At 43.4% G+C, this 1,062,897-nt stretch overlaps 9 protein-coding genes, 1 long non-coding RNA gene and 5 other non-coding genes across 48 annotated transcripts; 7 read left to right on the forward strand and 8 right to left on the reverse strand.

The window, feature by feature from the left end:
* Nucleotides 1–549: 549 nt before the first annotated feature.
* On the forward strand, nucleotides 550–74,723 carry PTCH1 (patched 1). 6 transcript variants are annotated; one of them, XM_057298684.2, is made up of 24 exons: nucleotides 550–1,840; nucleotides 11,866–12,058; nucleotides 32,230–32,419; nucleotides 35,900–35,969; nucleotides 36,063–36,154; nucleotides 37,515–37,713; nucleotides 38,013–38,134; nucleotides 38,956–39,103; nucleotides 39,917–40,048; nucleotides 40,399–40,554; nucleotides 41,244–41,342; nucleotides 41,942–42,067; nucleotides 48,169–48,287; nucleotides 48,964–49,366; nucleotides 50,690–50,999; nucleotides 56,117–56,259; nucleotides 58,333–58,516; nucleotides 59,822–60,102; nucleotides 61,704–61,841; nucleotides 64,491–64,633; nucleotides 68,190–68,289; nucleotides 68,807–69,061; nucleotides 70,684–71,224; nucleotides 71,742–74,723. In XM_057298684.2, the coding sequence occupies exons 1-23, from the start codon at nucleotides 1,643–1,645 to the stop codon at nucleotides 71,221–71,223; spliced, it is 4,341 nt and encodes a 1,446-aa protein (XP_057154667.1). In that variant the 5' UTR covers nucleotides 550–1,642; the 3' UTR covers nucleotide 71,224; nucleotides 71,742–74,723. The 6 variants fall into 6 exon arrangements, with proteins under 6 accessions (XP_057154667.1, XP_034823684.1, XP_008961771.2 ...); XM_034967793.4 differs by having other exon boundaries at nucleotides 552–1,994; XM_008963523.5 differs by lacking the exon at nucleotides 550–1,840 and adding an exon at nucleotides 9,185–10,296.
* An 8,865-nt stretch (nucleotides 74,724–83,588) lies between these two features.
* On the forward strand, nucleotides 83,589–130,202 carry LOC129398674 (uncharacterized). Its single transcript, XM_055117103.2, has 6 exons — nucleotides 83,589–83,748; nucleotides 86,394–86,464; nucleotides 91,361–91,654; nucleotides 105,359–105,580; nucleotides 119,693–119,773; nucleotides 128,359–130,202. The coding sequence occupies exons 1-6, from the start codon at nucleotides 83,589–83,591 to the stop codon at nucleotides 128,401–128,403; spliced, it is 873 nt and encodes a 290-aa protein (XP_054973078.1). The 3' UTR covers nucleotides 128,404–130,202.
* On the forward strand, nucleotides 102,731–103,838 carry LOC117981754 (metallothionein-1E-like). The gene has a single exon (XM_034967792.3). It carries the CDS (start codon nucleotides 103,505–103,507, stop codon nucleotides 103,766–103,768), a length of 264 nt encoding a protein of 87 aa, XP_034823683.1. The 5' UTR covers nucleotides 102,731–103,504; the 3' UTR covers nucleotides 103,769–103,838.
* Nucleotides 130,203–199,071: 68,869 nt separating the features above from the next.
* FANCC (FA complementation group C) lies at nucleotides 199,072–417,557 on the forward strand. Of its 13 annotated transcripts, XM_055117855.1 has the most exons (17): nucleotides 224,534–224,785; nucleotides 249,965–250,197; nucleotides 250,788–250,946; nucleotides 267,126–267,368; nucleotides 268,979–269,063; nucleotides 275,750–275,844; nucleotides 344,450–344,560; nucleotides 345,452–345,516; nucleotides 366,472–366,636; nucleotides 381,088–381,244; nucleotides 390,034–390,086; nucleotides 391,433–391,532; nucleotides 399,257–399,335; nucleotides 401,943–402,024; nucleotides 405,009–405,183; nucleotides 409,384–409,587; nucleotides 414,798–417,557. In XM_055117855.1, exons 4-17 carry the CDS (start codon nucleotides 267,204–267,206, stop codon nucleotides 414,939–414,941), a joined length of 1,680 nt encoding a protein of 559 aa, XP_054973830.1. In that variant the 5' UTR covers nucleotides 224,534–224,785; nucleotides 249,965–250,197; nucleotides 250,788–250,946; nucleotides 267,126–267,203; the 3' UTR covers nucleotides 414,942–417,557. The 13 variants fall into 13 exon arrangements, with proteins under 13 accessions (XP_008961764.2, XP_008961768.2, XP_008961767.2 ...); XM_055117856.1 differs by lacking the exons at nucleotides 224,534–224,785; nucleotides 409,384–409,587; nucleotides 414,798–417,557 and adding exons at nucleotides 199,509–199,545; nucleotides 405,301–406,738; XM_055117854.1 differs by lacking the exon at nucleotides 249,965–250,197.
* On the reverse strand, nucleotides 220,499–224,527 carry LOC103784898 (ATM interactor-like). Its single transcript, XM_008963515.6, is given in 3 exon segments — nucleotides 220,499–223,525; nucleotides 223,527–223,857; nucleotides 223,859–224,527. Coding segments are annotated over 3 exon segments (2,163 nt in total). The 5' UTR covers nucleotides 224,251–224,527; the 3' UTR covers nucleotides 220,499–222,085.
* LOC112440913 (small nucleolar RNA U13) lies at nucleotides 343,999–344,102 on the forward strand. Its single transcript, XR_003028901.1, has one exon. It is a non-coding gene; the product is annotated as a small nucleolar RNA U13 (small nucleolar RNA).
* On the reverse strand, nucleotides 367,093–796,261 carry AOPEP (aminopeptidase O (putative)). Of its 17 annotated transcripts, XR_010109118.1 has the most exons (18): nucleotides 792,315–796,253; nucleotides 758,405–759,336; nucleotides 745,842–746,008; nucleotides 726,381–726,534; nucleotides 718,350–718,595; nucleotides 592,922–593,111; nucleotides 588,572–588,678; nucleotides 561,817–561,919; nucleotides 561,081–561,188; nucleotides 549,462–549,505; nucleotides 537,880–537,940; nucleotides 512,166–512,228; nucleotides 511,770–511,844; nucleotides 456,573–456,689; nucleotides 436,270–436,356; nucleotides 407,418–407,550; nucleotides 406,747–407,175; nucleotides 390,260–391,511 (listed from the first exon to the last, which is right to left on the reverse strand). XR_010109118.1 is itself a non-coding variant. In XM_055117852.2 (17 exons), the coding sequence occupies exons 2-16, from the start codon at nucleotides 759,199–759,201 to the stop codon at nucleotides 434,337–434,339; spliced, it is 2,460 nt and encodes an 819-aa protein (XP_054973827.1). In that variant the 5' UTR covers nucleotides 759,202–759,336; nucleotides 792,315–795,623; the 3' UTR covers nucleotides 367,093–369,348; nucleotides 434,333–434,336. The 17 variants fall into 17 exon arrangements, 13 of the variants coding, with proteins under 13 accessions (XP_054973827.1, XP_063450378.1, XP_054973826.1 ...); XM_055117852.2 differs by lacking the exons at nucleotides 390,260–391,511; nucleotides 406,747–407,175; nucleotides 407,418–407,550 and adding exons at nucleotides 367,093–369,348; nucleotides 434,333–434,477 and having other exon boundaries at nucleotides 792,315–795,623; XR_010109119.1 differs by lacking the exon at nucleotides 406,747–407,175.
* On the reverse strand, nucleotides 391,590–393,222 carry LOC106635124 (small ribosomal subunit protein eS26-like). The gene has a single exon (XM_055117858.2). The coding sequence runs from the start codon at nucleotides 393,094–393,096 to the stop codon at nucleotides 392,812–392,814; it is 285 nt and encodes a 94-aa protein (XP_054973833.1). The 5' UTR covers nucleotides 393,097–393,222; the 3' UTR covers nucleotides 391,590–392,811.
* On the reverse strand, nucleotides 430,487–430,554 carry MIR24-1 (microRNA mir-24-1). The gene has a single exon (NR_106544.1). It is a non-coding gene; the product is annotated as a microRNA mir-24-1 (primary transcript).
* On the reverse strand, nucleotides 431,050–431,112 carry MIR27B (microRNA mir-27b). The gene has a single exon (NR_163114.1). It is a non-coding gene; the product is annotated as a microRNA mir-27b (primary transcript).
* MIR23B (microRNA mir-23b) lies at nucleotides 431,271–431,367 on the reverse strand. Its single transcript, NR_106525.1, has one exon. It is a non-coding gene; the product is annotated as a microRNA mir-23b (primary transcript).
* Nucleotides 796,262–885,790: 89,529 nt separating the features above from the next.
* FBP1 (fructose-bisphosphatase 1) lies at nucleotides 885,791–923,399 on the forward strand. Its single transcript, XM_003811150.5, has 7 exons — nucleotides 885,791–886,403; nucleotides 905,055–905,217; nucleotides 907,670–907,762; nucleotides 915,521–915,661; nucleotides 918,629–918,766; nucleotides 920,005–920,124; nucleotides 922,014–923,399. The coding sequence occupies exons 1-7, from the start codon at nucleotides 886,234–886,236 to the stop codon at nucleotides 922,203–922,205; spliced, it is 1,017 nt and encodes a 338-aa protein (XP_003811198.1). The 5' UTR covers nucleotides 885,791–886,233; the 3' UTR covers nucleotides 922,206–923,399.
* Nucleotides 923,400–931,741: 8,342 nt separating this feature from the next.
* Nucleotides 931,742–968,260, forward strand: FBP2 (fructose-bisphosphatase 2). The gene is made up of 7 exons (XM_003811152.4): nucleotides 931,742–932,009; nucleotides 938,479–938,641; nucleotides 941,135–941,227; nucleotides 954,184–954,324; nucleotides 958,380–958,517; nucleotides 962,343–962,462; nucleotides 966,666–968,260. The coding sequence occupies exons 1-7, from the start codon at nucleotides 931,840–931,842 to the stop codon at nucleotides 966,858–966,860; spliced, it is 1,020 nt and encodes a 339-aa protein (XP_003811200.1). The 5' UTR covers nucleotides 931,742–931,839; the 3' UTR covers nucleotides 966,861–968,260.
* Nucleotides 954,848–971,345, reverse strand: LOC103784897 (uncharacterized). Its single transcript, XR_610575.5, has 3 exons — nucleotides 970,483–971,345; nucleotides 966,646–966,829; nucleotides 954,848–958,397 (listed from the first exon to the last, which is right to left on the reverse strand). It is a non-coding gene; the product is annotated as an uncharacterized LOC103784897 (long non-coding RNA).
* Nucleotides 971,346–1,016,411: 45,066 nt separating this feature from the next.
* Nucleotides 1,016,412–1,016,518, reverse strand: LOC112440956 (U6 spliceosomal RNA). Its single transcript, XR_003028933.1, has one exon. It is a non-coding gene; the product is annotated as a U6 spliceosomal RNA (small nuclear RNA).
* Between the last annotated feature and the right edge of the window lie 46,379 nt (nucleotides 1,016,519–1,062,897).

Here is a 1,062,897-nt window from a genome sequence, read left to right on the forward strand (position 1 = left end):
TCAGCTGTTTCTCTTTTTTCTTATCCCCCTTTCTCCCTCATATTCTAGACCCCTCTATTTGGAGATTATGTATACCTTCCTGTTCGTAACCCCACTCACATTTATAGATAAACAGGGCCCTTTGATATGACACCAAAAGACAGGGGGAAGTGTTTCGAAGGGAAATGTTGGGTTTTTCGTTGTTGTTGTTGTTACAACTATTGTGACTTTTAGAATCCATGGTCAGCCAATATGCATTTGAGTCCATTTTTGACTGAAGTCACTGGTATGAAAATGACCTTCTGGACCAGCCAAATTCACAGGGCTGCCCCCCTTCTAATGCTTAATTACTTAACGTGTCTCAAACACATACATTCTGGAAACTCAAATGACTCTGCTCAAGAATGGCTACGTCATCTTTGTGGGAGGGAGATCCCAAAACTCCTAGGATTATTATTATTATTTAATAACACATGGGGCACCTCTTCTACCCCCGCCCCGCCCCCCCCCCGCCCCCAACACACACACACCTAATCACACTGTCAGCCCAGAATGAAGTGAGAAGAGTCTGGCTTTATTTCAAGACCAGCTAGTCAGCTCTTCAGAGCTGCAGTAAATGTTCTCACTCCCTCTACCCTGCCCTTGTATCTGTAATTCATCTTTATTCATAATGTGGCCCATTTAAAGACGCAGTGTGTGAAACACCGTCTACCAGCGGCGGGGTTGAGCAGATAAAATGTCAGACATTGTAGCGGGGGCGCTCCCGAATAGAACGCTTCAGTCTTGAGCGAGAGCAGGGTTATCCGCGCGACCCACCAGCTCCTAGGTTTAGGCCAGTCACCCAAGGCCGCCTGGCACAGGACGGCACAGTAGGTGGGAGCATTTGGGTGGCATACCCCAGAAACCACAGGAATCAGAAGAGAAAGGGAGCAAATGTCAATCCGTGATTCTTCGGACCAGCTACCAATCTTGGTTTCCAAGGGACGCCACCTTGGTCTCTTTCAGAAGAAACGGCTTCCGAGGGACCGACAGGAATCCGCACACATCTCGTGCTGAAATTTCCCCGGGAAGGCGCTGTGATCTGTCCGGTTTTCCTGCTCCCCGCCTCCCTGGCGGCCCGTAGGCCTGTCATCTAGAAGGCTCCCAGCTTTTCCGCGCTTCCGTGGGAATGCGAGAAGGAAAGCCTTTGAGAATGCAAGCATGAAAGGTGGTGTTCTTCTGCAGTCCTCTGGGAACCCCCCACTTCCCGGAGCGCTGAGGATGCTAAAAGGAGCTTCCTTGCTTCCCCACACCTCCCCCGACCGGAATTGGGACAAGATGGCCAAATGTTAGCAAATAATGTTTGCGGGGGCGGGGGAGCCGAGCACAAGGTGGAGAAGCCGCGGGAGCGCGCGGAGACCCCCAGCCCGGCGGCCCCCAGCAAACACGGCCGCGGGGGGCGGGGAGAGGGTGGCTAGGTTCGCGGGAGCTCGCCGGGCAGGGCGCCTCCCAGGAAGGCGGGGAGGGGAGCGCCTGTTTACCCAGGAGGGCTGTGCTGATAGCACGTTCCTCGAGTTTACTTTGCTTTCCTTGAGTTTATTGTAAAGGGGTAAAGTTTTCGGATCCGTCACGTGACCCTGACAGGTCCTGCCTATGGCGCGGCAGACCACCCACGCCGAGGGCCATGGAACTGCTTAATAGAAACAGGCTTGTAATTGTGAGTCCGCGCTGCACTCCGCCGAAAGCCTCCGGCGGCCCAGCGCGCCGGGGTTTTTACACTTTCCGTTCCTTTTGTAAAGACGGAGGAGGAGGAGAAGAAGAAGAAGAAAACGGAGGAGAAGAAAAAGACGACAGGGGAGACAAAGAGACCCGCAGCGACAAGGCAAGGGGGAGACGAGGGAAGACTGGGAGAAGACGGACGAGCGGAGGACGAGGAAAGGGGGGCCAGGGAAAAAAAAGGAATTGATGTGAAATCCAAGCCCAGCGTCCGCGCCATCGGCACCCGCGCTCCGAGCAGGGGTTGACGGCCGGCTATGGTGAGTGCAGCCAGCGCGGCGGCCGCCGACGCCACCTCGCCCTCGCGCGCCGTGCTCCTCGGGCGGCGCGGGGACACGGGGACGCGGGACGCCCCGCGCGGCGGACGGAGGAGCGAGCCCCGAGCGCCGGGCAGGAGGGGCGGGCCGCGCGCCGGGGCCGTGGGGCCGGGTGGGCTGCGCCGCCTGGGCGCGGGAGCGCGGGTCCCGCGCCTCCACGCTCGCTCGCACGCCCGGGCCCCCGCCCCCGAGGCCAGCCCCGCGTGGCGGGGAGGGGGCTGGCCGCGGCGGGCCCCGGCTGAGGAACGGCTCCGGGGGGAATTCTCACGGAGGGGGTCGCCGGAGCTCCCATTTTCACGCCTGAAAGGGTCGCCACCTTGGCTTCCGCTCATCAGCCTGGTGGTGGCTACTGACTCGCCAGCGGAGGCAGAGCTGGTGATGGAAGGGCTGGTGCGGAGAGTGACAGCGCCGAGGGGAGGGGGCTCAGAGCGCGCGCGCGGAAGCCGCTGCCGCCAGCTCGCGGGAGCAGCCGCAGCCGCAGGGAAGGGCACGCTCGCGCCCCGCAGACCCGCTCTCGAGCCCGCACGCACGCCTAGGGGTGCGGGACACCCGGGCTAGAAGAGACGCACCTTACCCACCTCCCCTCCCATGCTGCGGGAAAAGGGCCAGAGAGGCTTTTGGAGTTCTGGAAGGGGCGGTGGGTAAGAGAGGTGTTGTGTGTGACTCTTATGCCCACCGATTCAGGCGCTTGGGTGGCTGCCACCCTTACAGAGATGGGCGACCAGCCCAGTGCTTAGAGTGCAGAGTGCGGCCTCAGGGGAGCCCGGGGGCGGGCCGGACCGATTCTCACTTTACAGGCCCGGGCCCAGCGCTGAACCCCAAGACCCCCAGAAACTGTGCCTCTGGGTGACATGCGCTGTGTCTCCACGTATTTAGTACGTTCATGTTTAAAATGATGCTAGCGTGTGGATGAGCACACTCTCAGGGAAACTGATCTGTTTCCATCACCTAAGAAGAACCATATGGGTGGGTGGCTGTGGAAGACACCCACAGACCTGTTTTCCTGCACCTAGGAGAGAAGACCGTCTTCCTCCCTTTTTATCCTTTCTTCCTCCCTGGGGAGGAGAAATACAAAAGAACTAGACATAAATAATACAGAGCCACAATGGGTGGCTCTAAATATTTGATAATTGGATCACTGAGGTCTTGAACTACCACAATAGTCCTTTTTCAGCATTCTGTGTGTGTTCATTTCTTTTAGGTTTTTATTTATTTCTGTGTTTATTGGCGACAATAGTTCAGCATGCAATTAATCGCCTCCACAAAGAAAGACAATGCTTTATGGTGTCATCCTTTGTTATTGCAACTTAAAATTTCTGGGTGGTACTCCGGATAAATTGTTGCCTCAGGTGCATGGAGTGCCCAAGTTGTAAAACAAGGGGCTTTCGATTGTGAGTTTGTGTGTGTTCCAGTTGTCACCCAGCTTCCTTCCACAAGGCTATAAAATGCCTTTGAGTCCATGATCTGTTTCAATTAAAATGTTGAATCAAGGTAGACATCAATAGGCCTCGCCATTCTCAATTTGGGGTATTAGCTTCATTTCAAACTCACTGTGAGTGGTGTATCTAATTTCTGGTTATAAAGTAGTCATAATCTTTGAAGCTATTTGAACAAAACTTAGAACCATTTGGAATTATTTTCTGAAAAGAAAAAGGCTGTTTTACAAATTATCTTCAACTTTCTACAGATAGATAAACTGATGAGGTTAATCAATGTGGACTAAAATATGTCTCCCGTTTTTATCCTCATTCCTCTCTCTCTCTCACACACACACACACACACCTTTTATTTTCTCCAGCCTCTGCCACAGTGTATAATGCCCTATTGAGACGTGTAGGCGTGATGTGTAAACCGGATTAGCAGTATGAAAGAAAGACACACAATAAGCTGGAATTGTTTTACTTCCCTTTCATTTCTCATGCCTATATTTCTAATAAATTTGTTGCTCCAGCAGTGGGTCAAAGGGATCATGTTGCTCAGCTTCTTTTTCATGCAGGACCCAATAGCAGAGATCACTGAAATGAATGGTGTGCCTCCTAGCAAACACAAAGCTTGATAGAGATATATTAGACAGGGAGAGGCGAGGAGAGGGAAGGATGCAAAACATGTTCAAAGTCTGGGTGTTGTAGGAATACATCTCTATCCATGAGAGGAAAGCAATGTGGGTAAGAATATATTTGGAGAGAGAGGGATCAATGCAGGGGTCAATGCTCTGTTTTCTTTCAAGTTCATAGTAGGCTCTGAACATTCAGCAGTTGGTGACATGCTTAGCAAGAGAATACCAATAGCTTTTGGCAATACATAAAGTCTAATTCCCCTTTCAAGCTAGTATTTAAACCTGGAGTAATCAATGTGGAGATTTCTGGGACCTTCTCAGGACACTCCCCTCTGCCGCTTTCCCCACCCCCAGCTCACTGTAAGCTCAAAAAATGCCAGTGCTCCCGGGTTTGTGCTGTAGACCCCTCATTTACTCCTTTGTGGAGTTAGGAGCAGCTTCCCATTAAAGGAGATCAGGGGTAATTAGCAGCATTATTTTGACAAGTTGGCTAGAGCTGTTCCCTTTCCTCCAGCCTGGGGAGGGGGTAAATAAGGGGAGGAAACAGAAGGTGGAAGGGAGTAGGGGAGGGGAGTCAAGCCCAGTAGTTTTAAATTTTGTAGCTGCTGAATCTCCCCCCACCCCGCCCCCGACTTCCCTGAAAACTTTTAGACTCATTTTCTACCATCACCTTTTAAGAATATACAAAAGCTGCCAATGAGAAAATAGTAAGGCATTCTTAGGGAGCCAAGAAAATGTGGTGGATGGTGGCACATTGACTTTAGTTGAGTCGACTCAACTCATATTCAAGGTACCTGCTTGGAACTGCTGAAGCCCTGCCTTGACCATCACTCACATCCTGTATCCTGGGCTCCCCATGCAGTAAAAGAATATTGCATCAAATCCCCAATTCCTCTCTCCATCCGACCCTCTCAACAAAGATACTGTAGGACTTAAAATCATGTTTGCAATTCCTTGTATTTCTGGAAGAGTATTAAACTCAGTAGACAAAATTATAAATGGCCCCAGGGTCAAATTACTGGAATACATTAACCCCTTTATTCATTTATACTCTGCAAAACTTGCCAAATTACATTGGATTTTAAAGACTCATTTGGTTTGATCTGAGAAACCAGTGAAAAGTTAAATCTCACTGTGGTTTTTCATAACTCCACCAAGTCTGGCTTCCACAATTGCTTACCATTGGAACATCCCAACACAAAGGGCAGATGTTTTATTTCGTTGTCATCATTTGGATAATCTGATGTCATTTTTGAAATGTGTGTGGTGTGGCCAAGGATATTTGTAGTATTGGAACAGAGAAGGGAGGAGATGTGAGGGAATCCGGAGAGCTTAAGGCATCTGCTTTGAAAACTACACACTCCAATGAGAAGTCTTGGATCATGACTGGGAGACCAAAATGACAATTTATGCATTGAGATGAACTTTACTTGGAAAGGGGAAATGGAACACTCAGCTGTTGCTTCATAAAGGCTGGCAACTCCTGCTGGCTGATAAGGCCCCAAGTTCTCACTTATTTTTATTTGGTAACTGTCACAAGGGGTGCCAGAGGCAGAAGGGCCATTTAAAGGGACTGTCTTCCCGGAGGACACCTTAGCAGGTCTGGCTGCCCCAGTCAGCATCTCAGATCTGTGGAATCCTTGTGGTTAGTTGAAGTTAACAAACCCGGTGTGGCACAGCAGTCCCCTGCACAGGGCATGCATATTAAAGCCGACAATGCTTACAAATGTAAATAAGGGCAGATTGATTAGGAACAACATTATCGCTGGGAATGTCGCACTCGCATGCATCAGCAATGAGGCAAATTGGGGGCAGCCTCAGCCCTGACCACCCAAGTCGAGCAGGCTTTTACACTGGCTCCTCTTCCCTTTCTTAAAACGTTACAGAAACAAGGCCAATTAGATCCTCAAAGTAATTCATCTCTAAGTATGAAAAAAGCAGACCACAGGGGAAGCGGCGGGTGGGGGGTGGGGAGATTAAGATAGCGCTCGTTAGAGCCCAGGCTCCGGAGTGCGTCCTGGAACCCACGGGTAGAATTTACAGGGACCATTGTCTGAGATGCTGAAAAGTTAACCCATCAAACAGCGGGCGAGGGGGCTCAGGGCACTGAAATCTCCGGGGATCAATGTTCAAAACGTTTAGGAATTAAGTCAAACTAAGGGATATGGGCCTGAGTGGAAGAGGCTTTGCCACTGAAATGACGTGCATGTGGCAGCCGCCGGAACCAGAGGACATGCAGCCGCGTGCGGAGAGTGAGGCGGATCCATTACGGGCACACAGCTTACCATTTCCTTCCAGAATTCCTTCTTCCAAACAAGCTATACTGAAATCCCTCTAGTAAAAGATTGAGACGAAACACTAATAGTTTTGGGCCAAAACGTGGTGGAGAAGTTTGAAAAGACAAACATAGCAACGTGTCTTTGGCTACATGGTTCCTTGCCCTCCAGCAAGCTTGAAATATAAAAAGGCTAACATGCAAAACTAGGGGTACTACCCCCCTCCCCCAGTTTTTAAAAAGCAATTTCCAGAAGCAAACACACAATGGTTCGACTTGAAGTGTCGGCATAACCATTCAGTAAGAAAAGCTAGAATAGTAAACCTCTTTTCCTGTTTTGTGCTATTTATCAAACCTAATAAACATCAGGATCGTACTCAAAGATGAAACTGGCAATGTGTGGAGCCGTCTGAGCTCTTTATCAACTCAGTGTCATTTTCCTCGCATGCTGCCCGCCTGCCTTCCGAGTTTCCGCAGCCCTTCCCTGAGGCACTCACAAAATCACGTGCTCCTTAAGCGGTCTGAGTTTTGAATTTCCGCGCTGGCCCGGTGCTCAGGTCCCCCTCCGGATCCCGCGAACGCCCCCAAACACCTCCACCCCGTCTCCCTCTCTTCCTCGGGACATCCCGCCCTGACCCCGGCACCGCATACGGTTTGCGGGTTAGGGGGTCGGGGGAAGGGCCTCCCCCTGAAGCCGGGGAGGAGGAGAGGCTGGAGGGAAGGTGGCCAGGCTGGTGGGGGAGGGGAGATTGAGGGAGGGAGCGGGGCGAGGGAGGAAGGAGAAGGCGCAGGCAGAGGGAAGGAAGCGGGGAGGGGAAACCGCCGGGGAGGAAGGAAGGGGGCGGGGAGAGCCGGCGGACGGGCCCCCTGCGGGAGCCGCGTGGACCGCCCCGGTGGCCGGCGCGCCCCGCCGCAGCCCCCAGCGCGCCCAGGCAGCCAGCGCGGGGCCGCTGAATGGGCAGGGACTCGTGAGCGCGACCATTGGCCGGTCGCGGGGAGGCGGCGCGGGCATTGGGCAGCGTAAGGGGGCCGGTCCGCCTTCAGGAATGTACTACGGCGCGTCCGGCACGTCCGTCCGCGCCGGCTGGGCGCGCGCCTTGCCTGGGCTCCCGGGAGGCCGCGCTGGAGGCCCGGAGCCCGCCCGGCGCATCCGCCTCCCTACCTGCTCTGCCCCGGCCGCGCGGGCGCGGGGAGTCCGGGAGCCGGGCGCGCGCGCGCGCACCCGGGCCGCCTGGCGCGGGGTCACGTGGCCACCGGAGCTCCGCCTTCTCCCTGCTCCTCCCACTTTCCCTCCATCTGGGTTTCTTTCTTTCCTTTCCTTTCCTTTCTTTCTTCTTTTTTTTCAATGAACATACACCGTGTGCATCTTAAAGCCACACCGCCCCATTTCACGACTTCACTAGACTTCTCGCTACTGCCAGTCCCTCTGCAGTTCAACCCCGTTTAAAAAAAAAATAAAGTGAAGCAAATCAAGGGTTTGCGGGTCGGGCTCCTACCGCAGGGAGGAACGTAATAACTTGGAAACGTAAGAAAAACACATTCCACTTTCCGAAAACAAAAATTTTTTAAAATAAAAAGCCTAGTTGTGTAGACGTGTCTGGCTCCAGAATCCACCTCAAAGGGTCGCGTGTTTTCCTCCTCCGCGGGAAGCGAATCCCCGGGATGCCTTGGTGACACTGGACGCGGTGTCGGGACGAATCCTCGCGATCCGCGCACAGTTTGTTTTGAATGAATCCAGCATCGGGGCATTTATAATCTCCTACGTCATACTATTATTAAATATAACATGCATACCGAGTTTTGTAAAAAAAAAATACTGACTATATAAACATCTGGTTAATAAAAAGGGGTGTACAAATGAACCCAAAATAATCAGGAAAACTTTACTCTCTCAAGGAAACAATTCCGTTTCTCTAAGTTGTAAAAAAAGATTCTGTTGTTTCTCTTTTACTTATGTCACATTCGAGATTCAAATAAAAACGCCTCTGCCTCTACAAGACTGCTTCGGTGTCTGGATTCCACGTTTATAGAACACTGACTCCTTCAAACCAAGACTGTGTTGTTTTTTTTTTTAAGTTGGGGGGAGAAAGCGGCGGGGGGGCAAACGGATTTTAAGAAAGGTGGCTTTTCCCAACGTCCTTGCTTTCCTCTTTAACTTTCCATTCTGTTTATCTTAATGCGAGGCGTTGTTCCCTGCAAGAGCCTAAGTCTTCCCTTTAGTTATAAAAGAAAAGAGAGGAGGAAAAAAAAATCTGGCACACACTGGCGCACTATCCAGCACGCTGTCATTATTGGTGCAGGCCTGGGAATGCGAGCCGGACCTCCCAGTATTTGCTGCAGCTTGAGGCCAAGGTGCCTCTGAAAGGCTTTTCTTTGAGGAATTTCAGAAATTGTTTAAGCGCTTAAAAAAATATTACATTTCCCCCCGTGTCTACCGCGAGGCAAATGTTCGTGTGTGTGCGTGCGCGCGCGTGTGTGCGCGCAAAGGGCATCCCACAAAAAGAAGACACTGTTGAAAAGAAAAGGAATAAGAGAGAAAGGAGGGGGAGCATTCCTTAATGGAAGTATTGCATGCGAGAAGGTTGGCGCTCTCAGAGGCTGCCCCGAAGCCGAGGATGCACACACTGGGTTGCCTACCTGGGTGGTCTCTCTACTTTGGTGAGCTGTTGCTAAGCAGCTAATAATAGTCATGTTTGCTGAGTAATTTCTGCCCTCCGCGAGCCAATCGCGTCGCAGAAACCCAAGCCATCTGACAGCCCCGGGGGCGGGAGCTCCAGCCTTTTTCTCTTTCGCTCGCTCTCTCCCCCTCCACCCCCTCCCCTCCTCCTCTTCTTTCTCCAAATGGAGAGAGTTCTTTTTTTTCTTCTTCCATCTCATCTATTGAATCAAGGAGCTGCTGCGGCCGCTGCCCGCTGCACACACACAGAGCGGAGTCCCCAGGTCCCGGGAGCGAGAGACGCGCGCTGCACGGGGACAGAATGGTCCAGCGGGTTGCCGAGGAGCACAAGAAAGCAGAGTCCGGGACCGAGCAGCCACCGCGAACCCAGCAGCCAGAGCCCGAGCAGCCCGAGCAGCAGCTCCTGGAGCCGCCACCGCCAGCAGCAGCCACCGCGGGAGCAGCGGCAGCTGCGGCTGCCCGGGCCCGGCAGCGCTGAGACCCGCCGGGCACCCTCGGACCCCGCGGCGGCGGCGGCTCTGCGCTTGCCCTCCGCGGCCGCTCGGGCGACCCGGGAGGCGCCGAGAGAGCCAGCGCGGCCGGCGGGAGCAGCGGGGATTCGCTGGCTCTTTCTGCAGTGAAGGGGTCGCGGCGCGGGGCGGGGGGCGGGTAGGGGGAGTTGGGGACCGCAAGGAGTGCCGCGGAAGCGCCCGAAGGACAGGCTCGCTCGGCGCGCCGGCTCTCGCCCTTCCGCGAACTGGATGTGGGCAGCGGCGGCCGCAGAGACCTCGGGACCCCCGCGCAATGTGGCAATGGAAGGCGCAGGGTCTGACTCCCCGGCAGCGGCCGCGGCCGCAGCGGCAGCAGCGCCCGCCGTGTGAGCAGCAGCAGCGGCTGGTCTGTCAACCGGAGCCCGAGCCCGAGCAGCCTGCGGCCAGCAGCGTCCTCGCAAGCCGAGCGCCCAGGCGCGCCAGGAGCCCGCAGCAGCGGCAGCAGCGCGCCGGGCCGCCCGGGAAGCCTCCGTCCCCGCGGCGGCGGCGGCGGCGGCGGCGGCAACATGGCCTCGGCTGGTAACGCCGCTGAGCCCCAGGACCGCGGCGGCGGCGGCAGCGGCTGTATCGGTGCCCCGGGACGGCCGGCTGGAGGCGGGAGGCGCAGACGGACGGGGGGGCTGCGCCGTGCTGCCGCGCCGGACCGGGACTATCTGCACCGGCCCAGCTACTGCGACGCCGCCTTCGCTCTGGAGCAGATTTCCAAGGTGCATTTCAGACTCTCTCCTCCCACTTTCTCTTCCCTCCTCTAACTCTTTGGGATCGCCCCCGCCACACACAAACACACACACTCTCTTCCTCTCTGTCTCACACACACACACACTCACTCACACCTCTCCAGGAAAAGCAGCAGACAAGTGGGGATTGAAAAATTCAAACCCTCCCTCTGGTCCTGGGAGGAAAGGGCTGTCTGAGGTCCGCAGGGGGTGGAGGTGTGTGTGTGTGCGTGTGTGTGTGTGTGTGTATACACACGCCCTCCCCGGCGTGCCTTTTCCGGAGCACTGGAAAGCCGTCCATGGCGGACCACCTCAAGGGCGGCCGCGGCACTGTCCTGCCCCGTGCCCCCTGCCCTGGAACTCCTTCCTCCTGCGCCCCTGCCCCTATTTGCAGCCTAAACTCCTGTACGGCTGCCACATTTCTTAACATCTTGGAGGGGGAGGCGGAGTGGAGAGAGGCGGAGAGAGGAAGGGGGGAGGGAGCCGAAATAAAGGTGGTTTCCTTTTTTGGCAGCCAGTTTTGCTTTTGTTGAGCATGAAATCTCTGCTCCCTTAAAAAATTATTCTCGGAAAAAGATATCCCCCCCGTTTTCCAGGTTTTGAGCCGCCTCTCCTTAGGGCCTGGTCGGGGGAGGAAAAGTTGTAAACAAATTGCCACCTTAAATTCGCGGTGCGAGTCTGCGGAGCTGCCGGGTTCATTGTGTTTACGAGGCTCGCTGAAATGTGTGGAATCCAGGGAAGGCGAGCACCCAGACGGGGGCCCGCCGGGGCCGCGGCCAGCGCCGGGGAAACGCCGCGCCGGGGAGCAGCCTGCGCCGGCCTGAGCCCTTCCCTTTGCACTCGGCTGTTTTTTACGTTTAACCAGAAAGGAAGGGAGAGGAGGGAAAGATCCATGTGGCTGCCCTCTTCCGATCACAAATATTGTCGTAAGTTGCAGATGGCTGCCCCACTTCCTAATTCAGCTCACACAGCCTCTCCCCACGCTATGGAAATGCGTCGGGAGTGAACTCCAGCGGCCGCGCTCACCACGTGGATCCCCACTTACTACCATTCTCGGCGGGGGTCCAGTTGGGGGAACCCGCAATATGTTGTTCCAAAGAGCGCTCGCCCCTAGCGCCCGTCCCCGAGGGTGATGGACAGAGCAGGACTGGTTTGCTGGCTCCTGAACCTTGGGCTCCATCGCTGGGATGACGCAGCCCCTCCCTTCTCAGCTCTGGGGTGAATATTGTCTGTGTCCAGTGGTTTCTCTCCTCTCTACCTCGGCTTCCTCTTCTGTATTGCAGCCCCAGTGCCCCAAGTCGCTCAGGGATCCCGCGGGTGGGGGCGCCCTGATGTCCCCGAGGTGCAGCTCCCACGCTGCGGCCCGGCTTTGATTTATGACCGAGCCCCCCATGACGCTCAGATCCGCCGGGGCTGCAGTCTCGAGGGCGAGTCCGTGTGCCGCGGCCACCCGCGCCCCCACGGCTGTTGGGGGCTCACCGGGCGGGTGCGCGCAAGCGGGCGTGGGCGCGCGGGCCGCGACTCCCCGGCGCTCACTCCTCCCTTCTGCTTCGTCCCCAGGGGAAGGCTACTGGCCGGAAAGCGCCGCTGTGGCTGAGAGCGAAGTTTCAGAGACTCTTATTTAAACTGGGTTGTTACATTCAAAAAAACTGCGGCAAGTTCTTGGTTGTGGGCCTCCTCATATTTGGGGCCTTCGCGGTGGGATTAAAAGCAGCGAACCTCGAGACCAACGTGGAGGAGCTGTGGGTGGAAGGTAAGAGCGCCCGCCGCGGCGCCCGCGCCCCCGGCCCGGTCCCTCCTCGCGGTTGATAGAGATATTCGCCAGCGCACACCTAGAGCCTGGCTGCGGCCGGCGAAACCCCCTGCCCGCACCCGGGGGATTGTTTATTGTTTGGGCGCCTGGCCGGGAGCCAGGCCCGCCCGACAAAGGCCGCGCTGTAATCTACTCGGGGCGCTGCGCCGGCCGAGGTGTGGTGGGAGAGAGCGGCGGGGGCGGGACGGGGGCGCGGGGCCCCTCCGGGACGGACCACTCTGCGCGCCGGGGGCCCCGGGCCCGCCGCCGCTGCCGCTGTCCGCCTGGGCCGCGCCCCGAGAGGCGCCCGGGGGCTGGCCTCTCCCGGCCCCGCTCCGCGGCCCGGCTTCCTTCTCTCCCCCACCCCCACCCACCGCGTCCAAAGAAAAAGGAGTCGGGGGGAGCCAGAGGCCACCCCTCCGGCTGGCTGGAGTGTGCGCGCCCCCGGCGGCCGCGGCCGCCCCGCTGGGGAGGGCCGGGGGCGGGCGCAGCGCGGGGCTGCGGAGGCGGCGGCGTGTGTGGTCCTGTTTTTGGACAGCTTTCAACTCTGAGGGAAAAAAACATTTGTCTCAAGGTACAAAAAAAGCGGGGTGGGGGTGGAAGGAGTGGAAAAAAAAATAGTAAGGCACAGACTGGAACGCATGTTTGCAAAGTAGATTAATGTTTCCTCGCGGGTGGGGGCTTTTTACATGGAATTATTCTGGGGGAAGGCTGCATTTTGCAGGCAAAGAAAAGAAATGTTTTAAGAACGCGGGGTTGAAGGGACCTCTCAGAGGGGTTCTGCCAGTCTTTTATCCACGTTCCTCAGTTTTGGGGTTCTTGAGACCTTAGCAAAGCAGTTGCGGATTTAAAATAGATACATATTTTTTCGAAGACAAACATTTTTACATTATTTTGGTGACACAGGTTTCAATTTTTTTCCCCCGCTGGTTTCTTATTTATCTTTTTGGCAAGTTCCAAATCCTGCTATTTGGAAACACTTTAACCCTAAACACCACTTCGGGCATCCCTTGCCTTACAAGAGGGTGGTAGGGGAGGGTAGAGGTGACTAGGTAGATAATTCAAACCAAAATACCTGGAGCATTCCTCCGGACAGCATGTGGAAGCTGAAGAGTTATGCGCATAATCGCTTCAGTGATCCCTTTCAGGATGCTGTTGGAGACCTTGAAGAATATTTCCTTAATCTCTCCTTGTTTGTGAAGATTCAGCTTGCAGAGTTTTGCAAGCCTGGGGTGGAGTTGGAGTATTTAGTTGAGAAGTGACAATTAAAATAATAGTTACATAATTAAGACAAAACATTCCTGCCTTAAGTAGTTTGGTAATTAATACAAAAGCGTTCTTTGGATTGAATCCATGGAGTAATTTACCTCAGTTCAGCGATTCAGTATCACTGATAGATAAAAGAAGGGTTTTATCGAGCAGCTATTATGCTCCTAGCAACAAGTTTCCTGAGCACCTATGATGTCCCTAGCACTGTGTTAAGCACCATAAGAGACTCAAGTGTGTGCGACACTGCACAATTTAAAACTATTAGAATTCGATGCATTTGGACTACATTTGGGTTCACAGCTGAAATGGGCTGTGAAAGTTACAAGAGGGTGGTAGGGGGTGGGGGGAGAGAACTGGAGACGGTAGGGGAAGGAGGGCATTTTAGGCATGGGCGGGACACCAGCAGGGGCCCCAGCTGAGGAGTTTGGAAGTGATGTGATTGGCTAGACTGTAGGGGCGCTGCCGTAGATTCTAGGACAGAATAGGGCATGAGCACAGGGAGGGCCGCTGCCGTAGATTCTTGGACAGAATAGGGCATGAGCACAGGGAGGGCCGGCTCATCCACCACTTGATCCAACCTGTATTTTTTGCCATCGGATGAGGATGACAAAACGTGATTTTGTGGTGTTCTTAGCAAGAGTTTTCAGTGGACCTTTGACATGTTGAAGGAGATAGAATGTGATTTATTTTCTTAACATTGCATATTTCTGGAAATAACTTGCTTTCTGCATAACATGACCCATTTCAAGTCCTGGAAGGAGATGCAGTGTGCTTCCTAGCAGTTTTATGGGAGCTGCCAGTTGTGTAGTGAGAGGGAGTAAAGTTTTTCTTTTTCAATGGACTGGATGAGGACACTTCTGAGGGGCACACTCACTTTGCTTACTTTTGGCAGTTTCAGCATGACTCACTGGTCTTGGGCCAAATGTTATTTACTCAGTACTAATACTGTCACTTGTTGAGCAACTGCCATGTACCAGGCATTTGTTATATATTATCACATGCCTTACGACTCAATAAAATAGCTATTATTATCTTTATTTTGTTTTTATAACATGATAGTGGATGTAATGTCTTTATAATGAGGATTGTCCCATTTTACAGATGGGAAACTATGGGTTGTCTGTTTGTCTCCAGGTCTACTTTGCCTACTAATGACATAAGTCACTTGTTCTGTTGTCCTGTCCTTGATCTCTCATTCATTCATTCATTCTGTGCTAGATTCTCCCCCTAGAGAAGAAGCGACAGTTTCATAAATGCAGATAAACCCAACTAGAGAGGTGACTATACAACAGTAGCCATATAGATTTAATTTCATTTTCAAAGCAGAAGTGATTGTGTAGAGATCTTGTTTGTGACAGAGTGAGCTGAGTGTTCACGTCAGCAGTAAGTAGTGTGAGCATTTGCATTCAGGAGTAAGATTTCCCTGCTGTCCTATACCTCAGTGGACGTCCGTGAATTGAAGTGAGTAATAGCTCCACATTTAAGTTCATTTTGTGCATCAGTCTCATAGATAAATTCCTCATCACTATCAGCAAAGAAATCTGTTAGATGCTGCTTTCTTGGTAGGTTGTTCTTAAGGTTCTAGGCATGAATTTTTATATGAACTGGGCATCAACAGAGTGCTTGCTACACAAACGAAATGGATAGAGGTAGCATATTGCCCTAGTTAGAAAACAACAGAAGAGAGGAAAGTATGAGATTTTAAGGGGAGAGGGATGCTGAAGGATAGTTTGGAAGAAGCTCCTTCTCCTGCGATTTAAAATCACAGGAGCGTGTGTGTGTATGCACATTGTCTTATTCTGCATATCCTCCTATCTGCCAAAGGCATGTTAATGTTATCTTTTTAATACAGCCAGCAAATTAAAGGGATCCACTCGAAAGGCTGTGTCTTCAAATTGACTTTCATGCTTTGTTTAACATGCTGGGGAAATGTGGCTTTATAAAGAGTTGGCTTTATAAAGAGGGCAGAATACATCAGCCACAATGTGCAGACTAATATATGCTAGATGAGAAAGAGTCCGTGTGTGTGCATGCGCGTGTGTGTGCGTGTGTAGGAATTGGTGATAAGAATTATTGTATTCTGTTGTTAAAATGTCCATATAATGATTGCCTTTTAATAAACTGTCAATTATATGTTAAGATACCAGCTTGAGTTTTAGGGTTATAGTGTTTGCCAATCAAAATTGTCAAATCAGTTTCACATATGTGCGGAGTAATGAGGTTTGATAGAGAATATGTTGACTGATGTAGTGGACATCTGCTGTTGCAGAAACACATGACCATGGCAGCAAGGTGGGGGAGAAACTAATTGTCATTGTATAAAAATAGAAGCGTTCATTCTGCACGTGTTCTCAGTACCTACTCTGCACCACCATTGCAGAAAGCTCTCCAGAGAGATGTTGGTGAAAAGCCGCAGTCTCTGCCCTCAGGGGAACTCCATCCAAACATTCAGCAGGTACACGGACTGGTGTGTGGGTAGTTAACATGAAGGACAGCAGTGCCAAGATGGCAGGAAAATCGGGGACATCTTCCAGGATGGCCTCAAGGGTGGAGGCCTGAGCTAGGCACAGGGGCTGGAGAGGAGAGGGTAGGGGGCATTCCGGGCAGAAGGAACAGCATGGGCAAAGGCTCAGAGAACAGGAATGTGGCCTCCTGGAGGGCTGCCTCCCTTTGTGGGTCGTTGAGGTTGGGTGGGAGCCTGGAAGCTGGGCTCGTCCCTCAGGGCCATTTCACCGAAGTCTCCCTGCTTGGCTGGGGGCTGTCAGCTCTTCCTACTAGCCATCCCTGTCTCACGAGTGTGCTCACGTGTTGGCCTCTAGTGTTTTCCCTGGAGCCACGAATGCTTCACCTGGATCTCACCCTTCTGGGCACAGACTGGTGTTATTTTTAATCTTGCCTGTTTCTTTGTTGGTATTTCCTTTTTGTTAAGCAGTTTTAACCCATCTCCCTCAGTATCTATTTCTTTTCATATCAGCCCCCTCACTGCAGCCCTCCCTCAGAACAAGTTTCTTGTCAAGCTTCTCCAGCGATAGAACATTCATTTATTTCTTTGAGCTTTTTGTTTTTTCTAAAAGCTTGCCCAGCTCCTGGCCTCCTTTTCTGCAGAGGGCAGCAGCCTTGTAATGAATCCATATTGCTTTGGTGTTTGGATGTTAACATTGCTGCAGGCCAGCGTCAAGGGAGAAGGAGGCAAGTTGTGACTTTGACTTTTTTTTTTTTTTAAGAAAAATAGAAGAAATTGTTTTTTAAAATACATGCTTGGTATGTGTAAGTGCTTTCAAGTTTGTACCTTGCTAGTGTTAATGCTTTCAGTGTTCTTGAACTCAGGCAATCAGTTGTAGGAGATAACTGAGTTTCACCACTCCTTCAATTTGGAGCAAGGTCCCTCAACCTCAGGACTATTGACATTGGGGCTGGATCATCCTCTGTTGTTGGGGGCTGTTCTGTGCACTATAAGATGTTTAGCAGCATCCTGGTTTCTACCTACTAGATGCCAGTAGCACCCTCCCAGTTGTGACAACCAAAATGTTTCCAGTCATTGCCAGATGTCACTGGGGGAGAGGGTGTCCCAAATCATCACGATTGAGACCCACTGGTTTAGATGATAAAAAGATTTTGATTGGAAGACTCATGCTGTGCAGATGGAAGACGTTTATTATGATGGAGTTGTGGCTACAATGCATTGCAGAGACGCAAGAGTATTAATCTTCTTTAAGATAACTCCCCCATCCCATTCCTGTATTTATAGACCCAGATAACTATTTTTCTTAGAATGACATTAAATGTCAAAGAAAAACACCGTGATGGGTCGAAAGAGGAAAGAGGCCATGGAAGAAAGAAATAATTTATATTTGGGTACCTTTTGGTGGGGGGTATCTAAATTTGCAGAAAGACTGGTTGCACCTCAACCCCAGTAGCCTGAAGGTTTTTAGCATGGTTGACTTTCTGAAAAGCTTTAATAGAAGACACCACTGCCTTTGTGCATATTGAAATAACAGCTCCTTCAGAAGCCCGGCCAGTGTGTGAACTCCTTGGTGGTCTCATTCTCCTCCAGATGTTTCTGTCACAAACCACTCCCCCTTGTCCCCCCAGGAGCCCTTGTGGAGCAGAACCAAGGGATAGCAAGGGACCAGTCCCAGCCAGAAGGGCAGAATGGATTCTGCTGTCACTGCCCTTCCACAGTGAGCACCTGGTTTCTTTTCTCTGGGGCTGCCATTCTGGGGGCATTTCACAAGGGACAGGAAGAAAAATGCAGCTCCTTTCTGCTCCCTGGACCCCCATACATGGTTTAGAAGGGAGAATATGTTTATAGGTATTTATTAGTTTCTACTACTGGGTATGCACATTTAGGTGGAAGCAGTTGTGATATTTCTTTCATATTTGGAGAAAAACGATTGGAAATGAGAAGCCACCAATGATTGTTTAAAAAAGAACAAATAGCCGTCAGGTGTCTTCTACACAGGGCAGTTGACTCTGCGAATCCTCCCTATCTCTTTGCTGTCTGCCATTCTTGACCCTTCACCAAGTTGAGAGGACAGGTTGGGTAATGGGGTGTTTCAGATACATAGGATGCCGCTCGGAGGTTCCAGAAGATGACAGCTTCCAGATGTATGAACAGCCTGATCCGTGTGTTTAGATTATGCACCACAGCTGATGCCGAGATTAATGCTGGCTGGACAAGCCATGGGAGATTTGTCTGGTTTCCACAATGCCATGTTTATGTTTCATTTGAGTTTCTCCTTCAAAGCTGACCTGCCTGTGACCCTGGGCTCTGTCCACTCGGGCAAGCTGAAACTCGTCTGCCCTGTTCTCCTGCTTGTATTGGGGTAGGGGAGAGTCACAATTGGGCGGAGAAAGGGGCGCTCTGGTGGCCGCCTCCTGCCTCACCATGCCAGCTATCTGCCCAGATTTAGCCCCTGATGAGTGTTCAGTTCTCCTCGGGGATGTGTTTCACTGTAAAAGGTTTTTTGGCTTTTAAAACAAATATGGAAATATTATAAAATAACTGTAAAGGGGACCAGATTTAATAGAAGCCACTTTGCATAAATGTAGTATTTTAACTTCTGGCACTCTTTTGACACTATTTAGGGGGAGAAAAAGTTGAGGGAATTTCAGCTATGTCAGACACCCCCACATAATAACCATAGCTGTGTCATCCTATTATAATACTATTAATGTTTCCTGTGCCCCTCGCTGGCTCCCAGAACCTCTGCTGCCTCCTCCCCCTCTCCCCTGCCCCCTTCCCTCCTGCCCCTTCTCCCGCCCACCCACTCTAACCTGCCCACGTCATTTCCTTCCAAGTGGACCTCTGCAGTTACTAGTGTGAACTCTGAAATGGTAGTAAGTCTGGCTAATCACAAACTAAGAGGAGGGAATGAGAACATTTATTATTTCAAGCCAGCTGTGGGAGATACTAGATACAGAGCTGCCATTTGCATCCTTGGCATTCTTATTTTGGTTAGGGTTGGTTCCAAGACCACACTCTTTGATGGGCTCTTGGCAGAAGATGTGATTCCCCTGTTGAAGAATCATGACTTTTTTTAATGGACTGCTGAGGCAACTTTAAAATCCATTGACAAGTTTCTTCAACCCATACCACACCGCCAGAGAGAGTGGGAAATAAGTCTTGGTCCCCTGTGCTTACCGTGGCGCATGGACAGTGGAAGAACTGGGTTCCCTAGCATTTCTGAGACAGTGAGTGGAGCACAAACCATGGCTTTCCCTCCCAGGTGCCCCACTTCAGGTCTTCCTTGCTTAGAACTCCCACCAAAGCCAGTGGGCACATGGAGCTTGGCTAGATTGAAGACGATGGAATTCCTTATCCACATTTTGGCCGACTCTGAAGCTTTATGTGGTCCATCCTCACGAGAGGTCTTGGTTGACATCCAGAGACCAGAGGGCCTTGCTGGTGAGGGCACTTCTGCCTGCAGGAGGAGGAAGCTCTGCGGGATTCTCTCAGTGGGAACATTCCTTGAATACACAGATATAATGAGGGTCATCAAAATATAAACACTTCTGTTACTTTCTCTTCTAATCTTTGAATTTCGGTGCTTATGATAATACTCACTGGATTTTTTTTTATCTTTAAATTGGATTTAGGGCACTTTTTTCCTTTACACTGCAATGTCTAATGCCTTCCGTACAGCAGAATACTGCCATTGAGAAACTGCTGGGCTGTGGTGGAGGATTTTAGGAGCCTGGTGTACAGGAAGATGCGCCCCATCCTTAGTCCCTCCAGGAGGGAATATGACTGTTCCATTTGGGGTTTAGAGCATGGCTGGAAAAACAGCTGTCATGTGTTAGGGAAACTGTATTGTTGGTGGGCAGTCAGATACCTGCTAATGAATGGCAAGTTTGTTGTTGGAGAGATTTATAATGTGGGGGCAGGACCTTATTTCTAATCCAGAAACCCAGGTGTGAGTTGGCCCAAATAGTCCACTCTGCATGTGGGTCCCATAATGCCACTGCTATGAAAGCAAGGCTAGTGAGAAGCAAGTCCCCATACCACAGTGCAAGCTTTATTTATTATTGTTAGGATAAATGAAAAGAAGCAGTAGACTTACCCAATTTAGCAACCAAGATAGTTTTCAGTTATTAATGAGACATGTATAAAAGTAAGCAAAAGGAACTGGAAATGGGCTTTGTTAAGTCAATGTGCATGATTTTTTTTCCCCCTTAAATCATTGCTTAAGGGCTTCTGGCCCCTAGCTCAGGAATCCTGCCCAAAAATGCCAGATGTATTACACAGTCAAGTATTGCAATGTAAACACCACTCCGTGCCACGAGGCAGGGTGGTCCATCTCCTATTTAAGAAGAGTGCGAGATTGAGAGGATGGGGGGTGGGGGGTAAACCCTCTGCTCTGTAGTGAGCCCAGTGGTGGTTGTGTCATTTGTGTTTTTGGCTGCACAGTCAAGATTTGAAACTACAAAACCCAGATAAACACATTGGAATGGCAAAGAATAGCAACTTGAATTGGGATGCCAAACAAATCAAGATGTGGCTTGGATAGTGTTGCTTCATTGGGTCAAATAAGTTTATAAAATGTGGGACAGAATGGAGGGTGGGGAGAGACAGGAAGAGCGCTCTTGTCACAGCAGCATCTTTAAGTTGCATGAGCATCCTGTTATTTATTTGCTGGTGGTGAAATGGAAAGGTGAGTGGAAGCGAGGCGGAGAGAGCCCGAGCCTCCAGGATGACCTCCTCCGTGAGAGGAAGCCCTCCCGGGTGGGTGCACCTTCCAAGCCTGGAAAGCTGATGGGTTGCAAAGCCAGTCTGGTGTTCTGTGGCACTGAGGGATGTAGCCCACGATATGTTCTGAAGTAAATGGCCAGTTTTCTCCTGCTTTCTGCATTTCTGAAGTAAGAAGTCTGCTAATGATGATTGTTCGGAGGTGAGAAAGTCACTGGTACTTTGGGCCACCCTCCGGTATAACGTGTCGTACGATGCTGCCAGCAATGACAGGAAATTGGAGTACCCAAATATTACCTATCCTTCCAGATAGCCTAACATGAAGCAGCCCTGAGAGTGACTACACTCAGGGTTTTTAAAAATTAATACGAACATGTTTTGTGAGTTAGGAAGAAATAGGATTTCAGTTTGAATTTGTGGAATTGTTGAAATACCTGCACCAATATTCTCCTGATTAAGAAATTTATTCTACAGAGTGATCTGAGAAAACGGCTTTAAGAAATAGTGATGATAAAAACAGGAATTTTGAGATGAAGGAAAATGTAGGCTTCTTGACTCCCTCTTTCTCCTCCCACCGCTGTTTTTTTTCCTTTTGTGAATTCTTCCACATTCCCACCCCCACTCCCTGATTTCCTCTGCTCCTTTACTGGGAAACCAGCAACCTTCACAAAATAGACTCAAACATCACACAGCCTCTTTTTAAATAGAGGCTTTCTAAGAGAAAATAACAAAAGAATTTTTCCTAGCTGCCTAAGAAATTCTTTCTTTCTTCTTACTTTATTTTCCTCATGAGATTTACACATTGTTGTAATAAGTAAAAAATGATAAATATGATACCATCATTTTGGTCTACACATGATCCAGAAAAAAAAATTGCACATGTTTAATACCTTGCTTAATTGCAAACAAAGCTTGCAATTTGAGAGAATTGGGATTAGGGCTAAATATCTATTAACTGCTCTTTCTAGAGATTTGGGGAATAGGATGACCCTTTTTTTTTTCCTTTTTTTTTTTTTTAATAGGCTACAGTTTCACATGGCTCCCAAAAGAAATCTCTCTCCCTTTTTGTTTCCCACACCAATTGATTTATCATTTTGCTTGCAAGCAGATCCAGAATGTTAGGGCAAGAACACACTCACTTTTTTCTCGTAACTTTTTTGTTGCGGACCGAAACCAGTTGACTTGAATAAATTTTTCTGAGGCCTGAATGTAGCCAGCAACGTGGAAAAATCTTGCCATTCAGGGCCGTCTGAATGTACATTTCAGCCACACAGTAAGCTGCATTGGGAGGCGCTGGACTGCTAAATGCAACCATTTTTCGCAGCAGCGAGTTAGACAGGTGATTAGCATAATTAGCACCGAGCAGCTATACATATGGTAATGCTGAGTGTGTAAATGCCAGCTGCGGTGTAAAATTTATGTCAGGGGTCGGCAGGGCTGTGCGAAAGTATTGTGTTCCAGCTGCAGGTCAGGGCCGCCAAAGCTTACCTCCTTTTCTCTTGTTGGTGAATACGCCAAACAGAAGAGAAAGACAGAAATATAACAGATACGGCTTTGATGGGACAGCCCAGTTCTGTGCAAGAGGGACTGCTCTATAACACACACACACACACACTTGCAGAAATCCCATTACTTTCTGTAGAAATCGTGTGTGTACTTCATGCAGGGTCCAGATGAGTGGGGCCGGGATGGAGGTAGGTAAATGATTCCCTGGGAGGAAAAAATTCAGTCATTGAAGTTTTAAAAGGAGTTAAAAGTTCTGTTTTGTTTTTCTTCCCACCCATCCTTTTACCCCCCACACCATTCCCTCCACCACTCTCCTGCCCACATTGTCTTATTTCACATTAGATGGGGGGATATCCTTGCTGGATGGGATAGCATTGGTCCTTTAGAAGAGGAGGAACTAACCGTCCTGGAGGTGTTAGCCTTGAACAAAATATAAGGTTTCAGCAGTGCAACTCTTCCCAAACTGCTTGACTAGCTTTAGAAAAGGGCTAAAAAAAGCTTTTGTGGGCTTTTTGTTCTTCCTCTGGGTAGCTATACTTACTCGCCTACCTATACTTACTCCCCCTACCTCCACTGTCAGACCCACCAAATTCTTTATAGATTTAAAAAAAAAAAAAGAATCACATGGGTTTCTTGTTTGAAAGGATAGTCTTGAATGGCTCACATACTTTGAAATGCATGATGCGGGAATTTATTGCTATGATGAGTTTATACATTTTGCACTTGAGGTATTTTCTCTGCCACGCCCCCACCTCCACCCTGCCGTTTTTTGGTTGGTGGCTATAAGAAGTGGTGGTGTTGACAGAATATAGTTCACACCACGCTGACCCGGTGATGAAACTTCCTCACAGCACCAGGGGGTCCTTATGTACTGGCCCCTAATCCAGCTAATCCTGATGGCAACAAAATCATGAAAGTGGCCCCCAGTGACGTGAGTCTCCCTGCACAGATGCAGAGGGAAGGAACAGTGCAGGAGATAAATGAGGCCAGCGTGGTATTCCCCGGAGGCCAGGGAGCCTGCGTGCGAAGGTGGAGACTCGCATTGTCTTCTCCCCCATGTGGGCTCAAGTGGGAGGCCAATGAAGAGAGGCCCAGGCTGGATAATGGCAAGAAGACTGTTCAGAGCTGAGAGGTGATGTCAGCCCCACAGAAGCTGAGAGAAGGAAACTGGGGTTAATGTTATGCAATGCCTGAGTGCTGTGATGGAGAGCCTGCCGTGGAAGCACTTGGGTTTTGTTGTTGTTGTTGGGTTTCTTTCTGTTTCTATTTTTTTAATGAAGACTTTAGGAGGTTTCAACTAAGCTTGATGAAAACACGCTGTGTTGGTTCCTGGGTTCTGCTGCCTGCTGCTGCTGGAGTGTGGCCTCTGAGCCAGCGCGCGCTCGTCATCACACCTCTGGGCCCGCCCACTTCCTGCAGAGCGACGGGACCTGGGTGTGCATCTGCCTGCCTGTTGCGCTTGAGAGGCCTGGTTGCACCTGAGGTTGAGGTAGAACCTGGGACAGTTCCCAGCTTGGAAAGTACGCCGTTCCGGATGGAAGACATTTCCGCCTGTGCTCTGCAGGAAGTCAGCAACGTTCTTGGGCCTGTCTCAGGTGGCGCGGTGCACAGCCCTCATTTGCCAGTGTGGCAAGTAACCAATGAAGAAGGGGCCTCCTGGCAGATGCAGCGTCGTCTCGGGAACTCGTGGCTCCTTGGGAGCTGGTGGGAGCTGCGACAGGCAGCAGGTCCAGCGTGGGCAGAGTGCCGGGCTGACCTGATTGCATCTGACAGGGCGAGCAGGTCTGCGTCAGGGAAAGCCATTCAGAGGGAGCAGCCTGGGCAAGGCTGATAACAGATGGCACTGCCAGCAGCTGGTGGGGGCGGGGAAGCTTGCTTCCGGCGCATGCGCGGTGCAGAACCCCGCGCCGGCGCCTGCGCACTACCTGCGCCCAGCCTGCCACATGCCCCGTGCGGTCCCGTGCGGTTCCGTGGGCAGGTGGGGGTGTCCTTTTCTCGTTATGCTTTGGTGGTTGACCTCTCACTGGGCTCACTTCATGAAGGCACATTGTCTTTGGGCTGATTGTAGCGTTTTTCCTATGGCAACACGCAGGGGCACAATCTCATAAGGAGAAAAACGGCCCAGAAACTTGGACAGCGGTTGGCTCCTCCTGAATAAAAGAGATGGGTGGGAGAGGACTAAAATTCACAGCCCGTGAATTTTCAGCCAATTGCCCACATTACTGAATTTTCTTTTTTTTGTTTTTCGATTATAAAAAAGAGGCAGTGCTGATAATTTTGCAGTTACACCCGCTTAGAGATTTGTACTTTTTCGGCCTCACAGTAAGTAAATGCAACATTGAAAGGAGGACCTGAGCAACTAAAAGAAAAAGAAAATCTCTCTAGAGGCTGTTAGATAATTCATGGGATTAATCAAATGCAAATGCAACGCTTGCATATACACAGACCCTATTTTCCTAATTGGACTCTGAGTGGGTACTTTTCAGGCTGAAAGGGTCATTTGTTTTGACTGATTGACTTTTTGAGGCTTTGGGGGGAATTAATAACTTATACAGATGACTGCCTGTTCCCAAGGCTCTGTATTGAGACTGCGCATTCATTTATTCATTCAGCACACTTGGTGTGCCATGCCCCTGGTGCCCCTCTGCGTCCCTCACATACTGAGGTGCATGGGCAGGACTTGAATTTTGTGGAAAATAACTTCGGTTGGTCCCTCAGATCATCTTTATGTGGATCACAATAAGCTTTTGCTAAAAGGTTTTTGTGTGAATGACACAGAAGTTTCTTAAGCTCTGTGCAGAAGGCTGTGCTGAGGAGGGGCACGGCAGGGAAGCGTGATGAGGGAAACATCTCTTGTCTACAGTGGATTGGAATCATATTGGCCTAGAAGTATGGGCCTCTGGGTCAGCTGGCATCCCACCTGAGCTAGCTAGCCTTTCTTCACTTTGGAAAGTTAAGCCTGGCTTGATTTGGGGATGAGAGGATCAGCAGAGCTTGATCAAAAACTTATTTGCAGAAGTGATGCTTCTTTTGCCTTTCAAAGAATTGGCTTAAGCCTTGGATTTCTGGAGAATAAGATGGCAGAATTTGCAGGTAAAGAGGCTTAGGGCTGCATGTTCTCTGTGTGCCTTCATCTGCCCCCTCTAAGACAGGACTCTCTGGGGACGAGAAGGAAAATGAGGCCTGTCCACTGTGACCCAGGGAGCCCTACTGAAAAAAACTGCATCTTCTCACTGGCTGAGAAAAATCTTTGATGCAACATGGTTGTACTTTAAATAAAAATACGGATTATTGTCATATTTCACGCATTCTAAAATTCTAGCTGTGAGCGTAATACAGGTTGAGTATCCCTTATACAAAATGTTTGGGACCAGAAGTGTATGGGATTTTGGATTTTTTTTAGGGGGGGTGATATTCACACATAAGCATAATGAGATAGCTTGAGGATGGGACCCAACTCTAAACATGAAATTTGTTTATGTTTCAACTACTTTATGCATCTAGCCTGAAGGGAATTTTATACGATATTTTAAGATAATTGTGTGCCTGAAACAATGTTGGTGTATATTGAACTGTCTGAAAGCAAAGATGTCACTATCTCAGCCACCCATGTGGACAATCTGGTTGTGTGGCATTCCCATCCTTCCTGACTTATAAAATTTATATGCTGCCGATAAGCAATCATTTTCTTAAACTAATTCACACCTACGTACTTACCAGTAAAAAAACCACGACACTCCATTAATGCAGTGAAAAAAATAATGTGTTCAGGGTACCCAAGCAGCACAATAGCATCACCAGATACCTGCATCAGTGGCTAAACAACAGCAGCTTCCGGTCTCCACCTGCAATGCTGTGTTTTCACTGAGAGGTTACTGTACACCATGTTTTATTTTTTTAGGTGAGAAGAAACATCAGAAGCAGTTGAAGGATCAGGGAGTGGGTTGTGTAGGGGCGAGGAGACATCTGCTGGATGGCTTTTCAGAATGTTTCCTCCAGCATCACCGGCCTCATTAACAATAGTTTCTGTCTTAAGACGTCTCTCTTTGATTTTATGAACTGACATGATTTCCTGTTTGGTTGTGAATGCACGATGCGTTAGTTTTCAATAAGCCCATCACACATTTTTACCAGGTCTGCTGTAGTTAACTTTTTGTGCAGTTGTAACATGTCATCTTCATGGTTGTGAGCCTGTTTTGACTGTGACTGATTACATGAGGTCAGATGTGGAATTTTCCACTTGGAGCATCATATTGGCACTCAGGAAGGTTTTGGAGCATTTGAGACCTTCAGATTAGGGATGCTCAACCTGTCTAGTGTGCTCTGTGGAATTTGGCGCTCCTAGGCTACCTCCTGCTGTACTCATGTTCTCAGCTGGTGCTCAGAAGCCATGAGGCTCGCAGGGCAGTTGGACTCTGGGTTAAAGGGTCAGTTCTGCCTCTTACTAATAAGGTGGGTAACCTTGGGCAAGCCACCCAAACTCTGCAGCTATGCCCCCTCCCCTGTAACGTCAGGACAGTGAAACAATGCTCTGTGACAAAGGCATGGGTGAACTGACACTTGCTCAGCTCTTGGGTGAGGGTCTGGGAAATTTCACACACATTGTCAGCTAAGGCTCTCACAGTCCTGTGAGGTTCATCACAGCATTTGTTATCCCTGTTATCCTCAGCAACCAGGAAAGGTGGCTGAGGCTCAGCTGTGTCAGGGACTTGTCCTAGATCTCTCTGCCACTAGTGGCAATGCTGGGGTCTTCCGGTTTCCATTCTCACTGCCTGTCTGGTACAGCTGGCCCCAGCTTGATGGAGGAGCAGCAATGATCAAAATATTTCCAAAGACGTAAAGAATATGGTTTCAAAGGGCTTTGCAAATGGAAAGCACCACCCAAGTATAAAACGTTATTTTGTGTCTCAGGATCCTGAGATAATGATTTTTCTTGAGTCTTGTTCAGAGGGGTTGTTATTTTATTGTTAATATAAAAGGACTTCAGAATATGATGAAGATGCATATGATTATTTTTATAGTTTATTAGTATTATTGATACATAATACTGTATATGTTTGTGGTGTACATGTGATGTTTTGATATAAGCATAAGATGTGTAATGATCAGATGAGGGTAATTGGAATGTCCATCACCTCAAACACATTCATCATTTTTTTGTGTTGCGAACATTCTAAATCTTCTCTTCTAGCTATTTTGAAATATACAGTGTATTGTTGTTAACTGTAGTCTCCCTACTATGCTATGGAACACTAGAATGTATTCTTTCTACTTAACTGTATGTTGGTACTCATTAACCCACCTCTCTTCATTTCCCCTCTCATTCTTCCCAGCCTCTGATAACCCTCATTCTACTCTCTAACTCCATCAGATTAACCTTTTTTACCTCTCATAGATGAGTGAGAACAGAGATGCCTATTTTTTTTGCATTGAGTTTGTTTTTAATTCATATCTCTACCAAGTAGCTCTCATATCTATTTTTCTTTGTGTGTGTGTGTGTGTGTGTGTGTGTGTGTGTGTGTGTCACATAGAAGGTTTTGTTTTTCTGGGTTTTGTTTTGTTTTGAAGTGGGGTCTCATTCTATTGCCCAGGCTGGAGTGCAGTGACACAGTCACAGTGCACTGCACCCCCCAACTCCTGGGCTCAAGCGATCCTCACACTTCAGCCTCTGAAGTAGCTAGAACTAAAGGCAGCCTCCACTACTCCACAGCTATTTCTTTAACTTTTTATTTGTAGAGATAAATATGTTTATCTGTGTTGCCCAGGCTGGTCTCGAATCCTGGCCTTAAGTGATCCTTCCGCCTTGGCCTCCCAAAGTGCTGGGATTACAGGCATGAGCCACCATGTCCAACCATAGAAGCTTTTAATTATACTCTTTCATTGTAGAAAAATTAATAGAAATAAACTCAAAAAAGCAAAGCGGGTAAATATTATCCATAGTCTGGCCAGGTGCAGTGGCTCACGCCTGTAATCCCAGCACTTTGGGAGGCCGAGGTGGGCGGATCACAAGGTCAGGAGATCGAGACCATCCTGGCTAACACAGTGAAACCCCATCTCTACTAAAAATACAAAAAAAATTAGCCAGGCCTGGTGGCGGGCGCCTGTAGTCCCAGCTACTTGGGAGGCTTAGGCAGGAGAATGGCGTGAACCCTGGAGGCAGAGCTTGCAGTGAGCTGAGATGGGGCCACTGCACTCCAGCCTGGGTGACAGAGCGAGACTCCGTCACAAAAAAAAAGAAAAAAAAATTATCCATAGCCTGCCACACAGCAAAAATGGCTATTAACTTGGTTCCTTATGCCTACATCTACATAACAGATACTAGATTTAATAGTTATTTTCTTCTGCACTATTTCACGAACATTAGATTATTTTAAAAATATGTTAGGACTTTGATCCTGACAGTGGAAAAAAGTCATGCCTGAAATCCCAGCACTTTGGGAGGCCAAGGCAGAAGGATTACTTAAGCTGAGGAGTTTGAGACCAGCTTGGGCAACATAGTGAGGCCCCCGTATCTACCCAAAAAAATGAAAAATTAGCTGGGCATGGTGGTGTGTGCCTGTAGTTGGAGTTATCTGGGGTATTAGGGGAGGAGGATCGCTTAAGCCCAGGAGGTTGAGGCTGCGGTGAGCAGTGATTGTGCCACTGCACTCCAGCCTGGGCAACAGAGCAAGACTTGTCTTTAAATAAAAGAAAAAGAAGGGGGAAACCTATTTCTCCAAGACCACGACCTTCATCTCAGTCACCTAAAATGGGTTCTGTGGGACTTCCTGAGCTCAAAGCTTCACACTTAGGGATGATAAGGAAGACAGCAAGATAATGAACAGCTTTCAGCTGTCATTCAGCAGTGATTTAGGATAGGCATTTGCTAGGGTAGCAAATGTCAGATGAGTCCGTAAAATTGCTCTATCCTGAAGGGTTTCTGTTTCTGGCAGCTTGTTCCAGAGTGCCTTGGGTCAATACTGATGTCAGAATATATGAGTGTCATGCACTTTATGACACAGTTATACCCGAGAGGGAGCTGAGTCTACCAGTTCACATGGTGAATGACACAAGACTTAATTATGGTCTCACCAAGCTCCGCCACACTTGCCTCCCTTCTCTCCCTGCAACAAGCCAAACCTGAGGGCTTTGCAGTTGCTGGTTCCTCTACCCAGAACGCTGTTTCTCCAGCTCTTCAAAGTCACCTAAATGTTGTTTCCCTTTAGGTCTTCCCTGCTATCCCATTTGAAGTATCTTTTCCCCTTCCCCACTACCCAACATGGCATCACCATCTTCGTTTTCTGCATCACACTTGTGCTATGAAGGTATCTTATTGTTTTGCTTGGCTGTTGCCTGTTCCCTTCACTGACCAGCATGCCTCTTGGAGAGAGACCACGCTGACTGGTTTCGTCCACCACATCCCCACTGCCTAGTCAAAGTACCCACCCACCCACCCACAAATGCTTGCTGGATGAATGAATCATGTTACAGCTATTGGTCAGATAAAATGGGTGGCAACTAAACTTCATTAACGTTTTTGAATCATTTTGCAAAACATTCATATTTGGTTAAATATAAGATGAAATATTAGATAAAATATAACCATATAATATGTAAAAGTGAATTGCATTTAATAGTATATATGGCATAGGTGGTTGAGAAAACCGTAGACTTCAGAGTCTCAACTCTAGTTGCTTGGCCACCCTATCATGATAGTCTTAGTTGAAACATCACATTGGCAAAATATTTGTGTTCATCATTAGAGCAAAGAGATGGGGGAGCGACAGGTTTTCCAATTCCAGAGAAAGGACAAATCTATACCTTTATTAAAATGTTTATGTAAATATACATCTTAAAACATCTAAAAAGGGGACATGATGGAGACCCTGAGGTACATTTTATATCTTGTAGAGAATAAATGCCATTTCTGAAACACCCTGTGATAAAATAACTGCTCCATTATGAGGTTGGTCTGGAAGAGTCTGGTAAAAATTTCTTAGCAGCACAAACTTTGTGTTTGGTTTCGCCATTTTTGTGCACACTGCACTCTCAGGTCACTTCGAGGATTACATAGTTAACAGGCGGCTGCTCTGCCAAGGCTCGAGGGGCAGAATCTTGCTGAAGCCAGGCTGTCTGTCATGGACTGCTCCTCACTATAACGGCACCTAGGTCACCATAATAAGGGTGGGGGGTGTGCTTTGTTGCTGTTGTTTTTTAATTTCATGGGTTTAAGTCACCTGATATGTTAAGCTTCAGTAAAGGTGCAGGAGGTGCAACTTTGTAATCAGAATGAAAAACCACGTGCATGCTGATGTTCGAGGAGGCAGTAACAATGGGAATGATTTCTAGGTTTGTGGCATTAGATGTGATAACACAAAGAAAGGGTGAGCAAAAGCTGCATTGAGCTCCTTGGTGGGCAGCTCTGCAACTGTGACCTCTGGACTCATAACTGGCTTTTTAGCCTCATACAGCTTCTGCACTTCTAGGGGATGTGGGCTGGCTCAAATTCAGTTAATTGGTTGGAAGTCTGCGTGGTGTTAAGTACTGTGCTTTCTGCTAGAGTGAGCAAGCCCCTGCCTTCAGGCAGCTTTCCCAGGGCTTGCAGAAAAGGCCAGCCGAGTAGGTAGATGCTTCTCTGTGCAAGTTGTTTCCCAGTGTTTTCCTGTGATTTTTCCTTAACTTCACATTGATGGCAAGGCCCTCGGCAATGCCCCCTGGCATTTTTCAGTTTTCTGCACACAGAAGTCTTATTCCTTTTTATTAACCAACTGATATATTCCTCCCTCCTTCCCGACCCCACACGCAGTATGTTAAACCTCACCTCACGGAGCTCCTGGCCTTGGCATCCGCGTGGACCTGCACAGAGGGTCCTGCCAGGCGGTGAATTTGTACTGGTTTTCCTAATGAGGGCATTATTTGCTTTTTAGCCTGCCCCCTTGTTTATAAAATATGCCAAGAGAACTAAACAACCCGCTGTTCCCAGTCCTTATTTACTTGTCCAAACCAAATGTTTATGTCCTTGAATACTAAACTTGAAGAAAAAGGATTCCTCCTCGTGGGAAAGCTATGATCACTGAGTTTTTTTCTAAACTGTTGCTGCAGGCCTGCTTTTCAGTCAACATGCAACTTATCAATGACTTTAGGAACAATTCAGACCTGCTTCCTTTGCCCTAGACTGTGGAGTGGGGGAGCTCTAGGTTCCTGGGTCTGTAACTATTAGTATCTCCCTGAGACACCTCCCGGCAGGTGCAGCATTTGGAGCTTGGTTTGGCCCAGAACCGTTCATTGAACATAACCTTGGGCCTAAGGATGTAAAAAGGAGAGGAAGAGAGAAGGCATTTGGCAGTCACAGTGTTGATGGTTTTCTTTGGTCACCTGATCCTGCGCTGGCTTTGGGCATACCCCGTGCTGGCCAGCTTGCTGGAAAGCTGGGTTGGTGTGAGGCAGGACTTCTCGGCCTGGGCAGCAGGTTCAGGGTCACCTGGGGTGCTTCCGGAAAACAGGCTGCTCACCCCCAGCTGACTCAGAACCTGGCACCTGTGTTTTCTGGATGCTGACCAGGTGAGTCTGATGGAACCAGGTTCCAGGGACTGCCCATGATGGCTGTGGCTGATACATTTTGTTCCTCTCAATTGGGATTTCCCCATGGGCATCTGACTTGAATCACTTTATTTATCTTCTCCTGGCAAGTTTTGTGCTGAACACACACTTGCCACCTTTCCTTGTTTCTTTTTCCACAGAGGAGAAACATTTCCTTGTTACCTTTGCCAGATTACTTAGGAGAAGAGTGTAAATTGAAGCCATTTATCTTGAAATCTGCTGCAGGGGCGCATTGTTTATACAAGTGAAAGAAATTGTAACAGGGTTATTTGGTCTGGTCTGCAAGGAAAAGGTGTCTCAAGTTTTCCTTTCTGCCCCCCACTTTCAGCACACAGTGTATTAGTTAGAATTAGGTTTGCGTCTGTGACAGGCGGGACAGCCATTAATGGGCTTAGTGAGTATTTTTTATGTTTACTATTGGTGAAGTTAACATTGCCATTAATAATGTGAATGTTACTGCTCACACATCAGCCAGTCTCATGAGTAGAGTTCATCTATTGTGTATCCTATGGCAGGTAGTCAGATAACAGATAAAACATGAGTTTGCAGTGATTTTGCTATTCTAATTAAACCTGTACATATTTGTCAGTTGGAGGACGAGTAAGTCGTGAATTAAATTATACTCGCCAGAAGATTGGAGAAGAGGCTATGTTTAATCCTCAACTCATGATACAGACCCCTAAAGAAGAAGGTGCTAATGTCCTGACCACAGAAGCGCTCCTACAACACCTGGACTCGGCACTCCAGGCCAGCCGTGTCCACGTATACATGTACAACAGGTAAGGCCCGCCGCGTCCACCTACTAATGAGCAGCAGGTAAGGCTGTGGGAGAAGGCTGCTGGTTTAGGCCCCGTTATTTTAGTAAATGCAGTTGCCCTGGAAATGCACCTGGAGTATTAGTTCAAATAGCTTTGCAATGAAAGGATTTTTTTCATCTTGATTTATCGTTTCTCGAGTTTGGTAACAAAGCAAGTGCATTACTTGATAATGTATTGCCAGTAAGTATCTTGGCACTGTCCCCAAAAGAGGATGACGCTGAGCCACTTGGGGACTATACACCCAGGCTGTAAGATGTTACATTGCTTAAGAGATTTTTGGAGAGTGATATTTTGAATTGCCCTTACTGAACTTAAAAACAATGCGAAAAAGAAGAGCTGCTTCTTGTGACTTTGTACTCTTTGTTGTTTTGTGTCACACAAGCACGTTGGGGGCTGAGCCACCATGGGAATTGTTGCTGACACCTTTTTATTTATTTTTTTGAGACAGAGCCTCACTCTGTTGCCCAGGCTGGAGTGCAGTGATGTAATCTCGGCTCACTGCAACCTCTGCCTCCCGGGTTTAAGCGATTCTCATGCCTCAGCTTCCCAAGGAGCTGGGGCTAGAGGCGCCCACCACCACACCTGGCTAATTTTTGTATTTTCAGTAGAGATGGGGTTTCACCATTTTGGCCAGGCTAGTCTCGAACTCCTGACCTCAAGTGATCCGCCCGCCTCAGCCTCCCAAAGTGCTGGGATTACAAGTGTGAGCCACCATGCCTGGCCCGCTGACACCTTTTTAAAAAGTCATGTTTTAGCATCGTATTGCTAATTTCACAATGCTGTGAGTAGAGTAAAGCATTAGGAAGAGTTCAAAACTCGGTCCTTTTTCTTATGTATCTAGACTGTTGGTTACTACAGGGCAGGGGCCACCTCTTGTCTGTTTTCACCCCAGCATTGAGAACAGAGTGGGCATTCAGTTTGTTGATTGCTTTTGAGGTTGGCATCACTAAACCCCATTTCCAGGGGACCTCTGAGTTGATGTCACCCAACCCCATCACCTCCCCTAGGCTTTCAGCACCTCTTCACTGAGGCCTTTGCTAGTACTGTTTATTTTTCCTGGAAGAGGTGAGGAAGTAGCAGTATAGGCATATTCAGCAGCCAGGGAGAACCAAAGAAGAGAATAAAATTAAGATTTTTCTTGTCCCTTCTCTAACCTCTGCTTACATTCCAGCTCGACAGGATCCTAGGGACAAGCACAGCCAGGGTCGAGTCACATGTCTTTGGCACATTCTTGTTTGTTTATCTGTAACCTGGGCTTATGGTCATGTGTGCTCGTATCCTTCATGGTTCCCAGAACAAGACCAGATACATGAATGCAAGGGCCTTAGAAAATGTAAAATCATGTTTCTGCCAGGCAAACTTGCCCTGTTGGTCTGTAACAAGTATTGTAGGGAAGCAACTACCTGGTGCAGTTTTGCAGAATGTGAAGTGGCATCCCTGTGGGGAGCCAGGTTGTCCTGGGGCCACTGCAAGCATGGCCAATGCATTCTTAGTGTTTGTCACCTACATGCTTCAGGAGAAGATGTGAGGGTCTGTGCCATTAAATTACACTCTTAAGCTGAGATGGGTCCAGAGTAATTTTATGCATTGGAATGAACTTTAAGAACATGTAGTTCAACCCATCCCATGTTTTAGGTGAGAAAACTGGGAATTAGACTAATTAGAGCATTTGTCCAAGTTCATGCAGTTATAAAATGAGAGAGCCAGGTTTCAAAGCCTTTTTCTGGCTTCAAGCCCATTCATTTTTCTAATGCACAATGATGTCCTTCTCAAGTGTAAATGAGAGTTGATCAAGTAATATAAAGTGAGAACCTACTCATGCCGGATAGTCTATGTTGATGCTGTATAGAATTAAAATATAAATATGTCCATGGATGTGTGGCTAGGTGGAGGATGGCGGAGATATGGGTAAGTTAGGCACAGCTCTCAAAGAGAGGAAAGACATCAGTATAGATAGACATGGACAAAGGAAACGTGGGCGGTCCCCATGACAGCTGCGCCAGGTTTCAGCAGGAGATCTGCCCAGCCAGGGCTCTAGAGTTCAGGAGAAGGGGGTCATTTTCAACAAGCTTAACATGGGGGTGACATTTCAACAGGGCGCTGAGAGACAGGAAGGCACAGGGAAGAGGACACAGTAAGCTCCTTGGGTGAAGACAGGCCTCCCTTAGGAGGCCAAGAATAGAGCAGTTGGGAGGGAAGTTTTTACTTTGTTTCTTTCTTTTTTTTTTTTTTTTTTTTCCTTCCCTTGGACTTTTCCATCCCCACTCTTCCAGATTTTCTTTTTTTTTTAGTTAGACTGATCTCCCTAACATACCTGGAAAGATATGGGCTTATATAACACTTTTCTAGAGACAATAAAACTCCCGATTAATTCTTTTTTTTTGAGAGATAGGGTCTTGCTTATCTAGGCTGGAGTGCAGTGGAGCAATCACAGCTTACTGCAGCCTCGAACTCCTGGGCTCAAGTGATCCTCCACCTCTGCCTCCCGAGTAGCTGGGACTATATATGTGTGGCACCACGCCTGGCAATTTTTTTTTTCATTTTTTTGTAGAGATAGAGTCACTCTCTGTCACCCAGGCTGGAGGGCAGTGGCATAATCACAGCTCACTGCCTCAGCCTTCCAGGATCAAGTAATTTTCTTGCCTGTATAGCTGAGACGACAGGCATGCACCACTGCGCCCAGCTAATTTTTAAAGTTTATTTATTTATTTATTTATTCATTCATTTCATGCATTCATTATAGAGATAGGGTCTCACTTTGCTGCCCAGGCTGATTTCAAACTCCTGGCTTCACGCTGTCCTCCTGCCGGCACCTCCCAAAGTGCTGGGATTACAGGCATGAGCTGCAGCACCCAGCCCTAAATTAATTCTTGATCTGTATATTTATTCACATTTCTGTAAGATAGGAATAGAAGAGACTGTGAAGTTAGAATTTGACCCACCTGGCACATGTTGTTTATAATATTAATGGTTAAGAGCAGGAGAGTTCATTTTGAATACTACCTATTAAGGACATGATCTGCCAGTAAAACATCTCCGCACCTGAGTATGTGTCAATACTTTGCAAACCTAATTTAATCCCCGCCTATTTTGAATTTATGATAATTCAGCTGGGCTGCCCTGAAGTTGTTTAATGTATGTAGAAAAGCAGATTAATGGTGTAAACAAGATTATTGGGAGAACACTTAAGAAAACAAGACTTTTCAAGTACTTTGGTAGCATTCATTTACATAAACACCCTACATGTTAATTACGATTGAGTATTATCTATTCATTAAAGCAAGCTTGCTGGGTCTCTACTTGGCAAAAGCTCTGCTCGTTTTGACAGATGCTTAAAAGTGATCGAAATTGCAGTTCTTTTTATATGTTCTATCATTTCGAATTTGCACTAATTTTCTTATTACAGTGAGAAATTTTTGTCTCTGCTTTTCATTTTATTAGGCAGTGGAAATTGGAACATTTGTGTTACAAATCAGGAGAGCTTATCACAGAAACAGGTTACATGGATCAGGTATATTTTCTTCTTGTTGGCAAAAATTTCTCAGGAACACCCCAGTAGTGTGCCTTAACCTAACGCATGGCCTCTTCTTTTTAACTTTGACAGATAATAGAATATCTTTACCCTTGTTTGATTATTACACCTTTGGACTGCTTCTGGGAAGGGGCGAAATTACAGTCTGGGACAGCATACCTCCTGTAAGTGTGTGATCATGCTTTCTGATGTCTGTGACTTCTCTAGGACTCAGTGTTTCTAATGTTGCTTATCATTGTTTGTTCCATTTCGGTTTTGAACAAGAAATAAAAACATTGAAATTCCATGTGCATTTTTTGAGTGAATAGTCGGGGGAGAGGGGATTTCAGCAGAATGTTTTTTCTCTTTTCAAAAAACAATTCTGTAGGCGTCATTAAATTTCATTCACTTTTACCAACCTATTTATATGCAAATAAAATGCAAATTATTGCAGAGTACGTGTGATTTTTTAACTCTTTAAAATGTTCGTAGTTTCGAAGACTAGGCATTTAGACACTTATTTTTTAAGGAGAGACTTTATTAGTGAGTGGGTTCACATCAGAATGAAATATTTTGAGTTTGAGATCTTCCTGTGAAGTAAAAAGCTAACCTTTCTTTAGATCACACTAATGGCATTTAAGGGGGAAATCCACTATCTGTGAAGGCCACAGTAGGGAATGTTTCACCGTTTGGCAGTTGGATATTATATATAGCGCATCATTTAGAGAATAATTGTTAATCAGCATAGACATTTTCAGTTAATTATGCAAGAGTGAGAGCTTGGGTTATTGTTTCTGTCCTGGCTTGCACGTATCTGCAAAAGCAATTTGCAGTGGCCATCCCCTGACCTTCAGTGTACAGTTTTAGATGGGAAATAAGGGGTTTTGTGTTTTCTGGTTGGGAGATTCCGAATAATGACTTCAGCCTGGTTAAGCAGCTACAGTGTGGTTTGAACCACATAACAGGCAGCCAAAAGCCTTTCTGGTCTGTCAACAGCACAGATTCAAAAGTGAGTGTGGGGGGAAGTGGCTGTGATGGTGGTGATGGCAGAGGCTGCAGGGGGCTTGCCCATTCCATTGCCAGGCTGTCAGAGAGCGCTCATAAGTATGGGATTGTTAAAGGTAGCAGAGATCAAATATTTTGATTGATGACATTTACAAAGTATTTATTTGGCTGCCAAGTGCTAATTTGATATTGTGACGCCCTCTTTTTTTAAAAAAAAAAAATTTAATTTTGGATCTGTCTTTTTGGCTAATTTTGTATGTAGATATTAAATATACAATATCAGCAATTAAAGATTATTCAGTGCCCTCATTAACTTATGAGTCCTCTCTCTGCTTAGCATCTTCAGTCATGAATTATTTTCCTGACCTAAGTTTTTATGCAGATATGCTGGAAAGGAGCATTTGTTTTGATGCCAGAGTCCCAGAATTGCAGCATTGCCAGGAACCTCCTACAAGGTGGATGCAGTGGGCGCAGCCGTGTTACTTTACGATGCGTTTAGAAGGCTCTTTTCATGGTCTCGTCTCCTAATTTCTTTTGCAGAGGTAAACCTCCTTTGCGGTGGACAAACTTCGACCCTTTGGAATTCCTAGAAGAGTTAAAGAAAATAAACTATCAAGTGGACAGCTGGGAGGAAATGCTGAATAAGGCTGAGGTTGGTCATGGTTACATGGACCGCCCCTGCCTCAATCCGGCCGATCCAGACTGCCCCGCCACAGCCCCCAACAAAAATTCAACCAAAGTGAGTACCAGCAGTGAGCGCTCTCAGAAGGGTGGAGAGCAAAACACTTTTTTGTGTCCATTCATCGTTCACTTTATTATTTTCATTTTTAACATTTCATTCTCCACGATCATCTTTGTCTATGGAACTAAGTTTGTTTATAGAGCTAAATTTTGCTGTAAGATTTGCCATACACCTCCCATTAGCCTTGCTATTAATGTTCTCTCTGAAACACACAAGCCCTTAATGCACTGGATTTTAACAAGGCATGTGACCTGCCTACTAATTCCCATAATTATGTGGCTGTCTTTTTATTTTAGCCTCTTGATATGGCCCTTGTTTTGAATGGTGGATGTCATGGCTTATCCAGAAAGTATATGCACTGGCAGGAGGAGTTGATTGTGGGTGGCACAGTCAAGAACAGCACTGGAAAACTCGTCAGGTAAGCCAGCTCCCGAGGACAATCTATGCCCTGTAGTCTTCTTCCTTTCCTCAAAAGCCACTTCCCTCCTGACATCGGCAAGTGTATTTGTATTAATACTTAAACCGTTATCCTCGCTAGCCGGGTGGCATCATAGAATATTAAGAAATAGTAGCAGACTGCAACAGCTTGAAAAAGCACCTTGTGGGGAATTTTTCAAGAATGGATTTGTAGTTTTCATCAGGACCGTAGTTCCTGACTATAGGGTTTAAGGAGATCTGCCCATTAGGTAGAGAATGGGAGCAGGTGTAAAGTAGGCCGGGACACACTGGTCAGAGAGAGTTGGTGGTGCGAGCTGCACAGTGTCATAGACTGTTAGCAAAAGACGGAGAGCCAGCAGCTCAATAAGAATTATCCTTTGTGCACTTGTGGACTCTGGTCAGTCAGGTGTCTGGCGTTTCGTGTAAGATTTCTCCCTTGGGAACACCACCGTCTGGGATTTCTGCACAGCAAGTATGCGTCGCTGAGCCCGGTGTATCTGTTCAAGCCATCTGCTCCTCTCCCCTTCCTGTTTCATGGAATGGAAACTGTGAAAGGAAATTGCCTATTAATTTAATTTTGGGGTATATCTGTAAAAGGTTTGTAAGGTTATACCTTTAATATGGTACATCAATCTATTAAATAAAATAACCATCCTGGTCCCATTTTAATGGAAACATGTGCTCACAGAGAAGGAAAAGAATTGCAGCCAGTGAGTTGGGGGAGCTGGCTGGGGATTTGAGGCAGTGGAAACTGCTTCCTGGGAATACTGATGATGTGCCTTCCCTTGGACTGTGCTACAGCGCCCATGCCCTGCAGACCATGTTCCAGTTAATGACTCCCAAGCAAATGTACGAGCACTTCAAGGGGTACGAGTATGTCTCACACATCAACTGGAACGAGGACAAAGCGGCAGCCATCCTGGAGGCCTGGCAGAGGACATATGTGGAGGTAAACCCACCTTCGAATCGGCGTGCAGACTCGCTGGTTATGCAATTCTTCATTTTCACCATTATTTAAAACATTTCTTTCCATTCGCTTTATTTTCAAAACATTGCAATTCTGGGAACTTGATGGGATGAAAACTTTTCTCCTCTTCTTTGATATTGAAAATCCTGGGATAATATCTAAAAGACTAGTTCTAATTGGGGTGCCCTGAGACATGTTTAGTAACCAGTTGTGAATTCCAGAACTAAAGCACATAACAGTGTTTAAAAAAACACTTGGTTAGCAAAGGTGTCTGGAAAACATTAGCAAGGCATAGAGTCTGTTCACAGCTGCAGGCCCCTTGGTCAGGTCATGTGACAGGAGCTGGCCTTTGTTTCCCAAGCAGTGACCTCTACTGAGCTGCATGTGACCTTTTAAAAGTGGCCAGCAAATGAACAGGGGGAGGAGGGCCATAAGAATGAGTTGTTTGGGATTAGTGGGGAGCCGATGGGACCGCAAGTCAATTGTGAAGTTAACGGAGAAGAGACGAGCAGTCTCAGCCCTGGAGTAAATACAGCACTCAGAGTGAACTCCAGCGACAACAGCCCTCAGCAGCACCCACTGCCACTGATTAGCCATGGCCCTTGTCCTAAAACAGGGTTCTTTAATGTTAGCCCAACTTCAGCTTCTCTCCCTGCCCTGGAATCACGTAGAACTTTTTTTAAAAATGCATCAGAAAAAAAGAAGGGCTGCACTGTGTCACCTGAGATCTGTGCTGTCGAGGCTTGTGGAAGTGTTCATTGCATTTGGGCATTTCGCATTCTGTTGTGACCACAGGTGGTTCATCAGAGTGTCGCACAGAACTCCACTCAAAAGGTGCTTTCCTTCACCACCACGACCCTGGACGACATCCTGAAATCCTTCTCTGACGTCAGTGTCATCCGCGTGGCCAGCGGCTACTTACTCATGGTAACGCTCGATGCCATGCTCCTGGGGGCTGGAGTTTGGTTTGGTTGTTTTAGTCTTTACTTTTCCATGACTGCTCCTGCTTCTTAACTGCTCTTAACATCGACGTGCATCCAGGACAGAGAGCGTGGCTTCACAGTGGTTTAAAAGTGGTCGTGTAAAGCATTTTTCCCATTTGCCGTTTGCCTACCTTTGACTCCTGTCATTTTATGTGACGTCCTTGATGTAAAGTTTTGTTGTTGTTGGATAAGTTCTGCCTTTTGATTTGGGGTGATGGGTGGAGGGAAACATTAGAATCACGACACATTCTAATGTTCGGCTTTTGTTCTGTGCCCCCATTGTTCTGCTTGCAGCTCGCCTATGCCTGTCTAACCATGCTGCGCTGGGACTGCTCCAAGTCCCAGGGTGCCGTGGGGCTGGCTGGCGTCCTGCTGGTTGCACTGTCAGTGGCTGCAGGACTGGGCCTGTGCTCATTGATCGGAATTTCCTTTAACGCTGCAACAACTCAGGTACTAAAGGAGCCATTTATCTGCTGTCCGTTGACAAATGCCCCCCGGCCCCCAGGCTCGGCCCAGCCAGCCTCCTGTGTGCTGTGTGTCCTTCTCACCGGAAGGGTCTTGCAGCCTTTTCCACTAGGATGCTACTGGTTTCAGGGGAATGCTGTCTCTTGATGCTGTCCGCCCTCAGGGAAGTGGGTAGGAAGTCTGTTGGGCTTATTGGTTAGTAGAGACACTTGGCTGATAGGAATGTATGTCATTGACCAGGGTTGTGGCTCTTCAGCTCTGGTGGGCATTCGCATGGCTTGCAGGGCTTGTGAAAGCTCAGATTGCCAGGCCCCACCCCCAGAGTTTCTCAGTAAGTCTGGGGCCGGGGCTGAGAATGTGCACTTCAGGGCAATTCCCTGTGATGCTGGTCCATGGGCCACACTCTGCGAATCATTGCTTAAATGAGTTGGATTCCTTCTCATTTACTAGCTTAAAAAATGATAGTACACTGACTTTTGACGTAGAAACGTGCAGGATCTCCTGTGAGCTGAAATGGCTAGGCTTTGGGACGTCAAGTGAATTCTTCACCGTGAGGTTACGGAAGCCCTGCTTTAGGAGCTGTTAGGTGCTGGTGGCAGAGTCCTAACTAGCTTTAGAATCATCTGAATTGCATCTCGCGTGTCTAATGCCACCATCCTCTGTTTTTGCTGTAGGTTTTGCCATTTCTCGCTCTTGGTGTTGGTGTGGATGATGTTTTTCTTCTGGCCCACGCCTTCAGTGAAACAGGACAGAATAAAAGAATCCCTTTTGAGGTAATGCAAAAACAAAAGAAGAGAGCTTTGGGGACATCACAGCTTCCTCTGTTCCTAAGTATTTGTCCTTTAATTTTCCTCAGTCTGACCCAGTAAAGATTTCAGTCCCATGTCAGAGGATGTGTCACTGGCTGCCAGTCAATGAAATAAGCTGGAAGACTCTCAGGACATGTATTTGCTATGAGAAGTCCCAAGAGCTGCATCTCGGGTGCCTTTAGGAATACGGGTGTTTGTTTTAATGTGACACTTTATCCCTAACTGCCATACCTTTCCAGAGCCTGCATTTGCTTCTCTGGAGATGTCTGTCACTTAGCCATCACCTCCCTCCACTCCCTTTTAAAATTATACTTAAGCGTTAAGTCATTATCTTGCAGCTTTCTTCTCTGGATGGTAATAACCATGAAGAATTGATGACTCTGTAGATGGTACTGAATAATGCTGGTGTTAGGGGGTAAGGCAGGTGGCTCTGTTTCCCTAATGCCAGCATGATAAGCTGTAATAACAGTTGTGTTATTCTGCCACGTATCTGCTCACACAGTCTGTGCTCCAAGGGGACCCTGTCCAGTGCAGCTCTCAGCGCTGTGGTTTTTTATTCCCAGGACAGGACCGGGGAGTGCCTGAAGCGCACAGGAGCCAGCGTGGCCCTCACGTCCATCAGCAATGTCACAGCCTTCTTCATGGCCGCGTTAATCCCGATTCCCGCTCTGCGGGCGTTCTCCCTCCAGGTGAGCTTCTGGTGATGAAGGCTGTGGTGATCCTGAACGGGGCATTGACTTCCAGCATCCCATGTCTGCGGTCTCTGCTAAGGCACTTCAGTTACTTATGAAGTGAAATAGAAATGCCTGTGTTTGAGGCTCTGTTTAACTGGGTGGATGCTGCTTTAAGCTTATAACCCTGACACTCCCTCTAAAAAACTAAGCCCTTCTGGAGTTTTTCCTTCCTTTCTAGCCCTATGAAGCCCAGACGTCTGTTGCCTTATAGAGTGGCCATGTCCTTTATGCATGGCTTTCGGGGCTACTTCATGTTGCCCTCTGGGGTCACCAGCGCTGCAGCCAGCTTCTGGGCCATCCCCTGCTTCCAAACACCACTCCCAGTACCTGCACTTACCCCCTCTCCCACTGCCCACTTGATCCCAAACAGGCTACCTTTTCTTTCGCTTTTGCCAAAGCACCCCCAACCCAAGACAGTATTAAGCTGAGGTCGCGTGTCAGACGGCACTGCAGGACCGCAAACTGGCGAGGCTCCGTGGAGAATTTCCTGCAGGGTGCTCCTCGGTGGGCCCTTTCTTTCCACCTCCCTTTCCTAAGTTGGCCGCCACAATCTTTCCTGTCCCCTCTTCTCTTTCCTTTTGGTCCCCTGCTCCCCTCTCAGGCTGCCCAAGCAGACTCATGATCCCTCTCACCTTCCCATGCAGAGCACGTGGTCCCCTCGTGACTTGTCCTCTCCTTCCAGACCAGGCCCCGTCACCCCCGAGAGGCCATCAGGGTATTTTCTAATCGAGACTCAGCTTCTGTGAATTATAAGCATGGACAGTTCCCTGGGATGGGGATAGAGCTGTAGTCCGTTCTGCGCCTGGAGTAAATTACTGACATTGCCCTTCAGCTACCTGAAATTCATAGGAATCCTAAAATTAGTTACTGCAGCCAGTAAAGCAGAGACTTCACTAGTCTGTGCCATGGTCTTCCTGAGCCCAAAGTGGCCTGGAGTTTTGATATCTCAAGATGTTGTGGGGGTTTTGTGAATTAATTTCAAATTTTAAAACCTCAATTGTTTCCCCTTTCTTTCTCTGTGATGATATGATGTCTAATTCTCAAGCTGGCCAGGTTGTTAAAGGAAATGACTTCTGTGTCACTTTTTCACTTGTTGTTAGGATGCCCGGCACGCTCACACAGCTTTACTCTACTCACCAAGAGTTCTTGCAGATGCGAGCAGGAAGAGAAATTGACCAGTCTTGCATCTGGTTTCTGTTTATATTTTGTCAATATGTTTAGCTCTTTCCTAGTCTTTACATTTGTCATATAAGAGGAACCAATCAATCACGTATTTGAATGTCATTTCGCTAGTAACCAAGAGGCCTGGGCAACTACTGATCCTACTGGGTTTGGGAATGGAGGCATCTTTAGTATTTAGTGTGAGGCACAGCTGGAGAAAATATTCTATGCCAATTGCCGTAACCGCCAGCCCCAAAAGAAACATAAAAAGAAAAGAAAACAGGGTTTATTTATATTATAAATTTATATAGAAGTAAAAATAGTGAATCAGTGAATAACGTTCAGATCTGATGCTCGAACCAAAGCACAGGACAAGGAAACTCTCTCTGATTGCTCAGTGGCATGAAAGGTGAACCAGACTCGCAGTGCAGCTGAAGTTGTAGAATGCCTTTGTGCGCAGGTGTGTGTCTGCTCAGCACCCTGTGGTACCCCAGTCTCATTTCACGTGTAGCCGGTGCTGGAACTGAGAAACTGTTCTAGAGTCTTTTAGTCATGGGACCCTGTCTGCCCATTCTCTCTCCTCTCCCCTTCTTTTCTGCTTGCCTTTTTGCTCACTGTCTTTCTGTATCTGCTCACACTCCTTCTTTTCTTCTTTTCTCTCTCATTCTCTCCTCTCCTCTCTTAGTACATACTGATGGCTCATCGAGGCCGACTCTCCTTTAATGATACCCTATGGTGTGGTGGTCTGAAAAGCTACATGAGGTTTCCTTACGAGGAGTAGCCTTGTAGAAAATCCAGTGCGCTAAATTCTCCCAAGGTAAGCACCTTACAGAGACAAAAATGAGTACTGTTGGTTTTTGTGTTTCTGTTTCAAAGCACCGCAGTATCACTGTAGAAAATTGCAACTGTAGCTTCCAAGAGTCCTCATCTTACTGAAGAATACCTCCTCATGACACTGGTTAATTCTCTGTCAAAAGAAAAAAGGAGTGCTTCGCACGGTGGCTCACGCCTGTAATCCCAGCACTTTGGGAGGCCGAGACGGGTGGATCACGAGGTCAGGAGATCGAGACCATCCTGGCCAACATGGTGAAACCCCATCTCTACTAAAAATATAAAATTTGCCAGGCACGGTGGCTCATGCCTGTAATCCCAGCTACTCGGGAGGCTGAGGCAGGAGAATCGCTTGAACCCGGGAGGCGGAGGTTGCGGTGAGCTGAGATCGTGCCATTGCACTCCAGCCTGGGTGACAGAGCAAGACTCTGTCTCAAAAAAAAAAAAAAAAAATAGGATAGAAAATGCAAGGAAAAGAGAGAGTATGCAATGATTTTTGCAGTGGCCATCAGAAAATTTTCCCTGGTTCTGTTTTAAATGTATTGACCCTCAAAATTGGCCATTATGTAGCTTCTCTTTCCGTTGATGAACAGTATCAGGTTTGACTCTGGGTGTTCAGTTGTGTTTATATTTGCAAGATGCTACAGATTAAACATCAAAAGGGAGTGACCCAAGGCGGTTCTGTCCAATAGTAAACCTGCGTTACCTTCAGAATTTTCCATATAAAACTCCTCCAATTTTGTAGCCTGACCAAATAATTAGATATTTTTTTCACAAGGAAACTGTCTTAAACCTCATCAGCCTTTATCCATCTGCCTAAATGCCATCTCTACACCGGAAATCACTGGCATCAGCTGTAATTCTTTGTAATTAACTAGGGCTTGCTGGTAGCCCAGTAGTGTTTATTCTTCAATGAAAACTTGCAGAACAGAACCCCTTGTTGTTCTGTCTGGTCTAGGAGGGTTCGAGTGGAACCTCCTCTGCATGTGTCCCAGCCTTAGCTGCTTTGAGGGGATGGGGCATTTCCTATGAGCACAATAACTAGAATTGATTCACAGTTGCAGTATCATCCCCATCATCTTCTCTGGTTTACTTACACTCTCTTGCCTTTGCGACAACCCTTTTCGCTTTCTGAGCAGCCCTTGCTGGTTGTTTTACTATTTTGGTGTACACCTGGGGACCTGGCACTGAGAAAATACTCCGCCATACATGTAGTAGGTTATGAGAAAGTCAGTAAGATGGGACGCTGCTTGGGGTTCTTCCCTCATCCCTTCATTTCCGTCACGGACACGGAGCAAGGTGCCCAGCAGGCTTCTCTGACCGAAGAGGCCGGCTGGTGCCCATGCCTGTGCCCGTGGGGCTCCCTGTGTCACGAACCTCTGTTGTCCTCATCCTCATGAACACCTGTCCAAATTGGGATGCCCAGGGTCTCTTCTCTACATTCCACTCCTCCATTCTAAACATGACTGATTTTAAAAGCTAAAAGGATCCGGCCCCCAGGATGACATCTGGAAAATCTCCGTTAGAATCCTACCTGTTCTTCCTGCCGTCCCCTGCTGTCTCACGGTCAGGTGTCCTAACCCCGTCCACAGACATCCTCTCTGTAAGGGACCAGATCTCACAAAACTCCCGGTTCTCAGCTGAGCTGGGGGCTTGGCATCAAGTCTTTGTTTGATCTGATTTACTGGATAACCTCAGGCAGGTGACTTGACCGCACTTCGGGGACTTTATCAGGTAATACTGTCAAGAGCAGTGAGAACCTCCTGTTTGCTATGAATCAGGTATGAACAATCTGATCTTCATAGCTTCTCCTTTCTCTTCCCCAAAGTGAATTTCAAACCCCAGCAGTACTGAGGTGCTTGAGCCAGGTGTCTCCTCTTGCACACTCTGTGTTTTTTTCACAGGGAGCACCTGCCATTCCCCTGCTCCTGACTGATCTCTTTTGCTTTTCTTTTTTGAGACAGAGTCTCACTCTTGTTGCCCAGGCTGGAGTGCAATGGTGCAATCTCGGCTCACCACAACCTCTGCCTCCTGGGTTCAAGCAATTCTCCTGCCTCAGCCTCCCGAGTAGCTGGGATTACAGGCATGCGCCACCACACCTGGCTAACTTTGTGTTTTTAGTAGAGATGGGTTTCTCCATGTTGGTCAGGCTGGTCTCGAACTCCAACCTCAGGTGATCCGCCCGCCTCAGCCTCCCACAGTGCTGGGATTACAGGCATGAGCCACTGTGCCCGGCCCTCTTTTTCATCTTATAAACCCTGCTGAAGCCTCTCCCGGGAATCCTGCCTTGACTGACCACCCCTCCACCCCACTGAGCTGCTCTGCAGCCTGACACCTGCCTTCATGACGCCATCCATCATTCGAGATTGTCATTTGTGTATAGGTCTGGCTCTGTGAGAATTGAGAGTAGGATTTTGTCTTATTTATCTTTGTGTCTCCAGCACCCAGCACAGTACTAGACTTTTCTTTTTAAAAGATCTCTCTCTTTCTCAGGTAAATTCTCTTGTCACAGTGGTGATGAGCTTATTTGTGTAGGTCTATCAGACAGGTCTTAAATACATTAGAGTGGTAAGCTAACATGCTTCATATTTTTCAGTTGATGAAGGATTTTCAAGATAGACCAAGAAGAAAGAGGTTAGGTAGTTTTTAGAAGAACGCTCTTGAGAGGGAATTAATTATTGGAAGACATCTCTCCGGAACTCAGGCTTGCTGGTTCACCGTCAGCATAAACTCACAATTCCCATCCAAAGCCCTTTGTGGAAGTTCTCCCTGGATTGTGTTAGGTGGCAGTTATAGCCAGGTTTTCTTTCCTCACCCTAGGACGTTTATCAGTTTGAGATTTGTGAACTAAGCAGTTCTTTGAGAAGCCTCGTTTTTTATTTTCTTTCTTTCTTTCTTTCTTTCTTTTTTTTTGAGACAGACTCTCACTCTGTCACCCAAGCTGGAGTGCAGTGGTGCAATCTTGGCTCACTGCACCCTCCATCTCCCAGGTTCAAGCAATTCTCCTGCCTCAGCCTCCCAAGTAGCTGGGACTACAGGCATGTGCCACCACACTCAACTAATTTTTTGTGTGTTTTTAGTAGAGACGGGGTTTCACCGTGTTAGCCAGGATAGTCTTGATCAGGAGATCCCTGACCCCGTGATCCACCCACCTCAGCCTCCCAAAGTGCTGGGATTATAGGCGTGAGCCACCGCGCCTGGCCTCGTTTTTTATTTTCAAAGCCATGTCTGGCAATTTCCTGGCTCCTCAGCATTGCCAGTGCTTTTCTCTGTGGTGCCCCTTCTGCCGTGCCCTTCCGAGCTGGGTCGACTTCCACCGGCTTCTGTTGGCTTCCCCTATTAACAGCCCAATTTTGTAATTTTTACTAGGTCAGCAGGAGATTTGCCAACGCACTGCAGAATTTAGCCCTGTGTTTATTCTAGGTTATGGAGTGACTTTTGAATCTGTACTTATTTATTCTGCGTACTATAATCACACACAGGAATTTCTTTCTGCTTAACTCTCCTTGACCTTTTATGTTTCTTGCTCTCACACCCCACAGGCTACTCCAGAGGCAATTTGGAATGTGCCTATTAAAACCTCAGGGGACACGTGTGAAATTGTATTTCACATTTTAAAGGGGGACATTTTGATATACTCGATCCACTTTATATAAAAATGTTTAACTGTAAAATCAGGGTCACGTGACCTCTTGGAAGCATTCTGGAAGGGAACTGCTTCTGTTTGTTTTAAATTCTATCTCAAGTGTGCTCTCTGTTCTGCCTTTGTGGATTTGGTTTGGTTAGGTTACTAGCAACACGTTAGTAGTTTAGTTCCCAAGTTTGTGCCTTATCGGTTTATGGAATTATTAGAGATAGAAAGGCCCAGAAACAGTCAAGACTATTCCTATCAAATAGGCTCTTGATGATGTAGCAAAAGAAACTCTTAACATCTGTCACGGTTTCAAATGCTTCAAGAGGAAAGGGAAAGAAAAATATTGTTTAAAAGCATCTTTATTTTCGAAGCAGTCCTCTGATTGGGCGGAGGCATGTTGGTGACCTCTGAATTTTTTTTCTGCTCCCAGGCAGCGGTAGTAGTGGTGTTCAATTTTGCCATGGTTCTGCTCATTTTTCCTGCAATTCTCAGCATGGATTTATATCGACGCGAGGACAGGAGACTGGATATTTTCTGCTGTTTTACAAGGTACATTTTCAGACTGCTGTGGCCTTTTGATTGGGTGCAGAATGGTGCTGTGAGAGAACTCTTTCAGCCTGTGGACTTATAAAGGAATGTGGGTAACGGGGTTTGTGCTGGTGTGGAGAACGTAGGGGAGAGATTGGACAGAGGCTGCTTCCCTAGGGGGACATCAGAGTCCCTGGGCTTCCTTCTCCCCTGCCGCAGCTGAACAGTCTCACAGCCCTCAAGATGCTGGTTCCGATGACCCCTTTTTCCATCATGAACTGATGTTGCCGATTGTAGGAATGTTTCATATCTCTGCGTTAGAGCAGAACAAGATTGAAAAACACCCATCTAGAAAATATATAGTCCTTTGATGGTGGTTTGGTTTTGTTTGGAATTGTGCTTTGAAGGATTCGTCATCATGGAACTTGCTTTTGAAAGCCAAATTTAGGATCAGTCCTCCATGTGGCCTCCTCAGACTGACTTTTATCTAGTTCACCAGGCGATGAACCAGGTGATGTTATCAACCAGGTGATGTTATCAACCAGGCGATGTTTCTGGAGTTCAGCAATGTGATGTTTCTCTCCTAAGTCAGAGCTGTGTAAAATGGGTATTCTCCGTACACAGTGAAAAATGGCAGAATGAAAGCACCATTTCCCTGTTTCAGCATAACATTGCAACATGTTTCCCCTCCTTTCAGCCCCTGCGTCAGCAGAGTGATTCAGGTTGAACCTCAGGCCTACACCGACACACACGACAATACCCGCTACAGCCCCCCACCCCCCTACAGCAGCCACAGCTTTGCCCACGAAACGCAGATTACCATGCAGTCCACTGTCCAGCTCCGCACGGAGTACGACCCCCACACGCACGTGTACTACACCACCGCTGAGCCGCGCTCCGAGATCTCTGTGCAGCCCGTCACCGTGACACAGGACACCCTCAGCTGCCAGAGCCCAGAGAGCACCAGCTCCACAAGGGACCTGCTCTCCCAGTTCTCCGACTCCAGCCTCCACTGCCTCGAGCCCCCCTGTACGAAGTGGACACTCTCATCTTTTGCTGAGAAGCACTATGCTCCTTTCCTCTTGAAACCAAAAGCCAAGGTAATCTGCCACAACTTAAGACTCTTCCTGTCTTCAAAAAAATAACAGAACCTTTGGAGTTCATCAGATTGCTTCTACTTTTCTTCTTTTTCCTTAAAAAAAAAAAAATTCGTATAAGTATGATATATTTCAGTCCTCCAAAAGTCAATGCTTTTAGAGCATAGGGCCATTTTAATGAGGTCATCTTCCATGGGAGTGAACCTCTATGCAGCAAGTCTTTTTATGAATGAGGTTGTTTAAAAATGTGATTCTTGCCACTTGCGGTGGCTCATGCCTGTTAACCCAGCGCTTTGGGAGGCTGAGGTAGGAGGATTGTTTGAGCCAGGAGTTCAAGAACAGCCTAGGCAACAAAGGCCAACCCTGTCTCTACAAAATATTTTAAAAATTAGCCAGGGACAGCTGTGGTGGCTCACGCCTGTAATCCCAGCACTCTGGGAGGCCAAGGCCAGCGGATTGCTTGAACCCAGGAGTTCGAGAACAGCCCAGGCAACATGATGAAACTCCATCTCTACAAAAAATTGCCTGGGCATGGTGATGTGCCTATAGTCCCAGCTGCTTAGGAGGCTGAGGTGGGAGGGTCACTGAGCCCAGGGAGTCGAGGCTACAGTGAGCTGTGATGGTGCCACTTCATTCAAGCCTGGGTGACAGAGTAAGACCCTGTCTCAAAAGAGAGGGGGAAAAAAGGCATGGTGCTGTGTACCTGTAGTCCTAGCTACTTGGGCAGCTGAGACAGGAGGATCATTTGAGCCCAGGAGTTGGAGGCAACAGTGAGCCCTGATCATGCCACTGCACTCCATCCTGGGAGACAGAGTGAGATCCCAACTCAGATACATAACAAAACAAGGCTGGGCATGGTGGCTGACGCCTGTAATCCCAGCACTTGGGGAGGCCGAGGTGGGTGGATCACCTGAGGTCAAGAGTTCAAGACCAGCCTGGCCAACATGGTGAAACCCTGTCTCTACTAAAAATACAAAAAAAATAGCCAGGCGTGGTGGTGCACACCTGTAATCCCAGCTACTTGGGAGGCTGAGGCACGAGAATTGCTTGAACCTGGGAGGTGGAGGTTACAGTGAGCCGAGATGGCACCACTGCACTCCAGCCTTGGCAACACAAGACTGTCTCAAAAAATTATATGTAAAACAAAACAAAATAAAAATGCGATTACTATGATTTTATCCTTTTTCCTATGGGAGAACAACCCCTACAAGCTAAATCAGGTTAAGTGTGGTGGTGAAAACAAGGTATTAACTAGACAGCTTCTCTTTGTCCAGGAAGAGTCAGTGGTGCTCCCTGGGGTCTGACCTTGTGCCTCTTCTGTTCCAGGTAGTGGTGATCTTCCTTTTTCTGGGCTTGCTGGGGGTCAGCCTTTATGGGACCACCCGAGTGAGAGACGGGCTGGACCTTACGGACATTGTACCTCGGGAAACCAGAGAATATGACTTTATTGCTGCACAATTCAAATACTTTTCTTTCTACAACATGTATATAGTCACCCAGAAAGCAGACTACCCGAATATCCAGCACTTACTTTACGACCTACACAGGAGTTTCAGTAACGTGAAGTATGTCATGTTGGAAGAAAACAAACAGCTTCCCAAAATGTGGCTGCACTACTTCAGAGACTGGCTTCAGGGTAAGACGCCTTGGGAGGGCTCTCGTCCTTTCGGTCTTTTGCATGTTCAGCTTCAACAGGTTCCTTTGTCATGATTATGAAAGCGTTAGATTAGAATGTAACACTGACGTGTTTCATGGACTTTTAAGAGTTGCTCAAGATTCTTACATGAACTGTTTCTGCAGCAGCCTCCCAGATCTGGCTTTTACCTATAAAATGATGCAGATAATTCAGATGAGCTTCTGTGAGAATGTACAAGTGCACGTCAGGAAAAGGGGAGCATGTTGTAACAGGTGGAGCCGAGGCTTCTGGTGCTCTTTCCTCTTGGATAGATGGTGGCTAGTTTGGTGACCACATAAAATTAAAGTGCGGCTGGGATTTCCAGACTCATTGCCAAATTATAGCTTACTGCACCAGGAGATGCTAGATAAGCAGTGGACATAGTCTTACACTCCATATTTTGACCATCTCTTAAAAAATTATCTATTTCTAATTGACTTTGTTTTTAGAGCAGTTTTAGGTTCCCAGGAAAATTGAGCAGAAGGTGCTGAGATGGCCCATATCCCCCTTCCTCACCCACACACAGCCCCCTCGACTGTAAACATCCTGCACCAGAGGGATGCATTTGTTACAGCTGATGAACCTGCACATTATTACCCAGGCTCCATAGTTTACGGTTGGGTTCATTTTGACCATTTTTTGATTTGGTACATGAAGTAAAGTTATAAATGCTTAGTCACATTTCACATTATTTTATAAATAATTAAATTCTGTTTTAAAATGCCTTTCTTGGTGGGGCACAGTGGCTCACGCCTGTAATCCCAGCACTTTGGGATGCCAAGGCGGGCAGATCACCTGAGGTCAGGAGTTCGAGACCAGCCTGGCCTACTGGTGAAACCAGCTCTCTACTAAAAATACAAAAATTAGCTGGGCGTGCTGGTGGGTGCCTGTAATTCCAGCTACTCAGGAAACTGAGGCAGGAGAATCACTTGAACCTGGGAGGTGGAGGTTGCGGTGAGCCTAGATTGTGCCATTGCATTCCAGCCTGGGCGACAAGAGCGAGATTCCATCTCCAAAAATAATAAATAAATAACAGTGCCTTTATTGGCTTCTTCACTCTTAGAAATGTTTCTAGGAAATATTCGTCAGCTGGAGGGAAAAAAAAGTCTAAATTTTCTCCTGACTGACTGCACGTAAATGTATGCAGTGATTCCAGGAACATCTGTTCATTTATTCTGCATTGACACATGCAAAGCCAAGTAGAGAATCAGGATAATTATCCACCCAATTCAAGCAAAAACGCTTTTACTAGAGTACCAAATCATTATGGCCCCCAACATTTTTTGGCTTGGATTATCCAAATGATTGTCTTAATTTCCCACTTAATTAGGCTTGTTTAAACACAGATGTAAGTGCTTTTTTTGGTCTGAAGTCAATACACTTGTATGTAAAGACTCAGCAGCCAGTTTCCCTGAGAGTTTGCAGGAAATGGTCAACAACTTGAGGTTGGTGGAGGATGGTTCCATACAGCTTCTGGCCTTGACTTGTGTTTACCAGAACTTTGTGTCTACATGTACACCCAATTTGACTTTCCTTTTGGAGGAAGGTAAAGAGAACATGCCATGATTATTATTTATTAACACCCTCCTGAGACGAACGTGAATTTGTTCCAAGTTTTATTTTTCACATTTAGTTTAGAAAGCAATGGTTTTTGGGATAATGAGTTAAAAGAGAGACAGTGGAGAGAGTCCCTGTTTTCATTTTCCCCCCATTGACCAAAGACATGTAAATAACTTGCCACAAATGACAAAGAGATCTGCTGTGCCCTGCCAGTCTCTGAGCAGAGAAGGGTTATTGTAGAGTGTATTTCAGTGTCTTTGGCCATTGCTCTGGAGGCTCAATGTGGCATGTTAGGCAGGGATTGGGAAGGGGGTAAAGGGGGATTGTCTCGAGGCAGTGCAAAGGGTTAACCTTTTTATAGAGCATTGTAGATCATCTCTATACGTTTCTTCTTTTATAGATGTAAATCAGCTGGACTTGAGTTTTTTTTTTTTTAAGGTGCATTTGAATCATGTTTTGATTGCTATGTGAACAGCATACACCTAGACCAAGTGAGATCCATTGGTGCTAAGCAATCAGGGTCCCAGGCAGCCCTGGGACTCCATGACTGACTCTTACAGGGTCCGCTAGAGCACTCAACACAGAATGACCAGACACTGGAGCCCTTTGCTGCCTACACGTTTTTCAGGCCTGTTGAGTGGTTGATGTGGTCTTTGAACATTTTCTACAAGGAAACAATTATCCTTGAGTCAGCTTTCTTTGCTGACATTTTTGTGTGGCTTTTAAATGGTGGGAGCCTCATTGGTTTTTAATGGAATTCCCATTAAAACTATGTCATCTCATTGGTCTTTATCGACATTACAATAGTTTGTCTTTGATTTTTTTTACTCCTAAAACTATATAATGGTTAATTTCAAAACTCTCCCACGTCACATCTTAAAACATACATGCAAATAAGGCAGAGTCAGATAAAAACCATGCCTCGAGTCATGTGCAAATGTGTTCATTTTTATTTCACACTGGATTATGCAAACAAAATTTTGATTAACATCTTACTTCTAGGGTCCCATAGCTGAAGGAAAATGGGCAATTGGGGTTATTCCTTTGGCCTAGAACTTTAAATTAGAAAATAATTATTGACACAAAATATTCATAAGGGGAGAACTTCTAGCTAAGATATTAAGGTTTGCTGTAAAATAAGTAAAAAGTCACAATTTTCTAGAGTGTGCATGCATTGGAATATGAAGCACTGGCTAAAGGGCAGTGGAAACCCAACCTTATCCCTTGTTTTGTATCCAGGCTTGTACTTTGTACATGTGCTTAGGCCAGCCCCTTGTTACTTGAGCTTTTTGGTGATTAGTCAGAAAATACTGTAGTAATGGGGAAAGAACTTAACTGTTCCAGAAAGTCAATGACTGTTTCGTATTCATCTTTGAACCCCCAGTAGAGTGAATGGCACCTAAGGGACCAGCAGTGTGGATTCTGAGTTGAACCGAGTTTCCAGCAAGGCTGACCTCCCCAGATAGGATCTTTCTTCCTTTGTTTCACCCTCGGGTGTCCCAGAAGTCTTTGTGTGTGAATATCGTAAAACTGCCCCCAGATTTTGGGGGCCCCGTTTGCCACCAGATGTTGTTGATGCTGGAGTTGAACCTGCTTGTCTTACTCCTGCCTTTGACACATCCTTGGGTACCACGGTGTGTCCCCGCACTGTAGGCCAGTGAGTGGCTCCAGCTGCCTCTGGTGACTTGCTGCCTGGGTTTGAGCTCCATCCAACACTCACCTGCTGGGTGGCCTCCTCCAGTCTCCCCTTTCCAAGACTCAGTTCCTCCATCTGTGAAGCCAGAGTGATTAACTCTAACGGGGCTGTCCCTTGGTTGCTGTGGGATGCCCAGCGCCACCCCACACTCACCAAGTGTGAGCCTCTCTTCAGGATTAGCTGGTTAAGGGAGAGGGGCTTAAAGCCCAGGACACGTCATGACATCATGAAAATTGTTACGGCGAGGAAAACAGACGAGGCCTCCCTTTTTGAGGGGAAAGGAGGAGCAGTAATTTTTCTTCTGCTGTTTATTGTTTTTCAAAAACAGAAAGAAAGGGCTTTCAGTAATAAAATAACATCTGCTCAGTACCCTGTGTGTGCATGCCTCCCTACGAAAACCCGTCTGTCTGAGAGGTGCACGGCCCACTCGGTGGTCTCCTGTCCCGTCTCCCCTCCACGCTCACCCTGACACGGACTCCTTTCACCACCGAGCCCACTGTCATCCCCAAATTGTTCCTCTAGCCAGTAGTGTCAGAAGGAGGGTTTCGCTTCTTAGAGAGACAGAAGGGGGCCTGTGCTCCCCCTCCCTCCCCACACTTCAGACCCCAAGAGCTTAACCATTCTGAGCACTAACGCAACCAGATTTTTTTTGAAGCCTTTGAAATCATCCAAGGCATGTCCCGAAATGAAATAAACCCTTCTCCCTTCTTACTAGCCGTGTCCAACCCATACATGTACAGCTTGTTCAAAAGCTGTGGTTTCCTGAGCTGCTGGGGCTTGGGAGCTCTACTTGGGAGGTGGCCGGGAGGGGCAAGGGTGGGTGGGGGGAGGGGGGTGTCCCGGAGAGCGTGCGCACCAGCCAACGCTCAGACCCTAAGGCCGGGTCACCGGGGCCCTGTTTTCTCTTCCAACACGCTTATCTCTTTACAGCTGCAGCCAAACCGTCAGGTCTGTAATGATGGTTTTGATTACTGAGGCCAAGCGCAGCTGTGTGTGGTGTGCTGGCGGGCTCGCCCATCCCCCAGGCCCAGAAAGCTCTTTCCTCCCCCTCCCTGGCTTGTGGTTTGTCATCTGTTCTCACAGAGCCTCCTTGTATTGGCCTGTGGCTTCCTGTTCTCAATCGGATCCAAATTTACCCTGTGAGGTATTTCCCTGCGTGCACACGAGCGCCTTCCCTTCCTTCTCCTCCACCCCCTCTCCTGAGGAAGGGTGGCAGAGAGGAAGAGAGCAGTCGAGAGTGAATAGGTGTTGGCTGTGATCTTTACACAACCTGGCAGCGGATCCCACAGCTTGTGTTAGCTCCACAAGTCGAACAGATGGAACAAATTGACAGAATCGTGTTCGCTCACCCTGGGCTCCAGAAGCAGCTGAGCTGCTGTTTGAAGTTGGGGGAGTTTGAATGTGCTTTTTCCCCTCTGCGTGGAATTTCTGGTTGTATTGAAGAACCCATGACTTAGCACCCCGAGTGGCACGAAACGGTTAATGACCCTGGTGCGTGTCTTTCCGTCGCACTCTTGCCTTCTTTTGTAATTGTCATGGGGCGAAAGGAGGAGAGTGGTTTTTCTTAAGATAAAATATGAGTATTTGTTTCATAGAAACAGATAATCTCCTTCCCCCTTTTGAGCAGTGGCTGGCAGCAGCTGCAGTTCATTCATGAAAGATCCAGTGCTTTCAGTCAAAGTGGATGTGGGACACAGAGGGTGTGTTTCTGATGGACGTCTAAGAGCCCCCTGCCCTGCTCACTCTCCTCAGCCCACCCCGCTAGGACCAGGGTCCTTCTGGCTGCGAGTTATAATGTGTTACAATCATTTGCCATTTCTAGGACTTCAGGATGCATTTGACAGCGACTGGGAAACCGGGAAAATCATGCCAAACAATTACAAGAATGGATCAGACGATGGAGTCCTTGCCTACAAACTCCTGGTGCAAACCGGCAGCCGCGATAAGCCCATCGACATCAGCCAGGTACTCCAGCTGCTGGGCACTGAGGGCGCTTCCAGGGCTGTGGGGCCACTGCCCTGGTGGAGGCTGCTTGACAGCGTGTGACCCCACCCTGTGCTCTCTGGAGACCTAAGGCACTGGGAGCTGGTAGAAAGAATATTGGGTGACTCTAATTCACCTCCTCCCACCAGCTAATTGTGTGACCTCAGGCCAGCCAGTGCACCTCACTTTCCTCATCTGTCAAATGGGACAGGCGTGTTCCTACCACCAGAACAATTGTCAGAATAAAGTGCAGCCGAGAGAGTGCAGGCTCTTTCCAATGTTAGAAATGCAGCGGCGTGTGATTCTTTCAGTTCTAGGACTCGGTACCTTGTTGGTCTTGATGGTATTCAAGCTTGGAAAGATGGATTTCTTGGGTAGCAGTCATTTGGATGAGCAGAATTTGGGGTAGGTGGGTGGGTTAGGAGATTGGAGAGGTGACAGAAGGATGGGAAGATTTGTTACATTTGAGATCTTTGTGTGGCCCTGGCCCCAGGAGTAGACAGATCGCTCTGTGATGAGTGAAGCAAACGGAAATGTGCACCCTTGGAATCAGAGTGGCTGCGCCATTCTGCTCACTCCTGCAGTAATAACCGTTTCTGTTTGGGAATCATATTCTCCACCTGTGTTTGCATCTTCTTGCTGCCGTTTGGATTCCAGCATACCCCTTTTGGTTCTGCAGGTGTGTTCAGGAGTGTGTTTTGGACTCCTGAATTGCACGGGGCCCGGGCTACCTCAGCTTCCTCGGAGCCTCTTCCCTTGGCTCTTTGTAGCTTGCTTGCTTCACCTTCAGGCAGAAAACCGTCATGCTAATGATCTTCTCAGCAGCTATGTTTATTGTCTCCCCTTTTTTGCTGGCATTCAAGGTGACAGATTTACAAAGTACATTGTTCAAAGTTGTTATGGAGTGTGAAGCTCTGAGCTCACAGCAGCAGGCAGCAGACCATCACGTTTCCCAAGGATGCAGGCAGAGGAGTCTGCCTCAGAGACACCAGGGAAGTGCCCAGGCAGCAGGGCTGGGCGAGGGACCAGGGATACTGTGGGACAAATGGGATTGGGCCAGACCCCCAGATACCATTTCCTCCTCCCGGGAGGGAGAAAGGCGTGCCGCATACACGGAGGCCACGGGCTGCGCTGTTTGATTCCAGGGATGTGTTGAGGACATACAGTTGTTACATATCCTGTGGATTAATTGAATCCAGATCCCCGAAATCCAGTTCTCTCACTCTCTCCCTGCTCCTTCTTCCTTCACTCCTTCTCTAGGAGCCGCTGTCACTGGTGTTTTTCATTTTGTTTAAAAAAGATCCAAAGCGAGGAATGAGGCCTGAATCTAAAATAAACAGGAAACAGAATTTTTCTATGTATATAAAACGTACATACACATACTGAGTCCCACAGAGCTCCCCACCTCAGCAAAGCCCACAAGCCCTCCTGCCGAGGGAGCACATTTGGCCACACAGAGGACGCGGCATGCAGAGTACTACGACCTCCGGGAATAAGATCACCTGGCGAGGCTTGAGGGTGTGCACTCATCCCTTGCACTTTCTGGCGCTGGGCATTTTTTGAATCCACAGGTCATAGGAGGCTAGTGTTAGCAAAATTTATACAGATGTTGTTTTATTTTTATAGCTCTCCTCCATTTACTGGGTGGCATTTCCTTCAGTGTTAACAACAGAGGTTAACTGCACACAGACGTGCATGGGGATTCTTGCCAGGTTTCTCCCCCTTCCCCTCCTATAAATATGTTTCTCCAGATTGTTCATTCTCTGCCTTGGCTGCAGACGGTCTTTTAGCATTCAGATTTAATTGGTTCAGCCAATTCCTGGGCCATCTGCAGAACTGTGTTTGTTATAAACACGCCAGTGATTGCATCCTCCGATAAGTGCACATTGAAAGAAATCAAAGGTGTTCTGATGGGATTTTCGACACTTTCAACAGTAGGCATTCTATTCTTTGTTGTAATGCTGTGCGAAGCTCAGCTTCTGTGCTCTCAAGGCAGAACTGTGTGTTTACCCCCAACCCCATTCTCAAAGGCCTCTGTTCTTCCCGTTTTTGTAGTTGACTAAACAGCGTCTGGTGGATGCAGATGGCATCATTAATCCCAGCGCTTTCTACATCTACCTGACGGCTTGGGTCAGCAACGACCCCGTCGCGTATGCTGCCTCCCAGGCCAACATCCGGCCACACCGACCAGAATGGGTCCACGACAAAGCCGACTACATGCCTGAAACAAGGCTGAGAAGTAAGTAGCGTTTTATCGGGGGGTCTGGGAACTTACAGAGGTGCCTTCCCTGGTTCTCCAAACTCAGCAACAGCCTTCGTCCGTTGACGCTACCCAGGGTTCAGAAGTGTAAACAGAACAATCTATTTCTTCTCGTTTAAAACTCTGGGAGACGAGGATGTGTAATGGGATACAACCCCCGCACTCTATCACATTGGGAAATAAGTGTCTCGTCTCCGTTCGTAGCTTTAATGCTAAGACGTTCATTAGGCGTTGCTCTCGCGTGCCAGCTGTTCCCTGTGAACACCGGGGACGCCTCCAGGTTGAGTGTTATTTTACTATTGCAGAGTTTTATCGCTGGGGATTATATGTTTATCTTAACTTTGTCAACTCTGGTGTTGAAGGGATTTTTGGCACATTGGGTCATTCCTATAAGCCACCAAGCACCTGCACTGTGTCAAAGCTGTTTAAACCGGAGCAGAAAAGTCTGTATACAACAGTGTCCTCTTCTTTTCACCTCTCAGCCCAGAGTTTGAAAGGTGGTTCTGTGTGGATTTCATTTGCATTTCTGGTGGAGATATTAGTAGCGTATGCTTTGGATACCGGGCCAAGGGAGGATGTGAGAAAGAAGACGGGTCCCCTTGCAAACATGGCTGGAGACTCAGCGAGTAGTGCTTCCCCGGATCCAGTGCTGCCCAGAGCCCTGTGGCAGGCAGCCAAGGCTTGTCTTAATGAAAATTTATAGTTGAGATTATAATAGGGCAAATCATGTTTAGCAAGTCAACTGAATGACCCCAGAGGGTCTGGAACACACAACGGCAGTAACTAAATGCTTGTTGTGTAAGGATTTCTTCCCCTGTTGCTGAAGACTTAGCATTGCATTAGAAAAGAAGCATACAAGGTTGAAGTTTGTTCAGGCACTAAAAGGATAAGTTAAGCATTTTTCTCAGGAAAGCATGACTCTTGAGTTCTTTTGCTCTTGCAAGTGATTGAATAAAACTGTGTGAACTTGGTATTTTCATATGTGTCAAGGGAACAAAAAATGTTCCCAAAATGTAAGCCTGGAGTTTTTAGACCCCTCACAAAGAATGACTGCTGGAAGATTAAAATCAAATCTTAAAAAATACACACATCACAGAGTTAAACATTTTTAAACCAAATGGGAAGATCGTAAAGGCCTGGAGGCTATGATCAGCATTGTTTGTCCTTTGTATCATGTAGAAGAGCAGTCAGTAAGCTTTCATGCAAAGTTCTTCTCTCTTTCCATTGAAACTGTGATGCACCTCTCCCCTGGGCTGCTCCTAACCTGTGCCCTTTTCTATCCAGTCCCGGCAGCAGAGCCCATCGAGTATGCCCAGTTCCCTTTCTACCTCAACGGCTTGCGGGACACCTCAGACTTTGTGGAGGCAATTGAAAAAGTAAGGACCATCTGCAGCAACTATACGAGCCTGGGGCTGTCCAGTTACCCCAACGGCTACCCCTTCCTCTTCTGGGAGCAGTACATCGGCCTCCGCCACTGGCTGCTGCTGTTCATCAGCGTGGTGTTGGCCTGCACATTCCTCGTGTGCGCTGTCTTCCTTCTGAACCCCTGGACGGCCGGGATCATTGTGAGTGTATTATAAGGGGCTTTGTGGAAGTCAAATTCCTTTCAGCATAGCTCTTTCTGCAGCCGGGAAGTTTTGTTTATGTCTGGGCCTCTGGAGGAGGGTATAGCTTGCATCATCCGTAATATATTTATTCTACTCGAGGTGGTGAGGTCCATGGTTAAGGTAGAACCTCTAATGGCCTTATTCTTAGGTCCTCTCTCCTGTAGCTTGAAGATTTTTGTGGAAAGACAGGGGACTTTTTAAAGCGCACTTTCCATCACAGCTCTGAACATTTATTAAATCAAAACACTCAAAGCCTAGCTCATTTTTTCTTTAATTGAAAAGTGTCATTTTGTGACCTCATCCAGGCCTAATAACGACATAGCAGGTTCTTCTGCATTTAACATGAAGGGACAATCAGAGAAGTTAGGAGAGTGATATATGGAGAAAATAATTTTGTGTGTTTTAAGTCCTGGGGGAAAATGATAAACTAATATTACGAACCTGTTTTTTGGCATCCCTTCTCCAAAATACTCTCAGATTTTGATGTAAGTTTCATGTAGAGTCTAATAAAACCGTGGCAGTGTTTAAATTCTGTGAACTATGGTATAGCCTTTAAAATGCCAAAATTATAAAAACAGAGGCCAGATTTTGTGTCTGCACCGTGAGTCTGTGCAGCAGGTACATTAAAAGGTAAATGTTTAGTCTGTGAGAGTTTTCATGGCACTTAGCAATTGATGTTGTCCATCTTTCATCATTCCTTCCCCTCCCTCCACCTCTGCCCACCACCCACCCCCAGAGAAGAAAGATCATTTTTCTCCTTCTCTTCCATCTGGTAACTTGTTGTTTATTTGTATCTTCTCCGCTTTGGACCAAGAAACTCCAAATCTAACTCACAGATTTTATTTCCATTTCCCCACAAATTTTTACAAGGAAGATGAAAGGCAAGAAGCTTTTCCTTGGATTTTAACAGTTGGCTTAGTCCACCCCAGCTGTCCCCAGCTCTTCAAAGTGCAGGGCTCCTGTAACGTGACAGCGTCAGCTGATGACGACCTCCCCGCTTACCTGGCCCCCACATCATCTTTGCTTAGCCTGCAGGTTCACTCACAAAAGCAAAACTACTTTGACCTGCAAATCTTTTATTCACCCCGCCCTATCAGCTTTCTTTAGAATGGAGAGTGAGGCAACCAAAAACTTAATGATGGGTTCACGGATGGTCTCTGGCGGCTGAGACCCAAGCAGGAGGAGAGATGGGTCTTGTTGTAAACTGTGTGAAATTCGCAGCTAAGTGATGCGGCCATGCTTGTGCAATTCCTCGTGGATTGCGCTGGTGGAGTTGTTCTGTATGTTTTTTGCTTTCTGGAGAAGGTACATTGGAAAATAATTTGCATTAGAACACTCTACTTTGCCTTCTACAGCTTTACACATCAGCTGTCCCACAGTCTCCCTTCCCAGCGGGAAGATGAATTAGGCAGTAAAGGCAGTGTCCAGAGTTAAAGCAAGTCAGTCCATTCATTGTTTTGATCTGAACTGAGGACACCTTAGCCCTCTGGCGACCTCCCTTGTGGGCAGCCCCAGAGGGTGACCTGCCCGCCCACTGACCACTGTGTGCCCTGCTCCAGGTGATGGTCCTGGCGCTGATGACGGTCGAGCTGTTCGGCATGATGGGTCTCATCGGAATCAAGCTCAGTGCCGTGCCCGTGGTCATCCTGATCGCTTCTGTTGGCATAGGAGTGGAGTTCACCGTTCACGTTGCTTTGGTATGGGAGACGTTTGAAGCACAAACTTTGTGAAAAAACAACCCATTTCCTCTGGCTCTGTTTGTCTCCAAGTGGGAACCTTGGCATTCTCCCTGTGCGTGGCAGTGAAAAGGCCTCAGGGCACAGGGGCCCCCTCGGAGAGCCTGCAAGATTTCTGGATTCCTTTCCCTCAAGGGAGGCTAAGGAGAGGGATGTGGAAGGTACATGGCAGCGGGCCCTGTCAGCCGTAGGCAGTGCAGGGTTGGTGTGTTGGAGTGGGCCTTGAAGGGCCGTGCTCACCTGACTTTGACTGTCATTATACCCCCACGATTCCTGACGTTGTGACGTTTGTTCATAAGGCGGATTATGTGGTGAGTGTGTGGGTGGGCATACACAGAGTTTTAAAAACAACAGGAACAGTGGGGATAAAATGAGACCACACTCACAGGCTTCGGGATGGCATCACTGAGGGTGAGGTGAGCTGGCAGCCAAGGAAGTACCCTCGGGCTTAGGAGTGGAGGCTCCATTGTTCAGCCCCGGGGAACTGGCTCTTCTACCTAAGCCCACCCAGCTCCTCAGACCTCCCAGCCTCTACATTCATGATAGCAGAAAGTAAGAGAACCAGTGTTGCTTTCAACAGACATTTTTTTCCCTCTCTTTTTCTCTGTCTTGCCCTGTGAATGCTTTGTTGGAGGTAATTAAACTTCAGAAGGAATCTTTAGTCCAAGAGATAAATCTGTTGTATACATTTATCAAAGAATTATCCAAAACATCACAACTGTGTAAATTATGTTCTGTCTGCAGATTAGAGCCTAAGAACTTGGGGTTATCAGTAGGCATTCAATAAGTAAATGCGTTCACCTGTTAAATATCGACGTGCGAAATACCCTAGCTAGGAAGCCAGCACTGGGCTTGACCAAATGACTTCCGCCGTTGCTTTTGCAATCTCCAGCACAGGTTTCCTTTGGGCTCAGCACATGGCACATGCATGTCTCCACGTAGGCTGCAGCCTTGTGCCTTCTGCAGTGTTTCCAGGGCTACTGTGATACAACTGAGAGATTGTAAACTTTCCTGTTTTGGAAGGAATGCTTTGTTGAAGTTATCCCATTTTTTTACAGTGTATCATAAAAAGCCAATAATATAGCAACAGTATTCTCTAAATTTTGAGCCTGCTCAAATTATTTTCTTCCTTTGAGCTGGGAGGAGGGACTATTTTTTTAAAAAGAAGAGTGCCAGCCTAGAGTTTAGAAAACCCATAATTCCAATACAGTTCTTCAAAAGGGAGATAAATTTGCATGTGAGTTAAGAATCCATAAGTTATTTTATTCTGATGCAAATGGAAACCACCTTTTTTGGAAGCTAGCAGGGCAAATGGGTATCCCAGAGCAGATTTTTACCATGGAAATGCTAACTACAGTCTCTAAACTCTAGGACTTCTAGTCCAAGTCATTTTCAGTATTCTGATCCTCTATGTGAAATTGCATTTAGAGTTGGCAGTTATTGGTCTTTCAAGGTTTGTAAAATGGTAGAATAAGGCTGTGAAGAAGAGTCTTCTTTCATGAATGTCTTTAGGAAATCAGTGGGTTCCCGTTCATTTGCTGTCTCAGTAACATAGAAACAGCGTGTGACAGGGTAGTCACAACTAGGCCCTTATGGCCTCATGGCCCAAATATGATGCAAGCCAGCATGGCTGAAAAACCCCCTTGGTGCCTTGCCCCAAGAGCAGAAGGCAGCTATATTGACCCTAATGTCTTTACCAACTCTGAAAGAGTAGAACCTTTTTGAGAGAAAAGTATGAAAACTCTTAGCACACCTTTGTATATTTGTATTTTTTCATCTGTTAAGGAGAACGACCGTCTCAGTCCTTCTGCAGGTAGGTAAGGGATAGAAACGCATCCTGCCAAAGACACCCAGCCCTCTCCTCTCGGCATAACCCAGAGCAGCCTGAACTTCAGAGAGAGAACTTGTGCCAGGTTCAACACTCCCTGCAGGGGTCACACGTTCAGGCCAACAGTCTGATCTTCCAAAATTTACTCTGCAAAGTTCCCATTTAGTTATCAACAGCATTTCTGGCCTAGGAGAGCTTTAGGACTGCAGGAGAGACAGGGATGTGTCCACACAATGTTCAAAAGGGCTTGATTCAAATGTACGGTCCTGTGTATTTCTTGCAATACACTCATAGTGCTTAGATGTACTACAAACATAGCCTGAAACAGTGACAGAAGGTCTCACCTCTGCATAATCGTGAGAAAGTGTGTGTAGTACCCAATTGCTTGGGACACTGAGCTAAGCTCTTAGCCATCCAATGCATTAGCCAGAATCCTGTGCTGTGGGAATTGGAGGTCTCACGTGTGAGTGGTGTGAGATCATTTAAGGAGGGGGGAAACTTCAGGGTGAGTATCAGTGAAAAGAAGGGGACATTTCTGTCCATTTTTATATAGTTTTGGTTTTACTGTGTTCAAGATTTACGTCAACACCAAATATGACCCAGTGTCATGAAGAGGTCATCTTAGTCTAGGTGCTGCTAGTTGAGCTACTCTGATTACACATTCTAGCAACTAAAACAGTAAGATGTGAGCAGTTCTGAGAGCTTGTAACATTTAGGACAGAGCTGAGCATTTACCAGGTGAAGTCCAGCAACCTGATCTTGTGAACATCCTCATTGCATAGGCCTTTCTGACGGCCATCGGCGACAAGAACCGCAGGGCTGTGCTTGCCCTGGAGCACATGTTTGCACCCGTCCTGGACGGCGCCGTGTCCACTCTGCTGGGAGTGCTGATGCTTGCGGGATCTGAGTTCGACTTCATTGTCAGGTAAGCAGGCGTGTGCAAGGAGACATGTTTTAGAAATCATTGTGATTGGGCCGGGTGCAGTGGCTCACGCCTGTAATCCCAGCATTTTGGGAGGCCGAGGCGGGTGGATCACAAGGTCAAGGAGTTCAAGACCAGCCTGGCCAAGATGGTGAAACCCCATCTCCACTCAAAATACAAAAATTAGCCGGGCGTGGTGGTGGGTGCCTGTAATCCCAGCTACTTGGGAGGCTGAGGCAGAGAATTGCTCGAACCCGGGAGGTGGAGGTTGCAGTGAGCTGAGATTGCGCCAGTACACTCCAGCCTGGGTGACAGAGCGAGATTCTGTCTCAAAAAAAAAAAAAATTGTTATTAGCTCAGGTGATCTTCGTTGCTTATTTCCTTCTGTATCTGGTAGATTGCAGCACCTCGTCATCGTGACTCTGCTTTCTTTTGAACTTGTTAACGTAGAGATACTCGGAGGTATAAAGACAAGCTCTCTTCTAGAGCTGTCTTGGGGAATATCTTGAAAACAGAAGGTAAAGGATTTGGGGCTGGCAGCAAAGACAACTCTGCAGCTTGAAGCCAAAGGATCACCCAATAGGTGGCCCATTATTGTCTCGGGTTAGAAACACTGCAGAAAGAGATGCCACATTTGACCTACGCTCCCTCTCCTTCAAACTGTAGAAAGGAAAACTTAAAAATACCTAAAATTGTCACCTGACTTTATTCTTTTAAGAAGTGAAGATGACATGCTCAGATTTCATATTCGAGTCCCCACAATTAGGAAGCATTTAGCATTGGACTTTGGTGTCAACTCTTGGGAATCTAAGCCTAGTTTGGATCTCAAGGCAAGTCGTTTCCAGTTGATTTAATTAAGAATATGACTTTGTGAAATATAAAAGAACAGTGAGTTTTCCTTTTGAAAAGAATTTGAGAACTGCAGAGGAGGAAACCACTTGCTTCTTTGAGCAGCCTCCATGGCTTTGTGAGGGACCTGCGCTTGGCTGGAACTCTGCTACTTCATGGAGCTCTAAGGCCAGAATCACCAATAAGTAAAAGATAGTCCAGGATTAGAACCATGACAGGGCAGAACCAGATGTGAGAAATGATTGGTTTGTTTGGCACGCTTCAGTACTGAGAGGTTGTGTGTGTGTGTGTGTGTGTGTGTGTGTGTGTGTGTGTGTGTGTCAGAGAGAGAGATAGGCTTCTTATCTTCAAGTAAAAAGCAGAGGGTTTCAACTAGAAGTTTTAGCCAAAGTTTTATTACGGGAAAGAGATGAGTCCATTGGTTGGCCTGTGGCATAGCCCACTGGGCAATTTGGCATCATGGAGGCCGCCTTCTTAGAATGAGTGCCAAGCTTGCTTGTTGTAGTTTTTGCATAGAGTGAATGGTGAAGTGGAATTGCTGTAGACCAGCGCTTCTCACACCGATGTGTTGAGGAATCATCTGAGGCTCTAAGTGCAGGGCCGATTTCGGGGGGCGGGAGGTGGGATGAGGGCTGGGTCTGCATCTCCAGCTACCTCCCTGCAATGTCCATGGAGCTAGACTTCTCAGCACAAACTACTGCTAAGCCAGCAAGCCAGTTCCTAAATTCCTGTTTGCCAATACCAAATAGAGAGTTGCCCAACTGAGTTAAATGTTTTGGTCTGTGTTTTATTTTAGTTCTTAGTTTGATTTTAGCTTTTCCTTTGTTCTTAGTATACACTTTTTCAGGCACTAACGTTATCGCTATGATATAAAAGCTCAATGTCAAGTAGAGTTTCTTTTGCATATTTACTTTCTCGTTTAACACAAATATAACAAGCACCCCATAAGTGCCATTTGCACAACAGCAAATAATGGGGACCCCCATATCCCTCTGTGTAGCCTAAGGTCTTTTAGGGGAGAGACAAGTTCACAGGCAAAACCAGGGGAAATGCAAGGTGTGCTGGGGTCTCATGAGTTACAGGAGGGTCTCGCTCAGCCTTGTGGGGGATGCTGAATGAGGAAACTTAGCCTGAATTAGAGCCCCCAGCTGGAAACCTGGCAGCTGGAATCCCAGCGCTCTCCTCTCACCCGGGATTGTTCCCGCCCAGAAATATCAGGGTTCCTCTTTCAAGCACTTAAAAGGGCTTCCCATTTTCTAGGACGGGATGGATTAACCTGATAAAGGCCTCACCAAGGTCAAATAAATGAGCAGACACTGTATATGCTAAGCCGTCAGAAATCTAATTGGCCTGTTTATGCTTCAGCTAGATGGATGGGATGCAAATGTCTTAATGTGGCTGCTGATACATGCCCCAGCCGAAAGTTCCAGCAGTTTACATTAGACCAAGACATTGGCTGCTTGGTTTTTACTAATGTAGTTCAGAAGTTTCTAGTGTTTACAATAGCTGTGAGGTATTTGTATTTTTATAGGGATTCTCTCTCCTTTCATCTGATGTCAAAACATATATAGACATGGCAGCACTGGTTGCCTGTTCCATTTTATGAACCAGAGGACCATTAACAGATAGATATCTTGCCCCCCGCCTTCCCAGAACATCCTGAGCCTCTCCCCTACCCCAGCCCACTTCCATCAGAGTTGCCCTAGAAATCATTAGTTCCAGAAACGCATCCCTGCGTGGAGTCTGTGCCCTCCAGCCATGCAGAGTGTCTGCCAGAGGCTGTCCCTGGCTGACAGGTTTACCTTGGTATTCATGAAGGATTCCAGACCTTAGCCCTCAATGGTGGGAAAGCAGAACTACTTCTGCACTCTCCTCCTCTGCCATGGTGCTGCGGCCTTTATGTTTGAATTGGCTGACGCAAAACAAGAGTATTCAGAGATGCTAAATTGTTCAACAAAAGATTGGCCCGCAGAGCAGCCCCGCCATTGTGGAGTGCCCTCACCCAGCACAATGCCCCAGCTCCCACAGAATGGGCAGCATTTTCTTTGCAGAAAGCTGGTTCCTGTGTTCTAAAAAGGTTGCAATTGGAGCTATTTGGTAAAACTGGAACTCACAGAATTCTAGGCAGAAAGTTGTGATTAATGAAAGGCCAGGGAAAGCCTTACCTGATATGCTAGAGACTTAATTAGAGATTCTGCCGTAAGATGCAGAAGCATTTCACAGTGGATTAGCAGCCTGCAGAAGTGGGCTGCTTTTCCTCCTGGGCTAAATTGTTTAAATTCTACACCCTTCACTTCATTTGTTTGCTTCTGCTGGGTTTTCACGAGCGGGGCCCCTCGGCATTGTGTTTGTGCTTTCAGTCTGCCCAGCCATTCAGGTCGCATTCCATATTTTTGTGTTTGTGTAACACATTCATAAATAACATTACATGCCATCAGAGTTCAGCAAATTAACAAACTAATTTTTTTTTTCTTCCCTTCATGAACTAACACTTTGGGTTGTGGAATGTAGTCCTCAAAGTCATAAGGTAAAGAAACAAAAAGCAAAAACTCACCTTGTGTTGAATGTGAACTGCGGTTGGATAACAGCCTTTTCAGTGGGGTGGGTTTTGTTCATTTCTGGCGTTGCCATGCTGCTGTGTCGGGCACACGGAGGGTGGCGCGATCCACCCTGTCACAGCGCGTGTTCCCGTTTCCTCTTGATCTCCCAGGTATTTCTTTGCTGTGCTGGCGATCCTCACCATCCTCGGCGTTCTCAATGGGCTGGTTTTGCTTCCCGTGCTTTTGTCTTTCTTTGGACCATATCCTGAGGTCAGTAGTGACACGGGGATGTCCCATATGTAGGCCGGCTGAATGCTGTGTTTCCTGTGCCGCTCTTCACTTCGATACTTAGGTGCCTCCCCACTTGCTGGTGGTTCTTCAGTAAACATCTCAGAGTCATGTCTGTTTTCCTCTTCGGTGTACCGGCTTTGAGGGCTAGAGGGCGGGTTCGGTTTGGTTCCTCTAAATCAACTGATTGGCAGCCTGGGTCTTACAGATCTTTATACAGTAAATGAAGACTTTCCCCTTGAGATGCATAATTGGACTTCACAAGAGTAAAAAGTACACATCCTGCCTTTCCAGTGTGGAGCAGAGGACAGTTCTTCTGCTCCAGCTGCGGGACCTGAAGGTCCTCCAGGTGGTAGAGAAGGGGAGGTTAATACGGCACAGTGCGCAGGGCCCCAGGGCAGGGGACAGAGGCCCCTGAAAAATACCGTGCTTTGAGCTTTGAGGATGGCCAGCAGGTAAATGGACAAGAACACTTTTAACATGGAATCCCCTTAAATAGGTGTCTCCAGCCAACGGCTTAAACCGCCTGCCCACACCCTCCCCTGAGCCACCCCCCAGCGTGGTCCGCTTCGCCATGCCGCCCGGCCACATGCACAGCGGCTCTGATTCCTCCGACTCGGAGTATAGTTCCCAGACGACAGTGTCAGGCCTCAGCGAGGAGCTTCGGCACTACGAGGCCCAGCAGGGCGCGGGAGGCCCTGCCCACCAAGTGATCGTGGAAGCCACAGAAAACCCCGTCTTCGCCCACTCCACTGTAAGTGACCCTGCAGAACAGGGGGAGGGTCTTCCCACCGTGGTAGTGGGCCTGGAGGTCCAGCGGGGGCTCCTGTCTGCTCTGAGCAGCACATCACACAGGCAGATGGGATGCAGAGATAAGGTACAGACTAGGTCAAATCATAGGAAATAACCAGTATTTAACTCTTTCTCAACTATAAAAATGCCATCTTCCTGTGGTTTGATCTCATAAAGGATAAAAAGGGCAGGGGCCAGTAATGTCACTGCACAAAGCAGTAGCATCTATCTTGTTCAGGGTGAGGACAGTTTGGGCTTCAAAGGCCAGAGATAAAGCATTCCTGCCTTTTTTTTTTTTTCCTCTTAAGGTGCATGTCATTTGAGAGTGATATTTTCTAAAACTAGTAGTATTTTTATTGCCAACAGAGGTAAGGTTTTTTCCTTCTCTCATTTCTGTTAGGTTTCAATGCCCTTGATACAACATTCATTATTATTGTCTAAATACTTTACCATAGCTTTTGGGGCTCCAAGCTCATGTTCCAGGTGGCAGGAAAGAGCAGAGAGGCCAAGAACCACCCCTGAGTTCTTAGCCTTCAGTGATTCAGGAGGTCACCAGGAGCCTGGGAGCCCCTCCTCGGAGGCTCCAAGGACCTGGGTCCTTTCCTCCACCCTGTGCTCCCTGGGATGGGCTCAGCCCTGAAAACTCAAGGAAGGTTCTGGGCTGATGTTGCTCCACTGAGGGCCCCCTGCTGTCCCTCCAGGAAATGGGTATTCCAGTCCCAGGCCAGAGCAGCCCTTCCGTGAAAGAGAGAAAGGCCAACCAAATAACCTGAATTGTCCTCCTCCTACCCCCCGCGACGACGCCCGCTGAGCTGCAGTGTGAATCTGGTTTTGTTCAGCAGGAGCCTAAAAATAGGTACAAGCTGAACGACTTTGAAGTTGGTCACGGTCCTTTTGATTGATGTGGCCACTGTGTTGCTCTGTGCTTTGTATAGAGACGCAGAGACCAGATTCTTAACAATCAGATGGAACAGGCTGCCCGCCACAGCCCTCCGCGGTGACGAAAATGCCCTCTCTGCTTTCCAGGATGGGAGCCACCGGCCACACGTGGCTGTGGAGCACTTGAAATGTGGCCGGGGCTACCGAGGAGCTGGATTTTGGATTTTAGTTCATTAAAACTTAAGCAGCCACATGTCTGGAGCGGCTACTGTGTTTGACAGAGTAGGCAGAGATAGTCCTGCCAGCGTCCTGCACTCAGGCCAGCCAGGGCCGCACACTTAGCAACTTCGGGAGAGCAGCTCAGAGCCTGCAGAACCTAACAGGGTCGGGGGCAGGTTGTGGGGGGCAGCAGCTTGGATGCTCTGACCACAGCCCACATTTATGGGCAGCAGCAGTACGTGTCCAGCCAGCTGTGTCAGAGAAAGCCTGGAAACAGGATTTTCAAACAACACGCTCCTCCGCCAGGTCCTGGAGGTTATTAGAAGGACGGGCTTTTCTTTTGTGGGTGGAAGGCCCCCATTGGCTCCCCAGGGTTGACTGAGTCTTTGGTGAAACCCAAGGAGGGAAGTGTGGGAGCTGCGGGCACCATGCCCAGCCTGGGATACCACCCTCCCCGCCCTTCTAACCCACCCTCACCCTCTGCAGGTGGTCCATCCCGAATCCAGGCATCACCCACCCTCGAACCCAAGACAGCAGCCCCACCTGGACTCAGGGTCCCTGCCTCCTGGACGGCAAGGCCAGCAGCCCCGCAGGGACCCCCCCAGAGAAGGCTTGTGGCCACCCCCCTACAGACCGCGCAGAGACGCTTTTGAAATTTCTACTGAAGGGCATTCTGGCCCTAGCAATAGGGACCGCTGGGGCCCCCGCGGGGCCCGTTCTCACAACCCTCGGAACCCAGCATCCACTGCCATGGGCAGCTCCGTGCCCGGCTACTGCCAGCCCATCACCACTGTGACGGCTTCTGCCTCCGTGACTGTCGCCGTGCACCCGCCGCCTGTCCCTGGGCCTGGGCGGAACCCCCGAGGGGGACTCTGCCCGGGCTACCCTGAGACTGACCACGGCCTGTTCGAGGACCCCCACGTGCCTTTCCACGTCCGGTGTGAGAGGAGGGATTCGAAGGTGGAAGTCATTGAGCTGCAGGACGTGGAATGCGAGGAGAGGCCCCGGGGAAGCAGCTCCAACTGAGGTGAGTGCCACTGACAAGGGCAGCCAAGGGACCTAGAGCCAGGCAAAGAGGAGGACAAGGTTCTCCTGGGGTTCTCAGCATCCCCGAGGGGCTGTGGCGCTCGGGCACATCCCACGCTGGACCCCAGTGACCTTTTATCCCCAGAGCAAGGCTGATGTGTCCAAGCTTTGTCATCCTTGGGGAACCAATCCAGCTCCACACTGCTCTCTTCCCCCACTGCTAACCTGCGGAGGGTCGGTGCAGCGCCACAAGGACACAAACAGCACCACCTTTTACCAATATTTGCCAGTCTTTATGGAGGTGCATGCCACAGCGAATTGGTCACATGGGAACGTATCCGTGTAACCAGCCCCCAGATGAAGGGAGAGGTCACAAGCAGCCCCCAGGGACACCTCAGGCCCAGACCCCACTCGTGATTTCTAATACCAAGGTTACTGCTGCCTGCTTTTGTACTTTATAAATACGGACTTGCACACCTCTTACTCTGTTCAACTTCCTTTTTTGCTTCCTTTTAAAGGGTGATTAAAATCTGAAGCAAAGAGGCCAAAGATTGGAAACCCCCCACCCCCACCTCTTTCCAGAACTGCTTGAAGAGAACTGCTTGGAGTTATGGAAAAGATGCCCTGTGCCAGGACAGCAGTTCATTGTTACTGTAACCGATTGTATTATTTTGTTAAATATTTCTATAAATATTTAAGAGGTGTACACATGTGTAATATAGGAAGGAAGGATGTAAAGTAGTATGATCTGGGGCTTCTCCACTCCTGCCCCAGAGTGTGGAGGCCACAGTGGGGCCTCTCCGTATTCGTGCATTGGGCTCCGTGCCACAACCAAGCTTCATTAGTCTTAAATTTCAGCATATGTTGCTGCTGCTTAAATATTGTATAATTTACTTGTATAATTCTATGCAAATATTGCTTATGTAATAGGATTATTTTGTAAAGGTTTCTGTTTAAAATATTTTAAATTTGCATATCACAACCCTGTGGTAGTATGAAATGTTACTGTTAACTTTCAAACACGCTATGCGTGATAATTTTTTTGTTTAATGAGCAGATATGAAGAAAGCACGTTAATCCTGGTGGCTTCTCTAGGTGTCGTTGTGTGCGGTCCTCTTGTTTGGCTGTGCGTGTGAACACGTGTGTGAGTTGACCATGTACTGTACTGTGATTTTTTTTTTGTCTTGTTTTGTTTCTCTACACTGTCTGTAACCTGTAGTAGGCTCTGACCTAGTCAGGCTGGAAGCGTCAGGATATCTTTTCTTACTTTGTGCTGGTGAGGGCTGGCCCTAAACATCCACCTAATCCTTTCAAATCAGCCCGGCAAAAGCTAGACTCTCCTCGTGTCTACGGCATCTCTTACGATCATTGACTGCCATCCAGGACCCCAATTTGTGCTTCGGGGGAATAATCTCCTTCTCCCGGATCATTGTGATGGATGCTGGAACCTCAGGGTATGGAGCTCACATCAGTTCATCATCGTGGGTGTTAGAGAATTCGGTGACATGCCTAGTGCTGAGCCTTGGCTGGGCCATGAGAGTCTGTATACTCTAAAAAGCATGCAGCATGGTGCCCCTTTTGTGACCAACACACACACGACCCCTCCCCCAACACCCCCAAATTCAAGAGTGGATGTGGCCCTGTCACAGGTAGAAAAACCTATTTGGTTAATTCTTTCTTGGCCCACAGTCTCCCAGAAATGATGTTTTGAGTCCCTATAGTTTAAACTCCCTCTCTTAAATGGAGCAGCTGGTTGAGGCTTTCTAGATCTGTTTGCATCTTCTTTAAAACTAAGTGGTGAGCGTGCATTGTGGTGGTGTAGAGGCAGGCATTATGTAGGATAAGAGCTCCGGGGGGATTCTTCATGCACCAGTGTTTAGGGTACGTGCTTCCTAAGTAAATCCAAACATTGTCTCCATCCTCCCCATCATTAGTGCTCTTTCAATGTGATGTGGGAAAGCAGGAGGATGGACACACCCCACTGAAAGATGTAGGCAGGGGCAGGTCTCAACCAGGCATATTTTTAAAAGTTGCTTCTGTACTGGTTCTCTTCTTTTGCTCTGAGGTGTGGGCTCCCTCATCTCGTAACCAGAGACCAGCACATGTCAGGGAAGCACCCAGTGTCGGCTCCCCATCCAATTCCACACCAGCACCTTGTTACAGACAAGAAGTCAGAGGAAAGGGCGGGGTCCCTGCAGGGCTGAAGCCTAAGCTACTGTGAGGCGCTCACGAGTGGCAGCTCCTGTTACTCCCTTTTAAATTACCTGGGAAATCTTAACAGAAAGGTAATGGGCCCCCAGAAATACCCACAGCATAGTGACCTCAGACCCTGATACTCACCACAAAACTTTTAAGATGCTGATTGGGAGCCGCTTGTGGCTGCTGGGTGTGTGTGTGTGTGTGTGTGTGTGTGTGTGTGTGTGTGACTCTGCTGGGGACCCTGGCCACCCCCCTGCTGCTGTCTTGGTGCCTGTCACCCACATGGTCTGCCACCCTAACACCCAGCTCTGCTCAGAAAACGTCCTGCGTGGAGGAGGGATGATGCAAAATTCTGAAGTCGACTTCCCTCTGGCTCCTGGCGTGCCCTCGCTCCCTTCCTGAGCCCAGCTCGTGTTGCGCCGGAGGCTGCGCGGCCCCTGATTTCTGCATGGTGTAGAACTTTCTCCAATAGTCACATTGGCAAAGGGAGAACTGGGGTGGGTGGGGGGTGGGGCTGGCAGGGAATTAGAATTTCTCTCTCTCTTTTAATAGTTTTATTTTGTCTGTCCTGTTTGTTCATTTGGATGTTTTAATTAAAAAAAAAAAACTTTGCTGATATTTATAATTTTGTATCATAAGAATGTTTTCCTCTACAGTATTTGTCATGCCAGTTTATAACAAAAAAAAATGCAGGGATTTTATTTCTATTGGAAACATTACAGCTATGTTTTACTTTTGGACAGAATTTTTATTTGTATAGAATGCTTACTAATGTTAAATAGTTCAGAGTATATAACATTTACATTAAGGACTCATGGTAGGTTTTAGGGTAAGGAGTTTAAAGGAAATAAATATTCAAACTGGGTCTCATTGCCAATTTTGGTGGAAATGAGTTTGTGTCATTTCAATTACAAAGATAAAAGTATGCCATATAATTTATTTATATGAAGATTTATTTTTGTAGTGTACATAGTAGTCATCAAGTCTTTTGACAGAAGTATATTTTTAAAGAATTTATATGTGATGAATCCATAATGTCTGGAACTTTGCTGAGACATGAGTGGGCACAGTTTTCATTGTAAATTACAGCAAGGAAAGAAAATGTTTAACAGTGTTAAGAGAGTCAGCGCAGAGTGGATATTCATGCGATTATGAAGTGTTTATTAGTTACCATTGGCGACCTAGCATGCTTCTCATTTCAAACCTTGGAAGGTGAAAATGTACAAACTCTCTAAATAATTAATGTTCAAACACTGATAGAAATTCTAACATGAATAAAAAATAATATAACTTGTTGGTTATATCTTTGTTTGTAGAATGCTTTTTTTCTTTAAAATACTTGGGAGAGGCAGTTAGTGTTGGAGCCATCAGAAACTGTTGTTTCATCTTGCTGACCTTGTGACACTCTTCTTTTTTGCTCTATCTGATGGAGAGAGTTTTAGGTTTTCCTCCTTTTTGTTTTGTATAAATAGTGGGTATAAGCATAGCTCTGTTACATGGATGTATTACAAAGTGGGGGCTGAGCTTTTAGTGTGATCATCACCCAAATAGTGTACATTGTACCCATTAATTAATTTCTTATCACCTGACCCTATTTTTGTTTTCTCATACCAAGAAACTTCCTAAGTTAACCATCAAAATTAGTCCTTCTGTCATCTCTCTTAGCATACTTATTTCCCTTATGTGATGCCTAATAATGAGGGAACATAAAGCCAAATTCAAAGATGATTATCATCAGTGAAGGTGTCATACTTCTAAACAGTGTCAAAGATAATATGGAATTGATTGAACCTGATACAGAACAGTTTTTGAGTGTTTCCTGGTAAGCAATGATTTCATCATAGGCATGGAGAAAAATATGGCCAGGAATATCATGTCCATGTTACAGCTGTGTAAGCAAGGAGTGGTGGGGCTGAACTCAAGGCCCACACTGCCGTGCACATGGGCAAGTTGCAAAGGGGTCAGTGAGCCACAGCCGGCTGGCCATGTCCTGTTGCACAGATTCATGAGGAGAGAGTCGTGCCTGTTGCCGCACATGTTGTTGATGGCTGTTTTTCTGCTGCAACGGCAGAGTTCAGTAGCTGCAACACAGACTATGGTCTGCAGAGACTATGATATTTACTATCTGGCCGTAAGACACCTGACAGTCCATCTCTAGACAAGGTAACATAGGCCAGTGCTAGTCAAGTGTGGTCCATGAATCAGCCTGCCTTGGAAGCTTGCTAGAAAAACCGAATCCAACACCACCTAACTCAGAATCTTGGAGTGAGGTCCAGGAATCTGCTTTAACGATCTGTCCTGGTGGTTGTGATGCACCAGCGGAGGCGATCCCGAAATTCCAGCTGAGTGTGGCCAGGTTCTATCATTTGGCTTCGGCTCCTGGGCCAGTGCGGGCCGGATCTGGAAACGGCACAGAGATACCGACTCCACTGTGTGGTCCTTTCACAAAACACATGCTCCTCTGTGGGTGAGCCCAGGCCAGGAGCTTGACTGTTATGTCTGGGAGTACAGAGTGAGGAACTCCTTTCTTAGTGCTCACCCCACAGTGAGGGAGGACCTGGAAGGAGAGTGTGGGCCCCTTTCCTAGAGGGGAGGGGGAGCCACGCCGGGCCCTTCCACGGAGAGGGCTCCCTGTCACCCACTTGACTGGCTTGGGCAAGTCTCTTAAAACCCCAGAGCCTGTGTGTCCTCATCTGTAAATTAAAGAGATAAATATCCCTTGAAAACTTCTGAAGGGTGGCAGCAGTGATGCTGGTGACGAGGTCTGGATCTCAGGGGCTGGCCGGAGTCATCTGAGTGAGAATTGGACAGCCCGTCCTGAGGACCCCACTCCAAACCCCAGTTCAATCACCAGCTCTGCCTCAGGGTTCCCATCTTGAAGATGACAAGGGCTCCCCATAGAAACAATGGGCGCTGCTATGGGAATAGTTCATGTTTACTGAGCCCCGCTTGGGAGGCATTTGAGGTAGCACAGTAAATTCTGACCAAGGAATAAGATGTTCAGGTAATACACTGTCCTCCTTAATACTACACATAACAGCTAATTTGGCTCATTTAAGACACAGAGAATATGTTCTCCCTGAATCTGAGTACGGGAAATAGTAATTGCATTAATTGGAATTCAGATTGGGACATGCTTTCCCCAAGACATGTTTAATACCACCAAAATGACCATTTGCTACCATCCAATTTTATATTCCTTATAAATGACACATAGCTAACTAGCTAACTTAGTTTTTAACCATGTTGGCCTAGGGAGAAGTTTTTAATCAGATTTGTGTCCCCAAATCCACCATATTTATTCAGGACTTAGGTCAACACAGAGCTCCATTTTTTTTTTGGCACAACAGATGTATGTAACAGCTTTGTGAAAGCTGCGTCCTGCTATGTTTCGGCAGCAGCACGTTGATGTAAAGGCAGGTGTTTCATTTTTGGTAACTGGTAACCGACCTCCCAAAAGGAGAAGTGGAGATGGTCTATTAATCATCCGAGATGAGTATTTGCCAAGTTTTAATTACTTTTAATGAAGGCTGCGCATAATGAGAACATGCCTTGAACATGAATCTGTTTCATCCTTTGCACTGTCGTGACGGAGGGCATGTCAGGTACCATTTTCTGCAAGGGTTCCCTGCCAGGAAATTCCAACGACTGCCACCATAAGGATCTGGGAGGGATATTCTGGCGTGTCAGGAACACGCTGGGCCTCAGGAAGGATGAACTATAGAGATGACCCAAATCAAACTTGGTGCACGTGGGAAGCACATACAGAAAGCGTGCACTTTCTACACCATGAGGTGGCATGTGTATCATAGATTCCTGCCCGCTCTCAGGGAGGTCCCTTTTCAGGGGGGCAAAAGGAACAGGGCCCTTCAGGTGAGAGGCTGTAGAGAGAACCAATTATGTCAAGACAGTGTTTGCCCTGAGAATGAGTCGTCCCTCTGAGAGCAGTGCCACCCTGCAAAGACAGCCACAGCCACATCCACAGTGGTAGCACCATCATGCAAGCACGTCTCACAGGTGACCCTGGAACAGCATGGGTTTGCAGTACATGGGTCTACTTATACACGCATTTTCTTCCCCCTCTGCCAATCCTGAGACAGCAAGACCAACTCCTCTGCCTTCCCTCCTCCCCCTCCCTGTTTTTCTTCCTTCTCTCACTTTCCTCCTCTTCCTCTTCTCCCTCCTCCCCCCTTCTCCCTCCTTCCCCTCCCCCTCCTCCACCTACTCAATATGGAGACAACGAGGATGAAGACCTTTGTGATGCTCCACTTCCACCTAATGAATAGTAAATATGTTTTATCGCCTCCTTATGAGTTTCTTCATAACATTTTCTTTTATCTAGTTTACTCTACTTTAAGAATAAGTATGTAATACATGTAATATACAAAGCGTGTGTTAGTCACCGTGTTATGGGTAAAGCTTCAGGTCAGCAGTAGGCTACCCGTCTTTGAGTAGCGTTGGTCTTTGAGTCAGAAGTTATACATGAATTTTCAACTGCTAGGGGATCAGCACCTCTAATTCCCATGTTATTCAAGGGTCCACAGTGCATCCCACTTTCCTGGAGAGTGTTGTCTTAATTTTTCTGCTTCCCATCCACAGGGCTTGAGGCTGAAGATATAGGAATGTGATGTAAGCTACCAACAAGGCAAATAATAAAGTCAAAGAAGAAAGCAAGCACACGAAATACCTAAGTCAACACACCATCTCTCAGGATAAACACTCTCTTGACAAAATTATTTCTCTCTACAACCTCTCACCAGAAGGGCCCTGTTCCTTTTGCCCCCGCAAAAGGGAATTCCCACAGAGTAGGCAGGAACCAGTGATAATAACACCACCTCGAGATGCAGAAAGGACAACAGCTTGTATTGTTATGGAGAGGGGGAAGGTAGATAATAACCTGTTATACTCTTATAAGGAAAAAATCCTGTAGTGGGAGAGGGATTGATGAGCAAGTTCTAACTGGTGAGTTATTATGTAATAATGAGGAGTGCAGCATGAAGCCCAAGTCAAGATGCCAAAGAACCCTCTTGGTAATTACAGACCTCCGTCAGCAGCAGTGGTCGGTGGACTTGTGTTGAGAGCCTATTTTGCAGTAAGAGGAGAGGAGAAGCAAGACAAGGCAGGAATGGAGACCACCAGCAGGCTCTCTGCTGCGGTTTAAGAGTGAGAGCAGAACTATCCGTCGGTGAGGACTGGGTCAGACATCCAGAAAGTGAGGCCAATACTGGGGAAAAGACCAACCTACCACCAAAATTAGGAAAAGGCCATTGAAATTAGGGAAGAGGTATGAAAAACGATAAAATGGAAGGGTGCCAAGAAACAAAGACCTTCTCCTTCAAAAAAAATCCATGGACTGCAAGAGCAGTGGCCAGCCCCAATCCTTGTATTGTGACCGTGCCGTGTCGACAGGCATACTCGGCCCTTTTGTCAATAGATGCTTTTGCTTTTCCCACACAGCTTCCACTTACATGGCGGCATGGTAGGTTACCATGAATCATAGAAGCTCGTCATGAATCACGGAAGCTCGTCATGAATAAGCTGTAAGAGACCTTTGCCATCTTATATCCAGGAAGCCTGGAGAAGTGATATGACATGTCCAGTGTTAGCCAACAGCCCCAGCCCTTGGGTCAGCTTGAGAACCTGGATCTCTGGAGTCCAGTCCTATGTTTTTCTCTCTTAGTGTCCTCATTTTTTTCCCTGTTTGTTTCATGTTGCTAATTCCAATATTATGGTGACTGCTGTCTACACAACGACTCTAGCAGGAGTTTCCAAGCCTCTCAGCCATCCGTGTGTGTGTGCAGCATCATGCAGATGGTATATGTTTGCTCTAAAGGCAAACAGCTGCAGTGGAGGAAGCAATTAGCAAATTTCTGAATTATCCTTCTGATTCCACTTAAATTCCAAAAGCTAATTGGCCAAAATGTTCCTCCTTAATTAGAAGCAATTAATATGTGAAACCAGGTTTGCATTTCACAAGAGAGTGTGCATTTCACAATTGAAATTGCATAGTTCATTTACTAATGGTCTCTAATGGTCTGTAATCATAAGGCACACACAATTAAGGTGGGATTTTCAAAGCGTAAGTACGGAAGGAAGCCTGAATATATGAATTATTCTTCTGCTGCTGAGAATCCACTTTGGGCTGTAAAGTATCCACTTTGGGCTGTAAAACATACTTCATGCATGCACACGGTTGCCCAAACACATCCACATGCATAGGCAGTCCTGACCTGTCACCTTTGACCCCTTCTGAATTCCCTCCTCTCTACTCTCGCTCCCTCTCCCTGGGAAGGCTTGTCCTCTCTCCCTGACTCCACCAAGACACTCCCCCTCAGCAGCAATGCCAATAGAAATCTGTCCATGATAAAAACACTGATGGTTGGACCCCATCTTGGGTAGCAGTAATACCGATAACCAAAGCCACCGTTTCCTGCTTAATATGTGCCATGCTATAGCTTCTCTCACTAGATGAACCCAATAAATAAGATGTTGGCAGAGACTAGAAATGAGCAGGAAAGAGCGCGAAGATGCAGGAGGAAATACAAAAGATGAGAAAGACATGGGGCAGGGCAGCGAGGATGAGAAATAAAGAATTATGGAGGTGAACTCAGAAGGACAGAGGAAAGGGCCACACTTGAGTTAGAAGAAGTCAGAAGAATTGAGGCAAGGGCAGGCATTTCTCACTACACCACCCAAGTGATTTTAATGAGAAAGGCGGTGTTCTAAAGTGAAAATAGAAAGATGGATCATTAAAAAGCAGCGTCTTTGTTTTATGTACTGATGTTTTCCACTATTTCCTTTTCATTGTCCAAAATCAGAGTATGATAGATGTGTTTAGAGTAGGGTCCACAAACTATAGCCCGCAGGCCAAATCTGGACCCAACTTGTTTTGGTAAATAAAGTTTGCGCAACACAGCTCTGCCTATTTATTTATGTCTCGTCTAGGCCTGCTTTTGAGCTATAATGGCAGAGTTAAGTGATTGCAACAGAAACCGCATGGCCTATAAAGCCTAAAACATTTGCTATCAAGTCCTTTAAAGAAAGAGTTTGCCGTCCCTGATCTGGAGCGTAGTATCTCCACATCAAACCAAATAGGCACTTTTAGCCACTGTACAGACAGGCGCTGCTATTTCTTGATATTTCTCAAACATACCAGGCACTGTTCGGCCTCAGGGCATGCACTTATTCCTTCCTGCACCTGTAATATCAGTCTCCCAGACAGACACGTGGTTCATTCCCTTATGAAATTCAGGTCTTTGTAGAAATATCATCTTTTCATTGGGACCCTGCCTGACCACCCAGTTTAAAGTTGCAAATCCAGGCAGGGCGCACCTGTAATCCCAGCACTTTGGGAGGCCAAGGCGGGTGGATCACGAGGTCAGGAGATCAAGACCATCCTGGCTAACACGGTGAAACCCCATCTCTACCAAAAATACAAAAAATTAGCCAGGCATTGTGGCAGGTGCCTGTAGTCCCAGCTACTCGGGAGGCTGAGGCAGGAGAATGGCGTGAACCCGGGAGGCAGAGCTTGCATTGAGCCGAGATCGCGCCACTGCACTACAGCCTGGGCGACAGAGTGAGACTCCGTCTCAAAAAAAAAAAAAAAAAGTTGCAAATCCAATCCCCACCCCACTCAACACATCCCCTCTTCCTTTACTACTTAATTTTCTCCAGAGCATTTACCATTATCTAACATCCTTTATATTTTGCCAATGTATTTGTTTCTCTTTCTTATGCTGCTAGAATAATGTCAGCTCTTGGAAGACAGGGATTTTTTACTATTGTATCCACTACTTATTCCCAAAATCTAGAACAGAGCCTGGAACATAGTACTCTCAGTTTAGGACAGTATTTGTTATTTTTAAAAATGAGCCCTACAATGCATCTGCAGTATTATTCCTATTTCACAGATGAGAAAGCTAAATTCTGTGAGGTTAAATGACTTCCCAGAGATCGCAGTGCTAGTAAGGGGGAAAGGCAGCCATGGATTCCTGAGTTTGCAGGCTAAAGGATCGCGATGGGAACGGTTTCCAGAGCTACTGGTTGCTTCCACTGCTTGCTCATGCTGAAGCTAGCTCAGAGCGTAGCACCCTGCCTAGCCCCAGGCACCATGCTAAGTTCTGTGCAGGCTAAAATGATGAATATGACAGTTCCTGACAAAAAGAACCTTAAACTTCTTTAAGTTTCAGTGTCGAACTCCTGGGCTCAAGTGATCCTCCTGCCTCGGCCTCCCAAAGTGTTGGGATTACAGGAGTGAGCCACCACGCCCAGCCTACGATGCATTATTTTTAAGAAGGAGTATATTAGGTACAATGAGGCTCAAAGGGATGGATAGATCAGAAAAGATGTCCTGGAAGACGTGGCATTTGAATTTGGCCTTGAAAGCTAGGATTTCAGCAGATAGAAATTGTGGGAAGGGCATTATCAAAAGGAAGGAAGAGCTTGAGCTGAGTCCCAGAGGTTAAGAAAGTAGAGGTGGCGTGGCGCGGTGGCTTGCTCCTGTAATCCCAGCACTTTGGGACCGAGGCAGGTGGATCACCTAAGGTCAGGAGTTTGAGGCCAGCCTGATCAACATGGTGAAACCCTGTCTCTACTAAAATACAAAAATTAGCCAGGCATGGTGGCACGCACCTCTAATCCCTGCTACTTGGGAGGCTGAGACAGGAGAATCGCTTGAACCTCGGAGATGGAGGTTGCAGTGAGCCGAGATCGTACCACTGCACTCCAGCTTGAGTGACAGAGAGAGACTTTGTCTCAATAAAATAAAAAAATAAAATAAAATAAAATAAAGTAGAGCTGTGTCTGAAAAACAAACAGCCCATTTTGCAGGAGCAGATGCCACCCATGAGCTGTGGTTCTGAGTGTGGTTCTAGGACTGACAGTTTCAGTGCCAAGTGAGAAATTGCTAGACATGCAAACACATAGGCCCCGTCCCAGCCCCACTAAGTCGGAATTTCTGGGTTGGAGGCCCAGAAATCTGGGTTTCAATTAGCCTTCCAGGAGATTCTTAATCTTCTGAAAGTTAAGAAGTGCCCATGTAAGGTGCACTGGAAGAAGGTGACATTGAATGCTAAACTGAAGACAATGGCCATTATCTGTTTGCAAAGCAGTGACACCCTCTCGAAGACTGTTGAACAGATACGTGATTGTACCTGTGATTTAGAGCTCCACCAGATGGATGAGAAGTGCAGAAAGAGAACGTTGAAGTGGGAAGATCATAGAAACTTTTTATATTGGTTGCAAAATGGAAACAAAGAAGCAACCTGTTATTCTTCATAAACATGTTTCCCAACATCCACTCACTATTCAGGTCCCCATAACCTAATTTCCTTCTAGAAGAACCATCCCATTTCCCACTCTCAGTCTGTTTGGTTCAGACAGTGCTACCTTCATCGCAGGGTCCAGGGTTGTTCATGTGACTCAGACAGTCCAATAAGAGTATTACATTCTCTTGGCCAACGTTATTGGTTTGAGGATAAGAGCATGGACCAATCAGAATGTGTTACATGTTGTGAAGCTTTGTCTGAAACATAGAATGTGCTTTTCCATGGGTCTTTAATCTAAAAATCTGTAGCCTTAAGGGAATTGAGGGTGGGGGCCTTTTCTGAGAAAGGAGCGAATACAGCAGAAAACAGATTAAATGAAGGAAGAGGAAGAAGTCAACTCTGATTACATCATTTGAACCCCGGGTCAAGCTGTACCCAAAGCTAAATCTATTTCTGCTAAACTTTCCTTTCTAACAGGCCTTTGTGCTCAGGGCAATTGGAATGAGACTTTTTGTCTTGATTGACCCAAACTCAGTCATGGCTCTGGACTTCAGATAAGGGAGTCACAGACTCGTAAGATGTTTGCAGGCTTTGGACTATGATTCAGAGAAGAGAGGGAAAGTCAAGGGCAGTTGACAGTGTTGCAGGATGGATTCCATGAGAAGCAGACTGTGAGAGGGAGCGTTGTGTGCGCGAAGAGCACACGGGGGTGGTCCCAAGTCAGCGCCTGTGGGGGAGTGAAGAAGCAGCACTGCGCAGTGGAGGAAGACAAATTGTCATGCGGCTGAGGCTATGCGGAGCTGAGATGCCCTTTGGAGTTGGCTCAGGTTAGGGCAAGGAGGCCAGAGCCTCACGCCCTCACATTGACCCGTCATTGGATGCAGGTGGCCACCAGGAGACATGATCTTGGGCCACACGTTTCTCTTCCATACAGTGCAACTCTCAAAGAAGGATTCAACTGAGCCATCGGCCAGCGCACTCCCACAGCCGGAGGACAGAGTGCTGAGTCAGGGTGTGGGTGGAGGGGCAGGGCGCTCAGGACCACCAGGTTCCCAGCGGGGTGAGCAGCTGTGAGGAGACTGAGCCCTGCAGCTGGAATGAGGAAGTGGGAGGAGCAGATGGCATCAGAGAGAGGACAGATTTCGTTTTGAGCTGGTGGCATTTAAACGCTGGAGAAGGTGTCGACCTGGGATCAATGGGAATAGAAACCACGGTTGATGAACCCTGGCCCAAAGAGAGCACAGACAGAGATAGTGGGGAGCTCAGAGCTCAGGGAGTGGAGGGAAGAAAATGTGGAGCCCATAGGCCGGGCGCGGTGGCTCACGCCTGTAATTCCAGCACTTTGGGAGGCCGAGGCTGGCGGATCACGAGGTCAGGAGATCCAGACCATCCTGGCTAACACGGTTAAACCCCGTCTCTACTAAAAATACAAAAAGAAATTAGCCGGGCGTGGTGGCAGGCGCCTGTAGTCCCAGCTACTTGGGAGGCTGAGGCAGGAGAATGGCGTGAACCTGGGAGGCGGAGCTTGCAGTGAGCAGTGCTCAAGCCACTGCACTCCAGCCTGGACGACAGAGCGAAAGAAAGAAAAGAGGAAGGAAGGAAGGAAGGAAGGAAGGAAGGAAGGAAGGAAGGAAGGAAGGAAGGAAGGAAGGAAGCGAGCGAGCGAGGGAGGGAGGGAGGGAGGGGAAGGGGAAGGGAAGGAGGGAGGGTGGAAGGGAGGGAGGTAAGGGAGAAAATTTGGAGCCCATGAAGGGGAGGGAAGGAGAAGCTAAAGAGGCAGCAGAAACCAGGCCGTGTTGCCAGATGATAACAATATAAATAGCAAATGCTTATAGACTCTTGACTGTGTGCCAAACAGTATTTACTGTAGAACGTTGTTCTACATTCTTAGCTCGTATTATTTCTTCATAGGAAACAAAGGAGGTGACGGCCAGTGAGTGGGGTGGGGTAATCTGCTGATGAGCAGTTAAATCAGGGAAGTTAAATTAGCAGTTAAATTAGGGAAGCATCTGGACTCTGCATGTAAGGTGGATATTTTAAAAGTCATCAAAAAGGAGTTTGTGTGTTTGCTGAAGAATTGTGTCCCCACTCTCTTCATTGCTGTTCTTTTAACAGCTTTATTGGGATATCATTCACATACCATACAATTCACCCATGTAAAGTATATTATAATTCAATCATTTTTATATTCACAGAGTTGTGGAACCATCACCATAGGCAATCTTAGGACAATTTTGTTACCTTCAAAAGTAACTCCATACCCTTTAGCACTCACTCCCCCCCCCACTCCCCCCCCACACCCCCCCCTCACCCCGTCTGCCACAACCGGTGCCTGTTCACCTGTGCAACCCTAGGCAATCATGAATCTACTTTCTGCCCTGCTCTGGATGTTTCCTATGAATGCAGTCTTATAGTATGCAATCTCTTGTGTCTGGTTTCTTTCACTTAGCATAATGTTTTTTCCAGTTTCATCCATGTGATAGCATAAATCAACACTTCATTCCTTTTTATGTCCAAATAATATTCCATTGTATGGCTATCCACATTTTGATTGTCTTTTATCAGTTGATGAACGTGTGGATGATGTCTGCTTTTTGACTATTATGAATAATGCTGCTGTGAACATTTGTGCACAGGTTTTTTCAAACACTTGTTTTCCATTTTCTTAGGTGTACACCTAGGAGTGGAGTTGCTGGGTCTCTGTTTGGCTTTTTGAGGAGCCACCAAACTCTTTTCTGCAGTGGCTGCACCATTTTATCTTATCACCAGCAGTGTAAGAGTGTTCTGATTTCCCCATGTCCTCACCAATATGTGTGATTATCTGAATGTTCATTCTAGCCATCCTAATAGGGATGAGGTAGCATCCCAATGTGATTTTTTGGGTTCCGTGTAGATTAGACTGAACTTCTTGCCCATGCTGACATTAAACTCACATGCAAAGAGATGGACACACACACATCTCACATGGGGAAACGAGCTCAGGGGGGCGAACCAGGGTAGTCCCTTGGGAACGCCCAGCTCTGAAAGAGGAGAGAGGCACACAGGAAGAATAGGAGTGCTTGGCATCTGAAAGCACAGGGCGAGAATAAAGCCAAGCACCGACCATCCTAAGGAATGACCCGACCCTTGACCTTCCACTTCAGCAGTGTGAAGATATTCTCCATTTTGTTCTTGAAGTGGCCATGGATTTAGTCCACCCCATGTTCCACCCCCGCCCATCACCACCTGTTCTGGGGGCTGGGGTGAGGAAGGAAGGAGCAGGATGGGTCCTTTGAGCCCAATTAACACACACATTTTGCTTCCAAAGCTTATTGTGCACCTTATGCCAAGATTTGAGTAGGACTCAACTTAACCAGTATATGTAAAAGTCTTCTTGGAACTTGGAGAAAACAGATGATGCATAATGCTGTGTCGCAGATTATTAAATAATACTAACAGGCAGATCAGGGGCAGGCTTCAGGAAGGGGTAAGCACAGCCTAGAAATTCAGAGGCAGGAAGGATCACTGTGGGCTGGCAGGGCCATTTTGATATTTCTGTGGCAGGAGGGACTGGTTTCTGAGATGACCTTTCTGGCAGGGCTGTAGTCACCTGCCAACCTAAGAATGAAAGTTTAGGAGAGGATGAGAGCAGAGATAGTGTCCAAAATAGATTTGACGTCTTTGCCAAGGACTGTGCTTTACACTTATTCTCTATGTAACTTTTAGAGCAGGCCTGTGTGCCAGACATGAAGTGCCAATTTGCAATCGAAGAAGCTGAGGCTCAGAGAGGGTATCAGGTAGAGTTCAACCAGAGAAGCAGAGCCAATAGAAGAGATGAGAAATAGATAGACAGACAGACATATAGATGATAGATAGATAGATGATAGATAGATAGATAGTTAGATAACAGATGATAGAAGATTGATAGATGATAGATAATAGATGATTGATAGATGATAGATGATAGATGACTGATAGACAACAGATAGATGATAGATGATTGATAGATGATATATAATAGGTCATTATAGATAGATGATAGACTGATAGATAGATGATTGATAGACAATAGATAGATAGATAGATAGATAGATAGATAGATAGATGAAAGATAGGTGATAGATAATAGAGGGATAGATAGATGACAGATAGATAGATAGATGATAGATAGATAGATAGATAGATAGATAGATGATAGATAAATAGATAGATTAATTACCAAAAACACTGGCTTATGAAAGTCTGGGGTTGTCCTCAGGACAGACAGTCAGGAAGGGGAGATCATGAGCAGGCTGGAGCCCCATAGGCATGAGCTGAAGCCTCTTATTCATATACAATCTCTAAACATAGGAAAGCCTATACCTTCTTTTAAAGGTCTTCAAACTGATTAGGTCAGGCTCACCTATAATAACCTCGTTTTTGATCAGCTTGAAGGGGATTGATCTGGGACTTTCATCACATCTGTAAAATACCTTCACAGCAGTACCCACATTAGTGCTTGAGGGAATACCTGGGAGAAGGTGCATGCATGCTACAAAATGGCCACTGCTTCCCTTCTATCCTCCAATTCTCCAAAAAGAAAATCTCTTGTATCCCACCCTAACCAGAAACATACTCAAAAGAGAATGCTGGGGTCTGTAGCTGAGCCTAGACCAGGCAACACATCAGAAGCTGTCACCATCACAGATCACAGAGAGGTTAAGGAACTCTGTTGGTCAGGATTCCATTACAGGGAACAGATTTCACTCTCCCTAGTTTAAGCAAAAATATTTATTACAAGGTAATGAATGGTTTACAGAATTATTGAGAAGGCTGGAGGGAAAACTGTGGGATGAGCTTTCAGAAGCAATGCCAATACAACAGAGGCAGACCACCAAGAGGGTTTCTGCCTCTTTTAAGATCAAGAAGCCACCAGTCAAACTGGAAAGTCCTTGACAACTCCTGAACCAAGCCACCAAAACCATGCTTCCCAGAAGAAATACCAGTAACAACACAAAAATGGCCTCGTACTCATTTCTGCGTTCTGCTTTCTCTGACCACACCAAATGTGTAGGACCTAAACACTAGGTCCTAACCCCTAGCTGCAAGGGAGTCTGGGAAATGTTTTCAGTTTCTCATCTCTGAGATACAAGATGAATGGACATAGAGTACCAATCCACGGCAGTAATACACTCAAGATCCTTCTGCCATGAAGGAGCAAAGTCAGGATTCAAACCCAGGTCGTGCTCTTGACCCCCAGAGTGCACTTCATCCCATGATCTGGAATGGCCTTTCTTCCCTTGCCACATTGGGGGCTTGTCTCAGTCTGTTTGCACTGCTATAACAAAATACCACAAACTGGGTAGCTTCTAAACAAAGACATTCATTTCTCATGGTTCTGGAGGCTCAGAAGTCCAAGATCAAGGTGCCGGCAGGTTCAGTGTCTGGTGAGGGCCTGCTTCCTGACTCATAGATGGCCCCCTCTCAATGCACCTTTGTAAGGTGGATGGGGCAAGGCAGCTCTTCAGGGCCTCTTTTATGAGGGCACTAATCTCATTCATGAGGCCCTCCCAAAGGTCTTACCTCCCAATACCATCACACTGGTGATTAGGCTTAACATGTGATCTGGGGGGACACAACTCACATCATAGCAGGCCTCTTTCTTGCAAGTATTTCTGGTCTCTTCTAAGTATACATTTACTGGCTATATCCACAGTTTCCATTCTTGTCATCAGCTGCAGAATATTCTGAAACAGTCCATACGGGAGGAAATGAAAATGATCAGTTTTTGTCTCCAGCCCATCTGCATCACCTCAGGATTGGGAAGGCTGCAGTGTGTACAATCCACTTTTCTTCCCGAGCCAGCCATGTTAAAATGCTTCTGTTTATGGATGTCTACAAAGCAGTGACTGGGCAATTCAGTCCAGTGGTCTCAGGGACCCCTGGAAACGTAGGAGGCACTTGGAAAAAAACAAAACAAAATCTATGGCCATGATAATAGAAAGTACCTGTAGTGAAAACCCTGCCTTCCTCGGGTCTTTTCTTTGTGTCCTAGTCTATCAGCCCCACACCCCAAAATTCCTAAATAAGCCCCAGTGAACAAACTTGGGCAGCTTCTGGGCAGGCACATGAGTGCCGCAGCACGGCGTTCTCGAAGGAGCTGCGACAGCCATGGAAGGCCAGTTCCTGAATGAAGAAAGACCTGCATGAGTCAGTGATGCTCCTTCACACCGGGAGGAACCTGGAAATAAACAGTTTAAAGGCTCTCAAGGGAACCAAATTCACATTCCGGGCAAATGTCCCTGTATTAGTCAGTTCTCGCACTGCTATAAAGAACTATGTGAGACCGGGTAATTTACGAAGAAAGAAAAACTTCTTTCTTCATAAAGAAAAACTTGACTCACTGTTCCACAGACTGAACAGGAGGCATGGCTGGGGAGGCCTCAGGAAACTTACGATCATGGTGGAAGGGGAGGCACGTCTTCCTTGTCACAAATAAATATGTACACAGGTTTTGCTATGCCACCCTTAGGTGTATACAGTTGAATACAAATGTGCAGTGTTTACATAATGAACCACCTGAGGAAAGGTTATTTCCTTAAAACAAAGGTTTAAATGGCTGGAGAAGGAGAAAGAAAGCAAAGGGGAAAGTGCCACACACTTTTAAAAACTAGATCTCATGAGAACCCACTACCATGAAAACGGCAAGGGAGAAATCTGTCCCCATGATCCAATCACCTCCCACCAGGCCCTTCCTCCAACATGGGGGATTACAGTTCAACATGAGATTTGGGCAGGGACACAGATCCAAACCATATCCATCCCTAACAGCAAAGTTTCAGGTACATGGTGCAGAACTCCAAAATTTATAAATCCAAACAAATGGATTTTTCCGACACAATTGTACAACTTCTTTGCAGGGAAGCATTCACACAGTAAACCTTTGTTTTAAGGAAATAACCTTTCCTCAGGTGGTTCATTATGTAAACACTGCACATTTGTATTCAACTGTATACACCTAAGGGTGGCATAGCAAAACCTGTGTACATATTTATTTGTGACAATTTATCTGGAAGATTAGAAAAATCCTTGCATATATTAGAAAAATATATGCAGAGACCATATATTTACTGACACTGAAAAATGTTCATGACCTACTATCAATGAAAACGTTGATTACCCAAAAATGTAGGCACATTATAATCCTGTTTCTGAAAAAAAAAAAAAATGTATCTTTATATAAGAGTAGAGGCAGGCCCGGCACGGAGGCTCATGCCCGTAATCCCAGCATTTTGGGAGGCCTAGACAGGTGGATCACTTGAGGTCAGGACTTTGAGACCAGCCTGGACAACATGGTGAAACCCCGTCTCTACTAAAAATACAAAAATTAGCTGGGTGTGGTGGCACGCACCTGCAGTCCCAGCTACTTGGGAGGCTGAGGTGGGAGAATTGCCTGAACCTGGGAGGCAGAGCTTGTAGTAAGCCGAGATGGTGAAACTGTACTCCAGCCTAGGTGACACAGCAAGACTGTATCAAAAAAAAAAACAGAAAATGTATATTTTTATTATATTATTATAGTATTCATACAGATGAAATTTAATATTGATTATTGATATCAACTTTATATTATTGAATAATTATAATTATTACTTAATATGTCATATATTATTCATTACATTATTTCCTTATATGATTTTTAAAAATTGTTTTAAATTACTTTTAAAATTTGCTGTGGGTACATAGTAGGTGTATATATTTATGGGGTATATTTGGTGTTTTGATACCAGCATGCAATGTGAAATAAGTACACCATGAAGAATGGGCTATCCATCCCCTGAACATTTATACTTTGAGTTGCAAACAATCCAATTAACACTCTTTAAGTATTTTTAAATGTACAATTAAGTTATTATTAACTATAGTCACCCTATTGTGCTGTCAAATAGTAGGTCTTACTCATTCTTTCTTACGTTTTGTACTAACCATCCACACCTCCCCCCAGCCCCACACTCCCCTTCCCAGCCTCTGGTAACCATCCTTCTACTCTCTATGTCCATGAGTTCAACTGATTTGATTTCTGGATCCCACTAATAAATGAGAACATGCGATGTTTGTCTTTCTGTGCCTGGCCTTTTTCACTTAACATAATGACCTCCAGTTCTGATATGACTGTTTTGTGGGATTTATACTTTGCGTGTATTTTTTGTTTGTTTGTTTTTTGAGAGGGAATTTCACTGTCACCCAGGCTGGAGTGCAATGGTGCAATCTGGGCTCACTGTAACCTCCGCCTCCCAGGTTCAAGCCATTCTCCTGCCTCAGCCTCCCTGGTAGCTCGGATTACAGGCGTGCGCCACCATGCCTGGCTAATTTTTGTATTTTTAGTAGAGACGGGGTTTCACCATGTTGGCCAGGCTGGTCTCGAACTCCTGACCTCAAGTGATCCGCCCGCCTTGGCCTCCGAAAGTGCTGGGATTACAGGCTGAGCCACTGCGCATGTGTATCACAGAGCCGTGTATCAGTATTTTTAAGTTAGTCTGTCAAAAACAACCTTGATTTCACGAGACACATGTTAAAGAGATTTTGTGATTGTCCTTTCTCCCTTGCTTTCCTCGTCTGGCTCCTGGCTGCCCCTTGGCCCGGCGCCTCTCGCTCGCTCTATTCCTTCTCCCCGCGGCTGCCTCGTGCCGGCCGCACCTTCTCGCCGCGGACCGGAGCCGGGGCAGGAGCCGGGGCAGGAACCCGGGCAGAAGCCGGGGCAGGAACCAGGACAGGAAGCGGGGCAGGAACCAGGAGAGGAAGCAGGGCAGGAGCCGGGCAGGAACCCCGCAGGAGCCAGGTGTCTGAGCCCCGCCCCGCCGCGGGGGAGAGGCCGCCGGGAGCCGGGGCCGCCCAGAGCCGCAGCCGCCGCGCGGGCAGGGCCGGGCCGGGCCGGGCCGGGCCGGGCGCGCGGGCACAAAGGGGCCGCTGCACATGGCAGGCAGGCGAGCAGATGCCAGCAGACAGCTTTTGTGAGTCCCTTCATGTTAATTAACTTTTGTGAGAACCTTCATGTTAATTAACTTTGCTTCAGCTTTCCCTAGACTTGAAAGCTCTGGAGTGGTTTGTTTTTGTAAAATGCTTTGACTCCAGGGAAAGCCGCTTCAAGGGGGAAAAAAGGAGAAACAAAAAGAAAGAAAGGGAAAATTTTTAAGTGGGGCTTTGCTTACCAGCAAATTTCTTCCCCTTGGCTCCGTCTCCCCCTCCCCCACAAGCAGGGACTCAACCATCAGAGAGAATTTTAATGGCCTTTTTCTTACCCTAAAACATAAACCCGAAGCAGACCTCCCCGTGGCAGTGGGGGCTCGGCTGGCTGCATCCGGGGACAGGGAACAGGTGTGTGCAGGCAGGGCCGCCTGTGTTTCCAAGGAAGCAAATCAAAGTGTGAAGGGCCCTGGACTAATGTACTCCCAGTTTAGAGAAATGGGGACATGGAGCTAGATTTGTGGGGGCCAGTTCTGATAAGTAACAAATGTGCTCACCCACAGAGTCTCAGGGCCCCAGGGTGAGATGCAGGGGGTGGGTCTGCTGCTTCCAAGACTTCTTCCTGGGACAGGACCGGTTGTTAAAGTTTAACCGAGGCCAAGTAAAAAGAGACAGTGCTGGAAAGTGGAAGATCTAGCCAGCCACCCAGCTGTTTATTAATATAAAGGCGGCACAGCATCAAACCACTGACTCAAACCACTGACTCACCTCTTCTTCCCCCAACATCTTCTTATGAAAATTTTTGAACAAACGGAAAAAGTTGAAAGAATTATGCAATTAATACCCATATACCCACCACCTACTTTCTGTAATTAATATTTTGCTATATTTGCTTTTATCACGCGTATGACCACCTGTCTGTCCCCATCTTACCTGTCCACCAAGTCGTCTTATTTTTAAGAATTTCAAGTTGCTAACATCAGTATTCTTCAATCTTTAACACTTCAGCATGTAGTTATCTAACTCTAGTTAGATAACTAGAGTTCAATCTTCGTTTATTGCTCATGGATTTTTTTCTTTTACTTTTTCTTTTTTTTTTTTTTTTTTTTGAGAGGGAGTCTCGCTCTGTCGCCCAGGCTTGAGTGCAGTGGCGCAATCTCGACCCACTGCAAGCTCAGCCTTCCAGGTTCACGCCATTCTCCTGCCTCAGCCTCCCGAGTAGCTGGGACTACAGGCGCCCGCCACCACACCCGGCTAATTTTTGGTATTTTTTAGTAGAGACGGGGTTTCACCACGTTAGCCAGAATGGTCTCAATTTCCTGACCTTGTGATCCGCCCGCCTTGGCCTCCCAAAGTGCTGGGATTACAGGCGTGAGCCACCGCGTGCGGCGGCTCATGGATTTTTTAAGGTAAAAAGTACATACAGTAGAATGCACAAATAAGTGGAAATTTGATGAATTTTCACAATGCATACAGTTTGCTTTTTCTTTTTACTTTTAATTTTTTTTTTTTTTTTTTTTTGAGATGGATTCTCGCTCTGTCGCCCAGGCTGGAGTGCAGTGGCACAATCTCGGCTCACTGCAAGCTCCGCCTCCCAGGTTCACGCCATTCTCCTGCCTCAGCCTCCTGAGTAGCTGGGACTACAAACTCCCGCCACCACGCCCGGCTAATTTTTTGTATTTTTAGTAGAGATGGGGTTTCACCGTGTTAGCCAGGATGGTCTCCATCTCCTGACCTCGTGATCCGCCCGCCTCGGCCTCCCAAAGTGCTGGGATTACAGGCGTGAGCCACCGCGCCCGGCCACTTTACTTTTAATTTGAAGTAATTTCGCACTTGCCAAAAAGTTGCAAGCACAATCCACAGATCTCTTATTTGCTCTTTACCCAGATTCCCACTTTTTTAACAAGTTGCAAGTAAGTTGCATACATTATATACCTTTATTTCTTAATAATTCCATATTTTCTAAGGACAAGGCTATTCTCTGATTTAGAAAATTTGATTTTGATATAACACTTTTATTTAAACTACTGTCCATATTCCAATTTTGACAACTGCCCCAGTAATTTTCTTTATAACATTTTCCTCCAATACAAGTTCCAGTCCTTTGCGAACTATGGTTTCAGCTTTACTAAATCTCTTTCATCTTGTTTAATGCTTTTTGGCTTAAATGCTACTTTGTCTTAAACTGTCATAACAATCCCTGAATTCTTATTGTTTCTATTAACCTGGTAAATTTTTGTTTTTATTCCTTATTTTTTACTCGTTTTGAATCACTGTGTTTTAGATGTGTCTTTTGATCACAGCATAGACTTCGGTTTTGCTGTATGAGCCAACTGTTCTGTTTTGTTTTGTTTTGTTGAGACACAGTCTTGCTCTGTTGCCCAGGCTGAAGTGCAGTGGCATGATCTCAGCTCACTGCAATTTTTGCCTCCCAGGTTCAAGCGATTCTTGGGCCTCAGCCTCCTGAGTAGCTGGGATTACAGGTGTGTGCCACCACGCCCAGCTAATTTTTGTATTTTTAGTAGAGGCAGGGTTTCGACGTATTGACCAGGCTGGTCTCGAACTCCTGACTTCAAGAGATCCACCTACCTTGGCCTCCCAAAGTGTTGGGATTATAGGCATGAGCCACCGTCCCTGGCCCTATATGAACCAATTTGAAAATCTTATCATAAATAGGTCAATTAAGTCTACACACATTTAATATGACATGTTTAATCTCGACTCTATCATATTACTTCATGTTATAGTTTGGTGTATATTTTATACTATTTATTGTGCTTCTTTCTCTATTTAGTATGTCATTCATATTAATTTTTTTTGAGACAGAGTCTCGCTCTGTTGCCCAGGCTGGAGTGCATTGGTGCCATCTCGGCTCACTGCAACCTCTGCCTCCCGGGTTCAAGTGATTCTCCTGCCTCAGCCTCCCAAGTAGCTGGGACAACAGGCACACACCACCACACCTGGCTAATTTTTCTTGTATTTTTAGTAGAGACGGGGTTTCAGTATGTTGGTCAGGCTGGTCTCGACCTCCTGACCTCAGGTGATCTACCTGCCTTGGCCTCCCAAAGTGCTGGGATTACAGGCGTTAGCCAACACGCCCAGCCATTCATGTTAATTTTTAAGGTTTCTTTTGGTATTTAAGAATATTTTTGTTCTAGTTATTACCTTTGTTTTCATATATTTTATGTTATGGTTTCCCTAACTCCTTTTCTTTCTTTACTTAATCTTTTATGATCTAACCTGTCAGTAGTGTCTTCTGATTCCCACATATTACAACTGGCAGTGATCTTATTCAGCCTTCCCCCTTCTCCTGTTCCTGTCTCCTCTCACTTTTACTGGTATTCTTCCTCTCTGCCAGAATGTATCACCATTATATGTTTTCCACCCATGTTCTCTCCCTTGTTTTACTCCTGGCTCTGCAATTAAACATATTAAGTGCTGGTTATTTTGCTGAAGTTTCCTCTATGATCACTTAAGGTTGGATGAAGTCTACTCTCCAGTGTATTCTTCAGGAAGAGCATTAGCACACTGTTCCATGGATAGCTTGGATGGATATTAAATCTGTGACTGGCACTTTCTTTCCTTGAGTCCATGAAAATGCTGCTTCACTCCTGCCTGACCTTTTCTGTGGCTGTGAGAAGCCTGATACTCTGCCTGATTTTCTTTCCTGTAAGTAACTGGATCTTTTTGCCTGGAGGCTCTGATGATTTCTTTCCTTTGTCTTTAAAGTCTAATCATTTTACCAGGATATGTTTTAGAGTTAATTGTCTGTTGTCAATTTTCTCATTTACACAGTAAGTTTGCTCTATATGTAGAATGAATTTTTTTTCATTTCCAGAAAGTTATCTTAGAATATAAACTTAAATATTAGCTCTGTTCCAATATTTTGCTTTCCTCTTTAGAGAGCACAATTATTCATATGTTGGACCTTCTCTGTCTGCCTTCCATTTCAACCACTTTCTGACTCTAACTTCTTTACCTCATTTTAAATCTCTTGGTCATTTGCCTACTTTTCTTCAGTATCCCTTATTAAATTTTTGTTGAATTCTGTTTTCCATTGGGACTTATAATTTGTTCTTCATTTCTGAAATAATTCTTTTTCTTTCGATATGTTTTTTGAGATTAGTCAATTTGTGTGGCATTTCTTCCTGTTTTATGTCCATTTCTATTCTTGGTTTTCTAAAAATTATGATTCTAACATTTTAAAAAAATCCATCTTCATGTATTTGGTTTAGGATATTTAACTGAGTTTGGAGAGTTGTGTAAAGTTTTATTCTACTTTCTGAATTTTTTTTTTCTTTTGAGGCAGGGTCTCACTCTGTCACCCAGGCTGGAGTGCAGTGGCACAAACATGGCTCACTGCAGCCTCAACCTCCCAGACTCACACAGTTCTCCTACTTCAGCCTCCCGAGTAGCTGGGACCATGAGTGTGAACCACCATGCCTGGATAACTTTTTAAAATTTTTTGTAGAGATGGGGGTATCACTATGTTGCCCAGGATATGAATGTTTTTTTAGAAAACACTTTCATCAGTCAAACATTACAATTAACACTTTCTGTTTTCTTCTTACATTTGCTTTATAGGAAGTCAGTTTGATTTTTTTCTATCTCTGGGTGTTTTGTCAGGAGGGTTCCTAGTTGAGTGTTGTCTTAAGATAGTTTAATTGAAGTGCAATTTATTTAATGGAAAATATTGTTGGCAGTTGTGGTGGTGATGGTGGTAAAGAAAGGGGACTGACAGATGCAGTGGTCAGCTGGTAAATGTTTAACAGCCAGATCTCCAAGAAAAAGTAGCCTGATTGGTAGCATTTGCCATGACACGTGTACTCCCACTACAGCTGATTTTAACCTACCAATGGGGTGTCACCGAACACAGAGTCGTGAAGAGATGATAATAACCAGTCCTCGTGAGCCGTTATGTTTACCGCACATTTTATTTCTCCTTTAATGTGCCCGTCTCACTTCCTTCTTCTCCGTCATGGCAGCATCTTCAAGGGCGAATCCCTTCTCTGTTCTTTCCCAGCAGCACTGCTTCTTCATGGCTGTGGTTTCCAGTGCCGTTCACTGCAAGCCCCCATGCTGTAACTGTGGCTTTCCACTACTATGTCCCGGACATGTGTTCAATACTTAGACACTTACTGTTGGGCTTTTCCAGGGTGAATTTGCCTGTGCTTCATCTGTATCTTCTACTTCCCTGTCTCATTTTTTATGGGCCTCTGAAAGCCCCTTCTCCATACTCTCAGCATCCACAGGCTTGTAGGTGGATGGTAGGACTCTCCTGGGATTTGGTATTTATTTCTCTATCTACAAGTAATTTGAAGACCATGGTATTCTCTGCCACTAATAATGCTAAAGGCATGATTCACGTGTAGTTTTGGGGGTGTTTTTGTTTTTGTTTTTTTAAGAGACAGGGTCTCACTCTGTCACCCAGGCTGGAGTGCAGTGGTGCAATCATAGCTCACTACAGCCTTGAACTCCTGGGCTCAAGCCATTCTGCCTCAGCCTCCCAAGCAGCTGGGACTAAAGGTGCATGCCACCACACCCAGCTAATTTTCTTTCTTTCTTTTTTTAGAAACAGGGTCTCACTATGTTGCCCAGGCTAATCTCGAACTCTTGGCCTCAAGCAGTCCTCCCAGCTCAGCCTATGTGTGGTTTTATTGACACTCATTGGTAATTTTATATTTGAGGGTGGATGTAGAAGAGAGATTTGGATTTAGGCAGCCACCAGTATCTCCCAGCCATCAAAACCCTTCTGGTTTTACTTTTTACTATCAAATTCATTGATTTTTTCAGTTTCATGTTGACCCAGGATGTGAGCTTTTCACTTTATTCCACTTCAAGTGAGATCTAGCCCCTTAGTCTAAGTCTGTGTGCCCCAGTAAGTAAAGCATGGTTTTAATATCCAGTCAGATTGATTAATATGGTGAGTGGTAAATGCCATACCTACAATTCTGGGTCAGTGGGGTTGGTGAATTGATCCAACCAAAACTTCAGGTCAAGTCTCATCCAGCTGTTCCTGTCAGCCTGACCTCAACATATGCCAATTAGGCAGAGATGCTTGGCCTTTGATGGCTGTGACAGAAGGAGAGGGAGGGGAATGTGTCAAAATAAGAGCATTTTGAAGCTGTTTTTAATTTTGATGTCTAATAGAATAGGACAAGTCCTCAATTAAAAGCTATTCAGTGTTCCTGTGGCCTCACTAATCACAAATGCATTTAATCTTCAATTGTTACTTCATCCCATCCCAGTGTGTCCCACTTATTAAAGATTTACTCATCTTTCTGTTTACCACAGTGCCTAGCAAAGATCCATGAGTAAAGTTGCTGATTTGTTAATTAATTTTATTTTACTTTGATTTTATATTGTAAAGCCGTTTTTTTTGAGAACCAACATAGTAAAATCATTGACTCAGCAAAGCACACAGGCTACAACTCCACACGCTCATACACTAGGTCATTCATTCAGTCAGTCAACAAACATTTTGAACACAAGCTCCAGGGACTGTTCTGAGGAATATGGTAATAAGAAAACTAATCTGGCCAGGTGCAGTGGCTCACGCCTGTAATCCCAGCACTTTGGAAGGCCGAGGCGGGCAGATCACGAGGTCAGGAGATAGAGACCATCTTGGCTAACACGGTGAAACCCCGTCTCTACTAAAAATACAAAAAATTAGCCGGGTGTGGTGGCAGGCGCCTGTAGTCCCAGCTACACGGGAGGCTGAGGCAGGAGAATGGCGTGAGCCCACGAGCCTGAGCTTGCAGTGAGCCAAGATCGTGCCACTGCACTCCAGCCTGGGCGACAGAGCGAGACTCTGTCTCAAAAAAAAGATCTCTTAGCATCTAGATTCCCATTGTTTTCACATTCTACTCCAGGTAGCGCTTCTTGATACATGTTAAGATTTAATTTAAAATCTTGCAGCCTTCTTGACTGTTTAAGTATTTTCAACATTTCTGACTATTCACTCTGCATCTTTGAGGCTTCTGAAAAGCAAACCTATTTTTCTTTCTCTCCAAAACACACACACACACACACACACCACACCCATACACGTATACACACAAATACTCACACCTCACAGTGGCGATCTCTGGCTAGCAGAAATATGATTTGTTTTGTTGGTTTGTTTCGCTTTGCTTGCCTATATTTTGAAATTTTCTTCGCTGTAGCAATATGGTTTCTGTAATAATGAACAGTTTGCCTGTTTGTTTGTTTTAACAATAAACTAAACATCGACATTTAAGTTTGCCTCCCAGGCAAATAAATAAAACACCGTTCTGTATTCTTACCAACACTTGGCATTATCAGAAGTTTCCAATTCTGGAAATCCAATGGGCATATAGGGTTATTCAGAGTGGTGTTAAGTTGCATTTCCTGATTATTAATGAGACAGCCATTGGTGTTTTTGTCTTGCTCTGCGTAAAACCTACCTTGTTTTAATTATTACATTAAAATTTTTAAAAAATAATAAATCCTGATATCTGGTAAGGCAGCTTCTCCAACCTTGGTCTAAATCTACACTATCCAATATGGTGGATACCCTCTACATGTGTTTATTGAGCCCTGGAAGTGCAGAGTGCAGCTATTCAAATTGAGACATGTTGCGAATATAAAATACACATCAGATTTTGAAAGTTTAGTACCAAAAAAGAATATTTGCTGATAATTTTTATATTGATTACATGTTGAAATGATATTTTGAATATCCCTGGTTAAGTAAAATATATTATTAAAATTAATTACAATAATTTCCTTTCACTTTTTAAAATGTGGCTACTAGAAAATTTTAAAATGCATAATGGCTTACATCTTTGGCTCATGTTATATTTCTCTTGGACAGTTCTATTCTAGAACAATCTGATTTTTTAATTTCTTCCTCAGTCAAAATTGGTACGTTACTTTTTATCCTACAAAATTTTCCATTTTGTCTAATCTTTCAAATGTATTAGCATAAAGTTGTTCATAATAATACATTATGATCTTTTAAAATATCTATAGCATTTGTAGTGATGTCTCCCTTTTTATAAGATTCCCAATTTGGGTTATTTGTGGTTTCTCTCTTTTTTCTTGATTAGTCATACCAGAAGTTTGTCAATTATTAATCTCTTTAAAGAACCAACTTTTGACCTTGTTGGTTCTCATTTTATATGTTTGCTTTGTATTTCACTAGCTTCTGCTCCTATATTTATCATTTTCTTTCCATCCTCTTTGTGTTTATTTTGCTGTTTCTTTTTCCAGTTATTGAGATGGAAGTTTGAATTGTTGATTTTCAGACTTTTTCCTATTACATTTTTTTTTTGACAGGGTCTCACTCTGTTGCCCAGGCTGGAGTATAGTGGTACAATCGTGGCTCACTGCAGCCTTGACCTCCTGGTCTCAGCCTCCCAAGTAGCTGAGACCACAGGTGCACACCACCAGGCCCAGCTAATTTTTTTAAATGTTTTTGAAAGATGAGGTCTTGCCTTGTTGCCCAGGCTGGTCTTGGGGGCTTAAGCAGTCCTCCTGCCTCAGCCTCCCGAAGTGCTGGGATTACAGCTATTCTATGTTTTATATTTCATATGTCTTAATATGTATTATTTCATTTTAGTTCAGTTAAGTATTTTCCAAATTTCATTGTGATTTCTTATTTGACTATAATATATTTAGGGTTGTCTTACATAATTTTCAACCAAGTGGAAATGTTTCCTTTTAATTATTGATTTTACTTTTAATAATTGATTTCTGACATAATTTCATTGTGATCAAAGAACATTCCTCTGTAAAATTTATTGAGACTTGCTTTTTACCTCCAATATATTGTGAATTTTTGTATATTACTTGTTTGCTTGAAAATAGTGTGTATTGTGCAACTGTTGGGGACAGGATCTACACATCATTTAGTTTAGGCTTGTTAATCATACTCAAATCTTCTATATCAACAATTTTTCTTTCAACTACTGAGCAAAGCGTTTTAAAATTTCCCCTATGATTGTGGGTTTATCTATTTCTTATTTTAGGTGTCACTTTTTGTTTAATATATTGAGGTTATACTATTAGGTACATACAAATTTAAATTTATTTTTATTGTGAATCTAGCCTTGTATCATTATGAACTGGCCCTTAAAGAATACATAAGTAATTATGAACAGAATGTTGATGGAAATATGGAGGTAAAAGCCTTTCTGATGTGGTCTCAGACGTAAATGAGGAGTGTTATTGGATGACGGTGGAAAGGCCATCCTTATTATACAGTGGCAAATAACTTGGCTGAATTGTGTTTGTGTCCTAGTGTTTTGTGGAAGGTAGTACTTGCAAGGGATGAAACTGGATATTTTACTGAGGAGATTTCTAAGCAAAATGTTGAAGAAGTGACTTGGTTCCTCCCAGTTGCTTGTAGTAAAATGCAAGAAGAGAGAAATGAATTGAAAAAGGAATTGTTGAGCAAAAATGAACCAGAGTTTAAAGATTTGGAAAATTCTCTGTCTGTTCATATGACGAAAAATGAGAAAGTGTGTACTGAAGAGAACACTAAGGGTGTGGTGGACCAACCATTTCATAAAGAGATTAGTGTGGCTGTGTACCATGAACTTAATCAGCCATTTCAACAGAGGCCGGGAATACAGATGGGATTACACCTGCAGAGACACTGCTGGCTGGGACTAAAAAAAACAGAACATGGGATGGAATGAAGGAAGGCCGTGACTTTGTGCTATCATCTAGTAAAAGGGATGAAGGGCCCCGAGGCAATTTGGAGGTCCTCTGCCTCCAATTTGAAGGACCATTGCCTTGGTTTCAATAGTCCAGACAGCTTCCAACCAAAGATGTGGAGGCACAATCTTTGCCTGGTAGAGAAGCTAGGGGTGCAACTTCTGGCCAGGAGAGCTGCTGGGGTGGGACCTTTACCCTAGTGGCTCCAGAAGGCAGGGCATCAAACCAAGGATTACTCCCAAGCCTTAAGATTTCATGGAGTTTGCTTTGTAGTTTGGACTTGCTTGGGACTGGGTCACCCCTTCCTTCTGTGTTTCTTGCTTTTGGAATGGGAATGCCTATCCTATGCCTGTCCCACCAATGTATTTTGGAAGTATACAACTTGTTTGGTTTCACAGATTCGCAGCTGGAGAGGAATTTTGCCCCAGGATGAATCATACCTCAAGTCTCACTGTACCTAATTAGAAGATATTTAGAAAAGACTTTGGACTTTAGACATTAGCGTTGTTGCTGGAATGAGTTAAGACTTTGGAGGATGGAATGAATGTACAGATGCTCCTTGACTTAGAATGGGGTTATGTCCCAATAAACCCCTTGTAAGTAAAAAAATATATAAGTAAAAATGCATTCGGTACCCTGATAAACCCATGGTAAAGTCAAAAAATCAGAAGATGCTTTTCAACTTACAGTGGGGTTATTTATTTCCTGATAGACCCATCGCAAAATTTAAAAATTGTAAGTTGAACCATCATATGTTGAGGACAATGTGTATTTGGCACATGAGAAGGACATGAATTTTGGGGGGCCAGGGGTAGAATGCTATGGACTGAACTTATGTGTCTCCCTAAAATTCGTACGTTATGACCCTAGTTCCTAATGTGATGAGGAAATAAATGTTCATTGTTTAGGCCACCCAGTCTATGGTATTCTTTTTGTATCATCTTGCACTGACTAAGACAGGCATTTATGAAATACAGTTGCTCTGGCACTAAAAGGAACAAATGATATGCAGCAGTAAGGATGGGTGTTAAAAAATATTGTGCTGAGTGAAAAATGCCAGACCCTCCCACAACATATCCTCTACGTAATTCCATTTATATGAAGTTCTATCATTGGCAGGACAAATCTAATGTATGTGATTGAGATCAGATCAGTGGTTGCTTTGGGAGTATGAGGTGGGATTAACTGAGAAGGGGTACAGGGAAACTTTCTAGGGGATAGAAATTCTCCGTATCTTCCTCAAGATATTAATTTGTCGAACCCCATGGAACTCTACAATTAAGACCTGTGCATTTCACTGTATGTAAATGATACCTCAGTAGTGTGATCTATATGTGTGTGTATATACATGTGTGCGTGTGTGTGTATCTGTTCTTTGCCCTGCCCCCTTTCCATTCCTGCCCTGAGAAGATAGAAGACCTAGGAAGTAGAGAATGCAGTCCCATAGAAAGGAAGGCAGTCCAAAGGATGGCCATAAAAGAAGTCCTAGAAGGACTGAGAAGGAGAGTGGAGGGTTCCAGCAGGGACGTCTACAAGAAAATGGTGGCCCAGATGGATGACTTCATGAGGAAGCTGGAGGAAGTTGTGGGAAGTTATACCAGGAAGTTATTAAAAGGTGTGAGAAAGAAAACTAAGGAAAAAGAAAGAAAAGCAATCATTAACATGAGGAGGCAGGGGGCAGTAAGGACAGGGGCATGGTCACAGTACCCTACAGTGCTCGGCTGGGAGTAATATGTACATAGGATAATGTAAACACTATGTGTTATTTAATCCTACAATTTGCAATATAATTATATTGAAGGACTGCTGAGGGAGGGCTGAAGGATGGCTCCTTGACCATCATGTGAAGTTAGTAGTTAAAACAGTTGAATCAGAAGAGGTCAGGGTGCACACATTACTTAGAATCAAGAACATGTGAATGCCAGGAAAAAAAATTGCTTAAAAATTATGTGGACTTTAAATTCTATCTACCAGGCCACATTAGTCTTTTCCAGTAACAAAGTTGAACCCTCTAAGGAGATTTCTAGGGCAGTTTGAAAAAGACCCAAAGCTGTTTACTAATGTAGTTTATTAATTAAAGTGGCCCTGGAGTCACACACCACAGGTACTACAATTTGTCATGACATTTGGCCCTCCATGTCCAAGGGTTCCACATACACGGATCAACAAACCTCAGATCAAAATTATTCAAAAAATGAAAATAAAAAATAATAATGCAACCATATGACACCTTCCAGTTGCCTGACTGCCTCTTCACCTTTCCCATGGGAACTCCAGCGTCTCCTTGGCTCAAAACGGACCCCAACAGCTCCTGCACCACTGGCGGCTGCTGGCCCTGTGCTGGCTCCTGCAAATGCAAAGAGTGCAAATGCACCTCCTGCAAGAAGATCTGCTCCTGCTGCCCTGTGGGCTGTGCCAAGTGTGCCCAGGGCTGCATCTGCAAAGGGGCAACAGAGAAGTGCAGCTGCTGTGCCTGATGTGGGGACAGCCCTGCTCCCAGATGTAAATGAAGCAACTTGGATACAAACCTGGATTTTTTTTTTTGTACGACCCTCAGCCATTTGCTACATTCCTTTTTCTATAAATATGTAAATAACAGTAAAACACTTTTGACTTAAAAAAATAATGCAACAATATGAAGTAATACAAATAAAAATACAGTGTTAACAACTATATACATAGCATTTACATTGTTCTAGGTATTATAAGTCATCTAGAGATGATTTAAAGCATATGGGACAGTGTGTGTGGGCTATGTGTACATACTGTACCATTTTATGGAAGAGACCTGAGCATCTGCTGCTTTTTAGCATCCACGGGGGTCCTGAGACCAATCCCCTGAAGATACTTAAGGTTGGCAGTACTCATTTATTTGTTTACTTGTTTTCAGAAGTTCACACTAAAACCAGGTAAGCAAAAATTATTGACGGTAGCTCTGAAGCAAGCAAGAGGGAGGAGCCCTTACCTCCCTGCTGTGGTGTGGCAGGAGTCCCTCTCCTGAAGCCGTTGGCAAGACTAGACCTCTCTCATACATCCCCCACCGCAGCCTCATTATCAGCCAGTCAGTTCAATATGATGTTTCCTCAACTCTCAGATCTTCTGTTCCAAAACCCACCTACAATTTGATAACAGCTTTGCAGCTGACAAGCCTACTTTGACCTGAATTGCAAAATGCATCTCAATTTCAGAAATATTAATATGTGGAAAACCATGTATCTCTCCACCACAGATTCCGTTAAAGGACCCTGGTTTGGGTCTTGTTCCACACCTCCCATCTTGGCCTATTGGTGGAGGTATTTTTGTACAGCTGAACAGTGTCCCAGAGTCCCCCGACAGCTCAGGCCTTCATGCTCTTGGCTATACCGAGTGTTGGCTGCCCACAGCTCTCAACTGAATTCCTCTCTGTGATTTGCCTTCAGCTCAAAACAGCCACTTTCCCGAGTTCATGCCCCTTCCCCAGGACAGCTGTGTCCAGTGGGCGATGGGGCAGGGGTACAAAAGCCCCGCCCTCTGAGGGCTCTTTCCACTTCAGACTTGCCCTGGGGTCGTCGGAGGCCTCGTGGAGACTGCCTTGCAGCTCAGCATCTCTCTGCCTCATCCTGCCTCTTTCTCTTCCTTCACAGATGTTGATCCTGGGAGTACCTCAATAAACTTCAGGAGGCAAATCTCAGAGTCAGCTTCCTGAGGTCCCAAATGGGACAAAGTCTCATTTCAGCCTATTGTCGTTCCCTTCATGCCGTAGGCATTTCAGGGGTTCATGACTGACCACCCCGTCCAGTCTCTGTGCAGACATGAACCCATTACACGTGGAGCCCTCCCTGACTTCCTAAGGCCCTGAGCTGGTGCTTTTCTGGGCCAAGCCCATCATGAGGCTTCTGACAGATGAGGTGACCATCCTGCTCTGCTACTGACGTGACATGTGGCTTCGGCAGATTGCTCACGGTCCCTCCGCCTCCAGGTCCTCATCTGTCAAATGGGAGGATTCAGCAGGAGGACTGCGGTGAAGCATTAAGCAGAGGCCTGGCACATGGCAGGGGCTCATTCCTTTTTCCTGTATCCCATTCCAGGTCGTCCAGTATCCCAGTCATCCGCCTGACCTGCTCCTGTCTGAACATCCTACCGCGAGTCAAGGCAAATGGGCTCAGCTGCTGTTCCACTCCACCCAGGCTTGGAGTGGACTCCCCGTGAGCCTGCAGAGGGGCAGGATGCTGAGTAGCAGGCCATGCGGGTGCGCCCGGGGTCTCACCCCAGCCCCAGGGAAGAGGCTGTTTCATTCAGTGAACCAAGAGGTGATGAAGGGGAGAGCTCAAGCGGCCTCCTGTTCCCTTGGGAACTTGAGGGGGTGTCGGGATGTGTTCCCTTTCTGCACTCAGCTGGGAAAGAGCTGGTGGAGAATTTTCCCTTCTGAGCAGAGAGAGAATTCTCTTCCCCTCCCCTGCCCCGCCCCCGCCCACTCCCACAGCCACCAGTTCTCTGGGCAACCCTAGTTAGCAGTTTGGGCCTTTCTTTCTGCACACAATTGACCTGGAGGGCCTGAGTCTGGTCCATTCAGAGGCCACATGGAACACTCTGTTTTTGTCACTGCCCTCTCATCTTCTAGAAGCATAACCTTATCCAACAGAAAGAGGCAAAAGCGATTGGGCCCGACCTCTCCCAGTGACAGTGTTTGCACTTCATTCCATGGCACAGCATCTTCTGTAACTTTAAGATTTAACATTTCAGATTATTTTCCACTGGGGCTCCCATCGATGCTGAGTTCTGGCTACTTTTTTCCCCTGATGCTGAAAGGTTCGATTCTTCCATCTATCCATCAACAAATCGCATTGAATGACGGTGCTCAGTGACCCAGGATGCCACTGGAGACAAAACACACTATACATATTTTCTGGTCTCCCTGGAAAATTAGTGCAAACACTTTCATCACTGCGGAGAAGGGAAATATGCGCGGAGCTGTGAAAATCTGCTTTGTTTTTTGTTTTTCTAAGAGGAGATTTCCCCCTCCTTCAAACAGTGAAATTTATATTGTTCTTTGTCTGCAAATTAACCAGTTAAGTAGAATTCCTGTATGTCTCTTTCACTTTCTGCAAGCCAAGGCCCCTCTTTCTCTCCACCCTGTATTCATACATAGTCCAGGATCACCCCCTGTCCCCCTCCAATGCTGCTTGAAATTTCATTCCATTTTCGTCCTGACTTGTTCAAAGTAACATTTAAAATATTTTAATTCAAATTCTTATCTCATCCATCCTGTTTAAGTTCCATTTTAAAGAATCTTCTTTTTTTATGAATGGTCTGTTTTTGATTCAGTGGAAAACTTGGGCTGCTCAACCCTTTCTCTCTCCTGTTAAATTTTCACTTTTATGAAGAGATCAGATGTCACCCTCTGGAAATGGAGCGGGAGGAGACCCAGGAGCTCTGGCCCTCCCTGCAGCCCCGCGTGGTGCTCCCTGTGCAGCCGCTCCCCCTGTTCAGTGGAGAGGACAATTAATCTCCCACTACACAGAAGTGGTGCCTGAATGCACCAAGATGAAAATGTTTGTGTACAGGGTGGTCTATTTAAAACAGTTCCCATATGATGCAATGCAGCTTGACAAGGAAACTCTTTCAGATGACTCACCATTTCACAATAACAATTAGCATTTGAGAATCTTGCATAGAACACCCAGCAGAAGAATATTTTATTGATTTCTTAAGAGTTTCCACACGCTGGCTGGGGCTTCAATCAAGACAACCTATTAAAGACTGATGTCCAATTTCATTTGTATGAGTTCGCAGTAAGGGAGATAAAGTTTAACAGTGCAAAAGAGAAGGACTTAGGAAATGCAGACTTCAAATTCAGATAAGCCATCAGTGGGACCTAGTTTTTCAAAAAACCAATAAAATGTCTGGATGCATTAATGAAGGCATAATATTTCAAATGAAGGAGGTGATAATCAATCACATTGTATTCTTTGATGGTCAGGCTATATTTGGAGTATTTTTTAAGTTACAGGCAATGAATTTTAAAATAACCAGAAAGCATCCAAGGTAGACAATCTAAATAATGAAGACTCTGAAAACTAGATTCTCTAGAAGAACAGGATTCTGCATTAGAATTGGGTTGCAGTCCTAGCAGTCCCTTACCAGCTGTGAGCTTAGGCAAGTTACCTAATCTTGCCTCAATATCCTCATCTACAAAAAAGATGATGATAATTTTTAAAAACCCATACCATGGGGTTATTCTGAGGGTTAAATAATTCATACATAGTTAGTGGCAGAGTGCCTGGCACATAGCATGTGCTCAATAAATATTAGATATTGTTATTAATGTTGACAACAAAAACAGTGATTATGATACCACCTTATGGTGGTATAGCGTTTTCAGTTTATAAAGTGACTTTATATCATTATGTTTTCTAATGTTCATGTTTAATACGATTTGGTCATTACTATCCTCATTTTTGGAGGAAGAGAACTTTGGGGTCATCTGCCCTGAGAGGGCCTTTCCTTCCTGCTCAGCTTGGCTGGGCACCAGCCTCCTATGCCACCTCCAGGCAGTCCTCACAGCCTGGGGCGCCTCTGGCCCCCAGCAGCTGACCCTCCTCCTGAGGAGGAACCAGCCCTGGAGGGAGGACCCCTGACGATGGATTTGGCCATCTTTGTGATTACAAAGTTTCCAGTCAGCCTCGCCATTCAAATCTCATCGGTCCATCTATGCAAAAAAAAAAAAGCAAAACAAAACAAAAAATTGTGTGTATGTGTATGTGTATGCACATACACATCCATGTTCGAAAGAAAATATACCGCAAGGTTAACACTGGTACTCTCTGCGTAATGGATTATAGGTATTTTTAAATCTTTCTTTCTAAGGTGTATTTTCTAATTTAAATTTTTTTTTCACTGTGGATTTGTATTGCCTGGGAATAAAGAACTAAGAAGTGCTTCACAACAGCATGGGGCTGTTGTGACCGGTTCATTGTAACTAACATTAGAAAGGCCCACAGTTTATAAAAGATGATGAATGGGCAGAACCTGCTAGCATCCATCCAATATCCGTTCTGTCCTTCTCCCTAACCACCGTGATTTTGACAGGGCAGCACTGGGCCGAAAAATTACACACCTTCATTTGCAGCCAGGGGTGGTCACACAGCCCAGTCCTAATGGATAAGATGAGAGCAGAAGTCGCTGAGTGAGAATTTAACTTTATTCTTTTGTTTTTGTTATGATTTTCTTCTACCATATACTTGCAGCAATAGGAAGACTTTATTGTTGTTATTGTTTTGTTGTTATTGTTTTTGAGTTGGAGTCTTGCTCTGTCACTCAGGCTGGAGTGCAGTGGTACGATCTCTGCTCACTGCAACCTCCACCACCCGTATTCAAGCAATTCTCCTGCCTCTGCCTCCCGAGTAGCTGGGATTACAGGCGCCCACCACCAAGCCCAGCTAACTTTTTGTATTTTTAGTAGAGACGGGTTTTCGCCATGTTGGCCAGGCTGGTCTCAAACTCCTGACCTCAAGTGATCTGCCCATCTCGGCCTCCCAAAGTGCTGAGATTACAGACATGAGCCACCACACCTGGCCCAGCAATAGGAAGACTTTGTATGAAGCATGAATTGCAGCATTTTTTTTCTACCTAAGAAAACATTACAGCCCAGGCACAGTGGCTCACGCCTGTAATCCCAACACTTTGGGAGGCCGAGGCAGGCGAATTGCCTGAGGTCAGGAGTTCAAGACCAGCCTGGCCAACACGGTGAAACCCTGTCTCTATTAAAAATACAAAATTAGCCTGGCATAGTGGTGCATGCCTGTAATCCCAGCTACTCAGGAGGCTGAGGCAGGAGAATCAGTTGAACCGGGGAGGCAGAGGTTGCAGTGAGCCAAGATCATGCCATTGCACTCCAGCCTGGGCCACAAGAGTGAAACTCCGTCTCAAAAGAAAAACAAAAGAAAAGAAAGAGAGAGAAAAAAAAGAAAGAGGAAAGAGAGGAGAGAGAAAGAAGAAAGAAAGAAAGAAAAGGAGAGAGAGAGAAAGAAAGGAGGAAAGAAAGAAAGGAAGAAAAGAAAGAAAAGAAAAGATTACTGCAGAACTGAAGATTGTGCAAACCAGGTGGGAAACACCTGGGACAGCATATGGGCAGGATCCTCAAGAAGGTGCAACTCCCCTTTGCACTCCTCACAAAAATGTGGGGTTGTGGTTAGATTCCAAATTTGGAGGTCTTTTCAATTGATCTAGACCAAGCAATAGAAGTAGACCAAGGAAAGGGAGGCAAGCGAGGTGTGAGTTTTTTCTTCTCCTAAGTTTGGTAATTCTGAATGTCACAAAGGTCCTTTGTTTAAGAATCCTGCATGTTCCAAGCAATTCCTGGAATTTCTTAAATGGCTTCCATTTTCCTGGAGGAGAAGCTCGTAATGGTCTGCTTGGCTCTCTGCCTTTATAGCCTCTACTGGAGCCACTTAACCCGCAATTTGTAGGTTCAGCTGTACCCCCAGGCCTAAGGCCACCCCTGTCCCTAGGTGAGGGAAGATAAGTTCAACCCAGCCTACCCTGCCTCTGTCCTCCCTGGTCACCTGGCTCATCTACAAAAAGCGAAGATTCCCCCTTAGTGTCTGGCAGAGATGCACATTTACTCCTGGGTAGAAGTTAAAAAAACAAAAGATGTATTTGCTTTTTTTTAAATCTGCTTGGAAATATAAACAAAGGTGAAATCTTATAAAATAAAGTGTTCCAAAAACACTTGCCCAGGTATCAGCACTCCTAGGTGGTCAAGCCGTTTAATGCGTGGGGACCTTCTGCTTCCAAGTGGTCACAGGAGGCTTAGGGGATCCTTTAGGGTTTATTCTAATTTTCCAGGAAACATCCCATTTAAAGGGAGAAAAAAAACACTTACAAAATTTCCCATGAAGCCTCCGCTATACAACACTTAATAGAGAGGCTCTTCCTTTAAAAGCTTGCACATTTTCATACTATCCCATTTTTATTCACACTGGTCAAAACTGTGCTATTTTTTAACTTAAGGAAAGTAATTTGATGAAATTTAACAGCCCTAATGAACTAAGCGGAAGAAAATGCAGAAGGCTTTAACAACAGCAAACCTATTGAAACGAAAGACCCTATACATTGTTCTACTGACAGACTTACCAGCAGAGCAAACCAGATGTAGGTTGCCAAGGGAAGTTCAGCTTGTAAATTGTAAGAAAAGAGTATACTGCCAGGCTCTGCTGGGCTCTGTTATTTCTTCATTAAAATGCACTGTCAATCAGATTGAAAAGAAATGTCTAATTAACACCATAGGGCACCAAAAATTTAGCGTCAGAAACTCAGCTGCTATCCCTTTTTACAACTGTATCTCTCTGAGCAACTCCAGTCCTCTTTCCACCCTTTCCCCACGCCATTGCCCCTCCCCCATATCCTACTTGCTTATGATTAAAAGCATCAGAGAAATTGCAAAATGCATTGCATTACACAATTCCTTCTTTATAGCTGTGAACCCACTAGAACTAAAGTTTCCAGCAACTTCATTTCTTTTTATGCCTTGTATCCATGCAAGGACCCAAAGACAATGGAACATAATGAAAACCAACAGGTTCCATCCTGAGGTCTCCTCTTTCAAGATGTGGAAGAAGGAGGACAGGTCTAACCTGGAGTAGCCTAGTCCAGGCTCCCCAACTCCCCAACCTGTTTGACTTTGGGGATGTCCCTTCATGCTGATGAGCCTCAGGTTTACCACTCAGAAAACAAGTAAGGACGAAGGGCTCAACCACCTACTTCAAGGATCCATTGAGGCAGGGTGTGTGAAAAGGCTTCCTAATATTTAATGCACCATTAGTACGACTCCAGTCTCAGAAGGGCTGGGTGGAGTCCCTATTTTTTTTTGTTAATAGGAGGCTGACTGCGTTCTGGTGCTTCTTGAAAGGTCATGGTTCCCAAGGTCTCCCCAGGTCACAGTGGCTGAGTGGAAGCTGAGGATGAACCCAGGGATTTGGGTTTGGGAACGTTCTAGAAGGGAATACAAGGTATTAGTGACTCTAAGGCTTAGAGCAGAATCCTCCCCCACTCCCTTGCCATCCGGGCACCAAATACTGTTGATTTCTCCATTGTGATGCCTTCTCCACCTCCATACACTCTTTCCACTCTCATCACTTCTAGGGAAACACACTGGTACTCCTACGATGGGATTTGTGGTTAATCTTTACGCTACCCTCACCCTTTTTGTCCCTTCTGCACATGCCTACCAGATTAGTCCTGGTTAAACCCCACTTAGCATATGTCAGGCTCACTGTTTGGAGATTTCGGTGGTTCCATCATGTTCATATACAAAGTCCCTCTTTCTTCACTGGGCATTTTAGGTCCCACAGTGATGCACTGTCTGCTTTGCTGACTCACTCTCTTCTCTTCCATTTTAAGTCCACCCGGTCATTTGAAAGTCTCTTTTTCTGTAAGTGTATGTTTCATAGCCTCTTTTATTTCTTGAAATATATTTCTTCAAATATATTCCAACTGGTCATTGTGCATTCTGTGCATGGGCATTCTTTTTTTAATTATTATTTCAATAGGTTTTTGGGGAACAGGTGGTGTTTGGTTACATGAATAAGTTACTAAGTGGAGATTTCTGAGATTTTGGTGCACCCATCACCCAAGCAGTGTACACTGTACCCAATGTGTAGTATTTTATCCCTCACCCCCTCCTATCCTTTCCCCCAAGTCCCCGAAGTCCACTGCATCATTCTTATGCCTTTACATCCTCATAGCTTAGCTCCCAATTATGAGTAAGAACATACGATGTTCGGTTTTCCATTCCTGAGTTACTTCACTTAAAATAATGGTCTCCAATTCCATTCAGGTTGCTGCAAATGCCAATATTTTGTTCCTTTTTATGGCTCAGTAGTCTTCCCTGGTGTATATATACACCACATTTTCTTCATCTACTCGTTGACTGATGGGCATTTGGGCTGGTTCTATATTTTTGCAATTGCGAATTGTGCCGCTATAAACATGAGTATGCAAGTATCTTTTTTTGTAAAATGACTTCTTTTCCTCTGAGTAGATACCCGGTAGTGGGATTGCTGGATCAAATGGTAGATCTACTTTTAGTTCTTTAAGGAATCTTCACAGTGTTTACCACAGTGGTTGAATTAGTTTACCTTCCCATCAGCTGTGTAAAAGTGTTCCCTTTTCACCACATCCATGCCAACATCTATTATTTTTCAATTTTTTGATTATGGCCATTCTTGCAGGAGTAAAGATATCGCATTGTGGATTTGATTTGTGTTTCCCTGATCATTAGTGATATTGAGCATTTTTTCATATGTTTGGTGGCCATTCGTATATGTTCTTTTGAGAATTGTCTATTCATGTCCTTAGCCCACTTTTTGATGAGGTTGTTTTTTCTTGCTGATTTGTTTGAGTTCCTTGTAGATTCTGGATATTAGTTCTTTGTCAGATGTATAGATTGCAAAGATTTTCTCCCACTCTGTGGGTTGTTTACTCTGGTGGTTATTTCTTTTGCTGTGCAGAAACTTTTTAGTTTAATTAAGTCCTATCTATTTATCTTTGCTTTAGTTGCATTTACTTTTGGGTTCTTGGTCATGAAGTCTTTGCCTAAGCCAATGTCTAGAAGGGCTTTTTCAATCTTATCTCTTAGAATTTTTATGGTTTCAGGCCTTAGATTTAAGTCTTCAATCCATCTTGAGTTGGCTTTTGTATAAGGTGAGAGATGAGGATCCAGTTTAATTCCTCTACATGTGATTGGCCAATTGTCCCAGCACCATTTGTTGAATAGGGTATCCTTTCCCCACTTTATGTTTTTGTTTGCTTTTTTGAAGACCAGTTGACTGTAAGTATTTGGCTTTATTTCTGGGTTATTCATTCTGTTCCTTTGGTCTATATGCCTGTTTTTATACCAGTACCATACTGTTTGGGCAACAGTGTCCTTATAGTATAGTTTGATATCAGGTAATGTGATGTCACCAGATTTGCTCTTTTTTCTTAGTCTTTGCTTTGGCTATGCAGGCACTTTTCTGGTTCCACATGAATTTTAGGATCGTTTTTTCTAGTTCTGTGAAGAATGATGGTGGTATTTTGATGGGAAAAGCATTGAATTTGTAGATTGCTTTTGGCAGTATGGTCATTTTTACAATATTGAGTCTACACATCCATGAGCATGGGATGTGTTTCCATTTATTTGTGTCATCTATTATTTCTCTCAACAGTGTTTTGTAGTTTTCCTTGTAGAGGTCTTTCACTTCCTTGGTTAATTATATTCCTAAGTATTTTATTTATTTATTTATTTATTTGCAGCTGTCGTAAAAGAAGTTGAGTTCTTGATTTGATTCTCAGCTTGGTTGTTGTTGGTGTAAGCAGGGCTACTGATTTGTGTACAGTAATTTTGTATCCTGAAACTTTGCTTAGTTCTTCTGCCAGTTCTAGGAGCTTTTTGATGAGTCTTTATGATTTTCTAGGTATATGATCATGTCATCAGCAAACAATGACAGTTTGACTCCTCTTTACCTATTTGGATGGCCTTTATTTATTTCTGTTGTCTGATTGCTGTGGCTAGGACTTCCAGTACTATGTTGAATAGAAGTGGTGAAAGTCGGCATCCTTGTCGTGTTCCACTTCTCAGGGGGAATGCTTTCAACTTTTCCCCATTCAGTATAATGTTGGCTGTGGGTTTGTTATAGATGGCTTTTATTACCTTAAGGTGTGTCCTTTCTATGCCTATTTTGCTGAGAGTTTTAATCATAAAGGGATGCTGGATTTTTAAAGTGCTTTTTTCTGTGTCTGTTGAGATGATCATGTGATTTTTGTTTTTAATTTTGTTTATGTGTTGTATCAGATTTATTGACTTGTGGATGTTAAACCATCCCTGCATCTCTGGTATGAAATCCACTTGATCATGATGGATACTTTTTTGATATACTGTTGGATTTGGTTAGCTAGTATTTTGTTGAGGATTTTTGCATCTATGTTCATCAGGGATATTGGTCTGTAGTTTCTTTTTTGTCTGTGTTATGTCCTTTCCTGGTTTTGGTATTAGGGTGATACTGGCTTCATAGGATGATTTAGGGAGGATTCCTTCTTTCTCTGTCTTATGGAATAGTGTCAGTATGATTGGTACCAATTCTTCTTTGAATGTCTGATACAATTCAGCTGTGAATCCATCTGGTCCTGGACTTTTTTTTGTTGGTAACTTTTTAATTTCCATTTTAATCTTGCTGCTTGTTATTGGTCTGTTCAGAGTTTCTATTTCTTCCTGGTTTAATCTAGGAGGGTTGTATATTTCCAGGAATTTATCCATCTCCTCTAGGTTTTCTAGTTTATGTGCATAAAGGAGTTCATAGTAGCCTTGGTCTTTTGTATTTCTGTGGTATTGGTTGTAGTATCTCCCGTTTTGTTTCTAATTCAACTTACTTGGATCTTCTCTCTTCTTTTCTTGGTTAATCTTGATAATGGTATATCAATTTTATTTATCTTTTCAAAGAGCCAGCTTTTTGTTTTATTTATCTTTTGTGTTTTTCTTTGGTTTCAATTCCATTTAGTTCTGCAGTGATCTTGGTTATTTCTTTTCTTCTGCTGGGTTTGATTTGGTTTGTTCTTGTTTCTCTAGCTCCTTGAGGTGTTGACCTTAGATTGTCTGTTTGTGCTCTTTCAGACTTTTTGATGTAGGCATTTAATGCTATGAACTTTCCTCTTAGCACCACCTCTGCTGTATCCCAGAGGTTTTGATAGGTTGTGTCACTATTATCATTCAGTTCAAATAATTTTTTAATTTCTATCTAAATTTCATTGTTGACCCAATGATCATTCAGGAGGAGCAGGTTATTTAATTTCCATGTATTTGCATGGTTTTGAGGGTTCCTTTTGGAGTTGATTTCCGATTCTATTCCACTGTGGTCTGACACAGTACTTGCTATACTTTCAATTTTCTTAAACTTACCGAGACTTGTTTTGTGGTCTATCATATGGTCTAAAATTTTGGAGAATATTCCATGTGCCAATGGATAGAATACATATTCTGCAGTTGTTGGGTAGAATGTTCTGTAAATATCTCTTAAGTCCATTTGTTCCAGGATATACTTTAAGTCCATTATTTCCTTGTTGACTTTCTGTCGTGATGACTTGTCTAGTACTGTCAGTGGAGTATTGAAGTCCCCACTATTATTGTGTTGCTGTCTATCTCATTTCTTAAGCCTAGTAGTAACTGTTTTGTAAATTTGGGAGCTCCAGTGTTAGGTGCATATATATTTAGGATTGCGGTATTTTCCTGTTGGACCAGTCCTTTTATCATTATATAATGTCCCTCTTTGTCTTTTTTTAAACTGCTGTTGCTTTAAAGTTTGTTTTGTCTGATATAAGAATAGCTACTCCAGCTCACTTTTGGTGTCCATTTGCATGGAATATCTTTTTCCACCCCTTTACCTTAAGTTTATGTGAATCCTTCTGTGTCAGGTGAGTCTCTTGAAAACAGCAGATACTTGGTTGGTGAATTCTTATCCATTCTGCCATTCTGTAACTTTTAAGTGGAGCATTTAGGCTATTTACATTCAATGTTAATATTGAGATGTGAGTTACTATTCTATTCACTGTGCTATTTATTTCCTGAATACCTTGTGGGTTTTTTTTTTTTTCATAGTATTGTTGTTTTATAGGTCCTGTGAAATTTATGCTTTAAGGAGATTCTATTTTGGTATATTTTGAGGATTTGTTTCAAGATTTAGAGCTCCTTTTAGCAGTTCTTGTAGTTCTGGCTTAGTAGTGGTAAATTCTCTCAGCATTTGTTTGTCTGAAACAGACTATCTTTTCTTCATTTCTGAAGCTTAATTTCACTGAATACAAAATTCTTGGCTGATAATTGTTTTGTTTAAGGAGTCTAAAGATAGGACCCCAATACCATCTAGCTTATAGGGTTTCTGCTGAGAAATCTGCTGTTAACCTGATGGGTTTTCCTTTATAGGTTACCTGATTTTTTTTGCCTCCTAGCTCTTAAGATTCTTTCCTTTGTCTTGACTTTAGATAACCTGATGACTGTGTGCCTAGGCAATGATCGTTTTGCAATGAATTTCCCAGGTGTTCTTTGAGCTTCGTGTATTTGGATGTCTAGATCTCTAGCAAGGCCAGGGAAGCTTTCCTCGATTATTCCCTCAAATATGTTTTCCAAACTTTTAGATTTCTCTTCTTCCTTGGGAATATCAATTATTCTTAGGATTGGTCACTTAACATAATCCCTAATTTCTTGCAGGCTTTGTTGATTTTTTTAAAAATTTATTTTTCTTTGTCTTTGTCAGCTTGGGTTAACTCAAAAGCCTTGTTCTTTAGCTCTGAAGTTCTTTCTTCTATTTATTTGATTCTATCGCTGAGACTTTCCAGTGCATTTTACAATTCTCTGTGTCCTCCATTTCTAGGAGTTGTGATTGTGTTTTATTTATGCTATCTATTTCACTGAAGATTTTTTCATTCATATCCTCTATCATTTTTTAAAATTATTATTTCTTTGAGTTGGACTTCTCCTTTCTCTGGTGCCTCCTTGATTGGCTTAACAGTCAACCTTCTGAATTCTTTTTCTGGCAATTCTGAAATTTTGCCTTGGTTTGGATTCATTGCTGGTGAGCTAGTGTGATCTTTTGGGGATGTTAAGGAATCTTGTTTTATCATATTACCAGAATTGTTTCTCCAGTTCCTTCTCATTTGAGTAGACTGTTTCAGAGGGAAGATCTGGGGCTCAAGGGCTGCTGTTCAGATTCTTTAATCCAATAGGATGCTCCTTTGATGTGATACTCTCTGCCTTCCCCTAGGGATGGCGCTTCCTGAGAGCCAAACTGCAGTGATTGTTATTTCTCTTCTGGATCTAGCAACCCAGTGGCGCTACCAGGCTCCTGGCTGGTACAGGAGAATGGACAGACCTGATCCATCTTCAGGCCTGTCAGCCATGGATACCAGAACCTGCTCTGGTGGAGGTAGCAGGGGAGCCAAGTGGACTCTGTCAGAGTCCTTGGTTGTATTTTTGTTAAGTGCCCTGGTTTTGTGTTGGTTGGCCCCCAGCCAGGAGGTGGCACTTTCAAGAGTGCATCAGCTGTGGTTGTATAGGGAGGATACAAGCTTGCCCTAGGGTAAGGCAGTGGGCAGGGCCATAGAGCTCCCAAGGGATTATGTCCTTTGCCTTCCACTGCCAGGGCAGGTAGAAAAAGACCATCAGGTGGGGGCAGGGTTAGGTCCGTCTGAGCTGAGACTCTCTCTGGGCAGAGCTTGCTGCAGCTGCTGTGGGGGATGGGGGCGTGATTCCCAGGCCAATGGAGTTATGTTTCCAGAGGGATTATGGCTGCCTCTGCTGCGTCATACAGGTCGCCAGGGAAGTGGGGGAAAGCCGGTAGCAGCAGGCCTCATCCCGCTCCCCTGTGCACAGGCATTCTGTTTGGTGTCTTTGTTCTCCTGGTTCTGCTGTTTGTTGCTTTGCTGGTGCTCACTCACGATACCTTGTTCTCTCACGTGCTCCATGACTGCTTTCATCGTGATTCATGCTGGCCGTAATATGATCTGAAGGAATTACTTGAGGCCTGGGTTTAAGGTCATTCCCCCAGAGAAGATTTTAGTTTGTACCACCATGGATCTCAGATACTATCAACTCTGGTTCACTTGGAAGTAAGTTCTTGGCTTGAGATTTATCAAGCTACATGGACAGTGTAAACTGGGGCCTCATTTCTTCATAAGTGAAGAACAGCAACCTCCGCTTCCCAAGTTCAAGCAATTCATAAGGGCCTGCCCTGTGGTTACAAATTTCAGGGACTTTTTATTTTTTCCTGTGTAAAAGCCAAAAGAGGACAACTTTTCTTCCAATGCCCCTTTGAGGGTCATATGTTTGTCTAGGTCACACATTGAAGGTGTGTTATACAGGACTTAGGTTTATGGTGGGAGAGATCCCCAATGTGACTTCTCTTCTCCCCTGTCACCCTGTGCAACCCTTTAAAACCAACACTCAGGCCAGGCGCAGTGGCTCATGCCTGTAATCCCAGCACTTTGTGGGGGCTGAGGCAGGCAGATAGCTTGAGCCCAGGAGTTCAAGACCAGCCTGGGCAAAAGAGTGAAACCTCGTCTCTACAAAAAATACAAAAATTAGCCAGGTGTGGTGGTGCACATCTATAGTCCAAGCTACTTGGGAGGCTGAGGCAGGAGAATCTCTTGAGCCCAGGAAGTCGAGGCTGCAATGAGCTGTGATTGTGCCAATGTACTCCAGTCTGGGCAACAGAGCAAGACAAAAAACCAACTCCACAGGCAATCAGGGAGGGATAAAGGCCCACAGAGCAGCAGCTGGCTTCAGTGCTCATCACTGAATTCATGATTTAAAAAAAATTTATTTAGTACACAATAGATGTACATATTTTGGGGATACATGTGACAATTTGAAACATTCATACAATTTGTAAAGAGCAAATCCATGTAATTAGGATATCCATCACCTTAAATATTTGTCTTTTCTTGGAGCTAGAAACATTTGAGTTATTCTCTTCTAGCTACTTTGAAATATACACTAGATTATGGTAAACTATAGTCACCCTCCTGATCTAGCAAACAGTAGGTCTTATTTCTTCTATCAAACTGCATGTTTGTACCCATTAATTAACCTTCATTCACCACCACTGCCTCTTCCTGGCCTCAGGTAACCACTAATCTACTCTATGAGAGTATATTGAATAGGCACTCCATGAAATCCACTTTCTTTTTTTTTTTTTTTTTTTGAGACGGAGTCTTACTCTGTGGCCCAGGCTGGAGTGCAGTGGTGTGATCTTGGTTCAGTGCAACCTCTGCTTCCTGGCTCAAGCAATTCTCCTGCCTCAGCCTCCCAAGTAGCTGGGATTATAGCCGTGAGCCACCATGCCCAGCTAATTTTTGTATTTTTAGTAGAGAGAGGGTTTCACCATGTTGGCCAGGCTGGTCTCAAACTCCTGACCTCAGGTGATTCACCTGCCTTGGCCTCCCAAAGTGCTGGGATTACAGGCGTGAGCCGCCATGCCTGGCCAAGACCCACTTTCTTAGCACCCACATATGAGTGAGAACATGTGGCATTTGCCATTCTGTGTCTGACTTATTTCATTTAACATAATGACCTCCAGTTCCATCCATGTTGCTGCAAATGACAGTATTTTATTCTTTTCTATGGCAGAATAATATTCCATATTGTATATATACCACATTTTCTTTATCCATGTATCTGTTGGTGGACACTTAGGTTGATTCCACATCTTGGGTTTCGTGAATAGTGCTGCAGTAAACGTCGGGGTGCAGGTATCCCTTTGATGCATGATTTCCTTTCCTTTGGGTAGATAGTTAGCAGTGGGATTGCTGGATCATATGGTAGTTCTAGTTTTAGTTTTTTGAAAAACCTCCATACTGTTTTTCATAATGGCTGTACTATCTTATATTCCCACCAACAGGGTACAAAGGTTCGCCTTTCTCTGCATCCTCACCAGCATCTGTTATTCCCTGCCCTTTTGATAAAAGCCATTTTAACGGAGGTAAGGTGATCTCTCATTGTGGGTTTGACTTGCATTTTCTGATGATTAGTAATAATGAGCATTTTTCATATACTTGCTGTCTATTTGTATGTCTTATTTTAAGAAATGCCTATTCAGATCTTTTGCCCATTTAATAAATCAGGTTGTTTTTTTTTGTTTGTTTGTTTTTTTGCTATTGAGTTGTTTGAACTGCTTATATACTCTGGTGATTAATCCCTTGTCAGATGGATTGTTTGCAAATATTTTCTGCCATTCTATGGGTTGTCTCTTCACTTTCTTGATTGTTTCATTTCCTGTGCAGGGGACTTTTAGCTTGCTATACTCCCATTTTTCTATTTTTGCTTTGGTTGCCTATGCTTCTGAGGTCTTACACAAAAAAATCTTTGCCCAGACCAAAGTCCTCGAACATTTCCCTAAGGTTTTCTTATAGTAGTTCCATAGTTTCAGATCTGAGATTTAAATCTTTAATTCATTTTGATTTGATTTTTGTATATGGTGAGAAATAAGGATCTAGTTTCATTCTTCTACATATGAATATCCAATTTCCCCAGTGCCATTTAAGAGACTGTCCTTTCCCATTGTATGTTCTTGGTAACTTTGTTGAAAATGAGTTTGCTGTAAGTGCATGGATTTATCTCTGGGTTCTCTATTCAGTTCCACTGGTCTATATGTCTGTTTTTTATGCCAATACCATGCTGTTTTGGTTATTATAGCTTTGTAGTACGTTTTGAAGTCAGGTAGTGTGATGCTTCCTTTGTTCTTTTTGCCCAGGATTGCTTTGGCTATTCAGGATCTTTTGTGGTTTTTTATAAATTTTACGACTGTTTCTTCTATTTCTGTGAAGAATGTCATTGGCATTTTGATAGGAATTACATTGAATCTGTACATCTCTTTGGGTAGAATTGTCAATATTAATTCTTCTGATCCATGAGCATGGATGTCTTTCCATTTGTTTGTGTCCTCTCCAATTTCTTTCATCAGTTTTTGTCATTTTCCTTACTTACAGAGAAATTTCACCTCCTTGGTTAAAGTTATTCCTTGTGTGTGTGTATGTGTGTGTGTGTGTCTATTATAAATGGGATTATCTTCTTGATTTCTCTGTCATATTCTTTGCTATTGGTGTATATAGATGCTACTGATTTTTTTTTTTTTTTAGACGGAGTCTGTCTCTGTTGCCAGGCAGATCGTGCAGTGGCGCGATCTAGGCTCACTGCAACCTATGCTTCCCCAATTCAAGTGATTCTCCTGCCTCGGCCTCCTGAGTAGCTGGGACTACAGGCCCACTGCCACCACGCCCAGCTAATTTTTGTATTTTTTAAGTAGAGATGGGGTTTTACCATGTTGGCAAGGATGGTCTTGATCTCCTGACCTCATGATCCATCTGCCTCAGCCTCCCAAAGTGCTGGGGTTACAGGCGTGAGCCATCGCACCCAGCCTCAGTGATCTTTTTAACGAGTTGTTGAATTCAGTTTACTAGTATTTTGTTGAGGATTTCCCAACCATGTTCATCAGTGATATTGGCTTGTAGTTTTCTTTTTTGGTCTGGTTTTGGTATCAGGGTAATGTTGGCCTTACAGAGTGAGTTTGCAGTTATTCCCTCCTGTCCAATTTTTTTTTTTTTTTTTTTTTTTTTTAGGAGTTTGGTTAGAGTTTGGTTTAGAATTCAGCACTAAAGTCATCAGGTCCTGGGCTTTTCTTTGATGAGAGACATTTTATTACGGCTTTGATCTCCTGATTCATTATTGGTTTGTGGAGGTTTTCTATTTCTTCATTGTTCAATTTTGGTAAGTTGTATGTGTCCAGGAATTTATCCATTTTTCTAAATTCCCTAGAATTTTTAAAAATTTGTTGGCATGTAGTTGTTCATAACAGTCTCTAATGATTCTATTTCTGTGGTCTCAGTTGTGTCTCCTTCTTTGTTTCTAATTTTATTTGGGTCTTCTCTCTTTTTTTCTTAATCTAGCTAAGGGTTTGTTGATTTTGTTTATTTTTTCAAAAAACCAACTTTTCATTTTATTGATCTGTATTTTTAAGTCTCAGTTTCATATATTTCTGCTCTGATCTTTATTATTTATTTCCTTCTACTAATTTAGGGTTTGGTTTTTTTCTTTTTTTCTAGTTCCTTATGGCACATTTTAGGTTGTTTATTTAAAGTCTTTCTACTTTTTTGATATAGATATTTATTGCTATAAACTTCCCTCTTAGTACTGCTTTTGCTATATTCAATAGATTTGGTATGTTGTATTTCCTTTGTGATGTAGTTCAATAAATTTTTTAATCTTCTTCTTTATTTCTTTTCTCACCCATGGGTTGTTCAAGAGCATGTTGTTTAGTTTCCATGTGTTTTGTGGTTTTCAAGGTTCTTCTTGCTACTGATTTCTAGTTTTATTCCATTTTTGTTAGAAAAGACACTTGATATGATTTATATTTTTAAAAAATCTGTTGAGACTTGTCACATGGCCTAAGATATGGTCTGTTCTGGAGAATGTTCCATGTCCTGATGAAAATAACGTGTATTCTGCAGCATTTGGGTGAAATGGTCTATAAATGTCGCTTAGGCTTATTTGGTCTGCTATGTAGTTTAACTCTGATGCTTGAATTCATGCTTTTAAGTACTTTTTTGGAATTTGAGGATTTCCCTTACTTTTTGAAAATGTAACTATAAAGTCTTTAAAAAATAAGCATTTTTAGGGATTTTGTAGAGGAATGATTTTCAGGACATCTAGTCTACCTTATTGCTATTACTTCTGTACAAGATTTCTTGGATCATCCAAGTAATCTTTTTGTTTTGCGAGCCTGCCATACACATTGCAGCTTCCTCACCATAGCCCATTATGTCTTGTCTCTTTGGAATGCCATAACCATGTTCACTCACTCTCACCTCGAAGCTTGTCTAAGCATTGTTGTTTTGTTTTTTTGTTTTGTTTTGTTTTTTTTTGAGATGGAGTTTCACTCTTGTTGCCCAGGTTGGAGTGCAATGGCACGATCTCGACTCACCACAACCTCCACCTCCTGGTTTCAAGCGATTCTCCTGCCTCAGCCTCCCGAGTAGCTGGGATTACAGGCATGTGCCACTGTACCCGGCTGATTTTGTATTTTTAGTAGAGACAGGGTTTCTCCATGTTGGTCAGGCTGGTCTCGAACGCCCGACCTCAGGTGATCCGCCCACCTCGGCCTCCCAGAGTGCTGGGATTACAGGCATGAGCCACTGTGCCTGGCTAGCGTTGTTCTTTTTTAAGGGCTAGATCAAGTCCTGCTTCCTCCATAAAGTCTTTCCCTACAACTTTAGGTTTCCATAGGCGTTCCTGTTATACTTTGTGTAACCCAGTTATCACTTACCTGTGCTGTAATGCTGCTTATCATTTTCTTTAGTCACTACCAGTTTTGAGGGCTTCCTACATGTCAAGCACAGAGTCAAGTACTTTTCATGTATTATACCGTTTAACCTTATAAAAACCCTGACAGGTGACTACAGCCAGCACCCAATTTTTTAAATGAGAAAATCCTAGTGTCAGAGAAGTTAAGGAACTTTCCCAAGGTCATATAGCTAGTAAATTAATGGAGGCCAGATTCATATCCAGGACCACTGGATTTCAAATTTCATTCTAATACCCACTAAACAAAACCACATTACACAAAACTAAACGTGTAAGTTTCACATTAAGTTTTCACAGTCATATAGTTTGTTCTCTAAGGGTAGAAAAAATACCTCATACATATTCTCTGCATCCAACACAAAATTATTTTCTCAACAAATATCAATTACTTGTTTATTAATCCGACATGTATTAAACCATCTACTGTGACAGACAGCATGCTAGACTTCATGTTGCAGAAAAAAAGCAGACAAAATCTCTGACCTTGAAGAGTTCAAAAGCCAATAGAGTAGTCCTCCTTACCTGCAAGAGATACATTCCAAGACCCCCAGAGGATGCCTGAAACCACACATAGTACCAAACGCTATATATACTGGTTTTTTGGTCTGATAACCAAGAGGACTACCAAGTAACTAGCGGTCAGGCAGCATATGCTGAGTAGATATGCTGGATAAATAAATGATTCACGTCCTGGGTGGGATGGAGCAGAAAGGGGCAAGATTTTATCATGCTACTCAGAACAGTGCAAAATTTAAAACTTATGAATTCTTTATTTATGGAATTTTCCATTTAATATTTTCAGACCACTGTTGACCACAAGTAACTGAAACTAACTTTCCAAGCAAAAGCATGGATAAGAGGAGACAACTGTAATAGGACTTCCAATTCCACCAAGATGAAGTAGCTCCTTTTCCCCCAGGTCCTCCCCTTTACAACTAAAACCCATGGACATAACACAACAAAATAAAAAAATGCTGACAAAAGAAATCAACCTATATACCTATAATCAACCTATAATAAATGACCTATATAAATGGAGAGACATACTAATTCATGAATTGGAAGATTCAGTATAGTAAGCATGTCATTTCTTCCCAAATTGATCTACAGATGTAATGAAATTCCTATCAAAATCCCAACAAGGTTTTTTTATAGACAAAGTTAAGTTTATTGTAAAATTTATATGAAAAAAAGCGCAGGCCCAAGAATAGCTAAAACAATTTGGATGAAGAAGAAGAAAGTGGGAGAAATCACTCTATTTGATTCATTAATTCAATTTCATTACAACTATTATCAAGTTGGGGAGAAATGACATCTTTACTATACTGAATCTTCCAATTCATAAGTACAGTATGTCTCTCCATTTATTTATTTCTTCTTTGATTTCTTTCGTCAGCATTTTGTAATTTTCAACATACAAATTCTATTCATGTTTTATTAAGTGTATATTCTAGGCATTTCATTTTATTTGGAGCAATTAATTATAAATGACATTGTGTTTTAAATTTTGCTTTCCATATGTTCATCGTTAATATGCAAAATGTGATTGACATTTGTGTATTACTCTTGAATCCAGCAACCTTGCTGAACTCACTTACCAGTTCTAGGAGCTCTTTTTTGGAGATACCTTGGGGTTTTCTGTGTAAACCATTTTGCCATCTGAAAATAGGGACTGTTTTATTTTTTCCTTAAGGCTTACAATAATAGCTGTAGTCATTAGACCATATTATATTGGCAGAGGCATGGATGCAAAGATGATTGGAGCAGAATAGAGAACCCAGAAATAGAGCAACAAAAAAATGCTCATCTAATTTTTTACACAATTTCAACAAATGGTGCTGGAGTAACTGGACATTGACCTAAACCACATAAATTACACCAAAAACATAGCTCAAAATGGATGAGGGACTTTAAAACTATAAAACAGTCACTCTAGAAAACAGGTTGGGCTGGATGCAGTGGCTCATACCTGTAATCCCAGCACTTGGAGGCCGAGGAGGGAGGATCACTTGACCCCAGGAGTTCAAGACTAGCCTGGGAAGCATGGCGAAATCCATGGTCTCTACTAAAAATACAATAAATTAAATGGGCGTGGTGGTGCATGCCTATAGTCCTAGCTACTCGGGAGGCTGAGCTGAGAGGATCACCTGATCCCAGGAAGGTCAAAGCTGCAGTGAGCCATGATCACACCACTGCACTTCAGCCTAGGTGACAGAGTGAGACCCTGTCTCAAAAAAAAAACAAAAAAGAAAAGAAAAGAAAACAGATTGGTAGTGCCTTAGAGAACTGAACATGCAACTACGATACGACCCAGCAATAGTTCTCTTGGTGTTTACTAAAGGGAACTTCAGAAGCTTTTCCAAAATTCACATGGAGAAGCAAGCTGCCAAGAACAGCACATGCTAAGGAAAAGAAGAAAATTATAGAAATAAACAGGCAGCATCATTCTGTTTATATAACGTTCAAAAGCAGGCACTAAAGGAGATATGGTTCACAGATACACACACGAGTGGTAGACGTGCAAATCCCTCCAATCACCTCTGGCTGAACGTCCTAAAGGTACCAAGTAGAGTAAAGCGAATCAGATGCTTCCCACTATCGTATTCTGTGCCTGTTAGTCTGAAGCCACCTATAATACTGAGATGTCTCAGGAAGGAAATATTCTTGTAACATGGTTTCACTGATAACTCTTAAAATCTGAAATCCTTAATATCTGAAATGATAAAGAATTTCTTTCCATATTATGACATACAGTGCATACCCATTGGCTGGTGATAAAACTATTACAGAAATAAGATATAAATTGCTTGAAAAGGTGTTTGGAATTTTGTAAGATAAAAAGTATTTCAGTCTCCTATTTCTTTGTAACTTACAAATTAAGAATTAAAAGATATTCCAACATGCAAATAGCACTCTTCATACTAGAATAATCTACAGTTGAAATGCAGAAGTCAGTCCTAAATTAAAGGTATGGTTTTACTTTTAATACTTTCTTTCTGAAAATCAGGCATGTTTAAGTTAATTTAAAATTATTTTGAGAAAAAAGGAGTCACTATCTTCATTACAAATATTTGTGATCATGCATCCTTTAGCGAAGTAATAATGAATGGTTGGACTTCTTTAGGCATGAAGACAGTCTAAGCTTAGGGCCTAGACCTTATTTCCTTCCAACACAAAAATGGCAGTCTGAGTAAATTAACCTAAGCAGTGACACAGGAAACAAATCATGCCCAATTCCCAACCTTGAACCCAACAACTTGCTTCCAACAGTTAATGGTCTTCCTTATCACTCTTATTAGGGCACGACAGATTCCATCTAACAGATCTGCAATTACCATAGTTCCTTTTCTTTTAATCCAGTATTTAAACCATTCAATGATTTCCAGTTTCACAGAATCCATATCTACCTAAGCCTAAGTGGACAAAGTATAATTCAGCGAACAATTCCCATCTGCAGGAAAACTAACCATATAAAACATGTTTTCGGAAACACTTGTCCCCATTACATGGTTAGGAAGCAAAATTCAACAAGTAGTCATTGACAATTTTGCGTCTTTCATAAACCACACTTTGAGATGTATAAAAGTATTGCTAATTTCAAATAAGAGAAGAAGCCAAGTCTAATTAATTTTTTCCTCAGAAAATCTGAAATCTTACCATATGTTTAAAATGGACTTATTATTCCGCACTCTTTTAATGTTTTTGTTTTTTTAGGAGATGGGCTCTCAGTATGTTGCCCAGGCTGCTCTGGAGCTCCTGAGCTCAAGGGCAATGTTCCCACCTCTGCTCCCAAGTATGCACTCATTTATGTAAAGGTTGGTGTTGATAAAACACATATTGACCAAGCCCCTTAATAAGACGGTTGAAACACAATTAAGATAAGTAGGTTTAAACCAATCACATTTTCTCAGTGCTGCCACCATTGACATTTTGGGCCTGACAATTCCTTGTTGCAGGGGCCTGACCTGTGCCTTCCCGCCTTCTACCCCCTCAATGCCAGGAGCCCCCTCACAAGTTGTGACAACCACACATGTCCCCAGACATTGCTCAAATCCCCTCAGCAGCAAAACCGCCTCAGCTGAGCAGCTCTTGTTTGAACACACACCCATTTTTAGAACTGAGTTTGGATTACAGTTTTTGAACATTCATCTTGTCTCTGGGTTAAAGATGAATATTACCAATATAAAGGAGATTTGTGTGGCTGATAGAGAAACACTCAGGAGTTACTATCATGTGAAGAAAGCAAGTCATATAATACAGTCAGCATAATTCCACTTATGTGAAAACAAACGTAAAAGTTATTTCCATATATAAAGGCAAAGAAGACTACAAGAATCTGCACAGCCCACTGATATCAGGTTACTTCTGAGGAGGCTTTTGAGGTTAGGGGGAGACTGCTGTGCTTGGAGTGTTGGATTTTTTTTTTAGAAACTGTATTGATGTATTAATTGTGTAATTAAAATAATAAAGGAAAGAAAGGTCTTGGAGCTTTAAAGTTAAACAGACTCTCAGTCCTAGCTAGTGACCTTAGGGTAATTTTATTTATTTTTATATTGTTATTATTATTATTATTATTCTGAGACAGAGTCTCACTCTGTGGCCCAGGCTGGAGTGCAGTGGCACAATATTGGCTCACTGCAACCTCCGCCTCCCAGGTTCGAGCGATTCTCCTGCCTTAGCCTCCCGAGTAGCTGGGATTGCAGGCATGTGCCACCACGCCTGGCTAATTTTTGTATTTTTAGTAGAGACGGGGTTTCACCACATTGGCCAGGCTTGTCTCAAACTCCTTACCTCAAGTGCCTTGACCTCCCAGAGTGCTGGGATTACAGGCGCGAGCCACCGTGCCTGGCCTTAGGATAATTTTTAAAAACGGTGTTAGGTCTCCTCAGTTTTCAATTCCATAAAATGTAGATGATAAAACTGACTTTGAGGAAGTTCACAGAAGTGAGTGAGGCACATGCACGGGAAGCAGCGAGCATTATGCGCTCCCAGCATGTCTCCCATCTGATGCTGCTGTATCTGAAGTCGCAGTTCGGATGAGCATGGAGTATAATCTGAGAGCTGCGTAACCCCAGTTCCTGGGTTCTGGATACCTCTAACCTTCTCCCTTCTCCCTCTTCATGGTCACAGCCAAGGCCCACCTCCTGCCCTCTGGCTCATCTCCAATGCCTGCTCCTGCATACACTGACCTGACGATATCATCTCTAGGTCTGCCACAAATGTATGCAGAGGCCCAGGAGGAGCCAAGACTGAAAACCGGAGGGCCTAAGTCAGCGTTTCTCAGGATGTGATGTGCAGAGACCTCAATCTGAATTATCCTGCAGACCACCTTGGTCCCACCCAGCCCACTGAATCCAAACCTCTGGGGGTGGGCCCTAGAATCTGCTCTTCCAACAGGACAAACACCCCCTTTCCACTGCACTGTAAAGTCTGGGGCTCACCAGCCACAGACCTGACTATAGCTCAAATGCTGTGTGTCTTTATCTCCTGTGCACTAGGGAAAGAACCAGGAGAGGACAGCATAGGGGGAAGCCCAGGTCATCCTGTGACCTCCCCCCCTCTGCTGGAGTGACCCCTTCCTCTGGTTCAAAATCTCCAACAACAGGATGCAGACACGCCCTAGACCTCCCTGTGTGGTGAGATTACTTGAGGACCTGAGGTAGAACGCTTTCAGGATGGAAACGTCTCAAGACTTGGAGTCAGACCCATTTAGGTTCAACAAGTGGTTCTGCCACTCAGTAGCACTGAGCACACGTAGAGTCCAGATCTTGGTTTCCAATCAAAGGAATCAGAGCTCCTTGGAAAGACGGCTGATTCTAAGGCTGGGGCAGGAAACATGCAAGATGAGCCTGGAGCTTCTCGTAGTGACAGGAAGTAAGGAAGCACTCAAGTGTCCCCCCCACCCCCACACACCCCCACCATTGATGGAGCTATGTCAGAGGGGCGCAGAGACAACTGCAAGGCTTCTAATGGCCAATGCTGGAACAATGACAGCAAGGAATAAATAAAGTGATATTTAATTATAACCCAAAGCATACTACAGCTGTTCATGATCCCATACTGACATAAATAAATTGTTGAATAAATTAATAAATGGAGAAGAAACAAACCTTCCAGGCAGAAGAATTCCAAATAATGTATGTAGATGCTGCACACTGAGAGAGATAAAGCATAGCTCCCCACTCCTAAGTGTGGGCTACACATAGTCACTTTCTGCTCAAGAGTACAGGATGGAAAAAAGGAAAAAAAGAGTAACATTCCAATCACCTGCACCATTCAGGTGATCGAGGTCCTCATCAACAGTCATAAATGGGCCAGGCACAGTGGCTCATGCCTGTCATCCCAGCACTTTGGGAGGCTGAGGCAAGCAGCCCACTTGAGGCCAGGAGTTCGAGACTAGCTAGCCTGGCCAACATAGTGAAACCCCGTCTCTACTAAAAATTAAAAAATTAGCCCCGAGTGGTGGCACACACCTATAATTAAAGCTACTTGGGAGATTGAGGCAGGTTCAAGACTCGCTTGAACCTGGGAGGCAGAGATTTCAATGAGCCAAGTTCGTGCCACTGCACTCCAACCTGGGTGACAGAGTGAGACTCCATCTCAAAAAAAGAAACAAAAAACATAATTCATGTTGCTAGAGTGTCCCCTTGATATGGCACTTTCATTCTGTGACCTTCCTCCCCAAAATCTATAACCCGTGTCCAGTCATGTAAAAATGATCAAACAAATTCCAGGAGAGGAGCATCCTACAATACACCTCCCTAGCACTCCTCGAAAGTGTCAAGGTCATCAGAAAAAAGGAAAGTCTGTCACGGGGTGTCCAATCTTTTGGCTTCCCTGGGCCACACTGGAAGAAGAGGAATTGTCTTGGGCCACACATAAAATATGCTAACACTCAGGATAGCTGGTGAGCTAAAAAATAAAAAAGGTCCGTGCATCAATCTCATAATGTTTTAAGAGAGTTTACGAATTTGTGTTGGGCCACATTCCAAGCTGTCTTGGGCCACATGTGGCCCGTGGGCAGAGGATTGGACAGGCTTGGTCCGTCACAATCAATAGGAACCCAAAGAGACAGAACAACTAAATGTCCTGTGGTATCCTGGATGGGGTCCTGGAACAGAAAAGAGATACTAGGTTTAAAAAAAAAACTAAGAGAATCGGAATAAACGATGGACTTTGGTTGCTAATAATATATCAATATTGGCTTATTAATTGTAACGAATGTACCATACAATGTAAGGTGTTTATTAACAGGGAAGCAAGATGGTGGGGCTGGGCTGGGAACTCTATCTGCTCGATTCTTCTGAAATAAAGAACTGCTCTGAAAAATATCGTAAGTGCAAATCTTATAAATCTGGGGAGAAGTGTTTAAAAGGTATTAATAATAGATGCAGCCCCTAATGCTCCCTAAAATCCTCAACAGCCTGGAAAATTGCCTTTGATGCAAAATAAAACGAATGATATATTGTTGTTTTTAGAGGTAGAGCAGGAAAGTAGAGAGCAGAGCTGCCTGCTGATGAGGAGGCAGCAGGAAAATCTCATTAGCGCCTGAACCTCTGGTTCCTCAGGGTGTCCATGGGACCTGGTTGGTGAAGCTGTTTGTTATTTTCCCCAATTTTCCATGTTTTCCTGGTACTGAAAATACCTCTCCAGTAACTCTCCTAGAAACATGTAACCCCACGGAGAAAGCTAGACACACCCTGGGGCTAAACAGGAATGTCAGGACACCTTGCCTGGGTGGTCAGGAGAAGGTGCTTTAGTTACACCTACAATAAACTCCCGCGTGTCAGCAACCTGAATGGGTCTCTGCTCCTCGCAACAAGAAAGAAGCACAGAAAGGACGGAAGTTACTCAATGTACAGTGGCACATTGGTGATTTCTTCTCAATGCAGCGGCATTATCAGAACCATGTGTTAGGGAAATAATGGCTTAAAAAAGAAAACTGGAGTTTGGAAGGCCCATTACAGCAGTGCTTCTCAGCTGTAGGGTGGGTGAGAATCCCTTAGAGAGCTGCTTCACACGGATTCCCAGGCTCCCGCCCCAGAGATTCAAATCCAGTAGGTGTGGGCTGGGGCCTGAAAATGTGCTTTTCTGGCAAACTCCCCAGTCCTGTGGCGGTGGCGGCTGGTCTTCTCCCACTCTGAGGAATTCTAAGGCAGGAGGGCTTTGCAAGTCTGTCAGGAACGAGAATGAGAACAAGAGGACAGGGTCAATAAATGACTCTCCTCTTCTGTGGTGCAGGATACCGTGTGCATTTTAGTACCTGGTATGTGGACACTAGACAATGATATCCTGGGACCTAGGACCACAGGGAACTCACTGTTACTTCCCCGGTGTTACATGCTGTCCGGTACAGAGGGTGAGCTTCACAAATAGTTGTTAGCTGAACAAGTGAATGTAACATGACTTAGCGTTTGCCTGGGTATTGGGAGTGATGACGGTTTGAGTGTTTATGTACCGCCCAAAACTCAAGTGTTGAAACTTAATCACCACTGTGATAGTATTAAAAGAAGGGGCTTTTCAGAGGTGACTAAGTCATGAAGGCAGAGCTCTAGTGACTAGGGTGAAGGCCTTTATAAAAGAAACATCACGCAGCATTTGCCCCTTTTTTGCCCGTCCACTTTCTGCCATGTGAGGACACAGCACTCAAGGCACCATCTTGGGAGCAGAGAGCACCCCTCACAGACACTGGACCTGTGGGTGCCTTGATCTTGGACTTTCCAGACTCCAGACCCTGGGAGAATATACATTTCTGTTCTTTTTTTTTTTTTTTTTTTTTTTGAGACGGAGTCTCGCTCTGTCCCTCAGGCTGGAGTGCAATGGCGCCATCTCGGCTCACTGCAAGCTCCACCTCCCGGGTTCATGCCATTCTCCTGCCTCAGCCTCCTCAGCAGCTGGGACTACAGGCGCACGCTGCCATGCCCGGCTAATTTTTTGTATTTTTAGTAGAGACGGGGCTTCACCGTGTTAGCCAGGATGGTCTCGATCTCCTGACCTTGTGATCTGCCTGCCTCAGCCTCCCAAAGTGCTGGGATTACAGGTGTGAGCCACCGCACCCGGCCTTACATTTCTGTTCTTTATAAATGGCTCAGTCTATGGTATTTTGTTACAGCAGCACCAGTGGACAAAGACTGGAGTGGAAGTTACATGTTTTGTTCTGGTGGAGGGGGACATGGAACAGTGGTGTCAAGAAAAGGACTGGAGATAAAAGAGAAGACTAGAACATGAAATAAAGGAATCAGCAGGGGCTCTTAATGTCAGCAGCTGAAACTTACTCCTGCTGCTTTAAGCGAGGAGAAAATTCACTGACAGGTTATAGGGTGGTTCATGGAGGCTAGAGAGCCCCGCAGGGCACCCACATGGGCGGGACCATAGTTGGGATTGCCCCGCAGAACTGCTCCAGGAGGACCCGGGTGTTATGGGTGCTGTACACAGGCTGCATTTCTTGCCCCGTGCCCACCTTTCCCGTGGGTGTCAGACACCCCCCCATACTGCCCCTTGAGTTCCCTTCCACTAAAGGTTCTCTGCTGTCACTGCTGGGCAGAACCTGGTAAGCCAAGCCTTTACCTGGTGTCAAGCGAGGCTGGGGAGGCAAAGATATGGAGGCTTCAGCCTCCAAGATGGGAGCCAGGCTCAGGCAGGGCATCTCCCAAGTATAGAAAAGGGGCTAAAACTCACAAGCATCCAGGACATCTGGCTTCACAGATTGGTCAAGAGCACTCAGTTCAGCAATCAGAAGTGGCCAGGACAGGGGGAAAAAGTTCAGCCTGTGTTGCCTTCTTCACTGGCATTGCCAGGGGCACCTCAGTCCCCCAGAGGAATCATCCAAGAATACAAGTAACCAGAAAGTCAACTTAGCTTAAATGAAACCGTGTCTATTGCAAACCATTTTAGTAAAATAAACTTGCTCATACCAAATTAGGAAATATGGAAGTAACTTCTGAATTACAATCTATGTAATTATTTTGTTGGTGAAACAATTTTTTTCTCATATACAATTGGGAAAAATAAATGGGTCAATGCTGTCATGTGAGACTACTGTGACATGGAGATTTCTATAATATCATATTTATTATAGCAGGATTTTATTGGTTTTTAGCAAAGTGGCAGTGACATTAAAGAACTCTAACCAAGCTGCTTTGCCTGAACACTTCCAAAGGGAGGTCTGAGATTCCAGAACACGTTATCATTTTGAAATGCTAGTCAATCCAAAGATGGGATTAAGATAAGCAAATTAGCTTACTATCCACATTGGAATGCAAGTCTTCCAAACAGTGAAATATCTCAGAGCATACTCTTATCTCATCATCTCGTTTTTTGGAATGAATTATTCTGCCTACAAAAAAGCCTCGCTGAACCACCAGAGTAACTGGCAACCTGTGGAGAAACCACAAGCTACCCCGAAACTAATTCACGAGAGTCCCCTCAGCAGATCCTATTTTATGTAAATAAAATAAATTTTTTCATTGTTAGGTGTAAAATCTGCAAGTCATTTCACCAACTTTGACTGCATTTCTCAGCCACGCAAGTCTGCAGCTGGCAAGGATGCAAACAGCAGGCCAGCAGCTCGTAAACAGGGTTGGGCAAAGCTGTCAATGTTATTCAGGTATTTTCTGGTTTTAGCCTTTAGCTCATCTAAGATCCTTTGCTTATTTTCTGACTGCAGGCTAAAACTAATTTGTTGAGCTTTTATCAGGGCTGGCTGGCCCTATAGAAATTTAGAATGTTGTTGGCTGGGTGTGGTGGCTCATGCCTGTAATCCCAGCACTTTGGGAGGCTGAGGCGGGTGGATCACGAGGTCAGGAGTTTGAGACCAGCCTGGCCAACATGGTGAAACCCCGTCTCTACTAAAACTACAAAAATTAGCTGGGTGTGGTGGTGCATGCCTGTAATCACAGCTACTTGGGAGGCTGAGGCAGGAGAACTGCTTGAACCCAGGAGGCGGAGGTTGCAGTGAGCTGAGATCACACCACTGCACTCCAGCCTGAGCAACACAGCAAGACTCCGTCCCAGAGGAAAAAAAAATTGAAAGGTGGCCCTCCTTGTATTTGACCTCGAACTCGTCTTCCAGCAGTTTATTTTCCTCCTTCACTTCTCTCTAAGCGCCCAGTATTCCTGAGCCGCCGCTTCCTACCTACCCACCGACTCCTATGACTCCACCTGTGGGTTTGGCATGTTGCCAACCTGACCAGGCCAGAGGGGCTGAAATGTAATTAAGTTGTAGATGAGCTTTTGTTTTAAATCAACTTGGAGAAAAGATAAAAACCAAAATGTGACGGCCCAGGGAGATAATTACTTTCCTGTGGCTGTTTGATGATCCAACGCAGGTTGGCTCCCAATTTGTCAAATAGCATGTACTGAGCTTCAAACACACAACAAATCTTTATTAAGTACCTTCCGTGCGCTAGAGGCTGTGCTAGGTTGTGGGAATAACCAGAAGAGGTAATCCATGCTTTCAGGTAGCTCAAGGTCTGTGAAGAACACGGGGACCAAGGGAAATAATTACAACATGCAATTAGTTTCTCTACCTTGGAGTTTCCATTGCATTAGGTACAAATGTCTGTTGGCACTTACCTCACACCATGCTTTCCCAGCTCCTAACATGGTGTCAGGCATATAGCAGGCTCTCAAAAATGCTCATGAAATAATGAATGAATACACAAATGAACAAACAAAACATTATGGGAATGCCAATATAGAGTGTGGTGGGAGCAATTAACTCTGGCTGGAGGAAAAAGGAAGTCTTATAAGAAATTGTGATTTGAGTTGAGGTTTAAAGCATGTCTAGCGCGGTGTCTGACCTTGAATGAGCCCATAATAAAAGTCAGATGAATTCACTTGGGTGGAAGCTCAGGTGGAGAAAGAGGGCATTCGGAGGCGAGAGTGTTCCAGGCAGAAGTATTCCAGCACCTAGCCTAGTGCCTAGCACGTGGCAGGAACATAAGAAGTACTTGTTAAATGAATGAATGGACCAATGAGTGTAACACACGGCACAAAGTCACCAGTATTGTGAAAAAGTAGACACATTTAGGGAGTGACATATTTGGAAAACTCTATGATTATAAGAGAAGAAGAGAGAGCGAGAGAGGTAGTTAGAGAAAAAAGAATGGAAAATACAAGAAAAGTGCAATGCAAGGAGTGGAGCTACTTGGGGAAAGAGGAACTTTGCAGGGAGGAAAAGGCTCCAATGAGAGCATGGAAATAAGCCAAGGACTATAGAATCAGGTGTGGTGTCTGTGAGGAGGAAACCTAAGGATCATGTCTTAATATGACCGTGGCCAAGGGGGCTTTCCGGCAGCAGGGCTCGGGCGAGGAACAGAGTGTGGTCAATCACTGAGGACAGGCAATCTCTCAAGGGACTCTGGCCCAGAAGGAGCTGAGTCATTGGGAAAATAAAAACAAGGAGAGTTAAGAAAAAATGGATTGTCTTAAGCTGGGGCAAATCGGAGTGAGCTATATTAGACCATGTATTCGTTATCTATTGCATGTAACAAGTCACCTCAAAACTTTGTGGCTTTAAGCAACGATCAACCTTTATTACCTCAGACAGTTTCTGCAAGTCAGGAATTTGGGAGCAGATGAGCTTGGTGCTAAGGTCTCTCATGAGGTTGCAAGAAACATGTTGGCTGAGAGGCAGCCATGGGAAGGCTTGGCCAGGCTAGAGAGCAGCTCAAACACATGTTGGTGGGCGCTCCAGTTCCACCTCACACAGGGAGCAACTCACATTAAGTGCATTGATGTCCTTGTGATGTGCAGCTGGCTTCCCCCGGAGCATGTGTTCCAAGAGAGGGCAGAGTAGAAGCTGCAATATCTTTCATGACCTACCTTTGGGAATCGAATGCCATCATTTCTGCAATATCCCATTGCCTACATTGATCAGTCCTGTTCAAAGTGGGAAATGGGGCTGGGCACAGTGCCTCACGCCTATAATCCCAGCACTTTGGGGGGCCAAGGTAGGCAGATCACCTAAGGTCAGGAGTTTAAGACCAGCCTGGCAAACATGGTGAAACCCCATCTCTACTAAAAATACAAAAATTAGCCGGGTTTGGTGGTGCATACCTGTAGTCCCAGCTACTTGGGAGGCTGAGGCATGAGGATCACTTGCACCTGGGAGGCAGAGGTTACAGAGGTTGCAGTGAGCTGAGATTGCACTATTGTACTCCAGACTGGGTGACAGAGCAAGACTCTGTCTCAAAAAAAACAAAAAAAAAAAACAAAAAAAAAAAACAAAGGGAGCCAACCACGGTGGCTCACTCCTGTAATCCCAGCACTTCGGGAGGCTGAGGCGGGCGGATCACAAGGTCAAGAGATGGAGACCATCCTGGCCAACATGGTGAAACTCTGTCTCTACTAAAAATACAAAAATTATCTGGGCATGGTGGCGGGCACCTGTAGTCCCAGCTACTTGGGAGGCTGAGACAGAAGAATCGCTTGAACCCGGGAGGTGGAGGTTGCAGTGAGCCGAGATCACACCACTGCACTCCAGCTTGGCGACAAAGCAAGACTCCATCTAAAAAAAAAAACCACACACACACACACAAACGGGGTTCAACAAAGATGACTAGAAGGTGGCAAGAATCACTGGGGGTAACTATCTTGGAGCACTATCCAAGAGACAACTCCAAGGTGATGTTGGAGGCTGGTTACCACAAACTGCATTCCATAATTACCTAATCTGATGGAGTTCTCTAGATTTGACAGGCAGGTTCAATAAAAGACGACAAAAGTAGCCTTCCACAGCTCTGGGCTTAAGATATCCTCCCCATAGTAGCTAATCCCTTCAAAAGGAAAACATCGCATCCTCATCGTAATGAGGCTCATTGGCCTGGCTTGGGTCCAGTAAACAACCGTGAACCCATTTATTGTGACAGGATGGGTCCCTTCCATCTGAAGTGCATAGATGGAGTGTGAGGGACCCACCAGCAGTGACTCGGGCAATTCACTCTTTCTGGTTCCATTACTGGCTCTGTTCCTCCAAAAAGAAGAGACGCAGAGCAAATGAGAGAAAAGGTGGCAGGTGCCCTCTACTGCCCCAATGGAAAAAACCGCCCACTCTGCCCATATCTAAGCTTTTTCTTAGGTGGCGTAACATCACATCCTATATCTACTTGTCTTTTTTTCAATCAACATTTTGTTATTATCTGAATATATTGCAAATATAGATATATCACTACACCAAAGATTTATGAGACCTGGAGGCTGAAAACTATGAAACATTGTTAAGAGAAGCCACAGGGCTGGGCACAGTGGCTCATGCCTATAATCCCAGCACTTTGGGAGGCTAAGGCTGGTGGATAAGTTGAGGTCAGGAGTTCAAGACCAGCCTGATCAACATGGCGAAACCCCATGTCTACTAAAAATACAAAAATCGGCCAGGTGTGGTGGTGTGCGCCTGTAATCCCAGTTACTCAGAAGGCTGAGGCACGAGAATTGCTTGAACCTGGGAAGCAGAGGTTGCAGTGAGCCAAGATTGTGCCACTGCATTTCAGCCTAGGCTAGGCGACAGGGTGAGACCCTATCCCCCCCAAAAAAAAGCCACAGGAATAATGGCTCACACCTGTAATCCCAGTTACTCAGAAGTTGAGGCAGGAGGATTGCTTGACACCAGGAGTTCAAGACCAGCCTAGCCAACGTAGCAAGACCCTCACTCTAAAAAAGTAAAATAAATAAATTAGCTGGGCATGATGACATGCACCTGTAATCCCAGCTACTTGGGAGGCTGAGGTGGGAAGATCACTTGAGTCCTGGAGTTCATGACCACAGAAAGCAAGCTATGATTGTGCCACTGTACTCAAGCCTGGGGAACAGAAAGAGACCCCATCTCTAAAAAAGTAAAAATAGCCCAAGCATGGTAGCTCACACCTGTAATCCAAGCTCTTTGGGAAGCCAAGGTGGGAAGATCACTTGATCCCAGGAGTTCGAGACCAGCCTAAGCAAAATAGCAAGACCTCTTCTCTACAAAAAAGAAAAAATTAGCTGGTGTGGTGGTGCATTCCTATAGCCCTAGCTACTTGGGAGGCAGAGGCGGGAGGATCACTTGAGCCCAGGAGTCCAAGCTTACATTGCACCATGGCACTCCAGCCTGGGCAACAGAGCAATACCTTGTCTCTAATAAAATAAAAAGAAAATTATAAAGAAAATTAAATAAACCTAAATAAATACAGAGATATCCTATGTTTATAGATTGGAAAACAGAATATTGTTAAGATGCCAATTATCCCCAAATTGATCTATAAATTCAATGCAATCCATCAAATCCAGGAAGACTAGATTTTTATGTCCAAATTGATAAGGGGATTATAGAATCCCTACGGAAATGCAAAATACCTAGAATAGCCAAAACAACATTGAAAAACAAGGACAAAGTAAATAACTCATATTCATAAAGCTATAGTAATGAAGACAGTGTCTTATTAGCATAAAGACAGACAAATAAATGAGCGAAAACAGAAAGCAGAAGCAGACCCAGATATACATGGCCAGTGGGCTTTCAACAAAAGAGCAAAAGTGATTCCATAAGCAAGGATTGCTTTTTCCACAAATGGTGCTAGAACAAATGAATATGCATATGTAAAAAAAAAATTAATCCATGTCTCACACAATATATAAATATTAACTCAAAATGAATCATAGCCATAAATATAAATCCTAAAACTATAAATCTTCTAGGAGAATACATAGAAGAAAATCTTTGAAACTTTGAGTTAGAGCTTTTTTAGAATAACAAAAGCACAATTTATTTTTAAAAATTGTTAAGTTAGACTCCATCAAATTAAAAACTTCTGCTCTTCAAACAACACGTTAAGAGAATGAAAAGACAAGCCACAGCTGGAAGAAAATATTCGCAAATTACATATCTGATAAAGGACTTATCCAGAATATAAAAAGAACTCCCTCAAAACCCAGTAATAAGAATATAAACAATCCACTTTTTAAAAGTCACAAAAGGGCTGAAGAGACTGATGAAAATATTTAGATGGCAAAAAAGCTGTGGAAAGATCTTCAACATCATTAGTCATTAGGAAAATGCAAATTAAAACCACAGTGAGATACCAGTACATATCATTAAAATGACTACGATTAAGAGGACTGACTATACCCAGTGTTGGTGAGGATGTGAACAACTGCAATTCTCCAGCCCTACTGATGGGAATGTAAACGGGTACAACCACTTTAGAAAACAGTTTGGCAGTTTCTTAATGAGGTACACAAATACCTAACGTGGGACCCAGCCATTTGACTTCTAGGGATCATAGACCTACATTTCTTGAGATTTACTGAAAAGAAATGAAAGCATTGTGCATAAAAAGAGTTGCACATGAATTTGTAATGGCTCAAAACTAGAAACAACCTGTATTAGTCAAGATTCTCTAAGAGAAACAGAGCCAGTAAGATATGCATATGTGTATCTGTGTGTGTGTGTATTTCTTGTGTGTCTCGTACATGTCTGATAGGTAAGTAGACAGATAGACAGATAGCTAGACATCATATTGGTTCTACCACTCCGGGGAGCCTTGGCAAATATGTATTTGTGTAATTTATTAGAGAATTGGCTCGTGAGATTATGGAGGTCAAGAAGACCCACAGTCTGCTGTCTGAAAATGCAGAAAAGCCAGTAGTATAATTCTGAGAACGAGAAGAACTACTATCTGAGCACAGAAAAAAGATGGACGTCCCAGAGTGAATAGAGAGGGCAAACTGCCCTTCTTCCACCTTTTTGTTCTATTCCAGCCCTCAATGGATTGGATGGTGCCTGCCCACATTGGTGAGGGCGACCTTCTTTACTCAGTCTACTGATTCAAATGCTCATCTCTTCTGGAAACAACCCCGGAGCTACACCCAGAAACACTGTTTTACCAACTATCTGGACATCTTTCAGTCCAGTCAAGTTGACACAGATTTAACCATCACACAACCCCGTTGTCAGTTAATAGATGAATAGGTAAGGAAATTGTGGTATATACCATAGAATACCACTCAACCATGGAAAGGCATAACTACTTATATAACACAACATGGATGCAGCTCAAATAGTTCTGTCACGTGTATACTCTATGATTTCATTACATAAAATTCTAGAAAATACAATTGATAGCGTTGGAAAGACAGCAGTGGTTACTTGGGGGTAGAGAGGCACAGGGAGGGAGAAGAACGGGGTTACCGAGAGAAATGGAGGTTTTTAGGGGATGATGGATATGTTTATTATCTCGATTGTGGTAATGGCTTCGTAAGTATATACCTGTGCAATTTATTTTAAGTCAATCATACAATCATACCTCAATTAAGCTTAAAAAAAAAAAAAAAACAGGTATGATGGCTCATGCCTGTAATCCCAGCACTTTGGGAGGCTGAGGCAGGCGGATCACTTGAGCTCAGAAGTTCATGATGAGCCTGAGCAATGTGGTGAGACCCCGTCTCTACAAAAATACAAAAAATTAGCTGGGCATGGTGGTACACACTTGTGGTCCCAGCTACTTGAAAGGCTAAGGTGAGAGGATTGCTTGAGCCCGGGAGGTGGAGGTTGCAGTGAGCCAAGATCACACCACTGCACTCCAGCCCGGACTCCAGAGTGAGACCCTGTCACAGAAAAAAAAAAAAAAAAAAAAAAGAATGCAAGGTTTCAATTTGTCTCCTATAAATCTGTATCCCCAAAACCAGGACCCTTTCTCAAGAAGCTGCCTGCAGCCAAGTGGCACGGTGGCTCACGCCTGTAATCCCAGCACTTTGGGAGCCTGAAGCAGGCGGATCACGAGGTCAGGAGTTCAAGACCAGCCTGGCCAACATGGTGAAACCCCGTCTCCACTAAAGATACAAAAAATTAGCTGGGCGTGGTGACGTGCGCCTGTAATCCCAGCTACTTGGGAGCCTGAGGCAGGAGAATCGCTTGAACCCAGGAGGCGGAGGTTGCAGTAAGCCGAGATCGCGCCACTGCACTCCAGTCTGGGCAACAGGGCGAGACTCCGTCTCAAAGAAACAAAAAAACAAAAGAAGCTGCCTGGATGATGGGGATAGCATCTTCACTGTCATATGCGTAATTCCCTACAGCTGACCATCCCAGGCATGAAGGTCTGGTCTATTTCAGATGCCCCCACCGACCACTCCAACTTGGAGTGAGCGCTCATTCTGCCCCACTGGTTTTATGCTTATGACAATCCAGAATGTTCTTTGGTTCTTCTGGTGCACTGGCTCCTTTGTTCGTTGTTGTTTTAACTTACATTTTGTCGAACACCCACCATGTTGCACTGTACTAGGCAACTGTGTAGAAGGTGCCCGTAGCAATCGTTACAGTTCAGAGTGAAAGTAGTGCAAAGTCCAGAAAAAGCAGTGATTGACTCTTCCGGCGAAGGACACTGGAGGAGAGCCAGGTAGGAGTCTTGAGCTGATTCTTGAAGGATGAATATGGTTTTGTTTTGCTTTTTTTTTTTTTTTTTTTTTTTTTTTTGAGATGGAGTCTCACTCTGTCGCCCAGGCTGGAGTGCAGTGGCGCGATCTCGGCTCACTGCAAACTCCGCCTCCTGGGTTCACGCCATTCTCCTGCCTCAGCCTCCCGAGTAGCTGGGACTACAGGCGCCTGCCACCAAGCCCGGCTATTTTTTTTGTATTTTTATTAGAGACGGGGTTTCACCGTGTTATCCAGGATGGTCTCGATCTCCTGACCTCGTGATCTGCCCGCCTCGGCCTCCCAAAGTGCTGGGATTACAGGCGTGAGCCACCGCTCCCGGCCAAGGATGGATATGGGGTTTTTTATGAAGTAATTTTTATCTTCAGTTAAATTGTAAGCAATTCAAAACAGGCACCGTGTCTTATACTTTTTGGTTCCCTCATATTTGTTACCGTTGCATGGAATAAATGTTGAGTATTTATTTGTTAACTGATTAATAAATTCATGTAGATGAACAGAGATGTGGACTTCTCAGCTCAGAAATTCCGTTTTCACAGAGCAGTTCCCACAGATGTCATTAAGCATTACAAACTTGTGTTCTGTGACCCGCACTGAGATAGTCCAATGTGATTACTGACTTTTTTTAAGGCCATGGTCACTACGTTGCAGAAATTAAAATCATAACATCTTAGGCAATGTGGAGATAAGAGCTGCCCCTCTGTTATGTAAAAGTATGAATCTTGCCTCCTTTAAACATTTTCAATTTGGGACAGAAAACATTCATTGAATTAGCCAAGCCCTGTGGCACACAACTGTAGTCCCAGCTACTTGGGAGGCTGAGGCAGGAGAATCGCTTGAACCCAGGAGGCGGAGGTTGCAGTGAGCAGAGATTGCCCCACTGCACTCCAGCCTGAGTGACAGAGTGAGACTCTTGTCTCGAAAAAAAAAAAAAAGAAAGAAAACATTTATTGAAACGTGGCATAGTCATATGTCACAATGATGTGAAATATTTCAAGCTCACCCTTTAAAATTAAAGTCCGCAATGACCCTTGGAGCAGGTCATTATTGTTAGAAATAACTTGTGGGTGTCCGTCTGCTGTATCCCCACAACCATGCCTCACCTGGGAACACTGTGAGTTGAAAATTACACGCTTATGAGAGTTTCAAGCACCAAGTCAATGAAAGAAAGAAGTGTTAGCAAACCCATTAACAAATCTGTGAGATACAAATCATAAATTCTGCTTCTTTATGTGGGTGTCTGCCTCCCACACCCCCTGTTATTTTTTTACCTCTGGGTGTTTCATGAGTCAAGGGGAAGAGAAAGAAATACAGGGATTGAGGGTGTTTCATGTTCAAAAGGTAACATTCGCCCGTAAGTTACCCCAGGCAATAGGAAGGAAAGAGGTTTCTGGCCTCTGGTGTAAAAATCAGGTTGATACTGGCTAGTTCACTCTTTTACCATGGGATTGGTGGTGATAAATCATACATAAATCATTAGCAGTAGTTTTTCCCAGATGAGGTGGGCTCTGGAAAAATACACAACTCTAAGTCACGTCTGAAATATGAGACTGGCACGGCCCACTTTGATGTCATTTAATGTTTTTAGAATCAGTGTCAGTTTTATTTTGCAATTGAAGCAGACATTTCCTCCTTTGGTGTCTAAGAACTCACTGAATTCAATGTTGAACTATTAAAATATATCTTGGTCCTATGTACTTGAATTAGTTCAAAATAGGGGCTTTTTTTTCTTGCTATTGCCAATGTATGCAAATATATCAAGCACGAAATCATTCTCCTGGTGCCTTCTTCCCACAGATGTTTTGAGTTCTCATTCTTTGTACAAGAGACATACAGGGAGTGTGATAAAATTGGCATGATTGTCAAAAGGGCAGGACAGGTGCACTTCCCAGGTGGAGATATTGTGAATGAATGTCAGTCGGGAGAGACAACTCCAGAGTGCTTCCCAGCAACCAACCTGCGCCTAGTTGCTGAGAAGGGATTCATTCTCAGGCCCTCTGAATCTGTCAGCAGAATCTCTTTCCCACATGATTTCCCAGCCTGGTCCAGAGGTGAGTTGGCTCAGAACGAGGTCCATACACTTCAAAAAAGATCTCCACGTTTACAGCTGTGTTTCTGTAATCATTCTTAAAATTCAAAGTTGCCAGAGACTAGGTGCATCTTGTTTACGTAGGATGTGGGTGTGTTTATGCAGTGCTCTGTTAAACCCACCACTTGCCAGCCTGGCTAACTGCCCAGGCGTAGCCTCCTGGAAAGCTTGCACAGGAAGTGGGCAGGGGCTGAAGCAGGAGAGTAGGGATACTGAGAGATTCATGTGGCTCCAGGTGAGATGACATAGATGTCAGAAAAAGTAATCAAGCCTTGGAATTTGAGAGACGCTGGGATCTGCAAAAGGTGAGGAAAGTAGGTTTTTATTTCATTACTTGTAAAAATAACAAGAGTATAGTGCAAAAAAGTGTTTTCCTAAAACGAACTCAGGCAACATTTATTGAGTTCCAACTGAGCTAGAAACTGAGCAAGGCTCTGGGATCACAAAGATGTTTTTCTATGGGCAGAAGTTAGGCAGACACAAAATTACTCCAGAAGCATTGATGAAGACACCAATGAGTAACATAGGTATCTGTATCAGCTAGGATGCTTCTGGCTGGAAATAATAGAAAATCTAATTCAAACAGGCTTATGTGATCAAAGGGATCTACTGGCTCCAAGACTTGAAAAGTCTAGAAGCAAGAGTATCTTAAGGCCTGTTCCAGAAACATAGCCACATGACCACGGCCGGAATTTCTCCCCAGTTCTCAGAGCTGCTTTCCCAGTGCTGGCTCTGTCCCGAGGGTGGCTCCTCTCACCAGCCAAAGACAGCTGCCCCCAGATTCCAGGTGACAGGCTTTGTCCACATCAGTAGGAAAGAAAGAGTACTTCTGTCCCACCATTGCAATAAACGTCCTGAGAAGACGCTGATGGAAACAGGGTGGCTCATAGGACCCCCCCACCCAGGAAGCAATCACTGTGACGAGGACATGGAATGTATTATTTAAATTAACCTCCAGGTCACACGCCAACCAGAAGAGTAGGAAAATAGTTCAGTTTATCAGCAAACATATGTTTGGGATGCTGAGTGCAAAGGATGTGGAGATATCTGACTCTGCCCGAGGAGGGTGTGGTGTAGACCGGGAAAGAGGAGGTTGGGGAAGACTTCACAGAAGAGGAGATGTCAGGCCAGGCGCGGTAGCTCACGCCTGTAATCCTAGCACTTTGGGAGGCCGAGGAGGGCAAATCACCTGAGGTCAGAAGTTCAAGACCAGCCTGACCAATATGGTGAAACCCATCTCTACTAAACATAAAAATACAAAAATTAACCAGGCTGTGGTGGTGCGTGCCTGTAATCCCAGCTACTCAGGAGGCTGAGGCAGAAGAATAGCTTGAACCAAGGAGGCGAGGTTGCAGTGAGCCAAGATTGCACCACTGCACTCCAACCTGGGCGACAGGAGACCCTGTCTCAAAAAAAAAGATGTCACTTGGGACCAGAATGTGAAGAACCCTCAGTGTCATGCTAAGAAACTTGAACCTTTAGCTCATCTAAAAAGAAATAAGTTGTTAAAGCAAATCCACAGCATAAACCAGACGGGCTGACTTATGCTACCGATAAAGCATCATTTTCAACAAGTTAGTTGTATGAGAGTCATACAACTATAGGATGAGTACATATCAAATTTTATTCAACTAATTAATGAGGCATCCAGTAAGAGTTCAAAGCTGGTTTTAAGAACATCTGAGGAGCCCAGGAATTTGAGACCAACATAGGCAACATGGAAAGATCCTGTCCCTATAAAAAAATTTAAAAATTAGCCAAGCATGGTGGCGTGCACCTGTAGTTCCAGCTACTTGGGAGGCTGAGGTGGGAGGATCATTTGAGTCCAGGAGTCGGAGGTTGCAGTGAGCTGAGATTGTGCCACTGCACTCCAGCCTGGGTGACAGAGTGAGACCCTGTCTCAAAAAAAAAAAAAAAAAAAAAAAAGCTGGGCACGGCCGCTCATGCCTGTAATCCAAACACTTTGGGAGGCTGAATAGGAGGATTACTTGAGGCCAGGAGGCTTGATTACTTGAGACTGCAATGAGTTATGATCACACCACCGCATTCCAGCCTGGGTGACAGTGAAGGCTTGTCTCTTAAAAAAGAAGGAAGGAAGGAGGAAAGGAAAGAAGGAAGGAAGGAAGGAAGGAAAGGAGAAAGAAAAGAAACAATAAAGAAAACCTAAAAAAAAAATTCAGAATAACATTACTTGATCAGACATACAAGTAGCTAGTTGTGTTTCAAAAAGAGATGGAAGCCTAACTTTTGGGGTTTTCTACCTGAGAGAAATAATTGGTATTTCCACTGCACACAAATCTACAAGTTAATACTTACTTGCATAGAGTCTGAGTCTTTAATTAAAATAACAAGCAGAGTAAAATAATAGTACAACCTTCTATCCCTAGAGAATGAAATAATCTTTAGATAGGCTTGTTAGACAACGCTTTAGTATGGCCTTAAAAAGACAGTCATTCTCTTGGCTTTATTTCTAAGTTTTGGATAATTTTTCCTAACACCAGAGCAATCTATTTAAGACAGTTTTGTTTTTTAAAGTGGACTTAAGCATGACAGTACTTGCATATCAGTGAATACTGCTAATTGTAGTCAGTTTTAATATTGTCATTAAGAGAGGGCTGGGAGTGGTGGCTCACGGCTGTAATCCCAGCACTTTGGGAGGCCGAGGCGGGCGGAGCACGAGGTCAAGAGATTGAAACCACCCTGGCCAACATGGTGAAACCCCGTCTTTACTAAAAATACAAAAATTAGCTGAGTGTGGTGGCACGTGCCTGTAGTCCCAGATACTCAGGAGGCTGAGGCAGGAGAATCACTTGAACCCGGGAGGCGGAGGTTGCAGTGAGCCGATATCGTGCCACTGCACTCCAGCCTGGCGACAGAGTGAGACTCCATCTAAAAAAAAAAAAAGAGAGAGACTTGAAGAGGTTTACAGAAGTAAAGAGCCCAGCAAGCGGAGGCCCCAGTGTCACAGAGACATCTCCAGGGCGTTATTCAGAAAGCAGCTAGCGAGGGAGACATCAGCTCTGAACCCAGCCCAGGCTGTGGGAGTCCCACTCCCTGGTGTCTCTTTTGCCCCTGAAGTGTTTTGGTTAAGAGAGAAAGACATTCCAGACACCCAGTAATCAAGTGCAACCACGCTAAGCCACGTTTAGAGCCACATTTTTGGATAACAGATTTATTAATGGGCTGGTTGAGAGAACTGGACCATGTGGTGTGTGGAGAAATTCAAAATATTTCAAATAAATACTTGGTGTACTTTCTGTCTGACTGCTGTGATGTGTTCAGTTACTCTTATGTTCCCTGTTGAAGATTAATTAAATAGAAATTGCTCACTAAAATATAGTTCAGAATATTAAAAAGCTAATTAATATAAATTTTTCTAAAAAGGAAGGCATTTATTTCAATAGATGCTCACCTGTCCAAATCCAATTTTTTTGTTTACTGATAAAGTTGTAGGTGGAATAATTGCCATAGCAGAAGAGAATACACCCTATCTACACTTCCAAAAATGAGGATTGCCACATTTAGCAAATAAAAATATGGTATCCCCAGTTAAATGTGAATTTCAGAAAAACAATGAATAATTTTTTAGTGTAAGTATGTCCCATGCAATATTTAGGACATACTTGTGGCAGGTGGAAAAGGGGCCAACAAAGATGTCCATGGACAGATATTCCTAACACTTGGAACATATTCCCTTACATGGCAAAAAGGATTTTGCAGATGTGATTAAGTTAAGGCTTTTCAGAGGGCAGGTCGTCCTGGGTGATGTGACTGGTCCAAATGTAACCACAGAGTCCTTAGAGGAGGGAGGCAGGAGAGCCAGAGTTAGAAATTGAAGGTGGAGGAAGGACCAACCAGCTGAAGGATGCAGTCGGCTTCTAGAAGTGTGGGAATAGGCAAAGAAACGGACTCTCCTTGAAATCTTCGGAAGGAGCATGGCCCTCCTAGACACTGATTTGAGCCCCAGGAGACCCCGGGGCTAGTTACCTGCAGCAGTGTTAGATTAATTTGTGTTGCTTTACACCACTGTAATTTGTTACGGAACCAATAAGAAACTCAGATAATGCTTATACTGAAAAAGTTATTTGTTGTTTATCTGAAAATCACATTTACTTGGGGCATCCTGTATTTGGCCTGGCAGCCCGACCTAGAACGCCAGAGCAGGAAGCAGCCGGCAGTGGTGGGAAGCGCTGAAACAGCTTCGGGAGGTCCCACTGTCTCGCCTGGGGAGTCTCTTCAGATTCAGGCCTTCGGTCCCTCCAGGGAAATCTGAGGAGCTGTCTGGCCTGGGTGATCACTGAGGCTCCCTCGCAGTCCGTGAGCCTATCTAAGAAAAAGCCTTTTGCCAATACGAAATAAAACAACCAGCCCAATTAGCGAATGTTCACAGTTCAGACAATTGCCGCCTCTGGGCTGTGTGCCCCTCTCCTGCGGTCCACTACCCCCTCCGGGAGGCGGCCCACCTGCTGGTGCGTCTGCATTGGGCCCTGCCCAGGGCTGGTGTCCTGGTACTTCTCCCTGTCTCCTCACACCTCCTCCTAACTCTGGGACAGACAACGCCAGGCGGCACTGCATGAGTTTCGTATTGCAAATTACCACACAGCGGCTTAAGAACACAAACTTACTTTAAAGCTCTGAAAGAAAGTCAGAATTCCAAAAAGGATTTTGTGGACCTAAAATAAAAAGTGTCCAGAGAGCTGTGTTCCCTCTGGAGGATCTGAAGAAACATCCCTGTCCTGTCCGTTCCCCACCTCTAGATGCCGCCTGCTCTCCTGGGCTCGCAGCCCCACACCATTCTGCCCTCTGCTTCTAAGAGCGCATCTCCCCTCAGACGCTCACCCGCCCACCTCCCTCTAGTGAGGGGCCTTGTGATTACAGTGGGCCCTCCAGGTAACCCAGGAGAATCCTCCCGTCTAATCACATCTGCAAAGTCGCCTTTGCTGTGGAAGATAACATAACCACAGGTTCCAGTGATTTAGTCATGAACATCATTGGGGGGCCATTATTCCACCTATGACACCTACCTAATGTCTATTCTTCCCTTCCTTCTGACAGAATCATTATTTTGTTCAGGGTGACGATATGCTTGGCTAAAGAATTTTTTTTTTTTTTTTTTTTTTTGAGGCGGGGTCTCGCTCTGTCGCGCAGGCTGGAGTGCAGTGGCACAATCTCGGCTCACTGCAAGCTCCGCCTCCCAGGTTCACGCCATTCTCCTGCCTCAGCCTCCCGAGTAGCTGGGACTACAGGCGCCCGCTACCACGCCCGGCTAATTTTTTGTATTTTCAGTAGAGACGGGGTTTCATCGTGTTACCCAGCACAGTCTCTATCTCCTGACCTCGTGATCCGCCCACCTCGGCCTCCCAAAGTGCTGGGATTACAGGCGTAAGCCACCGTGCCCAGCCAAGAATTTTTATTTACAAAGCTGCCTTGAAGCTTCCTGCAGTCATGTGGCTGATGAGATGTTAGTAGATGTCTGCTGGCCAATGAGAAGTAGGAGTCTGGCTTCCCAGAAGGCTGCTGTTTTCCCAATTAAAAGATGGAGACTCACTTGGCATATACCTTTTGTTCTCTCTCATGACCTCTTCATCCTCATGGAAAATGAACGTGATACCTGGAAGGGCAGCCACTATATTGTGACCTTGACAATGAAAATCACTCAAAAAAGATGACAAAGCAAAGAAAAGTGGATAAATCTGCAAGGAAAAGTGGACAACTCCGCGATCCCTGAGACACTGTGGAAAAGACTCCTTCTTCCCTGTCTGCCAAGCTTCAGATTTCTAGACTCATGAAAACGGAGGAACTTTATTTATTCATTTATTTAAGGCAGAGTCTCGCTCTGTCACCCAGGCTTGAGTGCGATGGTGTGATCTCGGCTCACTGCAACCTCTGCTTCCTGGGTCCAAGCCATTCTCCTACCTCAGTCTCCTGAGTAGCTGGGATTACAGGCGCCCGCCATCACGCCCAGCTAATTTTTGTATTTTTAGTAGAGACAGGATTTCACCATGTTGGCCAGGCTAGTCTCAAACTCCTGACCTCCAGTGATCCACCTGCCTCGGCCTCCTAAAGTACTGGGAGTACAGGCGCATGCCACCACACCTGGCTAATTCTTGTATTTTTGTAGACAGGGCTTAGCCATGTTGGTCAGGCTGGTCACAAACTCTTGACTTCATGTGATCCTCCTGCCTTGGCCTCCCAAAGTGCTGGGATTACAGGCATAAACCACTGCACCTGGCCTGGGAGGAACTTTTAATTGTGGGAGGCTGGTAGTCAGTTAAATGCAGCAGAAACCAGTTATAACAGATGCAAGCTCTGTCTAAATCCTCACTACTTAAAGCGTGCTCCTGTGGGAGCAGCAGGGACAGCCCCTGGGAATGTGTTGGAAATGCAGAATCCAGGGCCCCCCACAGACCTGAACCAGAATCTGCATTTTAACAAGATCCCCAGGGAATTGCTCTGTATGCCCTTCGGAGTCACCACAGCTCTGGAGCCCACAGAAGCTGAGAGGGAAAGTGCCCTGGATTCCTTCACCCTGTGCTTGAAGACACGGCCTGTCTGGCAACAATAGTAAGTACCCTTGGAATTTACTGGAACGAAGGTCAAACCGTGGGAGGTGGGTGCAAAATTGTATATACAGTCGTCAAGTCTGCTTCTCACCCCACCACCACCAATTACCCTGATTTAGTTCTTTTCTTTTCTCCCTAAAATTGTATATTTCATGATTAGTCAGCCTAAGACTCCTACATCCATTTCATTCAATCAAGACCAACATTGATAAGAAGTTGAAGACCGGGTGAAATCAGGAAAAAGTGGAAAATTACCTCTTTTTAAAAGTTTCTTAAAACTTTTAAAAACTTTTGGTGGTTTGTAAATAGACCTGAAATTTCTTTGATGCTATCAGCCACCCAGATGAATGAAGTGCAGTATATAAAGCCCCCGACTTACGATTCAACTTGGGATTTCTTTTGACTTTAAAATTTTTTGACTTTATGACTTTAACCCCATCGTAAGTTAAGGAACATCTGTAAATATATAAATCCACAGAGAGGAAGAAAGATCCAGAGAGACTTTCAACACACTGCATTTCTCATTTCCATTAAATCTCTCAAGTTATACATTTAATATGGACTGTAAATTGTGTACTCATTTTTCTTCAATGATTTCTATTCAGAATATTACAAAGAAAGAGTTAGATTAAAGCCTAGCTACTGTTTCCTGGGGACTGGAGGGGACATCAGGGAAATGAGTAGATCATCCAGCTGACTTTGCCCTCTTGAAGACTGTTCTGGGAGGGTTTTTAAATTTATTTTTTACATAGGTAAATCCAAAAGGTATATAAGCATATATATAGACAGTGAAAAGTCTCCTTTTCCTTCAGTCCCTCCCTCCAACTGCCAAATTTCCCTCTCTCAAAGCAACCTCTGTTACCGGTTTCTTGAGAATCCTACCACGTGAGCACGCTGCATGCTGGAAGAGGCTAAAACATGTGGCTAAAAAACAAGAGGGGAGTGTGTAGATGGCTTGGAATTGTTCTTGAGGGCATGCATTAAAATTAATCTTTGTCATCATCCAATTGCTTTCTGTTAAGATCTTCTGCTGGCATTTAATTTTTCCAATCATAGATAAAATATCTGTCAAGTAAAGAGCCAGAGTTGCCACCTACTTGTTCCAGAGGATTAAGGAGATAACATTTATAAAACACTTGGAGCATCTCAGAGGAAGGCTCTGAATAAACATAAACACTTGTTAAAGCTGCAGCCCTCTTCTACATAATTTACATTTTATCACTCTGTCCTCTCCCCCAGCCCACTACATACTTGCCCCCACCTCCTTGCAGCATGGTTTAAGGGTGAGAGGTTAATAAGAAAGGGTGATTGATGTAAGGCAAGACTAAGTAGACTGCTTTGAGGATTTTTGCTTTGTTTCCTAAAGCTTCCCAACTCATCTGCTCTTTAAAGAACCTGGAGTTTTTTTCAAAAAGAGAGACACCTAATTGCATAAGTCAACTTTGTAGTTGTGTGGCTTTATTTAATAATTCAAATAATTTAAGAATGTTTTCTTTTTTTAAAAAATGGATAACTTACATCCTTTCTTGTTTCACTTATTAATATGTTATGAGCATTACTGTTGTGGACAGCTGTGTTGATATAGCATGATTATTTGAAAAATAAGAAGTGTTTCTGTAATTAAAGATACCCATAAGGAGACATGGTTCACATTTATGCAGTAAATTGATATATGCACGTTCAGGGCCTACTATGTGCTAAAACAAAAATGGACACCACAGAGATACCCAAGATGTTTTCCCTGGCCAATACAAAGCCCTCGGTGACAAGTGTGAAATTGGAGGATTCAGAGGGCATTTTCTTGCACCTGAGAAATAAGGTTGTTTGCTTAAATTGCTGCACTTTAGGAAGACTTTGTTTTGTCCTAGATCACTTTGAGTACCCCAGTGGTCTTATAGACAAATGAATAGACTTTTCTAAGAGATAAAAGCCCCCACGTAAAGATTCTAGGAAAAAATATGAAACCATCTCTGGGAAGGAATATAAAAATCATAAGTAACTAAAGTAGATAGAAATAATAGACTATCTACTATCTACTACTAAATATAATAGAATATTTAAAAGTATTTCCCTTTTAAATATAAGATCTTTAATTGTAAAACTGTTGGGCAAAGAGCTGAATGATGGTTTAAGCCATATGAAAGGCAAGTCTGCAGATCGGCTAATTATTGGCCAAAACGATAATTGCCCTGTACCTTCCAAATTAAAGGACACAGCCCATAAAGATAGTAGTAAGAGTTTATGTTTCCTTCTCCTTAATCTCATACAAGAGTTAACCTCCTAGACCCAAGACATTTCCAGCAATTAGTGATGGGTTGAAGTTAACAGTGCTGACAAAGCCTTGGTCACTGATCCCTTCGGCTTGTCATTAACCTCTAAAACTGCTAAATAGGATGCAAAAAAAGTATTTCACCAATATTATTTAAAAGACTGTATCATATTTCATACATAAATTTCCAATGTAGAAAAATCTCTTACAATGTATATATGTGTGCAAGGTAGTTTAAAGGTTTTTTTAGTTTTTTATTTCCAGAATTTTCTTCCAGTATAAAAGAGTAATTTGAGGTAAATATTCTATGTATATAGGGAAGGAAAACTATTACTAAGATCAGGCATTCCAAAATGTTTTTCAAAGAAAAGGGTTATAAAATTCACTTTAAAAAACGGGAATCTTTGTTTTTGCCTATTAGCACTTTGAATGAATTTATTGAAAGTTTTAAGCAGAGTGAAAAATTGGATCATAGGTTAGTGTCCTCTTGAAAATGGTGGTGTATGTTTCTCATACTCTTAAAAGAACAAAAGGTAAAATATCGTTGAAAGAACACAAACATAGCCCCATTTATTATTATAACTACAAATCATATTTTCACAGTAACTTGTTCTGATTTAAGAATTTTCATAAGAAAAGATATGAAGTCTCAATGGATTGTAATGTTACTGACTCTATTCAACATGTAATAAGCTTTACTCTGATTTTATATCCTGAGTCCATAAAGCTTATTAAATGACACTTCAAAATTTCTTTCAATGGTGGAAGCTTTGGTTAAGTGAAAAAGCCTGTTGGGGTTTTCCCCCTGTAGTTTTCTAATTAGGGCTTCCTTATTACATCACAAACATTAATCACCACATTATCCAGTAACAGATCAGACTTACCCTATCTTTCAGATCCTCATTAATCTACTAGTAAAGTTATGAGCTCCATTAACATGGTTACATTTAGAAAGTCTCCCTGAAGCACAGTACATCCATTACTGGGGCTGAATAACCCAAAAGCCATGTGTCTTATCCAGTCCAGATACGTTTTTGAAATGTCAACTTTGACAGAGAAACTTTCTGTGCACCCCCCACATAGGAATCCTACAGAATATTTGCTTTATTTACTGCTTGGGGTACTATTTTAGCAGAAGATAAATTCTCCAAGCAGGATCAAGTTTGCATTTTGCAGAGACGGAGCCATCTGTTGTTGTCCAGAGCTTGGCTGTGTTCCATTTGGAATGCAGGGCCAGCCCCGGTTAAAAAAGAATGTGAACTCTTCCTAGTGTGATCACCCCCACAAACAGAGAGAACGCTGCAAGTTCCTTGCAATCCTAAACCAGCCAGCACTTCCTGAACACCTGCCCTGAACACAAATGTTCCTTTGGTGAGTGACAGTGAAAATGACAGGGCGTCAAGTTCACCTGGCCATGTCCACATCGATGAACCAACCTGGCCAGTAGACGCAGAGCCCACTGTGGTTCTGCAAGAGCACACATCGGGGAAAGGTGCTCTGGTGCGTTCACACGGTCTTCAGATTGCTCAGAAAGGCGTATCATTTTCTAGATTTAGGGAGTGTGGGCTTTTATTTCAGAACTTTACAAAAAGAAGTGTCTAAGCCTCTCAGCTTACCTTGGAGTTGAATTTATTGCATTCATGGCTGGATTTGGCAATTACTGTTTGCTTTCTGTCCTTCCATAGAGTGCTATATAGACGTAAGCAAGCCATTTCCTTCTAGAGGATGCAAAAATGAATAAACAGTTAACAATGTATGCTACATACATATGGCATTTATCATCAGACTCATTTAAGAGAACCTAGATAAATAGAAAGACACTCTTTTTTTATGAAGAGGGAGTCTCACTCTGTCGCCTGGGCTGGAGTGCAGTGGCGCGATCTCAGCTCACTGCAACCTCTGTCTCCTGGATTCAAGCGATTGTCCTGCCTCAGCCTCCCAAGTAGCTGGGATTACAGGCACCCACCACTATGCCCAGCTAATTTTTTGTATTTTTAGTAGAGACAGGAGTTTCGCCATGTTGGCCGGGCTGGTCTCAAACTCCTGACCTCGTGATTCACCCACCTCAGCCTCCCAAAGTACTGGGATTACAGGCATGAGCCACCGCACCCAGCCTAGAAAGATACCCTTAAGGAATTTTAAAATATTAGAAAATATTTTCCTGAAGAGAAACATGTTGAAGTCAATGAATATTTTGTTCAAAATGTCAAATGGATAAGACAAAATTCAAAGATAGACAAGGTGAAGGAAGGGAAATACCAATAAAAAAAAGAAAGTCTGTTAAAACAAAACTCAGGAGACTTAAAAAAAATTTTTCAAAGATTAGAAATTACATATTTGTGAGCAGAGTAATGTGGTTATCAAATTTTTCTGCAAAACAATCTAGTTTTGGAATTTGAGGACTGTGTTTCATTCATTTTTTTTTTTTAAGTCGGAGTCTCACTCTGTTGCCCAGGCTGGAGTGCAGTGGCCCAATGTCGGCTCATTGCAAGCTCTGCCTCCCGGGTTCACGCCATTCTCCTGCCTCAGCCTCCCGAGTAGCTGGGACTACAGGCACCTGCCACCAAGCCCGGCTAATTTTTTGTATTTTTAGTAGAGACAGAGTTTCACCGTGTTAGCCAGGATGGTCTCGATCTCCTGACCTCATGATCTGCCCGCCTCGGCCTCCCAAAGTGCTGGTATTACAGGCGTGAGCCACCACGCCTGGACTGTGTTTCATTCTTGAGGTCAAGGACATCCTATATCATTTAGTGAGCTTCATGCAAGAAATGGTAAGGGAAAATGAAATAAGCCTGAAAATAAATGAACAGTGTCCTCGTTTCAGATAGGTGCTTTTTCAGTCGTTTATGATATTCTTGTAGAGCTCATGGAAAACTGAGGCCTGAGTAATAGTACAGTTCTGTGGATTTATAGTTGATTAAGCCAAGAGGTCACAGAGGCAATAGATCAGTGTTACATGTCCAGGAGAGCTCTAGGGCTTTCTATGTGACTTTGCAACAGAGAAACATGCTTCTCAGATTTGTAAGGTATGTAGAACTCAGGATTCAAAAAGATCTCTAGGCTGGGTGAGGTGGTTCATTCCTGTAATCCCAGCACTTTGGGAGGCTGAGATGAGAGGATTTATTGACACCAGGAGTTTGAGACCAGCCTGGACAATAATATGAGACCCTCATCTCTAGAAAATTTTTTAAAAAATCTCTAACGACTGTGCAGATGAATGGAAATCAACAAAATGAAATTGAATGTAAATAAAAATAGAAACCTGCATTTAGGTTCAAAAAGTCCACTATAAAGTATACAACCTGGCGTCAGAAGTTTATATGGGAAGACAGACACACATACCTCAGGTGCTTTAGTTGATTTCAAGGCAGAATGAGTCAGGAGTCTGTGAGCCAGAGAATGAACTAGCTAATGAGATCTTAGTTTGTATTAACAAAAGGATGGCATCCAGATCAAGAGAAATCATCATCCCCACAGACGCTTCCCTGGCCAGGCCACATCTGGAGTTGCAATTCCATGTGCCACCCTGGGGAGCCCAGGCTGGGCCGAAGGGTAATGGAGAACAGGCAGAGGTCAGCGACGAGGGAGGTCGAGGGGACGACTTGCAGGGATGCTGAGAGAAGCTGGCTAATGAGAATCTAAGTCTTTGAAAGCTGGGACTTTCCCTTAACAGGGGCCCAGGCTCATTTCTTCCAGGCTAAAGGTGGAATGTTAAAGGGGCTAAGAAAATTTAAAATAAAAGAAATTTACCGTTATGCCTCCTACCACTCCAACACAAGTAAAAAATAACCTGCTATAGTAATTAAGGGGTTTCTTCAACAAATAAGTGGCATGAGGAAGAAAAGGGGAACCTGGGATGGATTTTCAAAGAGGCTTTAGAGACCTAACCACATTTATTCTGTGGGCTTTCTTAATTTTTTTTTTTTTTGAGACAAGAGTCTTACTCTGTCACGTATGCTGGAGTGCAGTGGCGCTATCTCAGCTCACTGCAACCTCTGCCTCCCACATTCAAGCGATTCTCTTGCCTCAGCCTCCCGAGTAGCTGGAGTTACAGGCGCCTGCCACCACCACAGGCTAATTTTTTATATTTTTGGTAGAGACAGGGTTTCACCATGTTGGCCAGGCTGGTCTCGAACTCCTGACCTCAAGTGATCTGCCCGCCTCAGCCTTCCAAAGTGCTGGGATTACAGGTGTGAGCCACCATGCCCAGCCTGGCTTTGTTAGATCTTGATTTCAACAAGATCTACCTGGTAAAAGAAACACTTTTTGAGATAATCAGGGAAAAGATTTTGTAATAATAGCTTTATTGAGATACAACTCACATGCCATAAAATTCATCCTTTTCACAATGTTGGGCACCATTCACCACTATTTAATTCCAGAACATTTTTATCATCCCAAAAGGACACCCCATAGACGTTAATAGCCACTGCCCACACCCCTCACTCCAGCGCCTAGTAAGCATTCATCTTTTCTCTCTATGGGTTTGCCTCTTCTGGGCATTTAATAGAAATGGCATCATGCAATCTGTGGCCTTTTATGAGTGACCTCTTTTACGTTGTCTAATACTTGCAAAGTTCATCCATGCCGTACCATGTATCAGTACTTCATTCCTTTCCGTGGCAGGATACTATACCATTGTGTGGAGAGACCACACTTATTTATCCGTTCATAAGTTGTTGGACATTTGGGTTGTTTCTACTTTTTGACTATTATGAATAATGCTGCAATGAAAATTCACCTACAAGTTTTTGTGTGGACATATGTTTTCAGTTATCTTTAGTATATGCCTAGGAGTGGGATTGCTGGGTCATATCCTAATGCTACGTTTAACATTTTGAGGAATTGTGAAGCTGTTTTTCCGAAGAGGCTACGCATTTTGCATTCCCACCAGTAACGTGTGAAGGTTCCTTTCTCCACATACTCGTCAACACTTTATATTATGCCTTTTTTATTACAGCCAGTGTAGTATGAAGTAGTATCTCATTGTGTTTTTTGTTTGTTTGTTTGTTTGTTTGTTTTGAGACAGAGTTTTGCTCTTGTTGCCCAGGCTGGAGTGCAATAGCGCAATCTTGGCTCACTGCAACCTCCACCTTCCAGGTTCAAGCAATTCTCCTGCCTCAGCCTCCCAAGTAGCTGGGATTACAGGCATCCACCACCATGCCTGGCTAATTTTTTGTATTTAGTAGAGACAGGGTTTCCCCATGTTGGTCAGGCTGGTCTCGAACTCCTGACCTCAGGTGATCCACCCGCTTCAGCCTCCCAAAGTTCTGGGATTACAGGCATGAGCCACCGCGCCCGGCCTCATTGTGGTTTTTATTTGCATTTATCTAATGACTAATAATGTTGAGAATCTTTTCATGTGCTTATTGGCCATTTGTCTGTCTTTAGAGAAATGCCTGTTCAAATAATTTGCTTGTTATATTGGGTTGTTTCCTTATTATTGAGTTATAAGAATTATTTATCTGTTCTAGGCCAGGTGCGGTGGCTCACACCTTAATCCCAGCACTTTGGGAGGCCAAGGCAGGTGGATCTCTTGAGGTCAAGAGTTTGAGACCAGCCTGGCCAACATGGTGAAACCCTGTCTTTACTAAAAACACAAAAATTAGCCGGGTGTGGTGGCCCGCGCCTGTAATCCAAGCTACTTTGGAGGCTGAGGCATGAGAATCGCTTGAACCCGGGAGGCAGAGGTTGCAGTGAGCTGAGATTGTGCCACCGCATTCCAGTCTGGGCAACAGAAAGACTCTGTCTCAAAAAAAAAAAAAGTATCTATTCTATTCTGAATCCAAGTCCTTTATTAGATATATGATTTGCAAATATTTTCTCCTATTCTATAGGTTGTCCTTTTACTTTCTTAATGGTACCATTTGAAGCATAAATTTTTTTAATTTTGATGAAGTCAAATTTATCTAAATTTTCTTTCTTCATTTGTGCTTTAATTTAGATTTCTATAATTAGATTTTTAAAATAACTTTTCATCTATTAATTTAATGTAGTTAAATATATGTTACTACAACTATGAAATAACCTTTGTGTTGTGGTTGCAGAAGAGATGTTAAAATGCAGTACACTTAATTTTATTAAGGTAAATTAGGACTGCCTCCCATGGTAAAGATGCGTAACCAGTCTGTTACAATTTTTAAATCCACATTATACCATCAGTTCAACTATCACAATAATGTAGTCAAGTTTGGAAGGTAACAGAACCCCCTGAAAATCACTGTATATAGTAATATGCATCATTTGAAAATTCCTGGGCCGGGTGCGGTGGCTCACGCCTATAATCCCAGCACTTTGGGAGGCCGAGGCAGGCAGATCACCTGATGTCAAGAGTTCGAGACCAGCCTGACCAACATGGAGAAACCCTGTGTCTACTAAAAATACAAAATTAGCCAGACGTAATGGCGCGTGCCTGTAATTCCAGCTACTTGGGAGGCTGAGGCAGGAGAATCGCTTGAACCCAGGAGGCAAAGGTTGCGGTGAGCTGAGATCGCGCCATTGGGAGTCTGAGAGAGAAAGAGAGAGAGAGAGAGAGAGAGAAAGGAAAGAAAGAAAACTCCCTTGCCTCAAATTTTACAGAACACAGTTATGCTCATGAGTAAGGAAAAAATGTTGCTTCTAAAATCATCCTCAACATAGTCTTAACAACCTGGTAAGGTCATGTGCCCTTCCTCCAGCCCCCAGTAGGAGTACTAATTAGAATCTGGAGAAGTGAGAACATGTAACTTGGAAAAAAAAAATCAGCACTATTTATTTGTAAACGAAAACAAGGGCTGGGTGTGTTGGCTCACACCTGTAGATCCTAGCACTTTAGGAGTCCAAGGTGGGAGGCCAGGAGTTTGAAGCCTACCTGGGCAACATAGGAAGACCCTGTCTCTGCAAAAATTAAAATATTTAGCCTGGCATGGTGGCATGCACCTATAGTCCTAGCTACTTGGGAAGCTGAGGAAGGAGGATCGCTTGAGTCCAGGAATTGAAGGTTGCAGTGAGGTACGATTGCTCTACTGCACTCTAGCCTGGGAGACAGAACAAGATCTTATCTCTAAAAAACAAAACAAAACAAAACCTCAAATATACAAAGTAAAGTTCAATAAACGTCTTTTAGGCTCCTAAGAAAAATGTATTAGAAATGGCAAGGTTTGGGCAGGGAAGGGTGTGGCTCACGCCTGTAATCTCAACACTCTGGGAGGCGGAGGTGGGCGAATCACCTGAGATCAGGAGTTCGAAACCAGCCTGGCCAACATGGTGAAAACCTGTCTTTACTAAAAATACAAAAATTAGCCTGGCATGGTGGCATGCGCCTGTAATCCCAGCTACTCGGGAGGCTAAGGCAGGAGAATTAGCTTGAACCCAGGAGGTGGAAGTTGCAGGGAGGCGAAGGTTGCAGTGAGCCAAGATCGCGCCACTGCACTCCAGCCTGGGCGACAGAACAAGACTCCGGCTCAAAAAATAAAATAAAATAAAATAAAAAATTAGCTGGGCGTAGTCATGCACACCCGTGATCCCAGCTACTCGGGAAGCTGAGGCAGGAGAATTGCTTGAACCCAGGAGGCAGAGGTTGCAGTGAGCCAAGATCGCGCCATTGCACTCCAGCCTGGGCGACAGAGCAAGACTCTCAAAAAAAAAAGAAAGAAAGAAAGAAAGAAAGTGAAAGAAGAAAAGAAATGGCAGGGTTTGGGGAATGTGGTGAGTTTTCTATTTGTCCAAAAAAGATATGCGTTTAAAAATACTGAGAAACAGTGTAACAGTGGATTAGATGATTAACAGTACAGAGAGTCAAATCTCAATGCTCCTACCCACCATTTAAAAATGTTTAAATGTCTTTAAATAATAGATACTTTCAGATAGTATTGCACAAATAAGTATATATGGAGTAAAACTTGGTTTCGTCTGATAATCAGTGTCCTCATATAAACTCAATTCCATAATCCCTGGGTCATTATACATAACTATACACTAAAAATTACATAATACTTAAATACCTGTATTAATCTTAATTAAATCAGTAATTCATCGTCACATAACAAGTAGTTTTTAAAAAGTAATTACTATAACTAATTGCTCTGCCTTAACTTTGTTCTAGGAATGATTTTTACTTTCGCCAAACTGAAATTCACATGGATCAAAATCATGATTATTTATATTTGTCCAAAGTTTCCAAAGCTGTATCTATTTTCTAGAAGTAGCTCAAGCCTAAATTTTCATTAGTTTTAAAAGAGTATGGAAAAATCCAAGAAATGACCCTCAAAGAAACATGAAGTAAAAAGTAAAAATCTTTTATTTTTACATAAATAATTATATGAGGCATGACACAAATCACTTCCAATTAAATATGCTGATTAATATATTTTAATTTTTGTTCTTTCCTGAAACCCCAGTAGAGTAAAATAAATTAAACATGCAGAAACCCAGAAGAAAAAAAGAAAGCAGAGAAAGCAACAGCAGAGGGGAGATCTCAACAAACTTTGGAGGTTGACAGGAAAATCAGTGGATGGCCAGAAACCAAAACCTTACACTGCCGGGAAGATCAGAAGAAAGGAACAGATTTAAACTACTCAACTCTGGAACAGCTCAGAAATGAGAGGTACTGGGTAAGCACTTCAGAAGCATAGGTGCAGGGTGGAAGTAAAAGCAAGAGGAAAGTTGATGGTGCTTGTAAGAAACAGTCAAACCACCATGCTGCACTCCTCCCCTGGCCCCCCAAACAACCACGAATTACCCTGCCCCTCCACAAGCGAAGCCAGGGTTGAACTATTATGGAATCTAATCTTTGAGCTACTCACTCTGATTTAGGGCAAGATAACATTCTGTACTAAAAACTCAAGTGGAAACCTACACACCGAACTTGAGATTTCCAGCCACAATTCTCTCCCACTCCCACCATGCCCTGTATCTGCTCAGATCCCGTTACACTGGCAGCCAGGCATATACTCCCAGGCAGGAGCTAAGACAATGCATCATTACTGGCAAAGTAACCAGCCCCCTCCTCCCCGATTCTGTAGATACTGGTATTTGGAGTTCTCCTGCGAAAAGGCCAGGGACATCTAGCACCACCCAGCGAGACCTACTCATTGACAGGTTCCACCCAGGTAGGCAGAATTTCCAATGAGCTTTTAGTGCTTGGAACTTAAATATGAATAAACAAAATCATCAGAAATTTGAGGGAAGCTTTTTAGCATGGAAAACAAAAAGGGAAGCAGAAAAAAGAAACTCAGAGGAAACAGATAATTCAAGGAAGAAGAAAACTTCAAAATTAAGATATCATATCCATGAAGAAAAGCCAGATTATAAACACGAACATTTAGAAAGCCAAAAAAGAGCTTTCGGAAATAAAATACGATTGCAGAAATTAAAATTTTAACACAAGGGCCAGGCGAGGTGGTTCATGCCTATAATCCCTGCACTTTGGGAGGCCAAGGTGGGAGGACTGAGCCCAGGAGTAAATCCAAGACCAGCCTGAGCAACATAATGTGACCCTGTCTCTGCAAAAAATAATTTTTAAAAATTTAGCCAGGCATGGTGGTGCATGTCTGTAGTCCCAGCTACTTGGGAGGCTGAGGTGGGAGGATGTTTGAGCCTGGGAAGATGAGGCTTCAGGGAGCTGTGATCACCAACTGCATTCCAGCCTGGGCAACAAAGTGAGTCCCTGTCTCAAACAAGCAAACAAAATTCAACACAAAGTTCAGAAAATAAAGATGATGAAATATCTCAGTAATTAAAAGGAAAATGTCAATGAGGCAGAAAATTGGACAATAAATTATAAGAAAAGTAGAGGTTCATTCATTCATTCATTGAATGCCTACTATGTGCTAGATATTAATCACAATATATGAGTGAGCAAACCAACAGAAGATCCCTGCCCTCAAGGACTTTACATATTAACTGCAGAAGTCAGAAAATAAACAATAAACATAATAAATAAGCAAATTACATAATATGTTAAGAGATAGTGCTTTGTTCAAAAAGAAAAAAAAAGCAGGGAAAGGGGATTGGGAGTGCTGAGAGGGTTTTGTGGTTTTTTTGTTTTTTCCATTTTCTGTCTTTCTGTTTTGTTTTGGTTTTGGGTGTTTGTTTGTTTGTTTGTTTGAGACAAGGTCTCACTCTGTTGCCTAGGCTGAAGTGCAATGGCAAGATCATGGTTCACTTGACCTCCCAAGCTTAAGTGATCTTCCTGCCTCAGCCTCCCAAGTAGCTGGGACCCCAAGCACACACCACCATGCCCGGCTAATTTTTTTATTTTTCACAGAGACAGGGTTTCTCCATGCTGCCCAGGCTTTTTGATACAAGCCATTTTAACTGGGATAATGTGATATCTCATTGTGGTTTTGATTTGCATTTTCTGATGATTAGTGATATGGAGCATTTTTTCATATACCTGCTGTCTTTCTGCATATCTTATTTTAAGAAATAAAAAATATTGGCTAGGCGTGGTGGCTCATGCCTGTAATCCCAACACCTTGGGAGGCCAAAGTGGGTGGATCACGAGGTCAGGAGATCAAGACCATCCTGGCCAACATGGTGAAACCCTGTCTCTACTGAAAATACAAAAATTAGCTGGGCTTGGTGGTGCGTGCCTGTAATCCCAGCTACTTGGGAGGCTGAGGCAGGAGAATCGCTTGAACCAGGGAGCCACAACACTCCAGCCTGGCGACAGAGCGAGACTCCGTCTCAGAAAAAAAAAAAAAATGGACAGGCATGGTGGCTCACACCTGTAATCTCAGCACTTTAGGAGGCCGAGGTGGGCAGATAGCTTGAGCCCAGGAGTTTGAGACCAGGCTGGGCAACATGGGGAGACTTTGTCCTACAAAAATACCCAGGAATGGTGGCATGCACCTGTAGTCCCAGCTACTTGGGAGGCTGAGGTGGGAGGATCACTTGAGCCTAGGAGGTCAAGGCTGCAGTGAGCTGTGATCGCACCACTGAATTCCAGCCTGGAAGGCAGAGCAAGATACTGAGAAAGAAAGAAAGAGAGAAAGAGGAAGGAAGGAAGGAAGGAAGGAAGGGAGGGAGGGAGGGAGGGAGGGGGGGGGGAATGTAAACTCTGAGGTTAATTTAAAATAGTTATATAATTATATTGGGAGGAAATGTGTAGTTTTGTGTGGAAGAAGTGAGTATGTGGGTCTGCGTGTGTAAGACAGACAGCAACAGAGAAAATGAGCTTGTATATTTGTATATCGATATGTTTAAGTCAATAGATAATATCTTTAATGGACAAATTGAGAAACAACAGTATAAATATAGCATTTACAGATATGATAGTAAATACCCGATCAGCTAAGAGTTGAATATTGTTGTCTCTGTAGAGCAGAAGACTGCTATTTTTATAGTAATTCTTATATTATTTGTTGTTTTAAACAATGTGCATGCAACTACTTTGAAATCTTTAAAACTTAAAAAGTAATATGGCTTATTTTAGAAATATAAAAGAGAAATAAAAATGAAATCAGTACACTGAGATTTTCTATTATATATCCTTGAAACCATTACCATTTTCTTTTCCTGCTTTCCACTGGACACTTTGAGATTTCCTTGGCTGGTTGAAATTAGATGGTATTTTTGTTCATGCAATGGTTGTCCTCATACTCATTCACCCCTCCTGATTTCTTAGGTGTATAACACCTGCTTCTTCCCCTAAAGAGACCGGTCTTCTAAGCTGAACTTACCTCCCACATTCCCAGTCCTCATTATGTCAATATCATTCAGATATTTAGTTGTGTTTTCTTTGGTCCTATATTTTTCTTGAAGCAACAAAAACCTCATCAAAGTATTTGATCATTGGCAGGGCACGGTGGCTCATGCCTGTAATAACACTTTGGGAGGCCGAGGTGGGTGGACCATCTGAGGTCAGGAGTTCCAGGCCAGCCTGGCCAACATGGCAAAACCCTGTCTCTACTAAAAATTCAAAATAAATTAGTCAGGCATGGTGGCGCACACCTGTAATCCCAGCTACTTGGGAAGCTGGGGCAGGAGAATCGCCCGAACCCTGGAGGCAGAGGTTGCAGTGACAAGAGATCGCACTACTGCTCTCTAGCCTGGGCGACAGAGTAAGACTCCATCTCAGAACAAACAAACAAAACAAAAACGAAGTATTTGATCATTGTTACTTCCTCTCTCATTTGCAGTATCTTTTTCAATATGTTTACTGTCTTCTTTAAGTAATTTTTTTTTTACCATGGGTAGTGCTTGGTTTGTTAGTATTAAAAATAGTTCTTATGTACATAACAAGCTGATGTAAAGGCACTCTTTTTTTTTTTCGAGACGGAGTCTAGCTCTGTTCCCCAGGCTGGAGTGCAGTGGCACGACCTGGGCTCACTGCAATCTCCGCCTCCCGGGTTCACGCCATTCTCCTGCCTCAGCCTCCCTAGTAGCTGGGACTACAGGTGCCCGCCACCACGCTAGGCTAATTTTTTGTATTTTTAGTAGAGACGGGGTTTCACTGTGTTAGCCAAGATGGTCTCGATCTCCTGACCTTGTGATCTGCCCATCCCAAAGTGCTGGAATTACAGGCGTGAGCCACCGCGCCCAGCCTGTAAAGGCACACTTTATGCCGGGAGCGGTGGCTCACGCCTGTAATCCCAGTACTTAGGGAGGCCGAAGCTGGCGGATCACTTGAGGTCAGGAGTTCAAGACCAGCCTGGCCAACATGGTGAAACCCCGTCTCTACTAAAAATACAAAAATTAGCAGGGCGTGGTGGCAGGCGCCTGTAATCCTAGCTACTTGGGAGACTTAGGCATGAGAATCATTTTTGGCATGAGAATCATTTGAACCTGGGAGGTGGAGGTTGCAGTGAGCCAAGATCGCACCACTGCACTCCAGCTTGGGTGACAGAGGGAGGCTCTGTCTCAAAAAAAAAAAAAAAAATTAAATAGAAGTTAAAGTATGGATTACATGGAATTGTTTTTCCTGGAAGCACTTAAGTCACAAATATGCCACAATGAAGATATCAAACACAAAAGAGGGGCGTGGGCAGGAACAGTGATCCTCATCACAGCTTCTGATCCAGCAGATGTTGACTGTGGATGGAAGGTGGCACATGCCCGCAACTGGGTATAGAAGTGAATTCCCGCCAAAACCCAGGGGTGCACAATGTGTAGACAACTCACTTGCATGTTAGAATACCAACAAGATTCAGCTGCAAAGTAAACCCTGCATTGCAGCTGAGCCATGAGGTTGAGTTGTGGATCTTGGGGGACTGATGAAAGTTTGCTGGACAATTACAGTGTAAACGTCATGACCCGTCAGTACCTAACACTGCTTCCGTCTCTACAGTAGCCACGGGCACCGCAGCGGCCTCAGAGCAGAAGGCACAGGGTACCACCAGGGAGGCATCGCGGGGCGTCAACACTGAGGACCTGAGGCCACCGCCTTGAGCCACGCCGCGTGCAGGAGCGGGTCCTGCGCGTTCGGCCCCGGGAGGCGGCCTGCAGAAACCGTCCAAAGGGCTGGCCTTGTTGTTCGGGCACACCTCTGACTGGGCCCCAGTTTCTGGAGGGCAGGTGTGGGGAAGGCTTGTCCCCAGCACCGGGCTTTGCACATCATCTGTGCCCAAGGTGTTTGGGGACCAAAGCTCTAAGCAGCGCCTATTGGTGTGCGCGAATCAAGAAAAGGAAATTTAAAATGGACACGTTGTATTACCCTTTAGAACCATGACTTAAAATAAAGAACAGTAACTCCATATAAAAAGAAGTGTATTGCCAGGCGCGGTGGATCACGCCTGTAATCCCAACACTTTGGGAGGCCGAGGCAGGCGGATCACCTGAGGTCAGGATCAGGACCAGCCTGGCCAACATGGTGAAAACCCATCTCTACAAAAATGCAAAAATTAGCCAGGCATGGTGGCACAAGCCTGTAGTCCCAGCTACTCCAGAGGCTGAGGCAGCAGAATCGCTTGGACCTGGGAGGCGGAGCTTGCAGTGAGCCGAGATCGCGCCATTGCACTCCAGCCTGGGCGACAGAGCGAGACTCCATCTCAAAAAAGAAAAGAAAAAAGAAAAAAAAAGAAGAACTTTATTTAGATGTTAGAGTCATCTAGTGATTGAACAAGATTGGACATGAATCCATCCAGGTCTGGGGCTCCGCTGCAGAGCAGCCACCGCGGACATCCGCGGATTTCACCTGCAACAGGGAGCGGTCAGTGTGCTAGCTGGCCTTTGTGCTTCCAAACGTTTTTCCAACAGACGGCTGTGGCTGCAGTTTTCAGAAGATATGCTCTGGCCTCCAAGGACCAGCGCGGTGGGGAGGGACCCTTTGTATAGAAAGTGCTGTCCTGGGAGCTTCCCGACGGACACTTTCGGGCATCTAAGCGATCCGCGGAGCGGGCAGCTGTGGCCTTTGGTCCTCGAGCTCCCACGGCGGCCACAACCAGACTTCTTCACCAGCAATCAACCAAAAAGTATCCTCTCAGAGTCTCTTTGAACCTGGCTGTGATGATAAGAGCCAAATGTTTGCTGATCTAAGACGTGTATGCAAAACACAGAAGACTGCAGTTTAGGAACACCCTACAAAATCGTATTTTCCAAAAACAGGGCGCTGGGAGCCGGGGCGCGCCCCTGCCTTTCGCGTCAGGAGAACCACCTCCGCCTCCGGAGGGAGTCCGTCCCCGTGAGGGCCGCTCCCAGCCCCGGCTCCCCGTCTGAAGACAGCAGTTGCGGGAACCGCGACGACAGAATCGAACTGGAGATCAGGAAGTTTTGGCGGAAAAGGCCAAGGAGTGGTGTGCACGCGGAGCCCGGGACTCGGGCGGGGACAGAGCGGGAGCGCGGGCGCAGCCCGTTAGCGCCGGCGGCAGAGTCTCAGCCAGAGGCTGCGAGGGGCCCAGCAGACCGCCAAAGGTGCTTCTGGCCAGAGATGCCACAGCACGCACCTAGGCAGGAGGCACAGGGGACCTTTCACAGGGGCTGCGGGAGCTGGCGCTTCCCCGCCCCAGGCCGGGAGCTGAGAGGGGCTCTAGCGCCCAGGCCGACTGCGCCCTGACCGGGAGCCACTGCGCCCAGCGCAGCCCGAGGGCGCTGAGCTCGGAGGATGCGGCGCGGGGCGGGGGTCTCGGGAGCAACAGAGACTGGGATCCGAGGGCCCGGCCCGCGCTGCTGCCCACGCAGCGCTTCCACTTTGGAACGAGTGTCTCCCGCGCGGCGGGCCGGCCTCTCCAGTGTGCACCTGGGGCTGCCTCTGCAGGGCCACCCCCGCCTCCAGGAAGGCCCACGCTCGCCGGCGAGGAAGGATGGTGGGCCCTGGCCCAGCGGGAAGGCTGGAGGAACGCAGGCTCGGAGGAAAAAGCCTTTTAGACCTGGGCCATCAACGAAGGTCTCTATAGGGACTACCAGGACCGGGACGCCATGGGCAGAGGCGCCATGCCTTCTGCGCCACCTCCCTGGGGACCGCGTGTTAGCTTGTGGTGCAGGGCCGAGCCCTGGGGCTGTGAGCGCGCGTCCCGTCTTCGTGCGCTGGTGGAAAGCGGGGTGTCCGTGCGTGCGTCCGCGCGTGTGTGTCGGCTGTGACCGCAGGGAGTGCAAACAGGCCATTACGCATGTGTCCTGGTAGATAGGATTTTTGTAGCTTTTTGTAAATTATCTAAAATGATGTAAAAATATTTTTGGAAAATTAAGTAATTTTTTAAGAGAGCTTTCAGTATTAGCCTTTGTGTGAAAAACCTTCTGTGGCCGTGTAAGCCTGGGGATATTTTTTCACACCCTCGAGTTTTGAGAGTTTGGCTGGTGTAAATTCTAGGTTCAAAGCTCTTTTTCCTTTAATACTTTAAAATATAAATCTATTAACTTCTTGCATCCTGTATTGCTTTTTTTTTTTCCTTTGAAACGGAGTTTCACTCTTGTCGCCCAGGCTGGAGTGCAATGGCATGATCCCAGCTCACTGCAACCTCCATCTCCCAGGTTCAAGCGATTCTCCTGCCTCAGCCTCCCGAGTAGCTGGGATTACAGGCGTCCGCTACCACGCCAGGCTAATTTTTTGTATTTTTAGCAGAGATGGGGTTTCACCATGTTGGCCAGGCTGGTCTCGAACTCCTGACCTCAGTTGATCCACTCGCCTCGGCCTCCCAGAGTGCTGGGAGTACAGGTGTGAGCCACCGTGCTCGGCCTGCTTTTTTGATTTTTGAAGGTTATCTCTAAAAGATATTATCCCCAGATACTTTTAGAATTTTCGTTTTGTTTTTTTTCCTTAAGACAGGGTCTTATTCCATTACCCAGGCTGCAGTGCAGTGGCACAATCTCAACAATCTCAGCTCCCTGCACCTCTGCCTCCTGGGCTCAAGCAGTCCTCCAGAGTAGCTGGGACTACAGGCTAGCACCCACGATGGCCGGCTAATTTTTTTTTGTATTTTTAGTAGAGACGGGGTATCTCCATGTTGCTCAGGCTGGTTTAGAACTCCTAGGCTCAAGTGATCGGCCTGCCTCTGCCTTTAAAAGTGCTGGGATTACAGACATGAGCCTAGGTTTTTTTTAATGTTTTGAAACCCTATTCTAATATTAATTCTTTCTCTTTCCACCTCAGCATCAAAAGAGCCTTTGAATCTGGGAAATTTATCTTCACTATTTCTTCCAATAATTCCTCTCTTATGTCACTCAGTACTGGCACTTATATTTTATCTTCCATATCCATGAGCTTTTCTGTTATATTTTCCCTTTGTCTTTCTTTTTTTCTTTTCTTTTCTCATTTTTTTGTTTTAGTGTTTGTTTTCTGAGACAGGATCTCACGGTCGCCCAGGCTGGAGTGCAGTGGTGCAGTCAGGGCTCACTGCAACATTCACCTCCCAGGCTCAAGTGATCCTCCCATCTCACCCTCCCAGATAGCTGGAACTACAGGCATGCACCACCTCGCCAGGGCTAATCTTTGTCCTTTCTGATGTCTTCTAAAACAGTTCCTCAATCTTTCCTCAGCTGCACCCATTCTGTAATTTATTCCGTCTTTTGTATTCTTTTTCCAACTATTGTATTTTCTATCCAATATTTCTCCTTTGTTGTTTTTTATGCTTTCTTGATCTTGCTTCACATTTCTAAGAAATTCTAGTATCTATTAAATACATTTATCATACTTATTTTAAACCCTTGGTCCCGGGCCAGGCACGGTGGCTCACGCCTGTAATCCCAGTACTTTGGGAGGCTGAGGCGGGTGGATCACGAGGTCAGGAGTTCAAGACCAGCCTGGTCAACATGGTGAAACCCCATCTCTACTAAAAATACAAAAATTAGCGGGGCATGGTGGTGCGTGCCTGTAATCCCAGCTACTTGGGAGGCTGAGGCAGGAGAATTGCTTGAACCCAGGAGGCGGAGGTTGCAGTAAGCGAAGACCACTCCACTGCACTCCAGCCTGGCAACAGAGTGAGACTCCGTCTCAAAAAATAAAAAAAATAAAAAATAAACCCTTGGTCCCTGTGTTCCAATAATTTGGTTTCAGAAAAAGTTTTTAGATCGTTGCTTGTAGTAGACTGAAAAATGGTCTCCAAAAATATCAGGTCCTAATTCCTGGTATCTGTGAATATTACCTTAGTTGCAAATATAGTCTTTGCAGATGTGATTAAGTGGATGATCTTGAATTTAGGAGATTGTCCTAGATTATTCAGGAAGGCCCTAAATGGCATCACAGTGTCCTGATTTGAGAGAGGCAGAGCGATATTTTACATGCATATGCACACACATTAGAAAGTGACATGAAGATGAAACAAAAAGAGATTTGAAGAAGCTGGCCTTGCAGATTGGAGTGATGTGGCCACAAGCGAAGGAATGTCACCAGCCTGAAAGAGACAAGGAACAGATTCTCTCCTAGAATCTCTAGAGGGAGTGTGGCCCTTTGATTTCAGCCTAGTGATATTGAATTTGGATTTCTGACCTCCAGAACTATGAAAGAATAAATTTATACTGTTTTAGGACACCAAATTTGTGGTAATTTATTAAGCAGCCACAGGAAACTAATCCATTGCCTTGCCCCTGTTTCATACTGTGGTTGTGTGCCTCCCTGTCCAGTTACTTTGGCTTGTGCCTTCATTTTCCCCAAGGGAATCGTCTACCCTGTCTGACAGTGTGTATTAGAGAAAGGTCAAAGACCCTGTGATGTTTCTTACAACATTGTTTGTGATGGCAGGAAGTTAGAAGCAATCTGAGTGTCCATCAGTGGCAGACAGGATAGAAAAAGTATGGTGAGTATACACTCCCTGGAGTACTATGTAGTATGTAGTTTAGAAACGTGGATAGATTTTAAAGACATGATACCAAATGAAAATTTAGCAGCCTGGGCAACATAGTGAAGCCTCATCTCTACTAAAAATAAAAAAATTATCCAGGCTTGTTGGCACGTGCCTGTAGTCCCAGCTACTCCGGTGGCTGAGGTGGAAGAATCACTTGAGCCCTGCTTCAGTGAGCTGGGATGGTGCCACTGCACTCCAGCCCTGGTGACAGAGCAAGACCTTGTCTCACAAAAAAAAAAAAAAAAGAAGAAGAAAAAGAAAATAAAATTAAGAATCAGATGATTTCTGTGACTTACATCATTTATGTGAATAAAAAACACACGCAACAACAATGTGCATTTTACAAGAACACATATAAAGAAAGGATGCGGCCGGGCGCGATGGCTCACACCTGTAATCCCAGCACTTTGGGAGGCTGAGGCGGGCGGATCACAAGGTTAGGAGTTTGAGATCAGCCTGACCAACGTGGTGAAACCCTGTCTCTACTGAAAATACAAAATTTAGGCTGGGCGCAGTCGCTCACGCCTATAATCCCAGCACTTTGGGAGGCCGAGGCTGGTGGATCACAAGGTCAGGAGATCGAGACCATCCTGGCTAACATGGTGAAACCCCATCTCTACTAAAAAATACAAAAAATTAGCCAGGCATGGTGGCACGCGCCTGTAGTCCCAGCCACTCAGGAGGCTGAGGCAGGAGAATGGCATGAACCCGGGAGGCAGAGCTTGCAGTAAGCCGAGATAGCGCCACTGCACTCCAGCCTGGGCGACACAGCAAGACTCTGTCTCAAAAAAAAAAAAAAGAAGAAGAAAAAGAAAATACAAAATTTAGCCTGGCTTGGTGGTACATGCCTGTAATCCCAGCTACTCAGGAGGCTGAGGCAGGAGAATCACCTGAACCCGGGAGGCGGAGTTTGCAGTGAGCTGAGATGGTGCCACTGCACTCCAGCCTGGGCGACAGAGCAAGACTCTGTCTTAAAAAAACAAAAAGGAGGATGATATTAAATATATTAGAATAGCATAGCTTCTTATGGGAGATCAGGGGAATGCAAGAGGAGAATAGAGGATAAAAGGGAATTGATGAATAAATAAAAACAAGATGGAGCCTGAAAGGACCAACGATGGTTTGCACCAGAAGCAGGAAACGGAACTCTCTGGACCCGAGGTCCAGCCTAAATCACCATCAGCTCATTCTTATCACTGTCATCAGTTTAAGATGAAGAAATACTGGACTGAGAAACTGTGATATTGTGAAATATATGTTTGGTCTTCAACCCTATTTCCTGGCACACAGCTCCTAAAATTCTTAGAATCTCCAAAGTGCTGACTTTTTGTATGCTAATGATTGACTGGAGGCTGGCAGCCCCTGGATAACTACAAGATGGGTCTGGTCACCAGAAAGACCAAGGCAGGGGTAGGATTGGGACTTTCAGCACCACCCCCTGACTTCTGGGGAGGGGAGAGGGACACCTCCCACAAAGTTGAGTCAATCACCAGTGGCCAATGATATAATCAATCATGGTTACATAATGAAGCTTCCGTAAAAACCCAGTATGACAGGGTTTGGAGAGCCTTCTGATAGCTGAACACATGGAGGTTCTTGGAGGGTGGTGCACTTGGGGAGGGCATAGAAGCTCTTTGTCTCTTTCCACATACCTTGCCCTAAGCATCCTTCATCTGCATCTTTTGTAATATCCTTTGTTAAAAAAGAAAAAAAAAAAACTGGTGACGGCCGGGCATGGTGGCTCACACTTATGATCCCAGCACTTTGGGAGGCCAAAGCAGGTGGATCACTTGAGGTCAGGAGTTTGAGACCAGCGTGGTCAAAATGGTAAAACACCGCCTATACTAAAAATACAAAAACAACAACAACAACAAAAAAAAACACTGGTTGTGGTGGTACATGCCTGTAATCCCAGCTACTCAGGAGGCTGACGTGGGAGGATCGCTTGAACCTGGGAGACGGAGGCTGCAGTGAGCGGAGATCATGCCACTGCACTCCAGCCTGGGTGACAGAGTGAGACCCCATCTCAAAAACACAAACAAATAAAAAACTGGTAACATGTTCCGTTGAGTTTTGTGAGCTGCTCTCACAAATTAATCAAGCCCAGAAAGGGAGCCATGGGAACCCCAATTTGGAACTGGTCCGAAGTTCCGGAGTAGAAGGGGGGTCTTAACGGGACAGAGTTCTCAACCTGTGGGATCTGAGGCTATCTATCTCCAGGAAGATAATATCAGAATTGAGTTATAGGTGTGCAGCTGGTGTCTTCTGCAGAACTGATGACTAGCTTGATGTGTAGGGGCAACCCCACACGACTGATCACGGAAGTATCCTGTGTTGATTGTTGTCATAGGAGAGCAGAGGAAACACAGTTTGTGGGCTTTTTGGTTTTGTTTTATTTGGAATTAACAGACTCCTACTTTTGAACTGTGCAACACTGAGCAGATCATTTCTACTCTGTAAGCATCTGTTTCATAGTCTGTCAATGGGAATGAGTATTGCCCTCACCACAGAGATTAAAACATGAGATAAAGTGAGACAATGTATGTGAGAGTTATTTCTAAACCACAGGGATTATCTGCAGAGATTACCTTGTTATTAAGCTCCTGGGCCAGACTGAAGTCCAACATATAATAGTGGAATTGGGGTTTGGGGATGGGGAGTCTAAAACGAGGAGGAAGGAAGTAGGGGCCCACCTCTGTGATCCTGCCCATTAACTGGTCCTTCTGACCTTGCTCAAAATGTCCCTCCCCAAGGTGCTCCCACCACAGAGCTGGCTCAGTGCTTCCCACAAACAGGGCAGAATGCCTAGAATAGGGGCCACACACACAAATAACTTTCAGGGCTCAGTCACATAGCAGATATGGCAAGATTGAAAGGTTTATGTCATAGTATAGCTTGTGAATGCGAGAAAATGGGTATCTTAGCTGGGTTACCCACAAATGGACCTTGAGATGAGCTTTTGTGTGCAAGGGATTTATTGAGGAGGGGCTTCCTAAGGAAATTAGTCAGGAGATAGAGGGAAAAGGATGGGAAGGGGATAAAACAAAGCAACAGAACAATTTCAGAGTCTGCAGCCTGCAGGCTCCAGGAGCCCAGTTTTCCAAAGCAAGTCACAGCAGGGCCTGAGCCTCAGAACAAGAGCACACAGAAGCTAAAAGAGGGGGCATCTGACACAATTCGTGTAAAATGTTTAACAAGAGTGAGGACATACCACCAAATTAATGCATTTTCTTTATTTTGACTCAGTTTAATCTGATCTTCGTCATGAGCCTCCACCCATTGGTTCAATGGCACAGGGGTGGAAAGGGAGTTAAAAAATTAACTATTAGTTCTATCTGGTTTAAAGATTGTAGCATGTTCCCTTAATCTCATCAGTGTCTTTAGTTATTGCTCAGTCTTCTCATAGATACAAATATTCCCTTTCTCAGTTATCCTTCGTCCCCCTTGCTCTCTGTCCGAGGCGGTATCTTGAGAGAAGGGGAGTAGAGTGTGCCTCACACAGGTCCTGTGGTGATGCAGAAGGTCTGGGTCTCCGCGGAGGCATCTTCCACTTCTTGGCCTCTGGGGAGGGGCCCTGCCCTGACTGTTTGCAGGCTGCCTGGATGTCCCCGACCCATGCTCGGTCTGTCAGTTTGGTCCCAGTCTGGGGTCACCCTCTCTGACTTGTCATCACGTTGGCCTCCACTGGCTGTAGACACAGGGCCTGTTCTATGTATCCGTTCCATCTTCCCGCCCAGCAGTTACAGGTCCATTTTCTGTCCACTCACTCCGACCATCAACTTTCGATTCACCAGTTTGCTGTGGGGAACCCCAGATTGTAGCAAAATACCTGTAACATAAAATTAGTCATTTTAACCATTTTAAGTGTGCAATTTGGTACCATTATTAGATTCACAGTGTTGTACAACCATCACCACTACCTATTTCTAAAAATTTTCAACTCCCCAAATAGAAATTTCCCTAGTTACCTCCTTCCCCCAGCACCTGGTCACCACTAATCTACCTCCTGTCTCTATGAGCTTGCCTATTCTAGATGTTTCATATAAAAGGAGTCAAAAATTTGTCATTTTTGTATCTGGCTCATTTCACTTATAATGTTTTCACAATTCATCCATGTTGTAGCATGTATCAGAATTTTGTTCTTCTTGATATGTCAACTTAAAATCATTTCTTCTTCTTATTATTATTATTATTTGAGACAGAGTCTCACTCTGTCACCCAGGCTGGAGTGCAGTGGCGTGATCTCGGCTCACTGCAACCCCCACCTTCCAGGTTCAAGCCATTCTCTTGCCTCAGCCTCCCAAGTAGCTGGGATTACAGGCATGCTCCACCATGCCCAGCGAATTTTTATATTTTTAGTAGAGATGGGGTTTCACCATGTTGGTCAGGCTGGTCTCAAACTCCTGACCTCAAGTGATCCTCCCACCCCAGCCTCCCAAAGTGCTGGGATTACAGGCTTGAGCCACTGCACCTGGCCTAAAATCACATATCCTAAAATTTGGGAAGGAGACTTTCTTATAAAGGCTTACAGTGTGCAAAGTGGTCATTCTGACAGGCTGGGAAGAGTGGCCTCTGGCTGAGGCTGTTAGCAGGCACTTTGAAGAAGGAGGGGCTGGGGCAGGAACATTATGCTGAACTGGTTGGTTAAACATACATATTCAACAGGCCACAAGAGGAGCTATGAATATTCATGAGGGGAGTCACACCTGTATGTGATAAGCAAACATGCATGTTACATGTGACCTGTGTTCATTTTGGGGTGGAGACTTAATGTTCAAATGCATTACAATTAGTCCCTATATATCAGAAAGTGAAGCAGGGACAGGATGGCACTCACGTGTGCAGCCTCTGTAAACCAGCCAGAACCAAGCCATGGCTGGTGGTCTTCTTATCAGGAGAAAGTTACTAAAATTGGTCTCTTGTCCAGTCACAGCTGTGGTTCTGGCTGGTGGAATGGGAGAGTGGGTGTGGGACTGAGACTTTGGCGGTCATTGCCTGGCTGTCAGCTGTGGATGAGCTGCAAATTGTTTTAATATTGCTTATTTCAAGGCCAGTGCTTGTTTAACTGCTAGAGAAAAAGAAAATAATTCATAGCAGTTAGAATATAGTTTATTTTTTAAGTGTAGGGGTGAGTGATTTAACCCTCACCTGGCATGGCCTTAGATCCTGCTTATAATTTGGTTCCTTATACCACAGAGAGTCAATTCTGTCAGTCTTATGAGCTCCATTTTCACGTGAATGCTGGTCAGTTGTATCTAAATTGCACAAGGCAGGGGTGTATAACGAGGCATGGCCAACCTCCCATCCCTTCATGGCAGGGAACTCGGTTTTTAAGATTTCTCTGGGGTGCCTTTGGCCAAGAGGGGATCAGTTCAGTTGGTTGGGGAGCTTAGGATTTTATTTTTCCTTTACATATGGTTGAATTATATTCCATTGTATGTATATACCATATTTAACTTATCTATTCACCTGTGAGTAGACACAAAGGTTGTTGCCATCTTTTGGCTAATGTGAATAATGATGCAATAAACCTTAATGTTTGAGTCCCTATGTCTAATTATTTTGAGTGTATACCTAGGAGTGAAACTGCTGGGTCATATGGTAACTCTATGTTTAGCTTTTAGAGGAATTGCCAGACTGCTTTTCACAGCATCTGAACAACTTTATATTCCTACCAGCAATGTATGAGGTTCTGATTTCTCCACATTTTTACCAATACTGTTATTTTGGTTATAGCCATTCTAATAGGTGTGAAGTGGTATCTTACTGTGGGTTTTTCTTTTTCTTTTCTTCCTCTGCTTTTTTTTTTTTTTTTTTTTTTTTTTTGAGACAGGGTCTCACTCTGTCACCCAGGCTAGAGTGTAGTGGCACAAATACTGCTCACTGCAGCCTCAGCCTCCTGGGCTCCAGCAATCCTTCCACTTCAACCTCCCCAAGTACTGGGATTATAGGTGTGAGCCTCCTCACCTGACCTCATTACAGTTTTGATATGCATTTCCATAATGATTAGTGATGTTGAGAATCTTTTCATGTGGTCATTGTCCATTTGTATATCTTTGTAGAAATGTCTATTTATGCCCTTTGCACATTTTAAAATTGAGTTGTTTATCTTTTTTGTCAGAGACAGATTTTTAAGAAGGGTGTGAAGACAAGAGACCCTTGTGCTTGAAGTGTCAGCCTTACTGATTTTGTACTGCTTTCTGGAAAAGGGTAGATGGGGACATATTCATCTCCTGGGCTTAATCTCTCTGATGCTTCTAGATTCTTCCTTCATTCTCAGTGCTTAAAGGAGTGGTACATTTCTTTTACTTTTCCTATAATGTATCCTCCCTGTACCATAAGGAATGATAGGTAACTCTAGTTATTACCTAGTCATCATGTTGTACAATAGAACTCTTAAAATTACTCCTCCTAACTGAAATTTTGTATCCTTTGAACAATATCTCCCTATAGTTAATAACAATATTTTGTATTCTTGAAAAGTGCAAAAAATAGATTTTAAGTGCTCTCACCATAAAATAAATATCTATGGGAGGTAATGCACGTTAATTAGTTTGATTTAGCCCTTCTACATGTATACATATTTCTTTTTTTTTTTTTTTAACAGAGTCTCGCTCTGTCACCCAGGCTGGAGTGCAGTGGCACGATCTCGGCTCACTGCAAGCTCCGCCTCCCAGGTTCACGCCATTCTCCTGCCTCAGCCTCTCGTGTAGCTGGGACTACAGGCGCCGGCCACCGCGCCTGGCTAATTTTTTGTATTTTTAGTACAGACAGGGTTTCACCGTGTTAGCCAGGATGGTCTCGATCTCCTGCTCTCGTGATCCGCCTGCCTCGGCCTCCCAAAGTGCTGGGATTTAAGAGACCTTGTCTCTTAAAAAAATGTTAAAAAAAAAAAACCCAAAAAACTAAATTTATTTGTTTGCCACGGTTTGGAGCATTAAAACGACCAGTAGCCTTAGAGTTACAAGATGGTTCAAGATCTGGTTTTGCAACCCACGAGTTGCTATGGTCTGAATGTTTAAGTCCCCTCAAACTTCGTGTGTTAAAATCTTTACCTGCAAGGTGATGGTATTAGGGGGTGGAGCCCTTGGGAGGCAATTAAGTCATGAGAGCAGAGCCCTCATTAATGGGATTAGTGACCTTAATGAAACAGGCCTAAAAGAGAGCCCTTGCCCCTTCCACCATGTGAGGTTAGAGTGAGAAGACAACCATCTATGAGGATGCAGGGCCCTTGACAGATGCAATGAACCTGCTGTTGCCTTGGTCTTGGACTTCCTAGCATACAAAACTGTGAGAAATAGATTTCTATTGTTTATAACTACCCCTCCCTCACCAAAAAAGAAGATGATAAATACATTCAGCTGGGTTTTCCTGTCCTGAACCTGGAGAAGTTACCTCATTTTTTTTGTTGGGTATTCTTTTGTAATCGAAATATCCCTCCACTCATTTTAAAGAATGCCTCTGAGATTTGGAAAGGCAAAAGAGAAAGGCATGTTAATAATTTTCAAAATGCTATTTCCATGATATGTGAAATTGTTATGGGCTCTTCGGGGTGTCGTTTTTCTGGCCGGAAGCCTCTGTGGCCTGTGGCACCTTTGCTTGAGTTTTGCTTGGGCCTGCTGGGCTCGTTTTGCCCACTCAGCCTGGCAGGCTGTGCTCAGCTCACGCTACTGGCCTGGATCCCATGCCTGCCAAGGGTGAGTCAGGCGTGGAAGGGTGAGGGGTGTGTAAGTGAACGTGGGATCTTGCCACCGCACACAGACATGCCAGCTGCTACAGCTGGTGGGTCAGCTCCAGGTGCCAGCATGGGTGCTGGTTCTCTGCAAGGCTGCAGCCAGACTGGCACTGGGGAACATGTTGGCGCCTGGAAGCTTGGAGACAACAGGGACCGCAGGGCCCCAAAGAGGGAGTCACAGCCTTGGCTTGGGAAGCTCCTAGGTCTGGGATCCTGGAAGGGCCACAGCGACCCTTTGTTCCTTCTCTTCCCCCACAATGTGGTGAAGAAGGGGCATGTCTCAGTCCTGTTTGTGTTACAGCTCTTTTAGTCTTGCCATTTGGTGGGTCCCAAGTTCTTGTCCTGTGACCAGGAAGAATGAGGTATACAGACAAGTGGAGGGTGACCAAGACGAAGAGGAGCTTTATTGAGTGCTAGAACAGCTCAGAGAAAACCTGCAGGGGCAGCTCCTTTCACAGCCAAGGGGTCCTGATGAGTGTTCAGCTCCTAGTACAGAGAGTAGCTCCTCTCTGCTAGGCAAGTCATCCCAACAAGTGTTCAGTTATCAGCAGAGAGGGTAGCACCTCTCTGCAGCTGGTCATCCTGTTCTCTGCGTGGCTCTCAGCAGAGAGGAGGCCCTAGAGTGGGTGGCACCTCTTTGCAGCTGGTTGTCCCAATGTCTGCTGCTCTCAGCAGAGAGAAGGCCATGGAGTGGGTAGCTCACCTCTACCACTGGTTGTCCTGACATCTGCTCAGCTCTGGCTGAGCCTGGGGCTTTTATGGGCCTCAGAGGGGAAGAAGTACACCCTTGTTGGTCCATGGGTGACCATGGGTGGCCCAGAAAAGGCACCACAAATTCCCACTCTGGTCCATGGGACTGGCAGCCCGGTCCCCATCCTTCAGGCCCTTCCTGGCCTGAAGGTGGGGCCTCATCAGGGACCCACCCCCTTTTGCAGGGAAGCCTGTCTGCTTCCTGCTGCTGTTCATGGTGCCTAGGCTGTAGGTGCCAAGGGGCACCTGCAGGCCAGCACCAAGCTGCCCTCAGCCCTACCTCAACTTCCTTCCTATGCTTGTTGGCACCCAAAGCCTGGTGGGGGCTGAGGTGGCAGGGGGCTGGCATGTCAATACTGTCCCAAGTGTGTGCACACCTGGCTGGGGTGCAACAGTGCCTGGGCTTGGCCTCTACTTTGCTCCCAGATTGGAGTGGGCGCCGACAGCAGGGAGAAGCCACACAGCGGGAGCAGGCCCTTCCCAGACCCCCAAGAGTGCAGGGATGCCTGGTTCCTTGCTCCCTGGAGTGGAAGGCCGGGTCTGCACCTGGGGTTGGGGTGGCTGCAGCTGTGCCCTGGAGGGCAGGCGTCCTGCCTGCTCCAGTCCCTGAGAGCACAGGAATGCCTGGGTCTGCAGCTGTGACCTGGGTGGCTGCAGGGGCACCTGGGGAGCTCCTGCCCCAACTCAGAAGGGTGGGGCTCCTGCTTGTCCCTGGCTCTCACCAGCTCCACGGAGCATGCAGCCCCTGTCGCATCTACCTGTTCCAGCCAGTGTGATGGCAGTGGTGGCTCCAGATGGCCCGCTGCTGCCATCAATATAAATGAAGTAGGCTTGGTCTTAGTGGTATGTGGAGGGGCAGGTGAAAGGTAGTTAGCCATGAGCTTCATCTATAGCAGTACTTCTCAAATTTTCATGTATATCCAAATCACCTGAGAATGTTGCTAAAATGCAGATTCTGGCTCAGGAGAGCTTTTAACAAACTCCCAATTAATGCCAATGCTGCTGGTCTGTAGACGTTGATGTGCAACGTCTTAGAGGATAATTTATACATTAAAAATACGTAGTAAAAATGCCCTCAAACAGTTCCTGGGCCAAATTTGGGTTTAGCAAGCAGTTTCCACATTTGAAAAATGAGGTGATAATGTTAGGATATCGCTAAGGAGAATTTCTACAGGGTGTCTAGCATAGGGGTCTCAAACTCAAATACTTACCGGGGTCAGACTAGGGCTGGGTGAAGACCGTGAAGCTGGAGAGCCTCTGCCTGCCTGCAGGGGGTACTGCCACAGAACTCTAGCTCCTGGTTACCAGGCAGAAATGCTGGCACAGGGTGCCCATATTAGCCAATTTTTTAAGATAAGTGAAATCAAAGGATTTTATGTGAAATTCTCTGATTTCTAAATGTTTTCAATTAACTTTTTTCTCAAACACTCTTCAAGCTAAACAAAACAAGTCCGTTGGCCAGATGCAAACTGCAGGGTGTCTGCTTACTCTCTCTGGTCCAGTATTTTGCTAGGCCCTTGATAGATATAAAAGAAGAGGACATGGGTTCAGCTCTTGAGATGAGCATAGCTTTGTTGGGAGCTAAGATATTTGGATAGGAAATAGCCAGGGAGCAATTCAAAGGCATGTGTCTGTAAATGAGAAAAAAGAAATCCAGGCCATCTAAAGGAGCTGTGAAGTAAAGCCGGGATGACTTCGGATACTATCCCATAGCTGAATCTTGTGATTTGTAGAAGTGCCCTATGTTTGGGAAATATCCTGTTTACTTAATCTTAGTGGGTTAATTAGTGCTGATAAACAGTGTAGTTATTTCTGCTCAGTACCAACTTTGATAGTTAAGCAGGTAATAGTTATTTGATACAAATCTGTTCAAGGAAATAAATTGATCTGCAAATATTAGTGGAATCTGTCATTAAACACTATAAGAAACAGAGAGCCTTTGAAGAAAGTAGATTTCCTAAAAGTCATATGAAATAAATTACCTTCAATACTATGGAAACAATATGCAGAGCATTATGCATCATTATCTGAAAATAGAGTCATGAAAATGTATTTAAATAAATAAATGGGATGTGGTAAGCTGAATAATAGTCCCCCAAAGTTATCCATGTCGTAGTCCCTGGAGTTGGTGAATTTGTTACCTTACATGGTAAAAGAGACATCGTAGATGTGATAGAGTTAAGGATCTTGAGATGGAGATACTATCCTGGAATTTCTGGGAAGGCCCAATACATTCACAAGGGAGAAGCAGTGTGGTCAGAGAGGGAGACACCGGAGGATGGGGCCAGGGCCAAGGAATGCAGGCAGCCGCCTGAACTAAGAAAGGTGAGGAAACAGATTCTTGCCTAGGACCTCCACGAAGAACAAACCCCAGCTGACACTTTGATTTCAGTCCACTGAAACTGACCTGAGACTTCTAACCTCTAGAAGTATAAAATAATAAATTTATGTTGTTTTAAAGACTAAATTACAACATAATGGGGTTGGTAACAAACCAACCCCATAATGAGATGGGTGATTTGTTACAGTAGCAATAGGGAACTAACACAGATGGCAAAGATACAGAGGCAGGAATCATGAAAATACTTCTAAGTTTCGAGTTTCCAATATAAACAAAAGGAAGTTTTTTTGGTTGGTTTGTTTTTTTTAGACGGAGTCTCACTCTGTCGCCCAGGCTGGAGTGCAGTGGTGTGATCTCAGCTCACTGCAACCTCTGCCTCCTGGGTTCAAGCAATTCTCCTGCCTCAGCCTCCTGAGTAGCTAGGATTAAAGGCATGCACCAACATGCCCAGCTAATTTTTGTATTTTTAGTAGAGACGGGTTTCACCACATTGGCCAGGCTGGTCTGGAACTCCTGACTTCATTATCTGCCTACCCTGGCCTCCCAAAGTGCTGGCATTACAGGTGTGAGCCACCACACCCAGCCCAAGGAAGTTGTTTCCTATTAAAGCTATTCTGTCACTTGCTGTCCTGAAATTTTTAGTAAACAGATTTCTTCTTCTTCTTCTTTTTCTTTTCTTTTTTTTTTCTTGAGACGGAGTCTCACTCTTGTCCCCCAGGCTGGAGTGCAGTGGTGTGATCTTGGCTCACTGCAACCTCCACCTCCCGAGTTCAAGCAATTCCCCTGCCTCAGCCCCCCAAGTAGCTGGTATTACAGGCGCCTGCCACCATGCCCGGCTAATTTTTGTATTTTTAGTAGAGATGGGGTTTCACCATGTTGGCCAGGCTGGTCTCAAACTCCTGACCTCAGGTGATCCACCCTCCTCAGCCTCCCAAAGTGTTGGGATTACAGGCGTGAGCCACCAAGCCTGGCCTAGTAAACAGATTTCTTCTAATACATTGATTGACTTTATTGACATGTGCAAAATGACAGTGACACTTTTATTACACTTACATGTGGTGAAATTATGTCAGAGAAACAAAATCAAATGAGATAATAAGCATAAAGTGCCTGACACAATGCCTGACACATAGTAGGTGCTTATTAAATGTTAATTTCTTCCACTTGTCCTTATAGATCATGGATTTTAAGGTATGCAAGTAAATATATATGCATGTTGATATTATGTTTGAAGGTTGTTCCTTTATTGTGTAACACTTATTTTATTGTATGACTTGGGTGTACTAAAACCTTAATTTAGCACATTAATATTATACATAAAATAATGAAACTAGGCTTGGAAAATATTAGACAAAGAGTCAATCTGAAACAGACACAAGAATGGGATGAAATTTACTTATTTTTGACTAAACGGTTGCCAGAATTAATGAAATCACAAATGTGCATAATTTCCTTTTCAATTTGAATTTTTAAGTGCTTATTGTTAGCAGTTCTTTAATATTAATTTCATGCTAAATGAATCATTATGAAATACTTATGAGGGAAACTATTTTTAAGACGTGCTCCTTTAAAAATGTAACATTACTTTCTGCAGGCAATAAAAATGTGTTATATTAGTTATAACACATCACACTTGGTGGGATGCATGCGCTGAATAAGAATGCATTTTTTACTGAACTAAAGAAAATTGGACTAAAACTGGCTTAAGGTTCTTTTGAAATAGTGTATCATTGCTCAATGGAAAAATGACAGATTTTTATTAATGTCAGATTTTTATTTTCTGGGAATTCTGTCAGATTGCACAAGGATAGTTTTTTCTCCATTCCACAACATTCACGGAATTTTAGTAAGCAGATAAGAGAGTTTACTCTTCTTGCCTCTTGGTCTGGTTTAGGTCCTCCCATAGCCTCTTTTTTAGAATGAAACTTGCTACTTTCTTGAGCTTACCTCATTTTGACAACTATGTATCTATTGATTTATGCTTCAGGAAGAGCAGACTTCAATAAATTAAAGGAAAATTCCCTTCACTCTGCTAAACTTCACAAGGGCATAGAACATGTTTTTTTTCTTCTTCTTTTTTTTCATCCCATTAACCCCAGACCCTACTATAGTGCTTTGGTTGAGTTCTGTTGCCAGCCACAGAGACCTGAAATAACAGTAATTTAAACAAAATAGAAATTTGTCTTTATTATGTGAAAGAAAAATCTTGGTGAGAGGTGAAGTCAGCTGGACTTCCTGGGTGGAGTGAGGACTTGGAGAACTTTTCTGTCTTACAAGAAGACTGTAAAACGCACCAATCAGCACTCTGTAGCTAGGCTTGTAAAATGCACCAGTCAGCACTCTGTAGCTAGCAAGAGGACTGTGAAATGCACCAATCAGTGCTCTGTAAAATGCACCAATCAGTGCTCTGTAAAACACACCAATCAGCACTCTGTAAAATGCACCAATCAGCAGGATCCTAGAAATGTCCAATTGCCAGGAGGATTGAAAAAAGGGCACTCTCATAGGACATAAAGGGAAACATGGGAGAGGGCAAATAAGGGAATAAAAGCTGGCCACCCCCACCCCCCAACCCCCAGCCAGCAGTGGCAACCTGCTGAGGTCATCTTCCATGCTGTGGAAGCTTTGTCCTTTTGCTCTTTCCAATAAACCTTGCTACTGCTCACTCTTTGGGTCCACACCATCTTTAAGAGCTGTAACATTCACTGCGAAGGGCTGTGGCTCCATTCTTGAAGTCAGTGAGATCACAAATTCAACAGCAGGAGGAGACCCAACTCTGGAAACATTGGGGTCCCGAAATCACTAAGCTAAAGGGAAGAGTCAAGCTGGGAACTGCTTAGGACAAACTTGCTACTCATTCTATTTCGCCCCTCTGCTCACTGAGATAAATGCATATCTGCTTGCCTCCTTTGGAGACGACAATCAGAAACTCAAAAGAATGCACCTGGCCGGACACAGTGGCTCACGCCAGTCATCTCAGCACTTTGGGAGGCTGAGTGGGCGATCACTTGTGGTTGCGAGTTCAAGACCAGCCCAGCCACGGCCAACGTGGTGAAACCCCACTCCACCAAAAACACAAAAATTAGCTGGGCGTAGTGGTGGGCGCCTGTAATTCCAGCTACTTGGGAAGCTGAGGCAGGAGAGTCACTTGAACTTGGGGGGTGGAGGTTGCAGTGAGCTGAGATTGTGCCACTGCACTCCAGCCTGGGCAACGAAGTGAGACGCCATCTCAGAAAAAAAAAAAAAAGCACCCATTTGTCTCTTATCTACCTATGACCTGGAAGACTCCCTGCCTGCTTCGAGTTGTCCCACTTTTTTCCGGACCAAACCAATATTCATTCCACATATGTTGATTGATGTCTCCATGTCTCCCTGAAATGTATAAAACCAAACCGTGCTCTGACCACCTGGGGCACATGTCTTGAGGACCTCCTGAGGCTGTGTCATGGGTGCGTATCCTCAACCTTGGCAAAATAAATTTTCCAAATTAACTGAGACCCTGTCTCAGATATTTGGGGTTCACATTTTGGTAACCACAGAGGGATTCTGAGTGCAGATGCCCTGCCCGTGACCTTTGACAAATCTCCTATTGGTGTTTGGTACCAGCATGAGCCAACTTTATGGTTCAAATCAACAGGACAATTTGCTGAGGTCTGGGAGCACCCCCCTCCAGAGAATCCCTGGTCTCCCGAAATTTGGTTGTGATCTAAAGTTTATTTTTATTTTGCTATACAATTCTCTCTCTCTCTCCTTTTTTTTTTTTTTTTTTTTTTTTTTAAGAGTTTTACTTGCTTCCAACAAGGAAGGCAAGATTTCCTGCTTCCATGATGATGGAAGGCAGGTAACTCCTTTATGAAGTCTGAGTTCACTCTCAGCAGGGAAGAAGAATTTCGGTTTTCTTTCCCTGCTTCTAGGACGGTTGAAGGCAGTCTTCAGCCTGAGACCTGTCTCTAGGTAGGTATCTGAATTGGGGTTTTGGCTTGGCTAAAGTTCAGCAACCACCTGGCCTTAATTCCTCCTTACCATTAGAGTGCTCAGTGATCATATTGTTGGGTTTGTTGTTGTTGTTTGTTCCGGTTTTTCTCCCATCAGATTTGACCAATTCTACCTAGTGAGGTCAAATCCTAGTGAGAATTCTAAATTATGGGTAACAAACCCTCTCTAATTTGGCTAAAATTCCTTGCAGCTGCAAAAGGGGGAGAAAAAAGCAAAAATCCATGCTTGCGTTTGCTTCCTGTCTTAAATACAAAAACAAATTTCTTTTGTTTACTTTTCTTCCAACCTGTACTTCCTTCCCCCTTTGCTGTCTGCAGTACCAAAAAAAGTCTAGAAAAGGCTTCTAATGACTTGAACCCCTTTAAAGAATTCAGAACAAAGGTGTCACTCAGCCCTTTTGGGCTGTTCTATTTTCTATGTGGAGTTTAAAGAGTCATGGGCAGATTCTTCTTAGGTCTAGAGCTCTGTTTTCCTCTATTGCATGGCCTGGCCTCTTTAGCTTTGGGGGGTACCAGAGATGACCTTGTACTGTGAGAGGATTTGACCTTGGTGTGTGTAACGGCGGACGAGAGCTACAAAGTAGGGGTGGCTGAACACAGTTTACAGGAAGTGGTCTTAGCTGTTGTTTTTTATTTCTCTCCTAGAAAGGTGTTTAAGGACCCTAATTCTAATTAGGAGATATATTCTAAAGGGTCTTCTCTATTGCTTTTTCTCTCAAAATTAATCTTGATTCAGCTTGTCTATACGAATTTGCGTGAGGAACTGAACTGTTGTTTTCATAGGTAAATGAGAGATTGAGTTTTCTTTAGTTCCAAAGAGAAAGGGCATTTGCTCCTCCCAGCTGAAAGGTGCCCCAGGTGATGGAGAGGGGGGCCTCGTAGAAGTATCTGGGGGATTGATCCCCTGTGATGTGCAGTGGCCCTACAGGGAAATCCCCCACAAAAATTAATTTTTAAAAAAAGGCCTGTCCGGGAAACACATATAAGGGCTGATCATCCAGCATTTTGATCCCTCTCAGAGGTCAGGGATGTCTGGAGAGAGAAACCGAGACATGTGAAAGGGTGGAAACAACTCTGTGGTGACACACTGTGGAGTCCTGTCCACAAGCAGCGTATATAAATCCACCGGGCAAAAACCTAGCCTGCAGCTCACAGCTCAGTTACTCCTTTTAAGAAAAGAAGTGGGAAACAATAAGAATTAGGAGAAAACAAGGAGAATGACCCCCTTTCAAGCACTTTGTAGATTTTATGGCACCCCTACTTGCCACAGTTTATGTAAAATGGAACTAATATGGTCTCTATGCACAATTACATTAAGGAAAAAAAAGCCCCTAAGGTCGATCTGCAAACTATAGTGTTCCTAAATTCTTTTTTCCTCTATTTTATTTTCTGCCTGCTTTAAATCTGCTGTTATTTTTCCATTAAGATAAAAACCACTGGCCGGGCCCAGTGGCTCATGCTTGTAATCCCAGCACTTTGGGAGGCCGAGGTGGACGGATCACAAGGTTAGGAGATCGAGACCATCCTGGCTAACACAGTGAAACCCCGTCTCTACTAAAAATACAAAAAATTAGCCGGGCGTGGTGGCGGGCGCCTGTAGTCCCAGCTACTCCGGGAGGCTGAGGCAGGAGAATGGCATGAACCCAGGAGGCAGAGCTTGCAGTGAGCCAAGACTGCGCCACTGCAGTGCAGCCTGGGGGACAGAGCGAGACTCCATCTCAAAAAATAAAATAAAACCACTGTTTGAATCCAACAGGTTTTTTGTTTGCAAGCCAGTGAATTTGTATTTAACTCATGGCCAAAAGTTCTGAAGTAAAAGCTATAGGGTGTGTGTGTGTGTGGGTGGGTGGGTGTGTGTGTGTATTTAAAAGACCTTTATGATTTCTATAATTTTATGTTTAATTGGCAATTAAATCCACTTTAATTTCCCTCTAGCGCACCAGACTTTTTCTCCTTGTACAATATGATGTAAATCTTGCTATTTGATTTTCACCTGAGTTGGCCCCTTTAATATGAAAATTTAAGGCTATTTAGCTGACAACTGGCTAGGGTAGTGAAAATAGGCTATCAAGAATTTGAAGGCTGGGCTCAGTGGCTCATGCCTGTAATTCCAGCACTTTGGGAGGCCGAGGTGGGCGGATCACCTGAGGTCAGGAGTCCGAGACCAGCCTGACCAACATGGCAAAACCCCACCTCTACTAAAAATGCAAAAATTAGCCAGTCATCGTGGTGTGCGCCTGTAATCCCAGCTACTCGAGAGGCTGAGGCAGGAGAATCGTTTGAACCTGGGAGGCAGAGGTTGCATTGGGCTGAGATTGTGCCACTGCACTCCAGCCTGAGTGACACAGCGAGACTCTGTCTCAAAAAAAAAAAAAAGAAAAAAGAAAAGAAAAAAGAATTTGAAAGTCTAAGATAGGAAAAAAAAAAACTCTTAAGAATCTATGAGATGTACTTCTATCAGCATGCCTAACATATCTATGTATTTATGTGTTGTGTACACAATGTTTCACTACTGAAAATATGTAAAGGAACTCCAATTAATTGGCTTAAGAAAGTAAAGGTGGTTGAACCAAATACTTTATCAGGAAAAAAGACTAGTCAAATGCTTTTTCAAGTTTACATAAGTAAAATCTTTTCATAAATAAACTAGCTTTGAAATTATTGGTGAAATAATGTTACAAATGGGAGTTGCCAGCATACATTTTTGTTTGCATTTGTTAATCAAGAAATTTCATGCTTATACCTGCCAAATACTATAGGGTGTCAAAATTTGGCATAGAGGCTACAAAATTACAGATCCAGACCAAGACAGAATGATCTTTGCTTATGTAATTTTTTTTTTTTTTTTGAGACAGAGTCTTTCTTTGTCACCCAGTTTGGAGTGCAGTGGCTTGATCTTGGTCACTGCAACCTCCACTTCCCAGGCTCAAGCGATTCTCCTGCCTCAGCCTCCCAAGTAGCTGGGATTACAGGCACCTGCCACCACACCCAGCTAATTTTTGTATTTTTAGTAGAGATGGAGTTTCACCATGTTGGCCAAGCTGGTCTTGAACTCCTGACTTCCAGTGATCTGCCTGCCTCGGCCTCCAACTGGGATTACAGGCGTGAGCCACTGCACCTGGCTGTAATTTTAATAAATAAGACATAAATATAGGTCTAATGAAAATAGTTACATCTTGAATTTAGTAAGATTACTATAACTTCTAATCTTGTGACTTTAGGCAGTCTAGTCCACAAGCAGTAAGGTTTATTTTGGGAAAGGACTGTTATCGTCTTTGTTTCAAAGCTAAACTGTAAACTAAGTTCCTCCCAAAGTTAGCTCAGCCTATACCCAAGAATAAACAAGAACAGCTTGGAGGTTAGAAGCAAGATGGAGTCAGTTAGGTCAGATCTTTTTCATTGTCTTAGATATAATTTTGCAATGGTGGTTCCATAACTTTAAACGAAGCCTATTGTAGTTTTCATAAATATCTAGGTAAATGATTAAAATACAATAATTAACCAAATGTAATGGGATAAATACTTGTAGACAAACTCATCATAATTTAGAATCTAAAGTTATATTAAATTAAATAATAGATATTTCATTATTTGGGTATTTTCCAATAAAACTATGTTATAGGAAAACATTATTTCAAAAAAGTGTGTCCTTTTTAAAAAGGTGAACAATTTTTGTCTAATTCAAACCTTATATAAATGTTATATATAAAACAAGGTAAAAGGAGCCAGGAAATAAGAGAGATGTAATGAAAGTTATAAAAATAAAGAGGTTTTTTTTTTTTTTTGTAAGAAAGCTTAAAGAGAAATAATTTTACATGAGACAGAATCTTGTATGGTAAATTTAGTCCTAAAATAAAATAACTGGTTGTTTAACAAACAGGGATGTTCAGGACAAACCAGAAAGTCCAAGCATATCATGAATAGTCTGTGTAAGTCACAATAAGATGATTTATTAAAAAAAACCCCAAAACTTTTATATGATCAAATTGTCTATTAATTAAAGGGAAATTGTAATGGTCTTTCTACAGATGGGGCTTGATGTAAAAAAACCACTTATACACTAAACAATTGGTTAGAGCAATGAATTTTTTTTTTCAGATGGAGTGTTGCTCTGTTGCCAGGCTGGAGTGCAGTGGCACAATCTCAGCTCACTGCAACCTCCACCTCCCAGGTTCAAGCGATTCTCCTGCCTCAGCCTCCCTAGTAGCTGGGACTACAGGCATGCACCAGCATGCCCGGCGAATTTTTTGTATTTTTAGTAGAGAGGGGTTTCACCATGCTGGCCAGGCTGGTCTCAAACTCCTGACCTCATGATCTGCCTGTGTTGGCCTCCCAAAGCACTGGGATTACAGGTGTGAACCACTGTGCCCAGCCTACAGATGTTAATTTTTAACCTAAATTTCAACTTTTATTGCACCTTGCCATTTTCGGTTTTCTCTCCTCTTTTAAAGGTTGACATACAGTAACACTCTCCAACTCATCTTTCAGGTAATATAAGTTTTTCTTCCTCAAGTTCTGTTTGTTGTGGCCTGATGCTAACAATGTTTTCTTAAAGGTGTAAGGGAAATGTTTTCTTCCAACATAATATTCTGTGCAGTGCAGAAGTTATTCTCTTTTGCCTTTTAGGAACTGGCCTAACAGATTTTATGGTTTATTGAAACAATTCCTATGCCATTATTATTAAGTTTTCGGTTTCCTTAGAAAAAAACTGAGATTAAAATATATTTTTTAATTAAGGTTATTACATCCTTGTATCTTTCTGTATGGGCTTTTAAAGTCCTTTTGACATTGAGTTACAGGGCTTTCAGTCCTGGGTCTAAGAGGACACTAAATCCTGCTAAATCTAAAATACAGCAATTAAAGCCTCATCTTCAGGCCTCGTAGAAGATGTCAATCAAAATAAACTGCATTCCTGAGACACAGGGCCAGAAATTAAAGCTATTCAACAACTCAACGTTCAGGGACTATCGCAGAAGATGTGGGTGTGTGGGATTGTAAGGGCCAATTTTGAGAGATAAAATAAGTTCAGTTTTTCTATAAATTAACCATTAATGTTAAAGGCACACTGATGCAAGACCATCATATGGACCCCTCTGTCAGATTAACAAGGTTTTCTTGAAGCATTAACCACCTCCTTAATAAAGGTTATGAAGGTTATAAAAGGCTTATGTAAGTTATATCTTATGGTCAAGATAAGATAAAAATCGTATAGATTGTTCACAAAATTTTGAAAAAAATTTAATTGGCTTCATGCTGTTTTTATTAGGACTTATTGTTTGAAAAGTTAAGTCTCCTCTCTCAAAGAATGAAGGTTTTCACCTTTTTTGGAAATTCTTGAGTTATCACCTTAGTCAAATGAATGACTTATTTTACAGTGATGTGTGATATCAAGTGTTTTAAACCTTTGATATTTAACAAACTTTCCAAAATCAAATGATAAATTATGTCTTTTTCTGACATGATTAATCCTTTAAGATATTAGTTTCCCTAAAGTCCAAAAATGACATAATTTGGCTTATTGGTATAAAAATTATACAGAAAACATTGTCAAATGTGAAATAGTGTTTGGTTTTCTTTGGGCTGTATTTGTATAATTATGTTATTGGTATGTGTTCCAAAATTATGGGAAATGCCTATGATTCTGATGTGACTTAGTGTACATTATCAGTAATAATTATAATTGTTAAGTTAAATTATTATGTGCCACAGAGGTAACAAATTTCCTTGTCAGCTGTGTCTTTGACTATGGCTGCCATAAAACGTTTTGTCATCCACAGACAATTGTCTTGTTTTGGTCCTCTTTAGAAGGTGGATTTATAATCAGCTATAAAACTCTAACAGGTGCTCTTGAATATAAGTTTCTGATAACTTTGGAAATTGTGGCATCAGAATAGGAGAAAAACTTTTGGGATTCATGGAGAACTGAAATGTTTATGAATATCAGGCAGAACAGAAATTAACCACATGGACTGAACTAATAGAAGACTAAAGTAATCTTTTTGACTTTTTGCTTAAAACGTTTCTCATCCTTTGTTTTGTTTCTTTAGAGTCAAAGAAACTTTTTTTGAGCTATTAACAGCTTTTAACAATTTAGTACACTTCTGTGAACAAAATTTAGAACATATTTGTTTCTCTCTACCTGATTTCTCAGGAATTTGGAAACCATTTGTGAATATTCTTAACTTATGGCAATACAGTGATTTGCATAAGTGCAATAAGAATATGTCTTCATTTATAACAGGACACAATTTGAGAAACTGGTTATTTTACCAAGACTTTGACTGGAATGATGTGCTTTCCTTTAAGGAATCAGACTTGACTTATGGAGCCAATAAAAGCCCCTTGGGAAAACAGACCTCATACCTTGTCTACATAGTCCCTGTACAGGGTTCCTGACCTGTGGTAAGTAAAGAATGTAACTTTCTGACAGGCCCAGGAGCCCCAAGTCTATCTTGGAACCTCAGGAGTAGAGAAATTCACCCAACTCATAGGTATTTGATGGTACAAATCCATGGCTGGGCTGGACTTTAAAAGTCTTATCTCAGATTCCTTCTATGGAACAAATTTCCATCAAAGGCAATTTAAAAGCCTATGTAAACAAATAATTATTCTTGCTGCACTGTATACAAATTGTCAGTTCAAGTGTAATAAAGCAAATCAGTCTTACCATGATTTGGCTGTAGTAAAAATGGGAAACTGGAGAGAGAAAAATTCTGTTTCAAAAACTATAGTACACCTGTTGTTACATTCGAGTCTTGCCTAATGTTTTCCAGTTTTTATTATTTTCTACAGTTTGGGCCAAATTCTAATTTTTCTTGGCTATAAGTCTTCAAAATAATGTTTTCATTTTTTTCCTTCTTTTCCCCCCCATTTTCCCTAATTTGGAGTCACTGTTGTAAAGCCTTGCAAACTGAAGCTAGACAACTTAAACTTCAGAAGAAAATAACAGCAACCTATTTACATACATAATCCACTTTCATACCTACCTACTGATGTATGGACTTCAGAATCATATGGCCTATACCAATTTTCCAAGATTGTTCTTTTGTTTGTTGTTGTTTTGCTCCCTTCCTCCCCCTATTTTCTCTTCATAAAACATAAGATTTCACAACCTGTTAAAAATGAACTTTCCTAATAACTTGGGACCTACCCATCTAGGAATAAACCATGCTAGCCATGAGAGATCAGAAAAAAATGAGACCAGAGACTCATTTTCTTCTAAAATTCTTTCTCCAAACTATTTTTTAAAAAGAAAGGGGGGGAAATATGAAAGGAAAATAAATCTGGGGCCCCAAAATCACTAAGGTAAAGGGAAAAGTCAAGCTAGGAACTGCTTAGGGTAAACTTACCTCCCATTCTATTCAAAGTCACCCCTCTGCTCACTGAAATAAATGTGTATCTGATTGCCTTCTTTGGAGAGGGTCATCAGAAACTCAAAAGAATGCACCCATTTGTCTTTTATCTACCTATGACCTGGAAGCCCCCTCCCCACTTCGAGTTGTCCCACCTTTGCTTTGAGTTGTCCTGCCTTTTCCGGACTGAAACAATATTTATCTTACATATGTTGATTGATGCCTCATGTCTCCCTAAAATGTATAAAACCAAACTGTGCTCTGACCACCTTGGGCACATGTCATCAGGACCTCCTGAGCCTGTGTTATGGGTGTGTGTCCTCAACCTTGGCAAAATAAACTTTCTAAATTAACTGAGACCTGTCTCAGATATTTGGGGTTTGCAATTATAAAGTCCAGAGTTAGGCAAGCCAGGTAATTCTCATGATTATTGGGAACCCAGGGTCCTCCTTCTTCTCTTTTTTCTTTTTTCTTTTTTTCTTTTTTCCTTTTTTGAGACAGAGTTTCACTCTTGCAGCCCAGGCTGGAGTGCAATGGAGTGATCTCGGCTCACAGCAACCTCCGTCCCCCAGGTTCAAGTAATTCTCCTGCCTCAGCCTCCCAAGTACCTGGGATTACAGGCATGAGCCACCATGCCCAGCTAATTTTATATATTTTTTAGTAGAGACAGGGTTACTCCATGGTAGTCAGGCTGATCTCACAGTTCTGACCTCAGATGATCCACCCGCCTCAGCCTCCCAAAGCACTGGGATTATAGGCATGAGCCACTGTGCCCAGCCCTCCTTTTTTTATGCTCTGCCATCCTCATTCTGTGACTATCATCCTTGAGAGTTGTTTATAGTCCAAGATGATGGGAACTTAAGCCCTTCTGCCCTTATACTAAGTAGGAAGCAGGAGAGAGGGGAAGAGGGCTAAATATCTCCTGGCCTCTCTTGTCTTTCCACCTTTTCTCTCTCACTGGCTACAGCTGAGTTGCTGGCCACCCCTAGTCGGAATGGAGTCTAGTTGTAGGGAAGGTGGTCCTTTTTATTGGGCACATTGCCGTGCTAACTAAAAGCGGTGTTCTGATACTAACAAGGGGAGGAAGTGGTAAAATGAGATAAATAAAAACAACATAATGAGTTTTTCATGAAATAAAACTTATTCAATTTAAAAGACTGTTCTTTGAGACTTTTTCCCTTCATCTTGTCTTAAAGTTAAAAATACATTTCTTAAAAAATGAAATTATAATTATGGGAGACTTTTTTCTCCTAAGGTCTTTACTTGACCAAACAAAAAGTTGTTAACTCTGTTAACTTCTAATATTACTGACATTTTACTGGCCCCCTCCCCTGCCAAATCCAAAACCTAGAGAACTCCTGCTTTCTCTCAACTCTAAAATACTTAGATCTGTGTCTTTCACACAGCGTATAGGCTTTGTGCTTTATGCTTTGTAGTGATTGGGTTGAGAACATGCTTCTCCTAAATACAGCATGTTGATATTTGAAAACATGGCAGAAGCTGGAAAGTCACTCTCACCTTCCCTCCTCTCCTTTCTCCTGATGCAGGTCATAAAACCTTGGAATGATTTTCTGAACTTCCCCTGAAGCAGGTCCTAAGACCCTCATGTAAGAAGTGCTGCCTATATCCACAGTACCTATCTCCACAGGAAAGGTACTTTCTTATCTCTGAAGACTGACAGGTTACAGAGAAAAATCTGAACAAATAAGCCTTGCTAAATTCCCCCCCAGTTTATTCCCATCTTTGTTCAACTGTATCTCCCCACAACTGTCCACTCTTCATGAAAACCTGGCATAGAAACACACAAGTTTAACAGCTTCTCTGGGTCTTCCTTTCCTTAGGAAGGCTCCTATGTCATGGGAAACTTACATGCAATGTCTATGCTTTGCTCCTGTTAATCTTTTATTATGGAGGCCTCAGCCATGAACCTAGGATGGTTACGGAAAAGCTATTTTTCATTCCCTATAGTAATCTCGCAATAGGTATCTATTGATTAATTTATCAAATAGGCTCAGCCAAAGTGCGAATGCCCAGTGACACGATGAAGAGCTGCCACCTCCAGGTTCTTAGTCAGGGCTTGCTTTGCAGTGAGGGAGAGAAACTCACTGAAGTCAGCATAGGTAAAAGGATGACTGTTGCAAGGATATGGGGGAATCCTGTGAACAACTAAGAACAGAAAAAATATATAGTCAGTTTACCTTAAAATTAGGCTTAAAAATAAAAAATAAGGAATGGAAGCTCCCCTCTCTCTCACAGAATAAATAACAGCCTTTCAACATCATTTTGCTTTTCTCTGCCAGCCAACTTTCTTTGCTACTTACATATTTTTCTTCCCCCAGTAACTCCAGTTGGCATGAGGGCTTTAGCTCCTGTTGTATAGAGATGTTACGGTCTCTCAGTGTTGCAATTCCAAATTCCCCAGCAATAGTTTGATTGGTTCAGCTAGGGTCAGGCTACCATCTCTGGTTCAATTAGCTGTGGCTAGTAATGGAGGCTGTAGTACAAACATGTCCTCCTAGGTGCATTCTTTCAGCAGAGCCTAGGGAGTGAGCATATTGGGGGCAGGGTAGAAGTGGCAGCTTCCATGCAGCATTTATAATACATTTCCCTTTTTCCATGAATTTCCATCTCCTGCAGCCATCCCTTTCTTGGCCTTTTCCCCTTCAGGGTGGCAGATCAAAGCCCTTCACTATTATCTACTCCGTTTCTTAAAGTGTTTCTGGCACAAAAAATATTCTCATTGTTCTCTTCTCTAACTCAACTTACATTTCCTCAGTTGGAATGTTTTAATGGGAAAGTAATGTGGTGATTAGAGTGCAGAAGCCTCTGGGATCACCTCACCCTATTTTCAAGTCACCAGCCTGGGCCAGGAGCAAGAACATTATAAGTAAGAGGCCACTGTAAATGGAGTTGAAGCCAGGTTCCACCCTCCACTAGAAGAGATGGCTCTGTGCATGAGTTTCTGTATCTGTGAAAGTGGAATATTACCACTGTGGATTACATAAGATCACTGTGAGAATCAAAGGGAATAACCCAGGCCAAGGAGTTAGCCCAGTGCCTGGAACTTCAACACGCATTATTCACAACTGAGGTACAAGAGGCAAATATCAAAGCCATGGACAAGATAGTATTAAGGGTGTGATGGCATGTGCCTGTAATCCCAGCTACTCACGAGGCTGAAGCATGAGAATTGCTTGAACCGGTGAGGCAAAGGTTGCAGTGAGCTGAGCTGAGATCATGCTACTGCACTCCAGCCTGGGCGACTGAGTGAGACTCTGTCTCAAAAAAAAAAAAAAAAAAGAAAAGAAAAGATAATGTTAAATGTTGGGGTGCCAAATAAGGACTGGAAACCAGGTGGGTGGTGTCTGAACTAATTCTGGAAGTAAGAGTCTTGGTACAATGGTTTCCACAACGTGGATTCTAAGACAGTTGATTCTATTTGTTGAACTTTGAAGGAAGGTTTGATAATGTCAGGAACTTTGCAGCACTCAGCCAATTGACTTGTTTTCCTCTAGAATGTAAAGATTTAATGTAAACGATGTAATAATTTTCACCTAAGTAGGCCATTTTTCATTTTGCGACATTATTTGTGATTGGGTTCTATACTACAACCAAAACTGTGTTCCAGAGTAACACATACCTGGGCCCGGTGGCCCACGCCTGTAATTCCAGCATTTTGGTGCCACTGAGGTGGTTGGATTGCTTGAGCGCAGAAGGTCGAGGCTGCAGTGAGCTGTGTTTGCACCACTGCACTTCAACCTGGGTGAGAGTGAGATGCAGTCTCAAAACAAACAAATCAAAACCACACACACACACACACACACACACACACTCCCACACACAAACAAAAATTGGATCACCCATAATCAATTTTATGATTCAATTAAAAAGAGGGTTTGTATTGAAATATCTGTTTCTCTGGAAACTTTCTGGGCATTTTACAAAGTGAACATCTCACTATTGCTTAAAATATTATTAAGATAGTTCCATGTATATGAATGCCAAGCAAAATGAATCCCTATAAATATAAGTTTGGATCTTTATGCTATATATGCTTCCCATTTAGGTCTAATTAAGGCCTAAACATGGTGTCATTTCATATACTGCAAAGTTGGATGAGCCTAGCAATTCTTTATTAACCACTGAACTAAAAAGACAGAAAACTGGGATATGGCAAGACATCAATCATTAACAAACACTAAAAATGATTTTTCAGCGAATATGTAAAAGGATGTGGGTACCAAAATAGATAATTTCTCTCAAGAAATACATACTTTAATTGCTTGCTTTGCTGATAAATGCAGAACTTAAATGTCAACTCACTCTCGATTTGTTACCACAGAGGTGACTTTCTCATGGTCAAGGTGCCACGATGAGTGCCCCTCAGGCATGTATTTCCCTACCCAGGACTTGCTTTTGATTTATCCATGTCACACTATGCACACATCAAAAACACATCGACCTCTCCGCTGTAAAACAGAACGAAATCATGTCCTTTGCAGCAACATGGATGGAGCTGGAGGACATTATCCTAAGTGAACAAACTCAGAAACAGAAAATCAAATATTGCATGTTCTCATAAGCAGGAGCTAAACAATAGGTATACATGTACATAAGAATGGGAATAACAAGACACTGGGGACTACAAAAAGGGAGAGGGTGGGAAGGGGGTGAGGGCTGAAAAATTAGCTATTGGGTACAATGTTCAATGTTTGGGGGACAGGTACACCAGAAGCCCAATCCCCACCATTACACAATATACCTATGTAACAAGCAAGCACATGTACCCCCGAATCTAAAATTAAAAAACAATCAAAAAGCACCGACTTCCTTAACTGGCAGGGAATAGTTTTGAGAATGGATGTAAACACCGAATTCCTTAATGTAGTTGCAGATTCTGCCAGTTTTGTCTCAACCTCTGGATCGGTTCCTTTTTTTAACTACCTTTAATTCTTAAACAGATTGTTGCTATTGCTATGCTATATACTTATTGTATCACTTATAAATGTATAACCTCTGCAAATTAGTCTCCGAATTGAAAGTATTCATTGGTAAAACGGGTATTTCTTCACCACAGGAATAGTTGGACATGTTTAAATACTTGAGAGCTATTTTTATTACAAGCACACACAGCTTTGTGGTGTTTTTTGTTGAGACAGTCTCGCTCTGTTGCCCAGGCTGGAGTGCAGTAGTGCGATCTTGGCTTACTGCAACCTTCGCCTCCTGGGTTCAAGCAATTCTCCTGCCTCAGCCTCCTAAGTAGCCGGGAGTACACACTAATTTTTGTATTTTTAGTAGAGACGGGTTTTTGCCATGTTGGACAGGCTGGTCTCAAACTCTTGACCTCAGGTGATCCACCCGCCTCGGCTTCCCAAAGTGCTGGGATTAGAGGTGTGAGCCACCGCGCCCGGCCTGTAGTGTGTTTTTGAACGTATATGTGAAGTTGTAGCTTTTTTTTTTTTTTTTTTTGAGACAGAGTCTCCCTGTGTCGCCAGGCTGGAGTGCAGTGGCGCGATCTCGGCTCACTGCAACCTCTGACTCCCTGGTTCAAACTATTCTGCCTCAGCCTCCAGAGTAGCTGAGATTACAGGCGCCCGCCACCGCACCCGGTTAAACGTTTTGTATTTTCAGTAGAGACGGCGTTTCACCATGTAGGCCAGGATGGTCTCGATCTTCTGACCTCGTGATCCACCCGCCTTGGCCTTCCAAAGTGCTGGGATTACAGGCCTGAGACACAGCGCCCGACCTAAGCTGTAGTTTTATGATTATGATTTATGGTTGTGAGGCATTGATTTAAGACATTTTAAAGCTTAAGTCGTCAGATTCTAGAAGAAAAAAAAATTCACCAAGACAAGCTAATGCCATTGTCATAAATGGGAGTTTGGAGAAAATTCTATTAATATTTGTTTGGGTGGTTTATGTACAGCGTTGAACTGATCTGAACTCCGACCAAACACTGTATGGAACTGATATACGGTAGGGGAAATCATTAACTGAAGATGCCTTTTTTGTTGCTATTGTTTAGAACGCAGTTAGAAAATCTTATTTTAGAGGTTTTACCCCGTTGACAAAGCCTCAACTTTTCTTCAAAAGAACTAATTTCCATTTTACCTCCCCTACATTTTGAACAGAATATGGAAGAAGCCAGCGCCCCTTCTCCGCGGGCGCTGCTGCTGCAGCCCTGCTCCCGCCGGGGCTTCCGCGCGAAACCGGGAACACTGGAGCAGTACCGACTCCGCTCGCCTAGAACCCGCCCCAGCCGGGCCCACTTCCGCCAGAGCCCTGGCCGCGCCCGCCCCGCCCCACGGACCCGAGATTCGTCGGAATTTTCCCGCGACGCCGCGGGAGCGCGCGGGGCCGCCAGCCAGGCCCCAGAATGCACTGCTGACACGTGTGCGCGCGCGCGGCTCCACTGCCGAGCGACCGCGGGAAAATTCCAAAAAAACTCAAAACAAAAAGCCAATACGAGGCAAAGCCAAATTTTCAAGCCACAGATCCCGGGCGGTGGCTTCCTTTCCGCCACTGCCCAAACTGCTGAAGCAGCTCCCGCGAGGACCACCCGGTAAGCGGCAGGCCGCAGAACGCAGCGAGGGCGGAGGCTTCCCTCGGGGGTCTGGCCGACACGTCAGCGGCGAGAGCGGGAGGAGGAGGCGAGGGGCAAGAGGGAAGGCTCGCGAGAGCGGGTGGGCCCGGCGCGCCTTGCGGTGGGTGAGAGGGGTTCCCGCCGGCGCAGGGCTGTGGCTAAGGCTGAGGCGGGAGGCGGGAGGCGGGAGGCGGGAGGCGGGAGGCGGGAGGCGGGAGGTGGGAGGTGGCGGGCGGTGCCAGCCCGCGGGGCGGGGCCGGGGCGGGGCAAGCCGGGGCGGGAGCCGGCGCTGGGGTCGCGCGGAAGGGAGCCCCCGGAGAGGCGGGAGCCGGGAGTTGGCGTTTTGGTTCTTTTTGTTCATTGAGCGCAGGCAGCTATGTCTTCTTCAAAGGAGAGGAGCAAAGGTGAATTTCTCTGCCTCGGACCCGTGGGAGCCGTGAAAAGCTCGCCCCTTTGAGCCGGTCGCACTCTACAGCTGGCCTCGTCCTCCCCGTCCCTCACACCCCTGCCCCCAAGCCCCAGTCGCCGGGGCGCCAGGAGGGGCGAGGTCCAATTAGAGGAGCCCGGGGCGCGGCTGTTACCCCTCCCGCCCTCCGCCTTTCATTCCCGGAGGGAGGCGGGTTCGCAGAGGCCAGTGTCTTCCCTCCACTCTTTTTGTGGACGCCAGGCCATATCTTCAAAGCCCGTGAGAGATTTTTCAGGTGCTGTTTGTCTGTTGGTTTGCTCTTTTTAATTTTTTAGGTGGGTGCGTTTACAACTACGAACCCTCTATGATCTTATGTGTCCAGCGCACCGAATGGGGGAAAAGACTTGGAGTTTTATAACATGGGAAATTGGGTACCAGAATCTTACGGGAAGAGACCAAGGAGTTTTCTAGCAAAGTCCTGTGTGTGCCTGGACTTTTGTTCTAATCTGAAACTTGGAAAACTCCCGGGCATCTGATTTTATTCTAACTTGTGCCCCATTTAATGCATCTAAACTGTGATGTGATTTGACTTAGCATTTATCAAATGAGCAGAGCACTTTTGGGCCACCCAACTTCAGCTCTTTGTGGCTGTCACTCACTGTCAGTGATATGCCCTCAAACAGATCGTTTTCTCCTTACTCCCCTGAAAGGTTGTTACAAACAATAGAATTCATACCATGTGTTGAGATCATTCATTACCTAAGCTTAGATAGAAAACATGTTCATTGCGACTTTATACATTAAACTTGAATTGATGTTTCAATGTAATGTGCTGTACCAGAGTCACCTGGAAATAAGCACTCATATACATTATTCATATACAAGAAAGGCTGCATCGAAAAAGAATTTGTTTTCCTAGATATATCAGAGATCTTTTTCACCAACCCACTACTCCCAGTAAAAGAGCCTGCTTCTTGAGAACTGGACTAATTATACTTTGTATATTATACATTTGAATTTATTTTTGCTTTATTCGGTCATATTTTCTCTTGATTTCTCCAAAAACGTTTACCAAGGCATCAGAAAAGAAAAGCAGGCTCTATATTGGTATTTTTTGTTTTGTCCTCTAATAAAAAGCATTAACTTGATTGATTGGCTGGTTGTGGAAGATGTGTTGCTGCATGTATGTGCAACTGTGCATGTACATTTTAAAACAAATGGTACTTTTAACCAGTTCCGTATTTCAGCAGGTAGTTCCAATAACAATTATACAAATTTCGTGTTTATGAGAACCAGCTACAGGGAGGCCAGCCTGGCCAGTAGAAAGTTGGATTGATTATCTGGGCCATGGAGAGAGCCAGAGGAAACTCACATGAGTGGTAGTTCCAAGTTGGTAGTGTTAGGGCCTCAAATCAGGCTGGAAATGAGCACCAAATGATTTTTTAAAGTTTTATTTTAGGCTGGGATATGTGCATTCTCTGTCTTGTTTGTGGATCTTGAGTGATTGACTTAATGTGAAAGAATACATACAGGAGAAGCACCTTGGAAGTTTTGCAGTGTTTTAATAAAAATGCAGAAGTGGAGAAGGAAAGGCAATTCATATAACAGGCATGCTCTCGTGGTGGCTCATGCCTGTAATCCCAGCACTTTGGGAAGCGGAGGCAGAAGGATCACTTGATCCCAGGAGTTTGAGTCCAGCGTGGGCAACAGAGAGAGCCCTGTCTCTACAAAAAGTTAAGAAATTAGCCGGCCATAGTGATGCGGGGCTGTGGTCCCAGTTACTCGGGAGGCTGAGGTGGAGGATCACCTGAGTTCAGGAGGTCGAGGCCACAGTGAACTGTGATTGCGCCACTGCACTCCACACTGGGCAGCAGACTGAGACCGTGTCTGGAAAAATAAAATTGGTAACAATTCAGATTGGCCACCAGAGTTGGACTGGGGGCTAGCAGGCAATGGTTTTACCTCCATTTTGAGATTGGCATCTTCTAACTCAAGTTTAATACGGGACTGAGGGGAAGAGACCTGCATGCCTTTTATGTCAGCATTACGCTATCTTGATTATGGCAGCTTTATAGTAAGTTTTGAAATTAAGTAGTGTAAGTTATCCAATGTTTTTCTTCATTTTCAAAATTGTTTTGGCGGTTCAGGGTTCCTTACATTTCCATATAAATTTTAGTGTCAGTTTGTTATTTTTTTTCAGAAAACCGTGCTGTGATAGACTTTGTAGGAATTGCATTTAATTTTGTATATCTATTTGGGGGAGAATTGCCATCTCATCATGAACATGGAATCTCTTTGCATTTGTTGAGTGCTTTAATTTCTCTTAGCAATATTTAGTAATTTTCAATGTACAAATTTTGCCCTTTTGTAAATTAATTTTGAAGTTTTATTTTTGATGGTATTGTGAATTGAATTATTTTTAAAATTTCATTAAAATTTTTTTATCGATAAAGTGAAAGCAAGTTTTTTGTTTTTTTTTTTTTTGAGACAGAGTCTCGCTCTGTTTGCCCAGACTGGAGTGCAGTGGCACGATCTCGGCTCACTGCAATCTCCGCCTCCCGGGTTCAAGCGATTCTTCTGCCTCAGCCTCCCGAGTAGCTGGGACTACAGGCACCCTTCACCACGCCCGGCTAATTTTTGTATTTTTAGTAGAGACGGGGTTTCACCATATTGGTCAGGCTGGTCTCAAACTCTTGACCTCGTGACCCGCCTGCCTCGGCCTCCCAAAGTGCTGGGATTACAGGCGTGAGTCACCGCGCCCGGCCGAAAGCAAGTTTATTAAGAAAGCAAAGGAATAAAGAATGGCTACTCCATAGGTAGAGCAGCGAAATTATTTTTAAAATTTCATTATGGATTGTTGTCAGTATATAAACATACACTTGATTTCACTTATTAATCTTATATCATGCAACCTTCCTTGTTGAACTTGATGATTACTTCCAGTTTTTTGTGAATTACACAGGATTTTCTACATAAGGCATCATGCCAATATAGTTTTACTTTTCTTTCCATGTGGATGCCTTTAGTTTCTTTTTTGCCTGATTAATTTTTTTCTTACCTGGTTCGACCCTCCAGCACTTTGCTGAATAGACATGGAGTGTATATTATTGACTTATTTCTCATCTTAGGGGGAAAACATTTAATCTTTTACCATTAGATACGACGTTAGCTGTAAGTTTTTCATAAATGCACTTTATCAGGTTGAGAGATTTTCCTTCTGTTACTAGATTGTTGAGAATTCTTATGAACAAATGTTAGAAATGTTGCTTTTCTGCATCTATTGAGATGACTGTGGTTTTGTTCCTTTATCAATATGATTTATTAACTGATTTGTGTATTTATACTAACCTTGCATTCTAAATCCCATTTAGTCATGTTATATAATCCTTTTTACATATTGCTGGATTTGGTTTAATAATATTTTGTTTAGGATTTTTGTATTATGTTCATGGTAATGTTAGTAATATTTTGTCTTGTGATGTCTGTCTGGCTTTGGTATTACCGTAATAGTGGCATCTTAGAATGAGTTGAGAAGTGTTCCCTCCTATTTTTTCAGAGTTTGTGAAGGATTGGTATTTTTTTTTTCTTTAAATATTTGATAGAATTCACTCACAAAGTCATCAGTTCGTGGATATTTCTTTATAGGGAAATTTGTAATTACAAATTCAGGTTCTCCAGCGCACGCATGCGTGTGACTTCTCCGGTGAAGGTTGTCGTGCGCGCACCTGGCCGTGACTCCTCCAGAGCGAGGTTGTGCACGTATGCGCGCGCCTTCTCCATCGCCAGCTCCCACATACTTTCTCCAGCACTGGTTCCCATGCACACACGTGACGCTTCTCCAGGGCGGAGCTCCCATAGTGTGTGCGGCTTTCTAGCGCTCACTCTTGGTGGGTGTGCTTTGCCAGCGCTAGCTCCCTGGGGTGTGCCGCTTCCCCAACGCTGGCTCCCGTGCTTGGGTGCCGCCCCAGCACCTGTTCCCAGGCGTGTGCACGTCTCCAGCGCTAGGTCCTTGGCATATGTGCTTCTGCAGCGCCGGCTTCTGTGGTGTGCATCTTCCCCAATGCAGGCTCTTGTAGTGCGCTGTGATCAGCTGCACCCAATGGTCAACTGTGTACCTCAGCATCCCCCTCAGGCGATTTTGTAACTGAGCCTGTGGTGGGACACCTCCCTGTGAACACCTTTTCCTGGCGCCCTAGGGGATGGGTTTCTGGCAAGTTACCAAAGGTGGTTTTCCAGCAAGTTGTGCTGGTACAGCACCCACAGAGACATCTCTCCTATTCAGTGAGCCATGGCTGTGCTCCCTCCAAAAAGTTCTTGATCCCATTTCTGGGAAGAAGTGGGTATTTTTCCTTAGGGCACCCACCTCAGCCCTAGGGGCAGTGGCTCCTCCTTATATCTGCTATTCCTGTGTTTTGTAGAATTCTCTGTACTTCTGACTAGCCAGCACCTTGTTACTCCAGTCCTGTTACAGTGAATAGTTCTTGACTGGGCATGGTGACTTATGCCTGTAATCCCAGCACTTTGGGAGGCCGTAGGGCTTGGGAGAATTACTTGAGACTAGGAGTTTGAGACAAGCCTGGGCAACATAGCAAAACCCCTGTTCTACAGAAAACACGAAATTATCTGGGAGTGGTGTGTGTCCCATCTACTACGGAGGCTGATGTGGGAGGATCGTTGAGCCCAGGAGGTTGAGGCTGCTTGGAGCCATGATTATACCATTGCATTCCAGCCTGGGCAACAGAGTGAGACCCTCTCTCTAAAGAAGAAAAAATGACAACAACAACAATAATTCTTTATAGTTGACTTTCCTTATTCAAATTATTATGTGGTTTCTTTTTACTGACTGGACCCGGACTGATTTATCACCTTTGCTCTGAACTTCCTCAAGAAATCATGAGTGGTGAGAGTATTTAGTCTGTTCATTTTCTTGAATTGTGAAAGTTAATCCTAAGGTTTCTCCCACTTCCACATGACGAAAGACACGTTTGTGTGAGAGTATGTAGGCTTTTATGAAGTGATGAAACTGCCTTTCGATGCCTTTGCAAATTAGAAACAGTATAGATTATCATGGAAAGTGGGGTCAGAGATTAGGAGGGGAGGAGAAGAGGACAGGATTAGAACTGTGGTCGACCTTATGGCATCCAGTGGGCAGGGTTCCCAGATGACCTGACTTTAGATGTGACTGTACTTCTCATTATCTTTCACCCCTGTTTTTCATTTTTCAGATTTCTGGGACTTGCGTTTTCATTTTCCTCTAGAGCACCAATGATGCTTTTGTAATTCAGAAACATTTTATGTGTGATATAAACATTTTATGTACATTTAACTATTTTAGTGGAATCTGAGATCTGTTACTCTGGTGACTACCCATAAGACAGTTTGAGGCTGCGGTTTTTCACACACACACACACACACACACACACACACACACACAGATTCAGAGGAGACTATTTAAACAATATGAATTTGGCTGGGTGCAGTGCTGTGCACCTGTAGTCCCAACTATTTGAGAGGCTGAGGCTGGAAGATTGTGAGTTCAAGTCTCCTGGGCAAAATTGTGAGACCCTATCTCCAGGGAAAATAAATAAATAAATAAAAGGCTATGACTTTATGTCTGTGATTCCTTCTTTACCTGGTTCAGTTCAAAGGTATGGAATTGCCAGGCACTTTTGCTTCTTTTATAAGATTTTGGAGGTGCCATTTACCTTAGTGACTTCCAACACCCTCCTATGGCTGGTTCCTTTTTGTTGTCATTTTGTTTTTGTTGGTTGTTACTGTTTATTTAAAGCTATAACATTATAAGGCATCGTACTTAGCCTAATCCTATTTTTGTAATTATGCTTGTACATTCAAGTGCTGTACTCAATAGATTTCCTTATTAACTCCTGATTTTTTTTTTTTTTTTTTTTTTTTGAGACGGAATCTCCCTCTGTCTCCCAGGCTGGAGTGCAGTGGCGCGATCTTGGCTCATTGCAAGCTCTGCCTCCCGGGTTCACACCATTCTCCTCCTGAGTAGCTGGGACTACAGGAGCCCACCACCACGCCCAGCTAATTTTTTGTATTTTTGGTAGAGACGGAGTTTCACCGTGTTAGCCAGGATGGTCTCGATCTCCTGACCTCGTGATCCACCTGCCTTGGCCTCCCAAAGTGCTGGGATTACAGGTGTGAGCCACCGCTCCTGGCCAACTCCTGATTTATTAATGACCATTTGTGGTTATGCATAATGACTTTTCCTCTGTCTTTGTGCACTGCAGTTCATATTATTGCCTTATGTGTATATGCTTGTTTCCACAACTCTTAGCCAACTTCTTCAGGGTATATTCTTTTTTATTATATAACTGCACTGATGTTTGTTGAGTGCCAACATCCTTTCCTCCCTTCTCTGTCATAACAGACCCTAGATTTTCTTTTAGTAGTCACTATTCTATGGGCTCTGGGGAACACTGATACTACCTCTAGCTCCTGGGGGTGGACTTTTATTGGTTTAAGGAGTGTGTTTTATTGATTCGTCACAGTCATTGGTTAAGGATGGGCATAAGCTCAAGCAAGTCCAGTCTGAATACATCTGAGGTCTGTCTCTTACTTGGGATGCTGGAACAGAAGTATGTACTCTATTTTTGGGTGGTATGGATGTGATGTGACTTCTGTAATCGCTAAAGCTGTTTTGCTATCATGAGGGAAGCAGGATGGAGAGACAGATCAACTGTGAAGTCTGCCCTGTTTCTGGACTTGCCAGTTTCTTGAACCAACAAACTCCCCCACCCCCTTTTTTTTTTCTCTTTTGAAACAGGGTCTTGCCCTGTCAACCAGGAGTGCAGTGGCATGAACATAGCTCACTGCAGCCTCAAACTCCTGGGCTCCAGGAATCATGCCACCTCAACCACCTGAGTAACTAGGACTACAGGTATGCACCACAATGTCTGGCTAATTAATTAATTATCATTATTTTTGTAGAGACAGAGTCATGCTATGTTACCTAGGCTGGTCTTGAACTCCCAGCCTCAAGCTATCCTCCTGCCTGGGCCTCCCAAAGTGCTGTGATGAGAGGTGTGAGCCACCATGCCTGGCCTCCCATTATTGTTTTAGCTGGTTTTGCTTGGTGCAGCAGGGGCATTTAATGCTTACTAAATATTTAGATCTTCCCTCACATTTCCCAGTTCACTTGCAGCTAGGTAGGACATTGTGATTGTTCTAGCCAATAGATTTTAAGCAGGTTATTTCCGGGTAGAAGCATTTAGTAGCAGATTCCTGACCTAGCTATCTCTCCTTTTTGCAATGGTGATTATGGAGGCTAGGTGTTGAGATGTCTGAGCACCTGTCATGCTGGATCCATGAGTGACTGTGGAGCAGAACAACACCCCCACCCCACAAACATGTGTGTCCCACATAACATGTTGGACATATAGTATCAGAAAAAAGTTACTACATCATAACTTAGCCTATCTTGATGAATAGAGTTGGGTTTTCAATTACTAGAAACCAAAGGCATCCTAGGTGATATACTATAATTTTGTAATTCTTAGTGTGTATTTGGTGATTTACAATGTATGCAGATTATACATTGTAATTGATTGGTAAGACACTTGTCTGAAGGAATCAGTTATATTTAGCCCTAGCTTTCTGAATTTGGTGTACCCAAACATGACCTTGTCCAACATGGATTGTAATGATTACTTAGCCTATCTACCCCTACATATTAAAGGTTATAATAAAACACTATATAAAATATACATTTATACAAATAATATCGAATTGCTGCTTTTGCTTGAAGCCGTTAGCTAGGAATTTCTAATCATAGGCCGTAAGAGTGGGTAACCGTTTATTATTGGTATAACAGCATGCATTTTATTTATGAAGTAGTATTTTCTGCAGTATTTGGCACCCAGAAGAATATCTTGTGTTTCTGATACTGACTAGTACCATTAGAATTTTTAGTCATTACGCTAAAAAAGTTGGCAAAGCTAGTGAAACTTTTGCTTGATGATAAGTATTTTGTTAAGTGGTGACTTTTTGAAACTATGCAGCCAGTTTTAGGAGTAACAGAAATATTTTTATATGAAATGGTATAATATGATTGATTTTTTCTTAAAATTGAGTAGTTGTAAGGAAGAAAAGTGCAATACAAATATCTTTTTCTTTTTTAGAGATGCATCTCACTCGGTCCCCCAGGCTGGAGTGCAGTAGTGCAATCATAACTCGTTGCAGTCTTGCCCTCCTGGACTCAAGTGATCCTCCCACCTGAGCCTCCTGAGTAGCTGGGACTACAGGCATGAGGCAGACACTGTGCCTGCCATTAAAAATATCTCGAATTTTGGTAGTGACATTCCTTTGAAGGTATTAAAAGCTAGAAATTTGTTTCATTCTATCAAAGTTTCAGGTATCTTCATTTAGTTCTACACATGTGTGCTGTACCCATCTAATGTTTGCCTAAAATTGTACTGTCTTTTTGGTTTTAAAATAATTTAAGTCTAGGCCGGGCGTGGTGGCTCATGCCTGTAATCGCAGCACTTTGGGAGGCCGAGGCGGGTGGATCACTTGAGTCCAGGTGGTCAAGGATGCAGGTCCGCTGGGCAAGGTGGCTCCTGCCTGTAATCCCAGCACTTTGGGAGGCCAAGGCGGGTGGATCACTTGAGGTCAGGAGTTCGACTCCAGCCTGGCCAACAGGGTGAAACCTGTCTCTAATAAAAATATAAAAAAAACTAGCTGGGTGTGGTGGCATGTGCCTGTAATCCCAGCTACTTGGGAGGTGGAAGTACAAGAATCGCTTGAACTCGGGAGGTTGCAGTGAGCTGAGATTGGGCCATTGCGCAAACAAAAAAAAAGCGGTGATCTGTGATTGCACCACTGCACTCCAGCCTGGGTGACAGAGCAAGACCCTATCTCAAAAAAAAGAAAAAAAAATTAAGCCTAAGATGTTTAATTTAAAAATAATTTAAGTTTTAAAAAAAGAATGTTTTTGAGGCAAAATGGTGAGAATAGGACAAGTATTTGAAAATATTGTGGTACTTGATCAGAACCACGTTTGGTTACATTGTTTTGTGGCCAAAGTGGCTATGACCAAATGACTACATGTTATTTTAAAAACATTGTTTCTAAGGTATTACTGATGTACATGAATGGATTGATATTATCATGGAGTGGTTTGTTATAAAAGCGAGTTTGGCCCTCTTGTGCTCTGTCGCTGTGTGATGCCTTCCATTGCGATGTGACCCCTCAATCTTAGACTTCCCAGCCTCCAGAACTGGGAGCTGATAAATGTCTGTTATTTGTAAACTACTGAGTCTCACATATTCTGGTATAGCAGCACAAAACAGACTAAGACAGGCAGTTGGGCAACAGCAAGTCTGAGTTCCCTTCCAGCAGCAACTGGCAGGAGTGAAATCCTGGCTGTCTTCTTTGCAGTCAAATGCTCTACCACTGAGCTATACCTACTGGCTATCTTCTTTGGACAGTTGCTGTTTTTCACCACAAGCCTGTCTAATTGCTTTACTCATTTAACTTATCTGTTGTGGACTTTGAATTTATGACCTTTGTCTAAAGTAATTTAAGTTTTGAATAATTCTGAAATGCATTCAGTTGTTAAACTAACACTTAGAAAAAAATGGACAGATCAGAACAAATTTGTCATACTTATTGGAGAAATTACTGCAATAATCAGGGTTCTCTGGTGACTTCTAAGTTTCATATCTGTAGAAAAGATTATTATTCTTGAGCAGTATAAATCAGAGCTTTTTGTTCTGTTGATTTTATACAAATACGTTGGTTTTATAAGCATGGTTTTTTTTTGTTAACTACTTCTTTTGATTTCTTAATTTATTTCTAACATTACTTTGGGCAATAGCCCTATTAAAAGTGCTTTGTACTTTCCAAATTATTTCCATATAGATTATATGGGATTCTCACAATAACCATATGTGCTAAGGTAAGATAGGCATTTTAAAAACAGAAATACAGGGCTGAGCACCTGTAATCCCAGCACTTTGGGAGGCAGAGGTGGGCAGATCACTTGAGCCCTTAAGTTCAGGACGAGCCTGGGCAACATGGCGAAACCTTGTCTCTCCAAAAAATACAAAAATTATCCAGGCATGGTGACATGCAACTGTAGACCCATACAGTGTGACATGCAACTGTAGGCTGAAGTGGGAGGATCGCTTGAGCCTGGGAGGTTGAGGGTGCAGTGAGCTGTGATCATACCACTGCACTCCAGCCTGGGTGACAGAGCGAAACCCTGTGTCTAAAAACTAAATAAATAAAAATTAGAAAAGAAAAATAGAATGGAGACTTTTCAAAAAAAAATTACTTTGGCTCATAATTAAGGAATTCCCAAGAGATTGCCCAAAGGAGGATAGCTACTGATGAACTTCTTGGGTTGATTGTGTGTGTACAGCTTTTAAATGTGTCTTAATTGTTATGAGATGATAACCTTTTCAATAATCAAAAGAGCCGGGTATTTCTGGTTACCCAAACCCAACTGATTTTAGCAGAAAACATTTGCCTTAAATAATAACTTCTCTTTGAAATGTTTACAGAGAAGGAAACTGAGTTTAATGGCAGGGTTGTTGGCTGTTACCCAGGGAAACTAACTCGTCTGGTGCTCTTTTTGTTGCACCAGTAGTTCAATGTCCAAGGGTGGCTGAAGCTTCCTATGGAAGCATAGTTAAGCAAGTCTTTCGCAGGCTTTCGGTTGCATCTTTCTACTGTGTAAATAGGGGCATTAGGAGAAATGTAATCTTTGAATACTGCCCAACCAGTTTCTGCTTGGTAACGTGCCCTGAAACCCTCAATGAATGCCAGCAAACAAATTAGATCCACAGTGTATTTGATACGCATGTCTTTTCCCCAAACAAAATTCAAATTTCACAAACACAAACTGAGTCATTTTCCAAATGTTTGTATATGAATGGAAGTTTTTGTCCTGTTCTTCTGTAACCAATACCATAAAACTTCTGAAGGTCCTTGATGCATTTATTGTACAATGTTAATCCAAAACAAAACTTTATTCTGACTAAACTTGTAGATATAGAGAGATACCAAACTCATTTTTGTTGATCAGTACAACATGTTTGTACCAACCAGATGTAAAAAATGTGTAAAGGAGTGCCATGCTGTAAAGACCTTATTACAGTTGTAAACATCAGTGCAGCTGTTACAAATCTAGCAAAACCTCAGGTTAAACAATTTCAAATTTACTGAAGATGACATTCCAGACCCAGTTTTCATAACATAAACACTCTAGGAAATGCCTTTGAGATGAGTGGGATTGTCATTAATATTAATGCCACCGAATTCAAGGCTGAGAAGTCATTTCTTTTCAAGCTTTATTTTCACTCCTAATTTTGGAATAAAATATACTTTTAACCTGAAGTATGGCGTGTCTTTTCACAGCCTGAAAACATTTGATCCTGTTGCCTTTGAATTGTAGGAATGCAAAAATACAGTATGTCTTTTATTCTTGATGGTCATTTAACTTAAATGAGTTTGTTAGAATTAAAGTTGGGAAGAATTAACTGTTAATGGAATTCAGTTGCATTGTTCAATTAAAAAATAAAAGGATGCTAAAAATAATTGCTGTTTAAGGATTGTATTAGTGTGACATTTTAGAATGCTGCATTTAGGGAAGGAATTTTATTCTAAAGTGATTTGAAGCACATTTTTTTGTGGTCCTGTCTTTCATCTAGACAAGGTAGGACAAGCATTCAAAACCTGTACCAGTCTTAATCTGTTTTTTTCTTCTTAGTTTCCACTTAGTGGGACATCTGGTGAGGTATCATTTTGGCCATATAGTCATTTCTAAAGTTTCTTTCTGTGCTCTGATTTCCAATTAAGTCTTCTATGATGTTTGCCAAATTTAAGAGCATGCAGGGGTCCACTGGAAGCGCTGAATAACTGGGCTTTGGCCTAATTCTTGTGCATGGCTGTATGTGTGGGGTGGTTTTGTTTTCTTTGCTTGTTTATTGGTAATTGCATTAAATTCCATTTGCCTTTACTGAATTTTTTTTTGTTGGACTTTTGGGGAAACCTCTAAATTGGATAATAGAGCAATTAAGTGACTGTTTGTAAGCGATCCTCAGTGCTCTATTAGAGAGGCAGCATTTATCAAAACAGTTGAATTTCTCTTGTTTAAACTTGCTTTTGAAATTCTGTTAATTTTCTAATAAGAATTGAAGCCAAGCATTGTCAAGTATCATACTGTAATCTAAAGTTGGTAACTGTGGAAGCACATAGTTGATATGGTGATACCTTTTTCAGAGGAACTTTGGCTATTTCCATCAGCATAAAGGACACAACAGACTGCATCTATTGCCTTCACCTCTGCCTTATTTCTTCTGTTTTCCTTTTTTTTTTTTTTTTTTTGAGATAGAGTCTTGCTCTGTTGCCCAGGCTGCAGTACAGTGGCACGATCTTGGCTCACTGCAACCTCCGCCTCCCAGGTTCAAGTGATTCTTGTGTCTCAGCCTCCCAAGTAGCTGGGATTACAGGCGCTCGCCACCACGCCCACCTATTTTTCTTTTTCGTTTTTAGTAGAGACAGGGTTTCCCCATGTTGCCCAAGCTGGTCTTGAACTCCTGGGCTCAAATGATCTCCTCCCTCAGCCTCCCAAAATGCTGGGATCACAGGTGTGAGCCAACACTCCTGGCCCCCTTTTTTTTAAAAAAAAATTAAAGAGGTTGTGGAGGTTTCTTTGAATTCTTTTGGTGTTTTTAAAAATGTTATATTTTGAGAAGAAAATCTGGGCAGGTACAAAGAACCCCTCCCTTTCCTGTTTAAAAACTTTTTTGCAGTTGCCCTGGAATTTTCCTTGACTGTCATTCATCCTTCTCTCCTTTCTTGATATTGGGTCTTCTGTTTACTTTATTTTCTTTCTTGGTTTTCTCCCTCCTCTTGGTGTGAAGCAGATGTTCTAGTATCTTCCTAAAGCAGAATGTGTGGGAGATGAATTATTTCTAGTCACTGCCTGTTGAATGTGAAGTTATTCTAGTCACATTTGATTGATAGTTTGTCTAGATAAGAATTCCAGGTTGGAAATTATTTTCCTTTAGAATTGTGAGGCATTGTTTAATTTCCTTCTACCTTCCTGTGTTTTTACAATTTCATGATGATGTGCCTGGTGTGGATCTCCTCATCCATTTTCTTGGGCACTTGGTCAGCCCTTTCAATCTGGAAACTCCTGTCTTTTCGTTCTGAGAAAATTTTTGTTGATTATCTCTTCCCTTCCATATTGGAACTCATTACAAGAAAGCTAATTAAGGAAGAGTAGAGGGTTGTGTTATGGGCTGAATTGTGTCCACCCCTCCCCCATTCATAAGTTGAAGCTGAAGCTGTAACCCCCAATGGGACTGTATTTGGAGATGGAGCCTTTAGGAAGTCATACCGGTGGGGTCCTAATCTGATAGGATTGGTGGCCTTAGAAGAAGAGGTAGAGAGAGAGATCTCTCCCCACATGAGCACAAAGAAGAGGTCATGTGAGGACACTGGTAGCTGCCTACATACAAGCCAGGAAGAGGGCTCTCAACAGGACCTAATAGGCCTTGATTGTGGACTTTACAGCCTCCAGAATTGTGAGAAAATACATTTCTGTTATTTAAGCCACCATGTATGTGATATTTTGTTATGGCAGCCTAAACTGACGAAGACAGGTTGAGGTCAAGCTAGGACCTCAGCTTCATAAAGGTGAACTGCATGCGTTGCAAGAGAATATTAACATGATGCTGGTGCGCATGTGTTCTCCTTTTTGACTGGTCCCTTTTTGAACTTAGCTCACTCATCTGCATATCACCCTTTGTGAGTTAGCACAAGTCATTAACCCAAGGTTCTAGATCTGTGCTGACCAATGCCATAGTCAATAGGTACGTTTAATTATTTAAATTTACATTAATTAAAATTAAATAAAATTCAAAATTCACTTCCTCAGATTCATTAGCCATATTGCATGTGTTCAGAAGCCACATGCAGCTGGCGCCTGCAGTATTGGATGGACAGATAGAGCCAGAACCTTTCCATCCTTGCAGAAAGTCTGGCTGTACAACTGTATTCTAGATACTTGCCTTACACCTCTCCCTCTCTCTTTTTTTTTTGTCCAGTGGGTCTGAACTTTTTTAGGTTCAAGACATACTTAGGAATACTAGAATTTGTAGTGGACATCTTCAAGGTTTTAAAACAACACTAAGAAGTAAACAACCATTATAGTGCAAACTCTGCCAAAGTGTCATATGCATACTGAGTCTATAACTGCGTCTGCAGTGATCAGGCTATTCATTTGGCCATGCTTCTGCAGTATGGCCCTTAGAAGAGCTGTTTTTTACCCCTACTGGGCTTTCTGATATGTTTGTAGGACAGAGAATTGTAGGAAGCAGGCCTTCACATCTGAGCCGTGCTGCTCTGGTTTGCTGTGCTGAATGTTGCTGTGCTCTCCCGGAAGAGGTAGGCACAAGTGCTTTAGAAGCAACTGTCAGAACCCCACTGCTCTACTGAGCACTGGTGAGTCTGAGGATTCACAGGCTGAAGGCAGGTCACTGAAAGTGGCCTACATTCTGGAATTTCTCGGAACAGATTATTTCCTGAGATGACAAAAAGTATAATTTTGGTCAGAAGGATCACTGAATTTCCTGGAATCTACCCCACCAGGCTGTGTCTTCATAGGTGGGAGCTGTTCTCAAGAATCCTCAAAACAGCCCTTTGAGGTAGGTTCTGTTTCACTCCCAAAGAGAAGCGAGGTTGGCACTCAGAAATTTCACATCATTTGCCCTGGCTCACTGAATGAACTAGTGAATAGTGACGCCGGGTTCAGACCTTTCCGTTTCTCTTTAAAACTTGTGTTTTTTTCTACCAGAATGCAACTAGGGTTGGCCAGTGGCCCCTTCTGTCCACCACGTGGGAGCAGCTCTCCTAAAGCTGGGCTCTGCATTAAAGGGATTGTTTGCAAATTCATTAAATTAAACATGTTTAATTCAGGGTAAAAACTGAATGATTTAGAAGATCTTTTTTCTTTTGTTTTTTTCTTTGTTTTTTTGTTTTTTTTTTTTTGAGTTGGAGTCTCACTCTGTCTCCCAGGCTGGGGTGCAGTGGCGCCATCTCTGCTCACTGCAAACTCCGCCTCCCGGGTTCCTGCCATTCTCCTGCCTCAGCCTCCTGAGTAGCTGGGAGTACAGGCGCCCGCCACCGCACCTGGCTAATTTTTTTGTGTTTTTTTTTTTTTTTTAGTAGAGATGGGGTTTCACCGTGTTAGCCAGGATGGTCTCGATCTCCTGACCTTGTGATTCACCTGCCTCGGCCTCCCAAAGTGCTGGGATTACAGGCGTGAGCCACCGCGCCGGGCCTTTTTTCTTTTATTTTAAAGAACTGTTGTTATTTTTATTTCAATTAAATTGAAAAACACAGGGAAAAAATACAACAACAACAAATCCCAGGCAGGGCATGGCAACTCACGCCTGTAATCCCAGCACTTTGGATCACTTGAGTCCAGGAGTTTGAGACCAGCCTGGGCAACATAGTGAGACCTCAGCTCTAGAAAAAAAGAATTAGCTGGGCATGGTGGTGCATGCCTGTGGTCCCAGCTACTAGGGAGGCTGAGGTGGGAGGATCGCTTGGAGGAGGTTGAGGCTGCAGTGAGCCTAAAGCAGTCATGCCACTGCACTCCAGCCTGGGCGACAGAACAAGACCTTGTCTAAAAAAAACCCAGAACCAAAAAAAACAAAAAACCCCAACAAATCCCTCATAGCACCAGCACTTATTTTTGAAGACTTCCTGTACTTACACATATAAATATTTTGTACAAAAATGTTATGATATTATAAATATTTTTCTGCAGCTTCCTTATTTGACTTAAGAATTTATGATGAACATCTTTCTGAGTCAGTCAGGAATATTCTTCATGCACTGTTAACTCCTCTGTTACCTTAACAATTTTGTGTGTGTGTGTGTGTGTTTTGATGGTTATTGTTATACTGACTTTAGCCACTTTTCATCATTTTAGCTGTTAGGTCTCTTTTTTTCTTTGTGTGGTCTTAACCGAGAAATAATTGCAAGCGAGGAACAAAGTCTTAAATTTGGTGGCACTCACCACCAAATAATTCCAGATGTTTGCCTTCCCTCTACATAGAAAGAGCCCACTCTCATGCTGTATTTGTTCTTCTCATCCTCCCCTGTCTTATTTCTCTTTCATTTCATTTAATTTTAACCTCAATACCAGACTTATTTTGTGCAGCCCTTGGCCTGCTGCGGAGATATCTTTGCCACTGGCTCTCTTTCCAGCCCCCAGTCGCTGATGTGTCTCTTGGCAGCTAGTGTAAATGATGGTGGTCCTCTCATTCTGACATGGGAGCACCCCAAGTCAGCAGTAATATTTGGTGTAACAAGTACCAGGGTGGGATAACCACATATCCCTGGACTGGGATTTTAAAATTGTCAGTTGTCCTGTCATTTGTGGTTTAGGGATCAACTTGAGCAAGAGAAACTCCGTCTCTACTAAAAATACAAAAAAAAATTAGCCAGGTGTGGTGGCAGTTGCCTCTAATCCCAGCTACTCAGGAGGCTGAGGCAAGAGAATTGCTTGAACCCAGGAGTCGGAGGTTGCATTGAGCCGAGATCGTGCCACTGCACTCCAGCCTGGGCGACAGAGCGAGACTGTCTGAAAAAAAAAAAAAAAATTGTATTTATTTCCTACAGACTTCTTTTTCTTGGTTGTCACCCGACATTGCCTTATCAGGTATTTTATTATGTATTTTATTCCTTTTTATTATTTTTGGCTTAAATTTTCCTTTTAGTCTTTTACTTTGATCATTCTTTCTTATTTTCTCCTCCATATTTTGGATTCTTCAGACTTCTTCCCTTTTCTTAATCTTATCCTTACCAGATTTCCCTTCTGCTTAAATTTCATGATCCAGTTTTTCAGTGGATGGAGATAGAAGGCTGAGGTGAGGAAGGTGGGGGTAAATACGATACTTGCTGAATTTTAAATATAAAACAAGATATTAAGGAACTTATTTCCTTTTTTATTCCCTATATTTGGGAGACCATAGAATTGGCTGGCCACTAATATCAAGTGGCTTTTGTGTGTAGACCCTTACAAAGAAATGACTGATAAAGTCCCTACTTCTGGGAGTTCTGATAGTAAAAAGTGTGACATCCATGACACATACATTGCCAGTCAATGATGGATAGAAATGGGCAGACTTTGAGGAGATGAGTTTGAGTATACAGAGATACCATTTTGTGTGTGTGTGTGTGTGTGTGCGCGCATGCATTTGAGACAGGGTCTCACTCCGTCTCCCTGGCTGGAGTGCAGTGACGCGGACATGGCTCACTATGGCCTCGACCTCCCAGGCTTAAACAATTCTCCCACCTCAGCCTCCCGTGTAGCTGGAACCACAGGCATGCGCCACCATGTCTGGCTAATTTTTTGATGTTTTGTAGAGCTGAGGTCTCACTATATTGCCCAGGCTGGTCTTGAACTCCTGGACTCAAGCGATCCTCCTTCCTCAGCCTCCCAAAGTGCTGGAATTACAGGTGTGAGCCACTGCAGGGCCGCAGAGATACAGTATATTTGTGATACCATTAGTAACTTTTATTTGACAGAGGGTTAAGTATTGACTAAGGGATAAAACCTATTCTGGGGCTCAGAAAACAAGGTTTTGCTCCAAGAAGGCAGTTAGATGTGGATAACAGTTTCAGTACTGAATTTGGAACCTTTTTACTAAAATGTAGTCTACATGTGGGTATCTAGCAATAGAGTCACTGTTAGTAAAGAACTATATATGTGACATACAGAGGAACCACATACAGTTTCTTAAAATAATATGTTCTTCATCTTTGAGGAAATCCTAGACAAAGCTGGAAACATTTCAAGTTTTCTTATTGCTCATTACAAATTATAGGGATTTTGATATTGTGCAGTTAAAAGTTCAGTAGATTTTCGAAACTAGTTATTAATTGACCTCGGTTCTGCACATTTTTGTTGCTTTGCAAGAGTACCCTTAAGGCTCAAATAAAGTTAAAAGTAAGGTAAATGGTGTGTTAGACTAAAACTGTATTTTTTGTCTGTCAACACTTAAATAGAAAAACAAACTAGCTTAAGAACATGACTGCAATTTAGGATCTTAAAACCATATATGCCGTAGTATTTTTAAAGCCTGCAACCAAAAAGTAGAATCATTGTGTTTTATAGCTCTTTGAAATTCTGTCTGATGTTACTGTATGTCTGTGCTGTCCTGATATGGCTTTTGGATTGCGTTTGTAGTACAAGATTGATTTCTTGTATTTGTATATTACTTGGCTGCACAGATGGTATCCACTTCAAATCTACTAAATAAAACTAGAACAATGATTTTGCCAGTTGGTTTTGACTGCTTTTATTTATTTTGGATGGCTGTAGTCTTTGTGAAGATGGCAGACTAAACCTGGAAGTGACAGCTAAGAACAGAATGGGTGGGCTACAGGTCTGCTAATTGATCTCAGCAGAACTCATGCCACTTCTCCCTGGGTACAAGACGTTTTCTTCAATTGAATGTTCACAGGCCAGCTGAGCCATCCTTTGCTCCCATATCTCTATTGTCCTTGGCCCAGACCTTTTCTCATCCTCCCTGGGTTATCTCATCCATTTCCATAGCTTTAGTTACTGTCTCTCTGTTGATGTTTCTACATCTATGTCTTCAGCTCAGGCCTGTTTCCTAACCTCTTCCTCACATACCCACTGCCTATTGGACCTCTTCATTTAGATGCCCCAGGTCTCTTGTACTCACCATGCCCTAAGCTGAGCCTATCTTTTTATCCAAGTATGTTCCTACTCCTTTGTTGCCCCTTTCAGTGTATGGTGGCATAACACATCTAGTTCTCTAATCAGAAACCTGAGCAACATCTTTACCTCCTCTCTATTCCTTTTTTTTACTATGTCTGATCTAAACACTAAATACTATGTGTTCTCCCTGATAAGCATCTCTTATCTGGGTGCTTTTCTCTATTCCTTCATGTGACTAGACTAGGCCTCAGTTACTGTAAGATGGTCTTCCATCTTACAGTATGATCTTGTCTCCCCTTGCGGTCCATTTTCTATATTGCTTGTGTGATTTTTCTGAAACACAAATCTGATAATATCACTTTAATGCTAAAAATCCTCCAGTGACTTACCTTTGCTCTTAGAATAAAGTCCAGAGTCCTTACTCTGTTTTGTAAAGTCCTTTTAAATCCATCTACTACTTGCTTGAGCAGGGTGACAGTCTTGGTAAAATGTACTTTTATAGCCAGAAGTCCCCCTCACACTTAACATATCATGATGCTTTCCTTTCTTGTGAGAAGCGAGAAATTTTATTGTGACATGTTGTCCATTAGTAAACCACACTCAGATCTGTGTGCCTCTCTTCCAAAAAATACATTATACATATTTCTACAAAGAGAGAAAATATGTAATAGTTGTCAGGTTCTTTTGAGAAATCCTTTTGTAGAAGTTATGCTTGGTGTTGTTTTAATGTTTTTATTACAAAGTAGAGAGCCTGTCTGATGAATCTTACACAAATAAAGTAATGGAGGTAATTAGATACCACCACAGCCTTTCCTTTCTCTCCAGAAGAGGTAACAAGAGTCAGCATTCATTTGGAAGCAGTTGCCCAGACATGCCAACAGAAGTTGTGGGCGTCTGTATCTCCTAAGAAAGCGAGTTTCCTGAAAACCTTGGGAAAGGAAGGAAGAGAGGGAGGGAGAGAGGAAGGGAAGATGCTATGTAGGTGGGCCAGTCACCAGCAGAGGGATAAAAAATGGTGAGATCAAAATATAAAAGCACCAGTAGTGTATTCCTTTGGCTGGCCTCTATCTCTAGATGCCCTAAAATGTTTATCTCCATTATTATAAGTCAGTGTAGATGCCTAGAGAAAGGAGGCATCCCTGATTTGGGCAGGATTCTAAACAATTGCCTTTTGTATTGTTAGTCTACACTTTGCTGAAAGTCCCTCTTGCCTCAGTCTGCTGTTCCCCTGGTGAGCCCCCACATATGGTTCAGTTCTCAGTGTCAGGTCTCTTTTTCTGGAAACTTTCCTCAACACCCCAAATCTGGGTTAAGTGCTCCACTTAGTCTGCTGTACTATGTAACACTTCTCACTCTGAAGTTTTAGTTTGTATTTTAAGTTCAGTGACTATGACTAATGTTATTGTTTGAAATGAAAGAGATTTTAAGAGTTTCTTCAAGAGGATTGACCAGAGTCCTGAGACATTTCTCCATTCCTAAATATATAAAAGCCATGAGTTGCCTTTGAACTTCATTACAATTTTGAAAATTTTTAGACATATCAACGGTATTCTGTAGATGAGAGCTAGCCCGCTTCAATCCAGTTGTGACTATCTTGAGTGTGAATGTCAGTGTTCATGTTTGATGTTCTTTATTTTGGTGTATACTCTAGGTGTAAAGCCAGCCCAATGTTGTCCCAACACATGACTGTGTTTGTTTGGCTAACTAAATACACCTTACCTGCCTTTTCTCCACTTTCTGTCTTCATATCGAAATCCATACACTTGAAATATTCTAATCCATTAGATATATGTAATTTCCTCATTTATGCTTTACTGAAACCCTGTTGGAAAATTCAAATTAATTACCCTTAGATTAAAAAAAAAAGCCTAACAAAGCTCTGTGGATTTGGTATGGGAACATATCAATAAATTTTCTTAAATAAAAACCACATAATTATTTTTAAAAACAACATTTATTTTCAGATCTGTTGAGTTTTTCCACCTATTTCTTCAAAGTTTTCCTTGTCATCCAAAGACATGACATTTGAGGATCTGTCTCTTTACTACTTTTCTATTTTTCAGGCAATGAAACCTCTTGTTACATTTAATTAGTGTGTCTAGGTCATGATCCTTAGTCATTTTAAATTGGAGTGTGATAGAGAGGTTTTAATATATTGTGCAATAGATCCTTGATATTTTCAGATTTAAAAGGTTTGTTTTGATTTTTAAAATCACTTTATTGAGATATGATTGATATATAAAAAGTTGTACATATTTAATCTATAGAACTCAATGAGTTTGTGGATAAGTATATACCCATGAAGTTATCACCACCATCAAAACTGTAAACATACCCATCACCTCCCAAAGTTCCCCCTGCCCCTTTTGTTATTATTTTTTTGTGTATGGTAAGAACACTTAACATAAGCTCTACTCTTTTAGTACATTTTTACTATACAGCATAATATTGTTAGCCATAGGCACTATGCAATATAGTAGATCTCCAAAATTTACTTCTCTTTTAGGACTGAAACTTTGTACCTTTAACTATCACCTCTCAATTTCCCCTCCTGCCAGCCCCTGGCAACAGCCATTGTACTCTTTTTTTTTTTTTTTAATTGATACAGGGTCTCACTGTGTTGCCCAGGCTGGAATGAGTGGCGTGATCATAGCTCACTGTAGCCTCAACCTCCGGGGCTCAAGAGATCCTCCTGCTGTAGCCTCCTAAGTAGCCAGGACTACAGGCATGCGCCATCCTGCCTGGCTAATTTTTTATTTTGTACAGATGGGGTTTTGCTCTGTTGCCTAGGCTGGTCTCAAACTCTGGCCTCAAGTGATCCTCTCTTATTGTGGTTTTGATGTGTATTTCCCTGATGATTACTGATGTTGAGCATTGTTTCAAATAACTGCTAGCCATTTGTTTGTCTTCTTTGAAGAAAAGTTGGTTCAGGTCCCTCTGACCATTTAAAAGATCAGGTTTTTTTGTTTTGCTTTGTTTTGTTTTGTTTTTTGTTTTGTTTTGGTATTGAGCTGTTTGAGTTCCTTATATAATATATTCTGGATATTAACACCTTCTCAGATGCATAGTTTGCAAATATTTTCTCCCATTCTGTAGGTTGTCTCTTCACACTGTTATTTTCTTTGCTGTGAAGAAACTTTTTAGTTTGATGTAATTCCATTTGTCTGTTTTTGCTTTTGTTGCTTTTGTGGTCTTATCCAAAAAATCTTTGCCCAGAAGACCAGTATTATGAAGCATTTTCTCTATGTTTTCTTCTAGTAGTTTCATAATTTCGGGTATTACATTTAGCCCATTTTGTGTTGATTTTTCTTTTTTTTTAGATCAACATCTCAAACTTTATAATACACTCACATTTATACACAAATTTCTGTTTACAAGTACAAAAGGCAAAGAACTGCAAAGAAGCTAAGCAACTGCATCATCAGCCACATTCAATCGAATTAATACTGTTGTCCCCTGTCCGTAGTTTTAATCCAGAGGAAATGGTAGATGCCGTCTCACACATGGACTCCACTGTTAGTTTTAGAAGTTGGAGACTGTGTGTGGTTCCGCAGAAGTCTGGGTTTCTACAGAGCTGAACTGAGACTCCATCATGTTCCAGGCCATATCAGCCAGAAGAAAGTCGTCCATTGCTGTTTGAGTTTCGTTGTTGGTGAAGAACAAGCTCCCCAGGGTTTCAAACCCAGAACTCATGGTCTGTGTTTCTATACTGTTCAACTGAACTTTGCTTTCTAGAGCAGGTATATCTTTAGCAGTGGAGATTCCTTCAGTTTGTGTCTCTGTGTCAGATGAATCAGTACTCATGGAAAAGCTGGAGTGTTTCAGAATACTTCCCAGAGGCAGATGAGGGTTACTGTCTAAGAAAAAGTTTAAGTCTGTCTGTGTTTGTGTGTCAAACATCTCAAGGCCTAAGAAGTTAGAATTTCCCCTACACCCGTAGGACTGAGCAGAGGTATCTGCGAGTAAGAAGTCCGTTTGAGTCTCTGTGTCCAGTGACTCCAAGACTGGCTCGGTGTTCATGGTGCTAAGTTCACTCTCTTCAGTTTGAGTCTGGATATGTGAGGCCGAAAAGAACTCTTCAATATCAAAATTGATTCCAGGGTTCTGGGCTGGGCCAGATGGGAGCTGGGTGTCAGGTCCAGGATTTGTGTTAGACAAAAGACTATGATGATCCAATGTCTGAGCAGGCAGATTACTTGACAAGATGTTTTCCAAATCACTTAATAAATCTATGGTTTGGGTCTGATTATCTGTCATGTTCTGTGAAGGAAGCATACTGTTCTGTGCACTGAAGTTTATAATTGGTGCACATTTCTCAATCTCTTGATTTAAAGTCTTAGGCTCATTCTGAGGTAACAAACTATGAGTTACTATCTCTGCTACTAAACTGTTGCTTATAATGTTACTTGTAGCAACATATGATGAATGAACACTCTCAAAAATGTCTCTGCACATTCCAGCTTGGTCCATCTGTACATGGTCATCCGTTGGACTTTGTATCCCACTGGTTTGAGTTTCTCTGGAGACCCCACCCGACTGGAAACAGGTGTCCATAAATGCATCAGTCTGAGCAGCTATAGATGAAGTTAACTTAGAGCTGGGCAAAAATGTCTGAATGTGAACACTAATGGGAAGAGACACTTGAGAATCAAACAACAAATCAGTTTGAGAACAAGACGACACAGAGGAATCAGCGGTGGCCCACTGTGCAGAAGGTATAAAGTTTTGTGAGGCATAAGACAGATCTGTCTGCACGTTGATTGAAGAAATGCTGTTCTTCTGACATGTGTTCCCTAGTTCTTGTAAAGGATTAGATGGACTTTTACCCAAGTTGACTTGAACACCAGTACTTATTGGCTCAACAGCAACAGGATCAGCAATTTAGAAAAGAAGTAGGCTCTCCTTAAGAGAGCAAGCCTCTGAATCTAGGCCGAGGATCAGGGTTCCTACTGACAAGGGCAGGCAGTAAGTGCACAGCCCCTGTGGCAGAGCCCTGATCAACACCTAACACCACAGGCTGGGCTGAGGAGTCGGCTGCAGGCACAAAGACAGGCATGAGAGAAAACTGCATCACGGGTAGTTTAAGCAAAGCCACTTTGGGCTTTGGTAAAAGCAACTTTTGAGGATATCTCGGTGGTGTTGTAAGAGTCTGCTTGTCAGTGTTAGAGCCACAAGAGTCTTCAAAAGATGGTTCTAGCTTTATTTCTGAAGCTTCTAGTTCTTGAGTGTCTGGTCTAGAGATTGGTTGGTTGTTAAATGATTCAGTGGTCTTGTTGGATAACTTATGGTTTTGCACAGTTTTCCATTTTCCTTTTCTTACTAGGTGGGTCCCTGTGTTCTGCAGGGATCTCGTGGCCAGTTCGGTAGATGTGAGACTGCAATGCTTTTCTACTGGCGTAGGGACAGCCGCATGTGCACCGGAAGGTCTTGCCACAGTCCTCTGCAAGTCTTTTCAGGTCCCATTCTGTACCGTACGAATTGCTGCACTTACTACATTTGTGCTTCTTCTCAGCATGCATTTTCATAAAGTGCTGTTTTACGAGAGAAAACTGAGAAAATGGTCTGTCAGGGCCTCTGGGGCAGCCTTCGATTGGACAACAGTAGAATTTCGGTACAGTTTTCAAATCTTTTCTTATTATTGGATTGACTATGCTATACTGCATGCGGTGGCTCTTGACCAGGTGCATGTTGAGCGCGGGTCTGTTGGGCAGGATCTTGCGGCAGCCGCGCACGGTGCGCAGGATGTTGGGCCATGTGGCCTGGGACAGCTCGCTCACCTACTGCTGGATCAGCTCCCCCGCCAGCACGGAGGCCGCGGGCTGCTGCGTCACCCCCGCGGGCCGCGGCCGGCTGCCCCTCAGTCGGGGTCCCGGGGGCACCCACGGGCCCGAGGCGGCGGCGGAGGCTCCTCTCGTGGCCGCCGGGACGGCGCGGGCACCCGCCGCCAGAGCCGCGGACCCCGCCGCCGCCAGAGCCGCGGACCCCGCCGCCGCCGCCGCCGCCGCCGCCGCCGCCTCCGCCTCCGCCTCCGAGGCCACCATGGCTCCCGCAGGGCGGCCAGGCCCAGCTCGCAGTTGTGTTGATTTTTCTAAGTGGTGAGAGATAGGGTCTACTTCCGTTTTTCTGCATGTGGATATCCAGTTTTCTTGAACACCATTCATTGAAGAGACTGTCCTTTCCCCAGTGTGTGTTCTTGGCGCCTTTGTCAAAAATCAGTTGACTGTAAGTGGGTTCTCTTTTCTGTTCCATTTGTCTGTGTGTTTTTATGTCAGTACTCTACTGTTTTGCTTACTATAGCTTTGTAGTATATTTTGAAGTCAGGTAAGATTGATGCCTCTAGCTTTGTTTTTTTGACGCAAGATTGCTTTGGCTCTTTGGGGTCTTTATATATATATATATATATATATATATATATATATATTTTTTTTTTTTTTTTTTTTTTTTTTTTTTTTGAGACAGAGTCTCACTCTCTCACCTAGGCTGGAGTGGCGCGATCTTGGCTCACTGCATCCTCCACCTCCTGGGTTCAAGGGATCCTCCTGCCTCAGCCTCCCGAGTAACCGGGACTACAGGCGCCTGCCACTATCCTCAGCTAATTTTTGTATTTTTAGTAGAGACGGGGTTTCGCCATGTTGGCCAGGGTGGTCTCGCACTCCTGACCTCAGGTGATCCACCTGCCTCGGCCTCCCAAAGTGCTGTGATTACAGGCATGAGTCACTGTGCCCAGCCTCCATACAAATTTTAACGGACTTTTAAAAGATACGAATTCTTCCAATCTGTGAACATGGGGTATCTTCCCATTTTTTGTGTGTCTTCAATTTTTTTCAATATTTTATAGTTTTCATTGTAGAGATCTTTCACATCCTTGGTTAAATTTATACCTAAGTATTTTATTTCTTTTTTTTGGCAGGTATTGTAAATGGGATTGCTTTCTTGATTTATTTTTCAGATAGTTTGCTATTAATATTTGGTGTATAGAAACACTAATGATTTTCGTTTGTTGATTTTATATCCTGCAACTTGACTGAATTCATTTATTAGTTCTAATAGTTTTTTTTTAGTGGAATTTGTAGGGTTTTCTATGTACTGTGTCATCTGTAAACATAGACAGTTTAACTTCCTCCTTTCCAGTTTGGATGCCCTTTCTTTCTTTCTCTTACCTAATTGCTCTGGATAGGATTTCCAGTGCTGTGTTGGATAGAAGTGGTAAGAGTGGACCTCGTTGTATTGTTCCTGATTTTAGAGAAAATGCTTTTAACTTTTTCCCAGTCGATATGGTTAGTTGTGGGTCTGTCACAGATGGCCTTGTGTTGATGTACATTCCTTCTATACCTAATTTGTTGACAGTTTTTTTTATCATGAAAGATGTCGAATTTTGTCAAGTGCTCTTTCTGCATCTATTGAGATGATCATATGATTTTTATTCTTGGTTCCGTTAATGTGGTATATCATCTTCATAGATTGGCATATGTTGAATCATCCTTACAACCCAGGGGTAAATTTCATTTGATCATGATATGTGATTTTTTTTTATGTGTTGTTGAATTCTGTTTGCTAGTGTTGTGTTGAGTGAGGACTTCTGCATCTAAGTTTATCAGGGATATTGGCTTAAGATTTTCTTTTTGTGTCTTTGCCTCCTCTTCTTAGCAGTGTTCCCTTGAAAGTAATTTGTCTTTTTATAATCTCTGTCTGCTTTAAGGATTTCCTCTTTGCCTTTAGTTTCTGCAGTTTTACTGTGTATTTTACTTCAGAGGAGTGTGTTTTGTCCCATTTTCCAGAGGTCTTGTTGGACTGAGCTCTGGTTACCTACCCACTCTGGTAGTTGGCTTAATAACCCTCCTTTCATTGGCTGTGATTCCCTGTGTCACTTCTCTACTTTCTTAATGGTGTTCCCTTTACTGTCCAAATAAACTACTCTACTCAAATCCCTTTTTCAAGATCTCCTTCTTGGGAGTAATAGGGCTTCTTAGATCTGAGGATTAATGTTCGTGTTGATCACAATGGAATAGTGATATTGCTGACAGAAAGATATCATTGGTTATACTTGGAAGATCCTCAGTTTCCCTAATGGCAAAAGACTTGGGAATCTGTGGATCAAGATGGAGCATATATGATCCCAGACAGAAGTATTGTTTCTCAGGTCCCCCAGAGTTCCCCAAAGGATGGATTTGCATGGCAAGAGAAGCTCCCTTATCACTTCTAATGGGGTTTTATATGGTTTTGGTCAATCACCCTTCCACTGCTTGAACATTACTCTTCTGGAACCCAGTGACATGTGTGCCTATTCAGGAGGTAGAATTAACTGATTCACAACAATTGCCAAACGTTTTTTAGAGTTTACTGCAAGGTTGGATGACATGAAGACCAATTTTCTGGAATCAGTCTTTCAGAAGACGTAAGCCTCAGGCATGTCTGATTTCTATTCTAAAACGTGTGGCTGGGCACAATGGATCATGTCTGTAATCCCAGCACTTTGGGAGGCTGAGGCGGGAGGATCACTTGAGCCCAGGAGTTTGAGACCAGCCTGGGCAACATAGCAAGACCCTGTCTCCACAAAATATAAAAATAATATCAGATTAGCCAGGCATGGTGGCATGTGCCTATAGTCTCAGCCATTGGGAGGCTGAGGTAGGAGGATCCTTTGAGCCTTGGAGGTCAAGGCTGTAGTGAGCCATGATAGCACCACTGTACTCCAGCCTGGGTGACAGAGCAAGACCCTGTCTCAGTCAGTCAATAAAATATCATACAGTTATGGTTAAAAACTAAAACAAATTTTTAAAAATTTGAATGAACAATAGAGAATGTATTAATGTATTAATATGATTTGAATTTATATTAATTTTGTGGAGAAGAATCATTTAGAATTTTAGCTCAATCATAAGCCTGTAGATGATGATACATGAAATTATTATTCCCCCGTGAAATACAAGTGTGAAAGATGACTACCTTTTTGTGGTATGATTTCTATATACTATACTCACGCGCACTTCTTCAAGGTTCAGTTGTGTGGTTTTTCAGTTCTTACTCCAGCCACTGGTTGTGCAAATACTCCGTGATTGTGTAAAAATCATACCTGTTAATTTATATATACTGTTACTGGCAGGAGACAGATAGATAGTGCTATTTATTAGAATTATATGTGCTTCTGAGCATTACTTACCTAATCAGGTATTTTAAAAGTTCAGAAAAAAATTTTTAAGTCTGAACCTTATGTAGTAACTCTGAAAAACTATAGAAAACAGAGTAATAAAATATAAAAGTAGTAGATTGAAATGATACTCTTCCTATTATCATTATTTCTAGAGACAGGGTCTTGCTCTTTTGTCTAGGCTGGAGTGCAGTGGCATGATCCGTAGCTCATTGCAGCCTCAAACTCGTGGGCTCAAGCAGCCCTCCCTCCTCAGCCTCCCAAGCAGCTAGGACTACTGGTGTGTGTCACCACACCTGGCTAATTTTTGTTTGTCTGTTTTTTTGTGAAGATGGGGTCTCACTGTTAACTGAGCTGGTCTCAGAACTCCTGGGCTAAAGTGATCCTCCCATCTCAGCCTCCCTAAGTACTGGGGTTACACGCTTGCACTACCAAGCCTGGTCTGAAATGAGACTCTTAAAGGAAACAGGAAACAGTGAACAAAGAGAAGAGTCATTGGAAATTAAAAAAAAAAAAAAAGTGAAATGCCCTATGTCTGATCAAATAGAAGCACTGGATTCAGATTATCAACAAACTAATCAAGATGGAAGAGCATAGGAAATTTCCCCTGGCAAGAGCTTGGTAACCAAGACGTCAGGGGCCAGAGTGAAACATGCTGAATGCATGAGCCAAGTGCTGGGACTCAGTTGACCTATAAGAACAAATAAAAAGAAATCCATGTAAATCCATATAAAACACAAAACCATGGACACTTGTATTAAAGTATGGCTTGTCAATAGAATTTGCATCAGTGCATGCTAAGGTTAAGTCACAGTCAAAGCCTATTCAAAGAATAGCCTAGCGGTTTTCAAGTAGCTGGGCAGGTAAAGAAAATACCTTGACATATATAACTCTTAAGATCTGCTGTAACAAATAGTTATTATACTAGCCATACCAAGTTTAATTTTCTCCTATATATGGTCTTGGTAAAGGCATCATGTTATATAGAACAAACATGATCGACTTGGATAATGAAATTGTAAATAAAATCCTGCTTTACAAATTATTATTGCTGAAACAGCCTGTGTTTTAGAGAAAGCAAGAATGTTTTTAGATAAAAGAAATAATTATTCCATTTATTAATATTAATATTAAATTATAACATTTTATTTTAATGTCAGAAGTACTTGTTCTGTACAGAGATTATTAAGAACTGGGATCATGAATCTGTTGCTGATAAATAAAATTTCAGAGGTCTTGGGATAAATTATGAATTCAGTTTGGGAGAACAGGGGTTCCTTATCAGCTAGAAAAACTGATTTTACTACCATATGGCAGTGGTAAAAAAAAGTCCATACCAAATTCCTTATCTTGGATATGTATCTTGAATTTTTATGCAACAGAACAGAAATACAGTTTTGTTCAGGAAAAAAAATTGCAGAAATACTACTCTGTGCAGCTCCTGTCTAGAACATGCCTGCCTTTTTGTTGTACACAAAAAAGAGAATTTTCTAGTTTAATTCCTTGAAGAGCAATTTGAATGGTTTCCACTTGGGAAATTATGTAATTTCATATTAAATAGCAGGTGGTAAGGTAGTCAGATGGAAATGTTCAGTTCATCCAGCATCATCAGATTGATTTGACAAATGGAATTCTTTTAACTCTATGGAAAGCATTTTTCTCCCTTTATCCTTTGGCAGAGGCAGACATTGTCTGTGGTTTCCCCACAAAAGTTTGAGTGGGTAAACTTTGGATGTGTAAATATAAACAGCAGACAGAGACATTGCCTCTGACAGCTGGAAGGATCCACTGAGGATCTTAGAAGGAGACTGCTGATATGGATGATGTTGGATAGAGAGACTTGAGGGAGGAATTAGCCAATGTGAACATAAATGAGGAATGCACATGCTTAGAAAAAATGATAGTTCCTCCTTAAGTTTAGGTTGAGGTTGTTGAAAATTTTTGCTTTTGATATGGATAAAAACAACAAAAAACTGACTTATGGATAAAAACAACAAAAAACAATAAAAAACTGACATACCATGTGGATGAGCACATGGTATGTTTCTTGGTGAGTGGCTCCATCTCGTACATGATATGTAACCTTGGGCAAGATATTTGGGCAAGATATTTACTTCTCTTTTCCTTAGTTTCCACACCTGTATAGTGGGATTGTGGGGACTGAGATAAGTTTACGGTGCTTATAATTGTCCTTGGCATAGAATAAGCATCATGTAAGTGATAGCTGCTATAAAATAATAATAATTATTATTTTGGTGGATTGAGAAATTCCCTTAAGGAGGAAGCTATTTGCTTCCTCTAATAACCTTAGTATAGTTGATGTATTTATATATAAATGAGATACAGAATTCAGGAGCAAATTATTTAGTGTTTAAGATGATTTATAAAGATATGTTCATATTACCTTTTAAAAATTAAGTTGTGAAGAATACTGCAGGTGCTCGCCACCATGCCTCGCTAAACTCTGAGCCTTTGCACGTGCCAGGAAAGTGCTGTGGCTGGACACTGGGTCTGATGATGCTCCCCTTTTCTTTGCTTGAACAGTAATCAGCCCTCAAGACTCTTCTGGTTTGTGAAATCTTTGTGCCCCCACGTTATGCGTGTGTGCTGCCATTAGATCAATTTCACATTATTATTGGAATTTTTGTTTGCATATCTGCTACCCCACTCAGTTGTGTGTTTTCCAGTCTACTATAAAATGTTTCAAAGATTAAAAATTACATCTTTTCATTAGCCACAGTGCCTGCTGCAGAGTAGGTGTTTTTAGGTAAATGATTGAATGATAAATAAATCATACCGGTCATGACAGTATTCAAAAGAAAACAGTTCTTCTCTTGTTTTCCCTGTAAGGAGCAAGGAAATCTTTCCTGGAAGCCCCTACACCAGACATCTCCACGTATTGGCCTAGGATACAGTCACTGACAAGGGAATGGAATTTCCCTAGTTGGCTTGGAAAAGGCATTTTGTGTTTAACCACAAAGATCACTGCACTGGTTACAAAAATAATACATGATTATTATAGGAAATTTATAAATTAATGAATAAGTACAATAAAATAATCTGGCATTACACAAAGAAAACTGTTGTTAACATTGTGGTGTTTGCTTTCCAGTTTTTGGTTGTATATGTATATGTTTGTGTGTATAGAAGAAAATTGCAATCATATCGTATATAGCTTTTTATAGTCTTACATTTAAGTCTAACATAAGCAGTTTTCCGTACCATTAAGTCATATTTTTCTGAAATTAGACTAATGGCTTAAGTTCCTTCATATGGCTGTATTACAAATTATATAATTCATTGCTTATTGTTGGAGATATAGATTGTTAGCAGTTTTTTACTATTGTAAATATGCAGTGAACATCCTTTTATATCAATCATGTACATCTCTGCTTATTTCCTTACACTAAATTCCTAGAAGTGGATTAATGAGTGAAAGGGTATAAACACATTCAGAGTTTTTTGATATACTTCTCTGATTATCTTTCAGAAAACTTGGACCAATTACATTACCAGAAACCTGCATATGAGTGGCTGTTTAACTGTATTCTTGCCAGTACTGGGAATTTTTTTTTTTCAAGGCAGGATCTTGCCCTGTTGCCCAGGCTGGAGTGCAGTGGTATAATCATAGCTCACTGCAGCCTCAACTTCCTGGGCTCAAGCAATCTGTGAAGTATTTTTTAATCACTGATTTTATAGTCAAAAGTAGTTTCACTCTGCTTTTTTGACTTGTAGTGTTATTTTTCATTTAGTCAGCATTTAGTAGATGTTTGTTGAAAGAAGAAATCCATGTTTCTTGATATGTATATTGTTTATTCACATCTATTATTGGCATTATTATTTTTGCTTTTTTATTGTGATATACAAAAAGTACATAAGCTGTACTAATGTTAAGTGTAAAACTCCATATAATTTATGGCATTCTATTTTCAGTTTGCTGTTTTGGATATTAGTTTGTTTAGTTTATAGTATTATAATAATTTATAATATTATCTCAGCCAAGTCTGTTGGGTGAGATTTATTCCATCATAGTTATATTCTCCCTAGGGCTCCTAATTACATAGAGACTTCATTTTTGGTTCTGACTGAGAAATAAATTATTTCTTTCTCAATTCCTTGATGTTATTTATTACATGTCTATGATTTTTTTGCACAATCCTTCTCTTTGGCAACATACCATTTTATTTATCTTCATGTTCTTCTAGATATCAAAATCTTTTTTTTCACTATTTAGAAGAACCATTAAATTATTTCCTTTTTATGCTTTCTCCCTTATTCCTTGGCTCAGATTTATTTTTTCTGTGTGTGTGCGTCTCTCTCTGTGCGTGTGCGCATGCATATGTTTGTGTGTGTGTGTGTGTGTGTGAGAGAGAGAGAGGAGTCTTAGAGTTCAAGTAAATGATACTTTCCTGTGTTATTTATTAACAGCTACAACTGCTGTTGTTAATATTTATCTCATTTAATCTTTTTTTTGTCTGGTAAGACTGGTACATATCATTGTGCTTTTCATTTAGAGGGAAGTGAAATATTTTGGGCCATACTGTTAATAGTGCTGTGTGGATCAGAGCTGAGATTAGAACCCAGTATGCTAGTGATATGTTTGGATTTCAAATTATAAACTGTACTGAGTTTAGTCTTGCACATAAAAAGAGGCTGAACTGAAGTTTCCAAGATGTTGAGAAATTTACAGTTTATTTAAATTTGAGTCTTGCTCTCAAGTACACTCTTTTCCCAGTTATTTGCAGCTAGAAAAGCAAAAGTCTTCAAGTATAATTTAATATGACCAATAGGAACCACATGACTTTTACAGTCATTTTGTTGCGTACTAGTGTTTATACAACTCATGACTTGACAGCCGACCAAACTGTCTTATCCATCTCATATTAACATATTGTGAATGTAGTAGGAACTGGCTTAGCAAAATCTTGAAACCTCTGACTCTAATATTTGTGGGGTAGTAAAGTAAACAACTTTGGGGCTTTCGGGCTGTGTGATGCACAGCCCGTTCAGGACATTAATGCTTATTCTCTCTGTTGACTCCGTTGCTTTTGTGAACAGTTTTGCCGACAGGTGTTTAGGCTTGCCAAGAGAGATTATTTCTAGCTAGTAGAGGACTCTTGGAGAAAGACATTGGTTTCTACTTAGAAATACAATAGCTAATGATAATAACTGACATTGAATGGGTGTTAAAATGTACCAGGCACAATTCTAAGTGCTTTCTGTGTAATTAATGTATTTTATTATTCACAGCAACCCTACTAGGTTTTTCCCATTTTACAGATACAGAAACGGAGGCATAGACTGGCAAAATAACTTCCCAAGGTCACATAGCTAGTATGTTATAGAGTAGGGATTCAAACTTCGGCAGTCTGCCTCCAAGTCAGCCTTCTTAATCACTCTGTTATGCTGACATTTATTTGATGAAAAGAAAGAGGCACAGGTGAGTCATAAGTGGCTGTTTGTGTTTTTGGAAAATATCTGACTTTATGCCTACTGGCAGCTGGAAATAATTAAGCTGCTTCCATTCATTAAATTTTTATTTTTTGTAAAGTGAGTTATTTGCTTGCATGTAATATTATAATTGGAACATAGTGAGTAAAGTATACCCTTTTGTGTTTGTACAAATTTAGGGTAAGCCTGTATTTTCATAAAAAAAAGTGGTCTTTGAGAAAGAAAGTGTTTGAAACAAAACTTTGAAGAGTGGGTTCAGAATCAGGGTGACAGCCACAGAGTAGTAAGTAATTTGGTCAATGCTCTGTAATAAATAGCAGAGACTGCCTTATTGGTCCTGTGTGCCATCTTGAAGAGCTGAATGTTGCAGAAATGGCAGGCTAAATGTTTTGGAGTAACCCAAGCTGACTCTAGGCAGAATTTGTCTTTGGCATCTTCTCATTTTGCCTGTCACTGGCACCTGTCTCATTCACCTTTTGTCATTGCCAGATATGGTATGGTGCCTAACAACCTTTACTAACTATCAACAAGTCCAGCTGGGTGTGGTGACATGCACCTGTAGTCCCAGCCCCTGGGGAGGCTGAGGAGGAGGATCCCTTGAGCCCACGAGTTTGAGGCTGTAGTGAGCTATGATTGTGCCACTGCACACCAGTCTGGGCAACAGAGGAAGAGCCATCTGTTCAAAACAAAACAACAACAAAACAAGTTTCTCATAAAATATTAATGGATGTTTAATAAAAGGGATATCCTTTCTCAGGGTATTTGCATTTAATAGATCATTCTCAAAGTTTGGGCTTTGGGTTATTTTTGAGAGTTGGCATTTATTGCTATAAACTTCCCTCTTAGAATTGTTTTTGCTCTATCCCATAGGATTTGGTATGTTATGTTTACATTTTCATTTGTCTCAGGAAATTTTTAAATTTCTCTTTAAATTTATTCATTAACTCATTGTTTAGGAGCATGTTGTTTAATTTCTATGTATTTGTAAAGTTTTCAAGGTTTCCCCTTTTATTGATTTCTAGTTTTATACCATTGTGGTCAGAAAAGATACTTGACAAGATTTTGATATTCTTAAATTTAAAAGACTTATTTTGTGGCCTAACATATGATTTATACTGGAAAATGATTGATGTGCAGTTGAGAAGAATGTGTATTCTGTACCTGTTGGATAGAATGTTCTGTAAATGTTTGTTAGGTCCATTTGGTCTAGGGTACAGTTCATATCTGATGTTTCTTTGTTGACTTTCTGTCTAAATGATCTGTCCATTGCTGAAAATAGGGTGTTAAACTCTTCTACTAGTATTGTGTTACAATCTGTCTGTTTCTTGAGATCTATTAATATTGGCTTTATGTATTTAGGTGCTCTGACATTGGGTGCATATACATTTACCCAACATCAGAGCACCTAAATATGTAACATATCCTTTTGCTGAATTGACCAACCCCATTATCATATGTTAATATAATGACCTTCTTTGTCTCTATTTACAGATTTTGACTTAAAGTCTATTTTATCTGATATAAGTATAGCCACTCCTGTTTTGGTTTCCATTTGTGTGAAGTATCTTTTTCCATTTATTTACTTTCAGTCTATGTGTATCCTTATAGGTGAGGCAAGTCTTTTGTAGGCAGTATATAGTTGGGTCTTGTTTTCTTTTTTTTTAAATCCATTTAGCTACTCTGTGTCTTTTAATTGGATAATTTAATCCATTTACATTCAAAGTAATTATTGGTAGGTAAGGATTTACTACTGTCATTTTATTAATTTTTTTCTAGTTTTGTAGATTCTTTTTTTCTTTCTTTCTTCCTTTGAGGTTAAGTGATTTTCTCTAGTAGTATATTTTGATTCTTTGCTCTTTATTTTTAGTGTATCTATTATAGGCTTTTGCTTTGTGGTTACCATGGGACTTATAAAAGTATGCCTTATAGTTATAAAAGGTTATTTTACACTGATAGCAACTTAACTTTGATCGAAAAGAAAATACTCTTTAACTCCACTCCCCCATTTTGAGTTTTTGGTGTCAAAATTTATATCTTTTTATATTGCATGTCCCCTAACAAATTATCGTAGCTATTATTTTTAATTGTGTTGTCTTAACCTTCTTAAAAAAATATATGATGTACATACCACCATTACAGTATTAGAGACTTCAGAATTTGACTGTGTACTTGCTTTTATCAGTGAGTTATATACTTTCAGATGTTTTTGTGTTGCTCATTGCTATCCTTTTCTTTCATCTTGAAGAACTCCCTTTAGCATTTCTTGTAAGACAGGTCTGGTGCTGATGAATTCCATCAGCTTTTGTCGTCCAGAAGTCTTTATTCTTTTCTTCATTTCTGAAGTGCAGCTTTGGTAGGTGTAATATTCCTGGTTGACAGTTTTAATTTTTTTTTCTTTAGGACTTTGAATTTCTTCAGGACAATGTTTCTGCTTAGAGGTCTCTTGTTAGGCATATTAGTACTCCCTTATAAATTATTTGCTTCTTTTCTCTTGCTGCTTTCAGGACCCTCTCTTTGTGCTTGATCTTTGACATTTTGATTATAATATGTTGTGGGGTAGTGTTATTTGGATTAAATCTGACTGGATGCCCTTGATCTTCCTGTACGTGGATAGCTATAGCTTTCTCCAGGTTTGAAATACTTTCTGTTATTATTTCTTTAATAAGCTTTCTAATACTTTCTCTTTTTCAGGGTTCCCCCTTGAACACCAGTGACCCACATATTTGCTCTTTAGATGTTACTCATAAATCCTGTAACTTCATTCCTTTTTCCTTTTTCACCTTTAGTTACGTATTTTCAATTAACCTGTCTTTGAATTCACTGATACTCCTCTAATTGAACAATTCTGCTATTGATGCTTTCTGTTGGATTTTTTATTTTGTTCATTGTAGTTTTTAGCTCCTGGATTTCTGTTTGATTTTTTAAAATTATTTCAATCTCTCTGTTAATTTCTCTGATGAATTTCTGAATTGTTTTTCTCTACTTTATTGAAGTTAGCCAAATTTCCTTAAAACAAGTATTTTGAATTTCTGTCAGGCAGCTTTTCTATAATCCTCTCTTTAGGATCAGTTACTGGCAGCTTATCTTTGTCCTAAAGCATGTTTTTCCTCCTTTGGGCCAGCTGGTTATTTAGTAGTGCCTTGTTCAGTTTCCACATTTGTGAATTTCCTTTGAAACTTCCTGCATTTATTTTTAATTGCTTTTTTTGTCATCAGAGCACATTTGTTATATTACTAATGTTCTTTTAAATATATGAAGACTCATTTTATGACCTAGCATATGATCTGTTTAGAATATTCCATGTGTTCTTAAGAAAAATGTATATACTATTGGGTGGAGAATTCTATAGACGTAAGTTAGATCTAGTTGGTTTATAGTGTTATTCAAGTGTTCTGTTTTCTTGTTGATCTTCTTTCTAGTTATTTTATCTATCACTGAAAATGACAGTTTGAAGTCTCCAGCTATTAATATTCAATTGTCTGTTTCTCCCTTTCTGTCAATTTTTGCTTCATGAATTTTGGTCCTTAGTTGTGTATGTTTATAATGGTTGTATCTTCCTGATGGATTGACCGTTTTATGATTAACAAAATGTCCCTCTCCATCTCTAATAACTTTTTGTTTTAAAATTTGTTTTTTTAATATCAGTATAGCCACAATTAAGTTTCTTGTTTTTGTATGTTTGCATGACATATCTTTTCTATCCTTTTACTTCCAATCTGTTTGTATTTTTCACTCTAAAGTGTGTCTTCTATAGACAGCATATAGTTAGATCATGTTTTCTTAAAGTCTGACAATCTTTGTCTTTTGATGGGAATTTTTTTTTTTTTTTTGAGACAGAGTCTTGATCTGCCACTCAGGCTGGAGTGCAATGGCACGATCTCTGCTCACTGCAGCCTCCGCCTCTCAGGTTCAAGCGATTCTCTTGCCTCACCCACCCGAGTAGCTGGGATTACAGGCACCTGCCACCACAGCCAGCTAATTTTTGTATTTTTAGTAAAGCAGCGTTTCATTATGTTAGCCAGGCTGGTCTTGAACTCTTGACCTCAAGTGATCCACCCACCTTGGCCTCCCAAAGTGCTGGGATTACAGGTGTGAGCCACCGTGTCCAGCCTGATGGGATTGTTTATTCCACTCACATCCATGATATTATTGACATAGTTGGCTTTATGTCTGAACTTTTACTTTTTCTGTATATCTCTTGTCTTTTTTTTGTAACTCTGTTTCTCCTTTTATTACGCTCTTTTAAGTAAATATTATCTGTTTTTTTTTTTTTTTAGACAGGGTCTCACTCTTTTGCCCAGGCTGGAGTGCAGTGGCATGGACATGGCTCACTGCCACTGTTGACCTCCTGGGCTCAAGTGATTCTCCTTCCTTTGCTGCCCATGAAACTGGGACCACAGGCATGCACCACCACACCTGGCTAATTTTTCTATTTTTGATTTTTTTTCTTTTTTTTTCTTGAGACAGAGTATTGGTCTGTCACCCAGGCTGGAGTGCAGTGATGTGAGCTCGGCTCACTGCAACCTCTGTCCCCCGGGCTCAAACTATTCTCATGGTTCAGCCTCCTGAGTGATTAGGACTGCAAGCATGCACCACCATGCCCAGCTAATTTTTGTATTTTTAGTAGAGACGAGGGGTTTCACCATGTTGGCCAGGCTAGTCTCTTAAGTCTTGGCCTCAAGTGATCTGCCTGCCTTTACCTCCCAGAGTTCTGGGATTACAGGTGTAAGCCAGCATACCCAGCCAATTTTTTAATTTTTTTGTAGAGATTTTTTGTTGCCCAGGCCAGTCTCAAACTCCTGGGCTCAAGTGATCCTTCTGTCTTGGCCTCTCAAAGTGCTGGGATTACAGGCATGAGTAGTAACTCATGCCTGTAAGTGAATATTTCATAATGTAGCATTTTAATTTCTTTAATGATGTTTTCACTATTCTTTTTGAATTTTTTTTTTTAGTGGCTACTCTAGAGTTTGCCGTAGAATAAGTTTCAGACTTATGCTCGCTTAATTACCGTGATATATAGAAATGTTACTCCTATACATATGATTTTTGACTTATGTCCTATACATATGATTCTCGACTTATGATGGAGTTATATCATCATAAGTTGAAAATATTGTAAGTCAGAAATTCACTTAATACACCTGATGTAGTGCACATCATTGCTTAGCGACACCGTGCACTGTAGAGTGTTACTTGTTTACCCCTGTGATTGCTGGGCTGACTGGGAGCTGTGGCTTGCTGTCACTGCCCAGCATTGTGAGAAAAGCATACTTGAGAAGAATGTATGTTCTGTTGTTGGGTGGAGAGTTCTATAGATGTCTGTTAGGTCTGCTTGGTTATAGTGTTATTCAAGTATTCTATTTTCTCGATCTTTTTTCTAGTTGTTTTATCAGTAGTTATGGTATCACATATCAGTAGCCTGGGAAAAGAGCAAAATTCAAAATTTGAAGTATGGCTTCTACTGACTGTGTATCACTTTCATATCATTAAAAAAAAGTCAAAAAATTGTAAGTCTAACCTTCATAAGTTATGGATCATCTGCATAGCTTTATTCCCTTCTCTTCCTTTTTTTGTGGCATTATTGTTATACATATTACCTCTCAATGTTATGAATTCAACAATGTTTTAATTATTACTTTAACATGTGTAGTTACTTCCTTAGCCCAATACAACTTGGCTGTTTAACTCATTTGCACTGTGTTTGGCAAATATATTTACATATCTTATTCCTTTCTATATGTTATAGGCCCAACAGTACAGTGTGTACATATCATTTTATGCAATTCATTTTTATGTCAGTTATGAGAATAAGAGAGAAAAAATGTGCATTTATAACTACATAATTAACTTATCAGTGTTCTTTTATTGTGTGGATTCAAATTACCTTCTGGTATTAATTCACTTTTTTTTGCAAAGTGGGTTTTCTAGCAACAAATTCAGTTTTTGTTCTTCTGGGAAAGTCTTTATTTCACCTTCATTTTTGAAAGGTAGTTTTGGGGGATATGGGATTCTTGGTTGACAACTTTTGAGCACTTTGAATATGTTTTCCCGTGTTTTTCTGGGATCTTTTGTTTCTGCTGAGAAGTCACCTGTTAATCTTATTGGGGTTCCCTTGTAAGTAATGGGCTATTTTTCTATTTCTGCTTTTAAGACTTTCTCCTTGTCCTTGACTTTCAGCATTTTCACTACAGTGTTTTTGTTTGTGGATCTCATTGCATTTATCTTATTTGGAGTTTGTTGATGTTCCCAAGTGCCAATAGATTTGGGGAGTTTATATGTTTCTTTTTAAAAATTATTTTATTTTTAATTGGCACTTAATGTGCATATTTATAGGGTGCAATGTGATGTTTCAACACATGTATATATTATGTACTGATCAAATTAGGATGATTAGCATATCCGTCATCTGAAACATTGTTTCTTTGTGGTGAGAACTTTCAAAATCCTCACTTCTAGTTATTTTGAAATATGCATACATTATGTTTAACCCTTTTCCCATTTAGGAAAAAAGGTGCAGCTCACTACCCAGCACTCATTTAATTTTACATTAATGTGCTCTTTGAGGCTGAAGCAAATCTGACAGATTTTCAATGTGAAAATAAAATATAAAAACTGTTTTTGGAGTTATTTCTAAACAGAACTAACATCAGAATTGTCTGAATCATCAGAATCATCTATTTCAGAAAAATTGAATTGAAATGGATCTTTGGCCAGTAACTGTTCAAGAACAATGTTACCATCATGCATAGGAATGCTGCATTTTCTAGGATTTGATATTTTCAGCGATTGAGAATTACTATATTTTGTAAATGGAAATACCAGTGCTAAAAACAGAATGTTATAAATAGAATGATGTTTTTTGTTTCCAAATTCAATGTACTAGAGCTTGCGAAAATAGTAGTAAAAGCGAGCAAAGTTATCTCAGAGTAGACGCTGCAGCCGCATGTATTGTGGGCGAGTATTCTCTGGGCAAACGGGAAAAGGGTTAACTGTAGTCAACCTACTGTACAATAGAATACAAGAACTTTTTCCTCCTGTCTAACTGTAACTTTGTACTGGTTGATGAACCGATAATTATGCTTTTTAAGCTCGTGGAAAATGTTTCAGATCTTTAACCACAGTTAGTAGGCAAAAGTACTCATACTCTTTCTTTGATTTTTGTTGTTGTCGTTCTTGAGATCCTACTCAAATCAATGTGGTGAAACCTTCTGAGGATTGCCAGACCAGATATAATTCTTGGGGTATGACAAGGAATGAGTAGTAGCGCCTTATGAAGCCTTAGGTTAGGTATACATAGAAATAATCATGCTGTTACTTGAGATTGCCCTGCCCCTAAATAAGTGGTCTTGAAGATGTGGTAGGCAAGGGACAGAGAAAGACCAAGCTCCCTGTGACCAGAAAAGGATTATCTGTTATTTAGAGGAAGGGGTTAGAGAAAAGTTGGCCCATTGAATTAACGCAAGAAACCAGAGGTACTGTTAGGATATTCTGCAGACTTAAGTCAGGATGAAAACATATTTAAGAACAAATTCAGCAACTAAGAAACTTCATGTCTTGAATGTGAGAGGCAATCTCCCATATGAAACTGTTAGTTGATGTTGAAAATTCATTCATCCTGATCCTGGTGGTTGAATTAGGAGGAGACCCAAGAAGAGCTTTTGTATTTAGTTTCCTGGTGGTTGGAGAGTTCAAACACTAGACTTGGAAGCAGATAATACCTCATAGTACAAGGAACAGGAACTTTTCTCACTGTCTGGAAAAACCAAGCATCTGGCTGTCTGATTTTAGTGAAATTGTAATTCAGGGGGAACTGATTAATTTTATTAGACAGGGTGTGAGTCCCGTGGCTCCTGCCAGGTGTAACTGAGATCCACTCTTGCCTTCTCTCTCTGCTCCTGCTATTTATGATCCTTATGCTCAGAGTGTGTAGAGTAGGTTTGCATTCTTTTTTTTCTTTTTAGAGACTGAGGTCTTGTGAAGTTGCCCAGGCTGGATTTGAACTCCTGGGCTCAGGCCATCCTCCTGCCTTAGCCTCCTGAGCAGCTGGGATTATAGGCATGCACCACCTAGCTAGGTTTGGGTTTTGTTTGGCTACACTTCCTCCTATTCCTGCCACCAAGGTTTGTAGTTGTCGTTGATTTTAATAGACTATTTTTTAGAGCAGTTTTAGGTTCACAGCAAAATTGAGCAGAAAGTACAGAGATTTCCTCTATACCCCATGCCCCCACATGCATAACATCCCCCTACTGTCAACATCCCCCACCAGAGTGGTACATTTGTTAAAACTGATAAACATGCATTGATACATCATTATCACCTGAAGTCCATAGTTAACATTAGAGTTTACTCTTGGTGTTGTACATTCTATGGGTTTGGACAGATACACATGTGTCCGCTATTATAGTATCATACAGAATAGTTTTATGGCCCTCCAAATCCTCCGTGTTCTACCTATTCACTCTTCCCTCTCCCCTACCCCAGTGGAATTTCTGTTTTTATTTTATTTTATTTTTTGTTTATTTATTTTTTTGAGATAGGTTCTTGCTCTGTTATCCAGGCAGGAGTGTGGTGGCACAATCATAGCTCACTGCAACGTCTACCTCCTAGGCTCAGGTGATCCTCCTGCCACAGCCTCCTGAGTATCTGGGAGTACAGGTACACACAACCATGCCTGGCTAATTTATTTTTCTTCTTTTTTTTTTTTTTGTAGAGACAGGGTCTTGGTATGTTGCCTAGGCTGGTCTCAAACTCCTGGGTTCAAGCAATCCTCCTGCCTCAGCCTTTGCAATCCCAAAGTGCTGGGATTACAAGCATGAGCCACCACGCCTGGCCTGTTTTTATTTTTAAAAATTACTTGAGGAACTAGTTCTAATTCCAGTCCTGTGCTGAACTTGTATCATACATAGTTCAGAGAATTCCTACCTATGTAGGGACTGCAGATATCCTCCTCTTATCCCTTTCCTCCTTTCCCTTTCCCAAATAATGGCAAGTCAGTGCCCATACTGTGTATCAGTCCATTTCATTTTTTGAGATTTCCTTGATGGTCTGCTAATTTGGAGACACTTCTGGACAAATGATAAATTTCTGGCAGTACAAGCCCAAAGTAGTAAGGTTTTGTTCTAGACACTGGAGCTAGAATGAAATTTAAAAATGGTTCCTTGCTTTTACACTGTTGGTGGGAGTGTAAATTAGTTCAACCATTGTGGAAGACAGTATGGAAATTCCTGAAGGATCTAGAACCAGAAATACCATTTGACCCAGCAATCCCATTACTGGGTATATACCCAAAGGATTATAAATCATTCTACTATAAAGACACATGCAAATGTATGTTTATTGCAGCACTGTTCACAATAGCAAAGACTTGGAACCAACCCAAATGCCCATTCAGTGATAGACTGGATAAAGAAAATGTGGCACGTATACACCATGGAATACTATATAGCCATAAAAAGGGGTGAGTTCATGTCCTTTGCAGGGACATGGATAAAGCTGGAAACGATCATTCTCAGCAAACTAATACAGGAACAGAAAACCAAACACCACATGTTCTCACTCGTAAATGGGAGTTGAACAGTGAGAACACATGGACACAGGGAGGGGAACATCACACATCAGGGTCTGTCAGGGGGTGAGGGATTTGGGGAGGGACATCATTAGAAGAAATACCTAACGTAGATGACGGGTTGATTGGTGCAGCAAACCACCATGGCGTGTGTATACCTGTGTAACAAATCTGCACATTCTGCACATGTATCTCAGAACTTAAAGTATAATAAAAAAATTTAAAAATGGTTCCTACTCTCTATTTACAAATTATGACCACTTCATCCAAAGATCACAAATTCTAAAGTGATACAATCTTTCTAGGTAGCCTTAACTAAAAGAGCTGTATCACTCTTGAGTTCCTCTATGCATATGCCAATCATTTCCTCTTTGCTACACCCTGTTTTGAAGTGTCTGCCCAGACAGTAGTACTCATCAACCACCAATCTTTGTGGGATGAGCAACTGACCCCGTAGAAAACTATCTAAAGGGTCTGTTGGCTGGATTGAGCCAATCACATCCTCTTCCCTGAGAATGGGGACCTTGAGATACTGAGCTGATTAGATAATGGTTAGTTCTTGGGCTGAAATTTCGTATAGAATTGTGACCACGTTCTGAACTACAGCATAAAAGACGTGCAAGCTGGGGGAACAAAAAAAGCCACAGACAGCAGAGACAGCAGAGGCAGCTAGTGTACAGAGAGATGCGCTTGAACAGAGCAGAAATGTGGACACCCTGAGATGTGGCAGGAGCTTCTAGTTCCACTTCCTATTTGGACCAGCTAAACCTTTTCTTTCCTTGGGTGTTGTTCATGAGATCTTTGGTCATAGCCTTTTCATAACACCTCTTCCCCCATTTGACTTGTGCTAGTTGAGTGGATTTCTGTTCTAGAGCTGAAATGCAGTGCCAGCAGAATCTAGTGCAATAGAGTCTTATGTAATTAAAGTCCTAAAGACTCTTTGGGTTGTGAGACACACAAAAAGATAGAAAACCAAGGTTGATAATCAGTACAAAATAACTACATGTTGGGGTACCCTTCAGTCAGTCAATGTCTTCCTCACCGGTAGGCATTTAGTGACTCATTCACCACCCTTCCCTCGTCGAGGCTAAAGAATGCCTACGTCATTTCATCTTTTCTCAAAAAAGAAAAACATTCTGCTGTTTTCTGCTTCTTTATTGATCACACTTGTCCTTAATTCCTTCATATAACCTCAGGTAGAATATTAGTCTAGGTGCCAGGGGATGTGGGTTCTGTTCTTGTTGGGGTTCTAAAGGGATGGATGGTCTCTGTAAGGTTCTTCATCTCTCTGCACCCCTACCCCCACACCTTTGCTGGACAGTGAAGAGTTATGCTGATCACCGATTTCTAGCTGATAACTCCCACAAAACAAGGTGTGAATAAAGAGGGTGAAGAAATCAAGCTACGTCACAGGCATTTGCTATAGATGAAATAAATATGCCTATCCCTCACTTAATGATGTTAATTCTAAGAATCCTGCCAGTAAGTGAAAAGCTAGAAAGTGAAAAATTACTTCTGTTAATTTTTTTGTTGTTGTTTTGGTTTTGTTTTTTGAGACAGAGTCTTACTCTGTTACCCAGGTTGGAGGGCAGTGGCGTGATCTCCCAGCTCACTGCAACCTCCACGTCTCGGGTTCAAGCAATTCTCGCCACAGCCTCCCGAGTAGCTGGGATTACAGACATATGACACCACGCCCAACTAATTTTTTCTATTTTTAGTAGTGACAGGGTTTCACTGTGTTGGCCAGGCTGGTCTCGAGTTCCTGGCCTCAAGTGATCCACCCGCTTGGCCTCCCATCTGCAGCCGGCTAACTTATGTTAATTTTAGTGGTAAAAGTTATGATGTGTTCCATCCCAACCTAAGATGTCCAAATACTTTCTACAAATAGAAAAATATATCATTGAGCAATGAAAACTTTTTATTAGTAAATAATCCAAAATTAAATAAATGTAGTTGGTACATAAAATGTGTTAAAATGATGCTTTGATGCCTCAATAAAAAAGAGGAGGCGGGGCCGGGCGCGGTGGCTTGTGGCTGTAATCCCAGAACTTTGGGAGGCCAAGGCAGGCGAATCACGAGGTCAGGAGATCGAGACCATCCTGGCTAACATGGTGAAACCCCGTCTCTACTAAAAATACAAAAAAATTTAGCCAGGCGTGGTGGCGGGCACCTGTAGTCCCAGCTACTTGGGAAGCTGAAGCAGGAGAATGGTGTGAACCCGGGAGGTTGAGCTTGCAGTGAGCCAGGATCGCGCCACTGCACTCCAGCCTGGGAGACAGAGCGAGACTCCATCTCTAAAAAAAAAAAAAAAAGAAGAAGAGGCTTGATGGGATTGATGGAAGAGGGAAGGAGCCATACTTTGGAAGGTGGTTGGTGAGTCAGGTGATAAACTTTTAAGGCGTGCATTCAGCAGCAAAAGTGCTTAATAATAATTTTCATTGGGGATTTTGACAGTAGAAGAAACTCCTAATGTGGAAACCTTTGATATATTGGTAGAAGGGGATCTTCAGATCAAAAAAAAAAAAAGCAAGATGTAACTTTGCTTCCCTTTTTGTAATTTGCAATTCATACACCTCCTTGCAGGATGCGATATTAGTTTCCCGAAGCTGTTATAGCAAATTACTACAAACTTGTTGGATCAAGAGAACAGAATCATATCTTGTTGCAGTTCTGGAGGCCAAAAGTGTGAAAACTGACATGGCCACATTCCCTCTGGGGACACCTTCCTCTCACTTCTGGCGGCCAGCATGGCATTCCTGGGCTTGTGGCCGCATCCCTCCAATCTTTGCTTCTGTCTTCACTTTGCTGCCTCCTCTGTGTCTGTCTCCAACTTCCTCTGCCTCTGTCATAAGGTTGCATGTGGCCTACCCTACCCTGATATTCCAGGACAAGCTCCTTCTCTCAGGATCCTGAATGTTACCACTTTGTAGTAGTTGTTGTTGTACAAGGTAATAGTCATTCCTTTGCCATGTAAAGTAATATTCACAGGTCCCATGTGCTAGTGTGGGAATGAGGTGCCGACATTTGGGCTGCTAATTCTTTGTTGTGGGAGACTGTCCTGTGCTTGGTAGATGTTCAGCGGTGTACCTGGCCTATGCCCACTGGGTGCCAGTGACATCTTTCTCCCAGCTGTGACAACCAAAAATGTCTTCAAACATTGTCAAGGGTCCCCTCTGGGGCAAGACTGTCCTTGGTTGATGAGCACTGCTTTAACCTAATCAGATCCCATTCTTATCCCACTCAAATATGCTGACTGGTAAGTTTCCAGTCTCATTAAGAAGGGGGAGGGTGGAGAATGGATGCTGGAGAGGTGACTGCTCCTCTCCACTACACCTAACATTCTAGTGAAGTCCACAAATGGGCCAAATCGAGCAGGATTATGAAATTTTTGCTAGACCCCTGTTAGTGTATTCTAACATTATGGCATTTTATATTAGTCAACTAAATCTCAATATTATGTTTTTAAAAAATCCTATGGACCTCTGAATCCCCAAGTTGGGTTTCTTCTACTTTACCTATGTTAAATATGTTAAATACCTAGGTTGCCCTTTATCTTAGAATTTGTCCATGTATCACCTCATTCTTTTTCAGCAGGTCCCTTTCTGGAGGTTTTCATACTCAGTTGGATTTATCCTCCCTGCGACTGCTGCCTGCTCCTTGCCTTGCCATGCGGCATTAGTAGAGTATGAACTGCACATTTAGCACAGCAGTTTATGCACTAGAGAATCAGGATTGGAATTTTTCTGAAGTATCTTATTTTTCTGTGAAATAATTGAAACAGAGTATAGACACATTTGCTGTTTTGAAGTTTTTATGATTTCCAAAGTAATAAATGTGCAATCTCACAGTTCTCCGGTGGCTGATCTCTGGAGTGCTTGCCGTTTCTCCGGGTGGGTGCTTTGTACAGGCTCCCCTCTCGTGTTGGCCTGCAAGTGCTCTCGCTGCGACGGGTCCCTGACCGGTACTGGATGAGAGGACTAGTACTGGTGCAGATGTTGGCATAAACAAAAGCTGCAGCTTTTTAATCATGACTAAGGCATGGGGGAGGTTGACATATAATGGTTCCCAGAGTGTCCCTCTCAGACCAATAAAACATAGCAAAGCTATGTGATAACCAGGCTGGAATGTATGTGAATTGTTCGAGTGAGTCTGTGTCACTTGAACTGTACTGGGCAGTACCTAGGGGCTTCATGTAAGGCATGAAGGGCTCCAGAAAGAACCCGCTCTTTGCCTTCAGTTGTATTCTATATGTTTAATACACAGCACAGCAGAAGCAATCAGCTCTCCCCAATGTTATTTATCCCATAAATCATCTTTCCTTACACCTACGTATTTTCTTCTGTATTCAATTTTATTAATGGATCATCTGATCTCCAGCTTTGCTGGTTTGGAACCTCTATGCTCATCTTAAGCTCCTCAAGGAGAAAAGGACTATTGTAATCATCTTTCAACGAGTTTGTAAAAACAATTCCCCCATCACAGCACTGTGCCTCATAGGGTTTAAAATTTGACCGAATGACTGACTTTACATACATCCTTCCCAGACCCTTTAGGACTACTGCTCCCCTAGAGGTTTTCTCTGCCCTTTGGAAAACAGGTAGGGGAAGAGGGATCTAGAAATGGCAGTATTCATTAAGATAGCCAAAGCTTGATAGGAAGAGACATTCATTTTACTGTGGTAATTAAAGTGAAAATGGGAGAATAAGAAGGCATGCTGCTTCTTTTTCAGGAGTCTTGGCAAGGGTTCTAGTTTTAAAAGAAAGAGACACAGCCAACTAGATTGAAATGATGTGGAGTTCATCCCTCCACAGTCATATTTTACTGAGCCATTTTTCAATAAATGGACTAAATTGTCCCTTGGAACTCAGTAGGTGGTGCTCTTGTGCCATAGCATAGCATCGGCTTTGGAGAGGTTCTGAGAGCACAGCGGCTGGTTCCAGGGCCTGTGTCCTGTCAGTCCCCTTTCATAGCTGCCAGGCACACACCTGGAGGGCATCACATGGCTGGTCTGGTGAGAGGCTTTCTGTCTTTGGAAATGAGGGGGTGAATTAGGGTCTTTACCTTCTCTAGCCTGTCTGAGCTCTGCTTTCCAGGGGAACCTAAATGAGAGGTTTTCTAACCTTTTAAAGAAAAAAAAAATGTGACTCTTTATCCAAACAATTATGATGTGTATTGTTACCAGTTTTCCAAGATTTTTTATATTGTTATTCATCCGTGATTCCTCAAATCAAAGTTCCTTTCCACATAACTCAGGGTATCATTCTTGTTTATGTTTTCCTTTATGTTAATGTTTGTGTCCTGTTTAAGCTTCAGAGAAGATTCAGTAGAAAGAAATAAATATGTAGTAGAGAAATTTGGAAGTGATGAAGGAATACAGGTGAAAGCCATCGAGTTCATGCAGCAGCTAGTAGTAACTTAGCTGACAATAGACCCTTTTGGCAGGAGCCCATTGCTTTACTCCTTTTGCTATATAATGAGTTCCTTGGTCCGAAGTTGGTTGTGATACCATGATGGTGAATAAGGAATCCAGTCAAGTCCACATTTGGTGATGCTGGAGAAGTGTGGTGGGCAAAGAAGATAAATTTAAATCCAGAGTGAGTTAACTATTACAAGGAGGACAAATCTGTTGCCTGAAGCATTTCAGGGTCTGCTTTTTCATCAAGTTTCTGTAGGGGTTGTATAAAACGAAAGTTACTTCACCTATATCCACCAACTGGTAGGGGAGAGGCAAAATGCTAGTGGGACTCACAGCCTGGATGTGCTGATCTGACCCATTCAGTCACTTGTGATGTCGAAAGGCTACCAGCCAGGTCCGAGTGAGGCCAGGCTGTGGGGCCAGCAGCTGGGCTCCTGAGCTGTGCTGCTGCAGATCCAGTGATGTGCAGTGTGTTTTGTCAAGACAGAATGCTTCCTCTCCAGTCTACTGTCTAGTATCTTGTGCACTGAGTTTTTAGGTTTTAATGACCGTAGTCCTGATTTACATACTTTGCAGTTGATTTTTTTTAGCCATCTTTTAATTCTGCCTTTTCAATTTATACTTTCTTATTTTTTAATTAGCTTTTTAAAAAAGCACCCTAAATATACTGATTTTTGTTGGTTTTTAAAATCACCTTAAATATATGTTGTTGGGATTATTTTAGTGTCTTAAGTATACTTTGTTAGGATTTTTTAGCATCTAAATATACCTATTTGTTGGACTGATTAACTTCATCTGAAGTGAATTTGTGATCTAATGTCTGATATTGTTAGTTGCATTTATTTCTTCATGTACTTTAGAACTTTGGTTAAATGACATGTTTTGAATGAGGTTTTAAAAACTTTTCACTCATTCAGTCATTTTTCGCCTCTTTCTCCCTCTCTGCACACTCTCCCCTGTGTAGCCTCATTCTGCTTGTCTCTGTCTGGCTTCCATGGAGCCTGGGTGCAGAACTAGCTTTCACAGTGGGGGCTTAGTTACCTGGGCATTCACGGCTGCTTCACGCAGTGCCTGGTCCTGCCTGACAGGTGTCCTCCATCCTCCCTAGACCGCCACTCCATAGGAGGCAAGGATGCTGCGAGCCTTCCTTCAGGCATGGAGGGGTAGGGCTCTAGTCAGCACCTTCCATCCCACCTTCCAGCAAGGGTGCTAGTTTCTCACTCTGTCGTTTGTGCCTCTGTTTAGCCCCCAACCCTTCTAAGACCCAAACCTACAGTTTCATTGCCTGTTTTTGGACCCTAGCATAGGAGGGGCTGGCTGCTCACGGTTTTGTCCTCGGGGTCTTGCCTCTTTGTGTTTCTGTCCCGTATCGATTTCATAGAAATGTTTATTTTGTGTGTGTGCTAGCCTGTATCCTTTTCCTTTTTTCTTTTTATGTTTCCCCTCTCATTGCTGTATGTTTGGAGTAAAGAGAATCCATCCAAGAGTGAATTTACCGAGCCATCTTAACTGGAAGTCACATGGGCAGAGAGTTTAAAGGAAAGAAAGATATTTGGTTTTACATAGTACTGAAAGCTAACCACAAGAACGCTTCCTATGTGAGCTCAGTGACCCATAGCATATAGTTACTTAAACTCCGTCTGAGGCTTGCAGGCCCCAAAAGATGAGTGGGATTAGGCAGGTGGGATTTATTAGGGTGCTATGGTTCTCTACAAAGGTTTCACCTTCTATTTTTCATTTTGGTGGTAATTTTTTAAAAATTCATAATTCCACACACCTAAATGCCTGCAATTCTAACTAAGTAATGTCTTAAAATTTCAGTGCCTGGAGTTGTGTTTGTATTGGTGCCAGGGAGCACTGCTTTAAATATAGGGAGATATTATAAAAGAACAGAGATGAAAATGTAAATAACGTGTTTGAGCTAAGAGATTGCCGTTGCAGTGGTTCTGAAGAGGAAAGTGATGCGTGAATTAAGCTGTCTCCCTGCATGTGTTAGTATTGGCCAGTCAACAGAACCTGCCTGTCAGTACCAAGACCTACATGGTTAGTCCAAAGTGAGTTTCAATGACTGCATCATTGATCACGCTGAATTAATTTTGTCAATTTAAATTTTACTCATTTTGTAGATTTGTTGGTATTTAATTTGTATATTTTTTATTTTGTGGTTGTGTAAGAGTTACAAGCATAAAGGTTTTACTGGTTTATGTTTGTTAATATTTAACTAATAAGAAAAATGACTTTAGATAATACTGGGTGCTCTCAACAGTTTTTAAGTTTGAGAACCATGGGTCAAATGGTAATTTAACTCTTGCTGTTGGTTGCAGCAAGCACCTTGCATTTGATTTTGATGTCACTCCTGCTCATGCTTCCTGACCTGCTTAGCTCAGGATCGTTTCTCTCTGGGGACTCTGACACCTCCATGCCGGGCTGGTGCCCCTTCCTCATGCTGCCTGCAGCCCCCTGTGTTTACTTCTCTCCCAGCCCTTCCCACAGTGTAATCTGTGTATGGGTCCCAATTTCCTCATTAGCCATAAGTTGCTTGAGAGTGGGGAACACTGTCATCTTTTTATTTGCAGTGATTTTCAGAGCTCTTGTCATAAAATAGGCTCCTAATAAATGTATGGGTTTCCTTGTTTTTGTTTAGGTAGTAATAAATTACCTGTAGAATCAAGGAGAGAAAGAGGCAGAAATAACTTGGAGCCAAGTCACAAGGCAAGAAGAAGCTTCGTAATATTTTAATAACTAATGTGTTCCTCAGCTCACTTTCTAACTGGTCTAACCAAAACCCGAGTCTTACTGTCAGGTAAGTGAAGTGAGGACAAGAAACGCAAGGAAAGGAAGTAATGATTGTAATAGAATGCATGAGGGAAGGCTGGTATTTTTCAAGTCCGAATGATGGCTCCTTGGTGCTCTGATGGAGAACAAGGTCAGAGATTTCTGTCTTAGCAGCCTCGACGGCAAGCGCTGTGGTGAAGGGATGCTTTTATTTTGAGGCCAAGTCCAGAGAATAGCTCCTCTCCCCCCATTGCTGAGGTCTTGGGTGGGAGAATTGAGCCTAGTAAATCCCCAGAGTTATCTGCTAGATTCAGTTTCCTTAATTCTTTGCAAAGTCATCTGAAGAGTATATATACATACTCTGCACCTGGATTGACGTTGCCTCCTCCAATTCCTTAGACCCAGATTTTGTTTACAATTGAGATTTGTTTGAAATTATCTGCAAATTTCAGGTCTGTGTTTTTGATTAGACTGTCTCAGAGGTGGAACGCCACTGACTCAACAGAGAAATAGCCAGCTCCTCCTAGTGGAACTTTTCTTAAAACCTCATTGGTTTTAGGAGGAAAAATACCATTTGTTTCTTTCATAAGCACTTAATGGGAACAAGAATCTTTTATTGTGACTTTCAAAAAAAAAAAAAAGCCACAAACACAGGGGTAAATTGACCAATCTTACCCTGTGAAGTGAAGCAAAGAAACATTACATTTCAGCAAATTAAAAATAGTTATCAGGCTTTCATCAAGGAAGAGGAAGAATCTTGTCAACTTAAGTGGAATTGAACATAAATTTCTTAATTTTATATTTGATTATATTTTAGGGGGTTTTAAATATTTTCTGACAAGGTCATGGTGCCCCTAGTTGATGACATTGATTGGAAGCTAAGTATTTGATTTGTCTTTTTTTCTTTTTCCATAATTAGTGTGTTTTGTAGCATTCTCTCCATACATCTCCTGTTTGGTGCTTATTTCATGAGAGAAAGGACCTCATGCTGAGGGTAAATGGGAAAAAAGTGCACTTTATCAGGTCGCCTCCACTTTGAGAAGCTTATATGGTCCATATTTGGCATGAGTAGACTTAGCTCTCTGGGCTTAGAGATGTTTTAGAACAAAGGAAAGCATTCTTAGACTTTCTTGTCCCCCTGACAGGTACCATGTATAGCTACTTTTGTGTGGTTTAAAATGAGCTTTGTTTTAAATGTTAACAATCTTGGAGCTACAGGGGTTTCTATCAACATAAAATCAGTCAGAATTTTATCTGTTTTATTTTTCTTCTACAACAGCCTTGTTGCGTTTTTTTATGTATTTATTTTCCATACATTTGTTCAGTACATATTTATCATGCTCCTACAATGTGCCAAGTACTGTGTGAGTTTGTGGGTTTCAAAATATGCTCAGCAAACTAGGTCCTGAGATGTGTCAGCTAGGATGTGTTTGATTGCAAGTAACAGGAAAGCCAAAGAATGGTGTTAAGGGATTAAGCAAAAAGAGCAGTTCCACATTTGGCTCCTTCATTGCCTCAACTATGCTGTGAGGACACGGGGCTGTGATTCTTCTTTGCTGTTTGCAGTATGTTGGCCAGTCCCCTCAGGTTTCCTTATCCCTGGGTCTCAAGGTGACTGTTACCGTTCTGAGTATCACACAAAGACTACTATGTCAGATATGGAAAAAAGTGAACTCATTTAAAACTGAGGAAAACTGAGAAACCTTTTGTTGAAGTTCAGTTCTCATGCTCTATATTTCCATAATATACCTGTTCCTACAGTTTGATAGGCGAGCAAAAGTAAATACCATGACTGGTCTGTACTAGCCATTCCCAAAATGTGGCTGAGGGCCCAGGGTCCCCGAGACCCTTTTAGGAGGTTCACAAGGGTAAAACTATTTTTATAATAATGCTAAGCTGCTATTTGCCTTTTCAACTCGCATTCGCTCACTAGTGTGCGGTGGCATTGTCAAGAGGTTACACGATAGATGATGATGACCTCTCTCTGACAGCTAATGGAATGTGTGTTTGTATATTTTGTCTTTTTAATTGTTCTCAGTTTTAGTTTCTGGTGGTAAATATCTATCTATCTATCTATATCTATCTATATATATAGATATATATATACACATACATACACACACACACGTATATATATAAATAAAACTCTTTGGGGTCTTCAGTAACATTGAAGGGTGTAAATGGGCCCTGAGAACAAAACATTTGAAATTACCTGCTCTGTGTGAATCAAGATTCACCCCTGGCACTGGGGGATATCCCAGTCTCCCTAAGACATATGGCCTTGAGATTCCTGGACAAAACTCTTAACAAAGAGGAAATGGAGAGCTTAGGGCTGCTGGGTGGGCAACTAGCAGTGTGTGCAGCCCTGTTCTGAGGGGGCCCTGAGGAGACAGCAGGGCAGGGATGCAGCATGTTCTCCAGGCCCCACCTCTGCTGGGCCTGGACTGGAGCCACTGTAGGTTTGTCATTTGTGTGTTGTTGGTTTTTTAATTGTGGTAAATATAAATAAGATTGTAACCATCTTAACCACTTTTACATGTAATTCAGTGGCATTGATTACATTAACATTGTTTAACCATTGCCGCCATCCATCCCCAGAACTTTCCCGTTATCCCAAACAGAAACTCTACCCATTAAACAGTAACATTCCATTACTGTCTCCCCTCGTGAATTTGCCTCTGTGAATTTGACGATTGTAGGTACCTCATCTGTGTGGAATCAAAGAATATCTGTCCTTCCGCATTTTGTCTGATTTCACTTAGCATGGTGTTTTCAAGATTTATTCCTGTATGTATCAGAATTACATTCCTTTTTAAGGCTGAATGATATTCCAGTGTGTGCATATGCCACACTTCGTGTATCCTTTTCTCCACTGATGGATATTTGAGTTGTTCTGACTTTTGGCTGTTGCGCTGCTATGAAATTGGGTGTACAAATATCTCTTTGAAACCCTGCTTTTAATTCTTTTGGGTATATACCTAGAAGTGGGATTGCTGGATCAATGGTAATTCTATGTTTAGTTTTTTCAGGAACCACCATACTGTTTTTCGTAGCAGCTGCGCCATTTTACATTCCTACCAGCAGTGCACGAGAGTTCTGGTTTCTCTGTGTCCTCATCAACACTTGTCGTTGTTTTCTTGATAGTAGCCGTTCTAAGTGAAGGGAGATGGTTTTCTGTTTGTTTTTAATGAATTAGGATGCATTGCCCCAGCCTGTCACCCAGCGTCTCCTCCCTCTTTGTTATCTTTCTTCAGACACTGCTCAAGTGTTTTAATGCTTTTACTTCCTTTTCTGCTCTCATGAATTGTGCTTGGTGAGCTCCATATTCTTGTAAGGTACATTTTCCATGAGGTTTTTGAATATGTCCTTCTCCTAAAGGATAGAATTCACCAAAATGAGGAACCTTTAGTCCTGAGGTAATACTCTTTGTTGCCTGCTGTACTTTGAATCTGAGCCATGTTATCTCGGTGACTCAGACCATGAGCCCCTGTGGACAGTGGTGTATCTTTGTATCATGGCTATTTGAGTTCATAAAATAGTACTTAGCAAGCAACCAAACTCTTGAGCAATTTATATGTGTGAGAAGAAGGGCAATGGCAGTGGTCCTAAACTGATGCCATTGTGAACTTGTTCCTTTTCAGTATCTTGGATGTTTGCATGGCCCCATGGCTGGTTTCCCTTGGTACTTTATCCCAGCCCCTCACCTCTTCCTGCTTCTGAAGGATCTGCTCCCACCTGGCAGGAAACAGGGACAGGATCAAGCATGTGTGGGTCCTTCACTGGACACTGCCTTCTGTTCCAGCGTCTGCATCTCTCTGCTCATACGACTTTGCTTTAGTCCCCTCTGCATAGGAATTTCTGAAGGTCTTTATTTAATTTCTTTATTTTCTCCTGGAAATACTTACTGAGGGATCTAACAGCTTCTGTTGTTTTTAGTCTGCATACGTGGAGAAGGCGAAATCATGGTTTGTTTTGATTCCTTAGGGACTGGGTAAATGCACTAAAAGATACATTATGCAAGAAATGGAAAAAGTGGATTTCCTTCTGATTTTTCATGCCAATTGCTTTTGCTACATTAGTATATGCTGTGCGTGTATGCACAAAATACTTGTTAACATCCTGAGTTTTCAGGAAATATGTTATAAAACATTTACCTTTTTTATTTCTTAAAAATGCTGAACAGTATTTCTCTAAGAGCTAGTAATGAAATGAATTTAGGTACATACACTAGGCAGAATCATAAGAAAGTCAAGGACTTACATTTGGAGCAAGATAAAGGATTTTGGTATTGAGCAAAAAATATAGTCAGCTGTCAATTGTCTAATAGGTTTGTAGATTACCTGCGATAAAAAAGTAGTACATTTGTGAAAAAAGTTGAAATTACCATAAATCTGAAGAATCAGCCCCATTTTTCAAGGCATGCATTTTTTGGAGCTGCACAGAAGCCACCTTATATGTCTGCTTCGTGTGACACTGTCTTATTCCTCCGTGAATAATGAATTGAACGTCTCTCCCTCTTTGTGACAAAGCCCTCGGGGGCAAAGCAGTAGCCGTACAGGTAAGATAGGGGGTCCAGAAAGCAGGTTTTGGATTTTCCCCTCCTTAGAGCCAGGACTGGAAAAATGGAGTCATTATTTGAGGACTGGAAGGAAAAGGAGGGAGCAAGTGCTAGGACTGTTATCTCTGCCCATCCTGGTGGGTGGTTTTAATATTTCCAGACAGAGAACTCAGTTAAAAAAACAAACAGAAAATACATACTATTTCAACAATTTGCAAAATTTTGTTGTATTCATCAAGTACTGTCCATCTTTATTCACATTTATAAACTGTAATACTTTTTCCTTTTTTCTTTGCCTGTGGGGTGATGTCTTTATGGTAAATGTGTATCTGGAAGTTTTTTATTTTTTATTATATTTTAAGTTCTGGGATACATGTGCAGAATGTGCAGGTTTGTTAGCCAGGTATACACGTGCCATGGTGGTTTCCTGCACCCATCAACCTGTCATCTACATTAGGTATTTCTGCTAATGGTATCCCTTCCCTAGTCCCCCAACCCCCTGACAGGCCCCGGTGTGTGATGTTCCCCTCCCTGGGTCCATGTGTTCGCATTGTTCGACTCCCACTTATGAGTGAGAACATGTGGTGTTTGGTTTTCTGTTCCTGTGTTGGTTGCTGAGAATGACGGCTTCCAGCTTCATCCACGTCCCTGCAAAGGACATGAACTTAGCCTTTTTTATGGCTGCATAGCATTCCATGGTGTATATATGCCACATTTTCTTTATCCAGTCTATCATTGATGGGCATTTGGGTTGGTTCCAAGTCTTTGCTATTGTGAATAGTGCTGCAATAAACATACATGTGTGCATGTGTCTTTATATAGCAGGATGATTTATAATCCTTATATACCCAGTAATGGGATTGCTGGGTCAAATGGTATTTCTGGTTCTAGATCCTTGAGGAATCTCCACACTGTCTTCCACAATGATTGAAGTAATTTACACTCCCACCAACAGGTTAAAAGCGTTCCTGTTTCTCCACATCCTCTTCGGCATCTGTTGTTTCGTGACTTTTTAATGATCGCCAATTCTAACTGGCGTGAGATGGTATCTCATTGTGGTTTTGATTTGCTTTTCTCTAGTGACCAGTGATGATGAACTTGTTTTCATATGTTTGTTGGCTGCATAAATGTCTTCTTTTGAGAAGTGTCTGTTCTTATCCTTTGCCCACTTTTTGATGGGGTTGTTTTTTTCTCGTAAATTTGTTTTAAGTTCCTTGTAGATTCTGGATGTTAGCCCTTTGTCAGATGGATAGATTGCAAAAATTTTCTCCCATTCTGTAGGTTGCCCGTTCACTCTGATGATAGTTTCTTTTGCTGTGCAGAAGTTCTTTAGTTTAATTAGATCCCATTTGTCAATTTTAGCTTTTGTTGCCATTGCTTTTGGTATTTTAGTCATGAAGTCTTTGTCCATGCCTATGTCCTAAATGGTATTGCCTAGGTTTTCTTCCAGGGTTTTTATGGTTTTAGGTCTTACATTTAAGTCTTTAATGCATCTTGAGTTAATTTTTGTATAAGGTGTAAGGAAGGGGTCCTAATTCAGTTTTCTGCATATGGCTAGCAGTTTTCCCAACGCAATTTATTAAATAGGGGATCCTTTTCCCATTGCTTGTTTTTGTCAGGTTTGTCAAAGATCAGATGGTTGTAGATGGGTGGCGTTATTTCTGAGGCCTCTGTTCTGTTCCATTGGCCTATATCTCTGTTTTGGTACCAGTACCATGCTGTTTTGGTTCTTGTAGCCTTGTAGTATATAATTTGAAGTCAGGTAGTGCGATGTCTCCACCTTTGTTCTTTTTGCTTAGGATTGTCTTGGCTATATGGACTTTTTTTTGGTTCCATATGAAATTCAAAGTAGTTTTTTCTAATTCTGTGAAGAAAGTCAATGGTAGCTTAATGGGGATAGCACTGAATCTATAAATTACTTTGGGCAGTATGACCATTTTCATGATATCTATTCTTCCTATCCGTGAGCATGGAATGTTTTTCCATTTGTTTGTGTCCTCTCTTATTTCCCTGAGCAATGGTTTGTAGTTCTCCTTGAAGAGGTCCTTCACATCCTTTGTAAGTTGTATTCCTAGGTATTTTATTCTCTTTGTAGCAATTGTGAATGGGAGTTCACTCATGATTTGGCTCTCTGTTTGTCTGTTATTGGTGTATAGGAATGCTTGTGATTTTTGCACATTGATTTTGTATCCTGAGGCTTTGCTGAAGCTGCTTATCAGCTTAAGGAAATTTTGGGCTGAGACAGTGGGGTTTTCTAAATATACAATCATGTCATCTGCAAACAGAGACAATTTGACTTCCTGTCTTCCTATTTGAATACGCTTTATTTCTTTATCTTGCCTGATTGCCCTGGCCAGAATTTCCAATACTATGTTGAACAGGAGTGGTGAGAGAGGGCATCTTTGACTTGTGCCAGTTTTCAAAGGGAATGCTTCCAGTTTTTGCCCATTTAGTATGATATTTGCTGTGGGTTTGTCATAAATAGCTCTTATTATTTTGAGATACGTTCCATCAATACCTAGTTTATTGAGAGTTTTTAGCATGAAGGGATGTTGCATTTTATCAAAGGCCTTTTCTGCATCTATTGAGATAATCATGTGGTTTTTGTCATTGGTTCTGTTTATGTGACGGATTGCATTTATTGACTGGCATGTGTTGAACCAGCCTTGCATCCCAGGGATGAAGCCGACTTGATTGTGGTGGATAAGCTTTTTGATGTGTTGCTGGATTTGGCTTGCCAGTACTTTATTGAGGATTTTCGCATTGATATTCATCAGGGAATTGGCCTGAAATTTTCTTTTTTTGTTGTGTCTCTGCCAGGTTTTGGTATCAAGATGATGCTGACCTCATAAAATGAGTTAGGGAAGAGTCCCTCTTTTTCTATTGTTTGGAATAGTTTCAGAAGGAATGGTACCAGCTTCTCTTTGTACCTCTGGTAGAATTCGGCTGTGAATCTGTCTGGTCCTGGGCTTTTTCTGGTTGGTAGGCTATTAATTACTGCCTCAATTTCAGAACTTGTTATTGGTCTATTCAGGGATTCAACTTCTTCCTGGTTTAGTCTTGAGAGGGTGTAAGAGGGTGTATGTGTCCAGGAATTTATCCATTTCTTCCAGATTTTCTAGTTTATTTGTGTAGAGGTGTTTGTAGTATTCTCTGATGGTAGCTTGTAGTTCTGTGGGATCAGTGGTGATACTCTTTATCATTTTTTATTGTGTCTATTTGATTCTTCTCTCTTTTCTTCTTTATTAGTCTGACTAGCGGTCTATCTATTTTGTTAATCTTTTCCAAAAACCAGCTCCTGGATTCATTGATTTTTTTGAAGGGTTTTTTGTGTCTCTGTCTCCTTCAGTTCTGCTCTGATCTTAGTTATTTCTTGTCTTCTGCTAGCTTTTGAATGTGTTTGCTCTTGCTTCTCTAGTTCTTTTAATTGTGATGTTAGGATGTCAATTTAGATCTTTCCTGCTTTCTCTTGTGGGCATTTAGTGGTATAAATTTCCCTCTAAATACTGCTTTCGCTGTGTCCCAGAGATTCTGGTACGTTGTGTCTTTGTTCTCATTGGTTTCAAATAACTTCTTTATTTCTGCCTTCATTTCATTATTTACCCAGTAGTCATTCAGGAGCAGGTTGTTCAGTTTCCATGTAGTTGTGCAGTTTTGAGTGAGTTTCTTAATCCTGAGTTCTAATTTGATTGCACTGTGATCTGAGAGACTGTTATGATTTCCGTTCTTTTGCATTTGCTGAGGAGTGTTTTACTTCCAATTATGTGGTCAATTTTAACAGAAGTGTGATGTGGTTCTGAGAAGAATGTATATTCTGTTGATTTGGGGTGGAGAGTTCTGTAGATGTCTATTAGGTCCACTTGGTCCAGAGCTGAGTTCAAATCCTGAATATCCTTGTTAATTTTCTGTCTCGTTGATCTGTCTCATATGACAGTGGAGTGTTAAAGTGTCCCACTGTTACTGTGCGGGAGTCTAAGTCTCTTTGTAGGCCTCTAAGAACTTGCTTTATGAATCTGGGTGCTCCTGTATTGGGTGCATATATATTTAGGATAGTAAGCTCTTCTTGTTGTATTCATCCCTTTACCATTATGTAATGCCCTTCTTTGTCTTTTTTGATCTTTGTTGGTTTAAAGTCTGTTTTATCAGAGACTAGCATTGCAACCCCTGCTTTTTTTTTTCTTTGCATTTGCTTGGTAAATATTCCTCCATCCATTTATTTTGAGCCTATGTCTGTCTTTGCACGTGAGATGGGTCTCCTTACAGCACACTGATGGGTCTTGACTCTTTATTGAATTTGCAAGTTTGTGTCCTTTAATTGGGGCATTTAGCCCGTTTACATTTACGGTTAATATTTTTATGTGTGAATTTGATCCTATCATTATGATGCTAGCTGGTTATTTTGCCCATTAGTTGATGGAGTTTCTTCACAGAGTCGATAGTCTTTACAATTTGGTATTTTTTTGCAGTGGCTGGTACTGGGTTTTCCTTTCCATATTTAATACTTCCTTCAAGAGCTCTTGTAAGGCAGGCCTGGTGGTGACAGAATCTCTCAGCATTTGCCTGTCTGCAAAGGATTTTATTTCTCCTTCGCTTATGAAACTTAGTTTGGCTGGATATGAAATTCTGGGTTGAAAATTCTTTAAGAATATTGAATATTGGCCTCCACTTTCTTCTGACTTGTAGAGTTTCTGCAGAGAGATCCACTGATAGTCTGATGGACTTCCCTTTGTGGGTAACCCGACCTTTCTTTCTGACTGTCCTTAACATTTTTTCCTTCATTTCAACTTTGGTGAATCTGACAATTACATGTCTTGGGGTTGCTCTTCTCGAGGAGTATCTTTGTGGCATTCTCTGTATTTCCTGAATTTGAATGTTGGCCTGTCTTGGTAGGTTAGGGAAGTTCTCCTGGATGATGCCCTGAAGAGTGTTTTCCAACTTGGTTCCATTCTCCTTGTCACTTTCAGGTACACCATACACCAATTAAACGTAGGTTTTGTCTTTTCACATAGTTGCAAATTTCTTGGAGGCTTAGTTTGTTCCTTTTCATTTTTTTTTTCTCTAACCTTCTCTTCATGCTTTATGTCATTAAGCTGATCTTTAGTCTCTGATATCCTTTCTTCTGCTTGATCGATTCAACTATTGATACTTGTGTATGCTTCACGAAGTTCTCATGACGTGTTTTTCAGCTCAATCAGGTCATTTATATTATTCTAGTTAGCAGTTCCTCTAACCTTTTTTCAAGATTCTTAGCTTCCTTGCATTGGGTTAAAAAATGCTCCTTTAGCTTGGAGGAGTTTGTTATTACCCACCTTCTGAAGCCTACTTCTGTCAGTTTGTCAAACTAATTGTCCGTCCAGTTTTGTTCCCTTGCTGGAGAGGAGTTGTGATCCTTTGCAGGAGAAGAGGCATTCTGGTTTTTGGAATTTTCAGCCTTTTTGTGCTGGTTTTTACTCATCTTCATGGATTTATCTACCTTTGGTCTTTGATGTTAGTGACCTTCGGATGGGGTTTTTATGTAGACGTCCTTTTTGTTGATGTTGATGCTATTACTTTCTGTTTGTTAGTTTTCCTTCTAACAGTCAGGCCCCTCTGCTGGAGTTTGCTGGAGGTCCACTCCAGACGCTGTTTGCCTGGGTATCACCAGTGGAGGTTTCAGAACAGCAGATATTGCTGCCTGATCCTTCCTCTGGAAGCTTCATCCCAGAGGGGCACCCGCCAGATGCCAGCCAGAGCTCTCCCGTATGAGGTGTCTGTCGACCCCTGCTTGGAAGTGTCTCCTTGTCAGGAGGCATGGGGGTCAGGGACCCACTTGAGGAGGCAGTCTTTCCCTTAGCAGAGTTCAAATGCTGTGCTGGGAGATCTGCTGCTCTCTTCAGAGCCAGCAGGCAGGAACGTTTAATTCTGCTATAGCTGCGCCCACAGCCACCCCTTCCCCCAGGTGCTCTGTCTCAGGGAGATGGGAGTTTGATCTGTAAGCTACTGACTGGGGCTGCTGCCTTTCTTTCAGAGATGCCCTGCCCAGAAAGGAGGAATCTAGAGAGGCAGTCTGGCTACAGCGGCTTTGCTGAGCAAACATCCCTGCGGCTTTGTTTACGCTGTCAGGGGAGAACCGCCTTCTCAAGGCTCAGTAATGGGGGACGCCCCTCCCCCCACCAAGCTCAGGCATCCCAGGTTGACTTCAGACTGCTGTGCTGGCAGCCAGAATTTCAAGCCAATGGATCTTAGCTTGCTGGGCTCCTTGGGAGTGGGATCCACTGAGCTAGACCACTTGGCTCCCTGGCTTCAGCCCCCTTTTGAGGGGAGTGAACGGTTCTGTCTCGCTGGTGTTCCAGGTGCCACTGGTGTATGAAAAAACTCCTGCAGCTAGCTCGGTGTCTGCCCAAATGGCCGCCCAGTTTTGTGCTTAAAACCCAGGGCCCTGGTGGTGCAGGCACCCAAGGGAATCTTCTGGTCTGCAGGTTGCGAAGACCATGGGAAAAGCGTAGTGTCTGTGCTGGAATGCACCATTCCTCACGGCACAGTCCCTCACGGCTTCCCTCGGTTAGGGGAGGGAGTTCCCCAATCCCTTGTGCTTCTTGGGTGAGCTGACACCCCACCTGGCTTCTGCTCACCCTCCGTGGGCTGCTCCCACTGTCTAACCAGTCCCAGTGAGATGAGCCGGGTACCTCAGTTGGAAATGCAGAAATCACCTGCCTTCTGCATTGATCCTGTTGGGAGCTGCAGACCAGAGCTGTTCCTATTCGGCCATCTTGCCAGCCTGTGGAGGTTTTAAAAACTATTTTTTAATTGTAGAAAGTAACATATTGAAAAGCATATAAACACGATTTATACTTTGGTGAGTTATTAAAATGTGGATACATAGTCATTGCCACACAGGTCAGGAAATAGAATATTGCCAGCATCTTGGTGCCATTCTTGCACACCTTCCCAATAGCACATCTTCCTTTCTTCTAAAGCAGGGTTCCCCAAGCCCCGGGCCACAGACCGGTACCAGTCCGTGGCCTGTTAGGAACCAGACCATACAGCAGGAGGTAAGTAGTAGGCCAGTGAGCATCACTGGTTGAGCTCCGCTCCCTGTCAGATCAGTGGCGGCATTAGATTCTCATAGGGGCATGAATCCTCTTGTGAACTGCACATGCAGGGGATCTAGGTTGCACGCTCCATATGAGAATGTGACTAATGCCTGATGATCTGAAGTGGAACAGTTTCTCATCCCAAAAACACATCCCCCCCATCCCTGCCCCTGCCCTGGTCCATGAAAAAATTGTCTTCCGCAATGGGAGATGGGTGCACCAGAATCTCACAAGTCACCACTAAAGGACTTAAAATACCACCTGTTCCCCAAAAACCTATGGGAATAAAAAAATTTTTAAAAGAGAAATATCTGAAACAGTAATTACTGAGAATTTTCCAAGTTAATGTCAGACACCATACCACTAATACAGGAAGCTTTCTTATTTTGAATGGAAGCCAGAAGAAAAATGCACTTTACCTGTAGAGGAGCAGAACATTCAACTTCTCCTCAGAAACCATGTAAGGAAGAAGAGAGTGGAGTGAAATATTTAAAAATATTGATTTAAAATGTTGAGAGAAACACCTTACATTATTAAGAACATGAGCTCAGATACCTCTAGGGATCTGGATTAAGAGAGCCTTTGAATGACTGAGTTCCACCTGTCAAGACTCAGATTCCCAGCAGGGTCAGATATGCCCAACAGGTGTGATCATCCCACATGTGGCCGATGGCACAGGGTACTTTGATTAACCAGATGCTGGCAGCAGCCATCACCCGCACTCCCTGGTCATCACAACTACAGCACCATGTTTTCACCCCTCCCAGCCCCAGAGGTTGTGGAGCAGCATATTGAGGATCAGTGCACTGCATGATTCCTAAAGCTGTTTGCATTTAAAACAATCAGATACATTTCTATTGCTGAGCGAAGGTTGTTTGCCTTTTTTTCTTTTTTAGACAGTCTGGCTGTCTCACACAGGCTGGAGTGTGGAGTGCAGTGGTGCTATCCTAGCTCACAGAGGCCTTGAACTCCTGGGTCCAAGCGATCCTCCTGCTTCAGCCTCTAGAGTAGCTGGGACTATAGGCATCTGCTATTATGCATGGCTAATTAAAAAAAAATTTTTTTTTTTTTTTTAGAGATGGGGTCTTGGTATGTTGCCCAGGCTGGTCTCAAACTCCTGGCCTCAAGCGATGCTCCTGTGACCGCCTGCCAAATGCTGGGATTACAGGCATGAGCCACTGTTCCAGGCCTGCAATTTTTTTTTTTTTTGAGACAGAGTCTCGCTCTGTTGCCCAGGCTGGAGTGCAGTGGCGTGATCTCGGCTCACTTGCAAGCTGTCTCCCAGGTTCATGCCATTCTCCTGCCTCAGCCTCCTGAGTAGCTGGGACTATAGGCGCCCACCACCACGCCTGGCTAATTTTTTGTATTTTTAGTAGAGATGGGGTTTCGCTGTGTTAGCCAGGATGGTCTTGATCTCCTGACCTCGTGATCCGCCCGTCTCTGCCTCCCAAAGTGCTGGGATTACAGGCGTGAGCCACAGCGCCCAGCCCCGGGCCTGCAATTTTATTTGAATAAAATGTTTATCTCTTTTATCAAAAAGTTCTTCATTTTACTGGGTTCCCAAATATCTAAACTGATCTGCATCTAGTGCCATATGAAATATATAAGAAATTCATCAGTTTGTTAGTTTCTTCAGTTTCTTTCTTTCTTTTTTTTTTTTGAATCAGTCTCACTTTGTCTCCCAGGCTGCAGTGCAATGGTGCGATCTCGGCTCACTGCAACCTCTGCCTCCTGGGCAAGTGATTCTCCTGCCTCTGCCTCCCAAGTAGCTGGGATTACAGGCTCCTGCCACCACGCCCAGCTAATTTTTGTTATTTTCAGTAGAGATGGGGTTTCACCATGTTGGCCAGGCTGGTCTCAAACTCCTGACCTCAGGTGATCTACCCACCTCGGCCTCCCAAAGTTCTGGGATTACAGGTGTGAGCCACTGTGCCCCGCCTCTTCAGTTTGTTTCTTTAAGGACACAGACTTTAGAGCCAGACCCTGGATTCATATTCCACAATCATAGCTCTGCTGTTTACTAGCAGTTACTTCCTTTCAGTTTTTACATAATCTTACTTTGGGCAATTATGTAATCTCTTGGTGCCTCTGTAAAATGGAGATGATAATAGTACCCATTTCATAGTGTTGCTGTAATGATTAAATTAGTATGAATAAAGTATTTAATATATTGCCAAGAGCATAGTATAAATGTATGCAAGTATAAACTATTATTATATTTATAAAATGAGATATTACTAATTAAATTTCACACAGGCAACATAAAAATACCTTAAAATTTTTTTTGGTGGGGAATTACCTTTTAAAAATTAAATTACTGGCTGGGCACGGTGGCTCACGCCTGTAATCCCAGCACTTTGGGAGGCAGAGGAGGGCGGATCACTTGAGGTCAGGAGGTCGAGACCCACCTAGCCAACATGGTGAGACCCCGTCTCTACTAAAAATACAAAAATTAGCCGGGCGTGGTTGTGTGTGCCTGTAATCCCAGCTATTTGGGAGGCTGAGGCAGGAGAGTCGCTTGAACCCAGGAGGTGGAGGTTGGAGTGAACCAACATCGCACCACTTAACTCCAGCCTGGGAGATAGAGTGAGACTTCGTCTAAAAAAAAATACATAACATAAAAATAAAATTAAATTACTTCATCTGGAGAAGCGTTTTGCTGTGGCATTTAGCTTAGAACTGTACTATGAGGAATACCGGTGAATTATTCATTCCTTAATTCAGTATTTTTTGAGTGTTTGCCAGGCATATGCTGCATTCTAGGAAGACAGGGAATTTACACACCAGTAGAGGAAGCAGTAACTAAGTGAACGAATAAAGCCCAGGATAATTAACTGGAATCAGCAGAAAGGATTTGTTGTGTGCATGAAGCAGATGAGAGGCCTGGGCTGGACCGTGGTGAGCCGGGGAGAGAGGAAATAAGGGCTGTCAGAGACGGTGCTGGAGCCATGTTTTGCAGGGTCTTCAAGACTCCAGCAAGCAGCTGGGAGTATCTACGGGGAGTTTAAGTTTCTTTTCAAGGAAGCGTGAAGAGAGGTTTTACCCAGGGGAATGTGCTGGTCTCATTTACATTTGCTAAAGTTTTTTCTGTCTACTGCATAGAGAATGAATTGGAGACGGGCAGGCCCAGCCTGGCAGTAGACAAGTGCAACACTCCAGGGCTAGGCTGAGGGGTGGCAGTGAGGTGGAAGGAAGTGCATGCAGTCAAGTCGGATCACACACATTTATTTTGGTGGTAGACTTGACAAGTGGTGATAATAGCTTGGATGAGGAAGACAATGAGGAGGCACGGACATTATCTAGATTTTTGGCTAAGTGCCATTTTGACAGTTGCATATATTCCCTCTATTATTAAACTTTCTTTTCATTTAGACATGATCCTTCTCAAAACTGTAAATGTTCTAGTGTGTGTGCTGCCCAAGTGAACATGAAGACTGCACATTTTTTAGGTATTTTAAAACTTTCCCAATCTAGATTTTTTTGCACTGCAGCCAAATTGTACAGTCGTTTCAAATTTCTTCTTGTTTTCTTGTTTAGTAATGGGAACCTCCTTTGTTGATATCTTGGGTATTTAATTGGGAGCATTTTACCTGTTAATTATGGTTGTTGAGGATTTTAAACTCACTTTATTTACCACTAGTCTTTTGAAATTACATTGCTGAATATCCTGCCTGCCCTGGGGAGTGTCAGAGCCTGTGAAGGCCTGCACCTGTTGAGAGGCAGCCTTCCCTCCTCTGCGATTCCTGCTTCTGGCTTCCATGGGTAATGAAGGGTTGTGGGATGGGAGGGGCACCTGGAGCCGCTGAGCCAGCTCCACCTGAGTCTCACTGTGTAACTCCATTGTTCTTTTTAGCATGGCCTTCAGGGGTAGGAAGTCAGGCTTATGAGATTTTATCTACTGTCACTGGGACTAGTATACCTCCTCAGTAAGTGGAATTTATTATTATTTTACTAAAATATGGTTTCTTCGTGTGAATGAAGTGAGATCAAGCATATAAAGCAATCTTTAGTTAAAAGATTGCTTAAATTGTTACATGTGGGATGAATTATTTTACTTTTTTGTAAGAAATGAAGAGAAACTGGGAAAAAAATTCGTTAGACAGTAATGCATAGAGATTTTTTTACACCTAAATGAGAAGCCAGAAATTCGTATAAAACATAAGAACTTCAAAAACATTTCTTAGGCACAGACTATTATTAAACACTCATGGATGTTTTTTATTTTCTATTACATTAAAATACTCAAGTCAACTTCATATTCAGAACATTTAAAAATAGCTCAATCTTAAAAAGAAGATATAAAGTATTATCAGCTGTGCTTTTTGTGCATAATTAGCGTGTGCCTGTGGAGGTATAAAGACTTCTAGCCTAATGATAGTATCATGATAAAAAGTTCAGATGGTAAAAATTGGAGCTCCAGCTGGATGACATGTTTTATAACAATTCAAAGATGGCTCCAGCATAGAAGCCATGCTATTTTAGTTCTTTGTAATCCCTCCTTCACCCATCAATGGGTCGTGAAGGCACTGATAAAAGAGCCTTTTAGAAATGCTTCTATTTGTTCCCTTTCTTACAGATTTAATGTGTGCCCACCATTTCCTTCAGTGCTGGACAGGCTGCTGTGAAGGGACATCACCTTTTCGCTTTTTCCAAGATGGCTCAAGATTCAGTAGATCTTTCTTGTGATTATCAGTTTTGGATGCAGAAGCTTTCTGTATGGGATCAGGCTTCCACTTTGGAAACCCAGCAAGACACCTGTCTTCACCTGGCTCAGTTCCAGGAGTTCCTAAGAAAGATGTATGAAGCCTTGAAAGAGATGGTAAGTAGTGGACCAGAATAATGAAATTATTTTCTGACTTCAGGGACTCTACCAGATTTCACCAAGACAGAATGCCACCCAGAATCGGGACTTGTGGTATTGACTGAAGTGCCGATGGATTAGGAAGACAAATTACTCAAGAGCTGGTTTCCTAGTCTCCGATTTATTATATTATTATAATTTCTTCTTGAGTAGCTGTATTGTTACATGACACTTCCTGACCAAGCAAGTTGTTCTTAAATAATCAAGATTTCATGCTTGTTGTCAAGTAGTAAATGGGATTCTTTTGAAGGCCTTTGTGTCCCTTGAATCTTGGAGAATTTGCTACATGCTTAACCCTTCTTCAACCCTCTTGTCAAGTGGGCTGTCCTAAGAGTTGATAAATATTAAGATCTCTTCTTATAATACTTTTTATAAATATTAAGATTTTGAGTATCTTTACTATTATATAATTTATTATTTTCAAAATTTAATATATTTTCATTTTGATGTCATGTTTCTTTTATTATGATAGATATTTTTATGATTTAGCACATGTTGTTATATTATGAGCTAGTATTTTGTATTTAATTTCAAAATGAAAAGCAAAATTGTCACTTAACAAAGTGTTCTTGTGTTAAGCTTTTCTTCCCTTAATCAAAGAGTAAATAGGAAATTTGAAGAATAATTTGTATTGATAATATGAGTTCATATGTCTTTAGAAACTATAAGGAAAGATACAGTCTGTGTGAACAACCGATGCTAATTTTTAAAATTGTTTTTTTAATGAGACATATGTAACTTGACCTTTATATGGTCCCAAAAAATCTAGGACCAGGCTTGATGCTGGGACACATGTGAGAGATGTTTTGCTGCAGTAGCAGAAAGTGCCCATTGTGTCGGCTTACCTGCATGTTATCCTAGTTTGCTTTTATTTTTGAACTTTTATGAAAGGTAACAAGTGGAAAAAGGTCCGGTTTTACAATAGCATGCATGTGTGTTTTTAAATCTTAAGCTGTTTTCTATTTGGTTGATCCTTTTTCTATTTCAGGGTTTAGATTGTTACAGACTATGATGTCATTTGCCATACAGTACTCAAAATAGTAATAAACAGATATATACATTTATGCTTTGGCTGCTTTTATTTCTTTTTACAAGTTCCAGAGTTCTCATCCCTTTAAACCTTCTTCTTTGAAATAGTCTTACTGGAGCTGAGTTCGTAACCTCTCTTATGTTAGAATAAAAAAACCAGGATAAAGATACGGGATTATATAGTTATTAATCACCAATAATGTGTTTTCAACTCTTAAGGAGTCTTTGTTATTTTTAAATAAAGTAGCCTTTACTGACTATTAAGTATGAGTAGAATTAATTTTGCAACACAATTGATTTTACCTATGTCATACATCTTAGTTTGGTGACCCCATTTAAGGATGGAGTAAGTTGGTTGGTTGCTTTTTAAACTTTATTTGAATAACTTACCTAAAGATCTTCTCTAATCCTTTTGTGCTTACTTTTAAAAATGGTATACTAAACAAGAAGCATTCACGTTCCCTCAATCTATAATGTCAGTTCAGTATTTCTAAGTTGCATAATGCCTTTACTGACCAAAATTTATTTTTCTTTCACAGGATTCTAATACAGTCATTGAAAGATTCCCCACAATTGGTCAACTGTTGGCAAAAGCTTGTTGGAATCCTTTTATTTTAGCATATGGTAAGAATCAAAAACGTGTCCTCTCAAAATGGCTATTTTAATCTTTGCATTGTTTCACAGAGGCTTACATTATGAACCTTTCTCCTAGTTTTTTGTTTTTTAATGGAACAACTTATCAAATGTATTCATTGTTCTATTACAAAGATGGCTTCCTATACTGTTGTCCATGTATGTGTGTGTAGGTTTGTATAGATAAACACACACACACACACGCGTGCACGCACCCGTGCAGATCTTCAGGAAAATAGAGCTCTTCGTATTAGAGGACAGAAACTCCCAGATGATTTAAATATCTACTTTTGCCTGTAATCACTTTCATAACTTCATTTTAAATTCAATATAAAATGGCTATACTAATGATACTGAGTTAATTTTGTTTCACGGTTTCATAACTCACACACTCTTTCCCATGTTGTAAAGTCATTCTTCAGAGTGTGAATCCTGCCGTGACTTTGCCTTTGACATTGGCTGCTTTGACTTTATTTAAGGATGCCATTTTGGTTTTATCCAAGGTGGAGATGAATGTGGGGGCACTTTGGGGAGGTATTCCTTCACTGAGCTCCTGTCTGCTGTCCAGTCTCATTTCCTGTTTCATCTTTCACAGCTATACCTCATGGTGGTAGCCGGGTCCTATTACTAACAGTGCCTGAAGGCACTTTGTGTCAGGATTCCTTTCACACTCATTCTCCTTTGAAATAGCCTTACTGGGCTGAGGTAGGAGCTGCTGGGAGTGTCTCCATGGCCTCCAGCATCTCCCTTTAATACACTTACTTCACTGTCTGATGCCCTGGAAGACAGCATGCCTCTCGAGAACAGGAACCATGGTTTTAGTTCTCTTTGTTGTCCTAGGGCCTCCCAAGGAGCATGGCTGAGGTTTGCTTTGGATTGACTGTATTATTAGCTAATGTAATATTTATTTTTAAGATTTTTTAAAGTCAAAGACTAATTGCATAATATAATGACATTAGAACCCAAAATAAAATGAATATTCCCCTTTGATGTTTTAAAGAATCATACAGTTTCCCATTTATAGGTTGTCATAGTCATTATTGGAAGAGACGTGAACTAGGCAGGAAAGGGACAATATGTGTGTTTAGCCCTGTGAGCAGGCGTGCATGGACGCCCACACTCTCAGCCTTCCTCACTCTACCCCACCCTCGTATGTCCCTCCTCCTTCCCACTTATACCTCTTCCCCCAACCCCTGAACTTCTTCAAGTTCTTGATTCAAAATGGCAAAACTAGTGAGGCAGCAATGTGTTTGCCCACCAGGACCACGCTTACCTGTCCTAGGTTTACCTATTGCAGTTAGGTCAGTGTTTCTCAAACATCTTTGACCAGAAATACATTATGTATATGCATATGCACATGGATATGCACACACACACAGTGAAACACATCTCATGAAAGAATGCATACAATGGCACCCCCCTTAGACTTTCTGCACTTTCAGTTACTCACAGTATAGTGCAATAAGATTTTGAGAGAGATGGAGAGATCACATTTATGTAACTTTTTTTTTTTTTTTTGAGACAGAGTTTTGCTCTTGTCAACCCAGGCTGGAGTGCAATGGCACCATCTCGGCTCACTGCAACCTCCGCCTCCCGGGTTCAAGCGATTCTCCTGCCTCAGCCTTCCAGGTAGCTGGGATTACAGGTGCCTGCCATCACACCCAGCTGATTTTTGCATTTTTAATAGAGATGGGGTTTCACCATGTTGGCCAGGCTGGTCTCAAACTCCTGACCTCAGGCGATTCACCCGCCTCGACCTCCCAAAGTGTTGGGATTACAGGTGCGAGCCACCGTGCCTGGCCTAAGGATTTAACAATGACAACAATACAATAAATCAACTGTAACAATATAGTGTAGTACATAACTTCTATTACACTATATTGTTACAGTTGATTTATTGTATTGTTGTCATTGTTAATCCCTTACTATGCCTAGTTTATAAGTTAAACTTTATCATAGGTATGTGTATAGGAGAAAACACTGTATTTAAGGTTTGGTACTATTCTCAGTTTCAGACATCCCCTGAGGGTCTTGGAATATTTCCGCCATTGATAAAGAGGGACTATTGTATTATTAGTCTGTGCAGTCCATGTTCACTATGCTGTTCATAGTGAATGGTGTTCATGACCCGAGACTGGATTTCATAACCCTTGATGCTTCTTGACCAGAAGTTTGAAGAACATTGATCTAGGCCAATATTGATGGCAGGAAAAAGGAAAAGAAATTGTTGAATGACTTTCATTTAAAAGCAGTACCCATTGTTAGGGGCTTCATGGATTTATTAATTGCTTTTTAGAAAGAAAGAAATACTACGTCCTTTAAATGTACATCGTGGATGTAATACATCCTCAAGTCAGAAATGTGAGAAACATGGGGAGGTTTATGATGTCGTGTGAGAGGCATTGCTCACTTTGAGCTGGGCACTGTTCTCTGTGGGCTACATAATGGACCTAATTAATTCTTGATGACAGTGTTGCAGGGTAGATAATTATGAATTAGAGTCAGTAAGTCGCTTTCCCTAGAATACAACACTAAGAAGAGCCAGAACCCCACTCCTCATGTGACTTTAAAGTCCACCTTCTGTAATGTTCTGTCCCTATTGGATCACATCTTGTGATCGAAGTGTTCCAGTCTTGGCATTCCCACTAGCCAGCTTTACTTGCACATACATATTAATTCAGCAGGTATTTACCAAGTGTTGGGGTTTTTTTTATTTTTTATTTTGAGACAAAGTCTTGCTCTGTTGCCTAGGCTGGAGTGCAGTGGTGCGATCTCGGCTCACTGCAACCTTTGCCTCCCGGGTTCAAGGGATTCTCCTGCCTCAGCCTCCTGAGTAGCTGGGACTATAGGCACCCACCACCACATCCAGCTAATTTTTTGTATTCTTACTAGAGATGGGGTTTCACCGTGTTAGCCAGGATGGTCTCAATCTCCTGACCTTGTGATCTGCCCGCCTCGGCCTCCCAAAGTGCTGGGATTACAGGCGTGGGCCACTGCACCCAGCCTACAAAGTGTTTTTTTTTGTGTGCCAGCCCTTAGGAAAACGCGGCTCACTGTCTCTGCCCATTAGGAGCTTCCAGTCAGGGAAAAAGAGATATTTAAGCAGGTCAGCCTGACTCAATGTGATGGTTCTCTGAATGGGAGTAGCAGTTGCTGAGAGGAAGGAGGGTTTCTCAGGAGAGCCCCTGCTGGGGCAAACTTGAAGATGTGATTCTCTAAGACAGGGCGTCTGAACTCGTGGGGTCTCATATTTCTTCTTTGTAAAAGTAGGAGTTCAGACTGATTTATTCTGGTGTCCTTGAACTTGTATCTGTCTATGATCTTTCCTTAGCACCTTATCTGCATTACCTTGGCCCCTCTGACAACCAGAAACAAATTCTCCATCCCTTTCTGTCTCAACGCTTGTATTACCTTTTGAACTGTTCATAAATTTCAGTTTCCTGTTGAGGTATGCCCTGGCTGTGAGCTCACAGAGGTAGCTGAACGGCATGAAACTCCATTAGCAGTCAGATGTTGCCTGTGTCGCCCCTGTTGTTTCACTAGTTGGGCACTTTCTTCCTGGAAGGGATCTTTTTTTATGGTTTTATAATATCAAAATTTGCTTTTTTTTTTTTTTTTTGAGACAGAGTCTCGCTCTTTCACCCAGGCTGGAGTGCAGTGGTGCTATCTCGGCTCACTGCAAGCTCTGCTTCCTAGGTTCACGCCATTCTCCTGCCTCAGCCTACCAAGTGGCTGGGACTACGGGCGCCCGCTACCACGCCCAGCTAATCTGTTTTTTTTTTTTTTTTTTTTTGTATTTTTAGTAGAGATGGGGTTTCACCGTGTTAGCTAGGATGGTCTTGATTTCCTGACCTTGTGATCCGCCCACCTCGGCCTCCCAAAGTGCTGGGATTACAGGTGTGAACCACCACGCCTGGCCCAAAATTGCTTTTTAATTACAGTAAAAGCAAACAATTTTCATCATGGAAAAAAGTAAGTCATATGTAGTGTTCATGGAGAATAGGATCAGAAAAGGGTAATAAGGAAGGAGGGATGATTTGGAAATGAAAAGATACTGAAAAGAGAAGAGACAAAATAGATAATAATGGAAAGTTAGAGAATACCTTTTTATTCGATGATGTCCTCAGCATAAAAATACTGCCTTCACCTTCTGAAATTCTGATCCATTGCTTCTAACTCTGCCCTCATGATTAAGCATGACAGCTGTTACCTCTCTTCTTCACTATTCAGTATTCCTGTATAACAAATTTCTGCCAAACTTAGCAGCTTAAAACAGTGAATATTGTCTTAAAAATTTGCTGCCTTCATACTTTTAAACTATAGAATTAAAGTTTAAAGAATTGCTTTAGCTTTTATGTGGAATTTCAATTCCAGATATCAAAAAATAAAATACAAGATGGCAAGTGTATGTTGTTATCTTCCTTTCCTTTCCACTCAGTTTTAGAATCCAAATTTACACTAAGATGGGCTGTCAGTGACTGTCCCTGCAGTGAATCCCAGGCAGTTTCCCATCTCACTTAACATGCCCTGTGGGATGCTCCAGCCTGAGCTCAGGGCCTCCAGGGAGGAGCCTGACAGATGCCAGCCCCTGGAGTGAGTGCTGGTGGCACTTGTGAATAACAGTCCATGGCTCATGTTTGTAAATTGCCTAAGCAAAGCAAACTGTAAGCTCATTAGCAGTGCATTTCAGTGCATTGACTCTGGGCACGGAAAGTCACCTCCTACAGGTTGGGTGGAAGTTTCTCTGGCTCCTTCTCTTTTTTTATTTTTCTCCCAAAAAATAAAATTTTGGGAGAAAAATAAAAAATAATATACCTTTTGAACTAAGTTTGCATAATCACTCAACACCTGGGGAAACTCCCAGTTTTGGGTATTCTTTTAGATTTAAGCTTCATAAACTGACATTTCCTTTCTTTTTTTTTTTTTTTTTTTTTTGGTGGTGAATGTCTGGTTTTTGGAAATGCTCTCCATCAGATTACATTCTTTTTAACACCCTGCTGCATGTGTAAGGATGCCATTGGATGCATCTGTCACACTTACTACATGAAGCTAGGTAGAATTTCTTCTAATATTGAAACTATGGGAAGCATAACAGTCACATTTTTAATTAGTGGCATTGGTTAAACCTGAAGAATCCTAGGATCTTTAGTGGTTAAATTATATGACTCTTGAAATGAACTGATCTCAGGCAAGCCAGTGCTTTATAATGCTTTATTTGAGCTCATAAAAGCTAGGGGAAAAAAATGAATGGCCTCAGAATAACCCCTGATAAAGTTTTTTCAGAGATGTTAGTTATTGGAAAAGCATAAGCTATGTATGTTCACAGGGAAAAAAATGGGTTTAAAAATTACTGTTAGCATTATTTAGTTTGTGGATAAAAATACAGAAGTCACTTACTAGAGTTGGTATTGTTCTTATTTCTTTGTTAATGAAGTCCTTAGAAATGCTGGGTTTTGGCCAGGCACGGTGGCTCATGCCTGTGATCCCAGCACTTTGGGAGGCCATGGCAGGAGGATCACTTGAGCTCAGGAGTCGGAGACCAGCCTGGGCGACATGGTGAGATCCAGTCTCTACAAAAAATACAAAAATTATCCGGGTGTGGTGGCACACACCTGTGGTCCCAGCTACTCAGGAGGCTGAGGTGGGAGAATCGCTGGAGCCCGGGAGGTGGATGTTTCACTGAGCTGATATCATGCCACTGCACTCCAGCCTGGGTGACAGAGCGAGACCCTGTCTCAAAAAAAAGAGAAAGATTGGGTTTATTAGATTGCAGAAGATGAGGCGGTAGAGAGTACTGATTCCAGGCACCGGCTGTCTTAGCCTCACCTCCATGGCCTTGTAAAGTCTGAAGTTGCTTTTCCCTAGCTCGGGTACTGACATCTTCAGTTTCTAGGCCCCATTTTTGTTTCTTAATTGTGTTATAAAATCATCCGCTGGAATAGACTCAGTCACCACAAAAGGAAAAAGAAAGTAGCTCATCAAGTAGATGTTCCTGCAAAATGTAAGATTTCAAAGTTCAGATTTTCATTGCATGTTTGGTAAAGTTTTATATTTTAAAGAATTTACATTTTAGAGTAAAAGAGCATGTAAGAGACTTCAATTTTATCCAAAGCACTTGGTACTAGAAATATATTTTAAAACAATCCTTTTTATTAAATTTCTTTTTAACAAGTGGAGCTATTTTGGCAAATTAAAAAATTAAAAGATTAAATCACAAATATTGGCTACCAACTGCCTATAACCATTAAGTTGCCTTAGAAAGGTCGAAATTACTAACCGTTTGAAATGTGAAAAAACTGATCATGAAAAAAGCCCAGTTCTCGTAGTTCTTTCCATCATTCTCGTTTGGCTTTAAAAATTGATACTGTTACAGAAAGGAAATTGACCACACAAGAGTTAAGTGATCCCAAGGCCACAAGAAGGACAAAACCCCACAAAGTTAAGTTTAGGGAATTCTGAAGGACAGCTAGGAGAGCAAAGATAGAGTGAGGGAAAATATTCCTGTCAGCAGAAAGAGAATGTGCAAAGTATGGTGGCGAGAAAGTAAATGTTATATTCAGGGATACTTGTTCTGTGAACTTAGTAGTTTGAGATTTTCCTAAATATAATGTTTACAGTGTTTTTATATTAATGATTTTTTCTGCTTGATAAAACTTATTAAGTTTTCCTTTTTGTAGATGAAAGCCAAAAAATTCTAATATGGTGCTTATGTTGTCTAATTAACAAAGAACCACAGAATTCTGGACAATCAAAACTTAACTCCTGGATACAGGTAAGAGAGTAAATCTTGCTCTGCACTTCTTTGAATTAAATTGATTATTTAAAAGTGCTGCTTAAAAAATTTTTGGGGGGGGTGGAATCCAGTTCTATGATGTTTTAGAAACTTTTTCAAACATACCCTTCACTGTTACATTATCTTGCTGAGTAAAAAGTTTTTCAAGAGATTTCAATTTTGCTTGACTGTGAATTCCAAAAGATACCAGTCTTTAGGATGAAGACCTAATGTTGAGTGGTTTTGAAAAGTTTCTTTCAGGTGATTAAGATAATGTATTCCATTTCACTCTAGCAATTGCTATCCTTCAAAAAATTGTTTTTCCCTATCAACCTGGTTTAAATTCCTTTCCACATGCTTCCATGCCTCTCTCAAAATCTATTTTGTAGTGAAATGAAAATTCAGCAGTGCGGTGGGAGCAGCACTCTTTATTTTGTGTCCCGAAGTTGGTGCCTGAGCCAGCATATGCACAGACTGGATCTTGGTGCTGCGCGGCCTCTGCTGCTCACTCACACTTTCCAGTTGGCTATCTACTGTGCTAGTCCAGATAGCTGACAGCTTCCTAGATTTCCCTGTCTGCTTCTGCTTTCTCCTGAAGGGTAGGCATAAGGTAGAGATGTGGTGAGGCTGGGCTGCAGCTGCCCTCACCAGCAGCGCATTGGCTGTTCTTTTCTGTTCCCCGCACTGCCTTGCTGCAGCAACCCCAGGACTGGCTGATGCCTGTCAGACTCCACTTAGTATGCATGTGGTTCAGATCAGCTGCTTAGTATTATGAAATCATCCAACCAGATTAGTGCATATGGTTTTGTCTATCAGTCTGACTGGTGATATCGTTACATTCACTGCTTTTTACTATTTCTTTGTTTTAGACAAAATTGCTAACAGATGATGAAGACAATATTTATATTTTTCTGTTTGAAAGATAGAAGGGAGTGAGAGGGATTGGGCAATGTAAGGAAAGAATACAAACTTTAACTGGAAGGAAAATTAATGTAAGGAACTGAAGAAAGGAACAGATAAGTAGAATTAGGGAAGAAAGAATGTGTAACAAGGCTGAAGAAACAAAATGACATATTTAGTCCTTAATTTTTTTAATTGTTGCTTTTATTGAGTATTTGATATTTTAATGAATATTTAGCATATAATTTTGTATTAGATAGCTCATTGAGTCCTGAAGTAGGCCATCTAATGAAGTGTTTTTAGAGTGACTGGGTTAACTTTCTTCATTTAACTCATGACTTTATTAGCCTGTTTAAAAATTTCTAGCCTCACATTTTATTGTTTTTCTTGTTTAATACTATATCTACTTACTAGTAGGTACTTATTAAGTATAGTTCAGGGAGTTAAAACACTTAATCTGTGCCTTCGGGGAATTCCCAGACTGGTAACCAGGTCACTCCAGGGCAGCGTGGTTGAGTTATTGCTAGAGCTGTGTTTAGGTGTGACGCTGACGTAGAGGGGGACACTTGTTCTGACAAGGGGGTTTGGAGACATTTCCTGGGGCAGGTGATGTGTTAATTGAATTCTGAAGAACAGCTAGGAGAGCAAGGATAGAGTTAGGGAGAATATTCCTGTCAGCAGAAACAGACTATGCAAAGTATGGTGGTGAGAAAGCAAACGTATTCAGGGAACTGTGGGTGCTTAGGTGTGCCTGGAACTTGGGGTTTTGTGGAGTTGGTGATGAAGCATGAAGCCAGAGAGACCAGCAAGCACAGTCCTTGCATATGACTATAGAAGGTTTTTATCTTGATGACAGTGGGGCAGCCACCAGAGTATTTAAACAGAGAAATCATGCCTGGGCGCGGTGGCTCATGCCCCAGCACTTTGGGAGGCCAGGGTGGGCAGATGATGACGTCAGGAGATCAAAACCATCCTGGCTAACATGGTGAAACCTTGTCTCTACTAAAAATACAAAAAATTAGCCAGGCATGGTGGCACGTGCCTGTACTCTCAGCTACTAGGGAGGCTGAGGCAGGAGAATCGCTTGAACCTGGGAGGCAGAGGTTGCAGTGAGCAGATATCATGCCACTGCACTCCAGCCTGGGTGACAGAGCGAGACTCTGTCTCAAAAAAAAAAAAGAAAAGAAAAAAGGAAAAAAAAAGCCAGAGAAATCATGTAGCCAGTGTGAGTTTTAGAGACTAACAGCAAAAGGAAGTTGGTTGGGAAGAGGGCAAGGATAGACGTTGGAAGCTATTGTAGTGATAAGTTGAGAAATTGCGAGGGCCTCAAAGAAATGGAGAAGGGGGCCCGATTTATAAGATATTAATAAGGCAAATACCCAGAAGGTATAATGGCAGATTAAATGTCGATACACTTAGGCATAGCTGGAAATGTACAGAGAGCAGGTGAATATCCCATTCTCAGGAGAGCAAGCTGATTTGCTGGCAGAGGGTTGAAAGTCAGCCACCTGTGGGAATAGTGGAAGCCTTAGGTGAGGTAAGGTCTGCTCCCAGAGAGTGCTGGGGTAGGGGCCCAGGGGAACTAGAGAGAGCCTTGGGGAGACACTGACCTTAAGGGGAAGTGGAAGAATGATTGATGCTACAGAATGTAAGGAGGGGTCCAAGAAGTAGAAGGAGAGAAGCAACGGAGAATGAGTGCTCATTCATATTTAATGCCATACAGCAGTGCTGTCCAGTAGGAATAAAATACATGCTGCATAGACAATGGTAAACTTTCCAGGTGCTGCTTTAAAAAACATAAAAAGAAATAGTTAAAATTAATTTTAAGAAGATATTTCACCTAATTCAGTATATTCCAAATACCATCATTTCAACATTTAATCATTATTAAAGTTACTGAGATTATTTATAATCTTTTTCATGATGTATCTTTGAAATCCGCTGTGTATGTTATGCTAACACTTATATCTACGTGTTGTATCTTCATTCAGATGTTAAATTTTCTTTGGAAATTCTTGATCTGTATTTAGATTTTATAAAATGTAGGGTTGAAAAAGTAGATTCACATACCCAAGTTGTTCCGAGGAATTTTATAACTGAATCAAGTATCGGTATTTAAATTAAAATTGAATTAAAATTAAATACTAAGTTCAGTTATTCCCTGGTGCTTACTGCACGGCAGTGCTCTGCAGCCACATGTGGCAGGCGGCCGCCGTGTTGGACAGGGCAGCTGTGGAGCATACAGCAGAAGGATCAAGAAACACTACTTGGATTTAGCCACTGTGAGCAAAGACTCGGTGAGGAGAGGTTTAGTGAGAGGTGGAGGGAAACAGCCAGATTGCTCCAGATCGAGAAATGTTGGAGAGGTGAGGAAGCAGAGATGATAAACTTCACTCTTTCAAGAAACTTGGCAGTAAAGGAGGGACAACTTTGGCAATGAAGGGGGTGATAGCCAGACTAGGGTGGGGTTGGCTGAATTGAGCAAGTCCCAAACATGCTTTACATTGAGATGAAAATGTGGGTAGGGAACAGGTGAGGACATGGGAGGTTGGGAAAACAGTTTCCTTCCTCAGTTACCAAGCAAGCCTGAACTAAATAACATGAACCGATAAAAAGATGTCTAGGAACATATTAATGATTTAACTCTTAACAATTTATTATTAACATATTAATTATTTAACTCTTAACAACTCTAAAGCTAATTACATTGCCCATCATCAGTCAGTACATACATAATCTCATGTTGGTTATAAATGCAGCAAGATAGAAGATAGTCTGTAGGTTGGTTTATAAATCAGTTCACATCTCGGGTATACTTAGAGGTGATATTTTCTTCATGGAGGTTTTAGAGTGACATAGTACCTGTTAAAGATGTGTACCTTGTCATCCAATATCCTTGTGAAAATTATAAAACAGCCATATTTTAATGTTTGCTAGTTCATTCAGCAAGCATTTATTAGGGCCTACCATGTGCTAGGATGTTCTAATTGTGGTAATAAAATCTTGGGTCTGTGTTACTGGAGCATTACAAGTATGATTGAAATACTCTAAATCAAAAACTAAGAATTTCTACAGTAAATTACAAAATTCAGTAAACATTCAAATTAATTAATAAATTTGAAAATGATAGACTGAGTTGTATTTTTAGCACAGAGAAGAAATAATTCTGTTTGACACTTGACATGTTAGCATGTGTTATACTGGAAACACATTGATAAAATGTTTTGGAGTTTTACTGACAACCTTGAATGTGCCATCATAGAGCACCACCTCAACAGCTCTTCTTACAGTTCAGAGACGAAGTTCCGGGACTCTTTCATGTATTTTGGGAATATGTGGTCTTGAAAAATGTAGTTTTACTGGTAAATCCACTGAACAGATACTCTTTGAGCACCTACTGTTTGCCAGGCACAACTATAGAGGCTGAGGATACAGCACTGGACCTAGAAAGACAGTCTGTTCTCAGATGCTACAATAGATGGGGAAGGTTTCCAGGGCCTGCCAAATGTAAGAGGATGCCTGTCTTCTCTGGCAAAACCATACCACTATTATTTTTTTATTCTGATAGAAAAAAAAAAACAAAAAAAACACAACAGGGTACCAGGAACAGAGATCAAAAGGTGTTGTATTCTATCTGTATTCTCTTTTGAAATGTAATACTAAGCAATATCCAGATAGTGTCTGTCCTCTACTTTCTTCTTTTTTCAAAAAAAAAACTTATAAATTAAAAAATCTAACAGACTTACATAAAACATAAATGCCAAGCTTAATAAATTGTGACAGATCCTTGTAATCACCACCCAAGGAAATAGAACAGAACATTGACTGCTCCTGGATGTCCCTGCCCCCCATGTGCCCCTTGTTGCTTTTTTTTTTTTTTTTTTTTTTTTGAGGTGGAGTTTCACTCTTGTTGCCCAGGTTGTTGTGCAATGGCGCAATCTTGGCCCACTGCAACCTCCGCCTCCTGGGTTCAAGCGACTCTCCTGTCTCAGCCTCCCGAGTAGCTCAGATTACAGGCATGCGCCACCACACCCAGCCAATTTTGTATTTTTAGTAGAGATGGGGTTTCTCCATGTTGGTCGGGCTGGTCTCAAACTCCCGACCTCAGGTGATCCGCCCACCTCAGCCTCCCAAAGTGCTGGGATTACAGGCGTGAGCCACTGTGCCCGGCCACTTTGTGCCTTATTTAAGAAATTTTTCTGCAGTCCAAGGTCATAAAGATCTTCCATATTATCTTCTAAAAGCCTGTTGGTTTCCTTTTCCTATGTAAGTCTGTGATCCACCTGTAACTTATGGTGTGGTGTAAGGTGGTAAGTAGTCCATTTTCATCTTATTTCCACGTTGATGTCCCATTGCCTGACACCGTTATTGAAAATCATGATCTGTGGTGCTACCTTCGTCATGCATCAGGTTCCTTTGGGTGCATTTCCCACTGATCTGTGGTGCCACCTTCATCATGCATCAGGTGCATTTCCCACTGATCTGTGGTGCCACCTTCATCATGCATCAGGTGCATTTCCCACTGATCTGTGGTGCCACCTTCATCATGCATCAGGTGCCTTTGGGTGCACAGGTGTGATCCTGCATCTCTCCATTGGTTTTGTTGTTTATTTATGGTATTAATCTTAGTATCAACTTGACTGGACACAAGGTCCTGGTAACATTATTCTGTGTGTTTCTGTGAGGGTGTCTTGGGGTGAGATTAACATTTAAATTAGTTGACTGAGTAAAGCAGATTGCCCATCCTAATACGGGTGGGCCCTATCCAGTCAGCGAGAGACCTGACTAGAAAAGAAGGCTGATGCTCCCCTGAGTAAGAGAGAAGTCCTCCTGCCTGAAAGCTTTTAAACTGAGACATTGTCCTTTTTCCTGCTTTCACACTCAGACTGAAACGTCACCTCTTCCTGGGTCTAAAGCCTGCTGGCCTTCTGACTGAAACTATACCGGTGACTCTCCTGGTTATCTGGGCATTTGCGCTCTTGTGTCTCTGACTTGCTGGCTACTGTAATGGTGTTAGCTGATTCCTTATAATAAATCCCTGTGTGTGTGTGTGTCTATCTTATTGGTTCAGTTTCTCTGGATAACTGACAAATATACTATATTTATGCCAGTTCCACATTGTCATCATTAATGTGGCCTTGTAAGTATCTTGCTATCCAGGAGGAAGTTCTTCCATCTTGTTCTTCATCAAGACAGCCTTGGCTAATATTGGAACTTAGCATTAACTGTTACATAAATTTTAGGATGTGTGTGTCAGGTTTCACTAAAACACAAAATAACTTGTTGGCATTTTGATTGGCATTGTGATTAGTCAGTTTGGTGAGAATCTCAATGGCCACTATCCTCTAAGGCAAAATTGGTTTTTCTCAGTTTTGTTTACTATTAGCAAATTGAACAGTACCTGGCACGGCATAAATTTTTGAATAAATTAATGCATATATGATATGCATAAACGAATTAAAAGTTGTACAAATTTATTTTTTCAGATAATCTTCCTGATAACTTTGAAACATTTTTGCCAACTTTTAATTAGCATAACCTTTTAATGAGGCTGATGATTCGCTTGCAGAAGTGTCTGTGCTACCATTTCCCAGTTCTCTTAGGTTGCATTCATAGTAGTATTTTTAATCTCTGACTTCTTTGCAGGGATCTTTTGAAGCCAGGTGTCCATCTGATGGTTCCTTTAGTTAGATAGCATAATCAGCAGACCTTCCTTACTGGTCACATGGAGACCATAATGCATATCCTGAGAGGAAGTGGGAACCGGAGGGCTCCTGCCAGCCCTCTGTGAGGTGGAATCCCCACCCTTCCCTCAGGGTCCCACTTGGACTACTTGTGACACATGACCATCTATAACATCTAGACTGGCTAAGGTCGTAGTGTGAGTACATTTGTGAAATATTAATAAAGCTTGATTTCTTCTTACATATAAACATTCTAATGTTGTTTTCACATCTCAGTGGACTATCTTGTGCACTACTTGGAGTACACACCCCAACTTTATTAACCAGTAATAAATTTTGATAAAATCCACATTCTACCTTGGTATATGCAGCTTCTCTTCATCTTTTCTCAACCCTAATATCTCCATTTTCCATTTTTGCATCCACATATCATGAAGGCCACTCCCTGATCTTCCCAGATCCTAGCATCTTGCTGCACTAGCTCCAGACATGCCAAACCTATGCACAGATTTGTACTTGGCAGAAATTTTCTTTCCTCTCCTTGGAATGGTTTTATACCCTTACTAGCCTGGCCTGGCTGAGATATGGAAACCTAGGGAAATAATTATTGTTCAAGTTTGAATGGCAATTTAAAAGGGAAAATAAGATGATTAGTGAAAAATAGCAGAGGCAAGGTGAAATTCAGAGATGAGGCCAGGGATGTTAGCGATTCCTCTTCCACAGCTCCATCTACTATTTTTATTACTTTTAAGTAACAAACACATTACTGATATTTTTTTCTACCTGCGTTCTATTTGCTTGACTTTCTACAACCTCAGGTTTTTTTTTTTTTAAAGATTAATTGATAATTGAATTTTTGTATTTGCCTGTATAGGGGATATTTATTCATTGCTTTTCCAGTATCCATCTCCCCTCCTTTCCCACCTTCTTAATAGTACTCTGAATTTCCCAGCTGTGCATGATTCATTCTGGGTGAGAGGTATCTTATGTGGCTCCTGGAGTGGGTCCTACCTGGCTTAACCAACACAGCTTCTCTGTTCCTCTGGCCACACTGGTTGGTCAAGATGAGCCCCGTCAAGGCTGATGAGATTCAGGGCTGTAACATTTGTTTGCAAGATTGGGAAGTGGATTGTATCTTTCCTGATGAACATGAATTAAGTAGCACATAATCCCTGAAGTTGCTTTTGGTCATGTGGAACCATGAGATCAGAGCATCTCTGGAAATGGAGTTAGTTCTGACAAAACATAGCTGAGAAAAAGAGCAAGAGAAAACAGGTCATATTCACATTGTGTGGACCCTGGATCAAGTCTTTTCTAGGCATAAATGCTCGAATGTCTTTCCTTTTCTATTTGAGCTGTTTGGTTCAGGATTTTGTTACTAAAAGCCAAGAGTGTTTTGAGATAACATTGTTTGGGGCATAAAAAAACATTTCTTTGAAGGTTTTTGAAACTCAGGGACACATGGACACAATTGCAAGAAAAAAAATCTTATTTATTCAAGGATGTTATGAATAAATAGTGAATTTAATAAAGTACTTTCAGTTTCTTAAAAATTGCTCTAATTTGTATTTGTTTTTTCACTGCCATTCATTGTAGAAGATATATGCATTCAAGAAGGCATCCTTCTTCCCAGCCTCAGTTAATTTTACCCCTTTGCACAATCCTGAAATGAGTTCATAATATATGTTTGTCACTGATATGGTTTGGATCTGTGTCCCACCCAAAACTCATGTTGAATTGTAATCTCCAGTGTTGAGGGTGAGTGGGGCTTGGTGGGAGATGATTGTATCATGAGGATGGTTTCTCACAAATGGTTTAGCACCATCCCCCTGGTACTACTGTCTTCGTGATAGTTCTTGCGAGGTCTAGTTGTTGAAAAGTGTGTGGCACCTCCCTTGTTTCTCTTGCTGCTGCTCTGGCTGCGTGACATGCCTGCTCCCCCTTCACCTTCCACCATGATTATAAGTTTCCTGAGGCCTTCCCAGAAGCCAAGCAGATGCTGCAGTGCTTCCTGTACAGCCTGCAGAACCACGAGCCAGTTGAAGCTCTTTTCTTTATAATTACTTCATAAATTATTCATTGCCTCCATTACTCAGTCTCAGGTATTTCTTTATAGCAATGCGAGAATGGACTAACACAGTCAGTCAGCTTATGCTCATTTCCATGGTTGCTGAAATGGCATAGACCCAATAATTGGAGGTCACCACAAGATCTTGGCAAAAGAGAGAGTGGCCTTCAAGTAATACCTTTATTCCATGTTATAACTTACCAAATAATAAAGGACTGGTATATAAGTTTCTTTTTAAAATATCCCTCTCTTTGATTTGCACCCTTATAAGAATTCCTCTTTAGGTTAATCACGATCTCTATTCTCCACACTTGGAACTTTCAAATATAGGATTGTTGCAGGACTTTTCCCTAGTTCAGCTAAGGACGGGGTTCTTTATCCCACGGCCATGAAAATTCAGGCTTGTAGACAATTTGAATGGTGAGTGAGACTGGGTTTTACTGGGTGAAAAGGAAGAAAATGGGGAGACAGGGGCTCTCGCTAGGCCAGAGTCCCTGCTGGAGTGCTTCCCGCCTGCCATTCGAATCCCAGGGTCCTCACAGGAAGAGGAGGGGCCAGGCGCCTCCCTGCTGCAAATGTTGTGAACTTCCTGAGGCTCCACCTCAGTCAGTGGGCAGGCTGGTTGGAGTTTCTCCAGGGACCCCTGTCACCTGGCTGTCTCAGTATGACCTTGATGTATCATTTTTAGGAAACGTGTTTGCAACCACCATTGAAAAAGTAACATAGTTTGGATATTTTATGGACTTGGTTTTTACTTTCTGCAAATATTGCATATAGATCTCAGAAAAGTAAAACAGAAGGAGATAAACTCATGGTCTAAAGTAGTATTTGGTATGACAGTGGAATTCAAAGGTTCATACTTGAAATTGAACCTAATGCAAGATCAGACTGGTAAAATGGAGTGAAGTTACAAAAAGAAATCTGATAATGAGAGGTGAAGCCAGCTGGACTTCCTAGGTCAAGTGGGGACATGGAGAACTTTTCTGTCTAGCTAGAGGATTGTAAACGCACCAATCGGCGCTCTGTATGTAGCTAAAGGATTGTAAACACACCAATCAGCACTCTGTAAAAACAGACCAATGAGCACTCTATGTCTAGCTAAAGGATTGTAAATGCACCAATCAGCACTCTTTAAAAACATACCAATCAGCGCTGTGTGTCTAGCTAAAGGATTGTAAATGCACCAATCAGCACTCTGTAAAAATGGACCAATCAGCACTCTGTAAAATGGACTAATCAGCAGGATGTGGGCGGGACCAAACAAGGGAATAAAAGCTGGCCACTCCAGCCAGCAGCGGCAACCAGCTTGCTTGGGTCCCCTTCCACACTGTGGAAGCTTTGTTCTTTCACTCTTCACAATAAATCTTGCTGCTGCTCACTCTTTGGGTCCACACTACCTTTATGAGCTGTAACACTCACTGCGAAGGTCTGCGGCTTCACTCCTGAAGTCAGAGAGACCATGAACCCACCATAAGGAAGAAACTCCAGACACATCTGAACATCTGAAGGAACAAACTCTGGACACACCATCTTTAAGAACTGTAACACTCACTGCGAAAGTCCGCGGCTTCATTCTTGAAGTCAGTGAGACCGAGAACCCACAAGAAGGAATAAATTCCGGACACAATAAGGTTAAATAATTTTGCATGGGAGACTGGTTCTTTATTCATCCATGGGCCAGATGCAGCATAGAAAGCAAGGTATGTGCTTCCAAAGATATCTCACCCCTGAAAGGAACCTTGAGCTCTCGAAACCACTCACTGGTATGAGGAACAGTTAGATTGCACTCCAGGTGGTGGTGTGACTGCACTGCAGCCGCACTACACCGCGCGGAACCCTGGCTCCTCAGACAGACCTCTTTCACTAGGCTGGAACTGCTGGGGGATGGCACAGGGCTAAGTCTTCATTGTGGCTTTAAAGAAATACCTGCATTGATTTCTGAATGGCAAACTTAAAAAAATTTTTTTTTTACTGAAATAATTAAGGAAGCAACCATTTAAAGAGGATTTGTCAGCTTTTCAGACATTATATTCCGCAGAGTTGGGCCATGTCTTTTTGTTCATGTTCTTTTTTGTTTTGTGTTGTAACTCATAGCAGGCACAAAATAAAAAACTACTGAATGGATAAAATTATTTAAAATTTAATAATTCAGAATTTTTTCCCTTCTCTTTTTCTAAAAGGTAAGACTACCCAGAATTTTATTTTGAAGTGATCTGTTACAAGATCACTGGAAAGAGCCATGAAAGAATTACAATGTGTGTGTGTGTGTGTGTGCGCGTGTGTACATGTGTGCACACAAGCACTGACAGGTCCTAAGTCCACATCTCCAGGTCGAACCTTTCCCCTGAGCCCCACATTTTCAACTGCCGGTGTGACATCTCCACTTGGGTGACCATGAGTATCTCAAATTAAACATATTCCAGATTAATTCCTGATCTTTCCCCCAAAACTTTATTCTCCCTCCAGGCTTCCTTAACTCAGTTAAAAGGCAGCTTCATTCTTCCTGTTTCCTCAGGTCAAAAGCCCTGGCATCATCCTTGGCTGCTCTTACTCTCCCATCTCACCTCAAGTCTATCAATCCATCCAGTCTGTTGATTTTTATCTGTGACACATGTCCAGAATCTGACCACTTCCTACCAGCCTCACTGCTTCTACCCCCATCCACGCCACTGTTGCCCTCTCCAGGAACATTGCAGTATCTTTGTGTGTGCTCTCCTAGAGTCTCAACCAGAAGGATTTTTTTTTTTTTTTTTTTTTTTGAGAAGGAATCTCACCCTGTCGCTCAGGCTGAAGTGCAGTGGTGTGATCTCAGCTCACTGCAACTTCCACCTCCTGTATTCAAGCGATTCTCCTGCCTCAGCCTCCCAAGTAGCTGGGATTACAGGCGCCTGCCACCACACCCAGCTAATTTTTGCATTTTTAGTAGAAATGGCGTTTTGCCATGTTGGCCAGGCTGGTCTTGAACTCCTGACCTCAGGTGATCCACCTGCCTTGGCCTTCCAAAGTGTTGGGATTACAGGTGTGAGCCATCGTGCCCAGCCGAGAAGGATCTTTTTAAGTGTCTCTGTTCAGGAGCCTCGGGTAGGTTCCTGTCTTATTCAAAGTGAAATGCAAAGTCCATGCTTGGCTCATGAGGCCCTCTGTGACCTGGCTGTGGGGTGTTACTGATCTTCTCTCATATTCTCACTTCTCTCAGCCACAGTGGCCTCCTCACTATTCCCCATGTGTGCCCAGCAACTCCTTCCTGGGGTTTGGGGGTTTAAGCATCTGCCTTCACTGCTCCTCTCCGAGAACAACACTGCTCCTCTGGGTACCGTTTGGGTCACTGCTGGATGTCACCTCCTCATGGAGGCCTGCCTCATCATCCTGGGCTAGACCCTCACTCTCTTCGCTTGCACGCAGTCTTAGTGCTCGTCAGCTCCTGACATGCTGGGTTTTTTTCTGTCTCCCCATTACCTCCCAATTAAGTTACATGTTCCATGAGTGCAGAGACCTTCTTGTACAGGCTAGGATAGTGCCTGGCACACAGTAAGCGTTCAGTGATTATTTGCTGAATCAGTAAAGAAATGAATAGGAATTTTTGTGGCAAAATGTGGTGGGATGAGGAGAGGGACTTCCACGTGGAGAGGAGAGAGTGGACAAAGTTGACCATGGCCAAGAAATAGTGATTACTCCAGTTAGGCTGGAGAAGGAGGTACCTAGAGGGAGAAGTTAAAATTAAGGTTAGAAAAATAGTTTGGGACGCATTTTGGAGGACTGTGAGTTTGTTTATAAATTAGTGGTGTGAGGCAATAGTGCTGCGAGAGTGTTGTAATGTGGCACCTGTCATGCTCCGCATGCCCCTGCTTCCTCCCTGGCTCCCCTCCCATCTTTTCTTCATCCTCCATCCCTCATTTATTCCACAATTGTATCCTGAGTGCCTACTGTGTACAAGCAGGTGTTGGGGATGGAAAGGTCTTGCCTTTGAGGATCTGGTGATTTTATTGCATTTTACCAAGTGAAGGGGTGGAACAGCATGCAGAAGGCACTGAGGTAGCCAGAGGGAAGGGAGAGACACTTTGTTGGAGGAGTGCAGAGAGGTTGCAGGGGTGGTTAAGAGGCTTCCAGAGGGGAACAGTTGAGTTTGCAACATGAAGAACAAGGCCCCAAGTGAGCAGAGGCTGAGGGCCTGTATGGTACTAGGAGACCTGAAAGTGATTTGAGGTGTAGGCAGAGAGATAGCTAGAAACGTTCTTCTTGCTAATGATAAGAAGAATGGCCATCTCATTAATCAAATGTTAGGTACTCAAGAAGATTTAGCTGGGCCTGATCCCAATGGGCCACTTGGCCCGTAGTAAAGAATTCACTTAACTTGGAAGGCAAAACTTTTAATTGAAAGGGTTTAAATGGGGGTTGGGGGACATATATGTAAATATAAATCAGATGGTGGCTTCTTTGTTGAAAATACGTTCAGCACAGTGCAGGAGGGCAGGAATTGGCAGGTTGAGATGTTGGAGAAGTGGGAGTGGAGCAGTGGAGGATAGCGTTAGGTTTTAGGAGACTAATAACACTTCTGTCAGTCATCTCCTGTCTTAGGAACTAGTTGAGAATAAGATACCAGAGGCAGGCAATTGGACAGTTCCTTTACACCTAAACAGATTCAAGAATGTAGCTTGTGTCTGTGGTTTGGTTGGCTCCTCTGGATTTAGTAGATAAATCCACCAGGCACTGGTGAGCTGAGCCCCCAGAGGCCTACCTGGCTGGGACTGAGCCTGCCTGGCCCAGTATGGTGCAGCAGTAGGCCAGGACGCATCCTTTCTGCAGGCAAGGCAAGTTGGAAAGACAAAGGAAAAAGGACCTATGGCGGGCAGGACATTTTAAATTTTCTCTCTCAAACTGACAAAGTAGATCAGTTCTCTTAGAGAGGAGAGAGAGTAGGTTGAGAGATGATGTCATAGGTCGGGTTCTCAGGAACTCTGACTTTGAGATGGAGATTAGTGTTCAGGGAGTGCTTTGGGGAGGAACAGCTATGGAGTAGAAAGGAAGGAGACAGGACTGTGCAGAGGAAAAAGTTTAGCTGCAGTGCAGTCTCCACAGAACTGTCAGCTGTGCCTGTGGGGGTAGAAGCGGGAGACCCCTCAGAGCTTTCCTGTGCTGGGACGGGAGGGCTGGACCTTTGTAGCTCTACATCCATCAGTCCTTGAGATGTGGCCACTATGGGATGGGGGTGTGACCTTGGGCAAAGCAGAGACAGCTGAATATGATATGGTTGTCAAATCACAACATCCTTCACAGATATTGCACTTGTTCCTCCCCTGCTTTGCCCTCCTGGGGAGTGGGTGGACATTCTGTCTTTGGGAACCTGGGCAGTTTATTCTGTCTTCTCTGGGAACCCGGGCAGTTTGTCTTCCTCTAAGAAGGAATGCCGAGGTTTTGTGGTTGAAGATAGACCTTTCCCTGAGAAGTATAAGGGGAAGATGTGGTGGGATCCATGACAGAAGTCACTAGAATGTGCGAAAGGGAGGAGCAGGAGACAGCGCATCCCAGCAGCTGCCCTCACTCCTGTCTGCCGTGTTCCTGGGCAGCTGCCCTCACTCCTGTCTGCCGTGTTCCTGGGCAGCTGCCCTCACTCCTGTCTGCCGTGTTCCTGGACAGCTGCCCGGGGAGACGCTGTCTTCTCCTCTGCCTTCCTCACTGCCTTTTGGTGTCCTTTTCCATCCCTAGAGCATAGATCAGGGACTACAATAAAGTTGAATCCTTTTCCTTTTCACCCCCTGTCTATTATTGAATAAAAGTGGCTAGTAACAGGCATCTGAAAAAGAGAAATTGTGGAAAAATTTTTTTATACTTTTGTAAGTGTATTTTTCCTGGAGGTTTGGAAACCACAAAAGTTTTCTGTCATACTTTATTAGGGTAGCAGAATTGGTGGTAGGTTCTAAATTCAGCAAGTACATTTAGTAAATCCACAAAATGCCATTGCTTTCTTAAATATCATGGTTTTATTTAGTCTGAGAATTTTTTCTCAGCATTTCATAGTTTTGCAGTGTAAATATGGCATTTAGCATCATTTTACAGGGCTCTGGAAAATGTGGAAATTACTGTTACTCCCATTTTCAGTATTTCAAGTCCATTTGTTGTGATCAGTACTTCATTCCACACATAAGGTCTAATTGTGAATTTTTTAAATGTCTTTATATGTGCATGTTTTGGGGGAGTGGTAGCTGTCTCCTGAGTCATTAATGTGAATGCACTGAACTTCTTAAACTTCCCATTATGAAAATTTGCCTCCCCTAAAGGGGTAAAATGAGATACCATTTGTATTCCTAGGTAGGTTTTAATTTTGTTTGGAAGTTTTGTTTTATTTTGTTTTTTTCACTTTATTTACATGGAGTTCTGCTTATTATAATTCTAATTGTATCAGATTGTTTCTTAGTGATTTGCCAGGGCTCAGATGGGCCAGATCAAGACATCTATTGCCAATTAGGAACAGGATGTTTATGGTATTTACTGATGTTCTCCGGATGACCTGTTTTACGTTTTCAGTTTGTTTTGTTTTATGATCATGTTGGCTTTTCCATTAAACTATAACTTTAACTGAGTTGGCTTAGTTAGTAAAACATTGACCAGCTCCCCTTCTCTATCCTCCAGCTCCCTTCTGATGCCTCTTCCCCTGTTGTGCCCCAGCCTCAGTCTGAAGGGAAGCGAATTTTTAGGTCTCTATGTTCCAGATGTAATCTGTATTTCCAAGACATAAGCTCACTGTATTTCAACCTAAATTGCCTGAATAATGCTCCTTGGAACATTTAGGGATAAATCCCTGTGAAAAGTAAATTTAAACAGTGACGTCTGTAGTGGGAGGTATTTCTTAATGAATAGCCACTAGTGAGGATGTGTGGATGTCTGCACTACACGTGGCTGCCTGATCGCTACATCTGTTTTGAAGTTCAGTGATTTCCCAGACCACATGTTCATTTCTTTAGGGGGCTGACATCCCTCCCAGGATCCAGTCATTGTGAGCTGGTAACTGTAACTGGCTTACTCTTTTTGACCTAGAGATTATTATACTTTGTCTCAGTTTGACTATTGTTCCTATCAGATCTGACAATATTGGAGTTTCTATAAATTAGCAGCATGTCAGAGGAACCAAGTGTATTTAAACCCATAAATCATGATTTCCAGGTCTTTTAAAAGCTGTGTGGTTTGAATAGTACTTTACTCTATGGTAGACATAAAGAGTGGTTATAAAAATTCTGGCTAATCAGGAAGCTTTTGTAGTTCAGCTGAAACTACAAAATAACCTCAGATGCGTCACTCCTTTGGGAATCAGACCATCCCGATTTGTCCTGGCTCTGCCAGTGAGATCTTTTACAAATTACTTACCCTCATTCCTATATATTAAAAAAAAATAACAAATACTATATGATTCCACTTAAATAAGGCACCTAAAGTAGTCAAGTTTATAGAAACAGAAAGTAGAACAAGCTGGGGAGTGGGGGTGATAGGGGAGTTGTTTAATGGATGCAGAGTCTAGGTTTTGCAAGATGAAAAATTTCAGGAGATCTGTTGCACAACAGTGTGAATGATTAAGATGATAAATTTTCTGGTTTTTTTTTTAACCAATCTTCAAAAGGATGGTATTACTGTTAACTGAATGCTTGGTATGTGTTATGCATGCATTATCTTGTTAACTATTCACAACTCCATGAAGGTAGATATTGTCACCATGTTTATAGGTGAGAGAACTTAAATGGAGTTTACTAGCTAGGAAGTGGCAGACCATGTTGGGCCTAGATGTGACCGTAAAGCCACTTGAAAAATGTGTTGCCACCAGCACACTTAAAGGCAGGCTCACTCTCGGGCTTTTTAGCTCTAGAATCTGTGATTCTATGATACTGAGACACGCCAGGGACCTTGCAAAGACCCATCAAGTAGGAACAAAGTTTAAATGTTTATGTGTTCAGAGACCACTTCTCTACTATTTTTAGTGAATACAAACTACCATATTATATATAATCTGTGGTACATCAGCAGCACCAAATGCTGGTTTGTGAGAGGGTGAGATGTTACTGAAATGTGAGAAAAGTTAAGGTGTTAATAGTAATTACTTCTTTTTTTTTGTTCGTTTGTCTGTTTGTTTTCCTTGAGACGGAGTTTCGCTCTTGTTGCCCAGGCTGGAGTGCAACGGCATGATCTTGGCTCACCACCACTTCTGCCTCCCGGGTTCAAGGAATTCTCATGCCTCAGCCTCCCGAGTAGCTGGGATTACAGGCATGTGCCACCACACCCGGGTAATTTTTGTATTGTCAGTAGAGATGGGGTTTCTCCATGTTGGTCAGGCTGGTCTCGAACTCCCGACCTCAGGTGATCCACCCGCCTTGGCCTCCCAAAGTGCTGGGATTACAGGCATGAGCCACTGTACCCTGCTAATAGTAATTACTTCTATGGAATGGTTTGGTGAAGACTGAGAAGAACCTCACCTATTCATTATATTTTTCGACTTTTTGAGTTTGTAATAATTAGCTTGTATTACTTATGTTATAGGTTGAATTTGTGCCCCCAAATTCATATGTTGAAGTACTAACCCCCAATACCTCAGAATGTGGCCTTACTTGGAAACAGGGAATTGCAGAAGCGATTAGTTAAGTTGAAGTCATACTGGATTAAGGTGGACCCTAATCAACATGACTCTTGTCTTTATAAAGAGGGGAAATTTAGACGTAGACATGCACACAGGGAGAATGCTATGTGGAGATGAAGAAAGAGCTCAGCTGATGCTTCTGCAAACCAAGGAATACCAAAGACTACCAGGAAGCCCCAGAAGTGTGGGGAGAGGCATTTCCTCACAGCCCTCACAAGGTATCAGCCCTTAGGACACCTTGCTGTCAGAATTCTAGTGTCAAGACTGTGAGACAAATTTCTGTGGTTTAAGCCACTCAACTTGTGGTACTTTGTCACAGCAGCTCTAGCAAACTAGTACAATTTCTAAAATAAAAAGGTTTTTATTACATGCAAAAAAATGTTAACCATGGTTACTGATAGTTTATCCAAAGCAGTGTTGAAATTAAGAAATGATCTTTATATGTGAAGATGTTTATTGTAATATTTTTTATAATCAGAAAAAATGAGAATCCAAATATCTAGGTATTGGTGAATAACCAGGTATAACAAATTATAGCATAACTACTTGATGAAATATTGTGTGGTCATTTTGTATAGCCTTTGAAATGTGAAAAATGCATATAACATAAATAAGCTGGATGAAAATTTTTTATACAAAATGATAACAGTTGTATGAAATATATATGCATCAGACTGAAATTGGAAGGAAACACAGAAAATGAAAAAGCTTTGTTAGGATTATGGAATCGTAAGTGGGCTTTTTTCTTTTAATCTTTTAATTTGTTGCTTTTATTACATAGAATTGTGGCAATGTATTATTGTGTTATATTATTTTTTAAAAATCAACTTTATTGAGGAACATTTTACATGCAATCAAATGCACTCTTTTAAAGTGTATAATTTTATAGTTTTGACACATGTATACCTCTTTATAACCACTGCCACAATCAAGAAACAAAACATGTTCATCACCCCAGAAAGTTCTCTCTTGCCCTTTTATAGTCAGTCCTTCTCCCAACTCTGGTCTCAGTTAGCCACTGATCTGCTTTCTGTCACCATAGATGAACTTTTTCTTTTCTATAATTTCATATAAACATAATATAGTATATACTCTGTGTCTGGCATCCTTCATTCGGCATAATGTTTCTGAGATTTATCCATGTTCTAGCTTATATGTAGCTGATTACTTTTTATTGTTCAGAATGTTCCAATGGTATGTTGTATCCATATACCAGTTTGTTTATCTGTTCATTTGTTGATAGCAATTTGGATTGTTTCTAGTTTTTGGCTATGAGTAAGTTGCTATGAACAATTTTTTTTTTTTTTTTTGAGATGGGGCCTTGCTCTGCTGCTCAGGCTGGACTTAAACATCTGGGCTCAAGTAATCCTCTCACCTCAGCCTCCCAGGTAGCTGGAACTATAGACATGTGCTCCTAGGCCCAGTTTGAACATTTTTTGTAAAAGTTTTATGTAGTCATACATTTTCATTTCCCTTGGATAAATGCCTAGGATTGGAATTGCTGGATTGTGTGATAGTATGTGTTTAATATTATAAGAAACTGCCAAATGGTTTACATTCTCACCACCAACCTATGAGAGTTCCAGTAGCTGTACATGTTCACCAACACCTCACATTATCAGTCTGTTTTTATCTTAGTCGTCCTCATGGATGTATAGCAGTCTCTCAAAGTGGTTTTGGTATGAATTTCCCTGATGATTTGACACTGATCATCTTTTCATGTGATTCTATCTTCTTTTGTGAAGTGTCTATTAAAATATTTTGCCCATTAAGAAATATTTATCTTCTTCTTAAGGTGTGTAAGACTACCCTTTATATTCCAGATACTGTTCCTTTGTCAAAGATACGTATTCAGAGAACATATCCACTCAGTTGTGGCTTGCCTTTTCATTTTCTTAATTGTATACTCAAAAGTGCATATGTTTTAAATTTTTACTTTAAATTTAAAAATTTTCCTGATTTGTCATTTTCTTCTGTTATAATTCATGCGTTTTTTTCTATTATAATTCATGCTTTTTATACCTAAAAAATTTTTGCCTATGTCAAGTTTATGAAGATTTTCTCCTGTGTTTTCTTCCAAAAGTTTTATGTGTTACTTTTTACATTTAGATATGTGATCTATTTTAAGTTAACTTTTCTAGACAGTTATGAGGTGGGAGTAGAGGGTCTAGATTTCCATTTGTTCTCTGTTTTCTTGTTTTAGCTCGTTGAACATAATTTCAGACAGATTTTGTGTGTGGCTTTTTGTTTTTGTTTTTGTTTTTTTCAGATGCTCTGTTGCCAGGCTGGAGTGCAGTGGCGCAGTCTCAGCTCCCGGGTTCAAGCGATTCCCCTGCCTCAGCCTTCCGGAGTAGCTGGGACTACAGGTGCATGCCACCATGCCCGGCTAATTTTTTGTATTTTTTAGTAGAAACGGGATTTCACCATGTTGGCCAGGGTGGTCTCGATCTCTTGACCTTGTGATCTGCCCGCCTCAGCCTCCCAAAGTGCTGGGATTACAGGAATGAGCCACCACGCCCGGCCCAGACAGTTTTTTAAAAGTCTTTGTCTAGTAAGTTCAAACCTGTATTTCTTTTATTTATTTATTTATTTATTTATTATTATTTTTTATTATGCCTTAAGTTCTAGGGTACATGTGCACAACGTGCAGGTTTGTTATATATGTATACATGTGCCATGTTGGTGTGCTGCACCCATTAACTCGTCATTTACATTAGGTATTTCTCCTAATGCTATCCCTCCCCTCTCCCCCTACCCCACGACAGGCCCCGGTGTGTGATGTTCCCCACCCTGTGTCCAAGTGTTCTCATTGTTCAATTCCCACCTATGAGTGAGAACATGCGATGTTTGGTTTTCTGTCCTTGTGATAGCTTGCTCAGAATGATGGTTTCCAGCTTCATCCATGTCCCTACAAAGGACATGAACACATCCTTTTGTATGGCTGCATAGTATTCCATGCTGTATATGTGCCACATTTTCTTAATCCAGTCTATCATTGTTGGACATTTGGGTTGGTTCCAAGTCTTTGCTATTGTGAATAGTGCTGCAATAAACATACGTGTGCATGTGTCTTTATAACAGCTTGATTTATAATCCTTTGGGTGTATACCCAGTAATGGGATGGCTGGGTCAAATGGTATTTCTAGTTCTAGATCCTTGAGGAATTGCCACACTATCTTCCACAATGGTTGAACTAGTTTATACTCCCACCAACAGTGTAAAAATGTTCCTATTTCTCCACATCCTCTCCAGCACCTGTTGTTTCCTGACTTTTTAATGATCGCCATTCTAACTGGTGTGAGATGGTATCTCATTGTGGTTTTGATTTGCATTTCTCTGATGACCAGTGATGACGAGCATTTTTTCATGTGTCTGTTGGCTGCATAAATGTGTTCTTTTGAGAAGTGTCTATTCATATCCTTTGCCCACTTTTTGATGGGGTTGTTTGATTTTTTTCTTGTAAATTTGTTTAAGTTCTTTGTAGATTCTGGATATTAGCCGTTTGTCAGATGGCTAGATTGCAAAAATTTTCTCCCATTCTGTAGGTTGCCTGTTCACTCTGATGGTAGTTTCTTTTGCTGTGCAGAAGCTCTTTAGTTTAATTAGATCCCATTTGTCTATTTTGGCTTTTGTTGCCATTGCTTTTGGTGTTTTAGTCATGAAGTCCTTGTCCATGCCTAGGTCCTGAATGGTATGTCTAGGTTTTCTTCTAGGGTTTTTATGGTTTTAGGTCTAACATTTAAGCTTTTAATACATCTTGAATTAATTTTTGTATAAGGTGTAAGGGAGGAATCCAGTTTCAGCTTTCTACATATGGCTAGCCAGTTTTCCCAGCACCATTTATTGAATAGGGAATCCTTTCCCCATTTCTTGTTTTTGTCAGGTCAAACCTGTATTTCTTTAGGGTTGTTTCTAGAAATTTATATCGTTCCTTTGAAGGGGCCATGTTTCCCTGTGTCTTTGTGTGTCTTGTGATATTTTGTTGACAACTGGTGATTTGAAAAAAAAAAAAAAACCAGCCAATTCTCTCAATTTTTGCAGACTGGCTCCATGTGGGGAAAGACCTTCAGTAGTTAGCCCAGTATAAAGGCCTAAGGTCTTACACTTTTTTGGCATATACATCTTCCTTGGATTTGTCTGTCTGGTTTTTTGTTTTTTTCCAATTCCCCCATATACATGGCTGCTGTTACATGTATTAATTTCTCTAAGAGCCTTACTCCTGCTGCTTCACAGAGACTCAGCTGTTCTGCTGTTTTTCTCTGCCCATAATCTCTTGCCCACAGGCGACTGCAGTTTCCTGCAGTTTTCATGCACTACAGAACTTGCCACTACCTTCTGCAGCCTTCAACTTGAGATCCAAAGTGTCCCAGCATTCCCATCCGAACTCTGAGTCAGGCAATGAAGAACCAGTCCCTTGGGCAGCCCGCAGACATACTTTTCTCTGTAATGAGGGAGAAAACTAGGAATTGGGTCACTTTGTCTCTCCCATGCTATGCCAGGGAAAGGCTAGGGCAAGTGCAAGCAAGCACAGCATGACATTTCCTATCGTTTTCAGTGTGGCTTTTTCTTGATTGGGTGTTTGCTTGGTTGCTGCACATCCTTGACCTGTTTCCACAGCTTCCACAAAACCATTTTAATCAGCATGTAGTTGTTTATTTGATGTTTCCATGGATGAACGGAGAGGGCCATCCTAGTCTGCCATCTAGCTAACATCACCCTATCAAATGCTGAATATTTTTAAATGTTTTTTCTGCATCTATTGAGATGATCATATAGTTTTTCTTCTTTATACTATTCTAGTATGGAGAATGCAGTCACTGATTTTTAATGTTAAACCTACTTTTCATTACTGGGATGGTCCCCATTTAGTCATGTAATGTTATCTTTTTAATATATTGCTGCTATATGCTAAAATGTTAAGGGTTTTTATGTCTATGTTCATGAGAAATATTGATCTGTTGTTTTCTTACAGTGTCTTTGTTTCGACATCAGGGTAATTCACTCTTATTATTATTTTTTTGAGACAGGGTCTCCTTCTGTTGCCCAGGCTGGAGTGCAGTGGCCAATCATAGCTCACTGCAGCCTTGACCTCCTGGGCTCAAGCAGTCCTCCCACCTCAGCCTACTGTGTAGCTAGGACTACAGGCATGTACCACTGCAGCTGGCTAATTTTGAAATTTTTTATGGCAACGAGGTTTTCCTGTGTTGCCCAGGCTGGTCTCGAACTCCTAGTCTCAAGCGATTCTCCCACCTTAGCCTCCCAAAGTGCTAGGATAACAGGCATGGGCCACCACACTCGGCCTGCCCTTATTTTTCTTCCTTAAATGTTTAATTGAAGTCACTAGTGAAACTTTATGGTCCTCAGATTTTCTTTGGGGGATGTTTTTAAATTGCAGGTTCCTTATTTTTAAAATAGGTAGTTTCTATTCAGGTTCTCTGTTTCTTCTTGAGTTGGTTTTAATAATTTTTGTCATTTAAAGAATTACCTATTCCATCTTTGTTGTCAAGTGTATTGATATAACATCCTTTAATAATGCTTTTAGTATCTGTAGGATATGTAATGATGTCTTCTCTTTTATTTCTGACACTGGAATTTGTGTCTTCTCCCTTTTTTCTCCCCCATGAACTGAGCAACGGTTTAACAAATTAAATTTTTTTAAATAGCCAGGTTTTGGGTTTATTGATTTTATCTATTGTTTGTGATGTCTTTGATTTTTGCTCTTTATGATTTTCTTTCTTCTACTTACTTTATATTTAATTTGATCTTTCTTACCCTAGCTCTTAAGCTGGTGACAAATACTTGCTCAGAGACCTTTATTTATTTACACCATGAGACTTAAAGCTATAAATTTCCCTCAGTCGCTGCTTTATGTGCATCCACTGAATTTTGATACATTGTGTTTTTATTTAAATTTAGTTAAAAAAAATTTACTAATTTTCCTTGTGATTTCTTTTTTGACCATTGGTTATTTAGAAATGTGGTGGTTTTTTTGGGTTTTTTTTGGGTTTTTTTTGAGATGGAGTCTCACCGTCACCCAGGCTGGAGTGCAGTGGCACAGTCTGGCTCACTGCAACCTCTGCCTCCTGGGTTCACGCCATTCTCCTGCCTCAGCCTCCCGAGTAGCTGGGACCACAGGCGCCCACCACCACACCTGGCTAATGTTTTGTATTTTTGGTAGAGATGGCGTTTCACCATGTTAGGCAGGATGATCTCGATCTCCTGACCTCATGATCCACCTACCTCAGCCTCCCAAAGTGCTGGGATTACAGGTGTGAGCCCCCAGGCCCGGTCTAGAAATGTGTTTTTAAATTAACAAATATTTGAGGCTTTTCCACATATCTTTCTGTTACTGGTGTATAATTTAATTTTGTTGTGTCTGATTATAGTATTATTTCAGTCTTCTCAAATTCACTGAGAATTGTTTTATGGTTCTGAATTTGGTTTGTTTCAGTAATTGTTCCATGTAAACTTCAAAATAATGTTGGGTGGAATATTTTCTAAATGTCAGTTGGGTTAAGATGGTTGATAATTATCGAAGACTGTGGCCAGTCTGAGATTTTTTTTTCCTTCCTTTTTGGAAGGTAACAAGTTAGACTGCCACTGTTTCATGCATGCTGGCTGAAGACATAGGACTTCTGGGTCAGAGACAAAGGATTTTATAATCACAGCACAGCAAGCCACAAGAGTTTGGTGTTTGTATCTGCTCCTCTGGTCCCAGAAGACCTATGGGAGAGATGCAGAGAGTCCTAGATAAATACTGTGCACATGTGGGTTTGTGTCACAGCTGAGGAACCTGCAGCTTGTATTGCTCAAATCTTTTATAATAGGCTGCAAACAAACTTCCTTTTTCGTGGAGGAAGACATTATTCTTATTGTTGGACAGTTAGCAAACCTGTCCCATTTCTTCTGAATGAGACCCTGTCTCTTTTCCAAAGGGGTTGGCTGTACAAATATCATTGAAAAGATAGTCTGGAGCAAAAGCAGAAATGCAGCAGACCCATGGAGAATTGTCTACCAATAATAGTGTTGTTCAGGTCCCTATAGTCTTCTGACTTTCTGTCTATTTTTATCAATCTCCTAAGAGATGATGTTGAAGCCTCCAATTATGAGTTATTAATTGCTATTTTCAATTCTGTCATTTTTTGTTTCATTTATTTCTGAGCTCTGTAACCGTGTATAAACACATTTAGAATTGTTACATCTTCTTGATGAATTGACCCTTTTATCATTGTGAAATCTTTCTTTTTTCCTGGTAATACTTTTTGTTTTTAAGTCTGCTTTGTCTGACATTAAAACAACAGTAACACCAATAACAGTTTTCTTTTGATTACTGTTTGCATGGTACATCCGTTTACTTTTAACTTACTTGTGTCTTTATATTTAAAGTGGGTTTTTCATAGGTAGCGTATAGTTTTTGGTTTTATCTAATGTGACACCTGCTGCTTTTTCATCTAATATTTAAAACATTTCTATGTAATATTATTGATATGGCTGGTTTAAATCTTTAATAATAGTTGCTGTTGTTAAGTAACAAGCCATTCCAAAGTTAGTGAATAAAATAATAATCCTTTTAATGCCTTTTTAGATTCTGGGTTAGAAACTCCACTACACAATGTAATTGGCCTCTACTGGGAAGACTTGAATGCTGGCAGGATTCAGCATCTGGGGCTGGAGTCACCTCCGTGCTTACTCCCTAGTTTTCCTGACGTTAGTTGATACCGACTGTCAGCTGGTTCCTCAAATGAGGCTGTCATCTGGAACCCATGGCCTCTACGTGGGGCTTCTTGGCTTTCTAACGGCATAATGGCTGGGTTTCATGAGAGTGTCCCCAAGAGAACCAGGCAGAAGCTACATAGCCTTTTGTAACCTACCCTCAGAAATCACAGAGTTACTGTACTCTCTTAGCAGGAGCAGTCATACTACCCCACTCAGATTCAAGGGAAGGGATCTGAAACCCCACCTTTCAGGGGGAGGAGTATCAAAGATCTTTAACACCAGACTTCAAAACTGCCACATCTAGCACCTTGCTATTTGTTTTCTATTTTTGTCATCTGTCTTTGTTCTTTCCTCCTCTTTCCCGTCCTCCTCACTCTCTCTCCCTATCCCTCTCTCTCCATCTCCCTCTCCTCCTTTCCTACCACCTTCTTCCCTCACTTTCTTGTTTCTCCTTACCTCTTCAGAGACCATATAAACTGCTCTCTGCTCCCCTAAGAGAGGCTCTTGTTTTTAGGAATTTAATTCTTTTACATTTCTTTGCATCCTCAGATGCAAAGTGGTTTACCCATTTTATCTAGTTATTACTGCAGAAGCAGTGATCTGTATCTGAACTGTAAGAGATATCTTTGTCTTTGAACTGGTAAGTTTACACCATTTAATTTTTCAAAATTACTGCTAGTTTGGAACTCTTTTTTATAACTAAATTTATTACTTCAATTTGACCTATTTTTAATGTTTCTTTTAAACTTTTTATCATATATTTTTGTGGCAAAACGCATATAAAATTTATTATCTTAACCATTTTTAAGTATATAGTTCAGTGGTATTAAGTACATTCATATTGTTATGCAGCTATTACTACCATCCATCCTCAGAACTCTTTTCATATTGTGAAACAGTACCCATTCAACAGTAATTCTCCATTTCCTCTGCCCCGGCACCACCATTCTACATTCTCTCTCTGTGATTTTTGACTACTCTGAGTACCGCATATAAGCGGAGTCATACGTTTGTCTTTCTGTGTCTTACTCCACTAAGCATAATGCCATCAAGGTTCATCCATGTTCTAACGTAAGTCAGAATTTCCTTCCTTTTTAGGACTGAGTAAAATTCCATTGTATGAAGAGACTGCATTTTGCTTATCCATTCGTCTGTCAGTGGACACTTGGGTTGCCTCTACAGTTTAGTTGTTTGTGGATAATGCTGGTGGGAACATGGGTGTACAAATATCTCTTCAAGATCCTGCTTTCAGTTCTTTTAAGTATAAACCCAGAAGTGGAATTGCTGGATCATCTGGTAATTCTATTTTTAATTTTTTATATATTATTATTATTTTTAGAGACAAGGTCTTGCTGTGTTTCCCAGGCTAGAGTGCAGTAATGTGATCATGGCTCACTGTAGTCTCAAACTCCTGGGCTCAACTGATCTTCCCACCCCAGCCTCTTCAGTAGCTGGGACTACAGGCATGCACCATCATGCTCAGCTAATTTTCCAAATATGTTTTTTGTAGAAATAGAGTCTTGCTTTGTTCCCCAGGCTGTTCTCAACTCATGGCTTTAAGCAGTCCTCCTGCCTCGGCCTCCCACAGTGCTGGGGTTACCAGTGTGAGCCACCACACCTGGCCCATTTTCTGTTTTTTTCATAGTAGCTATCTTAATGGATGTAACATAGTATCACATTGTAATAGTTTTGAGTTGCATTTTTCTAATGATTAATGGTGTTGAACATCTTTTCATGGGCTTGTTAGCTATTTGTATGTCATGTTTGGAGAAATGCCTGTTCAGTCCATCTATTTTTCAGTTGTGTTGTTTGGTTTTTATTGTTGAGTTTTAGTTCTTTATACATTCCAGGTATTAATCCCTTATCCTGGTATATGATTTGCAAATATTTTCTCCCATTCTGTGGGTTGCCTATTTACTGTATCTGTAGTGTCTTTTGAAAGTTTTAAATTTCGACTATTTGATTTGCCTATTTTTTTCTTTTGTTGTCCATGCCTTTGGTGTCACATCCAAGAAATCATTGCCAAATCTGTTGTCATAAAGCTTTGCCCTATCTTTTCTTCTAAGAATTTTATAGTTTTAGGTCTTAAATGTAAGCCATGGATGCATTTTGAGTTAATATTTGTATATGGGGCTAGGTAAGGGTACACAGTTGCATTATTTTCCATATGGATAGTCAGAATTTCCCACCATCATTTGTTGCAGAGGCTGTCTTTTCCCCATTGAATGATCTTGGCACCCTTGTTGAAAATCATTCAACCAGATATGCAGGGATTTATTATTGGACTCTGTATTCTATTCTACTGATCTGTATGTCTGTCTTTCTGCCTGGACCACACTGTTTTTTATTACTGTAGCTTTTTAGTAAGTTTTGAAATCAGGAAGTGTGAGCCTTCTAGCTTAGTTCTTCTTAGGGACTGTTTTGGCTATTCTAACTCTTTTGATTGATGGTTTTTACTGTTTCCTTTCATCTCTACTTTTTGCTTATTAGGCATATCTTTTTATCTCTTACTGGCTGCTCTAGGGCAGCAGTGTCCTATAGAAATATAATGTGAGCCACAATTGTGACCCCCATATTTCCCATTAGCAACATGGAAAAACTCAAAAGAAAGAAATGAAATTAATTATAAAAATATTTTATTTAACCCAGTATAATGAAAATATCATTGCAACATGTAGTCGAAATAAACAGAATGAGATACTTTGTTCTCCTTCTCATACTAAATCTTTGAAATTCAATGTGTAACTTGTAGCTTATCTCAGTTCAGACAAGCCACATTTGAAGCTTTCATTTGCCCATGTGGTCAGTGGCTACTGTGTTGGGAAGCACAGCTCTAGGATTTATAATATTCATATTTTGCATAATACATGACTACAAATATTACTTGAAAATAGAGTACATAACATATGTATATACTATTAGAACCTCATCACAGTCTGCAGCCACATCTCCTCTCCCTTCTGTTTATCGTGGTGGCACATTTACTTCTAAACATTTTATAAACCCACAGTATATTATTAGTTTTAAACAAAATTACTGTTTTAAGAACATTGACAAGTAAGGAAAAAATCTTTTCTGTTTACCCACAGATTCTCCCTTTTCAGCACTCTCCCTTTCTTCCTGCAGATACACATTTCCATGTGATATCACTTTCCCTCCTCTTGAGTTTCTCTTACCATTGCTTGGAGTGCATGTCTGCTGCTGACAAATTTTCTCAGCTTTGGTTTCTCGGAAAGAGGCCTTATTTCACCTTCATTTTTGCATGACAGATTTCTAATTCGACAGGTTTTTTTCTTTGCTATTTGGTACTTTAAAGAGGTAATTCCATTCACCTCTGTCTTGCATAGTTTCTTAGAAGGCTGTTGTCATTTTTATCTTTGTTCATCTGTATCTTTTTCTACTTAGGCTGCTTTTAAGAATTTTTTCTTTATCATAGATTTTCAGAAGATTGATTATGATGTATCATGGTATGGTTTTCTTTGTGTTCATCCTAGCTGGAGTCTTTCGAGATTCCTCTATTTGTGCATTTATAGTTTTCATCAGATTTGGAAAAAATTTAGTTATCATTCCTTTAAGTGCTTATTCTGTCCTGTACCCCCTTTCCTAGGACTTGAATTCTATCAGTGTTAACCTACGTGAGATTTTCCCAAAGATCATTGAGGTTCTTGTCATAATTTTCCCCATCTGTTTTCTCTCTCTGCTTCCTTTTGGATAGTTTTATTGCTATGTCTTTAAGTTTCTAAAGATTTTTCTTTTAAAAAAAGGTTTAAAGAAAGAATGACTTTAAATCTTTCTTTAAGTCTTTCTCCTGAAGTATTTAATCTGCTTAATTTTGCTTTGTGTATTTTTTATTTCATATATTGTATTCTATATCTGTAGAAGTTGGGACTGGTTCTAGTGTTTTTTTTTTCTTACCATTCATTTCTCTCCTGATTATGTTTTTCTTTAAATACCTATAATACATGTAATTGTTTAAGGTCTTTACTACTTCCATCATCTCTGCCATTTCCAGCCTGCTTCCTTAAGCTGCTTTTCTTTTTGGTTATGGGTCATATTTTACTGCTTCTGAGCATACCTAGTAACTTTTTATTAGATGCCAGGTATTATGAACATTGCATTGATGAATGTTTTGATTATGTTGTCTTCTTTTAGAGAGAGTGTTGTTTTATCCCGGCAGACATTTATGTTTTGTAGATTAGGTCTATCCTTTCCAGGCTTGTTTGTAAACGTTGTTGGGGCAGGTCTATAGTGGCCTTTCTCCAGGGCTCATTTTATCTGCCCTTTCATATGCACAGATAATTAATTTTACCAAGGCCAAGTAGCATGTTAAGGTCAAGTAGCATAACAAGGTCAAGTAGTACCCTACATATGCACAGATTATTATTCAGCCAAAAACTCAGAGCCCCCATGTTGATTTCTGGAGCCTTTTCTCTATCTAGTTTCCTTCTTGGCTCTCAAATTGTAGCTATCTTCGCCTTATCAGACTCCAGTGTTGGTCTCCTTAACTCAGTGAAACTTCTGTGCTCTGCTCACGATGGCTCTCCAGCCCTGATTCAGAAAGTGCACCCAGGCAGAAAGCCAGGCCAATCATAGGGATTCCCTCATTGGTTTTTCTGCTTTCAGGATCACAGTCTGGTGCTGCCTGTTGTCAAGTGTCTGAAGATATTTTGTTCAGTTTTCTAGTTTTCTGTAGCAGGAGGATACATATAATAGCTTGCTAGGGTTAGAAGTCCTGAAGACAACTGGAGTGCTTTAAAATCCTTTGAAAAAGTTGGTAAGCCTTCAAGAAATTTTTAAGTAGTGTTAGAGGTTAGTATATATATTTAATATGCTACTTGACCTTGGTAAAATTAACATTTTTCAGGTTACAAAGATCTATTGTAACCTGTCCTATTAGTATATAGATAGAGTTTATGGAATATATATGACATGTTTTCAGAGTCTCCATTCTGTAATAATTGCCGTTTGTTAAGATTGTTAAGTTGAAAAAAATTGTTGGGCATCTAGATCAGATTTAAAAGGAGTTAAACCAAATTGAGACTGAATTTTGGAATGGCTATGCCAAGTACTCTGCAACACAGCTAATTGCCTGGGTTCAAATCCTGGTGTGTCACTTACTACTTATTACCCTGGGCAAGTCATATAACTTTTCGAAATTACAGTTTTCCATCTGTAGTGACGAAATAACTTTACCACCTTGTAGGATTGTTGGATTAAGTGATTATATATAGTGTGTATGTGTATGTGTGTGTGTAAAGCTTTTAGAACAATGCCTGATGTTATGTGCTCAAAAAATGTTAATTATTGTCATTGTGATTGTCATTGTTAGGGAACTGAGTTTCTGATTAAGGTTTATTAAGCCTGAATTTTTTTTTTACCATTTTAATTGAGACTTCTCTTGCTTTTTTAACCAAGTATATCATTTTATAATTTAAAAAATAATAAATAACACATATCTATCATCCAGTGTTAGGAATAGAATGTTACTGATATGTTCAATATCATCCACATAACTGTCCCTGCTCACATATCCTATTCTCTCTTCCTATCTTGAATTTTCTATTTATTGTCACCTTGCTTTCTTAAAAATAGTTTTGCTATGTATTGATTTAGTCATAAATAATAGATATTAATTTTTCCTGTTTCTAAAATTTTATATAGATATAATGACATGTATTCTTCTGTCACCTGCTTGTTTGCTTGATGGTGTATTTTTTTGAGATTTGTTCATGTTGGTGCATGTAGTCGTGTGCATTCATTTGTACCAGGGTAGAGTGTGTTTATTTCCAGGTTTTGCTGTTACAAACAGTAGAGCTCTGAATATTTCTGTGCATATTTCCTGGTATACATGTGCAAGAGTTTCTCTGGGTATATGTCTGGATACAGACATTTCAGGTTACAATCTTTAGCAGGCTGCTCGCTGGAGCAGGCCAGAGTGGAAGTAGGTTATTGCAGTAGGCCAGGCAAGGGGTTATGAGGGCTTGAACCAGAGTGATTACCTTGGGATGGAGGGAAGCAGATGAATTGGAGATTTTGTCTGGAAATATAATCAATAGATATTGATGGTGTATTTTATAAAGGGGGCCGGATGAGAAAGAACATCAAGGAGACTCCCAGGATTTTACATCAAGTTGCCATTTACTGAAATGAGAACTGCTCCCAACAGATAGACATATTTTATTTTGTTTTAATTCATACATGGGCTTTTAAAAAGAATAAACTTTATTTTTTAAAGCAGTTTTAGGTTTGCAGCAAAATTGAGTGGAAGGTACAGGTATTTCCCATATCTACCCATTCCTACACATGCACAGCCTCCCCCGTTATCAACAGTCCCCTCCAGAGGGATGCATTGGTCACAACTGATGAACCTGTCCTGACACATCGTTATCATTCAGAGTCTGTAGTTGACATTAGGGCTCACTCTGGGTAGTGTACATTCTATGGGTTTGGGCAAATGTGCAATGACACATATCCACCATTACAGTATCATACAGCGTAGTTTCACTGCCCTAGAAATTATTCGTGCTCTCCCTGTTCATTCCCCTCTTCTCCCTAATCCCTAGCAGCCAGTGATCTTTTTACTGTATCCACATTTTTTCCTTCCCCAGAATGTCCTGTAGTTGGAATCATAGATTATCTAGCCATTTCAGATTGGCTTCTTTCATTTAGTAATATCATTTAGTAGCTCATTTTTAAAGTGCAAAATAACATTCCATTGTCTGGATATATTACAGCTTATCCATTCACCTACCGAAAGTCATCTTGGTTGCTTTCAAGTTTTGGAATTATGAGTAAAACATCTGTGTTTACTAAAACACAGATGCTAAAAACATCTGTGTGCAGGTGTTTGTGGGGACACAAGTTTTCAACTCTTTTGGGTAAATATCAAGGAGTATGATAGGTGGAGAATATGGTAAGGGTATGCTTAGTTTTATAAGAAACTGCCAAAATGTCTTCCAAAGTGGCTGCACCATTTTTCATCCCCATCAGCAGCGGATGAGAGTTCCTGTTGTTATACATCCTTGTCAGCATTTGGTGTTAGCAGGGTTCTGGATTTGGGCCATTTTAATAGGTGTATAGTGGTATCTCGTTGTTTTAATTTGCATTTCCCTGAGGACATATGATGTGCAGCATCTTTTTGTATGCTATTTTTCATTTGTATATCTTCTTTGGTGAGGTGTCCATTACAGTCTTTGGTCCATTTTTTAATCAAGTAGTTTTCTTCTAGTTAAGTTTTAACAGTTCTTTATATGAAGATGTCTTTTTAAAATATTTTCTCCTACTCTGTGGCTTTTCTTTTAATTCTCTTGATAGTATCCTTTGCAATGGCATAGTAGGAGATAATATGGGTGACTTTTCTGTTAAAAGGTTTATGGAGGCCGGGCGCAGTGGCTCATACCTGTAATCCCAGCACTTTGGGAGACCGAGGTAGGCGGATCACCTGAGGTCAGGAGTTCGAGACCAGCCTGACCAACATGGAGAAACCCCATCTCTACTAAAAATACAAAATTAGCCAGGCGTGGTGGTGCATGCCTGTGATCCCAGCTACTCAGGAGACTGAGGCAGGAGAATCGCTTGAACTCGGGAGGCGGTGGTTGCCGTGAGCCGAGATTGCACCATTGCACTCCAGCCTGGGCAACTAGAGAAAAACTCCATCACAAAAAAAAAAAAAAAAAAAAAAAAAAGGCTTCTGGATTAGCAGAAGGCATTTACAGAGTTTAATACTTTCCTGTCCCTTACCTCTTACCTGCAAAGTTTATTAGAAGATGGATTTTTAACATCTAGGCTGAAATACTACAGTTAGAGCCATTTGTGTCACACTCCTGAATGTAGTCTAGTCTGTATTATTAAAATTTTAAAATAAACACCGAAAAGACAGACACACACGTACACACACACTCACCCTTCATTCCTCTTCCTTAGGATGAAGTAAAATTTGTTAAGTTATATTAAGCCTCTAAACAAACTGCTTTATGGCTCCAGCAGCTTTGTGTTGTTTCTTATCTTTGTAACATTTTGCCACAGGTACAGTATATAATGAAATAGGTGGGGGTGGCTAGTGGAGAGGTTGTAACACTGTCAATGAGAAGGCACCCGGGATTTGTCTGTCTGACCTGCTCAGTCAAGAGTAGTGGAGCCACCCGGAGTTCTAGGGAGCATCAGTCTAGGAGGGAGATGGGCAATGTTGCATCTCCTGGAGGCCAGCACAGTTCAAAGTTGGTTTTCTGAGTCTCGGTCTTGTGGTTTTAGGATTTTATGGCTTTTGGTGGGTATGTTTGGGAAGGAGGAGCCTTCATTCCTTGCTTAACCTGTGCAAATAATCTTCAAGGACTTTGATCACTGGGCAGAGGGATAGGAGACTGCCATCTGTCCTCCAGATGAAAGAGTTCTTCTTGGCAGGAGCACTACAGAGATGGAAGTTGTGATTTTTTGGTTGTTTTGACTTTACGCTTCTAGAAAGGATCTTTTAAAAAATTCTTATAGCTCCTTTGTTTTCTTTTCTTCTTTATGGTTTCTTTCCTTTTTAGTGATAGAAGCTGTGGCCAGCTTTTCATGTGAGTTCACCCACTTGCCCCTCCCAAGGCAGGCACCCTGATATAGACCAGTTTAGGTGGAGATTTGGGGTCTTCCTTGCTCACCTTTGAGCCAGGCTGGCCTGCCAATTTCTGGCTGAGCTGACTTGACCTTTAAAAAAAACAAACTTGATATTATCTTGGCTCCTACAGAGAAGACATGCAGTATGGGGCTGGGGGCTGGGGGTGGAGCAAGGTTTGGCTGTACTCCCATTCATCAGTTCACCTCCTTTTCTGAGTTCCTATGCTGGGTATCCTGACTGACCCTTATACACTGTACCTGGGATAATGCTCCTGGAAAAGCATGTCTTTGCAACCCCATTACTGTCATCATGAACAAAATTAGAATGGAAAGCAAATTTTTGTTACAAAACAAAGTTTAGGGGTAAACAGACCTGCAGATTTTTACAACTGCTATGTTTCTTGGTATTCTTCTGTGTGTTTAATCACTGGACAGATGTAAGGGTGAATTTTATTGTTCCCTTGGTGCATGTTTAACCTGTATCTTAGCTATCTGTTAAGGGGTTTAACTTGGGCTGTATATCTTCTTTAAGAGCTTGAAAGGGAATTTAGAGTGGCATATCTATTTTCATTGCAGCGTTAGATGTACGGTAAGTTAAGCCATTTTTGTGAAAATTGAAAGCGTAATGTTAAAAGTGTCCAGTTTTTTAGCCATTTGTGCACATTAAAAATAACTTGCTATTTATGTTCAGTGGTTTCCTTGTTAGACGATGTAGGGGACTTGCCACAACACATGCAACAGATTATAAAAAGACTGCAAATTTAATAATTACAACATGGCGCAGACCGCGCTGGCAGATACCGAGATCCAGCACACTCTTTAATCATCATGCTTCCCATAGTGTGGGTGGTCATGGTCCGCAGACATTTCAGGCAGGCCAGTCCCGTTGCAAGAGCACAAGTAAACAGCATTCCACAGGCTTTTCAGGATTTTTAATTTGAAAAAGTATAGCATTTCTTTTAGGTTGCTTTCCCTTTCTCCTTCCTCCTTCTCCCGCCTCCTCCTCTAAATTTTCGTTGTTTAGAATGTTTGCTTTTTCAGCAAAACCTTTTTGCATATGATGCTTTTGTGTATTTCTTTTTCCAGCTTTTATTTGGGGCAACAAAATAAAACATTTCTTAATACTCCTGAAGCCTGTTTCAGCACAAAAGCTGAAAATGACCGGTAGGATATTTTGCTCTTTGGAGAAGTTAGCAACTTTTCATTATAAGTCCTGGTAAATTGAATTTAATCAATTTATTTCCTTACTATTTTTTTAAAATTTAACTTTTACCCCTTGTTTCCTTTGATGTTTGTTCGATTAAATGAAAATTTGAGTCATCTACAAAGTTTTTCTTCCTCATTCAAAAATGTTGTTCTTGCTAGCCTGTTTTGTTCTTCTACTTTCCATTTTTTTTGAAGCTTTTATGATCTTAGTCTTTAATGTTAATGAATATTGATAAAAGAAGCAAGTCACTAGTTTTTGTTCATTAATGAGAATTATGGAGTTTAGTAAAGCTCTTGGTTAGTTTCTCTCGGGAGGAGTTATTTTAAGTAATAAATGTGTACAAATGGAAATGTATCATTCCAAAACTTTAACATTTTCTCTGAAAGTGTTTTTTTTTTTTTAAGAAAAACTTGGAAAAACACAGATATTTTAATAAAGAACAGTTAATGTTACAGATGCGCACCTTTCTCTTCTTTCCTTCCCTAGGGATTTCCTTAGGGGATGCTGTCTTGTTGCTTTAAATTATAGACACTGTTCCTAGTCTTCATATATATAATTAAAGACAGTTGTCAAGTTTTTTTAAATATAAAATATGACATCTTAGCTGCTATTTTATATAGGCACACATAATTGAGTAAAAGAACTATGTAAAAAAATACTTTAAATGTATATATCATAAGATATAGTCCTTACTAAAGTCATAGTATACTGTACCTTTTTTTACATAAGCTGATTAAAAATGAATTGCTAGCAATTAGAATTTATAATGACATTGTCAAAACCAGCTTAAAGAGAAAGTGGTGTGATTATACATTTTAGAAGGAATAACTTCCTTTTACAATCATACCTGTATAGAATGCAGTGCTATACATAATTTTTGGAGTTTTGTTATTGTTCATGAAAGCATTTTAAAAATGCTTTAGTCATTTTCATTTGTGATAAAGCTAATCTAATTCTCTATTCTGATGCTTCTTGCCAAGCTTTAGATCATAACAGCTTAATTTAAGACAAAAATTGCTGGCTAATCCCCTTTGGTATTTTGAAGCTATTTTGGGCTCCTTTTGTTCTATGGTACATTCCACTCTGTTTATGGGGAGCCATCGGGTGTTTGATGTGGGACCCTCTGGCAGAGGAGATTGGAACTCCAGAGTCTGGGTGCAACTGGGACAAGTTAAGGATGCTGAATTTAACTTGCTCTTGGATTTGTATTTCTTCTATATAAATTGAAGGATTACATTTAATTTTAGATGGAGTAGGGGTAAGGCAGATTGGGTTTGATTTTCGAAGTCAACATTTGGAGTTTGGTAACCATATCAAAAGCGAGGATTTTGACAGATTTAATTTTCATATTACTGGTTAACATATACTTATGACTAAGTGTTTAGTCTCCCCTTTCCTGAGCTTCCTGATGGGTGTCAGATTTGCATTAAGACACCAAGGCCAACCCGCCTACACACAAAAATTGTGTTTTGAAAGTTCTTAATCCCTCATTTCAGACTCATGTTGTGGTTCCCACCAAGTGGGCTGCCTGAGACCCAGTGGAAGTTCAGCAGATTTCTATTCACAGGCATGCTCTCAGAACATCTCCCAGTTACCAATGCCTAATTAATGTCCTCGTGATGGATATCCATGGGTCTATATAGGTGAAGCTTCTTGAACTCCATTCATAAAACAGATATATAACCATATAATAGACATGAGTAATGGACGCCTAGAAGACTAAATGTTCTATGTATTGTTTTTTGTGGTTCCTTCAGTGAAATTAAAGGATCAATGTTTTACGTAAGTTTAAACTACTATTCTTGAAATTATTTTACTTTCCTGGCCTTTTGTCTATAAAGAACACATTAGCATATACTAACCGTGTCTTATTATTGAACACAGTGCTTCTTTGCTCCTGGGGATATTTACAGTTATCCCCTCCACTCTGTCCTAAGTGTAAGTATACATTGTTGTGTTTTTGTGTTATAGATTAACAGCTCTGAAAATGTGGTCCAAGGACTCTGGGGTCTTCAAGACTATTTCAGGAGGCCTACAAGGTCCTCCCTTTTCCAGCTATGTAATTTTATTATGCTGGATTTTCTTTATAAATTGAACTAAAGCAACATATCACAACAGATTGAATGCCGCAACAGATAGGAGAACACAGCTGTCTTCTATTGAGACAAACATTAAAGAGATTTGCAAAAAAATGTAAAACAGTGCCACTCAAAATTTTTTGTTTTGTTTTGGAAAACATATTTTTTCATAAATAATATTTTTGTTAACATGTAAAGGGTTATTATCTCATATTAATTACTAGATAAATATTTTAAATTTTTCTGAGGCTTGATTACAAGTACAGTAAATAGTGATAGGTAAAACCAAAATAAAAAGTGCTTTGGGATCCCAAGACCAGAAAACTTAAGAACTGCTAATATATATAATTGGGATTATTGCTGTGGTTCTAAAATCAAACTTCCATTGGCTTCTCTGAGAGTTTTAGCCAAGTGAGCATATAAAATGTAGTGAAATTAGCCTGCGGTTACGAGGTTTTAATGAACTGTTTTTTTTTTTTTGAGACAGGGTCTTGTTCTGTCACCCAGCCACGAGGCTGAAGTGCCCTCCAGCTCTGGACTCAAGCGATCCTTCCACCTCAGCCTTCCAAGTAGCTGGAACCACAGGCGCATGCCACCATGCCCAGCTATATTTTTGTATTTTTTTGTAAAGATGGGGTCTTGCTATGTTGTCCAGGCTGGTCTTGAACTCCTGAGCTCAAGTGATCTGCCCACTTCAGCCTCCCAAAGTTCTGGGATTACAAAGTGGAATGAGCCACTGTGCCTGGCCTCATGTGTCTTTTTATAAATAAATTATCAAGCAAAGCTGCCACTGTCCTCTTGTAAATTTAATAAGGAGTCATAGGTTTTAGAGTTATGATCCCTTTTACTTATTTAGCTGATATTTCTTTGTAGTTTGACATAATCTAGACCCATCTGAATTGTAATATGTGACTTTTAACAAACATTGTAGATTACCATCTTTCATATGTGATCTCATGCCATTCATGGAATCTATGGCAATTTCAGTAAGGATAGAACTCATCATTCTTGTGTATACTTGGGATGTTTCTAACCACATTTGCCTCAGTTACCTAATATTTTTTGCTTTTCAATTGATTTCTAGTTTGGGGATGAAGAAGAAAAAGAATGTAACTGGCAAAATAGCCATTATTTTTTGCCTTTATTCTTATTTCACACTTTCTATTTTTAGTTTATCTTGCTTTGTAACCAATCCTTTAGAATGTAATTACTTCTTAATTGGAAGGGGCTAACTGCCCCACAGAATAAACTTCTGTAATTAGAAAAAGAGTCCCATTACATCTGATCTGGTTCTTTTGCCCTGAGCGTATTTGTTGGCAATTTATGGCAAGGTTGACTCACTGGTGGGAAGCTGCCTCACTCCTAACCTGTGCTAGAAAAGCTGCCTCTTTCTAGAGGCAGCCCTGTCCCTGTTAAGCCCAGTTCTGCTGCCTCACTCCTAACCTGTGCTAGAAAAGCTGGCTCTTTCTAGAGGCAGCCCTGCCCCTGTTAAGCCCAGTTCTGCTGCCTCACTCCTAACCTGTGCTAGAAAAGCTGGCTCTTTCTAGAGGCAGCCCTGCCCCGTTAAGCCCAGTTCCCTCTGCCCTGGCATCTCCACCTCTACTGGGGCAGTTTCCTCAGTTCTCTTCCCAGCCAGCAGCACCCCTGGAGTCTTCCTTTTAGTCTCCGGTCACATGAGTGAAGAGGAAATTTTCCTCCTTCTCCGAGCTTAATACAGCAGTTTTATGTATTTGACATTGTAGGTGATTTGCATGGCAATGAGCTTATTAGGCTGTTTTTTGAGTGCTACCAAACACCTAATTGATTTTTTCAGTTTTCTTCCAAGATTATAGTTGTCAAGAACCATCTACCTTATATAGTACATTAAATGGGTTAAAGCTGCAAATGCTTCTTTAAGCAAAATATAAGTGTGTATCTTATAGAAAGTAATGCAATATCACCAGTCTGAGGTTTGGAGTGTATTAAGGTACTTGGTTTCTGGAAATCTTTTTAACCTTGGAAACCTTTAAACCTGTGACTTAAAAAAGGATCTACAGCTATCTAAGTAGGTGGCCTTCTGTGTCTTGGCTAGTTTTGGAGTGTGGTGTTTGTTTCTTACGCAAAAAGGAACAAATTTAAATCACTAGGTACTAAACCAACAGATTTCAGTGTGGATTAGTTAAGAAATAATTGTAGTTCTTGTGTGGTGGCACAAATTTTTTTCCCTACATTTTGTTTATGCAGACTGTCTTTTTTTCCTTCATCCTTTTCTTTTTTTCACTGAAAAAGGAAATCGCAATTTTGTTAGTGGATTGCTTTGAAGAAAATACGGAGGGAAAGAGAGAACCAGACTTGACTTGTGATTACTTTTCATGAGTGTGGATAAGTATGGGCTTCAAGACTTGCCAGGCCTTCAATTCTTTGGCTTGCTTTTTTTCTTAACATTTCCAAAGGTTTTGTTAGTGACTTTCAAATGGAACTTCAAGCCTTGGAACAGTTCCATTAAAAAGTTGTGTGGTCTTTGCCACAGTAGCAGCATGGTTTATTTTTCCTGTACTAGTTTCACAGAGGTTAACTGAGCTGGAAATGATGAGAGACTAGCAGTGCAAGCGGGTGGGTGTGTGCTATGTGTATGCTTTTTCCCTCTTGATTTGTGCAAAAAAAAAAAAAATTTTTTTTATTGGCATTAACGTGTACTTCAAATGTTGTTTAAAAAGGAAGCAAGTCAAATTATCCTAAAATGCTTTATACTACATTGTTGAAAACTTTCAAAAATGTTCTCTTTTGTTAATTGTATTTTTATATTGCATAGTACCAGCCCACATTTATAAAGGCAATTCATTGTAGAGATTTGCTTTCTTGGTGGGAAATGTACTACAGTTTACAGCTCAGCATAATCTTAGTTGACGTGTTCTGGAGAGTGCTTTTTATCTGTCTGAATTTAAAAGAACACTTGACTATGTTCATGATTGAGACGGTTTTATTCCTGGTTCAAATAAATATCTTGAAGTTAAAATATGCACCTTTTATTCCTTAGGTGAGTATATTTTTTAAGAAAACATGGTCTGTTATTTATATGTCATCTGCTTGTTATATGCATGTTACTTGAAGAATAGTGAATTTCTAATGAAAATAATTACATTAATACTTTAGATTTTAATGCTGTTTTGTAAATTTTGAAGCAAATTCATATATCTCATTTAATTCTCACAACAACATCATGATACCCCAGGGCAGATATAATTATCTCCATGTTATAGATGAGATGAGAAATGTAAGGCATTTGCCTGAAATTCCCCATTTGGTAAATGAAGGAGCTGGATCAAGTCCTCACATCCCTGACTCTGCTGTTCGTCTTGCCACTCTCCCGTAAACAGCCGCTTAGACCTCCTTGATAGTTTACACCATGGCTTGTGGATGGACAACTGCCATAAAATTGTTTATAACACACACTTATTGACTGCTTACAAAGTTTCGCACATTTTGAAATAAGACTTACCCCAATTAATTCCCTCACCAACTCTCTGAGTTAGGAACTATTATTATATCCCTATTTTGTGGTTGAGGAAACTCAGGTTCATTAGATAGGTGAGTTGAGCTTCCTAGGGTAATGTAGCCAGTAAGTGGTGGGTACTAATGTGAACCCCAGCAGCTTTGCTCTGAGATCCAGGGTCCCTGACTGCTACCGTGCATGAACTCCCAGTGGTTCATGTGCCGGATTTTCAAACGCCAGGTATTCACTGGTATTTGTAATAGCATCTGTTTGCATTCATCTGTAATCTTGAAGATCTGACCATGAAAACTTAGAAATGAGAGGTTTATCCTCTGAATTTACACCGAAATAAAAGAAAAATTTTAAATATAAAATACATATTATTATCAGTAGCTATACCGCATGGAGCAGATAGCTACTAACTTGTATAAATCATCCTAAAAATAAGATAAGTGTTTATTAAGAAACAAAGAAGGTTCATATAAGCTGGGGAAATTTTTTTTATCTAATAAATGTCCTCTCTGTTGTATAGAGGGTTCTTAAAATGTAAAACTTTTGGGGAGAAATGAAGTATGGAAGGTTTCACCTAAACAGCAGAGCCATTGTACCAAGGCGAATGTGTACCTTTCAGAACTCTGGAAGTCACTACTGTAAACACTCATCCTTGGAATGGAAACCAGGAGCCTCTGGTGGTGGTTTTTTCTCTGTTCCCCCACCCCTCCATTCAACAAATGGAATGCCTGTGTGCGCTGGGCACTGTCTGTGCTGTGCTGGGCACACAGTGGTGCTCAGATGGTTCAGGAGGCAAACAGCCATCAGTCAGTACTTCCTTAGACCGAGAGACCACGCCCTGTGAGAAGGGTGGCTAGTAAGGTCATGGCAAACGGACATGAGGTGGTCTTGCTGGAGCTGACACCGGAAGAGCAATTCGGGCTTTAGTAGGTGAGGAGAGGGAAGGGGATGTAGGAGGTGAGCAGAACGCACTGGGAGGAGGCATGGTGAGTAGGAGGGGCCCAAGGAGGCAGAGAGGGCTGTGGGTGCAGGGTGGGGCTGCAGGGTGGGACTGCAGAGTCAATCCTGGGAAGGCTTCTCTATATCTAAGCAGCAGCAGGAGGAAAGGATTTTAAGTACTAGGGGTGAGGTGGGGGGCTTCGAAAACTGGCCAGAGTGCAGTCTGTGGAACAGATTGTTTTAAGGATATGATACATGGCAAGGTCTAAACCCATTCAGATCCAACACCAGTTTTTAATAACAGATGTTTTATAATACCTGGTTGGAGATCCTGAAATGAAATTCAAAATACTCGTTAAAAAAAAATTCATATATTGCCTTTACTACAATATAAAGAAAACTAGGTCAGGCACAGTAGCTCACACCTGTAATCTCAGTACTGCAAGAGGATCACTTGAGCCCAGGAGTTCCTGGCCAGCCTGGGCAACACAGCGACACCCTGGCTCTACAAAAAAAGTTTAAAAGTTAGCCAGGCATGCTGGCGCACACCTGTTGTCCCAGCTACTTGGGAGGCTGAGGCGGGAGGATCACCTGAGCCCAGGAGGTGGAGGCTGTAATAAGCTGTAATGGCGCCACTGCACTCCAGTCTGGACCTGTTTCTAGTAAGACTCTGTCTCCCCTCCCCCACAAAAAAAACAATTTTAATAAGATAATGTACATTTCCAGTGTAAATACTTGGGTCTTATGAGACTGGGAGACATCATGAACGGATGCATGCATCTACACGTGGGCTCTCTGAGAATGTGACCACTGCAAATTCAGGCTGTTAGAGGAGGGCCTCATGTGGCCTTGCCTTCCAGGAGGTGATTTTCCAAAACGATAGACAACTCTTGATAATGCTATGATGAAACTGCTGTAAAATCTTCCCTGATCAACAGGGTAGTTACATTTTCAGAGAAGTCAGAGGATGCCAGAACATGCAAAACATATTTTGTATTTCTATGTAAAACAGCTTTAGGCTCTAAAAGAAGGTTCCACATACATGATGATACAGTGGAACGTCTGAAAATTGTGTGTGACAGTTTGCTATTATATGGTATATTTCTAGTTTTCCTTAACCACTAAATGCCAGTAAAGCCACAAAAATGTTTTAATAGCAGATTAGTGGATTTTGAATTGGCCCCATCAAGAGTCACTGTTGTGTTCTATAGCCCTTTCCCACCTAAGTCCCAAGCTAAAGACAGTGAATTGTGGTAGCATTTCAGAAATTCCATCTCCACTAGCTGCTGGGTCATGACGTGTGTCTCACTCCTGCGAGTGCTGGCTTAGGGGCCTTTAACACCTCTGAGCCAAGACTCTGGCATGGAGCCCTTTGCCCATCCTAGGAGTCTGAGTCTCAACCCGTGATTATATTCTTGATTGTAGACCTTCTCCCCTGATGAGATCAACCCTTTCTCTAGGGACTCCTGGAATTTGGCCACTGATGCCTACTTGACTACTATTTTTGGGTCCTGTGGGGACCTCTGCTGTGTTGTTCCACCCACTCAGAAGGGCTTTTTGGATGGCTTCATCAGTTCAGAACATGCCCAGGCTTGAGACTTTGTTTCTTGGCCTTCTGCCTAGTAACTCCTTTACGTCAACTCAGGGCTTGGCATCTTGGCTGCAGCAGCAGTAGAAGGTCCTCTTGGGCCCAGCACCACTGGCCTTCCTCAGGAGTCAGCTCTGCACTTTAACTAACAAGCCATGATTCCTGCAGACTGTGAGGGCCATGTGCAAGATAAGCATGATGACAGGGCTAGATGCACAGTACCTGGCAGAGAAAGCTTTCAGTACATATCAACTATAACTACCATACAGTTCCTTTATTATATTGGGGTTTGTTTGTTTGTGACGGGGTCTGATTCTTTCACCCAGGCTGGAATGCAGTGGCACAATCATGGCTCATTGTAGCCTTGACCTCCCAGACCCAAGCAGTCCTCCAACCTCAGCTTCTCAAGTAGTTGGGACTACAGATGTGTGCCACCATACCCGGCTAATTTAAAAAGTTTTTTTGTAAAGACAGGGTCTCCCTTTGTTACCCAGGCTGGTCTGGAACTTCTGGGCTCAAACAGTCCTCCTACCTCAGCCTCTCAAAGTGCTGGGATTACAGGTGTGAGCCACTGCACTTGGCTATAGTTGGCTTTTTTAACTTGAGGACCTTGGGCCCTGGTGTTCATGGATGGGCTTCAAAGGGTCAGAAAACTCCATGAAATTGTGTGGAAATATTGTAGGCATATGTAGTTTTCCTGGAAGAGGGTTCACAACTTTCATCAGGTACTCAGGATAGGTCATGAGGGACTTCTGTTTTTAGCAATTGCAAACTCAGAAATCAAGTGACACCTCCTCCTAAGGATGAGAAAACTCAGACTGAATATGAAAAATATGCTTCAAAGCTTGAAAAAGCTCATGATATAGTAAATATGTTCTCAGTCAGAGTCCAGGGAAAGGTAGAGGCAACAGGAGGTGAGCCTATGGTTTAGGACTAGAGGTGTCTGCCAGTTACAAAGGAGACGATTAAGCAGCAAGGTGCTTTTGGAGCATCACAGGACTAGGAGGGCAGAAATTAGAGTCTGTGGTCTGCCAACTGAGCACATCCTGGTGAACCTTTTACTTGAGGTTGGGATCTTGAAGGGAAGCACCTGAAGAGTAAATGTGAACCGAAGCAGACAGGCCCTCAGAGAGTGTGCAGTTTACCCTCAGATCATCTCAGTCACTGACCCTGGATTAGGGTAATCCTGGATTGCTAGTGCTTCAGGTCTGACAGAAGCCTCTTTGGAGGAAGACAATATTATCTTGGTGTCTCAAATTATTTCTGCCAGCAGTTTTGCAAGTGTAGTGTCGTGTCTGGTGTAGATAAAAATAACTAGGTACACAAAGAGCCAGGATAACAAAACTGAATCAGTAGAAATAGCAGACAAAACAGACACATAGGGGCTCCAGATATTAGCGTTAAGACTCAGACTTTAAAATATTATAAATCAATCAGTGTAATCCACCATATTAAAGAAGAAAAAGCATGTGATTATATCAATTGATGCAGGAAAAATGCATTTAATAAGATCCAATACCTATTCATGATTTAAAAAAAAATCTCCCAACAAATTAATAGTGGGGAATTACCTCAACTTCATAAAGGGCATCTCCCAAACACCTAGAGTGAACATCATATTTAATAGTGAAAGATTGAATACTTCCCCCCTAAGACCAGAAACAAGGCAAGGAGATTCGTTCTTATAACACTGGAAGTTCAAGACACTGTTATCAGTCAAGAAAAAGAAATAAAAGGCCTGCATATTGTAAAGGAAGAAAAACCATTGCTATTTGCAAATGATATAATCGTTTACATAGAATATCTTAAAGAATCTACCAAAAACCAAAATAAATCAATTGTTAGAATTGATACATCAGGTCAGCAGAGCTGCAGGATACAAGATCAACACACAACAGTCAACTGCATCTCCGTATACTATCAATGAACATTTGAAAACCCAAACTAAAAACACGATATATTTTAGAGTCACTCCACAGAAAATAAAATACTTAGGTATATACATAACAAAATGGGATCTGTTTAATGAAAGTTACAAAGTGCTGATGAAATAAATGCTTAAAGATTGAAATAAATGGAGAGATATTTAGTGATGATGGATTGAAGACTCAACTTAGTAAAGATGTCAGTTCTTCTCAAATTGATCTATAACTTTAAAGCATTTCCTATCAAAATTCTAGCAAGACTTTTTATATTCATAGGCAGACTTATTCTAGAATTTATAGGGAAAAGCACAAGCCCTAGAATAGCTATAACAATTTTGACAAGAAAACGGGGAGAAATCACTGTATTTAATACTAAGTCTTTACTATGATAGCTGCAATAATTAGATCCTGTGATATTGACAGAGGCGTGGACACATAGATGAATGGAACAGAACAGAGAACCTGGAAATAGACCCACACAAATAAGTTCAACTGGTTTTTGACAAAGGTACAGAAGCAATTCAATGGAGAAATTTCAACAAATGGTGCTTTTGCAGTTGGACATCAACCTAAACCTCACAACTTATACAGAAATTAACTCAAATGGATCAGGGATTTAAATGTAAAATGTAAAACTATAAAACTTTTCAAAAAAAATCTTTAGGCTCTGGAACTAGGCATAGTTGGGTTTTTTTTTTTTTTTTTTTTTTGAGACGGAGTCTCACTCTGTTGCCAGGCTGGAGTGCAGTGGTGCCATCTTGGCTCACTGCAACCTCTGCCTCTCGGGTTCAACTGATTCTCTTGCTTCAGCCTCCCAAGTAGCTGGGACTGCAGGCACGTGCCACCACGCCAAGCTAATTTTTGTATTTTTAGTAGAGACAGGGTTTCACCGTGTTGGCCAGGCTGGTCTCCATCTCCTGACCTCGTGATCTGTCTGCCTCGGCCTCCCAAAGTGCTGGGATTACAGGCGCGAGCCACCAAGCCTGGCCAAACTAGGCATAGTTTCTATACTTGCTACCCCAAGCATAATATGTAAAAAGAAAAATCAACTGTGTTAGGACCTCATCAAAACTAAAACCTTGTGTTCTGTGAAAGCCCATGTGAAGGACAATGGCAGACTGGGAGGAGATATTTGCAAGCCACAAATAACAAAGGACTAGTATCTAGATAATCAAGAAATCTCAAAACTCAATGGTAAAAAACAACCCAGTTAGAAAATGGGCAAACACTATTTCACAAAAAGGTGAAATAAGTTCATGAGCAAAAAAAAAAAAATGGCAAATAAACACATGACAAGATATTTCACATCATTAGCCATTGGGGAAGTGAAAAAATAAAACCACAGTGGGCTATCACTACGCACCTATCAAATGGCTAAAATAAAAGCCAGCGAGAACTTAAAATGCTGGTGAAGATGTGGAGGAACTGCGTTACTCATGCATTTTTGGTAGGAACATGGCTGTGGATAGTTTTGTACCCAAGGCAAGTGCTCTCCTGCATCTTCTTAGTGCCAGCCTTGACAGGCTGCTTGTTGACTTCTTACAGAAGTAATGGAAGCCAGGAGACAGTGTAATGATATCTTCAAATTCATGGGGGTGGAGGAATCCATTAAAAATGAGACATTTTAGGTAAACAAAAAGTAGGAGAATTTGTCACCAGCAGAGCTCCACAAAGGGAGTACTAAGACTGTTCTTCAAGCAGAAGGAAAATGACCAAAGTAATCCTCCATCTCCAAAAATATACGAAATTTAATTAATCTAGTTTCCATGCTCTGCCTGGCCCAGTGAGTTTTGGCCCTGGCTGCACATCAGAATTACCAATGGAATTTAAAAAAAAACAAAAACCCTCTATATCCTTCTTCAGTTGGTTTGGTGTATGGCTCAGGGTCACTAATGGTACTGGTGTGCAGCCTTGGAAGTAACAGGGTGGACTCAGAAGGAGAGAAGAAAGTGGTGTCATGGCTTAAATGGAACACACTGTCCTCCTGGTTCCTGGGCCTCACCTTTATGCCTGGTATGTCTTCCTGTGGCAGCATTCGTTCTGGCTAGGCTGAAATGACCCTCCGTAGCTCTGACTTCTCCCTCTTTTGCTCCAGTGAGCACCAAATCCTGTCCATCACACCTGTGTGGTATCTCACACTTTTATCCTTTTCTCTTCATTGCCATTGCCGCCCTTGCAATTTGGGCACCTTTTACATTTTGACTGTGATAGCTGGTCAGTGGCAAAAACCGCAGTTACTTTTGCACCAACCTGTAGTATCTCAGTTTCCAATGTCATCTTCCTCTTTCAGTTTGTCTTGCACAGTCTTACCAACCCAATTTTTGTAAAGCATAACTCATGCTACTGCCCTATTTAGAGACATTTTTAGTGCTCCCCTCCCCAATGTTCACAAAATAATCTCAAATTTAATACTTTTGAAAACAAAATCAAGTTGTTTACCTATTGAATACCCTTTGATCACACCGTCGGCTCCTGTTACCACAGCATACAGGATGCGACATGATTGGAGGCCTGTTTCGTCTCCGCCCTCATCTCATAGCACTCCTTCTGCTCGCCATGGCCTAGCTAGAGTCTGGGTTTTTCCTTGCCTTTGGGCTGAACTTGCCGATTACTCCACAGGCTGTTTGCATGCTCTTTTCTTACCTTTCAGGTCTTGATCCCATGCTTAGTCTTTGGAGTAGCGCCCCCTTGCTTATCTAAAGTGAATCGTATCCATTTCTAATCTAATCAGCATGCTCTTCATTTCTTTTATTGTTGGTCATCTTCATCTTGTTGACTTCTATATGTGTTCGTTGCCTCTTCCCTTTTCCCTCACTGGAATGTAAACCCCTTGAAGGCAGCCACCTCAACTCTTGTTGGCTGCTACATCTCCAAAGCCAGGTACATAGGAGGTGCTCAATAAATATCCCCTAATCTATTTTGAATATAGATACACTATAGTAAAGATTTTATAACAAAGGAACTTTCTGACAAGAGAATCTTGTTTGTTCAGTGATTCGGACAATGTAGTACTATGTAGTTGGTTATTGAAATTCTGCCTGTTCCCATTCTTACATGTAACCTTTGGATGAATGAAGGGCAGGAAATGTGGTAGGAAATGAAACCGTATAGGAAAAAACTGATGTCTAGGTTGGACAAAGAAGCTGGAAATAGAATTCTGTCATTTCTGCAAGATCCAAGAGTCTCTACTTTGACTATACCTTTATGTCTCTGAAATTTCTGTAATCTTTTTCTGTTGCTTCAATAATAGTAATTTTAAAAATTTGATACTCAAATTCCAGGTACTGTTTTTAAAGGGACATTTCTAGAGAGGTTATATTTAATAACATATTTGAATGGTGTTCTATAGTTTGTTCATTCGTAATTGCGTTGAACAACTCCCTGTGAAAAATGTTATATCCTCACTTTGAAAATGAGAAAAGTGAGGCCCTAAATGTTAAGAAACATTTAAAAAGCTAGTTAAGTTGGGAAACTGGGACTGAGGTCTTTGAATGTCTAATCCAGTTTCTGTGTCACTACTGGGTTTCCCATCCCTGGGGCGTCAAGTTTCAACTGAAAGTACCTGTGGCAGGAACTGGAGATGTAACAGACTTGCTTGTCTCTCAAATCTGGGAACAAGTGAAGGTGACTACCACCAGGTCACCTTCACATAGCAACACGATGTCTACCTGGTGATGTCCTTGGTCGTTGTCCCTGCTCCTCCTGTCGTTGGTCCCAGCAGATGTAGTTGTCCAGCTTGACGTGGCTGAAGCACCGTGGGAATCGATTTTAGATATCACATCCAAGGTGTTCCTCCCATTGTTCTCTGCATCTTCATTCTTAAAAAGGAAATAAGTCTCATCAAAAGTATTACTGCATTCAGAACAACTCACATTTCTTACTCATAAAAATTGTTTTGGCCTTAAGAGAGATATGTCCTAACATTCCCTCCTCTTGCTGCCTTATGGAAAATGGATCTCGGGGGAGGAAGCAAGAATAAAATGAGAAAAACGAGACTGGAGGCTGTGACAGCATGCAGGTGAGAGATCATGGTGGCTGGGATCACGGTGAAAGCAGTGCCCTGGAGAGAAGCAGACCTATCCAGAGTGTAGTTGAGCTGTAATTGTCAGGACTTGCAGATGGACTGCGTATGGAGGATGAGGGAGAGGATTTGAAGGATGAGTCGAAGGCAACATCTAAAATGTTGACTGGAGCAACCATGTGGTTGGTAGCAGCATGTTCTTGGGTGGCAAAGATGAAAAAGGGGCTTGGGGATGGCTGGGCTAAGAGTCTTAGTTGTGTTAAATTTGAGATACCAATTGCACAGTTGCAGATGTCAGGCAAGCTAGTTGCATATATGATCTGGGGCATAGGAGAGATGGCAGGGCTGGAACTAGAATTTTGGAACGTGTGGTCACCCTATAGAAGTAGGATGCTGGCCAGGTGTGGTAGCCCATGCCTGTAATTCCAGCACTTTGGGAGGCAAGAGGATTGCTTGAGCTGAGGAAGTCTTGGCTGCAGTGAACCAAGATCGCACCACTGCACTCCATCCTGGGAAACAGTGAGACCCTGTCTCAAAAAAAAAAAAAAAAAAAAAAAAAGGAAGTAGGATGGTGACTGGGGCTGGGCTGGGCTGGGCTGGGCCTTGTGAGGTTTGAACCCGACCCTGGGCCATAGGAGGGAGAACTCAGGCTTTCTTAGTCTTCTGTTGACCTGCCCAGATGCAAGGCCGAAGGGGAAGTTGGCCTGGAGTTCAGTCTTTTATGACAGAAGACCCCAGCATAGAAATGGTATCCACAATCATGGGACTATACAAAATCTCATGGACTTGAAAGCCACTGTCCTGACACCTCAAGACTGGAGTCCAGCCCTTCATGACAGAAGACCTCAGCATAGAAATGGCATCCAAAATCCCGGGACTATACAAAATCTCTTGGGGTGCAACCTTTGTGACAGAAGACCCCAGCATAGAAACGGCATCCAAAACCACGGGACTATACAAAATTTCCTGGAGTCCAGCCCTTCATGACAGAAGACCTCAGCATAGAAATGGCATCTAAAATCATGGGACTGTACAAAATCTCCTGGGGATCACTTGAGCTCCCAGGTCTCCAGTGTCTAAAAATGGGGTTGAAGAGAAAGTACCAGCTAAGTTAGACTAAATGAAAAGAAAAATGTGTAGCATGTGGTGTACCAGCAGCAGAAACCAGGGCCACCCTGCTGACCTGCTCTGGTCTCACCCCCACAGTGCCAGGGCGGGCAGTGTGTGTGCATCCTGGAGATGTACAGGTGCAGCCCTGGGGGAGAGGCAGCCCAGGGCACCGCTGAGTGGGCAAGCAAGAGGGTGCAGGGGTGGGTCCCACGGTTTGTAGCATGGAGTTCTGACTGGTGAACTGGTAGGGATAGAAGCCAGATTAGAGAAGCCTGAAGAATGAATGTGAGTTGCAGAAGCAAAGAAGGCAAGTTTAGACAGCTTTCTCAGGAAATTGTGCTAAATGCAGAACACAGAGATGAGGAGTAATTAGAAGGAGGGAGAGGTAGGATCAAGGAGAACTTTTTTCTTTTTAATCTAGGTAGCTCTTCTAGCATGTTTGTAATTGACATGAGAAATCCAGCAATGACGCGGGTCACTGCTGCGGAGGGTCCTGGCGAGGTAGGAGTGGAGGTGATCAGGGCCCAAGTGGACAGCTGCACTTTATAGGAGCAGAGACACTCCTTCCATCTGAACAGGAGGGAAGACAGGACATGGGGGGTGTGCGTGTGCAGGTGAGCTTGTAAATTGGTTAAATTGGTTGGTGGTGAGATGAGTGAATTTCTTGCTAATTGCTGTTTTCTCAACTACATATGAGCTGAGCTCCTCACCAGGACTTTTGGGGAAGGGGTGGTGGTGTGATGAGAGAGGAAGCAGGAAATAATTACTCAGGAAGTGGCCAAGCAAAATGACCAAGGATGCATAAGAAGATTGCGAGGCACTGCTGAGCCCCTTCCCTTCAAGGGTTGTGGTCAGAAATCCAAGCCAACGCTGTCAGCTCAGTTGTCTGATATTCTCCAGCAGTGTTCAGCTGTGTGGGCACCAGGAAGAAAAGCTGCAGCGTGGATTCACAAGGGCCAAGGTTTTACACAGCAAGTACCACTGGACTTTAGAAAAGGGGGCAAGCCAGGGAGGTGAGGGTGTTTTCAAAGGGATGATTATTTAAGCCTGGCAGAATATTTATCAAATGCATGATCTGCTCCTAGTGAATGTATTTAGTAAAGCACACATTTCCAGGTCTGTGTATCTACATATTTCTGTATACATTCTTATAGATACGGTTTAATGCCATGGTTTCATTCAGGCTTATTTTCTAAAGCCTTTTGGTTTTGGTTTTTGGGAAGCCTACTCTATTTCCCCCCCTGGAACTAATGAGCGAGCAAGCAAGAGGTTCTGTAAGCAAAAGTAAAAGCTGCAGACTTTGTTATGGTTGGACCTGTGTGTGGAAATTCTGTGAATTGTGTTCTGTCAGCATCCTGCTCACAGAATAGGCTATGTAAACAACGGGCGCTGGGAGGGTCTGTGAATGAGCAGCCTTCCTTCCCACTCACAGACTTAACCACTGCAATTCTCCAGGTTTCTGAGTGTTTATTTCATAGTAAAAAGGGCTCTAAAAATACCAGGGCAGTTAGGTTTTTATTGTAGATCATTTCACTTAAACTGCAATGGGACATATAAATTTTAAAAAGGGGAAAAAAAAGCATTGAAGGCAGGATTTTGAAGCAAAAGCTACAGAAACGTGTCTGCAGTAATTTGTTTTGGCTGTGGATGTAAAACTGCAAAAGGGATGGGAATAAATTTGTTCCATTTTTTTAAGTTAGAGCAATTGGCGTATTTAATTGATATTCACAGTATTTGAATAGCATCCCAGAATGCACAAATAATATGCCATCATGAGAAAATTACATATACTGAGATGTAAATGAAAGGAAATTCTTTTTTTGAACTTAAAATATCATTTGTAACTTATTTGTAATTTTTTAATTAAAAATCATAGGGCACATCATACTGTAAGTTTGAGTATGCAGAGTGAAATGAGAAAAGGATTCAGGCAGATTAGGCTTGAGGACAGGAGGCAAAGGCTCAAGAGTCAGTCCAGGGAGGGATTATAAATGGCGGGGTTCAGGAGGAGTGGACATAAAAATGCGAGAGAACGGGAAACTGCAGGAAGTAACAGTTAGTGGGAAACAGAGAAGTTACTGAGAAAACAGACACAAACACTGACGTGTTTCGGACTGCCATGTGACCACCACTGAAGGATGATAAGGTTTACTGAGTAGGAAGATTTGAAATTATGGACAGGAGCAATATGTACCAAGGAAAGCAAATATTTTGCTTTTCACTGGATGGAAATTTCTCCCTTCTAGGAACTCCTGACCTTCTTTATGGGACCAAGCAGTGTGAGTTGTAGGCTTGTGGTTCCTTCTGACTTCTTGTGTCTTCTCCCTAGGGGCAATGATGGTGCTGGGGTGTGATGTTTTCAGTATGAAGTTGTGCTTGGAGGCAGTGGCAAGAGCCAGTGGGAGCTTTTCATGGAGCAGGCTGCATTAACCCACGCGCTGTGTGCCTCCTGAAGCTGTGGCAGTAGTGGCGTGACACCTGCCTTCCTGGGAGCCTGGGAAGAACCCCAGGAAGAGACAGTGAAGATTGCATCTCTTGTGTGAGATAGAAAAGAGTTCAGTTCAGTATTGGCAGTGATAAATGCTTGCTGTGTAGGCAAACAGAATGATGAAACAGAAGACATTAAAGACCTCTTTCTCCCCCTAATTAGGATAGGTTCTAGACATTTGGCCTGTGTCAGAGAAACAGCCCTGGCGCTGAACCATGGAAACTAACATTTATTTCGCACCTACTATTAGCCAGATCTCTAGCCGGGCGATTTACATGCATGGCTTCTTTCAGTCCTCCTCACCTTGAGAGGTATTATTTTCTGCATTTCAAAATGAAGACACTGATGCGTAGTGACAGTAAGTGAGTTTCTTCACTGAGAGGCAGAACTACTCATTGAACCTAAATGGGTCTGACTCCAAGTCTTGAGACGTTTCCATCCTGAAAGCGTTCTACCTCAGGTCCTCAAGTAATCTCACCACACACGGTGGTCTAGGGCGTGTCTGCATCCTGTTGTTGGAGATTTTGAACCAGAGGAAGGGGTCACTCCAGCAGAAGGGGGGAGGTCACAGGATGACCTGGGCTTCCCCCTATGCTGTCCTCTCCTGGTTCTTTCCCTAGTGCACAGGAGATAAAGACACATGGCATTTGAGCTATAGTCAGGTCTGTGGCCGGTGAGCCCCAGACTTTACAGTGCAGTGGAAAGGGGGTGTTTGTCCTGTTGGAGAAGCAGATTCTAGGGCCCCACCCCCAGAGGTTTGGATTCAGTGGTCTGGGTGGGACCAAGGTGGTCTGCAGGATAATTCAGATTGAGGTCTCTGCACATCACATCCTGAGAAACGCTGACTTAGGCCCTCCGGTTTTCAGTCTTGGCTCCTCCTGGGCCTCTGCATACATTTGTGGCAGACCTAGAGATGATATCATCAGGTCAGTGTATGCAGGAGCAGGCATTGGAGATGAGCCAGAGGGCAGGAGGTGGGCCTTGGCCGTGACCATGAAGAGGGAGAAGGGAGAAGGTTAGAGGTATCCAGAACCCAGGAACTGGGGTTACGCAGCTCTCAGATTATACTCCATGCTTATCCGAACTGCGACTTCAGATACAGCAGCATCAGATGGGAGACGTGCTGGGAGCGCGTAATGCTCGCTGCTTCCCGTGCATGTGCCTCACTCACTTCTGTGAACTTCCTCAAAGTCAGTTTTATCATCTACATTTTATGGAATTGAAAACTGAGGAGACCTAACACCGTTTTTAAAAATTATCCTAAGGCCAGGCACGGTGGCTCGCGCCTGTAATCCCAGCACTTTGGGAGGTCAAGGCACCTGAGGTAAGGAGTTTGAGACCATGTGGTGAAATTCCGTTTCTACTGAAAATACAAAAATTAGCCAGGCGTGGTGGCGCATGCCTGTAATGCCAGCTACTCAGGAGGCTGAGGCAGGAGAATCTCTTGAACCCGGGAGGCAGAGGTTGCTATGAGCTGAGATCACGCCACTGCACTCCAGCCTGGGCCACAGAGTGAGACTCCTTCTCAAAAAAAAAAATCCAACAGTCCAAGCGCAGCAGTCTCCCTCTAACCTCAAAAGCCTCCTCAGAAATAACCTGGTATCAGTGGGCTGTGCAGATTCTTGTAGTCTTCTTTGCCTTTATATATGAAAATAACTTTGTTTTATGTTTGTTTTCACATAGGTGGAATTATACTGACTCTTACTCTGTGACTTGCTTTCTTCACATGACAGTAACTCCTGGACTGTTTCTGTAGCAGCCACACAAGTCTCCTTTATATTGCCAATATCTATCTTTATCCCAAAGACAAGATGAATGTTCAAAAACGGTAATCCAAACTCACTTCTAAAAATGGGTGTGTGTTTAAAGAAGAGCTGCTCAGCTGAGGCAGTTTTGCTGCCGAGGGGATTTGAGCAATGTCTGGGGACATGTGTGGTTGTCACAACTTGTGAGGGGGCTCCTGGCATTGAGGGGGTAGAAGGCGGGAATGCACAGGTCAGGCCCCTGCAACAAGGAATTGTCAGGCCCAAAATGTCAATGGTGGCAACACTGAGAAAATGTGATCGGTTTAAACCTACTTATCTTAATGGTGTTTCAACAGCCTTATTAAGGGGCTTGACCAATATGTAGTTTATCAACACCAGCCTTTGGTGTAGTGGGGTGAGTTGTGCTCATGTTGGAGAAGCAGATTCTAGGGCCCCACCCACAGAGTGCATACTTGAGAGGCAGAGGTGTGAACATTGCCCTTGAGCTCAGGAGCTCCAGAGCAGCCTGGGCAACATACTGAGAGCCCATCTCCTAAAAAACAAAAACAAAAAAGTGCTGAATAATAAGTCCATTTTAAACATATGGTAAGATTTCAGATTTTCTGAGGAAAAAATTAATTAGACTTGGCTTCTTCTCTTATTTGAAATTAGCAATACTTTTATACATCTCAAAGTGTGGTTTATGAAAGAGGCAAAATTGTCAATGACTACATGTTGAATTTTGCTTCCTAACCATGTAATGGAGACAAGTGTTTCCGAAAACATGTTTTATATGGTTAGTTTTCCTGCAGATGGGAATTGTTCGCTGAATTATACTTTGTCCACTTAGGCTTAGGTAGATATGGATTCTGTGAAAGTGGAAATCATTGAACAGTTTAAATACTGGATTAAAAGAAAAGGAACTATGGTAATTGCAGATCTGTTAGATGGAATCTGTCGTGCCCTAGTAAGAGTGATAAGGAAGACCATTAACTGTTGGAAGCAAGTTGTTGGGTTCGAGGTTGGGAATTGGGCATGATTTGTTTCCTGTGTCACTGCTTAGGTTAATTTACTCAGACTGCCATTTTTGTGTTGGAAGGAAATAAGGTCTAGGCCCTAAGCTTAGACTGTCTTCATGCCTAAAGAAGTCCAACCATTCATTATTACTTCGCTAAAGGATGCATTAACATGAATATATATAATAAAGATAATGACTCCTTTTTTCTCAACAAATTTTAAATTAACTTAAACATGCCTTATTTTCAGAAAGAATTAAAAGTAAAACCATACCTTTAATTTAGGACTGACTTCTGCATTTCGATTGTAGATTATTCTAGTATGAAGAGTGCTATTTGCATGTTGGAATATCTTTTAATTCTTAATTTGTAAGTTACAAAGAAATAGGAGACTGAAATACTTTTTATCTTACAAAATTCCAAACACCTTTTCAAGCAATTTATATCTTATTTCTATAATAGTTTTATCACCAGCCAATGGGTATGCACTGTATGTCATAATATGGAAAGAAATTCTTTATCATTTCAGATATTAAGGATTTCAGATTTTAAGAGTTATCAGTGAAACCATGTTACAAGAATATTTCCTTCCTGAGACATCTCAGTATTATAGGTGGCTTCAGACTAACAGGCACAGAATAGGATAGTGTGAAGTATCTGATTAGCTTTACTGTACTTGGTACCTTTAGGACGTTCAGCCAGAGGTGATTGGAGGGATTTGCACGTCTACCACTCGTGTATCTGTGAACCATATCTCCTTTAGTGCCTGCTTTTGAACTTTATATAAACAGAATGATGCTGCCTGTTTATTTCTATAATTTTCTTCTTTCCCTTAGCATGTGCTGTTCTTGGCCCCTTGCTTCTCCATGTGAATTTTGGAAAAGCTTCTGAAGTTCCACCAAAAACCCTATTTGGAATTGTTGCTGGTACTGCATTGAGTTTCTATGCCAGAGAACTGACATCTTTGTGACATTGAATTTTTCTTGCTAAGATCCAAGGTCTTCCTTTATGCAGACCTTTCACATGTATTTTTAACAGTTTTGTAACACGAATCTTCTTTGCTGTCTTGTCATGTAATGCTTTGCCGGGGAGTGGTGGTCCATCTTACTCTATAGAGGACATTTCTTTCCTTTTTTAGTGAAGTAAATGTAGGTGGTGCTTATGAGTTGTTTTAATTTCTAGTTTGTCTTTGTTTGCAGGGGGAAGTGATAATTTAAAATTGTGTTGTAAGAAAATTGGCCAATTTTCACCATGGTATTTAATTTAGAAAAATATAAGTCACTTGCAGGTAATTTAGTCAATTTGGGCATTTTGATATTAAGTAAACAGTTCCAGTATAATAACATAAATGCTTTCCTAGATGTTTACATATAATGCCATAATTATGTAAATAAATAAAATTCATTTAATTACATTAAATTTTTTTAATGTTTACATTAAAAAAAGGGGGGGAGAAGCAACTAATTCAGCATTCGGGCACAAGTATTTTATATGGTCATGGTCAGAGAGCCCTCTAGGTATTCGACATGGTAGCATGGCCACAGGCCCAGGACTGAATAGACTGGTTTCAGGAAAGAGAAGGTTAAACACACCGAGTTATACCTGAGAAATACATTTTGGTGGGCCAAAAATAATTGAGTGTATCGGATGGAACTAACAAAAGCTTTCTTTTACTAACCAGGTTTGCAGGAAAAACATGTTTTTAAATATGTAGATATGCATTATAACTTCTATTTAAATACAGCTGAGGTTGAATTTCTCAGGACCCCTTTCAGCAAAGATGGCCCTTTGCTTCTGCTTTTCCTGTCCGTCCTGGATGTTCTAATCCCAGCTCCCGAAGGTTACTGCAAGCTGAGTGGCACCAAAGCAACACCGTAGCCAATGAAAGTACATCCCCATTGGTATGCAGGTTCTGGTCAGTGTTACCAACATGAGTTAATGTCTTTGAAGTAAAAGCACATAGCGATGTCATGTTTTCCCAGTATTCTGTGGGTATTTTATGACCTGCAACTTAGGAAAGCAAATTGTGAAAAAGAAAACTTGTTGTGTTCGCCTATAACAAGGTCACAAGGGAATCCTGCAGCGATTATGTTCTTCACTAGCTGTAAGAGAGAAATCTGTGCTCTTGGTTTTGACTCAGCTGGTCTTTATTGAATGACTATTGTGTGGCTCACAGCTGTGCTAGGAATGTGAAGGACAGCGAGGCAGTGCCTGCCGTGGAGCGCCTGCATGCTAACGGTGGACAGAGGAGAGCAGGCTCACCGTTACACTGCAAGGTGACCTTGGAAGGTGCAGGGAGAGAAACACAAGGGAGGAACCACAGAGACTCCAGAACAACATCTTGCCCAGTCAAGAACTAGAACAGGAATCCTAGAGAAAGGTGAATTTTGAAAGATGGGTATGATTTTGGCAGCTAGAGATGGGGGCGGGGAGTTTGTTGGGTTTCTCAGAAGAAGGAAAAGGTCTGGAGGTGGGAAGGGGCTGGGTGAATTTGGTGACCAGCCAGGAGTCTGATGTCACCAAGTCACAGGGATGAAAGAGAAAGGCAGGGGAAGTGAGTTTGCGCAGGCGGGCTGAGGCCATGTAGGGGCAGGCTGGAGTGGGGGCCGGGAGCCTTAGGGGCTGACAGGAGAGGTTTTCCCACCTTTTTTCTCTACTCCTTCCCCAGTCGCCTTCCCCTGTCCCAGCCACATCACACATGCATTCTTTCTGTCTTCCCCTTGCCTCTCCCTCCTCCACTTTGTCTTCTTCCCCAGCCCTCAGAATCAGCTCAGATGCCATTGTCTTTGGGAGCACCCCAAAACCCAGCAGTTGGAACTCATCTCTCCTTGCTCTGTTCCCACAGCGGCTGCCTCACCAAGAGTCATTCCAGCACTCAGCAAGCTGGCTCACGTGATGGCTATTCCCACCTGCAGCACCCTTCACCAGGCTGCAGGGCTTCTCACCCCAGTGGTCCCAGGAGAGTGGCTTGAAAGCAGATCATCCTCAACCTGTGTTTGTTGAATGAATAAATAAGGGATCCCTATTTATAAGCACGTTTTTCTTGGAGATGGAGTCTTGCTCTATCTCCCAGGCTGGAGTGCAGTAGCGCGATCTTGGCTAACTGCAAGCTCCGCCTCCTGGGTTCACGCCATTCTGCCTTGGCCTCCTGAGTAGCTGGGACTAAAGGCACCCGCCACCATGCCCAGCTAATTTTTTGTATTTTTAGTAGAGACGGGGTTTCACCATGTTAGCCAGGATGGTCTCGATCTTCTGACCTTGTGATCCGCCTGCCTTGGCCTCCCAAAGTACTGGGATTACAGGCGTGAGCCACCACGCCTGGCCAACACCTTTTTTTTTTTTGTATATTTTGTATAAAGAGATATGCCATGGAGAGCAAAGTGATGGAAATTCTAAAAGACTTTAATGATCAGATGAAGAAATTGTTTAGAGAAGCATAATATACGTGCTTTGTCTTAGTTTGAGAATACTGACCACAGTTTGGCTCTCCTAGCCCTTTGCCTGAGCAAAACCCACAACCCTTCTTCCACACCCAGACCATGTTCCAGGCCACAACCCATTGCTCCAGCTTTCCTAACCTGCCTGTGAATGTGCTGCCTGTTACACGAGGGAGCAGATACAGTGAGGCAAGGACAACTAACAGCACCCAAAAGCAAGGGCAGTGGATTTCCCTCTGCTTTATTTAAAACTCCCCTTCTTAGGAAAGTTCACTCGCATGATCTAAGCACATTCAATGGCTTTTCACACATGAGCAGAGTTTCATTCTTTTACATGAATCGAAATTGGGCTTAAAATCATTTTAGGTACAGCCATCTTAGTTCCCATACTTTCTACTCATGAAAGATTTTATATCAGTGGTCAGGATGATAAAATCTGTACATCTTTATGTCTGAACCTGTTCATTTATATCCACATCCTTTTCTTAAATACTGATTTGTATATTTAGAAACTCAGTGCTTCATTAGTAAACTGAGGGAGTTAGAGTAAAGGATCTCCAAGATCGCTCTGCCAGCATTTGAGAAAGAACCTATTATTATATGACTATAGGAATTTATTTTTGTCCAAGAGCCAATGCCTAATCTTTAACGGTTTTGTGTTTAGACTATTTACCACTAGGTGGCGGTAAAAAAAAAATTATTCTTAGCAATGAGAAATGCTCATCAGTATTTAAGTTTACTATAAAATAAAAATTTAGAGGACCAAAGTTTGAGGTGTCTGTTTGAAAACTACGTAACCATATACTGGCCTCTGTATGTTGTTTCTAGGACTTAACACTGATTTTATTCAGGGAAAAAACTCTTGTGGCACTTCATAGCCACTTATATTACAGAATTATGGAAAAAAGATGTAAATTAAAATATGTAATTTTGTTTTTTATATACACAGACACACACACACACACACACAATGTGTATATGTGTGTGTGTGTATGTGTATATATAGAGAGGAGAGAGAAAGGTTAGGTACATTCAAGGTTTCCGGCATCCACTGAGGGTCTTGGAGTGTATCCCTTGCAGATAAGTGAGATACTACATTTTCATTTTTCCAGGACATTATATGTTAAAGTCAGCTCGTGCAATGCAGACATTGGAAGTTTAGTCATGTGCCTTATAATGACATGTTGATCAACAACAGCCTGCATGTACAATGGTGGTCTCATAAGATTATAATGGAGCTGAAAAGTGTCTATGACCTAGGGACATCATAGGTGTTATAATGTAGTATAACACATTGTTCACATGTTTGTGGTGATTCTAGGTAAACAAACATCCTGTGCTGCTAGCCATAGGAAAGGATAACACATACAATTATATATAGTACATAATTACTTGATAATAATAAATGGCTATGTTATTGGTTTATGTATTTAACATACTATACTTTTTGTTATTTTAGAGTGTACTACTTATTTAAAAAAAAAAAAAAAGTTGGCCAGATGTGGTGGCTCATGCCTATAATCCCAGTGCTTTGGGAGACCAAGGCAGAAGGATCACTTTAGGCCAGGAGTTTGAGACTAGCCTGAGTGACATACTGAGACCCTGCCTCTACAAAAAATAAAATTAAATTTAAAAAATAAGCCTCAGCTTATTCAGTCTCAGCTACTTGAGAGGCTGAGGCGGGAAGATTGCTTGAACCCACGAGTTGAAAGTTGCAGCGAACTGTGATTGCTAGCCTGGGTGACAGAGCAGAGCAATACCCTGTCTCAAAAAAAAAAAAGAGTTAACTGTAAGACAGCTTTAGGCAGGTCCTTCAGGAGGGATTCATTCCAGAAGAAGACATTGTTATTACAGGAGATGACAGCTCCACATATGTTATTGTTATTGCCCCTGAAGACCTTCCAGTGGGACAAGATGTGGAGGTAGAAGACAGTGATATTAATTACCTGACCCTGTGTAGGCCTCAGCTAATGTGTGTGTGCTTCAGTTTTTCTCTTTAATATTTAAATTTTTATTGATACATAATATGCATACAGAAGTACATGCACAAAGCATTAAGATAAAGCTCAGTGAATTATTACAAGGCAAATACATTTTTGTAACCACAAGATAGAATCAGCCTTGTTCATGCTTCTGACATCCACTTTCTTCCTTCTTCCTCTCCAAAGGTAGCCAAAATCTTAAGAGCTAATGTTATGGATAAACTTTGTCTTTTTAGACAAGTGTTTTATTACAGAACATTTTAAACATATACAAAATAAACAAAATGGTGTAATAGACCTGACACTCAGCCTCAACAACTACTCATCCTGTGCTATTTCTGCTTCATCTATACTTCAGCTCATTCCCCATCCCTTTATTTTTTTATTTTTATAAGATAAGATGTATGTGCATTGAAATGTATAATCTTTATTGTACCTTTTTGACAAATCAGTACACCCATATAACTTTTTATCCTCTTAAGAATAGAATACCGGCTGGGCATGGTGGCTCACACCTGTAATCCTAGCACTTTGGGAGGCTGAGGTGGGCAGATCACTTGAGGCCAGGAGTTCGAGACCAGCCTGGCCAACATGGTGAATCCTTATCTCCACTAAATACACAAAAATTAGCTGGGCGTGGTGGCGCACACCTGTAATCCCAGCTACTCCGGAGGCTGAGGCAGGAGAATCACTTGAACCCGGGAGGCAGAGGTTGCAGTGAGCTAAGATTGTGCCATTGCACGCCGGCCTGGGTGACAGAGCTAGTAACAATCATTAATGTGCATATGAATCACCTGGAAATATTATTTTAAATCCAGATTTTAATGAAATAGGTCAGATTTTGATAAAATAGGTCAGGGTTTTGTCTGAGAGTTTGTATTTCTAACAAAGTACAGATTCATAGAGCACATGCTAACTACAAGGTCTCTTTTATCTAAAGTAAATAAAATTTGATGAATAAACTAAGGGAAATTGACCTTAGATGAAAGAACACATCAAAACACATGTGCAATATGCTATCTGTAGGAGCATTTGGTTAACAAGAGCATAAACCAACCAAGCAATTTTATAATTATTTTAATCCAAAGTTAGCGAAATCTCTGTTATGGTTTCCATGGAAATGCTCCTTCAGGCTAAGAAATGTTAGTATCACCAGAGGGCACTGGTTAAAAACACCACAGATTTGGAAGTCGATGTCTTATAAAGTAAGTGACAGACCCCTCTTTACACCCATAAGTGGCTTTTACAGAGTTACCCAAAATTCAGTCATTTGTACACCAAGTGTAGATAATTTTCATAGCTTCCTATTAAAATTATATTTTAATGCCCTTACAAAATTTAACTCAATTTTCTTATAAAATGAAATAATATTTTTATATGACATTGTTATTCAGCTTAAACCTACATACTTGTATTGGGTGCTGTGTCTGTGTGTTGACCACCCAGTGTTCTTTGGGGTTCCACTCTTTGCACAGGCACCACAGCTGGAGAAACACAGATGCACAGACACAAGCTGGATCCTGCGTCTCTTCCTGCCTCCGGGCATCAGGGCGCCAGTCAGCCTGGTTGTGCGAATGGAGGTCGTGTTCCTTAGCACAGAGGGACTCATTCCAGGGCGCTCCCCTCAGAGGAGGAAGAGACCGGAAGGTCGTTTTAGGGGGCACTTCCTGGGACATGGGCCAAGCCTCCTAAGGAGTGAGGGCTCCAACCAGCAGGTACAGACCTCTCAGAAGTGAGGGATAAGGCGGCCATTCTGAACCTGGATCTCCACCACCCCTTGTCCCATCTCATCAAGACAGTTCTGAGGGGCTATTGTGGCACATGTCTGGACGTTAGAGGCTGGAGGACAATGTGGGCTTTGATGGGATTCAGATAAGGTCTGTTCCAGGGAGGCAGGAGGTTGATGCTCAGCATCTGGGATGGTGTCCTTGTGGACAGTGAGTTGCCTCTTTGGGTACAAGTCCATTTTCACTACAGAAGAGGCTAGAGCAGGGGTGTCCAATCTTTTGACTTTCCTGGGCTACATTGGAAGAATTGTCTTGGTCCACACATTAAATACATTAACACTAATGATAGTTGATGAGCTTAAAAAAAAAAAAAAGCAAAAAATAATCTTATAATGTTTTAAGAAAGTTTACAGATTTGTGTTGAGCTGTGCACTGACAAGCTTGGGCTGGAGAGTCTGAACGGCTCCCCGATGCCCTCTCTGATTCTCTTTGGCAGCAAGGCCTTGAAGGGGCTGAGTCTCAGTGTCTTGGGGAAATTCTGGAAAGCCTGTTTGGGAACCTGAGAAGACCTCTTGCCTGGAGCTTGAATGCTTGATTTGCTGTCCTGGCCACATGCATGCTTGGCAGCCAGAGAGCAGGGTTTGCATTCACACCGGCACAACAGTGAGCCAGGGGTTGAAGTGACCAGGACAAGTGTCTGGGTGGCAGTGTGCCTCAGTTTTTAACAAAAAAGTTTAAAAAGTAAAAAAAAATTAAAAAATTAAAATAGAAAAGCTTATGATGTAAGGATATAGTGAAAGAAGGTATTTTTGTACCGCTGTACAATGTGTTTTAGGCAAAGCATTGATTGTAATAGTCCAAAAGTTCAACAAAAATAAAAGGTTTATCAAATTTGAAAGTTGCGGTAAGCTAAGAATAGTTTATTGCTGAAGAAAGAAACAAGTTTTTATGAATTTAGTGTAGCCTAAGTGTACAGTGTCTGTAAAGTCTACAGTGGTGCAGAGTCATGTCTTCGGCCTTCACATTCACTCCCCATTTACTCACCCAGAGCAACTTCCAGTTCTTCAGGCTCCATTCATGGGAAGTGTCCTATACAGGTGTACCATTTTTTCAGTGTTATACCATAGTTTTACTGTACCTTTTCTATGTTTAGATAGGTTTAGATCACAATGTTACAGTATTCTGTACAGTCCCATGCTGCACAGGTTTGTAGCCCAGGAGCAATAGGCTCTCCCATGTAGCCTAGGTGTGCAGCAGGCTGAGCCATCTGGGTTCACGTAAGTACACTCTGTGATGTTTGCACGCAAAGAAACTGCCTAACGAAGCATTTCTCAGAATGTATCCCAGTTGCTAAGTGATACATGACTGTAATATCTAGGGAACTATTTGTGGCTATTTTAAACATTACTTAAGAATTATTTACAATCTCTCATCTCACCCTCTGAATCTATCAAATGTCAAGACGGAGCTCATACAGTATTGGGAAGTCACCCTCCGTGAGCTGGTCCCAGGCCCAGGGTGTGAGTGCTTCTGGGAGGCTGTGGGTTAGGGGAAAGCCTGGGCATGGTTTTGTTTAACATCTACAATCTTAACTGACCCTTAGCTGTTACTGCTCAAAACTGGTTTCCTTCAATTGCATACTACATTACTTTCCATCTCAACCAGGTTTGTAGCGCCTTGCGCTCTAATTTTTTAAGGGTGGATTGTGATATATAATAACAGTAGCCACCTGTTTATGGGTGGCTTAATTGAAACTTTGCTGAATTGAATTTGATTAAAAACTGATCCTGGGATTTTCAGTGAGATGCCATGCTTAGAGAACATAGTGCCTCACACATTGTAAGCACTTGGTAAATTGTGGTTGTCACAATTGCTAGAATTCCTTCAAGAAGTCAATTCTCACAAGTGAGGGGCATAGGAGAGCTCCCCAGGCAGAGGGGATTGGACATACTAAAGTCCTGATGGCCCCAAAAGCCTGTGGCCCTCCAGGGTCGCAAACAGGCTAGTAAGGAGAAGTCAAGTCTGGTGGCGGGTGTGGGGTGTGCTGGTGAGCCAGGCTGCTTCACTTTGAGAAGTTTGGGCTTCACAGTAAGAGTAACTGGAAGCTGTAAGGGTCTCAGACTGAGAGCATTCAGATTTGCATTGTTAAAAACTATCCCAACAGTCTCATGGACAGTGGATACAGGGAGGTTCATTATAAGGTTTGGCCATAGAGTAAATAACTAGCCTTGGGCAGGCTGCTTAAACTGTCTTGATTTCCTCCTCTTTAACCCAGATTCAGTAACAGTACCTACCCGTAGGCTGTGAGGATTAAATGAGTTGCTATATGCAATTGGCTTAGAACAGCCCCTGGTGTGTAGTAAATGCTTTAAATGAGTGTTAAATAGAATGCAAAAGTCTGGTTTCTGAGCAGAAGGTTGCATTCTTCTGACACTGCCCTCCCCTCACCTAGCATCAGACTGACCTGCTCTGTGCAAACCCAGACTGCTGCCGACTTGGAGCCCACCTACTTTCCAAACCAAGTCCTCCCTTCTCTGCCTGGGTCTGACTTGGACACCTCCGCGTGGATTTGACATATGGCTGGCCAGACCTGGCCGGGCTTTCCCTTTTCCCAGAACACCTGCACTGCACCCCACTGGGGATTCAGGCTCCATCCTGGCTTGCTAAGAGCACCAAGTGCTCTCCCTGCTGTGCAGGCCCCACCCTCTGCCTTCACAAGTTCAGTGGAGTCCAGCAGTAAGCGCAGCTGGCAGTAAGCGCCTCCACAGATGGCACGCTGGCTTGTACCTGAGCTCCCTGACTCTGCCCGCCCAGCCATGGCTGCTCCCTCTCTCTCCCAGATTGCACTTGGTGTTGGAAGAGAACACCACTAACATGGAGACGAACTCTCTTGGGGCTATGGTCAGCTCCTATTTGCTTTCTGTATTTGCGGCAGATTTGAACTGAAAGAGGGAAAAAACAATAACAAGCAAGTGGCCCCATCCTTCTCTCTACCTTAAGCAAGGTTCACTCTAACTCTCTAACTCTGTAAGGTTCCTGTTCTTACCCCTTTCCAGTGGATTCATTTTTTTGTAAATCATGTAGTACATATTACTGGGGTTTTTTTGTTGTTGTTGTTTTTATTAATCATGAACATCTTCTACTGAGTAGTAATGTTTTAAAGCTACTTTGTTAACTTGCAATTCTAATTTGAAAACTGTAGATAGGATGTCATGTAGAAATGGCAGGTTTCCACTTACATGACTTAGGAGTGTTGCCTGGATTCTCTTTTAAGGATACGGAGGCAGGTCTGAGCTCACAGGGAGAAAGTACATGATCTGCACAAAAGGTTGCATCCCAGATTCAGGGTAGAGTTCCCCCCAGGGGTAGGGCTGTTGAATCATGATGGGGAAGGGAAGAGGGCATAGAAGGCTTCTTCTGTATTTCTAATGTTTACTGATTAAGCTTGAAGGTTTGTGGAATTTGACATTATATTTTGTATCTTTTTGGATGTGTGAGATACTTTATGATGAAATTGAAATGACCACCGTGATAATGGTAACCACCCAGAGTGTCACTGGTATGTGTGCCACATGCTTGTCATCCCGGGTCTGTGGAGCCTGCCTGCCCATCACTGAGGCACCCTTAGCCTCCACCCTGGATTAGACTGTCATTTCCAAGTATTTGTGTATGAAGTTACATACATACATTTATATGCACAGATGCAAATTCATTTTATCTTGTAATGTGTTATCACAAAATGCAGTATAGGACTTTTTTAAAGATCAAATATTTCCAAATAAAACTTTTTCAAAAAATATTTTTCCTGGTAGTAAAAGAAGCACATACATGTATGGAAAGCTAGGAAATTGTACTTAAGTAGAAAGAAGAAGAAAAAATATATATATATATATAATGTTAATATAAATGTTAGCAGTCTCTAGGGTGGTACTATTATGGGTCTCTAGCACCACCCTAGAAACTGCTAACATTTGGTGATAGCTGTGATCTAAATATATCCCCTAAAATTCATGTGTTGAAACTTAATCACCCATGTGATAATATTAAGAGGGGCTTTGGGGGTTGATTAAGTCATGAGGGCAGAGCTCTCATGAATGAGACTGGTGATTTTATAAGAGGTGGAAGAGAGTGCCCTGGGCCCTTTCTGCCCTTCTGTCCCTTTCACCATGTGAAGACACAGCATTCATAGTGTCCGTTTCCTCTAGAGGGCACAGCAACAGGGCATCACCTTGGAAGCCTTCAGCAAACACTGAACCTGCCAGCTCCTTGGTTCTGGACTTCCCAGCCTCCAGAACTGAGACATAAAGTTCTGCTCTTATAAATGACCCAGTCTGAGGTACTTTGCCATAGCAGCACAGACTAAGACAGTGATATTTTCTTCCATTGTTTTTCCATTCTCATTTATGGATTATTTTTATATTGATGAGATCATTTCTGAGTATAACATTTTACATCTTTCTTCATTTAGTAGTATAATATAACCATTTTAAATACTATTAAAATTATTCATAAACTTTTCTTTTCCTTGGAGACAGGGTCTCACTCTCAACTCCCAGCCTGGAGTGCAGAGCCTCAATTTCTGGAGCTTGAGTGATCCTCCTGCCTCAGCCTCCTGAGTAGCTGGGACCACAGATCTGCACCACCATGCCCAGCTAATTTTTTTGTATTTTTTATAGAGGTGGGGTTTCTCTGTGTTGCCCAGGCTAGTCTCGAACTCCTGGGCTCAAGTGATCCGCCCGTCTCGGCCTTCCAAAGTGCTGTGATTATAGGTGTGAGCCACCGTGCCTGGCCCCTTTGTAAACATTTTAGTGGCTTACAGTGAGCCACTATATAAGCATATTAATCATTCTCTGCTGTTAGACAATTTTTACTATATGAGAAATAACCACTATAGTGAACATCTTCGAGCATAGTTCCTGTCATCATATTTGCATTTATTTCCTTAAATGTATGCCACATATATCAAAGGTTCTGAATATTTTGAAGACATTTAATATATTTTTTTCAAGTTGCTTTCTATAAGGCAGGGCCTCTGTTAGCCCGTAATCGGTCTTTGTTCAGGTGATAAACCTCTAGGCAGACACACCCCTGTAAGTCCAAGCTTCATGATGGGTTCTGGGCTGTGTTGCCTCTGCTCACACTTTGGGCGCCTCAGTGCCATTCACAACTGCACTCTGTATGGAAGACCCTATTTCTATTCCTCCAGGAGCTCACACAGAGTACATGTTTCATAGAACCCCATACAGCATTAGCTATTCATGTCTGTAAAAAACTTGAATTCATTAAGTGAAAGTGCCATACAGGTGTTTTACCCTACCCTTTTTGATTATGGAGGATGAACATTCATTTATGTGTTTCTTAGCTATTTGTATTTTATGAATTATCTATTCATATTCATTGTTATGCTCTTAGTGTTTGTCGTATATTTTGTACATTAATTTGATAACATAGAATCTGTACTGTTTGTTGTTAATGTTCTTCTTAGTTTGTGCTCATATTATTTTTCTGGTAAACACAAGATTTTATTTTTATTGAGCACAGCCAAGCCTCTTCCCTGATGATTTACTCGCAGGATTTTCAGTTCTCAGAGTTCTTTCTCATTCAGATACTTGAAAAATGTTCATGTTTTCGTCTTGTGTATTATTTCATTTTTACATTTATCTCTGTGATTTACATTAAACTGGAGTATATTTTGATGAATAATACCCGGTGAGAATCTTTTTTTCTTTTTACAAATAGTTTTTGAGGCACCATTTATTACATAATCTGTCCTTTCCCTACTGATTTGTGATGTGTTCTCTATCTTATATTAAATTCTAATATGTGGATCCTTTTGTAGTTCATGAGCGTGATGATTGGGTGTTTCACGCACGTGTGTGCAATGTGCCACCCTTGAACCTTGTATGACATTGGCACGTTACCCATCTGACCTCAAAAAAAAAGCAAAGAAAAATTATCATCTCTGTTAAACATATTTTACTGAGTTTAAAAACAATAAAGATTCCATTCTTAATATAGGTAAAGCACTGCGCATTGATGATATATATTTTTGTTTCACTGCTAATGTTTGTTTAAATTGACTTCTTTTTAATGTGTTAACTTTAATGCTAACATTTCTCTTTTACACTTTGAATCAAAGTAAATTGGGTACTTTGACAAACAGATTTTTTTGTTTCATAGAGACCACCCCCATGTACAAATAAATTGTAGGCATTGTACATAAAAGGCACTTGCATTTACTTTTAAAGAAGTTAACTTTTTCTGTTTATGTTTTTTAGGGTGTATTATCTCATATACTTTCAGCACTCAGATTTGATAAAGAAGTTGCTCTTTTCACTCAAGGTCTTGGGTATGCACCTATAGATTACTATCCTGGTTTGCTTAAAAATGTGAGTATTTAAAATTTATCACTTTTGAAATGTTTAATGCTGAATGTGCCATCAGCAAAAAGAGTAAATGGAAATATTTCAGTCCTCCAGAAGAGATGTTTAACTTTTCTTTGTTTATCTCTTCTTACCTTGGGCAGACTTATGGCCATGTACGGAAGAAATGTGAGATGGGAAGTTATGAGAAAGAAGGAAACCAGGAAGGGTTTTCCTAAACCAACCAATCAGCCTCTCTTTCTAGGGACACATCTCACTTATTCACTCAGAGATGTTTGAGAGAAGAGCTGTTCTTAGCTATTATAAATACAGTCTTGTACTGTTGAAAGAATCTTGTATTTCAAATAACCTGATTGGAATTTTCTGTTAAAGCAAAACAGAAAATTTAGTACATAGTTTTACATATTTACCTGTTAATATTAAAGCATTGTTTTCTTCTGGCTTAAATTATAGCCAAATGTGAGAAATTTTAACTTACAATCTTGATGTAACTCTTCTAAAAAATGTTATGAGATTTTTAAATGTTTGTTAACCATTCCGGTGTTTTGGAAGCTTTGTACAATAACAACTTTTTTTTTTTTCAAATGAACTGAATTTTAAATGAAGAAGTAAACTAACTTTTCTTTAAATGGATTTGGTTTTAATTCTTAGGAAATTAATGACCTGTCTATTGTTCATTGCTTAAATAGGAATGCAGAATTATAGACATTAAACATAAAATCCCAGTTATTAGTAAATGTGACATGGCACTGCTTCCTTTTCACTCTGACAGAGTAAAACATGAGAAGATGGGGGTTGGGGGAATCTCAACGGAAATATCACTCACACCAAGAAAAATAGAACTGATGTAATCCTGTTTGCAGCGTGAGTTAACCTGCAACTGATTTTGTTTTACAGATGGTTTTATCATTAGCGTCTGAACTCAGAGAGAATCATCTTAATGGATTTAACACTCAAAGGCGGTAGGTGTTAAACTAAACATCCTTCTTCTCAGGTTTCAAAATGTATCAGTTTGGTTATGAGAGGAAAATTTTACAATTCATAGGAAATAGATGTTCAGTTATGGTTGTATTTTATATAGAAAGATTATTTTAGTGGAATACATAGCAAATTGGTGAGTTTTTTCAAACTCTTTTAAAAATCACTATTTTCTCAACTCTCACAGAGCAGTAAGTAAATCATACAATGTCTTTTGTGGGTCCATTAGGTAGAAAGCCCTACATACACAGTAGGGAGCATGAAAGAGCAGTACTTAGTTTTACCCTGGGATTGCTCACTCTGCAAGAGGAGAATGTACACAGATGTAAGTGTGTGCTCTCACACTAGCCTGCCCTGGCTCTGCCTTCTTCTGCTCCCAACACACACATACACACACACACACACACACACACACGATATTTACAAGGCAACATTTGATGTGAACATATGCCCTATTTTAAGAAACATGATATTCCAAAATCTAGACTAAACAAATCAAAGAGATTCAGACAAATTAAAAGGCAATTAATCACATTACAAATGTTTCTTCACTCTGTAAAAGAATCTCAGTTTTCATTGGTGGGCATTTCATTTTTGACATATCATTAACCAAGAGAATCTGGGACTGAGGGACTTGGTGATTTTTTTTTTTTTTTTGTAAAGCTATTGCTAATTCAAGCTCTATCAGAAATGTCTTTGTCCTCAACCTTTAGGAATCCTTTGCACCTAACCCTTAAACTATATAATTATTAGAGGAAAACATTGGAGATAATCTTCATTATGTTGGATTTGGCAATGTAAGAAGAACCATAGGAGACATGGAGAGTGTTTAGATTTATTTATTTACATGTCAGGTAAAGACTTGGATTTGGTTGTGAGGTGAATGTTGACTGATGGATCTTTTGAATTATGTAATTATAAATTTATTTAAAAAGACCTTAAAAATCAGTCAGTGCAGTGTGTATGTACTCCCTACACCAAACTCCCAAAATATGCATCACAGTTGATTTTTTAAAAAGCAGCTGACAATAAACAAAATAATTTTTAAAATCTGTTAACAAATAGAAACAAAGGATCAGAATGCAAAATATAGAAATGACTTGCAAAAATAAATCATAAAGAGGCAAACACTCCATTATAGAAATGAGCAAGGAATATAAGCAGGTCATTACTAGAAGATGAAAACTGAATTAATAATAACATTAAAGGCGTTCTTCAGGAATGACATCAGCAAGATGGCAGAATAGGAAGTCCTAGACCTTATTTTCCAGTAGAGACATTGACTTAACTACAGCATACATCCCAAAAAATTATAGTGAGAACTACAGAACCAATTAAGAAGTCACAGTACTGCAGGCAAGCTCAAAGTCTAGAATAGCCACATTGAAATTGATTAAACAATCTGTTTCATGTCAACTGTGATAGCCCTTTTCCAGGTCTGGCAGCTTGGTGAGATTGGTAGGAAAAACCCAGCTTGTGGCTTCTCTCCCTTGGGAGGGAAAAAGAAGAGTGGAATGTGCATCCAACATTCTCACTTTTTAGGGAGCAGACTGAGGAACTGATTTCTGTCTCTACTGACTGGGAGCACTGATGAGGAAATCGCATACAGTAATCCCTCCTTATCTATAGGGAATATATTTCAAGACACCCAGTGGATGTCTGAAACTGTGGATAGTACCAAACCTGATTGCCACCAATCATAACACATTTCTGTATTCCACTCACAACTTTAATGTCTTTTCCATCTTAACTAAGCACTTATCATATATGATGGCTGTAATTTTTGCCATGTGAGATGCAACGACAAAACTAACAAATTTTTTTCCTTCTTTACAATTTCACAGATAGATGATTTGTTTTTACTATAGATCTCAGCAACCTCAGCATATGATTTTTTCTTTCCTTATTAAGTTGAAAACTTTCACCTTTTCACTTAAAGAAAGCACTTTACAACTTCTCTGTGGCATATCCAAATTGCCAGCCCCAGTGCTGTTGGACTTTGAGGTCATTATTAAGTATTAATAAAATAAGAGTTACTTGAACACAAGCACAGTGATACTGTGACAGTTGATCTGACAACCAGTATGGCTACTAAGTGACTAACGAGCAGGTAGTATATATATTATGGATACCCTGGGTAAAGGGATGATTCATGTTCCAGATGGGACAGAGTGGGACAGCATGAGATTTCATCATGCTACTCAGAACAGTACACAATTTAGGCCAGGTGCGGTGGCACATGCCTTTAATCCCAGCACTTTGGGAGGCTGAAGTAGGTAGATCACCCGATTTCAGGAGTTCAAGACGAGCCTGACCAACATGTCAAAACTGCATCTCTACTAAAAATACAAATTAGCTGGGCGTGGTGGCTTATGCCTGTAGTCCCAGCTACTCGGGAGGCTGAGGCAGGAGAATCACATGAACCTGGGAGGTGGAGGTTGCAGTGAGCTGATATTGCATCACTGCACTCCAGCCTGGGCAACAGAGCAAGGTGCCATCTCGAACAAAACAGTGCGCAATTTAAAACCTTTGAATTATTTCTGGAATTTTTTCATTTAATATTTTTGTACCACGGGTGACCATGGCTAGCTCAAACTACAAAAAGTAAAACTGCAGATAAAGGAAGACTACTTTTGACGCCTTGGGGCCATGGAGAACAAAAGAAAGCTTAGTGGTTTGTGGTAGCACCAGAGAATTGACAGTGCTGCCGATGGAGGCTGGCATAGCTCAACAGAATTGGGAGAAAGCACTTAGCTCATGACCTGTTCTTTGGGAGGGGAAGAGAAGCCTCTGGCTTCTCAGGGGCCTACTAGAGGGACTGGTATCTGTCTTGCCTGACTCACAGCACTGACAGAGAAATGGCGTAGTTTGAAACAAGAGAGCTCAGCAGCTTGTTGCAGCACTGGAGAATCTGCAATACCACAAACGGACACTAGAGGGAGGGGAAGATTAGGAGCTCTTGAAAAACCAGTAAAGCCCTCTAATTTGGAAATCACACGCATAAGCCCAGAGAAGATATATCCCTGGAAAAGGTTTGAGGGACCTCCAGAATCTCCAGCCGGGTCCACTGGTGAAAGCCTTCCTTTGTACCATGTCAGTCGATAAAGACTGAGAGAAGTAGATGTTTCTTTAAATGTACAAAATACAACAAAAATAACAAGACACAAAGTAAACCAGGGAAACGTGGCATAATCAAAGGATGAAAATAAATCTACAGAAACAGACCCTAAAGAAGCAGAGATCTATGCATTACCTGACAAAGTATTTGAAATAATTGCCTTAAGGGATCTCAAGGCACTACAAGAGAACACAGATAAACAACTAAATGAAATCAGGAAAACAATACGTGAGCAAAATGAGAATATCAACAAAGAGATGGAAACTAGAAAAGAACCAAACAGATATTCTGGAGCTAAAGAACCACAATAAGTGAATTGAAAAACTTACTAGAGGGGTTCAGCAGTAGACTTGATCAAACAGAAAAAAGGGTCAGAAAACTTAAACACAAATCATTTGAAATTATTAAGTCAGAGAAACAAAAAGAAAAAAGAATGAAGGAAAGTCAAGAAAGCCTAAGACACTTGTGGAACAACATCAAATGGAACAATACACACATTTTGGGAGTCCTAGAATAAGAGAGAAAGGGGAAGAGAACTTATTTGAAGAAATAATGGTGAAAACTTCCCAAATATTAGGAAGGAATTGGATATCCTAATTTCAGAAGCTCAGCAGACTCCAAAGAATGAACCCAAAGAGGCCTACAACAACATACACAAAAATCGAATTGTCAGAAGTTAAAGACATAATCTTGAAAGCAGCAGGAAAAAAGTGACTTTTCATGTACAAGGAAGGTTCCAGAAGATTATCAGTGGATTTCTCAGCAGAAATATTACAGGCCAGAAAGGAGTGGGATGATACATTCAAAGAGCCAGGGAGGAAACAAAACAAAACAAAAAACCCTTCCAATCAAGAATACTGCATCTGGGCTAAATCATCCTTCAAAAAATGAAGAAAAAAAGACATTCCCAGATAAACAAAAGCTGAAGGAGTTCATCACCACTAGACCTGCCTTACAAGAATTGCTAAAGGGAGTCCTTCAAGTTGAAATGAAAGAATATTAGCAACATGAAAGCATGCAAAAATATAAAGCCTTCTGGTAAATGTAAATACACAGACAAACACAAAATCTTATAATACTGTGTTGTGTAGTACAATTGTCCCTCGGTATCCAGAGAGGATTGGTTCCAGGACTTCCCACACATACCAAAATCTATAGATGCTCCAGTCCCACAGTAAACTGTATGGAACTTACAGATACAAACGTTCAATCTTTGGGTTCTACATCCTGCAAATACTATATTTTTGATCCATGATTTAGTTGAATCCATGGATACAGAACCCATAGATATAGAGGGCTGAGTGTACATAAATCACTTTTTAATTCTGGTATAGAACTTAAAAGATAAAAGTGTAAAAATAACTATTAAACTGTGTTGATAGATACAAAATAGAAAAGGATGTAATTTGTGATATTGATAACATAAACTGGGGAGGGAAATGTAAATGAGTAGAGTTTTAGTATGTGATTGAAGTTATCTTGTTAGGTTGTTATAACTCTAAGATGTTTAATGTAATGCCCATGGTAACAACAAGAAAATACCTGTAGCAGATGCACAATGGAAAATGAGAAGGAAAGCATGTCACTATGAAAAAAATCAATGAAACCCAAAGGAAGGGAATAAGAGAAAATCTGAACAGAATAACTACTAGGTATATGGAAAACAACAAAATGGCAATAGTAAGTCCTTCTCTATCGGTAATTACTTTAGGTGAACATGAATTAAACACCCCATTCAAAAGACGTGGAGTAGCAAAATAGATCAGAAAACAAGATCCAACTATATTCTAGCTACAAGAGACTCACTTGAGATACATAGGCTGAAAATGAAAAGATGGAAAAATGGCAACCAAAATAGAGCAGGCATAGCCATACTTATATCAAACTATCAAAAGAGACAAAGAAAAAGATTATATAATAATAAGAGTGTCAATTCAGGGAGATACAACAATTACAATAATATATGCACTTAACAGAGCATCCAAATATATGAAGCAGATACCAATAGAATTGAAGGGAGAAAGAGACAGTAACACAATAATAATAGATTTCACCACCCCACTTTTAATAACATATTGATTAACCAGACTGAAGACCAATAAAAAAATAGAACTTGAATAATGCTGTGGACCAATTGGACCTAATAGACATATAGAGAACATTCTACCCAATAACAGCAGAATATACACTCTTCTCAAGCACATATAGAACATTCTGTAGGAAAGACCACATGTTAGGCTGCAGAACAAGTCTTAACAAATTTAAGAAGACTGAAATCATAGTAACTATTTTTTCTGACCACAAGGGAATAGAAATCAGTAACAAAAAGAAAATTGGAAAATTCACAAATATGTGGAAATTAACCCACTCTTAAACAACCAGTGAGTCAAAGAACAAATTACAAGAAACACAGAAAATAACTTGAGACAAATGAAAATGAAAACCCAACATATCACAACCTATGGGATGCAGCAAAAGCAGTTCTAAGCAGGAAGTTTATAGTGGTAAATGCCTACATTAAAAAAGAAGAAAGTGTACATGCTTTTGAAGGAAGAAAAAAAAAAGAAAATAAGAAGGATCTCAAATCAGAAACCTAACTTTACACCTCAAGCTACTAGAAAAAGAACAAACTAAACCTAAAGTTAGAAGGGAGAGACTAATAAAGATTAGAACAGAAATAAATAAAATAGAGAATAGAAGAAAAAACTAAGAGTTGGGTTTTTGTAAAGATCAGCAAAATTGACAATTCCTTAGACTAAGAAAAAAAAAGAGAAGACTTAATAGCAAAAATCAGGAATCAAAGAATAGAAGTTAAAACTGATGCCACAAAAATTAAAAAGATTGAGACTACTATGAACAATTATATACCAACAAATTGAATAACCTAGAATAAATAAATATCTAAAAATATACAGCCTACACGACTGAATAATGAAGAAATAAAAACATCTGAACAGACCTACAACTAGTAAAGAGATTGAATTGGTTATTCAGAACCTTCCAACAAAGAAAAAAACCAGGACCAGATGGCTTCACTGGAGAATTCTATCAAACATTTAAAGAAGAATTAACACCAGTCTTTCTTAAAGTCTTCCAAAATATTGAAGAAGAGGGGACATTTCCAAACTCATTTTGTGAGCAAGCATTACCCTGACACGAAAATCAGGTAATGAAACTACAAGAAAACAGATTAATATCCTTCGTGAATCATGATGGAAGGATTCTCAGCAAAAAGGGAATTCAACAATACGTTAAAAGATATGTATAAACACCATGACTGAATGAAAATTATTCCTTGAATACAAGGATGGCTCAACATACAAAAATCACTATAATGCACCACATTAATAAAATGATGAACAAAAACCACATGGATCATCTTAATGCAGAAATAGCATATGACAAAACTCAACACTCACTTATGGTAAAACATTAAACAAATTAGGAATAGAAGGAAATGACCTCAATGTAGTAAAGTAGTAAAGGCCATATTTGAAAAATCCATAGCTAACATCATACTCAGTGGTGAAAAAGGGAATGTTTTCCCTCTGAGATCAGGAACAAGGCAAGGATATCTTCATCCTCTCTTACCACTTGTATTTAATATAGTATCAGAAGTCCTTGTCAGAGGAATTGGGCAAGAAAAAGAAATAAAGGTCAACAGATGCTCCAAATTCTTTCCATCCAAATTGGAAAGGAAGGAATAAAATTGTCTCTGTTCACAGATGACATGATTTTATATGTTAATAATCCTAAAAGATTTCACACAAAAAAATTGTTAGAACTAATAAACTAATTCAACAAAGTTGCAGTATACAAAATCAACACACAAAACCAGTTGCATTTCTATACATTAATAAGAACAACCCAAAAAGGAAGTTTAAAAACAATCCTGCTTACAATAGCACCAAAAAGATAAAATATTTAGGAATAAGCAACTAAGGAGGTGAAAGATTTGCACAGTGAAAGCTATACATTGCTAAAAGAAATTAAATAAGACATAAATAAATAAAAAGATATCCCATGTTCATAGATGGGTATGGTTTTTTTGGGGTTTGTTTGTTTATTTTTGTTTTGAGATGGAGTTTCGCTCTTGTTGCCCAGGCTGGCATGCGATGGCACGATCTCGGCTCACTTTAACCTCCGCCTCCTGGATTCAAGCGATTCTCCTGCCTCAGCCTCCCGAGTAGCTGGGATTACAGGTGCACGCCACCATGCCCAGATGATTTTGTATTTTTAGTAGAGACGGGCTTTCTCCGTGTTGGTCATGCTGGTCTCAAACTCCTGACCTCAGGTGATCCACTTGCCTTGGCCTCCCAAAGTTCTGGGATTCCAGATGTAAGCCACTGCACCCTGCCTATACTTAGTATTTTAAATGCCCATACTACCCAAAGCAATCTTCAGGTTCCAGTGTTATTTCTATCAAAATGTCAGTGGCGTTTGGTTTTTCTTTTATTTTTTACAGAAATAGAAAAAGAATCCTTTAATGTATATAGAATCTCAAAGTACCCCAAGTAACCAAAACAGTTTTGAGAAAGAAAAACAAGGTGGAAGCCTCATACTTCCTTTTTTCAAAGCATATTACAAAGCCACAGTAATCAAAACAGTGTGGTACTGGCATAAAGGCAGACATATTGACCAATAAAACAGAATAGAGAGCCCAGAAGTAAGGCTTCACATGGAAGATCAAATGGTCTTTGACAAGGGTATCCTGTCTACAAGATTGGGAAAAGATTGTCTCTTCAATAATTGGTGTTGGGAAAACTGGATATACACATTGAGAAAACAAATTTGAACCCTTACCTTTCATTATATATAAAAACTAACTCAAAATAGATTAAAGACCTAAACGTAAGACCTGAAACTATAGGAGAAAAGTGTCATGGCATTGGACTTGGCAATGATCTTGGATATGACACCAAAAGCACAGGCAAGAAAAGCAAGAATAGACAAATAGGACTGCATGAAATTTTTAAGTGTCTGTGCAACAAAGGAAGCAATCAACAGATTAAAAAGCAGCCTATGTAATGGGAGAAAATATTTTCAAACCTTAAATCTGGATAAGTGATTAATATCCAGAATATACAGAGAATTCCTGCAACTCAACAACAGCAAAATAATCCAGTTTAAAAATAGGTCAAAGACTTGAATAGACATTTCTCCAAAGAATATATACAAATGACCAACAAGCATATGAAAAGATGCCCAACATCACCAGTTATCAGGGACATGATAATCAGAACCATAATAGGATACCAGTTCACACCTATTAGAATGGCCACTATCAAAAGAAGAAAGAGAAAATGACAAATATTGATGAGGATGTGGAGTACTTGGAACCCTTGTACACTGTTGCTAGGAATGTTAAACTAGTGCAATCACTATGGAAAACAGTATGGAGTTTCCTTAAAAAATTAAAAATAGAATTACCAGATGATCCAGCAATCCCATATTTGTGTATATTTCCAAATAATTGGGAACAAAATCTCTAAGAGATATTTGCACACCCATGTTCATTGAGCATTATTTACAAGAGCCAAGAGGTGGAAGTAACCTATGTGTCCATCAGCGGATGAATGAATAAAGAAAATATGGTATATATGCACATTGGAAGATTATTCCACCTTAGAAAAGAAGGAAGTCCTGTCATATGCTACAGTGTGGATGAAACTTAAGGACATTATGCAAAGTGAAGTAAACTAGTGACAGAAGGCAAATACTGCATGATTACTTACACTTATGTGTGGTATCTAAAGTAGTCAAACTTGTAGAAACAGAAGCTAAGGGCAGGTGCAGTGGCTCACACCTGTAATCCCAGCACATTGGGAGGCCGAGGCAGGCGGATCACCGGAGGTCAGGAGTTTGAGACCAGCCTGGCCAACATGGCAAAACTCCATCTCTACTAAAAATACAAAAATTAGATGGGTGTGGTGGCGGGTGCCTGTAATCCTGGCTACCCAGGAGGCTGAGGCAGGAGAATCGCTTGAACCTGGGAAGCGGAGGTTGCACTGAGCTGAGATCGTGCCATTGCACTCCAGCCTGGGTGACAGAGCAAGATTATGTCTCAAAAAAAAAAAAAAAAAAAGAAAGAAAAGAAAAGCAGAAAGTAGACTAGTGGTTACCTTGGGATGGGAGGAAGAGGGAAATGGGAGTTGTTGTTCAATGGGTATAGAGTTTTGGTTTTGCAAGATATGAAAGTTTTAGAGATCTGTTGCATATAAGGACATATAGTTAACACTACTGTACTGTATAGTTAAAAATGGTTAAAATGGTAAATTGTATGTTAATGTGTTTTTCACCACAATTTAAAACTGGTCTATGAGCTTTTCTGTGCATTTTCAGGAAAGTGTAAACTAACAACATCAGTTAGACATCCATTAGGTTATGGTGAGCTTTAGGAGGTTGCTGATGGGAACATAAATAGGCATAACCACTTTGCAGAACAATTTGGTCTTCCTGGAATTTGGGATTCCTTGTTAGTCTCTCGATGAGTGCTCTGTTTACTGTAGCCTCCAATAATTATGGGAAGATCAAGAGGTAGTGTTGATTGAGGTTGCCAGTAAATTGTATTCTGGGCCTTAGAGGACTCCCATATTTCCTGGAGGTTGATAGCCATTTCGGGCTGGCTTCTCCTTCCAGGCCTCCTTCCTCCTTCCTCCTTCCTGTTGGAGTCAGGACATTTCTGTTATCTCTTGCCTAAAGACAGTGGATAAGAAGAAAGAGTGTATAAGGCCTTGGCAGCTGGCTGTCAGGTTGCCCCCGTTCCTTGAATTCATCCCCAAAGTAACTCTTATCTTTTATAGTAGTCCTCTCTTGGCAAGCTTTTAGGGCTGTGGTATTTTCCTTCAAAAAGATCCCACCTACCTACCATCAAGCTTTTCTCAGAATTCATGGGTCACCAAAAGCCCCCATTTTACAGTATTATATATTTAATTGTAAAAACTCTTCCATCATTGACATGATTGTATATTTAGAAAACCCCATTGTCTCAGCCCAAAATCTCTTTAAGCTGATAAGCAACTTCAGCAAAGTCTCAGGATACAAAATCAGTGTGCAAAAATCACAAGCATTCCTATACACCAATAACAGACAGAGAGCCAAATCATGAGTGAACTCCCACTCACAATTGCTACAAAGAGAATAAAATACCTAGGAATACAACTTACAAAGGATGTGAAGGACCTCTTAAAGGAGAACTACAAACCACTGCTCAAGGAAATAAAAGAAGACACAAACAAACGGAAGAACATTCCATGCTCATGGATAGGAAGAATCAATATCATCAAAATGGCCATACTGCCCAAGTTAATTTATAGATTCAATGCCATCCCCATCAAGCTACCAATGACTTTCTTCACAGAATTGGAAAAAACTACTTTGAAGTTCATGTGGAACCAAAAAAGAGCCCACATTGCCGAGACAATCCTAAGCAAAAAGAACAAAGCTGGAGGCATCATGCTACCTGACTTCAAACTATACTACAAGTCTGCAGTAACCAAAACAGCATGATACTGGTACCAAAACAGAGATATAGACCAATGGAACAGAACAGAGGCCTCAGAAATAACACCACACATCTACAACCATCCAATCTTTGACAAACCTGACAACAGCAAGAAATGGGGAAAGGATTCCCTATTTAATAAATGGTGCTGGGAAAACTGGCTAGCCATATGTAGAAAGCTGAAACTGGATCCCTTCCTTACACCTTATATGAAAATTAATTCAAGATGGATTAAAGACTTAAATGTTAGACCTAAAACCATAAAAACCCTAGAAGAAAATCTAGGCAATACCATTCAGGACCTAGTCATGGACAAGGACTTCATGACTAAAACACCAAAAGCAATGGCAACAAAAGCCAAAATAGACAAATGGGATCTAATTAAACTAAAGAGCTTCTGCACAGCAAAAGAAACTACCATGAACAGGCAACCTACAGAATGGGAGAAAATTTTTGCAATCTAGCCATCTGACAAAGGGCTAATATCCAGAATCTACAAAGAACTTAAACAAATTTGCAAGAAGAAAACAAACAACCCCATCAAAAAGTGGGCAAAAAATATGAACAGACACTCTCAAAAGAAGACATTTATGCAGCCAATAGACACATGGAAAAATGCTCATCATCACTGGTCATGAGAGAAATGCAAATCAAAACCACAATGAGATACCATCTCACACCAGTTAGAATGGCGATCATTAAAAAGTCAGGAAACAACAGGTGCTGGAGAGGATGTGGAGAAATAGGAATGCTTTTGCACTGTTGATCGAGTGTAAACTAGTTCAACCATTGTGGAAGACAGTGTGGCGATTCCTCAAGCATCTAGAACTAGAAATACCATTTGATCCAGCTATCCCATTACTGGGTATATACCCAAAGGATTATAAATCATGCTTCTATAAAGATACATGCACACGTATGTTTATTGCGGCACTATTCACAATAGCAAAGACTTGGAATGAACCTAAATGTCCATCAATGATAGACTGGATTAAGAAAATGTGGCACAAATACACCATGGAATGCTATGCAGCCATAAAAAAGGATGAGTTCATGTCCTTTGCATGGACATGGATGTAGCTGGAAACCATCATTCTGAGCAAACTCTCACAAGGACAGAAAACCAAACACCACATGTTCTTACTCACAGGTAGGAATTGAACAATGAGAACACTTGGACACAGGGTGGGGAACATCACACCCCGGGGCCTGTTGCGGAGTGGGGGGCAAGGGGAGGGATAGCATTAGGATAAATACCCAATGTAAATGATGAGGTAATGGGTGCAGCAAACCAACATGGCACATGTATACCTATGTAACAAACCTGCACGTTGTGCATGTGTACCCTAGAACTTGAAGTATAATTTTTAAAAAAAAAGGTCAAAAAAAAATTCTTCCATCATTTCTAGGAGTTGGGAGTATAGCATGAATGCTAGGACATCCGTGTCCTTAGTTCATTGCTTGATGCAGTCTCTTAGGTTACATTTTCATCTTATTTTCTCTTGACTAGATTAAGAGAGTCACCATTCTTCATAGGTCTTGCCTTTGAGTCCTCAGGATGTGTAGCAGTTCTACACCAGAGCTACTCAAAAGTGTGGCCCTACCAATCAGCAGCATCAACATCCCTCGGGCAGAGACCAAGAAATATGACTTTAAAAACATCTGTCCAGACATACTCTCTGGAAGTTCAAGAAATGCTGCTCTACACTACTTCTTTAGAAGCAGTTCCCGTAACTGCATATCAATCCCTGGTAACAATCTGAATACTTTATGGTGACATGATAGAATTTTATTTACGGTTTTTATTTTTGTTGATGAATTCCTATAAATTGTTAATATTTTTGCTGTATTCTTGATAATAGTAAATTCTCATAAAGATAATTTTTTGCCAAGCTACCCATAGTGATCTATTATGTGTGAACAGTTTGTCTTTTCTCCTCAAATATTCACCTTTTCTAAATTGTTCTTCCTGTTCTCTACCACTTAAGTGGCAGATATCCTTTCAACATTTACCTTCCATAGTGCTTTATCATCGTTCTCTTACCACCAAGATGGTTTTAGATCTAAAATTAATTAATGTGTTTTTTGAGTCTATCATCTAAGTTGTTAACAAAAAGACACATTTAGCATGAGTTGTAAATATCTTAAATTTTTGGAATATATGAGCTTAGTGGGTGGACTGGTAGAGGAAGAGGTATGTGGGGATGTGTGTGAAGGTGTATACTTTGCACATAGCCTAGCAGAATATATTACATAGAGTTAGGGCGGGATGGATGTTTGTGCAATTGAAAGGTAGGCCTGAGAGTTGCCTGTGTGCATCACTCATGTAGCGTCTCAAATAGGCAGGCAGGTCTCCAGCCTGGCTCATCAATCTTCCTCCCTAAAAGATCTCTAAGCGCAACTTTTCTCTCATCTGAAAAGAGGAAATGAGAAGAGTCAGAGATTATTACTGGGGACTGAGTGGGTGGAAAGACTGTGGTGCTGGGGACATTTATCAAGTATTGCAGTTCATGGCTGCAGATTATATCTTCTGTTTAGGCTGGAAATGATCCAGGATAATTTTCCTGAAAAATTTAAAAATCTCATAAAGACAGGTAGTTCTTGGGTATACCAAAATTCGGGCAGGCCAACTGATAACCTTCCCAAGAACTTCAAGGTGCACGCAGCCTTCATGGCTCCTCTTTTGGTCTGAAGTTTGTCAGAGTGTGGAGATCCAAGTTCAAGTGGAGAGTTATGCAACACTTTCCAGATTGAATTACACTAAGCATTAGGTCTTGACTGGTTGCCAGAGCAGCACTTCCAAATAATTTCTGCACAAGAATTCAACTGCAGAAGGCTAGACGGTAACCATATACTGCTGGGAACATCCTTCCTGTGTGGTTGTATTGTAGCTTCCAAACCATCTGCCCCAAACCACAGAGCTACAGGATAAGCTGACGATGCTCAGAATGTTGCTCCTTCTAGATGGTTTGTAGCAAAGAATAGGATAGAATTTAAACATTCTGTCACTGAATTGTTGACTTTACTTGGTGGCAAGTGAAACTCTATTTAAAGCCCTATGACAACACCATTTATCAGGCCTCTAAAAATAATGCAAAAAGAAAGTAAGCTAATTTTCCCACTTTTTTTGTTCCTCTGGCGATCTGTGCATCTGAAATTATGAGATCAATTTCTATATTTTCTGAGACTTTTTGAATCTTTGGAAATGAACTTTAGACACTGAAGTGCTAAAAAATTAGAAAAAATAAATGCATAGATGCCTTCTAGAAGGAAAAAAAAAACACAGGAAAACAGCATAGCATTGTTTATATGGTGCTTAAGTTTGGGAGCTCTTGGCTGCTTCGACATTTGAAGTCATACTTGTGAAAGGAGAGGAATTAGAAACTTAGATTCATAGGTGGATGGGACTCTCCTGACTTTAAGCATATACTGGAAAGTAGTTTGCCTGTTATGCTGTGTTCTGATTTAATTGTTTCAATTTGTAAATCTTAAAAGTGGACAGAGAACTTCAGATATGTAGTAGAAAGTTATGTGGTATTATGATACCTATTTTAATTGTTATTATTAATGACAGCAAAAATTATAATGGCTGCAGCGTGGTTGACAGCTGTTTTGCAAAGGTTATCACGGTGTCAGAGATGTTACCTGATTTCATTAAACCGGCTTCTACTTGAGATAGAAGAATACACTTGGCAGAATTTATAATTCACTGGAGAACTGTGGACTTGAAAAGTTTTGTTCTCACACAAGCTTTTAAGAATCCAAGTTAAAATTTTATGAATGGTGAACACAAAAGCTTCTAAAAAGGCTCAAAAAGCATGTTACGCATCAAATTGCTTTTTAAATTCAATCTTCTGATAGGTATAAATGAACTCAGTCCAAGAGATTGAATTACCTTAAAAACTATATATAAGGGCTCAACACATTCAGAAAAGTACCTGGACAAATTTATCTGGTTGAATTATAAAATTCTTTAAAGAAAAGATTCTAAACATCATTCAGTAGAGCAAATTAGGAATGTATCGGATGTGTTGGTTTACAGGGAGCACTCTGCTAGCACAGGCATCTCATATTCTTAGTGAATTCAGTTAAGAATTTTACTGATTGTATCATAGCTTTGCTTTGACTAGGAATATCCTGAACTGCTAACTAAATTAATTCCAATTTTATCCTTGCTACTCCTGCCAGCTGGGATGCCAGCATGGACATCCTTCAGTGGACTTCGCTCTGTGCCAGGGAATTTGTTCATATTACTTTTGAAAAACAAGCATTCTTAACAACAACAACAACACCAAAAACCAATTATAAACTAGAGAATAAACCTCTTCCAAAGTGGCACAATCTGGCACAAAGGCAAGTTTTTAATCTATAAAAGTTGTTTCAGCCCTGGCACAGTGGCTCACTCCTGTAATCCCAGCAATTTGGGAGGCCAGGGTGGGAGGATTGCTTGAACCCAGGAGTTTGAGACCAGCCTGGGCAACATGGAGAAACCCCATATCTACAAAAAAAAAAAAAAAAAAACCCAAAAAAAGCCAGATGTGGTGGCAAGCACCTGTAATCCCAGCTACTAGGGAGGCTGAGGTGGGAGCATCGCTTGAGCCTGGGGAGGTTGAGGTTGCAGTGAGCCAAGACTGCACCACTGCACTCTAGCCTGGGTGACAGAGCAAGACCCTGTCTCAAAAAAGAAAGAAAGAGAAAAGAAGATTGTTTCAGCTGATACCATCCAGCAGAGTCTTTTAATTGTGGTCCAGGAGACTTTAAAAACCTCTGTGAACTGCTTGTCTTCTGTCCAAGGGTGAGAAAATGAAAAGCACAAATAATTCTATAGAAATACCCTGAAAAGAGACCAGTAGAATCAAATAATGGGAAGAGTGCAAAAAAAGATGTAAATAAAGGGGAAAAAATACTCCAGAGGGAAATAAATACTAAGCAATTTAAGACTGATTAAGGATGATTAGTTTTTAATGAGCTACTTTTGCTGTTTTGGAAATAAGAACCTGAGGCAGGAAGTAACTCCTTTATTATGAATATTTTCTTTTTCCTCCCTCCCTCCCTCCCTTCCTTCCTCCCCCTCCCCTCCCCTCCCCTCCCCTCCTCTCCCCTCCTCTCCTCTCCCCTTCTGTCCCCTTCCTTCCCCTCCTGTTTCCTCCCCTCCCCTCCCATCCCCTCCCCTCTCTCTTTTCTCTCGCTCTCTCTTTCCTTTCTTTTTTTGACAGGGTCTCGCTTTGTTGCCCAGGCCAGAGTGCAGTGGCATGATCTCAGCTCACCCCAACCTCCACCTCCTGGACTCAAGCCATCCTCCCACCTCAGCCTCCCGAGTGGCTGGGACTACAGGCGTGTGCCACCACACCCAGCTAATTTTTGTATTTTTTTGTAGAGGCAGGGTTTCACCATGTTGCCCAGGCTTATCTCAAACTCCTGGGCTCAAGCAGTCCACCCACCTTAACCTCCCAAAGTTCTGGGATTGCAGACATAAGCTACCACACCTAGCATGAATATTTTCATTTTCAGTATTTTACTAGTTAACATTGTATTTTAGTTTTTTAAAAGTTTTATTATAAAACACTTATGTCATGGAAAAACTGTGTGCCTGTTGCCCAGGTTTTATAGTGCTAAAATTTTATTTATATTTGATATTTTTAAGAAAAAGTTTCAATTAGAGCTGAAGCATCCTTCTCCTATTCCATTTCTTTATTCTCCCCGCTGGAGCAAGCACGCCCAAGAAGTGGGGTGTAGATTCTTCCTGCCATGTTTTAACACTTTTACTTCACATTTCGCTGTGCTTTAAAACTTTACATAAGGATGGTGTATTGTGGATATCTTTATGCAACTTGCTTTCTTCATTCATTCAACTTTTGAGATTTATGTATGCAGATAATGTAGGTCTAGTTTATTCATTTAAACTGCCATATAGCACTCCATTCTGTAAATAAATCATCATTTATTCATTTCTGTACAAATTCACAGCAAGATTGAATCTACCTTTTACAAACAGTCCTGTTTGTCTCCCTAACCTGTAAGAAGAAATGGTAGCACGTTGCTACCAGTTGTTCTCCAAAGTGTTTGTGCTTATTTATTTATGTTCCTATCAGAAACATCCTGGAGTTCTCTTTTCTCTGTAATCTAATGGATTTCCCACTACAATTTTTTTTTTTTTTTTTTTTTTTTTTTGAGACGGAGTCTTGCTCTGTCACCCTGGCTGGAATGCAGTGGCGTGATGTCAGCTCACTGCAATCTCCACCTCCTGGATTCAAGCAATTCTCCTGTCTCAGCCTCCTGAGTAGCTGGGACTACAGGTGCCCACCACCATGCCTGGCTAATTTTTGTATTTTTAGTAGAGATGGGGTTTCACCATATTGATCAGGCTGGTCTCGAACTCCTGACCTCAGGTGATCTGCCCTCCTTGGCCTCCCAAAGTGCTGGGATTACAGGCATGAGCCACCACACCCAGCCCTCCCACTACAAATTTGATGTTATAGTTTGTATTGAACAACAAACAACACATTGAAGTACTAAAGAATTAGAGTTGAAAGTAATTTCTGGACATCAGAAAATGGGGATAGGAATGCCCTTTCAAAAGCTACTATTTTGATTAACTTTGAATAACTATTTGACCATTTCAAGTAGTTACATCAAAGAAATAAACAGACAATCAACAGAGTGGGAGAAAATATTGCAAACTATGCATCTGACAAAGGACTAGTATTCAGAATCTACAAGGAACTCAAATCAAGAAAAAAGCAATCCCATCAAACAGTGGGCAAAGGATATGATAGATATTTCTCAAAAGAAGATGTACAAATGGCCAAGCATATGAAAAAATGCTCAACATCACGAATCATCAGGGAAATGCAAATTAAAACCACAATGAGATACCACCTTACTCCTGCAAGAATGGCCTTTTAGATGTCGGCATGGATGTGGGGAAAAGAGAACACTTATACCTGCTGGTGGGAATATAAATTAGTGCAACCTCTATGGAAAACAGTATGGAGATTCCTCAAAAAGCTAAAAGTAGATCTACTATTTGATCCAGCAATTACACTACTGGCTATCTACCCAAAGGAAAAGATGTCTTTATATAAAAAAAAAAAAACCACTTGCATATGTATTTTTATAGCAGCACAGTTAACAATTGCAAAGATGTGGAACCAACATAAGTGCCCATCCACCAATCAGTGGATAAAGAAAATATGGTATATATACACTACTCAGCCATTAAAAGGAACAAAATAATATCATTTGCAGCAACTTGAATGGAACTGGAGGCCATTATTTTAAGTGAAGTAACACAGGAATGGAAAATCACAAACTGTTATGTTCTCACTTATTAGTGGGAGCTCAGCTATGAGTACACAGAGACATACAACAAGCTTGTCGAACCTGTGGCCCATGGGCTACATGCAGCCCAGGACAGCTTTGAATGCTGCCCAACACAAATCTGTAAACTTCCTTAAAACATAGAGTTTTTTTGCGATTTTTTTTAAGCTCATCAACTATCGTTGGTATTAGTGTATTTAGTGTGTAACCCAAAACAATTCTTCTTTTTCCAAAAAGAAGGAAGCCAAAAAGATTGGACATCGCTGGCATACAGAGTGACATAATGGACTTCAGAGACTCAGAAGGGGGAGGAGAGTGGGATGGGGGGTAGTGAAGAAAACTACACATTAGGTGCAGTCTACTCGGGTGATGGATGCATTAAAATCTCAGAATTTACCACTATACAATTCATCCATGTAACAAAAAACTACTTTTACCCACAAGCTATTAAAATAAAAATTTTAAAGTAAATAGTCTAAACAAAAAATATAGTTGCATTTATTAATTTCATAAAAATGAAAACTAAATTTTTACAAAAAGAATATGCAGGCCCCTACAGTGATCTACAGAAGCCTTTCCGCCATCCTCCCCGGTTCACTGGGTGTGGCCACGTTGGTCCCCTTGCTATTTTCAGATGCTGAGGGCCTTTGCTTTTGCTTTTCATCTGTCTGCAATGCTTTCTTCCCAGATATATACGTGCTTGTTCATGTACTTCCTTCAGAGCTCTGCTCACATATCACCTTCTTGGTAAATTTCCGTCACTTCTGAGTATTCTTTACTTTTCAGCATGACACTCGGTATCATCTGGCATTATATTGTTCCTCTCCCTGATGAGACATTGTCATCTTTGCATCTGTGTCATGTACACCTCAAACAGAGCCTTGACTACAGTAGGGGATCAATAAATAGGTATTAAATGAACAAATAGGACAAAGATACACAAATATATAAACAAATTCTCTGAAGAGGAAATACAAGTGGGTAACAATTACTGTCTCACAAGTTATCAGGAAAATGCAAATTAAGACAAAGAAATAGCAATTTTTGTCCGTTAAATTTGCAAGAAATAGAAACAAATAATGATATAATTGGAAAGGGTGGAAAAGTAAATTGGTGTGGTCTTTTGCAAGGCATTTTTTTTTTTTTTTTTTTTTTTTTGAGACAGGTCTCGCTCTTGTCTCCCAGGCTGGAGTGCAGTGGTATGAACACAGCTCACTGCAGCCTTGACCTCTTGGGCTCAAGCAACCCTCCCACCTCTGCCCCCCCGAGCAGCTGCAACGCAGGCGTAAGCCACCACACCTGGCTAATTTTTGTATTTTTTGTAGAGTTGGGGTTTCTCCATGTTACCTGTGCTGGTCTTGAACTTCTGGGATCAAGCGATCTGCCTGCCTCAGCCTTTCAAAGTGCTGGGACTTCATGTGTGAGCCACCACCCCTGGCCTTGGAAGGCAATTCAGTATGCAAATACTCACACATGGGCACAGACAGGCATGGGCAAGGGTAGCACCACAGCCCTGTCTGAATAGTGAAAAACCAGAAACAGCCTCAGTGCCTACTGATAGTGGCATTGTTAAATTACAGAACATGTTTGTTTTAATAATAGGCAGCAAGTTTTTAAGAATGAGGAACAGCTACATGCTCTATACTGTGGTGCCATTTGTGTTTCACAAAACACAAGACTAAATTTCTATATTTACAATTACATATGAAAATACCTAGAATAGCCTCCACCCAGAACTTTCATTTTATTTATCATTCACTGGAGACAGATTTGTTGAGCACGTGCTGTGTGTGAGGAGTTATCCCTAAGTGCTAGGAATAGAGCGGTGGGCAAAGTAGGAGAAGCTGCCTGCCATTGTAGAGCTTCTGCCCTCAGAGGAGGAAGCGAACCATGAGTACTATAAGGGAATACTGTGTAGGTCAGGTGGTGAAAGGTACCAGGAAGAGAAGTAAAGCACGGGTAAGAGGGCACTTGAAGCTCGAGTGTCCAGTGGCGCTTTCTGCAGTCCCAGGCACATCCTGTAAGTGTGCACTGTTCGGTACTGTAGCCGCCAGCCACCTATAGCTGTTGAGCACTTGAACTGTGACTAGTGCAGTTGAGGAGCTGGATTTTTAATTTTATTTCATTTTAATTCATTTGCATTTAAATTGCCACACATGGTAGACAGTATAGTGACATGGGATGATCAGAGAAGACCTCACTTAACAAAGGGACATTTGAGCTGCAACCAGGGAGCTAATCATGTATTTCAGGCAGAGTGAACAGCAGGACTTTATTTGGGCAGTCAGAGGCAGAAAAGACAAAGGTAAGAGTGGAAGGAGATGAAGTCAGTGAAACAGACGGGGACCCACCATGGAAGGACTTGCTGGCTAGTGAAAGACATTGCTTATTCTCTACATGAGGTGAGAAGCCATTGCAAAGCTTTGAGCAGACAAGTGTTGTGATCGGAATTTTTAAAGGGGTGCTGGAACTGTTCTGATGTTAAACTATAGGAGTGAGTGCAGAAACAAGAAATCCAGAGGCTACTCTGTCACCCAGGCTAGAGGTGGTGGTGAGTTACTCTCCACTTAGGAGGGCAGTGATGGAGGTGTTCAGAAGAGGTCAGATGTGTTGCTAGTATTCACTGATGCATCAGATGAGGGGCCTGAGAGAAAGGGAGGAATCAGGATTTGGGCCTGAGCAAACAAGATAGCACTGGGGAAAGGGAACACTGGGAAGGGAATTCAGGAGTTGTGTTTTGGACATATTAAGTGCCTGTGAATATAAAGAACAAAGTCCTGACCATGAATGACACTGAAACAGCAATGGTAGCTAAAAGATTTCTTCCTAAAGAATTGGATAAAAGAGAAGTGTTCATCGATGGTGTTAGAGTCATTCTCTTTATTTAGAGGCAAAACAGGTGATCTGTCTTTGACCTTTTTAGCATGAAGGTTTTTATATGTCCTTAATTATGCATGGCTCTTAGATTTGAGTGATTATTTCTTATTTCTTCCATAGAATGGCTCCCGAGCGAGTGGCGTCCCTGTCACGAGTTTGTGTCCCACTTATTACCCTGACAGATGTTGACCCCCTGGTGGAGGCTCTGCTCATCTGTCATGGACGTGAACCTCAGGAAATCCTCCAGCCAGAGTTCTTTGAGGCTGTAAACGAGGCCATTTTGCTGTAAGTGGCAAATGTTTCCTGTCATCCTGCGTCGTTTTTCCTTTTCTTAGAAGGCTGTGGTGTGTTGGAAAGACTGTACGACAGCAGTGTCCAAACGTTTTTGTCTCAGTACCCTTTATACTCTTAAAAATTACTGAGTATCCCAGCCAGGTGTGGTGGCTCACACCTGTAATCCCAGCACTTTGGGAGGCCAAGGCGGGTGGATCACCTGAGGTCAGGAGTTTGAGACCAGCCTGGCCAACATGGTGAAACCCCGTCTCTACTAAAAATACAAAAATTAGTCAAGCATGGTGGTGTGTGCCTCTAATCCCAGCTACTAGGGGGGCTGAGTCAGGAGGATCGCTTCCACCTGGGAGGCGGAGATTGCAATGAGCCGAGATTGTGCCACTGCACTCCAGCCTGGGCAACAGAGCGAGACTCCATCTCAAAAAAAAAAAAAATTACTGAGGATCCCAAAGCATTTTATTTTTTTATTTTTAACTTTTATTTTAGGTTTGGGGGTACATGTGAAGGTTTGTTACATAGGTAAACACATGTCATAGGGTTTTGTTGTACATATTATTTCATCACCCAGGTATTAAGCTCAGTCCCCAGTAGTTACCTTTTCTGCTCCTCTCCCTCCTACCGTTGCTCAGGTAGGCCCCAGCGACTATTGTTTCCTTCTTTGTGTTCATACATTCCCAAGAGTTTTAAAAATCTGTTAAACCCTTATTAATATTTATCATATTTGAAACTAAATTTTTAAAAATGTGTTTGTTACTTAAAAAATAAAAATAATTTTATTACACGTTAACACAAATAGCTTATTTTTATGAAAAGCAATGCTCTTTTCCAAGGCAAAAAAAAAAAATGTTTGACAAGAGCAGCATTGTTTTTACATTTTTGCAAGTCTCATTTTCTACCCTAAGACTGCTGAATTCTCATATCTGCTTCTGGTGGGACATGTTGTTTTGGTTGAAGTGTATGAAGAAAATCCAGCCCCACATAGATAGTAATTGGGAAAGGCGGGAATATTCTAGTAGCCATTGCAGATCATTGTGGATAATTCTGCTTTGATAGCTCACCAAAATTTGAAAATGGTCATTTTTTAAAGGGTAGTTGCAATGTGGAATCTGAAATTATGTCAGTTAACTTTCCATACTCTGTTACATTAGAACCCATTGGTCTGTCTTGCACTTTCAGTGGATCTTTTTTGCCAACACACATAATTTTGTAGCATTATGCATGGTTCATTTGGAAAATCTTCATTCATTGAGTTATGTATATCTTCCAAACATTGACATATTTCATATGCAGTATCAAAACCTATAGTCATTACTGCCACCATGGAGCTCATCAGAAATGACTTTAAGTATTGGGAAGCTGTCAAGCTTATGTTGGTGGACATAGATTTTCCAAGATTCTAATTTCTGCTTAAAAGCTAAAATTTATCATGGGCTACAAACACTGTCAGTCGTTTTCCTTAGGGGACTGAGTCACTTTGCTAATTATTGAGAAAGTATGTGCCTAATCCTAAAATGTGACTGACCACTGCCTGTCTGCTAGTCATTCTTTCAGGTCAATTTCCATGACAAAAAGTGGTCAAGTGAGCCCACCGCTGAAAGAGTTGTGCAGGTGTACAAGTGGAGTGCTTTTCTCCAGGCAACCGTCATTTTTTGTTATGAAGCAGAAGTGCTTTATGCACACTTTCCTTTTCACCGTACAGAATTCTTTTTTAAAAGTATCCTTGAGGGCAACAGTTTAATAAAGTCAGTATGTTAAACTGCTTCATCAGACATTCATATGTGAAAATGCAGTGTTTCGACTGTGTGTGTGTGGTGGTGAAGAGTAGCGTGAGGGCTGTCTCCGCTCTGATTCCCACTGAGACACAGCTGTGTTACCCACTGTTGCTTTTGCGCTATCAGTGCAAATGTCAACACGGTTATTCTAGGAAAAACCAGGAGATTCAAAATAGTTATTCAGTACTTTAAGTATTTCCCTACCACTTGGGTGTGTGGCCAGCTTTCATATAAAAGAGCTTCTGTGCTTAAGTTGGTGCTGATACCAGACAAGTACAAGCAATACAGTAAGTCCAGAGATTCTATTGTAAGGCAGAAGTACAGTTCTGTTGGTGACATATTAATTTATCACATCTGCATTTAAATTTTTTTTCTTCAGACTCTGAATGATTGGTCTCAAACTGATGTGGCAGTTAACTTGCACCATAACAGTATTCAAAATATTGTTGCATAAGACACAATAAGGTAAATCATTAACATCTGTAAAGGCAAGGGAAAAATAACTTTCCTCACATTTTTTGTCTTTATTTACAGTTTAGCCCACTTTCTCTGTAGCAGATGTCTCCATCTCATGAGTCAGAGAATTCTCTGATGTGTCAGTTTCATCTTTTCTTTTCTTTTCTTTTTTGAGACAGAGTTTCACTCTTGTTGCCCAGGCTGGAGTACAGTGGTGCAATCTCGGCTCACCGCAACCTGTGCCTTCCGGGTTCAAGCGATTCTCCTGCCTCAGCCTCCCGAGTAGCTGGGATTACAGGCATGCACCACCACGCCCAGCTAATTTTGTATTTTTAGTAGAGACAGGGTTTTCCATGTTGGTCAGGCTGGTCTCGAAATCCTGACCTCAGGTGATCCACCCACCTCGGCCTCCCAAAGTGCTGGGATTACAGGCGTGAGCCACCGCGCCAGCCAGTTTCATCTTTTCTTGATGAAACATCTGTAGGATAAGAAATTGAATCTTTTAATCCTCATTTTTAAAGCCAGTGATCCATTCTTAAATGCAAGAAAATACATCATAAATAAATGTTACTTTTCAAATAGAATATTGTAAAATTCCAAAATAATAATCTAAAATATATATTAAAATATATAAGTAAAATATACACTGTATATATACATACAAATATATATCTAATAAAATTATCTAAAATAACTTAGATAAAATTTAAAACTTAGAAAAGTTTTCAAAATTAAAAAATATATATTACTACAAAACCCAACAAAGTGTACTTATTTCTTCTTATGTTTCCACGTAGGCCCAAGAAAAATATGAGAATTTTTTAAATAATGATTTTTTCTTTTAACGCATCTCAGTTCTTCCCTCCCTCTCTGGAAACAGTTCTTTGAACCCCACTTTGAAAATTGTTGCATGGCCTCTGACTACTGCTGTAGTCATGACTCCAAGTTACGAGTGGCTCTGTCTGCAGTGTTTGAAAACACTGTGAATCCACTGTGTGGTGTAATTTGCAGAGCCCTCTCCGTCTCAGATAATGAGATCCAAAGCATTCACATTTCCGAATTCAAGGTATACATGCAATGTGATTTTAAAATGATACTTACTGCTTATAAACTTGACATTTTGTTAAGAATACTGTGGTTTTTAAATCATTTTATTAATACTATTTACGTTTTCAATTCTTTTTTTTTTTTTTTTTTTGAGATGGGGTCTCACTCTGTCACATAGGCTGGAGTGCAGTGGTGCAGTCTTGGCTCACTGTAGTCTCAAACTCCCAGGCTCAGGCGATCCTCCCACCTCAGCCTCCTGAATAGCTGGGACCACAGGTGTGTGCTACCATGCCTGGCTAATTTTTTGTATTTTCAGTAGAGACGGCATTTCACCATATTGCCTAGGCTGGTCTTGAACTCCTGGGCTCAAGGAGTCCGCCTGTCTTGGCCTCCCAAAATGTTGGGATTATAGGCATGAGCCACTGTGACAGGCCCAATTCTTTATTTAAATACTTTCAGTGAGAAATTGGAGAATTGTTACATATGTAGACCCTTCCTTGCTATACAATGCATTTTAAAAAAACAAAACTACAATACCATTATTACATCTTAAAGTTGACATTAGTTCCTTATCATCATCACATATCTAGTCAGGAATTATCCTGATTGTCTTAGAATTTTTCTTCCAGTTGGTTTGTTAGAATCAGAGTTCAAATAAAAAAAAAAAAGAATCAGAGTTCAGATCTACACATTGCCTTTGGTTTATGGTTCTTTTAAGTCTCTTTCAATCCCTCTTTGTTTTTTGTTTTGAAATCATTTGTTGAAATAATATGGTTGTTTTCCCCGTTCTCCGGTGGTAAAGCATGGCCCTCTTGAGTGTGATAAAGGGTGCGTGCCGCTGGAGCACAGTCCTTCGGGCTTAGGTGGTTCCCTTGTCACATTCTCAGTTCTCACATAGTCAGGCCTGTTTTGTTACCTTCTGTTCTGGTTCTCTGGTCTCTTGCATGTGCGTGCGGCAGTATCACTGCTTTAGTGCTGGCATCAACTGTGTTCAATACAAAATAAGGATCATTCCCTTTGATTTCTCTTCTTTACCAGGGTTGTTGTTAGTTTGTTTTGCTATCATTGCTTGTCTTATATTCCACATAAACTTTGAAACCAATTTTTCTAGTTGCAGGGAAGACACCCAGTGTTGTTGAGGGAAGACTCCTATAAGTATATAGATTATCGAGAGAGCTGGCGTTTTCATGATGTTAAGGCTGTCTGTCCGCCTGTTCAAGAACACATACGTTTTACCGTTTGTTAAGCTTTTGTGATCTGAAGGGAGTGTTGTATATATTTTTCACACATTGGATTTACACATTTCTTGTTCCTAATGTTTTGTTGTATTTGTGTTTTCAATGTTTTCACTGTCATAAATGGATCTTCTCCTCCATCTTCAAATAGATTTTCATTGTGTTGTTTGTTGCGTTTGGAAAACAAAACAGGCTCAAAAACACCGTTGTTCTTACAGTTCAGAGTATTTCCATTTTTTAAATCTATAACTCTTAAAAATTAGGATACATATTTTAATTTCAGTTTATATGAAAGGTTATAATCCAGGATTTTGTGAAAGTGAGATTTAAAAAGAGAAATAGAAGATTAAGTCACTTGATGTTTCGAAAAATGGTCAAAATGCAGATTTCATGGCTAAAAGAATAAAATGGCCTTTTTTCTACCTACTCTAAACCTTCTGTCAAAATTCACCCAGTAAGTGGAGTGAGCTTCCTGAGGAGTCCGAGCGTTATGTTTGGTCCTTATGTGAGATACTGAGTAAAGGGCGCTGTGAACGTGCGGCGCGGCGCTCGATTCTTTCCTTACAGTGCCCAACACCCGCAATGGAGCACACGCTTCACAGCCCCACCACTGATCACACCAACTGGCATTTTTACTCTCCATGGCGATTTTTCAAAATACTTACAAAGAATATTTAACTAAAATGCTCTTGCCTTTCACTGTGGCAGCTCCCTTCTTGATTCATCTAGGAATATATTTCACAGGAGAATATGGTCTCAGCCACCCCCGTGTCTAGCCTTACTCTTTCAGCAAGAGCTGAATTAAAGGGAATCTGGAAGTGAATACTCCTGGTCTTCTGTGAAACCCCAAAAGCTGTTTGAGAAATCACTGGCCAGGCGACGTGCCCAGAGAACAGCTACTCCTGCTCCAGCACAGTGCTCAGAGGGACGCTGAGGGCAGCGGCTCCCCAAGCAGGCCCACACTCCCTTGCTTGTAATTTTGCTTGTGATAGCACGTTCTCCCTCAACAACTCATAAAATTTATTTGGTTTGGAAAGTTATGTCTGCTAATCCATAAGGGACAGACTGTCCAGAAGTGCTGGGTGGTCTTCAGTGTGTCCAAATCCTGTGGCTTCAGCTCAGCAAGTTCCCCAAGCAGTGGCGTAAGAGCTGGAGCCTCTCCATGGACACTTTCCCGTAGACGGAACATCCCAGCCACATGTTGACACAGCGAGGCTGATCCAATCAATCAGTGCAAATTACCAGCCACGCCCAGCACCCCCTCCCCAGATGTGCTGCGTGGTCATTTGGAAACCACATGCTTTCTTTGACCAATGCACTCTACCCCGTGTTTAGCCTTCCAACTATTTGCTTACCGCAGTACACCAGTGGAATTTCATCTGTTTGACAATTGGCTGGTGTCTTTGGTCTTGGCTTCCAAATGCAGTCATATATTTTCAGCAATGGTCTGCCTGTCTTTTAAACAGCAGATGCTTGCCCCTCTTTATGGTTTAGATAACCTAGAGGAACTTTTAAATTTCTTGGCCTAAATGTCAGCTTTTCATGTCTGTCCCTGGGGCTGCCGTCATAGGCACCTGCAAGCTAAAGACGGCATAAAACCTTCCTGGGCGGGCTGCTGAGGTCCTTTTGTAAGTCTGGAGTATAAGTAATACAGCATGACATGTCCTCTGAGGTCATCCGAATCCACTGCTTCAAAAATACTGAGAAGCTTGAAGACTGGATGGAGAATTTGTTCTATATGCCTGAATGAATGAGACACTGAACAAGTGAAAAAAAGAATGAAGGCATGATGGTGATCTCGTGATATAATAAGAAATGTGCATTTGGTCTTCATCCAGGCTCCTAAAACCCTTGGAATTTCCTGAGTGATGAGGTGAGAAGAGCATCTTTTATTATTCATAAGTCCCTTTTCACCACACCTGAGTGTAGGCTAATGAAGTGACTCCTGGTGGGCCCCCAGATAGCCTCAGGATGGGGGCTGCTAGCCAAAGAAACCAACCACACCTGACCCCCAGAGTTCGACCTGATCACTACTGGCCAGCGATTTAATCAGTCGTGCTTACATTGTGAGACCTCCATAAAAAACCTAAACTGTGGGGTTCAAATAGCTTCCAGGTTGGTGGTCACATCCAGGTGCTGGGAAGGTGACATGCCTGGAGAGGGCCTAGAAGCTCAGAACTTTCCCCCAGGCCTGGCCCCATGCATCTCTTCCATGTGGCTGTTCCTGAATTGTATCTTTCAGAATAAATTGGTAATGGCAAGTAAAGTGTCTTCCTGAGTTCTGTGAGCCATTCTAGCAAATTATCAAACCTGAGGAGAGGATCATTGGAACCTCTGATTTTATAGCTAGTTGGTCAGAAGAATGAGAGGCCTAGACCTGTGATTGGCATCTGAAGTGGGGGCAGTCTTGTGGGACTGAGCCCTTAACCTGTGGGGTGTGTGCTAATGCCAGATGGTGTCAGAATTGAATCACTGGACACCCAGTTGGTGTCTAGAGAGTTGGGAGCATTGGTTTGTGTGGAGGAAGAAAATCCACACAGTGAGTGTGAGAAGTGCTCTGTGAGTAAAAACAGCTCCTAGTAGTGGGAGTGACTGACATATGAGTCTCTGACCACTCTAACACTCGCAGCTCAGGGGTGGCTCTGAGTGTTAAATAGGGTGGCCATATGATTTAAAATCTAGACCATGCCACTTCTGAGAGTTAAAAGAGATCCCTTTTATAAGTATAGTGGGATAACAGAAATAAACTTACAAACTAGGACAAATACACTAAGATTTAAATGGGTTGAATGACTGTAATATTCTTAGTACAGTGCCTGGTATCCACAGTAAATACCCCGTAACCATTAGCGTCTACAGCCACTCCACCCTAAATGTGCCCAGTCTTGCCTGATCTCAGAAGCTGAGGGGGGTTGGGCCTGGGGATTAGCGGGTGCTATAGGCTTTAAAAAATAAAAATAAAAAGCCAGGCACAGTAGCACACACCTGTAATCCCAGCTACTCAGGAGGCCGAAGCAGGAGAATCACTTGAGGCCAGGAGTTCAAGTCCAGCCTGGGCAATGTAGCAAGACCCTGGCTCTAAAAAATAAAAACTGTTAGTGGCCGGGCACGGTGGCTCACACCTGTAATCCCAGCACTTTGGAAGGCTGAGGCAGGTGGATCACCTGAGGTCAGGAATTTAAGACCAGCCTGGCCAACGTGGTAAAATCCCATCTCTACTAAAAATACAAAAATTAGCTGGGTGTGATGGCAGGTGCCTGTAGTCCCAGCTACTCGGGAGGCTGAGGCAGGAGAATTGCTTGAACCCGGGAGGCAGAGGTTGTAGTGAGCCGAGATCTTGCCATTGCACTCCAGCCTGGGCTACAAGAGCAAAACTCTGTCTCAAAAAAAAAAAAAAAAAAACCCACAAACTGTTAGCATATTACTATTACCATTATTGACTCTAGTAATTGTATTATTTTTGACAATGTGTAGTATTAGGTTTTTGCAAACTCATATTTTTCCCCCTAACAAAAGAATCACTGAACTAAAACCAGATGTAAGCTTAATTCCCATTGCTGAAAGAGCTAGTATGGCTTCCAACAATGCTTAATAAGAAAACAATTCATTATCTATCAGAAGAACCTAATTTATGCTTCTTGACTAATTTATGTATTAGTAGTTTACTCATCTGTTATGCTCTTGCATATCAAGTTACCCCAAAAAAGGAGCCTAACTAGAATTACTCTTGAGGAGCCACAGATTCTTTTGAATACCCTCAGCATCGCTGTAGCCATTTTACAAATCAGGAAAATGAGACCTCTGGAAATGAAAACGTAAATTAGAAGAAAGGGCCGACCTACAATCAAGATGTTGGGTTTATGTTTTTTTCAACTTAGATAAGGAAAATCCAGATTTAAATGTTGTTAAATCTTATAGGTGAGTGTTTAAACAAAGAAAAGTCAGCATAATACCAAGGACAGAAAGGTGGCAAAGAATTAGCAGTAACTAAAACTCCCATTTCTATTAATATTGTTTATCCATGATGGAAACTGAGAGACTTCCTCACATCCTTTTTTTTTTTTTTTTTTTTTTTTTTTTTTTGAGACAGGGTCTCACTCTGTCACCCAGGCTAGAGTGCAGTGGTACAGTCATGTCTCACTGTAGCCTCGACCTCCCAGGCTCAGGTGATTCTTTGACCTCAGCCTCCCGAGTGGCTGGGACTACAGGCATGTGCCACCATGCCTTGCTAATTATTTTGTATTTCTGGTAGAGACTGGGTTTTGCCATATTGCCCAGGCTGGTCTTGAACTCCTGGACTCAAGCAAACCACCCTCCTCGACCTCCCAAAGTGCTGAGACTACAGGCCTGAGACACTGTGCCCAGCCACATCCTGTTTTTTTAACCTTAATAAGATATGGTCACAAATTTAGTCACAGAAAACTTTACTTTTCTAATAAAAAATCTGCTTATATTGATGTGTAATTGCCAGACATTCTGGTGTGTTTGGGTTTGCACATTTCTTCTGCTTGTTGGTGGCTGCCTTTTGAGAAGTGAGCTGCTCTGCACATGCAGATGATAATGATGGCAACTTTTGTCTGAATTATGATGCATTGCTTAGATCAGGCTGTCACCTAAATACAACTTTAGGATCAAACAGTGTTCTTTTCAGTTCCTTGGAAGTAAGCAATTCTCCACAACAGTTAAATCCAAGTTTTGTGAGTTTCTCTGGCAACCCAAACAGCCTTGATCTCTTTCTGGTTTGAAAAGGTGGACTGTTGCCGGTGCACCTTTGTCTTGGTTGAGGAAGCCCTGGCCTCCTCTCTACTGCTCAGACAGCTTTAGAACACAACCTCTCAGATGGGCCTCCCTCATCAAGAACCTTTCTTGTGAAGAATTTAATTCTGCATTCTGGTTTTGTTTGTTTGTTTGTTTTTTGTAGCTATAAAAATATTTGGAGCCAAAATTATTTAGTAAGCAGTTGGACCAATTTCTTTACCTGCTACCTCTTTTTGTAAAGGATGAGAAAACACAACTGCCTCACTAAACTGAGTATTTGGGGGAAACAAAGTAGAGTTTTCTAAATCTCAAGGAGGTGTCTTTTGGAAGAGTCTGTTGGACAGGGGAGAGCGTCCTGTCCAGGCTTCCCTGGCTCATGGCAGACGCTGTCACTGTAAATCAGATTTCTAGGTGGAGCCCTGACTGGAAGCCTACTGCTCATTATTTTAAAGGAGAAAATAGTAATGTATTACACATAAATTCTAAATGTCCACCCCATTTCCTAAAACATAACTATGATACAGAAAACTCTCCCAATTATTAGGTAGGGATTTGGGGGAGTCAAGTTTTTATCTTACTCTGTTTTCTTGAATTCATGATTTTGGTCAATTCCAGGCAGGATGGATGGAACCATTATAGAGAAGAAAAAGGACAACCTTAGCGTTTCTGTCACTAACATATTGAACAGAATGAAATTTTTTAGTTTCCCTAAAAACATTTTTTTCTTTTTTACTTTATTGTCCCTTTAAATTTTCCACAGAATGAATGAATATATATATATATATATATATATATATATATATATATATATATATATTCATTTTGTCAGGTCAAACAATACAGCACAAGGCATATACAGAAAATGTTCATTACCTCCTCCTCCTCATCCTGCAGTAATTCTGGTAGCCATACCTTATGCTTGTTAAACATAAAGTCCATATAAAGCCATTGTCTGCTCATTGTCAAAACAAGAGCAGCATTACACCATAGCGACATCACTCCAGAGCCTGCTTTTTAACCAGCGTGTCTTAAATACCCCTCACAGGACACGGATCCAGCTCATTTGAAATAGGGGCATACTCCGTGGCACGAGGCCCACACTCTGTTCCACCATCCCCGTGGGTGCACACTGCAGTGTTTATAGTTTTGTCCTTATCATATTTAAGGATTGCAGTAAATATCCTCAAACTGATGTTTCTATTTCTGCCAGGCAAATTGACAGCAGTACGATGATTAACACGGGGCTGTGTGTCTTGCATTTTCTTCAGTGGCACCACATGACTGGCCATGTGAAGCCAGTGCCTGCCTGCCTGTGAGGAGGCGCACCCTCTGCCTACCCCAGCACTGGGTGTTGTCACTCTTCTCAGCGCCTACACGGGGAGGGTGAAACTGAGACCACGTCGGTGCGTTTCCCTTCCTGTACTGTTAATTAGATGGGAGAGCTGCACATTTTTATCAGCCATTTGCAGTTCTTTTTCTGTGATTTGCCTCTTTATTTAAAGCCAGCCTGGTTCAGAGCACCAGGTAGAACACAAATATGTTGGCTCGGCCAAATTCTGTTAAGCAAGCGTATCAAGATGATACTGCTTCGGCGATTCCTTCATTCAGGGGTGATTACAAAGAGTTAAGTCACTGAGGTTTTAGAGCAAAATCTATCCAAATATTAAACACAGGTCCATAAACATAATCACTCACAGCAATTAGTAGGGTGTGCTCTGAATCAAGGCTCTAATAAAAAGACAGCTATTAACACGCATCGTTTTCAAACTAGAATGGGCGCATCACGCGCTTTACTGACTGGAGTGTGACTCGTGTGCTTGAGTGACTATGCTAAGCAGGATGGGTCGGTTCTTCACTGGTTCATGTGAATTTGCTGCTGCTCCTGGCGGCCTGGCCTGAGTGCTGCAGCAGCTTCCCCACCACCACCTGGCGGGATGAATGACAAACACCGTGCCATGGCTCTCGGCCAGGATGTGGTACTGGCAGAAGACCTCTCACTGCAGTGAAACGCCTTTCCAGTGACATACAGATTCGTGTTACCTGGATCCTGAAAAAAGATAAGGCATGAGGAAAGCTGGTCAAAGCCAGCACTGCTGCTTGAGAAGGGAGGAGCCACTGAGAGGTGAACTCTCCTATTCAGAGCTTCCTGGCTCCATGATGGAAGCTACGAGCACCCTCTCCACACCCAGGGGTGTTCTGCTTCCCCATGATTACTGGACAGGAACCCCTCTCCAGGGCTCCATTGATGTGGCTAGAATTGGCTGACCACCTGGATGGAAAAGCCTTTCCTCTTCACAAGGGGCATAAGCACAGGCACGGCGTCTGGCCCACCCAGTAAAGCTGCCCACTGTTCTGCTGAGCCCAGGCCTGGCTTCTTGCACCCCTCCTCAGAGCCAACGTGGTCCTGTACTCACTCCAACCTCAGCCGCCCTGGCTTCAAGTCTTACCAGCTGCGAGTCCTGGTCCTCTCTGACCTCGGCTGCCTCTTCTGTGCGGGGAGGGGATAATTTTGTACCTGTTTTGTAGGGCTGTTAATGAGGATTCAAGTGCAAGCGAAACAGCATCATTCCAGCCACTGCTCTTCAGCCTCTCCCACTCCTCTGCGCCTTGCCCGTTGGCAGCCTTTCAGGAGCACACTAGGCCCCACCTCTGGGCCGCCGCCTGGGATCACTCCCGTTACCGCCAGTCCTCTGAAGTCCTGTCTGCAGTCCTGGCTTCACCTCCACTCCTCTCCTCTCTCTGCCATGTGCTGCCATCCAGGGCCTGCCCGGCACACTCAGGGTTCATTCGCCCCTTTGTAGCACTGCTCAGGCCTGTGTCTTCTCGTGCTCTGGTGACAGCGTCCTCTGCTTCTGTGCCTCCTGCCATCTGCAGCTGCTCCTCCTCCCTGCCTGCCTCCGCACTCAGAGCTTCCTCCCTTGGGGTTCTGACACCCAAATGTGTACCTTCAGCCAGTTCCTCTCCCGGAGCTTCCACCTTGGATATTCAAGGACCTATTGAATATCTCTGCTTGGTTGTGCCTCAGACACTCCAAATCCACACACCTCAAACTGATCTCTTAGTAAATCCTCCAGAAATCATTTCTTCTCTTCTTTTCATCTGAGTAAATGGCATGTCCAGTATTGAGGGGGTATGGCACCATGGCAGGGCTTTGCCAGGTGTGGGAGGTGGGGAGATGAGGAACGGGGCCTGCCGGTGGGTCCTGGACAAATTGAAGCTCAGGGTGTGAGTGTGAGATCAGGAGGGTGTGAGTGTGAGATCAGGAGGCTCTGAGGTGAATGTACCCTCCCTTCCTTCTCCCTTCCCCCTGCCTTCTGCCAGCTCCTCCGCAGTCTCCCCGGGTCTTCAGCATCTTCCCTGCTGCTCTTGCCCCGCGGTCAACCCTGGACAAGGTCTGCAGGAGCTACACCAAGCAAGCAGAAAAAGTGAAACCTCTAGGAACTGCTCCCCATGTCCCTTCCTGTCCCTGGACCCAGTTGCTGGGCTTCACACCAGCTCTGCAGAGAAGTGGCCCAAAAGTCATGGTGAAGGGACAGGCCTTGAAGGGGTTGTTGGGTCGGTGGGGGGCTTACGCCCCCACTTTAGTTTTCCTTATTAATAGCAGTAGCCTCGTTTTTCTTGGGGCAAGACAGGAGGGAGATTAATGAATAGACATCAAGTTTGAAAAGCACCCACTGTCTGGGATGTGCAGGTAAAGGGCAGGTGGCTCTCGGGGGCAGCTCTACTATATCCCAGAGCCAGCAGTTGGGGCTCAGAGTCAGACATGTGCCCCTCATGCTCCCTCCAGGGAGGGGAAGTGGAGCCCCAATTCACTGACACAAGAGGACCTTAATATATTTTCCTTTAGAAACAAATGTAGCTACACAAAATGGTTGTGTCTAGGGAGTATTGGGGCTCAGGCCTGTATTCCCAACATTTTGGGAGGCCAAGGCAGGAAGATTGTTTGAGGCCAGGAGTTCGAGACCAAACTGGGCAAAATAGCAAGACCCCCATCTTTACAAGAAAAAAAATAGCCAGATGTGGTGACGTGCACCTGTAGTCCCAGCTACTGGGGAGACTGATGCAGGAGGATCACATGAGCCTAGGAGTTTGAGGTTACAGGGAACTTTGATCACACCATTGCACTCTAGCCTGGGTGAGAGAGCACGACTTTGCATCTTTTTTTTTTTTTTAAAGGAATCTTTGATTCCCAGTCCTGCTAACCTATCCAGTATCACACTTAAGGTCCAGTGCCTCAACTAGGCCGTAACTACCATATATGAAATTGGATTTTTTTCTTTTGAGACAGGGTCTTGCTCTTTTGCCCAGGTTGGATTGCAGTGACGTGAACACAGCTCACTACAGCCTCAGCCTCCTGGGCTCTAGCGATCCTCCTGCCTCAGCCTCCCAAGTAGCTGGGATTACAGGTGTGCTATCACCATGCCAGGCTAATTAAAAAAAAAATTTTTTTTTGTAGAAGCAGGGCCTCACTATTTGACCAGGCTGGTCTTGAACTCCTGGACTCAAGTGATCCTTCCACCTCAGTCTCTCAAAGTGTTGGGATTATAGGTGTGAGCACTGCATCTGGCCTTGAAATTGTTAGAAATATTTTCAACTTTCAAGCAACCGATTATAATTACAGTTATTGAATATTTATGTGCCAAGCACTGTGCTAATCACTGTACGTGTGTTGTTGCATTACAAGAACACTGTGAAGGAGATAGGCCCATTTTACAGATGAATAAACTGAGGTTAACTTCTCCGAGATCATACAGTTAGTAGGCAGTGGCGCTGGGACCGAAACCCAGGTCTGCGTCCCTATTGTGAGGCATGATTACGCGTGTTTGAACATGCCTATTTCTTCAGTTAGGGACTGGGCATCACAAGGCCTTTTCCATCCCGTTTTTTATCGCTCCCTCTTTCTTCCATCACTAGACATTTGCTTATTCTTTTTGAAAGCAATTTTTTTCCTGAGCATTTCTGATTTCTTAAGGTGAGTTGAAGTGGAAGCATATTCACATTATTTTGCAAATGAGCACTTGGTAAATATTCACTGATTCTATAAATTATTAGCCACTGCTGTGACCATGATGAGAAGTCTCACAAATTGGATTAGTGATTGCATTTTGAACTTTTTTTAATCTTCTTTTTTCAGTGAGCCATTTCTGTTTAAAATTTTGTTTATTTCTTTCTGAAAGGAAGAAGATTTCTCTCCCCACGTCAGCTGTAGTCTGCCTCTGGCTTCGGCACCTTCCCAGCCTTGAAAAAGCAATGCTGCATCTTTTTGAAAAGCTAATCTCCAGTGAGAGAAATTGTCTGAGAAGGATCGAATGCTTTATAAAAGATTCATTGCTGGTACGTGCTGGGTTTTGATGAAGGGAAAAATCCTTGAAGGAGATGCTGGGAATCATTTCTTTTAGTCAGAGAATGAAAGGGGGGGATGTAAACAAAAGAGCAATTGGAACCTTTATATATAATCGTGTATTTACATTTTATTTTTGAAATCACTAACATAGGGGGCTTTTCTGCATCCTTGGAGCATGCAGGGAGAGATCTGAGGTTTACTTGATTGATATGCCATATATCACATGTTCACAAGAATTGACATTTGCACAACAGACTTTTTAAAAACAGTATTTCTTATTTCAGCATGGAAAATAAGTTTTTGGAAATGAACATATGGGTAAGAGGAAGAATCAATTAAAAACATTCAAAAAATAAACTTGTAGCTCTTCACTAGAGGAAAGATGAAATAAGAGACACAAAACCCCAGAAAAATGGTTAAAGCAGCAGAACCAGCTAAGACTTCTGTAAGTTTTCTTTTGGTGTGAGGCCACCTGCCTTCACCCTCCCCTGTGCGGTGGCGCCTGGCTCCCTTCCCGCTCAGGACTGTGCAGCTGGGGACTCCAGCCCACGTGGACATCCACCTCCTGGCCCGGTGTCTGGCACCCTGGGCTCTCAGTGGCCCTCGCCACCACTGACTCGCCAGTCATCTTCCTTTGTGGGAGGCAGGTCTGTGGGATTGGAGCACATTTTGTAAGGACAGGAATAAAGACCAAGGCACCCTGAAAAAATGATTCAGAAACCTGCAGGTGCCGTGGTCCCGCAGCCTCTGTCTTCCAGGAGCTCCAGTGAACTCTGCCCTTTTTCCCTTTAGCTTTCGTAATCTGCAGGGATGTGGCACAGAGATTGCCTTCCACTTCTTCCTGCTTCCTGCAAGTGGAGAAAGTGAGTTCCAAGAGCCACAGTGAACAGTCCGGTCTTTAGTTAGTGGCCGGGACACTGGGAAGGAGGGAGTGTTCACCCTCGCCCTTGAGCTGAGACTGAGGAAGTCCCTGAGGTTGGCTGTGCCCACTTTTCCTGAGCTCATAGAACCCCTACCTCCTAGAGGCCTTCAACTTGTTTAGTTCAGTTGGGACTTCTGTGTTCTTTCTTTCTCTTTCTAGTTGGAGACTGTCTAAGGGAATCCTAATGGAATCAGTTGCCTTCCTCCGCGATCCCGTTTCTCCCCTTGTTTCATGGCCCCTTTCACCCTTCCCCTTGGCCTCCCAGGGCGATGTGCATAGGGTTGCAGGTGCTGACAGCCACGCTGCTCTCACCTGTACCTCAGGCTGCACACACGGATCCCACGTGACTTGAAAGTTTACCATGATAGAAGAGAAAGGAAGACGTGTATATTAAGACTGAGAGAGCCCAAACAGATTTCTTAAGGATAATTACTACCTAACCTTACCATCCAAAAGAGTCATATATTAAGGCAAGAAATAGGAATGCACCTTATTTTAAAATGGTTGCAGTACAATTCAAAATAAATCATGACTTTCAGAAGCCCTCTGACAGCCCATTCCTGGTGATTCAAGGTCATAAATTACCTTTATTGTCTGCTAAATCTATTTCTAACTTACATGTGCATACTAGGATTTCAGTTTCTCTGGTCCCTTTTCAGTGGCAAAATAATAGTAACTGGGCTATATGCTTGCTCCCAGGGTGCTTATGACATTTTCCTTAAGTCTTCTCCCTATTGAAAAATTCTAGTCCCATTGCCTTTTTTCCAGCCTTTCCTTAATCCTTGGATTCTTCTCTGAACCTTCTCCATATCCTTTTTGCCTGTGGCGCTCATGCCTGAGCAGCACTGTGGTGAGCACAGCAGATGCAAGACAGAGAACGCAGGCCGTCCCATTGCACATAACTGTATAATGCTCAGTCTCCAGTTTGTAGTTTACAGTAATCTCCCACGAGTCACACAGCTTTGAAGTCAGTTGACTTACAAAAGCTTTTATCGGGATCATGTGTGCAGAAATTCAGAGCTTCCATTATGGCTAAAGGGGGATTCTAGAGGGTGTTATTTGGTTTAATTTATTGTGGCATTGGCAGGATGTGACCTCTCTGTGCCTCATGGTTCAAGGAGGTAATTACAATACAGACGATGGCTGGAAGCACCTGATTGGTGTGGGCTGTTCTCCTCAGCATCCTGGGCCTGCAGTGCCAGAAAGCCAGGCAGGCCGCAATAGGCCTGTGACGTGGCTAAGTGATTGCAGGGGTAACCTGAAGAGCCTGCTTCCTAATTGCATCATCTGATTCATTTATCGCAGTGCAGTATCTTGGTGCAGTGACAGGACTGTACAGAAGTATCAGAGAGATCTCTAAGACTCAGATAGCACGAGACTGCTGTGCTGTGCTCCAGAGGAAACCTGATGCCTATTACATTAGAGTTGGATTCTGAGAGTAATTAAAGTGTGATGGTCTACATAACTTGTGTTTTATATAGAGCACTGTTAATTATATTTCTCTCTCTTGGGACTATGCAGAATGAGTCCTGGAAATTCTATAGTTACCAAAATGTAACAAAAACAAAAGATAAAAGTGTGGTACAGGTTGTACAAAGTGAAATGACCTTCCCAAATGTTCTTTGGCCTCTTGGACTCGCAGGTCTGATATTTTCCATTAAGACCATGAATAATGAGGGATTAGTCTCTTATTACCTGAGTTCCAAATGACTATGTATGTATTTAACATCTAAAATAAAAGAAAAGTTTTCAAAACCCGTTCACTTTTGAGGCTTCCCCTTTGGCTTCCGTGCGGTGGACTGGACTGCTGTCAAGTCATGCTGTCTGCCACAGTTGGTAGCTCCTACATCAAGTGAGGTATTAGCCCTAGATTGTCATTTACTGTACAGACTGAAACTTTTCAAAAGCAGATGGTCTTGTGTTTTCCTTGACAGCATGGGCACGGGAAGACCATAATCCATAGCTTCAGACCTGACCTTAAAAACTGATGTCACCGACAGCAGTGAAAGCCACTTGTTAATTATGCAGCCTTCTTGGCATTGTTCGGTTTCCCAAGGCTGGCCCCAAATTAGAAGGATGTTATGTTTTCTAGTTACAATTCTGTTTGTGGAGCCCAGAAAGCTATTCTTTGGATTCCACATTGGAATGAAAAGTGTCTGCAGGGTGTCAGGATGGCACTGTGCTTGGCTGGCAAGCTGCATGCCAGGGCCGGAAGGTACCCGATTCCCATGCCCTCCCATTTGCTGGCAGAGCCCGCCCGCAGCTGGGTCCAGAGGAGCTAGCCTCACCTTCCCAGGCAGACTTGTCCCCAAAAGAAAGGAGCAGAGGAGGCGCCCAGGAGGCAGAGTTGTTTCTGCTAAGATTTGATATCAGAATATGCTTCATTTTCTCTCCTACCTAAAAATCTTTATGGCTTAATTCAAAAGATTACTTTGTCTAATAAGAACTTAAGAATAAAAAGCATCTAGATACCTCAGTATCCTCCTCAATATGGGATAGGTTGTGTTTTTTTCCCTCATTCTCCAGGTAGCAATTGTAGCACTTCAGAAAGAAAAAGAAACTTCCTTTACACAGACTCCCAATATACAGCTCCTCCTTGGTAAAATATTGTGCTGAAGAGTTCACTCTACATCCTGGGTGATATTGTCAGTTTGCTGTGCTTAAGTAGCTTTTCACTAACATGCCAGGGTTTTCTTTTCCTGCTTTTTCAGTCTTTTCGGCACTTCCTTTTGAGCTCTTTACTGTGGTGCATGTAATTGAACAAGAGCTGAAGTAGATAATTTAGCAGTAGTCCAGTAGTGCTGGCTGATGTGTATGGCTAAAAGCTGGGAGGTTCTGCGTCTTGGACTGGAGTTGCACTTTCCAGAATTAGCCTCAGGGGGGCACCAGATCCTCCAGCATAGTCTCTGTGAAGAAAGAGGCCCACGTTGCGAGTTTCCTTGCAATGGAATTGCAGTTGGGGATGCAGACCTTGTGGCCAGAGATGAAGGGAGAGGGAAAAACCCAAAAACAAAGCAGGGGTGGACGTAGGGGTCATTGCCACTCAGGCTGAGCTGTGAAGCAGCAGGGGGCTGAGGAGCTTTCTTCCAGCTTGGGCTACCCGGGCTAATTGGATAGAGGCCACTGGGCAAGGCTAGAAGGACTTCAGGCAGGGGAGGGGGTGCTGGGGATCCTCTGCGTCCAAACACAGAGGATAGCACATGTAAATTTAAGACGCAAAAGTACATTTGGTACTTGTTAAGTTCTTAAGCCCAGGAATGACAGATTTATCACTAATTAAACAATAATTGCATTATGGAGTACCGAAAAAATTGTTTGTGTATAAACAACATCTGGTAAAGATTAAAAAGAAAGAATAATTTTTCCGAGCTCAAATTTGTTAAAAGGAACCTGAATGTTTTAAAACAAAATAGATCTGAAAATGTAAAAGGGATATTTAGAGTCTTATGTTTAGTATTTTGAAAATAGAAAAGAAGCAAATGGCATAATTAAAAATACATATTTATAAAGGTGCCTCATTGTACGTGATAGATGTGAAGGTTTTGTATAAATAGGTTTTTCTCAAGCCAAATCATTTTTCACTTCAATAGAAGAGTTCACTGGTGAAATGACTCTTATGGAGAATCTTCTTTTTAAGAAGAAAGGTATTTTGTGGTGAATATGCACATATTAACAACAAGGGCTACAAGGGCTTCCCACTGTGGAGAGAACAGTGGCTCGGAAACAGCTACACAGTGGGACGGGATTGTCTGGCTGCTGGGTAAACTGGAGGGGAAGCTGCCCATCAGCTGATTCTTTAAATGACCCATTTCCTAAGTAAATATTTAAGCTACATGCAAGTACATGAAAATACCAGGAAAGATTCTATTCCAGGCTTAATGAACTTCAGCTTCTCTGTCATCTGCTATTTCCTTCTTTATTTTTAAGGCGAATATACCTATGAAAGGTGATAGATGGAAAGCACTTGATAATTTTTTCTGTTCCTTCACTGCCTTTTTATTTTTTCTAAAAGGGATTTGCTTTTGTCTGTGAATTACCTTAAATCATAGTCTAATTTCCCTTTTTGGTTTGTTTTCTGTCCCTCTCCTTTTCCCTATTCTCTCTCTCTCTCTTTCTCTCTCTCTCACACACACACACACAGAATCAGCAAATGACAGAAAGAAATGCTTCTTCCTGAGAATTCTGTTCTTCTGTGTTCTCAGGCCTCTTTCAAGTGGCAAGTGGCTTGTAATAATCATTGGTGAGTTGGTATGAAAATAACAGCTTAAGTAAACATCAAGGACCGGGCACAAGAGCCTGTGTAATTTGCACAGTTCATGGTGCAGAGTGACAGGTTGGCCTCTCCCTTGCCTCTCCTCCAAAACAGGCACTGAGACCATGGTTATTGTGTGTTGATTCCATGTTGACTTTGTCTTCCCTTGTGTTTTGAGGGATGAAGATGGGCTTTCTTTCTAGGTGGAGAGGAGATAAACAATGCAATTCTGGGTAGCCATGAGGGGAGATCAGAGGGAAAGCTCTCGTTAGCCCAAGGGGATGCACACCCAGCAGAACAATCGGGTCTATACAAGAGGGAAGGCAGAACCCAGAGCTCTCCATCTTCGCCCCCTAGTCATCCTGGGCATTCAGTGAAAAGCCTGGGGGGGAAGATAAGGAGGGAAGGACAAGACTCATGTTATTGAAGACCTCCTGCTGACGTAGCTCCCCTCAAGTTGAAATGATCTGCCTGTGGAAATTGTTAGGCCAGATGGAGAAGAGAGAGCTTGAGAAGGAACAGATTTTGGTAGGATGGAGAAAAACAAACAGATGGAAACCACAAAAGGTTTATTTTATTTCCCCGCTTTTATAGAAAAGATAATGGCCGCAGTCATGGGGCTTCAGAGCCCTGGCTTGCAGCGTGACCTCTGGTGTGTTACCGGAGTGCCCCACCTTACAAATAAAACAGGATCAGAGGTTAGATGCCTGCGTCATCACTCATGAAGATGCTACAGAGATTTAGGGGGGAAGATACAGCTTCCAAAGAAGCGTGTATTAAAACCTTAATTCTATTTGGAAGATTATCTTGATAAGAAAAGCAGCTTAAGATTGCTTTTGTGATTTGATGTCGCTGGGACATATGCCTGACCTGTAGTACTCCAGTCCTCATGAGAGGACTCACTGACCCTGAAATTATGTGCTCAAAAAGTATAAAGAGTCTCATTTTAAAAGCCATCGGTGAGGGGTGCAGATGAGAAGGAGCAGTTCACAGCTGTAGGGTAGCAAGGGAGACTGGTTTTCTTTTTTTTTTTTTTTTTTTTTTAGTGAGGTCAGGAGATCGAGACCATCCTGGCCAACACGGTGAAACCCCATCTCTACTAAAAATACAAAAATTAGCCAGGTGTGGTGGCACGCGCCTGTAATCCCAGCTACTCGGGAGGCTGAGGCAGGAGAATCTTTTGAACCCAGGAGTCGGAGGTTGCAGTGAGCCAAGATCACCACTGCACTCCAGCCTGGCAACAGAATGAGACCCTGTCTCAAAAAAAAAAAAAAAAAAAGGAGACTGGTTTTCAAATCAAAATCTCTGCCGTTGCTGTTTCTGCAGGTTCCCCTGCCTCCTGGCCTCTTACCTGTTTTAAAAGCTAAAATGGGTTGTGGAAGCAGGCTAAGAGTAGCCAAGGGTCTGAAATATTTGGAAAGAAAGAAATCTAAGAGGAGAGTCCATCTGTATGGGGAAGAACAAGCAGATTCCACACAGCCAGCAGGCATTTAAAACATTGGATTGAGCGATTTTGCTAGAAAACAGCGCACAGAAAAGGAGCATATCTAAGCTCTCACTCTCTTCTAACAAACTGAGTAAGAGCTGTCTTCCTTGCTCCCCCAGTGGTTTTCATAGTAGCCCTAATCTACATCTGATCATCATTTTCTTTGCTGTTTGGAAATCCCTATAATTAGTATTGAATGATTCTCTACTAGCATCAAACCTATAGAATGGCTCTGGGATAGTTTGACCATTTAGAAAAAAGAAATTTAATTTTACCATTTTCAAGTTTGATCTTACTTTCTATCAACGCATTTCCAAGCTCTTATCTGTCTGCCTGTGGGCACATAACAGTGCTATTTGATCTTAAACACTCTTATTCAATAGGCATGTTGTTGTACAAACTTTGAAAATTGCTCTGGCAAACTTAGATGAATCACATTTCTTCAAGACATACGGTTGCTTTTCCCTTGTTTTATTTTTTCATTATGAATACATAGAAACTTATATTTTCCATGCTTATATCCAGTGACCTCTTAATAACTGTTATTATTTACAGTGAGACTGGGCATCAGGAGATTAACTGACATGCCTAAGTTCGAAGCCACGAAATAACCTGCCTCTCCTCTCTTGAACGGTGGTCCTGCCAAATTATTTTCTTGCATAGATAATGAATTTATCTGTAAGAATATCAAGTTGGTTCCTTTTAGATAAAAATGCACATCAGTGAAGGATGAGGGAGCATAGATTATTTAAAGAGTAGGACATTTTAACTTGCAAATTAGAAATCTTGAAATAATTAAAAGGAGATTTATCCTGTCCTGAAAAAGTGGCAGAGCTCCTGCCTGGAGCCCGGCGGGTCCAGCAGTGCTGGGCAGTGGACGCTAGATGGCGCGGGCTCAATGTCATCGGGGAGGCCGCGAGGAGGCGCGGTCCTGCCTCAGTGTGATCCAGGGCACGACCGGAGCAGAGCGCCTCCTTTTTTCTTGCTGACGGGGGCCTGTGAACAGTGTTTCCCAAAGCTAGTCATATCAAATGCACTCTGACTTGAATTTCCAATAGCGCCTGATCCACTAACATGTGAATGCTGCTGTGAAGCAGGGGTCCCCGCCCCCTGGGTGCACAGCGGAGAGGAGCCCCTAGCCTTCCCGCCCGCACCTGCCCCTATCAGAGCCCCGCGCTTCGCTTCCCACGGAACCAGAGCCCCATCCTGACTGCGCATGCCTGGAATCGGGTTGTCCTCTGATGATCTGAGGAGCAACCGTTTCATCCCAAAACCATCTCCCCCTCCCGGTCTGTGGAAACATTGCCTTCCAAGAAACCGGTCCCTGGTGCCGAGAAGGTTACGGACCCTGCTATAAAGGATCTGTTTTGGAACACAAATGGGCATTTTCATCTGGCATCATCTCATACTTTGAGCTCTGGCCAAAAAGATAGGGAACCAGGGACTGGGCCAGTGAAGCTCCCCCCAGCTCCCAGGGCTACCGGAGGCCAGCTTCTGCAGACTCAAATAATCAGAACCCATCACTGAAATATTCAAGGAGAAATTAGATAACTTTTATTCTTCTTCATGAACTCCCTTTTCATCTTAACGCAAGCTGTTAAGTGCATTAAGATGCGATGTGATTTAGTCCAGCGTGGTAGTGGTCACTGGTTTGCCAATAATAATTCTAAATTGTTATGTACCCATTACCGAATAAACAGGCTGCAGGCACGGGCCTGACCTCGAGGCACATCTAGCCATTTGAGGAGGTCACACAGGCACACTTCAGTAGAACTGGCAGTACAGGCAGGCTCCACGGCATGCGGGCAGAGGGATGTTTAAAGTTTCTCTAATACTTACTGATTCTGTATTATGGATCGCCTGAGCTTTTATAGAAAATGTGGGACATACAGGAGTATACAGAGGAATAAGCTGCCTGTAACCCCTGCCCAGGGAGACCACCGTATGCACTTGTATGTGGGGCGTTTTCAGTACAGCAGTGGTTCGTTCTTCTAACCAAAAGGAGTATGCCAGTTTTCTGGACATCAGCAGTTCCCAGTAACTCCTTTGGCTGATAATAGCAAGTTTCTGAGAAAGTGCTTGTGATATTTCACATTCTCGTGGTCTTCTCCTTTTACAGCCTCAAGCAGCCTGCCACCCTGCCATATTCCGGGTTGTTGATGAGATGTTCAGGTAAATGTTAACACTGTTTCTTCTAGTAATTGATGTAAAAAAGGTTCCATTTCCAAGCATGAATCAGAAAATGTTGTGGTAGTCTCTGGCTGTATCATGGGGAAATTAGAGTTTCTGATTCCCTCCTGTTCCTCTGAGCTTTTTGGTAATTAGAAGTAAAAACTCAAAAATCAGTGTAAATTTAAAGGCCAGTGCCTAAGAATTAAGATAACTTTATTTTCTTTAGCCTTTTAAGATTCTAATAATAGAAACACAGAATTGAGTTAGGTATTAATATCATGAAATATTCACGTAGGATTTTTCTCAGCTCAGAATAAAGGGTAGCAATATACTCCCTTCACCATGTGAGGGCTGACCAATATTTTTAAAAGACTTTAAAGCTAAAGAAAGCCAAGAAAAATAAAAGTCATTCTTAACAGAACTCTTCTGAAAGGCAAAATACACCATGCATGTTCTCTTACAACACATTACATTTTTATTTTGAAAATACGAGTACTTCTTGGGAAATGCATTAGATTTACAGACGGCAAGAGACGAGGAGCTCACAGCCATGAAGCTGAGATGTGGCTGGCAGTTAGTGGGAGTTTTAACCATGGAGTACTAAGTTAGTGGGAGTACTAACCATGGAGTACTAAGACTGGACGCCCCTGGGGAGCTTGTCACCTGGGAGTGTCCCAGCCCCTCTTCCAGGGGAGCCCATATCAGCTCTCTCTCTAGCCCCTCCCACCTAACACACAGCAGCATAGGCTGCAGGGCAGACTGCAGACTTCGGGGAAAGGAATTTTTATTGTGACAATAACTCACCAGTAGTCAGAACAGTGTTTGGGGTTTAAAGCTAGCAAAATTTGAGAGTTTTTTTGTTTGTTTGGTTTTGTTTTGTTTTGCTTAAACAAACATAAAGAAAAATTAATTGTACAATAATGCATGGAAACGAAACCAGGTACACACACATTTTCCTACTTTGCTGGGTGGATGGACGAGGCCATTTTACCCTTTGAGCAGCTTCGTCTCCACTTGTGAAAGCAAAATGTTGATGTTGCGTGTCCAGGCATACAATACAAAAATATTTGTACAGAGTATGCAAGCCTGTGTGGAAGGGATTTGCATTGCTTAATAATTTAAGAACCAAGAAAGAGAGCTCTGCACATTGCAATTTTAAAGAAAATATAACAGGGAGCGACAGATTTATCCTGTTTTCACACAAGGACTGAAATCTGATGAGTTGAGATACTGCTGAAGCTTATGGCACAAAAAAAGTGTTTCTACTTTTCCCTTATACAGTGCAGGTTTTCATGTTTGCCGGATTACTTGTTAAACGTGTTCTGATCTGACTTTGCATTGTTCAGGTGTGCACTCCTGGAAACCGATGGAGCCCTGGAAATCATAGCCACTATTCAGGTGTTTACGCAGTGCTTTGTAGAAGCTCTGGAGAAAGAAAGCAAGCAGGTTTGTTATATCACATATATTACTCATTCATCCCAGAGAATAAGACGCTGTTGAGAGTATTTTGGACAAGAGCACTTTATTTTCAGTAATTTTGATGGACTGTTTTGCTCACAAAGAAAGGTTCCTAATGAGTGCCCCAACAAAGGTTAAGCCATTTTAACTTAACATAGATCAAGATCTGTCTGCCCCGTGCCCTGATACCCAGAAGCATCTGTCTACTATTGTGTCTGAGAACTCTGTCATGCCAGCATGCATGGCCCTGGAGGACGGCTCTTCTTGGCCCTGTGTTGTGCACTGTCTGTCGAGCAGGACACTGCCCTCTGGCTGCATCTGAGCCTCCCAGGTCAGCAGGAGGCACCCTGGGGTCTATATGGCATGTGATGAATAGGAAAGGGCACTTATTACAAAGCACTCCTGGACATTCTTAATTATTAGCATCTTCATTCTTATCAGAGACCCAAATGTGAATTGGCTTCCAGGAAAGGAGGTGGTAAGAGTGACTGGGAAAGGCTTGACTAACTAGAAGGGGAGTGAGGAAGGGCAGTGAGCGGGAGGTGTGTGTTAGACACAGTCAGTAAACCAAAGGCCAGGCCCGCACCCTGCAGAAGATTGTGCTCCACGTCCCCAGCAGCAGAGGCTGGGCAACAGCTGCCAAGAGTCAATGACCAATTAGAGGGACCTCGTGAAACAGGGACCTTTGCTACCAGAGAGCTTTCACCTTTCAGCATATATATTTGGCCTTGATTTCTAACGGCCACAGAAGTAATGTTTATGGGACACATTGCCTGTCGAGAGTGGTGCTGGTCCAGTGCATCTCATCTGTAGAGTATGTCACGGCCCCTGTGAAGCTCTCCGCAGTTTGACTTCCGAGAGGAGAACTACAATGCTTGGCTCCACCAGATCACACCCCCCGCCAACGTCAAATAGATCTCTCAGGTTTTAGCCGATATTTCTACTTTTTTTTTTTTTTTTTTTTTTTTTGAGACAAGGTTTTACTCTGTCACCCAGGCTGGAGTGCAGTGATGTGATCTCAGTTTACTGCAGTCTCAACCCCCCAAGCTCAGATGATCCTCACACTTTAGCCCCTGCGTGTAGCTGGGACCACAGGTGCATGTCACCACTCATGGCTACTTTTTGTATTTTTTTATTAAGTACAATTTCCATTTTATTTTTCTCGAGAGAATAGTCCGTTTTCAGTCTTTAAGGACTCAACTCCTTACGTGGGCTTTGGTGGGGGTTGTGGGGCAGCATCCGCAGGTCTAAATTGGAGTAGGGGTGTTCAGTCCTTGTGGGCCTCACAAGATCGATTCCTGACTACTTTGCTGTGAATTGCGCAACTCAGACAGTAATGTAGCTTCAAATACAGCTTGGGAAGCACATAGGCATCAAAGACGCTCGCTTCAGAAATGTCCCTGACTGCTGCAGCCTCCACTTTGTTTCCAATGATGAATTTCTTAATAGCCTTGTCCTTGGGCACACATTGGGCACAGTTCGTGTCGCAAATAGGCTGCACGTGGCCGCGGCCCTTTGTGGCACGACCGTTGTTCCTTCTTTTTTTCATCATATTGGAGGCACGGACTGGAGGAAGCACTAATTTTTGTATTTTTATTAGAGATGGGGTTTCACCATGTTGCCCAGGCTGGTCTCAACCTCTGAGGCTCAAGCAGTCTTCCCACCTTGGCCTCCCAAAGTGCTGGGGTTACAGGTGTGAGCCACCACACCCAGCCTGTTTCTGCTTTTTAAAGCAACAATAAATATATATTTATTTTATTTTATTTTTTGAGACAGGCTCTTACTCTGCCACCGAGGCTGGAGTGCAGTGGTATGATCATGGCTCATTGCAGCCTTTGGCTTCGTGGGCTCAAGCGATCCCTCCACCTCAGCCTCCCAAGTAGTTGGGACCATAGGTTCAAGCCACCACGCCGAGCTAATTTTTAAATTTTTTTTTGTAGAGATAGAGTCTCTCTGTTGCTCAGGCTGGTCTCAAACAGCTGGGTTCAAGGGATCCTCCCACCTTGCCCTCCCAAGGTGCTTGGATTCCAGGCTTGAGCCACTGTGCCTGGCCAACAGTAAATATTTGTGATTTATTTTTTCCCACCCTCACTTTCCCTGGAGAAGTTAGCTGGGCTGTAGCAAGCTGCGCTATCCATGGTCCCACCTAGAATTTTGGAGGTGGCTCGGCTGGAAGGCACAGCTGGCCCTCACGGTTATTTTGAGCCTAACTGTAAATGTCTCTGAGCCTCCCTTGTGCATTCTTTGTAGGCCCCATTAGGAACGGGCCTCTGGGGAGTCTCACCTGTGGCCTCACGGAGCACACCTGGGTTGGAGCAGAGGCCGCGGAGGAGTGCCACTGTGCTCTTTAGGGTTAGCTCGCACCTGTTTTTCTTCTTAACTTCACCCTCAGCCTCTATGTTGGCCGTGGGCACTATGGATTGGGAATGATGTTGCAGTTGCTTTTAATTGAGACTAGTACCCTGACCAGGCATACGTATCTAAGGACGTGGGACCACACACTGGGTCCTGGTGTGAGGCAAGGCAGGGATCCAAAAGCAAACAGGAATCCACCACCCTCGCCTTCAGCTCAACAAAGGAAAGGAAAGTCTCTTTGCTTTGCCAATGCCTGCATAGGTATCTGTTAGTTTATTTCTCTTCCTAGAGCTGGACCTGAGTGCCTGTCTTTTTAACTGATGGCCATCTACATCTGTTGACCCTCTGCCTTCTTGACTGTCCATTTTTAGCTAATCAAAACCCTTCATGTCATATTTGGTAGATGCGTGACCCTCTTTTCTCTCTTGTGTTTTATTCATTAATTCCTTCTTAATAAAATGAATATCTGTAAACCTGATATCTAATAATCTGAATATATGTCTATCCACGTGCTCCTCCCTGCCTCTCTCCCTCCAGGTAACCTCTGGTTTGAATTTTATGTGCCAGGCGTGGTGGCTCACACCTGTAATCCCAGCACTTTGGGAGGTCGAGGCAGGCGGATCACAAGGTCAGGAGATCGAGACCATCCTGGCTAACACGGTGAAACCCTGTCTCTACTAAAAATACAAAAAAATTAGCCGGGCATGGTGGTGGGCGCTTATAGTTCCAGCTACTCAGGAGGCTGAGGCAGGAGAATGGCATGAACCCAGGAGGCGGAGCTTGCAGTGAGCTGAGATTGCGCCACTGCACTCCAGCCTGGGCGACAGAGCGAGACTCCGTCTCAAAAAAAAAAAAAAATGAATTTTATGTTTATTATCCCTTTGCTCTTTCTGAAAGTAGTTTGATCACATATATATGACTGCCTAAACAATGTTTTGTTTAGTTTTGGTTGTTTTTGCACTATATAAAACAAACAGGAGCAGCATACTCTGTGCAATCTTTTGAGACTTGCTTTTCCACTCAGCAGAGACTTCTTGACGTTGCCATGTGTGGCTGTGGGGAAGTATTGTTATGCATAGTCCATTGTGAAAACGTATGGCAGTGTAGCCATCCTCCTGCTGGTAGGCACTTGAGATGCTTCCAGGTTTTGTTTTTTATTACAAACAATGTTGCTCTGGACACTCTGGGATAGATACTTAGGAGTGGAAGTGTATTCGGAATACAAAAGTTCAGCTTTCATAGATCCTGCCAGACTCATTTCAAAAGTGTTGGTGCTCATCTGCACTTCCTGCAACAGTTTATGAGTGATCCCATAAATCCACATTCTCTCCTATCATCAGAAGCACTCATGTCAGTGCTTCTGTCTCTTCTTACCCTTTCCTCTTGCCCCTGTTCTGTTTGGAGGACACAGGCAGCTCCATCAATATGCCCTATCAGACAGTAGGCAGAAATTGAGATGGGTGTGACAAGCCACTTTTTCTAAGCCTGCACTGTGGCTCAGTACAGCCAGTCAGGTCAGTTTCTGGTTGCAGCCATGACAGCATCTGGTAATGAGCTAGATTAAATCATCTCCCACAGATAAAAATGATAAACTCCAGGCAAAGTATTTTTAAAAATCTATTTGAAGGCACTACAGAGCACCTGAAAAAGTGGACAGAAACTGGAGGCCATCAGCCCTTTAAAGGGACACCACACAGAGAGGTCTCCTGCCTCCCCCCAGCTGCCCTCATGTGAGGTTGGAAGGCAGTGTGGGGCCGGGAGAGGGCCAGAACTTGGCACAATCTGATTGACTTAAGGTGCCAAAAAATAGAAATGTAAGCTGCCAAAGGAACAAAAAAATTGAGGGGAAAAAAGAAAACCAATGTCAAAAGATAGACCTAAACCCAAAACTACCAACAATGACATTAATTTCAACAATGACAGCAATTAAATGGAAGTTAAATATTCTAATAAAAAGGCAGAAACGTCAGATTGAACAAAAAAATGAAGACCTGGCTGGGCACGGCGGCTCATGCCTGTAATCCCAGCACTTTAGGAGGCCAAGGTGGGAGAATTGCTTGAGTCCAGGAATTCAAGACCAGCCTGGGCAACATAGTGGGACCCCAGTCTCTACAAAAAAATAAATAAATAAAAAATTAGCTGGGCATGGTGATGCATGCCTGTAGTCCCGGCTACTCGGCGGGTGAAGTGGGAGGACTGCTTGAGCCCAGAACGTGGAGGCTGCAGTGAGCCATGATCACACCACTGCACTCTAGCCTGGAAGACAGGGCGAGATGCTGTCTTAAAAAAAAAAAAAAAAAAAAAGATTTTAAAAGCTATTGTAATCAAGACAGTGAGGTATTGGCAAAAAGACAGCCATAGATAGATCAGAATTGAGTCCAGATATAGACCCATACATATGTGGCCAACTGATTTTTGACAGAGATGCCAAGACAATTCAATGGGGAAAGGAACGTTTTTAACAAATGATGCTGGAATAACTGGATGTCCATATGTAGAAAAATGAACCTCAAACATTACCTTGTAAAGCACACAACAGTTAATTTGAGAGGATCATGGGCTTCAACAGAAATGTTAGAAAGATAAAGCCCCTAGAGAGAGCATAGGATAATATATCTGTTTGACACTGAGGTGATCTAAGATTTCTCAGAAGCACTAACCATAGGAAAAAATGGATAAATTAGACCTCATCAGAATTTAAAACTTTTAGGCTGGGGGCATAGCTCACTCCTGTAATCCCAGCTCGTTGGGAGCCCCAAGGCAGGAGGATCTCGGGAGCCCCAAGGCAGGAGGATCTCTTGAGCCCAGGAGATGGAGACCAGCCTGGGCAACAAAGTAAGACCCCTTTTCTACAAAAAATACAAAATTTAGCTGAACGTGGTGGCACACACCTGTTGTCCTAGCTACTTGGGAGAATGAGGTGGGAGGATCACTTGAGCCTGGGAGATCAAGGCTTCAGTGAGCTATGATCATGCCACTGCACTCCAGCTTGGGCAACAGAGTGAAACCATATCTCAAAAAATAAGAAAGGAATGTAAAATTTGTATTCTTTGATAGATATCATTAAGAAACTGAAAAAGCAGGCCAGGCACGGTGGCTCATGCCTGTAATCCTAGCACTTTGCAAGGCTTAGGTGGGTGGATCACGAGTTCAAGAAATCAAGACCATCCTGGCCAACATAGTGAAACCCCGTCTCTACTAAAAATACAAAAATTAGCTGGGCATAGTGGCATGTGCCTTTAGTCCCAGCTACTTGGGAGGCTGAGGCAGGAGAATCGCTTGAACCTGGGAGGTGGAGGTTGCAGGGAGCCAAGATCACACCACTGCACTCCAGCCTGGCAACAGAGCAAGACTCCATCTCAATTAAAAAAAAAAAAAGAAAAGGAAGAAAGAAGGAACTGAAAAAGCAAGCTGTTAGCTAGGAGAAAATATTTGTAATACATGTATACAACAGAGGACTTGTGTCGAGAATATATGAAGATCTCTTATAACTGCCTAAGAAACCAGTTTTTAAAATGGACAAAAGACTTGAATATATACTTTCAAAAAAGATACATAAGTTGGCAGTAAGCACATGAAAACTGTTCAGCATCATTTGCCATCAGGAAAGTGCAGAGTGAAACAGGTAGGAAAGCAAGCATACATAGGGTTATGTTCCCAGCCACTAGAATGGATGAAATGCTGGGGAGTATGTGGAGCAACTGGAATTCACATACATTGCTGGTGGGCGTAAGATGGTACAACACCGGAAAACCATATGGCCTTACGATGTTAAACAAGCATCTATCTGTGACCCAGCAATTCCATTCCGATGGCATACCCAGGAGAAACAGAAACACATGTCCATGAAAAGACATATGTATGCATGTTAACTACAGCTTTATTCATGACAGCCCCAAACTGGAAGCAGCCCAAATGCACATCAAGAGGAGAATGGCTAAACAGACTATGGCATATTCATACAATTCAGACTACTTCTGAGCAATAAAAACAGAATGATCTACTCGCACACAATAACGTGGCTTAATCTTTAAGAAAATATGTTGAGCCCAAGAAGCCAGACACAAAAGAAAACATGCTTTATGTTCCCTTTACACAAAATTCAAGAATAAGCAAAACTAATCTCTCTTGTCAAAATCAAAACATTGGTTGCCAGGGTGGGGTGGAGGGAATGATTGTTAAGAATTGGAAGGGGACTTTTTGGCGTGATAGAAATGTGTCTTCACTGGGGTGGTGGTCACATGGATTTTCACATTTACCAAAACCTCATATACTTAAAGCCCATGCACTCCATGCTTTATAGATTTTACCTCAATTTTTAAAAAAGCTTCTGTGCCCCTTGGGGGCATAGGTAGCTGTAGCTCTTTGGCCCTCGAAATGCGAGCACAGTTTTACACTTTTGTTGTTATTTTAAAAACCATGCTGAGCCGGGCTCAGTGGCTCATGACTATAACCCCAGCACTTTGGGAGGCCGAGGCAGGTGGATCACTTAAGCTAAGGAGTTCAAGACCAGCCTGGCCAACATGGTGAAACCCCATCTCCACTAAAAATGCAAAAATTAGCCAGGTGTGGTGGCGTGTGCCTGTAATCCCGGCTACTCAGGAGGCTGAGGCAGGAGAATCATTTGGACCCGGGAGGTGGAGGTTGCAGTGAGCTGAGATTGTGCCTCTGCACTCCAGCCTGTGCAACAGAAGGAGACTCCATCTCAATAAAAAAACAAAAACAAGCCGGGCACGGTGGCTCACTGTAATCCCAGTACTTTGGGAGGCCGAGGCGGCCAGATCACCTGAGGTCGGGAGTTCGAGACCAGCCTGACCAACATGGAGAAACTCTGTCTCTACTAAAAAGTACAAAATTAGTGGTGCTTGGTGGCGCATGCCTGTAATCCCAGCTACTTGGGAGACAGGGAGGAGAATCGCTTGAACCCGGGAGCCAGAGGTTGCGGTGAGCTGAGATCGCGCCATTGCACTCCAGCCTGGGCAGCAAGAGCAAAACTCCGTTTCAAAAAAAAAAAAAAAAATGCTGAAATACCTAACATCTCACAACGGCTTTGGCAAGTCTTTCCAAAATAGAAGATTTATTTGTATAATTGGGTTCATGTGAGGTAGAACTCATAAAGACATCAAGAGCATAACTTTATTATTTTTAAGTCCCAGAAGGTGACTTTAAAAAGGTTAATTATTCTGGAAAATATGAGGTTATTGGGAGCTTATTTTTCAAAAAATAAATGTTTAAGAAAGTGTTCTGACCATGTTAGTACTGGTGGGTCTTTTTTGGGCAGAGGACTCAGAGTTTTGTATTTTCCTGACCCCGTTTCAATCTTAATGTTCATGCTCTTTGGATTTTCCATCCTGTAGCAGCTGCGGTTTGCACTCAAGACCTACTTTCCTTACACTTCTCCATCTCTTGGCATGGTGCTGCTGCAAGACCCTCAAGGTGAGTTAGGGTTGACTTTGCCCACATCAGAATGATTTCCTGGGAAGAGCATTGTCAAATTATGACCTCCCCATCAGGCCCTTATCTATAGCATGAGGGAGACAGAACTGGTTATTTCTAAGATCCCTTTGAGCCCCCAGGATCCCACATTCTGTGGATTTTGATATGAGAGTCTGCTTGGCTTCCCAGTTGTGATCACTTACCAAAAGAAGAAAACAAACAAACAAAAAAACAGTGGCCTCTGGTAGGTGTTGCTAGTCTGCCTCCAGATAACACAGGCTCTGCTGGTGCCAACCAGATCCACCAGATGCCAGGAACAGGCTAAGACTTGGCTGAGTCAGAATAAAACAGTACATTCGTTTGCTTTTCATTCTTTCTACTCTGTGCAGCCTTGTTGCAGAAGAAAAGACAAAATGATGGATGAAGCTGAGGAAATGCAGGGGAAGTTTCCCCTAACCAAGCTAAGGGAAGGATTTTGAGAGAGTTCAGTAAGGTGCTTCATCCACAGCCTCTCCTGATATCCTTTGCCAGCCTTCCAAAGGCCATCCAGCTGGGGAAGTGATGGTTCCAGCCTTCATTCGACTGGTGTTGATCCAGGAATGTGGCTGTGAGCTCATGCTTAGGAGACATTTCGGAAATAGAGAATAAGGGCATCCTTTCCCTCTGAGGCCTGAAACCTGATGGAAGGCTGTCCTGACATGGGCACAGACTGCGCCAGCCAGAAAGGGGCCTTATTGGAGCATGGGAGGAGAGGAGACAGAAGGGAACGAGCCAGTCACATTTCCTTTTTATGCCATTTTGGGCCTGCCTTTTTTCTGAGACTTGAGTGAGTAGATCTGTTTGAGAAATGCAAATGATTCAAAGTTTCAGAGCATTTTACAAAACCTAAATTCCTCTTCCTTTTTCGAGAAGATGTAGGTTCTTGCCCAGGGTGATCCCCTGACACTGTCTTCTCAGATGCTGGAGCTGGGGGTGGGATCTCTGGGTGACAGTTTTATGAAAACTCTTGGGAAAACTTTATTAACAAGACAGAAAAATGAGGAATTCACTCTGCCAGGGTTCACCTTACGCTTAGGTCAGATCAGCAAAGCCTAAAGTCAGCCAACAGGGGACGCTGAGTGAGCTCCAGAAAATGTACTGGAGTTGTTAGTGTCTCAGTTTGGAAATAGTAAATAAACGGTGAGGTGGTGCATGGGCATGGGCCCAACCCTTTACCTTTCCGTTTGTGTAACTTGTAGATTTATGTCCAAATATAAATAGGTGGCTTCGGGCAGAAGTACAGGAACCTCTTGTGCTAGTTCCTAGAAGAGCTGTCTGTATATTACTTTGGGAAACAGTGTTATGGTCACAGATTGAAGAAGTGTTTTTTAGTGGCATGATCTTCTGTTCATCAGAAATTTATTTCATACCCATTGTGAAGGCCGGGAGAGGGGTGTAAAAGAGGATCACTTACGAGCCCTGACTGTGTAGACACTACAAGTGGAGGAAATGCGAAATAAACATCTAAATAGCTAGTAAAAGGAAGAAACGAAAAATACCTTCAAAAGGCTGTGCACCAAGGGCCACGGGAGTTCAGAGGAGGGAGGCGCTGGCCTTGTGGAGTAGCAGCGGTTTGTCCATCACTCGCCTTACCTTCCTTGTGTGTTCGATTATAGCATCTATCACTATGTGAAAACTTTTGCAGATGCTGCACAGAACTGCAGATATGTGCTGCTCAGCTGTATTTAAAACCACAGGATGACTGTGAAACCAGAGCAGCTCACTCAAGAAAAGACATTCGTTTGCATAATGCTCACTTATTTTCTTTCCTGGCCTTTTTTTCCACTGTAAACCTGAAATCATATTGTGAATTCATCACAGCCCTAGGAAAGCAGTCAGGCAGTCTATTCCTAATTCCTTGTTGGCTGCTTTACTACAGTCTCCGTCTATTTTGAAATCAACACATTAGTGATGGAGGAGTGCGTAGGTAGAAAAGAAGAAACCTAGGGCATCCGCAACCCGGCATTTCCCAGTCTCAGCGGGGGCTGCTTATGCAATCTCTAGCTACTTCCATGTACCTGAATTTAAAATTACTTGAGGGCAAGCGTGGTGATTAATGCCTGTAATTCCAGCACTTTGGGAGGGCAAGGCGGGAGGATCACTTGAGCCCAGGAATTTGAGACAAGTCTGAGAAACATAGTGAAACCTCATCTCTACAAAAAAAATTTAAAAATAGCTGGGCATGGTGGTGCACCCCTGTAGTCCCAGCTACTGGGGAGGCTGAGGTAGGAAGATCGCTTGAGCCCAGGAGGTTGGGGCTGCAGTGAACCAGGATCGTACCACTGCACTCCAGCCTCTGACCAAGCAAGATCGTGTCTTAAAACCCCACAAAACTAAATTAAAAGATTAGATTCTTTGAGGTTCAGCTCTGTGTGACATGGACAGATCTTACTTCCCCAGGCTTAAGAGATAGGTACTGGCTGGGAAAAGCATGAGAACAGTATTGGGTTCCGTGAACCAGAAGTAAAGGGCGTCTCCCAAAGACTCTTCAGGTCGTCCCTGCAGGTGGTTCCTCATGGGCTTGACATTTCCTCAGTTGCCCTCTGACATATCTCTCTCCACCCGCAGATATCCCTCGGGGACACTGGCTCCAGACACTGAAGCATATTTCTGAACTGCTCAGAGAAGCAGTTGAAGACCAGACTCATGGGTGAGCAAACACTGACCACTCCCAAATCTACTTCACACATGGTTTCCCTAGATCCTCATCTGCCCTTTGAGCAGGGCTGACAGAGGAAGGCATTACTGGTCTGGGACCATCACCAAACAGGTGAGCACCATGGTGAAGTGAGAAGTGGAGGAAGCGCATGGCTGCACGGATGGCTTGGAGCAGGTCAGGATGAATAGGCATGCGCATGTATGCGTGTGTCAATACCTGTATCGAAACGTTTTCTACATTAACGTCTGGTTTTAGATTTTGAAATATACAGGCATAACAATAAAAAGAAGAGGCCTTGGAAAAAGCAGCACCTACCTGCTGGGAACCCCTCCCTGGCCGCACAGAAGGGAAAGGGCACTTGTTTGGGTCCTGTGGTCTTCCCTCTACCTCTCTAGGGAAGGAGATTTGAAACTCCTACACAGTAGGGTGGAATGTTAAATGCTTGCTTTTCCTTCTCTCTAATAAATATCTCTAAAATGAGAAAATCTATTCTAATATAAATTCTGGGTTGGTTGGTTTTAAATTTTTAGAGATAAGGTCTTGCTCTGTCTCTCAGGCTGGAGTGCAGTGGAATGATCACATCTCACTGTAGCCTCAAATTCCTGCACTTAGGTGATTCTCCCACTCAGACTCCTGAGTAGCTGGGACTACAGGCGTGTACTACCACACCTAGCTAATGTTTGAATTTTTTTGTGGCCGGGCGCGGTGGCTCACACCTGTAATCCCAGCACTTGGGGAGGCTGAGGCAGGCAGATCACAAGGTCAGGAGATCGAGACCATCCTGGCTAACACGGTGAAACACCATCTCTACTAAAAATACAAAACATTAGCCGGGCGCGGTGGCGGGCGCCTGTAGTCCCAGCTACTCGGGAGGCTGAGGCAGGAGAATGGCATGAACCCAGGAGGTGGAGCTTGCAGTGAGCCGAGATCGTGCCACTGCACTCCAGCCTGGGCGACAGTAAGACGCCGTCTCCAAAAAAAAAAAAAAATTTTTTTTTTTGTAGAGGTCTTGCTGTATTGCCTTAAATTCGTGGGCTCAAGTAATCCTCCTGCCTTGGCCTCCCGTCGTGCTGGGATTACAGGTGTGGACCGCTGTGCCTGGCCTGTTAATTTCTTAACAGTAGTGTTAGGTACCCTCTTATGTGTGTGATTTTCTTGAAAGCATTCACATTTATGCCTTGCTAAATTCCTTGTATCATAACACTCTTTGGCTTCCTCTTTCAGAGTATAATTTTATTCATTGTCCCTGCTAGCCTACTAAGACTATCTTATTTGTTCCTTTTGCCACTTTTCACTCCTGGAATTCTCTGTAGTCTCACACCGAGTTGACACAGACAATGGGTGACACACCTATGTCCAGCTCCGTGATTGATGGCTTGGGTGCCAGCTGCTCACTCCTTCCTCACCATGATTCTTACCGACAGAGACCAGACAAAAAAGGCCTGCAGCCAATGGAGGCTGCGGGGTTGGCCACATGAATAGCCTGCAGTGGCCAGTTGGCCCCCCCCCACACCCTCCCTGGTTGTCCTGGTGTTACACAGAGCTGGACCTTGAAGAATCTTAACTCGGGGACAGGACGTAGATGCAGGTGGCATAAACAGCCCATCCTGTGATTGAGAAATGTTGTGCAGTGGGTGCCCTGGGTGTTTTTCTCTTCTCTCTACCCACCCTCTCCACCATCACTCAGAATGTGTGATGTCAAATGCGTGAAGACTGGAATAAAACAGCAACCAGAAAGGGCGCATGTGGTGCTGCAGAGCAGGACTTAGACCTCGTGGGGCTCCCACTTCAATCCAGACCTTGGAGCCATGAGATACCTTTCAGGTGGCCACATGGGACTGCTTGTGCATTCAGCTACTGGTGGAAGACAGAGGGAAGGACCAGGCCGGTCTCTGATCCTGATCCAGTCACGCTGCCAACCTGGGAGCTGGGAGCGTGAGGGAGCCTCATTGCTCTGTGCATCTGTCTACCCTGACATGGTGCCTGCAGGGAAGAGGCATGGCAGACTCCCCTCCTCACTCTGGTACAGCCTAACCCAGCCCACAGCCAACGTGGCCTCCAGAGCATCAGCTCTGACCATGTCCTGGGAAAGAGGGACATGTCTCTGTTGCTCAAATGTAGAACATTTAACCACTTGTTCTCAGGGAGGACTGGAGCAGGACAGCAGTGACCAGGGAGGCGAGGACAGTGCTTAGAGCTTGGGAATTCCATGGGCCAGGCAGAGGAACATGCAGGCAGATCCAACAAAGGGGCCAGGAACACTCCTGTTCCAGCCACTGCCCCAGTCCAGAAGGAATGTTCTCATCTAATGTGATCTCAGGCTGGTCTGTTCCATCCTCTCCAAGGGAGATGTTCACCTGCTGAGACCGGCACTGCACACAATTAGTAGGCCCTTATCTCAAGCAAATTCTACCCTTAAAACAAGTATTGCAACTCCCATTTGCCAGTGTGGCGAGGGGATAGCTTCACAAACACTTCAAGTTTCTGGCATTGACGCACCCATGATGACAGCAGCTCATTAAAATTCGTAGTTGCTGAAATATCCACCCGAACTTTGCGTCTTGTCAGAAGGGAAACAGCCCATGTTTCTGCCTGCGTCCTACCCTCCACCTCTTTCTCCGCATCTCAGAAGGCAGGGAGGTGTGCCGCCACATCCTGCCACATTCCTGTTGGTCATGGCCGCAGTCTTCCTTCCTCAGTGCCTGTCCTCACTGAACGTACCTGGATTAAAGACTCTGATGTCCAAAGGCCTCAGGCCTCACGGGGGTCCTGAGAGGCACTCTTTCGATGTCCTGTGATGGTGCAGAGTGGCGTTTGGACAGGCTTTCTGAATCTAAATTGTATTCCTTGCAGGTTGCACTTCAGTGGATAAGTACAATTTAAGCCAACCGTTGGCAAACGTTAAAGTTGCTTTAAAAACCCAAAGGAAGAAGAATTCAGGTTGTCAGCTGCCATGTGTTCTGCCTCTGTTCCAGGTCCCGCGGAGGTCCCTTTGAGAGCTGGTTCCTGTTCATTCACTTCGGAGGATGGGCTGAGATGGTGGCAGAGCAATTACTGATGTCGGCAGCCGAACCCCCCACGGCCCTGCTGTGGCTCTTGGCCTTCTACTACGGCCCCCGTGACGGGAGGCAGCAGAGAGCACAGACTATGGTGGGTAGCAGGCCCCACTGCATGTGTTTGGGGTGGGCTCTGGGGGGCTGAGAGGAGCTTGCAGAGAGGGGCTCTGTTGTGGGCTTGGCTTCCATGACACCTGAGCTCTGCCCACAGATGGTATATGTCATGGCAACCTGCAGGCATGGTGATCTCCAGCCTTGTGGTCAGAGGCGTTCTCCTGTCCCCACCGAGGTGGCCAGAGACGAGACGCTGCCAGCCCATTCTCCTGCAAAACAAAGACCCTTCTTCCCCAAGGTCATTTGATCTGTTATTGCTCAGCTGCCATATCTGCCCCAGGGTCGCGTCCTCCAAGGCGTGCCCTGCAGAGGCGGGCTCTTCTGAGGGGTGTGCCGGCCGCAGAGCCTGGCCACAGCCAGGGCCCTGTCTCACTCCCCAGCAGCCCGGCCAGGGCTTGCTTCCATCTTGACTGTCTCCTTTCTTGGATCAGTCAACAGATCCTCACATTACTGGCTTTATTTACATCTCTTACTAAAGTAATCACATGATATTAACCACTTTGCTTCTGAAAAAGAAGTTGGTCATTTCCTAAATAACAGAGCAGCTAAGTATGGGACTGGATAACTGTCTGTGGCAAAGACAGTTGTTATTTTATGTGGAATATAATAATTACAGGAAGCAATGCTTTGATTAAAGGCATTGGCACCTCCCTTGCAAGCATTGATTTGCTAGGTTCTTAAAACTTCAACTGCCAGTGCTCTATGCTGATCTTAGTAGTTAAAGAGGACAAGGCTCATTTTGGATGGAGCACTGCCTCTCTTGGCTTTGGCATTTTCTGTTGTTTGAAAACACACAGACTAATAAAGATGTCTGCGTATTTTGTTTAAAGGCTTGCATGGCATAGGAAAGAAAAATAGTTTTAGATTTTAAAAAGTTGAAATTTGGTGATAATTTATTTTGGATCAGAAATAAAGCTTTGTGAAAAAATTATCATAACCCACGTATGTATTTGAGGATTGCTGTCTGATTAAAAAGAAAGCTTTTTATTTCTTCCCCTTTAAAAGATCACGTTAAACTAATTAAGGAAAATCCTGGTTGATGTTTTTAACAGTAATAAGATGTACGGGGCACATATGGTTTTTAAAGCCCTTTTATATTCTGTCTTATTTGATTCTGAATAAGCTAAGTTGGTAGATATGTGTTCAATTCCATCACAGTCAAAAGGTTACTGACAGAGGATCACTTTTGAAGTATAAATAAATAAATTATTCAATAACACTTAATTTCTAGAAAGTTCTACATTGGCACATCTTCTACTAGCTAACTTGGTCCTTTTTTATGAAAAAATAAAACCCTTGCGTAATTCTCCCTCAGAGGATGCCTAGGATTTTGGATGAGAACGTATTGGCTCAATGTGAGTGGGGCAGTGGCAGGCATCCATTTCCCTTCCCCCCATTCTGTCACAGGTGCCCATCTGCCTGGCAGTTCAATCCAGTGCTCATGTTGGTGACTCCAGAGCCCCTTCCTCGCTGGTGCCTGCCTGAGGCATTGGTGTATGTGGCGTCCTGGGAAGGGGATTTTAGTTTAATGAATGATACGTACCTCTTGTTTTCCTGGGTTTTGTGAGCTTTAATCCCTTGATGGTCTGTTGGGAGGCTTGAGAGACAAACTGTGAACTGTGTTAGAAAGCATGATTCGTATGCGATTGAATTGAAATTAGCAGTATCTGTGCATTTGTGCATTTACTTAAAAAGGCACAATTAAATCAGCTGGTGGCGTATCCCCGCATCGTGTGCTGGGCCTGGCGTCACTGCCTCTGTGGACGTCCTTGAGGTGAAGAACATGGGTGCAAAGAGCAAGCGTGTCCCCGCCCAGGATGTGTCCTGCCTGTGAGAAGGCCTGTCCCACTCATGGGCAAGCTACCCTTTCCACCAGCAGCCAGAGTTCATCTTTTGCCAACTGAATCAGATCACAACAAAATTTAAAAAAGTCATTCAGATACCCTTAAGAATCAGTAAGGTACAATGATGCCTAGAGAAAAAAAGGAAAAAAAAAAAATCAGGCAAGGGTTTATACCCTTTAACCCTGTGGTTCCACTTCTAGGAATTACCCTGGGGAATAGAGATCCATGCAAAGGCTTATGTATAAGAATATTCAGCACAGCATTGTTCATAAATACAACAATGGGAAATGGCCTGAACTTTCAATAGTAAGGCTACTGGCCAAATAAATTGTGGTATATCCTAACCATGGAATAGCATTCTGTTACATACCATGAAAAATCATGCTCTTGGATGGGTGTGGTGTTTCATGCCTGTAATCCCAGCACTTTGGAAGGCCGAGGTGGCCGTATCACTTGAATCCATGAGTTCTTGAGACCAGCCCGGGCAACATAGACCCCTGTCTCTACAAAAGAATAAAGAAATTAGCCAGGTGTGGTAATGTGTGCCTATAGTCCCAGCTACTCGGGAGGCTGAGATGGAAGGATCGCTTGAGCCCAGGAGGCAGAGGTTGCAGTGAGTAGAGATTGCACCACTGCATTCCAGCCTGGGTGACAGAGCAAGGCTCTGTCTCCAAAAAAAAAAAAAAGGTCTTGAAGAGCATGTTCTATAGATACAGTGAACTGAACTGCTTATAGTACATTATGGAGAGAAAAATGAAAGATACAAGGCATTATGTGTAGTGAGTGGTATGGTCTCAGTGCGTAGAAAAAAGACAAGAAGTATATAAACCGAATTATTAACAGTGAGTCTTTTTGGATGGTAGAGTTATAGATCATTTTAATGGTTTTTCTTTTTCTCTTTTCAAATTTTCCATAGTAAGCATATATGTTTTTATAATGCAGGATAAAAAAATAAATACTTTAAAAAGAAAAGAAAGCTTTTATCTTTCTCCTGAAAAACTTAGGACATGTTTAAAGTTAGTTATTGGTGTTCAAGTGGAAGCCCATGAGCATGGACGGCCTCTGAAGGGAAAGACAGTCTGGGCCAGACATAAAGGAAGATAGACCCCATCTTAGGGATTATTGGACAAGGGCAGAAAGTCGGTTGTGGGTCAAGAGAAAAAACAGATATAAAGGCATAGCCTCCTAAACCCTGACATTTTTGCAGACCCAGTTAGATGGCAGAATGGCCTTGGGCTCCCGTAGACACCATCAGACCCGGCAGGCTGGGCTGGCTGAGGGGCGAGGTGGGGAGAGCGAGGCCTGCCCTGCTGGAGCGCTGCCGCTCCCCGTGGAAGAGCCCGATGGTGCAGTTTCTCACGGTCTTGTATTGTGGTCAGAGGAGCTCACACAACACACCCAGTGTACTGGAGTTTATGACAGACTTCATTGAATGAGGCCTTGACTTCCAGGGAAAAAAAACGCCTCACACAAAATCCATAAAATCAGTCATGGGAATTCTCAGAATAGGCCTAAGTATTCTTTCAGAAGTGATGGAACATAGCTGTTCACGAGTTCCATGTGGCATTTGGAGCTATGGGCTTTCGGTTTTTGCTTTGCTTTGTTTTCCAAGTCACAACTGGGTGTACCATTCTTGTAGCAAGCAGAAACATCTCAGCATGGAGTAAATATTTTTTATGCAAAAACAACCTGCAGACTTATAAGTACCATTATTATGTGGGTTCCACAGACTTGTGACCTCTGCTTGAGCATTAAACACGTATGAACAGATTGTTCCGGCATCTAAAACAAAACAAATGTGTTCTTGTGTGTGCATGCATGTGTGTATGACCGTGCTTGTGTACACGTGCGTGCATGTGTGTGTGTTCCCCCCGACCCCCCGCCCTGACCCCCAATATAGCAAGAAGCAAAGGCAAGCCTGCATTCGCATGGGAACACTGGCTCGGCGGAGGTCTGACTGCGTGGGGCTTTAATTGATTTGTGGCTGTGATAGGCGAGTCTTCAAGGAGCCTTTTGTTCTTTTTCCCACAATATAAAAATCTGACTACATTCTGTTGAGAACTTTTCTCTGTTTCCTTTTATACAAAAAAAGGTCAGTTCCTGGCATGGTGCCCTGACTGCTTGGTGAGCAAGACGAAAGAAAGTCAAGAAATTTCCATTCCGCCCATTTGGGTTTGTGTGAAATCGAGTGTAAACTCGGCCGCTGCCTAGCTCCCTCTCTCAGGGGCCAGTGCTTACCCATTTCTGGGGGTTGTTTCAAAGCAAATAAATAAATCCTAGAAGTATGTCTGTCCTGCCTCTTCCTAACCTCTCCCCTGTGAAATACTATTGCCCAGGTCCAGGTGAAGGCCGTGCTGGGCCACCTCCTGGCAATGTCCAGAAGCAGCAGCCTCTCAGCCCAGGACCTGCAGACGGTAGCAGGACAGGGCACAGACACAGACCTCAGAGCTCCTGCACAACAGCTGATCAGGCACCTTCTCCTCAACTTCCTGCTCTGGGCTCCTGGAGGCCACACGATCGCCTGGGATGTCATCACCCTGGTAAGTCTCCCTGTGGTCCAGCATCCTAGTACTCATTTCTGCTCCAGGCGAGAGGTGGGTTACCTGTCCGAGGGTCTGGCCTCTGCACAGTGTGTGTACCAGGATGCTGCCCAGCACGGATAAATGGTCAAGGAGGTTGACAGCTGGGATGGACCCCAGAGCCTGCCCCTTCCAGCACCTTTATGTCATAGAAGAGAAAACAGAGGCTCAGAGACAGGAGATGCCATCTCCTGGGCCCATGGCTTGCTGCCAAAGCCTGCAGTAGAAGCCAGGTCTCCTGTCCCCCTACATACATTTCTTTCCATCGCAGTGTGCTGCTCTCCTCCTCCTCATGGAAAGAAATAAGGCCACGATGAGAATGGGCTCACAAAGCAACCACAATGCTATTCACTGCAACAGTGCAAAGAATTCTGTTAATCTTTAAAAAATTGGTTTATTACAAAGAAATCCTTCCTGAAGCCCACTTGACTTGAGGGGTAAAAAAACGGTCCAAGTCAAAAGTGAGCACTCTTTGTGACATTAGATTTGGCAATGATTTCTTGGATATGATACCAAAGGCAGCAATGAAAGAAAACAATAGATAAATTGGACTTTATGAAAATTAAAAGCTTTTATGCATCAAATGATACTGTCAAGAAAGTGAAAACACAATTCACAGAATGGGAGAAAAATATCTGGAAATAATACATATGATTAGAGTTTAGTATTCAGAATACATAAGGAATTCTTATAACTCAACAACAAAAAGATAAACAACCCAATTCAAAAATGGGCGAAGGACTTGAACAGACATTTCTCCAAAGAAGATGTACAAATGGCCAGTAGGCATGTGGGGAGATGCTCACAGAAAGGGCATGAGTGGTCAGGGAAAGGCAAAGTGCAGCGAGATGCACTGTACAGCCATCAGGATGGCTGTCAGCAAGGAGAGAAAAGAAACGCCCGTGAGGATGCGCGGGAACCGGAACACTCATATGCCTCCCGGTGGGGACGTTAATGTCGTGCAGCTACTGTGGAGAAGAATGGGGTGGTTCCTCAAACAGCCAAACTTGGAATTACCATGTGGCAGGCAGTTCTCCTAGGTCTATAACCCAGAGAGCCGAAAGCAGGGGCTGGAGGGCCATCTGGCCCAGTGCTCAGGGCAGCACTATTCTCAGCAGCCAGCAGGCAGAGATGGCCCAAACGCCTGTAGAGGGACAAGCAATGCACCGTGTGATCTGTACCCACGAGAGAGTACTGTTCAGCCTGAAGATGGAAAGAGGTTCTGACAGTGCTACAACATGAATGAACCTGGAAGACACTGTGCTGTTGAAATAAGCCAGAAACGAGGATGTTGTGTGAGTCACTTAGGTGAGGCACCTGGAAGAGTCAAGTCCAGGGAGAGGAAGTGCCAGAGTTTCCCAGGGCGGAGGGTGGGGAGTCAGTGTGGGGATCATGGAAAGGGGCAGGAGACGGCTGGTGCTGATGGCTGTGCAACACTGTAAACATACTGCATGCCACCAAATTACACAAATGGGTAAAATAGCACATTTTATGTATATTTTACCACGATTTAAAAAAATACTCATCTCAGAAAAAGCACCAGCATGCTGGCTCTGGGAGTTTTATTTTTTATTTTATTTGTACTTTTGTTGACGTATACATACAGAAAATACACAGCTTGATGAATTTCACAAACCAGCAACACCTGTGCAGCCAGCAGCCAACTCAAGAGAGGAATATTCCCAGTCCCCAGAGGCCCCTCCTGCTCCCGTCCAGGCCGGGCCTGACTGAAACGTGAATGTCCATGTACAGAAAGTCCCCGTAACATGACCCACCTGCCAAGAACCAGGGCCAGGAGATTGTCTCCATCCTGGTAGGACAGTCCTGTGGAGCGGGCCCAGGCTGTGCCTCCCAGGTGCTGGTGTCTCAGCTAAGACGGATCCGAGTCATGAGGGCGGCCCAGGGCTAAAGACGACTGGCTGCCACATGCCAGGTGCCACCTCTTTGGGCCCGGCCCCAGCACAACGAGAATACTTTCGAGAATCTATTGTGTACTCTTATAAAATGCACACCTGCAACAATGCGGCCCAACCTAGAGGGCTTTACACTGAGCGAAATAAGCCAGACGTGAGAGACAAATGCATGCTCTTACCTATGGGTGGGATCTAAAAAGTCGAACTCACAGAAACAGTGGGAAGGTGCTTATGGGGGGCTGGGGAGGGGCAGTGGGGAGATGGTCAGCCCTGCCCTGTGACAAGGACAATTCCAGCTCAGGCACTTCCTCCCCAACCCTGTGGCCCGTGTGAGTGGAGAAGGCTTAGCAGCAGGGGTCAGCATGGGAGTTTGGTGGCTCCAGCCCTGCCCACAGGGTGTGAGAGAAAATCACCCAGAGCAAGCACCTTAGAGACACCCAGGTCTCTGCTTCAGTTATCCTGATACCACGTTTCCATCTACTCGGAGGAAACTTTCAGTCCACATTCAAAGCAGATCGCCCTCAAGACTGGGCCCAGAGACACTGCTGGGAGTAAGCCAGATGCTGCAAGGGTCAGCCTGCGTCCTGTGCTGGGCAGTCCCTCCTGACACGTGGTTCAGCCCCTGCTGCGGATCCACACGGGAACCCTCAGGAGCACAGAGGGCCCCAGTGCTTTGTCATCACATCCCCCAAGTCAGTTCCGCCACAGAGAAGACACACACAGCAGAAGCTCATTCCCAGAGCAGACGCCAGTGTGGCGCTCATGCACTGACTCTGTCAGGGACGGATGCTGGCCATCTGGGCACCCATCGTGGTGAAAGCGCCTCCTGGGGGCTGTCCTTTCGGATGTTTTGAAACCATCTTTATTGACACATCAGTCTTCCTAGTGAGAAGCCTTCGCTGCGGTGGCCGCGTGGCAGGGAGGGCCTCTGGGGAAGGATCCCTCCCACCACCCCTGCCTCTCCTAGCCTTTGTCAGTTCCTCTGCCAACAGCACCTTGGAAAGAGCCGGGTCTGCTTGGCCCACGAGCAGGTGGTGGCCAGATGGTTGCTTTGGTGGGACGGCCTTTCCCTCCTGCAGCTTGGGTCTCTCCACCCTCAGGACCTAGCACGAGCGCAGCCACCTCCCGGCTGGTCCCAGGCTCTGCCCTCTATCTTGGCATCCAGATTTGGAGAGCAGTGCCAGCTCAAGGCAAAGGCCACTATCTCTCTTCAGAGCCCTTGCACCCTCTTGGAGATGGCTTGAGCGAGTGGCTCCATCTGACCTAAAGGACGCACTGGTCCTGCAGCCCCATCTGCCCACAGCCTGCTTCCTGTGTGGCCTCTGCGGTGAGCTCTGCGCAGTGGGCTCTTCTCCAGGCACCTGGAGGCCCACTCCTCGGCTGTCCCGGAATCCTCTTCTCTGACCTCGGCCCTCCGATTTTCCCCAGAACGCCATCCACGAGGCCCTGCCCAACGTCCCTGCGGTTCTCCTGCCTCTCTGGCTCCTGGCCTCTCGCCAGGCACTCCTCTGCCTTGCCCCAGCCGTCCACTTGCTCCCTCACTTGTGCCTGCAGGAGGCCGGCACAGAGCAGAGGACTGCGTGGAGTCCACCCCTGGGGCTCCACCTCCTGTCCTGTCCTGGATTCACACTTCTCCCTCTCCTGCCTCCTGCTGCTGGGCCACAGCAACAACAGCAAAAGTTAGCTAGATTCCGAGATGCAGAGTTCAATTCTGTAGTCGTTGAACTCAAAATGAATTGAACCCACTCGGTGCACCAGCCAAGGCCAGCAGGGAGGCAGGTTTTCCAGGCGGCTGCAGGGCTGCGAATTTTTGCATGTGACTAGAGAGCTGGGAAGGGGCCCACCCAGGAGTGTTGGTGTGTAAGGAAGATGCAAGGTTGGATTTGTAATGACAACTCGGCCTTTCTTCAGACATGGCCAAGCCCATCAGCATGGGCATGGCCAGCCCCTGAGCGGGGGACAGTCCTCCCGCTCAGGGTCTGGGTGGTATATTAACTCTGAAAGGGGTCCACAGCAGGCTCACATTGTTTCCTTAATGAAGGACAGGCTGCATCTACCGAAGGCCATCAGCACTATGTGCCTGTCATTTCTGAGTAAAAACCAAGTGATAGCAATACAGACGCCCAGGGACTCACTGGCACGTGCCTGGGCTACAGCCGGAGCCCCCGTGCTGGCTGCACTGACCCTGGCGGGCTCGTTGCAGGCCGGCTGCAGGCCCTGTGTGCTGCCAGCTGGGGCCGAGGAGAGCGAACGTCATGGTCCACACCACGTCGTTTACTCTTAGCTTTGCGTCCCCACGCTGCCATTCACACAGTGCGCATGCGACAAGAGGCTCCCTTTAGTGGTGGTCAGGAGGTGGAAGGCCCAGTTCTGAAGGGTGTCCTGGGCTGTCGGACCTGAGGCAGTAAAACCAGAATAGTCCTGGGAAAACCAAGGCAGTTGTTCACCCTCCCAGAACGGCCCAACCCTTCCAGAGGAAGCTGACCTTGGGCTGCTCTGGCTAATTAAACATTTGCGGGTTCTGTATAAACTGACACACACTAAGTGAATATATCGGTTACTCTTTGAAAAACTTAAGCCTTCTTAATACTGCTTGTGCTTAAAAAACCATAAATTCCCCACACAACTAAATTGTAAGATTCTCACCCTTCCCTTTTTTCTTAACCGAAGTTTTTAGGAAAATACTTACAGGCACCAACAAGTACGAATGCCTTGAGGCTGTGTCTCTTGCTCTCCCGCAAGAATCAGGTGTTAAAACCTTAGAGGCCTATTAAAAAGCAAGTAGGTCCGGTTGCTAGCCCAGGGATGCCAGGGGCTGTTTCTGTGAAAACAGGTGGTATTTTCCAATTATCATGTTCGTGTGAGCCTTTTGCAGAAAGTCAAGCCACAGCATGCTCATTTGCCTTTGTTCCCCACAGTGGATCATCCCACAACTTGTGACTGGCATTCTGAGAAGCACTTCTGACTGCAAGCAGCGCTTGTTTGTGGCCTTTATGAGTCTAAGGCTGTTGGCAGCTGAGCTCAATGCGAGGAGGCTCGTTAGGAAATGGCACCGCTCACTGTGTAGCCAGCCTTGGAGACAGACTTGCTGTGCTAATCACCTTGCAAACAAGAGCCCCTGATGCTTTACTTTGGAACTGATGGAAATGCTGGATAGGGCTTCTTTCAGGGACTGGGTGGTTATGGTCCGTCCCTGGACAAAGGACAAATCTGTCTGGAAAGTGTTTTAATTTGCCTTCTCTTCTGTCCTGATTGCAGATGGCTCACACTGCTGAGATAACTCACGAGATCATTGGCTTTCTTGACCAGACCTTGTACAGATGGAATCGTCTTGGCATTGAAAGCCCTAGATCAGAAAAACTGGCCCGAGAGCTCCTTAAAGAGCTGCGAACTCAAGTGTAGAAGGCACGCAGGCCGTGTGGGTGCCCGGCATGAGGGATCAGGCTCGCCAGGGCCACAGGACAGGTGATGACCTGTGGCCACGCATTTGTGGAGTAAGTGCCCTCGTTGGGCTGTGAGAATGAGCTGTACACATCTTGGGACGATCTGCTAGTATCTATTTTACAAAATGCAGAGCCAGGTCCCTTAGCCCAGACTCAGTCAGACATGTTCACTAATGACTCAAGTGAGCCTTCGGCACTCCTGGTGCCCGCCCGGCCAGACCGTCAGCTTGATAATTACTAAAGCAAAGGCTTGGGTGGGAGAACAGGTTTCTAGTTTTTACCCAAGTCAAGCTGCACATCTATTATTTAAAAATTCAAAGTCTTAGAACCAAGAACTTGGTCATGAACCATTAAAGAATTTAGAGAGAACTTAGCTCTTTTTAGACTCTTTTTAGGAGTCAGGGATCTGGGATAAAGCCACTGTCTTGCTGTATGGAGAAATTCTTCAAGGGGAGTCAGGGTCCCTCAGGCTTCCCTTGTGTCTCCCTGGACCTGCCTGACAGGCCACAGGAGCAGACAGCACACCCAAGCCCGGGCCTCCGGCACACTCTTTCCACTCTGTATTTGCTGAATGATGCTAACTGCTACCAAAAGGCCCTTGGGACATCAGAGGAGCCGGCAGGCGAAGGTAGAGGATGTGTTCCAGAAACATTAGAAGGCAGGATTAATTCAGTTAGTTCTCTTGTTAAATGGAAATGGGAATTGGAAATTCCTGATAAAGAATTGGCCTGGCTGGGTGCAGTGGCTCACACCTGTGATCCCAGCACTTTGGGAGGCCAAGGCAGGGGGATTACTTCAGCCCAGGAGTTCCAGACTGCCTGGCTAACATGGCAATACCCTATCTCTACTAAAAATGCAAAAATTATCGGGGTGCAATGGCATGCATCTGTAATCCCAGCTATTCAGGAGGCTGAGGCATGAGGATCTCTTGAACCCGGGAGGTAGGAGTTGTAGTGAGCCGAGATCGTGACACTGCACTCCAGCCTGGGCAACAGAGCGAGACCATCTCTTAAAAAAAGGCATTGTTAGTGTAATCTCAAGGTTAACATTTATTTCATGTCAGTACAGGGTGCTTTTTCCTTTCAGGGACATTCTGGAATTGTATTGGTTGTACATTCTTTTGTGTCTATTCTGTTTGTCAAGTGAGTCAAGACTTGCTTTTGTCCATTTTGATTTGTGTGTATTAGTCTGAGTCTTGGCTCCGTTTTGAGGTATGAGCAAAGTTTTGCTGGATTAGAAGTTAACCTTTAGGGAAATTCCTTATTTTGGTATGTGGCAATGCTAATAGATCCACCTGAAGATCTGGAAAATTCCAGGAACTTTTCACCTGAGCCTTTCTTCTGAGAAATGCTGCAGTCAGAAGGGTGTGCTGGTAAAGTATTTTGGTGGCAGCTGCCATCATGATCATTGCTTTCATATAACACGCTTCGTGCCATCATGATCCTTGCCTTCATATAACAAACACGCTTCGTCAGAGGTGTTGGGGTTGAAAAAGGTGCTGCATGCTTCACTGGAGTTGAGGGCCTCTCTCCTGTTCTGACTTTGAGCCAGAACTTGTGGCTGGGCCATGGAAGCTGTGACTCCTCTGTGGACATGGTGGCAGCAGGGAACCCCTAGAGAGAGGGGCCACTGGGACCAGGCCTCCTGTTGTGGAGGGACTCCTGGGACAGTCCTCCACCCTGTCCTGTGGTCCTGTGTACAGGGTTGGCCTCTTCCTCCTCCCCTGCCAGGCCTCTGCCCATGCCCCTTCCTTCCTTCTCCTGGGACTGGTGAAGCTAGGCATCTGGAAGACTTCTTCCTAGCCTGGAAGCCCTGACCTCGGCCCATCTGCAGAATCTCCCAGTTCCTTCACAGCTGCCGAGTCCTCTCGCGGGCGCGGTGGAGGCGGCCTTGCCGGTGGTGCTTTTTGGGCAGCCAGGGGTTCCTGGGTGGGAGGACTGTCCCTCTGGGGACGTGGCACTGAAGTGCCTGCTGGCTTCATGTGGCCCTTTGCCCTTTCCCAGCCTGAGAGATGTTCAAAGGTGGGGAGCTGGGGGAGCCACCCCTCAGCCATTCCCTCCACCTCCAAGACAGGTGGCGGCCGGGCAGGCACTCTTAAGCCCACCTCCCCCTCCTGTTGCCTTCGATTTCGGCAAAGCCTGGGCAGGTGCCACCGGGAAGGAATGGCATCCGAGATGCTGGGCGGGGACGCGGCGTGGCCGAGGGGGCCTTGACGGCGTTGGCGGGGCCTGGGCACAGGGGCAGCCGCAGGGAGGCAGGGATGCCAAGGCGTGAAGCCACCCTGGAAGGAGCTGGACCGAGGTCTTCAGAGGTGCGACAGGGTCCGGAATCTGACCTTACTGTAGCAGGAGTTTTTCTAGACTCTCCCTGATAGTTTAGTTTTTGATAAAGCATGCTGGTAAAACCACTACCCTCAGAGAGAGCCAAAAATACAGAAGAGGCGGAGAGCGCCCCTCCAACCAGGCTGTTATTCCCCTGGACTCCGTGACATCTGTGGAATTTTTTAGCTTTAAAATCTGTAATTTGTTGTCTATTTTATTTTTTCATTCTAAATAAAACTTCAGTTTGCACCTAATGTTGTATCCATTAAATATTACAATCCTTCTCTCAGGAAAAAGCTCCCCCGATGGCCCCAGACAGTGGAAGCTTCGGGCCTCAGGAAACCTAGATGTGCCCTGGAAGAGACCGAGGATGGCTTAGCCTCTGGGCCTGGGAACCTTGCTACTAAATACCTAAAAACTGAGGGTCCTGTCACCAAGGAGGAAGCAGGAGGACAAGGGCAGGCATCTGGCAGGGCCTGCTAAAATCAGGTTACATGCGTTTCATATCTGTTTTTTCTCTAAGCCAGGCTTGACCATAAGCCTCACTTGAATTGTTCTGTCTCTTCCCTGATCCCTGAAGCTGAAGGCCTCGTCCCACCAGCATAGCCCACCCACTCTTGCTCTCTCCGTTGCTTCACAGGCTGCTGTCCCCTCCTCCAGCCCCACAGGCCCCTCTGGGAGGCATGAGTGATGCGGCCAAGGCGAGCAGCACCGTGGCCACCCCCAGGACCCCCACTCCAGTGGGGTTTCCAGCACTCCCCATGCTTCCGGCTATGGGACACTAGGGCCCCTCTCGGGGTCAGGAGGGCGCCTGAGGGAGCAGACAGGAAATGCTAAGACACTCCTGAGGAGCCTCTCACTGGAGCAGGCATGGTTGGCAGGGTTTCGTGGTTTGTTCTTCACCCTGTCCTGCCTGGTGTCTAAGTGGTGGGACAAGGTGCTAGGACAGAAATGGGAGCTAGTCCAGTGGATGGGAGGAAGCCGAGTTTTCTGTTGAAGTGGAGAAGTTACGAACAGGGCCTTGACAGAGAAGCCAGAGAAGAAGGGACCTTGGTGAGCCTGGCAGAGTGAATCCACCCGAAATGCTGGGAAGTCAAAACCGAGCCTGGCCTTACGCTGCCCAGAGGACGGCGGATGCACTGGAGGATTTGCACAGTGGGAGCAAATGTGAGGAATGTTCTCCTTATTCAACAAGGAATCCAAAATTTTTTTGCTTTCCAAGGAAGAAGAGAAACAGTTCCCCGTGCTTCTCCCCTCGCCTTTTTCTTCCTCTGTTTCCAGCCCAGGACCACCTCCCCCAGCCCGGGGGCTCGGGTGCTAAAGTTCTTCCCTCTGCCAAATGTTGGGAAATCCGTAGATTTTGTCCAAAAATCCTAAGTCATTAATCATCGCTAAGCCATTTTACAACCAAAGAACAAAAATTAAGATACAGTAAGTACATAACATGTCTTCAAGCCTCCTCCTAAAATCCAGTTCCACAATTTGTTTATACCATGGGTCCAAATCACACCCCTCAAGCCCAAACTGGTAACGGAGAGCTCATAGCAAAGGCCTTCCCTCCCGCTCCTGTCATGGTGTCTTACTGCACTTGCTGTTCTGGGCAGGGAATTTGTTCACCCAGGACTTTTGGTTGCAAGCAACAGAAACGTGCACTGAATGCTGAAAGTAAAGGGGAACTGATGAAAAAGGTATTGGGCTGACGAGGCCTGGTGTGAGCCAGCCAGCAGCAGTCCCAGCCTTGCTTCAGATGCTCTGGCAAGGCCAGTCGTGCTGCCCAGCCCTTCCGGACCCCACTCCAGCCGGGAGAAAGGCCCTTGTGCCCACTCCTTTCCGCACCCCTGCCCAGGTGCATCAGATGGAGGAGCCTGGGTCAAAGGCCTGCCAGGGATGCTAGGAAAGCACGCATCTGGCTTCAGCTTCTTTAACGTTATTGGGTACCTTGGATACCACCAAAGGCATCAGCCAACTACAGGAAGGGGCCAAACACTGGGCAAATGGAGACAATAAAAATGTCTCCAGCTCATTACAGCATCTATACTTTAGCCTATGCCAGAGCATTTTAGAAGGTTGCGTCCCATGAAACAGCCCAGCAGCCAGCACCAGAAGAACAGGCAGAGGTGAGACGTTTTGTAGGCACCTAAATCTGGGTTTCTTAAATGCAGCACCATGAGCACTTTGGACCAGATGCCTCCCTGTTGTGGGGGTGTCCTGTGCACTGCAGGGTGTTGGCAGCATCCTGGCCTCCACCACTAGGTGCCGGTGCACCCCTTCCACCAGTGGTGACAAAACTTTCTCCAGACATTGCCCAATCCCCTTCCAACCGAGGGTACTGCTGTAACTGCTGGCCTCTCCCTCTGGAACGACATCCTGGACACAGACACTAAAGGTTGTAGACACAGCGAATAGACAACCTGATTCCAACATTCATATGGACAGTAAACGTTCATGAACAGCCAGGCAAGCTCTGAAAGTGAAGCGTCATGAAGCGTACCACGCACTGACACATACTTTGGTGTGAGGTTCTCATGAAGGGAAACATGGGTGGGGCTGAAAGGGCCCCCATGGCTGCAGCCAGCGGCCAGCTCTCAGGCCTCATGGGCCGACCTCCTCCCAGCTCACATGCTCCTCCTCTTCTCCTGACCCCCTCCTGGTGGGCGCCCTTGGACTCCACCTAGAGGCTGGACCCTGTCCTGCCCGTGGCTTCACATGGCATCTCTAGGCAGAGGGGCCACACCTGCCCCTGGATCGCCGGCCCGGAGAGCCCGCCGCCTGTTGGGCATCACCACTGGCGGTGTGAAGACCCTCTCTGCTTACCACATCCCAGGCGGGCCCACCTGCCCCACCCACCTCCCGCACCCACCAGCTCCCCATGTTGCCGATGGCCATTCCATCCTGCCAGGGACTCAGGGCGAGTTCTGAAGCCACTCTTGACCCCTCCCTTTCTCCCACCTCCACATCCAGCCCGTCAGGAAGCCGGGAAGCTGGCCCTCTGTCACTCCCCGCTACTCACTGCCTAGGTTTCAGACATCATCTCCCGCCGAGTAAATCACATGTACATGTACAGAATTTAGTATAAGATAAAGACATTGCCATCAACGGGGAAAAGATGGTATCAGGAGTAAAACTGTTACAGAATAAGCTCCCCAGCCCTCTGCCTTTCCCAGCGTCGGCATCTGGAGCATGGCTCGTTCTGGGATCTGTGTGTTCCGAGAAGCCTCTAGCAGTTCCCCTGCTTGGGAGAGGCAAGGAGGCTGCAGCCACTCTGGGGAGATGCTGTATTACTTACTTAGATAAATAAGGATTTAGCTTATAAAATTGAAGCTTCCCTCCTCCCAAAATGCAGAAAGCATTTTCTGGTCTTTCATTTAGAACTTCTTTGTTCCTCAGTGGTTTGCAGATGGTCACACCCTGTCCAGCCCCGGCCACTCCCTCCCGGCCCACCCACACCCCTGCGTGCAGGTCACTGCCTCAGGGCAGACTCTCCAGTCCTTTGGAGGGAGGAAGGGGAGCTGCGAGGATGCCGATCTCGCGAAGTGGGGGCGGGACCCAAGGCTCCAGCGCATCCCTGCGGACTTCCATGCCTCCTTTCAGGCCAGGCCGTGGGGACCCCCCACGCATCTCCCTTGGCTGTGTCTGCCACAGGGAACCCTTTCCATGCCCAACGCAAAAGCAAGAAACCACAGGAGAAAAGGCGGGTAAAACTGGCCATACAGAAATCAAAAGCAAACTCACCAAAGTATCTCAATACACATGGTAAACTGAGGGAAGAAGTATTTGCAGCATATGAAAAGAGTGAATTTCCTAACTTCTAAAGCTCTTCTACACATCAGTAAGGAAACAACTGCCAGCTTGAGACGCACGGGCAGGGACACACACGACACAGGGAACGGGACGGCAGGGGCTTTTCCACAGCGTGGCAGAAGCCCAGGTGCTCCCAACCATCTCCACGGCAGCTTGGGAAACACTCAAGGCTGATGCTCCCCATGCTGATGACAGAGTGCGGAACAGGCAGAGGAAGGGACAGGAAACTGGTACCACCTTTTCGGAGGACAGCCTGTCAAACATCCAAATTTATCAGCACCATAAGATAGGGTGAAAAAAATCAAAATAGAAAATTGACTCTGGAAACAGTATGGTAACCTAGAACTCTGATCTATCCATTCTGCCTCTAGATGTTTACCCAAAAGAATGCAAAGTAACAGCTGAGGAAATCCTGGATGCCATGTTCCTGGCAGCACTCTCCTGGACAGCCAAGAGGCAGACAGCTGCATCAGCCAGCAGCCAAGCCAGTGCAGAAAGGAAACGCGGTCTGTGTGTATGGCAGGATGGTCCTCAACCTTAGAAGGCAGAGATCCTACACTTCGGGAGGCCCAGGCAGGCGGATCACGAGGTCAGGAGTTCAAGACCAGCCTGGCCAACATGGTGAAACCCCGTCTCTACTAAAAATACAAAAATTAGCTGGGCATGGTGGTGCACACCTGTAATCCCAGCTACTCGGGAGGCTGAGGCAGGAGAATTGCTTGAACCCAGGAGGCAGAGGCTGCAGTGAGCCAAGATCGTGCCACTGCACTCCACTTGGGCAGCAGAGTGAGACTCTGTCTCAAAAAAAAAAAAAAAAAGAAAAAAAAGAGGCAGAGATCCTGAGCACGCCACAGCATGGAGGAACCTGGAAGACTTTATGTTAAATGAAATCAGCCAGACATAAAGGACAAAGATTTTATGAATCCTCTCATATGAGCTCCCTAAAACAGGCAAGCCTCAAAAGACAGGAAGCTGCATGGTGCTTCCCAGGGACCTGGGGGAGGGGAAGTGGGGCGCGAGTGTTGAATGGGTCCCATTTCACTGGGGAAGATGAAAAAGTTCTGCAGGCGGATCGTGGTGAGCTGCACAACAATGAAGACACCGAGGCTGCTGAGCTGGGTCCTGACACATGGTTATACTGGTCAATCTTATGTGTATTCTGCTGTAATAAAAGCACTAAGATCGAAAAAGATTATATATCCTTTCTCCAAGGAGCAGACACCCAGTTCTCCTGACCCCACTCCCTCCACTGCAGACCACAGGGATCCACACTAGTGCGCACATCTAGGGCTTTCCCCGTGGATATGCCGGCGCCTGTGCGTGTGCAGGATGCGACAGCCAACAACCACTGGGGCAACTCAGAGGTTCACACAAAGATATAAATGAAAGGAAACAGAGAGGGAGGAAAGGGAGAGAAAGGAGAAGAGCAAGAAAGGGGTGGGGGAGAGAGAGAGGAACGAGAGAAAAAAAGGAAAAGCCTGCGTGCAAGCAAGTGCACACTCTTACCCTCGAGCCCGGGCCTGCTGTCCACTTCACACACACTGACCCGACAAAGTCAGCTGAAGCTTACAGAGGAGGAAATGCAAACACAGAGGCCGAATAATGTGCCCAAGGCTACACTGAGGCCATCTAGCAGGGCTGGGACTTGAACGAAGCCCACAGAAGGTGGGGTGTCACTGCCTCTCGAGTTACAGCGCGTCCATGCAATGCAGCCATCGACACAGAGAAGCGAGCGTTGTGTACGTGCCAATCTAGACCCGTGTGAACACTGTGCCACCCTCCGTGTATAAAGCAGGGCCTGCACACGTGCTTGCCGGCGCCAGGGTGGAGACGGTAATCAACTTCATTATAGTGACTTGGGGAAGAGACTAGCTGAAAAGGCAGAGAAAACTTACTTTTTGTTTACATATTACCTATATTTGTTTGCATGTGTGATCTATGAGAAAAATAAGTTGTTATCAAGTATGCAAAGGAAGACTCTTGTTTGCTCTAAGAGAGGGCTGCTGTTAAACGCTGCCCTGAAGGGAAGGAGGCCAGGCACCATCTGTAACTTTAAAAGGAGACAGCGCCATCTCTGATCCTTGCACCGTAGTCAGCGTGGTGGTGCTTTTGTTTCTTATTCACAGGACTTATGTTCTACCATTGGACAGAATTTTCTAGAAAAAGTCTACTTACTATGACTGGACGCATGTGCCCTGACATTTGTTGGGCCATGACCCAGCTTTCCAAAGACCCATCCTCCATCTGCCAGGGCCCTGTGCTCATCATGGCTTTCCTCCTGTACGCAAGTCCTCTGCCTCAGCTGTGCTAAAACCAAGTTTCTGCAGTCACTTCCTCCACAGCTTTTAACTTAGTAAAGCAGATACAATCATCAAACTATAGCTCCTTCCCCGTAAATTATCTGTGTTTTCTTTACAACCCAACATAAACGCACACTTGTTCCATTCCATCAGCAATCACTGAAACGGACTCCGGCCTCATCTCTGAGTTATGCCATAATTCATGTTCTTCCTGAGCCTCCCTCCCTAAACATAACTGCAGCTGAAGTCCCTGGGGACTTAAATCATAGGGTGAGAATGCAGAAACCTCAGGGATCATGGGTGAAGAGTGTAGTGTCTTAGCCACAGAGGGCTTCCTTGACTCCTGCCTTTCAGAGCTCGCCATGAGCGTCCAATCCAGTCGTCAGGACACGCACTTCTGTTCTCAGACCTCGTTGTGGCAAGGGAGGACTATGAGAGCAGAAAGGAACTTTCTGGAACTCAGGACTCTTGGCAGTGAGTCAGGGTCTGACCATGGGCAGCTTCAGCACCCCACCCACACCCCGCTGGCAAAAGCACCTCCTCGGCTGTGCTTTAAAGTGGCGGACAGATTCCACAAAGGCCCAGGCTGAAAGAAATTACAGGCAGAAGGAGCACAAAGAAAGCTTAAGAAAATGGAAACCACAGGGTGCACACCCAGTCGCCTCTGTGCCCCAGACAAAGCCACAGATGAGCTGTCTGGGCAGGCGGCCCCAGGCAGGATCAGAGCTGGGCACTCCTCTCCCAGGTGGGGAGCCTATGGGAGACTCAGAATGGACAGTCCCCCTGGGAGCAGCCCCAAGCCCGCCCCCAGGCCCCACTCAGCGACTGCAAGGGTCAGGTAGGGGTGGCAGAGCAGCCAGATGCTGGGTGGGCCCAGGCGGGGGTGGGAGGCTCTGGTCTTTACAGCAGCTCCCCCTGGGCCCACTCCCTTTAAGTCCTGGGGCTGAGAAGCCAAACCCTGACCTTGTTTTATCTCAACAAACACCGCAGGGACCGGTCTGGTTCCTTGTAAGCTGTTGGGACTAGACAGAACTCTGTGGTCAGAGGTCTTTCTCTGCATTTCTGCATTTAGCCCTGCACTGCCTCTCCCTACTAGTGTGTGTGTGTGTGTGTGTGTGGCACACACACACAGCCTTGAACAGGCTTTTGGTGCCATCAGCAACTCTCTCAGGCCACAGCCTGGTGACCGAAGCTCTCAGCCTTTCTTCTCTTCTGGATCTATGTGAGAACCACGGGGCATCAACCCCCTTTTCCCACCCCCAGCCCCAAGAGTGGCTTCTCAGGCTGGGCCTCCCATGGGGGCTGCTGGGGTGGGGTGCGCACATGCACACATGCCAAGTTGGTCTTGGGACATCTGTGGCTTTACGGTGGTTTCCTTCCACCCCAGGCTCGGCTGCCGGCCTTTCTCACACCGTCTGGTTATCCAACTGGAACAGGAATGCCTATCGGGTGATCAGTCTCCCAGACAGCAGGGAGGGTGGGAAGAGATCTATAAAACCCTGCCACTGAATAGTCACAACTGGCCTCTCCTCACTTCCACCTTGTAAATCTCCAGAGCCCAAGCAGCAAGGCCAAGGTCACTGTCCCACGGGTGCTGGGAACGACCCTGGGAGGTCCAGGCAGCCCTTTCAACCTCCAGCCCCCCCCAAACCTCTTGGGTGGCCACCGTCTCCGTGCCCCTATACAGAGTGACTGTCATGGCTGGGCCCTGCACAGAGTGAGCCTGCAGTGGCTCAGCCCAAGGCACTAACCAACCAAAGAGCCACCACACTTTAATGTCAACCCCTGACAAAGTGCCAGGCAGCACCCCGCTTATTCTGGGGAATGGGGTGTGGTGGGCCCTGCGCACCCAGAGTTCTGCTTGGAAGGAGCCTCCCAGGGCAGACTGTGGCCCCTTGCCGGGTGGGACTGCCTTGCCAAGGAGCCCTCCTTCCCTGCCAGCACCTCCCCTCACCCCCACCCATGACCCACACAAGTCCTCCACTGGCCCCATCTATAGAACAAGGACGTGCTTGGTCTAGAACTTGAAACTCTAAACAAACTGTCCCTTGAAAGCGGCCCTTGGCCTTGCTTTCAGCTGCTCTGTGGGTCACAGCTGCCTTTGGTGAGGTCACTGCGGCACAGGTCCCTCCCCTCGGCCTCCCCCAGGCCCGGCCACCGGCTGTTGCAGGCTGAATCGAGGTGGAGGGAAGCCGCAGCCTCCCTGGACCCCTCTTTGTCATTGAGGGCAGGTTTTCCGTCAGGGCTGTCTTGGGTGTGGCTGGCCTCCCTCCATGCTGCAGGCAAGGTCACCTTGCCTAGCATGGAGGCTATTATTTCAATATTTTGGTTTGAAATTCCAATAAACATAAATGCTTTAAAATCCTTTAATCCTCAAAAGGAAGCTGAGCTGGGACCTGACCATCTTCCCTGGTGTTTCTTTCCTGTATCCTCCCTCGCCCCACTTTTTGCCTTTGTCCAGCCAGAATTCCCTGCCCTTATCCCCTGGCTGTGGTCCAGAGCCCCGGGCTGGGGAGGTCCTCCTGTCCCCTCAACCCCAGCAGGGAGGCAGGGGCTGCCTTTCTAGGCCGGCCCCAGGGTGCTGGCGAGGCCTGCAGGCGACCAAGTGCAGGGTGTGGTCACTGCTGCTTCCTCCCTTCGAGGGGGGGCCCTCTGGGCTGGGGTCACCCTCAGATGCCCTGGCTACCTCCCCTCCCGCAGCAGGCCCTGGGCCCGGGCCCAGCCACAGGTTGGCGCAGCCTGTGTTCAGACAGCCGGAGGCGGCAGCAGGGGACATGGTTTAAAACGTGCTGGCCTCTGGACAAGTGCCCTGCACTGGGCTGCCCGGCTCCTGCGGGCTGAAACACTGGCATCTCCGCGGCCTCGGGGAAGGACTGGACCCGGCATCCGTTTGTTCTCCTGGAGGACAGTGGCAATTAACCCATTAACTTGCTGCCTCTCCCTGATCTTTTATTAAACCTGGCAAACCCAGTTAACTGTTCGTACCTACCACTCGGGGGACAGATGGCCCTGTGACGTTGCTAGTGGCTGCAGGCCACAGGGGCCAGGGTGGCGTGTTGCGGCCTCTGCCCTCCAGCCCCTCAGTGGCCCTTCAGTGCCATTCAGCCCCACGCAGCCTCAGGGCATAGCCATGGGGCTCCCCCATCCCATGGCATCTGCAAGTCATTTTAGAGCCTAAGAAAGCCCCGTGTGAGCAGGTGTTTCTTGGCTTCTACCTAGACAGGGAGCTGATGTGTCTTGTGGGGACCCTCCAGTCCTGGGTCCGTCTGTTCAGTGGAGGCGCTGGCTTGTTGGTAAAGAAGGTTGTTCCTATCAGTTTCTTACAGCCTGTTGCAGGGTGGGGGGAGCTAATATCTTCACATCTGATTGAGAACCTGTGACAGGTCCCACCCATGGGTCGGCCGCGGGGAGCTGCTGAGCTGAGGCTGGGAAACAGCACTTAACTGGCGGATTCAAGTTCAGGTTTCCATGCTTTCCAAAGCAGCCCGTGCCCCCACCCAGCCTGCCCTTCCATCAGACTGGATTAGGAGTGAAGGCCCAGGGGGGCCTCTTAAGTCTTGGCTGCTGAGTGTGACAAGACAGTGTCCCCAGGAGTGCCTGGACATGGAGGCTTCAGCAGATGTCAACGAAGGGCCCACAGCTGGGGAGGCATTGTGGCGTGGAGGAAAGCTCTGAGCCATGTGGACCTGCGTTCAAACCCTGCCACTTGGCAGATGAATCCACAGTGGGAACTCAGGTTCCCCAGCACACCCACATCCTGCTCTTCCAGACAGCCCGTCTTCATCCAAAACTACTGTGTCCTGTGCAGACACCCCTGCTCTCCGAAGGCGCTATGGCTGGGCTAAGGCAGTGAGCGTTTTAGCCTCAGTCGTCACACGCCCTTTGATCTGAGCTAGTTTCTGATGTGATACCTCACTTAAAAATGGAAGAGTACTGGTCACATCTGTCTCCTACTGACCCCGAGACCCCGGTTTGCTCTCAGGCTGGAATCTAGAGGCCTCTCTGCCAGGCCCTGGGTGGAGGTTCTCTCGAGTCTCTTAGGAGATGCCAGAGGAGCAGCTAGCAGAACCCATTCAGAGTCAGCTGAGGCACGGGTGAAGGATGCCGGCGAGGGCAGTCGCAGAGCCTCGGGGAGCCTCCTGCCTGGACAGAGTGGCGGAGCTGCTCTCCGGCTTCCTCCCTCCCTCACCTCCAGGGGCAGCCCCAGCACGGGCAGGGTGCCCCCAGGTCTGGAGGCAGCAAAGGCCGACTCCTGGCAGGACCTCAGTCAAATCCGTGACAGCAATGTCCGGTTCTGATGAGGTCCACCAAATTTATGCCACCCACTGGCCAGATCCCCGGTGGTCAAAGCAAGTCACAAGACCCGGTCACTCACAGGAGCCAGGGGATTAGTGGTCTTTGTGCAGAACCCCACCTATTCAGCAGTTCAGCTTTGCTTTAGTGGTTTCTAAAGAAGATAAAGCATGGCTTTCACTTTTTGGAAAAGCAAGGTCATCCCAAACCACTGGGCCGGTGAGCCACCCGCAGCTCTTGAGAGCTCCAGGTGCCAAGCATCTGCACACAGTGGGAGTGGGAGCCTCGCAGGGCAGCGCGGCCAGTACTCCCACGGTCCTTCCTGGCTCTGCCTCAGTGAAAGCCAAACACACTTAGAAAGCGCAGAGAGAGAGAGAGAGAGGCCGGGTACAGTGGTTCACGCCTATAATCCCGGCACTTTGGGAGGCCGAGGCAGGTGGATCACCTGAGGTCGGGAGTTCAAGACCAGCCTGACCAACGTGGTGAAACCCCATCTCCACTAAAAATACAAAATTAGCTGGGCATGGTGGCAGGAGCCTGTAATCCCAGCTACTCGGGAGGCTGGGGCAGGAGAATCGCTTGAACCCGGGAGGCGGAGGTTGCAGTGTACAGAGATCGTGCCATTGCATTCCAGCCTGCGCAACAAGAGTGAAACTGTCAAAAAAAAAAAAAGAAAGGAAAAAAAAAAAAGGCAGCAGCACACAGAGAGAAAGCATCGTTCATTCTAAGTCTCCACAGGAAGCCACGGTCGTGTATTTATTCAAACATAACAGTCAAGTTCCGAGCCATCCTCCACGATGGCACAGCCAGCTATACAGTCCCACGCAAAGGCATGTGACAGAGAGCAAATCCTAAGAACGTTCTGGAATCAGTCACTGGGACAAGAAAAGAGAGTTCTGGAGACCAAGGCCTCCCAGTCCAGAGCTTCTAATGAGATCCATGGTAGAGCCCCACTTCACCCCAAACAGGCCAGAATTTGTGCTGCCCCCTGGAGCCAGGCAGAGGAGACTGTGGGTGTGTTCAGGTGCACTCAGGCTCAGCCCAGCTTGGCACAGGGCCCATGGCTGCACCCGTTCCTACAGCCTTCTCCAGGCATTTTCAAACATTCTGCCCCATGGACAGTGCCAAGGAAGCTCAGTGCCCAGCTTCTGTCTATACCCTAAACCTTGTGGAGAAAGAAAAATCATACCACCAGACTCCCACGATGCCTGAATATGCCCAGGCTCTCCATTTTATCGGAAGAGAGTGCCCCACGCGCAGCCAAATTACTTTTGTTTTCAGGCTTCAAGAGAACTAACACTACCTTGAAAACAACAAAGAAACTAGTGAGGTGGGGGGAACACCAGAATGTGGAGAATACCTTTTTCTTGTACGTGCTTTTTTTTTTTTTTTTTTGAGATGGAGTCTTGCTCTGTCGCCCAGGCTGGAGTGCAGTGGCGCAATCTCGGCTCACTGCAACCGCCACCTCCTGGGTTCAAGCGATTCTCCTGCCTCAGTCTCCCGAGTAGCTGGGATTACAGGTGCCCACCACCACGCCCGCCTAATTTTTTGTATTTTAGTAGAGACAGGGTTTCACCATGTTAGCCAGGATGGTCTCGATCTCCTGACCTCGTGATCCACCCACGTCGGCCTCCCAAAGTGCTGGGATTATAGGCATGAGCCACCACACCTGGCCTTTATTATTTTTAAACAGTATGAAATTTAGAAGCAAACACGTATACAAAAAAAAAATCCATTACATTTATTAATAATATATCTTAGATTCTCATCCCGTTCTTTTAAATGGCGCCCACTGGTCTCATACAGAGGAGCTGTGTGACTTTCTGGAATTATAGAAATATCCACATCCAGCCATGTGCTGAGCAGACCAATGTAAAATGTTCAGCAGGTTTTCCAATGTCTCTTGGATATATTTAATCATCTGTGCAGAAGAACTCAAAATCTCAGAGCAGCTCCACTCCAGATCCAGGGCAGGAGGCAGCCTCCAGGGAGGGAGGCTGCGTTTACGAGAATCTGCCTTTTGTGTGTGCCTGGCTGGGACCAGCCTCTGGGAAAGAGAAGCACCAAGACGTGAACAGGGCTGTGGGCCGATGGCTTTAGCAGCCACATAATCCCTCCTTTGATGTCCAGGGTCAGTTCGAGCCTGGTCCCCCAGGCTAGGAGGAGACGAATGAAAGAATCTTGCTGTGGTCTTTCCTGCAAAGGAAACAGCAGTAACATTGATTACCCAGTCACCGGGAGGAATTCTTGTGAGCGCGCACCTCTGTGTGCCTTTGCTCTCCACTTTCAAGAGAGGACTTTAATCACAGGACAAGGAGGAGACCCAGGCCCATTTCAGTCTCCGGGACGGGTCACAGCGAGCCGTGTGACGCTGGCCTGCTCACACGTGGCCATGACACCAGCAGGCTGTACTCAGGCTTTGCGTACACAATAGCTGCTAGGAGTACCCATTTCAGACCCGCACCCACTCTAACTGTTCTCAGAAAGTCTCAGCTCACCTCGCCGTGGGAGAGCTGGGCCCTGCCTCCCTTACACATGGGGGCAAACGGCCCCCTGCTGGCACTGTGTCCTGCCTTCAGGCCTGGGAGCTCTTAACTTTCTGCCAACAGGGTTTTCCAAGTCTACAAACCCCCACGCCGCAGGAGCACATACAGATGACTGGCACCGTGCTGCCGCCGGGCCGGGGTGGACGCGGGGTGGACGCGGGCCTGTCTGCCGCGAGTGGGAGCCCCAGCTCTCCTGAGCCTCGGGCACTTACAGACACGAAGGCTTTTTGCTCAAGGGCTCGACTCCTGTTCCTGCTGAACTGAGCCAGTGTGTAAAATGAGAACTGATATCAGCTCAGTAGGCACCGGAGGGCGGGTCCAATCGACAGCCCGGAGAAGCAGCGCCTCAGCTGGGAGCTCCGTGGGCACCGTCTGCTGGCGCAGGAGACGCGAAGGCCTGGACTGCAAATACAAGAGAGAGTTCACCGCGCCCAGAACAACAGGAGCTCCTCCGAAAGCCCCGCCCCGCCCCGCTCACAGCCATGAGCCAACACATGATTTCACTCGACTTAGGTGATGCATTTGGTTTTAGTTTTTTGTAAGAAGAATTTTTGCAACTTTCAATACATTTGACCTTTCAGACAGATGTCCGATTAGTGGATGTTTCTGTGGACAGACTTAAGGACTCAGTACATGGCTAGCATTCCCAGCAGGAGACAGTGCATCCTTGGGGTCAAGTGGTCTCTCATCCTCCAGGATCGCGCTCCGCACCCAAGCTGACTGTGCAGCAGCGGCCGGCCCGTCAGCAACGGCCTCTGCCCCAGCGGCTCCAACTTAACTGTCCCCATCTCACCTTCTCTTCAGGTGCAGAACTTAGCCACTGTGAACAAAGCGGAAACCAATCACTGTTCACCAATCAGCTAAGCTCTGCACCTTGTTAGAGAGGTCATCGCTGGGCATAAATAAAGGGACGGTGACCGGTGAGCATCTTCCTCAGCTGGTGGCTTCTTTTGTTTCCAAAGAAGAGCTACGAGATGCACCTGTTCTCCAATCTGCAGTGAGCGCGACCACGGTTTCTGGAGGAGCAGCCAAGGTCGTGGTTGCGTGGTAATCCCTGGCAATGTGATTTTAATCTTAAGTCACAAATCAGCATGCCAGGAACCCAAGCAGCCAGAGCACCTGAGAGCAGCGCCGCCCCGTGCTGTCTGCACACACCGGGCTTCCGCGGAAGGACGCCGGCGACACTGCCGCCTTCACGCCTGTTATGCTAGCAAACAGGTGGAGTTTCTGTTTGTTGTTCGTTTAGTTGGCATCCTAGAGGTATAATTTCTTGAATCAAAGGGACTCCAGAGATGACCATAAAAATGCCAGTGCAGCTTTGGAACTGAAGAAAAATGCAGGGACCGGCCATGCGACACACACAATTGCTAAAGGCAGCTGTCCTTGCTATTAGTTTACTGCCTCTAACCCTTGGGGACAAGATCCCTTCTCTCCAGGCAGATTCTAGCTGCCCTGGGAAGGCTTTGGGGACTCTCAAGTCAGGAGGTCCCCCTGCTGGAAGGGGCCCTGGGACAATCCCGGCCACTGTTCCTCATGGGGACTGGTTGGGGGGCAGGCTTGCAACCCCTGGATGCATCTGGAGGGGTGGGGACAGGATCGAAGATGCTGGGGAGGGGGAAAAGGGAGACTTGTGACCAAGATGACTCCTTTGCCTGCCTGAGCAAAAATTCCCCATAAAGAGTGGCGAGGGGTGTGCCCTGTGGTGCTGCTCCAAAACCTGCACCAAAGGGAATGATGAAAGGACTAGCTGGCCTTGTAGTTTCACACACTTTAACACGAACGCCACGAAATAACAAAACGAAAGAGAAACACCATTTACACTGATTACTATTATGAGGCCGGCAGTGAGGTAAGTGCATAGTCTGTGTGCCGCCAGCCCGTCCTGGAGGGGAGCCGCGTCAAGTCTGCAGCAGGCGTTTCGCTACGAGACGCTCAGTCCCGTTTCCCTTTCCTGGCACACATGGTTCCTGACTCTTCTGGAAGAATATGATCATGCTTCGGAAAAACTTTTTATTTCTTTTCATTATTAGAGTTCTTTCAGATAAATAAGCTACTGAAACACGTTACACAGAAATGGTTTTCATAAGCACAAAACATTAGAAGAAAACTCAATGTTCAAAACTGAGTGAAGAATATCAACACCAAATATTCAATATCCATGAAAAATTATAGAGAAGCTATAACATGAAAAATGCTTCAGATTTGATAAAGTTTTTTTAAAGATACAAAATTAGACATCCCCTATTAATATCATATAAAACACTGAAGAAAAACGGAGCAGACACAGAAATGATGATGATTGTTAGAGAAAAAAAATCTCACAGCTGTCCTAACAAAACCTTATGTACTACTGCTAGGTTGCTTTAATAGTGTAGAAACCCATACTGAGCAACTAACTGCTAGGAAGTAAATCTAACAGGTTAATTCCAGGCACAATTAACAGAGGAAGTGATTTAAATAATCTAGGACTCACTCCAATAGAAGCCAGGGGAGAAATTCTGCTCCAACACAACAAAGCAAAAAGTAGGACCTGCCCTCAAGACACAGGGTCATGGAGGCCATATGCCACGTGTGCTGTGTGCGCCGCGTCTGCTCTGTGTGGTGCATGCGCTGTGTGTGCTGCGTGTGCCGCGTGTGCTGTGTGGTGCGTGCACTGTGTGCAGTGTGTGTGCCACGTGTGCTCTCTGTGGTGCGTGCGGTGTGTGTGCTGTGTGTGCCGCAGGTGCTCTGTGTGGTGCACGCGCTGTGTGTGGTGTGTGTGCTGCATGCAGTGTGCGCTACATGTGGTGCATGTGCTGTGTGTGCTCTGTGTTGTGCATGCGCTATGTGTGGTGTGTGTGCCGCGTGTGCTCTGCGTGGTGTGTGTGCTGCGGGTGCTCCAAGTGCTCTGTGTGGTGTGTGTGCTGCGTGTGCTCTGTGTGGTGTGTGCGCTGTTTGGTGTGTGTGCTGCGTGTGCCACGTGTGCTGTGCGGTGCGTGCGCTGTGTTTGGTGTGTGTGCTGCATGTGCCGTGTGTGCTCTGCGTGGTGCGTGTGCTGTGTGTGCTGCGTGTGCTCTGTGCAGTGCATGCGCTGTGTTTGGTGTGTGTGCTGCATGTGCCGTGTGTGCTCTGTGCAGTGTGTGCACTGTTTGGTGTGTGTGCTGCGTGTGCTCTGTGCGGTGCGTGCGCTGTGTTTGGTGTGTGTGCTGCCATGTGCCGTGTGTGTGCTGCATGTGCTCTGTGCGGTGCGTGCGCTGTGTTTGGTGTGTGTGCTGCATGTGCCGTGTGTGCTGCGTGTGCTCTGTGCGTGCGCTGTGGTTGGTGTGTGTGCTGCATGTGCCGTGTGTGCTGCGTGTGCTCTGTGCGGTGCGTGCGCTGTGTTTGGTGTGTGTGCTGCATGTGCCGTGTGTGCTCTGCGTGGTGCATGCGCTGTGTGCCGCGTGTGCTCTGTGTGGTGCGTGCACTGTGTGGTGTGTGCTGTGCGTGCCGCGTGTGCTCTGTGTGGTGCGTCCACTGTGTCGTGTGTGTGTGCTGCATGCAGTGTGTGTGCTACGTGTGGTGCATGTGCTGTGTGTGCTGCGTGTGCCTGGAGAGCCTCCTGCCAGCCGATGACCAGGCGTGGACAGCCCAAGGAACCTCCAATTCACACATGGCTAGAAGAAAACATCTGCTTGCAGAAGCTAGGCTTTGGAGTCACACGGCCGCTTAAACTCCTGTATCAGCCGTGACCCTGAAGACCGGACCAGCGCTTCTGCCAGGCTTCCCATTCCATCTCTAAACCTACTCAAGATGTTCCCCCACAATTTTTGTTCCAACAGATTATAAAACCTGAAGTGGCCAAAATAGTGCCAAGGAGCGCCGCTGTGCCTCCAGGTGGACAGCCTCTGCTTCCCGGTGACTGCCACAGCCAGGCAAGGTGCTCCAGGGACCCTGGGCTCCCATACCAGCCCAGCACCCACTTGGCCAGTTACTCTCCAGGCCCTGGGCCAGGGAGCCGACTATTGATGCTGCAGGTAGTCTTGGCTAACTATTCGGCTTACTGATTTAGTTGGCTCCTAAGAGGAGTATCTGGTTAGAACTAAATGACAGAAAGGAAAGGGAGAGAATCACCTCGTTAAAATAACATTTCGGCCACCACCTGGGCTGAGGACCTATCCATCTGCTCCTTGGTCCGCTCGAAGCACCTACGGGCGAGCTGCTGCTGTCTGGCGTCCTCACTCACCATCAGCTCCCCGTAGAGGTACACACCCATGGCCTGCAGGGCACAGAGGCCAAAGGGCATCAGGCGAAGGTGTGGGTACCCACACACACGCACACATGAGCTCAGTCTGTGCTTGTTCCACACACACTTGCTGGTCTAGAAATTGCAAAGACCCCAGAGAAGACAGAGGCCGTGGGCTGACTGTGCTTTTGGAAGCTGCAGTCTGCAATCCCTGTCTCCTCCTTGTACTCAAAACCCCAAGGAATCCTCAGCTCCCAATTCTCTATAGACTCTGACGATTTCACTGGTGACAGAACGATGAGCGGGCATTCCCACCATGATGGCCGTGTCAGGAACGCTCTGAACAGACAGAGATGGTTCCCAGAATTACCACACGGAGAGCCTGTGTGGCATTACAGACACGGGACTCCTGCCCCGCAAAGTGTGTCCCTAGGAGTAGCTGGTCTGAGCTCACCCGGGAAGTCCTTCACCTGCCAGGGAAGCAAAGAGCACAGCAGGCAGTAGCCGCGGCAGAGACACATCACGATGCCCGCAGAGACGCCCACCCCGCCTGCGCCCTTTCCTCCACAGCCCTGCACCGCAGCCCGCACCGGCTCTGCTGCTTGGGAACAATGCCACAAACACTCATATCTGCATTTTTCCTGTATTTTTAAAATAGCCAAGGACGTTCTAGAAGACCCAAGGGCCCATCTGGATCTGCCTACTCTCTTGTGCCATGCTTAGTTATGCCACGAGTTACACTCCGCTGGAGTAAACTAAAAGAAGGGTCTCAAAGACATCGCAAGAGCAAAACTTCGTAGTTAAGGGTTCAAAAGTGCTTTCCCAAAAAAGTCCAGACATGGTGATCCTTATTTGTCAAAGATCACAATTCTAAATATACTGCAGTCATTTCTGGTCTTTAGAATAGACCATAAAGTTGCTCTTAAATTTTGTCCTTCTTATACTCCTGTATGTTTTTCCAGATACCTCTTGCTCTGCTGTGCAAATGTGACATTTCTTCTGGTACAAAGGCATGTACTTTTCTTTGTAGGAATAATGAGGCCTCAGGCCTCACTGGCTGGCTGTCCCCCACACTGAGACCCTATCAAAAGTCCTTTTGTTTGCCTCACTCCCACTCTCCACCCCAGCTGGAAGGCAGCTCCATGCTGTCACCCACAGTGCTTGACAGGCCACTCATTCAGAGGCAGAGGGGGTGGAGAGTGGGGAAATGGGGAAGGCGTGGGAGGCTGTGACGTGTTACAGGACACACCTGTTGGTGACCTGACACACTGCGGACATCAGAGGCGGCCGATGAAGGTCTCCCCAGATCCGCTCCCACACGCACACTGCCTGTGAGCTCCTAGGAAGGTGACTGCTGTCCCTGGTGAACAGTGAGAAAAGCTCTCATGGGAAGGAAACCCGCCTAGCACAGCACGGCAGGTGCAGGTACAGACCGAGACTGTCCCGTCGGGGCTCTCCCAGTCTGACTTGCACGTGTACTTTAAATGAGGGCCACTGAAATCAGGGATCTACCCCACGGCGTCACCAAGGGACACGCATGGCCTAGCAGGTGCTGGAGATGCCGTGAAGTGTGAGCACGCAGCATCGGATGACGTGTGGGCCACAAGGCGGCATTGAAGGTGCTCAACTCAATCCTTCAAAGACATTGAGAGAGGAAAAAAGCAGCTCAGAAGAATCAGTGTTAGGCAAGATCCCACCAGTCCTTAAGAATCTCTGTAACAGATTTAATTATTTGTTATGAAAGAGATACTGAGAACGTGGATTCCTGTGTGAAGTGCAGGGATAGCCTTTACAGAATCCCCATCTGCTGAAAGATGACACCTACCTGATCCTCCTGAAGGAACCTCTCCACATTTTTGTAGGCTTTCGTGAACTTGTGCTTAACAATGAGTTCACACCACCGATGGCGAACCTGGAGGAACAAGAGAGAGCCCAGTGAGCGACAAGCAGGCAGGCATCCCAGCCCACCGGGCCCAGTGACAGGCAGCCTCTGTATTCCGGAAAGCTGTGCTCTCAAATGGGCTGGCATTGTTGACACACTTAGTTTTACATTTTCTTTTAGTATATTTTTTTTACTTTTTATTTTCTTTGAGACAGAGACTCACTCTGTCACCCAGGCTGGAGTGCAGTGGCACGATCTGGCTCACTGCAACCTCTGCCTCCCGGGTTCAAGCAATTCTCCTGCCTCAGCCTCCCAAGTAGCTGGGATTACAGGCGCCTGCCATCATGCCCCGCTAATTTTTGTACAGACGGGGTTTCACTATGTTGGCCAGGCTGGTCTCGATCTCCTCACCTCATGATCTGCCCGCCCCAGCCTCTCAAAGTGCTGGGATTACAGGCGTCAGCCACCATGCAGTAAGTTTACTTTTTAAAGAAAGAAACCACAGTGCTAATTAGGGCTGTTGGTCAACTTTAGAGAGAAAAGCAGGTGTTTCTGTTGGGTGTTTCACTGTTTTAAACATGATTTTGCAAGATGACAGATACTAAACGCAAAGCATAACGGGAAATTCAATGCACATTCCGACCAGGCTGCTGGTGCTCCTTCCTCAGGGTGCTGTGAGTGAGGGTTCCCTTTCAAACCACCACTCCTTAAGTTCCTGCAGCAGATTTGACTCAGTGCAGCTGATTTGTAACAAACACAGTAAGAGGCGGAGACACTGCTCTCTAATTCCCCGAAAGAGGCAAAGCACCCTTCTGAGAGTCTGGGGAAGGAGTAAGCCCAGGACACCCCTGAAGTGGATAGTTCCTGCTGTGTATCCACATGTGTGTAGGTTTGCACAACATTGAAAACAGACAAGCTAAAGGTGGATGCTGTTCTTTTAAAAGATACACTTTATTAAAAGTTCACCTGCAGGAATTCGGAAGGAACCCCCACTCCCACCCTCTTCGAATCTCCAGACACAGTGGAAGAGTCCGATGCCAGCCCTGGCCGCCCTCTGGACACAGGCAGAACCACCTGCGCAAGGTATTCCCCACATCCCGGAGCAGGCGGCATCGCTCGGTGCTGCAGGCACATGCTCTACAAGAAGATTCACCTACCACTTGTTTTTCAGAATCCAGTCCCCTGCCTTTTTCTACTGCATCAAAGCGCTCTCAGTTATACCACGTCGACCATTTTATACTCCATCACTGAACCAACATCAGCCATACATGGAAGTGATTATGTGCATTTTAGAAGAGCCTCCTTCTATCACCCCTTGTTTTTACTGACTGTGAAAGAGGGAGATACTCTATAGTAATATATTTGCAGCAATAATTAAATGTAAGCAATGTCAACATTTTGGCGAGGGCCCCTGTAAATGACATCATTATCCACTGACCTAGCCAGATCTCTCCTTTAAACTACTCTAAATAGGTTTACATGCAAACAGTTAAGATTGAAGGAGAGAAACCAATCTTTTGGAAAGAATCCTTCTCCCAGGCCACAGTGCCCTCTGAGAACGGGTGTTAACTCAGGAATTCCACTGGGCGGCCCTGGGCTCGCAGGCAGCCAGGCCCTTTGAAGTGCTGAAGTGGCATGCCTCTGGGAGGGGCTGATAGCCTCTGCCCTCAGAGCAAAAGGGAAGGAGGCTGGGACGGCAAAATCTTTCCACCTTCAACAAAATGTGCTTTCCTGTACAGCCAACAGAAATTAACGACACACTATACAAGAAAGAGTCCCTCCACCTCCCCAACAGAAAGAACAAGTGACCAGAGGCCAAAGAAGTTAGCTCACCATCCCATGCCAGAGGAAGCCGCTAGAAGAAACTGCGCCCAGCTGTGGAGAACCCAAACTGCCCGCTGGACGCCTCCGTCCCTCATCTCTCTTCCAACTCACAGCCACCTAAATGTGCCACCAAACTGCCAGGTCCACACACCAGCAGAGGTGTCATCTGCTGCGAGCTTTGTGAAGATGGGCACCAGCTCCCCAAGGCTGAAGGGCCTTGCAGGCAAGCTGGTGTGGTCTGGCGAGATGGCCACATATGGATGGGTGCGACAGCTGGGGACAGGAGCTGCTGCTCTGAGACTTAGGGAAAGAGCCGATTTTCTTAACTGCACAAAAGAAACCCTACGTGTGCCAGCTTTTAGGGAGGGTCCCGTGCGTGAGACCTGTCGGTTTCTAAGTGTTCTTTTAAGTGTTCTAACAACCAACGCTTGTCTGATCTGACCACACTACACTTTTGGCAATGACTGCTGTCACTCTAAAACTTGGAGGACATTATACAATCTAGATTTGATTGTGAGAATGGAGGGTTTCGCCTCTCCTTTTCTTTCTGTGCTTTCCTTCATCTTATTTACACACACAGAAACAACGAAGCATAAACTGGGGCTTATTTCCTAGTAGAACAAGGCCCTCGGTGGGGGCCGGAGGCAGCGGCAGCCCACAGCTGGTGCAGGTCCAGATGGCGGGTGGAAGAGGCTCTTTCACCATGGATCTGAAGTGAGTATTTCCACGTTTTTTACTGTTAGAAATAGTTTACTGTCAAGATTAATAAGAGACCCAGGCTTCTGACCCCTGGAGGCTAACAGCATCCAGGAAGGACAGACCAAGCCCAGTCTCCCACCCCCACTCCCTTTCCCACCCCATCAAGAGAAGATAAAAACAACAAGTCTTTTCATTATAAAGAGCTAAGTGTATGTCAATATTTCGGCGACAGGATGCTGAGAAGACATCACAGAAATGCTGCGGGAGGCTGGGCAAGCCAGATAGTTCCTGCTCACGCGCAGTCTTCACTTTTCTTCGTTCCTTTGAGAAACAAAGAAAATCCTTATTTTTATCCCCCAAACTCTCAAGGACCCACAATTCGCACGCCATTCGTCACCACAGGGAGTGGGGATGACATCAGTCTCACTTAAGCCCAGCAGTATTTCCAAAGGAGCCCTGACAGAATATCTGTCTCCAGACCACCGAGGGGCTTCAAGGTCGTGAAAGATGCTCTGCCCTCCTGCATCAAGTTCCTCCACAGCTGAGAAAGCAGGGAAGCCCTACGGGCCAGAGAGGTGGGGCCACAGAGTTCCGCAGCATGCCACCAGAGGACAGCTGTCCAGTCTAGAGGTCTGCTCTTATTTCTTAATTTATTAACGAGGGTGGTCAACGTGTCTTTCTGTAATTTCCTCAGTCAGAATAAAAATAAACAGGGACAGCGCATGCTCCCAGGACGGTGCCTGGCACCAGCGGGCACTCCTCACTGTCTCTTCTGGTCGCCAGCCACCCCGCAGCATCCTGGCAGGGCAACCGGCCTCCCTGTGGACCCAGGCAGTTGTCTTCTCTGCACAATTAGGAAGGAGTTTGCTTTTCAGAGGTGAAAGCCACACTTCCTGGCTGCCTTTCTGCTCCCACCCTGTCTGGGAGCCGGGGCAGTGCTGGAGGCTGGCCCAGGCTCCCCCAGAGCCACAGCACTGTGCTGTCCCGTGCCTAGGAAAGCAGATGCTGGCAGGAGGAACACATAACCTGGGCTCCTGGGGACAGCCAGCTGTGGCTGCCTGCCACAAAGGACACAGAGGGCCGTCTGCAGGGGAGCAGCTGTGAGGGTCAGAGGGACCTACTAAGAGATAGTGTCCCCTCCCCCTCTCCTCCCCAGGCCTGGAAGGTGGCAGGAGAAGAACCTGATCAGACCCTTCCCCAGCCACAAGGTACCCCCACAAGCCTAGACCTGCACTGGAGATCTGAACTTTAAATCTGAAATTATGATAAGGGCTTGGCTCCCTAGGAGACTGGACAAAGTCCAACTGGGGATAGGGATGGGAGAAAAATGTAACTGTTTCATTTTAGACCCAATCAAATGGAGACTGATCAGCAAATGAATCACACCCCAAAACAAGTCAATTTCTATTTCTCAGCTTTTTAGAATCCTTTTTTCTAGATTAATATACAAAATACGGTAAGGTCTTCCCCTCATCCCTATGCCCAGAGACTGCCTTCAGTCCCTACTGTGCAGGTGGCCACTGGGCCAGTGTGTTTTACACACACACAATGTATTTTTCCTTTTCCTCCTAACAAAGATAACTTCATGGATTGCATTCCTCTGTACCCTGATAAGAATATATATTTACTTTATATAATTACATTGATATTTAATAGGATATCTTGACTTATGATTCCCATGAGTGCAGGAAGAGATTCCCCATTCCTTGTATTAATGGTTGCAGGGTAGTCTATGATACTACAAATAATGCTAAGATTAGCGAGACCCTGACAGATAGACACAAGTTTACATCCTAACAGTAAAGACTGAAAACAACCTCTGATGCAATGAAACACAAGGTGTGGGTCATCCAGTGCCCTGAGGGTATCTGTGTGCAACTTCCTAGATGTGGGGTGTCCAGATCAGTGTGTACATCTTCACTTTGAGAGGCTGCTAAATTGCCTTCCATGAGGGTGTAGCAATGTACACTCCTGCCAAAATCGACGTGAGACCCCACCTTCCTGTACCATCACCACCACTGAATTACCAAACTTTTGATAAGTGAAAAATGGTGTCCATGAGGTCCTTTAGTTTTTAATTAAGAGAGAACTTGAGGAAGGGACTAATTAGAAAGGTGGGGACAGTATTATGGACACCAGCCAGGTACGGTGAAGTACCAGAGACCATGGAAGCGGTAGCTACCCACTGGCCTGAAGAGGTGGGAGGCTATTTCTGGAACAGAGAGAGCTAGAGCCCTGGGAGGGGCTGCCAGCCTGCAGAAGGAGCGGGAGAGCCCCCATCCCCATCGGGGCAGCTTAGGCATTCTATTACCAGTTGAGTATGGCTGCTTTCTTTTCTTTGTTTGTTTGTTTGTTTGAGGTACGGTGTCGTTCGGTCATCCAGGTTGCAGTGGCTCACCACAGACTCCACCTCCCAGGCTCAAGCGATCCTCTGGCCTCAGCCTCTCAAGTAGCTAGGACTACAGGAATGTACCACCACACCCAGCTAATTTTTTTTTAATTACTTTTTGCAGAAATGGGGTCTCTTATTGTTGCCCAGGCTGGTCTCAAACTCCTGGGCTCAAGCCATCCTCCCACCTTAAACTTCTGAAAGTGTTGGGATTATAGGTGTGAGTCACCATGTCCAAGCATTTTTTTCATGTGCATAAAATCCTTTCTAGTAACTGTCTATTCATATTCTTTACCATGTTTTTCCTATTGGATCACTGGCTTTTTCTAGTTAATCTGTTGAGTGTTTTTGAGTACTAGGAAAATTAGCTCATCTTTGATGAAACTGCAGCTTTTTCCAGGTTTGTCAATCTGTCTGACTTTGTTCATGGCGGTTTTGCTTGTATTTCTTAATTGCATACAGTTATCTGGCTTCTCAGTTCTCTTCATTTACGTTTAATGTTTCATGGGTACATATGTCAAAAGTAATCAAATGGTACACTTCAAATATTCACATTTTATTATATTTCTATTGTCAATATAGTTGAAAAATTTAATGACCTTTAAAACTGTGATTAAAATTCATCAAGTCACTCCAAATCTATGCCAGGAATCACCTAAGAGCCTAGAGTCAGCACGTATTTCAGCCCTACACAGACCCAGACCCCAGACCATGACCAAAGGGGCGAGGGAGGAAAATGATGAAGTTGGTGTGGGAGGGAAGGAGACTGGGCAAGTAGAGAAAGAACAAGACGGCAGAAGGGAAACAGGGATAGGGCACGGAGAAGTGAGAACAGAGCTGCCCGTGGCAGTTAGCACAGGGTCCTGGACACCTGCAGCACCCACACCTCTGCACTGGATCCAGCCTCTCAAGCACCTAACACCTCACCTATCAAGGATGTGCTCATCTCTTCCCTCTGCTGCTGCCGGTGCTGACGCTGGGCAGCAGACAAGCAGGTGTCCTGGGAGGGGGAAGAGCAGGTGCGGCCTGGGCCTGGCTGGCCTCCTGACCTGCCGGAATTGGGCGAGAGCTCACATATGAAATAAATCCGCACAGCTCTCGCAAGAAGAAGGGGCATCTGGGTCTCTGGATCCTTTCCATGTCATCACAGTGAAGTTGACTTTTGCACAACACACAGGTGTGCACCCTTGAATGCTTTAGTCCAATAAAAATTACTTTGGACATCTGCTGTTCAAAGTGTTCTGCTTATGGGACATGCTCAACAGAAACAATGACAGTGCTGCCCTCACTTAGCGTACAGGTGGGGGTAACACAGAGGCTCAATTTATACTGTTGGAAAGGGATTCAGCACTTTCCGGGTTTCCAAAGCCTCCATGAATACAGGGTAATGACAGCAAAGATTTCAGCTTCTCCTAAGAGTGCTCCACACAACTGGTTCTTTGAGGTTGGGTGCAGGTGGGAGGGTCTTGGAATCTAGGGTGGGAAGAATGAAGGGCAGGTATGTGGAAGCCAATTCACATCAGGCACATATCTGGCAGTAGAGAATTAAAATCCTCAAGGAATCCAAGTAATGGTTCCAGGATTGTGGACCCTACCCCACTGACAGACTGCCACAGGGAGGACGGGGTATGTCTGTGGTACAGGCCTGAGCCACCTAGGAGGCTCAAGCAGACATGCAACCTGGGTATCCAAAAAGCACGTGGAAGGAAGCACACACACAGGCACTGGCTATGAGGATGGGGCTCACTGATTCCAAGCACATTCATGGCAGCCAACTGCATGACAGGCACTGGGAAATGGTGCGGGGCAGAGTGATGGTCAGTACAAACACGTATGCATATCTATGTGTGCATACGTATCCACAAATGTGTATATGTAGAACATATAGACACACACTGAAATCAAAGTGTTATTTCCCAACGCTTTCCTTCACTACACGCAATGCAGTCTGGTATTTTTATTCTTTGTTTTTTGTTTTTTGAGACCGAGTCTCACTTTGTTGCCAGGCTGGAGTACAGTGACACGATCTCGGCTCACTGCAACCTCTGCCTCCCAGGTTCAAGCAATTCTCCTGCCTCAGCCTCCCAAGTAGCTGGCAACACAGACATGTGCCACCACGCCTGGCTAATTTTTTTGTATTTTTAGTAGAGATGGGGTTTCACCATGTTGGCCAGGCTGGTCTTGAACTCCTGACCTCAAATGGTCCACCCACCTCAGCCTCCCAAAGTGGTGGCATTACAGGTGTGAGCCACCGCGCCCGGCCTGCTGGGATTACGGGTGTGAGCCACTGCGCCCGGCCTGCTGGGATTACAGGCGGGAGCCCCCGCGCCCGGCCTGCTGGGATTACAGGCGGGAGCCACCGCGCCGGCCTCTTCTTTCTTTTTTTAAAATGCTGGCTGGTGACCTACTAGATGGATTTCATGACCCACTGTGTCTTGACTCCTGGACAGTGTGAAAACCTACATACAAGCTCGGCTTCCAGAGCCTGATGCTCCAGGCTGGACCCTCGTCGGCTCAGGCAAGCTGCTCTAACCAGGCCCCACTCCAGCTCCAGCTCCCCAAGATGGGGGTTAGAAGAGCGTCAACATGCAGGGAGGGCCACAGACAGGCTGGGCTGGCATGAGGTAGGAGGTAGGAACCACATGGCTGAGCAAGAGCCTGGGCCAGGTCAGAGACTCGCAGCAGGACAGCAGAGGGAGCAGGGGAGTCCCAGGAGTAGTAAGGGCCTGGGAAGAGCTACAACTTTTCAGGCCGTCTCCTGGGAGGGAGACCCAGGGACAGGCACCTGGGAATCCTGCAAACCATTTGTAAAGATGGCTCCCTTAGCCTTGCCCCAGCCTCAGCCCCAGCCAGACTCCACTTCTGCCTTTACAGGAAACTTATCACACACTACCCAAGAGGTTCCATGGAGCTGAACTCTGGAAGGCTCAGAAACACAGTGGAGGGGGAAGCCTGCTCTTCTGACTTCCTGCAATGCTAGAAAAATGGCACATGCCTAGAAGGACCATTTAGAAACCACATCTTGGATTTGGGACACAGGTCCCGTGACAACAGGCATGTCTATGATATAACAATAATTTTAACTAGGATATGGTAAAGGGGCCTCCCCCTTATTTGATTGCTTTTTTTCTTGGAAACAGGAAAGCTGCTGAAGCTTCCTCACAACTTGAACCACTCTAATCTCTTTTTTTTTAATAATATTTTTTAAGACAGAGTCTCACTCTGTCGCTCAGTCTGGAGTGCAATGGCATGATCATGGCACACTGCAGCTTCCAAATCCTGGGATCAAGTGATCCTCCCGCCTCAGCCTCCCCAGTAGCTGGGACTACAGGTGCATGCCACTATGCCTGGATAAGAGTGGGACCCTGTCTAAATAAAAAATACAAAAACTCCTGGGCTCAAGTGATCCCACCTCAGCCTCCCAAAGTGCTGGGATTACAAACATAAGCCTGGCCCCTAATCTCTTTTTAACCCAAGATATCTTCATGTGTCCAGAACCAGATTCCTGGTAAACTCCAGAAGAGAGGCTGGCAAATTTTTTCCTTCAAGAGCCAGATATTGAGCACTTTTGGCCTTTTGGTCAAAGCAGCCTTGGACAACATGTAAATACGTGGGCATGGCATGGCTGCCTTTGGATAAAACGTTATTTACAAGAACAGGCAGTGGGCTGCACAGGCTCAGGCTGGGGTTGGCTGATCCTTGCTCTAGAATGGGTGCCCAAGCTATGGCTCCCAGAGCACAGCATACACAGTGGTGTACTGGTGTTCATCCCCCAACATCCACCAACATGATGTCACTGAACACAGAGATGAGGCAAAAGGTGAACAACGGCCCCATGAGTGGGTTTGGGCCAGCTTTAGCACGACCCCACCAGAAAATCAGAGGTGCTCCTTAATGCTGGTCCTGACACCCTGGGCCTTATTCTTCCCTCTGCAGGTCAAATTCCTCTGTACAAGGAAACATGCTCTGGCATTCATCTTGAATCAGACTCATTAAAAAGGGGCACTGTGTCTTTAGAGTACCCCAATACTGGAGACAGAGTCTGAAAACCAGTGTCTTACAGAAAAATTACTCTGCCTGAAAAATAAACATCATTCACAAGGGCCTGAGCAGACATGGCTACAGGCACGAGACAGAGCAGATGAGCTCTTAAGAACTCAGCCAGTATACCCAACTTGGTTCCAAGAGCTGCGGTGCCACCACCAAAAACCATCAAGACCAAAGACAGGAATGGCCTCATTGTCTCTTCCATGGCAATCCTGGAGCCAGGATTCAGTTTGGTGCATGCTCATCACCATGCTTAGAAAAGCACGTATGGCTCCTTTTGGTAGCTGCTTTCCTTGCTTTATTTTTAAACACTTAAAAATTATAAGCAGATGACTATACATAATACGGAACCCAATGTACATGAAATTCTAGCCATTCATGTCAAATTCACTTTTGATCTTTCCAACAGCAACAATTGATACAGATACATATTTAGCATCCCAAATTCAAAAATTCGAAATCTGAAATGCTCCAGTGAGCATTTTTTGTGTGTGTGTGTGGGGCGGGGGGAGGGTCATGTCAGCACTCAAAAAGTTTGGGATTTTGAAGCATTTCAGAGTTTGGGTTTTCAGATTTGGGAAACAACCAGTTAAGTATAATACAAATATCCTAATAACTGAAAAAAATCTGAAATCTGAAACATTTCTGGTCTCAAGCATCTTGGATAAGGAAGACTTGACCTGTATATTACTTTGGGTTTTTCCTTCTCCCTGCCTGCCACTGTTGCATTTACTGGCATGGTGCCCTTCTGTTAATATACTACAGCTCACTGTCCTTCCGTCTTCTGATGACACTACAAAGTCTCAAGTGTGTCCTAGTAGCCTTTAGCCTTTTAACAAGAAAGCTATGCTGGGGCCAGCAGACAGAGGGTACAAGGAAATCTGCTGTGACACTAGATGGCATTGCTGTGGCCACAGCTCATCCAGCAGACCCAGGTTCACTTGAGTGATCTGACGCGTCCACATCTCCTAGTTCACCTCTGCAGCCCAGAGATCAGCTCCCAGTGTGCCCCCACCGGCCACTCTCAGAGTTGGGCTTGCAGCCTTTCCAGCTCCCACTGCTCTCTGCACTGCCGTGTCCTTCTCCGCTAGTCTGATGTATTTATTTACAGTATCATGCAAGTCTGGGGCGTGCATGGGCCTCTGGGCCATCTTTGGGCCTGTCGCAATGCCCAGCACATAGTACATGCTTGATAAATGCTTCTGAGTAAACGTACCACTTGAAAACTTGGAATGCTTTTCAGCTACTCTGAAATTATAATGCACAGTTAGAGGCTATAAAATGCTTTGAAGAATGCCACCAGTCCTATTTATAACAGGAAGCACTCCCCTTTCTTTTTAGTCCTTTTGATTTTCAAATTTACTGTTGAAGAAGGAAAAAAAAATCTGTCCAGGGAACATGATCTGGGAAGCCCATTAAACCTCATTTAGAGTTCCATTTTATTTCTGTAAACAGAAAGACCAGGGCTCATGGCTCTTCTAAGTTAATAAGTCTACCCTGCAATAAACAAACCTGCTTTGTCAATTTGTGTCCTTAAATTAGATTTAACTTGACTTTACAGTGGGCTGACTGGCTGGTAAGGGGTGCCTCTGCAGAGTAGCCACAGGGCAGACGGCATTCCAGTGGGGGACTGCCCCGGGGGCTTCTGGACGGGTGGAGGCCGTCTACCTGCTCAGTCCCATGGAAAGAGGAAAAGAACCTTTCACTGTGTGGTGATCACATCAGGGCTGTCCACATTTGTGTTTTCATTCTTTTCTTTTCTCTCTCACCTTTTCTGCTCCTTATTTCTGAAGGGCTGCAATCTGAATGTTATTTTTTAAACTAAAGGAAATTAAAAGTTACTTTATTTGCTGCCGCAAAGCCAGGTTAGTAAATTCCTAGGCACAGGGTTAAGAGGACAAATGAAGCATTGGAGGCTCTTACCACCCTTGCTGGAGTCAATTCCTACAGCTCTTGTCTACACCTTAACTGGTTAGAGCTAAAGCAGCAGCAATGTGCTGCTCAACTGCTACCAGGGCCATCACACTCAACATGCACATGGAGATCATGGTGAGGGTCAAGTGTGATGACAAACATCAAATATTGATGTCAAATACAAACGTCAAGTATGATAAAAGAGGCAACCTTGCTTCACTTGTGTGGTCTTAGACAAATCTTAACTACTTTTGAAAACCTGGAATGCTTCTTATTTTCCTCCAAATAGGCTCTTTTATTTAATAACACTGGTGCTATTAAAGGCTCCAAAAAGTACAACGTGGGAGCCCATGTGGGGTTCACTTTGAAATATGGCACAGTTTGCCTTCCTTCCATACTGAAACTGCTCATCCCTTCCTTCCATACTAAGACTCTCATTGAATGGCTATCCATCTCAATATGTAATTCTGAAATTAGAAAACAATACACCCTACCTTCTTTCTTCAATTTATTGACATGTAACTCACAGCCTTTGCTGAAAGGGACTTTTACTGCTGGCAGAAACAGTGACCATCGTTACCTCCTCTAATAAGCCCTGCAGACACTTGTCCCCTTCCCTCACTTTCCCTGGAGGTGAATTCAGCCTGGAGGACCTCCCCAAGTCTGAGGGATGGCTGACTCTCTCCCATCACCTTGCTGTGTCAGACATGAAATCCAGGTAACATCATTCTCCAGCAAGTAAGTCGATTGGGCATTGAGGATAAAATGGTGACTAAAATAGATAAGCACTTGTCCTCTAGGAGCTTACAGTTCAGTAGGAAGTTTAAGAAAAATCCAGTAAACCAGCAAGTGTAGACTCGTGTTGGTAACAAAAGCCACGAAAGGGTGCATGAGGCAACAGGGAGTGAACAGGGCTGCGGCATAAGCGCAGTCATAGAAAGCTCCTCAAGAAGGGCCATGCACACTGAGGCCTAAAAAAGGAAAAGAAACCCACCACTCAAAGGGGGCATCCTGAGCCCCGCCAATTTCTAGCCATATCACGTTTTACTCCATGAAAGAAACTCAGCCTTCCCTCCCCCTTCTCTTCTCAGTGGCTATTTCTTCTGATACCCTTCTGTTCAAGAGCTAGAGAAACAGGCTTTTAAAAATAAACCCCAGAGACTAAAGAACTAAAACTATACAACTTTTAGGAAAGACACAGGCATAAATCTTCATGACCCTGGCAATGATTTTCAACAAAACAAAGGAGATACACTGGACTTCATTAAAGTGAAAATTTTTATACCTCAAGGGATACCATCATATAAGAGTATATTTTTGCAAACTGTATTTGAGAAGGAACTCGTATCTAGACTATATAAAGAACTATTTTAACTCAGTAATACAAAGACAAACCAATTTAAAAATGAGCAAAAGGTTTAACTAGCCCTTTCTCCAAAGAAGATATGCAAATGGTCAATATGCACATGAAAAGATGCTCAACACCATTAGTCAATACGTGAAAAAAAAGGAATGACGACAACAGTGGGGTACCAAGTCACATCCAACAGGATGGCTAAAATAAAAAAGATGGACAACAACAAGTGCTGGTGGAGGCCGAACCCATACTCACTGCTAGAGAAAATGTAAGATGGTTTAGCCACAGCAGAAAACACACTGGCAGTTCCTCAAAAGGTTAAACAAGGGTTATAATCCAGCAATTCTACTCCTAGGAATATACCTAAGAGAAATGAAAGCATATGTCCACACAAAACCTTACACACATATGTTCCTAGCAGCATTATTCACAATAGTTAAAAGTGGAAACACCCTAACTGTCCATCAGCTGATGTGTGGATCAACAAATGCCATCCATCCATATGACTCAAAATATTTGGCAATAAAAAGGAATGAAGTAATGATACATGCTACAAAGAAGGATGATCCCCGAAAACATTATGCTAAGTCAAAAGAAGTCAGTCACAAAAGACCAAATATTATATATAATTCCATTGATGTGAAGGCCCAGAATAGGCAAATCTATAGAGACAGAAAAATGAGTGCTTGCCTAGGACTGGGGAGCTAGGGATGACAGCCAAAGGGTACTGGGTTTCTTTTGGGGATGATAAAATGTTCTACAAGTAATTGTGGTGATGGTTGTACAACTCTGTGAATATATTAAAAGCTATTGAATTGTATACTTTAAAATGGGTGCACTTCATGGTATGTGAATTATAGCTCAAAAAAGTTACTAAAAACAGTTACCCCTCACCCTAAGAACCAAGTTGAGAAAGGCTGTTTCGGCGAAGGGTACTATTCTACACAGTCTACTCTCGAGAAAAACTACCTGGTGCCCTGAGAGCCGAGGCCATGAAGTCAGCTTTGGGCTGGCTGGTTCCCTCAGTGCCTGGGAACTTCCTGTGCCCAGCCTGGGCATTTGCTTCCACCCATGGATGGGCAAAACCAGGTGGTCTACAGAACACAGTTCCATGTGGTTCAAGGTTGCAGCAAAGCAATATGCAGAGACTGAACAGCCTAAAAATCATTTTTAGTGCCACCCCACAAAGTTTAGCCAATCTCTACTGTGTTTATGTTCTAAATATCATACCCTGCCATCCACACAAAATTCCACCATTACACGCACAGCAGGCCTGGGAACGTGCTTCCGCAAGCTGACTCCGTGCGAGCGGCCTGAACACAAGGGGTAAAGCTCACATCCTATCTGTGCTGTGAGGTTCTCACAGCCTGAAGTCCAGACAGATCCACCTCTCACATCCTGGTGTGCCACAGTTCTAGAGAGCAAAGATGGTGTACATGAAAGCCACCAGAAGGCAGAAAAGCCACCTGGAAAGCTATGTTGAGAGCTGTGGCAGAGTGAGCCCTGTATTTCAGGGCATTTAAGGTATACTTTAAATGGGAATATGGCTAAGTTTACAATTGTAAAAAGAGACGGCAATGTTCAAAGAAAGTTGTGTGGTTTCTGGTGTGGATTTCAGAACAGAAATCCAATACAAAAGTATGTAAACTACTGACTGAGCTGTAAAGAACCCAGAAGCACCAATTAAAGCCCAATGCATTAATTCCACTCGAGAAGCCTTTGGACACACAATGAATATGAGATGCTGCTGGTTTCCTGGCTATACTGGAAGAAGAGCATCAGGGCACTGCTATTTGGACCCCAGAGAATGTGTAAATCTCCATCTCCATCTTTCTGAGAATATCTATACAGACTGGAGAGCGCCCTATGGAGCAAACACAGAGGCCCTCACATCTTCAGAGGTCGGTAACAGTGGGCCCACTGCTGAACCCTGTGCAAACAGCAGACGGCAGGGACACTCTGCAACCAGTGGCTTTTCTAATAAAGTCTGGCTGAACCTGTAGCTAAAAGCCACCTATTAAATGCCCTCTCTCTTTAAACAGATAAATGCTAAGCTGACCATTTAAGAAAAATTAGCCAGATTATGCTGTCCATGGCTTGCTTCTTCTTTACTTTCATTTGCTATAAATTCACAGTAAACAAAACACAATCTTCAGGAACAACACAGGAAATTATTTATCTAAAAAAGAAAGTTCTTTGTGATTTTAGATCAGCTTTTTTTAAAAAAAATCCCTTTATCACAGTATAACAGGGGAGATGCTGTTGCAGGCTTTCCACAGGAAAGTTCCAGAGGCACTGAATTTAATAACCGAAAGAAAACCCTAAGAAGGATGTACTGAGAGACAGACCGTCCTGACTTTGAAGGAATGTTCTGAAACATCGATTAAATGTTTCATAAACCAAATAAGACAAAGAAAAAATGCACAAATAAAACCAGAGAACTCTATTCTTTCTCCTATCATAAAAAGCAGATGGTTTAAAAAGATATGTCTAAAGTAACTAAAGACAATTACCCCAATCCCTTTTTTCAATCTATACCCACCCACCTTTTAAACTCTAGAAAAGGAATAATGCTGTGTCAAAGGGACAGCCATGACCCTCACAAGCATGGTCTCAGCTTTCTAAAAACCTGAAGTCACACTATTCACAGGCCATGTTCTAAAGTTCAGACTCATCGGTATCTGGCTTCTTGATCTGTAACCTAAGGTTGATGGCATCAACGGGCCAGTAAGCCAGACCCCTGTACCTGCAATCATACTGTGAGAAACGGCCTAATGCTGAGTTTCTGTGGGTTGCCAGGTGGAGGTGGCAAGTGTCAACTTGCCCTTTCGGGATCCCGGGGGGACCTGGTTCCTTGTATTTTACCCTATAAAAGCATTTCACTAATTGCACACACTACTCTGACACTCCACAATGGTGTCCTTTTTCATGTTCAATCTGAAAACCTGCCTTGTAGGGCTCTGTTCCACAATGGTGTCTCCTGACAATGCTGGATGATGACGTGGTGAGCCAGCTGGCTTAGTAATGAGGCCCTGGATTCGCCTGCACCAAGGGCAGCCAGCAGGAGAAGGGGAGGAGAGGAAAAGGGGGCCTGGGTGGGCCCCCTGGACATCACCAAGATGGTGCCGGCGCCTTGGCCGGCACTGCTCCTATTCATAAGCCTCGGTGTCCTACGGGGCAGAGGCCTTGGTGCCAGCACTGTGGTGGGAGAGGCAGAGCTGGGTGCTGCCCTCACACACCACGATGACAGGACCTGACGTCAGCACAGCCAGAGTTTCTGCCTTTATTACGCTTAGACTCTGGATCAAGGCAGACAACAGGAAGGACTTCTAAGTTCAGCACACTACATATTAATAAATCTAAAGCATCGAGCATCCTGAAACAGCAACAGAGCCCAAAGAGATTATATCTAACCTTTCCTCTAAGCCACTCTGTAACAAAACAAAATAGAAATGTCTTACTTATTTGTAGCCAGAATACTATGAAAAAGCAACCAGGGAAGAAAAAGAAGCTCCAACAGCAGGGAAAAGACCCTCCTGAACACTTCACATCTCCAAGCCCTCCAAAGCAGAAGACGAAAGTCATCTCTAATGGAAAGAGTTCTAGCACTGAAAGGAACGAACAGAACCACAACTATGGATCAATTTTAGAATCTGGAGATGTAACAACCATCAAACCTTCATTCTTTGCCCCTTTGGTAAGTTCCTCTAGAGTTCTATTAATCATTAAGTGCTTGAGTCACAGAACTATGCTTTTGGCCCAAATGAAATTCATAAATGAGCATTAAAGCTGTCACATGATTGTGTTGCTGGAGTCACAACTTCCACCTTTGGACTGCAAATAAATGCTATGGTGCTTTCTTCCCAAGTAAACAATGTATTAGTAACAGCATATTAAGATAAATACCAGCTTGTGGACCCGCCCCCCGACCAATGGCTTGTGTACGATGCATCAAAAGAGGTAGACGAGGCCAGGCGCGGTGGCTCACGCCTGTAATCCCAGCACTTTGGGAAGCCAAGGCAGGTGGATCATGAGGTCAGGAGTTCGAGACCAGCCTGGCCAAGATGGTGAAACCCCGTCTCTATTAAAATACAAAAAATTGGCTGGGCATGGTCGTGGGCACCTGTAATCCAGCTACTCGGGAGGCTGAGGCAGAATTGCTTGAACCTGGGAGGTGGAGGTTGCAGTGAGCCAAGATCGTGCCACTGCACTCCAGCCTGGGAGACACAGCGAGACTCCGTCTCAAACATACAAACAAAAAAGAGGTAGAGGAGACCTAGACCCATTACACAGGGTCTGCAGGGCCTCTTCAGCTACTGCCCGTGCTGCGGGACAGGCCTGTGACGCTGGTCGTTTTTTCCATTTCCAATCAACCTGGAGTTTCCTTTCTATCCTGGAAGGCAGCCGGATGAGTGCTGAAACAGGTATGCCCTTACAATCTGTTTCCTCACATTCACTTGCTCCTACTAGTTTAGTTTGCAATTCTACATGAAAGAGTGGAGCCTCCCAAGGTTACATTCTTTGGCACTTTGGGAGAGTATAGCTGGCTTAGGGTGGCCTCTAAATGTTGTTAGCAAGCTTTTTCTAGCTACTCCCCTCTGTGCTGACACCTTACTAAGTTGAGATTTTTTTTTTTTGAAACTGCCTTTTGTCAATTAGCTGTAGTCAGTCAGCAGGAAGAGCCGCTCACGTGCACACAAGCACCTGGGGCCAGGCATGAGGGCCAGACCCTGAAGGGAGACCTCCAGTGAAGCGGCACCCCGGAGAAGACACAGTCACAACACACGATACCCACACTTTCTTGCTCCAATCCAATCTCGGAGTCCTCTTCCTTTCAATCAACACTATTTCCCCCACACAGTGAAGGGAAGAACGGGTGCTACCAAATTCTCCCAGAAAACTAATGTTCTTATTAAGCATATCAACCAAACTCAAAGCAGGGCACGCTGCAGCGTGGGCCTTTCGGATTCATGGCCACCAGCAAAACAACACAGGGGGAGCCCATCCCCTGAGGCATGGCCCCAGTCTGAAAGCGCTCAGTGGAGTCTGCAGAGATCTGAAAGCGCTCAGTGGAGTCTGCGGAGATCTAAAAGCGCTCAGTGGAGTCTGCGGAGATCTGAAAGTGCTCAGTGGAGCCTGCAGAGATGCTGCTGCCTGAAGGTCAGTCATGGACTTCCTGGGGGAAAGAGGTCAGAAAGGCAAGGTCCAGGGATCCTCATCTCACTGCCATGGGTAGCTATTTTTACAGCTTAAGAGACCTGCTAAGGCAGGCAGGAAATGTTACTTAAAAAGGGATCTTAGATAACATCTTTTGTTCCCAGAGTTAGCTGTCAAATATATTTTTTAAACTTTTATGGCTATTTGAGAAATATACTCAAAAACTGCAGAAAGACAAGGTGCTTCTGTGGAATGGATTTCCCTTCGGCTCATTTTCCGTGCTGGCTGCAGTGGCCCAGCACCCGCCCATAGTCCTGAGGCCTGCTACATACAAGATGGCTGACTTTGAGGTCAGCTTCACTCTCCAGGCCAAGGAGCATCAAGGAGCGCAGCCTGTGCCCGCCCTGCAGAGGGGTGGCAAGGCAGGAGGTAGCCTGGGATGGTTTGCCTACTTCACCCATGCTCTCAACTCTGTCTGTCCCTGAGCACTTTTCCTTTCACATTCTGAACACGGGGGCATTGCCTCCATGAAGAGCATACACCTGGGTCTTCACATCACGTGATGCAGGCACATGGAGGGCAGGCAGGGTGTGCATAACCTGAGATAGTATTCAGAACCCTGGCCCCACAACCCCTCGACATTCAAGCCCTTGGCAAGCAGACACAGCAGACTCAGTGCTACACTCAGAAAATCAGACCAACAGATCAGATGCTCTGTGAACACAGCCCATACACAGAAGCAACACACATAGAAAGAATGGTTAATAGTAATCTCGTCCCTCCTTTCTTCCTTCTCTGTGTGGGTGGGCCTGTACCGGCCCATCCACATGAAAAGAGGGAGGGACAGACGGGGATGGCAGCCCAGGAGCTAAAGCAACCATGGAATAGGCTTCTCACTTGCAGCCGCTACATCCCGAACACGCTGCTCAGCCAACAAAACTCAGTGCACTTTGCCATGAGGAGCAGGAACAGCTGGAGGCAGCAAGCTTACCCTTCTGGAAAGGCAGCTTTACATATGCATCTCGGTCACATGTAGAGCAAGGGAAGCCTTTCTGCGTTATCTCAAAAATATAGGGGCACAGAAGGTAAAGAAATCTGCCCCCACCAGGTCCCAAGCACCCCTGCGCTGTACTAGAGATCTGCCCCGTCAGCCTGGGCAGGTGTTTCTGCACCAGCCACCTAATTCAACACTGGCCTTAGCACCCACAGCCGTTCATTTACTTAGGAGCTGTCTTTTCAGAAGAACGTAAGCTTCCTAAGGGTAACTAACCTTGCCTGTCATTTCCACTGCTATATTCCTGGTGCCTAGTGGAATAGTGGAATACTTGTGAACTGCATGAACGCAGACCACACTGGTCATATAAACTGAGCAAAGAAGTAATGAGGCCCTAGCGTCTCATCACCAGGGATCTAGCTGAAGAGACTGCCTTGTCCAGCATCATGACATAGTTTGTGCAATATAAAACAAGCAACTAAATAAAACCTGTTACACTTCTCAAAGGTTCTAAGAGGTTATATATAACAACTAAGTTGAGCTGCAAGAACAGGACATGTTTTATGCTAAACGGAAGGGGGCCACCTCATGGTTTCCGGACATCAAGTGACAGGTACCCGGTGCCTGCTCTGATCCTCCCCTCTGGTCTGTCCATGCCCATCACAGGGTCCTGGAGGTTCGGTGGTACTCCACCCTGATTAAAACACAGCCTAATGACTATATATAGCAAAGTCTTTTAAACACTAATTTAAAATAACAGTCTGGCATTTGAGAACTCCTACATACAAAAATATAAGAGCTGAAATAAACAGCAACAGTTGTAAATTTGGTCTATGCTCAGGTGGGTAAAAAGCTACATGTCCCCTCTGGAGTTTTTCAATCACTGTTGAGTTTATGGGGCTTTAAAATGCCTAACAATGGCCATCTTACCTTTTGGTTAATAAGGAACGGGCTTTTCTCAATTACTCCATTTTAATGATTATAAAATTCATTACAATAATATTTAACCTAATATATCCCAAATATCACTAACACTGTAATCAATTGGGACACATTAAGTTATTTTGTCTTTCTTCATTCCAGTGTCTTCGCTATTCATTGTGCATTTTATACTTACAGCACATCTCAACTCAAAATAGCTGCATTTAAGTGTTTAACAGCCACACATGGCTAATGGCTGCTGTACTAGACTGCACAGTTTTAAAATGTTCAAAACCAAACTTACTTTCTGCATTTTGGGAGTCTTATATAAAAGAGGTTTTCTGTTTAAGCTCTTGTTTTTACTTAAGATGTCTGAATACATTATTTACTATTTTGTATTTTTTTAAAACCCTGGAATTTGTCTTAGGATTCACACTGCATTCCTCACAATAAGGTAGAAGATATTAAGGACTATATCACATTGCTTTCTCGCAAGCATCCAATTGCCTTTTCCAACTACAGCTGCTAGATTTAGTTTTCATTCCCTTTACACGTGGCTCCTTTCCTGCCCTAACTGAATGCAACCAAGAAGCTCTGACACATCTGAGCCAAGTTTGCTTAATGTGCAACAGAATGGCACCACCGTCAGTGGGCACAATGACCCACCCAAGTTTACAACTCAAAAACATTCCACTCATTCCTTTAGGAGACTTATGTCCATCTTTATGATTTAAGAAGAGGGAAAAACTTAAGACCTCAAAATACTCTGATTAGAAGCATAAGCATAATCAGATTAAAGCACTTAGTTCTTCACTCATACAGCAAACACATGAGATTTTGCTAATAGAAATGGTGGTTTCAATAGTTTGGGACTGCAATGGGATCACCATTCTTCACCAACAGTGGGGACCTGCTGGTTAAACTCCGAGAGTGTTCCTGGTTACCTCTGCATCCTGATCCTGGAGGTGGTATGTCCTCTGGAGGCTTTGCAGAGTTCGGGGGCTCAGAGTCTTCTGCTCCAAGAGATGCTCCAGAAGCAAGACCAGCTGGTCTGGAAGAAGCTAAAGACAAAACCAAACAGCCTATGAAAATGCCATTCAGTTGATGAGAAACACCACCCAAATGTTCAGACTGAAGACCACATACCCAGGGTAACCTGGGTGCTTTCAGCATATATTGGCAACATGGAAAGACTGTTCGGCTGACTTGTAATTCCTCAGGGCCTACATTGTCTGTATTCCCAAAGACACTACATTCTGGGGTCTGCTTTGGCCCCGTTTTCCATGACTAATCATTTCAGTTCTATACTTAGAGCAGATCAAAACTGTGCTTATCTTAATAAAACATTATCGTGGTTTACTGGATCTCTTCCTTTACAGCACGCATACACCAGAAAATGTAATTTAGCCTACACAAAGATTCAAGGAGCCATCCAATTATAGGCAAACACCTGGAAATTTCACAGAAGTAAGATGCGGCATTCAGTCTTTTTACCACATAAGCTCTGCAAATATACCTGCTGCACACTGAGAAATAAAGAGCACATACTGAAAGAACTGTGTCTTCCCTCCATTACGAAAATCATACTTATAATTCATTAAAAAGCTCAAAAGGCTGTACACAACTATATGTGCAATACACACAGACACACGAAGTTACCCATATTCCTGAGTTCTCATACAGGAATGGTCAAAAGTGGTGTTACAAGTTAAGGGCAAAGACAGGAGATAGTCTTAACATGGTACAAAAATAAAACACAATGTATGTGAAATACAAGAAATGAAGAGAAGCATGTGTAAGACTTCATCCGTGTTACTCGCTATGCGACAGCAGGGCCAGGCCTGGTGGCCCTGTGAGATCGGCCCTGTAGTGCACTGGAGGAAGAATCAATTTGAGATATGCCTTGTAGGAAGTGAAAAATATTTATTCTAAAATCAAGATTTTAAAATTAATCCTATGAATTCCATGGTTCTCTCTGCTGAGCTTCTCTCCATCCCTGTGTATGTGCAGATCATTCCTGTCAATCCCAATTACAGGTCTGGAAGCTGATATCAAGTCAACAGTACATTCATAAGAACACCTGGATTTTAATTGCCACTTTCTGGTGTTCTAAAACAATTTTTAAAAAGTACTGGTTTCCCTCCCTGCTCCTCATCTTTCTGCCCCCAAGTGTGCACTCTGCCTGACCCTCCCTACCCCCTACCCCCTTACCCCCTCACTCATTCACACACACATATACTTTTCCAAAAGGTATGCGGGGGGCAACGGGCAGACAGCAAGCACTGCAAACACCACACCCACCGCACCATTCCACTAGGTATCTGTTTTCTCACCTCACTCTTCTAAGTTCTAAGAAAGCCCCCACTTGCCTACACACAGAGGCAGAAAGAAAGGAGACAAGACACCAATGCAATCACTTGGTTCTTGGGTATATTCTGTACTTCATAACATCGCTTCATCTGAAAGACATGCTGTGGCTATTCTCTCAGGAGAAACAAGGCGCCTTCAGCAAAACTGCAGTACAATCAGCACTGACAAGGACCCAAAGAATTACTAACACTCCATTTCTTTTCATGAGAAGTCAAGTAATTGCAGCATGTTTTAAAGATATCAAATTACTACATAACTACTTGTAACAAAATCACCCATCCACCATACGATATTAAAAAGAAATCTACTGTTTTACAGAAGAGGCCAAACCCAGGCGCCCAGCCTCTGGTAGGCCTCCTCACCATTCATACCATGAACACTGCCGGGTGCATGTGGGTATCCAGCACTTCTGCCCAGGCAGCCCAGTGAGACCGGTTCTCTTTCTCCCTCTGCCCTCCTTCTCCTTCCAGTTCATCTCACCCTTCAGCCTCCTGTGATGTTCCGGGAGAGGTGCTTTCCTGCAGGAGGCTGGGTCTTCAACCCATGGCCTCAAGCACCCCTAACCCGTCTCCCAGGGCCACTGACTGAATGCCCTCCAGCCCTTGAGCCCTCTTCCCAGTGTCTTCCTTTTCACCCCAGTCGTGGGCTCTCCCCACTTCACCTCACTACTACCCTTTGTTGTGCTGCTGTCAAACAGCAGCTCCACGAGGGGTACCCAGGCCAGGCCACAACAGGATGGGGACCTGCTCTACCCCACAAACACTCAAAACTGGTGAGCAGCATTTCTCAAGACAGACAGTCCGAGGACAACAGGCGCCTGGCATCAAGGCCCCTCCAGACAAAGGCAGGCAGGCTTTGGGGAATGGGCTCAGCCTCACAGAGAAGCGATTCTCGGCACCACCAGCCCCTAAACACCCTTTGCCAGAAGTGGGGCCTCGTTTGCTAACTAAATACAGAAGGAACCAGCCCTGCCAAATTGCAGAATTACAGGGAAGGGGAGAGTAGAAAGAAAAGCATCTCCCCATATTATACGCTTGTGCTTACAAAGAAGCCTACTGTTAGAACTCTCATTTGGGATTTGGTCTAAACTAAAGAGACACACAGAGCAAAGAAACCCTGAGTAAGACAACTAGCTTGGTCCTCAACTTAACCCCAACTAGGTTTAACCAATAGATACAGCTCCAGTTTAAAATCAAACAATTACCTATATGTGAACCTACAAAAATACCTGCATTCATACCTGTATATCTGAGTTTTCTTTTAAGCTGAAAGCTCAGCATCTCTACAAAGAAACAGAACCAAAAGGATCAATGGAAGCTTTTGTCCTCTCCAAATTTTACACAATGAAAATATTTAAAGCTAAACTCCCTGACTTAAGACCGCGAGATGGAAGTAAGGGAGGGAGCACACTGACTGACTCTAATTTGAGAGAGGTAAGAAGCAAGGATGGACACTCCCCTCAGGTATCTGCTCCCCCTAAAACAAGGCCCCCGACCACAGTGCTGCCAGAGCCAGCTTCATGCTCCCAGGTTTCTGTGAGTCCCATTCTTCTGAATAGACTTGAAATGACTCTCACTTGGTAAACAACCTGCGGCCACCTGGCTTTTAGTTGTAACTATTCTAACTCATGGGGGGAAATGTAGTTTCTGAAAAAAGTAGGGAAAAAAAAATCAGTGAACAAACGTTATTTTGGGACACAGACAATAAAACTAATAAAGCATCTTTCATTCGCAAAGTACACATTACAACTTTTTAAAGGATAAGATAATAGACCTTAAAAAGAGGATATTGAAGCAAAAATGTGGTTAAACAGCTTCCATACATTTGTCTTTGTAAAATAAACATTTGCTCCCCGTAAAGCCACCCTACAAATGAAAAAGCAGTGGTCATGTAATAAACCAAAATGTTTGTAAAGCAAGTGAAAGAGACCACATATCAGCAGATGTGCTCAAGGCAGCACCGGGTGGTACGAGGAGCCTGGGGCGGGCACAGGGGGAGTGGGACATGCTATGTGGACCACTCTACTTCCACCCACGTGGAAATCAAAGCAAACTTCACATGACTTCTAGGCCAACTGCGTTTATTTATTTATGTTAAGATCAGCTGAATTTAAGACTGAAAGGCCAGCTGTGTTTAATACAGCAGCACTGGCGGGAGAGAGATAAGGCTTTGGTCGTACCACAGAGTGATCGTGAAAAATAAAGGACCTTACCTCCAAGCATCACCACCTAAGAAAGCAGCTCCTTCAGACAGTATAAAAAGAACTTGCCTTTATTTCTGGGGGCCCAACAGTGCTCACACCCACAGTTCAACAGTGACAGGAATGCAAAAGTCCTTTCCTTTGCATAAACAAGAAATTCATGATGGGGTTATTTTTTCCATACAGAGATCAGCTCATTATTTTTAAAATGCATCTGCCTCGGAAATTTACACAAAATAGGACTACGAGGTGCCAAAGTGATGTGGGTACTTGCAAGAGAACTTCACAGAACTATAAAACTTACTGAAATGAGTACAAGAAATAAAATGCTAAACGAGGTCAGTCAAGTACAAATGCTGCTTGTTAAGGATTTTAGACGTCTGTGTTCTACTCTAAACATGGAAGATTTCATAGTTGCTAAATACTAAGAACTGTACAAAGAAAAAAGTCCACTGCATGTTTTTCCCAACTTCAGAGTCGACGCAAGCTGTACGACTTTGAATGGTTTGGGAGAGTTTTTATGCATGCTCTTGGAAAGAAAATATGAATTTTCCAAACCCACCCTCCTAAACTAGAGGCAGCTCAACTAAAAAAAACCCCTGACTCTTCCAGAAGCCTCTTACTGCTGTCACGGGGGCATCACTCACTCTGTGCTCCCAGAAGACCACCCACGCAACTGAGGTTCCGCCACCATTTCTTCCATTAGCATGATGCAGAACAGGCCAGCTCACCTCCTACATCAGAAAATGCCACGGATATGTCCCATGACTGACCTTGCAGAGGCAGGGCCTGTGACAAGAGACCAGCAAATGGCAACATCCAAGCCCCATTGCCTGCACCCCTCCGAAAGCAAAGGAGGGCACCTCCCGGCGTGGCCCAGCTGGTGCGCTGCAGCCTCACACGAAGAAAGTCACTGTGCGGCTCCCCAGACAGAGAATAAGCCTGGGACTAATGCAGCCACAGATTGACAGTGGCATGAGTTCTATTATTACCCCATTATCACTCTGGGATCTGTGCCTAAATGAAGCATGCTTCCTCCCTGATGCCATTTCCTTTTATCCTGGCTGGAGACTAAAAGCGGATCAATGGGGGCAATACATATGATGTCACTTCAATTTACAGCCACGGCCTCCCCCTCTCCAGTCTGTCTGAAACACACAGAAAGATCAATTCTTCCCAAAAATGGTTAAAAAATGCTTAGGGAGCATTCTTCTTCCAGAAAAGCATTCTCTGCTATATTTGTCTATGTTACTACGCAGGGAACTGTTTACATGGAACAAAAACAGAAGAAACGGTGGGGGTGGGGGAAATCTCAAATTCTGTATGCTGGAGACTTGCTGGCTGAAATTCAACACAAGCAGGGTCCTTTGAAAGTCACATGCAGGCGGCCTTCGGGCAGGGGCACAATAGAAACCAGTTTTCTTTTGCCCCTTGGATTAAAAAGGTGATCCCACTGACATAAAATATCTTTCATTTTTATAAAGTTCCCCCAAAGGCTGACAAATCCCCTTTCACTCTTCCCAGAAAACACACCCACCACCTTAGCAGACCCTCAGGTTGCCCCTTCAGTCCACAGGAATGGGAGGAAACAGCTTCTAATCACACAGTGCCCTCATTAAAGGAGACCGAAAGCTTGGCTACAGGACACGAGACAGAACTTATAAACTAAGTCATCTTCCAGACTCGGCTCTGAACCAAATAAAACACAGTGAAAATCTCTACGCTGCATAAATTTTCACATGGTGCTTTTTGCCAATAAGGCAAAATTAAGATATAATCAATGAAGTTCCTCAAAACAAAACCAAGAGTTCTCCCTCCTCATAATCCAAAAAGAAACAGAAAACGTTCAGAGCCACAGAACCCAGGTGCAGTCACCCCTTACTGCCCACACACTAGCCAGGCCACAGTCTTCAATAAACGGTCTTCTTCCATCTGTTACTTTTTAAATGATAAACATTTTTAAGAAACAAAAGTAGACAACTTAATAATACATACACATATCAGGTGTCTGCCCAAGAGCCTGCCTACTAGGATATCATGACAGAAATGAAATATATTTATTCTAAATTAGTAATTTGTATAATGGAAAAATACAATTGGTTTGAATTGCTGCTGAAAACACAATTCAGAAAAGAAAAACCTTTATATGTTGAAGCAAAAACTTAACATATTTTAAAGAACTGCCGAAACTTACAAGTAGAAGTCTCTACTGTTCACATTATTTGTGGGGCATAAAATTGGATTTGCCAGCAAAGGAAGTCACCAAATAATTAAGAGGAAAAAAATTTTCTTCAAAATAAAGAAAATCAATCAATTGGTGCATATTTGTCTAGCAGAATCAGTTATTTCTGATTATCAAACATCTTTAGGGAGTATGTCTATAAACAAATTTTGGAAAGAAAATTCAGGTAGCAGCAAATATTCATATAGCTCATTTTATACAAAGAAAAGCATATTTATTAGATTTTTGGGAAATTCTAATAGTTACCGTTCAAAAAGATTACTACAAATTTTGAGCCATGGTTTGCTTGTGGAGTTTCTAAAAGTGGCACCACAGAACCTAAAACAGACACATACCATCATTAGCAAATACTATCTGAAATAATTTACTGGCATAAATAATTCTCATGTTTCCAGATTGTAAGTGTCAAATGTTCCCGTGCTATTATTCCCCTAACTCTTGTTAAAAGCATACACTATATGCAATCTAACACAAAGCATATTATTTAAATGATGAAACATGCAATCCTCTGGTCAACTGGATCTCTTACAACCACGTGTACATTAATATTTTATGTTATTATATATGTTGGAAGCATCATAAACACTCAAATTGAAAATTTCCAAGTATTTCACAAGAGATGTGTGGGATCCTTGTGTCCACCTCCCCAACCCCAGATCCTGCCAGACCAATTACAAGGGGCCAAAGGGAAAACATTCCTGATCTATGCTTCTCAAGAAAATAATCACTCATGAAAAAGAAACTAAATTCCTAAGTGATTCTGTCTATTCACCCTGCCATGACAACAATGGCATGTTCAATATATGCCTGAATATTTCTAAAGAAATTGGAATACTTTAAAGTATCAGAATATTCCTAACTTTTCTTGTATTCACATTTTCATAAAAATTTCCTTCTTTTTGTTTCCTTAGAATTAATGCTTTTGCCACAAGTGGTAACTCACACCTGTAATCCCAGCACTCTGGGAGGCCTAGACAGGAGAATGGCTTGAGCTCAGGAGTTTCAGACCAGCCTGAGCAACACAGTGAGACCTCGCTCCCTACCCACCCCCAAAATTAGGTGTGGTGATAATGCGTCTGTAGTCCCAGCTATTTGGGAGGCTGAAGTGGGAGGATCATCTGAGCCCTGGAGTTGGAGGCTGCGGTGAGCTATGATTAATCCAGTAGACTTCAGCCTGGGCAACAGAGCAAGACTCTGTATCCAACAACAACAACAACAACAACAACAACAAAAATGAATTAATGCTCTTACCTAAATTAATAACAGTGTACGTAATATACTTGTTGTATTTATCTTGAAGGAGAGTATACGTTTTATAATTCTGAGTTCCTAATTTACAAACAGTGACATTTGCTAGCTCCAATTCTAGTTATATATTAACTTATAACCCCCTAAGGCCCAGCATATGAGTATACCTTTACTGTAAAAAAACGGTTGGTTGAGTCTACGAATCAAAACATCCTATATGGTATGTAGCCATGCAATGGAATACTATGTAGCTATTAAAAAGAATGAGATGGAATTATTTTTGTAATATAGGAAGATGGCAAGAAATGTTTTTAGAAAAAAGGTTCAGAATAAAATGTAAACTCTATGGTTCAATTTGTGTAAATTACATTCTAAAGATACATAATAAGAAAATAAGGAATGCTTTGTGTCAACTGTTTCTCCGAGTAACCTACCTGAACTCTCTGGCTTGCCCTCTGTCCATTTTTCTGCTTCCAGCTGAAGCTGAAATATTTTTCTTAAATCATGCTACAAGTATTTCCTAATAATTCACTTAAAAGAGAGATCTACTTTATGAAGAAATTCATTACCACAACCAAACCTAAGAACACTGAAAATAATTAAAGCATGTGCTCTAACAAAGTACTGAACCAGGCAACTGGAAACCAGGGGTTTCCCTAAAGCTGGCCCGGTAGTTATGGGAAGACCTCCTAGCACTAAGTGTGCACCGAGAAACCTATCATTGTCTCTCTAGTCTTAGTCATAACATTTTAACATTGGTTCTGTGCAAGCAGCAATCAAGAACTGGAAGAATTTAAAATTTTCCAAATATTCTGTAAACAGATATATAGGAAGCACAGTGTCAAACAGTCACATGCTCAGGTTTTTAGGCTGTTACTTACAATACTAACAAATTATAAAATATATTCAGATTTTTTTTCCAAGGGAAAAAACCAGTAATTTCATCCAAACCCAGAATTTCTTCCTTTCTATAACTTCCTATATTACTCCAATATGTCAAAAATCACAATCAGATGGTCTGTGTAGGATTATTCATTACAAATTTAGTAATTTTAGTTAATAATTTATCAACACGATTCTTCTTTGGTTAAATGTTTTTTATACAGCCCTATATTCCTGGTGAATAGTAATCTATACTATGCACAAAATTACTGTGTTCATATGGACAAATAGGCAATCATCACTAACATTCAGTGTGATAATACGGTTTTTCCTCTAAATTAGAAGGGATTAGCAAATAGGGGAAAAAACTCAGCTCTTACAGAAAATACCTATCTTCAGAATTTTATATACAGAAAATAGGATCCTCTCCTTTTGAGTTTAAACAAGGAATAACTGAGTTCAAAGAAAACTATATTTTAACTTCTATAAAAGGAATATACATTTTTAAGGCTGTGTCTTAAATACTGGAACCAGATTTTGCTCATTTCATGTGCTATCTACCCCCATCCTTGATAGTCAAATGTTTATCACATTGAAATAAAGGACTTAATGCCCAATATAGTAAGAAGAAATAAGAAGGTAACAATGTCTGCAAGAATAGCTGTCAATTAACAATCTGGTGATTGAAAAGAATTTATTAAAAGCAAATTTATATAGCAACACATGAAAATTCAGACCAGGAGTGGTTCTCATTCCTCAACTAGAACATATCTAAAAAATACAAATTTATCAACTTAAAAAGTTTCATAGGCCAGGCACGGTGGCTCACGCCTGTAATCCCAGCACTTTGGGAGGCCGAGGTGGGCAGATCACGAGGTCAGGAGATCAAGACCATCCTGGCTAACACAGTGAAACCCTGTCTCTACTAAAAATACAAAAAATGAGCCGGGTGTGGTGGCAGGCGCCTGTAGTCCCAGCTACTTGGGAGGCAGAGGCAGGAGAATGGCGTGAACCTGGGAGGCGGAGCTTGCAGTGAGCCAAGATTGTGCCACTGCACTCCAGCCTGGGCAAAAGAGTGAGACTCCGTCTCAAAAAAAAAAAAAAAAAGTTTCATAAACATTCTTTACAGTACAGATCTGGTTAATTATTCTTCATATTTAAAAAGCTAATGGTAAAATGACTGAAAATGCCTCTTTAATTATAACAAACTGCAATCAATGAAATGATAGCTCTGCAATTTTTTAAAAAGCAAATAGATGGGTTGTATGAGGAGTTCTAACAATCTAGTTTGCTTTATGTGCAAAAACTCAACTGTATGTCTTAGAAAGATCTCTCCCTTTGCCTTCCATAGTCTCTTTGTTAAAACTTAATATTAACGATTAAGGGTTTTTTTAAATCAAAACTCACAGTTAAAAAAAAAAGTATGGCTGGGCACAGTGGCTCACTCCTGTAATCCCAACATTTTGGGAGGCCGAGGCAGATAGATCACAAGGTCAAGAGATCGAGACCATCTTGGCCAACATGGTGAAACGCCATCTCTACTAAAAATACAAAAATTAGCTGGGTGTGGTGGCGCGCGCCTGTAGTCCCAGCTACTCGGGAGGCTGAGGCAGAAGAATCACTCGAACCTGGGAGGCGGAGGTTGCAGTGAGTCGAGATCACGCCATTGCACTTCAGCCTGGGCGACAGAGCGAGACTCCGTCTCAAAAAAAAAAAAAAAAAAAGTAAGCCATAAAAACATTTTAGAGATAACAACATAACAGTTGCTAAGTGAGAAAAAGAACAGCAACAGAAGGACAGAGAAACCAAGTCAACCACTCCGATCCTCAGGTTAGACAAGTGATTCAAGTATGGACACACATACACTCTTAGCAAATTCTGAAGCAGGAAACATAATTTATAAATTATTTTCACTCTTGGGTATTTATTCTGGAGTCGGAAACACTAACATTCCATTACTCCCAGTTCCTGTCCTTTCTTGTGCATAGACACACAGTCAAGACAACATAAATATTTTTTTGGTCACATTTTATTTTCTAATATTCTTTATTTTCTACCAAATCCAAACTAAGCATAAATTTTAGCCACATGTCTACAATTTGTCAGGTGGTTTCTGCCATCAAGTTGACAAAGCAACCTGTCCATTTGTAAGGAGAGCCGACCACAACTAAGGAGCAGGGGGGAGGTGGTGAGGTGAGTCCAACTACATGAAGGATTGCTGGAAAAATAATGGAACTTGTTTTCATTTAATAAAAATGTGTTGAGAGTACTGTACAATCTCCTATCCAAAGTTTCAGTTTTATTTCACAGAATGATTTAATGTCTACATGGCATAGGAGTCACATTTCCTCCAAATTCTGCAGTTTTGGATTCTCGTCCACACAGTTTACACACTAGATTAACTGTGAAAAGTGTTATGAGGAATAGAGCAAAGGATTAATTCCTTAACAGTCTCTTGGACATGTAGGGAAATACATGCTACTGAAAATAAAATGGATTTAATTTCAGGAGAACAAGGGCAGAAGTCTCAGATTTCAAGAAATGTTTAATTTTCCTACATTACATAGGACAGAAAAGGCTGCCTTGCCGATGTGTGAGAGAGGTGATGCGAACAACATCGAGTCTGTTTGCCCTTAAGTTACACATTTTGCACAAATAGCTGAATAATTCATAAATTTAGATACTGCCCATCACGACAGAAACTATTTCCAAGGAAACAAGTGGACTGAAATAGCGTTATAAAAATGTTCTTTTATGGCAAAACGTCACTTTACTGCTATGAGTTTAGACATAATCTTAGTTCTACTGTGAGTTCCAGCCTGGACCCAGAGCCTGGAGCAGCCTGAAGTTGATAGGGGAGCAGGGGATCTGAAATGCGACTTTGCTGCCAAAAAAGTATTCTCTTACATAATTTCAAGTACTTGATAGTCAATCAACGAGTCTTCAAAAATGCAAAATGGATACTCACAAGTGGTGGTTAACTATGGATCTAAAATCCTGGTAGGCTTTTCATAGGCGTTGGCATGAACATGATTAAAACCTAAGATGTGCTTTCCAGCAATAATCTAAATTCTCAAATCTATGCAAGACTTTAGGAAATTTGTTTAGACAAATTTCGCAAAAATGGTTAAGTTTTAGAATTTCTAGTATTTTTGTATCTTCCTTTACATATGTAAAATGTGCTCCTATAAGAAAAAGTATTTTATTGGAATTTTACTTTGATGTTAAAATGTAACATTTCCTATAACTTCCCGAAGTTACAGGAATAACATTTCTGAGCTTTCTGATTATTTAAATTTTAATGGAAAATAGTCTATAGAAAACCATACTTTCCCTCCCTCCCCTCAGTATTCCCATTTATCTGCAGAAATAAGAATTTATCTTTTAAAAAGAGGCTAAAATGAAACACAGGCTTTTAATTGTTTTTCTTATACAAATTAAGCTGAAAAAGAAAAACTTTTAAAATGCTCCTGTGGCTACTGCTTGCATCCCGCATTTTTACAGAATTTCCCTTTAACATATCAAAGTTCCAACGGAGCAACTATAATCTCCACCTTTACTCCAAAGTGAAGCTTGACTCCTTTAAAACAAACCAGCTTGAAAAACCAGTGAGCACAGATCCTCAAAAAGTAAAGTGGATAAACAAACTTTAAAATTTCTAAGAACCACTTTTCTGCTGATTTCACAGTATAGATTCTCATCTCGGAATTTAACAAGTAAGAGCTAACTCTGACAGAGAAATGTTTGAAAACTCACAGGCTGCTCCTCTCTGTGGAGCCCAGCCCTCTCCCCTGGAGCCGGAGTCTAGAGCAGGCTTCTCCCGGCGGCAGTGCAGGCGAGGTCCCGTCGGGTGAACGCGCGCGTGGCTGCAGAAATCCCAAGCCTGAGCCCGCAAGGTATGTCACTTTCCCCCTGCTGGATTTGTCCTTCGTGTGAACTTTCTTGATAGCCCCAGAACGTGTGTTTGCCTGGCCTTTTTGATTTGAAAGCACGAAATCACAATTCCGACGCCTATGCCCTTGAATCACTCTGAATTTAAAAGGTTTACCGCCAGCTTGGAAGCAAGAAAGCACAAGCAGTAGCCACTCAGCAACGTCCCAAAGCGCGCCCGAGGGACATAGCAGCCCAGCTCCCGTCCCTGCGTGTCACCTGGGCGGCGGCAGCGCGGACTGGGAGCCGAGGGCAGGCGTGGGAGGAGAGCCTGCGCTGTTCTGGTCCCGGCCGCCGCGGCCGGAGGGGTGGGCCGCGGTCGGTCCCAGTGCTGTCAGTCTCCCGGCCAGGTCCCGCGCCCTTGAGTATCTCGGGCGCCGGCACCTCGCCCCGCCCCTGCGCCCCAGGCCCCGCCTCACCCCGCCCCGCCCCGGATGGGCCGCTCCCACCCGGCAATTAGGCAATTACTCTAATGAGAAGTTCTCATCTCAGCACTTCAACAAGGTACAAACCAGCCCCAACACAGCCGGCAATTCAAATGGCTTTGAGAACAAAGGCAGTCATAGCTGTAGCAATTTCTCCTCTCACTTACACAATGTGAGGACTTTCTCTCTTTGCATATGGTATTTAAGAAAAAAAGTTTAAAACTATAGCATACATGCCATTTCACAAGGATATTAGTATTACTGTGGCAAAACATCAGACCTGGCCGGCTGCAACTGAAAAAAAAAAAAAAACTTACCAATAAATACATAAATAAATTTTTAAGTTTGGTCCCTCCTGCAGAACAAATGTTCCTGGACCACCTGGTGGAAATCAGCAACATGCTGAGGTGTGAGAGGACTGTTTTCTTATAGCTTATAGATCATGTGAATAAAAGAGCAACAAACCACCCAGGGCAGCTTTCTGTAAGAATAAACAATTTATACAATTCTTAATCAGCACTGGTGGAGGTCGCTAATTGTTCACACTAAAATCAGAAAAAAACAAAATGCCAGAGATAAGTTTTCTGTATGCAAGGACAGCTTTAATGGTTAATTACTGGTATCTTCATCCTAAACAACCAGAACATTTGCATGGCAAACAAGAAACCCATCTCATTTCCAATCTTGCAGCAATCTCAGTAGATAAAAGTCACCAGAATCGACCCCAACAACAAAATCAAAAACTCCAATAAGGATTAAGAGGAATGTGATTTATTGAGAATAAGTGAGAGGTAGGTATTCCTAGAATGCACTTCAATCAAAAACAGAAAGATGTGGCCCCAAACCACAGGATAGGGACCCACCTCAGGAAGGGAACTGATCAGGGCAGTTTTCCCTAGAAAACTGTAATAGTCCATTCACAAGTTCTGCATGTTAAACTCTTCATTCTAATTTAAAATGTAATTAGAATGTTGTAGATGAGAAAAATTATAATTAAAACGTGCTTAGAAAAATAAAACATCAAAAACAAAGCCTTCTTATACTTTGACAGTACTGATTTGATCTTTAAATAATCTGCATCCATTTAAAAGAATTACTGAACAAAGTTTACATGAAAGGTTAAAAAAAATCAGGCAATGAACTACTGAATGGAGGAATATTAAAACCCCACCACTATAAAAACTTTGCATTAAATAGGCTGAGAGTCTTCCACTTTCAAACTGTATATTTTTCAAAAACAGATTTAAATTTTTAAAACACTTCAGGTAAGTATGGCTTTCAGTCCCATTCCATGCATTTATAAAATGTGAGCTAAAATATCTCCATCTAAAAGTCAGGAAAATCCTAAACTGTTCGTGTGATAGAAAACTTAGTACCTTATTTTCTTACAAAATGCCATGTTTGGTAACTAAATTTGCCTCTCTAAATATTAATATGACAAATAGCTGAATACAATTTAAATTGTAATAACCACTTTAAAAGTTAATCCTTTTTTAAACAAGAAAATTAACAGATTTTAAGTTAAAACAAGCAGAATAAGAAACAATTAAAGTGAGTACTTTCAAATGCTAATATGTCTACCTTAACTTACAACTTTAGTTTCCTGAAGTAAGATGACATTCTTACATACTTAAAACTAAGAAAATCAGGTGTCTGCGAAGTAAAAATATAGAAATGACTCCCAAACACTTGTTCTGCAGATGAAATAAACATGGTGAGCAACTGAGAACCTAGGGAGAAAACTCCTTCAGAGAAAATGTAACACTCCCAAAAAACTTATCCTTCCCTATGGTTCCCCACACTCCCAGGTCTAGACGTCGTTCTTAGCTGGGTCGATCTCTTCGTGTACAGCACACAACACTCCCCTTTAAATGTTAAGAACACTAATAAGCTTTATGCATGTTTTCAAATGCATAAGAACATTACAATTAAATATAATTCCCTTAAAAATTATGTCAGTTTGAAAAATTCTTATCTACCTTTAAAAAACAAACATTCTTTAATGAGAGACAGAAATAAAGAAGTTTCACAAAATACACCAAAACATTCTTGGCAAAAGTAAATCTCCACTTCAGGTACCTACGCTATCAGCCTCATCGCTCACACAAACATTTTAGCATGTACTTTTAAAAGCAAAAAGCCACTGCCTTAATTAAGTTGGTCAAATTTGCAATTCTGCTTTCAACTAAAAGGTAGAGAGTAAGCCTTGGGATAAGCCACAAAAGGTCTTGAGAGTATTTCCATTTCAGATAAGCAGTTCTCACTAACATCACAGATTTAACTTACCAAATGATTCCGATACTATTTGTTCACGCCATTTTTATAATCTCCATTTTGCTTTTTGGAAGTTGAATCAGTGGCCCTAGTCCACTGACATTTTTTTAAAGAACCCGTATCTGGGAACCCATATCTTCCTTTCTAGGCCCAGCGCAGTCCCCTGCTGGCCAGCAGTGCTCGTGCCACCTGAGCACCCACCCTGCGTTCCTACCGTTGTTCAAAGTGGGGGTGGCGGCGCCTTCCCAAGGCATTTCCAAAGCAAATCCCCGAACACCACTCTCCATTCCGCAGGGGCCGGCAGCGTGATGCTGCCTGAAATCTACTGGTACTGCTCCCCTCTCAACTGGCCTCAAGTTCGTTTAACGAGGGTTAGGGGAGCTACGTTACATGGACATCTATCTGTCCCTGGAGCACCTCTGTGAAGGCTTAAAGCATGACCTATTTAAATTAGAAGCACGAGGACCACGATCATCCATAAAAAAAAATAGAAAATACCTGGCCCTTAGGAGAGGGCAGCCGCTGTACAGCAATCCTTGACACTAGTAACTGGTTCTGAAGCCAAGGCCCCAGGGTGGGTGCAAGAGTCCCGACCCAGAGCCCTCCGCGGAGAGGACCCAGCCACCAGCATCCTTGACCGCACTGGAAGGTGCGGGAAGACCGGAACAAGAAGGCTTTAGAAAAACTCAGGCGTGTCCAAAAGCCTGGCTCCAAAGCTGGGAGCACACCTAACACAAGGAGGTTTTAACAAAAGCAAGTCGCGCTGGACCTGGGGCCTCTCACCGACCCCTGTCCGCAGCGGACGCAGCGGAGGCCCGCCGGGTGCAGGGGCGCGCCCCAGCCTGCAGCCGCCCCAAGGCGTCCCCAGCCCGCATCCCTCCTGTGCCTGCGGAGCTGCACTGCCGGGACATGGGTCCGCCCGCTGCAGGCGATGACACTCCCTCTTTAAAACCTGTCGTCCTTTCCTCCAAGCACAGTGATTTCGCAGACGCTAGGGGCGCCGTTGGCTGGAGAGTAACCCGGACCAGGGTCTAATCCTGCCTGGCTACTCACCTTGTGACCTTGGGCACAAGCGCCGTGACGCCCAACTCTCCAGGGTGTCAGGAAACAGCACCGTCCTTGGCGCGCCCTTTCTGGCTAAAGACCCCTGTTTCTGAGCATGAATATAAAATGAGCCACCCTCTTCCCCATGTTCCTTCAACACCAACTCTGCACAACCTGAGATGTGTGCCGAGAGGGACTGACGCAACCCATGATCCTACCAAATGTAACCCTCAAATGTAAACTACAGGTGCCAAGTAAGCTCTCCACTCTCCCCCTTCCCCCACTGCCAGCGCCTCTCTAGTGCAGGCCCTAGGGGCACACCAGGCCTGCCTTACCACCAGGTGGGTTCCCTGACTCCCACCCTGCACTTCTCTCTGGCTGGGGACTGAAACAGTGACATGTATGCCCTATGTGTGCAGGTCACTATGCTCATTTCCAGTCCCAATCCACTCCTCAGCCCTTCAACAAACCTTTCTGCAGCCTACTCAGCCCTCTGCCTGGAATGCCCTCTACTCAAATCACTATTCAAGGGGTCACGTTTTTCAAGAACCCTTCACCAATCTTACCCTTCCAGATGCAGAATTTGCTTCATGAGTTTTACTCTCATTCATTTCCACGTGGGCTGTTATGCTATTCTGCCATACAACAGAATTATCGGAGTGCTGCTGCGCATGATGCTCCCATTTCTGAGCTCCTTGCAGGTCTGGGATGTCTTTACTTTTAATCCCCCCTCACTCCCACCCCCACCTGCATCCAGCAGAGCCAGTTTTGAATTAATGTAACCTTCTTGTAGCAGGATCTAAGTTTCCATTTGTGCCCATTAGCAGTGATTCTTAGCAACTAAATGATGAAAATATGTTAAAATAGAATCAACTTTAAAAGACAAATTAAAAGATAATACTTTTTTTAAGCCTTGTACCATTAATTTCACAGGCAAAGAAAACCATTACAGGTAAATGTCTTATCTGTTTCAGGGACATTTTCCCTAGGAAGCTGTTGACAGCTTAACCTCAGCAGCTCTGCTTTATGCAAATGCAGATGGTGCTTTTCTCCCAGAGAACTTCGCACGTGTTATCTCAGTTGACTTTGCAATGGCCTTGTAGACAGGAGCACATGTTACCCACAGTCTTAGGTGACTGGGGAAAGAGAACACAGGAAGGTCAAGCCACTTAATACACAATATGTACACAGTGGTTACAACTATGTAAAAATTTTGCTGAGGCTGGTGGATCACGTGGGCCCACCAGTTTGAGATCAGACTGGGCCAAAACTCTGTCTCTACAAAACATACAAAAATTAGCCAGGCATGGTGGCATGCGCCTGTAGTCCCAGCTACTTGGGAGGCTGAGGTGGGAGGATTGCTTGAGTCCGGAAGGTTAAGGCTGCACTGTGCCCTCATCTTGCCACTTGTATTCCAGCCTGGGTGACAAACTGAGATCCTGTCTCAAAAACAAAACAAAACAAACCTAAAAATTATACAGATGTGTGCACAAAAAAGGATGTTTACAATGTTAAAACTGGAGTATCATTTTAACTGGAAGTTTTCCTATAAAATGTTAGTACAAATTATAAAATAAAAAATTTCACAAGACAAAGCAAACGATTAACTCAATTATTCACAAGTCAATAAAACTATAACTGAATCATTCTTTTAAATAGAAATGCCAATTTCCTTCAAACTAAAACCATAAATTAGTTTTATGTCACACTGAAAATTTCTCTTTATGTCAGCAGTTGGCATGTTAGCTATTACAGTGTAATAGAAACTTCATTTAAGCGAAATGCAAATGACTTTTTCTACTATAATAGCATATATCTGTATATGTGCATATACAGATGTATCTGTACATATATACAGATATATATGTACATATATATCTGTATATATATGCACATATACAGATACATATGCACATATACATTTTCCTGATGGTAGTTATGAGAAGCTGTAAGAAAACTACAAAACTACTAACTACCTCCCACCTTTTCTTATTTTTGTAGATGAGGTGGCTGAGGGGTCTCAGTTTGTTGCCCAGGCCGATCTCGAACTCCTGGGCTAAAGAGATCCTCTTGCCTTGATCTCCCAAAGTGCTGACATTACAGGTATGGGCCACTGCACCCTGCCAAAAAACCCCTACCTAATACTACACTCTGTATTTGTCAACTATCAAACCCTATGAACTCCCCAATTCACTACCCTTTACATTATCAACATCCTCTGAGGTTGTAGGCAGGATAATGGCCACATTACCTGGCAAAAGGGAATTAAAATTACAGATGGATTAAGGCTGCTAATCAACTATGAGATTACCCTGGATTATACAGGTGGGCTCAATGTAAGCATAAGTGTCCATATAAGTAGAAAAGGCAGGCAAGAGAGAGAACCAAAAAGACAGCAGTGTGAGAAGGACTTGGCCAAACCATGCTAGCTTTAAAGATGGAGGAAGGGGCCATGAACCAAGGAATACAGGCAACCCTAAAAGCTAGACAAGGCCAGGAACTAGATTCTCTCCTAGAGCCTACAGAAAGAAAGTGCTGCAGACACCCTGACATTAGCTAATGAAGGCTGATATTGGACTTCTGACCTCCAGATACTATAATAAATTTGTTTTAAGCCACAATATTTGTAGTAATTTGTTAAAACACAATAGGAAATTAATACATCTGAGTTCCAAGTTCCTCATAATCAATGTCATTGCTTCTTAGCCTGTTTGGTGCAACACCTAAGGACAATGACATCCTTTATTTATTTATTTATTTATGTATTTATTTATGTATTTATGTATTTATTTATTTATTTTTGAGACAGAGTCTCGCTCTGTTGCCCAGGCTGGAGTGCAGTGGCGCAATCTCGGCTCACTGCAAGCTCTGCCTCCTGGGTTCACGCCACTCTCCTGCCTCAGCCTCCTGAGTAGCTGGGACTACAGGTGTCTGCCACCACGCCCAGCTAATTTTTTGTATTTTTAGTGGAGATGGGGTTTCACCCTGTTACCCAGGATGGTCTTGATCTCCTGACCTCGTGATCCGCCCGCCTCGGCCTCCCAAAGTGCTGGGATTACAGGCATGAGCCACCGCGCCTGGCCAATGACATCCTTTAAAAGCTCTTGGCTACACTTGAATTCATCAGTTTCCTTTTAAAAGAGGAAGGTTTCTTCCCGTTCCCTCCCAGATCCCTAAGAGTGCTGCTTTATAGATGATTTCAGGCTCAGTTCTGAAGGTTGAAGAGTTTGTTGGGTTTGGGGGGAGGGGAGAAAAGGCGGCTAGATAGGAGGTCTACGGGCCTTCTGGGTCTGGTTCTTTAACTGCTCTGCTGCTTTTACAGCGCCACGGAGGCCGGGGCAGAGCGTGTCAATGAAACAAAGGACAAACATGAAACAAAGCGCCAGGGGCCATCGCGTCTTGATCAAATCTAAGAGCGATTCCAGTTAATGAGTAACATAACCCCACCACCTTTTTCATGGCTTTAATTATTACAGCCGGTAAGAAATATTCAAGCCATCCCTGTTTAGTGATGTTTTATTTACCCCTAAAGGCTAAAGTCTTCATTAAGTGCAGAAGAGTTGTGTTCAATTCAACACATATGGTGAGATCACAATCTGGCTTATTGTACTTTTTTAGTGTCTCTCCCTCTCCACACACACACACACACACACACACACACACACACACACACACACCCCCAAGGACTCTGAGTACACAGTATACAATCTCAATCTGGCAATATCACAATTTCACATTACCACAAAGATGATTTTAAAAAAAAATCTTATTTCTGAATAGTTTTCCTTATTCTCAATTTTTCTAGCACAAATCCATCTTCTCATAAGGCCATTTCCTACACTGATTAAAGCGCAAGTCACTCTTGCTACAAAGGAGTCTTTCTTTGGCCCCAAATGTTTCACTCACATACATGAAAACTGGCTAAGTTCCTGAATGGCACAGAGCCTTTTGGTTTGAGAAGCCTGACAAAATGTCTAAGTAGTAAAAAGAACTGGTAAAACGTGAGAGCCTGTTATTTATTGCAATTCACATATCCACACGATCAACAGCCATTACTTGCTTTTTTTTTTTTGGAGTGTGGAGACTTAACTCTGTCATGGAACTCCCTGATTATGGTATTTTCTGAAGTTCACAATGTTATGTATTCTAAAGGGAAAAAATTAACCAGCCATGGCTTTCCAGGTACAATCTTTGAGGAAGGAAGTGAGACTGTTTACCGTGTTTTCTATCAGAAAAGGAATGTTTTCAGCTCATCTGCACTTGGATCAATATTTTTATCTTTGGGTATCATTTGGCATTGCTGTCACTGGAGCTGCAAAAAACATGGGAGGAGCCAGGATAACCCAAAATTCTCATCCTGCACTTTGCAAAAGAGAGGACAAGCTGGGTGTCGCTCTGTCATGTGTGGTCCCACCTCCAGGAGCTTGGGCCAGGAGGGAACTGGGAATGCCTACGCCCATCAGCAATAGGCGTCCTGGGGGCACCTGGTCAGAAAGACACAGAGGAGGGGAGGGAGAAAGGTCCCTGCTCTCCTCTTTCATCGCAGAGATGGAGACAACTTCTGAGGAAGAGCTGGAATCCTGGGGTCAGAGGAGGCAGCCCAGGGGGAAATGCACATGGCCTGGGCCTCAATGCCGTTCCTTCAGAAAAAGGGGGTTACCACGTGGCTCTGTGGTGGCCCCAAGGTGGGAAGATGAACTTGGCTTTGTGTCTGATCATCCACTTTATTAGCAGGATCACATATCGTGGGACACAGCCTTTCTTCAGCTCCAGTTCTCAAGAAACCATTCCTGATAGCAATATAATTCTAAATGGGAGTAATAAAATGCATAATAAAGAGGCTGGGCACTACATTTTACAGAGGATGGGAAAGCAAAGTTGATTTTGTATGTGCAACTGTTCCTGTCAATGGACGAACAAGCCTGTGGGAAGGGACTGGGGCAGCAGAATCCCCTGGTGTGGCTCTGGCCTCAGGGTCCCCTGACTGTGTGCCTCCTCTCTCCTCTACCTACTGAGGTCCCCTGGGAGGGAGGAGAAGCCACCTGTAACCTCTTGCTGCTCAGGTATTAAAGCAGGGCTGATGAGGCCTGTGCCTCTGAGCTCCTCAATGCCCCAATGCTATTTTTATTATGTTCCCAGAATTAAATTCAAATAGCATCTTTAACATGCTTTAGTTCTGTGGGAAAAGGAAACACATCAATCATGCAATAACTATAAAAATTTAACATCCTGAAACCTGTTTTTACAAACTCTAAATAAAAAGTCAGCAATCTTAGTCTGCCATCACAAATCATTGTTCTTGACAATAAATAATGACAGTGGCTATTTTAAAGATTTCTTAAAATTAACATGAAAGGTGAATGAATGAATGAATGAATGAATGAAGAAACATGTCTATAGCAGGGATAAACAAATTAGCAAGCTCCTAAGTTGTTTCTGTTTATACAGCCTGCTTAAAGCTTTTGAGAGAAATATTACTTATGTTAAACGTATTTAATTATAGGATAGGAATTCCTTAAAACTATGGTCCAGTTTTATTTTTTGTTTTTGAGACAGGGTCTCACTCTGTCACCCAGGTTGGAGTGCAGTGGTGTGAACACAGCTTACTATAGCCTGGACCTCTTGGGGCTCCGGTGATCCTCTCACCTCAGCCTTCCAAGTTGCTGGAACTACAGGTGTGCACCATCATACTTGCGTCATTTTTTAGTATTTTTTTTGTAGAGATGGGATTTCACCATGTTGCCCAGGCTTGTCTCAAATTGCTGGGCTCAAGTGATCTGCCCGCCTCAGCCTCCCAAAGTGCTGGGAATACAGGCATGAGCCACCGCACCTGGCCAACAATTTCAGTTTTTAAAAAATTTTCCCATAGGTCTTATTTTTCTCATGCCCACAATACTACTTTTCTTTGGACCATTCTCAATTGCTCCATCTTGCTCAAGATGCAGACTCCAACAGCATGGGCCGATCCCATGTTAACTCCACCATTATGCTATTCAATATTTAAAGACATTGAACACATGCTCACATGTGTTCCATCTGACTTCTGTCCATCCAGAAGGCCCACAATAACCCTCTTTCAAACCCAGAGCTGGTCACTTTGGCACATGAATCTAAACAGTGCTTGGTATAACAGGATCATTTCGATTGCCAAATTTACTGGCAATCCTATGTTAAGCCCGCCTCATCTGTGAACTCATTGAGGTTATCCGTAAGTCCCAATTTCTAGTACAGATATTAAGCCACACCCCAGAACTGCTCCTATCACCTCCCTACTGGTGGCAATGGAGGCACTGATGAGCACCCTTTGGGTCAGACCTGTCCGCCTAGAAGTAACCTGGACTTACCGAGCTTGCTGCTAGCAATAAGAAGATGTACAACTTCTAAGAATCTTAATGTAAGACTAATTAAAAGAACAGGAAAAGAAATGAAATCTCCCTTAACAAGACTCGTTCCCTTGAGGAGATGCCTTCTCTTGCAGGGCACCTTGGAGGCAGAGCACACCTGATGTGCTTGCGTTGTAGAGACATTATCACTGTGCAACAAAAGAAGTTATTTATAGCTGCTTTGTCTTTATTTCCTAGGTCTAACCACCAACATCTCTACTTAGCCAGGTAGTGGCCTGGATTTGTTTGCTATAGTTACTGAGACTTGTGGCAAACATGGTTTGTATCATTAGGCTTTTTATTGTTTCATTCTGTTTTGGGGGTGTGTATGTGTTTATATTCAGATTTAAAATGTGTGCAAGTTGCCTAGAAACCAAAGTGCAGAATTCACAACCTAATGCATGCTAAACTGCAGCTGCTGGAAAACAACATGTTCCTTCACCTACAGTCTGGGCTGGGCTCATTCCTATCTACCCTGTCATTCAAGTTTGATGGTATCTAGTTTTCCAGGGAGTTTGGTTTAGTTATATCATCACTTTTGGTATAACTGGAAAGAAAGTGTTTTTTGTTTTTCACCTTGCTTAAAAGCCCATTTTTTCTCCCCAGAAAACTTAGGTTCTTCTCCTGCATCAGGACAGTACATATAACTTTCGGTGTGGGAGACACAGGCTCAAGAGGCAGAGAACTTGCTTGCATGGAGCATGGACGGACAGACAGCTGGATGGAAGGTTTCTCACATTACTGTATTTCCCACACTGAGAGCACCTTTCATCTAAGGAGCTCCACACCATCTCATACGTGCCTGAGGTGCCAACCTTCCCCACCACGGCATGACACTCAGGGTCTCAAGGCAGAAAGCCGGTCAAGATCACTGTAAATTAGGAAGTGAAGCCAAATAAACCCTTAGGAATGTATTAGCTTGCACTGAGAGGTACATTACTTACAGAAGCCCCTTCTACTGTTGCCACAATTCTTCAGGAGTAAACATGGCCCTTCCCCAGGAGCAGCTGAAGGCCCACAGACAGCCGCTGAAGAGGAACAAATAGTGCTCCAGGGTTTTTCTTTTCAGTTTCACTAGCTGGACCATTCCTACTCCTGACATGCTCTTTCCTAAGTCCTTCAGCAATAAGAAACTGTGCCCAGAACAAAAGTTATGTTTTATTTTATGCCACAAAATTAGGAGTGGAAAAGAAATGTGAATATCTTATGAGAAAAAAATGCAAGTTAAACTTCCTGGAAAAGACCTGAATTCATCGAGCTTTGGTGCTTGTATACTATAAGCTCAGACAATAAAATTCTACCCACTCTCTTTAACTGAATGCGGTAATACTTTTGACAACAACTTTTAGGTGTTAAGGAGAAAAATATTTTTCATGGTTAACTGTACAGCCTATCATCTTCTATCAATGAACACTAATCAGTTTTCTGGCTGAAATAAAGAATGACTTCAGAAAGAGTTCTTAAGATAAAATGGTTAGGGATTGATAAAGGAAAACCACCCCCCTTTAAAAAAATCAAAATAAAGGCTAAAAGGTGAGGTTAAAAAAAAATTATCCTGAAACTTCATAAAATAGCTATTTAAAACCAAATCAATAATACTGCTGTGAGGTCTTTTTAGAAAAAAATTAAAAGCCTCTATGGGTTTGCTACAATTTTCATGCCCACTCTTAGGCCGAAGACAGCTCATACATCTGTGGTGTTCAACTAACTAGCAACTTAGGTTCTGAATAAAAAGTACACAGAGATGTTACCACTTTCTGCAAGTAGCACACTGGAATGCATTATCTGCCACATCGCAGGGAGCATCCATCCCATGACAATGACATTGTCAAAAGATGGCACACGGGCTGCAGACTGCTAAGGCAAGCTTGTGGCCAGGCTGGAAGACTGACAAGATGAAAAGATCTCTAAAAACCCACAGTCCCTTCAGGGTGACTTTAAGCCAAGGTGCCCAGGCAGCAGCTGTCCCTCCATCTCTCAGCTGAGCTATGCTTGGCCACCTCTGAAACAAACTATAGTTTTATTCCCCACAAAAAAAAAAAAAAGAAGAAGAAGAAGAAAGAAGAACAAGAAAGGAGAAGAGGAGGAGGAAGAAGAGGAGGGCGGGGAGGAGGAGGAGAAATAAAACAAAACCCAACATTCTGACATTTACCGAAAGGAATGAAGTGCTGCTCTTGTTTATAAAGAGCAAGTAAACACATACTTTATGGCAGATATTTGAAGATAATTAAAAAGTAAGGAAACTTTTAAAAAAGATTAAATACCTTTAAAAGAGATGAAAGATTTTCTCTCACCCCAACCCCCAACTATGATTCTTGTCATTTAAAGGGCAACTACTATTAGGAATTTGTTTAAAAGTTGGAATTTTTTTTCCAAAGGCAAAGATTTAAAGCAAGTAAGACCTATCAGATAAATTCCATCTTCATGAATTATAACTTAAAGAAATAAAGCATTTTATTTTCATGCTTTCAAATATGAAATGTTTTAAAATATCCTGAGAAATCAGTGGTAAAATCTTAAGAAAGCAGGCAAGATCAGTGGAAGATTCCACCTGTCCTCAAGCCTAGGCTTAGGGAAAATGAGATCACAGAAGATCATATGCACATCCTCACAAAGGAACCTTTAAACAGGACAAAAATTCTTAAAGCCATCTAAATCACTAGACAGCAAAAATCTAGGGAGATTTAAAACACAAATATTTGCATAATCCCTTCTATTCAAGAAAACTCAGTGTGACCACCATCACGGAAACCTCTCCCGGGGGTCTACAATCACCACCCTCAGACCTATTTTCTGGGTAAAGCATCTGAAAGCATGTGGTAGGAGGGAAGTCTGTCATAACTGAGTGAATGACTGGGGGCCGGTGCCTGCTTTTACTGACAAGCAAGTAAGGCCACACAGCAATTTCTTTTAAAAAAAAAAATTATCTGGGCTGGGCGCAGTGGCTCATGCCTGTAATCCCAGCACTTTGGGAGGCTGAGGCGGGCAGATCACCCGAGGTTGGGAGTTCAAGACCAGCCTGACCAACATGGAGAAACGTCGTCTCTACTAAAAAAAACACAAAATTAGCCGGGCATGGTGGTGCATGCCTGTAATCCCAGCTACTCAGGAGGCTGAGGCAGGAGAATCACTTGAACCCAGGAGCCGGAGGTTGCGGTGAGTCGAGATCGCGCCACTGCACTCCAGCCTGGGCAACAAGAGTGAAACTCCGTCTCAAAAAAAAAAAAAAAAAAAAAAAAATTATCTGAAGCTGGTGTCAAAGAGATTTATTTTAAAAAACAGCAAATCACTAATACAAAGGAAATTCCTTAGAGATTTACTACCCACCTTAGATACCTTTACTTAGATTTTTCAAGATGTTCCAACTGGCCCTGAACTTGATTGCATCAAACTGTTAGGTCTGGCTGCTGACTGCTCCTACGAGATACATCACAGTAGCAGACTTTCCCAACATGCCAACAATTAATGTCCAGGTTCAGGAGAAAACTGGTATGTCATCAATGTAGGGATGGTTTTCTTTCAACCAAACACCGCATGTTCTCACTCATAGGTGGGAACTGAACAATGAGAACACACAGAAACAGGGTGGAGAACATCACACATGAGGGCCTGTCATGGGGTGGGGGACAGGGGGAGGGATAGCATTAGGAGAAATACCTAACGTAAATGATGGGTTGATGGGTGCAGCAAACCAACATGGCACATGTATACCTATGTAACAAGGCTGCACATGTACCCTAGAACTTAAAAGTATAAAAAAAAAAAGAAAAAAGAAAAAGAAATGGTTTTCTTTCAAATATTAAATGAAATGTTGGGTGTTATTGGATGTCTTCCCACTTCTCTCCCAAGTTCATAACAAAACCTGAATCCTATCAATCAATCCAATGCAGCGATTAGAGGAAATCCCAGCAAGGCCCGCTTCTCAAGCTCCTCTTCTGAGAGATCTGTATCAGCAAACCAGGATCCGCTTTATCTCAGTGTGCTTCATGTTGAGTCAAAGACTGTCAGTTGATCAGAATTAAGAGCAAACTTGATCCAACCTTTCCCTATTAAAAACACAAGGGTATTTACATCTTCCAAACAAATGCCTTCAGCCCATATAAAAACTGATGAGCCAAAATGAGGCCTCGCAGGCCACTGTGTGTGATTCAAGGGAAAAATTATTAATATCCAAGTAGAGTTTCATGATTATCTCTCCTTTTCAAATTGTTTCAACCTCAGCCCTCATGCCATTCCTGACCCATGTATAATTCTCAAATTATAACAAGCATAGTCTCAAATCCTCTCATCTAAATGACCTGTACAGACACTTAAGTAGCATTTACCCATTTGGTAGATTCTTTGGTATTTCCTAATACTATTCTATCAAACCCACCTATATTGCAAGGAAGGAGAAAATGGGAGAAAACATGTCTTAATGGGTGTCTGGGTCTATTTTCCCTTGTCAAAGATCTCCTTTATGAAGACACCTGTCCAAATTACTATATAAAAGTACAGTAAAAATAAAGTGGAAGCAATCGCTACCTACATCTTGGCTTCAAGCAAAAAATAATAATATCACTATGTCTCAAATATAACTGAAAACTCCCTTGTTTTCAAATAGGTACCCTGGAATAAAGCAGTATCAACGTCAGGACTCAGAACCAAACCTCTAATGGAAGACAAGGCAGGGAAGTGTCTTCAGTACGTCATTTAGACAGCAATTCTGTCATCATCAATGACCTCATAGAACTAACAGCTGACAGCAAAGCAAGGGGAGAAAACAATATATAAGATTTTTAAATCTCCACTGGGTTAATCAAATAATATAATTTGATATAAATTTATTTTCACAGTATCCCCAAATTTAACTGCTCACAAATGAAATTGGGGATGTTTAACTTCTGAATATACAGAATGATTTCTGTGACTTCTATATGTAGAATCCTTATGTATTTCATACTCTTATTTCTATAATGTTACAAAAGAAAGTAAATACGAAACACTGTATTGTGATTTGCTGAACCCTGACAAAGACTGAATTCAGAGATAATTTTTAAATGTCAAAATTTTCCCATGTGGCCTTTTTGATGAAAGACATATTAAGTAGAATACAGGCTTTATTATTAATTATAGTGTCATATAATTAACCTACTATTTCATTTTTACGAAGGAGGAAACTTCAGTTAGGGAACTGTAGCTTCTTTAGAAATGGAACCTTTTCTAAAGAAGGTTCTAAATGGAACCTTTCTAAACATGAAGAATCACACCGAATGATGGAGACAGAACCACATACACATGAGCCTATCAATTCTGGCTCATCATATCACCTATCAAAGAATGGTAGAGAAACACAACAGGGAGGGAGGAGAGGGAAACTGAATGAGTACATTTTGCTGGAAGGAAGGAATCACCACTTGGGGTTTTAGGGGGTAAGAGAGGAGAATGGAGAGACATGCTGAGCACACGGCACCAGAACAAACAGGTGGAGGAGACGTTAGTACTAGAAAGAGGAACAAAAGTACAAGAGAAAAAGGCGTAGAACAAAAGAAGAGGTGAAATGAGGACACAGCGGACTTATATCTGTTTGGCCAACTCTAGACTCCATGGACTAGTGGTAAGGAACCGTCTCCGAGATTAACAGCACATAGCACAGGAGCTATTCTTAGCTGGCTGTGCTGGCTGAAGCTGCAGGCACCTTCCCCCAACCATGTCAGGTGTGCTTCCAACTGCACTTTTTCCAACTGCAATCTCCCTGAACAATACGTGGCCATCCCAAAAACAGCCATTCTAAAATGAACTCTAGTGTTCTAGCACTTGGCACAGTATCAGAAGAATCCTTATCCCCATTACACACACCTATACATGCACGTGCCCATCACATAGCCTGGTCAGAAAAGAGCTCTGGGGCTCTCTCAGGGCTGCACGTCCTGTAACATCACTGATGAGGCTGTTTTGTCATAAAATAAAAGCACAGAGGTGGGAACAACTCCAAACCACCCTCCCCTCACTTAGTCATGTATTTACCTACTGATTCGGGTGCCAGTTATTTATTCCTAAGTAACACCTAGTATTTACTAGCTACAAAACAGGCTCTGTTGCAGGTGAAGTATTCCAAAGTGAGGTTTTGTGCCTAGAGCAGAGTAGCCTGGGAGAACATCAGCTCCTCAAGAGAAACATTCTCCAACTAGCCCACTGTACACCCAAGGTGAAGGACCCTCTGGTAGTGCACATCGCTACCTTTCACTGGCTCACCATAGGACAGAGGAGAACGTTTTCACATTTCACTCTCTGGCTTTTGTTTCAGTAATACCTTTGAATGGCAGAGTTTACTTAACAGATAACATATCTGAAAGCCTCACTTGAAAACCAATACTGCAGTATCTGCTTCATTTCCCTGGGAGGTGGACAGGCTTCCTGATGGGCCATGCGAGGTCTGCCAGTCTGTCTGGCCCAGAACAGCTCCCCTGCACCTGTGAACACCTGGCTGGCCACAGCACTCAAGCCAAGAGGCCTATCTACCACTCCAGGTGGGGGTGGCCTGAAAAGGAAGGGCCAGAAGCAGGTGGCCTCCGCTGGCCAGGTGCAGTGGGGTTTTTCTCAGACACACACGATAAAGTGTGTTTGCAGGCTCACCGCGAGTCCTGCTGGAGGGTTTCAGGGCCCCCCAGTTAGTTTGCTTTCCTGGGACATGTACCTTCTGATCATGCCCCTTTCCATGTTATGGTTAATGTAACAGGATGAGAGAAACCACAAAGTACAAAAAGCTACAGGACACTGAGCCACTTATTCATGCCCCTGTAAGCACTGAAAAAAGCTGTCTTTAGCAGAAACACATGTAATCAAAAGAAGAGGCGGGGGCTCTGCAACATCAAAGCCCCTCAGTTGTGGCACATGGTCCACAAACAGGATAATCCTCCAGTTATCTGGGACAAGTCAAAAGACAAGAGGAGCAAACAGTGTTCACTTGTTTGAACTGGGACACATTTCCAAAAGGGAGCATGAAATGACATGATCCAGCAGCAGCTTAGGGAGCTTATGTTTTAATTCCCCCCTACCCGGAGAATTGGGCTTGAACAGGATTTAAGGTGCACAGGTGAGCTTTAGCAATTCATCAGTTACGTGTAGAGTAGTAAAATCCAACAGCCCCCTTTGATCTGCAAAAGTGTGCAGTTCTGTCCTCACTCCCCACCAGTTGGCCACTGTCGGGGCATTGGCACAGAGCTGGGCTCTTGTGCTTTGATAGATGGTGATGTTTAAATCGGGTATCAGTTTCTATTAAAAAATGCTGAGGGACTTAGCTTCTAATCACACTAAAATGAAGACCTAGATGACGTCGTGTTCTGGCATTCTGGGTACACGTGAAGAATGCCCACCCAGAACACGCTCCGTGATTGGATGTTTAGGAGAGAAGAGAAACTACTTCACTTTCATGACATTCTTTTTAAACTAAAAGAGTAGACATGTGAAGAACAAAGGCAGACCGACGCACTGACTTCACTTCACTAAATACATACTGGTAAATGCAGAGAAATCTATTAACTGCCAAAATAATTGACATTCTTTGGCCACACATATTTATATTTAACACTTTGTGCTGTTAACACCACCAGAGCTCATGTCATGTGGGGGTGCATGTGACTGCACACCCAGGGTAAAACTGCACACTGTGAACACCACACTTTCCACTAGCCTGGGATCAAGCCTAGCCGAGAAGGGTCGGAAAAGCCAGCCAGGCCAGACAACATAGTGGAAATACTAGAGAGGAGGCAAAGTATCAGTTATACTTCTTTCAGGATTTGATTATGCTACTTTGAAGTGAGGACTATTTGCATTTTAATAAAAGCCAGAAAGCAGGAGACAGCTGTGTAACTGCATATTTCTTAGAAATAAGTTGAGTATCCATTTCAGTGTAACCCATAAAGTAGAGCAGAAATAGACCCACGGTTAACTGCTGAACCTTGAAGCTCATCTTCCATAATTTCCATATTGCGCCTACAAACTAAACACACAAGTCATGATGGGGAGCTGGCAGTGTCCCCTGAGATTGTGAAATGGATGCCTGTTTGATTCATGTTCAGAGAGGAAGAAGAGACACAGAGAGGAAGAAGGATGGCTGCTGCCAGTTTTTACATCACTGGCCACATGCAGAAAGGCAAAGGTAAAGGACGAATGCACAAACCTTCCTCTCACAGGCCGACACGATCCCTTCATGAGGCTCAGACGCTGCTCTGCACTTACAGCCATTTACTCCAGGGCACAGGAGATGGTTATCAAATGGCATCAGTTAAGGTATACATATCCCCAGGACTACAGCTGCAGTTAAATGCTGAATTCCAGTACTCATGGTCAATGAAGTTACTTTTTATGAAATGTACCAAACAGATCTTTCCAAAAAAGCAGAATTTCAAAATAACTGAATTCAATTATTTTTTTAAAAAGTAGCCTGCATGAAACCACCTTTGAAGTCACAAAGTCAAAGTCACAAATATATAACACACTCCCATTCTTCTTCAATAATTATTCTTCTTAAAAGACAATCAAAATACTAAAAGTAGCTGTTTGAGTGACTGGATTACTGGTAATTTTGAAATTTCTTCTTTATACCTTCCCATATTTTCAGAATTTTCTCTAACAGACAGTATCACTTTGATATTCAGGGGGAAAAAAAGTTAAATTTCTTATCTTGAGTTGGTTTAAAACAAGAAACTAAATATGCTGAACTGTAATAAAAATACAGGAAAGGTATCACACCAGAAAACAAAGCTTGGTTACTTTATGCAGAGACCAGAATCATACCACGGCTGCAATGGTCAACTCAGCACTCAAATCCAGATTTCAACAACTTGAGCAACATGAACTGGACTCCCAGGGGGCCTCCCTACTTAGGAGTGCTGGGCACATCATCAGTAATGCCACTCGTCTCCCAGGACAAGCACTACGAAAGAGAGGCCAGACTATCACCTGGATTTCATATTAACAGATTTGGTTATTATAAATTAAATTGAAATGAATTTCAACCTCCTTCCCTTGAGTAACTTTCCTTTTTAAATTCTCACCATGCCCCTGATAAGCTGCTGGAGAAGATGCTTACAAAACACTGAAATGCCCAAAATATAAATAACAAATGAAAGAAGGACAACAAATACTGGAAAACTTAGAAACTCCAATCAGTGCTGAAACAGGAGCTGCTAACACATGGCGTCTCTCAAATTCTGGGGGTGAAGGAGTGACTGGCATGGCACTGAATGGATGGCAGGTGTGAGGGCCCAGGAGGGTGACACGCAGCACACAAAAAAGAAACGGCACTTACACTTGAGGATCTCGAGTAACTTTACCCTACTGAGAAAACACAGGCTTTGGAAGGGGCCACACCGGTTTACAGGGCATGGCTCCTCATCAGTAACACACGCAGACAAAAGGACAAAGGCCAGGAAAATTCAGACTGGTAGAATGATTTAATGTATACATCTACACAATGCCCATAAGGAATTCAGTAATGTCCACCTGAGGCCTGCCAGCCTGATTGCCTCTCACCCTCACCTCTTCTCAGAAATGTGTGGCTGGTCTTCTGGCACCCCCAGTTTCCCCAAGAGAGTGCACGGTGACAGGAGATTTCATGTTGGTCACGGCAGCAAGTATAGAGGAACACATCCTAGGGAGTCCCAGGCAAGCCCCTGAGAGAATCAGTTTTCAGCAAACGAGGACAGCTCAATGCCACACAGCACCTGCCCACACAGCTACCTGGAAACTCTGCCCCACGTGCGTTCCTCACCAGCTGGCGCTGCCTTCCAGACACACTAGGCTAGTATCTCAGTAATATGGACCAAAACACTGCGGACATCTGGGGCCAATGGCTCTCGCGGAATTCTTGGATAACCTAACACAAATAATGTACACAATTGGGCAGGGAAATTCTAATACAACGCTCTATCTACAATAGAAAGCGGAATTAAAAGAAAAGTGAGTTATAAAGCATTAATATGGACGTCAATATTTACAAGCTGATGCCTGAGTACCCTATTAAATACAACAGTGAAGCAGTGGGCTGCCTGGAGAATCCCCACTAACACACAGCTGTTAATGCAAACTGAAGCAGCTGTGGCAGGTGGTCACTCAGACATCACAAATGCATTCTCACTGCAAAAGAGATTTTCTGAAATGGCAAGTAACTCTTGGAAAAATTCAACAAAATACAATCTTCCCAGATTTACCCTTCAGACTCATTCCCAGAAACCTGAGTCAATATTAAAACTGTGTACATAAAAGAGTTTCTAAGCCCAAATATTAGACACCAGTTTTTCACCTGTACAGCTCTCCAGCTGGCACCTGAAGGCTGTGTGGGTAGTGGCGTAATTCTCCAGTCTGCTGGAATGCACTGTGCACCACAGGCATAGTGCGCCTGGACTCCACACACCCATGGCCAAAGCACCCCGATCACAAAGCACCCACATCACTCCCACGAGGGTGATTCTGCCCTATGAGAACCGTTCCTTTATAACAAACCGCCACCACATGACAAAAGCGCCTCTGGAGGCCAAAATAATTGATGTAAATTGTGTTCAGTTGAGGTTGTTTATTCAGATATCAGACCCTAAGAAAATCATCTCTGTCACTATTTTCCTCCCATGAACTTCTGGCACTGGGCACCTGGGTGCTAGGTGTGAACTGGAATGCCTCTCATCTTTTCCTCTTGACAGACTGCATGCCCCGCTTCAGAATATTTGGACAAGCACAAATTTGAAAGATAAACAGGCCTGCAATGAGTGTTCTGAGGCTTATGATTCTGCTGAGACCCAAAGGGTGGTCCTGAACTTCACCCACGACGAGAGGGTTATTTCACCGGAATGCTCTGTCATGACTGATGATACGACTTATTTAGAAAAATAGGTTCACTTGATTTGCTCATTGCCAAAATTAAAAATACCTGCAAATTCTAGAATAAGCAAAAATAATGAGAAACTCTGGTCATTTGGACTTGAAAACGTAGTAACCCCTGCCATGTTCTAATGATGTGATAAAGTTTCCTGCACAACTTTTGCAAGGCTTTTGGAGATAGCCTAGATTCATACAGATACTGCTAGTTGCATTTTTAATAAAGAATCCTTAAAAGCTACCAAATTTTAACACCTAGAACTTCACTATTTAATTATTTAAAGCATCCCAAAACATGGCTCTACAGACACATGTGTCTTTTCTATATTAAAACAATGTGTATAATCAGAAATACAAACTGACAAACATTGGTTTGAGTAACAGAACTAAAAAAAAGAATTCAAAATACCAAAAAAATCACTTCTCAAAGTAAACTTAATTTAGACAATATCACATACACACATCAACTCAATACTTTATATCAAGTCCACAAGAAAAAAACATAATTAAATGGAATGTGTTTAACTGTTGCATGCATGACTGGTGGTAGAACCTAGAGAGTAGGGAGGATAGGCATCAAAGACTACAAGTTTATTTATTTTATTATTCTATTTTATTATTTTTTGAGACAGGGTCTCACTCTGGCTCTGTCACCCACACTGGGGTATAGTGGTGTGGTCACAGCTCACTGCAGCCTTGAACTCCTGGGCTCAAGCGATCCTCCCACCTCAGCCTCCCAAGTAGCTGGAACCACAGGTGCATGCCACCGTATCCAGCTAACTTTTGTATTTTTTTATAGAGATGGGGTTTCGCCATGTTGCCTAGGCTGGTCTCGAACTCCTAGGTTCAAGTGATCCACCCGCCTCAGCTCCCAAAGTACTGGGATTACAAGCGTGAGCCACCACTCCCAGCCTACAGTTTTAATTAACATGTGTTAACAATGCTTGAAAAACTGTAAATACCTTAAAATAGTTCCTAGCTTTCTTCTGTACCTAAGAATATAAAACAAATCAACAGTTAAGGTTATATTCCCTACAGCTCATGGCAAAGATGTGGAGAAACTGGGACCCTTGTTCATCACTGGTGGGAAGGTAATGTGGTATAGCCACTTTGGAAAACAATCTAGGCTTCTTAAATCACTCCATTTACTCAACTGCTCATATAAATTTACTCAACTTACGTGACTCCTAGGTCATCTATCGGAGAGAGGTAAAAGCACATGTTCATTTAACAACTCATCTGTACTTACTGCAGCATTACTACAGCCCTAAACTGGAAATAACCCAAATGTGCATCAACTGGTGAACAGACAGATAAAATGTGGTGTAACCATAAAATGGAATACTGTCCAGGAATAAAGGGAACACAGCGATACACACTGCGACATGCATGCACCTCAAAACGTTATGCTAAGTGAAAGAAAACAAACACGGAAGACCATGTATTATATGATTCCACTGATATGAAATGTCCAGAAAATGCAAATCTACAGAAACAAGAAGGAGATTTACAGGTTGCCTAGGGATGAGGAGAGGGGGAAATAGGCAGTGATTAGTGATGGACGCCAGGGGTTTCTCTGGGATGATGGAAATGTTTTAAAACTAGATTGTGGTGATGGTTGCACAACTTAGCTAACTTACTTAAAATCAGTGAATTGTTTATGGCATGTAAATTACGCCTTAAAGTTGTTAAAAACATATATATACATATAAAGAACCTGTGCTGAAGCCCTGGGTAACTATGAAGTGTTAAATCTATATTCCGGTTTTCTCTTACTTTCTTGACTTCAGAGTGGAAAAGATGACATCAGTCCATTAGCATTATGAGAATGCAGAATTTTGCTATTCAATTTCCTCTAAAGATAATAAAGGAACACGGGGGAGGGAGGCATGCAGGGGAGCAAATAAATCTGCTCTTTCCTCATTATGGAGTTCAAACTGGGTCACAGCCCTATTAGGCTTAACCACGCGGAGCTTACTTATTACTGCTTGCTGCCGGCGGAGGCAGTGCTGGGGCCTGGGAACTGGCAGAGTCCAGTGATGATCATGACCACTGCCCTAGGAACACAGGACTTTTAGAATGGGCAAACCCAAGCAAGACACCTAGGCTAAGCATAATGGGCACTCTGAACAATTAGGAAATGACACTACAGAAATTCTTATCTTTAGCTCATGTAACCTAAAACCTTACACAAGTCACTTACCTCCCAAACTTCAAAGTTATGTTTTATTTGTTAAAATCACTATCAACTTAATAATTATACAAAACGAAAATACCAATGTGGTAAGCAGGCAGCCCATGCCCAATAATCTAAGACGACCTTTCTTGCACCTTTTCTCCCAACTCCTGATGAATTAACTTTTGCCAAGTACCTACTAAACTCACTGCTTTGCTCAGTGGGGTCAGCTCTGGCAGCTAACCTACCAGCTCTGCTTTGCAGACTCATCAACAACTCCTGTCTGTCTGACAAGGCACTGAGCCGTATCCAGCACTGTTGCTGTGGACAAGGAAGTAGCAATGGGCCACGTCTGCAGTGGCTGTGGGCTGACAGTATCTGTTAACAGAAGGCTGGAAGGAGTAGGGGGACACCAGCATATGTAATGGCCTCTGCTGGGAAAATGGATCACGGGAGAAGGAAGAGCAAGGACAAGCCAGAATTTCTGACCATCCAAAAGCCAGGACACCAAGACTGCCCCAGCCATAAGACCATGACACATGCACCAGGTGCAGCAGGTGAGCACTGTAGACCATCTTTTACTCCCTGTGGAAAAGCTATTGAGAATGGTTCTAGCATAAAGAAAAGACAAATATTTAAGTTGATGGAGATCCCAAATATAATGATTTGATTTTTATAAATTATATGATGGTACTAAATCACATGTACCCTAAAACTATGTATATCTATTATCCATCAATAACAAATAAATAAATATGAAGCTAATAAAGTAAAACAGTTCATTGGCCTAAGGGGAAAAAAAGGTTTTGAATAGGAAAGCAAAATAATAACAAGTATGATAAGAGGGCCAATCTGATAGAAATGGTTGGAATTATTTTTAGCTGAAGTCGATAGGATGAAAATCTAACCGTATGAAAAGTGAAATGCTGTGGAAGAGTAGAGGAAGCAGGCGGAAACGCTATATTTATCCCCTCCCCTCCCACCATTCCCTTGAGTATTTCCTTTATTTTGAGAAGAAAGCAATAAAATTATTCTCCATACCAACATTCTCCCTCCTCTCAGAGACACTCTGGCAAACAAACCGGCCAAAGGCCTCATGGAACGTGGGGCCACATGCTCAGGCTCAGAGTACAAAACTACTGCCAGCTCTTGGGCGGTCGGTACTCGCACAGGGGTCAAATACCATATCTAGAAACGGCTCTGGCCAATGACCAGGTGGCGTTTCCCTAGGCCTAGGAGATCCCTGGTCACTCTCAAGGCTGAGGGGAAGAACAGCACAGCCTGGAGAAAACAATGAGAATGCTCCCGAGGCCTCATGGAGGCAGTGCTGCCAGTGGCTGCTCACGAGCTTGTGGCTGAACTGCTGCTCTCTGTTGACAAAGGTAAGGATATTCCAACAAGGACATGGACTATGGAAAACAACTGGTGGCATTTTCCTCATGATTCATTCCTATCCTACGTTCTCTCTCATTCCTGACTCTCCATTTAAAATAAACTTCTCAAGGAAAAGCAGGGATCAGGTGGGGAAAAACAGCAACCTGCCTGGATGATAGAGCCGGCTGGCTGATCTAACATTTGACATGAAAATTATCCGACATAAAACCATAATTTCTTTTCCCATAAAAAATTCAAGCATGCTCATAATTTACAGGGCATGTGGAGTTTCAGCCCTTAGCAATTAGGAAGCCAGTGTCGGTCCACTGGGCTTTATCCAATGACCCTTTTAACTACTTGAAAATGATGTCTGATTATCAAGTAATGTTATGGCTTACCTATAAAAACTTCTTTTCAAAAATATTGATCCTTGACTACATAAGCAAGGCCTTTCTGAGAAGCCTTTTTAAATCATGCATAACCCATTACTCATAGCTGGGACAAACACTGGACCCATTTCTTCTGTGACTAAGTGGGTTTCTGTTAGTCAGCGCTCAGGGAAACTTATTAACGATCCAGAGCCAATTCCACACAAGAATAATAGTTACTGCAAACTCAGACCTCTGTAGTTGCTGGGAGGCGGGGGTCAGGGGAGATCTCAACACTTGTTGTTGAAAGCTTTCTGGAATTCTTCAGTTGCTCAGGACACCAGCAAGCATTTTTTTGTGGATAACCAGACTTTTTGTAAATTGAGCTCGCAAAGACCTCAACCAAAATCAGTAAAACAGCTCTAGTGACTTCAACTAAAACTCCCTTTGGAGGAGCCGACTGGAAACTTCCAACTGAACCTGAGGCAGTATTTGACTAGGGCAGAGTGGCCCCATGGGGCAGCTTCCCGGGTCTGCCTGGGAGGCAGGCGTCCTCTGCACCTGTGGCTGGGACCCACTAGAGAAGTGACTGGGCTGCTTTCCCAGTCTTAATGCTGGGGACACTTCAGCTGGCCCACATCCGCCACACTGATGTTCCAAACGTGTCCTCATCGTCATTCTTCCTGCAGCTACACTTCCTGGTCTCTCCTATCAGCTCTCAGGAACATCTTCTGTTCCCATAACACACCACAGATAACAAATGACTTTAAGTCTGAAAACAGTACTGGAAAAGCCCATTCCCCAGTAACGTTAATTACTACTGTCTGCGACCCATGATCCAGGGGCAGCTCTGTGCAAAATGTTTTCCCGAGAAGTCTGTTTTGCAGATGAGGAAACTGAGACTTAGAGAAGCGAGTCGGTCCAGCGTGAAAAAGCCGGTGAGGGGCAAAAAGGTGGGATTTCAATCAGTTTGTCTGATCACAAACCCATGTCATTCCGGACTATAGCGGGGAGAAAGGTACCTTAAGATCTCAATTTAACCCTAATAGCACAGGTGACCCACAGCATCAGCTGCAGCCATGGCCAAAGTTCTATGGAAAAATAAGTTAATGGAAACCACACATGTTCTGGGCAAGGGGGGAAATGTTTCCATCCACAACAGACAAACATTTTTCTTGCTAAGAAAACTACATCAAAAAACTTCTTGGGAAGTAAAACACTCTCAACAAATAAACTATTTCTACTGAGCTATTGTTAAAACGGCTGCTTTATTTTGAGTGATTTCTAACATATTAAGATAGATAATAATGAACTGTCTTTAAAAAAAAACAAAATAGGCCAGACGTGGTGGCTTACGCCCGTAATCCCAGCACTTTGGGAGGCCAAGGCGGGCGGATCATGAGGTCAGGAAATCGAGGCCATCCTGGCTAACACGGTGAAACCCCATCTCTACTAAAAATACAAAAAAAATTAGCCAGGCATGGTGGCGGGCACCTGTAGTCCCAGCTACCCAGGAGGCTGAGGCAGGAGAATCGCTTGAACCCAAGAGGTGGAGGTTGCAGTGAACCAAGATCGCACCATTGCACTCCAGCCTGGCGACAGAGACCCCATCTCAAAAATAATAATATAAGGATGTATTCCCAAATATGCTGGCAACAGTTTTTCAGAGGAAAAAAACCCCACTAAGAATACCATAGAGGCACTTTCTGTTTTATTCTTAACCTTCATGTAAATGACATACCTCACCCTCTAGACACCTGGAACATCATTTTGAAGAGAAGGAATAACACTGAAGTCCACACATGTTTATAATATGCCTCCTCTCTTTCTCTGTAACACTGTATGATCTCAAAACAGGTTTGATACAAAGAAGAAAAAAAAAGCTGAGACAAAATCTACAACAATCACTTGCGACTACTCTCTTCTCCCCTCCCATTGAATAATCTGAACCAAGAGCAAGAGGCCTGTAGCAGTGTCTGACTTCTTCTCTTCTATGACCTTGAACTCCATCAGGGGTTCCCAAGAAAGTGAAAATGAGGTTAAGCAAATCTAAACAGAAACAGTCCTTCTTCGCCTTCTCTTCTGGAGCCGGTTTGCTTGCTCCACCTTTACACTTCCCACTGAGCCTCTCCCTGGGATGGCTCCTGATGACAGTGACTCTTCCATAAACGAGGGCAGTTCTCCAGAAACCAAGGCGTCGGTCAGACCGTGAATCAAGAGTTAGATGCACACAGCGATGTAGCTTCAATCCAAGATGGGAGACTGTGGTCACACAGCAGGCCCCAGCCCAAACCTGCCCCCTGCTCAGAGGACAAAGGCCAATTAGACTCTCTGTGTGTGTGCGCACATGTGCATGCTTGTATGCACACACACCCACACAAGCTACACATGCATGCTGGTACATCACTAATCCTCTGCTGGAAGATACTTCGGCATCACTTAAATTTGTCTTATGATAATCTGATGTTCTGTGATTAGGTAATGCTATTGTTGACCAAGTCATTAAATTAATCTTCAATAAAGACTCAAGGATGCCAGGATCCTCAAGGCAGGGAAAGGCAGGTGCCTTTTCCCAGAGCCTTTCATTTTGCTAAGAAGGAGGAGAGGAAGCTTTCTGCAAGTCTGAATCAGCTCAGTACTTGCCTTTTCTTGCCACCTGCCCACTTCAGTATCTGCCAGTTGTGTTAGAGAGAAAATATGTCTTTTTCCCTAAGCCAGACTATTCCTACCCATTTTGCCCTGCCAGTAACACACAAGAGTTCTGGGGCACTAATCCCTTCACAATCCAAGTTTTGGGGAATGAGGGTAGTTTGATCTGGCCTATGAACAAACAGCCAAGTTAGACAGACTGCAGAAACTCTAAAATTGCAATATATCAAGGTATGAATATATATAAACATGAAAATCAGCTTTGCATTTTAGAAAACAATACGAACATATATATTTACAAATACCAGCACAGACTGGTGAAAAGGTCATTTGTGAGAGTGCCATTACTGCATTTCAAAACAAAATGTCAATTTATCTGGTCATGCTTATGTCTGACTTTTTTTTTTTTTTTTTTTTTTGAGACAAGGTCTCACTCTGTTGCCCAGGCTGGAGTACAGTGGCACAATCTCGGCTTAACTGCAACCTCCACCTCCCAGGCTCAGGCAATCCTCCCACCTCAGCCTCCTGAGTAGCTGGGACCACAGCCATGCACCACCACACCTGGCTAATTTTTGCATTTTTAGTAGAGACGGGGTTTCACCATGTTGCCGAGGTTGGTCTTGAACTCCTGAGCTCAAGCGATCCACCTGCCTCAGCCTCCCAAAGTGCTGAAACTATAGGCGTGAGCCATCATGCCTGGCCCTATATTTCATTTTTTTTTTAAATAATACTGTCATGTCACAGTTGGTCTATAACAAGCATCACAAAAATGTCAAATAATCTGTGCCTTGTAAAATCCACTAATGTAACATGAAAAGCACAATTTGACATCAACCCATGCAGTGAACCCAGCTGTGTTACTATAGAATCCTTATCTGCTCTTTGGAATGACTGATCTCTCAAAATCTGACTCAGTTTACTCCTAGCCCAAATGGAAAAGTCCTCAGTAAGCCAGGAAACAGCCCTCCCTTTGGATGTGTGTCTAGTCTACAAAGGATGGCCTTCTGGGGTACCATCTTGTGTCTCCCAGACCTTTCCCTGTCTCCCTCAGTGTCTGTGCCCCACAATACAACAAAGGCCACCTGGACACATCTCTCCTTACCTGGAACCCAAAGCAGCTCTGCCTCCACGCCTGCCTTGGGGAGCTACCTGGGCAGACAGCTGGAAAAAGCAAGAGGAGACCCAGGCTCTAGTTCCAGGCCAGCATGCAGGCCTGGGAATCAACTTCTCAGGGCCTCTGCATTCTCATATGTGAAACAAGGACTTGAATTAGAGAAGCTTGTGAGGTCTTTCCCAGCTCTCACAACTCCAGCCTTGGACAACTTTCCAAACAAAGTGCTCAACTGAAACTTCAGGTGTTCCTCCGTGGCAATCCTTCTCCTCTTCCTTCTCCTTAGGACTAGCACATGCATCTATGGAGGACCTCTAGTAGCTTTCATAACATTCTACTCACTAGCACACTCCTCCACGTGCTTGGGTTATAATCTTCCAGTTATTTTAGACAGCTTCTTGCTGGTGGTGACTTTATTTTCTCAAGTTGCCTGAACTTTTCAGTTCTTCCTGATGGTCTGTGCAGCACCATGGTACCAAAATGAGATTTCCACAGGTCAAAAGCACTATGTTCTCTTTAACATTTAGAAGCTCAACATGACCAAGAATCATTTCAGAGAAAATAATCATTTCACAGAAAACTAGAGTGCACTTTTGTCATGAAATACACTGCAACACTGCAACTGTGTTTAGCAAAAGGATAACAGGTAGCTGGAACCTTCCTTTAGACAGAAAACTTCAATGTGATGATGCAGATGGGCCCAATCTTAAGTGCCTTTCATTAGCTGGGTATTTGCAAAAGCTCCAACAGCCTTTAAAGGAACTTCAAATCAAAACTGTTTGAAAAAAAGAAACAAAATCAGCGACTTACTGCGTATAAAAAATGATGATAGATTATCTAAAATGGAGCTTTGATAGAATACAAATCTCATCAACAGCCTGACCACCACCTAGGGAGCTTCCAATTTGGAGACGGGACAAGGACAATTTATTGTACTATAATGGACAAAGTGAAGAGAGTGGCAAATAAAACAATACAGTTGCTCTGAGAAACACAACTGGTTTTCTTGAGTAAAGCCAAAAGGCAGGGAATAAACACAACAACTCATAAAGTACTGCTGCTGTACTTGCTGCTGCTGTACTTGCTGCTGCTGTACTTGCTGCTGTATACTTGCTGCTGTATACTTGCTGCTATACTTGCTGCCAGCTGAAGAACAGTTACAGGAAAAAACCAAGCCTGATTTTTTTTTAACGTCTATAAATAAATTTAGGAATGTTTTCCTGCTTCTCTGTCATGGAGGAGAAAAAACAAACGGATGGCATCGCTATCCACATGCCATCACGTAAGCAGCCTTCCACCGCCTTCTGTGAAGAGGTGCCTTAAGATGCATTAAGTATTGAGTGAGTACTAGCTGCCTTAGAGAAGTCCCCTCACTAACTCCCACAAGGCTCTGACGAGGCACGTATCTGCCCTTTCACAGGATGACATGCGGTTGCACAGTCACTGTGGAGCCAGCCTCGGAAGCAGGTCTGACCACCCAGCGCCTGTGTGCTGCAGCCAAGAGGCAGAGAGAACCTCTCCACAACACTAGCATTCTTCTGCAGAAAACAAGCTGCATGTCATCAGACACAATTCCAGAGAGGATAAGAACAGATGATTTTGAAAGGATAAAAAGAAAGGCACACCTAACAATGCTACAAGGACAGAGAGGATTCTGAGTCACAATAGTTGACAGAACAAAAGCAGGTTGCTACAACTCCAACTGACGCATGAAGATTCTAGGCTCAGTGACTCATTTGGGAATCTCGGGTGAGACATTTAGATTCCCATTTACTGGGCCAATGCCTTCTGGTCTGTAAAATGGAAGACACGAGCAGCATTAAGGTATCTAGACACTTTCAAATCCTCTCAAGAAATAAAATGTTAAGTATAAAAAAGCATGTTTGAACACCCACCGGAGTGGCTAAAATAAAGAAGTCTGACAATACCAGGAGCTGACAAGGAGGCAGAGAAACTAAAAACCTTAAACACGGCTGGTGGAAATGTAAAATGGTACAGGTACTTTGGAAAACAGTCTAGCAACTTCTTAAAAAGTTAAACATATACCTGCCATATAGCCAAGCCATTCAATGCCTAGGTACCCACCCAAGAGAAATGAAAACATATGTCTACACAAAGACAGTTATACCAGTGTCCACAGATGCGTTATTCATAATAGCCAAAAACTGCAAAAAACATTCCAAACATCTCATAACCAGTAAGTGGATCAACAAAATGTAGTATATCCATACAATGCAAAACTACTTTAAAATAAAAAGGAACTAGTGATACATGCAACACCACTGGAGCTCAAACTTTACAATGAAAGAAGCAGATCCAAAAGACTGAGTAGTGTATGATTCAATTACATGAAATCTCTAGAAAAGGTAAACTATAAACCAGAAAGCAGACTAGTACTTGCCTGGGGCTAGGAGGAGGAATGGGGATTGACTACAAATGGACACAAGGAACTTTCTGGGTGATGGAAATGTTCTAAAACTGGACTGTCGTATCAGGTACACAACTATAAGCATTTCTTAAAACTCAACAAACTGTCTGTGGGTGAATTTCCTGGCATGTAACGTATACATGACATATAACTCAAGAAAGTCATTAAGAACGAGACTCAGAATCACCATCTTTGCTGTCTGTGGGGGCACTCAGCAATCTTTACCTTTGTCATCAGGAGTAAGTGTTGAAGGTAGAGCCACACGCTGCATAACGACATTTCAGTCAACGATGGGTCACATACACAACAGTGGTCCCATAAGAATATAATACTGTATTTTTACTGTCCCTTTTCTATGTTTAGACATGTTTAGATATATTAATAATTACCAATGTGTTACAATTGCTTGCAGTATTCAGTACAGTAACATGTTGTACAAATTTGAAGTGTAGGAGCAATAGGCTCTACCATCTAGGTTTGTCTAAGTATACTCTATGATGTTCCCACCATGATGTTCTCACCATGATGAAATCACCATATGAAGCATTTCCCCATAATTAAGTGATGTGTGACTGTATAGCTTTGACACTGAAAACTAAAGCTTATGTATGTGTGATGGTTAGGGAGAAAAAAAACAGAAACCCACTTGTATACAAATAGGATCCAGAGGTACATTCTGCTTTTCTCCTGGATTCTTTCTGCCATTCCTGTTTAATGTCTCATGCCCCTCATAGCTTTTTCTCCTCTTGGACACCAAATTAATGGTAGAAAATTGCCACATTTTATATATACATAAATTATATATATAATTATATATAATTATAAATTAATAGCATGAGCTATGTGACTTGTAGTTACAAGTGAGGCCACATAAAATGACTACTGTTACCTTATCTAAGAAAATGCCAGGGTCGGGAGTGGTGGCTCATGCCTGTAATCCTAGCACTTTGGGTGGCTGAAGCACAAGGATTGCTTGTGGCCAGTAGTTCAAGACCAGCAACATAGAAACCCTGTCTCTTTTAAAAAAAAAAAAAAAGCTGACATGGTGGTACACACCTGTAGTCTCAGCTACTCAGGAGGCTGAGGCAGGAGGATCACTTGAATCCAAAAGTTTGAGCTTACAGTGAGCCATAATCATGCCATTGGACTTAAGCCTGGGTGACAGAATGAGACCCCATCTCAATAAAAAAAGGTCATGCTATATCTGTGGTGCTGGAAACGTGTGGGATGCTATCTGAATGACAACCTAATATTCAAAAATCACAAAAGGGCCTGGCGTAGTGGCTCACATCTGTAATCCCAGCACTTTGGGAGGCCAAAGTGGGTAGATTACCTGAGGTCAGGAGTTCGGCACCAGCCTGGTCAACATGATGAAACCCCATTTCTACTAAAAAACAAAAATTAGCCGGGCGTGGTGGTGGGTGCCTGTAATCTCAGCTACTCAGGAGGCTGAGGCAGGGAGAATGGCTTGAACCCGGGAGGCTGAGGTTGCAGTGGGCCAAGATCGCGCCACTGCACTCCAGCCTGGGCGATAGAGAATACGTTTCAAAAAAAAAAAAAAAAAATCACAAGAGAAGGAAACTTTGAATAACTCTAGAACTTAAAGTTACCATCCCCAATTCTGAAACATTTTATTTTGCCTTAAAACCAAAGGTTTACCGTGGGGGGAAAAAAAAAAGCTTAATGCAAGTAAAAGGAAAAAAGAGTGAGAGTAAAATAGACTGAACCAAGTTCAGAGGTAGCCTAAACTTGCTGTGGCACTTTGATTTCACATTTATGAGCCAAAGATAAAAGATCAATTTCCAGGCAAAGTGGTTCATACCTGTAATCCCAGCACTTTGGGAGGCCAAGGCAGTCGGATCACTTGAGGTCAGGAGTTCGAGACCACCCTGGCCAACATGGTGCAACCCTGTCTCTACTAAAAATAGAAGAAAAAAAATTTCATACTGAGTATGTGCTCATGAAGGCAATCTGGATTTTGAGAATACAAATTATGGTATCCTCGATTATACAAAACAACAAGAGTTGAATGAAACTGCACAAGTATTTGTATCCTGCTATCAGCCTGAAGGAGGGCTTATGGACAATGAAAATAGCCCAAAGTGATGACTTCCCTTATAGAGATCCAAACTGTTCCGATACCTCCTGCACTTTTCTGCACCTCTGATACAGGTGTGATTCAATTCTGTCTTCTATCCTATAACAGTTTTCTACATCTATCTATAAACTCTCCTATCCTATATAGTTTTCTACTTCTAACTATAAACTATTCTATTCATCTCAGTATTCTCTACTCCTGACTCAGGGTTTTGTATGTTGTGAACATCAAATAAAAATTGTAAATTGTTTGAATAAATATAGAATTTAATAAGAAATGTGTTATGCACAGAATAATCAACAGTATTACATTTCTGGCCTTGGGTTTCCAAATCATCTTGATTCACAGGTGTCAGCAGGACTTCTATAATAGGTTCCAGCTTTACTTGCAAAACATAGATGAATTTTTAAAAGCATATATTCAAATAAAGACACTAACACTATTTACATATACATCAATCAAACCCCTATCTGTGCTTACAAACCAGGTAAAAGCACTAAAATGGACTCAGTTAATTCAATTATCCAATTTCCCACCATAATTTCCAGCCTACATGTGTAAAGTGTTGCTTTATCAAAACAAAGACCAGGCATGGAAACTCTAGCCCAGGGTAGCCTCAGGTAAAAATGCATCATATACTCATGTCTTTAGTTTGTGTTATGCTGCTGTGGATTTATTTATCACAGGATGCTTTGTAAGTGATCTTTGATATGCTGTGTGTTTGATCTCCCCATGGCCAGAAATGACATTTCTCATGTCTCTTTGGTATTTTCCAGCAGCCTCTTACGTGGGGGGCTTATGTACAATAAATTCAAGAAAATGTACTGGTTGTTCAGGCTGACTTAGGTTTTCAGCAATCCTCATTATCTGAAAAATAGACTACTTTAATTTTTTCCAGTGTTTCTCTATGCACATATAAACTGAAATCATGTAAACCCAGAGTTCTGAGTGGGGAACTAACATGACAGGCAAGAGTGTGAGAAGATAAATGGAAATGGAGTTTTCTAGATGAGGTACTTCAGAAAGCACCACTTCCTTCAATCCAGTAGTAGTCCTCCATGAGTAGATGCAGAGATCCTGCTTACCACATGGAATCAGGGAAAGGTTATTTACTGTCGGGACATAGAAGACTCACTGGGTAGCCACTATTTACTTTTCACAGACAGAACATCAACTCAAGTCCATACACTCATAAAATGAAGTACTCTTAAGTTTCTTTTTTTTTTTTTGAAACAGGGTCTTGCTCTGTCACCCAGGCTGGAAGGCAGTGGCACGATCTAGGCTTATAGCAACATTCGCCTCCCAGGCTCAAGGGACACTCCACCTCAGCCCTGGAGGAGCTGGGACCACAGACATGTACCACCACGTCCAGCTAATTTTTGTGTTCTTTTTTTTTTTCTAGAGATGGGATCTCGCTATGTTGCCCAGGCTAGTCTTGAACTCCTAGACTCAAGCCATCCATCCACCTTGGCCTCCCAAAGTACTGGGATTACAGGCGTGAGCCACCATGACCAGACAATTTTTGTATTTGGTAGAGATAAGGTTTTGCCATGTTGCTCAGGCTGTCTAAATTTCAAAGTTCCTAATAACAAGAAACTTTAAAGGATAACAAGATAGTAAAATAAAACACTTAAAGCACTTCATATACAATACCTTATTTGGCTTCATATCTACTGTGAGCAAGCAAAACAAAAAAGTTATTCTCATTTTACAGACAAGGAAAATAAAGCTCAAAAGCCAAGTGACAACCAGGAAAAGTAACCCACAATGAGACATATTAAACTAAAATTATTGGAATGTATAGAAAAAATCTGGGTGTCCAGGAAAAATGACCAGGTCACTCCCCAAGGCAAAGAAATGAGACCAGCATGAGACTTTATGCAGGATGACAATGGAGTAACAGACTTTAGATAATTAAATTAAAAAATATGAACCAAGGATTTCTTATTTAGCCGACATGACCTTCAGGTATAAACAGCACAAACTTAAAACATGCAAAAAACCGGGACTATAGCTGTTCTAAGCTCTTCCTGAGAAATCTACTAGAAAACAAGCTTCAGAATTGACTGAAAAGACATCAATCTAAAAGCAGATGATGAACATTAAATATAACCCGCAGAATTAAAACTTAAGTGATTTTATAAAGGGTACAGCATAGTATGTAATGCCTATATGCTCTGACATTGTAGACACAGTCCAACCATCAAGAAGGGAATAATGAGGAGATTATATTGAAAATACAATCCGCCGGCCAACTGTCTTACAGGTATTTACAGGAAGTAAAAAAAAAAAAAAAAAAGGATAATATTTCAAGTTATATGATGGAAAATAAAGAGAGGAGGGGGAAGAAAAGGTAAATGACTGATTTATCACTCACAGCGGGAATCAATACACAAGAGCAGGAAAAAAAAGTATTACATCAAAGTAACCATTAAAACAAAAATAGATGCCTTCCTAAATGCCAAAAAAGGATAATACTTTTAAAAAATCATAAAACTAAGGGAAAAACTTGAAGTCAAACATACTGATTTTATTAATTATTATAAATGGGTTTAATTGGCCTACTGAGTAAAAGGATTTTCAGAGGAAAGCAAAGGTCACGTGACAAACTCAAGGGACACATGATTAGGTGGTACAGTTGGGACCAGTATAAGGTCTTTAGGAATCCAAGTTCTCTTTATAGAAAAGATAAGAGATAACCGCCCTGCCCCCCACCCCCCAAAAAAACAGGAAAACTCTACCAAATATACTTTGATGAAAACTTCTAACGTTAAAAAAAAAAACAAAATAAATAAAAACCTGAATAGCGAAAAAAAAATTTTTAATGCAATAGCCAGGTATGAGTTTATAAAATAAATGCCATTTGTGGGATTCATTCATTTAATTCATTCAACAAATACTTATTGAGGCTGCATGTGGCCAGGCCTTTTTCTAAGTGTTGGAGATTAAAAGCTTGAGTTTAACTCTTCTGTGGGCACAGACCCTGAACATATATTTCCAGAAGGAAATATATGTTGGCTAGACTCGATACACGCTGCTGTCAGCCTCCTCCAATACAAGATGAATGGAAACAATGGCAGGCCTGAGCCCACACAGACATCAGTACGTGCTACAGAAAAAAATGCACCTTATTAGTGCCATATGAGACCCAGGCACAAAACAGCAGCTCCTTAAAATGTCGATGAGAATGACTGCCAAGTAAAGCATTCTGTCACAAGAATGAAACTAATACTTCCTATAAAAGTAACTAAAAAGCCACGAAATTTTTCTCTGCCTGCCTCCCTTTTCCAGCCGAACTGTAACATTTTATATAAAAATGGCTTTCATCTCTTATGGCATAGAAGAGTTGATGGCTGCTGGCATCAAACTTGCTAAAATCAATAGTAGTGTAATTATCAGCACACTTCCAAATGTTTTCAAATACATCCCGGCTGGGATTTTCCTAAATTAGATATGTGTGCTTTATGCTGGTGGTCTAGGATTGTCAATAACCTGCACTAAAGAGAATTTTCAAATATTGCCCAAAGCATTCTTTTTTATAGCAATTGTTTGACTTCTTTACACCTCACCCCTTTCAAAAAGTGTTTGATGCACTCTACAACATCCTAATGTCATATTGCTGGTTGTGATACTACTTTAATGGTACATTTACATGAGCTGATACATGTAATGGATTTAGAACAGTGCTTGACACATGGGAAATGTTAGCTATTATGATATGAATAGTTCCATTCAAAGATTCTTTTTAAAATATGTAAATAAGTGTATGTGGGTAAGTGGATGATGATACTTTAACTTTCCTTATTATGCTAGTTAAAAATGGGAAGGAATTTTAGTACACAGAAATCTTGGAACTTTTTTTTAAACTATAGATTTTTTTGTTTTTGTTTTTGAGTTTGGGTCTTGCACTGTCACCCAGGCTGGTGTGTAGTGGCAGGATTACAGCTCACTATAACCTCTAACTCATTAACTCAAGCAATTCTACTGCCTCAACCTCCTGAGTGGCTGGGACTACAGCCATGTACCATCATACCTAATTTTTACTTCCTTTATGTTTTGTAGTGATGGGGTCTCTCTATGTTGCCCAAGCTGTCTCGAACTCCTGGTGTGAAGTGATCCTCCTGCCTCAGTCTCCCAAAGTGATTGGATTACAGGCGTGAGTTACCATGCCCAGCAAAACGCCAGTCTTAAAAAAATACATCAGCTGTGCGCGGTGGCTCATGTCTGTAATCCCAGCACTTTGGGAGGCCGAGGTGGGCGGATCACGAGGTCAGGAGATAGAGACCATCCTGGCTAACACGGTGAAACCCCATCTCTACTAAAAACAAAAAAAATTAGCCGGGCATGGGGCGTGGTGGCACGTGCCTGTAGTCCCAGCTACTCGGGAGGCTGAGGCAGAAGAATCGCTGGAACCCGCGAGGTGGAGGTCACTGCACTCCAGCCTGGGGGACAGAGTGAGACTTCGTATCAAAAAAAAAAAAAAAATCAATGGCTAGGGAAATTAGGAAAAATAAATAAATCTATACAACAGATAAAAATTTAACAGTAAATTATACAGATCAGATTTCCTTCCTGAGGCTACCAAAAATACCTTTTATCAGCAATTATTCCTTGGTCCCGCTTAAAAAAATATATAGCAAACAAAGCTAAGACTTTGTGAAACCTCATCTAAAATGAGACCTGGGTACAGAAACTTTAATACATTATTTATTAGGGATTTACAAGGGAAAATCAGAGACCCACAAATAGGACCAAGAATCTCAAATGAGTTCCAAATATTTCAGCAATAAAGTAACGAATTGCGTATTAACAGCACTGTAATTACTCCTTTTGTTTGGTTTCTTTGTAATTACTTTTAATAAATTATTCTGCCTCCCCCCATCACTCAAGTAAGTTGTCATCCAAAGGCACAATCAGTACAACACAGGATACAAAGCCACTCACAGTTAGGGAGGAAGGGATGAAGGGAGGGAAAACGGGTAGGCTGGTGCTTCAAGAGCCGTGACTCACTAGAATCCATAAAGCTTTTCTATGGAAATCAAGTATCAATGAAGCTATTGTAAGAGATTACGGCTATATAAATGTAGACTAGTTATGAATTCTCACAGAGCAATGGCACTCTCAAAAAGAGGCAAGGGCACCAACGCCTGGGAAAGCACTCAACTGCAATGTTGCCTCAGTGGCATAAGAGTGGCTGCCTAAGCCTACTATTTGCTGAAAGCGGGGTAGTTCCTACAAAGTGAAGGGACCCTCAGCTCAGCACTCCGTAGGTTCTTTCTGTGCCATTTTGCTAAGCTTTGTGTGCTGATGGCTCTGGAGTCAAGCCTACCGCAGTCACCATCTGTTGTTTTGGGTCCAAGAAAGAGCCAAATAATTTTTATTAGTCTTAATATTCATTTTCAGAGATCATAAACTGAACATAAAATATACCTTTGTAACAAAAGACAAACACAGCAGTACTTTGTTAAATAGTTTAAAATTTGTACCTACCTTTATCATTTTGAATAATATTAGTACTGTAATAAAAGTATTCTCTTACAATACATAAAATTTAAAAGGAACAATAAACGCTAAAAAATGCATAAACCAAATTGGATTTTATATACAATTTTTTAAATCTGAATTATTATTCAAACTAAGATTATCACTGATTTTGGTTCAGAGTCAAGTACGTACAAGGAACAAATGAAATAGAAGTAGAGTGAAAATACTCTAGAATTTAGGAATATATTATAACAAGGAAAATCTTTTTTTTTTTTCACTTAAAGACTTGGAAAACAGAATTTATCATTTGGGCTCAATGAAAATGCCCACTAGATACTATAAAGTCCATACTTTTCACAACCATCCTTCTAGATTATGTTTCACTTTGAATACATGAAGGAAAATTTCAGGAAATTTTTAACAATTGGAACACTGAGTAGCTCAAGAGTATTGTTTTTTGGGTTCTGGCAGAAAAGAATTATGAAGGTAACCTTGAAGTGCGCTGTTGTTGGAAACCATTTGCACCATGTTCGTTGTGACTAATCCTAACAGACAGCTGACAATCTCACCCCAGCCAAGACCACTCGCTTGGAAACGCTAATACACGTAATAGCCAACCTTAGCATGGCTGAATTTTCAATGATTTGAAAGTGAGCCAATGAATACTTCTGACATCATCATACACACTTACTGAAGACCTGAAATGAGCACTGTAAAACTAGTTCTCCGCTTATTATATATATAGACTAGGAAGGGTGCTTCCTTTGAATCTGAAAATTGAAATTTTCTTCCTCTAAAGGAATCATATACCAGTCATATATTTTCCATAAGTATATTATTTCATAAAAGACTATGCTACTATACATTCTAATCCTTAGAATATTGATAAAAGAGTTACTAAATCTTTATATTATTTTATATGTATATATTTATAAAAACATTCCTTAATCTGTGATGGCACATAATTTTATCTTTGAATCAGCTAACAAAGGTAAAAAAAAAGAAAAAAAAGTGCATTCCTCTTCCAAAACCAACAGCCATTTAGTGAAATCTATTAGTTTAAAAACACACATAAAATCCACTGTTGCAATCACAACCGTTCATCCTGTCCTTTGCACAGCTGGCTGATCCAATCATCCTAATTGTTCTTCGTTAGTTATTCATACTTTCCTTGTTTTTGTGTTGCAAAAATTATTCAAACTAAATGAAAGGAACTTGAAATAATAAAAAAGAGTATCAGAATAGAAGAAAAAAATACCTGAGGACCAGAAGTAGAAGAGGTGAGTTTTGTCATTTTAAACAAAAAACAAAATATAAAAGAATTCAGTCATACCAGGAGAACAAGGGCTAAAATATGAAACTAAAATAAAATGGAAATAAATGTCAGAGAAAATATGAAAAGATGCATGAGACAGAATGATGCATCTTCAGAGAGATAAGAAATGAAGCCTGTTAGGACAACACAGAAAGATGGCACAATTCTCTGGTGGGTGGGATGACTGGAAGCAGAAGGCGGGGAAAGGCCAGCAGAGCACTTTACATCACTTTATCTGCATGGTACATCTCAGTCCCCAATTTACTTTATTTCACTATTCGTTATTTTAACCCACAGCTGAGCACAGGGTGAGTTTGTTTTGCTTCCCCTTGTGAGTTCACTGAAAAACTCAACTAGTATTTCAGGTTACATCAGACTGTGCCTACTACTCAGCACCTTCGAGATTTTCTTTAAGGGGAAAACAAACATCCCTGGAAGATGCCATTCTACTTCCAGCGCCTTGCTCAGCGCCCGTGGTCAGAGTCCGTCCTCTCACTAGAGCACTGTTTTCCTTTCCCGGGCAGGTCAGAGGTTCTGCTTTCCACACGGCAGGAAAAAAGCTGCCCCCTCCTATCGGAGGAAAAAGGTTGTGACCCCCAGCAGAGTTAGTACAGATGACTTCACCGAATTTACTCATCTAGGCTGAATCCTGAGAGAAGCCTGCAGGTGTAGACAGACCCTTCAGGGCTGGAGGCAAGGGCAATGTGGAGGGGATGAACGGAGGCAAGGAAAACAAAGTAGACAATCAAAAGCAATGGCTACATTTCAAAGCGGCATCTACCAGAAATGACTAAGATTCATTTTATTTTACACTAATACAAAATGAATAAAATCAGAAAATACCATAGTTTTATTTTAACATAGAAGAAAAATAAAGTGGATGCAGGAAAAAAGAGAAATTGAATAATCTGCTTCTACTTGTGACATGGCAAACGTTTTTAAAAATAACTTATTAGACTCAACAGCAAGTGAACTGCGTCGGCTCCTACTAATAACAGGTTCAAATCCTAGCAAAAGGTTAACACACAGACCTTGGAATGAATACACATGATCACAAAGCTCAATTTCTATTTCAGAATAGGGGGAAGGCCCTTGGAAATATCGCATGTTTTGCCTCAGCAAGCTCTGAATCTTCTCCCAGGTGTGGCAGAAGCAAAACAGTGAGCAAAAGGGCTTGGAAGTGCTGTGCAGAGCCAAGAGAAACACTGGAAACACTGACAGTTCATATTCTCTGACATGACTGTGAAATTTGCTATCTTCTAGCCCTTCCTCACCTCCACCCTCAAACCTCCTCAGCTTTAAGTTTCAATCCATGAAAGGAAGTTCTGAATGTTGGTTTCAACCTACTCCATTTTCATGTTCTCTTTAAAATTGCTGCCCACATTTTCCAAGAAAAAAAGTCAGAGGCAAATCTTCCCCCTAAGTTTTAACGCAAGAGCTTGTATCAAGAGGAAACGGTTGGGCAAAGAACTTCATTCTCCTGCAAGGTAAAATAATCAGTCCCCCCCCAACTTTCTCCCCACCCCGATTCTCAGGAGACCCAGTGGTCAGGTCATGGGTGTCACAAATACGGTTACTTCTAGGTTAGATTTTGGTAGTGACAACATCTAGTAATCCACAAAGATAATGGCTTCCCCTTCCTTTCTACAGCACATTGTGCATTTTGGTAATCTTATTTTTGGCTTAAAAATTAACAGCTGGCAGGGCGCAGTGGCTCACGCCTGTAATCCCAGCACTTTGGGACACCGAGGCGGGCAGATCACGAAGTCAGGAGATCGAGACCATCCTGGCTAACACAGTGAAACCCCGTCTCTACTAAAAATACAAAAATTAGCAGGGCGTGGTGCCACGTGCCTGTAGTTCCAGCTATTCGGGAGGCTGAGGCAGAAGAATAGCTTGAACCTGGGAGGCCGAGGCTTCAATGAGCCGAGATCGCGCCACTGCACTCCAGCCTGGGTGACAGAGCAAGACTCCGTCTCAAAAAAAAAAAAAAAAAATTAACAGCAACGACACATTTTTAAAAAAATACCAAGCAAGCCATAATTCTTTTCCTTCTTTGGGTATTTTATGATCTCATTCATCACCTCACAAACATTTAAAAAAACACCTAAACTATTAAACACAACTTACCATACCATGCTGAGGTATGGTCAGAAAACTCAAGTCTGTTCCAAATCACAACTTTTTATATTATTCTTCAACTGAAGTGACATATATGACCCTCTGTGGAAAAAGAAAAGGGGTGGGGTCCCCCTTTTCATGCACACTTAAAGTCCAGCTACAAACAACTATATTCGCAGGCTGGTTCCTTTTCCAGCTCTCTCAGAAGCTGCCCTCTGGTATCCTGAAGTGCACTCTGAAGCTCTGGGATCACCTTTATTCTGATGTGCTTTGTGCACATTCTCGGACGCTGCAATGCCCATACTAAGGCAACATAGCACAGAAATTGGCAGCAATGCTATCAGCAAGAATTTGGCTTCAGAATCAAGAGTGATTCATCATACATTCTAGCAGCAGAAAAACACACCGCTATTTTAATCCCTTGCTGGTATCAAGAATCAAAAAACAGTGAAATGTAATTAAGCAAAAGCAACAAAAAAACCTATCAGCTGTAATATTTGTCAAAAAATTATTCACTTTTACGAGTTTTCCGCAAGTCACTTAGAAAACAACGGGCTACTTACCTTATTTCATGATATTTATTACAATGACAAATCAAGTTTTAATACAAAATCAAAAGACAGGCAGTCCAAACTTCTGCAAAGTAACATACTGAAATTCTAAACTTGGGCAAACAAATTTCTCATTTACTTTACAGTAAATAAAATTCCTCCTAGTGTTTTAAAAGTAATCCACTTCTTTCTTCTTCTCTCTCCATTTCTTAGATGACTCCAATTTAAAGTCTAGGTGAGAGAAAGTACAGCGTGGAAACCTAATACTGTGGGCGATTTATTCGGAACACTTTTCATTTTTCAGAGGTACCTTAACACTGAGATAATAAACACTGCTGATCTAAAATAATAATGGAACCCACTTAAGTCCGATTGCTGTATTTAATGAGCATGAAACAAATTTCATGGGCTACTCTCTCCTAATGAGACTATATAAATGATCATTAGCCTTATCGACCAATATTTCTGTAGAATTTCCCCATATATTAAATCTATGGTTTATTATAACAAAAACTTTTTAAATTAAACGCTACTCTATTGTCATGACCAGGTCCTCACGGGGCAGAAGCGGATTTACCAAGACCTGCACCGAGTACCGTCTCGGGAACCCCTACCTTTTCAAACACCTCTTCCTTCTCCCTGCGCTTCCGTTTTCGGGGTCTCCGGTTCACTCGAATCCATTTCGTGACCTGAGGTTCAAAAACCACAGCATTTCAAACAAGGCGACAGGGTCCTGACGGCCGTCCCCCAGCGCGAGAAAGCAGAGACCCCCGGCCTCGCGACCTGGTCTTCCCCGCACCTCGGGAGGCCACCCGCGCCCGCCCGCGGAACTCGCCGGGCGCCTCAGCGCAGGGGCCGCGACGTTCGTCACGGCCGCTCCCCGCGCCCGAGCCGGAGCCTGGCGGGTAGTCCCCGCGCCCGCGCGCCGCAGCGCAGAGCCAGGGCCTTTCGCCAGCCGCGGTCTCGCGTCGGCGCCACCGGGGCGCAGGGACCGCGCCGCCCGCACTCACCTCGGCGCGCACTTGCCGCGCGAGCCCGCACTCCGCCCCGGCGCGACGCTCCCTCTGCAGCGGCTGCGGGGGAAGAAGACACAGTCAAGTTTACCGCGGGAGCGGCCCCGGCCTCCCTGCCCCGCGCCCGCTAACTCGGCGTGCCCGCCCCGTACCTCGCCCGCGGCCGGGGAGGACGCAGCGGCGGCGCGGGAGCCCGCGCCCTGCGCCCGCCCGGGGTCCGCATCACCTCAGGCGCGGCGCGGGCGGCGGGCGCGGGGCCTGGGCGGCGGCGCGGGCGGGCGGGCACCGAGCGGGGGCGGGGCCTGCCTTAAAGGTATAGCGGCCGCGCCGCCTCCCGCAGGTCGCCCTCCCGCCCGCGCCGGCATTGTATTGTTCTCCCCACGAACGGCGTGCTCCCGCTCCCGGGCTCCGGCCGCCCCGCGGCCCCGCGCCCCCGCGCACCTTGCCCCCGCCACCCCTCCCCGGGCTCCGGCCGCCCCGCGCCCCCGCGCACCTTGCCCCCGCCACCCCTCCCCCGGCTCCGCGCCCTGCGAGCGGCTTCCCGGCAGCGAGAGGGGCCCGCGCCGCCCGCCGCAGGCTGGAGGGAGCGGTGGCGGGGAAGGAACCCCGCCCGTAGCCAGCCTAGCGCGCTCCTGGAGTCGGAAACCTGGTCCCGGTGGCTTTCGCGTAGGGAAAGTAACTTTCCTAGTGGAGTTTTCTCCGGGACCGGGTTCTACGCCGTCGAGTAGACGTTTCCCAGTGGCCCCTCGGGGCTCCGGGCAGCGGCAGGTGACCTCCCAGGGGGCGAGGCCAGGGCGCAGAGAAACCCAGCCCCGCGCTCCCGCGAGTGTGGACCCGCAGCCCTCAGACTGCCGTGGACCCCCAGAACCACTGGGTAGAATTTAAAAAGAAGGGGTCAATCTGTTTTCATAATTAGGGAGAAAGTTTACACTTACTTTATAAAAATGTGCGATACCCCAAGATTTTCCTCCACCCGCCAAAGGCCTTCTCATCCGCATCAGCAGTTGCTGGAACCCGCCTGCCGGTGAGGGCGGGCTGGGGCGGAGAGTCGGGTTGTCCTGTTGCTTGCTGGGTCTTGACCATCCCTTTAACTTTATCACATTTCTTTAAAGAAAATCTGTCTTGCCCTCTCTTTATTGCTACTCCATCCTTCTTTCAAGATCAAAAGGTTTAGATCAAAGCCAAGATCAAACTCACTACTTTAAATAGCAGCAACTTTGCCATGGAGTATTTTACACAGAGGAGCTTAATGGAGACATCAGGAATTTATCCCTTCATTCCATATTCATAACTGGACTACTTAAAATTACACGGATGATGTATGTCTATTTCCTAAAACAAACAACAAGTCTGCTCAAATGAGGGATTCTTACTGTTTCCAGGAATACAAAAAAGTTGAAATCTAGAGAGCAATATAAATAGACGTGTTAACCATTTTGTGTCATTATTATAGCTAAGTGCTACGAAATGTGTGCTCATTTGCTAGAGATTTTTCAATGTGTTATTATATCTTTTAGTATAGACTGTACAGCCATCATATACAATTTTTTACTGTAAAGGAAATATATATAAATAGTTAATGGTTTGGAAATCTTGCACATAGGCAGGTAAATAATTATAAATGGTGAAGTGGATTACTCTGAGCTGCTTAATTTTAAAGGGAAAGAGAACTTTAAACTCTTCAGCCTTTTATGCTGCTAATAACATTTCCACAATCAATAGAAATCTATCTTGGCAGGCACTTCCTTTTACCCACTAGAATTTTTTTCCTTGGGAGTTCACGATCCCCAGAAACTCTGATATGAACCATTCAATATTGATGTACTAAAACAGTGCTCTGCTTAAATACAGTTTTTCAACATACAGTCTTGGAAGAAACAAAATCCAAAATAAATTCCAATAGTCCAGTAACAGGAATAAAGACAACTATTGCAAATTAAATCTTACAGACTTATATGAAAGCTGTTGTTAACAGCTAGGTACTAGTTATTTGAAAAGTTTTTTCCCTTTGCAGTTTTTAACTGGTTGCAGTCACACACGCACACACACATTCTTAATTCTATAAATCCCATTGAACCACTGGAAAGATCTTAGAAACTGAGACCTGGAAACCCTGTCTTGCTCTGCTACTGACACAGTCTCCTTTCTTCCTAGCACCCAGATCATGGATAACCTAACGGTTTCCGGCATGAGCTGAACAAAGGAAACAGCCTACTGTCACTCTGCTCTTCTAGGATTTTGCTAAGTAGGAAGCAAAAGCTGTGACCCATCCTAATTGCCTCTTGTCTCCTTGTTTGTCCTTTGTCCCCCAACTCTCCTCCCAATTGCCATCCCAGAATCCATCCTCCACAGAGAAGCCAGAATGGTACGTCCAAAGGTAATTCAAATGATACCACTTTGCTTCACTGAGAATGCTTTTCCATCTCTTCTTTGCATGGTAGCCCACTTATCCTCTAGTTCTGGGTTTAAGCAGCGCTTTTGCAGAAAGGTCTTTCCTTACTCCCCAGTCCAAATTATGTCACTCCACTATAATTTCTAATAACATTCTGTTTATTTCCTTTAGAGTGATTCTTAGAGCAGTTTTAAGTTTATAGAAAAACTGAGCAGAAAGCAGAGTTCCCATATTTGTACCCACTCACCAGCTTCCCCATATTTAACATATTGCATTAGTATATTTATTATAACTGAGGAACCAATATTGATACATTATTATTCACTAAAGTCAAATTTACATTAGGGCTCACTCTGTGATGTTCAGTTATTATAGCTCTTTTAAAAATGTACTGAACGTCTCTCTCCCCAGCTGGATTTTATGCCCCAAGAAGAAGGAGATCCCGTATCTTTTGTTCTTGATTTTTGTTCAGTCCACCAGAAACATTGCCTGGCATATACTAGAAATTCAATAAATATGTTACATAGTGAATGGAAGGATTAAAGGAACAAATGAAGGACGCCTAAAATTTCAAGGGGGAGAAGTCTTAAAATGAATATCTTTCTAATTACCTCCTGTTTGTTTCACCACTAAAATGCTTAATTTGTAAAGAGGCTAGAATTTTACATTTTTACAAAAGGGAGACCATGGGATATTAGTTATATTGCCAGGGTAACTTTATAAACAGGCTGTGCACGGTGGCTCACACCTGTAATCCCCGCACTTTGGGAGGCCAGGGTGGGAGGATCTCTTGAGTCTAAGAGTTCAACACCATCCTGGGCAACATAGCAAGACCCCTGTCTCTACAAAAAAAAAAAAAAAATCAGCCAGGCATGGTGGTGTTAGCCTGCGGTACCAGCTATCTGGGAGGGTGAGGTGGGAGGATCACTTGAGCCCGGGAGGCAGAGGCTACAGTGAGCCATGATGGCACCACTGCACTCCAGCCTGGGCAACAGAGTGAGATCCTGCCTCAAAAAAATATTAATAAGTAAATAACGATAAATTTTAAAAAATTGAAATGAGAAAGGTTCCTAATTCTGTCACATATGAATCACTAAAATTATATTCCAGCATGGTGCTACAAGCTGAATTTAATCTAGAATGAAAGATTTACATATTGCATGACACGGAAAAAATACTTTTCTATTGTGTTCAATCCAACCTGAGCACATTTCTCCTGTTGTCTACCTGAATCTCCCCTTCTTCACAGGCTGATGCCAATGAAGGTAGGGTGTAGACAAACTGGAAGACCGCTTTTTTAAAAACTGGAATTCTATAGTGGGGGACAGGTATTCTAATTACTGTCTTTGAGAATGTAGTAAAAGCACTTTAAAGCTGTCTCTTAAAACAGATGTTTTCTATCTGAATTGTATCTTTAAAAATGCCTCATCCAGTAGATACGCATGTTTTGAAAGGAAGTTGTTCTAAGAAACTTTTTTTGTCAAAGCAGTTCATAATAGCTGAAGACAACGTCCGAGGCTGAGGAAAATACCATTGCTTTAAAATTATTTAACCTCGTGATTGATTGGAGATTACTTTTGGAGGGAAAGCCTTTTTCAGTTTTCTTCCTTTTCTTAGACAAAGAAGAAATTCCTCCTATCACTGGAAAAATACAGTGAGACCAACTTCACATTGTTACGGGTGTGTTTTCTCTTCCTGCTTCTACTTCATGAAGGGGGCACAGGACAGAGGAAGGAGGAGGAGCCAGCCTTCCTAGGCACCAGGAAGGCCACAGGGCAAGCAAGGGGCTCTTCAATGTTCCCAAACAGTCACAGATGGCAAATTACATTCCCTCAGGCACAGCGGAGGGAAAACTATCCACTAAAAGAAACCGAAAGATCTTTGAATACCAAACAAGGTCGAGAGTTCCAGAAGCTTCCACTGGTTTCAGAAGTGTTCTATTGCCAACATACGTTCAGGGTGAATTTAAAAGTAGGAATCTACACACGTCTAGAAATAAAATCAAGGTTGGATTAAGTTTCAAAAATAACAGAGGGATTAGGAGCAAAATTATCAAATATTTATATCTTTAAATTTGGTTTATTTATTTATTTATTTTGAGACAATGTCTTGCTCTTGTCACCTAGGCTGGAGTGCAATGGTGCAATCTCGGCTCACTGCAACCTCCGCCTCCCAGGCTCAAGCGATTCTCCTGCCTCAGCCTCCCCAGTAGCTGGGATTACCGGCGCCTGCCACCACGTCCAGCTAATTTTTATACTTTTAGTAGAGACAGGGTTTCACCATGTTGGCCAGGCTGGTCTCAAACTTCTGATCTCAGGTGATCCACCCACCTTGGCCTCCCAAAGTGCTGAGATTACAGACGTGAGCCACCGTGACCGGCCGTCTATTATTTTTAAATGTAACATCCTTTATGTAATATTTTTGGATGATTTTAGAAAAATTATAAATTAATCCAAAAAATATAAAAGATGCTACATAAAGGATGTTTAGAGGGTTGTTTATTCCATTAGATAGTAATTTTCTATGAGGAGCCACAGGACAGTCTTCTCCCTGGCGTCAGCATCAGGAATAGTTGGACTTGATCAGCTGGTTTGTTTTTACCTGTTATTTGTATTATTTTTATTTGCCCATTTTGTCTCTCTCTTAAATAAACACCTAGTTGTTGTTGTCGTTGTTTTTTTTTAGTAGGATTTTGGCCCTGCCAAACGGACCTCTTAGTGGAAGTCCTTACAAAGCATAATTTTCAAAAAAGGAAGTCAGTTTCATGCTTGGCGTAGTGGATTGCTGAGGCTATGGTTCTGCAGCGAACCGGCTAACAGACCTTCTTTCTCTCAGTAACCATAACCTGAGCTCACTGCTGCTAAAAACGTTTACAGAGATCAACTGAGGGAACATGTACAATGCTTAGTTCTTCCATTTCTTGACCCCCCCTGAGATTCTAATGAAGGCTAATGGTGCTATCAGCTCCTTAGAAAAAAATACACCTACAGCACACACACATGCATGCACACACACACACACCCCAATTGTCAGGATGTTCACAGATTCTTCTGTACCTAAACTTGTAGTCTGGATACTCTAAAATCCCTTCTTGGAATAAGCCAGACCACTTTTAAAGCTGGCCCTGGACTTGGTCTTATGGGCACTCTGTGAAAGTCCTGTTATCGCATTAAGTTCTGGTAAGAAGCCATCAACATTTATTGAGGTGCATTATAAGAAACAGCCCCATAAAATCCATCACAATGTTTACTGGAAGGATGGATTTAGAGGGTTGTTTATTCCATTAGATAGTAATTTTCTGTGAGGAGCCATAGGACAATCTTCTTCCTGGTATCAGCATCAGGAATAGTCGGACTTAGGCAGCTTTTTTGTTTTTACCTCTTGAATATTGAAATTTATCCCTTTTCCCTCTTCTAGAAAGCTTGGAGTTCTGTGACCCTGTTTAACCAGGCATAGGAACTTCAGGGTGTGCATATTATGTGCTAATTTAATTCCTGGCCCCATCCTTTTTTTTCTACCATTATTTTCATGTTGCTTCATTTTTCTTGTTTTATTTCTATCATGTTATATGTACCTGTTTTGGAAGCTGCCTTCACTCCATTTTGGACAGGGAAGAGTATAACTCAATAAAGTATTCTGGGTTTTTTGGGGTTTTTTGTTTTTTTTTAATTTCCTTTTTCTCTTTGGATGGGAGAAGGGAGGAGCTGGGAAAATCTTATGGTTCTAAGATTTATCTCCATTAACAACGTTTAGAAGTAAAGTACAGGAGTTAAGGATATATGACTGTTCTTAACTTATAACCCTACTTATAAAATTCTATGAAAAGAACTGTCAAAATATATAATACTATGCAGATATAATACTATACAGACATCATCAAATAAACATAATACTATACAGGACTATTACAAAAAGGCTAACCAACCAAATATTTTACTTCCTGGTATCAAAACCAGAAGAAAGGGGCTTAGATTATGGAGAGAATAATGTAAGTTGAACATATGGACAGGTTATTCACATAAAAGACATATTAAATACCTACTGTGAAACAGAGCACTAGATTTCGTGAATGCAAAGATGAGTAAGATGTTGTCCCTGTCCTCAGGAAACTCCTGTGACAACGCAGTAATACAGCAAGGTGTAAGGAGCACACAGCCGGCTTGCCTAGTAGCTGTGTGGCCCCTCTAAGCCTCCTTCCTCATAAAGTTCTGATCAAATGACATGTAATTTGCTTAGAACAAGAAGCAGTTGTTATTTATCAACTTCTAAATGACTAGAATTAAGAAGCAATACAACATTACCAGAAGCTGGAGGGAAGTGACTTTAAGACAAAAAAAGTATTGAAGCACCCCTACCAGAGAGCACAGGACCTTAGACTGCTAGAGAGAAGAAGAGTGGCAATTACCTACAGAACTGAAGGCTTTACAAAATGCTTCCATATACAGACTGTTCTGCTCGTTCCTCACACAGTCCCATCTGAAAGATGGAAAAACTGAGTCTCAGGGGATTTCATATCGCTTGGCCCCTAGGTCTCCTGGTTGGAAATGGAATACTCTTTCTACTCCAGCGTGAGTACTTACGGAACATCTAGTGTGACTGTCTCACTTTAACATATTTGTTCATTATATGGATTAGATCAACCCCAGATGACAAATTATATGGAAAATATAATTCCATACCATAAAAGTCTACTGAAAAATACATTCTAAAAAGCAGACATTATTATATTCCCTTCAATGCCTGTTACGACTGCAGTTATTTACAGGGCTTGATATTCATGGACATTATAACCTTAAAGAGTTTTCAGCTGTGTGTGGTGGCTCATGCCTGTAATGCTAGCACTTCGGGAGGCTGAGGTGGGAGGATCACTTGAGGCCAGGAGTTCAAGACCAGCCTGGGCAACATAGTGAGATCCCATCTCTACAAAAAATGAAAATAAAAAATTAGCTGGGCACGGTGGCGTATGCCTCTAGTCCCAGGTACTCAGGAGGCTGAGGCAGAAGTATCGCTTGAGCCCTGGAGTTTGAGGCTCCAGTGAGCCACTGTTGTGCCACCGCACTCCAGCCTGGGTAATAGAGCAAGACTGTGTTTCAAAAAAAACAAAATTTCACAGGTGAAATATAAAATGATGTAAGGGTGCCTTTAGATCAGTGGTTTCTACTCTCGAGTGCTTATTAGAGTCACCAGAAGGTGTTTTACAAATCTCAATGCCCAGGTGACCACTTAGGTTCACATCTCTGAGAGTGGGACCCAGACATCAGTCATTTCTGAAGCACCTCCACCCCTCAGGATTCCAATGTGCAGGTAGCATTGAGAACAACTGCCTTAGATAATTTTAATGATGCCCCATCTCAAATAGGTTACTATGGAAAAAATTCCAGATGCTTGGGAGACATCTAAATTTCAAAGTCAGTGCCACAGATGATAGCCACTCACTATGCTTTACTACAGTAAGTCCAATTTGGCAGATGGCAGACACAATGTTGGGCAGGATGGGCTGGTGGTCCAAACCAGGAGTCACTTCCTGCAGCTTACACCAAGGGATAAAATTTTGGGCAAGATGAGTTAAGCATACACACAAAAAGAACTAAAAAGAAGTGGAAGATTTCAACATTCTACCCAGAAGGGAGGCAACAATGGGCAGATATCTGACTTTTTTTCTCTAAAGCTAATACAGTTCTGGGTCCTTAGCGAAAAGTGCATACATCCTTATCTTTAGGAACCCAATCTTAGTGCTGACCTGCAATACTGTAAACATGAAGGTGGTATTTCCAACTCATCATCTGTAGATGATGTTCTAATTATGCTGATGGCTGCCATCCATTCCCTTGAAATGAACATCTGCATTTGGAAGATTGCTGGCTAGAATTAGGGGACAGTGTGCACCAATGGAAAAGACCCTTTGCTGTGTGCAAAAGGTATTGTTCCATTCAGGAAGCAACCCATGCTGACTTCCTCCAGTCTTGAGCACTGTGCTCTAACCACATGGGCTCTATTGTTTAGAAAACACACACACATATATTGCTGCTATAGGAAAATTATTCTGACAAAATGCCTTACAAAAAGGGATTAGTTACTATTGAAAAACACAAAAATATCAGATGTTGATGTTTCACCAGCTTGAAAAGCAAACAACCATGTCTAGGTACTTTCCCGTTATTTCCTAAGATAGAGCAGGTGTGGTATCTGGAAGTGTGGGCACATGGACATGTGGATGCTCCACAGTGCCTCTGAAGGAGGGGACGTGATGGGAGTCTGTGGCCCTGGCAGGTCGAGTTTTAAAAAGCTTGGCACTCAGACTGTGTGGCTTCTTATATATCCTCCAAAAGAAAACCAATGAAGTCACAATTTGCAACAAGAGGAATGGGCCTGATTCATCCATCCCTTGATGAAGAAGTAAAATCACACACACACACACACACACACACACAGAGGCAAGTAAAATCCACCACATGTGGGGGGTGGCGTGGCTGTTCCAAATATAAATAAGATATGAGAGAAAGCTATTTTCCAGAATGTTTGTTCACCAAACATTCAGTGCCATACAAGGAGGTGTTCCAGGAAAACAATGGGAAGGGCCAGAATTAATTGGCTGCTAATCTCTTCACTTTTTGTAGGATGTTTTCTCCAGCGGTGGATGAAATCAGTGTTTAATGCTACACAGGCCGAGCTGTGTCCATATAAGGAAAGCCCAGGCTCACGTCTCTCCGTGAAAAAGGACCTGTCCTCCCCTCCCTGTATTCTGCTTCCACCCCCTGCATGTGGAGATGGAGAGTGGGAGCCGGGGAATGTGAACTTGATCCAGCACTGATCAGCCAAGCAGCAAACTCTCATTGTTCTTTAGATACCAAACATAACTTCTTTCTACTAGGGATAAACCCAGCCATTCTGTACATAACACAGCTTTTGTGCTCACCAGTATGATAGTTGGAAAAGAACCACAAAGAACATTAGAGCTTTATTAGACACCTCCTAATATGCAGGATTTAAGAACCTACCCAGTTAATTTATATTCAGATTTATATTAGGTATGTTAGAATCTTATTAAATCTATCTTCTAGTAGTTTCTGAATGCTTTTATAATTATGGGTTTCAATTTATTATGTAAATATTATGGCCTGTTTTGCCTTCTATGGGAGCATTTCTTACCATCACTGCCTTGATCTCTGAGTTTCAAGGATACTGGAAATCATGATAAGGGACAACCAAATATGCTGTTGCTGTTTTTACATGTCACCCTGTAAATGTGACTTAACTGTTTCAGTACAAAGCCATGGTGTCATAGGAAATCCACAGCTGGGAATTTAGACAAGGCACTCTCTGTCATTGCCACCAAGAAGCTCTGTGGCCTTGGACGTGCATGTCACACAACCTCTCTGAGCTATGAAACAGAGATAATGCTGTGGTGAGGATAAAATGAGATGGTGCACATGGTAAAAGGCACAAAATAGACCAGTAAATGCAAATCCCTTCCTCTTTCCCCTCAGAAACAAAAGTCTATCTGGTATTTTGAACCTAAGTAAATTTTCAAAGGTATCAAAATAACTGAGTTGTGACGTCATAATAAAAAGCCTGGCCTGACAAGCACACAGGCTCAATGCCCTTGTACGGAGCCTGCAAAGACACAACACATCTGAGCTACTACAAACAAGTGTGTATCCCTTCCAATGACAACCAATGGACATGAGAAACCAAGTTCTGTTTCTCATGTGTCTTATTATAAAGGAGATAATTCCATTTCTGGTCCTGTCTCATTCAAAACAGTAAGCTGACTGTTATTACAAGAATATCACAAAGTGAAATTTGATACTTCTTTTTTTCTGTTTTTGAGATGGAGTTTCACTCTGTTGCCTGGGATAGAGTGCAGTGGCATGATCCTGAGATCATTGCAACCTCCACCTCCTGCGATCAAACAATTCTCCTGCCTCAGCCTCCCGAGTAGCTGGGATTACAGGTGTACACCACCACACCCGGCTAATTTTGTATTTTTAGTAGAGACGCGGTTTCACCATGTTGGTCAGGCTGTTCTCGAACTCCTGACCTCAGGTGATCCACCCACCTCGGCCTCCCAAAGTGCTGGGATTACAGGCATGAGCCACCATGCCCAGCCTGAAATCTGATATTTCTACATTGCTCTCTGAAGATACCACCATGGTCAGGTGCTAGATGCAAAAATAGCTATAATCCTAACCGGAGCTACATGCATTTAAAACCAGTATAATAATTAAGGATGAAGGCTTTTAAGTCAGACAGATTTGGTTTTCAGTTTCTTCATCTATAAAATGGGTATAATAACAATGTCTGTCTTACGGAGTTGTGACTAGGAGAAATAAATAGCTATTATGTATAATGCACTTAGTATATAGCCTTTTCTGCTCATTCTGGATGTTCTAAATGTAAAATAGGATACTCTAGTCAACTGGAGGCAGGGAGGTGAGGGGAAGGAGGGAAGGGAAGGATTAAGTTAAAAACTACAATTCTATAGAGAGTTAGACAATCTACATATTCTTAGATTTACCCATTTACAGCTTAATTGACTAGAGGCATTTATGCAAAACCCAGGCAGATGTCTCTCAATTATAAAACCAATGACAGTGACTAGGAAATACAATTTGAAGAGGAATAACCAGAGAGAATTGTAGAGCAACTGCCTTTGCAATAAACAGAATCCAGAAGCATCTTAAGGAGAAGTGTGTCTCTACCTGGCTGCATGGAATGTGAAAAGTGGCAGCATGCGTGGCTCGGGAGAAGAAGGGAGACACCAGAGAAAAACAAGAGGAAGCGCTTGGACAAAAGGCAAGAGACGCTGCCTGACGTGGGAGGCAGCTTCTCCGTCCCAGGGAAACAGACCCCAGGAGTGGAGGGGTTATCTCCAGCTGAATCCCATTATTGCTTGTTGCCCTGGAGTCTGAGTCCCAAATTCTGATGTATTGACTTTGGCCTCCCTTCCATGCATGTTCGTGCCAATAAAGTTGCTGAAATTAAAGAAGAACTGAATTGTGAAGTCTTCTGGCATAAATAATGTCATATTGCAAAGTCAAGGCTAATAACAACCAGGATGCTGGTAACACTCTTACAGAAAACCATCTGATCTACATGTCTCTCAGTGCGGTTTGAAACTCCCCTCGGCCTACAAAGGAAAATATTTTTAGCATGTAGCACACTTTGTAACAGACATATAAATGCACCAAAAATATAATTTTAGGAAAGCATCTGGGTTTGATCATTTCAACCCCAAATAGGTTCTACTTTCTCAATATAAGAAATACTGCAACGTTTTGCTATAAAATATGCAGCGATCACTGTAGCAATTTCTCACACACATTTCATTACTGGTTCTGTTTGTTTTTTTAAAAGCAGCAAATACTTGAATGATTGAGATAAAAAGCAGCATAAAACACGAAGTGCTCTTTCTAGAGCATTGGGCAACAATGGCTTCCCCTCCTCCAAAAGGCAAACTGGACTCACTGGACTTTTCCCCCAAGGTTATTTAGGCAACGGGCATAAATATTTTATCTCTATGTCTCAAAATGTATCTTAGAAATAATAATTGTCCCTGTCTAAGGTAAAACTGACCTGCAGTTACTACTGACCCGTAGGAATTTTAAGACTAAAAAGGCCAGCAAAAATTTTTTCATCTCCTGATCAAACAGGTTAATCTCTATGAATAATTGATTTCAACTAGAAGCAAATGCCTATTCTTCAGTGGTCAGGCAGCATAAATGCTTTTGTAGATTGATTATTACTCAGTTCTCTCAATCATCTCTCAAATAGTAATTTTCCACTGGAAAAGAAAAGAAATGAAGAAACAGGGTTCCCAGATAGTGTAACTTTGTAAAACACCATACAGGACAAAGTATATTTAAAAAACTCTCCCAATACCAGTCCAAGCTAAGGGCAACTTTTAAGTCTGAGGGCAATTCTACAGGTTCCAAGGACAGAAGGAAAGACACACGAAAGTAAATCCCAACTTTTCTCCTCTCAGATGCGACCAGGTACACCTGCATTGCAGGCCTCAGCACGGCACCGGACGCAGCCCAGAGTGCCTTCACCCAGGCCAGCTCCCCTTACCCCCAAAGAGGCAGTGAGCCTCAGAGAGGGCAAGTGGCTCGCCCACTGCTACACGGCTTCGAGGTGGTAGAGCTGACTCCAAAGCTGGTATTTAATGGATTCACTGACGTCTTCATCCACTATAGGACTAGCCTTGCTGAACAAAATTTCACAATAAAGAACTCTGTGAAAAAAACATGGATTTGGACATAACAAACCGACTTTCCTCCTCTACCCAGCCTCCAATCTTGTTGATTAACTTTAAAGTAATGCTGTCTTGCATGTTATGCACCAAACTGTTTGGAGCCCACTTACAGTGTGACGGTGGTGGCTGTAACTCGACAGGATCAGAAGCAGAAAATACTGGGGTCGTAAAGGCCCAAGCTGGAGGACTGACCTGGAAGAACAGGGTCTTTTGCTGAATGATTGCAACAGACTCCTTACCAAGCACCAGTGAAAAGTAGACAGCTGCCATCCAGAGATGTGTGACAAGAACGCTGGCCTTTTTAAACACACTCTGGGATCTGTGCAGTTCAACAATCATTGACAGTTACCCTGACCTGTGATACACTTGTTGGCTGGCCACCACCTTTGTGCTCTCTGACAGTCTTCTGCTCTGGGTCAGCTTCAGGGCAAAAGACAGGGACTCTGGTTGGAAGTGTGCTTGTGAAAGCAAATAAGAGGATATGAAAAATGTACATCAAGACACACTTTTTGTTTAACCATTTACTTTTTCCCATTCGTTTGTTTGTTTGGGTGGCCTGGTATTATGTAATTTAGTTTCCATCTCAAGTGAGGAATGGCTGTATCTTTCCAAATGCAAAGACCTAAACTAATCTCTATATACAATCACATTCACTCACACCAAAAAATATACCAGCTTTTTGATGCAATGGAGCCCAGTATTTCCTATGCAAAATATTCCATCTAGATACATAGGGCTACCGTTTAGAAATATCTAGTGGAAGAGGGGCATGTATATCCACGACACATATTTGTGAAAAGCTCTGCAAAGTGAGGTCCACATCCTCCATCTGTGAAAGAAAAGGAACAAACAGCTTCAAGAAAAAGAGGAGTCATTAATGAAAAATCATCACTTCTCAGGGCCCTCTGCCATACTCCTTTATTATCTACTCATAGGTCTTCGTAGAAACTAAGGCAAAGATGGGACCCAAATTACAAAATGCTTTAGTCTGATGGGCTGAAGACTTAGAATCCTGTACTCAAGCCATAGCTCTGCCACTAACTAGTGCTGCGAGCTTGGGCAGATACTACACTTCTCCTGGGGCTCCGCTCCCCCGGTGAGAAGAAGACGCACTGCACTCTAAGACTCATCTGTAGCCTGTGATTCTACAGCAAGCTCAAAGTTGCACAATACCAGAAAAAACTAATATTTAACCATGAAGCAGCAGAGGCCACACAGGAGAAATACCATGCAGGTATTAAATGTATACCTATTTGGTACCACATAATGGCTTCCACAAAAGAGAAGGAAAAAAAGCTCTGACTGTAAAAGTAGCCAGGTGCTCCTGATGGCTTTCCCGGTCAGCAGGGTGCTCTGGCTGCAAGAGCTGGGACAAGCCACTGTGAGCATTGTGCAGGGCCACAGTGGGGGCAGCAGCCTAAAAAGCCCTGGGTGTTGATCTTCTATCAGCATGTGCCATGATGCTGTGCGATGTCAAACAGCCAAGGGGTCATGCTTGTGTATGCAGCCATGTGCACAACTCACTCAACTACTGCTTTGCCGGGCTTTACCCTCCAGGTGTGGGAAGAGTGCAATGTCAATATAAAATAATCTGCTTTTGGCCAGGCGCGGTGGCTCATGCCTATAATCCCAGCACTTTGGGGGGCTGAGGCAGGAGGATCACCTGAGGTCAGGAGTTCGAGACCAGCCTGGCCAACATGGTGAAACCCTGTCTCTACTAAAAATACAAAAAATTAGCCAGGCATGGTGGCACAGACCTGTAGTCCCAGCTACTTGGGAGGCTGAGGCAGGAGAATGGCTTGAACCTAGGAGGAGGAGGAGGTTGCAGTGAGCCGAGATCACGCCAGTGCACTCCAGCCTGGGCGACAGTGAAACTCCACCTCAGAAATTAATTAATTAATTAATTAAATTAAATAATCTGCTTTTGACGAAGAGTCTACCAGAGTATGTCTTTAGCCTAATAAAAGAAAAAATGGGGGCAGTTTTTCTTAAAAAGCAGAATCAGTTATTTTTCTATTGATACAAGGTTTACACTCTAGAGCTGCTATCTTTGTCCTAGTTCTTTGAGTTTGCATTGCTCTTTCTTTCTAAAAAGGTTTCTCTACAAAATAAGGCAGCACTGCAGTGAAATCCTATTACAGGTCCGCTCATTATTAGGGATGCAGTAGTCCTTCCTTCAGTGACTCTTTCTGTGGGCCAATACTTGAAAGCCTGAAAGACAGGTACTGCCCATGTGTCCAAATATGGCTCACCAGACTACACCTTGAGGACAGTCATGCTGGCTCCTTTGCACAATGGGCCAGCTGACTTGTGATTGAGTGGGGCTTAAGGGCAGTCTCCTCCCTCCAAGTGTATTTGTTTTCTTACAGATTTAGCCTCCCAGCGGAACATGGCAAACACAAGACATCAACCTCTACAGTTCTTCGCAGGTCTCTAACTCTGGGGTGGAGACCTGTTGGGCAAAGGTTGGTTTGCAGATGCTTCCACAAACCATGAGCTCATGGGCAGGGTCTGTGCCCTTTCGGCTTTATATGCAAACCACCCAGCGCAATGTTTGGCAAACTGCTTGAACTAATAAACTAAACCACAAAGCCAAATGTTTGGGTTACTTGGCCGGGCGCAGTGGCTCATGCCTGTAATCCCAGCACTTTGGGAGGCCGAGGCGGGCGGATCACAAGGTCAGGAGTTTGAGACCAGCCTGGCCAATATGGTGAAACCCTGTCGCTATAAAAATACAAAAATTAGCCGAGTATGGTGGCTAGTGTCTGTAATCCCAGCTACTCAGGAGGCTGAGGCAGGAGAATCGCTTGATTCGTGGAGGTGGAGGTTGCAGTGAGCTGAGATCATGGGCAAGACAGCAAGACTCTGTCTCAAAAAAAAAAAAAAAAAGTTTGGGTTACTCAGGAAGGGTATAAAAATGAAGGATTCTAAGGGTTTAGGTTGTACTTAGAAAAGAAACTTCTTGGCCAGGCACAGTGGCTCATGCCTGTAATCCCAGCACCTTGGGAGGCCAAGGAAGGCAGATCACGAGGTTAGGAAATTGAGACCATCCTGGCCAACATGGTGAAAGCCCGTCTCTACTAAAAATACAAAAATTAGCTGGGCGCGGTGGCCCACACCTGTAATCCCAGCACTTTGGGAGGCCGAGGTGGGCGGATCACGAGGTCAGGAGATCAAGACCATCCTCACTAACACAGTGAAACCCCGTCTCTACTAAAAATACAAAATAATTAGCCAGATGAGGTGGCGGGCACCTGTAGTCTCAGCTACTCGGGAGGCTGAGGTGGGAGAACGGCATGAACCCGGGAGGCGGAGCTTGCAGTGAGCAGAGATCATGCCACTGCACTCCAGCCTGGGTGACAGAGCAAGACTCTGTCTCAAAACAAACAAACAAACAAACAAAAAATACAAAAATTAGCTGAGTGTGGTGTCGTGCACCTGTAATCCCAGCTACCTGAGAGTTTGCCCCAGCTGAGGCAGGAGAATTGCTTGAACCCAGGAGGCGGAGATTGCAGTGAGTCGAGATTGCGCCACTGCACTTCAGCCTGGGCGACAGACTGAGACTTTGTCTAAAAAAAAAAAAAGAAAAGAAAAGAAAAGAAACTTATTTTGATAGAATATATTTCAGAATATGAGATAATTACGGATTATGTTGACCAGTTCCAGCCGTACCTATGGAGATGCTGACTCAGTAGCAGGTTTGGGCTGGCTCCGGGATCTGCAGTTTTAATCCGCCTCCTACATGATTCTGATGACCAGGTCTCCCTGAGCGCCTTCAACTCAAGCCTGCAGAGCTAGACTTCCAGCAAGAACCCAGCTTGATCCTATTATTAAAACCCACACGTACATGGGCCACTACCAACTGTCTCCATTAGCTGCATTTTTTAAATGCTAGTGGCCTCTGCTTCCTTTTCCTTCTGGTTATCCTTCGATGTTCGAAGGCAGGACTGGGTTATCCTTCATACACCTAGCAAATATTAGCTTTCTCTCTACAGTGTCATACTTTCAATGTGTCTGTTTGCATCTGAGCCAGTTCAGAATTCTTATTCTTTTTACAGGAAAAATGTCTCAAATGCCCTTTATCCCTAATGAGAAAGCCATCCTCATATGCCTTCCTCTGTGCTCACTGAAAAAATGTACGTCTAATCCGAGGTTGTGAAAGCTGTGGGCAATCGACTCTCCCTGCCGACTTCCCAACGTCCTTCCCCGTCGTGAGTAGGATTTGGGTGCATCAGCTGCATCACATTGATCTGTGCTTGTTTCTTGTGGCTTCCTTCTCATTCCCATGGATATAGGCATTCCTCAGCCCACTGCATGTCCTCTCTGGATAGACAGACACCATTGGTTATCTAGATACTTAATGCTGTTTTTAGAAGTATCCATGTAAATGAAGAGCTTCTGGACCTGAAAGTTCAGTCAGAAACCAAGGAGCTAAAGTCAGTCTAGCTGTTCCACACCCTCCACTAGACTACCTCTTCCCTGCACAGAGGGGAAAAGCATGGCTTTTTACCCAGGGAGCTGTCTTTCCAGGCAAGGCTGCTGACCCACCTGACCAAGTTTATCTAAACATGCTGCTCAAGTCCTGTCACTCCTTGCACAAGCATCAGTGGCTACTCAATCTGTAGGAACTCTCTAGCATCACATTCAAGTCCCTGTGTAATCTGGCTGGGTCCTGCCCCACTAACCATTCCCCCTCACAGATCCTGCCCTCTATGTAAAACAAGCAAGAATTAAACATGTCCCCAACAAGAAAAACAGAAAGGGAAAAGATTACAACCCCAAATCACAATCAAAATGCGTTCACCCAGTATATTTTATCAGTATTTAAAATGCATTCATCCCTCTATTATTCAGGAGCAGAACAACCTTGGTTAGATTGTTGCAGGGGCTGGGAGAGACCTGAGAATGAGAAGGAGGCTGAATGGGAAGGATTCTTGCCCCCATCCTTCCAGCTGAGGACGCCACCTTGATTTCACTGGGGCTGGGATGCTACCCGCTGAACCTTCATCATAGTTGTGACACTAGTTAATCAGCTTCCCAGCACTGAGATTTGACTCTGCCTGATGCTGTTCAAACAGGGACACTGAGATTTCCAGCAGCACACCTTGGTTATGTCACACTCCCTGCCCGTAAGGGCCTTCTCCACAATCTCCACCTGCCCATGCTCTACCTGCCTGTCCTTCAAGATTGGCTTCAAATGGTACTTAAACTGTCTCTGCTTCCACAAATCAAAATGGCCTTTCTTCTGAACACTAAGCTTTCCACTACTTATTGCTTTCTGCCTTACGTCAGTTATTTATGTATCTATTTTTCCTATTGAATTATTAAGCATCTTGAAGGCAAAGCCTGTATTTCTCTCATCTTTGAATCATCCACAGTCTCTCATCAAGAACCTATGTGTGGGCTCTACTCATGGGAAGAAGGATAGGAAAGGACTGGACTCAGAGGTCTGATTTCAGATCCTGGAAGAAGCTTCCTCTTGCAAATATCATCCATCTGGTCTGGATGCTTGACAGTTCTACCGTAGAAGCCTAAGCTCTAAGCTCTGACACTTACAAAGGAAATCTTCAAGAGAGAGGAAACATTTTTAATTCTTGTTATTCACTTGAAGTCTAGTCTTAGACTACTGTGAATGAGATTCAAACTCGTTCTGGAAATCAGGTTTTGAAAGACAGAAATGAAGGAAGCACACAGCTTTCATTTGGGGGCACCAGAGGAAAATGTTTCTCATTTCATTGTGATGGCTTGTGCTGTAAAGAGGTCAATATATTTGGACAGTGTCAAATCAGATGCCCCAATGTTACACAACACGCAGCACAGACCTTCAGCTATTACCACTTTCTGAGGGAATGGACCCTTCCCACATTTATTTCTCTCTCATGCCATGAAGACATGATTTTTAATTCTTGTGCACTCACTAGATACTAACATCATTTGGGACCAAAACATGTACCCAAAGCATATTCATCCATAGGGGAATAAAATGCAGTGAGGTTGCGCTGAGTAATTTTTATTGGCCATTCTGAAGGGATTCACTAGAATGCGGAACTAGTGAGAGACGTACTGTGAATAAGGTAAATAGGAATGGCTAAATTGTGTCCCACCAAATTCATATATTCAATTCCTAAACCCCAGTACAACTCACAATGCAACTGTATTGGAGTTACGGCCTTTAGGGAGGAAATTAAGGTAAAATTAGGTCATATTGGTGGGCCCTAACCCAATATAACTGGTGTCCTTATAAAAAGAGCAGGTAAGGACAGACATGTGCACGCATACAGAGCAAAGACTACATGAGGACATGATGAGAAGGTGGCCGTCTGCAAGCCGAGGAGAGAGGCCTCACCAGAAACCAACCCTGTTGGCACCTTGGTCTTGGACCTCCAGCCTCCAGAACTGTGAGGAAAAACATCTCTGTTGTTTAAGCCACCCAGTCTGTGGTACTTAAGTTATGGCAACCCCAGCAAACTCATTTGAGCACAAAGCCTTAGATGCCAAAAATAAAGGAAATTAAGCTAAAAATGAAAAGATTTTAATAAACCCTCTCCCTGTCTTGTGATTCTGCTGAGCAGTAGAGCAATTTGAAGAGCCTATGGAGGGGGCCAGGTGCTTGGATGAACGGAAGTGACTGTGATGACTCAGGCATTTTGGGTGCTGCCTCAAGTGAGGCCACAGAACCTATTCCACATGTCTTTAAGGATCCTTGACAAGATGTTTAGTCACTTAGAAAATATAAGTTTAACTACTGGACAAAAATGACAGCAAAATTATTAGCAGCCCAAATAGTATACCACATTATGGCAACTGCTATTATAGATATAAAAGAAGCAAACATATCGTAGTTCATATAATTTGAAAAATATACTTTCTCTGAAATTTGCAAAATAATCAGTTTCAGTTTTCTTCACTGACCATTAAATGTAGAATTCTTCTAGACACCACTGAGATTGAGTATCTTAATAGGCCTTAAAATTATATTGATAATACTGCATAATATGTGCTATAAGAAGTCTACTAGTCATTCCCCTATAAAACCAGCTGGATTTCTCTGTGCTAAAAGCACATCGTGACTACAGTGACATAAAGCCTCCTGCATACTGTCTTATCAAGTATTCTCAATTCTGTGATTGCAGCATTTTCCCTACAAGACTTCAGTTTTCTATCATGTGCTCATGCAGCCTCTGGCAACTTGCAGGTGTTTGCTCGGAAAGAAGTGGCATTTTCCCAAGATGACAAAATAACCTGTTGTTCTAAATTCTGGGATTCAGGAGCAAGTCTGGGAACCCAAGTTGCTTTCTGCCTATTTCTGGGACACATTATTGTCGGCTCATTTCCCATTTTCTCTCTCCTCCTCACTGCCGCTGCTGTGATGATTTTGCCAGGAACTGGCGGCTGAGCACTTCCTCCAAAGAGGAGACTGAGGTACAGAAGACACGTGAGGTTCACCTGAGGCGGTGTGCTTGTGGTTCACACCTCAGGAAACTGGTCTACCAGGAGTTGAAACCCACAGCTAATGCAAGGCTGCTAGTTCATGCCCTCTGAATGTCTACTGTGAACCCAGCACTCCCGCCCCGTACCTGTGGATTCTCATCATCCATGCTGTCACAGCAAATTGAAGGGTGTCTATGGATTAACCAGCTCTATCTTTACCCCGCATTTGACAAAAATACAGACGATTTCACTCATATCTATTCTGTGGGTGACTTTAAGGCATTATGCACTCAGATTTTAATCCAACTAATAGCTTTAGAACAGCTCTATTCAACAGGAATATACGCAAGCCACATGTGTCTTTTAAAATTTGCTAGTTGCTACATTTAAAAAGAAGTAACAGGTAGGATTAATTTTAATATATTTTATTGGGTATATACATTGAGTTGCAATGTATCCAAAATATTATCATTTCAACATGTAACCAATATTTTTAAAAACATTAATGAAATATTTACCTCCATTTTTGTACTAAGTCTCCTAAATCTGATGTGTTCTCACAGTCCATCTCAATTTGGGTGTTAAATTTTCATCAGAAATGTTTGGTCTCTATTTATATTTCATAACAGTCCGAGTTGAAAAAGCAGACTCATTCACATACCCAAGGTATTTCAAACAATAACTAAATTATGAGATTTTAAATTTAAATTTAATTACGACTAAATTAAAAAATCAGCTCCGGCTAGGCGCGGTGGCTCAGGCCTGTAATCCCAGCACTTTGAGAGGCTGAGGCAGACAGATCATGAGGTCAGGAGATCGAGACCATCCTAACACGGTGAAACCCCGTCTCTATTAAAAAATACAAAAAATTAGCCAGGCGTGGTGGTGGGCGCCTGTAGTCCCAGCTACTTGGGAGCCTGAGGCAGGAGAATGGCGTGAACCTGGGAGGTGGAGCTTGCAGTGAGCCGAGATCATGCCATTGCACTCCATCCTGGGTAACAGAGCGAGACTCCGTCTCAAAAAAAAAAATTAGCTCCTCAGGTGCTTTCGATATATTTCAAGTGCTTACCAACCACATGTAACTAGTGCATTGGACGGTGAGCTCCTGAGCATCTACTGTTAATATATGCAAGGCCCAAAAGAGATAAGCACCACAACAGGTACTACAGGATGAGGCTTATAGACATAACCCTTGTTTCCGGGGGAGGGGGTAGGGGAGGGGACGGCATGGGACAGATACAGAGAGAAACATGTAAGGCAGGTTGTGATGTATGCTAAAGAGAGGGAGAGGAAAGCATGCCAAGGAGCGAAGGGCATGCACAAAGGCAGGCTGATGGAAAAGCTTGCAAATACCTGTGCACTGACAGTCGTGAGCGGGCGAATCTCCAGAATGCCAGGAAATAAAGTTGAAAAGGGTGGCTTTGACCAGTCTGCTGGTAGCCTCAAATAGCAGGCCAAGGAGTTTGTTCTAAATCCCTTGTCCATGGGGGAAAAGTCTCTGGTGAGAAGAGTGGGTCTGAGCTGGGTTGTGGGAAGATTTACTTGGCATTGATGTGAACAATGAATCAAAAAGGAGAGAGCTAAAAGACCAGTTTGCTATTGCACCAGTCCAAGCGAAATATAATTTATAAATGGCAGAGGTGCTAGGAAAGAAAATTAGACATTTGGTAAGTGTGTACAGAAGGGCCTCAGGACTTGGCAATTTAGGGAGGAAATCAAAGAAAGGGAGGAGTCAGAGTTCTGTAGAAACTGGCTGGCTCACATCTGTAATCCCAGCACTTTGGGAGGCCAAGGCAGGTGGATCATGAGGTCAGGAGTTCGAGATCAGCCTGGCCAATATGGTGAAACCCCGTCTCTACTAAAAATACAAAAATTAGCAGGCATGCGTGCCCGCCTGTAGTCCTGTCTGCTAGGGAGGCTGAGGCAGAAGAATCACTTGAACCCGGGAGGTGGAGGTTGCAGTGAGCCAAAATCGTGCCACTGCACTCCAGCCTGGGTGACAAAGCGAGACTGTCTCAAAAAAAAAAAACAAAACAAAACAAAACAAAACAAAACAAAAGCGCAGTTCTGTAGCAACTAAAATAAGGAGTGTAGAAGAAAGGCTGGATGCAGAAATTTATTTCTAGTGTATTTATTTCTAGTGTATTTGCATATAAATGTTTTAAAAGAAGACTAGAATATATGGCTATGGGGCCGAGGGAAACCTTTGTTTGGACATGAAAAAAAATCCAAAATCTATTTATAGAGCTGTCAAATGAGCGGAATGTGCAACTTTCTGAGAATAACTGTACAATATACTATTCTAATAGTGTGGGGTGGGCCCCGAGTAAGTTTGATTATGGTATTATTCATCAGGAAGCGGTGCAGCTCTTTAAAAGTATTGCCCTTTCACTGCAGCCCGGGAGGTGTAGGCTGCGGTGAGCCATGATCATACCACTGCACTCCAGCCTGGGTGACACAGTGAGACCCTGTCTCAAAAAAAAAAAAAAAAAATTATTGCTCTTGAATTATATTAAGGGATGTGGGAAACTACTCAGTGTATATCCTTAAATGAATAACTTAGTTTGGAAGATAAGACTCCAATTTTATTTCAAAAGAATGTGCGCCTACATGCTGTTCAGCACAGAAACTGTGTGGGCGGACACACAGCGGGCTGCTCTCAGGTGCAGGTGATCTCTGGAGGTATGACTGAGGGCAGCGAGGAGTTTCACATTTTCTATTTTGCTATTGTTTGAATTTGCTACGGAGGGCATGTTATTTTTACTTTTAAAGAGGGAGAGAAAGGAAAACGTAAAATATGTATTTATATACCCAGAACAATGAGTGAAAGGATGTACATAAAAAATTGTCTCTGGGTCATTTTTATTTTCTTAGACTTTTTTATATCCCAAAGTAAATGTGTACTTCTTCTATAACCAAAAAAAAAGTCATAAAAGGAAATAATCTATAGTACTGATGGTACAATCAATTTTAAATCTCTTTGTAAGGCCAAAGGTTATAGAGTTGGGATATTCTTTAAAGAGGTTAGGATCCAATTTCTTTTGCTTCTTCAGGGCTCATGCTCACTTTTACTGAAGCTATTTCCACTTTTTAAAAATGATTTCCATTCAACGTAGCCAAAAAGGAAAATCGAGGCCAACCACAAGGCAAGTCTTCCTGAGAGAAGACAAAAAGCCTCTGTAACCTGTGGAATGAAAACTCCACCAGTAGAACATGACTCTTTTGTCATGAATGACTTCAATTGCTGGTAGACAGAAATTTTTACGAGAACAAAGAGCATCAGAGCAATTTCAGGGCCCTGGTTGTCATTCCAGGGCAAGCATCCTAGTAACTTTATATTCTAATGATGGGGACAAAGAACAAGGTGTCCCATTCACCACAAGCCTCCTGCAACCGGAGGGTCCCAGGTCCTTGTAGAGCCTTTCAGTGAAGTGGAAACGGCAAGGAACTCTCAAGGAGTGGGAAAGGGGCTGAGAGTAGATAAATCAGCAGCAGCCGCAGAAATCATGGCCGAAATGGGTAGAAGAGACGCAAAGACACCATCCGATCACCCACCAATCATGCGCTAAATCAGGGTCTTTTCTGTCTGACCCTGTTGTTTTTACTGAACAGTGAAGCACCCAAGGAAATACCAGTTGGGTCTTAAACACAATTTATAGCCGGTTGGCCTCATTGCACCTGGCTGTTTTGACAGCAGGTTTCTTCAGTTTATAGCAGAGATTCTTGTCTACACTATAAGCTGTCACTAATGCAACTAGACCTTTGGAAAAAATGTATAGCTCAGAGGCAAATCTCTCCCTGCCACAGACCCCTCCCTCTTTTAATGAAAACCAAAAGCCTCCTGCTGGCAGCTAAAACCTCCTCCTCTGTAGGGGAAATTACAGAGCCTCCGGCAGTGAGAGAGCCAGCCCCAGCACTACAGCCTAAGTGGAGTGCGCCTGCTTCTGGGCACTGGATTAAGGTCTCTTTCTTTCCCCCTCCCTAGGGGCTAATGGCTGCAAACAGCAGCCTTCTTGTTCCAGGCCAGGAAATTTGGGAGCCAGTTACTGGAGCTCCCAGCTTCCAGGCCACACTAAGAATGTCTGGGAGCCTTGTAACAGCCTGGCTTAGGATCACAAGGCAAACTTCAGCAAATGTCCCCCACCACCTGCACTCCCATCTGAAACGTGAAGGAAAAGGGTTGGTTATTCACACCTAGACAAACCTTAACTTGTTTTTCGTGGATGTTTGTCCTCAGTGAGTAGTCTGGTTTGGAAGTCACCGTCTCAGAGCTCACGGGCCCTCATTGTCACATACGTGAGTGAAAGGCGCTGCCCCCAACCACGCACTGCCTTGTCCTACCCCTGGTCTGTTTTGTTTGTAAAACTCGGGATTTTTTTTCTTTTTTCCTCCCAGAAGGACTGGACCAAAGAAATAATTTGTAACAGGTGACACACATTCCTGAACTGAAGGCAAACTGTCCTTTTTTAGGAATGAGCTTATGGTGGCTGATGGCCGACATTTCCCCTGTGGTGAAAATGGACAAAGATGTGAGGAGGGGGATGAAAAGGTAATGGAGAACAGCCCCTCCTGTCCCTTCATTTCATGGTTCACAGACATTCACTGACATTGAGACCCTCCTAAGGGGAAGCTCATGTAACCAGCCATGAAACCAGAAACGAGCAGGCTACAGGGCCTGCCTCACCACACGGGACCGCCCCCAGATGCCAAGGCCCATGACCCTGGGTCAGGCCCAGCCTGCAGCCGCTCTGGGGGCTGCCCCAGACTGAGAGAGCTCCCAGCCTGCAGGGTCCTCTGACCGCGCATCTGGGATCCCACCCTCAGACCTCCCAGGGCCTAGGCTTGCCATGGCCAGCATTTGATTTGGCGAAGGGGCCTGGGCTGTCCAATGGTCTCTGGGAGGCACAGGGCCAGAGGAGAGTGGACGGGGAGAGGAGCTCCAGGCCAGGTGATTTCCACAGAGCTAGGGCTGGCCAGGAAAAGGTTTCTCCCTTAGAGTTGCCCATAGACTGAAAGGGAGGGAGAGAACAACAATCTCCAGCTGGGATGAGCCCAGGTCCCTAAGACAGAGAAATGAATGGAAATGGGTCAGCCAGGTGAGAAGGCCGGCCTGAGACAGGAGCCCAATGCAGAACCAGGAGACGAGGGAGCCACAGGCGTGTCAGGGAAACAAGGGACAGGGACCATGGGGCAGGACAGACGACGGCGGCAGCAAACCAACTCCTGTGTCGGGCCGCATCCAAAGAGCAGAGCTGGAGGCTGACCGCTCCCCCTCAACCTGCTCCCCTGCCACCTGCCCCCCCACCACCTGCCCCACGGGGCATGGAACTGTTGGCTGGTGGTTCCACCCAAAATCTACCCCACGTCTTGCAGGGTCTCATTTAGCAAGGAGTTCAGGAGCTACCATCAATTCCACATATACCACGGTCACTTGAAAGTGGCCAGAGGCACACCCCACAATGAGGGGGGGAAATGCGGAAGAGAGACTAGTGTTCTGACTTACAGATACTTGCACTCAGTAAGATAATTACTTCCCTACACATATATTAAGAAATCACTGTCATGATTGATGTGCTAAGCAGCAAGCTTTACTACTCTCCATGGATTCTACCAAAGTGGTTATCTTGAGTTACCTTTGGTATTCCGGAACTCTCAAGCCAGTCTTGGTGGATGTTTTCAACAGACAGCTCAAGCCTTTAGAAGTAAAACAACAAAAAGTAAAGGATTAAAAAGTTACAGAGCGCTTATTACACAGACTGGTTCTCTCTAACTGGGTACATCACAGCATCGATCTTCCAGAAGTGCCCGTGCTTTACAGAAAGGGCAGCGCTCCCCTGGGTTGAAGCGTGGAAGGGAGCCCAGTCACATGAGACCGCTTCTCTTCACCCACAGCAACATGCACGATGAAATCTAAGGACCCAGGCACAGCATCATGGGTGCTTTCAGTGCTTTGAAAGGAACTATTTGGTTGGGAAAGCCAGTTTCGGGAGGATAAGGCATATTCATCGCACACATCAGGCATGGCTGCTTCCTGGAGAGTAGTGAAACAAAGTGAAATCTGAACATCATGGCATTGAGTGCATCAACACGAAATCTGCACTTTATAGGAAAGATGGACTACAACAAGCAAAAATAATACAAATCACTATCAGACCACAGAGAGGCTCAGGTGCAAGGAATGAGGACCACTTCCACTGTCTCCTTTCAACCGGGCCCCGTTCTGCTTTATTTGAGGTGTTATCATTGCTTGATATGTCCAATCTAAAGTCAGCTGAAATTATTTTGCTTTCATGCCCCGCTGACTTGAGTACTCCTTAAAATCACTAAGTCTTCAGTATATTTAGGATCACCAGATCTCCGGCTGTGTCCTTTTGTCTTCCTTGGCTAATGCAGCTTAAAGCACACCCATCCCCTCAACCTCTTCCAGGTAACTCTTGCTCATACCCAGGATCTCTGCTTACAGAGAGGCCTTTCTTGACCTCCTCCCAGACTGAAGCAAGGCCTCCCCAGTGCCATAACATCTGTCACACGCCCTGTTCTCTGCCTCACAGCCTCCACGCGAGTTTGTGACTATTTGTTCGACTACTAGACTTAGTTACTGTCTCCTCGTTGGATTGAAACCATCTGAGATCTGATCCCTGGTATGAAAGAGGATCCTCATTTTTTTTTTGAATGAATGAACGCACATTTAATTGTAGACTCATTAAAATCATTCCTTTTAAAGATAATATTCACCTTTCCACCAAGATACTTCCAAGTTGTTAAGCTCTGCCTCTTTTAAATCTTAACGTATTATACACTACATCATATGTAAAAGTATGTAACTATATACCTGCTCTCTCCCTCCCTTTTGGAATTCTAGAAGTTATGAAAAGATACAGTGTTACACACACTGTTAAGGAGCTGGAAGGCCAAGTGCACCCCTCTCCGACCCTGTGGGTGGTGTTGCAGACGGGGAAGTAGTGAGGTAGGGAGGGAAGGAGGGGTTGGCTTTGGGAGGGCTGGAGGAAAAGGGGACTGACTGATTTTCTCTTCCTTTCTTTCCCCCTATTGGTCGCTCACTGGTGCCCCTCGTCCTCCCTAGCCAAGGGCAAAATGAAAGGCTGCTTAAAAAGGCAATTGCTATTTCAAAACAGAAAAAGTTCATGGAGGGAAAGAGGGCTTATGCAGAAAAAGGGCTTTGAGTTCATATGAAAGATGATGGCCCTCTGTGTGATTAGCAGGCAAGAGAAGGGGAGGGGACTACCTCTCTAGGTCCTCCAGGGTCCCAGACTCAGTGGAATTACCGGGCAGACCTCACAGAAAGGCCTGTGCCACCATCGCTGGGCCTTCCACTGTTTCTTAGTGGTCATTTTCATAGCATCAGCTTCAGCGCAAATGGCCAAGTCCCCCTGTAAGCTATGAGAGTGTGGGAGTGTGTGCATGCATGGATGTGTGCACGTGTATCTGTGTGTGTGTGGTGGAGGCAGGGGAGACTTGAAGAGAGGAGGAAGCTCTCAGAGCACCTTCTATGAGGTCATTGTTCTTTTTTAAGCTTTATTTACCTGGGAGAGAGGCTGGAGATTCCCTTAATGGGCAGTAGCAATTTGCCAGAGCAGTGGGGCTAACTGACCAGCTAGAGAGAAACACCAATGAAGAAGGTCCGAGAAGAAAACAGGCCTGTGCCTCTAAATCAGGGCAGGTGACATAGAGTACTGCAGAAGCCTCCACAAGCTCTGAAAGCCCAGGGCTGCTCCGGGTTGCAGGCAGGAACCTGACCCCTCCACCAATGAACTATCCTCTCCAGGGGCATGTCCAGCAGCAGATAAGGTGGGGACAGTGCGTTCATACCCACCAAGAATAGGCCTTCCACTGGGCAGCCTTGCTTTCAATGTACTTTATAAAATCTGTCTTACCTCCATCTTCACACATTTCATGAGAAAATAAAGCAACTTCAAGCTTACTTGTGCACAGGTAGGAAAGTGTCCTTCACTGGCTTCCTTTCCAGCCAGAGAGGGATGTTTCTGTGCCCAGAACCCTGAGCTCAAAGCTCCTTTCATCCATCCTTCAAGCGATCCTCAGGAAAGCCAGAGCAAGAGGCTGACTTCTGGGCCAGGCACAGTGGCTCACGCCTGTAATTCCAGTGCTTTGGGAGGCTGAGGCAGGAGGATCACTTGAGGCCAGGAGTTCAAGACCAGCCTAGGCAACATGGCAAAACCCTGTCTCTACTAAAAATAAAAAAATTAGCTGGGCATGGTGGCATGTGCATATAGTCCCAGCTATTTGGGAGGCTGAGGTGGGAGAATGGCTTGAGCCTGGGAGGCAGAGGTTGCAGTGAGCCGGGATCACACCACTACACTCCAGCCTGGGGACAAAGTGAGACCCTGTCTCAAACCCCCCAAAAAGAAAAAAAAAAAAAAAAAGAGGCTGTCTTCTGAACTGAAAACAAGTCTCCACCTTTCCCATAAGATATTTAAAAGGACGATGCAGAATTTGGAAAGGACTTAGAGAGAGCAATAGTGACGATCAAAAGGGGAAGAGCCCACAAGGGAGGTAAAGGGAACTGAGGTTAAATATCCCAGAGAAGAGAAGTCCGAGGAGCGACTTAATTGCTATTTTTGAGTGATTTTACAAAAGACAGTGAACAGCTGTTGTGCATCAGCATGGGGGAGTGAATATGAAGACACGGACATAAATTTCCTTTGGGGAATTTTCACTTACAGATGCTTCTCTAGGGGTGGCATGGAGTGGGGGCTGGGGAGTTGAGCCCTGGAATGTTATTAAGTGAGGTCCAAAGTCTTCACCAGAGAAGACTGAAAAACAGGCAACATTCTCTATGTGGCGAACATTCGCTGGATGGCTGCTGGGCAAAGGTTCTGTGGAAGGCTGGGATGGGAAAACCCAGGGAGTGACTGTCGATTAGGGATGTGTAATAGACACCAGGCAGAATGCTACCAGTGCCTGTAGAGATGATGGTCCTCTAGGTGTTGAAGAACCACTGCTGCAGGTGGGATAGGTAAAACAGGACAAGAGGAGGTGCATCAGGAGAGGCTTCCTAAGAAGGCCATGCATGACTGGGTCCTGGTGGGGCAAAGCCAATAGAAATGGAAGAAAAGCACATCGGGGCAAAGACAGCAGGAGCAGGAATGCCAGTGCAGTAGTGTGCAGACTCCGTTCAGCTCAGTGGGGCTGGCCTCCAGAATGAGCTGAGAAAGAAAACAGGGGGTCCTGCGGGGACTCTGCAGTCCCTGCTACCGGGCCCTGCCTTTGTCAAGGAGGCTCTGGAGCACAACTGCAGAGGGACACGGCAGAGAACTGAGTCAAGGAAGAAAAAGCGGAGAAGAGGCTGGAGGCAGGGAGACCACACCAGAACTTGCAGAATGTTTCTGCAGGAGGCAATGAGAGCGGCCCACATGGATGTGGCGTGCAGGGGACGGATCTGCAGGGCAGCACTGAAGCAGTCCAGCTGCAGGGTTGGGAGACACTGTGCAGATAGTGGGCCCCAGGAATCTCTGCAGGATGACTTTCCGTAGGAAGTATGTGGCTGCATACAATTTGCCTGTGCCACAGTCTTCGGCCAACTCAGAGGGTTAGTTCATTGGCAAATTCTGCTTTAACATAGTTAGTACTTGCACACACAGACACTATTCTACAGTGGCACTAAAAGTGAAACAAATAAAAAGTCCTCTATCCACTGCCAAGAAAAGGCATAAAAGTAGAAGCTACTGCTTATTGAACACCTACTGTGTACCAGACACAATAGACAGAGTATCATCTATACTTGACAATAACTGTGCAAGACCAATATTATTATTATTACTTATTATTATTATTATTATTAGAGACAGAGTCCCACTTTGTCACTCAGCCTGGAGTGCAGTGGTTCAATCTCAGCTCACTGCAACAACCTCCTCCTCCTCCAGGGATGAAACGATCCTCCCATCTCAGCCTTCCGAGTAACCGGGACTACAGGCATGTGCCACCACGCCCGACTAATTATTGAAATTTTTTATAGAGACAGGGTCTCACTATATTGCCCAAACTGGTCTTAAACTCCTGGCCTCAAACGATCCCAGCCTCCCAAAGTGCTGGGATTACAGGCATGAGCCACCACACCCAGCCAAATGACCAATATTATTGTCTTAATCTTACAGACAAACAAATACAGGTTCCAAGAAATTGAGAAATGTATCCAAGGCCACACAGATGGTACTTGAAGAGCTGGGATTTGAACCTTTGGTGCGTGGCTATGAAACCCCAGCTTTTCTTTCCGTGCTAAACTCAGGCTTCATGACACATGGGTTTCTATTATGGAACTGACAAGCTGGCAGAAGGGGTGGGCCTGTGCCTGCTCCAAACCATGCCGACTTCCCCCTCTCACTAATCTCTCCTGCTGAAGACAGCCTGGCTCCTGCGTGGTTGCCCTGTTTGTCAACCCTTCGGTTACATTTCTGAAGAGATCAGGAGACCCTTGGGAGGGGCAAAAGTGTGAGAGCAGGAGAGCTCATCAGTGAGCTGCATCCAGAGGCAAAAGGCCCTCTCCGTGAATGAAGAGAACATGTGTTTTCACATCACTTTTCTTTGGAAAGGTTCGAAGCATCTTATAACCATTATTCATTTCTCATAATATCCCTGTGAAGTGAGTGTCCACTGTTGTGTGGCTTCTTAGCACAGGAGCATAGGAGGACTCTGACCCAAGTCAGCAAAGGAAAAAAATCCAGATTTCTAAACTTCCAGTATCAGTGTCGACATCACACTGCATCATGCCCTATTTGGGGATTGTTAATGTGGAATAAGATGTTAAATTATGAGAGAAAGATGAAAGCATTAATTCCAGCTGCTAACAAAAATTTTTAAGGTACTATGAGTGGCCTTATCTCCCAAGGAATCATGGGACACCATAGGACAATGTTTAATTTTCAGCAAAGAAATGGACTAATATGTTGCAGAAAGAACATAGCATGCAGGTAGCTCAGGGAAGAAACAGGATGTAGGTCTCAGGAAGAAAGATGACATGTGTGCAGATTCTGCTGTTTGGAGCATAATTATTGAAATGACACTGCAGGTGAATTTTTAGGTCTGGGATTGGATTTATACAGTGGTTAAACTAAAAACTGACTTTTTCAAATCAAGATACTCAGAATCCAAGCCAACGGTGAATTTTTTCCCTCTGAGGTCATGTGGCTTAAATAATCGCAACAGACAAGCAGAAGCATTTCCACTTAGCCAGGACCCAGAACTTACAGGAAATTACTCTTCTGCATGTCTGATCACTATGGAAATTGATTTTATACAGAGAGCTAAAAGTACACAGACCCATGACTGCGAGTCCTGCGTATCCGTACTAGTGAGCGCGGACTTTCCGCCTCAGTACTGAAACCCAGGCCTTAGCCCTGGGCCTCCTGGGTATGAGGAACAGCAGGTGGCTTTGCCCTCTGGCTGGCTGTTCCCTGGTGCACTCCCACATCCTATAGGGCGACTCTGAGTGTCAATGGTCTCCAGTTCCTCGGAGCTATAAATTTGGTCACACTTAGTTAACACGGCAGAGGAGAGAATATGCTGACCACCTGGCATGATACTGGTTAGAAAAACAAGCTGTGTGTAAAGCCAGAAAGTAACCAATTGTTCATCTCTTTACGAAGTTAAAATAAATCAACAGGCTTGTGTGAAGACGGTGTTGCCCATGCCTGTATTTGCTCGCTCAGTTGATTTCCAAGGTGGGATGACAAGAATGGGGATTATAGGACGGATCTGCTACTTGTGCCTATCAACATGTTGCTTGATCAAGAGAAATGTCTTCATCACTTTTGGCTCCTGTCTTCAGCTCTTGAGATCCTAAAGATCACAGTCTGTCAGTGCCTCTGAAGGGAAGCACACAGCCCCAGCAATTTTCACATGAACTAAATGACAGACTTCAAGAATTGGGAAGTGCAGCTAGATAGAGGTAAGGCAGCAGAAACTGCAGAGCTCAGGGTCTGGAATGGAAAATGCCCTTTTCTGGAATTCAATTTACATCTGTGTCGATGTTTACATTTAGTTTACATGTTTAAATTCCCTCTCTACATGTGAGTGGATCTCAAAGCTGTACAGAGTTACTTATTTTCTTCCTTTTTTTTTTGAGACAGGGTCTTACTCTGTCTCCCAGGCTGGCATGCAGTGGTGCAATCTCAGCTCATTGCAGCCTCAAACGCCTGGGCTCAAGCCATCCTCCCACCTCAGCCTCCCGAGTAGCTGAGACTACAGACACGTACCACCATGCAGGCTAATTTTTTGTATTTTTGGTAGAGATGGGATTTTACCATGTTGGCCAGGCTGGTCTCCAACTCCTAAGCTAAAAGTGATCTGCCCGCCTTGGCCTCCCAAAGTGCTGGGATTACAGGCATGAGCCACGGTGCCCAGCTGATTTATTTTCTTGATCAAAACAATTCATTTGTGCTTGGGTAGATAATAAAGATTGCTGAGGTCACACTTATAAAACAAGTACTGTGTAGCTCCGTGGGGGAGGAACAGTATTAAATTAAAACAAACACAGGAACATGCACACACAAACACAGTAACTGATGGGCAAGGAAAGAAGTGGCAGCTGTTACTAACACTGGAACACCAGGCAGCAAGGACACTGGCATAAGGCGTTCCACGGGGCTCTTTCACCAGGAGAGACTGCTGCTCAGGATTGTCTGGGTTTTCTTCTGAGCCCTTTTAGTTTTACCTGACAGCATCTTTCTGCCTTCCAATGCTCGCCCCTTTCACTCCCTCTGCCCCATCCAGACTCCCCAAACATCTGCCCTCCTGCATTTCCACTGCTACTTCAGAGTGTGACTTAGTGGCTAAGAAAGAAAGGTCGGACTCAACTTTCACAACCAGTCAACCAAGTCTTTTCTGTGGCAACTCTAAAGTATGCCTTGGCCATTATTTACTCTCAAACCCACCACCACGGTCACCGTCCCTGCCATAGCTCCACCTCTCCAGGTCTCTTGATTGAACCGCTCTATTGGTTTCTAATTGTTTTCCTGGCTTCCAGTCCTCTCCGCCCCAATCTCTCTGCCACACTGCCCTCGGCAGGTGTCTTTCCAATCTGTTGACGGCACTGCCTTCCTTAAGCCCGTTAGAGGTACAGGTGCCTGAAGGCTCAGAGCTGGGACTGATGGACCCTCTCTGTGTCCCCAGGACTCTGAACCTCAGCAGAGCACTTCCTACATGGAGTCATAATGACTTGTTTCTGTTTTGTCTTCAGTAGTCGGCTAGGAGCCTCCTAGGGCTATTCATGGGATTTATTCCTCTAGATTCCCCAGTGTCCAGCCCAAAGCCTGGTATGGGAGATGCTCAATAGAGAATGTTGAGTAAATCAAAGCAAGAGAACAATGCAAAGGCAGTAAGGCCTAGAGAGTGCCGGCCCCTGAACACTGACAGACTGGTCTAATCTGAAAAACCTTGCCTCATCAGAACAGTTCACGTGCCTAACAGATGTGCCCAAGGATCAGTTTGCAACAGAGGCCAAAGATTAGAGGCTCCGGGGGGTAAGTGTGGGGCCTTTGGAGACCTAGATAAAATTGGTACAATATGTCGCATAACTAATAGGGTAAACAGTCTGTTTTAATAGCTGAACTAGATTCTGAGATTAGTTAGCAGGCAAAAAGATTTTGAATTTCAAAATATATTCTGGTATACCTGCTGAAATCAATTCATTGTAAAAATGAAATCTCCTTAGCTTTTAAGGAGATTTTTTAAAAAAGAAGCTTAAGCCTGCTAGACAAAACATGATCCTAACCGGGAGAGGTATCCTATCAAAAGGCATGTGATTGGTGATTGGGGGCCACCATTAAGACAGGGACACTGCTCTTAAGTTCCACAATTACAACAACAAAAGTCTCTTTGTGGGCTCAGTGTGCAGCCTCAATAAATATTCACAATGATAAAATCCAGGTTCCCCCAGAGCCAGAGGGCTCAGGGGCCATCCAAATGAACTCCATAACCTTATTAGGAAGAGGATTAAAAGAGAGACCTCCAAAACTAAAAATGCACTTTATTGCTTCAGTGAAAATTACTATATTTATGCCCTAAGAAGTTCTTTTGAAAGAATGCATAGTCACCACTCAGAAACAGACTTTGGTAACAGTCTAAGAAAGTAATACACCATTTCTATTAATTTTCTTTTTTTCTCGGTTTTAGTTCCTAAGGAAACTGCTTCATTCTGTGAGAGGACCTGAAAAGTTATTCCGGGGTAGGTACGAAGAAAAGGAAAAAATATATCCTGCAGGTAAACTGTCTTCTTGATCTTAACAGCCACATGTGATGGGATTTTTGCATGAAGAAATCCCATATGTCTGGTTTTTTTTTTTCAAGACAGCAAATCTGAAAACATTTCAGACCTCCCAAAACAAGCCACATTTCCTTTGAGCAGCCTCCTGAAACACTTAGACAAAGTTTTATCCAGGGAGACTGCACGGGGCCTTGGAAATCTTGGCCAATTTCTAAGGCCCCACGCAATCTCCCTGCATAAGATTTCTTCAGCATCAAAAGGAATGAACATGAAAAGGTAGAAACAAAGAAATTTATCAAATATGTGTATGTTAATCCTTTATGATGCCTGGCTTGCTTTATGTGTGTGTATAGTGGGCATAAAAACACAGTTAGTGAAGTAAGATCTACTGTTTGATAGCACAGTTGGGTGTTTAAAGCTAACAGTAGTTTGTTGCATTGTTCAAAATTGCTGGAAGAGAGGAAGTGAAATGTTCCCAACATAAATAAGGGGTGGATGTCTGGGGTGACTGATGTCCCAGCTGCCCTGGTCTGATAATTCCACATGGTATGCATGCACCAAAATACCACATGCACCCACAAATACAGACCACTATTAAGTATTGAAAAACCTGACTAACAATAATACTTCCACTATTGAAGAAAGAATTTGGAGCCATTCTGAATGGAAGGTGAAAGAGAAGTTTACACAGAAAAAGCCAAACAAAAACCCAATGCTTAGAACAAAACCTCCACGTCCTCATGAGCCCTGGATCCTCTCCTGAATCTGCATGTCATCTCCTCCACCTAGTCTGGTAGCATAAGCCCTGACACTGTACCCTGGAGACACCCAATTCACACTGCCTATAAGACAGGCTCATCAACATGGAGGTTACTGGCCCTGCATGAATCTAAGTCTATGTCTGTGTCAAAGAATTCATTTCCACACTTGGAAATCTGTTCCATGCATAAAAACATAGCTAAAACTGTCGGTCAGAAATGAGGCAAGCAATGTTAACTCTTCTTCAAAAAATGTTTAATTTCTCAAGATGCCTCCGTTTAATGTTTGAATACCAATTTTGCTATTAGAAATTATGTTGGCCAGGCGTAGTGGCTCACGCCTGTAATCCCAGCACTTTGGGAGGCCGAGGCGGGCAGATCACGAGGTCAGGAGATCGAGACCATCCTGGGTAACACGGTGAAACCCCATCTCTACTAAAAATACAAAAAATTAGCCGGGCGTGGTGGCGGGCGCCTGGAGTCCCAGCTACTCGGGAGGCTGAGGCAGAAGAATGGCTTGAATCCAGGTGGAGCTTGCAGTGAGCCAAGATCGTGCCACTGCACTCCAGCCTGGGTGACAGAGTAAGACTCCTCAAAAAAAAATAAAAAAAAGAAATTATGTTTCAGGGTATTCACTTTTTAACGCCTAAATCAAGATAGGAAATTAGGAGAGGGATGGAATGAGCGTATTTTAACCCCAAACATTGGTTCTAAGACCCCTCTGCAAACCCTGTCGGTGGTCAGCCAGCCTAAAACTGGATACCTCCAAAAATGAGAATCTCCCTCCTTCCAGGGCAGTGAGCTGGTGCTGAGCAGTGTACTGAAAAAACACGGGCCACATCCAGATGGGCCTAATTCCATCTATGCTGTTTTGCTTGCTGAGTGATCTTGGAGTCTCAGTTTCCCCATTTGTAACAAAGTAGATAAGAGCATAGGTTCTAGAGCCAGACTGCTTGGGCTAAAATCCCAGCCTGCTGCATACAGCTGTGAGATCCTGGGCAGCTTACTCAGCCTCTCAGTATCTTGGTCCTCTTGTTGGTATAATCGGGATAAAAACATCATGGACCAAATAGTGTTGTTTTGAGGATTAAATGAGTGTCTGTATGTGCTCAACTTCAGTGTTGGCTTATAATAATCACTATCATGATGATGCTGAACAGCACTGTAGTAAGAGTTAAATGATTTCTGTATCTAGATCCTGGATCCAGTGCCTGATACACAGAGGATTATAATTTATCTACACCAATCATTAATTGAACAGCTACTTTTAAAACATATGCTAGCTCCTTTAATCCTCTCTAAAACCCTGATAGGTTAAAAAACTAAAATTTGGGGGGATTATGTGACTTGCTCCAAATGTCACAGTTAAGAAGTGGCAATCCCAGCACTTTGGGAGGCCAAGGCGGGTGGATCACTTGAGGTCAGGAGTTTGAGACCAGCCTGGCCAACATGGCGAAACCCCAACTCTACTAAAAATACAAAAATTAGTGGGGTGTGGTGGCACACCCCTGTAATCCCAGCACTTTGGGAGGCTGAGGCGGGCGGATCACCTGAGCTGAGGAGTTCAAGACCAGCCTGGCCAACATGGTGAAACCTTGACTCTACTAAAAATACAAAAATTAGGCATCGTGGATGCCTGTAGTCCCAGCTACTTGGGAGGCTGAGGCAGGAGAATCACCTGAACCTGGGAGGTGGAGTTTGCAGTGAACCGAGATCTTGCCACCACACTCCATCCTGGGTGACAGAGTGATACTCCATCTCAAAAAACAAACAAAAGAAGTGGCAGAGCTGGGTTTAAAAATCTAGGAGAGCCTGATTTTACATCCCAAGCTCTTACTACTATACTACATTTTTTCTTTTAATTAAACGGTATTTCTTTGCATTAAGCCACATTAACTAGAGCTATCCTGAGTTTTCTAACCTTCCTCTCCTCCATTCTTTCCGCAGCAGCAAAGGCCACAGATTGCGCTTGGCTTGCCTCCCGTATCACTTTCGGGGCTCCTGAGTTCGGGGATCTTCAGTCGTGCACACTGGCTCCCAATATCCACTGGGGCTCATCCCAAAGTTTGGCTGATGATCCTGTACTCCCACTGGCAGAACTAGGTCCCTGCCTCTATTAGACAGAAAGACTGAGCTTTCTAGGCTGTGACAAGCCAACCAATGGCAATGTCATTTTTAACATTAAAACTGGGCTCTTAATTCCTAAATTGGTCCTTACCTTTTTTCTTCTGGAATGTTCTCCAGTAGCATTTGAAGGAAATCCTGGGATTAAAAAAAGCAAACCATTAAAGATGTCCATCAATAAATAACTCTGCCTGGAACCATGCCAGAGGCTGAGTGCTCCCAGCTACTGACAGCTCACCTGCTAGAGAAGCTAGACCTATGCTGACTTAAAAGACTATAGACTCAATTTATTAATTTCCCAGGGTTTCAATCGAATCATTGAAAGAGATCTGTTTTGTAAAAACCAAGAACACATTAAAAAGTGGAATGTTTATTATTCTGACCTAATCCAACAGTCTATTTTGTTTTGTGTTTAGCCATTTTCAAAAGGCTGGCCATCAAGTAAAGCATTATCCCTCTCTACTCCCCCATCGCCTCTAATTCCTGAACCTTCCCTAGAGATTCCTGTACTCCTAGAGTCTAGGAACTAACTGCAACTCTCTTGCGTTGCTCTACCAAATGGTAAAGATAAATATCAAGATGATAAATATGCCATCAAGGAACAAAGATGTCCACAACTCCAAGCATGGCTCACAAGCCCCTGCCTCCATCTGTAGCCTCTTCTCATGCCCTTGTACAAGTCCTCGGTCACTGGACATTTGAGATGTTTAGATGATAAGTTTTTTAAACCTAAAGGCATGGCTTACACACACATACACACACGCACATTTTATTTTCCTTTACTATGGAAAATTTCAAGCACAATCAAAAGTAGACAAAACTTTCACATACCCATCAATGCACAGCCCATCCCGCCCTATCCACTTTCCCTCTTCCTGTGTTATATAGAACCAAGTCCCAAACATTACATAATTTCATCAATAAAGGTTTTAGTAAATATCTCTTATTTACTCTTAAAACATACCACAAAAGCATAAAGACCTAAAAAATTCGAATATGAATGTTCGTTTATATTTAATTTGTACTGTGAATATTGTGACCCCCTTTTCCAGCCCATTTCATTCTAGAATCTTGATTTGTTCTTAACTAGGGTTGTCAAATAAGAAGAGATGCCCAGTAAAATTGGGGGCATAACTACATTAAAAAATTATTCGCTATTAAACTGAAATTTGAATTTTACTGATTTTTCTGTTCTGTATTTTTATTTGCTAAGTGTGTAATCCTAGTGTCAACCTTTCCTCATCTGAAGATTTAATAAGATATACTTTGTATACTTTGGATAAATACAGAACATGAAACAAACAAGAACAATATTTAACTTTCTTGGAACTTGATGATAATGAGTAACAAGTAAGATCTATACTTGAAGTTTTTATTTTAATAAATAGAAAATAATCTTTTAAAATGGGTCTGCCCAAACATGACAGACAAGAGTCACTCCAGACTAAGCCCTCCCAATAGAACCAAGTCTGCAAATACAGACTCCACACAAGACTCTGCTGACACCCATTTAACTGCAGACTGAAGCCTACCAGTAGAACCAAGTCTGCAAATACAGACTCTACACAGGACTCTGATGACACCCAGTTAACTGCAGACCGAAGCCTCCCAATAGAACCAAGTCTGCAAATACAGACTCTGCACAGGACTCTGATGACACCCAGTGAACTGCAGACCGAAGCCTCCCAATAGAACCAAGTCTGCAAATACAGACTCTACACAGGACTCTGATGACACCCAGTTAACTGCAGACCGAAGCCTCCCAATAGAACCAAGTCTGCAAATACAGACTCTACACAGGACTCTGATGACACCCAGTGAACTGCAGACCGAAGCCTCCCAATAGAACCAAGTCTGCAAATACAGACTCTACACAAGACTCTGATGACACCCAGTGAACTGCAGACCGAAGCCTCCCAATAGAACCAAGTCTGCAGACACAGACTTCACACAGGACTCTGATGACACCCATTTAACTGCAGACTGAAGCCTCCCAATAGAACCAAGTCTGCAGATACAGACTTCACACAGGACTCTGATAAGACCCATTTAACTGTGAAATGGAAGCAGTAGCACAGATCTTCACATTACAGAACAGCTAGAATTACAGAGGAATAGAAATCTGCAAACCATTTGTATGACAAGGTGCTCTTCTTCTATCATCACACAGAAATACAGCTACCACTACACTAGTGAAGCTGGCTGTCTGATTTCTACATGTTCATGGGTGGTCACAGTCCATTTCTTCCAGAGACAAAGTCTCCCTATTAAAAGCATTAATGAAATATTTATTTCTTGTAATGTCTGTTCTCCTTCTGAGACTTTATTTGTTTATTGCTGTTTGACGTGAAATAACAATACAAACAGTAATAAAACTAATGTTTAAAAAAATGGACCACGCAAAGAAAATGAGAGCGTGGGGACAACCCCAAACTGACTGATGCCTCACAACTGAAGTCATTCCTTGCACCTGCAGTGGATATACAGAGAAAAATACCAAAGGAAACGAGCAGTATTTAGAATGCAAAGAATTATTTGTGCTTGAGGTTCTTAGTTATCATTTTTATTACTTAAAAATTATTTTGCAAAAAAGTTGAATTAGACATTTATCACAATCTAATATATTATTTTATAAATTTAATATCTTAATAGATAACTTTGTAGATTAATTTCTCACTGGCTTGTGGATAGGATTTTTGATTCTTAAAAATCCAAGTCCTTGTAGGGGCCGGGTGCGGTGTCTCACGCCTGTAATCCCAGAACTTTGGGAGGCCAAGGCGGGCAGATCACAAGGTAAGGAGTTCAAGACCAGCCTGGCCAACATAGTGAAACCCCGTCTCTACTAAAAATACAAAAAATTAGCTGGGTGTGGTGGTGGGCACCTGTAATACCAGCTACTTGGGAGGCTGAGGCAGGAGAATTGCATGAACCTGGGAGGCGGAGGTTGCAGTGAGCCGAGATCGCGCCATTGCCCTCCAGCCTGGGCGACAGTGAGAGACTCCGTCTCAAAAAAAAAAAAAAAAAAAAAAAAGTCCAAGTACTTGTAATGATAACTTTTTACTAAGTTTACTTCATTATCTCCTTGTAGCCTATACTAATTTATCCTATATTTGCCTGGTAATTTATGCTCAATTATATGGGGGGAAATTACATTAACTCAATGGCAACGGGGGGAATTTAATTGCATGAGAAGCAGGAAATTCAGAGTTAACCTTAATTCTGCCCTTTTGCATTTTCCAGTTACAATTGGATCCTTCTGTACAGGATTGCAGAGCACAAGTATCCAGAATTGGGTGTTGAGTTCAGGGTAAGCGCAGGAGGCCCCGGAAACCCTGCTTCGTGTTGAAGGAAGATGGTTGTCCTGCCTCCCAGTGGGCTGTGATCCTGGAGCACCTGCCTCTTCCTACCTCAGAGCTCAGGCCTGCAGGCAACAGAGCAGTGAGCTGGAGGCTGCCAGCGATGCTGGGGATGGCAGGCCCAGGGGATCGCAAAATCCTAACACCTTGGGCATCTCTAAGACATGGAGCTGCATTCCCACAGGCTATGGGAATGTCTTTCTATAGCGTTCGATATTCTTCTGTTCTGTGTTCCATCCCATTCAAGATAGCTGGTCCCATCCAGGCAGTCTCTGTACCATCTATCAATGGAATTAACCCACTGGCCCTTCTTACTCCTGTCATAGATTCCATCTTTAACCATGAAACACTAGTTCTCCTGTTTCTTTTCATAAATTGGCATATACCTCTAAAGTGGACTTATGACAGAAGCTTTTTCCACTTTCTACAGCACAAGAAAATAAAAAGAAAAATGTCTCTTATGATTATTCCTTCCTGCACCACCTCTTTTCAATTCTTTCATCTGTCTTCTTTCTTTCCTACAGTGTATTGGCAGTTTTGTGAAAGCAAATTATAAATCTTATTTGGACAAGGAAGACTTTTTTCATAGCTGATTCTAGAATAATTTGACAAAGTTAGCTAGCAACAAATAGTAGGGGCCCCAGCTTGTCACCTCTGCAGTGTGCCTGAAAACAAATTAAAACCAAAGCCCACCCCCACTCCCCAAAATCTATTGATTAAACAATAAATTTATTTAAATCTATGAAGGGGATGAAATTCTATCTGGACCCTTGGCGATGGTTACAAGCCCACACTCCAATCAGAAAATACATTCCTTTAGAATTTTTTTTTCATTTCCTACTGTCCTAATAATCTATATGCCAATCAGGTCCATCGCATACAGCTTGTTTTGATTAACAACTAACAACACTAAATTAAACACTACACATTTTTGAAAAACTAACACTGATTTTGGCACATGGCTAATTTGGTAACTATTTTTTAGTCCTGGTGAAAGCATTCAACAGAAAGCAGGTACATGTAGATTCTACTGGATAAACTGATACTGGCTTGACTATTACATGGGGCTAGCAATTTCTGTCAAGTATTTTATGAATAATTATCATGTTCATGGGGAAGGGGTGGGAGGTAGTAGAGGCAAAACAAAATATTGAAGGAAGGACAGGATTGGCAAGATAAAAACTGAGAAGAAATGAAATTGTCAGGAAGAAGTTATTGTTACACTCAAGAGAGGGCTTTTAGTGGGGGCTACAAAGATGATAATATTGGCCGGATGCGGTGGCTCACGCCTGTAATCCCAGCACTTTGGGAGGCTGAGGTGGGCGGATCATGAGGTCAGGAGGTCGAGACCATCCTGGTTAACACGGTGAAACCCCATTTCTACTAAAAAATATAAAAATTTAGCCAGGCGTGGTGGCAGGCGCCTGTAGTCCCAGCTACTCGGGAGGCTGAGGCAGGAGAATGGCAGGAGAACGGCGTGAACCCGCAAGGCAGAGCTTGCAGTGAGCCGAGATCACGCCACTGCACTCCAGCCTGGGTGACAGAGTGAGACTTCGTCTCAAAAAAAAAAAAAAAGATGATAATATTGAAATGCTGGACAGGGAGGGCATTTGGAAGGGAAAGGATTAAGATGTAAACTGGAAAAGGAAGAACTTTAGGGACTTCTGAGTAAAGAAACTGGATCATAGACCTTCATCATCAATAACTAACTAGCAATTTACACAAAAACACAAACCATTAAAGTAATTAAAAATGTAACCAGCAGCATTCAAACAAGGACAGCCTCATGGCATAAACTTCAAGAAGATGCAACTAAGGAAGAAATCTAAGATTCAAACACAGCTTCTAACTCTCCCTCTGCACCGACCCCCAGCCTCATGCTTAGCAGTAGCAGTACTGGTGAACTGCACAAACCCTGCAAATTCTCACAAATATCCACACATTTGGGAAAAAATAGGAATATCTTTGTCTGTCTTCTTTTTTGCCTGTGGAGGGGCTGGAAGTGTTTACTGGCAAGAGATGAGTAAAACGTGGGAAATAAACAACTGAGGATGACTCTCTTCGGTGAACTGCTCATGTTCTAGGGCTGTCACCTAAATTGGAGGAACAATATTAATTGAGAGGGAATTAATTAATATTAACACAGTGGGAAAAAGCTGCACCCATATTAGGTCACAAGAATCTTGGCAGGGGACATTTAACAAGTTTTCAAGAGCAGCACAGCCACATTTTCCCAACAAAGGCTGTATACAACTCCAGTGGAGCTTCTCTCCTCCTCCCCTGTACACATAACATCCAAGTTTCAAACTGTAGCTCAGAGGGAGAGAAAAACAGGCATAGCACAAGTTGGAAAAGGAATCAAAGATAATGTTCCAATACATATGAGAATAAACGAAAGGTCAGGAGAGTGCTACCCAAGCTGAGAATGAGCAAAAAGAAACGTATGGCAACCATGCAAACTAACACAACAACAACTCACATAGAAAGAAAGCAGCATAACACATAAAAGATAAGGAATCCCGCCTTGAAGAAAACATAATCCAAGGAATAGAAGAAAATTCTCCATGAATACTTTACACTATAAAATAAATTAACAGCTACAGAAAAAATAAAAACATAAATTTGGTAAAATGAAAGCTCAAAGATAAGTTGACAAAACAACAAAATGAAATGAACATAGAGATTTCATGGCAAAGGTAATAAATTAAGGACCAGTACAGGAGCACTAATAGAAACGTCAAGGAAAAGAACAGACATTAAGGAAAATAACACTAACAATAAAGGGGTTGCTTCGGATTAATACAGGTCATGAAGAAGAAAAAGATAAACGCAATTGGAAAATAACAGGTATAGAGGACAAGGATGACATAACACAAGGAAAACTGGTAACCTTGAAATCCAGAACCCTGCAAGGGGGAAAAACGAATTCAAAAATACAATGAAGACATACTTATTGAAAGAGGAAAGAATAGAATCTAGGACTAAAAATAAAAATGCACACTATTTTTCCAGGGGGAAAAAAGATAGAAAACCATAGACACCAAGCCATTTCCTGATAAAATTACTAAACTTCAAAGATAAGGAAAGAATTCTTCTGTCATCTAAGAGGCAGAAAGGGGGAAAAGTAGGATGACTGCAAAAGTTTCCACAGCAGGATTTAATGCCAGAAAGCAGCTGAGCCATGTCTAAAAAGTTTTGAGGGCATGAAAATGTGACCCAAAAATATTATATCCAGTCAGTTTATAATTCAAATATAAAGAAAACAGGCAAGCATTCTTTTTTTTTTTTTTTTTTTTGAGACAGATTCTCGCTCTGTCGCCCAGGCTGGAGTGCAGTGGCGCGCAATCTCGGCTCACGGCAAGCTCCGCCTCCCGGGTTCACGCCATTCTCCTGCCTCAGCCTCCCGAGTAGCTGGGACTACAGGCGCCCCCCAACGCGCCCGGCTAATTTTTTGTATTTTTAGTAGAGACGGGGTTTCACCGTGTTAGCCAAGATGGTCTCGATCTCCTGACCTCGTGATCTGCCCACTTTGGCCTCCCAAAGTGCTAGGATTACAGGCGTGAGCCACCGCACCCGGCCCACAAGCATTCTTACGCAGTAAGAACTCAGAAATAGAGCCTGTGAGTCTGCAACGAACACAAATTTGGTAATGAAATTCAGCCAGCAAAGAGCTGAATCAAAATAAACTATTCATGAAAAAAGGTAAAATAACTGGTGGTAAATACTGAAATCCTTTAACAAGCCAAGATTACACAACTGTGAAAATTATGGTTATAGTCAATTTTGTAAATGAAATAAATCTTAATATATAAAAATAATAATTAAGAAAAATTTAGAATTAAGGGGAAAGTAGTTAAAGTACGTAACTATTTAATTCCTCATCTTTTTTTTTTTTTTCCCTGAGATGGAGTCTCGTTCTGTCCCAGGCTGGAGTGCAGTGGCGTGATCTCGCCTCACTGCAACCCCCGCCTCCTGGGTTCAAGCTATTCTCCTGCCTCAGCCTCCTGATCACTGCAACCCCCGCCTCCTGGGTTCAAGCTATTCTCCTGCCTCAGCCTCCTGAGTAGTTGGGATTACAGGCACTCACCACCAATGCCCGGCTAATTTTTGTATTTTTAGTAGAGACGGGATTTCACCATGTTAGCCAGGCTGGTCTCGAACTCCTGACCTCATGATCCACCCGCCTCAGCCTCCCAAAGTGCTGGGATTACAGGCGTAAGCCACCGTGCCCGGCCAATTCCTCATCTTTTACAGTAGTGAATAAACTGATGTTTTCTACAAATGGAATATATAGGTAAAGGGAAAAAATAACTTCAACCTCTTAATTCTTTTATAATAATGTTTCTTAATCATAAAAAATTCTTTTAGAAAATAATCTTTCTTACATTTATCTTAAGTTTGGGAAGTTATCTCCACTTTAGTTGCTTTTTCATTCATTAAATTCAAGTAAAAGAAAATTTAAAACACTTCATTAAAATGCACATATAATATAATCCTATTGTTATAAAATTATTTCTGTCCAGTGACATCAATGTCTGTATACACACATATGCCATATATACATACATACACAGATACATGTATATATATCATGTATAACATATAAACATTGAGGGATAAATAGTATGATTTCTGGAGTGTCACTCACACAATATTAATTATAGGTATTTCTGGGTGGTGGGATTTTGAGTAATGTTTCACATTCTTTGTATTTTTCTGCATTGCTTATAATTTTTTATAATGAGTATATGCCAGGTGGAAAAGCAATAATTTCCAAAGTTAATACAAAGCTACAGTAATCAAGACAATATGATACTAGCACAAGAATAGAAATAATGATTAATGGAATCAAATTGGGAGTCCAGAAGTGAATGCTTACATTAATGATCAACTAATTTTTGGCAAGGGTACCAAGGCAATTCAATGGAAGGAAAGAACAGTCTTTTTAACAAATGGTTTATGGGACAACTGGATATTCACATGCAAAAAAAAATTAAGTTGGACTGTAATCGTCACAACATATATAAAAATTAATTCATCACACCTGTAATCCCAGCATTTTGGGAGGCTGAGGTGGGTGGATCACGAGATCAGGAGATCGAGACCATCCTGGCTAACATGGTGAAACCCTGTCTCTACTAAAAATACAAAAAATTAGCCAGGCGTGGTGGCGGGCACCTGTAGTCCCAGCTACTAGGGAGGCTGAGGGAGGAGAATGGTGTGAACCCAGGAGGCAGAGCTTGCAGTGAGCCGAGATCGCGCCACTGCACTCCAGCCTGGGTGACAGAGCGAGACTCCGTTTCAAAAAAAAACAAAACAAAAACAAAAACATTAATTCAAAACAGATTAGAGGACTAAATATAAGAGCTAATGCAATAAAACTCTTAAAAAAAAATAGGAGTGAATCTTTGTGACCTTTAATGAAGCAACAGTTTCTTAGTTATGACACTTAAAGCATAATAAACCAAAGAGAAAATAGATACATTGGACTTCATCAAAATTAAAAACTTTTGTGCTCTAAAGGACACCATCAAGAGAGTAAAAACACAAAACATAAAATAAAACAAAATATTTGAAAATCATATCTCTGATAAGGGACTTATATCCAAATAAAGTAGTCTTAAAACTCAATAATAAAAGACAATCAAAATTTTAAAATCAGCAAATAATCTGAATAAACATTTCTCCAAAGAAGAAATGGCCCATAATCACATAAAAAGTGCTCAAAATCATTAGCCATCACAGAATGCAAATCAAAACCATCATGAGCTATAATTTCACACCCACTAGGATGGCAATAATAAAAAAATCCAGAGGGCATTAAGTGTTGGCAAGTGCGTGAAAAAACTGGAAGCCTTGTGCATTTCTGGTGGGAATGTAAAATGGCACAGCCAATATGGAAACAGTATGGCAATTCTTCAACAAGCTAAACATAAAATTATTGTATAACCCAGCAATTCCACTTCTGGGTATATACTGAAAATAACTGAAAGCAGGGACTTGAACAGATATTTTATTCACTAATGGTCACAGCAGTATTATTCACAATGGCCAAAAGATGAAAAAAATGCAAATGTTCATGAAAGAATTAACAGGTAAACAAAATGTGATATATACATGCAATGGAGCATTCAGCTTTAAGAAGGGAAGAAATTCTGGTACATGCTGCAACATGGATGACCTCTGAAGACATTATGCTAAGTGAAGTAAGCCACATACAAAAGGACAAATACTGTGTGGTTCCACTTACATGAGGTACCTAGAAGAGTCAAACTCATAGAGACAGAAAGTAGAATGGCGGTTGCTGGGGCTGGGGGAGGAAAGAATGGAGGGTTATCATGATGAAATATTAATGGTATGGGAGATGGATGGTGGTAATGATCGCACAAAAATGTGAATGTACTTAATGCCACTGACCTGTGAACTTAAAAATGGCTAAAATGGTAAAATTTTTTTGTATATTTTATTACAATTAAATGAACATTAAAATAAAAAAGAATGAAGTACTGATACATGCTATATGAACCTTGAAAACATTACGTTAATAAAGCTAGACACAAAAGTTCTCAAAGCATATGATTCTTTTATATGAAATGTCCAGAAAAGGCAAATCCATAGAGACAGAAAGCGGATTAGTGGTTATGTAGGGCTGGGGGAGTAAAAATGGGGAAATGACTGCTAATGATTTCTTCTGGGTTTGGTGAATATGTACTAAAATTAGATAATGATGACGGTTGAACAATCTTGTAAATATACCAAAAACCACTGACTTGTAGACTTTCAAAGGGTTAACTTTATGGTATGTGAATTTTATCTCAATAAAGTTGCTATGAAGAAACATGAAGTTTTTCAAAAGAGATAAACGGGCTGGGTGTGGTGGCTCACACCTGTAATCCCAGGACTTTAGGAGGCCAAGGTGGGCAGATCACCTGAAGTCAGAAGTTCAAGACCAGCCTGGCCAACATGGTGAAACCCCATCTCTACTAAAAATACAAAAATTAGCAGGGTGTCGTGGCAAGCGCCTGTAATCCCAGCTACTCGGGAGGCTGAGGCGGGAGAATCGCTTGAATCTGGGAGGTGGAGGTTGCAGTGAGCCGCGATCGCACCACTGCACTCCAGCCTAGGCGACAGAGGAGAATCTGTCTCCAACAACAAAAAAACAACAGAAAAGAGAGAAGCAAACGAAGAACTGAACAGTTTGGTTAAGAGAGCAGTAAGAGTTCCATGGGAAGTGAAAATCAAAACCTCCGAAGTCATGGTAAATACAATGCACTTATTTAACACTGCAGTCTCTTGGTGAGAAGTGGCTTCAAGCAGTAGGAATTTGTACTAATCAGTCAACCAAGCATGTAAGACTTCTGAACCAGTTTTCGAATTGCTTTTCCAAATATATGCTTAGGGAGGATTTTCCCCACACCCAGTACAAAAATAAAAAGAACACAGAGGAACAGCCATCCGGTCTTGTTACGCTCATGTGATTCTTCCATCTGTGTTCAAATTATACGTGCACATCCTTTACATCTAACACTGGAGATAATGAGACTCACAGCTGTATATGAGCACAATTATCAAATATGAAAAAGGTCCATTAGTCCAATCTATGCTAAGGATGCATCACCTATTTTCTATTAGTTATGAGTGTCATTTTTCAGAGCCTGCCTGCCACTCCTTGTTAACTTCCTTGCTATGTGCTGCTTGGCCCCATACCCATACGAGCTGACAGGGTCTCTCTCTGACAGTTTTGTGGCCAGGCTGTCTGCATATTTCAGTGTATCTGGTTATTAATCTATTGATCAAATATTTATGGAGTACCTACTGTGTGCCAATCATGTGCTAAGTACTGGTGAAATAGAATGGTCTGGCCTTGTTGGGCATATACGTAGAGTGGAGGACAGCGAAAAGAAACAAATAGCCCCATGATGAAAACATAATTACAGACAATGGCAATGACAATGAAGGCAATGGAAAGGGCAAAGGGGTGGGACACGTGAGCCTGGATGCAGATCTGTTTAGCTGGGTGACTTGGAGCCTGTGGCATTCAAACTGAAAACTAGAAGGTAAGAAGGAGGCAGTCTTCCAAAGATAAGTCCAGGTAAAGAGAACGGCAGGATTGTTTTATTTTTGTCTTTATCACTGTGTACGAGACAGCTTTGGGTTATAGTTTATTTCAAAACTACAGAGAGATCACCTTCCCTGAAGCAACCCTTTCTTTGTGTCCATTTCATTAACTTCCTATTTTTCCCACTGCATTAAATGGGAAACCTTTTCCCTACTCTTTAATACTGGCATAATCTAATCTTCATGTGCCATACCCCCTCCAGTCATACATCATGGACTCATGAGGACCCATAAGTTACCTGGGAAAGAATCAGCTGTCCATGAAATGTGTGCACAAATTTTCTTAAAAATGAAAAATAGGTTTCATCTCCAAGTCTTTTGGCAAGAAACCAAAGAAGGAAGTAGCCCTAGAAGAAAGAAAAAAGAGAGAGAAAAAGAGGCCTGCCATGAGTTCATAAAAAAATGGTTATATAGTCAGCCCTACCTAACCCACAGTGCACTTGTGCATCTAGAATGTGCTGTCCTACCTGTCCCTGGCTGCCCTTTCCATTTTCACCAGGAAGGCGTGGCCTGGAAATTAATTAGTTCTCAACTCCTTTGTTAATGTTGTCATCATTTCTGTTTGGACTTGGTTCACATGAAGGCTGGTTGTCCATCGCAGATGAAAAGAGAAGAGAGACCCAGTTCTTCTCTACTCCCCCTACCAGGAAAGGCCTTCACAACAGAAAACACTTCCTTCTCACCCATGTCTTTCAGTTGGAACCTGACAGCAATGTGAGAGTTCTGCTCCTCAGGCAGGGAGAACAGAGGTACAGGGCAGGGAATATTTCAGCCTTTGTTCATTCAGTCTTTCCTAACTTGGTCTCCTTTTTTGGGCATGAAGTGCTTTAATTACTGAACGCTCAGATATCTGGCCAGTCAGATATCATTACAGTATTTTCGCCTCAGTCTTGTTACTAATCATCATTGTTTAATTGTGTGGCCTAAAAAGTGCTGCACCACAATCACTGGCTTCTGCAACTGACATGTGCTTACCTTTAAATAATGCACCTGCATGAAGATCTTCTCCGGATTAAGTCCATGCTTGATAACAGATGCTCCCGAGTCACTTGTGTGGCCAGTTTTGTCTTTACTGGGTCTAAAACGATTCAGTAACAATTTATTTAAGTATAGCACATTCTTAAGTAATTAGGTCATAATAGCATCTTATTTGTTATTTTCAGAGTTGCTCAATATCATCCTGATTCTATTTAATAGTACCAGGTATAACTTAGAACAGTTTGTATTACATACTCATCTACGGGATTTATATTTGGGTTGGGAACCTGAAGTTGGCTATTGGCAAATATTTTACATCAATTTATCCAAAATTAAAGCCTGCCAGACCCTCAAGGGATCTAAGCTCTACTATAAATTGTCTAAGAACGTATACCCTTTTTTGATGACAGACTGGGAAATGCAATGGAAAATGAAGCTTTACTTGGAAAAGTAAAGAACTTATATCTCTTTCAAAAAATTTTGAAAGCCTCAATGTTATCCACTTCTCTGGATTTGCACTTAGTAATTAAGGCTCCTTTAATAAATATTTGTACTTTCCACCCATATTAGAATTACAAAAGAAGGTCATAGAAGCTCATGTTTTTAGAACAGGTGGGGACATCAAGAATCACATACTTCAACTTCCTCATTTCACACAAGGTAAACTGAGGCACACAGACATTAGTTCTACAGTAAGTTTGCCCAACCCGCAGCCCATCCGTGGGCCACATGTGGCCCAAGATGACTTTGAATGCAGCCCAACACAAATTCATAAACTTCTTAAAACATTACGAGATTTTTTTGCGATTTTTTCCTTAGCTTATCAGCTGTCATTAGTGTTAGCTTATTTTACATATGGCCCAAGACAATTCTTCTTCTTCCAATGTGGCCCAGGGAAGCCAAAAGATTGGATTGGATAGTCACGGTCCACTCAAAGTCTTTTTTTTCCTTCGAGTCAGGGTTTCACTCCCATCACCCAGGCTGGAGCACAGTGGTGCAATCTTGGCTCACTGCAACCTCTGCCTCCTGAGCTCAAATGATCCTTCTGCTTCAGCCTCCCAAGTAGCTGGGATTACAGAAGCCTGCCACCGTACCCAGCTAATTTTTGTTTTTTTCTGTAGAGATGGGGTTTCGCCATGTTGGCCAGGCTGGTCTCGACCTCCTGAGCTCAAGCCATCCGTCCACCTCAGCCTCCCAAAGCATTGGGATTACAGGTGTGAGCCACCACGCCCAGCTTTATGCCTTGTTTTGATTTGTAGTGACATTAGGACTGAAACCAGTGACTCCTTATTATCCATGAAGATCTTTTCCACTATGCTATTTGGCTTTAAAATTTTTAATATTTTAAATAAAATGTAACAGATCCTTTGGGCCATCTAGTAAAGATTTGTGCAGTGTTACAGTATAGCTTCAACAGCTGAATCAAAATAAGTGAGGAGGTATTTACAGCTTTCGGCTGTTCTAAAACCGGCCACTCACTGGATCAACACTGAGGAGTGTTGAGGTGAAGGAAGGCAAGGAACCACGAGAGGGTTGGTGCATCAGAAAAGCAAGGGGTTATTTTAAAAGGTAGTGTGGTGGTGCAGAAGGTATGCAGCCTTTGGAATATGAGACCTAGTTTAGACTAGCAGCCTTACTTCTTACTACCTGTTACTTACTAACCTTCATTTACTCACTTGTAAAATGGGAATAATCCTACCCACCTTCCCTGATCCTGCAGAGAATAACTGAAATAATACATTGCAAAGCCCCTAGCAAGGGCCAGGGATACAGAAATTACCTAATAAACTTAATAAAATATTCCATTTTAGCAAACAGGATCCCTGATTAAGTCTTAGCTGAATACTCTGGGGCATTATCCCAGCAGACACAAGGCACAGAATCAGCAGATACCTAAAGGAAAGATGATGATGAAAACCATCAGAGCTAACTGCATACTTTTCATTTTTCTACTCGATCCCTGACTTACCTACATGCCCACACTTGTAAGAATAACTAATCCATTTCATCTTCATTTAAGACTCCCCTGAAAAGAATCAGCTTTTTTCACTGCTCTCAGGTTTGTCCTGCCATGCAATGTTTTTGTAAGAAAGCCACACTAGCTTTGATAAGGAAAGCCCATCACCCACTGTCTGGGGGAAGGGAGACTTCTCAAGAGTCAGTCTGAACTCAAACTAGGTTGCCCAGCCCTAAGACAGGCAGAGTTGCCGTGCGTCTTTTTTGCCCTTGAGCCCTGAATTGAGACTGCTTGAAGGGGAGGAACACAGAAGAATGATTTAAATCTCTGCTCAGAAGGCTGGCTTCCAGGTTCCAGTTCCCAATGACGCCTTCAGTTGCTGTTTTTTCCTTTGCCTAAAAATGTCCTTCCCGAAAGCATCCCTCTCTAACTCTCTTCTTCCATCCTCTCCAAATGAAGAAGTGCTCAAGAAAATTCTTCCTGCTGACAGCATTCAAAGCCAATATACAAGTCCCCAAGAGATTCCTTTGATAGCAGCTTGCTGCTGGAGAGGGCAGTGCAGAGGCAAGCTTTGCAAGAAATCAGAGGGGGTGGTTTCTAGGAGGAAAAGACACTCTATGAATGGAAACAGGAAACTTCCATCTCTGTGCTACTCTGGTTCTCACAATGCTACTAATACCAGGTCTGTGTAGAGAGACAAAGTACCGGAGAAAGCAGATGAACTACAACCACACACAGTAACACAGATGACTCTCACAGGTCAGCCAAAGAAGTCAGGTCCACGAAGTGCACACACACATGTACAAGTCCATGTCAATGAAATCCAAGAACAGGCAAAACTGACCTATGGGGATAGAGATCAGAATAATGGTCACCTTGGGAGGGAGTGTTGACAGACAGCAGAGAAACAGGAAGGTTTCTGAGATGCTGGGACTGTTCTATAGATTGATCTGAATGTACTTTCATGGGGATAAATCATAAAAATCCTTTGAGCCATCTAGCAAAGACTTGTGCACTTTAATGTATCTATGTTATGTTTCATTTAAAAACTTAAGCGATGCACGTACATGAAACAGCATACACTTGCGAGCAGGAAAGGCCGTCAGTCTAGAAAAGGGGCTTTGCCACTCATGTGCCACTGGCACACGACTAGGATGAACTAAGCCCTATGCACCTGAGGACCAATGCAAAATTTTTTTTAAAATGACAGTGTGAGAGGCAGGAAGGGCTGTGGCAAATCCAACTGGTCGGTCTACTCCCATTCTCATTTGCCTTCTTCCTTGCCACTTGTATGACTGAATCTGAAAAGCTAATGCTCATTTTCTAAGTGTCTCTTGCAGCTGTGGCACTTAGTCCAGGCCAAAATGAAAAAAGCAGATGTCTGCTGTGATTCCATGCTGGGGTGGGGTTCTGGGAAAGCTTTTGCTTTCCTTATAAAGGGGGAAAATGTGACTGCTACCGCACCTCTTCCCCACAAGCCTGGTGGATGGAGCAGTGATGGCCATCTTGCAACCATGAGGCAGCAAACCAGGATTCTGTGGAGAGCAGAATGGACTGAAGGAAGGCAAACAGCCTTTACTAGCATCATGCTGCTCCTGGCCAGCCTGGGGATGCCTGCCTTCTGACTTTTTATTGTGTGTGAAAGATAACTACCATTTGTTTAAGTCAACCATTGCTTTATTGCTGCAATAATTGTAGCCAGATTCGTTTCTAACTGGACTAGTACTAACAGCTAACGTTTCCTGGTTATCCTCTGTGCCAGGTACTCAGCCAAGCTCTTCTTATTATGCATCACACCCTCTTCCCTCATAAGATCCTGATGAGGCCACATCCTGTTTATGCCCATTTAAAAGTTAAAGGAAGTGAGTCCTAGAGAAGACCACAAAACTGGTTAGTGGCAGAGTCGAGGTTAAGAACCCAGGTCCACAGAACACCAAAGTCCTTGCTACACTCTGGGGCCCCCCCAAGATCCAGGTCCCCATCTTGGCTGTGCCAAGTACTAAGTGGAGAACCTTAGAGGAATTGCTTACCCTCCCTGAAGCTCAGCTTCCTCACCTGTAAAGTCTGCAGTGAGGCTCAGGTCATGTGGAAGCATTCCATAAAAGCAAAAGTGTTCAGTATCTCTTAGACATTACACTCTGGTGTTTATTTCTTTGGCTGGAATACATGGAATGTGAGAGATCAAGTTACCAAGGTCATCTGAGCTCAAATGCCCTTGGTTTCTGTTGTACTTGGCACCAAATGCAACAACTGAGATTGACGTGCCCTTTCCCTTCCCCACGCCTTCCTTTTCCACCACAACCACAGAGGCAATGTGGATATTTAAAGAGTGGGCAGGTGGCAGTGATATTTGATACATAATGATTTGATTTGGAATCGGGCCTCCTGAAGAAAGGTCCAATCCTGCAGGATAACCCCAAGGGTGGGATTTGAGAAAATGCCTCTGAACTGTCCTCTGGCATGTCAGCTGGGTCTGAATACCCACCTGCTGCTCTGCCCCCACCCAGGCGGGCCCTCCAGCAGCACTCTTCCTCTCACACTCCCAGCAGTCAGCATGAGAGCCACAAGAGATTCTTCAACTATAAACCTGCTGCTGCCACGCCTGAGCCAGGGACTAAGCATCCCAGAAATGAGACAGAAGGGAATTAATGAGCATTTCAACATCTCAGTGTTTCTGTTAGTCGCAGCTGCCCCACCAGGTTTGACAGCTTTGAGAGCAGGACCTGCTCAATGGAGGAAGTGAAATCTGACCCTTGTGTAGAGACTGGCCGACAGTGCCCATCTGAGCCCCAGAAGCACAGGTGAGACCTGCAGGGGAAGCAGCATGACCACTGCGTGAGGGCTTGGACCCAAGTCTCTCCACTGCCATGTGATCTTGAACATAAGCTCCATGCAGTCCAGCTCCCTCATCTGTGAAAAGGTGACAGTAAGAGTCACTGGGGCAGCTCCCAGAGCTGAGTGGCACCAGAGCACTCAGCCAGAGCTCCTCCTGGCATTCAGTAGCTCAATGTAAATGTGGCTATTATCTGTGTTCTGTGTTCCGACTATGTTCTGACTGAGGCTCCAGTAGCATCAACTAAACCTTCCTCTGACAGGCAAAGACATTAAGAAGACATGGCGCCATAGTTACGCATGTGAGATGCTGTCATGGGGGGAAAGCTGGGGGAGGGGACACAGGAACTCACTCTACTACTACAGTAATTTCTTGGGAGTCTAAACCTATTCCAAAATGAAAAGGTTTTAATGACACCACACACAAATGTAGCCTATACTCTCCCTTGGTGAGACTGCTGATTTTGAATGCAAACCCTTTAAGGGCTGGTCTTTAAGCTTGCTCCTTGACTCATCATCATCAGAAAATAAATAAAAGAAACAACAAATTTCAAGAGCCACATAAAGTCCTACTAAGCTAGGTCTGGGCATCTTCCTTACACACTCATCCCCTTGGTCTACACTGCTCCACGAAGACACCTCTGGGTAAAAAATGAAGGCAGAATGATGAAAGCACAGAAATTCTCTATCCACTGTTTGTTTTCGGTGACAATTTTCCTATCTATAAACTGTGAATAATGAACACTTGCCACTGACTAGCATTTGCAGTGCTACCAAAAGGTTGTGAATAAACCTTTAACTAATAAATTTGTATTGTATCAACACCGCTGGTATTTGGCAGGTGTGACTGTCTGTATGCTTTTCAAAATGGATTTAACAGCTACCCAGCAGGAAGGGCTTCCCCACTGGGACCATCAGCCTGCAGCAGACACAGAAAGATATTCCTCTGGTGTTGAAAAAGGCAATTGCTAAGATGATTTAAGACAGAAGGAGGATCCCTCTGAGGAGCCACGGGAAAATAAAGAAGGTTTATTCTGTCCTCCTGATAGTGAAAGGACCCAGTGGTGGGTACCCATAAGAAGTCTCAGCGTCCCAGGTCGGCTGCTAAAGAAGGTGATAAGGAGAAACTCTGTAGTTAGCAGAACTGTGGAAAATGCAAACAAACTCCACACATTTTAATAATCAGGGTAGGAAAATGAAAGATGAAACTCAGAAAAGCAATGAGTATCAAAACAAAACCAAAATGTCCTCAGGTCTTGATTGCCCATGTATCAGAAATTCCTCTGAGAAGCAAAACACCACATGGAGAAAAAATAAGAAACCAATCAATGCAATGGTCTGAGTGCTATATTGCCCCATTCAACACAGCAAGCGATGATCTAGACACATTCTCAAAAGAGACAGAGAAAAACGGAGAGCCAAGACACCCATGTGACTGCACAGGCAGTTTCTGCTAAGGGTGGTTTTCAGAGAACACGGACAATAGTTGAACGGGATGCTGGAGAAAGGAAAAACCCACACTACATAAAGAGAGCTGGGAGGCTGTAAAATGACTGCCAAGAAGGCAAAACTTCAGGATGGGCTAGTGGAGAAGGCCCAGGACAACAAAAAGGGCTTTGGAGGTGAAGTTGGGAGCATAAGGAAGACCAGGTGCCAAGAGGTGGCAGAAAGAACAGAATGACTCAACTCCCATTTTGATTCAACTTTCCTGCCAAGGAGAATGATTTTCAAGCTACTCATGGTAGAATAAGCCCTGCTATGTGGGAACTGCTGCTTGGTACTGGTAGACAGGACTCCTTCACCCTTTAAAGGAGTTCCCATTCCAAGTCCAGGTGAGGGACAGGCTATAGCTCTGAAAGCTTCCACCTGTGATATGTGATCACAGATCTCTGTGGGGGGATCAATTCACACAGACAATGAGAAAGAAGCTGAAGGAGGTAGACAGCTATTCCGATTTGCAAAGATAAGAGATGGGGGGCGGGGCAAAATTTGTGATGATGTTATTGAACAGTTTGTGAGCACTTAAAAGAGAAAATGATGAACTACAAGAGTTAGAATGGGATCCTGAGGGCCAATTCCAGAAATTCAGTGGGGCATCTTGACTTCTGCAAGGCAGCTAGTAGAATGGATGTGGTGGAGAGCATGCAACGGTGAGCATATGGTAGTTGTTTCACGGCTTTATACAAGGCTAAAAAACAGAGCCCCAAGGATGTTGATTAATTATTTGCTATAACCTGGATGGAGATCCTTAGGGCTGTGCCTAAGGAATGGTGATTTACTGGCTTAACAGATTTGCCTATGAGCTATAGTTGGGAGTCTACCTGGTTGACTGACAGCATCCACAGTCAAGAACAGCAACCGCAGGCTGAACTGAGGGTCCAATGAATAAGGAGAAAATATCTAATAGAGAGAAAGAGTTTTTAAAAAATTAACTGTTTGCCTATGAAAAATATTTAGTATATTTAATTTTCTGTAAACTCAACATGTAGCAGGAGGTGACTGCTGTGGCTTCCAACATAGTAAGCACAAGGGTGGGCTGGATCAACAGGAGGAATGCAAATGTAATGGGAATCCCGCTGGGGGAGGTGATGTGGAAAGGAGCAGTTAGGAGCTGGGCTCTGGGGTCAGATGCGCCTCTGCTTTCACCCCAGTGCTGCTGCTTACTCGCTGTGCAGATAAGGCTGACTGCTTAATGTCTCCATGCACCTGCTTCCTCCTCTATCAAATGGGGAGGAAAATGGTACTATGGTACCAGCACTTCTCTCACAAGGCCATTTTGGGATCAAATGAGATAATGTACATAGAATGCTTAGGACAGTGTTTGGCATATTGAAAGCACTCAAAGAATGTTATTAAGGAGGAAAAATGCATGGGACTTGGAATGGTAGAACTGCCATGACAAGGTGTATTATACTGAATGTAAAAATGAAATATGGGGCTGGGTGCAGGGGCCCAAGCCTATAATCTCAGCATTTCGGGAGGCCAAGGCAGAGGATCCCTTGAGGCCAGGAGCTCGAGACCAGCCTGGGCAACAAAGCGAGATGTGGTAGTGCTCGCCTGTAGTCCCAGCTACTCAGGAGGCTGAGGTGGGTGGATCACTGAGCCCAGGAGTTCAAGGCTGCAGTGAACTTTGATTGCGCCACTGCATTCTAGCCTGGGCGACAGAGCGAGACCCATCTCTTAAAAGAATAAAAAAAGGCCGGGTGCAGTGGATCACGCCTGTAATCCCAGCACTTTGGGAGGCCGAGGCGGGTGGATCACGAGGTCAGGTGATTGAGACCATCCTGGCTAACACAGTGAAACCCCGTCTCTAATAAAAATACAAAAAAAAAATTAGCCAGGTGTGGTGGCAGGCGCCTGTAGTCCCAGCTACTCGGGAGGCTGAGGCAGGAGAATGGCGTGAACCCAGGAGGCGGAGCTTGCAGTGAGCCGAGATCGCGCCACTGCACTGCAGCCTGGGCGACACAGCGAGACTCCATCTCGGAAAAAAAAAAAAAGAATAACGAAAAAGAAACATGGTATATATATATATATATATATATATATATATATATATATATATCTGAGTGAATCCCACTGGATGAACACTTGTCCTTTCTTTTCTGGATGATCCAGATCCAGGGGTGCAATAACAGTTCCACTCCATGCTTCATGGGTGGCGCCTCAAAGCAGGCTGTGTTCAGTTCAGTTGTCACATTTGGAGAAGACCACTATCAACAAAGAGAACAACCAAGGACCAAGCCCAAGAAAGCGAACGTTCTCCCAGGCATGCGGTATATATGCTAAATTCACCCAAAAAAGTGACCTATTGGTCAGGAAAAGAAAGAAGAGCCTTCAGATACGTAGATTGTTTTGGTGGGAGCAAGGCGCATTCTGTGCAATTCTGGAGATAAGAGCTAAGAGGACTGCGCAGATGTTACAGGAGGCAGATTCCAGCCCAATCTGAGAAGGGGCATTCTAAGGATCAGGCTCTTCCTACAGGAAATCTGCTGTTTGTTAGTGCAATGAGACCTGGATCCTGGAACTGCTCAGGTAGAAGCTGAGCACAGGAAATCTGCTGTTTGCTAGTGCAATGAGACCTGGATCCTGGAACTGCTCAGGTAGAAGCTGAGTGGCCATCTGTCAGGCACAGGGAAGGTTAGGCAAAATCACTTTTAAGGTCCTTTCTGACTCTAATATCTACAATTTTAAGAGACTGTACAGCCCGGAATATATTTAAGCTAAAGCATGTGAAGGAAAACATTATTCATCCATTCAGTAGAGTCAAGAGGTTTGCTACATAGCTTTGGCCTTGCTAAATCAGCATCAAGTGTGGTTTTCATTTCAAAAAAACTAAACTAAATGAATTATTTAGAGGAAGCTTAACTGAATTGTATTAAATATATATTGCGAGATAGAATTAACTTTTTGAGTATAGGATCCAAGCAGTACGAGGCCTTGACTGTACTTTTCACAGTGTTCTGTTTGGGGCGGGGGAGAGCTGTGCAATGTGCTGAGACAGGTCTCCTCATAAGCTGGGTTCATCTATCAGGGTTAAGGTGATCATAGTGACTCAGCCATAACTCAGGCTGCTGGTGTGCCATACACATTCAGAACACAGGAATACAGAGAACCTGAAAATTACTGGAAGCAAAAGTAGAATAAAAATGGAAAACTTTTTCTGTATTGCATTAAAAAAAAAATCACGACTTCTTCTGGAAAGAGGCAAATGAGACAAACATTGGCTTCATTTTACAAGAGGAGGCTCGAAGCCCGTTTTGAACACCAACAGCATGTGCAGCGCTGTGTGCTGAGGTAATGGGAAGGATCGCCTCATCTGATGACTCAACGAGGAGCAGATGGCCCGTGGGAGCTGGAGAAGGACTTTTCCCTCCTCAGTGGAGGACAGCACGGCCCTAGGCATGGGGGCGGCAGCGGCAGGGGTGGAGGGCTTGCCTGGATTTCAGCCCAGTACATACCAGGATGCACAAGAGGACGAGTCCTCAGCAGAGGAGCTCTCTTCTCAGCCTTGCCAGCAACAGTGTGCTCTTTGGGTTTTCTATTTCACATGCAGTGCATCTAACAGTAAGTGTGAGACCATTCACCATAGCATTGTTTGTGAAAGCAAAAAACTAGAAATGACCATGATGACGCCCAATGGTTAACAAATGTTTGATGGTTAGTAACGGAACATTCATATCTGAGAATACTCACAGCAGTTAAAAAAAAACAAATAATTCACTGTGTTGATGACAGAACACTAGCCAGGATTCTATTATTAAGAGGACAATGGGAGGTATAGCATGGCATGGATAAAACACACAATCTTGTGTGTATACACTTGTGCTTGAGGGATGCTTTCTTGGGAGTGAATTATCATTCCACGGGGTTGTTGTATCACAGACCCCATGGAGATGTCTTCCATCCATCCAACGCTGGAAATGGCCCCGTGGGTCTCATCCAAACCTCGGAGGTCACCAGTCGCCTCCTGCCCTAATTTCTTTTTCCATGTCTCCTCCAGATGATTGTTGATCAACCCCATCAGGCTACAGGGGTATTATGAGACAGTAGAGAACATTAAATGATTTCCATCAATCTCTCTCTTTTTTAAAAAATTGAGATGTAATTCACATATAGTGGTTTTTAGTGTACTCATAAGGTTGTGCAACCTTATGAGTTGCACATAAGTTGATTATGTGCAATAAACTTTAGAATGTAATCAACTTTAGAACATGTTAATCACCCTAAAAAGAAACCAAATACACACTGGCAGTCACTCCCCAATCTCCTTCCCACCTCCACCCAGGCCCTGACCATTAATCTACTTCTTACTTTGGGAGATCAAGGTGGGAGGATTGTTTGAGCCTGGTAGGTTAAGGCTGCAGTGAGCCATGATCGTGCTACGACACTCCAGCCTCGGGGACAGAGTAAGACCCTGTCTCAAAATAAAAAAATAAAAATAAAAAATCTACTTTTTGTCTCTATGGATTTGCCTATTGTGGACAGTTCACATAAATCACATGATACAGTATGTGGCCTTTTGTGTCCAGCTTTTTCCGCTGAGCATAATGTTTTCAAGGTTCACCCTTGCTGCAGCAAGTATCAGTACTCCGTTCCTTTTTATGGCTGATTAATATTCCACTGTATGGATATAACACATTTTGATTATCCATTCATCTGTTGATGGACATTTGGGTTGTTTCCATTTTGGGCTATGATGAATAATACTGTTATGAACATTTGCATATGATTTCTTCATTTCTTTTGGTTATTTAGCTAGGAATGGAATTGCAGGGTTATATGGTCACTCTATGCTTAAGCTTTTGAGGAACCGCCAGGCTGTTTTCCACAGCAGCTGCACCATTTTACCAACAGTGAACAAGGGTTCCAATTTTTCCAAGTCCTCACTGATATTTATTATCTGTCTTTTTCATTGTAGCCATCCTAGTAGGTATGAAGTGGTATCTCACTGTGGTTTTGATTTGTATTTCCTGATAGCCAATAATGTTGAGTATCTTATGTGCTCATTGGCCATCTGCATATTTTCTTTAGAGAAATGTCAACTTAGATTGACCTGTTTGTTTTTTTTTTTTTTTTTTGAGATGGAGTCTCACTCTGTTGCCCAGGCTGGAGTGCAGTGGCACAATCTCAGCTCACTGCAACCTCTGCCCCTTGGGTTCAAGTGATTCTCCTGCCTCAGCCTCCTGAGTAGCTGGGATTACAGGTGCGTGCCACCACACCCTGCTAATTGTTTGTATGTTTAGCAGAGATGGGGTTTCACCATGTTGACCAGGCTGGTCTTGAATTGCTGACCTCAAGTGATCTGCCCGCCTCAGCGTCCCAAAGTGCTGGGATTACAGGCATGAGCCACTGTGCCCAGCCAGATTGATCCTTTTTTTTTCTTTTTTCTTTTTTTTTTATTTGAGATGGAGTCCCACTCTGTCGCCTAGGTTGGAGTGCAGGGGCACGATCTCAGCTCACTGCAACCTCCACCTCCCAGATTCAAGCAATTCTCCTGCCTCAGCCTCCTGAGTAGCTGGGATTACAGGTGCATGTCACCACACCTGGATAATTTTTGTGTTTTCAGTAGAGACGGGGTTTCACCATGTTGGCCGGGCTGGTCTTGAACTCCTGACCTTAAGTGATCTGCCCACCTCACCCTCCCAAAGTGCTGGGATTACAGGCGTGAGCCACCACGCCCGGTCCAGATTGACCATTTTTTAATTGGGTCATTTGTCTTTATTGTTGAGTTGTAAGTGTTCTTTATATATTCTGAATACAAGTCCCTTAACAGATATATGATTTGCAAATATTACCTCCCATTCTGTAGGTTGTCTTTTTATTTTCTTGATGGAGTCCTCTGTCGCACAAAAGTTTTTAATTTTGATGCAGTCCAATTTACTGATTCTTTTTCCCTTCAGTTGCTTATGCTTTCAGTGTCTAGTATGTAAGAAACTATTGCCTAATGCAAGATCATGAAGATTTACATCTACATTTTTTCTGTTTGTTTTATAATTTTAGCTTTTATATTCGGGTCTTTGATCCATTTTGAATCAGTACCTCATTATCTTTGATGCTACTGTAAATGATTTTTTTTTTTTTTTTTTTTTGAGACAGAGTCTCACTGTGTCCCCTAGGCTGGAGTGCAATGGCACAACCTCGACTCACTGCAACCTCTGCCTCCCGGGTTCAAGCGATGTACATGAATTTTTCTTAATTTAACTTTCAGATTATTCTTAGCTAGTGTATGGAAATACAGCTAACTTTTGTATGTTGATCCTATATCTCGCAACTTTACTGAACTTGTTTATTAGCTCTAATTATTTTTTTGGAGGATTACTTAGGATTTACTCCACATAAGATTATGTCTACAAATAGAGACAGTTTTACTTCTTCCTTTCCAATCTGGATGCCTTGTAGTTCACTTTTTTGCCTAACTGCCCTGGCTATAACCTCCAGTACAATGTTGAATAGTACAGTCCCTGTTTCTTATTCCTTCTGTCCTCAACCATTGACTTGAAAGGGGCAAGAACTCCTGTAAAGCAGATTTGTAACATCTAGCAGGATGTTCTTCTTTCGTGTCTTTGTGGCAGGTCCAGCAGAATACCCATACAGTTTTTGTCATCCATTCTAGATCAAAACTCTTGGCCAAAACACAAATTAAATGGTAGGAAAAAGGGGCACAGGAAGTAAGCAAATACTCTGTGGAACAAAGTGAATTTGGCGTTACATGAGAAAGCACTCACTGGATGAGAGTTTTTCTGAATGGGAAACTAACGCTCATTAGCTGAACATGTAATGTACATAGTGATTCTTCCTACTGGCTGAGTGCATAAGATATCCTTAGGATGGGCAAAATAAGAGTGAATTATTATGGATTGGCATATGTACATGAATAATTTTGTACAAAATATTTTATAGTCAAATAGCATTATAATGAATCAGTGCTACACGGAGCAGCAATATGGAAGTATGCATGTATACTTACAAAATTTACTTTCCCAAGATTCACAAGAAAACAGTAGCAGTAATTATCTTTGGGTAAGGGACTACAGTGGTAGTAAATGGAATTTTATACTTTTCTAAACTGCTTGAATTTTCTTACTATGTGCTTTGAAAAAAATTAACCAAAGTTAACTAACCAGTGATTATGAAATGCCTTGCTTTTTCATGTTTTTCTATATAAAGAAAAAGGACCCTACTAGATGTTATTGCAAAAATGAAACACCAAGTACTGTAAATATGTAATTAGGGGTCTATGGAGAATTCTGTCCCCCTTAGAAAGACCTGAGTGCTGACTAACCAGGAAATGGTCTGGAAAAATAAAGAGGGAAGGTTATTTGAGTTCAATTATTCAGGACATGTCTGTCATCTTTGCTGTTTAAAAGAGCTGAGAGCTGAGGGTGTCCCTCTAACAGGAAACAAACTGAGTGGGCAGCTCAGGCTGATGGAGCTGACCTCTGAAACAGGAAAGGGCAGAGTCCATTTCTGGCTAGCTGAGAGCTCTAAAGTTTTTCAGAAAATGCTGGCATAGGTATAGCATCCTCCCATCAAGAACAGGTAGAAACACTCTTCACAGGTCGCTTGTTAGTGTATGTGGTTCAAATAAAAACACTAGACAGACAGGAGTGGGTAGGGGGATCCCACGTGCCTGAGGGATAGAGGGGTGTAGGGCAGGAATTCTAAGACACACAGTTGAGACCTTAGGAGAGGCACAGGCCAATGGTCAGGTAGGAACTCTCGGAAGCCATAAAGGCAAGAACTTTTTTCCACTCCGGACAGTGGTGAGATTTTGAACAGAGGCCAGAGGAGCTTTATAGAGAAGAGCCAGAGGGGACCCAAGGGTTGCCCTTCAGAGGGGCTGGACTAGATGTAGGTTCCAGAAGGGTAGTCTTAGAAGTGCTGCTCATTCAATTCTTACCTCTAGCGATTTGCTTGAGCATCTCTGTTGAACTTTCAGACTCTTTCCTTTTATGCCTATGCTCTACATTTGTAACCAGGCATTCTTGCACTTTTTTTTTTAACATTCTCTTAATTAGTAAAATTAACTTTTTGAACATTCCAGCCAATTATATTTGTCAGGAAGGGAGGGAGGTGTTTCCATGTTCTGGTTGGTAAAGAGACAGGAGCAGATGCCTTGTGTGGTCCCCAGGGAAGGGTGGCAGCAGGGAAAGGGATAGGCCCAGCTCCAGAGCCATGTGGACATGAGGGGACGAGCCAGGCTAAGGAAATCAGAGTAAGCCAGGAGGGGCAGTGGGGCTGGCTGTGGGGGCTGTGTCCTTGTGCCCTCTGCCACTTGTTTGACAAACCTTTTCCAAGTGCCAGAGGACACAGATGATAGCATCAAACGTGTTAAGTGTTTACCTGAACTGTAGGAAATTGCCAATATTCATTCTATTTTATTTTATTTTATTATTTATTTATTTATTTATTGAGATGGAGTCTCACTTTGCTGTCCAGGCTGGAGCGCAGTCTGAGCTCACTTCAGCCTCTGCATCTCAGGTTCAAGAAATTCTCGTGCCTCAGCCTTCTGAGTAGCTAGGATTATAGGCATGCCACCATGCCCGGCTAATTTTTGTATTTAGTGGAGATGGGGTTTCACCATGTTGGCCAGGCTGATCTCGAACTCCTGACCTCAAGTGATCTGCCCGCCTCGGCCTCTCAAAGTGCTGAGATTACAGGCATGAGCCACCACACCTGGCCCTGACAATATTCATTTTAGATCCACCAAAACAGCAATTCCCTGTGATTCAACTTAACATACATGTTCTAAATGGATTGCATGTATTCATTGTATTTATTCCTCACATCCACCTATAAGGTAGAAACTATTGTGTTAATCATCCCTGTTTTACAGCTAAGGGGACTAAAGCTAAGTGTGGTTGAGTAACTCTCTCAAGGCCACACAGCAAATGTGTGTAAAGGTTGAGTATCCTTTATCCAAAATATTTGGAACCAGAAGTGTTTCGGACTTCCGATATTTTTGGATTTTGGAATATTTGCATACAAATGAAATATCTTGGTGATGGGACCCAAGTCAAAATACAAATTTATTTATGTTTCATATATAGTTGGTCCTCCCAATCCTCAGGTTCTCCATGCTCGGATTCAATCAGCTGCAGATTCAACCAACCTCAGACTGAAAATATAGTACTCCAGGGATGTGGAACCCCCAGATACAAAGGACCAGCTTTCTGTTTCCTCAAGTTCCACAAGGCTGACTATGCAACCTGAGATTTTGGTATGGGGGCAGTCCTGGAACCAATGCCCCGAGGATACTGAGTACCTTTTATACACATAGCCTGAAGGTAATTTTATACATTATTTTAAATAATTTTGTATATGAAGCAAAGTTTTGACTGGGAGCCACCATCACATGAGAGCAGGTATGAAATTTTCCATTAGTGGTCATGTTGTTGCCCAGGAAGTTTTGTTCAGATTTTCATATTAGAAATTCTGAACCTGTAGTAGAGTCAGAACTCATCCAGGCAGCCATTCTCATAAACCCCATCCCACCATCCCGGGTCAAGACCAAGGGCGGATGAGCTCTGGAGTGGAGCTCAATCCATATCCTCAGATGATGCCTCCCTACCACGAGGCAGGATCAACCAGACCTTGGCCAAGGAGGAACATGGGCTGTTGTCTTTCCCTCTTTTCAAAGATTCACAAACTTCACAGAACCCACGAATTTAACCTTTCTTTTAATGGGTCAATCCTTATATACAATGGGGATGGCTTTACACTGTATTATTAGAAGACTTCTTTTTTTTTTTTTTTTTCGACACGAAGTCTCACTCTGTTACCAAGGCTGGAGTGCAGTGGCATGATCTCGGCTCACTGCAACCTCTACCTCCCAGGTTCAAGTGATTCTCCTGCCTCAGCCTCCCAAGTAGGTGGGACTACAGGCGCCTGCCACCATGCTCAGCTAATTTTTGTATTTTTAGTAGAGATGGGGTTTCACCATATTGGGCAGGCTGGTCTTGAACTCCTGACCTTGTGATCCGCCGGCCTCGGCCTCCCAAAGTGCTGGGATTACAGGTGTGAGCCACCGCGCCTGGCCTAGAAACCTTCTTTCAATCCATTTTTGATAGCTGCAAATGAACAATTCGGTCAGATCTTTAGGCCAACCAAGGTCTTCTGAACTTATGCCTCTGTTCCTCACACAGCCACCTGATTCCATCTGTTCTCTAGACTCTTTCTCTTTGATCACGTTATCCCAAACACTGGGTAATCTTCCTAGAACTCTACTTTCATTATGTCATTCTTGGAACATAAAATACCTCACCATTACCCAGAGGATCACATACGAGTTCTTCAATTTGGCATCCGAGGAGCTCCATGACTTAGCCTAGCCTTGCCTGGCCCACCTTCAATCTTACTGGTTCTTTTCGTGGCTGTCCTCTCCAGCAAGTCCATTCTCATGTTAATGTCCACATCCACAATCCATTCCTTTTTATGCCTACCAGGCTTTGCTCCTTGAACTCCTCTCCCTCTGCCTCTTCACCCATCTCAGTGGTATCCTTTCTTACTATCCCAGCTCAAGCCTCACATCCCCCCTGTAGCCCTTTCTAACTAAATCTGTCAATAGTAAACTCTCAGTTCTTAGAACTCTGAGGATGTAGCCTAGGATTACCTATCTATCTTGGGACCAGTATTTCAGCTCTCCAAATAACGTATAAAGAACCTCAGGGACAGACATCATGTCTATGCGATTCATTTTTTCAACACTCACAGAGCACCCTCTCAGTGCCAAGCACTGTGGTGCACTGAGAAACAAGACATAATCCCTAGGGACAAAAGTCTGAGGGTCAGAAGCGAGACATGTATTTGGTTGGACCATATGAAATTGTTTTTGGCCAGTCGCGGTCGCTCACGCCTGTAATCCCAGCACTTTGGGAGGCCAAGGCAGGTGGATCACAAGGTCAGGAAATCGAGACCATTCTGGCTAACACGGTGAAATCCTGTCTCCACTAAAAATACAAAAAATTATCTGGGTGTGGTGGCACGTGCCTGTAGTCCCAGCTACTCGGGAGGCTGAGGCAGGAGAATCGCTTGAACCCAGGGAGGTGGAGGTTGCAATGAGCTGAGACCACGCCACTGCACTCCAGCCTGGGCGACAGAGTGAGACTCCATCTCAAAAAAGAAAAAAGAAATGGTTTTTGTAGGGCAAAAATGGTCAAATATTGGCAATTTAATGTGGTAAACATAAAAAGAATGATCAAATCATGTAGTAAGATCAGAGAGGGACAGAGAAGAGAGCCTAGGAGTACAGAGGAGGGACAGCAGCTTACATTAGGATAGGGTCTGAGACTTTCTGGGAAGGCAATGCAATCTGTGCTGAGTCATAATGATGAGTCATAATGATATGGAATTATGCAGCAAGGCAAGGATATTCTAAATAGAGACAACATCTTTAAAAGGCATGGAGGTAAGAAAGAGCAGGCAGATGGTAGGAGCTATGACTGAACTGGGTTCCCCCAAATGTATATGTTGGAACCATATCCCCCTGTACCTCAGAATATGACTGTCTTTGGAGATAGCGCAGTTGAGGGCTTCAAGGGGTGGTTAAATTAAAATGAGGCCGTCAGGGTGGGCCTATTCCAATGTGACTAGTGTCCTTTAGGAAGAGCAGATTAAGACATACAGAGGGACACGAGGGACATGCACATGCAGAGAAAAGGCCGCTTGAGGACACAGCGAGAAGGTGGCTGTCACACTGTGGAGTGTATATTTGGTTTTTGTCCTCATTTCCTGGCATATAATTTCTAAAATCCTCTGGATCTTCACAATTATGCCTTTGTATGCTAATGAGTTGATGGGTGGCTAGCAGCCCCTAGGTAGCTTCAGGAGGAGCTGGTCACTGGAAAGACCAAGGCAGCATTAGAGGGTTGGGACTTTCAGCCCCGCCCCCCAATCTCCGGGGAGGGGACGGGGGTAAAGACCAAGTTGACCACCAAAGGCCAATGGTTTGACGAATCATGTCTGTATAACGAAGCCTCCATAAACCCCCAAAAGGACAGGGTTAGGAGAGCTTCTGGATAGCTGAACGCAGGGAGAGGGGCACATCTGGAGAGGGCAGGGAAGCCTCACACCCCTTCCCTCATACCTCACCCTATGCATCTCTTCACCTGTATCCCTTGTAATATCTTTATAATAAAGGAGTAAATGTGAGTGTTTCCCTGAGTTCTGTGAGCTGCTCTAGCAAATTAATAAACCCAACGCGCCAGCCATGGGAACCCCAATTTATAGTTGGTTGGTCAAAAACACAGGGTAGACAACCTGGGGCGTGTGACTGGTGTCAGAGGTGGAGGGCAGTCTTGTGGGACTGAGCCCTCACCCTGTGGGATCTGATGCTCTGGACAGTGTCAGAATTAAACTGAATTAGAGGACACCCAGCTGGTGTCCACTACAGAAGTTATTGCTTGCTTGGTGTGTGGGGAAACCTCCTACACATTTGGCCACAGAAGTCTTCTGTGTTGATGGTTGTGGAATGAGAGCAGATGAAAAACAGTTTGTTTTTTCTGCTCAGTGACTGCAAGCCAAGGAGTGAGGGCTCAGAAGAAACCAAATCTGTCAACATCTTGATCTGGGACTCCTGGCCTCCAGACTGTGGGAAGATAAATTTATGTTGGCCTTTGGTAACTTATTATGGCAGCCCGAGCTGACTACCACAGGAGGGGTCTCTGAGCTACCTGGAGGGAGAAGGTAAAGCAAAGAACGACAAGAGATGAGATGGGGGACAGAGGTGATGTGCAGGGACTTGCATGCCACACTAAGGGGCTTGAAGATTTTCCTGCAGGTGAGGGGAAGCTTTTGGAGAGTTTTAGCAAGGAGGTGGCAGAACCATGAGGTGTTTTAAGGAGAGCTCTCTGGTGGCAGCAAGGAAGGGCAAGACCAGAAGTAGAAAATAGAGAACACTTTGGGGCTGTTGGACTGCTACAAGCAAGTGGTGAAGAGAGAGACAGTGGTATTAGGGGTGGAGAAGAGGAGTTGAATTGAGGAAATCCTTAGGAGATGAAATTGGCAGTTGTTAGCAATGGCTCCCAGGGGAGGAGTGAAGGAGAGGCAGGAGCTGGAGCTCCCAGGCTCCTACCCTGTTGTGGGTGGACCTGTGCCACCAGCGATGAGTACAACACTATGGGAGGGGAGCAGATGAAGCAGGGTAGAGGGGATGATCAGTAAGAGATGCCTGTGGGGTAACCAGGAGAGATGTCAACGGGGAGTTAAGCATTCACGCTTGATCTTTAGAGAGAGTGGGGCTGCCAGTGGAGACTTGGGAGCCTTTGGCTTAAAAGGGGGTATGGCCGGCCATGCCCACACCCCACCCATGTGCACACCAGCCCTTGGCATGCTCTCTGCGACTCTTCGTCAGAAGGTGGCCCTGGGGTTGCCTGAGCCTGTGAACACATGGAGCTGGAAGCACCTGGGACTGTACATTTTTCCAACCAATGAGACAAGTGCAGGGGTACATGCACCCTGGGGGTCTGCTGCCTGATGCGAACAACTGAGGGTGACCCATGCTTCCTCCAGAGTAACCCTGCATGACCTGGCCTGATGTCACGGCACCCTGGCTTGGCCTGCTCACTTCCATTTCCCTTCCCTTTCCACCTGAATTGCCATAAAGAAATACACGAGACTGGGTAATTTATAAAGAAAAGAGGTTTAATTGGCTCACGGTTCTGCAGGTTGTACAGGAAGCATGATGCTGTCACCTGCTCGGAGGCCTCAGGAAACTTACAATTATGGCAGAAGGCAAAGGGGAAGCAGGACGTCTTACATGGCTGGGGCGGGAGGGAGACAATTGGTGGAGGAAGGTGCCACACACTTTTAAATAACCAGAGCTCATGAGAACTCACTCCCTATTGTGACCACAGCACCAAGGGGGGATGGTGTTAAACCATGACAAACCACCTCTGTGATCCAGTCACCTCCTGCCAGGCCCCACCTCCAACACTGGGGATTACAATTCAACATGAGATTTGGGCGGGGACACACAGCCAACCCGTATCAGAACAATTCCTAATAAATCTCTTTCCCATACCCCTTGCATCAGGGTCTGCACCTGGAGACTCCCACCTAAGATAGGGGTTTAGATGAGACCACTCTGGGAGGACACGCAGCCGAATGTGGAGGCCCCGCAGCCGAATGTGGAGGCCCTGAGGAAGATCAGCTCTGAAGACACAGGCAGGCAAAGGGCAGACCTCGAAGGAGATGGAGGAGGAATGACAGAGGGCAAGAAGAATCAGGTGAGGGACTGCCACAAAAGCCAGTGACAAAAACTTCCAGAAGAGCTGTCAACAGTACCAAACAAAGCAGAAGAGTCTCATAAGATTAAAAATAAAATTTGCTTCCATAATCTGGTGACTGTCAGGGCACAATGAGCCAAGGAAAAAACAGTTTTCCTGTACTGGTGAGAGCAGAAAGCAGATTCCAGAGGACTGGAAGTTCTTAAGAGCTGTGGGAATGGAGACAAGAAGTGTTTTGATAATTAGATGAGGGTGCAGCAGTTTAAAGGAGAGATTATTAAGGATAGGAGAGGCTGGGTGTGATGGCTCGTGCCTGTGGTCCCAGCTACTTGCGAGGCTGAGGCGGCAGGATCACCTGAGCTCCGGAGGCAGAGGTTGCAGTGAGCTGAAATCGCGCCACTGAACTCCAGCCTGGGCAACAGAGCCAGACTCTGTCTCAAAAAAAAAAAAAAAAAAAAAAAAAGATGGGAGAAGTGTGAGCATAGTCAGCAGTTAGAGGGAGAAGGAAAGGGAAGGGAGGGAGGGCGGAGGACAGAGGACTGTGGGTGACGACAGAGCCAGGTCCTGGTGGAGGAGGGCCTCAGGTAGCTGGTGCACTGGGCAGGGTCCCCAGGACATTTCCGTTTTGGAGCTTCTGCCACCAAAGCAGATGAAACTGAGATTTTCCTCTCTCCTTATCAGACACTTCCTTGAAGCGTGTAAGCTTTCAATTTAAAAATAAGATGGTATATGGCTGGGCGCAGTGGCTCACGCCTGTAATCCCAGCACTTTGGGAGGCCGAGGCACGCGGATCACGAGGTCAGGAGATCAAGACCATCCTGGCTAACACTGTGAAACCCCGTCTCTACTAAAAACACAAAAAATTAGCCGTGGTGTGGTGGCGGGCACCTGTAGTCCCAGCTACTTGGGAGGCTGAGGCAGGAGAATGGAGTGAACACCGGAAGCGAAACTTGCAGTGAGCTGAGATTGCGCCACTGCACTCCAGCCTGGGAGATAGAGCGACACTCCGTCTCAAAAAAAAAAAAATTAAATAAAATAAATAAAAATAAAAAAAGGCTTCCTATTTTAAGTGGAATGTACAGTAGGCATCATACAAATTCACAACACTTGTGGCATGAAGACTTTATTTTGGCTATGGATAGGGTTACATACTTGGGGTTTTCCCCCTATTATTAAGGGATGTTTTTGTGATCAAGGGATGAGGCATTCAGGAGGAAGGTTAGGAAAAGATGCTCGCATTTATCTAGCATTGTATCAAAGTGGAGGCAGCAGCTAAGATTAAGAGTTCCATAGACTCCTGCCTGTCAGCACCTCCTTAAAGCAATACATTTTAACGTTTTCCTCAGCAGGAGCTTGACTTTAACAATGAATCCAGAAAAAAAGAGAAGTCATAATAAATCACAAACAATAAAAAACAACAGATTTCTTCTGACCCTGCCACCTTAGCTCTTCCATCCCTGGGGCCTGTCAGAGTGTGCTAACTGAAAGCACTTAGGCAGAAGCTGCCGGAATCCAGCTGCACCCTGGAGACAGGAGGCATGGCGAGCCTTTCGGAAGCTCCCATGCATCTCAGGCAAGAGCCACCACTGCTGCACGAGTCAGGAGGGGACCTTGTAGGCAGGGGATGGATGACAGGAGATAGCTGAGCAGTGGCAGGACAGAAAGGAACACTGAAATCAGACTTTGCCTGGGGAAGAGTTCTGCCCAGGGCCAGAGAGGAGATGAAGAGTCTGGGAGAGTCCTTGGGGTCTTATGTGTGGGAAAGACATCTTCAATAATTAACAAATGAAAAATGGCATGTAACCCCTAACATTTTGAAACTGAGCAAATCGTCTTGCCTCAGAAGCCTGTAGCCACATTACGGGCTCTCCAGCCAATGAAGGCTGAGAAGGCTAGGAAAACACAAGAAACCTGTTAACAAATGACTTACAAGGAAGTCAATCTCAGACAAATCTGATACAAAGGAAACACAGCAAAGTCAATCTAAGAAACATCTGGGCTGGGCGCAGTGGTTCACGCCTATAATCCCAGCACTTTGGGAGGCCGAGGCAGGCAGATCACTTGAGGTTAGGAGTTCGAGACCAGCCTGGCCAACATGGTGAAACCCTGTCTCTACTAAAAATACAAAAATTAGCCGGGCATGGTGGCACATGCCTACAGTCCCAGCTACTTGGGAGGCTGAGGTGGGAGAATCACTTGAATCCAGGAGGCAGAGGTTGCAGTGAGCAGAGATCATGCCACTGCACTCCAGCCTGGGCGACAGAGCAAGACTCTGTCTTAAAAAAAAAAGAAAGAAAGAAAAGAAAAAAAGAAACATTTGATGAAACCTCATGACTCAGTGGATGTATGGAAGGCACAAATGGAAAGCTGTTCTTATAAATTACTAAAACTAGTAAGTCAGAGCCAAACAAAATTTTAGTTTTTCTCTTTTCACTTTGTTAATACTCCAGTATCTATAACCAAGAGGATGTTGAGTGTTCCTTTTTCTCAATGTCTTTTAAAATAATAAGACACATACTTCATGTGTTAAAAGAAAAAAGATGCTTGGACCAAGCATACTTTTCACCCTGACCTGTATGTCCTTCCAGAGCCCAAGATACCTGCAGGTTTTTTTGTTTGTTTGTTTTTGTATTTGTTTTAATGCAACTAAATGCTCTCAGTTCCCTGAAGACAGGAATATGGTATAGGGAACCGAGAAGAGTTTCCGTCCTGGGTTTAAATCCCTGTTCTCTTCTTTATCAGCTAGAGGAGGTTAGACACGTTATTCAGTCTTTCTGAGCCTTGGTTCTTTATCAGCTAGAGGAGGTTAGACGCGTTACTCAGTCTTTCTGAGCCTTGGGCTATTGAAGTGGAGACTGTTAACCTGCCAGCAAGAGAGGTGAGGAAGGACTGGCCACAGAGGCAGAGGGAACTCAAGGAGAGTAAGACACACAGAAGCCAGGAGGAGAAAGTGCTTTAAGAAGAAAGTGTTTTTAGGAGAGAGTGGTCAAACATGTTGAACAGTGTGGCAAAGATCTCAAGAGAAGCTTCCACTATGTCCGCCAACATGTGGAAACCTATCAAGACATAAAGCCAGATTTTTACGTTGTTATGGCTCATCATTTCAAGACCATGGGGCATCTTGGAAGAAAGAACAAGATAGCATCTGATTGTTTTTAAGGGACTTCTTTCCCAAGGTCTCATTGAAAACAAAATCTGAGAACAAATTTTTACAAGTCTGGTTCTTCCTTTTACTTTCAATAATTTCCAGGTTCTCTGTGTCCATTTAAGGGAGAATTCTAGGGGATGGGAGTAAACGAAACCTAGACTATATAATTCAGGGCAGGTTCGGAAACATTTCCTCCTCATTGTAAGTACATCTGATAACAATATTTTCCTTATTGATGTGCAATAAGCCTTTCAAATGCAGTCAATTCATAGTTAGCCTAAATTTAGGCAAACAAAATTTCTGAATACTAAGACAAAGAAAAGCAAATGCCATAAAAAGCTGTCTAGCACAAAGGTCTAAAAATACTAGATTGTTCTCCCAACTCCACACACAAAGGAAAAGATCTTGGCCATCAGAAGCTCGGTTGACTCAGGCTCCAGGGAAGCCAGAGATGAGGCCCTCCTCATGTGTGAACTGACTTCGCAGGGTGCAGTCTAACTTGCTTACAAGTTGGAAACACAGTTCACCAAAACTCACATTCACTGAGATGCCCCTACCCCACTGAAGGATTATGGTTATGCAGAACCAAAGGGATCAAAGGGACTAAGAGACGTAATGGAAATGACCTCTTAGGTGGAGGGACTGAGCCTTTAAGAGGTGAAGGGATTTGCACAGTGAGGCAGCTCGCAGGTAAGCATGCTCCTGGGCGCCCTACCTGAAAGCAAACCTCTCTGGCCCTCATGTCCCTCTGCTACCTTCCCAGTCCCGCTTCCTGGGCCAACACACCCCCTCTCACAGAGCCTACAGTCACCAGCCCCGCTTCCTGACTTCCCATGATGCCCCTGTCCACTTCAGCCTGACTTCCTTCTCCACCACCCATGTAGTCCCGCTTCTCTCTCTTTCGCCCCTCTTCATCCCCCAGGCAGCTTCCAACATCGGCCACTCCCACCTGCTTGCCTCAGCTTCTTTTCTGGCTTCCATGGCCCCTAGTGCCCTGGTTTTCTCTGGGGAAACACATAATGGTTTCCCCAGAATCCTCTGTTGGCTCCCCCTCTTCCTCCTGACCTCTTCTCTCACTTTCCTCTCTCTCTGAGGATTTCACTGTGTTCAAGATTTAAAGGGTTTTATAGGGTGAATGTTCCAGTCTCTCCAGTGAGCTCCTGAATTGCAATCTCCAAAGTTCATAATATTGAATATCTATTGGTCATCACAAACTTAACACATGCAAAGCTGGAAATTTCATTTTCCTTCCAAGCTCCTCCCCATGTCTTTACCATCACACAAATGGGATCACCATCTACCCAACTGTCCAACTCAAAAACCTCAAAGTCATTCTGGATACACTCATTTTCCTCTTCTCCACATTCAATCAACCAAAGACCTGCCCGTTCCACAGCCAAAACACATTTCAAATAGGTCTGCGTCTTGCATCTGTCACAGGCACTCCAGGGCCTCTCGCATGGACTACTGCAAGGCTGCAACCATTCTCCTGGCTTTCCATCGGCTGCCTGTGGTGCTCTCCACACAGCAGCAGAGCAGCACTGTCCAAATACTGAGCAGATCATACCACCTTCCTGCTGAAGGTCCTGGAGCAGCTTCTGAAGAACTTGGGGAAAGACTCGTGTGACCTGGCTCCTGCCTGCCTCTCTTGGCCCCAGCCCTCAGTCCCTTTTCCAGCCACACTGCCCTTCTTTCTGTCCCTAAGGCACATGAAGGCCTTTCCCACCTCAGGCAGGCTATGCACAAGGCAGCTCATTTTCAGAGAGAAATTCCCCACCTCCTTATGCGCCGCCGTCCAGTTAGTATGGACATCACCGAGTGGTCTGCTCACAGTGCTGCGCACCACCTGTGACCGGCCGGTACCTGTAGCCATGTCCCTGCTAAGTGGAAGCTCTGTGAGAGCAGGGGCCATGTTCACTTTGGCCATAGGAGTAGCTGTCCTGCCTGGATCAATCAGCATTGGCCAAGAGAAAAGATGCTGGAACAATGGCTTTGGGGCGGGAACACAGGTCTCCTGGCTCCTGGCCCGCTCCACTTCCCTCCGCTAGATCTCCTTTCCGAAACAATGGATGAGTCAACTTGGGAGTCCGCCTTAGCGTGCAAGCACAGGGAACTTTGCTGTGGGAAGGGTGCAGCTTGCCACACCCCAGCATTCTGCAGTGCTGCACAAAAGTCCCAGCCAGCTCCCTCCCTGGGGTGCATTTGCGTTAGGCTTCAGTCACAGTCAGGCGAAGTGGGGGTGTTCATTTAAAAACAAACAACAACAGCAGAACCGTCCAAGGCAGGCCTCTGCCTGGGAAAGTAGATGGGCCTTCAGGGCAGCCATCTAAGAACGGGCGAGGAGAGGAGCAGTTCCTGGATGGCCATCCCTCCCCACCTGTTTGATGGCAGATTACAAACATCTGACTCTAGTGGAAGAGGAGGGGAGGTGATGGAACCTCCTGTTGCCATAGCAACCACAGTGCTCCCGGAGCCTAGGTACCAGGTTTCAGATAAACATTTCACAAAGAAAAGGAGCAAAGCAGAGAGGGACAAACGTGGAAAAATGGCATGAAATAATCCTGCACATGCCACAAGCCACAGTCTACAAACAAAACTCAGGAGCTGGCCATGGAATCCTGCTGCACAGGGTAGCAGCAGAGGCTTCCTGCTGGGCTACGATGAAAACAAAAGGGCCCATTGACACATACATCTGTGACCACTAAACACTTAGGAATCAATATTTTCCTAAAGATTTTTTTCCCCTTTGGCTTTATAGGGTTACTGTCTGCCAGGCTGCCAAACCCCAACCCTCGCCACGTCTGCAGCCACCACATAAAGTGACTGTTAGAACTTCAAACGAAGGATCTGACCCCTGGAAATGGCCTCATGCTAGTTTTTTCCTAAACAGTCACCAGGAAAATGTCGGAAGGCAAATCGAAACGCACACCCTGAAAGACTTAGAACATAACCATCACATCTTGGGGACAAGAAGCCCACCCCAACTTAATTTAAAAAGGAAACACAGCAGATGTCATCAGTTGGCAGGGAGGTGTCTTGAAGGGAAGAAGGAGGGGAATGAGAGGGCTGTGGATCACCATGCAGCTTTACCTTAACACCTGCATCTCCTCGGGGGAGCATTGCATCTCGTCCTGGAGGCGACGCCAGCGCAGACAAGCCCTCAGCTCCTGCTGCTCCCGGGCCTCATGGGGGGCCAGCTGCTCAGCCACAGACACACAGACACAAAACACAGTCACTGTTGTGGTCCTGGTGCAATGGCTCACTTTGTTTCAATGGGGGACAATATAGCCTGCCCCTGCTCTCACCTTGCTTCCATCAGAAACCTAAAGGCCACTGGAGCCTCTTAGTGCCTAAAACAAAAAACCAACCGTGCACGCTCGCTTGTGCTGCTGGCAGTGGAGCTGGGCCTGCTGTTTGGCGGAGGTCGCCTTGTTCTGGAACCCACCCATCCCACCGACACACACCTGGTCTGGAGAGAGTGGGCTTCCCTTGGGACCACTTCCACTTTGATCTGTCCTCTTTTCCTGCTTTGTCTTTCTGCACAGGATGGGGAAGGCCCCACCGTTCACCTCCGATTTTCCCCAGCCCTCAATTTTGTTAAGGACTGTTTCCAGCGGGGCCTGCTAATGCAACCCAGATGATTCTGTGTGCACATAACTAGAAGTGCTGCCTGGACTCACTCTGGGGGAGGGGAGGCCAGCACACTCTGCCCTACTGAGTCAGAACCAGCTGCCGTCCCATGGTGTGCTCACTAGGCCACACAGCCCCGACCTCTGTGAGAGAAGGCAGCAGAGCACCCACTGCGGAGGGAAGACATCTATCCACGGGTGTTTCTGGAAATCAAACTTTCCTGATAATTCGTTCAACAGATATTTACTGAGTCTCTGCTAGGCCATGGGGACATTACAGACAGGGCCTGGGGCAGCAGCCAGGGGAGGGAGAGATGGGCAGGAACACTAATATCAGAGAGCAGGTGACGGGAGAGGTGAAGGGAGAACCCAGATGCCCCCTTGCCCACCAGGGCTTCCTGAGGAGGTGGTGGTGACAGCACTGATCCTCAGGGAAGGAGGAGTCAGCCGGGGAGGAGGGATTTCGGGAAGAGCACTTGCAAGGCACGTCGGGCCAGGCAAGTGTGTGATGTGCTTAGAGAATGGCAAGGCATATGGTCACGCCTGGAGCAGACTACCATTCTGGGAGGGAGCAAGGCGCAGGGAAGCTGGCAGAGGCCAGACGATCCTCAGACCCCATGTGCCTGCTGTTATGGACTAAATTGTGTCTCCACAAAATATACGTGTTGAAGGCCTTACCCCAGTGTGACTGTATTTGGAGATAAGGCTTTCAAGGAGGTCATTAAGGTTAAGTAAGTCATGAGTGGGGCCCTAATCCTACAGGGCTGGTGTTCTTATAAGAAGAGGAAGAGCCAATAGAGCGTACTTTCTCTCTGCATGCACAGAGGAAAGGCCATATGAGAACGCAGAGAAAAAGCAGCTCGTGGCCATCTGCAAGCCAGGAAGAGTGAGGGGCCTCACCAGAAACCAACCCTGCTGGCACCTTGGTCTCGGACTTCCAGCCTCCAGAACTGTGAGGAATAAACATCTGTTGTTTAAGTCACCCAGTCTCTGGTATTTATTATGGCAGTCCAAGCAGACTAATATGTCTGTGAAGGCATTTAGACTTTCTCCAGGTTGATGACAAGTTACACCATCCAACCTTGCGACTGACTCGATTCACAAATCCCTGCGGATGCCTCTCTGAGTGGAAGGTGGTCTCCATCTCCTTGTTGAGATTTCACATGTCCCCCGCAACCCACCCCCGGCCCCACCATGCTGTCTACTGCTCAGTGCTGCAGAGCACAGTCTCCCAGGCAGCAAAGTGACCCCGGTGACCCCTGTCACCCTGTATCCTCATGCCCTGCTCCCTGGTGGGGCCTGCTGGCCAGGAGTACCTGGGAGATGGCACACCCACCCCTGCCCCACAGGGCACTCCCCCACTCCCTGGACGGTCTGAGGCAGGCACTCGCCAGGGCCAGCAACAGCCCAGTCTCACGCTTGAAGGGAGAGGTCAGCCTGGCGGACTTGCTCTGGAAATGTTTCAAACTTTGTGCTGGAATCTAGAATGGCAATTTTGCCTCAGGGGTGTTCATGTTTTCGCATCTCGAAGAGTTACTGCATGTACCTCCAAGGATGATGAGGGGGCTGACTCCTATCATGTTAAGGGAAAAGAGCAACAGAGCAAGCTCAGCTCCTGCTGTCCCTTTAGGCTCACAACAGAAGCCACCGCCTCCACAAAGGCTTTCCAGGCCCGCCCAGACCTGTCCTCTCCTACCTCGGAATTCTGACAATATTTGGTGTTTACTTCTTTATGTAAACTTATCAGTCAAGAGGCAGGACCAAGCCAGCAGACTAAGGAGTGGCCTCCTAGAAGTCTAGGCAAAGGGAAGGGTAAGGAGGAGCACTCTTTGGAGATGCAGGAGATAAAAACTGGAGGTGCCATGATCAGATGCCTGGAATGCACCACAATTGCCAGGACCAGCGCAAATCTGAGAGTCTCAGAAGGGAGGCACTCCAGGGAAGAGATGGTGATAGAGGCATGTTCATATTAAACCCCTGCTGAATGCCTGTGTGTAAGACGGAGGGAAACAAAGAGGAAGGGAACAGGTATTTCTTGTGCATTCTCCACGTGTCAGGCACTGTGCTAAGCTCATTCACACCTGATCCCATTCACCCTGCAAGCTTTGGCATTCTTATATCCATTCTACAAATGAGGAAACGGAGGCTTGGGGAGGCTACCTAACCTACCTATACTCACAGAGCCGATGAATGGCAGAGCCAGGACTGGAAGTCTGTCTGACTCAGACCCCAGAGCCTTTTCTGTATCTATCATGTGGCCTCTCCTCACAGGACTCCATGTGGCAGGGGACACTGATGTGCACACTGCTGGGTCCACGGCCAGGGTATGAAAAGCAAGACCCAGCTCCAATTTAAAGCAGGTATAGTCCAGGTGTGAGGATAAGGAAATGACACAGTAGAAGGAAAAGAAAAAATAAAATAAGTTTAAAAAGGTAAGCACCAAGTATTGTGGGAACCCACAGTGTGTAGGAGGGTAGTGTTGAATTGTGAGCCGGGTAATCAGCCTGGGCTAGCTAGAGAAGGTGACCTCCAGCTGGTTAGTGAAAAATAAATAAGATTTCAACAGACAAAGGACCTTGAACAATATCATGCAGGTATGCACAAACTTGGGAATTCTGGAAAATGCCAAATAGTCCAGTGTATAAGGGACAGAGATGACAGGGGGAAAAAAGTGACCTAAACATTAGGAACTTGAGGCTGGGCGCGGTGGCTCACGCCTGTAATCCCAGCACTTTGCGAGGCCAAGGTGGGCGGATCACGAGGTCAGGAGTTCGAGAACAGACTGGCCAATATGGTGAAACCCCCGTCTACTAAAAATACAAAAATTAGCTGGGCATGGTGACATGTGCCTGTCATCCTAGCTACTCAGGAGGCTGAGGCAGAAGAATCGCTTGAACCCAGGAGGTGGAGGTTGCAGTGAGCCAAGATCGTGCCACTGCACTCCAGCCTGGGCGACAGAGCTAGACTCCGTCTCAACAACAACAACAACAACAACAGGAACTTGAAAGTAAGCACGAAGCAGCTTAGTTGCTTATGATCCTCATTGGAACTGGTGGCCAATGCTTTAAGGTAGAGGTTGCAAACTGGAAGCGTGTGCACCAGGTCTGGCTTCTGGGTATGTTTGTCTTGCGTGGTATTTTTTAAATTAGTAAACTTCACATAAAAGTCCAGAATTATAAATTACCTTAAAAAACTAATAGTGTAGGTTATACTGAGCCCTCCTTCCTTCACCATGACAATTGGTTAGAGCTGAGTAGCTGCTGTCAGTTTGCCACAGTTCTCACCATTCCCTAATCTATACCACCCCTGCTTCATTCTTCATTCACTACTTGTGAGCAGACATCTGAGATGACTCTGGATTTATGTTTTAATCTCTTTATTTAAAACACACACACACACACACACACTGCACACACACAAGTCACCACAATCACAACCACAAAGAAGTGCTTGAGTATGCTATAGCATGACCTTTTCTTCACATCTCTGCTCAAATATCTCCTTATCAGGGAGGCCTTCTCTTACTACCTTCTAAAATAGGACCCACTGCCCCTCTATGGGTCTCATTTCTCTTTACAGTACTCCAACACTTGACCCATTAATGATTCACTTGTCTGCTCTCTCTCCCATCTCTAGATTGTAAATGCTGTGGGGAGCAGGGGCTTCCCTCTCTTATTTATGCAGCCATCTCCCCAGCAAAATTTGTGCCTAGTGCATAGTAGGCCCTCAGTCCATAGCTGTTGGGTGAGCAAATGACCAGAAATGGAATTTGACTCTGGGTAGTGAAATGCTTAGGGTCACTTTAACCCACCTGCTGTGCTGTGGCCCAAAACACATCCTCCAAGTGAGTGGCGAAGCCTTCACTCAGCCACTCCTCTGTCCAGTCTCGGGCCCCGATGGCTAGGCCAAACCAGGCATGGGCAATTTCATGGCAGAGGCGGGTCCCACAGAGATGGTTCCCTCCTGTCAAGATGCTCTGAGAGAGGAACATGATGTGTGGGCTGTGGATAATGGGGGAGAAAATGCACAGAGTCTTGTTAGAGCCTGTCCTCATGGCCATCCGATGGGGCAGCTTTCCTAGCCTGGCAAGCCTGTTATTATCATGTGCATGCTAGATCATGACAGATAGGCTTGCGGCTTAGATGCTTTCAGACATAAATAAAGTGGCAGTTTATGTTTCTGGCTGTAGTTCAGGTGGCCGTTTCTGCCAAGCAGTTTTCTCCATCATCAAACGGCTATTACCTGTAATAAGTAACCTGCACCAAAGTTTTACACTCAAAACAAAAATTACAAGGCAATGGAAGCATTTACTCTGAAATCTGGACTGTAAAAGAAGAGCAGGTGTGACAGTGTGAAGCCTAAGCTGTCAGGAGAGTGATCAAAGAAGACCCTTCATCCAAAAATCTGAGCAGCTTACAAACAAATTGAGAAGTCATGCAGAAGGACAGAAAAAGCCAAGAAGAATGGAGCAGAAAATGTTCCATTCTGCACGGGGAGCTGGCTATGATGTTAACAAACGAGCAGGTGCCGGGGATGGCTGAGGTTTCCAGGAGGCCCGAATAAAGGCCGAGACCATGTAAGGCCAAGCTTTTCCGTCATATCTGCAAGTGCTTATAGAATCACATGACAGAACAAAATTATGCTGACAGAAAGAAGGCAGGGAGTTATCCCACCCAGGTGTGCAAATGGCCCCAGGACTGGCACCAGACAGGGAGATTTATCTAATCTCATTTTCCATACCTTGTGTTAAAACCCAAAATATCACCATTAAAACTGCATAGGTGGAATGGGAAGAAGGGGAGCTGACGAAAGAGGCCCATCAAATATCTTCCATGCCTCCTCCTTCAGCAATTATCCTTTTTCCAGGACTTGTTTACAGTCTTCCTAATGAAGAATTTGCCCTTAAAAAATCTCTCCTCCATCAGTTGAACAAAAACAGTTGTGAAACCTTCCAAATTAGGAAACTGTACACACCGGTTCCTCCCTTCAAAAGTCATTTGTTTGCTATCATGTCGGCTTGGCACAAGCCAAGACTGCTCGCAGGTTTTTCTTCCACTCCCACAGCCACCATTAGAGAAAATCCCACCTCCAGTTCCCTTACACAACATCACCCATTCACCTCAGAGAGCTCAACTGCAATCATGGTAGTCATGTCTGCCAAAACAGACAGCTTTCATGTGAAGTAATAACAGGGCAGGCATGCAAATGAAAAAGCATCTGCCAGGTGCTCTGAAGAGGACACCAGAAACCCCAGAAATTACAAGTGGAGTTGGGGCACTCAGGATAAAGGGGTGCGATGCAACAGGCACCAACAGTATTGTTCAGAGCACTAACTCAGGGGGGAAAAAAAAAAACAAGGAAGGAAGGAAGAAACTGAGAGACACAGGAACTAAACTCCCCTAACTGAGAAAGTCACCCCGTTGAGAAGACAAACTGTGCAACCTGGCATTTTCAAGTAAATGGCTCTGGCATGTGCAATGCTACAAAGAAAAGCCACAGAAATGTACCAAGTAAATAACATTCCAGACATACTGCTGGCAGCACTTCACCCTTTGGGCTAAAACAAGACAGAAGTAACTTCAGGCCTTATAAACAGGCTGGAGGGCAAGCCTGCGTGGGCAGAGTCTGCAGCCAGAAAGACAGACACGCACGTCCTTACAGAGACTGGAGGGCGGACTCCAGCCAGGAAGCTTCCACGAGCGGATGACTGCGAAATCGCTCTAAGACTATTCATGAAGAAAAAGCCTCCACTGTCCAGGGACCTGCCTGCTCTTCTGTCCCAGTGTGGAAGCCTCACCAGGGCCCATTTATGCAAATATAAAAGTCTGCGAGGGCCTGAAGGAATGCACAATAGCAGCTGTGGGGAGGGTGGGTGGCACTTCTTTCTCCCACCCTTTCATTTTTTCCCCTTGAGCAGTCCTTGTTGTCTGCACCACACTTCCCTCCCCAACCTTCAATGTTCTGGAGACACCACCCCGGCCTCAGTCCATCTTGTTGGGCTTGGGACAGGCCCCAGCGTTGCCAGAATTCCACCTAAATTTCCCCTTCCCATCTTCAATCCTTTCTTCTGAGTCGGGGGTAAATATACTTCCTACTGTCCTCTGAGGGAGGCCAAGTCTGAACATCCTGCCGGCTCAGAAGGAAGGGCGTTTAACCGTATAAATGACCCCACTATCTGCGGAAAACATGACCTTCTCCCTGAAAAGCAATTTTCCGGCTGGGAACCTGAATCGAAAGCCTCCGGGGCCCGTTTGGCCCTCTAAGGTTGGGTTTGACATACTGGATACTCTGGGGCTATTTCCCTATGAAGGAAAAGGCTTCTTTTTAAAACTAAACCAAAAACATGGAGTAAGGTTTTGATAACCTTTCTCAAAGGCTGTTAACAAAATCCTGACATAAAAGGACCAATGGAATATTCTTTCAAGGAGAATTTCCTTCCCTCCTTTGGGCCCTAAATGTCTGAACGTCTCATGTTAAGTAGATTTAACCTCTTTTTTTAGATTGCTTTTCTTCAACAGTGAGTGAAGAAAAGTAATTCTCTTTAGCTCACTTCAAGGAATAATATTAAGTATTTCTTTCCCAACAGGTAATCTACCCATGTCCACCCACAAAACAGAACAGACCTGTAAAACACTGCACTCCTACCTCAGCCTGGACTCAACAGCCCAGCCCGGCTCCTCCTCATCCCTGCATTCTTGGAACTGTGCTCATGGTCCGAGCTGGCCTGCCGGCGATCAGTCTTCCCCCTGACAAGCCTCACTGGAAAACTGTTTCTTTTTTTCCCCTTGAAAGGGTCTGTGTCAACTGCCTCTACAAATGCCAGACTGTCGATTCATCACTATTACAGAGAATGGAAGATAATCACTTCAATGACATCTTCATCCTAAAAACGTTTCTTTCTTGTCTTTTTTTTTTTTTTTTAATCACAGAGTTGATTATTTTTCCCAAATAAGAGATGGGCAGGAAAGTGATATTTCAAATCTCAAAAAACACAAGCCCTCTTGCTTCTATTCCCCACCATAAATTCTTTTTGGCTCCAAGTGGTGGAGGAGAAGGAGGTGGCAGGCAGGGGTGGCCTGCAGCCACACTCCCGTGTTGTCATTCTTCCCCAGCAGACCACCTCTGGGGCTGCCTCCTCCACAGAGGCCAAGCGTATTGCATGTCTGCCGCCTTGCCCCTCGAGATTAAAAATATCATGTCTGGTCTGAAAACACTTTCTCAAGGCTGTTCCTGAACACTACCTACCCACCCAGATTAGAAGACTGCGTCTGTTAATCTAAAACATGTTTCTAGCAGAGGAGGAAGGAGTGCCTTCATTACTCCCAGGAGCTGCTCCCATCCTTCGGGAGGAATTCAATTTGGAGCGGAAATGGAGAATTTCATCAGATCTTAAGTAGGAGCTGGTGTTTGATTTATTTGTGCTTTTTCCGTGGAGCCCTGACCAGCATGGCCCATCTTGCTGTGGGTGGAGCGACCCAGCACTCGGCGGCCCTGGCTAGATGCTGCTGCCACAGCAGGTTCCAGCAGGCTGCAGGGGTAGAAGGAACCCAGAGGACGGGAAATTGCTTGCCCTTAAGGACAAGAAGAGCCCCCAGGCCACCCCTCCCATTTTACAGGAGCAGACCCCAATTCCCCTCATGGAGAGCAAGTTTACTTTTTTTTTTTTGAGACGGAGTTTCACTCTTGTTGCCCAGGCTGGAGTGCAATGGCACGATCTCAGCTCACCACAACCTCAGCCTCCCAGGTTCAAGCGATTCTCCTGCCTCAGCCTCCTGAGTAGCTGGGATTACAGGCATGCGCCACCACGCCCTGCTAATTTTGTATTTTTAGTAGAGATGGGGTTTCTTCATATTGGTCAGGCTGGTCTCAAACTCCCAACCTCAGGTGATCCGCCCGCCCCCTCTCAAACTCCCAACCTCAGGTGATCCGCCCGCCTCAGCCTCCCAAAGTGCTAGGATCACAGGCATGAGTCACTGCGCCTGGCCGCAAGTTTACTTTTCACACAGATCCTTGGGAGGCATCATACAGACTTACATTTATCAAGCTGGTACTTCTTATGGATTCAACGCTTTTCACAATTTCAACATGTGCAGCCCAATATCCCATGATAGAGACGAAGGAAGACCCGAGAGAGGGGGGAACCAGGCTCCTTGCCCTCTAAAGTCCAGCAGGATAGTTCTAAGGATAATCATAAGCAGCAGCTTCTGCTTGTGTGACTTCATTACTTGCTAATTTAAACTGGACAAGTGAAACCGTAGACTCGTAGTAGCCTGGGGCCATCTGAAAGGGAGACAAACTGTCGCTCCGCCCCTCTTAGGTTCATAGCCTGTCTTCTCTTTCCTTCATCAGGTGTGAAGTGATGTATGTCAACACTCTCACCTACACATTTACAAGCCGAACCCTCAGCCCCTGCCCCTTCTTCTAAACGAAATCCCTTAGTCCCTCTCCTGGACGCAGCCTAACGTAGGAGATGCTTCTGTAGTCCTGAAGCCAAAGTGGGGGGGTGGCCCAGACAGCCTGGCAGGACCCTCCTTCCCTCTGGCCCTGAGACTGCGTGGGAGGGAATCAGCATCTTCCGCTTTCCTCATCTGGCACCCACCCGACTGCAGTGTGTATCTTTAAACGGGAGGCTGAGGAGATGAGGGGATAGTCTTCTGGGGATATGGGACCTTCAGTAGCCTAAAGTGGAAACCAGTTCCAAAAACTTGAAGCAAACTTGCTACGTCTGATCAATGTGTAAGGGGATCTGGGTTTGAAAGAAAGGCTTAAGGTTAGAAGTGTTTTCTTAAAAATTCTGAAAAACTTTGGGAGGCTGAGGTGGGCAGATCACAAGGTCAGGAGTTCAAGACCAGCCTGGCCAATATAGTGAAACCCTGTCTGTACTAAAAATATAAAAAATTAGCCGGGTGTGGTGGCAGGTGCCTGTAATCCCAGCTACTAGGAGGCTGAAGCAAGAGAATGGCTTGAACCTGAGAGGCGGAGGTTACAGTGAGCTGAGATTGCACCATTGCACTCCAGCCCAGGCAACAGTGCGAGACTCCGACTCAACAACAACAACAAAATTAAAATTTAAAAAAAAAATAGTAAAACATCCACTCATTTGCCTAAATGAATTTTGACTCAAATGTGACTACGGCAGAGAGACTGAGGAAAGCCCCAGGGCCACATTCCTTATTCTTGTACCCAAACATCTTCTCCTTCTGAAGACTGACTGCTCAGTGTTTGCTACGTGCCAGGCACTGTATTTTACACATGCCATCTCATTGCTCTACCCCACAACCTCAGGATGTTACTATTATTCAATTTCATTATCTCATTTTACACGTGAGGAAAGTGGGGTACAGAGAGGCAGACTGACTAACCCAAGGTCACACAGCTGGCAAGCAATAGAGCCAGGACTGGAGCTCACACAGTCTGGACTCTAAAGCCTCACTCTGATCCACTCTGCCCAGTGTCACTGGGTTTAGACCTGTGGCTTCTGGGCTCCCGTCCCTCTGTGCCAGCTCAAGCCCATGGGCTTCATGCTCACTACTCTCCCAGGAGCTCTGTCTTCAGGAGGCACCAATGGGAAGCTATCAACCACGTCCTGAGACCTCTGTTCCCTCAATCTACATCATAGCCAGAACTGGCCCAAGGTGAGCAGGCCTCCTCCTAGTGAAAGGAAGGTAAGAAATAAGGGTACAGAGGCCATAGGGGGGCATCACTACTCCACTGTTGATGCCCCTGAAGAGCAATGCCTACTTCCTCATAACCCTGTCCTACGCTGGGAGTCCCCAGTGGGTCACAGGGGCATGTGTTAGACAAGCCCTTACAACGGTACTTAGGTCAGTCCCCAGGAGGGTGACACACAAGTCTACCTCTCCCTGGTCTCCACCTCTCACCTATATTTGCTAAAGCCTGGTATTCTTTTCAAGTAGAGATGGTTTAAAGCAGGTCACAAACTCAAAGAGCTACAGGAGGCAAGAAGATAACAAAATTAGGGCCGTAGAGAATGAGATGGGGAAACAGATAAAAAGATGAGGGAAGTAGACAAGGAAAGAAGCAGAGAAAGGAGCTGGGGGAGCAGATGAGGGAAATAAAGATGGAGATGAAGGAAGCAGATAGAAAGATGAGGGAAGAAAATAAGATGAAGGAAGCTCATTACAAAAGAGGCCAACAGGCTGAGGGTAGCAGATATAGGTAACAAAAGGAGGGAGACAGACAAAATAGGAAGGACAGACAACAAAGGGAAGGATGCAGAAGACAAGCTGGGGAGGCAGCTAACAAGATGAAGGAGAGAGAAATTGAGGTTAGGGAAGTGGCAGTGATACTATAGGGCAGTGGGCAGCTACGTCAGGGAAGCAAACAACGATGCCAAGGCTAGGAGCTCCAGCTTTATGATCTGGTTTAACTTCTAAGTGCTCTCAGAGGAGGCTTATGGTTTCATGTCACATGGAGATGTAAATGACGGATACCTGGATCCTAGCAAGGTTCAAGGTGGGTGCTCATGGGGGGGCAGGGAAAGGCTCCAAAGCACAGCACAGACAACACTGGGGAGGAGAGAGGCATGAGGGCGGAAGGGGAGGCTGGGGACACAAAACACTGTAGCCAGCTTCACCATTTGCTTTAGCGTTAGCTGTGGCCTATTGCTAGCAGGAAAAAGAGCATGGCAATGACAAAACATGGAGACCACCTTGAGTCTAGGAAACACAGAGACCACCTCTGGCTCAGTGGCAGCTCTGCAGACCATACAGAAGGCTCAGCTACTGACCAGCAGAGCAGCGGATACATCCCTTCTGACCCCAGGGCAACACATCCCGAGAGAACGTTGTGGAGACCTCAGCCCTGCATACAGAACAGGGCAGCACTGCTGTCTGACTCTCAGGAGTTGGCCTCACCTGCCTCAGCTGCTCTGCCTTAGCCCGGGGGTGGGGTGGGGGCAGGTTCTGCTGGTTATGGTCATCAAAAAAGCTGCATGTGAAAGTCTCAGGTTTCAAAGCTAAAGAATCAGAGGGAGAAACAGTATTTTATTGAGTTTTTCAACTAGATTTGGACTCCTTTCCCTCTCTCAATCTGACAGTACATGTTCTGCCTTAAACATTCCAGAATCTCATAGATGAGAACAAAAAATTTGTTTTTGAACAAATTTTGAACATTCTGTTCATTTAGTTATACATTTTGGAGACTATAGATTTTGGTTGTCAGGGGACACACCCATACCCACACAATATGAACAAATATTTATTGTAACTGAACATGTCTTTATTTATTTATTTATTTAATTTTTTTTTTTTTTTTTGAGAGGGAGTCTCGCTCTGTTGCCCAGGCTGGAGTGCACTGGCGCTTACTGCAACCTCCACCTCCCGGGTTCAAGCAATTCTCTGGTCTCAGCCTCCCGAGTAGCTTGGGACTACAGGCGTGCCCCACCATGCCCAGTTAATTTTTGTATTTTAGTAGAGACGGGAGTTTCACCATGTTGGCCAGGATGGTCTTGAATTCCTGACCTCATGGTCTGCCCGCCTCAGCCTCCCAAAGTGCTGGGATTACAGGCATGAGCCTGGCCCTGAACATGTCTTTTGAATCATCTATAAATTACTTATGAATGAAAGCTGTGTATTTTCTGCAGGATCTGGGGAACTCTTCTGGTAAGTAAGTAATTAATGTGAGTAACCAACTAAAACATATCGGCAGCCTCATTGGAGCGCGCAGATGACAAAATGTGATTCCACTCCCTCACCTCCCCACGGCCCCCACCTCCGTCCTCCCCAATCAGGGCGATGATGTTTGTTCCCATAAAAAGAGCTAATAAAATTAGCCTCCACTGTGATACAGGGAAAATCTTTATTTAATAAAATAATGTGTTTTGCTCCATTTCCAGAACAGCAATAAAATGGCACAACTGAGAGCCGTAATAGCTCATCCTGGTGGTTTTCACAGTGAGCACAAGTCTGTCACGTGTGGCGGTGTGGAGGCCTGGAGGGCTGCTTTATGGAGGGACACGTTGGGGCAGCTTGCAGCCATTCTCGGCAAGGACAGTTTGGTGACTGCTTTGCTTTGAAATACACTCTTTGGGTCCACAAATCAAATCTTCCCATGTTCCTTGTCTGGAAAAAGTTGTGGGGATTTCCCAAAGTGTACTCAGAATTCAACTGGTGAGGAAGGCATTCATTGTTTCCCCAACTGACAGCAAGAAGCCAAGCCCCAGTCAGGCCCTCTGCAAATCTGAAAATCCAAGGTAGGGTCAGGAAGCTGTTGACTTGCCCTGCTGGGCTGGTGAAAGCAGACACGAAGTAGCAAGGCTGGTCTGTACAACAAGAGGCCTGAGCGCAACAGAGGCACTGCCGGCTGACAGAGTTCAGGCAGCAGGACGTTGGGGTGGAGGCAAGTGTGGGTTCCCTGCCAGACCACCACACTGTCAACTAGATTTCAAAGAAAGGGTAACTCTGGTCAGGCTGCAGGACGTCGGGGTGGAGGCAAGAGTGGGTTCCCTGCCAGACCGCCATACTGTCAACCAGATTTCAAAGGAAGGGTAACTCTGGGTAGGAACAAGCAACAGAGTGGCCTTGGGGAATAGCACGTTAGAATCAATTCTGCTAAATCAAAGTTAGATCCAGGAAAAAAGAATTGAAGGAAGATGAGTTCTCATATTCCCTGATGGCTGCGTGGTGGCAGGAGCGGTGATGATTAGAGCAGAAAGAAAAGAAAAAATAAAATGATGATACTAAACACATACATTGTTTATTTTCTCCCAGGCAAAGTTCTAAGTATTTTATGTTCGTTAACTCATTCAATTCCAGCAACCACTCCATGAGGAAGAAATTATTATCGTGCCTATTTTACATGTAAGTAAACCAAGCCACACAGAAATTATGTCACTTGCCTAAAATCCCAGAGTTAATATGTGTCAAAGCAGATTCAAACACAAGCAGCCTGGCTCATACACGTTTTGCTTGATCAACACCAGCGGGTATCAGAAGCACCGGGAGGTAGGTCCGCTAGATAAGAAAGCAGCACACGCAGTCAAATTTGAATTTCAGATAAACAACGAATAATTTTTTGGTGTATGTTCCATGAAATATTTGCTAAAAGCTGGCAGCCCTACCTGAAAGGCTTGTTAAAACAGATCTCTGGGCCTCACCCCAAGAGAGTTTGTTTCAGTAGGCCTGGGTAGGGCCTAGGAACCTGTATTTCTGTGAAGTTCCCGGGTAATGCTAATGTGGCTGGTCCAGAGACCACATTGAGAGCTGCTGATCTGCACTGTGGTGGCTGCACAGCATCAGCTTAAGTAGCAAAAACTCATTGCCAAAGTTTATAAATGGGAAGATTTTATCCAGAAATCCAGATTTTGACATTACATTAAAAATTTGAAAGATGTGGCCACACTAGGCCCAGGTCTTTTTTAGAAGTGGGCACATATTTATCCTGTACATACACACACACACACACACACACACACGTCTAATGCCAAAGGGCAATATTTTATCATTTCCTAAGAACGATAATAAGCATTACAGAGCATTTCAAAGATAGGAATTTATCAGGTCCCTGTTATGATTCACCCTGGTGAAATCCGAGAAGCAGGCAAAACCTGCTTGGGAGTCCCTCATCACAGGCCTGCATTCTTATGTAGTAACTGCAGCTGAATCGGAGCTGGCCCTTTCAGACAGGGCTTGGGCTCTCCAGTTTGCTGTGGTCCCAACTTCTCCCTCCTGTCTCCCTGCCATTGGCTGAGCCTCCTTGTCATTTATAATCATGTGTGTGGATTTTTCCTTCTTATCACAGGATTAAAAAGTGAAATATTTCTTATATCCATGTCTCCATCAAAAGTAGACCAAGTGTTTCTTAGAGGATGCTCTATCCAACCCATTCACTAATTTATATTGCTGCCTGGCCCCTTAGAAGCATTAGGATTTAAGCTGTTTTGTTTAGTTTTTCTTATGAAGAATTCCTATTTATGGCTATAAGATGATTTAGCAAACCCTTCATGCAAAGGGCAAAGACACAAACTTCTGCCTAGCTCAGGTTGATCAGACAAATTCCATATTACTAAGGGTGAAATTAATTGGGTTTATTGTATTTGTGAAATCCAAACACAGTTTCAATTATTATTAGCCACTAATGGCGTATAATGAAGGCAGAGCTTGTTAACTAAGCAAACAACTGGCATGTTTGTTTAAAGTGTAAATAGAAGGAAAATTCATGAATTAAACGAATGAATTCACTGATTGTTCTCCCTTGGCTGTAAGGGGGCATTCAGCTGCCACAATATATGTCACCACCTTTGTTAAACAAATTCGCCTGCTCAAGTTATCTTTATCCGGTCAGAGACCGTCTTAGTGGTAGCTTAAAAAGTAAATGTCTCTCTTAATTTTTCAAAGTACTCATCTGCATCAATAAATGCCACTAAGTATAAGGGATCACCTGGCTATTGGGGATTCATAAATAATTGAGCTTTTAAGAATAACAGCATATTTCCTAATCTCAAATTATGACTCCATGGATAGACCACCATGGCACGCTTGTCGAGATAAGGAGACAATATGCTTCTTATTTCCCAGGGTGGTCCTGGAAAATATGTGACAGATGGTCGTTCTCAGAGGTATTCAACTTAACAGCATGTCCCTCTGAAAGGTAATAAACCTCACCAGAAACAAAAATAAACAAATAAAAGTCTCTCCAAAGTCTCCTGATTTTAACTAACCTTTCCATTTAAAATTATGAGCCTTCTATTTCTTCTCCCCAAATGGAATGCATCAGGTTTATTGGATATCTACAGCTCAATCCCATTTCTCTGGATGGTTCCCTTGACTCATCATTCTTTGCATGTGTTCACCGTGGTGAAAATGTGGGCAAGGATCCCAGGAATTCCTTTCGTTCTAAAGAATTCTGCCTGCCCATGTCCCCATTCCTAGGTGGTTACCTTTTTGTGATCTGAAAGGCACCCGGGTCTGTTTGGAATGTATTCAGCTGCAAGTAACAAAAAATACAATGAACACTGGCACACACTGGAGAGGTTTTTCCTTTCTTGAAACAATATCACTGGAGTGACAAGACCTTGCTGGGGCTGGTGCAGTGACTGGTAGTGCAGCGGGAGCTGGAGGACTTGCTATACTCCCACTCTCCATCCTTCCTGTGTGCACTTCTTTCCTCATGCTTGCCCCTCATGCTCACGGGTTGACCACTACACCTTCACACACCATGTTCGCGTTTAACATGGAAGAAATGCGCTGTGCCAGCAGCAACGATCCCTTTCATCAGGAAAGCAACTTTTCCCAGGGAGCCCATAGCCGAGATTCCTACTCTTTAGTCTCTGCTAGCTGTAAGGCAGCATGGGAAAGATGCTTTTTGGTGTTTTCTGACTCTGCAGTGGAAGATGGACAAGGAATTGGGTCTCACACGGTCAGCCATGGCACCCTAGTGTAGCCCTCTTTCTCATAAATAGTAGAAAGTCATCACTTAGGTCATCTTTTAGAACACAAATACTTTAGGAAGAGATAACGCACCCAACTCACACTGAAGTGTTAGTAACATATCACATTCCCTCTTTCCAGGCAGGGGACATTCTGAGCATGGGGGTCGGGGGCTGGGCAAGTCAGAGTACCTCAAAGACACTGGCTACCTAGTACCCAACTTAACTGCACGCTGGCTGGCACTTGCACTTTCATTTTACCTTCATACCCTCACCAATGACCAAACACCTAACAAAGCTAAGAGAGGTACTATCTGTTCTGGTGGTTTTTAAGAACTCGGTCTCTGGGGATAGAGCTGGGGGTCAACTCCTGGCTCTCCCTCTTGCCAGCAGCATCAGTGCATTGGTTTCCTAGAGCAGCTGCAACAAACCACCACAAGTACGGTGGCCTAAAACAACACAAATTTATTATTTTACAGTTCGTCAGGTCAGAAGTCGGACACAGGTCTCACTGGGCTGAAATCTATGCTGCTGGAAGTCCTTGTGTGTGTGGTTGACTGGAAGGGGCACAGGGGTCTTCTGGAGTGCTGGTCATGTGCGTTTCTTGGTCAGGGTGCTAGTGACAGGGATGTCTACAGTTTGTATCCAACAAGCTGTATGCTAAGATGTATACTTTTCTGTTTTACACTGCAATGAAAAGTTAAAAACAGGCAAATACCCTGGGAGGTCCATCTTTTCCATGGAGAAACTGAGGCAAAGATGAAGTTAGAGCTCTGTCAGTAGGGACAGAACTGAGACCAGGATCTGGGCAGCCCACCTCCTAGTCTTTTGAGTTTAATGTATTCGAGGCCAATTTCCAACACTAATTATGTATTATATATTTAAAATCTCTTGAGAAAAGCTTTTTTTAAAAAATTTCTTTTGCCATAGAGTCACATTTCTATTGCAAGTGAAAGGTACCTTGTCTGCTTCAGACACACCTGTAAAAACAGAACCAATCCTGTCATATATCCCTGTCTGCTTCACTTTTTTTCAGACGCTGTGAAAAAACATGCCACGATAATAAACCCCTTTTCCATCCTAGCCAGCTGGAAAATTACGTGATGCTTGAAGTGACATCATTCAGCTACGACACCAAGCCAGTGGCTGCTCTGAGAAATCTGGGTTAGACAGCGACAGCATGGATGTGAATGCCACTAGGCAATGAATGCCATCCTTTTTATTAGCAAATGGCTGTTTTTATCACCATGACATTTTAAAAATGAAACTGTGACAGCTACATTGTCTGAGGCCATTGATCAACCAACATCTCTTATCTCCAAAAGGAAGCCCACTGGCCAGAGGTGTCCTGTTTCAAGGCAGGGAAGACAAGAATGGAGGTAAAGGAGAGCTCATTTTAAACCACTAGTTCCAAAGGGAAAGACCAGGGGCCAGGACCGAGGCACTGGGGTCTTCCAGGGGATAGACAGTCTTCCCTCTATCTCTATCAATTGTTTCTAAAGTGAGCTCAAGTAGCAGTAGTGATAATACCTTAAGTAGTAATGACAGTATCTACATAATACTCTTTGCTATAGACACAGATACTGTATCATAAACCCTAGGCAAAACCCCAGGATGCTTATTAGGTAAACATAACATCACGAGGAGGCCCAGACATTCCTCCACCTTTTTGACCTTTAAGTTGAACTACATAAAATGCAATAAGTGACCCTTTCCAACTTCAAAAAATGGGCAATTTCATATGGCTCATCCTAATAGACTGGCCCCTCCCCCAAGATCCTTCTCTGCAGATGTGTTAGGAACTGCCAAAAGATCTAGGGAAATGTCCATACTTCTCAAGCGACAGAGAATTAGAAACACTGCTGCATCTCATCATATAAAAGTGCAAAGGATGGCCCTGGGGCAAAAGACGTTCTGCTGTCCTCCGAAAGAGCTGGACCCTCGACCAGTGGGCCCTCTGTCCTTTGCCCGCTCAGTGTGAAGCCAGGTGCAATAGGTTAAAAGCACATCCTCAAGTCAACAGCAAAGGCAGAGGCGTGCCCACAGCAGGGAGACTGGAGTAGCATTAGGTCCCACACTTGAGGGAGCCCAAGAAGATCCGCGGTTGATGTGCTGCGTGCTGCAAGGCTGCCCAAGACCCAGTCCTCGCTCGGAAGCCAGAGGACAAGGAAGCTGGGGTCCTACCCGGGTAGCAAGGTTTCAGATGACCAGTCTGCCACAGGTGCTGGATGCTTCTGCACTGGAGTGCAGGGCCCAGGGTAAGAGAGAGTACCCTGCTTCAGAGCCACTCTCCACAGGTGAAGAGGCATGGCCTAGTCGGTTCACAATCTGCCAGGGAGGGCTCTGGGAAGGAGAACCGGCTGCTTCTAATGCAGGACTAGAGGTGAGGAGGAAAGGTGAGAATGAACGGAGGGCTGCCAGGGAGAAAACTAGTTAAGGGGAAGAAGTGTCCATCTAGGCAGGGACCCGCAATTCAAAAGCCTGCATAGCTCTGGCTCACAGCAGTCCTGCCGCAACCGAAATGGGGGAGACAGTCTGGGGAGTATGGATGTGCTGGCGCTGAACCTTGGGAAGGAGTGGGGCTGGTTCTGGAATCCCCAGACACTCGATCCAGAAGGGCTCTTAGAGGCCCCACCCCCTCCCATTCTCAGATGAGAAAGCAAGACCCAGCGAGCTGCAGCCTTCATCCATGGGGTGGGAGCTGCTGTGTGCCATGGCGGACTCATGACAGCCGTAAGTCTGCAAGGTATTTCCTTCAAAGCTCTTTTACAAAGGCCCAGTCACCTCAGAATCAACAGACACCCCTTGCCTGAAACTGGTGACTCACCCCAAGCTAGAGGCTTGTGGGGATCTAGGGCAGACATCAGCGTATGCCACCCTGTGTAGTTACATTCACACAGGCTTCTGAGATGGACGTCACACATGTCACAGCAGTTGACTGCGATGCCTTCTCTCTGGGAATACTTGGCCTTTACTTCTGCTGACAAATGGCTACCCTTAAGTTTCAGCCTCATCGTTCCTTTTCTTTGTTTTGGTGGTTGGTTGACCAGTTTCATGTGAGAGGAAAATAACAACAAAGAAAGAAAAGAAAACATTTCATACTATTTTCTAAGTATAAAAGCTGTCATCTTTTCACAGTTGTATAACCATAATGGTTTACCTAATTGTTTTCAAATTTTCTCTTTTTTTTTTTTTTTTTTTTTTTTTTAAGGCTCCAAAAATTCACCTTTGGGTTGAACACATCTGTGTGAAAAAAGCCTGGCGGAAAGAAAAACTGGATTATGCTGACGCTCAATGCGCGTAACCTTAACTACAGCATGTTTGCTTCTGCAAACACTACAGTATATGAAATTAAATATTAATAGCCATCACCTCACCCCTTCGGAGAACAGGCCTGAGTCACAGCTCCTGTGTGGCGTGATTTCCATTCACGGACTCACTGTGAACGCTGCTCACGTTATGAAGCCTCAAACCAGGCAAGACCAAAGCAAGTGTGTGTTTTTATTCCATAATGTCATGGGGAACATTGCTTATTTTGGAGGCCAAGTTCAGTTCTCCTGAGTTTACCACCTATGACACATTTTAAGACTAATCACCTCAAAACATACTAGGAGAAATGACAAAGTTATTTTTAAGTTAGAAAGGAAAATATTGGAATAAGATGAACATGTCTGTTATTTATCAGTGACGAGATTTGCAGCCACTCGGCTGAACTCTTCTGACATTTGAAAGCACCAACATATTTGTATTGGTGAATATATTTCCAGTGCCCCTTATCTGTGCATTGCAAATGGACATAATTAGATTTTTAAACTTTGCATGGGTGGTGTCAAGTATGCCAAAGATATTTAGCTTCCTGGGGGTTTATGGGAGGTCTGGTTTCCCCTCTCTACCTCTGCATGGTCACTGTCTTCTTGAGAAGCTTTAGACTCGCAGCAGCCTAAACCATTTGACGGTTTTGTGTATGATGATTACAAAGCAGAGTTAAAGGAAAGAATGAAAGTCAAGCAGCCAGCCCAGTACCTGGCACGCAGCAAACATCCCACAAATGTTAGCTCCCTTTTCCCTTCCCCACTTCTTATACTCTTAGAGGGATAAGTGCTTTCAAGTCAGCGTTCAGAATTGATTCTTCAAATCCCCCAGGAGATAGTGTAAAGTGAACATTCCGCTTTTATTGGTGAGGGGCCAAAACAAGGGGAGGATGGAGGATTTACTCTGTGGGATGGGATCCTGGCACAGTCAGAGACTGGACCAAAGCTCTCTCTGCCACAGCTTAACAGCAGGGCTCCTGGGCTAAATCGCTTCTTTCGGTGGCCTGCCACACCAAGGTGTGTTTTTAAAATCTGCGCAATAAAATTTAGTGTGGTTGGAGAGGTGGCAGCGGATGGGAACCCACCCACAGGCAACTGACGTCAAAAAACCAGAGGGAAACATTAGGCTTCTCTGTTCTCGAGAAGCTTCTGCTCTGTTAAGCAACCTGAGAAGGAAGCTGACTTTCCATTAAAAAACGGCCACTTTGGCAGTTGTCAGAGACAGCCTGGTGTCTTATACTTCCCCTCTCAGGAAAAGTGAGGAAAATAATTTCCATAAGTTGGAAAGGAAGAAACCAGCAGTTCAAAGAATAGAGCTGGAAAGGAATTTGAAGGGCACTTAGAGTAACCTCCACCTCCAGAGAGCAAATGAGGAAAGAGGCCCAGCACAGACTGGGGACTAATCTTGCCCTTAAATTTGCAGGGTAGCCCACCCTGTAGGCCACGCTGCCTTCACAAAGCTAGCTAGCTGCCTGCACCTTGGTCAGCTGTTGAGAGGGACATGCCTCGAATTCTAGTCTGAAGAGGGGTTGCTGCAAGGGAGGCTCCCAGATGCCTGGAAGGAGAACTGCACTCTAATGTTGATACCCTGAGGCTGGAGATGTTGCTTTGGAAGAGGCTCTGGGGAAGACTGGTGTGGGCGAGGGTGTGCATGTGTGTAAAGGGGCAAAAAAACAGGCAGCCCTTTCCTCCTTACACCTTTTCCCACGGAAAACAACCTGATGCATGACTCTGTGCCCTGATGCTTGACTCTGTGCCCAGCCAGCCTTCTCCTGGCTGGTCTCTGAGGCCAACACTGTGTACACACAGAAGACGGCTCTCCTTGAAACATGGCAGCTGCACTTGATCTGGACACCAGCCTCTGGGTCTCTCAGTTCTTCAGTTTTCTCCTTTCTAGAGAAGCCCGAGAAGCAGCGTGCCAAAATCAAAGAGCAGAGTTGTTCACATGCTCCACACATGCCTGCAGGTGTGGGTCTTCCCTGTGTCTGCAGGAAACCAATGTGTCTGATTTTAAAATATGGTGATGTCACTCATAAGACTGTACTTTCCTTAGGAAATTAGTAATGTCCTTATTTCTAGGGGCCCTTCATATCCATCTTTCCTCTCTTTTTCGTTGAATCTCAACAGCTTTGTGAGAGTGGTGGCCTTTTGTTCCCTTCGGGTGAGAAACAAAGGCTCAGAAAGAGGAAAATTCCGACCTGGAACAGCAACCCAGTGATGCAGCAGAGCCAAAACTCGGGCCCACCTCTCCTTTCTAGTATCAGCTGGATGTACACATGGGGGGAACAGCTCTGTGTCTGTGGGTCACCAGGTGATTCCATTCAGGGAACACACACCTAAGTCCAAGACTGGGTTGGGCAAACAGGACATAGAAGGTGGACAGTGCTGCTGCACCATTCATTGATTCAGCAAATATTAACTGAGAGCCTACATTGCCATGCTCTGTCCTGGGGGCTTGGGATACATTAGCAAACCAAACTGATGTGGACTGGGGTCCTTAGGGAGGTCACAGTGTAGCAGGAAGAGACATTCAATAAACAAAAATATTTTTTAAGTTTTTAGAGACAAGGTCTCACTCTGTTACCCAGATTGGAGTGCAGTGGCACAATCGTAGTTCACTGTAACCTTGAACTCCTGGGCTCAAGCAATCCTCCTACCTCAGCATCCTGAGTAGCTGGGACTGAGTAGCTGAGACCTGGTTAATTTTATTAAAATCTATATTTATAGAGAGGGGGTCTTTTTTTTATTATTATTATTATTATTTGAGACAGGGTCTCACTCTGTCACACAGGCTGGAGTACAGTGGCTCACTGCTGCCTTGACCTCCTTGGCTCAGGCAATCTTCCCGCGTCAGCCTCCTGAGTAGCTGGGACTACAGGCATGCATCACCACACCCAGTTAATTTTTACATTTTTTTTTTTTTTGTAGAGACAGAGTCTTGCTATGTTGCCCAGGCTGGTCTCGATCTCCTGGGCTCAAGTGATCCATCCACCTCGGCCTCCCAAACTGCTGGAATTACAGGTGTGAGCTACTGTGCCCAGCCAGAGACAGGGTCTCACTATATTGCCCAGACTGGTCTTGAACTCCTGGGCTTAAGTGATCCTGCCACCTCAGCCTCCCAAAGTGTTGGGATTATAGGTGTGAGCTACCATGCCCAACCAATAAACAAAATTCTTTACTTTTTTATTCTTTATTAAGTTATTCGTTTCTTTCCCTGTCTTGATTCCCACAAATTTTCACAGTAGATACTGGAGGTCATGTTTGGATCTGCATTCTGCTGCATGATCTGCTGTCACTTCTGTCCACTGCAGGGCCCCGGCCCCCTCCCCCCAGCCCCTTCTGCACTCCCTGCAGAAATGACAGGGATGATGGATGGTTCCCTCAGTGTCTTGACTGCTTTAGTCTGAGTGTTGGCAGTTGTTAGTGATGGGTGTTATCATCTGATCATTGATAGATTTCATTGTTTGTAGCTTTCTAGCAAGGCTTTTACTGGAAGTCCTCTGTGAGTGTGAGTGTGTGTGCATGTGTTTCCCAGAGCATACTTTATAACAGATTTTAACAAGATTGGGGCAAAAGCGTGAGGTGAGCAACTTCCAATAAGGGCTCCATGATATGTACAGGAAGGTACATTTGAATGATGAGGCTATCCCTCTAAATATAACCAAAAAAAAAGACAGAAGAACATGCATATTTACCATTTTGATAAAACTAGAATTTGAAATCAAAATTTTAGTCCTTTTCCTTATTTTACGGAACTCTTAGTTTCCTGCTCCCCCATCTCACCTCTGTTATCTGAGGATGTGGAACAGTTATTTAATGCAATCCGAACCATAACTGTGTTTATAATGTTTTAAAATAATCCTCCTTAAACGATATGTAAGTGGAGCATAAAGAAGCCAATATTTTAACTTTACTGAAAGATTATTGATTGCTGTTGAGCTTGTTATTGAGATGAACAAAACTCATTCTTTTATCAGGAAAAAAAGGATGAGAAGAAGAAATCACATAAAAGAGTAAGTAGCAACTCGAAAATTATTTTCTTGGTTTATTTTATGTTGCAGCTACACAAGCCATCCCTTTTTGTGTGTCCATCAATACGATATCTGTTGTGCTTTTGTACAAAGAACAAAGATGCTTTTATCAATTCTCAAAAGTCTGTAAGACAAACCATTCATGCTGTCAAACCCCCTAAAACCCTTTCAGCAAATAATGAAATCCATCAGTGACAAATGTCAACATACTAATTTGTTAAATGCAAAACAAAAGCAACATTCAGACAAGGCGCTTCATTTCATGTTATATCAGCACTCCAATTTGTACCAAGTTTATGGCAACCCACAGATCATGCAATATTAAACAGGGCTGTATTATAATGACTAAAACAGGAACAATAAACTCCCCTTAGCTAGACTGCTAATAAAGCAGCTGAAATACGTGCTATGATTCTAGTACATTCAACTCCTTCCAAACTACTAGAAATTCTACAAAGATACCTATTGCTAATAATTTGGTTTAACCCAAATATATGGCTTTCAGATGGATAAGAAACTTGAAACACAAAAGTGAAGTCCCGGAGAAGACTTTAGAAATCATTTAATCCAATAAGACCAATTAGAGCAAAACAAAATTCTTAAAGGTATGAAATATGTAATAGCACATTCTTGATTTTTATTATTGGTCATGATTTTCAAAAACAGATATTTTAACTGAAACTATCCCATTCCACAATTCTGGAAGACTTTTTAAAAAGCCCAAAAGAAACAACTCACAGATGCCGAGATTCAGAGCTCTATCTGCAGGGTGTGAGGGAGAGGCTCTGAGTAATGTTTCTCTGTGACTTTTTTGAAAAAAAACTGCTTCAAATAATACCCAGTGCCCCATGTGACTTCAGGCCAAGTTCTTTACCTCTCTGGCCTCAGTTTCATATAAATGAAAACCACAGCCACTGTGCAGGGAAGCTGTAGGATTTCTAGTATCATGTATGCAGTGGGTAGGTATTCCATATCTTTTTGATACATGAATGCCTTGGTCAGGCTTCCCTCAGATTGGTTGATTTCATCTCCTTTACTTTTGGAGGGATTAATTTAGTTGGGCTTTTGGGCAGCTCAAATGCAGATGCAGCAAAGGACACTATTCACATGAAAGGAAGGCAAAATTGAGTAGTTACAGTATGTAGTCATCAAATGGCAATCACAAATGTTTTAGTAATTTTTTTTTTTTTTTAAGAAACAAGAGTCTTGCTCTGTTACCCAAGCTGGAATGCAGTGGCACAATCATAGCTCACTGTAACTTTTTAAACATTTTTTAAACTTTTTTTTTTTTTTTTTTTTTTTTTTTTAGAGTCTCACTCTGTTGTCCATGCTGGAGTGCAATGGAGCAATCTCAGCTCACTGCAACCTCCTTCTCCTGAGTTCAAGCGATTCTCCTGCCTTAGCCTCCCTGGGATTGCAGGTACCCACCACCACACCCAGCTAATTAGCTCACTGTAACCTTGAACTGCTGGGCTCAAGTAATCCTCCTGCCTCAGTCCTCCAAGAAGCAAGGACTACAGGTGCATGCCACCACACCCAGGCAAACTTGAAAACTGGTTTTTTTTTTTTTTTAGAGATGGAGTCTTGCTACATTGCCCAGGCTGGTCTTGAACTCCTGGCCTCAAGCAATCTTCCCACCTCAGCCTCCCAATGTACTGGAATTATAAGTGTGAGCCACTGCACTGGCAGGTGATATTTTTACAAGTGTATCTAGTTGGATTTCCATGTATCTTCAACCAATTCGATTACTGTAAAGAGATGATGAGGATGACACCTGCTATCACAGATCCATTTGCTACCACTTTCCCCCACAATGGGGCCTGCTGCCTGTTATGATCTTTGAAACAGAAGCAAACAAGCAGAGATACTTCAAGAAACCTGAAATGCAAAAGGCTATCAAGAAAAGGTTTTAAGGCCAGGCATGGTGCCTCATGCCTGTAATCCCAGCACTTTGGGAGGTTGAGGTAGGTGGATCACTTGAGGTCAGGAATTCAAGACCAGCCTGGCCAACATGGTAAAACCCCGTCTCCACAAAAAAGACAAAAATTAGCCGAGTGTGGTGGCAGGTGCCTGTAATCCCAGCTACTCGGGAGGCTGAGGCAGGAGAAGTGCTTGAACCCGGGGGGCAGAGGTTACAATGAGCCAAGATCGGGCCACTGCACTCCAGCCTGGGAGACAGAGTGAGACTCTGTCTCAAAAAAAAAAAAAATATTTCGGGTTCAAGAGATTCTCCTGCCTCAGTCTCCCGAGTAACTGGGATTACAGGCATGCACCACCACGCCAGTGAACTTTGTATTTTTAGTAGAGACAGTGTTTCTCCATGTTGATCAGGCTGGTCTCAAACTCCCAACCTCAGGTGATCTGCCCACCTCGGCCTCCCAAAGTGCTGGGATTACAGGTGTGAGCCACGGTGCCCGGCAAAAAAAAAAAAAAGATTTTAAAAAGAGCTTTAAATTTTCTTTCAAATGACACACAGATACAGAGCCCCAGGGGAACACACCCACAAGTACATACACACAGCATATTTCTATCTAAGAAAATTCTAGGAAACTGAAGACCAGAAAATGTATGTACCTAAATTGTGACAAATGAGACAGATGAACACATCTTTGCAGAAGAAAAGTGACATAATCACTAGTACTAATGTCTTGGGTAAATTCTCAACTAGGCAATTGGTATTTGAGACAGGCAGGTCTAAACTACCATTCCTGACCATTTCTTTTGGATACAATACATTCTTATGCTTCTAGTCCTCAGAGGGGGTGTGGTATTGGGGGAGATGTTAAAACAGCTGCTGTCTCACCCCCGCAGTAAACTGTGTTTTAGCAGTTGACCCTGCTCACCCTAACCCCACTCCAGCTCAGTTTGCTGAGCTGAGGCACAGCACATAAAGCAAGATCCAGCCAGCTTTATTAGTTTCCTTTCTCACCTGCTGAACATCATTCACACAGAACCCTGTTAACCCTTCCTCACCCTTTCTGTGTGTGTAAGAAATATTAAATGACGTACTCACTGGAAAGCTAAACCATGTTTTTCCTCCCTGCTTAAACACTCAGTCAATTAACAATATACACAAGTCAACTTAGAGTTCTTGATACTCAAAGTGTGGTCTGTGACCAGGACCAGTGGTCCTGGTCTAGACACCTGGGCTCTTATTACAAATGAAGAATCTTAGCCTCTTCTCAGAACTGCTGAATTGAAATCTGCATTTTAACAAGATCCCCAATTTATTCATATGCACATTAAGGTATTTTATTAGCACTTTTTCTTTTCTTTTCTTTTCTTTTGAGACACAGTCTCACTCTGTCACCCAGGCTGGAGTGCAGTGGCGCAATCTCAGCTCACTGCATCCTCAGTCTCCCAAGTAGCTGAGATTACAGGTGTGCTCCACGATGCCCGGCTAATTTTCTGTATTTTTAGTAAGGACGGGGTTTTGCTATGTTGGCCAGGCTGGTCTTGAACTCCTGGCCTCAAGTGCCCACCCACCTCAGCCTTCCAAAGTGCTGGGATTACAGGCAGGTGCCACTGCACCCAGCCTTCTCAGCACTTTTCTATGTGAAAAGTTATTATACACATTTTAAGTGAAGGTTGTTGAAGATGCGAGGTGTTTTGTTTTTGTTTTTTCTCTTGTGGCTAGCAAAAGGTATGTGAGATACTGAGAAGCAGCGAGGAGTCCTAAGGACTCAAGGGTTAATCCGACAATCAGGAGAGAAATCCCACATTTAACAAATACTAGATAAACACCGATCATAGGTGGAAACTTGGGCTAGGTGTCAGGGACTTAAGGATGAATGAAGACAGTGCCCATCCTCCCATTTAAAACATGTACTATACTATACTATTAGGTGATTAAAGCCGCTACATTGAAAAAATACATTCTTGCGATAGGGGCTCAGAGGAAGAAGCAATCGATTCTTATTTGAGCAAACTTGAATACTCTATACTTTTTGGCCATTCTTCATTAAAAGCTGAAAGGGCCATAAATATAAGTCAATTCCACATGAGTCAGAGAAGATTATGAAATTTTGATTTCTTGCTTATTGACAGTAACACATTCTAATTGTTTTGATAATGTCTCCCACCGAACCACTTACTGAAATGATGTTTCATATTACTTATTGAACTTCGCATGAATTACAAATAAAAAGCCAAATGGCAACCACCTCTTAACAGGAAGGAATATTGGAATGGCCGGTTTGCCAGGGTCTGAGAGAAAGCGGGCCGATCCAAGCACAGCATTATTGCAGGAAAGAGTTGAGCAAGTTCTAAAAAAATGGGCCCTTGGAAAGCATTCAACTTACTTGTGAGTCAGATGTGTCTTCACTGCAAAGCTTCGTGATTTTGTTTGAAGTCAGTTCCCAGAATCGCAGATCTATCCAGAACTCAAAGCTAAGTAGAAAACACACTCTAAAGCCAAATATAGATGACATTTGGATTGTCTACATGCCCCACTCTCCTCAAGCAGGGGAAACTGAAAGTTGACTAAGATACAGACATGCAGAGAAAAATGTTTCAAAGAATTATTCATATCGGATCCTGTTCCAAAGATGGTAGTCTGTTTCCCATGAAATCTTCTACTCGAGCACGATGAAACACTTTCCTAATGTCAGATGGGGCAGAGGCAGTGATAAATCAGGAAGAAGAAGATGAGGAGGAGGCAAGAGATTCTCCTGAGAGAGGGGGAAGCATGAGGAATACCCAGAAGGCTAAAGATGGTGAGAAAAACAGCTCTGCACTCACCTCCCGAAGGGCTGAATAATCGCCGGCCTCAGTAGATCATCTACCGAGGAGAATTACTTGACGACCTGGGAAGGATGGTGTTTTGGCCCTGAAACTGTGACCTGAAGAATAGTGCTTACATTAGCAGGCCACTGTGGTCCTCACAATCACCTTGGTGCCATTGAAAGTTTACAGGTTACAATATTCATAAATCACAGAATTTGGTTGCTAGAAGGGTCTTTTACCACCTCCTTTTACCCCCAGTCTCATTTCACAGACAAGAAAACTCAGGCTGAGAGGTTGGCTCACATAGCTAGCTAGTTGGCGGCGGCCAGCAGTCAGTCTGGCCTTCATCCTCTGACCCCCCTGCCCAGTGCTCTTCATATTATAACTGTGGTTTCTAACCTGGGTTCCCCAGACCCCTCCATCTCATTCAAGTCCACAGGAATCCATGAACTATGACTCACAGACTCATAGTTCAGTATTTCAAAAAGTTTACTTGAATCTATATATTTGGCTGGGGGGGAGGGGTCAGGTAACACATTAACCTGCTTCGGGCTAGATTTAACTCAGTAACTCAATAATTCTAATTATAGAGACAGTAAGTTGGGACTCAAGCAACCTACGTCTAAAAATTTTGTAATGCTTATTGAAAAGGGTTGTCTGTACTTTGTTCCAATTTCTTTGTTCTGAGAATTTTATATTTTTGTTTTTGTTTGTTTTTTTTTAGATAGGGTCCCACTCTGACACCTAGGCTGAAGTGCAGTGGTGCGATCATGGCTCACTGCAGCTTCAACATCCTGGGCTCATGCAATCCTCCCACCTCAGCCTCCCAAGTAGCTGGGACTACAGGTGCACACCGCCACGTCTGGCTAATTTGTAAATTTTTTGTAGTGATGGGGTCTCATTTTGTTGCCCTGGCTGGTCTCAAACTCCTGGGCTCAAGTAATTCTCCCATCTTAGCTTCCCAAAGTGCTGCGAATAAAAGTGTGAGCCACCGTGCCTGGCCTTCATAATTTTAATTATTAATAAGCTAACAGTTGCACGGTTAAAAAAAAGTCAACATAAAAAAATAGCAAATGTAACACAGTGAAACCTCGTCTCTACTAAAAAAAAAAAAAAAAATAGCCGGGCGTGGTGGTGGGCACCTATAGTCCCAGCTACTCCGGAGGCTGAGGCAGGAGAATGGCGTGAACTCAGGAGGCGGAGCTTGCAGTGAGCCGAGATGGCGCCACTGCACTCCAGCCTGGGCAACAGAGCGAGACTCCCTCTCAAAAAAAAAAAAAAAAAAAGCAAATGAAGAGGCAAATTATCTTCCCTCCTCCCATCAGTCCTCCACTTGGACTTTTTCTCCTCCAAGGCAACCGGTGTTAAAAACGTATTACGAATTGCTCCAGAAAATATTTTAAGGTAATAAGGACAAATGCATGATGGACATTGCATTTTGTTTCTTCAGTTGATATTGTACCAAGGAGCTTCTCCCACATTTGGTCTACTTCATTCTTTTTATTTTTTATTTATTTATTTATTTGAGACGGTGCCCAGGCTCGCTCTGTCGCCCAGGCTGGAGTGCAATGGCGTGATCTCAGCTCACTGCAAGCTCCACCTCCCGAGTTCACGCCATTCTCCTGCCTCAGCCTCCTGAGTAGCTGGGACTACAAGCGCCCGCCACCACGCCCTGCTAATTTTTTGTATTTTTAGTAGAGACGCGGTTTCACTGTGTTAGCCAGGATGGTCTCGATCTCCTGACCTCATGATCCACCCGCCTTGGCCTCCCAAAGTGCTGGGATTACAGGCATGAGCCACTGTACCCGGCCTTTTTTTTTTTTTTCATTTTATTTTTTATTTTTGAGACAGTCTTGTTCTGTCGCCCAGGCTGGAGTGCAATGGCGCGATCTGGCTCACTGCAAGCTCCACCTCCTGGGTTCAAGCGATTCTCCTGCCTCAGCCTTCCAAGTAGCTGGAATTACAAGTGCCCCACACTTGGCTAATTTTTGTACTTTTAGTAGAGATGAGGTTTCACCATGTTGGCCAGGCTGGTCTCGAACTCCTGACCTCAGGTGATCCGCCTGCCTCAGCCTCCCAAGGTGCTGGGATTACAGACATGAGCCACCACGCCTGGCCAGCTTCATTCTTTTTAAAGGCTGCATAGAATTCCACTGAATGGTGCAGCAGAATGCACATATCCTGGCCCCTCATGAGTTTCCAGAGCTTTGCTTTTACCAGCAATGCTGAAGTGAACATTCTTGCTTATTTAGCCACCTACACTTTGGTGAAATTCCTAGCAGTGGAAGTGCTGAGTCAAAGAGAGCATACTTTTAGGCTGGGCGCAGTGGCTCATGCCTGTAATCCCAGCATTTCGGGAGGCTGAGGCAGTTGGATCACCTGAGGACAGGAGTTCTAGACCAGCCTGGCCAACATGGTGAAACCCCATCTTTACTAAAAATACAAAAATCAGCCAGGCATGGTGGTGCGCGCTTGTAATCCCAGCTACTCTGGAGGCTGAGGCAGGAGAATCGCTTGAACCTGGGAGGCAGAGGTTGCAGTGAGCCGAGATAGTGCTACTGCATTCCAGCCTGGGCGACAGAGCGAGTCTCTGTATCCAAAAAAAAAAAAAAAAAAAAAAAAAGCATACTTTTGAAACTTCAGTAAATACTGCAAATGGCCCTCAAAGAAGTCACAACAATTTCTATCCCCACAAAAAAACAAACGAGAATGGCAGTTTCATTTGCCAGCTTTACTAATGAGTTAATTTTTATTTGGGGAGAGAGATTTTTATTAAAACATTTGTTAGAACACTTGATAAAATAAGAAACTTAGCCCTTTATTTGTCTACACCCCCTTTCATTTGTTGTATTTCTTTTTGTATTTCTTTCAATTAGAAGTTTGAAGTTTTTATTAAACATGTTTTATCACTATTTCTCTTTACAGCTTTTGAATTTTACTTTCTGACTCTAAAAAGTTTCCCACATATCAAGAATGCATTTATTTACTCATGTTTGTTTCCTACTGTGGTTTGATGTGCTTTTTTTTATTTAATATTTGATGTGGAATTTATTTTGGTGAAAGAAATATGGTATGCAGCTAAATTTCCAAATTGTGAATCGGATGTCTCAATAACATTTATTGATCAGTCCATCTTTTCTTCATTGATTTGAAATGCTCATTTCATCATATAAAAAAATCTGAATGTATTTGACTTTATTTTTGAGTTTTATTCTTTTACATTTCAAGGGCTTAATTTAACTTCTCAAGCAACAAACTATTCTGATTAATATATCTTTATAACATGTTTTAGATAGAAATATAATAGAACCCCTCATCATTACTCTTCAAAATTTTTTCCGATTCATCCTCACATTTATTTTTTCAGATGACTTTTTAAACCTTTCCAAAAATATATATTTACATGTACATGACCAGGGAAATTTACTGAGGACAAACTATACACCTTATGTTTCACATTCAAATTCTGGTGCTTTTTAATTTAAATAAACATTTTACTTTAGTTTTAGAAACACAAAAGTTGAGACATTTGTCAAAATGTACAATGCTAATACAATTAACCAATATTAACATGTCATTATTAAAGTCTGTAGTTCACTCCGAATTCCTTAGTTTTTACCAGAATACCACATAACATTAAGTCTTCATGTCTCCTTAGGCTTCTCTTGCTTGAGACAGTTTCTCAGACATTCCTAGATTTTGATGACCTTGACAGTTTTAAGGTGTAATGGTCAAGTACTTTACAGAATGTCCTTCAATTTAGGTTTGTCTGAGATTTTTCAGTTAGACATGGGTTATAGGTTTTTAGGAAAAAGAATAGAGATATAAAGTGCGTTCTCATCACATCACATCAAGGAACCTGCTATCAACATGACATCACTGTTGATGCTAACCTTGATCACCCCGCAGAAGCAGCAGTCCAGTCTGTCAGGTTTCTCCACTGTAACGTTATTCTTTCCCCCCACTTTCCCTACTGTGACCTTTGGAAGGAAGTCACTATACACAGTCCACACTTAAGAGGCGGGGCATTATGTCCCATCTCCTCGGAAGGGGAGCATCGACATGCAGTATTTGGAATTCAGTACAGGAGATTCTTATTTATTCATTCCATAATTTATTCATATCATATAGACTCATAAGCATTTCTTTTCTGTGCTTTTCTAAATGGGAGCTCTTCTTCCATTATAACTGTTTGTTTGTAAATCAGAAAATGAATGATTTTTAAGAAGTTTATTTTGTAACCATCCATCTTATCGAGTTGTATTGTTTCTATTTTCCATTCAGTTGATCATCTTGGTTTTCCTATGCATCCTCCGAAAATAATGATAATTTTGCTGCCTCCTTTCAATAATTCTACATCTAATTTCTTCCATTTATCTATTAGTATTGTCTAGAACAGAGATAGGCAAACATTCTCCATAAAAGGATAGCAAATATTTTAGGCTTTATAACATACAACCTCTGTCACAACTACTCATTTCTGCAGTTGTGGCATGAAAGCAGCCACAGACAATACATAAATGACTGGGCAATGCTGTGCTCCAATAAAACTTTATTTAAAAAGCACAGCCGAGTGCAGGGGCTCACATCTGTAATCTCAGCACTTTGGGAGGCCGAGGCATGTGGATCACCTGTCAGGATTTCAAGACCAGCCTCTCAAACATAGTGAGACCCTGTCTCTACTAACAGTACAAAAATCAGCTACTCCAGAGGCTGAGGCATGAGAACTGCTTGAACCCAGGAGGCGGAGGCTGCAGTGAGCTGAGATCATGCCACTGCACTCCAACCTGGGTGACAGAGGGAGACTCTGTCTCAAAAAAAAGAAAAAAGAAAAAAGCAGGCACTTGGCTTACAGGTAGTTTACTAACCATGAGTCTAGAATCCAAATGTTATTACATAGTGATGGTGATGGTAGGTACCTTGTCTTGTTTTAATCTTAACTTTAAATAGAATTTTCTTTTGTTGTTTCATTACTAATATAATGCTAGCTTTTTTTTTTTTTTTTTTTTTTTTTTTTTCCTTTTTGTGTGTGTGAGACAGGGCCTTGCTCTGTCACCTAGGCTGGAGTGCAGTGGCATAACCACAGCTCACTTTAGCCTTGACTTTCCAGGTTCAAGCAATCCTTCTACTTCAGCTTCCTGAGCAGCTGGGACTACAGGTGCACACCACCATGCCCAGCTTTTTTTTTTTTTTTTTTTTTTTTTAGTAGAGATGAGGTTTCACTGTGTTGCTATGTTGCCCAGGCTGCTCTCAAACTCCCAGACTCAAGCAATCCTCCTGCCTCGGCCTTCCAATGTGCTGGGATTACATGTGTGAGCCACCACATCCAGCCTCATGCTGCCTTTTGATTACAAATACACACACACACAAACACACAGAGAGAGAGTTTACATAACATTAAAGAAATATCACTTCGTCCTATTTTCTCTAAAAGTATTTATTAGAAATATTATTGAATTTTGCTAACTGCCTTACTTGCAACTACTGAGTTTTGACATATTTGACCTATAAATATAAGTTTTCCTAACACGTTTCTTAAGATGGAACCATCCTTACACTTTTAGGATAAAACCCATCTAGTTTGGGTTTATCATGCTTTTGATATGTTATTGAGTTATGTATGTTGTTTGTTATTTTTACATTGATATTTACAAATAAGAGTAGCTTATAGTATGTTATTGTTCTGTCTAACTTGTCAGGTTATGGCATTAGTATTTTGCTGGTCATAAACATAATTTGAAAGCCTTCCTTTCTATGAAAATATCTTTATAGTTAGAACTGACCTGTTTATTGAAATTTTGAGCAAATTCACTTATGAAAGAAACTCTGTGGGTCTGGTGTTTTTCCAGGAAAAATTCTTTGCTTTCTTCCATGGGTATTGTTTACTTAGGTTGTCTAATAATTCATTCGGTATCAATTTTTGGTGACTCATATGTTCTTAGAAAATCATTTATTTCAGTCAGATTGTCAAAATTCTTTGCTGAAAAGTTCACAAAGTACTATTTATGATTCTTTTAATTTCCTCTGCATCTGTTACTATTTGTCACTTATGATTTCTAATCCTCTGGATTAGTGAGTTTTTCTCTTTCCCCTCTTAATGCAGTTAGCCAATGTTATCTCTGTTTTATTGGTTTTGGCAATAAATCAACTTTTGTATTTGTCAATTCTGGTTTTTCTCTCATATCTTCTAATTAATTCATATCTGCTTTGATCTTTCTTTCTTTTGCATTCTGTAGGTTGATTTTATTGTTGTTTTCTAACCTCAGAAGTGATGTTAGACTATACATTTTTCATCAAGAACAATTTTGGTGGCATTCCATAGATTGAGCTACATATTGTTTTCTAGATATTCTGCATTTTGGGGTTAATTTATTCTTTGACCCAAAAGTTCAGAGAGGTTTTAGTAGAAGAGGGGTAAATTGTACTTCTTTTATTATTTCCTCATTTTATTACCTTACTGCATTGTGACCAAAGATAGTCTTATTTCTACTTTTGAGGAACTGATTGACATTTTTAGCAAGTCTTCCAATTTGATTAATTTCTATAAATGTTCCATGAACTGTCAGTTTATAAAGCAGACAATTACACATTTTACATTTTTCTTTCTAAGAAGAGAATAATGTTATTTCTGTATTATTGGTTTCTTAAGAGAAAGAGACCTGTCTTGTTCATTTTCTAACTCTAACACCTGGTATTATATTTGGTACATAGCTGTTGTTCAGTAAAGGTAGGCTGAATGAATGAATGCTGTCTGTATTCAATGGGTTTATGTTTCCGAGGTTAACTGGCTCTGGAAAGCCTCTCCTCACACAAGCACAAGACTGACTACTAAATCATTAGTTTTATAGGGATGCATGGCAAAATGAGCCAATAAGAAAGAACAGGATTTGACATGTAGGTTGTTAAAAACCTGGCTTATATACCTCTTTTTCTCAAATGTCTTCTCATTTCCTCATTTTATACTTACCTGTTCAGGCTCGAGTCTGGACTCATCCATGAAACCAGGCCACCTGCCCTTCCTGACCCCTCCTTCACTCCTCCCGTGCCCTCACTGACTAGACTCATTCTGCATGCCATCCAATGGGCCTTACACTGCTACCTGGCTATTTCCTGTGTCTTTATCTTCCCGGTAAAACTATAAGCAACTTGAGTGTCTTATGTTCCCTTCTATCCTATAATGCACCCAAAAGGGTGTTCAATAAATGACTGCTGGAGCAACAAGAGAAAAGCTAAGAGAAAATAATACTCTAGAGTTCAGTTGCCATTCTATCACGTCACAGTCTTGTGACCTTAGTGAAGTAATTTCACACTCTAGGTCTCAGTTTTCTATAAGGGTCTTCTCAAGGCTTAAAAAATGCAATCATTCTGTCATATATTTGATTATACAAAGCAGAGAGAGGCACTATATCAAGAAAATAGCATAAAACATCCAGGTGAGGTGGCTAACCCCTGGAATCCCAGCACTTTGGGAGGCTGAAGTGGGAAGATTGCTTGAGGTCAGGTGTTCAAGACAAGCCTGGGCAACCTAGCAAGAAACAATTAGTCAGGTGACGTGGCCTGTATCTCTAGTCCTACCTACTTGACAGGCTGAGGCAGGAGGATCGCTTGAGCCTAGGAGTTCAAGACTCCAGTGAGCCATTCTGGTACCAATACACTCCAGGCTCAGTGACAGAGCAAGACCCTGCCTCTTTAAAAAATAATAGAAATAAAAAGAAAACAGCATAAAACATTCTAGTTAGCCAAATGACAACAGGACAACAGCACCTTCACTCTACACAGAAGTCAGCACCTGCTCCATGGTTTCTTTTCTCTTCACCCTCCAAATGAGGCCATCTCACAGAAACTATCCTCAGCCCTCACTCTTCCTTCTTGCTCCACTCAGAGAATTTATGGCTGTCACTAACATGTCTGTCTCTTAATCTGCCCCTTTCTGGGCCTGCTTCTTCCAGTGAGCTCTATGTAGCCAACTTCTGGGTGTTTTGAGTGAACTTGATAGCATAGTGGAGACAGAATCAATGAATCTGACAGCAGATCAATAAAATTTACTCAATTTGAACAACAGTGAGAAAATAGAAAAAAATGAACACTGCTTCAGGGTTCTGTGGGAAAATAATAAAAGATCTAAATTCATATCATAAAGGTCTCAGAAAGAGAGGAGGAAGGGAGTAGATTTGAAAACTTCTCAAGTTTGGCAAAAGACATAAACCGACAGTTTCAAGAAGCTGAGTAAGTCCCAAATAGGATAAACCCAAAGAAACCCATGCCAAGATAAATTAGGATTAAACTTCTGAAAACAAAAGACAAAGAAAAAAATCTTGAAAACACAGGGAAATTACACATTATCTATAAGTAAATACTAATTTGAAAGACAGTGGTTGTCCCATCTGAAACTATGGAGGCCAAAAGGAAGATGCATAATATTTTTCAAGTGCTGAAAGAAATATCAACCCTAAATCCTTTCAGAAATAATGGGGAAATAAAGACATTCTAAGATAAAGGATTAAGAGAAATTGTTGCTAGCAGACCCGCCTTTAAAGAATAGTTAAAGGAAGCTCTTCTTAACAAAAAGGAAATAATAACAGAAGAAGGTTGGGACATTCAGAAAGGAAAGAAGAAAAGAATGAGTAAAAATGTAATAGACTATTCTTCACCTTATGGGTTTTAAAAATCTTATTTTATGGTTGAACAAAAGTTATAACACTACCTAATATGACACACAATGTATCTAGAGGAAACACCTAAGACAAAATATATTTCAGAAGTGAGGAGGGTAAAGGTATCTAAATGGAAGAGTTCTGCATTTCCCTTTAAGGGGTAAAATGTCAAAAACAGTAGGCTGCCATAAGTTACATATGTATATGGTATTGCATGAAAGAACCACTAAAAAAATCTGTAAAATGCAATATGCTAAAAAAATCAAAATGAAAAGCAAGATAAAAGAAACAGAAGAATAACAAAACAAGCATAAAATAAAAATAAAATGGCTAACTTAAGCCCTAGCATATCATAATTACATTAAATATAAATGGCCTAAATATGCCAATTTAAAAGTAAAACCCAACCCAACTATAGAAGAAACTGTAAGAAATTCACTTCAAGCGTAACAACATAGGTAGGTTGAAAGTGACAGGATAGAAAAAGATATATCATGCAAATATTAATCCAAAAAAGCAGGAGTGGCTATATTACTATCAGATAAAGTAGACTAAGTAGACTTCTGAGCAAAGAAAAGTAAAAAAGACAAACATTACTCTCTGCCAAGAAGCTATAGCTATCCTAAATGTGTATGCACCAAACAAGAGCTTAAAAGTACATGAGGTAGAAACTGATAAAGCTAAAAGGAGAAACCGGCAATCTACAATTGTAGTTGGTTATTTCAGTACCCTGCTTTCAGCAATTCATAGAACTACTTGACAGAAAATCAGCAAGGATCTAGAAAAGCTGACCATCAACCAACAAGATCAAATTGGCATTTAAAGAACGCTCTACCCAACAACAGTAGAATACATATTCTTTTCAAGCACCCATGGAACATTCACCACAACAGGCCCTGGGTCACAAAACAAATATTAACAAATTTAAAATAATTCAAATCATAGAGAATATATTCTCTGGCCTTAATGGAATGAAACTAGAAAGAAATCAATAGAAAATCTCCAAACACTTGGAAATTAAACAATAACACATAATAATGCATGGATCAAAGAGTGTCAAAAATTTAAAAATACACAGAACTGAATGAAAAAACCAAAGTTTGTGGGATGCAGCTAAAGCAATGTGGAGAAGCGAATGTATAGAACTGCTGACATTAGAAAAAAAGGAAAGATCTACAAACAATTTTTTAAAAAGAGCAGAATAAACCCACAGCAAACAGAAGGAAGGAAATAGTAAAGATTAGAACACAAATCACTGAAAATGAAAACTCTCAAAACTGCATATTAAAAATCAAATAATACAGCCAGGCATAGTGGCTCATGCCTGTAATCCCAGCACTTTGGGAGGCTGAGGCGGGTGGATCACCTGAGGTCAGGAGTTCAAGACCAGCCTGACCAATATGTGTGGGGAGCAGGAGCCTGTAATCCCAGCTACTTGGAAGGCTGAGGCAGGAGAATTGCTTGAACCCGGGAGGCAGAGGTTGCAGTTAGCCGAGATCATGCCACTGCGCTCCAGCCTGGGTGACAGAGCAAGGCTCCGTTTCAAAAAAAAACAAAAAAAACACAAAAATTAGCCAGGCATAGTGGTGCGCACCTGTAGTCCCAGCTACTCGGGAGGCTGAGGCAGAGGAATTGCTTGAACCTGAGAGGCAGAGGTTGCAGTGAGCCAAGACCATCACACCACTGCACTCCAGCCTGGTCGACAGAGTGAGACTCTGTATCAAAAAAAAAAAAAAATCAAGTAATACAATTAGAACATGGGCAAAAGATATGCACAGATACTTCAAAGAGGATATACAGATGGCACTTAAGCACATAAAAATATTCAACATAATTAGCCATTATAGAAATGTGAATTAAAACCACAATGTGGTACCACTACATACCTATCTGATTGGCTAAAATTACAAAGTGGTAACACTAAATGATGGTGACGATGTGGAAAGACTGAATCACTCATACACTGCTAGAAGAAATGTAAAATGGCACATTTCTTTGAGAAATAGTTTTAAACTGAAAAGGGGCTTACCATATGACCCACAATTGAACTGTCTTGGGTATTTATCTAGAGAACTGAAAAATTATTTTCATGCAGAAATTTGTACATGATGACCAGGTGCGGTGGCTCACACCTGTAATCCTAGCACTTTGGGAGGCCAAGGTGGGAGGATCACTTGACCCCAGGAGGTCAAGGCTGCAGTGAGCTATGATGGTACCACTGCACTCCAGCCTGGGTGATAGAGCAAGACTCCATCTCCAAAAACAAACAACAACAAAAAGAAACTTGCACATGAATGTTCATAACAGTTTTATTTGTAACATCCAAATAGGGAAAATTGTCCAAATGTCTTTGGTGGTGAATGGTTAAACAAACTGTGGTATATTCATACCATGAAATTCTACTCAGCAGTAAAAAGGAACAAACTTTTGATACATACAGTAGATTGAATTAATCTCAAAAAAATTATGCTGAGTGAAAAAGACTAATTTTAAAAAGATATAGCACTTTGGGAGGCCAAGGCGGGTGGATCACTTGAGGTCAGGAGTTTGAGACCAGCCTGGCCAACATGGTGAAACCCCATCTCTACTAAAAATACAAAAATTAGCCGGGCGTGGTGGTGGGCACCTGTAATACCAGCTACTCAGGAGGCTGAGGCAGGAGAATCGCTTGAGCCCAGGAGACAGAGGTTGCAGTGAGCTGAGATCACGCCACTGCAAAAAGGAGAACAGAGGAGAGGTTTCGAGGGGCAGGGGAGAGGAAGCCGCAGCTAGAGCTCTAAGCAAGTTATATGAGGGAGCCTTGAGGCAATGGTATACCACAGTCATGTGGTGGTGGTTACATGTGGTGGTGGCAGCTTCATGCATGATAAAATCACCTAGAACTATACACATACACATGCAGAGAGAAAATAATGCGTGTATAACTGTTGTAGTCTCATCAGTGTACCAAGATGTAATAGTCTCTTGTTGTCTGAGAGAGTAGTCCCTTTACTCATGTCCAAGAGAACTAAGGACTAAACACGTTCCTTCCCCTTCCCAGTCCATAAAAACCCTAGACCCCAACCTCATAGGGGACAACCCATTCAGGCCTCACCTTCCACTACAAAAAACTTTCTTTAACTTATTAAAGTTTCACTCCACCCTTGTGTCCACACTCCTTAATTCTCTTAGATGTGAGACAAAGAACTCCAGGTACCATCTCAGACAACGACAGACTAGTACATCTTGATACATTGACAAGACTACAACATAACTGCTGAAATCTGAATAAATTGTGGATTACACCAATGTGAATTTGCTGGTTTTGATACTGTATTGTGGTTATACAAGATGTTAACACTATGGAAGGCTGACTGATGGGTACATAGGCCCTCCTTGTACAGGTCTTTGCAACTTTCTGTGACTCTATAATTATTTCAAAATAAAAAGTACACACACACACACACACACGGTAAGGTTCTTCATGATTCCATCTCAATTTATTCCTTGATGGATTCACATCACTTGAGGTCACTATGGACAAAATGTTTAAAGTCTCATTTTGTGGAGAAGAGAATAAAACTATACTTGGTTGACACAGTCACCTCAGCTGTTATGGAGAGATTTTCTCGCCTATTTTCATTTTCACTCCTTGACTTGTCACTTATCAAATTAGTTAGGTGCTACTATAATTAAAATAATCCTCTTTTTAAGATGTAATATTGGATAAAAAGGTGAAAGTTTAGTGAACAAACATATTTTCAATAGTCAAAGCAAACAATGGCCTTATACTTGGATAGCTTTCAACATGACAAATCCTTTCCCAGTAAAACCCACTGCTCGCTGCCTAATGAAGGAAATTTCCAGTGTTTACACTGAATTTCTGTAGAGGCTTGTTTCACTTAAACATGCGCAGCCCTAGTTTCTCTGTATGGACTGAAGTTTCAGAAAAAAAAAGCCTAATTTGCTTTCATTACTTCAGATATGTTGACACCACTCTGTGCACAGGTCTATCTGTCCTGTCTGCCCGTGGACAGGAAAGAGAGGACCGAGTTATCTCACTGATTTGGTCTTCCAATGTGACTTCCAGCAAAAACTTATGAAAATGCAATAGCAGTAACACTGACATGGTACCTGCCCTCCCAACACTCTCAATCTAGTAGCAGCCTCTTGATAGGTTTAGCACTTTAGAGTTTATGTCATTTCACTTCATCTTTAATCCAACTTAAGAAGTAAGTAGTAGAAGCCCCATCTTACAGGCATCAGAGGTAAGGCTTGGAAAGGTCAAATGACTTGTCCCAGGTCATAAAATACCAGGACTTCCAACTCAAGTACAATGCTTATGCCATTATACCATGGAATTCCATCCTGTGTGAATTTAACTTATATGAATTATTATTATTATTATTTTGGAGACAGGGTCTGGCTCTGTCGCCTAGGCTGGAGTGCAGTGGTGCAATCTTAGCTCACTGTAACCTCTGCCTCCCAGGCTCAAGCCATCCTCCCACCTCAGCTCCCCAAGTAGCTGGGACTACAGGTGCATGCCACCATACTTGACTAATTTTTTTTAAATTTTTTGTAGAGACAGGGGGTCTCACTTTGTTTCCTAGGCTGGTCTCGAACTCCTGAGCTCAAGGGATCCACTCACCTTGGCCTCCCAAAGTGCTGGGATTACAGGCATGAGCTACTATACCTAGCCCTACCTGACATGAGTTAAACTACGCCCACTCATAATAATGAAACAGACTAATAATTTAAATAGTACCATGAAACAACAGTTGGCATGTATAGTTCATTATGGACTGTATTTTAATCTATATTACCCATTCATACTAAGCAACAGATTTATATATACAAACCCATATATAACTGTATTTTAATCTATATTACACATTCATATTAAGCAACAGATTTATATATACAAACCCATATATAGTATATATTGTGGGTACTTTAATGAATTTTCAGGATGATTGCAACTATTGGGATTTTTAGACTTATGAGCTTAATTTAAAATGTTGTACAAACCTTGCATAAAATGTGACTGCACTGTTCCACAACAATTCAAGAATGCAAAGTAACAGAAAACAATCAAACTGTAGGAAATCAGTCTAAACACTTTTTCTAAGAAAATCTTGCATAATATTATCTTTTTATTTTTCTTAATGCTAACTCAGAAACTAATATGTTTGTTGCAAAAAATTTGAAAATAAAAAAATTCATAGTGAGCCATTTATATTCTGAATTTTAAAAATTATCACAAGTTTGCCTTCTTAAATATGTAACATAAACTAGTGTGACAATCTTCTTCAAGAACATTGGTAAATGCTTAGGCTTATAAAACCACATGAATAAAAATGATTTTTTAACCTTTTCTGTAGGCGTAATTATATAGGTATCTTTTCTAAAGCATTAAGACTAAGTTTTTATAAATCAGCTTATGGACGTCTCAGGAATGTTCACACACCCAGCACAGCACACCTGGTCCCTGGCTCTATTTTCTTTATGTACTTTAGAAAGTAGCTAGGAAATTTCACTGCCCAGCACCTGACAGATGCCCACGGCTTCTGCTTCTCCTTTGGGCTAGCTTTTTCATCAGACAATTTTCTATTGCTTTCACCCTTGGGTTCCATACAGACCTCTCCATTGTCCACAAAGCTTTGCGGTTTTAATTTTACCAACACCTTTTTTGTAGTACTCTACTAACCTCAGGTCATACTGATACTAATCCTGGCCACTGAACCAAGAGAGTAAATATGGATTTTACAATGGTGGGTCAGTTGTTCATTACTGAACAGAGAACTCTGCGATCTTCTGGCACTGCCCTGATTTCATACAATTATATCCTTTTCAATAAAGGCAACTCTTTAAATATACAACCAAATTAATTTAATTTTTATTATTTTATAATACTTTTCATACAGAAAGCTTTTGTAAATCAGAAAAAATAATGTTTAGGCCACACACTCCAATTCTGCTAGCAAAATATGATTACTATACATGTATTTTATCTACTTGATCTGTCTATTCCAGTGGTTCTTAACCCAAGAATGCAAAATCATGTAGGCACTTATGGATGGGTTTTGGCTTGATGAAGACTACTCAGCAAAATTCACATTCTCCTCTTGTTTCTGGGCTCAAAGTGTTAGGCTACATGTCCCAGCTTCCCCTGCAGTTAGCTGTGGCCATGTGAGTTCTAGCTGAGGAATGCGAGTAGGAGTGACACCAGCCAGCACCAGGCCTGGCTGATAAAAACTTCCTGTGTGTATTCCTCCATGCTTTTTCCCTTTAGCCACGTGCATTCAGTAAATAACTAATATAGGATATATTTGTATTTTTCAGTACAAAATAATAATGCTAGCACAATGTCTTTTTTTTTTTTTTTTTTTTTTTTTTTTGAGACAGGATCTCACTCTGTCACCCAGGCTGCAGTGCAGTTGTATGATCTTGGCTCACTATAGCCTCAACTTCCCAGGCTCAAGCGATCCTCCCACTTCAGCCTACCAAGTAGCTAGGACTACAGGTACACATCACTGTGCCTGGCTAATTTTTGTATGTTTTGTAGAGATGGGGTTCCTCCATGTTGCCTAGGCTAGTCTATAAGTCCTGGGTTCAAGTGATCTACCCTCCTCATCCTCTCCAAGTGCTGGGATTACAGGCGTGAGCCACTGCATGCGGCAAGCACAAATGTTAATATAGCACTTTGCACCAGTGCCTGATTTAAGAGCTATACATGCATTTACTCGCTTCATCTTAACAACCCTGTGAGATAGGTATGGTAGTAATATCATCCCCACTTTTTGGATGACGAAACTGAAGTTTGGGGAGGTTACGTAACTTCCATCACACAGTTAACTAGTAGCGGGTCTGGGGTTGGCACCCTGCGGTCCTGCTCCAGAGCCTGTGCACTGTGCTGTACAGCCTCCTTATATCCCAAGTCTTTCCTGGTGGTAGTGTTTCATGTTTGTGATTATGCCAAGTTAGCCTTAATGTGTATTTGGTCAGAACATCCTTACTGGCTAACAGCATCTCATTTTCAACTTTCCTAGTCTCACTGAGGTACCACAGGCCAATTCCGTACAAACTCATTCCTTAGCTGGTACAATAGCTATCTTGGGTTTGAATTTCAAAGTCTCACGTAAGCACCCTTAATTGTTTTTTGTTAACAATTGTACCCACTGATATCAAGGAACAATCTGAGACAAAGGAAAAAGTAAACAGGGCTATTAGAAGGAATTTAATGGTTTCTTCTTCTCGCCATCTGTCTCAGAATCAGGAGGGCAAAGGCTTCGGATTGGGGCTTCTTTGTGCTGATGAGGACAGACACCCAGAGGGCAGGTCCAAGCAGCTCTCTGCATTCCAAGGCAGGTGCGCATGAAGCAGGGATGCCCCTCGTGAAATGTCAAAGTAGAAGCAACCCATGAGGAAACTCTATCTTGGGGTCTAGTCCTGATGGATCAAGGGGTGGCCAGAAGTTTGCTCTGGGTCCCAGTTTTCAGAATATTGACTGGGATGGAGGTCCCACAATATCCACCATTCTGTGTGGTCTCCTGGCTCATCCTCTTCACATGGTCTTCAGTATGTCAGATACAATTTCTCAGATCTCTAGGTCAACCCTCAACTTATGTTTAACATTTTAAACTAACATCCTCTGCCATCAACTGAAACTGTCTCATAAGAATAAACTTACATTAGATGAGAGAAATATATTTTTCTGATACTTAGAGGTACTTATTCTTAGAACTTTATTACTCTAATACATCATGATCTATACTGTTAAATCCAACTAAAATTTGTTCTGAGAAAGCCTTGTTATTAATACTTGCTTCCTTGAGTTCTTCAGTCTGAATTGTAACTTAACTTAGTGTGTAACAAACTGAAAACCTGAGGAGTTTCTTCTGTAACAAAAGTTGAGCCTCAGCCCATCACTCTAGCCACACTTCAACCATTGACAGGCAGCCAACTGTTCAAACTCCCTTAACATACTGGCAAAGTGAAGCTGGAACCAGTCCAGCTGTTTATGTACCTCATTTTCCTTTTTCTTTTTTTGGTCCATAAATCTTATCTGCTCATGTGGTAGCCCCAAAGTTTCTCTGAATCTGTTTTGATTCTGAAGGCTGTTTGATTTGCAAATCATTTTTTTCCTTGCTCAATTAAACTCTGTTAAATGTGTCTAAAGTTTTTCTTTCATCAGATCTGGAGTAGAAGTGAAGAGTGAAGTAAAATTCCAGTGACTCCTTGGAACAGCAGGCAACGAAGCGGGGCACCTGCAGAGCCAATTGTGTGCGCTACTCTCTTGTTTGTAACTGGAGGTTTGTGGGTGAGTTTTCTCTCAAATCCCAAGCTCCACTGACTTGTGTTCTCAGCTCCCTGAGTTGATGTAAGCAGTATTTATACTGCACTGGGTATAGCATCAGATTGAATTTAGAAGCCCCAGACTTCAGATAAGTAACTTTTTGATAATGTGTTCATATCAATCCAAAGAATCAGAGACTGTAGCTTCTGAGACTCCAGCTAATTTTATCCATAAAAATTATGGGTCCACAATGTACGTATTTTTGGAAAAACGGGTTAACCTTTCTGGAGACAACTTAGAATTAAGATGACCACAATAGGGAAGTTTGGTTTTTATTTTCTGTTTTTTGTTTTGCTTTGTTTTTTTGAGACGGAGTCTCGCGACGCCCAGGCTGGAATGCAATGGCACAATCTTGGCTCACTGCAACTTCCGCCTTCTGCGTTCAAGAGATTCTCCTGCCTCAGCCTCCCCAGGAGCTGGGATTACAGGCTCCCACCACCACATCCAGCTAATTTTTGTATTTTTAGTAGAGACTGGGTTTCAACATACTAGCCAGGCTGGTCTTGAACTCCTGACCTCAAGTGATCCACCTGCCTTGGCCTCCCAAAGTGCTGGGATTACAGGCGTGAGCCACCGCACCCAGCCAATAGTTAAGTTTTATTTTGGATAAGATTGTTTAGTTGGGAGGCGTATTAGAAAAAAGGGGATTTTAAAAACCCCACAAAACAATGAGATGTGTTCTTTAATTGGTATGCAAGGCATCTAAAAGACTAAACAAATTAAAAATTGCCTCCTTAAATGATTCTTTGCAAAAAGCAAGCAAACATTTTAAACAACAGACTAAGAACATGACGAAAGAGGACTGTACTCTGAAATAACCCTGTTTCCTCTCTTTACCCATCTCTACCTAAATAATTTGCTCCACTAATCTTCTAGTCAAATTACGAAAAAGGAGAAGTTGGACAGATGACTTACAAAGTAAGAGCTTGTGATCAGCCAGGCCTTCCTGCCATAACCACCTTCACTCCATGTTCTAAAGCTGAGCTTAGAGCCATAGTAAAGGACTCCCTAGCCCAAGGGGAAGTCCTCAAAAATTTACTCATAAGAGCTTACGATCCAGGACTCCCTGACCTTTACCAGTTTATTCACATGATACTGGGACCTGTGGAAGCTTGAAAATGAGTGACAGCTGCAGAATGGAGCCAACCTAAGGAGGGTATTAAAGACCCCTCCAAAACCCCCTCACAGGAATGGCTGAAAGAAGCTAGAAACATTGCCAAAATCATTTTAGATTCAATTCCTAAGATTTTTCCACACAAAAAAATTGACTGGTCCACCATACAGACAAAAGAAGTTTCGGACGACAGAACTCACTTAGAAACACTGCTTGTGAAGCATTTGGGGCTCAAAATAACAGCAAGGAATATTTCCTGCAGGAACTGCATCAACTACTCTATTTATAAATGGACTCTGTCCCAAACTTAGCAGTTTAATTAAAAAAACATAAACCTGGATGGGAAGTTACAGACATGACTGAATTGGTGGCCTTAGCTGAACATTTTGAGAGGACTCTGGAGCAAGAAAAAACCCAAAAGACTACCAAGCTTATGTCTCACCAATTACAACAGTTACAGGGGCTGAGACCAAAGGAACCTTCTTTTTTATTTTAAATCACAACCAAGAGGTAGATCCTAGAACAAGAAATTCTTTTCCCCGAGATGTCTGCCTTCCTTGCAAATAAGCAGGACACTGGAAAAGAGTTGTCTGCTTTTCTGTTAGTCTACCAATAAGCCTCCTCCCATTAGGCCACACTGTTTCACCACTAAAGGAAGCCTAAGACAGATCCTGTGTCTTAAAAAAAAAAAAAAAAAAATAGAAGCAGCAGCAGCCACCAAGTTGCTACAAGTTTCATCTGAGCTGGTTTTAGGGAATGAACTTAATTTGCAAATTCCACATGCTGTGGAAAGTCTATTAAATTCCAACCAAGCTCAGCATTTTTCAGCAAGAAAACTAACATCTTATGATCTTATGAAATTTTCTCCTGCCTCCTTCTGACCTCCATCTAAAATGCTACTCCATCTAAAACCTACTTAACCCTGCTACTCCATTACCTCTGACTGACTGTGGTAAAGATCACAATTGTGTAGGTGTAGTACCCAAACTAGTAGCCCCTTGTGTTGATTTATGAGATGCTCCATTGGATAATCCTGAGTTGATACTTTTTGTTCGTGGGTCCTATGCCAAAGTCTCAGAGGAAAATATCAGGCAGGGTATGTTGTTACTGCCCAAAATGAGTTATCTTCCTCAATTTAAGTCCGCTCAGCTGGCAGAGCTTTTTGCTCCCACCCAAGCTTGTCATATAGTTAAGGACACGTCAGTAAATATTTAAAAAGATAGCAGATATGCTTTTAGAGTAGTACACAATTTTGGCACGTTATGGAAACAATGGGACCAGGTGCGATGGCTCATGCCTGTAATCCCAACACTTTGGGATGCCAAGGCAGGCAGACTGCTTGAGCCCAGAAGTTCAAAACCAGCCTGGGCAACGTGGCAAAACCCCTTCTCTACAAATTATCTTGGCATGGTGACTTGCGCCTGTAGTCCCAGCTACTCTGGGGGCTGAGGTGGGAGGATGGGTTGAGCCTGGGAGGTCGAGGCTGCAGTGAGCCATGGTCACGCCATGGCACTCCAGCCTGGGCAACAGAGAGAGACCCTGTCTAAAAAAAAAAAAAAAGAAAAGAAAAAAAGAAAAAGAAAAAGAAAAAAAAAGACAAATATGCATAATAAAAATTACATTATTAAAAAATAAACAATAGGGGTTTCTCACTTCTAGTGGGACTCCAGTTAGATGAACTCCTTTCAGCTATCCTGTTAACACTGTTATCATCACAGATCGTTATGATTAAGATTGAAGATGATACCTGTAAAACTGAATCTGAATATCAAAGGAATGCCCTAGCTGATTTGCATGTTAAATCAGCTAGTGCTGACACTGAGAATATGCAATCTGAATGAACTCCATAAGACTGATCCAAATCAACTCCCATACGGTGATCTATTTAATAAACAGTGCAATGCATTTAATTTGGAAAAACAAAGTTGGTATCTAAAAAAATGTAAATTCAATGTTAAGCGTGGATTCACAAAGGGCCTGACAACCACTTGGTCCTTCCTGAGTCTTTAAAGCTTCCGTTGTTAAAAGGCCTGCACTCCACAACTCATCATGGAACACACAAAATGATCCAAATTATTAAAAAAATTGGTGAGGTATATGTTCCAAAATTGCTAAAATGGGTTACAACCAATGTTTGATTTACCAAACTCATAATCCTAGGAAAACAATAAAAACTTCAGATAGTATATTTCCACCATCTGACGGACCATTTGAACATTTACAAATGGACTTTATTCAGTTATCGCCCTTGCTGGGGTATCAGTTTTTGTAATAGTTTGTATGTTTTCTGGTCAAATCGAGTCTTTCTTTGTAGAAAAGCTGGTGCTGTGCCAGCAGCTAAGAAATTATTAGAAAATGTTTTTCCTTTATGGGGTATTCCTGGAGAAATCTCCAGCTATAGATAGGGAAACTCATTTTACTGGGTAAGTTAAAAGCAGTTAAATAAGGTGTTGTGGATGCAGTGATACTACCATTGCCTTTATCACCCTCAGTCTTCTGGAAATGAAACCACACTTGCAAAATTATAACTGAGACAGTGAAAGAGATCTGAGCTAACCAACTCCATCTTGTTTCTAACCTCCAAGCTGTCCTTGTTCATTCCTGCACATATGCTGAACTAACTTTGGGAATTACTTAGTTTATAGTTTAAAACAAAGATGCTAACAACCCTTTCCCAAAACAAACCTCCTTCTTGCCTGGGTACTAGACTGCCTTTTTAGGACTAATAAATTAGCCTGAAGATTAGAAATTGTAGTTTAGGAGTCATACAGCTGGAGGCTACAAGATTCCAACCCTCCCTAAACTGCTCCTAAGATCAGTGCTTGAGATATTTTGCAGACCCTGGATCAGCTGTCACCACCCAGACTGATAAACTGGCTCATCTGATCTTGTGGTCCCCACCCAGGAACTGACTCAGCACAAGAAGACAGCTGAGTTCTTCCACCCACCCAATTACCCTTAAAAATTCTGATCCTCGAATGCTGAGGAAACTGATTTGAGTAATAATAAAACTCCGGTCTCCCACAAAGCCAGCTCTGCGTGAATTACTCTTTCTCTATTGCAATTCCCCTGTCTTGATAAATCAGCTCTGTCTAGGCAGTGGGCAAGGGGAACCCACTGGGCAGTTACAGAAAGGCTGAAAGAACAAATGGTATCTTAAAACTGAAATTGGCAAAGTTAGCTGAGCCAATTGGGTTGTCTTGGCCAAAGGTACTACTGTTGGCATTAAATGGCAATCAGATCCACTCCCACTGGAAAACATAAGTTGGCCCCTTATGAAATAGTCACTGGAAACATATGCCCCTAATAGTAGAACCTAATGGATGTTCCACTCTCCTAAACTCTGATATGACTAAATAACGCAAGGTTTTAATGCATTATGCCAAAGTGTATTTTTACCAGGTACAGGAAGCTTTTTGTGATCCACTGACTAAGTACAATCAAATCCTTCATGGTCTAGAGCCTGGAAATTGGGTCTTCGGGAAATAACATCAGAGGAAGACTGCCCTTGAACCCTGTTGGAAAGGACCACACCAAGTTCTTCTCACACCCACACCTGTAACCTTGGGTCCACATCTCACAACACAAAAGGGCCCCTTCAGACTCTTAGAACACCTGTTGGAGACTTTAAGGTAAAGCTGACCAGGAATACTTCTCCCCGAAAGTGGACAGCATCCTAGATGTGGACAGCTTTCCCAAGATCACAGATCAAGACTTTTCTGCCATTATGAAAGCCTTGTGCTTTTTGCTTTTTTCCTCTAATCTTTTATCCCAATACTTTCCTTTTTCCTACAGGAAAATCCATGGGACCATAATCACTAGATGGCATTAGCTCTATCTTATGTTCTAGCACAAAACCAGAGTAACTGTTGGGTTTGTGGGCAAATGCCAAAAAATCAGAAAACAATTCCATTGATGCCTCTCCATGTTCCCAATGGCAGTGATTCAAACTCCAAAGGAGGAGGGAGTGGAAACCTATCCTTGATATTCTAAAAATGACTGCTTCATTTGCTTTCCTGCACTCGCTAGAAACAGCACTTTAACTTTTCCAATGAATAACCTGGTTGTTACCAAACATAGAAAACCTATCCAAGTGATGCCTGCAAAAGGTATATTGTGCTTCTAGACATCACGCACTTGAGACCTGGGAATTAGCTATATGGATACAAGTAATTGCTTGTATAATGTTACCAGATTAAATCCAGTAGGAGGTTGGGAACAGTGGCTCATGCCTGTAATTCTAGCACTTTAGGAGGCCAAGGTTGGCAGATCACTTGAGGTCAGGAGTTCCAGACCAGCCTGGCCAACATGGTGAAACCCTGTCTCTACTAAAAATACAAAAGTTAGCCGGGTATGGTGCTGGGCGCCTGTAGTCCCAGTTACTCCAGAGCCTGGGGCAGAGAATCGCTTGAGCCCAGAGGCAGAGGTTGCAGTGAGCCGAGATCGCACCACTGCACTCCAGCCTGGGCGACACAGCAAAACTGTCTCAAAAAAAAAAAAAAAGAAAAGAAAAGAAAAAAAATCCAGTAGGGTCATTTTTTTACTAAATGTGGCTATACACCCTTACCGCATGCTATAAACGAACCCAAAAAAGTACATTACCCACTGAACTTTGTTCAGGAGCTATGCAGATTTACAGGCAAATAAATTTAACTGACCCTTGCACAAATGCAACTAGGTAACCCTCTTTTCCAATCCCCATGGGCTTCTATTGGGTCTGAGGAAAATCTGCTTCCTGTCTGGTTTGGATGTTGCTATTTAGCCTGGCTCACTCCGGCCATTCAAATAGCTTCCCCTACAAATTCCCGTAACAGCTCCTAGGATCAGAGGCCAAAATAATCAATAACTGAAATTACCTCCAACCTTAAAATAGATAAACTATTTTCAACTAAGAAGAAACTCCGGTGGGGCTCCTGGGGGCTCACTTTTGGCAGTAGTGGGGTATCAGTTGTATAGAATTTAAAGATAATCTGTAAATTGGGAAAAATCTTGGATTTTGTAGACAGTCAGACCTCCCAGGGGTTCAGATGGGTAGATGTCCCTCTCTGAAAGGTGGATAACAATATATGCATTCAACCAAAACACTTAATGGAACATCATGCAACTTTAGGGCTCCTTTTTGCTCTAGTTGGGGGCTTATATTTGGTACTGAGGAAAACTGAGTATCTCTCCCCTGATTTTGTTACTACAGAAGGCTTAATTTAAAAGGTAGCCTTAGATACTGCCACCAAACATACTAAGGAAATTAATCTCCTAAAAGAAAGGAACACGGCTAGGTGCAGTGGCTCACGCCTGTAATCCCAGCACTTTGGGAGGCCGAGGCAGGCAGATCACGAAGTCAGGAGATCGAGACCAACCTGGCTAACACGGTGAAACCTCGTCTCTACTAAAAATACAAAAAATTAGCCAGGTGTGGTGGCGGGCGCCTGTAGTCCCAGCTACTCGGGAGGCTGAGGCAGAAGAATGGTGTGAACCCGGGAGGTGGAGCTTGCAGTGAGCCAAGATCGCGCCATTGCACTCCAGCCTGGGGGATAAAGCGAGACTCCGTCTCCAAAAAAAAAAAAGAAAAGAAAAGAAAAAGCAACTGATGTGTTTATGAGAGCAACTAACAGTTGGTCTGCAGGCATCCTCAATGGTGGATGGCAAGCTTGGGTTTTCCAAGGTTTTGTCATCTTTAAATATATTCTAGGTATGTCTCCAGGTTATTATGACTTGTGTTACCAGGCTAACAATGAAAATGAATACCTCTTTCAATCAGGCCGTTATACAAGCAACTGTGGTCCTTAATCACTATCAGACCCTGAACAAGGACTATGACCAATTAGACTCAAATACTGTTGAACTGCCTATATTGCCTCAATTGTGACTTGTTTCATTTGGTTTGGTTTGTTTCATAAGAATGCTTGTGAACTCCTTGGTCTTTTGATATCATCCTCTTGGAAGTCATCATAATAGTAACTCTGGTGCCTTGTGTCTTCTCACGTCTTAAATGTTTTGTATGCAGCTATCTATTGAGTGTTGAATGGTCTCACTTCAACTAGGTAAGTAAGAAAGAATTATTCAGCTAGTTTCACATTGTCATCTGTGAATTCCATACTCAGAACAAAGGAGTCATTTACAACTGTAATGAGAGTGGTGCCCATGCTCAGAATTTAGGTTAATCTCTCAAAACTGAGAGGCCGACCAAACAGGTGGAATTCTGAAATCAAACTAAAATTTAGCCTGAGAAAGCATACATACTCACCTACTTCAGTTCTTAGAAATGAACTACAATCTTAGTACATAACAAACTGAAAACGTAACTGAGGAGTGTGCTTCTATAACAATGGCTCAGCCAACCACTCCAGCCTTACTTCAACCACTCACAGGTGGCCAACTATTCAAACTGTCTTCAAATAAGGCAAAGGTCGAGGTATAAACCAATCCAGCTGTTTCTCTACCTTACTTCTGTTTTCTGTGTATCACTTTCCTTTTTCTGGTCCATAAATCTTATCTGACCATGTGGCGCCCAAGTCTCTGAATCCATTTTGACTCTGGGAGCTGCCTGATTTCATGAGTCTTTTTTTTTTTTTTTTTCATTTTTCTTGCTCAATTAAACTTTGTTAAATTTAATTTGTCTAAGTTTTTATTTTAACAAGACATATAAACAGTACTTTCACACCATTCTTTAACTGGAAGTGAAGTAATTAAAAATCATGTGGGTGAAAAAACATGGACCCTGGGTTGAAAAATAACCCCCAACACAACTCACTGCTTTAACACCCTAAAGGGTAGCAGAAAGGCTACTGATTTTACCTATCAAAGAAAATTGGAAAGATAAGGCTAAATCTTGAGACTATTAATAAATAAAATCTTAATGCATACTTCATAAAACTTCCAATTACTGGCAGCCTATTTTCCCACCTTTGGCCTGGGAAATATTTCCAGAGGAATTCTTCAGCCAAGAATCCATCCTTGAGCCCCTTACACAGGTGAAAGGCATGCATTCATGTTTGGCAGGATATTATAAATAATATAGTTGCCTTGTTAAAAAATAAATAAGGAAATACTGATTAAAATGTCAATTCAGCAAAGCAAGTCTGCCTTCTGTATCTTGGAATAATTTAAGGCTCAAATCTTCTGAATGCCTTTCTGGACTGTTCAAAATATGTAGAGATTTCCGTCTCTGGTTTTTAAGTCGTAGCATGTGTTATTGGGAATTGGAAGAACTTTTCTGTGGCTCCTGCCTTCATCACACTGAGTTCCTAGTGGGTTGGGACGAAGCCATATTTCTTCTGGCCTTTAACAAGAAATAAAAAATAAAGTAAAATTTAAAAAAAGAAAAAGGGAAGAAATCAAAACAATAATTCTTTTAAAGCATCCGCATACCTTAGGACACAGTGAGTTCTTTGAAACCAAATGGAAGCAGAATTACTGCCCAATCTGCTAAGTGTGTCACGGATTGATGAGTCAACATTTCAAAAGTGCTTGAAAGTTCTTAGATGAAAGACCACAGATCTGTATAAAGTATTATCATTATAAAAATAACTCGATTTTCCTGTGGCTTTTTTTTTTAAAGGAATGTTCTTTTAGATGCTGTTTGTAACCAACTTTCTCTTTAAAAAATAATAAAAACCTCTGAAAGTGGGATATTCTTGTAGAAAAATATTAAATCATTAGTACTTTTCCTGGATTAAAAAAGGGAGTGGAGACTGAGCAATGCCTTTGAGAACACTCACAGTGCTGCCTGGTATATAACATTGGAGAACTGTATAATGCTTTTTGAAAAATTTATAATCATATCTAATGACTCATTAAATACAAAAATTTCTAATCACATTTTTATTTTTTCAATTCAATATTAAAGGGAACCCATATTTCTCCATGATCACAAAATAAAACACAGTTATTTCTAATATACTTTACATGTTTCCTATCATTCTTCCTTTTTTGTGCGTATACATCCCAGGTATACACAAAAAGGAATGTACTCAATAAACTACTAATAGTTTATTCATCCTCCATTGAGAGAGGATGTATAATCTTCTCACTTCACTGTGTGTAGTGGCTATAACTTGACTAAACATGTCAGCAATATATATCATTTACTGAAACTTCTATTACCTGAAAATTTGTATAGCATCTTGACGAAACAAAGAATAAGACAATATCATATCAAAGAAGTTGCTTGAAAAAATATTAAGCATTCGGTCACTCTTTGTTCAATCAATATATTAAATATGTAAATATAATAAACCAAAGGAAACTAAATTTGTTCTTTAAGGTCTACAAATAACTGCTCAGATTCTTCAGGTTGATTCATAATTTCTCATGAATAAACCAGATACAAAGGAAGGGAGAAATGATGTGAAGGCAGCAGTTTCCCTCTTCTGTCTCTTCTTTGAATCTGTGCAAAGTCCCCAGCTCCTTCTCAGAGTTATCTCCTAACCACTCATGCAACTGTTATTTATCAAGTTATGCTCTGGCTCCAAAGATGTCAGGTGCTTCCCAACATAATAAGATAAGGACCACACCACATATTTGTTAATTCCAAAGAATTCCGGAATCAGGACTTTCAAATTATATTCTTGGTCAAAAGGTATAACACTGTCTTTCGTAGTCTTTGAAGTAAGACAAGTAAAAATAGAAGCTTGGGGAAAGCATTCAAGTATTTTATCTGGGAGGTTTCTCCTAAATTTCCTTTGGCCATGAATCCAAAGCATTTCTGACAGATAACTGGACTAGAAACAATGCCCCTGGAAACCATCAGCCAGTATTCCCACCCATTAATTAGGTGATTCATTTTCAGTTTTTTCCTCCCTGTTTTTTTTCCCCTCATATCCTTTCCCCACCCTTTCCTTGTTGCCTTCTCTTTGGATCATCGGCTCCTCTGCTATCCGCCTCAACCTATTTATTTGTGTTATACTTCACTGCCCCTGGATATATTTCCTTTCCTTATTGCCTCTCCTGGACTCTGGGTTCCTCTTTGACAAATCTTCCTGCCTGGCTACTTAACCTGCCAGTAAAGACCTTAACCCTCTTGTGAGTGAGAAAGCTCTCTGGATGCCTCCCGTGACTGCCCCGACTTCCAGTGATTTTTATTTTCCTTAAAGTTTTAAGGCACCAATGATTGCACTTAATGGCTGTTTGTTCATCTTTCACGTCTTTTCTTTCCAAATGAGTAGGCAGCTACTTGAGAAGAGGAAATATTTTATCTAGCTCTTGGAAAATATACCATCCATATAAATGTAATGAAGCATTCACAAACTGAGCAGGATGGTGCACACATCTCACCGAGTAAGATTATTATTGCCTCATTTGGGGATAACAGGATTTGAGGTTAAAGGAGTTTTAGATATTAAAGTCTTTTACTGAAGAATATAGGAGACACGGTGGTATGAGAAGCTCACTGATGGAACATAGAACTTTTGCCTTAAAGAGGCATGTCTGCTGCTTGTTGAGTTAATGATCCAGAATCATGTGGGACTTGGGTTTTGAAATCCCTCCTAGGGGTTCTGAGTACATGCACTCATGAGCCCCGGGTTTGGGCCCATTTTTGCCATGTAATTCTCTGAGTAGAGATGTAAGGCAACCTTTCTTGGCCTGTTTCTGCCTCTGTAAAATGAAGGGTTAGACAGATGACCTTTAAAAACCAACCAACCAAAACAAAAACACGACTGAAGAATGACTACTGCCCCCGTTTAGATCTCTGCCAGAGTGCGTGATGGTTCGCCCTGCCATCAATCCATTTTAAACACACGCCTCACTTGTAGGATCACTTATTCATATACCCAGAAAAACTCATCCCAAAAAGACCTGGGGGAGGAAAGTGACACGGAAATTCTAGACACTACTTTTGCTGACTCTAGAACCATATGTTGCCTATAGGTGTCTTACTGAGCTAGAAAAAACTAGGGGGAAAATTTCGTCTTTTTTTTCTTCTTTGAGACAGGGTCTCCCTCTGTTGCCCAGGCTGGAGTGCAGTGGCACAATCAGGGCTCACTGCTGCTTCGACCTCCCCAAGCTCAGATGATCCTCCCACCTCAGCCTCCCGAGTAGCTGGGACTACAAGCACACACAAACATGCCTGGTTAACTTTAGTATTTTGTATAGAGACAGGGTTTTGCCATGTTGCCTAGGCTGGTTTCAAACTCCTGGGCTCAAGTGATCCACTGGCCTCAGCCTCTGAAAGTGCTGGGATTACAGGCGTGAACCACCATGCCCAGCCCATATTTCTTGTTACTTTGATGAATGAGATGCAAGATAGGAAAAAAAAAATTAACCAAACTTCAGTACCAATAAATATCAGATAGGCAAAATACTTTTAAGTCTGTAACAATCAAGTTGATAAGAGGTTGCAGAAATTCAAGTGTGCTGGAATGCCAATCTGACACTCCAACATTAGTAAAACCAAAAACAGCACATGCTGAGCTACTTTCTTCAATCAGACAATCTCTGTGGTAAAGGAAATGGGATCAAAATATCAAGATGAGCATGCCATTGGCTTGAGGTATGTGTCAGATTTATTGTGGCCAAGAAGATTAAAATCAGCCACCATTACGCAGGGTGGTATGTCCCGCACTCAGATGTCAGGAAGTCTGAAAATCATGTGATCAAACCAGAGAGGTTCCTGGGTAGATGATAAATAAAAGACATGTTTAAAACAGAGGCCTGTAGATAAAGTGATCACTTGAGTGGTGGCATTACCTGTGCCTGTGGTTAAGAGAGCAAAGCTAAAGATAGCAAGTTGAATCAAGGTCATATGAAAGGATATAATAAGAGTGAGTAGAAAGGCTGCTGACACAGGCTCAAAAATATGGTGTCAGGGTGGGGCATCAGAATGCCCTCCAGGCTACAGACCTTTGCAGAGAATGGAATTGGGAGTCGCGCCTGCGCCCACACCCACATTAGGAAGAGTGGAGGAGGAGGGCTGAAAAAGGAGTGGAAAGAAAGAGGAACAGCCCACATGTGCACTACTTTACTGCTGAGGGAGCGGACAATGGCCTAGTCCAATCAGGGCAGAGAGAGGAGGGCAGCAGCCCGAACACCCTTATGAAGGCCAGCCAGACACAGACAGACCTCAAGTAGGGCAGCGATCCTTTGAAGCCAAAGGCAGGTCTATAAAAACCCAAAAGATAGTGACTTTAATTTTTCTGGCTCTTCCTTAGAAACCACATAACCACCAACATTTTACTACTTTTCCCACTTGGCCGACCCAGATCCAACTTATATCTTCACTATCCGCAAATGTCGCAGCGTACATCTAGTCATCACCTGGCACCAGGCACCAGTGGTGACCCCTGCCTGAGACAAGGCTGGCTCACTGCTAAACTGTAGCATCAGCAAGCTTGGCTTACTGGAATATGTGCAGTCCTGCCTCTGTGGCCTCTGGGTTCAAATACCAGCCTTCCCATCACCAATTCTGGGACCTTGAGGGAACTCTCTTTGTGTCTAAACTTCTCATTTATAAAATAAAACAAATACCTATCATTTGGGGTTGTTGTGAGGACTGAATGGGATTTGAATGTATGTAAGCCACTCAGCATCTGCCAGACAGACTGGTAGTCTAGAAATGAAAATGATTATTATTAATTCTCGATACTCTTCTCCTTAAAAAAATTCATGTTTTGACTGCCCCCCTTCCCTTTTAAAATAATTAATGTCTTCAGCTGGGCGCGGTGGCTCACGCCTCTAATCCCAACACTTTGGGAGGCGGAGGCGGGCAGATCACCTGAGGTCAGGAGTTCGAGACAAGCCTGGCTAACATGGTGAAACCCCGTTTCTACTAAAAATACAAAAAATTAGCCAGGCATGGTGGCGTGTGCCTACAATCCTAGCTACTTGGGAGGCTGAGGCAGGAGAATCGCTTGAACCCAGGAGGCGGAGGTTGCAGTGAGCCGAGATCGCACCATTGCATTCCAGCTTAGGCAATAAGAACGAAACTCTTTCTCAAAAAAAAAAAAAAAAAAAAAAAATTCATGGTTTCTATTCCTCCCTCTCCTGCCCGAGGACGAAGTGCCCAATCATGTTCCATCTTTCCTATTAGGGGAGAAATCAATTTGATAATGCCACTCCTATCAAAGGGTCACACTTAATATTACAAACTGTAAAAAGTAATGAGTATAATGAGATTGGGCAAAGATTACCTAAAGGAAAAATCTGTGGAGAGAGATTCACAGCAGATACGCTGTCCTCAGATGACATTCTACAGATAAGTAATCATTCATTCTGCTTCTGGGTAACACGAGCCGTATCTGGCTTTGATTCTATATTTCTACAGGCTTCCTTTTACACTAATTCAATTTCATTTGAAGGTAAATGGTCTAACCCAAAAAACATTACCAACCCCATTCTATGTGGGCTGTGCCATCCCACAGCAATTGATTGCCAAGAGACACTAGTAAACTTTTCCAGCCCACATTCTGCCCAGACAATGGGCTGAGTGGAAACTCAATACAACAGATAAGGGTTGATGACTCAAGTCTCCAAACAAATTTTTGGTTAAATACAGCCTCAAAAGCTAATCACTACATGCACCCCACCCAAGCTAGAAATAGGGCATTCACTAACAGTCAACAACTTAAAGGATCAAAAACTTGGAACTTCAGACACATAAAATTAAACTGGACACAAAGGCTATTGCCACAGCAACATGGACAAATTTTTAAAACATACAGCAAATGTCTTTATTTTTATTTATTTTTTATTTTTATTTTTTGAGACGGAGTCTTGCTCTGTCACCCAGGTTTGAGTGAAGTGGCGCAGTCTTGGCTCACTGCAGCCTCTGCCTCCCAGGTTCCAGGGATTCTCTTGCCTCAGCCTCCCAAGTAGCTGGGATTACAGGTACACACCACCATGCCCAGCTAATTTTTGTATTTTTAGTAGAAAAGGGGTTTCACCATGCTGGCCAGGCTGGTCTCGAACTCCTGACCTCAAGTGATCCACCTGCATTGGCCTCCCAAAGTGCTGGGATTACAGGCGAGAGCCCCCATGCCTGGCCAAAAACACACAGTAAACGTTTTGAGAGGAAAAAACAAGCTGCAGGTTCCTAATGACACTGTCCACATTAAGTTTTAAAATATGGCAAGCAATACTAAATACATTCCGAATACACATGAAGTAAAATAATAAAGATACACATGAGAATAGAAAATTATAGTGGTTGCTGGGAGAGGGGCAGAGAAAGGAATGAAATCAGGGAAGGTAACATAGGGAGCTTCCACTGCATTGGCCTGTGTAGTCACAAGGCCCCACTCATCCCACACTTGGTTTAATGATCTGCTGTCACTGTCTTGAAACTCCTGTTAATGTTATCTTTGGACCTACACTTTGTAAGTGAAATCTGATGCAGCAATGGAGCATGCATGGGAGCAAAGAAGCTTGGTGCAAAATGAAAATATGGGACACACAAATTATGTGTGTCTGCCACCATTTCTCACCACCTCATCCATACTAGCAGTCAAAATGCCCATGAACAAAGAATTCCAGTGGACCCTCAATGCACGGGAATTCGGTGAGACTCAAAGTGAGTACAAGGTAGCCGTGTTACATCTAAAATTGAAGAAAATAGATGTTCTCAAGTCAGCAAGCACAGTCCTTCAGATCAAGTGATTTGCAGGTATGGTTACTCCCAGACAACTGCCTTCCCCAAACTGGTGAACTGCACTATTTCTGGTACATCTCAGTCTGGAAAGAAGAGGAAGTCACCTGTGGCCTCCAAGCTGCTTTACTAGGGAATGAGTGACACAGGCCTGCTATCCCAGTTGTTATGACCATTCGTGCTAAAGCAGCCTAGGAATTAGTAATTTTGGTCAGTTGTTTTAGTCAGCATTGGATTCGTTCATTTGCAGCTTTGGAATTTTTCTTAGTCATCAACAAATCTTTAAATTGGTGGTCACTGTCTGTAGGCAAATCTCCAGAGTGTTCTGTCAGAATGGAAAACAGCCAGGGGAGCATGGGTTGAGAAAACAGGAAGGATTTATATTATAAACATGTTACTCTGTCCGGCCTCTCATTTTCCTGGCTGGTCTGAAGTTATAGCTTTATTTGATACTTTGACATGGTTGAAATGAAAGGCAACTGGCTTAAATTACCTCGTTACAGGGAAGTGACTGCACCAGTATATGAGAAGCCAGGTTTATTCACCAAGAAATGTTCCCTGATATTCTGAATCAGAACAGATCCTATCAGGGCTGGGAAGACTTTCTGAAGAATGATAAGGGGTGCTGACCACAGTTTCATTCTAACTTCAGGCCAAGGTGTTTGCAAAGGGAGCATTCAGCTATCCTGGCTAGAAAACTAGGTGTCTTCCAGTCAGGAAAAGAGTCTGACAGAATAAGAAATCAGAAAGAAAAACAAATCTACTCTTCAGTGTATGAGGTGAATGTTATCACTGTTTTAATGTACATTCAAATAATATGGGCTACGCAAAGTAGGAAGAATGCCTCAGATACAGTATTTTCTTTCCCTCTGTGAATCATGTGGAACAGGCAGACTTATACGTGGACTGCTGAGGCTGACACTGAAGTGACCTCTGAAAGCAAACAGGCCAGGGAAACTGTTATGTAAACTGAAATGACTAGACATTCCAGGCCACCTTGGCCGAGAGTGGGCCGTGCTGACTACAGCCTGGTACCTGGAAATAGCAAGTACTTCTAAACAGAAAGGGGATAAATGCAAATCTTCTGTGATTTTACATTAAGCGTTGTATAAAATTTTGTAAGTGATGGAAATCTAAAACACTTCAAAATTTCAGAGAAAGGCTTTATAAACTTGATAGGTAATAACAGAAAGGCTTTGCTGTTTCAAATCTGAATGGTAGGAAGTAAATTTAATCAAAATAGCAGGCAGCAGACTGAAAAGTATATAATACAATATGGACTAATGTATCATTAGCTCATCTTCACTGCAATGAGATTAGCTTCCCATAGCATCATAATTAGATCTTGGAATTTTGCTGGGTTAGATTTATGTCCAAATGACATACAGCCAGAAATAAGTTTCATGCATTTCACACCAACATTTTGACTTATTTTAAATAAGGCTGCTATTAAAAAATCCTCACATTTTATAAACTGATTATGAGTCACCAAACTCTTCAAAATCCCTTAAGTAAACAGTCTAAAAAATCCAATTTGAACACTGGTTACATTGATGCTGGCTGTATTTTTAATCAACCAATAAGCTTTATTTGTAAAACCAAAGATTTGGTTTGAAAAAGACTTATATTTGATGTACTTCACACCAAAAATTTCCATATTCAAATAAATTGTTTTTTTAAAAATCCTCCAATTCTATATACTGATTGAAATCATCAATCTCTTCTAATGCCTTTTCTTAAAGTAAACAATCTAAAATTTTGAAAGGTAGCTTCCTTGATGCTTGAAGCTACCTTCAAATTTTAGATTTTACATGTAAAGCCTATTAGTTTATTAAAAACATTATTATGATTAGTTTTTAATGAACTAGTAGACATCATTTGTAAAATTTAAAGTTTGGTTTCCAAATGCCAGGAGGCCTGGGTAGAATCATCAGAGAGGAGTCCTGTATTTCCTTTGTGCATGAGAGTTAATAGGATTAGGGCTGGAAGAATTGAATAAACCCTGAGCTGGTTAAGATGGATGTATCACATTTCAGAGTTCCCATTTCATAACCGGCATGCCCCACATTTCACAAAATAAAACACGCTGGTGAGCTTATTTAAATGATTCTTCAGAAATACACTGATTTCAGAAACTTGAAAAGGGCACGCATGTCCATTTCCCCCTTGAGCCACATGGCTCTTTGTGTGCTCGGCCCTCCTGGCTTCAGGCCGACTCCTGCTTCCCAGTCAGTGACTCCTTGCTACGGTCTGGTTACATGGAAAAAGAGAATAAAGACTTTTGTGTTCGGAGAATTTCTGTACGTAAATTAATAGTTTCTAATTTTCACAATGATGCCATTGGCAATGGCCCTCATCTCTGTAAATGTAGCAAATCTGAGTTAAAATGCCAAAGACCTGTTACCTTCCTCTAGATCATGTCATGGAACAGGGGTCTGCTGCTTTCTGCTAACAAGGTGGTTATTATCAAGTATAATTTGCGGTTGGAAATGTTTGGCATTCCTGTCTAGCAGTAGCCCAGATTGTTTAGAATAGATTTTTACATAAGAGTTCCAACATCTGTCTGTTTTAGGTCAGATTTCTGTGAGAACCTATGCATATAGTCTCTAAACATATGCAGCTGTCCAAGATTAAACAGGAATGGTTTCTTGCATTACAGTGACAACAAAGGGTCAAGTTTAAATTAAGAATATAAAAATAAGGCTAAGAATGGTAAGCAAAAGGCATTTCCACCCTACAAAATGCCAAGTAATGTTACCAATTAAAAGTGGGCTTGAAAGCAGTTTAAGCCCTAGCCTAGCAAAAGACTCACTAATCAGCAATTTATAACACCAATATGCCTATGGACTGAAATGCAGCATTTCAATTTCATTACAGATTCCTTTCATTTGTAATTCCTGTTACAGAAATCAGTTCGTTTGAAGTGAAGAGTGGTTATTAAATAAAAGCTGTATATAAAACTGTGAAGAAACTTAACATCAAATTTTGGAAAGGAAGTAAAAAAAGAATTAAAACAAGCTGCGATGCTCTTAACAAAGACACACAAAACCTGTTACTAGGAGAGTCGTTTGGTCAAATTTCCTGTTTTTTCCTAAGTCCTCATTTGTTTTAAATATGTCGTCAGCACAGAGTTTATTGCTGTTGATTAACGTTTCTACATGTAAAATCCAGAACCATTCTCTAGGATTTCTTATTTAAAGATATTCCAAACAATGCAGATTCCCTTTTTTCTCCAGATTCTGGTCTTCATCATAGTTAGGAGATGATAAACCATGGATTTAAATAGCTGAAAATTAGTGTTAGACACTAGAAAATTACTCGAGTGTGTGTTAATGGAGTCATAAAATGAAGATTGTATAAAATAGCTCCTTAACCCTAAGCAATTTTAGTACAAGACTCCAGAAATCAGCGTGGAGTGTTAAAAAGTACATCAAATCAAAGCCACACAAGTGTTGCTGATGGCTCTTTGTTTTACTCACATTTTTAAAAAATCTCTCCTGCAAAGACAGATCTGGCTCTAACAGCAACCTATTATAAAATTAAAATAACTGAATTATACTGTTGTGTATGAAATGCAGGAAAATAAAAATTCCTACCTTGGGAAAAAAGTATAAAACATTAATATTTTTCTAAGTATTTTATAAATTACATTGCTTTATTAAACACATACCATTAGAAGTCTCTTCTATTACTGACAACACTTTTCTTAATGGTCTTTACATGTTTAAATAAATGGCTCCTGAAAATGTGCATTCATATTATATAAATAAAACCTTAATTAATATAAACATACCCAGATATAAACTTTTTAGAAATGTCAGCGTAAAACTTTCCAGTCTAAATAAATCCTCTAATGAATGGTCCAGCAAAGCAATTTTTAATGCATTTTTTTCCCCTCTAAAAAACTCATAGAGATTTACTGGCACAATCCAAAAGAGAAACCAAAATAGCTTTGATGAAGACTGAATGTCTCATTCATATAATAAGCAACTGAGTGATAGCCAATAAATGGAAAAGTTTTTAAACCAAGACCATGTGACTTTTTTTCATATAGTACTTACTATTATCTCATAATTATTTCGTTCATTTATTTGTCCTCCTGTGTATTGTCTCCCCATGCTGAATTGTCATCTTTCTGAGAGTAAAGGCCATATCAGTCTTTTCTCTGTTCTATCTCTAATAATTACCACAGAACATAGCAGATGCAAAAAGTGGCTCACTGAGGAATTCATGAAGGGTCTGATAAGGCTAAAAAGACAGTTATTTCAGCATACCTTATTTCATCCAAATTGGCCCATGTGTGGGAGTATCCAGCTATTTTCCCCCTTCTTCCTCAGTACCCCCAAGTTTCCACTGAATACATGGCTATCTAGAATGAAGCCTGTATTCTCCAACCTCTCTTGCAGCTAAGTGTCACTAGGTTTGAACTGGTAAGATGCAAGCGAAAGTATTCTGCAGCAGCTTCTGGGAAAGCTCCTTGAAGGACAGTTGGTGCAGGCCTTTCACTCTTTCTTCTTCCTCCTTTCCTCCTTCCTGCTGCCTACAATGTGCATACACATACACTTGCTGCATTTCCAAAAGCTATTATGTACTACGAGTTGACCCTGAGAATGAAAATCATATGCTATGGCCAGGCGTGGTGGCTCACGTCTGTAATCCCAGCACTTTGGGAGGCCGAGGCAGGTGGATCACTTGAGGCCAGGAGTTCAAGACTAGCCTGGCCAACATGGCAAAACCCTGTCTCTACTAAAAATTCAAAAATTAGCTGGGCGTTGTGGCATGCACCTGTAATCCCAACACTTTGGGAGGCCATGCAGGCGGATCACCTGAGGTTAGGAGTTTGAGACCAGCCTAGCCAACATGGCAAAACCCCATCTCTACTAAAAATATAAAAAATTAGCCAGGCGTGGTGGTGGGCGCCTGTAGTCCCAGCTATTCGGGAGGCTGAGGCAGGAGAATGGCATGAACCCAGGAGGCAGAGCTGGCAGTGAGCCGAGACCACGCCACTGCACTCCAGCCTGGGTGACAGAGCGAGACTCCGTCTCAAAAAAAAAAAAAAGAAAAAGAGAAAGAGAGAAGAGGGAAACAGAGAGAGGAGAGGGGAGGGGAGGGGAAGGGAGGGGAGCAGAGGGGAGAGGAGAGAAAGAAATCATAGGCTAGGATGGTAGAGCAGCAGGAGAGAAGCGAGAAGCAGCCCCGGTTCCCACTCCACCCTGGCCTCTCTACCTGTGCCCTTGTTTCATATGGGGAAAGAAGGAAACTTCTGTCTTACCTAAGTCATTATTTCAAGTGTTCTGTCACGCGCAACCAAATTAAATCTTACCATTATGCTTTTGAAAATAATTTGGAAAACAAGTCCATGTAGACTTTATGTGTGTCTTTTTAAACCTATTACTCGACGAACACACTGAAACTCTTTTCTAGTGAATGATCAAGTATTTGTGCACATATACTTTGTCCCGAGAATTAAGCCTAACACTATGAGAGAATATAAAGAAGTCCAAGACGGAGTTCTTGTCCTTAGGAAGTTAGTGAGTTTGCCACTGAGAAAGGACAAACACGCACCACCTATCCTCTCTCCCAACACATCCACCCAGAGGAAACAACATGAGGCAACAAAGTGCAAAACTGTGCAGTGTGATTGCAAGTGGGGATGGAATCCAGAAACCAAAAACAGGGAGGACGGAGACTCTGGGAGAAGGTTCCAGGGAGGCACTGGCCCTTGAGGTGGGCCTTGCAGGAGGGGCAGAACCTGGAGATGCAGTGGAAACTGGCTGAGCATCCTCAAGGGTGGGGACCAGTCGCAGGCAAACCGCTGTTTCAGTAATGAACAGAGCATGTTCAAGGAGACTGGAAGGAGGTCAACCAGACGTGTGGCCTCTGGAAACAGAGCCCTCCCTTTTCTCAGGACATGGTTTCTCAGCCTTGAAAAAGAGTCCCTTTAAAGGATGATTTACCTCCCCATTCACCCCACATCTGAGAGATCAATCTGTGCTCCAGATCCTCCCTGCCATGCATCTAACAGGCTTGACATTGCTCAGACATCCCTGAGCATCGCCCTGAGGTATGCCTGAGGCCCAAGAACACTGTTTTTCTGTGGGGGTCCTGCTCAGCCAGCCCAGTGACTTTGAAAGAAACGTCCTTTTTACTATGCAACAGGCACATGTGAAGTCTCACTCACATACTCTGATGAGGTGTTTCAAGTTAAACTGTTAGGTAGAGGTGGTGTGCTCTGCTTCCTATGTTGTGAAATAGTAATAAACCAACAGAATGACTGGTCATTGCTTCCAAAGAGGAGGCCAGGGAATTTAATTACTCACAAACTAGCCACGATCACAGGATGAAGCAACTTTCCTAGTAAGCTGCTTTTCATAAACAAAGCCGTTTTTGAGTTTTTAAAATCCAACCAAACAACAAACAACTCTGAGGACAAGAAGAGCACCGTCTAGCCTCATGAAAGATGTAGTGCAGCCTTCACTCACAGAACGTGCTTCAGAAGAGCAGGTCCTACAGAAGCACAGAGGACCCGACCCATGCAGTTACAGGGAGGATGGCTGTGGAATCCGGGCTGCACCAGGTGTACTACTCATCAAGCACTGGCTGATGAGAGGGCCTGCACATTCAGTGGTTTTATATCAGGGGTTGGGAACAGTAAATAACATCTCTGGGGTCTAGTCTAAGACAAATGAAACCAAATGACTCTTTTTCCAAAAATGGGCCTAAAACAGCTCATGGGAACCACCCCTGGCAGCCTGGTGGAGCAGGAAAGCACAGGCCAGGTGTGAGGAGACCTGAGTGCCAGCTTGGCTCTGTTGCCATGTAAGTCGTTGTTGACCTTGGTTGCTTAATCTGTAAATTAAGGGAGTTCAACTGGAGATGACCCATCCCTGATACTCATTGTGGCACTAATGATGACTCTGTGTCAGTAACAGATGAATACACAGGAAAGAACCAGTATATGTTTCTCTCTTCATCTTCTTTTCTGCCCATCACCATTTCTCCATATGCCCCCACATCATATTAATTTGCCAATTAATAAACAGCCATCCTCAGTTGCAATGTCATCTGAAGCTAAGTGGATTTCATGCTTGTTTGGTGACAGCAGCTGCTGCTGCTGCCCTCAAACCACATCCTTCCCCTTCGTCATGAAGCCTCCTCGAGAGCCACAATTTGCCTTGGCCAGAGCTCCCCGTACGTCAGCTTCCACCAGAAACTGCCATCCATATGCAGAGTTCTGGTTCATCAGCCCCTCTGAAGCAGATCCAGCTGGCCACAGTGGATTCCAGGTGGTCAAGACCAAAGAATCTCATAGCATTGTCAGCACACTGAAGCTGAAAGGAACCGCAAAAAGCACCGAATCTGACTGCCCCCAATTTGTAGATGAGGACACTGGTGCCCTAAGAGGTTTATTTATCTAACATGGACTAGCCAGAGCTAGAACCCAAGTCTCCTGACTCAACGGTCAATTATGACTTTGAAATGGACAGAATTAGAAGCTACTAAAATCTACTATTTATGGTGTGCTCTGTGTCAGGCACTGTGCTAAGTGGCTTCTTAAACCTGACATGTACAGAGAACTCAGAATCTTTTCTCCTAATCTGCTCCTCTTCCTGTCCTCCCCACATTAGTCAATGGAGCACCCATCCATCCAGCGGCTTCTGCCAGAAACTTGGGAGTCACCCTTGACATCTCCCTCTTCCTCATCATCTCCCCATATAAAACTCTCAAGTCCTGCATTCTCCAGAGCATATCTTGGAACTCTCCAATTTTCCCCACCAGCACCCTCTCCACCCTGGTCTAAGCCACCTTCATCTCCTGCCTGGATTGCGGCCACACATCATCTCATCTCACCATTCCACTGCCACTACTCCTGTCGCTTCATTCTAGAACCAGAAACCTGAGCAATCTTGTCAAAACATAAGCCAGGTCACGACCTACCCACCCCATCCCCACCCTTGCCACTGCTTAAACCTGCTGGGCTTCCCAATACGCTCAGAATGAAGCTCAGATTTATATGAGGCCCTGCTTGGTCTGACGTCCTTATGATGCTGCCAATCTCATTTCACGCCAATCTTCCCATAGGTCACTAAATTCCATGAACACTTCTTTCGGGTCCTCCAAAGTTCCAAGTTGCTTCCAATCACAGCCTGTCCTCCTGTATAATATGCCCTTCTTCCTACTCCTGGCCTGGCTCACGTTCCACTGCCCTTCAGGTTTCAGCTTCTACATCACTGCCTCAGAGGCACCTGCCCCAAGGCCCTGCCAGGAGTGTTTCCTCTAACCCTGCATTCCTCCCACACAGGACTGACCAGTTTGTCGTACTCCATTTTTGAGAATATTTGTTTAATAACTATCTCCCCAACCAGACTATAAGCCCCTTGAAGACAGGGACTGTCTCTATTTGTTCATCACTGTAGCCGAAGAATTTAGTGTTCAGTATATAGGACGCCCTAAATAAATGTCTGCTGAATTTATTTATCAATTAGTTTACAGAAAACTTGAGTATAATAGTGCCTGTCATTTACAGATGAGCAAACAAAAGCATAAAGAACTTAAGCAATATGCCCAAGACCTAGAATACGTAAGTAGCACAGAAGAGATTCCAACACAGGTTAGCTGACCCCAAAGCCCATGCCCTTAACTCAGATCACACCAGGATGGAATAGGCTGAGAGAAGATATAAGAGGCAGTAAGCCTTGATGCTTACTTGATTCATATGGAACAAATAGAGTCTGTGAAAGGGTGAAAAATAGCTCCCCAAAAGATATTCATATCCTAATTCCTGGAACTGTGAATGTTACCTTCTATGGGAAAAAAAGAAAAGCAAGCATGGGTCTTTGCAGATGTAATGAAGTTAATAAGGATCTTGAGTTAGGCAGATTATCCTAGATTATCTGCATGGGCCCTAAATGCAATCACACATGTCCTTGTAAGAGGCAGGCAAAGGGAGATTTGGCAGACAGAGGACATGGGGACGTGAAGACAGTGCCGACAGAGATTTGAAGATGACCTTAGTTCAGGCTGCTAGAACAAAGTACCACAGACTGGGTGCTTATAAACAGAAATTTATCTCTCACACTTCTGGAGGCTGGAAATCTGAGATCAGTATGCTAGCACGGTCAGGTTCTTATTGAAGACCCTCTTTCTGGTTTGCAGATGACTACCTTCTCATTGCATCCTCACATGGTAAAGAACAGAGAGGGAAAACAAGCTCTTGTGTCTTTTTGCTTTGAGACAGAGTCTCACTCTGTCGCCCAGGCTGAAGTGCAGTGGCACAATCAGCTCACTGCAACCTCCACTTCCAGGTCTTCTTTTTTTTTTTGAAATGGAGTCTCGCTCTGCCGCCCAGGCTGGAGTACAGTGCTGCAATCTTGGCTCACTGCAAGCTCCGCCTCCCGGGTTCACACCATTCTCCTGCCTCAGCCTCCTGAGTAGCTGGGACTACAGGCGCCTGCTACCACACCCAGCAGACAGGGTTTCACCATGTTGGCCAGGCGGGTCTCCAACTCCTGATCTCAGGTGATCTGCCCGCCTTGGCCTCCCACAGTGCTGAGATTACTGGTGTAAGCCACCGAGCCCAGCCTCAGTGTGTTTTATAAAGCACTTATAGCATTAATGAGGGCTCCACCCTCCACCCTCATGACCTAATCACCTCCCAAAGGCCCCACCTCCTAATCCCATCACATCAGTGAGTTAGGATTTAAACACATCAACTCTGGGAGGGACATAAACATTCAGTCCATAGCAAAGATGTTGGCGATGTTGGCTTTGAAGACTGGAGTGATGTGGCCACAAGCCAAGGAACATCAGTGGCCACCAGAAGCTGGAAGAGGTAAGGAATAAGATTCTCCCCTGGAATCTCAGGAGGGAGTGTGGCCCTGCTGCCACCTTGATTTTAGCCTACTGGTCGTACTGATTTCAGCCTTCTGGTCTCCAGAACTGTGACAGAATCCATTTCCATTGTTTTAAGTCACCAAGTTCGTGTTAATTTGTTACAGCAGACACAGGAAACTAATATAGAATCCATAACGTTATTTTGCTAAAACACAGAGGTTTACATCTGGAAAGGTTTTACTCCCTACTTCCCCCATCTGTACAGCGCCAGACATTTCAGACACAGATAAACACAGCACCTCCATTCTTAGCACCATTTCCACTATACATCCCCTAGGCCAAGAATCAGCATTGAGGAATCGGAAAATCGGAAGACAAAACGATGTAACAATTAACCAGGGTTCTAAATGTGTTTTTTTTTTTTTTTTTTTTCAAACTAGAACTAGAAATGCTTCAGGCCAGACATGGTAGCTCAGCTACAGGCTGAGCTGGGAGACTTGCTTAATCCCAGGAGTTGGAGGTTGCAGTGAGCTATAATCACACCAGTGTACGCCAGTGTACACAGTGAGATCCTGCGTCTTAAAAAAATAAAAAATGCTTCAAAGCCCAGCACTTACGTGAAAACCAACGTAAATGATGTCTTAACATAGCTTCCAAAATGTTTTTGGATCCACAGAGATCTGTGTTTTCATTTTTGCCATACAATAAGTAACCTGTAGTAGATAAGCAACTGCTTTAAAATAGCTAAATAATCATATTCCATGAAATGATAAGCCTGTACTTGCAAGTTCACCTTTCAGCCTCACTTTGGGTCCTTGTTCTGCATCATATACTGGGGTTTGGCTTGAAATACTGTTAACTCACTCTGCTTGAAGACAATCTGTAATTTTATAAGATAGATAGGTAGAAATATAAATTTTAATGGCTTGTTTTAACATCCTAAGAAGTCAAATAATATTTACAAGGTGAGACACACTGAGAAGAAACACATTTTAACATACTCTCAATCTCTCCTCCCAGAAGACAAGGAAAATGCGCTCCTACCAGAGCAGCCATCTTGCTATTATTCCATCCAGTTTCCAGATGGGAAAGGAATATTAAGTCGTTGGAGATTAATCCTACCAAAGCAAATCGGAAATTTCCAAAGCTGTTGTCAATATGGCTCTGCAGTTTAAGATGAACATACATGAGGTGAATTCGCAGCAGTTAAAACATGGTTGAAGAAATGACGATCATAAGAACTGCTATAAGAGAACATAACACGAACTCTATGATGAGAGGGATAGAGAAAAGATGGTTGAGGAAACTAGGTGAGCTGACTTCAGGTTGCTGAATCTTCACAGAGACAGAAGGGTGAGGATATTTCCATGTAAGAAAATGTCCTGAGCAAAGATATTTTTTCAGACAGCCCAGAGCAGCTTTGGAAAGCAGTTAGAAAAACTTTAAAGTACTTCACTTACAATAATATGTCCAGAGCAGGAAAGAACTTTTAAGTTCAACAGCCCCATTTTATAGACGAAAAACTGAGGCAAAAACAGGTTAGGTCACGTCCCCAAGGACAAGCACCTGGTAAGTGGCCAAGCTGTGATCCAAATTTGGGCCTTTTAGACCCTCTTCTAGTACTGTCTGTTGGGCCATGAGCGAACCCTTTGCCTCTCCATGTTTATTTCAGATGCTAGAGGTGTGTCTACCAGCTTAAATAATGAATGACAAGCTACCTTTTATTTCTTATAGGCCAATTAATGTTTAAGCACTATGAATCTATCCTATGAGTCGCTTCAACCAAATTGCTTTTTACCAATTCTTTGTAATACGACATTTACACAAATGCCACCCCTCATCATCTTCCTGCTTTTTTTTTTTTTTTTTTTTTTTTAAGACGGAGTTTCACTCTTGCTGCCCAGGCTGAAGTGCAATGGCACGATCTCGGCTTACCACAACCTCTGCCTCCCGGGTTCAAGTGATTCTCCTGCCTCAGCCTTCAAAGTAGCTGGGATTACAGGCATGCACCACCATGCCTGGCTAATTTTGTACTTTTAGTAGAGACAGGGTTTCTCTATGTTGGTCAGGCTGGTCTCAAACTACCAACCTCTGGTGATCCGCCCGCCTCAGCCTCCTAAAGTGCTGGGATTACAGGCGTGAGCCACCGCACCCGGCCTTCTGCTGCCTCTTTTACCCTGGCGTCTCCTTGATCTCATGGGTAGTAAATAGCTATTTGGCCCAATTATTTTTACTGAGACTACCTAGCTTTTATACCTGAGTCCTTACCCGCCACACTGAAGAAAGAAACCTGTGCTAACACTATACCTGAGTACAGACACTCAGCAGGTGTGGACATGTGCATGCTGGTCTATGAACACGTGGCCTGAGTCAAATGCACAGACATGGCACATTCCCAGCCATTCATGGTCAGGGCCATTAAGCTCTCTGCTGCTGTGCCTCCACCCTAGAGCTGGTGCCTGGAAAAGCTGCTTTGTGGCCTCAGTAGATAGAACATAGGGTGTGAGCAACCCCAGGCAAGAAACCTACGTATAAGTCCCATTGCTGGGGTTCTTATTCTAATGTTTCCTCAATGGTGACATCTGATAATAGGAGCATGCCTGTCCTTTGTTATATATATTCTTTCAGTCTCACCCCAGAATCTAAGAAGAGGACACCTGTGACTTTGTATAATGTAGGTTACATAAGGATAATTTATATATTTTCTCTATTTCTAGGTCATCATTTATCAAGCTTAATGAGCATTTGACCCACATGCGAACCACCAGTTCTAGGCAAATTAAAAACAAGATGCCCCACAATTTCTTTTTTTTTATTTTTTGAGACGGAGTTTCGTTCTTGTTGCCCAGGCTGGAGTGCAGTGGTGCGATCTTGGCTCACCACACACAACCTCCACCTCCCGGGTTCAAGCGATTCTCCTGCCTCAGACTCCCGAGTAGCTGGGACTACAGGCATGCGCCATCACGTCTGGCTAACTTGTATTTTCAGTAGAGACAGGGTTTCTCCACGTTGGTCAGGCTGGTCTCGAACTCCCGACCTCAGGTGATCCGCCCGCCTCAGCCTCCCAAACTGCTGGGATTACAGGCGTGAGCCACCGCACCTGGCCCACAATTTCTAAATAATAAACTAAAACACGGCCAGGCCTGATGGCTCACACTTGTAATCCCAGCAATTTGGGAAGCCAAGGTGGGCAGATAACCTGAGGTCAGGAGTTCAAGACCAGCCTGGCCAATGTGGCGAAACCCCGTCTCTACTAAAAATACAAAAATTAGCCAGGCGTGGTGGCACACGCCTGTAGTTCCAGCTACTCAGGAGGCTGAGGTAGGAGAATCGCTTGAATCTGGGAGGCAGAGGTTGTGGTGAGCCGAGATTATACCATTGCACGACAGCCTGGGTGACAGAATGAGATTCTGTCTCAAAACAAAAATAAATAAGATAAAATATGCTAATTCTAAAATTATTTTAAAGAATAGGTTCATATCTATGAGCAGGATGATACTGTTTACAGTACTGTTTAGAGTATGTATAGAATCTGACATTTTATACATGCTTGTTACATGTATAATGACAAACAGTTTGAGTTGTCCTCCAGGTAGTTCATTTTCTTACTTTTTGTTTCTTCTAAGTTAGAACATCCTAACTCATATGTAGAGCTCGTTTGGTGCCTCTGTCAGATACATTTGGATGTTCCGATCCAACATAGTCCTACAAATTATGAGGTGATTTCATGTTTATTATGGTAAACATAAATTGATGGGCACATTAAATTCAAGAGCTAGAAGGCTGGGTTAAATGTTCCATCGGGGAAGAGAAATCAACAAATAGATGTGTAACCTGCTTTTGGTTGCAGTTAGCAAGCATGTTTTAGCATTTGGATGTCGTTTTAAAACATAACCTATAGTATGTCATTAGTTCTTTGACTAAGGAATAAAAATCCACTCATTCAGCAAATATTTAGTAGCTACTGGTGACACTGCTTGGCACTAGGGATACAGCTGGAAACCAGAAGATGGTCTCTGCCCTCACATACCTATAACAGGATTTCTTGTGCTTAGCATTAAAAATCTTAATGTTCAGCCTTAAAATAGCACATCATTTGAGAAAGCCACCTAAATAATAGAAATGGCCTTTAGAGACACTGTTCAGTGTCATGTTTTTAATTCATACCACATTCCAAAATCTTTCATGAGGCACCTTTGCCTCCAGTACATGACTTGCTGCCCATTTTCTTCATTTTTATAAGAAATTGTCACATTTTCACAATTCCTTTCAACTACAGTGTCAGCAGGCACAGTACAGACCACCACCTGCTCTCTGAAAATAAAATACTGCCGTCCACCATATTCTAATGCAACTTCTGAGTCATGTAACAATGTCCTTTTTGTCCTTTCTTACTGGTTGCCACTGACCCAACTTACCTTTTTCATTCTCCTTCATGACTCACAATATAATCATTAACCAAATCAAACAAAGCAGTCTTCTCTTATGACGTGGGTTTTCATTGAACAAAAACTCATCAGGCAATTCCCTTTCACATAAGTGCTGCGCATGTGCTAAGAGGTGATTGATAATCTGCCCATCACTGGTTCTGCCCAAGTGTGAAGTAAAAGCTCTGCTAGCATGTACCTATGAGAGTAACTGCTTCTCCATGCGTGTACCATGGATATTATACAATATCTGTCTGATGAAGAATACCCTATTCTGCTTTCTCTGCACATTAAACTCATCGTTAACGTCAAAGCTAATCTTACTAAGCTTTCCAATAGTAGTGCGACTTGTACCTTGTTTTCTCTGTGTGGAGTAGAGCTCTGAATATTGCCTCTGACATTTTTACCTAATTTCTGATATCACTGTAGAATCTCAAATTCAACATTTTCAAATCTCACTTTGAAAAACCACTATTTTGGATATGTTCTGGAAACAATAGGTTTATCTTTGTGTTTAAAAATAATAGAAAAGCTTCGTGACTTCATGTCACCATCTGATAAAAGGACAGTACACAGTGAGTGAGGTGAGACTGAATGGACTGCTTGTTCGATAATTTTTTTTTTTGAGATGGAGTCTCACTCTGTTGCCCACGCTGGAGTGCAGTGGCGCAATCTCAACTCACTGCAACCTCCGCTTCCCAGGTTCAAGTAATTCTTCTGCCTCAGCCTCCCAAGTAGTTGGGACTACAGGCACACACCACCACACCCGGCTAATTTTTGTATTTTTAGTGGAGATAGGGTTTCACCATGTTTACCAGGCTGCTCTCAAACTCCTGACCTCAAGTGATCTGCCCACGTCGGCCTCCCAAACTGCTGGGATTAGAGGCATTAGCCACTGCGCCCAGCCTTGTTTAATAAAATCTAATTTCATATAGTAATAATTATTTTTTCCTTTTTTGGCTGTTTGTGTTAAATCATTCTACTCAAAGGAATCATTTGTCTCATCCACAACATATACATTTCTATATCTGTACTGTGGTCCTAGTCACTATAGTTCTAATATTTTTATGAATTCTAATATTTACTCGATTCATTCTATCTCTGCTTTTGCCCTTCAACACTGAGCCATTGAGCTATTTTTTGGAATTGGCATAGAATACCTATAATCAATGAAAATTTGTGAATAAGAATGGCAGATAATGGAAAAATATATCAGCTGAGGTGAACTGCACTCAGCTGACCAAATACTAGCCAAGACAAAGTGATTAACACTCTTTTTGGCATATATATAATCTTAAAGATGATTAATAACAGGATTCCTACAACAATAATGATTCACACGATTTTTAATTAATAAAATATGTAAGAATAAAATGACTGCATTGATTTTTCCTCTGAAACTGCGAAAGCACCTGCAGATCACCTAACTGACTTTGGGGTATGGTGGTGGGGGGATCCCCCAGTGGTCTTTGAGCCACATTGAGAAACTCTGCTCTCAGTCTTCCAGCTTACATTAGTTAGGCCTGTGTAAACACACAGTCAAAAGTTGTCATAATATCCGATCCCACTGTCAATTCAAACTGAACTCCATGAAGAAGTATCTGTCTTCTCTCCTTGTTCCTTACCCTATGTCCAACTCCCAGCCACTGCTCTTCCCACCCTGGTCTATGCAAACCTCTCCTCAACATCTCAAGTCAGGAAGCCTGTGATACTAACATTGAACTAGGGTTGAATCCTACTGCTGTTCTTCTAAGGCAGTAATTCTCAACCTTGGCAACTCATTAAAATCATCTGGGGAGCTTTAAAAAAATTTCAAAGCACTGCTGCCTAGAAGCTACCCCAGATCAATTTAATCAGAATCTCTGGGGTGGGATCCAAGTACTTGTATTTTTAAAAGGCTTCTCTGGTGTAGGCAGGATGAGGATAACTGCCTAAGATGACACTGACATAAGGCATCTCCCATAGCAGCCGCTCAAATTATCATGTCTACGGGGTCCACCCTTGTTCTAGGTTCATCTCTCGTCAGGGCTACTGTGACAAGCTTCTTGTTGGATTCTCTGGAGCCAGTGACATCTACTGTCATCACAGTTGTCAAACGGTCTTTGCTGTCTTTCCCTCTGGCTATGTCACTCTCTTCCTGCAACTCTCTTCCCAACTTGACTGCATACTGGAATCACAGAGGCCTATAAAGCACCAATGTCTGGGCTGTACCCCATACCAAATAAACCACCACCTCCAGGGATGGGAATCATGAGAGGGGTTAAAAAGCAGCTAGGATTGAGAAGCAGTATTCTAGGAGTTGCAGTATCTAGTATGACTACCACATCTAGGTTAATTTAGCTACTACAGATGAGCTTGTTCTGAGCTGACAGCCATTCTCAACAAGGAACTACTTTCGCTCAAGAGCTTACAGTCCACTGGCAAAGACAGACTTGAAAGACCAGTCATCAGATCACAGTGATGTAAGTGCCAACAGAAAGATTAAACATCTTCTGAGGAGAGAGCAAGTAATGGCTGGTTAAGTTAGGGAAGGCTCATCAGGGGAAATTATACTTGAACGAGGTCTGGAGGGAATCATCCAGCCCAAAGGATGAGGGGCAAAAGACGTTTTCTTAGAAACATACATTCATTCTTTAAAATATTTTAATTACCTATGCATACTGACACATAACATTTCTATTACATGTTTTTGATCAGTTAAGACAATGCTTCCCACTCTTTTAAATGCCATGATACAAAGAGAAAATATCTGCATATTCCCTGATTAAAGGAGGCTCTTACTGGTGGAGGTAACGGGCGTGGGACTCCAGCTGAGGGCAGCTAGATCTCAGCATACCGGTCACCCTTTGCATGCCAAGGCACGCCTGCAAGGACGCTCCAAATGAGCACCCCTTTGGCTACCAGTAACAGAAAAGCCAATTCAAACTGGCCTAAGCGACGATGGGTCTTTTCCTCTCACAGAATGAAAGGCACAGGGATGGGCACCTCCAAGTATAGACTGTCAGAGCTCCGCTTCTCCGTCATTTTCTTGGCTGTGCCTTACTTGGCATTGGCGTCATCCCCAGGCTGGTACCAGATTGCTGCCACATTGCTAGATGTGATCAGGTCAGGGGAGGAAGAGAGGTGTCCTTCCTTGTATGTCTATGTCTCCCTGTGAAGAAAGTTTTCTGAGAAGCCTGCAGAGAGTTACTCCTCATATTCCCGCAGCCAGAATCTTGTCAAATGTCCCTGCCTAACCCAATCTTTGGCAAGGAGAAATGGAACACCATGATCAGCTTAGATGAACCAGGATGAACTCACAGAAATGTGGACCAGATTTGCTTTCACACAGACACATAGGGAGGGGTAAACAACCACACAAAGTCAAGGATTTTCCAGCAAGGAAGACAGTGGGACTGGTTGTTGGGTAGGCAACCAATAGCGTTTGCCTCATATCAGAAAGAGGCTGTACAGCATCGTAATTAAGGGCACCACTCTGGAGTCGGGCGGTGAGCTCAAATTCCACTCTACCATTGCCAACTGAGTATATGGGCTTCAGTTTTTTTGTCTCTGAAAAGGAAATGATACGAGTTCCTAACTCGGGGTTGCTGGGAAGATGAAATGAGGATTAAAGGTACATTGCTTAGAAGCAACTCTGGCATATGTGCACATTATGATGTGGCTCAATGTTAGTGGTCATTTCTGTAGTGTCCGCCATGGGTTATAACAGCCAACAGGCAGGACCACATCTGTGGGTAAGACAGGTTTTCTCTGATTAGCACTGAGCCAGTGCCACACTCAATTAGACATTCAATAAGTTCATTTTTTTGCATATTAATAATTTAATTTAAAATCTATGTCTTCTTCTTGCTAATAAAAAATATGCTACCAACTAAAAAGTAACCTTTTTACAATTAGAAATACTTCTAAAGCAGAGGTGCTCACCCCGCAGGCTGGGGACTGGTAAGAACCAGGCTGCGCAGCAGGTGAACCTCAGGCAAGTGAGCATTCCCGCCTGAGCTCTGCCTCCTGTCAGATCAGCAGCAGCATTAGATAGTCTTTTTTTTTTTTTTTTTTTTTTGAGATGGAATCTCACTCTGTCGCCCAGGCTGGAGTGCCGTGGCATGATCTTGGCTCACTGTAACCTCCATCTCCCGGGTTCAAGCGACTCTCCTGCCTCAGCCTCCCAAGTAGCTGGGATTACAGGCTCACGCCACCACGCCTGGCTAATTTTTGTATTTTTAGTACACACGGGGTTTTGCCATGTTGGCCAGGCTTGTCTCGGACTCCTGACCTCAGGTGATCCACCCACCTCAGCCTCCCAAAGTGCTGGGATTACAAGCGTGAGCCACTGCGCTCCGCCTGGCATTAAATTCTCACAGGAGCACAAACCCAATTGTGAACTGTGCATGAGAGGGATCTAGGTTGCAAGCTCCTTATGTGACTCTAATGCCTGATGATCCGAAGTGGGACAGTTTCATCCCTAAACCATGCCCTCCTCCCCACCCCCGTGGAAAAACTGTCTTCCACAAAACAGGTCCCTGATGCCAAAAAGGTTGGGGACCACTGTTCTAAAGTATTTGAAGATATTACTGCAAAAAAAAAAAAGAAAGAAAGAAAGAAAGAAAAGAAATGTTACCAAGTAAAAGGTAACATTTAACAATTGGGAATACTTCAAAAAATCTACTGCTCCCTGGAAAGTATATTAAGATAACAGTAATTACAATTTACTATGAATATTTATTGAGCCTTCACTATGTGCTGGGAACTGCTTTAAATGCCTTACATACATTATCTCATTTAACCCTAAAACCAATCTTTGGAGCCAGGATTATCAGTAAAACACTTAAAACTAAACTTCACTGAAAATATAAGTTTGTTTTTAAAGGACAAACTTTTCCAGAATTTCATGTTAAACAAAAATTTAAGCTACTCAATTCCTAGTTCTAAGACACACTTTCTCTCCTTACTATTCCTACCCCCTGCCCCATTTTAGCATTTCTGAACTCAGGATGCATCTTAAAATATTTAGACTTGGCCGGGTGTGGTGGCTCACGCCTCTAATCCCAGCACTTTGGGAGGCCCAGGCGAGTGGATCGCCTGAGGTCAGGAGTTTGTGACCAGCGTGGCCAACATGGTAAAACCCGTCTCTACTAAAAATACCAAGAAAATTAGCTGGGTGTGGTGATGCATGCCTGTAATCCCAGCTACTTGGGAGGCTGAGGCAGGAGAATCGCTTGAACCCAGGAAGCGGAGGTTGCAGTGAGCTGAGATCGTGCCATTGCACTCCAGCCTGGGTGACAAGGGTGAAACTCCATCTCAAAAAATAAAACAAAATAAAATGTTTAGACTTCACTATAATAATGCTTTCCCCTTTTACCTGGGCTATTAGCTTGGTAGGGCATTCACAGGAGAGGAAGTGCAGCAGTTACAACCATCTCTGAGTCAAGCTCCATGTTTGTTTTTTTGTTTTTTTGTTTTTGGTTTGTTTGTTTGTTTGTTTGAGTGGGAATCTCCCTCTGTCACCCAGGCTGGGGTGCAGTGGCGTGATCTTGGCTCACTGCAACTTCTGCCTCCCGGGTTCAAGCGATTCTCCTGCTTCAGCCTCCCAAGTAGCTGGGACTACAGCATGCACCACCAAGCCTGGCTAATTTTTTTTTTTTTTTTTTTTTTTTTTTTTTTTTTTTTTTTTTTTTTTGAGATGGAGTCTCGCTCTGTCGCCCAGGCTGGAGTGCAGTGGTGCAATCTCAGCTCACTACAAGATCCGCCTCCCGGGTTCATGCCATTCTCCTGCCTCAGCCTCCTGAGTAGCTGGGACTCTAGGCACCTGCCACCATGCCCTGCTAATTTTTTGTACTTTTAGTACAGATGGGGTTTCACCGTGTTAGCCAGGATGGTCTCGACCTCCTGAGCTTGTGACCCGCCCGCCTTGGCCTCCCAAAGTGCTGGGATGGATTACAGGTGTGAGCCACTGCACTGGCCCAAGATCCATGTTTTACTTATTAACCAAGTATATGCTGGTGAGATCCTCTCTTCCACAGAGGGCCTTAAAATGAGAATCTAATGAGTAACTGCAGTGTCACATTTCCCCTGATGCTGGTAGCCAAGTAATCCCCACTTTAGATTGTAGAAATTTTGTGAAATAGTGTGGACCTGAACATTAAAGCCTAAGTGATATGTCCCCAGTCCTGCAGGTGGTTTATCGCCAAGATTTCTCACTTTGCTTCAGTCCAAGGACCAAGTAAAGAACTAGAAATTCAAGAACACCATTTAAATCCTAGGTCTACCAATTGATTTTCTGGGTGCTATGAGCAGTGACTGAAATGCCCTGGACTCTCCTCCTTCATCTGTTAAAAGATATCAACAGTGCCTACAGAAGGTCTAAGGGTATTAAGAGTAACTAACAGGATTGTTGTGGTTCCAAAATACCTCACATTTTCTCCCACTCATATCTGTTTCCTCCCTTACCGCACACGAAGGCCTAAATCTCCCAACCTATTAATGATTCATCTTATTAAAGGAAATCAGCTGCTTGCCTGGCAGCTAACATAGTTCTGCTTCATGACTACTTGAATTAATTTGATTTTCTTCAATCATCTATAAGAATCTATTCAATTTCAGAAAAGTACGTGTTAACAACGTATTGACAGAATAAAGAAGTAGAGTTCACCTGGCCCTGGCAGCAGCCTCTGTGCCCCAGGTTTTCCCAACCAGCCCTGCCCCACTGAAGTTCCTGCTGCCTCCACATCCCACAGAAGATCAGGCTCTTCCCATACTTACTAGCCACCAGGGCTCCCCTCTGCCCAAGAATGAGATCCAAACTCCTTAGGTGAATGGAATAGAGCTTCTCCACAATATCCATTCCCCACCCACCTTTCCAGCTTCACATCCCATCATTTCCTCCTTGTACCCTGCACTGCAGGCATGGCGGGAGGGTGGGGATGTGTGGAGAGAGAGAGAGAGACAGAGACAGAGAGAGAGACAGAGTGTGTGTGTGTGTGTGTGTGTGTGTGTGTGTGTGTGTGTGTGTGTGTACAAAGGGAACCACCAAATCTACCAACCTCCCTGCAGCCACCTCCACATGTGCCTCCCCATCTTTGATAGTGGGTAAACCTTCTGTGTGCTCATCAAAGACCCACTTTACTCCTATTGTAGATCCCCACCCCTCCCACCACCTCAATAAATATGGTCACTGCAATCATCCACTATCCGCTCCATTCTCATCAGCTTCATTCATTCATTCATTCATTCAGAGACAGAGTCTTGCTCTGTCACCCAGGCTGGAGAGCAGTGGCGCCATCCCTGGCTCACTGCAGCCTCAACCTTCTGGGCTGAAGTGATCCTCACACCTGAGCCTCCCAAGTAGCTGAGAACACATGTACACACCACCATCGCAAGCTAACTTTTTAAAATTTTTTGTAAAGATGGAGTCTCACTTTGTTTTCCAAGCTGATCTTGAACTCCTGGGTTCAAGCAATCCTCCCACCACCTCGGCCTTGGAAAGTGTTGGGATTACGGGCGTGAGCCACCATGCCCAGCCAGCTTCTTTCTCTTTGCCCAGGTTATTCTCTTCAGCACACAAATGTGCTCTGATAGACTGTTCCCTTAAAACATCCTCACTTGGCTTCACATCCTTCTCCAGCAATTTCCCTATTTCTTTAATCTTACAGTAGGACTCCCTGAAAGAGCTGCCTGTACTTGATGTCTCAACTTTCTTGCCCCACCTTCTCTCAACTCACTTCAGTTAAGCTTCTTTTCCCAATATTCTATCACAATTGCCTTCTTCCAGGTCACCAGTGACCCCCACTGAACCAAATCCCACAGTCCACCCTCAGTCCTCATAACTTCCACTTCTCGGCAGCTGATATTCCTGACACCACAGCTCAGTCCGCACACCACTGATCTTCTTTCCACCTCCTTCCACGTGGTGCTTCTCCAGTTTCATGACGTCAAATACCATCTGTATCCTGAAGGCTCCACAAATTCAGATCTCTAGTCATGGGCTGCCTCATGAACTCCAGCTGTATTTCCACTAGCCATTTCAGACTCATTTTTTTTTTTTTTTTTAAGATGGAGTCTCGCTCTCATCGCCCAGGCTGGAGTGCAATGGCGCCATCTCAGCTCACTGCAACCTCCACCTCCCAGGTTCATGTGATTCTCCTGCTTCAGCCTCCCCAGTAGCTGGGGTTACAGGCACCTGACACCACGCCTGACTAATTCTTGTATTTTTAATAGAGATGGAGTTTCGCAATGTTGGCCCGGCTGGTCTTGAACTCCTGACCTCAGGTGATCCACCCCCACCTTGGCCTCCCAAAGTGCTGAAATTACAGGCGTGAGCCACTGCGCCCGGCCCAGACCCAATACATTTAAAACCAACCTTGATTTTCTCCTACAACCTTATTCTTCCCCTGCCCAGCCCTCCCTCAACAAATGGCACCAAATCTTGAAATTGTTCTTGACCTCTTTTTCTCTCACATCTTAGACACAAACCACTCCAAAATCCCAACAGCTCTTCAAAATATCCCAAATTTGAACACTTCTCACTGTTACCAACCCTAGTCCAAGCTACCATTATCTCGCATGTAGATTTCTCTATTAGCTTTTTAACTTGTATGTCTGCTCTTCCCTGCCCCTTTCCTGTCCCGTTCCCCCAAAACGGGTATCCACCCAGCATGATCTTTTCAAGGCACACCTCAAATCGTGTTACTCCTTACTTAAAACCTTCAAATGGCTCCCCACAATTGCTCAGAATAAAAACCCTGTAAGGCCCCATGGAATTGGGTCCTCAGCAACTTCTCCAGTTTTACTTCCTACCACTTTTTCCCTCGTTCATTCAACACCAGCAGCCTGGCCTTCCTGCAGTTCTCCCAGCTTGCAAAGTGCTTCCCACCTCGGGGGCTCTGCCCCACCTGACTCTGTGTCTTGTCTGTGCTGGAATACCACAGTTTCCTAAAGTCCCACCTGAACATCCCACAGAAACCAGCAGGGTTCCTTATTCCCAAGTTTCCTTTCTCTGCTTTATTTCTCTTCATAGTGCTTTCATTACCTAAGAACATATAAAATATTCATGTGTCTGCCTATTTGTCTCCCCTAGCAGAACTCAAGTTCCATATGCAATGGGCTTTGTTCTGAGCACCTGGAATAGTACTTGCACATAGTAGGTGTTCCATAAATATTTGTTAATTGATTGAATGAATAATTAAATTCTTGGACTTCATCTTTTTTTTCTGAAATGGTCACTTTTCTATTTCCACAAAGCACTCACTCAGGTAACTTGTACCCTGGCCTCACAGGTACCATACCATCCCACCTGAACCCCGCTCCCACGGACAGCCCACATCCGGCCTGCTCCAGTCTCACAGCAACCCTAGGAACAGCGCATCTGCCCCCTGAGACTATGAGTTCTTCCAGGGCACAGATTTTGGATTTGTCTGGTACCCCAGTGTCAAGAGTTTCTGGCACAAAGTGGCTATTCGATATGTGTCTGTGGATTTAAATAATATGCCAGCATGCGGAGGAGGGACAGGAAAGGTTGGTCAGTGGGTACACAGTTACAGTTAGACTGGAAGAGTAAGTTCTGGGTTCCACTATACAGTAGGGTGACTACAGCAAGTAACAATGTAGTATATATTTCAAGATAACTTTAAGAGAAGATTTTGAATGTTGTCACCACAAAGAAATGACAAATGCTTAAAGTGATGGACATGATAATTACTCCGATTTGACCATTATACTATGTATACATGCACTGAAACATCACATTGTACCACATAAATATGTACAATATTATGTATCAATTACAAATTTCTTTTCAAAGTAATTGGATTTTTTGCCTTTTTTTCTTAGAAGGGTACGGGGGGCTTCTCAAAAATTAAAACTACTAGTTAGTGACCAGCCTGGCCAACATGGTGAAACCCCATCTTTACCAAAAGCAGAAAAATTAGCTGGGCATGGTGGTGAGTGCCTGTAATCCCAGCTACTCGCGAGGCTGAAGAATAAGAATCAGTTGAACCTGGGAGATGGAGGTTGCAGTGAGCCGAGATCGCATCATTGTACTCCAGCTGGGCGACAGAGGGAGACTGCCTCAAAAAAACAGAACAAAACTAATAAATATCCACCTTTAAGAAAATAAATGATATGCCAGGCATGACTGTGCAACTCCATGGAGAAAAATAAATAGCCCAGATATAGACAGATGAAGTAATAACTTTACCTAAATTTAAAAATAAAAGATAGCAATATCTTTAAATAACTTACCAACAAAAAGATAGCAATAACTTAAAAAATAACACCAAGGCATACATGAGATGATGGGAAGGTATATTTGAGGGAAACCAAAAGTCAAGTGCAAATACTATAGTTTGGATTATGAGAGAAAAAACAATGAAACAGTACAATCTTTTCCTTTCTGAATAGTAATGGGGTATTCAAGAGGCAAAATCATTAGAGCAATAATAGATGAGATAAAAAGCGAGTTGGGTTAAATGGAATGAGTTTAATATCCACTAAAAACTTGGTTTCAAAGGCTCATGGGCATTCTATATCTGGTCCTCAACCTACCCAGGAGGCTGAAGAAGCCATATGGTAATAATAGCAAACTGACTGCTCAGCCTCTGGTTGAGCCTATTCTAGATGCCAGACACTGTGCCCAGCACTGAGGACATAATAAGACACAGTAGACCTGAGCTCCTGAGAACCAAGGCTCAGAGACACTGACACAGACCCAGCAAACTAAAGTACAAAAAGGTCAATAAGCACACACGGACTCTACAAGGGTTGGAGGCTGGAATTAACTCACTCTAGGTGATCAAAGACAGGCCACAAAGCATGACATTTCTGAAGTGGATTTTCAAGGATGAGTAGAAGCTTGCTAGGCAGCAGGAAAGTAGGGTGGGGAAACAGGAAGGGGAGGCTAGGTAAGGGAAACAAGATGTGAAAAGTGCAGAGGCCTGAGAAAGCCTGGAGCACGGAGGAATCTGGATGGGAGAGAGATCAGCGTTTCTGCTGAGTGAAGCGCACCAGAGACACTGGCATGGGCAGGCAGGGAAGGGCCTGTGTGTCATGCTAAGGTGACAAGAAACCAATTCTAGTTGCTTTTCAGGCAGGTTAATCAGGTCTGCGTTACAGAAGGAAGATTCTGACAGTAGTACAGAGAATGAACTTGAGGGGAACAGGGCCAGAGGTAGGGACCCCAAGGTCCTTCAAAGGAAGCCATCTGCAGAGGGGAGAGAAGAGGACAGATTTCAGGAAGACTTTGGAGGAAGAGGAGACAGTGCTTGCTGCCTGACTGATAGAGTGAACAGGAGGTTAGCAAGAGTTCAGGCTGACATGGAAGTTTGTATCTTAAGTTACTCAATAGATGGCAGTGCCACTCATAAGATAGAAGAGAAGAGAGGTGACAGCAATTAAAGACATGGCTGCATCAGTGCCTGCTCACCACGGCCCAGGTGTGGCCAGTGGCCTCCCTTACACTCCAAGTGTTTTCTGGAGCTTCTAGGGCAGGCCTGGAACACAGGACCAAGTTCCCTGGCCTCTGACCTCCCTGAGAGACCTAGTGTCACAGGGTGTGGGTACCACTTCCCTGACGATGTGCCCCCCCACACTGGTGCACCATGGAAAGGCCACATCAAGGCCAGGCGCGGTGGCTCACGCCTGTAATCCCAGCACTTTGGGAGGCTGAGGCCGGCAGATCACAAGGTCAGGAGATGGAGACCATCCTGGCTAACACAGTGAAATCCCCTCTCTACTAAAAATACAAAAAATTAGCCAGGCATGGTGGCAGGCACCTGTAGTCCCAGCTGCTCGGGAGGCTGAGGCAGGAGAATGGTGTGAACCCGGGAGGCGGAGCTTGCAGTGAGCCGAGATCGGCCACTGCACTCCAGCCTGGGTGACAGAGCAAGACTCCGTCTCAAAAAGAAAAAAAAAAAGAAAGAAAAGGCCACATCAAATAAAGCAGAGGCGACCCTACCTGCTGACAGAAACAGTGAAAATCCGTAGCCCTTGGCACCCCACCCCCCAGGCTCTAAACAACATACACTTACTGGCATACAACAAGTTTTGTGGACAAGCATGGAAATTTTGAAGATGTCAACACTTTCTCATCACCTACATTTGTTGCTTCTTAAGCATTACAACTATGCATCGGATGAGAACGTTTCATCAATGACGGGCCACATATGTGACTGTGGTCCCATAAGCTTATAATACTGTATTTTTACTGTACTTTTTCTATGTTCAGATACATAGTTACCACTATGTGATACTGCCTACGGTAGTCAGTGCAGCCACATGCTGTAGAGGTGTGTAGCACACCATTTAGCCCAGGTGTGTAGGAGGCTATACCAGCTAGGTCTGTGTAAATGCACTCTATGACATTCACACAATGACAACATCACATAACGCTTTCTCAGAATGCATCCCCATCATTTAGCGACACATGACTGTATTTCTTCCACGTAAAATAAACATTCCACTTACAGTTTGAAAATATTTCTCAATTTTATTCAGTTTTGGTGAATAAAAGTGGGTAAGTTTTTACTCCTGCTGCTTGGCCCTGGAAATGGGCACAGCTGTGGAGAGTGTGTGACAGAGAGGAGTAATAAAAGCCTCAGTTTTCTTGCCACAAGACAAAAAAAAGGAGGCTCAGAGAATGAGAAAGTACTAGGCAGACTGCAGAGAGGGAGAGTCCATGACCCCATAAAGACGTCTATAAACTCCTGAGCTCACCCCCAAGCTACAATGTGGAGATCTGATCCTAAGCAGTATTCCAAACACTACAGGACAGACCACCACCCGGGTGGTGTGCACGTGGGACAGGTCCCAACAACACTGCAAAGTCTTTAAAAACAGAACAGACTCTGAAAGTATAACTTACAGAAAACTATTTAGCACTTGTAGCCTAACCTTAAATGCACTGATCATTTGCTTAAAACAACAAAAACGTTATCTTTAGTTTTAAATAAGACCCAAAGTCTCATAATATTCAAAATGCCCAGGATACAATCCAAAATTACTTGGCATATGAAGAATCAATAAAAATCTTGACCCATGTGAGAAAAGACAGTCAACAAATGACTTTGTGGAATGACAGAGATATTGAAATTATCTGACAAAGACTTTAAAGTAGTTATAAAAATGTTCAAGGAAGTAATGGTTAACTCTACTGATACAAATGAAAAGACAGAAGATTTCAGCAAATAAATAGAAGACATAAAGCAGGAACAAATTAAAAACTTAAACCTGAAAAATATAACCAAGACTTTTTAAAACACCTCACTGGATAGGCTCAATAGCAGATCAGAAGTAACAGACTTAAGGAGCAGTCCCCAACCTTTCTGGCACCAGGGACCAGTTTTGTGGAAGACAATCTTTCCACAGACCCGGGGGATGTTGGGGGAGATGGTTTCAGGATGAAACTGTTCCATCTCAGATCATCAGGCATTAGATTCTCACAAGGAGCATGCAACCTAGATTGCTCGCATGCACAGTTCACAATAGGGTTTGAACTCCTATGAGACTCTAATGCCGCCACTGACCTGACAGGAGGTGGAGCTCAGGCCATAATGTTCACTTCCAGCTGCTCACTTCCCCAGTGCAGCCAGATTCCTAACAGGCCACAGACCAGTACTGGTCCACAGCATGGGGGTTGGAAACCCCTGGACTAAAGAGTCAGTGAACTTGAAGATAAAGCAATAAAATGCAATCTGAAAAACAGAAAAAATTTTTGAAGAAAAATGCTCAAAGCCTCAGGGATTTGTGAACCAATACTAAAAGGTCTAATATTTGTGTCGTTAGAGTCCCAGAGAGAGAGAAAGGCTGTAGTACAGAAGAAAATATTTGAAGACATAGAGTCAAAAACCCCACAAAATTGGCAAAATACATAAACTTACATACCTAAGAAGATGAGCAAAGCTTAAACAATAAAGAAGTCAATTCCAAGACAAATCATAATCAAATACTGAGAACTAAAGACAAAGTAAAAATTCTTGAAAACAGTCACAGAAATCCTTCTACTACTTATAAGGGAAGAATAATTTGAATGATGGTGGATTTCAAAATAAAAACTTTGGAGGCCAAAGGAAAAAACATAATGTTTTTATTTTTTATTTTTATTAATTTTTATTGAGATGGTGAAATAAAGATATTCTCAAATGAATGTAAATTGAGATAATTTCTTGTCAACAAATCTTGCTCTAAAATAATTTCTAAAGAAAATTCTTTAAATAAAAGGAAAATGAAACCACAAAGAAACCTCAAACATCAGAAATGAAGAAAGAACAGAAATGGTAAATATCTGGGTAAGTAGATTATCTTTCTGTTATTCAGTTATTTAAAATGTGTTTGACATTTGAAAGCAAACATAGGATTGTCTGATGAGATTTTCAATCTTTGCAAATGTAATATATAAGACAACTATAACATAGAGGGAAAGGGGAAGGAGAGCCTTGGATAGACAACTCCATCCAATAACAGCAGAACAGACATTCTTTTTTATAAACTTAGTTTTGGTTTTATTTTGTTTGTTTGTTGTTGTTTTTCTTTTTTTGTAAGACGGAGTCTCGCTTTGTCCCCCAAGCTGGAGTAAGTGGCACAATCTCGGCTCACTGCAAACTCTGCCTCCCAGGTTCAAGCAATTCTCCTGCCTCAGCCTCCCGAGTAGCTGGGACTACAGGTGCACGCCATCATGCCCAGCTAATTTTTGTATTTTTAGTAGACACAGGGTTTCACCATGTTGACCAGGCTGGTCTCGAACTCCTGACCTCAAGTGATCCTTCCACCTAGGCCTCCCGAAGTGCTGGGATTACAGGTGTGAGACACCACACCTGGCTTCGTGTTTTCTTTTTGTTTGTTTTTTAGAGACAAGGTCTTGCTATGTCACCCAAGCTGGAGTTCAGCGGCACAACCATAGCTCATTGCAGCCTTGAACTCCTAGGCTCAAGTGATCCTCTCACCTCAGCCTCCTAAGTAGCTGGGACCACAGGCATGTGCCACCACACGCAGCTAATTTTTAAAAATTTTTGTAGAGACAGGGTCTTGCTTTGTTGCCCTGGCTGGTCTCAAACTCCTGGGTTCAAGCAGTCCTCCTGCCTTGACCTCCCAAAATGTTGGGATTACAGGTGTGAGCCACTGTGCCCAGCTAGGAATAGATATTCTTTTAAAGTACACATGGAACATTCACCAAGATACACCATATCCTGAGACAAAACTCTTAAATTAAAAAAAGAAAATAATTTAAATCACAAAAAAGTGTCCTTTGACGTAAGTGAATTAACTAAAAATCAATAATAGAAAGGTAATAGGAGCATCTCCCAACAACTGCAACTCAAACAACACACATCTAAACAGTCCATGGATCAAAGAGAAAGTCCCAAAGAAAATTAGAAGGCATCAAAGTGAATAAAAACGGAACATAATGTATCAAAATGTGTGGAGTGGCCAGGCACGTTGGCTCACATCTGTAATCCCAGCACTTTGGGAGGCCAAGGCAGGCGGATCACCTGAGGTTAGGAGTTCAAGACCAGCCTGGATAACACGGTGAAACCCCATCTCTACTAAAAATACAAAAAAATTAGCCAAGCATCGTAGCACACGCCTGTAGTCCCAGCTACTCAGGAGGCTGAGGCAGGAGAGTTACTTGAACGCAGGAGGGGGAGCCTGCAGTAAGCTGAGATCACACCATTGCAATCTAGCCTGGGTGACAGAGTGAGACTCCGTCTCAAAAAAAAAAAAAAAAAAAAAATGTGTGGAGCACAGCTAAAGCAGTGCTTAAAGGAGATTTATGTCATTCAGTGCTTGTTACAATAGAAGAAAGGTCTCAAATCAATAAGCTAAGTTGCTACCTTAAGAAACTGGAAAAAGAAGGGCAAAATAAATTCCAAAGCAAGTAGAGGAAGGAAATAATAAAAGATCAGGAATCTATTAAACTGTAAGCAAGAAAAACAACAGAGAAAAATCAATGAAACCAAAAGATGATTCTTTGAAAAGATCAATAAAAGTGACAAACCTCTAGCCAGATGGACAAAGAAATAAAGAGAAAAAGAACAAGTTACCAACATCAGGAATGAAATCATCATTAAAAACCATGAAGACATTTAAAAAAATGGGGAATACAATGAACAACTCTATACAGATAAATTCAACAACTTAGATTAAAAAAAATGCATGAATACTATAAACTTCCAAAACTCTCCCAGGATGAAAGGGACAGCATAAATAGTCCTAGAAATTTAATGAAATTAAATCTGTAGTTAAAAACCTTCTGAAAAGGAAACCTCTAGGCCCAGGTTTCACATGTGAATTATATCAAACATTTAAAGAAGAAATAATACCAATTCTACATAATCTCTTCCAGAAAACATTCTCTTCTAGAAGGGAATACTTCCAAACTCAGTTTATAAGGCCAGAATTACCCTGATACTAACACCAGTCAAGAGTACAGGAAAAGAAAACTGCAGGCCAATATCCCTCATGAACACAGATGCAAAAATACTCAACAAAATATTAGCAAATTAAATCCAACAATATATAAAAAGAAGAATACATCAGAATCAAATGTGATTTTATCATGGCAATGGAAAGCTGGTTCAATATTTGAAAATCAACCACTGTAATCCAACATATTGACAGCCTAAAAAAGAAAAATCATAGATCCTGTCAATTAATACAGAAAAAGCATCTAACAAAACTCAACACCCATTCATGATAAAATTTCTCAGTGAATTAGGAGTAGAAGGGACTGTCCTCAACCTGGAAAGGACATTTACAAAAACCTACAGCTCAGGTCATACTTAATGGTGACAGATCAAACACTTTCTCAATAAGATGAAGAAAAAGAGGCCAGACGAGGTGGCTCACACCTGTAATCCCAGCACTTTGAGAGGCCAACACAGGAAGATTGCTTAAGCCCAGGAGTTCAAGATCAGCTTGGACAACATAGCAAGGCACCAATTCTACAAAAAAATTAAAATGTTAGCCAGGTGTGGTGGGGTGCTTATAGCACCAGCTACTTGGGAAGCTGAGGTGGGAGGATCAATGGGGCCCAGGAGGTTGACACTGTAGTGAGCTATCATTGCACCACTGCACTCCAGCCTGAGCGACAGAGTGAGACCCTGTCTCAAAAAAAAGATCAGGAATAAGAAAAAGATGTCCACTCTTACCACTCCTGTCCACATCATATTGTAAGTCCTAAGAGTGCAATAAGGCAGGAAAAAGAAAAAGTCATATAGATTAGAAAGAAAGAAATAAAACTGTCCCTATTCACTGACTCACAGAATAAATGAGAAATAAAATGACTGGATACAAATCACCCACAAAATGAATCATATTTCTATATACTAGTTATGAAAATGAAACTAAAATATAAAAAGAATACCACTTATAGGCCGGGTGTAGTGGCTCACAGCTGTAATCCCAGCACTTTGGGAGGCTGAGATGGGCAGATCATGAGGTCAAGAGATCAAGACCATCCTGGCCAACATAGTGAAACCCCATCTCTAGTAAGAACACAAAAATTAGGCTGGGCGGGTTGGCTCATGCCTATAATCCCAGCCACTTTGGGAGGCCGAGGTGGGCGGATCACATGGTCAGGAGATCGAGACCAACCTGGCTAACACGTGAAACCCCATCTCTACCAAAAAAAAATACAAAAAATTAGCCGGGTGTGGTGGTGGGCACCTGTAGTCCCACCTACTCGGGAGGCTGAGGCAGGAGAATGGCGTGAACCCGGGAGGCAGGGCTTTCAGTGAGCCGAAATCGCGCCACTGCACTCCAGCCTGGGCAACAGAGTGAGACTCCCTCTCAAAAAAAAAACAAAAAAAAGAATACAAAAATTAGGTGGCTGTGGTGGCGCATGCCTGTAGTCCCACCTACTCGGGAGGCTGAGGCAGGAAAACAGCTTGAACCCAGGAGGCAGCGGTTGCAGTGAGCCGAGATTGCGCCACTGCACTCCAGCCTGGCACAGAGTGAGATTCCATCTCAAAAAAAAAAAAAAAAAGAATAGCATTTATAGTGATTAATTATAGTAATTCCAAAAAAAGTGAAATACTTAGGTATCAATCTGGTAAAATACATACAGGACCTCTATGTTGTAAATTACAAAACACTGATGAGAAAAACAATAGAACCTCTAAATAAATGGAGAAACATGTTTGTGGATCAAAAGATTCAAAGTAAGAACCATCATCTGGAAGAGACACTGGGAATAACCATGGTCAAGATGTCAACTCTTTCCAAATTTATATCAAGATTTAATGAAAATCTGAACCAAATCCCAGCATAATTTTTTGGTAGATATACACAAGTGAATTCTAAAATTTATATGAAAAGGCAAAAGACCCAGAACAAAACAATTTTTAAAAGAACAATAAAGTTGGAGGAATCAAATTAGCCAATATTGAGATTTACTAGAAAGCTTCAGTGATCAAATCAGATGTGTTATTATAGAAGAGAGAGACAGAAATCAATGGAAGAGATGAAAACATCCAGAAATAGACCCACACAAGCATGGTCACTGATTTTTGATAAAGATGCTAAGGCAATTCAATGGAGAAAGAGTAGTGTTAAAGAGTAATGTTAAAACATTATTGGGTTTTTTGGCCAGGCACAGTGGCTCACGCCTGTAACCCACCAATTTGGGAGGCCGAGGCAGGCAGATCACAAGGTCAGGAGATCAAGACCATCCTGGCTAATGCAGTGAAACCCCATCTCTACTAAAAATACAAAAAATTAGCCAGGCATGGGTGGCGGGTGCCTGTAGTCCCAGCTACTCGGGAGGCTGAGGCAGGAGAATGGCGTGAACCCAGGAGGCGGGGCTTGCAGTGAGCCGAGATTGCACCACTGCACTCCAGCCTGGGAGACAGAGCAAGACTCCTTCAAAAAAAAAAATTATTGGGTTTTCTAGATATACAATCATGTCATCAGCAAACAGTGACAATTTGATTTCCTCTTTACCAATTTGGATGACCTTTATTTCATTCCCTTGTCTGATTGCTATGGCCAGAACTTCCAGTACTATGCTGAATAGAAGTGGTGAGAGTGGGCATCCTTATCTTATTTCAGTTCTCAGAGAGAAAGCTTTCAACTTTTTCTCATTCAGTATTACGTCGGCTGTGGGTTTGTCATAGATGGCTTTTATTTACATTGGGGTATGTCCCTCGTATGCCAATTTTGCTGAGAGTTTTAATGACAAATGAATGCTGGATTTTGTCAAATGCTTATTCTGCATCTATTGAGATGATCATGTGATTTTTGTTTTTAATTCTGTTTATATAGTGTATCACATTTATTGACTTGCGTATGTTAAACCATCCTTGCATTACTGGTATGAAACCCACTTGACCATGGTGGATTATCTTTCTGATATGCCATTGGATTCAGTTAGCCAGTATTCTGTAAAGGATTTTTCTATCTATGTTCATCAGGGATACTGAACTACAGATCAGTATCTTTTTTTGTTATGTCCTTTCCTGGTTTTGGTATTAGGGTGATACTGGCTTCATAGAATCATGCAGAGAGGATTCCCTCTTTTTTTGTATTGTGGAATAATGTCACTAGGATTGGTACCAATTCTTCTTTGAAGTCTGATAGAGTTCGGCTGTGAATCCGTCCAGTCCTGGACTTTTTTTGTTGGTAATTTTTTTAATTACCATTTCAATCTCACTGCTTGTTATTGTTCTGTTCAGAGTTTCTAATTCTTCCTGATTGAAGCTAGGAGAGTTGTATATTCCTAGGAATTTATCCATCTCCTCTGTTTTCTAGTTTATGTGTGTTAAGGTGTTCACAGTAGCCTTGAATGATCTTTTGTATTTCTGTGGTGTTGGTTGTAACATCTCCCATTTCATTTCTAATTGAGCCTATTTGGATCTTCTCTCTTCTTTTCTTGGTTAATCTTGCTAATGGTCTATCAATTTTTTTATCTTTTCAAAGCACCAGCTTTTGTTTCATTTAAAATTCATTAAAAAATTTTTAAAAATAATTAGACAAGCATAGGCAAAAAAAATGAACCTTGAACTAATCCTCGCACCGTACAAAATATTTATCTCAAAATGACATTAGATCTAAATATAAACCATACAACTGTAACATTTTTGTAAAAACATAGTAGAAAATCTCTGTGATCTGGAGTTAGACAAAGAATTCCTACCCATAATACCAAAACCACAATCTATGAAAGAAAAGATTGATAAGTTGCACTTCATCAAAACTGAAATTACTTGCTCTATGAGAGATACTATTAAAGGAATGAAAAGGCAAGCTACAGGCTGGGAGAAAATATTTGCAAATCATACATCTGACAAAGGATTCTATCTAAAATACATAATGGAACTCTCAAAACTCAACAGCAAGAAAACAACCCAATTAATAATGTGCATAAATGACCTGAACAGATATGATGCCAAAGAAAATAAGCATATGAAGAAATGTTCAATATCATTAACTATTAGGGAAACACAATGAGAAACTACAATGAGATACCCCTAAATACCTAACAGAATGACTAAAATTTTAAAAACTAATAATACCAAGCACTAGCCAGGATGCAGAGCAAGGAAAACTCTTGCTCACTGCTGATAGGAATGCAGTATTATAAAGCCAATTTGCTAGGAAATTTCTTAAATATATACATACCATATGATCCAGCAATCCCTCTCCCAGATATTTACTCTAGAGAAGTAAAAATTTATGTTCACACAAAAGCCTGTGCTATGACTGTCTATAGGAGCTCTATGTATGTCTTAAGTTACATGGCAATTACATTTTCCTTGGAAAAGGTGCATGTGCTTGTACACGTGTATACACACACACACACACACACACACACACACACACAAGCAGGAAACAAAAATCAACCAAATTCAGGCAATCTGATCAAGGTCCTTTCTTCTGTAGATAAGCATCCCTACCCTGTACCACTGCATCTCAGACCTCAAGATCCCTTGCTTAGGGATTGACTACTGATTTGGGTTAGAGGTATGGAGAGCTATAGGGATAGAACAAAGACAAAAACAAAGAGCGGTAGAAGAATCTAGAAAACCCACTGAAACATCAATCAGTTGATCAAAGGAGCCTTTGAACCACGGTCTGGAAGAGACACTGGGAACAGCCATAATAAAGAAATACCTTGGCCCTACTGCACTCCCTCCACTCACCCACTCTTTGGAATTTTGCATAGATACCACTTCAACTGAAGCAAAAAGAAAAACCGTTCAGGCATTTGCCTATAAGCTGTTAAAGTCTTTGCTCTGGTCTGGTTTAAACAGAAAGAGACAGAGCAAGATTTCAACATAAACAGGAGTCTCAATGCATTTCTCAGAAAGGCCTTGCACCCTTGTACTAATTTAAGTCACTGGGACATGCAGGAAACCAGTTTGAGACAATGAGAGCAAGTTCAACTTCTTTTAAAGGAGAAAAAAATAGAGGTTATTATTTGATGGTTGCAAATTTTCTGTATCCCTTTCCATCCATCACTAGATTCTCCCCACTGTTCTGTTTCTAGTGATATGCAGAATAAAAGAAAATACTGGCCAAGGTTAGGAAGAGACAGACCAGGGGGATCACAGGTCGGACAACAGATGAGCCAAAGCAAAACCTTGACCACATCTATCCTTAGTACAGAGTCAAAGTACTCATTGTTTTGGGGAAAAAATTACTCCTGTACATCCTGTGGTGGCCTCCCCTAGCTAGACTCTTGTCCAACCAATCTATTCTGCCCACTTACGCACAATGAAATGCACTAATGGGGGGAAGGGAAAGTTATTCCAAAACAATACCCTGAAAAGACTGTCCTTTCCCCCTATGAAATAACTTAGCATTTCTGTTGAAAAGCAAATGACCATACATGTGTGGGTCTACTTCGACACTCTACACTCCCTATCCTTTTACCATGCCTCTTCCTTTCTCAGGTACCCATAAGGATTATTCAATGTCTCTCAGATGAAGTATAAATTTCCCATTCTGACATTTGAATTACTTCAATCTAACAACAGAGTTTGTCTCCCTCAAAAAAATATTTCGGTATATAGCTCTAAAAGATAAAAAATCTTTTTTGTTTTATTGTATGTATGTATGTATGTATGTATGTATGTATGTATGTATGCATGCATGCATGCATGCATTTAGAGACAGTCTCGCTCTGCTGCCCAGGCTGAAGTGCAATGGTGCAATCTCTGTTCACTGCAGCCTCTGCCTCCCAGGTTCAAGCGATTCTCCTGCCTCAGCCTTCCGAGTAGCTGGGACTACAGGTGCACGTCACCACAGTGGGCTAATTTTTTGATTTTTAGTAGAGAAAAGGTTTCGCCATGTTACCCACAATGATCTCGAACTACTGGCCTCAAGCGATTCACCTGCCTCAGACTCCCAAAGTGCCAGGATTACAGGCATGAGCCACCAGGCTCTTTTTTAAACAAAGACTCTTTTTTAAACAAAACCACAATACCATTCTTGTACCTTAAATAATATAATAATTCCTTAATATCACTAACTATCCAGTCAGTGTTCAACTTCTTGATAAGCTCATAAATGTTTGTTTATATTTGGTTCATCCAAATTGGGATCTAAATAAGGCCCACACGCTGTAATTGGTTGGTATTTCTCTAAATTTCTTTTAAGTTCTCCCAATCTCTCTCTCTTTTCCTTGCAATGTATCTTTTGAAGAAACCACGTTGTTTATCTTACAGAGCCTAAGATTGCCTGGATTTTGCTCACTGTACTCCTGTGGTATCATTTAATTTGTTCCTCTGTACTTCCTGTAAATTGGTAAGCAGATATTCCTGACTGCCTATCAGATATTTCTATCCTCTGTATTCCGGTAGTGTCATTTAATTTGTTTCTCTGTCCTCTTTACTTCCTGTAAGCTGGTAATCAGATCTCGGGGCTTGATCAGATTCAGGTTGGTGTAACTTGGGCAACCTGGGCAAGAGTATTTCAACAGGGGTGTTATGTACTCCCATTAGGAAACACAAAATGATCATTGCCTAGATCCATTAATGATTTACGAGTTGCAAAAAATAATACTCTCATTCTACCATTACTTCTTAATTTATTAGCTACATTCTATAAAGACAAACTCCCCTTCTCAACGATTTACGCTGAGATGCTGTATACAGGAAGACAAAATAAATGCCTGAGTCTCTTTATTTACCAGTTTTCAAAATAATGAGTTAATTCCCTGGTATCCTTAAAAGGTGGCCAATGACACAAGTTTATTTTTATTATTATGAACTCATGGACTTGATGCGTTTCAAACCATTGCAGTTATCTTATTAATGCTCAAATTGTCCCAGTAGAAACTTCAATTTGGTTCCTGAGTCCCTTGGTTGTGGCTCTAATAATCTTCAGTAGCTTCTTTGCTTCCTGGTGTAAGAAACTTCAGGCACGGCCAGGCGCGGTGGCTCACACCTGTAATCCCAGCACTTTGGGAGGCTAAGGCAGGTGCATCACCTGAGGTCAGGAGTTCAAGACCAGCCTGACCAACACAGTGAAACTCTGTCTCTACTAAAAATACAAAATTAGCTCAGTGTGGTGGCACACACCTGTAATCCCAGCTACTTGGGAGGCTGAGGCAGGAGAATCACTTGAACCTAGGAGGCAAAGGTTGCCGTGAGCTGAGATCATGCCATTGCACTCCAGTGTGGAAAACGAGCAAAACTCCATCTCAAAAAAAAAAAAAAAGGACGGGTGTGGTGGCTCATGCTTGTAATCCTAGCAGTTTGGGAGGCAGAGGCGGGTGGATCACTTTAGGTCAGGAGTTCAAGACCAGCCTGGCCAACATGGTGAAACCCCATCTCTACTAAAAACACAAAAATTAGCAGGGCATGGTGGCACGTGCCTATAATCCCAGCTGCTCAGGAGGCTGAGGCAGCAGAATCGCTTGAACCCAGGAGGCGGAGTCTGCAGTGAGCAGAGATCATGTGCCACTGCACTCCCGCCTGGGCAACAGAGCGAGACTCTGTCACCAAAAAAAAAAAAAAAAAAATCAAATTTACAAAACAAAGTATACTGAGGAGAAGTCTAACTCTTACTATCTGTACCCCCGACCTTTTCCCCCCCCTTTCTTCTACTATAGGTAACCACTTAAAATTTTTTTTATCATTTATATTTCCATTGTTTTTATAAAAGTCCAATGGAACTGACATTCAACATATTGAATAAACTCCACCTTGCTCTTTTTACTTAACAAGATATCCTGAAGATTACCACAGTCTTAGAGATAGTGAACATTCATTTTTATAGTTATAGTGATGCATTGTGTGGATATCCCAGTTTCTTTAAACTGGCGCAAACTGATGGGCATCTGGGTTGTTTCTAGTCTTTTGCTATGCCAAAAAACAACTGTGTGTATATGTGCATATTTTCACATTTTTGCCAATGTATCCTTAGAATAAATTCATAAGATTTGGAGTCAAAGTCTATCTTGTTTTGCTAGATACTGTAAACTCCTTCCCATGGAGGTGAAGCCCCCTGCATTGACGCTTCCCCTGCAACTCCAAGAGAGTACGTTGTCAAACTCTTGGATGTCTGCCAACCTCATAGGTAAGAAATGATATCTCAGTGAAGTTTTAATTTGTATTTCTCCTATGATAAGAAAAGTTGAACATCTTTTCATAAATTTAAGAGACAGTTGCATCTCTTTTCCTGTGAACTGTTTGTTCTTATCTCTAGCTCATTTTTCTATATGACTGTTGTTTTTTCTATTCTGTTTTCAGAAGCTCATATTTGTCTGTGTTATAAATTAGGAATATTTTTTCCCAATGAGTCATATGTTTTGCTTTTTTACATGCAAAAATATTTTGTATTCATGTGTCTAATATATCAATCTTTCCTTCTATTGGTTCTGGGTTTTAAAACCAGAAGTTTTCTCCACTTTCAGATTAAAAATAAATTCACCCATTGGCTCAACACAACATTTTTAATGATCATCACCTTTTCCCCTTCAGTCCCTTGGAGAATATACAAAAGCAGCCTCCTGTCCAGTCAGTTCACTTAATGGAAGCAGTCCACCTCTCATTTTAAAAATTAAACACCTTTGTTTGTGTCCTCTCTGATTTCCTTGAGCAGTGGTTTGTAGTTCTCCTTGAGGAAATCCTTCACTTCCCTTGTTAGCTGTATTTCTAGGTATTTTTTCTCTTTGTAGCACTTGGGAATAAGAGTTCATTCAAGAAGATCTACAAAACCCTGCTCAAGGAAATCAGAGAAGACACAAACAAATGGAAAAACATTCCATGATCATGGATAGGAAGAATCAATATTGTGAAGATGGCCATACTGACCAAAGTAATTTATAGATTCAATGCTGTTTTCATTCAACTACCACTGACATTCTTCACAGAATTAGAAATAACTATTTTAAAATTCATATGAAACCAAAAAAGAGCCTATATAGCCAAGACAATCCTAAGCAAAAGGAAGAAAGCTGGGAGCATCCCACTACCCAACTTCAAACTACACTACAAGGCTACAGTAACCAAAACAGCATGGTACTTGTACAAAAACAGACACACAGACCAATAGAACAGAACAGATAACTCGGAAATAAGACCACACACCTACAACCATTTGACCTTTGGCAAACCTGACAAAAACAAGCAATGGGGAAAGGATTCCCTATTTAATAAATGGTGCTGGGAGAACTGGCTACCCATATGCAGAAAATTGAAACTGGAACCCCTTCCTTAATATCTTATAAAAAATTAACATAAGATGGGTTAAAGACTTAAATGTAAAACCCAAAACTATAAAAATCCTAGAAGAAAATCTAGGCAATACCATTCAGGGCACAGGCACAGGCAAAGATTTCATGACAAAAATGCCAAAAGCAATTGCAACAAAAGCAAAAACTGATATATGGGATCTAATTAAACTAAGGAGCTTCTGTACAGAAAAATAAACTATCAACACAGTAAACACACAACGTAAAGAATGGGAAAAAAATTTTGCAATCTATCCATCTGACAAAGGTCTAATATCCAGAATCTACAAGGAACTTAAACAAATTTACAAGAAAAAAATAAACAACCCTATTAAAAAGTGGGTGAAGGACATGAACAGACACTTCTCAAGAGAGGACATCTGTGCAGCCAACAAACATGAAAAAAAGCTCAACATCACTGGTCATTAGAGAAATGCAAATCAAAACCACAACAAGATACCATCTCATACCAGTCAAAATGGCAATTATTAAAAAGTCAAGAAACAACAGATGCTGGCAAGGTTGCAAAGAAAAAAAGAATGCTTTTACACTTGGTGAGAGTGTAAATTATTTCAACCATCGTGGAAGACAGTGTGGCCATTCCTCAAAGATCCAGAAGCAGAAATACCATTTGACCCAAATAGGATGTAAGCAATACCATTACAGGGTATACACCCAAAGGAATATAAATCATTTTATTATAAAGATACATGCATGTGTATGTTCACTGCAGCACTATTCACAATAGCAAAGACATGAAATCAACCCAGATGTCCATCAAAGATAAGCTGGATAAAGAAAATGTGGTACATATACACCATGGAATACTATGCAGGCATAAAATAAACAAGATCATGTCCTTTGCAGGGACATGGATGGAGCTGGAAGCCATTATCATCAGCAAACCAACACAGGAACAGAAAACCAAACACCACATGTTCTCACTTATAAGTGAAAGTTGAATGATGAGAAGATACGGACACATGGTGGGGAAACCACACACACTGGAGTCTGTCACGGGGAGCAGGGAGAGGGAGAGCATCAGGGAGAATAGTTAATGCATGCTGGGCTTAATACCTAGGTGATGGGTTGATCTGTGCAGTAAACCACCATGGCACACGTTTACCTATGTAACAAACCTGCACATCCTGCACATGTACCCTAGAACTTAAAAGTTGAATAAATACATAAATAAATAAATAATAAAAATTAAACACCTGATGTAGTTCATGCAGTCACTCTCCTAATTTTGTTCTTTCACACACATGAACCCTTAGATCATGCAGGCAAAGCACAGAGATAGGTGTGAATATGTCATTGTGTTTCTCCTTCACAGAACTCCCTTGGGCCACCTGTAGTCATGACATCAGATGGTAACTAAACCACCAATTGCTCCAAATGCCAAGAGAGCTAGAGTCAAGGCATTTGTTCCCTCCCTATTCAGGGAGTGAATGGCAAAGGAAATATAGGTGTAATGGGGTATTGGATTCTCCCCAGGGTTAACATATCTGACATGTGGCCAGGGTGAACATATCTGACATGTGGCCAGGGTGAGTGGAGGGGACTCACAAGGGTGTTTTGTGGGAGCTTTTATGAAACAGAGAATTTCGGTAGAAAAAGCAGCTGCAGCCAGCTGCTGAGGGAAACTGCCCCGTACCCTGGCATCATGGGCGTGGCCTGTTTGTTTTGTGAAGTACATCCAACTTAAGAAAGGGAGAAAAGTTTCTTACTTCTCTTTCCAGAGATATATCATGTTTCCCATCAAAACATTTCTTTGTCAAGATGCTTTTGGAAGAATGACTTCCACAACTGCAGTTGGGTATGTGGTTAGACAATGGCTTCACTTCTTTGGATCTCAAACTTTTAAGGCCACAGAAAAGGCCTGAATTTTTTCACATTGAAAATAAATAGGTATTTGATAATCATCTAAGAGGAAATAATAAACAGGCCTAGCTAGCTTTTTTATATGTATTTCTTATATGTAATTGTGCGTGTGTGTGTGTGTGTGTGTGTGTGTGTGTGTAAACTGGTTTATATCTTGAAACTTAGTGGCCAGGCACAGTGGCTCATGCCTGTAATTCCAGCACTTTGGGAGGCCAAGGCGGGCAGATCACTTGAGGTCAGGAGTTCGAGACTAGCCTGGCCAACATGGTGAAACCCCACCTCTAATAAAAATACAAAAATTAGCCAGGTGTGGTGCCCGGCACCTGTAATCCCAGCTACTTGGGAGGCTGAGGCAGGAGAATCACCTGAACCCGGGAGGCAGAGGTTGCAGTGAGTCGAGATTGGGCCACTGCACTCCAGCCTGGACAACAGAGCAAGCCTCCATCTCAAAAAAAAACAGTAAGAAGAAATACAAATAAGATGTGAGAAATTATGTAAGAAATACATATAATAAGAAATATATATAAATAATGTGTTTATTATATAACTAAAGTATGTGATTTTATATATATATATAGTGTGTATATATATATATATAGTGTGTGTATATGTGTATAATTGGTCTGTTTGCTTTTTTAACAGGCAATCCAGGTAATTCTATGCAGTTTTCCTCATATTACACTTTTTGAAAAACTCTGCTCAAGAGCTGAATTCCTCCAAAAGTCTACCTTCTCAAATTTCTTGAAATGCTGTCTTTGCCCCCAGGTCCTGAGACACTATGACACTGATGACTGTTTTGGTGACTGTTCTATCCCTGGCGTCCAGCACAATGTCTGGCATTTAATATGTACAAAATATACATTTGATGAATTAAAGAATAAAAATCTGGGATAAGTAGATATCCACAGGCAAAACACCCCTCCTCACACCTTACACAAAAATCAACTTAAAATGGATCAAAGACCTAAATATAAGAGCTAAAATCATAACACTCTTAGCAGAAAACACAGGGAGAAATCTTTGTGACTTTGGAATAGGCAATGAATTCTTAAATATGACACCAAAAGCACAAGAAACTAAAGAACAAAGTAGATAAATTGGGCTTCATCAAATATAAAGACTTCTGTGCGTCAGAGGACACTATCAAGAAAATGAAGCCAGCCCACGGGGTGGGAGGCATAAACATCTATCACAGCATTCTCCTCCACGCCTCCTATAAAAATATTCCCCGTGCTGACCACAACCACTGCTCCTCCTCCCTGCTTCCCTCGCCTTCTGCCTCTGGTCCTTTCTTTGCCATTACTTCTCCTCTTCTTTTTTTCTCTGTTCTCATCTGGTTCTCTCCCTTGTTCTTATTCTGTGTCCGGGAAATGCAAGTTATATTTCTGATTTTTATAAATGGGAATCTTTTTAAATAATATCACTAGAGAATCTGAGAGTTAAACAGCCTGGGCACCAGAGTCTACACTACAGCCTGCCTACTTCTGTACCCCTCTCTCTGGCTTATGAACAGGCACACACAAAGTAGGCCTTTGATCTTGAAAGCCTAGGGATCCCACTGGGACGAGGATAACTATTTATCTCTATTTGCTTTTTTCTGCTGGGGCCTGGTTTCTGGCTTGCTCAATGTCCTATTTGGACAAAGACCAGTCAGGTCAGGAAAAGATCACTCCACAGTTCCAGCCCTGAAAACATGCGGTAGGAGCCTCTGAACAGTTCCCATATAAATTTTAAAAGGGTCATCTTAGTACACTATCAGTGTAAGGAAATGTGTAGGAAGAAAAGACAGTCTATGTCCTCATGATAAGTTAGAGAAGAAACCAAATATGGAACATTCTCTTATGAATTTCTTCCCATACACTCACCCAAGACAACAAACATTTTAGAATGTTCTAAGAAGCTATCTGGTGGCTTCAGTGGATGAAAATGTAAAGGGTTTGAGGCTCAAAGACCAAGATTTTCAAATCCTATGACCCAAGCCTCACTTTCCTCATCTGTAAAGTCAAGATAAAAACTTACTTTACAGAGTTGTTAAAAAGATTTACTGATTTAATATGTGTAAATCACAGGGCATGGTTCCTAGAATGTGGTTAAGCACTTCAATTTTGGTAGAAATACCACTATCTCTCTGCTAATGACTCTGGGGTTCCAGAGCTCCAGCTCACCGTGTTCTTTGCTCCTAAATGAGAAGCCATAGAAAAGAAGAGAAGCTGTTCTCTGGCTCTAAAATGGAGACCAGCTTCTGAAAAGGGGGCATGTAACCATCTCTTCCACAAACCAAATTTTATCATGCATTGGTAGACAAGATCTACCAAAAGCCAGTTGCAAGTTCCACTGGGGCATGTTATGTAGAGGGAAGGGACAACGGCAGATTCCCTAAGCTGCTGCTTTCTGCAAAGATGAACAATGACTTGTGCAAACAGCTCAGGCAGGCAGGCAGAAATCTATAGCCCCAACTGTTGCCATGACCACTCATCACCACTGTCACCTCCCCCACTTCCACTGTACTGCCACCACTACCCTTGTGGCCATCACCACCTCCACTAATATCATCAGCGCCATCACCATGACCAATACCTCTTCTCCTTCCCCACATTACAACCACCACCACTACCACCATCATTATTATCACATGACATCAATCAAGACCCTAGCTGCTAGAAAAAGAATGGCTAAAGGTAAATCTGTCTAGCATGAAGTTTTAAAGAAAGTTTTATTGGAGAACTTTTGAATCACCTGTGCGATGTGTCACACCCATCTGTCAGCATGTACAAAAACAGACCCACCTAAAGCTACTTACTGCAACAAATGCCACCGAGCTGAAGAGAGATTCCTAGAGAGGCAAACTCCCTCCTCCCCTTCCCCACCATGTGGATCAGGAAAAGGGAACGAAGAGGCTCTGTGGTCCCTCCAGTGGATCTCTATTATAGCTCTGTACCTGTGCTGCTCACTGTGTCCCAACATGTAGGGCCAGAGGGACAGGGCTGCGGGGGAGAGGAGAGTGGCCATGGCCTCACGATGGTTGGTCATATTTCTTCCATCTGCCAAGAGGCTGCTGTGCACTCCTTGGCCAGGAGTTCTGTCACAATGAACTTGAAGCCCGCTGACGAAACAGCTTTGCCAGCAGTCCTATGGGAGGCTCATGTCTTCGGAGAACAAGGAGGGCATGTTCTGGTGCCCTGCCTGCTGCCACAAGGAAAACTGAAACAATACCCTTTTAAAATAGCTTTGACACAGATTTCACCGTATTTTCCTTTGAAGACATAAAAAAAAATCTAATAACTTTGTCCACATTAAAAAAATATGGGTCACAGGTTTTTGCTAAAAAAAGAAAAAGCTATTTTTATTTCCTTGAATCCTTGTAACAACAGTTATAAACAGCTAAACAGAATTTTTTAATTATCCTTTTAAAAATATTTTTTAAAACGTAAAGGTTATTCCTAGGCTGACACTGAATATGCCAGGTCTGTAGCTAGAAGCAAATTTTTATAGCTAGTTATAAACCCCTGAAATATTAGTTTACATTGGAAAAGCTGAAACAACCTTAACTTTAACCATGCCGATGGGCGCCACTTTAATTATAGTCCCTGAATGGAATAAAACAGTCTCTCTTCCACGGTAGCATCACAAAGAACCCTATTAACTCTCCAATTACCAAATGAGGAAACAACATTCTCTAGAACCCAAGCCAAGGAAAAAAGAACACTGCATGTTCCAACTGAAAACCTTAAAACTGAGCTTCAAAGTGACAGCGCCTAGGGAGGGCGCTCCCCTGGAAGGGAATGTTTATTTCACTTATTTAAAACGACTGAGCGTCTTCACCAAGGCTCACACAACACTACTTGTTTAACAAATAAAGTTGTATGTTTCCTGGAGTGTTTCTAATTGGGATTTGAGGTCCCACCTCCTAAGAAATTCCGGGACTGGCTATCTCCCTGGAGATGCCTTCGACAACGTGGGTCTCCCCTCTCAAGGGGAGAGAAGGGCCCAGCCTTCGTAAGTAAAGAGGCACAGGCAAAACAGCAGGACGCGGGGCTGGTCTTCCACCAAGGCATCCATCATCCATCACACTTTCAACAGGAAACAAAAATGGGGAAGCACAAAACCATATCCAGTAGGATTTGTAAATTGAGCTATTCAGTAGGCAAGCAAACTTTAAAAATAGTAACTTGGGGGAGGCCAATTTCCCTCCTCTCCTCCATTCTCTCCCTCCTCCCTCCCCAATCTGCTGTGCTCCCCTGGCCATCTCTTTGCAGCAGCAGTTAAACAGCCCTGTTTTCAAAGCCATGCTAACATCTTGGGAAACGCCAGGGCAAAAATCAAAGATTCTTTGGTAGGGCGTGTAATATAAAACTTGAAGTTGTTTCTGTTAAATTGAAACAGCCATGTTAATTTTGGTGCCATTAAAAACACAGGAAAATGCTGTTGCCAAATGGAAAAAAAAAAAAAAAAAAACACTCACCAAATGGGAAGCAGTTGTATTTTCGAGACTTGAGAGTGGTATTACAAAAAGTAAAGAGTAAAACTGAATGAGAAAAAAGAAGTGTAAAAGAATGGTTATTTTCTCGAATTTATTATGTTCTTTTTCTCCATCAAGTTAAAAGAATGCATCCATCATTTCAAGGAGCCCTGAAATTCAGGTCTCAGGAGTTTCATTCTCTTGCTCTGCAAATAATGAAACATTTTCCTGCTTGAGCCATGAGCTCCTGGTTCCACCCTTCTGCAAATGCACTCAATAACACACTCCCATGATATACAGATTAACTGAGCTATGCAGCAACCAGGAAAAATGTTCTGTACTCAAGATCCTGTTTCAAGCTGAATTTGACAAATGATCAGAAGAACAGAAATTTTCTCTTTTCTGGTTCCACCTGAAAGTTAGAGAATATTCCCAGTAGTGTTTCTAAACACCTCTGCATTCATAAATACAAGAATACATCAAGCTATACCTACAACGATGGTAATCATCTCAAAGGGTCCTCAGGAGTCATCCTCAGTCGATTTGACATCTTAGAGTATCCAAAGAGGCAGGGGCCATGATGTCACAGAAGAAGCAAGAACTAGAGAGAAGAAAAACTAAAGACTAAAGGCTCTTGAAATCCTCTTTTTGGGGGCTTAAGGAGATTTTGGAACACTGACTATTTGTTGTTGTTCCTAAAAAACGTGTTGTGAGAGATTTTTGACTTTCATTTTAATTTGGAGGATAACTGTCATGGTGATTCCTGTTGTACCCTCCTCTGGTTACATTGGTGTACATTGGGGAAATCACACTAGAGGTCTTCAGCAAAAAGCAAAATAACTTTAATCACCACTGCGATTCCTATTTCTATATCCCTTCTTTCTCTCATTTAATAAATAGTAGCAAAGGGTCACTTCCATGCCAGGGACTGCATAGTAAGCTGGGTGTGATACAATTCAACGTCACGTGACTATCTTTCATAGATGGTGTTTTCACTCCAAAGGCATGGCTTCCACAAAGTGATAGCTTGGCAATGCCTAGGGTTCTCAGTGATAGCAATGAGCACCTGATAACTGTGGACTTGAAACAAAATCTAAGTGAGATTTCCCTACTTCTGAGGCTATTGTAAAACTCTGACGAATTCTCCAAATTTGAAAAGATAGCTACTACCTAAAAATTCACGCTCCCGGACAGCTTGCTCAATCTACACCTCCTTCCACTCAGCCTGGTGTGGGAACCTGGGGAAGAGCCAAGGTAAGTGTGAAGGATGACATCACAAGGGGCAGTGGACACCTAAAAGCCCCCAGGAGGCTTGCCAGTTAAGAGACTTCATTAGATCCTCCAGAGAATCAAGCTACAGGAGGTGAACATGCTCTAGAAGGACCAAATTAGAATTCAGTGAGATTCAAAGAACCTGGAAAAGTGGTTCAACAAAATGAATTTCCAGAAGGACATGCAGACCAGTCTGAAGGAAGGCATGACTAACCATGTGTTAATAAAGGAGTAAAAGGTAGAGAGGTATACTGACCTTTAAATAGAAAGCGAGTCAACTGCCCAGTACAGCTGTTAGCATTTCATATAAGCCAGGCACGGTGGCTCACGCCTGTAATCCCAGCACTTTGGAAGGCTGAGGTGGGCAGATCACCTGAGGTCAGGAGTTGAAGACCAGACTGACCAACACGGAGAAACCCGGTCCCTACTAAAAATACAAAATTAGCTGGGTGTGGTGGCACATGCCTGTAATCCCAGCTACTCAGGAGGCTAAGGCAGGAGAATCACTTGAACCCAAGAGGCGGAGGTTGCGATGAGCCGAGATTGCGCCATTGCACTCCAGCCTGGGCAACAAGAGCGAAACTCCATCTCACAAAAGAAAAAAAAAAAGATTAGGGGACAGGTGAGTGAAATTGTGGCACCAGGGATAATGGTTCAGACTGCAGGCTCCACAGGCAGGAAACTGGGTAGAATTTCGGCACTATCACTTAGGAGACGGGCGAGATACAGAATTACTCTTTTCTCAGTTTCCTCATCTACAAAATGCCCAAATGGAATCTATCCCATAGAGGATGCAAGTCTTAAATGGGATGATACATGACATGTACTCAGCGCAACACGAGGCACAGAGTTCAGAGCTCGATAAACGGTTCCTATCATCAGCTATGGAGACATCTTTCCAGCTTGTTGTGTCTGGTTTCAGACTTCTTAACTTCCGAGCAATGAAGAGAATCAGAAAATGCTCCAGCAGAAAGCAACTGAGGTGACTAAAGAATAGGAAAATAGAAGTTATAAAAACGGAATTCAAAGCTGTTGGGATTATCTAGCCCAGAAAAGAAAAATCTGGAAGGTAGCAAAGCAAATAAACAACAGTGCATTATTCAGCATGAGGTAATCAGATACTCTGCTGTTGGAATTAGGCTGTGCAGGGAGGTGTTCTGTTAAAGCAAAAACAGCAAAGCTTAGCCATAAAAAACAAAACAAACAAAAAACTTCCTTAAACTTTTCTTTTTGGGAAAAGTCATTTCCCTTGGTCTTAGAGACTAGACATGCACAAGTCTATTTCACAGCTGATCAGGCATTCATTTGAAAGCACAACAAAATGACCCTCCTGCTGCTGTTTCAGCTTCTAACAAGATCAACACATCCTTAAAGGGTCAAAGGGCCCTGCAAAGGGGCTAGAGTGTGTGACACAAATGACCAGCAGCTCGTCTGCCATGTTCTCTGGGCCTCTCAGCCCTTCTATGATGGTTCTCTTTGTCTGTTCCCTCTATGTAATGAGTGCCCTGCCAAACCAGCCTGGGGATCACTGTATTTCTGTGTGTCTATAGCACACAGCCACGAGCGGGGTCAGTAGGCTGAATGCCTGCGTGTGTGTGTGTGTGTGTGTGTGTGTGTGTGTGTGTGTACACACACAGGGTGCACAGATCTATGGCTTATGTTAATTTTGTATCCACTAAAATGGTTGCCTTTTAGAAATACAAAAAAAAACTTGCCATGCTGGTAAAGAACATTTTCTGAATTTGTTCTTATTGTCATGCCTTACTAAGGCTGAGATAAATCACATCTATTGCTTGCCTCCCATTGATGTTACCACCAAAAAGAAAAAATAGATTAGTTAGGCCAACATGAAACCATAACAGGGTAGCAGCATAGGCTCTGCCTACTATTTAAAATTGAGTTTTGGGTGGTATGCTCTAGAATTACATGTCAGGGGCATACGGATGTTCAACTGAGTCTTTAAAAAAGGTTTCAGCAACTCAGCTCCAGCTCAACTCACTCTTCCTTGAGGAGCCTGGAAATTCAAACACATCTGGTTGTTTCTGGAAGCCACCACTTTCCACTTCCCTTTCTGTCATGTCACTCCACTTTCTCTGTATTCAAATCATGCTTGGCCTCTGCCCAAGTCTGAAGATTAAAACCACTGAAAGTCTCTGTCTTCTCAACATCCTTCCATTTTAACAAAAAAGACAGCATTAGCCTTCCCCTTCATTTTTTCTCAATGTGGTAAAATATGCTTTCCCTTTAGTTTGTAAGACTGGTGGTTGGTCTTTTGGGCCAGGATCTGGGCAACCTCTTGCCTGCTCACCACTGAAACTGTGGGGTGAACGCTCTATCCTGAAAGCCCTGCTGCAGGTCCCCACACCAGCTAGTGTCATTCACTCAACGCCAAGGCACCACCTAAATAAATAAACCCAAAAGCCCAAAAAAGCATAAATAATACTTACTTCTCTTAACCAGAAAAATAAATTGCATTTCTCCATGCTATTTAAAAACACTTGGAATGTGGATTTACTTTTTCAACAGAGTTTCTCTTTAAACTTCCAAAGTTAGTGAAAATAGGATAAACATAACTTTACAGAATTGTTAAAATTAGTGAAACCTGAAGAACTACATCGTTACAAAACTGCTGAAAAGGAGTCATTACGGCTTCCACTTGGTTTATTAAACAAGGTCTTAGACCTAAATGAGCAAGATCTTCACCAAGACACATTAGGTTGGGGGCGAGAGACTTCTTTTTCTTATCTCCATCCCTGCTATGGCATGTAGGTTTCTCTAAATATCAGTGAGCTACGCAAAAGTGCTGATATTCTACTGCTTTTAAGATTTCCCCAAACAGAAATTGCATGTGGTTCCACCTACAGTTACCAAGCACTAGTGAAGGATAAATAAGATGCAGGCACATCCCTACCTCCCACAATATGGCAGGTATGTTAATGAAATCTTTGTGATTCGCTATTTAAATATACCAGGTGCTCAACACAGCATTGTTTACAACAGTAAAATTTTGGAAAAAGTCAAAGATCCATATTTTGGAAAAGTATAACTGAGAACATCCATAGATTAGAATACTATGCAGCTAAATAAAAAAGAATGAGAAACTCTTTAAGGCCTAATATTATATCTAGGAGATAATGATAATTGACAAAAGCACAGTGTAAAATAGGGTGTGTGTTCTATCTCCTTTTAAGAAAAGGGAGAGAGAGTAATAATCTGTATCGTCTAATTGGCCTGCATCTGCATGAAGGAACACAGGGGGTTAATACAAAAAGCTCATAAAGTACTATACCTAAGGAATGGAAAATCGGAACAGAGGTGGGGAACAAAAACATAAAAGAATTGCACTGGCCAGGCATGGTGGCTCACACCTGTAATCCTAGCACTTTGGGAGGCCAAGACAGGCAGATCACCTGAGGTCAGGAGTTTGAGACAAACTTGGCCAACATGGCGAAACCCCATCTGTACTAGAAATACAAAAATCAGCTGGGCATGGTGGTGGGCACCTGTAATCCCAGCTATTCAGGAGGGTGAGGCAGGAGAATGACTTAAACCCGGGAGACAGAGGTTGCAGTGAGCCGAGATTGCGCCACTGTGCTCCAGCCTGGGTGACAAAGCAAGACTCCATCTCAAAAAAAAAAAAAAAAAGAATTGCACTAAAGAAACTTATTATTCAAAGCTCTTTTAAGGTTGGTCCTTTTGCAAAATTAAAATCCCTTTTGGGCTGAGCACAGTGGCTCATTCCTGTAATCCCAGCACTTTAGAAGGCCAAGGCGGGAGGATTGCTTGAGCCTCAGAGTTTAAGACTAGCCTAGGCAACGTAGTCAGACCCCGTCTCTATGAAAAAAAAAAAAAAAATTTAGCCAGGCATGGTGGCACATGCCTGTAGTCCCAGCTACGCAGGAGGCTGAGGAGGACTGATTGAGCCTGGGAGGTGAAAGCTGCAATGAGCCCAGATCGTGCCATTGCACTCCAGCCTGGGTGACAGAGTGAGATCCTATCCCTAAAACTAAACAATAAAATCCCGTTTGCAAAGTGTCTTGAGACATTCCATTCTGGCCTACAAGATTATCTCAACCAAGACACACAGTTACTATTTACAAAATGCTGTGTATGCCCCGGGGAGGGCTGGCCTGTGAACACAGGCGGAGAGGGCTAGGCATTCAGAGGAAGAGTGGCGGGCAGGAGTTGCCCTGGCTCCCCGCAGCTGCTGGCCACACACTTGGTCTTCTTAGCCTTCTGACTCTGGGCCTCTCTGGCTCTATTTGGAAGATGCGGGTGGGGTGACAGAGGGTTCTTTCAGAAGTTTCCATCACGCGGTCCTTTCAGACACAAGTCAGATAATGGCTCAGATAATACTGAGAACAGATCAGAGACAGCTGTTTCAGGAGCTGACAGGCTCAATCTCTGATCCAAAAGTGATGGGAAAAGAGGTCAAGGACAGAGAGCTTTGTCTAACTGGTGGGACCAGAACTCCAGGAGGGCTGGAAGCCAGGCAAATAGGGCTTGGATAGTCTAGTTTAATCCAGGTGGGATCCCAAATCCCTGAAGATCAGGTACAAGATTTCTTTTTGTTTTTTTTGTTTCTTTGCTTTTGTTTTTTGAGACGGAGTCTCACTCTGTCGCCCAGGCTGGAGTGCAGGGGCATGATCTCAGTTCACTGCAAGCCCGGCCTCCTGGGTTCATGCCATTCTCCTGCCTCAGCGTCCCGAGTGGCTGGGGCTACAGGTGCCCGCCACCATGCCCGGCTAATTTTTTGTATTTTTAGTACAGACAGGGTTTCACTGTGTTAGCCAGGATGGTCTCGATCTCCTGACCTTGTGATCCGCCCACCTCAGCCTCCCAAAGTGCTGGGATTACAGGCGTGAGCCACCGCGCCCGGCCTTTATTTGTTATTAAATGTGGAAAAGGAACTAAAAAATACATTTTGAGCTGAATCAAATAATGTCTGGTTTCTTTACCTTTACTGCCTTCTTTACCCTTCTTTTTGGGGGGAAGAAAAGTGAGTATGTATATTAAAAGTTCAAGCTACAGCCTTGAAGGAAAACCTAACAAAAATGTAGGTGCTGCTCTAAATGCTCCTTCTGAAACGGAGAAATTCCAATGTGTACAATGTAAGGAATGTGGACCAACAACTCTGTAACAAACCTTTCATATTGTCATACTACCATGCTAAGTCACCACACCTATTTTTATTTTCTCCCTGGAGCTATTATTTTAGAGAACTATTCTAGACATTGGGTTGATAGGAACTGTAGAATCTGTGATTCACACTAATAAGCCACAAAACTTATGTGTTTATTGACCCATAAAACTACCAAATTTTCCTAAGCCTCCTGAAGCAAGGAACCAGTATCTGCTGAGGACCTAAGATGTAACGGCATCTACACATAATCTTATCCACAAGAGTTCTGGAGATGAGTGGTCTATGGCACCTTACCAGGGAGTAACAGGGCACAGCAGTCAACGGCAGAGCTGGGGATAGAGCACTGACTGCAAAGCAGAGCTCTCTCTCCATCATCTTGGGCGACAAGCAGAGGTGGCAGGTCTGAGGCACCATGGTAGGGTGGTAGGGTAACATCCTATAGCTTGTACTGTGCAGTGGCTGGATGGCTTCCAAGGAGCATGATGACTTTTGCCCGGGAAGAGGCTTCCATTCTCCCAAGGGACCAGCTGTGCCAAAACACTGACCCTGGCTGGGAACTGTTTTCTCTTTCCCATTTTCTTTAAACTCAGCTCCTGAGATTTTCTCTTCTCATGCTTCTTCCTCATACTTCACATGAAAGCTTAGGGAACTCTTTGGACCCAGCAAGACAGGCATCTTAGATACTGCCCTCCGGAATGCCAAATCTAGGCCTAAAGTTCTTAAGGGGCCCCTTCAAGGTCCTTGGTTTATTGGCCATGCTAAATCACTTCTGTTTCCAACTTTTACTTGAGGATAAATATTCGGATGGATATTGGCATGCTTGCTGCTTTCAAATTATGCCATAACTCGTCCTACTAGACCTCAAAAGCCTTCTCATTTTCAAAGCCCCAGGGGCCAAGGATGCCTGGGCAATGCTAGGGCTCCAAGGACACCTGGACACTAAGGCAGCCAGCCAAGGGAACAAGGATGCTTGTCTCTCAGGCATGGCCATGGAGCTGGCCAATTGTAAGCACTACACTCGTCCATGCAGCATTTCGTAAATACTGGGACCAGTCCCTCCATGAGGGAATATGTTAACTTTCCTCTTCTTCTTCATTTCATGCCAAAGACAAGTCAAGGCCTTTCTTTTAGAACATAGGGTACAAGGGCCAGGTGTGGTGGTTCACGCCTATAATCCTAGCACTGTGGGAGGCCGAGGCACACAGATTGCTTGAGTCCAGGAGTTCGAGACCAGCCTGGACAACGTGGCGAAACCCCATCTCTACAACAAACACACAAAAAATTAGCCAGGCATGGTGGTGCATGCCTATAGTCCCAGCTTACTCAGGGGGCTGGGGTAGGAGGATCACCTCAGCCTGGGAGGATGAGGCTGCAGCGAGCCATGATCGTGCCACTGCACTTCAGCCTTGGGTAAAAAAGTGAGACCCTAAAAGGAAAAAAAAGGAAACAGAATGCAGTACAATGGTAAGAGAACATGACCCTAAATTGTAATACCATTTTGCAATTAGATCTTTTTTATCAATGTCAGGAGAATTGAACTGAAATACCATGTGCACAGGCCTTCGTGGCCCTGTTAGAACCTTGACCGTTGCAGGAACTGCTGCCTTTGTTAGACTCACATCCCTTTAGGAGAACGAAATGGGAACCAGATATCCTAGATGATACCCTTTTTGGGAATATACCTCTCATAGCCTTCCCCCACCTCCTAACCCAGACCTAGGTCTAGCACTCCCTGCTCCTCCCTACCACCCAATTCCACCTCCAACTCCCCAGTCTTCTTCTAGCTCCACCATCTCCAGCCCTTAGTCTCCCGTTAGCCCACCTCCTTACCAACCTATATGCCCTCCCTACTGAAGGAACAGAGCCCTGCCAGGATCACCTACAGTGGCATTTCCTACCTTCCTAACCATTCTAAGTTATGCTCACTTAGGGAGGTGGCCAATGGGGATGCTGGGACCATCCAGGTGCATGTACCTTTTTTAGTGTTTGATCTAGCATGATGTAGCCAAAGGTTGGGCCAATTTTTAGAGGACCCAACTAAATTCATGGAGGAATTTCAGGCTCTCTCACTCTCACCTGAGTTAACTTGGTGAGTTATTCATATTACCTCATCCACATGTTGCACCCTGGAGGAAAAGCAGTGTATCTGCGTGGTGGCCAAGGCTTATGCTGACAACTTATTAGCTGGGGACCCTGAACTATACACTGTGGGGGCCATGCCTGTGCCTAACAATGACCCCAACTGGAACTATCAACAAGGCCAGGCTAATCCAAGAAAAAGAAATTGTATGGCAACTTGGTTAGTGGAAAGAATAAAAAATGTACACTAAGGCTGTGAACTATGATAAAATAAGGGAAATAAGGAAAGGATGAAAACCAAGATTTGTTCCAGGGTCACCTTGTGAAGGCCCTAAGAAAATATATTAACACTCACCTCAGTACTGATGCTGGCCAAATTTAACTAGGGACACACTTTATAAGCCAGTCAGCACCCAACATCAGGAGAAAATTACAGAAATTGTCTTTGAGACCCCAAATACCTATTAAACCAAAGCTTGATGAGGCTTTCCAGGTATTCAGTAATAGGGACAGGGCTGAAAAGGCTGAAAGGACCCAGTGTGGCAAACAATGGGATAGATAGCAGGCCCAAATGATAGCAGTTACTATGAGCAGCACCCTGCAACCTCAGGGTCATCCAGAGAGATGCTTCACCCATGGACCAAAAAGGCCTAACAGCAACCGTGCAGGCAATGGTTGCTGCTTCAAGTGTGGGAAGCCAGGACATTGGGATAAGATCTGTCGCAGCCAGGGGAGCCCACCCAGATGCTGTCCTCACTGCAAGCAGGGGAGCCATTGGAAAAGGGATTGCCTTCAGCTCCAAAGGAAGAGGAGGATACCCAGTCCATAATGGCCACAACTGAGGCCTGAAGGGGTCCGAGGTTCTCGGCGGCTCCCAAAAAAGGCCTGGTCATCATAACTGAGGAGCCTCAGGTGACTCTTGACATGGCAACTAAGAATATCAATGTCTTAATTGACACAGGGGCAAGTTACTCTGTCCTAAATGGCCACTCTGGGCCCTTATCTTCCAACAGCTGCACTGTCATGGGTGTCAGTGGCACCCCAAAATCAAAACACTTTACAGTGCCTCTGAACTGCAGGCTAGGAAACTATATGGTAACTCATGAATCTCTAGTTATGCCACAGTATTCTACTCTTTCATTGGGAAGGGACTTCCTAGCCAGCCCTGAGGCCACTTTACATTTATCAGGCCCTCGGGGGGGGCCCTCCTTTTTGGCAGTGTTGTTTCCTAAGCCAGCCTCGGAATGACAGGAGATCCCTCCAAAAATAAGGTCTCAGACCCACAAATATGGGACCAAGAAAGCCCTGGCAAAGCAATTTATGCTCAGCCAGTGATCACCTCTTTAAAAGACAAAAATAATTTCCCACACAAGCGTCAATATCCTCTCAAACCAAAAGCCAAGCAAGGACTCCAACCTCTAATTGACAAGTTTTTAAAACATGGCTTCCTGATTCCATGTCAGTCTCCTTGTAATACTCCTGGTCCTTCCTAACCAAAAACCAGAGTATCGTCTAGTTCAAGACTTGAGAGCCATTAATGAGGCTGTAATTCCCTTACGTCCGACAGTGCAAAATCCTTATGCCATACTTACCCGAATACCGGGAGACCAACTGGTTCACAGTATTAGATCTTAAGGATGCTTTCTTTTGTATCCCTTTGCATTCTGACTCTCAGTATTTGTTTGCTCTTGAGAGGACTAATCCTGGAACTAATATTACCCAGCAGCACACCTGGACAGTACTGCCTCAGGGCTTCAGGGATGGCCCTCACTTGTTCAGAAATGCCTTGGCACAAGAGTAAAAGGAGCTAGAGCTAGAAATGGGGAGTCATTCTCCAATATGTGGATGACATCCTTGTATGCAGTCCCACTAAAGAGGACTCAGAGAAGAATGCCATTCAAGTCCTAACCTCCTGGGAAAGTCTTAACCTCCCTCTTTGGGTATCAGGTCTCTCCATCCAAGGCCCAGATTTCTAAAACCAAAAATTAAATACCTGGGGTACATCCTAAGCCCAGGAAACCAGACCTTCTCCACAGAGTGAAAGGAGGCTGTCTAAAAGGTGGGACTGCCACAAATGAAGAAGCAACTCAGAACTTTCCTGAGTACAGCAAGATTTTGCAGGATTTGGGCTCATTATTAAGCCATCATATGAGGCCCCAACAGGGCCAGAGCAGGAACCAATTGGAGGTGTTTGTGTGGTAATAAACCACACCTATTGATCTTATATTAACAATTCAGGATTAAACTGCAAGTTTGAAAGATTTACCAACAGACTACCTTGCTACATAATTTCAATAACCCCACTGCTCAACATAGATATTCCACCCCTTGGTTCAGAAACCCACAGAGATAGAAACCCCAGCCCCCCTTGTGCATGACTCTCTCTCTTTAGTACACCAAACTCCCTTTTCTTGAGTGTGTACTTTATCTTCCAACTTGTCCTTGAATTCCTTCTTGTGGCAGTGTCAAGAGCCTGAACACAGCCAGGGTGGAGGTCCCTCGAGTATCAATCTCACATTGCATCCTATGGGGAGCAGAATATGAAATGTTCTTGGTTGTCTGGGGCTTGCCCTTGCTCATGCTCCAACCCATTTCTGCAGCTCAGCTCAAGCAAACAACTCACCATTAGGATCCACCTGCCCTGTGCTTCAGAGGCCAAGAGCTATAGAAGCCCAGGCCCTGATCCACTGTCAGCACCTGCTGGGACTCATTACCCTGCATGAGAAACTCCTTAGGGAAGCAGAAAGCACAGCTTGCCCTTCCTGGTGGGTGGAAAATCATGGGAGGGGCAGAGCAGAGAGGTCTCTCTGAGTAGCAAGGATTCCAGGTCTTAGCACAGGCTGGTGAGGGGGAGGACAGGGCTAGTCTGGAAGGAAGTTACAGGAAGCCTGTGATAGCAGGGCTGTGGAAGGACCTGGAGCTTGTTTGTGAGAGGAGACATATCTGAGGACACCCCAAAAGCTATAAAGTCAGGTGGTATGATCATCAAAGAATCTGAAGGTCAGAGGTGGACCTTCATCAATCCAGACACTGTCAGGTTTACTCAAAGCAACCAAGATCTTTAATCTGAAGAAAGTGAGTTATTTTAGATTATCAGGTCCAGAGAGACATTAAAATGAGGGAGCAATCACGTCTTACCCCTCCCTTTGAGCTATGCACTCATCTCTTGTAACTGTTTGCTACTGCCAGAAGTAGCTATAAATCAACCTAATAATGCCACAGCAGACTCTATAACCCACCCTATAGCTTAACAACGTATAGCCAATCACTAATCAATGTTATTTCTAAAACCCACGAGAATTCCTAATAAACCACTTTGTACAGCCCACTCCTTGTCCCCTTTTTTTTTGCCTCTAAAAACCTGCTTGTAACAAAGGCAGGATGGAGCTCATATCCAAGGTTCCTTGGGTCTGAGTTTTCCAGGCAGCCATCCTCACTTTGGCTCAATAAAATGCTTTAAATTATATTCGGTGCTTCAGCTTCTTCCTTTTAGGTCTACACCACTGACTCCCCTTCCCAATCCTAAGGTCTAACTGATGCTTTTGCTTGTAAAACCAAAAGGGAAGTGTCCCTTTGTAAATTATTCAGGGCTGTGGGTGTAAACAACAGAAACTCAACTCAACCAGCTTTGACCAAATAAAGTCCTTATTTGAAGGCTCAGAGACCCATAGGAAGGGCAGGGGCACAGAGTGAATGCCATTTCTCTCCCTTACTCTGCTTCTCCTACATTCTCTGACACCAGGCTCCTCCCAGTGATAGGAAACATGGTCCAGTCATTCTCATACCACACATTTCTCAGCCTCCTCTACTTGGCATTCTAACTGGGAAATCCCAGGGCAGGATGTGTGCCAAAGGTAAGTAATAAGATTCCCTTACAGAGGTGCCCCTCAGGCAGGGGGTATAAAGAGAAAGTGGTTTGAGTCCCTTGGAGCGAGACAGTGTGATGCACTTCTATGGCCTTGGGAAGACTTCCGGATTCTGGGGAGGGCAGGTTGGCAAGCACTGGTCTCCCTCTTAGATTCTAAGTCAGATCTCAGCAAGATATCTAAGGGGCCAGGCAGGGACCCTCTCCTTCATACGTTCCCGTAAGCCCACCAAACAGTGGAGCACATTGCTGGTGGTGTTACCCATTAGAGAAGTAAATATCTAGCTCTGGGCCTACTTCTTCCCAAGTTTAAGGAAGTATTACAGAGTGAGAAGATGTGCACGTGGTCCTAAGAACAAGCACCCTTTCCCTCATCTCTACCTTTAGAAACATAGTACAGGAAAATCCAAGCCTCATGATCTAATTAGTACAGGTCTCCTTCCTTGGACAAGGAAGCTGAAGAAGAAGTGTTCCCTGGATAAGGGACCATCAATTGTACCCTCAAATAACTTGAAACTATCGAAGTGTTGGTAGGCAGGAGGATGAATCCAATAGGTTCATCTGTCCATTTATTCTCCTCACCCCAACTTGCCAGCACAAGCATGTGTGGCCTTTGAGGGTATGGGAGACACTCCAAGTTTAAACAGGTAAAATTCAGACAGATGAACCTGGACCATCGGAAAGGTTAGAATAATCCTAAGAAGTTCTCCCCAGACAACACTTAAGCTGAGGAGATGCCGCCTCTGGGCGCTGCACCTGAGTGGTTACCGGGACAGGCACAGGGGCCTGGGCAGGCTTTCTGGGTGCAATTTCCTGCAGTGGCCTGGAGACTGGGGCCCAGTCCCCTACCAGGCAGTGCACCCTGCTGAGCTCTGGGACCCAGCATCTCCTGGTTGCTTACAGCTCTGCAAGGAGATATCAAAGCCAGGATAAATGGTTTGAAGCCAAAGTGGTGGTGGGGGGCAGCTGTGGTAGAGAAGGGAGGGCTGATGGGGAGTGGAGAGAGCCCAGACGGAAGAGGTCTGGGGGCAGGGAGGGAAAGGCCAAGGGAGAAGAGAAATCAGAATTAAATGAAAACAGGGTTTGTAGCTGCGCCCCTCTCAGTAAAGTTCTGCCATGCATGCATTAACCTTCCATCAATGAAAACAAAATCCAGGGACCTCATGCCTGCCTGCTGGGGCACATAAAGCCTAGGGGACATAATATCTTCCAGGTGGGTGTGCCCAGAAGCACACATTGGTACTTGACAAGTCATTTAAAACTGACTGTCAAGGTCAAAACAACACCACCTGCAGGCACAACTGAAATGTCTTCATCCATTCCCCCGCTCTGAGTTCTCTGTTGTTGTTGTTTTAAACTAAAACACAGTTTGAGCAGCAGACAAGCCTGACAACTGTTCAAACATATGTATGTGCAACTTATTAGCTTGCAAATGGAGATATCTGGAAGCTAAAGACATGTGACAGGGGTAGGGGGCAGGTTAGCCACTGACTCTGAGGGGTCAAAGGAGGAGGTCCTTTGATGGGCTGAAGGAAGAAGGCCTTCAGTGATGGAACCCACTCCTGATGGAGTATTTGAAAATGATGCTTTTCACTGACGACACACAAAACAGAGGCAGTTATTATGAAAAGAAGGGGCCCCTGCCCTTGAGATCTGTTTATTTTGCAATTAACAAGGGTTAAAGAGGCCCCCTTCTGAAACTTTTGCTTGGGGGCCTAAAATTTAAACACCTACTACTGCCTAGGTGCCCACAGAGTCCAAGAAAATCCAAGCCTCATGATCTAACTAGCTCTTACATCAAAAAGAAAATATACATGTATTTTAAATTGCTGAACGAAACTGAATCACCCCCATGCCTGTTCAAATAAAAAACCTGATTAAAGGCCAGGCGCAGTGGCTGATGCCTGTAATCCCAGCACTTTGGGGGGCTGAGGTGGGTGGATCATTTGAGGTGAGGAGTTCAAGACCAGCTTGGCCAACATGGTGAAACCTCATCTCTATTAAAAATACAAAAACGAGCCAGGTGTGGTGGTGTGCACCTGTAATCTCATCTACTCAGGAGGCTGAGGCAGGAGAATCGCTTGAACCTGGGAGGTAGAGTATGCAATGATCCGAGATTGCGCCACTGCACTACAGCCTGGGTGACAGAGCGAGACTCTGTCTCAAAAAAAAAAACAAAAAAAAAAAACCCTGATTAAATCAAATGTAGGGGCCCTAAGACATTCTGCGGGTTATTCTAAATCACCCCCTTACTTTTCCAGAGAAGAAAATTAGGCCAGGGAGGCCCAGTGACTTGCCCAAAGTCCCCGCCTGTGACTGGATGCAGTTCCTAGGAAGCACGGCCTCCTTCTGAGCAACAGAAAAGCAGGAAGCCTCACCAGGGAGCTTTCTCACCCATTCACCGGCACGCTCCAGCCTCTTCCTGACCTTCTTACCTGTGACATGACAGCAGGGTCTGGAGTCAGTGCAAGCTGTCTGGGTGATACCAGTCCACACAGTCCCCAGGCAACACACACTGCTCTCCAACACCTGCAGTACAATCAGCTGGGAAGACCTGTTAGCCTTCCAGATACCAAGACTGCGGCTCAATTCACTGAGTCAGTCTCCAGGGTAGGGCCCAGGCAGCTGAAGGGATCCCAGGGCACGTGCCAATTCTTTGGGATAAAAGTGACAGAATTTACTTTCATAATTGTTTTTTTCTCATCCTTTTACATTTTCTATTTTGTGTATGTGTTTTATAGTGTACCTAATATATTAACATTGTACTAAATGCATATAACTTATAAATAAATATAGATATATGAATTGGGTAATTGCTCAAAAAGAGGTCTATAAACAGAAAAGCATGGGGGCCTCCTGCACCAAACTGTGAGTCCCAAGAGGGCAGGACCTGTGCTTCCTCACTGCTGTAAAGCAAAGCCCTTGCCCAGGGCCTGACGCATGCAGGTCAGGTCCTCACTCACCACTGACAGAATGAAAGGCGAATTCCATCTCCAGCTGTATCATGGACTCCCAGATATTTCTGAATAGAATCATCTCCCAAAGTGTGTTTTGAGGAGGTGGTTTTTTTGAAACCACAGTGGTTCCATGAAATGCTCACTGTAAAAAGGGCTCCCTCGACACAACAGTTGGGGGAATACTGCTTATCCTGTCTCTGTCTTCAAGATGCACAGATATACCAGGATATTAAATCAGGATCATAAGAATATTAAAGGCTTTCTTAGAAGCCCTCCAGTAAAGAATCTCTTTTAAGTTTATTTAATCCATTTATTTCCTAAACTAATTAACCTACAGTTCCTTTTCCCACATTATTAACATTCCACAAAACTAGTCTTCCTTGAAACCAACTTTAGAAACTCCCAATTTAGATTTAGGCTAAAGGTCTATACTTCCTCATGGCCACAGCATCATCAGCATTCATCACACCTGTCCGTTCATACATGTTTGTCGAGTGAGTTCTTGGCTTTGTCCATCCACCCCTTTCCAACTGCGCTTTCAATAGGATGTTCTAAGATTACACATCTATGAAAAAAGGCAAAAACTGCAGCTGGCTCATTCCCAAAGAAAAGCACCATCCTTAGGTCCTCAAGATGTCCTTTTAGAGGAGACCTACTCAAAAACTAGGACCTGCCAACCACAGTTTCCAACAACTTAGCAAGGTGGGCTCCAAGGAGCACAGGCCAAGGGTGGGTAGTACCAGGCTCACAGGAGCACCTCCTCCTCCTTGCCTACCCCAAGTCTTGGCTGGGGAACCCAAATATCATTCACACTTTCTTAGAATGAAGTTCCAAGATTTCCATTTTATGGTGAGAAACAGGGAGGTGATTATTCTTAGCAAGCTAGCTGGGAAGGTAGGAGCAGATTTGGTTTGTTCAATGACTGCAGATTTGGCATTCTGTCTTCTGGGAACAATGTCTAGACTTTCCGAGGAGTCACCTCTATAAATAGCATGGTTAGTTAACCAAGAAATATAACATGTTCTACTCTGAGCTCCACTCTGGGGTTAAATCAGGGCAGATTTGTGCAATGTACCTCAACTCCCACTTGGTATTCAATTTTTTTTAAAAAAAGTAATCCATTTTTGAAGGGGGCATCCCCCTCACATCTGTGGCATTTTAATATAATAATGTTAAACTTCTCTTAAAGAAAAGCTGAGGCTGGGCATGGTGGCTCACGCCTGTAATCCCAGCACTTCAGGAGGCCGAGGCAGGTGGACTGCCTGAGCTCAGGAGTTCGCGACCAGCCTGGGCAACATGGTGAAACCCCGTGTCTATTAAAATACAAAAAATTAGCCAGGCGAAGCAGCGTGCACCTGTAGCCCCTGCTACTCAGGAGGCTGAGGCAGAACTGCCTAAACCTGGGAGGCATAGGTGGCAGTGAGCCAAGATTGCACCACTGCACTCCAGCCTGGGCAACAGAGTGAGACTCCATCTCAAAAAAAAAAAAAAGAAAGAAAAAAGAAAAGGTGGCTGAGACACTCTTCCAATTACTTATTAGGGGTGAAATGTAGAGACAAGGCAATTTCTCACCCACTTTATGCAAACAGGCCTCTATGGCGCAGAGGTGGGCTCCAGCTGCATCTTGGCAATATTCCCTCCAGCAGAGCTGTTCACACATTGTACTTTGCCTGAGGACTTTCCAGAGTTGGTGTTTTCCCTCAAAGAAATCTACCCTTAAAAGAAATACTTACATAGCTCCATGACCACATGCATACATCAGCAGTACAGAAGCTGGTAGTATTTGCTCACTCTGTGTAGTGGTGTAAGGAGAAAGAGCTTGCAAGATTGGGAATATCCCAAGTTAGGTAACTTTGTGCACTGAACTCCATTGTTCTTTTTCACCCAGGGAGTGTGTGTGTTCTATTCAGTAATGATGCTTCGGTAAAGAAATAAGTGGCAAGGCGGGGGAAAAAGCCTTTTCTTTGCAATGGAAAAAATGGCAAGGTGGTGCTGACTGGCCGTCTCAGGCTCAAGGACTGGAAGACATTAGGAACCTAGGATGACATCAATAGAGAGATTACAAATGCAGGTAGAGGAATGATTGCTTCAGGAAGGCCTTTCAAAGGCCTGACAACTTCTCTTGAAGGATGGCCCCAGCAGTGTTCTCTGAAGGTAGGACTGTCAGTCTTTGTGTGGGGAGAACAGTTCAAAGAAAACCAAACACTTAAGCATAATCTTTCAGAGGGTGAAGAATCATGGTATAATGATGATAAGATGCTACTTCTCGATCTGACAAGCAACACAGCTGTTTAAGGGCAAAAAGAAGATTCTAGTTAACCCAAAAGCTGTGAGTTCACTCTGCCTGTTGCTCCAACAGAAAAGAGAGAGCCTGGCCCCCAAGAACTCATGTGATCCAGGAATTTGCCTGGTATCCAGATTCTATGGCTGCCTCAAAGCCAGCCCACAGTGAATGCTGATCTTCAATGATATCTTCACTCACAGGGTCAGTATGGTTTCTGTGTGGAGACCCTAAATCAAGCACTCACTGCCTTAGAAACAGTTACACATTAGCCTTGCCTAAGTCTGGACCACCAGACTCTGACAGCCATCACAAGATGAGGCCATTTTACTTGTCTCCCTGACTTCCTGCTTCTAAGTGACTTTGGGACATTATATATCCTCTTAATACCCGCTCTGTAAAAAATGGAACATACACACACATTCTCACTACCTACCTTGCTTAGTACAAAGTGGTATTGTCAAGATGAACAAAATCATCCTGGCCAAGGGCTTTCAGAGTCCCAGAAGAACATCACTTTATGAATACCAGTTACTATTTCAGGAACACAAAAATGAAAGAACCAGAACACATTAGAAGGGGAAAGCCCCTACCTATAACATAGGACGCAAATAAAGTCAAATAATTTTCTCAAGAAGGATAATTGAAATAAAAGAGAAAATGGAGAAAGTGAACACAAAGAAAGCAACAAAGGGGAAGCACACATGGGCATAAATCACCTTGCATGTGCCTCACAGCTCACAACTCATTCTGTTTGTTCATCTCTACAGCAACAGCAGGGTTGCCAGTAAACAAGGGATTAAAATTTTACAGAAAAAAAGGATGGTATGAGCTGCTTTCTATCATTCACACCCACCTGTTTGAAAAAGCAGAGAAGAGTTATACTGCAAAACAGGGGAAAGAAATGCCCATTCAACATCTTTTTAAAAAACAATCCATGCAGAAAGAAAATTGAGAATTTATTAAAATCTGAGAAAGAAACGACAACAATAACAAGAAACAAAACCCACACACAAAACAAAAATATGCAGCACATCGGAGAAAGTGGAGAAGTTGGCAGCCATGGTGAATTGAAAGGCATACTAATTTAAGGCTCAAAATCTGATTCCTGAGGCAAAGAATCACTATGGCTGCATCTTGCCTTGAAATCAGGGGGTCACATCCCCTGAAATCTAAAGAAGGATTGTTTAAAAGTATGGTGGTTTTGGTTTGAGGGATCAAAAATTCAAGTAAAGCCAACAAAGAACAAACAAAGAAAAATTCTCAAAGCTGTGAAACCTTGCTACTTAAGATAATGACAGAAATTTATGACTGCTTCCTTCCCCAGCAGAAAGGAGCATAATTAGAAAGCTGAAAACAACAGGCCCTTTGTACCAGCATGTTATGTTTTGCTTATTCTATTACACATTGGCTGGGAGATAAGAATAAACAGGACAACACCCTGTCTAACCCGGGAGGAGGGAGTGGAGGAAAAGGCTGGTTACATTCATTCTTGGGCATGTACGTGCATACCGTTTATTTGCAAATTGAGGTACTTAAGAAAATTGTGCATGCAATAGTCAGGAACTAGTATAAACATTCAGAAGTCTTTTATTGCACAATCAAACCTTTTAAGAATAAGCCTTGTGTAATAGGGAGCTTTATAGTTCTTCCTTATAGTGAAGCATGCTGTGAAGATTTTAATAATTGATAATTTTCTCTATGGTCTTTAATTGTCAATCCTATTTTCATTCAGTTGTTGTTGCTTTTTCAAAAAAAAAAAAAAACAACCTTTAAAACTAGGATGAGCAAATAAAACTAGGATGAGACACAGCTTCCCTCTCTGTGACCAACGATGTCAAAAACCCTTGCAAAGAATCAATCAACAGCTGCCAGGGGAAGAAAACGTGGTGATCTGAGACTTCTCCCTTCTCTACAAAGGGACGGTTGCCCGTCTGGGTGCCAGGTGTTCTGATAGCTTCAGCCATGGAGAATTCTGCTCAAGAACAGCAGCTGCTAAGCCAATCAGGTTCTCATTAGCCAGTTGGGAGATGGTATAGGTATCTACGGTCCCAAGGAAAAAAAAAAAAAAATTTGATCTCTTCCCATAACCCGTCTGCCTAGAATGATGGACCTGACTTAATCTTGCCATTTCTTAGTGACTCACTTGCTCCTGGCACCCAAGCTCACTAAGAACGGGGCTAAGGAAAGCCATTCTAAGACCTCACTGACCTGCCACCATCCTGGCCTTCATTCTACTCCTCCAACCCATGAGAGTGGTTCCCACCTTGAGGGCTGTGGACCGGAGTGCTTTTCCACCAGATGGTCACAAAGCTGATTCCTTTTTATTCTTCAGTCTTAGCCCAAATGTCACCCTTTAAGGAAGCTTTTCCCTCTCACCCTAACGATGCTATTGATTCTCCCACTGTGACACTTACTTGATTTTATTTTCTTCATAGCATACATCTTAATTACTTGTTTCACGTACACTAATTTTCTCCCCTGACTAGAATGTCCATTTCATAAGGACAGAGGCCTCCTCAATCTCGTTCACCCTTGTAGGCTTTGCATCATAAGTACTATCTGGCACACAGTATACGCTTGATAAATATTTATTGCAAGAATAAATAAACAATAACCAAATTATCAAGACTATCTGGTATAGAACAGGTGGGGAAAAGCTCAAACAATCTGTCACCTGTCATTGGCCACACTATAGTCATTTTTTCCCCTCAGTTTTCCCAGTGGGATGAAGGGTGAAGATGCATGTGAACAGCTGAGCCATGAAGCAGAACTACACAGCACATGGTTTTTTAACTTCAGTGCTCTTCACAGAAAACCACTCTGAAATAAGTTGCAAGAGATTCTTGAAATTCAAATACAAGGAAAAAAAAGAACATATTTGGACGACAGCTAGGTAGTTCTGCCAACCTAATTATGCCATGACATGTAATTGTGAACTGCTGAGAGATAAATGCGAAGCAAAGCATTTCCTATACACACATACAAAGGTAAGATTAAGGTGTTAATTTTTAAGCAACTGTCATATGCCTGGTTCTAGAATATGATTCCATTAACGTTACTGCTGTTACAACAGAGAGTGTAAGTGTGATGATGAGCTCCTTTCATGTATTTCTCAAAATTAAGAAACTAGGCTTGCCAGTCAATCCCCAGCAGAGACTCTGAGAACATACGAGGACACAATGAAAACAGTAGAATATTAATTAAACCAACAGGAAGAGAGCTGTGTGTACTTCAGAGATGCATTTTAAATGCATGCATATCTTTATACAGACATCATAGTAGTCAAGTCAAGAAATGTATACTTTACGGTTCCTGATATGGCAGATTCAGTCTTCATGGAAGGCAAAAACACAATGAAACAAAAACTGAAAGCCCACACACACCCACTGAGGAAAGCACCTGAAAGGCAAACTAGTGATTTTTCTCAGCAAAGAATTAGTCCCTTTCCCCTGGAACAGTGATTTGGAAAAGGACCAGGGTAGGGGAGGGGGTCAGTTAGTAATGGCTCCTGTTATATTAAAAGGTGACAAAAATCATGAAGAGCAGTATTGATAAATGTTCTAGTTACTGCCATGTTTGAAAAGCATTCGAAATTCTAAAATATTATTTGTGTATTATTTACCTTCTTATAAACTGATCTGTCATTATCATACATTCAAGTTTTATAAATGTGTTTTTCCTCACTTCACTGAAATATCAGAATCCAGCTCAAAAACAGAATCAAAGAGGAGACTTTTAAGCTTATTCAATAAAAACTATGATACGTAATATTCAAAATAGTGAAATCATTATATTATCTAAAATTCTCAGAAACTGCTTAACATGATTAATAATTTACCCATTTTAGTTCATGAGGGAATGTTTAATATCATTTGCCAAAAAAGAATACTGAAATGGTATAAAATGGTATTCATTATAATTAAGACCTAATCACTAAAGAAGTCCAGAGGTATGGAATTTACGATCTTGCATACATGTTTATAAAATATGGACTCGGGAAAGAGCCATTTAATTTACCAAGAAGTCCTTTGATCTCTCAGCATATTATAACTAAGAGGACAATGGCAGGTTTCAGTATGGAGGTCTTTTTGGATGACTCCTCCTAGCCTTGAGGTTTCTCTATTCCTGTTTAGGGTATGAAGTTGACTTACAAAACCATCGTTTTTGTTCTAGCTTTGCTTTATAAAACCTCAAGCAAAGCCTCGACCATAAATAAAGCAGCAGGGCCCCAGTAGCCAGCTGAGTCATAAACCCCACTCAGCTGCATGTGGCCCAAGGTGTTGGGATCCCGACAGAGTCAAGCCAAGCAAGCAGAATCAATTGAAGCCAGAGTTTGGAAAAACAGAGCACCTCCCTTCCCCACCCCACCTGGCAGTGGAAGAGACCACAATCCCCCTTCCACAGCTCTCATCCAGGGAATGGTAATAAGTCCAGAAAAACATCTAGACCTGGGCAGACTTTACTTCCACAGTCTAAAAGGAAGGGAAAAAAATGGTATTTGACAACCAACCACAAATTTTGAATATACAGTTCTCCTGCTTTTAAGCATAAAAGCAGTCTTGTTGTTGCTAAGTTATGATCACCACCATATTTTTCAAAATTTGTGCCCAGGACCATTTGGTCTTATGGTACTCAGGCTTGCCACTCTAAAAATACAGAGTTAAGCATGTTTAAATCACTTCAAATATCGCAAAAAGCAGCAAACACACAGCCTACCTGCTTGGGCATGCAAACTTGAAAAGAGAAGCTTTAGAGAATGGCCTGCAGGTCAACTCATTCTGTATTTGGCAGACCGATGTCAGGAAGGAGCTATAGAAAACAGAATCCTGTGCATGAAAAATACTCTGCCTTTGGTTCCCTCAGGCCAGAACTTGGAACTGCTAGCAAACATGCCTTAAAAAACTGCAATTCTCATGAAGTGCTAAAAACTCCCAAGTAAATAGGGCCCCTCAAACCCATGTACAAATAAGAAACATTTAATGAACAACTCTTTTTTCACCAACACCTCTACTACTTAAATTAAGGCCAGCAGACTCTTCAAAGGGACAAAAGAAGCCCCCCCTCCATTAAGAAAAATTCTATATATAGACATCCAAGACAATTATATGATGCAGCACGTAACCAAATATATATAATTATCCTAGTTCCTGCATTCCCATTATCTTCATAAACATAGGATAAAAATCAGTCTAAATGACTTTCTCAGACCTCCTCAAGGATTAAGGCAAGCCAGCCAGTCTTTAAAGTACATACATGTAGTAAAGATCAAAAGCAAATGTTCTGGTCAGTTCTTTTCTGCTCATGGTTTTACTAAGAATGTGTGCAGTTTTCAGGGAAAACACCACAAATGACAGCTGCTCAAAAGCATGGGAATTAATTGGCAGCAGGAATTTCCTTGACTAATAGGGAAAAACTTGAAGTCACATGTTTTGATGAGCTTATTTTTCCCATCCTTAGTCAAGCATATTCACTGCTAATGATTAAGATTTTAAAATGGAAATATAACCAAGTACATTCTCTATCTTTTCTCAGTGGAACACAGATACCCATTAATGACTGAACAATGGCATTAATTAATAGATTTTAGCTTAAATAAATACAGGGAACCAAACCAGGACACAACAGCAAAAGTGCATTTGTTAAAAAATAGTAGCACGTGACTCCTCCTCCAACCCCCACAGTAAGCCATCTGCTTTGAGCTGTTTTTCTAGCAGTAGGGATAGATTTACACTGATCCATCCACAGTCTATCTGACTCAGGGTCTCTCAAGTCATTGCCCTTGTGACCGGTGGTGAGAATGGACAAGACAGCTGGTCAGGATTAGGTGAGTAGCCTGTGGCCTTGGGACCAAGTCATGTTACTGTGCCCAGAGCCTGATGCTATAACCTTTGGCTCATTAGCATTATGCTGTCATCATCCAAGCTAACAGCCACTGATCAGCCATGATCCAACAGTCACCACTCAGGGGGCACTATGTATTCTCAATCCCAGCAACAATGTGAGCCTTTTCTTTTCAACACAGTCTGAACTGAGCCCATGACACTCAAAGGCTCGTGCATGAGGGAGTCTGCATTAAAATTGTCCCTCAAGGCAGCAATGAGATGTCCAAGCATGAGCAACCATAGCCCCTCCATTCTAATCAAATGACAGCTCTGACAGAGCTCAAGGAAAGCAAGACATAGTCAAAGAATTTCCAAAATGCATGTACCCCAAGTGCCACAATGGAACAACATACCTGGCCATCCCCAGACTTGGAAAGTTGGCAGGGACGATGAGAACATCCAGCCGAGAGAACGGGTGTGTTCCCAGAACAGAATGTGCTGCTGAGAGGCAAGGAGGGATCAGCCGCAGAAGGGTCTCTTGGCAGGCACCCGTGAGGCACACAGGGGCAAAGACCCGATGAGGAATGATCTCCTGGGTGGTGGCAGAAGCATTCTGGAAGCGGCAGGGGTATTCCATGTGACTGCAAACACCAACATGCCTGGGAATAACACAAAATAAATGGTAAAACATGTTTATTATTCTTGCTGTGGAGGTGAGGCAATCTTGCAGATGTAGACAACTTTTAGGAGACAGAGGTTCAGACAGACTCACAAGCAAAGACTGTTCATTTCAATTCTTGGCTTGACTGGCTCTGTGCAGCAGTGAAAATTTACAGGACAAAAACGTATTCATGTGTTTGAATCAACACACTAGCTTCAATCTAAGATAAGAGAAAGCAGTAAAATCTTGTTTTAGAATAAACTTTGTTGTGGGGGGACCTGTAAAGACTCCAAACAATAAAACTTCTCACCAAAATACAAACAGTTCCTGCCCTCGGTTAGATGTTTTCAAGTATCACCATATGAACAATCTCCAAATTAGAGACAATTCATAACTCAGAAAGGAAGGAGCAGTACACACAAATTAAAGATCCAATTCTGGGATTACCTAGAATAAAAGACTTGGACTGAGGGAGAACCATGAACCAAATGAAAGTTACAGGCTCAAACTCCTCGAAAGAACACAAACCATTTTACTGAATAGTAATCTAAATGTTCTTTACACAGCCCATCAAAAGCTGTTATTAAGGAATACAGAGGCACTTTTGATACAGTATTTTTCCCAACCCACTTTCAGAACAAATTTAACTGAGCCAGCCTTTTAAGGAAACAGATCAGACCCCAGCCTGCTTCATCTGACCACTGCCAGTTATTCCATCAAAGGCGGAACTGAAAGAGAATTCCTAGAACCTGACTCACAGGACTCAAGAGAACTTATCTACTCAAACCTACATCCAACAGTACTCAATTTTTTCACCTGCTAATATGTCTTTTATTCAAACACAATGAAAAACCCCTCTAATCATTATTTATTTTATTTTTTATTTTTTTTGAGATGGAATCTAGCTCTGTCTTCCAAGCTAGAGGGCAGTGGCATGATTTAAGCTCACTGCAACTTCCACCTCCCAGGTTCAAGTGATTCTCTTGACTCAGCCTCCTGAGTAGCTGGGATTACACGTGTGTGCCACCACGCCTGGCTAATTTTGTATTTTTAGTAGAGACGGGGTTTTACCATGTTGGCCAGGCTGGTCTCAAACTCCTGACCTCAGGTGATCCACCCGCCTCAGCCTCCAAAACAGCTAGGAGTACAGGCATGAACCACCGCAACCGGCCTATTATTATTTAAGACAGGATTTCACTCTGTTGCCCAGGCTGGACTGCAGTGGCAGGGTCATAGCTCGCTGTAGCCTCCAAGTCCTGGGCTCAAGCAATCCTCCTACCTCAGCCTCCTGAGTAGCTAGGACTACAGGCATGTTGCCATGCCACATCCAGCATTTTTTTTTTTTTTAAGAGATGGGGTCTGGAGATGGGGTGTCACTTTGTAACCCAGAGTGGTCTCAAACTTCTGGCTTCAAATGATCCTCCTGCCTCAGCCTCCCAAAGGGCTGGAATCATAGGCATGAGCCACTGCACCCAGCCAATTATAACTACAGGTGCTCACTTGATTCACAGTGAATAATGAAAAATCTTAAGATGCTGGCATGTCCCAATATGGGCAGAATGCAACAATAATTCCTCTCCAAATGTAAGAAGTACCTTTCACTTACCCAAGGCCAGCGCTCAGGAGACCAATATGGCTAGGTACAGATAAGCCTCACCTTCTAGCAGCATGGTTCATAGAACACAGCTTCCAGCACTGAAGGCATTTCACCACAACGGAGAGTAAGAAAATGGATGGAGGCCCATAAAAACTTGTCAGAATAAGATGACATGAAGAATATAATTCTTGACATTGAATTCTGGCCAAAGTCCCTGGATTGATAACCTTGCTTTGTGGAGAGAGTGAGTCAAGGTGCCTGTTGGTGAACATTTAACTAAAAAGGCTGCAATGCCCACCTAATGACAAGTACTGTGCTTGTGCATGAATGTGGTCAAAGGTCTCGCAAAGTGAAAAAGGCCACTGATTAACCACCACAGTATCTTTTTCTCATGTATTTACACAGGTATATAATGTGCTACAGTAATTTCAGTTCATATAATCTCTATTGCAAAGCTTTCAGATCATGTTAAACCACAGAGAAACTGGAGTGTGCAGGCATCTTCTGGACAAAGCTGAGGCATAAGCTTAAATTATATCTACCACAGCACAATTTTGCAAAAAGGTCATTCTAATGGCCTCTCTAAATATAACATGGGGAAAGATTATTTCCTGCTACCAAGAACCCTAAAGTTAGAGAATACTGAGGTAGCCAAAGATACACCCAAAAGTGTTTGGCCGGATGAATTTCTGGTGATCGTATACAACCTAAACCTGATAGACAACATTCTGACTCCACAGTAAGTTCTCTCATATCCTTTTCCAATCAGGAACAAGGCAAGTTAGAATCTCTCTGGGCATAAAAGGCACTAGCTCAGATGATGAAGATGATTCTAGTTGTGTGAATTAGTACCGTTGTAATCAAAGCCTGGGAAAAAATGCAGGACTTTAAGGCAATCAAGCTCTGACCAGGTGAGAAGGGTAAGGCTCCCATAGAAATGGACACGGAAATGGCATCAGGAAAGCCACTTCTGCGTTCCCACATAGGGATCAGGAAACCTGGGCTTCACTGTCTTCTCAGACTGGCTCACTTGTGACCAAGGCAGGCAACTCAGTATCTGGGGCTTCTTTTTCCCCATCTTTAACATAGTCTCACCAAAGTGGCTGCTGGAGGAGGTAAGGAATTGGTTAGAAAAGGATATGAGAGGCCAGACACGGTGGCTCATGCCTGTAATCCCAGCACGTTGGGAGGCTAAGGTAGGTGGATCACTTGAGGTCAGGAGTTTGAGACCAGCCTAGCCAACACGGTAAAACCCATCTCTACTAAAAATACAAAAAAATTAGCCGAGTGTGGTGGTGCATGCCTGTAATCCCAGCTACTTGGGAGACTGAGGCAGGAGAATCACTTGAACCCGGGAGGCAGAGTTGCAGTGAGCTAAGATCACTCCAGCCTGGGCAACAAAGCATGACTCTGTCTCAAAAAAAAAAAAAGGTATGAGAGAATTTACTAACTTACTGTGGAGACAGAATGTTCTCTATCAGGTTTAGGCTGTATACAATCATCATAAACTCATCAAGCTGAACACTTAAGATCTGCACATTTTGTTGTATGTTAATTATACTTAAAATATAAACAAATGAAAATCTTTTCTAAGGTTTCTTCTGGCACTATGATTCTACCATAACTCAGCACATAAGCCATTCTTCATAGAATCGCCTTGTTTCTGAAGAGGTCAGGGGATTCTGTACTTTTTTTTTTTTTTTTTGAGACGGAGTCTTGCTCTATTGCCAGGCTGAAGTGCAGTGGTGCAATCTCAGCTCACTGCAACCTCCGACTCCCTGGTTCAAGCAATTCTCCTGCCCCAGCCTCCTGTAAGCTAGGATTACAGGCACACGTCACCACGCCCAACTAATTTTTGTATTTTTAGTAGAGACGGGGTTTCACCATGTTGGTCAGGATGGTCTCGATCTCCTGACATCGTGATCCGCCTGCCTTGGCCTCCCAAATTGCTGGGATTAATGGCATGAGCCACCGCGCCTGGCCAATTCTGTGCTTTTTACAAAGTAATAGTCTTCCATAGATTCAGCACCGACTCAAAGATGCTGTACTTCCTATCAAAGCAACTTTTCATATATTTTACAACTCTAAAGAAGACCTGTTCCCCACCAGATTCTTCTTTCAAATAATCAGTCTCAATGTGTTTTCTTCTTTGTAGTGCCCATTTTCCATGCCTTTAATCATTTTTGCTAAGTTCCTTTGGACTTTATCCAAGTTTCTGTGTCGTGTTTAAACTGTATGGCCCCCACAAAGGCCTCAAGAGGTTAAAGAAACATAACACAAAGATTCCTCTGTGGCTGAAGGTTATACTACAGCTGAATAAAATTAATAAACTTTCAACAGCTTATCTGAGAGCCTTATAATCAATGTATTTACTAAAATGCTCACCCAGAGTGGCTGGAGCATGTGTGAAAGTGGAGCTGGAAGAGGGAATGTTCTTACTATAATTTTACCCACATGAACACTGATCATAAAAGTTCAGAGACCAACACTTTGGCCAAATTTCTGGAACCCAGATGAGCACTTTAGGCAAATGAAAACCTGTGGTATAGCAGGCCCCTGTGAAAGTTGGATTTACATGAATTTGATTGGTGGTCTTAGGAAGGTTTGAAGTAGAACGGGTGCTGGGGAAGGCAAAAGGGACCAGATGTGAACATAACCAAAAACACCACTGTGACTGGCACTTCAGAGCACCTTTGCTGGCAAACTTTGCATGCAGTCAGACATGTAATGGATGAAAACAAAGCCACTTTCTGACAGCTAAAGACAGCACACATGAAGTGCACAGCCAGGGCAGAACTAAGCAAATGCAAGCTATGATTTTATCAGCAGCATATTCCTGAAGGACAAGCATATTGATAAAGGAAGGGAAAACTCAGTCACAGTTTATTGGACATGGAAGGGGGCATGGGAGGAACCCCATTCACCAGTCCTCACAGTTCCATGGAAAGACGCGCTTCCCTAGAGTGGCACCCGGACCTCTCCCCAGCTTACCTGACTGGCTGGGCCATTCCAGGCTTTCTCTTTTGAATCTGCTTGCACACAGAGGGTGCACTTTGGGCCTGCCCCTGCCATGTGTCAGGTGGACTCTACATCTGTGTTATAGAGGACAGCAGCAGTCCAGCTGGGCTGGTAACTGGGTGGGTAAATTTGTCTCATTTGGAAATGGAGTCTCAGAAACCCCACTGAGACCATGCATCTGAGTATTCCTTCAGTCCAGCTTCTGTCAATAATAAAACCTTTATTTTTATCTCCTCTGTCTGTTCCTCAACTGGTGAATTTAGGAGGACAAGAGAGGAGTTGTACTTGCTTCTTCCCCTAAAGCCCGACAGGAATTTTAGACATCATCTCTTCCCAGAATCTTCATTTGATTTAACCATTTCTTCCTCCTTTCAGAATAGTGGATGCAAGAAAACTGAGAAGCCATTTAAGTTGCTTCTGAGCAGGAAGGAGAGAGCACAGAGTCAGTGGCTGCTGCCCACTCCCCAACCCCACATCTCTTTGGAATATGGCTAGAAAGGCAAAATAACAAATGTCTGTCTTTGCCTTCCCCTAGCCTTCCAAAGGCACACATTTTCCAACTGCACAGCTCCTCTAACAATCAATCAATGCTGAGGCCTTAGATGAAAAAGAGAAGAGTACTTCTTCACCATCAAGAATTTGAGAACCCATGGACAAAGCCTTCATTCTACAGATAAGGAAACTGTGGCTTTGTCCAAAGAGGTATATCCAACCACCAAGAATGGCACTTTCAGGCTCAAAGGCATTGCTCTCAACTTCTGTTTTCTGTTCCAACACAACACACTCCAGTCAATAATGGTGGCTCAAATCATGGCAGTGACTCTCCAGATGGGAAGGTGGATCAGACTCCAGGTGAGGCATTAATGTTACATACAGTTTTTTAAAGTGTCCAGGTAAGATTCTGACTCACCTCTCTCTGGGGTCAGGCCTGGATATAAATCCAGGTATTGCTACTTAGTAGGGACATTAATGTTAACAAGTTGCTGAGCTTCAATATCCTTATCTATAAAATGGGAATAATAATCTATCCAATCTGTTTTGCAGGCTTATCCTTAGGACTAAATGAGATTATATTTAGATCAAGACTTAGTTTCTGACTTGGAACAACCAATGGCTACTGTATCAATTCAGGATAGGCTAGGATATGCTGCAGTAACAAACAACCCTGGTGTTTCAGTGGCTTAACACAAAACAGTGTGCTTCTTGCTAATACCAAGTCCACTGTAGATCTAAGTGACTCTCCAGACCACCTGTCATCCTCACTCAGAAATTCAGACCACCTGAAATTACAAAACAAAGCCTCCTCTGTGATCCTACTGCAGGAAAGAGAGCACAGGAGGATCTCACATGCAATTAAAGTTCCCACATGAAACTAGAATATGTCACTTCTGCCCACAATTCCCTTCTTCCCTCAAGAATACAGAAGTAAAATCTAATACGCAATCTAGGATATTCATATAGCTCAGGAAAGACAGTCCAAAATAGGCAAGCTACTGAACAGGAAGTGGAAATTACCTCCCTTCTGCCCAAAAAGGAAAAATGCAGGCAATAATACATGCCCATCAGAAGAGAGAGAACATAACTTCATCTCTGAAAGATGAAGACCAACTGCCACAGTTACTGTGGTACTAGTAAAAGCAGCATGACAAAATAAAACCAACACAAAAGGAATCTGCATTAGGAGTATACCTTAGCTGGTTTTCAAGGAGTAACTAATCATCTCTACCATTACCCTGGGCTTTCTCCACCAGAAGGTACTGACTTAGTGACTGTCTGTCAATAGGAAAAATGACACAATTGAGCCGGGTATAAAATCCTGGGAGTGCAGCATGATGCATGTGCTGTGCACCTTCTCAGCGTCCCCCTTCTCCCTCTTTTGGCTCTCAAAGCTAGAAACCATTGAACATCTAGACAGGCTGCCAGTAAATATCCAATGGCCTACAGTAATTTTTTAAAGCCTCAAAATGATTTTATCTGGTTCATACTTCAAAAAAAAAAGAAATCACTACTGATGTTAACAAAGCCCTGACCAAGCAGGATTTCCTTAACCCAAGGGCTTTGCATCAGTTTCCTTGTGTCCTGTGCTCCTAAAGCGGCGACTAGCCCCACTGAGGGAGATGCTGTCCCTACAGTGCACCGCTAACAGCAGTTGGTACAACCAAAACAGCAGAGTAGCATAGAAAGTAATCCATCAGAAGCTATGTTTTTGACCACATAAGCACTGAAAACCAAACTTAAAAGGTATGGGAGGAGAGGAGGCATTGAATCTGAGGATTCCTTGAATTTAGCCAAACACATATAAATATTTCAGCAGACTTCACATGGTTTCATATATACTTACCTTCTTCTCTCTTTCTGCATAAATAAGAGGCTCACATCTCTTCTTCTCAACTCGCTTTCCTTTCTTTTTTTTTTTTCCAAGACAGAGTCTTGCTCTGTCGCCAGGCTGGAGTGCGGTGGCGCAATCTTGGCTCACTGCAACCTCTACCTCCCAGGTTCAAGCAATTCTCCTGCCTCAGCCTCCCGAGTAGCTGGGATTACAGGCATCCGCCACCATGCCCGGCTAATTTCTGTATTTTTAGTAGAGATGGGGTTTCACCATGTTGGCCAGGCTGGCCTCGAACTCCTGACCTCGTGATCGACCCGCCTCAGCCTCCCAAAGTGCTGGGATTACAGGCCTGAGCCACCACGCCCAGCCTCTCTTTCCTTTCTTGTTTTGTTTTGTTTTTTGTTTTTTGTTTTGAGACAGAGTCTCACTCTGTCACCAGGGTGGAGTGCAGTGGCGCAATCTCAGCTCACCGCAACCTCTGCCTCCCGGGTTCAAGCCATTCTCCTGCCTCAGCCTCCCGAGTCACTGGGACGCCCGGCTAATTTTTTTGTATTTTTAGTAGAGACGGGGGTTTCACCATGTTGGTCAGGATGGTCTCAGTCTCTTGACCTCGTGATCCACCCGCCTCGGCCTCCCAAAGTGTTGGGATTACAGGCGTGAGCCACTGCGCCTAGCCCTCTCTTTCCTTTCTAATAGGGCTTTTCCTGCTTTGATTAATCCTATTTTGGTTTAGTTTCTCAGCAGGAATGACTCACATTCCCAGTGCTTGGAAGAAATGCATCATACCGCTCCCTCAAGTGTTTTTTTTTTTCCTTCCCAGCAAGTCCCCAAACACAAACCTGAAGTTGGCCTCAGAAGGTGAGAAGGGTCTTTCTGTTGCCAAATCATTTGATGACCATGTCTCCATCTTCATTTCTGTCCAGCATCCCACTGCAATTGTGAAGGTGGAGGCTGGCATTGGCATAGTTACATAGTAATACCAGCTTGAGCACCCTGTAAACAGGAAGAGAAAAACCATAATGAGGCCAATATATGATCCTGGGCTCTGCTGTGTAATTTCCTCTCGAGGCACTTGAAGAGCTTTTGTGATAAGCTGGTAAGAGCCAACTCTTGGAGGTCGGTCACATCAGCAGAAGGGGCACATTTCAGGGCTCAGGGAAAGCACAGGAGGGATGATGGCTTCAAGGCAACCAGGAAGGTCTGGGTCTCTTCCACGGATCAGTTGGAAGCCCTTCACGTGAGGGTGGTAGTGCAGGGGGTCCCTCACAGCTGTAAACACAGAAGACCACAGGCTGTATGCTCCTACAGAGACAGAATACGTCTCATTCATCCAACACAGTATTTAGCATTAAAAAAATGCTCAATTGATACCTGTTGAATGAGTGAAAGAGTGAGCAAAGCAGTGACTGCTTTGTGCTGTAACTATCTTGTTCAAATTCAATTCAAGTCAATATAAAATGAATATAGTAGAAAACACATGAGACTAGGGAAGGGAGACACTTGGGTTTTCATCCCAACTCTGAAATTAATTAGCTGTGGGAGTTCAGGTCTTACCCTTAGTCCCTGTTATCTGTTTAGCTGGTCTTCCACTCTTTGCTGAGCAGATGAAAAGCACGTGTAGAGGTTTAACGGAGCCAAGGACTCCTAACTAGTTTGTAACAGGACCGGGATTAGAGCTGGGGCTCCCCATTCCAGTTGAGGGTGTACTCTCCACTTGGTCCAAACCTTAGAGGCTTTTTATCAAAGGAATGAATGGCTGATAATTTGTAACACTATACTCCCCTCATTTCTGAGATGTAAAAATAATTTTCATGTTTCTGAAATCTGAATGTGTCATACAACCTGATTTAACAATGGTATATTTTCCGAGCATCTGCTATACATTAATCGTGTGTCTTAAGCAGAATTTATATCATCTTTTTTTTAACTTTTATTTTAGGTTCAGGTGCAAGTTTGTATAACAAACTTGGATAAACTGCATCATGAGGCAGGGTAGGGGTAGGTTTAGTGTATAGATTATTTTGTTACCCAGGTAATAAGCATAGTACCCGATAGGTAGTTTCTCTTTTTTGAGACAGGGTCGCACTCTGTTGCCCAGGTTGGAATGCAGTGGCGTGATCACAGTTCACTGCAGCCTCAACCTCTTGTATACCCAATATCCAGTGTCTCAAGTGATTCTCCCACCTCACCTTCCAAAGTAGCTGGGACTACAGGTATGTGCCACCACACACAGCTTACTTTTTTTTTTTTTTTTTTGAGAGACAGGTTCTCACTATGTTGCTCAGGCTAGTCTTGAACTCCTGGGCTCAAGCAGTCCTCCCACCTTGGCCTCCTGAAGTGCTGGAATTACAGGCTTGAGCTACTGTGCCCAGCCTGATAGGTAGTTTTTCTGTCCTCACCCTCCTCCCACCCTCCACCTTCAAGCAGGCCCTGGTGTCTGTTGTTCCCTTCTTTGTATCCACGTGTACTCAGTGTTCACCTCCCACTTATAAGTAAGAACATGCAGTATTTGGTTTTCTGATGCTGTGTTAGTTCACTTAGGATAATGACCTCCAGCCCCATCCATGTTGCTGCAAAGGACATTATCTCATTCTTTTTTATGACTGCATAGTATTCTGTGGTATATATGTGCTACATTTTCTTTATTCAGTCTAACATCGATGGGCATTTAAGTTGATTCAATGTCTTTGCTATGGGATATCACCTTATATTATGGAACACATTTCTCCACTCCTCATGTTCCCATAGGGAGGAACTTCTGTTAGCATAAATCTCTCTTTCAGTCCCTTCACAAACTCCTTTACAGGAGCTATTATTCTTTTTCTTGCTTTAAGTTTTAGAGGGTTAAACACATTTGACATCCAATCACTGACCAAATTGGCCTGTGGTTGTCCAATTTGGTCTGTGATTGGATGTCAAATTCACAGCTGAAATATTAACATGCCCCTACTGGCCGGCAGACCTAACATGACATTTTTTAAAGTGCTTTACCAGTAAAAACCAATAATAGAGATTAGATTTTGATCTCCACGTGCATGGTTCCTTTGTCTATCTCAAAACAAATTCTGAACTCAGGAAGGTAGGACTTAGTAAAAAATAAATAATATTTCGGTGAGATTCAAGTCTGGAAGCCACGAAGAGAGTTACTTGAAAGAGAGACACAAAAGATGTGCTCAGAACTGCTGGAAACCCACCAGAGCCAGCCATTCTCTCCAACTTGCCTGGAAGCTCCACCCTGCTTCTGGAACCAGAATGGCCACTCTTGAGATCCCTCTCTTTGTAGCTAAGAAGTTGAAGGTAGGCCGGGAGTGGTGGCTGTAATTCCAGCACTTTGGGAGGCAGAGGCAGGTGGATCACTTGAGGTCAGGAGTTCGAGACCAGCCTGGGCAATATGGTGAAACCCCATCTCTACTAAAAACACAAAAATTAGCCAGGTGTGATGGCACGTGCCTGTAATCCCAGCTACTCAGGAGGCTGAGGCAGGAGAATAGCTTGAACCTGGGAGGCAGAGGTTGCAGTGAGCCGAGATCGCACAATTGCACTCCAGCCTGGGTGAGACTCGGTCTCCAACAAAAAGAACAAGTTGAAGCCATACTCCTCCTTAAAGGGACAATCAAATCCAGAGACACTGAAGCCAATCCAGTGATAGCTTCTACTGGGCATGAAGCAAAACCACAGCCTCAAAGAGAATCACTGCTCTGATTCCAAGCCAGTAAGAAGGAGGTAGGGACAGTCACAGATGTCTTGATGAAAGAATGACATGGATATGACATGATGGGCTATAGGGACTCCACCTCTCCCATTTTTCTGTCTTTCCATAACTACCTACATTACCTGGAACCCAATGTCTCCCATGACTGCTCCATAAAAACTTTCATTTTCTACTGGAAACATAATGAGAGCTGAAGCAGGCAGAAAGGAGCGTGCAGATGGAAGAAGAAGCAAGAAGTTATGGGTAAGGAACTAAATCTTTTGAAAGACTCTGGTTTAAAAAAAAAATCCTAAAAAAACCACATTTTCTTAATCAAAGGGCTGTGGTCTGTCATTCCTTCTCTGAAGAACATTTTAGAGTTTACCAAGAACCATTAGAATTTCCTTTTTAAAAATTCAGACTCTTGGCAGTTCAGTAAATAAGCAGCAATGGTGAGGCTTTCAGGTAAAAAGAGAGGTTTAACTGTATGAGGCCGAGGCCACCTTTGCTTCCTCCCCAAACTCTATTCAGGAACAGTAAAAGAACTTCTTTTCTAAAGACATGAACCAACAAGGAGAGAGAGAATAAAGCAGGAGACAATTGCTGCAGAATACTGGAAGCTGGAATGCAGATGGCAGAGTGGCAAATGACACAGCAGACCTGAATCCAGACCTGAATCCTAAGATGGCAGTAGGGAAAGATAAGACCCACCTCATTTTACCCCTTAGAAGCTCCAAAAGGCTCTAGGGTAGAGGAAATGCTAAACTAAGCAGGCCCAGCTGCACATCTAAGAAGTGGACAGATCCACAGATGGTCTCCCCAGCCCTGCACACCTGGGCTATTTGCCCATCCCACACATATCCCAACAAATAACTGGAAGTTTATTTTCTAGAAAGACTAAAGGGAGGGCCTCTGAACTGGCAGCTGTGGTGTTGGAGGAGAAATGGCACAGTTGAAGGCAAGTGAATGGAATTAGATGAATACATGCACATAGGATGCTGAGGCCACCAGCCATCCTCCCTTATTTGGTTCCAGAAGGCTGACAGCCAGGCTTTCACTGTCTAGGCAAGAGACTGAAAGAAGGGGATTAGCTTAAGAAATCAGTCTATGGTGAAGCTGATGGTTGACAAGCCCTCCAAATGTATTCACAGCTTCCAATTCATATTTCAGTCCCCTGCTCCTGAATGCTTGCATGCAAGCTTCCAGCCATCCCTAGAAAGCCTCTATTAGAAAATCAAGATCCAAAAGGACAAGCAAATGGGAAAAAAAAAAAAAAAAAAGCATAAGACAATTATTAATTCCAACCAAGAAAAAAATTAACATGTACAGAAATAATAAGTCACAGTTTTGCTACAAGGCTTAGCTCTTAATAACACACAAAAATATAATGATATAAATGAAGGCCGGATGTGGTGGCTCACCTGTGTGATCCTAGCACTTTGGGAGGCCTAGGTAAAAGGATCACATGAGACCAATAGTTCAAGACCAGCCTGGGCAACACAGGGGGATCCCATCTCTACAAAAAAAAATTTTTTTTTATTAGCCAGGTGCATTGGTGGTGCCTGCCTGTGATCCCACGTACTTGGGAGGCTGAGGTAGGAGGATCACTTGGGCCCAGGAGGTCAGGCTGCAGTAGAGCTGTGATCACACCACTACACTCCAGCCTGGGCGACAGAGGAAGACCCTATGTCAAAAATAATAATAATATAAATGAAGAATACTGATCTAATCAACATTATGATATTAATTACATTGAGAAGACAGGATTTTAGGAAGGGGTCTTGTGTATGATGGAGTTTGGGGAGGGAGGAGGACAGCTAAATTACTTACCTGCCATAGTGGGAAGAACAACCCTGAACAATAAAGCATCTTACTGAAGGACATGCAGGTAAATATCAAGTAATCAGCCGAAAGAGGTAAAAGTGGTTACTTCTAAAAAGCAGGAAAAATGGAGGAAGAGAGATTACAAAGGACTGCTGCTTGGGAAAACGGGTATAATAAACCCATCAGAATTACTTGACTCTTTAAATATTGCATATTTAATGTAAAATAATTGAACTAATCAATTAATTAAAAGGTAATCTTAACAGAAAAAGAATAACACGTCTGGTACCGAGGTACTATTAAAACGATGAAATATAACTCAGAAGAAAGAAGCAATTTAGAGATAAGGAGCAGGCACTAGCCTATTAAGAAATCCTTTTAAGAATGAAGCACTACGCACAACAGGCTTTCTCCCTACATTTGCGTTGAATTTTTGACCTGATTTTCTTGCTGCCTGTCTGGTTCTTGTACCATCCACCTAGTCCATGGGCAAGATGATACTTGTGGAAACAGCAGAAACTGAAACTTACTTCCAAGAGAAAACACTGCTAATGGAGTAGAGGTATTTGTTAGATCCCTGCACAAGGTCAATAGAAATCCACATAGAGCGCCCAATCCCATCACAACCCAGCACTTTCATCAGCATGTCTGCACCCTCGAGGTGACATGGGGAAGACACCGGAAGTCACAGCAGGACGTGGCAGGGGAGAGAAATGGATATTAGCAATTAAAAAGTCAGAAACCGTAAATGACCCAGAGTTTGAGAGTGAGATAGCAATAGTGGTAACAGAACCTGAGGTGAGTCCAATAAAAATATGTTAAAACTGTCATTGTTTCCTCACAGTCTTCTCTGAAGTTCAATAATGGAAATAAAATAATTGGTTTTTAAATATCACACAAATTCATACTTTAAGCGCTCAAGATGATTTCCTCCTATACAGCGCACAAGTTTTTTTTATTTTCTTAGATTCCTAAAGTTCCTCTACTTAGTAGAGCTCATTTGGAATCAACTGTTTCAGACTTCAAGCTTTTAAAAGCAAAAACGTTTCTTGGCTACCAAGTGACAGTCATATCGGGGCAGATCAATTGGCTGGGCCAAATAAGAACCAGCCAGAAACCCAATTCCTTGTCAAACTCTTCTCAGAAGCTTCTCACTAGAGTCTGGCCCTGGGCTTCTTGCCTGGATCCTGGTTGAATGCTAGAGCCAGCGCTGAGATCATGGAGCGCTGCTAGTGCTCTGGAGAAGATTTTCATTAGTTCCCTGCTATGAGGACGTTTCTAGTATCCTCATTTGATAGAAAAGTCTCTTTTGAGTTGTCTGTTCATGGATTATTCCAATGAGCCCAATCTTACATGAAGACTGCCCACTGCCACAGGGAACAACACCTAACCTTATCTTCCAATCAGCCTACAAAAATTGCAAAGAATAAGGTGGAAATACTGCCCCAGAAAGCAGAGCATGCATTCCCAAAACAAAGATAAATAATTTCAGGATTGTCTATTGTTTGGAATAAGCCTACCTTGCAAGAGAATTAATGAGAGTTTATTGCTTTTGGATATGTCCATTCATTGAGTTCCACCTCTGGAATCTGACAGCTAGGGTTCAATTCCCTGCTCCACATTTACCAGTTTGGGCACATCACTTAATTTCTCTAATGCATCAGTTTCCTCATGCATAACAAGAGAATGATCATAGTATCTTGCTGTGAGGATTAAGTTAGGATTAAATTAGATAATCTATAGAGTGATCACTAGGCATAATAATTGGCACAAAGTAAGTGTTCAAGAAACGTTAGGTGCTGTCATGATCTGTTGTTGTTGTAGTCTTCATCTGCAAGCTCTCATCTTTACAGCTGTCTACCCTTGATGCTCACTCAGGCTAATTTTCGGAAGGCAAAGGCAAAGAATGCTGAAGGTATGGCTGCCACATGTGTACTGAAAACCGCGACCTGATGAGGCCCACATATGGAGTTCAAGGTTGAATGGCATTAAAACACAGTCCACACAAAGCGATCCATTTAAAGGAGAATGACAGCCTAAAGGGGGCATCCTGTATGACTTCATATAGAATGGGCCATTTGGAGACTATTTAAATGGTGTTTACTTTAAATGAGCCATCCTTGATGAAACAGACAGTGAATGCCTTCATTTTCCTTTTGATTCAATCCACTTGCACTAGACTCCCTTTGCTACACCAGCTGCAAAACAAAGAGAACACACTGTACTTGAATTAACCCAGAGTTTTTCCTCTGCAGAGGCCAGAAACCCCTCACGCCACTGGATGATTTCACAGCCAGGCCGGGATTCATTAGCAAGACTAACAGAGAGGGTTGGTAGGAAGGGATGCAGAGGAAACAGCACTCCTTAACTTCAGGCACAAGCCGCCACCCAGCTTGCCCTTCTTTCTGGGCAGATTCTGTAAAGCTGGACTTCTGACCTCCTCAGAAAGAGACCAGAGTTCTCTAACGCCCCTACATCACTTTCTCCTATTGGACTGTATTTAGGGGGAAAAACTCTCATACTTCAGTTGTCTCACTAGTAAGATACATGTATCATATGACGTATTGACAATAACAGCTGTCACAAGACCCAAATAGACATTTTCATCTCCACAACAGGACTGAAATTTTCCTTAGATGACTGTGCTTTTTGCAGCTATAATAGAACTTGAAATGGATCAATTTTCAAATCACAAGAGGCAGTTTAAAATTTAGTTTTTGGGCCGGGCGCAGTGGCTCACGCCTATAATCCCAGCACTTTGGGAGGCCGAGGCGGGTGGATCACCTGAGATCGGGAGTTTGAGACCAGCCTGGCCAACATAGCGGAAACCCCATCTCTACTAAAACTACAAAATTAGCCGGGCATAGTGGCACACGCCTGTAATCCCAGCTACTCAGGAGGCTGAGGCTGGAGAATCACTTGAACCCCGGGAGGCGGAGGTTGCAGTGTGCTGAGATCGTGCCATTGCACTTCAGCCTGGGCAACAAGAGCTAAACTCCGTCTCAAAAAAAATAAAATAAAATAAAATATAGTTTTGGGCCAGGCACAGTGACTCACGTCGGTAATCCCAGCACTTTGGGAGGCCAAGGCGAGAGGATCACCTGAGGTCCAGAGTTCAAGACCAGCCTGGCCAACATGGGGGAAACCCTGTCTCTACTAAAAATGCAAAAATTAGCCAGGCATGGTGGTGGGCACCTGTAATCCTAGCTACTCAGGAGGCTGAAGCAGGAGAATCACTTGAACCCAAGAGGCAGAGGTTGCAGTGGGCCAAGATTGCACCACTGTACTCCAGCCTGGGCGACAGAGTGAAACTCCATCTCCAAAATAAAAATAAAAATAAATAAAATTTAATTTTGAAAATAAGTATCATAATAAAGAGTGTTAAAACAGTTATCTTAATTATTTTTTCAATGACTTCTAAAAACTGTCCTGTGAATAGTTTTGAAGATTCTATTTTCCACAGGAGGAAGAATAATTCTCAGTGAAGAGGGAAAAAGGAAGAACATGAAGGAGTAGTCAGTTCATGAGAGGAGAGAGAACTTTTTATACTAAACCTGTGAGAAACTTAGCTGAGATAATTATTTTTCATAAAAAATTTTAAGAGAAGAAAAATCAAGATATAGTAGTCATTTTTACACATCAGTCATGCCTACCAATAGTAAATTAAATAAGAAATTTATGAAAAGTCAGTGTCCTATTCGTAGGTGAGTCTTGGATAAACTCACTTAATATAATTAAAAGCACAGCTATAACCACACACACATAACCACTCTGCTTGTGCAGAGGCTAAGTTAGATCATAGCTCTGCCAAGTTAAGCATCTCATGGAACTTCTCATATTAAAGAGTTATTGTTTTCACTGCAAATTAAAACAGGCACTTAAATTCTTCCTATGAAAACCATCCATTTTACTTTTTCAACCTCTCCACTATAGGTTAGACAAACAGCATGAAGCATTCGGAAATATCAAATTGATACGTGCTTTTATTTAACATATAATCTTTCTTTCCTCAATCCTTCAGTAGCCCCTGCTACTTTGCTACCTCAAAATTGTTTCTTTCTCTAACCACAATTCCTTATTTCAGCAATTCCTATCCAAACTATTATATATGTTATGATTACTTTGGAACATCTTTGTATCACAAATTAAAGATGCCTAACAATGTTTACAGGAATATGTATATTCAGAAACATGTACACTTGTAAGTGTATACAGACATACTATAGAGAATGTATATATCATATATTTTAAATATATAATATACATACATCTGTACAATAAATATAATACATTCACGAAAAGGAGAGAGAGCTCCCCATTTTGGCTGCTCTTCCCCTCCTGGCCTCCTTCTCCACTGCTTGGGTCTTTCAGCAAACTCTAGCTTTCTGTCAGGACTTTGCAGATGCCGCGTCTACACCTTCCGGTTTTCTAAGTGAGTGCCACCCTGGTGAATACCCATAGCGTGACTGTCTCTTGTTAGTTCTTCTCCGCAGTTGCTCAAGGGTTGTAACTGGCACCAGAACAAACGAGACAGTAAGACGCCCTGGGCACCAGCATTGCCTAACCAGGGCGATGTGCCAGGTCAGGCCACCACTTTGCAAGCACTGATGCTACCCAGCAAGGCTTCGGTTTTCCTTGCCTGCAACATGGTACCGCCTCAGGCACAGGAGAGGCAAGAGAGAATGACCTTCAAGATCATTCTTGTAAACTAGGTAAAAGAGCGCCATCTGCTGAACACAAGCACCTCTATAGGTTTTCCTTGTTGGCTAACAGGATACCTAAAGGAATATGCCCCACCAGGCTTGTTATTCAAGTCTCACCGGCCACTCTGACCTTCAATGCAGGTGACCCAGTTCCCCTTAAGCTGGATCAGCTAACTTGACACAAAATCATACTGCTCCAGGTGGTCACAGGTAAACTTGAGTGCTTTACTCACATGGAACATTCATGTCAAGTCCAAGACAAAAATCCACAGCAATGAGAACTGGTATATACATGCCTGCCAGAATCATCAATGTCTGAAAGAAACCATGATGACTTTCACATATGTCGTGTACAGTAAGTGCAGTGCCAGGAGGGTAAGCAAGAACTAGTCAACAACAAATCACAAAACAAAAGAATTAACTGACACAGATTTAGAAATTACTGGCTCACCGGCATCTTTCTAATGGGAAAAGATGAATACGTTTACCCTTAAAAACATAGGAATGTATGTGTACTGGCGTGGAATAAAGTTTCCCTAGTTCTAGAAACAAGGAGCTTTCTCTACTTTGCATTCTTTCTTTGTGAGGAAAATACTTAATCATAACCATTCCTAAATGCCTCTTAATTTACCATTTCCTCATACGTAATTCCTGGTTGCATACTATGGGAGCAGTCTAAATAGTACTGCTCATTTGAAAAGTTGGCTTTCAGTTGCATACAGGAGGGTCTGGACTCTCAGATCTTGGCTTTTTCCTGGAATTTCCCACACAAAGTCAAAAGAAAGAGAATGTCAGAGAGCTAGTCTATTGGGCAGGCCAGAGAGTAGCATTTTGCCCAGAATGAAGTAATGTCTACAGTCTTACTTTTGCACAAAAAAATGAAATCAGATCCTATGCAAGGGCACATGTAGTTTTTAACACCTTTCACTCGTTCATATGCTTTTTCTCCTTCATCTGGAAGGAGCTTCCATTAGGCAGTCTTCTTCATTTACTTGAGGCTTCCCACAAAAAACAGAAGCAGAGTATTTTCTTTTTCTTTTTTTGTTTGGTTTTTTTTTTGAGACGGAGTCTCACTCTGTCACCCAGGCTGGAGTGCAGTGGCACGATCTTGGCTCACTGCAACCTCCGCCTCCCGGGTTCAAGCAATTCTCCTGCCTCAGCCCAAGTAGCTGGGATTACACGCGCCTGCCACCACGCCCGGCTAATTTTTTTTGTATTTTTAGTAGAGACGGCATTTCACTGTGTTAGCCAGGATGGTCTCGATCTCCTGACTTTGTGATCCGCCCGCCTCGGCATCCCAAAGTGCTGGGATTACAGGTGTGAGCCACGGCACCCAGCCCTCAGAGTATTTTATTTTTCTAGGAAGCAGGGATATACTAAATTAGACTCTATAAAAATAAAACTTTCACGCCTATAATCCCAGCACTTTGGGAGGCCAAGGCGGGCGGATCACAAGATCACGAGATAGAGACCATCCTGGCTAACACGGTGAAACCCCGTCTCTGCTAAAAATACAAAAAATTAGCCAGGCGTGGTGGCGGGTGCCTGTAGTCCCAGCTACTCGGGAGGCTGAGGCAGGAGAATGGCGTGAACCCGGGAGGCGGAGTTGCAGTGAGCGGAGATCGTGCCACTGCACTCCAGCCTGGGCGACAGAATGAGACTCTGTCTCAAAAAAAAAATTAATTAAAAAAAATAAAACTGAACAAAAAATTACTAGAAGAAAATAATAATGTACTAAACCAATTCTTTTTAAAATTTATTGAGGCTGGAAAAAAGGCATAAACTGTAATTAAGCAACAAAAGCAAAAGAAATGACCCTGAAGTCGATTTTGTTACTATCACTAGTAGTTTTAAATGTTTCTTCCATGAACATACTACGTCTGCCTGATTATAAAGAACACATTTATTCCACAAATGCATATTGGGCACTTATTCTATACAAGGCACTGTATTAGGCATTGGGTCTCTGCACTCAATAGTTTAGCTATATTTTGGTAGAGAATATAGGCCAACAATAAGCCACAGGATAACATCTCTGTCTGCCCAAATCACATTATGCTGAGGAAGTTTAATAATAAAGGAGAATAATAAAAGAGCCAAGCAAGTTAATCTAAATCTATGGCCTTGTCTTAGCCTTCTTTAAAAAAAAAAAGAATAACAACTGCTCAGCTAATAGAATTCTTACAATGGTCATCACCCTACATCCAAACCATTACCCTTCATTTTAAAAACAGTTAGGAGAAATGATTTCCCTTATGAAGCAAGGACCCAGAGGTCTGTCTTCTGATTTCTGTTCCCTGCCCAAGGGCTGCTGTCATTTCTGTTGCTGTTATCTGCTCCCAGGTGCCTTGCTTCTGTGGAAAAATCAGCTGGTGCCCGGGAAATGTGCTAATCAGGCCTATGTGTCACCGTGATGGAAACTGTGACTTGCTGGGTCGCGCTTTGCCAGTCATGTTTTCAAAGATAGCTCATCGTTTTAAAGGGCATTCTGCACAACAGAGTAGAGGTCCTATGAGACCAATCTGCCAATTGAGAAAACATGACTTAGAAAGGAAATAGCATCATCTTGTATCCATATCCCCTTTCTCTAAGGAGTGCAGATACATTTGTAGACATTATTCCATCCTCAGAACAGCCATTTTGGTTCTGGCAAACAGCTTTATTAGTACTGTTTCCTGATTGTCCTCTGATAAACCCTGTCTGTGGGAGGAATTGCAGTATTAAGCATAGAGTTCTTTTATCTTGTCTAGCTTAATTCTCCCTCAGCTTGAACTGGCAAAGATTGTTCTGTGATATCATATAAGGTGTAAGTGGTGTGAACATAAGTAAATCTCAATAAGCATCTATTTTATTACTCTGTCCTCAACTGGAATTTGGGGGAAAAAAAAGGTCCACAGATATATTCCTGGGGTTATAAAAGTTTTTCATATTTAAAGTTAATTCTCAATTTTTTGATAATAATCTTCAAATAGATACACAACAACAGACAGACAGATGAATATGACAGAGGTCAGAAAACTTTTTTCTGTAAAAGACCAGGTAACAAATATTTTAGGCTTTGCAGGACCTTGTTGCCAATACTCAACTCTGCTGTTGTAACATGAAGGCAGTCAAAGACAACGGCCATGATCCAATAAAACTTTATTTACAAAAACAGGCAGTGGACTAGATTTAGTCAGCAGGCCATAGTTTTCTGACCCCTAAAATCATCCAGATGTGAGTACTGCCAAATGATTTCAGAGTTCCCATCTGTATTAGTGTGTATAATTGCATGGGGACGTGTAGGACTGCGATAATTATCATGAGATAATGAGAAAAGAACATAAGGATGATGCTTTTGGCTGAGTAAAGGCCAAACGATATCACAGCATGCTGTGTAAACAAAAGTTTACAGGGAGATGAAAGACAAGTGGTGGAGAACTGGATTATTTTGTGGCTCAGGGTAGAACAGGTGTTCAGTCTCAAAAGAAACTGCATGGAGCCGTCAGCACCATATTCATATTGTAAGGGGCAATTTCATGTCAGCAAAATATTAATATTTACATTCAATTTATATTTATATATTTATATCAATATAAAATTCAAATTATAAATTATAAATTTGAATTTTATTGATTTGCTAGTTTGATCTGCATTTCATTTATAATTTTATTTTGGCTTTACGGATGTGTAAGAGTTGTAAGAACACAGAGTTCATATCTAGTCTTAGATCTATAGTTTTTGAAATGTCATTCTAATATAAATAATTTAAGTCAACTGTGGTAAATCATGAGACCTTTCCCTCTAAAAAGAAGAATAATGCTCAAGTTTGGGAAACATTGTCAAACACAAGGCTTTACTGCAGGGCCAAACCATGAATGAGAAAATATGTAGGCTTGGTGAGGTGAGGGTGGGGAGAGCCATATGGCATCTTGGGAGGTGGAGTTATCACAAGCACACTGCTATAGGCAGAAATGTGAGTAGGCCACCTATCAGTGCCTATCTGAAATTGCAGTGTTTCATATACTTAATTCAGCAAGTCAGGGAACCAAACAGAGACAACAGAGAAAAAGCCTGTGTGAGTCTAGCAGAACCTGACTGGACAATTGCCAGCAAGACACTAGAGCCCAGATAAAGAAGCTGCATGTATCTGCCAACCCCTTTAATCCAGTCAGCTTGACACCTAAAATTAACCACCGCACATATACAATAAATGTCTACTTTTTTTTTTTTTTAGACAGTATCATTCTGTCACCCATGCTGAAGTGCAGTGGTGTGATCTCAGCTCACTGCAACCTCTGCCTCCCTGGTTCAAGCAATTCTCTTGCCTCAGCCTCCTGAGTAGCTGGGATTACAGCCGTGTACCACCACGCCCAGCTAATTTTTTCGTATTTTTGTAGAGATGGGGTTTCACTATGTTGCCCAGGCTGGTCTTGAACTCCTGGCCTCAAGTGATCCGCCCATCTTGGCCTCTCAAAGTGTTGGGATTACAGGTGTGAGCCACCACGCCTGGCCATAAATGTGTACATCTTAAATGTGTTGTTCAATGAGATTTCACAGATAAACACACTTACATAATTAATCATTACCCCCATGAACATTTCCATTACCCCAGAAATTCCGCTGTACCCTTGCACTCATTTCTTCCTAACCCCATTCCAGCCAACCACTGATCTGGTTTCCATCAGTACAGACTGGTTTGACTTCTTCTCAAAATTCATATAAAAAGGGTCATTCAGTGTGACTCTATTTTACTCAGCATAATGTTTGTGAGATTCATCCACATTGTTGCAGGTGTCACTAGCTATTTTTTTTTTTGATTTATCAGTAGTGGTCCATTGTGTGAATAAACCATAATTTGTTTATCCATCTACAATTAGACTGTTTTTGGTCATTATGGAAAATGTGCTGTGAACAATCAGGTATTAATCGTTTTGTGGACGTAGGTTTTCATTTCTCTTGGGTAAATACTCAAGAGTAAAATTGCTAGATCGTGTAAATATATGTTTAAGTTTGTGAGTATCTGCCAAACTATTTCCAAAGTGGTTGCATTCTTTCATACTCTCACCAGCAATGTGTGAGAGTTCTAGTTGCGGCTTATCCTTGGAAACTCTTGGTATTTTCTGTCCTTTTAATTTTAGCCCTCTAACTAGGTGTAAAATACTATCTCATTATGGTTTTAATTTGCATTTCCCTGATGACAATGTTGAGCACCTTTTCATGTACTTTGCACATTCTTATATCTTCTTTTGAAAAGCATCTGTTCATGTCATTTGCTCATTTTTTTTCATGTGGGGTTTTTTGTTGTTTTATTATTAGGTTATAAGAATACTTTATAGGCCAGGCACGGTGGCTCACACCTGTAATCCCAGCACTTTGGGAGGCCGAGGCAGGTGGATCACTGAAGGTCAGGAGTTCAAGACCAGCCTGGTAAACATGGTGAAACCCTGTCTCTACTAAGAATACAAAAATTAGCTGGGCGTGGTGGTGCATGCCTGTAATCCCAGCTACTCGGTGAGAGAATCACTTGAGCCCGGGAAGCAGAGGTTGCAGTGAGCTGAGATCGCGCCACTGTACTCCAGCCTGGACAATAGAATGAGACACTGTCTCAAAAAAAAAAAAAAAAAAAAAAATTATATAATTCTAGGTACAAGCCTTTTGCCAGATATATGTATTACAAATATATTCCGGTATATGTGGCTTGCCTTTTCATTTTTATTTACACTTCGTCCTACTGATTTTCCATAGTGACATTTTTGTTCCTAATTTCAGCAGTAGAGATTTACATTATGTTATTTTAACATTAGTTTTCTTTTTTTTTTTTGAGATGGAGTCTCGCTCTGTCGCCCAGACTGGAGTGCAGTGGCACGATCTCAGCTCACTGCAAGCTCCGCCTCCCGGGTTCACGCCATTCTCCTGCCTCAGTCTCCGGAGTAGCTGGGACTACGGGCACCCACCACCACGCCCGGCTAATTTTTTGTATTTTTAGTAGAGACTGGGTTTCACCGTGTTAGCCAGGATGGTCTCAATCTCCTGACCTCATGATCCGCCCCTTGGCCTCCCGAAGTGCTGGGATTACAGGCGTGAGCCACCCCGCCCGGCCTTAACATTAGTTTTCTGTCAATCATTCAAATGAATGTCAATCATTCATTTTAAAAAATTTTCCTTCAAGAATGTTATACTTCAGTTAATAGGGCTGCTACAAATAAAAATATATAAAAAAAGAATGTTATACCTAGCCAAGGATTGTTCATAAGTGAATACAACAAAAAGCCAATCTAAAAATGGGAGGGCTCAGAAAATGTACCATTCATCCAGTCTTCTAAAAAAAAAAAAAAAAAAAAAAGAAGCTATTTCCCAGCCAACTTAAGAGCTCAAGAATGAAGAAAGTCTAAATACTTATTATGAAATCATTTGAAACTGAATGAAAATACAATAATAGTAATTCCTAGAAAATACATAATACAAAAAGTTATAGAGAAAATGTGAGTCCCAAATCCCAAGTTTTATTAAGTAAAACTGGAGAATATGGGTGTGGAAGGATAATGGAGTAAATACCCATCCAATTCCTTATTTGATATGAATTCCAGAGATATTGGTTAACTAAATTGTAAAACATCCATTTATAGGATACTCATAGCCATAACATAATGAGGAAAGGTCGGGCGCAGTGGCTCATGTCTGTAATCTTAGCACTTTGGGAGGCCGAGGCAAGCGGACTGCCTTAGCTCAGGAGTTCGAGCCCAGCCTGGGCAACACAGTGAAACCCCGTCTCTACTAAAATACAAAACATTAGCCAGGCATGGTGGTGTGCGCCTGTAGTCCCAGCTACTCGGGAGGCTGAGGCAGGAGAAATGCTTGAATCCGGAAAGCAGAGGTTGCAGTGAGCCGAGATCACGCCACTGCACTCCAGCCTGGCGACAGAGCAAGACTCCGTCTCCAAAAAATAAATAATAATAATAAATAAATAATGAGGATACTCTTTACGCTGTTACAAAATATCTATAAAATAAATTTATTCTAAAAGGGAAAGCACAATACAAAAATGTGTCTAGCATGCTACAATTTGTACAACAAAAGAGAAAAAACACATTATTCAAGAGAAATTGGTAACCTTGGTTGCCTGGGGAAGTGTTACCGGATGTCTGGGAAATAGAGGTAAGAAAAACACGTTATTGCACATAATGCTTTGTCCTTTGTTCTTCTATAAATGAACCACGTAAATGTTACTTATTTTTAAATATAAAAATTTTATTTTATTTACTTATTTATTTATTTTTGAGATGGAGGCTCACTCTGTCACCCAGGCTGGAGTGCAGTGGCGTGATCTCGGCTCACTGCAAGCCCCGGATTCACACCATTCTCCCGCCTCAGCCTCCCGAGTAGTGGGGACTACAGGCGCCCGCCACCACGCCTGACTAATTTTTTGTTTGTTTGTTTGTTTATATTTTTAGTAGAGATGGGGTTTCACCGTGTTAGCCAGAATGGTCTCGATCTCCTGATCTCATGATCCGCCCACCTGGGCCTCCCAAAGTGCTGGGATTACAGGCGTGAGCCACTGTGCCAGCCTAAATGTGTTGTTTTTAAGAATCAAGTAAGGCTGGGCGCAGTGGCTCACACCTGTAATTGCAGCACTTTGGGAGGCTTAGGCGGGCAGATCACGAGGTCAAGAGATCAAGACCATCCTGGCCAACATGGTGAAACCCTGTCTCTACTAAAAATACAAAAATTAGTTGGGCATGGTGGTGCATGCCTGTAGTCCCAGCTACTGGGGAGGCTGAGACAGAATCGCCTGAACCCGGGAGGCAGAGGTTGCAGTGAGCAGAGATCGCGCCATTGCACTCCAGCCTGGTGACAGAGCAAGACTCTGTCTCAAAAAAAAAAAAAAAAAAAATCAAGTAAATACTCATCGGTGACTTCAGAACATACGTAAATCTAGCTTATGATAAAGACATCACAAAATTTAAAAATTCAATAAATGATCCTGAAGCAACTGGTTTTCTATTTGAAAAAAAAAAGATAATGTTTAGTCCTCATTTCACAACCTGATGAGAATAAATTACAGACTGATTAAAGAGTTATAAAAATTAAACTATAAAAATATTAGAACAAAATGAATCTTAGAGAAATCTAATAAATTTAACTTCATAAAAAGACACATCATATAAAATTAAAAGATATACCAAAAGCTGGGAGCAATGCTTTTCATAAATATAAGAAATTAATCTTTTTTTTAAAGAGCCAATAAAATTGAAAAATAAGACAAACGGCAAAAATCTAGGTCTTCAGTATAAAAAATGGGCAAAGGAAATAAACAGAAAATGAAAATGGTTAAGAAACATATAAGGACATGTGAAACTCACTAATCAACAAAGTAATCCAATTAAAGAGAGACCTGCTGCTGCCTATCAGATGAGCAAAGTTCCAGGTGACAAGGACCCTCATAACTACAGAGGAATGTATAAATTGGCACAGCCTTTCTGGAAAACATTATGGGATATGTACCAACAACCTTAAACATGTTCCAACTTTTGACTCAGTAATTCTAATTTTATATAAAATGTCTCCCCTGGAATTTAATGCAACTTTATTTATAACAGGAAAAAAACTGAAATAATCAAAATATTTAATATAGAAATGTTAAATTCTGATATATTCAGATAAAAAATATTGTGCCAATGTTAAAATCATATTAAAAATATTTAATGACCTGTAAATTGTTCAAGATACACTATAAGTGAAAAAGGCCGAATAAACACCATCATATGCTATCACAATTTGAGGATGATAACTGCACGAAACATATAGATTTTAAATACTGAAAGGAAATGTAACAAAATCTTAGTGATAATTTTCTCTATAATTTTTTTAATTTATTTTTAGTTTTCTGTATATTTTAAAGTTTCTATAATAAATATGTGGAAGGAGATGCCCTTTTTTTTTTTTTTTTTTTTTTTTTTGAGATGGAGTCTCGCTCTGTCGCCCAGGCTGGAGTGCAGTGGCGCCATCTCAACTCACTGCAAGCTCCATCTCCCAGGTTCACGCCATTCTCCTGCCTCAGCCTCCCGAGTAGCTGGGATGACAGGCAACCGCCCCCACGCCCGGCTAATTTTTTGTATTTTTAGTAGAGACGAGATTTCACTGTGTTAGCCAGGATGGTCTCAAAGGAGACGCCATATTTTAAATAAAGAAATAATATAACTATAAAAATGTTTCCTGGCCAGGCACAGTGGCTCACACCTTTGGGAGGCTGAGGTAGACAGAGCACTTGAACCTGGGCATTCAAGACCAGCCTGGGCAACATGGCAAAATCTCATGTCTACAAAAAAAGTGCAAAAATTAGCTGGGCGTGGTAGCATGCACTTGTAGTTCCACCTACTTGGCAGGATGAGGTGGGAGGATCAATTGAGGCTGGCAGGTCAAGGCCACGGTGAGCCGTTATCAAGCCACTGCACTCCAACCCGGGCAACAGAGCGAGACCCTGTCTCTCAAATAAACAAATTTTTTCCTGGCATCAACATGCTCAGGATCTCCACTGAAAAAGTTAAATGCTGCAATAAGAAGTAATTCATAGATAAAACCTTGATGATGCATTAGCACTGCCTTCCATCTTTCTTATACACCTTTGGTTCAGAACTTCACACAGGCAAACCGTGTGTAGAAAAGATACTTCATTAAGACAACTCCAGTGGGCCAGCCAACAAGAGCACTATCTCTTAACATAATGAATAACCATGTACAGACACCACAACAAACCACAGACAACTCAACTGTAATGGTGTTTCCATGGTACACCTGCCTGTTCAGAATGTCTTCAGTCAAGACCACCTACTTACGGCCTACAAACCACCAGGTGAAAGCAACTGCTGAAATAATCTATGAACCGACAACTCTAGTATGAAGAGCCCCAAATCCCATGCCCAGGCTCCTAAGTGTCCCTCCCCATCCCCTGCTTGTTTTCTCTGGCAGGATGTTTTATACTATGATTATTTCCAACCCAACTAATAAAGGAGCTCTTTAAAGTTTAGAAAAATACTGTTTATTGGGTTCTTGGGTCCACATGTGTGCAATACATAAATAAGCAAAGAACACATGTACAGTACCTTCCCAAAGCTGCGTTGGTTTGGCAGAATTTTCCCCACTCATTAAAACAACAAAAGATGCAGCTGCTCGAACTGTAGCCTGCCATGTTGACATGGCAACGGGTGGCTCCTGGCATGGAAAAAGGGCCCTGTTGTTTATGGGAGATCCCACAGTATAAACACATGGCCTGCAGAAGAGAGACAAAGAAAGAAAGGAGGTGAATCTTTAAAATGAGTCGTCACTTTTCTCACCAGTATGGTAGTGCAGGTTAAGTTGAGCTTTCAAAGAAAACATTTGAAACTTTGTAGTTGACTGGTTTCCTAGCATTTTGAACTGAAGCTGCCAAGGGCTGGCTATGTGAATAGCTGAGTGGTTACTTCTCTCAGATGAATTACTTAAATATGTAAAAAGAGTTGGTTTATTTAAGGAGAAAAATATTTTTTGGATAAAGTTTTAAATACTAATCGGCCAAGTTATATTACCCTTGCCCCCTCCCCTCAGGCCCTGGTGCCTTCAAAAGAAAAGTTTTAGAGACATTCTTACAAATCTTTTGGAAAGTATTCTGGAAAAGAAAATATGTTTGGAGATCACTGAGATATTAATGCTTGGAAAAACAAGCTGGTGGTCTCAAATCCAGGGCTGGCAGGCAGATATCCCCAATCTTGGAAGCCACCATCTCAAATAGAACCCTTGTGGGAATCCTTGTGTGGAGGCCAAGAACAGGGGCTGGCATATGAACAGGACTGTGGGTCACAACAACCAGGCTTGTGATGGGAAAGCCAAGGGCGCAGAGTCGTTACCAAGTCACCGTGTGCAAAACCAATGACACAGCATTAGGACTCATTCTGCTGCGATTAGAAAGTACGGCCCTACCCAAACCAAGAAAGATCTGTCCCATGATAAAGTCATGGTTGATAAAGATGGAAAAGATTCTCAAGATCAAAGGGTCCACTCTTGACACCAGAGTAGAAGGAACAAGACTGACTCCTCATAAAAAACTCAGGAGAATGTTTCTACTTTCTGTTTTTCAGTTATGACAAATGACAAATATGTAGTTTTAGTCAGCTTGACTTATAAAGTAAATGAATAGAGCAAAGCACTACTTCTTTTGGATAAACTTATTTTCTTTTTTCATTAACATCATTATAATTGAGCATTTATTGTGTTCACACAGTGTGCGAGAAAACACAGAAAGATGGTTCAACTCCATCAGTCAGGGTCTAGTATGGAAAAGAGAAACCAGTCTAGGTCTTAACAAACAGGTAATTTAAACTCGGGAATGAGTTTAAATGATAGAAGAGCGGAGAGACCAATCAGAGGACAGTAAGACAACCCAGGGATTAGCCACAGCAGTAATCAGCTGTGACTCCTCATATTGGAGGAGCTGGGTGATTACTGGGTTATGAGGCAAGAGTCATCTGGCAGAAGCCAGAGTCACAGTGGGGACTGTCCAGGGGGAGCTGGGACCACAGGAGACTCAACCACACTGAAGCTGCCAAAGGAAAACAGGAGGAGGAGAAATACGTTACAGAAGTAACGTATTTCTAGCCAGCTCCTGCTTTCAAATCTTCCACCAGTGGCCCTCACTGGCCAAACCTAGCAGGAAGCCAGAAGACAAGAGAGCCTAGGAAATGAAGTTCCTTGTCAATTGGAGAAGATCACAATAAGAGCAGAAAATGGATCTCAGCGCAAACAGGCAGTTGCTGTACGCTTATCCTACAAGCATACATGCCATGATAATGTGAAGGTTTGACATGGGGCAGGGAAAGATCAGAAAGTCTAAACACCTTTGTACCACCTGGGTTGCCAACTTACCAAATGACTGTGGGGAAGCTCCTCAACTTCTGAGTCACAGGTGAAATGGGTATTGGGCTGGTGAAGCAGGGAGCAGGTAGTGACTTCTATTGTCTGTTCTGTTCAATAAGCACCTAATTTGCATAGGTAACTCTGTGTTATGGGTCTTCCCTTGCCTGCACAGGGAAGAAATCCTCCCCAAAAGACTGGCTTACCAAGATGTTGGTCTCCTCTCTATAAGGCTGGGTTGGAGGCCATGCTAGCATATTATTACACATTCCACTTGTGCCCTTTGGTATGTGGCCCCCAAGGCTGCCTCCATCAGCTTCCATACCACTTCCCCAAAGAAACAATCGGATTTGAGATGAGGTCAAATCTGAGAAATACTGTGCAGGAAGAATCAGGACTTAGTAAGTGACGTGCTGAAGAAGAGGGAGAAGGAAAGGAAGACTTCTGTGAAGTAGCCAGCTGCTGAGCTGGCCTCCAATAACCCCTTCCTCCTAATATTTACATCATTGTGCAGTCCCCTTCCATACTGTACCAGATCTGTGTGCCCAAACAGACCTGTGTAGAGCAAACAGGCAGTTGCAGTACACTTATCCTACAAGTATACAGGCCGTGATAATGCAAAAGTTTGACCTGGGACAGGGATACAACAGGATACAGCAGAGGTGATGGCATGTCACTTCTGAGACTATTTTAAAATCTGTGGTTTTTATCTTAGACTATCTTTTCTCACTCTCTCTCCCATCATTTACTCTGGGCCATGAATGTCATGAAGTCACTCAGGCAGCCTAGGGAGGCACCCACATGGTAAGAAACAGAGACCTTTGGCCAACAGTCAGTGAGGAACCAAGGCCTGCAACAGCCACGCGAGTGAGTCTGAAAGAGAATTTTCCAGCTCCTGGCACACCTTGAGACACCTGCAGCCCCGGCCAACAGCTGGACTGTAACCTTGCAAGATATTTTGAGCAAGAGACACCGGCTAAGCTGCTCCTAGATTCCCGAGCCTCAGAAACTGTGAGAGGTAATAAACGTTTGTTCTTTTAAACTGCTAAGTGTGGGGGTAATTTGTTGTGCAGCCATAGTTAACACAGACTTTTCTGAGGTTTCTGGCTCAAGTGATAAGATGGATGGTAAAGCTACTGAACAAGAAAGGAAGAACAGGATGGGTCCAGGGAGAAAGGTGGAGGGCATGCACCTGTTTAATTTGCTTATAAAGGGCTTTACATAAGCACATGACAGACGACACTTTTATGAACACAGAAAGGATGTTTTCCTAATCCCGGTGTGGTGTCCATGAATGGGTTCAAATGTCTGAAATCAGACCTGCCTCAGAAAACGTGAAAATGATGATTTGATGAAGTAGGACGCATAGATATTGTAGGCATATTTGAGTCAGTTGATGGGAGGCTGGTCCTTCCACCAACTGGATTAAAATCCACCATGTTGTCACCATCCTTTCCTTCCCAGTTCAGTATTACGTCCTCTTTAGCTATCTAGTTCTAGACATTTTGTTCTAGAATTTTGTCCTGATCCCTTCTGTCACACTCTTGAAAGCTCTTTCTGCCATTGTGCATCTGGGCACCTGACCTCTTCCATCAAGGGGGTCAGTTACCTGGCCAGGCCCCCAGCAAGCTCTCACCTCCACCCTTCCCAGTGTGCTTACAATTCTCTATTCCCACCCTCCTCTTTCCATGGCTGGGTTATCTTTTCTGCTAAAGTCTAACATTTTTTTAAGCTTCCACTTGGTATCCAGAGCTATAACTCTGAACATGTAGATCAAGTTAGCAATCTAAAAGCCACACCCCATTAATATACCCATGTCTGATAGGAGACTCAATCACATTCTTACTGAAATCCTTTCAAAAGCAGGAAAACAATCACATAAGAGGAAGGTCTTAGGGTAGGCACACCTTGAAAATGTAAATTATCTTTGTGCTCCCAGCCTATTCTTTTCTTAGCCTTTTTCTCTTCATCAGCTGCAGGCTCACTCTTCCCTTCCCAACATGCCCAAACCAAGCGCTAGGGAGTTAAGAGTCTTTATAACCAATGGCTTTTTGCTGTTTCACAAGCTGATATCCTATGCATGTCTGACATCACAGTGCAAACCTGAAATCAATCTATAGTTGGGTAGCTACATTTTAGCAGTGTGAAGGTTTTATCCTCTGAATAAAGCTCTACTGGTGGAATCTTGGTCATCTACCAGCAAATTTAGGATGGGTGAACATGGGGCCTTCCCAGAGTCATGAAATCATACCCACTACATAGTGACTCCAGACTAAAGATGGCCCCCATCATGCACACATTCAAATGAGAACTATATGGAGGGCCGATTCCCTGCTTACCCATCCATGCCTTCCCCTCCACAGAAGGCAGGAAAATCTATGTGTGTTTATAATGAATGTGTAAACATAGAAATAAATGCAGCTGTGTTTATCTGACATGCACAGCCTTGCACCTCGGCCATGTTGCTAAAATGCTCATAGGATAGACGTGCAGGCAGCAGCCTGAAATTCTCCAATGCTTGTAACTTCATTATTTCTAGATCGAGTAATTCCTTCCAACATGCAAAGGAAAACTCTCTCACCAGGGTTCATCTCACATGCCCTGGAATACCCAATTGTATGGAAGACTCCTTGGGGAGCCCAGATTAACTGCACAGGAGTTGTGGGAATGAGAGGACAATGAAAATCAGAAAGAAGAGAAAAACAGGGTAGGACAGGGTGAGACGCAGGTCCACGGCTTGCTGCCATTAAAGAACTTCTAAATTGAGGAAGAACTTGTCAGAATAACAATTACTTCAGCTTCTGGCTAAATGTTTGTGCATTTGCAGAGTGGTCAAATGAGGATGAGACATACTAACTCTGCCTTTCAAGGTAAGAGGTCAGCTAGGACTAACGTGTTTGCTAGTCTTCCTAAGGAGGAGCTACGCAACCAAACGTGTAAGGGATTGCTTAAAACCATATATTTTCTTTTTCTTCCGTTGACTGCTATACGCATTTGTCTTTTCGCAGCCAGGAGAAAAAGGGGGTTGTTTTTTGTTTAAAAATGTTTTAAGTTCCACTACAGTCCATCAAGTCACCCTTTTTCTGAGACCTGGTTACTAGTGTTAGGTGACTGGGGAGAAGGCTGCCAGAAGTAGGTTGGAGGTAATGAGCCCACAATGGCCTCATGTGTGGCTTGATGAGGCCCTGACCTGATCTCTGGAGGGTGGGCCACAGATGCGACAGTTTAGGTGGTCAGAATCTTTTATAAGTTTCCAAGGGTTACAAGGTCTTCAGGCCTCCTCCAATTCCTTTCCATCTGTTGTTCTTTCTGCACTAATCTTTTTTATAACTCCACGTTCTCATTAAACCTAGATTACAGTCTCCATTATACGTGAGCAACCCTCTTGCTTTCTTGTGCCACAAAGAACCAGAACTACTAAAAGAAGTGTTTAGCAATGACTCACTCTCTCTCCTATACACACACATGCACCTCTTCCTTATTATTATTCTACTTTTCTACTTCCGGGCACAATTACCAAAACCAGAATTCATCAATCATACTGAATACATGGCAGGTCCAGGGAGAATGCTGCTTTGACTCAGAAAGATAGATTTTACGTAAAGTCAAAAAGGACAAGGCTGCAAATGGCTTTGAGTCAGAAATTCATCACTTCTTCACCACAGATGTTTTGGGTGCAAAACAGGCAAGCTGCTTGTAAAGGCAAAGACAGTTATTTCTCATCTGGAAGTGCTCGTGGGTATAGGATTGTGTACATGGAAAAAATCTGGAGATGCTCTCATGGAATCTTCTCGTTTTACAGATGAGGAAATGAAGAGACCTAAGATGACTATCTGAAGTCACACAGCTAGTTACCACACAGCTCTCACTAGTACTAGGTCTCTTGGCTTCCACCATCCAGGTTCTTTTGAACACACTATGCTCTTGGTGATACGGGGCACTGCGATTTGTTATTTTCTGTAGATGCTTTGTTACTTATTTCTCATTCGGTTGGTTATGTTGGTTACTTGTTGAGACTGATACAGTCCATCCTTGTATTTTCTTCTATGGTGACTCAACTGGGATTCTGGGAAATAGACGTATGCACAGCCTGGGCAGCAAAGAGAGAAAGAAGCTAAAACACGACCCTTCCAAGCATTTTCACTCATGATTCCAACTCTGCAGTCATACAATATCATAGAATTAATGTGTATTCCACTTTAGTTCTCATAAATTTTGCATTGGTTTCTTGAAGAAAGTAAGGGGGAAAAAAGGTGCTAATTGTGGAAATGTTCCTCTTAGACCTGAAATCTCTCCCAAAACATCTTCTGCTCATTCTTTTAATTTTAAAACTTTCCTTTAGAGTGAGATATAAAATAATGAAATTAATTCAGTGGGGGGAGGGGTGAGGAAGAACATGTTTTAACATCTGGTTTTGATACTCCAAACTAAACATACTCCCAAAGTCTACATCTTCCCTGGCCCAATAGCTGAGCAAGAAATATTACAGAAAAAAGTAGTTCTCCTTAGGATTTTGCTAACTTCATCCCAGTCTTGTCTAAAACAAACAAACAAAAAAATCACAACGCTTTACAAAAGTTTAAATGTTAATATTACTTTATCTTATAATGTATTTTCCCAGTTAGCTCTCTTATCTTTAACAAAAATCCAAATAGCTATAGTTTTTCTAATAAATTTCCTATACGTAACCGAATTTTCCTCCATTCAATTCAAATTCAGTGATGTCATCAGCTTAAGCTCAGACCTCCTAAACCACTTGACTGCTTCCACAACTATTATAATGATTCTAACGAAAAAGAGAATGGGTTATCAAAGAGAATGCTTCAGTTTGTTTTGTTTTGTTTTGAGATGGAGTCTCGCTCTGTCGCCCAGGCTGGAGTGCAGTGGCGCGATCTCAGCTCACTGCAAGCTCCGCCTCCTGGGTTCACGCCATTCCCGTGCCTCAGCCTCCCGAGTAGCTGGGACAACGGGCGCCCGCCACCACGCCCGGCTAATTTTTTGTATTTTAGTAGAGACGGGGTTTCACCGCATCAGCCAGGATGGTCTCGATCTCCTGACCTTGTGATTCGCCCGCCTCGGCCTCCCAAAGTGCTGGGATTACACGTGTGAGCTGCTGCACCGGGCCAATGCTTCAGTTTTAAATAACGTTTTCTTCAGGGGAATAGAAAAAATGTTAAAAATACAAGGAAAATGAAGAAAACACATCAACTTTGAATAAAGGTTTCCATTTTAAAAGTTTATTTCTTACGTATACCGAAGATCTAGAATTAAAAACATATTAAGTCCCATTCCTTTCTTGAAGCTTGGCAAGAACACCTTTACACAACTCTTGACCCTGTCTTTGTTCTCATCAAAATATTTTTAAAGGGCACACAGACCCGCGTACCACAGAAAAGCAAACATCTTTTCCAAGAAGCACATTGTATCTGATTGTTATATATGTATTCCTTCCATCAGTCATTTTAAATGTCACCTACAATCCAGTATCTGAATGATACAGGCAAGAAGCATTTAGGTTCAACAACTGGCACAACTCCCAAATGGCTAAACTAAGGTAGGAAAATTGAGTTTTCTATTTCCAGATATTTCATATTAGAAGTAGAATAATAATAAGGATAAAATTATTGGTAATCATTCATAATAAATACTCCTTTACAGCTTCAAATATGTTTTCTTCTCCAGAGAACCCTGCCCCATGGTAAAGTGGGAAAACAGCTCTTACAAAAGAGATTTCAGGGTAGAAATCTCCAAATTTGAAGTTATCTTTTTAATAATTTTTTTTCAAGACGGGGTCTCACTCTGTCGCCCAGGTTGGAGTGCAGTGGCACAAACATGACTCACTGCAGCCTCGACCTCCCTGGGCTCAAGTAATACTCCCACCTCAGCCTCCCGAGTAGCTGTGACTTATTATTATTATTTTTTTTTTTTGTAGAGAAGGGGTTTCACCATGTTGCCCAGGCTGGTCTTGAACTCCTCAACTCAAGCTATCCTCCTGCCTCTGTCTTCCAAAGTGCTAGAATTATAGGCATGAGCCACCACATCTGGCATATATTTTTATATTAAAAGTTTTAGATTTTAAAAATTGAAAAGATAAGGCTGGGCGCAGTGAGTGGCTCATGCCTGTAATCCCAGCACTTTGGGAGGCTGAGGTGGGAGGAATGCTTGGGCCCAGGAGTTCGAGACCAGCCTGGGCAACATAGCGAAACCCTGTCTCTACAAAAAATACAAAAATTAGCTGGGCGTGGTGCTGCACACCTGTAGTCCCAGCTACTTGGAAGGCTGAGGTGGAAGGATCGTTTCAGCCCAGGAGATTGAGGCTACAAATATATTTTCTTCTCCAGAGAACCCTGCCACATGGTAAAGTGAGAAAACAGCTCTTACAAAAGAGATTTCAGGGTAGAAAGAACTTGGTGAGCCAAGTTCATGCCACTGCTCTCCACCCTGGGTGACAGAGTGAGACCCTGTCTTATAAAATAATAATAAAATAAAAAATAAAAATAAAAATCACAAAGATAATATACAGAGTTTCCATATACTCCATACTCAGCTTTCCCTATTACTGGCATCTTATATTAGTATGCTTGTCACAAGGAGTGAACCAATACTGATACATTTACACACTTCATTCAGCTTTCTTTAGTTTTTCCTCAATGTCTTTTTTCTGTTTCAGGATACTACATTACTTTTATTTTATTTATTTTATTTTATTTTTGAGACACAGTCACGCTCTATCGCCCAGGCTGGAGTGCAGTAGCACAAAGACAACTGACTGCAGCCTTGACCTTCTGGGCTCAAGTGATCCTCCCACCTCAGCCTCCCAAGTGGCTGGGACTACAGGTGCCTGCCACCATGCCCAGCTAACTTTTTGTATTTTTAGTAAAGCTGGGGTTTCGCCATGTTGGCCAGGCTGGTCTCGAACTCCTGGCCTCAAGTGATCTGCCCATCTCGGCCTCCCAAAGTGCTAGGATTACAGGTGTGAGCCACTGCACCCGGCCAGGACACCACATTGCTTTTAATCATCATGTCTCCTCAGGCTCCTCTTGACTGTGGCAGTTTCTTAGACTTTATGCTGACCTTATTCGTTTTCAGAAGTGCTGATCAGGTATTGTGTTTAATGTCCCTTGACTGGGATGTATCTGATGCTTTTCTCATGATTAGATTGGAGTTAAGAGCTTTTGCGAGGAAGACCACAAAGATACCATCTTCATCATATCATACCAGAGAATAAACTATCCCCATAAATTATCACTATTGATATTGACCTTAATCATCTTGCTGAGGTAGTATTGTCAGATTTCTCTAGTGTAAAGTTACTTTTTTCTCCCTTTCCATTCTGTTCTCTTCGGAAGGGAGTCACTGACTGTATAGTCCACACTTAAGGAGTGAGGAGTTATGCCCCACCTCCTTGAGGACAGAACATGTCCACAACTAACTTGGAATTGTTTTGCACCATGGATTTGTCTATTCTTCCTCATTTGTTTATTTATTCAATCGTTTATTCACATCAGCTGGACTAATGGCTATTTCATACTTTTGGATGTCATTCGAAACTACTTGATATGTTTTGTTGCTTGGCTTGGGGCATGAGGAGCTCTTTCGGACAGCCCCTTGTCCCTCTGGCATACCCCCATTGCTGTGGGTTGTTGTTCCTGCTGTTTGAGGGCTTCCTTACTTTCTGACATTACAAGATGCTCCAGGCTCATCTTGTATATTTCCTGCCCCTGTTCTGGACATTTCTCCAAGAAGTCCTAGTTCTCTTCATTGGAAAATGGTATCAGAAACTAAGATCTGGGTGCTAGGTGTGCTTACTTCTAAGACCCTCTCAGCTGACAAGCCAAGATACAGTGTGTGTGTATACACACACACACACACTAACCCTTGGAAACACACATATCTGTAATTATTTCCATATGCAACCACCCATATCAATATTAAGCTATTTCATTTTGATACTCACAAGTTTTATTCTCAGCTGGGATACAGTACAGGTGGGAAATGGGGAAGCCACTAATGGAACTTAAAAGAAAAGGTACCAATTTACAGATTTTCTTATATTTCTAATTTAAAAAAAGAAATTTATTGAAAGCTAACATAATAAATTTATGTTTTAAATATACTTGAAAGCTTTGCATACAGTAAGTGACGTGAAGATCAAATTCAAAAAAAGTCATTCTCTTTCTCACTTGAGATACAGATTTATCTAGAAGCTTCCAGTCATTTTATTTTCTTACCTGTAAAATGAGAATAAAGAGCTTCTCATCCCAGCCTGAGAACTTAGAGTGGGTATAACTGATAATATTCTGCAATTCAGGAACAAATATGTAGAAACTATTTTAGTTTTAATAAATGTAGACAGACTCTGTCCCATGGAGGAATAAGCTCTAGCTAGTTATGTTTTTCACGCAACTGTAAAATTTTATATTTTCACACAATTATATTCATAAAGTATTGTGATCCTGATAATTACTATTCATTTATATCACTAAGAAGTTATTTCTGTCTAGCAACTGGCATTCTTTACTCATTTTAAAGTCCTTAACATATCCAAACAGTTACCAGTACATCCTAAGATTTATTCTGCAGCACAAGGGAGAGTTGAGAGAGACCTGGTGCTCATTCACAATTGACTGTAAATAAAACTCCCCACCCCAGAAAAAGGGAAAAAAAGAGAAAACATCTTTCTAGGATTTGTTTTTTAAAATAATTTTTCTTATCCTCAGAAGACTGCACAAATGGCATTAATATACTAACACATATTCCCAAACTTCCAAGGATACAGTTTAAACATCTTCTGTGATCATATATATTTACTGAATTATCAGAAAATGAGATATCAAGACTAAATTTATCATTTGAAGGAGCAAAATGTGCCCAAGGACCTCTTTAATTTCTTTTTTTTTTTTTTTTTTTTGAGACGGAGTCTCACTCTGTCGCCCAGGCTGGAGTGCAGTGGCACGATCTTGGCTCACTGCAAGCTCTGCCTCCCGGGTTCACGCCATTCTCCTGCCTCAGCCTCCCGAGTGGCTGGGACTACAGGCGCCCACCACCATGCCCAGCTAATTTTTTGTATTTTTAGTAGAGACAGGGTTTCACCGTGTTAGCCAGGATGGTCTCGATCTCCTGACCTTGTGATCCACCCGCCTCGGCCTCCCAAAGTGCTGGGATTACAGGCGTGAGCCACCGCGCCCGGCCCTCTTTAATTTCTTCATAGAAACCATCATTTATCCGTAAGTACTCATCACTTTTACATGTCATTTAATTCACCAGTCTAATCTCTTTGTTTGCAGTAAGCACTCAGGAGAAAGTCATGTTTGAGGCCATAAATATTTCTTCCAAATTCTGCCAATAGTTCCTTCTTCCTCATTATTCTAGTTCAAAACTGAAATATCTAGGAGTATAAAAACTATAATTTCCTAGTTAAATATTCAGAGATAGTATATTGTTATATTGTATTGAAATTCCCATCTTTAATAATCTTAAAAAAGTGTGAAGATACAATAAGAACACCTGTTTCATTCTTTCACAGTCTCCAAAAACTATCTAATAAGTTATTCTATAAATACATCACTACGCTTTTGTACTGAGGTAAGTTTGCACCAACCCTGCAATTTCGCAATGGCTGCCTCAGACTCTAACAGAAATAAGACAGGAAGTGAACTCATTCTGAGCAGGGTGAGAGACCAGAACAGAAGGTAAGATTAGAGGCAAGGAATGAATAATTAGAGCTCAAAGTCAAAGTGAGGCTTTAAAAAACTATATCTGCAAGGTGTTTTGGGGGATGAATTGAGGGAGACATGTAAGCAATTGCCGAAGACCACTGCTTCAATTAAGGAAATCCAACGCTATAAAAGAAGGCTCCCAAACCCAGCTAACAGAGGTCAACGTTCCTCCATCCAAGCTCTGCAATAATTACCATATTGATTTGCAGTACTTTAGCACAAATAGGTAAAATACGGAGGAATCAATAAAGTTTGATTTTAAAATTCTCAAATTTAAAAAAATCTGAACAACTGTTGGAGGAAGGACAATAAGAAAAAGATTTTTAAAAATCTGAACAACTGTTGGAGCAAGGGCTGCCTAAATGTATCCTCTAGAAAACGACGCCTCCATCAATTCCTTCTCCTCGAACGAAAACCCAGCGGTCTTTCTGGTACCAAATACCAAGAATCACAGCCAAAGAAGCCAGTGTGCAGTCTCAGAGGACTGTTATGCTGCTCAGAAACAGGTCTTTTGTATGCTTTGGGGGGGGGTCACGTTACATGAAAACTGACAAAAGTCAGGGAGGCATAGCTGCCAATAGACAGGTACGGTAAGGAAGGCACAAAGCAGAGCTGGCTTTATTTGAAAGCACTTTGCCAGGCTTCACACCAACCCAGCTTCATGGCAGTCTGGTCTCTCAAGGGACTATGAAGGAACGTTAAGCAAGTATTCACTCGGAGACGTATCACTCCCATCTACAGCACTCCAAGTCACCAGCAGAGATCTCAATGGAGAGCGAGGCTCAGGATTTCATCATTAAGCATGGCTTTCAATCTCTTAACTCAGAAATAGGGAGGGCTTAATAATCTTTTCATCCTGACTTAAGGGAGCTAATCCTATTAAGGGTTTAGCATGCCTGGGAATTTACCTGCTTCACTGTAGGTCTAAGGATTTGAGGCTACTTGGGTAATGTCACAGAAGACACAGGAGCATCTCTGCAGAGCCGGTCTCATGTTTGAAAGCATCCCTGCAGCGTACAAGATTAACAGGCACAGGGCTTTGAAGTGCTTGGATAACCTACCTGCCACTCTGGTCTGAGGTCCATGTAACCGATCGCCCTTCAGGTTTAGTTTTGTACCATATCCTGATAGCATGAGGAAAGTCAGTAGCTGTCTGAGCCCCTGTCTTCCTTATCTGCAAGCTCCAAGTGTCAGTGTCAAAGAGGAGTTCTCCACAGCCAGGAGCCTGGCTGCAGCAAGCGTAATAGTCTAACTGCTCCCTCCAACGATTTGCAGGCAAAGTCACAAGTTCACGTACAATCTGATTCCTGAACTCCTCAGAAACAACCGTGAGCTCAGGAGACCTTGTAAATTTTTCCAGACCTGGCACAGCAGCAACATCCACCTCCTCGACTTTTAACACAGATAAATCACAGCAGTCCAACACTAGCAAAAAATCCTCACTCCCATGATTCCCTGTGTCACAGCAGTACTTTGAGCTAGAAATCCCAGAAGCATGTTCCTGGTTGTCATGGTTACCATCTTTATCAGAAGTATCTTTTTCACCTTTACTACAGATTGCAAAATCATTATATTCCATTTCAGATGAGAAGGTCCTTGCATTTGTCACGGGAATATGGCAGGGTTCAGGCATCCCAAATTTGCAGGCTTTGTTTGATTCTGATTGGCAGGCTTCCTCGATAGAGCTATTCTGTTTCTTGAATCTGTTTCCATCCTCGAGGAAAAGCACTATGGTCCCCTCAATGACTTGACTTTCAAAATCCACATCCAAATCCAGTACATAGTGCTTCACAAGTATGTGGCTGGTGTTGGCCATGAGAGGCAGGTCATCTCTGGCAGGGTCCAGCTGTATGTCCATGATGTGGTTTATTGTTTGAGGGATTTATTAAAATCTCAGATGGGGTTTCCTATCTGCCTTAATCTTCCAGAATCATAAATAGCTGCTTATCAAAAAAAACAACTGATGTCACAAATTATGGTTCCTTTCAGTCTCCTGGCAAAAAAGGAAAGCACAATTAGATAAAATTCCAAATAAGACCTAAGTGCTCCTGCAACTGCTGCTCCTGCAAGTTGACCACCATCCTTAAATAATCCCCCAAGCGGTAGACGCTCATGGCTAGAAGGCTGACTTATCTTTTCTACTGACATGAAAGAAAGCTGCATTATGGGTTTCTAAAAATATTTCAATTACCAACTGGATGGCATGGGCCTCCACAAAGCCAGAAGAAGCACGCTCCAATGAGAACTGTCCTTCTTTTAGAAAACAGCAAGTGTTATGCAAAAGTGTAACCCAGCATCACTGTGCCTCTAGTCTTAAAAGATATTAAATGTATCCCTTCTAATTTTGTGCATCAAAAGATAAGTGATTGTTTTTCCACTGTGATTCCAAGTAACAAGTGTGAATGAAGGCTAAATGGCCCCACACATTTTATTCCTTGAGAGTAATAATTTAATACATACAATGTAACTCCAGGGATTAATGTACTTTTCACATTAGGACTGCTCTCATATCAGCACTTCCAGTAAATTACAGGAAAATGAGCCAATTTACCAGGAGTGCATTCTAAGTATTCCTTTGAGATTGTTCACGGAGATTTTTCAAATTTATAGTTAAATACTCAAGGTATATCATTACATCTTAATAGCTGAAAACCCATTAACATTCTGGATAATAGCCTTCTTGTGGCAAACAAAAGGTCTTCTCACTTGAAAAAAAAAAAGCATGCAAATACCTATAAAAGGAAGGAGAGAAATTAAAATGTAGAAACAGATGTTACAATAAAATGCACAAGTTCTTCATAAAAGTTCTGAATCAAAATATATTCTTATTGTATACTAGCAATCTGGCTAAAAGAAAAATTATTTGAAATTATTTCAGTCCCCGTTGTGTACCTAGTTTCTTTCAGCATATGCTGTTCTTTTTTTATTCTTTTACCAAAACCAAAAAAGAAATGGCAGGAGAACAGAAAGAAAAACTCTGACAGAGCAGATATGTTTAAAATAATTTTCGTATTTCTAAATATCAGGAGGCATTCTTTCAACAACTGCAAAACATCATTACTTGCTTGAATTTTCAAGTAAATCAAGCCCTCCCTTTGTATCCTAACTCCTCCTCACTTCCCTGCCAGCTTTATCTGCATCTCTACTAGACCCTTTTATTTCCTTTCCTTCTAGAATCTCATTCTAGGTTAATATCCCATTGATTTCAGTTTCTACCTCTCCACAGACTATTTCCTCTTCAAAATCTCACCTAACCTTAAAAAATCCTGCCTCCTGCAGCCTTGTACAATCCAGTTTCTAGCTACTTTTCCAGTCATGGAGACAACATTCCCTTGCATCCTTGTCCTCTAGCCAAAGGGCCTACTCAAAACACTGCTTCCTGAAGAGGACTTGACTCTAGGCCTCAGTGCCTTTTGGACTAACCCATGTGCTGGACCTGGAGCGCTCCTGGCTCCTGCCTTCCACCTCCACCTGCCAAATCCTATTCTTCCTCCATGTCCCAGTTTAAGTGCAACCACCTCCTAAAACCCTTCCCTGGTCCTTGCTCCCTCCCCCACTGAACTATATGTAGCACACTTTCAGTGCAATAGAAGTAGAGAGAAACAAGGTTGCAAAGAATAGTTTGAATTTACTTTATGGAGAAGCTGGTATTTCCCTTGGTTCTAGAAAAGTGAATGAGCACAGGGGATAAGCCAGAGTATTTTCTGTCCTGTCATTTTGAATAATAACCTTCGATAAATCCATTGGCTATTTCTATGTAATCAGAAACAGTGATCTTAAAACTTCATTCTGATGGTGGCTGTGGCTGCTAACATACAGTATTTTGTTGACTGGGCATCTTTGAAAAAACTTGTTTGATTAAAAAAAAGCCCTGAACACACACATGCTCACACACACACAGAAGGAAAACCGGCATCAGCTGAGACAAGGGTCAATTTAGTGGCTGGCTAAACTATTATATTCAGAGAAAAAGTTTAGTATTTTTAACATTATAGATATAATTATTTATTGTCCAACTCTAACAGATTCCTAAATTCACTTCTAAAAATCTGTATAATTTAGGCATAAAATATATTCTACAGAGCAGTTGTCACCACTTTCGTTTCTGGTGGCAGAGAATGAGGCTGCCCTAGAGCCCTATCCACTCAAGCCTGTTAGCAGAACCACTGTTATGAAAAGCCATGGCTGGCTTTCCAGTGGCTAACCACTGCCGCCTCTAAAATCAGTGTACTACGTGATATGTGTTTTAAGTGACGAAACGTTTGTCACCCTGACTGACAATCCATTGGTTCTCTTTAGTGGATTCTTTCGCATACTCTCCACAGAGGCAATTCTAAAACTTTTAACTTTCCAATTCTAAGCTTGCTGACTCATTCTCAGTTGATGATCTGGCCCCCTGCTTTGCTGAGATAATTCTGAATCTCTGCAACTCAACCATACCTCAAAGTATCATTAGTTCTTCATAAGTATTACCTTCTCTTGATTCAGAGTGAACAATATCCCTTCTCACCAAAGCTTATTAAGCTTATTCTGCCCCACTGAATCCCAACTTCTGGGGTTTTGAGAGAGCCAAGTAAACAGCACATTCCTCTCCCATCCAGATTCTGAATGTAGCGAGAAATAAGATGAAGATATGCAAAGGCAGACCAAAATATCGCTACTGATGAAGGCTAAGCTGGAGAACATGGCTTACTGTGAGAGCCAAAGGTACCTGGAAACTGAATCACAAAATTAGGTTTAACCACATGGTCACAGGCAATGCTGGATCAAGTTAAAGCTTCCAGAAGGGGGGGTAGCCTCCATCAGGTAAGACTTAAGGCCTGGAGGAAGAGAGAAAAATGGTTCTCTGTGGTCAGGAGTGCTGCCCAAAAGCAAAAGAGAGGAGATGAGCAGAGCACATCCAGTTTCTTCTTCCCAAATTTATCAGACTATGTCACCCCACCTCCCTTAGGATAAAGGCACCAGGAGTGTTACACTGACTGAACTCCAACAAGGAAGGAAACATGAGAAGTGGGGAAGAAGTGTTCTCTCAACACCATCCCCTTCCACTTACTTGAACCCTGTTTCATTTGACATTTTTCTCTTGCCAACATTTTCTCCCCTTCAATGATTACACCCTATTCTGAATATTCAAACATCCCTAGGGTTGCAGGCTCAAGCGATCCTCCTTCCTCAGCCTCCCAAGTAGCTGGGACCATAGGTGCATGCCACCACACTCATCTAACTTTTTAAATTTTTGTAGAGACGAGGTCTTGCCATGTTGCCCAGGCTGGTCTTGAACTCTTCAGCTCAGGCGATCTGCCCACCTCAGCCTCCCAAAGTGCTGGGATTACAGGTGTGAGCCATCACACCCAAGCCAACCTTAGGGTTGCCATCTTTTTTTTTTTTTTGAGACAGAGTCTCGCTCTGTCACCCAGTGGCACAATCTCAGCTCACTGTAAGCTCCGCCTCCCTGGTTCACGCCATTCTCCTGCCTCAGCCTCCCAAGTAGCTGGGACTACAGGTGCCCACCACCACACCCGGCTAATTTTTTTGTATTTTTGGTAGAGACAGGGTTTCACCATGTTAGCCAGGATGGTCTTGATCTCCTGACCTCGTGATCTGCCTGCCTTGGCCTCCCAAAGTGCTGGGATCACAGGCGTGAGCCACCCTCCCTGGCATAGGGTTGCCATCTTTAAAAACAATCAACAACTTCATTTGGCCTACTTTAAGTCATCTTTATTTTATTGAACTTTGGAGCTGAAAAATTCCTTAGGGCTCACTGAATCCAACTCTCTAATTTTACAAATGAAGACAGTGGGTCCCAGAGAGGCAAAGCAATTTGCTCAAGGTCACCCATTTCTTTTTGTTTGCCACTAACAGAACATTTCCCACTTGCTGATGCTTTTCCTTGGAATTCTCATCTCCCAGGTCTCATGGCCATCTCCTTCATATTGTCTAAGTCATAAATCAAATGTCACCTCTAAGTCTCTCTTCCATATGTTCCTTTGACCTTCTTTATCTTCTTCAAGTTATGCAGACTAGTAACCAATTCTTATTGTAATAGCTTTGGGGGGCAAAGGAGAACTTTTAAGCCAGCCCCAGAAGATTCTGAAGAGCACTGTCACTTCTGCATGATTTCCAACCTAAATTATATATGTCTATTAAGTTGTTGCTTATTTGTCTATGTCTTACTTGTCTTAGATTCATGGATGACCTAAATCATCTTTCTCTCTGCAAGTACGTAACGCTCACTGACGTCAATCAGGGTCACAGCCCCACATTTAGGGAAAAACTGAACTGCCTGTGGTTGCAAATGCATGTATGTGGCCACCTTGCAAGGCCTCTCTCAGCAAATGGAAACCATATTTCTAAGCAGTCCGTTGACTTCAGCACTTTTGGCTATTACTGTGCTCCAATTCAAAATGCCAGCCTGTCTCACTGAAGCATTTTTCCATTCTCTGTCATAAGCCATAACATACAAAAGTCCCCCCTTATAAAAACCAATGGTTAGTTTTCCAGTGGCTAACCATTGCTGTGTCTAAAATAAGTGTGCTAAAAAAAAAAAGAAAAAATAAGTGTGCTATGTGGTATGTATTTTAAATGCTTAAATGATTGTCTCAGCAGCACCATTAAAGGCTTTGAAAGGATTAGCGTACAGTAATATTTTTCTTAAGGGGGAAGAGGATCACATACTAAACAGAGCTATGGCACAAAGAAGAAACTGCTCTGCCATTCTCAGCCATCCAAAGTGGAATGCACCCATTTACAAATGTGGGATATAACCTCTGTAACGCCATCCCCAGTCACCCCAACGAAAACAATTTCATTCTCCTTTCAAGCTACAAAGCAACGTGTATCCTCACGATTCTAACTTATCCTGGCTCATTTTATAGTTACCTCCATCCTCCAATGCTCTAAAAATTCCTTGTAACTCCTGAATCATTTTTGTGTTCATGACCAGGTTAAGTGGAGTATCCTCAACACAGCAGGTTCTCAATACATATTTGCGGAATTGCCGTCCAAAGGTATTTGTGATTTCAATGTCTAGTTACTTATACAACAGGGATTCTAGCTTGCCTGTACTCTATAGTCTAGTGCTAAGTTATTGCTTAACTAACATCTCCCTCCAGACATCTCATTTTTTCTTCTCAGGATACACCTGTGCCTCTTTTTATGCCTCATCTTTTTACTTGTAAGCAACTGGGGGAAAGGAGAAATTATTTTTGCACATATGCTTATTCTACAGCATAGAGCACATTGTTGAGTAGTTACTATTTAATTCCACCGATTACTTGATCAGAGAATGACAGCTTTCTGCTATTCCAGGTGTGTCCATTATTTAGGATAAGCCAATTGCTCTTAATAACAGTCAGTGTATTTGCTGAAATACACTGTTTCTGGGCACAATTCTTCACACACTCAAATGCATATAGTCACAGGAACATAGCTTACTACTGTGAAATTCAATAATTTCAGAATTAGAAGGAAACTTAGAAGTTCAAATATACTGTTTTGTGTTTATAAATGTCATACTGACATATTACTCTGCAACTTCTTTCACTCAATGGTTTTGAAATATAGACATGTTGATGTATATAAATCTGTCTCTTTTAACTGCTGTTTAATGCCCCCACAGGAATATTCTATAATGTATCCATACGTTCCCCTACTGATAGTTATTTGAAAATTTTCTTGATTGCAAACAATGCTGCAATGAGCCTCCTTACGCACATCTCCTAGCTGCACACGTGCAAGTAAAAAGATGTGGCATAAAAAGAGGCACAGGTGTATCCTGAGAAGAAAACACGAGATGTCTAGAAATTCCGTTTTGCCTGATGTTAATACTGTCATACCTACTTTCTTTTGGTTTGCTTTTTCCCGGCACATCTTTTCAATCCCTTTATTTTTAACTGCTCTGGACTCTTTTTGCCTTGGCTGTCTTTTTAAAACAACATTTGGCTGGCTATTTAAAAAATATAATTATCATTTTTAATGACTGAAATGAATTTCTTTACATTTATCACAATTACAGTTGTAATAGCACCATCTCAATCAACATATTTTATGTTTTCTATCGCCCATGATTTTCTTTGCTTCTTAGCTTTATTTTTCTGCTTTTTATTGAATTTTCCTACATTCCTGTTTTCCCCTCCACTGTTTCATAACTTACACAATCAATGCCTTTAATATGCCTAAAGTCAATCTCGAATAACCTTCCAAACAATATAAGGACCTTAGAAAGTTTTATAACCAGTCTTCCTCTTCCTTACTCCATAACAGCTTCCATATTATTGTTGCTATTATCTTAGTATCACATTGTTTGTTAAAACTCCATCCAACTTTTTTAAAGTCAATATTTATTTGTATTTACAAATATATTCACCAGCTTCCTTACTCCTGATAATTTATACATTCCACTCCTTCCTTCTGGGTCCAATTTTATTCTACTTGTTGCATGACAAATTAACTTTGTAGCTTCAAACAGCAACCATTTTATTATATTCTATAGGTCATGAATGTGGGTAACAGTCAGCCATTTTATTATATTCTATAGGTCATGAATGGGGTAACAGTCAGCTGGGCCACTCTTCTACATCTTATGAATCTGTCTATGTTACTCAATGGTACTCAGTTGGAGGATGGACTTGTCTGGAGGGTCTGATGCCCAGAAAGGCCGCTTATTTAAACTTACTTAAATAAGTTTATTTAAATAAAGCTTATTTAACACTGAGCTTTTGGAATGGCTGTACATCTTCTATGGTAGCTGGCAGCCCCCAGCACGAGCATCTCAAAGTACCAGTTGAAAACTGCATGGCCTTTTCTGAACGAGCCTCAAAGTCAACATGGTTATTATTGCTACCATAGTCTATTGCTTTCAGGTGCAAACTCATAAGGCCAATCCAGATTCAAGGAGAGGGGATTAGACTTCATCTTTTGATGGGGGAGTAGCAAGGTATACTGTAGAAAAGCATGGAAGATGGTAGATATTGTTATGGCCATTTTTGGAAAATACAATCTGCCACAATTTCCTTTTTACTTAAGTTTATCTTTAGTAATTATTTTAGGAGGAGTCCATGGGTAACAAACTCTTTTAACAGTTGTATGTTTGAAAATGTCTGTATTACATCCTCTCTACTGAATGACCACTTAACTAAGTGTAGACCTTTTGTTAATAGCTATTTTTAATTAACACTTTGAATACAAGATTCCACTGTAACCTGGCATATCTTTTTGCTGATAAGAAAGAATTTTGTTATTAGCATGCATTTACTGATATGTATGTGTTCTTTCTCCCTGGTACATGCATGTGGGGTGTGTGTGTGTGTCTGTGAGAGAGAGAGAGAGAGACTTGTGTGTCTGTATGTGTGTTGTTGTTTCTAAATACCTGAAGTGGAAGGGAGATTTCCTTACACTTCAGTTGATCATATTGGCCAGAAGCCCACAGACTATGATATACCACTTAATGGTCCAGACCCACAATTCCTTTTGGTGAAGAAGTTTTCATGAGGCTGGGTGCAGTAGCTCATGCTCGTAATTCCAGCACTTTGGAAGGCCAAGGCGGGAGGATCACTTGAGCCCAGGAGTTCAAGACAAGCCCAGGTAACATAGGAAGACCTCTCTCCACAAATAACAGTTAGCCAGACATGGTGGTGTACACGCCTATAGTCCAGTTACTAAGGAGACTGAGGTGGGAGGATTGCTTGAGCCTGAGAGGCCAAGACTACAGTGAGTCGTGATTGTGTCACTGTACTCCAGCCTGAGCAACACAGCGAGACCCTTTCTCAAAAAAAAAAAAAAAAAAAAAAAAAAAAAAAAAATTTCATGGGTACTCTGTTCACAGTCTGAATGATGGGATCAATAGAAGCCCAAACCTCAGCATCATGCAATATACCCTTGCAACAAACCTGCACATGGACCCCCGGATCTAAAATTAAAATTTCAGTTAAAAAAAAAAAAAAGAAATTTTCATGTAGGGTATTCTTCATTGTATAACATTAGAGGCACCAGAGCTATAGATTACCTTTTATTATCACAGAAGCCCAGAGAGATGATTAAAGATTGAGAGGTTAACAATATGTGCAAAAAAAAGAAGCCCAGATACATAGAAAGCTGGATTATATCACTCAATCAACAAATACGTGGAATCCTCTTCCATTCTGTCTTTGTCTAGTAACTCTCTGGACCCCATCATGTCCTCAAGGAAAACATTCCTGACCTCACCGATTAAGTCAAATTCCCCTATTATTAGATTTCATAGATGTGTGCTTCTTAGTAGCACAACAAACACAGTTTTAGTTTTACATTTAGTTTTACATGTGTCTGCTTGATTATTTAATTAATATAATTCTGCCCTCTCCTTAAATGAAAGGGAGTACCACTTCTGGTAATAGTGGAGTACCTTCTGGCAGACTAATCCTCCCACTGATAGTACTTATAAACTCTAGACAAAAAGACAAAATTTCTGAAGGCCCATGAGAGTGAGCAAAAAGCTGACAAGAACTGTAAGGAGCCAACACGTGGAAGAAGGGAATGGCATTGAGCTTCCTGCTTTATAGTTTTCCACTGGAGAGAAAGCCCTAGTTGGTGCCAGGCAAGGCAGTTAACCCATTTATGCCAGAGGTTGCAATTTTTCTTTTTTGTGAAAAATCAGACCTTTGGCCAGGTGCGGTGGCTCACACCTGTAATCCCAGCACTTTGGGAGGCCAAGGCGGGCGGATCACGAGGTCAGGAGATCAAGACCATCCTGGCTAACACGGTGAAACCTCATCTCTACTAAAAATACAAAAAATTAGCCGGGCGTGGTGGCAGGTGCCTGTAGTCCCAGCTACTCAGGAGGCTGAGGCAGGAGAATGGCGTGAACCCAGGAGGCAGAGCTTGCAGTGAGCCGAGATTGAGCCACTGCCTGGCGACAGAGTGAGATTCCGTCTCACAAAAAAAAAAAAAAGAAAGAAAAGAAAAGAAAAATCAGACCTTGGAGATGAGCTCGAGCAGCAGGATATAAATAACTGCCATAAGTTTAGCGTTCCAGTAATGGAACGCTAAGCATAAATGGGTTAAAACTCAGATTGAAACCTGAACTTTTTTTTGTTTTGTTTTGTTTTGTTTTTTTGAGACGGAGTCTCGCTCTGTCGCCAGGCTGGAGTGCAGTGGCCCAATCTCGGCTCACTGCAACCTTTGCCTCTCAGGTTCAAGTGATTCTCCTGCCTCAGCCTCCCGAGTAGCTGGGACTACAGGTGCCCGCCACCACGCCCGGCTAATTTTTTGTATTTTTAGTAGAGACAGGGTTTCACCATGTTGGCCAGGATGGTCTCAATCTCCTGACCTCGTGATCCACCCACCTCAGCCTCCTAAAGTGCTGGGATTACAGGCGTGAGCCACTGCACCCGGCCGAAACCTGAAGTCTTACTGGCTGAAGAATGAGAGACTAGAGTTCAAGACCAACACAGTAGCTGGAGAGAAAAGAAGGAAAACTTTAGGAAAGGTGATGTCTACAAAGCAAGAGTCCCATATTCTGTATATAAACTCTGCCCAATTCCCTAATTGTCCCCTGAACCATGCAACTATGGAGGAGATCAAACAGCCTCCTTCAGGCAAAATGAACTCAACTAAACTGAGATTTTGATTGCTCTCCACAGCAGCAAAGGCAAAGTTAGAAGTCTGAGTTCAGCCAAGTTAACTGTCTGTTAATACAAAGCATCAATATTCTTCAGAAGAACATAACAGAATCCAGAGTTTCTACAAAGTATCAAATACAATGTCTAAAATAAAACATAAAACTACCAGACATAAAAGAAATAAGAAAACATGACCCAAACTCAAAGAAAAAGCAATTAGTAGAGACCAACTTGAGTGGACCCAAATATTAGAATTAACAGATAAAGATTTTAAAGCAGCTATTCATATTATAATTAGGCATAAATGCTGTAATACATGAGCTAAAAGGAAAACTCAGCAAAGAAATAGGAATTACTTTTTTGAAAAGGAAAAGAAAATTCTAGAACTGAAAAATACTATATTTGAGATAAAAACTTCACTGGATGGTTTTAACAGAAGATTCATGATTATAGAAGACAGTGAACCAGAAAATAGTTACATAGAAATTATCCAGTGTAAAGAACAGAAAAACGTGAAAAAGAATGAACAGGTACTTTTGGGACAAATAATTGGAGTCCAAGATGGACAGGCAAAAGAGAATGTGGTCACAAAAAAAATACTTTAAAAAACAGTAAGCAGTGAGCACAACTGGCACCTAGATCTTGGTTTCTAAATACCATTTTCCAACAAAAGGAAACAGCCCTCCTTGGAGACATGGCTGATTCTCAGGCTGGGCAGGGAAAATACAAGATGGATCTGAAGCATCACATGGACCTCTAAAGTAAAGAAGAAAACAGACAGACAAACAGAAGAATTGGGACACAGGAACCAACCTGAAAGAGCTTTCAATGCCCAAGGCTGGAACACTTTGAGTAAGAAAATAAATAATGATAGTATTGGATTAAACCCAAAGAATATTCTGATATAAACAAATAATTGAATAAGTAATCATTTGTTTAAATTGAATAAATAAATTTGTTTAAATTGGTTGAACAAATAATCATGAAGGGAGAGACTACATCTTCCTTATGTAAGAATTCCAAAAAATCGATGTAGATATTACCTCTTCAAAGATGTAGAACTTAATTCCCTTCCCCTTGAATATAGGCCAAACTTAATTATTTGCTTCCAAGCAATACAGAATGGAAAAGAAAAAATATTATGTTTACAGTAGAGATATCAGGCAGTTTAATCAAGTTTAATATCACCAGTGATAAGTCATATTGGTATCATTATCCTCTAGGATGATGCAATGAGAAGGGTACCTTACCTCTGTAGTATTCCTGAAACTTCAGTGTAAGCATGAGGAAACATCAGACAAACCCATACTGAGGGACCTTCTAAAATATACCTAACCAGTACTCTTCAAAAGTGTGAAGGCTATAAAAAACAAGTAAAATCTGACAAAGTGTTACAGAATGGAGGTGTCCAGGGGATATGATAAAATGCAATGTGGTATCCTAGACTGGATCCTAAAACAAACAAACAAACAAAAAGGACATTAGTGGAAAAACTGTAGATAAAAGCATTATGCCAGGGCTACATTTTTAGTTTAATAAATATATCATGATTATAAAAACATGAAGAGAAGCTGGATGATGAATTGGGAACTCCCTATACTATGTTTGCAACTTTTTCGTAAATCTAAAAGTATTTCAAAAGAAATCATTTATTTAAAAATAGTTAAAATTTTCCAAATTTGGTGAGAGATATAAAGCTTCAAAAGTTTATTTACACAAGAAAAATACAAAGGAAAACATACCTAGGCACATCATTATCACACTACTGAAAAACTAAAAATAATCTTGAAAGTAGCCATTACAAAATGACATATTACACACAGAGGAACAACGACACAGATGACAGGGGGCTTTTTATCAGAATGATCTGAATTCTCAGAGAAATAATGAAGGCCACAGAAAACAGTGAAATGATACCTTTCAGGTGCAGAAAGAATGGGCAGGGGACATATTTGCTTCAAATATATTAGTCCTGAAATCTTACTTATATTATTAATTTATTAGAAAGTCTTTATTTTTGTACTTAGCAAAATGGCAGCCCATTCTTGGTTACTTTATCCAAAGTTTTGAATGACTAGAGGCTGAACTAATTTTTACTTTATTCAAGATTGGAATTTCCTATTTTTTTATTTATTATTCTATTTCAAAATAAATATATTCTAAAACACTAACCATCCCTCCAAAATATCTACTGGCTTCCTCCTTCAGGAGAAATTCTCAAGAATATTGGTTTTGACAAACTGACATAGCATGGAACCAGTTTTTTCCTCAAATGTTGGGGCAGGTGTTAAACTTTCCAGCCCTTCAGCACTCTTCTTTCAGCTCACTTTCATATCTCCCCGACTTGCTAAAAATTGTTCCTGGTACCCTTAAACAGTTAATAAACTTTGAAAGCTGATGTCATTTTAAACAGCAGAAACTGGCCAATCTAATGACCACCATTATCTCTGGTAAAATTTTAATCTTTGAGTTTAGGATATGCTTTTAGTCATTTTATTTGGTTTCTTGCATTTCAACCTTAAGCTTTTCCCCTTTGTTCATGCCTATTTATTTTTCTTTTACTTCAAGTAAAAATATAGTGTTAAAACAACATTGAGCTATATGTTCTAACTGTACAAGTACCAGCATATTCAGAGTTTAAATTCTCTCTGGAACCGTAACTCTAACTAGCATAAATATATGCTACAATAGGGTCTTTCACTACAAAACTCATACCCGTGGGGCAATGTCATTTATCACTGAGTAAATAACGCAAGATAACATAATGAAAAGGGGATTTTGCTTTATTCCCTTAACTATAAATAAAAATATGTAGCACTTTGCAGGATTACCACATGTGGTATGATATTAACTTAAAGACCAATCTTTAAGCCAAACTGTAAATAAGATAAACTGTGCTCTCTGGTCTCAAGTTTTAAACAGTCTCTCTTTGCTCTAAATTTACTGCTTTCAGGAAGCACGTAAGAGTGACTGCATATAATTTGTGATCATGTAATGAAAGACTCTATTGTGATATGTATATTCAAAAAAAAAAAAAAACCCCACTGGAGTTAATGCTGTTGTGGGAATTATAAAAAGCGCCTGTGTTGAAGATCAATGCAGTAAGGCCAAGTCAGTATCAGTCAAAGACCTTTTCCTGAACAAAAAAAGCAAATCACTGTCAGCTGTGGCTTGATTTATATATTATAACCAGTCAAGTGGGGGGAGGGGGTCTAAAATGTGAACATTGAAAACAAAAACTGATTTTATTCCATCAGTATATGTCTACCCTGAACTATGCTGAAACGTGATGTGATGAACTCTGGCTTCCCTGATGGCAGCTTGTGTTGACTCTGGCTTTGTTGATCACATCTTCGCACCCAGATGCCATTCCTCTTTGGTGCCTAATGTGTTTGTGCTCACATTATCAGCAGGCATTTGGGTTGCAAAGATAAGATTGGAAGTGATTTCACTCTACTTTCAAAGGTGAAAGAATGTATCCCTTTGATTGCTACTTGCTTGCAAAGTATAGCATGTTTCAGTTTTCTGAAGCGTACCACTTAAACTAAATTATAGCAGAGTGGTCAGAAAAGGATTCCTGGGAAAACTCATTACAGTTATAAAGAAATGGAGATTTCACTTTTCTACTCCATTTTTTAAGAGGTTATACCTGCCTAGGGGACTGACAATCAAGGTACTGGAAAGATTACAGATAATGAAATGATGCTCAGAGAGCCTAAGTGTCTGAGATTTCCAAGATGTCAACCCAAGCAGTTGAACTCCAGAGTGTTCTTAACCGAGATATCCATGGCCTCTATTGCACAGCAACCCAAGTAACCATGACATGCTATCTTATATCAATGTCACATGGAAAACCAAACAGAGGTCCACTACCTACCATAGCAAAGGCTAGAGGAAACCCACTGGCTGGATTCAGGGTGGTGAAGGTAGAGTAATTAGGTCAGGGAAGGGAGAGGCGGGCACAACAATAGACACACTACATCTCTGCCCAGCTCTTGTCTCATTCTAACACTCGAAAGAGTTCAATGAAAGAGGCAATAATGAACGCAAGCAACGATGTGAAGAAAGGGGAACCCTTGTCGTACATTGTTGGTGGGAATGTAAATTAGCACAACCACTATGAAGTACAGTATGGAGGTTCCTCAAAAAACCACAAATAGAAATACCGTATGTTCCATCAATCCCACTGCTAGGTATATACTCAAAAGAAAGGAAATTAGTATATCAAAGACATACCTGCACTCCCATACTTACTGCAGCACTATTCACAATAGCCAAGATTTGGCATCAACCTAAGTGTCCATTAACAGACTAACAGATAAAGAAAATGTGGTACATATACACAGTAGAGTACTATTCAGCAGTTAAAAAGAATAAGATCCTGTCATTTGCAACAATATGGATGGAAACGGAGAACATTACGTTAAGTGAAAAAAGACAGGCACAGAAAGACAAACTTCCATGTTCTCACTCATCTGTGGGAGCTAAAAATTAAAACAATTGCCGGGCACGGTGGCTCACGCCTGTAATCCCAGCACTTTGGGAGGCTGAGGCAGGCAGATCACGAGGTCAGGAGATCGAGACCAACCTGGCTAACACGGTGAAACCCCGTCTCTACTAAAAATACAAAAAATTAGCCGGGCATGGTGGCAGGCGCCTGTAGTCCCAGCTGCTCCGGAGGCTGAGGCAGGAGAATGGCGTGAACCCGGGAGGCGGAGCTTGCAGTGAGCCGAGATCACCCATTGCACTCCAGCCTAGGCGACAGAGCCAGACTCCGTCTCAAAAAAAAAAAAAAAAATTAAAACAATTGAACTCATGCAGATAGAGTACACTGGTAGTTTCCAGAGGCTAGGAGGGAGAACGGGGATGGTTAATGGGTACAAAGATACAGTTACAGACAATGTTGAGATACAGTATTTGATAGCACAACAGGGTGACTACAGTCAGCAATAATTTGTTTTACATTTTAGAATAACTGAGAGTATGATTGGAATATTCGTAACACAAGGAAATAATCAATGCTTGAGGTGATGGATACCCCATTTCCCTGATGTGATTACCACATATCATATACCTGTATCATAATATCTCATGTACCCTATAAATATATACCCAATATGTATCCAGAAAAATTAAAAATAAAAAAAGAGCTCAATGAAAATGAGAAGTCAATAGATTATTTCAACAGGTGGAAGTTTTGAAGCATTTTTCAAATTTTACAATGTTTAGAGCACTTAAAGCACTGTATCTGTATTTTTCATAACTTTGCTGAGTGTTTTCCAAAATTAGATATAATTTAAACTAAATAATTTTATCATAAATCCAATTTGTACCATATTTTATTCTTTTTTTTTTTTTTTTTTTTGAGACAGAGTCTCACTCTTGTTGCCCAGGCTGGAGTGCAATGGCACAATCTTGTCTCACTGCAACCTCCGTCTCCTGGGTTGAAGTGATTCTCCTGCCTCAGCCTCCCAAGCAGCTAGGATTACAGGCATGCACTATCATGCCCAGCTAATTTTTGTATTTTTACTAGAGACGGGGTTTCTCCATGTTGGTCAGGCTGGTCTCGAACTCCCAACCTCAGGTGATCCGCCCACCTTGGCCTCTCAAAGTGCTGGGATTACAGGCATAAGCCACCGCAACCGGCCCACCATATTTTGTTGTTGTTGTTGTTGAGACAGAGTCTCACTCTGTCACCCAGGCTGGAGTGCAGTGGCACGATCTCGGCTCACTGCCAAGCTCCGCCTCCCGGGTTCAGGCCATTCTCCTGCCTCAGGCTCCCGAGTAGCTGGGACTACAGGCGCCTGCCACCACACCCAGCTAATTTTTTGTATTTTTAGTAGAGATGGAGTTTCATTGTGTGAGCCAGGATGGTCTCAATCTCCTGACCTCGTGATCCGCCCGCCTCAGCCTCCCAAAGTGCTGGATTACAGGCATAAGCCACCGCGCACAGCCCCATATCTTATTCTTAATCATGATTAAGGATTAAGTAACCCCACTCCATTCCTCCCTCCCCACCATTGCCTTGTTATTCAGTAACATTCATTTTTACCGAGCGTGGACTAGAGGAAGAAGCTGAGTAGCCCACACTGGACCCCATGGTCACAATGTCAAAGCACTTCATTAATGCTCTCACTGGGACTCCCAAGTCCCTGCTCGCTTAACTCTGACCACATCTACCGCAGCATCAAGACTAGCTCCCAGGTATGCCAGCTTGCATTTTTCCCTGTTTGAGTCAACTGAGATTTGCAGATTCCCATCCACGTTTCCCCTCCTAATGACCTTATCTGCTGTGTGGGTAGTTACCTGGGTTCAATACAACCCCTGTCCTCACCCCCGGGTCCACTCCCATGGCCTCTGTCCTCCACTCCATTCCCAGCCATGGAACACTGCCATCTCCCTCCTCCCTCATTGATTTTCCCATCTTCCAGGTGGTAGAAGCCTTTTGAGTTGCTCATGATTTCCTATTGGAAAAAACAATAACAAAATGTGCTTCCCCTTGCTGGGCTCAATAGCTAACACTCTAGTTGTTGCTTTTGTTTATCTATCAAACTTTTCTGACCAGAAGGTTATAACCTTTTCTATTTTATGACTGCATATTTCTTAAACTGTTGAAATCTGGCATCTGATCACACCACTTCACTACAAGTTTACTTTCAAACATTCACAATGACTTACTTCTTGCCAAGTCTAGCTTAACCTCAGGCCTTATTTTCCTTGACTCTCTGTGGCATCTCATACTACTAACTTTCCACCACCTCCGATGATTCCTGGGACACAGTCATCCACATCTCCTCTTCCTCCTCTTCTTCTTCTTCTTCTTCTTCTTCTTCTTCTTCTCCTCCTCCTCCTCTTCTTCTTCTTCTTCTTCTTCTTCTTCTTCTTCTTCTTCTTCTTCTTCCTTCTTCTTCTTCTTCTTCTTCTTCTTCTTTTATATTGCAAAGTGAAAGCAAGTTTATTAAAAAAGTAAAGGAATAAAGGAATGGCTACTCCACAGAGAGCAGCCTGCATCTCTTCTTACATGCCTGTCTCCAGAACACTGGGTGCCTCCCAAGGCTTAGCCGTGGGCCCTCTTCTCTTTCTGAAGTCTTTCTCTTGCTCACATCTCAGGTACTCAACTCATCATTCTACAAAAAGGGTTCAACTTGCTATCCAGCTCTGATCTCTACATCCCTGCCTCCTATCTCCAAAGCAATGCTTCTCCAACAATCTGCGGTTATTTTTCCCCTTATACTTTCATAAAATATAATAAAAATAGATCACTAAAAAGAAAAAGAAAAAAACACAAAATTGCATGCCCCAAATTTGTATTAGATTCAACATAAATATAATCAGGGCAAACTATAGCATAGAAATAAAGAAAAGTGGCCAGGTGCAGTGGCTCACGTCTGTAATCCCAGCATTTTGGGAGGCCGAGGCAGGCGGATCACGTGGTCAGGAGATCAAGACCATCCTGGCCAACATGGTGAAACCCCGTCTCTACTAAAATACAAAAAATTAGCCAGGCGTGGTGGCGCGTGCCTGTAGTCCCAGCTACTCGGGAGGCTGAGGCAGGGGAATCACTTGAACCTGGGAGGTAGAGGTTGCAGTGAGCCAAGGATCGCGCCACTGCACTCATCAGCCTGGCGACAGAGTGAGACTAAGTCCAAAAAAAAAAGAAAAAAGAATTAATATAAACATTTCTAAATGAGTACCCTCTATTTCTGCACTTATTTCCTTGCAAACCAATTACTGTCTGTGGGTAGGCACTGGTTGGTGGGCTACTCATCAAGGAGCACAGCTCTAGAGGCCTTGAGGGCACCCCACTGGTCTGCTACCATCCCCTCAACACACACCAAAAGTTTTGCTTCACATTGACTCCTCTCTTCTTTGCAACTCGACCCAGTCAATGATCAACTTTTAAATTCTACTGCTTTAAATTCTTGTATACAACTCTTCTCTGTATTGACTGCAACAACTGTGACCCAGCAGCTAAGACCACCCACTTCAACTATTACACAACCACCTTCTAAGTAAGAAAGACTCCCTGTGTGGTCGTCAGTGCTATTTTTGAATACTTCCAGTTCTTTCTACCCAGCCCCTCCCCACAAACATAGAAGGTTTCTTGAACCCCTGTAACTGGTTACTGACATATGACTGCACTCTAGTGCTGAGTTGTAAATGGAAGTATGCGTGTCCCTTCCAGGCCTAGCATTTAATCATTAGTGCGTAACCCTCTAGAGTGCTCTTCTCTGCTCTCTTAAGGTAAACAAAATGTGACATGTTGGTTGCTCTATCAGCCTGGGTCTCAGAATGACTGTGATGAGCAGAGTCCCCAGTTCAGCTGTGATGGAATAGCATGACCAAGAAACGTACCTTCTTTTTTGGGGGGCCGCAAAGATTTTGGAGTTGTTTTTAATTACTGCTAACTTAATCTATTCTGACTTACATAACCTGTCCAAGTCTCTCCTCTCTATAGAACCATACCACTAAGAGTAAGATTCCTGAAGCGCTAATTTAATGTCACGTCCCTGCTTTTAAAAAAAAAAGAAGGGGGAAGGCCGGGCGCAGTGGCTCACGCCCGTAATCTCAACACTTTGGGAGGCCGAGACGTGCAGATGACGAGGTCAGGAGATGGAGACCATCCTGGCTAACACGGTGAAACCCAGTCTCTACTAAAAATACAAAAATTAGCCAGGCATGGTGGCGGGCGCCTGTAGTCCCAGCTACTCGGGGGGCTGAAGCAGAAGAATGGCGTGAACCTGGGAGGCGGAGCTTGCAGTGAGCCGAGATCGCACCACTGCACTCCAGCCTGGGCAACAGAGCAAGACTCCGTCTCAAAAAAATAAAAAAATAAAAAATAAAATAAAAACAAAAGGGGGAAAAAGGCTCTGAATGAATTTCCATGGTTTAAAGAAAAAATGCAAAATCCTTACCATTCACAACTCTCACCAGCCTATTTTTTCAACCTTATCCTATCAGACCAACCTTCTATTACCTGAATTTGCCAGGCTCATTTCCAGCCACCACCCCACATCCACCCCAACCCAACAGAGAAACACTTTCTCACTCTCTCTCTCCTCCTGCCACCTCCCCATCTTTAAGGTAACAATCAATTGTATCCACTCTGTGAAACTTTCCTCACCAGCCCTATAACAGCTGATGCTTACTGAGTTCTTATTAAGCGCCAGCCTTTGTGCTAGGCCCTTTCAATTATTAACTCATTTAGTCTTCACAGTAACTCTGATATGGGTACTACTATTATTAAACTCATATTACAAATAAGGAAACTAAAACACAGGAATTTTCCAGCTTGCTTAAGGTTACACAGTTTGTAACTGATGAAGCCGGATATGGACCCAGCAGCCTCTGAACCACCGCCCTCTACTGCTTCTACAACATTCTCATCTCTCCTTTCTCTGAGCTCCCATTATACTATGCTGAACTTTCCGGCATGTGATCTTGTGTCCTGCATGGCTGGTCACTTTCATGTGTGCAGGCCTTATTTACTAAGCTAGACAGTAAACTCGAGGGGTGCAAGGAGCCACTTTACCATTCTTTCTATCACTCAATAAGAAAATGCTCCCAAAAGAATCACTTGTGTGATAAGCACAGTTCTGCTGGAAGGGGTATGCATTAATCATGTTTTTTATTTTCTATATTTTATGATGTTTTGACATCTTGGAGCCTTGCTAATCCTGGAGAAATTGCTCCTCCCAGGGCTAATTCCAAGAGATAGCAAAGAACTTGCCTGTGAGCATGCCTTTCATAGGCAAACCAACCAATCCACAGTCCACAACCACGTCCTTATCTAACTCTCATAGCCCAAGCAATGTTGCCACTGTCCTACATCACCCCACAGCCAGGTACTACACAACCAGGGACCACCCCTAGAGCCCTCCAAAATTATTCAAACTAGCCAATCCTTCATCTGCTCAGCCTGCTTGCCTTGCCTTTCCCACAGAAACCCCAATAAAAGCTCCTGCCCATGCTTCCCCCAACTCTTTCTGCCTCCTGACCAATCCCGGTGCTTCCTCATATGGCCCTGTGTCATATGAGGGCGTGATGCACCCCCTCCTTCTGGGAACTATAATAATAAACTCTTCTTTCAAAAGCAGCTTGTTTCTGTGTCTGTCATTATGCCATACCTGATTAGAACAAATCTGAGGTACCTTTTAAAATAGGGCATCAACTTATCTAGAGGTCCTTGGCAATGCAAACTCCACCTTCAAGATGGGGAGGGCTCTCGTGGTTCTTTCCTGATTTCCTCAGTCTCCACTAGTGGTAGAAAGGAGGGGTTTCAGGGGGTAGAAGAACAGTCCAACCATTAGAATAGGTCTGGTGAATTTCACGCCTGGCGTAACAAGGATAGACGCCTGGTCTGGCTTCCAGTTACATCTTAGCGGTTACTATTTAGCAGTGGACTGATAACTACAATTGTAAACACTCCAAATCTGTTTTTTTTTTTTTTTTTTAGACGAAGTCTCGCTCTTGTCCCCCAGGCTGGAGTGCAATGGCACGATCTCGGCTCACTGCAACTTCCACCTCCCGGTTCAAGCAATTCGCCTGCCTCAGCCTCCCAAGTAGCTGGGATTACAGGCGCCTGCCACCACGCCTGGCTAATTTTTGTATTTTTAATAGAGACAGGGTTTCACCATGTTGGTCAGGCTGGTCTCGAACTCCTGATATCAGGTGATCTGCCCACCTTGGCCTCCCAAAGTGCTGGGATTACAGGCGTGAGCCACTGGGCCCAGCCAACACTCCAAATCTTTAAACTGCCCTAATCTTTAACCAAATCTTTAAATTGCCCTTTATTTTTCCATAAGGATTAGTAAGAAAATCCTTAACCCCAAAAGGGTCTGAAGACAACCACCAGGACAACAAGGAAAGTTGGGAGCTAAGGAAAGTACGGCCACGCTGCAGGCAACCTTGGGAAATACAGAATTCCAGGAGATGGGTGGGTGGAGGCAGCTCTGAGAGGAGAGGAAGCCAGATGAGCCCTGCAAGCTGCCTTCAGGAGGAGAGCAGTTAGAACCTGACATGGACTTGAGACGTAGTTTCGGTCATGAGTGGCCCAGGAGCTTTCCTGGCATTCTTGCTCCTAGACTGACCAGTATGAATTCATGCTTAATAGACACTTTCTGAATAGATATTTCAATCATATAAAACTGAATGTAGTTTTATTATTCATGGGGATTTAGTTACAGTTCACTTTGTCCTTATCATTAATTTAAAATATTTTTCTCTCGGGGCACAGTGGTTCACGCCTGTAATCCCAGCACTTTGGGAGGCTGAGGCGGGCAGATCACGAAGTCAGGAGATCGAGACCATCCTGGCTAACACAGTGAAACCCCGTCTCTACTAAAAATACAAAAAAATTAGCCAAGCGTGGTGGCGGGCGCCTGTAGTCCCAGCTACTCGGGAGGCTGAGGCAGGAGAATGGTGTGAACCCGGGGAGCGGAACTTGCAGTGACCGGAGATTGCACCACTGCATTCCAGCCTGGGTGACAGAGCGACACTCCGTCTCAAAAAAAAAAAAAAAAAAAAAATTTTTTCTCGTGTCCTTTTCTGTATCTCCTGTAGCACAGGTGGTACAAAACTGTTCACAGTGCTCTGACGTTCTAGTGTTCCTATGGATTATCTACACATTTAGCCATGCTCCTCTGAAAACTGCCAGAGAACTCCCACTACATAAACACTTCATGTCAGAGGCCAGGAACAAGGCAGGGACATATTCAGAGAGTGGAAGGCCAGGAGAATCCCATTCACCCAAAACTTCCCCAGGTGTTGTCCTGAGCAGGCAACAGGAACCTAGAATGCCTTAGAGAAACCAGGTGAACCAGAGTCTTTCTCCTTTGGGAATTCAGTGAATTCAGAACTCCTCTATTCAGAAACCTTCGAGAAGGCCCTTGACCTTCAGACACTCATATTAACAAGTAGCAACTGCACCAAACAACTATTGGCTGCTTGCTATGAGACAGGCTAGGTACATGAAGTACACTATTGCATTAAATCCTCACTACCCATTGAGGTATGTACTGTCATCTCCATCTTACAGATAAGTAAACTGAGGCCCAGAGAAGTTAAGATACTTTCCTGGGTTCACAAAGATGAGATGGCAGAAGTGAGATTCCCCTGGTTTGGCTCCAGACCCTGAACTCTCAGCACTATACTCTACTGCCTGAACCCCAGTCCAAGCCTAGATCAAAAATGGCAGTTTAAAGCACAGAGCAGTACATTCCATCCTAAGCTGAACCATAAGCTGAACCAGACAGGCAAAAGTGAAACAGGCCAGGAACTCCCTATATCCCCAACCAAATACGGATATTCACCACAACCAGAGACTTCTCCCTCACTCTTAAGCACACCACATCTTGTTGCTTATTGGCATGGCAAGTTATACATATTGCAGTCTTATATTTTAAGAAGTGACTAAACTTTACACATTATACCAAATGGAAGGTATATTTTAATCCTGATCTAATAAAACTTAGCTATATAAAATTGTATAATATCAAACAGCACTTTACAAATTTATACACTGTTGTTAAGGCTAAAATAATGCATTAATGCTGATGCAATAATTTAACATTCCATATATCCTGAACAGGCAAAATACAATCCAGAAACCATTCTTACCATCAGACACTGGACTAGATATTCTAGGAACTGAAAGATAGTGGAAAGGTACGTAAGAATGAAAAACTGGGCTGGGCACATTGGCTCACACCTGTAATCCTAGCACTTTGGGAGGCCAAGGCCAGAGAATTGCTTGAGGCCAGGAGTTTGAAACCAGCCTGGTCAATATAGCAAGACCCCCATCTCTACAAAAGAAAAATTTTAAAATTAATCGGGCATGGTGGCATGTGCTTGTACTCTCGGCTACTCAGGAGGCTGAGGCAAAGGATCGCTTGAGCCCAGGAGTTTGAGCCTGCACTCCAGCTGGGATAGCAAAGCAAGACTCTGTCTAAAAAAAAAAAAAAAGAAGAAAGAAACATTTAAAAAACTCCATGTTTTTGGCCTACTTATAACCCAACAAAATTAACAGCCTGTTGACATATCCTTTCACTCCAGTTTCTCCCCACTAATACCCAAAGGAAGAATAAGATTTCTCTAGACAAGCTCTGAATGGCTGGGAGGGCTGTCATTGCCTGAGTAGTCTCTTTAACAACTGAACAACCTCCATTCTTTCAGCCAACTCTCACATGATACAGTTTCTAAACCCTTCATAATCCTAGTCACATGCAAGTTCAGTCACTGTCCCCACTGCAGAATGGTGGGCCCAGATTTTGAGCACCACAGTTGAAATAAGGTATGAGGAGAGCAGATGCAAAAAGAAAGGACCTTAATTCCATGAAGTGCTTTGCGCACTGTGGGCCCAAGGTAAGTACTATTAAACACTTTTATGGATATCATTCAATTAATGTAGCCTTTAAAAATAAAAAGAATTGGTTAAATATTTAAAGATGAAGGTGGTATCAGACCACCCAGTGATTTTTGTCATGCTGGGATAAAAATTCACAAAACATTTTAAACTCTATTAGAACTAATATAATTTATTACTGTCCATAAATATTTATGTGCTGGAAAGAGGATCTAGATTAATAGAGTTGGGTTACAGGGTTCGGTAGAGTAAAAATGAAGAGATTGGAAAAGAAAAGAAAATACAGACAAAAATACCAGCTTTTTCAGTAAGAGTTCCTCCTCCCCAGAAATGAAGACCTAAAGAATACTATTTTTAATAGAAACTATTTTGAAATATAGTCCTTAAATAAGTCATGTAAAAAGATTTTTTTCAATATCAAATGTTCTGCTATGGAGAAAAAGTAGCTGCTCTAGCTCTTAGAAGAATGTATTTCACTAGCCCAAAGAAATTACAGATACAGACTCCTCAAATCCATGAACAGAAGGGACTCTAAATCCAGTCCCCACTTCCTATAGGAATCCCCTCTAAGACACTCTACAGAATTATCCAGTGATGATTTGAAAAGGCCCAGATATAGTTAATATTGTTTTAAAAAACATACGCACAGCAAAACAACCAAATGACCATCAACTGATGAATGGATCAACAAAATGTCCATCTACACAGTGGAATATTATTCAGCTGTAAAAAGGAATGAAGTACTGAAGTACCGACATGCCACAACCTGGACGAACCTTGAGAACACCATGAGACGTGAAAGAAGGAAGATACGAAGGGCCACATATTCTATGATTACATTTACATGAAATGTCCAGAATAGGCAAATCCACAGGGACAGAAAGTAGTTGCCAAGGAGTGGGATAAAGAGAGAATGAGGAATCACTGCCAATCAGTACAGGGATTCCTTGAGGAATGATGGAAATATCCTAAAATTATACAGTGGTGATGGTTGCACAATTCTGTAAATATACTAAAAATCAATAAATTATATTCTTTTAAAGAGTGAATTTTATGGCATGTGAATTATATCTCAATAAAGCTGTTACTTTAAAATCACTCTCCTTGGAAATTTAGCACAGTGTTTCTCAAAATGTAGTCTGAGAACCACAAGCCCAATAAACAACGTTGCAGGTTGGGGGTGGGCTGGTGTGAGTGGTGCCTGTTAAAAATGCAGATTCTTGGCTGGGCGCAGTGGCTCACACCTGTAATCCCAGCACTTTGGGAGGCCAAGGCAGGTGGATCACGAGGTCGGGAGATCGAGACCATCCTGGCTAACACGGTGAAACCCTGTCTCTACTAAAAATACAAAAAATTAGCCAGGCGTGGTGGTGGGTGCCTGTAGTCCCAGCTACTTGCAAGGCTGAGGCAGAAGAATGGCGTGAACCCAGGATGCGGAGCTTGCAGTGAGCCGAGATCGCACCACTGCACTCCAGCCTGGGTGACAGAGCGAGACTCCGTCTCAGAAAAGAAAAAATGCAGATTCTTGGACATGCAAGGATAGCAGCCAATAATCTACATTTTACACAGGATATCAAGATAATTTTTATGTATCTAGTGTTTCTGAACCAATGAGCTACTTAAACCAACTCTTGCCATCACAAAGCCATGAAAACAAAATTTCACTGGTCAATGCATATATAAATATTAATACAATCAAGGAATAAATATTTAAAACGAAAAAAGAGGCAAAGTGAAAAGCTCTCTTGTATTATAATCTGGCAGAATTTAGATTCCAGACCAGGGTGAACTGTAGCCACAAATGGGGGTATTCTCCACCTACAGGAACAATGTTGCATGTTACTGGTATCTATAACTGAAGCCGTTTTTTCCGTCCTTCAACTTGCAACAGCATTCCCTGCCATCCCTATATAAACATCAGAAGATGTTCTAACATATAATGAAGTTTTCACTCATTCTTTCCCAATATTTTGACTTTGCCACTACAATTAGGTTGAATTGGCTGGGCCAGTGGTTCAAACACAGACTACTGGGCTCTAAGAATCTGCATTTCTAACAAGTTCCAATATTAATATGCTGGTCCAGAGACCAAACTTTGAGAACAGGCTTAATCTAACTCTGGTCTCCTCCCAACCAGTACTATTTAAAATCCACTGTAGAGTTCAGTGATGCTAAAAATGGCTGCATCTGGCAAATTCTCTGGCCACTTACTGCAGGGCTTCCTGTGTAGGACTCTTGCTGTTAAGTATATTGAGGAAATTCTCATTATTGAAAACTTGTATATGGGTGATTAGCAGGCCTTTTCTTGGCAACTCCAAGTATAAGCAGGCTTCCTTATCCCTCCCCCAATTGCTGGCCTCTGTCTGACCTTACAACTCCCACTTCCTACACTGCACCAACCATCTTTCTGTCCTTCTCTGTAGGACACTATACTTCCTACAACAGGAAAAACTGTAGGAAGGGCAAGAGGTCCCTCTGTTCCTGTCTTAGGCAACTACACTTCCTTCAGCCAGAAAGCAAGACAAGCTCCTCCACCCTAGGATTTATTTGGTGATCATGTTCCCGGCGCTGCAGCTGTGCAGATGAACTCGGCGGGGAGCACTGTATCTACGGGCAAAATAAGTTCAAGTATAAACTCAGAGGATTGCCAAGGCCAGTAAATAAATCAATCAATAAAAATAAATAAATAAAAGGCATTCAGATCTCAATATTTATATTCTAGTTCTTTGTGGGAATAAATATAGAACGCACATTTCTCCATTCAGAGGAAGATCCAGACTTTACACACTGCAAATGGGTGCCCCTTTCTCTCTAAATGGTTTTGAATCCACCTCATCAAGGTTTAAAATATACTCCCAGCACCAGATTCTATGTGGTAAACTGAACATGTATTCAGTTCATCCTTGCCAAGACAAAATATTTCAACAAATTCCTGGAAATTGAAAAGCACCTGGGATTAAGGTAAGAAAATGCATTTGGTATAGCTTAAATATCTTTAGATCTTCAGGAGCTCAATCATCTTTTAAATTTAAACAGGCAACTGACACTTAATTTGTAGGTCATATTGAAATGAATTAGGAAGTTTTAAAGGTAAGTTTCAACAGTTTATTTTCCTTTAAGATTCCATTTCTTATAAAGGCTAAGATTCCATTTCTTATAAAGGCTGAAGAAAAAAGTGTAAACCTAGAGAACAAATACAGAACTACACCAATACAGAAGGAACCTAAGGGTATGTTTAAAGTGCTTGCCATGAGCTGGTTACATGGTGTAAATACTACATAACATTACAATTCGCCATGTGGTGTAAAAAATAGGAATTTCTAAAACCATCATAAGAAAATGACTAGGCCAGATGCAGTGGCTCACACTTGTAATCCCCGCACTTTGAAGGTCAAGGCAGGTGGATCACTGGAGCCCAAGGGTTCAAGATCAGCCTGAGCAACACGGCAAAATGTCATCTCTAAAGAAAATACAAAAAATTAGCTGAGCATGGTGGTGCGCACCTGTAGTCCCAGATACCCAGGAGGCTGAGGCAGGAGGATCGCTTGAGCCTGGGAGATTAAGCTTGCAACGAGTTGTGATCACGCCACTGCACTCCAGCCTGGGCAACAGAGTGAGACACTGTCTCAAAAAAAAAAAAAAAAAAAAGAGAAAGAAAATGATTAAACACAGCATATACAGTAACCATGATATTTCCAGAACCTGAAATACTCTCTTATTAGAAAAGATGTTATGCCATGTTCCAAAACAAAAAAAAAATTTGTTATAAACTAACAGTCAAAGTCCTTGGGCATCCACTTGCTCAAACATGACCACTGAAGGATCTTGATTTGGCCAAGATTGCAGACAGCACAGAGACTGCTGCAGACAGGACACAGACCTGTGCTATCTGCCACTAGAGAGCAACTGCTAGAATGTAATGCTGCTGCTTTTTAAAGTGTTAAGTTATTTGATAAAACATAGTCTTCTGTCATGCTCTTGAGTTTATATTCTGTATTTAGTATAAATGTCCATTTTCATGGTCTGGAGAGAACAACCCATTTCTCCTTTGATGTGCCAGATCCTAAACACCAAAACAAATCAGGTCCGTATGAAATCCTAGTCATCACTCTTTCTTGAGGTAATATCTTTTTCTTAGAAATCCTCATATTTAAGTATGTGAATAAGGTAATAAAATATCATTATTAAACACCAATAGGGAATTTACTGCCTATCACAGGAAATTCCTTGGTAGAAGACACTTCTTATACCCTATCAAATAGACTAGATTCATGAAAAATTTGTATGAGAATCAAGTTAAAACTCCAAGGCTTTTAATGCCACCTACTTACTGTTTTTCAGTGACAAGACTAATGATGTAACAACAAAACCTACATCAGCTTGTATCTGTGGATAAGACAGTTGTGTGTTTTTAATGCTTTGTAAAAGAGATGGGAGTTAGTACCCATTCTTACTTGATAAATAATGTAGGTTATGCTCATAAAGATAAGGTAAAAAAAAAAAAAAGTTGACTGAAAGCATGGATTATCAAACATGGGGAGAATATTAAAAGGCATATTCTAGAAGTTGCTTACATCCTCTAGAGTACACTGTAATTAGTTCCCAATTAACACTGTACATATGGATATGTTAAAAACGAATATGGAACAATAAAAAGTAAAAGAGAACAGGCTGGGCGGGGTGGCTCACACCTGTAATCCTAGCACTTTGGGAGGCCGAGGTGGGCAGATCACTTGAGGTCAGGAGTTCGAAACCAGCCTGGCCAACATGGTGAAACGCCACCTCTACTAAAAATACAAAAATTAGCCAGGTGTGGTGCCAGGTGCCTGTAATCCCAGCTACTTGGGAGGCTGAGGCAGGAGAATTGCTAGAACCAGTGAGGTGGAGGATGCGGTGAGCAAAGATCATGCCATTGCACTCCAGCCTGGGCAACAAGAGCGAAACTCCGTCTCAAAAAAAAAAAAAAAAAAAAAAAAAAAGGCAAAAGAGAACAGACTAGGGAAAAAAGGCAGCGGGAAAAAAAACCTTCTAAGAGTTGTAAAATTTAAAGATATGTTGACATTTCTTTTACCAACGAGAGACTTTATAATCAGATGCCCAAATGCAAAAGAACTGCTCTAAAAGTATATCACATAGCACAGAAACCAGGGCTTTTTGGAGGCCTAGCAAAAAGATGGCAAAATCAAATCAAGAGAATACTGAAGAACTATTCACCTAAAAAGTACTATTTAAAAAAACAAGTTGGGCCGGGCACGGTGGCTCACGCCTGTAATCCCAGCACTTTGGGAGGCTGAGGCAGGCGGATCACGAGGTCAGGAGATCGAGACCATCCTGGCTAACACAGTGAAACCCCGTCTCTACTAAAAATACAAAAACTAGCCGGGCATGGTAGCGGGCGCCTGTAGTCCCAGCTACTTGGGAGGCTGAGGCAGGTGAATGGCGTGAACCCGGGAGGCGGAGCTTGCAGTGAGCCGAGATCACGCCACTGCACTCCAGCCTGGGCGACAGAGCGAGACTCCGTCTCAAAAAAAAAAAAAAAAAACAAGTTAGATAAGTCTCTTGACTTGTTAAAACACTGCAAGAGAGAAGTAAAAGTTGGGGGAAATGATTATGCTAGAAAAGAGCTGAGAAGCACTTACCGGGCGGAGTGAGAAAACAAGCATCCAGAAAGCCTTAGTCCTGGTGTCATTTCAGAAACTCTGAGGCTGTCCCGCTGCTGCTTTTCCAACCTGCTCCCTAACCACAGGTAACATTATCTCCATTTCCCCACTCTCAAAATGACCTACTCAGCGCCAACAACCTTCGCCTTCACTGCACGTAGCAAATTAATCGTCTTTTTTTTCTTTAACATTACAAGACATGCTTTACTTAGTATATAAATTTCTCAGTGTACATAATAGTATAATTATATTAAACAACCAGTCAGAATTACAACCACCGACCCAACTATGTCCTAATTCTTCATAACCACTGTGATGATGACTACACAATCCTGAGAAAACCTGCAGCAGAAACTAAGGTTGAAAACTAGTTTCTGAATACGTCTGAGTTACGCCTCTTATTTAGGCAACTATTTCATCCTTTTTGCTGTTTTTTAAAAACAATTTTTACTTGTAGAAAAAGTGTTTCTTCTCATTCTGTCCGAAGATAGAAAGAGAGATCCTATATTTTGCCATTTGGTATAAATCTCAATGTAAAATAGAGGTTTATTCTCAAATAGCATGTAAGTTACACGCTTTATGAGTCAAGAAATAAAAAACATCACTTTTCAAAAGAATTATTCAACAGAATTAATGGAGGTCAGGCTGAACAATGGTCACTACGCCTGGAAGTGGAAATAATCACTGCTGTTAGGAAACAGGCCTGGATGTCGTTTCTTCTTCACTCTCAAGGAAATGCATAATGATCTCTGATATTAATCTGTTTATAAAATTTATACTAGACAGAAGAAGACCAATGGTCCATTCTTGACTTTTTTTTTTTTTTTTTTTTGAGATGGAGTCTCGCTCTGTCGCCCAGGCTGGAGTGCAGTGGCGCGATCTCGGCTCACTACAAGCTCCGCCTCACCAGTTCACGCCATTCTCCTGCCTCAGCCTCACGAGTAGCTGGGACTATAGGCGCCCGCCACCACGCCCAGCTAATTTTTTGTATTTTTAGTAGAGATAGGGTTTCACTGCGTTAGCCAGGATGGTCTCGATCTCCTGACCTCGTGATCTACCCGCCTCGGCCTTCCAAAGTGCTGGGATTACAGGCGTGAGCCACTGTGCCCGGCCCAGACATTTTCATTATGTGGAAGAGCTCCACCTCTGACATAATTTCAATAGTCTAACCTCCAAGCACAGCCTCCCAGTCTTCCTACTCTTTCACTTGCTTACTTGCCAGCTCTTTCTTTTTTCATCGAGACTCCAGTCCCTTAGCTTTAACATTTTCTCCAATCCATCTGCTTCCTCTGACTCTACGGCAGTGGTTCTCAATTGGGGCTGATTTTGCCCCTCAGAAGACATTTGGCAACGTCTTGAGACATTTTTGATTATCACACTGGAGAGGTCTGCTACAGGCATCTAATAGGCAGAGACCAGAGATACTGCTAACATCCTACAATGCACAGGACAGCCCCCCACAGCAGAGAATTATAAATGTTTCAGAAGTAGAGACTCCCTGCTCTATGGTCTTCTTTTCTTTCTTTTTTTTTTTTTTTTAAGACAGGGTCTCATCGCTGTGTCTCCCAGGCTGGAGTGCAGTGGCGCCACTACAGCTCACTGCAGCCTCGACCTGCTGGGCTCAAGCTAATCCTTCCATCTCAGCCTCCCCCAAGTACCTGAGACTACAGGCGTATGCCATCATGCCTGGCTAATTTTTGTATTTTTTGTAGTAGCAGGATTTCATCATGTTGCCCAGGCTGGTCTTGAACTCCTGGGCTCAAGGGATCCTCCTGCCTTGGGCTCCCAAGGTGCTGGGATGAGTGAGCCACAGTGCCCCCAGCCTCTATGGACATCTTTAGAATAACTTAGTTCATTTCTTCAAACACTCTTGGAACATTTTAACCTCAAGTCTCTTGCTCTTTCATCCTTCTGACAGAACTTTTATAAAACCAAACCTTTAAGCAATGGAATCATCCACCTTCTGTACTTCTAAACTACTAAGCTCAACAAAAGCTGAATAAATATCACGATCACAAGAATATCTGACTCTAGATATCCATAGACTTCAACTTTGGTGGGACACCAACTTTCCTAGACAGGCAACCCTTCATGTTTCTCTCTAGTCTCCCCATCAAACCCTGTCCTTTTCCCTCAGTGATTATTCTAAACTTCTACCAACTTTCCTCAATCCCTATCCCAACAAATCAATGCAATGTCAGCAAATTCACCTGCTGCACTTAAGAACTTTTGCTCCATCACACAAGAACTTCCACACATTTCTTCCTCATCCCACACACTCACTCACGTCTGTGCCCACCCTTCTCCCCATCCCTCCGAGGAGAGTGGAAGAAGTGTCCCTCGTGCCCCGCATAGCCTGAAGGTGGCCTCTGCTCTGGAGATCGTCTTTTGGTGGCCTCTGGGACCTTGCTTCATCAATCATCCAGCCCTCTAAATCCTTGACCTCAGCATCTTCCTGTTTCCAAGCCCTTTCCACTTCAGAAATGTGAATGTTCCAGTCTCTTCTTACAGGAAAAACCCACAAATGAGCAAAACCCTCCCTTAAGTCCACATCTCCCTCTAACTCTTCTTTATCTCCTCACAGCCAAATTCCTTAGAAGAACTGTCCTCGACCGGGCACAGTGAGGTCAAAAATCTACTCGGCATCCTGAGTGTTTAAGAAGGCAAGAAATTGTGTAGTACATTTTTAAAATTTCCATCTCAAAGAGTCAATATAATTTTCATTTCTAAAGAAGTAAAGCTCTCAACTGTAAAATTACCCATTCCCTGAGGACTCCAAACAGCAGGGTTTTACTGCACAATCTTGTTTACCATTTATCTCATTCTTAAAGATAAGGATGGTGTGTGTGTGTGTGTGTGTGTGCGCGCACGCACGCAGGAAGGATCACAAATTAAGCTTTCCAGGTGTTTTAACTCCAGGAATATGGGAACTTAATACAGTATTAAATATATTAAAAAGTGTTAAATCATTTGTGTAGGTGAACAAACTCATAAAATTGTGTGCAACTATTGTAAAAAGCCTAAAATTTGAGCATTAGTAGAGTCCTTTAAGAAAAGTGCAGGCTTTGAAGTCATATTCAGACCTGAATTTAAATCTTGATTTTGCCATTTAGTTAACTGTGAATTTTTAGCAAGTCAATTTCATATAACCGAAACTCAATTTCCTTCTCTATAAATTGGGGGTAATAATTCCTAACTCACGAGGTGGTTGTATGAAGTAAGGAGAAAACATATGCAAAGTATTGAACACAGTACCTGGGATAAAGCAGATGGGCCAACAGTAAGCAACTATTATTATACCCTAACCTTATTCTACTTTGTCCCCCAAATATTGGAATAATCTAATCTTCCCAATTAGCAAGTCATTGGAAGGCTTCCCAGACTTATACGAAGCACAATATACACTATTCAAAAATGGAACAGACTAAAAGTATTTTAAAAATACAAAACCAAACAATCAATGAGATCAAGGATTTCAGAATTCTGCTTGTCATCCCATACACTCAGCATCTATTCTGTCTGGTTTTGTAATAACCCATATTATTTCTTTATCAACCATATGAACCTTATTGTTGTTTTTTTGCGATCTAAACATCCCTAGCGGGTTATGTTACTTATTTTGAGGGCTACCTTTGCAAGCGTAATTGTCATCATTGCACGAAAACCAAAAAGAAATCAGGTACAAGGGGCATTTTATGCAATGCTATTAACTGTTCCATGCATCTCAACAGTGGATTGGAGCCTAAGTGGATCTTTTATTATCACAATAGATAATCATAATCACATTACTGTGCCATCCCCTCCCCGCCTATGCATGCGTTAATGAACAAAACTCCAGACTAACAGTATGAATGTTCTATAGGGACACCAAAACTCAAAATGTGGTGCTCTCAGTAAAGATCCTCCGGGGGAGGAAGAGGCGGACGGGTTTCACTGCAAGTGGAAATGAATCGAATCGAAACTGTTCTGCCTACTTAAGACTGGAGATGAGCCCTGTGGGGCTAGAAGCCGAGACCGGCAGGTGACCGAGGGCCTGGAGGGAAGAGACGAAGGAGGAGGCACCCAGAGGCTGAGAAAGGTCTGTGCCGCCGGGGAGAAGACAGCCAGAGCCCGTGGCCACCTCTACAGCTGAGGTGGTAAGATGTGACCGCTCCGCCCAGTCCCCAGGATGGGTTTCAGCCCCAGGAGTCTGGGAGAACTGAGGAGGGGATGCGGGTCCTCGCTGGTCGAGCAAAAGTGAGGGTAAGGGACGGTTCCCCGTCGCCTTCAGAACGGAATGATGCTGTCCCCGCCGCCATCCCGACGCCGGAGGAGAGGAAGGCAGGGACCCAACAGGGAGCGAACAGGTTACCTGTCTCAGCCGCGTCCCACGGGTCACCACTTCCGCAGACTCGGGGTTACTACGGGCTACCCCGGCACGCGCCGGGTGACGTCATCCACACGCGCCCGGGGCCGCATTCTGCCTGGCCCGCCTTCCGCTAGGCCCGCCCCCTTAGGATGAGCGGGCGAGACCGCCCGGGGGAGATCTGCGCAGGCGCGGAGCTGCCGCGGTCATAGGAGGGCGCGAGCAGCTTGGCTGGCTAGGGCTTGTAGAGTTGCCCTGGTACCCTAGTATTCCTAATTGCAAAATCTTTATGAAGCTTAAGAAAAAAATCACCAGCCTGGGCAACCTGGGGAGGCCCCGTCTCTACAAAAAAATTAAAAAATTAGCCGAGTGTGGTGGCGTGCACCTGTGGTCCAGCTACTATGGAGGCTGAGGCAGGAGGATTGCTTAGGTCCAGGAGTTCGAGGCTGCAGTGAGCTATGAACGTGCCACTACATTCCACCCTGAGCCACAGAGCAAGACCCTGTTTCAAATAAAATTTAAAAAAAGTTACTGAAATACAGATGTGCAGTTTTATTCCTTAGCCTAGTCTCACCTCTGCTGCATGTGACTATTGTTCACATATTAATTCCACCACAATTTAAGGTCCTCCTGTGTGCCAGGCAAGCACCCTTAACAAAAGCTGGGGAAACAACCAGGAACAAGACAGACGCTGTGCCTTCCCTCATGGGGATTACTTTCTAGTTGAGAAAGCAAACATTAAATGTAGAAGGAAAGGCCGGGCGCGGTGGCTCACGCTTGTAATCCCAGCACTTTGGGAGGCCGAGGCAGGCGGATCACAAAGTCAGGAGATCGAGACCATCCTGGCTAACACGGTGAAACCCCGTCTCTACTAAAAATACAAAAAATTAGCCGGGCGAGGTGGTGGGCGCCTGTAGTCCCAGCTACTCTGGAGGCTGAGGCAGGAGAATGGCGTGAACCCCGGGGGGCGGAGCCTGCAGTGAGCCGAGATCGCGCCACTGCACTCCAACCTGGGCGACAGCGAGACTCCGTCTCAAAAAAAAAAAAAAAAAAGTAGAAGGAAAATAAGTTGCTGAGAAATTAAAGGAAGACAGGTGACCTTTTGATTTGAGATGTCAAGAAAGTGCCCTCTGAAGAGGTTCAGTAAACTGAGAAGCAGCCAACTCTGTGGAGAGCTAAGGAAAGAACAGCCAAGAGAAGAATCTACATGTGAGCAAGCAATAGGGAAGGGGCAGAATGTGGTGCCTTGGAGAAAGTGAGAAAGTAGGTCATGGGAAGAACAGAGGATGAGATCAAGAAGGCAAGGAGAGTCCCCATCATGCACAGACTCTCTGGGTCCCTGTGAGGAATACGAGTTTATTCGAAGTGTAAGGGGAAACTAGTGAAGAGTTATCAACACGTAAGTGACAGGATCTAGTTTTATAACATCACCCTGCTAGCTGCTGTGTATACATGAAACTTTTGAGAAACAATTTAAAAGGATGCAAAGAGAAGAGTTGCTTTTGCAATGAGCAGGTAAGAAATGATAGAAATGGACAAATTTCAGGAATAATTCTGAGGTAGATGTGACAGACTTGGAGATGAGTTTAGATAAGGGAGATAAGGAAAAGAAAAGTGTCAAAAATAATTCTTAAATTTGGGGCCTAAGCAAATAGCTGGATCATATAGCTAAAACAAGGTTTGTTTCGCCTCCTTTCAAACTTGATTTCTTTGCTTGTTTCCAAGTCAGTCCTCTAGGTTCTCCTGTCACCTATCTTTCCTCAGTTTCTATCACTGGCTTCCACTTTCCCTTTTCCTGAGCTCTTTTTTCCCTTGGCTTTCTTAGGCTCCATCAGAGGCTGCAAACCCCAAAGCCTACAGCAGCCGGGCAGTTAACACAAAGGAGTGAAGCCCAGGGATAGAGACTGTGGTGATCTGGAGCTCGTGGTCCCTACCACAGCTCTGTTGATTTTTGCCAACCAGGAATGCTGACCCGGTGATGTCAGATCCCCTGCTTAAAAGATAATCGAGGGCCGGGTACAGTGACTCACGCCTGTAATCCTAGAACTTTGGGAGACTGAGGCGGGCAGATCACAAGGTCAGGAGTTCAAGACCAGCCTGACCAATAAGGTGAAACCCTGTCTCTACTAAAAATACAAAAATTAGCCGGGCGTGGTGGTGGGTGCCTGTAATCCCAGCTACCCAGGAGGCTGAGGCAAGAGAATCGCTTGAACCCAGGAGGCAGAGGTTGCAGTGAGTCAACATCACGCCACTGTGCTCCAGCCTGGGTGACAAAGTGAGACTCCATCTCAAAAAAAAAAAAAAAAAGAAAAGAGAAAAAAAAACACCAATCGATATACAGATATTTACATGAAATCTCACAAATTTTAAACATTGCTCACTAATTCACATTTTATTAAACTTCTGTTTTGGACCAAACAAAACACATCTGCTGTCCATATGAGGCCTGCAGGCCTGCACAAACTTTGCCTCCTTGATGTGTATTTTCCCAGGGTGGTGACTTTGTCTCTCGTCAGGTGACTACCACCTGTAAGTTTGTAAGCTGACAATTCCCAAGTCTATCTTTCCATTCAGACCTGTTTAAAAATTTCTTATTCAGGCCGGGTGCGGTGGCTCATGCCTGTAATCCCAATGCTTTGGGAGGCCAAGGCGGGAGGATCACCTGAGGTCAGGAGTTCGAGACCATCCTGGCCAACATGGTGAAACCCCGTCTCTACTAAAAATACAAAAATTAGCTGGGCGTGGTGGCCACCTGTAATCCCAGCTACTTGGGAGGCTGAGGCAGGAGAATGGTTTGAACCTGGGAGGCGGAGGTTGCAGTAAGCTGAGATCATGCCATTGCATTCCAGCCTGGGCTACAGGGCAAGACTCTGTCTCAAAAAAAAAAAAAAAAAAAAAAAAAAAAAAAAAAAAACCTTATTCAAATATCTAGATTCCACTTAAACGTCGGGCTAGCATTTAAAAACCTGAACTCGTCCTCTGTCCCCACCCCCAAACCTGACCTACTCATGTATTTTTGTCTGAGTTAATAGCATCAATATCCACCCAGTCACCCAAGCCTGAAATCCAAGATCATCCTAGACTTGTCCCTCTTTGTCATCCCACAGTCCAATCAGTATTTATCACACCTGCTCATCACCTCCATCCTTAATAACTCTTGCACTGGCTCAAGACTTCATCTTTCTTGGGGAACCTCAGTTTTTTCACTTATAAAATGAGAAGATGGAACTAGAAGATTCCTAAGGTGTATTTATTTCCATCTTTATAGCCACCAAACATGTCAGAATAGTTGCCTGGAATTTGGGGTTTTATCTCATTGGGTTTTTTGTTGTTGTTATTTTGCCTGGCTATTGTAATGCCAAGGATATTGTGACCAGGTTGACAGGGAAAACTGGACTTGATAGAAATAAATACAAAATGAAATTAACAGTGGCCAAAACTGAACACAATTTAGTTATAAAATTAAAGCTGACTGAAAAATAACTGCGGATTGGTAACATTGAAAACAGGAAAAATTGGCTGGGCGCGGTGGCTCACGCCTGTAATCCCAGCACTTTGGGAGGCCTAGGCGGGTGGATTACGAGGTCAGGAGACCAAGACCATCCTGGCTAACACGGTGAAACCTCATCTCTCCTAAAAATACAAAAAAAAATTAGCCAGGCGTGGTGGCAGGCACCTGTAGTCCCAGCTGCTCAGGAGGCTGAGACAGGAGAATGGCGTGAACCCGGGAGGCGGAGCTTGCAGTGAGCCGAGATCGCGCGACTGCATTCCAGCTGGGCGACAGAGCAAGGCTCCATTTCAAAAAAAAAAAAAAGAAAAGAAAACTGGAAAAATTGAGAAAAACAGACATGGTAAAATGTGTCACTTATTTTAAATTGATGAAAAAATCAATAAAATCTTTTTGACAAGATTTAGATATACAAAGTTTCAGCGGAAAAACAACTGGTCTTGGTTAATTAACCACAAAAGAAAACTCATAATGTCAGAAACTCTAATGACTATAATTTGTCATGAAGTCAAAAAATAATGCTAAATTGTAACTTCAATGGGAAGCTTACATGTAAAAGAACTGGAAATGATTCCAGTGAAAATAATTCTAGTGAAGTAGAAAAATGAGAAACAGTTATATAAATGTTATATAACAGTTTGTATGTAATATAAAATTTAAAACATAAAATATTAAAATGAATTTTTTATAAATTTACAAAATGAAATTTGCTCCAGGACATACTTTTATTGATGCAAATCATTGATGCAAATATAATTTTGATTTAAATGTTTGTGTTTATATATACAAAATCAACACCTCACGGAGTCAAAGTGACATGAGTCAACATCTTGTATTCATTTGGTTACTCCTGAGAATACTAAGTGTTCCACTTGCAAAACTTATATTGATGAGTATTCATGTCGCAAGCAGAGATATACCCCTAAGGTCTGGGCTTAGGAATGTGTACTCCCTAGTGGATGTGATTTTCATTAATGGGTTGAGATATGATTTTCATTAGTGACTTTTTTCCCCTCTGATGCTGTCAGCTCCATGAAATCTACTCATATCCTCACCGAGATTTAGTGCATTGGATTAAAGTTCAAAAGAATTTCAGACAGAATTAGCCCAGATGAACTAAGTTCAACAGAGGAGAGGATGACAGAGATTGCTGGCCGGTCCTCAATATCCAGTTGTTGTTGTTATTTTATTGTTGTTGTTTCATAATACTAGAACGCTCACATTCTAGGTAATAAAATATCTTTATCTAATTCTAACATGGCCACTCAGAAGAAAGACAACATTTTTCAGCCTCCCTTGCAGCTAGCTGTGGCCCTGTGACTATGCACTGGGTAATGGCTGTAAGAGAAAGTATCATGTAGCAAGGTGTGGCAACCATCCTTACCAAACAGATAAGACAAAAGTTTGTCTTCTTTTTTTCCATCATCCTTCCTTTTGATTGAAATGCAGATGTATTGGTTTGTCTAAGTAGCCATTTTAGATCATAATTCAACCCTCAGAGCATTAGAGGAAAGCAGCAAGATAGAAAGAGTTCGGTCCCTGAGGACTTCGTGGACAGAGCTACCACATAAGTTGCACTTTAACCAAGATAAATAAGCTGCACTTTCATTTAAGTCACTTTATTTTGGGTCTATGTCTTCCACCAAATCTAATTCTAACTGAATCTAACTGAAGGACTAGGAGTCAAAAGAAAAATACACAGTAAAGACATTTGCAAACTTCACCCAGACTGAAACTGTCTTTGCAAAGATTATGACAGTGGGAGAAATCTAGCATGGTTGACTCCATCTTGCTTCCAGCCTCACAGGCTGGCTGTCTTTGCTCACTCCTGGGTGTAGGCCAAGCTAACCATGGGAGGAATTTATAGTTGAGCTTCGAAGCAAAGATGGTCCCTCAAAGTCCTCTTTGTTCAGGGACTGAAACTGCCTTTGTACAACTAACAAAAGGCCACTAGGTTAGGATTGTGGAAGGGGCCTTAATCTGCTAAGATGTATGTGTAATTAAACAATAACCAGCCATTGTTCCTTAGCTTGCTTTCTTATAATCCCTTACTGCTCAAAAGACATAAAGCTGGAGGTCATAAGATTTGGGACCTCCCCAATTGCTCCTGTAGATAACATCATTATTGTAGAACCTAAGACTGGCCTTTTAAGATGTTTTTCAGACTTTTGCTTTATGGGACCAACTGACTCCACCTGGACACATCACCCATGACTCAGCCAGTCCTGTGGCCTCACCCAGAAACTAACTCAGCACACAAGGACTGTTTTCCACACTCCTATGATTACATCCCCAACCAATCAGCAGCACCCATTCCCTAGCCCCTTGCCCACCAAATTATCCTTAAAAACCCTAGCCTTGACCGGGTGCAGTGACTCATGCGTGTAATCCCAGCATTTTGGGAGGCCGAGGCAGGTGGATCACAAGGTCAGGAGATTGAGAACATCCTGGCTAACATGGTGAAATCCTGTCTCTACTAAAAATACAAAAAATTAGCCGGGTGTGGTGGCGGGCGCCCGTAGTCCCAGGTACTCGGGAGGCTGAGGCAGGAGAATGGCCTGAACCCGGCAGGTGGAGCTTGCAGTGAGCCGAGATCACTCCACTGCATTCCAGCCTGGGCAATAGAACGAGACTCTGTCAAAAACAAAAAAACAAAAAAACAAAACCCTAGCCTTGGCCAGGCGCAGTGGCTCACACCTGTACTCCCAGCACTTTGGGAGGCCAAGGCGGGCGATCACCTGAGGTCAAGAGATCAAGACCATCCTGGCCAACATGGTGAAACCCCATCTCTACTAAAAAAACAAAAAATTAGCTGGATATGGTGGCGGGCACCTGTAGTCCCAGCTACTCGGGAGGCTGAGGCAGGAGAATTGCTTGAACCCAGGAGGCAGAGGTTGCAGTGAGCCCAGATCATGCCATTGCACTCCAGCCTGGGTGACAAGAGCAAAACCCCATCCAAAAAATAACCAAAAAACAAAATCCTACCCTCTAGGTTCTTGGGGAGACAGATTTGAAAATTAATTCTCATCCTTCTACTTGGCCAGCCCTTCAATCACTGTAACTCTTTATTTGCTGCAAAAACCTGCTGTTCTGAGTGCATTGACTTTTCTGGGCAGTGGGCAAGATGAACCTGTTGGGTGATTACAAGACCTGAATAGCATGAAAGAGCCTCTTGAAGAAAGTGGTGGCTCATTTCCGGTCCCAGACCACGAGACCAGAAAACAAAGGCCTGGAAGATATGTTGCCTGAAGGCAATAACTCCTAAAATTAGTTTCTTAAAGCAAATTCTTAAGCAAATACTTTGTAGCCTCACTTATTGTATCCTACCCAGTATCCCCTCTTCCCCCTAGTAATAGAATGCTGATTTTGTGGAAGAAAATCCGTTGATCTCAGAGAATATAGACCCCCTCCTCCAACCTCAATGGATGAATGGTTATAAATCTGAGGCAGTCATGAAATCTCATTGCCCTCTGTCCTGTATTTATGGTCCTAGTTTATTTCACAGCTAAGGGTGGCCCTGTGACACAGTCTGGCCAATGAAATGGAAGGGGAAGGCTCCTAGGGGATTCTGGGACAGATGTTCCCTGCTTATGAAAAGACAGTCATAGGGCCGGGCGCGGTAGCTCACGCCTGTAATCCCAGCACTTTGGGAGGCCGAGGCGGGTGGATAACAAGGTCAGGAGTTCAAGACCAGCCTGGCCAAGATGGTGAAACCCCATCTCTACTAAAAATACAAAAAACTAGCTGGGCGTGGTGGCGGGCGCCTGTAATCCCAGCTACTCAGGAAGCTGAGGCAGGAGAATCGCTTGAACCCAGGAGGTGGAGGTTGCAGTGAGCCACGCGCGTGCCACTGCACTCCAGCCTGGGTGACAGAGTGAGACTCCGTCTCAAAAAAAAAAAAAAAAAGACAAGCCAGTGAAAAAGAAGAGCTAGCTGGCATAGTACTCTTCCTCTCTATTGCTTGTGATGCCAGCCTGGGTGGGGGAAATGCCTGAAACACCCAGCAGCCATCTTGTGAAAGCAGGTGGCAAGCATGAGGGTGAAAAGTCAACAAGTGAGGAAGGAGGAAGGAGGCAGAGCAGGAGCAAGAGATCCTGAGTCATTGCTAGCATTGTTGAGCAGCTGACCCAGCCTGTTAGCTCCCTCCAGACTTCTTAGTATAGAAACAATGTTGCTTCTGGGTTTAGCCCCTGCTAGTAGGATTTTTGTTGTTGTTGATGCTTGCAATTATTTTGTTGTTGTGGCTGCTTGCAGTTTAAAAGCGAGACAGGGAAAATTCCAGCAATTTTTTGTTGTACATTTTCCTCTTCACTCTTTTCCATACCAACCCTTGTTTTCCATGCTTAAATACTAACTGCTGATGCTTCTGCTGTTTCACCTTGTTCTTGTTCTTCTCACTTCGGTTGTTGCTACCATCTTTCTCTTTTGAATATGCTAGAGAAACCCTTCTCCATGAATTTAAACTATCTTTACAATACCCCTTTTGCATAGCTCTAATACCAACCCAGTTTTTGGTATGCTGTTCACATTGTTTTAGGCTGAACCACAAACAGTTCACAGGAAGGAAAGGGGTCTTTGTGTACAATAGAAGATATAGTTGTGCCTTGCCTTGTTATAGGGACTTCAGGATTTCTGGGTGGGAGCAGGCCACTAAATCTCCACCCACTAAAGGAAAAATCATAATTATTTATTTATTGTTTTGAGACAGAGTCTCGCTCTGTCACCAGGCTGGAGTGCAGTGGTGCAATCTCAGCTTACTGCAACCTCTGCCTCCCTGGTTGAAGTGATTTTCCTGCGTCAGCCTCCTGAGTAGCTGGGACTACAGGCGCACACCACCACGCTCAGCTAATATTTGTATTTTTAGTACAGACAGGGTTTCACCATGTAGGCCAGGATGGTCTCGATCTCTTGACCTCATGATCTGCTTGTCTTGGCCTCCCAAAGTGCTGGGATTACAGGTGTGAGCTACCGTGCCCTGCCAAATCATATTTTTGACTCTGCCACTATCTATATGACTCCAGCAACTCACTCGACTTCTCTGAGCTTACATTTTTCTCAAGTGTAATGACAGAATGTCTCTAAATGATTTTTTAGGATGTGGGAGGGTTGAAAATTTCAAGTTTCTACTCTTATAACTACCCCTATATACAAAACATAGTTGCATAAGCCTTTAAGATCTTAGAAGAATTTCCTTAAGGATAAGGAAATTTGTCTAAAGCCTGTCTGCCAGGTTTCTGACTCACCTAAATGTCACCATAGTCTGGCCACATGATATGGTTTGGCTCTATGTTCCCACCCAGATCTCATCTCGAATTGTAATCCCCACGTGTGGAGGGAGGGAGGTGATTTGGTAGAGCAGCATGAGGGGAAACCACCCCCCATGCTGATAGTGAATGAGTTCTCACGAGATCTGCTGGTTTTGTAAGTGTTTGACAGTTCCTCCTTCACAGGTTCTCTTTCCTGCTGAGTTGTGAAGAAGGTGCCTGCTTCCTCTTGCACCATGATTGTTAAGTTTCCTGAGGCCTCCCCAGCCATGCAGAACTGTGAGTCAATTAAACCTCTTTCCTTTATAAATTACCCAGTCTTGAGTATTTCTTTATAGAAGTGTGAAAATGGGCTAATACCCCACATGTCATACCAAAGGGAGTGAGCCTGTTCAAACTTCACTTGGGTTTGCATGTCATTATCTCCTACGATGGGAACTGTTGCAAAAAAAATTCTCTCTAAAACTCACTGTGGGTTGATGAGAGACAAGTGGGATGAATGTGTCAAAATAGAAACGCAGGATTTGAAATATTTGCAAGTTTCTGGGAGAAAAATCCTACTAGAGTAGGATGGGCGGTAAATAAAAGTCGAATACGATGATGAGTTTACAGCCATGAGCTACAAGTCATCTCAGTGACTTGGTCAAAATGGGTTGGAGAGATTACTGTAGATTTTATATATAGCCATATAGCAGTTTTGGCTACAGGTTCTATCACTGTGGAGAGTATTGGTGCCAGATGCAAGAAGTAAACAAGGAGAAAAATCTGGCTCAAAGGGACAGAGTCATTTCCAAGGGCACTGAGACTGAAAATGATGTTCTTTTTACTAAAAAGTAAAAAATAAGAGACATAAGGAGATGTCAAAGTATTGTTGCCAAAGAGGATGGAATGTCATGATTTCTGGAAAGAAAGAAAGTGAAGGAAGTGGTATTCACAATGAAATCTTTGTTTATACTTGGGAAGGGGGCAACAACAGTTTTCAGAGGATTCCAATGAAAGTAAACACTAGGGGGCCAGGCGCGGTGGCTCACACCTGTAATCCCAGCACTTTGGGAGGCCGAGGCAGGTGGATCACAAGGTCAAGAGATCGAGACCATCCTGGCCAACACGGTGAAACCCTGACTCTACTAAAAATACAAAAATTAGCTGGGCGTGGTGGCGTGCACCTGTAGTCCCAGCTACTCGGGAGGCTGAGGCGGGAGAATTGCTTGAACTCAGGAGGTGGATGTTGCAGTAGCTGAGATAGCGCCACTGCACTCCAGCCTGGCAACAGAGCGGAACTCCATCTCAAAAAAAAAGAAAGTAAACACTATAGTGGTTCAGCCATGGGTGGCACAAAGCCTCTGGCTTCGAGAAAAGAGAATCTAGTCCCTCTACCCCCAACTCTGGTCTATCTTTTCTTCTCTAACACTACTGAGCTTTGTAAGAATGGGTATGTGTAAGATTTAGCATTAACATATTCTTGCTAATTACATGTGTATCGTTACATTCATTTTTTTTTTCAGCAACTTTGAGTGCTGCTATGTATTAGGTGTATTTCTGGGCTCTGGGGACACAAAGATGAAAAAATGTGTCCCTGACATCAAAAGAACTCCAGTCTACTGTGGAAATAAAAGTAGTTTATTGCATTAGCAATCAGAGCCTTAGACTTTGCCCTATATAGGTACCAAATAGCAAAGCTAGGATGGCAAGAAAAGACAAACCAACCAAGAAATGGAGATAAAATGGGGGAGGGGAGATGGATGTTGAGAAACCAAGAAAGCTGGAGACAAAGTACAGTGGATGAGGTCAAAGGGAGATAGATGGCCTGGGGTGTCCCTAGGATAGTCTTTCTGGTGGGCAGAATGGGAGAGGGAAATGTGGATTTGCTAGCTTCAGACTAACATGGAGCAGCTGGCCTTAACACTGGGCACTGCCTGGCCTCTTGAAGGTGCTCAGTGCATTTTTATCTATTCATTGAAAGAATGGGTGAATGAAACATAAGACTCGGTCAGGCGCGGTGGCTCACGCCTGTAATTCCAGCACATTGGGAGGCCCAGGCAAGTGGATCACCTGAGGTCAGGAGTTCAAGACCAGCCAGGCCAACATGGTGAAACCCTGTCTCTACTAAAAATACAAAACAATCAGCCGGGCATGGTGACATGTGCCTGTAATCCCAGCTACTCGGGAGGCTGAGGCAGGAGAATCACATGAACCCAGGAGCTGGAGGTTGCAGTGAACCAAGATTGTGCCACTGCATGCCATCCTGGGCAACAGAGCGAGACTCCATCTCAAAAAGAAAAAAAAAAGAAAAGAAAAAAGAAACACAAGACTCCTGTATGACTTCTGTTTTCATGTTCTTGGGAGGCAGAAAAGCAGACACATGAAAAGAAAAATGTTTCCCACGGGTGGAGCTAATGGGAAGCTTATTCTATCTAAACCCAGACATTAAGCCAGTACAGAACAGTATAATATTTCACCCAAGCACAAACCCAACAGCATAGCTTTGAGAGGACCCAAGCAAAACTGTCTTTGGTGGGCCCCATCACAAGGGACTGAGTCCCAGCAACATGGGCATCTACCTTGTAGGAGGACTCCTCCTGGACATGCTTGTGCAAATGAAAGCACGTTGTCCTGACCATCAATGCAGTGTTGGAAACGGACAGGATTGGGGTACATTTGCCCACTAGAAGCCCAATGATTTCACAAACAGTAGCAAAAACTTACGTTTGTCCCAACCTAGAGAAACATTACTCCTAAGAACGTGTGGGATTCATCTGGACTGAGGCTTTTCAAAAGTCACCAAACTTTTCTAATTCCATCACTGCCAGTAACAGCAATGTTTTGTTTTGTTTTGTTATGTTTTGAGATTGCCCAGGCTGGAGTGCAGTGGCACGATCTCAGCTCACTGCAACCTTCGCCTCCTGGGTTCTAGCAATTATCCTGCCTTACCTCCTGAGTAGCTGGCACTACAGGCGACCACCACCACGCCTGGCTAATTTTTTTTTTATTTTTGGTAGAGACAGGGTTTCACCATATTGGCCAGGCTTGTCTCGATCTCCTGACCTTGTGATCTGCCCACCTCGGCCTTCCAAAGTGCTGGGATTACAGGCGTGAGCCACCACGCCCGGCCACGGCAATATTTTAAAGATTCTGACTATAATTCCTACTTAAAATATAAACACTTCCATATAAGGATTGAAAAACGCTCATCTCTTGTCTCCTGACAAAAGGTTGGATGCTCGTATTAGTTGGGACTCTGGTTTGAAGAATCATGTAAGTTAAATTTATTACAAAATTTATTATAAAAATGCTGTGGTGACTCAGAGACCAAGAGCAGGAATGCAGCTGGGTCAAAGGAACCCTGGGAGCCTGCAGAACTCTCTCTTCTCCTTCTCTGTCTTCTGCTTTCAGGCATTTCTGCTTCACTGTCCTTTCTTCTTAGATGGACTTTCCCTGAATCTATAGCCATGCATTGGGCAAAGATGGTTATCTCAGAATCCCCAAGTTTATATCTCTTCCTTCTAAGGGATACCAGATCTCTTAATTCCAATTCCAAATTACTGAGAGAAGGAATATATTTAAGACCATTTTAGGTCAAGTGTCTACCCCTAATTCAGTCAGCTATGGCCGGGGGCAGGTCACACGACACAACTTTGGCTTCTGAGTACCTTTCTTTAGAAGGCGGTGGAGGAAAGGGTGTTTCCTAAGTCTGATATTTTATTGCCAAGAGCATGAAAATACCCCATCAGCAGATGAAGCAAATTCCCATGCTCATCCTGCAGAATTTCTGGGTAACTGGTGGCATCTCCTACGGCGATACGAGAATGCTGGCTGATGGAGAGGACAGCGATAAATCTCGGCAGCTTGACAGTATCACTGCCTCCTTCCCTCTCCCACATCCCTGGAAAAATTTAAAGTCTGCAGATTACCAGATGGGACCCCAAGTTAAATGCCTGCATACTCCCTGGGTGTGTATAGCTGCACCATTTGGTGCAAGAATGACTCTAGCAAAATAGTTTCAGTGAGGTTTCTTGTGCCAAGCCCTATTTTACTACTGTTGCCAGAAAAGTAATGTGATGACTTACTTCATAGAGAGGCATTGAGATTAGAGTCTGGGCTACATATGTTCTTTGTCCTGAACTTTGGTTTCTTTTAAATCATTAAAACCTAATTTGAGGGAAAAACATCCTTGATTTTCAAGAAATGAAAAGATAAAGTCAAGGAAAATTATAAGCATCCTCTCTTTCTATATTTACCTCTAGCCTTTTCAGAGGAAGGAGCCCTCTCATAAAGTTGCGTGTGGAATGAGATGAACATTCCCCAACATTCTCATCACCAGTGTTTGTATCTTTTTAAAAATCACGTAGCGCCTTATTGCCAACTGAGTTTTAGAGAGCAGGAGTCTCACTGTGAAGTCACACTGGAGAGGCTCTTGGGAGATTCTTTTGAACACAGAAAAAAAAAATGTATGTGTTTCTCCAGAATGTCTCCAGTTTTCCATCAGTGCTTTTGGTTTTTGTTCAGAGAACTTGTTAGTACATTCTGTATTTTCTTTTGAATGAATTCAAAGAAGAGCAGACATTACTAAATCATTTCATTGATTGAAATGTGCCCAGAAAAGGCCTGTGGCCAAAGAGCCAGTGACCGTGACATCTTTGAGGAGAAGTAATGTCTGTAAAGATAATACGTATGTAAGAGAAATTTCAACCATTAAACAGTGTCTTCCTACATGAATAATGAATGAATAAGGATACGATTATGGAACTACTTTTGATGCAATAATTATGGCAGAATAAATGGTTTCTTCCTCGTGCTGTGGAAGTGAATAAAGAGTTGTCTTCTTTCCCCTTCCCAAGAAGTCTTCATGTTCTGCGTGCTTGTTCCCTAGCCTAGGAATGGATTTTTTGTTGAAAAGCTGAAGTGTAAGGCACCTGGAAATCAACTCTCTACCATCCAGCAAGGAGAATGGATGATGGGAGGATGGGACTAGTAATGGGCTTAAGGCATAGCTGGCCAAGCAGGGAGAGCAGTGGAAACCTTATCCTACAGAGGGGCAATGACAGCAGTGGAAGGTCAGATCAGCCTGTGGAAATGAGGGCTGAGGAGCATTCCAAGAGGGACAACATATGCAAAGATCCTGTGGCCGATAGATGCATGGTACATACAAGGAACTTGCATAAGAGAGGAGGAGCAAAGCAGACAGAAGGTCTGAGGGACCAGGCTCTACAGAGTCTGTTAGCTGATATTAAAGATGCTGGTCTTTTTCTTGAGAACAAGGAGTTTTAAGCAGGGGAATGAGACAATCCTATTTGCCTTACAGGCATTTTAGCTTTATAAATTATGGATTATGATTTATACTTTATACAGCAATTCAATAAAGAAGATACAAAGCAGCGTTATGGAAATAGCTCGGAGGAAGCTTAGCAGCCCTATAATCATTTTCAGCCACCCCAAATGAGCATACATTCTTATCTGAGACAAAAAGAGCAGTGCACCTATTGTGGAAATGCAGCTTCTGCACAAGCCCTTAGGCACTCCATCCTAACACCTGGCTCCACCCATATTCCCCTAGGCCCCGGGAGGTCACCTCCAGACAGTCTTCTTATGTGCCCACCAGCTTCCTGTTTACCACTCCATAAGGACGTTCTCTGGCCACTGGCATCTGTTTGACCTGTGCAGAGAGGTTTCATCTCATAGAAGTGACACTCAGCCAAGAAGGACAGGAGTTGGGAAATTAAGCCCAGCTTCCTCGCCCCTGTCTCAAATGATTCTGAGTTATTTTTCACAAAATCTCTCAGAGGATCCCCAGCAGCATGGAGCCTCAGTTGCCCACAGAAGTAACCTGACCATTAATTTACCCTTTATTGCTTTTTCTCCCTTCCCTACACATATTCCCTAACTCTCTCTTAGTGCTTCCTGGATCAACTTGTATATAAATTACCTGCACCTAAATTTTTGTCTCAGAGTCTGCTTTTGGGAGGACCCAAACCAAGACAGCTCTTACCCAATACAGTCTACTGCCTCTCTTAATAGTCACTGGAAATTTTCCCAAAAAATTCCCCCCGCCCTTTTTTTTTTTGGAGACAGAGTCTCACTCTGTCACCCAGGCTGGAGTGCAGTGGCGCGATATTGGCTCACTGCAGTCTCGACCTGCTGGGCTCAAGCGAAACTCCCACCTCAGCCTCCCAAGTAGCTGGGACTACAGGCACACGCTACCACACCCAGCTAATATTTTGTATTTTTTGTGGAGATAGGGTCTCGTCATGTTGCCCAGGCTGGTCTCAAACTCCTAGGCTCACCAATCCGCCCACTGGGATTACAGGCATGAGCCACTGCACCTGGCTATATTCCCTTATTATCAGATCAATTTAACGAGCATTTAATAGGTAACATGGCCCTGTATCTGTAGGTACAAAGGAGCAACTTATGACACCTATTTGGTCCATGACTTTGGTCAGAAGGTAAGAACTCCAAAGAGTGAAAAAGGAATAAATGGCTGGGCGCGGTGGCTAACATCTGTAATCCCAGCACTTTGGGAGTCCGAGGGGCGTGGATCACGAGGTCAGGAGTTTGAGACCATCCTGGCCAACATGGTGAAACCCCATCTTTACTAAAAATGCAAAAATTAGCCAGGCATGGTGGTGTGTGCCTGTAGTCCCAGCTACTGGGGAGGCTGAGGCAGGAAAATCTCTTGAATCCGGGAGGCAGAGGTTGCAGTGAGCCAAGATCGCTCCACTGCACTCCAGCCTGGGCAACAGAGCGAGACTCCGTCTCCAAAAAAAAAAAAAAAAAAGAGTTCTAATTCCTCCTCCACATCCTCACCAGCATTTCCTAGGGCCAGTCTTTTTTAAATTTTAGCCATTTTAATAAGCATGTTGTAATATTATCAGTGATTTTAATTTGCATGTCCATAATACGAACGGTATGTAGCATCTTTTCAAGCCTTATTTGTGCACGTGGTATATGTGCAATCCATATACCCTCTTTGGTGAAGTATTTGTTGAAATCTTTCATCCATGTTTTTGGGGTTGTTTTCTTATTACTGAGTTTTGAGAATTCTTTAAGTATTCTATATACAAGTCTTTAATCACATATATGCTTTGAAAATATTGCTCCAGTATTTGTCTTTTTATTATTGTATTGTATTTTATTTCGTTTTTTTTTCCGAGATGGAGTCTTGCTCTGTTGCCCAGGCTGGAGTGCAGTGGCATGATCTCAGCTCACTGCAACCTCCACCTCCTGGGTTCAAGCAATTCTCCCACCTCAGCCTCCCAAGTAGCTGGGATTACAGGTGTGTGCCACCATGCCCAGATAATTTTTTGTATTTTTAATAGAGACGGGGTTTCACCATGTTGGCCAGGCTGCTCTTGAATGCCTGACCTCGTGATCCACCCGCCTTGGCCTCCCAAAGTGCTGGGATTACAGGTGTGTGCCACCATGCCCAGATAATTTTTTGTATTTTTAATAGAGACGGGGTTTCACCATGTTGGCCAGGCTGCTCTTGAATGCCTGACCTCGTGATCCACCCGCCTTGGCCTCCCAAAGTGCTGGGATTACAGGTGTGAGCCACCGTGCCCGGCCTTGACTTTTTATTGATCTAAAATATTTTTCAAAGAACATTAGTTTGGCTGGGCACAGCAGCTTATGCCTATAATCCCAGCACTTTGGGAGGCCAAAGCAGGAGGACCACTTCAGTCCAGGAGTTTGAGATCAGCCTGGGCAACATAGTGAGACTCCATCTATACAAATAAAAAACAAATTAGCTAGGTGTGGTGGCACACACCTGTAGTCCCAGCTACTCAAGAGGCTGAGGTGGGAGGATCACTTGAGCCCAGGAGGTTGAGGCTGCAGTGAACCCTGATCGCACCACTGCACTCCAGCTTGGATGATAGAGCAAAACCCTGTCTCAAAACAAAGAGCATGAGTGCATGAGTTCTTAATTTTGGTAAAGTCCAGTTTATCAATTTTTTTCTCTTATGACTCATACTTTTGGGGTTGTATCTAAGGAATCTTTGTCTAACCCATAGTGACAAAAATTTTCTCCTACGCCTTTTTCTGGAAGCATTATAGTTTTAGGTATTACATTTAAGTCTATAATACATTTGAAGTTAATTTGTGTAAAGGAAGATGGTCAGCAGCAGGCAGCTGTGTAAGGCAGATAGCGAATCAGCCACACCAAAAACAAGATGGATGGAGGTGGAGAACTGGAAACTGTGTCAAGGGCGACCGAGCCCTGTTTCTGGTTTGAGAAAGTCCCACTTATATTTGAAGTGGATGCAGAGGCAACAGAAAATTATGGTTTTTCACTACAGAAAGGAAATGTACCCAGCATACACAACCTGGCTCTGCAGGGAGTATACATATGGTCATAACGACGTGGGTGCTTGATTACTGATTTCACTAAAAGTAATAGAAAACTCCAAAGGGAGAATGAGAATAGTTAAAAGACTAAATCTTCTTCTTTCTTCTCTCAGAAGAAACTCAATATGTAATGCCCAAAATTGAGAAATCAAGACCTAACAGCAAGAGACTATTTTGAGTGATCGGAAGAGAACTCCAGGGAGGGCGGCTTCTGCTGGCTACTTGGCTCTAGGTACTGAGTGGATCTAGGGGATCAGGAGGGAGCGTGGCAGAAGCCAGCTGCGTTTCATTGTCAGCCTTTTAGTATTGTTTGATTTTATTTTAACAATATATATGCTATTTTGCTTAAAATAAAAAAATAGATGGCCGGGCACGGTGGCTCACTCCTGTAATCCTAACACTTTGGGAGGCCGAGGCAGGCGGATCACGAGGTCAGGAGATCGAGACCATCCTGGCTAACACAGTGAAACCCTGTCTCTACTAAAAATACAAAAAATTAGCCGGGCGTGGTGGCGGGAGCCGAGATCGCGCCACTGCACTCCAGCCTGGGCGACAGAGTGAGACTCCATCTCAAAAAACAAACAAACAAACAAACAGAAAAATAGATTTGGAAATACAGGTATTCTTATCAGAATTTGATAGTTTTGTGTTTTTTTGTTTTTTTGTTTTTTTGTTTTTTTTTCTAGTAAAGTTGAGCCTTTTTAGTTCAATAGTCTAGTGAAGGACAGAGCTAAATGAAGCTTTTCAAGATGATTAAATCAACTAAGTATAGAAAATGGTCCTTTAATTAATTGACTAACTGTTGGAATTATAAATATCACATAGCCCCACAAGTAGGGTTGCCAGATTTAGCAAATAAAAATAAGTATGTCCCATGCAATATTTGAGATACTTATACTTTAAAAAGTATTTGTTATTTCTCTGAAATTCAAATTTAATTTAGCAGCCTAAATTTTTACCAGCAACCCTACCCCAAAAATAGTAGGAGTCATGAAAATTGCTAGAATGGGACATAACGGGGAATGAGAAGTGGAAGATTTTTCACTTACCCATCCTAGATGAAGGTGGCCCAGTATTGATCTCAAGATATTTCTGAGTGAGATCCCAGTGGTGAGGTACATTTTTTTCCTTTGTTCATTCTAGTCTTCCATGCCTCCTATAACCAGTTATAGCAAGTGCATTTGTAATAGAAAGTGGTCAAGTTGCAATCATAGAAAATGACTGTTGGCCTTCTAGGAAGATAATGAACAATTTTTAAGGGCTAAACCATAGAGCAATCAGAAATGGAACAAGCATGCATTTCTGTTACTTTTACTTAATCCCAAAAGTGCAGTGTTGTGGGCATTCCTGAGCGGGAGAAACTTAGGTCTGCAGTTTTATGTTTATTGCTTAGTTGTGACCCTTGCATCAGATTTTCCTCTTCTATAAATGTAAATATTTTTTTTAGTATCATTATAGAAAATTTTAAACATGTGCAAAAGGAGATGAAATAGTTAAATGAACCTCCATGTATTCATCACCCAGCTTCAATAACAATCAATTTATGGCCAGTCTTGTTTCATCTATACTCTTTAATTCTCTCTGGCTATCTTGAAGCGAATTTCAGACATCATCTAATTTTATGTCTAAATATTTCAGCATGTATTTCCCCCTTTTAAACATAACTATAATATCTTCATCATACACTCCAAAATCAACAATAATTCCAAAAAACATTTAAATAAAACTTGCTAGGCCAGGCATAGTGGCTCACGTCTATAATCCCGGCACTTGAATCACCTGAGGTCAGGGGTTCCAGACCAGCCTGGTCAACATGGTGAAATCCTGTCTCTACTAAAAATACAAAAAAATAGCTGGACCTGGTGGCACATGCCTGTAATCCCAGCTACTCGGGAGGCTGAGGCAGGAGAATTGCTTGAACCCAGGAGGTAGAGGTTGCAGTGAGCTGAGATCACGCCATTGCACTCCAGCCTGGGCAACAATGCGAGACTCCGTCTCAAAAAAAAAAAAAAAGAAAAGAAAAAAGAATAAATAGGCGGGGCGCGGTGGCTCATGCCTGTAATCCCAGCACTTTGGGAGGCCGAGGCAGGCGGATCACGAGGTCGGAGATCGAGACCATCCTGGCTAACACGGTGAAAATCCGTCTCTACTAAAAATACAAAAAATTAGCCGGGCATAGTGGCAGGCGCCTATAGTCCCAGCTACTCGGGAGGCTGAGGCAGGAAAATGGCGTGGACCCGGGAGGTGGAGCTTGTAGTGAGCTGAGATCGCGCCACTGCACTCCAGCCTGGGCGACAGAGCGAGACTCCGTCTCACAAAAAAAAAAAAAAAAAAAAAAAAAAAAAAAAAAAAAAAAAAAAGAATAAATAAAACTTGCTAGATGAAACAGAAATGATGATGTTATAGGATTTTAGCCAACACAATACTTCCCGGTATTAATTAAACAATGTGGACCAGTTTAAGTACCGTCCTGATACCATTTCAGAGGAGGTAAATTCAAACACTTGAGTAAGGTATTAAAATAGCTTGCCATTTTCCAAGGAGCTATTAATATTGTTCATTCATTCATTTATGGATCCAACAGATGTTGATTGAATACATACTATATCTTGTTAAGCACAGGATACAAAGATCCACAGGATCTGCCCTTTGCCCTGAAGGCATTGTGAAACAAACAGGTTTACATAAGTACGTGGAATTCAAAGCAGAAGGAATTAGCCACAAATAAGGGTCCAAGTAGAACTAGCAATTGAAAACAGTTCCAAAGGGTGTGCCTCTATCCCGAGGTCGGCAGTGGAGGGTATTTCACTGGAGGGGGTCAGCATGAACAAAAGCATAAAGAAGACAAAGTATCCTAAATGACTCATTCTTCAAGAGCGAAGATAGGCCAGGGTGCGGTGGCTCACACCTGTAATCCCAACACTTTGGGAGGCTGAGGCAGACAGATCACAAGGTGAGGAGATTGAGACCATCCTGGCTAACATGGTGAAACCCCTTCTCTACTAAAAATACAAAAAAAAAAATTAGCCAGGCATGGTGGCACACGCCTGTAGTCCCAGCTACTTGGGAGGCTGAGGCAGGACAATTGCTTGAACCTGGGACGCGGAGGTTGCAGTGAGCCAAGATTGCGCCACTGCACGCCAGCCTGGGCGACAGAGTGAGACTCCGTCTCAAAAAAAAAAAAAAAAAAGAGCGAAGATGAGGCCTTCCATATCTTTGCACATGATGTGCCCTGGCCTGTGACACTTAGCCCAGAGACTGATGCACAGTGAGGCTTCAATTAATATTTATTGATGAAATGACTGTAAAATGTACCTTTTACCCAGTAATAATTAATTCTCAGCCCGTCCTAAAACTCCTACATCATACTGTATTGTTTTCATACACAAAGACTGCCACAGAGCTCCTGCAGCTTCCATCAGAAAGACATAACCACTGAATTTTTGTACAACAAGGAATCGTGCTGAACATTTTTGGAAAGATGCTGCCTCCCTTATGCTCTGCTTCTTTTCATGTGCCTAAGTGGTTAGTTGAATTTTTGCTGGTCTCCTTTATTAGTTTAAAACATAACCAGAGCATCTGTGGTCCCTCAGTTATCATGACCTGCCCATTGGCCTTGTAATGAGTAGATATGAGATTTGCTTCACTGACCATTTTCTCTAAGAATAAAAGCCAGAGTCAAGCTTTACTGACTACATGATTAAAATTTATTGCCACTGAAAGGATTTTTCTCGTGTGTGTGTGTGTGTGTGTGTGTGTGTGTGTGTGTATGTAAGACAGAGAGAGAGAGAGTTGGATGAGCTCTAAATTAAAACTTAAATAGCTCTCTATACCCTTCTGAGTAAGATTTACTTCTATCTATTCCACAAGAGAGAAGGTCTGCATATTTGCCAGCCGGCCAGCAGTGTAGTAAACGTTATGTGGAGTTATTTTCCATATCGTTGTGTTTATTTATATAGGCCCAATTAGACCCTTTTAAAGGCTTAACTAAGTGTGGCTGCTGCAGACAGCTAGTTTACACCAAGTCCTTCTTGGCAAGACTTGAAAGCAAACAGTAAATAGTGTAAACAATTGTATGTGATTATACACTGCTAAATAATGTGCATCTGGGATGACAAACCAAACTTATTAAACAGACAACAAATAGCTGAGGTAAATATCAAATATGTTAACTCTACCAAATACAGAGCTGGATCTCGTCAAAGCCTTATTAACGTGGCACAGCTGGATTAGAATAAAAGAGCCATTTAGACTTAAAAGCAGGGGATCTCCAAGTTAGAAAGTCTGGATTCTGTTCCCGTCTCCATCACTAATTCACTAAGTGACACTGATTATTACTTTGATTTTTGCTTGTATTTTCCCATCAATAGAAAGGGAATTTCAGGACTGTTCCTGAGAGCTGGAGAGAATGGTTGCCAGATGCCTTCCCAGGAAGGGAACGAAAGAGAGCTGCTGTCTGGACGCCTCCTGCCTTGCTCTGCCATCTCCCAGACCTGATACCCCCTGGAAAAGAGAGTTGGCCTGGGCAAACATGGGTGAGGAGATGACAGCTGAAAGTCAGGTCACCACTGTGACCATGGCCAGCTTTGGGGACTCGGCTTCAGTATGGGGAGGTTAGATACTGATGACCAGCTCTACTTCTAACAGCTAGGGGGAGGGGAGGGAAGTAGGGACCCACCAGAGATGTTTGGGACCATACATGATTATGAGCATCTTTCAGTCTTCTCTCACAGAACTTGATTCTAATAGAACTTGCTTTAAAGCAAAGCATTGCCAATCAATTCTTGTTGCCTACCTCGCACACCAGGGTTCCCACTATTCTCTAGACAGAAATTTTCAACTTAGCTGCAAAGAAGAATCACCCAAGGATATTTTTTAAATCCTAATGCCCAGGCTGTACTCCCAGCCTGGGAGTGGGACTAAATCTCCAGTTTTTTTTTTTTAAGTCCCCTGGGTGGTTACGAAGTGCGACCAAGGTTTAGAGGAATTGAACTACTAAATCACTGACCATGATTTAAAGCAGTGGTGCTCCTTAACCTTGAGGATGCCCTTGAATCACCTGTGATGATTTAAATGTCATGTCTGCGTTAGCTCCACCCAGGCAATATGTTTCCAAATAGATCTCAAATGCAACACTCGTATTAATTCAGGCCACTAGCATGTCTTTCCTCCACCTCTGCAACAGGGTCTCTATTTCCATGGCACCTAGAACAAGCCTTTGGAGCATAAATCTGGTCATTTATTGCCTTTCTCTCAATCTTTCAATATTTCTTGTAACGAAGTCCAAATTCGTCTGCCCGCTGCACGACAGACAAGGAGACAGGCCAGGCACGGTGGCTCATGCCTGTAATCCCAGCACTTTGGGAGGCCAGGGCAGGCAGATCACCTGAGGTCAGGAGTTCAAGACCAGCCTGGTCAACATGGTGAAACCCCATCTCTACTAAAAATACAAAAAAAAAAAAAAAAAAAAGTGGCCAGGCATGGTGGCGGGGCACCGGTAATCCCAGCTACTCGGGAGGCTGAGGCAGGAGAATCGCTGGAACCCAGGAGGCAGAGGTTGCAGTGAGCCAAGATCACGCTACTGCATTCTAGCCTGGGCAACAGAGTGAGACTCCGTCTCAAAAAAGAAAAAAAATACAAGGAGACAAGGAGTTGGAGCAAGGAAGGCGAATTTATTTCTGAGAGCCAGCAAGCCGAGAAGATGGGGGACCAATATGCTGAAGAACCACCTTCAGTCCAAATTTCAGGCCCTTTTAATGTTAAGGGCAGAGGGAAGAGGAGGGGCTTCCAATCAAGAGGTGAACAATGACTACAGGCAATTGGGTTCCAGTGAGGGTCCAGGGAGGCTGGGAGCTTCTTTGTCCTTGTCAGGTCAAAATGCTCCTATAAATCTTTAACAAAACATAGTTGTTTACATACTTCCCCTTTAATCCCAGAGTTAGTTTAAAAAAACTGCATGATTGCTGTTTTTGCATTTTATCTCAGCACTCTAAAATTATCCTAGCCCACATGCAGAAATGAGTAAAGGACCCCTTAAACGACAGTGGAGTGAGTTATGTTCTGCTGTTTCACCGCTGCATTCCGGACTTGCCAAGCACGTTTTCATCTCGGGGTCTTTATACTTGCTGTCCCTCTCTCTGTGTGGAAGACTTCCTTACAGAGCCACACATGGCTGGCTCCCTTGCTTCATTTAGGACTTTGCCCCTCACTGAATGCCTTTCTTGATCATGCCCATCTCAAATTTCCCTTTGTTTTGTCCCCTTGCCCTGCTCTATTCTCTTTCACAACTTTTACTATTACCAGAAACCTTGTTACTTGCTAGTGTATCTATTTATTGCCCATTTTCCCCCTAGAGAACAGAAGCTCCATGAGGGCTAGGATTTTGTTTGCCTTGTAACAGAATACCTAGAATACTGCCTGGCACACAATTGGCACTCAGGACCTAGTGAATGAATGGATAAGTAAATGTCCCCTACTCCCATTTCACTATCACACTCAAACATATAATTAGGAGGCTATCCCAGAAAGAGGCTTTTTAGGTCAACCAGGTTTCTCAAATAAAGCAATCTGTGGCTGGGCGCGGTGGCTCACACCTGTAATCCCAGCACTTTGGGAGGCCGAGGCAGGTGGATCATAAGGTTAGGAGTTTGAGACCAGCCTGGCCAATATGGTGAAACCTCATCTCTACTAAAAATACAAACATTAGCTGGGCATGGTGGCAGGCGCCTGTAGTCCCAGCTACTCGGGAGGCTGAGGCAGGAGAATCGCTTGAACCAGGGAGGCAGAGGTTAGAGTGAGCCAAGATCATGCCACTGCACTCCAGTCTGGGCGACAGAGTGAGACTCCTTCTCAAAAAATAATATAATAATAATAAATACAGCTGGACGCGGTGGCTTACACCTGTAATCCCAGCACTCTCGGAGGCCAAGGCAGGTGGATCACGAGGTCAGGAGATCGAGACCATCCTGGCTAACACAGTGAAACCCTGTCTCTACTAAAAATACAAAAAAAAAAAAATAGCTGGGCGTGGTGGTGGGTGCCTGTAGTCCCAGCTACTCCGGAGGCTGAGGCAGGAGAATGGTGTGAACAAGGGAGGCAGAACTTGCAGTGAGCCGAGATTGCGCCACTGCACTCCAGCCTGGGCAACAGAGCGAAACTCCATCTCAAAAAATAAATAAATAAAATTAATAATAATAATAATAATATTAAATAAAGCAACCTGTGAAAGCATTTTGCTCTCACTTATTTGACTTTCTTTCATTTAAAACTTGAATTTTCCCAGATGTCACCAGTTCTTGAATACATTCAGTCATAAAAAACATCAATAAAATTGTCTTTTTATTGGAAAAGAGTGATTGTTCCAAATTAGGGCTGTAAGATTTAGCAAATAAAAACATAAGATAGCCAATGAAATTTGAATCTCAGATAAACAATAAATCTTTAGTATCAGTATGTCCAATGCAATATTTGGGACATATGCTAAATAAGTGTTTCTTATCTGAAATTCAAATTGAACTGGGCACCCCGTATTTTATCTGACAACCTTAATACAAAATGAAATGAAATTTGTTTTGGTACGGGATAAAGTATGAAGTCAGATAACCTAGGTTTGAATCTTAGCCACTTAATAGTTATATAAACTCTGGGAAGTTATTTCACTTTGTCAAGCTGTAGTTTCCCTATCTCTAAACCTATTAGATAGTAATACCCACTTTGTATGGTTATTGCGAAGATTTTTTTTTTTTTTTTGAAACAGAGTCTCACTCCGTCACCCAGGCTGGAGTGCAGTGGCGCGATCTCAGCTCACTGAAACCTCCACCTCCCAGGTTCACGCCATTCTCCTGCCTCAGCCTCCCTAGTAGCTGGGACTACAGGCGCCCGCCACCACGCCCAGCTAATTTTTTTGTATTTTTTAGTGGAGACAGGGTTTCACCTTGTTAGCCAGGATAGTCTCAATCTCCTGACCTCATGATCCACCTGCCTCAGCCTCCCAAAGTGCTGGGATTACAGGTGTGAGCCACCACGCCTGGCCTATTTTTTTTTTTTTTTAGACAGTGTCTCACTCTATCGCCCAGGCTAGAGTGCAGTGGTGTGATCAGGGCTCACTGCAGCCTCGACCTCCTGGGTTCAAGCGATCCTCCCACCTCAGCCTCCCAAGTAGCTGGGACTATAGGCATATGCCACCACACCAGGCTAGTTTTTGTATGTTTAGTAGAGACAGGGTTTTGCCATGTTGCCAAGGCTGTTCTCAAATTCATGAGCTCAAGTGATCCACCTGCCTTGGCCTACCAAAGTGCTGGGATTACAAGCTTGAGCCACCATACACGGCTGAAGATTAAATTGTTAAAAACTAACTAAATCATTTCATATAGCACCAAGCCATAATAAGGACAAATATTATTGTCATCAGTATTATTAAATATAGAGTGAACAATCATCTTCTTTTGTCTAGGACTGAGGGTTTTCCTAGGATGTGAGACTTTCAGTGCTAAAACTGGGCAAGTTTCAGGCAGCCTGGGACAGTTGGTCATTTTAAAAGCTCTCTAGAGGCCGGGCGCGGTGGCTCACGCCTGTAATCCCAGCATTTTGGGAGGCCAAGGCGGGCAGACCACAAGGTCAGGAGATCAAAACCATCCTGGCTAACATGGTGAAACCCCGTCTCTACTGAAAATACAAAAAATTAGCTGGGCATGGTGGCAGGCGCCTGTAGTCCCAGCTACTCGGGAGGCTGAGGCAGGAGAATGGCGTGAACCTGGGAGGTGGAGGTTGCAGTGAGCCGAGATCATGCCACTGCACTCCAGCCTGGGCGACAGAGTGAGACTCCGTCTCAAAAAAAAAAAAAAAAAGCTCCCTAGAAAAAGTTTGCTGATGCTATATGACTGCACTTACTTTAAGCTGTAAGTAATGTATGAGGATTGTTTTCTATCAGTTATCAAAAAATGTCAGGTTGCAGTGGAAGTTTTTCAGCCTATATTTCAAAATGAACATTTATTTTGCTATTGACCCCAGGCACATTTAGCTTCCCATTGCTGTAAAGTGTGTTTTAGTCCTGTGTTTTTAGAAAATCATTCAAGTGGCACCATCAATGTTGATTAATACATTTTTTTAACATTAACAATCAAAATGGGGCATTTGACTGCCATATGATTCTATGCATTTGTAGTTCAGCTCTTTGTTCTGGGCATCCAGAAGAAAAAGCTGTTAAGAAACAACTTGTTTCAGCCGGGCGCAGTGGCTCACGCCTGTGATCCCAACACTTTGCAAGCCAAGGCGGGCGGATCACCTGAGGTCAGGAGTTCAAGACCAACCTGGCCAACATGGTGAAACCTCACCTCTACTAAAAATACAAAAATTAGCCATGTATGGTGGCGCACGCCTGTAATCCCAGCAACTACTCAAGAGGCTAAGGCAGGAGAATCGCTTGAACCCAGGAGGCGGAGGTTGCAGTGAGCCGAGATCATGCCACTGCACTCCAGCCTGGGTGACAGAGCGAGATTCAAAAAAGAAAGAAAGAAAGAAAGAAAACAACTTGTTTCACAGAAAAAATGGTGCTAATTTATTCAAATACAGTTGTTGAACGCAAGGTTCAAAAAGGCTGTATCTTAAACCTCTTAAGCAGGAGAAATGAATAGGATGCTCTCTAATACTCTCTCAATCCAATAGCTGCCCCTGCCTCTCTCAGTCAAAGAGGTGGTACTTCATAGAGTGCTGAATTCAGAGAAGAATATAGCCCCTTGGCATCCCTGTGGTTTTGCCCAGTGACCAAGAGTAACAGAGTCGTTGAGCAGTGTCTGGGTACTGGATTTTAACTCTCAGAACTAGTCTCATCCAGACAAAGCATGGAAGGCTTGGTCAAGGCATAGGACAGCATCTTGGCCATGTAATGGCAAGAGTGTGAGCAACAGAAGATGGGGAGCAGGAAGGAGGTGGGAGGAAGGTGGAGACAAGCCCCGGCGAGCCAGTATCCTCGTCTCAGAAATGGGGAGGGTTGCCGGGCGCAGTGGCTCACACCTGTAATCCCAGCACTTTGGAAGGCTGAGGCGGGTGGATCATGAGGTCAGGAGATCGAGACCATCCTGGCTAACACAGTGAAACCCTGTCTCTACTAAAAAATACAAAAAATTAGCCGGGCACGGTGGCAGGCACCTGTAGTCCCAGCTATTCGGGAGGCTGAAGCAGGAGAATTTGAACCCGGGAGGCCTAGCTTGCAGTGAGCTGAGATCGCGCCACTGCACTCCAGCCTGGGTAAAAGAGCAAGACTCCATCTCAAAAAAAGAAAAGAAAAAAAACAGAAAGAAAGGGGAAAGATTCTGGAAGGAGAACTAGAGGTTCAGGCATGTTATTTATTATAATAATATTCAAGTATAGTATATTATTTGTAGCTACAAAGATAACCAGTAGAGGATCTTATGATTATCACCTACCTATCAAGCACTAGGAGAAGTGGGAAGAAGAGATGAGATACACAAAACTAAACTAAAACAACTCTTACCAGAGTTGGCAAATAGTCAAGAAATTGAGGCTGAGTGAGGTGGCTCACACCTATAATCCCAGCACTTGAGGAGACCAGGACAGGAGGATTGCTTGAGCCCAGGAGTTTGAGACCAGCTGGGGCAATGTAGCAAGACCCTAAAAAAAGTACAAAATACTAACAGGGTGTGGTGGCACGAACCTGCAGTCCCAGCTACTCCGAGGCTGAGGTGGGAGGATCCCCTTGAGCCCAGGAGGTCGAGGCTGCAGTGAGCCGTGATCGCACCACTGCATTTCCCCCTGGGTGACAGAGCAAGACCCTGTCTCAAAGAGAGAGAGAGTGACAGAGAGAGAGCAAAAAGGAAGGGAGGAAGGAAAGGAAGGAAGGAAGGAAGGAAGGAGCTGAGAAATAAGTATATAAGCATAGAGATTAGTTGGCAACCAGCCAGGAGGACTAAGTATAGACTTTTGTTGTTGCTGCTGTTACTGGTTAGACCGGAGAGGGGGAAGGCGGGCTGCTGATTTCATCAAGGACTGCTGAGCCTGATTTACTGGCATGTGCACCACTGCTTTGTTTTAAAAACCAATGGGCCGGGTGCAATGGCTCACGCCTGTTATCCCAGCACTTTGGAGGCCGAGGTGGACAGATCACAAAGTCAGGAGTTCAAGACCAGCCTGACCAACACGGTGAAACTAAAAATAAAAAAAAATTAGCCGAGCATGGTGGCGTGCACTATAATCCCAGTTAGGAGGCTGAGGCAGGAGAATTGCTTGAACCCGGGAGGTAGAGGTTGCAGTGAGCTGAGATCACGCCACTGCAGTCCAGCCTGGGTGACAGAGTGAGACTCTGTCTCAAAAAATAAATAAATAAAATAAAAACCAATGAAAAGATAGTGCTATTGTGATACAAAGATGTAGTCATCTTCCTCTTTCTAGGCAAAAGTAGGTAATATTCTTAGTGTTATTTGTTTGGTGAGCATTCAGAAAATCATTTAGAATTGCTTATACTTATTGGCCATGTGCGGTGGCTCATGCCTGTAATCCCAGCACTTTGGGAGGCCAAGGCGGGTGGATCACAAGGTCAGGAGATCAAGACCATCCTGGCTAACACGGTGAAACCCTGTCTCTACTAAAAATACAAAAAATTAGCCAGGCGTGGTGGCAGGCGCCTGTAGTCCCAGCTACTTGGGAGGCTGAGGCAGGAGAATGGCGTGAACCCGGGAGGTGGAGCTTGCAGTGAACCGAGATCACACCACTGCACTGCAGGCTGGGTCACAGAGCGAGACTCCGTCTCAAAAAAAAAAAAAAAAAAGAATTGCTTATACTTATTTTGTACTTCAAGGGTCTTAGAAATTACTTGGAAAAAGTCGGACTGCTAAGCAAAGAGATATTCTAGAAGATGGAATGAGAGGAAGAAAGAGAAGAAAGTAAGTCCAAGATTGCTTTCTTGATGCCCCCGATAGCGGAAATATCACCCATTAGCTTTAAATTCCAAAAGCATTAGTTCTGACCCAAATTCTAGGTACACATGGGAAATGCATCCTGCCACCTTTCCTCAGGCCTTCTCACCTCCTAAGTTCCTGTTCTCTGCCTCTCTATACCTAGGACTTGTTTACTTGGCACTAAACAATTTACCATTTTTCATTTCACTTCACTTTCCAGCTGATTTAGATTTTTCAAACATGCAACATTATCTTCAATAGGTCATTTATCACCTTCTGCATTTAAGAAGGGTGTGCCATCTGCATGAGGGAGATGGGTGATGTTTCTTTAAACCCAGAGTCTTTGGTCTTAGCAACAAATCGACTTACTCGTCCTGAGTAACTGCCAGAAAGGACTAAGAGTAAATCCTTCTTGGTCCAGCTGTTAGTTGAGTACAAATAAACACACGCTGGGAGTGGAAGACCTGCTTTGCTCTCTATTTTTCTTTCTGACTTGAACTTGGATTTTCCTTCCCAATCAAGAGTTATTATAGCTCAGCCTGCTAATCTGAATTTAAAGTCTTCCAAGCATAAAGGAGTCCTTCTCAGGGTTAGAGAATCATGTCAAGCTCAGATACACTTTATAAGGGACATGTCTCCAATCACTGTCAGGAGTCTTCTTTAGAATTCGCTGTCTTTCCTGTAGCCAACCCCTCTCATTCAAGGATTCCCTCCCACCCATGCCTAGTTTCACACACTCCCAGGGCTGCGTTCATTTGTAAAGGTACCAGCTCAGGGGCGGATGGAGAAATAAGGGGTGGGGGGAAAGACAGCCAGTGTGAACCGAAGCCAGGTGGGGAACACCTGTCTCTCTCCCCCACCCCCAAAAATGAGCAATACAGACACTAATCCCTCACGATTGTTTCTGTGGTATTGAACTGTGGTGGCAATGACAGTCGTGACTTCATTGAAGAAAGCAAAACAGCTGGCAGGGCCTGGTGGGTGTGCTCCGAATTTGTGGACAGATAGCTTTGTAGTTCACAGTGGGTTCCGGCCTGCAGTGACTGGACCCAGACAGGGAAAGAAAAAAAAAGCACTTCTATTGAAAACGTGGCCTCCTTCTTCCCACTGAAGTCAATGTCAAAATTTGCTTTTGTGAGGGGCCAAAGGGTTGAGTCCTACAGTTTAAAAAAAGGAACACAGACATGCACAAAGGCATTCTTCTTCCAGGCCAATCACACTTTTCTCTTGAATTCAGAATGCCTGCTGCCTTCTCTTGGCTGGTAAGTGTACAGAATGAACTTAGAACCTATGGATATGATTTCTTAAAAATGCTAGCATCTCTATCTCTAGAAAAATAATTCCTTTTTTTTTTTTTTTTTTTTTTTTTTTTGAGACGGAGTCTTGCTCTGTCGCCCAGGCTGGAGTGCAGTGGTGCGATCTCGGCTCACTGCAAGCTCTGCCTCCCGGGTTCAAGCCATTCTCCCGCCTCAGCCTCCCGAGTAGCTGGGACTACAGGCGCCGCCACCATGCCTGGCTAATTTTTTGTATTTTTTCATAGAGACGGGGTTTCAACGTGTTAGCCAGGATGGTCTCGATCTCCTGACCTCGTGATCCGCCTGCCTCAGCCTCCCAAAGTGCTGGGATTACACGTGTGAGCCACCGCGCCTGGCCTTTTTTTTTTTTTTTTTTTTTTTTTGAGAGAGAGAGAGAGTGCAATCACAGCTCACTGCAGCATCAACCTCTTGAGCTCAAGCAATCCTCCCACCTCAGCTCCCGAGTAATTAGGACTATAGGTGCACACAACCATGCATGGCTAATCTGCTTTTCTTTTTTGTAGAGACAGTGTTTTATCACGTTGCCCAGGCTGGTCTCTAACTCCTGGGATCAAGCAATCCTCCCACCTCGGCCTTCCAAAGTGCTGGGATTACAGGCATGAGCCACTGCATTTGGCCAGAATTCCTTTATTTCCAAATAAAAATTTGAGAATTATTTCAGTTTGAGAAATCATCCTTGGGTCTATGTGAAACAAGATGATGCCTTTCTAAAACTTTCTGAAGTAAAAGGGGCAAGGCGGACATACAGGGCCAGGTGGAGGATGGGGAGGTGGCTGATGTGAAAATTCCAGATACCTGGAGGAAATCATTTCTGTCAAACCCAGACAAAATAGAGCCAGTAAGGAGAGGAGGCTCAAGCTTACATTCTGCGATAAACGATTTCCAAGGACTTTCTATAAGCCCTTCACACATCTCCTGCTTTAATAAGGTTTATCACTAGACTTTTTTTTTTTTTTTTTTAGATGCAGTTTCGCTCTTGTTAGCCAGGCTGGAGTACAATGGCGCGATCTCGGCTCACCGCAACCTCCACCTCCCAGTTTCAGTATATTCTCCTGCTTCAGCCTTCCCGAGTCGCTGGAATTACAGGCATATGCCACCACGCCCGACTAATTTTGTATTTTTAGTAGAGATGGGGTTTCTCCATGTTGGTCAGACTGGTCTCGAACTCCCGACCTCGGCCTCCCAATGTGCTGGGATTACAGGCATGAGCCACCGCACCCAGCCTATCACTAGACATTCTTTAGGACTGCAGTAATTCAAATAAAATGTTCTTGGAAGAACACTTGCCCAGTAGCGACATCTCCACCAATGAACTGACAACAACTCTGGCTTTGAACCTCTGGAACCAATGAACTTGTTTCTAAGCAGCTTATGTCAATTTATTTTTGCTAATAAAAGCTCCCTTCCCCCTTCCTCACTGAATGCACTAGTGGCTTGCCATTCCATGCATTCCAGTCTATAATCCTTACTTCTATTCTTGAGTAAACCCAACATATTTAGAGACAATTTTCTGGTGTTTTTTTTTTTTTTTTAGGTTGATACTGACTACGTAGTCAGTGTCAGTAGAGGTTAGTTCATACCTTTCCAATTATATGGCTTGATAAGCTGGTCTTGACTGTCACATAAACCTACCTACCTTTGTCTTATTATTACCTCTAGTAAACATGTGTCACTCTTTGGCCACCCAAGGGCCATTCTCCCTTCCTAACACTACTTACAGATTCCTTCAGGAAATCTATCCTTTCTCATTCTAGCCCTGTGGCTTGGGAGGGATTCACCCACCTCTCCTGCTCTATGGGTGGACTGTGGTTGGCTTAAACCAATCAGCTTTTCCCATGTACTTACTTACATCCTCCACTGATTCCAAGATAAACCAGTAACCCATTCAGATCCATGAAAACACAGGAGCCATTTGAAGCCTCTGGGAAAGACAAGCTTCCTCCTCTTCCAGAGATGCTACCAGGAAAGAGGCTTGCTCTTCCTCCGGAAGGTATAGGGAGATCTGAGGCCTGGAGTTACTGCAGCCATTTTCTGCCACACATGGAGAGCCAGGAGCTGCCTAGAAGAGGATGGGGATGGCAGGTAGGGACAATGTGGTATCTAAGGATGAAGCTGAGGCAGAGAGGAACTAGTGTCTGGGAGTTCTTGTTTGGATTGCTAGATCAAACCTTACCTGAGGCCAATATCTGTCTGTAGAGATTTCTATTGTGTAAGCCAAGAAACTTCCTTTGTTGTTTAAGCCAGGTCAAATTGGTTTCTCTGCTGCTTATGATAAAATAGCCTTAAATGGGCCGGGCGCGGTGGCTCACGCCTGTAATCTCAGCACGTTGGGAGGCTGAGGTGGGCGGATCACGAGGTCAGGAGATCGAGACCTTCCTGGCTAACATGGTGAAACCCCGTCTCCACAAAAAATACAAAAAAAGAAAATTAGCCAAACGTGGTGGCGGACGCCTGTAGTCCCAACTACTTGGGAGTCTGAGGCAGGAGAATGGCGTGAACCTGGGAGGCGGAGCTTGCAGTGAGCCGAGATCGCGCCACTGCACTCCAGCCTGGGTGACAGAGCAAGACTCTGTCTCACCAAAAAAAAAAAAAAAAAAAGCCCTAAATGATATAAGTCCCTTGTTAAGAACATTCTATGGCTCCCCACTGTCCATAAAAAAAAGTTAATGGACATAAACATCTCCTTGATGGTGGTGATCGCTTCATAGGCATATACTTATGCCCAAACTTATCGAGATGTATACATTAAGTAGACACAGCTTTTTATATGTCAATCATACCTCAATAAAGTGATTTTGTTTTTTTTAAAGACAAATAAGTTTAAATTCCTTCGCTTACCACCTAAGACAGTGTACAAGTGAAACATAGGTAACCTTTTTCTTCTCATCATACTAGTCTTTAGCTGTTCCCTCTGGCTTGTCCCTTTTCTCTGCTTATCCCTCCTTAAATTTTACATTTTCCACGATCTGAATTTCACATCATTCCTGATCTTTCCAAACAATACTTATCTCTATTGACCTCTGTTTCCCTTCACATTCTTCTTCCAATTATAATTTAAACTCCTGTCTTTTCTTTGCCCTTTTCGAAGACTGTCATGTATTCTGAATTACTTTAATGTATATTTAACCTGTCTTCTTGAGAACAGGTCTTACAGGCTTCTGATCAATGTCTAGCTCATAGCATCTAGAACTATGCCTTATACATAGTAGGTATTAGAAACACATGCTGAGTAGTTGGCAATAGTAGTGTTTTTTGATCAATGTCAACACAAATGCTTATGTCTGGTTAAGGATCAGGACTCAGAGACTACCTAGACACATGCAAACAACAAACCAGAGGGGATCGACTAAATAGTTTTCACTTGAGAAGGCAATGGGCTACTCCACTGTAAGAAAACCATCTGTATGAAAGAATCTTGGTGAGTGGACTGTACTCTAACTCTTCAAATCCCAGGGCTCATGGAAAAAAATGAAGTAAACTTATTTGACTAATATATCTCTATTGTGAAAGCACACTGGAGCTTGCTTAATCATAAGCAGGTATCAAGTGGCCATATAATATAGCCCTGTGATTCAAGAGCTGCCTGTGGCCAAACAGGCCTGCCAAGAAGCTGTGCAATTTGGTGGTCCCAATTCCCAGTTCTATGTAAAGCCTCTGGGTGACTGGCCAATCAAGAGGCCCATAGACCAAGTAGCCTGCAGAGCAGCTATGCAGAGCCTTCATGCCATCATTTCCCGCATCACTTCCCGCCTACCTTCCCTCTGGCTTCACAGAGTCTGTTTACAAAGAGAAGTGAATGCCCATATTCTGCTTGGCCTGCAGTGTAGGTGTTATTGTAACTCTTTAAAGCTTTATGACATTCAGTGGTGTACTTCCCTCGCATTCCTGAGTGACCCATGTCACAGTGGAAACAGGCTGTCCTTAGCATTTCACAGGCTGCACACTTAATGACATCATTCTGTGAGATGAAGGGAGAGCTCTAAGAAAAACCTAATTTGGCCTGCTGCAGCAACAGTTGCCTTAATTAGTCTCGATTTTTAATGCAATAAAAGGAATCAAGGTAAAGGTGGCTGGCCAGGAAAATTAATAAGCTTTCAGGTACACTTGGTTACTATGATTTTTCTGTTAGTAGAAAACGTTAAGCTGCTGTTTTGCTCTCTGTCTTGAGAACACAGGTTACAAGAAAAAAGAAAGGTACACATAGACATTGTTAAAAAGGCATTAGTCCGGGCATGGTGGCTGATGCCTGTAATCCCAGCACTTTGGGAGCCCAAGGTGGGCGGATCACGAGGTCAGTAGTTTGAGACCAGCCTGGCCAACATGGTGAAACCCTGTCTCTACTAAAAATACAAAAATTAGCTGGGCATGGTGGCGGGTGCCTGTAATCCCAGCTACTCAGGAGGCTGAGGCAGGAGAATCATTTCAACCCCGGAGGTGGAGGTTGCAGTGAGCCAAGATCATGCCATTGCACTCCAGCCTGGGCAACAGGGTGAGACTCCATCTCAAAAAAAAAAAAAAAAAAAAAAAAAAGCATTAAGGTGAACTATCTGGTACTATCTGCCATCTTGGCATCTTATTCATTCCAGAGAGCATAAGCTCTTTTTCTCTGAATTGGTTCTTTCCCCTCCTTGCTAAGAGCCTTATAATATTATGAAACACAAAAATGTAATATGGAGCTGGACTGGATTCACTCCTCACTATAAAGCTGCATTATCTACATTGGCATCCCTCTTAAGCAATCTTTAAGCAAAGAGGCATTTGGGACATCAGTAGAAGAAGGGACATTTTCCCTGTGCGTGGGCTCTATTCTTCTGAGTAAATAGATGCTTTAAAACCAGCCAAGTCTCCATCTGGTGCATCTGAGTAGGAGTTTGATATTTGCACTGAGAAATATTGAATTCCTAGAACACCAAGAGGTGATTCAAGAATTTTCTTTCAAGCCAGTTAGACTTTAAATAAAAATTATTTACATATTCATGAGCAGATATATTTCTCTAGTGTGTGCTAAGCATGAAAAAAAGAGCATCAACCATCAAGTTTACCTTTGCTATGGGCATGTCTTGTGATACACCAGAAACTTAGGTGATACAGTTTTGAAAAAAAAAGGATTCCATGTAAGATCCTCAGGAGGAATAACTACCCCGATCTTTCACACCTGTGGAGTTAGACCAACCATAGCCCTGATAAGGTCTCTGACGTGTTGTGATCTATGAATTGAAGTCCATGCTGTAAGTTATCAAATCACTGGCTAGTTAGGGGGCCTGGCCAGCCACCAGCATTCACATTCAAAGCAACTTTATCGCCCTCTTCCTCAGATAAGACAACTCTTACAACTTGTTAAAGACATTCCTCTAGAAAAATGGCAACGTCTCTCCTCCCCCAGCTCTCACCTCCAAAAAGGCAACGAATACTACCCATGGAAATGAAAGCACAGATGAAAAGATCTAACAGAGGAGTGGTATTTATGCTCAGTCTCTCTCGAACATCAAGGTTGCTATGGTTGTGTGACCCTCAGCAAGCCACTCCACCAATCTAAGCCTTGCTCTGTCCTTTCTTCCCTCATTCCATCATTTCTTCATCCCCTCACATACTTAGTATTTATAGACACCCACTATGTGTCAGGCCCTGGCCTAGGAGCTCTGGATATAACAGTGAACTAAGCCAAGTCCCTGCCCTCGTGCAGCTTATGTTCTGGTGAGCAGAGGGAGAAGGAAGACAGACAACAGGCCATAGCATCTGGTCATTAATTCACTGGGACAAATCAAGCAACTTTATTCTTATTTAATGGACAAGGCTTTATAGTCCATTATATTAAAATAAGGACTCCATGCCTTTTGGTTAACCTTTATAAAATATTGCAAAGGGGCTGGGCACAGTGGCTCACGTCTGTAATCCCAGCACTTTGGGAAGCCAAGGCAAGCAGATCACTTGAGGTCACGAGTTTAAGACCAGTCTGGCCAACATGGCGAAACCCCATGTCTACCAAAAATACAAAAATTATGTGATGGGATGTGATGGTGAATGCCTATAATCCCAGCTACTTGGGAGGCTGAGGCAGGAGAATCACTTGAACCTGGAGGCGGAGGTTGCAGTGAGCTGAGATCTCGCCACTGCACTCTTGCCTGGGCAACAGAGAGAGACTCCGTTTAAAAAACAAAAATAGGCCCGGCGCGGTGGCTCACACCTGTAATCCTAGCACTTTGCAAGGCTGAGGCGGGTGGATCACGAGGTCAGGAGATGGAGACCATCCTGGCTAACATGATGAAACCCCATCTCTACTAAAAATACAAAAATTAGCCAGGCATGGTGGCAGGCACCTGTAGTCCCAGCTACTTGGGAGGCTGAGGCAGGAGAATGGTGTGAACCCAGGAGGCAGAGGTTGCAGTGAGCAGAGATTGCACCACTGCACTCTACTAGCCTAGGTGACAGAGCAAGACTCTGTCTCAAAAAAAAAATTAAAATTAAATAAAAATAAAAATAAATGACTGGGCACAGTGGCTCACACCTATAATTCCAGCACTTTGGGAGGCCAAAGCGGGCAGATCATGAGATCAAGAGATCGAGACCATCCTGGCCAACATGGTGAAACCCTGTCTCTACTAAAAATACAAAAATTAACTGGGAATGGTGGTGGGCACCTGTAGCCCCAGCTACTTAGGAGGCTGAGGCAGAAGAATCGCTTGAACCCGGGAGGCAGGGGTTGCAGTGAGCTGAAATCGCGCCACTGCACTCCAGCCTGGTGGCAGAGTGAGACTCCATCTAAAAAATAAAATAAAATAAAGTAAAATAAATTAAAAAAAATAAAATATTACAAAGGGCATATCCTGGTACATTAGAGTATCATTCAATTTAACCTGGAGACAAAGGAGAGAACAAGGCAGGCCCTCCTCCACTTACTGAATGTTACCCCTGCAGAAGTCATTTAGCCTTTTCACCCCTCAAGGTGGCAAGAGTACTTTCCTTACCACCTCCTAGGTTAATCTAAGCACCAAACTGAGCCATGGACAGGGAGCTATGGGATAATGGCTGATCAACCATAAGCATTATGAAATACAGTGGCTGCATATGGTGATGCAGATTAAGGTGAAGTGATGTAGTGATGATAACTAATCAAGGGAAAGCACATACGGTCATTTCTCCCCTGAGTTTCTTCCCAATTTCTAAGGGGATCCAGAGTCAACTTAATATGGCACCATTGACAAAGAAATTGTGTTAGGCACTTGCCTAAGCACACATCTGAACCTGTAGATTCTTGACTGGCACTATTCCCTCTGCACTCGTTCATTTCCTTGTTGTGCACCTCTGGCCATGGGCATTGCCAGACCAAATCCATCAATTAGAAGAAACTTCACCTCTGCAGGAATTCTCAGTCAATTTTGGCTCTGAATGAACAGTGCCTTTGCTTTGTGTTCTTTGGCACCCACATTAATATTTAAAGACATATAAATGGTTGTCGTTAGTTGAAAATGAACAGATGATTGGTGAAATGAAACTGTGGATAGAATATATCTTTCTCGATTCTCAATCTGTTTTGGATTGAAGACAAGAAAAGACCATATTAGCAAAAGAAAAATTGGCCTAAATGTGAGAACAGTTGGCTTTAAATATATATATATACACACACACACACACACACACACGTATAATTAAGTATTCACAGATTGGCATGAGGCCAGGAAAGCACTCAGTAGAGTTTTCCATTCCACTCCCCACATCTTGTTTGCAGAGTGTGTGCTTTTTCTCTTGAAGCACCATGCTTCCAAGTTGAGAAGCTTATCTGCACTGTAGAGTAGACTTTCTTTCTACTTTCTAGGTAAATAAAACAAGTAAGAGGCAAGCAGATTTTTGACTTGAAGAACAGATAAGCAGACTAATAAATACTAAGCTAACAGAAGCCTTTCCCCTCGAAATCCTTGTCCTTGTTAGGAATGACAGGCTGGTCCTAACACAATACAGCTAAAAGCTAATTGACATTATAATTCCCCCAGCGTGGGAGTGAGGCTGGTAAAGAGACCAGGATCTGAAATCATGCAAGGGGTGGAATGATTCTTTGTAGCTTCTGCTATAATTTTGAGATTTTAAAAATTCCCTTCCACCTAAAAAAGATACATGTCATGATGTAGCAATAAAAAGGGATGCACTGCTGTTCCAAGCAACAACACGGATGAACCTCAAGACCATGTTCACAAAGGAGGCCAGATATGAAAGAGGAGATACTGGATGATTCCCCTTACATAAAGTTCAAGGACAGGCAAAACTTGTCTCTGGAGAGTTCGGAAGCGTGGTTGCCTCTGCGAGGGAAGTATTGACTGGAGAGGGGCCTGAAGGAACTTTCTGGGATGATGCAACATCGCATATCCTGATCTGGGTATGTGTTGAGGTATGATATATGTCATTGAGCTATACCTTATGATTTGTGCACTTCATGTAAGTTGTATCTCTTTTATTTATTTATTTATTTCTTTCTTTCTTTATTTATTTATTTGAGATGGAGTTTCACTCTGTCGCCCAGGCTGGAGTGCAGTGGCTCGATCTAGACTCACTGCAACCTTCACCTCCCGTGTTCAAGCAATTCTCGTACCTCAGCCTCCTGAGTAGCTGGGACTACAGGTGCGCACCACCATGCTCACTAATTTTTGTATTTTTAGTAGAGATGGGGTTTCACCATCTTGGCCAGGCTGGTCTCAAACTCCTGACCTCAAGTGATCCACCCTCCTTGGCCTCCCAAATTGCTAGGATTATGAGCGTGAGCCACCACACCTGGCCTCATTATTTTTTTTAAAAAGACATCACATTTAGGAGCCACTGGAGGACACATTACAATGATTGATATATTTATAACATTTGCCAGTCGACAAAGACTCAAATGTAATTATCTCTTGATTCTTACAAGCATCCTTGAGATTAAATGAGGAAAGTGAGGCTCACTGGAATTCAAGACACTGAGGCTGTCCCTCCCCTCTGCATTCCAGCAGCCCAGGAACACCAGCATGGCTCCCTAGCAGCCCTTCTCAAGGGGGAGCTGCTGGCATTTGGTTAGGACAGGTCTTCATTGTGCGGGTCTATTCCATGAACTGCAGAGCATGTGCCATTGCTGGCAAATGCTTTTCCCCGAGGACCAACCGGTCTGCCAGAAACACCTTCACACATTTCAGATGCCCTCAGGAGGGTATCAGACCCTAGAACTTTATGTTTACTGCATTCCTGGATACAGGAGCTCAAACCCCAGTTAACGTTTAACTCACAGAGAAGCTGGAGCCCTGGTGAGAGGCATCTTTGTTTGGGCACTGATGCAGAATGGAATGTTGGCCCAGGTCCTCTGGATGAGCCACCTGTCCTGCTTTGGCTTGAGGCCCACACACAATTCCCTTCACTTTATCCATTGGTTCAGCATCCAGCGTCCATAGGTGTGGTTCTGGGGGTGGGGCTGAGCTCACTAAGTGTTCCCTGGAGGTCCAGGGCCATGTTTCTTTCCTCTGCTCTTCCTCCAGGACCAAGGATCCAGAGCTCCCTTTGCCCTCAGAACAGAAGGTTAGCCACCAACTCTACCTCCGCCCTATGCCCTGGGGAGTGGAGCCTCCATTGTCAGTGGAATCTCCCCCAGAGCCTTCTGCTCTAGGTTGGTAACACAATAATGAACTGAGTAAGGACTTGAGCCCAGCTCTCTTCACCTCAGTTTTGCTCTCAATCTACTACATCACAGGGTGGGACATCATAGCCCATCGTCCAAATCTGGTCCACTGCCTGCTGGCTCTAGGATGTTTTTTAAATATTCAAATGGTTACATTTGTGTCTATAGAAAATACCTCAATTTTACTTCTTGGCCCACAAAGCCTAAAATATTTACTATCTGGTTCTTTACAGGGAAATTTTCCGGATGTCTGCACTGCCATTATGCTTGCTTTATCCCGGTTTATAACTGGTAGAACTCTGACAGGGCTTACGAACAAAAGTTTCCCTGTTTGGAGCAACTGGGACTTCTTTTATACTGCAAGAACAAGACAAGGGTCAAGGAAGACATTAACTTTATTAAGATATCAGCCAAGCCTATTAGGGAGCAAAGAGAGATAAATGAGGGCGTGGAGACAATGAGTCACATATAAGGTCCCATCATTTAAGTTAAATAGTTGTATTACACTTTAGGAGGCTGAGGCAGGCGGATCATGAGGTCAGGAGATCGAGACCATCCTGGCTAACACGGTGAAACCCCGTCTCTACTAAAAATACAAAAAATTAGCCAGGCGTGGTGGCAGGCGCCTGTAGTCCCAGCTACTTGGGAGGCTGAAGCAGGAGAATGGCGTGAACCCAGGAGGCGGAGCTTGTAGGGAGCTGAGATCGCGCCACTGCACTCCAGCCTGGGCGACAGAGCGAGACTCCATCAAAAAAAAAAAAAAAATAAGTAGTTGTATTAGATTATCTCCCCACCTGACACCCCTCAGCCCCGTGACAGCTTGGTGACCAGCTCCTACACTGAGCTAGTTGACATTAAGAAAATCCCTCAAAAATGGCAGGAGAACATTAATGTAAAAATTTAGCAATTTGCTGAACTATTTATATTTTTGCCTTGGAGTTCTTAGGGCCACGCATAATTCATTCATCCATCATCAGACATGAGGATACTGAAGTAGGGGAAAGAAGAATTCCTTCTCTAGAGGAACTTACTGACAAGGAAATTGATGTGTTCCATGCTGCAGAGGCAGGAGCAGGGTGGAGGTGCGTGACCTCACTGGAATGAAGAAGGTGAAGCCCAGTCGAGGTCTCCAAGGATGAGCCCAGCTGCAGGTAAACAAGGATAGGGTGGAAGGACATTCTAGGCAGAGGACAGCATGAACATCTATTGTGTATTTTTTGTTACTTTGCATATAATAAGTAAATTAAATAAAGGCATGGGAGCAAGATAGAACATGGAGTGTTAGAAAAACAAAAGAGAATCTGGCATGTCAGGCACCAAAGTCAAATGTGAGGGCATGAGATGACCCTAGAAACAGGGCAGGAGCCAGAGCCTGAAGAATCTTGCAGGCAAGTGTCTTAGGTTGGGTTCCCCTAGCAGCAGACCCTGGCACAGGTGATGTACATGAAGGATGGCTACAGTTCTTTGCTCTTTTTCCCATTTCAGGGGGTTGTCTTATTCATGACCCTCTGAATCTGGGCTGGACTTAGTGACCTGCTCAGCCAACAGAATTTGTAGAAGTAACATTCTGGGACTTCTGAGACTAACTTACAAGAAACCTTGCTGCTTCTACCTGGGTCTCTTGGAACACCCTCACTCTGGTAGCTTTGAGCCACCATGGAAGAACTCTGATGACTCTAAATTGGCCAAGTTAGAGAGATTACATGCACGCTCTCTGGGCCGTGGTCCCCGTCAGGTCCAGCCTTCTAGTTGTCTCTGCGACTCTGTCAAAGTGCCAGACAATTAACAGAGCTGTTGTGGATTCCCTCGACTTGCCCAGCTGTCAGTTGGACATCTCAGTCAACACCACATGGGACAGAAGAATTGCCCAGCTGAGCCCTGTCCAAGTTTCTGACCCAGAGAATGTGAGATAAAGAAAACGGTGGTGGCCAGGCACGGTGGCTCATGCCTGTAATTCCAGCTGTCAGGGAGGCAGAGGCAGGAGGATAGCTTGAGCCCAGGAGTTTGAGACCTGCCTGGGCAATATAGTGAGACCTCGTTCTCCACAAAAAGGAAAAAAAAAGACCAAAAAAAAAAAAAAGAAAATGGTGGTTCTGCCACTAATTTTTGAGAATATTGTTATACATAGCAATAGATAACTGTTAGTTTTCTAGGGCCCCTGTAACACAGTACCATAAACTAGGAGGCTTAAAACAACAGAAATGTATTCCTTCCCAGTTCTGGAGGACAGAAGCCTGAAACCAAGGTGTTGGCAGGGCCACACCCCCTCTGAAGGCTCAGGGGGAACCTGCGCCATGCCCTTCTCTTAGCTTCCCATGTTACTGCAAATCTTTGGCATCCCTTGGTTGGAGACACGGCACTCCAGTCTCTATTCTTCTGCCACCTGACCTCCCCTCTCCCTGTTCACATGGCGTTCTCTTCCTCATGTGTGCTCGCTCTACTCTTATAAGAATACTAATCATAGTGGATCAGGGCCCACCCCTCATCTTAGTTATATCCATGAAATATATCTGATTAGATCCATGAAAACCCTATTTCCAAATCAGGTCATGTTCACAGGTACCAGGGGTTAGAACTTCAACTTTTTAGAGGACACAATTCAACCCACAACAATAGTCAAAACATAAAGATTTGAGTACAAGTTGTTTATTTGAGGGATGATTCTAGGAAGCTCCAGTGGGGGCTGGTGGGAAGGCGGGAGGGGGAAGGTAAGAAGGTCAGAATAATGGGCATCGTGGCCCTGTGGGCACTGGGAGTCAATGCCACCGGGAAAAATCTGGCAGACAGTGTAGAAAACACCTCAAAGTGATTCTCTCTGCACTGCCCCCTCCCTCAGGGGTGGGCAAGGTGGACAATTGGTCCTTCCATTCCCGTCTCTCACTGGCTGAGGGCTGCTGCCTGGGAGCATTAACTTCCTCGCACTTAAGGCTCACTGCCCAAAACTAAGAGCAATCCCTCAAGTGAAGAGCAGCAGGTGCTTGCAGCAGGGCCCTGCGGGCATCATCTGGAACAGCAGCTGCTGAGGGGCATGGGTGGGGGGCTGACAATCTTTGCTGTCGCCATGCTAGGGAGCTTGAATTGTTTTCTGAAGGTTATGGGGGCTGGAAGGAATTGAAATACTTAATGCAGCAGAGTGGTGAAGTCAGGTTTGAATTCTAAATCACCCAGGTGGGAGTTGAAGTGGGGCAGACTCTCCAGTTAGGAAGCTACACCTGTAGACCAGGGGAGAAATCGCATGCACAACCCAGTGCCATGGCCGGTCAGATGGAGGGGAAGGGCTGGGCTCAAGGTATATTTAGGAGGCAGAATCAACAGGAAATACAAAAGGAAGGTGGGGACAAAGTTGAGGAAATTCTGGGACCCTGAAGAAATGCCTGACATTGAGCTGAGCAAAAGGTGAAATCTTATCCTGTCCATTACAGAAAGGAAAAGCTACTGATGTGACAGCAACCTGCCTCAGAGCCCTGGCACAGGCTGCTTCCTCAGCCTGTGACATTTTCCATCCTTGCCCCTCTTCCCCAGTCACATGACTCACTCCCAGGCACATTGCAGGTCTTTGCTAAAATGGCCCCTCCTCAATGGGGTCTTCCCTGACTACCTAATTTAAAATTGCAAGCCACCTGTCCCCCACCGTCTTGCCATTTCTTTCTGTCACCCTATCCTGCTTTATCTTTCCCCACCTGTCACAGTCTGATATACATTTACTTTAATTATATATTGGTTTATTGTCTGTTGTGTTCCTTGTCACCATCCAAATATGAGCTCCATAGTGGCAGGGATTTTTGGCTGTGGTCACAACCCAGCATCTAGAATAGGGCCTGGCACATTGAAAGAAACACACACATATTTGGTTTGTTTTTGTTTTTGGAGATAGATCTCATTCTGTCACCTGGACTGGAGTGCAGTGGCACAACCACAGCTCACTGCAACTTCAAACTCCTAGGCTCAGGCAATCTTCCTGCCTCGGCCTCCCGAGTAGCTAGAACAACAGGCACACGCTACCATGCCTGGCTACTTTTTTTTTATTTTTGTAGAGATGGGGTCTCGCTATGTTGCCAGGCTGGTCTCAAACTCCTGGCCTCAAGTGATCTCCCACTTTGGCCTCCCAAAGTACTGAGATTACAGGCATGAACAACTATGCCCGGCCAATACCTCTTTGTTGAATGAATGAATGAATGAACAATTCAAAAACCTATTGTTAAATACAAATGGGCTGGGCGCAGTGGCTCATGCCTGTAATCCCAACACTTTGAGAGGCCAAGGAGGTGGATTATTTGAGCTCAGGAGTGCAAGACCATCCTGGCCAACATGGCGAGACCCCATTTCTACTAAACATAGAAAAAATTAGTCGGGTGTAGTGGCATGCACCTGTAGTCCCAGTTATTTGGGAGGCTGAGGCAGAAGAATTGCTTGAACCTTGGAGGCAAAGGTTGCAGTGGGCTGAGATTGTGCCACTCCATTCCAGCCTGGGCGACAGAGCGAGACTTCATCTAAAAAAACAAATAAACAAAACACACACACACAGAAATGGACTATAGCTGCTTCTGTCTTCTAAAGGGGAGAGGTAATGGTGGCATAATTTATATTCTAGGAGAAATAAAATGCCTCTACCATGCTCTTTCCTTCACAAACACTGGAGGAGAAAGAAGAAAAGGAGGTGTCTGGGCAGATGCCACCTTGTATGAGCAGAATGCACGTGGCTCTTCTAAGCAAGCAAGGGAGAGGCTGGGTGTCAGGCAGGGAGTGCAGCAGGTGAAAAGGGAGAGTGTAAGCCTGTATGTATTTTGGGTTCTTGAGAAGAAAAGAATTTAAAGAGTGCAGCAAGGGGCCCGGTGGTAGAATGGCTAAAGAATTTTTCAAAGCAGGTGAGTCCCAGACTCAGTTTTAAATTATTTTGGAGTTTCTGCCATATAAACCCACTGAGTATCCTCAAAGACCTTAGTAAAGTCTGCTACAAGCATAGGCCTCATGTAACTTTTTGGGAGGGAAGTTGAGGATAGGGTGCAAATCCCACATCTGGGTTGACACATGGAACATGAACAGCAAGTAGAGAACCTGAGATGAAACAGAAATGGAATTCAGTGGAAGCAGAAGGGACAACCCTGATGATACAAGGCTGTGGTAATTATAGAAAATTGGGGAAATACTTTTTTTTTTTTTTTTTTTGAGATGGAGTCTCGCTCTGTCGCCCAGAGACTGGGGTGCAGTGGCAGGATCTCGGCTCACTGCAAGCTCCGCCTCCTGGGTTCATGCCATTCTCCTGCCTCAGCCTCCCGAATAGCTGGGACTACAGGCGCCCGCCACCACGCCCGACTATTTTTTTGTATTTTTAGTAGAGACGGGGGTTTCACTGTGTTATCCAGGATGGTCTCGATCTCCTGACCTCGTGATCCGCCCGCCTCGGCCTCCCAAAGTGCTGGGATTACAGGCGTGAGCCACCGCGCCCGGCCGGGGAAATACTTTGGAATTAACACAGTCACTTATCGGGCCAGTCACCTGGGTTCCACAATACAGTACATTCATATGGCACTTTATAATTTACAAAGCATTTTCACTAACAGTGTGTCTTTTTTCTTTTTTTTTGAGACGGAGTCTCGCTCTGTCGCCCAGGCTGGAGTGCAGTGGCACGATCTCGGCTCACTGCAAGCTCCGTCTCCCGGGTTCACGCCATTCTCCTGACTCAGCCTCCCGAGTAGCTGGGACTACAGGCGCCCGCTACCGCGCCGGGCTGATGTTTTCTATTTTTAGTAGAGACAGGGTTTCACTGTGTTAGCCAGGATGGTCTCGATCTCCTGACCTCGTGATCTGCCCTCCTTGACCTCCCAAAGTGCTGGGATTACAGGCGTGAGCCACCGCGCCCGGCCAACAGTGTGTTGTTTTTATCTTCACCCTGTACAACAGAGAGATTAGGGAGTTCACCCAAGATCATGTAAATGTCAGAGCCAGAGCTGAACTTTGGCTCTGTAGACTAGAAGTCAAATACATTACTACCTTGCTCCTAGCTTTTGCAGATTCAATATCTGGGCTTTCAGCTATTTGAGAAGTCCAAGCCACGCAGTGATTTGATACTTTCGCCTGTGCACAGAAGAGAATCCCCTGTTCTGGAAGCCTGGTTTGCAGGAGGGAGTCCCTGGGCTAGTGAGTGGGCTGAGCCACTTGCTCAGCAGCCACAGTGCAACTCAGTTTTGTTGTTCTCTGCTATGGTACATGATAAAAAAAATTATAGCCTGGGAAGCTCTTTGGACCTATCTATGCAAAGGGCAAAGGGCAAAAACTTTTCTAATATGTTTCCAGGAGGGGGAGCTTACTGGTGCTTTCAGAGAATAAAATTATTCCAATTTCTCATGTCATATTTGGGTCCTCCATGGTTAAAAGCAGAATGGATCATAAGTCTGGGTTTTGAAAGTTTGAAAAGGTCTATTTCCACTATCTGTCTTCAGTTTAAGCCGTTGCCATGACATCTTACCCAAAGTGGCCTGACTCTTTTCCCAAGAGATTGCTCTTCTGGGAAAAAATGCAGTGATACTCAAGTCAGAACTGGAGCACGCCACAAAGGACTCGTAACTGCTTCTTTGGGTTGAAGAGGGGAGGTATTTGTAGTTCTGGTTATAATTGGAGCAAAAATATTTTACATGGACCCTAATTAAAATGAGGGGGAAATGCACTTAAAGTTTTCTTTAACACGTGTGCTTATGAATCAAGTTTATGGGATGGGAAATCTATCCACTTGTTAATCCAAAAGATCATCCACAAATAGAACCCAGGGTGGCTGTTGTATGAAATTGAATTACGTGCCCAGATCTATTACAACCACTTTCTCCTCCTTTCTGTGAGTGGCTTCAGTATGCCCTGAAGTATGCCTCAAAGGTAATTCTGTGGAAAATTAGCATCAAATCTTCTATTTCTGGTGAGACTAAGTGGGATTTGGGGTGGTTTATTTGCTATTTTTTTGTACTTTTATTTATTACCTGATTTTTAAAATTATGATTGTGTATTAAATTCCAAAAACAAGTGTTTGCATTTAGAATTAAATAACCCATAACAAGGGAAAACTTGTCAATAATGATACTAGAACACAAAAGAAGAGAAAATGCTGAAGATTCAACTTGGTTGTATGTAAAAGCCTTTGCCATCTCAGTCAACTGAGAAATGACCAAACTTTAAGACTGTTCTTACCCTAGGATATCGTTAGGAGTGTCACGTATACACATCAGATTCATTTTGAGTCATGTTTTATTCAGTTCCTCACTTATACTTACTTTGTGCTGTATCTACTCTTGCCTGAACAAGCAATATTGCACGCTTAGGATTTTTAAAAAAAATGTTCAGGAAATGCTGAGTGTTGCTACAAGGAGGAACTGCCTTTGGTTCTTCACTCTATGAAGAGCTTTATTATTTTATAATTGCATAATGAGTTCTTGGAACATTGTCTTTCAAAGGATAGATGTTGTATTGTAATAAAATAATGTTATTAAAATTTGATAACCTGGAAACAATCATTTGTGGTTCTTTCAGTACTTAGGGCTCCTTCAAGATGGTACTTGCAGTTTTCCTGAAGTGCATTATTTATGACTATAAAGGGAGAATAAAGGATTATGAGTTATGAAAATAAATGTTATCGAGTACAATACATACAGTGCAATTGCCTATGGCTTTTCCTGAGCTTCACCTTCTTATCTAGCCCCATAGTTTAGTGGAAAGAGAATGGATTTTGGAGTCTATCAGATTTGGGTTCAAAATCTTGCTCTATGCCATTTTCCAGCACAATGACTACTGCCAGGATATTTCTCCATTCTGAGGCTCAGGCTCCTTATCTGTAACATGGGAATGATCCATCTTAGAACCAAATAATATTGTCGTTGCTCAACCATTTTTGACTTATAAATATGGCAATTTTATGTGGCTCAGTCTAGTATGCACTGCACAGCTTGGTAGGGAATTGAATGTCACTAAAGATGAAACACTTGGCTGGCTGGCTGCAACACTGTCAGTGTTCAAGGGATGGGAATTCTACTAATGCTGCCTTTTAACTAGTTTGACTTTGAGAGCATTTAAGGATCTACCTCTGTTTCTTTCCATTTATACCTTCTCTGAGCTTCTGGTCCCTCTGATCCTTTATTTTTATTTTATTATTATTTTTACTTTTTTTTCACTTTAATAGTGACAGGGGGATCTCTATTGCTCAGGCTGGTCTTGAACTCCTGGCCTCAAGCAATCCTCCCACCTTGGTCTCCCAAAGTGCTGGGATGATGCGCATGAGCGACCACGCCCAGCCAGCCTTTATTTTTAAATCTTCCTGGTCTATTAAGGCTCTCAAGGCAGATCCTTAATCATCATCTTGAACCGCTCTTTCTAAACCTATGATCAGTTTTATCCCAAAACCAAAATGACAAGTTATAGGATGAGAAAAGACAATGTTAGGCCGGGCACGGTGGCTCACTCTTGTAATCCTAGCACTTTGGGAGGCCCAGATGGGTGGATCACTTGAGGTCAGGAGTTCGAGACCAGCCTGGCCAACATGATGAAACTCCATCTCTACTAAAAACACAAAAATTAGCCAAGCGTGATGGTTCATGCCTGTAGTCACAGCCACTTGGGAGGCTGAGGCAGTAGAAGCATTTGAACCCAGGAGGTGGAGGTTGCAGTGAGCCAATATAGCGCCACTGCATTCCCAGCTGGGCAACAGAGCAAGACTCTGTCTCAAAAAAAAAAAAAAAAAAAAAAAAAAGGCAAAAAAGAAAAAACAATGTTAGGCTGGCACAGGGCACTACAGTGTCAACCTCAGAATCTGTAGCATGTAGAAGATGTAGGCGCGTTGGCAAAATCTGAATACAGTAAATCCTACCATATGCTCTGAGTGAGAACCAGGACCTGAAGACAATAAATCCTACCATATGCTCTGAGTGAGAACCAGGACTTGTGTAAAACGTAGGTTACGTTATCTTTAGGTCAACAGAGTGATGGGGATGAGCCTCTGGGCGAGCCAGGAGCCGGCCGCTGGTCCTCACACTTCCCCTTTGCAACATGTCCACATGGGGCTAGTGGGAGGGCATCACTGCGAGCTTCTCAGTCTCAGGGTGTCCGGGAGAGAAGCTAAGCAGGAGCACCAGCCTAGGAGGGGACACCCACCCTTCACTCCTCATGGGCTCCTCCACAGCCACATAGTCAGGAGGGGCCTTCTGCTTCTTCATTCAGAGAGTACCGCGACTTACAGAATCTCTTAGCCCCTTCCAGCGCTAACTTCTTTGGTTCTATAATTCTGTGTTCATTGATGTTGATTAACTCTTGATTGAATTATGTGGATTTTGATTGGCTTAAGATGTGAGTAAGGATTTGGGGCCTCCTCTCCAAATACCTGGGTTTTATAGTTTATAATGGTGACTATGTGTTTTGCTGGAACGATGTGAAACTTTCCTCACAGTTGTTCTGGAAGGTGTTAAGCAGGCTCACATAAATGCGTTTCACAAACTCATTTAAGTGTTTGGGAAGAGAAGGGCACTGCCAGCGTTTATCTATTCATTCAACACAATTGCTGCATGCCTGTCCTTTGCCAGCCACTGTTCTTGGGACATATTAAATTTTTACATGTGGGGGGTAGAGAGAAAGATGGACAGTAAGCAATAAATAAAACTATAGGGAAAATGGACCCAGGTAAAGGGCTGTAAGCCCAGCAGTGACCAAACACAACCTCTTCTTGTGACATTCTCAAGGGAGGTCCTGCGGTCTGTAAGCTTCTCTTTTGGTCTTTGAGGGAACCGTCGGGTCACATTGATCCGAGTGTCAATTCAGTAGCCACCAGGTTCTCATGGCAGTGAGTGGGGTATGTAGACACCATAAGGTGGAAAACACGCACTTGTGCAAGTTCCGCACCCACTGGAAATGGCGTGATCTCTAAGATGGTGACCTTTGGGTACATCTAGACACTGAACACACTCACACATACACAAACAGCATTTCCTAATTTTGTGAAATGCTATCCTTAATTTTGCATTAAAAAGTCACCTAGGGGCCGGATGTGGTGGCTCATGCCTGTAATCCCAGCACTTTGGGAGGCCAAGGCCAGCGGATCACAAGAACAGGAGTTCGAGTCGCCCAGCCTGGCCAACATGGTGAAACCCCGTCTCTACTGAAAATACAAAAATTATCCAGGCATGGTGGCGGGTGCCTGTAATCCCAGCTACTCCAGAGGCTGAGGCATGAGAATTGCTTGAACCCAGGAGGCGGAGGTTGCAGTGAGCTGAGAGAGCACCACTGCACTCCAGCCTGGGTGACACAGCAAGACTCCATCTTGGGGGGAGGAAAAAAAAGTCACCTAGGAAGTTCCGAGACTTATAGTAAGGGCTTGAAAGCAACACATTCTCTTAGATTTGTTGTAGCCCAGCGGTTCTCAAAGTGTCCTCCATGGACCAGCAGCATCAGCATCACCTGGAAATTTGTTAGTGCTGCAAATTCTCTGGCCCCTCTTGAGACCTACTGAATCAGAAATGATGGGGTAGAGCCCAGCAATCCATGTTTTAATAAGCCATCCAGGTGATTCTGATCATGTTTAAGAATCCCTGCTAGATTATACAAAGGATATTTAATGATATAAATACTATCTTACAGTTTTAATAGTCATTTTCTCATTTGAGCTGTGTTAAACAGTGCAGAATCAGCAACAGATATTATGCCCATGAAAAAAAAAGAAAGAAAAAAACAGAGGGTTGAGTATCCCTGGATCCCACAGCTATTAAGCATTAAATAAATGATCCTGGTATTCTGTTTCATTGCTCCTTCTGAACTTTCTCCATTTAATTCTTTCTCAGCCCTTCCTTCTTTTATCCACAATACTGAGATGCCTGCCTTAAACCCTTCAGATAAGTAGGAGACAGAATATAGACATTAGAGTGGATACCTTGAAATATTGGTGACAAAAATCTCCAGTGTCTGAACTCTAACTTTCTTCAAATGAAGAGCTTAAAGTTGTAGTTCAATGTTTTTCTCTTTCACAAGACGAAAGGACCACGCAGAGCTGGAATACTCACTCCCAGCAGCCTCATCAGGGCAGCGGGTGGCCTGGCTACCAATTGCAGGATCATTTACCAAGGCCGCAGGCCCAGGGCCTTCTGGTTACACCAGGATCCACGGGCTGGGGCTCAGTGGTACTGTGTGGATAGTGTGGTTTTGTGATCCACACTGCCATCTTCTGGGGAGTCTCATCAGAGACTGTGGTTCCGTTTTTAGTGTCAAAGCTTTGAGTCAAAGATTGGGGTAGGGGCACTTCTCATTTCAACTGGACCTATTCTAACCAGCTGATGATGGTGTTGATGATGGTGATGGTGATGAGAAGGAGGAGGAGGATGGTGGCGGTGGTGATGAAAAACAGGATTCTGGAGTTTACAGTGGTTCTCACTCTTTTGAAAGCACATCCCATAAAGAGTACAGCTGATCAAACAACAAAAGAAGAAAATACATAAGAGAGCTGCTAATATTTTTAAAAGGTAGAAGTGGACAGAATGGCCTTCAGAGGCAAGTGAAGAAAACTGGAAAATATACACTCTACAGCGACTGGTTCTGGAACGTGGGACCATGAGCACTTAGTGAATTCTCTGTTTTCCAAAGTTTCTACACTAAGCACCTTGCAGGGGGCATTGTTTCAGATGGCAGGCTGCATGAGCTTTAACAAAGTACGAAACAACTGAGACAATAACTCCAGATTTCCAGCCTGGAAAACTCTGAAACAATACATTTTGGTTACTTTTAAGTCAGCCAGATTGTAAGAGAAATGTAGTATTTCACAGTGGGAGAAGCTACAAGCCTGTAATCTAGTTGTTGACAGGGCGTGTTCCGCCTTTCTCTTAGCTCCTGGTGTTACCAGCCTCCTCCTCACTCCAATCACTGCCCCCTCCATCATTAGGTGACATTCTTTTTGTGTGTCTGTCTCTTCTCCTCTTCTAAGGACACCAGGCATATCAGATTAGGGGCCCTCCCTCCTCCAGTATAACCTCATTTTACTTACATTTGTGATGATCCTATTTCCAAATAAGGTCACATTCTGAGGTTCTGGGAAGCACATGGATTTTAGGGGAACACTCTCCAGTACATGGGCTTCGGGTTCTGATCATGGTTTAGCTACTAATTAGCTGTTCAATCTTGAGGCAGCTATTGGCTCTAGGCATCCATTTTCTCATCTGTTAATGTAAAGGAGTTAGCATGTGCCTGGCACAGAGTATACTCAGCAGAAGACAGCTAGTATTTTTGCTTTCACTATCAGAAAAAAAGTTTTCATAAATTTAAAGAGAGAGAAAAAAAGATCATACAGTCCCTGGACCAAAACAGACCATTTAAATAAAGAGAGCTTTGGAAAGCATGATTTCTACCTAACTTTCTTTTTTCCCCGTCACATTACATTTAGCATGTAGTACAAAAATCTAATTTAGCTCAGGAGACACTGGGTTGTAGTTACCAATTGTTTCTGATGAGGTAGATAACATTTGGGTCCATTTCATTCTCCAGGGGAGGCTCAGAAGAGACACACAGCTCTGCTACCTTTTCTACCTGCCTCTCCCTACACTGCGCAAGCTTGTGTTTCCAGAACCAGGTTCATTCTGACTTGATCCCAGGTGTGTCCAAGGCCTTTTGTGTTAGCAGAAGGGAGTGTACAATCCAGCCTCCTCATCAACCTGATTGAACTTCTCTTCATTAACTTTGAGTATTGTGGATTTAGAGATATGTTATTTGAGAAGGCTGTGATATTAACATATTAGAAACCATGAATATTTGGGAATGAATTACTTTTCCAATAAATTAGAGCCCTAAGAGGGCAGGACTTTTCGAAGAGAAAAAGGAAGTTCAAGAAAGTTCCAGAGCCTGACTTGCGGCAGGGCACATTTTCACCTGGGAGAGGTGGTAATGGGGTAACTGAGATCTTCTGAACAGTAACCAACTTGCCACCTGACAAAAAAAGTCCTGAAGGCAACAACTGCGGTATTTCCATGTGCACAGTGTTCCAGGCGCTCGCCTAAAAATGTCCATGTGACTTTGTGTATACATGTGTTTACAGAATGTGTAAATAAATAGGAGCAGAATATGAAACATATGCGTCTGCATTTATAAACTCCGCATCTACTTATGCTAATGAAATTATTTCCATCTGACAACAAACAGTCATTATCTGTGGAGGTGCTATGAATTAGAGGGATTACTGGGATTTTTGTCCTCGCACTTGGAGAAACGGAGTCACGAATGTTTTTACCATAAAAGGCAAGAAACTTGGCTTATGTCAGCACTGAAAACTTTATTGCTTAAGGAGCATATAAGTTGGAAATAAAGTTACCGTCTGAAATTTCTTCAGGACAGAGGAACTTTTAAACTCAAATTCATTTCCATTGCCTGTTGCAATTGACATCTCATGTTTTCATGTATCCATTTTTAGCAAAGTTTTCCAAGCCTACCAGTAAATTGGTGTGCATAAAAATCTCTGCAGAACTTGTTTAAAATGTGTATTTCTGAGCTCCACCTCCAAAGAGTCCAAGGAAGTGAGCCTCAGTGAATGCCAGGAACTGCCCCTCTCAGTCTTAAAACTTGAGAAAGTTACAATTGTCTTATCTGAGTTTCTTTCTCAGGAAACCAATCATCAGACCTCCCAGATAAGCATCAAGGAACGGAAACTCACCAGATTGCAGCATCTGGAAAATGCTGCAGACCCCTCACAGGTCATGACTGCCTAACCCACCACCAGCTTCTTGTGGACCAACTCCTCTTCCTTACCCCTGCCTCATTTCTGTTTTCCCATGCAGGGTCACATTCTTCGCTGCTACATCCACTTTTAATTTGAGTCCGCCAGGGAGATGGATTTGAGGCTGAGCTCCCATCTCTTTAGCTGCAGCACCTGATTTAAGCCTTCTTCCCTGGCAATACTTACTGTCTCAGTGATTGGCTTTCTGTGCAGTGAGCAGCAGGACCTAGACTGAAGCCTTGGTGTTTCAGTCCCAGTGTCTTGCCACAACACACTGAACAGAGAACTACAATCATGTGGATTACATGTGATTTTCATTTTCTTAAATACTGAATCAAGGTTGGGAGCATGCTGTTGTCCTTAGGTGTTCTCAGAGGATAACCCGGGGTAGGGTTGACATTCAGATGCATCTTCTCTTACTTTTGTGGCACTGCCCCCTCGCACTGCACATGGAGCACAGACCCCATCCACATCCATTGGTGGCTGCACTGCCAAGGCACATCACATCTCCTGGTTATTTAATCACACATACACACACACACACACACACACACACACACTCACTCGCCCAAGGCATGGGGTCCTGTTGGTAGTCAGCAACAACAAAACCATTCATACTTCTCCCTCATACATGCACCACGGGCAGAAGCAATGGCCTGTTGTCCTCACGTTTCCTCCTGGTGTTTCTCAATGCGTCATTCCAAGTGAAGGTGTTTGAGAGCTGCATGCCTCCTCCGTCTCTTCCTGTGCTGCAGTGATCTTGGCAGATACTCATTCTACATGGCACAGCTACAGTATGGAAGGGGTCACCCAACTGCATCAGACTTTATAAAGGCACGGTTTCAGGGTTTATTTGTTGCTCCATGTCGCCTGGCCTAACTTGACTTATACATATGCCAAAAGTTGATTCATACTTTGGACAGGGGCATTTTTATCCAGCTATAAAATATCTGCTCATACGCATATGATAGTAATGGCTTTTCCACATCTTAAGCCATTGAGTTTTATGTGCTATCCATATAGATGTTTTAAAAAGAAATTTTGTGAATAAACTTTTCTACTTTTTCTCCTGGCATAACATTTGTAAATTTGGGATGATTTTATAAGATTCTTGGCAGCAAAGTAAACTACCTGTTTTTAGTATAAGAAGTGGGAGTTTGAATGATGTCTCTATGGATTTGGCAACAAAATTGCATACTGCAAAGCATTATTTTGTGCTTATCCTAAAACCTAAATTGTTCTACTGGAGAGCTCAGAGTTTTCTTGTACAGAAATAAAGCAGAAGTTTGAAAAGGTGTTTTTTTTTTTTTTTTTTTTTTTTTTTTTTAGACAGAGTATCACTCTGTCACCTAGGCTGGAGTGCAGTGGCGCACTCTCGGCTCACTGTAACCTCTGCTGCATGGGTTCAAGCTATTCTCCTGCCTCAGCCTCCCGAGTAGCTGGGATTACAGGCAACTGCCACCACGCCTGGTTAATTTTTGTATTTTTAGTGGAGACGGGGTTTCACCATCTTGGCCAGGCTGGTCTTGAACACCTGACCTCGTGATCTACCTGCCTCAGCCTCTCAAGGTGTTGGGATTACAGGCATGAGCCACCATGCCCGGCCGTTTGAAAAGTTGTATAGAAGACAGTACGCTAGGGACTGCATCGAACTTGATTTTCCTTTTTCTGTGTCGTATGTGAAATAATTGTTTGTTTCACCCACTCAGACTCCTTTTGGCATTCACAAGAGATTCTTCCTCACTGCTCGTGTTTGGGATGCTTTTCTGAATTGTAGTTTATGTTATTATGCTCATTCTTCTCTTCATGCCTCAATGAGCCATTTTTACATGCAACTCAATTGTGTAAATTGGGAAAATAAAATAACTGTCTTACCCAGGTCCTCAAGAAAGAGGAGCTGGAGTCCTGATTAGAGAGCTGGTATTTTATATGGGGGGTACAAACCTAGGGCCAAGAGGGTGAGGGAAAACGAGCTGTAAGGCAAGAAAAGATGCTGGTTAGTGTGGCATTGAGAGGTGAAGCCAGCTGGACTTACTGGGTCCAGTGGGGACTTGGAGAACTTTTCTGTCTAGCTAGAGGATTGTAAACGCACCAATCAACACTCTGTAAAAACGCACCAATCAGCGCTCTGTGTCTAGCTAGAGGATTGTAAATGCACCCGTCAGCACTCTGTAAAATGGACCAATCAGCACTCTGTAAAATGAACCAATCAGCAGGACGTGGGCGGGGACAAATAAGGGAATAAAAGCTGGCCACCCCAGCCAGCAAACTGCCTGGGTCCCCTTTCATGGTGTAGAGGCTTTGTTCTTTTGCTCTCCACAGTAAATCTTGCTGCTGCTCACTCTTTGGGTCTGTGCCACCTTTAAGACCTGTAACACTCACTGGGAAGGTTCGCGGCTTCATTCTTGAAGTCAGCTAGGCCAAGAGCCCACTGGAAGGAACCAACTCCGGACACAGCATGACATAGTACTGTATTGGCCACAGCATCACAATGAGTCACCAATGGATGTCTTCTACCTAAGGAGGACTTCTCCAGGAGGGTTATGACTCCACAGAAGAGGTGGAATTTATCTTCCCCACTCCTTCCTGTCTCCTGTATACCAATTGCCAATGTACACCCCCAGATAGCCAAAGGCCCCTCGCTTCTGGGTTGCACCATCTAGCCCCTTGGTGGCTTCTAAGTCTCACTTCTGTCCTCTATTAAATGACCTTCCTTATGGGGTGTTTTGAGGATTAAACAAGTTAATGAATGCAGACAGGGCATGGTGGCTCACGCCTGTAATCCCAGCACTTTGGGAGGCTGAGACAGGTGGATCACCTGAAGTCAGGAGTTCAAGACCAGCCTGGCCAACATGGTAAGACCCTGTCTCTACTAAAAATACAAAAAATTAGCTGGGCATGGTGGTGAATGTCTGTAATCCCAGCTACTTGGGAGGCGGAGGCAGGAAAATCGCTTGAACCTGGGAGGTGGAGGTTGCAGTGAGCCAAGATAGCGCCACTGCACTCCAACCTGAGCGACAGAGTGAGACTCTATCTCAAAAACAACAACAATAAAAATCCAGATAATGAATGTAAAACCTTAGTCATTATAAGTACTCAAGAAAATAATTGACAAAAGAAAAGATGCTGGGGTCCTGAGTTCCTGGTCATCTATGAGATGAGGCGGAGCTTAGGATCAGCCACAGAGGAGCAGAGGAGACATCTGGGTATGGTGACAGACTTGGAACCATGTCCAATATTTATGTGCAGCTATTTCAACCAAATTTATGAGAGTGGAGGGAAAGGATAGGATCCAAAAATGCTTCTGCAGCAATAATAATAAGCAAAAATTAAGTAACTTTGGATGCAAAAGACTCACTCTGCAGTGGCCAAGTCCAGTTGCTTATAATGGCCTCCTCAGGAAAATATCTATTTCAACAATGTTCCAGGAATGCAGAGAATGCTGGAAATCATTTATTCCAGCTTATTTCTGCCCTTTCTCATGAGGAATGGGGGTAAATATGTAGACCAAGAGCAAAAGTTCACAACTGCATCTGTTGTCTCACTGGGGCAGATTTGTTCCTTTAAATCTGGGAGGTAAAAAAATCCAAGTTCCAAAAGCTGGCTTTCAACTTTCCCCCACAGGGAATTCACTTATTTTGAATGGCACGGTTACAGGTTTCACTACAGAGTGGCAACCCCACTTCATCTCAGCCAAGAAACTCACGTTCAAGAAAAAACATCCAAGGCCTGCGGAGAACAGATCTAACGCCAACACAGTCAAATTAAACCCTGAAGCCAAAACATCTAAAAATAGGTATTCTCATATTGCTCGTTACTTTTTTTCATGGCATACAATGGAATACCTTAATTCTCTGGTGACTCTGTTAAGGACACAGATTTCATTCAGTAAATATTCCCTGAGACTTCGGGTGGGGTCACAGGCCTTAACATGTAAGCACTGTGTGAGCTTCCTGAACTCGAGGACCTTGCAGTTTAGGTGAAAATATGTGACAATTAACAAATACAGTAGTGAAAAGACTGTTCTAAGGCAGCATGTGATTCTGGATGAATGAGTGAAAGAGATAGCCGAGGGCTCCAAATTTAAGAGAAAGGGCCCTGTGGGCTGGACAAATCCGTGAAGATTAGACTTAAGGCAAATTTTGAAAAGGATGAAAAGGATTTGGCTAGAGAGAAGGGGCTGAGGGAAGCAGACAGTCTAGGCCAAGGCAATGTTATGGGTAAAGATGGAGGGAAAATATGCATGCCATAGTCCAGGGGCAGAGTGGGAAATAATAATAGCAAAAGTTTATTGAGCACCTACTGTCCATTTGGAGGTGCTAAGCCGTTCAACATTATTGTCTCATTTAATGCTCAAAATATCCCCACAAATGAGGCATTCTTTCATCCAGGCAGGAGTGCAATGGCACCATCTCAACTCACTGCAACCTCCGCCTCCGGGGTTCAAGCGATTTTCCTGCCTCGGCCTACTGAGTAGCTGGGATTACAGGTGCCTGCCAAGACACCCGGCTAATTTTTGTCTTTTTTGTAGATACAGGGTTTCGCTATGTTGGTCAAGCTGTTATCGAAGTCCTGACCTCAGGTGATCTACCCACCTCAGCCTCCCAAAGTGCTGGGAAGACAGGCATGAGCCACTGTGCCCGGCCAAAAGAGGCATTCTTTTTTTTTTTTTTTTTGAGATGGAGTCTCACTCTGTCGCCCAGGCTGGCGTGCAGTGGTGCAGTCTTGGCTCACTGCAACCTCCGTGTCCCAGGTTCAAGCAATTCTCCTGCCTCAGCCTCCCGAATAGCTGGGACTACAGGCGCCCACCACCACACCTGGCTAATTTTTTGTATTTTTAGTAGAGACGGGGTTTCACCGTGTTAGCCAGGACGATCTTGATCTCCTGACCTGGTGATCTGCCTGCCTCGGCCTTCCAAAGTGCTGGGATTACAGGTGTGAGCCACTGCGCCTGGCCCAAAAGAGTGACTAGCCCAAGGTCAGAGCAGGGCAGTGATTTGAACTCACAATGCAGGTTCAGGTCAGACTGTGAGAAGCCTCACTGGCTGTTTGTGTGGGGTAACCCATGAGGCAGAAATAATACAAAGAAAAAGGAGACTCAGGAGCCCGGGCGCGGTGGCCCACGCCTGTAATCCCAACAATTTGGGAGGCTGAGGTGAGCAGATCAGTTGAGGTCAGGAGTTCGAGACCAGCCTGGCCAATATGGTGAAACCCCATCTCTATTAAAAATACAAAAATTAGCCAGGTGTGGTGGCATGCGCCTGTAATCCCAGCTACTTGGGAAGCTGAAGTAGGAGAATCACTTGAACCTGGGAGGCGGAGGTTGCAGTGAGCCGAGATCGTGCCATTGCACTCCAGCCTGGGTGACAAAGTTAGACTCTGCCTCAAAACAAAACAAGACAAAACAAAACAAAACAAAACTCAACTTTTATTTTAAGTTCAGAGATACAAGTGCAGGTTTGTTACGTAGGTAAACTCGTATTATGGGGGTTGGTCACACAGATTATTTCATCACCCAGGTATTAAGCCCAGTAACCGATAGTTATCTTTTCTGCTCCTCCCCCTCCTCCCACCCTCCAACCTCAAGTAGACTTCAGTGTCTGTTGTTTCCATCTTTGTGTCCATAAGTTCTCATCATTTAGCTCCTACTTCTAAGTGAGAACATGCAGTATTTGGTTTTCTGTTCCTGTGTTAATTTGCAAAGGATAATGGCCTCCAGCTCCATCCATGTTCCCGCAAGACATGACCTCGTTCTTTTTTATGGCTGCATTCTTAAACATTTTATCACCCCAAGGAGAAATTCCATACCCATTAGCTGTAATTTCATTCCTTCTGCCCTCAGCCCTTGGCAACTATTAATCTACTTTCTGTCTCTATGGATTTGTCTATTTTTGATATTTTATATAAATGGTATCATACAATACGTGGCTATTAGCCTAACATAGTGTTGTCAAGCTTTCTCCATATTGTAACATTTCTTTTTATTGATGAATAGTATTCCATTTGTTCAGCCATTCATGGACATTTGTGTTGTTTCCACTCCTTGGCTATTTAGAATAATGCTTCAATGAACATTTTTGTATAAGTTTTTGAGTGGACACGTTTTCAGTTCTCTGGGGTATATACCTAGGAGTGGAATTACTAGGCCATATGGTCACTCTGTTTAACTTTTTGAGGAACTGCCAGACTGTTTTCCAAAGCAGCTGTACCATTTTATATATCCACCAGCAGTGTATGAGGTTTCCAATTTTCTCCACATCCTTGCCAACACTTATTATTGTCTGTCTTTTAAAATTATGGTTATCCTACTAGGTAGGAAGTAGTATCTCATTGTAGTTCTGATTTTCATTCCCCTAATGGCTCATGATGTTCAATGTCTTTCTTTGTGCTTACTGGCCATTGTATATCCTCCTTGCAGAAATGTCTACTCAAATTCTTTGCTCATTTTTATTGCCCTTTTATTGTTTAGTGGAGTTCTTCATATATTCTAGAAACAAGTTATTTATCAGATATATGATTTACAAATATTTTCTCCCATTCTGTGTATTTTTTTCACTTTTTATTAGTGTTCTTTGCCGCACAAAATGTTTAATTTTTTTTTTTTGAGACAGAGTCTTGCTCTGTTGCCCAGGCTGGAGTGCAGTGGCACGATCTTGGCTCACTGCAACCTGTGCCTCCCAAATTCAAGCAATTTTCCTGCCTCAGCCTCCCAAGTAGCTGGGATTACAGGCGTGTGCCACCACACCTGGCTAATTTTTGTATTTTTAGTAGAGAGAGGGTTTCACCATGTTGACCAGGCTGGTCTTGAACTCCTGACCTCAGGTGATCCACCCGCCTTGGCTTCCCAAAGTGCTAGGATTACAGGCGTGAGCCACCATACCTGGCCAAAATTTTAAAATTTTGATGAAGTTCAATTTGTTTATTTTTAATTGCTAGTGCTTTTGGTGTCACAGCTAAGACACTATTGCCTAAGTTAAAGTCACAAAGATTCACATCTATATTTTTCTCTAAGAGTTTTATAGTTTTAGCTCTAAATGTAATTTAGGTCTTTGATACATTTTGAATTTTTTTTTGTATGCGGTGTGAGGTGGGGGGTTCAACTTTTTTATTTTGCATATGGATGTGTGTGGTTTCCCCAGCATCCTTACTTTAAAAGACTCTTCTTTCCTCATTGAATTGTCTTATCACCATTGTTGAAAATAAATTAATCCTGAAAGTAATGGTTTATTTCTGGACTCTCAATTTTATTCCATTTATCACTATGTCTATCCTTACAATAGCACCACATCATCTTGATTACTATAGCTTTAGAGTGGAAATGTGAGTCCTTCTACTTTGTTCTTTTTCTTTTTCAGGCCTGTTTTGTGTATTCTGGGTCGCTTGCATTTCCATATGAATTTTAAGATCAACTTTCCAACTTCTGCATAGAAAGCAGGTAGGCTTTTGTTAGGGATTATGTTGACTAATTTGAGGAGGATTATCATCTTAATGATATTATCCTCCAATCTATGAACATGGCATGTCTTTCTATTTAATTCTTCTTTAGTTTCTTCCAAAAATATTATATAGTTTTCAGTAAACAAGACTCACACTTTTTATTTTTTCTTCTTTTTTGAGACGGAGTCTCACTCTGTTGCCCAGGCTGGAGTGCAGTGGTGCGATCTCGGCTCACTGCAAACTCCGCCCTCCAGGTTCACGCCATTCTCCAGCCTCAGCCTCCCGAGTAGCTGGGACTACAGGTGCCCGCCACCACGCTTGGCTAATATTTTTTTCTTTTGAAATGGAGTCTCGCTCTGTCGCCCAGGCTGGAGTGCAGTGGTGCGATCTCGGCTCACTGCAAGCTCTGCCTCCCAGGTTCACGCCATTCTCCTGCCTCAGCCTCCCAAGTAGCTGGGACTACAGGCGTCTGCCACCGCTCCTGGCTAATTTTTTTTGTATTTTTGGTAGAGACGGGGTTTCACCGTGGTCTCGATCTCCTGACCTTGTGATCTGCCCGCCTCGTCCTCCCAAAGTGCTGGGATTACAGGCGTTAGCCACCATGCCCGGCCATTGGCTAATTTTTTGTATTTTCAGTAGAGACAGGGTTTCACTGTGTTAACCAGGAGGGTCTTGATCTCCTGACCTCGTTATCCGCCTGCCTCAGCCACCCAAAGTGCTGGGAGTACAGGTGTGAGCCACCATGCCCGGCCAAGACTCACATTTCTTTTGTTAAATTTATTCAATATCTCATTCTTTTTGATGTTATTGTTAATTGAATTGAATTGTTTTCTTAATTTCTTTCTTTCCTTTTTTTTTTTTGTTTTTTTTTGGTGAGACGGAGATTTACTCTTGTTGCCCAGGCTGCAGTGCAATGGCGCGATCTTGGCTCACCACATCCTCCGCCTCCCAGGTTCAAGCGATTTCCTGCCTCAGCCTCCCGAGTAGCTGGGATTACAGGCGTGTGTCACCATGCCCGGCTAATTTTGTATTTTTAGTAGAGATGGGGTTTCACCGTGTTGCCCAGGCTGATCTCGAACTCCTGACTTCAGCTGATCCGCCCACCTCAGCCTCCCAAAGTGCTCGGATTACAGGCGTGAACCACCGCGCCCAGCCCCCCATCTCTACTAAAAAATACAAAAAATTAGCTGGGCATGGTGGCAGGCGCCTGTAATCCCAGCTACTCCAGAGGCTGAGGCAGGGGAATCGCTTGAACCCGGGAGTCAGCGGTTGCAGTGCGCCGAGATCGCACCACTGCACTCCAGCCTGGGCGACAGAGCTAGACTCCGCCTCAAAAAAAAAAAAAAAAAAAAATTAGACACAACTCCAGGAAAGCAGGCAAGATCCCAAACTGACTACTAACATGATTCCATGGCTTGGCAGAAGAGAAGCTTAAGAGAAAATTGTTAAAAAAAAAATAAAACCAGAACAATTAGTCAAGAAAAAGAAATAAAGGGAACCCAGATTGGTAAGGAAGAAGCAAAATTCTTTGCATCTGCAGATGACATGGTTTTGCATATAGAAAATCCAAAGAACACACAAAGACAAACCAAAAAAACCTATTAGAGCTAGTAACAAGTACAAGTTTGCAGGATACAGGATCAATGTACAAAAACCAATTACATTTCTATTGGAGTAGAGACGAGATTGCACCACTGCACTCCAGCCTGGGCAACAGAGCAAGACTCTTGTCTCCAAAAAAAAAAAGCACTTTGGGAGGCTGAGGCGGGCAGATCACAAAGTTAGGAGATCGAGACCATCCTGGCTAACCGGTGAAACCCCGTCTCTACTGAAAATACAAAAACAAAAACAAAAAAATTAGCCAGGCGAGGTGGCGGGCGCCTGTAGTCCTAGCTACTCGGGAGGCTGAGGCGGGAGAATGGCGTGAGCCCGGGGGGCGGAGCTTGCAGTGAGCCGAGATTGCGCCACTGCACTCCAGCCTGGGCGACAGAGCGAGACTCCATCTCAAAAAAAAAAAAAAAATAAAAGGAAAAAGAAAAAAAAAGTGACAGAAAAAACGCTCTCTGCAGAGGAGAGAGGATTCCGAGTGGATTGCGGGGTTACAGCTGAGTTCAAAAGCTTTTATCAGAAACTCTTATCTCTAGCAGTTTGAGTCACTTCTCTTATCAGTAAAGCTGTCTGTGCAATTCCCCTTCTGTTACGCAGCTGTGGGTATGTCTCTAGGCCATCACGAATTCTGCTTTTCTAGTTTGTATTAACTGTGGGTTTGTTTTAGGTAAGCCCTCTCCCCATCTGTGCAAGTTTCCACCATATATATGCCTGAAAAAAGGGAAGAAACTTTTTTCCTGGGAGCTCACTAAGTTGCTTATCTGTGCGCAGGTGCAGCCTGAGGTTTTGTTTTTGTTTTTGTTTTTGTTTTTTCCCCAAGGTTGTTTCATTTTTGCCTGTTGCTGTAACTTTTCAGGCAGGCTGCTTCTGCAGTCTGCATTTTCCCCAACTGATTTTTTCCTTTCCTTCTTCTCACAGTGGCTCTCGTCTGGGGTGACTTTGCCTCCCTGGAGATGTTTGACAATAATATTTGGAGACATTTTGGTTCTCACAACTGGAGGGCCGTGGATGCTACTGGCACCTAGTGGTAGAGCCCAGGGAAGCTGCTAAACATTCTGCACTGAACAGGACATCCCCACAACAAATGAATTATTAGGTCTAACGTCAATAGGATGGAGGTTGAGAAATCCTGCTATAAATCTCGTTTAAATCCCTGAGGATGTGGGCTTTTGAAATAATAATAAATAATTTTAATTTGATTTTCTGTGGTTATATTGCCATCCCTGGGACATGGAGGCAGAAGGTCTATTTGATTAGGGAAGGGCAGGGAGCAGGAGAAAATATCAAAGAGCATCTCAGTCGAGTGCCACACAGCAATGAAAATGAATGAGCCATAGACACACACGCCACACAACAACCAGATAACCTTGAACAAAAGAATATACAGCGTGCGTTCATGTACATAAAGTTCAAAAACAGGCACAACTACTTTACTGAGGAGATTATAGCTGGACAGTAACACTACCAAGAAAAGCAAGGATATTATTGCCATAAAAGTCAGGGTAATGATTACCTCTGGGTGGGGAGTCGGAAAAAGGATACCAGGAGACTGGCATCATTCCATTCCTTGAACTTTTCATTTTCCTTTAAATGGTGCATTTTGTTTTATGAACTTCCACGTATGTGTCACAATTAAAATATAAAAAAGGGGGACATTAGTCAACATTCAAAAATCTCATCCTCCTAAAACAGAAAGAGTCCCTAAGTGGAAAAACAGGTGAATTACTTTTCTTTTCTTTCTTTTTTTTTTTTTTTTTTTTGAGACAGAGTTTAGGTCTTTCACCTAGGCTGGAGTGAAGTGGTGCCATCTCGGCTCACTGCAAACTTTGCCCCCTGTGTTCAAGTGATTCTCAAGCCTCAGCCTCCTGAGTACCTGGGATTACAGGCACCCACCACCACGCCGGGATAATTTTGTATTTTTAGTAGAGACAGGGTTTCTCCATGTTGGTCAGGCTGGTCTCAAACTCCCGACCTCAAGTGATTCACCTGCCTCAGCCTCCCAAAGTGCTGCGATTATAGGTGTGAGCCACTACGCCCAGCCAAACAAGTAAATTTCAAACGAAGTCTGGGGTTTAGTTAAGTCATGTACCAGTCGTAATCTCCTAGTTTTGACACATGTACTACGGTGATGTAAGATGTTCACAACTGGGGAAACGGGGAGGGGGGAAGGGTCTCTCTAAATTATCTTTGCAGTGTAGACCTAAAATTCGTTCAAAATTAAAAGTTTCTTTAAAAACAAGTCTCTAACACATTTCTAAATGTTTCCCTCTAACCTTTGATCTTTTTCTCAGCTTTCACTTTATCAACTTTTGATGATATGAGTAACAACGCTGGGAATAACAGCGGCTAATGCTTAAAGCAAGGCTAGACCCACAGGCTGTGCTTCTGCTGTTGCTATTATGGAGGATTGGGGAAGTGCAGCAAAGTCTGAAGAAACAGAAAAAACAGCTACTCAGATGCAGTCACTATTTCACTGAGGCATGTTGCCGTCCTGTTTTGATTTCTTTGTACATTTTAATTTGGCTTACACCATTTTGTAACCTGATTTTAAAAAAACTCTAAACATCGCCGGGCGCGGTGGCTCATGCCTGTAATCCCAGCACTTTGGAAGGCCGAGGCGGGTGGATCACGAGGTCAGGAGATCGAGACCATCCTGGCTGACACGGTGAAACCCCGTCTCTACTAAAAATACCAAAAATTAGCCAGGCGTGGTGGCGGTTGCCTGTAGTCCCAGCTACTCGGGAGGCTGAGGCAGGAGAATGGCGTGAACCCGGGAGGCGGAGCTTGCAGTGAGCTGAGATCACACCACTGTACTCCAGCCTGGGCGACAGACTGAGACTCCGTCTCAAAAAAAAAAGAAAGAAAGAAAGTAAATTAGACCAAGGTAGGAGGACAGAACATTTTTCTTTTTGTTTCTCCCACTTGACCATCTCAGGATTCTGTGCGTTCTCATTTTGGCAAAATTCATCAGGATATGGTATTGGCTCAATGTTACTCCTGCCTCGGGCAGCAGAGATGTATATGGCACCAACTCAGCAGCCAGCAGGAAAAGCCGTCTGCCCCACCTCACTCCTGCACAATCGCTCCTGGGGGCATCACTACAGTACTGCCCGTGTTCAGTGTCCAGCTGAGAAGCACATCAGAGCCCACCCTGTCTGTTCAATGATCCTGTTTATTTGACCCTTATGACAAAAAGCGTGGAGGGGGCAAAATTCTGTCGCCCACAGCAAAATGTGGCATTTCCCTGGACATTGGAGTCTAGAACTTGGTAATTTAAGTTTGATTTATTTAATTTTGAATGTCACCCAGACACCCACATTGGTACAAACGTCATGGCAGGGTCAAGGGTCCCAGGTTGTTCAACAGCCACATCATCAGCTTTTTGCAAGAGCGGCTGACAACAACAGCGATTTCCCCATATACAGGCTCAGGTCCGGCCCGACGGGGCTCCAGAGGCCTTACCTGCATCTGAACCTTGTGCTCTAAATTGAGCACCACACATTTCACAGCCCAGAAATCAGCTGATTCAGCTTTGTTGGAGTCTCTGGACTCGACCTTTCTCCTATAATCTCTAAGCTTGTTTTTAATAAATGTTTAACTTCTTGATTAATTTCAGTGATTTCTGAGGGTCATTTTTCACAGCTCAGATAATGCATTCTAAATGCTTGCTGGGCTGTCCGCTCACTCAAAACTGTAAACGCTTCAGATTGCTTTTTGTCTCCCTAATACTCTCCCTTATGTGGGAATGAAATTCAGTCTTTATTCTTTCTGCCATCTGCATAATTGCCAGCATTTAAAGATGCTTGCTTCTCTCTTTCATAGCCACTGGGAAAAAAGTGTTTGTTCGACCTTCGCTAAATTCGTATTTTTCTGGTGTCTTATGCTCATTTCTTGAAAAGTGGCATATAATTAATTCTTAAATGTTGATTTTTTCACTATACTGCCTTTTCTTCAGCAATTTACCTGTTTTTCATTTTCTTCCTCCCCATCCACTTATCCCAGGGAGAAAACTTTTCATCCACATCTTTATTCCATTTGCTTTTTAAAAAGCTTTCTGGTTCTTTGGAAGAAGCAAATGTGATCTGCTGCCCTAGAACCCAAGTGGTCTCCTTTGTCATTTTGTTTGAGCTCCGTGGGTCACATTCCCCATCCTCTGTTCCTGGGTATTGGACTTCGTGGCGCCACATAGTCCTGTAATGGAACCACACTTAAAAGCCGGTGGATTCCTCAGAGTATGACTGCTCTCATGCAGTCCCATTACCAGCATTTGTCAGTACAGGACTGAGACAGCAAAGCTACCAGGAGGATATCTGAAAGTGGCAGGAAAGACCAGGATGAGTGGGTTTTCTCCCAGTGTTTCTTTCCCCTCTGGCCATACCACAAACAGCCTTCTTTCCTTTTCTTTTTTCCATCTCCCTCCTTCTTACCATGTTGCCTTGTCTTATAATAGCACGTGCTTTAAACTTGCTATTGTATGCCCTGTGATATGATTTTTCAATCACTTATACACAGCATTTTAAAAACATAAGTTGAAGAATGCTGTACATACTGGTGGACACTTGTTTTTTTCGCAGAAATCTTTAATTTCAAGATGATTCCAATCTCTCTCTGTTCTTTTACAGAAATGTTATCAGACAGTATATTACTAGTTTCACTTAACAATATGTAGACATCATGTTTCCATGCTTATAATCTCCCTTAAAATGATTTTTAAGAGGCCTAATTTTCTACTTTGGGACCTGTCGTCTGTGTCAGTAACTCCTGTCTGCATCCCGCGATGTGCTATGTGGTTCCCGGGTGCTTCATCTACATTTGTGGCTGCACTAGAATTAAATCAACTCACTTCAATGGAAAAAGTCAAATGGTAGATTTGAAGAGTCAGAGTTGGGATTTAGAGAGATTGTAAGTTCTGCAGTCCAAAGGCACCCAAGATTTTTTAGTTTCTTGTTTCTGTTTGTTATTGCTTAATCTCTTTGGAACAAGCAGAATTATTTTCTAACCTCTCATCAGAGTGGGGGTGGGTGTTCCTGTCACACAGGGAAGAGCAGAACCCATCCTCAGGCTCAGCATTGGCACATCATTTGGGTTTTCATCTCTGAGTTGATTGAGGCATGGACCTAGTTGGAAGGCTGGTGATTGAATGAGACAGTCTCTCGAGGCCTTTGCAACCCCATTGGGGTTTTTTGTTTGTTTGTTTTTTGTTTTTGAGAGGGAGTTTCGCTCTTTTCGCCCAGGCTGGCATGTAATGACGCGATCTTGGCTCACTGTCACCTCTGCCTTGCAGGTTCAAGCGATTCTCCTGCCTCAGCCAGCTAAGTAGCTGGGATTACAGGTACCCACCACCATGCCTGGCTAATGTTTTTGTATTTTTAGTAGAAACAGGGTTTCACCATGTTGACCAGACTGGTCTCAAACTCCTAACCTCAGGTGATCCACCTGCCTTGGCCTCCCAAAGTTCTGGGATTACAGGCATGATCCACCGCACCCATCCCAACCCTGTGGTTTTATAATTCCATGGTAATGTTAGGATGACTATCTTACGCCTACTTTAAGATAAAACTCAGAAGATGGTGGAGACGTAAATTGAAGATTACCCTGGCTGGTCCTGAAAGCTTACAATTTGGCTTTCTTTCACAAGGGATAAAAATACTGCTTTAGTACCATGGTATTTTTACAGCTCTAAGATTATAGTTTTTGAAGTGTAAGTCAGATCTAATTACCCTCCACCCCACCTTGTATAATGCTCCAGTGCCTTCTCCTTGCCAATAGAATAAATCCAAATACCTCATTGTGGCCCATAAGGCTCTACAATGAAGTCAACTGACTGTGACTGCCATGCCGTATTCTTTTATGTTCTGTCGATGGCTGCTTCCACACCACAATGGCAACACTAGACTATGGTGCAACAGAGACAGTATGGTGCTCAAAGACAGAAATATTTGCTGTCTGGCTTTTTTTTTTTTTATTCCAGGAAAACAAGCCCCCTCCTGCTGTATATGATCTAGCCGCTACCACCTCTCACCTGTGACAGGTCAGCATGAACATCTGACCTCCATTGCTTCAAGACTTTGTCATCTCCACGGCTCTCAGCAAGCCAAGCTCTGTGACTTTGTCACTGCTCAGTGTACTTGAGTCAGCTCAAGGCTGCCTTTGGCTATTTGCACCCAAAGTCAATGAACTTTGGCTGGGGTGGGGTGGGACAGAGTCACAGGGCCTCCTAGGCATGGTGGCTGTTGACCTTGTAATTATCTCTTGGAAGGAAAGTGCATATAAGGTATTCCTAAAACAACACTTGGAAATAATTTTTGAAAATCTGCTTTCCTAGGGAATGTAGGGAAGTTTAAATTTTTCCCCTGAAATTTTGATAATTTGGGTCTATAAAACACACTGAGACTAGATTGGTGGGAAATTTTATTAACGTGCACAGGAGTCACACAAAATACGAAAACTCAAAGAATGGCAAGACGGTTGATGCTTAAATATCCTCTTCATTGGAAAGAGGGGAGATGAAGGAGGTGTAGAAATAAACGATTTTCAGGGAAGATGGGAGAGCCCAAAGAACAATGGCCTGGAACCACATTTCTCGGGAGGTGTGGTCACAGGTTGAGGGGAGCGAAGGGAGGAACGCTCCTCACACCAAAGCTCTCATGTTACGCACGTGGAAATTGCTCAGGTAATCACTGAGCTGCTCTCAGAAAGAATGGGTGGGGCCTCAGAGAAAGCCTGGCTGTTTATTTCACCAGTGCAGACTTTTTCCTACAGACGCAAATCTCTTCCACAAAAGATAGCTTTGCAGGGCTATTCCTGTTTGCAGGCCCTCCAAAGAGCCACCCCAAAGTATGACAAAGAAGTATATTTTGGGATAAAATATTTTTGGTTTCCTTTAAAAGAGAGCTGAGAAACCCAGGAGCCTAAGTAGAGGAAGAAGAAATAATATTAATACTGAGGAAGTTAGTTTTACAATGTAATAATGAATTTCCAAGTGCCTGAACCCCAAGAATTCTCTATAATAGAGGCTTCTAGACATAAGTATATATCAGAATCTTCTGAACAGTGGCCTAAAAATACATTACAGATTTCCTGGATTCTGATTCATTGGTTGAAGAGAGGGTGTATTGGGAATCTCTGTTTTTAGAATACCCTTCTCTGATTATTCTGATGCACAGTAGAATTTGAGAAAAACTACCACATAGGAATTGTCAGCAAAACTAACACAATAGAAAATCAAGCCTCTTTGCTAGTTAGAAAATTTCTTCTCAGTTGCCTACTGCCCTGGCTCTAGGGGGGTAATTCTAGCAGGAGAGAGGTTAGAATGCATTTAAAGGCTAAGGTAGGAGGATCACTTGAGCCCAGGAGTTTGAGGCAGTGAGCTATGATTGCACCACTGCACTCCAGTCTGGGTAACAGAGCAAGATCCTAGTCAGGATGACAAACAAGACCAAAAACAACCAAGAATGTAACCACACCTGAATAGAACTCATTCACAAGTTAATCTCTGTTCCCTGTTCCATTCATTCTCCCTAGTAATCATTTATTGCCCCTCAACAGAATCACCTATATTCCCTATCTCCCCTCACCCCTCTGAAATAAGGCTATATAAATATGTGGGCCCCAATGAGATAGGGAGCGATCACTCTGTGATTCTCCCCATGTGCACGTTAATACATTTTTATGCCTTTTCTCCAATTAGTCTTTAAAAACAAAAACAAATACGAACAAAACATCACTGAGAGAAGTGAAATAATACCTAAATAAATGAAAAGTTATACATATTCAGGCGTCAAATTGCCAGTCAACATTCTTGCAAGATTTTGTGGGAACTGACAAACTGACTGTAAAATTCACAAGAAAACTTAAGAACCTAGAATACTCAAATGACTTTTGGGAAAAAGTTGGGGGATTAACACTACCTGATTTCAAGACTTATTTTAAAGCTACAATAGTGAAAACATATGGTGTTGGTGCACAGAGAGACAAATAGATAAATGGAATAGAATAGGGAGTCCAGAAATCAGAAACAGATCCACACATATATGGATAACTAATTTTTGACAAAGGTGCAAAGGCAATTCAGTGCTGGAGCAATTGGATCTACACTGGCAAAAATTGAACTTGGATCCATACCTTGCACCATATATAAAAATTAACTCAAAATATATCATAGACCTAGAGGTAAATCTAAAACTGTAAAATTTTGCCAGGCGCAGTGGCTCACGCCTGTAATCCCAGCACTTTGGGAGGCCGAGGCAGGCGGATCACGAGGTCAGGAGATCGGGACCATCCTGGCTAACACGGTGAAACCCCGTCCCTACTAAAAATACAAAAAAATTAGCCAGGCGTAGTGGCGGGCGCCTGTAGTCCCAGCTACTCGGGAGGCTGAGGCAGGAGAATGGCGTGAACCCGGGAGGTGGAACTTGCAGTGAGCCAAGATCGTCCCACTGGACTCCAGTCTGGGTGACAGAGCGAGACTCCGTCTTAAAATAAAATAAAATAAAATAACTGTAAAATTTCTAGAATGAAGGAGTACAGAGAACTTTACCCTGAAATATGGCTTCCTGGTATAATGAGTATTTTGAATTAAAGGCCCTTAGAGGTCAACAGACCTTTGATCCGGAAGAGACTTTCTCCTACCTTCATAAAGACTAGATGGACCCCTCAGGAGAACAATTGTTGTTCCCTCCCCCTCCCTATTATCTTATTATCTGTTGCAGAAAACAAGACCAAGGCGGTAACTCATGCCTGTAATCCCAGCACTTCGGGAGGTCAAGGTGGGCAGATTGCTTGAGCCCAGGAATTCAAGACTAGCCTGGGCAATGTAGTGAGACCCCATCTCTACAAAAAAATTAAAAAATTAGCAGGACATGGTGGCATGCATCTGTAGATCCAGCTACTCAGAAGGCTGAGGTAAGAGGATCAGTTGAGCACAGGAGGTCAAGGCCAAGATTGTGCCATAGCACTCCAGCTGGGGTGACAAAGCAAGACCAAAAACAACCAAGAATGTACCCACACCTGAATAGGACCCAATCACACCTGAATAGAACTCATTCACAAGTTAATCTCTGTTCCTCTTTCCATTCATTCTCCCTAGTAATCATGTATTACCCCTCAACAGAATCACCTATATTCCCATCTCCCCTCACCCCTCTGAAATAAGGCTGTATAAGTACATTGGCCCCAATGGCATATGGGGCCATCATTCTCTGATTCTCCCCTGTGTGCACATTAATACATTTTTATGCCCTTTCTCCAATTAGTCTGCCTTTTGTCAGTTGATTTTCTAGTAAATCTTCACAGAGTGAAGGGGAATCTTTCCCTTGGCTCTTACAAAAACACAGGAAAATGTTTTATGACCCTGGGCTAGGCAAAGTGTTTTTGTTTAGATCCAACACCAAAACACAGTACATAAAAGAAAAAAAATTGACAAATTTGACTTCATCAGGATTAAGAACTTCAGGTCAGGTGAGGTGACTCATATCTGTAATCCTAGCACTTTGGGAGGCTGAACTGGGAGGATTACTTGAGGCCAGGAGTTTGAGACCAGCCTGGGCAACATAGTGAGACCATATCTCTACAAAATTTTTTAAAAATTAGCTGGGTGTGGTGTCACACACCTACAGTCCCAGCTACTCAGGAGGCTGAGGTGGGAGGAATGATTCAGCTTGGGAAGTAGAGGCTGCAGTGAGATGAAGTCACATCACTGTACTCCAGCCTGGGCTACAGGGAGAGACCCTGTCTCAAAAAAAAAAAAAAAAAAAAGATGAAAAACTTCATCTCTTCAAAAAACACTGTTAAGAGAATAAAAGGACAAGCCACAGAATGAGAGGAAATATTTATAAACCATATATTTGATAAAAGACTTGTATGCAGAATATGTAAAGAACTTTCAAAACTCAGTAAGAAAACAACCAACCCAATTTTTATTTATTTATTTATTTACTTTATTTTTTTGAGATGGAGTCTTGCTCTGTCGCCCAGGCTGGAGTGCAGTGGCACGATCTCGGCTCACTGCAAGCTCTGCCTCCCGGGTTCACGCCATTCTCCTGCGTCAGCCTCCCGAGTAGCTGGGACTACAGGTGCCCGCCACCACACCCAGCTAATTTTTTGTATTTTTAGTAGAGACGGGGTTTCACCGTGTTAGCCAGGATGGTCTCGATCTCCTGACCTCGTGATCCACCCGCCTCGGCCTCCCAAAGTGCTGGGATTACAGGCATGAGCCACTGCGCCTGGCCCAACCAACCCATTTTTTTTAAATGGGCAAAAGATTTGAATGAACACTTCACCAAGGAAGCTACATAGCTGGGAAACAAGCACAGGAAAATAGGCTCAACATCGTTGTCATGATAGAAATGCAAATTAAAAATCACCATGACAGGCTGGGCACAGTGGCTCGTGCCTGTAATCCCAACACTTTGGGAAGTCGAGGTTGGGAGGATCACTTGAGCCCAAGAGTTCGAGCCCATGATTGCAGCACTGCACTCCAGCCTGGGTGACAGAGTGAGATGCTATCTCACACACACACACACACACACACAAAATCATAATGAGAACCACTACGACTGTTAAAAGAAAAACTTAAGACATTAAATTTAAGAGTTTAATTGAGCAAAGAACGATTCATGAACTGTGTGGCCTCCTGAGCCAGAATAGGTCAGAATAATGCTGGTGGCTGCCACGTGATTGGAGAGGAATTATAGAAAAAGAAAATTGAGTGCAATTTGATAATTGGCACAAGAGTAGGTTATAGTCTGTTTACACATCCAGTTAAGTTATAGTTCACTATGTACAGAGGAAATTAAGGCCCAACTTAAACTATGTATGGAGGCAGCTTTAGGGTAACCTTAGTTAATACCTATTAGAATGGCTAAAATTAAATGACTAATCATACTAGGTGTTGGGAAGATATAGATCACCTGGGAACCTGTAACAATGGTCCCAGGCTAATGGGAATGTAAAATGGTCCAATGGCTTTGGAAAAGTTTGGCAGTTTCTGAAAACGTTCACCATGTAGCAGCCTATGACCAGCCATTCCACTACTAGGTATTTTCCCAAAAGAAATGAAAGCATATGTCCACACAAAAACTTGTATACAAATGTCTGCTGCAGCTTTATTTGAAATAACCCCAACCTAGAAAAGGTCCAACTTTCTCAACGATAAACATAAACAGACTGTAGTATATCTGGATGATAGAATGCTACTTAGCAATAAAAAGGGAATAATTATTGATAACTCAAAACAACATAGATAAATCTCAATTATGCTTTGCAAAAGAGCAAAAAAAGAGTACATGTAGTATGATTCCATTTATATAAAATCCTAGAAAATACAAAGTAGTCTATGGTGACAAAAGCAGACCAGTTGTTGCCCGAGTCTGTGTGAGAGGGAAGGGGTGGAGGGAGAGATGACAAAATTACATGAGGAAATTTCTGGGGGCAGTGGATATTGCAGGGACCAAGGGAAAAAGCTCCCCTGCATCCTCTAAAAACTTGCTGAAAAATCAATTTATAAAAGGCAGACTAATACTAGAAACAGCATACAAATTTATCAATGTGCATGGAGGGAAAAATCACAGAAAGATGACCCCAACCCCCATGGGTGCAGAAGCTTGTGTATCTCCTCGAGGTTACAGAGAGAACGGGGGATCTGAGGGTGGCCCACAGTGGGTTAAGATGGCAAGTCGGGGGGGCCAGGTGCGGTGGCTCACGCCTGTAATCCCAACAGTTTGGGAGGCTGAGGCGGGTGGATCACCTGCAATCAGGAGTTCGAGAGCAGCCTGGCCAACATGGTGAAACCCTGTCTCTACTAAAAATACAAAAATACAAAAAAAAAAAAAAAAAATAGCTGGGCGTGGTGGCATGCACTTGTAGTCATAGCTACTCGGGAGGCTGAGACAGGAGAATTGCTTGAACCTAGGAGGTAAAGGTTGCAGTGAGCCGAGGTCACACCACTGCACTTCAGCACCTCAGCATGGGCAATAGAGCGAGACTCCGTCTCAAAAAAAAAGAAAAGAAAAAAAAAAGATGACAAATCAGCTTATGGCAGGGGCAGAAGAGGAGGCCTGGCTCACAAAGATGGTCTCTATAGACGCAAACCTCCCCCAGCAAGACAGCTTTTCAGCTATTCTTGGATTTCTAGCCCTTTTGAATAGCCATCTTAAAATATGCCAAAAAGTATATTTTGGAGTGAAATATTTTGATTTCCTTCAATATACTTATTATTCTGACTGTGGTGGTAGTTCCATGGGTATAGACATGTGAAAACATACCAAAGTGTGTATTTTCAGTGTGTGCAGTTTCTTGTCTGTTAATTGCACCTTGATGAAGCTGTTTTGAAAAAGGAAGATCTTCTTAGGATTCCTCACTTCCTGTGACTCTCCCACAGCAGCTGGGGGAATGGGCCAAGAACAGAATCTGGTGACAAAGTAGCCTTGGGTGGCTTGGTTGGCCACACACGCCACTGAAAGCACCTCTCCCAGGAATCCAGTCGCCTCCAGTGCCTGCTGAAGCAAGAAAACCCTCCAAAGGATGACTCCAGCTGTGTCTGCATCATAATTAAGGCTGCAAAAACCCAAAATGAATGAAGTCTCCCCAGCTAATGTGCCACTTCTAATTTAATCTAATTGGCCTCTGAAAGAGAGCCTTGGACTGCCTCAGAGGCAAAATCTTCCAAATGAAGTGAATTTAAACTAATTTAAGCTAACTAATTACAAACTGGGGGGTATTGTCACAAGAACAATTGTTATTGTTATTTGATTGCTTGCTCAACTGGATTATTTGCTCATTACCTTCAGAGCTGTTCCGACTTTCATGGGGTGCCCCTTGCCGCACATCAATAAGGCATTCTACAAGGCAGCCTGGAGTGGAGGGTCCCCACACCAGATTGGCGTGGGAGCGCTGAGGATTAGCTTGGCTTTCTGAGTGTTTGGAGAATCTTAAAGCAAACGCACAGCATGTGCTGCTCATTCAAATAACCTGCAGCTAACTGCACCTCTTTTTGGAGACATAAGTTTTTCTTTAGCTTCGGGATGTAGGTTATGAGTTTTGAGGTCATCTGTTGAACCAACCTCTTTATTGTTCAATCGTTCTGGCCTTGAGATGCAGCCCGTTATACCTGGGTAGAGATCTGGAGCAAAAGTGGGGAGAAAAAAAAGACCTGTATCCAAGCCTGTTTCTCAGCAGCTGTGTGAGGTAGCTGGGCTGCCACACCTCTCTGAGCCACAGGCAGAGATCTGGTGGAAAACGCATGAAATTTGCAGACCCATCTATCTGCTGCTTCTGGTTTGAGCTTCAGTTCCCTCCTCCCAGGCATGTTAAATTTAGCCTACAGCTGCCTCCTTACTTATTTTAAGTGTAACAAATGTTATGTTACATTTGGGACCTGTGTGGCTAAAGGTTTCTCTGCACAAAGGGAACTGTCACTTAACTGGATGTGAAAGGGGCTGTAACCTACTCTTGTGACAAGCAACCATACTTCAACCACTCACAGGTGGCCAAGCCTTCCAACTGTGTTCGAGTAAGGCCAACGCTGAGCTGTAGCCAATCAGGCTGTTTCTCTGCCTCACTTCTGTTTTCTGTGCTTCACTTTCCGTTCTCTGCCCGTAAAGACTCTCACCACACGGCAGCACCAGAGACGCTCTGAACCTCTTCTGGTCAGGGGGCTGCCTGATTCCCATATCATTCTTTGCTCAGTTAAACTCTGTTAAATGTAGTTTGCCTCAGTTTTCCTTTTAACAGGCAGAAACTACCACCTCACAGAATTGCTATGAAGACTGAACATGGTCACTCTGTGAAAACATTTCATAAACTGTGTGTCGCTTGCGAATGCTGTTATTTTTCTCATCTGTAAAATAAAGGAATTCAACCAGGGGATTTGAATAGTTCCTGTATTCATTTCCTGTGGCTGCCATAACCAAGCACCACAAATCGGGTGGTTCATAGCCACAGAACTGTGTCCTCCTGCGGTTCTGGAAGCCGAGTCTGAAATGAAGGTGGCGGCAGGGCTGTCCTTCCTCTGACGGCTCAGGACGAGTCCTCTCCTGCCTCCTCCAGCTCCAGGCGCTCCTCAGCATGTGGCTGCTTCGCTGGGTCTCTGTCCCACCTCCACATCACCTTCTGCTCTGTGTGTTTCAAATCTCTCTGCCTTTCTCTTGTGAGGACACTTGTAATTGGGTTTAGGGCTCACCTGGGTAATTCAGGATGATCACATGGCAACAGCCTTCACTTGATTACATCTTCAAAGACCCCATTTCCCAAATAAGGCCACCATCCCAGATTCTGGGCGGACACTGTGGGCAGTGGCACCATATTCAGCCCACTGCAGCCCTCCTTAGCTCTGTGGTCCTATCTTCTTCTGGATGTTACCATTTGGTCTAAATTTCAACCAGTCTGAGTTGCATATTGAGCGGTACATAAGCAATAGCCACATTTGATGTTTCTTGTCTGAGAATGTATGTTTCTTCAATATTTCCATGAGAAATATGCATCGAATATTTTACTACGGTGGGAGTAGGGGCCAAGTACAGGGCAAAAACTTATTGACGACAAGTTTATGCAAATTAGACAGCAAAATGAAAATTTCAAGCAGCCTTGGCACTACAACAAAAAAGTCTGTCCAGCAAGAGATTGGATTTAATTATTAAGAAAGTTGGGGGCCGGGCCTGGTGGCTCATGACAGTAATCCCAGCACTTTGGGAGGCTGAGGTGGGTGGATCACCTGAGGTGGGGAATTTGAGACAAGCCTGACCAACATGGAGAAACCCCGTCTCTCCCAAAAATACAAAAATTAGCTGGATGTGGTGGCACATGCCTGTAATCCCAGCTACTCGGGAGGCTGAGGCAGGAGAATCGCTTGAACCCAGGAGGTGGAGGTTGCGGTGAACCGAGATCGCACTATTGCACTCCAGCCTGGGCAACAAGAGCGAAACTCTGTCTCAAAAAAAAAAGAAAAAAGAAAAAGAAAGAAAGTTGGGAGAGTGACTGTCCCACTGTGCTGTTTGATAGAATCAGTGTCTCTGGGTTAGTGGCTTTTGGCAGATGTCTGCTAGTCTAAAAAGCCACAGTTGAGGGTAGAAAGAAGAAGATGCTAGAAAGAATGCTCATAATGGACAATAATAGCTCTTTCTACTTCCGGGGAATCTTTCCATTTGGGAACACTGAAGTGCTTTGCAGACAGTCGTTACAATTACACAAGCGTTGGGATGTCCATGTTCTCTCTTCCTCATGTTAGACATTGAGCCACTGAGGAAGTCTAAGGACATGGGGTGTGTCATTGGAGAAGTGCCCCTAGCTGACTGTTGAGGGTAAGCAGAGCCACAGCCTCCAGATTTTATTCAAGGTGAAATGGACATTGGGTGAGCTCTCTTGTTCTCAGATGATCTGCTTTATAGTACAGGACTAGGGCCATAGCAGTTGCCATCAAAGTGGCTGGATTTCAATCACCTCCAGCCTGTGGACTGACAAGGTCTGGGTCGACTGTCCCTCCCTCCCTTAGGCTGGACGTGCTGAGGCACATGTGATGGGGAGTTGCTGGGCTGGTGACCACCTGACATGTCCTCTCTGTACTTCCTTCCCCAGCATCACTGCCCACCAGTTCCTGCTCTAGCCAATGACTCAGTCTCAGTGCACCCACTAGTCAGTACTCGCATGGAGAAGAACTCTGACTTCTCTGATTTCTGTTCCAAGAAGGCGGTACGTGGACAGCAGTCCTCTTGGAGGACTATGGAGATGGCTGTTGATGGGCCTTGGAGAGGGGCTCCAGCTCTGAGGACTGTGCTCTGGGACTTGTGCTGGTTGTTTGCACCTCCAGCTCCATTTTCCATCCTTCTCCACCTGCTCGAGGCCCTGGGAGGCTGACCCGCAGGACGGCATCAAGGGTTCCCCTGCCCCAGGGCTGCCAGCTAGGTTCAGTCAGTGCACAGCCTCAGAGGGAAAGCGAGTCTGGACACTTTATTCTGGTGCCCTCAGGGGTACCTTGGACTGGCCACAGCCCTTGACCTGCCATCTTGGCTCCTGACAGGCAGCTCCTCCACTCTGCCCTCTCTGTGTGGGGTTCTGGCAAACTTCAAGCGTAGGGATAGCAGTGAAGCCCCCAGCAGTCACTATGAGCCCTGAGGCATCGCAGCCCCTTATGCCTTTCTTCCCCCCACCCCCGTCTACATTGTTGTCGCGGGTTCCTTTGTGAAATTCTCCTGAAATCATCCTGAGTGTGCCATCTGTTTCCCACAGGGCCCCTGACTGGTTCCTTTGTTTATAAAAATGGAACAGTAATGCCCATCTCATGGTGTCTTCAGGATTAAATGGGTGAACACATGAGAAGCATTCAGCATAATGACCTATAGTTTTACATGTTCAGTAAGTGCTAGCTCGAGACACATTTTCCAGTGGAGCTGGTGAGTGCGTCAACTCAGTTCAATTCAATCCTGCCAATATTTATGAAGCCCCTACTAGGTGCAAGGCCAGAGCCAGCCATTTCCCAAGTGACAAAGGTGCGTGACTGAATCGGCACAATCCACTCCCTCCGAACACTTGGAGCCCTCACAAGCGGCGGCCTCATTGCCCTCTCTCTCTCTCCCCACTTCAGTCACCATTTGACAAATATTTCCTGAGGGCCTACATTCTTCGGGGTGCCATGTTAAGAACACCTTGGGATAAAAGAGTGAGCAGAATAGATACCCCCGCTCTCAGAGAGTGAACAGCCTGCTGGAAGGAGACAGACATCAGTCCATCACTCGGATCCCTACATTAGCAAGTGTGTTTCACAAACTAGCATCGGCTCTAAAGGAAGAAAACTGGCTTCTGTAAGGAATGAGACCTGGCCTGCATGGGAGTCAGGGGATGCTTTGCTGAAAACACAAACGTAGACACAACCCAAGCCAAGCAAAGGGCGGTGGCCAGGGCAGTGCACTCAACACCATGCAAAGGCCCTGCACAGGGAGGGTGCCATGTGGCTGGAGCAGAAACAGGGAAGCAGGGGCTGCTGGTGGGACATGGAAGATGACACTGGAGAGGCTGGGGGGCCAGATGGTGCAGGGTCTGTAGGCCAGGGTTAATATTTTAGCCCTTATTCAAAACACACACAACCAAAGTCATGTGTGTGTGTGTGTTCTCAGCTATTTCAAAATGTTGCTTTGGCTGCAGCAAAGAGAATGGGCTGGAGAGTGCAGGATAGATACGAAAGAGCCACGAGGAGGCCTCTGCTATAGTCTGGGAGGAGGATGACTGACAGCTTGGGCCGGAATGGTGCCAGAGGAGAAGGGAGAACTGGACCTGTTCAAAGACATCAGGAAAACACAAATTATGGGGGGTGGGGTGGGCTGAATATGGAGCGGGGGGCGGGGAATGAAGGAGAAACTTGGGGGTGGGCTGGATATGGAGGGTGAGGGGGGCTGTCAAAGAAAAATCCTAGACTTCTGGCTGATTGGTAACGTCATCACCCAAGAAATAAAATATTGGACAAAGATCTGGCTTGGTGTGGAAGGTCAGGAAAGACCATGAATTCAGTCTTGTGTGTGACATGACTTTTGAGACATCGAGATACAGAAATCAAGAAGCAGCTGGATATAGGGATTTGGAGCTCCAAGGGGAGAGCTGAGCTGGTGATGTGAGTTTCACAGTCATTAGAAAACAAATGGTAATTAAAGCCATGGGCTGGCCCCGGAAGACTGCCCAGCCAGAGAGTCCATGAAGAACCCCAGAGAGCTAAAGGCAGAGCAGGAGAGTGTAGGACAAAAAGCAAAGGAGTGTGGCAAGAAAAAGGGAGTAGCCCACAGTGTCTGATGCCCTGAGAAGTCAGGAGGGAAACTGGAAAGTGTCTGTTGCATTTATCAACATGGAAGTCATCAGTGACCCTGGCAAGCATCCTTTCAATGGGCCACAGAGGTCAAAGCTGCCTGGGAGTGGCAGGAGGAAACAGAGGGAGTTTTTGTACTTACTGACTTTTTTTTTTTTTTTTTTTTTTTTGAGACAGAGTCTTGCTCTGTTGCCCAGACTGTAGTGCAGTGGTGCGATCTCTGCTCACTGCAGCCTCCACCTCCTGGGTTCAAGCGATTCTTCTGCCTCAGCCTCCTGAGTAGCTGGGATTACAGGTGCCCACCACCACGCCCTGCTAATTTTTTTTTTTTTTTTTTGAAACGGAGTCTTGCTTTGTTGCCCAGGCTGGAGTGCAGTGGTGCGATCTCGGCTCACTGCAAGTTCTGCCTCCCGGGTTCACGCCATTCTCCTGCCTCAGCCTCCCGAGTAGCTGGGACTACAGGCGCCCGCCACCACACACAGCTAATTTTTTTGTTGTTGTATTTTTAGTAGAGACAGGGTTTCACCATGTTATCCAGGCTGGTCTCGATCTCCTGACCTTGTGATCTGCCCACCTTGGTCTCCCAAAGTGCTGGGATTACAGACATGAGCCACCGTGCCTGGCCAATTTTTGTATTTTTAGTAGAGATGGGGTTTCACCATGTTGGCCAGTCTGGTCTCGAGCTCCTGACCTCATGATCCGCCCACCTCGACCTCCCAAAGTGCTGGGATTACAGGCTTGAGCCACTGCGCCCAGCCCTCATTGACTTTTGTTTTCCATTTTCTCAAGAGATTTGACTGTGAAATGGTAGCTGGAGAGGAGTAAGAGGGTCAAGGGAAGGTTTATACTTTTCTTTTAAGAAGTGAGAGACTTAAGCATATTGGTCTGTGAGACAGATCCGGTGAGAGGATGTAGTTGAATATTCAAGAAGGAGCCAGGTGGACATGGGGCAAGGCTCACTAAGAAGGCAGACGGATGCCATCAAAGCTCAGAGGCGGGGTTTGGCTTAGGAGGAGGGAAGCAGATTGGGTGTGAGGCAGATGTCATGAGACTTCTAGCCAGTCAGGAGAAGCCAAAGGGCTCCTACCTAAGGATTGTATTTAATCTGTCAAGTAGGAGGGAAGCAGATTGGGTGCGAGGCAGATGTCATGAGACTTCTAGCCAGAAAGGAGAAGTCAAAGGGCTCCTACCTAAGGATTGTATTTAATCTGTCAAGTAGGAGGTAGGGGGTTGGTGGTTTGAGAAGAGCAGTGTCACCCAGGCTGGAGTGCATGGCTTGATCATGACTCACTGCAATCTTGACCTCTTGGGCTCAAGTGATCCCCCCACCTCAGCCTCCCAAGTGGCTGGGACTACAGGTGTGCACCACAACAGCAAGCTAATTTTTAATTTTTTTTTCGTAAAGATGGGGTCTTGATATGTTGCCCAGGCTGGTCTTGAACTCCTGGTTTCAAGTGATTTTCTTGTCACGCTCATCTGAGTGAAGAGACCACCAAGCAGGCTTTGTGTGAGCAACAAGGCTGTTTATTTCACCTGGGTGCAGGTGGGCTGAGTCTGAAAAAGGAGTCAGCAAAGGGAGGTGGGATTATCATTAGTTCTTACAGGTTTTGGGATAGGCGGTGGAGTTAGGAGCAGTGTTTTGAGGGCAAGGGGTGGATCTCACAAAGTACATTCTCAAGGGTGGGGAGAATTACAAAGAACCTTCTTAAGGGTGGGGAAGATTACAAAGTACATTGATCAGTTAGGGTGGGGCAGAAACAAATCACAATGGTGGAATGTCATCAATTAAGGCTATTTTCACTTCTTTTGTGGATCTTCAGTAGCTTCACGCCATCTGGATGTATACATGCAGGTCACAGGGGATATGATGGCTTAGCATGGGCTCAGAGGCCTGACATTTCTCACCTTGGCCCTCCCAAAGTGCTGGGATTACAGGAGTGTGCCACCTTGCCTGGCCAGACAAATATTTATTAAACTTATTATGTGTTGCCAAAGAATAAAACAAATACCATCAGAACCATACATAAATACATAATATAGCAGTAATAATAGTGATAATAACAATGCTGAGTTGATTTACTGGCCAGACAAGGGAATATACCAGCGAAGAAATTTACTGACATGTTTTCTGGGAGGCAAAAACTTAGGGTTTTGATTTTGGTGGTGGTGTTGCTTGTTTTTTTTTTATTTTAAATAATTTTAAAAAATGGTTTTTCTTGGGCCGGGCGCGGTGGCTCACGCCTGTAATCCCAGCACTTTGGGAGGCCGAGGCGGGCGGATCACGAGGTCAGGAGATCGAGACCATCCTGGCTAACACGGTGAAACCCCGTCTCTACTAAAAATACAAAAAATTAGCCGGGCGTGGTAGCGGGCGCCTGTAGTCCCAGCTACTCAGGAGGCTGAGGCAGGAGAATGGCGTGAACCCGGGAGGCGGAGCTTGCAGTGAGCCGAGATCGCGCCACTGCACTCCAGCCTGGGCGACAGAGTGAGACTCCGTCTCAAAAAAAAAAAAAAAAAAATGGTTTTTCTCAGTGGTTACGCTAATTAAGGATTGGCAACATGCAACCTGGGTAGGACAGAATGAGGCCTTTAAGTCTCAATAAGCTTGGTTAAGAAAAGCCGCATACGCTGGGTGCGGTGGCTCACGCCTGTAATCCCAGCACTTTGGGAGGCCAAGGCGGGTGGATCACGAGGTCAGGCGATCAAGACCAGCCTGGCTAACACGGTGAAAACCCATCTCTACTAAAAATACAAAAAATTAGCTGAGCTAATGGTGGTGGCACGTGCCTGTAATCCCAGCTATTCGGGAGGCTGAGGCAGGAAAATCTCTTGAATCCGGGAGGCGGAGGTTGCAGCGAGCTGAGATCGCCCACTGCACTTTCGCTGGTCACAAAAGTCATTGGCGAGATCCTGGGCTACTTCAGCCGGTTGGAACCAGTAGAGGTGAAACACAGCAGCCCTCTGTTTAATGTTTCCCCAGCAAGGGCTGCTCTCAGAGAAAATCTTTTCCTTTTGCAACACAATGTGTTGTCTATGCCCTGGAGACACACGGTAGTTCCTGCCATAAGAGTCTGTGGGCAGTGAGAGCCCACAGGAGGGTAGCTGACTCAGCCGTGGGGAACCCAGCCTTCAGAGACCTGCCTGGTGGCTGGGAATTACCCTGGACAAGTGAGCTCAGGGTGGGCTGAACTGTTTCCCCCAGATGGAGGAAGCAGCCAGGCCTGCACTCTGAGGTCGTGGAAGCCAGGCAGGCTAATAAGAGTGTGGGCCCCAGAGCCAGTGCGTCTGAACTAGAATGTCCTTCCCCTGCTTCTCAACTGTGTGACATTGGAAATGCTGCTGAGCTTCTCCAAACCACAGGTTCCTCATTTGCCAAAGGGGAGTGCTAACTGCACTTAATCATAAGGGTGTGGTGGGACCAAATGAGATAATTCATATAAAAGTGCTCTTAGCTTGATGCTAGGCGTGTAATAAGCCTTAACAAACGTGAGCTATTATTATTGCTCAGAGCAAAAGAATGCAAGAGAAGGAAGGAATTTGGCAAAACATATACCTCCTTATTTTACAGATGAGGAAGCTTGGCCAGCAAGATGAAGTGACCTTCCTAAGGTGAGCTGGTTTCTAGCAGAGCCAGTCCTGGAATATGGGTGTTCTTTTTCAGTCTCATCTGACGAAAAAGAAGCAATATGTTTAGTACCTACAAGCAGGTTTCGGAATCAGAGAGGCCTAGGTTCAAATCCTGGCTCTACCATTTCCTACTGTGTGACCTCGGGCACAAGAGTAAAGCTGTTTAAGCTTTTGTTTCCTCCACTGCAAAGGTGGCTAAACACCTCCTCAGTGGGTTGTCACAGGAATTAAATCAGATGAAAGGCATTGAGGACATAGGCAAGAAACTCAGCAGATGGAAGCTTCTTCATGCCCTTTCCTGACCTTTCCTTTCCTTTGCTAAGACTGAACCCCCAAATGAAGCATTGCATGGAAGCTAGGCTGGAGGCGGGCACCCAGCCCTAGAGTGAGTGAGTGGTGAAGATTTCCCCACCCCGCCTCGGGTTCAGAGCAGTGGTCTTGCGGAATTTGCCCAACACAACAGGTACAAATTCATAGTCACAGAGTGAGCTGTGCAGGAAAGGCAAATAAAAGTGCAAAAGTGACTCTGGAACACTCAGCAGGACAGCTGGGGCAGGGGAGTGGTGGGAGAGGTGGTGTTCAGGGTGAAATGTGGGGTGGGATGACATGCACTGGGCTTTAAATGCCCTGCTCAAGGGCCGTTTGTTCCCAGACAATGGGGAGTCATGAGAGGTTTGGGAGTGAGGGAGTGGTGAGATCTGAGTTACTTTGGAATTACCCTCTGGCCTTCAGGAGTCATTCAGCATGAGGGCAGAGATGGGAGGGAGGAGAAGGGGACTGGCAAGGAGGAGGGAGGCGGAAGAGCTGTTTCGTAGGCAGAAAGAAAGTGCCCTGCTGGGACGTAGAGGTTCAGGAAGGCAGGGTTTATGCTGAGGTTATATCAGGAGTGGCAATGCCATCCGGCCCACATACCGTCCTTGGAATCCAAGATTTATTCCATATGTGTGTCTGAGGTTAGGGGAGGCGCCTTTGAGTACGTTAGAGCCTATAAGTCCAGTTCATTGTAACTTTCCTTTCACACGGAAGCCCTCACGTCGTTAAGCCGCTGGTGGAAAAAGAAACCCCTGCCCTGGGCCCTCCTTCCAGGGGTCTTCGCTCCCACCAGCCTCAGTGCAGGTCAGACTTCAACTGGCTCCCACCCAGATGGTGGCTCTCTGTTTCTGTCCCCTGCAGGCTCCTCTACGTGCTCCTTTGGGAGAAGCAGATGCCTGGGATGACATCTGTTAGAAAACTTGGATGGGCCTTGGCTGGGCGCGGTGGCTCACGCCTGTAATCCCAGCACTTCGGGAGGCCGAGGTGGGTGGATCACGAGGTCAGGAGATCGACACCATCCTGGCTAACACGGTGAAACCCCGTCTCTACTAAAAATACAAAAAATTAGCCGGGCATGGTGGTGGGCACCTGTAGTCCCAGCTACTCGGGAGGCTGAGGCAGGAGAATGGTGTGAACCCGGAAGGCGGAGCTTGCAGTGAGCCGAGACAGCGCCACTGCACTCCAGCCTCAGCGACAGAGTGAGACTCCATCTCAAAAAAAAAAAAAAAAAAAAAAGAGAAAACTTGGATGGGCCCCTGGCATCCTGAGGAGTGCGTTTCAAACCGTCTGCAGTGAAGGACCAGTTTCTGAAACATTCCCAACCCATCACAGGTCACTGCTTTTGTAAAATACAACAAAGAATGAATTTCTAGAAAAATAGACTTAAAAAGACATGTAGAATATACCTCCCGGATTTTTATTATTAGATTACAGAGACATACATTTACTGTGTCAAATCGCTGTAACTTTTTAGCCTCCGTTTCCATAAGTATTGTGGACAGGTAACCATTTGTAGTCTGGAGGCCCCAGGGTAGCCGTGGCCAAGAGGGCAGAGCACGCCTTCCTCCCGTATTGGCGCCTGCCCTCCGTGGCCTCGCCCACCGCCTCTCGGGGCACGCTGACTCCTCTCTCACTAACACGCTCCCCTTCGTCGCTCTGGGTTACACACTCACTTCAGCTTTCTCATGCTATTTTGTTTGTTTGTTTTTGTTTTTTTTGATGGAGTCTCGCTCTGTCGCCCAGGCTGGAGTGCAGTGGTGCCATCGCAGCTCTCTGCAAGCTCCGCCTCCCAGGTTCACGCCATTCTCCTGCCTCAGCCTCCCGAGTAGTTGGGACTACAGGCACCCGCCACCACACCCCGCTAATTTTCTGTATTTTTAGTAGAGACGGGGTTTCACCGTGTTAGCCAGGATGGTCTTGATCTCCTGACCTGATGATCCTCCCGCCTTGGCCTCCCAAAGTGCTGGGATTACAGGCGTGAGCCACTGTGCCCGGCCTCTCATGCTATTTTATGCTCCCTCAGCTCCAGAATGCTCCACCCTGGCTATCATCCCTCCATATCTGCTGCAGCCACTGTGTATTGGGCGTATCCCAACTTCCATGATTTCAGTGAATCCGTGTAACAGAGCACTAATGTGTGTAATTACTTACACCTTTTATAAATTGGAGGAGGTCTGTGCTATCACTATAACAATTCTTGGCCAGGGAATGGTCACCTCTCTGGACAAGGAAGAGTTCCACACTGGATTTTTGCTGGAACTAGAGGGAAAGGAAGCTGGGCTGACTGAGCACAGTTCTGGGGATACCTGTGGCCATATATGGGGCTTCAAGGGGAGAGAGTGTCTGAGAGTGATGCCACACAGAGGAAAGGAAAGCCGAGAGATGCAGACAGACCCTGCTTCCCCGCAGTTTCTGGCCTTCCTTGCTGATGACGGTGGGTGCTGTGGGATGCCTTGCAGCTCCTCATTAAGGACAAAGAAGGGGCTCCCAGCTCTTGGGACTACTGCCGGTGGGCGGTGCTCAGCTGTCATCCTTCTTTGGAACTGCCTCTGCTGATGACAGCTACCTCTCCCACGTCACGCCCCTTCCCAGGACAGCCAATAGCCCATGACATGTTGGCCTGGAGGTCTAACTTCCAGGCCTCTTTGCCCCAACTCAGGACAGCTCTGCAGAGTCATCTTAGCTTCAGAGGAGCTCCCTGCAGGGCTGGCTGAGCTCTTTACTACAACTGCATCATGGTTCAGTTGCCCTCTGCCCCATCCTGCTGCTGCAATCATCAGCCTGTTCCTAATATTATCAGCAGGGGGGAGAAAATACAGCTAGTTTCCTAGGAGAGAGGACCCCTGGAACATGAGGTGGAGCAGATGGGTGGAATCGTGGAAATAGAGCATGGGGTTATAAGGAGCTTCAAGGGGCCACCGGGTCCAGAACAGGAAGGGAAGAACTTCAAAATCTTGCCACATGAGGAGCAGCTGGAGGAGCTGAAAATATTTAACTGGAGAAGTAAAGATGTATGGGGAATATGACAGCGGGCTTCACATATTTCACTGTAAATCAAGTAGAGGTTAGGTCAGACTCCTTCTGCTGGGTCTCCTGGCTTCTGCTCTTGACCACCTACGGTCCATTCTCACACCGTTTAGTAAGTCATGTCGCTCCCCAGCTTAAAACCCTCCCATCTTCTTTTTTTCTTGAGACAGAGTCTCGCTCTGTCACCCAGGCTGGAGTGCAGTGGCGCGATCTCAGCTCACTGCAAGCTCCGCCTCCCGGATTCATGCCATTCTCCTGCCTCAGCTTCCCAAGTAGCTGGGACTACAGGCGCCCGCCACCACGCCAGGCTAATTTTTTTGTATTTTTAGTAGAGACGGGGTTTCACCATGTTAGCCAGGATGGTCTCAATCTCCTGACCTCGTGATCCGCCTGCCTCGGCCTCCCAAAGTGCTGGGATTACAGGCGTGAGCCACTGCACCCGGCCTCCCCTGTCTTCTTGCTGCATGAATAGAACCTGAGCGACTTGCTGTGAGGCCTTTCATAATCTGCCCTCGTCTCTCTTTCCAACTTTATCTCCTGTGGTTCTTCCCTCACTTGCCCTTCAGGCCACACTGGCCTTCTCCCAGCTGATCCTTGAATGCACCAGGGTCTTTGCACCTGCCGTAGCCTTGCTTGTTCTTCTGTATGTTCCTCTATGAGCTCTTCATTTGCCCCATTCCTTTCTGTTGTTCAGTCTCTGATCAAAAGTCATTTCATAAGAAAGGCTTCGAGTTTTTACCTCATTATCCTGCTTTACAGTCTTCATAGCACTCTGCTCCCTGAAACAGTTTTGTGTCTTTGTTGGTTAAATTATTTTTTTTCTTATCTCCCCCACAAAGAATATAAACCCAAAGTGGACTGAGCTGTGTCTGTCCTGTTCACCACTGCAACCTCAGGGTGTGGCATGATTTTGGCATACAGCAGGTGTTCAAAAACTATGTGTTGAGTGAAAGAATGAATGAACATGAGCCCAGAAATAGCTCTAGAGTCCAGAGAGCTGCCGTAGGCGGGCTCAGAGCCTCGCCTGTCCCTGGAGGCGTGACGTGGAGGGAAACTGCCACTTAGGAGAGAACCAGCAAGTCAGTGGGAATATGGGGTTTGGAATCAGACAGATGAGGGTTTGAGTCTTTGTTCTGTCACTTCCTGCCTGGCTGCAGGCCTTGGACGGGTTATTTGACCTTGTTGGCTGGGCGTGGTGGCTCACATCTGTAATTCCAGCCCTTTGGGAGGCCGAGGCGGGCAGATCACCTGAGGTTGGGAGTTTGAGACCAGCCTGACCAACATGGTGAAATCCCATCTCTACTAAAAATACAAAAATTGGGCCAGGCGCAGTGGCTCACGCCTGTAATCTCAGCATGGGAGGCTGAGGTGGGTGGATCACGAGGTCAGGAGATTGAGACCATCCTGGCTAACACAGTGAAACCCCATCTCTACTAAAAATACAAAAAATTAGCTGGGCAAGGTGGCGGGCGCCTGTAGTCCCAGCTACTCAGGAGGCTGAGGCAGGAGAATGGTGTAAACCTGGGAGGCGGAGCTTGCAGTGAGCCCAGATCATGCCACTGCACTCCAGCCTGGACAACAGAGTGAGTCTCTATCTCAAAAAAAAAAAAAAAAAAAAGAAAAAAGAAAAGGAAAAGAAAGAAAAGCCTCAGTCCCTTCATCTGTAAAGACAGGGGTTGATTAGAAGCCACCCCAGAGTGGTTCTGGATTGATTAAAGGCTGCTTCTGAAGCCCTGGGCAAGTGCCACACCCTTAGCAAGTGCTAAATAGATGTTTGCTGTTTAGTTTCCACACCAGGCCCCCGGGGCCACAGGAGCTGGGGGAGGTGTTTAAGGAAGAACCATGCTACTGCAATCCCTCTCACATACACCACTTGGCTTTTGTTTTTCTTTTTGTCTTTTTGTTAGAGACACACTCTCGCTCTATTGCCTAGGCTGGAGTGCAGTGCTTTGATCACGGCTCACCGCAGCCTCGACCTCCTGGGCTCAAGTGATCCTCCTCCTTCAGCCTCTCCAGTAGCTGAGACTACAGGCATGCGCCACCACTCCTGGGTAATTTTTAAATTTTTTTAGAGACAGTGTTTTCCTTATGTTGTCCAGGCCGCTTTTAAAATTCCTGGGCTCAAGGGGTCTGTCTGCCTCAGCAACCCAGAGCATTGGGATTACAGGTGTGTGCACTGTGCCTGGCCTGTTTTTCTTTCCTGTGGCACTAACCGCCCCCACAGAGGGGAAAGTAAGCAGTGGACCCCTGGGTTGAGGGCGGCTGGTGTAGGGGCAGGGACTGTCCAGACTGTTACTTCTCCACTGCCCGCCTCCAACATAACCCCATCGTGGGAGCTGGGTGAGGAAATGCATGAGCACTGATTCTTCGCAGGATTTTGAGTGTTACACATGTGGTAATACTGCTCACATCACTTGAATCTGCAATCCCATGTGAAGTTGGATTATGTGGCAAGAAGCAACTCTGTGAGGGTGGTGGGTGGAGGAGGGAGGGGCCCAACCCACAGGCCAGGAACCCATGTGAGGTGGCCGCCTTCCTCTGTCTCTTGCTAATACCTGGGTGATGGGCTTTATGCATCTTGACCCAGAAAAGAGCGAGTCACAATCGACCAATATGATGGAGGGGATATCACTGCACACCAGGCAAATACAGGCTCAGCTGCCAATTCCCACATCCCTCTAGCCCCTTTTGATGGCCAGGGAACTTTCTTGCTTCTGTTCACATGAAAACAACAGTTGGCCCTACCCATGTAACGAAGCAAACACTTACATACTGTGCACTTACTACATGCTGGGCACTGTTCTTAAACACTACCAGCACTGCCTGTATAATTCTCCCAGCAACCCTATGAGGTGGCTACAATCATTAACCCCAGTTTACAGATGAGCCAATGGTTGCTTGGTGAGGTTTAGCCAATTGCACAGGCTTGCACAGCCAGTAAGTGGCCAGGCCAGGATTTGGACCCAGGCCATGCAGCCCCAGAGTCTGTGCACTTCACCACCATGCGACATGGCCTAGTCCCAAGGGGAATGGCTTGCCTTGTAGGGGAGGAGCTGCCCATCATCGTGGGTGACAAGCAGAAGTGACTGAGCTAGACAGGGGTCTCCTCCACATATTCAGTGTGTCCCCTGTGTGTAGCTCTGAGCTAAGCACTCTGCCAATGCCATCTCATTTCAGCCCGATGACACCACTGCCAGATGGAACCATTATTCCACTATATGGATGAACAAACTGGGTTTACAGAGATTAGGTAACTGGCCCGAGATCTCTGGCTGCTGAGGGCTGGAGCTGGGACTCAAACAAGTTTGCTTAATGCAGATCCCAAGCTCTTCACCTCTTATCAGGGATGGTGTCCAATGAGGGTTGGCTGGACTAGATGACTTTTACGGTCCTATACAATCCAAGATCCTGAGGGACTGAGAGTCTGGCAAGTAAAGGGGCACACTCCCCTAGTTACTAGCTCTAGCTCTCCCCTAGTAACTAGTTACTATGCCAAAAACACTAGTCATCACATTTCAGTTTTTTTTTTTTTTTTTTTTTTTTTTTTAGATTGAATCTCGCTCTGTTGCCCAGGCTGGAGTGCAGTGGCAGGATCTTGACTCACTGCAACTTCTGTCTCCCGGGTTCAAGCGATTCTCCTGCCTCAGCCTTCTGAGTAGCTGGAATTACAGGTGCACACCACCATGCCCGGCTAATTTTTAATTTTAGTAGAGATGGTTTCACCATGTTGGCCAGGCTGGTCTTGAACTCCTGACCTCAAGATCTACCCGCCTCAGCCTCCAGTTTGTTTGTTTTTCTTTTTTTTTTTTTTTGAGGTGGAGTTTTGCTCTTGATGCCCAGGCTGGAGTGCAATGGTGCCATCTCTGCTCACTGCAATCTCCGCCTCCCATGTTCAAGCGATTCACCTGCCTCAGCTTCCTGAGTAGCTGGAATTACAGGCATGCACCACCATGCCCAGCTAATTTTTGTACTTTTAGTAGAGACGGGGTTTCTCCATGTTGGTCAGGCTGGTCTCGAGCTCCCAACCTCAGGTGATCCGCCCGCCTCGGCCTCCCAAAGTGAAGTGCTGGGATTACAGGTGTGAGCCAGCGAGCCTGGCCTATTTGAGTTTTTATGTTTAAGGATGTATTTCTCTTACTATTTTTTTTAACACAGGGTTTTTCCTGAAAAGTTGCCTGAGGAACAAAGAGTTAAATAAGACCTTTAAAGGATCAACTCTCTTTGCCAGGCATCTGAGTCCCCTCTGGGGCTTTGAGGAGACAGTCGCTGTCTTTCCTGGTGGTACCACCACCTTCCTTCATCCAACGCCGCCGCATCTGACAACGCTGGGCACAGGAATCTGCACCCCAGGTCTCCACGATGAATCCAGCAGTCAATTTTCAGAGCTTGTCCTGCCTGCCCTATCCACACCGCTTGGCACATGGGTCAGCCCGCCTTTACTTACCTTCCTCATCTGGCTTCCCGGATGTCACATCTCTTGGTTTTTGGTTGGTTTTTCCAGTTGGCTTTTCCAATTTATACCTGAAGCATGGATCTCTCCTCTGAACTCCAGATACATAAATCTGTCTATTTGACATTGCCTTGGATGTCTAGAAGGCATTTCAAACTTAGCAGGTCCCACACTTAGCTCCTAATTGTCAGTCCTGCCTCCAGCACACGCCCCTCTTGGTGTTCCCCATCGCAGTTGAGGACAACTGCATTCTTCTAGTTTCTCAGGCCTCAAACCTTAGAATCATCCGAGACTCCTGTCTCTCACATATCTCATCTGTCAACGAATCCCATCAGCTCTACCTTCAAAATATGTCCAGAATCCACCACCTCCACTGCTAACACCTGGCTCACTATCTCCTAGTAACCTGGAGGGCACTGTCTTCAGTCTGATCTTCACACAGTAGCCGGAGTATGAAGACACAGGGTAGACCATGCCTCTCTTCTTCTCCAAACTCTCCAGTGGGTTCCTCCTAGTCAAAGTCAAACCTCACTTGGTCCTCTAGACCTCACCTCTGCATCCTCCCGCTGGCCTTATCTCCTCCACCTCTGACCCTTGCTAGCTCTATTTCAGCTCCACCGGTCTCCTGGCCATTCCCTGAACCTGACACATGCTCTCCTACCCCAGGGCCTGTGCACTGGCTCTCCCGGTGAGGAAACCGCTCTCCTTCCCATCTCCACCGGCGCGTCGCATCCTTCACCTTTTTGCTCACATATCCCTTTCTCAGAGAAGCTTTTACTGAGGCCTCTGCTCACCCTCTTCTCCCCTCCACATTCCCTGTCTTCCTTTTCTATTTCGTTTTTCTCTATGGTACTTATGGCTTATGTAACAAACTAATCTATTGTTTATGTATTTATTTTTACTGTTTCTCTGTGAAAACGTACACTCGAAAAGGGCAGGAGTTTTGTCTGTTTTGATCAGGCTCCACCCCTGGAAGGTAGGACAGTGTTCAGCACAGCAGGTGCTCAATAGGTGTTGTTCCGTGAATCAGCACATCAGTTGCAGCATTGTGGCTACCAGGGGGTCAGGATGCGGGCGGTGGAGCCCTCTGGCCTTTGTGTGGTAGCCGAGGACTCTGTGTCAGCGACCGTTTTCCGGGAAACTTCCGGGCGAGACTCACATCTTGGAAACTCAAATACTCAATAGCTCTCGAATTCTAGCAATCTTGAGAAGAGGCCTGGATTAAGGATTCAGACGTGGGCCCTCAGATGGGTGAGAAACGGGGACTCTGTGTCTCCTAGCGGGGACAGAAGGGCCAGGTGACAGGCCAGGCAGAGTGGACGGGGCTTGGGCAGGGGGCGGGGGCAGGCAGCCACGCGGGGCAGGAGCTGCAGAGCTAAAGCCAGGCCATGTGGACTGGCTGCGGGTTTCGCTGCCTAGCTGGTGGCATTGAGCAAGTTACTTAACCTTTCTGAACTTCCGTTTTATGATTTTGGAGGAAACAGTCATAGCTTTCTCTCTGGCAGAGTCCGATGGCCCGAGTCCCGCTCCACAGTGCGGGTGGAGGGCACGGAGGGGTGTGGAGGCGGGGGGCGACAGCCCAGGAAGTCTAGGGGGCGGCAGGGCGCGTCGGGGGGCGGGGGTTGGGAGACCGCAGGGAGGATCCCCGACCTTGTCTGAAGATCCGAGCAGGCGGAGCCGCGGTCTGGTCCGCGGGGTAGGCGGGGCGCAAGAGTGTTCCCGGGGGCGGGGGGCCGACCCGCGTCTAAAGGTTTCCGCGATTCACCCGCCGGCGCCTGGCCTGGCCCAGTTGCACCGCGAGCGCTGCGGACACTCGGGGCGGCAGTCGGTCTGTCAGTCCTCCCGCCAGATCCCGCGGCCCGCACCTGCCGCCCGCACCTGCAGCTCCACACCTGCGGCCAGTGCCTACTGCCCTCTCTTGCCGCCCGCACCTGCAGCCCCGCACCTGCCGCTTGCACCTGCAGCCCCGCGCTCTGCCCGGTTCGAGCATGGCTGACCAGGCGCCCTTCGACACAGACGTCAGCACCCTGACCCGCTTCGTCATGGAGGAGGGCAGGAAGGCCCGCGGCACGGGCGAGTTGACCCAGCTGCTCAACTCACTCTGCACAGCAGTCAAAGCCATCTCTTCGGCGGTGCGCAAGGCGGGAATCGCGCACCTGTGAGTCGGGCCTTGGGCGGTGGGCCCGTCCTGTCTGTCTGCCTGGGGAGCCTGCCCGGCGGGCTGACGTTGGGCCCTCTGAGCCTCCTGCCGTCAGCCTCTGTCTGTCCGTCTGATGTCTGAGCGCCTCTCTCGCTCTCTGTCTGGTAGCCCCTCTCTCCAGAAGCTGGCTCAGCCTCACTCAAGTTCTCATCTCCTCCCTTGACCTTGGAGGGGCCCACCTGGGGGTCCGTCTCGCAGGTGTACACCTGATTCCATCTTGCATTCCTCTCCTCTGCCCTGAGCAGCCTGCCTCTTACCCCTCTCAGCCGGCCAAGTGCGGGCACCTGGCCTGCCCGTCATACCCGCCCTAGCCTCAGAGAGGAAAGTGCTAGCTCAGGTGCCTTCCTTCCCCATTTCTTCTTTGTCCTCCTTCACTCTTTCTGCAATTAGGGACCCAAGTCAGGTTTCTAATCCAGTTATCTCTGACCTGAAACAAGACCTGTTAGGAGCGAGTGTCCCCCGCCCCCGCAAGCAGGCTGGGAGGTCTCCTTTGTGTCCAGAGCCTTTAGGAGCAGCAGGGCTTGTGTGCAAAGGAGCTCCCGTGGGCTGCCCCTTGCTGGGACAGTTGCCATGCTGTGCCAGAAACAGGAAACACCCAGGGCTTCAAAACCCCTATCGATTTGCAATGATGGTGTGTGCAGCCTCTACCCAATTAGTGGAAAGCTCAAAAGTGGTTTGTAGAATGGTTCTGAATGCGCTATGGAGTGCATCTCGAACGTCAGTGGGCACAGGAATCATTTGGGGATCTTGGTAAGATGTGTGCCCTCCTTCCATAGCTCTGGGACAGGTCCTGAGATTCTGCATTTCTAAGAAGTTCTCCTGTGGTGGGTGCTGCCCATCAGATGCTGTTTGTCTGCTCATCACATTGTGAGTAGCAAGGGGACAAGTGGAGTGGAGACTCAAAGGACCCCTTCTTGTGAGGTTTTCTGTAAGTCACACAACATCCTTTCGTTTGTGTTGGTGTGCACAGCTATTTTCTTTTTCTTTTCTTTTCTTTCTTTTTTTTTTTTTTTGAGATGGAATTTTGCTCTTGTTGCCCAGGCTGGAGTGCAATGGTGTGATCTTGGCTCACCGCAACCTCTGCCTCCCAGGTTCAAGCGATTCTCCTGCCTCAGTCTCCCGAGTAGCTGGGATTACAGGCATGTGCCACCATGCCCAGCTAATTTTGTAATTTTTTTTAGTAGAAACGGGGTTTCTCCATGTTGGTCAGGCTGGTCTCGAACTCCCGACCTCCGGTGATGCCTTGGCCTCCCAAAGTGCTGGGATTACAGGCATGAGCCGCCGTGCGCAGGTATTTTCTAGCTAACTGATCCACACTTTTAACTGAAGTGTAACTGGGTTTTCAGATTGTCCATACACTTTACTAACATTCCCCGCACTTATGCACACTATAAAAATGACACATGATGGGCTGGGCGCGTAGGCTCTAGCCTGTCATCCCAGCACTTTGGGAGGCCGAAACAGGTGGATTGCCTGAGGTCAGGAGTTCAAGACCAACCTGATCAACATGGTGAAACCCCGTCTCTACTAAAAATACAAAAATTAGCTGGGTGTGGTGGCAGGCGCCTGTAATCCCAGCTACTCGGTAGGCTGAGGAAGGAGAATCGCTTGAAACCAGGAGGCAGAGGTTGCAGTGAGCCAAGATCGCGTCATTGCACTCAAGCCTGGGCGACAAGAGCGTGACTTTGTCTAAAAAAAAAAAAAAAAAATACGCATGATGCTCAGAGCTGACCTGAACAAATACAACCCTGCTACTTGGGTTTGGAATGCATTTCTCCATTCTTAAAAACTCTTCTCCGCCACGCATCCTGCAATCTAGATTCCTTTTCTTACTGGCAGGCTGTCTGGCTTTGGTCCCACAGTATGGACTGGCGGAGGTAATTCGTGTAAAGGAGTGGTATGATCACATTTATTTTTGAATATTAAGCAGACATGTTAAGGAAGGTGATGACTCCATTACTGTTGCCTCTGGCCCCTCTTAATAATACATTCCTAAGGATTCTTATTTTAGAAACATACCCAGGTGAAATCTTAAGCTTTAATTTACAGCTAGTATAGGTGGCTCACAGCTTTAACTGCCTTTGAGGACCAGGGATATATTTTAAAAAGAGGGCTTGTCGACTGGGTGTGGTGGCTCACACCTGTAATCCCAGCACTTTGGGAGGCTGAGACGGGTAGATCACTCAAAGTCCAGGTGTTTGAGACCAGCCTGGCCAACATGGTGAAACCTTGTCTCTACTAAAAACACAAAAATTAGCCAGGCATGGTGGCGGGCACCTGTAATCCCAGCTACTTGGGAGGCTGAGGCAGGAGAATTGCTTGAACCCGGGAGGCGGAGGTTGCAGTGAGCCCAGATCGTGCCACTCTACTCCAGCCTGGCGACCGAGTAAGACTCTGTCTCAAAAAAAGAAAAAAAAGGGCTTGTTATGTCTGATATTGTTTAAAAAATGTGTCAGTACCTTTCACACCCCTAGAGAGACTGAGAAATGTAAGATGTGTTTTGAGGTGTCCCACTGTCTAAGTAACCTTAGACAGTGGGACCTTGGATAGTGAGATTTTGATGGTGGGGCCTGGATGAAGCATGTTAATTTTGGCTACATAAGGTATGCGTTTTATTTATTTATTTATTTTGAGATAGGGTCGCACTCTGTTGCCCAGGCTGGAGTGCAGTGGTGTGATAATGGCTCACTGCAGCCTCAACCTCCCAGGCTGAATTGGTGCTCCCACCTCAGCCTCCCCTGTAGCTGGGACTACAGGCATGTGCCACCATGCTGGATAATTTTTGTGTTTTTGTAGAGATGGGGTTTTGTTATGTTGCCCAGGCTGGTCTCAAATTCCTGGGCTCAAGTGATCTGCCCACCTTGGCCTCCCAAAATGCTGGGATTACAGGTATGAACCACTGTGCCTGGCCAATATGTGTACTTTTATACTAGATAGTTGTGAATACCAGGCTTTAAAGAAATACTATGTTGCACTCATTGACAAAAATTTAAACCATTCAAAAGAATTCAAGGGAAGAGTGAAACCCACCCCATATATATCCCATGGGGTATCCACTGCAAATAATTTACTGCTTATTTTTCCGGATACTCTTTTACAGTCATATAAGTTTACACATGAACACATATTTACATATGCCTATAATAGCAGACAAAATGGGATCACAATACACATTTCTGTAGTTTGCTTTGTTATTTAACATTATTCAAGAAACATCCATTAATATCGGGACATCTACATCTACCTCCTTTTAACTGCTGTGTGCTGCTCCCCTGCACACATCATGAGGTATTGAAGTTTTTCTCTATTTTGGGGCACTTTGGTTTTTACTAGCCTTTGGGTATTACAGTGCTGTACCCTTGGAACTGGTGTGCATGCCTGGTTGTTGGGGTAGCTGACAGGACTAGATGCTGGACACTGAGGTGATCTTGTGGGAAGTTCAGTGTTTGGCCATTTTCAGTATCACATGTCATCAGGCAGGTAGCATGATTCTCAAGCCAGGCCCCCAACCTACATTCATTCCAGGCATTGAAATCCAGAAAGAAAAACCAGCATTCCTGCAAAGATCTTGTTAGTGCTGAAGACCGGACCTAGAAGAGCATGTACCCAGAGGGACGGGGTGATTGCAGATTTGCAGGAACCTCACTGGAGCCAGTTTAGGGAGCTCACCCAGGATCATTATGGAAACATCAGGAGTTTAAGCACAGAGCCTGGTGTAACCTAAAGTTGCTATTGTAGTCACTTTCATTGCTCCTGTTAAAATGTTCATGGAATCATTGAGTTTTAGACTGAAAGAGACTCAACAGTCAGCTAGTCTATCACCTCCTCATACAGAAAAGGACCCTGAGACCGAGGAAGATGAGATGACTTGGCCTGTGGCCGGGATCTCAGGAACCCCGGATTGGGGGTCTTTTGGCCACACTACACATCTCTTCCTTTATTTTTTAGAAATCAATTAGAATTCACCAAACTCTAAATCTCATCTATTAGTTAACTGTTTTTTGTTTTTTTTTTTTTTGAGACAGGGCCTCACTCTCACTCAGGCTGGTGTGCAGTGGTGCAATCTCAGCTTACTGCAACCTCTGCCTCCCTGGTTCAAGTGATTCTCCTGCCTCAATTTCCCGAGTAGCTGAGATTACAGGCGTACACTACCATACCTGGCTAATTTTTGTATTTTTAGTAGAGATGGGATTTTGCCAAGTTGACCAGGGTCGAACTGGCCTCAAGTGATCCACCTGCCTCGGCCTCCCAAAGTGCTGGGATTAGAAGTGTGAGCCACTGCGCCCGGCCTAATTTTTGTATTTTTAGTAGAGACAGGGTTTAGCCATGTTGGCCAGGCGACATTTTTGATGTGAATTCAGGCTTAGATACCAAGGAGTCATTGCTTTGGGCAAATGTGCCCTGGGAGCCTTCCCTCTGGGCTTCTGGCTCCCTCCATCCACTCTTGGGAGAGAAACTGTGCAGATCAGAACAGTCTGCAACTTGAAGTCAAGCTGATGAAGTTGTGGTTCAAATGTCAAATTCGAGTGTTGTCCACTTTGTTTGCATTCCTTTGGGAGAAAGTGGTGCTCCAGTGGCTTCAGGTTTTTTGTTTTGTGGAGTTGACTTCCCTTTGTATCCATTTCCAAATCACTGACTGAAGAATTCACTGATTTCATTCAATTAACAAAATATTACTGAACATCCACCATGTACAAAGTTCCAGAAGACGAGAACAACACAGAGTTTACTCTGTAGGAAAAAATATTTGTATCGTTCTAACACGCAATAGAGGTTTTGAAAGATGCTTTCTTTCTTTTCTTTCTTTCTTTCTTTCTTTTTTTTTTTTTGAGGCGGAGTCTCGCTCTGTTGCCCTTGCTGGAGTGCACTGGGGCGATCTCAGCTCACTGCAACCTCCGCCTCCTGGGTTCATGCCATTCTCCTGCCTCAGCCTCCCATAGCTGGGATTACAGGCGCCCACCACCAAGCCCAGCTAATTTTTTTGTATTTTCAGTAGAGACGGGGTTTCTCCATGTTGGTCAGGCTGGTCTCAAACTCCTGACCTCAGGTGATCTGCCCGCCCCGGCCTCCCAAAGTGCTGGGATTACAGGCGTGAGCCACTGCGCCCGGTCTGAAAGATGCTTTCGCGGTGGCTCACGCCTGTAATCCTAGCACTTTGGGAGGCCGAGTTGGGCGGATCACGAGGTCAGGAGATCGAGACCATCCTGGCCAACACGGTGAAACCCCGTCTCTACTAAAAAATACAAAAAAATTAGCCGGGCGTGGTGGCGGGCGCCTGTAATCCCAGCTACTTGGGAGGCTGAGGCAGGAGAATGTTGTGAATCTGGGAGGCGGAGCTTGCGGTGAGCCGAGATCGCGCCACTGCACTCCAGCCTGGGCGACATAGGGAGACTCCGTCTCAAAAAAAAAAGAAAGATGCTTTCATAGAGGTGCCAAAAATACGATTCATGGTGAAGGACTGTGGAGCGCCAAGAATGGGTACGTGCAGGGGAAGCAAAAGGCCCGGCGGCTGGACCGCAGTTCAGGCTGGTGGTCACGGGGGGAGGAGTCCTGAGGTGGGAAAGTGTTTCTGGAAAAGTTGCCCACTCAATTTGACCAAAGCATGGAGTACTCATGGTAGGGCGTTCGTGGATGTGAAATTGTGGGTACATTGGGGAAGCATCAAATGGCAAGGGTGAACACTTTACACTTTTGGGGGTATAGAAAGGGAGAGATCAAGGATTTTGACAGTTTTTTGAGTGGGGCAGTTGCGTGATTGGAGACAAATCTGGAGAAGGTGTGGCTAGAAGTATATCGGAAGAGCGAAAGATAGGATATGGGAAAACCAGTGGCAAGGGGGAGCCGTCAGTTGAGTAGCCAGCAGAGCTGCAGCCTTGGAGGGGAGAGGAAGGATTTGGAAGAAGTCTGAGCATGGATTAGATGAGAAGGGCTGTGAGGGAGTTTCTGAAATCGCTGGTCCTAGCAATTGAAAGCAGAGCCCATGCCACCACAAAACAAAGCAACACAAAAACAAAAACAAGGAGGAGCTGGTTTTTAGTCTGGGGAAGGAGGGAAGATGATCCCAACATTTTGGAAACGCTGAACTTGAGATGTTAGAGGGTGATCTGTTGGGAGATGCTGTCCAGCCTGCAGCTGGACTTGCCTGTCTGTTTTGGCACACTTGCCCTGAGGCAGAGAAAAGAGGAGGAGATCTGGACCAGTTTAGCAGACAGGAATGTGCAGGGATTCAGAGCACGTTTTGGAGAGAGATGGAGCCAAGCTTAGATTCCTGGCCCTGCCATTCAACATCTGTGAGGATTGGGCTGTTGATGTGACATCACTGAACCTGTTTCTCCAATTGTTAAGATGGAGACAGCCTCAGAGAATCGTAGGAGGATCAATTAAGTTTACTAATTGGGTACCAATGTTATTAATATCATTGTTTTCCTGAAGGCTATATTTCTTTACTTTTCAGACAGAGTCTAGCTCTGTCACCCAGGCTGGAGGGCTGTGGTGTGATCTCGGTTCACTGCAACCTCCACCTCCAAGGTTCAGGTGATTTTCCTGCCTCAGCCTTCCAGGTAGCTGGGATTATAGGTTCCTGCCACCACACTCAACTAATTTTTGTATTTTTAGTAGAGACGGGGTTTCACTATGTTGGCCAGTCTGGTCTTGAACTCCTCACTTCCTCATCCACCCACCTCAGCCTCCCAAAGTGCTGGGCTTACAAGTGTGAGCCACTGTGCCTGGTCTATTTTATTTTCGTTTTTTTGTAAACTTTTATTTGCATGTTTTGTTCTTCATTTCTTAGCAGTAGCCTGTATGCTATCAGCAGGGAGAGAGTCCAGGCTAGCATGTTACATATTAGAACAATGTTGCACCCAAGAGTGGCTGCAGGAAATGTCCTCCCATCAGACTCATATTATGTCCAGAAGAGTTACTTTTATATATGGGGTCCTCTCAGCTGTTTGACAGAAGAAATAGTAAAGAGCTTCAGATTTCATTTTAGAATGACACGTCAGCTAATACACGTTTAGGCTTATCTTCCAATTTGCAGTTTTTGGCATTAAGCTTTTAGAAACTTTACCAGATTTATTTTATGTTTCTTGAATTCTCTTCTCCACATGACCAAGGAGTGAAATTGCAACTTTGTTTGCATAAAAGAAGCGCAGACAGCCACGTTCCATCCTGTTTACCAGTTTAGGCCCCGGTGAATGCAAGCAGAGGCAGGTATTTGTGACCTTTGAAAGCAGCTCTCACTAGCACCTCTTCAATGTATTTCTGAACCTTTGGATGTTCCTGGCTGGGCAAATGGTTGATTACCATGGAATCAAGCAGTAACAAGCCAGTCTTACCTTTGACTTTAGTGATAAGGATTAAGTAATAATCTCCCTCCCTTTTGGTTGAGCTGCGTGTTCCAAGCCCGAGTCTGGTTCTTCTGTGTGCTGTGTGAAGTGTTGCTGCTGCAATCGTGTTACTCAGTCACAGTGACTTCGGGAGGAGATGGTCCTAAGTCAGCAGATCCAGGCAGCCCTGGAGGGCTCTAGTTCTGTCAGCGTCTGGCTCCAATCCTTGTGTCCTTCAGTGTTTTAGAGATGCTGTGGAAGGCAGCCTCCCCCAGTCATCACAAATCTGCATGTTCAGTGTCACAAAGTCCATGGCTGTGAAATGGTTCATTCTGCTTTAGAAACCATTTGTAAACTTGGAAAACAATGCTAAAATTTAATTAAAATATCCAAGGATTTCAAAATACTGGCCACATTAATCTATGCTTCTAAGGTGTTCTCCATCATATGAATTAAAATGACTTAGAGTTCTTTAAATTTTTCAGTGGGATTTACAGTAAAAGTAAAGAAGAGATATTATAGGCAGTTTCTCCAGTTGAGTTCTGCTCCCCAAACTCCAGGAAGAGCTCCTTCGTATCTCTGGGGCTGGAAAGGGAAAGGACACAGAGACTTCAACCCTGCCTGGTGCTTTTCCACTTTACTTGGGCTGCAGGGCCAACTAATTTGAATAAAATTGAAGTGAAATGTCAAGAACATCTCAAATAAATAATATTCCTAGTGAGATTTTATCAAATGTAAACTTGGAGCACTTTTTTCTTCTTTTGCCAGTTCCTTATTGGCTGTCCTCCAAGAAGTTGCCTGCAAAACTGGTTTAGAGATACCTCCCCTTCCCCCAATCCCCAGATCAACCGACACTTACTTAGTGGATGCCTGCGGGGCTCTATTGTCATGTGGCTGCCTTGGTGGGGAGTACTATGAACCAGGTGCACCGTGCGCATTATCCATGATCCCCACAAACATGGCCAGAAACAGCCACTCAGGGGCTTTGCACAACTTGATGTCACATCATCAGTAAGAAGCAAAGGCAGAATTTGAACCCAGGTCTTTCTGGTGCTGAGTTCTTGCTTCTCCGCATGGTTGTGTTATGCCAAGGGAGCTAGGGGTGGAAAGGGTAATATTTCTTGCACACTTGCCTATGCACCAGGCACTTTTCTGACCACTTTACCTGTATCAACTCAGTTATGCCCCCTCTCTGTAGACTATGAAGCAGACACACTACATTCCCATATTGCAGATGAACCAGAGGTCACAGATGCTAAGTGACTTTCCCAGGCTGCTGAGCATGGAGCAGAGCTGGGATTGGAACCCTGGTGGTGTAGAGTGCCGGCCTGGGGCCTTGACCATTACACTCTAGTTTCCTGAGGAACTGGGTGAAAGGCCATTGCATTTGTCTAACGCTAAGTTTGCACAGCAAACACACTTTTACCAAGAAGCTATGCTAATCTGGAGGGTTTTTTTCAGGAGTTGGGAGTGTTGGATGGTAGAGGTTATGCAGGCAGGCATTACCAATACCACTGGGTCTAATGGAGTTTATGATCTTAGGAATTCTTGGATCCTTTTATTACTCTCTAAATTTATTCATCCATTTACATTGAGAACTTACTATGTGCAGGCATTGTTCTAGGTGCTAAGGATACATGGTGAACAAAATATTCTTTTTTCCAGGATCAAGACTGATAGGTCTTTGTTCCTCCAGAGGCACATTCAGATGTGCCATGTTTATCGGTCCCCTTGGAGTATACACTCGGCATTTACCTGGTGCCCTGTACTTTTGCTTCAGACCTCACTAGAAAAACCTCTGGCTGCCTGTAAGGTTCTAATTTCGAATGTCCCAGGTAGAGGGCTGTGCCATCCTCAGGATGGCCCAGCAGGTGAGGTGAGCTCAGAGGCCCTCCACTCTTGGCATTCTTGTACAAAGCAGGTTGGGCCCAGGCCTCTAAGATCGAGGTTTTAGGTAGCATTTCCAGGGGTGGCAGCCCTGTCTGTGCCCTCCCTCCCAGTGGCTCCTAGAAGAGAGTGGGCCATTCCTAAGGCCATGAAGACAATGCCCCATAAAGGTCATGCTTCCATGCCTGAGGGCTCTCCCGGTCCTCTCTTGGTGGGGGTTGAGAGACTAGACCCTCCCCCCTACCTCCCCAGGAGTGGGGGTTATGTGATGTCACCAATGCTGGTGTCTCACTGTTGCACACATTTTCCAGGCTCCTGGCACCATGGAGGATCTCCTGGAGACTGGTGCCTTCAGCTTCAGGCTCTGATCCTTCCTTGTTTCTTTAATTATCCGTCTTACCTCCCAAATCAATTAACAGGCTTCCTAGTTAACAGGCTTCCATTTTCTAGGCCAAGGTTTGAGAGGTGAATTAGTTCCTCCAAGCAGCTGTGGTTTTATTTCCAGAAGCGCCCCCACATCAACAGCTGTGCCTATTCAATGGCCATGGATCTGTGAAGGGCACGAGCAGGACTCATGCTAATCAGCTCTGCTTTTTCTATATTAAAAAAACCTTTGGCCAGGTGTGGTGGCTCACGCCTGTAATCCCAGCACTTTGAGAGGCCAAGATGGGCGGATCGTGGGGTCAGGAGTTCGAGACCAGCCTGGTCAACATGGTGAGACCCTGTCTCTACTAAAAATACAAAAATTAGCCAGGCGTGGTGGCAGGTGCCTGTAATCCCAGCTACTCAGGAGGCTGAGGCAGGAGAATCGTTGAACCCGGGAGGGGGAGGTTGCAGTAAGCCAAGATCTCGCCATTGCACTCCAGCCTGGGTGACGGAGTGAGACTCTGTCTCAAAACAAACAAAAAACAACAACAAAAAGCCTTTAATTGAAATTACCCAATAGATTGCATGTAATATATACTTGTTTTATAAACTTGATACAACATAGAACGAGATTTTAAAGTATTTAAATATAGTATAAATCATGATTAGCGTTTCCTCATCATTGTTCTCTTTGCTATTCTCAAGAAAATCTCAGCTTCACCTTGGATATATGGAAACCAAATATCCGGGTCTCTGGAACAGTGCAATTTAAAAGCATGTCCTAGAATTTTCAGCCGTGGTTTGAAAGCCACCTATTGATTCACACATGCCTGGAAGTAGCTGACATTTGTGCAACACTGTGCCCTGATTCAGCCGGGGCTCTGGGGTTCTATGCAGTGGGTCTGGCCTCCTTGCTGTGAGGTGCGGGGCATTTAAATTCCGTTGCCAACAGTAGCGGCCAGTGGTGCTCTGGCCTCAGCAGGTGCCCTGTTCTCTTGCTTGCTGCCTGCTACTTCTCAAGGAAGTCCTCAAGCCACTTTGCTCCTTATGCTCTGACATTTCTCCTCTTAGGCCCAATACAGAAAAGGTGGAGAAAACCTCACAATGTTGCCTTTCCCCTCTATGATAAATTTTTTTTTTTTTTGAGACAGAGTCTCTGTGGCCCAGTCTAGAGTGCAGTGGTGTGACCTCGGCTCACTGCAACCTTTGCCTCCTGGGTTCAAGCAATTCTTGTGCCTCGGCCTTCCAAGTAGCTGGGATTACAGGCATGTGCCACCACACCTGGCTAATTTTTGTATTTTTAGTAGAGGTGGGCTTTGACCATGTTGGCAGGCTGGTCTCGAACTCCTGTCCTCAAGTGATCCACATGCCTTAGCCTCCCAAAATGTTGGGATCACAGGCATGAGCCACTGTGTCTGGTCACCTCTGTGATAACTTTTATTCATAAAACAATTTCCTTGGCAGATCAAGTCACTGGCTCAATCAAAATTGCCCTCCCTGCCCCTGCATGATCAGCCCCCAACTGCTACTGCTGACTCCTTTTCTGGCAGCGGGGCTGGGGGGCAGAGCAGGGGAGGGAGGTAGGGGAAGGGAGCTAGGCCTGGAGGTTTACAGCTGGCTCAGTTCAGCCCATGTCTTGGCCATTTCACCTGTTCCTCTCCTTTAATTGTAAGGCACAGTTGGCCTGGGGAGGGCTTTTTTGGACAGCGTCGTGTGATGGTTTCCCATATCCCTGCAGCCTCATTTGCTGCCTTTTCCCATCCCTAGAGAACGGCAAATTGGGAGCTGATCTAGAAGGGAGCTGGGTGGTGTGTGCAAGGCTCCAGTCGAGTCCCACGGAGGGTAGTTGGTGTCATCACCTCTGGTTCACAGCTGCCTCCTGGAAACGCCTTCCAAGGCAGGATGGTCTTCTGGATCCACTGGGCTCTCCTGGAGTCTTCCTAGAACTTCAGGCGGGGGATGGCAGCCGCTGCATTCGCTAGGGCTCAGGGCTGTCTCACCAGGAGCTGAGGCCTACACCTGCTATCGACTCTAGGCTGCTGAGCCCGCCCTCTCTAGGTGGTGATTGGAATATAGAGTGAAAGCTCTTGTTAATCTACCCTTCAGGGCCTTACAGGAATGATGACTCATCAGCAGGCAGACATTTATTATTTCTTTTCTTTTTCTTTCTGAGGCGGAATTTCACTCTTTGTTGCCCAGGATGGAGTGCAGTGGTGTGATCTCGGCTCACTGCAACCTCTGCCTCCCGGGTTCAGGTGACTCTTCCTGTCTCAGCCTCCCTAGTAGCTGGGATTACAGGCGCCCACCACCAAGCCCGGCTAATTTTTTTTTTTTTTTTTTTTTGAGATGGAGTTTCGCTCTTGTTGCCCAGGCTGGAGTGCAATAGCGTGATCTCAGCTTACTGCAACCTCTACCTCCCGGGTTCAAGCGATTCTCCTGCCTCAGCCTCCTGAGTAGCTGGGATTAGAGGCACATGCCACCATACCCAGCTAAGTTTGTATTTTTAGTAGAGACGGGGTTTCTCCACGTTGGTCAGGCTGGTCTTGAACTCCCAGCCTCAGGTGATCCACCTGCCTCAGCCTCCCAAAGTGTTGGGATTACAGGTGTGAGCCACCGCGACTGGCCAATTTTTGTATTTTTAGTAGAGATGGGATTTCACCATGTTGGCCAGGCTGGTCTCGAACTCCTGACCTCAGGTGATCCGCCTGCCTTAGCTTCCCAAAGTGCTGAGATTACAGGCGTGAGACACTGTGCCTGGCCAGACATTTATTATTTCTAAGGGGGCTTCTGAAAGCTTATGGAGAAGATAAACTGCATGTGATCTTCAGCTAATTAAGCCCTTGAGCTTGTTTCTGAGGACTTTTTCCTCTCTCAGAATCACAGAAGCCTTGCCTGCTTGTGACTTTTCATTGACCTGTGTAAATGTGTTACTCGGGGAAATCTCAAGCCCTTCTTAGGGTCCCCGAGGTGTGATGGGGGAGGCTTGATGGAGCCTGCATCTGGTCCTGACTGCTCATCGTGGCTGTGCAGCCCCGACAGGACTAAGCCAGGGTGGTGTGACCAGCACGGTGCGGCCAGCTTAACTCACTGCGGCTCAGAGGAGACCTGGAGACATGAGGGACACCTGGACATTGTTGCTATCAACATGGCAGCATAGTTGGCTGGCAGCCGGGGGAATTTATTCTCTTGACCCACTGTTTCTACCTTAGGATCCTTTTCCTGTGCTTTTCTGGAAGCTTTTCCTAATGCCAGGATTAACCAAGAGTAGCCTTCCCTCAAGATATCTTAGCAGAGTTATAAAGTATGTGAACATTGAGTTGGAGCAGCCCAGAGTAATAATCTATCTTCATGTGTTCTTTTACACTTCAAAGACAACTGGAGGATAGCTGGAGAAGGGTCCTTCCTGCTAGAAGAGGGGAGGGACCCTTACTGGGGGTAAAGAGAAGAGGCGTTCCCAAGAAAGGGGCAGGAACCAGCTTAACACATCTGTCACCACCCAGTGGTGTCATGGAAACGTGAAGCAGGTGGAGCCCATTTCCTGCCGTGGTTTGGTGGACGCAGGTGGCCCTGTCCGTGCAGGTGCTGAGGGGCCTGTGTGGTTTGGTGGATGCAGGCGGCTCTCTCCATCCAGGTGCTGAGCTGGACGCAGGCAGCCCCATCCATGGCAGGTGCTAAAGGCCCTGTGTGGCTTGGTGGATGCAGGCAGCCCTGTCCATGCAGGTGCTGAGGGTCCTGCGTGATTTGGTGGATGCGGGCGGCCCTGTCCTTGCAGGTGGTGAGGGTCCTGCGTGGTTTGGTGGACGTGGGCAGCTCCGTCATTCTTTCTTTTTGACGGAGTCTCGCTCTGTCTCCCAGGCTGGAGCGCAGGGGCGCCATCTGGGTTCACTGCAAGCTCCGCCTCCCGGGTTCACGCCTTTCTCCTGCCTCAGCCTCCCGAGTAGCTGGGACCACAGGCGCCTGCCACCGTCCCCGGCTAATTTTTTGTATTTTTAGTAGAGATGGGGTTTCACTGTGTTAGCCAGGATGATCTCAATCTCCTGACCTCGTGATCCACTCGCCTCGGCCTCCCAAAGTGCTGGGATTACAGGCGTGAGCCACCGCGCCCGGCCCCAGCCCTGTCAGTTCTGTGGCGAGGGCCTGCATGGCTTGGTGGATGCGGGCAGCCCCATCAGTTCTGTGGTGAGGGCCCCGCATGGCTTGGTGGATGCGGGCAGCCCTGTCCATGCAGGTGCTGAGGACCCTGTGCCACGCGTCCTTGCAGAGTGCTGTGTGGCCCCACAAGCCTACCATCGTGAACGGTGTACCACCCCTTCTGTGGCCCTCAGCTTCTCTGTGTTGGTTCCTCTGTGTGCCAAGGGTAGGAGCCATCTGAGACTCTTAGAATGGCAGTGGGGAGGGCTGGCTGGTGGTTATGATTTGCTAAGTCACCCACCCTGACACTGACTGTAACCTCTCGTAGGTCTGGGCATGATCTGGGGCAACAGAAGTTGCTTCTCACTTTAATCTGGCCAACTGCTGAGTCTGCAAGCTCGGAAAATGCAGTCCACTGCATGAGGAAATAGCCTACTTTCATTTAATCCCACAAAACAAGTCACGGTGCCCCTGTGTTTGGGACACAGTTACAGGATAACTTGTCTGTCTCTGGGTGGTGGGGCTGGCCCAGGAGTACTGCAAATCAGAGCCAGCCTTACAAGGACTTTCTCCCTCCGGTCTCCTCTCTCTGAATTTAGATGCTTCCTGGATCCAGGCATCACAGGAAAAAGACCTCAGGCTTTACAAAATTACTTGTATAAATGTGCACATAGTACCCACTCCCTTCCATTTGGAAATATGTGAAAAATGTACTTACTGTTTCCTTTGGCTAAATTGCTAACATACAGCTCTTCTCTGGAGTCATTACTAGCTGACTTATTTGGGCTTCTTTAGGGCTTTTTCATTTCCTCCCATTCTTTCTTTTTTTTTATTTTTTTGAGACAGCGTTTCGCTCTTGTTGCCCAGGCTGGAGTGCAATAGTGCGATCTCGGCTCACTGCAACCTCCGCCTCCTGGGTTCAAGGGATTCTCCTGCCTCAGCTTCCCAAGTAGCTGGGATTACAGACATGTGCCACCACGCCCAGCTAATTTTTATGTATTTAGTAGAGATAGGACTTCACCATATTGGTCAGGCTGGTCTCAATTTTCTGACCTCAGGTGATCCACCCGCCTTGGCCTCCCAAAGTGCTGGGATTACAGGCGTGAGCCACCGTGCTTTGTCACCCAGGCTGGAGTGCAGTGACGCAATCTCGGCTCACTGCAAGCTCCGCCTCCCGGGTTCACGCCATTCTTCTGCCTCAGCCTCCTGAGTAGCTGGGACTACAGGTGCCCGCCACCATGCCCGGCTAATTTTTTGTGTTTTTAGTAGAGAGAGGGCTTCACCATGTTGATCAGGCTGGTCTCGATCTCCTGACCTCAGGTGGATCCACCCACCTCGACCTCCCAAAGTGCTGGGATTACAGGCATAAGCCACCGTGCCCGGCCTATTTCCTCCCATTCTTACGAAAAACATTCAAAGTACCATTCAGCTTGAATGCCCCCCTAGAGATCTTCCTGACCATCTAAATTAACCATCTAGCCTCTCATCTCCCTCTCCTGTCACCTTGTTTTTGTTTTATGTCAGCGAGCATCTGTCACTATCTGACATATCTTTTTCATTCCAAAACACTTATTTATTTCTTGTTTGTGCTCACCCCAGTAGAATATATGCTCCACAAGGGCGGGATTTGATCTACCGTGTTCGGCACTGTAACCCCAGCATCTAGAACGGTTCCCCGTGCACAGCAGGTCCCTGGTGAATATTTGTAGAATAAATGAGCACTCAGATAGCTGTCTAGGAAGATTTTGAGTAAAAGAGACCACATGGCCTGAGTGTTCCTGAGGGAAGTGCCTGAGCAGATGGGACTTGGGCCAAAACGTAATATAGGACTTTCCTTCTGCACCTGCCTCAGTGCCTCATCCGTGTCCAGTGCCTTCGGCCCCTCTGCCCAGCCCTCCCGGCCCCCCGAGCTGTCCCTGCACCTATTAGTGCTAGACCTTTTCTGTATGTCATCTCATGCAATCCTCTGACAGCCGTGTGGGGGCGGACTTCACTTCCCTCTTTGGACACATGTGAAAGGGAGGGAGGCTCAGAAAGAGCAGGGGAGCCTGGGAGCTGAGGCCTGGACCTGGTCTCTGCCTTGAAGCCCTTCTTCTGGTCCATCGGTGCTATTTGCCCTCCGGAATCAGAAGTGAGTTTGACAGTGGGCTGGGCACGGTGGCTCATGCCTGTAATCCCAGCACTTTGGGAGGCTGAGGTGGGTGGATCACTTGAGGTCAGGAGTTCGAGACCGGCCTGGCCAACATGGTGAAACCCTGTCTGTACTAAAAATACAAAAATTAGCTGGATGTGGTGGCATACGGCTATAGTCCCAGCTACTCAGGAGGATGAGGCACGAGAATCGCTTGAACCTGGGAGGCGGAGGTTGCAGTGAGCCAAGATCACGCAACTGCACACCAGCCTGGACAACAGAGTGACACTGTCTCCAAAAATAAAAATAAAAATAAAAATAATCATAAAGTGACTTTGACAGTGCAACTCTCAGGCTGGGAAGGAGAGAGCACTGCTGCTAGTGGGGTCACCGAGGGAGCTGCATTTGAGCTGGTGGGCCCTGCCAAGTCCCTCTGGCCTCCCAGATTTTGGCTGCCTTCTTCCTGCACAAGCCCCAGCCTCACAATTGGGGTCAGAAAAAGATCATGTGGAAATAGGATCGAAAGCCCAGGGACATGGGGTGGAGCTCAAAGCTCGATAGACATCTTGGTCTTTTACTCATGAAATAGGAGTGATGGGTGAAAAGAGAAGCAGCAGGAGGAGGGCTGGTGGGATGAGATGTGCTTTGCAGGCTGGAAAGGGAATGATGCCGAGAGTGGCTGAAAGACGCTGACAGGCGGGCCCGAGAAGACAGCCGGAGCTAGCTCCTGAGATAGTCAGGCTGGACCAGGCATGTGGGTTTGGACGGTTTCTAGGAGGGGCTCAGTTTTGCCCAGCCAGTCACAGCGAGTTATGTTTTGGGCAAATGCACTTGCAGGAGCTGCAGCAGTCACGGCCACTGGATCAGGGACCATCAGTTCCCAGGCGAGCGCACATCGCCATCATGGCCAAGGGCGCGGGTGTGCCCTTACCACCCACTTTCAGAGGCTTGCTGGTGTCTTCAAAGACCCATCTTTTTCCCTTCCCACATCAAGGCTCTCGCCTTGCTCTGTGCATCCTTCCTGTGAGACGTCTCCCTCCTTTCTGTGTTCAGGGCAACCCCAGGCTATGACAACCTGCCGCTTCTCTAAGTCTAACAAGCTAGGCTGCGTTTGGACAAGCCACTGGATTCTGGGAATTCTATAATTACTGACTTGCAGGTTGCTTAAAAATAGTGAAAACTCCAGGATCCCTGCAACTTCCATGCCCTAGGACTCCTGCCAGGGGCCCAGGGTGTCACCAAGAGAGCCCTGGCCTGGGAGTCATAGGCAGCGTCTCACTTCTACCCTCTGCCTGTGTGGAGAAGTCCACAGGAGTCTTGGGTCTGAGTTTTCTCCTCTATGAAATGAGGCAGAGGGGCCGGTTGATGCTTTGTTTCTTTTAGGGTCTTTTTAGTTATAAAGCCATAAACCCCTTGGCTTGGCTTGCAACTCAGGCTACCCCCGACCCAGGCTTCCTTGCTTGCTGGGTCTCTCTATTGATTCGTTTAACCCGTGTGTTTGGGGGCCAACACTGGTTCTTTCTGGGCAAAACCAAAAACACCCGCAAACTTTTTATGTAAAAAGCACTGAGACACATGCTGCAATAAACAGATATCTACTATATCTGTAGTATTAAAAATATTTCATGGGGGAGTATGGTTGAGGAAAAAATGTTCTAAAAAGCTCCCTAGGGGAATCATAATGAAAACAAAGTTAAGAAACACTGATTTAACCACAAAAGTGTGCAGGGCACCATGACAGGTTCGAGGTGAAGAGGCGGATGATAGCATCTCCTCCTCTCTAGGGTCTGTCCAGACCTTCCTGCCTTGTTCTCCCAAGCTGTATGTCCTCCTTCCTTTCTTCTAAATATATATATATATATATTTTAGACGGAATCTTGCTCTGTCGCCCAGGCTGGAGTGCAGTGGTGCGATCTCGGCTCACTGCAAGCTCCACCTCCCGGGTTCACGCCATTCTCCTGCCTCAGCATCCTGAATAGCTGGGACTACAGGCGCCCGCCACCACACCCGGCTAATTTTTTGTTTTTTTTTGTTTTTGTTTTTTTTTGAGACGGAGTCTCGCTCTGTCGCCCAGGCTGGCATGCAGTGGCACGATCTCGGCTCACTGCAAGCTCCACCTCCCAGGTTCACACCATTCTCCTGCCTCAGCCTCCCAAGTAGCTGGGACTACAGGCACCCACCACCACGCCCGGCTACTTTTTTGTATTTTTTAATAGAGACGGGGTTTCACCATGTTAGCCAGGATGGTCTCGATCTCCTGACCTCGTGATCCACCCGCCTCAGCCTCCCAAAGTGCTGGGATTACAGGCGTGAGCCACCGCGCCCGGCCCTTTTTTAAAAAAATTATTATTATACTTTAAGTTCTGGGATACACATGCAGAAAGCGTAGGTTTGTTACATAGGTATAAATATGCCATGGTGGTTTGCTGCACCCATCAATCTGTCATCTACATTAGGTATTTCTCCTAATGCTCTCCCTCCCCTAGTCCCCAGCTCCCTGAGAGGCCCCAGTGTGTGATGTTCCCCTCCCTGTGTCTATGTGTTCTCATTGTTCAACTCCCATTTATGAGTGAGAACATGTGGTGTTTGGTTTTCTGTTCCTGTATTAGTTTGCTGAGAATGATGGATTCCAGCTTCATCCATGTCCCTGCAAAGGACATGAACTCTTTCTTCTAAATCTTACCGAACACTCACTTTTGGTGGGTTTATGGACTCATCTACATGTTCTGGTGGTCATGGCTTATTTTTTGTGGCTTTTTTTCCCTGTAGCTATGGCATTGCTGGTTCTACCAACGTGACAGGTGATCAAGTTAAGAAGCTGGACGTCCTCTCCAACGACCTGGTTATGAACATGTTAAAGTCATCCTTTGCCACGTGTGTTCTCGTGTCAGAAGAAGATAAACACGCCATCATAGTGGAACCGGAGAAAAGGGTGGGTCTGTACTTCCACCGTTGAGGGTTTTAATGTAGCCGGTCTTCTTCCCAGCTTCATAATTGACTCCACTTGTTCAGCTGAGCTGGGTTTCTGGGAGTCCCTCTAGATCCCTGCTGTGGTCTTTTCACAGCTTCCACCTCACTGCTGCCATCTCTCGAATCCTCCCTGAGCCACTGTGCAGATGAGTGTTGTGGCTCACGCCGCCTTCTCTCCAGTGGACTCCCACAAACTCATCTCCATTTCTAACTTTTTATTGCCATGTTTAAGGCTCTTCAAACCCTGGCTTCTGTTGGTCACCTCTTGTACTACATCCCTATCCACCAAATTCCTGACCTTCACACTGACCCTCCTGTTGACCTAGACTGCTTGAAACTTCCATCCCTGATGCACGCATTGGAGTCCCTATTGGTCTGTCTCTGCTTCTTCTTCTTCTTTTTTTTTTTTTTTTGAGACAGTGTTTTGCTCTTGTTGCCCAGTCTGGTGTACAGTGGTGTGATCTTGGCTCACTGAAACCTCCGCCTCCTGGGTTCAAGCGATTCTCCTGCCTCAGCCTCATGAGTAGCTAGGATTACAGGTTCCCGCCACCACACCTGGCTAATTTTTGTATTTTTAGTGGAGATGAGGTTTCACCATGTTGGCCAGGCTGGTCTTGAACTCCTGACCTCAAGTGACCCGCCCACCTTGGCCTCCCGAAGTGCTGGGATTACAGGTGTGAGCCACCACACCTGGCGTTATCTCTGCTTTTTGAGAGCAGAAAATGAATCTTATTTGTCTCTGTGTCCCAGTGTCTAGTGCAATGCCTGGCACATTGGAGGGCCTCAACAACAAATGACTGTTGAAAAAGATTGTTAAATGAAAGAGTATTCCCAGCTTTTATAAAACAACAATTGTAATTAGAAAACAAAACTTCTGAGATTAGAAGTGCAGTTATATGGGCTTACTATCTTTCCCAGTTTGAGAGGAACTGGGAACATGAAGGAGTAGAATTAGGAAAAAACAATGAGAAGATGAAGAGGCTGCCTGTCCTCACCCTATTAAGAGGGCAGGAGCCACATCTGATGAAGTTGTTTTTCATCATTCCTAAAATAGCCGTACATGCCAGACTTGAAGTTCATGTTTTTCTCAGCTGGACCTTTCAAGGTCTTTGGCAGCTTTAGGCGTATGGCTTAGATTTGTTGTTTAATATTCTCCATCACTCACGCCGGACTTCTCTGTCTACCATGGGCCTGCATGATAGGCAGCTTCCTGTGTTCCAGTTTCCAGTTCCTCCTGCATTAGTGAGGGTGGTCTGTGAAGAGCAAGAGGGCAGGGAATCATGTTAATCTGCTACAGACATTTAAAAACCACATTGTAAAGTGGCTAATTTGGAGATGGAAAACTCCCAGTGATGTGCTGGTAAACTGGGTCTCAAAGCAAACCAACAAGTCTCTGATATGTCCACTTGCCTCTGTCAATGGTGTGAATACTCTCCCATCATTGATTTTAAGCTACCAATGTGATATCACTGAAGGTAGAGTTCGGAAGAGATGTGCACCGTTAGCTCCTGAGAGCCGATACCAGCCAGCTCCTGCACACCACTGAAAATCCCACTCAAAACAGGAATCTGCGGTATTCCCACTACCACTGACAGTTATCTCCTTTGGGAATTATGCTAGAAATTTGTTTTGTTTAGTTTTGTTTTTAGAGACAGGGCCTCATTCTGTTACCCAGACTGGAGTGCACAGTCATGGCTCACTGCAGCCTCGAACTCCTGGCTCAAGTGATACCTCCTGTCTCAGCCTCCTGAGTAGCTGGGACTACAGATGTGCAGCATCATGCCCAGCTAATTGAATTTTTTTTTTTTTTTTTTTTTTTAACAGAAGGAGTCTCTCTATGCTGCCCAGCTGGTCTCAAACTCCTGGGCTCAAGCAATCCTCCTGTCTTAGCCTCCCAAAGTGCTAGGATTAGGCATGAGCCACCGTGCCCAGCCAGGATATTTTTGAAAACTCTATGCACCCCAACCTCAAGGGGCATCTGTAAGACCTCCATGAGAAGTTTCTTATAGATCTCAACCCTAGCAAAGTCTCTGCTTCACCTAAGGAATTATTTTTTTCCTTACGAATAAAGGAAAATGAGTGACTAACCTTCTTTTTCCTTTGGCTGCCAGGAAACTCAATGCAAAATAATGATTTGACTATATCAACAATATAGGAAATCATGACTTATCTGTATTCCATTACCTTCATCTGCACCTCCTAAGTGGTATTTTCTCTGTTCAATGGTCTTGTGTGTATGTGTGTGTATCTGTGCATTCTGTATGCCATCTCATGCCTTCCATGATAGTACAAATAAATAAGACCCACATTTTTTGAACTTTCTTCTAAATTCCCATTCTTAGTCCCTAATGTATACTCCTTTAGTGTATCTTGCTATAACATTTTAAGGTTGTATTTCTTTTTTCTGTGCTCAGGGTAAATATGTGGTCTGTTTTGATCCCCTTGATGGATCTTCCAACATCGATTGCCTTGTGTCCATTGGAACCATTTTTGGCATCTATAGAAAGGTAAAACGTGATATCTTAAGCACTTGGTTTGGGGACAGAAGTTAAGATTGAGCATCCAGTCCTATTTCACTGTGGCAGAGCAGCCGGAGTGGAGATCATGAAACTGTGAGACTGAAGTAGATTTGTATCTCAAGTTCTGAGCTTTTCAGCACTAATTGCATGACGAAGACCCACTAGGTTGTTGAAAGAGAACATAGGGTAAAATATGGGTGGGAAGAGAAGGATATTTCACTCTTTTTACTATGTCTTACTTTTTATGATAGAAAATGAGATTTAAAAAAGAGGCAGTAGAGGGTAAGTATAGTGATGATACGATGTGAATTCAGAGTAGAGAGCGTAAGACAACAATAGAGACTATGTCAAAACTGTCCTTTAAGTCCCCTAGTCAATGGTCTATAAGCTATGAGCCCCGGGCTGAGTCCAGCCTGTGGCCTAATGTGTACAGCCTGTGAACAAAGAATAACCATTTTTACATTTTTAAATAGTTGAAAAAAACTAAAGAACAAAGTTTCGTGATCCATTTTCAGTTTTACTCTTCACGAATGAAGCTTTAATTGGCATTTGGTCACATTCATTTTTTCACATACTGCCTTTGGCTGATTCTCTGCTGCACTGTCAAAGTTTTGTAGTTATGATAGAGACTGTATGGCCCATAAAACTGAAAAATTTACTATCTGTCTGTCTGTAGAAACAGTTTACTGAGCTTTGCTCTAAGTCATAGAAAGCACACAGCATAGGATGAGAATCCAGCCCTGCTCGGGTCTCCTAACACCTGACTCGGGCAGTCACCCCTCCTCCAGAGCTGTTTTTTCTGAGAGAGAGAGAGAGAGAGAGAGAGAGAGAGGAGAGAGAGGAGAGGGAGGAGGAGGAGGAGAGGGAGGAGAGGGAGGAGAGGGAGGAGAGGGAGGAGAGGGAGGAGAGGGAGAGGGAGAGGTGCTCAATTATACAAATAAGTGAAAAATAGAATGAAAACCCATCCACCCATCAGGAAACATGATAAAATCCAAGGTACATCCTCTTAGCTTTAGCTCTTGTTTTGTTTTATTTTTTCAAAGTATATATTTTAGGCCGGATGCGGTGGCTCACGCCTGTAATCCCAGCACTTTGGGAGGCCAAGGTGGGTGGATCACAAGGTCAGGAGATTGAGACTGCCTTGGCTAACACTGTGAAACCCCATCTCTACTAAAAATACAAAAAAATAGCCAGGCATGGTGGTGGGCGCCTGTAGTCCCGGGAGGCTGAGGCAGGAGAATCGCTTGAACCTGGGAGGTGGAGGTTGCAGTGAGCCGAGATCGCACCACTGCACTCCAGCCTGGGCAACAGAACAAGATTCCATCTAAAAAAAAAATTATATATATATGTGTATATAATATACATATATATACTTTTAACAGCTTTGGGGGGTACAAATAGTTTTTGGTGACATGAATGAATTGTATAGTGGTGAAGTCTGAGATTTTAGTTTATACCTCACGAGAATAGTATATATTGTATCCAATATGCAGTTTTTTTTATCCCTCATCCCCTCCCATCACCCCCTTCTAAGTCTCCAAAGTATAGCATACCATTCTATATTCAGCTCTTGTTTATTTCAGAACTGAAACCTCACAGGCTGGAATCGACTGAAGAGGTTGGTTCAGCTGAACTCTGTTCTAGGACACAAAGGCATTAACTTAAGAACTGAGACCCTTGGCCTGGCGAGGTGGCTCACGCCTGTAATCCCAGCACTTTGGGAGGCCGAGGTGGGCGGATCACAAGGTCAGGAGATTGAGACCATCCTGGCTAACACGGTGAAACCCTGTCTCTACTAAAAATTACAAAAAATTAGCTGGGCATGGTGGCGGGCGCCTGTAGTCCCAGGTACTCAGGAGGCTGAGGCAGGAGAATGGCATGAACCTGGGAGGCGGAGGTTGCAGTGAGCCAAGATCGTGCCACTGGACTCCAGTCTGGGTGACAGAGCGAGACTCTGTCTCGAAAAAAAAAAAAAAAAAAAAAAAAAGAGCTGAGACCCAAATTTGCACTTTATCTCTAAAAGTGACTTATTGTCTAGTATTATACATAATTTCCTTTCAAATATGTGAAAAGTAGAGCCCCCATGGCATAGTTATCTTTGGTCCTTGGAACGTATTTTGCTTTTTATCTTGGGTAAGAGGCAGATCCACATCACAATCAGTTTAAGGAATAGAAGATTTGAATTCTCATACTAGAAAGGCAAAAAGGCAACAATTTATCCATTTTCCAAGTCATGCCAAGGAACATACCATTTCTGTTGTAGACATGGAAGAATGCAATTTTCCTTGCAAAATATCAAATCCACAGAATAGCAAGAGAGGTTTGTAGCAAAATTCTTCCTTGCAGAGGAAGACATCTGGCTAATGTGTTAACCACAACTAAAGCAGTGTTGATGTTTACTAAGCCCATTCTCCATCTCAGTCCCCCCAAATAATACTTCTTAAGGAAAAAAAACCTGGGAAATTGAGAGACATTGGCTATCAACTAAAAAAAAAAAATCAAGCCAGCTTGCAACAGCAGCTTGAATTATGAATGACAGAATTCTCAACAATAAGGCTCGGCTGTCTTCTCAATAAACCAGAAGTGACTTTTTTAAAAGACAGAAAGTGGGGCCTGGTGCGGTGGCTCACCCCGGTAATCCCAGCACTTTGGGAGGCCCAGGCGGGCGGATCACGAGGTCAGGAGATTGCGACCATCCTGGCTAACACGGTGAAACCCCATCTCCACTAAAAATACAAAAAATCAGCCGGGTGTGGTGGCGGGCCCCTGTAGTCCCAGCTACCTGGGAGGCTGAGGCAGGAGAATGGTGTGAACCCGAGAGGCGGAGCTTGCAGTGAGCCGAGATCGCGCCACTGCACTCCAGCCTGGGTGACAGAGCAAGACTCTGTCTCAAAAAATAAATAAATTAATTAATTAATTAATAAAAAGAAAGTGATGATGAGTATGACACAGACCTCTAAGTCATTTCAGTTTTTGGAAGCCTTATTGATTGCTTGAAACAGCTGAAACCAGTTGAGGGCTCATGAGGCATAAACATAGACATCTATAATGCTTCCAAGGGGATTTTTCCTGCTTTCTGCAGAGATGATTGTTGGCTAGAATCGCACCATGGTGCCCACGCCCAGTGGGGCAGCATCGGTAACTGTGACCCTGCCATGGTGACCAGGCCTTGCTACACGATTCCTGGAAAGGCACGTGGAAGGATGTGTGGTCATGTTGCATGCAGCTCCTGCCACAGCATCTTTCCAGGGCCTACCGACTACTACTATTTCTTTTTTGAGACAGAGTCTCTCTCTGTCACCCAGGCTGGAGTGCAGTGGCGCCATCTCAGCTCCCTGCAACCTCTGCCTCCCTGGTTCAAGCGATTTTCCTGCCTCAGCCTCCTGAGTAGCTGGGACTACAGGCGCCCACCACCATGCTCGGCTAATTTTTTGTATTTTTAGTAGAGACGGGGTTTCATTGTTTTAGCCAGGATGGTCTCGATCTCCTGACCTCGTGATCCGCCCACCTCGGCCTCCCAAAGTGCTGGAATTACAGGCGTGAGCCACCGCGTGCGGCCACGACTACTACTATTCTTTCTCTTTCTTCTCCCTGTCCCTCCCCCTCCTCCCTCCCTCCTCCTCCCCCTCCTCCTCCTCGTCCCCCCCTTCCTCCTCTGCCTTCTTCCCCTCCTCCTTCTCCCTCCTCTTCTTCTTCCTTTTCTTCCTTCTTCCTTTTTCTTTCTTTTTTTCTTTTTTTGAGATGGAGTCTCCTGTGTCGCCCAGGCTGGAGTGCAGTGGCACGATCTCGGCTCACTGCAAGCCCTGCCTCCCAGGTTCACACCATTCTCCTGCCTCAGCCTCCCGAGTAGCTGGGACTACAGGCGCCCGCCACCACACTTAGCTAATTTTTTTTGTATTTTTAGTAGAGACGGGGTTTCACCGTGTGTTAGCCAGGATGGTGGCAATCTCCTGACCTCGTGATCCGCCCGCCTCGGCCTCCCAAAGTGCTAGGATTACAGGCGTGAGCCACTGCGTCCAGCGTTTTTTTTGTTTTTTTTTTTTCTTTTTTTTGAGACAAGGTCTCACTCTGTCGCCCAGGCTGAGAGCAGTGGCGCCATCATGGCTCACTGCAGCCTCACCCTCTCGGGTTTAAGCCATCCTCCTACCTCAGCCTCCTGAGTGGCTGGGACTACAGGTGCACCACCACACCTGGCTAATTTTTGTATTGTCTGTAGAGACAAGGGGGTCTCGCTATGTTTCCCAGGCTGGTGTTGAACTCCTGGGCTCAGGCGATCCTCCCGCCTCGACCTCCCAAAGTGTTGGGATTACGGGCATGAGCCACGGTGCCTGGCCCCACCAGTGTCTGGCTGGAGACATCCTGACAGGGCGAATTCTCCTGCAATGCTGGGTAACCATCATGGTTTGTCCAAATATTGAGTTGAAATCTGTTTCATTTTGCTCACTTGGCTGTTTAGAGCATAAGAAAATAAGATTCTTTGACATGTTTGGAAACAGTGTTTCTGCCCTCCCAATAATGCCCACCACACCCACTTTTTTTCCCTTTAAGCTGAACATCTTTCACAGGAGAGGGATCTGAGACTTCTCTCTAGCCTGATCACCCTCTACTGGACATACTGTAACTTGCAATGTCCTTTATAGCTCCCACCACAAAAGCAGAGATTCAGAAAAGTAGGGTTTGGTTTCTGCTCCGAGGAAAGACCACTGTGGACGTGACAGTCTCTCCTCCCCCAGGACCCCCGTTTCTGTGCCTACTTCTCCTTATGTGATGACATGGAATAATATGTGATGACATGGAACCAGTGCCTACAGCACGTGGTGGCCTCAGATAGGCACAGAAAGGAAGGGTCCAGAGGTTTCTGATTTTGCCAAGTGCTCCGTGCTCATTGGTCCCTGGGCATCTGCAGGAGAATGGAATAGTATGTTTCCCTTGGAGGAAACGCATGCATTGCTGAGCATTTGGAGGAAGGAATTAGAAAGGGGGCTGATCCCAGCTCTTTGGGAGGCTGAGGTAGGCGGATCACCTGAGGTCCAGAGTTCGAGACCATCTTGGCCAACATGGTGAAACCCCATCTCTACTAAAAATAAAAAAAATTAGCCAGGCGTGGTGGTGGGCACCTGTAATCCCAGCTACTTGGGAGGCTGAGGCAGGAGAATCACTTGAACCCAAGAGGCGGAGGTTGTAGTGAGCCAAGATTGTGCCACTGCACTCCAGCCTGGCGATAGAGCAAGACTCTGTCTCCAAAAAAAAAAAAAAAAGTTGGGGGCTGGGCTAGAAAAGAATTCCTCCAAGTCCATGGCTCAGTGGGATAATTTTCTCTTCGTTTTGAGTATGTGGGTCATAGACAAGTATTACTACTATTTTTTATTCCATGCGAGGAAGTGTATAAATGTAGAGCATTTGGTGACCGTATGTCAGGGAAGGGCTGTTTACTTTTGCACCTTTGCCACAGGCCGGCACGATGGTTCTGGGCGAGGTGAATCTCTGGGAAAAGGGGCCTTTATTGGCAGAGAACTGGTTACTTGAAGCCTGCAGTGGGAGGAGAGGAGAGTTAGAGTCCTGAGTCCACCCACTGTGTACCTGGCTTCAAGGGAAGCTGGTGATTGTTAAAATGAGCCTCTGACAGGCAGCGCATGTTGACAAAGGCCATTAATTTCCTTTTTCAAGGTTGTGCATTGGCAAAACTTGGAATTATTCCCTCAAAGTTTTGATCCTGTAAGTTTAGTCTGTGTTTAGCTCCACTGCACTGTCTGGTGAATACAAACCAAACTGAATCAAATAACCCAGTGCAACCAGCTAACTAACCACCTCCCCAGGTGAAAACTAGGAGGGGCAGGGAAGCGGTGGAAAGAAATGGGTTTGTGGTTTTCTGGTTTGCGGTTTTCTCATTTATATGAGTAGTTGTTATGCTTGAATGTGAAGTTCTTACACTTGAGTGTGAAGGTCACCCCTTCACATTGCATAGTGCAATGCAGATTCTCAGGCCCTGCCATGGAAAGTCTGACAGTGTGTCTAGGCTGTAGCCCCAGAATATGCATTTCTTTTCTTTTTCTTAAAGAGGCAGGTTCTCATTCTGTCACCCAGGCATGTGCAGTGGAATGATAATGGCTCACTGCAGCCTCGACCTCCCAGGTTCAAGTGATCCTCCAGCCTCAGCCTCCTTAGTAGCCACAGGCACATGCCACCATGCCTGGCTAATTAAAAAAAATTTTTTTTTTTGTAGAGATGGGGTCTCCCAGTGTTGCACAAACTGGTCTCAAACTCCTTGCCTCAAATGATCCTCCTACCTTAGCCTCCGAAAGTGCTGGGATTATAGGGATGAGTCATGACACCCGGCTGTGAATGTGCATTTTTAATAAATATCCCAGGTGATTCTAATGCAGGTGCTCTGTGGGCCACCCTTTTGAAAGTTATGGGAAGAAATTACCTGGAATGTTTTGCTGGGATGACTTCCTTCTCCAGCTGCGTGATACAGATGCCCCTGCTTACGCTCAGCTGCAGGAATCTAGGAAAAGAATAAGTGAAGTTCGGGAAATTGCATATTTTTATTTCTGCTTAATTCAAGCAGAGAGTAGTTAAGCTGAAAGATTTGTTTGGGGCTGTCTTGATGACCAAAGAGGTCAATCTAGTGTTAATAAAGAAGATCAGGCTGGGCGCAGTGGCTCACGCCTGTAATCCCAGCACTTTGGGAGGCCAAGGCAGGTGGATCACGAGGTCAGGAAATAGAGACCATCCTGGCTAACACGGTGAAACCCCCTCTCTACAAAAAATACAAAAAATTAGCTGGGTGTGGTGGCAGGCGCCTGTACTCCCAGCTACTTGGGAGGCTGAGGCAGGAGAATGGTGTGAACCCGCGAGGCGGAGCTTGCAGTGAGCCGAGATAGCACCACTGCACTCCAGCCTGGGCGACAGAGCGAGACTCCGTGTCAAAAAAAAAAAAAGAAGAAAATCATTAATAGTAAGAAATCAGTGGTTAGGAGCTGTCTCCTTAAGGGGCTCCCTTCCCTAGTGTTAGAAAAACTCTGGACCACATGACCCACTGGGCTGTGTTTTTAATGAAAAAATGGATTACAGCACATGCCACGTTCTAAGTGTAGGTATTATTTTGGTAACTTTTTGGTGTGTGTCGGGGGGCACTGGTTTGTGATGTAAAATGTGCTTCTTCCCATGCATCACGGTTAAAACACTGGACAGCATCTGCTCTACCCCATAATGACTCTGGGGAGATATTCTAAGTTCCTGCGTTTCTGAGAATTTCCCTGACGTGTGAGTGATATAGACCACATGCTCAGCAGAGTATGGGCTGCAGCGGCAAGAGCTCACAAAACTGATTTCCTCCGCAGACTGGCTGCCCTGCAGCCCAGTGTTAATTTGTTTAAATAAAGATGGAGTAGGCAGGTGAAAGAGATGGATGCCCGTAATAAGATTAAATTAGTGGGAGCTGGCAAGAAGGCATGCTCTTTTTTGGAACTGATAGTGGAGAGATGAGGGAATATCACATTAGAAAAATTGGAGGAGGGCCCTAATTGGAAAGAGGAGTCCAGATGCAGGAAATCTGGGTTCTGGTGGGAAGGCTGCCGTGATAATCTAATCAGGATATTGCTGATGTGTAGGGGAAGGCCTCTCTGGGAAGATGCCCTATTTCATTAGAAGAGCACCTTGAGAATGCCTCCTGTTAATGGTTGAACTGTAAAAAAGAATCACAAAACAAAACAAAAACATTCTTTGATTTCTTTCTTGCTCTAGAAATCAACTGATGAGCCTTCTGAGAAGGATGCTCTGCAACCAGGCCGGAACCTGGTGGCAGCCGGCTACGCACTGTATGGCAGTGCCACCATGCTGGTCCTTGCCATGGACTGTGGGGTCAACTGCTTCATGCTGGACCCGGTGAGAGACCTCACAGGAGGCTGGGGGCTTGGCTGGTGTCTGTGAGCAAATGAATGATATGTGTGCGGGATTGGCAGGGGTATGTGGAGGTGGGAGGTGATGCCCATGGAGGGACAGAGATGATGATGTGTGGTGGGAAGGGGGCAGGAGACCAAGAGACAGTGTATGCCTCCCGAGCAGACTATGGAGGTGAGAAATGGCATCTCAGACTGGCACAAGAGGGGGTCTTTGTTCCAATGTGAATTCCTCAGAGCAGCTGTTACTCAAATGACCCAAATGCCTCGAGTCCAGGCAGGCCATAGGGATGATGAAGTGTGCTGGGGAAGGAGGGCCGGGGGGCAAGGGTGGAACTGGGGTGAACTGAAGAGTTCCAGCAATTACAATTGGGAGGAGGTGGCCCGCCTTGCCAAGGCTTCTATTAATGGTTCAAGAAACACTGGATTGTAAAAAACATAATGTTTCTGCATGTGTGCAACACTATGATGGCCAACTAAAATACATTTATGGACCGGATGGGGCTGTAGATATTCTGTTTGCCATAAACTGTATCCATCCATTTCTAGCTTTTCTACTTTAGTCACCAAAAGGCTGTTTTCCTGAGATGAATGGGTGTGCCAACTGAAGCAGTGGACGACATTGCTTCTTCAAAAATAGCTCCCACATTTATTCGTGTACATTTACACAAACCTTCAGTTAACTGGTGCAGTCTTTCTTTCTTTTTTTTTTTTTCTGAGATGTAGTCTTGCCCTGTCTCCCAGGCTGGAGTGCAGTGGCGTGATCTCGGCTCACTGCAAGCTCTGCCTCCTGGGTTCGAGCGATTCTTCTGCCTCAGCTCCTGAGTAGCTGGGACTACAGGCGCCTGCCACCACACTTGTATTTTTAGTAGAGACGGGGTTTCGCCATGTTGGTCAGGCTGGTCGCGAACTCCTAACCTCAGGTGATCTGCCCGCCTCAGCCTCCCAAAGTGCTGGGATTACAGGCATGAGCCACCATGCCTGGCCAATTTTTTTAACTTTTAGAGATGTCCTCCTATGACATTAGTGAACTATGTGTAAAGTGCTTTTTGCTGGCAAACTGAACCCCAGGAACAGACAGGGAACAGGAACCTTCTGTGGGAGATAGGCTGCTGGAGGTGAGGCCGGGTCTGTGTGTGGCAGGAAGGCTAACTCAACACAGGCTGCCTGTGTCCCAGGCTGTCAGGGAAGTGGACTTTCACCTCCTTGGAAGCATGGGCACTTAACAAATAAACAAGGGTAGGGTAATAGCACTAGTTAAAGTCTCCAAATGTGGTGACCTGGGTAGGGGTGGGGTGGGGGAGTTAGTGGCAGAACCAGAGCAAAGTTCCACCTGAGCCCAGGATGGAATTTCGGGCACCACTGATGTTTGCTGACTGTGATTTGCCAGGCCCTGACCGCTTCCCATTCTTCTGGTGCCTTCTCTTGTTACCTTTGCGTTGGTGGAAGCAGAGAAAACATTAAATCCCTTCTTGTTTCCAGATTGCGGGGGAGCATCCCTGTAGGGAAGTTTCTGTGTGTTTGATAGTCTTTTGTCCTCCTCAGTCCTAAATGTTTGGAAGCACAATGCAGGACTGCTGGGATTTGATTCCAGCCCTTCTGTCTGCGGTGCCTGACGGGGCTGAGCCTCCCTCCAGGGAGGTGCTAAGTGCTTCCTCTTTGTTTGGGCTTGCTGCAAAGCCAGGCTGATGGTTTCTGCTAAAAACACTGCTACAGCTGTACCTGGGTTTCTAGCGGCTTCAACTTTCTGGGAGCTTTTATGTTTTGTCTCTGTACACAGACTTCCCTCCTTTGCACCATGGACAGTCTGGCTGGGCCCTGCGCTCTGCACCCAGCAACTGTTGTGAGATGGCTTTCTTTTCTATATAGTTTTTTGAAAGACATTTATTTATTTATTTTTCTACCAACGATAAAAGAATATTCCGGTATACTTGTGGTCAAAAATTTTGAAAATATTAAAAAAGGCATAAAAGTAAGAAAGAAGAATCACTTCCAGTGACACCTTTCAATAGCCACTGTGAATTCTCCCCTCCCTTACTCCCTGTCTGTCTGGTTTCAACGTACTCCATATGGGTAGGAACCAATTTCTGCTGTGGAATAAATGGCTAGGTAGAGAGGTATTGGTGGGCCTTTTTTCTTTTCAACTCTTGTGTCAACGTCAAGCCCCTCCTAAATGGGCAGAGCCTCGATCACCCTCTTGCCAAAAACACACAGGAACCCATAACAATCCTCAATCCGGAGCAATAGGACTTCTGCAACACTTTTCCCCCAAATTCAAATCTCCTTTGAAGAGCCTAAAGCTTAAAGGCATAAGCTTAACCCTGGGCTATGTGGGAAGAGGCAGTCTGAGAAAAACTTCACACGCCAGCGAGCAAAGGCCATCGGAAGTTATGTACGCCAGACTCAAAACTCAGGGTTCTACTTTGTTCTATAAGAACGCCCAGAAAGGAGAACTCCCATCAAGGTAGAAATGTAAAGCCGAGAACAGTGCTGAGCACTTGGGTGTGACTCAGGGACTGATCCTGCGGTGGGCCGTCTCTCCTGAGAGCCCACCTCCCGCCTGAACCAACCCTTTTTTCTGTTTGGTAAAGGCATACACATCTTATATTGCTTTGGACACACGGTTCTTACTCTCTTGCAGTCTTAGCAGTTGTTTCACAAGTCTGCTGTCCCTATTTTTGTGTGGTTTCTTTCTTGTTTGACTGAAATCATATGCAAACAAAGTCGAAAGTGTCTGTTATCACCCTGATGGCTTCTGCAGCATTGTCTTGCTTCCCCTCACCCCATTCACAGTTCCCAGAGAGCCTGGCAGGTGTCTCGGGGCCCCAGGATGAGTGGTGCCCGTGCGCCGCGACCCCAGCCCAGCGTCGCCCAGCCCATCGCTCGCCTCATCCAGGCCTGGGGGACCCAGTGCGCTCGTCATCTCTCCACCTTTCCTTCCTTGTCTAAAAAGGCCATCGGGGAGTTCATTTTGGTGGACAAGGATGTGAAGATAAAAAAGAAAGGTAAAATCTACAGCCTTAACGAGGGCTACGCCAAGGACTTTGACCCTGCCGTCACTGAGTACATCCAGAGGAAGAAGTTCCCCCCAGTAAGTGAGGGCCCGGGGAGGGTGGTGCAGGTTCTGGGCATCTGGCACCAGAGGCTGTTCTGGAGGCAGGGGCATCCCCCGGAGATGAAAGGGATCCTTGGGATCGAGGGCCTTGGACCTCATGTGGGGCTCCTGAGCAGTGTGGAAATCTATTGGTTGATGACTTACCCTAAAGGTGAAAGGAAGCAGGGATGGAGTGGATTGGGCTTCCGTCTACACTGAGCCCACGATGAAGTTCTCACCTCAGTACTGGGGACTGGAATTCTCACCCTGAGACATCAAAAATCAGTCTCCATGTCAGCCTTTGCTACTTTCTCTTGGCAGAAGAAAATTAGGAAAATAAAGTTAACCAAATGAATGAATTCATGGCAGTAAAACATCTTCCCTTCTGGGGTCCATGGTCCCAGATGGGATGAAATGTGGTTCCCCCACTCAAATGCCCGTCAAGTGGTGTCTGCCCCTTGCTAGGCCTGCCCGAGGTGCATCTATCAGTTATCTCGAGACCGAGAGTGCCCATCGTGACATCTCCCTAAAGAGGTTACAAGCTAGTGAATATGAAGAGAAGAAATGGCTGTGTGGAGCTTGCTCTATATGGAATATCTGATTTTGTCCTTTCTTTGTTTAAAAGCCATCGATGGCTGCTGTTTGCTAGAGATGAAGCTCAAATGTTTGCAGGATGTTCAAGGAGGCCTCAGATCTGCCCCAGGCTCTCTCTCCAGCTTACTCATCTCTCCTTTCACCTTATCCTGGATTCCCCTCCTGCCCCCAAGCTCTGCACACGCACACCCGAGTCCCGCAGGCTCCTCCTCCAGGACCATATCCCTCTCCACATTGCTAAGCAGACACTTGTGCAGTTTCCTCTCCTGTAAATTACACACTGCCTCCCACCCCTGCCCGGTTCCTTAGCTTGGTAACAAACTTTCTCAGCCTTTAAGGTGTTACTAAATGGTACAGTTTCTGTAATGCCTACCTCAGCCCCATAACCAGAATCAACCATACCCTCGTTGGGGCTTCTGTGGGTAATCTGACCTATTGTGAGATGATGAGAGGCTGTCTCCATTTTTCCATTTTCTATTTATTGGGAACAGGATTCTCATCACATTTTTTAGCACAGCCCCAAATACATACCTTGTAGGTGCTCGGTGAATGGATGTGGAATCAAAGAAACTTAGGAGACACCAAGAAAACTCTCTTTCTTATTTTCCGCAATCCTAATTCTTGCTGGTCTTAACTTGCAGGATAATTCAGCTCCTTATGGGGCCCGGTATGTGGGCTCCATGGTGGCTGATGTTCATCGCACTCTGGTCTACGGAGGGATATTTCTGTACCCCGCTAACAAGAAGAGCCCCAATGGAAAGGTAAGGGTGTCCCCTGGAGAGGGAGTGAGGAGCAGATTTCACTTGCAGCCCACGCGATTTAGTTTAGGAAGAAGAAAGGTTTTGCTAGCTATTACGCTCCATGCTAGGTTGCTACGTGTGTCTGTAGCATATTCTTTCGTGGATTAAAGGTAAAGCCAGACGATATCAACTAAAGATAAAAATAGTCTCTTGAGAGCCCTTCCAGTGCTATGGCAAAAGAGAATGAATGGTCAGGACGAGGACTGAAAGTCTTTAGGGCTTCCAGTGGATACAGGGCTTGGCTGGGGCAAAATGAATTCCATTCATAAAGTGAAATGAAACAACCCAGCCTCACTTCCAAGGCAGCGAATCAAATGTGTATCCTCAGTAGAAGTCTTCTTTGATTGCTTTCAAAAGGTGTAAAACAGAGGTAACTAGTGAGTCAACATCCACTACTTGGAAAACGATACCTTTTAGGGGAGGAAAGAATCTCTGGGGAAACCTAGAGCTTTCAGGTGAACCGTCACCACCGACTCACTAGTCCAAGCCCACGGTGTTCCCAGCAGGCTGCAGGGTGGCTGTGCTCCCTCACGCTCGCTCAGAGCTGCCCTGCTTTCCTTCTGCCAGGGTGACAGTGTGCTTCCTTCCCAAGTATTGTGTCCTTCTTATGTTTTCCCAGTGGACAGATGGCTTTTTAGGCAGAGTCTTACTCGTCTCCCAGGCTGGAGTGCAGTGGCGCGATCTCAGCTCACTGCAACCTCTGCCTCCTGGGTTCAAGTGATTCTCCTGCCTCAGCATTCTGAGTAGCTGGGATTACAGGTGCCCGCCACCATGCCCGACTAATTTTTATATTTTTAGTAGAGACGGGGTTTCACCATGTTGACCAGGCTGGTCCTGAACTTCTGACCTCAAGTGATCCACCCGCCTCAGCCTCCCAAAGTGCTGGGATTACAGGCATGAGCCACCACGCGTGGCTGCCTTTTTTTTTTTTTTTTCTTAATGCAAGAGGAGAACAGGAACAACAGTTCCCTTAAACACAAAACCTGTGTGTTTGGATGTATTTGGGTCTGTTTGCAGCATGTGGCATCCAGAATGAAGGCATTTCTGTTTACTGAAACCATCATCCAGCTGTAGCTGCCTCGGGCATCTCAACCTGTGTGGTTAGCCTGCTTTCCAGCACTTTTCTCTAAAGTCCCCCGAAATTGTTCCTGAACACAAATATTGAGGCTCCTTCTTTTTTTTTGGTTTTTCAAAACTAGCCATGACACCTATGTGGAAATAGACTCAGGAAACACCTGCAGAAAGCTGTCGCTCAGTAGGCAGACTGCATGAAAAGGCATACAATAAAAAAGTTAATATTTAAAAGTGAATGCCAAGACGTATAATACACTGAATTCCAACCCAAAAGCCTTCGGAGAATCGTAAAAGGAATGCACACAGAGTTGCAAACAATATCACACTGTTTGGAGGAGCCGGTCTGCTTTCCAGATGTCTGTAGCCAGACACCACCATGGATTTTTTTTATTGCTTTTAGAATAGGCGAAGCTCCCTCCAACACACACAGAATCACTCATTAAGTCCAGTTTCCATGGTATAAAGAGAAGGCAATGATCGCTTCTGCCAAAATGTCATTCTGTCCAGTATGCAGGTGGTCTATCTCACATTTGCATCAGGTAATCTATTGCTGGCACTGGCTTGATGAATGGTTGAATTTAACCAAATGGTTAACTGTTTTGTCTCAGATGCAACCTGGGGTGGGAGGAAACTTTTACAGCCTCACAGGAAGGAAAAATACAGTATTCGTTCCCTTGGAAACTCCCACCAGCTCTGCATGTTTTGCTGCAGAAAAGTCTCTTTTTTACACAATACCTTCTGATACAAAGAGGCCGCTACCCGGTCTTGTTTTCCAGCTGAGACTGCTGTACGAATGCAACCCCATGGCCTACGTCATGGAGAAGGCTGGGGGAATGGCCACCACTGGGAAGGAGGCCGTGTTAGACGTCATTCCCACAGACATTCACCAGAGGGCGCCGGTGATCTTGGGGTCCCCCGACGACGTGCTCGAGTTCCTGAAGGTGTATGAGAAGCACTCTGCCCAGTGAGCACCTGCCCTGCCTGCATCCGGAGAATTGCCTCTACCTGGACCTTTTGTCTTACACAGCAGTACCCTGACCTGCTGTGCACCTTACATTCCTAGAGAGCAGAAATAAAAAGCATGACTAATTCCACCATCAAATGCTGTAGAATGCTTGGCACTCCCTAACCAAATGCTGTCTCCATAACGCCACCGGTGTTAAGATATATTTTGAGTGGATGGAGGAGAAATAAACTTATTCCTCCTTAAAAAAAAGTCTCCCTTGCTTTGTGTCAAATAATAATGATGATGACAATAATAACTGCTGATGCATATGACATTAGATAACTCATTTAATCTTCACAATAACCCAATGAATCAGATACTCTGAATAATCCATTTTATAGATGACAAAATGGACGAGGAGAGGTGAAGTAATTGGCTCAAGGCTTCCAGCCGATGAGTGGCAGAGTGGGGACCTGAATGCAGGCAGCCTGGCCATTGTGAGCCAGCATACGGCTTCTCCTTCATGTCGTCCCGTTCAGGCCTGGCCCATCATTCCCCAGCCTTGTTCAGGATTGCAGCTGAGGAACCATGCAGCCTGAACATGGCGACTCACGCCCTCCTAGAAATGGGGGAGCTAATGGCTTAGTGGTGGTACCTGCATGTGACCCTCTGGCCTCCCAAACATGGATGTAACCATCTGAATCCCAAGTGAAAGTTTACTGTTTACCCAGTGGTGATTTTTCTTTTTCTTTCTTTCTTTCTTTTTTTTTTTTTTTTTTGAGGCGGAGTCTTACTCTGTCTCCCAGGCTGGAGTGCAGTGGTGCAATCTCGGCTCACTGCAACCTCTGCCTCCTGGGTTCAAGCGATTCTCCTGCCTCAGCCTCCCGAGTAGCTGGAATAACAGGCACCCATCACCACACCCAGCTAATTTTTGTATTTTTAGTAGAGACGGGGTTTCACCATATTGGCCAGGCTGGTCTCAAACTCCTGACCTCATGATCTGCCCGCCTCAGCCTCCCAAAGTGCTGGGATTACAGGTGTGAGCCACTGTGCCCAGCCACCCAGTGGTGATTTTTCTATAAAAGCACGGCACTTAACTCACAAAGCCTAATAGTTCCTACAGTCTAGTTACCATAAGAAAAAGGATTCACTACAAGAACAGGGTTTAAGGAAATGCAATTTGTTGCAAGCAAGCAGGCTTCTCACTAAACTCTCTATAGAAACAGTTTCTCCCTCCGCTAACCCTGGTCTTACTGGACCAGAGTCCAAGATCGTGGCAAGCTCTGTCAGGCACTAAGTAACACCTGTGGCCCTCCTTGAGCTCTAGATATAAAATGGATCTATCCATATGATTCCACTTGGGAACTGAAAACAGGTGTGTATGTGAATCCTGCTTCTTCCCCTCCAAACACTCCCCATTCATTTCACATTTTCCCAGCAGGAAACTGATCTTGAGCATTGGATCTGCTTCTGCCCACTGACCAGACAGACCCAAAGCCAATATTTCTCCACTCCAGCTGGGGCTGCCCTCTGGGAAAGTCCCCTGACGCACAAAGCACCTCTTGAGTTTTAAACTTCTTGTAACTCAGCTGGCATCTGGTTCTCAAAGCATGAAGGGAGAGAAATACGGTCTGGGAGCCTTTTCCATATATATATCAGGGTGCAGTGGCTCACGCCTGTAATCCCAGCACTTTGGGAGGCCAAGGTGGGCGGGCGGATCACAAGGTCAGGAGATCAAGACCATCCTGGCTAACACAGTGAAACCCCGTCTCTACTAAAAATATAAAAAATAGCTGGGTGTGGTGGCGGGCGCCTGTAGTCCCAGCTACTCAGGAGGCTGAGGCAGGAGAATGGCGTGAACCCGGGAGGCAGAGCTTGCAGTGAGCCGAGATCACACCACTGCACTGCAGCCTGGGCGACAGAGCGAGACTCGTCTCAAAATAAATAAATAAATAAATAAAGAATGAGGGTCTTTGCAGATCTAATTAAAGTAAGGATTAAGATGAGATGAGCCTAGATTACCTACATTAGGATGGGTCCTCCTCTGAAGCCATGCATTTTTGTACAGGTTCATGACATGGCAGGAGCCTGGAGGCCTGAGCCACCGCCCTGTCGATGTCAGCCTGGGACCAGAAGGAGAGACAAATCTTTGCTGTGCTAAGCCGTGGGGATTTCAGGTTTATTTGTTGCTGCATGATAACATACGCTATCCTGACTAAACTAGACCAAGCTTGGCAATATTTTTAACCTCTCTGAGTCTCCCTTTCTTCATTTGCAAAATGTTAATTGTAATATCTATTGTAGTCAAGGCCATTTTCATCGTAGGTAACAGAAACCCATTTATTCTGCTAAAGCAGAAAGGCAATTTGTTGGAAAGCTTCAGGGGACTCTCATGAAACCTAGCACCCACTGCTTTCCTAACCCCGAGGACACACCCTTAGTCCGTCCTGGCATTGTCAGCCAATCCACTGTGTCTCCATGTCTCACACCAAGTTCCCCGGAGAAAAAAACCTGACGTCTTAGCTTGTGTCCAGTTAGCTGCAGCCATAGACCCGGGTCATATAAGACAAACGTGGCCTTGGGTTTTCTTTTTATGGGCGGGGCACACTTCTCTCTAAGATGGGGATCGTGGGCTGAGCAGATACCCTAAAGGGTCTGCCGTGCTGGAAGCAGAAATGCTGAGGTTTCATGAAAGAACGTTTGTTGAGATCACTGGAGACGGGGCATGGAAGGCATTCTAACAGAGTTTTGCTAACAGAGAATATGCTCTCAGCTAGTACTGTAGAGTCACAGCCCAGATCCTAGACTTCCGGTGGGGGCCCCGCCCTATGAACTGCCCTAAGACTGCCTTAATGTTCAGAGACTCTGTTTTCCTTACTACTTCTGCCCAGGCCTGTGAGGGCCTTTCACCAAGCACAGCAAGCCCATAAATAGCTCTGTGATCACCAATGCATCAGTGGCGCTGAAAAAAGCGTGAGCTGGACGCTGCCCCCCCTTCCTCTGGGCCTTCCAGATGCCCCGTGTGTCCACGCTGTTGTGTGCCCTGAAAGAACTTTGGCATTTGCTGAAAGGTCACCAGCTGCAATTTCAGATCATGTAGGTAACTCGAACTTCCAACATTTAAATGTAGCTGAAAGGGGCATGACAGCTGCACAGGTGCCAGCCTGGGCTGGAGGGTGGCAGAAATAGCAGGCCCTCCCTTGGATCCCTCTACGGGGGGAGCTGACTTATACATGGCACTGGCCAATCCCCCTCCCTCCTGATCCCCAAATTATCCAGGCTTCTGCTCATCCTTGACACCCACAGTGCCAGACAACCGGCGCCTCTCCAGAGATCTGCTCATAACACTGGCTTGTTTGTTTCACTTCCAATCTGTTGTGAACAGATATGTTAATAAAACATAATAAGCCGAGCGCAGTGGCTCATGCCTGTAATCCCAGCACTTTGGGAGGCCAAGACAGGCGTATCACCTGAGGTCAGGAGTTTGAGACCAGCCTGCCCAATATCGTGAAACCCCATCTCTACTAAAAATACAAAAGGTAGCCAGGCATGGTGGTGCGTGCCTGTAGTCCCAGCTACTCGGGAGCTGAGATGGGAGAATCACTTGAACCTGGAAGATGGAGGTTGCAGTGAGCCGAGATCGTGCCACGGCACTCCAGTCTGGGCAACACAGCGAGACTCTGTCTCAAAAAACAAAACAAAAAAACAAAAAGCATAATAAAAATAATTACAGGAGTGGCCAATAAGCACCTGCTCAACATCACTAATCATTAGGAAGATGCAACTACTCTAAGCCACAGTGAGATACCACCTCACACCCATTGGGATGGCTACTGTAAAAACAAACAAACAGAAAATAACAAGTGCTGGCAATAAGGTGGAGACCCTGGGACCCTTGTTCACTGCTGGGGAGTGTGAAATGGTGCAGCTGCTGTGGAAAATGATGCAGCAGTTCCTCCAGAAATTAGACAATTACCATATGATCCTGCAGGTCCACCTCTGGGCACATCCCCAAGAGAATCAAAAGCAGGGCCTTGAACAGATGTTTGCACGCTGTGCTCATGGCAGCATTACTCACACTAGCCCAGAGGTGGAGGCAACCCAAGCGGCCATAGAGGATGAATGGGTGAACAGACTGTGGTGTGTCCATACCAGGGAATGCTGTGGAGCCTCAGAGAGGAGGGAACTCTGACCCATGCCACAGCATGCGGGGATGGTGAGGACATTGTGCTGAGTGAAATAAGCCAGTTGCAGCAGGACAGATACTGTATGGTCTATGAGGGACCCAGTGTAGCCAAATTCATAGAGACGCAGAATGGCAGGTGCCAGGGACTAGGTGTTGGGAGGGGGAATGGGGAGTTCTTGTTTAATGGGTACAGAATTTCAGTTTGCAAAATTTGAAATTGGGATTATGACTATAATTGGGGTCTAGAACTGTTCTATCATGCAAACCCCCATTGCCCTGTCCCCTCCCCACACCCCTACCCCTGGCAGCCATGAGAGCATGAGAGTTATCTGTCCCCACAGGTTTGCATTCTGGAGAATCCCCTACAAATGGAATGAGACTGTAGATACTCGCTGGAGACCACTGTCACTCAGCACAATGCCTCTGAGACTCGCTTAAGTGCCACACGTGACACTAGTGTTTGTGTTGTTAATAGTATTCCATTGTGGCCGGGCGCAGTGGCTCATGCCTGTAATCCCAGCACTTTGGGAGGCCGAGGCGGGTGGATCACGAGGTCAGGAGATTGAGACCATCCTGGCTAATACGGTGAAACCCCGTCTCTACTAAAAATACAAAAACAAAATTAGCCGGGCGTAGTGGCAGGCGCCTGTTGTCCCAGCTACTCAGGAGGCTGAGGCAGGAGAATGGCGTGAACCCGGGAGGCCGAGATCACACCACTGCACCCCAGCCTGGGCAACAGAGCGAGACTCTGTCTCAAAAAAAAATAGTATTCCATTGTATGGCTCTCCCAGTGTGTTTACCCATTCACTGTTAAGGAGATTTTGGGTGTTTGCAGTTTCTAGTTTAACTAGAACTGCTATAAACATCTGTGTGTGGGTTTTTGTGTGAATACACATTTTCAGCATTGTTTTGCGCCATCACAGGGGAAACCTTCTTTTTTTTTGTTTTGAGACGGAGTCTCGCTCTGTCGCCCAGGCTGGAGTGCAGTGGCACTATCTCAGCTCACTGCGAGCTCTGCCTCCTGGGTTCACGCCATTCTCCTGCCTCAGCCTCCCGAGTAGCTGGGACTACAGGTGCCCGCCACCATGCCCGGCTAATTTTTTTCTGTGTTTTTAGTAGAGATGCGTGTTAGCCAGGATGGTCTTGATCTCCTGACCTCGTGATCTGCCTGCTTGGGCCTCCCAAAGTGCTGGGATTACAGGTGTGAGCCACCGTGCCCAGCTGGAGACCTTCTTAATCAGATAACAACATTAGCTTCAAAACGAAACCTGAAAACTAATCAACCAGGCCTCCATCTTCACCCTGCAGTCATTTATTGGACCAGAACTTGGAAGATCCAGCCACTCTGTTTCTGTAGTGATGTCGAAGGAATCATCATTGGTTTCCCCATGTGAAAGGCAAAGCTTATTTGTTAATGGCAACATGACGTGTTAGGATCAAGGAAAGGTCCATTCCGCAGTTTTCACAACTCCCAGAGCTCTTGGGAAAGGAAGAGTTTTCCAAGTTTGATCCTCATGATATCAAAATTAAAATGTTCTTACCCAAAAGATGATAACTCCTGTTATTAGCTTATTATTATTATTAAACTGATACTGAGTGTCAGACGGGGTGAACAGATTAATACAAAGTGGCATCTCTATTTAGATGAGTCTTTCATTAAACAGGAACACACAGAGTAAAATACACTGGAATGGCCCTTTCTCCAGCTTCCAATAGGGAAGTTGGAATGATTATTGTGTTGGCAGTGGAGCACCTTCCAGAAGAAACATGAGCTAGAAATGATACCCAAGTCTTTACCTTACCCTTAGCAACGGACAGAAGTGAAGCCATTGCAGAAGGCTCTCTTGCTAATAACTTTTTTCCCCAGCATATTTCTCAATGTGACAGTATTGTTCTGAATGATGAAGGCAACCACTTTTCATTTGGATTCAGAAACACTTGGAAGCAGTGATAATATGTCTTTTCTTTTCTTCTTCTTCTTTTTTTTTTTTTTGAGATGGAGTCTCACTCTGTTGCCCAGGCTGGAGTGCAATGGTGTGATCTCGGCTCGCTGCAACCTCCGCCTCCCAGGTTCAAGCAATTCTCCTGCCTCAGCCTCCCAAGGAGCTAGGACTACAGGTGCACACCACCACGCCCAGCTAGTTTTTTGTATTTTTAGTAGAGACGGAGTTTCTCCATGTTAGCCAGTATGGTCTTGATCTCCTGACCTCGTGATCCGCCTGCCTTGGCCTCCCAAAGTGCTGGGATTACAGGCGTGAGTCACTGCACCTGGCCGAAAATGTGTGTTTTTAAAACTAAGTGAAGATAATACAGTTAGGGATCATGAAGTCTATTCCCATTTTTTTTTTTTTTTTTTGAGACAGACTCTCAATGTCACCCAGGCTGCAGTGCAGTGGTGCTATCTTGGCTCACGGCAACCTCTGCCTCCCAGGTTCAAGTGATCCTCCCACCTCAGCCTCCTGAGTAGCTGGGACTACAGGTGCACGCCACTACACTGGCTAATTTTTGTATTTTTTATAGAGATGGGGTTTCACCATGTTGGCCAGGCTGGTCTTGAACTCCTGGGCTCAAGTGATCCCCCCGCCTTGGCCTCCCAAAGTGCTGGGATTACAGGTGTGAGCCACTGTGCTCAGCTGGATCTCATTTTTAAATTGAGGCATCTGAGTCCCAGAGGGCTTTGATTCACAGCCCAGGCTTCTTTCCTTTGGGTATAGATTTAGCAATACTCTGGTCTGACCCAGGCAGATGTTCTTGTTTTATTATACACAGCGATCTCTCTTGTTAGAACTCGATTCTAAGCTCATGTCTTATTCTATGTTCTAATTGTGTTAACAGGCATATGTGCATTGTCGTGTATGGTGCTCAGTCATCTAGGGAGGAGGAGCATCCTAGAATGGGAGAAAGTATCACATAAGAGAAAGAACACTGACCTCAGGTAGCTCTGGGCTGAGATTCCAGCTAGTAGCTGTGTTATCCCTAGGAAGCCCTAGTTTCCTCATCTGTAAAAATAGCACTACTGGATCAAATAATTGGGTGGATTAATGTGTGCCACACACTGAGATAGAGGTGTCATCTCTCTCCATCTATCCATTCACCTCAGTGTTGAAAGTTGAAATAGATTGAATGAAAATCACAAAAAGGGTATGGGATCCTGTATTTGTTCTATTAAGAGGTAGCATATTTCTTGGTAAGTGAAGATAGACCCCCCCCACACCCCCGCTAAAAGAATTAGAACATTGTCACATAGCAGTTCCTCTTCTGGGGTTGTATCTTACTGAAGCACTTGCCCCAATATAAGGATGTTTGTTGCATTACTATTTGAGGAGTAAACTTACCTAAATTATCTGAATGTCCACAAGCTGGAATGATCCAAGCCTCTGTGTGCTGACTTGGACATCTTCCCATAATATTTGCTTTCTGGAACTAAAAAAATATATAAATAACATATATATATATTTGGGATCTTAAACCTGCATATTAAGATCTACTGGTAGATCTTAGTTTTATCTGAAAGTTTCCACATAAATTGTGAGCACCAATGCCCATCTCAACCATTTGGTTGCCCTCCTCAACCAGTTTGGTTGATCCAATGCCAGCGCCCAGCTCCCAATGCAGGCATCACCACACGACCCTGATCTGGCAGACGCTGTGCACAGGGATGTCTACGGGGGTGGGAGGATGGGTTCCAGGGAAACTGTTCTTTCTTAATAAAAGGGAACTGATGTGGTTGGAGCTGCCCTTGCTCCCCTCTTTGCATCTTCAACGTGGGCCAGATGTTCAGAACTGCAGTGACATTTTGTGCCCCCAGGATGCCAAGCAAGGGGCACAATCCAGCCAACCAAGGATGACAGAGACGAGACAGAGAGGGGTCCCAGTGGAACCAAGAACAGCTGAATGAACACCAGCCACCACCTCCTAGTGTACTCCTGGTCTATGAGGAAATAAACCCCCATGTGTAAATTGCTCTAGTTGTTCTATTTCTTGCAGCTGAACACATTCTAATCGACATAACTGTCAGGGGAAAAGACCTTCAGAGAAATGTGCATGTTCTACTGTTTTGTGAAATGAGATTATGTATGATTGCACAATAGTTGTGAGCACATTGGAAGACTGGAAGGGCGGCTGGGCGTGATGGCTCACGCCTGTAATCCCAGCACTTTGGGAGGCCAAGGCGGGCGGATCACGAGGTCAGTAGATCGAGACCATCCTGGCTAACATGGTGAAACCCCGTCTCTACTAAAAATACAAAAAATTAGCCAAGCGTCGTGGCAGGCGCCTGTAGTCCTAGCTACTCGGGAGGCTGAGGCAGGAGAATAGTGTGAACCTGGAAGGCGGAGCTTGCAGTGAGCCGAGATCACGCCACTGCACTCCAGCCTGGGCGACAGAGCAAGACTCCATCTCAGAAAAAAAAAAAAAAAAGACTGGAAGGGCAATAATAGGTAACAAAGTACTGAGCACCTACTATACTAGGTACATCTCATTGCAGCCACTCTATAAGATGGATGCTTCACGGTTATGCTCATTTAAGAGTGAGACAACTGAGGTTCCAAGGGGTTTAATAACTTTCTCAAATCATGCAACCAATAGATAGCTAGCTTGGGACTCAGAGCCAGGTCTGGCTGGCCCTAGAGAAAGTGCTTCCACCACCATATGCACCCCACCAGTGCCTACTGGCTGCACAGACCGCCACCAGCCCTAGTAGCAGTGATGGTGGGATGGGAGGATGGGCTGGTGGTGAGGAGGTTTGTTTTTATCCACTTCTTTAGTGTTTCCTTTTTAATAAGCAATTTTTGTTACAAAAGTGGACATCCAGAGATATTGACAAAATAACACTGGTGCCAGGAACTGTGCTAGGAATATAACAGTTTTCTTCCAGATCTGGATCTCTACTGTGGATATCCACTGGTCATACATGCCTACTGGAAATAAAAAGCATTCTTTCCTAACTTATTCCAAACCCTGGCTAAAGGAATTCTGGGGTTGCCATTATGTTACTATGTGACCTATGTCCCAGATAAGGAACCTGCGAATCTGCCACCTCTGCCCTCGGGAGAGCCAGGCCCTGCAGTCACTATATGTGAAGAATCCTTTGGAGCCTGGAATAAGAGGGTTTTATGCATCATTTTTTAATCAACTGGATTTCTCACCTCCCACCTGTGCCTAAATGGTGGCTTCTTGGTATCTTGAAAGGGGGTGCTCAGCAGGAGAAAGCAGCTCCATGTTTCTGGGCAGCCTGTCCTATTTACAGACTGCTGCGGCTCCCTGGCAGCTGCCACAGTCCCCGAGGCCAGAGGGAGTTCCTTGAGGGCCCCAGCAGTTGTTTGAGTCATGTGTTTGGGGCCCTTTTCCTTAGAGATCCTGGCAGGGCCAGCACAGATTTCTTATCGGCTTCCACACTGCGGAGCTGCAGCCCTCAGAAGTAAGCAAGGTTTCCTGCCAGGAGAAAAGGATTTGAAGCATTCCAGCCAAAATGACGGACAGAAGCCCCTTCGAAACCGACATGCTCACCCTGACCCGCTACGTTATGGAAAAGGGGCGTCAGGCCAAAGGGACTGGGGAGCTCACCCAGCTGCTGAACTCAATGCTGACGGCCATCAAAGCCATCTCCTCGGCTGTGCGCAAGGCTGGCCTGGCCCACCTGTGAGTCCTGGGGAGCAGGCATGGGGCACAGAGCACCCCAGGCCCAGGCAGGGGTGTGGGAGCTTCAGGTGCTTTGGCAAGAAACTGGGTCCAAAGCTTATTGGCCCTGTGTGCCCTAGATGGAAGCTGCATTTCAAGTTCCTATCATGTGTGCTTTGATAAAGGGGCCTTTGACTTGTTTTGAGAAAGGAACGAAAACATGCTATGAAGAAATACACATATAATTTTTCCAGTTATTATAATGATACCAAGTGCAGTGGCTTATTGCATTAAAATATGTATTGTGTTATCATGACTTGTATTTGCACAGAGAGAGTCTCACTGGAACAAAGAAGTAGAGAGGTGACGTGAAATATCTCTTTATGCCTTTTGCAGACATGAGTGTTTTATTGTAATAAGCTTTGCAAATATGTTAGGAGCTGGAAATTATTTACGAGATAGGAAGCTTGGTAGAGCCCCTTCCTGCATCTGCTCTCTCATCATCTAAAGGAGTGTTTTGCTGGCTATGTGTTTTATTTCTTCTCTGTGACTCTTTCTTTATCTTCACCTCCACTTGGTGTGCAGGAAGCCGGGAGGTGCTAGTCCTGGGAGGGGAGCGCAGAGGTTTCTTCCACAGGGTTCTCTTTGGTGCTTTATCTGAGCACAGATGAGGCCAGGTTCACATTACACAGCTGATGGTCACAGCCCAGTGTCCAGTTTAAGTCTGTAATAAAAAGAACCCGGTGGCCAGGCACGGTGGCTCCTGCCTGTAATCCTGGCACTTCGGGAGGCCAAGGTGGGTGGATCATGAGGTCAAGAGATCAAGACCATCCTGGCCAACATGTTGAAATCCTGTCTCTACTAAAAATACAAAAATTAGTTGGGTGTGGTGGCGGGCGCCTGTAGTCCCGGCTACTCGGGAGGCTGAGGCAGGAGAATCGCTTGAACCTGGGAGATGGAGGTTGCAGTGAGTCAAGATCGTACCACTGCACTCCAGCCTGGGTGACAGGACGAGATTCCATCTCAAAACATACAAACAAACAAAACCCCAGCTTTCTTTGGGCTTCCCTTGTAGTAATTCCAGGGGAGGTCCTCTCAGGAGCTGAAGGAACACATATTTTGGGGATGAAAGAGACTCAAAATGAGGAGCTAACAAAGTCCAATCATTTAAAATATTTACTCTGAGCAATTAAGTGCTTTTAATACAAAAAGTGATAGCATTAGGTTACAAGATGTAATTATCATTTGATCACCACAGACTGTATTTATTTAGGGGTGGTGACCCAGTAGCAGGACCCAGGTTAACGGTGCATTATCCTTGCTTTTTTCCTGTGGGTGGATGCTTCAGCTCTGTTTTTACCTCATTTGGCAATAACAGCCACGCTCTGCATTTAATCGCCTTCCAGAATGTGAGGGCAGGCGGTGCCCTGTTCTGCTCCTGTGGGTGACAGCCCTGCTGAGTGACGGTAGACAGGGACTTTGCCTCTCCCTGTGCGGACCCTGCTATCCTCAATGCGGTTGCCTGAGTCCATCTCAGGGTGATTCATCCACATAAATCGGGCTCCCCCTCTGTGCAGGGCTCTTGGCTAGGCAGTGGCTGCCATGGTAGGGGTCTTGCTTATCTGCTGCAAAACTCTGACTTTATGGCGGTTGAGCAAGGAGACAAAGTGGCCCTAGGAACTGGATAATTGAGGTGCTTATTAATTTGGCATTTCCTACCGTGTGATAATGGGCGTGATTTACTCTTGCTAGGACCTTAGATTCCTTTTGTGAAATGGAGAAGATAGTAGCATCCCTAACTCTTAGGGTTGTTGCAGAGTTAGCGAGCGCATGTGATGACGACTTCAACTGTGCCGGCCCCGTAAGACACGCACAGTGCCTGTCACTACCGCGGTTCCAAGCCCAGACCAGATTTGCCTGTGCCTGAGCCGTCAATGACCACTGGGTGGCAGGCGCAGCCAGTGGAAGCCTCTGGGCAGCTGAGGCAGGGTCCTGGGGCCAACAGGGGCCCCATATCCCAGCTGGGACCCCATATTCTGCCAAGTCAGACAGCAACCTTCCCTGGCCCCTGTGTAACAGACACCCAGGGAGGCAGCAGGGGAAGCCCAGTGGCTAGAAATTCTTTCTGTCTAAGAAGACACTTGGATTATTTTTAAAAAGACCCTGGCATTGTTTCTCAGGAAGGGAAAAGGTGGTGTTCCATCCTGCAGCAGCCAGGCTGTGTGTGGCCTGTCTCACACTCCCACTGAGAGGTGACAGCGTGCTGGCAGTCCTCAGAGCCCTCGCTTGCTCTCAGCACCTCCCCTGCCTGGGCTCCTACTTTGGCGGCATTTGAGGAGCCCTTCAGCCCCCCACTGCACTGTGGGAGCCACTTTCTGGGCTGGCCAAGGCTGGAGCCCACTCCCTCAGCTTTCAGGGAGGTGTGGAGGGAGAGGCGCGAGCGGGAACTGGGGCTGCGTGCGGCGCTTGCGGGCCAGCTGGAGTTCCGGGTGGGCGTGGGCTTGGCGGGCCCCGCACTCGGAGCAGCCAGCCAGCCCTGCTGGCCCCCGGCAATGGGGGACTTAGCACCCGGGCCAGTGGCTGCGGAGGGTGTACTGAGTACCACAGCAGTGCTGGCCCACTGGCGCTGCGCTCGATTTCTCGCCGGGCCGTAGCTGCCTTCCCGCGGGGCAGGGCTCGGGACCTGCAGCCCGCCATGCCTGAGCCTCCCACCCACTCCATGGGCTCCTGTGCGGCCCGAGCCTCCCCGACGAGCGCCACCCCCTGCTCCACGGCGCCCAGGCCCATCGACCACCCAAGGGCTGAGGAATGCGAGCGCACGGGGCAGGACTGGCAGGCAGCTCCACCTGCAGCCCCGGTGCGGGATCCACTAGGTGAAGCCAGCTGAGCTCCTGAGTCTGGTGGGGACGTGGAGAGTCTTTATATCTAGCTCAGGGATTGTAAATACACCAATCAGCACCGTGTGTTTAGCTCAAGGTTTGTGAGTGCACCAATCGACACTCTGTATCTAGCTGCTCTGGTGGGGCCTTGGAGAACCTGTGTGTGGAAACTCCGTATCTAACTAATCTGATGGGGACTTGGAGAACCTTTGTATCTAGCTCAGGGATTGTAAACGCACCAATCAGCGCCCTGACAAAACAGGCCACTCGGCTCTACCAATCAGCAGGATGTGGGTGGGGCCGGATAAGAGAATAAAAGCAGGCTGCCTGAACCAGCATTAGCAACTTGTTTGGGTCTGGTTGCACGCTGTGGAGGCTTTGTTGTTTTGCTCTTGCTACTGCTCACTCTTTGGGTCCACACTGCTTTTATGAGCTGTAACACTCACCGCGAAGATCTGCAGCTTCACTTCTGAGCCCAGCAAGACCACGAGCCCACTGGGAGGAACGAACAACTCCAGATGCGCCACCTTAAGAGCTGTAACACTCACCGTGAGGGTCCGTGGCTTCATTCTTGAAGTCAGTGAGACCAAGAACCTACCAATTCCGGACACACCACCACCACCCAGGCAGGGGACCGCAAGCTCCTGGCTCCTTTTGGGGAGATATTTCTAGCAAGGGCTCCGTGAATGCAACTTAAAAGTTATGAGAGTCTCCTTTCCCCCTTTTTCTTTCCTCTTCTCCTTATGGTGGGAACAAGAGAGGCTGGAGTGCCCGCCCGGAGCCTCTCCTTGGCTTTCTCATGGCCCTGGGGGATCATTCCTTTAGAGACTGTGTTAGTGAGCTTTAGTGCCAGTCAGAACTCTGGAAGATACTGTCCTACGGGCTAGAGAGCCCCTTTCACCCATCATCTCAGGTGAAGCTATTGCCGGGAACTCACATCTCCTGGTGAGTTTCCATTCTTTCCAGGAGGAGGAGTGCTGCCCAGTACCTGGAGAGAGGGTGCAGGGGGTCGGCTGAGGGGTGGGGTTAGGCGGATGAGGGGGCATTTGCAAAGCGCAGGACAGAGGCTGTTTCTCAGTCTGCCCACCACAGGCCTGGGCCCGCTGTTCATTCTCCAGTGGCAAGTGCATTCAGATTCCATATCGAACCAGGGCCTGCGTTTGTGGTCCCCTGAAACTCAGATGCAGTCAACCTAGTTTTGTTGCTGCTGTTGCTTGCTTGCTTTTGTCTTGACAGGAGGCACAGTCTTTGGGGTGAGGCTGGTAGGAGTGTTTTCCAAGACAGCTGACGGCTCACGTCATGGTTCCTCAGACACCAAATGATGTGCTGTGGGTGGGGGTTGGTGGTGTTGGGTGAGGTGGGGGTGCCGTTCAGGGAAGAGGGTGGGAAATGAGTTTGTCCCCAGCTTAAGGTAGATCAGTGGTTCTCAACCCTGGCTACCTGTTAGAACCACCTGAGATTTCCTTTAGCAAATAAATAGCATTCACATCAGTAGGCAAAGGAAATTCCTTTCTTGCCATCCTTTCCTCATAACTCAGTGAGCAGACATGGAGCATGGGCTGTGTGTCTGGGCACTGCAGAAACAGAAGGACGGATCCTGCCCTCTGCAAGCAGGTCATGCAGCAGGAAGCCAGTCCGTGAGTGTGGTGAACACTGAGGAGGGATGATGGGGTGTTTCTGGTGTGTGGGGCCCACTTGAGAGGACCAGGGAGGCGTCCCAGAGAGGAAAAGGAGGAATAGCAGGAAGAAAGCTGGGCAGAGAGCACTGCTGTGGTGGGAACACCATTAGTGAAGGCGAGAAGGACCAGAGCCGCTTGCTGGGTGCTGGCCCAGGGACATCTGTTGGAACGTGAGAGGGTGGCGGGGTGGCTGAGCCTTGCTGTAGTGGTGCAGGGTGGACACATGAAGGATACGGCTTCCCTCAGAATGGAAAAAAAAATCCTGCCATTGTGGAAGCTCACAGACAATAAACAGAACCTAGATGGTGGTCAGGGCAGAGGAGAAAATGCATCGAGTAAGATGTTGGGGACCAGGGAATGCTGCTCCAAACAGACGGCCAGAGAAGGCACCACTGAGAGATGATCCTTGAGCCAAAGCTTGACTGGGGTGGCCGCCACATGGCTCTTGAGGAAGAGTGTCCCAGGTGGGGCAGCAAGGCCACTGGGCAGTCAGTCACAAGGCAGGTGTGTGCCTTGGAGGTTTCAGAGGCTGGGGCTGGCCCTGTGAGGATGAGAGAGACGGGCAGCCATGCCAACCCGGGCGCAGAGATTCCACAGTGGTGCCTGACACCCACTTGTGGGGACTTGGATTTTGCCTCTGGGTAAGACTGGGGGGCGGGCACTTTAGGAGGACCCCTCCTGCTGGTGTGTTGAGAACCCCCTGAAGGGGCGAGGGTGGAAGTGGGGAGACCTTTGCATATGAGCTCTAAAACCCAAAGCCTCTAGATAGAATTATTTTGAGGGTCTCCCTCCATCGCTCAGGCTGCAGTGCAGTGGCATGATCACAGCTCACTGCAACCTCCACCTCCCTAGGCTTAGATGATCCTTTCATCTCAGCCTCCCAAGTAGCTGGGACTACAGGTGTGTGCCACCACATCCAGCTAATTTTTGTATTTTTTTGTAAAGACAGGGTCTCACTGTGTTGCCCAGACTGGTCTTGAACTCCTGGGCTCAAGAGACCTACACGCCTCGGCCTCCCACAGTGCTGGGATTACAGGCACGAGGCCCTGGCCCTGACTGGCATAGAATTCTCGTAGTAGCACTCTCTTATACTGCTTGGGATGGCAGTGAAGAAAAAAATGAAATAAGTCTGCCGCCACATTTCCTTCTCAGTTCAAGTAACACCAAGTTACCACAGGGCAATTTTAATTCATTCCAGCAGGGCACTGTGTGAGGACAATCCACAAAGACTTGAAATTCCAGGGCTTGGCCGGGCACGGTGGTTCATGCCTGTAATCCCAGCACTTTGGGAGGCTGAGGCGGGTGGATCACCAGGTCAGGAGATCAAGACCATCCTGGCTAACATGGTGAAACCCCGTCTCTACTAAAAATACAGAAAAAAATTAGCCAGGCGTGGTGGCGGGCGCCTGTAGTCCCAGCTACTCGGGAGGCTGAGGCAGGAGAATGGCGTGAGCCCAGGAGGCGGAGCTTGCAGTGAGCAGAGTTCGTGCCACTGCACTCCAGCCTGGGCGACAGAGCAAGACTCCGTTTCAAAAAAGAAAAAAAGGAAAAAAGAAAAAACAAATTCCAGGAGCTGGAGGCCACGGTCCTTTACTTTTGGAGTCCTCAGTTATGGCAATGGGTCTGATTTGATGAGCCCCCCCGTCTGCTCCATCTCCCCGTGCTGAGCCTGGGTTTGTGTTTTAGTGAGACTGAATCCTGGGTCATCTCATTAGAAGGCTAAGAAAATATGACAACGACTCCAAGGTGTAAGGGAGGCAAGGCTGAGAGGCATCCTGCGAGGCATAATCGCCTTCTTCTGCACGTGTGACTTGGAGACTCCAGAGACACAGAACGAGAGGGGACTGCACTGCTGGCGTTTTAGGGTCCCGGGCTCTTTGCTGGAGTTAAGACCCCCTAGTGACTTCCTCATTCAGCCTTTTGTCTTCTCAGGTATGGAATCGCAGGAAGCGTGAACGTGACGGGAGATGAGGTGAAGAAACTGGACGTGCTATCCAATTCCCTGGTGATCAACATGCTCCAATCCTCCTATAGTACCTGCGTCCTGGTCTCAGAAGAGAATAAGGACGCCATCATCACCACCAAGGAGAAGAGGGTGCGTCATGGGGCTGCGGTAACCGCTCGCCAGTAGATGATGATACCGAGCCGGAAATAAGCCGCCTTGCTTTTCTTTAATTCCCAGGATTCTCCTCTATTTCTTAACATTTGTTTTCTGGAAACAAAGGATTGCATACTTCTCTACTTGGAAATCTTGTGCTGTCTAGAGAAAGAAGACTCCACAGTAGGACAGTGATTCATTCAGGAAATAGTTCAGAGTGATGCAGGAACCGCCTCAGTGGGCGCTTGTTCGTGGCTGTTCACTTAATCAGTAACAAGAGCCAGATTTTTGGGGGCTTAACCTTGTGGAGTCCAGGGAAGAGCTGTACTGTACAGCCTCTCACTGCCCCGCCTTCTCATTCCACCCCCGCCCCCAGCCGGCACTTTGCGAGGGGTTACAGTTTCAGCAGAGATTTCTTTGTGCCTGACAAGCTGTTAGACTGGTCCAGAAACAAAACCACAAGCCTCCTGTGCTCTTGCCTCGTAGGATGGTGAAGTCAGTGAAGGAAGGCATGGCTGGGGAGGGTCTGCATTCACTATGGGTTCACACACAGCTTATTATACAGAGAGGTTTGCCAATGGCCAAAAGTTTCAATCAATGTTCAGCTGCAATATAGTCAATAGACAAGAGGCCATTTCTTTGTGATTAGCTGGAGGAATGGAAAAGAATTTAAAGCCAAATTAATTTAACCTCTGCTCTATGCCAGGTACTGCACAAGGCACTTTTGCCCTCGTCTCACATAATTTTAGCTACATCACACCTATTACTTCCAACTTTCAGTTTCAGTTGATATGACTCTTGTTTCTCTCACCAGTCTGATCTACCATTGTCTTCTCCGATTGGCCTGAGCCACATAGCCACATAGGTCTTCATGTCAGTTCCTTTATTTATTTTATTTTTTTTGAGACGGAGTCTTGCTCTACTGCCCGGTTGGACAGGCTGGAGTGCAATGGCGCAATCTCAGCTCACTGTAACCTCTGCCTCCCGGGTTCAAGCAATTCTCCCGCCTCAGCCTCCTGACTAGCTGGGATTACAGGCATGCGCCACCACGCCCCGCTAATTTTTGTGTTTTTAGTAGAGACGGGGTTTCGCCATGTTGGCCAGGCTGGTCTTGAACTCTGACCTCAGGTGATCCACCCACCTCAGGCTCCCAAAGTGTTGGGATTACAGGCGTGAGCCACCATGCCTGGCCCGTGGCAGCTCTTGAATACTCCAAACCTGCTGATCTCTCTGTCAAAAATTCTTTCTAGGATGGGCGCGGTGGCTCACGCCTGCAATCCCGGTGCTTTGGGAGGCTGAGGTGGGAGGATTGCTTGAGCTCAGGAGTTTGAGACCAGCCTAGGCAACATAAAGATACAAAAGATAAAAATTTAGCTCGGCATGGTGGTGTGCACCTGTAGTCTCAGCTACTCGGGAGTCTGAGGTGGGAGGATTGCTTGAGCCCAGGATCTCTAGGCTGCAGCGAGCTCTGACCACACCACTGCACTCCATCCTGGGCAACAGAGTGAGACTCTGTCAAAACAAAACAAAAACAAGAAAACAAAACAATTTTGCTTTCTAGGTCTCTGTGTGTTTCTTCATTCCTTAATTTTAGTCAGGCCTGTCATCCAATGTGACCCCCCTCATGGCTCTCCAGCCCCCAGCCTGCGTGGGTTTTCCTTAGGGCACGTGCCACAGCCTGCTTGTGTGTGTCCTGACCTGTGTGCTCTCTGTTCTCCCACTGGAATGTCAGTGCCATGAAATCCAGCCTTGCTGCCGGGATCGCTGACCCCCCGGAAACAAACCCCAGGGCCTTGAACACTTCCCAGCATATGCTGAAAGCTCAACATGTATCTGCTGAAAGCATGCATGCATGAATGAATGGGCTAAATTGGATTTTTTTTTTTTTTTAAATTGGATTATTATAGAGATGTTGGGGAATTTCCAAGTTTACAAATTATCTAACTTTTCTTTTCTACTCTGGATGAGCAAGGAAAAAAAACAGGAAACAAAGCTCAAATGAAGCTAGGCCAGTACTCACTGGAAAGTCAGGGAAAACTAAATCAAGTGGAGGGAGAAATGACCCTCATTTCTCTTGAAGTTGCATTACCTGTGTTTAATTGGCCTGGGGGTTCCGGTCCCCATCACTAAGGGTCTCTCGTGACCTTGCACACAGGGGGCTATAAAAAGGACCTGGGGCTTCCCTTGGTGGCTTGAGCTGCCTGTGACAGCAGAGTGGGTGGGTGTGGGGGACGTTGGTCTCTCAAGACACACCCACTTTATCTTCTGGTCTTCGCATCAGACAGGCGAGATGGATACAAAACCCAGAGGAGTATTTGTGTATAAACTGGCACCTGCCCTCCATAAGTCATGGTGTTTTTTGATAAAGATATGCTGTGGTTCTCAGTCTCTTTTCGATGTGGTGTACTCTGCCACGCACAGCCCTGACACAGAGCAATTGTGCTAATGGGAAGATGTGCTGACCAGTTGGTGCTTTCCTCTCTGATTTAGGGGAAATACGTGGTCTGCTTTGACCCACTGGATGGATCTTCCAATATTGACTGCCTGGCCTCCATCGGAACCATCTTTGCCATCTATAGAAAGGTGAGTAGACAGGCTGACATTTTACACCTCCTTCCTGTGGTGGTCTCTGGAAGGTTCCTGGGCTGACAGCTGTGTGTTTGGAGTCCTACCCTCTGTCTTCCCACTAACGAGAAAAGCCACTGTAGGCAAACCACCAACTTTTCTCTGCCTGGGGCTCCTCATTAGAAGAACTGGATTGGTGATTCTTCCTCTGCCTACTTTCTGGCATTCCTGGGAGGGTAACACAGAAGGACAGCTGAGATCTTGTTTTGAAAGTCTGGGTGCAACACAAATGTCAGACATGGCATTAGGTTCCAGGTGGCATTCTGAATCTCTGACATCCTCTCCCCCTCTTGCCTCATCTCTGCTGTCCGTAGCCACAGAAAGTTTTCTGCTAACACTCATTGGATTAGATTGAACTAATCTAACCTGGAAGGTCCACGGTGATCTCCCTATTTGAAATCCGAACACCTGAGTACACCTGAAAAGTCTTTGTTGCCATGCAATGCTGAGTATTCACAGATCCTGGGGACTGGCGTATCTTTTGGGCCATTCTGCCTACCCTGAAATCCTAGCAACAGAGAGCTGGGTGGGTTTGTGACATCCAGCAGGACTAGAAACTTCACAATTCAGAAAACTTGTCCTTCATTCCATATAAAGTATACAATGGCAATAAAATCCATAGCAACCTTGCCAGCTGCGGTGGCTCACGCCTGTAATCCCAGAACTTTGGGAGGCCGAGGCGGGCGGATCACTTGAGGCCAGGAGGTCGATACCAGTCTGGGAAACATGGTGAAACCCCGTCTCTACTAAACATACAAAAATTAGCCAGGGTGATGGTGCACGCCTGTAATTCCAGCTACTCAGGAGGCTGAGGCACGAGAATTGCTTGAACCCAGGAGGTGCAGGTTGCAGTGAGCTGAGATCATGCCACTGCACTCCAGCCTGGGTGACAGAGCAAGACTCGCTCTCAAACAAACAATCCATAGCAACCAAAGAGAACAATAAGCAGAGTGCCAGTTACATTGTATTTGAGAGTCTTCTATGTATTAGGAAGTTGATTAAACTGTGCTCTTACAGAGTCTTGAGATAGGGAATCTATGGCAGAAATATGAGTATTTAAGTCCTGTATAGTGTGGGTTATATTGTGAGAATAATCTGGTAGATATCTAATTCTCAGCCTTAATTCATGCACAAGTGTTGCCTTGGGTTGTAGTTAGGATATCTAAAGCCATATGATTTAAAGACATTGTGGGTTTAAGACATAGTAGCAGTTTGCTTTTCTGTGTCTTGTGGGGCTGAGGGTATGTTTTGGGCATTATTCAGGAAGTATGTACAGCACTTAGTTTTACTTATACTTCATGGTCCCCACTGTCAATTATATCTGGGGTTCCTGTGGGGCTTGACAACAGGTTGGCAAAATATACGTATTTAACAGGCTGGGCATGGTGGCTCATGCCTGTAATCCCAGCATTTTGGGAGGCTGAGGTGGGCGGATCACCTGAGGTCAGGAGTTTGAGACCAGCCTGGCCAACATGGTGAAACTCCATCTCTACTAAAAATACCAAAAATTAGCTGGGCATAGTGGCGGGCGCCTATAATCCCTGCTACTCAGGAGGCTGAGACAGGAGAATTGCTTGAACCCGGGGGCAGAGGTTGCAGTGAGCTGAGATTGTGCCATTGCACTCCAGCCTGCGCAACAAGAGTGAAACTGTGTCTCAAAAAAAAAAAAAAAAAAGGCGGGGGGCTGGGCAGGGTGGCTCATGCCTGTAATCCCAGCAATTTGGGAGGCCGAGGCAGGCGAATCACGAGGTCAGGAGATCGAGACCATCCTGGCTAACATGGTGAAACCCCGCCTCTACTAAAAATACAAAAAAATTAGCCGGGCGTGGTGGTGGGTGCCTGTAGTCCCAGCTACTTGGGAGGCTGAGGCAGGAGAATGGCGTGAACCCAGGAGGCAGAGCTTGTAGTGAGCCAAGATCGCGCCACTGCACTCTAGCCTGGGTGACAGAGCGAGACTCCGTCTCAAAAAAAAAAAAAAAAAAAAAAATTAGCCAAGAGTGGTGGCATTTGACTGTGGTCCCAGCTACTCGGCTGAGACATGAGAATTGCTTGAACCTGGAGATGGAAGTTATAGTGAGTTGAGATTGCACTGCTGCACTCCAGCCTGGGCAACAGAGCAAGACTCCCTCTCAAAACAAACAAACTATACAAACACACACACACACGCATGCACACACATATTTAACAGATTATAGGAGGAGCTATGAATATTTATGAAGATGGTCCTGACATATGTGTATTGAATAAATATGCATGTATGACCCATGTTTATTTTGGGGTGGAATGTATTCCATTTAGGTCCTGTATATCAAAAGATCTTTCTAGGACATAAAGGCACACAGTGTGTGCTTTCTGTAAACTGGCCAGACCTAGCCCATGGTTGGTGGTCTTTTATCAGGAGAGCTACTGAAATTTAGTCTTTCGTCTAACTAAAGCTGTAGTCTTGGCTGGTGGAACAAGAGGCTGGGGGTGAGTTAATCAGCTGATCTTAAGGCCAGCGATTGTTTGGCTGCTAGAGAAAAAGAAAAACCTATGGCAGTTAGGACATGGTTTCCTCTTCAAAATAGGAGTGAGTGACTAACCCTTGCCTGGCGTGGCCTTAGGTCCCGTTTCTAACTGGGTATTTTATTGTGACAAACAGCCTATTTTGTCAATCTTAGGGTTTTCAGTTGTGCCTAATTCCAAAAAGTGGGGGAAGGTATAGGGAGGCATGTCTGATCCCGCTTCCTGCCATGGCCTGAACTCATTTTTCAGTTTATCTGGGGATTTCCTTTGGCCAAGAGGCAGGTCCATTCAGTCTGTTGAGAGGCTTAGGATTTTATTTTAGTTTATATTCTCCCTTCTTTGTCAAGGTATTCCAGGGGCAGTATTGATGGCCAAGCCTTTATTTTGTCCCATGTGGATGCTGGGGTGGTATGGTTACCTTCCCAGGGTCCATCATGTTCCTCGATGGGACCCCTATGGCCCAGGGACTTAGAGTCAAAACAGTGGAAGCCAGTTAAATGTTCCAGGCCAGATGGGAATGGAGGTGGCCAGGCATTCATTAACCTTAAAACCCCTTTTAAGCAATGTAAAAGCCAAAAACCCAAAGCCAAAAGGCAAGCTTCCAAAATTGACTTATCTACAAATCTATACATCGAGCTACTGTGAGCTTGGCTAGTAGCACTTAGCTGCACAAAACACAAGCATTTTGTTCAGTTGTTGAAGCCTCTCTGTGTCCGTCCTGGATTTGGAGGCTCTGAATTAATTTGATCCCATAAGACTGGCCCTTACTATCTCAGATGCTCACTTCTTCCACGATAGTCTTTAGGCCTGGGGGATTGAATAGTTTCAATTCTGGAGGTAAAACAAAATACAAAGAATTAGTAATGTTTTAAAGTATCATAAGCCCAGCCTAGTTCTGAGAATGACAGGAAAGGAGGCTTATAGGTAGTTAAGCATTTTAATTATTTGGTATTAAGGCATAGAATAAATCATATTACTTTAGACAGAGGCAAAATTAATAATCTTACTGGTTTTGACTACAAGGCTGTCCTTGTGTCTCATTAAAGCAGGTGACTTTGATTGTCACCTTTGCCTGGATCCAGAGACAAGGCTTTGGTTGGCTTGAGTTTGGTATCAGATACTGGCAGGAGCCAATGCCTTCTTTAGATGAAATATGTGCACCCAGGAGTCAAAGCCCTGTAACTTAACTGCACAAGGATTTGTTAATAGTACCTGATAAGGGCCTTTTTTAGGGACTAGAGGTAGTGATACTAGAGACTTTGACCTGTCTGGAACCTGTAAAATGATTTTAAAACCTAGTGGTGATTAATTTTTATAGCTTTGGTAAACCCCAGCAGCAAGTCAGAAACTTAATTTAGGATTCAATTTTGAAAAAGTTAAAGATGTTAAAAGGCTCAAAACAATTGATTAAAACAGAACTGTAGGTCATTGTTAAACAATAGTTGCTCATTTAACCAGAGTGATAATTGAAAGATTTAAAAGGCAATCCAGGCTGGGCATGGTGGCTCACACCTGTAATCCCATCACTTTGGGAGGCTGAGGCAGGTGGATCACTTGAGGCCAGGAGTTCAAGACCAGCCTGGCCAACATGGCTAAACACTGTCTCTGCTAAAAATACAAAAATTAGCTGGGCATGTTGGACCAGCCACTTGAGAAGCTGAGGCATGAGAATCACTTGAACCTAGGAGGCGGTGGTTGCAGTGAGCTGAGATTGTGCCACTGCACTGCAGCCTGAGCAACAGAGCAAGATTCTGTCTCAAACAAACAAACAAACAAATAAATAAAAGGCAATACAGAACGTTATATGGTTGTACAAACTTTAACCCTTTTAGATCTCAACTTTTCTAAGCAATTAAAACCTAATAAAGACAACATAGGAATTATTTTGATAAAATGTAAAATGCTGTTTCTTAAGTGAATTACCAGACAGGGAAAGAAAAACCTGCAGTGTAGCTGCTTCTCCTTAGGGGAAGCCTATTTGGATAACCTGGAAGTCAAACTGGGAGTGTATCAGGGAAATAGATAATTCTCAGTAACTGCATGAGAAGCTTTCTAATCATATTGACAAATTTAGACATATCAAGGAAAGTACAGAATCAAGTAATAATGTAGGAAAATATTGCTTTTCTAGACCTTTAAGATAAAATGTTTTAGTGCCAGGCCATAATAATAAAATTGGAGGAAAAAGATCACAAGAGTTGAGGAAAAAGCTGAATGAGAGAGTTATCCTCTCAGGCCTTCTCAAGGGGAGAAAAAGCTGAAAGCAGCAAGACACAGCAAAGCCAAACTTCTGAGATATGATTCTGAGAAGTTTTTAAGAGAAAGAGGTTATAAAAGTAAAATTTCTTGTTATTAGGAGCAAATAAATACCTTAAGACAGACAACCTTGCTTTAAACATAGGGGGCTATTATAAATAATCCCCTTTTAATTATAGGTAACTTAATCACATGCAAAATTCTTTTATAAATTCTCCACAAACTTTAATACAATTTATACAAACCATTTATGACATGCTTAAACTTTTTGACTTGTCCTGAATTTTGTTTCTTTAGATATCAGTCATTATTTTTAGGACAAGAATTTACCATACAACTTTTTTTTTTTTTTTTTTTTTTTGAGACAGAGTCTCACTCTGTCGCCCAGGCTGGAGTGCGGTGGCATAATCTCGGCTCACTGCAAGCTCTGCCTACTGGGTTCACACCATTCTCCTGCCTCAGCCTCCTGAGTAGCTGGGACTACAGGCGTCCGGCACCACGCCCGGCTAATTTTGTGTATTTTTAGTAGAGACGGGGTTTCACCGTGTTAGCCAGGACGGTCTCCATCTCCTGACCTTGTTATCTGCCCGCCTTGGCCTCCCAAAATGCTGGGATTACAGGCATGAGCCACCGTGCCTGGCCAAGTTTTTTTTTTAATATATAAAATTATTCTCTCTTTTAAAATAACCTTTTTTTTTTTTTGACAGAGTCTCTCTCTGTTGCCCAGGCTGGAGTGCAGTGGTGCAAGCTCCGCTCACTGCAAGCTCCGCCTTCCAGGTTCACGCCATTCTCCTGCCTCAGCCTCCCGAGTAGCTGGGACTACAGGTGCCCGCCACCACACCCAGCTAATTTTTTGTATTTTTAGTAGAGACTGGGTTTCACCGTGTTAGCCAGGATGGTCTCGATCTCCTGACCTTGTGATCCGCCTGCCTCAGCCTTCCAAAGTGCTGGGATTACAGGCCTGAGCCACCACGTCCAGCCTATAAAATTATTTTTACAATACGAATACAATTCATAGAATTATATAGTCATTAGAATTTTTATTTCTACTAACTTTACATTTTAGTGGAAACTTAGTAAGCAAGAAGTCCTGAACGGTTTGTCAGATGTTAGCATTTTATAGATGAAGTCATTTCACAATTTGAGAACCATATTTTCCCATATTTTATTGTAAATTAGTGCCATAATTTATTATAATTTTTAAAAAATTAGAAGTAAACCAGACATCCAATAAGCATTTATTATTTAATTTAAAATAATTTTAAGATTTTAAATTACAGAAAAAATTCACTTAAAAAACATATTTCATTTATGTGTATTTAATTTTTTAATCTTTAAGTTTATCTAGATTCTTTCTGAAAACAGATATTATACAAAGTTAGTCATTATTTAAAGTTATTTCCCTGTTAACCATTTTAAAAGTCCGAACATTAGGTGAACACCTAAGTAAGAACCTCAAAGTTAAATCCATGGTCATTTTGCCAATAACTCAGAGGATTCAGTTGCTTTCATTGAACTAACAATCCTAACTTAGTCTTATTTGTCAAAAAAATTACACAAAGATTACTCTGTGTTTGGCTGGGTTATAATCTTACAATCTTTGCGCCAAACCCTGACACTTTAAACATTTAGCAGAGACAAATATAAAATTTATTTGCTTAGACACAAATGTATGCTGATGATTCTGAAGGCATTTTTGTTTTTATTTTACTAATAATTTTTGAAGCCAGTTTTATTTATCAAAGATTCATGCGAACTTGGAAAGCATTTGAACTTAATTTATGTGTACTCACTTACTTATAAGCCAATTTGGTAGCATGCTAGACACGACACAGAACATAACTATAACATGTACATTACATAAACATATCTAAACATGTATACATCCATACACAAACAAAGGTCTAAGAGCTTTTATCTGAGAACTCTAATCATGAGATAGCATCACAAACTCACTGACCTATAAAAGCTGGCTTCAAGTTATTTTTCTGACAAAATTGGAAGCTGTCCACGTGGCTAACTTTGTTTGCCCTGATAGGTAATCCAAGGAAAGCTGGCAGCCAAAATTTGGGGTAAAGCAGTCTCTATGGCAGTTTGGGTTTTTTTCTTTTTAAATCTTTTACCCCTTTTTGCTATTCAGTTTCAAATGAGTTTTCAATGTTTATATTCAATTTAGACCATAAATATTTTTTACAATAAAATATGGGAAAACATGGTTCTAAACTCGCACCAGCAGTTTAATAACAGCAGATTTAAAGCAGGCAGAAAAGAGAGGAAGGTAGAGAGCTAAAGAAGATTCTACTTAACTCCACAGTGTAGGTTAACCATTTGAACTCTGAATTTTTCTTGTTGTAATTTGCCCATCAGTTTAAAATGTGCACAGAAATGGGCCAGAATATGTAACCAGTCCCAGAGAAGATGACAAAATCAGAGGCCATGATGTTGGAAACTGTTTTTCTCCTTCAAGGCTGAACCCCTGGATTGGACAGGAAATGAGAAAAAGAAAAGAAAGAGATGTAGAGGACAAAGGTCAAGTTTTACAGGAAGGAAGAGGAAAGAGAAAGGAAGGAGGGGAGGCTTGTGAGCCTTTCAGCCACTGCAAGGCTTGGGGTCAGTACCCTCACCACCCAGGTTTATCTCCTGTCAGAGAGAGCCTCAGTGCCCCAGACCTACATGGTGTGGGATGAACCCCTCCCACCTTTGCAAGTCACCAGTCAAAGTGAAATGTTTCTAGCCAGAGGGAGCTATGGGTGCTTTTGGCCAAGAGGAATAAGGCTGTAGGTGCTCCAAGATTATCAGGAGGATGACTTGGAAGAAGTGGGGGGATGGAGGGCTGAGTAGAGTCCCAAATCCCTCACCTCAGTTTCCAATGCCCCCCCAACCCCAGCCCTGGAACAGCCTGAACCCAGCAAGGCCCCAAGGGTGCCACAAATACAAACAAATACAAATGCATAAAATGCTCAAATGGTGTCACTAGTGGCCAAGTCTAAATAGAGCAGAGTCCCAGTGACATCCCAAAAGAGGCAGACGGTGGTCAAATGCACTCCGACTAACTCACCAAGTTCCAAAGTTTCAAAGTTCCAAAATTCCAAAGTTTGTCACTTCTCTAAAAGTCACTTTCAGTGCACCAGTGAAATATTGGAGGTAGCAGGCACTGCAGCAGGAAGAGAAAGAGAGGATCCCCAAGACAAAAGCATCTAGGCAGCTGCAGGAGACTCCCTAGCATTCCAGCCAAGGGGTCAGGTAGCCACAAGCAACTAGAGCCCACAGGCAGCCCCACAGGCCCTGTCCAATAGAAACCAGACCATGGGCTTGGGCCCCCAGAGCACACTGTATGGGCCACTAAAATTGTAACTGAATGCAGGTCCACATGCTCACTGCCTGCAGAGTCCAGTTAACAAGAGTGAGGCCTGGTAGATAGAAAGTGACTTTATTAACCACAACTAGTAAAGGGGAAGTGGCCAGATTCCCATCAAAGCAACCACTTTGACTATTTCGGGGGAAGGGAGGGGTTTAAAAGAGGAAAACTTGATTAAGGAGGGCATGCAAGAATTGTGCTGAGTACAGTATCTCTGGGTCTTGTTTTTGTGATTATCTTTGGTGCCAGTCCACCTGGTCCTCAGGCTGACATCATCTCAACAGTGGCCGAGTTGTTAATTAGCTGCATGGAAGTAATCTCTGGAATTTTGCAGCTAGGTCTCCATGCTTGGTCTGTCCGTCTCAAGATTACCTCCTGGAACTTCTAAGAAGGCACATAATAGATACTAGCATGCAGTTAGCTAAATGTGCAGGGAGTATATACGGTGAGAAAGGGAGCTATTTTATAGCTAAGAGAAAAGGCTTCTGCAGTTTGCTTCAAGGTTATATCTTGAAACCCAAGAGAAGGGAAAAATGTTTTAAAATATATTATGAAGCTAAGCTGCCCAGTTACGTTAGGAAGATGGAAATTAAAACCACAGTGAGACACCATTCTCCTCTTCCAGAGTGGCTAAATCTAAAAAAACTAAGCATACCAAGTGTTGGCAAAGAAACTGGAATTCTTATACCTCGTTGGTGAGACTATCAAATAGTATAACTACTTTGGAAAACATTTGATAGGATCTACTAACGCTAAACAGATATTTACACACTATGGCCAAGCAATTTCATTCCTGGGACCCACACAGAAGAAAGGAATGCTGTGTCTGCCCAAAGATGGAGAAATTAGTCATAGTAGCCCCAAACCGGAAAAATCCAAATGCATATCAACATGAGAATGGAGAAATAAATTGTGATATAGTCATACAACAGAAAACTACATAGCAATGAAAAAGAACAAACTGCTATGTATAACAACATAGGTAAAATTGCAAAGAAGTAAACTTGAAAATCATACAAAAGAACATATGCAGTGTCATTTCATTTATATGATGTTCCAAACCAGATAAAGTTAGATTTGGTGATAAAGGTGAGAATAGAGGTTACCTTTGGCAGGAGGTGATAGTGACTGGAAGAGACTACTAGGCCTGGCTTCACTAGGCTTAAAGTCCACTAGGTTGCTGGAAATGTTATATAAATGGATCTGGATGTTATGTAAAATATTCTATAAATACACATAAGTGTATATTATATTTGTAAAAATTTATCAAGATGTACCATTAAGATTTGTATGCTCTGCTATATGCTTTATACCTCAACAAAAAGGAAAAAAGTCCACATTTCATAATTTCTACCACCAAATACATGGAGCTCTTGCAATTTTCATTAATTTTACCAAAAAGTAGTGGTAGGAAGCACCACTTATCTGATGGGCTCAGATATTTATTGGTGTAGAAAAAAATAAAAAGATGCACTAAATCATTTGCAAACTACTATAAAATTTACTGAGAAAGGTGTCATGGCAATGAAGATTGCTGATATAAACTGGGTTTTTGAAATCTCAGGACCATGTTAGACAAATACAAAAACTGAACCATTCTTTTTTTTCCATGCATAGAAATAAATTACAGATGAGTTGATGAGTTTGGTAGAGAGGTGGGGAATAAAACCAGAAAGAAAAGACAAGAATATTTGTGTCATCCTGTCTTGATGTAGGAGAAATTCAGTCTAAACATAAAGACAAGAGAAGAAAACATATGGAATGTCATGAATAATTTTAATTTTAAAACTGCACTGCAAAAACAGGCACCATAAATAAGAAGGCAATGACAATCGAGGAAAATATTTGTGACATATACAAGACATTAATATCCTTTATATATAAAGAGCTATTAAAATAAACAAGAAGTTGAATATCCTGATAGAAAAATAAGCAAGACATGAAAGAGACAACTTACAAAATAAAAATGGTCAAAATAAACATATAAAAGGTTTTACCTGACTCATAAAAAATAGAAGTTAAAACAAAAGAGATGTCATTTTGTCCACCTGTCAAATTGACAAAGTTGAAAAGACAATGCTATCTTGTGTTTACCAGGCTGAATTAAAATGAACTCTCTTATTATTAGTGGTAAAGGTATAAATTGATGCACTCTTTCTGGAGGACAATTTTTCAATATGTATCAAAAGATTTTTACCCAATTATTTAATTATTGGGAATTTATCTTGGGAAAATGATCAGAGAATTGTGTATTTATGCAGTAGATTGTTAATCTCAGGTTGCCTTGTTTTTCAAAAGGATAAAAAGAGAATATTAGAAACAACTCCACATGCATACATTTGACAACTTAGATGAAACGAACCAATGTCTCAAAAACTACAATACTCTAACTCACCCAATATAAAACAGATACTTTGAATGGCTATCTACAGGGCTCAATACTATTAAGAAACTCATGCCCAAAAAAAGAAATCTCCAGGCTCAGATGGTTTACTGGAAAAACATAACAAATATTCACAGATTATTCAGTCTCTTCCAGAAAAGAGAATAGGAAGGAACACTTCCCAATTCATTTTATGAAACCAGTGTTATCCTGATACAAAAACCAGACAAAGATTGTTCAAAAAAATTCCTTATCAATAAATGCAAAAACTCTTAACAAAATATTGGCAAATAGAATTCAACGATACATAAAATAAATTATACACCATGGCTGGGTGGGGTTTATTCTGGTGATGGAAGACTGATCCAGTATTCAGAATCAGTCAGTGTAATCCACCATATCAACAGGCTAAAGAAGAAAAATCACACAATCGTATCTATTGATGGAGAAAAAACATTTGAACAAATTCAACACTCATTCATTATTTTAAAAAGAAACTTGCTGAGGTAGGAGGATTGCTTGAGGCCAGGAGTTTAAGACCAGCCTGGGCAACATAGCAAGACCCCCATCTCAAAAAAGACATTAGCTGGAGAGGGGGGTGGTAGTGCATACCCGTAGTCCCAGCTACTCAAGAAGTTGAGATGGGAGGATGACTTAAGCCCAGGAGTTGGAGGCTGCAGTGAGCCATGACCAAGCCACTGCACTCCACTCTGGGCAACAGAGCAAGACCCTGTCTCTGAAAAAAAAGAAAGTCTTAGAAAACAAGAAATAGAGGAGGAGCGTCCCTTAACTCTATCAAGTACATCTACAGCTAGCATTACATTTAATGGTGAAAGAGTGAATGCTTGTACTCTAAGATCAGTAACAAAGCAAGGATGTCCTCACTCGCCACTGTTACCCAACATATGTAATCCTGAAAGTTGTAGCCAGCACAATAAGGCAAGGAAGATGATGAAACACATACAGATTGGAAAGCAGGTAATAACACTGTTCTTGCAGATGACATGATGGTCTATGTAGAAAATCCCAAGGAACCTACAAACAGAAAACCAAAACACTTCCTAGAACTAGTGAGTTTAGCAAGGTCACAGGATACAAGATCAAGATACAAAATCAACTAGATTCCTATATATTAGCAATAAACTAATTCATAATTATAATTACATTTTAAAATATGTGCTATTTACAATCACACAAAAAATGGAACAGTATAAATCCAAAAAATGTGTATAGGATTATTATGCTGAAAATCACTACATGTATGCATGTATATATGTGTGTGTGTAAACTCATATGTGTGTTTTGTGTGTGTGTGAATTAAATGCGATATCTGTGGACCGGATTGTGCTAGGTGATGGGTAAACAGACAGGAACAAGACGGAGTTAGTACTTGCCACCAAGTTGCTTACAGTCTAGCTGGGAAGTCAGACACTAAGCCCGTGAATGAAAATGTGTTGGGAGCTTCAGAGAAGCAGCTCTGAGTGCTCATGGCGTCAAGCGCTGGAAGACCAGACCATGAGGTCAGAACATGGAGGCAAGAACATTCGGGTTTACAAAGCTTCTACGTACATCACAACGATGCTGTACTCCAATTCTAGGTTTCTGGAGGAGAGACTCACATTGGGCCAGTTTGAATCACAAATCTATGAATCTATCCTTGACCCCATCAAATAAGTGTGCGTGTGTGTGTGTCGTGGGAGATGGGGTAACTCAATACAAATGTAGCAGCTAAGAGTCCCCATTTTGGATAAGGGGGTGAGGAAGAATCATTTTGCACCGGTTGGATGTACCAAGGGTCACAGAAGGACCAGAAGGAGCACCAACATTTAAGGAATCAGAGGAAGAGGTGCTGCGGGGAAGAGAAGCAAGTGAGAAGGAGCATCCACAGAGTCAGAGAGAAAGGCAGAATCAGGGCTTCCTGCTGCTGGGCGAGTTGTGCAGCCGCTCCAGCTGCAGTAGGTTGTTAATCTTAGGTGGTTTTGCTCTCAGAGTTCTCCCTCTGAGCCATGGAGGTGATGGTGCTATCTGCCCCAAAGGGCTGTTGAGTGTGCAGAGTGAGACACTGCACGCTCAGCTCAGTGATCTGAGTTGTGAGTATCGTGGCTTGGGAACATGGCTTATGATGAAGAGGGGCTACGGTTTTAGCATCTGGGAGTGCTTTTCTTGTCAGGCTACAGACAAATGCGTTTGGAAAACAGGAAGGAAGAAGTCCAAGAATGGCCTTTGCCATGGCTCAGCTAGAACTGTTGGCAACATGGCCACTCGTTTCCTCTGGATAGATTTGCAGCAGCTTAAAATTCAAAGAACCGCGCTTCCTTCAGTGATTCAAGGAGATCTGAAGCCCAGGCCCCTGGCAAAGTGTTCTCTCCAGAGACAACAATAACACATGGCATTTATCCCTCTCTTCCACAGACCTCAGAGGATGAGCCTTCTGAAAAGGATGCCCTGCAGTGTGGCCGCAATATTGTGGCCGCAGGTTATGCACTGTATGGTAGTGCAACCCTGGTGGCTCTCTCCACAGGGCAAGGCGTGGACCTCTTCATGCTTGACCCGGTAGGTACAGAATATGGCATCATCTGTGCCTGGGGACTCCATGGGCCTCTGTGCCTTAATGCCAGTTCTCTGCGATAATGTCCTGGTTATTCCTAATACTTGTTTTGGGGACCAGGGGTCCTGAGAGCCTAGTTTGGGGAGCCAAAACCATCATCAGAAACCATGAAGGGCCTCTGTCCCAGTGAGGGCACTTGGGGGGAGGAGTGTCCTGCAGAGCCAGTTGCATCAACTCAGGCCCTCTCCTTAAGGAGCTCATTTTCCAAAAATGCACTCAATCTCTTTGGCTTATGAGAATGCCATGATTTAAGAATCACAATGCTGCAAATTTCCAGCAGAAGCATGGGTTCGTTAGAGCAGCATCATCCAGTAGAATGCTCCATGAATTTCACTTTTAAATGCTGGATGGCTTGCCCATCAATTGTGAAATGCTTTGCCAAGTATACTGAGGTCTTGTGAAAACTCAGATAATATCCACCAAAGAACATGTCAAAACCTCTTGTTCACTTAGACAAAAGGTTAAGTATTTAAGTTTTTGATTTACAGCTGTTTATTGAGCATCTACTGTGTCCCAAAGCACCATTCCAGACAGCGGAGATGGAGCATTGATCAAACACACTTGACAGCCCTTGTGGAGTTCACGTGTTAGTGCACATGTGTGGAGAGAGAGGTTTGCAAAATTTCAAAATGACATGGAGTTAACTCACAAAACAGAGTTTACAGTATGGAAACCCAGAAACTTTTCAAATAGAATCTTTTCACCTGTATGCCCATTAGACCAAGACCCATTGCTGTGTCAGTTTGCTAATGCCCCAATTTCCCTTTATGTTCAAAGAAGCTGGCAAACCCTGAGAAATTCTATGGCTTACAAATATTACCCTCAGACAATAAAACACCCTTTCTAAAGTTGTTGTAGAATAACAGCTAAGAGTTAGATAATTCTTCGTAAGTGGTAGGAATGTAAAGTACCTGTCCTATGAAATTTACATCCATTAATGCATTTAAATGTCACAGTGGCCCTATGAGATATGTCCTACAATTATTCCCATTTTCAGATGGGGAAAGTGAGGCGTAGAGAGAGTGAGTAACTTGCGCAAGGTCAAGCTAGTGACTGGTGTCAGGAGTCACGCTCCAGCAGTCTGTGCTTTAATTACTCTACCACACTAAATTTCCAACACAACTGCTCTTGAGTGCAAGCAAAATATCTCCATGAACATTCTGAGCAGTTCTAAAGGTGATGGGAGATGCTTTGACTTAGGGACCCAACTCAAAGATTCCCAGGCACAGACAGAGCCTCTGTTTTCTGCCCTCAGTCATGACAGCAGGGCCCAGTCTGGACATAGGTGGGCACCAGAGCTTGTCAACATGACAGAAGGAAGAGATGAACCACAGCATCTTTCTGGATCTCTATGTATTAGCCTGAAACCCCTTTGGATCACATCTCCCTACTAAAAAGGACATTTGGGCAAAGACCCAGTGCACAAAGCTTAGTGCCTGTTTGACATCCAGCGGAGGTAGCTTGTGGCAGTTGTCACAGATAGAAATGCCATGGAAGGCGGCCAGTAGCTTATGGAGGCAGCATTCCCTGGTGGGTCAAACTGAGCCTGTGAGGTCTGTGGGATTGCAGGGCTGGTGATTTGATTTTGTCAGAACACACATATTGTTCAGGCACAGAGAGACCACCTCCTGTTAACCAACTCTCCATTGTGGGTAAAGCTCAATGTCAAGGCATTCATTTACAAATGGGAGCTGTTGTTTCTTGTGACCAGGATCTGGTGTCTGATAATCATTAACAGAGTGTATGAGAGCCCATATTAAAAATCAGCCATTGTTGGTGACCACACAATCAGAACAAAGGAACACATTTTCCAGGTTAATAAAATCGTGGAAACAATATTCCCAGGGCCTGAGAGTCCCGGCCCCAGCCCCAGGAGTGGATCAACGTAAGGCGTTTTCACCCGCCCTGATGCAGAATGAGTGCCTCTGTTCAGGTGGTGAGTGAGTGCCACTGTTCAGATGACAGTTGTGCATCTCCATCCTCTTTGCTGGAAAGCAACAGCAAAATTGACCCCGGCTCAATTAAGTGAAAGGAGTTACTGCATTGATGGGAAAGCTGAGGACCCTGGCTAGGAACGGGCAGGACTAGAGGACCAGGAAGCAGGAAGCATGGCAGTGGTCTCGCAACATGGCCGGTCTGGCTGGACACCACCCCCAGTGCTGCACCTCTCACTCAGGTTTCAAATCCTAGGGAGGTGTATCTCATTTTCAAGCTAAGGTACATGCCTGACCTTGGCCTACAAGAGGCCCAGATATGAGTCTTCCTAGACTGGCATCCAATTCAAAGCAAGTCAGGGCACTTTTCAGAAGTAGAAATCAGCGCTGGGCTGCTCCAAAGCAACAGACACCCACAGCAAGTTAAAGGTCATGAGTCAAAGACCATCACTCGTGCACCTGTAATAACCCGAAGTTAGATTTAGCAGGCACAGCAGAGGAACCATGGGGTGTTGCATAAGGAGGGAGTTGAGATGGGCTTATAGGACTTGGGGTTTTGCTTGGTGATTCTAAAGAGGATTTGAGGAAGAGAGGGTCAGTCTGGATTGGATATTGTCTGGAAGTGGGTGCAATTAATGACTAGTTACTTAATCATTTTTATCTAGGAGGCAGAGAGATTGAAGTCACTGATATAGAAGCAGTTGTCACTCATGTTAGGCAGGAAAGGATTGTTTAGTTGTTTTTGTTATTGAGTCTCCTTGGCACTGACTTGTTTCTGACATGGACAGTGTCACCTCTCGTAGCAACACCTCTGCTATGTGGAGTCATTCTGTGGCCTTGCCTCTTTATATTCCGGGAATACCTCTGATGTTCCTTGGGAACCTTCTGGCCTAACTGCCAACTGTGAGCTGTCATTTTGGAGTTTTTCACTCTCAAAATCTTGGACATTCATCAAAATGGATCTGGTTTCCAGGCTCTGGTTTTCCTCCTAGTGACTTAGACAGACATGAGCATTTAAGGTGGTATCTGCCACAAGCTGATCCCATTTTTAGTGACTGATATCACCAGAACTAGACATAGGGGTATTTGAGAGATGCCCTGCAGGTACTGACCACAGTGGCTACACGGGTTGTGGAGAGGGACTGGGCACACTTTTATTAATATGTCTGAGGATTCCTTTAGATTTTACCAACTTTTTCCTTACGCTGGGTGAACACAGTGTCTGATGAAAGCGGCTTCCTCTTTTCTCCAGGTAAGAGTGGGATACCAGAAACTGAATAGTTTCTATGATTGAATCACTAACATAAACAAAATAACTGTACCACAAATTTTTTTTTTTTTTTTTTGAGATGGAGTCTTGCTCTGTCATCCAGGCTGGAGTGCAGTGGCACGATCTCGGCTCACTGCAAGCTCCGCCTCCCGGGTTCACACCATTCTCCTGCCTCAGCCCCCCGAGTAGCTGGGACTACAGGTGCCCACCACCACGCCCGGCCAATTTTTTGTATATTTAGTAAAGACGGGGTTTCACCATGTTAGCCAGGATGGTCTTGATCTCCTGACCTCGTGATCCACCCACCTCGGCCTCCCAAAGTGCTGGGATTACATGTGTAAGCCACTGTGCCCAGCCTGTACCACAAATTAATGGTTAAAATGCATCCCTCATACAACAATGTAACTTCTTCCTCTCACTGTTGATGGCCTATCTTCCTGAAAACATTAATCTGGGGGTGAGAACTTGGGAGATACACACAGTTGGGTTCACCATAAATGAGGAGTCTCACTGACAGTGGAAGATGCAAAGGAAAAGAAAGAAGACTATGGGCTGCTTCCTTAGAATTGTCTTCCTGCTTGCTGTTACTGCTAGAGCTTCCTGTGTGGGCTCCATATGGTCCCTATTCTTCCCACCACTCATGAAAACACCAAAGAGCAGGCTCAGAGTGACCACAGCCAAGCCCCAGCTCTGCCAGCAGGCCCCCATCTTCTCCTGCTCTGATGTGGGGATCGTGCGGTTGGCTTCTGTTTCCTGGCTTCTCTCTTCTTCCTGGCATCTCTCTTCATGTTGCTAGGCTCTTGGTGAATTTGTCCTGGTGGAAAAAGATGTCAAGATTAAGAAGAAAGGAAAGATTTACAGCCTGAATGAGGGCTATGCCAAGTATTTTGATGCAGCCACCACTGAATATGTGCAGAAAAAGAAATTCCCTGAGGTGAGTGAAGAAAGCCAGGTGGGTGGCAGACAGAGTGCTGTCCCCATGGGGTCCTGTTTGGGTGGTGGCTTCAGGGGCTTTGCTGAAAGAGGTTGGTGCCACTGTTTATGGCTGTGGTCAGTATGAAGATGATGGACTCTGCCTTTCTTCATAAGCATTCAGTGTCTTATATAGCTAAAATTTACCTTCTGAAGGTAGTACTTATCTTTGCATTTGAGTTTTTCCAGGATAAATTCTTTATAAAGAAGGCAGGGATCACATTTACAAAATTCAGAGCTCAGGCCAGATCCTCTCTGAAGTCACTTGTTTAATCTAAGCTCCAACCTATAGACTCAATCAGTTGCATTTGCTTTTAGAATAAATAATTATATGAGAGGCCTTCAAAAAGTTCATGGAAAAATGAAATTAAAAGAGATTAGAAACATAAAATATAAACTTTATTTCTCAACATAAGCTCTATCAAGTTCAGATGCTTTTGTAAGGCTTCATACCAACCCTTTAATCCATCTGTAACGAACTGAGATACTGGGAATTTAATCTTAAGGCAGTCTTTTTAATGTTATTTGCTGAAGAAAAATGGGTGCCCTGCCAAGACCAGCTTGGTGGGGGAGACCCTAACCCAGCAGAGCTAGAGGAATTAAAGACACACACACAGAAATATAGAGGTGTGAAGTGGGAAATCACAGCCTTCAGAGTTGAGAGCCCCAAACAGATTTACCCACCTATTTATTAACAGCAAGCCAGTCATTAGCATTGTTTCTATAGATATTCGATTAACTAAAAGTATCCCTTATGGGAAAGGAAGGGATGGGCCAAATTAAAGTAATAGGTTGGGCTGGTTAACTGCAGCAGGAGCATGTCCTTAAGGCACAGATCACTCGTGCTATTGTTTGTGGCTTAAGAATGCCTTTAAGCAGTTTTCCGCCCTGGGCGGGCGGGTGTTCCTTGCCCTCATTCCGGTAAACCCACAACCTTCCAGCGTGGGCATTAAGACCATCATGAACATGTCACAGTGCTGCAGAGACTTTGTTTATGGCCAGTTTTGGGGCCAGTTTATGGCCAGGTTTTGGGGGGCCTGTTCCCAACAGTGCCCTTTAAAGGTTTTTTAAGATTAGGAAACAAAAAGAAGTCAAAAGGAGCTAAATCAGGATTATAGTGATTTTCCATCAAAACTCTTGCAAAATTGCCATTGTTTGATGAGAAGATTAAGCAGGAGCATTCATGTGGTGGAGAAGAACTCTATGGTGAACTTTCCTGGGCTTTTTCTGCTAAAACTGTGGCTTTCTCAGAACTCTCAAAATAAGCAGATGTGGGCCAAGGATGTTTCTCCCCAATGTTGTAAAAATGAATGGGTGTAATTAGTCAAGGGCAAATTGTATCCTACACCTTCAGAGGCCCTTGCTCTCCTCCCCCAAGTTACGAGCATCTATAGTTATCCCTCCCTCCTGCCCTTGCTTCCTCCCTCACTCTCACCTATCTATCATCTATCTATCTATCTATCATCTATGTATCTCTTTTCTATCTATCTATCTATCTATCTATCATCTATCTATCTATCTATATCTTTAACTGAGAGATTTCTCGTAGCTTTTCTTTATAGAGCAAAGGTAAGTTAGAGTAGAAACACCTGTCTCTGTTATGTCAAGTCCTTCTGGGCTAAAAAACTAGGAGCTTAGGAATATGGGTTCCATCTCTAGTTCCTGATAGTTCACTGTGTGTCTGCTGAAAGATTCTTTCTGTATTTAAATGTTTTGATTTTATGACTTAATGTTTTCCCCAAATATAAAAATTGTGTTCCTGTGTAACACATCACATAAAGACAACAAAAAATATAAGAAAATGTAAACAAAATTCATGTGTAAGATACTCCACCCTCAAAAACCCCACTGTGAACATCTTTTTTTTTTTTTTTTTTTGAGGTGGAGTCTTGCTCTGTCTCCAGGCTGAAGTGGCACGATCTTAGCTCACTGCAACCTCTGCCTCCCTGGTTCAAGCGATTCTCCTGCCTCAGCCTCCCGAGTAGCTGGGATTACAGGCTCCCGCCACCATGCCCAGCTAATATTTTGTATTTTTAGTAGAGATGGGATTTCACCATGTTGGTCAGGCTGGTCTTGAACGCCTGACCACAGGTGATCCACCTGCCTTAGCCTCCCAAAATGCTGGGATTACAGGCGTGAACCACCATGCCAGACCCATTGTTTTATTTTTAATTGACATATAATAATTGTACATATTTATGGGATACATAGTGATGTTTCATTATATATAATATACAGTGATCAGATCAGTATAATTAGGAAATCCATCATCTCACACATTTATTATTTCTTTGTGTTGGGAACATTCAATATCCTCCTTCTAGCTTTTTGAAAATATGTCATATATTATTGTTAAATATATTCATCCTACAGTGGTTCAGAACACTATAACATATTCCTATGATGCAGGTGTAATTTTATTTTCTACACTTTTATTTTAGATTCAGGGGTAGTTGTGCAGGTTTGTTATATAAGTAAACTCCTGTCATGGGGGTTTGCTGTATAGATTGTTTTGTCTCCCAGGTACTAAACCTGGTATCCAATACTTATCTTTTCTGCTCCTCCCCCTCCTCCCTCCCTCCACCCTCAAGTAGGCCCCAGTGTCTGTTGTTTCCCTCTTTGTGTCCATGTGTTCTCATCATTTAGCTCCTACTTATAAGTGAGAACATGTAGCATTTGGTTTCCTATTTCCGTGTTAGTTTACTTAAGATAATTAGGCCTTCAGCTCCACCCATGTTCCTGCAAAAACATGATCTCATTCTTCTTTATGGCTGCATAGTATTCCATTGTGTATATGTAGCATATTTCTTTATCCAGTCTACCACTGATGGGCATTTAGGTTGATTCCATATCTTTGCTATTGTGAATAGTGTTGCAGTGAACATACATGTGCATGTGTCTTTACAATAGAATGATTTCTATTCCTTTGGGTATATACCCAGTAATGAGATGGCTGTGGTTGGAGAGTGGTTGGTATGAGTTCAGTTCTTTTGCATTTGCGGAGGATTGTTTTATGTCTGATTGTGTGTTCAATTTTACTGTATGTGCTGTGTGTGATGAGAAGAATGTATATTTTTCTGGTTTTGGGTGGAGAGTTCTATAGATGTCTAACAGATCCATTTGGTCTAGTGTTGATTCGAGGTCTTGAGTATCTTCGTTAATTTTCTGCTTCAGTGATTACTGTCAGTGAGGTGTTGAAGTCTGCCACTATTATTGTGGGGGGGTGTCTAAGTCTCTTTGAAGGTCTCTAAGGACTTGCTTTATGAATCCGGGTGCCCCTGTGTTAGGTGCATATTATTTAGGATAGTTAAGTCTTCTTGTTGAATTGAGCCCTTTACCATTATGTAATGTCCTTTTTGTCTTTTTTGAACTTTATTGGTTTAAAGTCTATTTTGTCTGAAATTAGGATTGCAGCCCCTGCTTTTTTCTGCTTTCTATATGTTTGGCTTCCATGCCTTTATTTTGAGCCTATAGGTGGCACTGCATGTGGGATGGGTGACCTCCTTTTTCTTTCTGTTTGTTTAGCGGCTCTTTTAAGATTGCTGCAGGATATTGTCTCATACTTTAAGCAGTCCTGCATTTGGTAAGTCCAGTCACACGATAAGGTTTGAGGAGCTCATAATAAATGAAATGCACAATTATATAATCTTTTCAATTCCTACACTAGTGGGTGGAGGATAGGGGTTCAAGAAGGCAGAGGTCACACCAACTGGACTTGTGACCACGAGCAGGTGCTGGCTAATCCTGAAAGCCACTGGATCTTGTCTCTTCGCTTTCTGTCTTCTAGGATGGCAGTGCTCCCTATGGGGCCAGGTATGTGGGCTCCATGGTGGCTGACGTGCACCGCACCCTGGTCTATGGAGGAATCTTCCTGTACCCAGCCAACCAGAAGAGCCCTAAGGGCAAGGTAATTCTCCCTTGTCCACTGGCTGTGCATCCGGTCAGGGAGGTGGGGGAGCTCCCTCCCGTCACGCCTGCTGTTTGGCTACTGCACTGCTTCATGGCATGTCTGTGTGGGGATGGGCAGGGGAGGAAAAATGAACTCTGTTTCCCTTGAGTGAGTCTCCAGGCTGTGGGAGGTTTGAAGAAGAAGGCGACAGGCTGACGTTATGTGACTGGTGATTCTCACTGGTCTTACCCCCTCCAGCCTCACACCCACCATTCACCATGAACCAGCTGTGTGTCTCACTTTCCACAGGCTGCATCTGACTTTTAGCTTCAGCACCAGCTGATTTGGGATCATGGTCCCTATAGGGAGCCTAATAAAACTTATCAACACACTTCCCAGAACAAATGCATGTAAACGTACACATTACATACACATTACACGTTGAGGGAGTTCACTGATGCCCTGAAGTCTGCCCAAGTATCCCCTAGAGAATTTCCAAACCTCAGAATAAGAACTTCTGCTCAGAACTCAGCCAATATATCTGGAAAGGTAGTTCCTGGAAGGTCTAATTGCAACTTAATGATGCAAAACTTAAAATACTTGTATTATCAAGTGAGAACCTTATGATCCAGCTATCTTGCAGAGAACCTCCCATAAAAATGCATCTGAATTTTAGCCAATCATAGAAATCGTAGGTAAGTAGTCAAATCAAATAAAGGCCTCTGTTTTCTCTGACACACCAACAACCAGCGACACATTTTTCTGTCTCTCAGAGTCACCTTGAGATTTGAATTATTCAAATGCTAAGAATCAAAGCCACGCTGAGAGATCTCACACAGCACATGAAGCCAGAGAGATTTTAATAGGTTGGTGTATCAGGTGTTTCTCTTCATGTGAGTGCTTAGCCCAGGTGTATTCACCCACTGAACTAAGAACACTGATAAGCCTGCAGAAGTGGTGCTGAAGGAAAGCTAAGCACCATGGAGGACTAAGTGAGGCAAGTAGAAGACATGGACAATGGACATTCTTTTTTTTTTTTTTTTTGAGATGGAGTCTTGCTCTGTCGCCCAGGCTGGAGTGCAGTAGCACCATCTCGGCTCACTGCAAGCTCCGCCTCCCAGGTTCACACCATTCTCCTGCCTCAGCCTCAGAGTAGCTGGGACTACAGGCGCCCGCCACCACGCCCGGCTAATTTTTTGTATTTTTAGTAGAGATGGGGTTTCACCATGTAGCCAGGATGGTCTCAATCTTCTGACCTCGTGATTCGCCCGCCTCGGCCTCCCAAAGTGCTGGGATTACAGGCATGAGTCACCGCGCCCGGCGAAGACATGGAAATTCTTAGAACCACTCTGGTCACTTACTCAGTTACATTGGGGAGAACATAAAGATCAGTTATTACTAATTATTCAAATGATCGTAAATGAGTCAGAAAATACCCACATGGGATCACATACTCATGTCCCGTAAGCACATGTCACTCCACAGATAGATCTGCGTTTGCTGCGCATAACCACCACCCGTACTGAAAGTTCTGTTGGATCCTAATCTCCGCGTTTCTGCTGTCATGGTCCCTGTGCCGACGTCTCTGTGTGTGTGTGTGTGTCTGTGTGTGCATGTGCACACTCCTATCCTGTGTGTGTCTGCATCCGTATAGCTGTGTAGATTTAATTGCAGAGAAAGTATAGGTCATGGCTGGGTGTGGTGGCTCACGCCTGTAATCCTAGTACTTTGGGAGGCCAAGGCGGGTGGATCACGAGGTCAGAAGATCGAGACCATCCTGGCTAACACAGTGAAACCCCGTCTCTACTAAAAATACAAAAAATAATTAGCCAGGCGTGGTGGCATGTGCCTGTAGTTCCAGCTACTCGGGAGGCTGAGGCAGGAGAATGGCGTGAACCTGGGAGGCGGAGCTTGCAGTGAGCCGAGATCGCGCCACTGCACTCCAGCCTGGGTGACAGAGTGAGATTCCATCTCAAAAAAAAAAAAAAAAATACAGGTCACATGTCACATGGCCTGCAGGCCAAGGTGCCATGAAGCCCTGGGCATTTTGGTATTAAATTTCCTACAACAGGGGCATCTGAGGTCAGAGCAAAAGTAACTTGGCTCCAAGACAAGCGCATTAGGTACTAATGCTGAGCTTTTTTTGATTAAAGTAGTTGACTCAACACGGTAATTGATTACAATCTGAGACTTTATTATCTGATACCCCAAATCCCCCACATAAAAGGGGAGAAAAATGCTGAGCGCTATAAGCTGTCAAGGTGAGAGTCTCCTTGGCTAGACTGTCCTGGACAGCGTGGCCTCCAGTGTCCCTCCTGTGGGTAATGAGGGACAGAACTATCTGCCCCCAGACAGCCCGCATGCACCACAACTTTTTTACACCCTTCTGGGCACCCACTACTTTAAGAGCCAGAGGTCTAGGGTGAGGGCACCTTAACACTGTCTGACCAAAATGGCAGTAAATACCCCCATGGAGTCTTCACCTACTTTCTCTCGAATGCCTGGATCTCCAGCCTAGACCAAAGGCATCGTGTTCCTCTCCTTAATATATATAATATATACAATAGAAAAAATATATAATAACATTATATATAAATATATAACATATTATATGTAAATATATAATATTATATAATATATAATAACATATAAATATATAATAGAAAAATAGAAAAAAATTACCATAATATATGACTCTTTCTCAAAGTAGTTTAAACATATCACCAAAACGGACTGGAAGAAAAGAATGGTAAGGAAAGGCTGCACATAGCTGGGTCAACCATTTTGTAAGGTGATAATGGAGAATGAACTTTTGGGAAGTTACACAGGTTGCACTGATGGGGAGAAAGGAGAAGATGATACTGAGTCATGCACAGCAGCAGGGCCTCGGCCAGAACGACACCCTGAATCTAAGGTGATGGGGGTGTGTGTTGTGAGTCAGGCTGGGGGTGTCATGACATCATCACAGAAATAGACCTAAAAAGTCCATTCAATCCAACCCCATTCATTTCAATTCACTGCGTACTCACAGGACACAGGCAGCCTCCTGCCAGTTCTCACGTGCCTGCAGGAGGGTTAGAGAAGGCCTTCCTTCCTCTGAACAGCAGCCCTGGATCTTGTGCAGAGACTGGCAAGCAGGGCACAGGCTGATTTCAACCCAGTTTCTGCCCTCGGCTGGGACCCCTCGTGCAGGAAACACAGTGGCCTTGCTTGGACACTTTCTTCGTTTTTGAGACAGGCTCTTGCTCTGTCACCTAGACTGGAGGGCAGTAGCACGATCACAGCTCACTGCAGCCTTGAACTCCGGGGCTCAGTTGATCCTCCCACTTCAGCTTCCTGAATAGCTGGGATCACAGGTGTGCGCTACCACACCTGGTTAATTTTTAAATTTTTTGTAGAGATGGGGTCTCACTATCTCAAATGGGGTCTCAAATGCCTGGACTCAAGCGATCCTTTTGCCTCGGCCTCCCAAAATCCTGGGATTACAGGCCGGAGCCAACACTTTCTCTGTGTCGGCACTACTGAGAATACAGATAGTACAGTGACCAGCTAGGATGGACAGCAGCCTAGAGAGGAAGCCAGGCATTAAAGAGGCCTCAGTGTGATGAGTGGTACCAGAGGGGAAGTACAGGATGCTATGGGAGTGCAAACGATGGGATTTCACTTAGTCTAAGGGTCAAAAGACAAGACCATTGAAACACTGGCAAACTAGTTAGAAAAGTCAAAGCTTAAGATGTGGAGTTCCTCCACACAATCCCAGCCACTGTGGCTGTCCCCAGAGACAAGCCGGCATGGTCAAGGTGACCTTACTGTCCCATCCAAGCTTGACTCTTTACCAGCCTTGAGGTCTCACATATAAAGGCTTCCACCCAGGCCTGCAGCATCAGTTTGCTTCTTGTTGAACCAAGAAATAGATGCCTAGATCTCATATCTCAAAGTCAAGAGGCAGGTCTCTCATAAGCACAAGGATCACAAGATGGGTAGATACATGGCTCAGTCACCTGGCCAGAGGGGCCCCCAAGGCTTCTGGATGAGTGCCATCTGATGCATCTGGCCTGCTGTAGGCTCTAAAGCTCGGGCCCACTCTTGCAAGGTGCATGGTGCGCTCATGCTAGCCAGATGGAAGCGCCGCAGTACAAACTCCTCCCCCAGCTTTAGGGGCATGGCTCGGGACATTTGGCCACTTGCAGAGTTTACTCACCTGCCTCTGTTCCTCCACAGCTCCGGCTCCTGTATGAATGCAATCCCGTGGCCTACATCATTGAGCAGGCAGGAGGCTTGGCGACCACGGGGACCCAGCCTGTACTGGACGTGAAGCCCGAGGCAATTCACCAGCGAGTCCCCCTCATTCTGGGGTCACCAGAGGATGTGCAGGAATATCTCACCTGTGTGCAGAAAAATCAGGCAGGCAGCTAGTGAGTTTGACCCCACATGCCCTCTTCTGTTTGTCTTGTACCTTGTCTAAGGACCCTAAATGAATGATAAACATAGATGGTAGCTATGAGTATACAAAAGGTAAATCCACTTAATCACATACAGAAGAGCAACAACAAACTGCTTACGACAGGTTTGGAAGCCACAGGCGATTCTATGGTCAATGTGAAGGACTAGAAATAAAAACCCACATGTGGAAAGAGCGACTTTGGCTTGTCTTCTGTCAGAAACAGTGGCAAATATGGTTATAATTCCGTCTGTCAACCCACATAATTGGCGGCTGCATGCTTGTGGGCAAAGAGTACATAGATTAGTTAAGAATTTGTCAGCTGGGTGCGGTGGCTCATGCCTGTAATCCCAGCACTTTGGGAGGCCGAGGCCAGCGGATCACAGGATCAGGAGATCGAGACCATCCTGGCTAACACGGTGAAACCTCATCTCTACTAAAAATACAAAAATTAGCCGGGCGTGGTGGTGGGCGCCTGTAGTCCCAGCTACTCGGGAGGCTGAGGCAGGAGAATGGCGTGAACCCGGGAGGCAGAGCTTGCAGTGAGCCGAGATCGCGCCATTGCACTCCAGCTTGGGTGACAGAGTGAGATTCCATCTAAAAAAATAAAAAATAAAAATTGTCTTGATTGGCTTGAAATTTGAACCTAGTGTCTTATCCTGTAGTGATTACCTCCCTCAAACACATGTAAATTTCCAACTTAATATCTTAGAAGAGTATTTGTGTCTTACTTTGGATAAACTTGAGTTAGAAATCTCATGGCAATTCTGAAATTTCTGATTGAGCCTATCTTAAGAGTCTATAATTTGGATGACCAATCACAGTTTGAATTGAAAATGGGGTCACTTATTGTTAAAGCCAGAAACAGAGTCAATATTTAGAAATTAACTACTTTTCTAAACCTCTTAACCTTGCATTTTCAGTTTTTGGGGAAATGTTTTAATCTATTCTAGGGACTAACTGGTGTACACTGGTTAAATGACTCGTCACTTGTCCAAATTATGTTAAGACTGGGGAGGGGTTGGCTTATGCATCTGAAATCTCATCTTGTTTTAGGAAGAATTGCTCTGAATATCTATGGACCTGGAGGCTAAGAAAGACATTCATGAAAGATTGACAAATCAAATCAAATCCAGAAGTATTTAAAGCAAAGGTGCATCAGGAGAAAGTCAGGCTTAACCTAGAAATTCAAGAATGATTCAACACGGAAAAATCTATTACAGTAATTCATTAGGTTAGGGGAAGGCAGTGTCAGGGGTGGGACCAGGCAAGGCCCTGGAGGAAGCAAGGCTCTCCTTTCCCACTTTAGCTTGGGCAGGGTGGGGCATACAGCCCACAGACACATTTCAACTTGAGTGTCATTCTGTACGCAACATCGTTCCTCAGTCTAGCATGGCTTGGCAGCTTTAGCAGATGCAGCAAAATCTTATTACACAACCAAAAAATTTTCACCTTCTCAAAAAGGAACAAAGATTTTCTTCTTTTCCCAAAATGAAAACTTCATAAAACATAGATGAAAGATATTAAAGCAGACACAAGTAAATGGAAAGATATCCCATGTCCATGCACTAGAAGAATGTTAAAATATCTATATCACCCAATGCGATCTACAGAATCAATGCAATCCGTGTTCAACTACAAGACATTCTTCATTTAAATAGAAAAAGAATCTTAAAATTCACATGGAAGTTCAAAATACCTCAGATAGACAAAAGAATCTGGAATAAAAAGAAAAGCTGGAGGCATCACACTACCTGATTTCAAAATATACTACAAATCTATGGTAAGCATGGTACTATCAAAACAGTATGGTACTATCAATAAAAGGGGCAGGGGAGAGACAGAGAGATGAACGAATGAGACAGACAGACATAGACAAGTGAAACAGAATAGAGAAATCAGAAATAAATTCACGCGTTTACGGTCAACTCATTTTTAACAAAGGCCCCAAGAACACACATTCGGGAAGGACAATCTCTTCAATAAACTGTACCAGGAAAACCCAACACCCACATGTACAAGAATACATCTAGGCCATTACCTTACCATATACAAAAATCTACTCAAAATAAATATTTAAATGCAGGACCTGAAACTATGAAACTACCAGAGAAGAAAACATAGGATAAAATGCTTCATGAAATTGGTTAGGACAAGGAATTTTCAAATAGACATCAACAGCACAAGCAACAAAAGCAAAGATGTAATTACGTTAAACTTAAAGCCTTTTCCAAAGCAGAGGAAGCAATCAGTATAATGAAGACAGAACCCAGAGAATGGAAGAAAGTATTTGCAAACTATGCATCAGGCAAGAGGTTAATACACAAAACATCTAAAGAACTCAAACTACTCAAAAGTGAAAATACAAATAATCTTATTTTAAAAAATCTACCCAAAACCTTTGTCCCCCACCATTTCCCCACCTTCTTTTCCTGACCGCATTTGGCCCTCTCCCTCTCACCACCCTTTCTCTTCCTCCATCTACCCCAAACTTTTTCACCGTTTTCTCCCTACCGTCATTTCGCAAAGCCTTCTCTACTCTCCCGCTCACCACGCTTTTCCCCATCCATCTACCCAAACACTTTCTCCCACCGTATTTTTTTTCCCACCATATTTTCCCCCTTCTCCCTGGCCACCCTCTTTTTCCCCCTCCCGCTGTCATCACGCCCTTTTGCTCCTTCATATAAGCAAAAACATTTCCCCCCGTCTTTTCCCAAAGCCTTTTCCCTACTGCTGCTCACCACCCTCTTTTCCCCCTTTATCTACCCAAAAACTGTTTTCCTCATCGTCTTTCCCCCGGCTCCTCCTTGCCACTCTCCTTCCCTTCTCCATCTACCCAAAAACATTTTCCCACCATCTTTTCTCAAAGCCTTTTCCCCACTCCTGCTCACCTCCCTCTTTTCCCCATCTACCCCCCAAAATTTCCCCATCTTTTCACAGTCTGCCCCTGCTTCCCACTCGTTCTCTTCTCTCCCCTATCCTGCTTGCCACCCTCCTTTTTGCCTTCCATCTACCCCAAACTATTTTCCCGTCTTTTCCCCAAACTTCTTTCCCTGCTCCCTCTCGCCACCCTCTTTTCTCCTCCTCCTTGTCACCCTCTTTCCCTCCTCCATCTACCCAAACACTTTTTACCTACCATCTTTTCTCCACCATCTTTCTTTTCTGCCACTGTTTTTTTGCAAAACCTTGTCTTCCTCCTGCTGGTTACCCTCTTTTTCCTTCTCCCACTTGCTATCTTCTTTTGCTCCTCTACCCAAAAACTTCTCTCCCCACTGTCTTTTCACAAAACCTTCTCTCCCTACTGCTCGCCCATTTTCCCCCCCTCACCACTCTTTCCTCTTCCCAATTGCCACCCTCTTTTCCCCCTTCATCCACCCATAAACTTTCTTCCCACCGTCTTTCTGCAAAACCTTCCTTCCCTCCCTCTCTGCACCCTGTTTTTCCACCTCCATCTACCCAAAAACTTTTTTCCCCACCATCTTTTCCCCATCATCTTTTTGCAACGCCTTCTCCTCCTCGCTATCCTTTTTTCCCTTTGGCACTAACCACACTCTTTACCCATCTCTATCTATCCCAAAACTATCTTCTTCTTCCTACCCCTCCAGCTGCGCTGCAATGTCCACCACCACCACCAACCGCAGCGAGGCGAGCCGCGCCATGGTGCCGCGGCTCAAGCCTCCAACATACGACCTGTGACTCCTTTTCCTGGTCTTCTAAGCCGGGCACTGAGCAGCTCAATAGAAACATACGGAAACCTAAAAAAAAAAAAAAAAAAAAAGTAACTCTGCTTCAGCATTATTTATATCCTGAGGTTATGCGCATGCCAGTTCCTAGACTGCATGTTCTGATTGGATGAGAGCAAGTCTTAAGACAACCAATCACAGCATGAAAATAAAGTCCAATCAGAGTAGGCCTAGAGGTTTTTCTCTCATCCGATCAGAACACGTAGTCCAGGGTCTCGTAACCTCAGTATATAAAGCATGCTGAGGCAGCAGCGCATCATTTCTGGCACTTATGTGTGGGTGTGGGGAGCTACTACGTACCCGGCTTAAAGAACTGGAAGGCTCTGTCACTTTTCGCCCCCTGGAGCCTGGAGCCTGGAGCCTGGGGCACTCCCTCCCTGTTGGTGGTGGTGGTGGCGGAGCGGTAGGAGGGAGGCTAGCGGCGAGAGCTTCTCCTGCCAGGCTGGAAGACAGAAGAGGCACCGCCGCATGCTGGAGGCTGGAGCCAGAGCTTGCGCCTCCGCGGCTCGCCTCGCTGCGGTTGGTGGTGACATCAGAGACCGCAGCTCGGCCACAGTGGTAGAAATGTGGTAGGGTAGGTGAGTTATCCAGGGCTGCACTGCCCTCTTCTGGGGGTAAGGGTTGGATGTCCTATAGGGGCTCACTGCCAAAGGCTACACTGCCTGTGGCATTGGACTGTTTGGGGGCACTCTCTGGGGTTGCATTGCTGGTGGTGGAATGGGGGGCTACACTGCCCGAGGTGGCAGGGGTGGTTGGGAGAGGCAGGTTGTGTACACTAACGTGTACTGCCAGTGGCAGTGGATGGCTTAGGGGCGTTGTCTTCTGCTGCACTGTCCGTGGCAGGGGCGGGTTGGGTGGAATTATCTGGGGCTACAATGCTGGCAGTGGGGGGTGGTTTAAGGGCATGGTCCGGTGCTGCACTGCCTGTGACTGGGGGTGCGCTATCAGGAGCTGCACTGCCCATGGCGGGGTGAGGGTGGGGCGGGTTTGGGGCGCTGTCTAGTGCAGCAATACCTGTGGCTGCGTCAGGTGGGCACTATCGGGTGCTAACACTGCCTGCGGCCGAGGAGTTGGGATGGCTTGGGGGGGTATTGGTTACATTGCCTGCAGCTGTTGGGTGTGCTATCCCAGGGTTACAGGGGGCAGGTTAGGGGTGCTATCGGGGGCTATACTGCCAGTGGGGTTGGTGGGCTGCAGAGGCAGCAGCGGCAGCAACAGCTGTGGCCTCCTTCCTCTTTCTGGTGGCCTCCATGGAAGGATGGAGTTCTCCTCTTCCCGGACTCCAGACTCTAGAGGGTGATCTCTTCGTGCTTATGCAATCTTGAGAACCGCAGGGCTCTCACACCCACTGTGGTTCCCTGGCCTGCGCCCTCACGCACGCTCTGTGTTGTGGAGACCACCTGGGACTACCGGGCAGGGAATAGAGGGCACCAGGGGGAGGGAGGGGGACAGGGCACTGTGGGTGGAGGCGTCAGGAATGGGAACCAGCACTTGGGTGGAGAGGGCTGGCTGGGTCTGAGTTTCTCCTACGCGGGCTCCCCGAAGAGCGCAGTGCCGATGGGCCCAGCAATTCCTGGCCAGCTGGACTTGGCCAGGAGCCGGTTTCAGTGAAGGCACTCACACCCAGCCCAGGCCCCAGTTCCTGGCCAGCTTTTGCCAGAAAGAGAGGCTGGACTTTGGAGGGTGGGTGTGAGTGCCTTTAATGAAACTGGTCCCTGCCGCCCAGTGGCCAGCGTGACAAGGTGAAGCTCTAACACTTCCACTCCCTGCATCCTGTTCTAGGTTTCTCTGGCTTTGCCTGCGCAACTGCTCCCAGCCAGGCTGGAGGAGGAGGAGGAGTCACCTGTGGTATGCTGGAGCCTGTAGATGGCGTGGCTCTGCAGCTTGCCTCATGAGGTTGGTGGCAGCAACAGAGACTGCAGCTTGACCAGAGTGGTAGGAGGGCACCCGTGGGGGCGAAGTGATAGGAGCCTTGTAGGGTGGGCTGGTGCATTGAGGGCAACAGCGGTTGTACTGGCATCGGCGCTAGCGTTGGTAGCAGCGGCAAGTCTGGGGGCTGGGAAGGGGAGTAGGAGCGCTCACGGGCCCATCCTGTCCTGGGGTGGGGACGAACCTTAAGGTGTTATAATGCGGGCCTCGGTGGCAGCGGTGGAGGTGCATGTAGGGTAAGGAGGAGTCTTCCCCCTTGTCCTGCAATCTCTGGAGGGTGCCCTCCTCCTGCTGGCGCCTGAGCCAGGCATGAGTGGCAGCATTGTCTAATTCTTAACAAAATTCAGGGGGTGACTCTTTGTGTATCTTTTCGCTTGTTTTTTGTTGTGATACTCTTGGACTTAACTCAAATTTCATGAATCGAGGAAAGGATAAAAGGTATAATAGGCCTTCTAATTCACGCACCTGTTCTTTTCCTTTCTTCCAGTCTGTATTTTCTTCTTCTTGTTTTGGCTGCTGCTGCTTCTATTTGATGTTTCTATTCTTGTTTCTCCTCTTTTTGTTTTCTTTATGCCAAGCAATGACCTTAAACAACAAGCCCAAACTGAGTGAAAAATAAACTTGTCACTGTGATGTATTTTTAAAATAACTGGTCCCTTACTATGTTTTAGAGATGAGGAAACAAATAAGTTGTATAATTAGTTGAATAGCATGATTTCATTATTGTGTTAACCCACTTAGGCCTAGTGTTCCATTATTGGAACGCTAAGCATGTGGGAGTTACTTATACTGCTCAAGGTCATTGACAAGGTCTGATTTTTCACTCATGCAAAAATTCAAAAACTTGCAACCTCTGGCATAAATGGGCTAATGAGTTGTAAGTAGTTATCCAAGGAATCAAAAAGTGAAGCATCACATAAGATACTGGTAGCAAAAGGCCATTTCATCTCTCTCAAATATTTGTCTGGAGCTATGTAAGAGTCACTGGGGTAATAAGTTCTAATTTATGAGATTATTAAGTGAACCATATTCCCTTCATTTTATTTCTCTGCAACCATTTTGAAGAGTATCATCATCTGCATGAGCAAACCTGGTTCATCACCACATTTTTGCAAGAGGCAAATGAAGGGGGGGAATCATGTGTATAATCTTGCAAGGCAGAGATTCACTACCAAAAACAAGGCTTTATTAACTTTTGCCTTTAAGAACCTGCAGTGTTGAGCTCTCTTTTAATCATAGTATTACTACCTATGGTATGAACTCTTTTTTTTTTTAAACTGATTACTCTAGAAGTTTATGCATATTCTTAGCTGCCTTAAAGACAATCTATATTGTATCATTTTTCAAGCCCACAGAAATGTGTAAGGCCTTTAATTCTGACACTTTTCAGTTATTTTTAAGGTTATGAGCATGTGAAATACTGTTGATATATGGAAGAATGTGTGTAAATACCACTAGATAGCTTATTTTGAAGAGATAGTATCTAAATTTTTGTCCAGAGTAGATTGGTTGCAGTTTCTTAAGTTTGTTTGTCAATACATTTCCTCAATGTTTTAAACCATATAGAAATTTGAATACATTTAACCTCATATAGCCCTTTATTTATAGGTTTAATATTTCTAAAGACTAAGGACATCACAGCCTCCTTTAAGATTCAGTAATAATAAAATTTGAGATATGTAGGATTAGAATCCAACAAATTCAGAGAAAAATTGTTAAATTATATAGCTGTAGAGCAGGAATGAAACCCAGATTCTAAGCTCTAAGGGGGCCATGAGCTACCATACAGGTGCATCCGTGACTGGGCATAGAGTCGGCAAAATTACAGGATGGTTAAGACAGTGAGCTGTGGAGCCTGACTCTATGTGAACATGAATTTTTAAACCGCATGGTGCCTCAGTTTATCCACCTTTACAGTAGGGACAGTAGTAAGTTCTTTTTTTGCTCAGTTGTCTGGATTATTTCCCTAATCTTTCTTGTTGCCACTCTTGATGCCCACATGAGAGAATCTAAGGTAATTTCTGATAGCCTGAGACTGCTGAAGGAAAAACAGAAGGTGCCACAAACCCATTTTAGGAGAAACCTCTGTTTTCCTCATGGAACCCCAAGAACTTTAAGCAGACAGGTCCCTCTCAAAATCTAAGGCTCTCCTCTGTTTTGCCTTGCATTATCTGACCTTTTTGGTTTGAGTGGGCATCAGAAATTAGTAGAGGGAAGAGATCTAAAGAAAGTTGTGGATATGAAGATGTATTTATGGTAAGAAATATTATGAAGGAAAGAAATGTTATGTGAGAGAGGATCTTGTATGGCAGATTCTTGTCCTAAAGTAGAATGACTAATCACAACAGAGGGAAATACAGGACAAGTCACAAAGTTCAATCATGTCCTAGATGGTCTGTGGAAGTTGTGTTAGGGTTCATAAAATGTGAAAGAAAAACTTACAACTGCTAGATCGTGTCCTGTCCAGAAGTGTTGTGTATGTGATGTATATATAAAGGAGCTCTAAGTACTCGGCTTAACAGAAAATGAAAGATCTTAAATATTTTGTCAGAAAAACAGAGGCTCTAATGCCTTTTATTTCACGTGACTTCACTAATATTTGGAAAATAAAGATGGTGTTAAAATCATTGGTAGAATAAAAATATCTTCAAAATCTATCCATTTGGTCTAATTTAAGTCAGAGGTTAAATTTTAGAAGTGCTTTAATGTCATAAATTGATTCTTTGACTTTGGAAAATTGTTCTGTTTACCTGGCTTGGAGCCGTTAAATTTCTAGGTAAGGCCTGGGAACAGGTGGAGTTAGCCATGTCTCCTAGATATGCTGAAAAGATTCAGACTTATCTACAGTTCTGTCTTGTATCCTAGACTCTGCACCTGTTGGTAATTAAAACTTCCTGCTGCTGCTAATCCCTGGACTCCATTTAAAACCCTTCCATCACATGAATACTATCCCCTGTACTACATTTTTCCACAATTAAATACTTAGAATCATTTTTGCCCACTTGAACCAACCATTAGTGATATATTTAAAAAATAATGTGGCCGGGCGCGGTGGCTCACGCCTGTAATCCTAGCACTTTGGGAGGCCGAGACGGGAGGATCACGAGGTCAGGAGATCGAGACCATCTTGGCTAACACGGTGAAACCCCGTTTCTACTAAAAATACAAAAAATTAGCCGGGCGTGTTGGCGGGCGCCTGTAGTCCCAGCTACTTGGGAGGCTGAGGCAGGAGAATGGCATGAACCTGGGAGGCGGAGCTTGCAGTGAGCCGAGATCGCGCCACTGCACTCCAACCTGGGAGACACAGCGAGACTCCGTCTCAAAAAAAAAAAAAAAAAAAAAAAAATGTGTCTCAATATATTTAGCAAATGTAGGGAATGACATTTTTACTGTTGTCTTTTACATAGCATTTATGTAGCAATGCTATCAAGTATTTTTAGTCATTTAAATGTTACATAAGAGATGCTTTTGATTCCTTTGTTTCTATGTAAATAAATATAATTATGAGATATTCAATAAATAGTATCGATTACATGTTTAATTTATAGAATATATTTATAAAATTAGGATTATTTTTAAACAGTATATCATACTTGTTGGCTTTATGATAACTTAGAAGTAATATTCTGGATTAACTGTGACTCATGAGAGAGGGAGTTTGTGCAACTATAATCTTTACAAATTTTTTCTAGATTTTCAAGACTTACACTAGAACTGTGAGAACAAGGTAATAAATAAGCATATCTAATAATAGCATCTTTGGTCAACTCTTGGCTAGACCCAGTGATAGTGTAGGAATTAGCATAATTTCTGCCACTAAAGTTAATGGATTTGTTTTGCGAGACCACAGTTTAAACATTGACATATAAAGTTTAAAAGTGTTAGATTAAAAATTTTTTAATGCCTTTGAAATTGTTTTATAGAAAAATAATGATCTGTCCTGGTTTACATTGATAGGTTTTTTTTTTTTTTTCAATAAGAAGCAGACCAAGAGAAAGGGAGAGTAGTGTAAAGTCCAGGTTTTCAAGTTTGAAAAGTAACAATCAGTGTATTACAACAGATGGATTTGATGTCAGGTTACAAATGCGGAAAACATTACATATAATCAACTAGCCAGAGTAATTATACAAGGCAAAAAAATGAAAGGCATCCAAATAGGAAAGGAAGAGGTAAAATTGTCTCTGTTTTCTGACAGTGTAATCTTAACATAGAGAAAATCTTGGACTCCACCCAAAAAAAAGTTAAAGCTTATAAACACATTCAATAAAGTTGAGAGTTACAAAATTTAACATAAAAATATAATTCTTGTTTCTATACACCAGTAACAAACTGCTACCTGAAAAATAATAAAATAATTCCATTTAGTATCAAAACAAAGATATAAGTAAAAGACTAGGGAGTAATTTTTATGAAGGATGTGAAAGATGTGTATACTGAAAATTATAGCACATGGATGAAAGAAATTGAAAGTGACATAAATAGAAAAACATCCTATATTTATGAACTGAAAAAATTAATATTGTCAAAATTTCAATGCTACCCAAAGCAATCTACAGATTAAATGCAACCACTATCAAATTACAATGCCATTCCTCACAGAAATAGAAAAATTAGTCCTAAAATCTGTATGGAACCGCAAAAGATGCTGAAAAACCAAAGCAATCTTGAGCAAAAAGAACAAACCTGGAGGCATCAGACTACCTGATCTTTGATAAAGCAAACAAAACAAAGTGGGGAAAGGACACCCTATTCAACATATGGTCCTGGGATAATTGGCAGGCCACATGCAGAAAAATGAAACGGTTCTTCAAAAGGTTAAATATAGAATTACCACGTGACTCAGTAAATTCACTCCTATGTATACCTCAAAAAAATTAAAACAAGGTGCCTACACAAAAAGTAGCATACAGGTATTTATAGCAACAAAAAGTAGGAAACAACAGAAATGTCCATCATTAATGAAATGTGGCCTGTCCATAAAATATTGACAATGAAAAAGAAAGATATTAATACATACTCCGAAAAGGATGAACATTGAAAACATGATAAGTGAAAGTAGTGAGTCACACGTAACTGTATATTATTATGATTCCACTTCCATGAAATGTCCAGAATAGGCAAATCCTTCCAGAATAGGCAAATTCTTAGGAAATAGATGGATGGTTGCCTAGTGCTGGGAGGGGTTTAAAGAAAGAGTGGGAAAAATTGCTAATGGGTGTAAGGTTTCTTTTAAGGAGCATAAAAATGTTCTAAAATTATGTCGTGATTGTTTATCCACCCAGTTAATAACACTAAAAAAATTGAATTTTATACTTTACATGAGTGAATTAAATAATACATAAATTATATCTCAATGAACCTGTGGAAAAAAGTTAAAAAACATGTGTATGCACACACAAAAAAATTCTTTATCTTATTTCCATAGGTTTTTGGGGAACAAGTGGTGTTTGATTATATGAGTAAGTTCTTTAGATGTGATTAGTGAGATTTTGGTGCACCCAACACCTGTGCAGTATACACTATCCAATTCATAGTCTTTTATTTCTCACCCCTTCCCACCCTTTCTCCCAAGTCCCCAAAGTCCATTGTAGTATTGTAATGCCTTTGCATCCTCGTAGCTTAGCTCCCACTTACAAGTGAGAGCATACGATGTTTGGTTTTCCATTCTTACATTACTTCACTTAGAATAATAGCCTCTGATCCCATCCAGGTTGCTGTGAATGCCATTATTTTTATCCTTTTTATAGCTAAATGGTATATGTGTGTATATATATATATATATACACACACACCACAATTTCTTAATCCACTCATTGATGAGCATTTGAAATTGTGAATTGTGCTGCTATAAACGTGCATGTGCAAGTATTTTACTCACTGCAAATGAAGTTGAACATCCTTTCATGTGTTTACCCACTGTTTATACTTCCTCTTGTGAGAAATGCCTGTTCATAATCTTTGCCCTTTTTTTATTGGATTGTTGGATTTCTTACTGATTTAGAAGAGTTCTTTATATAAGCTAGATACTAATTTCCTGGTTATATGTTCTGCAATATTTTCTGCCAGTTTATGCATTGCCTTTTTTACTCTCTCCTTGTCTTTTCAAAGAACACAGTTCTTGCTGGGTGTGATGGCTCACTCCTGTAATCCCAGAAATTTTGGAGGCGGAGGTGGGCGGATCACTTGAGGTCAGGAGTTTGAACCAGCCTAGCCAACGTGGCAAAACCCCATCTCTACTAAAAGTACAGAAATTAGCTGGGTGTGGTGGCACATGCCTGTAATCCCAGCTACTTGGGAGGCTGAGGCACGAGAATTGCTTGAACCCAGTGGATGGAGGCTGTAGTGAGCTGAGATCATGGCACTGCACTCCAGCCTGGGTGACAGAGAGAGACTCCATCTCAAACAACAACCACCACAAAGAACACAATTCTTAATTTCTGTGGAGCAAAGTTTATCAATCTTTTATTTGTGAATTTTGTTTTTTGTGTCTTGTTTATGAAATCCTTTCCTATCTTGAGATTATAAAAAGATATTTTGTATTTTCTTCCAAATTTTGAAACATGTGGCTTTTTCATTGATCCATCTGGAATTGAGTTTGTGTACAGTTTGAGGTATGGATCCAGAATCAGTTTTTTATACACAAATAACTAATGGTTCCAACACTGTCTTAAATATTTCTTTCTTTCCCTATTGATCTGCATTCCCAAGCATTTTCATACGTAGATCTGTTTATGGGGTCCCCATTACATTTCATTGAGCTATCTGTCTATCCCTGATCCAGTATATCATGATATTTTAACCAACAGAGCTTTAAAATATATTTTAATATCTGATGGGACAAGTCCTCCCTTCCCCTAACTCACATTTGTTGACTTCCCAACATATTGCCTCAAAAATTCCTCAATAATGTTCTGTGTTCTCGCATCATAAGCTAAATTGGAACAACATAGTGCTAGATTGCAAAACTCAGTTTACCTAACTTGTGTGGAGGTCAGCCCAGCACCACATGTTGATAGCCATAAGCAGGTATTTGTTTCATAGGTGTGCATGGGAATGCTAATAGTATTGTCTAGGCTTCATGGGTTTTTTCTATGGGGAAAACATTTTGGTAAACATTAATTGATCATGGAGAACTGTCTATGAAAATTGCAAGGGTATGAGTAATCATATCTAGTTTTTAGATAGAGAAGTTGAGGCACAGAGATATTAAAGTGTGATAATAGGGTTAAAAAGTAATGAGGCTAAAGAGCCCCAGGTTGCCTGACTCTCAGGCCATCCCCTTCTTATAACTGGAATAATGTTGAGAGAGTCTCCACCTAACTTGTAAAGGTCAGAATGCAAACTCTTTTTAGGAATGTGACCAGCTTTCTAGGAAAAGAGCTGCTTTTGTTAGGACTCAAGTGTTGGTGGGAACAGGAGAGGTTGCAGTTATAGTTTATCTACTTCTACAGACAGAAGTTAGGAGCTTCTTTTCTCTCAGTCATCAGCTGTCACCCATCATCTACCTGGGACCAGAACCTCCAGTGAAAGTGAGATGAGATAGGTAATGCAGCAAGTCAAAGGGAAAGATGGCAAACATCTTTGGGGGAGCAGGCTTGAAGGATGAAGAGAAATCTACTTTTGGTTAAGCGTGCAATGACTGGCTGCAGTTATCTTAGGATAAAAACTCTGGATTCTATATATCTCTTCATCCCAATGATTTTTCTATATTCTTTTCTTCTTGTGCTCCCTCCCTAGCCCACCCCTCTTGCTCTGTCTCGTCTGTTAATCTCTGCTTCTATGCCTAGAGACTTCTGTTCCTGAAAGATGCCATTCTACACAAGTTCTTCCATTTTGCTTTTAGATGTTTCACACCATGCTGGCACTCTTGCTTCAGATCTTTGTTGAGGTTCTTCATCATAATGCCCATTATGTAATGTAGTAACAACTGTTGCCTATGTTTACAGCAGGCTAAATGAGGAAATGCCAGCTGTACGACTTTATTTCATGCATGTCTGTGTGAAGAGACCACCAAACAGGCTTTGTGTGAGCAACATGGCTGTTTATTTCACCTGGGTGCAGGTGGGCTGAGTCCGAAAAGAGAGTCAGCAAAGAGTGGTGGATTATCATTAGTTCTTATAGGTTTTGGGATAGGCGGTGAAGTTAAGAGCAATGTTTTGCGGGCAGGGGCGGATCTCACAAAGTACATTCTCAAGGGTGGGGAGAATTACAAACAACCTTCTTAAGGGTGGGGGAGATTACAAAGTACATTGATTAGTTAGGGTGGGGCAGGAACAAATCACAATGGTGGAATGTCATCAGTTAAGGCTATTTTTACTTTTGTGGATCTTCAGTTACTTCAGGCCATCTGGATGTATACGTGCAAGTCACAGGGGATGCGATGGCTTGGCTTGGGCTCAGAGGCCTGACGTTCCTGCCTTCTTATATTAATAAGAAAAATAAAACAAAATAGTGTTGAAGTCTTGGGGCGGCGAAAATTTTTGGGGGGTGGTATGGAGAGAGAATGGGCGCTGTTTCTCAGGGCTGCTTCAAGCGGGATTAGGGGCAGTGTGGGAACCTAAAGTGGGAGAGATTAAGCTGAAGGAAGATTTTATGGTAAGGGGTGATATTGTGGGGTTGTTAGAAGAAACATTTGTTGTGTAGAATTATTGGTGATGGCCTGGATACGGTTTTGTATGAATTGAAAAACTAAATGGAATAAGAGAAGGAGAAAAACAGGTATAAAAGGTCTAAGAATTGGGACGACTGAGGACATCTAATCAGATGATTAGGACTCTCTAATCAGAGAGTGCCTAAGGAGATTCAGCATAGCCCTGCCAGCAAAGATTATTTATTTACTTCAAGAGTTAAGAATGGCAGTTTGGGGATAGCACGAGGAGATATCAGCTGTGATGGCTTGGAGAAACAGTGTAAACCGGCAGTGTAAACAAGAGCAGGGCATGTATGAGTAGTTGAGAACGGAGAATAGGAGTATCACTAGACAGAAAATAGTAGGGATGACAAGTTTTTTTGGGGCACAGTCTAAGTTGGCCCGGTGTCTGGAATGAGACTGGGGCCTAATAAAAAGGAGCTCAAATGGGCTGTACCTTGTAGCAGTCCGAGGACAGGCCTGAATTCTGAGAGAAGCAAAAGTGGTAAAAGTATTGTCCAGTCCTTTTTAAGTTGGTGGCTGAGCTTGGTGAGGTGTGTTTTTAAAAGACCTTTAGTCCATTCTACTTTGCTTGAAGACGGAGGACCGTAAGGGATATAAAGGTTTCACTGAATACTAAGAGCCTGAAAAACTGCTTGGCTGATTTGACTAATAAAGGCTGGTCTCTAATCAGACTGTATAGAGGTGGGAAAGCTAAACTGAGGAATTACGTCTGACAGAAGAGAAGAAATGACTGCAGTGGCCTTCTCAGACCCTGTAGGAAAGGCCTTTACTTATTCAGTGAAAGTGTCTATTTAGACTAAGAGGTATTTTAGTTTCCTGACTCAGGGCATGTTGAGTAAAGCTAATTTGCCAGTCCTGGGTGGGGGCAAATCCTCAAGCTTGATGCGTAGGGAAGGGAGGGGGCCTAAATAATCCCTGAGGAGTAGTAGAATAGCAGATGGAACACTGAGAAGTTATTTCCTTGAGGATAGATTTCCATGATGGAAAGGAAATGAGAGGTTCTGAGAGGCAGGCTAGTGGCTTATACTATAGCATAGCCTGCCTTTGCTGGTGTGTGGCAATTAGGCCTGGTGGAACTGCCATCAATAAATCAAGTGTGATCAAGGTGAGGAACAGGAAAGAAGGAAATATGGGGAAATGGGGTGAATATCAGGTGGATCAGAGAGATACAGTCATGGGGGTCAGGTGTGGTATCAGGAATAATGTGGGAGGCCAGATTGAAGTCCGGGCCAGGAACAATGGTAATTGTGGGACTTAACAAAGAGTGAGTACAGCTGAAGGAGCCGGGGAGCAGAAAGTATATGCGTCAGGTATGAGGAAGAAAATAGATTTTGGAAGTTATGAGAAATGCAGAGAGTGAGTTGAGCATAGTTTGCGATTTTTAGGGCCTCTAAAAGTATTAAAGCAGTGGCAGCCGCCGCACGCAGACATGAGGGCTAGGCTAAAACAGTAAGGTCAAGTTGTTTGGACAGAAAAGCTACAGGGTGCGGTCCTGGCTCTTATGTAAGAATTCTGACCGCACTAACCATGCCTAGGAAGGAAAGGAGTTGTTTTGTAAGGGATTGAGGTTTGGGAGATTAATCGGACACGATCAGCAGGGAGAGCACATGAGTTTTTACGAGAATTATGCCGAGATAGGTAACAGATGAGGATGAAATTTGGGCTTGACTGAAGTAATGGGGTCTGTCTGTGAAGCCTTGCGGCAGTACAGCCCAGGTAATTTGCTGAGCCTGATGGGTGTCAGGGTCAGTCCAAGTGAAAGTGAAGAGAGGCTGGGATGACGGGTGCAAAGGAATAGTAAAGAAAACATGTTTGAGATCCAGAACAGAATAATGGATTGTGGAGAGAGGTATTGAGGATAGGAGAGTATATGGGTTTGGCACCATGGGGTGGATAGGCAAAACAATTTGGTTGATAAGGCATAGATCCTGAACTAACTTGTAAGGCTCGTCGGGTTTTAGGACAGGTAAAATGGGGGAACTGTAAGAGTTTATAGGCTTTAAAAGGCCATGCTGTAGCAGGCGAGTGATAACAGGCTTTAATCCTTTCAAAGCATGCTGTGGGATGGGATATTGGCATTGAGCGGGGTAAGGGTGATTAGGTTTTAATGAGATGGTAAGGGGTGCATGATCGGTCGCCAAGGAGGGAGTAGAGGTATCTTATACTTGTGGGTTAAGGTGGGGGAATACAAGAGGAGGACGCAAAGGAGGCTTTGGATTGGGAAGAAGGGCAGCAATGAGATGCAGCTGTAGTCCAGGAATAGTCAGGGAAGCAGATAATTTGGTTAAAATATCTTGGCCTAATAAGGGAACTGGGCAGGTGGGGATAACTAAAAAAGAGTGCATAAAACAGTATTGTCTAAGTTGGCACCAGAGTTGGGGAGTTTTAAGAGGTTTAGAAACCTGGCTGTCAATACCCACAACACTTATGGAGGCAAGGGAAACAGGCCCTTGAAAAGAAGGTAATGTGGAGTGGGTAGCCTCCGTATTGATTAAGAAGGGGACGGGCTTACCCTCCCGTGAGAGTTACCTAAAGCTCAGCGTCCGTGATGCTCTACGGGACTTCCGAGGCGATCCGGCAGCGTCAGTCTTTAGCCGCTAAGCCAAGAAGGAGTCAGTCAGAGAGTCTTGGGCCAGAGTTCCAGGGGCTCTGGGAGTGGCTGCCAGGTGAGTTTAACAGTCCGATTTCCAGTGGAGTCCTGCACAGATGGGACATGGCTTAGGAGGAATCCTGGGCTGCGGGCATTCCTTGGCCTGGTGGTCAGATTTCTGGCACTTGTAGCAAGCTCCTGGGGGAGGAGGTTCTGGAGGAACGCCTGGCCGCTGCGGTTCAGGCGTTTGGAAGTTCTCGTGTGCTGGAGATGTGGCTGGGGTTTGTCTCACAGTGGAGGCAAGGAATTGCAACTTTTTTTTATCATTGTACACCTTGAAGGTGAGGTTAATCAAGTCCTGTTGTGGGGTTTGAGGGCCAGATTCCAATTTTTGGAGTTTTATTTAATGTCAGGAGCAGATTGGGTAATAAAATGTATATTGAGAATAAGATGGCCTTTTGACCTTTTAGGGTCTAGGGCTGTAAAGCGTCTCAGGGTTGCTGCCGAATGAGCCATGAACTGGGCTGGGTTTTTATATTTGCTGAAAAAGAGCCTAAACGCTATCTGATTTGGGATAAAGAAAAAGGAGCATTAACCTTGACTATGCCTTTAGCCCCAGCCACCTTTTTAAGAGTAAATTGCTGGGCAGGTGGGGGAGGGCTAGTCATGGAACGAAAGTGTAAGCCGGACCAGGTGTGAGGAGGGGAGGTGATAAAAAGATTATAGGGTGGAGGAGCGGAGGCTGAGGAAGAATTGGGACCTAGCTTGGCCTGGCGAGGAGGGGAGGGGTCAGATGGGTCTGTAGAAAAGGAAGATTAGAAAGACTCAGCGACGCTTGGGGTTGGGACTGAGGGGACAGGCGGGAGGGAAAGAAGGAAGATTTGGGATGAGTTGCACTGGGCACAGAGACTAGGAAGGGACTGATGTGTAAAAGAATGCCTGGATGTCAGGCACCTCAGACCATTTGCCCATTTTATGACAAGAATTATTTAGATCTTGTAGGATGGAAAAATTGAAAGTGCCATTTTCCGGCTATTTGGAACTACTGTCAAGTTTGTATTGGGGTCAAGCGGCATTGCAGAAGAAAATAAGATGCTTAGATTTTAGGTCAGGTGAGAGTTGAAGAGGTTTTAAGTTCTTAAGAATACAGGCTAAGGGAGAAGGAGGAGGAATGGGAGGTGGAAGGTTGCCCATAGTGAAGGAGGCAAGCCAAGAGAAAAGAGTAGAGACACGGAGAAGGGGTGGGGGCTTCTTGCCCTCCAGAAAAGCAGAGAAAGGGTTGGGGCACGGAAATAAGGGATTGAGGCACAGAGATAAGAGCTTGGGGTGCAGAAATAAGGGATTGGGGCACAGAGATAAGAGGTCGGGGTGCGGAAATAAGGGATTGGGGCACAGAGATAAGAGGTCAGGGTGCAGAAATAAGGGATTGGGGGTTCTTGCCCCCTAGAAAAGCGGGACTTGCCGCTAAGGGTGAAGGAGAAGGGGTTGAGGGGTACTTGCCCCTCCCTCAGAAAAGCGGGACTTGCCGCTAAGGGTGAAGGAGAAGGGGTTGAGGGGTACTTGCCTCTCCCCCAGAAAAACAGAGAAGGGGTAGAGAGAAGGAGAGAAGGGGTTGGGGGACTTGCCGCTAAGGGTGAAGGACCAAGGCAGGTGTCCCTGCATGGTCTGACACCTTTGAAACGTGGGTGAATCAAATACCAAGGGAAGGCTGCCTTCCCAGTCCGTGACCGGTGCCGGAGTTTTGGGTCCATGGATAAAACGTGTCTCCTTTGTCTCTACCAGAAAATGAAAGGAATTGAAATTAAGAGAAGGGAGAGATTGAAGTGTGGCACCAAGATTGAAAGGAGAAAGAGGTTGAGGGATAGTGAGGGAGGTTGGAGAAGAGAGTAAAAAGAGGCCGCTTACCGGATTTGGTATTGGTGAGATGTTTCTTGGGCTGGTGGGTCTGAGGACCTGAGGTCGTAGGTGGATCTTTCTCGTGGAGCAAAGAGTAGGAGGACGGGGGATTGATCTCCCAAGGGAGGTCCCCCGATCCGAGTCACGGCACCAAATTTCATGCGCGTCCGTGTGAAGAGACCACCAAACAGACTTTGTGTGAGCAACATGGCTGTTTACTTCACCTGGGTGCAGGTGGGCTGAGTCCGAAAAGAGAGTCAGCAAAGAGTGGTGGATTATCATTAGTTCTTAATAGGTTTTGGGATAGGCGGTGAAGTTAAGAGCAATGTTTTGCGGGCAAGGGCGGATCTCACAAAGTACAGTCTCAAGGGTGGGGAGAATTACAAAGAACCTTCTTAAGGGTGGGGGAGATTACAAAGTACATTGATCAGTTAGGGTGGGGCAGGAACAAATCACAATGGTGGAATGTCATCAGTTAAGGCTATTTTTACTTCTTTTGTGGATCTTCAGTTACTTCAGGCCATCTGGGGTGTATATGTGTAAGTCACAGGGGATGCGATGGCTTGGCTTGGGCTCAGAGGCCTGACACTTTATCTAAAGTGTTGACATATACACCCATGCATGTAAAATTACTTAATCACAGGAGAGATTTTATTTGTTTGAAGACCTAAGGCTTTCTTTCTTTTTTTTTTTTTTTTGCTAAGTCAAATTTGCCATCTATACCATTGATCCTCACGTAGGAAAATGTTTGTCTTGTGCTGTCTCTAAATAGCCACTAGATATTGCTAAAGGGCTGGGGGAAGAAAAGAATCTTAGTTTTCATCCAAGGCTTCTGAGTTACTGAATTTTACAGTTCAAGGGAAGCTTAGTGATGTTGGAAATAGGATAAAAGCCTCAACATAAAAATGGGAAGTATATCTTCAAAAAGATAAGAAGGGTAGTAATACTGACTAAGGAATACTGAATATTTAAAGGCAGTGTTGGTGGTTGGGCACAGTGTGGCTCATGCCTGTAATCCCAGCACTTTGGGAGGCTGAGGCAGGCCGATCACCTGAGGTCAGGAGTTCAGGACCAGCCAGGCCAACATCGTGAAACCCTGTCTCTACTAAAAATACAAAAATTAGGCGGGCATGGTGGCACGCACCTGTAATCCTAGCTATTCCAGAGGCTGAGGCAGGGAGAATCACTTGAACCCGGGAGGCAGAGGTTGCAGTGAGCCGAGATCGTGCCACTACACTCCAGCCTTGGTAACAGAGCAAGACTCTGTCTAAAAAAATTAAATAAATACATAAAGGCAATGTTGGCATAGTTGAAATTGTGCATTAGCATTTTGACACCTACTTGTCAACTAGATAGCAATGTCAAATCTTTAGAGATTATCCCTCCCGCAGCATGACACTAGACTGAAGGTTCAGATCAGTTTTCAAAAAACTGTGCAAGCATTCTAGACATTATTTAAAAATCACCATCTTTTGATTATGAATGTATTGCATTAATGTTTAAGCAATTATGGAAATGTAGAAAATTATTATTATTATTTTGAGAGAGAGTTGTGCTCTGTCATGCAGGCTGGAGTGCAGTGGCTCGATCTTGGCTCACTGCAGTCTTCGTCTCCCAGGTTCAAGTGATTCTTCTTCTTCAGCCTCCTGAGTAGCTGCGATTACAGGCATGTGGCACCATGCCCAGCTAATTTTTTGTATTTTTAGTAGAGATGGGTTTTCGCCATGTTGGCCAGGCTGGTCCCGAACTCCAGACCTCCAGTGATGTGGCCACTTCGGCCTCCCAAACTGCTGGGATTACAAGTGTGAGCCACCATGCCCAGCCCATGGGAAATGTAGAAAATTATAATACAGAACTCCATCACTCAGGGTGACTATATAGTATAGTACATAATTAATATTAATATACTGTATATAATTAATACATACTATATAAGTTAACATATTGTATGTTAGTGTTGTATAGTATATATATGGTTTACTTTATAATTAACATACATAATAACATCTACTATATGTATATCTTCATCCTGTGGAAGCAATGAAGAATAATAACAAGAAAACCACCCTGTGATGCACAATACAATTCAAGGCAGAGGCCATTACCAATGTTTTTGAGTCCCCTGAGACTTCTTCCCCACTCCGTTTATCTGCCTCTCCCAAGAAGTAATTGCTACTCTAAAATTTTGTTTATAATGTATTCCTTTTATTTCAAGTTTTACCACAAATAAAAGGGTCCTAAATAACGTATTATTTGTTTTTTTTGTTTTTAACTTTGTAAGAATGATTTCTAAGATTCATCCATGTTGATATATCTTCACTCATTTTCTCAGTCATAAGATACCCTGTCACATAAAGTACTGCAATTTATCTGTCCATTCTCCTCTTGATGAATATTTAGATCTACTCCCTCCATGTAAGGACAATTGGGTTGTTTCTACTTTTGACTGTTATAAAAAATGCTGTGCATGTCTCCTGGGTGTCCTGTAGGGGTTTTTCTAGGAGTGGAATTACTAGGTTGTAGGATGCATGTTCAATTTAGGAGATGCTGCCTAACTGCTTCCACAGTGCTGGTGTCACTATTCCTGCGAGTGGTGTGGGAGAGTTCCTGCTGCTCTGTGACCCAACCAGCACTTGCTGGTCTTGGACTTTTAAATTGTTGTCGATCTGCTAATTATGAAATTGCATCTTATTATGGTGTTAATTTGCATTTCTATCATTTCATCTTTTATTTATTTATTTATTTATTTATGAGATGGAGTCTCACTGTGTCGCCCAGGCTGGATTGCAGTACCACAATCTCGGCTTATGGCATCCTCCGCCTGCCAAGTTCAACCGATTCTTGTGCCTCAGTCTCCCAAGTAGGTGGGATTACTGGTATGCATCACCATGCCTGGCTAATTTTTGTCGTTTTTGTAGAGATGAGGTTTTGCCATGTTGACCAGGTGGGTCTTGAACTCTTAACCTCAGGCGATCCATCTGCCTTGGCCTCCTAAAATGCTGGGATTACAGGTGTGAGCCACTGCACCTGGCCGATTTCACCTTTTAATATGGTATCAGTCATATATATGTTTTTTCTTCTTTGAAATGCCTATTTAAGGCGCTTCCCCAATTTTTACTGGGTTGTTCATCTTTTTCTTATTGATGTTGATGTACAGGTTTTTTTTTTTTTTTTTAAGCAGAGTCTCACTCTCAAGCTGGAGTGTAGTGGCACAATCATGGCTCACTGCAGCCTCAACCTTCCTGGCTTATGCGATCCTCCCACCTCAGCCTCCCAAGTAGCTGCGACTACAGGTATGCATCACTATGCCCGGTTAATTTGGTATAATTTGTGTAGAGATGGGATCTTACAGTGTTGCCTAGGCTGGTCTGGAACTCCTGGGCTCAAGCAGTCCACCTGCCTTGGCCTTCAAAGTGCTGGGATTACAGGCATGAGCTACGGCACCTGGCTAGGTATTCTTTATATATTCTGGGTTTTAGTCTTTTCCTAGTTATATGTGTTTTAAGTATCTTCTTCTAATTGGGAAAGAGAATGGTGTCTTTGGATAAACAGAAGTTCTTAATTTTCACGTTGTGCAATTTATTAATTTTTTTGTTGTTAAACAATAAATATTAATGTAAAAAAATGAATTGTCTGTCGTGGCGTAGGCCTGCCCCAGGAGGGCGTCATATTACCACATGATTTGTGTGCAGTTATTCAATCTTGACTGGTGTGTGTATGATGATTTTGTATCTTGTTTAAGAAGTCTCTCCTTGGCTGGGCACGGTGGCTCATGCCTGTAATCCCAGCACTTTGGGAGGCCAAGGCAGGTGGATCATGAGGTCGGGAGATCGAGACCATCCTAACATGGTGAAACCCCTTCTCTACAAAAAAAAATACAAAAAATTAGCCAGGTGTGGTGGCATGCTTCTGTAGTCCCAGCTACTTGGGAGGCTGAGGCAGGAGAATTGCTTGAGCCTGGGAGGCAGAGGTTGCAGTGAGCTGAGATCGCGCCACTTCTCTACAGCCTGGGTGACAGAGTGAGACTCTGTCCCCACACCCTCGCCCAAAAAAAAGTCTCTCCTTGTCTGAATTTATAAAGATATTCTATTATGTTAAATTGAAAGTTCTGAATAAGGCACCAAGAAACAATAGGTATCATATACTGTAATTAACTGTGAGATCAACCACCCTACAGAAATTTAAACACAAGATGACCAACAGCCATCATCTATACTGAGGACATTAAATGTTTGAGAGAGGAGAGATGTGCAGGGGATTTTTGTGATGATTTATTTAGAGAAATCTTCAGGTGGGCTGCTGGTAAGCTGTGACTTGTCTCTCTCCCCCAGTCAAGTCTAGTGAAAGGGGTTTCAGTAGAATCTCTTGAAGGCTTGACGTGTCTTCTGCATTTAGGGACACAGAAGACTGGTATCTGATTCACACCTGAGAAACCTAATGGATAAGAAACTATGATTGGCTCTGATCATAAATGGTGTGATGGTAGAGCAAAGAGAATGATCAGTGTGCACTGCCAGAATTTATTCAGCCAACAAGTATTCCTTACAAGCTACATAGGAGATATGCTCAAGTGAGAACCAGCCTGGTTAAATCCTGTTGACAGGACAGATTGAAAGGTGAACAGCCCTCAGTAGAGAAAATGGAGATGGACTTTGCGTTCTGTATTCCAAGGATGAAATAAAGAATCTTTAAGGCTGGGCAAGGTGGCTCACGCCTGTAATCCCAGCACTTTGGGAGGCCAAAGTGGGTGGATTACCTGAGGTCAGGAGTTCGAGACCAGCCTGACCAACATAGTGAAACCCTGTCTCTGTTTAAAAAAGATACAAAAAATTAGCCAGACGTGGTGGTGCATGCCTGTAAATCCCAGCTACTTGGGAGGCTAAGGCAGGAGAATTGCTTGAATCCAGGAGGCAGAGGTTACAGTGAGCCGGGATCATGCCATTGCACTCCAGCCTGGGCAAAAAGAGCAAAACTCTGGCCAGGCACGGTGGCTCACACCTGTAATCCCAGCACTTTGGGAGGGTGAGGCAGGCAGATCACCTGAGGTTGGGAGGTCGAAACCAGCCTGAACAACATGGAGAAACCTCTTCTCCACTGAAAAGGCAAAATTAGCTGGGCATGGTGGCCTATGCTTGTAATCCCAGCTACCGGGGAGGCTGAGGCAGGACCCAGGAGGCGGAGGTTGCAGTGAGCTGAGATCACGCCCACTGCACTCCAGCCTGGGCAACAAGAGCGAAACTGCATCTCAAAAAAAAAAAAAAAAAAAAAAAAAAAATTCCTTTCTCCCAGATGAAGGGAACTGAATGTGAAGGATTACCCATCAGTGGTAGGTCAGGTCTCTAAAGGCATTACAAAATTCCCTTATGATAGAGTCAGCTTTAAACCAATGCCAGACTCAAGAGGATGCAAAACTGCCTTAGAACAATACTACTCAGACAGATGTGTGCTGGTAAATGTTAAACAACCAGGGGGAAGTTGTTAAACAAAAACTTATTTAGTGACACGTGTTAAAGCACAGTAAGGAAGACATTGTTCAGGACCACTGCAATAAGGTCTCGTAGTGGGGGACAGAGATTGGTTTCAACCCCGGAACACAGCATAGGCAAGTGGGCATTTATAGCCAAGGAGCAGGGTGTGGTCAGTGGATTGAAAATTACTAAGAGGTAAAACATCAAGGGTAAGATTTTGGCTAAGCCAGCCTAATGATATTCTTGCTAAAGACAGGCCAGTGTGATCAGTCCTCACCTGGAGAAACCTCAACAGATATCAGGGGTGATCGGGAATTTGCAATTCAGTTATTACATAGAGTCATTAATGCACATAAAATTACAATTAAATAAATTGTATTTAAAGTAAATGCAATAAACACTAAAAACTCATCACTTCCTGATTATTTTGCTACATTTTACTCAGGGGTCAGTGGAGGAGGAGAGCGAGGAAATTAAGTCTGAAAAGTTCTTGCTAAACTGACTTAGCAGGGCTCTTTGCTAAAACTGGATTTTACGACGTCTCTCTAAGATGGACCTAGGGGAAGGCTCAGAAGCCTGACTAAAGTTTGACTAAGCAAAGAATCTTTGTCAGGGGATAGCCCTGATTTGTGGCATTTGAAGATTTTTGTGGTGTAAATGTTCTAAAATTATTTCCTTACATTATTATTTGTTTCTTTCCTGGCTCTCCTCCTCCACTGACCCCAGCGTAAAATGTAGCAAAATAATTAGGAAGTGAAGAGTTTTTAGTATTTATTGCATTTATTTTAAATACAATTTATTTAATTACAATTCTATGTGCATTAATGGCTCTATGTAATAACTGAAATACAAATTCCTGAAAGTTTAACAGTCAGTTCTTACAAGCTGCTAGGAGCTGGCTCCAGTTCACCACTGACACCACTCTAGTAAGAACTTTCCTGCCTTCTTGTCTCCATCTCTCTGTCCTCCCCACACTCCAATACTAGAAGGGTCAGACTTCGTGGTTAGCTAAGAGGAGGAGGAGAACCAGGAAAGAAGAAATAATAATGTATATAATAAGTTTTAGCAGAGAACTGAGACATTCTCTGAAAGCCCTACTTGAAAGTCAGTCCTTTATTCAACAATATAGACATTATATTAGAGAACCATGTAAAAGGTTGGAGGAGGGCAGTAAGGAAGAAAGACAAGGGAAAACATATGTTGATGGCCGGGCCCAGTGGCCCACACATGTAATCCCAGCACTTAGTGAGGTCGAGGCTGGCGGATCACTTGGGGTCAGGAGTTTGAGACCAGCCTGGGTAACATGGTGAAACGCTGTCTCTACTAAAAATACAAAAATTAGCTGGGAGTGGTGGTGCATGCCTATAATCTTGGCTACTCGGGCGGCTGAAGCAGGAGAATCACTTGAACCCAGGAAGCAGAGGTTGCAGTGAGCCAAGATTGTGCCACTGCATTCCAGCCTGGGCCACAGATCTAGACTCTGTCTTAAAAAATGAATAATAATGTCCATTCTACATGGGCTTATGTTAATTGTGATTGCATTGCCTGTGCATAACCCACCTGAGTTACTGCAGACAGCATTGGCTGACTGCTGCTTCACTGCTTGTGTAATGATTAACTAGGACTCAACTTTGAACTGCAATAAAGAAATCACATTCTTCTCTTTGCTAGGATGTAGTTCCAAATGAAGAGGTAGCTTTGGTTTTATGGCATTCAATGCCTGTGCCGTAGTGGTTCATCTTTATACCTGGTGTGGCCTTTCTTCTCTGTCTAGAAAACTGCTCCTTCAATCTTCCCTCATCTTGTTTAATGCTTTCCTTGACTGAGCCACATCTCCCCTTTTGTAATCATTGTCTACCACGTGATGTTTTAAACTAAAGAACACACATTCACATTTTTTTCCTACTACAGACGATGTGAGATGAGACTGACATCCACAATATAGTCTAATTATATTTAATCAATAATTAACTCTGACAGCTGTCATCTATCAGGGAACATGTGTGATTGTTTTTAAAGTAAGTGGAGGCACTAAATCAATTAAATGAGGAAAGGCTTTTTTTTTTTTAAAAATACTTTAGGTTCTGGGATACATGTGCAGAACATGCAGGTTTGTTACATAGGTATATATGTGCCATGGTGGTTTGCTGCACCCATCAACCCGTCATCTACATTACGTATTTCTCCTAATGCTATCCCTCCCTTAGCCCACCACCCCACAACAGGCCCCAGTGTGTGATGTTCCCCTTTCTGTGTCCATTTGTTATCATTGTTCAACTGCCACTTATGAGTGAGAACATACGGTGTTTGGTTTTCTGTTCCTGTGTTAGTTTGCTAAGAATGATGGTTTCTAGCTTCATCCATGTCCCTGCAAAGGACATGAACTCGGCCTTTTTTTATGGCTGCATAGTATTCCATGGTGTATATGTACCACATTTTCTTAATCCAGTCTATCATTAATGGGCATTTGGGTTGGTTCTAGGTCTTTGCTATTGTGAACAGTGCTGCAATAAACATACATGTGCATGTGTCTTTATAGTAGAATGATTTATAATCCTTTGGATATATATCCAGTAATGGGATGCTGGGTCAGATGATATTTCTGGTTCTAAATCCTTGAGGAATCACCACACTGTCTTCCACAATGGTTGAACTAATTTATACTCCCACCAACAGTGTAAAAGCATTCCTGTTTCTCCACATCATCTCCAGCATCTGTTGTTTCCTGACTTTTCAATGATCGCCATTCTAACTGGCATGAGATGGTATCTCATTGTGGTTTTGATGTGCATTTCTCTAATGACCAGCGATGATGAGCTTTTTTTCATGTTTTTGGCCACATAAATGCCTTCTTGTGAGAAGTGTCTGTTCATATCCTTTGCACACTTTTTGATGTTTTTTTCCTTGTAAATTTGTTTAAGTTCCTTGTAGATTCTGGATATTAGCCCTTTGTCAGATGGATAGATTGCAAAAATTTTCTCCCTTTCAGTAGGTTGCCTGTTCACTCTGATAATAGTTTCTTTTGCTGTACAGAAGGTGTAAGGATGGGGTCCAGTTTCAGTTTTCTACATACGGCTAGCCAGTCTTTCCAACACTATTTATTAAATAGGGACTCCTTTCCCTATTGCTTGTTTTTGTCAGGTTTGTCAAAGATCAGATGGTTGTACATGTGTGGTGTTATTTCTGAGGCCTCTGTTCTGTTCCATTGGTCTATGTATCTGTTTTGCTACCAGTACTGTGCTGTTTTGGTTACTGTAGCTTTGTAGTGTAGTTTGAAGTCACACAGCATGATGCCTTCAGCTTTGTTCTTTTTGCTTAGGATTGTCTTGGCTATACAGGCTCTTTTTTGGTTCCATATGAAATTTAAAGTAGTTTTTTTTCTAATTCTGTGAAGAAAGTCAATGGTAGCTTTATAGGAATAGCATTTAATCTATAAATTACTTTGAGCAGTATGGCCATTTTCACGATATTGATTCTTCCTATCCATGAGCATGGAATGTTTTCCATTTGTTTGTGTCCCCTTTTATTTCCTCTAGCAGTGGTTTGTAGTGCTTAAACTTGGAATCAATTCCCCATGTAAACTGAAGGATGACTGTATAAAGAAAATATTTTCTGTAATAGGAAAATGGTGCTATGTATTAGCTTAAAATTGCAGGAAGAAATGACTAAGTATTCCTTCTTTTCTTGAGGCTTTAAGTAGGAATCCATTTCCTTGCATTTTACAGTTTGTAAAGACTGCTCGAATTCTTTATTTCATGCCCCCACCCACCTTTCATTTTCATTTTCTTTTCTTTTCTTTTTTTATTAAGTTTAAGTCCGGGTACATGTGCAAGATGTGCAGGTTTGTTACATAGTTGAACGTGTGCCATGATGGTTTGCTGCCCCTGTTAACCCATCACCTAGGTATTAAGCCCAGCATGCATTAGCTATTTTTCCTAATGCTCTTCCCCTGACCTACTCCATCACCCAACAGGCCCCAGTGTGTGTTGTTCTGCTCCCTGTGTCCATGTGTTCTCATTATTTAGCTCCCACTCATAAGCGAAAACATGGTGTTTGGTTTTCTGTTCCTGCATTAGTTTGTTGAGGATAATGGCTTCCAGCTCCATCCATGTCCCTGCAAAGGACATGATCTCTTTCCTTTTTATGGCTGCATAGTATTCCATGGTGTATATGTACCACATTTTCTTTATCCAGTCTATTATTGAGGGGCACTAGAGTTGATACCATGTGTTTGCAATTGTGAGTAGCAATAGCTAATATTTTTAAATAATATATAAATTATTATAGTCATACTGGAAACCTGTAAAAATGATCGCGCCACTGCACTCCAGCCTGGGTGACAGAGCCAGACTTAAGTCTCAAAAAAAAAAAAAAAACCTTCATAATTAACAAATGGGATTCTCAGGAAGAGATGGTGGAGGTAATGTCCCCTCTGCCCTGCAACTACAAAGAGTGAATTTTTTTCTATTTAATAATCTAGCTTAAGGAATCATATCTGACAATCTGTTTAATTGATCACCGTCACAAGACAATCTTATTTTCCTGTGCAAAATAAAGATTGTGTGAATATTCCTAATTGTTACCAATTTGTTTTGTTCCATTAAATGTAATCTTCAGAGTATAATTTGAAAAATGGGCCTTGAAAATTATCAAAATATATCAGAATCTGTTGCACTGTCTTGCAAAAATAAACTTCAAACAAACCTGTAATTCTTAGCAGTCATCAAACTGACAATTTACAATATAAAAAAATTATATCATAATAGCAATTTTATAAATAAAATCTCGATATTCTTAAATAATAGAAATCCTATTAATACTGGTCCACCAAACTGTAATAGGATCACTGACAATTTTCCTCTTCTTTCACATATTTCTTAAGGGAAAAAAGCCTGTATTAAATATTTCTTATTTTAAGGAAAATTGATGACTTGTCTCATTTAAATGAACACGGTTTATCAGTAATATATCTTACAGCTTCCTAAGATAAAACATGTAAAATACTTACCACAATCTTCAACAAGTTTGAAGTAGCACAGTATAACAGGAAAGCAAAGGTTTTGAAGTCATCACACAGGTCTGGGTTCAAACACCAGTACCAGCCACACTTCTGTGGAATTTACTTAACTTTCCTGAGCTTCAGCTACAAAGCACTCAATGCCTAGCACATACAAGTTACTCAGTAAGTGTAATTTCTGCTGTTTATACCATTTTAATAAAATCTTCATATAAGGCAATATTTTAACTTCCCATGATAAAGCTTCCAATTAATATGGAAGTTCATATTCCAGTAGTTCTTAATCAGTTACTTTCTTGATACCATGAAAGTCATTTCCCTTTTTTTCTAAAACCAAAAGGTATATTTACTTTCAATTATATAAAATGAGTTTTGGCTAAATGAATAAAGAGGAAAAAAGAAGTTAAAAGTTAGTGATTTTAAACATCCCAAAGTTAGAACTGTCGAAGATTCATGGCTTAAACTTCCAGAGAAGCATGGTCAAGAGAGCTGGAAAAGACCTATATCTGTGCTGTCCAATATGGTAGCCACATATCATGTATGTTACCTGAAAGGTGAACAGTTAACTGAGGAACTAAATTTTAAATGTTATTTAACTTTAACTAACTTAAATATAAGTTTAGCCACATGTGACTAATGGTACCATGTTAGCCAGTAGCTCTAGAGCCAATATTAACATCAAATGGGCTAGACAGAGGAGTTGGGTGATTTATCAGTTCAGTTGCTTCAAACATAGAACCTTATTTTAAGTATGTGTAGATTCAAGCAATTCAAGTAAGTATGGGTCTGCCTATGCTCACTCAACCAATTCCTTCTCACACTGGTTTCCCAGCAATAGAGAAGAATCACAGTTGATGAAGCCCAGAAGTTAAGCATCAGCCCCTGTGCTCAAGAATGGTCACACTGGAATCTCTAATATGTATACAGGCAGACTCGGTCTGTGGTGTCAGAAGATGGCTTCTATCCTGTAAATGATTCTGAACTTCAGTGCTTCACAAGAGGAACATCTAAATGATTATAACTGGGGTCAGCAAACTCAACTCTTGGGTCAAATCCTGACCACAACCTGCTTTTTTGTTGTCGATTTTTTGTTTTTGAGACAGGGTCTTGTTGCCCAGGCTGGAGTGCAGTGGCACAATCATAGCTCACTGCCACCTTGACCTTCTGGGCTCAAGCAATCCTCCCACCTCAGCCTCCCAAGCAGGTGGGACTATAAGCATGTGCCACCATGCAAATTTACTTTTTCTAGAGATGAGGAAGATTATAGGAACATGGTCATGCCCATTTGTTTTGTCTCTTGCTGTCTAAAAGCAGAGGTAAGTAGTTGTGACAGAGACTGTAACAACCCTCAAAACCTAAAATATTTACAATATGGACCTTAAAAAACAGAAAAAAAAAACTTTGCGGACACTTACGAATCAAAGGATAGGAGAGATTTCAGGGGACCCACAGGTTTAGGTTTTAAGAATAAAGAAGAAGTCCCCTTCTGTTTTTGGTCTTAGGTGATCCTATAATTGGGACCAAAAGGGGAATAAACAGAGCTTCAACTGTTAACGGAAAAATGAACAAACAGAAACCTCCCTAAGCTCTAGCAGCTGCAATGTGAGTTAGATACTTCCTTTGACACAATGCAACAATGGTTCCCAAACTCCATTACACAGTGAAATCACTCAGAAATTTATTATTTATTTATTTATTTATTTTTAAATTTTTTTGAGATGGAGTCTTGCTCTGTAGCCCAGCCTGGAGTACAGTGGTGCGATCTCGGCTCACTGCAAGCTCCAAGCTCTGCCTCCTGGGTTGGCCATTCTCCTGCCTCAGCCTCCTGAGTAGCTGGGATTACAGGTGCCTGCCACTATGCCCGGCTAATTTTTTTGTATTTTTAGTAGAGATGGGGTTTCACCATGTTAGCCAGGATGGTCTCAATCTCCTGACCTTGTAATCTGTCCGCTTTGGCCTCCCAAAGTGTTGGGATTACAGGCGTGAGCCACTGCACCCAGCCATCACTTGTAAATTTATTAAAACAAAAAACACACAATGCTAGTGACTGGCTTTTATCACAGTCATGACTTAATTAGTAACTTGGGTATGGAGAGTTTTTAAAGTTCTCTAGGTGATTTTCATAAGCAGCAAAATTTAAGAACCACTAACCAGCAGATCAAGTTGTAGTGCTGAGGTTAACAAGCTGGCCCCAGAGTGGCTGCAGGTGCTTCCCGCTACTGCCTATTATTTTCATTCACATTAGGGTTATAACTCAGAGGTGAGATTCCTTAGTAGAAACTACAAGTGATTTAAATTGCTTTAGGACCTGACCCAGGTAAGAAAAGATGAGAATAATATTATTAATTTTTTTTTTTTTTTTGAGACAGAGTCTTGCTCTGTCACCCACAGTGGAGTGCAATGGCGTGATCACAGCTCACTGCAGCTGTGACCTCCTGGGCTCAAGGGATCCTCCCACCACAGCCCCCAAGCAGCTGGCACTACAAGGCCATGCCACCATGCCAGGCTAATTTTTTTACTTTGTAGAGATGGGGGTCATCATACGTTGCCCAGGCAGGTCTCAAACTCCTGGGCTCAAGCAATCTTTTCTCTTCCCAAAGTGCTGGGATTACAGGTGTGAGCCACAACACCTGGCCCACCCTGGGGAATTATTTTAAAATATAAAAATAGAAATGCAAGTACCACTTCTAATTTCTAGAAGATGGAGTAGATATGCTTTTCCCTATTCCTCCCTCTAAGTACAACTAAAAACCCAGACATTGTAAATTAAAGAAATATAAGAAGACTGAAGGGTAGAGAGAAGTCAGGCTAGTTAGGGACTTTAGGACTCAAAGACTGATATGGTGGTGAATTCTCTCAATAACTGACAGACCAACTAGGCAGGAAATCAAGGATATAGAAGGACTTAACACCATCAACCAACAAGAGGTAATTAACATTTATACAACACTCCACCCAACATCAGAATGTACATTCTTTTCAAGTGCCCATGAAACATATATCAAGATTGGCAGGGCACGGTGGCTCACGCCTGTAATCCCAGCACTTTGGGAGGCTGAGGCGGCCAGATCACCTGAGGTCAGGAGTTCGAGACCAGCCTGGTCAACATGATGAAACCCCGTCTCTACTAAACTACAAAAAATTACCGGGCATGGTGGTGGGTGCCTGTACTTCTAGCTACTCAGGAGAGGAAGGAGAAGTGCTTGAACCCAGCAGGTGGAGGCTGCAGTGAGCCAACATAGCACCATTGGACTCCAGCATGGGTGGCAGAGTGAAACTCCGTCTCAAAAAAAGAAGAAGAAGAAAAAAAAAGAAACATATACCAAGACAGACCATATCTTTGGCCATCAAACAAACCTGAAGAAATTTAAAAGAACTCAAATCATACAGCATATATTCTCCAACTACAATTCAACAAAAAATAACAGAAAAATTTCCAAATACTTGTATACTAAACATCACACTTCTAAATTATCCATGGATTGAAGAATCTCAAAGAAAAAATTTTTTAAATACACTGAACTGAATGAAAATAAAAATACAACATATTGAAATTTGTGAGACAAAGCTAAAGAAATGCTGAGAGGAAAATTTAGAGCAGCAAATAGCTACATTAGAAACAGGAAATATCTCAAATCAATAATCTCAAAAATTGAGATTAAGAAGAGAAACATAGGCCAGGCACAGTGGCTCACGCCTGTAATCCCAGCACTTTGGGAGGCCGAGGTGGGCAGATTACTAGAGTTTAGGAATTCAAGCTAGCCTGAGCAAAATAGTGAAACCCTGTCTCTACAGAAATATAAAAATTTAGCTGAGTGTGGTGGCGTGTGCCTGTAGTCCCGGCTACTTAGAAGGCTGAGGAGAAAGGATAGCTTGAGCCCAGGAGGTCAAGGCTGCAGTCAGCCTCATGATCATGCCCACTGTGCTCCAGCCTGGGCAACTGAGACCGTGTCTTTAAAAACAAAAACAAACAAAACAAAAGGCTGGGCGTGGTGGCTCATGCCTGTAATCCCAGCATTTTGTGAGGACAAGGCATGCAGAGCACTTGAGGTCAGGAATTCAAGACCAGCCTGGCCAACATGGTGAAACCCCTACTAAAAAATACAAAAATTAGCTGGGTGTGGTGGCGTGTGCCTGTAATCCCAGCTACTTGGGAGGCTGAGGCAGGAGAATTGTTTGAACCCAGGAGGCAGAGGCTGCAGTGAGCCAAGTTTGTGCCACCACACTCCAGCATGGGTGACAGAGTGAGACTCTGTCTCAAAAAAAAAATTATTATTATTAAATAAATAACAAAAACAAGCAGTAAGAAGGATATAACAGGGAGCAGAAATCAATGACTTTGAAAACAGAAAAACAATAGAACATATCAATGATACAAAAAAAGCTGGTTCTTTTTTTTTTTTTGAGATGGAGTCTCGCTCTGTTGCCCAGGCTGGAGTGCAGTAGCTGGATCTCAGCTTACTGCAAGCTCTGCCTCCTGGGTTCATGCCATTCTCCTGCCTCAGCCTCCCAAGTAGCTGGGACTACAGGCGCCCACCACCACGTTCGGCTAATTTTTTGTATTTTTAGTAGAGACGGGGTTTCACTACGTTAGCCAGGATGGTCTCGATCTCCTGACCTCGTGATCCGCCCACCTCGGCCTCCCAAAGTGCTGGGATTACAGGCGTGAGCCACCGCGCCTGGCCAAAAAGCTGATTCTTTAGTGAAATTGGCAAACCTCTAGAAAAAGACAAAGAGAAGATGCAAAATTACCAGTATCAGGACTGAAAAGAGATATCACAAGAGACCCCATAGGATAGATATACCATCCTCCATGATATGATTATTTCACATTGTATACCTATATCAAAACATCTCATTTATCCCATAAGTAGATACACCTAGTATGTACCCACAAAAATTAAAAATTAAAACAGACCCTACAGACATCAAAAGAATAAGGGAATACTACCAAAAACCTTATACATATAAATTTGATAAGACAAAATGGACCAATTCCTCAAAAAGCAAGTTACCACAATTCATGCACTATGAAATAGATAATATGAATAGCCCTGTAACTATTAAAGAAGTTTAATTCATAATAATTCACAATTTTAAGACTTCCAAAAGAGAAATCTCCAGGCCCAGAGGTTTCACTGGAGAATTCTACCAAACACTTAGAGAAGAATTAACACCAATTTTATACAATCTCCTCCAGAAAATAGAAGAGGAGGAAACACTTCCTAGTTCATTTTATAACCTAGTATTACTCTGATACAAAAACTAGACAAAGATGGTACAAACAAGAAAACTTTTTTCTTTTCAAAGAAAATGATCAGAGATAAAGAGGGGAATTACAAAATGATAAAGGAATCAGTACTCTGTGAAAATAAAATACTAAACGTCTGCACCTAACTATAAAGTGTCAAAATATGTAAGCCGAAAATGGATAGAACTGCAAGATGAATCCACTATTATCACTGCAGACTTTAATATATCCATTTCTCAGAAATGGACAGATGCAGCAGGCAGAAAATCAGTAAGAATATAGTTGAACTTAATAGCACAATTAACAAACTGGATATAACCTGACTCTACAGACTACTTCAACCAAAAATAGCAGACAACATTTTTTTTCAAGCTTACATGGTGCATTCATCAAGACAGACCACATTCTGGGCCATGAAACACACCTTGACAAATGTAAAAGGGAAATCATACAATGTTCTGCTCTCTTACAATAATGGAATTAAACTAGAAATCAGTAACAGAAAGATAGCTGGAAAATCTCAAAACACTTGGAAATTAAACAAAGCACTTTTAAATAATACAGTAGTCGAAGAAATCTCAAGAGAAAGTTAAAAATATTTAGAACTTGAAGTGACATGAGTTTTTAATAAAAAAGAGTAGAGAGAAATATTTGGAACTAAATCAAAATCAAAATGAAGCATCATAAACACCTCATTATATACTGGGATTTATTACTTCAGAGTATTATATAAATTACTTATTTATTTATTTAGAGATGGGGTCTTACTCTGTTGCCCAGGATGGTGTGCAGTGGTGCAATCATAGCTCACTGCAGCCTTGACCTTCTGGGCTTAAGTGATCCTCCTGCTTCAACCTCCTGAGTAGCTGGGACTACAGGCGCGTGCCACTATGTCCACCTCATTTTTATATTTTTGGTAGAGATGGGCTTTTGCCACATTGTCCAGGCTGGTCTTGAACTCCTGGGCTCAAGCGATCAGCCTTCCTCAGCCTCCCAAAGTGCTAGGATTACAAGTGTGAGCCATCACGCCTAGCCATAAATATAATTTAAATCAAGCCAACATTAAGTATGACAGGGGAGCTCATTATTTGTGTATTAATAACTTTTTTTGAGACAGAGTCTCACTCTGTCACTCTGTCACCCAGGCTGGAGTGCAGTGGCGCAATCTCAGCTCACTGCAAGCTCTGCCTCCCAGGTTCACACCATTCTCCTGCCTCAGCCTTCTGAGCAGCTGGGACTACAGGTGCCCGCCACCACATCCAGCTAATTTTTTATATTTTTAGTAGAGACGGGGTTTCACCGTGTTAGCCAGGATGGTCTCCATCTCCTGACCTCGTGATCCGCCCACCTCGGCCTCCCAAAGTGCTGGGATTACAGGCGTGAGCCGCCATGCCCGGCCAATAATAACTATTATGTATTTTAAAAATGTTTTTCTTCTTATTATTATTTTTTAAATCTTACCGGAAGGATCTATTTTGTTGTTGTTATTGTTGTTTTGAAACAGAGTCTTGCTCTGTTGCCAGGCTGGAGTGCACTGGCGTGATCTCAGCTCACTGCAACCTCCGCCTCCGGGGTTCAAGCAATTCCCCTGCATCAGCCTCCCGAGTAGCTGGGACTCCAGGTGCCCGCCACCATGCCCAGTTAATTTTTTGTATTTTTAGTAGAGACAGGGTTTCACCGTGTTATCCAGGATGGTCTCGAACTCCTGACCTCAGGTGATCCGCCCGCCTCGGCCTCCCAAAGTGCTGGGATTATAGGCGTGAGCCACCGCACCCGGCCAGGATGTTTTTCAAAATGTGTCAGATTTGAAAGTGATAAAATTTAACTGACATAATACAGTTGTTCTGAGAGCCTTACCTATTAATTAAAGGTAAAAATAATTGGAGGAAAAGAAAACTCCAGATCTATATTCATCATAAATACAAAAACAAAAATCTACAACAAAATAATAGTACAAAGAATTCAGCAACATACAGAAATAATTGTATGCCATGACCAAGTGGTGTTTATTCCAGGAATGCAAGGGTGATTTAATATTTGAAAATCAATCAATGTAATCCACCACATTAACAGGCTAAAAAAAATCACAAAAGTATGCGTATTAACTAAATTAGAAAAAGCATTTGACAGAAGGTAATATCCATTGATGATTAAAGCTCTCAGAAACATAGGAATAGAAGGGTACTTTCTCAACTTGATAAAGAACATGTATTTAAAAAATCTGCAGCTAACATTATATTTGACAATGAAAGACTGAATGTTTTCTCCAATGTTTACGGATTGGAAAAATCAACACAATAAAGATGTCAATTCTCTGGAAAAAACCACTTTAAAGTTCATATGGAACCAAAAAAGAGCCGGCATTGCCAAGACAATCCTAAGCAAAAAGAACAAAGCTGGAGACATCACACTACCTGACTTCAAACTATACTACAAGTCTACAGTAACCAAAACAGCATGGTACTGGTACCAAAACAGAGATACAGACCAATGGAACAGAATAGAGCCCTCAGAAATAATACCACACATCTACAGCCATCTTATCTTTGACAAACCTGACAAAAACAAGAAATGGGGAAAGGATTCCCTATTTAATAAATAGTGCTGGGAAAACTGGCTAGCCATATGTAGAAAGCTGAAACTGGATCCCTTCCTTACGCCTTATACAAAAATTAATTCAAGATGGAATAAAGACTGAAATGTTAGACCTAAAACCATAAAAACCCTGGAAGAAAACCTAGGCAATACCATTCAGGACATAGGCATGGGCAAGGACTTCATGACCAAAACACCAAAAGCAATGGCAACAAAAGCCAAAATTGACAAATGGGATCTAATTAAACTAAACTTCTGCACAGCAAAAGAAACTATCATCAGAATGAACAGGGAACCTACAGAATGGGAGAAAATTTTTACAATCTACTCATCTGACAAAGGGCTCATATCCAGAATCTACAAAGAACTTAAACAAATTTACAAGAAAAAATCAAACAATCCCATCAAAAAGTGGGCAAAGGATATGAACAGACACTTCTCAAAAGAAGACATTTATGCAGCCAACAGACACATGAAAAAATGCTCATCATCACTGGCCATCAGAGAAATGCAAATCAAAACCACAATGAGATACCATCTCACACCAGTCAGAATGGCGATCTTTAAAAAATCGAAACAACAGGTGCTGGAGAGGATGTGGAGAAATAGTGACATTTTTACACTGTTGGTGGCACTGTAAACTAGTTCAACCATTGTGGAAGACAGTGTGGTGATTCCTCAAGGATCTAGAACTAGAAATATCATTTGACCCAGCCATCCCATTACTGGGTGTATACCCAAAGGATTATAAATCATGCTGCTATAAAGACACACGCACACATGTGTTTATTGTGGCACTATTCACAATAGCAAACACTTGGAACCAACCCAAACGTCCAACAATAATAGACTGGATTAAGAAAATGTGGCACATACACACTATGGAATACTATGCAGCCATAAAAAAGGATGAGTTCATGTCCTTTGTAGGGACATGGATGAAGCTGGAAACCATCATTCTCAGAAAACTATCGCAAGGACAAAAAACCAAACACCGCCTGTTCTCGCTTATAGGTGGGAATTGAACAATGAGAACACTTGGACACAGGAAGGGGAACATCACACACTGGGGCCTGTCGTGGGGTGGCGGGAGGGGGGAAGGATAGCATTAGGAGATACAGCTAATGTAAATAACAAGTTAATGGGTGCAGCACACCAACATGGCACATGTATACATATGTAACAAACCTGCAGGTTGTGCACATGTACCCTAGAACTTAAAGTATAATAAAAAAAAGAAAAAAAAGAAATAAAGGTGTAAACATTGGAAAGATTAAAAAAAAGTCAATTCTCCTCAAATTGACATATAGGTTTAATGCAACTCCTAGCAAAATCCCTGCCAGTTTTTTTTTTGGCAGATACAGACAAGATTATTGTAAAATGTATATGGAAATGCAAAAGAGCCAAAACAATTTCATAGGAAAGTGGAATCAGTCTACCCTAATTCAAGACTTACTAAATAATTACAGTAATTAAGGACTGTGTGTTATTGGTGGAGGCTCAGACACATGGATCAGTGGAACAGAACAGAAAACCCAGAAACAGATGCACCACAAATATATCCCCAGCTGATTGTTTTTGCCAAAGGTACAAAAGCATTTCAATGAAAGAAAGATAGCCTTTTCAACAACTAGTGCTAACACAGTTGCCTATCTGTACACAAAAAAATGAACCTTGATCTAAGTCTCCCACCTAATTCAAAAATTAACTCAAATGAATCATGGACTTAAATGTGAAGTGTAAAACTATAAAACTTTTGAAAAAATATAAGAAAACTTTCAAGATCTAGACCTTGGCAGACTTCTTAGACTTGACATCAAAGACATAATAAGAGGACAAACTGATAATCTGAACTTCGTCGAAATTAAAAAAACTTGCCCTACAAAAGCCCCTGTTAAAAGTATAAAAAGACAAGTTATGAACTGCGAGACAGTATTTGCAAACCACATATCTGACAAAGGACAAGTACCTAGAATACATAAAGAACTCTCAAAACTCAACAGTAAAAAACAATCCAATCAGAAAATTGGCTTAAAAGATGAAGAGACAATTTGCCAAAGAGGATATACAAATAGTGAGTTAAAAGATGAAGAGACAATTTGCCAAAGAGGATATACAAATAGCGAGTAAGTGCATGAAGAGAGGTTCAATGTCATTAGCCATTAGGGAAATACCAATTAAAACCAAAGTAAAATAACACTACGCCCCTATCAATTAAACAAAAAGTTGTGACACCACGAAGTCCTGGCAAAGATGTGGAGAAACTGTATCACTTATGCATCGCTGGTAGGAATTAAAAAGTTTGGCAGTTTCTTAGAAAACTAAACCTGCAATTACTTAATGAGCCAGCAATTCCATTCCTGGCACTTTTTTTGGAGAAATAAAGATGTATGTTCACACACAAACCTGTACATAAATGTTTATAGCAACTTCATTCATAAAAGCCCAAAACTGGAAACAATCCAGATGTCCTTCAAAGTGTGAATGTTTAAACAAACTGTGGTATATCACACTGTGGAATATTAACTAGCAATAAAAAAAAATCAAATTATTGATATATACAACAACCTGGAGGAATCTCCAGAGAATTATGCTGAGTAAAAAAAGCCATGCTCAAAAGTTCATACAGTAGGAATTCATTTATGTACCATTTTGTTTTTTTGGGTTTTTTTTTTTTTTTTTTTTTTTTGACAGACTGTGTGTTGCTCTGTTACCCAGGCTGGAGTGCAGTGATGCAATCTTGGCTCACTGCAACCTCTGCCTCCTGGGTTCAAGCTATTCCCCTCCCACAGCCTCCCACGTAGCTGGGACTACAGGTGACGGACAACACACTGGGCTAATTTTTGTATTTTTAGTGGAGATAGGATTTCACCATGTTGGCCAGACTGGTTTTGAACTCCTGACCTCAAGTGACCCTACCCGCCTTGGCCTCTAAAAGTGCTGGGATTACAGGCATGAGCCAGCCTGGCCAACACGATGAAACCTCATCTCTACTAAAAATACAAAAATTAGCCAGGAGTGGTGGCGCATGCCTATAGTATCAGCTGCTCAGTAGGCTGAGGCACAAGAATCGCTTGAACCCCTGAGGTAGAGGTTGCAGTGAGCTGAGACTGCGCCACTGCACTCCAGCCTGGGCGACATCCTCACAAGCATTCAGTGTTGTCAGTGTTCTGGATTTTTACCTTTTTTTTTTTTTTTTTTGAAATGAGAGTTTCAGTCTGTTGCCCAGGCTGGAGTCCAGTGGCACGATCTCGGCTCATTGCAACCTCCACCTCCCAGGTTCAAGCGATTCTCCTGCTTCAGCCTCCCAAGTAGCTGGTATCAGAGGCATGCACCACCATATCCGGCTAATTTTTGTATTTTTAGTAGAGACGGGCTTTTGCCATGTTGGCCAGGCTGGTCTCAAACTCCCAACCTCAGGTGATCCGCCTGCCTCGGCCTGCCAAAGTGCTGGGATTACAGGTGTGAGCCACCACACCTGGCAGATTTTAACCCATTCTAATAGGTGTAGTAGTTGTTTTAACTGGTAATTCCCTAATGACATATCATGTTGCACATCTTTTCATATGCTTATTTGTCATCTGAATATCTTCTTTGGAGAAATATCTATTCAAATCCTTCACCTGTTTTTAAATTACATTGCGTTTTTACTATTGAGTTGTAAGGGTTCTTATAAGTATTCTGGACACTAGACTCTTATCATATAAATGACTTGCAAGTATTTTTTCCCATTCTGAGAGCTGCCTTCACTTTCTTTCTTTTATTTTTTTAAAGAGACAGGGTCTTGCTATGTTGCCCAGGCTGGACCCAAACTCCTGGGCTCAAGTAGTCTTCCGACTTTAGCCTACCGAGTAGCTGGGATTGCAGGAATGATTACTCCAGCTGTCTGTTCTTTAATTTTCATGCCACTGCACCTCAGCAGCTTTTTTCACTGTCTTGAGTGTTCTTTAAAGCACAAATGCTTTTAATTCAGTAAAGTTCAAGTTTTTTTTTGTTTTTGTTTTTTTTTTTTTTTGGTTGCTTGGGCTTCTGGTACAATGTTGAAGAAATCACTGCCTAATTCAATGTCATGAAAATTTACACCTGTGTTTCCTTCTAAGCATTTCATAGTTTCAGCTCTTAAATTTAGGTTTTCAATCCTTTTAAATATATATATATATATTGCTGGGAAGTGAAGCCTCTCTCTAGAAGGCAGAAACAGGTACTTTCTTTCGATCCATTTTTAGTTAATTTTGTACGCTGTGTACCATAGGGGTTCATTCTTATGCATGAGGATATCCAGTTGTCCCAGCAGTATTTGTTGAAAAAACTATTATTTTCCCGTTGAATGGTCTTGGCATCTTTGTCAATATCTAAACTATTAATTATATAAATATATGTGTGTACTTTGGTCATGATATATTTCTTACTGTTTAAGACACTGTGCCAAAAAAATCTTGTAAAGGATCCTGTATAAAATGTGTGAAGACCTTCAGGCAATAGAAAGGACCACTTCAGATGCAGAGAGATAGACTTACTAAAGCTACTATAGTAATCTAGTCAAAAGATAATTGTGGCCTAGATAAAGGCAGTAGTCACCAAAAAATACACAGACTTTAGCAATACTGAAGAGCTGAAAATCAGCAAGATTTGTGATTGATTGGATGTGAGAAATGGGGAGAGAGTGTTATCAAGGATGACTGTCAGCTTTCTGAATAGATGGATGATATTATTTACTGGGAGAAGCAACTTAGTTAAGCTACACTTAAGTCTTATGCAGTGCGTACTAATGACTTTTCAGGGTACTATTTTCTACCTCCTAAAGGTAGAAAAGTGCCTCCAATTTCTTTGTTAGGCAGAATGCTGCATTTTTTCCTTATCTTTCTTCCTTTGGGCTAAGGAAAAATTAAGAAAGTATATGACTCCTGTAGATGCTTTGTCTGAAAACAGTGCCCATGAGGTATGCACTTACATCTAACTTCTGCCTTCCTCTCTCCCTCAGGGATGGCTCTGCCTCCTAAACGACAGAGATACGGTAACCAAAAACTCTGAACTTCTTCAACTTCCTGCTTCCACTTACAAAATGGCTTGTATTCTCATTCCCATTCTTTCTTCATGAATTAACGGACAGGGTTCTGTCTTTCTTCCCATTCAAGTTCTCTCTTGGTTTTCTGGATCCCCCCCATCTTGCATCCTCAGGGACAAAGCTGTGCTAATAATACCCTTTCTTACCTATATCTTCCTCTGTCATTTAAGCAGCTCACCCTGTTGTGGCAGGCCAAGTTGCACTAACGCAGGCCTCCATTACAACATTTTCAGCACTGACTGAGTGGTTAAGTTAAATATTAAAAGCTAAAAAAGCCAGTGCCCTTCTACAAAGGCTGGAATATAACAAAAGCCCATGGATAGTTTTGCCTAGGCCTTTCCTGGGCCTTAAGGCATGACAAAATAACGGAATTCTTAACAGGACTCATTTAGGATTAAACAAGTTTTATTGGGGGTGTGAAGAAATGCCACAGGCCTCAACTCTTTTCCTTCCCAGTTCATATGCATCTCGTTATTGGGCCATGAGAAATAGCAGCCCAACCCTCAGTTTGGTCCAGGAACACTATGAACTTCTCAGTCTTTCCCAATTTTATTGAAACTGTTCTCAGGGTCAACAATGACCTCAAGCCAGGTGCAGTGGCTTGCAACTGTAATCTTAGCTAATCTGGATGCTGAGGTGGGAGGATCTCCAGGCCAAGAATTCAAGACCAGCCTGGGCAACACAGAGAAACCCTGTCTCTAAAAAAAAATTTTAAACAATTAGCTGGCCACCATGATGACATGGGCCTCTAGTCCCAACTACTGGATAGGCTGAGGCAGGAGGATTCCTTAAGTCCAGAAGTTCGAAGCTACAGTAAGCTATGATCACACCACTGCACTTCAGCCTAGGCAACTGAGTAAGATCCTGTCTCTTAAAACAAACAAAAAAATAATGACATTTATATTTTAAAATCCTTATACCTCTTTGAACTCTCAACAGTGAAGGTAGTGTCAACAATTTTCATTGTTTTAGTAGCACCTCTACCATTAATTTTCAAATTTGATTCGATTTTCTAATTTTCTCTCAGACTGTTAGAAAAGAGGTAATAATGCTACTACTAAAGCAGCTTTAATTTTGTTTGATATGTAGGGGTTGTATAAAAGATTTTATTTAAAAACCGTATTTCTGCCAGGCATGGTGGCTCATGCCTATAATCCCAGCACTTTGGGAGGCCAAGGCAGGAGGCTTGCTTGAGCCCAGGAGTTTGAGACTAGCCTCTTCTTATTAGAAGAAGAAAACAAATGTGGGATATGATGAGGTTTCTCTTAAAATAATCTGATCAATCTTTTATTCTTTAATTCATAGTACCCCCCAGCTTTTCTCCTTTTTCTTTTTTCCTTTTTGCCTTTGTTAGATGCCCAGGCACGCCACAGTACCAGCTCACATTCCTTTCCTTATTTGGAAAGAGGACTAACTTTCTAGTTCATTACAGACACCCCTTCCCCTTCCTCTACACTTTCTTTTACGTGCTCACCTTATCTAAAAAAATCAAATGTTTAGCCAAAACCGGGATTAGTTTAGATTGTACGACCCGACCCTGGCCAATGGGGAAAGGGTACAGGGGCAGGACTTGCATCAGGAATAAAGGCTCTCGTGCCCCTTTGTTCAGGTGTGCTTTCATGGCGACTGGCCAAGGAGGCACCCCTCTGCGAAGAAGTAAAATTGCTTTGCTAAGAATCCTTTGTTCGAGTGTTTAATTTCCTTAGGATTTTGAGTGTTATTCCTAACACAAATAGTATCAGGGATTTTTGTCCTAATTATTATCATGCCTCAGGGCCTCGAACATTTACTGAGGCCAGGTGAGGTGGCTCACGCCTGTAATCCCAGCACTTTCGGAGGCCGAGGTGGGCAGATCATTTGAACCCAGGAGTTTGTGAACAACCTGGGCAACATGACAAAACCTTGTCTCTACTAAAAATACAAAAAATTAGCCAGGGATGATGGCACGTGCCTGTAGTCCCAGCTAATCAGGAGGCTGAGGTGGGAGAATTGCTTGGGCCTGGCAAGTCCAGGATGTGGGACTGCCACTGCACTCCAGCCCGGGCAACAGGAGTGAGACTCTATCTCAAAACAAACAAACAACAAAAGTATTTATTGAATGAATGAATGGAGTTGGTATAAATAATGGACAGCTAACTATAAAAGATTCAAATAATAAGTATATTTTACTTCAGCATAAAATGTCAGCATTTTCTTAAGCTATAATCTCAGTGTTCATTTTATTTTAATAAACAATTCATATCCTATTCTCACAGCTGTCTTACCCAGTGTCCTCCATTAATGCCAGAGTGATTTGAGACAGTACTTGATTCTGGGTGTGAGAACCAGTCATTGCTTCATTCTGAAAATAACTAACAGATTCTAATTAGAAGACTAGATTCTCTGCAACTCCTAATACTTTCTGTAATTCCTCTGATATATATTTAAAATGTTTCAACTGTGAGAGGCTGACAAGACATTCACTTAAAGTGGTGAAATACATAAACCTTTAAAATGACTAGACTGAGCCTTGAAGTGAAATCTATTTTCTGCCCTAAATGTTTCCATTGTGTACAATTCCCTCGGAATGGTAGGCAGCTGCCATTTAGAACTCTGTGATGAATAAAGAAAAATCTATATGGAAACAGAAATACTATAGAAATATTATACTCTCCAGGCAAAGAAAAGTGGGTGATTGAGGCAAATGCACAGATAATTTGGGGTCAGGGAGAACACTTGTCTGAATTACACAGAAAATGTTTTCATAACCTTCAACTTTTTAATCACAGAAACATGCACTAATATGCAAAACAAGTGTGACAGAATCATGGGATAAAAGTATTTACTTGAAAGGTCTAAAATATCATCAAGGTCTACCATCTACCCAATATTTTAATTCATATCAAACAATTCCTATCAGGAGGTTACCTAATGATGAGGACGTCACTGCCTCTTACGGAGCATATTTCATCTTTGGGCAGCTCTGATTATTCTTTAAATCTTTCACTGAACACCAGATGGCCATCTGAAGTGCTGTGATACCATACTTTAAAAAAAATTGTTCAAGGACACAAAGTTGATTTGAGAGAAGTTAATGAAATTACTACTCTCAGAGCTTCTGCTGAAAAGCACATTTTCATTTCTGGCCAATCTACAGCTTTAGATTGGCCAGCTTTAGAAAGGGAGTCACTTGAGAAAATGTCTTAAGGCAAAAAAAAAAAAAAAAAAAAAAAAAAAATCCCCATGGGAGGAATAAATGTATGTGTCTTCTATAAAAAAAGTTTCCATCGTTGTTACTTTGTGGTCACCTTGACAAGAACAGTAACCACAAGCATTCATTTCATTCTTTACATAATTTTATTAACTTCAGGCATGATGTATATAAGCTGCAACTATCTATTTAAGCAGATCTCCAAAAATAAAAAATAACACATATACCCTTTCACCCAGAAATTCCACTTCCTGGGATTCATTCTTTCTATATAAATAAACCTGACCTTGGGTTAACTCTCTAGTTCTGTTCCCCTGGAAACCTAATAAAGGTGAATGTCGACTGTGTTACCAGGTAACAGTACCTAAGAAAAAAAGACCTCCTGATATGCCTCTAAACTTGGGACGACTGCAAATGAACATGAATACCTGTTGGTAAGCCACAGTTTGGATTTGGACTCCCCTGTGTGCAGTCTATGGGTATGTCCCCTATGGGATCTGGAATTTAGATCTATGAAACTGTTAAAAAAGATATTGGTTCCTATTTGGGACATGATCTTTCTAAGCCAGGCTGGTTCTCCCATCTGTCTACTGCGGTCTTGTGCTCTGGTACTTGAGCTGCACAGGAAGGGAGAGAGGCACAGATGACAGCCCCTCCACTGCTATGTGGAGCACATGAGCAATGCCTGGCTCTACTCTGCTGGCATGCTGTGTGTTCCTTCTAACATCCGTCTCTAAGGGAATCTATCCTCAATATGGCCTGATTAGGTCCTGTGGGTTTGACTGCTTAGTTGAATCTAAAAGCAGCAACTGAAACCCCACCCTGGGAAGGCAAGGTATCACAGATATGAATAAGTTGCTCATTACATTTTCTAAAATACAAAATTTAAGACATAGTTGTTCATTAACACAGAACTGACACGCTACATTCATATAGAAAAAAATAAGTAGATCCAAGTATACAGTTTATTTTGTGAAAGGATGTGTTTCTGCGATGTGACTGAGCTCATGTGAAATTAGTAAATAAGGGAATGGCATCAGTATAACATGGAATCATGTTGGTTCATTGATTTTTTCCCTGCATGTTATTATCTTATGATGAAGCCTAAACACAAACTATACTAAGACAGCCAAACACAGCAATACAAGAATGCTGTACTGTGTATAGTGTGTGCTTACTCCATCTGCTTTCTGTTTGCTCCGTGTAGCCAGTGGCTCTGCCTGGAAGTGTTTACTGTATGGTTCTCACAAGTCTACGTACATTTTACCCTTGTCCCCATTACTCAGATTTACAATTCCCCATACAGCTACCATGAGTTATTGTTACTGCTGATGTTGAAGGTAAAGAAATACTAGAGCAGCCAGGTGAGGTGGTACATGCCTGTAACCCCAGAACTTTGGGAGGCTGAGGCAGGTGGAATGCTTGAGCCCATGAGTTTGAGGTCAGCCTGGGTAACATGGTGAAACTCATCTCTACTAAAAGTACAAAAAGAAAATTAGCTGGGCGCGGTGGCACACGCCTGTAGTGTCACCTACTCAGGAGGCTGAGGTGAGAGAGTCACCTGAGCCCAGGAGGTCAAGGCTGCAGTGAACCGAAATCACGCCACTTGCACTGTAGCCTGGGCAACTGGAGTGAGACCTTGCCTTAAAAAAGAAAAGAAACGGAGAGGGAGAGAAGAGAAGGAAAAGAAAAAAAGAAAAGAAAAGAAAAGGAAAGGAAAAGAAAAGAAAAGAAAAAAATACTACAGTAGGCAGGGTGCAGTGGTGTGTACCCGTGGTCCCAGCTACTTGGGAGGCTGAGGCAGGAAGACTGCTTGAGCCCAAGAGTTTGATGCTATAGTTTGCTATGATCATGCCTGTGAATAGCTGCAGCCCTCCAGCCTGGACAACACAGTGAGGTCCTGTCTCTAAAAAATAAAAAAAATTAATAAAAGAAATACTAGATTAGATACAGGACTTCATTTATTGGAAATCTGATGTATTTTTAAACTGAGCTCATAGTTCTACATGACTTACTTGTTTCTGTTAGTGATCTGTTTACTTGTTTTTCCCACAAGTCTTGTTATTTTTAGTGTCCAATTTTGAAGAAAAAGGCTTTTAGGAAAGCATACATTGCATTATAGCCGAAGCACCTATAGTGCCTTGGAAAAAGTGAAAAAAGTTGCATAAATATGTGAACCCATTAAAAAATAAACAATTCTGTGTGTGTTTGCACATACATACATATATAACATTTATGAAAAACATATACCAAAACTTAAAGAGTGATTACATCTGGACAGTGGATCTCAAGAGCTGAAGGGGTAAAGGGACAAAACATTTGTAACCTGTTTGAATAACGTTTGCCATAATTATGAATTATTTTATTAAATAAAGTCTAAAATTTAAAAACTGAACTCTAATAACCTTTTTTCCCAATGGTTGAGCTCAGTGCACTTACCACCTTGATTTTCAAGTTCCATTCCCTCCAGAACTGGACAATTAAAATGTTTTCGTGCTTCCTCCTAAGAACCAGAAGAAAAATCAGAAGAAAATATGGTACAAAAGTACCATAAGATAATGGCAAACTTTTCATCACATAAATATAAGTTAACATTAAAAAATTACTTTCTTGAAAAAAGAATTTCTTTTTAAAATATGGTTTTTAATATAATTAAATATTTTGATGCAGTCACGCTTCTCTTTGCTAAGAAATTACTTCTCTTAGTATCTTTTCCTCTCTGAAGATTTTCACTTTTGTACCATATAGCTAAAAAATGTTATAGACTAGTATGATTGACAGCTGTAACTCATGTTAGTAACAATTTTACAATTTTTTATTTTTTATTTTATTTTAAATTGACAATTTATAATTGCATATATTTATAGAGTGATGTTATGATTTATGAACAACATGAAGTAATTACATCAAGCTAATCCATCATTTCAAATACTTATTTTTTGTGAGAAGCACATTTTAAATTTACTTTCAGTTTAAAAATGTGCAATACACTATTAATGTATTTTTAGTAGAGACAGGGTTTCACCGTGTTAGCCAGGATGGTTTCGATCTCCTGACCTTGTGATCTGCCCACCTTGGCCTTCCAAAGTGCTGGGATTACAGGTGTGAGCCACTGCGCCCGGCCACAATTCACTACTATTAACCACATTCACCATACTGTGCAATGACCTCAAAAAAAAAGAACAAAAATGTATTACTTCTGTTTGTGATTTTGTGCCCTTTGGCCATCATCTTACCATTTTCCCCAACCCCCAGCCTCTAACCACTACCCTCTGCTTCTGAGTTCAATAGTTTTAGATGTCACACGTAAGTGAAAACATTAGGTATTTGTCTCCTTGTTCCTTTTTTAGCATCATGTTCTCCAGTTTCATCCATGTTGTCACAAATGACAAAATTTCCAGCCTTTTTAAGGCTGAATAGCATTCCACCGTGATAAGTGGTGCCAACTTCCTATGCAGTTCAATATCTGTGTATAGCTGTTGATTTCCCCATAACTTAGCTATTCATAGCCTACTGTTGACAAGAAGCCTTACCAATAACATAGTCAATTAACACATATATTGTATATTTTATGTATTATGTACTGTATTCGTACAATAAAGCTAGAGAAAATGTTATAAAAAATATCATAAGGAAAATATACTCACTATTCATTAAGTGGAAGTGGGTCACCATAAAGGTCTTCATCCTTGTCTTCACATTGAAGAGGAAGAGTAGGAGTTGGTCTTGCTGGCTAAGGGGTGGCAGAAGTGGTAGAAGTCCACAAATAAGTGGACCTGTGCAGTTCCGACTTATGTTGTTCAACGGTCAATTGTATATAACCCGTTTTCTTTACCCATTCATCTGCTGATGGACTGTTAGGCTGATTCCGTAACGTGGCTATTGTAAATAGTGCTGCAATGAACACGGGAGTGCAAACATCTCTTTGACAAACTGGTTTCAAATCTTTTGTGTAAATATGGAACAAGGATTGTTGGATCATATGGTAATTCTATTTTTAGTTTTCAAAGAACTTCCATACAGTTTTCCACAATGGCTGTATTAATTTATACTACCACCAACATTGTACAAGGATTCTCTTTTCTCCACATCCTCACCAACACTTGTTACCTTTTGTTTCTTTTCTTTTTAACATACGGAATGCTTCATGAATTTGCATGTCATCCTTGCACTGGGGCCATGTTAATCTTCTCTGTATCATTCCAATTTTAGTATTTGTGCTGTCAAAGTGAGCACTCTTGTCTTTTTGATAATAGTCATCTGACAGACATAAAATGACATCTCATTGTGGTTTGAATTTGCATTTCCCTAAGGATTAGTAATGTTGAGTATTTTTTCGTGTACCTGTTCATAATTTGCATGTCTTCTTTTAAGAAGTGTCTATTTAGGTCCCTGGCCCATTTTTTAAATGGGCTATTTGTACACAGTTTTTTGCATTCCTTATATATTTTGGATATTTTTTCTGATGTTTGGCTTGCAAATATTTTTTCCCAATTTGTAGACTGTCTCTTCACGCTTTTGCGTGCAGCAGCTGTCCCCTTTGGCGTGCAGCAGCTTTTTTGTTTCATGTAATCCCATTTGTCCGTTTTTATTTTTGTTGCCTGTGTTTTTATGGTCCAATTCAAAAACTCATTGCCCAAACCAATGTCATGTAGTTGTCCCCTTATGTTTTCTTCTAGTAGTTTTATAGTTCCTTGTCTTATGTTTAAATATTTAATACATTTGGAGTTGGTTTTTGTATATGATGTGAGATAAAGGTCAAATTTCATTCTTCTGCGTATGGATACCCAGTTTTCCCAACACCATTTATTGAAGAGACTTTTTCCCATTGTGTATTCTCAGCACCTTTATTAAAAATCAATTAACTATAATTGATTAATCATAATCAAGTTAATCATAATTTATTCTGTTCCATTCATCAATGTGCCTACTTTTATGACAGGAACATGAAATTTTAATTATTATTCCTTTGCAGTATAGTTTGAAATACTACAAAACTAGAGGCATCACACTGCCTCAATAGCTTTGTTCTTTTTGCTCACGATTGCTTTGGCTATTCAGGTTTTTTGGGTTTTTTTTTTTTTTTCAATCTTTCATTTTTTTTTTTATACTTTAAGTTCTAGGGTACATGTGCACAATGTGCAGGTTTGTTACATATGTATACATGTGCCGTGTTGGTGTGCTGCACCCATTAACTTGTCATTTACATTAGGTATATCTCCTAATGCTTTCCCTCCCCCCACCCCACAACAGGCCCCGGTGTGTGATGTTCCCCTTCCTGTGTCCAAGTGTTCTCATTGTTCAAGTCCCACCTATAAGTGAGAACATGCGGTGTTTGGTTTTTTGTTCTTGCAATAGTTTGCTGAGAATGGTGGTTTCCAGCTCCATCCATGCCCCTACAAAGGACATGAACTCATCCTTTTTTATGGCTGCATAGTATTCCATAGTGTATATGTGCCACATTTTCTTAATCCAGTCTATCATTGATGGACATTTTGGTTGGTTCCAAGTGTTTGCTATTGTGAATAGTGCCGCAATAAACATATGTGTGCATGTGTCTTTATAGCAGCATGATTTATAATCCTTTGGGTATACACCTAGTAATGGGATGGCTGAGTCAAATGGTATTTCTAGTTCTAGATCCTTGAGGAATCGCCACACTGTCTTCCACAATGTGGAACATTTGGAAGTTGTTCAATCACAAACAATGGTTGAACTAGTTTACAGTCCCACCAACAGTGTAAAAGTGTTCCTATTTCTCCACATCCTCTCCAGCACCTGTTGTTTCCTGACTTTTTAATGATCACCATTCTAACTGATGTGAGATGGTATCTCATTGTGGTTTTGATTTGCATTTCTCTGATGGCCAGTGATGATGAGCATTTTTTCGTGTGGCTATTCAGGATTTTGTGTGTGTGTGGTTCTATACGAATGAGGATTTTTTACCTACTTCTATGAAAAATGACACTGGAATTTTGACAGGGATCTCACTGAATCCGTAAACTGTTTTGGGTAGTATGGACATTTTAACAATATTAATTATTCTACTCCATGAACATAGGATTCCCTTTTATTTATTATGTCTTCTTCAGTTTCTTTCATGTAGTTTTCAGTGTATAGGTCTTTTACTTCCCTGGGTAAATTTATTCCTAAGAATTACTTTTCTTGGTAGCTATTGTAAATGAGATTGTTTTCTTGATTTCTTTTTCAGGTAGTTTTCTGTTAGTATATAGAAAATTACTGATTTTTGTGTGTTGATTTTGTATCCTGCAACTTTATTTATTAATCCTCACAATTTTTTTATGGAGTCTCTAGGATTTTCTATATATAAGACCATGTCATCAGCAAACAGCAACTATTTCACTTCTTCCTGTCCTATCTGAATGCCTTTTATTTCTATGGTCAGACTGCTCTAGCAAGGACCTCCAATACTATGTAGAAGTGGTAAGAGTGTTCTTACCACTATGTTCTTCAATACTCTGTAGAATGTAGAAGTGGTAAGAGATCTTGGAGGAAAGGCTTTCAATTTTTCACTAATAAGTATAAGGTTTGTTTTGGGTGTCTCTTATATGGTCTTTATTGTGCTGAGGTACTTTCTTTTTGCACCTAATTTGGTTAGTTTTTTTTTTTTTTTTTGAGATGGAGTCTCACTCTGTTGCCCAGGCTGGAGTGCAGTGGCCCAATCTTGGCTCACTGCAAGCTCCACCTCCCGGGTTCACGCCATTCTCCTGCCTCAGCCTCGTGAGTAGCTGGGACTACAGGAGCCTGCCACAATGCCTGGCTAATTTTTTTGTATTTTTTAGTAGAGACAGGGTTTCTCCGTGCTAGCCAGGATGGTCTCAATCTCCTGAACTCATGATCTGCCCGCCTCGGCCTCCCAAAGTGCTGGGATTACAGGCCTGAGCCACCACGCCCGGCCTAATTTGGTTAGTTTTTAACCATAAAAAGATGTTGAATTTTGCTAAATGATTTTTCTGCATCTACTGAGACGATCATATGGTTTTTGTTTTTCATTCTGTCAGCGAGATGTATCACATTTATTGATTTGCTATGTTCAGCCATCCTTGCATCCTGTGGATAAATCTCACTTGATCATGATGGATGACCTATTTAACGTGTTGTAGAATTCAGCTTGTTAGTATTTTGTCAGAAAATTTTTGTACTTAATGCTCATCAAGGACATTAGCCTGTAATTTTCTTTTCTTGTAATAGCTTTGTCTACATTTGTTATTAGACTAATACCACCCTGGTAAAAAGAGTCTAGAAGTAATCCCTCCTCTTCAGTTTTTTGGAAAAGTTTGAGAGGGATTGGTATTCATTCTTTGTTAAATGTTTGGTGAAATTCAGGAGTGAAACTGGTTCTGGGCTTCTCTTTGATGGTCGACTTTTATTACTGATTCAATCTCATTACTCATTATTGGTCTGTTCAGATTTTTCATTTCTTCATGACTCAGTCTTCAAAGGTTGTATTTGTCTAGGAATTTGTTCATTTCTTGTGGGTTATCCAATTCATTGGTATATAATTGTTTATAAGTCTTTTATGATCCTTTGTGTTTCTGTCATATCAGTTGTAATGTCTCCTCTTTCATTTCTTATGTTATCTGCATCTCTCTAACTAAAGGTTTGTCAGTTTTATCTGTTCAAAAAATCTACTCTGGCCAGGTACGGTGGCTCACACCTGTAATCCCAGCACTTTAGGAGGCCGAGGCAGGCAGATCACTTGAAGTCACCAGTGCCTCCTCTGTTGTGATACCTCTTAGGATCAGTGGTATTATTTCTATAATGAGTGATCATTTTATTTGGTATCTGTATTAGTCAAGGTTCTCCAGAGAAACAGAACCAACAGGATGTGTGTATATATCTATATAAATGTGGAGAAAGATACGAGAGAGGAGGGGAGGAAGAGGTTTCCTTTTTTTTTGAGACAGGGTCTCACCCTGGCCAACATGATGAAACCCCTGTCTCTACTAAAAATACAAAAATTAGCTGGGCATGGTGGCAGGTGCCTGTAATTCCAGCTACTCAGGAGGCTGAAGCAGGAGAACCACTTGAACTCAGGAGGCGGAGGTTGCAGTGAGCCGAGCTTGTGCTATTGCACTGCAGCCGGGGTGACAAGAGGGAAATTCTGTCTCAAAAAAAAAAAAAAAAAAAAAAGTTGCTCAGTATGATAAAACCTTGCTCATTGGGTTCTGTCTGTCCTTTAGTTAGAGATTTCCAGAGATAGGAAGTAGCCCAAGAGCAATGCAGAACTTTAGAAGTCAGACAGCTGTACATAGGCAAGGAAAAGGGGGAGGGAGAATAGCCGTGGTACCCAGATATTTGGCCCAGATATTCTGGATGTTTCTGTGAAGGTATTTTCTTGAATGAGAGTAACATTGAAATCAGTGGACTCTGAAGTAAAGATCACCTTCCATAATGTGGGTGGGCCTTGTCCAATCAGTAGAAGGCCTTAAGAGAACAAAGATTGATCTCCCCCGAACAAGAAGTCGTTCTGCCTTTGGACTCAAACTGCAACTCTCCCCTGAGTCTCCAGCCTGCTGGACTACCCCATCAGATTTGAACTCGCCAAGCTTCCACAGTCATGTGAGCCAAATCCTTAAAAGTTATCTCTTGGACAGGTGTTGTGGCTCATGCCTGTAATCCCAGCACTTTGGGAGGCTGAAGCAGGAGGACTGCTTGAGCCCAGGAGATCGAGACCAGCCTGGGCACATAGTGAGACCTCATCACTTCAAAAAATAAACAGAATTAGCTGGCCCTGGTGGTGGTGCGGGCCTGTAGTCTCAGCCACTCAGGAGGCTGAAGTGGGAGAATCACTTGGGCCCAGGAGGCAGAGGTTGCACCAAGCCGAAACCACACCAATACACTCCAGCCTGGGTGACAGAGTGAGACCCTGTCTCAAAAAAAAAAAAAAAAAGAAAAGAAAAGAAAAAAAAGAAAGAAATCTCTTCCTCCCCTCCTCTCTCATATTCTTTCTCTGTGTGTACATATATATAGAAATATACACACATCCTGTTGGTTCTGGTTCTCTGGAGAACCCTAACTAATACAGGCACCAAATAAAATGTTAAGTCATTACAGAAATAGTACCACTGATCCTAAGAGGCATCACAACAGAGGCGGCACTGGCCTAAAGCACTGGGTAGGATGGGAGCCATGAGACTCATTGCCAAGTTTCCATTTCCTCAGATTTCTCATGGCCCATAGCTTTATTGCACTGCCTTTATATTACTTTTCCTACTATAGACTCTAAAATATTACAAGTTCTTAAATAATAATGATGAGTAAAGAAAGGACCACAATAAAGGAAAAGAACAGATGGCTCATGAGACATGAAGTTCAGTAATACTTACAACAAGAGGCGTTACCAGGAGATAAACAATAATACACAGTGTTATTATCTCGAACATCCCATAATCTCTCCACTGTTCGAACTACTTTATCACTCCATTGATATAATCCAAGACTGCAATTATAGAATTAAAACACAATTATTGTTGCAAATTCACAACTATAAATGTAAAAATATTTATATTTACTGTAAAAACTCTTTATAAATATCAATATGAAATTAAAATATTTGGGAACATCCTGTGTACCAAGTCCAAACAAAGTACTTGATAAGTATTTTCCTTTCTACATTTTGTAAAATTTAATTTTTTGGTTGGGTGCAGTGGCTCACACCTGTAATCCCAGCACCTCAGGAGGCCAAGATGGAAAGACTGCTTGAGCCCAGGAGTTTGATACCAGCCTAGGTAACACAAGAAGTCCTTGTCTCTACAAAAAATTTGAAAACTAGCTGGGCATAGTTGTACAGCCCTGTGGTTCCAGCTACACAGGAGGCTGAGCCAGGAGGATCACCTGAGCCCAGAAGGTTGAGGCTGCAGTGAGCCATGTTGATGCCACTGCACTCCAGACTGGGTGACAGAGCAAGACCCTGTCTCAAAAACAACACAAAATAAAATAAAATAATATAACATAAAATTAGCCAGCATGGTAGTGTGTGCCTGTAGTCCCAGCTACTCATGAGGCTGAGGCAAGAAGATCACTTGAGCCCAGGAGTTCAAGGCTGCAGTGAGCTATGTTCAAACAGCCACACTTCAGCCTGGGTGACAGAATGAAATCCAGTCCAAAAATTTTTTTTTTAATTTATTTTTTATTTTTTGCTGAGACAAGGTCTGCTCTGTTGCCAAAGCTGGTCTCAAATTGCTGGCCTCAAGCCATCTTTCTGCCTCTGTCTTTCAAAGCTCTGGGATTACAGGTGTGAGCCACTGTGCCTAGCCTTGGTAAGTATTTTCAAATTTCATCTTTTCAACAACCCTATGAGATTATCGTCACTATTTTGCAGATAAAGAGACAAAAGTTCAGGGAGATGAAGTAACTTGTTCAAGTTCACGTAGCTAGCACTTGGCTAAGATGACAATGAATTACTTCCTTTTGACAAATGTATTGGATAAAATGAAAACAAGTTCACAAACATATCCAAGTATGTAAGGAAACATAACCAACAAAATGCCATATTAATTTAGTGGGAAAGTAGAATTTATCTAATAACTGTACTGTGAAACTGATTATCCATTTAGAAAAAAAAAGGTTAAATCCCTATTTCACCACATACAAAAATTCCAGAAGGATATAAGCAAAAATGACAGAGTAAAAATCTCTCAAAATTCTCTCCTATCAAAGCAACGAGAAAGCTACCCAAATTGGTGAAATCAACTTTTTAAACTTTGGAAATTAATCAAAGATTTACAGCAATGCAGAAAGCATTTATTCATGAAAAATGGATGAATCTCAGCAGAAACAGGAACTTTGTGGTGCTTTTCCATGCCCTCTCTCCAGCTTTCAGGCAGCCTTGCAAACTGACAGCCCACAATCATGGTGAAAACAAGTAGCCTGACAGCCACTGTAGCAGGCAGAACAGGGTTAATTGGAAAACTGAATTTAAAAACATGATCTAACTATGCATCTACAAGAGACATAGTTTAGACTAAAGAACACAAATAGGTGGAAAGTAAAAGGATAAAAAGATATACTATGTAGGCCAGGTGCAGTGGCTCACACCTGTAATCCCAGCACTGTGGCAGGCAGAGGTGGGCAGATCACTTGAGGTCAGGAGAATGAGACCAGTCTGGCCAACATGGTGAAACCTCGTCTCTACTAAAAATACAAAAATTAGCCAGGCGTGGTGGCACATGCCTGTAATTCCAGCTACTTGGGAAGCTGAGGCAGGAGAATCACCTTAACCTGGGAAGTGGAGGTTGCAGTGAGCCGAGACTGCACCACTACACTCCAGCCTAGGCAACAGAGTGAAACTCCATCTCAAAAAATAATAATAAAATAAAAATAAAAATAAAAAATTAGACGAGCATAGTGGCACACTTTTTTAGTCCCAGCTACTCAGGAGGCTGAAGTAGGGGGATTACCTGAGCCTGGGAAGCTCAACACTGCAGTGAGCCATGATTATGCCACTGCACTGTAACCTGGGCAACAGAGTGAGATCCTGTCCCAAAAAAAAAAAAGTGTAAATCCAGCATAAAGATATAACAATTATAAACATATATGCACCCTACAAAAGAATCCCAAAATACATAAATCAAAAAAGTTTCAAATGGATCAAACCTACAAATGTTGAGAAGCCGAATAATAATTTATTAGAATAAATGTAAGAGAATATTTTTATAATCTTTTGAGGCCTTAAGCAACAAAGAAAAAAACATCTGGGTACAGTGGCACATGACCATAGTCCCAGCTGCCTGAAAGACTGAGGCAGGAAGCTTGCCTGAGCCCAGGAGTTCAAGACCAGCCTGGGCAATATAGTGAGACTCCATCTCAAAAAAAAAAAAAAAAAAAGATAGATGAATTTAGTGATAAAAAACTTAAGAATTTTTCTATACGTGGCAAAAGCATGATAAATGAAGTAAAATGATAAACAACTAGGAGAAATATTTATAATAAACATGAAAAGGGGTATTATCTCTAACTTATAAAGAACTCCTACAATGTGATTAGAAAGGGAAAATTAACCTAAAAGACGGGACAGGAAAATAAATAGGCAGTGTACAAAGAGAAAATGCAAATGGCTAAAACCTCACTATAGTCCTGGAAATACAACAATGAGATACCATCTTTCATCCATCAAATTGGGCTTAAAAAATAAAAAAGATCTATAATATCCAATACTGATAAACTGGTAACAAGAGCATTCATACATGCCTGGTAGGAATGTGCTTTGCTATACCTTTTTTTAAAAAAAATGTAGTATGGCAGTTTCTATTAAAATTTATAGTGTAAACAGATTTTAAATCAGCATTCCCAGTTTGGGAAATCTATCCTGCATAAATAAAAGCACTACTACAAAAGTAACATATTTATCTATTACAGAAAATTATGATGGACATCAATTTTTATTTTTCCCTGTAACCTAAGTCATTTTTTTTCTGGCTTATTCCCTAGACGACTACTGCCATTTTCCCTATAAATCTCTCATTCTCAGCAAAAGAACAGAAAACATAAAGAGGGTTTTCTTCTCCAATATTGTTTTATAAAAATTTCAAACATACAAAACATTAAAAGAATTGTTTAATAAACACCCTTACAATCAGTAACCAGCTCACCTAGATTCTGTAATTAACATTTTGTTATATTTGTTATCACGTATCTGTTCATCTACCCATGCCTTAAAGAGGTTGTTTTTAATTCCTTTATCTGTTTCCATGGCAAGGCAATGTTTAAACATAAATAGTGAACAAAGCCAGCCAGAAAATAAAGTTTTTACCTTATTAATCACTCCAGTCTCTCTTTACCATTCATACTTCAGATTGTTTCCCCAAATACACAGCTTAAAGCCAAATCCAATTCTTTTTATCTGTAACAACTGAATTTATTACTCTATTTAATCTTCACTTTTACTGAAAGGTTTCTCTTTTTTTTCTCTTGAGACAGTCTTGCTCTGTCACCCAGGCTAAACTGCAGGTGCGTGATCACAGCTCACTGCAGTCTCAACCTCCTGAGCTCAACTGATCCTTCGACCTCAGCACCCTGAATAGCTGGGACTACAGGCACATGCAACCATGCTCGGCTAATTTTTCTATTTTTTTTTTTTTTGTAGAAATAGGGTTTTGCCACATTGCTGGGCTGGTCTTGAACTCATGGGCTCAAGCCATCAGCCCACCTCAGCCTCTCAAAGTGCTAGGATTACAGGCACGAGCCATTGTGCCTGGCCAGAAGGTTTGATGCTTTTGAGGAATATGCTCAATGCAAGAAAGCACTGCAAATTATCAGCTTAAGAATGGTTCTTGTGTATGGGTATCTCTCTCCTCCTTACTTACATTGTTATGTAAATATTGCCTATCTCACAAGTTATGTTTTCATAAAATGGCCTCTTATATCCTATTTTGTTTTATTATCTACAATTTCGATGGGTTTGCCATAAAGACATTATTATTTATGGCATCTAATATGCTATGATTCTCAGATTCTAGTCTTGGCACCCTTCTAATAGAGGAGAACAAGAACAGAAATGAAAAATACCTATAATTGGCCAGGCGGGGTGGCTCATGCCTGTAATCCCAGCACTTTGGGAGGCCGAGGCGGGCGGATCACGAGGTCAGAAGATCGAGACCATCCTGGCTAACACAGTGAAACCCTGTCTCTACTAAAAATACAAAAAATAAGCCAGGTGTGGTGGTGGGCGCCTGTGGTCCCAGCTACTCGGGAGGCTGAGGCAGGGGAATGGCGTGAACTTGGGAGGCAGAGCTTGCAGTGAGCCGAGATGGCACCACTGCACTCCAGCCTGAGTGACAGAGCAAGACTCCATCTCAAAAAAAAAAAAAAAAAAAAAACTAGATACCAACAAGAAGAGGAATTCTGGAGACCATACAAGCACATGGAAGTTAGACAATAATATGCTCCTGAATGAGTCAATGAAGATATTAAGATGAAAATTGAAAAATTTCTTGAAACAAATGGTAATGGAAACACAATATACCAAAACTTATGATACACAGAAAGCACTGCAAAGGCAGAAATTTATAGCTGTATGTGCCTACCATCAAAAAAGAAGAAAATCTTCAAATAAATAACTTAAAAACTAGAAAAGTAAGAACAAACTAAATCTGAAATTATGAGAAAAGAAATAAAGATCATAACAAATAAATAAAATTGAAATTAAAAAAGACACAAGATCAACAAAACAAAAAGTTGGTTTTCTGCAAAGTTAAAATCAAAAAACTTTTAGCCAGGCTAGCTAAGAATAAAGAGAAAATTCAAACAAATAAAATCAGAGATAAAAAGGAGGCATTACAACGGATACTGCAGAAATTCAAAGGAGCATAACTTACTACTACATGCCAATAAATTTGAAAACCTAGAGAAACTGACAAATTCTTAGACACATACAACCTACCAAGATTAAACCATGAAAACTTCCAAGACCAGGACAGATCAGTAACAATAAGACTGAAGCCATCATAAAAAGTCTCCCAGTAAAAAAATGCCCAGGAACTGATGGCTTCATGGCTGAATTCTACTAAACATTTAAAGAACTAGTACCAATCCTACTCAAGCTATTTTGAAAAACAGGGAATACTTCCAAACTTATTCTATGAGGCCATTATTACCCTGACACCAAAATCAGACAAAGACATCAAAAAAGTAAACTATAGACCAGTATCTCTAATTAATATTGATGCAAAAATCCTCAACCAAATACCAGCAAAGCAAATTAAATTAGACAATACATTGAAAAGATAATTCATCATGATCAAGAGGGCTTTATCCCTGGGATGCAAGAATAGTTCAACATACAATCGGTGTGATACATCATGTCAACTTAATAAAGGACAAAACCATATGATCACTTCAACTGAAGCTGAAAAAGTATTTGATAACATTCAACATCCCTTCATGCCATACATTCTCAAAACACTGGGTACAGAAGAAACATACCTCAACATAATAAAAGCCATATATGAGACCCACAACTATAATCATAGGGAATGGGGAAAAACAGAAAGCCTTTCCTGTAACATCTGGAACATGATAAGGATGCCCACTATCACCACTGTTATTTAACATAGTACTGGAAATCCTAGCAAGAGCAATCAGTGCAGCTCCCTATAATGCCCCCAACCCACCCCCAGCTGCGGGCAGTGCAGCACCCGATAGCCCCCCTAACCTGCCTCCTGCTACAGGCATTGTAGCCCCCCCCAACACCATGGCTCACCAAACCCACCCTCGTCCAGCCTGCAGCTGATAGCGCCCCAACCCACCCCCTGCCGTGGGCAGAGCAGCCATGGTTACACACCTACCCCGCTGCTTTTCTACCGCTCCAGCCTCTAGCCTGTGGCAAGGACTCCCTCTTCTCCTCCTGTAGCAGTGCACAGAGAAGCTCCAGCTGCAGGCAGCCCTCCTACCACTCAGGCAGCCCTGCAGTCTCCATCACTGCTACCCACCACAGCGAGGTGAACCACAGAGCCACAAGCTCCAGCCTCCACCCACCACAGCGAGGCGAGCCACAGAGCCACAAGCTCCAGCCTCCAGCATACCGCAGCTCACGCTTCCAAGCCAGGCACTGACCAAGCAGAACAGACAAACTCTGAAGAGCCTGGAATGGCCTAACTCCACCTTAGCATGCTTTATATACCGAGGTTCCTGGACTACATGTTCTGATTGGATGAGAAGTCTTAGGATAACCAATCACAACATGATAATAAAGTCCAATCAGAATAGGCTTAGAGGTTTTCTCTCATCCAATCAGAACATGGGTGGCCACGAGGGAGACGGAAGTGTGGCCAAAGTGGTAAGATGGCGGTAAGGCAGCCAGACATGCTCCATCCCCTGCTACAGGAAGAGAAAAGGGAGCCTGCCTGCCACAGGCTGGAGGCTGGAGCCTGCGACACTATGGCTCACCTCGCTGAGGTTAGTGGCAGCCACGGAGACTGCGTCGTACCAGCCGGAGTGGTAGAAAGGCGACAACAGGGTAAGTGCATATCAGCGGCTGCACTGCCTGGCGATGGGGAGCAGGTTGGGGGTGCTATTTGGGTGTCACTGCCTGCAGCAGGGAGCGGGTTGGGGCCCTATCCAGGGCTGCGCTGCCCACAGTGGGGGGCAGGTTGGGGCACTATCCTGGGCATCACTTCCGCCACAGGGGGCAGGTTGGGGGCGCTACAGGGTGCTGCAGTGTCCAAGGTGGGGAGGGGTTAGGGGCGCTATGGGGGATACACTGCTGGCAAGTGGGGGGTGTGTTTGGGGCACTACTGGGGGATACACTGCCGGCGTCGGGTTAGGGGCGCTTTCAGGCTGCACTGTAGATAGCAGAGGTGGCTGCCACAGTGGTGGTCTCCAAGGAAGGAGCTGGACTCCAGACTCCTGAGCACTGCAGGACCCCCACACCCACTGTGGTTCCTGGATCTGCGTCCTCTCACTCTGTGTGGCGGACAGACAACCTGGGACCCCCAGGCATGGAGTAGCAGGTACCACGGGTGGACAGGGCCCTGTGGGTGGAGGCGTCAGGAACAGAAACCGGCACTTGGGTGGTGGGGGGAGGTGTCTGGGTCTGAGTTTCTGCTGTTCCTGCTCCCTGAGGAGTGCAGCCCCGGTGCCCAGCAGTTCCTGTGGAATGGGTAGCCAGCCACTGTGGAGTCTCCGGTCCCCACCCCAAGCCCCAGTTCCTGGCCCGTTGGGCCAGAGGAGAAGCTGGACTTTGGAGGGTGTGAGTGCCTTCACTGAAACCAGCCCCTCCCACCCAGTGGCCAGCCTGACAAGGTGAGGTTCTAACGCTACCAGTCGCTCCATCCTGTTTTAGGCTTTTCTGGCTTTGTCCGCCGAGCTGCTCTGTGCCCGGAGGAGGAGCCCCCTGTTGGAGGCTGGGGCCTGCCACACTGTGTGGCTTGTCTCGCTGCCACCACCTGCTGCGGTGGGTGGCCACCGCCGAGACTGCAGTGTGCTGGAGCGGTAGGAGGGCGGTGGTTATGGCCAGGGTGAGGGGAGGGGTGCAGCAGTGGCCAGGGGGTAGGAGCCTTGTAGGGTGGGCCAGTGTGTTGAGGGTGACAGCAGCGGTGGTTGTATTGGCATCAGCGCTAGTGGTAGCAGCAGCAACAAATCTGGGGTCAGGGAAGTGGGAGTGGGAGAGCTGTGGCAGCCTGCCTGTCCTGGCCTGGCGTCAGTAGGAACCTGTGGGTGCTGTACCGTGGGCCTCAGTGGCAGCGGTGGAGGAGCAGCCAGGGTAAGGAGGAGTCCTTCTTCTTTTTCTGCAGAATCTGAAGGGTCCTTCCTCCTGCTGACACGTGAGCCAGGTGTGAGTGTAGCATTATCTCACTCTTTAACAAAATTTAAGGGGTGACTATTTGTGTATCTTTTTGCTTGTTTTGTTGTTGTTGTTGTGAAAAAGTCTTAAACTTTTTCAAATTTCTTGAATCAAGGAGGGGAATCAAGGTATCATTATAGGCCTTCCGATTCCCTCACCTGTTCTTTTTCCTTTCTTCCAGTCTGTTTTTTTCTTTTACTCATTATCATCTTCTTGTTCCTCTTTATTCGCTAATGCCACTGCTTCTATTTCTTGTTTCTATTCTTGTTTTTCCTCCTCCTCCTTTTGCTTTTCCCCAAGCAATGGCATTAACAAACCAAAACGGAGTTGAAAATAAACTACTTGTCAGTGTGTTGTATTTTAAAAATAATCGGTCCATTACTATGTTTTAGAGATTTGCATAATTATTTAGTTACTTGAATAGCTATGCTTTCCTGATACTGTTAATGCATTGTAAGTAGTTACTCAAGGAATTAAAAAAATGAAGCATCAAGTGAAATTGTGGTAGCAAACAGCCATTTCATCTCTCTCACATATTAGTCCAGAAATAGGCAAGAGGCATGGGGAAGAGTAAGTTCCAATTCATGAGATCATTAAGTGAGCTGTATTTCCCTTTATGTTATTTCTCTGCCACTATTTTCAACAGTATTATCTGCATGAGCAAACCTAGTTTGTTACCACATCTTTGCAACAAGAAAAGGAAGGGGAAGATCATGTGTATAATGTTTTAAGGCCAGGATCCACAACCAAAAACAAGGCTTTATTAAGTTTTGCTTTTAAGAACCTGCAGTATTGAGCTTTCTTTTATTCCTAGTATTACAACCTTTAGTATGAACTCTTTTTTTAGTGATTGTTCTAGAAGTTTATGCATTTGATTGACTACTTTAAAAGAAACAAATCTATATTGTATCATTTTTTCAAGCCCACATAAATGGGTAAGGCCTATAATTTTGACACTTTTAAAATTATTTGTAAGGTATGACATGTAAAATACTGTTGATATATGGAAGAATATGCATAAGTATCATCAGATAGCTTATTTTGAAGAGATGGTGTCTAAATTATTGTCCAGAGTAGATTGGTTGCAATTTCTTAGGTGTGTTTCTCAGTACATTGCCTCAATGTTTTAAAGCACATAGAAATTTGAATTCTGTTTACTCTCATATAGTCCTTTGTTTGTAAGTTGTTTAATGTTTCTAGAGACTAAAGCCATCGCAGCCCCCTTTAAGATTCAGTAATGTTAACAAAATTTGAAGTATGTAGGGTTAGAATCCAACAAATTCAGAGGAAAATTGTTATATAGCTCCAGAGCAGGAAATGAAGCCTAGGTTCTAAGCTCTGAGGGGACCATGAGCTACCATACATCATTGACCAGGCATAGAATGGGCAGAATTACAGGATGGTTAAGAGAGTGAGCTGTGGAGCCTAACTCTATGTGAACACGAATTTTTTTTTTTTTTTACAGATTCTCGCTCTGTCACCCAGGCTGGAGTGCAGTGATGCAATCTTGGCTTACTGCAACCTCTGCCTTTCAGGTTCAAGGGATTCTTTTGCCTCAGCCTCCCATATAGCTGGGACTATATAGGTGCATGCCACTACACCTGGCTAATTTTTGTATTTTTTGGTAGAGACGGGGTATCACCCTGTTGGCCAGGTTTGTCTCGAACTCCAGACCTCAAGTGGTCTGCTTGCCTTGGCCTCCCAAATTACTGGGATTACAGGCATAAGTTACTGAGTCTGGCCTGGGGTGGTTACTGTTGAAGTATTATCTTTGTATCCCAAACAGGCCCTTCTGAAACCGATGACGTTGATGAAAAACTCCTTCTACTGAAGTCTTTGCAATGTATAATCTTTTCACTTCAATTTTGCTACATACTGTTTCTATTTAATGGTTCCTTGTATTCCACAGACTGTATTTTAGTATTTATAACTATAGTATTCCTTTTATATGTGGAAAAGGAAAACTGTATTGGCCTTTTTTTTTTTTTAACATATAAATGAACTTCATAAGCAACAATTTTTCAAATCAGTTTTCCCTGTTGTGAATCTTGAAGTGGGTACATGGCACACTTTCCTGTTTAAGGTAAAGTGCACATTTATCCCTTATCTCAGGACAGTCAGAAGTCAGGTTCTTATTGTATGGTTAGTAATGCAAATATCGATAAGGTCGTGTTGATACTTAGTACTTAGAATTCTGAAATAGCACTTGTTAATCTGTAAGTTTTATGCATTTGTTACCTTTTTTTAAAATTTTTACAGTGTTCCCAAACTTGACACTCATAGGCTATTAGTAATAGGTTTTACTTCGATCTCTTCTGGCCTCAAGTACATAAGATGTATTTTCTTTAGGTTTAGCATATAATATAAATTTAATTGTTTATTTCAGATTTTAAAAGAAGAAAAAGGACCTATAGAATCATTGTTTACATTGACACTGGCCCAATTGTCCCATGGATGGGTTTTTTTTTGGATCAACATAAAAATTGACCCTGCTGTTAAAGGTTGAAACTTGTATCTGTTCTGAGTTCTCGCCTTAAAAAAAGACCTTCAGGAAGTATCAAATAACAAACATACCAAATCACAGCACCATATGCCTCCTGCTCCTCCCTAATTTCTGTTCTCTTATACATTGTTACATTTCTTTCCTGCCCCTGTTAGTCAAGCCATGGATTTGAGACTGAGTTCCCAGCTCCTGGGCTGCAGCACCAGGTTAAAGATTTCTTCCTTGGCAGTGCTTGTCGCCTCAGTGATTGGCTTTTTCTCCAATGAGCAGCAGGACCTGGATGAAACCCTTGGTGTTTGAAACCCTTGGTAATAACATGAACAACTGTCTTAACCTACTCTTTATTGAAATTTTACATTTTAACTAGTGGCCTCTTCTTTATTATCTCCCATTCCTTTGATCTCATATCTTTTTCTTCACTTTACAGTCAAAGAACTTAATGCTCCCTGAATCCAAATATTAAGGTTAAAAGAAGAGAAAGGAAATGTGTGCAGAGAAAGTATGTTTTACAAATGAATTAAAGATGGATTCCTAGATAAAGGTTTTTAGATTTACCTAGACTTTTGAGTTCAGGTGAGTTTTCACAATATGCAGTAAGTGGAAAAGAATCCCAAGATAATTGTGACATGAAAAAGCTCGATGTTGAAAACCAAAAAGATTTCACTTCGGCATCGTACTTTTAATTCAAGAATACTAGCCATCAAATGAGTTTTTCTGACTGTAATCATTGCTCTTTAAAAATTAAGAGAAGATGGGGCCGGGCACGGTGGCTCACGCCTGTAATCCCAGCACTTTGGGAGGCTGAGGTGGGTGGATCATGAAGTCAGGAGATTGAGACCACGGTGAAATCCCGTCTCTACTAAAAATACAAAAAATTAGCTGGGCGTGGTGGCGGGCGCCTGTAGTCCCAGCTACTCGGGAAGCTGAGGCAGGAGAATGGCGTGAACCTGGAAGGAGGAGCTTGCAGTGAGCCGAGATTGCGCCACTGCACTCCAGACTGGGCAACAGAGCGAGACTCCGTCTCAAAAAAAAATAAATTAAGAGAAGATGTATTTATAACTTTTACTTTTAGTACAGCTTCTGAATTTAGTTATCAATAGATAGGACAAAATAGATGAGCATCTGCTTCCCTTCCCCCTAAACAATGTATTCTTACTGAAATGTAATATATTTTTATTTATACTTGAAGACAGTGTTTTTCATTCTTTTCCTTGTTAGTAGCTCAGATCTTTAAGGACAGAGGATGTATACTGGGGGCAGCTCGTGGTCTTAATCCTGACTGGCACTCTGATATTTTAGATTATTTCTTTTGTATTTGTGAATAAAACTTCTGCTCCAGTAGGATGAGCCTGTTTACCTTGTGACTCCCTAACTAATCTATTGCTTTATAGATTCAAGTTCAAGTGATTCTCCTACTTCAGCCTCCCAAGTTGCTGGGATTACAGGTGCACGCCTGGCTAATTTTTTGTATTTTAGTAGAGATGAGGTTTCACCATGTTGGCACGGGCTGGTCTCGAACTCTTGACCTCGGTGATAGGCCCATCTCGGCCTCCCAAACTGCTGGGTTTACAGGCAAGAGCCACCACGCCCGGCCTACTATGTCTTAAAAGTGTTTGCATTGTTACCTAGATTCTCTTTCAATGTGAGTTTTTATTGGTTTATTATAGGTTGTTTATTTTATTTTTAGGAAGCCATCATTCTTTAGAGGGCAATGACGGAACAGTACCAGCAGAAATTGAAGTACCAGCAGAAGGTTTTTTTGGTTTTGTTTTGTTTTGTTTTTCCAGCAGGTTAAGAGAAAAAGACATTTTATATTTTATTGTATTTGTTGGGTTTTTTTTTTTTTTTGAGATGGAGTTTTGCTCTGTCACCAGGCTGGAGTGCAGTGGCACGATCTTGGCTCAGTGCAACCTCCGACTCCCTGGTTCAAGCAATTCTCCTACCTCAGCCTCCCAAGTAGCTGGGACACACGCCACCACACCCAGCTATTTTTTGTATTTTTAGTAGACACCGGAGTTTCACCATATTGGCCTGGATGGGCTCCATCTCCTGACCTCCTGATCCACCCTCCTCGGCCTCCAAAAGTGCTGGGATTACAGGCATGAACCACCACGCTCGGCCACCTCCTCTTGTACTTGGGAGAAATGCACTGATTCTGGTTGCCACGTGGATTTATTTTGGGAGTGATATTGATCTATCTTTATGGAAATAATACTAGATAGAAAGTTAGCGGATGGATTCTCTATCTAATGAGAGTTTTGGGCAAATCGAATACCAAGTTTCCGAGTCTTACTTTTCCTCTGATGCAAGAAAACTCTGAATTAGCCAGCCTGTGAAAAACTCTCACAGCTCTGGATGTGAGTTTAGGACACTGGATTTCTACCACTCAATTTCTTACTACTTTTCTTGCGCAGGGATCATGGCACAAGTTGCAGTTTCCACCCTGCCCGTTGTAGATGAGGAGTCCGTTGAAGATGAGGAGTCCATTGAAGATGAGGAGTCCTTGGAGAGCAGGATGGTGGTGACATTCTTCATGTCAGCTCTCGAGTCCACGGTGAGACCTTCTGTTCTAACATTCTATGGTCGGGTAGGACTGGGCGGTAGATAAAATTGATTTGTTTTTGTAGAACATATAATTTTATGATTTTTATTTCTAATGAGTAGATCTTTTTCTTGAATAGTAGTTATGATCAAACACTTCTAACCAAATGTGCCATGTTATCCAGCCTGGTCTCAAAATTCTGGGCTCAAGTGACCTGCCGGCCTTAGCCTCGAAAAGTGCTGGGATTACAGGTGTAAGCCATTGAACCTGGCCAAATATTTTTCTTTGTATGGCTGAATAATACTCTGTGTATGTATATATTACATTTTCTTTATCCATTCACCATTCATCCATCATCCATTCATCCATTCTTTATCATCCCTGATGGGCATTAGGGTTGGTTCTACCTGTTGGCCACTGTGAATAATGCTGCTGTTAAACGGGTGTACAAATAGCTGTTTGAGTCCCTGCTCTCAGTTCTTTTGGGTATATACGCTTAAAGGGTGTTGGTGGATCAAATAATTCTATGCTTAGTATTTTTAAGGAGCTGCTAAACCATTTCCCACAGTGGGCTGTACCATTTTACATTCCAAAAAGCCTCCAATTTCTCTATAGCATTACTGACAGTTATTATTTTCTGTTTATATACTGTATTTTTATACTGTTTGAAATTAATCTGAGGGTTTTTGCTAATACCAAAATATTAGGAAAATTTTTCCAAAAATCATATTCCTTATTATAAAGACTTTTACATGTTACTTGATGCCCTGTGATCTATTTTCTCAGTAAGAAGAAGAACTTCCTGGCTGGGCGCGGTGGCTCATGCTTGTAATCACAGCACTTTGGGAGGCCGAGGCAGGTGGATCACAAGGTCAGGAGTTCAAGACCAGCCTGTCCAACATAGTGAAACCCAGTCTCTACTAAAAATAATAATAAAAAAATTAGCCGGGTGCAGTAGCAGGCACCTCTAATCCCAGCTACTTGGAAGCCTGAGGCAGGGAACTGGTTGAACCCGGGAGGCAGAGGTCACAGTGAGCCAAGACAGCGACACTGCACCCCAGCCTGTGTGACAGAGTGAGATTTGGTCTCAAAAAACAAAAAAGAAGAACTTCTCTCCATCCAGCCTCATTCCACTGCACCAACTCTTTTTTGTGTCGGGTTGTGCAGGGGAGAAAGGGAGCTTGGCACCTCTTTCCTGTGTTGACTTGTGGTAGCCCATCACTGGGCACTGGGTTGTACAGCGCCTTGTCTCCTCTTTTTTTTTTTTTTTTTTTGAGACCGAGTCTCACTCTGTTGCCCAGGCTGGAGTGTAGTGGTGCGATCTCAGCTCACTGCAACCTCAGCCCCCCGGGTTCAAGCGATTCTCCTGCCTCAGCCTCCCAAGTAGTTGGGACTACAGGCATGTGCCACCACACCTGGCTAATTTTTTATTTTTAGTAGAGATGGGGTATCGCCATGTTGGCCAGGCTGGTCTTGAACTCCTGACCTCAGGTGATCCGCCCACTTTGGCCTTCTGAAGCGCTGGGATTATAGGCATGAGCCACCGTTCCTGGCCGCCTCCTCTTTTACTTGGGAGAAATGCACAGATTCTGGGTGCCATGTGCATTTATTTTGGGAATGATATTGATCTAACTCATGGAAATAATACTAGATAAGAAAGTTAGCGGATGGATTCTCTAATCTGATGAGAGTTTTGGGCAAATGGAATTCCTAGTTTCTGAGTCGTATTTTTCCTCTGATGCAAGAAACCTGTGAATTAGCCAGCTAGTGAAAAACTCTCACAGTTCTGGATGTGAATTTAGGACACTGGATTTCTATCACTCACTTTCTTACTACTTTTCTCACGCAGGGATCATGGCACAAGTTGCAGTTTCCACCCTTTCCTTTGAAGATGAGGAGTCTGTTGAAGATGAGGAGTCCTTGGAGAGCAGGATGGTGGTGACATTCCTAACGTCAGCTCTTGAGTCCATGGTCAGACCTTCTCTTCTAACATTCTGTAGTTTGGTAGGATTGGGAGGTAGATAAGGTTGATTTGTTTTTGTAGAATGTATAATTTTATGATTTTTATTTCTAATGAGTAGATCTTTTTCTTGAATAGTAGTTATGGTCAAACACCTCTAACCAAATGTGCATGTGGAGTTTCTACACCAATTTTCGGACAATCTGGATACCAACTGGGTATCCCACAATTCCATCCTGACACTCCCCGGAGTTAGTGCAGACCCCGCAGGATGGGGGCTCAGTCCCAGGAGTCTACCCTCACTCCACATGCCAATTGCAAGTCCTGGGTTGTTAACATGTACTTTTGACAAACCAGTTAGAAAACAGGGTCTCATGACCCCCTTCGTGGGTGGAATCATTTGCTAGGACAGCTTGCGGAACTCAAAAAACAAGTTATTTTCTTTTGTTCTCAGATACAGGGTCTCACTCTGTTGCCAGGCTGTAATGCAGTGGTGTGATCAAAGCTCACTGTAGCCTCGAGCTCCTGGGCTTAAGTGATCCTCCCGCCTCACCCTCCCAAATAGCTGAGACTACAGGCCTTCTCCACCACATCTGGCTATGTTCTTTTATTTTTTGTAGAGATGGGGTCTTGTTATGTTGCCCAGGCTGGTCTCAAATTTCTGGGCTCACATAATTCTCCCACCTCAACCTCCCAAAGTGCTAGGATTATGGGCATGAGCCACTGTGTCTCACCAATTTATGTTCTATTACTGGTTCATTGTAAAGGATATATGTTAGAAACAGCCAGTGAAAGAGATGTACATGTTGGGCACAGTGGCTCATGCCTGTAATCTCAGCAGTTTGGGAGACTGAGGCGGGAGCATCACTTAAGCTCAGGAGATTAAGACCAGCCTGGGTAACGTGGTGAAATCCCATCTCTGCAAAAAAATTTTTCTAAACATTAGCCAGGTGCAGTGACATGTGCGTGTAGTTCTAGCTACTCAGAAGGCTGAGAGGATGGCTTGAGCTAGGGAGGCATAGGTGGCAGTGAGCCACGATTGTGCCACAGCACTCTAGCCTGGGAGACAGAGCCAGACACTGTCTCAAAAAAAAAAAAAAAAAAAAAAAGCACAGAGCAAGGTATGTGGGGGGAAGGGCACAGAACTTCCATGCTCTCTGTTGTGCATGTTACCCTCCTCATATGCCCCTTGTGTTCAACAACCCAGGCATTCTCCAAACCCTGTTGTTGAGGGTGTTGATGAAGGCTTCATTATGCAGGCATGATTGTTGAAATCATTGACCATTGGTGATTAAGTCAATCTTCGGCCACTATTTCTTCTGGAGCTCAGTGGGTGAGACTGACAGTTCCAAGCCTCTGGCAACCAGCCCTCCTCCTGAAGCTGTCTAGGAGCTTTCAGTCACCCAGTCATCCAGTAACATCACCAAATGCATTCGTACTATGGTGGAGATCCCAAAGGTCTTAGAGGCTCTTGTGTTAGAAACCTGGGACTAACACCAAATATTGAAACAAAAGATGCCCCTATCACCTTTATCAACGAGGACTTTATAAGAACTTTAGAAGCTCTGTGTCAGGACCAGGGGCAGAAACCATATGTGTTTTTCTTTTCTTTTTCTTTCAGACACAGAGTCTCTCTCTTTTACCCAAACTAGAGTGCAAATGATGCAGTTATAGCTAACTGCAGCCTCAACCACCTGGGCTCAAGCAATTCTCCCACCTCAGCCTTCAAAGTATCTGGGAGTACAGGTGCACACCATCCATGCCTGGCTAATTTTTCTTTTTTTTTTTTCTTTTTTTTTTTTTGTAGAGATGGGATCTTGTTATGTTGTCGAAGCTGGTCTCGAACTCCTGGGCTAAAGCAATCCTTTCACTTCAGCCTCTCAAGTAGCTGAAACCACAGATGCATACCGCCATGCCCAGCTAATTTTTTCTTATTTCTTTTTGTTGTTGTTGTTGTTGATTTGGGGGTTATCACTATGTTTCCCAGGCTGGTCTCGAACTCCTGACCTCAAGCGTTTTTCCCACTTTGACCTCCTAAACTGTTGTGATTACGGGTGTGAGCCACAGCCACTGTGTCCAGCAATCACAAGGGTCTTTATAAGAGAAAGAGGGAGGTAAGAGAGTCAGAATTGGAGGAGATGCGATGATAGAAGCAGAGGTCAGAGAGGGAAATTCGAATATGCTTTGCTTTTGGCTGTGAAGATGCAGTTAGGGGCCATGAGCCAAGGAATGGGGGTGGCAATAGAAGCTGAAACAAGCAAGGGAATGTATCCTCTCTGGAGCCTCCAGAAGGAATGCAGTCCTGCTGACACCTTGACTTTAGCCTTAATGGACCTATTTTGGACTTCTGGCCCCCAGACCTATTAGGTAGTAGATTCCTGGTGTATTAAGCCACTCAATGTAGGCTAGTTTGTAACAGCACTAAGAAGAAATGGACATGAAGCCACGGGTGGTGGCCCACACCCATAATTCCAGCTATTTAGGAGGCCGAGGCAGGAGGATGGCTTTGGCTCAGGAGTTCAAGACAAGCCTGGACAACATAGTGATACCCTGTCTATACAAAAAGAAAAAAAATAGCAGGTGTGGTGGCACGCACCTGTAGTCTTAGCTACTAGAGGAACTGAGGCAGGATGATTGCTTGACCTAGGAGTTTGAGGTCTCAGTGTGTTGTGATCATGCCATGGCACCCCAGCCTGAGTGACACAGTGAGATTTTGTCTAAAAAAAAAAAAAATAGAAATGAGTGAGCATGGCAGGAATGGGGACAGATGGCAATATTAAATAGAGTGGTCAGGATTGGCCTCCTAAGTGAAAATTGAGCAAAGACTTGAAGGAGGAGAAGGAGCTGGCCAAGGTGCTGAGGGAAGAGCACTGTGGGCAGAAACAATAGAATAAAGATGCTAGGAGGGAACTCCATGGTGTGTCTGAAGCTCAGGAAAGAGGCCCGTGGAGCACAGAGAGGGAGAGAAGTAGGGTAGGATGCCAGGGAGTTGTTGGGCTCAGATCAGTACAGATTGTATAAGCCCTGGGAGGCTATTGCTGGGGCTTTGGCTTTTACTCTGACTGAGATGGGAACTGCAAGAATGTTCTGAGCAGAGAGGCGACATGATCTGTCTCCTGATTTAAAAGCATCCCATGGCGGCTGAGTTGAGAAAGACTGTGGGAAGATTTGGGTAGAAGCAGGGAGGCCAAGCTGTGGCAGCATCCAGGTAGGAGATGATAGTGCTTCTGACGAGGGTCCTGGCAATGGTGAGAGATGGTTGATTCTTGTTGAAATGCTAAGTAATTAAAAAAAAACACTACTGCCTTTCCCAATTATATGAAGTATGGGATGCTAGATTAAAGAAATCTCAAGTCAGGCCAGGTGCAGTGGCGTATGCCTGTAGTGCTAGCACTTTGGGAGGCAGAGATGGGAGAATTGTTTGAGTCCAGGAATTTGAGACCACCCTGGGCAACATAGCAAGACCTCCTCTCTACAAAAATAATAATAATAAATATATAATTATCCAGGCATGGTGATTTGTGTCTGTAGAACCAATTTATCAGGTTGTCGAGGTGAGCAGATCTCTTGAGGGTGTGATTTTGAGGCCAGCTTGGGCAACATAGCAAGGCTTCTCTCTACAATTAAAAAAAAAAAAAAAAAGCTGGGTGTTGTGGTGCTCACCAGTAGTCCTAGCTATGGGGAGGCTGAGGCAGGAGGGATCCCCTGAGCCTAGGAGGTCAAGGCAGCAGTTAGCTATGAGAGCACCACCGCATTCCAGCCAGAGTGACAGAGTGAGACCCTATCTCAAAATACAAATACAAGTAAAGAAATCTCAAGTCATACCAGTCCCTTTTTGACTATGCAGCCTTTGCAACCCCATAGCTGTGTGATTGGGTTTGTGTTGCTGGAGATGAGGAGACCCGTGCCCAGGTGTTGTTGCTTGTCCAATCAGTTTATTTTTAAATATATTAACGAAATTTATTTCATCACACTTGATGAGCTCATATGTGTGATTTTTTGAATTCTCCTTTGAATAGCTTGTAACTATTTGAACATCTTATTGGTTCCATAATTAATTAATTCTTTTTCTAATTAACTTTTTAAAAACCAGAATTGATATTAGACTAATCAGTTTTTATTAATGAAGAGATGAAATTGAGTTGTTTGCACACTTTAAGATTAGTGTTGTATTGGCCAGATCACGTCAATAGTTGAGCAAGTGCAAAATTAGAGCTTCTTCAGCATAGAACTCTCTCGTGGTTCTTGAAGATGACTTTTTTTTTTTTTTTTTTGTCTTTAATAAACTGCTGGTATCATTTCAGACCACTTGCTATTTAGGCACTTAGGAATTTTTCACTGGAATTCATGTAAAGAAAGACCATGGGTGTTTGTACTGGATTTAGTATTCATCATTCAACTGCATGACTCACCCCTAGAGCCGTAATTTTACTAATGAATTTCTCAGATACTACTCAGCTAGCGACTGAGCCTAACCAGCAACCCACCCTCAACTACTTGATGGTCTTTTGTTCTTCTCTGTTCCTCCTGAAACTCAGTTACTCTCAGAAGGTGATAAATACTTGCATTTCTTTTTTTTTTTTTTCTTCCTAGAGACAGGGTCTTGCTCTGTCACCCAGGCTGCAGTGCGGTGGCGTGATCATGGCTCACTGCAGCCTGAAACCCCTGGGCTCAAACAATCCTCCCACCTCAACCTCCCAAGTAGCTGGGACTACAGACGTTTGCCAGTACACCCAGCTAACTTCTTTATGTTTTACTGTAGAGACGGGATCTTGCTATGTTGCCCAGGATGGTGTCAAACTCCCTGCCTCAAGTGATCTTTCTGCCTCAGCTTCCCAAAGTGCTGGGATTATATATATGCAGGCGTGAGCCACCTGTATTCAACTCCCTATTTTCTTTTTTTATAACAATTTTATTGAAATATGATTAACATATCATACAATTCATTTATCAAATTATGCGATTCAGGCCGGGCGCAGTGGCTAATTCCTAATTCTAAGACTTTGGGAAGCTGAGGCAAGTGGATCGCTTGAGTTCACAAGTTTGAGACCAGCCTGGGCAACATGGCAAAACAGCATGTCTAGATAAAATACAAAAATTAGCTGGGTGTGGTGGCTTATGCCTGTAGTCCCAGCTACGTGGGGACATGAGGCTGGAAGATCTCTTGAGCCCAGAAGGCATAGGTTGCAGTGAGACCAGATGGTACCACTGCACCACAGCATGGGTGACATAAGGTGACCCTGTCTCTAAATAAATAACGAAAAGAAAGAAAGTATGCAATTCAGTGGTTTTTAGAATATTCACAGAGCTGTGCATCCATCACCACAGTCACTTTTAGAAGTGATTACCCACTTATGAGGTACCCACTTATGAGTGAGAAACCCTCACCTCTTAGTCACTACCTCCTACTTCCCCCATGTTCCTGTGTCTTTATAGGCAGCCACTGATTTTCTGTCATTGTAGTTTTGCCTAATCTGGAGTTTTTATAGAAATAGAAATTGTACAATATATGATCTTTTGTAGTTTGCTTTTTTTTCTCTTAGCACAGTGTTTTCAAATTTCTTTCACGTTATAGTTTGTATCAGGATTTCTTTCCTTTTATAGCTGAGCAATAGTTTGTGTTTATCCATTCATCAGTCAATGGACACTTGTGTTGTTTCTTGCATATTGGCTGTCACAAGTCACGCTGCTATAACCACTCACATGCAAGTTTTAGTGTGAACATATATTTTTATTTCTCTTGGATTTACACCCAGGAGTGAAATTGTTACATTATGTGATAACTATACATTTAGCCTTTGAGAAACTGCCACGTTGTTTTTCAAAGTGGTTACACCAGTCAGACCCTGTGTCCAAAAAAAATTAAATAAGTCTACTGTCAAGAGAATTTTCTTTCCAGGTGACTACTGCTCTAAGGAAACCATTTGAACTTTAGTTTTAGCACTTCTGTGCTAAAACTTAAGAAAGATGTTAATGACTATTCATCTTAATTGTCATATCATTTGTTACATGTGATTCACTTAGCTAAATATCACTTAGAAATTCAGAGTTCTCTCTGTTTACCAAAGATTTCAAAAAATTTTCCCATGAAACAGCCCAGTCTTGAAATGAAAAGTTATATATGCATAAGATTGCCTGTCACACACCGGACAAACCAATTAAAGGCAGTAGAAATTGTCATATGTCTCAGAATAGATTGTACGTAACATTCTCAAATCTAGGTGAGATTAGATTTGAGATTAGCTGACTTTGAAGAGAGTCAGTCTTTTTTTTTTTTTTTGAGACAGACTCTTGCTCTGTTGCCTAGGCTGGAGTACAGTGGTGTGATCTCAGCTCACTGCAACCTTTGCCTCCCGGGTTCAAGTGATTCTTCTGCCTCAGCTTCCCAAGTAGCTGGGACAATGGCGTGCGCCACCACACCCAGCTAAGTTTTGTATTTTTGATAGAGACAGGGGTTTCACTATATTGGCCAGGCTGGTCTCAAACTCCTGACCTCAGGTGATCTGCCTGCATCGGCCTCCCAGAATACTAGCATTACAGGCGTGAGCCACCGTGCCCAGTCTCAGCTAGTCTTTTGACTGATGGATGTTTAACATCTCAGCAAAGGTCCTTTCATGCACATGAATTAGTTACACTAACTTCTCCTAGATTTGTTAGAAGAAAAAGGAGTTATCTTCAGTTTGTTTGTTTGTTTTTGAGATGATGTCTCACTCTGTCGCCCAGGCTGGAGTGCAATGGCGCAACCTTGGTTCACTGCAACCTTGACCACCCAGGTTCAAGCAATTCTCCTGCCTCAGCCTCCCCAATAGCTGGGATTACAGGTGTGCACTACCACACCTGGCTAATTTTTGTATTTTTAGTATATACAAGATTTCACCATGTTGGGCTCAAACTCCTGACCTCTGCTGATCTGCCTGTGTTGGCCTCCCAAAGTGCTGGGATGACAGGCATGAGCCACTGTGCCTGGCCTTACGTTATTCTTTTTCAAGGAAATGAAACCTTCCTTCAGAATTGCTATATTGCCTTAATTTCATGAATATTTGAGTGGCCAACAGACTAGGCAAACAAAACATACATGTGTAACTGCCTCATGGAACTTATGGATTACAGAGGGAGACAGGTACTAAATATTCCTGCAAATAAATATGTGATTTCAAAGTGTGATAAATACTTTGTAGAAAATAAATAGAATGCTGTAACATAGAGGAGAATAAAGGAGGAAACGTCTTGTAGATCAATTGAGCAAGGAAGACCTCTTTGAAACAGTAGAATTTTAGCTGCAAGCTGGTCATTGATAGGTTTTAGCCAAATAAAGAGATGTGGGAAGAGCTTATGCAAGGCAAAAGCCATGTGTACCTGTTAATGTCAGGAGCCACTTCAGTGGACACTGTGTTGGAGGAAAGGGCTTGGAGAGGCAGATAGGATTGTTTTATTCTAAGTGCTGTAGGAACCCCATGAAAGGTCTTAAGCCTGGAAGTGAAATCCGTTTTATATTTTAGAGGTCACTGTGGCAATTTTTAAATAAATGAATTGTACTCATACATTTTCTAAGTCTGTTGCTGTTACCTATGAAGAAAATATACAGTATTTAAAAAATTTAAATAAGATAAATGTACTTTGTAAATAGGCAATTATACTTCGATGAGCTTTGTGGTGTTGCTATGTGAAATGTTAAGATAGTGGTAGGAAAACCAAGCTTGGGGTTCCTCAGTGTTGTTCATTTGCCACAGCTTTTGAAAGACAGGTAGGCACATGGTGGAACTTAATTACTTTAGACTCTTGAGTCCTAGTCTGCCCTTGGACTCTCAGGTTCTAGGCAGAGAGAGAGATGCAGAAGTGTGTAGATTCTAAAGGGTGTAGAATTTGGAAGAAGATGATGGGAAGGTAGAAATATTTATGTGAATGTAGGCAGTGTTGTAGCAGGAGAAAGGGAATAGCAAACAGAGATAAGAAGGGTCAGCAACTTTCAGTAACCTGAACCATTCACTTTTTGCCCCATTTTATAACTACTCTGGAGGCTGAGGTGGGATGATCGCTTGAGCCCAGGAGGTTGCAGCAGCAGAGGGCTGGACATGGTGGCTCACCTGCTTGTCTCTGTGACCGTAGATATACTAAAATGCTGAAGTCAAATACGGATTTTGCAAGTAAAATACTGTTAGAATTTGAGCCTTTCAGTTCATTCTTTTTTGGGTATTATATTGATATATTTCAAAAATTCACATTAAAGTATAATCAACTATGTCCTTTTGTGGAAACGTGTTGATTTGCCATGCCATAGGAAAGCAGAGGATACATGTCTGAAAGTAAAAGATAGTGATGATACAAAATTACATTTGACATTTTGCAAAGATTTTTCTGTCCTTGAGCAATGTTTGATGGAGAAGTATATGTTAATAAATATTGTAATAAATATTGTTCTGGTATGTAATTTAAAAATTCAATGTCTATTTTGACAGGCCAGTAGCAGGATATGCTAACCTGTGTCCAAATATGATCTCTACCCAGCCTCAGGAGTTTACTGGGACGCTGTCCACAGTGAAACAGATTATTCATGCCCTGATAAATTCTACCATTACTTTCTTTCCTTCATGCCTTGATTTTCTGCTTATTAGGTTCTCGTTTTTATACATATATTCCATTTTAAGATGATGTGGATTCCTAGATTCATGTTCAATAAAAATACACAAATTAGTGGTGCATGGTGGTGTGCACCTGTGGTCCCAGCTGCTGGGAGGCTGAGGTGGGAGCATGGCTTGAGTCAAGGCTGCAATGAGCCAAGATTGTGCTGCTGCACTCCAGCCTGGTGATAAAGGCAGACCTTGTACCAAACAAGAAGATTTATAAAGCTTTTTCCTCCCTTAAAATTCTAAGATTTAAGAATTAATGATACTGAAAGGCCTATGAAAGTATGTAGATATGGCAGAGCCTGGGCTGCTGCTGCTGTTTGTTTGTTTTTTAAGGCATTACCATGGCTTACTGCAGCCTCAACCTCCTGGGCTCCAGTGATCCCACCTGAGCCTCCCAAGTAGCCGGGACTGCAGACATGTGCCACTACACTCGGCTAATTTTTTTTTTTTTTTTTTTTTTGTGGTAGAGACATGGTCTCGCTGTGTTGCCCAGGCTGGTCTCAAACTTCTGGACTCAAGTGATCCTCCCAAAGTGTTGAGATTAGAGGGGTGAGCCACTGTGTCCAGCTCCCTGCTGCTGCAACCTTTTGGGCTCAAGCAATCCTCCCACCTCAGCCTCCAGAGTAGCTGGGACCACAGGCACGTGCCACCACACCCCACTAATTTTTGTATTTTTAGTACAGATGGGGTCTTGCCATGTTGCCCAGGCTGTTCTTGAACTCCTGGGCTCAAGTGATATTCCACCTCAGCCTCCCGAAGTGCTAGGATTACAGGCATGAGCCACTGTGCCCGGCCCTTCTGTTGCCGCTTCTGATAACCATGTGAAAATCCTTATAGGGAGAAAGTAGTGATGACTTACCACTTTCTCAAATTAAAGGAAAGGAAATGATCAGCTAAATAATTTTTTACATGTATATTTGAGCACATACAAATGCTTGTCTTCACAGACATTTTGAATTAAGTTTATCTATTGTAAGCAAATGTCAGTCTTGGCCATGCATCTCAGTGTACTGCTTTTATCTTTACAGCTCTTGTTCAGAAGTGATACCTGAAACATTCTCAAAAAAGGAAGAAAGGCCGGGAGTGGTGGCTCTCGCCTGTAATCCCAGCACTTTGGGAGGATTCTGCTATATATATAAGAAGGCCAAAATAACTTTAAAACGCAGACAGACTTTCAGAACCATTTCATAAAGTACACAAACACACACACACACACACACACACACACACACACAGAAGACAGGAATTAAAAACAACAGCTGGTATGCTTCATGGTTTTAAAACTCTTAATGGTGCCTGGAAATATAATTATAGCACAGTAATTGATGTTTATAGTATTTATACTGTATATAAATCGAAAATACTGTATTTTAGAAAATTTCTCATTAGAAATATTTACCTCAAGTAATTAGAATTTAAAATTTATAAATATGGAACACTTAATTGTTCGATTCCAGTGTGTGAGAAGTTCCTATAGAAGCATTGGCGTGGTGCTTTTATGTCCCAGTTGGTATCAGTGCTCTCTTTTGATCACAGGCCTGTAATCAGCGTTGATATTTTTCACATTAAGACATTTTGAACTTTTTCTTACAGGGTTTCTCTGCTGGGCTGTTTGCATTTTACCATGATGAAGATGGAAATCCTCTCACTTCAAGATTTGCAGATGGCCTCCCACTTTATAATTATAGGTTTGTTTGTTTTTTTTTTTTTTGAGACGGAGTCTCGCTCTGTTGCCCAGGCTGGATGGAGTGCAGTGGCACGATCTTGGCTTGAGTCACCATGCCCAGCCATAGGTATCTAGTTTTATTCCTTTCTAGTCAGAAAAGATGCTTGATATTATTTCAATTTTTTAATTTTTTAAGACTTGTTTTGTGACCTAACGTATGGTATATGCTTGAGAATGAGACATGTGCAGAATAATGTGTATTCTGCAACTCTTGGATGAAATATTCTGTAAATATCTATTAGGTCCATTTGGTCTATAACACATACTAAGTTCAGTGTTTCTTTCTTAATTTTCTGTGTGGAAGATCTGTTCAATGCTGAAAGTGGGGTATTGAAGTCTCCAGCTATAATTGTATTGAGTTCTAGCTCTCTAACTGTAATAATATTTCCTTTATATATCTGGATGCTTTGGTATTGAGTGCATAAATATTTACAATTGTTATGTCCTCTTGCTAAATTGACCTCTTTATAATTGTATAGTGGCTTTCTTTGTCTCTTCTTATAGTTGTTGTTTTAAAGTCTATTTTGTCTGATATAAGTACAACTATTTCTGTTCTTTTTTTGGTTTCCATTGGCAGGGAATATCTTTTTGATCCCCTTATTTTCAGCCTATGCATGTCTTTAAAGGTGAAGTGTGTTTCTTGTAGGCAACAGATAAATGGGTCTTATTTTTTTTATCCATTCTGCCAGGTATGTCTTTTGATTGGAGAGTTCAGTCCATTTACAGTCATTGTTATTACTCATAAGTAAAGGCTTACTCTTGCTATCTTATTTGATTTTTCAGTTGTTTTGTGGTCTTCTCTTCCTTTTTGCTTTTGTTCCTGTCTTCTTTTTAGTGAAATTGATTTTCTCTGATGATACGATTTTTTTTTTGCTTCTTACTTTTTGTGTATCCTTTGTATGTTTTTTTATTTGAGGTTATCATGAGGCTTGCAGATACTATTTTATAACTTGATTTTAAGCTGAGAGCGACTTAACACTGCTTGCATAAACTAACAAGCAAATAGAAGACTAATGAAGACTCTACACTTTAACTTTGTCCCCCTGCTTTTTAACTACTTTTGCTGTATCTCTTGGGTTTTGGAATGTTGTGTTTCCATTTTCATATGGAAACATTTTTAGTTTAAAATTTATTTTTACATTTTCTCAATAAAGTTTTAAATTTCTTTTTAAATTTCTTCATTGACCCATTTGTTATTCAGGAACATGTTGTTTAATTTTCATGTATTTGTACAGTTTCCAAATTCCTCCTGTTACTGATTTCTAGTTTTATTCCATTGTGGTTAGAAAAGATAATTGACACAATTTTGACTTTTAAAATTCGTATGGACTTCATTGCACCGTGTTAGCCAGGATGGTCTCAATCTCCTGACCTCGTGATCCGCCTGCCTTGGCCTCCCAAAGTGCTGAGATTACAGGCATGAGCCACCACACCCAGCCATAGGTATCTAGTTTTATTCCTTTCTAGTCAGAGAAGATGCTTGATATTATTTCAATTTTTTAATTTTTTAAGACTTGTTTTGTGACCTAACATATGGTATATGCTTGAGAATGAGCCATGTGCAGAATAATGTGTATTCTGCACATTCCATTAGGTTAGGTCTATTAATAATTGCTTTATATATTTAGGTGCTCCAATGTTGGATGCATATATATTTATAACTGTTACATCTTCCTGCTGTATTGATCATTTTATATGACCTTTTACATAATGGTCTTTTTTCTCTTTTTACAGTTTTCGGCTTAAAGTCTATGTATTTTGTATTAGTATAGCTACTCTTGCCCTTTTTTGTTTTCGTTTGCATAGAATACCTTTTTCCACCACTTTTCTTTGAGTCTGTGTGTTCTTACAGTTTAAGGGAGTCTCTTATAGGCAGCGTATGGTTGGATCTTGTTTTTTTTTAAAATTTATTCAGCCACTATGTCTGCAGAATACATTTTGAATTAATGAAGAAATAGAATAAAAAGCAAGCCAGATTAGTATGGCTGTATAAAAAATTTAAAACTTGTAATTAAAAACAACACAATATAACAGGATGAAAAGGAAAGCACTAGAATGGAGAAATACTTGAGATAGTTAAAAGTTTAATATTATAGTATGTGCGGACATAGTATGTGAGGACATATTTCTAAGATTATGTCAAGGGAACTTGTTATGTCAATGTGATGGTTCACACCATTGAAAACAAAACAGCAAAATTATTGAATTATGTAATTTATTGATCATTTTAAAATATAATCTTAAGGCTGTAAATAAATGTCTACTAACTGAACAAAAAAAGATTTTAAAATCCTGGCAATGCTGGTGAGAAATAAATATATTGCTTTCACGTTATGTATTTAGTATTCAATCACTTGTAACAGGAGGTATTAAAATGACTACTTTTTTATTCAGTAATCTTACCCTTTGACATTCAAATAATTGAAACAAATAAGAACCTCTGCCAGGCATGGTGGCTCATGCCTGTAATCACAGTACATTGGGAGGCCAAGGCAGATGCATAGCTTGAGTTCAGGAGTTTGAGACCAGCCTGGGTGGCATGGCAAAACACCATCTCCACCAAAAAATACAAAAATTAGTCGGGCAGTGGCACATGCCTGTGGTCCCAGCTACTTGGGAGGCTGAGGGGGGCCGAGATCATGCCACTTTCACTGAGCCACTTTCAGTTAGCCAAGATCGTGCCACTTCACTCCAACCTGGGTGACAGAGTGAGACCTCATCTCAAAACAAAAACAAAACAAAAAGGAATAAGAACCTCATGTGTAGATCTTTTAAAACAACATAACTGGCAGGGCACAGTGGCTCACACCTGTAATCCCCGTACTTTGGAAGGCCGAGGCGGGTGGATCACCTCAGGTCAGGAGCTTGAGACCAGCCTGGCTAACATGGTAAAACCCCATTTCTACTACAAATACAAAAAATTAGCTGGGCGTGGTGGCACGCACCTGTAATCCCAGCTACTTGGGAGGCTGAACCCAGGAGGCAGAGGTTGCGGTGAGCCAAGATCACACCATTGCACTCCAGCTTGGGCAACAAGAGCGAAACTCTATCTCAATAATAATAATAATAATTAATATAGCAAAAATAATAAATAGATTTTAAAAGCTTTGAGGCTGGGTACAGTGGCTTACACCTGTAATCCTAGCACTTTGGGAAGCTGAGGCAGGCGGATCACAAGGTCAGGAGATCGAGACCAACCTGGCCAACATGGTGAAACCCCATCTCTACTAAAAATACAAAAAATTATCTGGTGTGGTGGCAGGCGCCTGTAGTCCCTGCTACTCAGGAGGCTCAGGCAGGAGAATAGCTTTAACCTGGGAGGCAGAGGTTGCAGTGAGCTGAGATCGCACCACTGCACTCCAGCCTGGGTGACAGAGCAAGACTCTGTCTCATACAAAAAAAAAAAAAAAAAAAGTAATTGATAGCTGAGAACAAGCATTTTCAAAGAGAAGAAATTTTCCACCTTGCCCCTTGTGGAACTGAAACTACTCTTTGCACATGCTGCTGTCCTTCCAGCCTGCAGGCAGAATGCTGTTTTTGGCAAAGCAAGAGTCCCTTATTCCTCACCCCATCACTTTCCAACATAACCAGGAAGGTTCAGATGACCATAAGTGAAAAACAACCAGGAAAAGTCAGGAGAATAAAGAGCCTCTCTCATTTTCACTTGGGCAACAGGTGTGAACAAGAAAATTTTTTGTTTTATTTTTAAAATTTGTTTTTAAATTTTTTAAATTTTTGTTTAAATTTTTGTTTTATTTTTTAAAATCTTCTCCTTTTCACCCTTCCTTAGATGTATCTATTTTAACATTTTGCATGTGACGGTGATGTTATCCATGCTGAATAAACTAGAAATGAGAATTGAGTTGTGAGGGAAAAAGAGATTGAAAACATATGCCTTGGATATATGAATTATGTTTGGATACTGAATTGAACCACTGAACTGTAAAAAAATGTTATGAGACAGGGAAACTGAACTGGCTATGTGACAATACTAAGGAATTATTGCTAACATTTAAAAATGTGATATGGTATTGTGGTTATGTTTAGAAATAAAAATAATCCTTGTCTAAAGTGTTTATGCATGAAATGATATGATGTCTGGGAATTTTTATAAAACAATCCAAGGCAGGAATGAGGAACAGTTTGGGAGGGACCGATGAAATAAAATTGGCCATGTGTAGACACATGGTGCTTTGCTTTACTGCACTTTGCGAATATTGCATATTTTACAAATTGAGGGTTCATGGCAACCCTGCATCCAGCAGTGTTGCGGGAAGTCAGTGACTCCAAACGGAGGGACCGGCTGAAGCCATGGCAGAACATAAATTGTGAAGATTTCATGGACATTTATTAGTTCCCCAAATTAATACCTGTATAATTTCTTATGTCTGTCTTTACTGCAATCTCTGAACATAAATTGTGAAGATTTCATGGACATTTATCACTTCCCCAATCAATACTCTTATAATTTCCTATGCCTGTCTTTAATCTCTTAATCCCATCATCTTCGTAAGCTAAGGATGTATGTTGCCTCAGGATCCTGTGATGATTGCATTATCTGCACAAATTGTTTGTAGGGCATGTGTGTTTGAACAATATGAAATCTGGGCATCCAAAAGGAACAGGATGGCTGCAATTTTCAGGGAACAAGGGAGTAAACCATTGGGCCTGACTGCCTGAGGGGCCAGACAGAACAGGGTCATATTTCTCTTCTTACAAAAGTGAATAGGAGAAATATCGCTGAATTCTTTTTCTCAGCAAGGAACAGCCCTGAGAAAGAGAATGCATTCCTAGGGGGAGGTCTCTAAAATGGCCGCTCTGGGAATGTCTGTGTTATATGGTTGAAGATAAGGGATGAAATAAGCCCCGGTCTCCTGTAGCACCCCCAGGCCTATTAGGATTAGGAAATTCCTGCCTAGTAAATTTTAATTAGACCGGTTGTCTGCTCTCAAACCCTGTTTCCTGATAAGGTGTTATCAATGATAATGCATGCCCAGTGGGACATGAAACTTCATCAGCAATTCTAATTTCGCCCTGGTCCTGTGATCTCACTCTGCCCCCATTTGCCTTGTGATGTTATTGTGCTTGAAGCATGTGATCTCTGTGAGCCACACCCTATTCGTACACCCCTCCCCTTTTGAAATCCATAATAAAAACTTGCTGGTTTTGTGGCTCGGGGCATCACGGAACCTGCCAACATGTGATGTCTCCCCTGGACACCAAGCTTTAAAATTTCTCTCTTTTGTACTCTTTCCCTTTATTTCTCAGACCAGCCGACACTTAGGGAAAATAGAAAAGAATGTACATTGAAATATTGGGGGCTGGTTCCCCCGATACAGTAATTCTTTTTTTTTTTTTTGAGACATGGTTTCATTTTGTCTCCTAAGCTGGAGGGCAGTGGTGCCATCAAAGCTCACTGCAGCCTTGACCTCCCACACTGCAGCTTTTTGATTTAAAGTGAGAGACATACATCTCTTCCTTTTACTCAAACACTTAGAAGCCATTGTAAGGTAATTAATTGGCCTAATTTCAACATCGTTTTATTTGAAAGAATAGGCCCAAAGAGAGGGAGGGACATGGGGGAATAGTCAGTGAGTGAAGCAGTCAGAACACACTCAACACTTACTGACCTCCCAGGTGGAAGCAATCCTCCCACCTCAGCCTCCTAAGTAGCTGGTAGCATTTACCACCACACTAATTTTTTTTTTTTTAGTAGAGAACGGGGTCTCACTGTGTTGCCCAGGTTTGCATTGAATAATTCTGTTGGCACCATTTTTCTAACAGCATGTGCTCACTTCTTGTCTTGGTGTTACATTTTGGTAATCCTTGTAATATTTCAAAGTTTTTCATTAACATTGTATCTGTTATGGTGATCTGTGATCAGTGACCTTTGATGTTACTACTGTACTTGTTTTGGGATGCTATCAAGCTGACCTATATAAGATGGTGAACTTAATCGATAAGTGTTGAGTGCGTTCTGACTGCTCCACCCACTGACTCTTTCCTCATCTCTCTCCCTTCCTTTGGGCCTCTCCATTCTTTCAGATATGGCAATATTGATATCAGGCCAATTAATTACCCTGCAGTGGCTTCTAAGGGTTTGAGTAAAGGGAAGAGTTGCATGTCTCTCACTTTAAATCAAAAGCTAGAAATGATCGGACCTCTTCAAGGAGAACTACAAACCACTGCTCCATGAAATAAAAGAGGATACAAACAAATGGAAAAACATTCCATACTCATGGGTAGGAAGAATCAATATCGTGAAAATGGCCATACTGCCCGCGGTAATTTATAGATTCAATGCCATCCCCATCAAGCTACCAATGACTTTCTTCACAGAATTGGAAAAAACTACTTTAAAGTTCATATGGAACCAAAAAAGAGCCCTCATTGCTAAGTCAATCCTAAGCCAAAAGAACAAAGCTGGAGGCATCACGCTACCTGACTTCAAACTGTACTACAAGGCTATAGTAACCAAAACAGCATGGTACTGGTACCAAAACAGAGATACAGACCAATGGAACAGAACAGAGCCCTCAGAAATAATACCACACATCTACAGCCATCTTATCTTTGACAAACCTGACAAAAACAAGAAATGGGGAAAGGATTCCCTATTTAATAAATAGTGCTGGGAAAACTGGCTAGCCATATGTAGAAAGCTGAAACTGGATCCCTTCCTTACGCCTTATACAAAAATTAATTCAAGATGGAATAAAGACTGAAATGTTAGACCTAAAACCATAAAAACCCTGGAAGAAAACCTAGGCAATACCATTCAGGACATAGGCATGGGCAAGGACTTCATGACCAAAACACCAAAAGCAATGGCAACAAAAGCCAAAATTGACAAATGGGATCTAATTAAACTAAACTTCTGCACAGCAAAAGAAACTATCATCAGAATGAACAGGGAACCTACAGAATGGGAGAAAATTTTTACAATCTACTCATCTGACAAAGGGCTCATATCCAGAATCTACAAAGAACTTAAACAAATTTACAAGAAAAAATCAAACAATCCCATCAAAAAGTGGGCAAAGGATATGAACAGACACTTCTCAAAAGAAGACATTTATGCAGCCAACAGACACATGAAAAAATGCTCATCATCACTGGCCATCAGAGAAATGCAAATCAAAACCACAATGAGATACCATCTCACACCAGTCAGAATGGCGATCTTTAAAAAATCGAAACAACAGGTGCTGGAGAGGATGTGGAGAAATAGTGACATTTTTACACTGTTGGTGGCACTGTAAACTAGTTCAACCATTGTGGAAGACAGTGTGGTGATTCCTCAAGGATCTAGAACTAGAAATATCATTTGACCCAGCCATCCCATTACTGGGTGTATACCCAAAGGATTATAAATCATGCTGCTATAAAGACACATGCACACATGTGTTTATTGTGGCACTATTCACAATAGCAAACACTTGGAACCAACCCAAACGTCCAACAATAATAGACTGGATTAAGAAAATGTGGCACATACACACTATGGAATACTATGCAGCCATAAAAAAGGATGAGTTCATGTCCTTTGTAGGGACATGGATGAAGCTGGAAACCATCATTCTCAGAAAACTATCGCAAGGACAAAAAACCAAACACTGTATGTTCTCACTCATAGGTGGGAATCGAACAATGAGAACACATGGACACAGGAAGGGGAACATCACACACCGGGGCCTCTTGTGGGGTGGGGGGAGGGGGGAGGGATAGCATTAGGAGATATACCTAATGTTAAATGACGAGTTAATGGGTGCAGCACACCAACATGGCACATGTATACGTATGTAACTAACCTGCACGTTGTGCACATGTACCCTAAAACTTAAAGTATAATAAAATAAATAAAGCTAAGATAAAAAGCTAGAAATGATTAAGCTTAGTGAGGAAGGCATGTTGAGAGCCATGATGGGCTGAAAGCTAGGGGTCTTGTGCCAAACAGTTAGCCAAGTTGTGAAAGTTTTTGAAGAAAATTAAATGTGCTACTTCAGTGAACACGCAAATGTTAAAGTGAAGCAGGCCAGTCTCAGTGGCTCACACCTGTAATCCCAGCACTTTGGGAGGCCAAGGCAGGCAGATCATTTGTGGTTAGGAGTTCGAGACCAGCCTGGTCAACATAGTGAAACCCCATCTCTATTAAAACTACAGAATTAGCCAGGCATGGTGGTGCATGCCTGTAGTCCCAGCTACTCGGGATGCTGAGGCAGGAGAATCACTTGAACCCAGGAGTCGGAGGTTGCAGTGAGCCAAGATGGCACCACTGCACTCCAGTCTAAGTGAAAGAGCTAGACTCCATCTCAAAAACAAACAAACAAACAAAAAACAACAACAAAAAAAGAAAGTGAAACAGGCTTACTGCTGATATGGAGAAAGTTTGAATGGTCTGGATAGAGGATCAAATCAGCTACAACATTCCCTCAAGCCAAATCCTAATTCAGAGCAAGGCCCTAGCTCTCTTCAGTTCTGTGAAGACTGAGAGAGGTGAGGAAGCTGCAGAAGAGAAGTTGGAAGCTAGCAGAGGTTGATTCAGGATGTTTAAGGAAAGAAGTCATCTCCATAACATAAAAATGCAAGATGAAGCAGCAAGTACTGATGGAGAAGCTGCAGCAAGTTATCCAGAAGGTCCAGTTAAGATCATTGATGAAAGTGGCTACACTAACAACAGTTTTTATGCAGATGAAACAACCTTCTATTGGAAGAAGATGCCGTCTAGAACTTTTAATAGCCAGGAAGGAGAATTCAAAGCTTCACATGACTGGCTGACTTTCTTAGGGGCTAATGCAACTGGTGACTTTAAGTTGAAGCTAGTGTTCACTTACCATTCTGAAAATTCTAGGGCCCTTGAGAATTATGCTAACTCTCCTCTGCCTGTGCTCAGTAAATGTAACAACAGCCTGGATGACAGCACATCTGTTTACAGCATGGCTTACTATTTTAAGCCTCCTGTCAAGACCTACTTCTCAGAAAAAAATATTTCTTTTAAAATATCATTGGTCATTGACAGTGCACCGTCACCCAAGAGCTCTGATGGAGATGTACAGTAGACGAATGTTGTTTTCATGCCTGCTAACACAGCATCCATTCTGCAGTCCATGGATCAAGGAGTAATTTTGAATTTCAAGTCTTACTATTTAAAAAGTACGTTTCATAAGGCTATATGGCTGCCATAGGTAGTGATTCCTTCTATGAATATGGGCAAAGTCCATTGAAAACCTTCTGGAGGCCGGGCGCAGTGTCTCACGCCTGTAATCCCAGCACTTTGGGAGACAGAGGCAGCTGGATCACGAGGTAAGGAGATCAAGAGCATCTTGGCTAACATGGTGAAACCCCATCTCTACTGAAAATACAAAAAAATTTAGCCGGGCATGGTGGCAGGCGCCTGTAGTCCCAGCTACTCGGGAAGCTGAGGCAGGAGAATGGCGTGAACCTGGGAGGTGGTGAGTCGAGATTGTGCCACTGCACTCCAGCCTGGGTGACAGAGCGAGACTCTGTCTCAAAAAAAAAAAAAAAAAAAAAAAAAAAGGAAAGCTTTCTGGAAAAGATTCACCATTGTAGATGCCATTAAGAAATTTATGATTCATGGGAGAAAGTAAAAATATCAACATTAACAAGAGTTTGGAAAAAGTTGATTCCAGCCCTCATGGGTGACTGGGGAGTTTAAGACTTCAGTGGAAGAAATAACTGCAGATGTGGAAGAAATAGCAAGAGATCTAGAATTAGATGTGGAGCCTAAAGATGTGACTGAATTGCTGCATCATGACAATACTTGATCAGATGAGGAGCTGGTTCTTATGGGTGAGCAAAGGAGGTGGTAATTTACTCCTGGTGAAGAGGGTGTGAATGAACATTGTTGAAATGACAACAAAGGATTTAGAATATTACATAAACTTAGTTGATAAAGCAGTGGCAGTGTTTGAGAGGAATGACTCTAATTTTGGAATAAGATCTACTGTGGGTAAAATGCTGTCAAACAGCATTGCGTGCTACAGAGAAATCGTCCGTGAAAGGAAAAGTCAATGTGGCAGACTTCATTTTATTTTTGTAGGACATTTTATTTATAACATCAATTTCTGTAATAGTTGCAGGACTATTCAGATTGTCTGTTTCATCTTGGTTGAGTTTTGGTAGTTTATAGTTTTTGAGAAATCAGTTTATATTTAATAACCTGTTCAATTTGTGAACTTAAAGTTCTTCATAATATTTCCTCATCTTTATAATGGCTGATGAATCTGTAGTAATATCCACTATTTTATTTCTAATATTTATAAGCATTGCCTTCTCTCTCTCTCTTTCTGTCTCTTTGCCAGTCCTGTTAAGGGTTCATCAATTATATTAGTTTTCAGAAGAAACAGTTTTTGTTTTATTATTTTTCTATTATTTCTCTATTTCAATTGTATTAATTTAGATTTCTACCACATTCTTCCTCCTAGTTGCTTTGAGTCTATTTTGCACTACTTTTTCTAGTATCTTGAGGTAGGAACTTAAGTAATTTTTTCCTTCTTTTCTATCTAGTCATTTTAGTACTATAAATTTTCCTCTTGGCACTGTTTTAGCTGCATCCCACATATTTTTATATACTGTGTTTTACTGCTCCAGTCTATGTATTTTTTAATTTCACTTGAAACCTTCTCTTTGAGTCATGGATTTCTTAGAAATGTGTTATTTAGTGTCCATATGCTTAGAGATTTTTCTACTGCCTTTTAATCACTGATTTCTAGTTTGATGCCATTGTGATCAGAGAATAAATTCTCTATGATTTCAGTTCACTTGAATATGTTAAGATCTATTTTCTGGCCCAGGATGAGATCCATCTTTGTCAACGTTTCATAGGGGTTTGAAAAACATGTGCATTGGGTGGAGTGTTCTGTATGTGTCAGTTAGATTCTGTTGGTTGATTAAATACCTTTTATAATCTTTTCTGTCTGTTTTCTAAGGGTGTTAAAGTTTTCAACTACACTTGTAGATTTTTGTTTTTCCCTTAGTTTTAACTGTTTTTGTTTCCTGTTGTGAAGCTCTGATGTTTGGTTTTTACACATTTAGGATTTTTACATATTTCTGGTGGATCAATCATTTTATTATTTTGTGATGTTCCTGTCTCTAATACTTTTATTTGCCTTAAAGTCTACTTTGTCAGATATTAATATACCCACTCATGCTTTATTATTAATGTTTACATGGCATGTCTTTTCTTCCTTTTACTATCATGCCTGTGTTATTGACTTTGACATATATTTTAAGCCTTATGTAATTGAGTAATTTTTTTTTAAGATGGAGTCTTGCTCTGCTACCCAGGCTGGAGTACAGTGGCGTGATCTTGGCTCACCACAACCTCCGCCTCCTGGGTTCAAGCCATTCTCCTGCCTCAGCCCCCTGAGTAGCTGGGACTACAGGTGCACGGCACCATGCCTGGCTAATTTTTGTATTTTTAGTAGAGACCAGGTTTCACTGTGCTGGCCAGACTGGTTTCGAACTCCTGACCTCATGATCCGCCTGCCTCAGCCTTCCAAACTGCTTGGATTACAGGTGTGAGCCACCGCGACCAGCCCAAATAATGCTTTTAATATATTCTGCCTCTCTTTGACTTTTGAGTGGCATATGTAGACTGTTTATATTTAAGATAATTATTGATATGTTAGTGCTTTGTCTGGCACTTTATTATCTGTTTTCTCGGGTTCTCATTCCTCTTTTACTGCTTTTCTTGCCTTCCTAGGGGTTATTTTCTTTTTTAATTCTATCTCCATTTTTTATAGTATATTCTAATGTGTTTCTTTGTATAGTTTTCAAAGTGATCGTTCTGGGTATTACAATAAAGGTATGACTTGTAACAGCCTACTGATACATTTGTTTTCTACTGCTACTATAGCAAATTGCCACAAACTTGGTGGCTTAAAACAACAGAAATTTCTACTCTCAGTTCTGGAAACCAGACGCCCACATCAAGTTTGCTAGGCCAACATCAAGTTGTGGGCAGGGCTAGAATCACTTCAAAAGCTCTGGGAAAGAATTCTTTCCTTCCCTCTTCTGGCTTAGGGCAGCTGCTGGCATTCCTTGCCTTGTGGCCACATCAGTCTACTCTCGCATTCAGAGTCACGTGGCCATCTCCTCTGTCTGAAATCTCTGTCTGCCTCTCTCATGTATGGATACTAGTGATGGCATTTAGGGCCCACCTAGATAATTCAGGACAATCCCCCACATATAGATACTTAATTACACTTGCAAAATCTCTGCTCTAAAAAGTAAGATTCATAGATTGGAGGGATGAAGGTGGGGACCTGAGTGAGGCCATTATTCATCCCACTACAACTAATATCAACATTCACCACTTAGAGCGAAGTGTGGAAACCTCACTTGCATTTAAGACCCTTTTCCCTTTCAACTATTAAAGATAATTGTCTGAAGTACCAGAAGGTGTTCTAATTGTTGTTTCAGTCCTTAAGATTTACAGAACTCATGGTGAAAAAAATAATCCATTTTATATTTCCATATTTCTGCCCTATCCATTGTTCCTTCTTCCTTCTGGATACTCTATGCTTCCTTTTGTTATCATTTCTCTTGTTTTTGAAGAATGTCCTTGAGCCAATCATTAATGGTAGGTCTACTACCCACTCTTAATTTGTAACAACAAATTCTTTGCCTGATAATTTTTTTAAGTTCCATTTATTTGTGAAAGATAGATTCACTGAACATAGAATTTGTGGTTGACAGTTCTTCCTTCTGGCCTCCATGATCCCAAATAAGAAAATCACTGTCATTCAAGTAGGTGTTTCTCTGTAGGTTCCAGAATTATCTTTTGTTTCTTTTTGGTTGTTTTAAAAATTTTTTTCTGTCTTTAGTTTTTAAAAGTTTGATTAGATGTGTCTTGGAATGGACTTGTTTGGGTTTATTTTTGAGAGGTTGACTTAGATTTTTTGGTCTATAAATTCATGAGTTTGCCAAATCTTGGAAGTTTTCAGCAATTACTTTTTAAAATAATTTCAACACCATCATCTAACTCATGTCTTCCTGAAATTCTAATGATACAAAAGTTGGACCTTTATTTTTTATCCCACAGGCCTCTGAAGCTTTGTTCATTTTACATTTTTAGTCTGTTTTCTCTCTGTTTTTCTGTGTAGGGGAATTCTGTTGATTTTGCTCATTTCAATTCTAATATTAAGCAAGTCTAGCAATGTTTGGTTTTCACTTTTTTTTTTTTGGAGATGAAGTCTCACTCTGTCACCAGGCTGGAGTGCAGTGGCACAATCTTGGCTCACTACAACCTCCACCTCCTGGATTCAAGCAATTCTCCTGCCTCAACCTCCCAAGTAGCTGGGACTACAGGCGCCCGCCACCATGCCTAGCTAATTATGTTTTTTGTATTTTTAGTAGAGAAGGGGTTTCACCATGTTGGCCAGGATGGCCTCGATCTCCTGACCTCATGATCCGCCTGCCTGGGCCTCCCAAAGTGTTGGGATTACAGGCATGAGCCACAGTGCCCGGCGAGTTTTCACTTCTATTATTGTATTTTTAGTTCCATAATTTCATTTCAGTTCATGTTTTATAACCTTTATTTCTTTGCTGAGATTTATAATTTTGTTTTCATTTGATTGCAGAAAATTTGTAAATGATCACTAAAGGATTTTAAAAAGATGTCTGCTTTAAAATCCTTTTCAGATGGATCCAACCTCTGATTCATTTCAGTTGGAGTCAGTTGATTGTCTTTCCTCATTCAAGCCATGATTTTCTTGGCTCTTGGTGTGATGATTGTATCCTGGCCCTTTTGTCTGTCATGTTATGTAATGCTAGGTGCTATTTACATCTTTAATTTTAGCGAGCAAGCACCTTGTTTGGGGTTGGCATGTGGGCCTTAGCCTATTTTGTGGGCGGGGGAGGAGGTTTCAATGAGTTTGATTATTGGAGCCTTTAATGTTTTGCTTTGACATCCTCAGTGGATTTAGTGCCAAAGGAGGTTCCCACTGCTCTCTGCTGGTGCTAGCTGAGGGTGCAGAAGGGTTTACCAGGCTTCTGGTGTGTGGGGTGGGGGTGGGCTGGGGGAGATGTTGGTGAGGTGGGGTTGGAAGGATCCCTCTTCCCAGTGTCCCCTCACCTATTCTACCCCCTCTGCCTCTGTGTCTGGGATGAGGGGACTCTCCATCTCAAACCTGCAGGGACAAAGAGCCTTCTTTGGTCAGGTCACTAATGTAGCTGCACCTCTTTTGCAGGTTCTGCCTTTTTAGCTATTTTTCCTTTGAAAAGGCAGTCCTAGGCCCACAAGGAATATGGAGCCTTCCCTGGTCACTTATTGTTGGTGTGGCTCCTGTATCCATCCCCTTTGCTGGTGGTGCAGCCTGTCTGGTAGTCAGAAGAGTACCAGTTCCATCTGGAGAAGGAATGGGCAGGGGTGGGAAACAGCAGGTCTGAGTGGCCTTCTGTTTGTGGGAGCCCACAAGTAAGTCACCCTATGCTCTGCTGTTTCTCTGGTTCTGGATCCCAAGAGGCAAGAAATTCCCAGAGTTCTCTGGTCCATAGAGGATGACCGTAGATAAAGAATTGTTGGCTGGGTGCAGTGGCTCACACCTGTAATCCCAGCACTTTGAGAAGCCAATGCTGGTGGATCACTTGAGGTCAGGTGTTGAAGACCAGCCTGGCCCACATGTTGAAACCCGATCTGTACTAAAAAAAAAAAAAAAAAAAAAAAGCCGGGCATAGCGGCATGTGCCTGTAATCTCCAGTTACTTGGGAGGCTGAGGCAGGAGAATTGCTTGAACCCAGGAGGTGGAGGTTGCAGTGAGCCAAGATTGCACCACTGCACTCCAGACTGGGCGACAGAGCAAGACTCCGTCTCAAAAAAAAATAAAAAATAATAAAAAATAAATAAGGATGGGATGGAAGTAAAGACACACCCCTCCATTTCACAGTAGACACTAATAGAAATAAACAACATGAAATATACAATTCCTGTTTGAGAAAAACGTCAGAACACTATATATTAAAAGTAAACCTTAACAAATGGATAGACAGCATAATCCTGGATAGCAAGACTCAGCATCACAGAGATGTCCATTCACTGGACAAAAATAAGTGTAAAATACCAAGCATAATAAGATAGATGTTCAGCACATACATTGGCCCTTACACTCTCATAGTTGAGAGAATACCATCTTCTCAAGCACATGGGGAACATTCATAAAAATTACCATTATCAAAAAACCATTACCATCCCAGAACTTTTCTTACCTTGCAAAATGAAACTTTGTACCCATTAAATAACAGCTTCCTACTTCTCCCTCCCCCAGCCCGTGGTGAGCACTACTCTGCTTTCTGAACGTTAACTACTCTAGGCACATCATTAAGTGGCACCATATAGTATTTGTCTTTTTGTGATTGTCTTGTTTCACTTAGCATAATGTGTTAAATGCTCATCCATTTTGTATCGTGTCAGAATTTCCTTCCTTTTTAAAGCTGAATAATAGTCTGCTGTATGGATATACCTATTTTGCTTATCTAGTCATCATCGGTCAATGGCCACTTAGGTTTTTTTCCATCTTTTGGCTGTTATGAATGCTATGAACGTGGATATATGCATTTCTGTTCTGTCCCTGCTTTTTAAAAATAAAAATACAGATGGTCTCCAACTTCATGACAGTATAAAAGTGATACCCATTTAGTAGAAACCATACTTCAAATTTTGATTTTTTTTCCCAGGCTGGCGATATGTGGTATGATACTCTCTCGTGACACTGAGCAGTGGCAAGTGAGCTGCAGCTCCCAATCACTATGCACTCAGGAGGGTAAATAACCAACCAATACTCTATTGTGCTGATACCGAAAGTGCTGAAGTTTCTAAGCTGTATTAAATGCATTTGCAATGTATGATATTTTCAACTTACAATGGGCTTATCAGGATGGAACCCCATCGGTAAGTCAAGGAGCATCTGTAGTTAACGATGTTTTTTCAAGG

Source organism: Pan paniscus, chromosome 11 (assembly GCF_029289425.2).
Source record: "Pan paniscus chromosome 11, NHGRI_mPanPan1-v2.0_pri, whole genome shotgun sequence".
In the NCBI taxonomy this organism is placed as follows: domain Eukaryota; kingdom Metazoa; phylum Chordata; class Mammalia; order Primates; family Hominidae; genus Pan; species Pan paniscus.

What these genes read in the sequence shown, in the direction of transcription:
- PTCH1 (XM_008963523.5), top strand. Translation starts at nt 10,096, where the DNA reads ATGGCCTCGGCTGGTAACGCCGCTGAGCCCCAGGACCGCGGCGGCGGC. An exon ending in CCAACAAAAATTCAACCAAA is followed by an intron (nt 37,714 to 38,012) that starts GTGAGTACCAGC and finishes TTTTTATTTTAG; the next exon opens with CCTCTTGATATGGCCCTTGT. An exon ending in GCCTGAAACAAGGCTGAGAA is followed by an intron (nt 58,517 to 59,821) that starts GTAAGTAGCGTT and finishes TTTTCTATCCAG; the next exon opens with TCCCGGCAGCAGAGCCCATC.
- LOC129398674 (XM_055117103.2), top strand. Translation starts at nt 83,589, where the DNA reads ATGATCTTGGGCCACACGTTTCTCTTCCATACAGTGCAACTCTCAAAG. An exon ending in GATGCCAGCAGACAGCTTTT is followed by an intron (nt 91,655 to 105,358) that starts GTGAGTCCCTTC and finishes ATCCCATTCCAG; the next exon opens with GTCGTCCAGTATCCCAGTCA. An exon ending in TTCATTCAGTGAACCAAGAG is followed by an intron (nt 105,581 to 119,692) that starts GTGATGAAGGGG and finishes TCCCACCAACAG; the next exon opens with GGTACAAAGGTTCGCCTTTC.
- LOC117981754 (XM_034967792.3), top strand. Translation starts at nt 103,505, where the DNA reads ATGCAACCATATGACACCTTCCAGTTGCCTGACTGCCTCTTCACCTTT.
- FANCC (XM_008963516.5), top strand. Translation starts at nt 267,204, where the DNA reads ATGGCTCAAGATTCAGTAGATCTTTCTTGTGATTATCAGTTTTGGATG. An exon ending in GGATTTAACACTCAAAGGCG is followed by an intron (nt 345,517 to 366,471) that starts GTAGGTGTTAAA and finishes TTTCTTCCATAG; the next exon opens with AATGGCTCCCGAGCGAGTGG. An exon ending in GTAAACGAGGCCATTTTGCT is followed by an intron (nt 366,637 to 381,087) that starts GTAAGTGGCAAA and finishes TCTTTCTGAAAG; the next exon opens with GAAGAAGATTTCTCTCCCCA.
- LOC106635124 (XM_055117858.2), bottom strand. Translation starts at nt 393,096, where the DNA reads ATGATGAAAAAAAGAAGGAACAACGGTCGTGCCACAAAGGGCCGCGGC.
- AOPEP (XM_034967785.3), bottom strand. Translation starts at nt 759,201, where the DNA reads ATGGACATACAGCTGGACCCTGCCAGAGATGACCTGCCTCTCATGGCC. An exon ending in CCTTCTGAGGCCAACTTCAG is followed by an intron (nt 718,596 to 726,380) that starts GTTTGTGTTTGG and finishes TGTTATTCCCAG; the next exon opens with GCATGTTGGTGTTTGCAGTC. An exon ending in CCAAGTCTGGGGATGGCCAG is followed by an intron (nt 593,112 to 718,349) that starts GTATGTTGTTCC and finishes CATTATCCACAG; the next exon opens with CCCACACATCATGTTCCTCT.
- FBP1 (XM_003811150.5), top strand. Translation starts at nt 886,234, where the DNA reads ATGGCTGACCAGGCGCCCTTCGACACAGACGTCAGCACCCTGACCCGC. An exon ending in AAGGCGGGAATCGCGCACCT is followed by an intron (nt 886,404 to 905,054) that starts GTGAGTCGGGCC and finishes TTTTCCCTGTAG; the next exon opens with CTATGGCATTGCTGGTTCTA. An exon ending in ACTGCTTCATGCTGGACCCG is followed by an intron (nt 915,662 to 918,628) that starts GTGAGAGACCTC and finishes TTGTCTAAAAAG; the next exon opens with GCCATCGGGGAGTTCATTTT.
- FBP2 (XM_003811152.4), top strand. Translation starts at nt 931,840, where the DNA reads ATGACGGACAGAAGCCCCTTCGAAACCGACATGCTCACCCTGACCCGC. An exon ending in AAGGCTGGCCTGGCCCACCT is followed by an intron (nt 932,010 to 938,478) that starts GTGAGTCCTGGG and finishes TTGTCTTCTCAG; the next exon opens with GTATGGAATCGCAGGAAGCG. An exon ending in TCACCACCAAGGAGAAGAGG is followed by an intron (nt 938,642 to 941,134) that starts GTGCGTCATGGG and finishes TCTCTGATTTAG; the next exon opens with GGGAAATACGTGGTCTGCTT.